At 37.4% G+C, this 1,014,876-nt stretch overlaps 3 protein-coding genes and 1 pseudogene across 21 annotated transcripts; 3 read left to right on the plus strand and 1 right to left on the minus strand.

Annotated features, from left to right (window-relative positions):
• Positions 1-358,713: 358,713 nt before the first annotated feature.
• On the plus strand, positions 358,714-359,132 carry LOC109450278 (large ribosomal subunit protein uL24; annotated as a pseudogene).
• A 28,799-nt stretch (positions 359,133-387,931) lies between these two features.
• Positions 387,932-468,573, plus strand: ACVR2A (activin A receptor type 2A). 3 transcript variants are annotated; one of them, XR_002137829.2, is made up of 13 exons: positions 387,932-388,186; positions 433,164-433,371; positions 437,755-437,864; positions 438,051-438,205; positions 449,430-449,453; positions 453,291-453,434; positions 455,306-455,449; positions 456,483-456,628; positions 458,354-458,468; positions 460,821-460,959; positions 463,925-464,055; positions 464,832-465,616; positions 467,666-468,573. XR_002137829.2 is itself a non-coding variant. In XM_074335994.1 (12 exons), exons 1-12 carry the CDS (start codon positions 388,132-388,134, stop codon positions 465,024-465,026), a joined length of 1,566 nt encoding a protein of 521 aa, XP_074192095.1. In that variant the 5' UTR covers positions 387,932-388,131; the 3' UTR covers positions 465,027-468,573. The 3 variants fall into 3 exon arrangements, 2 of the variants coding, with proteins under 2 accessions (XP_074192095.1, XP_019592982.1); XM_074335994.1 differs by having other exon boundaries at positions 464,832-468,573; XM_019737423.2 differs by lacking the exon at positions 449,430-449,453 and having other exon boundaries at positions 388,059-388,186; positions 464,832-468,573.
• A 2,534-nt stretch (positions 468,574-471,107) lies between these two features.
• On the minus strand, positions 471,108-540,729 carry ORC4 (origin recognition complex subunit 4). 3 transcript variants are annotated; one of them, XM_074336008.1, is made up of 14 exons: positions 540,707-540,729; positions 504,468-504,541; positions 502,479-502,555; positions 501,809-501,899; positions 493,430-493,505; positions 492,903-492,988; positions 490,335-490,383; positions 488,365-488,516; positions 485,482-485,655; positions 480,140-480,226; positions 475,971-476,079; positions 475,146-475,241; positions 474,985-475,052; positions 471,108-471,680 (listed from the first exon to the last, which is right to left on the minus strand). In XM_074336008.1, the coding sequence occupies exons 2-14, from the start codon at positions 504,522-504,524 to the stop codon at positions 471,492-471,494; spliced, it is 1,311 nt and encodes a 436-aa protein (XP_074192109.1). In that variant the 5' UTR covers positions 504,525-504,541; positions 540,707-540,729; the 3' UTR covers positions 471,108-471,491. The 3 variants fall into 3 exon arrangements, with proteins under 3 accessions (XP_074192109.1, XP_074192100.1, XP_019592976.2); XM_074335999.1 differs by lacking the exon at positions 540,707-540,729 and adding an exon at positions 540,535-540,664; XM_019737417.2 differs by lacking the exon at positions 540,707-540,729 and adding an exon at positions 539,690-539,851.
• Positions 540,083-912,671, plus strand: MBD5 (methyl-CpG binding domain protein 5). 15 transcript variants are annotated; one of them, XM_074335952.1, is made up of 17 exons: positions 540,083-540,126; positions 589,878-590,001; positions 643,242-643,288; positions 698,858-698,951; positions 729,986-730,131; positions 803,758-803,876; positions 843,263-843,436; positions 853,386-854,059; positions 857,715-857,817; positions 858,926-859,106; positions 863,718-865,853; positions 879,032-880,057; positions 881,630-881,838; positions 884,892-886,100; positions 901,954-902,027; positions 908,904-908,979; positions 912,063-912,671. In XM_074335952.1, the coding sequence occupies exons 8-17, from the start codon at positions 853,947-853,949 to the stop codon at positions 912,132-912,134; spliced, it is 5,199 nt and encodes a 1,732-aa protein (XP_074192053.1). In that variant the 5' UTR covers positions 540,083-540,126; positions 589,878-590,001; positions 643,242-643,288; positions 698,858-698,951; positions 729,986-730,131; positions 803,758-803,876; positions 843,263-843,436; positions 853,386-853,946; the 3' UTR covers positions 912,135-912,671. The 15 variants fall into 15 exon arrangements, with proteins under 15 accessions (XP_074192053.1, XP_074192024.1, XP_074192057.1 ...); XM_074335934.1 differs by lacking the exon at positions 540,083-540,126 and adding an exon at positions 540,632-540,764; XM_074335937.1 differs by lacking the exons at positions 540,083-540,126; positions 643,242-643,288 and adding exons at positions 540,632-540,764; positions 844,167-844,254.
• Positions 912,672-1,014,876: the final 102,205 nt, after the last annotated feature.

Here is a 1,014,876-nt window from a genome sequence, read left to right on the forward strand (position 1 = left end):
TAGAAAATAGTCTTTGTCTATTCACTGGATCATAGTATAATGTAGAGGAAAAAATACAGCAGTGGAGTCAGATCTGGGTTCCAGTCTCAGCTCTACTGAATTCTTTTAATGATTCTATGTTACACCAGTTACCCTTTCTAAGCTTCCATTTATTTTTCTGCAATTAAAGCATTAAACTGCCTGGCTTACAGATTTTAATGATGGATAAATGACATTAATTAAATGTGCTATATAACTGTTTATTGTTGTTAATAATTAAATTTTTCCCAATTATTTTGATTCTAGTTTGGTCTATTATCACTAATACTATTCTCACTAAGACTAACAGATTCCAATGGAAGTTAACATAGCAAAGAGTAAGAACAATTTGCCACCATACATAAGTTGCAAAAAATGTACTTGGTTTTTAATTTTAAATTGACCATTGAACCCTTCTAAATCCTAGACTGTAGGCAGTCAGTTTTTAGAGGTCATTTGTGATATTGCCAGATGAGATTTGTAAAATATGTTCTTAAACCTTAATTCATCTTCAGTGACTTCCATAACAGAGTTAGCTAGCTGGGAAGACCTACTGGAGATCTCTCTCTCTCTCTCTCTCTCTCTCTCTCTCTCTCTCTCTCTCTGTGTGTGTGTGGATCGATGGATAGATTACATATCATGAGTCTTCTCCCTTTTTATTATTAGTTGCTAAAAGTATATTTTGCAAAATTATACATACTCATGGATTGAATAGTTTATGGATTATAGACATCAAAATTTTTAACATGACTTATTTTCCCCTACCATGTAACTTTAAATGATAGGTACTAAAAATAGGTAAATAAAACTTATTACTATAGTGGATAATACATACTCATTATAGAAAATCATAAAATGTGCTCCAAAGGCACTGAATTTTGTATAGAGATTATCCATTTTTAAAAATTTTTCTATCACTCTCTATTAAAGCAATGAGTTAATAGTTCCATTTTCCTCTATCAGGTTTTCATGTTGCCACTTTAAATTAACCATTATTTTTGCAAGATGGCAGCCTCCACTTTGAAGCTAAGAAATGCCATTGAGATGGAGTGAAAAGCTGCTTTAAACTATCATGGGTAGTTTTCATAGTTTGTCGTGAGCAGAGAAGGAGGCAGTTAAGTACCTATAACAATTTCAGCAGAGATATTACTGAGAGGAATCTATTTTGACCTTTGTTCACATTCCATCTGCTGTAGTGACTAGCGTGACTTCACAGGTTCACGATGAGTCAGGCTTCATTTACATCCTCAGAAATATTTGCAGTTTGGAATACTTGACAGTAACAAACGCCAATGTAGAAACCCTGAGTGAATGAAGGATTTGCTAAAGATGTTGCCGTGACTTAGGTAATGTGATGGAGGTAATATACTGGAGTTCTTACACCAAAAAGACCTGTGTCCTGAGTTCACCCCAGAACCAACTATGTCATCATAGAATTGACCCCTGGCCAAATCATGACAGGTTCCCAATAAAGGTGAAATCAATACAATAAATATCAAGAGCAAACTTGTAAATGAGATAAGCCATACAACAGTCCTCTCTAAATAGATGTATATTCAAAGGGAAAAGAGGATTACTCTCTTGCCTTAAGGATGAAGTAGGAATCCAAGGTCAGCATGTCTGCAAGGACAGAACCTCTTTTCCAGGGATAAGAGCCATCTGAAGCGGGATGAGAGGAATTGCCCTTCCACTAGAAATAACCAATCAAGCATGGAGTCCTTACCAAGCAACTACCCCTCACTAAGTGCTCTGTCTCAGTCTCCTTAGTGGGTTCCCCTAATCTTGTTGATCTCTATGCAGTGGAGGACTCAGTCCCTTTAAAATCTCTTCACAATCTATACTTAGCTCAATTAGATGCTTTATCCAGTCTCAGAGTTCTAAATATTATCTATTCACATAAAAAATATCCTAAAATTTTAACTCTAACCCTGAGCTCTTGACTCAACTATACAATCCTACCTAGCTGACAACTCTACTTAGATATCCAATATGCATCTCAACTTTATCACAACCAAAACCTATTGTTTGATTTTCCCTTCCCAATCTACCTGTCTTGCAGTCTTTGTTATTTCAGTAATTGACCTCTCTATCTTACCACTCACTCAGACCAAAATCCTTTCAGTAATCTTTGATTCCCCTCTTTTTATCAATAAATCCTTCAGCAAAAGTGTTAGCACTTTTTTTGCATGATGTCCAAAATCCAATTTCTTCTCAGTGCTTCCACTGCCACCATCTTGATCCAAGCCACTGACATCTCTTGCTTGAACAGGTAACTAGCCTCCTAAGCAATCTTACTAACTCTCCAATTGCCTCCCTACAGACACAGCAACCAGGGTGACACCTGTAAAACATAAGTCTGACCATGTCACTCATCTAGAGACAACCCATCAAAGGCTCCCTATGTCATTTGGAGCAAAATACCAAGTATGTGCCAGGGCATACAGGGTCTTGATTAATCTGAACTCCTGCTAGGGCACTGCCTTCTACTTCTGCTTTCTACCAGCTCTCTCTACCGGAGTCATGCTGGCCTATTTCTTCTTCCTCAAACACTGCAAGCATACTCCCACTTTCAGGCCCTTGGTTATGCTAGTCCCTATGCATAGAATGCTCTGTCACTAAGATACCCCTCACTTCCTTCAGATCTCCACCCAAATGTCACCTTTTCCGACAGACGTTTTGTGATCAATACGTGTCCCTCTTCTTTTGCTTTTTTCTTATTAGAGTACTTACATGTTGCACTATTTATTGTGTTACTTGTTTATATTTGTATTGTCTTTCTCACCTGACTAGAATGTGAGCTCTTTGGGGACAGGAATTTTATTCAGTATAATCACCACATTGTGCCCGGAACATAACGCAATGCCTGTATCACAGAAAATACCCTATATGTATCTTAAATGAATGATCATATCAATGCAGTTCTCGCCTTCAAGGAACTCATCAGCCAGTAGGAGAAATCATGATATGCATAGCTAGCTATAGTGCAAGCCAACTGTGGTTAAACAAATTACAGAACAGCACATGGGAGACAAAATTAATTCTAAGTGGTGTGAGGGAAAGGTCAGCATTTTCTCACACATATCGACATTTGGACTAAAACAGGAAAATAAGACTCCAACAAGAAGTAATACAGAGACCAGCATGGCACAGGGCAAAAACTTAAATGCTTAGAAGTGCTCAGCATATTCAAAAACAGCAAATGATCCTGGGTGGCTGCCATCTCGGAGCTTAGGGGAGTACAAGGGGAAGGAGATGGAGCTGGAAAAATAGAGCAAGCCGGATTTGGAGGGGTCTTGAATGTATGGATTTTGAGCAGACTTGAATGCAGCGAAAGTGATGTTGTTTTATGCACTTAAGAAATATTTGTTAAGAACCTATTCTAGACCAGACTCTGTGCTAAATGCTGGAGATATTGAAATGGCATCCCTAGTCCCTATTTCAGGAAATGTACAGTGGAGCCTAGGATATACAAATGTGCAGACAAATGAGTGTCACAAAGTGTTACGAGTGTCACAGCAGCCATCTGAGGGGCAATATGATGAAGGGGTGAAAATTCTATAGTTCAGAGGAATTTTCCAGAAAGATTTTATGGAGGAGGCTATGAGTCAAGGACTCTTGAGTTGGAGAGTAAAATGGCAGCATCTAAGTTTTAGAAAGATTATGCAAGTTAGGGTAGACAAATGACTGGAAGGAAGAGAGCCTAGAAAAAGAGGTAATTCTCTTTTGGGTAAAGACTAAGAAAGGCTACTCAAATCACTTTTGACTTGGAAAGACATCTCAGTCCTATCCTGTGTCCTGATGGGTACTTACTTCCTCAGAGATTTCCTAACATTAAACCAGTTACATGTGGGTAAAAGAAAAGGTGACCAGATTCTTCTTACCTGATATTTTACAACATTTCTCTTTAACTTAAAACATCTAGAAAAAGCCATGCAAAAATTCTCAAGATGAGTGTGGAGGAAGAACAAGTGAACTAGGCAGAGTGCGGTATTACGTAGAATGCTCTTTTGTGTGGATGTAATTAGTTACATCACAGCACTGACTTTTATCATTGACATTATTTCTATATTCTCAATAGTTTAATAATAACCAAATAAAAAAGAACTTATAATATACTCTACTCCCATCTTTCTACAAACCCTCTTCATGATTTCAAGATGTTAGTTCTGACAAGTTCAAATCATAATCATGATAATTATACTTGACACTTACAGCCTCTTCACCAACAGTACATGTTGTTCATTTGTCAACATATAGTTGCAGTATAGAAAATATTTATCATATATAAGAAGCACATTTTGAGTCATTTAGGAACATTTTGATAAGCTAAATATACTGAAGGGTGCTTCCACCACTGATTATTTTTCCCTCTGAGCTATTTTTATTTTGTTAAGATGTAATTTTATAAGCCAAATTAATTTTCAAATTCCTGCATTTGTTGGGTTGAGTCCCTCAGAATTATTCTCTGACTCACAGAAATTGGAATCATAAAATTGACTCACTGAGTTTAAAAAATTCTAAATGAATTAATGTAATTCTCGCATGTATGACTATATGAACATACTATGTGTTATTTTCTGGTCACTACAAATGCATGGAAAGCATATATCATTTTTTTCCATGTAATATTCAATATATTTATTTTTTTCTATAAAAACTAAGTAAGAGCCAATGATAGTTTTATTCAAATGCATATTTTCTTGTGGAAATTCAAAACCTGTGCATTTCTCTGCTTTCTTACAGTAATTATTGGGACTTGAGATTGCTTAATGTGATTTCTTCTCTGGATCAGCATGAATATTTCCTTAGATGGTTGAGGAAAGGTTCAAATGTGGATGGCATCTGCATTCATTATCTGATTGAGAAGAAATACAGGTGTGAAATACAGTAACAAGAACAGCCATACTTGTAAGTTAAAAAAGAGTTGTTTGTCATCATGAATTCATTTTAGAATACTTAAAATCTGTCCTCTTTTAACCTGAATCTATGGCTACAACCACTTTCATGCCTATTTAGTAGAAACTATGAATCTCACTCAGTGTACCTATCAAAGTCACCATGTCTAAAAATCTGCCAGGAGTCACCACCGCCCCTTCTGGGTAGGCAGACAAACTCCTAGGCTTTAGTGGCTCCTGGGTAAGCTTTTCTGACCCCATCTGGCCAGGCAATCTCACGAAGGAGCCTGCAAACACCTGCTCATGGCTACTTGGCGGCTTCCTCACAAATATCAACTGGAGACAATGTGGTGTGTACAGAAACAGTCCTAGAGTTCTTTGATTTTACAAGGCAATATGATAGAGTACCAGTCAAAATTAACCGTGAAAGTAAATAAACACTAAGTTAAATGCACTTGGAGAAATGGCATTAGAGCATATTCATGGAAAACAATTCTCCTTGAAGCATATTCCTGGGGCTTTTTTGCCCCAGAATTATCTAATACATTATTACTGTCTGTAGGGATGTGTGTACAAAGTATTATGGTGAAAATTTAGTGAAAACAGTAGAAGCCTGTGAGAAGCTTCAACTGAATTGAAATACACAGAGGGATTAGGTCAGAGGAAGATAAATGTATCTTTAAGCAGTTTGTGCCTGAGAAATTATGCATGATCAAAAGCCTTCCCACGGCCCCACTTATGATTAAACATCCTTAGTATGAAGAAGAAAATTAAAAAAAAAAAGTACACTTCTGTATTGGAAATAAAATTGAATAGCCCTCTTTGTTTATTTACCTTCTTACACTTATATAGTCCTTTATAACTTAAAAAAGAACTTCACAAGCATTATTTCCCTTCATCCTTATAACAATCTAGTGTGGTAGGTAGATTTAAAAAAAAAGAAAAAAGACTTCGGTAAGGCAAGTTGTAGATTTGCTTGAAAAACAGTATCCTTGACTCCACTCACCAGCTGAGTCCTAGGCTATCAGCAAAGGGACAGAGCTGGGCAAGGACTAATTGTCAAACAGAAGGCGTAAGATGTATGTACGTGTGTCTGTGTTTGATGGCAATTTTTTTTGCCTTCCGAACAAACTCAAGAAATTTCTGAATTTATTTCAAAAGATCTGTATCTATTTCTTCTCCCTTTAATTAATAAGAACAAAAATATAAGCATCCAAAGAGCATATTACTGCAATTTAGCCCGATGTGAAAGCTTAGACAGGAAAATACAAGGAAAGAGGATAGAGCCAATGTGACATGTATCAAAAACATTTATGCAGTATTGTGTTGCTAGAAGGCATCCATAGGTACCTGTAAAACCATATGAAGAAACATCTGAAGAAGTCCTCCATATGTGGCCTGTTTTTATTGAACAACTCTTTTGCAAGGTCAATCTCCTCTTTAGGAATATTCCAGTAGTAAAACCTGGATTTCTCTATTATTTATAGTAGTCATCGCCATTGAGTGTGGAAGCAACATTCCATGGCAGAGAGCCATCTATTGCAAACTTTAAATGTACCTGTATTTTCCACGAGACAGCTCTGCCTCGGTGTTCCTATGGTTATCTAGAATCCAATCTTCAAAAACTAATCTCACTATCTTACTCCTCAAACTGAATTCTGCTATATCCCCTCTCTCAATAAATGGCTAAACCATTATGCAATCTCCCAAGCTATCAACCTTGTTCCCTGGACAGTCTCCCCTCTCTCTCATCCATCTATCACTTAGTCCTGTTGATTTTACTTCCATGATATGCCACAAATAAATACCCTTTGCTCTAGCTGCACTGCTGTTATTTCAGTCCATGTGAAAGGTAACAAGGGCCTGGAATTCTTGCAGGAGCTGTCTTACTAGCCCGCAGGATAAAGTCCCCAGCTCCTCAGCATGGTGTGACACGCAAGGCTCTTGCTTTGTAATCCAGTCCCTGCATAGTTTTCCAAACAAGGCTAACTTAATTGCAGCCACAATAAACTCCTTGCAGCCCCTCCCCCCAAATGCTATGCAGTCTTATTTCTCCACATCTTTTCTTTTTTTATTCATCCCCAACTCTGTCCATTTCCCTCTAAGTATGTTTCAAAATTCAGCTTAAACACCGCCTCCTCTATAAAACCTCCTCCATTCATTCTCACAGTTCCGTACCCTTCGTCAATGCCTCAGTTACTCTCTCCTGAATTGTTGTTGTTGTTGTTGCGGTTGTTGTTATTGACACATTTTGTTGTTGTTGTTTAAATGTCTTTTCTATAGTTTTTGTCTTCACTAGTTTAAAAATCATGCATTCTATACCTATCATTCACCTTTATTCACTTCTAGCCCAAGCACCTGGCATGTATAGCAAACAATAAGTATTTGTTCAGTGGATGGTAAATTAATTTTAAAATCTCCAGGAAATTTTTAAAAAATTATTTACGACAGCCTAATGCCAACTTGAATATGTCATTGCCAAAAATCTCTAATCTAAATCTTTGTTTTTTAAAATGTCAGATAAAAAAAATAGCTAATCCCTATCCTACTAACAACAATTATTATATTAAACTGCATCCCATAAAACTTTGGGAGGAAACAGATTGAGCCAGATCCTAAATTAATAGCCCACATACACAAGAAATAATCAGAAAAAAAAGACTTATTATCAATGATAATAAAAGTTTTCAATCCATCCCATTCATCTTCTAATTTACCTTATCACTAATTGGATGAAGGGACACATGTTTTAAAGACTATACAAAAATAATGGTTATCACTGCCTCAATAGCAGTCTGGAGTGGTGCCTCAATAGCAGTCTGAACCAAGGAGCCAATCCACAAAATGTGATACTGTGATGGGGGGAATAACATTCAAAATTACCTTTACTGGATAAAAAATATTTCTACAAAAACAAAAAAAAAATGTACAAATAATAGTCTCTGAAGGAGTAAAAATACTACCTGTAAATAAAGGAACAGTTAGAAACAACTTTTTAAAGGAAAAACAGAGAGAAAAATAAAGCTGGCTGTGAGGGGATTTGTTTGTTTTAGCAGGTCAGAAGTCTTCAGATTATGATGTCCAGTTTAAGTCACCAGGCTTACTCTCAAACACTGTGGCTATCAGAGAGAAGGTTCAGAGAAGAATTACAAAGAATACTTAACAGAAGGGAAAATTGAAGAATTTTAGGCTAGGGCAAAGATGCCAAAATCATAAGAGGATAACAAAGGATTTCAGATATATTAAAAAGTTAACATAAAAGGCACTCGAATCATCCATATCAGTGATGGAACAAAACTAGAGAATACGAGTATTGTCAGAATCAAAGAAGAAGATGTTAGGCTTAGGAAAAAGAATTGCTTGATTTTGTGAATGAGAAAACTTTACACGACTACTAAGTGAGGTCATAAAATCTTCCAGGAAGGACTGAAAACTGTCAATTTTGGAAGGTCCAGGAATTCAGCTTCCTGCAGGAATGAAGATGTACCATATCCTTTCTCATGAATATTTCCAGCACTTTGAGTTAATGACATTATCTTATATTCATCATATCCTTATATAATATCCTGAAAAACACAATACACTTTATGTTTATTTAATACTCTCAAATTCCTCCTCTGGAGTAAAATATCACAACAGGCTCAAACTTTCTTCATGGAAGGAACATTTGATGCCTTTGGCCATTTTTGTGTCTACCAGCCAGATCCTCCTCAATTGCTCTGCAATTTCTAATAAATATGGAACATCGAAAAATACACAACTCTTCAATAAGAGCCCAGGAAATACCAAGTAAAATAAGCAGATTACTCCATGGCTTCTGCATGTAATATATCTATTAATACATCCTAGGATCATGTTAACACTTTTAATAACAGCACCAGGCTGCTGACTCACATTCGGGCATGTTTCCACTTCCTTCTTACCTACATAATTATTCCCTTTCTTGTGTCAACCTGGATTGTTGTTTTTTCCTAATCTCATCCTGTTTAGCTTGGCCACTTTTCTCAATTCTCAAGGGTCTGTTGAGTTGTTGTCCTGGCTTTCATGTATCAGTAATACTACCAAGATGAGGACTTTCTTTTCTAACTTTCAAATAATCAAAGGATAAAGAAAGTCAGGGGATAGCTCAACAATTCATTTCACTTGTGTGCAAGGCTCTCTACTAGATGTTGGGGGGTAAGACAAACATGGCTCCTGCTTCCTGATAGATTACAGCCTATCAGAAATAGAGATAAGTAAATAGAAAACTATAGCCCTCTATGATAAGTGCTGTGATAGGAAGGGCAGATGGCAATAGGACAAAGTGAGACTTTGAGCAGAGAGGATAATGGGTCTGGATGCTGTGGCTGCATGTTGCAGTACCGCCTGAACTCCAAAGAGAAGGATGCAGAAGAGGGCGAGGCTAAAAGGCTCAGGATTTGCACAAATAAATAATTAGCTCCTTTAATCCTCACAACAACCCTGGAGGGCAAGTACTGTTATCCCAACTTTACATATGAAGAAAGAGTATTTAATAGGGTAGGTAACTTATCTGGCTAGGTCACACACCTCTAGCTAATAAGTAACAGAACTGGATTGTCAATCCAGGTCTATATGAGTCCAAAGTTCATGTATGAGAAACCATGCTGCTTTTCAAACATTCTGTATGCTTCTGGTTTATTAACAGAAATGACATGTGGGAATAAATCTGAAATTTCAGAAGTCCAGATAATGTCTACTGCTTCCTTTCTATGTGGCATTCAGTCAAAACATGACCACAAGCTAAGGTGACATAAGCTCATCTCAAACTATTCTGATAACTTTCTGAGACCATGAATTCAGGAAACCAACCACCTGATGACTTGCTGGTTATGTTACCAAGGCCTGAAAATAGAATAATGCATCCATAATTTCAAGAGCCAATATTTCTTCCAGTTTCATAAAAAGGTAGCATATTTTTCCACCGTTGGGTATTCTTGTCTTCTGCAAAAAGTATTCTAATAACAGTGGAAAGCACTCAGCAATTTCAGAAGTAGCTTGAGTATCTATTTAGATGGTTCAGTGATAGTAGTTTCCTGTCATAAGCAGGTAGCTAATATTTAATATGTATTCAAATAGGAAAAGGAAACAATCCAGGAAATCAACCTAGCATGTAGAATTGTTTAACAGATAATACCTGAAATTTTATGTTCAATTCCTATTACTGTCATTCATCTAATAAGTATAATGTTTAAGCTAATCTCCAATAGGTCACTCTGAAAAGGGCCTAAGTGACAGTGCAATAGCTTGTCCCAATTCTGTATCTGACAGGGAATCTGTACTCTTTCTGCCCATTTCTCTAATTTCCCTTGACTCAGGGGATGATCCAGTTATGACTAACACAACCATATCCAGCCCTGAGGATTTCCTTGATATATCCCTAAAAACATTTACTCCCTTTCTTCAAAAACCCACCAATATGAAATTTAAATTGTCACCACCACATTAGAAAAATCAATATTTACTGAAGCATAACTTATAAGTACCCTATGACCCAGCAACAGAAATGCCTACATATGTTCACACAAAGACAGGCACCAGAATGATGACAGTACTGCGCTTTGAGATTTCCAAAAGAGGAAACTATAGCAGAATGAGTAAATTTGGCTGTATTCACAAAATAGAATACATAACAGCAATGGGAATGAATAACAACAACTACATGCAACCATAGGAATGGATCCCACAAACGTAGTGATGAGTGAAAGAAGCCAGACACACATGCAAAAAACACATATTATATGATTCTATATGTGTGAAGAACAAAGAGGCAAAATTAAATTGTTCTGTTGGTAGTTTAGATAATTGTCACCCCTACGGAGGGGCAGTAACAGGAATGTAGGATGAGGACAGCTTCTAAATGTTGGTAATATTCTCTTTCCAATCAGGTGTTGGTTCATTGAATGTGTGCAGTTTTGTGAAAATTAATTGACTTACTTTTCTATGTATGTATTATACTTCAATAGAAAGTTTTTAAGGTCCCCAAAGGCTTGAAATGTTAAATAGCTACTTTTTGGAGAGATTAAAGTAGACTGCATAAAATGTTACCTGTGGGATAGAAAAAGTTTTGAGTAAAGATCTACATTTTGAGTAATACAGGCTTAAATGTCTATTCCAAGATAAACCTGGATCTCTTGCTCTTCTAGAATTCATGAGATTCTCATGCTTTCCTACACATTGCCCATAGTCTTTATTCTAGTTATAGCTCCCTACTCCACTCCCTCTGGTTATAAATAATGTTCCAGTTCTGCTAAAAGACTGCCCCTCACTCTTAAAGGACATGTCCTGGAGTGTGGAACAGGGTACTTTCCTACTAGCCTCAGATACTCTCCTCTTGGACTTTAAACCTTCTGCACTAACCATGCAGTCACCTTCTTCTCCCTCCAGGGCACTCTGGGAAATCATCCTCACAATGGCCGCTCTCTGTTTGATGTCTTATGTTGGCTTCCTGTGGCAATGAAGAGTAGGGAAGCTGAGCTGTTTCACATATTGTTTTGAATTCACTCAAATGCCCACTTGACCTTGATGGCAAATAATGCTTTGCTTTTGTTTTCACTGCTTCCTAGGAGGGCCACCTCCCACTCACAGCTCATTTACAGAGTTGAGTCAACTAACACACCTGAGCCCCCAAAATGGCCAAACTACAACTGTTTCAGGTCTCCAGCCCTTTCCACATATTCTGGTTCTCTTTGGTAAATCATCACTCCGAAGCCCCTCAGCAAGATGCTTATCTAGAGTGACATGGTGACAATTTTATAATATTAAAAGTAGCTTGAATACATTTTAAGACAAGCCAACACAACTCTCCCAAGGGAAAGGGATCAGACACATAGGGAGCACCTACTATGTGCAGAATGTTATGCTTGGTGCTTTCCTGTATGCTATAGTTTTTCATCCTTACACAACCTTGTAACATGCATATTATAATCTCCCTTTTGCAGATGGGAAAATAGAAACTCTGGGTTTAAATATATTGCCCCAAATCACACAACATGTAAGATGCAGAGCAAGACGTTAAACAAGGCATAGGATTTGTAAAGATTTTATAAAGATACATCAAATATTTCAGGCTTTGCAATGCACATGAGGCCTCTGTCGCCTATTTTTATTTGTTTCTTTGTTGTTTGGTTTGGTTTTACAGCCCTTTAAAAACAGAAAACTATTTTTAACTCCTTGGGTAGATTTGGTCCAAAAACGGTAGTTTGCAGATGCCTGTTTTAAGAAGTTGGGGGTAAGTATGTGACAAAGCCTGTGCTCTGTCTGAACTTTGGTCTAAGTTTAAATCCTAATTCCATCACTTTCAGCTAATATTTATGAAGGGCTTATAAAATACTGTGAATGAAAAGGGGGCAATGCAATAAACCTGACAAGCTCAGGGGGACCACAAGGCAGGCCTCACAAGCTCAGTAACCAAAAGTAACCACACAGATGGTCTCATCACAAGTTCCTATCTGGGCAGGTCATAGAGGCTAGTCACATCCTAGGCCTATGGCTTCCTTAACAAAGGTCAAACTTTACCTTAAGTGAGAACTGTCCATTGTTCTTATGCATCTAGGATAACATACCTCTGAAACGTCAGAGTAATTTTGTTTTCTACCCCTCTAAGGCACAACCACAAACATGAGAAAACAGGACCTCCAGAGCATGAGACCCCAGAATCCCTCATGGTTCTCCCATTCCACATACCATCGCTACTGTATATGTTAATTGTTAACTATCCTGTACCCACCAAGGTAAAAGAAACATGTTTCTCCATTTTGCCTTTTACCCAGTCCTAGAGGTTTCCCCACTTTGCTTTCTCCCGCCTCCTTCATCTACCACCAGTGGATTTCATGTACCTTCCTTACATCTTCTCCTTGGATTCTAAATACATAAAACAAACTACAAAACTGCCATTCTCCCAAGCATTTTCTCAATCCATTTTAATTTTGCTTTCCAGCATATGTTTTCAGTTTGACTCAAATAAACTCAAAATTCTCTACAGGTCTGGATGTTTCTTACATTGACAGCACCAGGCAACACTCTAGGTACTTTACATGTATTTACTTATTTATGCCTCACGACAACTCTGTGAGGTAGGTAGGTTCTATTATTTCTCAAATTATACAGATCTGGAAACAGCCCCCAGAGTGGTTAAGTAACTTGCCAAATTACACACAGCAAGTAAATAGTATAGCTACAAAGCCCACGTTTTTCACCACTGTGTTAATATTATTGAAGTCAATAATAAACCAGTTGATCAAGATAAGTAATGGGATTGCATTTGTACATAAAAGGAAACTTTTTAGTTCAACAATCCTCTTAGCCTTGCAAGAAAAGGACTCAGTAACTAAAGCTCTTGTACCTGGGACTGAAACATCCAGATTCTAGAAGATGACATTATATAAGGGTCTATAGGTTCACCGTTGTGCAAAGCAGTGCTTAGACAGGACGATCGTTCTGATGCTAAAGGACAGAGATTTGAGTTCAATTAATCAAGGTCAAAGGAGCTCAAGGTGCAAGTTGGGACTCAAGATATGAACAGGGGAAGAAGTAAGTAAGGGACAACTGATGAGCATCCAAATGGGAAGGCAATGGGTATCAGGACCCTGATTCAGGGTGCCTCGTTCAGGGGCTAAGCCCTGGGAATTTTGAGGTCCCCTATGTCCATCCTGAGTGGATAGTGAGATGGACTCAGTGCTGAGCTGCAGAATCACTGCATGAGTGTAGGTAGCTCTTTGCCCTAGTCTGCGTTGTGCTCAGGGGAAAATGGTTCATTCTAGAAGGCAAGATCAGTTACGTCCACCTACTAGAGTTAAAGATCTATAGTGATATGGACACAGGAAGGTCCTTCAAATACACAATTCTTAAATAAATTACTTTAAAAATCAAGATAACAAATATTGCTGTTTATTATTATTGCAGTTAACCTGTTATCGGCCACAGATAAGTAACACAAAGGTTAAAAGAGGGAAAGAAACGAAAAACAGACAACTATGGTCTTGTGTGGTGCTAAGTTGCAACGGCTTACAAGGGCCTGCATTGTGTGATCTGGCTCCTAACGTTCCTTCAATCTGAGACTTTCTGCAGGCTGTCCCCTTTCCCTGAAATGTTTGCCACCAACCCCTTTTTTTGCAGCCTTTGTGACCGAGCTACATTTTTCTCTTATTTTTTTACTTCGTCACACATATCACACTTTTTAATTATACATATTTTTAGAGAGCTGTGTATTGCCTGTTTCTCTCTGTAAACTGTAAGCTCCATGAAAGCAGGGACTAAATCTGTTTAATTCATCATGGTATCTCTACCCACTGCTTAGCACAGTTCCATGAATTTGCCCTTGATAATTATCCGTTATGAATAAATTTCTATTTATGCAGGGCACTGAAATGCCTCAATATTATTTCTCCTCCCAAGACTGAACAAAAACTTACTGAAGTCAAGAAATATGTACTAGAAATACAAATTATCTGTCAGTAGTCTTATGTAACGATACCAGGAAAATCATAAGACATGGGATAAATAGAGTATCATAACGTTATTTATACCAAAATGTGTCCACAAGTTCCCTGGGACAGAGAAGAGACTATATATATAACAAAAAAATCTTGCTGGTAAACAAATAGCAAGAATATTTCTGCCTTCCACACAGTAAACATTATGCTTCTTTCTTTTGCTTGCTGGTGAAAATAATTACCAAAGCAATCAGTCCTGTTTTTCCCCTTCTATTTTTTGACTTGAGAGGACTATAATTTACAAGGCAAACTACCTGGCATCCTTGGAGTACTCAAAGTCCACATTGTCTATCGCCACTCAAATAGCAAGGGCATCTTTGGCATTCCAAATGCATATAAAGTAATCAATGTAGAAAAAAAACAAATTAATCGAAAGTTATGTAATCTTATACCCTGAAAAGAACCTGATTAAATCTCCATCCTTTGTAGCTATTTCTAATCTAGGATAGTACAGGTGTTTACAATCTTTTGTGAGTTGACCTCAGGTGACCCAAGGATAGTTTTAATTGCTTATCAAATGTAATTTTATGAACGAGATAAAGATATTGTGAATGTATATAAAACACCTTTGAAATACAGAGAGCTTTTCAAGATGGGATTTTTAGTTAGCTTGCTACTCTTTCTTTAGAGTCTAATTGATTTTCTTGACATCTCTTTAGCCTGGCAAACTGCCTGCCTAAGTACTTTATCTGACCTTCAGGCTGTTTGCCAGGTATTGATCCAATACCTACAATGGCTGTGTTGTACCAGCTCTTCCAACTTTGATAAGGGCTAATGTACTAGCGCCAGGCAGACAGGAAGTCAATGGTCTCAAAATTTCTCTCATCTTCTTCTTCTATCTGCATCTCCGTTTCTTCTTATGCAAGAATTTCAGGTTCTATCAAAATCAAATCTCAAGCAGATCAGATGGACATGTGGGCCTAATTATCTTCTAGGGACTTTTTTAAAAACACATCTTAGAAGAGCTCTCTAGGAAGCAATAAATAAAAATGTTTAGAAATATTAGATTTCTTGCTGAAGTTAAAATATATTATTAGTTGATGGGTTTCCTTTTTAAAGAAAAGTAAAACTAAATATGAGTTATGGTGATGCTTAGGGAGGATTTAGACAAACTGCATTGCATGTAGTGAAAAAAACTAGTTAGTAAGTGGTCTTGAAATCATGCCATAAATGAAACAACAAAAGATTTTTAGTTAACCTGAAGAATAGCATACTTGGGGAGAGCAATGTGATAGCCCTATGAGATTAATATCTGTAAGTTAATATGACTATAAGTATTAATTTGTAGATAGATCTAATGTTTTTCATGCTTTGCTTTGACAATAAACTTTAGGAAAGCATTTTCATTGAACAAATGGCCCTGTGGAGGCTGGGAAAATCCTATTCAATAAAACACTCTAATTACTAGCCCAGGATGGAGTCCTTGGCGATGGAGAAAACAAAGGACTGAAAGGAGATCACTGAAATAAGTCCCTTGGGAAACAGAGAACCTTATTGAGAATATACATATTTTGTGTTTTGAAGATAATTTGAGATAGATAAAATTGACTGATTCCCTGGTATAGAGCTGCTACTGATTTGCTTTGCCCTTTGTCATCCAACTTCAACAAAACAGTTGGAAGAATTTAAAGACTTCATAATGCCTTTGCATGGAGCAAAATGGTGTTGACTGGTGCCTAGTTTATCTGATGTAGGTGTTTTTGTTGCTCAGAAAGAAAACGCCATGTGAATTTTACTTCTAAGCTATCAACTGGAAGGAAACAATTCATACTTAGAATAAACAAACAAACCAAAAAAATCACATGCATCATCCTCAGAATGCGACGGTCAGGCAATCCACATTCCATAGTCATTCCAAACAGCTGGATGGATCATGAATTAATGATTGGCCAGGGTGGGTAAGAGGCAGAGTTCCACAGAACTGACATAGGTGGAAAAATCCAGAGGATTCTGCAGGAGTGGCTGTGAGGGGGAAAGGTACAGAAGGTCCCATAGCGCTGGCATGGGTGGGAGAGATGCACAGGACCCCACCGGGCTGGTTATGAGTGGAAGTGGTGCGAGTGCAGAGGATTTCACAGGACTCTACTTTGCATAAACCCAAGGAAGCTGTGTGGAGCTGCCTAGATCACTTTTATCTCCACCCATACTAACCAAGAGCCACAAAAACTATACTGAAACTATACTCCTTTCATCCATTAGGTTCACTGGCCCAGATGGTATTGCAGATAGGCCTGAAGAATAGACTCTACAGCTGCTTCCCAAACCATGGAGCTTTTTGAATCTGAAATAGCGAAGAGCTAGGACACACATCATCAATCCATTATGAGAGGCAAGTGGTACGTCTAAGGAGAGAGGCAATATGTACGTAAAAGCAGAAGGAGTAAGCAATGTGAAACCCCAGAAATGCCGTTAGATCCTCGCACACTCTATGCTGGCATAAGACCCAGTTATTGACAGACATTTGGACAGAAAACTTTGCCAAATCCATGGCTGTTGGGGAGGAAATGTTGAATAGAAAAGTAATGAATGAGACGTGATGATGACTCCATGTTGTTCTGTCAACTATCAGTTAAATCAGTCCTGCTATTGTGATTACAATGGTGTTTGTCTCCTGGACAACTGGAGGCAAAAAGACCTTGAAAACAAGGAGAGGAAATCAACTGAAATTTGGCATGCAAAAAAATAGTTCAGACAAATATACCTAGGGGAATAAATATTACAAAGTGGTAGAAGGTCTGAAAACACACAATTGCCAGGAGGCCAGGAAGGGTGGCCAATGGGACAGGAATGTGTGCATGGCAGAGCAACAAAATGTTGTTGCTGCAAGCCACATGGATCACGTGGATGAGGCAAAGACTTTATTTACCTTCTCCAGGGAGAGTCTGTGGGATCAAATCTAAGGCGCTATTTGTAGGTTTGCATTTACAAAGCAATAGGACAGAAAAAAAGCAAGAGAGGCAAAAGAAATTCAGTAAATGACAAAAATCAAAACTGATGGGATCCCCCTCAAAAAAAAAAAAAAAAAAAAATGGCAAGTCACAGTCAAAAAAGGGGAAGGGAAACTGACAGTGGGGTCCAAAAGCTGAATAATAAAAATGGGGAAAGAAGTCAAAATCTTGTATTTATAAAGCTAACTTCTTAGGGAAGTGCAAAAAATCACTTCATCTCTTTGGGCCTCAGTTTCCTCAGTTGTAAAGGGATGGTGATGGATGATATGATTGTTAAGGTCTCTCATAGTGCCAGATATCTATGCCCTGAAGTAGGTTTTAAAATTCATCTTCTTCTAAATTGCGCTTCAACCTCACTTTCGGGAATTCTTCTCTGAGATATATCGTGTTCCATTCAGCTGGCCCCTTTCCTCACATCCCCAAAAGGCCATCTGCTTATATTACATGCTTATGAACAGATTTGCCTTCTTTTTTAAATGAGGGTTTGAAGATGGTGGAAAGAGGGAGAACTGGAAGTTGTAAGCCCTGGTCTCTGGTTCTGGCTCCTGCACGGATGCAGGATATATTCCTCATCTGCAAAGAGATGGGCCAATTTGATTATCACTTAAGTTTATGCCAGTTCTACTTACTGGTCTCTCTCTACTTCTCAGGACTTCAAATGAGTTCTCATCAATTAGATGTTTCTTAGCAAGGAGAGGTCAACCACGGAGTGAAAAAATGACCAGGTCTCCTGTGTTCCAATTCTAATCTGTTCATATAAACTACACCTAAGCTGTCACAGCTAGAGGTCAGAAAGTGTGTGACGTAAAAGAAAATAGTAGTAAAATACCAAAAGATGAAGAACTTCCCTGATAGGTGACTCACTCAATTACAGACCAGTCTCCAGAGAAAGGAAGAGTCACTCCTCTGGTAGACACTTGAAATGAGATTTGAAAGAAGGCAGACAGAACAGTCAACAAGTGACCTACTCCTCCAGTGCTCAGAGAAGCTGGCCCACATGTTTCCACATGTCTGATGTCCATAGCAGTCATCTCCAGCTAGTGCTGACTTGGAGACCACTAGAGACATTCTTTGCATCTCCACCCAGCAATTCTCCAGCTCTGCATTTCCTCCATGTCATCCTGTAGCCTGCGGGCCACTCCGCACCCTTCATTCCTGTCAGGTGTTCTGTCAGGCAAAGCTGGTTTATTCGAGGTCGTGCTGGCAGCTGAGCCCAAGAGCCTGCTGCCTGTGCTGTTAACCTTGCCAAGTTGAGCTGCATCTATTTTTTTTTCAATCATTCCTAGAAATATCAATTCTGGAAAACTCTGTTTTCCCGCATAAGGTTTTAGCAGCCAATCCTCAGCAGTTACCTCATTCTTTGCTCTGCTGCCATCTGGGTTAACATACCAGGAAAAACTGTGCACCTGTAGGGAGAATGAATGCACAGAGACTGAAGAATTGGATCACTTCTCCCTCCTGACAGGGTTATGTAGGAAAGGTCTTCATGGAGTTAAAGAACATTAGTGCTGTCAGAGACCTGAAACTCTACCTAGCCCAAATCCATCATTTCACATGCAAGGAAACTGGGGCTGAGCAGACGGAAGTCCTTTCCAAAGGTTATATGTAAAAATATTTGCAAATATATGAATGAATAGATAAATGAATGAGAGAGATCGAGAAATTCAGGAATGAAATTAGGAAGACAAAAATGTACACTTGTGGAGCACAAAGCAAGATCTCTGTCACTCTTAGTCCATATAAGCTGCTATAACAGAATATGATAGACTGGGTCACTTATAAACAACATAAATTTATTTCACACAGTTCTGAAAGCTGAAAAGCCAAGATCAAGGTGCTGGTAGATTCAGTGTCTGGTAAGAACCCACTCCTAGTTCATAGATGGTGTCATAGATGGTATCTTCTGACTGTGTTCTCACATGGCAGAAGTGAGCTCTCTGAGGTCTCTTGAATAAGGGCACTAATCATGTTCATGAGGGCTTCATCCTAATGACCCAATCATCTCTCAAAGTCCCCACTTCCTAATATCATCACATTGCGGTTAGGATTTCAACATATGAATGTTGGGGGAACACAAACATTCAGTCCATAACACTAAGTAAACATCCACTTCTGCTCCTCTCAGGTCAAAATGTACCCACTGGTCATCACCCCTTATTTTTGGTCCAGACATTACTGTCAGAAAACAAGTTGTTCATGACCTTTATATTATTAACAATTAATTATAAAGTGAGCACTCAAGAGAAACTTAGGAAGCATATGGTCACATCCTCATGTTTTAAAGATAAGAGACTAAGACCTGAAAAAAGGAAAATGGCTTTCCCCAAATATCCAATGGCCATGGGATGGTCACAAAAAGAAAAAACAATAAAGACAGACCTTGATTTACTTGTCCCTGAATGTGTGTGTGTGTGTGTGTGTGTGTGTGTGTGTGTGCATGTGTGTGTGTGTGTGTTTCTTTTCCTATTGAAATAAGTCCAAAACATGTGCGCGCGCACATGCCTACTAGAGCATCCATACCTACTGGAGGTATGAACAGTTACTAAATATACCACCTCAACAGCTGGGATTTTAAAAGTTGACTTTTCACAAGGTGTTTGTATTATAGTTTCTTAAAATGTGTTAGGCTGTCTTCTTTCTTCTTTTCCTGAGATTTATTTAGTTTAACATAAAATTCAAACACAAAAAGGTTGAATTGGTCAAGACAGTTCTTGCAGGGTTACTGTCCACTGTCACAACCAACTCATGGACAGTGAAGTCAAGCTTGGCTTTATGTGATGTCAGATCACCTCCCTTTGGCCAATAGTGTTCGAATAAAGAGATCAGAAGCCAAGTGGTTAGTTACCCTGAGGCCCTGATGAACTTGCACCGTGGGTGTGTATCTCCGGGAATTCATACTGATGTCAGTGGGAACTGAGAATTAGATCCTACTAGGGGATCTTGTAGGTGGTAAAGCAGCACCACTCTTGTTGTTATTCACCGGGCCTTGACCTGCAATGAGTTACTAAACCGGTAACTTAGCTCGGAGAATCCATAATACACACCCCCACTCCATGTAGAGAATGAGATCTTCCAGGAAACCGACACCCACTGAGAAAACTAAGTGGCCCTGGAGGAGTTCCTTGGGCCTCACACAGGGGTTCCATTTCCTCCAAAGCCTCATTCATCTTCTTCCTCTGGTATCCCTTCAACTCATCATCAGCACCAACATTCACTGCATAGGAATGTGCTAGGAGCTTAGTTGGGCACGATGCTGGAGCCCTCCCTCAAGGGACTGACAATCTGATGATAGCCAAAATATGTACACAAAAGGTGAAATTATTATACATCTAGAATAACCAAAGCACCAAATAAGTTAGTGAAGCAGTAATAATTATGGACTTCAGAGAAGGCCACTGTGGTAAATTACAATAAATTATGAGGACCTTCCTTCACAGGAATTTAAATCCTTTTCCACACTTGATTCTTCTGCTTTATTGTTTAGGGCAGGTTTATGGTTTGCCCCCATTACAATAGAAAAGGAGAAAGAAAGCAGAAGAATCCAGCACAAAGAGTTGGAATATGAATTCTAAAACATTGTTTGAGCACCTACTATGAGGCAGGCCCATAAAAAGAAAATGAAACATACTATATGGTGGGGTAACTGACCCCCACCTTAAGAGTTAAATCCCAGTTGAAAGGCAAGCAGGTATGGTTAGGATGGGATCCTTGGATGGATCCCAAGGATGCCCTAGGCAAACCTGAGCAGAGTCACGTTCAGGCCACTGATAAGAACAGTGCGGAAGAACATGGTTACCCCCAAAGAAGTAGAACAGGGCCTGTGAAAATATATTATAGATTGTAGGGGCTAGAGATGTAGGCAGCTCAGAGTAAACAACTAAGAAAAGAAGACTAAGAGGGGCATAAGTGACGGCGGGAATGAGATGTTACCTAAGGAATTCAGAGGGTTAGGCAGGATGAGAAGAATGTGAACCAAATGGGACCAGGAAAGAACAGAAAAGGAGATATGCTCTTTCCCTGCCCAGATACCACAGAGTCAGATGAAGGCTCCATCAAAGCTTCCCTTTATCTGCATTTGCTCCCTATCTGGTAGGGACATCCATTCCTTCCCAAAGGGGAAAAAATGGGTGCAGGAATCTGACACCAAAGCACAAATGAGACTTGGGAGTAAATTGACTAAAACCTTGTGCCCCCAGCATTCCCTTCTGTGACCTGGAGATACACAAGATAAACAAAGTCAACTCAGAGATTCTGCTCATGAAACCCAAGAATAGAAATATATATAAGTGTGCATAACTCCAATAATGTTTCTCAAGAAGAAATGTTCAAAATGGAATAAAAAATACTCAAATCCTATAATAAAATAATACTGGTTTACAAAAAAGAGAAATGTCTACTTCCATAATCAGATCTTAAAGAAAGATCTAGTAGTAACAGGACAATGAACTGTAGAGCTAACATATTCACACCCGGGAATTGTGATTGCTCCGTTCCCATGATCATCAGTGAGCTAAAAGATTAGCCCTTGCTCAGCATGCATAGATGATTAATTTTTATTTAATCGATAACTAACTGAATCTGTGGGGTATGCAATTTATCAAAATGACTATATTCTAAGCAGAAGAATAAAAAGAAAACAAAAAAGGGAATAGCTGGGTGTGGCATGTTTCCTCTTGCCCTTAAGCTAGAATGTGTTTCTTGGAAACGTGTGTTTTCCAGTTGTTCAATGACACAAAACTTCACAAGGCCACTTGGCCCATTGTTTACATTCCTAGGCCCGGAGGCAGCACTGAAAAAGGGAAAGGAAGCAGCCCTGCAGTCAAATCCTGGCTCTGTCACTCAGTTGTAAGCAGTAATTGTTAACAATTATTCAGTTCCTAAAAACTCCTAGTTCTGGGTAAATTGCTTTACCTGTATTATGTCATAATAACTCTATGAAGTAAGTACTATTCTTGTCCCCATTTTACAGATGAGAAAATTGTGACATAGAAAGTTTAGTAACTTGGCCAAGATCACAGAAAAAGATGGAGCCAGAATTTGGTCCTGTATCTATGCATGTCTCTTAACCTTTATGTCATATTACCTCATCTCTCTTGAATTTAGACTCTGAGCAACTTAGCTACCCTCAGCCTCAGTTTCTTCATCAATAATTTGGATAATATCCTATTTATCTTGCAGAATTGATGAGGAAATTAAATGAGATAACACAGGTAAAATGTTTAGTGTTGTTCCTGGCCCATAATAGCTAATCATTCAATAGTAGCTATTATTGTATTTGATAGATGATTATTTTATAATCTCTAAAACTTCCCTGATAAAATGGTTACTTCTTAAGTTATACTTTCCTCAATAAGAACAAAGTTATTAGTAGTAGCTTTTCATTATTAGGAGAATGAAAATTACCATTTAATTTTTTTTTACCTATGTATTTTGAGAACAAAGTCAAATGCTTAAGAGACACCATGTTTCCCTGAAAATAAGACCTAGCTGGATCATCAGCTCTAATGCATCTTTTGGAGCAAAAATTAATACGAGATCGGGTCTTATATTATATTGTATGAGACCTGGTATTATATATTATATTATATCATATCATATATCATATCATATCATATCATATCATATCATATCATATCATATCATATTATAAAGACCCGGTCTTATGTTAAAATAAGGCCAGGTCTTATGTTAATTTTTGCTCCAAAAGACGCATTAAAGCTGATAGTCCAGCTAGGTCATATTTTCAGGGAAACACAGTAATAATCAGGGCTGTGCTTTAGTCTGAGGCTGTGTTTTTTAAAAAGCCAAATGGATGCTAAATGAACCTTGATCTCAAACTTATAATTTAAATAACCAAAAATAGTGGCTTACGTTGACCCCCAAATACCCTATCACTCACCAGAAATATGAGCTCACTTGTATATGTGCATTGGCTGGGTATTGAACCAAATTTCCTGTTCAAAGCCACTACACACTGCCCCTCTTCCTTTCCTTCTTCCTTGCTAACAGAGCCCAGATTTTATTAAGGGGATACATGGCTATAGGCTCCAAAGAGGTGACAGCTTCCCATACCCAGGTAGTGAATCATCATTGACCTAAGCTAATGGTGGTAGTCCCACCCCCTTGCTAGTTATTGATTTAACAATGGACTTATGATAGGAAACTGGATAGGAAATCTAATGGGGATTTGGGGGAAAGGATTTTCACTTTCGAAAGTAAATATTCAAGGAGAAATTTCCCTTTTTGCATTTGCATGTGATACTTGGAACAATAGTGGTCAGCAGGAGATCGATCATAAGGGGAACCAATGTAAGAAGATAAAATCAATATGCAGAGGATGTCAGAGCAGAGGACGGAGAAAACCTAAGTCGTTGATGAGACACTAAAAATATTAATTAACCCTGAATGTGCCCTAACAAGAAGCCCTCCACGCTTCTTATCTATAAACTACTTAATGTAGCCATTGTGTAAACCATTTTGAGTAGGATCTTCTGTTATCTGAAGCTGAATGCATCTTAACTGAGAGCCAATCCAGAAAACTAGGTTTTGGTTAAACCTAGGGTGTTCAAGATAGCAGATTTTTCAACAGTCTTGATTTTATGATTCCTACCAAAGGCATATGACTAAAGGAGGAAGGAGAAACAGAAAAGTAGCATAAAAAGGGGGGAGGAACTGGAGAACTGGGAGAAATCCTCAGATCCTGACCATCTTCCAGATTCTGACTGTTCCTTCCCACATTCATTCCACTTCTCTAGACTAGCTCTTAGTTACTAGCTACTAGCTCCCATCAATTTGCTTGTTATAAATCTGCTTATTAAAAATCCCAGGATGTTGTAAAAGGACCTGATTCAGTTGTAAAATATTGCTCCATAACTGACACATCTCCTGAAATGTATGTCCTTGCTTAAATGTGCTTTCTCTTACCTTGGACACAAACATAAAATGTCACCCCAACTGGCTTTCATTGGGCTTCCACGGGATTTCAGATATCTGGAAAGCAGCTGGGTCACATTAGAGTAGCGATGCATGAGCTACCCATGAACTACTAAGGGTGTCTCTTTGACCATGTTGAACAATCAGCAAGAGAGACTGTTGCGTGAGTGGGTCCAGTCATGGAGAGAGAAGTACAGGAGCTTCTTAGAGCAGCTAAATAAAAAGCAAGGAAAAGCGGAGACTGACAGTAACAGTCTCCACTTATCAGGGGCAACCCCATGGTTGTCGTGAGCAGCTGTTCTCTTCCACTCCTGACAGGCAGCAGGATTACATCTGGGAACAAAATTCCCCACAGTACAGTCTGTGAGAATAAAAACATGCTATGGAAGAACATTACAAAAATCTTCCCTGGGGACTTTTGTATTGTTTTCTCATCAAACTGTACACACACACACACACACACACACACACACACACACACACATATGTATATACATACATATCTCTGAGGTGTGATCACAAAATATAGTGTGTGTTTAAGTAAAAACAATGTATTATAGTAAAAGACACACATTGCCATTCATCCTCCTCAAAATACTCCCCCTCGCTTTGAACACACTTATCCCATCATTCTTGCCACTTCCTTAAACAGTTCTGGAGTCCTCTTTTGTGTCTTTACTTCGTCCTCCATATGACAACGCTCCATGTCACACATCACTTCTGGTATGGCAATTTCTGTCAAATAAAAACATTATGGTCTGTCCTTATTTCATTCACCTTATTCACCAGATCTGGCACCATGTGACTTCTGGCTCTTCCCCAAAGTCAAAATGACCATGAAAGGTAAATGTTTTATCAATTCAGGACATCGAGGTAGTCACGGTATACAGCTAAAGATACTCATGAAACAGGACTTCCAGAACTCCTTCAGAAAGTGGCAAGAATGATAAGTGTGTTCAAAGCGAGGGGGAGTATTTTGAGGGGGATTAATGGCAATGTGTCTTTCACTGTAATAATTTTTTTTTAAATTTAGTCACCATACTTTTTGATCACACCTCATACATGTTCAGGAGGTGCCCAAAAAATGCATACACATTTTAAGAAAGAAAAACTGTATTAAAATTGTAATACTCAATATATACTGATAATAAAAGATGAATACAAGTCACGTTTGACTTCTGCAATTACAAGAGGTGCTCAAAGTGGTTACCATCAGCGTCCAGACAATCTGATTATGGTGAACTACTGCTACATAGATAACATCTCTTAAAATGTGTATACATTTTTTTAGCATCTTCTGTACATGTATGTGTGTGTGTATATATATATATGTATGTGCATAAATATATAAAGAGAGATCAATAGATGGTGATGATGATGATGATGATGATGATGATGATAAAAGAAATTCTACGTACATGTAAAATGGAAGGGGCAATACTTACATATAGTCCTGCAGTAGAAATACACGTGCTATTCTTCAGTCCTATTAATCTGTGATATGCTATAGCCTAAGGACATATTCCACCCCCACCTCACCAATGATTATTGTCATCATGAATTATTCTTGCACTGCTTAGTCTATTCCTTTCTCACAGGCTTAACTAAAGAACTCTCCCTGCAATTTCAGCTGCACTTCTTCCTTACCACCCTTCTCATATCCTCTTTGTTTCCCTGGTTCTCCGATTTCATCCTTTCCCCTCTCTTCTTAATCCATCATTCTTTGTGAGACACTGTTGGCTGAGCACTGCACAATAGGCCTTGTCTCACCCTATTTACAATGCCCATTAAATCTATTAGTCTCAGTACACCATCAGCTTTTAAAAGTGCCCCTTTCACAGGCCCCCTTCTTACCTGTTCTAATGACATTGTTCCCTCTCCCACTGCCCTTTGAACACTCATGTCATTAAGCTCCAATTTCACTTTGCTTTTGATAATGACAAGATGGCTGCCCTCTATAATCTTACTCTGGAGCCTAACAGAGAGTACGTTTACAGCAGCAGCCACAAGAGATACCTATTGATTGCTCCCTTTGCCTCTGCTTCCCTTAAGGTCCCAGGGAAGCTGCTAGAATTTGTACAGTCTAAGCTAGCTCACATAGATGTTTTAATTGGTCATTCCCATGGACACTGGCAGGTGGATATTCTGAATGACTTTCCTCCCTGAATGCCCTTTCCCTCTTTCCTTTCTCCCTAAGCATTCTGCTCAGATGTTCAGATCCCATTCACGCCCTCAACTATGTACTTACTAAGGGTATCTGCCAGGCTCAGAGCTGGGTGTTAGGAAGACAAGAAAAATGAGATCCAGTCCCTTCCACAAGAAGATTCCCATCTGGGTAGAGGAGAGGGGAAAGGTGGACCCGCCAACCAACAATCCAAGCCAGAGGGACTGCAGTCACCCCGGTGTCTGCTTTGTTGCTGTACTACAAATAAGGGGAGTCTACACAGAGCAGTGCCAAAGTGGACTGCACTAAAATAAGGATGGTCCTTGGTTCAAAACCTAGGTCAGTTACAAATTTGAATAACCTCAGGCAAATCACTTGAGGCTTCAACAGAGGCTCAGTGTCCTCAGCTCTGATCTCCCAGGGGCTATTGTGAGGATGAAATGGAACAACACCTGGAGAAGTTGCTAACCTAGCCAGCACCTGACACTCCATAAATGTTAACTGGGGGTGCATGTACTTTTCATATTTCCCAGAAACCCTCGGATTTCTGAGGCCCCTCCACTAAAACTGTTTCTCCTAGTAACCTATGTCTGGTGATTTTTCTAGGTGATGGGTTTGTTTGAATAAATGTGTGAGCCAACTCCATATGGGTTGAGGCAGCTCAGTTAATTCACCACCAGCACCTTACCTCCAGAGTACGTGTAACCTATGAGATTTCAGACACAGGGAAATTAGTTCAGAGTCTATTATGGGAATTTATTCATGTCATAAAATGGAGCTAGATTTATTACCATTGACAGTCTCTACTGAAGGGGAGTCCAAGACCTGAGCAGCAAAGGGGGGCGGAGGGTTTCCGGTCAGGAGAAAGCCATATTAACAGACTTTCTATGGAGGCCTCATGTCAACTGCCTGAGCAGTAAAAGCCTTGAACTATCTCCTGTCACATTCCATGTGACAGAAGACCCCCACCTTCACCCCAAGGGAAGGGGATTTCACAAAAATCCTCCCACTTATGACCATCCTAATGACTGCACAGTAGCAACTGAAAAGCAGTGAAAAAAAAATGATTACCGAGCCATATAGAGACCACCCCAGCATTTTTAATTACAGATGATAGAAGAAAAATATAACTTCTTTTCTTTTGCCTATATTCAAGATAATCTTTTCAGGATTGTCAAGAAAGAATAATACTGCAGTCAAAAGAATATTCAATGCCCCTTCAGGCACTTTTCAGAATTCAGAGTGTTGGCATATATTTAAAAACCAAACACAGAAGAAATGCATAACTTAGAGAGTTCAGGTGCTAAATTAGCAGAAGCTGAAGAAAAGAATGAGTCAGGAAAATGCTTCCCCACAATGCAACCTAGCCTTTAGCCCCAACTTTTTCAACTCTTGTCAATGCGCTGAAGTCTGGTGTTGATGTTGAAATCATCTGACAACTTGTAACTCAACTATAAGCAGTTAGACATAAGCTACAAGTGTCTATTTTTACACACCAGCAGCAATTCCCCCAGGAACTCCATCTTTCCTTTCATCCTGCCCTTCTGACATCCCTGAGAACCATTCCCTCCTATGGATATTCCATTCTTGTGTTGGATGCCTTTAGAAAGCTGCCTTCCAGTTCCTAATTACCTCAAGCAGCTGCCTAATGCAGCTTCCAGGTTCAAACCACTGTGGAGTATCCATTTTAACACTCAGCACTATCACTGACTGGTGTCGAAAGAGAGGGATAGCTTCTGTGCCTGTCAGAAAAACAACAGTTATTGTATTCATTGGCCTCCCAGGAAACTAGGATGTCTTACCATTGTGTGTGAGATTTTCCCTGGGGACTCTGGTTGATGAGCCATCAGGCACCAAAGAGAAGTAGCTTTATTCTGCCCTCTGTTCTCCTTGGCAGGGGTTACATCATTTGCTCAACTACCATCATCATCAAGTTTATATATACACTGCCTACAGAAAACATTTTATAAGCCCAAAGTAGTTGTGACAAACTACCATTAAGACCGTATTCTCTAGGTAACACAACAGAGTGCCCAGCTCCCAGGCCACAACTTACTTATTTCAGGAACAATTCCAATTACAAAAAGCACTCAATAAAGACTTGTGGACTAACTGATTTCTTGAATGGTCTGGAATCCATCTATTGAATACTCTGAAATCTGCATTTTGATATGAGGGTGGGGTTTTCACAGCAATGGCATTTGCTGCCAAGACATTTTGTTGGCCCACATTTTACAGAAAGGAAGGTACTATCACTGAGGTTCCTTTGTTTCCTCACAAAGAGTAGAAAAGCTATCCCACACACACACGAAAATAAATTATTAAAAAAGGAAAGATTCTTGTGGGATTTGGCTTTCATTAAATAAAAATCAACATTTTACCTGTATTGTTGGTGGCAGTTTATACCTAGGTGCGATTTAATTTGAGACTTATTTTCAAAGAGTGGCCAATAGTTAATTGCTGGTGTTTCAAACTGATTATTCAACCATCTCTTCCTTTCTTTTCACTAATGGTTTCAGAAAACGACCCAATACGAGGACTAAGTGTTGAAAGAGCAAGTCTCTTTAATGAGAATAAACATGCAAAGTGGGTTCTCAATTTGAAAAAATGAGTAGGTGGGATGCTACCATTTCTCCCTTAAGGCACCTATGAGGACCAACCTTCCAACAATGAGCTTTCCCAACATTGAGTGCACTATGCTTGGTAATTTAAGGGTAAATACAACTTTGCGGATTTTTCCAGGAAATGAAAAGACCCAAAATGGCCTGCCCTTCCTGGGAAACAGCCACAGAGGCCTAGCCTCATTGAACAGGTTGATTTGCTTTGGGAAGTGTGTCCAGCACTTGATTTCCCTGACACTCATCTTCTGCATGAATTCCTTAGGATAACCTGAACACCAAGGTCCCTAGGAGTCTGTTATATCAGTGAGGTGAAAAGAACATTGAACATGTTGTAAAATCTGAGTTCCAAGCCCCGGGTGCCTCTATTAAAGAAACTTAATCTCCCTGAGATTCAATGTCCTCGTGTATAAAATTAAGGAGCAGAACTAACACCTCTCACTTCCCCTTCAGCCCTTCTCTTAGTGAGTGATTCCTCACTAAGGCACCACAGATGGTATAACTAGGGAGAGAAGAGGAAACAGAAAGAAGGCAGGTGGGAGTCATGAGGGTGCCACAACTACTGGGCACCTTCCAGGATGTCATTTTTTTCTTTCATTAATCTCTTATCTGATTTTCACCAAGGAGGTGGAATGACTCACAGGGAAATAGGATTCTATACACTTTAATATGTAGTAGGAGTTTAGTTACTTGAACTGAGAAGACCAATTGTGTTTTCAAGAGGCCCTCAGTTATAATAGAACTGGCTCTCCTTTCTGTGGATGGATGGAATTACTTGCAAATGCACACTTTGGGTGTTCTTTCTGGAGTGCTGATGGATTTGTGATATAGTTTTCTCCTCCCATGACCAATGAGGTCTGTGTGAGAAATACCTGTCCAGGACAAGGGCCGACGACCACAGCCTGGACAAGACGAAGCGCCTGAAGCTGCGACAGCTTCAGCTATAGCCCTAGTAGCACTGAACACTCCCCAAGGCAGAGGACCCTGCAGACTCCTAAGACAAAGAGGGGGGCAGGAAGGGAGGAGGGAGAGAGAGACACAAGAGACAGAAAGAGGGAGAGAGAGGAGAAAGAAATAGGAGAGAGAGATACAGAGAAGAGAGACAGAGAAGGGAGCAGGTCATTTTGATGCTAAAGAAGAAAAATTAAGGAAGTTTTTCCTTTTATGTTTACTCATTCCATTTTACTCTTATACTTTTTCAAATTTTTCTATCCACATAAAATCCTCTGCTCTGTATATTATCTCATCCCCCCAATTAGGCAATAGTAAACAGCGTCTTGGCTTTTTCATGGTTGTTTATGATAAATACGAAGGCCGTTGACAAATATGCTCCAGATTTTCTATCGGGTTCAGGGTAAGATTGCATGTACCTGCCCCCCTGAAATTGGGCAGAGACATGTGATTTGTTTTGTCAATAGAATGAGAACAAAAATAATGTGTATTACTTTAGAGCAAAAACCATTAAGAGACAGGCATTTTTTGTAGGCTTCCTTCCCCCCCGCCAATGTGACCAGCAAATCTCCAGACATTGGAGGCTCTATCAACCTGGCTCCAGATTGAAAAGAGCTGGAGCAGAGCTCCCAACTGCCCAGTGGTCATGTATTGTGAGCAAGAAACAAGACTTTGTTGTTTTGAGCCTAAGACTTGGGGGTTCTTCTTATTGCAACATAAGCTACACGAAGCTGACTGACATATTGTTACTGGGTATGATTAGTTTAAGGCTGCCAAATACTGTTGTTTACAATGCAGTTTTGCAAAACATAAATTCTCTAATGTATCAATAAATAAATGGTTTTTGTAAAAAGAGGGTTCTGTTTACAAAGACATTTTATGATTTTCTGCTGAATGTAGAGTTCACCACTTGCAGTTTCATCTAAACAAAACTTTCAGTATATTTATAGCACATTGGGGCTGAGAGGAAGCGTTGATTTGGAAAAAAAATAGAGAAATACTTTTTCTTTCATTATAGACATTTTTCAAGGATTACAATTAGTGAATAATTTTTATGAGTATATAAAAGCTATAAACTTCTCAGAAATAGACACTAGAAAAATAAAATGATCGTTGTCATGATTATTTTGTCATCTCTAATACCCAGCAGCTAAGCTCTCAATGATTTTTAACACCAAATAAAATGCAGCCAGTTCAAAGCAGGTTTATAAACCTAATAATCCTGTGATGTTTAATCTGTAGAAATAACTAAATTGATCTGCAAGTATTTCTTAGATGAGAATTTTTAGCTAAAGGAATGAAATATTGGCAAATGCAGACATAAACAAACGCTACCTAACCTTTCCTGAACAAAGCCTCATCCAGCTGCCAGCATCTTTAATGCGAAAACGTAATCTATAAAGTCACTAATTTATGGCAGTGGCTTGCCTAGTCTGGAAACCATAGCCGTTCTCTACATTTTTAGCCAATAACAATTCAATACAAAGGACGTATTTTCTTAAAGTGGAGAACAATTAGCCACTTCAACCTCCATTCCATCCCCCATGTTCTGGAAACATCCTGGCAAAGTTGTAATAATTATAGTTCCTACATCTGGCAAAAATATTCCCCTAAACTTAAAGTTCTGCTGAATAAAAGAAAACTCAAGAACAGAAATGGTGTAATTCTTCAGTGCAAATAGTTGGACAACAGAAACTTAGGCTAGAAATAGCCCGCTAGGTTATTTCCCAAACCCTATGTGAAAAGCAAAGGAACTTGACAAGGTTAGATCTGAGCAGAGAAGGGAGCATTGTGTTCATTTCTTCATTGTTTTTCCATGTCCATAAGGATTGGTGGTGATAAACTGAATTAGGAACCCATTTTTATAGACCTTTCCCAGACCTACATCAAACCATATCAGTAAGCACATTCCACTTTGAACGAGCTTGGAAGACAGCCTGATGACACATCAATTCCAGTATAAGATGAAATTCATATACATTATTTCTTAACATATAATTTTTCCTTTATTTACAATAAAAAATCAAACAATTCCTTTTTTCATCATTTCTTTTTCTATTTTTTTTTAAATGTCTGTGCATGGCTTGTCATAAAAAGCAGTTGTCCCCAGAAAATTATTCTCCACTCCATCATAATCACAACTTTACAACTCAAAATATCTTTGGTAAACAGGCATATTTAGTAAGTTATAAGGAATAAATATAAAATGAACATATAATGATGTCATTTAGTTTCAATAATCAAAAATAGGCATAGGCCCATAAACGAGAGAAAACAAATAGCTCAGCCTTCAACTATGTCAAACATTGTCTACTATTTTTGAGTCTTCTCCTGTAGAGCTATTTCTAAATATTTTCTAAATATTTCTGATTCTGATTTTCTGTATTAGATTTTTTTTTAATTGTCACAATGTACATTGCAAAATTCTAATACAAATGCATTGAACATGCATGCTCATGAGTGAATAAGATAATTGGAAGGTGGCATATTTGTGCTTCTTTTAAATACCAAATAATAAACCCTCAATACATCAGAAGACCAAAATGTATTCTTATTTAAAGCTAATTAATTCACTTCTCTGCTCCATTTAAATACAATTAAATATGCCTTATTGATGGAAACCTTATGAAACAATTCCCCCAATTTTTTAAAAAACTTTTATAATGCTGTGTTATAAGGTAATTAATATTTTCCTTTTGTAGTAAATACACATTATTAAAATAATTCATCCTTCCTTTAAAATAACAGATTCAGAGAAACAGAGATCAAACTGGTTGTCAGGGGAGGGAATGGGGGGAAGAATGAAAAAGGTGAAGGGAAATATAGTCAATAACATTGTGATGAGTTTGCAAGGTGACAGATGATTACTAGAATTAGTGTGGTGATCACATAGTAAGGAGTATAAATGTCAAATCACTATATTGTACACCTGAAACTAATATAATATTGTATACGAACTATAAATAAATAAATAAATAAATAAATAAATAAAATAAGTAAAATGCAATTTCTTTTAGGGTTTCAAGACAGAACATTCCACATCAATATAGGTGGTAATGATATAGCAAGGATTTAGTGTAGCTCTTCTCAACAGGATTAGGGATAAGTGTATAAAAATCACAACAAAGTTGTTTTGTTTTGTTTTTTCAAAGTACATATGTCCATCCTTCACTTGAGATTCTGGAATCTGTGTGGTCTGGAAAAAATTCCTCTTGTGATCCTGAAGTTCACTGCTTTAGCAGACTGGGTAACTCTTTGAATATAACATAGAAGTATTTGTTTTTAGTAACATTTATACATTAACATATATTCTTTTTTCTTTTAAAAATTATGTGCAGGGGGAAAACTCAAATTAATTTAGAGAATTGATGCAATGAGGTTTTTTTTAGTTCAAGTTTTAACTGCATGGCTAGCTCTGCTTTTCTATCTCTAGAGGCAAGTAGGCTGCCTTTGTCTTTCACCAAATTGGAAACATTTGCTTAGAGAAACATTTGCTGGAGAGTTGACTATTGCCACCAAACACCTCTATCTTGCAGTTAACTGGCTTTGCTGTAGCCTGCCAGGATAAAACAGCAGCCAATGGGCCAAGTTTAAAACACAGAAAGTGAAATGGCTTTATTCAAGAAAGAGATGAAAGCATCCAGCTTTGCAAACTAGGCTAAAGCCCCAAACCACAAAATTATCTTGATGCATGTGATTGGGAAGGACTAATTAGAAAAGAGGATGTCATCTTATTTTCTAACCAGCCCTCTCTGATCTGAAGCCTTGACACCCCCTCACTCGTTACCTAGCAACCCTTCTTTGTATGTGTAAGGTTACTCTATTCCTGCAATGTTATTCAATTTATTTGCCGTTTTAAGTGTCCTTATCCTTTTTAGAACTGGTGTGATTGGCCTTAGGCTCTAAAACACAGAGGGCAGTCAATTAAGTGGATCCACATGTCATTGTACTGCCCACTGTACAATGGTGCTAAACAAATGCTATAGATTTCACCTTGGACTTTGGGATTTTACCACAGCCCTCCCCTTCTGAAGCCTCAGCCAACCGCCCTCTGCTAACCCAGAAATTGCTGTCATTGCTTTTATCTTGATTGAAAGAATATATGCAGGACTGGTTCCTTTTAACTCAGTGGGAAAATGACTATCAATTTAAACATTAACTGGTGTCCAATCTAATCACGAAGCTAAAAACAGAATTTGCTTCTGCACATTGCACAGCTCAGAAAAATCACCACCCAACTAAACTTCACAATTTCACCTAAACCCTAGCAATATGTAAATAGGTAATCAGCCACATTTGGAAATGTATTTTTTAATCAGGTAGTTTAGATGCATAATCACCTCCAAATCAAACCGCCATTAGAGGCCATTAACTCTTAAAGGAAGGAAACTCAGGTGGCAGTCAGAATTCTCTCAGAGAGGGAGAGACCCTGACTCCACCTGTAATTCTTGTAGAACTCTGGGTTTAGCATGCACTTATCTTCCAGTTTCTTCCTTTTTTCCTCCTTAAAAAGCTAGTGCTGGATAAGAATTAAGAGGCTTAACAAAACAGTGAACATACAGTACTTGAGTTCTTGGAAAAGGGCTATTGCCTCTTTGTTGTTTCTATTTTCCCTTTATTCAGTCACTTGAGAATTGCTTCTAACTCCAAAAGTCTAAATACTGAGAGGACACCAAACTCCAGGACATTCTCGTATACACTATGGAATATACAATCTAATATACATTCTAGTAATAACATTTGTTCAAAGCAGTAGCACAATATTGCTCACTCTAAAATAACCCCTGCTGCAAGAACCCGAATCCCCGTTCATTACACCACCCAAATAATTCCAAAACCTTCACTGCAAGTCTTTTGGGGTCTTATACAGAAAAGGAATTTGGAAGCATTTGTTGTCTATCTCCTGCTATGCTGGTTGGGGGATAACAGGCAACAGGTGGACCAAAGTCCTGGGATATGAAAGAGTGGGGTGTATGGTCTGCCAAATTTAGACAACTCAATTAAAACAGCCCCATTCACCCATATCAAAAAAAAAAAAAAAAAAACCTGGGAGCTGGGGGCAGGGGAGAGGGCAAGCCTGGGGGACAACTGCAGATTTTTTTCTCTGGGGTCATTCACTATGTTTATATTTCTATAGCATAACTGTATTACAAGCTAGCATGGTTATTTTTGCCTTTGCCTCATCACTCAGGGCAAAAGAGCAGAGGTGAGTCCTATAAATTCACACAGCTGCTGGCTGGGAGAAGGCATTTGGACAATAATTCAGTAACATGGGCCTTTATTTCACGAAAATGATTGTTCCTTGAGGAACATTCTCCTCCCCTCCCCAAAACCAAGAGAGCACCCAGGCTTCTCCTACAAAACCTTCCCAGGTTAAAGCAAAGCACAATTTCTGGTTTTTGTGCCAGCCGGAGGTATGCAAAGATTCTCTCAGCAGGAAGTCACTCATAGACATCACATGAATATTTAAACAATGGGAAGCCAGCAAAAAGATTCTTTCACGCTGCAGGATGAGAGTGACTTCTGAAATTATCACAATTATCATTCCATTATTGCAAAACAAATGACCTGATTTATTATGCTCTGCCTCTGTTCATCTCTGGATCTCTTCCTGATATATTACACAACCGGTTACTTAGGCATTCTACACAAACAGCATTTGTATCGACTACTTCATTAATATTTTGATTATTATAAATCTCAGGAACTCAATACACATCCTAGGCAGGAGTCAGCTCTCCCCCATCCTCTCTTCCTGAAGCAGATGATCAGAGAATTTTAGAGTGGGATATGATGGTGTAGTCCATGAAATTCTGGAAAATAAGGTAGCTCATCACATAACTCCCATCAGTGCAGAAACACTCCTCATGGCAAAAAAAGGCCAACAGTTCTTGAATCAGCACGAAAGAAATTACACTGAAAAAAATCTAGGCAGAAATTCTATTCACTAGCATGATTCCAGTGCCATGTATGACATCTTTAAAATTAAAAAAGAAAGAAAGAAAAAGTTTCCTCGTTCCCTGGTTGTTTTCCATTTAAGAAGTAAAGATGAGAAGAAAAACAAACCATAGAGGAACAGAACAGTTAAGTCATCAGTCATGTAGCAGAGACAATGCTAAAAGTCAGGTCTTCCAATCCTGTCCTCTTTTAAATACCTCAGTTACGTTAGGCAGCTTTATGAGCCGTATTTACTGACCCATCTGTAAGGTAGAGCCAGTTTGTTTACCCTCTTAGCAAACCTCAGCAAAAAGTCGTTAAATCCCACCAGTGACACAACAGGGCAAGAGGAATTCAGGGACAAAAATCAAACAACACACTTGGCAAAAAGCAGATCATGGCAACATGTGTGCTATAATGAAACAACTGATGAGCCGTGTGTCAAATTCCCACTTCTTCCACTGGAACATTACCACAATTTAAAGTGCTTGAAAAAGAGCACGTCTGCTGTACACTAATGACTTTAAATGGGCTTGTGTATCAGGCTGCAGGTTGAAAACTGAAAGCATTTTCCATGTGCTGTGAAATGACCTTGCACTTGATTTTAAGCTTTACCTGCCTAGCAACAACTTTAGTCAGCCCTTTCCCTCATCTGGGTCTAATATTTGCTCAGGTGGCACAGGATTGCCATCTGCCCTCAAGGTGAATCTAAAATTGGTGGTTCCAGGTAAAATGCCAATGAAACCTTTGGATGAATTCTCCTGGTTACTTCCCCTCCCCAATTTCTTTCATTTTACACTCCCACTTCCCACCACTCTATCCTCCCTTAAAAAAAAAAAAAAATCAAGAAGCAAGTGTAGAATTATAGGACTCCAAAAGCAACTGACCTTGTGAGACTTTGTGAAGTTTCCATTACAATAAGTATTTCTCGAACATTATACAAATATGATCAAGGCACAGACCCGACCCTCAAAGAAATGAGACTATTGAAGAAATACAGAAATCAAGAAGAATGAAAGTAATTCGTGTGAAGGACGTCACTATATCTAGTTCATTTAACACAAATCTGTTGATAGTTTATTGGAGAACGTCATTAGATCTTTATGCAGCAGGCAAGAAGGAAGGAATTAAGAGGTAATCTCATTTTGTGGTTTGGGGCGAAAGTCAGACAACCACTCAAGAGCCATTTAAATAAAGATTAGAAAGATAATAATAACTCCTAGCCTTCTCCCAGCTTCAAACCAAGAAATGTATACAGAAGAAGAAAAAGTAGCCCGAGAATGGGAGATATTTGACAACTCGGTGTGTTCTCATCTCAGTAGACTATAGGGGTTAGAATAGGATGCTATGGAAAGAGTTGTTTCCAGACAGAGAGTAAAGGAAGACCCCGTCATGGATACAGCAAATTCTGCTGGGAACCAAGAGCTTGGTTGGCCTAATCTGGAGGAAAAAAACTGCTGCTCCTGTTTTTTCCATCATCTACATTGGAGACATTGTCCTCATCTCACACAAATGATGCTGTGAAATAACATAAATGAGCCACTATCCTCTTCTTGAATCAAACAGACATACACTCACTGAAAGGAGTAATACTTAAGAGAAGTGTGTTTATTTCCCTTTGCACTGGAAAGGGAGCTACAAGTATAAGCAGACAAAAGACAAAACTTAATCTTTCGTGATACAGCAATATTATTTGGTAAAATATCTACTCTGGGATCATTTTTCTAACCAGAATTTTAAAAAAAATTGTATGTTCTATTTCCCTATCAGTCATCAATGATAAGCCTAGATATTTTAAAGGCATTTAACAGCCAAACAAGGAAACAAAAGAGAGAGAGCCAGAGAGAGCTTGAGCGAGAAACAGGGAGAGAGAGAGGGAGAGGGAGAGGGGGAGGCGGAGGGGGAGGGGGAGGGGAGGGGGAGAGGGGGAGGGGGGAGAGGGGGAGGGGGGGAGAGGGGGAGACAGAGAGAGAGACAATGACAGCACTGTATAAGTACACAGGTTTAAACCTTTGGAGGAAAGCATTCTGTTGCATTACAAATACCTTGAAAGATTGGTCTAACTTTTTTTTAATGTGAAAATTTTCAGTATTCTACTATAATCTTCTATTGTCTAAATCAGACACATCTCTTACCACAAAACAAGTTGCAATAGGCCTTTGGCACTACAACTGGAATAACTCAAGGAGTGATTTTGGCAGATATCATTTAACATTCTCCCATTATACTTTTCAGGATGTTAGTTTTATTTTCTTATTTCCTTGGATCCAAAAGGATTTCTTTCTAACTAAGGGATAAAGATGTTTTCCTATGCATCTTGAACTTCTTTGGTCCACTTACAAGTCATAATGATGCTAAAGAAGTATTTCTACCATTTTGAATCTAAGTCATAACTTAGAGACAAAAGAGTTGACCCTCTATTGCTGTAAACCAAGGTCTCCAGATGCATAAACTCCCGTCTGAAAAATGGCAATAAATTAAATTAATAGACATGCTTTCAACAAGCTTGCAAAATCTAAAGTATGACACTTATGTAATCAGATATATGAGAAATGCCAGTATTTGTATTGATGTGGTATTATTAAGGTGATATCATATGGATTAATTGCTTTTTGCCTTATGTGTCCGCTCCATTGATTTTGAACATCCAGAGGGGTATTTTAAATAGAAAAGAAAAAGGAAAAAGAGCCCTGACCCACTCTAGATCTAATGAATCAGATTTTCAGGGACTTGTGAGTACTTGGGAAATTTTTTAAAGCCCCACAAGTAATTCTGATGCCCAAACAAGGCTAAGAACCACAGGTCTATTCTGGCCTTTCAGGAAGTAGGTCTTCTACAGTATGAGAAGCAAATGGATTTTCCATCTTTCCAAGGCTCTGAGAAGACAGATGGGGACAGGTTTACGTCCTCATAGAAAAAATATTATCTACACTTCCAAGAGAAGGCACAACACAAGTAATCTAAACCATTTTGAGGTATCTCCACAAAGGATATCACCCAAATATTTTTCCCAGTTTGCTCTATTTAATTATCCTTTTAAATAGAAGCTCCCAACGTCCTCTCCAACCTTGACCATTCATATGACTCAACAGAGTACATCCACTCCAGGCACATCATCTATTTTACGGAGCTGTGCTTTGGGTAGACAATTTGTTCAAGAATTTCACCTTGCAGATAGGTTAACTGACAGAGAATAGAAGAACAGAAGAATATAAAACTGTCAAATGAAATCACATTAAATTGATGAGTTCCCAGAACAGAAAGTCTATTGCACCCCTCACAATTTCTCAGTTATATTAAAGAAAGTTTGAAGAAGAAAAATCTAGAAATAAAGGAATCAAATCCTCTGACTATATGACTATAGGATGGTAAAGAGTTATACTGAGTTATGTTGTAAATAGACAACAGAAGGGAAGGCATTCAATAATAACAGTAACAATAATAATAATAATAACTATAACAATACAACACTCTCTGACATCACCAATGTGAAAATATGTTAATTCTCTAGTTAATATGACAACAGAGTAGAAAATACCTAAGACAAAATAATCTTCTTGCTTATTTAACAATCAAAGAAGAATGTCTTCTATATGCTCGGCATAAGGCTAAGCATTTGCTTAGTATTAGTTCATTTAACTAATGCTCACAGGAACTTTGTGACATATTTACTGTTAGTATTCCTACTTTACAAATGATAAAAATGAGGCATTAAGAGGTTAAGTAACTTACCAAAGACTGTATACCTAGTAAGCGGCAGACCAGGGATCAAAACAAGGCAGTCTGGCCCCAGAGTCCATGAAGGTAACCCCATGATCGACAGCCTGTCATCTGTTACCAAAAAAACTGTATGGCAGAAAAAGTTTATGGCCTCTCCCAACAGTTTATTTCATTCCGTCCTAAATGTCCAAATTAGGACATTTTCTTACCTCCCCTTTCTCCTACCGAAGCTTATGCATCTGATATTTAATTTCTTCAGTCTTGATGTCTACTGGTTCATAGAATCTCCACCAAGGGTCAACAAGTAAAAATAGCTTAACATGTTACCTCTTAAAGATAATGGGTTTCGACTTAATCACGGGCTGTTAATGCTTAACTCAAAGCAGTCATTACTGTGGGATTCTGGACAGTGATGCCTATGGTATGCACCTTTGGGGAAGAATTCCTATCTCATTCATATCTGTATACTCAACACGCAGCACAATGAGTAGGACAGAACTCATTCTTAAGATAAATTTATTAGATTATAAAAGCAGGCCAGGATGTCCTACAACCATCCCACGTAGGCCAACTTCATCTACAGAAGGCTAGCTGGCTGTCATGCGGTGCGACCTGCGGGGTCTCAGCTCCCGCTCCCCACATAAGAACGTAGGATGTGGCTAGGCCAAAAAGGAACACCCACGGAGCCGTAGGTAGGGGAGTCATACCACTATAGTCTCACTGGAGGCTGGATTCACATGACGTGCGACCTGCTGTCTGCTTTTCTGCCAACCGAGCAACTCTCCTTGACTCCCCTCGACTCCACTCCCCAACGTAGCTATGGCAGTTATATTACTGGCCAATGGCTCAATGGTTACAGTTGATGACCAACTAGCCACAGCTGACAGCCATCTACTACCCGAGCCAGCACCTTTCCATGTGAGGCCAAGAGCCTGGAAACTGCTCTCTGGGGCTCTGTCCCCACACTGACCCACCTATTATGAGCTCTCATGGCTCCTTTGGACTCAAACTATGAAAATACCTCTAAAATGGGACATGTTGGTTAAGAATCTCCTTTTTCTTCTCATAAAAGTAGGCCACACATGTTATATAGGGGGATTGTTATAAGCAGCCACATTCCATCCAGTCACAGTGAATGGACCATGAACACTGAGTGCCAAGAAAAGGCAAGTTTGGGTGAGGAGATACCTACCTAGAAGAAAGGTCTCAATCATGGGTCATTGCTTAGGTATATCAAGTTGTAGGCTAAGGCAACATGGGATCCTAGCTCCACAGGGAAGCCTACAAGTTAAGAAATGGTTGCTGAAAGCAAAGCGATCGAAATTGGAAAATGACTGTAGAGCGTCTCAGGTTTGCCTGGGGATATGTCTATAGAAAAGTCATCAGTGAGGCAGATTATATTTCCCAAGATGCATAATCTCTCATTCCACATGTTCTTCTTACAGAGTGGCATTGACACTTCTCCCATCAAAAGGTGAGCCTATGTTCCCCACCCTTAAATCTGGGTAGGTCTCAGACTGCAGTGGAAATGATACTACGTGATTTCCAAGGCTAGGTCATAAAGGGTGATACAACTTCTGCCTGGTCTTCCTGGGACCCTCACACTTGGTACTAGGCTGTTAGGAAGCCAAGGAGACACATGGAGATGCCACACAGAGGTGTTCCAGCCAACAGTCCAGCTGAGGTCCCAGCTGACAGCCAGCATCAACCACCAGACATGTGGATGAAGAAGCCTTCAAGATGGATCCAGTCCCAGTCACCACCTGTCTCCAATCACATGAGAAACCCCAGAGAGAATCATATAAACGAGTCCAATCAAATCTCAGAAACATGAGAGATAATAGTAAAATGATTGCTATCCGTAGGTCATTAAGTTTTGGGGTGATTTGTTATGCAGGATGAGTAACTAAAACACCCAGCCTGGAAACAGGCTCAGGAGCCACTTTCTGCAAACATGAGGATTAAAATCCAAAGAGTTGTTTTTTCCAAATAAGAGAAAGAGCTAAAGCAGAAACTCCGTGGGACTGGTTAAGTCACAGCAACCAGAACCACTCTTTTTTTCCCTTTCTATAAGTTCAGAAGCTATAAATCTTCCCCTGAGAGCATGCTGAGCTTGCCCAGAGAGAAGCCACCTCACAGATGATTAGAATGTAAGTGGATAACGAGCCATTTGAATTATCTGCTCTAGTTCAAACACATGCTGTTGCCAATATGCTGTGGCAGCCAGCTAACATCTGAGCATCTTTAATTTAAATTGCATATACTTAACTTGAAATGGCAACTATACTCTGAAACTAAGAATTTACTGTACCATCATCAGATCATAGGAGAAATCATCTTTTCAGGAATTTCCTAAATTTGCCTTTTTACTGCACTCTAATGTGATAACAGCTTAATGCCTGATGGCTCCCAAGTCAAATGTTTCAGAGTATGAGCTATAACTTCTATTCTGATCAGTTTGTTAATACCATACACATTCTGTTTCCTGTCTACATCTGTGAATGGAATGACTCTCAGCAGCTTTAGGTCTCATTCCCTGATAAACAGCAAAATCTGTAACCTTAAACAATAGACACATTCATAAAGCCAACATTTAACTTATCAAGACTTATCAGAAATGAAACTTGCAAGGCAAAAACTCCAAAGGAAGCTGGGGGAAAAAAAAAAGGCTTCAGATAGACATGTGAGACTGTACTCAAAATAAAAATAATAAAATTTTAATACAGCACCTGTGGAGTTCAAATTCTAGGCTCAGGATAAAAACAAACAAAAAGCATCTAAAAATGTGTTAGACCTACTCATATTGCATTAACTATTTAAAAACAGACTGGGGGATTATCTATCATATTAAAATGACTTCTTTTGAGCCATTATCCTGCCTTACCTCTGCTGTATTTAACACTGCTGACCATCTGACATCTCCCTCCCCCTGTCCTAAAGTTTCCTTTTCTTGGATGTTTACAACATTCCATTGCACCATCTTTTCTTGCCTCCTGGCAGGCAGTTTCTAGAATCTAGATCAAGTTGATTCACATTCTTGGTCAGCTCCTCACTAGCTGTGTGACTTTTCACAAGCTATCTATGCTTCAGTGTCTGCTTCTGTAGAGATAATAATGACATATTTCCCACAAAGATATAGTGGTGGTTTGATGAAATAGCATATAGAAATGACTGGATAGATACATAATAAGTACTTAGTAAATGCGAATTATTTTTTTAATGTATCTTAGTGATTCTTAGTGTCTTTCGTTGTCTTCTTTCCCCTCTACTGGCCCCTGAAAAGTTGGATTTCACAAAGGTCTGTTCTCAGCTCCTATTTAGTCCCTCTGAACTGCCTCATCCCCTTCATAGCATTGATCATCTCTAATATGATAGTGATTCCCCAATCCCTATCTTTCTACAGATCTTTATTTCTATCTGGTTATTGCCCTGTTCTTCTATTGGAACTAAGCCATGGTTACTTTGTGTGTCTAGATCTTGAGCGCAGTTCATATAGATCAGAGGTCCTAGAAACTGTCCATAAATAACTCCCTCTATGGGCTATCAGTCCAAAGATTCTGAATCAGAAGGCCCTTATGGCCATCTGTTTTAGGAGAATGAGGTTAAGATCTGAGCTTTGAGGCCAACTCTGTGACAAGCTAGCAGGCTAAGCAAGCCCTCCTCCTGTGTGTCCTGCTCTGCTGGGTTTACCTGCCCTAATACAGTCTCCGCCTGTCTCCACCCAGCTCTCTGGCCTGGGAGACCTTCATGGAGTACACCAAGGGGCTCCCATGCCCCCCTGGCTTCTCTCTGAGCTTGGCTAACGGGGAACCCTGACAGGATATTAGAGAGAGGGAAGAAAGAAAGGCTGGCATATTTATCCCCTTGGCTCCTCCCTGTGATGTCACCTCTTTATGCTGATTTCATCCCTCAAATAAATATCACAACTTCTCTCATGGCAACATTCACCAGAAGACTGCCCTGTGAAGTTCCAGGACTCCAAGTTACTAGCCCCAGGGCACATCACTAACTTGCCTACACCTTTGAACACAGTGTCTTCATTAAACTCTCCTGAAATGATCCCAATCTCAGTACACCATCTGTCTTCTGCTAGAACCCTGACTGAAACACCTGCCTACTTAATAGCATTGCCTGTTCTTAAAAATAAATAAATAAATAAATAAATAAATAAATAAATAAATAAATAAAATTGACTGGAGCAAATTATGATAAATACAATAAAACTATGCAACAAAAAAGAAAAGAAAAAATTACCTATAATCCCATCACACTATTAGAATGTTGACATACTGCTTTGCAGTATTTCTGAGACATATTTAACATAGTTGTAATTAAGATATTTATAAAATGTCATGTCCTACTTTTTTCATTTAATATTATAAAGTTAGAAATTTCCATTTCGCTAAATAATCTTTACAAACATCATCTTTAAAAGCTGCATAATATTCTGCTAAGAAGATGTGCTCCAATTTGCCTGATTTTTCTTGTATTATTGAACATTTGGCATGCCCTTTCAAATGACCTTTCCAATGCATACATTCACACATAGCATCACACATATGGTGATTTTCTTTCTATACAGTAGTACCTTGGTTTTCGAATGTCTCCGTTAATGAACATTTCAGTTTACGAATGCCGTAAACCCAGAATTAAATGCTTCGGTTCGAACCCACCTCTGAAGTCGAACATTTCACGTGGCTTCAGCTGAGTGCAAGATCCTGAGGCCTAGCTGTCAGCTGTTTTCGAACATTTAAGAACTCAAACTGTCTTCCGGAACGGATTATGTTCGGAAACCAGGTACCACTGTATTTCTGTACTAGCTTTGCTAGGGGCGATTTAAAATTTTTACATATGCTCTATTAAACAAAAGCCTTCATGTTCCCTGAGATCTCTTCTTCAGAAAAGTTTCCTTAGTCTTCTGCAATGGAAAGCACATAGATTTAAAGTCAAAAGTCCTTGGTTCAAAGCCCAGACTTTTTGTAGCAGTCACTATGACCATGAGTGCTTCTTTGAAGAAGTTAAACAGTTGATCTCGAAGGCCCTCCCTGGTACAGGTCCACAAATATTCACTCTAGGGTCCCAACTGTAGAGATAAGGACAGTGAGGAGATCAAGAGCTCTTGTCTTTATTCTGGCTGAGGTCTTAGAGATCATCTGGGTGATAATGCGTCTCTCCTCGTTTTTAATCAGCACTCTGGGAATTCCCCATCTTGCATATAAGGAAGCTGAGGCTCAGAATCCCTGTGACTTGCTAAATCACAAACAGAGCGTCGTTAGTTTGGAGCCAGCACTCTGCCCACGCCTGGTAACTCCCACTCCAGTGATGGGTTCAGTGTTCCCAGTAAACCTCCTGAGGAGAGCATTTAAATATCTGCTGACCGGCCTCACTCATTATTAGGATATAACTCCTTCACCTACAAAATCATGTTTTGTTTTGTTTTTCCATCTTGCAGTCACTTAACCTTCCTCCTCGAGCTTTCTCCTCAGATAGTCACTGATTCTCTCCTATGACTGTATGCAAAATTGCTAATAGAAACAGATAAAAAGTCGTTATGAAAAATCAGACATGAATGAAGATTGTCCACATAGTTTTTGCCAATGCCCCCAAAAAACCTGGCGGAGGAAGGAAGGAAGGAAGGAAGGAAGGAAGGAAGGAAGGAAGGAAGGAAGGAAGGAAGGAAGGGAAAGAAAGGGAAGGAAAGATAGAGAGGGAGGAAAGAAGGAGGGAGGAAGGAATAGGGAGGGAGGGAGGGAGGGGGGAAGGAGGGAGGGAGGGAGGGAGAGAGAGAGAGAGCAAGCAAGCTAAGAGCAAACAAAATAGAGTTAAACATTGAAAATACACTAATAAGCAGTGTTACCTCAAACCCATCACTGTCCAGTTCTACAGACACTCTGAATCATCAGCAGCAATCTGATAATTATGCATCCATACACCTTTTCAAAGCAACTGTCTCGCACAATGTCTCATTTTCTTCTCACAACAACCCCTTGAAGTAATTACAGCAAGATTTCCCACTGAACAGATAAAGACACAAACAGACTGAGAAGTAAAATGACCTTCCCTTGACACACATTTCTTTGCATGAGACTTGGCTGCCCTAAACAGAAATTGGACAAAGTGGATGAGCACCCTAAATTCAGACCATCTATCTACCTATCTCAAGTGAGGGTGTTCAGAGCAGCTGGAACCTGGAATCCCTGAACAAATGAAAACTTGAAGTACCACATGTTTAATTATGTATCCTGCAACTACACTTTCTAGTTTTCTTGGCTGACAAGATATCAATATAATACAAAGAATATATTCTTGTAAGAATATTCCCTCATAGCTCCTGGAGACAGGGTCCCAAAATGAGCTGTGAAGCAAGCCCCTCTACCAATGACTCCTAAATAACAAGACAGTTCACAAATTCAGTGTCTACAACAGGGCACTAACAAAATAAGAAAGTAAAAAAAGAATACTTGGTCCCTCCCCACTTTGTTGAATCACAGTGTTAGAACCAGGAGGGACCCAGAAAACTTTTAGTTTTGGTTTCCACATTCTCTGTTTTTCCTGTTCATATGTTCCCTCATTCCCATGTATTGATGTTCATGGTCCCTGAGAGACATTGACAGCATCTCATCATTCTCACCTACCTTGTGTTCATTTCCTAAGACTAATGTCATAAAAAAAAAAAAAAAAGAACCCTGCCAATGAATAAAGGAAGATAGCACATCGTTCGGTTAGAGATTCATGGATTAGCCATTCTCCCTTCTTCCTGATAACAGCACCCCAATTTGTTGGATGAATCATGATTGTACTGGATTATTTTCTTCTTTCCTATCCTCAGCTTTCCAGACTCCCTTGTATGTGATTTACTCCTACCCCCATGAGAGGTAGGGGGCCTTCTCTTAAGAAGAAATCCCTTTGGGTCTCTCTCACTGCTTGGTTCCCTGGCTTTGACGTGGTATGAGAACTTAACGCTCAAATCCATGGACACTGTTTTCTAACCATGAGATGGCTGTTACAAAGACAAAAAGCCAATTTCATGAGGATAATAATCCAGAAAGACAGGAAATGCCTTTAGAGTATCTCTGAGCAGGTCAACCAAGCTTCAGGTGACCTAAATTCCGAACCCTTTTGTACAATAAATGTTCTTTGGTTGAAACCATGGTTAGCTGGCTTTTTTAGTCTTACAGTTGAATGCATTCTGATATATCCTTTCAGGGAACACATGAAATCTGGCATGGGTTTCAATGCCTCGACCCAAAAGATTAACTAAGGCAATCATTACCGGTCCCTGAAGACCTGTGGCAGAGGAAGTAGTTTTTGAGTAATGACATCACCTAAGTGGCCACCCCAAGTGACCCTATACGCCTTTCTCTCAGCACTGCCAAGAGATTTTTTTAAAAGGCAGAGAAGGAGACACACCCCCATTAGAGAAAGTTGTCATTGCAATAATTAACAGCAAAAGAGCCCAGTCCTCCCCTTTATTTTAAATTTCAAAGGACATATATGTAACCTATAGGTTAATGTCACCAAAATAAAGATCTGCCTATTCCCCAAACAGGGCTTATGTAAAAGCTGAATGGCACACACCCCACTGCCAAGGCCAACACCACCACCACTACCCTCAAAAGGCAAGTGCCTTATTCACCAATAGCCAACAGCTCCAGAGAGGCCAAAGTGTCTCATTATTTTTTATGAATTTACCCCAGTATTTTCAGTATGTAGGCTGTTCACTCCTTGTTGAGTTTTTAAGTGGCCCAAGATGAAAATCTCCCTTTCATGAACAAATACTTCCATGAGAGTATGCTCATGCAAAAACCATGTTCCTACCAAAGGGTAAGCCTAGTGAGAGTAGAAAGTTTCAGAATATTGGGAAGCACCCATTCAAAACAGTAATTTGTAGCTATCCAAGACAGGGTTTGAACCCTGGTTTTACAACCACATTTCATGTTCATTTTCTTAAATGCATTTTTCCTTCTTCAGGGTTTCCTTAATACCTTTCATGGAATATGGATCACTTCCCACCTCTTACTATAGTGTTAGGTTGGTGCAAAAGTTAACTGCGGTTTTTTAAAAAAAAAATGCAATTACTTTTGTACCAACCTAATAATGTATGTGCATTTTTCACATCGCCCTGTAGAGGACAAGATTTCTGAGGGTAAAGACTTTGTCTTTTTAATCTCTTTGACCCATCAATACTCAGAAAAAAGGCTTTTACTTTTTATTTAAATTAACTAGGCATCATTTCCTCTTCTAGAATACACATTTACATCTACCATAGAGGAGAGCACGACAAAATAGCTGAGTACAGTCTGCCCAGCAGCAAATGGAGAGATAGTTTTCTAAATAAATATTCACCATCCCTAAGTCTGATATTGAGGTCAAGTTTCTCTCTTATTTAACTTTTAAAACATAGATACAATTATTCAAGGGCTCAAGTTTTACAATCCCATTCAAAAAAAAAATTTTTTTAAGTAGTCACAAATTGGTTTCAGATTCAGATTCCTTTGTTAATCTGCAATTCTGGAGTTATGATGGAGCCACATGAACTTTGCACATTAAACCAGCTGTTTCTTTGCCCTGTTTCCCCATTGAATTCATCTCCTGACTCCATCACTTTCATCTTTGTTATTTTCTACTCCTGCAGACTCAAACTTTTTATCCTTCACCTTATATCCTCCACAACATCTCGATAAATTTATCACATGCCTTTTCTCCAACCTTGGACTACTGTGACGTCAAGTCCTCACCTCTTGGCGGAGAGACTGAGCACATTCTCCATCCACTCCAGGCCTCAGTCCCCTCTGGTGTACTCACTCATTTTGAACCCCTGGTTTGAGCTCTTATTCCCCAGTTCCTCAGGACATATAGTTACTTTCCTCAGTTGCTCAAGGAAAAACTGCATGTGCCTCTTTTTGTACAATAGCTGTATATCTCACATGTAGAGCTATTTGTTGTGTTTTCCTTCATAAAAGGTGATGTCCCTATTTTCTGATAACTTTGTCGCTTAGCAAGTACCAATTGTTTAATCTATATGTAAAGAAGAAATAGTTAAACGAGGGCTGTGGGCTATTTTTCCATTTGTGGGCTACATTTGCTGTAATCTAGTCATACTCCCGCTTTGACATTCACGTAATGAAATGATTGCTTAGGCTGTTAGTGTATGGCCATGGAAAAGATAGGTAGAGAGAAGACTAGAAATGTCTGGGCCCCATTGTGTGCTAATCGACGGAACAAATCTCTAGAAGTACCCAATAAATAACTTCTTCCAGACATTCCACAATTAAATTAAGGATTTTAATTGCCACTTTTAAAAAACAGATCTAGCTAATACGAATAGAGAATTTATTATACATCCAGCCAATCCTACAAAGGATAAAGAAAAACATGAGAAGGCCTTTGACCTTAAGTAATTACAAATTATTTGAAGAGATGATGAGTGCGTAAGGAGAATTCAAATGAGGACAAACATATTCTCCTTCAATAGTTTGTACCTTCCACCTTTGGTACCAACCCGAAGCCAGTCTGAAAAAAAATTCCAGACTGAAGGGAACTAAAGAGACACAACTAAATGCAGTATGTGATTCTGAACTGGATCCTTTGGTTACAAGAACATATTGTTGTATCAATTGGTGAAATGAATGTAGTCTGTGGACTAAAGAGCAGTGTATCAAAGTTTATTTGTGCCAGCCAGTCCCATTCTCTTAGGCATTCTCCCATCTTCCTTAAATATTAGGGAAGAACCCAACAGTACCCAACTTGCTCTGTAAGCAGACAATTTGAAGTTTAATCAGAAGGTCAGTTCAAACATGACAATGGGCAGCCCTAGTCTCTCACTTAATGGATTTAGTGTTGGACCAGAAATTTTTTTACCTACATGATTTTCAGATTTCCAAGTCCCCACAGTGTATCTCATACAACAGGCCTACGTCTCTCATCAGAGGGAGAAAAATAACTCCTAGACGAGCTCCATGAAAAACCAAAGACAGACAGACTGCACCTTAGAATCTCAGTGACAACTTGAGACTTGTGCTTCATGCTCTTGCTCTTTGGGGCTTCCTTATTTTGTGCTTTCTCCAGGGCAAGTGGACAGCACTTGACTTTCATGTAGAAAACTGCTAACTCCAGTTATCTGCTAGTTGAAAAATCCTTTGCTTATCTGCCCTAATCCTTCTTTCATTTTGAATACTGTCAACAAAATTAAATAAAGTTACATAAACAACAAAAAAAAAAAACTCTCCAGCTATAACAGATGGACTCAATCCATCTCAGTAGTAGATAATATCTCATAAATGATTCATTGCCATTGCTTTAACCCAGAGCCTTTTGTATTTTGCACATCTAAGTGAATAACCATTAGTAAGCTTTATGCATTCCACTGTGTAAATTAGCTTCCTTCTGTCATAATCTAGGGAGTAGCACTGATATTTTTTTGGGGGAAGGGTTTTGTTCTAATTATTTCTATGCTGAATCTCATATCCCAACAAGAGCTACAGGTTATCAAACAGAACCAGATTCAATTGCAAAGCTGATCTGGGCTTTTCCTTTAATATTTACAATGAAGCATATGTCTCATTTAACACCTTAACAAATAGAAAGAATTTTTATTCCATAGGCCTTATAAATATTTTATGTTTGACAGTAGAATTAATTGTAATAAATGCTTAAAATACAGCCCTAAGGAGAGATACCTGAGTTTTCAAACACAGCCCTCCGTTACCTTAGAAATATACCTCACGCTAACAAGCCTATTTACGTGGTACATGTACAAAACAACAAGATTTCTGAGGCAGGCTTGCCTTGACTCAGCTGCTGAATAAGGAAGCAGTTGGCTCCCAATAATTCTAGGCCTTAATTCAGCTATCCAAGGCAGTGGCTAAGCCATTGTTAAGGCAGCTTTTTTTCACCCCCACAGCTGCATTGTGAAGCAGGGTGTCAAATTCCAAGGATACTATAGTAATGGAGTCACATAGGATAAAGGAAACAAGAAAGGAGGTGGCAGAGAAGTACATGTTGGGACTTTATGGGCTAGCATACACTCCTGACAAAATGGAGAGGTCAGGTGGGAGGTCTCGGGCTCCCAGTCTGTTTCCCAAATTCCTCCCAACATGTGTCCATTTTCAAGCTTTCCCAAACACTGCTGACAACGCTGCCCATGCCCCAGGCCTTGCCACTCCCATCAAAACATACCTCTCCCCTGATCCATTTCCTCCAACAGGTGCTAGCTATTCATTAACCAGTTCATACTGCAGTTAGTGGCTGCTGATTCTTCAGTGTTAGACTTCAGAGGTATTCCTTTTGCTTCTTTTGTTTCCTTTGTACCCTAGGAAATGAGGAAAGCAGGAAAGACATCATCAAGACCTCTCCAAAGGTTCTGTGTAGAGGGTTGCTAACGGCAGTCATCCCAGACTGCGTATTCTGAAATCGCACTATTTGGGTTTTATATTCAGGCTATGTTGGACATGGATTGTGGAACAGAATGCAACTTGGTAATTATGGTTTCTTCTTAACTCATGAGGATAAAATATGCAGAAATGGTATATATAAAATGTACATAAATATGACCAACCTAAATGACAAGAAATTATCAAAAAAAAGATAAAAATTATCAAGACAATAAAGGAAGGGAAGTGAGAGTCTGTGAATTACCCCAGAGCAAATGAATAAAGATTTGAAAATGCAAATGCCACAAGGAAAACACAAACATTTTAAAGTGAATTGACTTTTGCCTCAGTTTTGAACTATGTTGATAAATAAAATAAAAGTGGCTAATTAGCATGAGTGATCTTTAACAGCACACTACCTATGAGTCATTTTATGGTGTTTTTAACAAGCAAGGTCATTAATACAAGACAACACAAACCAAATAAATAATTTAGACATGAGCCTACTGCACATGGTTTGGGTTCCTTCTCATGACTTTTGAAAGAAACAGCCTGTTGGCATAACTGATTACCAAAGACAGTGAAGTCAGGTGGAAACTCTCTTATTCTGAAAAGGGAAGTAGCACTGTGGGTCAGAATAGAGCCCCAGGTGAAGAGAGGAAGGGGTTCTGCTAGAATTATATACATTCATCTCTTCCCCATTTTTTTGTTTCCTCAATCCCAGGATTAACTGCAGAGCCCAAAGCCCTGATCAGAAGAAGGGGGCTTTTCTCTGTTTCCCACTTGGGGCATTGTCAGAGAAGAAGTATCACTGTGCCTGTACAATCACAATGCAAAATTTTGCCTGTAATGGGCAGAACTTAATGGGATGTCTCAGGCTCAGTTTGAAAACTTAATTAAAGACAATTGTAAATGAGTTAACTTTTTACTCACTGGTACTGTGGCATGGTAGTTAAGTCATACTCTGGAGTCAGATATATCTATGTTCAAATCCAAATTATAGCCAGCCATTCACTGGAAACCTTAGGCCTCCGTTTTTACATCTGTAAAAGGGGTGTAATTATAGTATCTACCTCACAGGATTGTGAATTAAATAAGATAATGCTTTTCAAGCACTTAGCCTGAGGCTGGCCTGACATATACTAAGTGTTCAATAAGTCCTGGTTATTACCATTAATATTATCCTTATTTTATTATTGCAAAAGCAACAGACCATGATTAAGACTGCATAACTTGGCTGCCAGGCACATTTTTCTAGAAAGTGGTTAAAAAAGTGACTAACGTCTCCATTCCTACAGTCACCTTGATCAAAGCAAAGTTAAATAAGACAAAGGCCAATGAATGAAATGGTCAATAAAGCAAAGAAAGAAATGGTCAATAAACCAAGGATTTTATCGTAGAGATGATCAGAGGCCAGATTTCAATATGGTATTTAATCTAGGTAGGTAAACAGAATGGCCTGTGAAAAACATCTTCAACATTTCATTCCAATAAGATCAGCTTGTATTAAAAACTGCACAATTACTATAGCTTTGAAAGATGCTATCATTTAGGGAAACTGGTTAAACGGTTCCCAGGATTCCTCTGTAGTATTTCTTATAACTGCATATGAATATATAATTATTTCACAATAAACTTCATAATTTCAAAATGCTTGACCCAGAACGTGACATCACAGAATATTTGATTCAAAGGGATCTGGGAGACAAACAACATGCCCTAACTCTTTTTTGGCAGATTAGAAAGCTGAGCACTAGAGAGACTCAGCTTTTTAGATGGTTAGTAGCTTCTAAACAGAGCTTGTTTCACAACTCAATGTTGCCTCTACATCAGTGTGTATTGTGTGGCCTCCTATTTGCTCAGCCCTTTGATGAAACCAAGAAGTGTGTGTCATCACCTATAATTCACATATAAGAGAAGGAAGGTACAAAAGTACATTGCTATTTTAAAAGTTTATGATTTTATATTTCTACCTGGTTCTAACATATGGCTTGTAATAGTTTCCTAGGGCTACCATAACAATGTATCACAAACTGGGTGGCTTAAAATAATAGAAATGTATTGTCTCACAGTTTTGCAGGCTAGAAGTCTGAAATTAAGGTGTCAACAGGACCATGCTGGCTCTGAATCTTATAGGGGAGAAGCCTTCCTTGCCTCTTACTAGTTCTGCTAGTCCCAGATAATTTTTGGCTTATATAGATGCATCACTCTGATTCTTCATCTTCATACAACATTCTTTCTGTAAGTCTTCACATCATCTTCCTCTGTGTGTGTCTATGTACAAATCTCCCCTTTTTAGAAAGATACCAGTCATATTGGATTAGGCCCATCCTAAAGACTTTATTTTAAGTTCAGTAACTCTGTAAAGACCCTATTTCCAAATGAGGTCACATTCTAGAACATCAACATATTTTCTGGAAGGACACAATTCATCTCATAACGTCGTACATAGTAGGTGTATAATATAATAGATATCTGATCACTAATGAACAAAGGAAGAAAAGTCATTGACATTACAAACCAAGAAAATCGCAGGTACCAAGTCATGAAGACAGGGAACAGATTAGTGTATCCATTGGATATAACAGAGCAGTCTGGAGGGAGCTTACCATACAGAAGAGAGGCAACATGGCTGATGGATAGGCAGGGACCCGTTCATGAAGAGCTGGGTTCAAGCTTCGAAATTACCCTGTAGGCAACTCACAGTGATGGCAAGAGGTCTTATTGAACTAAAGTTGTTTATTGAACTAAAGATGAAAGCCAAAGAAGACGTAGTGTCTGCCCTCAAGGACCTCGTTGTCATGCAGAGCACATCATGTTGTGAGCAAATCATTACTGTTCAGTGCGTGTTCTTGAGAGCAGAAGGAATGCTATATCCTCAATATCTTGGGGACATAGCCTGCAGCAGATACTGAACAATTGTTTACTGGCTGATTTCAATGTGCCTATGGGTTATTTTTTCATTATGGCGATATAATAATAACAGTAATAAAGGGAGTGGTAACTAGATTATATGGCAAGCACTGTGATAAGCACTTTGATGTATTATCTCATTTAACCCTCAGCAGAATGTTCTGAGTTGTATACTTTTGTTATCTCATTCTACAGATGAGGAAAGTGAGGCATACAGAGTCCAAAGATACAGATTTAGGAAACGGTAGAACTGGGATTTGAACCCAGATCCGCATGACTTCTAAGCCCTGGATCTTACCTATTAAACTGTGATGTTAGTTGGTGAGCTTTCCAATTATCTTTGTGCTCTACTTCTAGAGGTTAGTGTTTTGGGTGTGGGTGTGTGTGTGTGTGTGTGTGTGTGTGTGTGTGTGTAAGTAAATCATTAATCTTTCATCACAGGGGTAAAGCTTATAAAAATTCTGATTGAGTGAATTCAAGAGCAGTATATTTGTCAATGGCCATTAATCAGTCTATAATCAATGTGTAAACTCTTTGCTAAACAATTTGTTGGAAAATGTGTAAACGAGACAATTCCAGTTTTGGCAGACATTGGCCGACAGTTAGGTGTGGAGATATTATTATACAGCATTAGGCACCAGCACACCACCCTCTATTTAATTATATTTGCAGCACACTTAATGTATATGTAATGAACTTCCCTAGAAATCAGCCCCCTGGAACCTTTAGGTAATTGGAAATTGTTTCTTTCTGCCTGGTTCACGAAAAAAATCAGTCTCATTAACAATAAACGGAAAATCGAGTTGGAAGTGCAATTGGAAGACAGAAGGTTACCAATAAACAATTAATAAAATTGTTTCTGGTTCAAATATGTGACTTGTATTTGATGCCATGGTAGTTTTGGAAGGGAACAGAATGATCCAGTCCAGTGGATCTTAACTTCGAGTCCTATTTAGGGACCCGTGGACCACACCAAACCTGTTTGCATATGTGATGTTCACACATACACACACACACACACACACACACACACACACACACACACACACGGGAGAGAAAGTCACAGCTTTATCAATTTTTTTTAGGGCCCATTTTGCAAGAAAGGTTGAAAACAAAACCCGCTTCACAGAAATGAGTAAATCAAGGCTCAGCGATGCTAAGACACCAACACAGTACCACGTAGTCATTAGTAGACAGTCTAGGACAAGAGCTCTGCTTCCCAGTCTGGAGTTCCACCTCCTACCCCAAAAGTTTAACAGAGTGTGGACCTGACAGCATGAATGTGGGCTATAAACTACTGCAGACAAAGATTAATGTCTAGAGAAAGCAAACATTGCCCTCCTACCACTTCACACTACAGCCTGATACTTCCAATACTTCACAAGATGTAAAAGTGCCACTTTAGACCATATATTTTAAGGTAAATATTTACAGTCTAACAAGCACTTATTTGTTTATACTTTAAAAGAAATTAATCCTTCAAGTTCTCTGGTGGTTTTATATTTAAATGGAATGGAAAAGCAACCCCTCCTTTCCCCCTCCCCCTACCCTCACAGCCCCCCACCCCCACCCCACCCTACTGCTGCGTGATTGGCCACATCCGCCAGCAGCAAAAATACAATCCCTAAGAACCGGAGGCTGCTGGTTGGAGTGTAATTGCCCAGCATCCCACAGAGAATGCATTCTTTAAAGCACCAGCAGAGTTTTTCCATTGAGACCAGAGTACTCTGAAGGCTAATCTGGTGGATGCTAAAACAATGAACTTTAATTTTTTGAGTGAAGCTAGAAACCCCCCACATTGAGGACTAGACTCTCAGCTCCACTGTTATATTAGCCCTGGACTAGATATACATGTTTCAGACTGGTTTATACAGCTGTGGGATTCTGAGCAGGACCCAAGCATGCAATTTTTCTGACTCATTGAGAATCTTATTGACACATGACTAGGGTTTCTAATTCCCATGGAACCCTAGACATGTAACTCTTCCGTGCAGTCTACACCTCTACTTTCAGTTTTCCTAAAGCCAGTCTAGTAGCCTCAAGATAGAGAAGGAAACAGGGAAGCCATGTCTCCCCTTCCTGGTTCCACCACCTTCACCATTACTATTTAATCCCCAGGGATTAAAACAACAGGGGATCAGTCAATAGCACAGGCCTGAGACTGACAATTTCCTTCACCCTGAGGGGCTGTGCTCCAACTTGTCCTTTCCACTAAACCCAACTTCATGGGTTTACATAGCTACAGGGTGGCTTTCTCTTGATTAGGTTGGACTAGGACAGAGTGTGATCTATGCTTGTTTCCAGGATTGCCAAATCCTATGCTGGTGGCTTAGATGCTGCAAATTGACAAGAGGATGTTCTGTGTGTTTGCATTTTAAGTGATAAGGAAATATATGTGCTGTTTGCTGCTGTGACAGTGAGGGCGCTTTGATGACATAAATGTCTCCAGAAAGATGAGTGAATTGGCCCTTTCAGAGAGCAGGGCTGCCAAGAAACCGAGGGAGTGGGGGTGGTGTCAGCTTCAGGCAAACACAGTCTGGCCTATAAATTAGGCAAATCACTTTCCCTTATAACTGTATTTTAGAAATTGATTTTTATATTAAAATGGACAGATAGACAGGACATCCAATTAACATGCCTCAACTTCATCTCCTTTGGTTCAAATTAACCCCGTTTGAAAGCTCTGGGCACCACTGAAAATGAATTTAACAAATTATTTGAAAGTTCATAATTTCTGATTAGAATCAGATTATTGTGCTCTTTCTACTGCAAGCATCAAAATGAGCTTTTTTTTGCGGGGGTGGGGTAGAGGGTGGGCGGGGTGGGTTAGGGAGAAGAGTTAATTTGTTGGAGAAGAAAGTATGTCATTTTCAAATTAACAGAAAAATCTTTATACTGCTGGGCACCAAAATCTCATTTCACACTCACAAGTCCAAAACCAAACTCGGGGTCATCTGTCCTCAGATCAATTTTCTTATCTTGAACAACTTAATTGGTACTCAACAGTTAAGAAATCAGTCATTCATTTACAAATATTTATTGAACACATACAAAATGTCATACAGTAGTAAAAAATAAGCAGACTAAGTCTTCCACATTGGGCACATTGACACAAGAAATAGACAAATGAATATGGACTATATTGTCATATGCATCGTATAAAGATATACACGAAGACTGACAATTAAATTTGCAAACTTGTTGCAACGATGTTGCCAACCATTTTTGATATCAGAAGGATTATTCATTATGAATTTGCACCAACTGGACAAACAGTTAACCAAGTTTACTATTTGGAAGTACTGAAAAGGCTGCATGAAACAGTTAGACAACCTGAACTTTTTGCCAACAATTCATGGCTCTTGCATCACGACAATGCACCAGCTCACACGGCACTGTCGGTGAGGGAGTTTTTAGCCAATAAACAAATAACTGTATTGGAACACCTTGCCTACTCACCTGCTCTGGCCCCCAGTGACTTCTTTCTTTACCCAAATATAAAGGAAATATTGAAAGGAAGACATTTTGATGACATTCAGGACAACCGACAACCAGGGTAATAAGATGACAGCTCTGATGGCCATTCCAGAAAAAGAGTTCCAAAATTGCTTTGAAGGGTGGACTAGGCACTGGCATCAGTGCATAGCTTCCCAAGGGGAGTACTTCGAAGGTGACCATAGTGATATTCAGCAACAAGGTATGTAGCACTTTTTCTAGGATGAGTTCGTGAACTTAATTGTCTGACCTTCGCAAAGCAGGGTAATGGGATAGATAGAGAAACAAATGGATAAGGCCTATATTGTCATATGCATTGCTATAAAGATATATAAAGCAGGATAATGGGATAGACAGCAATAGATGCTGTCAGCTAACAAGGATGATGGAGGAAATCCTCTCTGAAGAAGTAGTTTTGAGTAGAGACCAGTACTGCTGAAATAGCAATACCATGCAAACGTCCAGGGCATAGCATTCCAGGCAAAGGGAATATACAGCAAAGAAAAGTCCCATGGATAAGAAGGTTACTTGCAAGGGGACCAATATGGCTGAGTCACAGGGAGCTTGAACGTTAGGAAGTGGGTCAGAGAGGCAGCCCAGGTATGTACATTTTGCAGGCCACGTTAAAGATGAATTTAATTCTAAGTATTGTTAGAGTGTTTTGAGCAAAGGAGTAACATGAGGTGCTTCATATTTTAAAAGAATTCCAACCAACAGGAATTTAAATCCCTTTTAATTGTCTCTATATCTTTCATCTTTGGTTCACAAATTCAATTGATTTGTCTTTATGTATCCATTCTCTTGTTTCCAACTCCATCCTAAATCTTACCTGCATTTCCTTATACGTGGACCATCACAACTGACTTCTAGCTGGTATTCCTGCCCCCAGTTTCTCCAAGATCCAATCCACTAGAAGAGCCAAATTAATCTTCCAAAACTACCAAACTGTTCATGCTATTTTTCTGCTTTAGAAGAGGAAGCAATTTACTTCCTATTGGCCATTGGATTAAGTTCAAATTTATCATTCTGTAGTCAAGAACTTTACAATATGGCCCCAATATTATCAACCACTAAAGCCCCCATGCCAAAAAAAAAAAAAAAAAAAAGTCAGCTGATCTCCATATCTGCCCCCACACATACATGCCTAACTCATTCTTGATCCTCAGTCACACCCTTTCTCAAATGGGATTTGTTCTCCCTTTATATCAGCCATATATAGATATGGCCAAAAAAAACTATACACATTTTAAGAAAGGAAAAAACTGCATTAAAATTGTAATAATATATACCTATAACAAAAGATGGATGCAAGTCACGTGTGACCTCCACAATTACAAGAGGTGCTGAAAATGGTTACCATCAGCATCCAGACAGTTCTGATTACAGCAAACTACTGCTTGAGCAAGGTGTCCACTTATAAACATTTTTTTGGCACTGCAGGTATGTATATGATTTGTCTTTTGGGACTTAAGTCAAAAAGCACCCTCTTCCCTGAGGTTCTTCAATTCAGAATGTTTGCAGTGCACACATCCAGCATAACCCATTGTGGTATAAATTTTCACATTCTACCTTGAAATACTATGCACTTGCTTCATATGATTATATACAGTCTTCACAAGAAAACTGTGAACTCCCAGGGCCTTACTACTTCCATAGCCAACTCAATGGCTTGCACACAACAGAATCTAACTTCAAGCAATGCTTAGAATCATAGACCTTTTAAATAAAACAAAAGTTAGAGCTTTCTATTTCTGGTCCTTCATTTTATGGGTAAGAAATTCAAGACCCAGGGATGTGAAGGGCTGTGCCCAGAGTCACACAGCTACTTACTGGCAGAAAAAGAACTCAAGCACAGGCCCCCTGACTCTTTCCAAGACATCATGCTGACTAGATCAAAGAATCAATTTCAATAACTTATCATCCTATTACCACATTCTAACGTTCTAACTATTATGGCTACAAATATTCATTCTTTTAAAACACTCTTGTTTTTTTTTTTTTGTTTTTTTTTTTAACTATAACACTGCTGTGGAATGATTAGATAACCTCCACCAATTATGAAAAACATAATTATGATTCTCAGTGACAATCAGGAGAAACCAGCTCTGGATGGCTCTAGCAAAAGGGAACTTATCAGAAAAATATCAGAAGGCGTGCAGAATTGATGGGAGCCTTGAGAATGCATGGAAAACACAAGCATTGAGAAGGCCGGACAGCAGGATGCACGGCTGATACCAGCAAGGGGTGCGTCTGAGCAACACGGCACCACCATGATGAACGGCCAGCCCCACGGCTTCTTCTACCCAGCGCTACATAGTCAGGACTCAAAGACCCCCACCCACCCACAGAGTGGCAGATTGGTCAAGAGCAGGTACCAGGAAACGGGGAGAAGAAACGTCTGGATCTTTCAATCTGCATAGTAGAAATCAGGAACCAGAAACAATACTTCCACCAAGACCACTCATGAAGGGCCTTAATAAGCCAAAAGGATATTGCGTACTGTCATGAAGGGGGAGTGACAGGAATTCAAGCAAATCTCAAATGTTCAGTACATCAACCATCTCTACAGGGATCAGGGAAATTGTTAGCTCTTCAAGTCCATTTCTGCTTGGAATGATAGAATAGAGTAGGGACTAGGTAGAGGATGAGGGGATGAGACAACCATGGATGTTTGGCTGCTTTGTCAGGGGATTCACCAGTTGTATGAAATGGGTCGGAATCATTTCATCTTTGATGAAATGCCAAAACATAGGTATAATTATACCCAGCTACTCCTGATTTTTCACACAGGGAAACTGACTCAAAGTGCTGCTATAAACAAAGGGAGGTGAAAATCAGAATCCTCCCAAGAGGTATATTTTAATGTAAATACTCATAGTTCCATGTAGATTTCTTAGCCCCTGAATGTTATCAGTTCAATTATTATTAATATGATAAAAAAAGATTATTTTGCCTTCATTTTACCAGAGACTTTACATACATACATTATTTCTTTTATTTCTTAGGGGGAGAAAACATAAATGTAGTATTATTTTTTTACTTTTTAGGCCGAATAACTGAGGCTCAGAGTCCAAGCTAGAATTTGAACCTCAATCTCTTTGACTCCAAAGTTTCTGTACTTGCGATCATGTTATTGAAAAACAGGGGATACATGTAAAGAGTATTTGGATGTGAGTTCTGGCTGGAGTAGTTACAGATATGTAGCTTTGGGCAAAGCATTTTAACTTCCCTGTGCTCTAGTAATTTAATCTAGAAAATGGGGATAACTAATAATCACTACTCATTTTCCCTCATAAGACTGTTAGGAGGAACACATGTGAAAGAGCCCTGAAAACTGTAACTGGAAACCTATAAAATGTTATTTCAATAATTCTTAGCAATTACCATTATTACAATGTGTAAAACAACTGGAGACAAGTAGCATACAGGCTCAGACACAGAAAACAATCAGGCGGTAAGTGGAGTGATGGTGAGGCAGGGAAAGTTGTCCCAGAATATAACCTTGCTCTGACCACATCTACCTGTGTACGAGAAGCAGGAGCCAGAAGTATCTTGAAAGACTGTGCCCAATAAAATCTGAAATTAGGATATCATTTTTGCATCTGTCTCGCTGTTCCAGGAATGAATGAAAGAAAATCATTGACTTTAAAGACAATCTTGTTACTCTTGATAGATTGGTTGCCTGACAACATTTTGGAACTGCCAGAGGAAGCAAGGTTACTTTTATGTAACTTTAAAACTGTCAGAAGAGTGGAGAGTGAAATTAAGTTTTCTTCCTTTTTACATCTACAGGTAGAGGTAAACTGCACTGCTAGATGAAGGAGAAGGCATGTGACAGTTCTCATATTACAAATGAATATCTTTATGAGCACTGAAAGATTGTGTGTGGAGAACGATTTTTCCCGTTTGGTAGGATTATAGAAAACTAATGTATTGCAGATCAAAGCCAAAAGAGAAAAGTGGAACCAACTACAATATAATAACCACTCAACAGAAGTGCAGATGCAAGAAAAAATCCATTTGTTTTAATTTAAAGACATTTCTGTTTGAAGAAGATGTGAAAATAGGAGCATCCAAACTAATGTTTACATAGAATTACTTGCAATTTACACTTCGCCAGTCTTCCTCCTTTTTATTGGACTTTATAAATCATAACCGTAACTTTAATATTTATTTATAAATATTATGTGGTGTGCATTTTAAAACACCTAGCACTGTAAGCTACACCTGCAACCATTTGCCCTTCTCTTCAATTACAATGAGGAAATGTTCCTCCTCCTTTCAAAAGCCAAGACTTACACATGGGCTATGGATACCAAGCCCCTCAATCTTCCAGACACCTTATCAACAAGCCCCTCTTTCTGCAATACCTTCAACCTTTAAGCTCCTGTCCATCACCACTCAAATATGATCTAGCATCTCTCACCTGGGAAAACCTGGACCCCTGGCATCTTTTATCTTTGGTCCTCTCCCTCTAGAATCCTGGATGGCCAAGAATCTCAAAGTTAGACATTTGGCCTCAGCTTCTTTATTCTCATGGACTCTGAATGTCATTCCAATCAGGTATCTGCCCACAATAAAACCATCTTCTTGATAAAAATTATTCACACTGCATTCTCAACTTCTCAGCAGCATATAAGACAAGTGACCAGTTGTTCCTTTCTCCTTTCTCTTAGCTTTCTTAACAGTGCACCCTGCCCTCCAAGTTTGATATCATTTCTCTCTGGTTATTCCTTAACCTCTTTGGCTGGTTCTTCCTCTTCCAACTAATATTAAGTGTCTGGACACTCTTTTTTTTTGTTTGTTTTGTTTTGTTTTGTTTTCATATTATATTCTCTCCCTAGGCAATCTCAATCTTATTAGCTTTAAATTCCAAATATATAAAATGGCTTCCAAATTTATATTTCCAGTCCAGCCTCTTCTTTAAGCCTTTAGAATTGTATATCCAACTGACTACTTGGAGTTTCCCCTTGGTTGCCTCACAGATGCTTCAATAGTCCAAAGTCAACTTTTGATACCTCTTCGCACTTTTTATTGGTGACTCTTTCAAAGTACTCCCCCTCGGCCTGTGACTTCATTATATACACTCATTGTCCATGCCACTAACCTCAGAGGTAGGCTTGACTTGAGAGGCCCCACATCTAGTCTGTGGACTCTATCTCCAAAACATACCTCATTCCTCTCAACAACTGCCAACAATCAAGTTCAAATTATTAGCATCCTTCACTGGCGCAGCTACAATGACCTCCTAATTGATCTCCCACTTTCAGCTCCAATCCTTTCTACATATGGGGGGGTGCATGCTTTTAAATGCAGCTCTAAATATGCTACTACCCTACTTACACACTTTCTGTGGGGTATTAAATTGCACTTATGATAAAATCTTCATATACCTGAGAGGTTATATGTATGGCAGCTCTGCCCTGGTCTTTGGCTATCCCTGTAAGGATCATGCCAAGAGGTTACAACTTACAAACCCATTGGAGAACCACCTTGGGGCAGCCCTGCCTTCAGTATGCTCAGAAGAACAAATGGCATGGGAATAAGATCATAAGGGTCTGATAGACTTAGAAATAATATTTTAATCATATTTTTAAAAGAATATCATTCATAAAATGATTTTGTTAATATATTGTTTTACCAGCTATAATTCTACCCTTCCATGAGATGATCCAAAATTATACTAAATTATTAAAGCAACCATTTTCAGAATTTTTAAAAGATTTTAAAAAATTAAAAATGGAGTTATTCTCCCATTCAATAACAACAAATATTTTTGCTACCTTGGAGTATACTGTGTATAAAGAAGGAAAAAAAAATTCAAATCTTATGTTCACTTGACAAAAACCTTCCATAAACCTTCGAAAATTTCTGTCATTTCAAAATATGCATTTTCCTTTTTTTTAATTTTTATCACATTTATTGGGGTGACATTGGTTAGTAAAATTATATATGTTTCGAGTATACATATCTATATACATCATCGATATATTGTATGTTTTCAATGTAATGGAAGCTTTGGTTTTCTTATCTTCAAAATTATTTATATAGGAAAATAACATACCTACATATTTATAATTTGCATTATTTTCTGAAGGCCTAAAAAGAGATGGCAACAAATGTTAATTCTTTAAAAATCAAACCCATCTATAATCTCTGTCTATAATAATTAAATAGGCACAATGCGTGGGTAGTTTGGATGATATCATTTTCTGAGCTGCAGAATAACTTTTTAAAGATTACTTTTGTAGGTGTTAATAACCTTGTAAACATGTGAGATAGTTCATGATTTATTTACTGCCATCATTATCCTTCATTCAATTATTTTACTGCCCCCACAGAGTTATATAAAATTGCTCTGGTGCCCACAAGTACTACCTACCACTATGTGGCATTGCATTGGTCAGCTAACCAGGCAAAAATGCACAGTTTCTCTGTTTTCCCACCAGAATGTCACTTTTGCTACCTGCTTCCAGTTTATGGACTACTCGTTAGTCATCATCCCAAAAAACCTGCACTCCCAGTTCTTATTTGAAATCTACACTTAGTTGACCTGTGTTCAGGGCATGAAAAACCAACTAATGTTCCAGTAGAAGAACATATTACCTACGCATTCTCTAGGTTCTCTGATCTCTACTCCCACGACAAGTTAGGACATCAACAACCAATGTCCCTGGACTATACTAATCTACTTCCTTAATTATAATTTAATGTAATGAGAATTGTCTATTTCAATATATTGGCTAGATCATTTGCATACCTATAGTGAAATGAATTGTTTCATACATCTTTCAGAAACAAATCAACACATTCCTTCTTGATTTTAGCATTGAGAAGTTTGTCCTTTTTAGCAAATGGATACACTTCCGTATGTTAGCCAAGGAGAACTATCTATCTTGTCCTGTTCACTTTTTGCTTTGGCAGCTAGGAATCAAAGAACTAAATTTACTATTCACTAGCTCACTGAGAGCTCCGGACATAATAATCCCCCCTCCCCCGCCCTACACAATCAAATTCTCTTTCCATTTTCTTCCTACCTAACACACTAACAAGATACAACACAGCCTCATCAGTAACACTGATTTACTAAAACAGTAGGGCACTGACCCAGAGGTGACTAAAAAGTCCCCAAAAAGGACTTTGTCTTGAGCAAGAATGTCACCTTGGAAGAAGATTAGAGTCTCATCAGTAACTAGTTTGCTACAAAAGTGAGCATTCTCATTTGGGTTCTTAGGTAATCCTAAATCCACACATTCCCCTCCATTCTTTTGTTCCCTCTCTCACCTCACTTCAATTAAGAATCATTGACCTACATCATCCCTGAAGTGATCTAGATGCCTGATCACTGCACTGTACACCTGAAGCTGAAGCTGAACAATAATGAAGGTCAACTACAATTTTATACATATATATATATATATATATATATATATATTTTTTTTTTTTTTTTTTTTTTTTTTTTACAAGAAGTGGAGTACAGCATTAGGAATAGAGACAGAGGAAATGTAATGGCTGTGTGCGACGTCAGAGGGGTAGTAGATAGGGGAGGGGGTTATCACTGTGTGAGGAATATAAATGATAAATGTCTAACTATTACATTGTTTTGTACACCTAAAACTAATTAAAAAAAAAAAAGAAAAAGAATAATTGATCTAAATCAGGGGTTGGCAAACATTCTGTAAAGGGCCAGCGAGCAAATATTTGAAGCTTTGCAGGTCATAGGATCTTTGTCACAGCTACTCCACTCTGTCACTGTAGCATGGAAGCAGCTGTCCACAAGATGTAAACAAATGAAGGTGGTTATACTCCAATAAAACTTTATTTACAAAAAATGTGTTGTGGGCTGAATTGAGCCATGGGCTGTGTAGTTTGCTGCCCCATATTTAAATGGTTTTTAATATTGGTTTTTATTTTTTATGTTAATATTCCAAGTTGTTTATGTTGAATATGGTAAGCCACTTTGAAATATTTTATTGGAGTAGAAGAGGAGTAAATTATAAATAAAGAATGAAACAAATTCAGGAACTCCATGTTATAGACAGCCAAAGCCAAGATACAATTCATTAAAGTCCTGGGTACTGAAAATTGGGAATGGAATCTCTGCTCTCCAGAAATTTATGCTCCTCTAGAGGAGAAAAGATGCCTCTACACATAAGCAAAACATAACCACTGAAGGAGAGCTGCAAACAATGTCTGTGGAAGATCAAAGTGACCCCATCTGTTCCCTCAAACCTGAGGAGTGGGAAGACATCCTAGTAGAATAAGTGATATTGGATCCAGAGCGGGGTAAAGGGAATGGGCATTCCATACAGAAGGGTGGTGTGGTACAACCAGAGGTGAAACAGCCTGGGGCTATTCATAGAAATTCCTCAGTTTGAATGTCATATAGGATCAGTATAGAAGGGAATGAAAAAGTCATAATGGTAAGGTTTGTTGACGCTGCAAGGTTAAGAAGTTGGGAATTTTTAGTAGACAACAGAGAACAATTGAAAGATTTGAGCAGGGAAAGAATCATATCTTAATCTTGATTGAGTATCAAAAGAATTAATCTGTTAGCAGCATATAAAAATGAACATAATACCTTTAGAAGAATGATATTTAACATCTAGGGCTTTTTCAATTTGCAAACCCTGATCCCAAAGATTTTGATATGACTCATTGGAACATATCCCACACACTGCATTAACTGCTAGTAACTGAGAACCATTGCTTTGCAAGCCAACGTTACAGCGTGCTATGTGTATCAGGTGTGTTGGGCTAGGGAATAAAAGTTGAAATAGCCTGGCAAGAAATCTGTTGCGAAAACCCAGACAAGAAGTAAAAAGGAGTGACATATGTTAATAAAAATGAGGGTTTAAAAGACTTTGTCCAAACAGGGCTTGCCTCCCACATAGCAAGTCCATTCTGAAGTATAGGGAGCTGGAGAATCCACAGAAATGGGGATACCAGAAACAGCACAGTCAGGGGAAAAGGTGAGTGACAGGCATGTGAAGTTTGAAGTGTTAAGCAGATTGTGCAGGTGAAGAACAAGCAAAAATTTGAGTACATGAGTCTAAAGCTTGAGGGATTTGGTGTTAGAAGCAGAGATGTGGGCATCATCCAAAGGGAGGTGATAGTCATAGCCACTGTTCTGCTTCAGGTCACTGAGAGAACATGTTTAGAGAGAAGTAAGTGCTTGAGGATCAGTCATATTTTGATGCCACAAGAAGAAAGAAAACCAAGAAGCAGTTAGAGAAAGGAGAGAAAATGGGTGGGCCCAGAAGTCAAGAGTCAGGGTAAAGGAGACCAGCAGGGAAAAATTGGTCACAAAGTCAAGGACTGAGGAACAGGCCTTTGGACTGAACAAAGATCACCATCAGCCTATGGGAGGATAGGTTGGGAGCAGCAAAACACAGGCTTCAATGGATGGAGGCGTGAACTGGGTGAGGAATTAAAAGTAGCAACTGTAAATCCTCTTGAGAAATTTGGGAGTGGTTTGTTCCTGGGATACTATAAATAACAGGAATGCAGGAAGCAGGAAGTCGGGAGATGAAAGGGACATCTTAGTAACAGGAGAGGAGTTTGCAATGGACAGTGTTTGTAATCAACTAGAGCCAAGGTTACAATCGGTCGGTGGTGTGATGTATAGGCCTTGAAATGTTTGCCACCTGGAATATGGTGGATTGTGGCTTTCAGTCACGGGGCAGCTGGCCAGCAGACACCCTGATCACCATGGAAAGTAGTTAGAGAGCCCCTGAGTGTAAGTCCCATGTACTTTGCTTAAGATACTTTGTGTCTTAAGCAAATGAGCTTTCTATTGTGGAGAAGCTAAGAATCTCAGAGAGAAAACACCAACCTGGACATGCATATAAAAAAAAAAAAAAAAGAGGCAGTTGAGAAAACACTGAGTTAATTGAAATAATAACTACATATTACGGGCAAATGATGAAGACCATTCATTTTATGAGGCAGAATGTGAAGACAAAGTTATAATTTGTACATGATTAAGCAGTGTTGTGTGTGTGTGTGTGTGGGGGGGTGGGGTGGCTCCAATCCCTTCAGGGAGCCCAGAGAGTGGCATAACCACCAGCCACCCACCAATTAACCACAAGGATTTACAGGCCAGCTCATCTAAGTAGCTGGGTCTGTTTCTGGGTGTCCTGGCCACCACTACTGAATTCACTCCAGCCAATTCAGCTTCCTCTTCTACAAGTTTAACTTTTCAACCAAAATATATACATATCACATCATTATAGGCAGGATGTAGAAAGAAAGATGTCATCAATCATCACTCATACATTTCTTCCAACTTTCTCTTTGCATGAGGCCTCTGTGCTTTTGTGACGTTCCATGGTCAAAGCCCTGCCCAGCAGCGCAATCAGAGTGAAGGCAGGTAACACGGACACAGAGAGGAGCACATTCCTAAAATGCATTTCTACTTAATTGCCATTTATTCTAATGCCTCTGGTCCTTGAAGCACCTGAGAAAAAGAGTGTTTGGCATGCTGGGAATTCTGTTTGGCCTCAGATCGTAGAGCAGTCCTCACTCTTTCAGAGAGAGAGAAAGAAACTTGTGCCTTTTCCCACTAGTCAGGAAAAGTATCTTGTGTTGTGATGAGGCTGCAGGCCAAAAGCACTTTTTCAGTTTGCCAGTGTCTATAAAGCTGGGCTGAACAGAATTTAACAGCCCAGGCGATGTTGGCTATAGGCCTGATGTTACAGAGCTCACTTTTCCCCTGCTGAACAGGCTTCTCCTAATTGTTTTCTGGAGTGAGCCTCCTAAACAGGAGGAAGGCTGCTGGATCGTCCCATGCCACTAGGCCAAGGCCTGGGGAATGACGTCATGCCCCTGATGGCTGGGTGGGAGTCAGTTACCTGATGAGGTAGACCGGAATAAGCGATAGGTTGGGATATTCCAAATGCCCATGTAACATATAGCCCCTTCTGCCTTAGAAGGAGACCGTTACAATTCCTTCATTCCAAAACACCTCCTCTAGCACTGCTGTCCCCTCCCCCCAAATCCAAACCATCCATGTCAAGGTCAGGCCATTGAAAACCTTCCAAATGATGCTCCTTACAACATAGCTGCAATGTCTGAGCATCTCCACCCATTTCAGTGAGCTTTTGTCCTTCTTCTGAAGAAAAATAATACTAAACTCAACAGCGAATGACCTCATTGGTATTGGATACCTGCCACAATCTGTGTTGGTCCTACTCGGAGGGCCAACAGTCTTATATGTGGCCTGTCATGGGGCTTTTTAGAGTCTTTGGCAGAAGTGAGGAAGGCAATAATATGGTGACTACACAGCAACCACTAGGAGACCACCCAGCAAGTGGTTAAGGAGCACAGCTTGTCCACAGATGGCCTCTAACAGGCTCCCAGGCCACTCTCCCATCCCATGGGAAACCAAGGGAGAGGCTGGGAGACACTTTCCATTACAGAATTATTAGCAAATGATCCACATACAATTCTGTCTCTTGGCTGCTTTTAATCTTCACTGAACTGATACTGATACCAAAATAAAAAAGAAACTGAGGTCCAATCTATAACCCTCGTATCTTTCCAATCCATCACTTCACAGAAAAATTTTAATCTTCTGCAGAACAAAAATAGCATAATTTCAGAAAAAAGAAAACAACAGATTGTTATCCATATTTGCTGAAAATATTTTCCCCAAAGAGTTAATATTTATATTATGTAAAAACTCATATAAGATGATAAGAAAAAACATCTAACAACCGCCATTTATCAGCAATTCAATTTTAGGCGTAAAATTTAATTTCTTCAAGACTCACTCTTACCATCTATAAAACGCAGGTATAAATGCCAACCTAGCTGAGATAATGCATGTTAAGTGCCAAGAACAAAGTCTGAGCATAGTAGGTCTTTGCCCCTCAGATGCTCCAACACCACAGTGGGGGAAAGCCAGAACAAACAATTTCATATTCATATCGAAAGGAATACAGTTAGGAAATAAACATGAGAAAATATTCAACCATACTAGCTACCCAAGAAATGCAGATTAGAAGATACCTTGCATCTGTTACAGAGGAAACATTTTAAATGATGATACTGCCTTAACATCGTCAGGGAGGTTGTCAGGAGGACTGTGCATTCATCCATTCTCTACTAGTGACAGTACAAACTGGGAAACCCTTTTGGAAAGTCATTTGGCAATAATACTCTTAAATACCTATAATGCTTATATCCTTTGACCCCCATATTCCTATCCTAAAAATTTCTTCTAAGGAAACAACATCCCAAAAGACAAAGAACTATAAGCACCAAGATTTTCATTGCCACAAGGCTCATTATAATGAAAAGATCTAGAACAACTTAGTTTATAATAGCAGATAAATGAGTCATTTAATTACACAAGGGAAAAAGCAGAGAATGCAAAACCATATCTGTACTATGGTTATGTTTTTATGTGTGCATGTAGACAAGGATTGGGTAACACGAACAGATTTTAAAGGACTGTTAGAATCTGAGGCAACAATTGGATTGGGGTAATTTTGCTTTGCTTTGATTTCTTGTATTATCATTATAATATTCTTTACACACTAAGTAGTTCTTTCTTTAATAAACAACATCACTCCCATTTCCACAGCCTTCACCTTAACTAGGTCCGCTTCACCCCGAGGCTAGATCCGGTGCTCACTTCCTCATGTTTTCTTCTCTTTTGTGTTTCTCCTCCATCATATGTTGGGCGCTTCCTCATTTGTCCCAGGCACTATTATACAAAACCCTTTCAATACACTTTGTCTTACATAAAATCCTCACAACCATCACATGAGGAAGGTATAACAAGAATCCTCATCGTTCAGATAAGAAACATGAGGTTTAACTCCCCTGCCTAAAGTTTGGGAGTCCCTTTTGCTCTAGGATCTGTAGTAGAACCTATGTACTACAGATATATAGTTCTACTGTAGTAGAACTATATATTTATTCAACCTCAGTTTAAATATAGACTTTTAGCTTATAAAATTATTAGTTTTAACTAGAAGTGAGTACAAAGGGTTTATCTTCTTATTTATATAGAGACAAGATAGAAGTCTACTGACATAAGACCCACTGCAGGGAACTAAAGGCAGAAGGGGTTTCCATAGATTATTCTTATCTGTTGAATCCACAATCTTACTTATGCAACAATCTGTACAGTCCAACCGAAGGGAAAATGGCAGATGATATTGAACACATTACTGAATATCCAATAGGTATTTAATAAACATTCACTGGTAGAATTAATGACTCCAAAGACCTGCTCAAAGCCCAGGCAGGATCACAAAGGCAGTTTTCAAAGCCCCCATCTTCCACTCTCCTCCTTTCTCTGCTCATCACTTTCCACCAATTCTATTCCACCACCTCAACCCTTGCTAATAGTGCCCATTGTCAACATGTGCTGTCCTCAATCCATAAGACTATCCTTTCATAAGAATAGGATATGTTAAACTTATAGGTGTTTGTGTGTGACTTTATTTGAGATTGTTATCTCTTGAGCTGGAAAGTACAAGTCAAAGAAACAAATTTCTAAATATGAAGCGTTAGATTCCTAGGTCTCAGCCACTGGAGAAAGAAACAGCTAGAGAGTCAGTTAATAAATCCTTTAATTGATAGTTGCAAGAAGTGTCCTACTTTGTTAACAAAAGGCTCAACAGGCCTACTTATCATCACATGTATGCATTAAATCACTTTCCTCAAACCATAAATATAGTGCCCAACTCTACTTAAGTATCACACATATAAATTGCTGTTTTTCACCCTTGTGTGCACATTCATTCTTAAATTTTCAAAATATTTAATGCACTGGGAAGATTTTCTATTACAAGGTACAGATAAATAAAACAAATAGATAAATAAAAACATCCCTGATGATTTAATATATCTGAAGGATAATTATATTTATGCAGAGTATTGCAACAAATGAAATAAGATACAGAAAAAAAAAAAGAAAAAGGACGTTTGCCAAGGTCTCCAGATTGATTAAACTTGACATCTGTCTAACTTAATAGGACTGATCTTAAGGAATTCAGCTCTTCTTTCCTTATCCATTGTTGTTCCAGTTGGACCTTGTTAACAGCTTTATTAGTGTCAGACTAGATAAGAGGGATTGGCCTATCCACCTTCATCCACAGCATTTCCTGGTGTGTAGATTCAGGTGATTGAAAAACAAACAAATGAAAAAACAAGCACTTTTAAAATTTGCTCTCTCTGAAGAAAAGTTTTCTTGAAACCATTTTGGATCTTAATTGGAAATACCGATTTTATTTGACCAGGAGTGTAACCAACTCCATGAAGTGAAAATATATTGTCTGACTAAAGAAGTTCACCCGGCCAGGATGGCATTCACATTTCTGGCAGAGGATGGACTAGTCAGACTCCAGACATATTTCAGTTATCTTGAAACAACAGTCTGCTTAACAGGATGAGCAGTAATTGACCATCATGTTACACAAGCAGAACAATCCATAGCAATGGATTGAGGCAGCTCTCCTCCCTGGGGGTCAGTGCGCGAAGCAGACATCCTAATTATCCACAGTCAGCGGAAACCATACATACTGGGGCTTGCTGGCTGTGAGAGATACTGAGAAGCACACATGTTAGATCTATAATTTCAATGCCCAAAGAACATGCAGCCGCATTAATCAGGGTGTTGTTCTGGTCGCTTTAGAGTCCATACAGGGCCCCCCTTCCTCAGCCTCCTCAAAACCTTGAGTTTTGGGAGTAAATTCTGGAATAACTATCAGGGTCAACTTAAATACTGAAAATATAAAAAGTGCTAGAAATTCTCTCCATATCCAACTTACTAGCAAATGCTATCAGTATCTTCCCACCATTCCCCCTTCTGTCTCTCCCAGACAGAAACTTTGAAATATGATAGATGTAAATTATTTGAAAGTCAGATTAATAGACTATCACATATTGATCTTGAAAGATAGAATGAGAACCCTAGTTTCTCCCATAAAATCCTAATTATCTTTGGGCACTTACATCCAGTAACTCTACAGAAAGCTAAATGTCACAACATACAATGGCTTTCATATCCTCATCACCAGGAAAACTTAACATGTAAATAATCTCTATATCTTTACCTGCAAAGGCATATTGTGAGCCTGTTCTCACAGCTGCATGGGGATCTGGTCCCTGTTTTCTTCTCCAGCCTCACCTCTCCTCTCACCTTGCCTACCCTAGATTCCAGGCTCTCATAGGCATGGTGAATGCCCCAAATCAGTTAGCTTAGAGAAAAGCACACAGCTGTGAGGACATAAGCACTCACACTCTAGCACTATCGCTCTTCTTGCCCGTCTCTGTGTACCCATCCTTGAAAATGCCCTTCCTCCAGGAAGCCCCCTGATCTATTTGTCTTAGGTTTCTCCTATATGGTCCCATTATGTCCTCTGGGTACCCCTATGATAGTACCTCTCAAGTTCATGTGGTACTAAGGCTAAAATGTTTGCCCACCCACCAGAGTATGCCTGAAAAATCTTTCTATTATAAGTATTCACTCCCATATCTTGCTCATATTAAGGACACAGTAACTGTTAAATTAATAGATGGATGAATGAATAAACTAAATGAATTCTAACCCTTTTGCCTATAACATCATTTCCCCTCTTCCTTTATCCAGTTATCAAAACCCTTCTTATTTCACATGCAGCAGGTAATAAACATACTTAAAAAACAGAAATGTTAAAGCAATATAAACATGAATAGAGTTCTAAAATTGGATTGTGGTGATGGTTGCACAACTTTCTAAATTTATTTAAAATTATTGAATTGTATGGGTAAATTTTATAGTATGCAAATTATACCCCATTATAGTTGTTTAAAAAAAATAAATGGAAAATAAAATGTTTACATTATAGAGTGGTCCAAAGTGAGAATAACTCAGAAGTGGAAAATGGTTTAAAAAGTGACGTGATAAGTGAGAGAAGTTACCATGGAAATTTCTCATTGAGTTTTTTCATTGTTGATGTTAGGGAAATTGTTTTTTAACTGGACAAGACATTGCTAGGAACTTTGCATTAAACATACTTAATGAGAGTTTACATGCTGAAATTGGACTATTTCCAAATTGGCAGAAAGGACCACCCAATTTCAGAGTTTAATTCATGGTTTGAAAAACAACAAATTTATTTTATTAATCCCACTTTTATTAAATTAATGAATAGAGTTCAAATTAAGTAATTTAACTCTAAAAAAATGTGTTGACAGTAAATTAAAATCAATAAATTTTTGCAATGAAACTTTATTGACCTTATTTTTGTAGTTTGCTATTTCTGAGCAAATAAAGTGTTATCTGTTTTTAATCAGCTTTACTACCTCTTAATTTCTACTAAAATTTCCTTTGGGGTGTGCCAGGCCTTGTCTGCTGGGTTGCAAATGAAGGAATTTCTTCATATAGTCTCTAACATCTAAATTACATAAAAATGGCCCTGTTTTCCTTTTAAGTTCTTAACTACCTTACATTGAGAATGGGGTTCATTTTAAATGGATCTTCTTTTATAAATAATAGTAAACGCTTTCATCTGTCCATCAAAACTATGTTGAAAATTCCTTTGTAACCTCCTTTTTATGACATCTTTACCTTTTTTGATGGAATTTATTATTAAGAAGGAAAATCACACCACAATAATAACTTCAGACCTCTTTCCTTTGTAGAGATAGCCTGAGGTATAAATTCAACATGCAAATAATTCTTTTCATTATCTGCCTGTTAAAACATAAAATAAAAGTTAAAGACAATGAATTCCTGTTGGAAACATCAAAGTTAAATATACTCCTTGACAGACATTTAATAAAATCAGATATGAAGAACAGGAAGGCTAAGTTGTTATAAACATCAGTTGGCATGTCTTGCAATTCTTGGTGGTCTAAGATCATCGCTTTCAATTTCAAAGGATTTGAATAAAGACAGCTTCACAGCTGCTCTGGAGTCTTCATATCTGAAAGAATCCTTTCATAGATCTAAAATGGACTGATTCGATATTTATTACAGAGCCGTCATGGTCTTGCAAGAAATCAGTGATTTACATTTGTAACCATATTTCCAATGAGACTATCTTTCTTACTGAGGGGAGTAGGGTGTGAGGGGCACACAGATCATCCGTAGTGGTCCTCATCAAGTAGTTGCTTTTTGTTTGTGACCATTGTTGGATTCAACACTATCTCCACATTGCCATACTTGTCATTAGTAGGGTTTGTTGTTGTCGTCGTTCTGATTAAAAGCATGCATTGCATTCTTTCTAAATTATGTGTCACTTTGTTGTAATTGTTATTACTGGCAATTTAATAGTCTGTGAACAGGAAAGCTTTGAAATGACTGTCCTCTGTCCTTGGCATAAACCAATTACCAGGATTTAAACTTATCTGACAAGAACTGTAGTGACAGATTCAAGAACAAAGTGGTTTTAAATTGCTATTTTTGAATATTTAACCTTTCTGGTTTTCTATAACAAGTGCAGTATGTGATCATGAAACCAGCATCAGCTTTTCTTCTTTCCTCAAGAAAAAACCATGTCTTCGAGACTTTCCTATGCCTTTCAATGATAGGCAATAGCTTAAATTCATTTCGATTAACTACCTCCAATTGTTACAACAGAGACGTATACAAAAACTTCAGATCCAGGATTGCTTTCTAAAAGCAGAATTTAATTGTTAAAGAAACACATGTAATTATTATTCAAGTTTATTTTTTTAAGGGAAAAGAATTAAAAGCAGAAATATTTTTTCTCAACAGAAAACCATACCTGAGAGGTATCCAAACCAGGTTTAGAGTGTGATACTACCAGCTTTCCCTGAAGAAAGTTAGAGTGTTTTGTTAACTGTGGACAATTATTATTATTCATCATGCAGAGGAACTGCAGAAGAACTCTTAGGGCTCTACTCGATGCCAGCAGAATATAGAGAAAATATAGGATGTGCTTATGGCATGCTGTCAGGTAAAGCAGCTCCTGGGCAATTTGACACAGTAACAAAAGTAGCCAAATTCCTTCCCAACTACATATTGCACAAAAGTTGATTTTTGTGCATCACTTTCCAAGTCATGTAAGAGTTGAAACACTAAAAGATACGTCTGGCTAATAGGATATGAAGTGAAATAATGAAAAGCACTTTTCTTTGGTTATTCTCAAACAGACCATAAATATTTACATCCCATTATAAAACACCTTAACAGCTTGGTGAGATTGAAAGCAATAGCACTTAATGCAATATAACTCCAAACGCTTTACAACTCCAATGGACTTTATAACTGTACCTTATAGAGTTTATCATGCAGGAAAATCTGTGAGTTGACTGGTTAATGTTCTTTGTTTAAAAAACATGCGAAAGAAACACTATATGCACTATATGAACAGTATTTTAAAATAACTTCTATATTTTATATGCTGTTTCATCCAAAAGGCCGTGTGAGCCCTCAAGGAATTGGACAAAGGCACTAGGTTTATAAGTGGTTATTGTAACACTTACCCATACATTTTATAAAAAAGGAAAAATATGTGTGTTTAAAGCAAAGCACCTTATGTTTAAATAGTGCTTTATAGTTTACCAAGCATTTTCTTGTTATTTTTTTACTTGATCATCAAAACAATCCTTTGAAATAAGTAAAAGGAAATGGAAAGAAAGGAGTGCAGGAGCGAGGGAATGGATATTTACTGAGCACCTACTATGCAATGCAGACCACAGGAATGTGAATCTATTGGCTGCATTCTGAAAACTATGTGGGGTACATGTTTCCATTTACATTTCATAGATGAGGCTCAGAAAGATTAATTATATTGGCCAATGTCACATTGGTAATAATCGGCAGAGCTGGGACTGAATCCCAAGTCTTACTCCCAACGCAAAAGTGTTTTTCCCTTTTTTCAAATAATTATCAATATTGACTTCTGAACAATTCTGAGGTTATGGTCATTTTAATGTGTTGTTGTTAATAAAATGTCCTACCTTTTACAAAGTGGCAAAGCTTTTTGAAATATCCTTTAGTGGCTGTTCTTTGAAGTATTCTTTTTTGGCAAAGTAAAACACTGGGAAGCCCAATTTCTTAATTCCACAAGTCCTTGAAATATAGAATGAGTGCATTCTAAGTTTCTCCATACAATGGTCTACTGCCGGCTTGTCAAGTATGATCACAAACTAGAATCCTCTACATCTATAGACAAATGAGATAGGGAAGAAGGAGTCAAAATCTGTGCTGAGTAACTTGCGAATGACTCACGAATGGATAAGCAAAGGGAAACTCTATCTTTTGACCCACTTCCTTCTGGCCCAGTTACCTACTATCTACACAGGACAGGAGGACTGAGAATATTGTTTCAAAGGAACTGTCACAAAGCCCTTCTTCACCTTTTACCTCCTAGCCCAGTGGATCTCAAACTCTGTTCCTTAGACCCAAGAGTTTTCTTGAAGCACCTTAGAAGCCATTAAATGGCAAAGGGAGAGTTCTCTGCAACCATACCAGCAATATCTTTAGCTACTTTACATATGGAGGTTTCATTTTATGAGTTCTTTTAAGAAAGAAATTTGTACTCTACCAGAACATACATATGTGAATATATATTATATATATATACATATATATACACATATATGGATAAATATATATATATATATGGATAAATATATAGAGATATTAAAAATTACCAACCTTAGCCCAATGCTTATCAGTTGGTCAGAAGGTCTCACATACTGAAAAATCTGCAAACCTAGTAATAAAGTTTGGGAAACTATTTTTCATATTTTGAATATTACAAAAGCAAAGCATTAACAGTTAATTTTAGCAAAATAAATTAACTTTTTTTAAAAAGATACTTGTGGTTGAATGTTTTGTTAACTATTCTGCTTTAGAGAAAGTAAATATGTAATTTATATCTCAGGGTGCTCGGAACATCAATTACATAGTTCTTTGATGATCCAAAAGAATAAAGAAATCAATTAACACTTTAAATAAAGAAGTAAGTTTGAAAGACAAGAATGATTCAAAACATGGAACCTATAATGAAAGAAAGACAATTTAAAAAGTTGACAGATTTTCTCCATCAAGCTATTTTTCTTCTCCATCAGGCTTAATTCTACCTTCCCTCTTGATCTTCACTACACTCCAAGTTACCTAAAGCTTGTAGTACTATTGGCTACAAAAACTGGCATCCAGAGAGTCTTCTGACTAGGTCCTAGAGACAATATCTAGCAGAGCTAAGAATCCTGGACCAGTGTTCTGTCTACTTACATCCACTTGTCTAAGGGCTGGTAGAAATCCTCCATTTTAGAGAAGAATTCAAGTATCTAACAGTACTATTTAGCTGTAAAATGAAATTAAAGCTTAATATTAATGAATTCATATTAATATTGCCAACAGTAACTATACTGTTAGACAGAAATTTAATATGAGTATCACAAACCATCTATGAAGAATACTGTTAAAATAGTTACATTAGAATTTCACAGCATCCCCTTCAGGTTTTCTCCTCCTCTGACCACAAAAGAAAAAACCATTTCCACCAGGAGCCAGGTAAATGCCATTGAAGGGCTTGTTCTCTGAACTTGACTTCTACATACGCCAGCCATGATCTGAGGGGCTGAAAAGTATTTTTGGAGAGTTTCTCTTTAAGAGAAGGAGAAAGAAACTCACAGTTTTGAACTTCCTAATATGTGTCTACCTGATTTAATCTTCATGAAGTCCAATAGGCAGAGGAGATTATGGAATTTTTAACTTAAGGTTATTTTTCTGTTGCTGTTGTTGTGGTGGTGGTTGTTTTAGCACAGTTGACCAGTTGTGCTGTTCTGAAGTAGCCATTGATGGAGGAGGCCTTTTGATTGCTGAAAGAGTAACACTCCCTGTACTGCCATTTTGTCTGTGAGGACCCTCACCCATTCACTGGAATGGGACTTCTTCATGTACCATCTCATGAATTCATTCAACCAGCTGATGACATAGATAGTGTCCAAATCCCTCCTTCCTGAGAGGCAGGCCAAGGGCAATCATTGAGGATTACATGGAGCTAGAACAGGGACTCAGTGAAATTAAGAACACACCGTGAACCGAGAGTTGAGCAGATCAGAAAGCTAGAAAAGGAAATACAAATGAGTCACCCAACCAAGTGGTGCCTCCCAACAGAAATCAGAAACAAGGATGGGGACAGGATGATGGCAACAGTGAAGCTGGCCCTTATGACTTCAGGGCATGGGAGACACACAGAGGAAAAGGAAGATAATTAAAACTTAAATAGACCCTCCACCCCATCCCAGTGCTCACTTCCCTACCTTGTGCCCCATGACATCCTTTACTCTTTTCCTTTTGATGTTACGATGTTGAAAACTACAATTGGGTCGTCTGGATATACCTCTGGGTCAGAAGCAGAAGATGCCAAACTATTCACTTTGCAGAATATGTTTGTAAAATTCAGTGCTTTTATGTAGGACAGTTCAGCAGAGTAGAGAGAATAGAAGCCACAAAGTAAATTTTTGGGAGATATTTAAGCCCTTCCAAAGACCAGATGTCTCTGCTTCATCCTCTCCAATAGTATAACATGATCCTATAAATTCTCTTTGAGAAATCAAAGAATCTTCTGCCTGCTATTTAGCAAGTGGGGATCACACTGGGCCTGGAACCACTGGGCCCTCTCTTCAGCCTCAGGGTCAGAAAATCAGCTTAAGCCCAACACTAGTTCTTGGCGCAAAGTTTCACAATGCTACCTTTCAGTCTAAAGGTGTTTCTCTCAACCTAAGATCTGAGAAAAAAGCATTTCTCCTAGTGTAAGTAACTTAGAATAGTCCCCCTTCTATCCCAGAGGGACTAAGACGATGGAAACCTACAACCTAGAATAAGCACCTGGTTTTCCTGGCCCTATGCATGGATTAAAACTTTATAGGTCACTAGTATCAGGATGGTAACTATAAATGTCTAACCTTGACCTATAGGAACATGAAGCTTTTGACATATAAGTCACTTCATTATTCTCCTTGGAATGATAAGCTAACTTTCACTTAGCTAGGAGGAATTTTTTAATTTTCCAGGAAATGCAGGCAACCCATGATCAATATCATAAGAACAGGAGCCATTGAGAAACAATAATTAACAAAGGAAGAATAAAGGTTTTGGTATAGCACCAAAAATTCAACAACAAAAAAAGCCAAGAAAGTTTTACTTATCCCAAAAAAAGTAGATAATTCTCAGGGTTTTATATACTGCTTAGCTACTTCCTCTTTCCTGATAGCTCCTCTTTATCAGTGTGATATTCCTGCAAAAATCATTACATCGCAGCTATGACTAATTCCACAACTATTTTCAAAAAACGCCAATTGACTATTAAACCATGACTGTGGCCTAATTCTTAACTGACTGACAACCAAAGAAAGGTCATTGGTCACAAAAACACATGCTGAAAGTCTGGAAAAATCACTTGACACGCAATACATCTTTTGGCGGCTTAGATTTACAGTTTCTTTCTTTTCTTTTTCTTTTTTCTTTCTTTCTTTTTTTATATTCAAAGGCCATGAATGCAGATAGCTTTCAGTTGTCCTTGTGTTTCTTGCCTGAAAGAACCTTTTAAGAGCTCTTGAAATGGTTAGATGAGTAGCAGAAACAATTGCATCATTTCAACTCGGATCACAACCATTCTAAGATTTTGATGAGTAAAAAGCATTTGGGCAGATTTTAAGTCAATAGTGCCCCTCCAGTTTCCAAAGTTCTTTCAGATCGCAAACTATGCTGCTTGTACTCTTCTGGCATGGTTTTGCTCATTTGCAGGAAAACCATATTTTGCACCACATCCTCACATATTGATATGTTGAGGAAATAAACAGCAAACATCACTTCCCATCCATCTGCTAAGCTTGTTAGAAAGATGAACACCCCGTGTTCAGATGTTTTTTGCACTCAGGTTTGAAACTTCATGCTCAGTATAATTTGCTTTTACTTTTCAAGACAACATGTTAATCCAATAAGAGGAGATTCTGCTTCTTTGTTGAAAACAAATGATACCAATAAAGTAGGAATGGCAGCCATGTTGGATATGTCAAGATAATCTACAATTGGGTTTCTGTTGAGACTCTAGAAACATAAGCAACAATTTTGACAAAAGACAGTTTTTCAGTTTTAAGCAAGTCCAGAGTCATTGTTCATATAGTAATGATATAAATAAAAGTACCAGATGAAATACTAAAATAAAGGTAAGGCACTTAATCTATCATTTTGAAGAAACTGTTTTCTAAAGATCTTGACACTCATGCATTAGTACCCAGAATTACACACGCTCTTCTTGGGTGGCAAATATTTTTAAAATGTGAAGCAAAGCAATAAAAGTCAATTAAACAAGCAAAAACCTGGCAGTCATAGTGCCCACTTTAAATTGAGTCAAATGCTCTTGTGTAAAAAGCAGTAAGAAGGAAAGGTGTATGCATCCCTAGATTTGTCCCTTTCAATATTTTTGCTTCCTCTTCTATTTGGAATTCCAAGTCTTCAGGGGAAGTTTGCTCTTCTCTCCTGCTTTTGATTTACTCTTCACATCATAAAGGGTGGAATGGGTGATTTTGTAAATTATATGTCAGTGAGAGAGAAAACAGCAATGAAGCAGATGCAAGACAAAGAATTTCTAAGTTATACCTAACCCAAACCCTTGGGGTCCTATGCAACATAATATTTGTATAATCCCAGTGTTTGTTTTCTTTATGTGACTGTGAAATGAATACATTATAGACCTTTTAACTTTTCATATTGTCATGAAGAACCTCAGTTGAATAAGGACAGCCTCACCTGCTATTTCACAAAATTCAAGATATCAGACTTCATCAAGGGACAACAGTTCCTGGAAATATCAAACGACCCCGCAGGAGCCACAGTGAGGTTCCAGTGAAGAAGCAAAGAATAAGAGAATACAGAGTTCTAAACAGGAAAGGATCTCAAAAGCTATCTGTAGTCCGGGTCTTCTCGAACTGTGCAGTGCACTCTGACCATTTGGGAACCTTGTTGCAAAGGAATTCTGACTCAGTAGGCCTGGGGTGTCAACACAGTTTTGCATCTCTAACCACCTCCTATATGAGGCTGATGCTGCCATTCTATTGACTACATTTTGAGTAGCCAGTAACCCATCCCTCTGGAACCAAGAAATTCAAAATGGGAAACTATTTAATAAAATTATTTATGAAATAATTGCTATGAATTAAGCCTAGTAAGCATTGGCAGTGAGAAAACTGATGACATGTAAGAAAATTAAACAGGTGAATTTTATGCAAATAAACTGTGATAAATCATGAGATATTCATTATAGACTTATATGTAAGACAACGTCATATGAGCAATAAAGGATAAAATATTTAAAAAAGAAATAGTCCCTACTCTCAAGCTGCTTAAGTCGAGTACTCTAGTTCATCAATTCTCATCTTTCCTCAAATATGGAATACCTATTTAAAGAGAATCCTTTTAATCTAGTTACTGAATTCAATAACCTCCTGCCTATTCTGAGCTTCTTGTTCTACCAATTATCTCTCACTTTCCTGTATCATTCATCTGTCCTCAGTATCTTTCCTTTCTGGCTATTTACTCTCTCTAAAATAATCTTGTCTATCCTGTACTGCTATGACTTCAAGACCAGTGATTCCCAGTTCTCCATCCAAGGCAGAGACTGCTCTCCTAAAATAAAGTCTTTATGTCTATATGCCTACTGGACATCTTCTGGCATGTACAATTTAGCTGAACTTGTATCTACAGAAGGTTCTTTTCCTCTTCTTTCTCTATTTTCCAGAATCCAGCCTTTCCTCTGTACCTCACAGTTACAGTTCAGTCTCATAACTAACCACTCTGTCATAATCCATATCTGTACCATAATTCTCTTCCTATTAAATAAATCTGAATGTCAGTGTTTTACTTATAAATACCAGCACCCTGAAAGCTAAATGTACAAACTTCTTGGCTCCACATAGCAGATATAATCTCAACAAGCTAGCCCCATGCTATCACCTTCATCTTCTTTCCAAAGCACATGCACACAAAATATGCCTACGCTCCACCTCTCAATTCCCTAGTCACCAATGACATCATGTCGTCCTCCTATACGTCTGCCTCTGCACATCTTGCTCCCTCTGCCTGGAATATGTTTCCTCCTTTTCTGACTAGAAAATTTCAATCCATTTTTTAACATTCAGCCCAGTCTCCATGAAGCCTTGTTTGGTGGAGTTTGGCATTCCTTCCTCTAAGATGTCTACAGCACTTACTTCATACTTCTCTTAAGGTACGTACCACATTGAAGAGTGCTGTTAGCATCTGTTTTGTCTACTAACACAAGCACTCGTGGAGTTCAGACACAATCGTACTCTTCTTCCTGTTACCAGTGCCGGAACCAAAGCAAATATTCAGTAAATGTTTACTAAATGATTGGATGGATAATAAAACAGACACTACTAATATTAAAAAATGCACACGATAAATGACTTATACACATTAAAAAGGTGATAGGCACAAAAAGAAAGGAGTGCTTACTGTGTATAATTAAGTGCTAAAATGCATGCAGAGTAGACATGCAGCTGTCTGCAGAGTAGACATCCAAGGACTATCGCTCTTACACAGATGTAGGAAGTGACATTACCAGTAAAGAAGCCATAGGGGTAGAGCAGGTAGGTAATTATATGCTGTATGTAATAGGGTTATCATCTTGAGTAGGGTGGACAGTATTTTTTAGAGAGAATTAAGAGATAAAGTTGATTAAGGGGCACAAGAGAGTGGTGATAGGTATCAAAGTTCAGAGGAAATTGCCTTGGCTGTGGTAGGTACAGAACTGTAGGTAGCACACCACACCCTCCCATGGTACCAAATCATATTTATTATCAGGACTTGTTGCTAGTTTCTTAATGTCATTCTTGGGATAGTACAGGTTCATTCTTTGTGGTTCTGCCTCTACATACCCACAATCACAAACTCCCTTTGTGATCAACTTCATAATAGTTGAGACTCATACAAAGTTACTCTCGGTTTTCCTGTCTCAAAACGAATGTATGGGTGAAGTGTTTTGAGAAAGGAAAGCTGAAAATAATTTCAAATCTCTTCATTGGGACTTTTCTTCTTTGATCTTCCACCAACTTCTCATTCCTGCTCCTAGAACATGGAAGCCCTATGGAGATCTGAGCAGATGCTGCATTTCCAGTATTTCCACTTGGTTACCTGGACTGGTAGCAAAGACTAATAATGAGAATGGAGGCCCTGGCCTTGCCCCACCTCCACTTCAATGCCTGAAAGGACATCCTCATCCTAGGAATCTCCACACCAGTCAGGTGGCTGGATTAAAGCACGGATAGCAGCTTCCAAATTGCTAACGATACCGAAGAAGAAAACAAAGAGCAGGCCATTATCAATGATTGTTGCATTCCTCATCATTCATTTCTTGGGTTTGTCACAGCACAAAGTAAGGCTTGTAGAAACACAGCACATGAAAAGTCAACTTTGATGCATAAATAATTGTAGCACTTGGTGTAAAAGGGTATCCAGATGAAATTAAAAAGTCTACCCTCAGATTTTTATATTCCTCTCTTAAAAAAAAAAAATCTTCGTTTCATAGAGGCTGGAAAACTGTTATGTCAAAACTGAGGTAATTTCCTCTCAAGTAAGAGGACTGAATTCACCTTTGGGGTGGACTATTCCTTTGATTTGGCATAATTGCTTCAAATAGACCCCTTAAGTGACAGGAATGTAAAGGAAGTCCCCACCCATTATTGTTCTTGGGGAAAATAACACGAAGTAAACTAAATGCAGGTGTTTTCAACTGAGAAAATAAGTGTTCAGTTTGGTAATATAAATTGCGGAGTACAGGCTTACAGCCAAATTCTTCACACTTGTTTTTTTCAGAGAAATGTTTTTGTTACTGTACTTTTTGATAGGGACAACCTGCCTGTTGTTCTTGTGGAGATGTATGCTCGTGTGTGTGTGTGTGTGTGTGTGTGTGTGTGTGTGTGTGTGTGTTTGCATCTTCCTGAATGTTCAAAGGAGACAAGATGGACACCATGAGAAAAAGGCCACTCTAGCCTGATCTTCACCTCAGGATGAACGAGAGATGATAGTGAAAAGACCTGGATAGGGAAATCTCAGAAAAACTTGGACTGGATTATTGAGGTCCTATTATGTAGAATTATCTAAAACTGAAACCTCCAAAAAGAACTAATACGACACAGATTAGATTTTCTGTTGGAATTAGAGAACCTGGCCACACTCCCTTGAGGGTAGAGACTTGACTTTCTTCCCAAGAGTACAGATATTCTCCTTGTCAATCATCCTGGGAATAAGACTGGAAATGAGGTCTGAGGAGGTGAAGCTTAGTCTGGAAGGTAGGAGAAGCACTTTGGTCTCTTTGGAATGCCTATCGATGTGAACCCCAAGGCCTAAACAGCTCTGAGAACTCTAGGAGGTACGAATAGGGAGAGGCTGGGTGGGAAGACAGTAAGGCAGTGGAAGGTAGCCCTGGTCTGTGGGCTTTCAGGGCAATCCCAGGTAGTCACAGCTATGTGCTAACATCTGGAATGTATTCCCTGTCCATTGCTCCTTGGCTTTGGCAAGTCTTGTGAAAATTTCCAGCTTATTCTCAGCTATGCTTCTGGAGAATGTGAAGATGATCCTAAAACATGCTGAGCAAACGGGGTAAAGGAAGGAATAGCACTCTTCTTCCCTGGCGAGGACCATCGTGCAGGTCAGCAGTGGCACCCAGGAAAGCCCAGTTCCCCTGCACTGTACAAGTATGTGCCTGTATACTACGATTTGACAAGGAAGTCAGAGTGGAAGAAAGTGGTGCACAGAAAGAAAATACCAGAAGACTCTTATAAATACCCAGACAACAACTGACGGGGCCTAAGTTCCTTCATGGGCAGGTGAGGGCAAAGTCATTATGATTTCTATATTAATGAAAATGTGACCTAGTTTTAGACACACAGGCCAATAAGGACTAGGGGCAAGGCATAAAAGAAATTTAGAGGGTTTAGTTGTTTTGTTTTCTTTTTTCTGATTATAAAATTGATGTATACTCACTGCTGAGAAATTAGAAAATAAAGTTATGAAAAAAGAAAATTAAAATAACCCACAACTCTACCAAGTGATAACCATTGCTACTGTGAGGCAGTCTTATAATCTGCTTCCTTGATCAGTCATTTACTTCTGGTTAAAAGAAATGCAAAATTATTTTCTAAAGAAATACTTTACCCCACCCAAAAATACTCCTTTGATTCACCTCTAAGCAAAGGTGAGAGGATCATTTATTTAATCATGCATCCTTGTAAGGTTTCTCAATTTTCAAATGAATATGTCAACCCGTCCCACCTCTGCTCTATCTTAACTAACCAGCAACATAGAAAGACTGAATTCCTGGTGTTTATGAAAGAGAGCGTGAGCTTCAAGTCACTACCCCACAATATTTTTCAACAACTCCTCTTAGAGAAAAAGTATTGACCAAGGAGGTTCTGAGGCAAGTGCAATCCAATAATTACTCTTCTTAGTCCAAAGTCCACCAACATGCCCACAGAACCACACTCCTAAACTACATCCCATTTTCTCATTTGACTTGGTGACATTAACATTCCCTTGGTTATTAAATAATTTTTTAAAAACACCATCGATGATAGCTGCATGATAGCTCTTTTGGAAATATCTGAAAATTTATTTGGATATTTAATTCCAGTTTTTCATTATTGTATCTAAAACAGCAAAGAGTATCTTTGTGCACAAATCTTTCATCAAGATAATTATAGAGAGTGGAACAGAGAAAAACACAAGAGATGAGTTGCCATAGTGAAGGGCCCTTGTCACCCAAGGGCCATATGAGAAGTGAAACCCTCACCAAGGGGCAGAGAGCTGCAAGAGAAAGAAGGATGAATAAGAGAAACAAACTTTGTCCCTTCTCATTTTGTCTAAGGGTAATGTTGCCTTCAACTTATGAGGTATTGAGATACCTACCAACAGTGCCACCTAATTCTATAAATTCTCTACTGTTCCGTATGGTCAGAAAATTGTATATTTATTTTGATTAATTATGCATTCTGGTTAATAAAGAATTGCCACTTATGCTATACACCAATGACTAATATTAAAAGGATTAGAATATAATAAAGTTTACTAACACTAAAGCTAACATGAATAAAATTTACATTTTTGTCAGTAATTCTAAGGATTGGTAACAATCTGCCCATTCATTCATTCATTCATTCATTCCCTAAATATTTGTTGAAGATCTAAACTATATAATTGTTAGGTATTATTACATCAGTGATCCATTGTCTATTTATTCTTATCAGTACATATTTTAATATGTCTGACTTTGCATAAGATTTGAGGTGGCCATAATACGTCAAACGGTAAAAGACATAATTTCTAGAGAATCGGGCTCTTCAAAATTGTTTTAAAAAATCAAAGAGACTACTTTGTAAAGCTGCCAAATTTGTTATTTAAGTGGACAATGTTATATTATTTTAAAAATTCATCCTCCCTCAAACTTTTAAATATTGTGAAATGGAGTCAACATCTAAGTGAAATTCTGTGGCAGGCTTAATATTTTAATGGTATATACAGTAAGATACAAGAAATACCACATGTCTTCATTTTCTAGAAACCAACTTAATTTCCCTCCTCTTGGGTGGAGGGAAATGCAACTTCAGTCATTCTCAGGGTCTTCAAAGTTGGATCGAGGTTTGGGGTCTTTCAGAGCTCAAGGCATTATAAAGTCCCTTGGGGTCACTGGCCATTTGTGCAGAGTCGGTGCCGAGCCCTGCTCTGTCTTAGCTTGCAGAATCTCTCTGGATGCACCAGTACATGCTTCTGAGGTGCACTTGGGACCTGGAAATATGAGCAAGGCCAGCACTCCATGCTTTCAACTAGTCGTCTCGTAGCAGGATTCGACCAGGGGGCAAGATATGAGGCCCTCAGTCCCAGTACCCAAAGATCTGCTGTCCCCTCTGAAACCCCAGAGGGAATTCCTTTGGAGTCTCAGATCTCTACTTGTTTCCTCAAAAGCAAGTCAATGCTCCTCGGTTGAGTTTATTGGACACTTGGCTAAATACAAGCAGAATTCTAAAAACTGTGCATGTATCATCTCGTTGACTATCATTCAGTCTTCATTACAACCCTGTAAATTAGACCTTATCCATAACTGAAGCTCAGAGAGTTCAGATAACACAGCTAAGGTCACACAGCCAGTGAGCCTGCACTGCAGGACCCATTCCCTATTACTCTCCATCTCACTACCATACGTACCTCATAATAATTACTCTCATCCTATCAAAAAGACAGAAAAATTGAGATGCTAAGAGTTTAAGTGATTTATTCCAGGGCACAAAATCCAATATTCCTCTGGTTGAACGTCAAAAAAGAAGTCATAGGATTTAGACTCATGAGCACATGAAGTTTAAGTGAGATATCATCATACTAGTGGCAAGAGTATAAATGTAGCCATACTTATCAAGAGAATAGGAACTTACCAAAAGGACCAAAATGCACTACTTTTTAAAATTATTGTTTGGCCAATATCTAGCTAATGGTTTCCAGGCAAAATTCTATGTTCAGTGCTCTGAGAGTTTAAAAAGAAGACAACACCCTTGTCTTATCAGTCAGTGTATACATATCACACATAGGTATACAAATAGATCAAGGAAGCGAATAAAAACTGGGGCGGAGGATTGCTGAGAGTGCAGAGTGTAGGCTGAGCATTAACACAGCCAGCCTCAAGTTTCCAAACTGGAGTACAGGAGCGTGGGTATCAAGGCAAACAGTGTGGGTGACCCCGCCTTTCTCCTCCTCCCATGGGATGAGAATGCTGGAAGCTCAGCTGTTGCAGAATGTAAACCATACGGATTGCCCAGAGTTACTGACTTGCCTAAAGCCATAAAAAAAAAAAAATTTTATGAGTTATTTTTCACTTCTTTTTCTGCCAGGATCAAGTATCAGCATTGTTATATTCAGAAACACGCCACTTTTAACACACTAAAGAAGAGCTGGCCCAACCCGGGTAGGCAAAAAACAGTTGTCAGAGGCAGGAAATCTCCCAGACTCCAGCCCCAAGCTACAGCAGAATAAATTTGAGACATCCAACAGATTTCTAATGCGCTGAGATGCCTGAACTAGCCTTTATATTTACTAGTAAAGAGACAAAGAATGTTGTTTTGACAGAGCCAAAAAGAGATTTCAAGCAGATTTGGAACACTCAGATGGGTTTTTCTGAACTGATCTAGAAATCTAAAAAATAATAATAATAACTTAAGTCACTACCCAGAACCTTGAAATTACTGCAAAGATTTCTTCTCCTTTGCTGGCTTTCTTGAGCTCCCTTAGGGTATACCCAACAGTACCAGCGGCTTTCATTACCACCACAAATCATTATATTGCATCTGTCCCCCCACCATTTGTTGAATTCTTTACCAAAGAGACTCCAGTTGCTTGGGTTTTAGGTTTTGACTGACTTCTACCCTATTCAGAGCCAGGATCACCATTTTCTTTGTCTTTGACTTTTCAGGAGACCCAGAGAATGAAATCCAATACTTTTGTCTGCATCTGCTGCTAAAAGCCTTTTTTCCCTGACCATGCCACAGCTCCCTGGAGGCTCATTAAGCACATTTACATTTGGCTCTTAAAATCCTAAATAGACCATTTCACGCCTAGCCATGGTGTATTGATGAAAGAAGCACTCAGTGATGGCCTGTAGGATGAGAGTGAGGACTGTTTTGACTCTAGGTATCTCCCACAAAGGATTTGTACATGCTCTCAAGGACTTAAACAGAATCATGCGAGCAATAGACTATTGTTAGAAAGACACATGCACACAAATGCCTTTGTTATGTACTGTCAAATGTACCCGTTCATGTGCAGAAAAAATGGCAAGGGTCTAAAATGTAGTGGAAATGCACAGATAGGAGAGGGAGAAGAAAAGGGAGAGAAAGAGGCAGGAGAGAGAACAAGGTGCGAGAAAAGAAAGTAGAACAGAAAGGAATATGAATAGAGAGGAGACTTCTGCATTGGATTTTAGTGTAAATCTTTTTTGCCTTCGCATTGTAAGGATAAAAATGAGGAAATAGGGAACATGGACTAATAAAAGCACACGAATTGTGCTTAGGCTGGATGTCAACCATGTGCTATGCTTGGATCATGGCAGGCTAATGAGGGTTCACATCACCTTAAGATTCAGGTTGAGACACTTGGGAAAGAAACAGGAGACCCGATGTTTCAGATTTTTCTTTGACAATCTTCCTTTCTGCCTACACCCACACTCAATGTCTAGAAGAGAGTAATATTTACTTCTGTGACTTCATACTCTCTGGGACGGGGGTGCTAGCCCACAATAGAAAGTGTCTTTTCACTCCTTCTAATGCCCTCAAGTTCAATACCTATTCAAGCTCCACACTGGTTTCCTCAAATAGCAAGAAACAACTCCCGACAATTAGGGGCTTAAGAAAGAAAAAGAACTTTTATTTCCCATTTCATACCTTTCTGTATTTTTTAAAAAAATAAAAGTAATAGATGTATATGATGAAAGTTCAAAGAGAAGGGTTATCTGTGCAGTGGAAAAATTTACATTTTGGTTTTCTTCATTATATTTGTCTATATTAAAAAACTGTCCATAAGAATGTTTTCATCAGTAAAGGGTTGCCCACTGTACCACCTCTACGACCCTCTGATATATATATATATATATATATATATATATATATATATATATATATATATATATATATATCCAAAAACAATGTATACACATTTTAAGAAAGGAAACCTGCATTAAAATTATAATACCCAATATATACCGATAACAAAAGATGAATACAAGTCACGTTTGACTTCTGCAATTACAAGAGGTGCTCAAAGTGTTTACAATCAGCATCCAGACACTTCTGATGACAGCGAACTACTGCTTGAGCAATGTTGACCAAAGTGTCCACTAGTATACATTTTTTTGGCATCCCTGGTATATAATCTGATCAAAATTTTATATACAGGTGAACTTCCCATTACAGAATAAATATGCTCCTGAAGAAAAATACGTAAGTCAAACTTTTGTCAAATAACCCTTAGTTTGACTATGCCAAGAGCATTTGCTATTTACAGAAACATTTCATGAAATCCTCCTATAAAAGTGAATAATCTAGCTTTATGTATATAAAGCTGCTGTTGGTGACACTGTTTAAAATGGAGTTCATGTGTGCAGCATAGAAAGTTGATTATGAAGGCAGGTTCTGGAACCAGACCACCTGGGTTGGAATCACAGTGCTACTGCTTCCTACTTATATGTGCTCAGGCAAGTTATTTAACTTCTGTGGTTTCTCATCTGTAAAATGGATATATTAGCAACTCTTTCATCAGGTTCATGTGAATACTAAATACATAATCTATTTAAATCACTTATAAGCTGGCACAAAATAAACAATATTAGCTATTTTCCTTATTATTATTATGATTATTACTTTTACTGTCCCAGTTGTACTATTACTATTAAAATACTTTGGAAGGCTGCAAGTCAGTCCTTTATCTTCCTCCAACCTGATGGCAAGCCCTCAGGGACAAGACTGGTCTGTCTTGGCTCTATGTCAGCTCCAGTGCTAGAACAGAGACACTGGGGACTGAGTGAGACACGATGATATTAAAAATTATTAATGGGATTAATTTCCAAAATATGAAAAAAACAAACTCATACAACTCAATAGCAAAAAAAAAAAAAAAAAAAACCTGACAAAAAAAATTGGGCAGAAGATATGAACAGACATTTTTCCAATGTAAATATACAGGTGGCCAACAGGTACATGAAAAGGTGATCAACACCACTAATCATGAGGAAAATGGAAATCAAAACCACGAGATACCACCTTATACCTGTGAGAACAGCTGTGATTAAAAAGACAAGAAATAACAAGTGTTGACAAGGATATAGAGAAAAGGAAATCCCTGTGCCCTGTTTGTGGGATTGTAAATTGGTATAGTCATCATGGAAAACAGTACAGAGGTGACTCAAAAAATTAAAAATAGAGCTTCCATATGACCCACTAATTCTACTGTTGGGTATTTATCCAAAGAAAATGAGAACACTAACTCGAAAAGATAATATGCACCCCCATGTTTGTTGCAGCATTATTTACAATAGCCAAGATACGAAAACAGCCTAAGTGTTCATTGATAGATGAATGGATAAAAAAGATGTGTGTGTGTGTGTGTGTGTGTGTGTGTGTGTGTGTGTGTGTCCCCACACAATGGAATATTATTCAGCCACAAAAAAAGAAGGAAATCTTGCCATTCAGCCACAAAAAAGAAGGAAATCTTGCCACATGGCTGGACCTTGAAGGCATTATGCTAAGTAAAATAAGTCAGACAAAGAAAGACAAATACCACATGATAACACTTATATGTAAAATCTAAAATAAATAAACACAACAAACAAATAAAAAAGCTCATAAATGGGTGCAGATGGTGGATGAAATGGATGAAGGGGGTCAAAAAGTACAAACTTCCAGTTATAAAATAAATAAGCCATGGAAACGTAATGTACAGTATGGTCACTATAGTTAATACTGTATTTCGTATCTGAAAGTTGCTAAAAGTAGGTCTTAAAAGTTCTCATCACAAGAAAAAAATTTTGTAACTATGTATAGTGGCAGATGTTAACTAGATTTATTATAGTGATCATGTGGCAATATATAGAAATATCAAATCATTATGTTGTACACCTGAAACCAATATAATGTTATATGTCAATTACATCTCAATAAATTCTAAAAAAATTTTTTAAAGAGACTGCTGAAATTTTTAATTAGTTGCAGCTGTCATGTAACTTATAACTCTGTACCTAGCAGTGTGCCTGGGACAGAGTAAGGGCCCAATAGAAGTGGTTGAATGAATGAATGAATGAATGAATGAATGAATGAATGAACATAAATGCAGGACACTTCCTAGAGAGCCTAAAAATAATATATATGTATATTTATATAATTAAACCCTAGTTTTACTTTTCTTAACAAGGCCTTTAGGAAATTTAGGGCCATCAAAGCTTCAGCTAAGCAAGGAAAGGGAAAAGCATAATTAGCAAGCCAAAAACAGGTGATGTTTTTAGTGAGGTTTATGTCTTCTTAAAAGGAAACAATTTGTACAATCCTCACTAAACACACCTCATCTATCACTCTCACAAGTCCTGCCCTCTCCAGGGTTCTCCCCACAGTTCACCCATCATGTTGAGCTAAGAGACTTTAAATGTTTGCCAATTGAGAGTGATACCTGGCTTTTGAAACTTCCCTCCCCCGAGACATGTGCTACCAAGGAGTCTCTTCAGCCAAAGCATGTGCTTTATAAGATGTGCCCCCAAAATTAGAAATTCCCACATCAGTGAAGTCTTGGACTGCCAAGGCTACAATTTCCACATTAGTTGAAATGACCAAAGTGAAGCCAGGCTCTTGATGTTGCTTTTATTGAGGCTGATTGTCTTATGCACATGCTGGGTGTGTGTGTGTGTGTGTGTGTGTGTGTGTGTGTGTGTGTGTGTGTGTGTAAGATAGCTAGTTACAGGTCTTCTTAAGGTGTATTCTACATGCAGCTAGTCTTTGAAAATAATGTGGCTACTTAGAGCATGTATGGGGTATGAGAGCGTGGGGAGTAACACTTGAGTCTGAAGAGCCAGGCTCAGCCAGTCCCCTCCACTTAGGTAGAGACTGTAGAAGGAAAACAGCAGCTCTCAGTTTACCAACCTCTCTCCATCCCCATCTCCATTTTACAGAGGGAAAACTGAAGCTCTGAAGTGTGGCATAACTTCTCCCAGGACATACAACCAGTAAGTGGCCACCAGGATTTGACCCCAACCTATGTTCTCTTACTTTCTCACCATGATGTCCAAGTCAGAAAGGACAGCCAGAGAGGAAAGCATAAGAGGAGAATGTGTCCAGCTTTGTTCATACTCAATTGGGCTTTAACAAAATTAAAGTAACTTTGTATTATGTTACTAGAGGTAGCAAATAGTTACTGAGCAGCTGCCACTTGGAAAACTCAGTGCTAGTTGAGATGGTATAAATATGGACCCTACCTTCAAAGGTTCTAGGAGACAGTCTCCAGGTTCAGAGGCAAAATCAGGGAGAGGATCACAGCTCATCAGTTTATCACAACCTACTGCTAGCCTCTTTTCAAGGATTACCTCACTTAATCTTCACAACAGTACTATCAGGGGTCTATAATTACACCCCCATTTTACAGAGAAGGAAACTGAGTCTCAGAGAGGTGAAGTAACTTATCCCCACACAACTACTAAGCCAAAAGACAGGTTTTTAACTCAAGATGTCTGACTTGGGAGCCAGTACTCCTAACCTGGACTAGTTTTCTAGAGCTGTCATAAGTAAGTACCACCAACTAGGTGGCTTAAAACAACAGAAATTTATTGTCTCAAGTTCTGAAGGCTAGAAGTTCAAAGTCAAGGTGTCAGCCCTCCCAAGGACTCAGAGGAATAAAGTGTTCCATGCCTCTCTTTTAGCTTCTGATGACAGCTGCCAACATTTGGTATTTCTTAGCTGGTAGATACATCGTTTTGATCTCTGCTTCTGACTTACATGGCATTCTCTCTGTGTGTCTGTTTCCAAATATCCCTTTTTGTAAGGACACTAGTCATATTGGATTAAGGCCCACCCTAATCTGCAAAGACATATTTCCAAATAAGGTCACACTCACAGGTACTGGGAGTTAGAACTTCAACATACCCTTTTCAGGGGGACACAGTTCAACCCATAACATAACTATGACACCATGCTGCCTCCCATAATCCCAATTTTGGAAAATATTGCCCACCAAACCCTCTCAAAGAGACATGTTGTATTGTTTGCATAGTCTTTTTTGTTTAATAAACATGAGACCACATCCCACCATCTAAACTGGCAACAGAACAATTTGAAAAACAAAAACAATGAATCTCTCTGACTCAGGATGCTAGGATCCAAACCCCGATTCTGGGAGTGATTATTTGGAAATTATTATCTATAGAGTCCTGAACTTCATTTTACACCAAGTCAACTTTCTGAAGTAGATTTAGCCCAAAGCTACTATAAGATATCTGGAAGCAAAGTCATACATAGAATTCTAGAATATCCCAGCAAAAAGGGTCTTGATGGGTCGATCCACCACATTTTATAGGTGATTAATCTATGAGACTGAGTAAATGACCTGAAGTCACATGGCTAATCATGGCTGCCGCTGCAGGGAAAGAACGCAGGTTTCTTAGCCTGTAGCCAAACCTCTTTTCAAGACCCATAAGGTTACTGGTCTTCTTTCTGTTCCAGATCTGCCCAGAGGAGCGTCTGCTACTTTGCACTAGTATTTGGGAGCCCCAACAAGGTCAGTCTGTCCATCCATGGGCACACACATGTTTGAAGAGAAGTGGGCTCCCACCCCACGTGCTTTCTGAAATATCTCATTTGACTGGCGAAGCGGAGCAACATCAATCTGTGTGGCACAAACATTCCAAGTGCCAGTATTCTGCTCTCAGTCCCAGGAGCCTACTTTCACTCTTCAATCCTTGGCTGTAAATGGCACCTTAATAGCACTTCCTTTCTTCACTCCTTTCAGTTTGACAATTCAGATATGAAAACATTTGCCAAAGATAAGTGTAAAGTAAAAGACTCCAAAGAGAAAAATTACATAGGTTCACCTCAGAGAATATTATTCTCTTCAATTAGGCCCAGCTGGCAGCGTCTAATTGGGAGGCTGAGCAGAGAATCACACTAAGAATCGCTAAGAATCACACTCCTAGATCGCCCAGGCCAGGGCAGCGGGAAGGAGAAGCTTGCTCTCTCCAAGACTATCCATACAAAGCAGGGTATAGCAATTTTGGCGTCCAGCTTTACAAATAATTCTCTTACCCAAGTGGCCTTTCCACCAAGAGTTTGTTTAATTAAATCAATAATGTGCATCTAATGTGCACCACAATGGAACTCTAGTTAATGGTCACTCAATGGATTACTTTAGACAAAAATGTCTCTCTCTGTGGTTCCCTTCCGAGAAACAAAATCGCAGTCCCAACTCACTTCATTTTCTGAATTCTGTCCTGTTGAAGCGAGGATGGCAGGTATATTTATGCCCCGATAGTAAACCAGGGTCTGAGATATGTAGAGGCAACAAGGACGCATCACCAGTTTTGATTTCTGACACCCAGCTTAGTAATGCTCTTCCACTTCTCCACCTGAAGAGTGAGCAATTTATTTCTGGGTAGATAGGATGCATTAGAGCCCTCTGAGTTGCTGTCCAGCCTGAAATTCCCTCCCAGCCCTTCTTCCACTGAAGGACTCCTGTTCAATTCTAGTGCTTCACCTCCCTTGGCAGCCTGGAGGACACCCCAGTGCTCATATTATCCTGTGAGTACTTACGGGCCATCCCTCCCCAGTGGAATGATGATGAGGAGTGGGCCTTCAGGGAAGCCGGGGTGGTGGGAGGCTGATTGGGTACGAGCAGTTATAGGAACTAGGAGTAAAAAAAGAAGGATGCATGTGTCCAGAGGTATGGCCTAGAGTAAAAAACCAAAGCTGCCTTTGTCCAAGGGGCTGGCACAGGATGAAGAACAGAATTGCAACAGAGATCAAGGGCCAGGGCAATAGAGTTGGGTTGGACAAGAGATCATCTTAAGTTAAAAGCACAGCACATGCGAGAACATTTTCCCCATTTCTTTGTGTTCTCCCCTGCCACTTGACATGAGGGGGTGCTCAGTATCACCTCTAAACTCCTGGCACCTAAACAAGCAATGCCAACCACAGATTAGGGACTCAAAAAGTGAGTATTACTGTAGTTTTTCCAACTTCCCAAATGCAGGGACTCCCATCTGACGAGATACACCTGAAAGGTGCTCACTGGCCTCCACCTGACACTTGCATGAATTCAAGGAAAGCAGATCTGTTCTCTCAGACAGGTCTTTCCATCCTGCATAGCTCTAGAGCTCTAGTACTAGAAGGACCTGTCAATACACCGCGTATCTTTGTAACATGTATACTTGAGTCTTAGCTCTGCCCTTTGGAGCCACTCAGAATAATTATTATTTTTTTAAATTGAAGTTTATTAGAGTGACAATTGTTAGTAAAGTTACATAGATTTCAGGTGTACAATTCTGTATTACATCATCTATATTTCGCATTGTGTGTTCACCACCCAGAGTCAGTTCTCCTTCCATCACCAAATATTTGATCCCCTTTACCCTCATCTACCACCCCTCTCCCGCCTTACCCTCTGGTAACCACTAAACTATTGTCTGTCTATGAGTTTTTGTTTCTTCATTTGTTTGTTTGTCAGTCAGAATAATTCTTGCCCTATCCCATTTCCACAAAAAAAGAGGTCTGTGGAATGCCCCCAGAGACAGCTTCTATAGTTGACATGACCTTGTAACTTCATTCCTTTAAAGAGATTAATCTGGAATAATGTACGCTCGGAAACCCATGATGGAGCCTCGTCTCCCACACTCTCCTCCTCCATCCTCACCCTTCATGCAGACCCAACCTCCTTTCTGTGTCCCATCTCAGCACTTTCTTGCTGAGTAAATTCTTCCAGTAGCAGCATAAATGTTATTTCCCCTAGGAAGTCTTTCATAAAGCATCCTTCCCCCACCCCCAACTACAGTGGGTCACCCTATTTTGTCTAACCTCACCTTTTTCTTCTCTTTTGTAATGTATCTAACAATTACAATTTAAATAAGGAATCATGCAATCAGTTATTTAACATCTGTATCTTCCACTAGAAAGCAAGCTTAATGTCGGTCTTACTCATCTGTGTATACTCCTCAAATGCCTGGCTCATTTTTCAGGCACTTAATTTTTTTTATTTTTATTTTTATTTTTATTTTTTTTATTGTATTGAAGTTTCTCAGATTTTTCCAAGGGATCAGCAGCTGGTTCATAGTTCTGTAGTTTATGACTTCCAATAAATGATACTGTCCCTGAGGCGATATATCAAATTCTCAGCTTTTAGCAGAAGGAAAGGTCAACAGGCTTCTGGATGGTGGAACTTGACCCTGATACGATCACATTTGGACTTTGTTTCAGTTATCACATCAGCATTTGCATTTTTCTCCTGGGCAGGTAACTTACAGTATGCCCTCACCCCCAAATCATTTGTGTTATCTCTCCTTTTATGTTCAGTAATGGTCTCTACTGCATTTACACTTCAATTTTGTGGATGTCCATAAATAGCTAAGGCTTTGGGGCATGCCCATCATTTTTATTTCATCAGTTTTCTTTGAACAAGGCAAACCTTTGCATGCTGTTCTAAATTCTAGCCCATAAAGTCTCAGTGTTTTCTATGTGATTGGATCTGCTTCCTAGTGCTAAAATTCCAGGTTGACTTTATTTATTACTTATAATCTGTATACAATCTGAGATCATAAATATAGTTCTCAAACATCTCCCCTGTTATTTTCTTCGGTAAATTACTGGGCACCTCCCTCGTCACTGTTCTTTCTGTGCCACGCTGGCTGTCTTCCTAATATCTAGTTTATAAGGCTTTTTTTCTCCTCCCCCTCAAATTTCAGTTTAAGCTTCTTTAATTAGATTGGTGAGTCTCCTTGCTCATTTACTTTACCCTTTACTCTTCCTAGTGTTTTTGGTGTGTATTCTGCCTCTTGTTCTTTTGCTTTCTTGAGCCATATTTGAGAAAACTCAGTCTTTGGCAGTATCTCTGGAGCTACCATGTTTCCCCAAAAATAAGACCTAGCTGGACAATCAGCTCTAATGAGTCTTTTGGAGCAAAAATTAATATAAGACCTGGTATTATATTATATTATATTATATTATATTATATTATATTATATTATATTATATTATATTATATTAATCATATTACATTATACCGGGTCTTATATTACAGTATACAGTATACATTAATTTTTGCTCCAAAAGACACATTAGAGCTGATTGTCAGGCTAGGTCTTATTTTCAGGGAAACACGGTAGATGATACCTTTTCTGATTTTCTTTCCTCATTCAAAATTATGATTATTACCTTAGAAGGAGAACTGAAAATGAATCCAGGAATACAGGAATTCTTAAAATTCATGACCCTGATTTGTATAGATAATGGAGAAAGTTTGGGATGGAAAAGTGCAAGAGAGGGTTGCTAGTGGAGCCCACATGCTTCAAAATTTTTTTCTTTCTAGGGTTCTCCTTAGATTAAACTTTTTGCCTGTCCAGAAAAGTTTCTTCAGCCTTTCCAAGAAACCAGGTTTCAGAGTAGCTTTCTTCATGGCCTCTGATCTCACCTTCAAGCAGAAGACAGACCTACATTGATAGCACAAGAATGTGCCTCCACTAAATCCACAGAAATGCAAATAGTTTACATAACTCCCCAAACCCAAGGATGAGGATATCATGTGTTCAGTTTATCCTCTGGGATAAACTATATAAACATTAAGACACAGCTAGGAGAAAGGAAGGAAAGAAAAAAAAGGAAGGAAACACTCAAGATTAAAAATCACATTTCTTCTATTTCTATAAGAGAAATGTCCTAGCTTAGATCTCTATTCAACAAAGTCAATTCTCTGGATACATGTATATTTCATTGCCACTTTCCCAGACCACTCCTCAGTTATTACTTAATTGTTAATGATTACCTCCCTTAAGGTTTACTATAATTAGACACACCTATAGTCCACGGTGCCTGGAGGCCCTGTTGATTTCCTCCTGCCATTCCCTCTCTCTAGGGTTAGTAGAGGGAGGGAGGAAGAGGCCACTGTGCGCTTCTGAGAGAAGAAATGATAAAGGTAGTATGGGGCTCTCTGCTTCTCTTCTCCCTCGGTCATTCTCCTTTGGCTTTCCCATTGCAGAGCAGGGTTCTGTTTAATACCCAATTCATTCAGCTAACATTTGTTACAAGCCTACTCCATGCCAGACTACCTAGGTGCTGGATGCAAGAATGAATATAGCAGGCAAATGAAAGAATCTGCAAATGGGCCTTGAGTTTAAAGAATTTAGCTAAAGAAAAACACTATAAATATGCAACAGTTTTAACAAAATACTTTGAAGAATGTATTATACAGTCTAAAATACTGCGGCTCTTTAAATGAGTATTTTATGAATGAATGAAGGAGTGAATGAGTGAATAAATGAATGCTATTGTAAATATTGAGGAATGGCTGTCTTCAGCCTCCTGGCAAATACTGCCCTCTTCGTGAGAATGGTGGTGCCGTTACTCTAGGAGGGCTAAAATGACTCTCACATTGATGTGCTTCTAGACGTATACTGTGTTTGCAGGTCTTTATCTCTGTCAGGGGAACATCTTTTCAAAGCCTAATAACAGTTTTCCCATTTCAACCTGTACCACCACTGTCATAGTTCAGACCCTCATCTGTGCAACTACACATACTTTGATTATGTCATTTCCTGTTCAACATCCTCATTAATCTGCCCTGCATTGCACCATCACCATCACACATCAACCCCATATTATTCAGAGTAGAGTCTAAAGCTGAACAAGACTCCTAGGGCCTATTGCAGGGAGCTGCTGAATACCCCTCAAGCCTCCCTGTCATCATCCTACACTTCTTATCAATGAATAGTTCTTGGAGGCAAAAAAAACAAAACAAAATTGTTCTCACTTCTTCTCTGTGTCTTTGCACAGGCTGTTTCCTTTTTTTCCTAGGCAACGCACATTGGTCCTTAAGGATTCTACTCCAGCATCCTCCCATTCAGGTAGCTCTTCTAGAAAAAAACAGAGTGACTTGCATACCTCTTCACAGACTCCCAAAGCATCCTGCACACACAATGTCCTAAAATTGTTAGCATTTTTAAAATATATCTCACCAATAACACTAGCTGCTCGAGGACAGGAATTGTCTTTTTCTTTATTGTCTTTTCCTCTAATGTCCATCCCAGTGACTGGAACCAGTAGGGTGTGTGTGTGTGTGTGTGTGTGTGTGTGTGTGTGTGTGTCCACACAAACATATATTAAAGAGAAAGATAATGGAAAAGAAACATAAAAGAAAACAAAAAGCACCTGGCTTTCGAATCTTTGCCTCCCAGAGGTAGCTGGCAGGCAGGCAGGAAATTGCCAATGTTGACTGAGTTCTCTCTCTATAGACTGGAGAGAAGCCAAAGGAATAGCATATTACATCACTTAGAGTTTTTGCAGCCTAAGAAGGGGAAAAAGCAGGCATTTTAAAAAGGACGTAAGCCTTTGGAGAATCACAGGGGTAGAGAAGTATAAATTAACATTGTGCAAATTGCATTACTATTTCCTTAATAGATTTTTAGAAGATATTTGATGATACAACTTCTGGCATTATTTCCATGTTTTGGGAATGATGAGCTATAAGAAATATAGGCCATCACCAGAGTCTACCTGAGGCATCATTAAGAGATAAGTAAGCGAAGTCTGTTTACACGGCTACCAGTACTTCTCTGGCTGCAGCCTTTTCCTTAACCCAGGGAGTTGGTTTGCAGGGATGGATCATATGTAACCAGAGCTTCTGTCCTGGTTATCCCATGGTCAGGTCTGCCCCAAGTGAAGTTCCACTGATAGAGAAAGGCTTCTTTGTGCCACCGTCTTCCTGATCCCCTGACCTCTTTGTTCATAAAACAACTTGCTGATTTGGGCTCATTCCACATGAGTTCTGCTCTCTGAAGGGAAAGGGAACACTTGCTAAGTACTTTCTATGTGCTGTATACACCTGACTTATGAGGTGTGATCAAAAAATGTGGTGAATGTTTAAATTTTTTAAAAAATGTATTACAGTAAAAGACATATTGCCATTAATCCCCCTCAAATACTCCCCCTTGATTGAAACACAATTATCCTATGGTTCTTGCCACTTTCTGAAGCAGTTCTGGAAGTCTTCTTTCGTGAGTGTCTTTAGTTGCCCTGTCGTGGCTGTCTTGATGTCCTGAATTGATTCAAAACATTTACCTTTCACGGTCGTTTTGACTTTGGGGAAGAGTCAGAAGTCGCATGGTGCCAGATCTGGTGAATAAGGTGGATGAGGACACACCATAATGTTTTTATTTGACAGAAATTACCTTACCAGAAGTGATGTATGACACGGAGACTTTCCAGTTGTGATGACAAAATATGGTGAATGCTGCTGCCAAGTGCCATCCAACGGAAAGGCAGGATCTTCAATATGGGAAGCAGCCCTGCAAAACTTTGTAACAGTGTGTGACAAGTTTCAAGTTGTTTGGTACAGTCAGTCAGGTGTGAGCTACGGTTGAGAGAAGGTGTGTTTTAAAGTGTGCCACAAATCATCCTCCATCATGAAAATGTTCTGTGTCACACATCGCTTCTGGTATAGCAATTTCAAATAAAAACATTTTGGTGTGTCCTCATCTACCTTATTCACCAGATCTGGAACCATACAACTTCTGGCTCTTCCCCAAAGTCAAAATGAATCAGGACATCAAGGCAGCCATGACAGCACAACTAAAGACACTCACAAAAGAGGACTTCCAGAACTGCTTCAGAAAGTGGCAAGAACAATGAGATAAGTGTGTTTGAAGTGAGAGGAGTATTTTGAAGGAGATTAATGGCAATATGTCTTTTATTGTAATACATTTTTCAAAATTTAAACAGTCACCATATTGTTTGATCACATACCGTAATCTCTAAATGCCTACAGATATGGGAGAACATGGCCATCTTATGATGATGAACCTTAGACTATAAAGATGCATAATATGTCCACGATTACTTGGTTAGTAAGCAGTAGAACCAGGATTCAAACCCCATTGCTTGATTCTAAGCTCAGAGCTCCTTACATTACAATGAGCTATCTGTGCTATGGTTGCCTTAACCTGTCTCTCCCCTGTTAAAATTCACACTGGTACATTTTGTTCTTTACCCCAAAAATAAGTACCCACCAAGGCCATGCTTCTCACCATAGCAAGGTTGGCAGATGGAAGAATTTTGGCTATAAGTGTCTTGCAGGCCCCGCCGCCCTCCAATTACATTAGGTGTGCACCATGGACTTCTCCTAAACCGCCCTAATGATGACTGTACCGATTTTCTTAAAATTGCTCAGCATGTGAATCAAAAGCAAAATTATATGGAAGTTCATAGTGAAGTAAAATAGAACACCTCATATATCCACAAAACTGCCTTTGTATTTATAATTTCATTAGGAAGGGCAAACTTATAGAAAGATAATGGCACCATTTATTCTCAAAAGCAGGTTTATACCTGTGAATACATATGAGTTAAGGTTAGTTTAAACACAGTAATCTCTTTTCATGCATTTTTAAAATTTTAATTTGTGTTTAAAATATTTAGATGGCTTCTTTGTACCCATGAATAAATAATCCTATATACGCTTTTTTGACCCACTTAGCAGAAAATGACTGATCTGTATTTTAATCCTTTCTTCTAATATCAATGAAATCACAGCTTTCTTAGGAACTTGGGAGAAGAAATGTGGGCTCTGCTCTTTGCCTTCTGTTTCTCCCGTGTCCCTACTCCCCATGACAACTCCAGACCTGGGAAGAACAAAGCACACTCCTTTTGGAAGGGGAGTGGAGCTCAGTGTTCTGGGAGCCTCTGAAAGGATGACATGTAAGGCAATGCTGCTTGGAGGTCTCCTGGCCACGGTAGTCAGTTGCCATGCAGGAATTATCATGGGGCATCCAAAGAAACCTTACATCACCTCCTTCCTCTAGCACAAGGGTATAAACTGCTGTAAAATTTCCTCCAAGTCATGTTTGTTGAAATTGGGCTGTGGGCCAAGGTGGTTCATTATGGCTGAAAGCTCAGAATGAACACGAAAGAAGAATGAAATATGGAGAGAGGTGTCAATTTGAGGCCTGGTGCTGGCATAAAATTATGTAGAAAAGCAATCAGAGTTCAGTGAGCAAGCCAGACTTATTTTTGCAAATGATAAGCTTAATTAACCAACATCAGATGCCCTGAAGACAGTGCTCCCCACCCCCACTGCTCAAGCTAAAACTCAGTTTCATGAATTAATATCAATTAAAAAATTAACTCATGAACACGTTCAAGGAATTTTCCTTTTCTTCTAAGGTTCTGTAAACACTGCAGCAAAATAAATCTACGTGGCAGTTTGTGTAATCTAAGCGGGACAGTCAGGGAACCTGTCTATAGAAAAGTGTTCATAATCATAGGTCCTATGATGCTCACAGCTTTCACTTTATAGATTAAGATTCTTGAGTCTGGTGCTCAAGAAGTTATTTGTAGGGGTCATATTGCCAGCACTAGTGGAACGCCCCCAATGAGAGGTGGTACCTTTGTAAAAGGCGGTTTGACAGCAAAACCTAAGATTCAGATGATCAATTCTCCAATCAATAATTTGTTAAAATAAAACTTTTTGTTAAAGCACTTAGGTCTAATGACATTACAGAGCACTTTAAGAAAATGACACATAGAGTAAGATATAAAGAAATATTTTTTGAACTGCAGAACAGATGATTACTTTTCTCACTAATATTTCATTTAAAACAAAAATTTATATAGAAATATAAAGTGGTTTCAGTAAGAGCTTGTGACAAAAACAAAAACGACAATGACAACAGCAAAGTTGCACAAGGTCCTGAGGGAACATAACCCACATAAACAGAAATTATAATAATTAAGTTATTATAATTGAAATCGACAGTATGCTTGCCCACATAACAACATTGGTCTCAGCTAATAGTAGCTGGTATTTAAACAAAATAAATGGAATAGAAACATACTGGCTTTGATAAAAAATATATCTCATCTGTTATGTCTTTATATTTTCATAAAATTTTCATGTTATATACTAGGCAAATAGTATCTTTTTCAATTTTATAAATAGAAGTTATATGAAACTGGAAGAAAATTTTGAAATGTTAATACTGTTAAAATGAAAATGCCTGCACAATATTGCACAGTTATTACAAGAGCTGGAACAAGATTCCAGCTCTCCTAATTTTCATTCACTGATCCTTCCACCAGCCCAGCCCACCTGCTTGTAATTCTAATGCTCACCACCATTGCAGGGCCTTGTGGACATATTTTTAAGAGGAGACTGAATAGTGATAGTGTGGTATTTGTGTATACAGATACTTGCACACTAAAATTGCATTTGGAATGGGGTGGGGAGAGGATAATTGAAAAATGGATGCTAGAATTACGATCCAAAAAAAAAATGACAGGCTATTACATGGACCATGTTGAAAACACACTCTCCTGAAGAGTTGGATAGCTCTTTTCAGTAAGTGATCCATAGTTATTCTTTCATGTATGCCTTTACTCAAAAATATATGTATTAACAGCTTACATCGTGGCAGCTAGGCATTTGTGTTAGATCATAGAATTAGTAGTATATTTGTTAACTATTAGTCTGTAACAAACAACCCCAAAAATCAGTGGCTTAAAAAAACAATAAGCAATTATTATTGATTGGAAGTCCACAGGTCTGCTGGGTGGGCCTACTGATCTGAGACAGCCTCACTCCTGTGTCTGGACAGCTGATGGGTTGGTTGGTTAAACAAGTCTAAGGTGGCCTAATTCACATGTCTGGCAATCGACTGACCATTGGCTAGGACAACAGAGTGACTGGACCACGTACCCTTCATCCTCCAGCAGATACTTACAGGGGATCGAGGGAAAAAGAGAAAGCATGTAATGCTTCATCGGGTCTAGTCCCAGAAGTTGCACACTGTCACTTCCACTGCTTTCTATTAGTCAAAGCCAGAACAAGTCCAGCTCAGGAAAAAAAGAGATGAGATAATAGAATCCACATCTTGATGGGAGGGTCGGAAAAGTCACATGGCAAAGGGTGTAAAAGCAGGAAGCCATGAAGACCTGGGATCATTTTTGCAATTGATCTACTAATGGGGAGTCAAACAAGCGTTAACTCTATCAGAACTCAAGAACTTTGGTGCTATCATTTCTACCCATGAATTAAGGTTTATAAAACAAATCTAATCACTTTCCATATGACCAGCTCTTCAAATACTTAAATTCATCTTCATTTCTCATGTGAGTTTTCGTTTAAGGCTAATTATGGCAAGTTCTTTCCATCATGATGCAGTATATAACATGGGACTCTCTGCAGTACTGAGAATGTTTATTTCATAATGCTTCTGAAAGTAAAGAAGGAAGAATTATGTCAAGGATGTGCTGCAATTTCTTTTAGTTTAGAGATGCACTCTCAAAGTAACACATAGCTGCCTGGCAAAATTGTTGTGGTACATATACTTGCATATTTGGATTTTTAAATGAAAGATATCAATGTCAACTATGGGATGAAATTAAGTAAATCTTAAAGTGAATCAGTACAACTTGTCAAAAAAATGTCATGGGGGTGAAATAATATCAAAATAAAGAGATTTTTACAGGGAAGATGTAATGATATTGATCTAACTTATCTGTCCATAGGACTTCTGAAAAATGGTTAAAAGGTAAAATTTGGGCTTACTCAAATACAGGCTGAACATGAGAATTTGGGCTGAATAGGTGAAAGTAAATAAAGAAATAGGTACAGTGGGGGGTGGGGGGGAAATGAGTTAATTTTTTGTGAAGATTGTACCACCTATTAGTGGGACTAGTCAGAGATGACAGCATCTTTTCATCAATCAGGGAAAATGAATAACATCACCTTGTCCTTAAGGACAGTAAGAGATAATCATGAAACATTGAGTTTCCAGCATAACCAGAAAATAAATCACAAAAATCTCCAGTAGGAAAACCTAAGAGCCCTTCAAAAACAAAACAAAACAAAACAAATGCCCCAATAGCAAATACAGATGATGTTGAATTTGTGTCACTGATATCAGTGGCATTATTTGAAGGGAAATTCATCCCTAAAGCCAGATTGACTTTCAGATTTCACATGAAACTATTTGAAGGATATGACAGTGTCTGCCCCATCGAAGGGAGGGAACAGTAGCCTATTATGGGCTCTCCTTTACAATGAGTTTTCTCCAAAAATGTTTCTGACCAAAAAAACGCCTTCACCTAATTTGATCACCCGTCTTATTCATCAACTCTGGCTCTGAATGACTAGTACAGGTTTTCCCCCAAATTCAAATTCAATTTCAAAGGCGCAGGCATGCTACTGCTGCTGCCTCATCTCTGAAGGCATGTCCCAAAGATAAAATTTTCAAAGCATTTTGAAAGATAAAGTATCATTAGAATACGTGGGCGGCCCCTTCTAGTAACTTGCTTGAAGGAAGTTTTAGGTATAGTCTAGGCTGATTGTCATCTAATAGAACTGAGAAGACATGCCAGACAGTATTTTGATTGAAAATTTGAAATTAGGGGTCATGAAACTAGCACCCTTAGGCCAACTCCAGTCCTCAGACTGGTTTTGTAAATTAAGTTTTATTGGAACATAGCCCTGCCCATTTGTTTATATGTTGTCTAAGGCTGCTTTTACATACAATGGCAGAGTTGAATAGTTAAAACAGAGACCTCATGGCCCACGAGGCCGAAAGTAAATTTTCTCCAGGCCTAGCAGAAATGTGCCCACTCCTGATTTAGACTATCATCTGTGTAGATACTTACTGATATTTGTGAGTTTTCAACCATCTCTTTTATTTTATATTTACAGCTCTATATATTTATATTTATTCAATGGTTGGATTATTTGTTTGTATTGTTTTAGTTTATTTTTAAATCATTTTATTGAAAAATAGAGCAGAGATGCAGAAAATTCCACAGACAAATGTATAGTATAATGAATTATTATAAGACAAAAACTCTTGTACCACCACTCAGGTCAAAAGAAATAGAATATTGCCAACCACCCAGATGTCCTTTCATGTATTCTCTCCCCAAATGCATAACCACTATCCTAAATTTTATGGTAATCTTCTTGTATTCGGATAGGTTTGCATCCCTGGATGCTAATTTTATATGGCTCAGGTTTTTAAAACTTGGTACATGTTTTAAGACACTTTAATCTACAGTTACTACCACTACCATCACCACCTCTTTCTTTTCCTCACAATTCACCTGTTGAAGGCGCCAGGTCATTTGAGCCAGAGAATTTCCCACAGTCTGGATCTTTCTTGCTGTATACTCATGATGAAGTTCAACAGGTTCCTCTGTTCCAGGTATTTCCTATAAATTAGAAGTTGGATCAGAAGCTTGATCAGACTGCCTTGATGAGATTTATTTTCCTTATGCAACTTTCATATGAACAGGCTTCGGAAAGCAAATGGAATCAAATACGGCAGTAGGACAGAGTGGCCTCATGAGTCCTCTCCTCCCTTTTCATTTGGTCCTCATAACACCGTTTAGGGTGGATGCATAGCTGTTTGGGATCCTAGTTTACAAATGAGGAAAGGGAGGCAAGCAGGGTAAGGCACTTGTCCAATGCTGCTCAGCCAGTCAGGAAGGAAGGAAGGACCCGCAGCCAGGCCTCTGCCTTCCGGGCATCTCTGTTCATCCCAGAGCCTCCCTGCTTCTCCATCTCAGGCTGATGGCCTCTTTAACTCCTTCAATGGAGTATACATGAATTGGAGCCTACAACAGGTTAGGTACTGGGCCAGGTGCCGAGGACACAGACACACATGGTCCCTACCTTCAAATTACATGATGAGCTAGTGGAAATAAAACATATCTTCACTGTTCAAATCATTATTTTTTTTAAATTTATTGGGGTGACAATAGTTAGTAAAATTACATAGATTTCAGGTGTACAATTCTGTATTACATCATCTATAAATCCCATTGTGTGTTCACCACCCAGAGTCAGTTCTCCTTTCATCACCATATATTTGATCCCCCTTACCCTCTTCTCCCACCCCCCACCCCCCTTACCCTCTGGTAACCACTAAACTATTGTCTGTGTCTATGAGTTTCTGTTTCTCATCAAATCATTATTTAATCACCAATGTGTTTCATGCCGTAAGAGAAAAACACAGGATACTCTTGGAGTGAGTAATATGGTCTGAAACTCAGGTTGGGGGTAACGGTTAAGGAAAACTGCTATTTAAACCGAGAACTAAAGGAGTGATGCAAGAGGTAGGCAGAAGAGGAGCAGAAAGGAGTGGTGATGGAGGCAGCGCATTTAATTGCAAGCAGAAGGAACTTATTTGTGAAGTCCCTGAGGTGAGTAAGGGGATGTCAGCGCCCTGACAGAATCAGTGCAGAGCAGTGGCTGAGAGAGCAGGCTTGACCCAGGCTGCTTGTGTCATGCTACAAAGCCCATGTGGTTCTGCCCACTACTTGCTACCTGGCCGTAAGCAAGTTATTTGTACTATACTTCCCCCATCTGGAAAGTGGAATGAGGAACATAATAACACCCCACAGGATCGTTATGGAGCTTAAAGGAGTTAACTGATAGAAAACATTTAGAACAGTGCCTGGCACTTAGTCAGCAGTCTATTTGTAGTATTTAATACGAAAGAGTATTTGATACATGAAAGAAGGTGAGTATGCCAAGCAAACAGAGAAGTTGGTGGTGATTACATTGGCATTTTTGGACTTTATCCTAAGAACAGTGGCAGACCTTGAAGGTGTTAAACAGGACAGTGACAGGATCAAACGGGCTGGAAAAACAAATGCCTGTAATAGCAACAACAGCAAAGTGAAGGCAAGATAGTTGATCATCTGACAACACTAATATTTTGATCTGCTACAAACTTCTGAGGAAAAGAGCCACCATCAATTAAATAAACAAATGATTGGATTAAAAGGAAAGTATCCACATAAGCACCATCTCTTTCTCCACAGCTAATGAATCACCAGCTATGAATTCAACATTCAAGAGGGATGATTTAGATGCTAGACAAGCCTGATCATTAAATTGCGATGTTTCTTTCCTTGCAAGTGTTATTTATATATGTGTCTCAAACCCAGGCTAGATCATAACCCCCTTCCAAGTCTTGTCTTTGCAATCCCTGTCTTGCATCTCTGCTCGGAGTAGGCACTCAGGAAATTCTTATTGCAGTGGGTTGAACAATTGTGTGACATTTGATCTCAGAACTGTCTCCATTCATGCTGCTCCAAGCCAGGAGAATAGCCTACACAATGCCCAGCTGGGAAATTCAGCCACATTTCAGGGATGTGATCAGGCTGCAGGATTTGGTTATTAACTCATGAATGATTGCACTGAATGATGTACTTTTCCAACAGGAGCTGCTGTTTGAGGAAGTTCTAAGCTTGGAATATACTGTCAGTCGGCCTCATTGACACATTGTAATCTACCCAGAAGTCTTTAGAGAATCAGCCTTCCATTTGGTCGTGCCCTTGTGTTTAGCATAACTGCAAAACAATGAACACTTTCTTGATGAGTCCAATGCTTTCCATTCCTTCCAAAAATATTGTTGCAGTAACTGCGCTTGCTCCCAGCAGGCCTAATGATATTAGGAAAAAAGAACTTCCAGTGATAGCATATTATCTGACCTCCCAAAAAGCCTCTGTAAGAGACCATGAAATGACCTCTTTTATGGGCCTCACACACAACAAGAGCTTCATCTCTCTGCCTGAAGTAGGACTGGATTCATTCTTCTCTAAGTCAGATTTACCCTCTACCACAACTACCTTCTGGGTGACCTTGGCAATTGACCTCACCTCTATCTGCCTCAAGTTTATCTTAGGGTTGTAGAGTATATAAGGATGTAAATAGCTTTTTCCAGTGTAGGCACACAGGTAAGAACGCAATCAACGTAAGGGGCTATGATTCCCAGAACCTTTAGAACAATAAATTCCAGCCCCAGTTTTACAATGTCCCAAATTCTGAAAACAACAGTGTTAATTCACTTTAATTTTAAAAGTGCCACACAGCACTTTTAAGAGGAGTGGGTGGGTGCTGTGAAGTCAAAAGACCTGGTGTTTGCAATTTCAAAAAAGGTAAAAAATCATACACCTAGGAGTTGACTATTTTGGTCTGGCCCTGCTGCCCCAACCAGGCACTGAAGAAGTTGTCATTTTGGGTTATAGTAAACTTGAAGAGACCCACAGAGAAAGGGACCTGTTGCAATATACACAGCAAGGACATTATAGAAGATGGAATTCCAGCAAAGGGAAATGAAAGCTCTGGGTCAATCTTTGACCAACAAAACCCCAAACTGAATTCTTCTATAGCCCATTTTCCAATATAAACTTAAGTCAGCTCACAAAGTAAGATGAACATAACGAGCACTTATACTAGTGGTTTAGTTTCTCTCTCTCTCTTCATCTCTCTCTCTTCCTCTCTTCTTCTCTCTCTCAGTTTAGGTTAAAAAATATAAGACCAATTCTTACTATCTCCTGCAAATAAATAGCAATGCATTCAGCTTCCAGAACCATGGGCAGCCAAGCCCTGTAAAAGCTATCATGCAAGAATATTTACTTGCATTTAGCCTTTAATAAATTAAATCTCTCTGTTCCTTATTCATAAAGGCATAAATGTGTCTATTGACTCATGGAACAATTATTGCCTTTTGATTACAGATAGATTGTCACTTCTTAGCAGACTAAGATCTTTCAAGCCTATAAACCCAAGTTGTTTTATTTTTAATACTTTCCAGAAGAGAAAAGTCTATATTTCATAAACTTTAAGGCCTGCACAGATTCATCCTTAATGATAAAACAGCCTAATCTGCTGTCAACCAACAGTGATTATTAACATGGTGATACTGTTTTTAATCTAAACACACAAAGTCACCAGCCATCCTTGATGTTATTACTTGGAAATCAAATGAGAAAAGAGCTAAGTATAGAGGAGAAATTTGGACACAAAAGCCTCTTCTTTGCCCCACCTGTTTTCAAATTTCCTGGAAATGCAAATATTGGCCTTGAGAATTTCAAAGGTCCATCACAATTTTATACCATTTTACATCAACAAGTCAGTATAAGCAAGCCCATAAAAGTCTTGCCAATATTTATTCAAAAGAGTTAAACATAAACAAGTGTAGTTGCAGACTGAAACAAGATTAGTAAAGGGGAAGGGCTGAATGCTCTTATAATCAGGTAGTCCTAAGGACAAATTAATCCACTTTCTTTGTGGATGGATGGATGGATGGATGGATGGATGGATGGATGGATGGACGGATGGATGGATGACAGAATCATTACTATTACCTGGCCAAAGTGAGACATTGAGTTTGAAGATTCCTTTCTTGTTTTAGAACTAGGTTGTCATAGCCAGGTTCTTCAGGAGGTAAAGCATATCTGTTCATCACCACGGAGCCCAGAACAACCCTAAATCTATAAGAATTGGGGGATTGATAAATGTGTTGGGTAGAAGGGCAGCCTGAAGCAGTGAGATCTAAGATGGATAATGTGTTCCCAAAACACCCAGCCACTGCCCTTTCTTGGCAGCTCGCTGTCAGAATGTGAGGAGTCAGCTACGGGGCCAGTGCCACCATTTAGCACAACTCCAGCGGCACCACACACATCAACATCTACGTGCACAGTGTACAAACTATACAGCCAGATATGACAGCCCTAAGCAACAGTCCGACCTCTTTCTAGGTAACACGATGACCAGAATGAAGATCTACAAGGGAAAAGACATGTCAGAGAAACACAGCCTCTTTTGCAAGAAAAGGGATGAGTCCAATAAATGTTTACCATGTTACTTCTTCAAGGACAATATTACACTAGCTTGAGTCAGAGCTGATACAAGAAATTGACACACAGGACTCTGACAACTTAAGTGGCTAGTCTTCAGACTTCCCAAATAAGGTAAAAACAGAAGAACAATTCCCTGAAATAATCACCAGACCCCCAGGGCTCTGGCAAATCACCCAGCTTCTCCTTATGGCATTCATTGAGGAAGTAAACATGAAAAGTTTTGAATGTTAAAAGTGCTAGATAGATATATTAACTATTATTTTTATTTTGAAATTATTGTAATGGTGCAGTATTAGAGAGAACATGGGATTCAGATTTGCTTCAGTTCAAATATTCCCACTCAGTTCCTGGACAATTTACTTTCACCATTCTTTGGCTCAATGTCTTCATTCTGTAAAACAGGAATAAAAAACTACTCTATATACTATCTCATTCAATCATCTGTATACTAAATTCATGATACATTGTAGGTTCTCAACATAGGTGAGGTTGCTTCTCTTCCTGTGTCAATAGTGTCCCCAAAGGACTTCTATTTAATAAGGGTGATCGTTCACTCCCCAGCAATTTTGTTCTAGGTTGCCCAGAGAAATCCCTCACAAAGGCTTAAGTCCAGCTGCATAGAAAGAAATTTCCCAGAACTTGGCTCTTCCTCCACAGACTCTTTTCTTAGTTGTGTTTTCTATCCCAGACATATTTAACACACGAAGCTCAAGGGAATTGACTGATATCTCTGGTCTTGTTTGAGACACGAAGCCATCTGGAGAACATAACTTCCAACACTTATTCCTGGTTGCATCACACCTAACCACAAAACCCCATCCAAGTTTCTCCACCACTTTCCTCTCTCCACGGACTTAAATTCATAGGCCTGCTAAGACCTTTTAAAATTTACGAAAAGCAACCCATTCTACCTTTAGTCTCCTCTGGGCTGTTTCCCTAATTAGGGAACAGAAATATGGAGAAGGCAATTTAGGAATAAAGCCAAACCATCCAAAGTCAGTCATTTCTGCTTTGTTCTGAAATGTATGGCACATGTTTTCCTGGGAGCAAATTTATCTTCTTAATTGGGTTTTATTTAGTCAACTATTGAAATTAATTTCCATTCCCTGAGCATATTCCATTTGACAGCAATGGCAGGCAGCCTGAGATTAAATTTTCACTATGAATAAGCTACAGAAGAAAGAGCTTGTGTGGCTAATCAAGAACAAGACAACTCTGAGATAGACCTAAAGATTTCAAAGCTCTAGCTCGGAAACAGCACTCAGCATCCTGCTGAACAACCAATAAACTATTAAAGTCTGCCTCCCTGCCTGCACATTTGGTCTTAATTCTTATCCTGGTACCATTCCCAAACTTTCCATCCCCATTGGGCTAAAGTTACTCCAGAAATCCTTCCACATGAGATGCAATCAGCCTACTGCTCTCTGCCACCGTGGCCCAAGCCAGGAAGAGTTGGCTGCTTCAAATGCCTTGAGGAGGCTCATTGTTACTCAGACACTCCAGCTTAGAGAAAAGGCTGAGTCTCCTGCAGTTCTGAGGTTTGGCTCTATTTGGTGGATTGACTCTGCCTGTGACCAACAAAACAGCTGAGTGGCAGAGTGGCGAGTGTTCTGAATCAACATAAGGCAACCAGACGCTTCGAAAAAGGCGGTTATGAAATATATTCGATAAATATCCACATCCAATGTGGTCTCTTTAAGTGTGACAGAGGGAATACAAACAAATCAGCAGTACACAATCAGCTCTCCATCCATGGAATGGGATTTCTCAAAATGTCCACTTGCAGCTCCCCTGAGACTGTCCCGTAAGAAACTGCCTGAGATGTGAACAAGGTGCTCCTTTGGTTGTTTTGTCCATTGTCCCAATCGGATCCTCATGCTCTCAATTTGATAAGCCTGATGGTTGACAAAGGGCCAGATCTGCAGTTGGTCAGTTGTTGAACATAATTGATCAGAACATAGGCTGTTTTCCTAGAGCAGGAGGAAAGAAGCAGCCCTACCTAGATCGGCATCTATCAAGAGTTTTCTACAAACAAGAACACAAATAAGTAGACATGGAACCAACATGTTAATAAATTCCACAGTCTAATTATCACCAGGTCATTGGACCCAATGCAACCCAAGTGATTTTATTTGGGGGTTGAAAGTTGAGAACAGAAATATTAGGAAGGCAGCACAAACAGTGGATAAGTCATGGGTTGAGGGGTCAGACCTGGTTCAAGTTGCAGCTCTAATATGTATCGACTGTGTGGTCCTGAGCAAGTAGCTTAACCTCTAAGCCTCAGTGTCCCTTTATTATGTGCATACTGGATTGTAACACATAGTAAGAACCCAATAAAAGTGAGCAGTGATAAGCTCCAAATACCAGAATGTTATGGAACTGTTTTTGTCTCAGTTGGAACCGAGCCCACTAGAGTGGTGCCGATTCCCCCCCAAATTTCAAAGTGAGAAACCAAATAACCTGAGCAGGATTTACAAAAGAGGTGTCCTCAAACCCCTCACCCGCTCATGGACATATAAAGAAATCATTTGATAAGGCTGGGAGAACTGACGATTGGAGCGAGGAACTTTTTTTTTGGGGGGAGGGGAATTTCATTCTCACTTCAGTACTAATGACAGTGACTTAGAGGAGACCGCTTTGTGAGCTTGTTGGAGGTCTCCTGGATGTTGGATGACATAGTAAATGGAAACTGGGCCATACCTGAGAAATGTAAAAGGCTAGAACTGGCTAAAGTGGATTGTGGAAGAAGAGTGGAGAACAAGCTGGAAAGTAATTGCATGCCCACAGGAAGAGAACCTCAGACATGGACCACATGAGAGAAAGGTGAGGAGTATGGGGAGCCATTGCATACCCTTCCTAAGACAGATATGGTAGGCAGGATTCTAAGATAGCCCTCGAGTTTCCTGCCCCATTGCCTCTATTCCTGTGCAATCCCTTTCCCTTGTATAATCACCTCCACAGGGTGAGACCTGTGAATGTGACAATAGTATATGGCCCTCATGGTTAGGCTCCTAATCCTTTGAGTTGATCAAAGGAAATATTTCCTGAGTGGGTCTGACCTAATTAGATAACCTTTTGAAAGAAAGCAAAGTTGTCACAGAAATGCTCTCCTGCTGGCCTGGAAGATGAAAAAATAATTTTGCCAACAACAATGTGAGATCAGAAAAGAATACTTAGCCTCGTTTGAGATCATTTTTCTGGCCACCACCTTGATTTCAGCCTAGTGAGAACCTGAGCACAGGACCCACTTATACTATGCCTGGATTTCTGACCTACGAAAACTAAGATAATAAATTTACATGGTTTTAAACCACTAAGTTTGTAGTCATTTGTTTCACAGCAATAGAAAACTAATATGAGGACCCTCTGGAGGAGCAAGGAAACCTCAGCAGAAATGTGCTGGAGATAAATCACCAGATGCTCAGAGCCGAGGAATGTAGCACAGAGAGCCAGTCAGAGTGTACCTCACTTGTGACAGAACACAGCAGGCAAAAGATCTTCAGTGATGAGGGGTTGAGGGAGGGGTGCCTCAAAAACCCTGAAGCACTCTATAGGAGAATCAGCTTCAATCTTCCACCTAACCCACAGTGCTCCAGTGCCAGCTCACAATAGTTTGGGTCATGCAAGACATCTCCTGTCCCCTTGCCTTTCCTCTCACACCCATCCCCCAACTTGAAACTGCCGACATAGGAATGAAACCAGGGTTAGTAAACTGGGGGAGAAAGGATAGAAATATAACACTGAGAAATGTAGAAGAAGCCATTCATTTACCACCCTCCCCTTCCCCTTTCCCACTTCCAGTCCCCTACCTGCAAAGGCCTAAAGTCTTACCTTTGAGTGAGGTTCCTACTTTGGATCACTGAAAGGACCTAATGAAAGGAATTGAGTCTAGCTTTCTTCTTTCCAGCTAAAGTGACTAGAGAACATTTCATTATCTGAACATAAAAAACATAAATTCCAAGCTTAGCCAAGATTTTTTCCAAGGGTAGAGGAAGAATCAAGCATTATTAAGAAAAAAAGAGTTGCTTTACAGTGGTACCACACTAGTCTGTTTTTTTAACATAAGAGTTACTGGGATTTTAATGATGATTCAACACACCAAGAAAAAATTATCTGCCCTGTTTCTAGATAGAAACCGTCAGGTTGGGAGAAATATGTGAGAAAATTATGTCCATTTTAGCTGAAGAGAACTTGAAATTGTCCTAATATACTGAGCAATAATACTTATCAGGCCACGATCAAAAATTCTGTCATCAGGTTGTGCTGAATTCTGCCCCAATGGAAATCTCAGACTCTTGGTTCCCTCTTAATGGGGAAAAAGAAGGCTGGGGTACTCCATACAGTGCTCAGATTCAAGTCTAACATGGTAGCGATAGTTCTCCTAGGAACTCTGACATCCCACTGAAGTGGAAAAGATTTCTTGCACACTAAGATCTAAAACTTCTTCCATAGCAACTCACTATTTGTTCAGTGTACACAGACTTGAGAACTGCCTTACACAAGATCCATAACTTACCTCAAAGTCATGGTTCTCACTCCTGATAAGACTGCCTTCTAATACAGTGTTTTTAATATAAATTTCTCTCCTGAATAAAGAGATGAGCATAAATGGTAAGTAAATACAAACACACACTCAGACACTCGCCCTTTTAAAAAGGTGCTCCTGTTTCATAAAAGTGTGAGAAAGTGCCAGAATTACTTTTCTGTTTCTACTCCTACAGAGGAAATAGTAGGAGGGGTGTATTTTGGATCATAGAGAGATGGGAAAGTCTCAAACAGTAAGCAAAAAGAATGAAGATGAGGAGGCAAGTGAGGTAGGAAGAAGGCCTGAGGTTTAGACCAGAGAAGGGAGCAGAGAGATGCAGGCACAAAGAATGCACCAAGGCAGGAGCAAGGGGACAGTATGAGGAGCCAGCATCCCTCCAATTTCAGTGGCTTATGCCTGGTGAGGACTAGGTCTGAAGGGCGGGGCCCTGGTGGGGACGTCATATCACCATTTTTCAGTTCTCAGCATAAAATAAAGGAGGTGGCTATTTAGGAAGTCTCCTCCTTCTGGGCTGTTTTATCTCCCATCTGAAGGAGTTGGGGCTGACCACTGCATATTTCTAACAGTGAGTCATGTGAAGACTTACTCTAAGTCTCTGGCCATAACCATACTTACTCCCACCTACATTCTCTGCTTGGAATGTCTTTCTGTGACACCCTTTCATCTCCCTACTGAAATATTGTCCTATCTCTAAGACCTAACTTAAAACCTACCACTCCAAAAATTTCACAGGGCTATCCCTCTTCTCTAACTTCCTATTAAATTTAGAAGGAAAGGAAAAGGGAACTGACATGCTGAGATCAGCTTCTTTACCAAAAGGATATGTTGGATGGCTTCCATTCTGTTCTACTTATCTTTCACAGTGTAACAAACCATCCTCAAAACATAGTGACTTGAAACAACAGCCATTTAATCATGCTCATGAATTCTGTGGGTCAGGGATTTGGAAAAGGCAGAGCGGGGATAATTCTTCTGTGTTCCGCTTGTTTGGGTCCTTGGCTGAGGTGAATTTCAGGGTTGAGTGTGACTCGATAACTGAGAACTGGAATAGCTACAGGAGCTATATCCAAGATGGCTTCTTCACTCACATATCTGTTGCCTGAGCTGGGATAGGACTCAACCAGAAGGTCTACATGTGGCCACCCCAGCACAGTGGCCTCAGGGCAGTCAGACTTCTTACATGGTGGTTCACAATTCCAAAAAGGGGAACTCTGTCTGATCATGTATGACCTAGCCTTGGAGGTCACATCGTATCACTTATGCTGTACTCTTTTGACCCAAGTAAAAAGAATACAAGTTCAGACAATTTCACAAACTTGTTGCAACAATGTTGTTAAACATTTTTTATATTAAAGGGATTATTCATTATGAATTTGTACCAACTGAACAGTTAACCAAGTTTACTATTTGGAAGTGCTGAAAAGGCTGCATAAAAAAGTTAGATGACCTGAACTTTTCGCCAACAATTCATGGCTCTTACATCATGACAATGCACCAGTTCACACGACATTCTCCATGAGGGAATTTTTAGACAGTAAACAAATAACTGTATTGGAATACCCTCCCTACTCACCTGATCTGGCCCCCAATGACTTCTTTCTTTACCCAAAGATAAAGGAAATATTGAAAGGAAGAAATTTTGATGACATTCAGGACATCAAGCGTAATACAATGACAGCTCTGATGGCCATACCAGAAAGAGTTCCAAAATTGCTTTGAAAGGTGGACTAGGTGCTGGCGTGGGTGCATAGCTTCCCAAGGGGAGTATTTCAAAAGTGACCACAGTGATATTTACCAATTATGTATGTACCACTTTTTCTAGAATGAATTTGCTAACTTAATTGTCTGACTTCGTATGTCCAAATTAAAGGGGAGGGTACATAGACCCCCACCAATCAATGGAAGGAGTCACAAAGAATTTGCAGTCGTGTTTTAAACCCACCATATATACAATGACATGTGGTTCGATGTCTAGAGAAAGGAGTCCAAGTTTATCTGATTTCAATGCCACCAATCGTTTCATTTAGACTTTCTGCCACCCCTGAGTCATCGTCTCATTGACATTTCTCTAATTCTAAACTCTTTGAGAGTACAGATTATATTATTTGTTTCTTCTTACATACACATGACCTAAATATCTAAGTTAATAGTGAGACTTCTCATTAATGTTAGCCAACTGATTTCCACCCCTTTTTTGTGCCAAAAGCATTATATCTTTCATCTTGCTTTCCCTCATTATACTACATAGGTAAATAAACTTGATTGATATGCATGCCACTCCCTCTTGAGAAAAAGAGAGACAGTATGGCAAAAAATCAAGCACACAAAAATAGAAGCTATTTTTCTGGCAGAGAAAAAATGCAAAACATACCATTCATTAATTCAACAAATATTTACAGGGCATCAACTATGTGATAGTCACTGTTCTAGGTAATGGAAATAAGGGGTTGACTAAAATTCCATTCCTCCTGGACTCACACTCTAGGAGCCAAGGTAGACAAATTAATAGATAAGAATATAATGTATCAGGTAATGATAAGCACATGAAAAAAAAAAACACAACACAGGGTAAGGGTGTAGAAAGTTTATCAGGGTGCTACTTTAAATAGGGTATAAGAGAATACAATTTGAAAAGGTGACAGGGGAAATGAATTTAGAGAGTCAACAAAGGGTCTGATGTGCAGGATCTCTTAGGCCATAGTAGAGTTTGATTGCATCCTAAGATTGATGGATAAACAAAGAAGAGTTTTAATGATCTGATTTACATTTTTTTTAAGTCACTTATGATACCCTGAAAATAATCAATAGAAGGATGTCAAATATTAAAGAAAGTCACAATTTTTTTTAACACTTCTCTTATTGAAGGGTGGGTTCTATTTTTCTTCCCTTGAATCTGAGCTGGCTCTGTGATTGTTTTGACCAATAGAATATAGTAAAAAGTGATGCTTTGTCAGTTTTCCAGGCTGGGGTGTCAGAAACTGTCAGTTTCCACTTCCAATGTCTTAGAACATTCATTCGTGTAACCCAGCCACCACGCTGTGAAAAAGCCCAGGTAGCCTCAAGGAAAGGCCGTATGGAGAGGTACTGAGGCCCTCACACGACAGTCCTTGCTAAGCTCATACGTAAGCTCAGAGCCAACACCAACCAGCCAGCCATGTGAGTGGGTCATCTTAGAAGTGGACCCTCCAGCCTCAGCGAAGCTGCCCCAGGTGACAATGCAAGGAGTAGAGACAAGCCATCCTCCTAAACAATTCTGAATTCCTGAGCCACAAAATTGTGAGCAAACATTTAGGTGTAGTTTGCTGCAGCAATCAATAACTATAACAAAGGATGAAAGAGGAAGCAGGAGGCCAATCACAGAGGCTCCTGCAGCAATCTAGGTGATTGATAATGGGGCTTAGATTAGGTTGTTGTCAGTGGAAGAGCTAAAAGTTAAGATTCAGAATGTGTTTTTACATAGAAGGAATTGGTGACTATCTCTGGTTGCTTAAAATCTTGTGCCCAGAGTAAAAGAACTATGATCTAAAATTAATGGTAATAGGTTATATTATTAAGTGTTTTACTAAATGTCAGGCATTTTTCTAAAAATTATTTACGTGTTTTACTCAATTTAAACCTCACAACAACCTGTGAGATAGGCACCATTATTGCTCATGGTTACATATGAGGAAACAGGCACAAAGGAGTTAATTAACTTTCCTAAATTTCTTATATGGGAAAGAATTGTTACTGGTAACTTGAATAAAGTTTGGCTGGCCCCAGAAACTATGCTCTTAACGAATCTTAACCCCTGTGTTATACCACATACACTATCATCTGAGTTATTCCAGTAACTAGCTCTATAATGTTTGACAAGTTACTTGACCTTCCTAGGGCTCAGTTTTGTAATCCGTGAACTGAGGAGGCTGGAGAAGATAATCTTTAAGGTCTCTGCAAATTCTAACATCCTGTGATTCTAAATGCCAGAATTCCTAAAATTGGGCCTGTTTGTTTCTGGAATTCAGAATGGATAACCCCAAGAGTAGTCACAAGAAATGAGAGACGGAAAGTTTATTACAGATCCCAGAGACACTCCAGGCCTATGCACTAGATGGAAGATTAAGAAACAGAAACAGCCCCCTCAAGACAAGACTCTGCACCCAGAGCCAGCTGCAGCTGGTCTTCCTCCCTTTCCTCCTTCGGGCTCTGCAGCCCAGTGTGACCAATGGGACCATCCAGAAGCTCAGCCCCAAGGTCCACATAAGGCTGACTACAGAACTGCAAATTCGCTCTGGGACCCAAAGACGGAACACGCCCATCGTGGATGGTACAGGGGAAGATTGACAGTCCTCTGGGTGCTAATCACGAGGCCACTGCTCACATCACCTCAAGCATGTGATCAAAAATCAAAGTGTTTTTGTCTTGAGAAGACATACTGAGCTTAGTTCTGAGTTCCAAGTATATCCATTTTTCCCAAATGATTTCAAATTGCCAAGATAAGGACACCTATGATTACAAAAAGGAAAGCATTTTGATCTCCTTAGAGGATGGGACTTGAAGAACCTAGAGGATCAGTTTTTACCAATATAATATGATTATTTTCCCCTGAATAGCAAAGCCAAACAACCAACTTTTTGACTGTTTGTCATGCATGAGGCTGGTGCTTTGTGTGCTCTCGCCTCTTTGACGTTTATAGTAATATCATCATCCCCTTGTATAGATGAGGAAACTGATATTTAGAAGCAGGAAGGGGCGGCACTGAGATTTGAGTTCAGTCAAACTCTGGAGCACAGGCTCTTAACCCTAAACCTTTAACACTGCTCCTCTTCTGTTTCTTATAATACGAACCTCGGTTGAGCTCTCCTCTAGATGTTATATGGTCATATAACACAGGAAGAAAGCTGTCAAGACCGAATATCACAGGCCCCCAGCAGCCTGAAAATCAGCTTTCCTGCATCTTTAACGTACAAGGAATTCTTTTAGAATTTACCCCATTCCAGGTAGCATGAGCATTTTAGAGGAGAATAGAAAGATCCTGAGCCCTCCAAGCCCCCCCCCATCACCACTTACATATCAAGAGAAAGCATTGCTAATATTATTAGGGAGATTTCGGGTTGCTGACAGAAACACACTTGGTAAGGCCATTGCGCGTTAAAAGATCTCACCAGGAGAGCTCAGTTTTTTTCTATGTCCAGCGTCCATGCCTTCAGTTGGTTAAGACCTGAGCTAACTTGGCCACCTTGCTTTGACCTCTACCATTCCCATGTTATATGGTCAGCCTGGTGAGCTGGGCCAGATCTCTCTAAGAACCTGGTCATCTTGCTATTTTCCTGTTTCCATGTGACTAAATGGCCAGGTAAGCAGCCAGGGCCTACCTCAGACCTACCCATTTTACTCTTTTCTACTCTCCCCATGCAGTGGGTTTTACTGGATGAGCCAAGATCTACATGGGAACAGGTTGTCTTGGTGCTTTTTCTCCTCTTCTGTTCACTGAGCTATAATATTCTTATTTCTCTAGACAAAGTCCCAGCTGGCAGTGGTGGAGCCATGTTTCAGTGGGTAGAATCACTGTACATGTAAAGGTCACCCAGTTATACATGGCTTTCTTTCATTAATCCCAGCTTCTGGCCTCCTGGGTGAGTCATAGACCCTCACCTGAACACACCAGTCATCTTGCTTTCCTTTGTGGCACTTGTTTCTCTTCCCCAAGAGTCATAGGGTAAGTGACGGCAGGATATCCTGAGGCCCAGGTTCTTCCCTCTTCTCAAATACGATCATAAACGCATGTGATGGTGCATGTGTCTCTGTATCTACTGGTTTGTCCAAAGAGGTTAAGATTCAGAGACTTGGGGCTATGGAAGAATAGTGCTTGTGGGCCTTTGTCTGGGCCATCTATGCCAATCCAGCTTTCAATAGAGAGTCCTACATTAGTGAAAGAAATACTCTTCCACATACTAACAAAGTAAAACTTGGCTTCATATTTGCTTGTGGGTGGATCTTCCTGGGAAACTTCCTACAGTATAGAGGACTGAGGCAAAATTCATGCATTCTTAGGTCCCCTGATTATACCACACCTTAATACCATCAAAACTATATTATTAGCTCAGCTTTTACCAGAGAGCTTTGTGTTAATTTTACCAGCTTATTTAAAAAGTGGTACTTGATTTCCTATCTACTATTGTTCCTCGAGTGTATATCTGCCTCAGTAATTTTATAGAAGATGAATGCTTAGACCAACGCAGGATCTAGGAGTTATTCTTTCTCTACCAATAATACCATCAAAACTTTACCCAAATTATTTCCTCCTTCTTAAAGATGGAAACCAGGAAGAATATTCTCTCTCTACTACTGGGGAGAAGCAGAGAAGTGGGGATAACATTGCCCAGTTACATTCAAGGGCCACCATCAAATCCAGATGGGGGAGGATAAGGCCATAAGAAAGCCACTCTTGTTATAAGTTTGCCTTCACCAGCAGCGTGTATATCAAGTTTTTCTAACACTGCTTCCATAGACTAGATGAAAACACAGAAGACTATGAGTACAAAATCACTTGACACGTTTTCAACAGCGTCAGCAGGAACGGAAGTGCCATAGTGCATCCTATTAAGTCACCCAGCCCTCAGCCCAACAACAGAATCTTAACGTGAGGTATGGGAGCTTAAAGGTCATACAATTTAACTACCTCCTGATGGAGAAATACTGCTCACAACCACCTCTAGTCTGGTTACCAGCCTCTACTCATCCCACAGTTGGACATTTCTGAGCATGGAAATATCTTTCACCCTGATCTGTCTCCTGCCAATGTACATTCTGTTCTCCAAAACACCAAATAGTAAGTCTAGATTTTCTTCCAGTTTATGTTTCCTTGAGTATTTTAAATTAATCAGCATGCCCTCCTTGGCCCATTACTCTAAACTACCACCCTGTCTTCTTTTCAGAAAAATTAAACTTGACTGAATGTTTTCTCATTAGACATCATTTCCAGACCTCGTGCCATTTTGTTCACTTGCCTCTGGATGTGCTCCAGATTGTCAAAGCTTTTGTTCAGGGGGAGAGTGTGTTTCCACAAGGGAGGACAATTCCTGATATGCTGTGCCTACCACAGAGTACAGCAAGCTCTTTCCCTTTGCTGATATCAATTCTAACATCTCTCATGCAATCCACGATTTTATTGAATTTTTAGCGGCTACATCACACCAGTTGCTTCCTATCTGCAGGTAGCTAAAGACTCTTGACTTTGGAAAATTTAAGAAACTGACCATGTCCCGATTCCCTCCTTTGCTGAGCCTGCTTAAACTCTTCCCTGGTTCTAAAAGCCATTTATTTTAGTTTTCATATGTGACAGGATCACCCTTTCTTGAGACATGTACTATAGCTGCACTGGTGGAGTAAGACAGTTGAAGGGGCAGGGAGGGCCCTTTAGAAGCAAAGCAAGCAGAGCATTAACAGGAGCTTCTAATAACATTTCATTGGTCCCCAACCAGCCACACGCAGAGTTTAAGAAACTTGCTCCAAATTGCAGAGCTACTCAGTCATAGAACTGAATAAATGTGTCTGAGCATTGTTTTTGTCCACTGCTTTCCACTCTCTATCCTGATAGTTTAGTAGTTCTCAAATCATAATCCATGGACCATTCCATCAGAACCACAAAAAAATACATTCTTGGATACCACACCAGTCTTCCTGAATCAGATTTTCTGATGGTGCCAGAAATCATCTTTTCACAAACTTCCCAAGTAATTTTAAGTACATCAATGTTTGGGAACCAATATCTTAGGGCAACTCCAGTGAAACCATTCTCCACCAAGAAGAATAAGAGAATGAAATCCAAAGAGCCCTGTAGGAATGGAACAAATTCTCCCAGGTATATAACTGAAAATTCTCTCTCTCCTAGTCTTTAAAATTTGCTGAGATGAAAAAAATAAAATCACTTATCTAACACTTATCCCACAGAACATCAAACAGTAGTTAAGCAATAGTGCTCACAATACTCTGTCTTTTTTGTTTGGTGGGAAAAATGTTGATAAAAGCTAGTTGGTCTCATGGGACCAAAGATAAGCAGATCAAAAGATTTGAATAATTGCTAGTCACTGTTCTACTGGCAAACAATATTATTACATGAACTATCAACACCTCAGGATCTCCATGATTTAGTAACCTGAAATGGAATAGAGTTCCAGAAGCAAGATGAGGCTCTAGAGATAAACAGGAATACACCCTGTAAGACCACGTACTCCTGGTTAAGGAGTTGAGACTTCATCTCATTTGAGATAAAGAGTTGTGACAGAAATTGGGTAATTGTTCCCCAACTCTCTTTCCTTTCCTTTTAGGTAAGAGACTGCAGCTGGACTACATTTCCCAGCCTCCCATTGGTTAGGTGTCATCAGGCAAGTAATGTCTGGCCAATGAGATATGGGTGGAAGTTTTGTACTCCACTATCAGGTTTGGGCCATGAACACCTCCCGTTCTATCCTCCAGGTTCTCTTTCTCCCCATCCACCAGCTAGAAGTTAAAGACCACAGAGATTTTAAAGTTAGTAGAGTCAAAAGAAGAAAGGTGCTTGAGTCCCTGGCTCACCATATTGAAAGCCACCCATTTGAACACACATATTACACTACTGCATGAGCAAGAAATAAAGTTTTATTTTACTAAGACATTGAAATTTGGGGATTTTTTCATTATTCTAGCTAGCATTATATTAACTAATATAGGAATTATTACCAGACTTAAGTTCCATGAGTTCTTTGTATATAGAAGTCACCCTGATGTCACACCACTTGACAAAAATTAGATACAAAAGGTGAAAAAGAACATGCGTTGCTTATAGGGAATCTTCTCTGTTTAAAATAATAAATAAATAAATAAATAAATAAATAAATAAATAAATAAATAAAGATCAAGGATGCTAATGATCATTTAATCAAAATGATTTCTATGGGTCATTTAATTCAATTAACCTGCTTGTGGGCAGATGAATATTCACCAATCCTTCTAATCAAAGGGTTGTTTCCATATTTGCAAAGAGCTCTAACAAGTATTCTACCTCTGGTAGTAATCCAGAAATGTCCTTTAGCTAAAAGATATTCTTCTTAATGTTTAAATATAGTTTTGTTGCACTTAAAAAATGATCTCTGAACAACTGGTATGGCAGTCTGCTAGTTTCCCCGAAAATCCACTCTTTCTTTCTCCCAAACTATCCTAGTTCTTTAAGGGCACAGGGCGAACCAGCTAGAAACTGTGTTTTCCAGGCTTTTCTGCAGCTAGGTATGACTAGTTGACTAAGTTCTCTCTGATGGAACGTGAGTGGAAGTGTTGAATGTAACCAACTGCAGCCAGAAAGGACATTTGTTAATGTCATTGACAACGCAGTGCCCTTTCAGAGTTCCTGGCAACCGGATGCATGAATAAATGTTAAATTACTTTCCACTTCGTGTTACCTCTGTCATGAACTTAAAACAATGTTTAATGTGAGACTATTTTCTGAGTGGGAGAAAATGAAAGTAGAGGACAAGGCATTGATCTTTCTAGCTCATATTACAGTATTTTAAGGTTCCCGTTTGGTGCTCACAAGGCCTCCAGTGTCTCTTTAAGACAAAGAGAAACATTTTAAAGTATGTCTGAAGCAGCCGTCATTGATCCCTCTCTTTCTTAAATTTAAAAATAACATTCATCTTCAAAGTTGTGTGAAAACTTAACCAGCATAAATTTTGTAATTAGAAAAAAATACAGATAAGCACAAAGGATTGGAAAACGCAAAATTCTCATAATACCACTCATAGTGGTAACTGTTTCTTTCTAGTCTTTTTTTATTAATAGATACTTATACATCTATTTAGTTGTGTTTATACAAAAACAAGATCATAAATACACGGAGTTAGGTAACTTGCTATTTTTTCAGTCCCTTTAGTCTTTTTTTTAATAACAGCTTTATTGAGATACAATTCACATAATATGATATTCAACCTTAAAAAAGTGCTTTTTGGTATATTAAGAGTTTGCAACCATCTAATTGCAGAAATTTTTTACAATCCAAAGAGAAACTCAATATCCATTAGCAGTCACTCCCCATTCCTTCCTCTGTCCGACCCAGTTCCTAGCAACCACTAATCTACTTTCTGTCTCTGTATTTTCCTATTCTGGACATTTCATATAAATGAAATAATACAGTATATGGCCCTTTGTGTCTGTCTTCTTTTACTTAATGTAATGTTTTCAAAGTTCATCCACATTGTATCAGTCCTTTATTCCTTTTTAGGACTAAATAATATTCCATTGTGTGGGTATACCACATTTTATTTATCCATTCATTAGTTGATGGACATTTTGGCTGGTAATTTGTTTTTTGTTCTTTTGTTTTTTTGCTTATCAAATTTTTATCAACATGGAATTAAAAATCAAGTTTAATGTCTGCAGAGTATTCTATTAAAAATGGTTCTCCAATAAGAAGAATCATTCCATCGAATGAGATACACCATATTACTTAATTCAACTCCCTATTTACAAACTATCTTGTAGTAAACATAGACAAATCTTAGCAATTCTGTCTCACCTTTAGATTTCGGCAACTAGGATGGGATTGACTTTTTCCTAAATGTCATTGCCTTCTGGTGTGGGAGGAGGTCAATGCAAATATAGGGTGGAATGGGGCTGTAGGGGAAGGAGGGAGGCCACTTTATTATGCTATTTACCATCAAGGAAAGCAGATCCAGGACTATGCCAGTGAAAATGTCTAGAGTCCTACAAATAAAACAATATGCCTGACCAAGGGCAGATGTAGGTCACGGACTGCCAAGGTGTGGTACTAGCGTCTTTCAGACCTGAAGCAGCCTGCGGCAGTACACTTCCAGCCATAGAAGGCTGAATGTAAATTGTGCTTTTGGGCAATTTCTGCTGACGTGCTGCCTGACACATGGCTAAAAGCCTTTCTCAGAGCTGAGAATGAATTTCAAGACAGCAATGACAGCTATAACAATGATGCCACATGTTAAAGTGTTTAAAAGCCCTCATCAGGAGTAGTTATCCAACACAACATCCTTTAGTTAGATAGAGCCTGCATACTGGAAGACAATGGGGTGGGGGGATGTGCTCTGCTAAAGAAGAAAGGGAGAAGAAAGATTGTTCTGCAAAAGACTACAGAAGTGAGGTTTATATACAATATTTAGATGAAATAGCCCCTGTTCCACCCTCACCTCCCCAAACCCAAAGGGATCAAGTTCTTCTAAGGCATTTCAGTCGTGAACAGATGTCTACTATGCAACAAGAAAATGAGACAAAGGGGGATACAGCATCACTTGAAAGAGCATAATAAACACAAATTATGCTGCCTCCAATAGACTGTATGGCTTTCATTTGCAATCTGGCTTATTCCACTTGATTTGTTTCAAAAGAACTCAGGTTTGTTCTGGGATGGGGTAGGGGGAGGTGGTTAGGCCAACACTGTGTCCTGGGGATCAGCTTCTGTGGGCTGTCCACGCAGGAATGTGTACTCCAAGTCCATTTCTAGGGGTCAAAGGACTTGTTTGAAAAATAAAGTCACAAAAAGGGGAAGGTTTGACAGCCTTTCTGAAGAGAAAAAATTATCCTTTTTTTAGCAGTGTGCCTTTGTAAGAATTTGTTACAGACTAATGTTTTAACCACTGAAACTATATGTGTATCCATGTGAATGTGTGTGTTTTCAGAGAGTTGTTTTGCAAAAGGAACATGCCTTGAGATTTGCAAGAAGAACTGGCAACATGAAGGAAATGAGGGACCTTCTTGTGTCAAAAGAAAAAAAATTCCTGATGGTTTCTGGCTCATAGATACTCTGCAAAATGTCCTGGGATGGGGACCATCTGGACAAAGATATTCCCACCCCACCAAACAAAATGCAAGTTAGAAAACAGGAAAAACACACCCCCACACACAAAGCAAAGCCAAGAACCCAAATGATTGAAGGACGGCCACTTTGCACAATGCAGGAGGAAGTAGAGTTCCACAGGCACTTCGGAATCTAGGAGCACTCTGAGTGCTGGGGTAATGCCCCCCAGAAGGTCCCAGGAGAGGGAAAGACCCTAAGTCCCGCTGAATATGGGGCTATAGAAGACTGCCTGGCTAAAAAGAACAGGGAAGGCAGGAAATGGAGACATTTCCATTTTCTGTGCTTTCTCCAAGCACTCAAAAACTGTTCAAAATAAAGAATACTTCCTGTGTGGTTTTTGAATGATAGAATGGCCATTTCTTAGGATTCCTTAGTATATTTAAACTCTTATGAGGACTAAAAGGGTGCAAGATTTCATCTGCTAAATCAAATGGACAGTCTGCTTATCACACATACACATAAATCACTGCAAGATAGTCACAAACAGACAAGGAAATTTCATTGACATGAAACACTACCTGCAAACTTAACCAAACTTTTTTTAGTTTATTATTGGTTTACTATGACACTTTTTAAGTTATTTTACTGGAGTAGGTTCTCTAAATTTATCGGTTAGTTTGAAAAAAAAAAAAAAACTTTCGTCATAGTCATTAGTGGCCCACAGAAGTAACACAAATATGTGTGTTGTGCTATCAGTGTTGCTTTCACGGTGTTGGTTTTCCAAGCACAGAAAGATGTCAGGCTGTCCATTCTTTACATAAAAAAATCACCAATGATTTTATTTGGAATGAAGCCTAAACATGTAAAACATTGGTAAGGCCATGACTTCTTTTTCCTCTCATAACTGAACACCACACACTTCCCCATTTCCCATAAATTGCGTCAACATCTATGACTTTTCACTATATCTTTGAACTCGTATGTAGTCAGAGTCTTTTCTGTCAATCAACAGTCCATACTTCTGCATTTAAGAAGCCTGTTAGTTATGGACTTCTGCTTTCTAGAACAGCTGTCCTCAACTTGTGGTCCAGTTGTGTGCTGGTCAAAGTGTCCTCCCTAGATAGCGGTGGTCTAAAAGGAGTGTTGACTACTGCCTGTCAAACCAAATAACCTCACAAAGACACACAGGGAATCATTAATCCAGACCACAGGATAGTCTCCAGCTATTATCAGAGCTTTAAAAATAAAATCAATCCATGAGGCCAGGCCAGAAACATTGTGGTCCCAGTTGCTAAGCACTCACTTTCTAGTCAGGAATTTTGCTTCACCGTCCAGCTCCCATTGCTTTGCAATTTTTTTTTTTCTAAAATGTGTGTGTGTGTGTGTGTGTGTGTGTGTGAGAGAGAGAGAGAGAGAGAGAGAGAGAGAGAGAGAGAATCTTCACTTCTGATATAGGACACAAAAAGATATCTGCACTTTAAGTTTAGACTACTTTAAAAAAAAGAAAATAGAGTGAAGATAGTTCTGTGGTAACCAGCCTTCCTCCCTTCCTTCTTTCCTCCCTTCCTCCCTTCTTTCCTTCCTTCCTTCCATCCACCCTTTATCTTTCTTTTTTTTTTTTTTTTTTTGGCAATGGAAAGCTTTTTCCTAAAAGAATATTAAAATTAATCCCATTATCTAAAAATATAAAAATGGAGCTGCTCTAGTCAAAGATGGGATAAAGAACCTTGACTCTCACTCCATCTTACCCTTCAAGTACTGCTTTCCTCTATCAGCCACAGACACTGCTCCCACTGTGTCCTGGAGACCCACAAAAGGTCTGAAAACCATTGGTTTAGTAGGAAGCTCATTAGCTGGGTGTCAGGAGATCCAGATTCCCATTTAGAAACACAGCTCAGGCCATGTTGTGCCATGTCAGGAACCAGAGGACCAGCATGATCTAGAAACTCAGAGACAGTATCAACAAGAGTAAGTCAAGCAGGAGATGGAGGGGGTGGCATAGCTCCCATGCTTCAACAAGAGCAGCTTCTCTTACAACTGGTTCCTATGATGGGCCTTCAATCGGGGTTCTAGATTTTGTAAAATTACTTAAACAGGTGATGTCTAAAGTTGTCTTCAATTACTAAGTTCTATACTAAGATTCTAACTGAGTTGCAGTCCATCTCATTTTTTTTTGGTTTGAAGAAAATCCTTTCTGAAAGATCATAGAATACAACCAGTTTATTCATTTGCCAGCTGTTGAGTGAATGTTATGAGTATTTTCCAGTACTTCCTCCCTTGTTATGTTTAAAATCTCATAGTAAAAACACCTGCCTATTCTTTTTTCAGAAAAGAAAGATCATCATGGAGTTCAGGAAGCAAGGTATTAATTCATTCAGTTCTGTTCTTTAAAAATGGTTTACTACAGCCATGTTACATAAGATGCCATCACTTTAATCAAGTTAACTTTATGACTTTGGACCAACGCAAGTCATTTACCCTCAATGCTATTCCTAAGCATACATTTTAGAAACTCATTTGCTTCATAGTTCCTCAAATTGTACCAAGCATTAGTGGGTTGTTTGCATACAAATTACATATCGAACAAATGATGGAACTGCAGTAAATAATTCTTTGCAAAAAAAGAAAAAAATTTCCAAATAAACCAACTTTACTCTCAATTTTGCCTATTACCTTACAATTCCAACATGTACTTTACATAGCTATTACCATGGTATCCATATCAATTTGCAGTATAATTTACAATTACTTTTCAAACAGTTTATAAGTTTCTACATTTTCTTCCTAGTTATAATTGGTGAAGGCTACATAATATTTCATTGCATTGATGCTTTATAGACTATGAACCATTCCCTGACTCTTTGCACTTCAGTCACAGATCAAGCAGCAATAAAAGCTCAGAATCAATGCCGGAGATTATAGCTCTGCTTTGTGAAGGCCTGTCTCTGAACCTCCAAAATACTCTGCTGGTCTCACATTACCAAGTCAAAAGTTAAGGGTCAGCAGATTACAGGGCTTCACTTGATAGTTTCAAGGTTAGAAAATATATATGGCAAGTGGGGTGCAAAATACATACAATACAAGAAAATTTCAGCCTACCTTGGTCTCCAAATACAAAGACAATTGGAAATGTTAACCTACACAGTCCCACGAGGTTCTCGGGTCATACACATTTACATACCCAAGTCATTCTCAGTTATCGCCAGTCCTGCTTTACACAAAAATCTAAGTCAGAAATTTCTATAGAAGTCACTCAGTTGGGAAGTAATTTTGTCTTTTAAAAAGTATTGAAATTGAAAATAATCTCACAAGTAATTTTTAAGGATAGACCCATGGCGGGGTGGGAGGGAAGAATATGTGAGGAAATAAGTCTTCATTAATATAACATACTTTTGCTTGGGATTCTGTGAGCATGTGGATATTTTGAACAAAGCTTTTGTTATCTCCCAATATACCAGGCAAATCTGGGCCTTGAGTTGTGCATTTCAGAGTGGACAGGCCTCAACTTTTTGTTCAACAAGAATTTGGTTTTCAGATGCAGTAGGTGGTGATTTTGATTGTGTTCCACATATGTTCAGAGGGTTTTGTCAAGGGGAGCCTAAAAATGTCACTTCTTAGAAACATTCCTTTTTGTTCCCCTCTTATTGTTAGTACTTGTCATTCTTGCTCTAAAACATGCTAAATAATTCCAACTTTCCAACGCTGTTTGCACCTTTCCAATGCTCATAACGGGTACATGGGGCTGTCTAAATACTAACGAGGAAATCAAACTCTGAAAAGTGCTAAATAATCACATTGTTGGAGCTATAACAGCAATACAAAGCACTTTCATTTTCACAAGTACATTTTGAATGTAATAAAATAAAGAGTGTTAGTTAAACAGAGACATTTGCACCATGGGAGGTTGTAGAACACTTCAAAGGTAACATTGATAGAAGTTAATACATGAAAGGGGCTATTGGGAACAGATTATTATTATTATTATTACTTTAAGTGGAAATATACTTATAGCACTCAGAAGGAATAGGGTTGAAATCTTATTATGATAGGTCCTCAAATTCTTGATATTTTAAAAAAATACAAATTTGCATGTGACTCATGTGTATCATTCAATGAAAGCTGAAATGCTCCCAGCATTTTCTCACCTTCTTCCTTTTTTTCTAAAACATTCCAAATTCAGTATGCCAAGTTGGTAAAGTCCAACTGGGATAAACAGCCAGCTTGAAATGAACGTTGATTCTCAGCAATCACAATCATGCAAAAAATAATGACCACTTTCCTCCACTGTCACCAGAGCTCATGTGTCATTAAGAGAATGGAATCCTAGCCTTTGTCTCCACCTAAGAAACCTACTATTGGGACTTTGAAGATAGCAACTCCATTGTAATCATCAACACCAACACCTGGAAGCATATTGTGCCAAAAATAAGTACACTTTATGCCTTTTTCTACACCCCTTCCGAAAAACACTTCCCAAACTATACTTTGACAATCACTAATCTTTTTGAGAGTTTTATTTACTAGTGTTGTCACAGCAAAAGAGATACATGTGATCAAAGCAGTATTTAACTTTCCAGAATTATCCTAAACGCATTTGAAAATTCTCTTTTTACTTTCCCTTGTCTCTCAACCACATGTTTTATACAAAGAAAATTTAAAGACACAGTAGATCCTTTTGGTATCTTGGACCCCCATGATTGGGCCTCAATGAACAGTATTCCATCAAACATGTTTCTAAAATATTCTACTTGCCAAAATCATTGTACAATAGAAAGGCACAAAAAACGTTTTTATCGTTGCCTCTACTCTTCCTTTGCAACACTCTCAGCTCCTTAGTCTGTCAGTGACATTGCTGTCTAAGTGCCCTAATCTCCACCTGCAATACTGAAAAAAGCACTCCCTCAAAAAATGGCCATAGTTCTGTACCCCATGGCACTTACAAACATGCCTATTACTCTAATTCATAGGGTACACATTGATTGACAGGAGTCCCTAACTTTCCTTCATTTTGTTTGTAGCTCCCCCACCCCAATTGTAGAAATGATAAGTTTTGCTAAGTAGACATCTCACCAGACCCTAGGAAAACGGATGAGCATATTGACCTAAAACAGACATCAAATCAAATTGCACCTCAGCCACTCCTCAGTTGTCTTTTTATGTGATAATTACTTAACTTCTCTAAGCCTCAGTGTCCTCATCTGTAAAATAGGATAATTGTGCTTATGGGATTATTGTAAGGATTTAATAAAATGCTTGTAAAGTAGCTACCTCAGAACTTAATACAAAATAAAATGAAAAATAAGCTTAGTTGTTTCTTCATTAGCTATGTTTTTATTTCATCCATCTCATTTTGTTCGGTGATGGCCACTTAACCCAGGACTAAATGAACATACACTCTACTTAAGGCACAATATAGTCGAATCCATCTGTACTGTATTTTCTTCCTTCTGATTGTACAATGCCATATAATATATTCTTAAATTACTTCTTATTTGAACTTTTCGCCTGGATCATAAATGTTTGTTAGGGAAAAGATTGTATCCTATTTTTTTATTTCTGTTAGATAGAATTATTTGGAGGTAAAAAAATCACTTATGGAACACCTATTAGGTGAAAAGCACTCTGCATCCTGTCACTCAATCAGCAAGCTTTATTGAGTGGTTGCTGTCTATATATACAAATATTATCCAAATATTTTATAGGCCTCCAAGGTTTACGTTTGGTAGAATTATCTTTTCACAGTTTGATCCTTATTATGTAGAAGGCTCATGTTTAAAATAATGGAACCACTCCCCTTGGTATAGATTTATACTGCTAGCAAATCCTCCTATTTGAGTAAGTGCAAACATCTTCTCAATGTGAGAAGGAAGTTCGAGGTCTATTAGAAAGCGCTTATGTACAATAAACACAAAGTAATAAAGATATCACAATTTCAGCGCAATTCTTCTGGGAGCCTAAGAATCCCACAATCATATAATGTTATAATTTCAAAATACTTTTAATGAGCATCTGTAAGAATTGAGTTATAATGCATTTTTTTCTCAAAAGATTTGCAACATGACAGGAATTTCCCATCAAAGTGAACCTCACATTAGCATCCAATTTAAAATGTTACAAAAATGACATTATTGCCCAACATCTGTTTTATTATCTGATGATTCCATTGTAAGATTATGATGGTGAAGTTATTTCAGTAGAAGTCAAGAAAGACCCTTATGTTGCCATTATTCTTAGATTATTTTCCTATTATTCCCACATCAGGCTCCTGGCTAGAATGGTAGAGTCATCTAGTCAGAGGAAATCATGGGATGTAACCTCAGCCCATTCTCAGATTCTATGCAGGGTCCCACCTTATCTGCTCTAAAAAAATGATTATCTATTTGTCAAGCAATACAGTTGTTGCTATGGTCTGAATGTTTATATCCCCCCCCCCCAAATTTATATGTTGAAATCCTAAAGCCCAGTGCAATGATATTGGAAAGTGGGGCTTTGACAGGTGTTTTGGTCATGAGGGTAGGGCCTTCACAAGTGGGACTTCACAGAAATCTCTTGCCCCTCTCACCACATGAGGACACAGAGAGAAGGTGCCAGCTATGAACCAGAAGAGTGCCCTCAACCAAAGGCAACCATGCTAGTGCCTTGACCTTGGACGTCTCAACCTCCAGAACTACGAGAAATAAATGTTCGTTGTTTATAAGCCACCCAGTCTGTGATATTTTGTTACAGCAGCTCAAATGGACTAAGATAATTGTCAAATACCAAACACAATTTCTAGAAATTCATAAAAGAAACATGTTCTAATTTCAGTTCTAGTTTAATAAATTATTTTTTTTGTTGTTTTTTTTTGTCCTCCAGGTGTCTTAAGTTGGCACATCTGCAACAAATATGATGATCTAGCTACTGGTAAGATATGTAGATATCATGTATAGAGACTATTAATAAAAGCCATCATATTGCTCTTTGCAAAAGTAACTACTGTATATATAAGTACAAAATTATTTTTGCACATTTAAACTCTTTGAAATAATCCAGTCAGACTAAATTCATTATCAAAAGTCTCCAGTCCCATACGCACACACATAATAGGCTTTCAATTACACGCTGAATAATTATGTGCTTTTATAATAGCTTTGAACTTTACGTCCTGGACATTAACAAACCAAACTTCACTAACGTTGATAGTGACACTAAATATTACACACACATTTGCTCGTACATATTTTTGGAAGAAACGTTGTATGGGCAAGAGAATAGATTCCATGAATTTCTCGGAAGACGCAAGGCTGAAGTATAAGCTTCGTTTTTCCAGAAGGAACAAAAAGACAGGAGAAACTATTCAGGTAACATGAGTACAGTACAATGACTACTCCTAGAGAGGGTAGAGTCCCTCAAAAAAAGGAACTGATTTTTCACATCAGTGATCATTTTTAAGTTGAATCTATTAAGTTATATATAGGAAAAGCCTCTAGCGCTGTGTCAGAGACACAACAGAGATATGCAATACATGGTAACTAAAGCACACCACAAAATTAAAATAAGAAAAGGGGCAGCAAAATTTTCACACTACTGAGCTCCCACATCTTTCCCCCACTTTTCTTAGTTAGGAAAAGCAGAAGTCAGCTTCTGGAGGGCAGATTGCCTCTTTTATTCACTGCTGTATCTCCAGGATCTAGAAGAGTGTCTGGCACATAACAGGCACTCAATAAATAATTGTTGGACAATTAGCTGGCTCTTCCATTTCCTCCCCCAATGACCCTTATCCCTGCTTCTCCCCCTCCAGTATCACTGGATCCTAAAAGCACGATCCAGTGACAGAGGAGAAAGCTGTACAAGGAACAGAAAGGAAGAAGGGTAGGGGCTGGGTACCTGGATGAAGAAGGCTTCAAGGCTTGAGACCACATACTCTGGCTTGGATTGTATGGTCTTTTTTTAGCTCTGACTAAGTCGCCTGTAAAAGCATTAAAGATTAATGCACTAATGCACTATTAGGACTTGACTGTTCATTATGGTAAATAATGCTTGTTTGAAATTTGTAAATAAAAAATAATTCAAACTTCACAGAGGTTTCCATCTAAATCAATAAGACCCTTGGAATCATTCAGAATGGCAGGAGATTCAGATGGGAAAAACATTTTAAAATGCAAATCGATATAGGAATCCCATAAAAAGATTGAAAAGTAGTATCAGTAAAAAAGAACAACTAGGTTCTTATTTTATTTTCTGAAACAAAAACTGAACTAGGCATGGTATACTGAATCACTTTAAAGGGTCATCAATCTCCAGATTAGAAAAACATCACATTCTGGGATGCCATGATATTGGCATGTTTATAAATCAGCCTTGTTTTGCTCCATCATTTCAGAAAATATAAAATTTAAGGCTCTGGTCTTTACAAAAGTAAGCTGCTCCAGAATGCAAAATATTACATACAACATTGTTATTTACACATGCTTAAATAGAGACATATACATACATATACCAGACAAAAGTATGCATACATTTGATCCATATTCTTTTTAAAAAGCCAGAAAACATTCAGAAAGATCAAAGTTGAATTCTAGACTCATTACTATGGGGTTACTTCCTATTACACCCCATTTCAATGCACTGGATAAAGTACTTTTGTTTCTACAAATAATGTAGCACAACTATTCCACTGACAATGTGGGAATAATGCTAAATACAATGGCAGAATGGTGTTAGAAGTCTATTAAAACACACACACACACACACACACACACACTTAAGTTAAGCAACATATAGGCCAGAGATTATTTTCCTCATTGCTTGAAGCAAGAAGAATTTAACTTATTTTTCAATGTTATAGGAGTCATATAAAATATTTAGCCAAAAGAAAGTTTATATTCTAACAGTTATAGGTTGATTTTTTTAAGAGTCAGTTTAACAATAAAGTACATCTCTGGAAACGTTTAGGTCCTTAACAGCCTGATATTGAGAGGAGAGACTAGCATGTTAGACTGTTCTAATGAATTGTAGATATTATTCATTAGATTGAAACTTCTCTGCTATTTGTAAAATAGGATATAATTCCAAAAGAATGTTGGAGTACTCTTGAACATATGAGGCAAATTATAAGTAAGATAGAATAAGTAAAAAGGAAGATGTATCATCACTATATACAAGAATTTGCTGACTTCAAGAGGTGTAATTCTCTAAGTCAAAGGCCAAAGGTCACTTTCCCACCTTATGCACTTAGTAAATGTTGGTTTAAATAATGAACCTGCACTTTAAAGACTAACACATTCTGACTCAGAAAATGAATTATCTTGGCCAAAGCACACCTTTAGAAGATGTGGCTTGAACCCCAGATCTCTGAGTCCCCATCATAACAACTACAGCTCCATAAAATGCAGACAGCTCAGATCCACACACAGCCTTGCAATGGGAAAAGGGGAAAGGAATGACGAGAAGGAAAGGGGGATGGAGAGAGAAAATGTGATGGGATCTTGTAGTGGGGGAGAAAAGCAGTCAGATTCCAAAATCATAAGTCCAAAGGACAGGAACCAAACTCAAGGCCATCTCAAATAGAGATGGATCCCATGGAAGAACTGGGCAGGAGAAAGGGTACTTCCAGACTTCTGCAAGGTGGTGGTTCTTGTCAGAGAGCAGGCTTATCAACTAGGAAGTAGACAGGTAGAAGCTAAGTAAAGGAGAGGCCCCTGGCCTACTGACAGGGTGTCCAGAGTAAACCACAGAACACTGGTGTGCACTCACTTTCCAAATAGAGAGGATACAGCAGAGAGAACAGAGGCTAGGTCTCTGGCTAGAAGATCTGTTGGGATTGCCTGGCCACACATGGATGGGACAGCCTCAGTATGAGCCTATCACTGGGCCAAGACCACAATAACCTCCAGACACTTGAACAGCCAAGTCTTATTTCCAAACCTTACCTCTAACAGGGATATGGCTACAGATGCTGTATCCACTTCGTGCCCTCTGCTTCTATGGCTAGGAGCACTGAAACTGCAGGGGCAGCTAGGTAGGGCCAGGACCGGCAAAGACCTATGCAACTCATCCAGAGCTGTTCCCATAAACCGCATGGAGTCCAATGTCCCCATGTCACAAAAGCATAAATGCAGCCTTGGTGATTTCAAGCCCACATAATGGGCCAAAAGGTAGAGATACTAAGAATGCAGTAAATATTTAGTCACATTATAGAAGCCAACTAAAAGGGTCAAAATGATGGGCATGGTGTCATGGAAGATAGCATGATGTTAAAAACAGAAAATAGTTTAGGGGCGGCCGGATGTCTCAGTTGATTAGAGTGCAAGCTCTGAATGACAGGGTTGCTGGTTCGATTCCCACATAGGCCAGTGAGCTGTGCCCTCCACAACTAGATTGAAGACAACAAGCTGCTGCTAAGCTTCCGGAGGGGTGGATGGATGGCTCAGTTGATTAGAGCACGAGCTCTCAACAACAAGTTGCCGGTTTGATTCCCACCATGGGATGGTGGGTTGTGCCCCCTGCAAACTAAAGATCGAAAACGGCGACTGGACTTGGAGCTTGTCCTCCACAACTAGATTGAAGGACAACTACTTGCAGCTGATGGACCCTGGAGAAACACATTGTTCCCCAATATTCCCCAATAAATTTTTTAAAAAAAACAGTTTAAATTCACTATTAATGATGTGATATGTCAATCAATATTTCATTTTAATCAGAAGGTGGCAAAGGATTTTTTTTCTTCTTTTTTTTTTTAGGATTTTTAATAATAATATTACATGCAGTACATGGTACTGGCACTCCCCTATGTTGAAAATAAGTGTATGAATTGGGGAATGCAACTTGGCTATGAATATATAGTCTTAAAAATTGTGCTTATACTCAGTAATGCTACTTTTAAGTATCCCTCATGAGAAAATAATCTCAGACTCAGATACTTTTAAACCACAATATTAAGTGCACTATTATTTATTATACAAAAAAAAGATAGAACTACCTAAATATCCAAAAATAGGTAAATTACAGTACATCTATTCCATGGAACATTAGGTAATCATTAAGCATGATGATTTTGAAGAATTTTTAATACCATATTGTTTGTTGAAGTGGACCATAAAATCATTATATGCCATATGAGTCCAATATATGTGTGTGTGTGTGTGTGTGTGTGTGTATATATATATATATATATATATATATATATATGAAATACATGTCTCCATATATTTATTTAGATGTATGTTCACATATGTATCTACATAGATATAGACATAAATACAAGTATAGGTGAGAAATATATTGATATAAGATGCAAATAGAAACAGACTAACAGGAAATTGAAAAGAACTGTATCAAAACATAGTACTGTGAATGATTTTAGTTTTGTCATTTATTTGAACTTTCTAAGTTTCCTACAATGAACCCATATTGCTTTTATAATCAGAAAATAATATAATAAGTTGCTGCTTTGTATTGGTCTGTTTTTTATTGTAGATAGAAAGCCATCGGTTGGATTTGGAGCCACGTAGCTTTGCACTAGAATCTTATTTTGTCCCTTATACTCTCTGTGATCTTAGGCAGATTATTTATCTTATCTGAGATGAATTTTTCTCCTATGTAAAACAGAGATAATACCACCTCAAAGGGTTGTGAAAATTAAATAAGAACATGAAAATAAAAGATTTATCATGAAACCTGAATATGGTTTAGAGATTCAATACATGGCAGCAGTTATAATATTGTTCCCAGTAACCTTGCACCCAACGCTACCACCCTACCACGTAGCTCCAGTCTTCAAAGAACAATTTTATAAAGACATTGATTAGCACCCTATACCTGGCAGTAGACTGCCTTCATATGAGGGACTAAACCCTAGAATTAGAGAAGAAAACTATTTAGAACCACATGGTTCACACAGTTAAGTCCCAGCAGCTTCCCTAGCAATTCATTCCAGCCCCACGATTACTTCCTTCCATATCTAAAGTGCTTTAAAGTCATTGATGTAATGCTTCTGTTGAATTGCACAATGTCCTATACACCCATACTCTATAAGATTAATTTTATATGCCCTAACTTGACCTCCATGCTAAAAATGTAGTCTCTTTCATGTTTAATTATTTTTTGGACATTTATTTGCTCCTCACATAATTCTGGACACATGTTGGGTTAAACAACTTGCTGAACACATAGAGTCACAAATAATATATGCAAACTCTCCCTAAAATAATACGTGCAAACAGTAATTCACAGAAAAATAAAAGTGTGTATATAAAGACCAAAGACAATTCGATAGTTTCTCCTGGGAAAGTGAAGACTACAGCCTGTTAAGTCTAAGAGATTTTATGTATAGAGTTATTGTTTACACTGGTACTATATGAAAGAGAAAAAGGAAGGAAAGAAGGGAGGAAGGGAAAGAGGGAGGGAGGGAAGGAGAGAGGGAGGGAGGGAGGGAGGGAGGGAGGGAGGGAGGGAGGGAGGGAGGGAGGGAGGGAAGGAGAGAGGGAGGGAGGGAGGGAGGAAGTAAAGGGAGAGAGGAAGACAGGAAAAGGGACAGAGAGACAGAGAGGAAAAACTTAACATATAGTAAGATAAGACGATCCCATCAAAAAAAGAAAAAGAATGAGATTTTTCAGGTGATAGGGCTTTTTAAATATTGACAGATATATTTGAAAAAGTCGTGGGTTTTTCTTAATTTGGGGTAGAAATAGGCGATGAGGAGAAAATTTTGAGATGGATTTTCATCTGCCTAAGTTGATGGCTAAGGTAGGGTCCACTGATTTCATAGATCCTAATTATTTATTCTATTTAAATCTTCTTCTTTGAAGATTGAGTGAAATAAATAACCTATGTGATAGAGAGATTTTCAGATGTCTGACATGTTTCTACTTGAGATCAAAGTGAGAGAAAGGAAAGCATACTGTTCTACCCAACAAGAACCATTTGCAAATCATTCATTGACTCACTCAATAAATATTTATTGAGAATCTGCTCTGTGCCATGCCTGTTCTAGAGCTAGGAATATAGTAGTGAATAAGACCTGAAAGTCCTTGATCTCAGGACAGCATATTTTAAATAGTTTTAAAACTAGGATAACATATGTCACATTTGCAATATAGATTATCCCAAACAAAGTTCCAAAAGATGCATTAGAGCTGATGGTCCAGCTAGGTCTTATTTTTGGGGAAACATGGCATACACACACACACATCAGAAATTCTCAGTATGCTTCATGTCTGAAAAATAAATTATTAGATGGATGGATGGATAGATAGAAAGATAGATAGAGATGTTAGATAGATAGATAGATGATAGATAGGTAGGTAGATAGATAGATAGATAGATAGATAGATAGATAGAGGCAGAAAGATAGTTAGATATAATAAATCCTCATTATTCGCAGATTCTGTATTTCCAAATTTGCCTGCTCACTAAAATTTCTTTGTTACCCCAAGTCAATTTGAGGTTCTTTCATGTTTATTCCTGGATGTGCAGTGAGTAGTGGAAAATTTGAATCACCTGACAGGCATGTTCCCAGCTGAGGTCAAACCAGTGTTCTTTTTGTGTTCTATTTGGTGGCACATTTTTGTGCCTTTTGTTGGTGATTTCACTGCTTAAAATGACCCCCAAGCATAGTACTTAAATACTGTATGTGATTCCTTAGAGAAAGAAGGCTGTGGTATCGCCATGATAGAACAGGGAATATAGTTAATAATATTGCAATGACTATGTACGGTGTCAGAAGGGTACTAGAGTTATCAGGGAGATCACTTTGTAAGCTATATAAATGTCTAACCACTATGTTGTACACCTGAAACTAATACAACATTGCATGTCAACTGTAATTGAAAATTCAATTTTTAAAAATTTAAAAATAAATAAATAAAAAGGCTATGATATGACTTATGGAGAAAACACATGTGTTAGACAAGCTTACTTCAGCCATGAGTTATAGTGCTGCTCGCTGTGAATTCAATGTCAATGAATCAAGTACATATATATATATGCCATGTTTCCCCGAAAATAAGACCTAGCCAGATCATCAGCTCTAATGTTCTTTTGGAGCAAAAATTAATATAAGACCCGGTATTACATCATATTGTATGATATTACATTATATTACATGATATTATATTATACCCAGTCTTATAGTAAAATATGACCAGGTCTTATATTAACTTTTGTTCCAAAAGATGCATTAGAGCTGATGGTCCAGCTAGGTCTTATTTTCAGGGACACATGGCATACACACACACACACACACACACACACACACATATAATAAGCTGACTTTAAACAAAAACACACATGAAACAAGGTATATATTAATGAGTTGGTAAAAATATTGTGGTCAGAGGCTCACAGCAACCTAACCCTGTATTTGCCCTAGGAGCAATGGTTCAGTATTCACTAATTCATTGTTCATGGTGACTTTATATGACATAACTATCATGGATGATGAGGATTGATAGATAGAGAGATACATAGATAGATACATAGATAGATACATAGAAAACAGATGATAAGTAAATGGCTTTTAGAGGCATGGAAGAATCATATATGATGGAGTAAAGATACACAGTTTTTGTTTTGTGGTGAAATGTCTTGCTTCTGAAATAGACAGAAGTTTGCCTCGAATTCTTCTGGAGTAATCAGCCCTAGTTAGGAGGCTGAGCATCCTGCAGGAACATTATGGAAAAAAAGGCTAACCCTTAAAGACCTTCACGTGTGCCAGTTGTTGGTCTTTCCTACCCGCTCCGTCACAAAGGAATATTTCCCCAGGCATGTGTTTGATTTCAACACTCAATTATTTTCTTCAGCCTCACCCACATGCTAGTACATGTCCAATAAAGTGTTGAATTTTTTTTTTCTCTTTAGCTGTAAACACAGTACAGATCCAACTCCCACATAAACAGTATCTGCTACAAAATCATACAGCACCCACATATTTGTGTAATGAAACAAGGCCCAAATGGAAAAGTTACAATCTCACTTAAAGTTTAGATGCCTGGGGACAATTCTGATAATCTTTAGAGGTGGATAATTGTGGGAAACAGAAGAAATGAAAGCTAAATATTGGCAGTGGCTGAAAGAAAAGGAAAAGACTGCATTCAGATCCATGAGCAACACTAATAAAAGGCCCAATGTAAATGACCAAGGAATTCATGAGCATTTGATGTCGAGGTATGTATTTTTCTCAAGTGCCTGGAGCCTCCTGATTGCGACAAGGACAATTGCTTATAAAAAGAAAAAGAAGTATTTATTATTGCAGAGAATTCAGCAAAGGCATTGTATTTACAAAATTTAACTAGAAGTCCTACTGTTTTCAGAGATAAAGGACTTCTAGGTAGACAGAAAACACTCTAAGAAATTTCAATATTGGGAGTTGTATAATGCCATGAGGTAAAAACCAAGGAAGAAAGATACTTTGGAAGCCCTCCTTCATTCCCGGAGGGTACCACATTCCACAAACATTAAAGAGCATCGCTGAGAAGCCAACACTTGGTAAATAAATGAAGCACAGGGACTAATCACAATTAGAAAGGATCTCCTTTCTACTATGCTTTGTTTTTCAAGATAAAAACATTAGAAATTACATAATTGGGCCTCCATGTTTATATAGCTTAGAAGATGACTTATTGCAACGCTTGACTGTTGTTTGCAAGAACCTTTTCAATTTACTTTTCATTGAAGGATCCAAAACATTCGAAGTTTACTTGAAAGGGAAATCGTTTCTTAGAAGCATCTGATGACCACATTTGGCTTTAGCTAAAATTGCACACTTTCATTATTCTTGTTTTTGCATTTGATGTGTAAATATGTGACTGACATTGATGTTTTTCTCACAGAAAAAGCCCTCTAAATATGCTTTCAGGCTCTATTTCTCAGTGACCAGGAAGAACATCACAGAAAAGCCATTCACAGGGGGGTTGGGGGATTAGAGGCTAGGAGTGAGGCTGACTGGGCAAAGATCTAGGGGGAATAGATAAACAGAGACCACAGGCACAGTCTCAGGGACATTGGCCATGGTGCTGTTTAAGTTAGCCAAATTAGATGCTCTGAACTAAGCAAGCATTTCCCTTGTTTTATTCCTGACTGTGGCTACACTCTGGGCCCCCCAGGTATGCCATGAATACTAATAATACCAAAAAGCCCAACTCCGGTATAGGCCCATTGCTTTCACTTTGTTTCACAGCCAAATGCATCTTTACTCTCTCCAATACATCACTATCACCCATGTGAACATTTTATCAAAGTCTTTGTCACCCAACAGTTTAATTATAGGATGTAGTGGCTCAGAGTATGAGTTCTGGAATCAGATTTACTAGATTCAGGTCCTGCCTCACTACTTTACACCACTGTGGCCTTGGACAAGTTACTTTCCTTATTCATAAAAGATGGTCTAGTGAACTTTGTCTTTGTTTTTCTTTTTTAGCTGAACATTATCTGTAGGTCTACTTATGTTCAAAGAGTCTGTCCCTTTGGAATCTTGGCGGAACGCAGAAACAGTCTCCCAGGCTCTCTTGCAGCTAGGGGGCAGTCACATGGTCAAACCTAGCCAATCAGACTCTCCCACTTGGGACTTTTACTCAAAGAAGCAGGGATGGTGGAGAATCATTCTGGGGCTAGGTGTTCCAGTTCTGACAAGAAGGTTCACTTTCTCAGGAAGAGTAGCAGAAGGGCTAGTGGGCACATCAGAGCTGGCAGCAAATTGAGGCATCTGGAGTTTAGTGGTATCAGTTCTGAAGCATAATTTTGGCTGCAGTGAAAAATAATTCTTAATAGAAATATATTAATGCTTGAAAGAAAACAGAAACACAGCACAAAAAACAGAACTGATCAAATCTGTCCTCTATTTTCAAACTTTTAATGGCTGTTAGCTTAACCTATAAATCTTTTCTGAATTTGGTGAAGTCTAACTTCCCAAGCTGAAACCCTACTGCTAGACCCACACAAGTTAGTCTCAAATCACAACAAACTCTTCCCCTGTTGCAAACGTTCTTATTCACATTCATGCCTTTACTGACTACTCCTACTCATCCTTAAAGACCCTTCTCAAAAAATCTCTTCCTTTATGCAGCCTTTTCTAACTCCTCTACAAAGGTAGAATCAATTACTCCCTTCCTCTGTGTTCCCCTGGTCTTTGATAAGAAATACTTACTGAGAGCATTCACCAGAAGGAATTATAATTTACATGCTTGCCCCAAAGCAGATTATTTTTTTTTTTTTTTTTAATTTCCTGATTCCTAGCATCTAGTACATTGCCAGTCAGTTGTGGGCATTCGACAAATAATTAAATATAAGCATGAAGGTCAAGAACCTAGTTTGGGGAGAAACCAATATTTAAAAACATAATAATTAAGGTACAGTTTGGTCCCAGCCAGGAAATACCTTTGGATCTAGAGGGTCTATATAGTAAAAGCATAAAAATGTGATTTTTACACAATGCTTGTGGGGGAACTACATAAATTCAGGTACATAACTGGAGCAGAATTAAGTGAAAAATCATGGCACTCCAGTAAACCTTTTTCTCCAACAAACACATATAAATGATCAATGCTCTTCAAACCAAAAAGAAGTTTGTTAAGACAGGAAGCAAGGCTAAGTGAAATCTAAGATAAGTTGACTTGTTTCACTCTTCTACTTTAGTTTGCAAACATGAGAATTTTTGTAGAAGAATTCTAAAGATATTTTGCAATACATAATCCAAAATGGAGGTAGGGCAATTGGGGCGGGGGGTGGGGGGAGAAAGAAACTAGAAACAAGACATGCATGAGAGAAGCCAATGTCCAATGTAAGGACTCTTGTCCAGCGTACTCACTATAGTAGTTAATTGTCTATATCAAGTCTTCAAATCCATTGACTTCTCAACTTCTTTCTAGTCACTAATCCTTTCATGTCCTTCCTTCTTTCTTATCTATATAAAAGTCTCTGATCTCTCATTAAAATTACTCCTTGACAAACACCTGCATATCTCCCTCCCCTCTGTGCTTCTATAACCCATGCACAGCAAAATCCCAACCCTGTTCACTGGCATTTTGGCATGATTCACCCTTGATCTACCACCCTCTCCCCGCTTTTCATGGAAGCTGCTCCATCAATAACCCCTCTCTCCTATATCCATCCTCAAACACTTCCTCTCGTCTACTAATTTATGTAAGTACTCAAACATACTCCAGCATCTCCCATATTTTAAAAGTCCACCCTTGACCCCACCCCCCATCAGAGACCACACCTCTCTGCTTCCCTTTGTAGTCAATCTTTCCCTAAAAGGTTTTCCACATATTCTATATTCACTTCCTCACTGCCTATTTACTATTCAGCCTATTGTAATCTAAGTCCTGCCTCTACTTCCAAAATTATTCTTATTAAAATCACCAATGACCTCTAGGTTATTAAGATCTCATCTTACTAAATGATCAACCACATTCAACTAAGCTGACCTCTCTCTTCTTGTTGAAAGGCTCTCTCTGGTCCCTTCTAGGAAACTGTATTCTCCTGCATGTCTTCTTATTTCTCTTACTTGTACCTATAGGCTTATTAACAGAACCTCGTCTACATGACCTTTAAATTTCAGTTCCTGGGACTTTCTTACTACATACTATTTACCAGTAAAAGATTATACACTCCCATGGCTTTAAGTGGCATCTATGTACTGATGATTTTTCAACTTGTATCTCCAAATAAAGACCCTTTTGTCAAACTAATTCTTTAACAGCACCACCCTAATGTCTCAAATACAGTACAACAATAATGTATTAAAATTAAATTTTGATTTCCCCTTCTAATTTGCTCCAACTCCTTCCCTACTTCTGTAAATGACACCTTTTCCACCCACCTAATCATACTAGCCAAAAATAGGGAAGGCACACTCATCACTTCCTGTTTCTTTATCCCCTCATTCAAACCATTTCCAAGTCCTATCTATTTTACTGAGAAAATATGTTTGAATCTAGTAACTCCTGCCATCTTCATGCTATCCCTGGAGTCCAAGCTGCCATGACTTTGTCTTGGGCTAAAGCACTAATACTTCATTTTCCATTCTTGCCTTCTCCTCTAGTCATTTTCCAAACAGTAGCCAGAGTGATCTTTGCCTATTTAAATCCAGTTGAGTAATTCCCTTGCTTAAAAGCTTGCAATGGCTTGTCATTCATTCTTACGTGATCCAGCCCCTGTCCATAGCTCTAGACTTATCCCATAACACACACACTCACACGCACACACGCGCGCACACACACACACACACACACACACACACACACACACACCATGCTTCAGCCACACTGACTGCCTTTCTGCTCCTCGAATGTTCCCAGTTCTCTCCCTCCCCACAGCCTTCAGACTTCTGCTTCTATCTGCCAGGAACAATCTTCTCTCCAACTCACTCCTTGGCTAATTCTTACTCATCCTTCAACTCATCTTCCTGTCATTCTCAAAAAAGGTCTTTCCTGCTTTCTCAAAATAGCATTGATTATAATCTTCAAAGACGGTATCTTACCTTTCCAAACGTAGTTCTTACAACAATTTGAAGTTATACAATTTTTCATTTAATTAGTGTCTGTTTCCCAAGTAAATCATAACTTCTATGAGGACAGGAATTGTGTCCATTTTGCTCACGGCGGCATTCTCAGCATGTATTTCAGTATATGGCCCATTGATAAACGTTTGTTGAATGGATGGATAATTAACATTTTTAATAAAGCTGCTTTTGGCTGTCCTCACCTGATTTCAGGAGAGTTGGAAACTGCTGATTTCCAAAGTCGGTAAAAAGAACTATACACCTTCAAGACACAGAAGGACAACACACAGAGCAAGGGACATGGCCAAGATACTGTGGCATAAAACCCCAGCTCAGTTCTCTGGATGATTGGCATAGAAATATGAGATTCAAAACATGAGATTAGAATTGATTAGAGTTATACACTCTGTTAGGGAGACTTATAACTATTCTTTTTAATTTCTGTATCTCATTTCTCTCTGCATATTGTTCATGAACTTAAAGACTCTACTAAACCACCAGACTTAGTGTTTTAAGTGCATTTACTAAAGTATGTACTTTTGTACATTTTAAACAAAAGTATAAGGCTACTGCCTTATGTCACTGAGCTGTACATCAGTTCCTCTGTCTGAGGGTGCAAACAAGAACATTTTGCATTTGATTTTATGACTCATCTTGTTACAGACAGAAAATAATGAGGCTGAAAGAGATGTTACATGGATGGAAAAAGAAAGTCCAGAGCTGCGAAGAATATTCCTGCACATTATCAAGTAAAATGAAATAATAAACATGTCTCATACCACTCCTGGTCGAGTCCAGATCTTGTGATTAAAGTGTTATATTCCAGAAACCCTATCAATGCTCATGCGAATAATATGTACCAATAATCAGAAGAGCTCTCAGCCCACCATTGCTGCTCCAAAAGAATAAAATTCAGACACTTAAAATCATAAAAAGTTTGCTTCACTTTCTTGTTTCCATTCCAGAAAACTCTTCATCCTGAAGCTTAAAAACTATGGTGAAGTTTCTTCCTTTAGCTAGTTGGATATTTCCTAAATGTAATTTTCTTCTATTCTACTGAACACTCAAACCAAGTAAATTGAGAATAAAGTGGATATTAATTCCTTTGCTACATTGGTGGCTAAATCTGAATTTATATTACAGCCTGCAAAATATATTCAAAACTTAAATTAAACTGTCTTTCCTGCTAAATGGGAGGTCAGCTCTCATTCCATTCAAGCACCTTGCTTAGCAAGACTTGACTCTTTCTGTCAAATAAGTAGTAAAACTTAAGTCAATCATAATATCCACGAGATCTGATAATGAGTGTTGTTAAGCAAGAAAAAAACTGAGTTTCAAACTTTGTTGTTCTTAAATCTTTCTGGATGTCTAATGATTTGAGATTTTGTTGTACTTTCAGTCCTTTCTGCGTGCTATTCATAATCATAAAGCATGGATATAGATAGCAGTACAGGAGATTTAACAGATTGTTCACTAATAACATTAAAGGTGGTTTCTTGAACAAAGCAAGTGACACTTCACTGGCATTTACCTTTTTCTCCTAAAGGTAGATCATACAAAAATTGCAACCAACTGAAGATTCTGCTAAATTAAGGCCTTTGTTCTTTAAGAACAAACAAAATGTTCCTGGGTGAAATCCTGAAGAACTAGGGAACTTCTGATAGAGCAACATTTTGGCTGTGTTAAAACCAGCCCAAGAGTTCACAAGCAGTTTCCTCTCTTGGAATTCAAAAGCAGAGATGTAGTTGTTAGAAAGAGGGGTGGGCTTCAGGTGCAGAAAGGAACTGAAGTCATTTGCTCAGACACTGCCATCTACACCGACTGAGTCAAGGTGTCTCTGTGAAGCATTTTATTATAAGTATTTTAATACTGAAATAAATTGGTATGCAGCTTGAGAAACCACAGATTCTCACAATTATACCCAATAAACAAGGAGCTTATACTCCAAATACCGTACATTTTTCCTTTTTACCCTACTTCCCCAGTTAAGGCCACAGAAACCTTATCTGGAAGGCTTATTTTCTTCCTCAGAGCTGAGTGCGTGAGAACAAGCAACTTTTCAAATCAGCAGAAGTCATGCAAAAAATAAAAATAAATTAAAAAGGAGATGGGCTCTGGGAAGTAAAGTAAGCAGTAGGAAAATGATGACCACTGAACCAGGCTTACTCTTGGGCCCAAATCCCCTACTCCTACACTCTGACAGATACAGACCAGCCAGCCAAGAGCAGGACCGGCAAGAAGCCTGCTTTCCAAAGGTCTTTGTGAAATGGACTCTGCACTGCCTCACTGGGGACATCGTCCAACTTTTCGTCTTTGACGACCCGAGCAAGTTAATGCCAAAAAGGTCTCCCTGTGCTCCTTTCTCACATAGCAGACCCTGCAGCATTCTAGGTTGGCTTCCAAGAGGCTCCTGGAGACTCCCAGTTCCCGTTATTCTCTCCATTCCTCTTATCACATCTGTGGGCTGTCAGAGTGTCAGAGCCACAGAAGCAAAATCTCGAGCCCTGAAGAACTGCTCCATCTTCATCAGCCTTCAGGACACCCTTAGAATCAGAACCGGCCTCTAATTTTTCATCTGAGGAAACCACCATCTAGAGATGATGTGTTACTTACCCAGGTTCACACCACCAATGAGGCCTCACGTTGGGAGATGAAATGACTATTTGGCCCCAACTACCATGTTTCCCCGAAAATAAGACCGGGTCTTATATTAATTTTTGCTCCAACAGATACATTAGAACTTATGTTCAGGGGATGTTATCCTTAAAAATCATGCTAGGACTTCTTTTCCAGTTAGATCTTATTTTTCAGGGAAACACGGTATCTGTTTTTCCTTTTCCACCAAGAATAAGCCTTATTCTACCACCATCCCTCAACTGAACAAGATTGCTGGAAGAAAGGCTGTTGCATGCATCCCTGTGTTTTGCTAGTTTGTTTAAAATTTTTGTTAATATGATGGGAGTCCAGAAGCAAAATAACCAAGGAGAAAAGGCAGCAGTCTGCAACATGATACAATTTTACTGAAGTCACTTCTCCTAGTAAGATGGTCCAGCCACTAGCTCTCTGTTTCTCCATGTTTCCAACCATTTTGGCAGAGTGTCATCTCTCCAGCCTCTAGAGTTACATATGGTGTAAGATCTCACTGTGTAAACTGACAGCAGAACCACTCCAAGTTCTCCCCCATGAAAAGGGACTGGTGGGATCCCCTGTGTCAGAAAAACAGAATTTGTATTGCAAATAGCAAAGTTTCCACGGGGTGGGGGTGGGGGGAGGGCCGAATGCTGCAAAGTCCTTATATTAAGTAAGAGTCTCTAATCTTTTTGTGTGTGAACCCCTTTGCAGTCAGATAAAGTTTACGATACCTTCTCACAATAATGTTTTTAAAAGCGTAAAACACATAGGAATACAAAGGAAACCAAATATATTTAAACAGTAATATCAAAATGTCCAAAAAACAAATTAGTGACATAATAATGTACTCTTTATTAATGTATGAAATAACAAGATCTATTTGCAGGTCTAATTATCTTTTCCTTTGTTGTTTTTGCAGTGGTATGGAATATAAACAATCTCTTACGATTCAGGAAAACAACTATAATGTGATACAAAACTATCCAGGGTTTCTATTAATAACTTAGTCACAGGAACCTTGAATACTACTGCAATTCGCTGTCTGTATTCATAATGAAAACACATGCTAAATTTCATTAGAAATTAGGGAAAATCCAGGTGTACTCTCCTTTCCATCCAAGTCGACAAAATTCCTGAATTCTATCCATAGACCTCAGGTGAAGAACCTCTGCCCTAAAGCACCATTATGCCTTTCTGGTAGCCATTTGCGCTGCCTAATGAGTACATAACGTGTAAGCTTGAGGATACTCAGTTTAACGTTTTTAATGTCATTACCTTTCAATTGAAGTTTATCCAGGAGCCAGTAGGAATTAGATTACTCTGCCGTCACTTTCACTAAACCAATAGCTAATATATTCTCATTAGCTCAATTATCTCATAAGCATTATTTCCCAGAGTGAGATCATCACACCAGTAAATATTGATTATTCACATGGATTATAGCAGGTCTTAGGAGCAGATCTGTCTGTTCCTGGGCTGCATGTGCAGGCCAGCATCTCAGCTGTGAATGTGTTAAATGAACATATTTGAATGTGTTTCGGGGTCTCCACTTATCACAGGGAAGTAAAGAAAGAACCGCTACCCAGCAAGTGGGGAACAGCTGTTGCCTGCCTCCATTTTATAGAATTAGATAAAATCACAACACTGACAGAAATTCAATTTAGCTCATCAAATTCTCATTGACTTCTATTGTGTCTACTAATATTCCTATGCTATTCTCTTATTCTTGTCTCTAAGCTTCAGTAGGTAGTAAATGCATTTGTGGCTAAACACTATCTCTAATCATGCTCTCTTTTTACCCCTGTGTGTTAGTTTTTGCTACACAACTAAATTATAAGTCATGTGTAAGGCAGAATACACACTTTACTTGACAAAGTGCTGGGCACATTACAGGAATTTTTATAAATATTTGCCCATTGACCAGAAGTAAACAGAAATATTGAAAAAGAGAGAAGCAAATATATTAATGTCTTTACCGACTACTCTGTTTTCACGGTGTGGTTTCTGAGGAAAAAAAGAAACTAATAAACACGTCAGACGTATCAGAGGGATTTGGTACATTGGGTTTGGATAATAGTTACCAAGGATGGATAACATTTGCTTTGGGGAAACCACATGAGTGAAAATGTTACTTAGAATGGATGTACGTCATGGTTCTTGGCCATCACCAAGCCTAGCGTTCATTTGCTCATTCATTCACTCATTAAACAAACATGTAATATGGGCTCAGTAGGTGTGAAAAATGAAGAAAACCTAGTGTAGGCTTTAAGGAAATCAAAGCTTGGAAGGTAACAATAATCCATGTGACGTCCTCCATCCCTTCCCTTTGCAGCTCCCCAGTTAAGGCCTGGAATCATTGAAACTTCTTCCTGTCATTGGCTCCCATTTCCAAGTAAGTGTTATTTGTGTAGCATAACCTTTTTCTCCAAATCATATTGTGCCAAATGAACCTTGATAAAATATAACACTATGTAATAATAAATGGATAACCCAAATAAAAGTCCAACAATAAGGAAATGGTTGAGGAAATAATAGTATTTCTACAAAATATTGTACAACCAAGAAGAACTATATTCATGAAGAGTTCATAATATGGGGCATTAATGTTGGTGTATTAAGAACAAAAACTGAAAATAATTTGTATATACAGTGCGATCTCAAGTATATAAACACACATGCAAAAAGAAATTTATAAAGAAAAATGATAACGAAAATGCATAACTTTTATAGATCTTTAAGTCCTCAATATCTCCTTTTATTAACTAAAAAGTATTCCAAAACTACAAATCTGATTATGCAAATCATAATTCTGGCTCATAATCCTTCAGTGCCTTACTGTGATTTAGCAAACAGAGGCCAATTCTCTGAAACTAGATTAGTCTGCAAAGGCCTCTCTCTATAAACTGATGTCCCTTTCTTTGCAGCAGTTTCTCCCACTTCTATTCTACAGATGCTATCTCACATTCTAGTACGTCACCCCCAAGCTCTCCAGCCCCTGAACCTTTGCTCAGGCTGTTGCTTCTTCCCAGAGCTAGATTAGGGAGAGGGCCAGATGGCAACTACTCCAGCAGTGCTCAAGAATGCAGTGAAATGGATCAAACTGTGTTTACTGGGACTCCATTCAGAAACAGCACTGTAGGTGTTAGGAAGGAATAATTTAATAAAGCCGCTTGGGGGTGGGGAGGATTGGCAGGGGGAAGCGTGAATAACCACAGATGGCAGGTGGCTAGACTGCCTTTCAGGGAAGTGGGTCCAGGTAACTGCAGGGTTTTTACCCTGCTAAATAAAGTATACAAGCTTGGGCCTAGAGCTGAATGACTCGGGAGTTATCTGGCTCTTATTCTCTCCATTAAACAAATGTTGAGCAAGTATTTTAAAACCATCAGTTTGAAGGACTACCAATTCATAAATCTGGTCAGAGGGATCAGACCTTTGCCCTGCTTCTACTGTAAGGCTTTCCAATATCTCCTCCTCCAAGATCTCCTTACCTCTCCCACCCACGCCCGTGTGAACAGCTCCCTTCTCTGAATTCCTCTTGCGCTTGGTTGATAAGGCACTTCTCATTCCATTTTGTTTTAAGATTATTTGAGGATGTCCCTTATCTTCTTCGTTAGATGAAAAACTTCTAATTTATTTTTAACTGCACCTAGCATGCTACTCAACATATATTAAATAAATGAATGACTGCATTATTTAGAGACCAACTATGCTATCTGGATGCTAAACCAAGAAGACAGAGATTCACTAAGAATAAGAAGAGGCCTTACAGATACATTACAAAAAAAGGATTCATTTGGGCCAATTTGACATAGAGTAGAGTGAGAAAAGAGCACAGACTTGCCAAAGATTCTAATTTGGTGTGTCCACAACCTAGGGAAATAAAACCCCGAAGTAGCCAGGGGCCTCCTCAGAGCACATTTCAGTGTCACCATCTTTCTGACAGCTGGCGATAAGTAGTCCTATAACTTACATGAGAAAATATCATTGAAATGTGAATAATTTGAAGCCCCATTGGAATCCCCTAAGTAATTTTACCTAGATGAGCGATGTCACATTGAGTTCTTCGGGTGGAGGTGGGAGCTGAACAAACGCTCAGAACAGCACATTATAAATAGAAGACTGCCTCACACATTCTAATAACAATAACCATCCCTGAACTGTGTAGCCATCACCTGCTATATTTCACACTCCTCATATTTCCCGGCTCATTTACAAGAGTCAGGCCTCTGCCATGAATCACTTTGTGTTGCTAGCTCAATCCATTCTTTCAGAATTAACCTCCAGATTCAGCAGAAAATCACAAGTCCCAAAGTAAGTCGTCCCTCACACAGGTAAATTGGACCATCTCCCTTTTCAAATCTCTGCAGGGTGTATCTCCCCTGGGAAGCTGTTCTTAAACAAGCACCTCAATAGCTCCTTTCACAATCTTTCTACAATGACTTTACTACTTTCTCTAGCCATGGCTGCCAACACTCAATTCTTTACTTCCTGTGGCTGTTCAGCAGGAATTTCATTTATAGGGGTGCTGGCTATACTGTTAGACTGGGATTTTCTTAAGGTCCTGTTCAGATCTTCCATTCCCCTCTCCACCCAGAGCTCTGCAAGTAATACCTGCTTAAAAGACTTAAATACTTATTTATTGCATCATTTGTTTTCAATACGGTGAGACTCACATTAAAAATTCTACTTTGAAAGCAATTCAAAAAATGAAAAAAGTAAGAATGCAACTCAGAAGACATGCTTGTTATATACATGAGGTTACATGTTGCCTATTAGCTACAATATACAGATTTTAACTCCATTTTTTCCATGTTTAATTGACCATTCTAACTTTCACAGTCCTGGTGAAAAAATATCTAAATGGACCCTCTTAGAATGCCTGGATGGAAGTCAATATTTTCTGCTCTGCTGAAGTGAAGATTCTACTAGACAAAAATCCTCCTTCACTCAGCACCAGAAGTCAGTGAACTTAATTAGGTACTAGGATTTATAGGGGTTCTGAAAAGAAAAAAAATCTGTAGTCCACAAGTCTCTTCCCCACCACAACAGGCTCCCAAAGGACCTGCAGCTGCTCTAAGCACATTTATTCCTGGGAATAAAGGCAGTGGGTTCCCCTGAAGCCCCTATATGATGCGTGAATGTCCCCTACAGTAACCTGGACACTCTACGTACAGGGAAGCAGGCTGTCTCTTTCCCCATTTAATCTTCTTTTGGACAATTCTAGTTTAAAAAAATAGCTGGTAAAGCTAAAATATTAAAATAGACACCCAAGAACCAACCACTTAGAGTTTACAATTTTAACATTTTGTCTTTATTTTTCATTTTTATGAAATCAAATATTACAGATAAAGTTAAAGTCCCTTCTCATTGGACAGCCTATCTCCCCTCCCAGAGGATACTAGTGTGATCAACTTGAGGCTATTTCTTAAATATTTATACAAGTATATTTAGTTTGAGTAATATAAATTTGCTGATCTTCAACTGGTTTTTTGACCTAAATAATTCAATTTCATGTGGTTCAACCTAACACATAAATGTTTTGTGGATGTGGCTTTTAAAATGTATATAAATGATATTGTACAATATATGTCACTCTGTAATTTGTTGTTTTCACTCAGTATAATATATTGAAGGTCTACATGTACATTTAGAGAGCTAGTGCATTCACTTTAACAGCTACATGGGATCCTATTAGGTGATGGTGGTGCTTTGTATTTGTTTGTTTGCAATTTCAAAGAAAGCTCACCATGGGCATCTTTGCCCGTTCCATATTTGAGCACAAGAATGGGTCTCAAGAATATATAAAACAAAGTAGACTTGCTGAGTTATAGAATGCATTTTCAATTAAACAAGATTGCCAATTTGCCATCACCAGTGATTACACCACTCAAATTTCCACCAACAATAAATGAGAGTTCTTACTTTAACACTTTCTTACCGAACTTCACACTCTCAGATTTTCTTAATTTTTGCCAATGTGAGGGGTAAGAAATCCCCTCACATTTTTAACTTTCATTTTTCTGATTACTAGTGGGGTTGTGACAGCTCTAATTTTCAGATTATACTTCCTTATCTTAAGCCAAAATCCTCAGCTTCTACCCATTTATTTCCTATGTCAGTAGTTCTCAACTTTTTGTCCTCATGACCACTTTAAAATCTTTAAAAACTATTGGGTACACGACAGAGGTTTTATGTGACTTCTATCTATTACTAGTTACTGTATTAAAATTTTTAATTGAGAATTATGTAAATGTCTAGTGATTAATGTAAAAATGATAAATCTATTAATTCTAACATAAATAAAATACTTTTATTAAAAATAACCATATTTTTCAAAACAGAAAAAGTTAATGAGAAGGGTGGCATTATATTGCATTTTTGCAAAACACTTTAATGTCCCTGACTTAATAGAAGATAGCTGGATTCTTATACTTGCTTCTGCACTCAGCCTGTTTAATATGTTACTTGAAGTATGTGAAGAAAATCCAGCCTCACACAGTAGGTGGAAAAGGGAAGAGAATTCTATTAGCTTTTTCTGATAACTGTGGAAATTTTTTTGATACTATCCAAAACTCAACATGTGATAGAGTCTTAAAGCTTAGCTGTGATAAGGAATCTGAAACCATTATCAATGACCATTTTGTCTTCTGTTGCATTAAAATCCACTGATCTATCTTACATTTTAAATGGATCTTTGACCCATGAATGATTTTGTGACAGCATGCATTGGTCATTTAGAAAATATAAATTCACTGGATTACCAGATCTTCAAAATGTTGGCACATTTAATTATACAATAATATTTAAAAAGTCATTATTAGTGTTATTGTTACCAATTTCATCAGAAAAGTCTTTAAGGATTGGGAAGCTGTCAAGTTCATGGTGGAAGATACAAGTTTTCCAAAATTCTAATTTCCACTTGAAAGCTTGAATTTTATCGATAGCAATATGCTCAGTTTTTCTGTGGACTGAGAGGCTCCCTTTGTTTATTTTTAAGAAAATGTGTACCAAATACATAAGTTTTCATAAAAATAGTTTGTCAGTCATTGGTTCTATTTAAAATGTCATCCCATGAAAAAAGAGTTAGTTCAGCTGGTGACTCAAACAACCACAAATTTGCTTTCCTCAAAGAAATCATCATATTTGGATACACAACAGAGTTACTTTATGCATTCTTCCCCTTTCATCACACAGAGCATTAAAAAGATGTGAATTTAAGGTTTGAAATACGTAAAATTTATAATTTCTACTGCTTTATCAAGGGGATTCTTAAAAGAAATTGTTTACCACATGTGTAGTGGTGAAGAATACAATAACTATTAGAACAGTTTGGTGCCACTGCTTTATTTTCTGCTAAGATGCCAGTAGTTTAACTAGCATTACTTCTGTACCATGAGTGTCAACACAGTATTAGTCAAACAATATTTTAATATTATGATAAAAATAATTTTGACTGCACAGGTTCCCTGGAACAATCTCAGGAAACCTAGGAATACACAATTGCACTTTAAGAACCACTGTCCTATGTTAAACGAGGTTTGACAATTAACTTCAAGAACTTGTTGCAATGATGTTGCTAACCTTTTTTGATATCAGAAGAATTATTCATTATGAATTTGTACCAACTGGACAAACAGTTAACCAAGTTTACTATTTGGAAGTCCTAAAAAGGCTGTGTGAAAAAGTTAAGACAACATGAACTTTTAGCCAACAATTCACGGCTCTTGAATCCCAACAATTCACCAGCTTACATGGCACTGTTTGTGAGGGAGTTTTTAGCCAGTAAACAAATAACTGTATTGGAACACCCTACCTACTCACTTGATCTGGCCCCCAATGACTTCTTTCTTTACTTGCAAGATAAAGGAAATACTGAAAAGAAGACATTTTGATGACATTCAGGACATCAAGGGAATACAACAACAGCTCTAATGGCCATTCCAGAAAAAGAGTTCCAAAATTGCTTTGAAGGGTGGACTAGGCGCTGGTATCAGTGCATAGCTTCTCAAGGGGAGTACATCGAAGGTGACCATAGTGATATTCAGCAACGTGGTGTATAGCACTTTTTCTAGGATGAGTTCAAGAACCTAACAGTCAGACCTTGTACACCCTTTGGGACTATTTCCCAGTTATCAATTTATTCCCTATCAGCTCCACATTTAACTTTCATTGCCTGCTCTGTGAATGGATATGAACCCTATAATTATTTTTCCCCTGTCAGTGATGTAAAGTTTTGTTAGTAAAGGGCACTGGAGAGACACTGCAGGAGGAAGGGGCCATCCTCCCTGGTTCCAGATCCAGTGCTCTTGGCTTCTTCAGCACCCAGTTTGCAGCACATGTGGCTTCTCCAGCCATCTGGCTCCTGTGTGCACAGAGGCCAGCAGCAATTGCTGTCCAGCACTTCCCCCAGAACCCCCCTCAGGTGGTTTCACAGCAGAAATCCTCCACCAAGACACCTTCTTGTGAAGGGCTTTCCCTGACATCTTAGAGGGTGGGCTTCTGATAAGTTCTGGGGCACAGATTTTCAACAAGTTCCACTAGGAAGGCACCACAACGAATTCACTACCACCCAGTGAGACAGGGCCATGATCTCCAGAAAGGTCTAGATCTCTGCCCTGGGGGGGCTCTTCCTCTGCTGGTGTTCTATTTAAACCCTGGGGTAGTTGATGCTCCTACATGTTCTTGCTATATCCTTTAGGGTTCTCTTTAGGTATTACTTCCAATTCCTCAAAACTCCAATCCCATTGCCACAGTTAATAATTCTTTGCATGGCATTTCCTTTGTTCAAATAACTATGTGGCTTATATCTCCTGACTGGATCCTCACTGATACAGACCATATAGAATAAAACTTAATTTTCCCATATCAAAAAAAGAATCTTTGAGAGTTATTCTCAGAGATGGTCTCATCTGTAGAGAAATGCCCTAAACAATGAGAAACAGAAGGTAACTTTTAGGGAAGTCAATAGAAGATATGGAGACATGAAAAAAATCCATGGCATAGAGCTAAAATGGATATGATTAAGAGCTAAAACTAGAAACAATCTCAGGAAATTCAGGCATTTTGAGGGATCTAATCAGCTGAGTAATCTCTTAGGGTGACCTCTTTTGTATTCATCTTATGTTTCAGTTTTCTATTGCTATGAGGTATTGCCACAAACATAGTGGCTAAAAACAACACAAATATATGATCCTACAGTTCTGGAAGTTAGAAGTCCAAAGTAGATCTCACTGGGCTAAAATCAAGGTATTGGCAAGGCTACATTCCTTTCTGGAGGCCATTTCATTGTCTTTTCTAGCTTCTGGAGGCTACCCATATTCCTTGGTTTGTGACTTCTTTCTCCAACTTCAAAGTCAGGGTTATGCCCTCATGTCACATTTGTCTGACCTCTTCTTCTTTTGCTCTTAAGGATTCTATGATTACATTGGACCCACCCAGACAAAACAGCATAATCTCCTTATTATAGTAAGCAATCTTAATTCCATTTACAAACTTAATTCCCCTTTGTCATGTAAGGTAACACATTAATATTTAAAGGTTCCAGGAATTAGAATGTGGACATCTTCGAGGTACCATTATATTGCCTGTCACACCTTGGTATAGGTTGCCTTCTGGAGCTCACTGAACAATGTTTAAAGGTAGAAATAGTGATGGGAGAAAATTAACAATAACAAAGGAAGTCAACATTTTTGAAGACTTAGCGTTTTACAAGATTATGTTGTGTTTTGTCTTTGTTAAGTCCATGTGTGCACTTAATGACAGTTTTTACTCTCAAGAAGTTAAAATCTAACATAGTAAAATCAAATAAACAAAGTGTTTCTCCAAAAGGAGAGAACCTTGCTAGTAAGGACAGAGAGTATTTTATTCTTTGTTTTCCTGAGCCCAAAGCATAGTGCCTTGCAGATAGGAGCAAATGTTTGCTCAATGGAGAGGAGACCAAGGGAGGGTTATATAAAGAATAATATAGGACGTCATAGGAATGGCGGCAGCAGGGCACACTTCTTGAGTTCTCCTCCGGATCTTATCACAAATAGGACATCTATAACCCATCAAAGGACTCTCTGTTCATCACGCAAAACAGCTAAGAGACTCGTGCAAGGATTACTTGAAGGTGGGCAAATTGGGCAAGCAGGGGAAGAGAGAAGGGAGCAGAGTGCAGACGCGGCCCGCATCTGCAGCTGTGGAAATGCAGCCTGCATCTGCGGCAGTGGAAACGCCGACGGCATCCACAGCTGCAGAGATGCAGGGGATCCCAGGATGGGACAGAGAACACAAAAGCCAGGAGGTTGGCTCTTTCCCTGTGTCCCACAGCTGATCTCTCCTGCCGAGGGGGCAGCCAGTTAGGCCCTAGGTCAGACAAAGGACACAAACTCCATACCTGGACCCCTCCCCCCCTTCCAATCCTACCCCCGCCCATCCAGAGATTTAATCTGGCCCCTGAACTGAGGAGTAGTGTCAGATTACAGAGGAGCCTTAGTGCTCAGGCTCTGGGAAGACCCTTGTGCAGCTCTGTCCCAGGGAAGAGGCTGTGAAGAGTGTGATTTTTGCTGGGCTAGGAGACAAGAGACTCCTCTACCCCCAGCCACCACTTTTTCTGGCCTGCGGGAGGAGTGTGACATGACTGGGCTGGGAGAGAGAGAAGACCCCTTCCATCCCCAGTGCCCACACTTTCTGGCCTGCCTAGGGCGGGGCAATTACAACTGCGGAGGCACTCCCAGGGATCAGCAGTAGGCAGCAGATGCAGCTCTGGGCTTTCAGCAGCTCAGAAATCTCCCGCCCGCCACACACACACACACGGAAGAAGTGCCCTAAGACTCAGGAGAACTGGACACAGGGCTGGTGGTGCTACTCTCAGTGCGCATAGGTGCAGGCAAGGGCAGAAACTGCACTGGCTTTGTAGAAACTATCACCCAGACCCCTCAGCCCCATGCATCTAAATCTGCAGTCCCAACGTCACTCTGGGCACCAGATGACTGGCTCTGCCTGCACAATACGCAGAGGACTCTGGTACAGCAGAGGACAACCTGGAGATTACTTGGTGGGCTTAAGCCAAGACTGGTGCTGCTTTTGGTTTTTGTTTTGCGTTTTTTGTTTTTTGTTTTTTGTCTTTATATCTTTGATGTCTTTGCCTGTGTTGAGTGTGGGTGTCGGTTGTTTTTACATGTGAATGTATTTGATCTTTTCTTTGTTGTTGTTGTTGTTTTTGTTGTTGTGCTTGGTGATTTGCTTTGTTCTGCAATTGCCCTACCAGGGCCCAGCTTAAGAAGCACAAGATTCAACACATCCAGAGGCCAACTCCAGACCAAACCAGAGTACCGGGTTTGACCTACAAGTGACATACCCAGAGGGAATTCTCTACAGGCACAAGAGCCCATAGAGGCCAAACCACATTTAAGTGGTCAACCCTCACGCAACAGAACACCCTGCGGTGGGCAGAGCTAAGTCTCACAACTAGTCAGCCTAGGAGTTAACCCCACCTACTCACAAGCGAAAAGCAATTAAAGATCTTCTTTAACAGGACAGTATACACAACACAAGAGTCACCTTTGGAGCACACGCAGAGGAGAAGAACGAAGTAGTTCAAGTCAAATATAAAGGACACATACTACATACGATAACCCAGAAAGAACTAAGAACTCTAGGGGATATACCTAATACATCAAAGCAAACACAGAGAGTCAGCCAGAATGGGGAAACAAAGAAACATGTCCCAAATGAAAGAACAGAAAAAATCTCCAGAAATGGAACCAAATGAAACAGAGGTAACTAACCTATCAGAAACAGAGTTCAGAACACTGATGATAAGAATGTTTAAGGAGCTTAGAGGCGACATAAAGAAGGATAGAGAAATCATAATGAACAACCAGTTAGAAATAAAGAACACAATTACTGAAATAAAGAACTCACTTGAAGAAATTAAGAGCAGGTTAGATGAAGCAGAGGATCAAATCAGCAACTTAGAAGACAAGTTAGCAGAGATCACCCAAACAGAACAACAGAAAGAAAAAAGAATAAAAAACAATGAAGATGGTTTAAGAGACCTCTGGGATAACATCAAGCGCAACAACATGCGCATCACAGGAATATCAGAAGATGAAGAGAGGAAGCAAGGGATTGAGAACATAGATGCAAAAATCCTCAACAAAATATTGGCAGACAGAATTCAGCAATACATGAAAAAGATCATACACCACAATCAAGTGGGATTCATCTCTGGTATGCAAGGGTGGTTCAACATCCACAAATCAATTAATGTGATACCACATTAACAAAATGAAAAATAAAAATCTCATGATCATATCGATAGATGCAGAAAAAGCATTTGATAAAATCCAGTAGCAATTTATGATAAAAACCCTTAATAAAGTGGGAATAGAGGGATCATATCTCAACATAATAAATGCCATATATGATAAACCCACAGCTAACATCATACTCAATGGGGCAAAGCTAAAACCATTCCCCCTAAGATCAGGAACAAGGCAAGGTTGCCCACTATCTGCACTTCTATTCAACATAGTGCTGGAAGTTCTAGCCACAGCAATCGGACAAGAAAAAGAAATAAAAGGCATCCAAATTGGTAAGGAGGAAGTAAAATTGTCATTATATGCAGATGACATGATACTATGTATAGAGAACCCTAAAGACTCCACCAAGAAACTATTAGAGCTGATAGATGAATTTAGTAAAATAGCAGGATACAAAATTTATATTCAGAAATCAGTTACATTTGTATATACCAATAATAAAACATCAGAAGGAGAAATTAAAAAAAAATCCCATTTACAATTGCTTCAAAGACTATAAAATACCTGGGAATAAATTTAACCAAAGAAGTAAAAGATCTGTACTCAGAAAATTATAAGACACTGAAGAAAGAAATGAATGAAGATACAAATAGATGGAAACACATACCATGTTCATGGATAAGAAGAATTAATATAGTTAAAATGTCCATACTGCCTAAGGCAATATACATATTCAACGCAATTCCTATCAAACTACCAACAACATTTTTCACAGAAATAGAACATATCATCCTAAAATTTATATGGGACCATAAAAGACCCCAGATAGCTTCAGCAATCCTGAAAAATAAGAACAAAGTGGGAGGTATAACAATACCTGACATCAAATTATACTACAAGGCTACAGTAATCAAAACAGCATGGCACTGGCATAAAAACAGACACATAGATCAATGGAACAGAATAGAGAGTCCAGAAATAAATCCATGCCTATATGGCCATTTAATCTACGACAATGGAAACAAGAATGTACGGTGGGGTAAAGACAGTCTATTCAATAAATGGTGCTGGGAGACCTGGACAAACACATGCAAAAAAATGAAGCTGGACCACCTCCTTACACTATATACAAAAATAAATTCAAAATGGCTTAAAGACTTAAATGTAAGATCTGAAACCATAAAATTCCTAGAAGAAAATATAGCAAGAAACTTCACAGACATTACCCGGAGTAAGATTTTTACTGATATATTTCCTCACACAAGGGAAGTAAGAGAAAAAATAAACATGTGGGATTACATCAAACTAGAAAGTTTTTTCATAGCAAAGGAAACCATCAATAAAACAAAAAGGGACCCTACTGAATGGGAAAAGATATTTGCCAGTGATATATCTGATAAGGGGTTAATATCACAAATTTATTAAAAACTCACTCAACTCAACTCCAAAAAAACAAACAACCCAATTAAAAAAATGGGCAGAGGACATGAAGAGACATTTTTCTAAAAAGGACATACAGATGGCAAACAGACATATGAAAAAATGCTCAAAAATGCAAATAAAAACCACAATGAGATACCACCTCACCCCAGTCAAAATGGCTATCATCAATAAATCAACAAAAAAACAAGTGTTGGCGCGGATGTGGAGAAAAGGGAACCCTTGTGCACTGTTGGTGGGATTGCAGATTGATGCAGCCAGTATGGAAAGCAGTGTGGAGGTATCTCAAAAATCTGAAAATGGAACTACCTTATGATCCAGCAATTCCACTCCTAGGTATCTATCTGGAGAAATCCAAAACTCTAATTCAAAAAACTTTATGCACTCCTATGTTTATTGCAGCACTATACACAATAGCCAAGACATGGAAACAACCGAAATGCCCATCAGTAGATGACTGGATTAAGAAAGTGTGGTACATTTATACAATGGAGTATTACGCAGCCATAAAGAAGAAAGAAATCTTACCATTTGCAACAACATGGATGGACCTAGAGAACATTATGTTAAGTGAAATAAGTCAGACAGAGAAAGACAAATACCATATGATCTCACTTATATGTGGAATCTAAAGAAAAGAATAAGTGAATGAACTAATCAGAAACTGTTTGGAATCACAGAGGAAAAACTGAGGGTTGCTAGATCGGAGTGGGGTGGGGACACGGGGGAAGGTGAGGGGATTAGAAGACACTAACCACAAGATGGCCACGGGGTTCTGAAAATTAACTTGGGGAACGTAATCAATAATGTTTTAAAGATTTTGTAGGGTATCTGATGGGCACTTGTCTCATTAGGGAGATCACCTCAGAGATGATGTAGATGCCTGATCACTGCATTGTACACTGAAGCTGAAGCTGAACAATAATGAATGTCAACTACAAGTTTGTATGTATATGTATATGTATATGTATATGTATATGTATATGTATATGTATATGTATATATGTGTATATGTATGTACTTACAAGAAGCGGAGTACAGCATTAGGAATAGAGACAGTGGAAATGCAATGGCTCTGTGCGATGTCAGAGGGATAGTGGATGGGGGAGGGGGTTCACACAGTGTGAGGGATATAAAAGATAAACATCTAAGTATTACTTTGTCTTGTGCACCTGAAACTAATAAAAAAAAGAATAATATATTTTATACACAACACACACACACACATTCTGAAAGGCAAAGAAGAGACTGTAAGTTAAGACAATATTTTAAAATAAAAGGAAGTTGTAGAAGTAGAAAAAGTTTTCATTCCAAGCCCACATTATATTATCTTATTTCAGAGATCTCTCAAAAAGTAGCCAAATGAAATAGGCTTTGTATGTCTCCCTTCAAATTTTAACATGGGAGAAAGGGAGGTGTATTCTTCTTCCTCTTGAAAAAATGCAAAATATCAGCAAAATAAGTTTTGCTGATATTTTCAGCAAATATGAAGGTGATGACTTTCAATTCTGAGGGTAAATTTTTATAGTGCCCTGAAGTTTCAGTAATAGAAATGTTGACAGACCCTGAATATAGCAGCAGTGTGCAGAGACTCCTACCCTTTGTCTGTCTGTCTCTCTCTCTCTCTCTTTCTCTTTCTCTCTCTCTTTGTCTGTCTGTCTGTCTCTCTCTTTCTCTCTTACCCACCTTTTCCATACTCCTCCCATTTCCACTACCCAAAAGGAATTGAGCTACTTTTTTTTTTACCAATTTTTGATTTCTGAATTCGAAAAATATCCTACTTTCTATCATAAAGGCTGATAAAAATATTATTTATTTGCCAAAAGTCATGATATCATTAATTGACATGTCTGTCCTGGAACATGTTGTCTAATAACATCTACTTTGTGTGACCCTGGACACTCCTCTTTCTGAAGGGCAAAAACAGAAGCAATTACTGCCAACCCTTTCTATCTGAGTCCCTTGAGAACTGTGTCAAGGGCTCTGAAAAAAATAGCAAGGGAGAAGTAGCGGAAGGGGGGGCTGTGGGGGACGTAGTAGGGAGGTGTCTTGGGACACACTGCCTCTGACTGTTGCCAAAGCTTCCTTCCTCTTTGGAAAGCTCTAGGCTTGTTATGGTCCCCCAGGATCAGCCTCTGCGTTTACATCCTGCTGAAGTCTTCTGGGGGAATTGAAAGGAAGTGAACGCTTTTTGGCAATTCCTCCTATGTACAGAATCACCTCTGGCTAACCTAGGAGAGGAAGAATGTCCTCACAGGTTACAGCTCACCTGGCATGACTATAGCTATCTCCAGTTCTACTGAGAGCGGTCACTGGAGCAGCACACAGAAGTTATTGAGCCCTCAGGGGTCTGTGCTGTGTGTTGGCACTTCTACATGTAGGCTTCGGATTGCAAAACCTAACAGGCAAGGTTTTCTAGTTGCCCAGTGTTTTCAAAATCTCCATTATCTCATGCTGGGAACTTCAGGAAAGATGCAAAATATACCCCTTTTTGATATTATCTTACTACTTCTCAGTAGCCTCTTCCCCCAGGTGCTCTCTGCCTAGAACTGTCCATGCCAGCAGCATCCCAACTTCACATCCTTCCCAACAGACTGCCCCATTCAAAATGCTCCTACCTGTGTCCCACTCCCTCAAGGCTCCATTCCCAGGTAAAACTTTTATCAGATGCTTTCCTAAAAAATAAACAAATATATATATATATACACACATATATACGTTATATATATATATATATATACACATATATATACATATATATGTATATATATTTATATATGTGTGTGTGTATATATATATATATATATATATATATATACACACATATATATGTAGGCACACACGGTGGAAAGCTCGTGAACTTAATTGTCTGACATTTGTGTGTGTGTTGTGTGTGCGTGTGTATCCTAAAACAGTAAAAATGAAATAAAGAAATTTCAAATCTTAGAAAATATATTTGAAGATCGTGGGCCTTAGTATTGGTCATATAAAACCATACAGGTTATTAGTAGGGCAGGCCTACATGATTTTTCCCTTCTAGCTCTATCTTTCATTCATTAAAGAAAGATTTATTATCCAATTGCCAATAGAAAGGCACAGCTGAAGAAGTTGAAAAGGACAGAGAGCTGTTGCCTTTAAGAGTTTACAATATGGTAGGTAAGAAACGACGTCAATAAACACAATCATAGGCAGAAACATGTCAACCAATTATTACAAGACTTCTAAGATGTAAGCATTATTTCCTCCTGAGAAACAGAGTATCTGCGTATATCAAGGTTCAATTTCAGAGACAATATCCATATAGCCACGATTATACTTTTTCAATGATACATACTAGTCTTACTGGAACCTTAGCTAGGCTTAACCCCTTGTCTCTGTTCATGCTATTATGTCTCTTTTTATGTCTATTATTTAATAGCAATAATAGCAAATGAAAGAAAAAAGTGATCTGATGAGGGAAGAAAAAATATGTACAGCTTATAAAAATACCCAGGATGATTTTTTTTCCTTCCTACCTATCACTGATTTCAAAAACAAAATCTGTAACCTGTGAAAGAAAGCAGATGATTGGACAATGATTTGATTTTGTAGGAGATTAAGAACATTTTTAAATGCATTGCTGTCCTTCACACTTATACTTCGGGCAGCATGAACAATGACGGGCGTTGAAAATTGTTTTCCCTACTTCTGCTTGTCCATATGTTGCTAGGATAAAATTTAAAATATTCATCAAAAGTCCATTTGGAAATATTTACTGATAGAGGACTAGCATTCTCGGTTCTCAGATATTTTATTGTTATCATTTCAGAAATCTCACCTGCCTAGCAGATTGCTTTGCCTAAAGTGAGAAGAAAAAAAATACAGTCGTATCTATTTTAAGCACCATGATCCTTAATTTCTTAATCTTCTGTTCTTGAATTCTATAATAAATCCATTCAAAGCTCCACATATGCATTAAGAAGCACACAAAGTCACCTTTTCTTTTCTCTCCAAAACATTAAAGCCTTTTTATTCTGTTTTAAAAGAAGACTTTTTTAAAGCAAATGCTCCAAGCCAGCTTTCTAACCCACACAGTCACAGAACACTAGGACCCAGTTTTTCTGCATGCGGTAACTAGTATCATATTTGGCAGAGTTAGTTCACCCATGAGCATCTCAAGCTTGAACAGAGCCAGGGCCAGCTCTAGGAAAAATAGAAAAAGAGGCGGGAGTATTGTGTTCAGTCTCTCTCTCTCTCTCTCTCTCTCACACACACACACACACACACACACACACACACTTAAACACAGCTCAATTTTCACCAAATCCCCAAAATATTAGCAAACTATGGAACTGTAGCTACTAAAGATTCATTAGAAATGCCTTAAGATTGATAAAGATTTCAAGATATATTCCAGGAAGACATCTCCTTCACATGCCTCAAACCCAAAACATGCCAGCCGTGTTCCCCAGTAGGTTCTGAGATGGAGGTGTTGGAAGTTATTGATCAGGGAAGGAAAGGTAATTTCTGGATCACTAAATTTCAAAAAACCATCTCCCTCTCTCCGTCTCCCCCTCCCCCTTTCTCTCTTCTGCTTTCCAGAAAAAAAATAATGAATAATGAACATCTTAGCAGTAGGATACAGAAAGATACAAGGATCTGTAAACACCTCCCTATTTCCACATCTTAATACATTTGCCTGTCTCAGAAATTCACAAGTAAGTTTTCCCCAAAACACTGGCCTCTTTTGAACCACAGTGTTTGTGCTGCCATAACACATTGTCCCTTCAAGGGTTTTTGAGGTCACAAGGCTACATACCATTAAAGCAAGCGCCTTAATGCAAGTTATATTAATAATACACACACTTGCACAACTGATAATTACAAAGTGCAATACTTAAATAGTGAAATAAGTTCTAAACAACCGTCTGTGGCCTGTCTCATGCCTTGCTTCTTCCATGCTTCTGCTCCTGTCACTCACATCCCTCCTTTTTGGCCAATCCATCAAGAGTATCTCCTTTCAGGCTCAGGTAAAGCATCACCTCTTCTATAAATCCTTCCTAAACGACAGTCTCTCTTAGTCTTTCTACCGTCATCACTGTCCATTGATCACTGCTTGCTTTCTGACAGTTCAGTTGTAGTTTAGAATATCTCAGATCACATTGCCTTCCACCCATTCAAGGCCGCTGCCAAGAGGTCTCTACCCCAGGCTCCTCTACCTCCGAGACATACTTGATGACTTCAATATTCATATAGTGAGTCCTTCAACACCTTCATCGCTCAGTCCCTCAGTTCCAATGATCACTCGGGCCACTTTCAGTCACCCACAGCCCTAGGCTGCCAGCATGTCCCAGCTTCCAAACTCACCATCCTGATGCCTTTTGTCCTCCATCTTGACACCAACCCTGCAAGTCTCCCAACCTCCTAGTCTCTCAGCTTCACTTTTCTCCACATGCAATCTCAAGGTCAGGCATTGCAACTACATTTGACCCTTTAAAAATGCAGGGTTTAGGGCACTGACCCCAGCGCAGTTGAACAGCTCATCAAAAACAGCATTTTCGATCCATGGTTGGGAATCTGCGGTTGGGAATGTGAAAATACTGTTTTCGGAGGTAGAGGAGGGTAGATGGGGTCAACTATATGGTGATGGAAGGAGAACTGATTCTGGGTAATAAGCACACAATGCAATATACAAATGATGTATTATAGAATTGTACATTTGAAACATATAATCTTCTTAACCAATGTCATCCCAATAAATTTAATAAAATTTAAAAAAAAATAAAGAAAATATTGTTTCGATCTGTGGTTGGTTAAATCCGCTGATGAGAACCCCACAGATACAAGGGCAAAAGCCTGACCATATTTATTGAAAAAAAAATCCACGTTTAAGTGGACCCACACAGTTCAAACCCATGTTGTCCAAGAGTCAACTGATATTCTTGCCAGCACTCTGGGATTCCTTGATTTTTTTACCTTTTTCAGCTATACAAGCCATGTTGCGAATCCTTGATCCTGGATAAAGTGGACCATGCCTCTCTGTTCCTGCCGTGAGCTGCTGACACTGGCCAGCAAAGCTAGCAGCCAAACTAGAGCTAACTGGCACGTATACAAATGCACACCTGAGTCTGCTGAGAAAGGTCATAGGTTGCCTTCCTACTCCGGACAGAGAACAAATGTCCTGAAATACCATGCTGCCTTTGTTGGCTCAGGGAAAGCCTCAATATATTGCAGTTCCCTTAGCTGATCCTCTCCTTCATATGGACATAGGGTTACAGTCTCTGCCCTTTCCTGGGTACCAGCATGATCTTTTCTGCAGGAGCCTGGAGGAAAGAAACAGCGAAGCATTGTGGGCAGCAAACCATCCTCCAGTAGGCTCCCTGGGCTGAGGGACAGAACTACATACTGCCAAAGCCCCAGAGACAGACTGTTGAGCTGCATGTCCTGGGTCTACTGTTTACTTGGGTAATTGACTTAACTTTCTTGTCCCTCAATTTTCTCATCTGGAAAATGGGTAGAGTAATAATAACTAAGTCATCGTGTTGCCGGGAAGATGAAAGGAGGTTAGCACTTGTAAGCTGTTAGAAGAGTGTCCATGAAAAGTGCTCAATATGCGTTATTTTTAACTAGTGGGAAGGAACACCCATGTTATTGCTTGGACTTTCAAACCACATGGTGTCCCCAACAGTGAGTATCCTTGTCCACGCCAGCTCACCTTCCCCTCTCCCTCAAGATTCTCCAACAGAGTGCTAGAATCTCCCCCTCCAGAAGGCCAGACGTCTACAAAGGCTCTCTTATCCATAAGTGTCTGCTCAAGTTGCCACTCTCCAGGTTTCCCCAACTTCAGCCAGGAGGGTTTGAGGCATGTTTTGCTGTTTCCTACTGGCTCTAAGTCTGCCTACCGGATGCACAGGTGGGCAAGACTCCTGCCCAGTCCCTTGGTGTGTGGTACGGGATCCCACAACTCCCACAGAGGCACTTTTATTCATGGGTGGATGCCTAATTAGTTGTTAAAAAGGGGGACAAAAGGGGGGAATGTCTTACATCACCATGATGCTGACGTCACCCATCCAGAATCTCAGCTGCACATTTAAATGTCCCCCATACAAGATGAGGTTCCCCATACTCCCTACTACCCACGGGCAGACACTCTAAGGTTTTTCTTATTTTTTAACCTTTGGGTTATGTCGGTAAGTCTTATATCCACTGCTAAATGAAAGGCAAGAACTTGTCTTAGAAGCCTCCTTCATTCCCCAGAGTGCCATGACCATAATAGGTATCAGGAAATAGTTCTTGATCTGAGTTTGACTTACTTTGGATACTCAAAGTCATAAAAATTCCCTCAGTGGTTTCAGACATTCTTCCCTCACACCTACAGAAGTCTAGCCAATCACCCACCAGCCCCATCAGCTCCAAAGTCAAAGATCAGGTATCAGGATCCCAGCGGGTTTGTCCTCAGCTAGGGTCCCTCCACTTCTAATTGAGGGCCATCCAAAATTTTCTCTCACTAGCCTTCCCTCAGACTTTAGGGAGATTAACCTGGGAGGCTTGCTTCAATAGCAGATCCTTGGGTCCAATCCCCCGGAGAGTCTAACTCAGCAGGTTTGTAGTGGAGTTCGGGTGTCTGAATTTTTATTGTCTCCTGGTGATGCTGATAAAGGTGATGACCTCATTGGAGGCCAGGGGAACAGGTCTTATCCTTGACTATATTTTCCAGGATCCTACTCAATGTCTGAAACGTATTTATTGACCTGACGCCAGTCCTACCTAGGGGCCAACCAATATGGCATTGAATTAAAGGAAGGGTGTTTAAGATGAGGTGGGAGATTTCATCTGATCCTGTGCTTTCCCTGTACCTTTCTGTTTCTCCGGGAGCCACTCTCAGCCTCACTTTGCACCGTGTTTACCACCATCTGTCTGGTTCTGGGCGCATCCAGCTATCTTACATCACCGTCTTGGCCCTGCAGGTACATGTGAGCACACGGTTCTGTGTTCTACCATCCGTACCAGCCTTGAAAATAAGCTCAGGTGACTAGAAAGACTACAAGCAATCTGGAAGAAAGAGGGGGGGAAAAATGGGCAAAATTCCAAGAAGGAACTGAGCTGAGAGTGCTCAGCCCTCCTCTCTGTTTCCCTTTGGCTTCACAGGAACTGGTTGAGGCTGTGGCTGCCGGCATTTGCGTGTGTTGTCTGATGGGGAATACGATGACGATTGGGTGGGCAGGGACTGAAGCCAATGCAAATGTTGTGGGCTGAAAAAACGCTTATGGAATTTTGAAATCTTTTCCCAGACTGACTCCTGTTGCGTCCTGACTTCTACGTACCCACCATCCCTTACATAACCCAGGTCCATCCAGAGGGCAAAGCAGAGGGTGGAGAACAGCTTCCCTGGTAATGTAGTGCTTATGGTGGTTCAGTGTGAGGCAAACAGGGGTGAACAAAACTGAGCTTCAAGAAACAGAGGATCAGGGTCCTCATCACAGCTCCTTTACCCACCAGTTTTTTCATTTAAGCTTCAGTTGTCTCCTTTGAAAAAAGAGGGGGTCAGAGGCAATGGACTGGGGGCTTCTGTGTGTGTGACACCAAAACAAACCTAAATTCAGGTCCTTTCAGCCACCCTTTCTTCAGAGCATTGCATTATAGGAAACTCACCTCTGTGCACTGCAGAATTCCTGAATCCATTAAATAAGATGGTTTGATAGCCTCCGTTTTGTCGATATTGATGCACAGAAAACTAATAAACGAAAGTAAGCACCTAGAAATGATAAATTATTATGAATTTGTACAATCATCTCAAAAATGACAGTGTTCTGCTGCCTTCTTCATTATTAATGAACGAGAACTTTTTTTTAAACAGACAATGGTGAATAGCAAGAAGATAAATATTTTACATTTTGCATTCAGGACCTTCTCTCCACGAAGAGAAATTTCATCTTATAAATATCTCATGTTATTTATTCAATTACTTCATTGTATACTGCTCTTTCCCACCTGAATTTGTATGGGGAGAAGAGCCCGAATTATGTTTTTCTTTTGTACTTGAAACTCAGGGTCATTCCTGCCTTTTGCACTAAATTATCATCTTAACTCATTTTCCTTTGCCTGTTTTGGATTTTAATATTTGAAAATGGGTGACTATTTTTCTTCTACAAAAGTAGATGGGATTTACTACTCATATAGCTCAACTCCAAAAGTGTGAGAGTGCATAGAACTCATGCAAATAATGACACCTTTCTGCTGGGCCCATTTCAGCCAGCGCTAATACTCTCCAATCCACAAGAAATAGCATACGGCACTAAGGTGGAAATCCCATCATCACCTCAACTCTGCAAACATTCAGTCTTAACAGAATGCACTGGGCACAACCAGAACCCAATACACGTTCATTAGCTAACCTGACCACTCTTGAAGCAGGTTCAAAATGAAGTGAGAGCATAATGCCTTATATTTAAATTGCCCTTTCCAGCTTAATAAATGTTCTAACCTATCTCCTTTGATCCCCACATTCATCCTGCCATTAGCCCATTTTACAGATTAAGACTCTTAGAAAAGGCAAGAGGTCATTTCACTGCTTTCCAGAAAAGCCTAAAACCATTACACATGGGAAGTGGGAGGCTTTTGTAACCTTCCCACTTCAAGAAATGTTTATAAATATAAGGAGAAGTAGAGCATACAGAGCACTGGAAGCCAACAGATTTGAATTTAACTTCTGGTTTGGCTACTTCCTAGCTGCGTGATCTTGGGAAGGTTACCGAACTCACCTGAAACTCACATTTTTCACGTATGGAAAACAAAGCGGATAATAAGCTACCTCTCTGGGTTGATATAATGGTTAAATAAAATAATGCAAGTAACAGGCCTTGCTTTGATGCCTGGCACTCAGTAATCACTCAGAAAAGGATGCTTATAACAAAACTACACAGTGCCACCTGCTCTTTCCTAATTGACATTCCTCATAAACACACCAAATGAAACAAACCAAGTAAAATTCCATCTATATCTCTGGGAAGACAAAAACATGCCACTTTATCATCAGCAACACTGTTCCTATATCTTTTAAAATAAGGAGGTCTTCATTCCAAGGGGCTTACAAAAGCAGGTCTTCCTTACACAAGACACAGAGAGGAGCGCTTGGGACATAAGCCTCCCTTTTAGGGGCAGTGTCCTTTGCCATTTCCTTTGCACATTTGAACTATACAGAGAAGCTTTCTTATTCCTCTGGACCATTTGATTAATAGTGCGTTTTGCAGGTGATTTACAAGCCTTTAACTTGTGATGTCCTGAATGAAGCGTGACAAAGCCATAATCTTTGGTTTATCCACCCGTCTCATTTCACTAACCTAACCTGGAAAACAGATATCATTCTTCGTGAAAAGGAATTGCTTCTTGCACTTGGGCAGTCCACACCTCGTTCCAGGCTTCCTTCCTCCCTTCCAGTCCCTTCTCAGACAGCAGGCAAATGGAATTCCTTCAGGGAGGGCTTGGATGGAATCCAATTCAAAGACATATAATTGGCAGTTTTTCATCTTTCAAAGGCCTTTTCAATACTCGTGCTGCTACAGTCAGACTTGCTTTGATTCTCACAAAGCATTGCCTCACCTCCAAGACTGTTGCTAGGATATAGGGGATATCACAACTCCTGAATACATAGGCGGAAGGAAAAGATTTCCTCCTCCTTACAAATGTCATTCTAATTCTTGCTCTGCTTTTCTTCAAGGCCAAACTCAGGACAAAGAATAGGATTACCAGGATGAAATATTCAACATAAAAGTCAGAAACCAGAGAGACCAGAGCTGGCCTGGGAATGGGGGTGGGGAAGGCCCTGTGGGAGAGAAAGTTTTGCTTGCAACAGTGGTCAGATATCTTACCAGATATGGAACAGATCCAGAACTAGAAAGGGTGAGTGCATATGTATGCGTGTGTGTGCGTGTGTGTGTGTGTGTATGTGTGTGTGTACATGCCTGTGTGTGCATCACAGACAGGAGAGGGTATTAAAAATCAACCAGAAGCTGAAATGTGCCTGTTACTCCTCTCTAAAGTCAATAGGTCAGAGAAGGGAACTCTAGAATGTATTAAGCATCGAACAGCTTGAGGCCTTATTAGTAAATATACAAATGCTGTACCTGGCAGGGTCAGCATATTAAAGGGCTATGCTCTGTGGTAGTTTTAAAATATATCCATAAGTTCTTGGATGTTCCTCCTTTCAAAAGGTGAAGCCCAGCTCCCCGTCCCTTAAGAGTGGACTGTATTTAGTGGCTCACTTCTAGCTGACAAAATGTGGTAGAAGTGACAATGAGACTGTGTGGCTTCTGAAATTAGGACATAAGAGGTGGTGTGGCTTTGTCCTTACATTCACTTTTATCACGCACCCTGAGGGAAGTCAACTGCCGTGCCGTGAGGGCACTCAAAGAGCCCTGTGAGGAAGCTTACAAGCAAGGGAGCTGAGGCCTGCAGCCAACAGTCATGGGAGTGAGCCGTCTTGGAGGCTGATCTTCCTGAGATGTCATCCTACGATGACTGACGACCCAGCCAATATCTTGACTACAAGTTCATGAAAAAACTCGGGACAGAGCCATCCAACTAAACTCCTCCCAAATTCCTGACCCAAAGAAACTATGAGATCACAAATGTTTGTTGTTTTAAGCCTCTCAGTATTGGGTTAGTTTGCTGTGCAGCAATAAATATATAATACATCCACTTTTCCTTTTCCTCCATGAACATATTAGTTCAAATTAACTAACCACCCAGCTGCTGAGAAAATCAGGCCCAGGACTAAAATATGTTAAAGAAAGGGGAAAGTCAGATATTTTATATCCTTTTATCATTTAGAAACCAATTCATGCTAACAGAGATGACAAGTGAGGGTAGAGCACAGTGGGAAATCTTATGACACCAGAGATGGTTGGGCCCAAAGGGAGATGGGAAGGATCCAGAGAGGAGCTTTGACCTTTTTCTGATGTTGCCCAGAACTTGCCTCTTGGTTATTACAGGTATGGGCCCACCTTCTGGTTCCAAAAGATGAGACTCACCTACACCCAATGAGACAAGGCAACCAGCACAGAAAACCATCTATACAGAAAACCAGAAATAGGAAGAAAATCAATCCTAGTCAAAAAAGGCCAGAATATCCCCCAATTTAGCCAACCTGAGACTGAAGAACCAATTTCAAAGAACACAAAAATTTCATAAAGAGCAGCACATGACATCCTCCACATGGGTTTAAACAATTAGACTAGTCAGTGTGAACATAACAAGGTTCCTACTACAATTCCCAAGCCTGGTGACACGTCAACACCTGATGAGCTTTTGGAAAACGCAGATTACTTGACCCCACCCCAGAACCTATGGAATCACAGTCTCCAGGAGTAGGGCACAGAGCCACAATGGAAAAATCATAAACTTCTCAGAGTCAGAAAGCATCAGAAGATATTGGATCAGTGACTTTGGCCACACGGTTAGATCATGGGCTCCAGATTCTCCATCTACAAAAAAGGAACGAAAATAACTTCCCCTCTTCCTCACAGAGATGAAGAAACAATGGGTTTGATAATGCCAGAACATCCTGAGTTCCTCAGAAGAAAGGCGCCACATAAATACAGGGTTTGCTATTGCTAGTATTCTCCTCAAGGAATAACTCCTAGAGTTGCTGCAGAGGTCCATTTCCCTATGGAAAGAAACCTTTGAAGCTGATCCGTATCCATCTGCAGTGCACAATATGTACAGTGGGATTTTTTCCAAGGACATTTCTCCTGGAGGTGGCCTTTAGGGCAACTGAGTTTGGGAGTGAGTGTGTGTGTGTGTGTGTGTGTGTGTGTGTGTGTGTGTGTGTGTGCAGAGACTCAGAGGGCCATATACATAGCTTGCTGTATCTTGGTATTTACGCCCATCACCCTGGGAACTGGACTGATATTTTGATAGCACAAGCTTTTATCACAGAAGCTCATCCACAAATTATAGCCCTGAGAAGCCACTAACAGCATCTAGTAGATGTTTCCAAAAGCATTTCTAGTTTACAAGTATTCATAGCAGAAAAACACAGGAAGGAAATATACTATTACATAGCTTATGGTTATTGCTGGATAGTGGGATTTCAAGTAACTCAACATTTTTCTTTTTCTTTATTTTATTTGTTTTTTGTTTGTTTGTTGTGTGTTTTTTACAGTAGTCATGTAGATGTATAATCAGAAAACAATGGTTTTTTGTTTTTGTTTTTGTTCTACTACAAATAAAGGGAGAGGGACAGGAAGTGGTAGTATCAGGTCCCAGAGGCTGGGGGCATCACAGAGACAGCTGGATCCAAGCAAACCTGCCTGGGGGAAGCTGGGACCCCAAAAGGAGAGGCTGTTGAGGAACTGGAAACACTGATGTCTCAGGTAGCAACTCCCTGAGAACCAAAGAGGACTCAGTACCCAGATCTCTCTCCTCCTTCCACCCTCCAATTTCCTGCCCCTTCCTTTTATCGGTTGATCTTGACTATGCAGAGCAGAGCTTGAGAAGGGCAAGAAAGCAGTCTGAGAGCAAACAGGGAAATCACCAGCACCATCACTTTTCATAATTATATTCCATTTTATCTTTCGATGTTTAGGGGCAGAGGGAGGGAGAAGCCCACACAGTGCTGCAGTACTCCTGGCACCACCACACCAAAATGAGAACGCACTTTTAAAGCACTGTGAAAACCACCTAGCTGGACTGCAGAAGTTCATTTTTTATGGAAAGGCCCTCAGGCATCAAAACCAGAGGTGGGAGGAAGGAGTACGGTTCACAAAATGAGCTGTACTGCTCATTGCAAATGTTTTGTACATAGATTCAGATATTTAAGCCTACTCATAAATTTATAAACAGAGAGCTCTGGTGGATAAGATTTTATCACTTGTTTGTAAGAAGAAGAAGATAGTCACACAAGGCTAGGTTTTCTAGGGAAGTCATCCCTTTCTTCGTCATCTTTGTCCTTTGTGGAATCAGGCTGTGCTCTGAAACATAGGGACTCCATGACAACAACAATAATAATCCATTTGAAAGAAGGAGAACGATCAAATACACACCAAACCAACTAAGAATCTGTAGACTTTTTATGATTGTGATAGTTCTGAAAGAGAGGTAAAATCTGTTTCTCCAGTACCTACCCAGTCAAGCACTTCACCTTTGAAACAATATCGGCTTCTATTGTTTCCTGAAATACTCTGTGAGTTAACTCTGTTTTAGTTTTAGTTCTCTTTATACATGTCTCCCATTCATTTCTTAGAATTTTCGAAACTGCAGTCTTTGCTAAAAGCCAGTCCACAAACACAATAAAAATTTTCATTAAAATATTTAAAACCCAGAACAGCAGCAATAACATCAAAACGAAAGGCTAGCAGCCCGCAACAGCAAACCTCAAGAGGCCCTTCCACCAGGCAGCACTGCTGAAAGAGGCAGCGTTTCACACTTTGTACTAAAAGTTATTAAACTCAGCCTCCTGAAGGGGCAACGTAAGAAGACCTATCGAAAATCGTGACCTGTCCAAAGAAAATGTCTGAAAGCCTTCCACCGCCTCCTCTCTATTTTCTTTATAATAGATAGTTGGATGGATGGATAGATAGATAGATAGATAGATAGATAGATAGATAGATAGATAGATAGATAGATAATAGATAGATGATAGACAAAATTACTGCATGGAGTTGAACCTGCTGTGAATATGCTTAGCAAGCTACAATACCCTAACCACGGAGGCCTAAACAGGATTAGGAACTGTACCTACCTCAGGAAGGGTAGCGGGTCAACATAGTACCAATAGATAGAGGTACTTGTGTATGTTGCCTGTACACATTGCCATCTAACTAACTCATTGAAATAAGAACAAATTGCCTACTGTGCACCAGACAAAATGCTGTTTCCCAAACCAAACCCAGCAAACCATGAAACTGTTTTAATATACAGAATAGTATAACTGAAATGAGGACTGACAGAGAAACACAGGCCTTGAGCACGGTGAGGACCAGCCCAGAGAGCCAGCCTGTGAAGCCCGAGGGACATGGCTCTCTTCCAGGATTCTGCCTATAAGACCCTGTCCCTGTGGGCCCTTTTCCAGAAATTTCTGGAATTGTGTGTAATCCCTTTAACAGGGGCAGAGTTCCACCGCTTGCAATAAAAACCTCAAATTGCAAACACACCTGGGAAAGGTAATACCATTAACTTGATTTCACACCAAGTCTAAATAGTGGCTTTCTTAAGTGAGGGGTTTGATATGATGGTAAAGGTTGAGGAGATGTAAGACAAGGACCCTACGTACCTGAAAGAGAGATGTCCTGAGGCAGAAGAAATTAAGGCCAAAAGGATATCAGAAATAAATTTCTTTTGTGCCACAATTTAGCCGGGAAAGAACTCACTCCTCTTGCTCCCTTTTATGTTCACAAACACATGATATACACATCATGGTGACTGTCTCAATGACCCCACTCCAACGTGGGGTAAGCCCGAAGTCAATCCCTGCATGGTGGCCAGAGCAGATTCCAGAGCCTGGTGTCATGAGCACACAGGGGTGGCAACAGGCTGCCTAGTCTAAAAGCGGAGACAGAGAGCATCATAAACATGAAATACAGGAGGCTGCTGAGGAAAAGAGCAGAGAAACTCATGTTCCTTCAGACTATTCGTTGGCTTTTCAGAGTTTTTTTCTCTTGTTTAGTTTTTGGGTTTAGTGATCCCAGCTCTACCATGTACCTGTTAGTTGTGTTGTCACAGAGTTCCCATTTTCCCATAAAAACCAACTGTCATTTGATCCTCCCAGCAATCCTGTAAGGCAGATACAATAATTGCATTTCAGAGGAAAACTTCCATGAGTTGCCTAAGGTCACAAAGCTAATTGCAGGTACCAGAATTTGAGCCCCAATCTGCCTCCCCTTCCGAAATCACTGAGTGTCCAAGAGCTACATTATCAGGATATAAATTATCTGTATTTCAACATACTTAAAAAGAGTTTTGTAAACACCAAGTAGTCCATAAGCAAACACATTAATTTACAATCTGTTCTTACTTTGTTCTTTATTTCCCTCCTCTAATCTTCTTGGACTCCTTTTTCACTTTTTTCACCTCCCTGCCATTTCTGTACATATATCCCTTCTCTCCCGCATTTGCCCTGTCTTTTTTCCTCTCCTGATGTTTCTGCCCTTTCTTTACATGACTGAATTATCGCAAAGCGGAGATAATTAAGCTAATAAGTTTTACTTGACGAAAAAGAAAAACCTTTCTCAACCAGGATTCCTCATTTGAATCACAGGACCCAGAACGACTCTTTTCCCAATTCTTCCAAGAATGGTACTGAGGGAGTATTATTCTAAATGAATGAAAAGCTTTTATCACCAATTGTGGTAACGTACACACACAACTTGTGCTGTTATTTATTCAATATTTTTCTTTGGATATCTTCATTTTCTTCCTACCTAAATTTATAGGCAGACCTCAGAGATATTTCACGTTGGATTCCAGGCCACCACATTAAAGTGAATATCACAATAAAGAGAGGCATAAATATTTTGGTTTCCCAGTACATATAAAAGTTGTTATACTGCACTGTAGTTTATTAAGTGTGCAATAGCATTGTGTCTTAAAGAAACAATGTACTTCATTAAAAAATACTTGATTGTTAAAAAATGCTAACCATCATCTGAGTCTGTTGGGAAAATGGCAGCGATAGACTTGCTTGAAGCAGGGTTGTCACAAACCTTCAATTTGTAAAATCTGCAATATTTGGGAAGTGTAATAAAGCAAAGTACACTAAAAGGAGGGATGAGTGTATTTAAAAGATACTTCATATCATTACTAGAAATGGACAACCAGTATCATTTACACCAAAATCTAAACAATGTTACATGAAACACTGTTACTTTAAAGTCTCTTTAATGCTATTTCCAGCCAAAGGCCAAGGTTTACTCTTCTTGTTTAAAAGGCAGTTGTGTTAAAGACATCCCAGGACCCAGTTAAGCCTGTCTCCTTTATATAATCAGAAAAACGAAAGGAGAATTGGAAAAAGAATAACTTTCTATGTGGATCCTTAGGGTCCCAGCCCCACCTAAAATCATGCTGACCATCACAATGCTACTCATCTCACTTGGGGAACCCTATTTTTTTTTTTAATCAATCAATAAATGCTTACCAAGCTCAGTAATTTTCACTGCATTGTACTTGGAATTACAAAGTCTCTTTGAATGAAGAGCTTATATTCTAATTTTGGAAGGCCCACTTCACTACAATATGGCAGATGCTCAAAGTCAACTCCATCTGCCTCTTTAGAAGATACACAAAACCTTGCTACATGTAACACATTTCAAGTTCCCAGGACCCCAAAAAAAGAAAGTGGTTGCCTAGACAAAATCCAGCTCCACAATAAACAAGCAAGTCTTGCAAGTTCAAGTGCTAAGAAAGGAGTTACAATAGCCCACAGATCACAGATTTCAAGATGAAGTTTACGTAACGGTCTTTGATGACATGGATCGTCTGGAAGATTCTTATTATGAACCAAAATTCTAAAATTCCATCATAGGCTGCATTTCTTGTTTCTATTTGAAAGCTCTTATTGTAACGGCTCCTTCCAATTGCTATGAAAATAATCAAGGTACCATTTGACACTTTTGTCACAAGATATTTATTCATAGCCTTTTATCCTTAACTATGCTGTGGAAATCTCTACTGCCCCAGTCCTTTGGATTGCTCAGAGATTATACATATTAAAAAGAAACAAAAAAAATTTCAATAAACAAAAGTTAAAGTGAAATGGACTCTCCCTCCTCACAATGATTCCTATAATAACTAGAAACACAAACACAGGGATCATTATATTTCAGCAATTGTCATGGTGACAAAGTACGGCCAGACAGCTGCATGTGATTTTTTAAATGTTTTCATTTGTTAAAATATTTTAAACATTGTTAGGATCCTTACACCAGCTGGCCAGAAATTCACTTCATGTTACAAAGTCTCTAAAGCCAAAGTGCCTCAGACTTTTTGAAGTCCCCACACTAACAGGGTCCACATGTGTAAATAAGGAAAGCAAGCGTTACAGCTTGGGGGTTTGTAGCCCTGGATCTCACTCCCACAATGATTGAAAAATTCCCAACTTGATTAACTTTCAGAGCCCATAAAGTGCTTTGAGCTCCTCCAAGAAAGACGCTATATAAATACAAAGTATTATTATTAGGTGGCACTGGATTTTATTAACAGTTGAGTTACTCCATCAGTTTCTTGGCATGTAGTTTTTGTTCTGGCTTGCACAAATCCACCTGTGGGGCTAAAACAAAATTCAGCCCGATGATTCAAAAAGCCACCCTCTCTCAGATAATGAATAAAGCAAAGATAGTCTCATTAGCCAGAAATAACTAACCTTGCATGGCGCTGTGTCCTCATGTCCCAACCACCCATAAGTACAGTCATGTTAAGCCATTCCCAGAGTCAGCCAAACTCAGTTATTCTGTGTCTTTTAAGTGGTACTACTGGTGAACCTTCCATGACATCTACTGCAAAAATAAATCCATCTAAAATACTCTTATATTTCCTTAACTTGTTTTCTCATACAATCATTTAGCTAAACTTTCATGGTCCACCCTTTTTTTTAACATACATTTCTGGATATAATGATCTTCATAAGTTTAGGATCAACTACCAAAATTCATATTTTATTTGCCAATTAAGTGAGAAATACTTATTGATTTTCTATAATAACTAAAAGAAAAATTCCCATATACACAGTTTTGTGTCTAAAGCATTGTACTGTGTTTGGGAAAGGAAGGAATATGGCATATAAAGCACATCCAAGGGATTTAGGATTCAGCTAAAGAAATGAGATGCATGCACTCTGAAAGGTGATTGACACTATAAAGCAGGTAGTTTTTCCTTGTTGAATAAATTAAATCCAATATTATATTAATTACCAATGAGTGCCCCACCAGGAGGTCAGAAGAACAAGTGAAATCAAGTAATGCATCACCAACATCGAGCTGGGAATAAACTGGCAGTTCTTAATGCCAGGTTTCTATTAAAATCACCTGAAAAGCTCTAAAAGAATACTGATGCCTGGGCCCAACCCCAAACCCATTAAATTAGAAGCTCTGGCAGTGGAACCCCAGGCATAGTACTTTTCAAAGCCCTCTAGGTAATTCCAATATGCCGCCAAGGTTGAGAATATCTGGACAAGAGTTGTAAGGATTCAACTGAACAGAAAAGCAGTAGGGACAGCGTAAAGGTGAGAAGAGGTGCTCCAGGTGACCAAGATGGTGCCCTGAGGGAACAGTGAGGCAACCCAGTGTGAATGGCCAAAGGATTCTGATATGGGAGCCGTGAAGAACAAGGTCTGGGTCAATATATGGAGGCCTTTGGAGACCAGAATCATTACTTGAATGATCTTTTTTATTTTCCTTGACCATAGTTATCTCAGGCCTAATCTCTCCTCCAGTTGTTAGGTTTTTTAATATGTATTTATTTATTTATTTACTTATTTATTTATTTATTTAAAAATAGCATCCTGTCTCTAGAACATTTACTTTTCTGGGCTAGATCCCTCCTAGTTCAACCATTCCTCATTCTACACTCAAGTATTTTCAAAATTCGAAGTCCAGGAAAAGTCAGTCCTTGGAATGTGGTCTCGCCTGGCCAGAGCAGCCCCCTTCAGCCTCGGTGCTGGACACCGGCCCCAGGAAGCTGAGACCTTAGCCCTCTCGAAGGCAGGCCCCCTTGCGGCACGCCTATGGTGCTTTTAGTCAGCTAAAGCCTGTCAAGTCTGGTGGATGCTGTTTTGTCTTGTTTTGTTTTAATAAACCACATACTTAGTCTATGTGTGTGCAAGTTGAATTTTTTTTTTTTTTTTTTAACGGCAAGACTTTGTATTCACCTCTGTTCTATTTCAGCATATTTGTTTTGGCCCACTCTTCCAGCCTCCTTCCTTGAAAGTTAATTATATTTGATTAACATGATCTGAATGTGTCTGTTTCCAAGTGCCAAAGTGAAGTGTTCATTAGCCCTTAGGTGAGAGGCACAAATTACTCCACCAAACAGTAAGAAGCCAATTTGGACTTTTGGGCGCAATCTAACTCATTTCCAAGACACTTCCATGCCATTTCACTGGTATTACTCCCACCTAAACAATTTATGCAAAGGAAAGGGAGCAAGGAATTCATGGGCTAAACAAAGTGAAGAATCATGAGGCTACAGTTTCCAAAGTAACATTCTGTAAACCTGGGTCACTCAAACATCATCTCCGTCTCTTTTGTAGCAGTCATGGCGAGATGGCAATGTAGGCTCTGAACCCTCTTTCTGCCCCTTAATCTCTCTACCACTGTATACTGATTTCTTTCATTCCACGACCTGTTGTTCATAATAAGCCTCTTCAAAATTAAATCTAAGAGGAATGTAATTTCTGTTTGGAGGATAGTTTGGACTTAGCTCTGGCCAGCACCAGCTTTCTTCCTCTATCCATCACAAATTATATTGACTTACTTTCCTCCGTATAGTTAATAAAAAGTTGTGTGAAGCCTCGTCCAGATATAACACGACCTATAAATGCTTTCTGTTCTGCAAGCAGCACAGGACATATCTAAAGCTTAGAAGCCATGTGCCTCTGAAGTTTGCATCTTAGGGACAACAAAGAGAATTCCCCACATTGGCAAGTAAGAGATTCTACTTTTTACTTGGCAGGTTCATTTTCTTAAATTCAATAATCCAGAGAACAGTGGTTCTTTGTGTTCTTGTTTATTTTCGATCGTTTTCTTCTGAAACATGGAACAAGAAAGATTAAAACAAATATAAAGAGTGGGAACCTATGGAACATCTCTGAGTTCAGAAATAAACCTGAGCAGGGGCTCACCTTGACGGCGGAGCTCTGTGTGTGTGAACATACATGTGTATCAGTGTATGTTCTCGAGTATATATATATTTGGGCAAGTGTTTAGCCTGAGACTGACTTGCTCACCTCTTTAAGCCGTGACAGCATAAGACAGGGAAGAAGGGAGGGAGCTCTGGACACCCAAACAATGAAGACAAAAGGCTGCTTCACATTCCACCAGGAAGAGAGGAGATGGTGGAACGGGAGAGTGACATGACATCAAGCACCTCACATTCAAATTCTTCAATTTCTAAAACTGTTCGTCACACTTAATTTTTATCCTTTGCTGATATTAATAATGATAGCACTTAGCATTTCTAAAACACTTTTCATCTTCAAAGCACTATATGAACATTACCTCATTAACTAACATTAACTAATTATAATTAAACTTGCCCTGGGCTCACAGATCAGAACTTTAAGAAGGGAGGGGGAAAGGAGGAGAAAAGAAGAAAAACTTTGTAGCCAGACAGGTTTCCCAAGTTTTCTCAGATTAAATTTTGATTCACATTATCACAGATATTTAAACAATCCTTGAGATAACTTAATAGGCCTCCCTTGCTTCCCAATGGTGAAATATTGATGAGAATGATAGTAAATGGTCTCCAGAAAAGAAAATTGTCATTCTTACACCAACTTGTATTAATAGAAAAGTTTAAATGCCAATTAAAAGGTGTTTCTCTGAAGCAACATGCTCTAAAATATTGAGCCAAAGAAATTTCTTTCCCTAGAGCAACCTCTCACTTCACACACACACACACACACACACACACACTCACACACACACTCATATGCAGAGACACATGCACAGACACACACGTTCACACACACACACACACACACACACACACACACACAGACTCACAGCTGAGTGGCGTCAGAATTCTGACTTCCAAGCTTTAAGTGCAATGAGCTCAGTGTTCTAACTCATGAGCCTGTTTCAGACATTTTAATGTATCTATTGAATTTCCTTTTTATTAACCTTAGCAAAAACTTTCAGTAATATTATATCCCAAGATCAAATAAAGCATCCTGTTTCCATAATTTCTAGACAGAAAAGCCATATAATCAAATGAGTCTATTTGAATGCTTATTTTCTGTACATTGCACTTATCTAAATTTATACTTGAAGGAATGGGTGGGGAGATAGGGTTTAAGGCCTCTTAAAAGTTCCCTCTCGTGTTCATTCGAGAAATGTCTAAATGAAATATGTAGCTATGCTTGACTGGAAGCCGTCACTAAGACTTTGTTCTAGTCAGAACATGCTCAGACTGTTCTAAAGTATTCGCTTTAGTAACCTGCAAGTTCAGTATTGTATGAAAAATAATGTTCCTCTTTATATAAATTCCTCTTAAAATGTCAGTGTTTAGTAGTAGGGTGGCTGTGAAAAATGTGGCAATAATGGCATAATTTATCTTGTTGTTTTTTTTTGTTTTGTTTTTTTAATTCATGCTCTTGCATTGGTGAGATTATTCTATTTCCATCAATAAAGCAGACCTTCCAAATGTTATAGAGAAAACATTGCAACATGCCTGTATCTCTGTAGGCTTGCTTACTTTAAAGACCTCCAAGCTCAAAAAGGATGTGATTCTTCACTCCTCGGTGAGTTTCCAGGAGAGATTGCTACAGCTCAGCTGACAGTGGTTACTCTCAGAAGCTAGTTATCGATCAGCAAAGATGATGCGTGCCGTTTATCTCTGCTGAATTTGATCTTTTTATTGTGCTCCTCCAACCTCTGTGTAATGAGAGCCTGCGGGCCAGTGCTTAGTGGATCTTTATCCACTGAAGTCACTTCCACCTTCTTGTTACCCCTGTGCCTCCCTATGAAGCTACACTTCATCTTTGTCCTCTGATGACTGAATATCAGAGATAATAAGAGGGTATGGGCATGAACAAAAGCTGGAAGCACCATCAAAGCCTCATCCACGAAGAAGCCAGAGCATCTCATCTGGTGCTAAATATTCGTTTTTCAAATATGATCTGTAGGCTTCTACTTTGCAAAGATACACAGCCATATTTAATAGTTTTGCTCTCTGAAGATGACTTTTTTGTTTTGTTTTGTTTTAAAACAGCAGAATTAATTCAATGCTTGGAAAGTGTCCAATATCAAAGAAAAAAATGTGTGGATTATACAGAATTCAACATGTCAGGCTAAAAGTGGGATGATCCCTTGGGCATCTCCGTCACAGGCCTTTTTCAGAAATATGAGACAAATAAAAGGGACTACAAAATAAATCAAAAGAGGACATAATTTTGAAGAAAGATATTTAAAACCCTTTCTCCATAAGGCTAATGACATGTGCCATTTTTATTTGGTAGCCTGAAGCAAAGTCACCTAACAACCTATAACACTCATAGAATCCTGTCTTTGTTTTTTACCTTCTGCTGGAGAAGTTCTGCAGCTCCTTATGGCATCTTATGAAAGCTCAGTACACAGTGCATACAAATATGCAAAAGCTTGCTCAGCTACCTTAATTGTTTATAGAGATTTATGCACTACTGATGAAAAATTAATTTCTGAGCCACACCTATTTGCTGAATCCAAAATCTCTTGATAATTGCTCTACATAATTCCAGTTTCAAATGGCTTTTAAGCTGCCCAGGCAAAAAACAGCTATATACAGTGAGACCTTCCTTACACATTCTTCTAAGTACAGAAAAAAGGAAATATTTTGTATACCATGTGTACTGAACTTGACAATACATAATAAGCCACAAAGATTTGGTGTGCAAAGGTAACACAAACCCAATATCAATATTTGGAGGCCAAAACTTGCTGGGCATAGGTTCAATGCAGAGCCTATCATACAATGTTCTCACATTATTTAAATGCATGTGATCAATACTGCATAATTCCTGCTGAAAACTCTTGGAGCTGTGACGTGTTGAATCTCCACCTCAGTTTGTTTGATCTGTTCTGTTTGAGAGAGAATGAGGACTCTAACTGGAAGTTAAGTGTTAAATAACTTTTTCTGAATAAAGCTAAAATAACTTCAAAACATGAGACTAACCTTCCAAAGAGGAAAGCTCTCAAGATCTAGGTTGTTTGGGGGTTTTGAGGTAAAGAAAATTTCCACATATAAAGGGGCTAGAAGTGGAGGAAGGATTAATTTGGAAATGTGATTTTTCAGAAGGAATTATCTAAAATATACAAAATGTCTTAATAATACACACATGCCATTTGCCAGGATTTTCCCCTAAAAGGGATCTTATGCTGGGAGCCTCCTTCAACCTGCAATTTGCATCAAAGCAGAGAGCAGAAGCCCATCCAAAAGTCATGCACAGAATAATGGAAATGGAGGACATGGATTCATGTTTAGTAAATGAACTAAGACAATCTCTGTAATGACTGTTACATTTCATTTGTGTACTCCAAGCAAAATCTGTTAAAAATAAATTATATATGTTTAAACTGGAAGTGTTCCTAGCATAATGGTATAAGGTACCGAGGGCTAAATTGAAACGATCATTCTAAAACTACAAAAATCTCAGGAACATGAATTATAATTTCACGGTATGCCTGGAAATGGTAGTTTTGCAATAAAATTAAAATATATATTCTCACTGTTTGTCTGACAAATGCAAATACGTGAAACAAACATGGTTAGTAAATGAACCAACAATTTGCTAAATTTGGAGAAATCTGTTTTTACACTGAATACTTCAATTGGCAAAAACCTAAATAATTTGTCTTTCTAAAGGAATTACCATTGGTATAATTCACATGATGGTTCCAAAATGATCGGTGATTGTAACAATAGAGATTTTCTGTTCTAAAAAAAGAAGAACCCTAAGCAATATGAAATACTTTTGCTATGTTAGTTTTCTTTCATAGACTTCAAACAAGGAGAAATGCAAACCAATTCAAGTGCCCTTGCTAAAGGATCAAATAGAGGTAAAACTAGAGGTTAGAACTACAAAAAAAAAAAAAAATTAGGACAACATATTGCCTGGATGGTTTTTGCTTGCCTCTTTCCTATCTTGTTTGCATGTATAAGTAGACAGACCAACGAAGGGCTAATAAACTAGAATGGGGTTGCCAGTGTTTTAGCAACTCACTCGTTCAACAAACCCACCACCAAAAGAGCTTATTGAACACTAATATCATCAATTATACTTTTTAATGTAGACAAATATTCTTGGCTTACTAATCTTAAGAGTAATGACACAAATTTAGCATTCTCCTTGCAATGGCAAATGTGTTTGGAAGTTACTTCACTCTTTTCCTCTTTTTCAAAAGTGCATCTTTAGCACCAGCTGTTTTCTCTGAAGAAACACTTATTTTTTTGATGGGACATACTGGTCATACTGCATCATCATCAATTCTATTTTTTTTTTTTTTTCAAATACAGATTAGTTCACATGAAAGATGCTGGTTTATTGTGCTTGTTGATAATCCTGAATCCTGCCCCAACTATGTACAGATGCGATGACACATACCTGACACAGACATGCTAGGAATCACACTATTTGATCACATAGCTCTGTATATTCATGGAGAGAAAAAGGAGGCCTGAATTAGCATACTTGTTTGACCTTCTCCCTGAAACGTCTTAAGAACATTGTGTTTAAAACTCCACTCAATCTATCTCTTGAAGCATTCTTTGCCAGAGCCAACAGAGTGAAGAGACCCGGAAGCTGCTAATTTAGAGACCAACATTCAACGCTTCTACTGACAACCAGTGGAGCTTTGGCCATTAAGCTTCAACTTTTTTACCTCAGGATTCTCATCTATAAAATGAGGAGGTTTGGATTTTTATGATATTGAAGGCAATATCAGAGAATCATACAGTGAAGTGAGGAAAGTGACTAAATAAGTTTTTTTAAGACTATTTTTTAGAGCAGTTTTAGGTTCACAGCAAAATTGAGAAGAAGGTACAGAGATTTCCCATATACTCCTTGCTTTCATATTTGTATAACCCCCACCGTTATCAACATCTCCCATTAGGGTGGAGATGTCACAATTTAGAAAACTACACTGACACATCATCATCACCCAAAGTCCATAGTTTACATTATGGTTCACTCTTGGTGGTGTACATTCTGTGGGTTTGGACAAATGTACAACAACATGTATCTACCATTATAGTATCATGCATAGTATTGTCACTACCCTAAAAATCCTCCGCGGTCCACCTATTCATTCCTCTCTCCCCATCCACATCCTCGGCAACCACTGATCCTTTACTGACTCCATAGTTTTGCCTGTTCCAGAATGTCACATAGTTGGAATCATATAGTGTGTAGCCTTTTCATATTGGCTTCTTTCACTTAGTGATATACACTTAAGATTCCTCCATGTCATTTCATAGCTTGATCATTTCTTTTTCCGCACAGTCTGGGTGGACCACAGCTTATTTATCCATTCATCTACTGAAGGACATCTTGGTTCTTCCAGCTTTGGGAAATTAGGAATAAAGCTGCTATAAACATGCATGGGTTTTTGTGTGGACATGTATTTAACTCCTTTGGGTAAATACCAAGGAACATGATTGCTCAATTATATGGTAAGAGTATGTTTAGTTTTGTAAGAAACCACTAAACTGTCTTCCAAAGTAGCTGTACCATTTCGTATTCCCACCAACAAAGAATGAGAGTTCCTTTTGTTCTATATCCTCAGCAGCTTTTGGTGTTGTCAGTGTTCTGGATTTTGGCCATTCTAACAATTACATAGTGGTATGTTGTTGTTTTAGTTTGCATTTCCCTGATGACGTATGATGTAAAGCATCTTTTCATATACTAATTTACCATCTATATATCTTCTTTGTTGAGGTGTCTGTTAAAGTCTTTGATTTTTCCATCAGGTTGTTTGCTTTCTTATTGTTGAGTTTTAAGAGTTCTTTGTATATTTTAGATGGTAATCTTTTATCAGATGTGTCTTTTACAATATTTTCTCCAAGTCTGTGGATTGCCTTCTCGTTCTGTTGACATTGTCTTTTGTAGAGCATATGTTTTTCACTTTAATGAAGTCTAGTTTATCAATTATTTATTTCATGGATCATGCATTTGGTATTATATCTAAAAAGTCATCACCGTACCCAGGGTCATCTAGATTTTTTCCTATCGTGTCTCCCCAAAAATAAGACCTAACCGGAAAATAAGCCCCAGCATGATTTTTCAGGATGACATCCCCTGAACATCCCCTAAGCCCTAATGCAACCGTCTTTTGGAGCAAAAATTAATATAAGACCTAGTCTTATTTCCGGGGAAACACGGTATGTCATCTTCTCAGAGTTTTATAGTTTTACATTTTACATTTGGATCTATGATCCATTTTGAGTTAATTTTGTGAAGGGTATAAGGTCTGTGTCTAGATTTATTTCTTCACATGTGGATGTTCAGTTGTTTCAGTACCATTTATTGAAAAAATTATCTTTGTTCCATTGTGTTGCCATTGCTTCTTTATCAAAAAAAGTTCATTATATTCATATGATTCTATTCTAAACAGGTTCTGAATATTGTTAAGTCTTTTTTTAAAGGTTCATTGATTTTTTTTTTTTCAGATGTGTGGGTAATTTAAGTGGTACCCTAATAGACTGGAATAGTTTGTACATGGCTTGTCATGAGTTGTTTACTCCTAGGGAGAACCATATAATTCAATGTACATTACATTTGCAAACTCAACTTCTGTGCAATTGAGAAAATACAACTGTTTTCATTCAGTAAATCTTTCTTTGGGTTTCTAACATTTGAGTTAAGTGCTTATTTAAGTAGATTATTTAATTATTAACTTGCTAATTTAAACTTTGTTGTGGTTTAAAGAGGAGGGGAGAGCTATCATTCAGGTATATATCAGCCCTACTATACACCTACATCTCCGCCACCCTTATTCCATCACTCTGTCTCCTCAACCTACCTTATTTTTCTATATAGCACATATCTCCCTCTGGCATGATTTTGCATATTTATTTATTATTGGTAATTGTTTGCTTCTCCCAATAGAATGAAAGCTCCGTGAGAGTAAGATTTTTGTCTTGTTCACCCCTACGTGCCCACTATGTAGAAAAATACCTTCTACATGGTGGGTGCTTAATAAATATTTTCTGAATGAATGATGCCATTTGATTATTTGAAAGGGGTTAACATACAGAATGTCATAATTACTAGTAACAATAACATTAAATATATACCTATATAAACTTCACCTCAGGAAAAAGAGAAGAAAATTGAAAAGACAGGAAGAAGATTTATAAGAGTAGAACCCTCCAGACCCTTGCTACCCAAATGGTGTGTTCTGTGGACCAACCACATTAACATCAGATGGAATGAGTCTAGAAATATAGAATCTCAGATCCCACCCAAAATCTCCTGAATCAGAATCGATATTGTAACACAATGCCAGGTGATTCACATGTATATTAAAGTTGGAGAAGCACCACCCTCAGAACCTATATTTAGTAAAAGACATAAAACACGGGATTCCTCACTGGTATAGGCAGCCAGCAACCACAGCTGAGTGTAAGGTGTTGCTGATGATTCTCTTCTAGATCCCTCCAGTGTGATTAAATCAGATTTACCTCCAGTGCCTGTCTTACAAGAAGATCTAGAACGGTATCAGACTGTCTTACCCAGATCCAGAAAGATTCCTTTGCTGCTTAATAATGCTTGAAATTCCTTTAACAGAGAAGAACTTTTCATTTCCCAACTAGAAAAAAAAGTCTAAAATGCAAATACCCAGAAAAGGTAAAAATATAGACAGAAACTTAAATATACTAAGGTGAATTCCAAAAGCAAGAATAAAAGACTGAGACCAAGTTTCTACAAGGTTTGCTAGGGAAGGAGGGTTGAGAGAGGAGGAGGATATTCACTGCTTGTAGGTTGTTCGCTAGCGAGTTAACATGACAGAAAGGGGGGAATACAGGAAAGAGAAACACAGTTTAAGGCATGACATTTTTGTAGGGCAAATACTATTTTGAGTTGGAAAAAAAAATTGTTCACATATATTTATGAAGACTTAAAATATTCTAACTTTATTATTACTTTATTGCCACAGTGAAACTACAGTCTTAGCACTGGCAATCTTGTCTGTGGGCAGCATATCCAACAAAAGGAAGAGCTTCCTTTCCCAGGAAGCCATGTTGAAGAGAAGTACTTTAGTGGGTTTGCTATTTGGAGACATCAGGACAATGACAGCACACTCTTTCTGGGAACTCAACCTGCTACCAACTGATAGTCATCTTAAGAGGCACTTTTCTATAAATCACTATAATTTAAAAAACAAATGCTTTGAACCTCCTTTTGCCAGATCAAATCAAACGGACTCTCAGTTGGTAGAAGGCCCAGATGTGAGTTTCATAACACATATCAATTACTATCTAATCCATCATCTGCCATGGCTGAATGTGCTCCGCACCATTCCCAGAACTAGTGTCATGGAAACAAATAACAGCATCAAGGTAGGAGTGGAATTAAAAAATGCGCTAGTCACTGTCTGCAAAGCATGAACAGATCATATGTAAGCACATGCTCAGTGTGGCCTTTTAATCTCAATCTATATCATCTCTTGAGCTATTTAGAGCCCAGTTGTAAATAGTGATGTTGTTATATAAATAAAATGTCAATTTCTCTAACAGCAAGCTTATATTAGCTCCTTGAACACTTTCAATAGTAATAGCCAAAATTTTCCAGACCACGGTATGGTCACTAACATGATCAGTGATAGACACACGGGTCCCCTTCCAAGTGAAAAGTGTTGATTTATCTGTATCTTCCACATTGCCATAGGGTGCTTTCAACAGAAAATAACATTGCCGGTTAACAATGTGGATAAGCTGGCATAAACATGAAAGAGGAAACAGGCCATTTGAACAACCAAACCACCCTCACAGCTGAATTTCCCATCCCACACAACCTAGTGGGTTGTGTCGGCTATAACTTCATTTTCTCTTTGAATTGGCTAATTTAACCAAAGTCAATTATTTTAATGGGAGATCATCATTGCTGTCACTAAAATTTATTTAGTGCTTAGTGCATGCCAGGCACTGCTCTATATTTTTTAACATGTATTAATTCATTTCTTCCTCATAAAAATCATATGAGGTAAGTATTGTTGTTATCCTCATTTTACAAATGAGGAAACCGAGGCCAGTGTGGTTAGGGAACTTGTGCAAGGTCGTACAACTAATTGTGTTGGATGCTTAACAAAGTACAGGCCCTCGCTTTCCTTGGTGCATTTCCTAGAGCTCCGTAGTTTGACTAACTCTCCCCAGTCTCCCTGACCAGCTGGAATGTTAACAAGACAGCCAGACAAAAATTCATAGAGACAGAAAGTAGAATGGCAGTTGCCAGGGGCTGGAGGGAGGGAGGAAGGGGGAGTTATTGTTTAATGGGTATGGAGTTTCAGTTTTACAAGATGAAAAGAGCTGTGGAGATAAACAGTGGTGAAGGTTGCATAACATTATAAATGTATTTAATACCACTGAATTGCACACTGCAAAATGGTTAAGATGGTAACTTTTATGTTCTGTGTATTTTACCACAATAAAAACAATTTGAAGAAAAAAAAATAAAGAAGAGAGGCAGTTGAACAGAGGATATACAGAGACAGATACCACTTGGGAGACCTCCTAGCATCAATCAGGTTAGCTATTTACAAAGAGCATCCAACGGGTCAGCATTGTATATGCCGAGGTCTGTGGCCTTGGAGATACAATGCATAGACTGCAGCCTGGGACCTTCTTGAATACACTGCTTGGATAGCTGGCCCAAGCAGCACAAACACATGGAAATCACCCCAACAAAAGCGTCTTTCCACCAAGGTGCATTCCTCTTTTCCACCTACACTGGGTATCAGGATCTTAACTGTGTCACTTAGGAGAGGTGCACCAGGTGAAAGATGTCATGGAAACTACAAATGATTAACTACAATGATTGATTCCTTTCTATGGAATAAGAATGATAAGCAGTGTTCTATACATTTAACGTAAGCAAAAATCATACAAAAGAAAATATAAAATTTATCTGACCTTGGACTACATGACATAATATATGGCCAATAGTACACACTCTACAAATGGTTTTCCTTCACATCAACTTCTTTCATTAAAGAATTGGTGAAACTCAGCCAGGAGGGCTAAGGGAAATGTCTCTGCACTAAAGTTTCTGTCTAGATCTCTCCTTACCCCGTCCACTCTATTCTGTGTTTTCCGTACTATCCCTGTCCTATGCTTTAGAGTATCATTTCCTCCTGTAAGTTCCCTTATTACTAATTCCAGCCCATTTTTTAGCCTTTACTTTTGCCTCACATAGGACATGGGTCAAGTATAGAGTTTATAACAATGGTATTTCTAAGAATGTTTGCTTTCTCCAGTACGTCGCACAATGTTTCAGCACAGGAAAGACAGCTCTTTCCATGTGCGTGGTCCTACAGAACTGTTCTTATCCATATGTCCCTGTTTTACAGGATTCCCAGGCTTTCCCCCACGTTTGGCCACCCTGAGATTATTGGAGAAATAAATGTTTGTTTTGTGGCTCCTTTTGTTGAGAAAAGTATTTTTCAGACTGGGGTGGAAACAGAGTATGACTTGCCCTCCCCTAGCTCTGTTTGAAGGAAAATATGCTGTCTTCCCCACCCATCCTTGCACTTTATTTCTAAAACAATTAAATATTCTTATTGATTTTTGTAAGACAGTTAACGTATGATCTATCTCAGCTCAGAGGAAAGAGTATTTCCAGTCTGCTTTAGGTGCCTGGAACAAGACACGATAAAGGGCAAGCTAAGAAATCATCTGTGATTCACAAGAATTGTTTCCCAAAGAGGAACCTGGCTCCAGCTTTTGCTGTATTTTTAGCCCCCAGGGCAATATTTAATGTGTTCAGGTAATAAGCTTCTGTATGCTATCATCTGAAGAACTAAAAACATTTTTTAAAATCCCCTAAAGTTGTTAACTTCAACCAACGCGAAAGGAAACACGGATGTCAACATTTGACCTAAAAACATACTAAACAAACTCACTAGAAAAAAACAAGTCTAACTTTTATATTTGTGCTGCCAAAGAGAAGCTTATCTCTCAGCTCCTCATTCTTTTTTAATTTAATTAATACTTTGCATTAGAAATAGCTTTAAAATACCTTTGGTTATTCAGTGAAACAGTGAAGCCATTGAACAGATCATAACCGTAATGCAGTAGAAAAAAATAAAAACATTTTAAAAACCTAAATCAGTTATGATTCTTTCGGATGCAAGTAAAAGAAGTTGTTCAACTCTGAATTGGTCAAGATAAAAAATAAGGAAGGGAGGGAAATTGTTGGCTCATGAAACACAGTAAAATAATAATCCATGGAAAGCTGAACCAGGGACTCAAATGGTATCATCAGGACTCAGTTTCTCTCCTCTCTTTGTTCTGCAAACCTCTGGGTTGGCTTTCTTCTCAGGTAGACCCTGCCCTCATGGGGACTTTGTAGCTCAGGCTTACCTCAGCCTAGAGCTAGCAAGCACTGCAGAGAGGGAGTATCTCTTCCCCATTCTAACAAATGTCCCAGAGAAGACTCTCATTTTCCTGGACCAGGTTACATGTCCATCCCTGAACCAACCATATGCCAAGAGAACATAATACACTAGATCTGGGGTGGAAGGAGGGGATGCCTGCAAGCCCCACCCTCATGGAATGGAGGAACTGGGGAGAGAGGTTCCCCAGAGTAAAGTCAAGGGGGTAAAAATGCGAAATGCATGCCAGAGAAGCTCAAGGCTGCCCAATTCAGCACTCAAACTAATTAACTCCCCAACTTTTAAAAAGGGAAATTAAGTCTATCTCTTGACTAATCAGCAAATACAGCCACATGAATAAACACTCTAGGATGGTAGTAGCCCTTCAGGTTTAACAGCAAGAAAATATGTGTGTCAGTCAGAAGGAATTAAAATCAGAATCTGTTCAGAAATAAATGTTAACTTAGTTCCAAAGCCACCAGCGTCCAAGTGCATGATACTACACTCTCATGTCAAAGAGGTCCCACTCATCTCCACTTTGGTTTGCATCCTGTTCTGACACTATACCCTATGAGTGGGCCAAGTGTTCTTGTATGCAAAATGAGTTCAGAGTAAATAAGCTAAAAGTGTTTTACATACATAATGGCTCTTGTTTCAACTTGGCTGTAGTTACTAGATTGCTGCAAACACTAGAGTCATGGTGCTGCTAATGAGGATATTTGTTCATAACTTACTACATTGTCAACTCTAATGTTCAACCATAATGGTTATTATTTATTGATATGTTGTGTGTATACAAAGCAGTGGCTGAGGCCAAAATCAGCCTCTTATCAGAATCCGTGCTTCTTAGATTGTGAATAATCTCCTAAAGATAAATATTTGTTTCAAAAAATCTGCCCAAAGCCTCTGTTGTATGAGACATCTTAATTGAAAAGTCAGAGACATATATTTAAAGTCAGGACACCAGGTTCCTCCTATAAGAGGCTGATGTGACAATCCCAGTGCTGGTGAAGGTGCAGACAAGCAGACACTCTGCGATAAATCAGTGGGAAAGAGTTTGACCCAGCCTTTTGGAGAGGAATCTGACACAATGTAGTAAAATTTTAAAGGCACATATCCTTTGACTCAGCAATTTTACTTCTGGGAATCAACCCTGCAAAAATTAAAGTACTGGTATATAAAGACATACATACGAGGATGTTTACTGCAGTTGTGTTTGTGACAGCCCAAATTTGAAACAACCTATATGTCCACAGACTAGGATGGTTGAGTACACTGAGATGTATAGATATGGTGCAGGTTATCATGTGACTGTTAAAAGAACAAATCAGATTTATATCTTAGCTTGGAGAGATGTATATGATATAGCATTAAGTGAGAAAAGCAAGTTGCAGGGAAATACTCATAAGAATGATAGATGATGATGAGAGAGAGAGAGAGAGAGAGAGAGAGAGATACCGTGTTTCCTCGAAAATAAGACCTAGCCGGACCATCAGCTCTAATGCATCTTTTGGAGCAAAAATTAATATAAGACTCAGTCTTATTTTACTATAATATAAGACTGGGTCTAATATAATATAATATTATAATATAATATAATATAATATAATATAATATAATATAATATAATATAATATAATATACCAGGTTTTATATTAATTTTTGCTCCAAAAGACGTATTAGAGCTGATGGTCCGGCTAGGTCTTATTTTCAGGGAAACACGGTACATACATACATACATACATACACACATATTTATAAATAAATAAATATACATATATACATATATACAATGTATGAATACATCTTTGTATAAAAGGATAGAATAGTAGGGCAACTTGGATTTAGGCTTTGCAATTTTAGTGATCTTTGAGCCTCACTTTCTTCATTTGCAGAATAAAGGTAATCTTTTTGTGAAGATCAAATAAGATGATGAAAATGATTTATAAACTCTAGATAGCAATCAAATGTCATATAATAATATTATTATAAGATAGTCTCATATGAGTCTGAAGTTTGGGCTCCACAAAGTTCTCCAAAAGTAGTACCAGCTTGTGGAGTTCTATTTGGCTCTATCCACACAAATACCAGCCACCTCTTCGGGTCTCCAGTGGTGTATAACCAGATTCACAAGAGAGAAAAAAAATGGTAAACTATAGTTAATACCACCACAGATCACCCATGCACTGTCAGAAAAACAACTGCATGTGTTCCCAAAAGGAGCCACACAAATCTTTCAGTATTTTCAGCACTAACAAGATCAGGGTTATGAGGTGGCTACTTAAATAGAGAAAATAATAACCTTGCAGAAATCTGTTTATATATAAGAAGTATTTTCGCTTTTTAAAATCAACATATTCTCTCCTCATATAGGCTTTAGAAATAGTGTTCATCACATAATAGACACAATTTTTAGCCAGTCTCTAGGGCCAGATGGCTTTACTTCTTTCCAGCTGTGTAACGCTGGAAAAGCATTTAACCTCTTTATGTCTCAGTTTCTTCGTTTGCAAAATGGGGGTGATAATAATACCTACCACTTAAGATTGTTGTGATAATTAAATGAGGGGAAAAAATATTTAAAGGATTTAAAAGAGAGATAGTACTTAATGGGTACTATATAAATGTTAGTTGTTATTATCCTAATCTTTCCATTTAACAACTTATGTATCTTTTCCATATTCATTATATAGTCTTTATAATCATCATTTTATTATGTTTAATAGTGCATGAATAGCAAGCTCTGTCAAACGGGTATGTTGTAAATTATTTGGACCTATGTTTACTCCTTATTTTGCAATTTTTTTTCTATCTCAGAATTGTAAATAATACCTTAATCACTATCTTTGTACACTGACTTTTCCCATACTCTGGATTATTCCCATAAAATAGATCCTCAGGAAGAGTTTAGAGGAAGAAGGAGCATAGCAATCTTCAAGTATTTTGATGAAAGCAGGACTTTAGTATGAATATATTTTTACTTATTCCTTTCTGAACCCCCTTCAGAACTTGACATGACGTTCTTCATCCAGCATTCAACACCAGCTGATGCTTTTATCAAGGTTCATTTAAGAAAGGTCATTATGAGAAATTACCATATTAAAATTCATCTACAAAATTATTTGAGTTTCAGATCTTTAAAACATAGTTTCTTAAGCATAACCATGTCATATTAGAGCTCTGCTGTTAATAAGTCAAATTTGAACTCAAAAAAAAAAAAAAACCCCACAGGAAAGCCCACTTACTCAGTGACATTTTTAGCACATAAAATTTCCCCTATGAATCATACACCCCAAAATCATGCACCCCTAAACATTTAGCTCCTTCTGACTCATTCTGAAACACTGACAACTTCTTCATCGAAATTCAAAATGTTCCAGTACCATAGGATCTTCTTTTCTTCTCATTAATTAGTTCCGTTTCCCACTGGCAAAATGCAGGAGTGATAATCTCTATCTTTACAGACTGTAGAATGAAGCACACAGCTGGAATCCTCCACTGCCAACCAGTCTGTGTTCCCATCTTCCAGACATGCCTCTCTCTAACCTAACACTGAACTTTCACTACCCTCCTTTGTGCCACCCCACCACCACTTTCCACAGGAGACATCACATCTTTCAAAGTCCTGGATGTTTCCTAAACCCTATTTCTATATGCAGACCCTAAGGTTTCTGTGCCCTCTCTGTGCAGTTTGCTTAAGGATACACACTGTCCTCACTAATTTATGTGGATTGATCCAAGCTCCCAAAGCACAATCAGCTTTCCCATAACAATCTCTTTCTTCGTCTACCAACACACCCTGAGTGTTCCATCTTGTATAGAGATCACACCACACAAGAAGCTCCTATCATGCAAGAGAAAACTTGAATCCCTAATGTTTGCTCTCATTGGCCCCTTTCCCTTATTGCCAATGATTACAGTACCCAAAAAATAAACATGCAACTCATTCCTCAGGTATTTTTCTATTTTTTATTTCTTTTTTTCCCCACTCCAGTTCAAGTCGTTGTTTCTCAGTCTAGTTGTGTAGGACACAGCTCCCTGGCCCATGCTGGTATTATGAGCCTTGCATTTCCCCCGCGGTGGTCGATATGCCGCTTACAGCACCTTACGGCAGCTCTCGCCGGCTGCCAGCCTCTGTCGCCGGCCGCCAGCCACTCACACTGGCCACCAACCACTCATGGCAGCACACGGTAGCCCATGGCAGCACACAGCAGCCCAAGGCAGCTCCCACCTGAGCCACCGAGCCGGCCCCAGATGTTTTTCTGTTCTGTTGCTACAAATCACACCAGGCTGCTGGTCTGGCAACATTTCATGTTCCTTTGCCACCAATTATTGAATTAATTAATTTTCCAGCAGGCTTGCTTTTTGTTCTGTATAGTACATAAGTGGCACTCAGGGCTGGCAAGTTTACACTAAGAAAGCAAGACAAGTGCTAATTTAAGTCACCAGGAGAAGCATTTAAAAACACCCACACGTTGCAAGTAGACCCTCGCTGACCATTATCTACCTCAGAGGTAGGACCAAGTGAGTGACTTCAGAGACCTGGAAATTTCACCTAAGTGGCCTTGCATGAACCCATGTTAAATTGTAAATTAAAGTCATCCTTTGAAATCCCACTGGAAATTCTAGCAATATGGCTGGGGGGATGCTCCTGGTTGGCAAAATGGCAAGTCATTTATCCTCTCTGCCCTTGTTTCCTCACACGTGAAATGAGAAACACTGATTCACTTCACAGGAAGGCTGTATGCATTTAATTAATTAACAACACACATCAAAAATACAAACTGCGGAACACCTTTGCTCAGCCCCTAAGCTCAGTAAATCTGCCAAAAAGCATTTGTGGTTTAGTTGATCTAACCTAGATCTTCCCTTAAGCTGTGCCTCTGGTCTGGCCCATAAACACATTTTTGTCTAAATACATCGATACTTAAATACACATGTGTGATTTTAGTTTCCTAATTTAATGTTTTCTTTTTATTGCTGCAATTGTTGAGGTATTATATTTTCTTCATCAAATGTTCACTGAGATCTCCATTTACTACAGAAAACACTCGACACCCATGCCAAAAAATTGCATGTCTGAGTAGCATATATCTAGCCAAATGAGCCCACATCAAACTCAGTTTTACTTTTCTTATTCCAAAGTACCTTCTGTGACTAGACAAAAGATGATGGAAACTTCATCCTAGAACATCAAACCCTGCCAGGCACATTTCCATCTGTCCTACTGAAGATTGCCAAAAGCATTTTTTTTTGAGGGTTTTTTTTTTTTTTTTTTTTTTCATAATCAGTCAATCAAAAATTCTCTCAGGCAGAAGTTATTTGAGGACTAAGAACTGTGGTGGTTCCTACCCTGACTGACCTCTTGGACTATGGAAGACATACCTGACCAAAATAGAAGGAGGAAAAACAACTGATGCACAGAAGTGATACCTTCAGAATCTGTTTACTTCCTTCCTTTAGCCACACAAAACACCCACAGACATTCAGCCTAAGTGATGCAGAATCATGTCCGTTAGAAGAGAGAAGAAATCAAATGTTTGAGACCTTAAAGACATACTAGGACACTTCATAGCTAGAACATGAAGTCAAGAAGATTAGAACTCAAATTGATGCCAAGGAGGAAAGATCAAGGTCAAGGACTTGGGGTTGAAAGGATCAACGTCTAGTCATCCAAGCCAAAAAGTAGACTGCCTATTTTGACATTGGGGAAGGGAAAGTCTTACTGATAAACAATGGCAGAGAGGGAAAGCGTTCATCTAAACATGTTCATTTTCTTCTGTACAGAAGACCAAGAAGTCAAAGAGGAAAGCTTTCTTACTTAATTCCTGTCCCTGAACTAGGTTAGTGAATTAACACTGTGTTAATTCACTAACCTATGCCAAATTACCTGTCATATCTTATTACTCAACTCTTGTCAGTCCTACTTGTCAACTTTCCCCAAAGACTCTTAGGATCACCAAATATTGCCAAGGCCAGTTGCCACCCTTGTTTAGGCTCTTATTGCTTCAGGCTCTTCTGTCTGTCTTCTTTTCATGTTTCTCTTCAATCGCCATGGCAGGATTATGCCTGAACATTGTAGTTTCTAGGTGCACAAATATGTTAATGAGTCTTTATTCAGAAACCATAGGGTGTAGATCACCAGGTTAGGCACTATGAAAATGTTTTTTGTTTTTTTTTTAAATGAAGTGCTTTTTTCCACTGATAAAATTTTCTTTCTAATTAAAGAGTCCAAACTTCCACAAATATAATAACACTGAACCAATGCATTAACAAAGCAATGTATGACCAAGTGGACGTCAAGATAGTTCTGAAAAAGTAGAATCCAGAAGTCCTGAATTAGCACCCTCCAACCACAGCCTCAGGAAATGAGGTCAGACCTAACTGGGGAAAGTGACCACTCCAGCTGCCTCCTTTTCTTACTTCCCATTCCTTCCTTAACCCTCTGGTATCCGTCTTCCTTCTGCCACATGCTTGCTATATAAAAGCTGGTGGTTCCCAAATTTCGTACATCAGAATTACCTGGAAAGCTTGTTAGGACACAGATAGCTGGGCTGCACTCCCAGCCTGTCTGATTCAGTAGGTCTGGGACGCAGCCCAAGAACCTGTATCTCCAACAAGTTCTCAGCTGCTGCTGCTGCTCTGGGAACCTCACTTTGAGAACCACTGCTCTATGGAAACTGCAGTATCACTGTGAGCAAGTCTATTTTCTGAAAGTGAGAATATCTACCCTCTCACTACCTCAGAGAATTACTAAAAGGACCTAAAATTTGTATAGGAAATGAAACACTGTGAAAGCACTTTGTAAACGAAGTGGACCTGGCATTAGTGATCTTCAATATGGGCCAAATAACCTTTTTTTTGCTGCATTTGACCCCAAGAGACACATTGCTCTTGGAACTCTGCTCCCTGTTCCACTGCTCTTCTCTGTCTCCTTCACTTGTCTTCTTTGTCTTTTATGCTCCACTCTTCTTTCTCCATACTTTCTCTCTACAAATTCATCTAGTCTCACTGGCTCAGAAATCACTTATAAAACAATCGCCCTTGAAGATCAAGTTCTGTATCTCTCACTTAGCCTGCTCTGTTCATAATTTCTCCAGGCTTAAAAATATATAATCACATTTTATCTTCTCCCCTGGCTAACTCTTCTTCTCAGAGAGCAACTGTCTCAAATGCTTCCTCTTACGGCCTTTAATGCTTTCTGCCATGTTGCCTCTCTTCCTCCACAATCCCAGTGCTGCCATCTTTTGTTGGCCTCTGTCCCACCATCCCCCCACCTGACCTCTAGACTTTTACAGTCTCCCTGTTCCCTCCTTGTGGAACTGCTTAAAATACGTCTTTCATCAATCATCCCCTCGACTCCACACTCAAAAATCCACCCTGACCTCTCATGGCGTACATAATGAATTCCCAAAGCTGAGATAGAAGGCTCTTTGCAATCTGCCCTCATCTTTGAGCAGAGGCCAGATGGATGCCTGTCAGGGCAATAGTAGGACAGATTCCGGTACTGAGCAAATTTCCCTTCCAACTCTCCAATGGTATTAGGTATTTCCAATCTTTAGTTCTACTACTATTTCCCTAATAAAGCCATGGCTTCAATCAATCCATCCTATTAAATTTTTGTCCCAAACTATCATCTTAGCTACAACGAATTCACCCTTGCTAATGGGTGCACTCTCTCTCTCTCTCTCTCTCTCTCTCTCACCCTGTCTCTCTGCCCCTCTCTCCCTCCCTTTCTCTCTTTTCCCTGATTGTCCCCGTCACCACACAACATGCTTTAGAACCTTTTATCCTCATCTACTCTCATGGCTTTAAATATCATCTTTTTGATGGTGACTCCTTATTTAACCTCCCAGCTTAACATCTACTTTGAGCCCCAAACTCTGTCTTGATATCTTACCTTTGATGTCTAAGACGCACATTAAACTTATCTAAACAGAATTCTTACTTCACCTCTCTAATCTCCTTACTGTTTCTACTAAAATCCTCCCTCTCTCAATAAATGACACTATTCATTTAACTCAAACCAAAATTTACACATCATCCTTAATATCTACCCACATTTATTCTATCAGCAAATTCTCTGTGTTATACCAGCAAAATCTAACTCAAATATGCCCGGTACTCTCCATCTCCACTGCTACCACACTAGACCAAGTCACCAAAATCTCTTTCCTGGAATGGTGCAATAGTCCCCTAAGTGTCCCCTTCCTGCATTAATGTTTGGCCTCCTCCCGTAGCAAACAGAGTGATTCTTAAAAATGCTTAAGTGTTTTTAATTTTTTAAATTACAGTTGACATCCAATATTTTATTAGTCTCAAGTATATTGCATAGTGGTTAGACATTTATATAACTTAGAAAGTGATTCCCACATAAGTCTAGTGACTAGTTGGTACCTTAGGTAGTTATTACAATATTATTGACTATCTGCTCTATGCTGTACTTCACATTCCCACAACTATTCTGTAACTGCCAATGTGTACTTCTTAATCCCTTCACCTTTTCATCCAGTCCCTCAAGCCCCCTCCCATCTAGCAACCATCAGTTTGTTCAGAGTGATCTTTTTAAAACATAAATAACATCACACTCAGTGCTTAAAATACTGCACTGACCTCTTATTTTACCTAAAATAAAATTCAAACTTTTTACTGCAGCCTACAACATTGGGGTCTTGCCTCTCTGAACTCAATCACCTCCCTGCAAGCACCTTATTCAAACCACACTGGTCTTCTTTTGTTCTCCACATAAGCCAAGCTATTTCCTGACCTCAGTGTTTGCTGTTTCCTCTTTCAGGAATACGCTGCTGGGTTTTCACATGGTCGATTCTTCCTCATCCTTCAAATTTTAGCTACTAATATCACCTTCACAGAGAGATCTTTTTTGGCTACCCTGTCTAAATATTTCTTATGAAAAGGTATTCTTCATCTCACCAAGAGTAAGATTATCAGAATCTGAAATCTTACTAATTATGTTTTTATTCATTTACTTGTTTATCTGTCTCCAACTTCATCTCCTAATCTCCTACAACTGGAATATAAACTCTAAAAGAAGAATCGTACCTGTATTTTTCTAAAATGTATTCCTAGAACCTAAGAATAGTCCTTAAGATTCCTCAATAAATAGTCATCAAAAAATGAAAATGGACGGAAGGCCCACTCATGAGTCAGAATTGGCTATAGAAACATGCAATTCCAAAATCTCAATGGGCTAAAAACCACAAAAATGCATACCTTGTAAAAGCTAGAGCGTTCTGTTCATCATGGTTCTTTGGAGACCATGATTGACGGAGGCTTCCTCTCAGCACATGTGTCCATGAGAATCAGCACACAAGTGAAACGAGATGTGGTTAACTGCATGTGACTCTTAAAACCCAGCAAGAAGTCACACATATCGATTTTGCTTGCTTTTGCCAAAATTAGTTATATAGCTAGGCCTCACTTCAAAGAGGGCGGGAAAGTATAATGCTCCATGAGCCTAGATAAAAGGAAAGATGAAAATATTTGGTCAGCGGCACTTATGAGTTCACACCCACCTGCTACTAGAAGATTCTTCCACCCAGAAGTAAGACAATAAAATATTTGGTCATGTGCACTTTTGACTTTTCATATGCACCCTCTACTTAAAGCTTTCTTCCACCAACCCAGGTTACCATAACCTCTCTGAATACCTCTAGTAGTTATTTCTGTAATTCTTACTTGGTGTAACTGTTCAATTGTGTATCTACCCATCTACACTGTATATAAGGAGGACAGGGACTCATATCTCTTTTCTTCTGAACCTTGTATTCTGAGAACTTGTCTCAGTACCTTTCACATAGTAGACTCTGAACAAATATTTGTTGAAGGAATGCCTTGTAGCTTTTCACGTGTACGTGTTTTTATCTGCACAATTAGATTCAATATGCCACTGCATACAGTACATAAAGACAAGAATTTATATTTCAAGTATCCTCCAGCTCACTCATCATGGAGATATTCTTCTTTTGGCAGGAATACCATAAATAATTATTGAGCTGAGCTAATTAATATTATTGAGTCCAGTCATCCAGGTACAATGCCTAAAATACTCCCTACTAAAAGGTACTCTCCAAATCATGCACCACCATCTTTTGAACACATACAGAACGTACACACTGCCATCCCTGGCGTCCTACAAAAGTTCCATGGCCAGTTTTCTTTGGTAGGGAAAAATCAACAGATGATTGCATGGGTTTTCTTGGTTCTATGGGTGGTCAATTTGTGTCTGGAAGTGAAACTCCCTTTTTCACAGGATTTCATCATAGCAGTAACCACAGGACTCAATTTTTGGTCATTGATAGTGTCTCAGCTCAGCTGTGAATCCGAATGTGAAAATGAAACTTGTGTTCCACTCCCTTATGTTCCCTTTCCTTAAATTGCCAATTCCTAAAATGATGCTGAGATTAAAATCTGTTCTTTCTTGAGCAGGGTCATCAAGTGTGATGACAGATCTGTCTCCAAAACTCTCACAATATGAGAGAGAACAGCGATATTGTTGAGATTTTTACATCAGAAAATATCCTTTGATTACCAGGTGATTTCTATGTCTGCTGACAAGTTCAAAGTACATATATTTGGACAACTTCCCTGCTACAATACCATTGGACTCATAACCTTTTTCCTTAGAAAAATATCTTTTCAATTGACTGAATTTTCTTACTCTTTCAAATCATACAAGCCAGTGTAGCATAGTAGAAAGAGTTAGAGAGGGCCTTTTTTAGTTCCATAGCATATCTTGGGCAAATTACTTAACCTGAATTTCAGTTTCCTCATCAAGACAATGAGGATAATAATACCTCATAGGATTAAATAATATAACACTGGAAGTACTTAATCTCTGTTCCTGGCACATAAGAGATAGTCAATAATTGTCTATTATTTTCTAATAGCTACTTTAACTGGTAAGCAAGGTCCCTTCAAATAAAATCACCAAACAATCACAGAGCTAATGAATCTAACAGCCCACAACAGAGCCTGGTACATAGTAAGCTCTACATATGAACGTTAGCCATCAGTGTCTACATGCTCCACTACAATCTGATTTTTGTGCCTTCCCCACATTTTCATCCCTTGCGTACAGCTTTGCTAAAATGTATTATGCTGTCTTTCATTGTGGTTGGGAGTGTCTATTAGTACAACTTTTTTCTAGGGGGAGCAATTTAGCAATATTTATTGAAATTTTAAGTGCATAAATTCTTTGAACCAGCAATTCCACTTCTAGGAATTTATCTTTTAAATACGCTAACACATATGTAATATGATAGATGTAGGAAAACATTCATGGTAACATTGTTTATAATATCAAAAAACATGACTCTGGGTGGTGAACACACAATGTAATAGATGATGTATTACAGAATTGTACACTTGAAACCTATGTGACTTTACTAACCATTATCACCCCAATAAACTTTAATTAAAAATAACAATAATATCAAAAATGGAAAATAACCTAATGTTCATTAGTAGGAGAGTAATTAAACAACCAATGGTATGTCCCTGTAAAGAAGTACTATGAATGGAGCAACTATAAATACTGACATGAAACAATCTCCCAGATATGTCACTAAGCAAAAAGAGCAAGTTGCAGCGCAATATCTATGATAAGTTACATTTGGTTAAAAAATTATATGTGGGGCGACCGGATGGCTCAGTTGGTTAGAGCACGAGCTCTGAACAACAGAGTTGTTGGTTCGATTCCCACCTAGGCCAGTGGGCTGTGCCCTCCACAACTAGACTGAAGACAACGAGCTGCCACTAAGCTGCTGAAGGGGCAGCTGGATGGCTCAGTTGGTTAGAGCGTGAGCTCTTAACAACAAGGTTGCTGGTTCAATTCCCGCATGGGATGGTGGGCTGCACCTCCAGCAACTAAACATTGAAAATGGTGACTGGACTTGGAGCTGAGCTGCACCCTCCACAACTAAACTGAAGGACGACTTGGAGCTGATGGGCCCTGGAGAAACACACTGTTCCCCAATATTCCCCAATAAAATTTATTTTAAAAAAATTATATGCATATACATGCTTGTATAAGCATAGACCATGCGTAGAAGGTCACAAGAGGCTGGTAACGGCAATTGCCTCTGGGAAGAAGAACAAGGCAGCCCAGGGAAAGAGTAGAGGGATAGTTACTTTTCACAGAATATCCTCTTATAACACCTTTTGAAATTTGTACTAATCACACATTATTTCTTTTCCAAAAACATACTACTAAATATCACTAATAGAAGAATGGTGATAGACAAAGGAAGCTTCTAAAATGCTTCCATTTTTTTTATTTTATTGTTTACAAAAGTAAGGTTTTCTTCTTACTTGTAATTATTTGAAAATTAGTGTGTAAAAGAAAAACGACTGGATATGGGGAATTGTTGCTGGTTAAATCACTGTCATTTCTCATAGTCATTTTCAATGACTATCCATGAATCAACAAGCCTTTATTGAATACTTAAGTCCCTGATATTCTGTCGGACGCAGTGAGACGGAGAGATGCAAACGAGCTAGAGGGCCCAGCCTGTCCCCTCCAGGAGCTCACAGTCTGGTTGGATGGATGAGACTAACAGCTGCAATGGTGAATGGCATCCAGCAGTAAAAACATATCTTGAAGCAGTGAGGCTGGCCTGTGTGAGGTGACTGTCTACAGGAGGGATTTGCAGGGCCTCTGCACCAGGAGAATGATGACATTGGGGACAAGTTACGTCTCCTCCTTTCTCCATTTACTTCTCTTTGAAAGGGAATAATCTGCCTTTGCTCTGCTCTCACAGGAATGCTGGTAGGATTAATGAGGTAAAGTTTGTGCTTACATAGCGTCTTTCTTCTGAGAACTCAGAGTGCTTTGCAAAGTATTCTTATTAATATTCATAGGACGGTTTATATATTTTTCCATCTTTCACTTTGGAAGTTGCACATCTATACCTAAAGACTCCAATTCTCTCATTCTTCTTCAACATCGCTTTCTCTTTTGTACCGAAATAGTGCAGGTTGGAGCTTTAAAGTCTTAGTGATTTTATATAGCTCAAGGCTAATAACAACACACAGCTTGCCCACAGGAGAACCCACCTGTACATTCTAAAATTTCTACAATTTCCATTGTATACATATGCATGATAAACCTGAGCTCATGGGAAGATATCAAGTAAATATATAACACAGAGGAAAAAACTACCTGTAACCAAGACTGCTCCCTGGGAGGGTGAATCTCAATAGCAGTAAGTCATTTGAGGTTGTGTTGCAAGTTTAGGGATCAAGACTGAAACCCACCTCCCTCCACTGTCCCCAGGGACCAAACTACTCTGTATAACAGGAGTGATTTGGGTTTGAGAGTGGAAGACAAGAGAGTATAGAAAGAGACAGGAGGTAGGAGATGAAATGGGAGGAAGGAAAATGGAGCCTGGGAGGTAACAGGAGGCCATGTAGAGTAGGAAGTAATTCTGCTCCATATTCCCCCACCCCAGCTATGAATAAATTCTACTAAAGCTTACACAATGCTAGGAGAGTGTGGATTTCTTATGTAAACTGGGCTTGTGTAAACCCCAGAGAGATAGGGTAAGGAAACAAAGATGAGGTGTTAAGCCTGGGAAATGACAGAAATCATGGGAGAACCCTGAACTTTCCATGTTTTAGAACTGAGTAGGGTCCAGGTTAATTAGCCTAAATCTCTGAGGGGAAAGAGGGGCTCAGCTGACATGAGCGTATAGATACAGGACGTCTAGTGGTGCTTGTTACATACCAATATTAAAATAAAGTTTTTAAGAAGTAAAATTTTAGATTTAGGAAAGATGGCCCAGTCCAGCTCTTCCCTTAGACCAAGTGGAGAATGGGAGGAAGAGGAGTGAATGTATATCCTTCTGGTGCCACAGCCAAACCTGTATCCCAGGCCTCTACCTTCTGGTCAGGTGTTAGCTAACTGTGACCAAACCATGCCATCTCCCAACTCATCTTTCCTCAGATTTGTTTTCTCCCTGTTTGGATGTTTAAGAACGGCACTGGCTGAAGCCTTCCACTTGACAGGTAGTAGGAGAGCTGCCTACTCAGATCACGCTACCTGTTTGGCCCTAGGCCAATATCACAAAACAAAACTTCTTGCAGCAACTGAGAAGAAACCATTTGTATCACTGAAAGCTATGTTAGAGTATTGTGCTTCATGCCTGAGCAGCATAAGTCTTGAGCTTTAAATAGCCCAACCCTAACATATATTTAAGAGCAATGTTCTAAAGGCTGTTACATAAAGTAGAACACTCAGTGACACCACAGCAAAGTGCCAGGTACCCTTTCTTGCAAATTGGTAGAAGCCAGCCTCAGTAGGCAGCAGGGAGGAGCTCTCCTGTGCACACATGAAAGCCGAAAAAGCTCAGCCCTGTTTATAATTTGGAAAGCCAACAGTATTCCCCCAACCCCAAAGATCTCCTCCTCTGGTCTTCCATGACCTAGAAAATCCTCTGACAGAGCCACTATAAAGTCACGTCTCTGAATTAGACAATAAAAGCAGAATCATAATTCCTGGAAGGACACTTAGGAACGCCTGTGAACTTAGTGGGTAAACAGAAGTTGTAGACCATCCCTTTCTCCCACTAACAGAAGTTGTAGACCACAGTCTTCTCCCACTAACATAGACCCAAATGAGTTTTCATTGCTCTCTTTGATTTTCTAGTTGTCACTTCAACATTTGGAAAGCATGAAAGACCAAGGTGTACACCAGAATCATCTATGAAATTTTTATAGAAAATATAAATGCCTAGGGTCCACGAACTCACCAAGTCAGAATCTGAAAAGTGATAGAGGTTTGAACAACTTTTTAAAATGCTCCCACAGGCATTCTGATGCAAGCTCTTGTCTAACAACCACTGGAGAGAGGACGGGATGTAGGTCAATGTCAGGGTTGGGCAGAAGTTATCCTGAAGACCTGGAGACTAGAGCAATATGGCAGCTGGGATGGACGGGTCCCAAAGACTGTACCCCAGGACACGAATGTGAAGGGAGCACAATCACTGAAATGTAATCACTCTGGGAGGAGGCTGAGAATTTCAGGCCACATTGAGGCACCCCCATAATGGACTGTCTGAAACAAATAAGAACCTTACTCAGTGAATATTGCCATATGTATTGATATTTTTTGAATACCAGGCACAAAGGTAGGTGCTGGGGATAGAATCTGGGGCAATACCAGATACAATTCCTTACCCCATAGAGCTTACATTCTACCGGGGAAAGCAAAAGATTAAAGAAGTAATTACAATTAAATGTAATGAGTGGGAAGATATGGGAAATAAAGGATGCTATAGGAATGCACAATGAGGAAAATAACCTAGTCTAAGGGTAATTAAGGAAAGTTTCTGGAGCAAGTGTTTATTAAATGGAGATTAGAAGAATAAGTGAATATTAGCCTGATTAACAGAATAAGGGACGAGAGTCCAGAATCATGTGTAAAGCCTCAGTGGTTCTCAGCCTAAGTTGGACATTAGAATCACCTGGGAAGATTTTTAAATTCCCTGGTGCCCCCTTCTTCCACATAAAAGTTGAATAATAATCTCAAGGGGTGGAACCCAGACATTAATAATTTTTAAAGCTCCCCAGGTTATTTTAATATGCAGCCAAGGAGGAGAACTACTGATATAGAGACAAGACTTTCCATTCAGAGTACTGAAAGACATTCAGAGCACTTAATGCAGTTGAGAGAATGTCACAAGATGAGGCTGGAGTGACTAGATCACGTAAGCAATGCATCTTAGAATTCTCCAGACAATCAGAACCAATAGGAAATTATAGATGATAGGTAGATAGGTAGATAGATAGATAGATACGTATGATAAGAAATTGGCTTACGTGACTATGGAAGCTGAGAAGTCCCACAATCTGCAAGCTGGAGACCCCGGAGAGCAAATAGTATAGCTCCAGTACAAGGGCAGGAGAAGACTGATGTCTCAGCTCAAAAATGGGCAAAGAGAAAGCAAATTCTCCCTCATCCTACCTTTTATTCTACTCAGGCCTCCCACTGACTGGATGAGGCCACCCACACTAGGAAGAGAAATCTGCCTTACTCAGTCTACCTTTTCAACAGTTAAACTCATGCAGAAACACCCTCACAGACACACGCAGAATGTTGACACACGCAGAGGGTAAGGGGGGTGGGGGGTGGGAGATGAGGGTAAGGGGGATCAAATATATGGTGATGGAAGGAGAACTGACTCTGGGTGGTGAACACACAATGGGATTTATAGATGATGGAATACAAAAGTATACACTTGAAATCTATGTAACTTTACTAACAATGGTCACCCCAATAAATTTAAAAAAAAAAAAAAGAGTTCACACTTTATCTTAAAGTCCTAGGAATCTTTTAAGCAAGGGAATGTGATCTGATTCACAATTAGTATGGTCACTCTGGCTGTGGTTGCAAGAAAAGAATAAAGGGGGAGAAACTGAAGATGGTGAGGTCATTAAGAGGTTGTTACAATGATCTGGGCAAAAGTGATGGCAGCTTGGACTGGGGGCTGACAGAAGGGCTGGAGAGAGATAAAGAGATGTAGATTCATCGAAGACTCAGTAGGACATGGTGATGGATTGGATATGAGGGATGATGGAGCTCAAAGAGTCAAGAGTGACTTCCAGGTTTTAACTTGAACAGCTGGGTGGATTGGAATTCTATTTACCACAATTGGGAACATCGGAAGATGCTCTTAATCCTTCCAGAGAGTTGCAGATATCAATATATGAGAACTCCATTAGCTTTCAAAGACCACTCTCCCCCAAAAGAGACTTCACCTCAACTAATCCAAGAAGATGAGGATTCCAACTGCATTTCTCCAGACCCAAAGGAAGATCTCTCTCCACCTACTTCCAAGGCAGTCATCAATTGAAAATCTGAAGACAAAGAGATCATGAAAAATGACTGGGAAGACAGATAAATAGAGGATACATATATTTGCACTGAAGGGAAAATGTTCCTAAAATCTTGTCTTTGAAAACATGAAATCCACCCATTTGTTTCTGATTATAAAGCTGTGGTTCTATTTAGACACAAACTAAAGGAGACTTGGACCAAAAGCAGGCATTCTTGGCAATAGGATGCTTTCAGCTGGAAGTGATCTTCTGGGAGATGCAGGCATATAGTTTACCCACACATCATGTCTTCTTACCCAGAGGCCTAGGCAGATGACTATGAAGGTCTCTATCTCTAGAATAACCATCTACTTAGATTCTCTATATCCCCTACAAGGAGCATGGGTCCTCCAAGTATGGAGAGCAAGACCACACCTACTGGTTCCATCATTCTTCTGCACTGGGGATGGTGTACGAATTGGTGGTAAGGGGCACTGCACATTTGGGGAGCACTGTCGGTCCCTGTGCCATGACCTTGCCACAGAAAAATTAGGATGACTGAGCTACTCTTTGCAACACTCCTTTCTAGGTGGTTCTCATAAATCCTGTTTCAACAGTGACTTGAAAGATTAAGCTCAGCAAAATAATTGTGTTTGGTTTGGTAAAGCACCTAAAGCTATGATTGTTAACTATCAGAATAAAATTGTTGAGCAACTATATTAGTTTCCTAGGGCTGCCATAACAAAGCATTGCGAAGTTGGTAGCTTAAAACAACAGAAGTTTATTTCCTCACAGTTCTAGAGGCCAAAAGTCCAAAATCAAGGTACCCGGAGGGAGCTCTAAGGGAGAATGTAGAGGCTCTGAGGGAGAATCTGATCCATGCCTCTCTCCTAGTTTCTGGGGTTGCCAGAAATCCTCGGCATTCCTTGGCTTGTAAACAGCTGACTCCAATCTCTGCTTCTGACCACATTGCGTTCTTCTCTGTTCCTCTCTGTCCTCTCCTCTTCTTATAAGGACCCCAATCATTAGATTTAGGGTCCATCCTAATCTAGTATGATCTCATCCATATCCTTAACTAATTACATCCCCAAACCCTCAATATCCAAATAAGGTTCCAGGTGGACATGAATTTTGGAGGGACGCTATTCAACCTATTGCAGCAAAATATCAAAGTTTGGTGTTACCAAATGATGGTTACAAGCAATTACACATGCAAGCACTGAAGTTTTTCTAAAAACATGTCAATCCTACTCATAGTAGGTATCAAATAGGGAATTTCAAGGAGCCTACCGTGGCTTTTTTTCTAACTGGGATAAAATCAACAGCTCCCTTTCCTTGCAAGCCACAATCTTGGCTGCCTCCCCACATTTTCCCAATCAGTCTTTCTTATGAGTTAGAAACTTACTTGTTCTGCTCCCCCCATTTATCATCACCTTTCTTCCCCCGCCCTAAATCTCAACCTCAAAGAAACAAAGTATAGCTGAGGTCGGGGTCTGATCATTTTTGAACTAATCAGATGGAATAGGTTGCCAGAGCTTTTTATTTCTCGGATTATTGAAAGTATCTTAATATGTTACTCATTTTTAGAGTGAGGAGGTTTGAAGACATGTAGGGGTCGCAGGACCTCCTGAGTAAGAAGGGTATTCAAGATTTTAAAAAGTGTAACAATCTGTTTTAGAAAATTATGACCCTCCTGTGGTAGTCGCTTCAGATACAAAGAGCAATGTTATCTGAAGCTATTCTGATTTAAGATGTTTAAATAATGTAATGCATCACAGCCTGCTTTAAAGGTAATACATTAAAACACACCTCAACACAAGCCCATAAATGAAACAAAGATGTCTTGGAGGAATAGTTAGCTGTGCTTCTTCGCAGCCTAAATATAAACTCTCCTTTAGTCTAAAATCATAATAATGCAATTTTGCCATTAAGAGCCAGAAAGCACTTTTCTCTTTAAAAAAGACAGATACATTAACATTTACTTTTGTCTCCCTGTCTGACTATCAGACATGAATAAAGCACATTGGGGGGGGGGGCGGGTAACTACACATATGTTCACCTGGCACAGGAATGTTTTTAAAGACTCTTCAAGGAATTGTTCCCCAATACCCACCCCGAGTTGAACCACCCACCCTAATTAGATATACAGAGGGTGCCAAAAAAATGTATACACATTTTAAGAAAGGAAAAAACTGTATTAAAATTGTAATAATACATACCAATAACAAAAGACAAATATAAGTCATGTGTATACATTTTTTTTGGCACCCCCCCGGTAAATGTGTTGAAACAAAGAAGCCAACGTACCAACTGTATAAGCAAACAGAAACAAATCAGGTGCTTAGGAAATGATTCTGGTCTCCTAATTGCGTGCATCTCCTCACAGTCTCTACAGAGTATGTGTGCATTTGACTTGGTGTGGTGTCCCATCAGACGGTTCCTTGATCCACATTTTCTTCTTCTTCAGGATAGGTAAGAAAGATTCTCTGGTGGAGTGTGAAAGCTTGCAGCAGCAGGAACACAGCATATCTCATCTCTAATTTATGACTGACTAACTGCAACTCCTCACTGTCAGCAAACTCTGCCGTGTTTACTGGTTTGACAGCATACACACATATGGCAGAAGCCAGATGGACCTTCTCCCCCAGCTTCAAGCTAAGGGTGCTTCATTAGGAAAGAGAGGCAGCCAGTCTTTGAGATCTTTGAACAAGGCTTCCCAGCACTACAGGAAAAAAAGTCAGTCAGCAATCTGGAAAGAAAATAACCCTCCCCTAGGTGAGGGATTAGGTCAGAAGAGGATTTATAGTTGCCCTATTAAAGCCTGTCAGGTTTGAAAGAACAAACGGCCTGTCCTCAGCCACAGAAATTAGGAAGCTGCTTCCAAAAATTCAGTTGAAATGCAGTTTGCATTTCATCGACCCAGATAAACATGGGTAAACAACAGGACAATAAATCCACTCCCAAAAATTCATAGTTAAGAGTTAACAGTGTCAGAAAGTTCTGGTAAGCTCCAAGGGAACAGCAGGTCTGTTGTAACTACAAAGATCGCAGTGAAGAAGTTGCCTGCTACAATCAAATATTGCTGATAAGTTATAAAATAAAATGGAAATCTCTGAACCCAAGCCTTTCCTTCTAAAATTTCAAGAAAAACAATGTTTTCCTCGGCTTATCCAACATTGCCTGGTTTTGCTGTTGTTTTCTTTTCTTCTGGTATGTGATAGTCTCTATACTTTTTCTGACCTCTTAGCCTAAGTTCTTTCTCTCTTTATTCTCTGGTCTCCAAGTTTTGGGGGTGTATCTCAAGAGCAATGGGTTTAGATTCTCATCAGAGTCCATATTATCCACGCTTGAACTATCCAGAGCAGAGATTTCTACAAAGTAGTCTGAGACCTTCTGTCTTCCTAGAAACAAGGGTTCTTGGAGGGGTAAAGGGTGACAGTGAGAACTGAGAAAGAACGGAGGGTTAGCCAGGGAATAAACTGCCTCACTGTCTAAATTACCAAACTGACCCTCCGATTCAGATAAATCCTTTAACAACATAGCTCTCAGGGCCTAGCTCCAAACAGAGAAAGGTCTAATCCCCACATTGGAGATGGTGCTGGGGCGAGGGGTGGGTCACAGTTTAAGGGGATGGCCCCTTCTCAGGGACCTGGTAGATTTTATAGGAAATCTGCACACTGCCTCCAAAGCCTTCTGGTGGTTAAGCTCTGACGAAGGGAAGCAGTGAGAAAGGATCACTGGACTTTGTTGAAAACCACCTCTATATACCCTACAATTAGTTCACACTGACTTGAAATTCTCCTCCCTCTCAGAGAGGCAAAAAATTACATATTGCTACAGAATAGGCTATAGAAGCAACTAACAATTTTCTCAACATTCTACAAAGCAGTAAAAAAAAATCTATTTCTCAAGAACAGCCTTCTAACTGAATGTTGGGATATGTAGAACCACTTCTAGTTTCCGACTTCCTACAAAGAGTAATTAGAATTAATGCTTTTTGTAGGCACATAAGAACTAATGCTTTTTGTAGGCATATCAGCACTCCCGGTTTAGTGTAAAGCATTAACCTTCTGTTTAAACGTTGTTTCACAGCACTAAAGAGAAGCCCCTCAGATAGGCTGTGGGTGGATTTTAACCTGGTCTTTTTCCCCTAGATAACGGAAAAATTTGGTATGCTTTGGAATATAGTGGTCATTGTTGGTAAAACTCTGTGGAACCGAAGCTCCATAAAACCCAAAAGGACTGAATTCAGAGAGCTTCCAAATAGAAATTGAACAGAGTGCTTGAAGGCTGGAGGGTTCCACACCCATCCCACCATTTGCTCCTCAGGACTCTGTGAAATAGCTAGAAACATTGTTATTAGTCCCTTTTACAGACAAAGAAACCGAGGAGCAAAAAAAGCGACACAATATACACCCAACTGGTTAGAAGTAGAGGCAGAATTAAGTCCTAAGCATTCTATACTCAACAACCTAATAATATCCTCTTACATAGCTTTTCCCCTCCTGGTTAGTGAGTACAACTACTGTCTAAATGTCTAATATTCAGTTAATGGGATTAAATAACTGATGGAGTGGAAAACATAGGCTATGTTTGATCACGGTTTACAGCATCTAAATATAATAAGACACCTCAGAGAAGGGGAGGAGGGAAGAAGAAGAAACCATTAGAGCCGAGTTTACAGCTCAACAATCATGCTCCTGAATCTCTCCACGGTTTACACCTCAGACAGCCCCAGTCCATGAGAATGGAAGTGAAAAGAAAATGCAAATTCAGCTGCATGTTACATCCACAGTAAATGCAAAGACAAATTAAGAATTAAAGACAAATGCAAATTACTCTGCTCATAAAAGAAACCTATACAAAAGACAGGGATTGAAAAGGCTCTGACAGTTATGGATGAATCTCTGAAGAGGTGCACAGAGACCGTATTTCCAAATTCAAGCCTTTTTAAAAACTGGTTAGAAGAATGAGAACAGCTGCTGCAAAGAAGGGGGGAAGCTGCGGTTAACAGTAAACCACGCTACAGAGTAAAACTGAGAATCTCATTCCCATTGTCAAGGTGAGGATGAAAAGCAACAAAAGGACGAAACCAAAAGAATTCTCTCTCTCCACGAACTCTATGGCAGACTTTAAAAGCTAAGCCCCTGGTAAGCTTTAGGCTGCAAGAGACAGGAAGAGAACAAAAACAAAAGAGTCAAAGTAAAAGGTAAAAGAAGAGGAGAGTGTTGGATGAGAGGAAAACCACAGGATATTCTAGCAGGAAAGGGGCCTAGAGATCAGGGGTCATTGGTTAACCAGGCAGGTAATGGAGTGCCTGCTTGGCTAGGAGCGGCGGGGACTGTGAGAAACTGTCCAGAGACATTCAAATTAACCCTTTCTAAATTTTTATTAAATATGCTGGGGTGACATTGGTTAGTAAAATTATATAGGTTTCAAGTGCACATTTCTATAATACATCATCTACATATTGCATTGTGTGTTCACCTCCCAGAGTCAGTTCTCCTTCCATCACCATATATTTGACCCCATTTACCCTCATCTACTTACTATTCCCCTCCCCCATCACCCTCTGGTAACCACTAAACTGTTGTCTGAGATTTTATTTGTTTGTCTTGTTCGTTTGTTGCTTTCAGTTTTATATCCCAAATTCACCTTTAGAAAAAAAAAAAAGATGTTAGGCATCGACAGAGTATGTCTGTACAGCATCAGTTTGTGTCCTTTTATAACTGAGACCTTTGGCACATCTTCAAATCTGTGAAAAAGGACAGGTGTGTCTTAAATGTTAGGTGAATGAATGAATGGACCCCCTCATTTTACAGATGAAGAAACTGAGACTCTCGAAGATTAACTGGCTTTCCTGAATTCACTCAATCAGATAAAAGAAATTATCACCATAGCCAAGTCCCCACCCAATCCAGGGCTCCTTCATCTATGCTATAATGTCTTCACAAGAAAAAGAAAACAAATGTCTTCAACAAATGTCTTTTCCACTTCAGGAAGTGGAAAACAAAGAAAGACTCCCAATTGTTCCAGGCAGCTCCTTTGGTCTTTCCTGCCATACACTGTCACCTTTATGCTCGAGTGAAGCATTCAGGCTTTGGTTTTTTATCAAAAACCAAAGGCCTGAAGGGGTCGAGGAAATATATCAAACAAAGTGTGCTTCAGACAACCTGCACCAAGCTGGAAAGTATGTGCCCTAAAGAAGGGGTGACCTCTACCCCGTTCCAGCCAGTCAACCAAAGTGGATAACCCTTTTGGAATCTACCATTTTTCAAGGGAGCCCAGAAATCGGCATTTTTATGTCAAACCCCCTCATTTTAAGATGTTAGACTAATTCATTTCTAAACACAGTAAGAGCCCCACAAATACAACTTTCAGGTCAGCGGTAGCTGCAGCACAACCAGTTGACAACCTCTGACTTCAGTCATGGCAGTCATTGTAAGACAAGGTACAGTGTGCTAGTGCTAAAACACTGACACTTCAGCTACTTAGAAGCCCTCGGTCTAAGACTGACTGCTTTTATTAAAGGATCAAAATATATGAAAACTGCATTTTAGTTGAAACAAGTGCCTTCCATGAGGTCTCAGCATTTATATGCTTGTCTATCACATTTCCTGGAGGTTCATGTTCTCTTTATCCCTGGGTGGCATTAACTTGTGTTTGCTTTTCTTATCTACCTACAGCTAGTCAGGCTGTCAAAAATGACTGTGGCTTCCTCTTTTCTAGAATTTATAAAACACTTACTGGCCTTCACATAGCAACTCCTTCAGTCAAGTTCAGGCCTCTAGTGGTTTGCACAAGCAAGACAATAGAAATTTAATTTGAGTCCAGTTTTTGTAAAATGGCAGTTTTTATCTAATAAGATTGGATTAAAAATGAAAACTCATTGCATTGATTATGATCCAGGCTGAAAGAATTCCCAAACTTTCATCCAACAGATAGCAACTTGTCTTTTAGGGTTGGTTATCTATTTAATTTAGGGGGAAATGTATTTACTCTCTCTTGAAGCTATTAGAAAGCCAGTTGGAATTATCCAAGAAATAGAATTCAAGTTGTTTGTGAAGCAATCCAGCCCTGAATAATGATGGCCATACAATAATAAGCTTAGCCCTCAGAGAGGAGAGGCTGCAATTTAAATCCTGTAGGAATGCATTTCAGCTTCAGGTGCCTATTCCTTGCTCACAAAATCCTAGGCTGTGGAAAATAAAAGTGGTAAATGTTATATAAATAGTGTGTGACATTTGCAAAGGTTATGAAGAGTCTCTTTACTCCTTTTTTTCATTTCCCAATTATTATATTTGAGCAGTGAACCCAAGGTTTCAGCATTCAGGTACAAGCCTACGGTTCAGATTACTGGCGATACCAAGGTAGACGAGGAATTTCCACCCTGCTTGTTCCTTGGAAGAAAGCAAGGCCTCACCCAGTGAGATTCTGCACAAACATCACCCAAGAAGGGCTGACATGGCATCCTGCCAAGGGGTCCTAGGGTTGCTGAACTTGCACAAAGTAAACTTGGCTTTCTCTTTAGTTTCCATAAGGAATACGAGCACAGCGTAGAGACACCGCTTTATAAAACAAGCTCCATTCTATCTATTCGTGGCAAGTCTCTGATTTTTTTTTTCCCTTTAATCCTCCTTTTCAAGTTGCTAAACAAAGACATAGGGTGTTCCTGCTACCAAATCTGTGAAAAACATTCAGTGTCTTGGGTATCTGAGCAGTTAAGGTGTTGGGTTTTCCAAGCCCTAAACACAGAACTACACAGGGAGCTGGAAAGCCACCCTGAGAGGTCTTCTGAGTTCCACCCTTCCTGCAGGCCAAGCAGAACTTAAAGATGAAGGAAAACTGAAATTTGCACAGTATAAGGCTTTACAGTTCCTTCCACAATGACCCGTCAGTGGCACGTCAAACTTCAGGGGAGACAATTCTCCCTAATGTCCTGTACTTGCTTTCTGCCTTTTCCCTCTGAAGGGACAATCTCCCTGTCATTGGTAATATGAACACCAAATATCTGGACCATTATCCATATTCATGCAGGAATGTGTATATGGAGTTTCAGGAGATTGCTTGACCGAATGTAATGATTGTCAATAAGAAATCGCTCATGGATCTTCACTATGACGTGGTTTTTGTGGACTGACAGGGAACCCTGGCTCTCTAATAGAAGCAAGGTATGTGCAAGCCAGGTTTCTTCCCTGACTCAAACATTTACACAACTCATTTATTGAACACATACCCTTCCACATGACACACATCCGGTTCAGAGTTGGTAGGTAGTAGAGAGTGGATAGCTTAATACTGAATCATTAATGATTGTTGACAACTTGGCCTCATGGGAAGTTGTCTTGGTTCTTTTCTTTCTAAGCCCTTGGCTAGACTTTAACAGTTCCCTCATCCCTTGCCCTCACCCTTCAACACACCCATCACTACACTGGCTTCTAGACCTCAACTAGCCAGGCTCTTCGGCACTGCACAAAATCCAGCCTTGCCACACCTTCCACTGCGTCCACTTTGGTTTCTTTGGTTTTTGCATTGGTACTATCTGCTGCCCTCACTGCCAGCCCAAGGTCTCGTTTCAACTGTGCCCCAACCTAGATCTTCTCCTACCTTGCTTCCCTATAAACCTATGGAGAGATAAACCAGAGCCAATTGCCATACTTGGCAGTAAAGATGATGGTGGTCAGGGCCACTCAGGGTCAAAGACTGTAGGTCCATAGAAGTTGAATTGAGTGGACAGGAAGTTGTATTTATTCTGTGTAGAGGAGGTGATACCAGTAGCAGCAAGTATCTTTATTTGGGTAATTTAGATTTGGTCATTTAGGGTGCAGTCTCCCGAACCTAAGTCTTGCTACTAGACGCGAAGTCAGTCTGAAAACCAGCAGCATCAGTCACACCTGAAAGCTTATTAGAAAAGCAGAATCTAGAACTCCACCTCAAACGTACTGAATCAGAATCTTCACTTAACAAGCGCTCCAGATGAGTTACATGCATTTTGAAGTCTGAGATGTATGGAGCTAGAACAATGCTTCTTAATTATAGCTGCACATTAGAATCACCCGGGGAGCTTTGGCAAAATACTGATTTGCAGGCACCACCCCGCACTAATATCAGAATCTCTGGGTGTGGGAACTACACAGTACAGGGTTTTGCAGGTGATTCTAACGTGCAGCCAGGGTTTGAGAACTCCTTCCTTAGAGTTTAGTTTGCTTTACAGATATGAAAATCTAAACATAATGGACATTAAATGAACTGCTTTGGGTCCCATAGCTCATTAGTAGCAGATGAATGTTTAGATTCCCAACGATTCTGTAGTTAAAAGAGCACAGGCTTTAGAGCAAGGTCCAAATCCTGGTTCTGCCACTTTCTAGAAGCATAACATTGGGGCAAGTTTTTATAACCTCTCTGAACTACAGTTTCCTGATCTGTAAAATGGGATGGATAATAAAAATCTCAGGGGGCTCTTGGGATTAAAGGAGATAATGTCTGAGGCCTCTATTATTTTCTGTGCTCTCCTTTTCACTTGCATCCACTGTACCTGCCAATACACAACATTTGCAGGAGTCCCAAGATGGAATTATGTATTTATTCATTTAAGAAACATGGATTGAGCACCTATTAGGTAACAAGAACTGAGGATTTGGAAACAAACAAACAATAAAAACCAGTTCTTGCCTTTAAGGAGAGAGTTTTGCCTTCTAGAGGAGAGGCAAGCCCACAAACAAGCAAATTACTATGTGGCTTTGTAGAAGCAATGCTAGGAGTACTTAAAGGTACACAGAGAAGTAAATTTGTCTTTGAGATTTCAAGGAAATCTACCCCAAAGATACGACATCTGAGCAGAAAAAAGGAAGAGAATGTTTCCAAGCAGACAGGGGAGGAAAGGGGCATTCCAGAAGGAAGGAACAGTATGTACAAACGCAAGGAAGTGTGAAATGCTATGGTGTGTGAGGAGAGCTGCAAGTAATTCAGTCTTGCTGTAGGTGATGTGAAAGGGGGGAATAACGGGGGACAAGATGGCAAGTAGGGGATAGCCAGAGCACTAAGGGCTTGCTCTGCCATGCTAAGCTGCTTGGGTGTAGTCCTGAGGGTGAGGAGAACTAGAGAAACTCTCTAAGAACCTTCTCGTTCAGGTGGTGTCGTGTAGAGGAAGAAGTATTGTCATGCGGGAGACCCTGCTCGCTGCGCCATTTGTCGTGGGGGGGACCCTGTTCTCTGCGCCATTTGTCATGCGGGAGACCCTGCTCGCTGCGCCATTTGTCGTGCAGGGAGGCCTGCGGGGTCTCTGGTCCCGCTCCCCACACAAGAACGCAGGACATGGTGAGGCCAAAAAGGAACACCCACGGAGCCATAGGTAGGGGAGTCATACCACTATATTCTCTCTGGCGGCACTCTACTCTCACTGGAGGCTGGATCCACACTGTCCGCAAACCGCCGTCCATACTTGCCAGCCCAGCCACCATCTTCTTGGTAGCCCCCATTCTTTTCCTCTTCTCTTCTAGCGTAGCCACAGCAGTTATATTAGTGACCAATGGCTCACTGGTTACAGCTGACGGCCAACTAGCCACAGCTGATGGCCATGCAATCACAGTTGATGGCCATTTACTACCTGAGCCAGCACCTGTCTATGTGAGGCTGAGAGCCTGGAAACTACTTTCTGGGGCTCTGCCCCCACAAATATCTACAAGGTTCACTCTAATGTTTTCCAAGAAAGGAATGTCTTCTAAGTCAGGGGATAGATGGAACTCAGGATCTCAACTTTATCACCTCGATGTCACTGAGCTGTCAGTCTGACAACATGGGGTGCTGTAGAATGGACTGACTCTTAGACAACACGAAGCTGCTCAAGAAAAGCAAGAAGAAAAAAGAGAAAACCCAGCGATCCAAGGAGCATGTCATCATCCTTTACAAATTCTGTTCCCATGATGGTACTGACAATTATCAAGTATGTTTTCTTGAAAACAATTTTTAAAATGTAGAAACACCTCCCTCTGTCTGGGGGAATTCTTTCCTGCTACCTTCCCCAGTACAACTGGCCAGCACCTTCCTTAAAACCTACCTTCCTGCACTTTAGATCTGACACTTGCCAGCTCAGTTGCTGGGTTTAGTCCTAGCAACATGTTGGAGTCCCTACATGTATCCTTTTTTTCCCAATTACAAAAATACTATATGGTAATGATGGAAAAGTACAAACATACTCAAAGAAAAAAATTAAAATCACCCATAAGCCTATCACTTAGAGATAACCATTAAAAACACTTCAGTGCATTTTTTCCTGTTTGTTTTCTAAGCATACATGCATGTACTAAAACTGTTTATAGAATAGGATTATACTATGTACATTTATTTATAACTTGCTTTTTACACATATTTATTCATTGGGTGGGTCTAGTTCTACTGAGTCTCTTTTTAAGAATGAGAAATGAAGTAACAGAAAGACAGAAGCTAGAACAGCCATGTGCTCAGAGAAACCTAGAAAGCCACTCTTAGAGAGAGAACAGAAATGAAGCAGGTGTGCAGGGTAAGACAAAGATAAGAGACCATGAGATTCCAGAGAGCTGGAGAAAGTAACCACCATTCTTCATGAGTTTCTAGTTGGGATTCCAGTATCTCGGAACCCCTGACTTCTTCCATTTGAGCTGCATTGTATTGCCTTGTATCTTCCTAATAAATTTCTCCAGTTTTTCTTAAGATTGTTTGAGTGAGTTCTGTTTCTTTCAGACAACTAACTCCCAACCAGGACAAAAACATGAAATATACTAGAGAAGATTTGAGCCTAAGAAGGCAGATGGATAATGGCTTGCTAAGTGAACAAGTGATTTTTATCTTGAAGGTAACACTTCCCCCAAATAGCCGATTCTATTCTTGCTGCAGCTTCTATGCCATGTTACTTCTCAGCCTCAGATGTGCAGATGAGAAGTTTTATTTAATACACCATGACAACCTGTCAAAAAGAATGACTGCAATGCATTGTGTGGTCCAAGCATCTTGGTTTGTTTTTCCCTGGAGTTGGATAATTGCCTTTCTTGTTCCTGTCATCATTGGAGACCAGGTGCAAGGATAAATTAAATCAGTGTCCAAATGGGGGGTTGTTCCATGGCCCTGACCATCACAGATTCAGATTATTAGCAAAGCTATAGAACTCTGCAGAGTTGCAAGGCCAGGGTTTGTAGCTTTCCAGCAATGAGACCCTCTTAAAGTTCAAGAGTCTTTTCTAAATACCCATTTAACAGTGCAGTCAAAGACATGTTGGAGTTCAAATGAAATTCTAGTGATGTCTCTCTTAGCTGTCCTGTGACTTACGTTCACAAGTACACTGTACTTATGTTTTACTCCATTGCATTTGGGTACAGACCAGTCCTTTATTCAAATGGCGCTACCTCAGAGAGTCCTTCCCTAACACTCTGTATAAAAAAGCACTTCTTCATGGAAATCTCTCTCTCTCTCTCTCTCTCTCTCTCTCTCTCAACATTTAGCACCAGCTGACATAATACATTATTTATTTATTGGTTGTCAGTCTATCCCACCAGAATGTCAGTTTCTTGAGGACAAGAACTCTGCTTGATTCACCACTGAATGCCCACCACATACCACAGAGCCTGGCATATTGTAGGCCCTTAATAAACATTTGTTGAATGAATGAACTTCTATGCATAACATGCTAAGACTTGGAAAGGGATTAAATTCCTGACAGAATGGGATATCATCGTCTTTTCCTTTCTTGTGATTATAATGCTAATTCCTACTTAGAGTTGGGCAAGGACCTCAAAGATCACCAGTCTTCCCACCCCTCTTGTCAGACCAGCTCTTTAGATCACTGAGTTTCCTTTCTCTTTAGCCTCAGCTCTTAAATGCTATGTCCAGCTGTTCCTTCTAAATTAAAAATGGAAGGAGGTAGCAGTGGGTTTCATTTCCATGATGCCAAAATTCCCAGCCCTGGGACACCTCCCACTACAAAGTGCCTCTAATTATCTCAAGGGAACATCATTAAAACTTCAGAGAAAGAATCATTTTAATTCGTTTGAAGTTTTAAATAAACAGACCACATATGACAAAATCAAGGAAACAACAATGCGAGTATTAAAATTGTAAAAATGCTAGGAAGCCCTGCTCTAAAAATGGATTTCAGGGGTGAGATCCACAATTCTGAGCGGCAGTTAGTGTGATATACGCTTACTATACATTTCCAAAATGACTCACCTTTGAATTTTTTCGAATTTACACACTTCTCCTACTCTCCTTCCAAATTACAAGGTTAAGAAATGCCTCTCGGTTTCCTCCGTTAATACGCAGCTTCGCCCATTAAGCTTCACATATTAAGTTTTAACTTATTGGCTTCAGCAACACTCAATGATCCCAAGAGGGAGTGGGATGGGATAAAATATGTGTTTTTCCAAGGTGCCTTCAATCCTGGATTGCAATTTCTAATCTCTGAACTATTGCTTGGACTCTATCTATGTCTTGTGGAAGAGCTATTGATCTGTAATCTCACTGGTGTGTTTTCCCCTCCTCATAAAATCCCAGGGACATTCTAATTAAGAACAGACTCTGGCTACGAATCACAGAAAAGCAGGCACCCAGGCATCCCAATAGAATTCAGATCTTTAGCCGTTCACACCCTGGGCAATTGGGAAGTAGGTCTGTGCTTACACTCTCCTTAATCAGTCCGCCAGATTCTACTGTCCGAAAGGCAATAAGTGTAAATAAATAAATAATAAATAAATAAATAAATAAATACAAATTAGACTCTTGTGTTACTGCAGACAACGCTATTGATCCCATGGCATACCATCTGTGAATTATGAAGGGCAGCATGAAGTTGCAGGAAAACACAGGCTCTGGGTATCACTGAGTCCAGACTCCTCCTCTACCAGCTATATGTTAATTTTCTCAGTGAGCCTCAGTTTCTTTATCTGTAACATAAAAATAGTATTGCTTAGCTGACAGACCTGTGGAGAAAACCAATTACATTGTATTTGAATAAGTACCAGCAATGCGGGCTCAATAAATGATAGGTGTCACCTTTACTTCCAATTCTCATATTCTAGACTACGTGTCAGAGACTGTAGAAGAACATATGTTCTTATCACTCAACCCAATAAGGAAAAACTATCAAAACAGTGGAGATGCCTGATATTGGCCATAGGAATGTGCTACTAAGGAGATGCTGAGGAAAGCTGAGGGGCGGGGGGGGGGACTTGGCCCCAGAAAGAGTAGGTTACCTGAGGCCATGCTTGATGAAAGGTGGGAGTCTCCTCCTCTAGGCTAAGATTATCTGGCGGGAGAAAAGCATTTCAATAAATGAATAACCACATCTCTTTAACAGCCATGAGGACTGAAGAGAGTACACGGGATGTGGCCACCCCAGGTCATTGGTGACCTTGACCAAGGTGGGCATTGGGAGTCAAGCTACAGGGGCCTGAAGAGTAGGAGAAGAGTCAACAGCCAACAAGTTGTGAAGGGAAAGTAATTCTCACCTTTCCTCATCTTGAGATTAAAAATTTTATTGCCAGAAATAGTGCAAATGGGAATGCTGAGCCATATAGAAGTTCTCAATTATTAAGACAATTTTTCTCTCTCTGTCCCTGCCCTCAGCAGTTCCTCAGCTATGGTTCTTTGGGTACTGGCATGTGGTCTGTTTGAATCATCCCCACCTCTCTGGAAACTTCTAAACCTCACTGGCTTGACATTGTCCCCCACCTGGGTCTTCCCACAGTATGGTTAGGGTGCTAGGAGCTTAGAGTCAGGAGTGAGACAGACCTGGCTGGTATCCTGACTCACCACTCAGGTTTGTGTGGTCTTGGGCAACATGCTAAAAGGCTCTTTATACCTCAATTTCCCCAAGTACAAAATGGGGTAACAAAAACAGCTAGGTAGGGGTGTTATGAGTATTAAATGAATTGATACTTGTAAAGCACTTAGAATAGTGTTTAGCACATTCTAAGTACTCAAAAAATTGTGAACAATTATCATTGTTGGTAGAAGACCAGCACTCATCTGCTTGCCTATAACTATAATGAGTCCCTAGTCTGTCTGACCCTGAATTCTGTCTTGCCCTAGCCCACTACATAATCCTGTGATAGCTCTGTCTTCTCTCTGTCAGCCTGAGCCAACCTCTCTCTTGCCCAACCCTCCATCGCCAATCATGGTAAATACTGTCTCCAACCCAGGCCCTTTGCCAAAGCAGTAGCCTATAATAACAACTGTAACTGGTGCCTTTTATTATTGCTTAAACACATGCCAGGAACCATGCTAAGAATTTTACATATATATAATCCTTACAAACCCATGCGAGAGTCATTATAAATAAGGAACACAACAAATCAAGAACACGGGCAGGATTTGAATCCAGTTCTGTCTAACTGCATAACCACACTCCTAACCCCTGAGTTATGTTTCCTACAGAAAGAGGTTTTTCAATCCTCTTACTCCTGGTACAGCCTGGATTCCCTCATCATTTCACCTTTACCTTCGACCCTTAGTTGTCTATGTGGTAGATTGTGAAAACAGGTACCAATTTCCCCACATCAAAAAATAAAGTTTTTTTTACCCCTTAAATCTAGGCTGGCTTTGTGATTTGTTTTGACCAGTGGATGAGTGCAGACACAGTTCCACACCTAAGCCTCAAGAAGCCTTACACACTTTCATTCACTCATTTGGGACCTCTACCACCATCATCACGTGAACAAGTCCTGGAGAATAAGAGGCTGCCCAGAGGAAAAACAAAGCACCCCAGCCAAAAGTCAGTCAGCCCCAGTAGACCTGGCACCCAGTTAGAGATTCCTGGAAGAGCTCCACCCAAGAGCAGCCAAGCTGAGCCCAGCCCAATTACCAATCTTCAAAAGCATAAACTAAATAAGAGGCTATTGTTTGAAGGTACCATGTTTGGAAGTGGTTTGTTATGCAGCAAAAGCTCACTAACACAATCTGCAAGTATTTCTTAAAAATCACTAATTCATTTGCTTGTCTTCTGTTGGAGTTCCTGTTCGCCATTCAAGCTCAGTTGCTGATCTTTCGGTCCTTGCCTTTTTATTGTCCCGATCAAGTCTTGGGCAAGAGATAAACAGTATTAAAACAAGATTCCACTAGCTCTCCAGGTGCAAATGTTGGGTGACATACAAACCTGTTCTCTTTTCTTCAAATTTCATGCTATGATATATTGCAATTTTCTAGGATATCAGGTAATTGCCAAATATGGAGTAAAACAATTGAATTCAACTGTTAATAACAGGGAACCAACTACAGTGTAAATATATATAGATTTCCACCCCTTTTTTAGGTAAAAGAAGACATACTTTAGTCAACCAAAGGTTAATATAGGGGTTCCACAAAGTCATCAAGGACCCAGGCTCCGTCTGTCTTTCTGTTCTGTCACATATGACTTTTATAACCCAAAATGGCAGCTAGTTTCCAGCCATTACATGTAGATTCCAAGCAGCAGGCAGGAGAACATGAGCTTCTCCCCTTTCAAGTCTCCCACTTATTACGGTTTCTGCCCACACAGTACTAATCTTCACATCTCACTGGCAAGCAATTTAGGGCCACGTATTACTCCAAGGAGGCTAGGAAATGTAGCCCAGGTTCTGTTACTAAGGAGGCAGGTGGATGGACATTGCAATATTGTAACTGGCAATATCTGCAACAGACACATCGTATTATCATAACTAGATATCTGGCTGTTGGCATTGCAGATCAACGTGTCATCCTACATCTAAAAGTCTAAAGTTTAATACAGAAGCATTGCAAGTCTCATAATATGTCAAGAGGCATTTAAGATAATGTTCATTGAAATACCCATTTCATGGAAACGGTTGATAGAATGCTTTTGTCATCAGTCAAAATCTGAAGTATTGGTTCCAATATCTGTTGTGTTTACCCAACAATGATTGAGGTAGTTATCAGCAGCATTTTGCAACCCAAACTTTATTTCTGATCTCTAGATCAGTATATCCCGCTACCTACCCAACATCTCCTTCAGGATATTTTAAAGGCAGCACAAATCCAACATGTTCAAAACTATAGTCAGTTTGTTCCCAAAATGCAGTTCTCCTACAGTGTTTCTCTTCTCAGTGAATAACACCACCATTCACCCAGCGGCTCAAGCCAGAATCTTGGGTGTCAATCTTGAACTTCCCCTTTCCTTAGTGCCAATATCCACTCAGTCACCATGTGCTTCCAATTTTAACTCCTTAATACCTGTTAAAGCCATTCATTTTTCCATTTCTGAGGCTACCACCCTAATCCAAGCTAACTTCATCTCTTGTCTGTACAGCTGTAATAGTTTCCTATTGGTCTGTACACATCCATTCTTGCCATACCTCCAACACATTGTCTACTTTGCAGCCAAAATGTTTACTTGAAATAAACATAGGTGACATCATACCACACCCCAGCATAAAACTCTTCAATAGTTGTCCATTATTATTAGCATAAACACGCAAATCCGTTACATAGCCTACAAGACTGTATACATCCCCAGTTCATCCTGTCCCAATTCCACTCACTCTCCATGATCCAGTGATACCAACCTTTTCTAGTTCCTCAAATACGCGAAGTTCTTTCCTGCCTAAGAGCCTTTACACATGTGCTCTTCTGCATAGACTGTTCTTACCACACCACTCACCGCTCACCTACTAATACTCCCCTGCCCCCAATTATCCAGAATTCAGTTCAGTTTGCTTCCTCAAAGAAGCAAATTAATCAGGCTAGTCTAAGTGCCCTGATTAGTGACTCTACCAGTATGGCACACTTTTCCTCTGCAGTCGTCTTCAAATTAGAATTGAGTAGTTGATTGTGTCCACGGGCTCCCCTGCTAGAAAGGATGCTCTGTGAAGACAGGATCATTCTCTTTCTTGTTCATAGCTGTATCCTAGCCTAGTGACTAACATAATGTTGTCAATATTATTAAAAGGATGAAGGAACGAATGAATGAGTGAAGGAATGCCATGCAAGCAGAACATCTCCTCATCCCAGGAGGCCTGCAGCAGATTTGACATAGTCATGAGAGAAGACTCCATCATTGGGAAAGTTAGCATGAAGAGGTTACCCAGAAAGGGGGCAAGTATGACATATTTTTACATACTGTAAGATCACAGCTGGACAAACAGCAAATATAACTAGCAAGCAACTGAAACAGGGATCTTCATACTCATCCTACCTAGAATCAGGAAGGTCTTTAAGCAGAGCTTACGGATATTTGACAGATATAAATGTAACCAAAATAGTCTTGCTACATCAACTGGGCCTTCCTAAAATTTAAACTCTGTGACAACAGGAGCTCTGGATCTGCCATGTTTCCCCAAAAATAAGACCTAGCTGGACCATCAGCTCTAATGCGTCTTTTGGAACAAAAAATAATATAAGACCGAGCATTATATTATATTATATTATATTATATTATATTATATTATATTATACCTGGTCTTATGTTAAAATAAGACCCGGTCTTATATTATATTATACAAGACTGGGTCTTATAGTAAAATAAGACTGTGTCTTATATTAATTTTTGCTCCAAAAGACACGTTAGAGCTGATGATCTGACTAGGTCTTACTTTCGGGGAAACACAGTGTGCTGTTCACTGAGTATCCCAAGCACCTAGAATGGTATGTGATATAGAGTCAGTGCTCAGTAAATATTTGTTGAATGAATCTCACCTTGAATGACCACAAGTAAAAAGAAGTAAGTATTAGTAGCCACAAATTCAAAACAGATTCAAGTGGCAGGTAGGTGGTTGAAAGATATACAGGCTAGCATTCAAAAAAAATCCCACAAGTATTTACAAGGGGATACTCTGCCGTCTTTAGTCCTTTTTGACCCAAGCACCGAAGCTGCAGAGCATATCACTTTAATCACACTTTTGACACTTTTCACTTTCTACCCACAGTTTTTCCACTTTACATTGTTTTAAGTGTACTTTTTCAACACTAGTTAGTTCCTTTTACTTTGTAGAGAACATTCTTATATCATCTGAACCACCCCCATGATCCAATGATGAAGGAGTTTTTGGTGTCACTTGGCACATGAAATAACTAAGTGTCAGAAACTTCAGGGCACTGGCCCAAGAGAGCACTGCTCCCAGAATGAATGGCACAGGTGGTCTTCGCTTCCAAATCGTATCCTTCCACTCTTCTCACTTCTGGGGAATGGCCACAGTGAAGAGCACAGCACATCCAAACTCAATGAATAAATAGGTCTCTGGAGTGGGTCGGGGTGGGGGGAACTATTTAAAAATTAAAGACAGTATTGTTAAAAAACCTTCCTATAACATTTACACAATTTCTGTCTCTCTGACAGCCTTTTTCACTGTGGCAAGAAGAACAATGCGTGTGAGTCTCACCTGAAGTTTACTGGTATGGGAAGGTTGCAGTGATCAAATATCCTGCATCGGCTGATACAAGATATGGTTTTTTTGGCTCTTCTACCTGAATTGTGCCAATCTCCACCCTCTTTCCTGCATTGGCTGGCAGTGTTTGCTCAGATAGGTTTAAGAAGTAGGCATTGCAATGTTTCCTCATTTGAATGGAGCTGAGATTCACAGCCACCACTTTTTCTGTACAAGAATAGTAAACTAAAGCTGGGAGAACTGAAAGTAGATGCTATCATTGGATCACTCCTCTGATCCAGGAAGCTTGTTAATATGCAGATTCTGAACCAGTTGTAACTAAGGTAGGATCTGAGAGTCTTCATTTCCAACAAGCCCCCAGGGGATGACAATGTTGCAGGTGGGTGTACCGAACCTGGAGTGGCAGGATCTTGAAGTAAATCAACACAGCTCCCCACCCAGTCATATGCCCTAATTGTACCTGTTCTTCACAGCATATGACAGAATGTCATTATATAGGAGGTTGGACAATTAAGTTTGCAAACTCATCCTAGAAAAAGTGCTACATACCTCATTGCTGAATATCACTATGGTCACCTTCAAAGTACTCCCCTTGGGAATTTATGCACCCACACCAGCACCTCGTCCACCCTTCAAAGCAATTTTGGAACTCTTTTTCTGGAATGGCCATCAGAGCTGTCCTCATATTCCCCTTGATGTCCTGAATGTCATCAAAATGTCTTCCTTTCAATATTTCTTTTATCTTTGGGTAAAGAAACAAGTCATTGGGGCCAGATCAGGTGAGTAGGCAAGGTGTTCCAATTATTTGTTTACTGGCTAAAAACTGCCTCACAGACAGTGTCATGTGAGCTGGTGCATTGTCGTGATGCAAGAGCCATGAATTGTTAGCAAAAAGTTCAGGTTGTCTAACTTTTTCACACAGCCTTTCAGCACTTCCAAATAGTAAACTTGGTTCACTGTTTGTCCAGTTGATACAAATTCATAATGAATGATCCCTCTGATATCAAAGAAGTTTAGCAACATCATTGCAACAAGTTCGTGAACTTAATTGTCAGACCTGGTGTTTGTAGGACTTTTGGATATCTGTCTCCCCCCCAAATGTAAAGTATTGAAATCATATCACTCAAAGTCTAATCAAGAAAACACTGAGTATATCAGATAGTTTAACAGGAGAAATTTAATTTGGGAAACTAGTTAAAAAGGTATTGAAGACATTGAGAGTGAAACAACCTAGAGTTAATCAAGAGCAAGGAGCGGCTACCATCCTTGGGGCTGGAACGACAAAGAAGGGAGGGACTGTTAGATGAGCCCAAGACGTGGGCTGCCTGGTAGGCGTCAGGCTCATGACAGAAGCGGTCTGGCAGGAGGTGGGACACACAGAGGAGATGTACCACTTCCCAAAGCAGGAGATGGGGACACAGAGAGAAATACCATTGCTTCTCCTCTTCTTCCTGCTCTACTACCTCCTTCTAGATTCTTGCTGAATCTAGCAAGAAGCCACTTGGCATGGAAACCTGGAAAATACAGGTTACAGTGGAAGCTCAGAAATGAATCTGCTTGCATGTAACTCAGCATATCTACTTTACTAATTCTTACAGCTTAGTGCCTAGCATACGTTAGACATTTAGTAAATATTTGTTGAAGGACTGAATGACTAAAGGAGATGCAAAAGCCAGATGCCCTTCTTACACACACATACACACCACGTAGATACATTTCTTGTACTTATTAAAGCTATAATAGTCATGTTGGCCACTGGGCCGTGCCTAGACTCTACATCATCCAAAGTTACTATCAGACCAGACTCCAGCCAACGGAAGTAAACAATTATCCCTGAGCAGTGACTGTGGTAATCAGCTTCCACAGATGAGCAAATTCCTTTTCTATTAATATTAGAGTGTGATCCAGCCTGGAGAGAGGAGGGGTAGGGGAGCCTAAAACACTCTCAGAACAATTTGGTCACCACCCACATTAGGGATAATAGCAATAATGGTGGCACAAAGCATGATCTACACCAGACAAGGCTCATAATGGAACAAGCCATTCACTATGGATTCCCCTAAAGATTCATCTCTCGTCGAACAGCATTCTGGCAGTCATTTCCTAGCAGGACGAGCTGGTCTAGTATTGCTTACTACTACACTACCTGGCTCTCACCGTCAGCAGAGGCTGCAGCAATCGCTAATAATAACAGCCACCAGTTACTGAGAACTCATTACACGCCAGGTGCTGTGTCAAGAATTTTTCATGTTTTAACCCATGTAGTCCTCACTACAATTCACTGAGTTTGGTACTATTCTCATTTCCATCCTACAAGAGAGAAAACTGAGCTCAAAGACTGTTTTCCTGCTCGAGATCATGCAACAGATAAGTAACAAGCTGGATTCAAACCCAGGAAATATAACTCCAAACCTACTTTGTATCTCTGATTCACCAAGAAAGCCTGTCATCATAAGGACAGAGATACCCTCATGTAGGTTGGGAACATGATTTCATCCTACAGACGATAGCAATGTGCAGACTCTACAAAGTAAACCAATATTTCTCACATCTGCGTGTGCATTCCTTTCTCAGCATGTCTATATCACCCTGGCTTATTGACCTAAGAAAAGTCTTTAGATGTTAAGCAACTCTTGATGATATAGGAAAGTTTTCCAGGAGATCTGAAGCAGAGACTAACATCGGTTCTTAAATTTCTACTGGCATTCTGAAGTATACCTGCACAAAATAGAGTGAAGCTCGATCTTTTGAGTAGCCTTCCTCACACATTTGGTAATGAAAAATGCTTGTGACACAGTACCATCGACTCTGACCACCTGACCACAGTCCATGAAGCTCAGTAATTTTCTCTGGCAGTGCACTTAGCATCTGTCAGAGCCAAGCATTACTGGGAAGGACAAGCATTCTAGAAAAACTGTCAAATGAGATTTAGATTCCAGAAGTTGTACTAGGCATCTCTCTCATGTCAGCTGCTCTTTCAAGATTATGTGTGCCATCCTGTAAGGTATTCTAAATACCACCAGAGCCCAGGGGGGTTTCTCTTTGGTACAGAAAACCCACTGAGCAATCACACAGCCTCCTCACCTTACCTCTTTGAGGAGCTTCTGATGGGGGTGGAACAGGTGCTCTCTTTCTCCTTACTGGAAAGTTTTAGAAAGGTCATCAACATTGGCTTGAGAAAGCTCCCATTTTTCATGACTACAACTGTGCTATTAAAATCTTCAACAATCAAGAGAAGTCTAAATTTATTAATTACTAGTTGTTTATTGAGCACCGGGGAAAAGGCAGAAGAGACAAGGTCCTGCCTTCAAGGAGCAGACAACCTAGTGTATCAGTTATACATTCCCACAATAATGTTGAGTAACAAATAACTGCATGCAAAACAAGCATTTAGTGCTCATATATCTGGGGTTCCTAGGTGGATTTCATCTTAGCTGGGTTTTCTCTCACGTCTTTTCTAAACTCTTAAACCTGAGTTAGGGGCCCATCTGTGTTCATTCCAGCACTCTGGCATTTGTAATTCATATTGCTGCTTACTATTTACTTGTCTCTTCTACTAGAGTGTATGTTCCAAGAGGGGAGGCACTGTAGCCCCATAGCCCAGCAGTAAAATCAGTAAATGTGAGATGAATGAAACTACTCAGAGCCTTGGCACAAATGGGCCATGGGAGCAAAAGGACAGGGAAAAGGCCAGCAGACCAGGCATTCAATGACGGAATGTTTCCTCCTTAAAACAGTTAAATAGGAACAGTGCAGGTTAGTGGTGGCTTTGAAAGCTATAAAGAACATGTAGGTTATGTGGATGAGATTAAAGTATCACTGAAAGTATTTGAGGAAGAGGGTGTGGGAAAGATTAATTTTCAGCTGATACCCAAGAGCTGCACTGTCCAACAGAAACAAAACGTGAGCCACAAATAGAGGCTCACTTAGGTAATTCTACATTTTCTGAAAGCCACATTTTAAAAAGCAAAAACAAACACGTGAAATTCATTTCACTAACATAATTTATTTTTCCCAGTTTATCCAATATACTATCGTTTCAACATGTAATCAATATTCAAAATTAGTAATGAGATAATGTTACATTCTTGTTTCATATTACATCTTTGAAATCCACTATGGATTCTAAATGTAAAGCACATCTTCATTTGAACTACCCACATTTCAAGGGCTCCATAACCACAGAGGTTAGTGACAACTACATTGAACAGTTCAGCTCTGGGGGCAAAGAAGTAATCAAGGAGTAACCAGGATGATGGTGGTTATGAGAATGATAACAGTATTGAGAACGGAGAGAAAGGCAAGTGCGTGACATTCCAATGGCAGGATGAGCATGTCAGGTTATCTGGGAGAGAGTCTTTGCTACACATCTGGGCTTCCGCTGCCTTGGAAAGGAGAATCAGTTCACATGCGAGCTGTGATTTTGTTTATAGTTCTGTTCTCAAAAATAACTATTTGTTAGTGAAATCTACCACCTTTATCCAAGCCATGAAAATAGTGAAATACTTTCTGAGGCTGATTTCCATAATATGGAATGCGAGATTTGTGAAACTCAAGCATACTTGGTAGAATTCAAACTCCCTTTTTTGTAGCCTGGGTCACAATCAATTCAATTCAGCAATCATTGAATGAGTCCCTACTAATTGAGCTACTGAGCAATTATCCTTTGAAGAAGAGTAAAGAAAAGCACTAATTTATTAATTTTCTCTTTATTCTGCCAGTTATATAATTAACTAACTGTTGCAGACTTGCATGGTGTTGTGTCTATATGACACAAAAATGTGTAGACATATTTTTTCAGACTTGATATTAAGCCATACTTGTTGCCTATGCTGTGTCCTTCCAACTCTCAGTTCTTCACTTTACAAATAAAAAAACTGGAAAAGAATAAAGAACTTGCCTAAATGCAGTCAATGGAAGCTTTAATGAGAGAATCCTGGTTTCTTCTTCTCTCAAGCAAATGTTTCTTCTGGGGCTCACTGGAATTTTTACATAATGCACTGAGTTCGATAGGCTTTGCTCAACTACACGTGAAAAAAAATTAAACAAACATTCACACACATTAGGTTATTTTTAAAAATATGTCTGTGGCTCTGTATGTGTATGTGTAATAAATGAATAAAACGTTAATTTAAATAATTCCCTATCTTTGGGAATATTTTAAGTGTATATATTACTACTAAAATGGATTTCGAGCAAAGACCACAAGGCTCTTACACAATACTAAATTTGACTTATCGCAAAACTGTATCTTCATATTAGCAGATAATTCTCTGACTCTTATGAGCATTTTTAACATATCGTCTTAAATGATCTGGATTGACTGTCTAGACTGTTTCAAGTTCCCTGGATAATTTCACAACTCCCTATTTACTCTGACAGTGGGCATATGACCTTCAGTTCAATTAGAGAGCTTTCTTTTCTTCTAAATTCTTCGTATGCTCTACATACATCACTTAATCGGAGATTTTGGCTTTAAAAGTATAAGGGGACAAGTTCCTGGTGAGCAATATTAAATACCACTTATCTGAGATTATCAGGTTACGTGACTGCACTTTCCCCAGCCCTTTCTTTCTGAAAATGAATCCACTGTTATTGAAATTTAAAGAAATGAATGCATTTTTAATCAAATCAATATACATTTGCTATAACAAGCACACAATCCATTTTGAATTGAGCGCTATGTTTTTTGAAACCAATAAAATCACTGTGGGTCCAAAAACAGATAGTACATTGAAACAACTAAATATGTATATCTTTGTTACTAATAATAATGTGATTTCATCAGGAGCATCCAACAAATCTCAATGATTTCAACATTCTCTTGTTCTGCTTTTTCACACGACAATGTGAGCAATTAAGAATTCATAAATTAGTGTAAGAATTCATAAATTACTTTCCTCCAGAATAAATTCATCACATGAGAAGTGAGGACCTACAAAGTTGAGACCCTTTGGCTCCAATAGGGAGCATTCAATTTTGACACTGAGAAACGTGTATTCTTACAGCATGTCAGCCTCTCAAAGTTAAGGAAGTATCAAGAAGCCCCCCATAACTTTCACTAATGCTATACAAAGCCACAGAAGGTCAGAAACTCTTGGAAGTAGTATTCTAACCCAAGTCTTTCAATTGCAGCTTTCATGTGGAACATAAACAAATCTAAACTCTTCCGGAATTCATTCACAGGTCCAGTTAGCACCTTTTGAGGTTAACTCCCATGAATGTGCTAATCCAATCAGCCTTTCACAATCCTACCTTATTTCCTTTACATCACTAAAGGAATGTTTGTTAAGTTACAGTTAAGTGCAATGTGTTGGCCCGTTAAGCTTTGAGGTATTGCCCTTGGCTTTAGCTTTCAGAGATATGGTAAGCAAGTCTGTATTCACCCTGCTCAGACCATTTGCGTGACTTTGTAACTTCAATCACATCCCCGCCAACCTTCATCTTTCATATTATTCCATCCAAACTAAAGACATCTGAGGATTTGAAACATTTGGAAGCATTTCTTTTTATTTCCAGCCAAGCCAAAACTAGAGGGTTCCATTGTACTCTCAAGGAAAAAAAGTTTGTTTTTGGTACTTGAGGCTGTCTCACAAAAATACAAGAGCTCATAGAGTATATATCTATAGAATACTGGAATGGGAGACACATGCCTACAAAAGACCCAAATCCAAATACCTACATCCAACTCTCACTTTAAAAAGACTTCTTGTGCTAGCAGCAACATTTCCGAAACTGGAATTCTAACCATTTCTTTCTTTTGTATGTTTTGAGGGAAACCATTGCCAGAGGAGGAAAGTATACTATCCCAAAATATTCCTTCCACAAAATATTTCTTCTTTACCTTCCACATAGATGCTGCTCATTTCTTTGATTTAACAAATTCTACGGACTTTTCTTTTTCATGCAACTATATTTTTCCTAGCATGAGTTGTAAAATGCAAATGTCTGTGAGTTAATTTATCAGTTATCTAGATCTCATTGTGAATTGCTTTAATTGCATGACTTTCCTTAGGGATACTCAGATAATTTGGAACACTGAAAAAAACTCTTGAGCTTTTGGCTGGAAGAACAACACTAGAAGCACTGAGCATTAACAAAAGGGTCATGTTTGAGCTGGCGCATCAGTAAAAGTATTGGACCACCAGTGGTCCTTGGATGGGGGAGAGAAGAAAGAGAGAACGCAGGCAGAAGAGACAAAGGAATGTAGGAAAGAAGCCAATGTACCCACACAACTGTAGGTATTTTCAAAAGAATAATTAATGAAATTTTACATTCATTATCTCATTTAATTCTCACAACTGTCTTGCAAATTACAGATTATTACGCCAATTTACAGATATGAAAACTGAGGCTCAGAGAGTCTAATGAAGTTTCAATCTACCAGTTATTGAATATTGTATACTAAATATATAAATTTTCTCATTGAATCCTCACAATACTTCTACAAAACAGATATTACTATCTGCATTTTAAAGTTGAAGAAACAGAGGCTTAAAGAACTAAAGGTGTTTTCCAGGAATCCAGTGCTAGTAAATGACAAAGCTGGGATTAGAACCCAGGTGTATTCTGACTCCACAGCCAATGCTCAAAACCACTCTCTATCTCTCTACCTCAAAGTCAAAGCTTTTCTGCTATCCCAGAGCAACCCAGTACCTTGATGGTGACAACCCTAGTTTGCTGGTTGGATCCTTGAGTCAGTGATTTTTCTTGGAGGCTTTTTTTGTAATTCCATCTCTTTTGTTTTTGCCAGTTAAGATTACCCAGTAAATTCTCACGCTATCCTCAGTTGTGCATGTTTGCTCACAAAAGTTTTTCCCAGGAAATCAGGTGTCTGAGTATAGGTTCCAGGCCTTCTAGCGACTAATTGTATGTCTTTGCATCAATCTCAGAACCACCAGGGACAAAGTCACATCAATGAAACAAGAGGATTTGAGACCCCTGGTACCAAATTCATTATCTTTTTGTGGTTTACAGTCAACTTGAAGCATTTCAAATCTTTTTGTAAGTATTAAAACTCAGTGTATATTTAGCAGGTACTCGGGGAAGTGGAGAATAGGAGTAGAGTAGAGGATTTGTTGTTAAATCTCCATCGTTTCCCCTGCACAACGTAATGTTGGAGATAACGTAACTGTTGTTTCTTAGTGTACATACTCCACAATATTAGCTTTGAGCCTTGGTTTCTGTGTTTAATTCTTTTTGCAAATGGAATTCCACACTGTCACCAAGAGTAAAGCATTTTTTCATTCACCGTCTATTGAGTACAGAATATGTGCCAGAAACTCGAGGAATAAACATGAATGCTAACATATTAATTATGCCCTATGGGAATTTGGAGTGTAGAGGAGGGACCAGACAATTAATTATCATAGCTAGCTAACTTGTAATGCACCTCCAATATATGCCAAGCAGTGTTCCAAGCACTTTACATGGATTATCTCATTTAATCCTCATGTCAGCTCCCTGAGGTAGGTACTAGTGATAGCCTCCTGGATAGATGAAGAAACTGAGTCTGAGGGAGTTAATTAACCTGTCTAAAATCACACAGATGCCAATCAAATGCTGGCTTTGGGATTGGACTTCAGCCTTTTGGTTTTAGCTTACTTGCCCTCGAAAAGAACTCCTGTTGTGTTATTTTCTTGTAATACTTGTAAGTCAAGGTGAGATAAAGGTCTCAGTGGGAAGTTGTGGGAGCTGAGATAAGGAACACATGGCCTACCTAGAGCTTCAGAAATTTCTGGAAAAATATTTCTTGGGTTTGATGTCATTGATTTTTTTCGTGGGTGAGGCTCTTTGCCTCAGTATTGATTATCAAATACTTTTGAATTAAATACCTTTTTTTTCTTAATATTAATATTAGGATTGAGAAATTTTTCATTTCACTCAAGGAAAAAGGATTTGGGGAAACTCATCCACAATGTAAATTATTTATTCAGTGTGTGTTTTAACTCAACACAAATTGTGAAACTATCAGGACAAGTTATCACAAGGATAAATTCTGAATAAGTGCAGAGCTACGCAGCAAAGAATAAACGTACTGTCCTCACATGTCTTGTTTCTTTTTTGAGTTAAATTAAGCTTAAATTAAGCTTAACTTCAATTTAAAAAAAGATTTAAAGAATTTTCAAGAATTGCTTTATTTAAAGAAAAGAAACAAGGGAGGTGATAAGCGTTTCCTGAAAACACCAACCTGAGACTGTCAACATGGAAGTTTCCTTTTGACATCCTGGGCCGGCCTTATCTGACCAACAAATTTCTCTTATTTTCCTGAAGCACAGCTCTCAATTTCGACTCCATCTTCTTCCATTGTGATGTTATATGGTGTTCAATTCAAAATCAAAGCTAAAGTTCAGAGTGGAGAATAAAACTGGAAATGTTCATGGGATACATTCGTGGGGGTCAGAAGAGCCACGAGTGAAAACCAGAACTTCATTGCCTGTTATTATCCCCCTGTGATACTACCAAGAATAGCCAGTCGTGTAACACCTGGGAGATGGTGAAATTCTGGAGAGAGCATTCTCACCAGAAGAAAGTTGGCAAGGGAGCCAAAATAAACAACACAACTTTTAAGCATATGCTTATGCATGCTTATGACAAAGGGTATTGACAAACTCATCTTTCTCTACCATTACCTCCCACCCCCTACCGCACCCCTAAGGTAGACTTGTGAGCCATGCCTGACCTTGAAAACAATTCTAAGGTCATTAAGCACCATCTATAGATTGAAGCCTAGACACTGGCTAGCTGGGAATTTCATGGTACCAAGCACCAGAGGGCAAGAGCTTTCAGACCTACTCTTACTCTCTTTTCTCCCACTGAAACCATGGCCCATCTATACATCCACAAATCCCAAAGGGCAGAGTTTACTTACCTACCTTTTACCTATGTACCTCCCAGACAACTGTTTATTTTCAAAGATGACTTCCTCAGGATAGCTAACTAGGAATATTCTGTGCCTTGAAATGTCACTGAGGGCTTCTTTATTTTTATCTCGTGTTTTAAATGCTCCAAAGTACCTTTGAGGTATTTGACCAAACAAATCTTTTTATATTATCCTTCTAATCACTTCGCTGTTTTTTAAGATTTATTTCATTCTAGTCCAGCCAAAAAGAAGAGGACTGAATAAAACTATCCCTTGATGTTTCTTTCAATACCCAGATTTCACAAATTCTTATCCCATAAGAATTTTTATCACAAGTATGGGGGCCAACAAAGAAAAACAACTATAAAAGTGAAACAGTATTGGCTCAGGTTTAACACAAAGAATAAATGCCCAAAGATCTAAATAAATTAAAACTAGAACTTTATGTAATCCCTTTCGATGATAGACTTTGAGAATAAACTCCTTCCGCCTTTGAACATAGAAGACTGAACTTGATTATTTCTTGAGCTCCTTCCAACACAAAGACAATTTTATCTATAACTCAAATCAGTGTTTTTCAAAATGAGCTCAGGGACCATCACTTCAGAATTACTGAACTGATAGGTATTCACAAATATTAAGATTCCTAGGCCTTACCCCAGAATGTACCATATTTTGCCCTGTATAATGTGCTTTCATGTATAATGGGCACCCACGTTTTTGGCCCAAACTTTCAGGGAAAACAATCTTTTGTTTTAATTTTTTTAATTCAGATTTTTATTTGTTTATATTTAGGTACTTGGTTTTCGTATTATAAAGGAATTTTAGCATTTATTTTTTAAAGTATTGTGGTACAAGAAATTTTATGGAACAAGTAATTACAAAACACAAGAACAGATACAAGGTACAAGAAATTTTATGTACTGGTAGCAAATTTACGATATTTACTGATCATAGAAGGTCAAGAATTCTTCGTCGTTGCAAGTTTGTCATAAGTTCAACAAAACCAGTTATCGTATTCCAGGGTATTATTCTGCATACAGATATCGTTCTTGATTTCTAGAGTTACACTTTTAACTCATAAGCACAAATAAAAGAACTAAAACCATTTATATAGCTATGGAATTAGTACTACCCATGTATAAGGCACATCCTATTTTTCCCTCACAAATTTGGGCAAATAAGTGTGCATTAAACATGGCAAAATACAGTATATTTTAAATAAACCCCTAGTTGGTATTTATTCATCCTAAAATTTAAGAACAAACACTGAATTAAGAGACTTCAGAGGAGTATTGCTGATTGTTTCTATATAGATGCAAATTAGGTATGTACTAGGTGGAGATCTTAGCTCCCCAAAATTGTCCCCTTCTGTCAATACCAAATCACAACGCTAAAGATCTTTGAAAAAGGAAAGAGATCTAATAAAAGTCCTTTAATCTTTCCACCTGCTGAAGCACTAAATTGGTTCTTAAAAACTTACCATAGAATGTTTAAATGCAAGAGCCTCATTTGGTTCTGATCCAACCCTCTTACTTTACAGAAGCGGAAACTGAGAGTAGGTTACAGCTCACCCAACATCAGTCAGCTAGGAGTGTCAATGGAAGGCTTAAAAGGAACCTCTTGGCTCCTGTTCTACTTCACAAGGTGAATTTCTATCTGTGTGGACTATTTCCACAATGTGTGCTTTTAACAACTGTTCTTTGATTTATTCATTTCAATGACTGAAATTTATTTTTAAACTCAAAGATGAGCAACTCACAAAATGTACCACTCAGTACTACAACTCAGATTTTATTAAAATTTTACCTTTAGCACCCAGTGTGGGTGGTAGCTACAATAATATTTTAGATAGAATTATCAATCAGTCGATCAATGGATATAGAGATGAATCACGTACACATATGGTGGCTAAAAATTCTTAGAGATATTTCTAGCAGAGCTATGGAATATTCTAGAAACAGGGTCCTCTGTCACTCTGCTCATATATTGTATCTAATGTTCACATATTCATTCATTTCACCAATATTTGTTGAATGCTAACTGTGTGCCAGGTATTATGCCATTGCAATGGAGTTGTATCTTTTGTGGAAATTGGGTTCTAGGGTCAGCACTCGAGGCAAAAATCATACAGAATCAAAACTGCCCTTGGAAAAGAAATCCATTAGAAAGGTTTATAATCTGATTTCCCCCCAGCTCTTTCTCTGATTGAGCACTAGATGAAGTTGTTAGCTTGTTGTATGACAATTAAGTCTCATTAAACATTTGAATCACCCTTTGTGCAGAGAAATACTCAGTGTTAGAAGCACAAAAGAATTGAGATCAACCCAGTGAACAACTTGGGTTCACATCCCCCATCTCTTGCTCATTTAGTAAGTGGATTATTTTTCTTTCTTTTTTCCCCAAGTAAACAGAGTTGAATTCAAGTAATTTAAATCCAAATGTTAGGACTCTGCTATTTGTCATTATCTGTCCTCATTTTGCATTACCCTGCTTAATTTACATGCTAGTTTCTTAAATGGACTCATCGGCACCCACTGCAGGAAAAAAAAAGTAAGAGACATTTTGTTGAGAAGGGAAGCCTTAGTTTCAAACCCTCTAATACCAGTATTTTCAGTCTGCTATTGAATTACATGCCCAGTGTTTTACTCTCTTCCTGACCTTGACCCCCAGGCCTCACCCTGGCAACTCAAACAGCTGCTGACCTCTAGAATAAGTTCTCTGGTTTTAAGACTGCTGCCCCCTTTCTGTAGTGTTCTCTAAGCTGTCTGGCCAACAGTGGATCCCAACTTCTTTTCATAGTGTTTGCTTTTTGCCATGGCCTATTCTTCACATGAGCCCCAAATCCTGGAGCCACTCCAAATAACATATTTGGATCAGTAATAAAGTTTGGTTACACTTCTATAGTTTATCCTATCAAACTGCCTAAGCTCTGAGCAGAGAGGGAAAAATTGTTTCCAGAAACCGTTCAATTCACAGCCCATTTATCAACCCTATGGAACAAAGGATACCATGTGGCACTGAATTATGGGGATTCTTGTCCATTAAAAACAGGATTGACAGCAACAGCTTATTTCACAGGCTCTTCTAACTGGAGGCCATTAAATCCAATGACTTCTTAATTGGCTCTGAATTAGGAACCAAAAGATGAAAGACTCCACATTTCCCATCTCTAATCTTATGAGCCACTCAACCTAAATCCTGGGCTTTATTGTCAAGCAGCATACTACAGCTACATGGAGCAGCAGGACAAAGCCCTAACCAGATCAAGCTCATACCATCTATAGTATAACAGCATCAGGCGAGTGACTTCCAGGCTAGTGACCACAAGCCACGAAAAGCTACCATTTCTCTGGCTTTGGAAGATCTGAAACATCATGCTACCAAAAGAAATAGTAATTGGACAACTGGCAAGCACTGAAACTTGAGACTTAGTCATACTTCATTTTGCTTTCATTCCCCAGTTCTCACTGTGTTTCCTGCCCCCATCCTTTTCAATAAACATATATTAATGAAATATTTTAAGAAAAAATAGTTACTAAAAACATGTAAAGAAATATTCTTTAATACATAAGTGGTAATTAAAATGTGAGCATGCCCTAGGGGCAGAAAGTGGATACCTCTATTAGGAATTTCAAAGCTAATAAATGCAGCAATATAAATCTGCCATTAAATTGCACTGTAATCACCAAACAGACATATGAATTATTAAGCCATACATAAACTTTAGGATCTGAGTGTAGAAAAGGCCAAAAGCAAACAAAAAAAAGAGGTCCAAATTAGTTGAGCAAGTAATAGGATCCTGGAGGGTAAAAGATTCAAAAGTGAAACAGCTGAGGCACTGAAGCATAGATTCTCAAAAGAAGCATCCATGTGGAGAAAGGGAGCAGAAGAGAAGAGACATGGAAAAGTGCAGAGGTTATTTTAATAAATGCATACCTTGTGTTTGAGATCTCAGCACCAATGCCAACTTGATTCTGAAGATACAATATGTTTCTAGAAGCACGGCTGTAGAAACAAAATGGGATTCTCTTTTAAATATAATATATGGCATTGTCTATGTACCTTTCTTAAAAGTCTACTATGGGCTTCCACTCCTGGCCACAATGAAGTATCAGGGATAAGACTTACCCTCCTACCTTAAATAACTTAACAAACTAAACACACAAAACAACAGTTTTCAGACATTGGACAATAGGAAGCATAGGACAATGATCCCTGGGTGAAGGGAAACAAATGAGATAAGTTCTACCTCGATTGTCCTCTTTTACTGCCTAGAGAGAGTTTCTAGACTAACAAAGAGAGGAAACCCAAATGGAGACTGTCTTTCTCCCTGAGTTGAGGAGATAGAGTTTATTATTTAAGAAGGGAGGCCAACGTGGCTAGAATTCGTAACACACAGCACCAAAGAGGGAAGAGCTGCACAGAGACAGAAGATTTTTCTGTGTCTTCAGCTGAGAGTTAGCTTGCACATGGATGTGAGGGAACTGCTAAGGTCAGGTACAAACCACTGAAAAGAAACAATCCATGGTGCTCACACATATCTGGAAACAGTTCATTTCCTCCCTGCCCCTACCAGAGTGGAAAACTTTGTAAAGCACCAGGCATCAGATAGAGTACTCAAAGGCTATTGAGTCAGTAGTGAGGAAAAATTATCCCTAAATGTTTCTCTGGTCTCACCTAACGAAGTTTAAAAACAAGCTTATAGAATCAATCTGTTTCCAAGTAACTTAAATCTGTCCAGAACAAAGTTCAAGAATATTTAAAAGAATACAAAAAATATGCAACAAGATAAAATTCACAGTAACAGGCATTCAGTAAAAAAATCACCAAGTATGCAAAGAAGCATAATGAGGGGAAACATAATTAACAGACACAGATTCAGAAATGAGACAAATGATAGGACAAATGGACAAAGACATTAAAATATGCTATAATTACATTCCATATGTTCAAGAAGGTAGAGCAGGGTTTCTCAACCTTGGTACGACTGACATTTGGGGCCAGGTAATTCTGCATTGTGGGAGATATCCTGTGCATTATAGAATGTTTAGCAGCAACCCTGCCCTCTACCCACTAAATTCCAGTAGCATTCCTCTACCCTCCCTTGTAACAACTGAAAATATCTTCAGATATTGTCATGTTTCCTGGAGGGCAAAATCACCACTGGTTGAGAACCATTAAAGAAAAGCATGAGCAAGTTAAAGAGAGACATGGGTAGTACCAAAAGACCCAATTAAAATTTCTGTAGGTGAAAAATATAATGTCTGAGATTAAAGATACGCTGAATAAAATAAATAGCAGATTAGACACTGCAGAAGAAAAAATTAGTGAACTTGAATATGAAGCAATGGAAACTCTCCCAAATGAAACGGAGAGTCTACCATGTAGTATAGTTATTTATTGCAGTAGCTATTCCATGAATGGAGTAGGGAATATCAGCTACAGGACTATTGTAGCAAATCAGTCTAATGGAAGAGAATAGTAGGGTGAAAATAACAGTAGTGATGGTAGGAAAGTAATACAAGTACTACTACTAATAGTAATATAGCAGTAAAAGGACTAGCTAACATTGAGTCTTTTGTACCAGACACTTACTTAGCTAAGCACTTTTTATGCATTTTTTCTTTTATAGTCACCAAAAAAAATCCTAAGAGGTAGGTATTACCATTCCCTTTTACAGATAAGGAAGTTGAATCTCAGACAGTTTAAATAAATCCTAAAGATTACAAGATCATAAGATCACACAGCTACTAACGACAAATGAAGAATTTGAACCCAAGTCTACTATTCTAGTACAAAGCTTTACAGATACAAAAATGATTGGTTGAAAGGAAGACATTTGAGAGATACTATATAGAAGAATCAAAGAGAAATGTGATGACCAACTTGGATAGGGAAGAAAGAAAATACAACAAATGGAAAGGATATTATCCAAGAAATAGCAGAAGGGTCAAATATATAAATAAATCTGTATACATGTACAGCCCACAGATCTTTAGAGCTGGAGGTAATATGAAAAATAATCACTTCCATACACTGGTGCTCACGCGCACACACAGACATACACACTTCTAAACAGTAAAATAAATACACATCTAGAGACTATTTTCCTTCCTTATATTTTTTGAGTGTTTTAAATGACTTGCTTAGTTTCCCCAGCCAGTTAGAGGCTATGCCAAGAATGAAATTCTAATTGTCATGCTCTTTCTACTCCAACACCCTGCTTCTGCTGAATAAATATGTAAACATGCCTATCCCACGCCTAGCACATGGCAGATTCTTAATAAATATTAGATGTTTCTATTGACAACCAATTAAGCCATTCAAAACGACTTATGCATATAGACACAGCATGACTGCATGGGGGCAGATCCACTCTGAGACTGTCTCAGCCTTTTCTTCACAGAATAATCTTATTTACTATCACATGATGTAGCCAAGTCACAGTGACAGGAGAAAGAACAGATGTTTTCAGGATTATTTCCTTTTATACAGTGTGTTCTCGAGAACCTCTCATGTTGAAGTGCCTAACACCGAGCAGAATGGGAATAAAATAACCATCTTCATATAAACAGCATTCCCTCTGTTTACAATACTTTCCATGGGAGGGAACAGCTGATGAAGGCAGCCAGTCCTAATGTATAATTCTAGGAGCACCCCAGAAACCAGGTGAGCCATTCTCCACAGGACTCTGTATTATTCTGATCCCATATCGACTCCAAACCAAAAGGCTGGCCTTAATTGCTTTATCCCCACATTCTGCTCACACAATTGGTAAACCCAGTTAGAGATGGCTTTCTCTGCATGAGACGGCTGTCCTGAGCAACATGTGAAATGGTTTGCCTTTAAAGAGCCTCTCTATCACCCTTGGCACCAACATTTCCTAATGTTTATGTTTTGAGAAGAGAGCGTTGGTGATAAAGCTCTCGGTCACACGGAGGTGCCTTCTTGCTCTGGCAGTTCACAAGATCTTCAGTTTTATTTAATGGCTTAACTGCCTCATAATTGCTCATATTCAGCTGCTCCTAAGCCCGAATGATCTCAGCTTTTAATATGCCTTGTCTAATTTTTAGCCACATCAATCTATACAAATAGCTCATCACTACTCTGAAATGCTAATGCTTGTCACATATTTCAATTGCTTCTATAAGACCTTGTTCCTGTGTTCATAAATCTTGTTAACATTTCGGGACCTTTATTTTCTTGTCCGGTGATTCAAAGATATGTATACATACATATAAAAGGCTTAATCTTCTCCACAGATGGAATTCTTTTAAAATGTGAAATAAAAAAGGTAAGTGACCTCTTTCTTCACTAACTCCACAGAACACTATTTGTAATTATTTGCAGCCTTTTATACCTTCTGCCTTCTTTTCATGGTTATTCATATAGTTTTTTTACCTCCTCTTCTTGTTTGTAAACACCTTGGAATAAACCAAGGCGATAAAGAACAACTGGGGAGGGAGGTGGGGGGCAACTAGACATTGGGCGAGACGGTGTCTGAGCCGAGAGCTGAGGAATGGGAATTGTTAGTTGATGCTCCCACTTTCTGTAGAACAGCAAGCTAGTCATCAGTTACTGTGTGATGGCAGAATATTAATTTCTTCAGTAAGGTAGATGATGATGTCATAAAAAAGGGGTTGGGCAATAACAAGAAAAAGTTTCCAGTGACACATGAGTCACCTTGAAGTAAGGACTTCATTGTGAAATGCCCCAAATCGGGGCAAACTGGATTTCAAGGGGAGAGCCACGAAGGTCCTCCAAATGGCTGGTATTATACTTCTACATGTGTCAATAAGTACATGCTGATACAGTAGTCTCTCCAACTGCATTGTGAGTTCCTCCAAGGTAGCAACTTTCTCAAGTGTTACCTCTGTGTTTTTGTTATTTACCATTGACTATGTGTCACACACTGAAACATAAGCTCTGAGATTCCAGAGACCCTGTTTTTGTTCACAACAGCTACCCAGCCCTGCAAGAAGGTGTACAGGGGGCACTCAAGGTGTTAAAGAAATGGATGGTACCAAACTGGTATCAATGTAAACTTAAATTGATTGCCAAGATTGTATGGCCCTTGGGTCTCAAGGCGAGCCTTTATAGCTAACTTAAATAATGTCTGTATTTAAGACCAATAAAATGCCCCCCACAATAAAAGACTATTCAATGGTCCTATATTCTTTAGGCTACAAGTGCTGGACGTGGTGCACCTGACCGGCTCATCATACCTCTTCCTTTTCCAACACCATGCACACCAGAAACTTGGCTCCAGGGAGAAAGCAAAAAATAGTGGCCACAGTAACCCTCTTTCAGGAGCTGGTGCCCTTACAGGCACTTTCAGAGCACCATTGATGGTTGTAGGAAGGACCACCATCTGCTCACATCTCCCAGCCCTCTTCCTCCTTACACCCGATTCCAAGATGAGAATATACAGGGTTTCTCTCTCTCTTCAGAAAGCAGATAGTAGATACCACCATTGAGTGAACACTTAGTGTTTGCATCGTCACCTCTAAGGGCATAATCATACACAGGACTAACTGTTGCAGTTGCATCTACCAGAATTCATTATTACCCCAGTGCTATAAATCATGTACAGATCGTGGTCTTCCCTGAGAGCTGAAAAATAAGGTACTTGACATAATTCGTAACTGCATTGACTGGACCTTCTACGAATGTTCCAATAAAAGAATCGTTCTTTCTTCCTGCTCAAGTACTTATTACCCTTAATAACACCTGTTATGACAGAGGCCTTTAGCAAAAAGAATGTTAGCTTAAATTGTATGTTGTTAGTTATAATTTGCCTGCTGGGGAAAATGTTGCCTAAGTAATAAATACATTTTATTAAGAGAAAACTAGGGCAGAATGTTTTAAAAAGCCCACTCTCCAACTACTTTTCTCCTCTTTCCCTAATGTGTGCTACTTTCCAAAAACTGCAGGTGTTCCCAGGAATACTGAAGCAGCTGGGTGGGTTCTTCTTACAAGATCAACCCTAGGAAAAATACTTGGATATTGGTCTCTTGTGGTCTGGCCTCCCTTTCGGCAACAATTGACCTCCATTTAGCCTCTCTCCCTTTTCATGAATATCACATGGCATCATGATCTGATCAATTTACACTAAAACATCAAGACTATTAGAGTTAGGGTATCACCTCTTTCAGGACTATTTGTGTTTCAGCAGAAGGTGTGGAAAAGCAAAGAGCAATGTTTAAAACAAAGAAATAAATCCCTAATGGTAGAATTTCAAGTTTTTTTCATCTACATATAAGACCCAACTATGTGCAGATCTGAGGCAATCATTTTTGTCATTCATTTATTCAATCAGTCACCCAATATGTATTGAGGGCTTACCATGTACCAGTCACTGAGCGAGGGGCTAAAGATATTATAAGATGACAGACCTAGTTCTGATCTCACAGAGCTTATAGTACACAATTTGTTTGATTTTGGTTCACGTAAGTACACTTAACTCTGATTCAACATTTTGGCCAATACCCTTCAAATACCCTTCACTTCTTCTGAGGCCCCCAAACTCCCAGAAGTTTCCATACTAATTTCAGCTTAAAAGCTTTACCTAGTTCTGATTTCTGTCAAGTCTTTCATTTCTTTTCAGCCTCTGCAGAAAAAAGATGATATGCCAAAAGCTTTCCAAAACTTTATTTTTTTTTTTTCTGAAAGCCTTTAAGGTTGGTTTCAAACTTACAATCTGGGGACACCCCTTGAATAGCTTCTGTGTAAAATGATCCTCAAGGTAGAAGTAGCAGCTTTCTTCAAAGAGGAAAGATGCTTTGCACTTTAGGAAGTGAGATCCCTCCCTTTCCAGCAGCTCCTCCCAGAAATGAGTAACAGAGCAACTGACCCAGAGCCTGAGACAACTCAGGCAACACAGTCTAGAAAACGCAATTAGTATCAGTAAGCACTCAGATAATTGCACCAGACATTTAGACCCAATCTCCATTCCATTGTCGGTGTCTGTGCCTTACCTCTGGATACACGGCTTTTAATCATTTATCTTTAACTGTTATATAGATTCTTTCTGTTTTCACTCAAATCTCTAACTATTTTTCTAGTTTCTCAGCCCTATCAATTTAAACATGGATAGTGCGTCTTTATCCCATCCTGCAGAAGATAGGGAAACAAAAGATAATTTTTCCACTGAAACCCAATGTTTGCCATGAAACTATGATGAAATTTATTAAAGGAGGCCGGGATAGCCAGGAGACACATTTCCATATGATCTGAAGATTCCAGGTAAAACTCCAGTATCTACACAGGAGCGCCGTGGATGTTACAGAGATCAGAAGTGCATTGAACTCAACGTGTGGTTGTAGTGTAGGAAAAGGATGTCATTTTGAAGCAAACACCATTTGTAAATTTGGGGATGGCTGATTTAAATTAGTAGGCTGCACAGAAACTTATTTCTGGAGACAATTTTCAGGGCTATTCTAGCAGACTTTGAAGACCAGACCAGGAATTAGAGACACTTTTAAAAACTGTTTGATCTATATATAGGGAAAAGAAGCTATATAAAGGAGAAGGAAGTAAAATCCTCAGCTAGTTCTATATGAAGCAGCAGAGTCTTCTCTAGTAATTTTTTGCATGTGGAGCCATGATATAGTTATTTTAAAATGACTAAGGCTAATAGTTGGAGCATCTAAACAATATTACAAGTCCTTAGAAGGCTATAAATCAAGTTATTAGGATATTTGGAGAATAAATTTAGACAGATATACAAATCTTAATGTAGACTAAAAAAGCTGGTTAAAAAAACACTGTAGACAATAATGATTAATACTTTAAGTTTTACTCTGGATTTAAGCCAAAAAAAAAAAAATTTCCACATCTAAATCTGACCCACAACTTTGGTCTCCACATATCTATTTCAAGTGGGCATCATCTATCTTTGGCCTAGGCTTTCATGATTACTAAAAGTGTATAATCCTTTCTTGCTCCTTTCTTGCAAGGAGACAGACAGGCCATATTCATTGCATAAAGGAAATTCCTCAGTGTCCCACCCTCCACATATATACACATCCTCTTTCTACACAACTACCCTTCCCAGCCGTGCCAACGAGATTGACCTTTGAGAATGGTGCCTTGACCACATATGTCCTCAGGAATCATAGTCCGAATGAGTAAGGGGTCAAGTAATTCATTTTTTCAAAAAAGAGCTATTGGTTAATAGGCCTTGATCATGATTTTTCTCATCTCCTCGATCCAAAACATTCCACTCTGCCTTCCTCCATCAGGCTAAATTCCACCCATATTTCAAGGTTTCTTTCAAGTTCTACCTCATCCACATATTTTCCCTGATCCATCCAAACAACTTAAATACTTTCTCCTCTCTAAGCCACAGTGCCCCCACAGTAAGGACAACACTGTCAATAAAGAGTGTGACTTTATTTGGAAACAGGGTTTTCCAGATATAATTAGTTAAGATGAGATCATACTGGATTAAGGTGGGCCCTAGTCCAGTGACTCATGTCCTCATAAGGAGAGAGACACAGAGATACAAATACACAGAGGGAAGACAGCCATGAGAAGACAGAGGCAGAGTTATGCTGCCACAAGCCAAAGAATGCCAAGGATTGCCAGCACCCATCAGAAACGAAGACAGGCAAAAAAAGGAAGAATCCCTAGAGCCTTCAGAGGGACGATGGCTCTGTGGACACCTTGATATAAGACTTCTAACCTCCAGAACTGTGAGAGAATAAACTTCTGCTGTTTTAAGCTACCTAGTTTGTGGAAATTTGTTATAGCAACTCTAGGAAACTCATACATGGACCGTGTCTTATACTTGTATTTCTCCAGATTTCACAGTTTCAGGTTCATGGCTGGTGATTTATAATCAATGCTTGTTGATTGACAGGAAGGCACTTTACGATAATTGTGAAAGTCAAGGCAGCTGACCTATGCAGCCATAACTGAGAGCTTGTCTTTAAGGAGACAATGGACCTCTCTCAAGACACTTGGAAAGCACAAGAGCCCTGGCTAGTGATTTCTCAGTGCCAAGGATAGATTCAAGTCCAAGAGATGGACAAGTCCAGAGGTGTTTATAGATTTGTTATCGGGAAAGTGGGTTACTACATCAAACATATTTTCTAATCAAAAGCACTTTCTCTCGCCTACATGCTATTTGCTTACTTTTCTCTTATATGGGTGCTGTAGTATTCTAAATAGAGGCAAAGATTCTCTTTAAGAATCATTTTGGTCCAAGCCTTTGATATAATAAATATTCATTAAGTTTCAAAACCACATATAGTTTTCAAATATCCCATGTTTATTTGATAATGGATTATTTTAGGTTGGGGAGCATATCTAGGGAATAATATTTTGAGTTATACATTGTGGGAAGCTGACCTAATTAGTTACCCTTGCCTCTTGTCTTGAGAGTCTTTGGACTGAAAGTAACAGAAAAACAAAAATAAATTCAGAATGGGTTAAACAGTAATAATTATTATCTCATATAACAAGAAGTTCTTCATTATGGGTCTCCAAGGATGGATAATTCAGCTGATCAGTGATGTCATCAGGCCCCATGAACTTTGGTCTCTCCTCTTTGTCTTTCTCAGTGTTTAGTGGGTCCCCCATGATTGTAGCAGCACCAGCCATCAAAACCGTATATATCAATGTCTACCAAGAAAATAAAGTATTCTTTTCCCCCATGTTTCACTTTTAGTCAAAGAGACAACTCTTTCCCAGAAGCCACCTGTCCAAGTCCCTTTATATCTCATTGGCCAAAATTATACCATACTTCCATGCTTAACTGTACCATTGGCATGGGCAATTGGGCCACCATGATTGGCTTCAATCATTCATGATCATGATTCATTCTCTAGGACTGGGTAGGTAGCCCTGCAGCGTGAATGAGTCACTCTCCCATGACACTGTGGAGGAGAAAGTTCAACAAACTGTGATTCTGTTAGTGTGGCTGGTCCGAGATACCGTTGGCTGGTCCCTCCATAGCCACCCACCCCTCTTCCATACCAACATAACCACCATTTCGTGCAGAACTGTGATGTCTTCAGCCCCCATGTGTTTGAATCATGATTCGCGAAGCCATTCCTAGCAATCCCATTCATTTTTGCCAGATAGTAGCTTCCCCAGACTCTTGTACTTTGGGTGACAGAATACATTTCAGGTCAATGAGCTATGAGTGAAAAGTCTTCTGGGTCCTTCTAATTATCCATATATCTATATCTATCTGTATATCTGTCTGTCTGTCTGTCTGTCTGTCGATCTAAAGAGAGAGAGAGAGAGAGAGAGAGATAGCTTAAGCCAATTCTTCCCCCACCTACCCCACCCCCCTCCTTCTTTCTGCCTCGGAATATGGCCATGTTGCCAGAAGTCATGGCAGCCACTCTGTGGTCTTGAGATAAGCAGCATAAGAACCAAATACCAACACACTGGAAATTATTGGACAGAAGTTGGAAAGGGCCTGGCTTGCTGATGTCATCCCTGGGCCACAGAATCCACCCTGGATCCTGGATATCCATCCTCTGAACACTCTTTACGTAACACCTATTCACATCAGGCTGAACATTCACAGAATGCCGAAAGCAAGACTCCAGGACACCCCAATCCTCAAGTGAATACACTGTTGCAGCTGAATCCCCGAACCCCCACCCCATCAAGAAAAAGAAAGAAAAGAAATATATTTTAGGGAAGCAACAGTATGTCAAAGACACCCAGAAAAATCCCACACAAAGTCAGGTGCATCCTGCACAGTTTGGAGCTTCATCAGGGAAGCACTCAGAGGTCCCCTGTACTCCCTGTGTTCTGGGGAGGGGGCAGCAAAGTGTTGGGAAAGCTTTTCTCTGCTGCGAACAGGAAGTTGGAGCTCCAGGGAGAGCGTGGATGCGTGGATGGGGAGAAGAGGTGTTTCTCCTCAGTAATTCCCATGACAGTAATTTGAACCAGATTTTATCTGCACTAATCTGGGAGGTGGGAAGAAATGGCCCACCTAGGATCACTGGCACTGCTTCTGTATCACCCATCTACCCTGACCCTCAGGATGGTCCTGGTGGCAAATCACTTTCTGGGGTAACTCCCATCATCCCCCCCACCCAAACTCCCTTCAAATCTTCTGCTCATTTGTGACCACAGTTTTGCAATGTACAGGCATAGGACTGTACTTTGAAAGTATGCTTGGAAAAGGGGAACTGAAAATGTCAGCAATGAAATGAGATGAGCTAGCAAAACAAGCACATGCTTGGTACTATCCCAGTAGCAAAGAGGAACTTAGCAAGCACCCCAAATCAGCCTGCTTACCTTCCTCAAATTATGACCATACCTTCATTCTAACCAATTGTACAAAAACAATATGTTATGCCTTTATCATGCACCTTTATCATGTGTCATGCAAGGTTAAAGCACTTACATTTATTTGTGTATTATATTATTCCAGGATGGATAGATAGATAGATAGATAGATAGATAGATAGATAGATAGATAGATAGATAGATAGATAGATAGATAGATAGATAGATATATGACTCATGGCTTTTGAAATTTTAAAATCTGAGTTCAAGTCAAATGAAGGGGGAAGAAAAGGAGTAATCAGAAATGGAGGATAAGAAAAAAAAATAATAAATGAATTTTCTAACTACAGGTCTCCCTACAGAATTCTTCATTTCACTCTCGTCTCTATTCAGGCAAGGAATACAGAAATTAGTTTTGTGCTGGCATGAAAGTTTGTATTTCTAGCATTCTTTTCCAGTGCTTTTCTCAAGAGACTCATCATTTTAATTTGAACACCAATTTGTCAGACTGAAGGATAACATTATTTATTTGCATGGAAGCACATCGAAACTTGCCACCAAAATATACCTTCTTTGAAATACATGCAAGTATTGCTTTGCAGACCTTCTAGCTCATAGATGGTATAAGTGATATCAGTCTCATAATACATCCATGGATGTAAGAGGGCTCCTCAAGCATGACCATGCCTTCTCTCACTGGGCTTTCCAACCAGGGGAAAAACAAGACTGACAAATATTCAGCCAAAAATACCATCCGGCATCACAGTTGTCTTGATAAAGATTTGTTTTATTTAATCACTGAAGATCCTATGTGTCCAGATGAGTCCCCCCACATCCTCAAGGAGGGGTAGAAGGAGGTCAGAGGGCAGGAGGAAAGTCGCGATGATACTCTAAGCCTTGGGCTCAGCACCTCCTTTGGCTCAGCCTTCCAGAACTTCCTCCCCAAGTTCTTACTGGTTTCCATCCTGCACCTCATGGCCATGTTACTGATTTTCATATTCCACTCAGTTCCTACAGATGGAAATTTCAGTTTGAACTGAACATCAGATTCTCATCTGGACAGGCTTTCAGAGCTCCCGTTAGCTCTGCTCTGTTTTTGGCAGTCAGGGAGCCAATCCCACCTACTCAATGCCCCCTGACTCCCTAGGGCCTGCTAGCCCAGGTCAAGACCTTTCAACCTAGAGGGGAATCAAACATTAGCAAAAATGAGTTTTGTCAGCTCTGCCTTGAAAGGCAAGGAAAAAGAAACAGATGAAGAATGAACATAGAATTGGTTTTGATATGTGGTCAACAGACCTAATTTGGGGGGGTTGGGAAATCCCATGTCTTACCTGGAAATAGCACTATGCTAGGAGTTAGAAGACCTCTGAATACCTGGATGACCCTGATCAAAATAGCTCAATTTTCTAAAGTCTATGACCAAAAGATTTGGACCACTCAATTCCTGAAGTCCTTTCCAGATCTAAAACTCCATGATTGGATGAAATGAGTGAATCAGAAAGTGCAGGTGTATAAACTTCTTAGCAATAAAGATGTCTTAACCAACATAGGAAGCTGAGAGAATCCAGAAGGAGGCACCAACCAAGCAAAAATCAGGTAGCTAAGTTCAGTTCTGTCCTCTCATCCCTCTCCAAGACAAATCAACCAAGATTTGGTTTAGGCAGGCAGATTAGCAACCCAGGAGAAAATCAAAGGTACTTATATACAAGATTCCTAACTCCAGGCATTTCCCCAATATGTTAAATCATGATGAGAAAGGCAGATATGCAGCATTGTAATTTGATTCTTTTAAAGTTCCAGAGGCCTTGTTCAAAAAGTATATATTACCAATTTACATCTTACTTGGAATATCTCAATATTAAGTAGTAAAAAGCCCAAACTTAAAGTATGTACAATAAAATAAATAACCCTCCACTAGGCTATACGCAAGTATAGCACAGAATACAGAATATATATATATATATATATATATATATATATATATATATATATATATATGCTTATATGCTTAATTTAATCACATTCTCAATAGGAAAAGTACAACAAACATACAAATGTCCAGATATATCCTGCTAAAGAGAACATTAGAAAGCAAGACTTGTCCTTGACAAATTTAGTCTTCCATCTCCCTGACTTACACATCACATTTCTGCAGCTCTCCAGCCACTTTTCATTTCCCAGAAATCTTATTCTTAGCTGTCAACTAGTCTCTGTACAGATGATGGCTTTTAGCTGATATTGGTGTAAGGTGTTGCTTTTCCCAGGTGTATTTGAATATATAAGTGAAAGCTTCAAATCATCAGTCTTAGGTTTAAGGGACAAATTATGATACTGAGGTAGGTGGTATAAGGTGGAAAATAGAAAGTGTTTTGGTGGAAAGTTCTCAGTTGACCAGCTCCCCTTGTGAAAGCCCAAGGGACAGAGAATAGCAAACAGATATCAAGGTACTTAAACCAGAAACTGTCACCTGATGGATTTTTCTATATCTTTAGTTGCAAATGACAACTCAAATCAGCTTGAGCAAATATAGGACTTTGCTGGCTCATGATATTCAAAACAGAAAAGAACAATAAGACATGGAAAAAGCAGGGATGCAATTGAACCTCTAAATACTGGAGTCAGGGACTTCTATGCACACGGTGTGTTTACTCTGTTCCTCAAGTCTGCCTCTCTGCCTTTCCACTTCATCCTCTCCCTTTGCAGAATGGTTTCTTTCAAATGAGAAGATGCATGACTTTTGACAGTTGCTAAGATTTACATCTTATAGACTTAATCCCTAGGAAGTTAGGCCTTGTCAGGCAGGGCGGCCTGCAGGGTCTCTGCTCCCGCTCCCCACATAAGAACTTAGGATATGGTGAGGCCAAAAAGGAGGCACAGTCATAGCAGGCATCTGCTATCTCCTGCCATTTCAAAGGAAGACCCCAGTGGCTGCTCACCTGCCACATGGTTCAGCTTCCAGCGTGCTGCAATTTTCTATGCAGCCAATGGGCCACATCAGTGGCAGGAGCCCGTTCTAACAATCGGACCCATGCTAGGGCATCTGCTTCATCATGACCTGGGGACACTAAGGGGGAGTGACCTGTGACATGCATTAGGGTCACCTCCTTTCTCTGCCCTAGGTCCCAGATGTCCTGCCACATGGCTTGACCCCACAGTGGACGGTGTCCTACCAACCAGTTTTGGTGTTTCCATGTAGGGAGCCACAACGTTAGGCCCCGGAACACCGCCCAGCTGTCAGTGCAAATAACTAGGGGCCCAGGCTCGTGGCTGATTACCATCCACACAGCCCGTAATTCAGCCCACTGGCTACTCTGGCCCGTCCCAGTATCAAACCAAATGGTGTCTGTTTTGGGCTGTACACCAATAGCCGTCCAAACAGCTGCAGCCCCTCGGCTAGAACCATCGGTAAACCAGGCATCCTCAGGTACTGGGGGCTGTCCTTCTCTGTAGGGTGAGGGCTCCAAGTCCTCCCCTCTAGGCAGAGCACTTGGCTCAGCCTGAGCTACAAGCTCCACAGGCCCCAGGACCTGTTGTAGCTCTGTGCTCAAAGGGCTTGAACTAAGGGTGCTACCTTGCTCCAAGTAGGCACCCCACTTGGTGAGGGTGGTGGTCTGTGCCACCCCCATTTTGGGTCCCTGCGTCCACATATGAACTCACCCCTGGACGGGATAGGTTGTTCAAACCAACACCTGTGCCGTTCCTGTGATGGCTTCTGTGGCCACTAGGGCTGCATACACAGCAGCCAGCTGTTTCTCTATTAGAGAGTAGCGCACCTCCACTCCTTTCCATAATTGGGACCAAAATCCCACTGGCAACCGGTGATGCTCCTGCCATTGCCAGAGACCCCATCCATACCCCTCTTGGGTTACGTGAACATCAAGTTCAAATGGGCGGCCGGGGTCCATTATACTTGCAGAGCCTGTGCCTGCTGCACTGCCCATTTTGTGGCAACGAAGACTTGCTCTATAGTCTCTGTCCAATCCCATGAGGCCCCCTTTTTTTTATCATATTGTACAAGGGCCTTGCCATTTGTGCTAAATGGGGTACAAACGCCCACCAATATCCTAGCAGACCCAAATACATCTGCAGTTGGGAGACCTTGGTCGGCCGGGGAAAGGCTTGTATCTTGTCAATGATTGCCTCAGGTATAACCTTTGTCTTACCCGACCACATAATACCCAAAAACTTGACAGATAAGCCAGGGGCTTGGACTTTTTCCTCATTCACCGCCCAGCTGCGTGACTTCAGGTGGCGGAGAAGAGAGGGAGCTGCTTGCTCTAAATTAGAAAGAGAATCTGAGGTTAACAGAATGTCATCAACATAATGAAACAAGGCCACAGAGGATGGGCGATCCCACTGTGCCAAATCCTGGGCCACGAGCCGGTGGCAGATAGTGGGGCTGTGCAAGTATCCTTGCGGAAGGACTTGAAAAGTCCACTGCCGCCCATCCCAGGTAAAAGCAAACTGCTCTTGACACTCGGGTGCAATGTCAATGGAGAAAAAAGCATTGGCCAAGTCCACTACATAGTGATTCGTCCCCAGGTGGACAGTCAGATGATTCATCAAATCGTGAATTGAAGGCACTGCAACGTGCAAGGGTGGCATCACCTTATTTAACTCCCTATAGTCCACAGTCATTCGCCAGGTCCCATCTGGATTCTTGACAGGCCATACTGGGGAGTTAAAGGGACTGTGCATTGGCCTCACAATATGTGCCTTCTCCAATTCCAATATTGTACGACCAATCTCCTCCTGTCCTCCTGGCAGGCGGTACTATCGCACTGTAACCACGCACCAGGGCTGTGGCAACACTTGAGGAGGGTGGTGAGCATGCCCGCATGTCACCACTTTCACCACACGGATCCAGAGACGGAACTCTCCTACCGACGTCTATAAGCTGAGGCCATGCAGCACGTCCACCCCTAGAATATACTCCGGAATGAGGGAGACATAAACATTGTAGGTACGAGGAGGAAGCCTTCCTATACCTCGTGGTAAGGAAACAGCTTTCACAGTCACAGTCTTTCCCCCGTAGCCATCAATGCAGATTGCTTGTTCAGGGAACAGTTCTGGGTTCCCATAAATAAGACTGCAGTCTGCGCCAGTGTCAACTAGGGCCAAAACCCTCTGCACATTAGAAGGGGACCAATGTATGGACAGTTCCACTTGGAGCCTCCGGTCCATGCTTGTCCTCTCTGACTGGGTACCTTGGCCCCACCCCTAATCGAGCTGAAAGGAGTCAGCCTCAAATGGCTGCTTGAAGTCCTGGAGGGACACGGGTCGCGCTTTGCCAGACTCCTCCTTTAGGCTTCTCCGGAATTGCTGTTCCGGACGCAACTGTTTCCAAAGTTCCAGCGGGAGTGCATTGGGTTGTCGGTCTATTTTCTTCCTATCGACCCCTGCTGCCACGAGGTCACGCCACATCTGTGTGTGTTACTCTCTGAGGCCCGCGACCTCGCCCATTTACCTTTGGTGTGGGCTTCCAGGTCTCAACTGTGCGGACCTCCTGTCTTAAATTCCTTCGCCTCCGGCTTTCAACATCCCCTAGGGTGGCCATGGCACTTGTAACTTCATGGATCCATCACCCCACATAGGGCGTAAGAATAGCAACCAAGGATCCCAAAGCACTCGCAGGTGCAGTATCCAAAACCAGATCTCTCATGCTGGCTGTAAAAATCTCATCATCCAGCCCCTGCATGGTAAGGTTAAAAATAGCATGTTTCATACCCATTTCACGGGTGATTTGCGTAAGTTCCGTATGACTGCCATTGACTCACAGTGTCTGGCAGCTCGCCAGCCTGTCCCCATACTTTGCGTACCGCAGCAGTGAGCCACTCCATTAGAGAATGGTTGCCCTGGTCGTGGGCCAACCTATGGCAGTTCTGTAACCTTTCTCGTAGGGAAGGATGCACTGTCATGAAGGCTAGCTTTTCCATCTCGCCTGGGGAGCAGAGAATGTTGTCTGATCCCTCATCCCATAAACGTAGCAGCCAAGCCGAGACTGGCTCTCCAGGGCGCTGTCTGTTCCACCTCCCCAGCTCCTGCAGCTCAGTGGGAGTGTAAGGGGTGTAGGTCGTGAACTCAGTCACAGCTGGTTTGTCGGCAGCAATGCCCCCGGGGCCCAAAGGTTGTTCACGTTTTACCCTTTGCTTCAAGATTGGCCGGGCTTGGGGGTTGGGAGCTACATTGTCTCCACTCGCTTCCTCTGCCTCTGCCTCAGAGTCTCCACTGTGGGGCCCCTCTTCTAACAGGGAGATCCGAGCTTCCAGCGCCTCCAACCGGGACACCTGTCCGGCACCTGGGCCATTTCATTGAGCGCATTTTCTGTGTTAAGACTCAAGGCCGTGAGGAACATCCAGCCCACATGGCCGTCTGTAGCCTTCTCCTCCTCTAGGAACTGCTCAGCCAGAGCCTACAAGGCCCTCTCCACACTGGCCAGAGAGCCATCCATGTGCTCCCACCCCTCCTTGGGGATCCAACTCCTGAGAACAGTGGTCACTGGGCACCACACACTGTGTGGGGGCCACACGTCCTCCTGCCCCGAGTTAGACTCCATTCCTACCTGGTCGGAATCTTGCTCGCCACGCCAGGTGTCTGAGTGGGTGGATTCCTCCGCGGAAGATGTCCACAACCCTTGGAGCCTAAGGCCGCAGCAGATCACCAAAATGAAGGCAACGCCGTCCTTGGCCAAGAGGGTGATGTATCAGCTTGAGGCTTGAGTCTCCCAGGCAGACCGCGCCTCTCGTTCCTGGTGTCGCTCCTCATAGGCCTCCCGAAGCTGGGCTCTCACACGCACAAACCGCTCCACCATGCTTCGGTAGGTTTTGGCCGGCACTACACCCTATTTACGAAACTGAGGTTTTATACATATAAACTGCTCCAGTACATTCTGGAGAGTTTCGGCCGACACCACACCCTGCTCGCTTAGCCATTTGTCATGCAGGGCGGTCTGCGGGGTCTCAGCTCCCGCTCCCCACATAAGAACACAGGATATGGTGAGGCCAAAAAGGAACACGCACGGAGCCGTAGGTAGGGGTGTCATACCACTATAGTCTCACTGGAGCCTGGATTCACACAACGTGCCACCTTCTGTCCGCTTTTCTGCCAACCGACCGACTCTCCTCGACTCAGCTCTCAAGCTCTCTCTGGCCCCCTGTCCACCCAAGGAATATACTCATTAGCCCAACTTGAATCAGTGCTTGTATCAATCAACTAGGGGCAGAGTGAGGGCTGCTGGGATTGGCTTAGTTTCCAGTGTGGACCCATAAGGTAGGGCCTGGGAATGGAGACATGAAAGGACACTCAGGTGTTTGTCCCTGCATTAACTATGAGGATGAGGGGAAGGAGGGGGGCAGTTTTTAGCAAAGTGACCCTAGCAGACAATCCCACGCACCAGATGTCCTCTGCAGCTGGGCATAGCACATTGCTGCTTAAAGCCCCAACGTCTCATGTCAGCAGAAAATGATCACGTCTTTAATGTGTAATATCACGTGGGTTCAGCTCATTGGAGACTACAGAGGACATAGCCTTCTTGGGTTAAACTGTTGTAATATGGAGGCAACACTAAGACAATATCCAAGTAACATCCAAACAGGAGAAAAGGATTTGGTAGGTACTACATATTATACCAATATCTACTGATCCACACCTACCAGACAGTCTCTGGGAATTTCCAGAAATAGTTGAGAGTGGGGCAGAGGAAAATTTCCTGGAGACTGGAGTTTCTGCATTACCAGGTGTTAGAGGTAGCAAAATAAGAATTAATGCTGTCTGGATAGGATACAAGGCCTGGGACTAAGAGCTGGGGCTCCAGCGCTAGACTACCTGGGTTAAATTCTTGCTCAACCACTTCCTCGCTGTGGGATTGTGGGCACGTGGCTAGTGTTTCTGTGCCTCAGGCTTCTCATCTGTAAAATGGGGAAAGTAATAGCACTTACTTCACTAGGGTGTTTTGAGGATTAACTTAATATATGCGAAAGCACTTTTTAAATTTTATTTCCCAGACAGATGTAGACAGAGACCTTCTGGAAATGAAAACATCCCAGATGCAAAGGAATTAACCTCTAGGGGTAAAATTGCAAATACTAATAGGATATTTCATGGCAGAGAGTTATACCTAATGCATCCGTCTATCCACCATATACACATCTACTCACCCTGATTTGGGGTTCACTCCACCAGGGAGGAAAGGGTTATTTCTAATTCTTATTCTCCTACTGTAGTTCCCTGAAAATAAGACCTACCCAGAAAATAAGCCCTAGCATGATGTTTCAGGATAACATCCCCTGAACATAAGCCCTAATGCGTCTTTTTGAGCAAAAATTAATATAAGACCCAGTCTTATTTTCAGGGAAACATGGTAGTACTACCATATCTCTAAGGGTCTGGTCTCAAGCAGCTTTTGGATTCTTAGGAATTCTTAGACCCAGGCCTTGAAGAAACCGCCCCCATTTGTGCCCCACCCCCATTAATTCTAGTAGTGTCTAAAACCTGGAACTTCAGAGTCTCTAAGAATTACTGGGTAGGGGTGGGGGAGAAAGGAAGATAAGTCCCGAGAGGACTGAGGAATACCTCACAATGGCCCACTGAAGGAGATAGGAAATAAAAGAGCAGAGTGTGCATCTGTGCAGCCTGGGGCAATGGCCCAGGCTGCCTTGGAGACTGATGATAACACCCAGCTGCCCTCCAGGACAAGGTCGCAGCAAACAATTGTATTCTTGGCTGTGTACCATGACTGACATAACAGGGAGGTGGTAGACAATCGGGTTACTCCAGGGCACCTCAAGACCAAAGAACGGCAACATCCAGGTCACCTGCACTACGTCTTCCTGATGTCAGGGAAATGTCAGCTCAGACACAGAATGGGAACGTGGACTCCTGTGCACTGTTGCTTGAGAAGAACCATTGGTTGTGAGTGCAGTGAATGTTTTTCTTTCTCCCTCTCTTAAAAGGAAGTTGCTAAACCTGTTACTGGAAAGAGTCAGATTCCTTAGATTGTTCCATATGCCCAAATCTGACAGTTACACTGGCACACTTTGAGTCCCCATTTCAAAAATGTGTGTGGAGACGCAACGGAGCGACTTTCATGTCACATCCTGTTCTCTCAATCCAGCTTTTGACATTTGCAGAGGACTCTTCCAAGGGAATAAACTAAGCGCAGATAGAGCTCAGTCTTTTCCCTTTAAGCCATCACTTCCTTTAACATATTCTTCACCAAAGAAAACACTGTCTAGTACGTAGAGAAGGTGTAATTTTTCAGTTTCTCACTGAGACGCAGGTTGGCAAATAGGTTAATTTTAACTTCACAGATTGTAAGGTGTGTGAATAGAACAGCTATATCAAGAACAAAATAGAGCTGAGAAGACAGAGTTGCTCTGAACTACCAAACTGTGTCATCCCTAAGGTCAGAGAGGGCAATGGGGACTATTGCATTAACTACTGAAACAGCACTGGGTTAAGGAACTTTAGCATATGCCCCTTTGGTTCTTATTAGAAATAGAGAAAGGTGTGGAACAGGAAAGGAAGAAAAGGGACATCCAAATTTTCCATAGATAGTAATTATAGCTGTCGTGCGGGAGACCCTGCTCGCTGCGCCATTTGTCGTGCAGAGCGGCCTGCGGGGTCTCTGCTCCCGCTCCCCATACAAGAACACAGGATATGGTGAGGCCAAAAAGGAACACCCACGGAGCCATAGGTAGGGGAGTCATACCACTATATTCTCTCTGGCGGCACTATACTCTCACTGGAGGCTGGATCCACACTGTCCACAAACCGCCATCCGCGCTTGCCAGCCCAGCCACCATCTTCTTGCTAGCCCCCATTTTTCTCTTTCTTCCCTCCTCTTCTCTGTCTCTCCTCCATAGCCGCAGCAGTTATATTGGCGGCTAATTAGCTAACTGGCTACAGCTGACGGCCAATCAGCCACAGCTGACGGCCATCTACTACCCGAGCCAGCACCTTTCCACGTGAGGCCGAGAGCCTGGAAACTACTTTCTGGGGCTCTGCCCCCACAATAGCTCACACTGATTAAATGCTTACTGAAGGCTAGGCACCAGAGCAGGAATATAATACATATGATCTCATTTAATCCTTACCATAATGCTATGAGAAAAGGACAATTTCAGTCTCCTTTTGTAGCTGGGGAAGTGAGGGCACAGAGAAGTTAAATAATGGTTTGAAATCACACAACTTGTAGGTGGTAGCGGTGAGATTTGCACCCCCGTGTTTCTGGCTTCAGAGCCCATACCTCATTTCTCTATCCTGGCTTGTGCTATAAACCCAGTAATAAGGAAAGATCATTTGATGTCGGTGCACAGTTGCCAGGGGCCTCTTACACAGTTTATGGATTACCTAGCTTCTCACCACTTTCTTCCAGTGCTAACAATTTGTTAGATTTTAATCTAGATTAATCACATTTCTTAGATCCTCCTTGAGAAGAGCCAGTGTACTGGGGCCAAAGGCAGGGGAAAGAAGAAAAACAAAGTGATTGATTTGAAACACCTGGTGCCAAACCCATGGAGGAAGTAATTAAAATCAATGGGCAGAGTGAGATTTAGGGATTATTTGCATGTTTCAGTTATCGAAAGTATTCACTGTTCTTTATAAACCTACATAATCAAGTTGGCTCCAAAGCAGTTTTGTTTGCTTTGCCCTTTTACCCACCTAATTAGCCCAGACAATAGACTTCACCTCTGATATTAGATGAACAAAGTCATTCAGTGTGAAACACAACTGGTTCTGCAAGTCATAAGGCAGCAAGGGCCCACCCTTAGATTAAATACAATTTAAGACCAGTAATGAACAAGGCCATTAAGTCATTTTAAGTCGTCTTACTCCTACTGCCTACCCAACTAGGGTGTGTTTATTCCTTGTCAAATGCCAGAAAAGTCTGAAGAAGGATATCATGCTCCTCTCAATAATGAGGGACTCTTAAAGGGTGTAGCTTCAATACAGGTGACTTAGATCCATAGTTATGTCATTCCCTAAGTATAGACCAGACCTCAGTGATAGAAACACACACACACACACACACACACACACACACACACACACACACACACACACACACTGGCATGTGGGCCCTCTGCTCCCGCTCCCCTCATGAGAATGCAGGATATGGCGAGGCCAAATAGGAACACCCATGGAGCCATGGATGGGGGGTTCATACCACTACAGTCTCACTGGTGGCTGAGTTCGAGACACAGGAAGCAGGCTCCACATGATGAGCAATCTGCCCACCGCTCCTCTGTCAACCAATCAACCCCTAGCGTAGCCACGGCAGCTATATTAGTGGCTAATGGCTAACTGGTTACAGCTGATGGCCACCCAGCCACAGCTACTACCCGAGCTGTGGATGGCCATCCAGTACTACCAGAGCCAGCACCTTTCCACGTGACACCGAGAGCCTGGAAACTGCTCTCTGGGACTCTGTCCCCCCTCTCTCCACACACACACACTCAAACAAATGGTTTCAATGATGACATATTGAATTCAGTAAAGCTTTATTAAACACTTTGTAAAACACTGACTTTAGCCTTCAGATAGTAAATGACTGCCTTGCGGGGATGAAGGCAGAATGCTGTTTATGTTTGATTTGGTGGGCAAAGCAGACAGAGTTGGGAAGCATGAAGTGGGAAATTTTTGTAACCTTGTCTAGTAAAATGAACGTTTCTTGGATGAAGTCACAGTTATCTGAATGCTTTAGGAAATAGAGCTCCCTTTTCAATCTTTTTGGCAAAATTCATCCCTTGAATAAAATACGTCTATTTCTGCAGGTCACAACAGCCATTGATTAATAAACAGATCCCGGGGCAGAAACTGCTGGCTGCTCACTAAAACCCATGTTCTTCACTTCTTCCTGGGAGCACAGGCTGACGATATGTCCCGCCATCCTCTGCAGTTAGATATAGCCAGTGGAATGTGGGCAGAAGGGATGCATGCCATTTCTAGGCCTGGCCCATAGCAGCCTCCATGCATGCTCCCCTGGACCCTTTTCCCCTACCAGCTGTGCACTTAGAAGTGTTAAAGATGGCACCCCCTCCATCGGCCTGGGTCCCTAAGTGACTTTGTGAAAGAGAGTCACCCTTCTGGCCAGTTCACTCACCCGGTAGCATTATGCGAGCAAGGAATAAACTGTTATTAGGTTTTAGCCATAATATAGTTTGGGGTCTAGTCTTATGACAGTTAGCCTACCCTAACTAATACAGACACATTTTTCAGGCAAAAATCAGTTCCAAATTTGTTAAAATCATTTCAGCTTTCACTGATCTCCTGAGCGTTACTCAGTAAAAGTACTCATCACCTACAGGTGAATTGTTGGTATTCACCTAGAAACACAGCTTCGTAGAGTAACCTCACTGCAAACCAACATCTGTAAATCAGAACATCTGCCCTTGAGAGTTTTCACGTAAAACTCATTTTGAAACAACCGTTGGTTTTCAAAACCCAAAGGGAGCCTAGACACATACAAAGTTCCTTTCCTAATTCACAGGCTGAGTTTCTAATGATGCCTCCATCTCAGCCCGTCTAAGAATGAGTACATAGGTCTTTGAAGTGGTCCCCAAGACACTCACAAGTGAATTTCTGGTGTGTCTTATAGTAATCATTTGAATAAGATTATTTACTTTCATTGACACACATTACACATCAGTTTCCATCTCAACTGAAAGCATAAAAAGAATTTCCAGTGTTTTGAACAATGTGAGGACCAACCAGAAAACAATGTACAAACAGTGTAAGGTAAATGGTATTTTCTTCGATAGTCCATGTAATTACTGTGAAACAGATCTTTCAAAAATGGTTTCAAAAAACATTTTTAAATGATTTGTTAAATCTACATAAATAGCATGTATACATTATCTGTTGTAGTAGGCAAATTATTTTTTTCACCTGTACGAACACCGACCCCTCTCTTCCTCATCCTTTCTTCCCCATTACTGAAGAACAAGTATTTTTTAAGAAGTTATTTGATTCCTCAGTTTCTGACTTCCGAGACTGCTGGAAAAAGGAAATCAGAAAAGGGACCACAGCAGAAGCCAGTCCAAGACATTGGGGAGGGAGATTAGGAAGAAGATAGAAGAGAAGATGTGAGGGGAAAGAGAAAACCTCAGCTGAAAACAGGGGCAGGAAATTGCCCTGCTCAGATAACTAGGGAACATGGGGTTGGAGCAGGTGGCTGAGAGTGGCAAGCAGTTAGTTATGCAGTTACTGAACGGAGAATGATTCAGTGGACAATCCACTCCTAGGCTACTTTGCAGTAGCTCAGTGATGTGACCAGTATATTAAGGTGTCTTTGACCTGTGAATGGTAAGTGCAAAGTACCTTTATTTTTAATGCTCAAATCACAATAGTATTCCCTACAAATGAAATTCACAGCCTTCTTGAACAACACCTCCAAGGTGCTTCCCCACCCCTTACTTGTGACGCCTCCAAAGGAGGGAGTCCTATGTGCTTAAAAACAACTGTCTGCGAATCACCGTTTGGTGGCTTCCATAGCTGGTGTCCACTACCCTATCTGCAAAAGCCTCTTGGTTGCCACAGATCTCATCCCTTAGGAGAGCACCAACCAGCTCACAGGTACAAAGCTGGGGGCGCAGGTGGCTGAGGTAAAAGGAAAAAGCGAGATGAATGACCCGAAGCTGGACATCCTCCTGCCTTCTCATCCAGCTCACATTAATCACTGGCCAAACGAAGTAAGTCTTTGGTGATATGTTCTCTCCGCACTTCAGTTCTTCCTCTGTTTCCTCTAATTTTGCTTTCTTTGTAAACATGTCTTGAAGGCAAAGGAATCTGATCTCAAAATGGATTCCTGTGTTGGTTTTTGAGGTCTGCCAGTAATTTGTACCATCTAAGGACATCAGAAGCAGCTATTTTGACCATAACCAGATGGCTGCAGCTTCCCAAATTATCTGTATCTTCAGTGTAACATTTTTTCCTATTTGTTTTAAGGAACTTTTTGTGGGTCTGTTGGTATCTTTTACTTCAGCACTGAAAATTTCCCCAAGGAACATCTTTTCAGCCTCTCAGTTTTTTTCCTAATAGTTGCAAATTGTGAGGTTAAAATATGAATTGAATAATCTGTTCAACTTTGTAATGCTGCAGAAAAATATAAGTAACTTCCCCATAGGCCATGTTAATATATACAGAAAAATTAGTCTGGGTCTGAGTCCCAATGTCTTAATACCACCTCCCCCATCCCATCTCCCCAAAAATCCAGCTTCAATTTAAGGCAGGCAGGGAGGCAGGCAGGCAGGCAGGCAGGCAGGAAGGAAGGAAGGAAGGAAGGCAGGAAGGAAGGAAGGAAGGAAGGAAGAAGGAAGAAAGGAAAGAAAAAAGGAAAGAAAGAAAGATTTTTAAAATAATATATACTGTGTGTGTATAAGGTTTTATATAATATGTAAGAGGTGTGTGTGTATGTGTGTGTGTGTGTGTGAGTGTGTGTGTGTGGGTGTGTAAACTTTAGAGAAATAAGGTATACAAAACTCTAAATTTCAATCAAAATTGGGAAGAAGATGAAAAGACCCTAAACTCTGGTAACTGGGCTTTATTTGGAGTAATTAGTAAGAATTGATTTGATTAGGAAAGGATTCAAATGGAAGCAATTACAAAGCTATAACTACCATCACTGAACTGAAACTCACTATGAAATTATACAGTCTCTCTCTCTCTCTCGCTCTCTCGCTCTCTCGCTCTCTCTCTCTCAGAGACATTCTCCTTTTTAGAAAGATAGCAAGCTTGAGCCCCATCTCCTCTTCACACAGGGCAAGGATAGTAGATAATGACTCAGAAATCTACACAAGACCCGCAAAACTATCTTTTGAACCTATTCCAGTCCTTCAGCAGGATCTTTGTGCAGGCTGGTGTTATTCTGGCAGCACAGTGATAAATAATGCTTCCTTCAATGTAGCCTGCCCTGGTAAAGGCTTCCACTGGCAGTTAAGGAGAAAACCACATGGAAAAGGTCAAATGGCTTTGAGGTGGGGTGGAAGGCTAAGCTGGAAGATGTTACTGCAGAAGCAGGGAGGGTCGGAGTATTAGTCTGCATTTTTCTGCCCCTGATTTACATTTCTTATACTAGTCCTTAAGTATGTGGGAGAAGATCACCAACTTGCATTAAGAAACTAATTTGGGGAGCTGCTCAAGGTCATTCTTTAAACCGCTATGGGCCCTCATTTGTTCCAATCATAAATTAAGAAGAACAATTTCTAATTACTTTTTCCAGGGCAACTCTGAGAATTTCAGATGCTAATAGGCTGACCATTAAATATTGCCGTTTTGCATTGTCAAGATAGGTTAGATTATGCTGAGGTTAAAAAAAAAAACCCAAAAAAAACTAACTAAATGTGCTGGCCTGAACTTGTCATATGACCTCTTCCAAGTGGGAGGGGGAAGCAAAGAAGATACAGTTTTCCCGTGTACCTGGGAGAATTAAGTGAGAACTAAAAATCTCTTCTCTTTTACGGAGTTATATGAAGAAGTACATGTAATATACATGAAATGATAGAAAATAAGAAACTGTAGATAATAGAACAGGGAATTATCAACATGCTCACAGGTACCTAAGGAACAGAATCTTTGTGCCCAAAACTCAGCTACCTGCCAGGGGAGATGAAGACAATTCTAATACTTCCTTTCCTCAAAGAGGTTTACACTTGTTGGGGAGACAAAATGTGCTTCAAAGAAATGAGGGAGCTAGAAATAGTGGGAAGAGCTCTGTGTTAGGACTCAGAATGTTCTGTCATTTACTGACTGTGTCATCTTGGACAAGAACTGTCATTCTGGGGATTCTCATCTGAAAACTGCATAGAAGAGTGTCTCCTTTATCTAGATGACCTACGTGCCTGAGTGATGTGAGAGACAGTGTCCTCCATGTGTGACCTATAACTGAGGAACAATACAAAATGTAACAGCAATAGTATTTGAACCATTTATTGAGGACCTACTCTTTCATAAACTAGACATATGATTTCTCTTGGAGATTAGCTGTGGATTTGAGAAGGAAGAGACTCAATTCCATGTGGTGAGTGGCTTAAAATAGACGGCAGAACTAGATTTGTAAGAGTAAGGTCTAGTATTACAGACAAAAGGAGATGAAAATTTTCTGGAGATTTGTGGTTGCGTGACAATGTGAATATATTTAACACTACTGAGTAGTATACTTAAAAATGCTTAAGGTGATACATTTTGTTATGTGTATTTTACCACAATTAAAAATTAAAAAACAAAACAAAACAGACAAAAATAAGGTGGATCTGAATAGCACAAATGGCTTCTGAGAAACCCCAGTAGTTGTAGGGAGAGGTCCATTGATGGAGAAATTTTAAACGTAGGCTGAAAAGAGTGGCCTAGATCAGGTGTTAATAGGAAGCCATAATAAGTTCTTGACTAGGAAAGTGACAGTGACAAAAATACTGTTTAACAAGATTCATTGGGCACAAATATTCAGGATGAATAGTTATATCTAGAGAGAGGCAAGGAGCATGGACCACATACAATTATTTCTTGAATCTAGAAGAACATGACTAGGGCCTAAACTAGGAAATAAAGAGGAAGAAAATTTGGTTGTGAAGATAAAAACCAACATATTGTAGCATTGACTGGATAAGCAGGATAATGGAAAGAGGAAACTCTAGGATGCCCCCAAGTTTGAATCTGGAAGGTGGCAAAAATGGCTGTGCACCTTTATGTGCTATCCTATAAAGAAAGCCATCTTTAATACTTCGACGCAATGAAAAATTATGTGATTACTTAATAATAAAATGAGAGCTGAAAGCAGATTGTTCATTTTAATGTATTTGAAGGCCACACAAGCTCTTCATTAGAAAAGTGGCTTTTCTAATGAAACTGAGATTTGAGACGTATACATCATACCTCTGCTCCATCCTCCTTAATGGCTACATCCCTATTACGTCTGAACAAAGCCACAGTCCTGGGCATAGAACACACGGCCTGTGTAGCCTGGCCTGGCCACATTTTTTGAGCCTTTCACTCATTACATCTTCTCATACACCCCCATGCTTCCCACACCAGACTATTTAAAGTGTCCACAGGCTGGCCATGCAGTTTCTCATCTCCAAGACTTTGCCTGCATGGAATGCTCTTTCCTTCTGTGAGAAGGAACTTGCCGTGCCTTGCCCTGGGCCTCAATATAACTTTGTTTGTCTAGCATGCAATTTGACTCATTCTGTTTGGGACTATGACTAACTGAAAACATGTTCTTCTATCTCTAGGGACGAACACATCTGGATTGGTCCAGCACCAACCCCACTTGAAAATGGAAAGAACAAACTTCCAGGTTCCATTAGTCTCAGGCACACTGATGGCTGGTCACCCTACAATTCCTTTGTTATATCACAAGCCAAAGGATAGATAGAGTATCCAAGGTGCACGTTAATTGAATTGTCTCAGTGATCACAACCACCAACGAGAAAGGTGTTCTTGTTCTATTCTACAGATGAGGAGAATGAGACTCAGAGAAGGTAAGTAACCTGTTTGGGAAATGGCAGAGCTGGGATGGAACCCAAGATGTCTGATTTTTGAGCCCATTCAATGGAGAGCCAGACAGCAAAGAAGTTGGAGCAGAAGACTGACAAATGTTTCCCCATGTCATCCCTTAGCCAAACCTTGCTTTTCTTAATAAAGATCTATTTATTCTTTATTCCAGTTTTGAAAAGACTAGTTAATAAGCTCTCAATAAATGTGCATTGAATTGAAATTAACTGATTGCTAGGTACCTAATGGGAAGAATAAGAGAAATTGATAAAAAAAAAAAAAATCGGGGAGTCATGAAAGAGAAATATTAACTAATTTTCAACAATACAAAGGAGAAAGCAGGATACCAATGTTATTTCCAGTTAGAGCTTAAGCTAAAATTATTTCTAGTCTGACTGCTCTCCCAAGTCTCACCTCTCTTCAGTCAGATGGAAACCAGGCCCCTTTTTTAACATTTTCTCAGAACATTTTCAAATATTACTTCTCATTATTCTTATATTATTCCATTTGCATTTTCAGCATACAGTGTAAAGGCTGGAAAACAATGAAACATGCAAATAAGGAAGCTGAAAATGTTCTTTGAAAAGTTAAGTGATGAAAAGTAATGGCATTCAAGTTCTTTAAATGCAATACATTATCTCTTAAATCGACGATTCTGTTCCTTTTCTACCTTCCCCCTGCTTTTGTTACTCACTGCAGTGGGGGAAAAAAAAATACAATTCCATAATGGTATTTTTTTGTAGGGAAAGTAACTTTTAGAGTTTGAATTATTTATTTTTAATCTTATAAACATAATGCCTTTTTTGAAAAAAAGAAAAAGTTTAACCTGGGTGGAAAATTCTGTGACAATTCTCCGTCATTGCTATTTGAGATAAATTATCAAATTAATCTAGATGCATTTAATACTGAATGTTCTTAAAATTTTGGCTATCGTGTGGGTCAAGGCCAAAGTTAGTGACCTGAACTCAATTCTAGGATGTTTTTAAACAATTGGATGGCCATCAGGGCTTCATTGTGAGGAGCTACACTTTATAATTTCCGTTTAAGTAAAGTAAGCTTTTAAATTGTTCTCTCTCATAATCAGCAAGCTCTTAGAAGAAAAGAAGCCATTTGTGCTTTATTAACCTGCTTTTTAAAGTGCTCAAAATAACCCTACACATGGATCAATTGAAATAAATGTATCTTCATGATGACAAAGGGTCAACAGCTACAGAAACATTCTTCGAGGATGCTGGAACCTTCAGTAAAGCATTGTGTATCTGTTTGTAAATAAATTCAGAAGAGCTCTGCAGAATGTCTTAGGTGAGCCATGCCCCAATCACTGTCCTATAACCCCAGGGCTCCTTCCCTTCTCTCACAGTTGAACCCTTTAGCCAGGCTCTTTCCAGATTGTGCTTCTGTCTCTCCTTCCCCTTAGTAAGTAGATAATCTTGTATGGCACCAATCCTCAGGCAACATGTCCTCAGTGTGAGAAAATTACTTATCTCAGTTAGGAAATTCGTAAAGACAGGTCTTGGGTGAACTATGAGGTAAAAGAAAGTTATCTTTAGATTGACCTTTAGGATTTGACAACCTTCTCATTCTGCAGCTGCTCCTGCCCCAGGCCTTCTTTCTCAGGACCCTCGCTTGAGGGCTTCCTCCCACTCCTCCTACCTGCACAAGCCACTCTCCCCAGGTTGGCACTATCTTCTCCTCCCCAGAGTATTTGCATTTTAAATAAGACAGGTTCTCCCCCATCCCCACCCCCAACTGGAAACAGCTTTATTATTTTTAATTATAAATTTAATATACGCTTATTTCATAAAAAAAAATAGAAAATTAAAGAAGAAAATAAAAATCACCCATCATGCCACCATCCATAGATGGGATATCTGTCTGGATTACTTTCTAAGCTTACATGCATATATACAAATGATTGAGACCATGCATATGATATATTGTAACATGCTTTTTCACTGTCCTATAAAGTTAATAAGGGCACTCGAAGCTACTGTTTTAAGTGTCTTAATAAACGTTAGCAGAATCTGAATCTAACATTTTTGTCTTTTCCTGGTAGAAAAAGACCTGCTGCATTCTCTCTCTGCAGCCCCCACCAACACAACCTTTGGTCAGAAAGATATTTGTGTAGAGAAAACTCTTGATTCATGAAATAAATCACAACTTACTATACAAATAGATCTCAGTACAATTCACCAAATGTGTCAGGTCTAACTCCCCCACACACACACATTGGCTTTCCAAAGACAGACCAAAACCTTACACCCTTCCTCTTTCTGCTCCTCAGCACTCAGAACTTAACTTTTCTCAGTCACTGCGTGGGAACTTTCAGTTGAATATTCACAAATTTCAACTCTGGGAAATTGTTTTCTCGTACTGCTTTGATTAGTTCCCCTTCTTTGTTTTCTCTGTATTTTTTTGTTTTTCAGATGTTGGATCTCCTGGTTTGTGGTTTGGTCTCTTATCTTGTGCATTTTCATATATTTCTATTTGTTCTTATTATTGCTTTACATTCCAAGAGATTTCCTCTACTTCATTTTCCATCTCTTGTACTAAATTATTTTTCTATAGATATTTTTATTCTTTAAGAGTTCTTATTGTTCTGATTGCTCTTATCTTTTGTAATATTTTCTTGACTCTCTCTGAGTATTTTTCTGTTTCCTAAATGATCTTAGTTTCCTTCAGGTTTAGTTTTTCTAGTTTGTTTGTTTATTTGTCTTGGTCTTTCTCTTTCATGGTGTTAAATTTTTTTTTGTGTTCCTTGGCTGTCCTACCACACAAGAAAAAGGATTTAAGAGGTTGCTCAGGGTTCCTCCGCTGCTGCATAAACCAACCTATTTCTTGGAAGAGCTCTCCCCTGAGTAGGAAACCTAATAGAGAACTATGTGTATTGCATAAGATATAAACTAACTGGCTTTATTTAAGGAGTAAGTCTCAGGGCCAACTCTGAGACTGCAGAACCTACCCCTATCCACCCCCCAAACAAACACTAAGAAGGGTATTCACACCAAAGCCTTAATTTTCCTCCAAGGGTTAGTTCAATTGTTTAAGGGATGAGATCTGAGGACATTTTCCTGGGAATAAATGACTCTCTCGGTTTCTAATAATACAAGGCTACATCATTAGTACAGGTGCACAATCTCCTACCCACAGTTCTGAAATCCAAAGATCTCTAAAAACCAAGTGTTTTTGCCAAAATTTGGAGCTGACTCATTAGGTAGCTAACTTGAACTGACAACAACTATATACAGTCTTTATTTATCTATTTCATGTAAATAACCATAGGCTTCACTGTAGAAATATTAAAGAGTGTGGTATTGTGGTAATGCCCTTGACCTTTTAAGGGTGTTATGTAATACTGGGAGTGCCAAAAAATGTATACAAGGGGACACTTTGGTCAACGTTGCTCAAGCAGTAGTTCACCATGATCAGAAGTGTCTGGATGCTGATGGTAACCACTTTGAGTACCTCTTGTAATTGCAGAAGTCAAATGTGACTTACATTCATCTTTTGTTATTGGTATATATCGAGTATTATAATTTTAATACAGTTTTCGTTCTTAAAATGTGTGTACTTTTTTTGGAACCCTCTGTATATGAAATATATATTTCTCTAACACCACATTATTTCAAAGGTTTTTCTCAAAAGATTGGTTGCTCACTAGTAAACTGAAGAAAACCCTGATTTACACTTTTAAATAGTCTTATTTTACTAGTAGTTTTGTTGGTGAAGGTTTTTATTGGTTAATTTTGGGTTTTATCATTTATACCTATGAAATTAAAAAAAAAAAACTACATCTCAGGACTCAGTTTTAGCCAAGGTTCTGTACTTACACACAAAATGGGAAAATTATCAGTGATCCATTAATCTATTTGTTTTATCATTTGAAGTTGATTCCACATTGAGTTTTCTTGTCTTCTTCCTAGTTTTTTTTTGTGCCTTGACTAGTTTTCAAAGACTTGGGTCTTTTCTTCCTGACACATGTGTAATGGTGAGACAAATTAACTTAAAATCTATAGTGAAATACCACGGTGAAAAAAAAAATATGACTTTGTGAGGTATACAAATGTCTAATAACTGTGTTATTTTGTATACCTGAAACTAATAAAAAAGAACATAAACAATTTTTTTTTTAATGTAAAAATGAAATTTTCAATTAGCAATTCTTCCTCACCCAGAGCCATTCATACTGGCCACACATAATTCACCGTTTATCTTATTTGGGCAGAATCATTTTTCCAGTTGCATGTGTTGTTAAGTCATAAGGTGGAAATCAGATTGGCCTCCCTCTTAATAGGGCCTAAAGCTGTTAATAATAAATCCAAGAGACATAGTTTAATTTTAAAAAAAAACACAAAAAACTAGAAGCTATTGTCAGACAGAAATCACCTAATAAAAAAGTAATTTATAATGCATACTCTAATTAATAATTTACCTCCTAGGGTAAAAAAAAAATTATCAAAAGTAATTACAATTAAAACACACTATTTCTTTTTTAAATATAATAGGGTAACACCAAGAAGCTAGGGTAATCTCAAGCAACAAATTCAACTGCTGCTATCACCACTTTCTGTCAAAAATTATAATTAAATTTTAATGCTATTTTTTTTAATACAGAGGTTCCTTTCCATTAGCTCACATTCTATTAAATTGGTAATTATAACTTTACAAATGGTAAAAACTTCTAAACATAGTCCAGTACAATTCTATCTAAGAAAGATATCCACTAATTTAAAAGAATTTTGGAAACAACAATCAAGCACTTAAGGATTGGATGAGAGATTGAAATTGGCTTAAATTAAGACACATTGAGTTACTGATGTAAAACCAATTTCTGATTAAACAAGAGATTCAAGAAAGGTGATTAAATACCAGTAGTCTCCCCCAGGCTATAAACATTATAAGAACAGGAATTTGGTACATATTTTTCATTGTCATATCCCTAGTCTCTAACCCCAGTGCATGGTAAAAAAAATTCACACTTAGAAACTATACATTGCTTTAATAAATGAAAGAAAAAGCATTATAATATATACATATACCAAATCATCATGGTATACATCTAAAACTAATATAGTGTTATATGTCAATTACATCTCAATTTAAAAAAATACTTTCAATGAACAATTTTGCCAAATTTAAAAAAAGAATTACAGGGAAAAAAAAGAATTACAGAAAAAACGAATGCATGAACATAAACAGTTGTGCTAGGTACTCCAATAAATTGTCCAGATCCCCCTTAAGGAATGACTTTATTTCCCCAGCTGGGGGTGGGTGCTACCAGCTGATAGCTCTCAGTGGTCATCTCCCTTCATAATCTAAAGAGAGCCACCTCACCCAAAGTCACACTCCTTTCCTCAGGATGGCCCATATCCAATGATAGATCTTTGTGGATATAAAACGCCCAGCCTCCACCCCCACTCTGGAAGGGTTAGCCTAGCTTCAGAAGTTCATATATGGCTGCCTGAGGACTCTCCTGAAATTGCAGCATAGCCCACTTTCTTTTCTTTGCCTTATTCTAACTCCTTCCATTCCCTTCAGAGGTGTTGATCCCAAGAGCATTCTCTAACAAACCTCTTGTATGGTAATCTCCATTTTAGATTCTGCTTCTCAGGAGACCCAACCTGTGACAACATTTATCCTTCAGTTGAGAAAATTAAGGATTTAGAACAATAAAATATTTTAAAGCATTATTCCCTGAATACCCTCTTCCATTACCCAACTTAGAACTAAATTTAGTGGGCCGGTAGAGAAAGGCTGGAGAAGGAAGACTTTGGTTGCGACACAAAGAATCACCCTGGCAGAATTGACAATGCCATCTTATTTGAAGCCAGTCTCTCAAAACAATTGTGGACCTAGTTTGCCTGCTTAATGTCTGGGAGTAAGGGGACCCCAGAGAAGTATAGGATGGTCATTAACAACATGAAATTAGGTATCCAACTGACTTGGATTTGAGTCATTTCTCCACAACTTAAAGATTGAGTGATTTGGGGCAAGTTACTTATCTTTTCCAAACCTCATAATGGAGATAAAAATGCATAAAGTTGTGAAATGCTTAACAAAGTACCTGGCGCACTCACTAGATGGTAGACATTCTTACTGCTTTTTAAATATTTATTACTAAGAAGGCAGAAAGATAATGCCCTTCCCTTGTCAATCTTCCAACCTGAAAACTCAATGACTGCTATTGTTGCCAAGAGGAAAAATAATTTTCTGCACCTTCGTTATCAGCACTCAGAAAAGAGAACACTGAAAGTTCGTTCACAAGGAAACAGAGGAAGAGGTATTGGTAGAGCCTCAAATCTGTTTGCTTCTTGAAGGATGGGTAATGGAAGGACTATTTCCCATTGTTGGACATACCATCAAATACCTTTGCATGACCTTTGGAATATGTGCTGAACGCTTATATCCACATGCAGGAGATAGCTCACCTTCCATGAAGATCTTGTCATGAAAACTAAGTATAGAAGACTTCCCACTTCCACCATGATGGAAAAAAAGCTCAAAAAAAAAAAAAAGAAAAATCCTCATTCCCAAAAGCAACTGTAAAGCTGGACAAAACAGTCAAAAATAATCATCTCAACACTCTGGAATTTGACCAAAGACATAAAATAAACTGAGACGCATTTATTCAGGAAAACAACTCAACTTTGGGTAAGAACAGCACAAGTCTATGGCATTTTGCCCAGGGATGCAAGCATTCTTCCTTCACTCCTGGCCCAGTAATTCAACTAGAGTGGTGCAGGCTGTGAAAATAAAAGCTTTTCTGCTGCTGCTGCTACTGGAAGGTACTCACTTGATTTGGAGCATTGTCAGTTAAAGAGGAGATCTGGTGGCAAGGTATGGCCAAGGCTCTGTTAGGCTGAGGATGCTCGCCTGTTTGGGGCAAGCAATGGATTGGTGACCTAGCCAGAGCTTTAACAGAAAGTTGTGGGAAATGAAACATTCAGAGGGGATGTGATAAACTCTTCAAATATCCCGGGTTAACCACATGCACAGCCATCCACACATTGCTGGTTGACAGAGTTGAGTCTGTGTATATGAAAAGGAGATGCAACAAAACCCAGCATAAAGTAAAAGCTGATGCAGGCTTGAAAATGACCTGGAGTTTGAATATACTCCTTGACCTACACACAGATCCATAAGCAGAGAATGAAATTGTATTGACTCATGGTTTTTAAACACAGCCTCTGACCAATCATGGCCTATACATTAAGCTACCGTGTTGCCCTGAAAATAAGACCTAGCCAGACAATCAGTTCTGATGCATCTTTTGGAGCAAACATTAATATAAAACCTGGTGTTATTTTACTATTATATAAGACCAGGTCCTAATATAATATAATATATAATATATAATATAATATAATATAATATAATATAATATAATATAATACTGGGTCTAATGTTAATTTTTGCTCCAAAAGATGCATTAGAGCTGATTGTCTGGCTAGGTCTTATTTTCAAGGAAACAGGGTATGTAGGCATAGAGATAATCCTTAGGAAACCAAGCTTAAAAATACCAAGCAAGAAAAACAAAGTAGAGGCATCAGGAGCCACACATTGCAGGGCAGACAGACTTCACAGATTTAATCCAGGCAAGTTATTAAACAAACAAACAAAAAAAACCTTCAGGTAGAAAAACGTCAGAATCCCAAGGGATTCATCTAAAATGTCCATTATTCAACAACAAAATTTATGAGACTTGTAAAGAAACAAGAAATTATCATCCAGACTCAAGGTGAAAAGCAGTTAATAGAAACTGTCTATGAGAGAATTCAGATGTAGGATTTAGCAGACAAAAATTTGAAAACAGTTATAAATAATGTTCAAAGAACTAAAGGAAACTAAAATGTTAAAGAAAAATGTGATGACAATGATAAAGAATAGAGCAAACAGACGGGAAATAGAGACACTCAATAAAAAAATATAAATTATAAAAAGAACTAAATGGAAATTCTGGAGTTGAAAAACACAATCACTGAAATGAAAACTTCACTACAGGGTTTTAACAGAAAATGGGATATGATAGAAAATAAATATGAGAACTTGAAGATAGAGCCATAGAAATTATCCAATCTGAAGAACAGAGAGAAAAAGAATAATAATGTAATTAACGACTAACTTCTCATCAGAAACAATGAAGGCCAAATGACAATGGAATGACAAACTCAAAGTACATAAAATTATTGAATTGTATACTTCCAATAGGTGAATTTTTAGGGAGGTAAATCATAACTCAATACAGCTATTAAAAAACAAACAAACAAACAAACAAACAAAAAACCTTAAGTGTAAGAGACCATAGCACAGATATACTTGAAACCATTTCTGGAATTACCCTGCCAGTCCATTCTCTTTTAATTCTCCCTTTCCTTTTTTTTTCAACTCTCCCTATTTCTTTATCCTCCATCACCATACTTTCCTTCTCCCAGGCCATGGCTTTTGGGGCACCTATAACCCATAGAGATTACTCAAGCCCAGAAATAACACTCAAAGATCATCTTTGAGTCACAGATATTCTGAGATGTTTCTTCTCCATATTCAGGTTTTTCCCTTTTCTTTCTTAAGGAAAAACTTTATTCTCATTGAGCAGTCTGACTTGATTAATCTTTAGGAGAGAAAGAGAGAGACAGAGACAGAGACAGAGACAAAGAGATTGGATACCCAAAATGACAATTTCAGAATGCTTAGCATTCAAAGACAGACCACTCAAGAAACCCAAAGAACAGGGCTCATATACTTGGCTTTGGCTCCATGACTGAGCACAATAACAACTTTTTATGTAAACTTAAATGTCTCAACATGACAGTCAGCTTATTTGTTACTTATGTCCCTGTTATTTCTGCTGATACTTTCTATGGGGAAAAAATTTACTCCATTTATTTCAGTGCATTCATTTGAAGCAGGTTTTAGGGGGAGGATTCCTTGAAAATCACCACACACGAAGAGCAGCAGCATTCTGTAAGATTAGTCAGATACAGGAGAAATTGGGCAGCCTTTCAATATTAAAACTGAACATGACAGATAGGGGCTAGCATCAGGTGGGAAAAGTTACACAGTGTTCTTGGAGCCTGTTGATAATGCTGTACTGGCTAAGCTGGTACACTTAGCTGGTGCAGTATGCTACAAGGACATTCAAATTAAGCTCCCTTTTACAGTGCTGAAAGGACATAATGTGATGCAGGCTTCACAAAACAAACTTTTATCAAAAAATGAAATATCAATTATTAGAATTCTACCCAAGCCAGCAGCTTGATCTGGTGGGGAAATCTAAGGCAGCAGGCCCTAGTGACAAAGCCTTGGGCTGGGAACCAAGAATTCATTCTGGTTCTATGGCTAAGAAGTTATGTAACGTAAATTATAGCATTTACATTCTTTGGTCCTCAGTTTTCTCATCTGTAAAATGAAGGTGTTTGCCTATCTGACCCCAAGTCTCCTTTCAAGCTTAAAGATAAATGAAGCTTAGAAAATAGTCTCCAGCCCCACCTCAATTTTGTTCATTGCTAATTCATAAAGCTTTTTTTTTTTTTTTTTTAATGTTGCCCAGCACTGATTGTTTCCGTCCCTGAAAAATTTGGCAGCTGAATTGCCTACAGCAGATCATGAGGGCTCCAAAGACACCAGAGAACAACGTGCTGTAAAAATGCACCGTTATTCTTTATATTATTAAGGAACTTCCAGAGCCCTATCATGACTGGATATGAAAGAGTTTGACATTAACATCCACAAAAATGCCTTCTTCCAGATATCTTTGTCTTTTGTGGAATTGTGTCTGGGTTTTCATAACAAGATATTCAAAATATTCCACCCACTTTCCATGAAATTGTTAAAAGGTTTAGTCAGATATGAAGCCGTCTTTCCTACCCAAGTTATTCACCGCCTGTGTGTCTCACAAAATATACCCCCTTATGCCTTCAAAATTCTTTTGGAATGATTTCCCAATGAGGGTCCTAGAGAAATGCATACTGCAAAAGCACAGAAGTAGTGGGTCTACCCTAAGGTGCTATCTTTCACTTTCAGCAGATAGTCAATTTTGAGCAAAGAGAAACCAGACAGGAGATGAGGAGGAAAAGAGGGAGAATAAACTCACAAATTGAGACTCTGGTCAATCTGCTCCCCAACTTGAGTAATAATTCTATGAAGAGGAATCCTGGTGCCCCTTATATTCCTTAACTGAATCAAAGCTCCTATTTTCTGTAGGACCTCACTGCTGAGAGGTGGATGCTTCAAGCTAGCTATTTCCCTAAATCAACTAGTGGAAGTTCTCTAATTTGCATTAACTCCAGTCTAGTCCTGGGATCCTGTCCAGTAAAACTGTCCAGAAACAGGCAAATTTACATTTGGGGTCACAGATTGTTCACAATTTAATCAGCAGGTGAAAGAAAAGCATCTTGCAAAATACGCATCATCTTTACATGGTTCTTAGCTGTCAGTAACCAAGCTCTTCAATGATCACCTTTGACAATAAGCAACATTTGCTTTACTCTACAGCTTTTGAAGAGTAGTCATGTAACAACCTAAAAAGAAACCAATGCTTTATTTTAGCAAATAGGTATTGTCTTCCTCTAAACCATCTCTCTAATGTTACTACTAATATATTTTTCTACACATTCAATTCTTAATAAATCAATAAGATATAAATTTGTGGGACCGGCCCGGTGGCTCAGGTGGTTAGAGCTCCACGCTCCTAACTCCGAAGGCTGCTGGTTCAATTCCCACATGGGCCAGTGGGCTCTCATCCACAAGGCTGCCAGTTCAACTCCTCGAGTCCCACAAGGGATGGTGGGCAGCGCTGCCTGCAACTAAGATTGAACACGGAACCTTGAGCTGAGCTGCTTCTGAGCTCCCAGATGGCTCAGTTGGTTGGGGCACTGGCCTCTCAACCACAAAGTTGCTGGTTCGACTCCCACAAGGGTTGGTGGGCTGTGCCCCCTGCAACTAGCAACCGCAACTGGACCTGGAGCTGAGCTGCGCCCTCCACAACTAAGATTGAAAGGACAACAACTTGACTTGGAAAAAAGTCCTGGAAGTGCACACTGTTCTCCTTCCCCAATAAAATCTTAAAAAAAAAAAAAAAAAAGGAAAAAAAAATAAACTCCTTTCATTGATCATTCCTTCTCATAGATTCAAGGTTATTTTACTACCCTGGATTTTTATTGACTACTATATTGATTCTAAGCATCAAGGCTCGGGGTTCAACTGAAGATACATGTCAATTGGACGTGATTTACAGATGTTATGCTTGAAGAAGCTCTTCATGGCCATACATTCTTCCTTTGCCTGACCAAAGCTCACATCAGCTTCTGTGGTGAGAAGGATATACTACCATCTGTGGTGTTTAATGAAAGATGATCCCAAGCCTTGAGAAGCAGCTAATCCTCATCACAGCAGCTGGATTCCATCTCCAAAGAGAGTTATGGGAGAATCATTGCACACAAAGCATTGCTTTGCAAGAATCTGATTAGACACAGTGTGATAATCAAAAATATGAACAAGTACAGCTTCAGAAAGTGAGATTTACTATTCTATTCTCATTTCCCTATAATATCTGGATTTCGTGAGTAGAAAGTCAGTTTCTCTAATTTCCCCAGAAGTAAACAGAGGTATGAAAATGAAAGCCACAGTTATTCCCCACCCTTGTCCATAAAGAGGGTGCAGACTAGGACAGGCCATGCACAAGTGGAGCGTTACATCCCTTGTAAGAGTGTGAGGTCAGAAAGGAACCAGAGGAAAACTAAGACCTTGTAAGGCAGAAAAAAACACACATGTCTAATGAATTTTAAGAGGAACTAAACTTTTCCCACAATATTCTTAGAAACAGAGCCCAAAGAGTCATGCCATTTGAGATCAAGGGAACAAAAGCCGGTCAAGTGCAAGGGTGGCAAACCAAGGCACAAACGTACGAGGGCCAGGAAATTGTTGCTGTTTGGGAATGCAGGCCCCATGTTGTCATTTGTTAAGAGATACTAGAAATCTTCTGCAAAAATTTCTGACTTTTAAAACAATATGTGGCTCAACCAAAATGTCTGTGCACATTAGATTTCAGCCCTGAGCCACCAGTTCGCAAACTTCTCATGTTGCAAAATGAGGACACTGAGTCTCAAGAAGTTTACAATCAAAGTCTGAGAGCGGCTTGTGGGCAAATCCAAGCCTGGAATCCAGGTTTCTGTGTTCGGTCCATACCCTTCAGTATAACTGGCTTACCCTAAATATGTCAACAATACAAAGTCTATGAAGGGAAAAAGAAAAAAAACAAACAAAAAGGCCAGGGGATAAAGACCCGTCTCTTCTATATCAGCTATCCAATTTGCAATTGCCCTGCTGAAGAAAAGAATCCAAGCTTTCCCCACATTTATGTGCTCTTCTATGAGAAGCAAGATGCTTACAGATGTGCAGCCACAGATCCTCTAAGACATATGCAGGGAAACACAGAACACGTCTCAGATTAGAATCTGATTTAAAGCTTGCAAACCATCTTCTTCTAGGATTATGACACTTTCTCAAAATGACAAGTGTGTTGACATAAGGCAATAAACACAACTGACCAGAATTTTCTAAGAAGTTTTACTTGTTAATGCCTTGAAATAACAAACACTAATTTAAAACCTTCAAAAATAACACATACTGCAGTATTTACTTGTTCCTGTTGAGAACTGAGAATAAAAATAGCCACTCCTGGAAACTTGCATAAGGATAATGTGCTACATTTTTCAATAAACTCACCACCAATGCTCAAGATCAGAGGCGAAATCCTCAAAACTTATACAAAATGAGATAATACAAACTAAGGAGGATATTTCATTCCTGCAAAGAAAATAACTGTAATATTCTATGTAAAAATGTTATTGGAGATTAGTGACTTGCGTCTTGCAAGAGAATGGAATGCATTATGTATGCATAATAGATTTGCAGCAAAGTTGGGGACTGGTATTTAACAAGTTTGCCTTAAATGAACCTTCTTCAGTCATGGGTTCTAAGATGAGAATTTTAGTAACGAATACTACAAGCACAAATCAAAATTTTTATTTTTGAATGCATATATTCTTATGCAAATAAGATGTGATCTATGGAATGCATAAACATTTAATATATTTTTATAATAAAGTTGACAATCAAAGCATGGCTTGGCACATTCACTGCCTGAATTTTTTAAAATCTATTTTGTATTGAACTAAATAACCAACAAGGGAAGATACCTGGAAGAAAATCCTTAACAGAAAGGTTGACTTAATTTCTTCTAGAATGCTGGTATTTAGTTGCTCTGCTTTTTGACACTGCATGGTCTCAGAAGACTCTGAGAGCATAAAATAAATTATACTTACCACAGACCATACAACAAAATGTTATCTTATGTTATCAAAAGGAATCAAATTAGAACAGCAGCACTTTGTAAATAGCAGATCACGTGATCAGACATTAAGCTAGGAGGTCATTCTGTGTAAGGACATAGGAGCTTTAAAAAGATCTAGGAAGACAGGAAACTGAACCAATAGCTAAATACTACCATGATCTCATGCTTCATTTTGGGAAACAGTGTAGTGGCAATAAAGAGAATTTTAGAACTATTTTAGATACAAGTATGCAAGGATGGTGAGCTTGCTGTCTGCAAAGGAGCTAAATGCTCCATTATGAATGTCAGAACCAACTTCAGAAGGATCTGGGCCAATATAACATCATCTCAAAAAATAACAGGTATTATTATAGATTATGCTGTAAATGATATTTTGAATCATGCCATCCATACCAAATTAAGTTTCCAAAAGGTAAATCATGTAATTTCATAATTTCAGTGGCATATCTCAAACCAGTTTCTTACAACCCAACATTCTCATAGGCGACAAACATTTGCTCACTATTTTTTTATTATATTTCCCACCATTAGAAATAACTTCGCTTCTCAAACACATTATATTCCATTAATGAGCATCCTTGCGTTATAACATTTGTCATCTCTCAAGGATTAAGATTTATTTATCTCTATATTTTTTTTACTATCTAATGGTACTTTGCACATAGTAGATGCTTAATACATGTCTGTGATTGATTGCTATGCATCAATTCCCCTTTCATTTATCTATTCAATTAATCTAATACCCATTCAGATCATTAGAATTTTTAAAACTTAAAATACGAAATTTGTGCTACTTGCTTCATATGCTTTCTATGATACATTTCTATTAATTAAGGTTGGGTTTTTTTTAACCAAGTTTTCTGTATTCCATGAAGCACATTCTCTCACTTGACATTTCTAGATTTAGTGTTACTATCAAGGGGAAATAAAATACTGATTTCTAATACTGTTTATAAAGAAATATGGTCCTTAAATCTCTTGCCTACGTGTCATAACATATAAGAGTTCTATCTTCTCATGGAGAACGTACAAGGATTGTAATACCAACCCCTTGTGTCACAAAACTTAATCCCCCAATGTCTGGCCAAGTTTAAATTGGAGCACATCCACTATGCTTTCATAATCCAGCAAGATGCAAGCAGGAGTTCTGGGACCATTTATCTCATCCTTCTCAGTTAATGGGGGTCCCTACCCCCCTTTACCCTGAGAGAAACTATTTGGCATGATCCTTAAGCCACTGCTGCTTTTGGATTTTCCATTAACAGTGTGAGCTGACAGTGTCGAATTCCAGCTACATTAGGGCAAAGACTGCAGCCATTCTCTGAGAAGCACACCTCTACTGACTACCTACCTCATCCATATTCACACCAATTTTCTAAGCAGTATATAGCAACAAGGAGAGACCAGACTTAGAAGGCAGAAGATCTGGCTTTGGATCCTAACTGTCACTATTCTCAATCAAAAAGTGTAAGTCTTCATGAATAAAATAGTTTGAAAAAAAGTGTTGTCCAAGGTATCATCCAGAGTTGAAAATCTATACTCTCAATGTCTTAGAATCATAGTTTTCCCATATATTATATGAAATGAGGATCTTGTAAAGATTAAACTAGATAATAGACATTTTTGATGAGATACTTCGTCTCTTTAGTCACTGCTCTCGCCCAAGGGACCAGTACAGTGCCTTCCACTTTGTAGGCACCCAATAAATATTTGTTGAGTGAATCAGTGGATGCTTTGAACAAGAGCAGCATGAATGGGATTCCTTCATAAGAGGTTGGCTACACAGGTGCTAACAAAGGAGATGGTCCAATCGCCCTGCCTGTCTCCAGGGCAGCACCAGCCAAACAGCTGTCTCACACTTCACATCTTGCCTACTTATTTATCTCTGGTGCAATTTAGCATCATGTCTGTTGGGGAAAGCTCCCATGGTTTTTTCTCCAAATCTCTCAATTCCCTAGGCAGCAGTATTAGGATTGTAAGATTGGTCTGAATCACCCCATTTCCATACTGTGCACTCCTTTCTCAGTGATGCTGCCAACTGCTAACAACAACTTTGGCAACTGAAGATCAAAGCCTTGTTTTCAAAGTTTACCAGGGCTGTGCCATCTCCTATCACCCTTTTGGCATGATGTACACACTGATCAAAAGTTCTGGATTGAGGCAGATACAATGTCAAATTGTCCTGTTGTCAGAGAACATATCAGATCACGTGTACCAACATTTGTTTCAAGACCCCTTCAAGATATGTATCTTCTCTTTTCTACAATTCTTGTTTTAGAAATGTAGGACACCGTTTCCCAAAGCTTTTCTTCTGAAACCTAGTTTTCAGAGATGTGCTAAGGGGAAAAAAGAGTTTTATGGGAAAATAATTGGAGAAAAATTGCATACAATATTAAAATTACCATGTTAAATGCTCTGATCAGTCCTGCAGAGAAGAAAACAACTTGTTTTGTTAGCATTTCCCCCATCTTTTTCTCCAGGAAATGTTTCCCTTTTGTTGTAAAACTTATAAATCCCATGGAATGAAGAAACACATTTTGAAAAATGCTCACAAACTTATTTTAATTTGGGTCAAAGAAAGAAATGCAACAAAATTTATGGAAAAAATGACAACCTTCAAATTAGTACTGATAACATTTTAACCTAAAAATTTACCTGTGAATAAACTTCATAGTGAGGAGACAGCGCTAGTTTTGATAGATGTTGGCACTAAACTGTTAAAAGGCAGAGTCCCAGTGAAGCATGCTTTCCTCACAAGGGAACAATCTGTAACCTCAGCTATTATAGCCAAGTTTGAGGGTGAGGGAGGGGGAGGCACTTGATAGCCTGAAACAGTAAACTTCCACAGAAAATAAAGGGCTTCTGACCAATAAGGAGAAATATTCCAAGAGATACACTGACAGACAGAGATCAACTTCTTCCTGCCCAGGTATCTCCTCACAGATTGATTTCATATATGGAAGAAAGTTTTGCTGTAAGGCTGTTTTAAAGAGCGTATTTACATTGAAGAGAATACACATATCCTACATTTCTCCTATTTAATACATTTATACAAGAGCAACTGGAAAAGTTTCAGTCAAAGACAAATGCAATTGACAGAAGTCATGAGTGAGGTCAGAAAGCACCTGTAATTCCACAGAGAATGATGTCCAAATCAGACTGATTCCTTTACAGGCACACAGGCCCTAAGACGCACACATAGGGCCACATAACTACCTGTGTTCACAGGTCTCTTGATTGCTTAATACAAGTGTGGATGGTCCTTGGCTTCTTCTGATTTGACAAGAGCACCGTAGTGTGCCCTGTGGAGACCTAAGTAAGCTGCCCTCTCTGGGTTCTGCATCAGGCACCTGAGCATTCTATTAACAGCTCTACATCTGATGGTGGTGTGCCCAGAACTGAGGACCACTGCTCTATTCTCTTCCAGAAGATGCGTAATCTCCCTAGCAGTGCAGCTTAAGAAACAAGGTAAAGAGAGAAGCTAGAGCTAGACAAAACCAGAATCAGGACTCTAGCTTCTGGGGCAGACCCTTCACATGTCATATAGAAACCCCCTGTGTAAGTTGTTAATTGGTAGCAGGTGAAGAGTGATCAGAGATAGAGATTGAAACTGACTGTAAGTGACAGCAGTTTAGAAAATACTGTTCCTCCTGGTTATAGTGAGCAGAGGAAAACAAGACTTTTACAAAACCCAAGAATGCTTTTACAGAATTATTCCTTGTAGCACGTTCGTCGTAACCAAATCCCTAAAGACCAATTTCTTAATACCATGACATGAAAACATCTGTATTTTACAGAGCCCTTCATTGCAATTCTCTAGTTCCAACTGTATCCTCCCATCAGATAGTCACTAATAATACCAGCTATCATTTATTGAGCCCTCATTACCTGCCAGGCAGCCTGCTAAGCACAGTAGTCGTTCAGTTACTCTTCATTGCAACCCAGTGCAGTGAGTAATGTTATTCTCCTTACACAGAGAGAAAAATGAGGCTTGGAGAGGTCGTGTAACTTGCTCAAAGTCACACTGCTGGGAAGCAGCGAGGGAGGCAGGGCCAAGCTGGCCCCTGTCTGCCAGAGTCCCGGCTCTTAGTCACAGCGGCAGGCAGCCTGGCTGAACATAGCCCACCTCCCACACTACCTGGGGGTATGTGTCATGTCCTGGGTGAGGACCAGGCAGGGCCTGCGTCTTTCCTACTGAGAGAGGATATTGGAGCTGGCAGACTCTCCTTAGCCCTCTGCTTTCCCAAGCAGGAACAGTCACCATGTGGATCAGATAGTTTCAAAACTTATACATTGAGGTAATCCAACTTTCATTTCTCTTGGATTTGTAAGCAAGACCCCTACACAGTATCATAAAAAGGGTGTGTCTGAAAACACTACTTCTTCGGCAGTAGATCCAGGTGTCATCAGCGGGACCTGTGCCCTGGTGGTGTCCTTAAGTTACGTGAATGGTCAGCTTTGGTGCTGCCTTTTACAGGGTTGCCTCTGTTCTGAAAGGGTCCCTTCCAAAATTCACAGTCTGCATTAATCCTATGGAGGAGGGAGCTCATTGTCTATACAGACACATCATGAATCTCAGCCCCAGAATAGAAGGAATAGTATGTGCCTCTCTTCAATTACCTTTGGCCAATTTATAAAAACAGTTTTCAAGAACAGATTGTGAGTTTTATTCGAAACAGGTAAAATACCATTTAATCAGTTCTGCTTAGCACAGCGATTTCCAGGTCTCAGAGGATTGGCCATGGTAACAGTACTTTGCTGATCTGGTACACACACACACACACACACACACACACACACACACACCTACTAAAAGAAAATCCTTTAGAACAGATGTGTTGACAAATCCCTGTTCACAAAGCAGTCAAGCTATTTAACAAAAGCACTGGTTCCGTATTTGTTCTGTTCTAAGTGTGTGTGTTTGCTGATTCTCAGTGGGGGTGGGCTGGGGAGAACTGGGAAAGAAGCATTAGCAGAGCCAGGTGAGGTTGAAAGAAAACAGCAGTGGGGTAGAATGAGAAGCAGTAAGGGAAAGAAAGAAAAGACCTGGCAGGATAATCGCTACCAACGTTTCTGAAAACAGAAACCAGGAAACCATGATGCTTACCCAAGCAATGCTAATTTCAATAGTTCCTCCCCCATGCGGACATCTGAAGGTGTCTCCCACCTCACACTCTCTCCTTCCCCCTGTGAACCCTTTCTTAGTCAAAGAAACCGCTGGATTCTCATGCCTAAAATCTGTGAGTCAGATTTTAGGAAGTGAAGACTGACTCCTCTTTCTCACTCACCAGTGTTGAGTCAATTACCAAGTTCCAACAATGCTTCCATTCTATTTTTCCTCAAATCTGTCTCCTCTCCATTACGTAGCCTCTCATGCAGACTCCTCTAGTCACACTATTGCCCCATCACACCTTCCTCCAACCCACTCCTCACCCAGGAGCCCAGAGGGCTTTATCTAAAATGCAAAACTTATCACCTATGCCGACAGGATGCTTAAATGGCTCCCCAACAGCATTCCAAATAAACGTCAAACTTTTAGAATGACAGACAAGACCATTTAAGATTAGACTCTGTCTACTACCCCAGTTTTGTCATTTCTCCTGTCTCTCTTTCCAATCCCCATCTATACTCCAGCGATATCCTCAACTGCTGAATATTCTCTACAGCTTTGCACATGCACAGCTCTCTATATAGAATGGCTCGTCACCCTCACCAGTTCTTACTACCAGATACAGAGCTGGAGCATAGAACAAGCTAATTCTTCCCACTGCCCTCCCGAGTTTCCACAGTCCTTTGAACTTGTCTCCCTAGGAGCCCTTGTCATTGTCACCCTGTCTTTTAATCTCCTCAGGAACAACAACTCTTCTCAACAGAAGCCTAATGCTCACCACACAATAGCTGTTTAATAATTGCTTCTTGAATGAAAGAATCTATGCCCCCACCAAAACTTTCAATGTTGAGAAGCTATTATTTGCAAAAAGAGCACACCAAAACAAGAGGGGGAAAAAGTAAACTTTCCATACCCTGCAGCACTAGGTGTTTTTCTTTAACAATAATTTGGATTTAACAAAACCATCTGAATAAACCCATCTGGTTGATTAAAATGGAATTTTTACCTGCAAAATGAATAGGGGTTTAAAATAACTTTGTATGCTATTTGAATTGTGCTCTCTGGTGGAATCCTATCTGCAGTTTAATCACAGTGTTTATTGATGTTTCCATAAATGTATCTGTACTGAAGCACAGTTTATTTTCCGGACCACAGAGTTCTAATTTCAAACACCCCAGAGAACACCCATCATTTTCCTCCAATCCTTTGACTTCATAGGAGGTCTTCCTTTCTCCTCAATGGGACAAATGAAGCATTTCCCATCATTTAAGCTCACAGTTGCTGCTGGAGTGGAAGTCCTTTGCACAAGAGAGAACAATTCATTAGGCACTCAACAATACCACACTAAGTACCATGAGGAGAAGTTAGGGACCTAGCTAGAGACCCTGACATTGCAGTCCCTCCATTTTTAGACATGAATAGTCAGCAACTTGGGAGAAACTGCTGTGAGCACTCCGTTCTTCCTTGTCTATCCACCGTTTTTCCAGGTTTGCTTTTCCTTTCCCTGTTCTGTTTTCCTGGACTCTCTGTCCACTCTCCTTCTCTCCCTTTTCAGGGTTCCTTCACCCCTGCCCTTGGCCCTAAGCCTGACACGGAGGATCCCAGTAACTCAAAACTCCCCTGGCCAATACCTAACTTGTCTCTCGCTCCCCTCAACAGCTCCTGCTGTTCTGGGCTCCATGGGGAGTCCCAGCATCCCCTCCCCACTAATGGAGAATCCGTCTGCAAATGATTTAACTTCTCTGCATAACAATTTCTACGGATGGAAGTCACATCAGCTCAATATTTTATGGAGTGTTGCTATATCAGATGAGAAAATGAATATAAAAAATATGCTAACACCATGAAGTGCTACACAAATCTCATCATCACAATGATGTATCTGATCATTTTTAAGTAAAAAGATGAGAAATAAGCATACGACAATCACATAAAACAGAAATAGCTCTTTTGATCTTGATTTATAACTCAGCCTAAATTTAAGTCCCAAAGCCAACCTTAATTTTTAAGAATGTGGAATAGTGGGTGGGTAAGAGTGGTGTAGGGAGAGCAAAAGGTGAGGGAAGGGGTACCTTCAGTGTTGACAAGCCAGGATTTCCACATAATTCATTTGGAAACCATTCCTTACATTAACTGTACGGACTCTAGTAATACTGACATTACTAGTAGGGAATCTTTGTTAAGTTATTTACTATGCAGGAGGCACTCATCTACGTGCTTCATATGGATTAACTCTCTATCCTCCCAACAACCCTATGAGATAGGAACTGTTATTACCCTCACGTTACAGAAAGGGAAACTGAGGCCCAGAATGTTACATAACTCAGCAATCTCAGTCTGGAGCCCACACGCCTGACCAGTGTGCTTCCTTGTCTTAAAGCAGAACTCTGCTTAAGTGTGTGGGTTATGGAGCCAAACTGCCAAGGTTCAAAGCTACTGCTCCACTTCCAATAATGCTTAGATTAAGGAGACAATAAACCGCCAGCACCCAGTAGACACACAGTAGATTTTAGATAGCAACACACTGCCTCCATTTGCCTTCCTTGCTTCCCAAACAATGAACTCCCTCTGTGGATTGTCCCAAATCAAAACTGTTTTTGAAGGCAAAATATTTACAATAAGATTCTCGGTGGAAACCCACACAACGCATAGTGAACCGACGGAACTGGGATCATTCAGCATGTTCATCTCAGTCCCTCCCAGGCTTGACAGTGGAACAGGGCAGCAAGAAACCAGAAGCCTTCATTTTGCCATTATCTCGGGGTCATGATGGCCCTATGTGAATAGAATCAATTGAATTGTTTGGCCCTAAATCAATTCACACAGGGTAAAGCAGACACAATCTAAGGTCTGTCTCTCTAAACAGATAAGGTAAGATAGAGAATAAGGCAATTTTAGATCATTTTCATGTTGTTAGTCCAGTCCAATAATTTAAGCCAAAACTATCCTTGTTTGGCTTTAGTGAAGGATTTTTAAAATGAAATAATTTAGCTAATTGTCCCAGATTTTCATTTTGCTTTGCTAATATCCACAAAAGTTAAATTTGCAATTGAGAAACTAGTTTTTCTTTCTCTCTCTCTCTCTCTCTCTCTTTCAAAGACTAGGAACTCAGCTATCTGTGCAGATGAAAGGGAAAACCTTCTGCAGCCCGCACTGTGTCAGACGGAGCCTTAGCTAGTTGTCTTTCATGGGTCCTATGTCAGTACTTCCCCTCTAGTACCTCCTATCACAGAAAAGATATGCTTAATTACTTCGTAATAAGGTATGAATAACTCAGCCTGTTACTCTTTTCTGGAGTATTTGCAACTGAGAAAAGAGTGACTCTATGAAGGAAAAGCATAACATAAAGCAAGGCATCATTATTGGTGGCATTTCACGTATACACAGTACGCTTATATCTTTGAGCAGGAAAACTCCCCAGCTTCCTGTCAAATCCACAGGCATCTGTTTCCACTGTAAAAATCGAAACACCTCAAACTCTTTGGCATTTTAAGAATCAGAAATAATACATCATGATACTATAAAAAAACAAAATAATATGAATTTTCATTAATAGAAAATAACACAGGCTGGGATTACCTATCAAATACACCAAAAAGTTATGAAATAAGGAGCATTTTTCTCACTGAAAATGTAGGGTTGTTGTTGTTTTTCTCCTGTCGTGTTATATAAGCTAGAAAAGATATTCTTTTCTAATGTAGTGAAATACATGCCTCAAAAAAAGCATTGCAGGTAAGTCTGACCATGATATTTGGCATCAGACATGACATGTTTTTAGATATAAGCAAGGAAAATGTAAACAAGCACATTTGTCACAGAGGGAAGGTACTGGCTCATTTAATAATACACATTTTCAGAGTAAGTTAAAGGGTCATAATATGATGTCTGACAATTAGGTTCACGAACTCATCCTAGAAAAAGTGCTTCTTACCTCATTGCTGAATATCACTATGGTCACCTTCAAAGTATTCTCCTTGAGAAGCTATGCACCAGCGCCTAGTCAACCCTTCAAAGCAATTTTGGAACTCTTTTTCTGGAATGGCAATCAGAGCTGTCCTCATATTATTACCCTTGATGTCCTGAATGTCATCAAAATGTTTTCCTTTCAATATTTCCTTGATCTTTGGGTAAAGAAAGAAGTCATTGGGGGCCAGATCAGGTAGGGAGGGTGTTCCAATACAGTTATTTGTTTACTGGCTAAAAACTCCCTCACACACAGTGCCCTGTGAGCTGGTGCATTGTCGTGATGCAAGAGCCATGAATTGTTGGCGAAAAGTTCAGGTCATCTAATTTTTTCACGCAGCCTTTTCAGCACTTCCAAATAGTAAACTTGGTTAACTGTTTTTGCAGTTGGTACAAATTCATAATGAATAATCTCTCTGATATCAAAAAAAGGTTAGCAATATCGTTGAAACAAGTTCACGATCTTAATTGTCAGACCTCTGTATGCCTAGAATATCTCCGAAAAGATACACAAATAATTTGGTTACAAGGTTGACTCAGGGCAAGAGAACTGTGTGGGGTGGAAGAAAGACTTATTCTCAGTTTACACGCTTTTGTACCTTTTAAAATGTATGGCATGTATTTTAAATTTTTTGAGGAAAGAGTGTTGTCAAGAGGTCAAGTAAATTAAGAACTGAAAAACTGACCACAGATAAGGCAAGATGGAGTTCCTTGGTGACCTTTACAAAGGCAAGTCCACTGGAATGGTAGGGATGAAAAACCTGGTGAGACAGTCAAGTGAGAGCAGGAAGTAAGTGGTGGTAGTGAATATAGAATTCTATACACACAGAATGTTGGGTCTCATTTCTACTTCTGCTTCAGTCCCTTCTTATCCTTTCACCCTGGACAAGTCACTTACTTTCTGTGAGCCCCAGTTACGTCATGAGTAAGTTGAAGAAAGCCATATTTGCCTTGCCTACTTTAGAAAGTATTCTTTTTGGGGTCAAATGAGAGAATGTCCTTTAATTGATAAGCTATTAAACCCTGTTAGATAAGACATATCATTATTGTTATTAGCATAACCACCCTTGCAAAAGAAGAAATCCTAAAAGAAGTATTTTAGAAAGTTTGAGATTTATTGTTTGCTGTACTGGTCCATTTTTATAATGTAACCTATAGTATATTCTAGGTATGTCTGTATTACTGCTTTCTTCAGTGCCTCTTTTTTTCCAAGTGAAAATATATTTTATTTCTGATTTAAAACTTATTGACTTTAAAGCTATAGCTTTAACAAAAAGCTTTTTAAAATCTTATTGGTTATCTTTGCTTTAACATTATTTTGATAGTATAGAAATACATAAATTATAAAAAATAAGGTATCACAATAGTCTCATTTCCCAGAGAGAACCACTATGAACTAGTATGTTTTTTTTAAATATTTTCAGCTATTTTTCTATGGTAATCAACAATGCCATCAATATCCTTATACACATTTACTTTGGATTCAAACAAAAACAACTTGACCACTTCTGAAACTTCTTAATCCAAAACTGAAACATTAGTCACAGTGTCCCCCCAAAAGACATTACCCATCTAGATTTGACTTACAATAGGAAAATCAAAAGCTTTTGCTCTGATATGAAAAAAGCCCATAGAAAAAGTGGAAAAGAAACCATTTTGATTTCAGTTCCTTCCTAAATGTTTGGGTTTCTGGGTTGAGTAGAAGTTGTAGAGTTAATTTTACCCTCCTAGATAATTCTGATTTCACTGGAAGCTGGGGTCATAGTGTGCATGGTGTCCTGCAGAATAAAAAATGCAAAGTTCCCTCTGCTACTAACCCTTTGGACCAAGATAATTAGAGATTACCCAATTTAAACCTGAACACTCAGTAGTGAAGAACATATTCCCACTTGAAAGAGAAATTTTAAGACATAATAAATTTCCCTTTTAATCAAATTAATCATTGTTTGCATAAGCAGATTCAGCTCCAGGGCAGGTACAAGAATAGAATTTGTACATAAATCATGCAATACACTTCTTTCTACACATGTGACTTTGTGAGTTGCAGAAGCTTAGCATGTACTGCAGGAAAGACAATACTTCTGTTTTCCTTCTCACCTTGCAATGATGTTCATCGAGACAACACCAATACTTGCAATACCAAATCCACGGGAAAATAGGCAAATCTGGCCATCTTCTTTTTTTTTTTTTTTAAGTATTTTTCTTTTACTGGTCGTAACAGTCTCCTTGGGCGCCATAACAGAATACCATAGACTGGGTGCCTTAAATAGCACAACTTTGCTTTTTCACAGTTCTGGAGGCTGAGAGTCAAAGATGAGCATGATTGCTTTTTAATGATGACTCTCTCCCTGGCTTGCAGACAGTCATATTCTCACTGTGTCCTCACATGATGGAGAGAGAGCCAGCAAACTTTCTAGTGTCTCTTCTTATAAGCGCACATAAGGCCCACCCTTGTGATCTCATGTAACCCTAATTACTTCCAAAGAGGGCCCATCTCCAAATACAGTCACACTGGGGGTAACGGTTTCAACATGTGAATTTTGGGGAGACACAAACATGTAGTATATAACACTGTTCCTTCTGAGGTAATTTACAATTAAAAGAATTATAGAACAAATGAAAAGTAGTGAAAGTGCCCTAGGTTACAAGGCAAGAGACTTGAGTTGTGTTACAATTCCTTGTGTGTCTTGGAATATCTCTCAGTCTCTTCCACTTGTTAAAATGAGACAGGGGGACTAGAGACTCATCATCAGAGCTAATATTCCATTTATTCGAAGTGAAAGGACTGTTGTAGCACTTAATCTTTGTAACACCAGCTAAAATTAATTTCTATCCAGCTGTGAGAAGATGATTGAATTATAACTTTCCTTTCCCTTTTAAAAATTATCTCTTTCCAAACAAAAATCCAGTTTTGTTGCTAGAAATAAATCCTAGTATTTATAGGAGAGATAGTTTTAATGTTGCAAAACCATGTATAGTGTATATCACATGACTGAAGAAGAATTAACAAAGACATTGGGGAACAATCCACTGGAGAAAAAGTTTAAATGATTGCAAATGTCTTATTAATTTCCTTTCATCTCACTTTCATCTCTGAATTTACTCCTTCATACTATGATAATGTTATTACGACCAGACTTAACACAATTAGTTAATAATCTTTCCACTCTCATAATGATACATAATTGCCTCTGCCTCATTTGTGAGGGTAACATATAGGTTACATGACTGTCACAAGACATTTTTCAGATACTGTGAAATTTAGATAGTAACTATTTAAGAAGTTTGATATTCTTAGGATCCAGACAGCTTACAAACTATAAGAATAATAACATAAACTCCCAAGTTACTCAATAAGTGTTGAGAGTTCAGTAGTTCTGCCTAATCAAGCAATGCTTAATTTTTTTAGAATTAGGGGTAGGCAGAGAAGATGTTTAACTATGACACCCAAGAGGCTGTAGAAATGATTCCTACACAACAAAGGATTATTTTTTCAGATTGAATCCAACCAGTAGCTGTTCCATTATGTCAAAACGCCATGGAGATAGATCTAGATTAATTATTTCCAGATCCTCAATATAGGGCAAGGTAAAAAACTCTGAGATAAACCAAGTTGCAGCAATGCTTGCAAACAACAATCCCACTCCAGGGACCACATGGAGGGAGGGGGATTTTGTAGAATATAAGCAGATACAGGAATCCCCTTTATAGTCAATACAACAATGGATTTAATGCAAATTACATTTGATTCAATTACCTAAAGAAATGGTTTATGCAAACCTTACTTAAAGGCCGTGCTATGTAACTGTAAATGTAACTATCAAATATCCTCTTCCAATAATAATCCTGAGTCGGAGGCAATGTATGTCCATTCTGAAGCCGGCAGGTATAGGACGTGAAGTGTGTAGGACACAGGAAAGCAGCCAGGCAAAGGAACCAACACTAGGTCAGAGGTAGCTCTCTGAGCCACACTTACCTATGATTTTCCCAGTTCCCTCTTACGTTACGGAAAGACGAACATGGCTATCAGAACAACACTCAATATGCACTGTAGTTTGATGGGTAGATATTCAAGGGCAACTTGATTTTAAGTATAATAATACTAATTTCATATTCTGGGTTCAGTTATTTCAATTGTACACCGTTCTTTCCAAGCTTATTAAGCAATGTTGTCTGGACTAGGTGATCCCCTACACTCCAACTAACAACTGCAGTCAAGATTCAGTTACCCAAAGTAACTGGGGTAGGTAAGCATGATTCCCAGCAGACAGGGCCTGAAGAAGTCTTGTTCCTACCTTGGTACACACACCTTACACCAGCCCCTGGGCACTTCATGCCTATACTGTAGCACACATGGTTATTGTCCCTGGTTTCTAGAAACATAACATAGTTGGATAGACAAAACTGATACGCATGCACTCACAAGTTTAGCAAATGAGGGCCTATGCACAAGACACTGGGCTAAGCAGAATATAAAGAGGAAAGAGACTGCACAGTCTTGACTTCAACATGACTACAATCTTTAAGTAGGGAAGGACATAATAACAGAAATAAAAGGACGACTTCAGACACATATTGGGTCACGTGATTGCCTGGGACTGCACCAAGAGCTTTATAGCATTATATATGATCTCCTTTAATCCTCATATGAACCCTATGGGATAGTTATTATTATTCTTATATTACTGATGAGGAAAATAAGCTCACAGAGTTTAATTAAGTAAGTGCTTCAAGGTTATACAACTAGTAAGCGGGGCTTGTCTGATTCTAAGGAGCCTTAGTTCCTTTCTGTGATACCACACTACATCTCCCACATGTAGACAAATTACAGTGATATGGAAAATATCATAGAAGCAGACCCATGAACTGCAGGTTTTTATAGCCGTCAATTCCAGCCAGAAGGAACTGGAAATGTTTGCTGGAGGAGATGGCATTTGAGTTGACCCTTGAGCCATGGTGAGGATTCTAATCAGAGATGAGTAACAATAGAAAGTTGGATCATTCCAGGAGGTAGGAGGCAACCGCATAGAGGTAGGAGAGCATAGGTTTTGTAAAGGAGAAACGATTAATAATCTATATTGGCAGTAGCCTGAAGTAACATGGTGGCGATGGGACAAGAAAGTTGGGATCAGGTTGGCGTCACGTGGTAACAAGCAGCCATGAATGCTACTTTCAGGTGTTTGAGGGTGAAGGCCATAACCAAACAGCGCTTCAGGAGACGACAATTAGGTGACGATATGTGACAATCATTAGCAAATACCTCAGTGAGGAAATATTTTTGTTGTAATACAAGAAGAGAACTAGCAGACTGGTTCAGGAGTAGCTAGTTAAACAACTGATCACATCTTGACAACAATCGTTACAATCTGGACTGGGCCAAAAAAGGTTTACAAACTCCGTTTCATCCCTTTCACCCCCAACAGTTTGATCACACTGGGGGGAGTGATAACATAGCAAGGAAAGTAAAATAATAATAATAATAATAGCTACTCTATGTAGTGCTCATATTATGTGTCAGGCACTGCCACCCAACCCCAGCCCAAGCTCTTTAAAATAACAATCTGGCATCTGCTGCACCCAGATTTACTGTAAAGGAGTCTGGATAGTCCTATGAACTATTTATTATAAATCAAGCTGTCTGAGAGATCAGAGAATTCATCACTTTTCAAGTGGTCAGATTCCGAGTGACATCAAATACAGTCTCTTCTTCCTGTTGAGCAGTGATGGATAAACACTGAAAATTACTCACCAACTTTCCCTTTCCTAAACTTCACAAGGACCGTTTGTCACTAACATGCTTCTATTTCCAAGATTACAGTTTCTTTTACATTGGTTACATTTTATGGTACTTGTTTCTCAGCACTTCTGTCTCTTCAGCAAACTCTCTCTTCTTCAAGTCGGAGTGTAGGATGCGTTATTTCTAGGAAAAACTCCTCCAAGTAAACTGATTTCACTCACTGTGTATTCCTTCTGGTGTCTTATACCTGCATTTTGAAGCACTTCTGGAAACTTCAGCTCACTATCTATGCTTGCCTAAACTTTCTCAATGTAAAAGGGCAGAAAAGTGGTGAAACAGAAAGGAAGAGAAAGATTTTGCAATAATTATCAATCTTAACTAGCAAAGGAGACTTAGTTATCTATGTTCTCACAAAACACCTACTGTAAGTAAGCTACATGCTCAATAAGCCACATTAGGACACAATGTGTGTATGTGGGGTGGGGGGGGATGATGACACTGGTTTTAACCAAATTATTATATGTAGGTTCTTTAATGATAGAAATTATTTCTTAATCTTTGTATCTCTGAATTGCCAAGCACAGGGAACTGCACACTCTGAAAACTAAATAAATATCTGTTGAATAAATGAATGCTTTTTAAACAAACCATAGATTGGAGGAAGGGAGGGAGGAAATAAAATTCAAATGTGAACAATTCACTTAATTTAACAGTTTGAGTTAAAATATCTCATAAAGAATGAGGATAATGGCTAAACCTGAGTAGAGTGTTGAATTTTTGTAGAGATTTAATAATCCATTCTTTTACATAACTCATATAATGAATATCTTTAATAATAACACCCAATTATTTAATTTAACAACTCAGGCTGTTATTAGGTGACCTCTCAGCTGAAAGAAAAATTGTATGCATTTTTCCCTCTCATCCCACCTGCTTTGCCCACAATCTCCATCATTTCAATGAATGGTATAGTGGATTGAATGATGCCTCTCCTCCCCCACTGTCTACCAAAATATATACATATATATATCTCCAAGTTCAAATCCCTGGAACATGTGGATATTATCTTATTTGGGAAAGGGGACTTTGCAGGTATAATTATATTAAGGATCTTGTGATGAGATCATCCTGGATTACCTCATGTGAGGCCTAAGACAAGTGCCCTAAGAGACACAAGAGTAGGAGGCAATATGATCAAAGAGGCAGAGACTGGAGGGATACAGCCAAGAATGCCAATAAAAGTCAACAGCAACCAAAACTGGAAGACAACGAATGGATGTTCCCCTAAAGCCTTCAGGGGGAATGCATGCTTGCCAACACCTTGAATGTGGACTTACGGTCTCCAGAACTGTGAGAAATTATATGCCTGGTATTTTAAGTCACCTAGTGTATGGTCATTTTTTTACAGCACCGCTAAAAATCTAATACAAATAACAACTCTTTCCTTCTAGTTGCCAGCCCAAACTCCTAGAATCGTCCTTGAATCACACCTTTCTCTCACACTGCCAATCCATCCAACAGCTCTACTTTTCAAATATATCCAGAATCTGACCACTTCTCACCACTTCCACTGCATCCACTAGTTGAAGCCACCATCCTGGATTAGACCCTTAAAGAGTCTCCTTGATTCCACCCATACCCTCTACAATCTACTCTCAACACACCAGGCAGACTGAACCTTTTAAAACTTAAGTCATATCATGTCAAAACACTGCAATGCCTCCCTCTTTCACCCAGAATAAAAGCCAAACTGCCTATACTAGCTGTGGACCCCAGTCATCTCCTGATTGCATCTCCCACATGCAGTGCTGTGCTACAGCCCACGGCCTCTGCATTCCTCCTTCTCCTCCCACACTCCAGGCAGGGGCCCACTCACATTCTTTGCACTGGCAGTTCCCTCTGTTTTGAAAGTTGTTTCCTTAGGCATCTGCAAGGTTCCCTCCATCGTCTCCTTTAAGTCTTGCTCAAAAGTCACTTCTCAGAGGTGACTGAGTACAACTTATTGAATAAATAAGTGAATGGGCTTGATAACTATCTTTTATACATATCAGGCACATTTACTTCATAATTATTTTATTTTCCCTATTCTTGTTCTTTCCTTTATACATATGACCTGTTCTTAGTGTCCCACGCATATTTTCTCAACCTATACAGGATTATATTCCTTTATAATGTTTCATACATTAAATCCATGATGACTTAATTACCTTGGGTGTTTGGGAAACATACAATAATGTTCAATATTTTCTGAAGTAGTATGTCATACCTGGCCCAAGTAATTAATTCATTTTAATTTGTGACATAAGTGAAGCCATCTTTTCCTTATAACCAAGGAGACAACTGTATATTCCCTCCTTTTTTCCAAAGTTACAAACTTTGGAGAGTCAGAAGCATGAATGGTGACTCTTTAATGAATCATGCAAGAGAGTTGTTAGAATAATGCAGAAAGCTAGCTTCAAAATGAACAAACCTATCAAAGAAAAAGCTATTTCTCCAACATGGTCAGGATAGTAGCAGGTATATTATCACTACAGGAAGCAAATTTGACTGTCAAGTTGGTGAAGAATAATTACAATTGTCAGGCAGAGGAATGATGAGATTGTGGGAAATTGAGCATTCCAAAATTCTCACAAAAGTGTTGACTTCATGCTATAGTCCCAAAACTAATTATAATGCTATAAGATCCAACTCACTTTTCCAGAAGTCATTGTTGCCAGTTTTTATCTTGCCAATTGTGTAATGTTCCAATATGATTTTTGTGTTTGTTTGTTTTGTTTTAAAATTCATTATCGCATTGTCAGATTTCTAGGTCATTGCTTGGAGAGACAATTTTAGTAGCTCTAAATCAGCCATGTGATAAACCTTTTCTTTGGAAAGACCTCTATCTCAATCATCCAAAATAATTTCATAATCTCTCTTGGATTGAAAGTTTATAGATTTGAGGCCACATAATTCTTTCTTTGGCTAAGATAATAACTTCTTCCAAGCTAACAAGAACTTTCCCAAACCACATTGAAAACGAAATTGTGACACTCAACAAAGTGTCAATTTCAACAGCTCAAAGACATTTTCAAAAATTTCAAGGAGATCAAATACTCCTACAAGTGAGGCACTGTGATTTCCCCTTTTTGTTTTGCTGGGTACATGGTTTGTGATATTCATAATAGCACAGTACTTCCTTTGAAGTCAGTAGTCTTGAAATTTCTGGAGGCGCTGGGCTAGGATCAGTTCCTCAGAGACAAAGCTGGTATAATTTGTATAACAGCCCTCGGCATTACCAGTTCACACTGTAATTTGGCCAGATCTTATAAACTAATCAGACTTGGTCCTAGTCATTAGAGAGATGGGCAGCCTCCAGGGTAAACCCAATTGCCGTAGAAACTATCATTAAACTATTATTGAACTTCTAGCTGGTGCCAAAAATACATCCAACTCATTGTAGTCATTTGGATCCACAGCGAAACAATGCTCCCGTGCCTCGCAAGGGACACATGAACGCCTTGGCAATCTCAGCTCAGGGCAATATTGAAATGGAAAAGCACTGGTCCCAGAAGGGACTCAGGCAACATCATTGGGCTCCCTCAGATGCTGGACCACTTCCAATTGCAGCATCCTTTATCATCCTCTTATGTAGCCAAGAGTCTGAAGGGAGGCCCACATGTAATTTGATCATGTTTGGCCAATTTTCTCTCCAAAACACTTCTCAAATCTATCTCCTCTTTCTACACACCAAATTCCACTGCCTTAGTTCAGTCCTTTACACCATTGTCTGGACTAACACAAGACCTTCTAAGCTGGTCTAACTCCTGTCTACCCATCTCCTCCACCCTGAATCTACCCTTAAATACATTCCCACATTGCAGCCAGAGTGACCAGCCTAAAACACAACCCTGACTTTATTCATTTCCAAATTCTGAGTGGTTCTGAATTCACTCATTGATTCATTCATTTCATTCATTCAACAAATCCCCAATGTTCCACTGGGAAGACAACAGTAAATAAAAACAGATCTATCTTTGCCGAAGCTTACATTCCTGTGGGTAAGATAGGCAATGAGCAGACAAGTCTGTAATGAAATACATATATATAGCAGAAAAAAAAGAGACTGAGAGTGATGGACTTGGGGTGGGGGGTAAGCTGTAGAAGGATACTCAGGAGAGACCTTTCTCAGCAGAGGGGAAATGAGAAGAGAGAGTCAGTCATGAGAGAGATGGGCAGGAAGGAAGAGCGTTCCAGAGAGATTAGTGAGTGCAAAGCCCTGAGCCAGAGAAATGCCAGCATGTCTCAGGCGCACCAAGGAGGTCTGTGTGATTGGAATGCAGTTTGTAAGAGGGCTGAAGGTGAAGTGGGGAGCAGGGCAAAGACCCATTCAAGTAAGGCTTTATTTTCAGGCCTTGGTAAAAGAGTGGATTTTATTCTAACTGTGAAGAAGCTATTGGAGGTTTCAGAACTCGCTGGGGAAAGTCGCTGTCTGATTTATGCCTTAGAAGGACCACTCTCCCTGCTGTGAAGAGGGTAAACATTAGTGGGGTAGAAATGGAAAGAGGCTGAATCTCACTCTGATTGCGAAACTCTTGCTGCGATTCGTGGTTGCATGGTTGGTGATGGTGGTCAGATTTGGAAAATCTAATCAAGAGGGTTTGCTAAAGGATTGAATGTGGTTATGAGAGAAAGCAAGGAATGAAGGACTTGGCATTACCCATAGAATAAGGGCCATGGTGATAACATGGCATCCAACTCCTTCTCGATCTGACACACTGTTTTTCCCTTAAGCCTCAGCTCGCACAATTCCACGCCTGAAACATTTCCCTCCAGTAATTCTGAATCCCAGGAATTTCCCTGCCAATGTCTCCACGCCATTTCATATCTCTGTGACATTTTTCAGGCTGTATTTTTGGGTGGACCTCTCCTCCCACCCATACAATTCTTTCTCAATCTTTAAGACTCAAATCAGGCATCATCTCCCCAGGAAACCTTTCCTAGACCCCAGGTTAGACTAAGTACCCTTCCTGTACTCAGCATCCAGGAGTCTTATCTTAGCGTTAATCAGATTACACTGAAACTCTGGGTTTTGTCTGTCTTCCTTCTAGGGTGTCACCTCTGCAAAAGTAGGGATTATATGTCTTGGTATTCCCAGGGCCTCACTTGGTGCTTACACACAGCAGAGGCTCAATAAATACGTGTTGATCTGAACTGACTCTCCCAGAAACTCTTCATGCCATGAGATCAGCCTGATGACGGACCAGCGGGAATTATATCGTCAAAGACAAATGGAGACTGACGCTTTCCTGGATAAATCACACTGCATTGAAGGGTGTGCTGACCACGTGAATCACATGCTGTTTGTATGGAGTGCTCAGGTCCTGGGGTCAAAGTAACCAAGCCCCAAAATATCTCTGGATGTGATAAAACAGAGATCAAGGAGTGAATGCTTAGGGAGAAAGGGAGAAAGAACACAATTCTCTGTTCTCTTTAACACATGGTGTACCGGGCTCCTAGAAAAATGCAACAACAAGCACCAGCCACCTGTTATCTCTACCTGTGTCCTCCACACCAGCTTTTGCTGTCTTTCATGGTCATCATGTCTGATAGAGCACATCAGGATAATCAGCCTGCAAGCTGCAGGTTCAGAACAGTGTTCAGGGGCTCTAGAATCATATTACATAAAGTGGGGTTTATATAAAGTTGACAGAATGTGCTGATGTGAGCCATTTACAGTTCAATTGTAACAGAGCAGTCTGGCAAGCTGCTAGCTTTATCTGGGAGATGATGTACTTTGGATTCTGCCATCAAGTCAGATTTAGAATAACAATCTGAAGGGAACACAATCCCCCTTTTAAAAACCCTGCCTTGTCTTCCTTGGATCCAGGGAAGCAAAAGGAGCTAGAAGAGTCTGCATAATCCCAGAAGACTTTTTATTACTTCTTACAGAAATGCAACTCATCTAAAATTTTTTTGTCAAGGGAAACATAGTCAATATACAAAACTTGATTTAATGCAGTAAACAACAAACTCTTTTTTGAAGAACTATGTTCCTTAAACTTAAAAAAAAAATTGTCAGATGAATTAACCAAATCTTTTTAAATTATTCAGCATAGCTTTACTAGGTACGAAAAAACACACAGCCAATGACAAGTCTATTCAGGGACTAAATTATGGAAGAGACAGAGACTATCAGTCCACACACGTTACGTGTGTGTGAAAAGATTGAGAACTGTTCTCCTTAAACACAGAACGATATTGCCACCTGATTTTATTTTTCCGATTCAGTCTCAAACATGTTTCCAATGTTTTCCCCAATTTGTTCTGTGTTCTTTCTGTTTTTCATGGTTTCTCTTGCTGTAGATTTTTTTTCTATACTTAAATATTTCAAAAATTTTCTTTAGGCTATATGAGGGAGTATGTGTGTGTGTGTGTAAGGGTAAAAGTCTTTCCCCACCATAAGAGTACAATACTAGGTGCCCTTGGTTTTGTTTTGTTTTGTTTTCCTTGTAATTCTGTGGTTTGGTATTTTACACAAAATCTTTCATCCTTTTGGATTTTACGTAATATAGCGAATGAAGTCAATATTGAGCTCTCCTTTTCCTGAATGACTAACCAGTTTTCCTAATATTACTCATTAAATAATCCATCTTTTTGACACTGCCACCTTCCTCATGCACTAACTTGAGTCTCCTAGATGCCCCATTTTATGTTCTCCTTCTGTCTGTTCCTGTGCTAGCAGAACCACACTGTTTTCCTCACTAATGCCTTAGTGGTAGGGAAACGTACACTTCATCACTTTCCTCTTTCAGAATTTTTTTGCTGCTGCATTCATTGACTAATATATTTTTCAGAATTGTGTGGGCTATATTTATGATCCAATATTATTTTTAGAATCATTTTGCCAAATTCCCTCCAAAAAGACCATTTGGAGTTTTGATTAGGATTATCATTCACACGTTGACTGACTGTGAGATCACTGACGTGTTCACATAGTGAGTCTAGCCAAGAAAAGGGGTCTTTCCATTTCTTGTCTTCTTTTAGGACCCTCCGCAGATTTTATCACTTTCTTCATAGGTCATGCTTATTTCATGTTAATTTTATCCCTAGGTATTTTAGATGTTTGCAACTTAGAAATTGTAATTTGTCCAAATCCTATACAACATTCAAAAAAAAAAAAACACCTTGGCCTCCAACTTGTAGTCAGTACACCCTGTTAATGTGGCACCTAATTTTAATTTCTAGCTCATCCTGAAATGAATGTGTCCTCACTGAGTTTCTTTAGTCATAGCCTTTGGAACTTTATCATTTGTAGCTGCCTGGTATCTTTTAAACATGCTCAATATTTTGATAGATTCCCATATCATGAATCCAGCCTTGCCAAAGTAGAATTTAAAAAAAAAAGAAAAAACAACTCCTTGCAATCTCACTTGCAGCTACAGTGCAGGCATCAGATGTAGGTTGTGTCAAGCAAATATGCTCATATAAGACTCCAGAAGTAAAATGTGGAAGGTAGCAGCATGAACCAGTGGCCACGGATGGTGAAAATCAACCTTCTGGCCAAGGACGCATCTGATTCTTCAGGAAGTGTCTGGCATGTGGCATCAAGCACAATCAGTGGAGGGTGGCAGCAGTGGTCAGTGGTAGTAACAGTCCTGCAGCTGGTGAAGCAGAGCTTTAAGATGTATTGTTTGAGAATGTGTTACATTCACACCTGGTCCAAAGGCCCTTAAAGAAATTCTGTGACCTACCTGAGGTACCTTAATAAAGCTCCTTCTCTTTAAACTAGCCAGAGTAGATTCTGTGGCTTGCAACTAAAAACTCTGACCAATTTATAAATGCAAGACGAAAACTTATGTAATAAGCATTTAAAAAAACACAAACAAAACTATAAGCAAATGGATTGGGCCTATGCTTATCTTCCTATTCCCTAGGCATTTATCTAATTATAGCCTTTACCATGCTGTCGGCTAGTAAACACAGTTTCTGTTTGAATTCCTCAAGTGCTGCTAAAGTTGGCTCCCTGGTGTGAAAAGAAAACATACTTTCATAGCACAGGACTCTGATCCTTCAATTGTGTAATTAACCATGTGTTATAGAGAAAATGCATGAATTTGCTAATTTGTGTTTTTTTTAATCCTTGTTAATATTGGTCATCAGTATATCTAGAGGAAATTCAAACATAGGTATGCTTGAACACAAAATTAAGTATTCATACCCAACTATTAATATACAATAAAACAATTAATCTATTTGTTGCTAAACCACATACTGGTCTCAGCTATACCATTCACTACCAATAACTCTATATATTTTACTGGGTTCCCAAGGCCACATTATTAACCTAAAAGAGACCAAGACTTCAGAATCAAACAGGACAGGAATTATCACTTTCGTTATTGACATCTCATACTAGAATACCAACTGAAGGTAAAAAAGCTCTCTTCAGGATTGCTAGGTATAAAGTATGGACACTGAATATGTATTCCTCTCTCTTGTTTTTCCAATTCCATTTTCTTCTCCCCACCTCATACACATGGATGTCTCTTTTCAGATCTCCTTTCCACTTCCTCAGCTAGACAGTGAAATATCTGTTCTGTTCTTTCTTAGTCAATTTCAGATACCTAAGCCTGCTTCTCTAAGGTGCCTTCACCAAGACTAAGATAACCCCTCGCCATTCCCAGAAGTACCCCTCGTACCTGTTCAAGGCATCTGTTAGACATTAGAATAACTGTTAGCAGAGGATTAATTCCCAGAATGTTCACATACAACTCAGGTGCTATTTCATTTCTCTAGTTTCAGAACATCTAGCCAATAATTTCCATCAGGAAAGAACACAAAGTTTAGCAGTCCCTGGTACATAAAGGGTGCACAGCAATATTTATTAAATTGTTTTGATGTTGGATTATCACTAATCAATTTCTTGTATGTATGTGAAAATGCATTAAAGCTAAATTCCAAAATATTTGAGGTGGTCTGTGGTTCAAATTGCCAAATGTTCTGAATAAGTACATATTTTTTCCTTTTAAAGTTCCTTCTATTTATTCTTATAATTTACTTTAGAACAAAGAAGATAGAAAAGAAATTCGTATTCATTCCACAATTGCCAGATTTGAATACTTTTTTGAAAACTTCATGGCTCTGCTTATATACACAACTCTACGCACTAGAAGTAGCTTATTCAAGTGAAGTAATCAATAGGGACCATCTAACAAAGAGTTGAACTGAAACATTTAGCCAGTGAGAGTCAGTGGGATTATCTTAACCATTTTATGTATTGTAATCAGTATTTCTAGACTTTACATTACAATATAATTATATGGGAAAATCTCTATCAAATTGAAGAGTCTGACTTTTTTTGTGACCTGACTAATAGGCCATGCTGTCTAGACATAGTCTTTTCCTGTGAGGACATGGCTAAAATGGGTTTCTAAATATTAGTGGCTCTAGATTTATCCAATTGCCCTTCTGAAAGAAAAACCCTAGCTCAGGTAGCTGCTACCAGTTTTCTCTTTTGTGCAGTGATTCATTTTTCTCCTACTGACCTTCCTTTTTCAGTAATAATTGCAATAAAAATGAATAGCAAGTGGGAAATCAAGAAGGATTTTACCCAAGAAACTTGAGAATGTGAGAAAAACTTGAAGGGTAGTGTCCTTTAGAAGTACTTTCTTGAAGTCAGTTATTTATTGCCTTAGATTAATCATGTTGCTTGGAATTATTGGCTTGCATATAAATTCAACTAAGAAACATTTTCTGTTCATATGAAAAACAGATGGGTACTTGTTTTCTAATAAAGCAAAAATGATGACAGAATGAAAAAGGAAAAGAAGGGAAGCTCTCCAAAATGTACAAAATTGTAATTGCTTCTTCCTCTTCAAGAATACTAAGGGTCCTTTTTTGCCCCTTCAACCACTTGGAATTTATCTCCTCATCTTCAACCACATTTAATAGGAATCTTATGGTTTAATGCTTATATATCACTTTGAAAAGAGAGGGCAAGACTGTAAATAAGCATTTTACAATGATGAGTTTGCTCTTAGAGTTCTTCTGAAGCCACTCTGAAGAAAATCAAGTCCATGATAGACACAGAAAATAAGTGACAGTCACTAACAGTAAGTGGCCACTTACAAAGCAGAGGTTTCTTTTATGCATCAAGTCTCCGCATTGTTTACTTCAGTTTGGATGACCCATTTCTTTGCTATTTCAAATTCATGTCGACTCTAGTGATCTCTTATTTTTTCATGTACCATACTGCAGATTAAAGTCACTGATTTTGCATAGAGCAAAATGAAGAAAAAAGAAGAAGAAACCAGTTTCAATCAGTTACTGGGAGGGAAAATAATCAGTTTGATAACAATTATCTGTTAAACAGCTACTATTTGTGCAGTACTGGAATAGATTCTGTATGGGGCACAGGAAGCAGAATAGTAACCATACCTCTTAAAGAACTCAAAATCTAACAGAGACAGAATGAATAAAAAAATAGTGACATGAAAAAAATGTACAGAAAATATGCATGACCAGCCTGAGTATTCATGAAAGACCATAACCAAAGATGAGTGTGGTTTACCATCTTAACTTTTTGTTGTACAGTTCACCTCACTCCTCCCTTGGGTCTCCACTGCTTGGCTGTACTTATGAGATAGACCATACGACACGAAAGCAGGGTCAAACAGATGTAACCCACATGTATAAATCTCTCATTACACACTTGTCTGAACTATTCAAATATCACTCCAGATGTGTGAATTCAAAGAGTTTAAAGAAACTATTTAATCCCACAATTATATTCTAGAAAACCATTCACTTAAATCTTCATTGGAAAGTGAATGCCCCCTCACTGGCTTAATAAAAACAATAAATTGGTTAATATTTTCCATTGGATTCCTTAAGAAAATAGAATTCAAAAAAGAAACAATTCTCCATTTGTGAATCTGGGCCAAGTGAGCAGAAGACGATGTGAAAAATGAAAGATGGCTCTAGCTACCCCATGCAGCACTGGAGAGAGCATGGTGTTACTTCTCCTGTTTTTCCTCACAGGGGGCTGTCCAAACAGAGGGCAATTTTTGAAAAACAGTAGATGAACACAGAACAGCAACCAAGCATGCCAAACAACTAGGGCTTTTAGCTTTTCCTTCCTTCTTTTCCTACATTTGTTGGCAAAGAGAGTCACCAAAACACAAAATCACATGCATTAAACTTTTTCAAGATAAAGTTTTTATCTCAAAAATAGTAAATTCTTAGTGGGAGCTGAATAAGAGGTATGTTGATTTTTTTTGCAGATAGATGATACTGCCGTGTATGCCAGTGTTTTTGTTGATCTTGTTGGGTTTTTTTTCCTTTGTTTTTTTTTTTTTTTTTTTTTAAATGCTCACAAAAGAAAAAAATGCCATCCATCTGTCCTTAATCTGGAAATGACTCGGTGGTTTAGAAGCTTTTGTTTAAAACTCATAGGACTGCAATACATTGATTTGACTGCCTAATGTGAAATTCAGGCCTTCAATTAGATACTCAAGTTAAAAAATTATGAGAATAACAGAATTATGTTTTTAATAACCATTTATTGCCATCCAGTGTATTTAACTTAATATCTTATGTCTTCCTTGACATCTAGTTAAAATGTTAGTCTCATCTAACTGAAATTGATGAAATCTAAAATGTATAATTAATGACCTCCTTTGCAGAAGAGTAGAAAATTAACTTTATTTCTTTTAGAAAAGGTGTTATTCTCATGAATAACCAAATTTTTCTAAGTTGTTGAAAGTAGTTTAGCTTAATAGTCTTATAAAAAAAGATCACGGAATTTTTATTCTTCCTTTTGCAAAAGAAATAAAAGCCACATGCACAATAATACTAACACACAAAATTAGAAATTGTTGTTGGCTACTTCCATTCTCAGCCCCCACACTTATCACTTGCTATGCCCCTTTTTTACCCTTTTGTATTATTTCTGTGTTTTTCTGTTTCTAACACAAGATAGCAATGTCTTTGGAAAGCAGGAAATAGGTCTCGTTCTTTACAAATTTTAGCACTCCCATCTCCCAGACTAATAATGTGTACGTAGTAGGTGCTCAGTAAATCTTTGCCCACATGTATTTTAAAACTTAGAGTTCTAGTCAAGGTAGCAGAGTAGGTAAATTCTGTACTTACCTTCTCTTATGACCACATCAAAATTACAACTAAATTACAAAACAACCATGATTGAGAATTGCCTCAAGTCTTGCTGAACTGAAGCCCTAAAACTAAGGACATGCAGAAGATGCCACCTCAAGACTGGTAGGAGGGGCAGAAAGGTGGAACGGGCTGGACCCACACTTGTGTGTGACCATTAAAACTTGGGAGGGATATCTCAGCTGTGGAGGTTCCCCCTGGGAGAGCAAGGAGCCCCAGCCCCACACCAGACTCCCCAGTCCAGGCTTCCAGTGTCAGGGAGAAAAGTCCCCATAATATCTGGTTGTGAAAAACAGCAGAGATTGTGCTGAGTGAGACAGAGGGAATCTGCACTCTCAGGTACTCCTCTTAGAGGACCAGCTCACAGATTACTTGCTAATGGAATCACTCACTCTGAGCTCCAGTGCTGGGGCAGAAACTCCAAGGGCAAAAGGGACATACAGGGAGGAACTGAGTTATATGGCTTTGGGGTAAGGGCTGGAGAGGCAGCTTTCTCCTAGATGGAGGACCTGGCAGAAGCCATTGTTTCTTTGTTGAGCCCTCCCTTTCCCTGTGTGGCCACCATATATGAGTTTCCACTAAGCTGGCTGACACTATTTGCTCATCCCACCCTGGTGATTCTGAGACCCTGCCTCACATGATTTTCAGGCACACCCAGGCCACTTTCAGTGACTTTTTTGTACAAACTACCTGCTTTGGTTCATGCTGCAGACTTTCCTAAAGTCTCTCAAAGGTTAACAAAAACCAAACAAGCAGCATCTGGCTTCAGTGTGTCCCGTGCCTCCTCCTGAGCAGGCCTAAGTCCGGCACTAGCAGCACCCGGCCTTTGTTTATGGGTTGGCTTCTCAAGGCACCTCCAGGCATAGTGTGGGTGGTGGCCATCTGCAGATTTCTTTGTGGCTCATGCCAGATGGCACTGGGCAGGACACAGACTGCAGCTGACCTTGGCCTGCAGCGGGTCTCCTCCCAGGTGGCCCTGGGGCTGGCATCCTCAGTGGTCAACTGTGAAGTGAGCTGGAGCCCCATCTAGCCACCTCCAAAAACGCCACACCCAAAGGGCACACACGCAGGCACCAGAGCCCTACTAAAGCAAATCCTGCTCCATAGGGTCAGCCCCTGCGCCCCTACAACAGGTCCTTCACTGCAGTAAAAGCCAATCCTCACAACCAATGAGGCCAGGGTCAATCCTTCCCACTGATGTGCAAACAACCGAGGTTCAACTACAAGAGGAGGGCACACACAACCCACACAAGGAACACACCTGGAGTATGTGGCTCAGGTGATCAGGAAGACTGTGCCACTGAACCACACAGCTCACCTACAACATAAGACCACTCTTCTAAGATCAGGAGACATAGCAGCCCTAGCTAATATATAGAAATAAACACATGGAGGCAGCCAAAATGGGAGACAAAGAAACATGTCCCAAGTAAAAGAACAGAACAAAGCTCCAGAGAAAGAATTAAACAAAATGGAGACAAGCAACCTGTAAGATGCAGAGTTCTTATAACACGGGTTATAAGGATACTCACTGATCTCAGGTACTAGATCTTCAACAAAGACATAGGAAATATAAAAATGAAAATGGAAAACATAAAAAAGAACCAGTCAGAAATAAAAAATACAATAACTGAAATGAAGAATACATTACAGGGAATCAACAGTAGATTAGATGAAGCAGAGGACTGAATCAGTGATTTAGAAGATAAGGTAGAAGAAAATACCCAAACAAAACAGCAAAAAGAAAAAAGAATCCAAAAAAATTAGGACAGTTTAAGAGGCCTCTGGGAAAATATCAAGCATACCAACATTCACATCTTAGGGGTACCAGAAGGAGAAGGGAGAGAGCAAGAGACTGAGAATCTATTTGAAGAAATAATGACAGAAAACTTTCCTAACCTGGCAATGAAAATGGATATTCAAGCCCAGGAAGCACCAAGAATCCCAAACAGAACCCAAACAGGCCCACGCCAAGGCCCATCATAATTAAAATGCTAAAGGTTAAATAAAAACAAAAAGAGACTCTTAAAAGCAGCAAGAGAAGAGCAGTTAGTTACCCACAAGGGAGCCCCCATAAGACTGTTAGCTGATTTCTCAACAGAAACTTTTCAGGCCAGAAGGGATTGGCAGGAAATATTCTGAGTGATGAAAAGCAAGAACGTACAACCAAGATTACTCAACACAGCAAAGCTATCATTTATAATCAAAGGACAGATAAAGAGCTTGCCAGACAAGAAAAAGCTAAAGGAATTTATCACCACCAAACCAGTATTACAAAGAATCTTAAAGGGACTTTTTTAAGACAGAAAAAAACAAACCAAAAAAAAAAAAAAAGATAGAAAATAGGAATAAAAAAATAGCAATAACTACATATTTAGCAACAATTACTTTAAATGTAAATGGATTAAATGCTCCAATCAAAAAACACAAGGTGGTTAAACGAATAAGAAAACGAGACCCTTATATGTGCTGGCTACAAGAGACTCAGTTCAAATCAAAAGACACACACAGACTGAAAGTAAAGGATGGAAAAAGTTATTTCATGAAAATTGAAACAAACAAACAAAAGCTGGGGTAGAAATACTTATACCAGGCAAAATAGACATTAAAACAAAGGTTATAACAAGAGACAAAGAAGCACCTAGTAATCCCACTCTGAGTATTTATCTGAAGAAACCCACAACACTGCTTTGAGGGGACATGTGTTTCCATATGATCACTGCAGCATTGTTTACAATGGCCAAGGTATGGAGGAAGCCTGGGTGTCCCTGAATGGATGAATGGATAAAGAAGAGGTGGTACATATATATAATGGAATATTAATCAGCCATTATAAAGAATGAAATCTTGCCATCTGCAACAACATGAATGGAACTAGAGAGTATTGTGCTGAGTGTAGAAAGACAAATGTCAGATGATTTCACTTATAAGTAGAATCTAAAGAACAAAATAAACAAATAAAAAAAACAGAAACAAATTCATAGATACAGAGAACATTTTGATGGTTACCAGATGGGAGGGGGGTTGGGCATGGGTGAAAAAGAGGAAAGGAATAAGTACAAATCGGTTGTTACACAGTAGTCATGCGGATGTAGAGTATAGTATAAGGAATATAGTCAATAATATTGTAATAACTATATATGGTGCCAGATGGGTACTAGATCTATCAGGGTCATAAATGGGAGGGAGGTTGGGACAGGGTGAAAAAGGTGAAGGTATTAAGAAATACAAATTGGAAGTTACAAAATAGTCAATGGGATATAAAATAAAACATAGGGAATATAATCAATAATATGGTAGTAAATATGTATAGTGCCAGGTGGGAACTAGACTTGTTAGGGGGATCACTTCTTAAATTATATAAATGTCTAACCACTGTGCTGTACACCTAAAATTAATACAATATTGAATGTTAAAAAATAAACAAATTAATAAATGTGCAAGAGACTGCATTTGTTTCTAGTATATATAGAAAGATAGGGAATTGTTGACGTCATGGCCCTGATGAAATCAAAACTTCCAAGTAGCGTGTGATATGTAAGCAATCGCTTGCCTACCTCCAACTTCCTCCAACCTGACCTGGAGCGGCTGTTTGATCGAATGATGTAACATTCCTCCTTACCCCTAAGTTTGCTCCTGATAGCAAACATGTGCCATGTGCTCCAAGGTTGAGAACACCTGTGGGGAGAGCTTAGCTGTGAGCAGTGCCTTACTCCAAGGACATATAGAATCTCAAAGAAACCACCTGGACTTTTTCAGCCCATTAATCTCTGGGGGAGTCTAATGCTGCTCTGGACAGGAAAAGGCAGAATTCCTTAGACAATGTGCACAGGCTTTAGGAAGATGGTCCCATAGCCTAGGTTTACCTGGAGAAGGAAAGATTTCCCAACTGCTAAAAGTTGGTTTGGGGCAATGGTCGTGGTGAGTGCCATGGGTCTGTACAGTGTTTCTCTAAATCTCCTTGGGGTTGGTCAACTGTGTTTCTGCCATCAGCAGATCCAGTCCTCCGATACACGTAGGTTAGGATTGTTTGGCTTCTCATTGCCCATTCCACATCTGCCCTGGTTGAAACCACACATTTTCAATAGGGAATAAAAAGGCTGGAAAAAAAAACCTTTGGGTTCACCCTCCTCAGCTCCAAGAGTAGCAGCATCTAGGAGAAGAATGAGCAGGGCGAGCATGAGTCTGTGGCCAAAGGGAGCACAAAACCCTAGTACTGGACCAAACAGCCCAAAGCATCAAGCCCAAGGATGAAGCCCCAAACTAGGAATAGTTACAAGATTTGCAATAGAAAGCAAAGGGCCAGAGAGGTGAGAGAGAGCAAGAGAGAGAGAGAGAGAGAGAGAGAGAGAGAGAGAGAGAGCTGAGTGACATGCCAAGGAAGGAAGCCTGTGATACTCTTCCATACTCAAATCCACCAGCAGGCAAGGAACTGTTAACAGACCTCAGTTCCCAAGGATATCAGAACAAGAGTGGGAACTTAAAGAATCCAGGCTTATGCCCTTCTAGGGACAGTTTTCAGTTTGTTTGTTTGTTTGTTTCCCAAAATCAAAATCAGAGAGGCATCTGTTGGCTCTGGGAAGAAGTATGAGCATTGATAAGGAAGCTGGCAAAGATGATGACGAAGGCAATATTAGTGAAGGCAGCTGTCTGCCCCACGGGGGTCAGTAAATAAATAAATAAATAAATAAATAAATAAATAAATAAATAAGACTTATCTACAGGTCCAGCACTGGCATCTCTGACTGAAACCAATGAAGGGAAGCCAGAATAATGGTTTTACTCAAACATTACCTTCAGCAAAAGCAAATATTTGAGTAACTGAGAGGATGTGAGAGACCAACAGAGACAGGGAAACACATGAAGCAGTGTTTGCTAATGGAAACTATTGGGGATGTGGTACCCTCCTTGGGGTGTGCAAAGACTGTGCTTGTGAAAAACATGACTGTCACAATTGGACTGGATGGTTTAGACTAGCTTTCAAGAAGGAGATACCCATGTGACACTGACTCACCCAGAGGTTTTGTGCATAGGGGGAAGGGAGGAGGGGCGCTTTCATTTGCCATCGGCATCAACATTCCTCAAATATTCACTGAATGACCACTAGACACAAACATTGTTCTAGGCACTCAGGATATACAGTAGTGAGCAAAAAAGGATAAAAATCCCTGTCCCCATGGAGCTTTCTCTCTATTTCAGAAAATAGATCAATAAGTAAAATATATGAGAATAGTAATAAGCATAATGGAATGTTGTTTAGGGGAGAGGTTATTATAGATAAGGTGTCCATGGAAGGTCTCACTGAGAAGGTGACGTCTGACAAATGACCTCTTCAAATAACTTTTTTTACCATGAAAATGTGTTATCTTTAAATGAATGTTGAGGATAATCTAGAAGGATAAAAGAAGAGGAGATGTCACACAGGTATAAGGTATTTCCTGAGAAGCGTATGTAGAAAACAGGGGAAGAGATGTCTTGCCCAGCAACCAGCAGCAGGTCCAGTTTGGAAGCATTTGTAATGATCCCAGTTCTCTGGAGTTGTTACCTCCTTCTTCCAGAAAATGGTGGTCTCTGTCCTCTGAGGGCAATCAGAGCCTGTTCTTACTGCCCTGTCCTCTTCAGGAGCTGCTCCCTCCCAGACAGCTTCTCTGTGGAATGTCCTTCAGTACCAGATCTCCACATGGAACTCAGAGCATTACTGGAGTCTGGGACAGCACGGGAAGGAAGGTGCCTCCTTTCCTTTTGCCACACTAGACTTTTAGTTTCCACAAGAATAACTCCCTAGACTTCATATATTTCAGCAAATTTCTTTCCTAAAGGATTAGTGCAATTTCAGAGGAGAATAAAAACAGAGGCAGAAGAAATATTAAAAATCCAGCAACTTGAACTTTCTCCTTGAGTGTCAAAAGCACCTGATAAACACATCTCAAGAATTCAACCTTCACAAAGGAAGGTTCCTGTGGAACACTTTCCCAGCTCCTACCTTGGTTCTTTTACACACGCATATGCGCGTGCATGCAGACCCACTCTCACACACTCATACAACCTTCCTTCTACCACCACCTCCGAAGAGATGCCGGTTGATTCTAGAGAAAAAGGCAAACAATATAAACCGACCACCTCTAGTTCTTATTGACTCCTAAATGTTACCTGGCTGGGGAGCGGAGTTAATTCATGGGTCTTCTGAATTATTTTTTAAGTTTTTAGTATTTATTAGGGTTAGCAGATGGAGTCACCTTCACATTTATACTGTCTCCAAACTACAATAGCCATTTAGTTTTCAAAAGTCTGGGGGTTCATCTTTCTTCAAATTGACTATTTATATCTGAGAATCAGCTCCAAGCACAGAATGAGCATAGAAATCCAGACACGAAAAATGAAGAAAATGATTTGAAATAAGAAAATTAACCCAAATTCAAATACAGTTGGAAAATATAGTTTGAAATTTATCTTTGAAATTTCTTCTTCAATTGGACACCAATGAATAAAGAAATTAAAGTTAAAAAAAAAGAAATTAAAGTTAACCAGTATATCAGAAGTTGAATAGCTATTGAATATTTAGAAGAGTGACGGCTGAATAATTTGGTATTTTTGATCCAGTAAGGTGTTATAGAGAAAAAAGACAAGTTTACACAGAACCCTAACTGGACCATGCTTCAGTACAGGGAAACTGATCAGTGTGGCCACTCAGATTTGTCAAGGATCATTTTAATGTTTAGTAGAAGAAAATCTGAATATTATTCTAATATTTAGTTAGAGAAATAGCACATTTGAGAGCTCAGGGCACTCATATTTTCAGCTCAATCTGATTTGATGAGCACTGTCCCTTTTTATTTCTACAGATTCTCTTCCTGTAAGTTTTTCTTAATAAGATTGCATTTTAATCTAACTAATATTCTCCTTATGCAAATTAATGTTATTTACATACATAAAACCAGTTAAGAATTCAAAATGACATCCAATTTATATTTACAAGCAATTTCATCTGCTTATTTTTCGGTTTCACAGAATTTAAATTTAGCATTTTCTAACTTGGATTGCATTAGATTGGTACACTTAAGAGTTAAGCTGATTTTCTTTCATTAAAGTTTAGTTTCTGCAGTTTAATCAGTGAGCATATAATTGCTTTAAGTATTCATTTTATAAGATTTTTCAATAAATTATCAAGGATGTTAAAGTCTACAAACTGGTTCTATTTTTGTACTAGTGGTCAGAGATACACAACACAATTTTTGCAACTAGTCAGCTTGCTCTACTTTAATCTAATAAACCAGCTGGAAAAAATGGTTCAGTTTTGTCTTTGCTGGATTTCTTTCACTTTCATTTCTATATGAATATGGCCCTTTCATAACTTATTATTCTGTCTCAGAGGCCACAATCTTTTATTTTGAAACACTTCTTGATTCATCGGGTAATAGTTAACACTGAAAACTTAGTATGTGCTAGGCACACAGTAATGGATTAATTCACTTAATCTTCATAACCCTCAGAGACACTTACTATCTTTATAAAGATAAGGAAAGTAGTGCACAAAGAGGTCAACCTTGGGAAATAATACCCACCATCCATGTCCACCATATTCTCATTAAATGCAAGAGTATACATGTAAAACGTGGAGCTACCCAAGGTCTGCCATGTTCTGATTAAATGCAATGAGATATGTGAAGAATGTGGCATAATGCGTAGCACAGTCTTTGCACTATAAGCATTCAACTAGAGTTCATTCCCACTGTTCTTTCTGTGTAAGTTTCCCTACTATAGCAAGTGGCTCACTGTGTTCCAATTATTTATTTAGCTAATGACCTTGAGCAAAATGATTAACAGCTAATAAGTTGTGTGGTAGGATTCTTAGGAACCCTAGCTCTTACTCTTAATCAATATAATACACTGTTAGATGAACAATATAGCATCAATAATTCCATAAAATCATCACGTATTCCACTGTATTACACTATTTTGGTACAAAAGGGATAACTCTGTTACCACATTGATTTGAGAATATCATCCATAGTCAAATCTAGACGACAATGTCAAGGTGTAAATATAGAAGGAAAATATAAAATGGAATAGGTGCACACAGTAAAGGGTGTAGGTTTGTAGTGGGCACTGTCATGAAAACTGGGAACATGGATTCAAGACTGAATAGGACAAGAGCATGAGTTATCTAATTCTGAAGGAAAGGAAAGTACGGAAGCTAAGGCCCAAAATGTGAGAGGACTGATAAGGCATCTTGTTCATGACCTGCATCTTGATGATGCTTTTAAGCCAATAAAGAATGTTGTATAGTCATTGTGATTTACAAAGCTGTTTAAGATATAATCATTCTTCTTAACTGCTACCAAATTGCTCTTTCTGAAAAACAAATCTGATATTTTGCTCTGCCAATACGTTTTGATGGCTGCTCACCACCCACAAAGTTCACCATGATCTCTCTTTTTCTCTTGAAGTTCTCTCTCCTTCTGCCACCTTGCACAGACCACTTGATGTGGTGGACAGAAATTGAGTTTTGAAGCCAGAAAGATGCATATTTAAATGCCTTACTCTACTACTACGAACTGAGTGATCTAGGGGAATTTACTTAACCTCTCTGACCCTTATATTTCTCCTCTGTGATAATAAGACATACCTTTGGGGTAATATTATTTGAATTAAATGCAATATTTATATATAAAAAATCATATAGCATAATGCCCAACATGCCATAGACATTGTAGGCATTTCATTAGCTTTAGTCATATTATATTTCATTTATATATTTTTCTACAGTGTTACCTGTAAGTACTTCCAAGTTCCTTAATTTCTTTAGTCCCCATTTTCCTCATCTTCAAAATGAGCATAATAACAAGTACCTAGTAGACTTTTTATGAGGAATAAAGAAAATAATGAAAGCAAGGCATATAGTGGTCACTCAAAAAAGAAATGTAAGTTGCATTTTTGTCACTGCTGCCTGTTAGTTGATGAACTCCTTGGGGACAGCCACTCTGTCTTATTCTTTTTGATTCTCAGTGTCTTACATAATGACTGCTTATGCAATAGGTGCTCAACAAAATTTCAAAATGTGAACAAAGGAGTTTCATGTGCTGTTCTCTTGAGGCAGGATTTCTTGGCACCCACCAACAACACTGGATTTAACAGCAGTCCTGAATCTCATATTCTTATTCCTACTACAGATTGCAGAACCCAACTTTGTTAGTCAATGTAAGTAACTACAGACGCTATAGAAGAAAACACTGAAATCTCAATAGTTTAACACAGAGTTTATTTCTTACTCATGGTACAGTCTAAAGCATGTTGGAGTCTCATTGGTTTGTAATAGAGATAAAATTATTAAAAATGAATAAATTCCTGCAGAGTAGAATCAGTGTGGCTTATTTATGCATGTGACTTCCTTAACTATCACTACCCCTCTGCTCATAGTTATTACCATGGTGCATTGTATTCCATAAGAATTCAGAAAATATTTATTATTTACTAATTGAACTACACAATAAAGTTAGCTGTTCTCCAAATATTTCAGGGAAACAAAACTCTTATTAAAGAAAGTTGGACATAAAAGACTGCATTTGCTAGTATTATCTAAGTTACTTTGCAAGAAAATTGCTTAAATCATATCCACATTGAAAAATCTTTTTGTACTAATTTCTAGCCCTTTACATTAAAAAAAAAAAAAAAAAAAAAAAACCTCAACTAGTTTTGTGTGTGTATAACCAGGAGTGAGGAGTGATAAGTATTCTTTTATACACAGGAGTCTACATCTTCCTGAATTCAATGTAGAGAATGTTTTAGTGTATACTAAATATCAAATGATTTCTATTTGTATGCTAAGTGCTTTGCATGAACTGACTCATTTAATCCTCTCAACAAACCTCATGAGAGAAGTCCTATTATTATTCCCTTTTACAGATGAAAGAACTGAGACACAGAGAAGTTTTAACTTTCGTAAGGACTCACAGCTGAGGCTTGCTGAAGATAGAATGTAACTTCAGGCATCTAACACATAGCCTATGCTCTTAACCACCTCCTCCTCTACTGTCTCTGTAGTAGAGCATAGATTAAGAAAAATAACATATTTTTGGTTTCCAACTGATGTCTTTGTGTTTACAAAGTGGAAGGGGCTATGTAGACTATCACTTGGGCAAATTGTCATTATAAGCAATATAGGCACAATTTTCTTTTCTTAACTTCAAAAAAGCTAAAGCTTTAGTATAACCTAAATTGACAGCCCTTTAGTTATGAATTAGCTTAGGAGCTGCTTTCTTTGATGCCAAAAAGGCATTTGATTTGATGTGGCAAAATAATACAATCCAGTTTTTAAAGTAACATTTGAGCTGAACTCAAGATTTGCTTTTTAAAAAGCAATCTGTAATCTTCAGCTACCAATGGCTGATTTCCAGTTTCTATTTTCAAAGTGATAATTAGGCCTGGAAATTTTTTACTAACTTTGTTATGTAAATCACACCTTTGGGGAGGAATTGGACAAAATAACACAATAGCAATAGAAAATCATTTTACCCTGAATGATTTATTTCATCTATTCAATCAGATGAGATATGTGGCAGGCATTCTGCCATACTCAATGATTCTTAGAGCACTTAAAAATTCAGTCCCCAATTTAAAAAAAGAATGGTCCTTGTTTTTTTTATTCCAACCTCAGATATTATCTTGAGTTCCTCAGATCTTGGGTCCCCACCCCTTGACTATTTGGAGGCTCATTATAGCATCTTGAACCACCAGAATCTTAAACACTTTTCTCGTTTTCATCACATTTTCTTCCTCGTTTTCAACAACTCTTCTCAGGAAAGAATATAAATTAATCTTTTGTTCATGTTTTTTAAATCCTTATTTCTACACTTTTTCAAAAACCTTGGGACTGACACAATTACATAACTCCTGAAGACTTTTCTTAGTGAAGGCAAACCCCAGACAAAACCCTATAACCTGTATTGCACAACCAATTTGAGATAGCTTCTCCAGGCCAAACAAAAAGAGAACTGTACCAGCTCTTTTGTTGCCATGTAGCTTCCCAGTGAAAGGAAACAGGAAAATGGTCCCACCAAGTAGTACTGACCATCCTACTCTGGCTTCTTGAGCTTGAGAAGCAGTGTCTGGTTTTGATGGGAAAGTCCAATTCCAATGATAGATTCAAGACATCTGCAGAACTAAATATATCGCTAAATACAGCACAGCTTGAAAAACAGATCAGATCTGGTTTCAAAACACTATGTCGTTAACCCTTTTCATGATGTGGATTCCTTTAAATGATTATCCTCAAAGTTATAGAGAAAAAACATGTCACAGAAAATCATTTTGTATCCAAATATTTGCTTGTATCTTAAAATACGACATTCCCACAGTGGCCGTGTTCTACCTTAAATTACTTATGGTATGGCGTCCAATGGCTTCACTGATTGCTGAAGTCAAGAACAAAAGCAAAATGGATATAATTCTCCTATTCATATGTCAGGTCAAAATAGAGAGGCTGACTCATCATAGAGTCATTAGCAAGTCATAGCCCTTTCTACCATTAGTTTGTTCATTTATTATTAGGAGCTATTCAATTGCTATTTTTCTTTCTTCATTCAGGGCATAAACATAAGGTCTAGGCCAGAGAGAGTAGAGTCCTTAATGGCTCTTTTCTCTTACTTTCTTTCTTGAAAGGATAGCCAGTTGGCTTAGGTAGCCAGTTGGACACAAATGCCTTTGTCATCTCCCCTCCACATGCATTCCCACTGTAAACATTTGTCAGTGTGCTTTTGTCTCTTATCTGTTGAAAGGATAGGTTTTCTGAGCACATATGTTCTCCTTGTTGCTAGATATGACATTTACCATCGCGCAGTTTAAGTTTAATGTATATTTTAACAACTTATCTACTTTAAGTCACTTTCCCTTTATTCATATTCTTTCCAATGATGAAGACCCTACATGATTCAGGGGACTTTTGTTTTTCTAACTCCAGATCCTAGTATAGCTAGTATTTTATAAACATGCTGACTCAAAGAAATCTTCCCTGATTTCATAATAATATTTCCCTTTTCTGTCCCTTGGCAGTATTATTTGTAGTACATATTTAATGCCTTATTTTATTCTTTCTTATTCTCCGTGGTTCCCAAACTTGTTGCATACCAGAAATGCTTGAGGGAACCCTGCCCCTGTATATTCTGACTTAGTAGTCTCTGAAACACTCAAGATACTATATTGTTTTTAAAGCCCTTACATCTTTTTCTTATCTTTATCCCCCTCCCCAAAAGGGGTTTTTTCATTGCACAGTCAATGTGAAACAGATTAAGAGAGCCACAATATCTATAAGGATGTGGCCTAGGAATATAACGTTTTAAGTTCTCTAGTGATTCTCAGGTAGACAGTCATTGACAGTAATTAAGAACCTTTATTAGTAACCTGTATCAGAAATGGGGATGTTAAAGTAGAGTCAGTAACACAAAGAAGATTGATGTAGCGAGAGCGTAGAGGTAGGGACTAAATGTTCGGTTGGGATACATGGATAAGGACTCAAATGCTATGTTAAAGGATGTGGATTTGTTTTATAAATAATGAAACACTCCCAGCACTTCTTAGAAAAGGAGTGTCGCTATACAGCTGCAATTTTTTAAATATAATTCTGAAAGTATTAGAAGTATGGGATTAAGGGTGAGAGACTAGAGTCAGGTAAAACCATTAATGGACCAGAGATACGATGAGAAGGTCCTGTTTAATGAAGGAGGGGAGAGAAGGAATAGATGTATAAGACAGGAAAAAAAAAAAAAACCTGTCAGGTGTTGGAGTGGAGATGAAAAGTCGGATGGAGGGATGGGCTGAAAAATGACTTTCGAGCCTTAAACTGGATTACAGGAAGACTTGTGATCCCTTTAACCTTAAAAGAAGACCCAGATTTTGTGGTAAACATAATGACTATAGTAATGTAGTTCTTGCTTGAAAATCAGACTCAACATGATTTTGGAAAGATGCTTAGTAGCCAGTAGGAAGTTTCAGTCTGGAATTCAGGAGAGAAGTCAAGCTAAAGAGATAGGTGTAGAGTCATCTACATAGTGATACTACTTAAAATAGCACTGGACTACTTTTCAGACAATTTGCATATAGAGAGAGTGAGGGGGTTGGGATCTGTTGTGGCCTTAATTTTGAGAGTAGGCCGGCTGAAACTTCAGTCACTGCATTGAATGTATGAGCTCAGGGAAAAGGTCATTGTGGGAAATATGAAAAGGAATACACTGGGAAGGAGTAAAAGGACCGTCTAGCAACAGCAATGTCTGTATCAGTCAGACTATGCCAACTGCTGTAACAAACAGCCTCCAAATCTGTGACTTAACATAATAACAGTGTACTTCTCACCTACATCACAGTTCAGTGAAGGTTGGAGGGGTTTGGATAGAGCAAAGGGTTAGGGTAGGTGAGCTTGACTCCACTACATGTACCTGTTCAGGTACCCCAGTAGTTTCTTCATTCTTTAACTGTGATGTCAAGGCCACCCTGGCATCATCCTACAGGAGGATAAGGAAAGAAGAATCGCAGAGAATTTATAGACATTTTAGAGGTCAGACCCAGAAGTATATATCGCTTCTATGCACTTTCCACTGGTCAGAATTCAGTTTATAGCTTCTCCTAACTGCAGGAGATGCTGGGAAAATAACTTTGCTACATGCCAGTTGCCCAAGAAAACAGATTTGGTGAGCACATGAAAATGTCTCTGCCATAGTCTGCCTTCCTGGTCACTACATGTCTATTTCACCCCCTCCTCCCATATACTGAACAAAATCACTCCCCATGAGAGGCAGCTCCAGTTCCCATTCTGTCACAGCCCTCAACCCAGAGACCAGGATCTCTGAATACTGAGCCCACTCTCTATCAAGTCCAGATAGAATTTCCCAAGTTCTCGTAAACTACGGATTAAAAAAGGTACAAGTTACCAGCCTCTCGACACACATACTCCCAAAATTCAGCAGTGGAATGGGTACGGGATTACAACTAAAAACACTTCTATTTGGGACAAGGAAGTAGACATGAGTTAAAGCAACTCTAAAATCCTTCTGGATGTACACTCCTAAGGCCTCCTCCCCTGGAATGGAGGGTTCGGGAAGATGTTCTTGTACAGGCCATGCTCCCACTCTTTGGGAGAACTCCTTTGACCATGTATCCGTGGCCACTGTCTCTACCATCTGGTAACTTCTTACTTATCCCACATCTTCTTTGGTTATGTCTGAAATGGGTACTTAGGAGAATTCCCTTCTTGCAGACTGTACAGTTTTTATAAGCCACTTTCGATCACAGAAACTTGAAAAGTCCAACAGTTGTCTCATTGCTTGAACAGTCAAGCATTTTCATTTTTAATCCACGCTTGCAGTTTGCATTTTCTTTACTAATACAGGTCCCTCAACAGCATAGACTATTTTTGATCTACTTTATTCATGTTCATCCCATTAGCTAAGTAACCATCTCCAAATTCGTTTTAGACATAATTCTCAAATGTGCTTTATTTCTTTGTTTCCTCACTCTGTGTCTTCCTGTTTCAATTTAATGGCAGTTACTTCAATGCCATCAAACTGGGTTGGAAAGACAAATCCTTAATCTGAGCTTTGCTAAATGCATGGATAAGAATGGGTTTCATTTTTTTTCCCCCCAATCTTATTATCTACTGTTTGGGACTTAGAAATGGTCACCTTTGCCAACCTTTGCCTGAGACTCTATTCATTTATGCTTGCTTAGTGGCTAATTCTTTCCAGACTTTATCTATGTTTTCAAAATATTTTTCAAAATTTAGCCAAAATAGTGAATGCGTATTGACAGCGTGATTCTTTCCAACTATTTCCTCTAGAGCTATTTGTTCAATAGAGATGTCATCTGCCTCCTAAATATAAGAGGTGACAGTCTTACCAAACCATTTGCCACTATATAACATGGATTGCCTTTTTTGCAGCCTTTAAAATTAGTTTCTTTGCTGTCTGCTTCCCTCTACCACAGCTAAGCCAATGTCATATATTTCAGGTTTTTATTATGTAGCACCCCAATCTTGGTGCCAATTTCTGTATTAGTAGAAATATCCCAGCTGCTATAATAACATCATAGTCTCAGTGAGTTAAATAATGAAGGTTTCTAGTTTATGTTACAGTCAATGTATGTTAAGAAGGGCTATAGAGACTCCCTCTAACTGTAACACATGGCTTCTGTTATAGGCTTAATTGCATCCCCCCTAAAATTCCTATGTTTTAATATTAACTCTCAGTAATCTCAGAATGTGACCGTATTTAGAGACAGGGTCTTTACAGAGGTAATTAAGTTAAACTGAGGTCCTTACAGTGGGTCTTAATCCACAATAACTGGTATCTCTATAAGAGGAGAACATTTGGACACAGACATGCACAGAGGGAAGACAAAGGGAATACACAGGAAGGACACAGCCATCTACAAGCCAAGGAGAGAAGCCTGGAACAGAGTCTTCCCTTACGGCCCTCAGAAGGAACCAACCTTGTGACATCTTGATCTCGGACTTTTAGCCTCCAGAAGTGTGAAAAAATAAAGTCTGCTGTTTATATCAGCCAGTCTTCATTATGGACATCCTAGCAAATTAATATAGTGTCCTAGTCACCAGGTATCATCCAGCCAATAAAAAAAGAAAGAAACAATGTGGAGCATATTGCAGGCGATTTCAGAGTCAATTCCTAGAGATTTTAGGGGTGATGCCTGTATACCACATCCATCCCCATGACATTAACTAAAACTCAGTCCCATGGCGTCACCTTACTAGGAGAGGTAAGGAAATGTCACATAGCTGTTTGGCAGAGATAAAAATGGGTTTGGTGAGCCCATGAAAATGTCTCTGTTACAAGTTGGGTAGTCTGAATTTGAGGTGGGAATGACTCTCTACTCAGTTCAGGAATTAGTATATAGTTGTCACCCCTTATCTACAGGGAGTACATTTCAAAACCCCCAGTAGATGCCTGAAAACTCAGATAGTACAAACCCTATCATGCTTCGCTTAATGACTGGGATACATTCTGAGTTATGCATTGTTAAGCAATTGCACCATTGTGTGAACATCATAGAGTGTGCTTTATACAAACCTGAATGATACAGTCAACTACACACCTAGGCTATGCAGTTAAAGCCCACTGCTCCCAGGCTGCAAGCCTGTACAGGATGTTACTGCACTGAATACTGTAGGCAATTGTAACACAATGGTATTTGTGTATCTAAACATATTTGAACATAAAAGGTACAGTAAAATTATGGTATAAAAGATAAAGTGTGTGTGTGTGTGTGTGTGTGTGTGTGTGCACTCACACAGGGAGGGTTATAAAGAAAGGTGCCCTTGGAGGGAGAGTAAGCATCAGGAGGAGGGAGGGAAGAAGGGAGAGAGGAAAGGAAGAGAAGGGGAGAGAAAAAGAAAACAGAGATCAAAAAAGACCCAGAGAGATAAAGCTGGAGGAGAGAAATAATAAAAGGAAGAGAGAGAGAGATGGAAGGAGCAACAGGACTGGGAGGAAAGAGAGATAAAGACAGAGGAAAGATAAGTGAGTTGTGCTCACAAATGTATGTGGGCACATGTGCAGGGTGAATGTGTGGACAGGTGAAGGGACAGGTTCCCGAGTTCCCTTCATCCCCAGCCCTCTCCACTGGCTTTCTCACCAACTCCCGTCCCAAGTCAGAGCCAGCGCAAGGCAGGTGGACATATGCTGAACCTACCAAGAGCTGGCAGTAAATTCAACATCTTCCTCAGGTCCAGTCTTTTCTTTCAACATTGATAACAAACTTTTTGCTTCATAATTCCTTATAATCTTATGGGACTTTCCATCGTTTAAGTCGTCTGTCATTGACCAAAACGTCACGATGCTTCATATGACAGTATATACTATGCTTTTTCCTATACATACATACCTATGACAAAGCCTAATTTATAAACTAGGTATGATAAGAGAGTAACAAGAATAACTAACAGGAAAATAGAACAAGTAGGACAATACATTGTAATAAAAGTTATGTGAATGTGGTGTCTCTCTCAAACTATCTTACCATATTGTACTCACATTTTCACTTAAAGGACGCACGTTATGGCTTCTCTTTGGCATATCTGAATTGCTAGCATCACCACTCTTGCTCTTTGGGGCCATTATTAAGTAAAATAAGGGTTACTTGTACACAAGCACTGAGATAGGCTTACAGTTGATCTGATAACTGAGAGGCTGCTGGGTGACTATTGGGTGGGGATCGTATATAGCGTGGAGATGCTGAATGTAGGGGTGAGTCACGTCCCCGGCTGGACAGAGCTGTACTCATGAGATTTCATCATGAGTACAAAGACTGCTCAGAACAATGTGCAATTTAAAACATGAGTTGTTTATTTTTGGAATTTCCATTTAATATTTTCGGACCTCAGTTGACCGTGGTTAACTAAAACTTCAGAAAGCAAAACTGCAGATAAGGACTATTGTAATTTCAGCAAAGAATTGGGAAGGAAGCAGAGAAAAGCAGAGGAAAGATATTCTTTCCTCATTTATACATTACTCTGCTGTTTATAAAATATGTCAGTTATTACTCAACTTATTTGGTCCTCAGAACAGCCCATTCAAATATCCACTGAACAAATATTTATTCAGTTCATTATACATGCTAAGCCCAAAGGAGAATCTCCCTTAAGAATTTCCCAGTCCATTAGACATATGGGTGGCTAGGTAGTACATAGTTGTAGGGATATTATTATCCTTGTTTTTATGTATAAGTACATTCACAGAGAGATTGACTTACATAAGTCATAAAGTTAGTAACTAATTCAGTACCTTAAAAAATTTGTAAATATACAGTGTCTGGCAGGCATATAATAAACACTAGTCATCTCACTCCAGCCTTTGCTTTTACATCCAGTATAGTTTTCACAGATTACAGAAAATAATCAAGTATATCAAAATGGTAAGTTGTGCTTGCCTAGGCAGCACACATACTAAAATGGCAAGTGAAAGGTGCATTATGAGAAGCATGGTTATTTTAAATGCTTCTAACTACATATATATCACTTGTTCTGTGGCACTACTATAGTGTGAAAATTCATCAACCACAGTTTCACACACAACTGCCATACGTGGCCCTTCCCACCTGAGCCACCCAACTGAAAAGACTCTGTTGTGCTCACATTTCATTCCACAGAACATGCTATAGAAAACCCCATTCTCTTTTATTTGCTCATACTTTTCTTGCCTTCTAGAATATCAGCTTCTTTCCTCTTTGCTTTTCTATCTAAATCCTACCACTTCCTCAGGTCTCTTATGTGACCCCCTCATAACTTTCCCTGCATATATCTGCCTACCTCAAGCCTCCACTATCTGAACTCGCTATTTATAATATTATTTTGGTATATCACCCTTAGACTTACCTTATATATGTTTTTTTAATGCTCAGTAGACTTAGATTAAACATAGTTTTTATATTTCTAAACTTCTGGGGCATTCAAAATTCATTTTGTGGTTGGAATAAATTTGCATGAATTTTCTGCTCATTTACTTCTTACAAAGTCATAAGTTGGCAAATCTTTTTTCAGAGTGGTGTCTAGATATGGTCTCCTCTGGTCAAAAACGTGAAAGCTTTTCTGCACTTTCTGCCTTCTTATTTTAATGACCCTGATAGCGTTTTCCTCCCGCTAGCCGGTTAGAGGGCTTCCTTGCCTCATAGGTCTGCCTAGGAGAACTCTTGTGGCTACAGACATTCTCAGTTTTCCTCATCAATTTCCCAACAAAACATGCCTGTCCTCTTTCCCACTCCAGGTATCCACACATAATCAGACAAATTTACATAAGATACCGATGCTAAACATGGCAGCAGTTTTATGGTTGCAATTTTATGAAATCCAGGATTGGTCAGTGAGGTAACACTGGAAGTAGGAAGGCAGGATTTGAAGAACTTCGATGTCCTTCAAATGATAAAACCAAATGCACAGGAACAAAACTCTGATCCAGTAAAATATCATCAATGTAAGGGGAAAAAAATGCTCCTTAAAATTGACTTGAGTAGCAAAACATCATAAAGCATGGAATCTATAGAAATAATTGTTTTGCAGTTGACATACAATATTATATTAGTTTCAGGTGCACAACATACTAGTTAGACATTTATACAACTTACAAAGTGATCACCCCAATCAATACCCATCTGACACCCTACATAGTTACTATAACATTATGGACTATATTCCCTATGCTGTACTTTACATCCCTGTGACTATTTTTATAACTGGAAATTTGTACTTTTCAATCCCTTCACCTTTTTCACTCATCCTCCCAATATCCCTTCCATCTATCAACCATCAATTTGTTGTCTTTATCTGTTTTGTTTGTTCATTTATTTTGTTTTTTAGAGCCCACATATAGTGAAATCATATGGAGAGTTTCTTCATAGAAACAATTTTAGTGTTGAGGTCCTGTATAGTTATTGAAGCTTTCTACACTATTAGTTTATGATCATAAAGCATAATTATAAAGCTGGCCAGCTACTTGATATCAAAAGTTCATTCTTGCAACAATAACAACAAAATAACTGTTTTCGTACTTAACACTTAACAAGAGAGACAATAACAAGCCATTCTTTATAGGACAATTTTCTGTTTAACAGTAAATCAGCCTATTAGAAAAATAATGAATAGATTTAACCATGAAAAGCATCTACCTTCTCTGCAAGTCTGCTGGCTGGCAGGGCCTCAAACATAGTGGTCCAAGCTCTAGAAGTACTTTAGGCAGGTTCTGACCACTTCTGAGAGTGAGCTAGGAATGGGCAGGCTGTATTTTTAGATCATGAGCCTCATGTACCTGGAGACCATAACTTACTGATTCTCTTGGCACACTCTTGCACAGGGCCACATGCATTTTTGATGTTCAAATGTCATTCAGTAGTGATATCAGAAATCCATCTATCTTTGCTCATTAACCTCGAGAACAGAAGAACCTTCACCTATGCTCAAATGTTCCTATACCACTTAAAGTCCAAAAGCTGAGAAGTCTTTCCCTACTCCATCATAAAACATTTTATTATGCCAATTATGGGAAAACCAATCATTGAAATAACTCATAGTGAGATGGAACAAAGTACCTGTAAAATCATAGGGAATAATAATAAAACTGGTTGTGGATGTGAGCACAATAACAATAACACATGTCTTTCTAATATCAATAATTCTTTATTCCTGAAAACAAAGGGAATTAATCATTCACTCATCCCTTTTAACTGCAAAAATAGATATAAATGCATTTGAATAGAGGAGTTAGGTCGAACATCATAATCATCAATTTCCATTATGAATTAGGTCAGTTCAAAGAAAGAAGAAAAACAACAAAAACTAGCAGCATTCTCTCTCTATCTTTCTCCCATAATACTATATTTTACTATAAATACGTAGTATATCAACCTTTGCAAATTTTTATTTAATTTTTAAATAATAGTAATTTAAGGTCTTAATTATAAAACATTAAGATAAAAACAGTAGAGTTAGTTTATTTATTTATTTATCTATTTATTTATCTATTTATCTATCTATCTATTTATTTATTTATTTATTTATGGAACATGCCTCCCCATTTATAGGTATTTAAAAGCATATCAAAGGGAGATCCAAGAAGGCGGAGTAAATAAACACTGAGCCTGCTTTCTTCCGTGAAAACATTAAAATTACAACAAAATTATAGAACAATCTGAAGAACCATCTGAAGTCTGGCTGAACAGAAGTTTTATCACTAAGAATATAAAGAAGAAGACATGTTGAGGCTGGTAAGAGGGGTTGGAGATGTGGAATGGCCTGTCCCCAAACCTCCATGTGGTGGTTGAGAATCAGGAGGGATATATGGCCATGGAGGTTCGCTGTGGAGCCCCACACTGGCCTCCCCAGTCTGGAGAACTGGTACCAGGAAGAGGAGCCCCCACAATATCTGACTATAAAAAACAGTGGGGATTCCAGGTAGGACAGAAGGATGCGGGAAAGATAGATATCCTCTTAAACGGCCTGTGCACAGACTCTCTCAGTCTCAGGTACACTCCCTGGGCTCCAGCGTTGGGACAGTGACTCGGGAAGGTGGGGTGTAGGAGACATGTGGGGGTGCAGACTGAGGTGTGTGGCTCATGGCGAGGGCTGGAGGTCATCATTTTCCCTCTGTGGGGTCCTATCATGCAACTGGCAGGTGACACCATCTTTCCTGTGTTGGGCCCTCCCCTACCATGACCGAATCAAATCTGATTGATCTAGTGAGCTCTGCTGGGACTCTGACCCACCCAACTCCCCCAATGAAGGAGGTACTTCCAAGTAAACAGTCAGCCCTGCCCACCTTGCACTCTTTCTTGGAAAATTCAGAGTCTGCAGGCCCCAGACAGTGAAAACTGGCCTCAGTGTGCTCTGGGACTTTTGCTGAAAAGCTCCAGGCTCAGCATTGGCACCAAACCAGAATCTACATTAACCTGGTAACCACAACTCTCCCCACTCTAGTGATTCCCTGAGACTGCCTCACCCAACTCGAATACCTCATGTGGCTTTATAAGGGACTGAACCTTAAGGGAGCCAGCAGTTAGCAGCAGGCCTCAGGGTGTCTTGGCTTTTTTATGGAGCTATCCCAGGCCTGGTGGCAAAGAATTGGGAAGGAAGCAGAGGAAAGATATTCTTTCCTCATTTATATGTGACAGTCAGTCCTGGTTCTCAGCGTGGCCTCTTCCATGTGCCTCCAAACTTTAGCACAGGTAGCGAATAATCATGGATCACTTTGTAGCTCCTACCAGCTAGTCCTTGGCTGGTCACAGACAGTGGGTGACCTGGGCCCCCTCCTAAGAAGCCCCAGAACCAATGTACTTGGAGTTTGGCTTCAGACCACACCAGAGCACCACCCAATTTGCCCTACAAGTGGCACACACAAAGGGCCATCTCAACAGGCACTAGAGCCTACTGGGATAAATCCCACACAGGGGGGTAAGGCCCCTGCACAGCAGCCCATAAGCTACAAATATGGCCAAACCATGCAGCCCATTAGCCTGAAGTCCAATCCCACCCACTGACATGCCAAAAGCAGTCAAGACTCAACTATAACAGGAGGGCATACACAGAACCCACACAAGGGACACTCCTGGAGCACAGGAGCAGGTGACCAGGGAGACTACACCAGGGCCCCACAAGGCATCTACTACATGAGGCCACATGGCCAGGACTGGGAGATGTAACAGCTCTACCTAATACATAGAAACAGAGAGGCAGCCAAAATGAGGAAACAAAGAAATAAGTCCCAAAGGAAAGAACAGGAGAAAACTCCAGAAAAAGAACTAAACAAAATGGAGGTAAGAAACCTACCAGAGACAGAGTTTTAAACAATGACTAAGGATTCTCAACAAACTTAGTGAGAATTTCAACAGAGACATAGCAAGCATAAAAAGGACATAGAAATCATAAATAACAACCTGTCAGAAGTGAAGAATATGATAACTGAAATGAAGAATGCATTAGAAGGATGCAGACTAGATGCACCAGCAGACTAGATGAAGCAGAGGATCAAATCAGCAATTTGGAAGACAAGGTAGCAGAAAATACCCAATCAGAACAGCAAAAAGAAAAAAGAATCAAAAAAAAAAAAATGAAGAGAGTTTAAGAGATCTCTGGGACACCATCAAGTGTGACAACATTCGCATCATAGGGGTATGAGAAGGAGAAGAGAGAAAGCAAGGGATTGAGAACATATTTGAAGAAACAATGACTGAAACTTTCCTAACCTGGTGAAGGAAATAGACATACAAGTCCAGGAAGCCAGAGAATTCCAAACAAAATGAATCCAAAACAGGCCCATGACAAAACACATTAAAATGGCAAAGGTTAAAGGCAAAGAAAGAATCCTAAAAGCAGCAAGGGAAAGACAACTTGTAACTTATATAGGAGCCCCATAAAACTGTCAGCTGATTTCTCAATAGAAACATTGCTGGCCAGAAGTGTTTGGCATGAAATATTCAATGTTTTGAAAAGTAAGGACCTACAATCAAGGGAACTCTACCCAGCAAGGCTATCATTTAGAATCAAAGGACAGATAAAGAGTTTTCCAGACAAGAAAAAGCTAAAGGAGTTCATTACCACCAAACCAGTATTAGAAGGAATCTTAGAGGGACTTCTCTAAGATTAAAAAATACATATATATCAAAATGATCAAAATTATAAATAATGAAATGGCAATAGCTACATATCTATCAATAATCACTTTCAATGTAAATGGATTAAATGCTCCAATCAAAAGACACAGGAGGGCTGAATGGATAAGAAAACAAAACCTTTACCTATGCTGCCTACAAGAGACTCAATTCAGATTGAAAGACACACACAGGCGGAAAGTAAAAGGATGGAAAAAGATACTTCATGAAAATAGAAATGAAAACAAACAAACAAAAAAGGTAGAATAGCAATACTTGTACCAAACAAAATAGACTTTAAAACAAAGGCTATAACAAGAGATTAGGGAGGACCCAGTAATCCTACTTCAGGGTATTTATCCAAAGAAACCCAAAACACTACTTTGATGGGATATGTGCATCCATATGTTCGTTGCAGCATTGTTTACAATGGCCAAGGAGTGGAGGGAGCCTGGGTGCCCATCAACAGAATCGTGGATAAAGAGTAGGTGGTACATACATACAATGGAATATTGCTTGGCCATGGAAAGGAATGGGTTCTTGCCATCTGCGGCAGCACGGATGGACATGGAGGGCATTGTACTGAGTGGAGTATCAGACAGAGAAAGAAAGATGCAATGTTATTTCACTTATATGTGCAATCTAAAGAACAAAACAAACAAACAAAAACACAGACACAAATCCATAAATACAGAAACATTTTTATGGTTGCCAGATGGGAGGGGATTTGGGGTATGCGTGAAAAAAGGGGAAGAAATTAAGGACAAATTGGTTGTTAAAAATTAGTTATGAGGAAGTAGGTTATAGCATAAGGAATATATTCAATAATATTGTAATAACTATGTATGGTATCAGATGGCTACTATATTTGTTGGGGTGATAGATTTGAAGGGGTGGGGGGCATGGTGAAAAAAGTGAAGGGATTGTGGGGACAGAGCCAGGAGTGCAGTTTCCAGGCTCTCAGCCTCACATGGAAATGTGCTCACTCAGGTAGTAAATGGCCATCAACTGTGATTGGATGGCCATCAGCTGTGGCTAGTTGGCCATCAGCTGTAACCAGTGAGCCACTGGCCACTAATATAACTGCTGTGGCTATGCTAGCAGGAAATGGGGGCTAGCAAGAAGATGGTGACTGAGCTAGAAAGCAGTGGAGTGTGGATTGCGGATTGCAGAGAGGCAGATTGCAGTCAGCAAGTGAGGTTGGTTGGCAGAGAAGCAGATTGCGGATCATGTGGCTCCTGCTTCCTGTGTCTCCAACCCAGCTGCCAGTGAGACTATAGTGGTTTGACTCCCCTATCTATGGCTCCGTGGGTGTTCCTTTTTGGTCTCACCATGTTCTGCGTTCTTATGTGGGGAGCAGGACCAGAGACCCCGCATGACACCTGCATGACAGGATTAAGAAGTACAATTGGTAGTTACAAAACAGTCATGGAGATGAGAAGTAAAGCCTGGGGAATATAGTCAATAATATGGTAATAGCTAGTGCCAGGTGGGGACTAGACTAGTCATGGGGATCACTTCTTGAATTATATAAATGTCTAACCACCATGCTGTACACCTGAAATTAATATAAAATAATATTGAATTTCAACTATAATTGAAAATTTTTTTAATGGGTAGAAAGGTGAAGGGGAATAAGAGGTCTAAATTTTGAGATATAAAACAAGTAAGCCATGGGGATGTAATCTACAGCATGGGGAATACCCTCAATATTGCTATAGTGTGGTACGGTGTCAGATGGTTGCTGAACTTATCATGGTGATTACTTATTTAGATATAAAAATGTTGAATGATTATTATGTACCCCTGAAACTAAAATAATATTGTATGTTAGCTATATTTTTTAAGTAAAAAATCTTTAAAAAAATAAAGTTTTTTTAAAAGCACATCAAAGGGTAAATTGTTAATTCCATAGCTAAAGTGGCATACTGATTACCTGCAAAGGTTCTCAGCTCTATTTTCCTCTATCACACAAAAATGGAGACAACTATTCTTTTGCTTTTATTATTCTTTTTGTTTTCCATTTTAACAACTTTACCACCAACTGAATTAATATTAACATGTTTGTGAATCTTACAAACAAAACTCTTTAGTATTTTTTTAAGTCCGCTTAATAGCCTTCTTGTTGTTCAAAATTCTTTTCATCATCGTTGCTGTGTGCAATCTCAAATCTTATTAATGACAAAAAAATATTTTTAAAAGAAAAAGCTAGTTTCAATTATCCTTTTCCAATTCATTGCAATAGAACATCTCTTATACAGCAATGAATATGCTTCTGCACAATTTGTCATCAGCGCTTTCATCTGTCCCGTATCTGACCTCTCAAGCTTCAAATATGCTAAAGAAAGGCAAAATCACAAAGAAGCATACCTTTATGCCTTTCCGAGAAGAAGAATGAAGTTCTGCGGCTATAGCTCTGAATGGGTGACTAGTCAGGTTTGCCTCCTTTGTATTTCTCTCACCCTGCCCTACAAATGTGTACCTACCATTTGTGTACCTACAAATGGAAGTGGTGAAAACAGGTAGGGGCTATCACAGGTGTACCCACGCCTACTCATGGCTGAGTCAACAGGATCTGTTTGTGGCCTCACATGTGTGTGTGAGCCCAGGTGAAAGGGGGAAGTCCAAAGAAGGGACCTTTCCAACCCTGGCTATTTGAACACTTAAAGTTACCATGTACCCACCTTCAAGAACTCTGACTGCAGATCTCTGCACAGATGAAAACATGAAGCCCAAAAGAATGGCTTTTCTAATGCATCAAATAGGCAACCACATCCTCACATGGAAAATAAATTCTTGTTTATTAAAAAAAATGTTTTATGTGCTTGGAACCAAAATACTCCTCTAAACAATATCATGTGGTGGAAACAAAAGGAACCAAGGATGATTTTGTAACTGGGTGTTGTTGTGTTAAATAAATGCAACATGAATTTTACATATTTACGTGGGTGTAATGATGTAATCCAATCTCAGAAAACTCATCTATTTACAAAATGATGTTGGCATATAAGCATTCCTGAGCACTGAGATTAACAACACATTTACATAAAACTATACACATTGATAAAGAAACAATGTTGCCACCTTTGTGAAAAAAATAATAAAGACCAGCCATTCATATAAAGTATTGTATTCAATTCTCTGTTAGCTTAAAATTGAATTATTGTTTGCTCCTTCCCGTTTAAGATAGTTCAACAAATTCTCTCCAAGCACTGCTAATCCTGGCTGAATCTTGTTTTCTTATTCTTATTTCTTTTATTTTACCCTAAAACGTTATTTTGTCCTGTTGTATTCTATATAAGACACTGCAAATTTTTTTTGAACACTGGGGAAAGTATGCCCAATCACATCTATTTCCCTAGTCTCAAAAAGCAAGGAGATTTGACTCTCCCTTGTTCAGAGGGTCTGTGTCCAAATCTTTCCTCCCAGCTGCCTTGGGAAAATTCCTCAGCCCACACAGCAACTGCACTCTTAGCTTCACATTAACTGGGGAGAGTTTTGGGGGATATATATGTATGTAAGCATTAAACATCACCAGGTAGAAAGCCTGGCTTGAGGTACACACAACAAGGTACAGCATGTTAGAGTGGCTACATTTAGACTTATCTCAGTTCTTCCCCTTCTTCCAGATAACTTGAACAAACTGAATTCCTATCCCTTTCCTAATAAAATTAAACCCCTAAGTGGCAGAATTATGGTCCTAACGTTCTTTGCATACTTCTTTGCATTCACAATGGTCTGAGCCAATGGTGTATGCATAATATTTACTGAGCACCTACTATATTCTGTTCTATGCACTTAACATATATCATTGTATTTAATAATTTCAGCAGCACTGTGAAGTAGTGTTAGTTTTATCCCCATTTTACAGATGACAGAACTAAGGCACAGAGATGTTCAATAACTTGCCAAAGTACAAATTCACATTTGTAAGTAATAGCAACGCCAGAACTCAAAGCCAGAGTACGCACTCCTGACCACAAAGCAACATTTCCTCCCACTAACAACACCACAGATGCTTAATCAAATTTTGATATGAGAATAGATGATTTCAGCAAGCAGGGTCATGAAAATGTGGGAAAGCAGTTGAAAGGCCAATTGTTCAAATAAAAAGGGGAGCATCCTTGATAACTCAGGTCTGCCTTATATCATACATTCAGACACTGAGCAGTGGTATCTTTTGAGCCAGAATGTGGTATGGAAACTGCCCTCACCTAAATGATAGCAGTAACTTTCTACATGATTTCTCTGTCTCCAGTCTCTCCCCCTCCCATGTTCTATGCTTTCCGAATCATGTTCTATGCTTTTCAAACTGATTCTATTACTGGCTCTTATAGAGACCAAATCAAAATAATTTAGTAAAATCATTTGTCTCCTTTATTTGCCTCAAAATTCAAGCTCACTGAGGTACTGCATCTTTTTCATTCTTATTTCTGCTATAGTATTGCCTTTCAAGTAATAGTCTCAATAAATGTTGCAATTAGGTAAACAAAGGCCTTGTCAGGCTTGGTTACTCTTTGGGGCACAGAGTAGGGTGATCCTGAATGACAGAATGTTCTTGGAAGAGGCGGGGGGTAGACATACATAACGTATGCATACTAGGCAGTTTTCCTTTGGTTTTATATTGTTAGTTATGTGTTGAGCTACAGGTAATAGAAAACCTAACTAACTGGCTCAAATCAATAAAGAGTTTATTTGTCCCATATAACAAGATCAAGGGTAGCAGTTGCCAGCATCAGTTTGGCTGCTCAAGTATGTACTGAGGGCCAAGCTCTTTCAGTTCTTCGCCTTCACACCATACTCAATGCACTGTGTTTTTCGTGGTGTGATTTTCATCTTATGTTGAAGGATGGCTCTGGACATCACATACATACTAAGTACAGGAAAAGGGGAAGTGACAACTCCAGCCATCCCTTTTATCAGGAAAACAATAAATACTTTACCAGCAGCCCCTACTCCCACCCTAAACAAGCTTTTACTTACTTTTCATTGGTTAGCATGTTGTCACATGGTCACTCACTTATAAGGAATGTTGGGGAAGTAAATAAGTTTTCCCAGCCTCTTCAGTGAAAGAAGACAAGAGGGATGGGGGTTAGAAAAAAATTGTTGTGGGTCAGCCAACCAACAGCACCTGCCACAGACTCCTCATCTTTACCCCCAAGAAAGCATTATTTCCAGGAAATTCATAGACTGGGGCTCTTTCCACCATCTCTTACCAGACTATACACCAAAACTCCTTCCAAGGAAAGAATATGGAACTTATGGTAAGTTCTAGGTGTCAATGACGATTTCAGTATGTTTATGTTAAAAGGAACCAAAGTATTAAGCTAGATTCTCCCAGTATCTCTCACCACATGCACTACTAGCATTTGGGATAGGATGATTCTTTGTTTCACATGCCTGACTACTCATGCCTGTCCCTGCTCCAACTGATTATAGTAATACAAAATGTCTCCATTTATTTTCCAAATGCCACATAAAGAACTGCCAGTTGAGAACTACTGAGCTAAAGAAATGGAGCCCCTCGGTGAAATGTCAGCAACCAACAGCTAGGAACTGAGTAAGAAATTGAGCTGGGAAAGAGTGGAAAGGAAAGTTCGTTGAGTCCATAAGACCTTCTCAGAGCCCCTGAGAAGTTAATGTCATACGAAAAAGAGAAAGTCTAAACAACTTTTCTTCACTGTTTACCATTAGCTCTTAAGAAAGAAGAAAGCATCTGGGGTTCTTCTCTGACTAACGTCATTGCATTCACAATCCATCAAAGACCACAAATGGAATGAGAGCAGGGTCAGTGAAGCAGGTTTGCCATTCAGTTTAGAGAAGGGCCAAAGAAGCAGACCATTTACACACACAACACAGACACACAAACACATTTGCTCATGCGATCTTTTTTAAAAAGCATTTTCTTGCTGTGTTATCCATATACCATACAGTCCACCCACTTAAAGTGTACAATTCCAGTTTTGTTTCAGAGTGAATTTTACTTGTATCTGGAGAACAAACGTGTTGGACTAGTTGGTGGTCTCCCAGGGCATTTGCACCTCAGGGATTCTCCAGCTTCCTGGGCTCTCCCACTTGCTCTCTTTCATGAGGGGATGAAGGGTGAGGGAAAGAAGATAGCTGGGCTCTGCAATCAGTGCCGTGGACAAAGACTCTTTACCTGATTCAACACCTTTGCACCAAATACATGGGGAATGTGGTGCCACTGAGCAATCAACTACAGCAGTTACAAGTTACACCGTCCTGTAAAGCGCTCAAAGCTAATGTTACCTTATGGGAGTATATATTTTCATGTCTGCATTAAACAGGTACGGGTTAAGTATGATAGTCTTCACTTCAGTAATAACAAAAGTGAAAGGCATCGGTTTTGGGTGGCCTAGTCAAAGTCCCACTATTTATCACTGGGTAAACTGAGCTGAGATTTCTAGTGAGAGTACCTTGCTTTTATCTCTGAGGAGAATAAACATTAATGGCAGTTTTCTACAAAGTTGAAAAGCAAAAATTACAATAAAGTACAATTCCTTTGTAAAATATCCTTGATGTGTTCTTTTCAAACTTGATCATTTGTTACTAACAATGAAGATTTAGCACTTATGTAGCACTTTTATCCACAAAGCACTTTTGAAATGTTAACTAATTAAATATCACAAGTACCCTGGGAATGAGAAAGTTATATTAGACTTATATGCTGCCTGTAACATGTATATTAAATACTTTGAGTTCATTAGAATATTAGTGACACAGATGAAGAAAATCTCATTTTAATTACTGAATTATCTTCTTTACATAATACCATAGAAAGTGTTATTGAAAGTATTGATTAATCTGAAATTTTCATTGAAATAGAATAATATTGGTCTTGAGGCTCTTAATGTATATTTGGTGTGACATATTGTGATTTGAAAGCACAATAAAATAAATACTAATTGGATAATTTTAAATCATCCCTTGAGGGAGGGTGAAAAAAGTCATCAAAATTGTTAACATTTATCAGGCCTCCTCTAAGCCAAGCACAGTTCTAAATGGTTTACATTTATCAGCTCCTAGCAACAGCTATATAATGAAGTATATACAATAATCCCCATTTTACAGATGAGGAAACTAATTGAAGAGACATTATATAAGTGTAAAAAGGTTAAGTAGCTAAGCAGGGAGTTTAACCAGGCAGCCTGGTTCCAGAATTCAGGCTCCTAAACTCTGTAATATATTATTAAATTCACAACTGAGAGTAAAATTTTAAAAAGAGGATTGTAAATTATAGGTCCATGGACAGTTATTAAGATACAATCTGTCCAGGCCCCTTAGAAGTCTTAAATATACTTAATTGTGAATACAGAAAATGAGCTTAAATTCTGGGTCCATTATAGATTTGGAAAAAATAATGATAGATTTCATGTTTTCAAGATGGATTTTAATACTTGATAATTATTTTAAATGCACATATATTAAAAATATTCTCTGACACTAACCACAGTTAAATTTTTGAATTTTTAATTTGTCAATTTGCCTGTTAATAACTTCTAAAACAACCGCTAAACTTAACACTGAGTGGGAAAAAATGCCATATGTAAAATTTCTTCTTTAGATATGTAAAGTACCTAAGGATGTGTGTGTGTGTGTGTGTGTGTGTGTGTGTATGAAAGAGAAAGAGAGAGTAAGCTAAGAACAAGTGAAATAAAACCCTTATATTAGGAAGGAACCAAAAATCTAAATAACTGTAGTCCACATATATTGTTTTAAATTCAGTGGCTATTCCACAAGCATTTTCCATGCATACAGTATCTATTGAGCTGCTGCTATGAATCTTTGGTGAGAAAAAAAAAATAAAAAATTTAAATTTGTCTAGTATCTATCTTATCTATAATTGAGTGTATTAGTACAAATATGTTGACAGAAAAGGAAATGTTCATTTGCTATGATTTAATGTACCAAGATACATGACTTAACACCTAGATTGAATCAAAGGATAGAATCATCCTGCAATAATTTGTTTCATTTCATAGTGAATTAGATTTCTACTTTAGTTCAAATAATGACCTTGAATATCTCTCTCATGAAAATGTAGATAAAACCTAAATAATGAATGTAAATTTTATCTCTGTCACCAATACAATATAACAGTGGCTCCATTGTATCACCAGGGTTTTAAAGTCAACTTTGAAAACGCTACAGAATTCTCACCTCCTTGTTGTACCAACACAGAGTAAATCCCCAAGGCTGTTTTCCACTTCTCTCGTCTTTCTTCTCTCACCACAATACCCCCTCCCCCGTCCTCTCAAAGGATGAGAGGCACAGCCCTAAGATATGTATGGTCAAAGACATTAGAAAATAACTCAGGTTTTTAAAAACACCCTAGCTAGTATATTGCACACTAGGAAGATATATGCATTACGCCTTTTTACTTTTTCCCTCCAGTTAACAATTCTGTCACTTCATCTGTATTCCTGGAAGTGTAAACATACTCTCATGAGAGTTAAAAACAACAAAATTAGGCCTGCAGCTTACACATCAATCATGTCAATGATATTTCAAAATCCTTATTAAATTAATGTCAGCTTTATTAACCCTCCACTTTAAAGAACTCATTTCCTTTGCTTTGTCAGAAAGACAACTATTTTAAAGGTACTGTATATACCATGATAGAAAAATAAAATTTAGTAATAATTGGAGAGTGCATAGAAAATCATTAAGACACTTTTTACACTTACCTTCAAGAGTGGAAAGTTTTTCTTTCACTTTTGTCTTTGTTTCTGAACTACAACTTCAGGAATGAGAAACCTTGTACCTGATGTATGTGTTATATAAGGCCAGTGGAGATAATGGCAATCGCAAACTCTTATAAATCTCAAACAAAATTCTAACTCAAGATATGGAGCCTAACCATCAGACAATCTTCCAATTTAGGAGTCAATCATTTTGATAAAAGCACCAGATTTGGTGAAGTTAAAAGAAAGTTACAATAGAAAAAGGAAAATGTGACAAAACAGCAGGGCACACTATATTCTAACTTGTCTCTCTAGGGAATTAAGGTGCTATAATGTTTGATCACAATCTAGTTGTTAAGCGAAATGATTGTGTGATAAATGAAGTAACATAAGTGTCACAAGGACCATATTGAAAGGAAGGGGGTGTTTCATGCCTAAAAAGGATGACATCCTATATTAATAATGCCATGGTAGGGAGAAGTATTTTTAACGTTTATTATTTATTATTGTGAAAGTAATATTTTCTTATGTGTGTCTACAGAGTTAAGTACTATATATAGAAAGTACCATATAATGCATATATATGTATATATACACATATATATAGATAGATATATGTGTATATATCTATACACATATATATATGTGTATATATGTGTATATATACATATATACACATATATACACATACATCTATATAGTATAGAAGTTTTTGTCCTGTTTTTTTTTCATCTAGCATTACAGCTTATATTATATTTTCTTCAGAAACCTATTTTGAAACAGCAGTTAAGAAATCCCAATTATGCTACACACACCCAGTCGAAAGGAAGGAAAAGGAATAGTGAAAAATGGGCAACTAGCTGAGTGTGCCACAGTGTTAAGGCAGGACTTTCATTTATAAAAAATTTAAAGAAAAAAACCTTATCATCATTATTGATCACCCAAGCTTTCACAGTATGTAGGTATCTTTATGTTGCATATAACAGAAAACCCAACTCATACTGCCTCAAACAGTACTTAAGGTGCTGAAATCCAGAAGCAGTTTTGACTTCAAGTAAGGCTGAATTTAGCAGCTTTGTTGATTTTACCAGTGAGCCAGCTTCTACCTGCCTCCCACACTTTACCTTCCTCACTGTTGATTTTATCCTCCAGCTCTATGTATTTGCCCTTAGTGTCCCAATCCACAACAGCTACAAGTCTGACATCCTCGTGTCACACCAGCCAAGAATGAAAAGACCTCAAGAGTCAAATACAATGTTTTGGTTTAGGATCTCCCATGTACAAATTGGATCACATGCCTAACTCTAAACCAATCAGAGAGACCACAGGGATAAGATGCTGATAAGCTAAGCAAGGTCATGTCCAGGAATGAGAATAGGGTCAATCTCACCTATCAAACAATTGGCTCAGAAGAGAGAAAGATAGGCTTGAAAATGAATATCACAAGACAAATAAAACAAAATAGTAAAACATGTACTCCACGCCAGCCTATTATTGCTCCGCTGTGGGTGGCTCAGATCAGACCTCCCTTGGTCTTCACAAAATAAAATCAGAAATGTAAAAATGTAGTAGATGGTTTACAAGTGAACAACAAAGATAACTAAAAGTATTTGGGTTCCTTAGCCTAAGGAAGAGCAATCTGAAGTCTGATGCAATGGACTCTATAGGAATAGTTGTAAAAAAAAAAAAAAAATTATGATCTACATTATTTTTGCTTTCATAAGGATTAGGGTTCTGGTCTCCTAGATTTTCTCCTTAATGAATCCTTCTTGCTCTGAGACTCCCGGTCCTATTACAGAGCCAAGCTGGAATGCTCGATCACTTCACCACAGCTTCGAGTGGCAAAATTAGCCTGGCCTTGTGCCTAGGCATACTATCACTCACAAGATAACAACCATAACAAAGGCTAACGTCTATTGACTGCTTATTATGTGCCAGACAGAGTGCTAAGAGCTTCATATACATGCTTTCATCTGAGTTTCACAACTCCATTGGTGGTAACTATTATTATCCTCATTTTAAAGATGAAGAAATGAAGTTGAGTTTCTTCTTCTCCAAGGTCGTAAGTAATACGGCAGACTTTCTACATATTCAAATCAGAAACAATGCAATGGCCCTATACTGAGCCAGTTGCAGAGCTTGGAGATGAGGTATTTTTTTTAAAAAATTCTCCCTTTTTTTTAGGACATATTTATGTGCTTTTTGAGGATAGCTACAATGGTGTATGCTCTTTGAATACTCATTACAGCCATCCCAGAACGGTAACCAGAATTGTTACTCATGAATTATGCTAGTGGACGGGATAATCTGGCCAAGAGCATCTTAAATCTATCTAATTTGTAATAGGTACATAGACCCAATTGAATTAAAGTTTCTTTTGTATGCTAAATCTATAAATATAGATTCTACCTTTCAGCTAAGTCCCTCTGTATCAGTCAACAATTGTTCCATAACAAACCACCTCAATACTCAAGTCATTGAAAGATAAGCATTGATTCTTAGTCACATGTCTATGAGCCAGCTGGAGTGCCTGCTTTAGACTGGACCAGAACTGCTCTGCTTCACTGGTCTCATTCAGAGGCCTAGGCTGAAGGAGCAGTTGCTACTGGAAGTATATTCTTACCTTCATAGAGGCAGAGAGCAAGAGGGCAAATCCCAGTATGGAAGTATGTGTCAAACCTTTGCTCACATTTTTAACATCCCATTGGCCAAGGCAAGTCACATGGCCCAGATCAACATCCGTGGGATAGGGAAATACACTGCTCCCTTGGAGGTGTTTTGGGGAGAAGAGACTAAGTATGCTCTGAGCAATAATTGACTCTACTACAACTCCTCAGATAAAGAATGAGAAGAAAATATGAACACATATTAGGCACATACCCATTTATCCATCAATTTAGAAAATGTTATGTAGTAGGTACAATGTAGTAATTTTTGAGCTGGGACTGCGATAATGAACAATAGTCTAGTGACAAAACAAATGTTATTTCCTTGTGAATTCTAATAGCAATCCCATTGGTAGATATTCTCTTCCCCATCTGACAGCTGAAGAGACTGTCAAGAGATCGAAGGCATCAAGAGACCGAATCACTTGGTCAAAGTCATACAGATAACAAGGAGCAAAGATAGAATGTAATGACTGAATATAAAGCCTAAATTCTTTCAACCTCATCATTATTTCCCAATAGTAGATAAACTCTCACATGGCTTCAGAAATGAATAATGAAAAACGGACTACCCATCAGTTAGAGTTAGGGTTCGATCAGGCAAAAAGAACCAATACGAGTGACAGAGAACAAGGAATTCCCACTAGCCCTTATACAATCCTGGATGTCTAGCGCCGAGCCTCAGCATCAGCAGTCAGGAAAACGAGATGGACGTGAAGTCATGGCAATCAAGGGCAAATTGGAACCTGCAAGGAAAAACTGAAAAGTCACCTCATCATTCACAGCCTCCAGACCCAATGACTTGAGCCACTTGTGAGATAAGTCAACACTGTTGACCACAAAGCTGTCTCTAGCCCTGGCTCAGGATTCTCAGAAGTTGCAGGGGTTTGATGGGAGGTGGCGGTGCTGGGGGCCTAGCCGCTGCTCCTTGCCAGCAGCAGCTCAGTGACAATGTCCACAAATTCCAGCAGTGCCTGCCTTGCAACACTTCTCAGAGCCTAGAAATGGGTGCCAAATCCCAAAACTTTCTGACCTGGAACCACATTAGCAGAGAATTTGGAGAAATCGACATGGTGCAAAGCCATCACACCAGTTTAGGAGTTTTACTGTGAATTAACTAAATGTTATATCTAAAATAAGGAAAAAAGAAATAAAATGATATGCTAAAAGTTTCAAGTGCTCTAGAGTGGAAAACACTGAGAGATGTCAGAGGACTGATGTTCAGAAGTTACTTCCCAGGCTACTTTTCATTGTCACATTTTGTAGTTATCCTTTTAGGGGGCAGTGATAGGTCATGATTACTTTTCATGTACTTAACCCTGGTATTTCATACTTAAAGAGCCAAACAGTTAATTTTTCTTAGCATAATGTCACTCTGATATATACTATTTTGGCTGCAAAAATTCAAAGAAAGAGGGAATGTATTGGCTCCTATACCTACCAATTCAAGGATGGCTCTCATTTCAGGCATGGCTAGATTCCAGGGTACCTACAGTATCATTCAGGTTTACTCAACATCTCTCAACTCTGCTTGTCTGCTTGTCCCTTTGTGTGTAAGGTTCACATTTTCCTTCTCCAAACAAACTCTCTCCACATGTCAGAAAATATAAGTGCCAGTATTTTCAAGTGTGCATCTTTACATCTTAAGATGCAAAAAATAAATAAGTCTTCCTCTCCCAACACACACACACACACACACGCATGCACACACTCATTGAAAGCTTCTAACTTGCCCTGTCTGAGTCATATGCCCACGACTTGCATCAAACATTATCAACAGGATGATGGGACACCATGATTGGACTGGTCTGGGTACTCTGCCCATCCTATAGCAGAAGCTGACAAGACACTGGGCCTGTCATTTCCACCAAAACCCCTAGGAAAAGGGAGGAGTCACTCCTCAAATAACACAGGGGCTCTGGCCAGATTAAAATGACTGGTGCTTAATGGAAATGTACTTAACATCAAAGAATTGCAAGGTCTCTGTTAGTTGAGAGAGAGAGAGATGTTGAAAATTAGGCTATTATTCTTTCCCTCTTCTGGAAAGCACGACAGTAGCATAAAGAAGCACCTGTATTAGTTCTTTGATAACAGAGTGTAGAAATTAAAAAAAAAAAAAAAAAAAAAGGCACATATTGGCACTAGAACCAAATGCAGTTTTCTATAGATAGCACTGGCCTGCTGCTGTTTCAGTGTAAAATATATTCCAAAAATTGCCACCAAATCTGAAAAACAAAACAAAACAAAATCATAGAAAAAGAGATCAGACTTGTGGTTACCAGGGGTAGGGAAGGGGAGGAGGAGTTGGAGAAAGGTGGTCAAAAAGTACAAACTGAAGTTATAAGATAAGTACTAGGGATGTCATGTACAGCATAATGACGATCGCTAACACTGCTGTGTGATATGCACGAAAGTTATTAAGAGAGTAAATCCTAAGAGTTCTCATCACAAGGGGGAATTTTCTTTCTTTTTTTCTTTTCTTTTCTTTCCTTTTTTTTTTTTTTTTTTTGTATCTCTATGAAAGGTGGATGGTAACTGAACCAGTTATTTATTTAACCCTGGTAATCATTGCAAAATACCAACGATTGTAATCAAACCATCACTCAGTACTCTTTAAACTTTTGCAGTGATATATATCAATTATTTCTCAAAAAAACTGGGAAAACATAAGGAAAACAAATTGCCACCAGATGAACTTTATGACCAGCTTCAGTTTTGAGGGAAATAGAAGAAATCTAACATCCAACAAGTATCTTGTAATGGTTTGTCTTTGCCTGGGATTTTTTAAATTAACAAATAATCATGCATGCAGTTGTTACCATTGATCATTCACAACTTATATTTTTTAATACCTCCCTCAGACCCTGAAAAAAAGAATCCTTAAGAATGGAGAGGCATCCTAATAGTGAATAATGACATATAATTGAAATGGATTTTACTTTCAGGTAAATTGGTAAAAGAGACTTTTTATAGCATGACGAAATTATTATTTTTCTTAATGCCTTTGTTTCCAGACGGAATGTGAATCCATAAGTGATAATGCTCAAGTTAGTTCACACCTAAAAGTACTGAAGGATTTATTCACTTCCTCATTCCCTCGCTCTGTCTTGAGAGCCTACTGTATTATCATGCACTGAGCTAAGCACTAAGGATACTAAAAAGAATAAGACATGTCCTTGATCTACAGAAGCTCACAGATTAGAGGAGGAAAGCTCAAAAAGCATAGACAGTGCTACAAGCCACTTATGTCCAGACAGCTATGACAACACAAAGCAGCAAACACTTAGTTTTGCTTGGGGGAGTGTCAGAAAAGGCCTTTTAAATGAAGGTCTTGAGGAAGAAATAGTAATTTTCTAATGAGAGGCCTAGAAGGGTATGCCAGGAAGAAAAGGCAGCCCCCACTGCTACAGGACTTTGTGAATTAACTAAGTAATTAGCAGGACAGGGGACAGTAGAAAGGAATTCTCAGAGAGCCAACTGGGGGTGAGACCAAAGAAAATGGGATGGGAGTAGTATGTCATGCCAAGGAGTTTGGGAAGATAACTCTGGAAGCAGGGAAAAGGATGGGTTACAGAGAAGAGACTGATTTCCCTGAGACTTTATAGAGATTCTAGAAAAGGCTGGCATGAGGCCTACCCTAAGACTGAAAGGCTACAGAGACTTTGCAGGGTTCAAACGGAAATTATTAGTAATGGATTGAGTGAAGGAGCTAAATAGGAAGTAATCAACATACCTGTCATGTACCCAGTTTAGACTAGTTGGCTGGAGACACCATTAAAGATATTAGGGGAAATGGAAGAAACAAGCATTGGGACAGAGGGCAAGGTAGAGCTGTATTAGGAGAGAGAACAGAGCTGTGATAGCTAATAGACATTAATTTTCTGTTTAGTACAATAGCTACATATAATAATTTATTTTACCTGCATCATATTATTCTTTGATGTATTTTGATTAATGTCCCACTTAAATGTATGCACCATGTCAAAACACATGTTATGTAACCCAGTCACCTGTTTCTATATTCCCAATAATACATGAGGAGCATAATATTTTGAGTAGCAATAATCTCATGTTATGTTTAGTGTTCTACCTTCCTGAGTGTATTACAGTTGCTTTTGGGAAGAAAACACCATCTCCACAATATTTTGAGACAAAAACAATTTTCTGACCTCAACTAGTGATCTCTATTAAAGCCAAGAACTGATACAGTTCATTTTTCTTAACCTCTACTTTTCATGTGGAGATATTTTCATCTGTAGGAGTATCACAATGTTAAACCTTTTCAAGTGATGTCTTTTGGTTCAATTCGCAAAATTCAAGGACTAAAGATTCTGATGGATTAGGAGTGAACTATTCAACAGAAACAATGATAGCTACTAGTTGTTGAATATACACAGCATTTTCAATGATGTTCTAGAAACTTGCTTACTACTATATTATAAAATTTTCACAGTTGTCTTGAAAAAATGCATTAAAACATATTACAAGCACATGTTGGGGGGTATTCATTGTCTAATCTTATTTCACATTGAGTCTTTCATTTACTTTTTTTAAATGCATGCAAAAATTGTTAAAGTTTCTTATATGAAAATATGATTGATTGTTACAGTGACAGTAATTGCATTTTAGCAAAAGTAACCATTATAGTAATTTTCTTCAAGGAAGAGAAATCTAACTAAAGTAGCTAGTTACTTCCTCACATTAACTTTGAATTTTTTTAACATAAGAAACTTGATAAGGGAAGTACAGACTGAAGAGCATAAAATGGCATACAGTATTTATAAAACTACTTCCATTAGGTGGTTCACAATTTTATGTAGCTGTTAATTACAAATTAAGTGAAACAAATATAGGAAAAAAAACTAAAATTTCTACACTAGTGGGCCAACTAAACTAAGTCCTCCATTGAAACCTTTCAAAAATGACTCAGATGTTTCTTATTTTCATTTCTAAACTACAGAAGATAATGATTTTTTGAAACCAAGATTTATTCATATCATGCCCTTAAAAGACTGAATCAAATGAATACACAAAGCTATTAGGACTACAAAGAAAAAAGAAAAAGCAACAATTATACATGAACTTAGACAGGGGAATGTTGCATAAAGTAACAACTTGTACATGTTACATCACAAATGACACAGCATTAGCATTTCATTTCATGTATTCTGCTGCTCACCTGAATACAAATTAGCAACTAAAATAGGGAATGTGTGGTACTGCATGTATTGATAAAAATCTAAGTTCCATATTCTTCAGACACCAGCAATTTAATATGAATTGCATACTGAAAAAAGCTACTTTATCATTTTTATAGTTTTCTTTCTAAAATTCTTTTTCCTTGTTATTAAAAGCTATATGCTAATTTCAAAATCAATCAAAGGTAACTTAAATGTTGGCTTTATTTATTGTTGAGGATGTATACTCCATAAGGAGTATAAGCAGAAGCCTCAAATTCAGTTTGCAAATAGATGAACAGTATTCAAGGTAGCCTAAATCAACTGAGTCAATTCAAATTTTTCATTCTGGGGGCCCACTGAGAACACTGGTACTTTGTTCCTGCCCCTCCTTAGCCCTGTTTTTAAAATTGCCCCCAGAACTACAAAAGAAAAGTTTATTTTGAAGAGGCTGAGATAGTGGAAAAGTAGTTCAAACTTCATGATTTTTCCCTGGTTGCCTCTATTCATCGCTCTCCATCTCCATTCCTTTTCTAGCTTCTGTATTTAAATTGGCCCTTGCACTACCATTTGATTCATTTTAGAGTTATTCTTACAGATGAGAGTTTTATTCACAAAGCGTATTTCTTTGAGTTAATATTTTATTTTTCCACTATCCCCATAGATTATAGATCCTCTCCCATTTGTTTGTACCATTTTGTCCATCAATTGAATTTATAATACAAGTTAGTTCTTATTATGTATTGCAAGGAATGAATTGGGGGAAATTGTAGGTGTGTGTGTGTGTGTGTGTGTGTGTGTGTGTACGCACGCTTATGTCTGTTTGCTATTGAGTTGTATTCCAAAATAAGAATTCAGTATAAAATTGATGATAATAGTCTTTCAGCAAAGTCCTATTTCCTTGAAGCATGGCTGGTAACTCATTTATTAATAGAACCCAAAGGTAAACGTAATTACAAAATAATTACACGAGTAGACATCAAAACAAAATGTTTCAAAGAGAAGGACCTAATAAATATCCGCTAAGAAAGTCACAGGGATTGTATCAGTTAGGATGCTTCTAATTACAAGAAACAGAAAAACCAACATAAACATGCATAAACAATCAAAAGAATTTATTGGCTCATGTAACTAACAGTCCAGAGGATGGGAAAGACTCAGGTACAAGTCACCAGGGTTGAAGATGAATTGGCTGCAGTTGTCTCAGTCCTTCCCTTCTTGATTGTTGGCTCTACCCTTAGGCTAGCTTCTTTCCCTGTTGCAAAATTTCAGCTAGAAGCAACCAGAGTCACGTTCTTTCTCATTCTCATCTCCCAGGAGAGCGCATGTTCTTCCCCAGCAAAGAATAAAAGTCCTGAACTTCATTCTAATTGGCCCAATTTGAGCCCCTCTTGAATCAGCTATTGTGGCAAGAAGGCAAGATGTACTGTAGTCCCCCCACTTATCTACAGGGACTATAATCTCGAACCCTACGTATACTGTTTTTTCCTATACACACATACATACGATACAATTTGAACAACTCTTGCATTTTGGGACCATTGTGAATTAAAATAAGGGTGACTTGAACACAAACACTGTGATACCATGACAGTCACTCTGACAACCAAGATGGCTACTAAGTGGCTCATGGGCAGGGACCATATACAAAAGTGGATATGCTGGGCTAACGGGAGATTCACGTCCCCGGTTGGACAGAGCAGGATGGCGCAAGATTTTATCACACTACTCAGAGCAGCATGCAATTTAAAACATATGAATTGTTTATTTCTGGAATTTTCTATTTAATATTTTCAGACCATGGTTGACCCTAGTTAACTGAAACTGGGGAAAGCAAAACCATGAATGGTGGAGGAGGGCTATTGCATGGGTTTAGACCAACCCAAGAACGTGCCTGGCACACACTGAAACAAATCCATAGGGTTTTGTTTTTTGTTTTTGTTTTTTTTTACATATTGAGATGTTTCTAAACCACATGATAAGTAGCCAACGCTCTGAGTCTCCCCAAGTGTTCCTCACTGTATCAGCAACCCAGCCTGAAATCTGCAACCACTCCATTCTCCAGCAACTGAAAAATTAACATCTGCAAAGGAAGAATCCATTTGGACCCTGCTCCGCAATGCAGGCATGTCTTCTGTTTGGATGGATTGTGTCCTGGTTAAACATTTTGATATCATGTAACCGGCCACTGAGGGCAGCATCAGTCCCACTGGACTGGTTTCCTAGGGCTGCCGTAACAAAGGACCACAAACTGGGTGGCTTAAAACAACAGAAATACATTCTCTCATCGTTAAGGAGGCCAGAAGTCCAAAATCGGGGTATTGGCTACGCAGTACTTCCTCCAAGACCTCAGGGAAGAATTCCCCTGGCCTCTTCTAGCTTCTGGTGGTTGCCAGCCGTCCTTCATGTTCCTTAGTTTGTGGCAGCAGAACTCCAAATTCTGCATCTGTCTTCACATCTTCTATGGGTCAGTGTCTAAATTTCTCTCTTCTTATAAGGACACCAGTCACTGGATTAGGGTCCTCCCCGTAACCCAGCATGATCTCACTTTAACTTTATGATATCTGCAAAGACCCTGTTTTCAAATAAGATCACATTCACAGGTTCTGGGTAGACATGAATTTGGGAGAGGGGGAACATTATCCAACCCAGTATACCCCTCTCAAGTAGGACAGCTAATATGCAATGGGAAAGTGGCAAAGTGATACTAGGGGCTTCCCACAATGTCCATTATAGATGCTGAACCCTCTGTGCCTTTGCTCTCTTCATTTACCTGGTTATAGTCAACAGCTATAGTTGAACCAGCATTTCAGATTTATTTGCATCTTCTGAGCTAGATCTCACATTGCCTAGTCTCATTTCTAACTCTAAGGCCTTAAGTCCATGGACTTCAAAGTAGTTTGGGGAAGGGGTCTGGCAAATAATCCTTAAGTCCACATGCCAGGCCAAGCATTGTCAATAGAGTGAATAAGCAATATATCTCAGCTAGGTTAAGTACTATTGTTTTTCAAATGTATGTAGCTGTGATTTATTAAATAAAAGTTCATTTAAAATCTTCCTGCATTGACAATACCTCTTTGTCATTATGTATGTTCTCTATCAACAGATAGTAAAGTAGAACTACTATCAGCACACTGGTCTCTGTTAAAAGGACCATGAGCAAATTGGGATACAACTCTATCTGCTGTCACGAAGGCCAAAAAAACAATAGCTCAAACAAATAGACATGGATTTTTCCTCATGTAAGAACACAAGCTGTCCAAAGGTCATATGGCAGCTACACTGTCTTGGGAATCTAGGCACTTTCTATTTTTTTGGCTCTATCATCCTCAAGATAGGACTTTCATACCCTGGTCTAAGATGGCTTTTGCAGCTCTCACAAGTGTGGCTGCATGTGGCTCACATACGATTGGCCAGATCCTAAAATATATGGCCAAACATAACAGCAAGAGTAGCTGGAAAATGTAGTCTTTATCTGGGCAGACATGTGCTCAGCTAACTGTTGAGAGTTTTATTACTGAAGAAAAAAAAAACCAATAATATTAGGGAAGAGTTAGCATCCTTGACAAAAGTTGCATGCACTTGGGAGAAAGTAATGCATATTTACAAATGATTTGCATATTCTTAATAGATTACAAAGTTTTTTCTAAGCTAATGTTCAAGGTAACTACACATCCTTAATATTTTAATTTCGTGGTTTGTTTTCTTTAAATTCTATCTCATCTTACTAACTCTACTTATATAGTTGGCCTAAAAATGCTCACTTAGATGTCTATAGTGAAGTTTGAGAGACAGAAAGAGAATGGTTGAAAAACACTATTGAGGTTAACAGGAAATAGTGTGTGGAAGGGGAAAAATTACAATTTGGAGAGTGACTCTTGATAGGATGAGGTTTTTAACTCCCTATCTCTGGTGACATGTTATCCAGTTACAACTAACAGGAAGAAAATTTAAATGAGGGTATCAGTATCAAAGACTTTACAAACTATATGCACAGTGCCACAGCCAAGTAAGACTTTCTATAGCTTATACTTGGTACTCTGCTTAAAAGCAGATTCTTCTCAAATGGGAAGGAGCATGTGAAGGTCTTTATAAATGTTGAACAACAAAGTTGGGCAGAACTTTGCCAAAACAAAATAATAATGACAAATTAAAAAAAAAAAAGAAGAAGAAGAAGAAGAGGGAGGAAAAAGTAAACTTAAAAAAAAACAATAAACATTGGAAGATTGGGAGTATATTATTCAATTTACGATTGTTCAAAGTTCTTACTAATGCTAAAATTTTCAGAATTCTGACTTTTCACAGAACCTTATCATAAACTTTTTTATGGAGACAAGTGTGCTGGATGGTCTCGGTGTGTCCATCGGATCTACCCTCCATCCTTCCACAGCTGATCTGTGCCCCAGGAGGCTGACTTTTATGGACCGCATCACTAGGCTTGCATGCCCTCTGGTTTCTTGCTGGATGCCACCAATGAGAGGCTCCAGCAAGATACTGGACACTGGAATGATGCTGAGGTTGGATATTTTTTCCCCTGCTTCCCTCCATGCCACGCGGCAGGTTGCCAGTACCTGTGTTCCTCCACTGACGGCCACAGCTACTATCATCTGGTCCTCTCCTACAGTTACAGCCACAGCTGCCTTTCCTGCTCCCTAGGACCTAGCCAAGCCCCTCTGATTGGTTTAACCCTTTGTAGCTTCTGACCACAGCAAGAACTATAAAAGGCGCTTTAATTCACCTTTCCGCATTTACAGGAAAATTATGTCTTTCCCTCTTTCCAAAGAGCTGAGACAAAAATACAGTGTTTGACCCAGGTCTATCTGAAAGGATGATATTCAGGTTATGTGAGGAAACTAAAAAGGTCAGCAAATTGGCAAAGTATTTCAAGTTTAGAGGACAAAATGTGTCATCTACATTGAACATGTGCAGAAGGAGAAGCCAATGACACAACTATCCATGTAGGCATTCAGCCCAGCAAGGTGGTTGTCACTAGGCTAAAACTGGACAAAAATGGCAAAATGATGGTTGGATATAAAGCCAAATCTTGACGAGAGGGAAAGGAAAAGGACAAATATAAGGAAGAAACATTTTAGAAGATGAGGAAATAAAATAATCTTATATACAAACTTCATGAACAACTGCTTAAATGAAAATCTTACCTATCTCTGTGGTTTACCAGCTGTCACATACGCCCACTGTACAAACAGGTGGGAAATTCTTTTAAGTTCTCGCTTATTGATTTTGTATCAATTTGCACCAGAAGATTGAGATAAGGAAAGGCTTCCAAGAATAAAATTAGGGTCTACTTTATTCAAGAGTTCTCCTGCCTTGGTTAATTACACAATAGGAGAAAGGACTTTCCTTTGCCCTTCTGCTGGCCATGTCAAGAAACCTGAACTTGGTTTTGCCTCTGTTCTTCTTCACATCTTCTTTCTTGGAAATATGCACTATGTTTGTAAATCACTGTGTTTTTAAAATAATCCAAAATATGAAGAAAAAAAAGGTAAAAGTCACAGTACATTCTAGACAAAAGGAAATGTTCTTGGGAAGCATGTGCAAGCAGGTACCTGAAAGTTTTCAAAACCACATCAATAAAAGAAGAGGTTACATAAACGGCTTTTGAATATTGAAATTTCCATTATGTTAGCAAATCAGAAGGCATATGAAACACGACAACACCCTTTCTAAGATCTCCTAAGATCTGTATCACATAAACAGAGATTCTAGAGGGACATTTATATAAAGTAATTCATATTTGGAGCGAACAGAAGCCTCGTATTGGTGAGAGAATTCCAACTGCCAGCATCACAGAGTAAGTGCCTTATGATTTCAATTCTTTGTTATTTGATCTGAGGTTTCACTGGTTTTATTTCAGAAGTTATGTCTCAGAGAAAACTAAAATTTATGTGAAAGTTCTTTAGGATCTGAAAAGCATTTTATATCTTGGTTTTCTTTAGAGAATTTTGTAGGAGAGAGGTAAAGTATTGAGATTTAACCAGACCAGAAACAAGGTAATAAAGTTGACTTTACTACACCAAATCAGGATTTTGGCATTAATAGGTACAAATTTACATACTCACAATCTCTGGTTTCTCTACTCTACATCTTCTGTATTCATTGATATACTGCCCAATATGTATATTTATGTATTTTTTCTAACAGTTAGAAACATGGCACAACTTGGGATGTACCTCAATGAGAATATTCTTCAATACACCAAATTTCATGTTATAATGGCTAGGTCAGTACAAAGTGACACCTGCAGTTCTCCAGAAACTAGTATCAAGTGGTGCTAATATCCTCACAAGTACTTAAAGATTTAAAGTTGTCTCTATCTAATCTATGTTTGAGCACTGCGTAGAGAAAAAAAGATAGCAAGATATACTTAAAAGTCAAACATTTGCTTCTCCATTTGCTAGGAAAAAGTATATTCTCTCATCAAATCCAATATGTGTTATTGTTAAAAAATTACATGCCCACCACTAAATAGCTGAGTTCACCTGCATATTTGAACTTATCAAACAAAGAAAACAGGCTTGGCTGCAAAGTTAATGAAAGTCAAATAAAAGGCCAAACTAAACAGATGAGACACCATGCCCTGAAGATCAACAAAGGAGATCATTGTTAGGTGAGGAGGGTTTAGTAACTTCAGCAAGGAGGATTTGCTGTGCTCATCACAAACACAAAGCAACTCATTTAAGCAACTTAAACACAAAAACACATATCCCGCTGCAACACTGATGGGTAGTTTGTTGCATACAACTGGATTGTTTCTTTACCACACTACATTAGGGGTAAACTCCAATCAGCCTTACATGGATATCCCAGAGATATTTTTGAAATTTTTGGTAATAATCATGGTGATAACAAATAGATAGTATTTTTTTTGTATCAGTTTTTTGTATCAGTTTTGTATCAGTTTTTTGTATCAGTTTTTTGTATCAGTTTTTTGTATCAGTTTTTTGTATCAGTTTTTTGTATCAGTTTTGTATCAGTTTTTGTATTTGGTTTAAATAAGGAATGTTATATAAATGCAAGATGTGATGGCCATTATGATGTCTGAGATTAAGATAATAATGAACTATTTATTTGTTTTAAAACAACACCCATTCCAGTATGTCCTTCCTAAAATGATTTTACAGCTTTTGAACACTGGACATTCCCTGGTCTGGTCTAGAGTGCCAGAGAGTACATAATACACCCATATTTGTCCTTCCTGAGATTTGTCAGAAAAACCTTCAATTCACTAAACTGAAGCACACACAATTTCTTCTCAACAGCATCCATTAGGAAACCTCCTGCCAGGTATTATAATTACATATCTGGAAAACTCAAGAGACTCAACTTAAAAGCTATTTAGCAAAGTAGTGGGGCACAAAATTAATATACAAAAGACAAACAACAAATGGTATAAATGTATAATAGAAGAAAGTACTCATTTAAATAGGAAAAAGAGATTCAAGGCACAGGAATAAACTTAATAAGAAATGTTAAAACACTACTGGAGGACACACAAGAAATTTTGTACAAAGGGTTGGTAGAGTTAACATCAAAAAGATGTCAGTTCTTTCTGAGTTAATTTATAATTTCAACATGAGCTCAATAGGAAAAATATTGAGAGTGGGTTTTTGAATCTAAGCAAAGTGGTCATAAAGTTTATATAGAAAAATAATTAACCCAAAATAGGGAAAACAAACAAACAAAACAAAACTGGGGGGAAACGGGCAATGAGGGGGAATTTGCACTATCAGATATTAAAACAAAAAAGCCTGAACACTTAAACAGTGTGGTATTGGCTCATCATTAGACAAACTGACCAAAGAATGTTATAGAAAGTCCATAAATAATTCTAAATGCATACTGCAATTCAATATATGAAAAAGATAGCGTTTCAAATCAGTGGGGAAAAGATAAACACATCAATAAATGGTAATAGCATAGTTAAGGGAAAAGATGTCAGATTTGTACTCCACATCATACTCTGGTAAAACCAGGATAAATTTCAAATTAATCAAAGATGTATATATAAATTAATGAGAGCATGTAAGTATTAGAAGAAAGCACAGGAAGTTCCTTTCTAACATTGCAGTGGAGAAGGTCTTTATGACTCAAAACCTAGAATCCATAAATAAAAGGAAATAAATTTAACACATAAAACCACAAACAAAGTCAAAAGATAAATGACAAACTGAGAAACTTCTATCATAGACAAATGCTGATCTCTCTAACATATGAAGAGCTACTACAAACCAATAGAAGACTAACCACATAATAGAAAAAGAGGCAGAAATATAGACACTCAAGTCACAGAAAGAAAATCCAAATGGCTTGTAAACATCGCTTGTAATAAGAGAAACATGTATTAAAACTACACTGATATATCATTTTTCAGATTGGAAATGGCCTAAGAGATTAGCGACACATTTTGTTGTTTGTGGGAAAACAGGCCGTCACACACTGGGTAGAGTTGAAATTGGTACAACTCTAAAGGAACACTGGACATTCCCTGGTCTGGTCTAGAGCGCCAGAGTTTATCAAAACTAGATATACCATTGACTCACAATTGATCTTATAGGAATTTATTCTACAGATATATTTACCAACATGTGAAATGCCGTTATGATAACATTATCCATGCCAATTTTACTGGAAATAAAAAATTGGAAACAACTCACATGCCCATCAATAGGACACTGGTTAAAAAGCCATTGGACATTTACAGAGTGAAGTTCTACACAGCGCTTAGAAAAAAAAGGGAAGAAACTCTCTAGTACTGATCATCAAGATGTATTATTAAATGTAAAGTAAAAGGCAATGTATAATACAGTGTATATTATGTGCTACTTTTTGTAAAAAGAGAAGGAGTAAAACTATCTATTCATAATTTCTGTTAGATAAAGAAACTGCAAGAACATATAAGAAAATAATAACAAAGTATGCTCTCTGAGAGAGAGAGAGAGAGAGAGAGAGAGAAATGGGGTACAGGGTGAGAGCAACACTTTTCACTGTATGCCTTTTTGCTTTTTCTAAAATTTTGAACTGTATGAATATATGACATTTAAGGGATGTGCAAAGCCTGTGCTGCCAGGAGGAGCTGGTGCTTCACAGCCCTGGTCACAAGCCAACTATTTACTATTGGGGACAGTGGGAAGTCAATTAAAATTGTCTTCTTCATTGCCAGAGGACTGTTTCTACTGAAAAGTACACCACTAAAGCCACATTTTGGAAAGAGAACTACCATGAGTAAAATAAATTTTTTATTGATTTGTGTTGTTTTATCTAAGAGAAAGGGAATTATGCCCCAATAGAAGGTATCCTCTTTTAAGTGTTTCTCTTCTTTTTACTCTTCTGTGAACCTCAAAAAACCATTCAGTATTTTCCGTGTCTTACTCCTGTCAGGCTGCTCTAACAACAGAAACTGACTTCTCCCAATTCTGGAGCCTGGAAGTCAGAGGTCAGGGTGCCAGCATGGTCCATCAGGGCATCTTATGGGTCACAGGCTTCTCATTGTGTCCTCACATGATTGGAGGCACATTTCTGGAACCTCTTTTATAAGGGCACTAATCCCATTCATGAAGGCTCCACCCGCATGATTTAAGCACCTCCCAAAGGCCCCACCCCCTAACACCATCATCCTTAGGGGTTAGGATTTCAACATATGAATTTGGGGGGTGGAGTTCACATACATTCAGACCATAGCATTCCTCATAACATACTTCATAGCTTTTAAATCTGATTTTCTAAGCTGAAGTTTTCTTTCCTTTTGTTGATTTTTCCATTAATGTTGGAAACTCCTCTATTTTGTCCACAGAATTTAAAGTTTTCTGATCTAGATGGACATATTAGTTTAGGACAAGTCTGTCAAATGAAAAGCACAGTGGAAGGATCCTTTCAAACAAAATTTATGGGAGTCCCTTTTCTACTTAAATCTCCCCTTTTATTGAGAGCGAGTACAAATCAGTATGTTACCTGTGATTTTACGCTCTGTTTTCAGACTTATATTTTACCAGCTTGCAAGGACATTTCTCTCTCTTTGCTCTAGGATATTAGCAAACCACCTAACTCAGCTGCCTATGAGTCTAACAATATACCCTGAAACCTTTTATCCAGATCATCAATAAAGATAGGAAGAAAGCTATCCTTATAGCAAGTTTCCACTAATTATCATTTGATTCGCCTCATCTAGAAACACATCGATCGCTAACTACTCTTTGTAGCTTTGTCGAATTGTTGAATTACCTAAAAGTGGTAAAAACCAGACTGTACTACTTTAGTTCTTTGATAGCTTCTTCCCTCTTCTTGCAGGTACTGCAGCTGTTAATACTTCCTCATAAATGGATAACTATCCCCACATCCTAACCTGCTTAGATTGAAACTGATTCAATCTTCTGTCCGGAGCTTGCACTGAAGAATACATTGTAGGGTAACTATGACAACACTCGTAGGATTAAAGAAAAGCTACCTCCAATAATCTAGAATTCCCTTCACCCATTGTTGCAAAAGACAATTTATAAGACACTTTGCGTTGCAACTTGCCTTACGTGGTAAAGATAACATGAAACACGTACTCTTGGAATTAAAAGGCTGTGTTCAGTTTGTTCATTTTCTTTCCCTCCCTCCTCCCCCACTCTTTTCCCCTCTGTGTTGCAGTTTGGTTTCTGGGCTGGATTTAGAAAAAGAGCAGATGGGTCAAGGGGGCCGATAATTCTTAAGAAAGTAATGTTAATACAATATAGTGACTAAACATATTTTTTTAAAAAATAACATAAGTAGATGATAACTGTAGAATCTGAGAGTTCAATATAATATTCCTCTACTTGGTATATTTTGAATATTTTTCATAACAAAAAATTAAAGTAAGTAAACATTAACGTACATTCTCAATCTCTTTCGCTGGGGTGCATCTTATCAGATATTCCATAAATTAGCCTTGGCCTCATCCCCCAAATTGGATCTATGTTTACAGACAGAGATTTGAGTATAATTGAGGTAAAATGTGCAATTTATTTTCCTGTATTTAATAATATGATGAGAAAAGTAGAGGGAGGTAGCAACATGGTGGTCACCCCTGAACGCTGGGCATTAGGAACCACTTAAATAGGTCGTTGGTGCTGTTTGAATATGGTTAGAGGAGGGCAGAAGGGAAATGTGTGTTGAGTTACACAAGGGTGCTATGAGAAAACAAGGTTTTAAAGAAACTCTGGGTCCAGATGGTAAAGAACATGAGAAAAGAAGGAAAAGAACAAATCCAGAAATGGCTGATAATGAAAGGCTGAACTCAGACAATCTCTGCATATTATCACATATCTGGAATAAAAGAAAAAAGACTGATCGCGGCGTTTCTGTGGATTCAATCCCAATGACCGTGCACAAGCTAAACACTCAAATGCCTACAAGGATTGCAGTTTTATCACAAAACTCATCCAGGCAGAAAAGGACCCTGCACCTTCAGGGATATGGTTTTCTAAAAAAGATTTATCTGCCCTCAGCTTGAGAATGGAAGTAGACTGAACTAGAAAGGGCCAGGATTTCAAGGATTTGGACTCAAGGAGAGAGCGGCACACAAAAGAAGTGAGATAGCTTAGGAAAAATGGTTTGCTGTTTTCCAGCTTTGCTGAGCTAATGAAGCAGTATACACCAGTAACTCACCTCATCTATCTATATAGCTTGTTCCTGAAATTGCCCAAGAAGATAGTAATATTAGTTGTGAGAATGAACAGATTATGTATACTGTATCTTGGTGGATATAACAGGAAATGTGTGCTCCAGAGAGGGAAAAGGGTGTCAGACTATAGAGAAATATTTGGGGGAGAAATCCACACCCTACCTGTGGGGACAGAGCCCCAGAAAGTAGTTTACAGGCTCTCGGCCTCACGTGGAAGGGTGCTGGCTCGGGTGGTGAATGGCCGTCGGCTGTGGCTGATTGGCCGTCGGCTGTGGCCGGTTAGCCGATTGGCTGCTGGTATAACCGCTGTGGTTACGAAGGATTGCCGAGGAGCCGAGCAGAGCCAAGCAGAGCCAAAGAGAGCGGAAGAGGAGGGCCAAGAGAGAGGAACAGAGTCGAGAGAGTGGAGGAGAGGTCGGTCTCCGGTGGGCCCAGCCTCCAGTGAGACCGTGGTGGTATGGCTCCCCTACCTATGGCTCCGTGGGTGTTCCTTTTCAGCCTCACCATATCCTGCGTTCTTGTGTGGGGAGCGGGAGCAGAGACCCCGCAGGCCGCCCCGCCTGAAAGATGGCAAGAACGCCTCTGCGCATGACAAATGGCACAGCGAGCAGGGTCTCCCGCACGACACTACCCCTCCCAAATCTTTAAGTGGTTGAGAAGGTAAGTTTTTTGCTTAAAATGAGGAGCAGAGAAAATCTGGCTCAAGTTGCTTTCTGTTTGGGATCTGAGAGTGGTGTTTCATCAGCCATTTAGAACTTAATTGCAAAAGCATAAATTTCCCAAGCCCCTTATTCTCTTTATAAATAGCACTTTTCTCACTTGTGTGCTATTCTTCATTTGCCTGAAAAGCAAATTAAGGCTTTCTAGTAGCTATCCTCAAATACATAGGAGCTCTGTGGGTCCTACTTTATTTATTATCTCATTTGAGATTTCAGAATTTATATTGAGAATAAAATCATTAAACTAGGTAAAGAGGCAAAGTTAGCTGGCATGCCTATTACTTAAGAAAACATGATTGAACTCAAAGTCATCTTCACAAATCTAATGACCTTTAATAGGGACAAATGAAGATGAAATCACCCAAATAAAAGAAATAGATGTTAGAACTTTACATAAACATGACAGAATATTATCTAGTAATCACGATATATCACAAACAACAACAAAACAACAAAACCTTTCCAGTGATCACTGACTGGGTCTTAATCAGAGTAATGTTTTCTGGGTGAAAACACAGGTGAAATGACAAAATAAAGCTCTTTTCTGATAGGGAGTTCAACCAATACAAGAATGCTTAGTAAATGACAGAAGGAAAGCCTAAATAAAATAGGGAAAGGATCACTCATGTGAGGGTTAGGTTTTAATTCTCCTCAAATATTTAGAAAGGAATCATTGATTGTGATCAATCATTCTACATTTGAGGAGCAGGCAGGGAAAGAGCAAGCTGTGGAAATAGAGACTTAGAGTATAATCGTGAGAAGACTTCCTTATCATAAAAAGTATGACATTGAAATGAGTGAGCATTGTGAAATCTCATCAAAAGATGTTTAAGTTGGATGACAAATAGTCTTGTATCTCACAGAAAAACTTAAAAGAGGAAGTTCAAAATTCTGTCTATCCTAGACTCCTCTGATTACCTATAGAATCAAGGATTAATATCATCATTTAAGAATGATTTAAGAGAATTCTAAACCCTCGGGCACCCATCTGATTTTGATAAGTTGGTGACTAGCAATATTCTCCAGAAACTGTTGAGTGTGGAAAAATGCATAATAATCTAAGAGTAAGACACATAAAGTATCAATCCTGACTCTACTATTCACAAATGCTGACTCTTCATCTGAGTGTCCTCATTTGGAAAATATAACATTTGACCTCACCTTCAAGAGTTGTACAGATGATAAGATAATAAATGTGAAAGCAGTTTAAGACCTTTAGAGCATTGCAGGCTTATGTGTATATGCCTGTTTGCCACAGTAACAAAAATATTAAAAAACAAACCATTCCTATGTCTCAGTGGCACATGTATGAAGCTCTTAACTGTGAATATGAAAGCTTTCACTCCTGGCATAAAACTGTAAGGGACTCTATATCCAAGAATTAAAGAAGGGCCTTGAGGTTAATCATTTACTTTTGTTTGTCAAGTTTTTTATAAGAGTATACACATTCATACAATAATGTTCACAAAGTTTATTGCTCAAAGAATTTTAGTAAATGAATACATCTGTGTAACCATCATCCAGGTCAAGATATAGAATGTTACCAACACCCTAGAATATTCCTTTATGTCCATCCCAGTTAACCATCCCAAAGATAACTGCTGTCCCAGCTTTCATCACTATGGATTCGTTTTAACTATTTTGGAAGTTCACATAAATGAAATCATACAGTATATACCCTGTGTCTGGCTACTTTGGCAAAAATTATTTCTGTGAGATTCATCAATGTGGTTGCCTGAAGCAGTTGTTCATTATTTTATTGCTGTATATTACCACTTTTTTTTTATCAGAGCAGTGTTTATTATATATATTATTTCCTTAATAAGTGTTAGATATTTATTATGAATGCTACTTTTTTAAATATAATTTTATTAGTTTCAGGTGCACAAGACAAAGCAATACTTAGACGTTTATCATTTATATCCCTCACACTGTGTGAACCCCCCACCCCCATCCACTATCCTTCTGACATCGCACAGAGCCATTACATGTCCACTGTCTCTATTCCTAATGCTGTACTCTGCTTCCTGTAACCATATACATACAAATATATACATATACATACATACACACACACACACACACACACACACATATATATATATATATATATATATGATTATAGTTGGCATTCATTATTGTTCAGCTTCAGGTGTAGCATGCAGAGATCAGGCATCTACATCATCCCTGAGGTGGTCTCCCAAATGGGACACATGTCCATTGGATACCCTACAAAATCTTTACATTATTGATTACATTCCCCAAATTAATTTTCAAAACCCCGTGGCCATCTTGTGGTTACCGACTATTTTCTAAACCTCTCACCTTCCCCCTTATCCCCACCCCCCCACCCCTCTAGCAACCCTCAGTTTTTCCTCTATGTCTCCAAAACTGTTTCTGATTAGTTCATTCACTTATTCTTTTCTTTAGATTCCGCATATAAGTGAGATCATATAGTGTTTGTCTTTCTCTGTCTGACTTATTTCACTTAACATAATGTTCTCTAGGTCCACCCATGTTGTTGCAAATGGTAAGATTTCTTTCTTCTTTATGGCTGCGTAATACTCCGTTGTATAAATGTACCACAGTTTCTTAATCCAGTCATCTACCGATGGGCATTTCAGTTGTTTCCATGTCTTGGCTACTATGTATAGTGCTGCAATAAACATAGAAGTGCATAAAGATTTTTGAATTGGAGTTTTGGATTTCTCCGGATAGATACCTAGGAGTGGGATTATACCAAAACAGAAGCACTTCTGGAACAGTGGCGTAAGGACTTCTGAAAATCTCCTCTTCTATAAAAGAAATGAGATCACTAGTAAAAATTGTTCAAATCAACTTTTCAGACCTCTGGAAATTAACCAAAGACTTGCAGTAATCTGATGGTCACTTATTAAAAACAAAACAAAACAAAAAAAACCCAGTGAGCTTTGTAACATTTTAACTTTCCTTATTCTGATTTCTCTCTTCCCAGACCCATAGTAGCCTTGCAAATCTGCAGCCTCACACCATAGCAGCTATGAAAACCACCCTAGTAGACACTGAAGGGAACAGAATGGGCTGGAGCTTCCAGAAAATGCTCAGTCGATTGCCTTTGTTTGATCTACCTGGCAATTCCCTAGAAAAGCCCCATTCACAAGACTTGTCTGTTTCACCTGATCCAGAGTTTACTCAGTGAGGAGAACTCTATTCCAAAAGCATTGTTAAAAATATTCAGTGGCAATTGTTTAACATTACAGCTATCTCAGGTAGAGATCCCATTTGAAACATGTAAGAGGCTTGCTGAAAAACTTAGGAAAATCTAGAAAATGGGACATCCACAGTGGGGCTTTGAAAAGCTCCAATATATTCCTGGGGATTTTGAAGGCCACATGCATGTACAGGGCTGTGTGCATGCCCCCAGAAAGACCATGAAAGACCCTATTCTCTTCGTTCTAGCACAACCTGAGGCTCTGTGCAAAAAGGAAGTGAAGGCTAAGGCAGACCTATAAAATGCCAGAGCACTTAAGGCATGCCCCAACACAAACACACACAGAGCCTCTTAGCAAAATCTTGAACATTTTTTGTTTCAAAGCATTTAAGGAAATCTTCCTGCAATTGTTAGCTGACCACTTAGCTAACCAAGAAGAGGCTTCAGTGGCACATATTACAAAAAATACAAATTTTACAGAATCAGTTAACAAAAGTCATTAAACAAAAAAATAACAACAAACAGTAACAACAAAAAACGCTGGAGATAGGATTCTGATTTCTGAAGTCAGCACATTATATCACATAAAAATTTCAGTTTTCAACCAAAACAAATAATTACAAGGCTTGCTAAGACATAGGAAAGCATGGCCCGTACACAGGGAAAAGAGCAGTTAATAGAAACTTCCCCTGAAGAATGTCAAATGTGGAGCTTACTAGGCAAAGTATTTAAATCAGCTACTATCAGCATATTTAAAGAACTATAGAAAATCATGGCTAAGGAATTAAAGAAAAGTATGAGAAAGATGACTTATTAAATAGAAAACATATATATATATTTAATCATATATCAAATATATATGTGTGTGTGCATACACACACACACACACACACACTTGAATGAGATAGAAAATTTGGGATTAGAAAATACAATAACTGAAATAAAAAATTCATGAGAGGGGATCAAGACCAGATTTGAGATAAAAATTGGCAAACTTGAAGATAGATCAGTAGAGAGTGTCTAGTCTGAGAAACAAAAACTTTTTTTAAGTGAAGAAAAGTGACCAGAGCCTCAGAGATCTGTGGAATACCATTAAAAATACCAACATGTGCATAATGGGAGTCTCAGAAGGAGAGAAAGAAAGAGAGAGAGAAAAGAACTTGAAGAAACAATGGCCAAACATTTCCCAAATTTGTTGAAAAACATTAATCTATAGATGCAGAAAACTCAACCAACCCAAAATATGATGAACATATAGAAATTCACCTTTAAACAAACTATAGTCAAACTGTCAAAAGACAAAGAGCAAAAATGTATTTTTGTCTATAACAATCTTCTTCTGTATGAATTAAAAAGACATATGCATAAATTACAAAACTGTGTTGATAGGCCTTCTTCATATGTAAAAATATAATTTGTATGATAATAATAGCACAAAGATGTAAAGGGAAAAGGAGCTAATGTGGAGCAAAGTTTTTGTACATTATTGAAAATAAGATGGTATTAATTTGAAGTGGATTGTTTTCAGTTAGCATGTTAATTGTAATACCCATGGCAACCACTAAGAAAATAACTCAAAATAATATAACAGAAGAAACAAGAAGGGAATTATAATAGTACACTACAAAATACCTAACATGAAAGAAGACAATGATAGAGGAAGAAAAAGACATAAGACATAGAACACAAATAGCAAAATGGTAGCTGTGTACACCCTAACTTATCAGTAGTTACATTAAATGTGACTGGATTAAGCACTTGAATCAAAAGACAGAGATTAGCAAAATGGATTTTTTTTAAATGATCCAACTATATGGTGTCTATAAAAGACACTTTACCTTCTTTAATTTATTTTTTATTTAAGTATAATTGGTATGCAACCTTATATTGGTTTTATTAATTTCTGGTGTACGATATACTGATTTGACATTTTGATACCTTACAATGTGATCACCTCCCACCTCTCTTCTGGTAACCATCTCTTTGGTCTCTGTTTCTGAGTCTGTTTTGTTTGTTTGTTTTGGTATGTTTATAGATTCCACATATAAGTGACATTATGTATAAAAGACCCTTTAGATTCAAAGAACAAAAAGGCTAAAAGTAAAAGCATAGGGAAAAATCTCTTCAGTTATTATAACCAAAAATACTTAGTAACTAAAGAAACCTACATTAGCTATACTAATAGCACACAAAATAGTCTTTAAGACAAAAATGGTTATAGAAACAAAGGGTAATTTATAATAAACAGTTAATTCATCAAGATGACATAAGTGTATATGCACCTAGCAGCAGAGCTCCAAAATACATGAAGTAAAAGCTTATAGAATTGAAGAACTAGGCAATTCAAAATTAGAAACTTTAGACATTAATACCCTACTTTGAATAATGGAGAACAAAAGGAGAGAGGACCAATAAAAAAATTAAAAACTGGAACAACAGTATGAGCCAACAAGATCTAACAGACATCTATAGAACACTCCACCTAACATCAGCAGAATTCACATTCTTCTCAGGTGCATATACTATAACAATTCCCTAGGACAGACCATATATTAGGCCATGAAACAAACTGCAATAAATTGAAAAGTATTAAAATTTTACATGTGTTCTCCAGCCACAATGGAATGAAATTAAAAATCAGAAAAGAAAGAAATTTGAGAAATTTACAAATATGTGGAAATTAAACAACACACTCCTGAATAACAAATGGATAAAAACACATACACACACACACACACACACACACACACACACACCAAAAAAAACAAGGAAAATTAGAATATATTTTGAGGTGAATGAAAAGCAAAATACAACATACCAAAACTTATGGCGCGTGTAAAAGCGCCAGTAAAAGCAGTGCTCAGAGAAAATTTTATAGTTAATAAATGCCTGTATTAAAAAAGAAGAAGGATCTCAAATGAATAACCTAAGCTTCCACCTTAAGAAATAGAAAAAGAGCAAACTAAAGTCAAATCAAGCAGGAAGGAAATAAAAAAGATTAGAAAGGAAATAAATAAAACAGAACACAGGAAAACAGAGAAAAATAACCAAACCAAAGTTTGGTTCTTTAAAAATATCAAAAAAATAGGCAATCATTTAACCACTGATTAAAAAGAAAAGGAAAGAACTAAGAAGTCTTAAATTACTAAAATCAGAAATGGGAGGAGAACCAAGATGGCAGAGTAGATAAATGCTGTGCTTGCCTCATCCTGTGAACACATCAAAATTACAATGAAATTATAGGACAGTCAACATGGAGAACCATCTGAAGTTTAGCTGAACAGAAGTTTTATAACTAAGGATATAAAGAAGCCACATCGAGACTAGTAGGAGGGGTGGAGACGCAAAAGGGCTGGCCCCACAACCACTTGTGGTGGCTGAAAATCGGGAACGATATCTCAGCCACCAGGGTTCCCCACAAAGGAGCGAAAAACCCCAGTCCCCCACACCAGGCTTCCCAGCCCGACTACTGGTGCTGGGAAGAGAAGCTCCCACATCATCTGGCTGTGAAAAACGGTGGGGATTCTGACCATCCAGGTGGGACAGAAGGCTGCAGGAAAGCAAAACATCCTCTTAAAGGGCCCATGCAGGCACTCACCCTCGGCTCCAGTGGAGGGATGGTGACTCTGGGGGCATCAGAGACTGAGTTGTGTAACTTCGGGACAAGGACTGGAGGAACAGTCTCCATATTCCCTGTGTAGGGCCTTTCTCCAGTGCAGCCAGCAGGTGGGCGCCATCTTTCCTTTGTTGAGCCCGCCCCCAGAGGCCAAATCTGAATCTGATTGGCCTTATAAGCTCTACTGCTGATTCATGAGACCCTGCCTCACCCAACTTGTGAACCGCAGAAGGTTTTATTAACAGTTGAACCTTATGGAAGCTGGCAGGTGGTAGCAGGCCTCAGAGTGTCCCGGCTTTTTTCGCAGCTACTTCAGACCTCGTACTTGTGGCAGCCATCCTCGGTTCACAGCATGCCCTCTCCCATGTGCTTCCAGGTACAGCACAGACAGCGAACAACCATGGATCCCTTTGTAGCTTCTACCAGGTAGTCCCCAGCCAGTCATAGATCGTAGCTGACCTGGGCATGCACTGAGCCCTTCCCAAGAGGCACTAGAACCAACATACTTGGAGGTTTCTTCAGACCACCACAGCAAAGCACCGCCCAATTAGCCCCACAAGTGACATACACAAAGGGAGGTCTCAACAGGCACCAGAGTCCACTGGGCTGAATCCCACTCAGTGGGTAAGCCCCCTGCACAGCAACCCATAAGCTGTGGATATGGCCAAACCCCACAGTCAGTTAGCCTGAGGGTCAATACAACCCACTGACATGCCAACAGCAATCAAGGCTCAACTACAACAGGAGGGCACACACAAGCCACACAAGGGACACTCTGGGAGCAGTCAGCTCAGGTGATCAGGAAGACTGTGCCACTGGGCCCCACAGGACACCTGCTATTTAAGACCACCTGACAAGACTAGCAGCCTTACCTATATATATTTTGTTCCAATATTGATACATCATTTGGTCTTAAATGAAAGAACAGGACAAACTCCAGAAAAAGAACTCAACATAACAGAGGCAAGCAACCTACCGAAGTTCAAAACAATGGTTATAAGGATGCTCAAGGAACTTTTATCTCTGTAATGTCTTTCTTTATGTATTTTATAGTTATATTATTAAGCACATTTAAATTTAAGGTTATAATGCTATCGATCCCTTTATCATTGGGGACAGACCCCCAAAGAGCAGTTTCCAGACTCTCGGCCTCACATAGAAAGGTGCTGGCTCAGGTAGTAAATGGCCATCAACTGTGATTGGATGGCCATCAGCTGTGGCTAGTTGGCCGTCAGCTGTAACCAGTGAGACATTGGCCACTAATATAACTGCTGTGGCTACGCTAGCAGAAAATGGGGGCTAGTAAGAAGATGGTGGCTGAGCTAGCAAGAGCGGATTGCTGAGAGGCGGATGCCACCAGCGAGAATATAATGATATGATTCCCCTACTTATGGCTCCGTGGATGTTCCTTTTTGGCCTCATGTCCTGCGTTCTTATGTGGGGAGCGGGAGCTGAGACCCCACATGCCACCCTGCATGACACATGGCGTAGCAAGCAGGGTGTCCCGCATGACTCCCCACACGACAATTATAAAACACTGTGTTTTTCTCCAATAATACTTTTTGCCCTAGAATTTGGTTTGTCTGATATGTGTATAGCTACACCATTTTCTTTTGGTTATCGTTTCACGTTAAATCTTTCATACTATCACTTTCAACCTTCGAGTCCATATATTTGAGGTGTATCTATTACAAGCAACATGTGATTGTTTCTGGCAATTTTAACCATCTTTGTCATTTAATTGGAGTATTAATCCAACTAATTAAATGTAATTATTGATGTATTTGTATTTAAATCTACCTTCTTACTGTACAGCACCTTCTGTTTTTTGTTTCTTTTGTTCCTTTTTTGGGGGTTATCAAGTGTTTATTATTCCTTTTGTCGTATCTATTAAACTGTTAGTGAGACATTTACTTTTAGTCTATTGGTTACCCTAAAATAAGAGATTCCAATAGTCATCTTTTGGTTATTATAGTCTGTCTACCTTATTTTAGTATAGTTTTGGGTAACACTTTTAATCCTACTTCTATTTTAAACCCCCAAATGATTATTTTTACTGTGTGTATTTAGATTTACTCATTTAACCTTACCTGTGTTTGTAATTTGTTCTTGCAGTTCCATGTTTAAACCTGAAAAAAAAAAAATCCCTTTGACTTTCTTTTAGTGTAGGTCTGCTGGAAACACACTCTCTCTGTATTTTTGTCTTAAAATGTATTTCACATTCCTTTCTGGTGTATATTTTTTGTGACTATAGGATTCTTCGTTGGCAGTTATGTTTTTTTAGAACTTTAAAGATGTCATTCCATTGTCTTCTAGACTCCATAGTTTCTATTGAAAAGTCAGCCTTAAATCTTATTTTTGCTTCTTTGAAAGTAATGTATTTTTTTCCTCTGACCACTTTCAATATTTTCTTTTTATCATTGTTTTCCAGTTGTTTGAATATGGTGCTCTGGGTATAGTTTTCCTTGCATTTTCATGTGGTTTGTGAAGCTTCTTGAATTCATGAGGTGTTGTCTTTCATCAGCTTTGTAAAATTAGTTGCCAACAGTATTTGAAATGTTGCTTTTTCTCAATTCATGCTTTCCTATCCTCTGAAACTCCAGTTACAGATATATCAGACTTTTAATTCTGTTCCTCATAGTTCTTACTTCCTATTCTGTATTTTCCATCCTTTTTACTCTCTATACTTAAATTTGAATATTTTCTATAGCCTTCTCCTGCAGTTCACTATTCTTCTCTCTCATGTGTCTATTGTAGCCCTATCTGTTAGTTTGTCTTAGTTCTTGAAACTTTTAGTTCTAGCATATCCATTTGGTTCTGTTTTTTACATACTTGGTAATTTTTTAATTGAATGCTGAACTTCCTTTGTGAAAAATTGCAGACTCTACATGAAGTTATTCTTTTTCCAGAAAGGATTTAATATGCTCCAGTCGTATGAAGTATGGAACAATCACATTACTCCAGTCAATGCTGGATTTCAGACTTTGTTAGCCTTGTCAAATTCCAGGTTGTTCTGTTAAAACATAGCCTTGAATTTTTAAGGAGTAGCCTTTCTGGGTTCTCCTCTGAAATCCTGAGGTATTTATTTGGGCTGTTGCACCTTGAGGATCTCTAAATTGTCATCTATCTCTCACGGTCTCTAAGACTGCCAAAATGTCTGCTTAGATCTTTAACCTCCAAGCTGTTCCTTTACACTTAATTTCTATGCATTTTACCCTGCAGTTTAGGAGTCAGCACGTGCTTTGAGGGGAAATTGCACAGAAGTTTGAGCACATTCCTCTGTGGTTTTCTCAATTCCTGGATCTTAGTATCTCAAGTCCTAACCACTTTGGTAGCCCCAAATTCCAACACTTGTCTCTTTAACCCAGTGAGACTACTGTAAGTCCAGGCTGATTAGCCTCTATTATCCATATCATGAATCTGCAAAGACACATGGGAAAAGCTGAGGTGAATATGGGGTTCAGTTCATTACAGTTTTGTTCTCTCAGAGATCATGGTCCCTGCGTACTGGCTTTCTTAGTTCCCCTCTAGTAACTTCAAATGGTTTTATTTTAAAATAGCTGTTCTCAATGGGAGAGTTAATGTAACACGTTATTTTATCATAGCCAGAAGTGGAAGTTGAATCAGTTACTTTTAATTTGCAATTTTCCAAATTTCTACTTTCAATATAGTCTTATCATTTGTGCTTCTAAAACTGCAGAGTTAAATTGAATTAAAAAAAATTATGTACCTGGTGGACTTAAAAAAAGAAAAATGAGCCAGGAAAGCATTTATTCAAATACTAAATAAAATTTGTACAACTGCTATTTTTCTATGATTGTCGTAAATAACGAAGGGAAATGAATTCCTGAGTTACATGTTTGTCTAACACTGCAGATTTACCATTCTTTTATGTCCGGTCTAATGCCACTATTGAAAAACAAAATCACAGGGATAACCAAGATGGTACAGTAGGTAAACGCTGTGTTTACCTTCTCTCACAACCGCATCAACATTACAACTAATCTACGAAGCAACCATTATTGAGAATCGCCTAAAATCAAGCTGAACTGAAGACTTTCAACAAAGGATGTGCAGAAGAAGCCACCTCCAGACTGGTAGGAAGGTCAGAGACGCAGAATGGGCTGGTCCCAAGCCCATTTGTGACCACTCAAGATCGGGAGGGCTATTTCAGCTGTGGGGATCCCCACACCCCCTAAGTAGCGAGAGACACCAGCCCTACTCTGCCCAGAGTTCCAGTGCTGGGGAGAGAAGTCCCCATAATTTCTGGTTGTGAAAAACAGCAGAGATTGTGACTGAGTGAGACAGTGCGGCTGCACTTACAGGCGCTCCTCTTAAAGGGACTGAGCATGGACTTACCCATCAACGGAATCACTCGCTCTGAGTTCCAGCACTGGGGCAGCAGCTGGAAAGGCAGCAGGGACAAATGGTGGGGAATTGAGTTGTCTGCTTGGGACGCGGGCTGGAGAGGTGTCTTTCTCCTGGACGGAGTGACTGGCAGAGGCCATTGTTTCTTTGTTGAGCCCTTCCTCTTCCCGGCATGGGAACACAGGCAGCTGCCATTTCTGAGTCTCATTTGCCCCACTGTTCGTTTGCCCCACCCTGGCGAGTTGAGACCTGGCCCCGCCCAACTTTCAGGCACACCCAAACTGCTTTCAGTGTCTTTCTCATGCAGACCAGACCACCTGCCTTGACTCAAGCTGCACTTTCCTAGGGTCTCTCAAAGGTTCGCAGAACCCAGACCAGTAGCATATGGCTGGAGCATGTCCTGCACGTCTGGCTGAGCAGCCCTAAGTCAGCACTAGTGGCAGCCAGCCTTGGTTCATGGCTCAGCCTCTCAAAGGTGCTTCCAAGCACAGCACTGGTGGCAGACATCTGCGGATTTCTTTCTGGCTCCCACTAGGTGGCCCTAGGTGGGGCATGGACTATGGCTGAAGTAGACCTTCAGTGGATCTTCTCCAAGGTGGTCCTGCAGCTGGTGCCCCCAGTGGCCAGCTTCAAAATGAGCTGGAGCATCACTTAGCCATCTCTAAATACAACACACCCAAGGGGAGGATTGGGCAGGCACCAGAGTCCTGCTGAGGTAGATCCTGCTCTGTAGGGTCAGCCCCTGCACAACAGCCTTTCCATATAGTCAAGGCCAATCTTCACAACCAGTGAGCCCAGGGTCAGTCCCTCACACTGATGTGCAATTATCAACCAAGGCTCAACTACAAGAGGAGGGCACACACCACCCACACAAATGCATGATTCAGGTGACCAGAAAGACTGCGCCACTGAACCCCACAGCACACCGACTATATAAGGCCACTCTACTAAGACTGGAAGAGATAGCAGCCCTACCTAATACGTAGAAACAAACACAGGGAGGCAGCCAAAATGGGGAGACAAAGAAACATGTCCCAAATGAAAGAACAGAACAAAGCTCCAAAAAAAGAACTAAGTGAAACAAAGATAAGCAATCTATCAGACACAGAGTTCCAAACACTGGTTATAAGAATGCTCAGCGATCTCATAAAAATGGAGATGGAACCCATGAAAAAGAACCAGTCAGAAATAAAGGATACAATAATAAAAACGAAGAATATATTACAGGGAATCAACAGATTAGATGAAGCAGAGGATGCAACCAGTGATGTAGAAGATAAGGTAGAAGAAAACACCCAACCAGAACAGCAAAAAGAAAAAAAGAATCCAAAAAATTGAGGAGAGTTTAAGGGGCCTCCAGGACAATATCAAGCATACCAATATTCACATTATAGGGATACCAGAAGGAGAAGAAAGAGCAAAGAATTGAAAACCTACTTGAAGAAATAATGATAGAAAACTTCCTAAAACTGGTGAAGGAAATAGACATACAAGCCCAGAAAGCACAGGGAGTCCCAACCAGATGGACCCAAAGAGGCCCATGCCAAGACACATCATAATTAAAATGCCAAAGGTTAAATGTTAAAGACAAAGAGAATCTTAAAAGTAACAAGAGAAAAGAAGTTAGTTACCTACAAGAGATTCCCCATAAGACTGTCAGCTAATTTCTCAACAGAAACTTTGCAGGCAAGAAGGAGTGGCAATATTTGTAGAAACTTTGCAGGCAATATTCCAAGTGATGAAAAGCAACAACATACAACCAAGATTGCTCTACCCAGCAAGGCTGCCATTTAGAATTGAAGGACAGAAAAGGAGCTTCCCAGACAAGAAAAAGCTGAAGAAGGGGAATTCTTTAAGATGGGAGGGGGGTTAAGGACGGGTGAAAGGGGAAGGGATTAAGAAGAATAAATTGGGTGTTGTACGGTAGTCATGGGGATATAGGTTATAGCATAAGGAATATAGTCAAGAATATTGTAATAACTAGGTATGGTGCCAGACAGGTACTAGATCTATCAGGGTGATAGATGGGAATTGAGTTGGGGTCAGGGTGAAAAGGTGAAGGCATTAAGAAATACAAATTGATAGTTAATACAGAATGGGGAATATAATCAACAATGTTGTAAAGATCATGTAAGGTGCCCGATGGGTATTGGATTTATCAGGGTCATCACTTCATAGACTGTAGGTGCCTGACCAATGTGCTATACACCTGAAAAACTGAAGTAGAATAATATTGAATGTCAACTATAACTAAATATATAGGTATATATAGTCACGGGATGTGGAGTACAACACAGGGAAGACAAGTGATGGTATTGTAACAGCTACATAAGATGTCAGAGGGGTAGTAGCTTGGGGGGTGGGTATCTTTATGAGGGGTTTAAATGTCTATTACGTTGTGTTGTACACCTGAAACTAATAAAAAAGAAAAAAAAAAAAACCAAAACATCCTTTGTTTTTATGAGTATAAAAGTTACTGTCTTTTTATAACATATATTCTGTATTACATTTTAAATTTGTAACATACCATATTTCCTCCTTATAAAAAGGGGAGTTTATCAGGTTGGTGTGTACTTTTTTTTATTAGGTGAAAGAAATGGGTCTTTTTGCTAGGTTTCGTAAGTCTTCTGGATGGGACATGCTCCATTTAGAGCTCTGTTTCCTGCTTGGAGGGACAATTAATATGCTTACTACTTGAGAAACAGCATGGCTCATTGGACTAAGCTTTGAGTCAGTAGTTTGGAGTTATAATCCTACTTCTGCTACTGCTTCAATTTGTGCCCCTGGGCCAACCATTTAACCTTTGTATTTGTTCACCTGAAAAATGGGATAAAATTATCCCTTATTTGCAAGAGTAGCTAGTAATAACTGATTTTGACTATAAAGAAATTCATATGATATGTTTTGACCAGTTAAAATTGCTACAAACCTTTCTACAAAATTGCTACAAATTCAGTTTCCTCTAAAGCCTTAGTACTACTTTGATTGCGATTCTTCTGATCTAAGTAAAAATGAAGCACAATAAAGTGCAGTTAAGTGTTTTGTTTAATTTGCATGCTTAAACAGGTGGGAAAATCCAGGGTAGTTAAGTCTGAGTAACAATTTAAAAAAAAAAAAAAAGATAAATAATCTTTGTTTCCTCCATAGTTTCTTTTAAATTGTAAAAAGTATTATATATTATACATATGCATTATTATCTATTGCCAAAGTGCAAAAATTCACATTTACACACTATTATGTCAAATTAACACCTATTATTTTCCTTTTCCTATTTATAGTTTTTTAGAAACGGAGTTTAAAGAATAATTATTCGTAAATTTTATAATAATTTTATATCAGTACGTTTAAAAAACATTGTCTCACCATATTATAAAAGGGAGCAAATAGATCATTCCTTTGCCTGGTACTAAATCTTCTGCACAATAAATGCAGAATCTTCTGCTAAATCTTCTGCTCTGAAAAAATATGAAAATTATTTTGAATACAGAGAAATTTAAGATATAGTACTTGGACTTAGGAAAGGTGCCATTAAAAAGAAGCCTTAAAAATATGCTTTTAAATATTTAATAAACCATCCTCAATTTATTTCATAAATTTGAGTTTAATTTAAAATAGAGGATACTAAATTGACTCTCTTTACCATGTATCTCCTTATAACTGCTTCTAGTACATTTATAATTTCTCTATTTGAGACTCAGTGATTTTTCTTGTCTATGAAATGGTAATAATATTATCAAGGCTACCTACCAAAGGTGTAATGAAAATCAAGTAAGAATGTGTATGAAAACACTTTGAAAACCATTTATCTTGCTAGAGATAACACTGAGGAATGCTGTCATGTAACAGGCTCCAAGTAACATCTCTGTGTTACTGAAGCCTTAATATTTTTATTCACCAGCCTAATCTTTGTCACCATTCTAGGTGGTTTCAACATCCTTGTAAAAGACTCATCCAAATTCCTGGATGCTTTGTCATCCAGTATTTGGATCTCCTCATTGTTAGTGACCATTTTTTTTCTGTCATTCCACTGGTAACTCTCTGTCCACTGTCATCACCAGACACAACTCGGCTCCAAAGCCTTGAATTCTTATTCATAGATCGTAGTTTCTATCCTTCTAGGTCATTCGTGTAAATATCTTGCAGGAAGCAAGAGACCTTCTAATGGTGTCTACTTTCTAATCCATTGCTCCTATCACTTCTTTCTGTCCAGAAGAGCCTCTTCCAGACTATACTTTCTTCTTATCCAACTGAAATTCTATTATTCATTGTCCCAATGACTCCCACACAATTCCCATAACTTCCTTGTCCCTCTCTTTCTCAAAATCTCTTAGTATAACACATCCAACCATGGAAGAACTCAATCATCTGCCTTCTCTGTGCCTGTCAACCCCTATGTGTTACAAGAAATAACCACACACATAGCTGGGCAGACTGATAAACATGATCTTCAACCTCAAGTGGGCCCTCATCCCTGACAATTCTACTATAATGCTTTTCTCTCTAATCTCAATTAGGACTATTTTCTACCTTTTCATCATGCCCCTTTCACTTCATGCTAAAGCCTTTCTTTACGTTACAGGGAAATTAGAGCTCTCAGCTGGGAATACCATCACCCTCCAGTGTGCAGTTCTACAAACTCATCGGCTTCTGCTTGCCCTTTCTTATCCTTGCCTGTCTCAAGAAATGAATGAATGAATGAATGAAAGAAACGATAACAATAGAGTTAGATAGATAGATGATGGATGGATGGATGGATGGATGGATGGATGGATGGATAGATAGATAGAGAAGGGTGAAACGGAGGGAAGGGGCGGAGAGAAAAGGGGAAGGGAGGGGAGAATGTAAGGAAACAATAAAACAAAAAAAGAATAAAAAAAGGACAGGTGACTCTTCTCTTGAAGGATAGCTCATCTATCTCATGCTCTGAAGCTCCTGCCTTCTCACTCTGACAAGCATTTTGTTCATTCAGTTTTCCTCACTTTCTTCTGCATTTTCAATCGTCCCTCCTTATTGCATCATACATCTCAGTTTACAAATATAATTTATGATCTCTTATCTGAAAGTAGAAACAAAATCAAATCCTCTTTTGACTCTGAATTTGCCTCTAGCCATTGCCCCATTTGATTTTTTTATAGCCAGATGTCTTTAAAGCGTTATTTCTGCTGCCTCTAAATTCTTATTTACCACTGACCTTTCAAACATTTCAGTTTGGCTTCTGCTGTAACTACTGTCAAGGACATTTAATTCTCTCCATGATGCCGTATCGAGGGGGTATTTATTTATTTATTTATTTATTTATTTATTTATTTATTTATTTATTGTCCCTCAATTTACTCATGTATCTACAGGAGTCAGTACCACTTCTATCACCCTTGGTAAAACACTCTCATGGATGACATATCTTTCTCTTGGTTTTTCATCTCGTCTCTCTCAGTGCTACTGTTTCATCCCCGTTCCTCACTGTTAATCCTCTGCTTGCTAAATTTCTTCTGTTTACTCTCCATTTACAGGCTCTCATTCATTTCCATGAACTTTAATACCATTTATTTGTGTGCTGACAATTCCCAAATTTCTATGTGTAGCGTTGCATATTCCTCTACACTTCAGTCACCTATATCCAACTAATTACTTTATATCTCCATTTGGATGTCTCATCGGCAACTCAAATTTAACATTTTCAAAATTGAAAAATTCCACTGTTCGTGTCTCCATTCCCTTCCCTATAATGTCTCTCTCCCCTCAATCTACCCCATCTCAACAAATGACACCATGTCCACTCATTTGCTCAGGAAAAAAAAGTAGAAGTCATCCAATTCATCAGTAAGTCCTGTTGATTCTACTTACAAAATAGATCTTGAATCTGTCCACTTCTTTCCACACTAGTTCACAGTACCAATAATCTCTTGCCTGACTTATTGCAACACCCTAACTAGTCTCTCTAATTTCTTTGGTAATTTCTTGCAACCTGTTCTCCAGATAAGAGCAAGCGTAATCTTTTAAAGCATAAATGAGAGCACATAACTCTTTTACTTAATATTCTCCAATGGCTTAATGCTTTACTTTGAATAAAATCTAAGGACCTTACAAGATCTTGCATAGTGTTTGCCTATACTGCTCTCTTTCTTTCTTTCTATCACTCACCTCATTGCCATGAGAGCCTCCTTTCAATTTCTTGAACATATCATAGGCTTTGTACATACTATTCCTTCTTAACTAGCTCCTTTCACGGCTATCTCATTTTGTAGGTTTTGGTTTAAGTGCCACTTCCTTTGTAAGTTCTTCCTGAATCATTGTCTCTAAATAGGTCCCCTCTTTCTATCTAACCCATCATTCTTATTCTGTATCTCAGCATCCTGTCTGCTTTTATAAATAATCCTTCCCACTTGACAATTACTTTTTACTTGCTGTTTTTGTCTTCCTCATGATACTGTAAGCTCAATGAGGGCAGAGACTATATCCATTGCACTTATCACTATACAGTCAATTGCTAGCAAAAATCCTATAGCTAATAGTTACTTGTCGAATAAGTGGATACCACAGGTAAAGATGGACAATGTAGTAGAAATGACTAATTCTTATGCAGTCTTGCATTGTAGAATTTTAGAACTATAGCATCAAAGCTTTACTCAAGATTTTAATCATTTGTTAAAATGGATGGACGGCACTATTTTTGAGAGTCCTGCATATATTGCCTGTTCTCTGCTCCAGTGCCTCTCAAATTATCTGTGAATTTCCAATCTATGAGACTTTTGTAAAATACAATGAAATTGAATTACTAAAAAATAAAATAAAAACAAAAATATCAGCCCAATTTTTCTTATTACTAGCTTCAGCAGACACAAAATTATTCTGTCGTTTCTACAAAAACTTTTAAAGCATTTGTCAACGTCTGCACTAATGTCATTGAAGATTATATTACTAGCTGGGTTAGTGTAGCCTTTTTATCAGTGTTAGATACCTTATTTCCACTTTAACTAGTTTCTCTTTAACTATTCTAACTCACTTTTCTGTCCTAGACTATTCTGTCTTAATGTTTTGTCCCTCATTTATTCTCACATCCATAGTCTCAGTATTTCTTTTTTACCCCATTGGCACAGCACAATCCTATGGATAGACCTAAGTAGAAAGAGAGGTATAACAGGAGCAAAAGCTAGGATATAGATGAAGATTCAGCTTGTGTTGCTTATATGTAGCTGTTGTTACGTCTGAAAGCAGGTGAATACCTTAAGATGAATTTCCTTACACTATATGCCATACTACCCAATCTCAAAAGCAAGTTCAATTCCAGCTTCTCTTTAAAGTTCAAGGTTTAAGCTTAGTCCATACTTTTTTGAGCCTGATATATCAGTTTCTAGGGTAAAAAGAAACCTTCATTGTGGAAGCAGTCTGTGACCCTAATTTACCTGTCCCCTCATCCAGCCATCACACACTTGAATCTGTAGGTTGAACAGGCTTCTCAAGGTTCTTCCAGCTGGGAATAATTTGAAGTTCAATTGAACTTCTTTTGGGGACTTCGGACTTGAAATTCTACCATTGGACTGGCTACAAAGCCAGGTCTCAGGTTTGGGGATTGAGTTGTTAGCTAAAGTTAACACGTAATGTCTAATGCTATGGCAGACCAGAATTCCTTTCGTGTTTTCTTTTCCTCACCTTTCTTCCTAAATCCAGTTTGTACAGCTTGCACTGTGTTAGGGAGGTATTGGATTTGTAGGATAAAAAACAGTGATTCTAGAAAATAGGAAGGAAAGGGGGCAATAGGGTCAGCTGCAGTTTACCTCTGTCTCCTTAAGCTTTGGAATTCCAGTGGGAATTAGTCACGTACTCTTATGTCTTAATAGGTTAAATTATTTTAAAAATGCAGAAGGTGGGGTAAACACAGATTTAGGAACAAAGTAGGTAACTACTGGTAATGGAATCTAACTTTTCCCATGGGGCTATATTAACTGTTTATTAGAGAAGAATATTCTAGTGAAGACTTTGACTTACTGCTCCTCTTTCATACTACAGAAAAATAATTTTCATCTTTTCTTACATTCTTATAATGGGGAATTTGGGTGGTAAGATAAAGGATGTATTTTCAAGTTTTAGTTCTATTACTGGTTATTCCAGTTATTCCACTTGCTCTGGTTTCACAATTCAAAAAATATTGAAGTGATGCAGAGATAAGACAACAGTGGGGCCTGATCCAGGGTATAACCGACATCAAATTCCTGAACTGAAGGTGGTTCTAAATGAAACACACTCTCCATTCCAGAAACGTTAGCAGCAAGTCTTAATTCAACAAGCTAATGGAAGGTTTATATTTATTCCTCTGAACAGCTCATAAAGTCCAGAGAACTACATAATATGAGATCATTTAGATACCTTGAAGATCAACTTGGGACTTTTCTTAACTGTTGCACAACATGAATCAAAATCTGAGCACCATGACTTGAAAACTGGAACTCTTGGACACTTTAAATGCCACAATGATTGCTGATAACCCTGACAAGTTGTAGAAATGGGCAGACAATTACAGGATGAACTTAACAGAAATACAGTAATCCAGAAGAGAAAAATAAAACACTGTAAGTACAAGGGAAAAGGCTTGGCTTAGTGGGGAAAATGTGGGCATTCATAAGCTACAAGCAAAGATGAATTAGCCATACAGTACAGTTGCTTTATTTTTATTAATAAAACATTTGGAGAGTACATGTGAGAATATTGGATTAAGAAAACGGCAGTTACCCTCCAGTCATTTATGCAATTATTTATTAAGCACCCATCGTAGGCTAGACACTCTGAGTGTTGAGATAAAATGAGGAAGAAGACAGATAAGATCCCTCCCTACCTTCACCCAGCTCGCTAACGTGTGGTCAACGACAAAGCTAGTATCTTTAATACTGACTTTAGTTTGTATTCGGTAGACACTTCGCGCACAGCAAATACTGTGAGCTTCTTCAGGTTAGGGATCCTATTTTTACATTTCGGATCCAACTCCATGCCTAGCACAGCACCTTGTAAGCAATCAACTTCGATTAAGTGTGAAAATAGGCCCTTAAAACCTAAAATTTGAAAAAGTAAACACTTGTCTGACCATCAAACACGTCGATCAAAATCTGCAGGTTTCCTCTTCAGCGAGTAATAGGTATTTGCGAACCTATTACGTGCAGAACAGCTCTCAACACAATGCTTTGTGTATTAAAAGTGATGGTGGGAATGGATTCAAATTGCACATCGTGATAATTGCCGTGGATATCCCGACCGGGTGGACAGCCCATCCTCCGCGAGATTTTTTTTTTTTTAGCCGAGAGACAAAACGCTTAAGCCTCCGGGGTGGGATGCATCGCTAAGACTGGGCGGCACAGACAGCCGTTCGCGCGCACCGAGCTCGCTCCAGCAGCTCGGCAGGCACGGCGGACCGGCTCCCACCCGCGGCTTCCCGGCGCCCGGAGTCTCGGAGCGGACGAGGCGTCCCCCCAGAGGAAAGACAGGGCGCCGCAGACGCCCCCCTGGAGGAGTCACCACCACCCGCCCCGCCTCGAGGTCCTTTTCTTCTTGGGCTCCCTCGGACCATTCGGGCGTGCGCCCCCGACGCCGGTGGGGCGCGATTACGCTACTAGGCGCTCCGGAACCCCACCGTAGCCACTCGTCCACCCACGGGAAACGCACAGCCCAGCAGGCCGAGCAGGCCGGACGCCGAGGCCTCGCGGTATCGAGCCTCCGTCCGCCCCGCCTCCTCGCCCTCCAGCCGGCCCCGCCCTCGCTCTCACCCCTCCCCCGCTCCCGCCTCACTTCCCCGACAATCTCCTCGCGCTCCCGGCCCGGCACGCGCGCCGCGCCTCGCAGCCGCTACCGCCGCCGCCGCCGCGGAGCGTTCCTTCACGGTGCCTGCCTTCCAGCTTCGGGCCGGAACCGGAAGTTTAGGGGGCGGGGCCGGCGGAGGCCAGGGGACCGAAAACGCGGCCGAGCCCGGAGCCCGGAGCCGGAGCCAGAGCCTGGACCAGAACTTGGCCGCCGCCTGCACCGCCGTCGCTGCCGCCGCCCGCCGCTCCTTCCCCGCTCCGCTGCCGCCGCGGCCGCCACCGCCGCGAGCTCAGCCGCCAGTGGTCCGCGGACTTTGGGTGTCCGGGTTGAAGGTCGGTCCGGACGTCGGACCCAGCTCGGTTCCCGGACTGTCCGGGCGGCAGCGGACGCCGCCGCCGCCGCCGCCTCGTCGCCTAAGCCTGGCGTTTTGTTCCGAGAGACCGAGAGGCGAGCCGAGCTGACAGTGATTTTGACAGTGATTTAAACCCGCTTTTGTTGTTGTTGGCTTTTCGTTGTTTGGTTTTGTGTGTTGTGCGTGTGTGTGGCGGTTTTTTCCCCCGTGGTGCATTTTTTTTTTTTTTATTGTTGTGCTTTTTCTTTTTTCTTTTTTAACCCCGTGAACGTTTTTGTTTTTTTTTGGTCGGGGCTTCCGAATATGTTTTATGACGGTTGATTTTACACCAGGAGGTTTGTCTCCGAGGAAGACCTAGAGAACTGGATATCTAGCGAGAACTTCCTACGGCTTCCCCGGCGCCTCGGGAAAATGGGAGCTGCTGCAAAGTTGGCGTTTGCCGTCTTTCTTATCTCTTGTTCTTCAGGTAGGTGCATGGAGCGTGTCGCGGCGGGGCTGCAGCCGCTGCTGCCGCTGCTGGCGGCCGCGGTTGTTGTTGGGTCGGCGAGCTCCAGTGCAGCCTGGGGAGTTTTCCCCCCCACCCCGAGCCCCTCGGCCGCCACCCCCAAGGTCTGATTGCGATCTGGAAACCTTCATGAATTTTCCTCGGTTTGCGTTAGGTTAGTAACTGATAAGAGTGACTGTTGTTGTGGAAGTGAGAAAGTCATGGTTTTGTGGCCATAACACTGGATGACAGCACTGGTTGGGTTGCAATTCAGCCGCAAATACCACAAGTGACAATTTATGCAAAGGTTCGAGACCCGAAAGGTGTATTCCAACATGTCATTTAGTGTGGCATCCTCCAAAATAAGGGTTTCTTAAATCGTCATTTAATTAGTGCTTCACCAGTGACTATCAGGGCAGAGATCAAGTCAGTTGTTACTTAATTTTAACCGTGAGAAACAATGCATCATATCGGCGGTTTCATCTGGGTCTCCCCTCAGGTTTTCTTCAACTTCAGTGTCCAGCAGTGTTAAAAATAGTTGTAGTTGTTGTTGAAATATTAACTATAACCCAGTGCAGAAGAGGTATGCCGCTGTGTGTTGGTAATAAGCTGGCTTCCAACCACCATTTATATGCTCTTTTCTGGCAGAGATTTTGCTTACCTACGGAATACTTATTTTAAACGCGTTGTATTGAAGCATTGTTTTCGGTTTGGAACAGCCCATTTGAAATTGTTCATACTGTCAGATGCACTGTAGTCATAAAATAGGTTTTGCCCCAAGGTTGGAAGAATAATCTGGCCTTTTGGTATTTGAAATTTTGATTTTGTGAGAACGTTCAATGGTTGCAACCAGTGGTTGGAAAACTATCGAGTCTTTTGTATCTGAAATTCTACAAATGAATACAGCATGTAGCTGAAAGGTGTGCACAATGTACAGAACAGAAGAGTTAGGTTGGTAGATGAAATAATGCTGAAGTCGCAATGGATCTATTTAACATAAAATTCAATATTCAGTAACTAGGTTGTGAGATAGAATTATGGGGGGTGGGAGGAGGAATTGACAGGTTTCATGGCCATATCTTTATCTCATTTGCCACAGGGAAATTAGAGGGTGGTAGTCTTTTCTTTGTGTACCTCTGTGGGGTGTGTGTGTGTGTGTCCGTATTGGTCTGTCCTCCCCACCCCCCTTTTTAATAGAATCTTTTGTAATGTATAGAATTTTGCTGATTGGTACATTTCCTTGTGGTTAATAAATGGATAAAGTCTAGTCTCATGTCTGTAGTGGTATTGATCAGTTCCGGGTGGGCTGAATGTGTTGTGAAATGGCGATCATTGCCAGAGATTAACCAAAAGAATCATGTCTGTTTAAATGGCAGAAGGAACATGCTTAAGGCAGGCTGACAGTTCTTTTTGTGCTCGGTTAGGGGAGGAAGATAAACAGTGGTGTCTCTGAAATGAATGAATACCTTGATAATATTAAATCTCTTGCTTTTGAAGCATGGTTTAACCATGAGGTTTGTATTTTTCCTGTAGTACTCTTTCTCCTCTGCCCCTATATGTTCTGGTTGGTGAACTTCTCTTGTTCAAATGCCTGTTTCTGATCTCCTGCCCTTGAGTAGGAGGGGCATCATGGCCACTGACCAAGGAGTTGTGGACATTATTCCCTCTCAGGCTCACCTGAGTAACACTAATTGGTGAAGGAGGTTATTCTTGAGCAGTCTCGAGGTATTCTGGAAAAGCAGGCTGTCGCTACAGACCTTACAGCTCCCTTTGCTCGGTTTGGGAGTAAAAATAATTGAGCATTATTTTTTTATAGGATTATTTTTACTGAACCAGGAGGTTAATTTTGAAATAATTTGTTTATATAGAACATATACATGCTCTCCATACATTAGACTGATATTAAATATTGTTACATAGTTTTTTAAGTAAACATTCCTAGTTGAACTAAAATATAATTCTATTGAAGATAATTGAAATAATCTTAAAGACTTTAATCCATATTTATACACGAAGATTTTTAGTACTTAAAATGTCTGATTTTTTTTAAAGGTCTTTTGTTATAAACCAAATTCTGTCTAAAAAAGGATTATTATGTTTCTTTCCTAATTGATTTTTCTATGTAATTTGTAACCTGGCATGTTTAGGAGCATGAGAATGGCTATTTTTATGAGAATTGAAAAAATTCAAGTTTTCAGTTTTTTGTTTCTGATATTTTATTTTTTTATCAAATGGAGAATAGTAGTAAAGAGCTATTTTATTTCAGGTATAGGATGGATGTTTACTGTTTTCTTTAGTACTTGTGGACTTTGATTTTTCACTTTCTGAGGACTGATTATGCAGACTATTCCTGTAGGGTATGGCCAAATGTATAATTTCCTACTCTTGTTCTAGGGGAAATATTTTTGAGTTTTGCACTTATCCTGAAATGCCTTCAGATTCCATTTGATGTTGATTTTTTTCATTCCTCTTATTCTTCCTCATTTTCTGTTTCAAAACAGAAATCTACTTAGTTTTTTTGTTTTGTTTTTAAAGCATTGTGGTTAATTTGTATCTTTTCCCACAATCTGTTAAAATGTGAGGATGAGTTTAATACTTGCTTTAGTTCTTAGGTTTATCCTACCTAAAGTGATGCAGCTATTGTGATACTATTTGAGTTGCAATGAATAAGTTGAGAATTGCTTTGGATTCTGTAGGAACTGGATCAGTCTGTTCCATATATTTGATGAAATACGAAATGGAAGTAATTATGTGCATTTCCTTCAGTTCGGCCAGGCAGTGTGCATGTTTCTGTAAATGTATGTGTGGTTGGAGGGGGAATCGGCAGTACAGTGACTCTTCTGGGACATTTCTGAACTTTGGCTAACAAGTGATAGATATTAAATGCTTCATTTTTCTGAGAGGCAGAACCTCTTAAATGTAGTCTGTGATCAAATCAAATATAATGTATTGGCAAATGAAGACCAGAAGTAAAACAAAGTATCTTCCCCCATTCATTATTAATTTTTTTTTTTTTTTTTAATTTATGAGAAGCCAGTAGTTCTCAAGCTTGGTAACTTTTGCTCCCTGCCCCTGCCCCTCTTACCCCAGGGGACATTTGGAGACATTTTTGGTTGTCACAACTGTAAGGGAGGAGGGGAGGGTGTGCTACTGGCATCTAGTGGGTAGAGGGCAGGGATGCTGCTGATCGTCCTGTAATGCACAGCACAGCACAGCACAGCCTTCCACAGCCAAGAGTTATCTGGCTTAAAATGTCAGTAGTGTGCAGGGTGAGAAGCCCTATTGTAAACTCTTAATTTTTAAAAGGATTAATATGTTAGTAAAGGGCACTGCTGTCCCTCCCACAGTCATCTCAATTTTATAAATACATGGCATCGATGATCTCCACGTGACCTTGTATTGAGAGTTTTCATCTTTTCATTATCTTTTAAAATTAGAATGATTAAATTTGAGAAACAGACGATAGGTATATACATTATTTCATCCTGTATGCTTTACTAAAAACATTTTGTTAACTGTTTAAACTCTCTCCAGTCCTTTGTTATGATGGAATGCTCATGATTCCATATTCATGGATATGATGAATGATTGGTCAAGGTATCAAGTTTAATTATATTTGCTTTTGATCCAGCCATCTCTGCCATAATAATCATCTTTAAGGATATTCCCTTTTATCCTTATTGAAGTCACTGTCTGGAATGATGTGATGGCTGCAGGTGTGTGTGTGTGTGTGTGTGTGTGTGTGTGTGTAACATGGTGCCCGAAAAGTTTTGTAAGTTTCATATGGAAGCAATATGTTCACTATTACGTGTTCCCTGAATGGTTCAAGGTGTAAATTCATTTTTTTAAAAGGATATTTTGTCTAGCTAACTTTAATTTCAAGAAACTTTTAAAGTGATTTCTTAATTACATAATTTTCCTGCGACTCATTAGCTAGGTTTTGGTTACCATTAGGCTCATTTATTCTATACTAAATTCTACAATCTATCATAGACCCTTGTCCTTTTTATGGGTTAAATTTGACCATAATTAATAAGTGCTTACCTTGTTTTGAACTCCGGTTTTAAGGAAGTTAGTCAGCCAGGATAAGAATTACAGTCAAACTCTTAAAATAAAGGTAGCATTACACCATTGAGAGGAAAAATTCTGAAGTCACTCCCACAAAAAGTATGCAAATAATTTATTTATTTATTTATTTATTTATTTATTTATTTACCTCCTGTTGTCTTTGTAACACACCTCCCATACATATCTCTGGTAATACTGACATTTCACCTTTTGGGTCAACCAGAATCACTGTTTGATGAGAAGTAAGGCATAACTAAACCAAATGAGATTTTAATAATTTCTAAATTATCTCTTTAGATTCTAAAACTGTTTTGTTGCTGTTTTACTTTTGTAAGTACTCTTGTTTCTCATCTTTGGTGTCTCATAAATCTGTGATTTAAAATTTTCTTTCCATGTTGCTGTTTGTCGTGGTGTCTCTTATGTTGCCATTTGTCATGAAGTCCCTCAGATGGTAAGTTAGGTAAGGTTGTCAACGTTTGATACTGGGATCACTAGTACTCCTTCACTTTTTATTCCATATTCTCTAACTCATCGTTTCTTCCGTTCCCTTTCATTATAGTTTCCTTTCTACTTCCCTCCCTCTGTTTGCTGTCCCCACCCCCATCCCTTCTGTATTTTGCTTACTGTAGTCTGCTTGCGTGTGGAACCCATTGGTTGCTGACCATCAAGGCTGGTTCAAGAGGTCTCACCCATGGTGTAAATGAAAACAGATTAAATTTAGAATGCTTGAGAATTGACCAGATAATCTTTTCCACTGTTCTTTCATTTGTTACTTTCTGGAATACCACACATACACTTGGGAGTAGTGTTACTCTCTTGGAATCAAATGGCTTTATCAAACTTTAGATTGCTTTTATTCCCTCTTTAATATTCCGGTTTTTCTTTAACTCTTTGCTGCTTTCAAAAAGTCTACCTCTTGTTATTTATCCATCATCTCTGTTTAAGTAAAAATGTGACCAGACTAGAGAGTATATTTATTGCCACAACTGGGACCACATTAGACTTCCTCTGTGGTAGATTTAATTCTGTTAGGTTATAATAGTCATGTCTAGACAGAACATTGATTTTAAATTGACTATTGAACATGAAAGTTCCAGGAATAGTATATAGAGGAAGGAGAAGAAGTCAAGAAGGTAAGAAAACTGCTATAGAGAGCAATTGTCTTTCATTCTCCAACTAGATTTCTGTTAGTCACTTTCCTATACCCAGCACATCTGGTGGTCAGGTTTTGTTTAGTAAAGGGATGGAAAGGGAATGTGGTGTTGTCTCCGAAGTTGGATTTCTTACACTGTTAGAGTGGTGGGCTTAAGGGGAAAAAGTGAGGGGTCCTATGGATACTGGGCAAGGATGTAACTGTGGTCAGTAGGTGTGGCGTCTGGTGCCAGCACCGTCTCTGTTGAGCTCATCTGTCATGTTTCTTACCTGAGTTATTGTACCTTTCTTTCTAGCGAAGACTAGCTAGTTCCCTGTCACTGCTTCCTCTTCCAGTCCATACACATAGCTGCCAGGTTGACCTCATTGGAAAGTAAATCTGAATATGTCACTCCTGCTTAAAATCTTTCTCTGACTGTGAGTCATCTTTAACGTAATACGTAATTATCTTAGAATGGTATGCGAAGTCCCGTATCATTTGGTTCCTGCCTGTTTTCTCTAACCTCTTCTTATAAATGGTTAAGACTATAGGCTCTGGAGTTATTAGACTTCCTCCGTTTACTTCCTGGCTTTTCACCTCACCCTTGAGCAGCTCACTTCACCTTTTGTGCTTCAATTTTGTCATCTACAAAATGGGAATATTAATAGTGCCTACCCCAGATAGTGGTTGAAGATTAAATGTCACATAAATGCTAGGTATTCTGCTGTGGCGCCTCGTCAACGTGAGGTATACAAACTTGCGGTTTCCTGAATGTGTCGTCCTTTATTTTATATCAGCATGGTATTTTCGTTCATGCTATCCCTTCCTCCTTTACCTGGCTAACTCCTTGTTTTTAAGACTGAGAAGTGTCATCTCTTTAGAAACATTTTCTCTGCCACCCAACCCATATTGAGTTAGTTGCTTTCTGTTGTTACATTTTGTAAAGTACCCTGATTCCAGTAATTATTGCAAATGTTTACTTGCCTATGAATGAATGAAGTGAAATCTTTTCATTTCTGGGCCTGAGTTGTTGTTTTTTTAATGTAGTAAAGCGATAATTAGATGATCTCTGAACTTTTTTCCTACTCTAAAAGCTTTTTTATTCTAATTTTAAGGTAGAGTTTAATAGTGACATTAAGAAAAAATTATTTTGGTGGGGTTTTTTGGGTATTCTTAAATTCTGTTCATTTTTTAAAAATGCTGTCTCTGATCTTAGACTAAATCTTTCAATATAATTTGAATCATATAGATTTAGAAGACATCTTAGAGACCTTCAACTTTAGTAGCTTTCAACGTTTTTGACCATAACCCATAATAAGAAATACGCATTGCATCATTACTTAGTTCCCATGTACATAAATATGTATATGTATTAGAAATAGAAGTTTCATGAACTCTTACTGTGTGGAGGACACTTTTATTTATTTTTATATTGTATTTCATTAGAAAGTGTTGATTTTTGACCCAATAATTAATTCAGTGACCAATGGGTTCTAAACTCCTAAAAACTGACCTAGTTTAACAGTCTCTACTCTGTCCACCCAAACAGTTGAGTAGAGAAGGAAGCTGCATAAGTAAATATTTGCAATGGAAAATAAGTGCACTGAAAAATATGCTCATTATTTAATCTATAATAGAAAACGTGCTTAGGTACAAAACTGATGGGAAAAAAATGGTCCCAAGGGAGAACATGGACCAGCCCTGACTGAGGTCTCTTCTGGACGAGCTGGATGAATTTATGCACTCACAAAATGCTAAAACAAAATTATTAATAAATTGTAATTGTAAAGAGTTCAGGTTTTTTCACTTAGGAAAGGCTTGCTGGGAGATATAGATCCTAATAATAAGGAAAAAATGTCTTGGCAGGAGGTCGAGGAGGATATTCATCTTAATATGAAAGAAAAGGTACAAAATAGGCTCAGGAACACAGGGGGCATTTGTGAGTAAACTTGACCATGGATGAAAGGCAAATTTAGAATGAAGGAATTTTGACAAAATCTAAAGAAGAGATTTGTGTGATGAAAAGATGTTTATAATTGCTTGAAGAAGCAGAACAATCTCTGAGGGGGTTTAGTCCAAATGAAATGTAATGAGAACCTAGAGAAGATAGGAGTGGATGACACCATCCTGATGGATGTCCCAAATACACACAGGTGGAATAAAGGACAGACGAGCCTGAAGATTAAGGTTGGATGGTATTAGTACTAAATACAATTGGTAAAGAAATAACAAGCCAAAAGAAAATAGGAATCACTTTCATAATAAAAGAAATTCTACGGAGATAGGGATTTAGATTGTAAGCATGAATGAAAATACATAGATTTGGAAAAATAAGAGTACATAAAAAACGAGAGCATGTAATGTTCTTTTACAGGGGCAGAGACACTGTATGATGGATATGTAGCCATTGTGATGTCGAGTTAAAGAAAGAATTGTAAGTGCTGGTAGCTCAATATGTTGTTTGTGTTTAAATAATGGTCATATTGCAATAATTGCATGAATTACTCATACTGGTCTTCCAGATTATACTCTTTGAAATTTACATGAGGCATTTTCCTCACAGTAAATTATACTGTTCTATAGAAGTAGATTTAGAAACTTTTCTTACTTGGTGTATGCTATTCATGCATGAATTCTAAACCTTTTTAATACCATTCTATTGGACTATATAAAAGCTCTTTTTTCTTTGGTTGGCTGTTTTTTGAGTAGTATAGTCACATTGGGAATCATTTTATTCTCTAATGTTGCTGAAGAAAATATAAAGCAATAGGATAATTATTAGAAAGGCCCATGTAGGGAGGGATTGCCTTTTAAAGATTTTAAAAATGAATCGTTCTTACAAATTGCAGTAGAAATAAGCTTATCTATACATAAAGCTTTGAGGGAGGATTTTTTCTGGTTATGATTACTGACTTTACAATTTATGTTTTATAGAAATGAAGCCTTAATTATTAAGAAAAATCTCTTGGTCTTCACATCTTTATAACTTTACATGATAAACCAAGCTTGTTCCAAGGCATTATTTCAAGAGGAAGGGGCATGGGCAAGTTGAGATGTTGGCAGATTTCTAAAACTCTGAGAATTTTTTAAAATTTGTAAACCAAGATACATTAAATGAAATAATATGCCACATAATACAGTAGCTGGTTCATAGTAGATCTTATATGTGTTTGTTAGTTTTTAACCTGTCTTTAAGTCTTGTTTTCAGAAATGTGTAAAATTTTTAAAAATACAGATTCAGTTCTTAGGGGATGTTTTTAAATTTGCTGGTAAATTATCATTTAATATGAGATAACATTCTGCCTAATGATTTAGCCAAAAAAATATCAATAAGAGTGCCAAATAGGTGCCAGGAAATATCTAGAACATTTAGATATCATGGTTCTTTTACAGAGTTCTTTGAGGTCTTGTTGTTCTAGCATGCATTAAAAGGAAACATTGGAGTAAATCTTGATCTCTTTATTTGTTGGAATGTAAAATGTTTTTCTTAGACAGTTTCACTTAAGCCTTAAGTATTTTTACATTTTTCATGTAAAGATTAAGTCTTGAAAGATTCTCAAGTCTGTTTTGGGGTAACAGTTACAAACTTTGAAAACATGATCCTTCAGTTTGAGATCAATATTTTGAATGTAGTATATAATATTTTGGACTAAAACTTTAGAGTTTCTCATTTGAATTTCTACTTTCCTACTGACTTTTCTTTGACCGTGGCAACCACTGAGACCCCACTTTACTCATCTCTAAATTAAATAGGATGAAATAAGCATTCATTCATTTAACTACCGTGTTTTCCCGAAAATAAGACGTAGCCACACCATCAGCGCTAATGCATCTTTTGGAGCAAAAAATTAATAAAAGACCCGGTCTTATTTTAATATAATGTAAGACCCAGTCTTATTTTATATAATACAATATAAGACTGGGTCTTATGTTAATTTTTGCTCCAAAAGATGCATTAGAACTGGTCATCCGGCTAGGTCTTATTTTCAGGGAAATACCATAGTAAATATCGAACTACATGCTAGGCACTGTCCTTTGTGCTTGGGATGCAGCAGGGACATGATTATGTGACAAAACAGACATGATTATGTCCTTATGGCGCTTACAGTCATAAAATAAGTAATCAAATGAATAAAATGATTACAAATTGTCTTATGTGCTCTGACAGAAACAAACAGGGTCCTGAAAGGGTGACTTTTTATTGGCCTCATACCACGTCACAATCTCTAATTACTTAGTTTTTTTATCGAACTATGTATTATCTGCTCCTTCCACTAGTGAAGTAAGTGTAAGCTCTGAGACAGGGTGAGCCACCACTTGCCTTCATCACAATGCCAAGGGATAGCTCAGTTTCTGGCCCAGTAAATATTTGACTGGCCGCCTGAAGTAATGAACGCAGGCTGGGACTGGAGAGAGAGTCAGGGACAAGATCTTGTTTAGATCTGATGTGGCAAGGAGTTAGAATGAAATCCAAAGGGCAGTGGGAAGCAAAGAGTTTTAAACAGGAGCTAGATCTGGGTTATGTGTTAAGATCACTTAGGCAGCTATCTGGAAAATATGGTGGAGGTGTGTAGGAGTGAAGAGGTGAGACCAGTTAGGAGACTATTACATCACCCTAAGCTAGAGAGACTCTTAAGATCCCTTCTAGCTCTGAACCTTCTCTGTATTCTGAAGCTTGCCTACACTTACCAGTGTTCCTCTTATATTTTCTTAGTCTCCCCAATTTTTTTCTTATTATTAGTTAAAAAGAAATGGATGGGTTTATTGTGCACATGAGAACTTTGAATACGATGTCTTAAAAAAAAAACAAAACCCAAAGCAAATCTCAAAAAGAAGATACTAAAACTCAGACCAGAGGCTATTGAATTTTTGTGGTAAATTTCTAACTTTAGATTTTGGGCATCTGCTAATTTATAGTCTTATTTACTAAGCATTCCTGTTTCTCTTGAAACTTTCGTTTTACTCATTTTCACATGCCGATGTTTTCATAACATTGCCTCTATTGTTTCAAAGATGTAGGATATTGTATTGTTGAAGATTTTAAGGTAGAAACTCAGCATATTTTCTATCTTAATTCTTAGGAATTTGATACCTTTATCAAGGTCTTACAATAAATGCTGAAAGGATAAATAGTTAACATTATAAGCTATTGTTTTTACTTAGGGCTATGACCTCTAAGTAGTCAGCTTGAAAATTTTTATCTGTGACTGATTTCAAGCCTCTACTGTTGGTGGGAGATGCAGGAAAATCAACTCTATATTGGCAGAAGTTCAGCAGCATCATCTTTGACTAGGAAAACCTGCATTTTTACAGAGATAAAACCAGAAGAGACATGAAACTTTACAGAATTTAAAAATATTGTGGTGGCTGCCTCTTTTCATTTGGTTTCTTTCATTTTGGAAGCAGGTAAAACTAACTGTCCTTGGTAAGCTACCTTTATGAAGAAGTGTAATTTCACCCTATAAATAGTATAGGCCATTTTATTTATTACCTTAAATAAAGTAGTTGTAGAAATATAACGGTTTGCTAGGCTTTGTGTTACCTGGTAGTGAAGTTTCATACTGCAGGATTAGTGAATAGAATTTCCTAATTATTTTTATTTAAGCTAAAACTTGAAATTACTTGCATAAGTATACTTTAAAATGATATGGGGAGAAATGAAAAGTCCTTTGACTTTTCAAAGATAAAAGACAATGATAAATTATGAGTAAGGGCAGTTGTGAGATATCTTATACAAGATGGGCAAGGTAATAGCAAAGCAATTTGGTTAGTAGCCATTCAGAAGTACAATAAAACACCTTTCTAAATGACCAGGAAAAATGATTAAATAGTTACTGACCATCCTTTTATTCTATATAAATATTATTTAACAAATATTACTGGATAATCTTTTCTTAAATTCTCTTCCTTAGGTCTTTAGAGATACATAAACCTGTTTTGGGTGTTGAATTGGGAAATTAATTGCTAATTATATTGTTTGTTAAAATGTAAATAGAGATTGCCTGTTTGGTGAGAGGGCTAGAAATAATAGAAGCAATTAAATCAGGAGGCTTTACCTTGGTGAGAGGGCCTAACAAACTGTCAGGTACTATTTTCTCCAGTAACTACCTTCATCAGAATGATTTTTATGAAGAATAAACTACTCAAGCTGATCCTCACTTCTGAAGGACCCAGGAAAGTTAAAAGATTAGGGTCATAGAAGAAGTGTCTTATTTATATTTTTTCCTTTTGAATTAGTGAAGGGTAGTTGTGATGTTATCTTTCCCTACTGGAGCCTGAGAGTAGCCCCTACTAAGAATTATAGTTCTTATTAGTCTAGCAGCATACAGTTAGCAGCCTCGATTAAGCAGTATTTTTATAGTTAATAACTAGTCTTGTTTCCATGATATGGAAAGAAATCAGCAGAAGTGTGGATGAGCCTAGTCTGTTACAGATTATAGAATCTTCTACCATGTGGTTGGCCAAATAAGGGCTAGTTAATAGAAATAAAAGCTAATCTTGTTGGTACACATTTAACAGTGGTTAGAAAGAATGGTTTTCTAAAAAACAAGCAAACCAAATCAAACAAACAAACAGCAGTAAGAATGTGCTTCATTTAAATTCAGTGAAAGCAATTAATTATGCAAGTCTTGGGCTAGTATAGTAGAAAGAGCAAACATTCTGTAGGGGGAAAACTTGAGTGTTGGGCATTTCTTTACTATGGTGTGATGAAATACCGCGTGAACTTGGGGAAATTCTCTACCCTTAGTTTTTTAATATGGAATTTAATAATGGAATTTAATAATACCTACCCCACAAGATTACAGAGAGGGTCAAAGGCTACGTACACACACACACACACACACACACACACTCCATCATATATACTGTGTGTGTGTGTATGTGATGTATTATGCTATATATTATACTATATATGATATGAAATTTTTAAACTTTCAAATATTATTGGAAATATTTGTAATCAATGATTTATTCAGGGAGTAGATAGCAATTTATTCTGTAAACAACTGAATATAAAATATTAGAGAAGATCTGTTCCTTACAATGATCTTAAAGGTACTACTTGATATGGCCCTTCTCCAGCCTCATCTTTCATCATACTGGCCCTCTGGTGGTCTCTACAACAAACCAAGTGCTTTTATTTCTTTGAGCTTTTCTTTCACTTGCCTTCCATGAATACTTACGAAGGCTACCATATCTGACTTATTCACTGTAGTTTCCGCAGTGTCTGGGAGATACAAAATAGGTGCTTAACAAATATTTGTCAGAGACAATAGGTAAATGAATCATTTTGACCGCACTCCAATAAAACTTTATTTATAGATACTGGAATTGATTTCATATAATTTTCATGTGTTTTCATATACTTTCATAATTTTCATATAATTTCATGCAAAATATTATTCTTTCGATTTTTTTTTCAACTATTCAAAGGTAAAAGCCATTGTTCAGGGGCTGTACAAACACAGGCTGCAGATTGGATTTGACCTACGGGAGGTAGTTTACCAACCCCTGACATAGGACATTGTATAAGGAGCAATTTAGAAATATATTATGTTCCAAAAACTTTGTTTGGAGCCTGGGAAGCATTTTCTTATAAAGCTCATTGTCATACGTGTTGGTTAAGCTCCCTGCCGATCTATAAGCCTGTTGTATCCCTGGTGTTCTGTATTACGGCAGTACAACCAGCTTTACCCGCAGAAATCATAGTGTCTGAGGGAAAAGGGATTTTAGTATTCCTTCTTGGACCAGCACTGTGAGAATTTCCTTCTTGCCTGCTCTCTCTTCTACCCGCTGCACTTTGCATCCTGAAGTACCTGCTCCCTGGGCCTCCAGGAGGGTAGTATGATGACAAGACTAAAAAGAGCTTCATGTGTGTGATTTAGGGAGAAGGGCGTGGGGCGAGAGGAGAAAGCAAGAAAGAAAATACAAAATATCAGAATGAATTACACATAGTAAAGGTTAGTATTGTTTTGTGAAATCTCAGGTATGTGTGTGATTGTATCTACATATGTGCTGAGTCACAATGAAAAATGCACTTCTTACAATGGTTTGTAGTCAAAGAATTTGAAAGCCTGTGTTTTAAGGGTTCAAGATACTGATCCTGAGATCCTTTTCCCCCTCTTACTGTATATTAGAGTGAAATGAAAAACATAAAAGAAGCCTCTTGACTGCTTGCTACAGTGTGTTTCTGGTACTGAGCTACCTTATGAGGTAGTTAACTGTTTTACAGACGAGAAAACAGGGTCATATAGCCAATAAACTTCACAACTGAGATCCAGACAGGCACCTTATTTTAGAATATATGCTTTGTCCGGTATATGATGTTTTCCCTGTAGGGAAAGAAGCCATGTATGACTTCCATTGTGTTTCAGAGGACAAAAAACATCCCAATTGATGGCAACAAACCAGATTGCTTGAGACAAGGCATTAGCTTAGGTATTAGGACAGGGCCACTGGAAGAAAATGGTTAGGAACTCCATGTGGAGAACGACATATTATGTGTAGGAAAGGAGGGGGCTCTGTCATTCTGCCTTTATTTTTCCTTCTTCCGCCTCTGTACTACTGTCCCTACCTATTCATACCTCACCACCAGTAGGGCTTTTAACTCACTAAAAACAGGAAGGGCTTGAGGATGAGGCTTAGTGAGGAAGAGTAATCTAATCTTGTCCTCAACTGAAGGGAGAATGAGGAGGGAAACTCAAGTAGCAGGGCCACCTGGCCACCCAGATGGGTTAACTGTTCCCAGGTGGCAATTTATAAGTGGGTGTAGGTGAAACAGGGCCTGCTATTTATTGTGTTACAAGCAAATTCTTGGCTTTGGAGACTCCTAGCTTTGATAACGCTAATTAAAATAGTTCTTTTTTAGTTATTCAGGGAATGTCTCTCTTAAGCAACACTTGGTTAGTCCAGATTCAGTTACCCTTTTAAAGTACTTAAAAATTGTAATACTTGTCTGAGACATCTCTGTTTCTTCTATGTATTGAGTTAACAAGTATGGTGAAAACTAATTTATGTTGATTCTGATCTCTAACTTGATTTGGAATTGTCTTGGGAAGAAAAAGATTGATAGGAAAGTTATTGTTCTTAGGTAGAAAAATAACAATACCACAGCAGACAGATACCTGGTTAATTGAATGGAAAGATGACAGACCCTTCTAAGATGTATTCATCTTTCCCAGGCTGAGTTGGGATTTTTTATTTTGCTATGGGAATTACTAATTCAAATAGAATTAGTTTCAACTAGTGTATCTGAAGACTTGGACATTATATCCCTTATCCCTATGGTACTGCTTACCATATTCAGTAATATAATTACTTGTTAATGTGTCCATCTAGTTACTGGCTGACCCTGAGTTCTTTCAGACTCATTCAGTGTAGTGCTAAGTTAGTGTGATGTAGGTTAAGAGCCAGAATGCCTGGTCTTGTATCTTGGCTCCATTATTTTCTGCCTCTGTGTCCTAGGGCAAGTTATTTAACCTCTCTGTGCCACAGTTTTATCATCTAGAAAATGGAGATGATAGTGGTACTTACTCTATACAGTTGTTATAAAGTATAGGTGAGTTAATATATGTAAAATGCTTTGAATGATGTCTGGCATGTAGTAAGCATTCTAAATAATTATTAAAATATTAATTGAAAGATAAGCCACACACTGGAAGAAAATATTTGCAGTATTTGGTAATATCTGATAAAGGATTGTTATCTAAAATAAATAAAGAAATCTTAAAACTCAATACAAAGAAAACAAACAACTCAATTAAAAAAAAATGGGTCAAAGACTTTAACAGATACCTCATCAAAGAAGACATACAGGTGGCATATAAGCATATGAAAACATGCTCCATATAGTACATCATCAGGGAGAAGGAAATTAAAACTACTATACACGTATTAGAATGGCCACAATTTGGAACACTGACACCACCAGTTGCTGACAAAAGGAGGTAGAATAACAGGAACTGTCATCCGTTGGTGGTGGAAATGCAAAATGGTACAGCTCCTTTGGAAGACAGTTTGGTGGTTTCTTACAAAACTAAATATCCTCTTACATATGATACAGCAGTCATGCTCCATGGCATTTACCTTAAGGAATTGAAAAGTTAGGTCCACACAGAAACCTATTATACATGGATGTTTGTAACCGCTTTATTCATAGTTGCCAAAACTTGGAAGAACCAAGATGTCCTTCAGTAGGTGAATGGATTAACTGTGGTACATCCAAACGATGGGATATTATTCAGCGCTGGAAAGAAATGAGCTATCAAATCATTAAAAGACATGGATGAACCTTAAATGCATAGTACTAAGTGAAAGAAGCCAATATCCCGGATGATTCCAACTATGTGACATCTGGAAGACGTAAAATGATGGAGACAGTAAAAAGATCCATGGTTGCCAGGGGTGGAGTCGGGGAGAGATGAATAGGCCGAGCCCAAAAGGATTTTTAGGACAGTGAAACTGCTCTGTGAGATACAATGATGGCTATGTGCCATCCTACATTTGTCCAAACCTATAGAATGTACAGCAGCAAGAGTGAGCCCTAAGGTACACTGTGGATTTTGGGTGATTATGACGTGTCCCTGTAGGTCATCCTTGGAAACAACCATGCTGCTCTGGTGGGTGACAGTGGTCACGTGGGAGCGTGTGCACGTGTGCCATCGGGGGTCGTGGGAAATCTCTACTTTCCTCTCAATTTCATTGTAAACCTAAAACTGCTCTAAAATGATAGTCTTTTTAAGAAGTTGCCAATGCTGCTTGTTGTTTTAGCCCAGCACAGAGTCTAGCTTTGAGCTGTTTATTGAATAGGAATGAGAACAATGAAGTGAATCTGAAACTGAGGGCATTCCAGTATATTTAGTGAAAAGCTGCTTTTGCAGATGGCTCTGCTGTTTCATTCAGGATACAGTAGTGTTTGTGTTTTTTATAATATTTATGTTTATGTATTTATTGGATTCTGGTTTAATTCTAGAACATCAGTTGGTTTTCAGGGAAGAATACTAACATTTTCAGTTATGTAATTTGGTCATATTTTATATAGAAATTTTGGGGGGAATCTTTTCTGAAAACTATAACATAGAATGGAGTAGTGCATTATTCAGAAGTATATTCCCAAATGAGAACAACTCAAAACCTTCTTTCCAAAATAAAAGGGAGTTGGTCTGTTAGCAGAATAACTGAAATTTCCAAAAGTATCTTGTTTTATTTTCTCAGTATTTTAATATCAACATATTTGGGAAGATGGCTTCCATTTATTAATGCTTTGTAGTTTTCTTAGTAATTTCATGTATGTTCATTTTATCTTACTTGAAATAGGTTTTGTGATTTTTTTTTTTTAACCCATACTGAGATAACAGAATTTGCTTGAAGTCGCTAATCAGTGGAGGTAGAACTTAAAACCCTAATTTTTAAGCTCAGTGTTCTTTTGGAAAAGTAAAGAATGCTTACCAACTATTTCTCATCCTCTGCCATCTCCTTACCTCGGTGGGGGAATGTTTGCAGTCAGTTACAGAGATAATCCTTGTACCACACTCTTAGAAATCAATGCTCGGTGGGAGAAGAGGGGATCCAGAAGTAGCAGTACAGCTGTAGGAAGCACCAAAGTGAGCTCTAATTCCAGGGCAGAAGTGGTTGTGCTCTTGCTTGGGTAGCTTGATGGCAGCCATAAATCCACGTGTGTTAATTGCTGCTGAAGGAAATTGGTAGGTAAATCCTGCCTTTCATTGCTGCACAAGTGCTTTTCTCAATCACTTTTGCTTTAAAAATATTTAAAAAAAGTTTTCAATTGCAATTTACATGCAATATTATATGAGTTTCAGGTGTACAGCATAGTGATTAGACATTTCTATAACTTACAAAGTGATCACCTCAATAAGTCTAGTACCCATCTGACACCCTACACAGTGATTATAATATTATTGACTGTATTCCCTATGCTGTACTTCACATCCCTAAATCACGTTTGCTTTTGATGAAGAATAGTTAAAATTGTTTTCCTGATGGGCAATTATTGAGTCCCATTACAAGTGTGGCAAATTTTACATTATGACATCCTTTTGATCAAAATTGGAAGTGGCAAGTCATGTCATAGCCCAATCATTATGTAAAACAATAATGTTTTTAATGATTATTATTTGTTTCAATTGACATTATTAATAGCCATCACTTATTGCATGCTCTGGACTAAGTGCTTTTAAGTTTTAGTGATAATGTGTATGACTCACCCTACAAGATAAATATTGTCCCTATTTTATATGTGAGGAAACTGAGACTCAGTGACTTGCCTACAGGCTACATAACTAAATAAGTAGCAGAACCAGGGTATATAACCTAGGTCTTCAGGGATTACATTTATTCTTTCTATTGAATCAAATATTCTAACATATATATTAAAATGGGAGTTACCAATTCCAGGGTAGTGTGACTTTCTTTGAACCTGTTCTGCCAACGAACCCATCCCCTCCTCCCACCCTGACAGCAGTTGCTGGTACCCCTTAAAACCTGTGATGTAGTAAAAAATGCTGAGTTACCAAATTGAGTTGTTGATGGTCTACTGTGGTTCCTGTTGCTGATATAAGAGACATTCCCCCCTCTTATGAAAGTAATTGTCCACAACAGAAGTTGTTCCTTTTGATTATACAATGAGCCCAAATCAGAACCAGGTCAAAATTCATTTGCCCTAATCACCACTTGAGTAATTAGTGAATCGAATGATCAAAGTAAATGCATCTTTTAAAAGTGATTATAGCTTGATTCAGAGAGGTTGAATTGATGGAAATTTGCTCATGTAGAAGAAAACAAATCCAGGTCCTTTTTGACTCATATATGGAAAATAATTTAATGATAGTGGTCATAATTGCTCACTTCTTGCCCATTTCCTATGCTGGGTGGGTGAGAAAGATCATGCTGATAAGTATGAATGGTTCTGGCATTTGGGTTTATGGTTCCCATAAACATATATACATAGTTTGTTTTTCCAAATCCAAGTACTTCAGTTTTCTGTAACTATAACTTTTAAATTATAGATTAGCTTGCAGAAATCTGAAAGATACTGAAGAGAATAGAAAGAAAAGGAAAGCCCTTATTTCTATGTTTCTTAGACTAGGAAGAGTGAACATAATAAAAGGTGACAAATGAGTACTAGAAAGTAATACATCCTTAGGGATTTGGTTTGAATTTAAGTGACTAAATTTATAGAAAGCTAATATTGTCATATCCTTAGTCCATTTAGTTATAATTGAAATCAGTCGGCATTGAAGGGCTACCTACCATGGGCTTTGCAGTAGGTACCCCTTATGCAGTAGGTATGCCCACAGCCACGGAGGTTGCAAAAGGAATATGAAGTCTGTGATTGTCCAAGATACTAGTCACTTTGGAAGGATAAACCTTACACTCTAAACATAATACACATTCTGAAACTGAAAATGTAATACAAAAACATTGGACACAGTAATTACTAAAATGAATGGTGTCTGGTACTAAGGGACTTTTTCTTTTGGAGGCTTTGGTTATTATTATCTTTCAGAACTTTGCACTAGGTGAGGGATGCTTTTTAGATTTCCCTTGATCTAGTCTTTTTGAATCCTTGTTGGCGTTGTTTCCTCCTGAATTTATTGCTGCTAAAATAAAAGCACCATGATTTTAGGTGCTTTTATGGCCCTCGTGTTTATCACTGCATTCTTAGTGTCCAGTGCTCAATACATATTTTTTTGAATAAATTAATGTGAAAGTGTCTCCATTTTTCCTCTCACTCCATTTTCTTGAAAGCTTTCTATCCTACACTGGTTTCACATCTGTACCTTTTGTTTACTCTTCAACCGATTGTTATCCCAAAGTAAATAAAAAATAATTCCCTCAAAGATTAATGATTTTCTAATTGCCTAATCTAAAGGATTCTTATCTATATTCGGTTACTACTTGACTTTCCTGTAACTTTGATGCTATTGTCTCTGTTTCTTCTTGAAATTCTACTGTTCCTTTACTCTTAGTTTTTCTGACTACAGCCCCTCACCATCTTAAATATTCGATCTGCCCGTCCTTTTAGTTTTGTATTTCTCAGTTCAATCCTTATGGAATTCTTAGTCTACATGCCCTTCCCTGCTGAAGTAATCCTATCTCTCATCTTTAGTTTTTAACTAAATGTAGATGTCCATAGCTATATATCTCTGACTTTGATCTCCCTCTTCAGCTCCAAACTTATTTATTAGTCATCCAGTAAACATGAAGTGTATGTCAGAACTGGGAATATGGAGATAAATAAGACGCAGTCTTTCCCCTGGAGGACTCACAGCTTATTGGAGGAGAATGTTTAGTAAATTGGCAGTTATGCAGCCCATCATATCTATATGAGAGGACCTTGGCACTACAGGAAAAAGGTGTCCTAATTCACTTTGGAGGGAGTCACGTAATGTTGTCCCACTGTGATGCGAGAGGTGATTTTGAAGGATGATTAGGAGTTCACCAGGTGAATAAAGTAGGAGGAATATTTCCTGTCGTCTCTGTCCAGCCTGGGAGGTGTGCGCCTCCTGCGGAAGCCTGATATGGAAGCGTCCAAGGACATAGTGCCACAGAGCAGAGAGTGAGAGTCTTCCAGGGCAGCCAGCCTCGTGGCCAGCAAAATGGTATCGAGCGTTAAATCCAGAGGGGCACAGGTGACTATAAGAAAAGGAGAGTTAGTATTAAAATCCATTATTGCTCTGTCAAAAGCAGTGAGTGTAAGGAAATGATTTAGACTAAGGCTCTGGAAGTGCTGTATTTGCCCTTTTCTGCGATACCTGTTGTATGTTGCTGTGGTCACGATAAATTAAAGCAGCGATTCTCAGGCTTTAATATGTATATGAATCACTTGGAGATAATGTTAAAATGTAGCTTTTGATTCCGTGGGTCTGGAGTGGGGCGTGAGGATCTGTATGTCTTACACGCCCTCAGTGATGCCAAGCTGTCAGTGCCTGTACTTTGAGTGGAAAGGGATTAGAGGAGCCAAGAATGGCCAGACGTGCAGAGGAAACAACTGATGTGGGCACATGAATAATTACTACATGTTTGAGGAACTGGAATTGGTTCATGAGCCCTAGATCACAAGGCACATTATGGGGGCGAGGAGCAGTGATGGGGTGAGCCTACAGAAGGGGCAGGGGTCAGATCACGAAGAGCTTGATTTGCTCAGGTGTTAACTTCATGCTAGAGGCTGTGGAGGGGCCGTTTTGTGCTGAGTGTGCTCCAGCAAATTAGAGCTTTAGCATAGAAAGATGCCTGTGCCTTAAGTTTTCAGTAAGTTGAAAGGTCAGCATGTTGTGGCTCATCCTGGTAGGGATAGCAAGTAAGTAGTTGGTGATATAGATCTGAGCTGGAGAGGGATTTGAATCTTTAGCCAATTGACATACAGGCATGCAATCTGCCAGGCAGAAAGAATAAAAAGAAGACCAAAGGTCAAACTGTGGGGAACAGTAACATTTTTAGGGTAGGGAGCGAGAGGATGAGGAAGAGCTGGTAGAGGAGACCAAGGTGCTGCCAGAAAGTTAGAAGGAAGCGGATAGAGTGTCATTGTATTAAATCTAGATAGAGGGGCTGCTCAGCAGAGCCAGAGAGGGCGATTAAAACAGCCCGACAAGTTACAACCAGATTTGTCAACGTGGAGATTATTTGCAACTTTAGTGAGAGACATTCAGTGGAATGGTGGAGACAAACCCTGTTGTCGAAGATGAGGAGTGAAATGTAGAGGAGGAAGGTGGTTCAGATTTGGTCAGTTATTTTTCAAGAAACGTTGGCTGAGAAGGATGTGGCGAGATGGGAAGAAAGCTGCAGTGGAGATGCTCATGTGCTGAGGAGTTGGTTCAGGAGAGAGCTCACAGAAAGGGAATGGTGACAGTTTAAACCTTTTGGAGGCAGAAACTTGGATTCCATCTTAATGATTACTTTTTAAGTGTTCTGCCAAGTCCAAGAAATTACTAAATCCTGTGAATTTTACCTTCTGAATATTTCTTGAGTCTACTCTTGCTTGCCTATTCCCATCACCAGTGTGTTGGTTTTATTTACCCTTACCATCCCTCACCCGGACTCTTGGATGGACCTTCCCTCTCCCATTGCCAAATAAAACAAAGCAAACGAAAAAGCACCAGGGAAAAAGAAAACCTGTCTTCCACACTCTTTGCTAGAAACCATGGAGATTATAGAAACTAAGAGATCTGTCATGAATGCACAGATCTGACCCTGACACTCAGCAGCTTAAAACCCCCGCACGACTTCTCTCATCACCTACACAGGATGAGGGTCAAGCTTTTTAACATGACATCCAGTGCCCTCTGGGACTGTTCCTTTCCAGCTTCATTTCCTGCCACCCACTGCCTCCCACTTTGATCCTATAACACTGAAAATCTTCTCATCTCTCCCCTCCCTCACATACTTGTATTTTGCCTCCCAATTCCACTCGTTTTGTACTTGCAATTCTTGTGGGACCCATCTTCCCTCGCAAGTTGTTAGATGCTCATTTCTGTGTTCTCTTGGTTCCTTACTTATCCACTTCTAAAAAGCATTATATGTGGAGGTGGTGGCATTTGACTAGACCTGGGAAGAATAGTAGGATTTCACCAGGTGGCCTTTGATGGGGAGGAAGAGTCTATGCAGAGTGGCCAGCATGTACAAGAGCACTAGGCAGTAAATGCAACGTCATAGACGTGGTGACCACTTCTTTAGACAGGAGACACAGTAGGAAATGTAATGGGATATAGGGTTAGAAAAATAAGTTGGGTACAGATGAAATGGAGCCTTGGATGCTATGCTTTTCAGATTTTATTCACCCCGCCCTGCCCCCAAGCAACCCTTGTAGGATGTTAGTTAAACTGAGAAGTAACAGCAACTCTTGAATTTGAGGAAAGGCTCTATACCTTCTTGAAGTATCAGATGTGGATAACCTATCTATTTTGTGCATGGTTTTAGTAATTTATGTTTTTGTTTTTTAGCTCTTTTCCTAAAGATTATAAAACGTTGCCCTTTGTGTCTATATCAGTACTTTTTGTCATTGTCTTTTAATATCTTTGATTACTTCTAGATATTTTTTATTCAGAAATAATCATTTAATAAAGGTAGGTTTCAATATTTTTTCTTTAATATTAGAAAATGTTCTAGTATTACACTTTTATACCCATAAGAGAACTTTTTAAAACTTTTCCTCCCCTTTAGCTTGGTAACTTGCCTCCTAGAATTGCTTTTCGAAATCTGTAAGTTTTGCTGTATACATGCTTTTCCAGGTCATTTTTTAAAATATTAAAATTGATCTTGCATCATTCATATGGGAGAATGATTCTCATTCTTGCCTTTTGCATATTCTCTTAAGGCAGTTTACAATTTATGACTGCAAGACCCTCTCAGTTATGTATTTAAATGTGATATTGTGACATTGTGGAAGGCAATCCAGGGTCTGAATGTGATTGGGGAGCTATTAGACAAGTTCAGGTCAGAGAGGGGGATGGTGTGTAGGGTAACAGCCATTCACACGGGGTGTGCCCCTTACTGTGTTCCTGCAGAGAAAACACAGCTGTGGCCCCTGCTCATGCTCTGAGAGTGAAGAATGAATTCTAGATGTCAACAGTCAATGTTACAAAATAGTTTATATTTGAATGCTAAGTGGATGAGAAACCAGCGCAACACCAGTTGAGTAAGAAATCCAGGACCAAGAAAAATCATCAAGAGGCATAGAAGTCTGGAAAGCTTCATAAAGGAAATGGACTTCAGTGAACCTTGAAAGATGAATTAAAATTTAGATAGATGGGAAAGTGGTTGTGTGTGGTGGGTTGAGAGGTGGGGGAGGAAAGGTGAGGGCAGGGACATGAACTGAGTAACTAGGCAGAAGCAAGGAAATGGCATAATCGCGGTGCATGGGGTCTGAATGTGCTCGGGGCCGTAGGACTGGGTGGGTGTGAGGCTGAGACTTGTGTGGGGTATGAAGGTTGTGGGCATGTGTGAGAAGAGAGGGTGCGAGGGTGTGTGGATGCTGTGCAGGTGTGTAAGAGCAAGGTGTGTGTCGGGGTGTGAGGTATTGTGGGATGTGTGAGGAGGTGTGTGGGTTTTCCTTCCTTTTGGTCAGTGTTGAATAGATGCCAGTGAGTTAATACATTATTACTAACAAATTATTAAATAAGCTTTCTCCCACACTTATTTTCTGCTAACCACTTTCTTTGAATTTTGATACCTAAATTCTAAGGACATGATGGGACATCAAGAAATAATTTAATTTGGTCTGCTTTTTAAATCAGGGTTTTATCTAAATAAAATATTTTGTATCTTATCCCTCATAGGAACATTTGCATAATATCTAGCTTAAGTGCCTGTGCATTTATATATATATGATGTATTTAATTATAACAAAATTTTTATGGCTGGTATATCATATTTTGTGAAGGAAAAAAAAAAAGTAAAAAACCGTGCTGTCTGCTGCAGGTAAGTCCGAGCAAACAGCTTCCCTTAAGCCTTGTACTGTCTGTTTAGTGTCAGTAGAATTGAGCAGATATATATTGAAAATCTCATTTTACAAATATTCTGAGGACTAAGTCCCCTACTTAACCATCTGTTAACATTTCACTTTAGAGACAAACTTGCCTCGTGCTTTTTGGGATCATCTTAAATTGCTGCTTACATTGCCATCCTCTTGTTCTTCTTCAAGTTGACATCTTTTAATTTTTCCACTAACTCTCTACTCTTGTTACTTCCTGTATTTACATTCCTTGTGACTTGATTTTGTTTGTTGGTCTTTGGCATAAGTAGGAAAAAAACCAATTTGTTGAGTGCCTACTGTGTTAGGGACGCTTACTGGTGAAGATGGCTTGCTCTCTGATGCAAGTGTTTTTTACCCCACATGATGACAAACCCGATCACATACTTTCCATTTCCTTCTCTGAATTAGCATTGCAAACGTGGAGCCCAGGTTTGGTATGTACCGTGTTTCCCCGAAAATAAAACCTAGCCAAACCATCAGCTCTAATGTGTCTTTGGAGCAAAATTAATATAAGACCTGGAATTGTATTATATTATATTATATTATATTATATTATATTATATTATATTATATTATATTATATATTTATATTATACCCGATCTTATATTAATATTTGCTCCCGAAGACGCATTAGGGCTGATAGTCCGCTAGGTCTTATTTTCGGGGAAACATGGTATGTATTCTACCACAGTAAAATTTTAAGGTTAGATAGCTAACTTCTTAATTGTGTCCCACTTACCAGTTTTGCATCCATCAAAAAGGAGTCATATGTTATTTTTTTCACGTTGAATGTATTATGTAAAGCCTAATTAAAAGTAAAATATACTTTGATGTAAAAAGCTTCTTATTATGTCTTAATGGATAGTTGGATTCCATGAATAATCAACATAATTAGTAGTTGACCTAAAACATTGACGACTTATATTTTGTTGTACTTTGTATCTTCTGAGTATTTCTCAACAGGAACCTCTCTCTTGCTCCTTTTCCAGTCTGACACCAACAAACCGCCATGGTTTTTCTTCTGATGTTTGGTTATCACTGCCACTTCTGCACATTCAGGAAAGTTGGCATTGGTGCATCTTTTGGCTCAGATAATGAAAGAAATATTGATGTGACTCTTTTATATGACAGAAATGCTGCTATTAGGTTGGTGCAAAAATAATTGAGGTTTAAAAGGTTAAAAATAATTGCAAAAAACTGCAATTACTTATGCACTGACCTGGACAACCACGGTAGGGGTGTGAGTTGACTTCCGCTGTCTCCAGGGCACCTGCTTGGGCAGGATTGTGGCAGGTGCTGTTAAATGCATCCTTTCCGAAAGTTATAATGATTTTCTTTCTTCATAATGTATCTTCTAACTCCCAGAATTTTATATACATTTGGTTTTACATAGAGATATTTTAGCAATGGAAGTTATACTTGTGTTTTTATGGTTTCTCAGATTTCCCGTTTCCTTTGTTAAAGGTAGCCATTGCCTTACCTTATTGAGGGCACCTTTTAAGTGCACAAGAGAGAGTAATATGAACAATTCCAGAGAATAATTTCCAAGTATAGGAGAGGATTATTTTTAGAATAGGCAGGGTAGGTAGTTATGTGCCTTTGAATAGCTCATCTACTTGACTCTTCACTTGTAGTTCTCACTTTGTAGATGTTCATGGTAGCTTGATTTCCAGATGGTGTTCCTTGAAATGCACACATATATTATTTGTGATGAAACATTGTTTTAGATTTTTTTTTTTTATGGGATGATATAATTTGAAGAGATGGTTGCAAGATGGAATGGGTATGTTTTAAGAAAGTCTCACATGACATGTGTTATAAAAAGGACAGTGGGCCAGTTAAGCTCAGGATGGTTGAGTGCCTAAAGCAGCATTGCAGAAGAAATACCATTCAGGCCACAAATGTGAGCCACAAAATGTAATTTTAGATTTTCTAGTAGCCACATTTAAAAAATAAAGAGGTGAGCTTAATGTTAATAATATATTTTATTTAACTCAGTATATTAAAAATATTATTTCAACATGTAATCGATATGAAAATTACTAATGAGTTTTATTTGTACTAAGTCTTTGAAATCTGGTGTGCATGTTACACGTATGGCATATCTCAATTTAGATTAGCCACGTTTCTAGTGCTCAGTAACCACACATGGCTATAGTGGCAGTTGTATTGGACAGCTTAGGTCTAGAGTGGTGAAATTATGTTGACGCCAGGGGGAAGGTGTAAGAGGAGCCTGTCCTCTAAGATAGGCCTAGCACAGGGAATTCTTGAAGAAATAGTGTGCAATTTCAGAAGAGAGTCAGATTGAGAAACTGGTGTGAAATAGAGCTTTGGTAGATGGTGGGGAAACCATCTGGAAGATGAGAGCAGCAGAGATTCAAAAGACGATGAAAATAGGACATGGCAGTACTTGACAATGGCCGGTATTCTATAAGAAGAACAAAGTAATTGATTATCATTTTAAGGAAAACATCTTTCCCAATCAAGGGGTTTTTAGCCTGGGCTATGTCATTATAGTTTCGAGGAGAGTAGTAGTTACTCATAATGACACCCAAGAGAAACCATTGAGATCAGCAGATAAAATTGATTGCAGAGAAATAATGTGGGTTGCAGGGAGGCAGTGGAGGATAATTTACACTAAGATAGTAGAGAGGAAGGGTCTGAGGTAAATGATTGATTTTTATGAAATAAGAACCGGACAGAGTTCTTAGTGATGTAAGAGCAAGTGAAAGATGATGCAGAATATCAAAATGTATTGCTTAGGCCGTGGCTAAGACCTAGTGACAGGGACATTGGCTGTGGTATATAAAGGAAGTTAAGAGTCATGCTTTTAACCTTGGTCCAGTCCTGGTCTCATCACTTAACTTTATATTCCTTGGCAAATGACAACAATACAAGCTTCAGTTTCTTCCATAAAACAGGCAGAAATAATATCTACTTCATAAAATTACATGGATTAAGTGAGATTATATAGTAACTTTGACTAGTAGGACACGTCTTCCTGTTATTTCTTAGTCTGGAGTATCCAGAGGGAGGAAAACGTTACAGTAGTGTTTTTGTTTTTTTTTAAATACATGCTCACACTACATCTTTTAAGCTCTTACTCCTAAACACAGTTTTCAGAGTTCAGCTTGGTGAAACCTCTTGATAACTGATGAAAATTTCTTTACACCAAATTCCTATTAAGTGAAGGAAGATTTTCTAAATCTTGTTTTGTGAATGGTGTGGGTAGTGAAAATGAAAATAGAAGTCTAGGATAGTGTCCCAGGTCCGCCATAGAGTGACCTAATCACTTCACCTCTCTGGGACTCAGTTGGGATTGAATTGATTAGTGATTCTCAAACGGTGGTTTGAGAACCTCCCAGCATTAGACTCACCTTGAATACCAGATAAAAATGAGTGAGCCCCACCTTGGACCCACTGAATCTATCGCTGAGGGCAGAGACAAAGAAGCTCTATTTAGTGCCCCAGTGTAGCTAATCCACACCGCATCCAACCACCAGAAAGGATGATTCTGAGATCAGTTTAGGTTAAAGTATGAATCTATTCATTGTATTATACGTCTAGAGTAGCAGTTGAGTAGGAATAATGATATCTATTCCTGTTTACCCTAGGATTGTTGTGAGGATCAAGTAAGATATCTTTAAGTTTGTAAAAAATAAGTTTAAATGAAAAATTAATTGAATTTTAGAGTCCTATAGATTGTAAAATATATAATACATAATATCTATACATACGTTGTAATCTGTAATACATATGTATATAGGTAGTGACTCAGCTATAAAGGTATAATGATTTCTGTATTAAGTGAGTCTTGGTGGATCACAGGTTTTACTAAGAATTTGATACCAGATTTCCTATGCACAGAATAATGAGTTTATTTTTATCTGCCCTATCCTTTTAATTTTTTGCTTTTTAATTGCATATAGGCTAAGAATTGTAGATATTGAAACCATATGAATATATAATTTGAAAGAAAGACTTCTAATTTTTAAGTTTAGAGGTCTAAAGTTTAATATTAGGAACATTAATATTCAGAATAATCCTAATATTAATGTTAAGAATTTCTTTTTCATGATTTTGGTAACTCTTAATTGTTCAAAGTATAAATCATGTTTAGGGATTATCTGTAGTCTACTTTTAATGTTCTTTTTCCATCAATTAACCCCTCTGCTGTCAAACAACAAAAAACCAACCCAGAACAAAAAGCCATCTCCGCTGCTAGAATGCTTTCTCTGGGGATAAAATATAATCCTCCGTTTTCTCCATTTCCAGAGAGGGCAGACTATTATTGAATATCTACTTTGTGTGAATTATAGTGTTTCATACTTAAATGCATCTTATTTTCATATCTAACCCCTACGTATAATTTAGTATATAGAAATGCTTATTAAAAATGCAGCATCCTAGACAAACAACACACTTTTGGAGAGTTTGATTTAGTAGATCTGGATTGGGCCCAGAAATCTGCTTTTTTGTGATTTTTGATGAAGGTTGTACAGGGTCCACACTTTGAGAAACATTGCTGTGAGTTTCTTGTTGCCTTTAGAGGCACACATTGTAGGCACTGGCTGCATCACTTACATTTGAAATCGTATTCTTCCAACTTGAGAATGATCATAAAAATGTTGCCTATCAGGACTTCACGTGTGTTTGTGTGTGTATTTTCTATAGGAACTCAACAGGATATTACCGTGTTTCCCCGAAAATCAGACGTAGTCAGACCATCAGCTCTCATGCATCTTTTGGAGCAAAAATTAATATAAGACCCAGTCTTACTTTAATATTATATAAGACTGGGTCTTTAATTATAATATCATATAATATATAATATCGGGTCTTATTTAATATAAGACCAGGTATAATATATAATATAATTTAATATAATGTAATATATAATATAATAATAATATATAATACTGGGTCTTATATAATATAATATAACCTGGGTCTTATATTAATTTTTGCTCCAAAAGACGCATTAGAGCTGTTGTTCCGACTACATCTTATTTTCAGGAAAACACAGTAACAAAGGTGTGTAATGAAGGGACAAGCCTATCACCTGCAGGGTAAAGCTGTGTAGTATCACAGAAAACAAAAGAAAATCATAGGACATGGCTGGCTCTTGATATACCTCCTCAGCCTTTCTTTTTAGTTTCAGGGATCCAAAAACATTACCATCCATGAGTGAAAAGTTAACATTTGGTGCCAAAATAAACAGGGAAGCAGAATCTAAGATAGGCAGTATGTGGTACTTCTGTTAGGAACGAAAGACGGCGGCGCTTGTTTGCCTAGTACTGTGCTCCTGCCGGCAGTGTCTACTTAGCACTCACCTCCTGACAGGGTTAAATGCCTTCTCTCCCTTGAATAGTCCGTAGGTTTTGGTCCTTCTTTCTGTTTCTCACTTAAATAGTCTGCTCACTCACTGTTCTTCCTATTTTTCTTTTAATATATCTCACTTTTTGTCTCTCTCCCTAATCTTGGGTTCCCGTTTTACTGTATGGTATAATTATAAAATGAATAAAATAGCTAATAAAAAACTAAAAACTCCTATGTGTCAAATTAAGCAAAAAATTAAAATTTGGTTTGATAAAAGCCATTTACTTACACCAGTGCTTTTTTCTTAGGCATTTGCTCCTAAACCTCTCCTCAAGTGTTAGAGGTATATGACGTAAGTGCTTATTTATATTTGAAAATGCTAATATTAAAGATGGATCTTGGATTGTGTGGCACCAAACGTAATTCTCATCAGCCTATCACTGTCATTCTCTTCATCAGCTTTATGATGCTTTTCATATCTATGATATGTAAGTTCCTGTTGGACTCAAACTTTTGTTGCAGTTGTTCCCTCTTCTTAATTTGTTTTTAAAAAGCAAAATTGTTCTTCACTGAAAATTGGGTCAGGAGGGTGTGTGTGTAAGTGCTAAACGGGAAGAGGGTATGTGAATTCCACCAGGAACTGGTCTTCAGACTTAGTGGAAGGCCGGGGATTAGAATTGTTGACCCCTCAGTCACCAGCCAGCCAGCTGCTTCACTGAGAACAACTCTGATGGATGCAGTTGTTCCTCGTGTTCTTTCAACTGCTTTTTGACTCCCTCCATCCTTTTCTTCTATCCCATTGCTGCTGTCCCTTCTCTGTCACCTTAGTGTTCAAATATATCACTGAGTATGACAAGGGCTAACAGAAGTAGCATTACTGCTGAAGTCTCGGTGTGTCTGAATTCCTTTGCTTTTTGTTTCCAGATGTATCTGATCCCAGACTTCCATTCCCAGTTAGACCTGAACCTAAACATTGGCCAGCTGTGGCCTTAGTTTCTGGCACTGGGAAAGTAGCTTTTAACTTGTAGGAAAGTGCCTTATATTTGAACTTCTTTAAATCTTATTTTGCTGTCTTTTAATAGCTCACTAGCAAGGATTTTTTTGGTCTCATGTTTAAATGTTTCACACATAAACATTGTTAGGGTTCTGTGGATCTTTGTTCTTGAAGAGAATGATGGATGTAAACATTTCTGAGTGGGAGGATGTAAGAAATGGTGGAATGGCATTCAAGGTGGGCTAACAGAATTCTCTTCAAAATATTTAACTTATTAGAACATAAGCAAGGATGTATCAATGTGTTAACTTTCTTCCACTATTAGATTTAAAAGTAAATAGTTTAATTTTATTTACTATTCTTCAGTTCTACTTTCCCAGGGTTGTCTGTCATATGGCTGAACACAAAAATTTCCTTTTACAATTAGCTTAAGTAAACAGGAGTTTTTCTGATTGTATTAATGAGATGTAGGTGATGGCATATTAGAAAATAGTTTAATCATTCACATAGTAAAACTTATCAGTTATTGATTATTGCTGAAGTAAAACCTGGCATGTTTTCAGTGTAAACATGATATTTCAGTTGAGTTTTATTAGTGTAGATGATAAAATTTGTGGACTAAGTGTAATATGCTTTACAGGTGTTTGTATGAAAGCTTTCTGAAGGAGGCTAGTCTAGACTGTGTGTGTGCTGCTGTAACTTTGATCCTTGATTAAAACGGTTAGTGTTACATTTATCATGCTACCTTTTTTACTCTTTGAAAACTATATTCCTGGTTATATAGAGAAATAGCTACAGTAAAAATTATTGCCTATAATATTATATATATATATATAGTTGTGGAAGGAAAAAATCTATTGAGATATTATTAAAATAATTCTTTTGTGGTAATTAACATAAAATTATTAGGTTTTGGGCAGTTTAATATAGTAAGACCATATGAATGTATAATTTGGAAGAAAGTGTTGAAGGAAAACTTTTCTTTCAGTTTAGAAGTTAAAGATTAAAGCTAGATTTGGAGGAAATATTTTAAAATTGTAAATATGAAAGATTTAGATTAAACATGCTTTATAATACTAAGTAAAAATAGGTGTTAATCTGATTTTATTATTCCTGCTACTCCTTTTTTATAGGATCCAGACAAGTGAATATCTAAAACAACTTTGGTAACTGTTGAAAGGTGTTAGATGGATGTATTTATCTTTAAAGTGGGCAAACATGACTTTTACCAATGTTAACTTTTATATTTTTACTAATAAGCAGTATTAATTTTTACTAAGTCCAGTAACTGTAAACTAGATTCAGATTTTCATTTGTTTTAGAATGTTTATCTGGAATTTTTGGTTAGCTTTCTTTGGGTTTTAGAGAAAGGGTACATATTTTGTATTATTGTGACTTAGGTATTTTTAGAGAATGGTTATTATTAGACTTAAGGGCTTTCCCTTTGTCTCTTATGAATTAAATAGCAAATGAGGCTTTTTTTTTTTTTTTTTTTTTTTTTTGAGGGAGGGGTAATGGTTATTTATAGATTATTTTAGTTTTTTAAAAGTTTAGAGATAAGTAGTTTCTTGGGAGTGAAGAAGATGGTAAATACATATATTTTAAAAACCTGACTAAATGTGTTCACCCATACATTAAAAGGGGTTAGAGATAGGGAGGGTGGTGGTAGAAAGAATTTATCAGGGACTGAAAGAGCTTGATGTTCACATAAGGAAGTTCACTTGTCTGGTGTGTATTGAGGCTGAATAGGAGCCAGAGTGGAAGGCCTTACAAGATTTGTTCAAGTTTTATTTTAAGGCCCAGGATCGTGGGGAGCTTTTGAATGGCTTTAAATTGGGGGAGTGATTGATTGTGTTTGCTTTAATAAAGGATCTGACTTCTGGATGAAGAACTGATTGGCTGGGATAAAAGTGGAAGCTGGGAAATCAGTTAGGGAGACTCTTGCTCTTGTCCAGGGGGAGACATTGGTGATATGCAGTAATAACTTTATTACTCCATTGACACTCACTTCCTTCAAATACTAGTTTAGATTTTCTCTAATTCTGTTACTTATGACTTAAATTTCTGACTTGATCTTGCTTTTTCTTTTGTTTTAGTCATCTGTAAATTTTCATTTGACAAGATAGGTAACATTATTTTATTGTTTTATTAATTAAGGATACTAGTATGCATTTCTTTATAGTTAGTCCGCATGCCTTGATGGGGGATTTATTTCCTTTCTGCAATGTATTCAGTCTGTGAATAAGGAGTCGGTGTGTTGTGGCTGCTCTTAACATCCCACATTGATGGCTGCTGAGCGCTTTTGTATGCTAAGTCAGTATACTCGCTCCATTTTTATATTTATTCACCTTTTTATCTTCTAAATTCAGTTTCTAGACAAAAGTCTACCTTTTTAGAGGCGTTAACATCGTGTTTTTCCTTTAACTAAAGTACACTGATGAAGATTGAAATCCCCTAGTCTCTGTGATCTTCTGGTTGTGGTTCCTGTTTTCCCACTTACCTTCCAGGAGAAATGAGAATAAGCCTTCATTGAAGTTCAGCAGTATCTAACATTTGTGAATTTCTCTCTTACTTTCTGCTTTTAGTGTTTTGTTTTGAAAATTAAGCCTCTTGTTTTCCTCTTCTTTTCCAGGTGGAGGTTAAAGTTTTCTCAAGTTTTGAAAATACTTTCATTTTCACTATTTTCCGTAGTACCTAAATGTCAAAAGGCCTAAGCACATAGTGTGACAACACTATGCACGTGTATTTGTTGAATGTAGAAGATGATTGACCTGTGAGAAGGAAATAGTGTCCTCTAAGATTTCATGTAGCATGTCACCAAGATAGACATTAAAGTGCCCTGCCAGGGGTAGAATGGGGGGTAGATGAGTGGAATTTTCTCTTTGGGAAGGGAAAGCATTGGGCTCCTATTTTTCCCACCTTTTTTTTAATTGTAAGTCTCTCCCCCTTAATATAAGAAGCCTACTTATATTGATTAAAATTAGAAGAAAGCAGGTCTTTTCTTACAATCATTACCTCTTTCCCCTTGTAAATAATTTAAAAAGCACGGGGAGGTTGAGGTCTGGAAATTTGCCAGGCTTTTCTAGAAAACTAATCTTAAATGTGGTCCCAGGTGCTAGTCATGTGAATCAGAAATTTGGAGTTTTGTGATTTGCTCTTTTGCTGGCTCTTGCCTATTATTCTATATATTCTTACTTTAAATATTCAGGAAAGTGAAGTTCTTTGGTAGTTGATGATAAAATCAATGCTTTGTTCTGGGCTACTAATCAAATATACCAACTTGAAGTGTATTTCTGCCCCAACAGATGTCAAGTCTTTCCTTAGGAGTATGAGACAGCTCTCTGATTCTGACGCCTTCATACTGTATTTTCTCTGCCTGGATGTCAGTGTGTCTATGTCGGTGACTTTTAAAGAATATTTTTTTGAAGAAAACAATATAATGCATATCTTTTGTCATTTAGTAGTTTAGTAATTGAGTTGGAGGTTACTCAGCATTATTAAACAAGTCCTGTGTAGAGTACCTTTTGTATTTAGGGAAGAGTTTAAGAAATAAGGTACTTTAAAAGTTTTGCTAATACAGAAATGGGCCTTTTTTGTATTAAACTGGATCTACAATTAAGTGAATTAAGAAATAGGCAAATTGTAAGGGATTTATTTAAAGGGGCTGCTTGCCTCTTTTATAAAAGGAAATTCTACCATTACAAATCTGGTGCTCTTTTTGGCACTAAAACTTTATGTTGAGGCTTTTTACTAAGAAAGAAGTTTGAGAAATGGAGAAATTTATGTTTGCAAATCTTTGTGTAAAAGTGGTACATACTTATTTTGGAACTATATGGGGGAAATTAGTCATCTATGAGTTAAAAATGTTGAAATACATTTTAGGTGGTTACCTTAGCAATTTGTCAGGAATTAACATTAGGAGTCCTTAAATAACCAGTGGCTAAATGTTGACTTTTAAGTACTTTTACTTACTTTCCTTATTACACACACGCGTGCACATACTGTGTCTAGTGTCACAACATAATGTTTATCTTTTTTATTCCGTATTTGTGTTTTTACTTTATATTACTTAAACTAGATGGACGGAATATTGCAATATTTTGTCACACTGATAATAAGTACTAAGTACAGAGTGTAACAGGCAAGACAAAAAATATTCCTGGGAAGAATGCCAGAAAGTGTGTTTTTCTTTAGAAGTGATTGTTTGGTGGTAGGAAGGTGCTTAGTTTAAAAAAAAAAAAAATTTAACAAGGCCTAAAATGTCGCATTGTCACGCAAAAAATTTATTTGAAAATTTATTTATATTTCTAAGTTGTTTATCAGAAGTCTTTTGGGACATTGTGGACTTTAATTTTCTTGCTAATGCTTAAAAACAGCCCAGGACAGCCAAATAGGGAAGGTGAATTGTCTTCTGTGATGTGTATTACTACAGAAAAGAAAGGATACCAGGAGACCTATGATGGGGTTATAGTTGCATAGAAACAAATTATTAAAATGAGTTTTTTAGTGGGAAAGAAATTAGGTAACACATAAAAGTAATAAACAAGAATTTTAGATTTTTCTTTTCTAATACTAGGAATCTTAGTTATAAATATGAAAAAAGCTAATTTTAAAATTAAAGCTAGTTAAGTGATTCTGTGTAAGTTATTTAATATCATAGTGAGTTTTCAGTTTGCATTCTTTTCCTTTAATAGAAATGTATTGCTGTTTAAAGCTACTCTAATAAATAATTGCTAATTTTCTTCAATTGCTGGTTTTAAATTGTCAGATATTGCTTTGATGAAAACTTTTGTGATGAGTTATTTTAAGTTTCTCACTCTTGATACTACTGGTTCCTCACTACTGTGGTAATATTTCACATTTTCAAAGCAGCTGAAGTGATCCATTTTTATTCTTTTTGCATCAGAGTTTGAAGTTTTAATAAAAAGAAGGCCTGCATCTTCCCAAGTAAATAAAGCACTAAAACACCTCAGTATCTTCTCAGTGTAATTGAGACTTGTAGGTTGTTTTTAGTAAAAACTAGTGTGTGTGTGTGTCCTTAATATATTTTAGGAGGTCTCTTCTGATTTTGAGAATTTACCTTTCATCTCTTACCCTTCTAAATTTTTGCCTAATTTTGGCTTTGTACAATTTTAAAAATAGCCCATTAATTCTGATAGGGGTATTGGCCTTTAGCTGTAGTTACCATGATTTTCCCTCCTCCCAAAAGGTGAAAATCTAATATCAGAAATCTGTTTCATACAGTGTAGGTAATACTTATATGTATTTTCACCTGTTTTGATGTAATTTGTAGTTTGAATGAGTCCCCGAGAACTGCACAGAACTGTTTTAATCTTGAGACCTGGGCATTTATAGATATCCCACACATTTTGTTGTTATAGGCAAACACTTTTCTGTTGTGCCTTATCTTTGAAGATATTTATCCCCAGCAATACATATCTTTCATGACAGCAAGACTAAAATATCAGGAAGAGAGTTAGCAACAAAGAAACGTGGTAAATACTAATGGAAGCAAGCTTTGTTTTACAGCTGATATATGATAAACATCCTACCACCTAACCCAAATCACTTTTATAAATCAAATCACTTTTATCTTTTACTTTCTTATACCCACAGAGACCAAATGAAGGTCTGATCTCTGTATTCTAACTTGCCACTCCTCTTGATAACCTGTGGCCATCTGGTCAGCATGGATATTATAGACATTTGGTTTTTATTGGGTGGTTAATATGGCTTACTGAGGTTTTTCACATTCCAACACAGTTTACTTATGTTTTCAAATTAATGTTAAAGAAATACCACTTCTGTTTTTTCTTTTAATTTTTCATGTCTTGCAAACCTGCCATGATTATATCCAATACTAAAGAATATGGAAAGTTTATGTCTAGTGAGAGCAGTCTCATCAAACGCTGATTATTCACAGCCCTGTTTATTTGGTCATGATCTTCCTGCCCGTGTTTGCCTTTGTTCTCTCTCCTTAGTAGCCCTGCCTTAGTCCCATTTCCTGCATAAAGCTGTCTTCTCCTTCTCCTTCTCCTCCTCTTCCTCCTCCCCCTCCTCTCCCTCCTCCCCCTCCTCTCCCTCCTCCCCCTCCTCTCCCCAGGCTCCCTCTCCGGTCCCTCCCCTTATTCCCCCTCTCCTTCCTCCTGATTTAGGGGACATTTGTTGAGTTCCTGTACTGTTCCAGGCACAGATGATAACAGCTTGTTCTAGAAGCTCAGAGTCCAAGGGAGGTTCTAGGTTTCCTCCAGATTCCTAAAGCGTTTATCTATAGCCCTTATCTTGGCATTTTAATTTACATTACAAGCATATAATCATTTTTTTCATATGTATATGTTTATTATGAAGCAGTTTTCTTTAAAAGATTATTCCTCAAAAAGAATCATTTTATATTTGAATTCTTACAAAGTTTTTCATATTTTGAGGCTCTGTCTCAATAATTTATTTTGAATAGTTTGGAGAATACTGGCAAACTTGAAATGATGCCAGTAAGTGCTACTTTTGAATATTTATGGAGGTTTCCTGGGGGAATAGGTAGAAGGGGATAAAGAGTTTAAACAAATAAGAAATTATTCTTGGGGGTGGTGGTGGTTTACTATCATAATTTGTTGTAAACTATTTATAAAGGTTGTAAAAAAAAAAACCTTTAAAAGCTCACTTTTAAAATCAGTACTGTAAGTAGCTTTTATATACCTATACAACACTGAAAAAAATCACTGTCTTAGTATTATGTGAATGGATGTTTGTGGCTTTGAAAGACATTTCTAGTGACAATATTCTATATGACTTCAAAAATAATGCTTTTCAGACAACTTAAATGGAAGTGAAGATTATTTACATTTTGATACTTTTAGATGACTCAAAAAGAAGGTAACGAGATGATATTTGTTGAAAGATACATGTGAAGTTTGAACAAAGTTGTTTTGGAAAATATTTGTGCTTTATGATTTTGAAATATTTGTAAAACTAAATTAATGAGTTAAAACAAGTATACACTGGTCTGTTTCATACACACACACACACACACACACACACACAGATTTGTATGTTTCAAGTTGGTAAAAAAAAATTTAAATCTCATTGGGGAAAAATTGGGGAATCCTTCATATTGAGGGTTGTATAATAGTCATTCATTTATGCTTGCTTATAAGTTTCAGGATAATTGACTATCTAGCATAGTGAGGGACTTAAATAATATCTGTTGAGCTGATAAAATGCTGTATATATTTACTTATTTTAGGGTTTCTTGGTGCCATGAAGGACTGTATTATACCAGAATTTCCCAATTACTTAATTTACCTACAATCATTCTTTTGTATAATGTTCTTGATCCTGTTGTATTTTTTATTTGTACTATGAACGTTTTGGATTAAAACTATGACTCAGTTTGATCTGCCTTCCATAGCTGATTCTCTTTGGACATGTGTTCTTACCCCTAGAGGGGCAGGAAGCAATGACGCGAAAGGGAAACTAGAATTCCTTTTCAAGTTGGATTTATTATTTTTGAGACTTCATTAATCCTTCCCAGAGGACGTAAGTTGCCCCTGGGACGTAAGTTTAGGGAAGGCATTCAGTTGCATGCCTGTTTATACTATATTCTCAATGACTTCTTCATAGTTTCAGAAGGCATTAGGAAACTTATTCAGAAGTGAGGCTCAGATTTGTAAGTTGTCAAAAACAATTCTTTCTGTTTAATGTTGGCTGCACACAGAGGAAAATAATGGTAGGGTAAGGCTGGTCACAGGGCTGTGAAAAACATTGTGGTATTACTTAGAAAAGAAATTAATACAAGTCATAATTGTGGAAGATAGTTTAATTCCATCTACCTGTTTCAGAGGAGTTGGGTGGGGGAGTGGTGGCAGTAGAGGTAAGTTTTTAATTCAGTTGTTACATTGCATTTTTACATTTTTTTCATTGAGTACTATTTGTGTTTGAAAGGCAAGTAAATGGATAGCCTTAGACTCAGTGGCATTCTGATATGTAAAGACGTGTACACAACTGATATTAAAAACAATGAATAAATATAAAATAAAACATTTTAAGTTTGCAATGCAAGTAGTGTCCATTTTGGGGAAATAAGTCATGATTAAAGGACATCTGGAATTTTGTTACGTCTACCTTGAGAAAACTTGAAATTTGTCACATATGTGAGATTTAACCTGGGAGGATTTTTACAAGAGCTGGGTTTTCAGGAACTACTAGATGATAGACAGCAAAGGGGAGGGTGTTCACAAAATATTTCTTGAACCATGTCCCATTGCTCCAGCACTATTTATTGAAAAGGCGATCTTTCCTCCATTGAGTAGCTTTTGCTCACTTGTCAAAAATGAATTGGGCATATTTTGGCTCTGTTTCTGGGTTCTCTGTTTGTTCCGTTGATCTTGTGTCTGTCTGTCCCTCTGCCAGTATCACATGTCGTGCTCAGTACAGCTACATGGTAAGCCTTAACATCAGGAAGAGTGGTTTCTCTCACTTTATTCTTTTTCAAAAAATTTTAGAATAAGCTCATTTCTGTCTACAAAGAAATTGCTGTAAACCTACAATATGCATCAATTTAGAGAGAATTGACATCTTTATTATGTTGAATCTTCCGATCTATGAACACAATGTCTCTCAAAGTATTTAGGTCTTCTTTGATTTCTTTCATCAATATTTTATAATCTTCATCATACAGATCCTATACATGTTTTGTTAGATTACATCTAAGTATTTTATTTTTTTAGGAGCAGTTTTAACTAGTATTGCATTTTAATTTCAGTTCCACTTGTGTTCATTGTCAGTATATAGAAATATATTTGATTTTTGTTTGTTGATCTTTTGTTCTATTACCTTAACTGAGCTCACTTACTAGTTCTAGCATTTTTTGTTTGAAGATTCCTTGGCATTTTCTAGATAGACAGTCGTGCCATCTGCAAATAGAAACAGTTTTATATCTTCTTTTCCAATTGGTATGCCCTGAATTTATTTTTCTTGCCTCACTGCAATAGCAAGAACTTTCAGTACTCTGTTATGTAAGAGTGGTGGGAGTAGATGTCGTTGCCTTATTTCTGATCTTAGCGAGAAAGCATTCAGTCTTTCACCATTTAAGTATATGTTAGCTGTAGGTTTTTTTGTAGGTACTCTTTGTGAGTTTGAAGAAGTTCCCCTCTATTCTGGGTGTACAGATGGGCCATAATGATTTTTTTTTTTTTAATTTAGCCTGTTGATTTAGCAGATTGCATTTATTGATTTTTGAATGTTGTACCAACCTTGCATACCTGGTATACCACTTGGTTGTAGTATATTACTTTTAAAAAATATGTTGTTGGATTCTGTTTGCTAAAATTTTGTTGAAGATTTTTACATCTAAGTTAAGGAGAGGTATTAATCTCTATTACTGTTTTTGTGGGTACTATCTTTGTTTTTGGTATCAAGGTAATACTGGCCTCATAAAATTAGTTGTGAAGTACTCTCTTCTGTTTCTGGAAGAGGTTATGTAAAATTAGTGTTGGTGTGTTATTTTAAAACTTCATGCTTTTAAAAAATAAAACCCTCAGATGCGCTTATGTTAGGTGGTATTTACTTTTTCCTCATGGGAGGTGTATTTTAAATTTCAGTATGATTTTTGCAGGTCTTTTTTGTGGCCAAATGGTTTATCAAATTTCAGGTCCTTTATATTGCTTTTTTTTTGCTTTTCTGTCTTTTTCAAAGAAAAAATGGTCAGTACTAGTCATTAAGTACTGTGGAAGTAGAACAATTATCTAAATTAAGTCTGGCACTGAATTCTGTGACTGGACTTTTTGATTTATTATAACTAATCTGAATGTGGATTATGAAACTGTGGGATTATCCCTAATATTAATTGTGGATTTATTATGGAAATTGAATCAGATGTAGAAACAAGGTAGTTAAAGGTTTGGTAACTTGTTCAGGGTCACAATTTGTATGCTAAATTCCAAGTTCAGGTTACAGTCTACTAAGCCAGTGTTACTTTAACTAAGGAGCATAACAATACCAGTCAGTCTTTGCCAAAAAGATGGACACACACACACACACACACACACACACACACACACACACTGGGGGTACCAAAAAAATGTATACATGTGACTTGTATTTGTCTTTTGTTGTTGGTATGTATTGAGTATTACAATTTTAATACAGTTTTTGCCTTTCGGCACGCTCTATATATCCCTCCCCCCCCTTTGTACTTTTCAGCTATTTGGTTTCAGGGCCTCCAAGATGGCATTCAAACATCTAGGGGATTGTGACGCACATCACTGGTTAACAACCATTGTATGAAACTCTGCACACAAGCCTTTTATGCCTATTTGTTTCCTCTGAAAATAGTATTAACTATTTGGAATTACTCGATAGAATGAACCTATAGGTAGGAATTTAAAGTTTCATAAAATTTTAAATTGGGAAATGCTATTAAAAATCAGTAGATAAATAGGTAATTTCTGCCATCCTTTTTAGAATTATACCTTTAAAATCAGAATGTGAGCTTAAGAACATACAAATACGTATAATTTGATTTATTCTCATAATTATCATGTTATTGTATTTTGTATTCAGTTAGCGATATGTGATAGAGACTGATTTACAGAATCAACTTGAGGAGAGGGGGTGGTGAGACTGTCACAATTTTCTCTGTAAGCAGTCTTTTTTTTGTCTATGGAAAATATCAATCAAATGATAATCTAAATTTACAAAAATCATCCTGAAATCTTACTGACCCTTTAAAAATTAAAAAGTGTTATTTTTAAGTAAGGAAAATGGTCATTTGTTTGTCTTTTCTCTAGACTAGAGGTGGCAAATAGAGCACTGATGTTGGTTCCCCACTTCCATACTAATTTCATGACCCTTGACCTCAAAATCTTTCTCAATACTCTGCTCCCGGAAGCCATGATTAACTGATTGGCATTGACACCAAAGCTGAAACTTACTTGGAATTTCTGTCCTGGGCAACAGTTTTTTTGATCATTATTCTGTAGTTTAAGTGGTATTCCTATGCCTTGATGGAGTCTTCTTTTGGAAAGTAAAAGTAACTAATAGTGTTTTTTGTTGTTTTTTTTTTAATATATATATATATATGGTGTGTTTTTTTCCCAAGTCAAGTTGTTGTTCTTTCAGTCTTAGTTGTGGAGGGCGCAGCTCAGCTCCAGGTCCAGTTGCCGTTGCTAGTTGCAGGGGGCACAGCCCACCATCTCTTGTGGGATCGAACCAGCAACCTTGTGGTTGAGAGGACGCGCTCCAACCAACAACTGAACCATCTGGGAGGCAGCTCAGCTCAAGGTGCCGTGTTCAATCTTAGTTGCAGGGGGCAGAGCCCACCATCCCTTGCGGGACTCAAGGAATTGAACTGGCAACCTTGTGGTTGAGAGCCCACTGGCCCATGTGGGAATCAAACCGGCAGCCTTCGGAGTTAGGAGCACGGAGCTCTAACTGCCTGAGCCACCGGGCCGGCCCCTAATAGTGGTTTTTAACATGAATTACACAATTGATAATTCACAGAGGGACCCCCCCCACTCCCCCCCACCTCTAGTTAGCAAAAGGTAGGTTAACTAGACTGCTGGAATTAGGACATTGTTTTTAGAGGTAGCTGACCACACAGCCTCTGGGCCATATCCAGCCTGTGAACTGAGAATGATTTTTACACCTTTAAATGGTTAAAAACAATTGAGAAAAGAATAATACTTTGTGACTTGTAAAAATTACATGAAATTTAGTTTTCAGTGTCCATAAATAAAATGTTATTGTAACATAACCATGCTCATTCATTTACTATTTTATGGATGCTTTTGTGCTGCAGTGGCAGAATTGTGTAGTTGTCACAGAGACCATATGGCCTGCAAAGCCTAAAATATTTACTGTCTAGCCCTTTACAGAAAAAGTTTGTCCATCCCATTTTAAGACAATGTGGGCAGTGAATGATGGCTTTTGGGTTATTTTGTAAAGGAGGAAACTTATTTTGCTAATATCTTAACAAGCTTTTGAAAAGAAATGTTTTAGAAAATAGCTTCTGTTTGTATACAGATGAATAGTAGTAGCATTTCTTCTTGTATAGAACACAGTGAGCTGTAGTTTACAACCTGCCAGCTCAGGTATTGTTTCTAACACTTGGGAGGAAGTCACAGCACTATTTACTGCCGCAGATTCTAGCAGCCTATAGTTACACCTCTGCTAGTACTGCTCCGGCAGCAGTTCTCAAGCTTGTTGGTCTTAGAACTACAGACTTGAAAAAATTTAGAACTCCAAAGAGCTTCTTTAATGTAGTTTCTGTCTGTGAATATTATATTAGAAATTAAGACAGATAATTTTAAAATAATTATTTAAAAATGGCAATAATAAATCTATTATATATTAACAAAACAGATTTTTATGACAAATATTTTCCAAAACAAAACAAAAAACATAGTGAAATTTTTGTAAATCTCTTTAATGATTGTTTTAGTAGAAGACAGCTGAATTCTTATATCTGTTTCTCCATTCAGTTTGTTATGAAATGTTGTTTTGATATGAAGGAAATTTGCCATACATAGATACATAGTTAGAAAAACGAGGAGTATTTTAATATCTTTTATAGATAATTGTTGATTTTTTTTTCTTTGATACTATGCCAAAACCTAACCTGTGGTGGTATCTTTGCTTTTTTTTTTTTTTTTTTAAAGTCAGGTTTATTGAAATACAGTTTACATAGAATGAAATGTACTTTTCTAGATATACAATTCTGTAAGTTTTGATTAACCCGTATCGTCATAATCACCACCACAACCAAAGTGTAGAATATTGCCATCACCCCCAAAAGTTTCCTCATGCCCTTTTATAATAATCAGCCCTCTCCCTTTACTTCCAGCTTTTGGCAACATTTGATCTGATTTTTGTCCCCATAGTGTTTTGCCTTTTTCAAAGTGTCATGTAAATGGAATTATATGATATGTAACCTTTCAGTCTGTCTTTTTCATTTAACATAATGCGTTTTCGGTTCATCCATGTTGTTGCAGCTATTACTAGTTCATTTCTTTTTATTGTATGGATATGTATCCATTTACCAGAGCTGGATATTGGGTTGTTTCTAGTTTTTGGTGATTTACTGAATAAATCCACTGTAAACATTCACATGCAGGTTTTTGCATGGACATAATATTTTTATTTCTTAGGTAAATACTTAGGCGTGTGATTGTTAGGTAGTATATAGTAGGTGTATGTTTAACTGTAAGAAGCTGTCAAACTGTTTTCCAGTGTCTGGACCATTTCACATTTCCACCACTGATGTATGAAAGACCCAGTTGCTCTACAACTTTACTAACTCTTGAGATTGTTCATTTTCGTTTTAGTTATTCTAATCATACTTGATTTAGTTTTAGTTTGCATTTCCCTAATGACGAATGATATGGAGTATCTTTTCATGTAGTATTTTCCATTTAGATCTTTGGCAAAGCGTCTGTTTGAATCTTTTACCCATTTTTTAAAAAAATTAGGAAGTGTGTTTTCTTATTACTGAGTTGTGAGAGGCCTTTCCATATTCTGTATATCAGTTCTTTTTTAGTAAATAATTTGCAAGTATTTTCTCCTAGTCTGTTACTTTTTTCCTTAACTTTCAAAGAGAAGTTTTTATTTGAATGGAGTTCAACTTATCAATTCTTTCTTTTATGCTCATATGTTTTATGTTCTAAGAAATCTTTCATAACTTATTGTCATAAATATTTTCCTTTTTTTTTGTAGAAGTTTTATAGTTTTAGGTTTTATTTAGGTTTATGGTATGTTTAGAGTTAATTTTTGTATTTGATAGCAGATGTGAGTTGAAGTTTTGTTGTTTTTTTCCATGTAGCTATCTAATTGTTCCAGCATCAGTTGTTGAAAAGACTGTTTTCTCTGTTGAAATGCATTGGCAACTTTGCTGGGTATCAATTGACCATATATATGTGTGTGTCTATTTCTGGATTCTCTGTTTAGTTTCATTGGTGCATCTGTCTGTCTTCTGACTAAGACCACAAGCTTTTTATAATAAGTCTTAAAAACAATGAGTGGGAATTCTCTTTTGTACATATTTTTCAGAATTATTTTAGGTATTTCCATTCCCCTGCTTTTCCATATAAGACAAGAGATAGTTTCTTAAAGGTTATTTATAGTGCGGAATCTGAAACTATTAATGAACTTTATGTCCCCTGTAAAATTAAAATATATTGGGCTATCTTGAACATTGAATGGATTTTTTTATCCATGAATGCTTTTGTAACATCACACATAATTCATTTGAAAAATTCTGTTTTACTGAATTATACAGACCTTCCAAATATTGGCACATTTCATAATTCAGTATTTAAAAGTAACATTTGTCAGTATTATCACTAATCTCAGGAAATTCTTTAAGTGTTGGGAAGGTGTCAGGCTAATGGCAATAGATACAAATTTTCCAAAATTCTTAATTTTGCTCAAAAACTCAAATTTTACCATTGGCGATGCATGCTATCAGTTGTTTTTCTTGAAGTAACAGGTTTACTTGGTTCATTTTTGAGAATGTGTCTGCCAGATACCCAAGACTAAAGAACCGTGCTTGATTTCTGTCAACTCAATCATGCAAGGGCTTTTTCTTGAGGCAACCATTGTATTTCAGTATAAAGAAGTGCTTTTGATTCGTTTCTATTTTGCCACACAGAATATTGACATCTACCCAAGGGTTAAGATTTAATAAAATTAACGATTTTTCTGCTTTTCATCAAGGACATTTTTAAGTAAAGTGAAACTGGCCTTTTCCAGAGAAATGTTGTGATATATGTAGTCTCTTTGTATTAGCATGCTTATTATACTTAAAGGACAGCAATTCATCTGGAAACCTGAGCCTGTTATAACAATAAGAAGACAGTAAATTATTGACATTTTAGGAAGATCTAAAGTTGGTATACTGGGAGACAATCTCTTATTTTAAGAGCTAATACAGTTATATTAAGTTGTTGTTTTATTATCTTATAGGTGCTATACTTGGTAGATCAGAAACTCAGGAGTGTATTTTCTATAATGCTAATTGGGAAAGAGATAAAACCAACCGAACTGGTGTTGAACCCTGTTATGGTGACAAAGATAAACGGCGACATTGTTTTGCTACCTGGAAGAATATTTCTGGTTCCATTGAAATAGTGAAGCAAGGTTGTTGGCTGGATGATATCAACTGCTATGACAGGTAAGGAAACCTTTCTTTTTTTATGATGATGTTGAATAATTTTCACTCCCTCCCCCTCTTTTAAGTCGCTAAGAGAGTAGATCTTACAAGTTCTTATCACAAGGGGGAAAAATGTAACTGTGTGATAATGGATGTTAGTTAAACTTATTGCGATGATCATTTCACAATATATACAAATATCAAATCATTATTTTGTATATCTGAAAAATAATGCTATGTGGGTTTTCACTTAAGTCTTTATTTTAAGATAAAATTATGAAGCCCATTATAATGACAAGATATATATTTTAAAATAATAACATAAATATGGCGTGTTTGTTTTATCTTTGATGTACTTTGAATAACTGACCAAGTATATAAGAAACATTTCTTTCCCTATATTGTTAGGATTATAAACGTGTTTTTTTAAAGCCAATTTAAAGGAAAAAGGATTTTTAAAATTGCTTTAAAAAAGAGTATATCTGTTGAAAATCTATCCTCAAGGAGAATAAACCTTAATCATAGTATTTAATTTCCTTTTAGTTTTCTGTTTTATGTATCTGGAAGAAATTGATCTTACTACATTTTTTTCTTGCAAAATAGGCCTTTGTTCTTTACCCCAGGAGACATTTTAACTTGACGTTCAAAATTACATCACAACTAGCACAGTCTTCATAGAAAGCTACATTTTATTTAAAAGATCTTGCTTAAATTGTTTTATTCTGTGCTGGAAATAAAACACAGTGGGCATGTTACTGACTGTTTGTAATCTTTCTGTAAGGAGTCCCGTAGATACTAGGCTGACCACTTAAACTTCCTGGGCCACAGAATTTTCACTGTGGTGGGTGCTGATGGCTGGCAGAGGCTGCCAAGTCCTAGATAACCAGACCTCTAGGAGCCAAAGAACTGATACACTCATGGAACACTAGATATTCCTGATTCTCTTTTAGGAGGTTCAGTTGATTACCATGAATTTGTGGTTGATTGGTCACTTGTGATAAATAATAAAATGTATTGAATTAGACCATAAAAATGGAATTAGCTCCATTTTTTCATGAGAAACTAAAAGTCATTTAGGTATATATTTAATATTTAGGGTATCCTTCTAAATCTGAAATTCTCAGGGATTATTTCTCTATAATTATACATTTCAACTGCATATTGATTATTAGCCTCTCTATTAACAGAGGTGATCATCAAGTGATATTTGCTCTTATGAAAGGCAAGTAGGACCACTAGGAAAACAACATGGAGGTCCCTCAAAATATTAAAAAGAACTACCACATGATCCAGCTATTCCACTTCTGGGTGTATATCCGAAGAAAATGAAAATACCAATTCAAAAAGATACCTGCACCCCCATGTTCATTGCAGCATTATGTACAAAAGCCAAGATGTAGAAGCAACCTGAGAGTCCGATGATGGATGAATGGATAAAGAATATATGTGTGTGTGTGTGTGTGTGTGTACACAGTGTACACACATACACTGTGTACACACACACACACACACACACAAACACGAATGTTATTCAGCCATAAAAAAGGAAACCTTGCCATTTGTGACCACATGGATGGACCTTGATGGCATTATGCTAAGTAAAGTAAGTCAGACAAAACCCTATGATCTCACTTGTATGCGGAATCTTTAAAAAAACAATAACAACAAAAAACAGAACCCAACAACAACAAAAAACCTCATAGATGCAGAGATCCAATCATTAGTGGTTGCCAAGGGCAGGGGGTAAAGGGTGGGTGAAATGGGTGTAGGGATTCAAAAGGTGCAAACTTCCAGTTATAAAACGAGTAAGTCCTGGGGACATAATGTACAACATGGTTACTGTAGTTAATAAAATTGTATTGTGTATTTGAAAGTTGCTAAGAGGAGGAGTAGATCTTAAAAGTTCTCATCACGAGGAAAAAAGATTTGTAACTAGTGTATGGTGATGGATATTGACTTGTTTTCATTCACAACATACACAAATATCAAATCATTATGTTGTATATCTGAAAATATAATGTTATGTGTCAATGTTATATGTATATAAAGTTATATATATGTGTGTGTGTGTATATATATATATGTATATATACAAATATATAATGTTATATCTCAAGTTTAAAAAAAAGCTAAATGAGGTTTGGGTATCATCTTTATCCCCAACTATCTTTCCCTAATTAGTTGAAATCAGGGATCCCTGTTCCTTGTGTAGTAAAAAGCTACTATGCTTCTGACAAAACCAGTATTGCTGGAGGTTAAACTTTGCTAGATAATGGAAAGAGGGTTATTCAGTGCCAGTGCTTGCTCTTACAGTGATACTTACTACACCAGCTTTGTTTCTAGAGATTACCGTGTTTCCTTGAAAATGAGCCCCAATTAAGATCGTCAGCCAGACGGACGCATTTAGTATGTTATGACGATGTTCCAGAAGAAGATGACATGACTGACTATATTTGAATAAATGTAGATTATTGTACATGAAAAAATAAGACATCCCCCAAAAATATGCCCCAATGTGTCTTTTGGAGCAAAAATTAATATAAGACCTGTCTTATTTTCGGGGAAATATGGTAAATGCTAATTTAAAAGCATATGATACTTTATTTTTATGCTGTGAATTTGATTAAGAAAACAAATAATAAGAGTAGTAAGAGAAGTAGGCGAGAGGAAAAGATCCAAGATATGTTAAAGTATGGGGAAAGCGTAATAAGAATGAAATGGCGAAAAGTAATTTTCTAATTAGGATAGGTATTTAATCATGTTAATTTGAGGCATGATTCTAAAGATTAAATTTTAAGTTTACATATACATTTGTCTTTATAAATTGTTAAAAATTTAGCTTTCACTTATCTTTTACTTTCTACTACATACATAATTGTATAGATTTCATTTTAAGGTTTGGATTTTGTTAAAACTACATTCTCTCTGAAATATTTTGAGCTTTTCATTTTAAAGTTAAATTCAACCTTATGACTCTAATAACCATCACAAAAGTTCACAGGTTATTTTTAAGCTTTGTTTTTAAACCTACCTGTTGTTTATCAGCAATATTTAAATGTTTGATTAAAAAAAAAATAGGTACAGTAGTCCTCCCTTCTCCGCAGTTTTGCTGTCCGTGGCTTTAGTTACCCGTAGGAATTAAGAGTGTCATTTTTCGGTCCAGAAATATTGACTAGGAAATTCCAGAAATAAACAATTCGTAAGTTTTAAATTGTGTGCTCTTCTGAGTGTCGTGAGGAAATCTCGTGCCACCTGCTCCACCCTGTCCCACCCGGCCTGGGATGTGACTCATCCCTTTGTCCAGCGTGTGCACAATGTATGCGCTACGTTAGTCACTTCGGAGCTGTCTGGGTTATCAGATCAGTTATGAGAGAGGGAGACCATATTCACATAACTTGCATTACAATATATTGTTATAATTGTTCTATTGTATTATTAGTTATTGTTGTTAATCTCTTACTCTGCCTAATTTATAAATTTAAACTTCATCATAGGTGTGTATAGTTTAAATACATAGACTGTAAAGGGTTCGGTATTATCCTCAGTTTTAGGCATCTACTGGGGGTCTTGGAGTATATCCCCTGCAGATGAGGGGGCTGTGTATCTGGTTCTTAGTGGCTGATTTTAGGAATTGTTCTAGGAGGTAAATCTCTATCTTTACAGCAACTTTGCTTCTACATAGAGGGCTGCGTCTCCGCCCTCATCCCTCCCCAGTCAACCTAACTGGAATCAGTTTTTGAGTTACTAGGTTCTGTATGTCTGCTCTTACATATTGTTCTTTACTTGTTGCTTATCTTAACCCTGTTCATTGTGTTCAGGGAATTTAAATCTGCCACAAAAAAATGACACTTAATTCCCAAGCCTAGTTTGGGTCTCTGATAGAGATATGTTCTGCTATGAGATATGCACTTGCATCATTTTGTGTTTGTGTACTTATGTATGTATTTGTATATATGTATTTATATGTACACACGTACAGCTTTATATGTAGTGTTCAGTTTCTGCATTCCTGAAAAGGGAAAGCTATATTTCCTGTGAGAAAAAGCACTCCTAGACGAAATTTCTTCACTGGCTTGTGTTCCCCTTCAAGCTTTCTAATAATTAAAAAAAGAAAAAAAAGATAGTTGTCTTAGCTTGATCATTAAAAATCAAATTAAAGCAACAGTCTCAAGTAGCCAATGTGATTGTTATAAAATCAGCTGTTGATTTTCTTCTGATGAGATTTAGTAACAGAATTCCAGGAACAGTTTTGGATTTTAAGAATTGATCATTGAATATTGATCAAAATCTTGAAGTTGACTATAAATGACACATTTTATCTCTGAGAAGAACTTCAGAAAACACCTATTGTAGATTCAGTATAATAATATTGATTTTAATTATTCCTCCTTTGTTTGTTTATAGGACTGATTGTATAGAAAAAAAAGACAGCCCTGAAGTATATTTTTGTTGCTGTGAGGGCAATATGTGTAACGAAAGGTTTTCTTATTTTCCGGAGATGGAAGTCACACAGCGTAAGTTTACATGGAAAATATGGATGTCTCCTTAGTAGATTGAAAGCAAAGCATATTTGTGTTGATGGAATAATTTATTCCTACTTCTATTTTTCCTTTTCTCCTAAAATTTGACCCTATAATAAATATTTATTGTAGAATTTTGTAGACTAAATCTGAATTGTTTTTTTTCTCCCCTTTCCACAGCTACTTCGAATCCAGTTACACCTAAGCCACCCTATTACAACATTTTGCTCTATTCCTTGGTACCACTTATGTTAATTGCCGGGATTGTCATTTGTGCATTTTGGGTATATAGGCATCATAAAATGGCCTACCCTCCTGTACTTGTTCCAACTCAAGTAAGTTATTGTTCTGTACTTTGTGCTGTTTCAAATTGTATATTTTGAAGGCATATTACTTTGGTGAAACCCACTAGGTTGTTACAAATAATTTTCCTCTGGAGTTAATTTTTTAACGTTTATTGTCATGGGAACTATATCTAATTTTGTAAACTTGTTCATTTGTTATGTCTTAAACTTTTACCACATAAGGGTAGAAGTAGAGTAAATTGAAGGATGTCCTCCTTCCTGTTCTTCTTGGGAGAGTTTACTATAGTTGTAGGTACTTTACAGTGTGGGATCCACCCTGCTTTGTTTCCTGAGAACTAATTGATGATGGAGAAGTGATATAACCCTTCCTTCCCTTTCCCTTCTTTCCTCCATTCCTAAAATTTTGTGTCTTTTTCAAGACTACTTACCAAACTATCCTTTTAACCAGGGGAAGGGAGCCAGAAAGGTAACCAAGGAAGTGTGGAAAAGAGAGGTTTCATAGGGAGATTGTCGTGTGGGGCGGCCTGCGGGGTCTCTGCTCCCGCTCCCCACATAAGAACGCAGGATATGGTGAGGCCAAAAAGGAACACCCACGGAGCCATAGGTAGGGGAGTCATACCACTATATTCTCTCTGGCGGCACTATACTCTCACTGGAGGCTGGATCCACACTGTCCACAAATCGCCATCCACACTTGCCAGCCCAGCCACCATCTTCTTGCTAGCCCCCATTCTCCTCTCCTCTCTTTCTGCTAGCGTAGCCACAGCAGTTATATTAGTGGCCAATGGCTCACTGGTTACAGCTGACGGCCAACTAGCCACAGCTGATGGCCATGCAATCACAGTTGATGGCCATTTACTACCTGAGCCAGCATCTGTCTATGTGAGGCCGGGAGCCTGGAAACTACTTTCTGAGGCTCTGCCCCCACAGAGATATATCCATAAAAATGCTGTTTTGGGGGAAAGGAGCAGAAGCATGATGTTTCTCATCATGTGTTGTTGGTAGTTTTTGTTTGCAGCTTCTCAGTTGTGTACTGAAGACTAACAACTTTTTTAATGACCTTGATTCTCACTCCCCTGACCCCGAATATTTCTGAAAATATAGGTGTCGTGAGTAGTCAGATTAAATTTATGAAATTTTCCTCATTCTCTATCATGTAGACAGTTGGCCCTGGTCAGTGCTTTACAAGACTTTTAATATAAGTAGTTGCTCTTCTGCAGGCTGAGGAAAGGTGGTAACTTTTGGTTATACTTGCTTGAGACATCTTTAAACTCTAGTTTTTACTGTTTCTTTTAACTCTTAAAATCTGATTACTTTACCTTGGCCTTCTGGATCTCTTGGTTTAACTTTGTTTCTCTAATACCAGTAAGAATGGTTAAAACTTGAGAGAAGAAAATGGTAAAGTCCTATAATGTAATGACTAGAAAACTTCTTCCCTTTAAGCTTTATTTACATAACATATTTCTTCCTCAGTACTTGCAGCAGTCTGTTGCCATTAGGTCATTGCGCCTCATAATCTTTGTAAGATGAGTATATGTAGAAATAAACCCAAAGGTGAAAATACTTAATTAGTTAAGCGCACTGTTTGTACAGCTGAAATATTTTAACTTTTAAACATTTGTAACTAAGTTGTAGGTGTATTTAAAATCATCTCTAAAAGGTATCTTAAAACAAGAAATTTTAGTTCCCAACAAATATGTGTAGTTTATTCCAAATGGCCATAGGATGCAATTTACCTTCTCTGGGTGGTAACTATTTTTGTTTATTATCTACATGTAGAAGACAGAGTATTGATTTCTATAGTGGTATCAGAATGTACCCTATATTTGTGGTATGATAGAAACAAACTGGAAACTATGTTTAAAAACAAATTTATTTCTTAATAGAAGTCTAAGAATAATAATGTAATCTTACAGATAACATTGATTTGTACATAATATTGATACAAAAGTATGGTTGGACTTTTTTTTTTAAAGGGCTAGTTTTCTTGTGTATGAGTCTACTTTACTTAGAGATGCTAATTAATTCAAAGGTTTAGACTTTTAAAAAGGAAAGATGCAATTATTATTCATAAGTAACTTAATAACCAAGGGTCTTTCATAGTACCCATCTCTGTGGGTTTTAAATATTTGTTGCCATGGTTAATGTTATTGTGCACATTTCTTTTCTGCTTGCTTTCTTCTGTGGTGAATTGAGATGAACTGTATTAGTTACTGAGAAATAAGGAATGAACTTAAAGCTTTTTGATGGAATGACCTGGAATAGTCAAGCTTTGTTATTAGACATACAAGACCTGCCTGACCTTTATGGTTTCCTTCTGTCGTAAATGTGTTGTGGGAGAGGAGCACTGCCATCAGTGTTTCCACATTCTCCATTTCTGTCGTCTCTCTCTGTAGCTCAGAAAGTCTAGTGCCGTGCTCTCAGTCTCATTTTTGGTGAGTGGTTATGCAGACTAGTCCTGCAAGGCTACTTATGGGCCGTCTAGTTACAAAATACTCAGTTTCATCTATTTCAAAATAATTGTTGGTAATCATATCAAGCATTTATTGAACACTTGTAGTGTGCAGAGTGCTTGTAAGTTATATATATATGTGTGTATATATATATATATATATATGTATAATAGAAGTATATAAATTAGATAAGAATATTCAAAATATATACAATAATCATTTTTCCCCATGATTTCCAAATCGTGGTGACTGGTATATGGGTCTCATCTTTAGAATTAGTTAAAAAATACAAATTCCTGCACCGCACCACCCCCCTGAAAGTATGGAATGGGGCCTGAGATACTAGATTTCTCATCAGTTTCCCAGGTGATTCTGTGACCAGCCAAGTGTGGAAAGTACTGATTTGATTTTTACCTCACAGGTTGTTTATGTAGTGCCATCTCCATTTTATCGATAAAGAAACCAAGACAGCAGATCTCACAAGTATCAGAACTGGAATCTGAGCCAAGGGCTCTGACAACTAAAGCTTTGCTCTTGTTGCTTATGCTGTTCTGCCTCTGTCCAGAAAGGAAATGCGTCGGGTGTTTCAGATAATTCAGTAAAATCCCTGCTAGCTCCAAATCATCCTATAGACTAATTTCTTTTCCTACTTTTGGATGTTGAATTGTTTGACTATTAAAGTGAGTAATAATGTGATTACATTGACTCTGGTAAGACAAAAAGGAAAATAAGTCATAGATAAATAGAAGGTCATATTCATGTGTCTTCCATTAAAAAATGTTTAGCACATTTTAGAATAGGGTTTATGAACATCGATTGGGTCGTAGGTACAGATTCTTGTGCGTCTGAGTTGATAGCGCCAATGCTTAGTAGATATTCCAGGCTTTTTTGAGGGATGGGAAAAGTAGGTAGCAGACACATAATACACATTTGAAATCTTAAGGTGACTTCTGTATTTCGTCTCATATTCATGTCCCCATTTTCAGTTTGATTCCATGTCCAGTTAAGAAAAGATCTTATATTTTTGTTGCGGGTTTCTGGAACATTCTTTCTCTAAATTCTTTGAACACTTTCAGCCAATGACATAAAATTTGTCATTCCTTTTCTTATGGAAACTTTTCCTTAGATCTTTGGCTAAAGGCTGGTTTGTGGATTAAGTGGTCTGATGTAAGACGTTAGTCTTATCACGGTGAGTCCTTGTTGATGAGTCATTACTACAATAAGAACTGTACTTGAAAAGAATTTACAGTGATTCTCAGCAGAGGAAGCTACAATTACATATACTGGACTCATTCCTTGGTCTGATCTGAGTCTTCTTCTCTTTGGGAAACAGATCAGTGCTTTGGGGCATCGGGAGGACTGAGAGATACTCAGGTGTGGCTTCTTAATAAGCTGGTCTGTCAGTTAAATGCTGGGATTCTTTGTTTGTAAGACATAAAATCGTTTAGAATTTCTTCTGGTTTTCTTAGTATTTTCTTCTGAAGAAGTGATGTAGGGATATGCATGGTTTTAAAAAACTGTCTTTAATTATGGTTCTTAATAACCAATAAAAATATCTGTTCTAAAATATATCTAGCATAGTGAAGGGCATAGAAAAAAGTAGTTTTACTGTTTTTTAAATTTTATTTAATTGAAGCCCTTCTTCTTTCTTTACAACCTGTGTGCTTCTGTGCCTCTAACATTGTTGCACCGTGTCCCTGTCTTCCGGTCGTCCTGTGTGAAAGCTCAGACAGCCCCTCCTCTGGCCCCGTCCTTTCCCAAAGTCGCATCATTCGCCTGTTTATCCCTTCTGATCCTGTTGTATGTAGCTCAGCACATTCTTACACCCAAGACTGAGACGATTTCTGTAATCTTGTAGCTGGTCTTCTTGCTTCCAGGTCTCTCTCTTCATCTTGTATTGTTGCTGTAGAAGAGCATTTTATGTGTCTGATTATGTTCCTTCTGTGCTTAGTTGGAGGGCTCTCCATGATCCACAGCAAAGAACACAAAGTTTGGAGCATAATATGTGACTTCCATACTTCGCCTGCCTTTTGATTCTTTTCTCCCGTTACATCCTAAGGTGTCTGCCATATGCATCTAGATTGCTATTAGTTATGCATCATCCCTGAAAGAATTGAGAAAGTAATGCTCAAGTCTGTTTCAGTTTTCTGTGATTCAGGTGAATGACCTCAGCTAAGAAAGGTTCTAGTCATTTGTGTACATGTTTCATTCTCCTTCTTGCTTGTGAGCTCCTTGAAGACAAGGTGTGTATGGTAATCACTACTGTATTTCGTGGTATTTGTATGTAGTGCCATTCTGTAAGTGATGAATTGCTGAATTGACTTTGTTGCATTTAGAGTTATACTAAGATGATAATGCAGTATGCCCAGGGATTCCTTTAATAAACATTCAGGTGTGTTTTAAGGCTTTGCTTTAAGATAAATCTGGAGGCTGTTTTTCTTGAGAGTAAAATGAGTTGAAGTATTCCAGGCTTTCATATAGAATGCCATTATTCATTTCTTTCTGTAATCACAGTCTTGAAGCATCTTTTTAATTTGTATCACCTGGGTCACTTTTCTTTTTGCCTGTGTTGAAACTATAGTAGTGAGTAAACTGAACACAGACTGGTTTTTCTAGTGCCAGTGAGTCATGAATATGAGGGAATTGATGCATTGACTCTATTATTAAGAAGTCTGATTGTGGTTAGAGTTAGTGTGGTTTCAATAAAACTATTTGAATCGCTTTCATAACCGTAGGTGAGCTTAAGCTTCCTGCTTATAGATCTGTATTTGTGCTGATAAAAAATACCACTTGATAAGAAAATGCATTTTAGGGGCTAGAAATTACCTGTCTTTAAGAAAGTATGAAGTTAGCTTCTTGTTAAAATTTTATAGGTTATATAAATAGTCCTATAGTATTGCAACATTAATACTTTTTAAATGGCATTGGTCTCTTCAGTCATCTCATCGTGACATTTTGGTCAAGGTTTTGGTTTGAGAAAGACTAAAGTCTTTCAGATGTTTGAGATACTGAGTTGGGCATACAGAATAATTGCGTGACCTTAATATTAAAATAATAATAGGTTGTTGTTTCATCCTGTCAAATTACTATCCACGAGAAACTAAGCCATCTGTGAAATGCTTTGTAGGATTTTCCTGTTGAACATGAATCTATATACAGAGGTGCCAAAAAAAAAAAATGTATACACCTTTAAAGAAAGGAAAACTATTAAAATGGTAATACTCAATATATACCAATAACAAAAGATGAATACAAGTCACGATTGACTTCTGCAATTACAAGAGGGGCTCTAAGTGGTTACCATCAGCATCCAGACATTTCTGATCACGGTGAACTACTGCTTGAGCAACGTTGACCAAAGTGTCCACTGGTATACATTTTTTTTTGGCATACCCAGTATGTACCTTAAAATTAATAAGATACTGAAAGGGTAGCATAACCTCATCATTCAGCCAAGTCAATTTAGGGAAGTATGCCCATTTTTTATTTGGGGAGGATGCAGGGGAAATTTACTAGATTTTGTTAAGTATTTAATATGCTAATATTAAGTTATACTTGCAAAATAAACATTACCTCTATAAAAGCACATCTTAAAATAGTTCGGTTGCTAAATGGTTGGAGTTTATGAACACATCTCTATATCTTTCACTTTTTAAAAATCTATTTAAAAATTATAAGTTCTTGCTTGTTGTAACAAGACACATTATGCAGAACGAAGTGTGTTCCCCAAAAAAGAGAGAGAATCTTTTGTTCTTTCTCTTTTTCCTGTATCACTTTTTTGAAATAACCAGTTTTAACAGGTTGGTGTGTATCCTTTGATACCTTTCTCTGATCTCATTTGTTTGAGTGTATGCTTTTTTCTCTTTTATAAACTATAAAATGTTATTCCATAGTGTATACTTTCCAGCTGAATACTTCTAATCAATCTCATTCTGATTAAATTATGGTTTTTTATTAATTAAAAGTATTGGGGTAACATTAGTTAGTAAAAATTATATAGGTTTCAAGTGTCCATTTGTATAAAACATCATCTACGTATTGCACTGTGTGTTTACCACCTAGAGTCAATTCTCCTTCCATCAACATTTATTTGATCCCCATGGTAGAAGAGGTAAATGATGTGTTTTTAAGTGAAATTTGGTGGAACTTAATGTATGCTGATGAAATACCAAACTTTGTTGTTTTATTAGCTTAGAGTTTGTGTTAGGTTTCCAGCTCTGCTAAGAACTGGAACCTACATTTCACAAATATTTTTAACTGTATTTTTTAGCATGCTTAAAATATGGTGATGTAATGCTACTGTCTTATGCTTGAGCATTTTTTTTTTTTAGTAGATGCCTAAGAAATAGTACTACTACAGGGCTACTACAAATGTCACTTTCTTCTATGTTCCACCTTCACGTGTGATTGCTTTTGTATTGGTAACCTAAATTACAACTTACTTTTATATATATACTTCTCAACTGATTGTTGGAGAAGTGCCATAAATTATCCATAGGCATGCCATTTGACAAATTACTTTTACGGGATTTTATATACATATATATGTGTGTGTGTGTGTATATATACATATATATATACTTCACTTATAAATGCACAGACAGGCCCACTTGGAAATTAGCTGAAATTCTGTGTCCAAAAGCAAAAAGGAAGGGAAGGGAGAAGGAAAAAATCAGTTTTATCAAAAAGCTTAAAATAAGTTAACGCTGCACATTAATCGAAGCACCTTATTCCTAAAACTGACTTATATTTGTTTAAAATGTTTAAGTTCAGTTTTCCTTTGGCCTGTGGAGATTGCAGGGTGCCAAGTTACAAATGGGACTGGTGTGAATAGGCCAAAGTACACAGTTTCTCCTTTTTCTTGTCTGGCGAGGAAATGGTAGATAGGAAGAAGTGGGTTTGCTTTTCTCTCTATTCTTTATTTCCTGGATCTCGTCCTAGGTCTTTTCCTTCATTCCTAGCTACTTCATTGCTGTCAAATCTTTTTCTATTAATTTGAGATGATAAAACTGAAAAAGTCCATTTGTTAGTGAAAACTACTTATATCAGATAGGCTGGGAGCTACTCAAGTGTGTTCGTTTGTTTTGGTCTTGCTTAAGCACTCACCTAAGGCTCGTCCTGTTGTGTGCCAAGCACTTGCAGGACGGACAGTGGTAAGTGGCGTCGGGACAGTCCTGCTGGCCCTGGGAGCCCTCAGTCAGTATGTAGGTGAACTAAAGGTTGGTTGGTTGGTTGGTTGACTTTGCAGCTTGGACGTGAAGGGTAAAAAGAGTAGCAAGGGGGGTTGCCTCAATAATTTTGGGCATAGATGGAGGAAAGGAGGAGAAATACCTGATTCCCGTTCTGTAGTGATTTGGAGAAGAGCCACCTGGGGTGCTTAGCTAATGTTAAGTTGTCAATAAGTGCTAGCTGTTACTACTAACAGAGCAACAGTCTCAAAACTATATTCAAAAGGAATCATTTTTTATTGAAACCGTTGTAGATATATGTCAATACTTTGAAATTAGTGTGATAAAAGATTTCATTTTGAGTACTCTGTCAAGCGCTATACAGAACACTTTACACATATTATTAGCTCATTTAATCCTTCAACACCCCATGATACAGGTTGTGTTTTATGAATTCCATTTTACAGCATAAGAAAATCGAGGCACAGAGAGGTGAAGTGACTTGGCCTGGAGTCAGTCTGCTGACTGGCATTGCCTGGTCGTTTATATCCAAGGATTATTATCCACTAAAGTAATTTTAATGGAATGGCTTATTTTGGTAAATAATTAGGTGGAAGTCCATAAAAAACTAAAATAGGATAAGGGGAGGGACCAGAGTTCATAAATCACATTTAAAATAGTTTTTATAGTGAGTGTATATAGACAGATAAACATAACCACCCTACCGTATCACAATTTATTAATACATAGCACGGTCCTTTTCCTTTCTTTCAGACTTACTTGCAGAATACAAATGCTAAAATAAAAATTAAATTTCTTCTATACTAGTAATAAACCTGATGCTTCTGAGCAGCTACTAAAAGGAGAATGGGCGTGCTTGTATCTCTCAGACTTTTAATCCCAGTGCTGGTACCCTGAGGAGCCTACCACTTCTTAGGGAGTGTGTTCAGAATCCTAATTTCACCCACCTTGGTCTGTCTTTGCTTTGCTTCCAGGAGGTGTCAGATGAAAGAAACTGTAGGAAGTGGCAGTTGATACATCACAAAGGAATTTTGAAGATACAATTGGATAGAATCATGGCTGTGCATTTGACAGTATCAATATTACTGAATCTGTTAATGTATAATGTCTTGCTTTCCCTACCCCAGAAACATTTGTCCTGATAACACACACTGTGTTATATCTTTATAGATTCTATTTCTGTCTGCTTGGCAATAGTGTTTTTATATTTAGTGATTGTAAAACTTTTTAGAATGTAAGATAATTAGATGACTAAGAGGAAATAAATTTAGAATTTGTCAGTTTACAAATACTTTGGGTAGGGGATCTTTAATTCTCCTTGAGAGTTCCAAGAAGTTGTTGAGTGAGTTATCCCCTCTCACCTCAAAAAATATATAAAAATTTTGGAGTGGTTTAAATAGCACATAGGAGAAATATCTATATTTATTTTTAGTATATGAATTTAAAAAATCCATATTTCTAGAAAGATTTCTTTGTGTTCCAGCTTTGTATATCTAAATATCTACTAAATATCTCCACTGTGATGTCTCCAAGCACTTAACATTTAAGTGGAATGCTCTTCTCTCTGAAACCTGGTTCTCAGAAAATGGAACCAGTTACCATTTGGTTGCACAAGTCAGAAATCTAGGATGTGTCCCAATACTGTTTTTTGTATCTTACCTTCCTCCCTCTAATACTTACTCCATTTCTCAAGGGTCCTCTCCTCAGGAAAACCTCTTAACTTGCCGGTCGGTGTAAGTCAGGTTTCCTGTTACAGGTGCTCAAAGTACTGAATTCCTTTAGATTTTATAATTATGCATTTATTAGTGTAGTCTTTGGTTAGTCTTTCTTCCCCACACTGTAGGAAGCACCAGGAGAGCCTGGGTAATCAGTGGCTGGCACAAACCAGGCGCTCAAAGATTTAAAGATTTGTTGAATGGAGAAGGACTGTTCATTTCTTTTCCCCTTAAGGAATACGGAGCAAGTCTCTTCCTCATTCAGCAACCTAATTACTTGACATTTATGTGCTGATTTCGTTTTCACTGTCATCTCCAGTTATAGTCCATGCCATTCAAATTATATTTTCCATGCTGTGACTCCAAACTGTTTTGTTTAGTTACTTTATGTGTTTTGATGAATTCATTTTTTTGGATTCTGTCTTGACCTTTTTATTTTGTAACATACTTAATACACTGAGGCCTGTTTTTGGTGTCTCTTGTTTAGTTTGGATCATTCTATAGTTTATCCTAACATCCACTTATTGAGCAGTATGTTGAACAAAGGTAGACTTTTTGGTAAGATGCACGGATAGCACTTACGTGCAGTGTTGTTACAGTCGCATCTGTATCTCTGAGAGCACCTGTGTGCAAACAAACCTGAGAGATGCCTAAGCCTTGGGAAGCTGTAGTCTAGTTAGTTATTCACGTGGCACGTATTTCTTTTAAGGGATGAATTTTACTGTGGAGTACTGATCAGATGTTTTGATAGTAGGATTAGCTAAGCCTTTTAGATGAATTATAAATAATCCTGAATCATTTTCATTGGGGAAAAAAATAAAGAAGGAAGAAAAACTAGTTAAGCAACTGGTACAGATAAATGGGTTGTCAAATCTTTTTTGTCAGTGCTATTGTTCTCGGTAGAAATATCGGAAACGGGGGAATATAATCAATGATTGGAAGGATCAGAGCCTTCTTTTACACTGGTGACAGTATTTCTCTTCATTTTAAATTTGGCCCTTACTTATTTTAGGATGACTGGGGAAAATGAAAATCTTGTTCTTTATGAACGTCTGTCCTCAGGCTGAAAAGATGTATGGATACGTGTTCCCCGGGCCAGCACTGTTTCACTTCTTCACTCTTGATGTGTCTAGGGAAGATTAGCAATAGGCCTGGTCTATTACTTTTCTACTTTGAATTCTGATTTTCTCATTCTTGTCTTTTTTTTTTTAAACCCTAATTGTGTCATTGCCCTAGTGTATGGGCATAATGTGTACTGTCGCCCACACTCACACAGGCACCAGAAACATGTTTTCTGTCTCACTATTATGAGTCTGCTGTATTCCATGAAAGGGGAAGGAAGCCGTTCAGGAAGTGTAGGCGATTGTAGGGAGTCTGGAGACAGCTGTCAGAGATGTGGTCTCACTCGAGCCACACATATAATAAATTTCATTACTGCTCCTACAGTTTTTGTTAAGGGCAATACTGCCCTCTGGTGTCCAGAAGCCAAGTCCAATGCATAGCTTCTCCAATTACTTGTTTTACTCTTATAGTTTAGAACTTCTTAGAAAACTAAGTAACAGTTATTTAAGACTTGTTTAGTTTATTTGCTAGCTTGAAGTCCATTGGACCAGGTAACTCGGGGTCATGCTAGAGTCATCTTTATAATACCCCTTATCTGATAAGTAATGTCCAAGTTTTCTTTCATATGTATACATACATATTTATTACTTTCCTTCATTTATAAGGAAAGTGTTCCCAATCCTCATTTTAGAAATATGATACATTGGATCATTGCCAACCTTTAAAAAGCTGAATCATTATTCTCCTTCCTTCACTTTTGTAACTGATGTGTCATTTTTCATTTCATTCTGGATATAAATCGTAATTTCTTTTGCCTGTGTTTTTTCTTCACAAGCACGCCTTTCATATAATGATAGAGGTAAGATGCATTGATGTTTGTTTTATGGTTGTGGAACTTTCTGTGGATGCATACTAAACATTTTGTTCTTAGATTTTTTTGTTGTTGTTGCTTTATTGTGCATCCTTTATAGTTTATACATTTGTTATGAAGTTTTCTTTTTCTACTTTTAGTATTGAAAACATGATTTATTTGCCATAGTAATAGTTTTTGGTTTTAAAGGATTGTTAACAGTATTTATACTTTTCTGCGATGGAATGTAGAAACAACTGTTTTAGTTGATTAGACATTAACACCTAATGGCTAGATTTTTAGCCTTAAAAACCTTGTATTGTTTAATATTTACATTATATCATTAGCTTAAAAGTCAGCATGTTCTCATTTTTGACAGGGGCTGACTTTCTGGTTGAACCCATTATCTTTTAATGTGAAATCTGTATTTTCGGATAGTTTCTTTCATCTTTGACATCTTTAAGAAATGGACAACCTAGAGAAGTCTAACCTGATCTTTTGCTGTGTGGAGGCGTAAGGCTTTCTTTAGGTTAGAGTTCTCCCTTCACATGGGAAATGCAATAAGTAAGATGATCACCGACTGCTTCACAGCTCTTCACATCTAATAATTTATTCCAGTATTGGTTATAGTAATGATATTGGGTATTGGTATGGGAGCGGGGGGCACTCTTTCCAGCTGTTGTCATTTGTTCTTTCACAATATGATGTCTTTTGATGCCATAATTTTCACACACAAATGGGTAAAGAAGCGGTGTAATCAGAACCATGCTGTAATGCATATCTTTTTAACTGTGCAAAAAATAGCATGGATGCTGCAAGAGAACTGGAGACTTAGGGACCATTTTAAGGAACTCTGCAGTCTTTATCGTTGCCCCCCCCCCCCCCCCCCCCCGCCCAAAGAGGATTTTCTGTGTAGCACAGCAAAGCCATGTTTTATGGATAACATCAGACTGGTGCTGTCATTATGAAGTGTAAGTCTGAAATTGTCTTCCCAGGTGTTCATATATTTTAAAGGTATAAATACTTATTTTCAGAATCAAGTATTGAGTTTTTGTGGGTAAATTAGTATAACAATGTTAATAAATGGAAAATAATTTCTAATCTTAAATTACAGAATAAGTAAAAGATATCAGAGATGCAGTTCAAGATTGCTATAAATTTAATGAAGAGCCAAAAAGTATGAAATAAAAGAATATTCTAGTAATTTTTTTCATTGAAATGCCAAAAATGTTTGTTGATTGGTGTTATAGATTTTATTTAGTTATAATCTGTTGCAGTCACTCATTTTTGAACACAGCTTTTTAAGTATTATAGAATATTATTTAAAAACACACATACAATTTCTAATAGTTTTGACATTCCATAGGGATATGGCTTTGTAGACCTTTTTCTCACCCTTTGAAAATTGGCCAGTGTCCACCTTCATTTAAGCTCTTTATGTATAAGCGATTTTGACAACAGTGTGTTTTCAGGCTGTTAGGATACAATTGTAATAGCACTGGAGAGCAATCTAAGATTTCTCATTGAAGTCATGGCAGCTTAGAGACTTGGTGAACAAAGCTTGGAAACGGGAACTTTGAAGTTTATCTCCACATTGGGAAAACATTCAATGATTTTTTTTTTTCTAAGCACGGACACTGAAAGTTATTGTATGTTTCCTAAAATTAAGGCTAATATCGTATTAAATCATATTTTGAACTACTGACATTCTTAATTTGGCATGTACATTAAGTGTACATTCAGAATTCTGTTTTATAGACTGAATCAGATCCAGGTGGTTGGCACTCTTTAGAACACAGAATGGGCAGTGTGTATGTTATCTAGAGAGACATTATCAGTCAATTCATATCAAAGTTATTAAAACTCTTAGTGTTGAAATTTAGAGCCGTATTACCCTTTACCTGGTTATTTTTCCTCTTCAGCTGTCAGCCCTTATCTGTATATTTTTTGGCATCCCTGCTTTGAAAAATTGATTTTTTTTTAACTTATCTCTAAAGGAGTGGAATGATTGACTTTAACTTTATAGTTTCAAATTGAACTTTTTCAGTTAGCATAATTATTCTTTTATGCAGTTATCCAATAATTCTTGGACTTTGAACCCTCAGTGGTTTCCTTTGCCTCTAGAAATGTAGTTTTCAACCTTTTGTCCTCCTGTCTCCACATTCACATGAGTATAATCTCCTATTACACGTGTAATGACCAGTCAAGGACTGAGGTAGGGAGGATTTAGTTTTCATAAAACCTTTTCCATGTTTCTTGGGTCTCCTCCCACTCAGGATCATTACTTAGGATCCGTACTTCTATACGATTTATGTCTGACTTCCTTGACTCGTCACTCTGTTAAACGAAAACACTCTTTCGCCCTACTAACCTTTCATGTTTGGATGTGTGAAGGAGAAGACAACTTTTGTAGACATTTTAAAAGTAAATATCTGAGATTGAAGTGAGTCACAGGAAGTGCTGTAGTTTAGTTTATCTTAACTTTTTTAAAATAGGAATTCTGAAACCATTTTATAAAGATTGTCTACTGTAGTTCAGAAGAAGAAATGCCATGTTTTTCTTCCTTAATATCTTGCAGTCTTTCTGTTGTTGAGAGTGCTTCTAATGTAGAGGTCAACTTTATAAAACCTTGAGTGGCACCAGTGGGCTGAGCAATGCCTAACGGGAGCAGCAACAGTCTTGAAGCTTAGAAGAGTTTGTTTGTTTTTGTTTTTAAAGGGAGGAGAGGAAAGGCAGAGAGATGCATTGATATGGGGGTGACGTACTATTTCCAAGTGTCTTAGGTGCCACCCAGAATCATAATATCTGTTGCTGTAGCCACAGAAATTTTAGTAGCTCCCTACAATATTCATTATGCAGCCCTTCAAACATTTTTATTTTCTCCAAAGCTTTCCAAAAGGCTTTCTGCATCTTTTTTCTTGCAGATATTGAACTGGTAACAATACTTTCAGTGAAGGGTTGCCACGCTATGGTATAGGGGGATTCCCTTGCCTTTATAAATGCTGTACTCCTGTTTATATGCTATTAGTGCTCCATTTAAACAAAATTAACTATTGCAGTATGCTTCTGTTTCATGTACCAGACCCTATCATCTGCTATGATGACTGCTCTCTTTCTGAATGTTACCTGTATTTTCTTTGCCAGTCAGACCCAGAACACTAGTTATTGTTATCTCGGGTCAATTTTGGGAAATGATTATAAGCAAAGGGATGAATTGTTAATAGGTTGAAAAATTAGAATGAACGGAATAGTTTGGCTATAGCAGTGTTAACCTACATTATTTCTTTTATGTACTTTGTATTGAATATAACTATCTGCATTGTGTTTGAGACTGTGGGTATTTCTGAGATTAATGAAGAAAGGATTTAAAATTAAACAGTCATTGGGGAAACTTGTGGATTTGGAGGAGAGGTTTTCTTTGAGACACAGCCATAGTTTGCTCTTTCTGGCACTTTTCGAATCCTCATCCTGTAAGGAAGTATCAATTGGAGGAAACCATTGAAGTGTACTGTTAGTAGTATCCTAGCAGTCACAGAAAATCTTAGTGGGGAAAACTAGTGAGACTAGATCAACAGGATTTTAGGTCTTTTCTCCTGCTCTGCATATATAGCAGTAGCGCTGAATGTTACTAAGAAAACTCTTCATTCGAGTTGCTTGCCTTGTGATCACTACAGATAATTAGTAATGCTTGAGAACACATTTTTGGGAAGATTGAAGTTATTGTCATTTGTATGTGTTTACTGTTTCTGTCAGTTGATTCCTCAGTATACTCACTTTTCTCCTCATATTTAGAATGACATGTATCAAGTGCTGCTTTTTAATAATATTATTATTGTTTATCTGTAGGATCCAGGACCACCCCCACCTTCTCCATTACTAGGTTTGAAGCCACTGCAGTTATTAGAAGTGAAAGCAAGGGGAAGATTTGGTTGTGTCTGGAAAGCCCAGTTGCTCAATGAATATGTGGCTGTGAAAATATTTCCAATACAGGTATTTTGTTACAGTTTTCTTATCTGCATATATGTTTTAAAAGATGCAACTGGCTAGGTTGTAACTCAGTCTGGAAACATACGCCACGTGTTTCAAGGTGATTCTTGTAATACTAGGGAAAGTGGTCAGCCCTGTTATGTGTGCCTTTGCATCTGAGAGATGGAATTAATAGTACAAGTCATATTTGCTTGGAGTGGTGGAATTACAAAAAATGAACATACAGGAGATCTTATGCCAGTAAAAATTCTAAAGAAATGCAAAGTGAAGGTGAGGATTCTAATAAAAAATATGGTCCATTGTCTGAGTGGTTAACTTTTAATATCTCATTGACATTATCAGAAAAAGCAAACAAAAGAGTGAAAGAGTAGTGTGCTTTGTTTTAGAATTGCCGTTTGGAGGTACATTATCAAACGGATTCATTTTTGCTCTACTTTTGAGAGTTTATGTAATCATTTCAGTTTTTGTTTGGTGAATTTTCAGAGGTAGTGAATCAAGACTAAATAATTGGTTTACTATTGAATAATTTATTTTATCTTTAAAATTTTATTTATTTATTTATTTTATTTTTTTTTTTAAAGGGGCTGACCTCATAAAACTCTGGTCTAATACACCTCTGAGCTGACTTATGTTCTGTTTTGTCCTGTTGGTAGTATAGACCTGTGGTGATTCCTCCCCCGTCTCTTGCTCACACACAGCCCTGCGGCGAAAGCCACGCATGGCGTTGTGGTCCTGGCACCCACACAGTGGGTCTTCCTTATTCCAAACTTATTATATAATCAAACTACTTTGTCTTACTATACCTAGATTTTAGCTTTCTTGCCTTTTTCTTAGAGTCTGTGAGGAAGTTTATTCCTTTTTTTTTTTTTTTTTTTGGTGGAAGTATAGAAACTGCATAGTTTAGTTCTCAGAGGAAGAGTCTATTCTTTTGTGGCAAGATTCACAAATATTTGGATGATATTAACACAAGAGGAATAACAATAACAGTAGCTAACATTTTATTGAGTGCTTCTATTGTGTCAGGTAGAGGTGCTTTCCGTATATGGGTGCTCACTAATATGTCCATATATTACCCATGTACATAATACAACACACCATATACATGTAATACAGCGACCCCATGAGGCGGACGTTACAGTCCCGTTTTGCTAATAAGGGAACTGAATGATTATGGAACTTGCCAACGGTTCTTAGATATTTTGGATCCGGAGGGTTACTAACCATTATTCAATCATGCCTTCAACTTTCATTATCCTTTCACTGTGAAAAGAAATTAAATCCTTTATAAATCGATATGTAGTAGGCATGGATCAGTTAGAGGCACAAACGCATCTGTGGTATTTTAAATTACTGTATTGCGTATTTATACTCCATTGTTCTCTGTTGACTTTGCAGGGTATTGTTAACATTTTGTTAAGAATGTGTGGTACAATGTTAATCTGAACAGAAATTTCTAATTAGATGAAGTCATTCTACCTGAATTTCCTCTCTCAGGGAGATTATTGTGAATAGTAACACAAGTAACTTCAGACCACGATGAAATTTCACTGGAGTGCTGATTTGTAAGCAGAATGTGCTACCATTGTTAGCTACAGATGTGCAGCATTTCTGATCAACTCCTGTGTTTATAAACTAGAAACACAGAAGAGTATGTTTTGAGGGAATGGGGCAGAGCAGACATTTGGTATAGAATTGTTACCTATCGTTAAGAGTTTTCTTTTATTAAAAGACAAAACTAAAGAATCTTTTAATACTTAGCTTGATTTTTTTTTTTTTTTTTTTTGCCTTAGAACTTATTTGAGTTATTGCTTAGACAGGGTTTATTTATGGCCTGTATTCTTTGCTTTCTTAGTATTCTTTCTTTTTGACTTTAGGACAAACAGTCGTGGCAAAATGAATATGAAGTCTACAGTTTGCCTGGAATGAAGCATGAGAACATACTACAGTTCATTGGTGCTGAAAAACGAGGCACCAGCGTCGATGTGGACCTTTGGCTAATCACAGCCTTTCATGAAAAGGTGAAATGACTTTCCATTTTAACTCAATAAAGTTGGGGTTGGTTTGCTTACCTAATGTTGGTTACAAATCCTTTAGACTTACTCTTTCTGGGAATAGTAATAGTATGTTATTCTAGTTGGTTAACATTTATAAATAAAAATCTATTTAAAAGAATAGTTTATTTTGATAAAAGAGCAAAGATGGCAACTTTTTCACCTAACCCTCTACATATGTAATACCAGTCTTTTATCCCTGATTTCTTGTGCTGCATTTACCTCTCTTACAAATAATTATTTTAGTATAACCAATGCTTAGTAATTTTCATTTACCATTTACCATCCATTTTGATTACATGAACTCCTGTTTCAGCTTGAATTTTGTTTCTTAAAACTCTGTAATCAAGGTAGCTTAGTGACAAAACTAGAGTCAGGAAATTTATCTGATCTTTGATCTGTCACTCATTTGTAGAGTAATCATTACCAAAACACAGTTACGATTTTTCCTCAATTTTTCTCCTTTCAAAGTTCGTATGAAAGTACACATTAATGAAGTAGGAAATCGTGTTCTTCTTGGCAGTCAGGTTCATCATTGTCAGATATAAGTGGCTCTTTTACTTCTTTTAATTCTCTAGAGGAAGATTCTTTATGTTAGTTATAGTTCACATGTCTTAATTTTGTGCTTTCCTAGTCCTACGCTGTAACATCTCTATATCAGTATATTTTAACTTTTTAAATATTTTCTGAAAGTTTAGATTTTCAACTAGTCTTTTTTTTTTCTTTTTCTCTTTTTTAACTTGCCTTCTAAATTAGGGGAAATTGACTGACGTGCTTGTAGCAAACCTTTAAATATTAGTGGTATTTCTTTCTGGTCAAATGTTTAATACGAAACTTGCATCATTCCAGAAAGATTGCTTTTCAGATATTATTATTATTCACCAAAAGAAAAGATATGTTGCCTTCCATAACCTCTTAAAAGTAAAAAGGAAAGTCTCCATATATACATATGGCTTTTGTCAAGAGCATAAGTTGTTTTTTCTTTCCCCCCTTTCTTTAGGGTTCACTGTCAGACTTTCTTAAGGCTAATGTGGTCTCTTGGAATGAATTGTGTCATATTGCAGAAACCATGGCTAGAGGACTGGCATATTTACATGAGGATATACCTGGCCTAAAAGATGGCCACAAACCCGCCATATCTCACAGGTAGAGCTAAATTTATATTATTTTCCCATGTAATTCAACATTTGTTTACTATTTAAACTTTTAATCCCTTGAACAAAATTTATTTCCCCCCTAATTATCTAATCATGCTGTAGGAGGCAGAATGATTTTCATTTGTTTTTCAAGTTAGTTTTGAGATTGGCCAGGAAGTGTTTTGGATAATGTATACATTAACATCATTAGCTTAATTGTTAGTCAGCATTAGTTTAATTATCGACTTATGTTTTAATTAGTCTCATTTCTGAAAGTATGGTTAAGAATGAAAGTATTTTCTCTAAATCAAAAGAGAAAGAAATTTGTTTTACCTCAAAACATGATTTACTTCAAAGATGATTATAAGTGGGCATAAGGGGATATAATTAAGGAGACTTAGAATATCTTTTTCGCTTGTGTTTTGAATGACCACATGATCATTACCTGAGCTAAGGGGGAAGGAGGCATCATTTGAATAGTTTGCTTTTTTTCTGTGAAGAAATAGCACTTGGACTTAACAGCTGCCATATACTCAAGAGAGTATGTTCCCTTAAATGAGATTCAGTTTGCTGTTGTGTATTTAATTTCTTGAACATGGGACCAGTTTGTCATCCTGTAGTATTCAATTTAAAGATGGGTGCTTTAAAAGTAGGTATAAACTGATTGATTTAACAGGTATTTAGTTGAGTGCCACCAGGTGGTGTTTTAGTTGCTGGGAGGCATTACTTTTAATCCAACTCTAATATAGATTATGGTTTTGCAAAATGTAAATGACCTCTACCTCAGAAATAGCTCCTCTTTCTTCTCACTTTCCTATATACAATCTAACTGCCTCTTCCTGGATTTTTACTCACCTCCCCCAGTCCTATAGGGAAATAATCCTTTGGAACCCCCCAAAGGGTATTAGGAGTAGGGTCCCTAAAAATCTTTTGAGTCTAAACCTGATCAGTTTTGCAGCATTTATGGGTGTCCCCCTGTGCCGCCTGTACCCCTTGGTCTCTGTTTGTGTGTACGTCAATGTAACCCCTGCTCATGGTGCAGATGCATTTAGCTTGGGATGGTCATCTCTAGGGTGAACCAGTTGAGGCTAGTGTGTAGAAGAGGATATCTGATTGCCTTAAAACGATTACTCTTTTCAGAACACCAGATCTAACTGGAGCGGTATATTCCTGGTGAAAATTTCTATCTGTTATACGTTCGTACAGATGCTTTTCTCTAACCAGGTTGATGACTATAGGAACCACTAAAATAAGGGACCCTTCTAAAATGTCGGCCTGTACCAACAGGCAGAAGGTCCCGATTCAGTAATTATTTGAAAATTCTGAAATTTTGTTTTTTTAAATGGGATTTTCTAACTATAAACTCTGATATATCCTTATTTCTTAGAAAACAGAAATTATGTGGTTGGTAGGTAGGAATAATGTAGACAACATTATTGGACAGTGTTTTTGGAATGGCGCCTCTTTACAAAATAATGTTATGGAAAGAATCCCTTCTTCTTGTCCATGTTATGAATAGGAGTTTGTTGTTGTACTCTTGTGCTTCAAGCCATATGGAGACTTTGCTTAAGCTTTTTTTTTCTCCCTTTCCCTTTTTCTGTGCTTCATACTGTCTAGTGACTGTTCTTTTATAGCATACATAGCATCCCTTTTCCCTACGTTCAGTGAAAAATTTTAAAAGATGTAACTTGTTTAAACTTAAGTTGAATACATTGTCTGTCTTTCTTTCTGCAAGGGACATCAAAAGTAAAAATGTGCTGTTGAAAAACAATCTGACAGCTTGCATTGCTGACTTTGGGTTGGCGCTGAAGTTTGAGGCTGGCAAGTCTGCCGGTGATACCCACGGACAGGTGAGGATGGTGACTAAACTGGAAGGAAAAAGAATCTTGTCCTGTATTTTCTAAGCATGGCATACCTGGATTGCTCTAAAATTACTGTGGTGGTGATTAAGTCGGCATCTACTATAAAAAACTCTCTTGAGAGTATTATGTTAAATTGGTTGAGGAAGACATTTTCATATGCTGGTCGAAGGACTGTGAGGACCTCAAGTGGTTTCGATCAAGCAGTTCATAAAACAACCTAGACAGATGTCATGGGATTCTGTTTTTAAAACGAATCAAAGAAGAATCCAACACAACTTAATAGACCTCATTCTTAGGGAGTTCTTACTATTAATTCTTTTCAACTTGTTAATTCTTTCACTATCTTAAGAGGAATGGAAAAATAATCCGTCACTATTTATGCTACGGTGTATTAAGAACTGCCCATTTTTCCGGACAACAGTTACAGCTTCCTGCTTCTTGGTCTTTATTGCTTCAGTAACTCTTCAGTTAACTTTATAGCTTTTCTCTGAATTCCCTCCAGCGTTCAGAGGCTTGCAAAGCCCTGAGTGAGGAGCCTAAGTCTAGTCAGGGTCTGCACGGAGATCTCAGTAACAGCGACCTTTAATAAGGCCCAAGACAGCAAGAACATTATCCATACATACATTTTATTTTCAGCATCTGGGAGGCTAGGAAAGGTGTTTTCACCCCTGCAGATCACCTTTTAATCAGGAAAACCACCTTGACCTGCCCGGTACCATTTTGTTACAAAGCCACATGACTTAGGCTATGGTGTGATCATTTCTTTATCTTTCAAATCATGGAAATTATTCGGTCATCTGATTTTCAGCTTCTTTTTTCCCAGTATATCCTGTTGACTTCCAAGAATGGTTTTCAAAGAATCATAGCACAATAAATTTTTGCAATATTGACTCATGATTTAAGAATTTAGTTTGGAACAATGGTGAGCTGTCATAGTTCTGGAAAAGTTGACACTAAATGTATTTGGGAACAAAGGCAGTTTTGTGGAGAATATTACTGAGAGGGAGATTGTGCAGGAAGCTTAGGGACAAACTCCTGAGCTCATTGTATGATTAATTATCGTAAGACTGAAATTTGGGAGCCGGTCAATCCTTTGGTACCTCAGAGCCCTCCCCCTGGTTTTCTTAAGAAGAAATTTTGGGACTCATTCCTCTTTTAACACCCTCACAATTGGGTTACATGATGGGGTGAAAATGACAACTTACATCAGTGGTCCTTGACTTTAGACTTCATGGACCAGAAAATATAAAAATGCATGTTATTACACATTTTATATATTACACAATTGTACAATTAAAATAATTATTTAAAGTAGCAAAAAAGTAGAGCTACTTTCCTTTTCTTTCTTTAAAGTGTTCTCCTTACTAAATGAATTAAGAACTAGAACTTTAGGGTCTTAGTAACCTATCCTGATTTTTTTTTAAATGTTTCTGTAATATGTATATTTGCAGATAATTACCCAACTTCTAGGCTAGAAATCAGAGTCACCTAGGGATGGAGCTTTGGGAAATACCAGTACCCGGGCCACTGCCTAAACCTATGAATACTCAAGTAATTGTGACCTGCCCAGCTATCTCGCAAAGTTTTTAATGTTGTTAGGTACCAACCAAAGCTGGCTGTACTAGCTGAGTAACCTGTGACACTACTGAGAAATACCAGTCTGTTAGGGACAGATACAAAGAAAGAACTCTAAGACAAAATTCATGAAGAAATAAACACAGACTTTGAACAAATAGAACTTTAAAAAGTTTATCCATCCCTTTTTGGCTAATTCTTTTTACATTTTGTATTGTTTATTAGTTTTTTTTAATACAGAGAAAGAGAAAAAAGATACATTTCAAACAGTATGCAGAAGTAGTACAACTGAAAAGTATATACCTTTTTCTCTATTCCGTACTTCTCCCCACAGCTATTGTCCCTTCCAGAAGGGGGAAAATTCTAAGCCTCTGCCAGCATAATGTTTGTTGATATATTTAAGTGAACCCAGAAAGATCTTAGTGTATATACTGCTTTGTTTCTTGCTGTTTCATCCTACACAATTTTTGGAAATCTTTCTCTGTCAGTCTTTAAAGACTTACCTCGTGTGTTTTAGGAGCTGCATAGTAAGTACTCTGTGTAATCGGGGCCCAGTGACTATGCTTCCTCTCTTTCCTGTGTCATGGCTGCTGTATTACTTGAAATGGAATAAGATTCTGCTTGACCCTGTAACCTAGTGGTCATGATTTAGTTACCTTATCTGATTTTAGACCATATTTGCTTTTGATTCTTTTTACAAAATCATGAAATGTTAGTTTGTAAAGTTAATGAATGAGTGCTGTTTGCTTTCAACATCTTTTTCAGGTTGGTACCCGGAGGTATATGGCTCCAGAGGTATTAGAGGGTGCCATAAACTTCCAAAGGGATGCATTTTTGAGGATAGATATGTACGCCATGGGACTAGTCCTGTGGGAACTGGCTTCTCGCTGTACTGCTGCAGATGGTAAGGGAAAAATATTTTTAAAAAAGATATATATGCCTACTACACATGTATGAAAAGGGATGGTTACACTCAGAAGTAATATTTTACAGTACAAGTCTTTTTAAAAAAGTAGACTCCAAGAGGGGGTAGCTTGAAGAGAATGGGCCAGAGGGTGGGCCACAGAGGGAAGTTACGGATGATGTATTGATCCTTCACCGTTGCAAGATGTTTTGCTGGGCATGTCACATACCTTTAGCTTATTTCCCAAAACAACTTTGGAGGTAGCAATTATCTCAGTTTTACAGATGAGGAGTTTGAGGCTCAAATTTTAAGTAGAAATTAAGTAGCTTCTTTAGCTTCAGGGTGGGAAGTGGTGAAACCGAGATTTGAAACTGATCCATATATAGGGAGGCGGCTGCTACTTTTGGGCGGTAGGGTTGTGTGGGTCCCACACAACAGGTTCTAAAGTCAACCCTTGTGGTGAGAGGGGATGCATGTGGATTTGGGGGCTTTGCCTCCCAGGACACTCGTGATGCCAGCAGGCACCTAACCAGCCAGACTGAGTGGCACAGGCTATCCTCCGTGACACGGAACCGAGCACCCAGTCGGAGGGACCACAGGTTACATTCTGACTCTTAAAGCTTGGAAAGTCTCTGATCCGAGGTAACAGACCAAGCACAGCGCCTTGGTCTGAGGGTGTCCTGCGTGTTCTTGTCACGGAAATACTTGGCCAAGGCCTGTGAATGTCGGCCCTGATGGGTAGGCTGATCCTGAGCCTGCCGCTGCATTCCAGGGCCGGAAGCAGTGCGCGGGGCTTTGCCCTAAGGTTCTGGGAGACTGCGAGGCAAGCTCCCCGTGGAACTCCCAAACATTACATTAGCTTGACCTGTTTCTTTACATTGTAATTTATAATTGCCTGAAAACTTCCAGTGGATTGTGCAACACCATAGAAAAAATTGTGTTGAATATCTAAAAAGCTATAACCAGCTTAACCTAGGTTTGTAAGAATACTTTATTTCCCGAGTGCTCTCACAGCCACTCAGGATAGGACAGACGACCCCTGGTGTGAAATCTGATTTGGGGTTCTTAGTAGAGTGAGCTCAGCAGTGAACAGCCGTTCATTCTTCCGAGATTGGGGGTTTGGCGTGGGAGGCATCCAGGACCTAAGGAAAAACCGAAGCAACTTGGATATAATTTAAGCTTAGAAGTCTATCGGAAGAAGAGTAAGCTGTTCAGTTATTTTGGCTCAAAGTGGAAGAGGAAGTACATTTATTATGTGCATTTATAGAAGCAGAAGTAGGTCCGATAACAGATGTCATAGGAAAATATATTTCATAAGAACTTGATTACTAAGAACTCTCTTAACGCAAATCATTAGCGATGGTGTTAGGAGACACACAGAACCCTGCCCTTAAGTACAGTTTCTTTAAAGTGATAAATGTTTTCCTGGACTTAGCTCTAGAGTAAGGTGAGTGTGAGTTGTCTAGCCCAGTGTTTGGTACACAGGTGTTCAGTGAATGATTTTGGATGAATGTAATACTGAGAAATGTAAGGGGGTGCGATGGGAGTTTAGCATGAGAAGTTGCTTTGTTAGCAGGGAGGGATCACCAGGGAAGTTTCTGTGCAAAAGGATGGGTGTTGGCATTTCTTAAATGCCTGGTACGTGCTGTGAAACAATTGCGAAGTCAGGTATTTCTGACTCAAGTTAGAAATTAGGGCAGAGGACAGTGTGAACGTTGCTAGAGTGAGTGCTTTCAAATTTGTTGCTGGCTAGTTATTGATGGTGTAGTTCAGTGATAATCCAGCTTTAATATGCACACTAAAGACTGGGAACCTTGTTATAATTCAGGTTCTGACTCAGTAGGTCTGGGTTGGGGCCTGATACTTACATTCCTTACAAGCCGCTGCCCTGTGGACCACACTGAGCAGCAAGGGTTGGATAGCTGCCTGGGACTGTCAGTCCTGTCACTGGAAGCGGCTACGCAGACTGGCTACCCAGGCACCATGCATGCTCACGCTGGGGAGGGTGGTTAGATGGCCCCCTTCATGACTCATTGTTTACGAGTATAACTTATGTTCTATCCAGGAGTGCTTGGTGCATCTCAAGAGCTTGTACAAGGTTTGTGTCTATACACAGACACTTCCGGTCCCCGAAATTGCTGATCAGTGACAGGTTTCTGTCAAGGGGAGACAGGACAGTGATTGATAGCACAGACTTCAGAGTCATTCAGAGATGGATTCCAATTCCAGCTCTACCACAACAGCCAAATTACAGAACTTTTCTGAGCTTCTTATATGTAAGATAGAGGTAATGCTGCCTTCAATCTGCGAAGATGAAATGGAATAATACACAAAGTTCCTGGTCAGGAGAAATGCTCATCAAATATGTTATTAACGGCTAATTGCGTTTTCCTGTTAGAGTAGGCCTAAGAAAAGAGGAATCATTTATATTGTTGAATAAATCTTGCTTGTCTGTGAAGGCACATTCTGACTTCTTGGGAACCTTGTATGGAGAGTGCGTTCATGATTTAAAAAAAAACTAAATGTGTTTTTGTCAGCTCTTGTGAGGGCAGACGTGTGACTGAGGTATATAATTCCTCATGTGGAGAGCATTTCATAGATTCAAGATGGTTGTAACAGACTGAACCCAGAGTCTTCAGAGATGGAAGCAGCACTGATTATAGTCTGATCAGAATTGCAAGAGTGGGTACCTTAGAGGGACACTGTGGTCCCCTACGTCCTACAGAGGCGATAGCCGTTCCTTACAGCAGATAAGCCAGCTCCTTACCCAGCCCTTAGGCAGGTTTACATGCCACATCACAGACATTTAGATTTCCCCTAATTTAGAGTTTGGGTCACACTGTGGTTTAAGTCCATCATTATAGTAAGTAACAATTGGGAAAAGGTGATAGAGCATTTTAGAAAGTTTGTTCCAGTTTGGAAGTCATGCAGATCTGAATTAAAATGATTTTTTTAAATATTTCAGGACCTGTAGATGAGTACATGCTGCCATTTGAGGAGGAAATTGGCCAGCATCCATCTCTTGAAGACATGCAGGAAGTTGTTGTACATAAAAAAAAGAGGCCTGTTCTAAGAGATTACTGGCAGAAACATGCTGTAAGTTACACAGTTAGCTTTTCACTTGAAATTCCAATAAAATGCTTTTCAGGGAATGATTTATATCTCTGCACATTTCTCTTCTGGGAGCATTTTCTGGGGAGGCGATCTGTACTAGTTGTAGAAACAACAGAATTAGGGCTGTTCGTATATTCATGAGGGAGACAGTGAAATCACGGCCGCCCTGCGCTCATCTCTGGTCCCGGGCACAGGAGTCTGTCTCCTGTTTGGAAAGCTTCCCAGGGAAGGGAGTGCGTGGATGAGCCTGTGGGTAGTTGTGTAACCTTGCTGATCACCACCTTCCCAAATGATGCCCTTTTCAAAAGCAAAACGCCCAGTGTTTTCCTCTCTGTGGGAGTTTATTTCAACCTTTTGATTTGGGGTTGGAAGATTTTCAAGTTCGTTAGGAGGCTCTAAAACTAGAGACTGGGTAGGTGAAAAATGGAACAGTATTGCCCCGAAGATTTTGGTCTAGATAGAACTAGAAACTTGGATAAAACCAGGTAGAGAATCCTCAAGGATAGCTTTCTAACCATTCAATGCAAGGTAGAAATGCTGATTTAACTAAATAACAAAACTTGGTAGACCTCCTTTAGCCTTGGTTTTGAATCCATTTCAAGAGTTAGTACTGAAATGTTTTATGAGCCATGGGTAGGGATTTGGGGAATTAAAAAGATGAATCCCCGTCATGTGTCTCCAGTGCCCCACATACCTTGCTTTCTCGCTAATAGAAAACATAAAGAAGCTGTAGTGTTTGAATATGTTTTCTTTTCTAGGGAATGGCAATGCTGTGTGAGACGATAGAGGAGTGCTGGGACCACGACGCAGAAGCCAGGCTATCAGCGGGGTGTGTAGGGGAAAGGATTACGCAGATGCAGAGACTAACAAATATCATTACCACAGAGGACATTGTCACAGTGGTCACAATGGTGACAAATGTGGACTTTCCTCCCAAAGAATCCAGTCTATGATGGTTGCACCATGTGTACACACTGAGAAACAGGACTCTGGACTGGAGCTGCTGAGCTACCGGAACTGCTTACAGTTTATTTTCTGTGCGAGATGAGCAGGACGTCTCCTGGACGTGTCGGAAAGAAGGCCCTCGTTTAAAACTGTGGCTCGGGGACTGACTCCCGGCATGGCCTGAGCAGAGACGTGAAGGACACGAGACTCAGAGAAACGCTGCAAACTCAGTCAAGAAACTTTTGAAGACATGTACATGAAGAATGTGGCCCTCTCCAAATCAAGCATCTTTGGACCTGGCTAATCAAGTGTTTGAAAACTGACTTCAGATTTCTTAATGTCTGTCAGAAGACACTAATTCCTTAAATGAACTACTGCTATTTTTTTTTAAATCAAAAACTTTTCATTTCAGATTTTAAAAAGGGTAACTTGTTTTTATTGCATTTGCTGTTGTGTTTCTATAAATGACTATTGTAATGCCAATATGACACAGCTTGTGAATGTTTAGTGTGCTGCTGTTCTGTGTACAGAAACAAAGTCATCAAAGTGGGGTACAGTGAAGAGGCTTCCAAGCATTACTTTAACCTCCCTCAACAAGGTATACCTCAGTTCCACGGTTGCTAAATTATATAATTGAAAACACTAACGAAATTTGAATAAAAATCGATCCATGTTTTGTAACAAGGTATTACAAATTCACTGTGTTGTTTAAGAAAAAAAGGTAAGCTATGCTTAGTGCCAACAGTAAATGGCCATTCGTAAAGCAGTGTTTTCGCTTTTCTTGTGCTAGCTTGTAATTTAAGGGGGAAAAAAAGTGCTGTTCCTTTGAAATGAAAAAATGGTGTCATTTTTCCCTTCTTCCCATGTTTTAAAGCTTCATCTTATATCCAGTTCCCAAAATATTGCATACTTACCTAAGTATTTTTTTTTAAGGTGTGCTGTGTTTGGGGAATATTTGAAAATTTAAAGCATGATTTAAAATTTTTTAAGTGAGCTGTGACACTGGAAAGCTCTTCATTTTTATTTTAAAATAGATTTTTTTATTTATATATGTAAAATTGTAGTGTATTTCTTTTCACCAAACAGTGTGTGGGACATTCTTTATCACTGTTTTAGAATCACCTCAGGAAGTGTCATTACCCAGAATTCCTCACTCTCTGCTTCGAGACTTGTAACTTTATCACCATATTTCTGCTTGGTGCCATCTTGTCAGAGTAATATTTGATGTCTGTGATATGTAAAGAATTATCCTAGGATAGAGACTATAAATTTTAAGCACAGATTTCAGATGTTACTGCTTTAAAACAAATCAGGGATAACAAATGAAACTGGTAACTTAAAATATGCAATGACATTTAGAGGTAACCAATGTTGATGTAAGTAACATAGCCTAGCCTCCTCCTGCAAATTGCTTTACCAACTAACTCTGATGTTAATTTAGGATAGTTCATGCCTTATCCTTGATAAGAAAATGGAACTGATGTAGGTAGGCGCCAAAGTGCTTTTCAAAACATTAGAATATAATTGGATTCTTCCTCAAATTTATACAGGCCAAAGTAAGACATTAATTTCCTGAATTTCTAGATTACTGACCAACAAATAGCCAGTATTATGCTATGGACTTTTGTCAGGTCATTTTAAAATCCACACATTAATTTTATAAAAGACTTTTTTACACGTCACTATCAGGAGCTCACTGTGAATGTGTTCTCTTCAAATCGCTATTCAATCACATCGTACACTACATTTTACTTATAATATGCACTTAATCTCTGGGAATATTAAGTTATATTATTTATAAAGAATACATAGGTCAACAGACTCTAAGCAGGGAGGGAAAGAAGAGTAATAGCATTCTTATCTGTGTGCCACACACCATCCAGAATGTGCTCTTGGTCACGGTATGTGCCCAAGTTGTCACTAGTCCTAAGAATTCCCATTTCAATGTTGAATTCACCTCTTTATTTCAAAGTACTCGGCCTCTCAATTTCTTGATTTGGTTTTACTTCCACTTTGAAACTAACCAAGAAGGGAAAATAATGAGACTGTTCATACATAAAAATGGTTAATCTCCTGAAACTAATTTCTACCTGTTCTAAACATTTAATCCTGTTTTTGAAAGTTGAAAAGAAACAAAACAAATACAAGGAATATTATGATGAATATTTGGCTTATGTGAGCACTAGAGATAAATTTTCTAAGACCAGTTACTCACAAGATAAAATTCTTCTCCATGTTAGAAAACATTTTTAGAAATCTGGGTATTGTACTTAACTCTAGCTAACCGATTTTAAAACTTGTATCCTTTTGAGAACTATATTAATGGACAGTTTTTATAAGCAGTTAAATAAGAATGTTCCAGTGACTACCTGTCCTGATACCTAGTCTTGTTAAAACTTTCTTTTGCAGGGCATTTCATGTTTGGTTTACAGTCAGAACAGAGTGGGCAAGTTAACAAAAAGTTTGAGCTAGGGATACTGAAAAAAAGAAAGATCAAAGAATGAGAAAAATGACTTCATTCTGGGGTAAACTGAGACCCCAATAATTTTTTTTCCTCATGTGTATGGTGCTCCTCATGATTCGTCTTGTATTTTGCCTGATACCCATCAGAACTGCTGCTCTAACTTACACTCTTTACCTTGCCCAGGTCTCCGTCTAAGGAATGAATGCTTTCTGATCAACTGCCATAGGACTGATGGATTAACCAGTGTTTGGCTTTATTCGAAATCTATGCCCTGCACAGCTCTTGTATGTATTTTAGATGCTAGGAAGTTTTTAGCATGTGATGTGTGATTCTTGTTTGAATGTTTATTACAGGTACCTTGTGAATTCTAGAACAGAGACTGTGCCTCACAATTGTTGGTCCCATGAATTATCTTTCATGGTGATGTTGTGAAAATACAATCAGGAAAAAAATCCCACCAATTTTGGAATTTAAAATAGAATCATATATCATGAAATTAAAAAATAATCTCTTCTCCCTTTCCTCACCCCTACAATAACAAACAGCTACATTTAAGTAAAACACAGGGGGTAGGGGGAAGAAAACCCTGGCCACATGATACTTTGGTGGAATAAACTGATTACTGTTACAAAAAAATGCTTCACCACAGATATTTTCCAGTTTCTCTTTTTTACCTTTCTAAAAAATTACTTTTTAGGAACATTTGGTATAATGTGCATAAAATTATTTACCGATTTATGGGCAAAATGATACAAGTAGCATCTTGATTGAACATCATTTACCTCAGATATTCAACCAGCAGTACATTTTTTATGCAGTCTCAACCCATATCCTATTTGTTACCTCTCAAAATATTGGAAAGCAATTATTTTAGCTTTACTCTGTATTTCTTGTCAGTGTTTTGGGCACAGGTTGTTGTACTACTGTCAAATTGTACTTGCTCTTTTTTTCCGCAAGTATTTAACAAAAAGCTAAAAAAAAAAAAAGACCCCATAAAACCCCACCTTGGATAAGTGATTGTTAAATATTGTACAAATAAAATGTATGCTATCCCCATTCCATCCCCAAGTTAAATAAAAAAATGAACATGGTATGATTTGCATATGCAGTTTTTCTTTAGCTGTGTGAGTTCTCGAGGGGAATAGTAGTAGCTTTGAAATCTATAGTGAGGCTTTCACGTTGAGATTTGCAAAAATGGGGATGTGGTGAAAGAAGGGAGTTTGTCAGTTCCCTTCTTTGTTGTCTAAGCAGATTGTCGTCCCACTAAAGTAGGTATGTTGGTCCTGCCAACATGGGAAGCCAGCGTCTGGCTGGCATCAGCTACCTTGTCTTTTCATACGGAACTAGAAAACTGTGGCTTAGGGAATAGTCATCAAAAATATAAACTATATTTCCAGTTTTGTAACTCGTTTACCAATTGGATGAAGAATTGTGATATTTTCACTTAGGCTAATCAACTGATCCTCAAGGAAACTAGCTTCCATTTACACGTTTAATGTTGTGAGAGTTTTGTATAACCCATGCCTTTCAAAGAAAACAGGTGGAAAAGCCCTACATTGTCACATGGAATGTCACAGTTCACACCAATGGATTCTCAATTTTTTTAGGGTAAAGGTGAAGGAAGGGGCAACACTTACGTTATGATAGTTTGGAAGAACCTGCATTGCCTTCTAAACCAAATGAAAATGCAAACCATGGTGGAATCTGCATGGAATGTACAGGAATGGCTTTCCACAGGGTGCTCTGCAAAACACGGATTCTTCAGGAAGCTAACAGATAGCACATTCTCAGTATGTATAGCATTATGATATAGTACATCTGGACCAACAGGTTTTAATTCCTCAGAGCTATTCACATGCATGTGAATTGGAAAGGTGGTTTGTTTTTAAAAAAATAAATAAGATACTGTTTTTAGTGGGGCGGAGGGAGGGATCGCATGAGTGAACACTGCACTGATGCCTCTAACACTCTTCCTCATTTCCAGCCTGAGGATCCCAGGAGGCCTACAGTCCTCCTCTAGTAAATGAAAAAGATACCTTTATGCCATGTTCGTTTACATTATTCTCCAATGCTTTCTACTAGGGCTTTTCAGATTTGATTCTTTTGTTGATGATGGTTTAAGAATTTAAGAAATGAAGTTAGTTTAAAAATTTTGTAAATAAATTTAGCTTCTTTGTATTAGCATGGAAAGGGGAAGAGCCACATCCCTCCCCCCCCTCAAAAAGTGCCACTGGGATGTAGACTTGCATGCCTTTTGCTAACCTTTTTTTTTTTTTTTCTAATTTGCTTTCTGTTTCACTGGAAATGAAAACCCATCTTACGACTTAGTTTTTTAATCTGTAACCTGGATGTTGATGGATCTTCTGAAGCTCAGATGTAGCCGGGGAGGCAGATAAGGACCCTCAGCCTTTAGGGCATCTTAACTTAATGACAATTTGTAATCCTCAAGTCAGCTCCTCAGGTGCTTTTACGGTCAGTACCTTAAAATAGTTTAGAAAAAATTTTTAAAGGGACAATTTTAGCTCAATTTTAGCCTGAAAGATGAAAGAAAGCGTTTAGGTTCAATATGGGAAGTAAAGTAACAACATTAACCCTTGCTTCTAGTAACAGTGATGCTACCATGCTAAGTATTTCAGTAAAATATCCCCTAAAAATCTGTAGAGTGTTGCATAACACCAGTATGAAGCCTGAGGTTTTATGAGATTGCTGAAAAGTAAATGACAGTGATCTGAAGACTTAAAGGTCAGGGAAGGGAGGCTGCATATGCAAATGAATACGTCTTAACCACTGAAGACCTACTTTTATGTACATATATTCTACATCCGATACTTCTGAAAACCACATAAATCACTTCTTAGCTCATACTTTAAAAAACACACGGTAAGGAACCCATTACTGAATCAGGTATTAATAACGGGCTTTGGTGTCAATCTAACCTGAGTTGAACCAGGGTCTGTCAATCATTCTTTACCTATGTGATTCTGGACAATGCCACTGTTAGTTTTCTCATCTGTAAAGAACAGTAAATAAATATAGCCTTTGACAGTTACAAGAATTATAAACTGCACAAGGATAGGGACTGTCTTTTATAAACCTTCTTCCGTGAAAAAGGCAATCAAATAATCTTGAATGAAGTCACTAACATGTAATAAATGCTTATTAAATTTCACTTTAAGCATGTACCTGTATCAGTTTATGGACTCTTGAATTTATAATGTGATACTTAAGCTGAAATTTCTACATTCCTCTTAGGGATTTACTTTTTGATACAAATAATAGATTTGGTTAACACTGAAAACATTTCCTATTTTATTTGTGGGAGTGGTTTTCAGGAATTTCTTAAAAGTTCTTGAAGACAAATTCTGATGCTTTTGGCCTAAAATAAAGCCCAAGAATCTGCGTTTAAAAAAACCCTTCAAGGGATTCTTCTGTAGATGGAGTAAGTACCATATTTTTAGAAGCTGGAAGAAAAAATGTCCAAACTTTTGGCCATCTTCTGGCCAAACTGGTCTCTTAAACTAGAAGACTTGGGTCTGGAATAGAATCCAGAATTTCCATGGGTGCAGAGAAAAAAAAAAAAGCAGCACGTTCCACTGGACCAAAAGATTACTCATTACACCTCAACTCTTACCTCTGTTTCTTTACTGTTTTGTTTAGGGTCTGTAAAAACATCTGGCTGCTGGGTTGAAATGAACTTTTCAAATGTAACACATAAATCCTTTACAACTGTTAAATAGGCATATGGTTCAATCCCTATAAAACTGTCACATTTTATTTTTTTGAACTTCTACAACATAGTCTAAATTACTGGAATTATAAATCATGTAACCGCTTATGATTTAAAGGCATGACACAGCCAAGAATACTACATGTGTAACAGTCCCCCATAAATACAAAAATACATGTTTATAAACGTAAGAAAATGCAGTAACATATCTTGTTCAAGGACAATAGCTTTTAGGTCAGAGAAGTTTGCCTGACACTCCGTAACTGAAGCCAGTGGTTACACTCATAACCAGCTCAGGGAGGACGTTGCCCACTGCCTCACATCCGTAGGACAGTTGGGGTACTTCTGCAGGGCATTCATAATCTGAGTGTTATCCAAAAGTAGTTTCATCAGCTGGTACTCTCTCTGTGCGTTTGCTGAAGTTCTTTCCACGGGCCTTATTAATTCTAACTGTTGTAAATGTTCAAAAGCCTGAAAGATGAAAGAAATTGTTTAGGTTCAATATGGGAAGTAAAGTAACAACATTAACCCAGGGAACAGTTAAGGGTTTTGGTCAGTTGTGGGATAGAATCCCAGGAAACAAACTTAATAGAAATCAATAGGCTTCAAAAACAATTCTCATCAACCTTATAAAACTTCACATACCAGGTAGAGTTGTGTCAATATACAATTATCTGTCGCCACACGGCTGAATGTGAACAGCAAGTCTGATCCAGTCTGCACAACACAATTTGGTTCCTATCTCATTCTGTATCATAACTCCTCCTAGTGCTTCAGTTAACGAAGGGTTTCCAGTTCGCTGTAAAAACCTAAGATCTATAAGACCAGTACTTTTTGACTCATTACCTAGGTTACTCAAATTTGCATTTACGTTTTGTTTCTACCTTTGCAAAGGCTTTACTGTGTAAACATTTAATAGAGCTGCAAATAAGGAGGCAGGAAAGACCTGGGAGTGCACCATGGGCAGCTGATCCTATAAATAACTGACAGCAGAATGGTGGCAGGAGGGGAGAAGACAGTCTCCTGTTTCCCTAAAAAGTCTGACGGAAGCAGCCACAACCTGTCCAAGTCTCTTCCACCTTCCCCACCTTAACAGGGCTCTTGACTGGCCTCTTCCTTTTACCTCTATTACATTATTAGGTCTTTTCTAACCTTGAGTATTGATTTAGGTGTTTTATTAGCGTATGAAAAAAATCATTAAATTCTATACTAACCATTAAATATCGACACACTGAAATAGATTTCTGAGCTTTCTAATCTTACAGCCTCATTGTGAAAAAATATCATTGTGATATATTCTTTACGTATCATAAAAATTCTGATGAAAAGAGAAATAAATAGCTCAGACACCATTCATTTCTGAAAACGAGAAATACCAGAGGCTGCAGGCTGAATAAAATTGAAGAGATTTAAAATATTTCTAGACAGCAAAAATTCTCTTATATAAAATGTAGAAACTTGTAAGAATGTAAGTGTTCAGGTAACCCTTTCCACTCACACAACTCCCACAAAGTATGACTGTCAGACAGACAGGCACGTTAAGGGGGAGGGGAACCATTAAGCATGTTAAATACTCTCCATCCGGTAATGCCTCTGTGAGGACAGAGCCCCAGAGAGCAGTTTCCCGGGCTCTCGGCCTCATGTGGACTGGTGCTGGCTCGGGTGGTGAACGGCCATCAGCTGTGGCTAGTTGGCTGTCAGCTGTAACCGGTTAGCCATTAGCCACTGATATAACTGCTGTGGCCGAGCTAGCAAGCGCGGAGTGTGGATTACGGATTGCGGGGAGGCAGAGTGCAGTTAGCAAGTGAGGTTGGTTGGCAGAGAAGTGGACGGCGGATTCTGCATCGTGTGTGGCTCCTGCTTCCTGTGTCTCCAACGCCGCCAGCGAGAATATAATGGTATGACTCCCCTATCTATGGCTCCGTGGGTGTTCCTTTTTGGCCTCATCATGTCCTGCGTTCTTATGTGGGGAGCGGGACCAGAGACCCCGCATACCACCCTGCATGGCAGTCTCGTACTCTCATTTTTTGGTTGCTACAAGAAATAAAATTCTGACTACTAGGGTCTATAACGAATGCTAATAGGCATATGGGTCCAGTGCTTTAACAAAAAACGAAAGATGTTTCTTCTCATAAAGTCCTCTAGAGCCATGCTGGCCAATGGTAACCACTAGCCACACAGGGAGACTGAGCATTTCAAATGTGGGACTCAATTTTTAATTTAATTTTTATTACGTTTAATTTAAAAACTGATACTTGAGTCAATTAGAAAATTTTAAGTATGTTTGGAACAATTTCAAAATCTACTTCAGCTAAAAAATGTATCGCATCTAAAGAACAAGTATTTCCAATGAATATTTAGTGAATTAAGATATGCTTTGGTTATAGACATACACTGAATTTCAAAAACTAAACACAAATGAAAATAAAGGAAAACACTTCATTAATAATTTTCTATACTGATTATAGATTAAAATGTTTTTGGTATATTAGATTAAATAGCATTTATTATTAAAGATGTCACCTTTTTTTTGGTTATATGTGCCTCACATATTTCTAGTGGACAATGGTACACTAGCATGAAGTTCCTCAAGTTTTAAAACTCATGCCTCATCCAACCCTGTGGGGACAGAGTTCCCGAGAGCAGTTTCCAGGCTCTCGGCCTCATGTGGAAAGTGCTGGCTCGGGTAGTAGATGGCCATCAGCTGTGGCTAATTAGCCATCAGCTGTAACCAGTTAGCCACTAATATAACTGCCGTGGCTGCGTTGGTTGGTTGGCAGAGAAGCGGACGGCGGATTGTGGATCGTGTGGCTCCTGCTTCGTGTGTCCCACGAAGAGACTGGGGTACAGGAAGACCCCTTGTTGGGGTACTGGCGGATGTTTGCTCCCTGTGTCTCCAACCCAGCCACAAAGGAGAATATAGTGGTATGACTCCCCTATCTATGGCTTCGTGGGTGTTTCTTTTTGGCCTCACCATGTCCTGAGTTCTTATGTGGGGAGCGGGAGCTGAGACCCCGCAGGCCACCCTGCATGACAATCAGCATTTCTGTCTCTTATTACTGCTGAGATTATAAAGGCAAACCTTGGTTGTAAAGGGATAGGATTATATCAACGTATTTCATAAGACTGTAATTCCTTTTCCGATGCAAGTGCCAGGAATACACAGTAGAGGGCAGTATACCTCCACTAACTAAAACACTGGCTGTTTCAACATATTCAACATTTTGTTAGATAATTTGCCTGTTTTGAAAAAAATATCCTGTATCTAATGTTTAAAAATTAATAAAGGTGAAACTCTGATATATACAGTTGACCCAGGAACAACGCGAGGGTTAGTGGTGCCAACAACTCCCTACCCCCAGTCAGAAATCCCTATACATGTAACGACTCCCCCAAAACTATTACGTTGGTGCAAAAGTAATTGCAGTTTAAAAGGTTAAAAATAACTGCAAAAAACGCAATTACTTTTGCACCAACCTAATACTAATAGCCTGCTGTGGATTGGAAGCCTCACCAATAACAGTTGATTGACACATATTTTGTACGTTATATGTATTATATACTGCATTCTGTCTTACAATAAAGTAAGCCATAGAAAAGAAAACGTTATTAAGAAAATCTTAAGGTAGAGAAAACACATTTACAGTATTTATTGAAAGAAATGTGCATATAAGTGGACTCGTGCAGTTCAAACCTATGTTGTTCAAGGCTCAACTGGACAATCAAGTTGGATATAAAAGTTACCTGTCTGCAGAAAAATAACAGTGAATCTTACCTTCATAACAACAGGTTTCTCAAAATTATAAACAGAATGGGCCTTCCTTTGAACAAACTTCTGAAACTCTGGACAGAAAAAGCAACGACAAAGTTAGTACCTTTAAATAGCGTGGGGAAGAGTCAGAAAGAAACTACCAAAATACCAAAGTCTCGTCTCACCATTGTAGACCATTTGAAAATTAAAGGGCTCCTCTTCATAGATGTCATTTAAATGTTTCATTGCTATTATAAGACAGATTTCCAAGACTGACAGACCTATAGTAAAAGGGAAATAAACTATGAATTGTAGTTTACTTACTGATACATAGACTGAAGTAACTGTCCACCAAGTAGAATGATCAAGTGGAAAATCATGGATTTGAGAGGTGGGAGGAGGTCAAGACCATCCCAGGTTCAAATGTATTTTATTTACTATTATTTATATAATCGTAAGCAAGTTACTCAACCTCTCTGAGCTTAGTTTTCATATCAGCAAAATAAGGATCTTTCTTAACTCAAGAGATGTTATAAAGATGAGAGATAATATCAAGCACTTAACCATATGGCCTACAGTAAACATACACTGAAGCTGCTGTAATTATTATGTAATTTTAAATCACATAGGGACCTTGATTATTCAGAGAATCCCTAAATCCCTGGAAATTATATCTAAATTTTTTTTCCTGGAGATAAGTTTCCTTAGATTCGCAAAGGGGATAGTGAACCCAAATGGCTGGAAGCCATTACTTTTCAGTAGCACCTGGTGCAACAAGAGCACTTGCAATATACAGTCTTAGCTGAATTTCCAACGTAGCAAGGGAGGCCATCTATCTTCTGTCACTTTAAATGGAAGCGACAGTACCTTTCAAAGGGCTAGGTTAAAGGCTGAATAGATATAAAAGTAGTCTGCATATAAAGCACTATACACAACATTAACTGTAATTGTGAAAAGCATTCCATTATTTAAATTTAAACCTATACAAAACTATTAACTAAGTTTCTTACCATGTAGAATATTTGCTTTAGAATCCATGCTACAAAGCTGGTTTGCCTCCATCAGATCTGGCGCAGTAATAAACGGGTGTGATGTTGTTACACGATTTAAAGCAAGCATCTAGGGAAATGAGGATCAGAAAAGCAATTACATATTTACTTAGGCAATTTGGAGATATTACTGAATAAAACTTCTTATTTGGAGAGTCTATTCTTATTAGAGAGTAAATATTAATGCTTGGGAAAATATTCTCTCATATTCGGCTCTATTAAAATTTAGTATTTCAATTCATATACCATAAAACTCTATAAATGTAAAGCATAAAAAAAAGTTTTGCTGTTCTCCCTACTGCTTCTCACTTGTGTCTTTTTTATTTATAACTCCTTGAAAGAAAAACATTTAAAAAGGAGTAGGGCAAGGAAAAGACACCAAAAATAAGTAAGAATATTATTTAAAGCCCCAGACCAAACCAAACCAAAAAGGCATTTCTGTGACTAGCATAAATTTTCCTTCTACCCAATCAACAAGTCCAGGTTAGTGGTAAGTGACAGACAGAAAAACTAGCCACTTTCATTTCAATTGTATAAAAAGGAAAAAGATAAAAACCAAAATTACACCCAGAAACAATTCTCCCTAAAAACAGAGTCCACATTTCATGTAGCTCGATGTCTTGCCAACAACTAACACAAAGCCTGGACTTAAAGATTATTTACATTTAAATAGAGTTAGCAGATTTAGTCAATAAAAATGAACAACATCCAGGTGAACAATAAATGATTTTCTTTATGTAAGTATATACTAAGTCATATTTGGGACATATTTAGACTAGAAAGTCTCTCCTCCATTTTAACCAGGGTTCAGGGTCCTCAGTTGAGCAGAAGAGTTTGGCGATCCTTGTACTTCATTCCCCTACTGGCAGGGAACTGAGTACCCAGTAGCTTCTTCCCTTTCTCTTTTCTTTTCTAATAAAATATTTTTGACATACAAAAAGGCAAGAGAATAATATAATGAATATCCATGACCACTTCCTCAGTATTAAAAAATGTAATTTTATATAGTTGAAGCCCGTCTCTTCCACGGTTGGACTCTACTTTTACACACACACACACACACACACACACACACACACACACAAAAATCATGTCTTTCTTCTATATGTGTCTGTATTCCTAGACAATACAGAGCAATTTTGAAGTTTTATGTAAGTACGGTATTGTACTGTTGCAACTCTCTTCACTGAACATTATGAGAATGTATACATGTCAAGGTGTCACATCTAGTTTATTCATTTTTTTCCTGTTGTATTCCTTTGCATATACTCAAATTTAATTATTCTTTCCCTTATTGATGGACATCTATTTCCTTTTTTTTACAATTATAAATAAGGCTGCGATAAACAATGCTGTACAGGCTCTCCTGTAGCATCTGAGTTTCTCTAGATGCCTAAGTTGCCAAATTCTTCTCCAAAATACCCCTGCATATTTGCTTACACTATTAGCAGCAATAAATTTTATAGTCGCAGACACCATACTATCAGACATAAACTTTGACACTCACTAGACTGGCAGAAAAAAAAAAAAGGTTTAATTGTAGTGTTTAATTATGTAAAGTTTAAATTGTACCATTTTCCTGTTAGTGGAGAGGTTAAACATGTTGGGATTCCACATTGGTGGATTGCTTGCTCACATTCTTAGTTCATTCCTTTATGGATTATTAGAAGCTCTTTATATATTATGGATAGTGTATGCATTGCATATATGCTCTCCCTGTCTTCAGTTTTCTATGGTATCTTTTGCCCAGACATTTAAAAATTCACTGTAATTAACTTTATCTATTTTTTTCTTTACTTTCATAGCTTGTGATGTGTGTATCTTCTCTAAAATCTTTCCCTACCGTGAGATTACAAATATATTCTCTTTATTTTTTTCTAAATTTCTGAAAGTTTTATTTTTGTACATATGGTTAGGTTTATCGACCTGGAATTTACTTTTGGATATGTTAATGAGGGTGTTTTTTCCTATGTGTGTAAGTCCTAATTTTTTGTTGAAAATTATCCAAACTATATTTAATCTTAATTAAGTCTTTCCCTCTTCTTTATAATTTCCACCAATTCCAAAACTTTTCTTAAGACAAACAAAAAACAACAACAACAACAACAACAAAAAATCAAGCCATTATCTTGAATTAAAAATATAAAAATATAGGATACGGGGGTGGGGAGGGCTGGCCCAGTGGCTCAGGTGATTGGAGCACCGCACTCTTAACGCCGAAGGCCACCAGTTCGATTCCCACATGGGCCAGTGAGCTGCACCCTCTACAGCAAAGGCTGTGAACAACGGCTCTCCCTGGAGCTCGGCTGCTGTGGGCTGCTGTGTGCTGATGTGCTACCAGCCTCGCTGGCCGGCAGCCGTTAAGTGCCCAGCAGCCGAGAAGAGCTGCTGTGAGCGGCCGACCAATGACCGGCGACTGACTGCCTCAGCCGTGGGGTGGGGAGGGGGGAGTGCAAGGCTCATAATACCAGCATGGGCCAGGGAGCTGCGCCCTACACAACTAGACTGAGAAACAATGAACAATGGCTTAAAAACTGGGGTGGGCATGGGGCAAAGAAAAAGTATAGGATACTGGAAAAACAGTGGTTGTTCATGTTAACAATTGTGAGACAGATTGTCACAGAATAATGAGAAAAGTGTGTGTGTGTGTGTATCCTCTATATACCGTAAGTTAGTAAATAACGTCTATTTTGATATATAAATAACTAAAAACCCTACTTTAAAAATTCTTAATCCCCAAAATTATTTTATAATAAAGACAGCTGTTGGTGAAAGTGGCAGTGATTTTGATGGATAGGAGGGAGATTGCTAAGAAGTTATAGGGAGAAAAAAACACTCCTATTTCCTCAGCAAAAACAGAAATGGGGAAGGAGAATCTATAAACAAACAGCAGAACCATATAGCAAAGTAGGACACAAGATTGAAGCCAGAGAGCCTTGGATTTGAGTCGGGTTAGCAGTCTGCTAGCTGTGTGACCTGGGGCAAGTTATTTAATGAGGAGCCTCAGTTTCTTCAAAAATAAGGGTAAAAACACCAAAGGATATGGTAAAGGTTAGATATAATGTTGGTAAAAGAACTATATTACCTGGCTCATGTGCTATTCAGTAAATGATACCTATTATTATGAATGAAAGTGACCAAGGAGAAATTCATGAAACAAGTATTTTTTTTCCTTGAAAGGTATTTACCATAGATAATTTCCTGGAAATACTAAGCTAATATCAAATACTCTTAGTGAAAGAAGAGCTTTAATTTTCACAACAATAAAATGCCCCTTTGATACTGTTTAAGATTAAGATGTAATTACTGTGTGAAAGACCATAACCAGGTGGGATTTATTCCAGGTATGCAAAGCTGGTTCAACATTCAAAAATCAAGCAACATATCAACAAGCTAACGAATAAAATCACAGATCATATCCATTGATACAGAGTAAGCATTTGACAAAATACAATACCCATTTGTAAAAAACTCTAAGCAAGTTAGGAACAGATGAGAATTACCCTAACTTGATAACATGTATACAAAACCTACAGCTTACATCATACTTAATGGTAAAAGAGTAAATGCTTTCCCCCTAAGATAGAAAAATGGGCAATGATGTGCGTCCTCACCACTTATGTTCAACATGGTAGGTGAAGTTCTAGTCATGGCAGTAAAACAAGGAAGAGAAATAAAATATATCAGATTGTAAAGGAAAAAGAAAACTATTTGCAGATGATATGACTATTTCAAGGGATTCCTAATAAACTCCTAGATGAGGTCAGCAAGCTTGCAGAGCACATCAACATACAAAAATCAATTGTGTTTCAATACACCAACAATAAGCATGCTGAAATCAAAATTAAAAACAAAATACCATTTACAGCTACTCCAAAAAAGTTAGATACTTAGATATACACTTTAAACATATAAAAACAGAATCTGTGTCATAAAAATTATAAAATGATGATGAAAGAAATCAAAGAAGAACTAAAGAAAAGGAGAGATGTACCCTATTCAGAGATTGGAAGACTCAATGTAGTAAACATGTTAATTCTCCCCAAATTTACCAACAGGGTTAAACAATTCCCATCAAAACAATTATCTGGTGAAATAAAATGAATGATAAAAATAAAGCTAATACAAACCAATAGCATGTGTAATGACCGCAGATTTTTGCTGACATTGAAATGTTTCTGTAGTACTTCTCGCACATTTCTATCTTCTGAGAGGCACTAGAGGAAAAAAAATAAAACAGAAATAAGGAATAATGCAGTTTAGAACTTAAACATAGTCTTGTGCCTCAATAGTTGGTATACCTCATTAATGCTATTTATTATTAAATAGGTGCCAGTGTTTTTTGTAGAACACAAAAATCAAAATCAAGTTGCCAGTCTATTGATTTTCTTCTTATCCCTCTACATTAATTCAATAGACACAAAGATAAAACATAATTCTTGCTACCCCAAAATTTCTAGTCTAAAAACGGAATCTGTACAGTGATACTAGTGGGATGATCAAAATGCAGCGCAAAACACAACAGAGCATACGAGTTACTATTGTTGGGAAAACAAGTTGAAGTATTACAAAGAATGCTTAACCTGCATGAGTCAATAGGTTAAAAAGGAGAAGATTCCGGTTATAGGGAATAGCATGAGTAATGTGGGAAGACTGTGGCATACTGAGGAGATGAGTAGTCACGTTATCCTGAGTTTCAGTTACTGGCAAAGTGATTACATGGAAAGACAGGAAGGAAAACCTGCTTGGAATCAATTACTATTGTCTCTACAGACACAAAGAGGGTCTGAATTAATACAGTGGTGTGAAAACGAGAGAATTAAGACATTTATGAAAGATATGTCTGATGGAGAATCAACTGCTAAGAAGTGGAGGAGAAAGGGTTTGAGAGGGGAAAGAAAAGAAATCCGAGGTGATATTATGGGATATAGAATGTCCCAGGAGGAGTGGAGACAGAGAGGTGGTCAGAAAGTGGCACTTGGATTATCAATATTGAAGAAGTAGATGGAAAAGTGGAGCAAAGTAAGAGACTGAGGAAGATGCAGAAGGCTGGAAGAGAACACAAGAGAGAGCAAGGAAACCGAGGGAAGAAAACTTCAAGAGGGAAGTGGTGATCAAAAATGTAAAGTACTTTGTATAAAGAAATTAAGATATATTTTGAGAAGAAGTTAACGGCTTTGGAAATTCGGAGATCAATAGGGCCCCTTGAAACAGCAGCATCTGAAAGAACTCAGGATTAATGAGAGGTACGCTTGGCAATGAAGAAAAGATTAGATGAAAGGAGAGTAAATTCAAAGTTGGCAGAGCCACGAATGGCTTGGGGAAGACTGACATCATTTTTTAAAAAATCATCTGCAAGGAATAAGGATTATTCCTTAAAAAAAAAAAAAAAAAGTTCCAAAGCTCAGGAAACTAAGTACTAATTATTTCTATATTTTCTGGAGCTAAAACTGCATGTCTCTACTTCTTCCACTGTAAGAAGACTCAGATTCAGAAATACGTTCTAGTCTAATGAAATGCAGTTTTATGCTCTCGGTAAATATACTATCATCCTTATTTCCTTGCTATTGTTCTTAGTCTTCTCTTTCTATTTTAAAGGGCTTGCTGTTACTATACATATCTTTTTATTATAAATGGTCAAAGACGCTTTCTGAGTACACAAAATGAACATAAAATAGTAAAGCCAAGTAATTCAAATAAAAAACCTTTTGGAAATTAGTTGTAGTCCTGGCTTCTGCAATTGTTGACTCTTAGCAAGTTACTTATAAAATTGATGTATTTATATCAGAGCACTTAGGAAAAACAAAGAAAATTACCTGGGACAAAAATATTGATGAAATAAATTTTCTCTGCAAGAATTCAATTCTTTTTTAAACAAGTATTTTTTTAAAAATAAGATGTGTTAAAGGGTTAGTCTCCTTTACACTGCCTTTCTGTTTATCTCCACTTCTAGATGTCTGAATCCAACTCCCCTTCTTTCTAAAAGCTATCACCTTCTTGCTCCCATAATTATTCAATCGGCTTTAAAATAAAGTCAACAAGATATGTATGGGAGCCATTAAAAAATAAAAACTCATTACATTTTTAATTTCACCTTGATTCAAACACTATAAATTACTTGAGGATAAGGCTATTATCAATAACCACTTATTGGATGTCTATTATATTTAACTAATTATGATAGTAATTGAAGATATTACATCTTAGGTTTTGAAACATGACTGAACTTCTGATGTTTCTGGATTAAAAGCTCCCTTATGGTTGGCTCAGGAAATGATGGAAGGGAAATAAGACAGAGACTGACTGACGTCACATACAGGAACAAGGGGGAAATTCCCAGAAATAAGGCAGATTCCCCCCCCCGCCCCCCCACCCCAGTTGCTCAGAGAAGCAGGTTACATTTCCTTTTCACTGATAAGCACAGGGGCAGCAGTCGCAGAAGCAAGTTCTTACTATGCTGAGTGCACAGCGTTTGGCTGATGCCTCCTTCACAGGCAAATTCTAAGCAGTGTTACAGGATTACACTTGCACTTCAGGCCTCATGCTGCTCCAGGAATACCTTCCCGGCAGCAGTGTATGTACTAAATCTCCTAGTCAGTTGCTGCTAAACTTTCTCACCTTCTGTTAGCTAAGCAGGGGAGGTTTAAGACAGTAGGTAAATCTTCCTTAAACTTTAGCTATAGTACTTTGGGGGATTTCCTTTGAGGAGAATTAGCTATGGTTCTTTTTTTGCAGAGATTTCCCTCATACTGCCACGCTGAGATGGTGTTTCCTCTGCTTGCATATTTGACTCATTTGGGGTAGGGCTAAAACATTCAAGTTCGGCAGGAGGTCCAGGCTCAACACTATCCTCAAGATATTTCTTGGATGAGATTTCATAGGTGACCTGTTATCTGTACCATAGCTTTTGGGTTAACCTTGGAATCAGAAAAACTTCTTGGATAGTCAGCATTGAGGGAAAGGATAGCTCCCTCAGTGCAATCCCCACCCCGCCCCCACCCACGGGGCAGGGGCTCTGGCCATGGTGCTGACATACTGTGCAAGTGGAGTTTATTTATTAGCATAACAAAGGGAGGTGTCAAATGATGACTAGGATGGGGAAGAAAATATTAAAACTAAGAGATATACACTCCAGTGGTACGAGTTTTACCTTATAAAAGAACTGCGAGATGTCAAAAAGATGACAGAATGGTGCCCACAGGCATTCTTACCATCTGGCCCTAAGCTCCGTGCTACAGGATCAGCAAACAAGGACCAAAACCTAAGGGTGAGCCACTCCACTATGACACGGTTACCCTTTTCTCAGTCATCCAGTTATGCTTCCCCATCTACTTCTCTAATACATCCACCCAACTCTGGGAAGGACAGAAAGATGGATGACAGCACAGTAAAACCTGAGTCACCTTAGGAAAGAAAGTGAGCAAGGATATAAATAAAAGATCTGGGACAGTACAGCAGATATTTAAATACTAGGAAAGAATACACTTGAATCTCCAAGACAGAAAAGCACACTGTGGTAACAAGAACAGTAAGTTCAAGAGCTGTAGAAGGTGAAAATATGAGGCACTGAAATGTGGATTCAGAAGCCAAAGATCCAGAGTTCTGACCTCCTCTAGTCCCAGGTACGGGAAGGGGCAAAGTGGGAGCACCAACTATAAAGTGTTCCTAAAAATGGAATCTTGTAATTAGATACAGTATCAGAGAAAACTTGCCCTAGCTAACAAATATCTGAGTCCCAGGCAAGATTAATTTGGGGAAGGGGGTGGAAGTAAGGACCCACACCTAATTATATCATGGCATTTTAAGGATAATTATATCATGAATTTTAAGGATAAAGTCAGCAGATTTAACATACAATTCCGTATAGTGATATTAAGAAAAATAATATGAAATTATCAATCAGAACAAAGTAAAAAAGGTAAAACAACTAATAATATATAAAATTTGAACCCTTTATGTAAAAACTAATATGTCTATAAGGTCTGAAATCCTATAAACCAAATTAAATACTCTGAAGTAAAACAAGGAAAGATGAGTTTGTATATAAGGAACACTTCTACTTTTACCATGTATTCTTATGCACTGATTACGTTTTGTTCAATGAACTTTTAATTAAAACAAGGAATGTGTCAGAATTAATAATGGTTACATAAGCAGAGTGTATTTTATTATCAAAACAAGACTAAAGTTTCAATTCTGCAAGATGAGTAGGTTCCGGAGCTGCCAGGTACAGCACTGTGACTATGGGTAATAACATTGTATTGTACACTTGAAACTTGTTTGGTCGACAGATCTTAACCGTTCTCACCACGTTAAAAAAAAAGACATGATCCCTATGTGAGGTGATATATTAAATAGCTTGATTGTGGTATTTCACAATGTATATGTACACCAAAACATCAAGACGACACCATAAATACATACAAGTTTTAATCTGTCAATTATACCTCAACAAAGATGGGGAAAAACAAGAATCATTTAAAAGTAAGATACTTTAATGCAAAATTCTTACTTTTAATTTGGCATTGACATGTAAGAATAAAATCAGTATTGCTTTAACGTGAGCCAGTAAATACAGGCTGTGTCACTCTATCCATACATCTAATCATTCTTACTCATTATTATTTATTTAATATTAGAGACCAGTTTTTCCCATCTTTCAAAACCAAGGACTTAATATTATTTTCCATTTTCACAGGATCCATCTTTTTGTAAGATTCTATTTATGGGGACTTATTTTGCAACATTGTTTTTCAGTTAGGTTTTCTCTCTCCCTCTATCTCTCTCTCGTTCCCTCCCTTTTTCTTCTCCCTCCCAACTGAAACTTGTTAGCATAAGATAAATTGCCGCTAGTATGTTGAGTTGATATAACAATGGCCCATACAAGTTAGGCTGTTCAACTTAAGTGTAGGTAAATGTATAGAGTCCACAAGGTTTAGTAAATCTTTAAAACAACATATGAAGGTGACTGTAGATTCCGACATGGGGTTTGCTAATGTAGTTAATATAACCAGAAGCGCCACAGCCTGGACTGCCTCTGAATAGACCAAATGAGATAAAGCTAAAGTTGTATGAGCACTAGAGGAAAAAAAAAAAAAATCACATTGGATAGGTAGGTATGAATCACTAAAAGTAATATATTTTAAACTTGTAAAATAAAGAAAATACTTTTTTTATGATTGAAATACATTAACAAAATAACCTAAAACATAAACCAGACATAAATACAACAAAAATCTTGTAAAGATCTTTTGAGAGAAAAAAATTTATGAGCTACAACATTTCAACTGTCTTTTAAAAGACAATACACACACACAAAAGTGCATAATTTGTATTAATGCAGTTTTCATGCCAGAGTAACATTAGAAGCTTTGTGCTAATTTATAAATTTTAAAAATTTGTAAGCTTTAATTACTTTCAAATAGTATAGCAAGGCACAAAAATTAACATTATTGCTTTTGTTCAAAGTTACCTGAACATTCTCATTCCACTTCTCAGCGAAAAGCTTGTCTGGAAATTCTGCAGGTAGAGATAATTGTTCTTTAAATATTTTAAGATACTGTGGAAAACCAAATGAATTCATTAAGTGTATCTGCCGGTGAGAAAATCGTGACTTCACTCTTTTTTCTAAGAGTTCCAAAATATCCTTAAAAACAAACAGAAATTCCTGTAAGGTACGTGTTAAAAAAAAACAACAATCTTAGAGGTTTAAGTATTTGAACTATCACCTATAATCAACAATGCTTATCCTGTAATACACAATAAAGCATTACAAAGAATTTATGCAAATCTTTAAAAACTCAAATTATTTCCTTGATCTTCCTCATGGTTACATGGCAGTAGAAGAGAGCATGGCTTGGAAATAAACTAAGCCTCTAAAAAATTTTGTTATACATGCTACTTTAAATAATCCCCTTTAAGCATTTGTAGGCCTCGTGATATCATACTTTTTGCCTACTATGATATTCTCAGCTCATCTTTAACATTCAAACATTTACAATGATTGCTAAAAAAACTGTAACTATCATGGAATAGTTTTATGCTGTAGTAACATTAAGAGTTTTAATAAGGAATTTTGTACATTCTATAAAGAATTCAGATGAAAAATTAAGATAATAAAATGTATTAAGACTTATATTCATGAAAATTTAAACATCTTCTTCATTGTCTTATGTAACAGACTCAAGAAGTGGCATGTGTAATTGAGAAAAGTTCAGTTCACTAACCTACCTACAAATTTAAGCTGAAGCCATGCTAGACTGAAGAAGAGGAAACTGGCAGAAACACAGCATGACAATGGTAAGTTATTCTATTTTTTGGCTTTTGGATGGTAATATTTTAGAAACTACATGTATTTGTGCTATTTTCCCTTAAGAAGTTAGAAATCAAGTTTAATGTCAATTTTCTATAATAAAACAGTGAAAAGAAAAAAAGGCTGTGGTGAGGCCCAGAAATGTGGATTTTTAAATCTACCCAGATATTTTCATATAATAGTTAGGTTAAGAAACCAATTAGATAGAAGAAAGAATTCAAGTGATCAAAATGGGGTTATTGGTTAGTTTGGGAAGGAAGATAGGAAAGATTAATAGCTTAGGGCTAGAGGGGAGGAAGTTGAATGAAAAATGGGAAATGTTTTTATAGCTTAAAGAAAAATATAGTGCCAGTATAAGAGAATTGAGAGAGGAAGTTATGTTCAGAGACAGGAAAGTTATTCATTTATTTTCTATTAAGGAGCAATTCTAGATCACTCATATAGGTAAGTGGCTGAAAGGGAGTACACTCTATGCAAGCAATAATTAGGACCCTAAACTTGGAAATGGAAAGAAAGAGGTGAAAGTATATGATATTTAGTGGTGTAAGTAATGACAAAAGTTGGCAATGTGGGGATAAAGAGAATAGTAAAAACGGGAATTCTACAGGGAAGAGGCTGTTTGCTGGCAAAGCCACTACTCCATCTGTCCTTTTGCTTTTTCCCTATAAACACGGACACATCTAGGCTTGAAGAACTGCGTAGTTGGAGAATGATACGTAACAGGCTAAAAAAGAGCCACTGATAACACTGCTAAGGAGCTCCTGACCCTTTATTTGGTCTTTCACTGGGTCAGTAACATTTGCCACTGTGACTTCTACCCGAAGGAAGATTTTTTTTTTCTGGAAAGAAGAAAGGTAGCTACTCAAGGAGGAATAGACATGTGAAAAACCAGCCAGATGTTCTATGAGGGAGGCTTATTCTGAAGGCACACATCATAGCTGTGGAGCACTGGGGAAGGAGGAGAGAGCAACACTCTCCATAGAAAAACAGTAGTAATAGAACTACTAAAAAATGACTTTGTAAAGAGTTTCAATTTTCTGAAAAAAGAGAAAGGTGTAGGAAAGAAGAATAAGTAAATGGGCCTTATTTCCAGAGATAAGTACATATGTAGTTGAAATAGTATCATTTTGAGTTGATTCCAAGCATTTTCAAAATACGGACTCTTAAATGTAAAGTAGAAACTATGAATATTAGTGATTTTTATAAAATGGTGGTAACATTATTTACTGTATTTTGCCATGTATAATGCGCACCCACATTTTCGGCACAAACTTTCAGGGAAAAAAGTCTTTTGTTTTAATTTTTTAAATCAAATTTTTAATTTGTTTACATTTAGATACTTTTTTGTATTATAATTTTAGTATTTATTTTTTAATATACTATGGTACAAGCAAGTTTATTAACAAATAATTACAAAATACAAGAACAGATACGAGGTACAAGAAATTTTATGTACCGGTAACAAATGTACAATATTTACACATCACAGAAGGCCAAGAACTCTTCATCATTGCAAGTTTGTTGTAAGTGCAACAAAACTGATTATCGTATTCCAGGGTATTACTCTGCATATTGATATTGTTCTTTATTTCTAGAGTTACACTGTTAACTCATAAACATAAATAAAAGAATTAAAAACATTTATATAGATACAGAATTAGTATCACCCATATATAATGCGCATCCTTAGTTTTCCCTCACAAATTTAGGCAAAAAAGTGCGCACTACACACAGTAAAATATGGTAACTTTCTCTTTACTTGCTAATGAAGAAATTATCGATTAGCATAATCTGACTTCATTTTTTATTCAGTGATTGCACTGGAGGGACGGAGGTATTAGTTTATAAGCCTTTGTAATAACTGTTTTCTTATTTTCTTCAACCTGAGTTGAAAAGTGGGATAAATGCACCAGGCATTGGCGAAACACATTTGAAAAAATGCCTAATACAGTGACCTCCCCGTTAGTGACTATGTCAGTAATTAAGCTTATTTTCTAAATAATTACACATATAATTAATTTTTTAATAGAAAGAAAGACTTACCAATCTACATGTAAGACCAATAACAGCTATTGGAGTCTGTGCAGACTGAGAAATGTCAAAAAGATTATAGAGGAGTGTTTGGTTTTTATGATGAGCAAAAAGATCAAATTCATCTAATATGAAGATCACTGGGCAACTACTAGTCCTGTCACCTAAGATAAAATAAGAATTTTATATTAACAATTAATTATATCAACCTTTCTTAAATTTCCAAACCATTTATTACATTTCAGTTTTTAAAACTTAATACAACAAACATGTATTGATAACCTTACTTTGGGTAGGGCATTTACCAATGCATGTAAATTGATTCAACAACAAAATTATTCACTGGACAAGATAACTTCAAGTATTTCAGTCTAATTACAAGACTCTAGTAGTTTACTAAGGAAAAATTAAGAGACTATTATTTTTTAAATTATGTAAACATAGTTCTTTTATTATCAGAAAATTGATATGGATCTTTTAACACCTACGCAGAGCAAAACACGTTGGGATTGAATATAAAGAGTCACTAATTTATGCTCAAAACTTTTGCTTCAGAAGAGTCTTGTTTAGTTAGTAGAAATACGAAGTATATCTTTCCATAGAAATAATTATAAACAATGGTTAACTATGAAGTTCAACCAAAACCACTTTAACTTCTTCTAATCTCAAATTTAGTATTTCAAAAATCGGGAAAAGTTCAACATGACTCTGTGGATTCATTTTTCTTAGCAAAAAAATCACTATTACTTTAGCAAAAAAAAAAAAAATCACTATTACCTAAAGGCTTAAGATTTTATATTTGCATAAACAAGTGAAAAGAAAATCTGACAAAGGTACACTTACTACAACAGTATTTAATAAAACATATACACCAACCTAAATGGCAGAAAAACTATAGGGACTACCCAAAAGTCTAGAAATAGATTTACATATTTAGATATTTAGTATTGGTAAAATGTAACATTACATATCAATGAGGAAAAGTGGTTTATTCAAGGTTAGAGTTCCACTTTATACCTTAGTAAAATAAATTCCAGACAAATTAAAAATTAGAAGTATATGTATTAGAGGAAAACATAAGTGAATATCTTCAAAATCTGGAGAGAAAAAATTTTGACTATGTAAAAAATTTAAAACTTCTGTTCAGCATAAAATCCAAAGCAAATTTAAGAGAAAAGAAGGATAAGTGCAAGAATTCCCATAAAAGAATACAAGATAAACATCAATAAAAGGCAAAAGAAAAAAAAAAGGAAATACATAAGCCAGAAAATATCAATGGCCAATAAAAATAGGAAACGATGAGCATCATTACCAAAATTATGCAAATCAAACTAAGAGATGCAATTTTTTCTATTATAAAAATAAATGTTTTGAAATTGTGAAGAAAAAGACATTCTTAAACATGTTTAGAAAATGGACCCTCTAGGGTCATTCGGTAATATTTATTCTTTTAAATGTGGTACCTTTTAATCCAGAACTCTACTCATTGAAATTTACCCGAGGAAATATCTGGATGATTATCTAAGCATTTCCTCCTAATCATACAAAATCAGAAATAAAAGCCTGTGACTGGTGATTAATAAAACATATTTTAAACTATTACAAATTTGTATTTATAAAACAAAATATATGAGAACCATAAAAATGATAATGCAACTCTATTTACTGACAGAAATATGTTCACAACATACTGTTCAGAAGTGAAAAGATGTAGATTATACAATATGGAAAATGATTTTATTATAAAAATTTATTTATAGCATTGATATACTGCAGGTGAATAGAGATATGAAACCAAAGTTAGTTGTGATAATCACTATTACAGTGGTGGGATTAGTGATCATGATTTTATTCTTTTTTATATTTCTTTATTAGTTTTTTTTTTTTTGTAACAGCATGTATTTATTACTTTAATAATTAGGGGAAAAATAAAGCTAAACAAATATCTTTGATACTGTTAAATATTTACCATTACTATTTACCATTTTTTAAAGCTTCCAGAATAAATGAAAGGTTTTCAGCAAAGCTTCCCTGTATAACAAAAAAAGATACCACGATTAGAAGTGAAATAAAGAATAAAAGGGCTGGCTGACTCTTAGACATTATATAGACACACTGTATCTATTTTTTTCTAGTAAATTAATTACTGGTCAGATTCTCACCTGAGTATCTCTATGCTTACAATCTAAAATTTAAATATAAAAGCATAGCACTAAAAATGACATTATTATGTCACGTTCAAAATTTTGTATTTTCTGGATAAAAATATATCAAAATATTAACTTTATATGTAGCTCTTAAGAGCTGCTGTATTATTGTCAGAGAACTAGAAATCCATTGCACTTCGTATCTTCAAACACATCAGGCTCTTGCAAGTCTCAGATTAATTTATACCACTGAAAAAATGACCACGAATTTAAATGAAATGCAAAAGTAAAAGGGAGAATATGCCTCAAATATTAGATACTATAATAATGTGTCTCTATTCAAGAGCATGTTAGGGGTTTTGTATCTATCATATCAAATTTGGCTATGTTTATTTGGAACACAGCCAAACATTTTTGGACACAACTTAAATATTCTAGATGGAAATTAACAGAGTAGCATAGCAGATGCATTATCCAGATGTTCCAGCTTGTGGATAAAGGCCCCATTAAAATATTTTTTCATTAGTCATTCATTTTTACTTCAGATTTTTTTTTTATTTAAAGAAATAGCTAACTTTAAATTTGAGGAGATGAAAAGAAGAAAAGAAACCTATTTGTTTGTTTCCCAGTAGAGAGAACTGATAGAAGATAGCATAAACTTTTAAGAGATTCCACATATTTTGTGATGATTGCATGTTGGCAAGTCAATACTATTTCCAAGGTAGGTAGGGCTAGAGATATTTACCATACCATTAACAAAGGCTCAGGAACAATCTACTGGGAATTCACAGGTCAAAGTTATTCAAAGGCAGCTTATCTTTTGGGTGTTTTTTTAAAAGACTGTTGTACCTGACATTAAATATATACTTATATAAATAGTTATGCACATATTCTAAGTATGTACTTATACAATATGCTGTAAAACAGAAAGGCTCTGTGTTAAGTGACTTAGGTTCTTAATGTCCAGCCTTTGTCATTTTGTGACTTCAGATAAGCTGTTTATGCTCTGAGAGCCTCAGATGCCTAATCTATATAATGTAGAAGTTAAACTATATGGTGATGGAAGGAGAACTGACTCTGGGTGGTGAACACACAATGGGATTTATAGATGATGTAATACAGAATTGTACACCTGAAATCTATGTAATTTTACTAACAATTGTCACCCCAGTAAATTAAAAAAAATTAAAAAAGAAGTTAAACTAATAATCTCTATATCTGACGATTATGGTAACAATAATGATGATAGATTACACTAATCTACATCAATTGGAAACCAAAAGCCAAACTAAGCCTATATAATACCATGTAGGCAACTACAACATTAAATTCTAACAGAAGTTAGAACACTAGATTTACAGAAGGGGCATTTTTAACGTGTACTCCAAAGACCTGCAGACAGTGAAATAACTCATGGCTGGCTCAACTTTTTAGAGATAATTATTGAAAAATAAAATTCCTAAATGCTAGGAGGATTACACAACTATAGCGGTGTCACTGCAGTAGAGAGCACACAGTTTACAGATCACAGTGACAGCAGTGACCAGAAAATGAACTTGGAAGGTATATAACCCACTTCACTGCACAAGCAGTATGAGGGTGAGTCACTTCTTCATGAAAATTAAGGCAGCTGAAAATTAAGCTAATCATTCTTCCCTTGAGGCTTAAAAATCAAGTGACAGGTAAAAAGTTTCTAAAAGTTTCAAAACATTTCTAATGAGTTTCTTTCAAGTTACAATACTGAGGTATGGGTAAGTTTCTGAAAACATTTTAATAGTAAGAGATAACTGACATCTATATTGTATATTACCAGTGAGTATTTTTTTCTCAGAACATAAATGTTTGATGCTTCCTTTTGTCTAGAGCATAAATCTATGAAGTAAGTATAATAAGATTATGCCCACTTAACAGATGAGGAATCTGAGGTATTCATCCATCATGGTCACCAGGTAATCAGTGGTGCAGGTCAAGACGAAAACCCACCCTTTGTAGCTGCAAACTCTGCACACCTTCCACTACTCTCACGCTACCCAAGTCTCAGGGGACTAGAAACAGACCCCTAGAGCACAGTATTTTAAAAAACATATTAACCTATCTCCAGGGATAGAGAATCAGAATATTTACCCTACAAATAAAAAAGTAAGCTCAGACAATTATCTACATAAACCTGGACTTTTAAAGTTATTTTATACCTAGTATAATCTGCTTCAAAAAAAATCTAAACCAAAGATTTGATGAATAAATGCATCCTAGCACATTATATATTTTTATGACAAGAACCTTGCATATTTCAGTTTAGAATCTCTGAACCCTCCCTAGTTTTCCAAAAATATAAAGTTATGCTATACAGACTTTACTTTGAATAGCCTATTTAATAAAAGAAAGAAAGAAAATGATACTTGCAAAAACTTTATCTCCAACTACATTTTCCAGATTTAACTGCCTTGTGATTTCCTTTAGGGCAATTTTATCATTGATCTGCAGCAGTCCTGAAATAAAGTCCATTTAAAAGTATTAAAATGAAATACGTATTTGACACAGTACAGATTATTTTCCAGTCAAGAAAATTTTCTAATGTTTTTTAAATTTAACTTGAGAGGAAAAAAGTCAAAGCCTGTTAATTTATATTATTTCCTTTTTAAAACTCAGCAATGAAGACTGGTAGATTCAAAGAACAATCTCCTTTGGGGTTAGTGTCATTTTAAAAAAAAGAATAGACAAAAACCAAAAGTTCTTAAGTGCCTCCTTTATTTATTTTTTTATTTTCTAAAAATATTGTGTATGATGTGCTAAAGTAAAAGCTGTTACACATGGATCTAGTTTTTAAAATAGTAATCCAGACTTAAAATACACAAGTGAACTTAGTTTCATAATATAAAAAGCTCAAATGTTTTGTATCATTTCCAATGGCAAAATGATGGTAGACTTACCATTTAGGTGCACTTGTAATACATTTTCACTCACTTCTTGTACTTCCATTAGTTCTTTCAAAGCATGGTTTACTATCTAAATAATATTAAAAGATGTATAAAATATTTAATAATAGGTAAAGGATGATAAGCCCATATTTTTAAAACTATGAATAATAGGAAAACAATATAAACAGGTTGCCATTTTAAATTAAAAAATAAAATTGCAGACGCTCTACAAAGAAAAGGTTAAACTAGAACATCTAGTGTCTCACTCTTAAGATGCCACAGCCAGGATTGATGCCACTCTCTCTCAATCATCTACCTAAACTTCTAATGAATGTTTAGAAACAACCTGCAAGTTTTCAAATTTCTCTGAAAACTATGGACACTTAGAAACTTCATGTCTCTGTCAGTTCATAATAAGTCTCTAACATTCACTCTACTAAGTATCATTGAACTCTGTTAAAAGCTATTGAAAATATGTATCAGAAAAATGCTAATGATTGCAAAACATCTATCCCCAATATATCAATTTCTATGAAATACATGAAATGAAAATCAAAAAAGTAAGAAATTCCATTAGATTAACTTGAAAAAGAGATGTTCCCTCTGTTAGTTTTTAGGTATAAAGAGAAAATCCTTATTACAGAAACTTAAGAGCTTGCAATGAAAAAATTATTACTACTAATAATATACTTAAAATAATCATTACTATTAAAAATATTCTTAGAAAGTATTGTACCACCTTAAAGTGTTCAATTATAAAGGTTCACATTTTTATAATTTTTAAAATAATTTTTATATAACAGGTTTCTATACTTACATTCTTTATATTTTTTGATTTGTGACATCTCATCACTCATTGCAGTATCATATATATCTCTTCATAGTAATATTACATACATTTTAAATGTGTAAATGAATAGAATTAAGAAAAGAAAAAAAGCTTTTTAAAAGACAGAATAATGACGAAGCTCTATTCCTTCTAATATTAAAATACAAGGGGACTATTACAAAATAAATGGTCCAGGAAAACAGGATGTATATATTAAAAAAAAGAAGAAAAAGTTAGTAAAGATGACATCAAAATTAAGTGAGAATAAAAGAATTATTCAACAAAGGCATTGGGAAAACTGGTAACATATTTTGAAAACCAAAATACTATTTGTATTTGCAGTACTCTACCTATGTCATTGTAACATCTTTGTGCAATAGGAAGCAAATATCCTCATTTTAAACTATTAGTTTTCACAACAGGATATCCAACATACTGGCTATTCCTGGTTTATTTGTACAGTTTTGATAGCATACAAATTGTACCTCAGAACCCAGGTAGTCTAGGACCTCTTTAAAGGAGGCAGTCTCAAAATATCAACTGTCATACCATGCATAAAATGCCCAGCTGAAAAGTGACATTCTTTATAGAGAACTGTCAAACGAGGTGGTACTTCTCTGCCTTTGGATCAAGTCGAACCCTAATACAAGAGTTCATCCCTGGAAGATAAAACTCGGGCTCTCAAAATACGGCCTTTGCCACATTTTCTTAGTAATCTGCTATGTTCTTGCCCCCACCTCTTGATATTTGACTTACATAATAATTACATATCCCTGACTCTGATTTCATGTTTTAAATCATTTTATGTTTGATGAATTGTTAAAATCCATTTCAAATTCTTTGCAGAATGAAATGAGGTTAATAATAGTACCTTCATTTTACATATACATAAGAGAGTTATAACAGGTTTACAGCACTCTTTCCAATGAATTTATTTGAGCACCAAGTTATTACGATTTGCCTGGATTAACTCACAGCTTTTTTATGGTGTGCGTGTGTATGGTCTGAAATGATCATTTAACTGTATTTTAGCAAGTATGTCTTCAAATAATTTTAGTTCCAATCTGAATATTGCTAAAATTTACTGTGTAATTATCTAGGTAACCAATCATATAATTTGTCAGTATTTTTCATGGATACAATGTCATCTTTTCAAATATTTTAAACTATGTCACATAACAAAAAACAAACAAAAAAATTAGTTGATTAGTAATGTTACAGCAGCCAGCATAATGAATTTGGCTACTTCATTTCCACATTCTCTGTAGTTGAAAATTAATTTTACAAACATACTAGCACAGTTTACTGAGACCTGCCAGCATCCAGGGATTTTTACGCTTACCAACTATTACTATTCTCGTGTACTTTAATAAACACAAGATTTAGCAATATGCAAGTAGAAGAAACATCAATTACAAGAAACATTCTTTAATCATCAAGCAAGTTTCTTTGTCTACAGTAATTTCTATATAGAAGAGTATTTTCCAGGATTCAATCTGTCATTTGGAACCATATTTATTTTTTCAAAATAAAATGTTTTAAAGACAACAAACCACACTATTATCTTTATCAATTAACTGCAGATTTTGAATTTTATATTTCAGATAGTTGGGCCAAGGACAGCATCTTAAATATACTGTAATCTTATTTTTAAATTAGAATTGACATAATTATATTAATGAGAGTTCTGATCTAAGAATCACCTATTTTATATCTTAGGATATTCCACACAAAACAATTACAAAAGTAGCACAGTTAAACAATGCTCCTCAGCTTTTTGACTTCTCAATATTGGAATGCAGCTGGAATAAATTAAACTGTATCGAAATGGAATACCAAGTAGGGAAGTAGATAAATGACTTCAAAGCACCCGACCAAGGCTCTGGTTTAAGAAGTAACAACAACTGGATAAACTGTTGGTATGCCAAGAATAACCTCCCCATTTTATTAACTGATAAATACTATACTGTAAAGGCTGTCTTGTTCTTTAAACCTAACAGAAAAAGTTGACATAGCAATTCATAAAAAAGATGATGTTCCATGAGAGAAGGGGAACAGTAATGATGAAAACATTACTACTGAAATGTATTATTTTAGAAAATAAATGATTTCAGCTATTTAAGCCAGACTTAGACAAACACAAAACAACAGGCTAAGAAGGTTCATGACAAGAAGCTAGACAAGAAGGAAGGATTGTTAGAAAACTAAAATGCGACATTAGAAGCAGCAAACAAAAGAACTGACAGTGAAGAAAAGCACACTGGTGATATGGCAAAATGCTGAGGGAGAGGAAGAAAAAGATGAAAATGGAGAAAGACAGAGAAATGGCACGAAGAAATGAGAACAAAAGCTTCATAATTGGATACTTTAATCCTAAGTAAGAAAGGACAAGAAGAAATGAAAGAGAAGAAGTACTCCAAGATAAGAGAAAGTGATTCTTTAGTGAAGACCTAAATTCATATTAAGATGTTTGTATAATATCAGTTAATTTTATGATAAATGCTTAGACATGACCTGTGAATAACTAATCCAATGAGACAAGAAAAGGAAATAAAAGCTATAGATACAGATAGGAAAGGAAGACATAAAACTGTTAGTAGATGACATGATTGCCTATGTAGAAAATCCCAAAGATCCAACAAATTCCTAGAACGGATAATCAATTATAGCAAGGTTGCTGGATACAAGGTAATACACAAAAGTCATCTTGCTTCCCTATATATCAGCAACAAACACTTGGAATGTGAAATTGAAAACATAATACTATTCAAATTAGCACCAAAAAATTTAAGTACTTAGATATAAATCTCACAAAATAGAAGATCTATATGAGGAAAACTGTAAAACTCTGATGAAAAACCTAAATAAATGGAGAAATAAATGGAGAGATATTCCATGTTCGTGAATGTGAAGATTCAATATAGTTAGGAAACCAATTCATCGCAAGGTGATCTATAGATGCAACACAAAATCCCACAACTAAACACAAAAATTCCCAGTATTTTGTGGATATTGTTAAACTGATTTTAAACTTAATATGGAAAGGGAAAGTATCCAGAATAGCCAAAACAGTATTGAAGAAGCAAAAATTTGGAATACTGACAGTACTGAACTTCAAGACTTACTATAAAGCTACAGTAATCAAGATAGCGTGATGCTGGAGAAGGAACAAACAGATCAAGAGAACAGAATAGACAGCCCCGAAATAGCCACATACAAATACAGTCAACTGATGTTTGATAAAGAAACCAAGGTAATTCAATGAAGAAAACAGTCTTTTCAATAAATGGTGTTGAAATTGGATATTCACATGCAAATATAACAAATCTAGACACAGAGACCTTACACCTTTCACAAAAATTAATTTAAAATGAATGAATCATAGACATAAATGTAAAACATAAACTATTGTAAAATTTCTAGAAAATAACATAGGAGAAAACATAGAGGACCTGGGTTTTGGTGATGAAGTTTTAGATGCAACACTGAAATCACGATGAATGAAAGGAATAGCTGGTAAGTTGAACTTTTTTAAATTAAAAACTTCTGCTGTTCTGCTGTGCCAAGGACTTTGTTAATAGAATTAAAAGACAAATACAGACTGGGAGAATATATTTGCAAAACACATATCTGATATATACAAACTATACAAAGAATTCTTAAAACATCAATAAGAAACCGTTCAATTTAATAACAGTCATAAAGTACCTCACCATAGGCATAAAGATGAAAAATAAGCATACATGAAATGCTCAATATCTTATACAATTAAAGAATTGCAAATAAAAATAGCAATGAGATACCACTACATATCTACTAGAAAGATTAAAGTAAAATAAAAAATTAAAAAAAAAAACTGACGATACCAAATACTGGTAAAGATACATAGCAATAGAAACTCAGACACTGCTGGTAAGAAAGCAAAATGGTATAACCACTTTGGAAGACAGCTTCTTACAGCGCTAAATGTAGTCTTACCATGATATAGCAACTGGTGCTCCTACGTATTTACCCAATTAAGTTGAAGACATATGTCCACATAAAATCCTGCACACAAGTGTTTATAGTAGCTTCATTCATAATTGCAAAAAATTAGAACCAACCAACGTGTCCTTCACTAGACGAATGGATAAACAGTAGTACATTCATACAATGGACTATTATTCAGCAATTAGAAGAAATGACCTGTCAAGCCATGAAATGACATGGAAGAACCTTAAATGCATATTGCAAGTGAAAGAAGCCAATGTGAAAAAGTTATATAGTGTATGATTCCAACTTTTTGACACTCTGGAAAAGGCAACTATGGAGATAGTAAAAGAAAAATCAATGGTTGCTGTGGGTGGGAGGATGAATAGGTAAAGCACGGGATTTTTAGAATGGTGAAACTATTTTGCATGACACTCTAATGGTGGATTCATGACATTATTATGTATTCATTAAAACTGACAGAATTATACAACACAAAGAGTGAACCTTAATGTAAACTTTGGACTTTAGTTAATAGTAACGTATCAATGTTGGTTCATTAATTGTAACAAATGTACCAGACTAAGGTGTTAATAGATGCTAATAATAGAGGAACCTCTGTGTGTGGGTGGGGAAGAGGGTAGTCTGTGAACTCTGTACTATCTGCTTAATTTTTCTGGTAAAAAAAATATATCTCTATTTTAGCCAATTTACTAATGAAATGGAGTATATTTTTAATTTCTATTTACACAAACATTTTTATAAGAGTTTACTATCTCTATTTCTTTTTTTCTGACCTTTCTCCATGCCTTTAGGGACATACTTCCAAGATGAAGTTCAGAATAAATAAATTTAGTTAGCTATTCAAGTTGTACTTTTAGGCTTGACACTTTGATGTACAAATCACTGAGATTCAACTTCCCTTATGTAATGCCATTTTGTTTCAAGATGCACAGTTTACAATGGAATAATAGCTCTAACGCACTGATTTCCTAGATGTTACTTTCTTTTGTACTGATATGAGAGTATTGCTATGAAGCTTCTTGAAGAATTAAAATATTATCTAGAAATGTTCTTCAAACATTCATATGGTGATGTGTTTTTCAGAGATAATAAAATAATGAAAATGGGAGTGGGGGGAAGGAAGAAAATTTTCCTTACTGAAGATCTAAAAATTAACCTAAGAAGATTTGCAGAGTATCAGTTTTTATGACCAACACGTAGATATAGTCTGAAATTTTTACATTGCTATAATAAATTTAGCATGCCTCCTGAAGGCACTAAGACAGTGCCTCCCTGCTGATCCACACCGGGCACATAGCAAAAGAAACAATCAAAGTCTGTAGTGTCAAGACACTGAGATTTGAAGTTGTTATGACTCCATAATTTAGACTATCCAATTCAGATTGGTATGTACAGCAGTTGATAAAGGCAAAAAATAAGTCTGCCCTGGGAGTTTGCCCACAAAACACAAACTAACTAAATCTATATAATTCCAAATGGAAAAAAAACTATGACCCAAGAGTTCAATCCCAGCCATTTTTTAAGTTATGTGCCAAATAATTTTTAATGTATTTAAAATATTCTTTATTTTAAAAAACTTACTAATGTTACTAAACTTTCTTTCTCTTTTATATTTCTGTGATCTGGATGGCTTTAGTGATATGTTCTGTTAACCAAATTGTTGGGTTCTTTCCCTCTTGCCTTCAACCAACTTTTCTTTAGTTTTTAAAATAGATTGTAGGGTCATATAGTTCATGCATCAAAAAGTATAAAAAGATACATAGTGAAAAGATTACCACCCGTTTCCATTTGCCTAGATCCTACCCTCCTCAACAAATAACTCATTATATTATTGTTTAATATTTCAGGGAATTTTTGGTCCATATACAAACCAATAGAAATATGAAATTTTTTCTCTTCCTTTTTTTATGGACTATATACAAATACATTTCCTTATTCTTTTTTACTGCTGCATAATATATGGATGGCTGTGTACCATGATTTATTAACCAGTACCCTATTGGTGGGCATTTATGTTGTTTCTGATCTTTGACTATTAACAAACAGTGCTGCAAAGAGTAATTTCTATGTATATCATTTCAAAAGTGTAAATTCCTAGAAATGCTGTTGCTGAGTCAAAAGGTATATGCATCTTTTTATGTGGTTAGATTTTTGTCTAATTCTGGTTGTGTCAATTACACTACCAGCAGAAACATCCATGTCTGCTTTCCCATAGGTTCATAAATCTTATGGAATTTTTCTCGACTTAATAGAGAAAATTGCTATAGTTCTTATTTAATTTACTTAATTATGAGTAAAATTTATAAGCTTAAGGGCTTGCTTCGGCAGCACATACACTAAAATATAAGTTTAAGACCGATTCACATTTAATTTTCTGTGACCTTACTGTGCAGTTCTTTGTTCAGTTTCTATCATTAATAGAATTATTGCTAATAATTTAAAATATTCTAATAGGTCAAAAGCATGTTAGTCACACAGTTCTCTTGTAAAAAAATAGCAGTGAAGTTAAACAAAGGGAAATCTTAATAAAGAACTAAATAAAGAAACAGTAGTTGTATGGAAGGATTAAGCATAAGGACAGAACCAAATTAAAGAGTCAAAACTAAAAAAAATTACTGTAAATATGATTGTAATATGAAAAGTTCTTAAAATTAAAAAAGAAATTATGTAGATCTATATTCCCAATTCATATATTTCAAACAATACTGGAAATGGGTAATAACACTAAAATCCTAAAGTTCTAATTTCCTCATCTTATATAATGTAGAATCAACACACATTGTTTAAAAAATAAAAGCAATTTTGTTTTATATAATTTTACTTAATGCATAATTATAATACATAATTTTATTTCTACACAATAAAAATGTATGTTAGTGAGAAATCTAAATTTATTATATGGAATATAACAGAAAACAGGGTTTTACACTGCCCAACTATTTAAAATTAAACAATACTTTCAATGTAACTAACAGACATAATCTGTCTCATATACTGAATAAAGAATGTGAAAAAAGAAAACAGCAAGAGTATCTTTTTGAGGTAACTAAGCAAATATGATGAGAGAAAGTAGAAGAGAATTCTAGAAGATGTGAGCATACATATGAAAACATTGCTTGAGTTAGGCTTAAACAATAAATACTAAAATAATAAAAAAAAGAATGTATGATGGGATAGTTACTTAATCTATAAACACAGATAATACCTACCTTCCTGGGTTAGTATGAAGAATAAATCATAGAACATAGATAAAAGATACAAGGTACATGCTCAATAAATGCTAGTTTGCTTTTCCCACTGACAATCACTAATTAATAATTCAAGGACAAAAGACAATGATGGAACAAACATCAATTAAAAATTTGTTACTATGAGGGAAAATAAGGTAAAAAAGATATGCTCAACTCAAATACACCACTCTAACTTTACAAGGCTTTGCATGTCTTCTATGATTTAAAGAAAAAGAGTAAAATATTAGTAACAAAATAATTAAAAACATTTCACTGTTGTCTTTAAGAATCATCACATGCCTATCAAAGCAAAGAAAAACAAGCAATCAACAACTTTACCATGCTCTTTCCTGACCCTCGGGGTCCAATAATGAGAACAGAGTTACTTTCTCCATAGACAGTAGTTCTTTTTAGCAGCTCAGTTAAGTTTCTGAAATGACATAAATAGGCCAAAATTTTAAAAGCTGGCATAATTTGCTAGGTATTCCTTTTTAAAAGCTAAATTTGAATATGCACAGAAAACACACATTCCTTTTTACTTTCTCTTTGGGCACCTAACTTAGTGCTCTAAATAGTCCCACACAGAACAAAGAGATGGTTGGCCAATACTGACTCTCTGGAAACCTAAGAGGAAACCAAGTAAGTCTGAACATCTTGGTCTTTATGATAGTATGGGATAGGAAACAACAATGACAGACAGCTCTTAGGACCTTTCACTCCACAGCTAGCTGCCAAGTATTAGGTGCAAGAAGCTCAGACATTATCTCCATAATACCAGGTAACAGAAACAACACAAGATTAAAAGTTTAAGGCTTTCTCATTATGGAAATATTTATATCTCTCTTGCTTCATGATATTCAGTGTTTCTATATACAACGCAAAATTTTTTACCTCTATAAACATGTTCATTAGCCGTATTTAAGATAAAATTTGTGTATGATAATTTCTCTAAAACCTAAAGTGCATCTGTAAGTAGGTTTATAACAGACAAGGGAACAGCTAAACTTACTTATATTGTACTTGTACGCCAAAGAGGTTACTATGTGGACTCTGATGACAAAATCTTTCACGTAAAATTCTCTGTACCTGATAAAAATAAAGTGAATCAATATAAATGAAAATGTTATACATGCAATTAAAAAAACGAATGAGAATATATACATTTAGAGCAGTAAAAATTAGGTATTGTTGAATTAATTCAACCATCCCTAAATAATGTGTCTTCAAGGGCTCTGGCACCATTTTAATGAGTTGTAAAATTAACAGTTCTTTTTACCTATCTCAAGTCCCAGAGAAAGGATGGGAATTTAGTTGTGAAGGTTTCAACCAGAGACAGAATTACTTACTTCAGCTACATCAGCAATTTGGGGGCTGTTTTAATGCATGTGAATGAGTGAATACCTCCCTTTGTATAACATGTCAACCATGGAACAAAGACAGGAGAGAATCTAATAATGTAATCTAATCTAATAATGCTCATGTACCACATCTCAGTCTCTAGAGACCAACACACATCTAAACTGACTTAGCTCAAGCCCTACCGATCTGCACCTGCAGGATTCTGACGGAATAAAAAAGTTTAAAAGTCCATATAGGTATTGAGGACCCATTAGATGCAGAGCACAGTACTACTTACTAAAAGAGCATGATCCATGCCTAAAAAAAAATTGCAACTATATTGCAAAGAAATGACACATTCAAGAAACAATCTGCAAAAAAGTAGTAACAGCATATAAGGAAATGCTCAATTATATGGAAATCACATTCATCTAGGCTATAAAATAATCATTCAAATAGATTAAGAAAAAAAGTCTTGTAAAGAGCTAAATTTTGAGTTCACCTTAAAATGAAGGGCTGAGACTTAGTTGTAAAAAATTATGTCAGACAATCTAGCATATTCTTTAAAATGATGGACCATTAAAGTCGGGTTTTTTTCTGTATCTGCTGCTAATACAGAGGTCCTCCAGGGACACAAACCATGGGAGGTTGGTTCAGATTTGACCCCATCAGCAGAAACAAGGAACCTCCAAGAGTATTTACTTCTCGCAGACTGAGGGTATGGAACTGATCTTTCAGGTACCAAAGAGATAAACATGAGTTCTCTTTACATGCACCAGGGGCTAAGCAAAGCACACTATTCACTGAGGATAAAATAATCCATACTTATACCATTACAGAGGAAGTAGGAAGAATAAGAAGATTGGTGCCAGAAGAGCATTTTAAAGTTAGCCTTTTCTAAATCTTAATTTTCTTTAATCCATAAAATGGAGACAATAACATTTTTCTGGCAGGCTTTTCAGATTAAATAAGGCAGCTATCTCTAACATAATATAAGTTTAGTAATAGGTAATAGCTGATACCTGTAAGACACTTAAATGAACATATATGGAGACTCAACTAATTAGAATGTGTATTCCTCTACCTAGGTAAGATCACTAGAACTCAAAAGACGAACCTCAGTCCTTTTTTAAAAAAACTTCATTAAAGTTTATTAAAGAGGGAACAACTATGTATAAAATGTAAGGATAAAGTGAAGTGAAGCTGTAGTGAACAGTCAGAGATTCAAAAATTCCAAAGTGATCTGAGATAGAGGTTACAGAGGTGTAACATATACAGAAATTAATTAAGCTGTACATGGAAGTTACACATTACAAAAATATGTAAATTACACTTCATTAAAAAATTTTGAAACAGAGGTAAACATTTTCCTTCAAAAAGAAAAAAAGTCTTATAAAGGGATGCCAATAACATTTAGTTTTAATTTTTAAAAAACATAGTTCTAGTCAAGCCAGATAAATTGAAATGCCAGGGAAGAAATCTACTAGATTCCTTAAGAAAGAGATATATAAAATTAAGAAGTAGCATAAGACATTCTCTCCTTGAGATTGGAAAGAGTGATTCTTCGTAAGTGTTAAGGGGAGAATTCAAGTTAAGGAGATGACTATTTCTTTGACGACCTTTGTAACAGACTTTGAGATTAATGAAAATATATACTAACCTGTGAGAGGTACTCTGAATGTATTAAATTGTTACTCTTTGATTTACGACTGCTCATCTCAACAAATTGGAATCCTTAAAAAAACAAAAAATTAGCATGAATATAATAGACCATTGGCTTAAATAAATTATTTAAGAATTTACCATTATAGAATCAAAATACACACAAGTTTTGAAACATGAAAAATGTTCAAATTCTCGAACATTAAATTCTTAGCTGAATCTATTGTGGTAATCATTTCACAATATATGTAAATCAAACCATCATGCTATATGCCTTAAACTTATACAGTGATGTATGTCAATTTCCTCAATAAAACTGGGGAAAAGCAAACCTCAAAGGCTTCTCTTAGTCTAAGAACGGGTTTATCTGACACTCCCATACCGCACTTTATATGCTCCTTACAGAAAACTACTCCTACCTTTCTTTCAATCTACTATTCACCCTCCCTTCTTACCTTAAAAAAAAAGAAAAAGAAAAAAGAAAAACACAAGAACAACAAACCATGTACTTCTTTAATGTAGAACGTTTCTCCCCATATCCATCCCCCAGAAACATCCCTTCCCAAAAGCCTTCACTTTCTTGATCTACTCATCAATCATACAGTCATAATAGACGAGGTAAATAAAATGCCACTTCTGTGAACATCCGTACTACCTATATTTCTCTTTATCCATAATCAAATTATATTAAACAAAATTGCCTATTTAATTGCCAGTGTCCCCAAATTCAAGGTATTTTAAAAGTCCCAGTATTTTAGCATAATGTCCAAAATAAAGTTGGCAATGGTAACTGGAATGAAAAAACACCTATAAAAATATTAATAAAAACTAACTTTAATAAAATTCTCCTTGAGGGCGACATATTCATAGATAAACACCTTTGGCTAACAGATCTAATTTTCTTAGCCCTGATTTCCTAAAGGAGTACTTTACTGGTCAGGTAATAAATAATAGCTTGAGCAGTGTTTATTTATGTACCAGGAATTGGTACAAGTGGTTTGCATTTACTAATTCATTTAATCCTCAAAATAACCCTATGGAATTAGTATCATTACAATACCCTTATGAGATTAAAAGACATAAAAAGGTTAATTAAGTAACTTGACCAAATTCAAATAGCATTTAAGTTGTAGAACCAATAAAGTTATACTTGGTTATATGTAACATAATTATTATATACATATATAGTTATAAGTGTATACACTTGGTTATATTTAACTATTATTTCGCTGTTTTAAATGGTACAAATTTCAATAGCTTAAAGATCAGCCATTGTGACAGGATTACATTTTATATCCACATTTATTAATTTTGCATACTGACAACTAGATGGCAACCCTTGGAATGTTGTTTTCTTCTCTGGAAATGCTAACAGGGCAGCATCTGAGCAAGGCCTTGACAGACAAATAGCAAGCAAATTTGTCTCCCCTTACTTTATAAGCCAGGTAGCCAAGGCCTAAACTCCAAAAGGGTTTCTGGCTCCAGGCTCCCAAATTGGAAACTCAAGAACAGAGTACTGAACATACATCTTGCCCCTAAGAGTCTTCTTTCTTAGGAGAAAAGAAGTCGTCTCAGCTGCCCCTGGATACCTTCTAGGAGCCCTGTCTGTCTACACAAGGCACCTTGCTTGACAACCTTTACATTAATTTTTATTTTATTCTACTTATTTTAATTTTTTTTTCCTTAAATGAGAGTTGCGTGTGGGGGGAGAAAAACGAGTTTAGCAACATGAACTGATATCCTCACTCTTGTTTAAAATACTCTTGACTGTGAAAAAGGTCTACAAGTTGACATCTGAAATCACAAGTGACCATGAAACAACTGTACCCTAAACAAGGAGGACTAAATATTTAAAAAGTGGAGGAAAACTTTTGCAATATGCCTTATTTTTATAGCTTTATTAGCTATTTCACAGTATTCGGGAATTAAAAAATTTTCCTCTATCTCATGGATTAAGAAAACAGTACTCAAAAAAGCTAAGTAAAATGACTGAGATTGCAGGGTATGTGTCTAATCTACTTCCTTGCATCCAATGTAATTCAGGTAAGCTATTAAAAGCATGCATTTGTCATTATTTGGGGATTTTTCATGAAAGAAACACACATGCTACTTTAGTGCCTAACCTACATAAATTTTGATTGTAAATTAAGTCTTAGTAAAGGATTAATTTTGCGTCTCCGAGTAACAGTCAAATCTCCACTTTATAACAGAATAATTTAAAGGACTATTTTAATTTTAGAGATGTAAAGAAACTTCAGACTGAGAGAAAATTTTGGCAAACTACTTATCTGACAAAGGACTGATAGATTAAAAAAAAAAAAATCTTCAAAATTCAACAACAAAAAAAAATAGAAAAATGGACAAAAGACATAAATAGATATTTCACCAAAGAGGATGGATGGATAATAAACACACCAAAAACGTTTATAATCATTAGCCATTAGCAAAATTAAAACCCCAAGATATCAATACACACATATTAAAACAGCTAAAATAAAAAAAGATAACACCAAATGCTGGTGAGGATAAAGAGAAACTGGATTTCTCATACAACTACTGGTAAGAATGTGAAATGATAACAACTACCCTGCAAAGTTTCTTTCTGGCAGTTTCTTAAAAACAAACAAACAAACAAACAAAAAACTACACATACACTTACCAAGCAACATAGCAATTATACTCTTGGGTATTTATCCCAGAGAAATGAAAATTTATGTTCAAACAAAAGCCTGTAATACAAATGTTCATAACAACTTATCCTGTACTAGCCAAAAACCTGGAAACAATACAGATGTTCTTCAACAAGCCAGTGGGGTTAAAGAAACTCGGAAACATACATGTGAAACATAAATGAGTAAAAAAAGCAGTAACTACTGATACATGCAACAACTTGGATGGATCTCAAGGGCATTATGCTAAATAAATTAAATAAATAAATAAATAAATAAATAAATAAATAAATAAATAAAGGCTGGCCAACCTCAAAAAGTTACACTTAAATCACATTCTTGAAATGACAAAACTTTTAGAAATGAAGAACAGAACTGTGGTAGCCAGGGGACAGTGTCGGTGGAGGGGTGGGTATGACTGCAAAGGGTTTACATGAGGGATTTTCTTTGTAATAACGGAATAATCTTGTAACTTTATTGTGGTAGTCACACAAATCTATGGATACATGGGATGAAATCACAGAGAATTACACACACACAAATGAACGTAAAAAAAAAAACCTGCTGAAATTTGAACACAGACTGTAGTCTCCCTAACTGTTATACCAATGCCAATTTCCTGGTTTTGCTATTGCACTACACTTACATGAGATGTCACACTTAAAGAGAAGCCAGGTGAAAGGCTTACAGGACTCTATGTATTATTTTTGTAACTTCTGTGTATCTATAATAATTTCAAAATAAAAAGTTTAAGAAAAAGACAATCCTAGTTTTATAGTTTTTTAAACTGCTTAATGATCAAAAAGTTATTAGTTGTACAACTAAATATTATCTGCAATAGATTACTGCAGTAAGTTTGGTTGAATTTCTCTTCAAATAATACCAGTGGATCCTGGCACTCCTTCCACTTCCTACTGTACTTTCTATACCACGCTTTTACTTACAATTCAAAATAGTAGGACTAGACATAAAGTGTAAGAGGAGCTCAATGTCTATGCATAACTAAGTGATTACTTAGGTTGGTATCAAATGTAAATCTAACTGACAACAATTATTTAGTTGTAGAAATTTTGGCAGAACCTACTATTACCTAGTCATACTATTACAAAGAGCAGTGAAATAGGTAATCCCAAGGAAAGACTTACCCTGATATTACTTCTTTAGCTTCTACACTTGCTATATTATAGGTTTCCAGTAGATCGTTCTCTCAAATTATGTTTTGCTAAGAGTGAAGAAACCTAATATTCCCTCTCCGCTTTTCAAGTGACAATCGCTCTATTTTACTGCCTCAAAAATTTCACCAAATACACTTCTGTTATTAGGTGCCTCTACTCCACTTTTGATCAGCATTATTTCTTGACCGGAAAAATCTATGACAGCTTCTTTATTGGTCTCCAAGTCTTACCCCCATTTGTGATACCATTTTCATGTTAAAACCCCTCAATTTCAACCCAACCCTCAAAATTCAAAATTCCCTAATATCATTTAAAAGGAAGGCTCTGAATGACTAGTTTCCCAGTTTAATTTAGTAGCTCCTCCTCTTAATATTCTGCCTGGAACAATCAACCATTTTCTTTGTACCCTGCCTCACTCCAACCTCAGGTCTTAGTTGAGACATTATTTCCTCTGGAATACTTTCTGTGACACCCCTATTTACTCCTACTCTGGGAAAAGTCTGATAATTATGTGTCCCTCAAGTGCTTTCAGGATATATATACCATCTTCCTCCTTCTTTCATAGAACTTAATTAGCACAGAGCAATGTAACTAAGTCTGTGTTTACTTATCTGTTTGCTCCAGTGGACCACAGCCTCCTTGAAAAAAGGACTCAGAAATTAAGCTATCCTTGTATCCAAATCAACTAGTGCAATATTGGCATACAGTTGGTTTTCAAACATATATTTGCTAAATGAATAAATGCTAAGCAGTAGAGGATGTCCATAGGTAAACTAGTGTCAAAAAAGAGCCAAGGTTAGGTTAAATCAAGTGCTTAGCTAAATTTTAAATTTTCGAATAATTACATTTCATGACCCTCAAAAAAATGCCAATATAAAATAAAAAGTTGGAAAAATATGTAATTTATTTTATAATTCAAGTAAAATGTATGCAATATATCATGGTAATGTCACAGCAACAGAAACTCAAAATGATTTAAATATAATTAATTTAAGAAATTTATTTTTATTAAGTCACAAGATTAAGAAAATATAAAGTACACAAAAATTTTTTTAACAAATAATTTTAAAATAAAATTGCAAATCTTATAAAGCTACAAGTCTGGTGATTTAAGATAAGGTTAAAGTCAGTTATATTTAGAAAAAGGATATCAACTGTTTCTATCTTTTTATAATCCTAGATTGACAGCTCACTAGCAACATTAAAAAAGATTAATAGATTCTCCTTTATGGAATTAAGGTAGCATATTTCATGTATTACTTATACTACCTTCAATTAAGCCTTGTAGAATTAAGAGGAATATTTCAAATTAAAATTAAAATTACTGGTCAAAAACTATACTTTCACTTATTTTATGGATATATACAAGTACTCCAATAATCCTCCATTTCTTGGCCAATAATTTTGCAGTGATTTGGAATACTCTCCTTGCTCATTTCAAACTTGCAGTTACTCAATGCCAGTTTTAGCATGTCTGAAAAATTTGGCAATACAGATTTTAAATCTATTTCTGAATATAGGAAAATATAGGGTTCAAAGTTTTACATTTCTGAAATTAAATCAGAAAAAGCAAAGGCAAAGGGAGGGAAGACACCAGAATTTTTCTAGAAATTTTAAATTTTTCTTAGAAAGTAAACACAAGTGACGAAAAAAAGCAGTATTTGAGAACACTATTCAAATCAGACTGTAAGCAAACAGAAGTCCAGAAAAAGACCACTTGTTATCAAATTTAAGACAAATATGAATTCAGACAAACTCATGGAGAAGCAGAATTGGAAAAGTGACATTGACAGCAACAGCAAGTGTCCTTAAGAGTTTTGTCATCAGCTGAGCCTGGATTTGAGTGCTTGGTTCTATGGCGTGCCCTTTGAAAATTAATGTTCCTGAACCTGTTTTCTCCTGTGTAAAACTTGAGATGAAAGTATCATCTAATTCATAGGGTTATTCTTGGGATTAAATTAATGGTTTACCTGGTATGCATGCAGTCAAATGCGAAGCACAGTGATGCAGTGTACCCTTTATAAATTATCACATTACACTGGAGAGAAGAACCAAGATGAGGAACAATTAGAGATGGGGGAGGGGACCGAAGCACAGAATCAGACTCCTGTTCCAAACAATTTGTTTGACGGTACTTCTGTGACAGTGCTGCAACATAACAAGTGCAACTTCAACCAAAGTACCCCAAAGCAGACTTCAATGGTATACGCGTACATTCACCGAGTTTTCCTCAATACAAAATAATAGCTTTAAATACTGGTAATAAAAATAAATTATGGGTAGATCAATCGATACAGAGTTACATGGAGCCCCAAAGACCCCAAATCACTAATGCCAGGAAGCCATTCAACACCTGGAAGTGATTATAATTGCTGGGCTCCATCCTAAGTTTCTGATTTAACAGGTCTGGGGTAGAGCTTAAGAAGTTGCATTTTTGTTCAGTTCCCAGGTGATGCTCCTGCTGCCACTCCCAGAACCAAACTTTGTGAGCTACTGAGAAAAGTGACGTGATTACTGTGCATTCCACACCAGAGCTGATAAAACTGGTAAGAGACCACAGATGACAAAGAAATCCATGGATATGGACAGCATCTCCCAACCAAGCTAAGCTTTGCTCAGGTGAAAAGTGTCATGAGGGGAAAACAGGAGAATTTGGGATAGAAAAAAACATCAGGAGGCAAGGGACTTTCACCCGGGTAAATAAACAAATAAGCTCTGAAGCCCTAGAAGGCTTCCTATTAAATAGAAAAAAGAGATCACAGGTCACAATGACGTAGGAATATGTCTCTATATTCCTACACAATGATGTAGAAATGATGCAGGGGAGTTCTGAGTGAGTGAGTGCTGGGATCCTGTCTCGTGAGACCGAAGAATGGAAGCAAGGACCCAGGAGGGGCAATGAGTTTTAAAAAGAGGATAGTTTATTGAAAGCAAAGGGTCAGAGCTCCCAAGTGAGAGGGGGTCCCGAATGGGGGTGCCCAGTGACTGAGGTAAAAGCTCTTACTTTTATACTTTCCCTTGCCTGCTTGGGGAAGGGGGCTGGCAGGTTTGTCCTGCTTCCCCATCCTGAAGGGATTAACGAAATAACCCATTCCTATCTATCAGATCTGCCCCTTTGTCCCACCAAAAGGGATTTGAGATAATTTAGTAACCTTAAGGCGTATTCTCATATCTCTGTCCTGGAGTGAAGGAGACATTCCAGAACCTGGAGTTTCAGGATATGGCTGCCTTTTGCTTATTTCACCAGGGATCTTTCCTGAAGCCTAACAACATACTAACTAACCTGTCTCAATAAGCCACAAGGGGAAACAAACAGAAGAGCTTCTCTTCCCCCCCTTACTGAAAAGTAACAAAAAGTTTTTGTCCTATCATCTGATAAATCAGAGAGCCTTCTGAGGATATTCCAGAAATGTATATAGTTCTGTGATCTACTTGGGAGATTCTTTTGTTTGCCTGGATATTCATAAAAATTATTTAAATCAAGAGTGAAAATACAGAAACAAACACTGGCCTAGATGTTTTATGTTAATATGTCATCCCCCAATTAAAAAAACAACTTTCTTTCCTGTGATGAATTTTTAAATTGCTTTGACAGCATACAAGATAATGGTTTTAGAATAGTTTTTGATGTATCAATATTTCGTGGGACAAACTAAAATGCTTAGACTAAAAAAAACCAAAAATTAAAAATTAGTACCTGAAAAAAGAAAATACTTCAAAGTTACCAATCTATTACAAGGCTAAGACTGGTATCAACAACATGAAAACGCTACTAATATAAAAGGCCCAAAGAGATGATCTTGATTCAGGAGGTGAGGACAGACATTTGCTCTGATGAAGCCAGCTAATTAACAGAGCTAACCGAAGATTACAGGCTCACAGTCTCAATTACAAGATGAATGAAGAACTGGTTAAGTATTAATGCTATGGGCCTGCTGGTCAGACTGTGTCAGTTACTGTGATGCCATGTAAGTGGGCAGTGGCAAAGGACAAGTAGTACTCAGAAGACATGAGCAAAAGGGATGAATTAAAAAAAACAACAACAACACAGGGCAACACACCTGAATCATTAAGGATAGAAACCCTCCCCCCCTTTTTTTAAGCACTGCAAATTATTATTCTGATACACAGTCAGAGTTGGAAGCAGACTGGATTAATACCACAGAGCATGCCTGTACAGTACTTGGTGAATCCCATGGAATCCTTTAAAAAAACCTGAGGTTGGCCTTAGTTTGTCCTCTGGACAGTGATATCTTCGGCAGTGTCACACGAGACCCTTAGCGCTACAGTGAAAACAGAATGGAGAAAATTACTGCTAAAACCCGCAGAAGGAAGATACTCTTCTTTGCCAAAGGCTAGGTGCTTCAAACACTGCCCAGAATGAGACGACTACACTGAAAATCCAGGTAAACCAACATGCATACTCTGTTAAGAGCAGTAAAGAAGGAAAAAATAAATAAAACAAGAAAACATACCTTTTCATCCCTTGGTTAATACATATTTAATCCACTAAATTACCTGCCTTTATTTATTTTATGTGTTTATGTTCACTCTGAATTACATGACCTTTTCTCCATATATTACCACCAGATCACAGAATTCAAACAAATATGGCAGTGACTGTTTATTTTTTTAAGAAACTTTATTTTTGAAGATATTAACAACTCGTAACCAGATACCTAAAAATAAACAATGGCAATTGTGAACAGAAAAGGGGCCACTGGTTAAACCCAAAAAGCTAAGGGGACTGAAAATAACCACATAGGATGGGGTGAACATAAAAATTCCTAACTAAGGAGGGCCATGGCGGGAAGTCACATCTAGCCTGTGGCTTCTTTCACAAAGGTCTATCATTACCTTTATGTGAGCCTGTCTATTGTCTTTTTCATCTAGGATAACATGACCTTGGAATGTCACGTAACCCTCCTCCTTTGATTCTATGTATAAAATAAGCTGCAAAAGCCAGTTTGCGGAATATTTTCTCAATCCATTGAGATTTTGCTTCCAGGCAATTGCTGTCAGCTTGGCTCAAATAAACTCTTACAAGTTTCTCTTAGGCTGTTTTTTGTCGACACATTTTACCCATGTATAAACATGCACACGTGATACTATCAAAGCCAGTATATTCATTCATACAACAGCCAAGAAAAGCACACCATTCACTGAATATTCCCACACACATATACAAACAATAGATATAATTTGTTTTTCATTCGTGGTTTTTCTCCTTGATGTTCTTTCTCCCAAATATTCTTAAATGTCCAGATCTAAAGCACTAAACTGAAAGACTTCCTGGCTATGCTACCCAAATATTTTATTTTCATTTGGAAGCTGTCAACAGAGAAAAAGCCAAAGCTACAGGGAAAACAGGTAACTTTAAAATGTCTGAATTCTAATAATTCTTCTCACCTCGCTAATTACACTGTAACGTTCTTAGGGACCATGTAGCGTAGTAGAGTCAAACTGTAGGGCAGTTAGGCTATACTTGCAGGTAACGCATCTACGATGAGATTCCACCACTCATAATTCCTTATATCCCAGTACACCTAGCAAAGTACCTTTAATGTCATACCCAATGAAAGCATTCTTCTTCATTACAGCACCAACTCACAAATTATTACACTTTTTATTTTTAGAAGGCACAGGAGAAATCTGCTGGCATTCATGAAACTTTGGACACAAGAATAACATTAAAGTATAATTAGAAACATACACAAAGAATCAGTTAAGTATTTGCTTTATTCTATTAACAGTTTCCCAAATATCATCATAATCACCTGGGAAAACTTTTTGAATACGATTTCTGAGTCTCAGTCATAAATCCGGGAATCTACAGAACGTTCCTCTATTGCCTCTGCTGTCCCACCAAGTCCTACGCTATTGGCACAAGGGAGTGCGTGACAGTGGAGGCTGCCTTTTCTGCCGTGGCTCATCCTCCTCAGTTCTGACACACACGTAAAGAATACATACATAAGGCAGAGAAGAATCTAAGTCCACCAATTCCAGAGCACTCCTACATTATAACTTAGAAAGGTACTGACTGTTTAAAATTTAACCTGCATCACCAGCAAAGGACAAATATGACAGGAATTATAAATGTCACCTGAAGCCACCTGCTCTGAATAGCCTGTCTACATTTCCCGTGACACTAAGGTCCCTACAATTTACACTTTTATAATGGAAAGGATGTTAAAAAGTGAAATACTGAAATATAATCACTGACCACTACAAAACATAACTATATTTGAAATTTTAGACTTTTAAAAACATGTCAACCAAAACAGGATGACTAAACAAGTAAGCTCAAGACTCAATCATGTGTATATTTGCATTTTCCAATTATCAACTGAGGTGGCTTATTTACCAGGATAATTATCCATTCCTATGGTTTCCAAGAACTACATGTTGATAAATTCCTGAGAATTATGAGATTTCATAAGCACTTACACCTTTTTCATGGTGCCTTCCTCAGCTCCAAACACTCCCTGAAAGCCTCTATCTCTACTTCATTGTCTCTGCATAGCACCTTTTAGATTAACTGCTTGGCCAACAATTTTATTGTTGATTATTTACACTATATGATTAGAGAAACCGCTTAACTTCAAAAGACTTATCTAGAAAAGAAGTGATACTAATAACCTCTTCCCACGTATAGCTCAATATTCAGCCAAACGCCCCGTGTTTTCCCACTCTAAGGGTGATAAACAAAAATCTCAGTGTGCATAGCCAACTCAATGTCTTCCTTTAGGCTGATTCTTACACTGTCTCTCAGACTAACAGAATACTAAACCAGGGAGGGAAAAACCAATGTGGACAGCCTCCTGGGAGTGTTCCTCAAGTCAGATTTTTTTTTTTAATGTCTTGTCTGTTGACCAAATACCTGTCAGCTTACTGACTAGCAACAGCATACAACATCTGTATTATGATAAGAATGAACCTAATTTTGAATAGTACTGTCTTAAAAATAGGATTATCAAATCTTAACAAGGGAACAGATCATAAGATCTGCTTTGGAATACCATCAGCTATATCTGAGAGTAAGCTGCTCAATAAATTATTTAACTGAGTTAATACAATATGTGTTTCAAAGTAAAAAACAGATTATTCACAAAAACAATATTGTTGTCTTAGGTCACTTATAAGTCCTTTCATGCCACAGATTTCAGGCACTCAACTTGTCGTTAGCTATGTGAACTTACATACAAATTCTTTGTTAATATCATTAAGTTATGTAGTGATAACATTTCATGATTAAATTCCTTTGGTAAAAGAATAAGTTATCACACAACATATATTCGGCTTACTTTTCAATATCCATGTGTGTGTGCGTATGTGTGTGTTTCTGTATGTATATGTATATGGGTGATATACATATGTATGAGTTTATGGCTTCAGTTTCAGACACTACTTTAAGAAACATTTTCACTATACTGAATGACATTTCAAATGATAGAAAATAAATGTATTTTGAAAACGATAAAATAAATATTTAGTCTGTATAAATGCCTCCCTGTATTACAGCTAATGAGAAAACCAAGTAGCTCCAACTTAATGTCAAAGATTCTCAAACAACTCAATCTAAAAGTATTTAGTGTTTCCTTATTACAAGGCTCTGTGACAAGCACTATGGGGAAGATGAAATATAAAAGTTGGTTTCTATCCTCAATACGCTTAAAATCTGATTGGAACAAGACAGAAATATAAAAGTAGCAAAGGCAATAAAAGTATAGAACAAGGATTCAGTAAAGAAAGGGACCTTAAAGGACACGCTTTCTTTTTTTTCATAATAGTGGAAACTAGGCAGGGAGATTCTAAATGACTTAAGATCACACAACTTACTCACAAGCAGCAGCTATTAGATCTACTAACACTCATGCAGCGTTCAGTTATTAATAGTTGCAAATGGCATGGCAAAACACCTGTAACATCACAAAAGCCACCAAAATGATCACTGGGCTTTTGTTTAGGGGAATAAAAACAAAAGATGGATGCATTCTCAAAGAAAATTGTAAGAATCCCAGATGTTCAAGGCTCACAACCCACTTCTTTTTCAAATCTGAACTTATGCTTCTTATACACATCTATATTTTTAAGACCATAAACTTATTTCTCATTAGAAAGTAATATATGTTTCTCATAGAAACTTTGGAAAGCAGTAAGAAGTCATGTGGATAAGGATGGTGGAGCAAAATTAAATTAGAGAATCTCTGTCCTTGCTATATCTGATAAAACAAACAGACAAAAATAGTTAAAAAGAAATGCCCTGGGTAGATATGGGAAGATGAAGTAGAAGCACCAGGAAATCTGTCTCCACACCTAGAAAGCAACTTCACGGGCAACACCTGTCTGATTTAACTATTTTGGAATTCTAGAGTGTATTAGAAGTCTGCAATTTCCAGAGGAAGATTTAGAAAGCAAATTGCCATTAGTTTTGGTCAAAATTCAGTTCTTAGCACACTAGCAGCTACCCATCCCCAAATAATCACACCAATGGGAGGCAGCTGTGCACCATTACTGGAGCAGCTGTCCAGCTTGTGGTGACAAGGTGGGTACAAAGGACACAGTCATCCGAATGTCAGGGATCTGTGCTCCAATCACGTATTCTTATCTCAGAGAACAGAGACAGAGAGCCATTGTTCCATCTCCCTTCATTGTTTTAAGTCCCTCTCCCTTCTGCTAAAGTAACTTCCAGGAGACTTAAAAGACCTGAGCCCCTTTGCCCTCCCGTCATTTAATTTTTTTTCTCTTTTTGGGAGAAAATTAGAAAGTGCTGAGCATGCCCAGGAAAGGGTGCAGGCTCAAAAGGACCTGAGAAGACTAAGTTTATACATTAGGCTGATCTTCAGCACAGAGACAGACTGCAGCAATCAAAAAAATAAAACAATAAACAAAAACAGCAGCAAAGAGCAAACCCTGTAGAATGGGGAAATCTGCTTTCTAGTTACGAACTCATTGGATTCAAATGTCCAGTTTTCAAATCAAAAATATAAACACATATAAAGAAATAAGAAAGAATGGCCCATTCAAAGGAAAAGTATACATGAATAGAAGCTGCCCTTTAAAAAAAAGACCTGATAGTAGATCTACTAGACAGACTTCAAAACAACTGCCTTAAAGATGCTCAAGGAACTAAAGGAAAATGTGCAGAAAGTCAAGAAAATTATATATTAACAAAATGGAAGTATCATTAAAGAAACAGAAAACCTAAAAGACACAAAAAAGTAATTCTGAAGCTGAAAAGTACAACTGAAGTGAAAAATTTACTAGAGGAATTAGAAGGCAGATTTTAGCAGGCAGAAGAAAGAATAAGCAAACATGAAGATAAGACAATGGAAATTATCAAGTCTGAGGAACAGAAAGAAAAAATATTGAAGAAAAGTGTACAGAGCCTAAGGGACCTGTAGGACACTATTAAATGGATCAACATATGCACTGTGGGAGTCCCAGAAGGAGAGGAGAAATGGGCAGAGAAAATATTTGAAGAAGTAACAGCTGAAAATTTCCCAAATTTGATGAAAAGCATGAATATAAACACCCAAGAAGCTCAATGACCTCAAAGATTCTTACACAGAGACACATTATAATCAAACTTTTGAAAGACAAGGAGACTCTCCAAAGATGCAGGAGAGAAGCAACTCTTGATATAGAAGGCATCCTCAATATTATCATCAGAATCCTCATCAAAAACTTTAGAGACAAGAAACAAGTGGGTAAATATTTTCAAAGTGCTAAAAGAAAAAAACCTATCAACAAAGGATTGTATATCCAGCAAAACTGTCCTTCAGGAGCAAGGGGGATATTAAGACATTCCCAGATAAACAAATGCTGAAGTGGTTTGTTAACACTAGACCTGCCCTGTAAGAAATACTTAAAGGAGTCCTGCAAGGTGAAATAAAAAGACACTAGACAGTAACTGAAAGCTATATGAAGAAATAAAGATTTCAATGAAAATAAATACATGAAAAATTTCAAAAGCTAGTAGTATTATAACTTTGGTTTTCAATTCCACATTTTGTTTTCTACATAATTTAAGAGACCAATAAATTTCAAAAAAAATTGGTTTGCTTTGGGGCACACAATTAAAGTGTAATTTTGTGACGTTAACAGGAGTGGGGAAGGAGTAGCAAAGGAGCAGAGACTTTTTTTTTAATGTTATTGAAGTGACATGAGCAGGTAAAAATTCAAACTACAGTGTTATAACTTTAGGCTGTTCAATGTAAACCCTATGGTAACTGCAAAGAAAATACCTATAAATATACACAAAAGCAAATGAGAAATAATCTAAATGTTTCCCTAGAAAAATAATCAACTAAGCACAAAAGTAGACAGTAATGTAGAAAACAAGGGACAAAAAGGCTATATACGACATGGAAAACAAACAGTAAAATGACAAGAGTAATTAGTTTAAATGTAAAGAGATTAAACTCTACAATTAAAAGAGAAATTGGCAGAATGGATAGAAAACATGAGGAAACTACATGCTGTCTATAAGAGACCCACTTGACATCCAAATACACAATTTAATAGTAAAAGGATGGGAAAAAAATATTCCATGGAACTAATAAACAAAAGAGTGCACAGGTAGCTACAGTAATAGCAAACAAAATAGACTTCAACTCAAAAAAAGATACAAGAGACAAGAAGTACATTATATTTTAATAAAAGGTTCAATACAACAAGAAGATATAAGTTGTAAATCTACATGTCTAAATAACAGACCATCCAAGTATATGAAGAAAAAATTGGCAGAACTGATGGGAGAAATAGCCAGTTTTACAGTAATAGTTGGAGACCTGACTGGTCCACTCTTTATAAGATATAGAACAGTTACAAAGAAGGTAAGTAAGGAAACAGGTCTTGAAGAACTAACTAATGGTAAACTAACTAGATTTAACAGACATATTCAAAAAACTCTACCTAACAATAGAATTCACATTCTTCTCAAGTGCACATAGGTCATTTTCCAGCTATACCTGTGAACAGAATCATCTGAAAATGGGATCAACATTTAACTCCTTAAATTGGAGTCAGCAGGCTATTAGGAACGTCAGGCTTACACACATCCAAACCGGGATTGGGTTTGAATTTTTAGACTTTTGTGCTTGCCACAGAAGCCCATACTGGAACTTGCTTCACTGTTTCCATGCCAGTGCTTACTTCAGTCTCCTAACTCTGGACTGACCAACAGTTTTTGAATTACTCATCACGTCAGGTTAGACAGCCAATAGGAAAAGCTTTTTGTTAGAACTTGTGGTTTCTGCCTTTTTAAAAAGCTCTGGCTTTTTTTTTGTTTTTGTTTTGTCTTACCTAGAGCACATTTTAGACTGCTATCTTAATCTGTATCTCCCAGATTACAATCCTCTTTTCAAATAAATGTTTCTTATTCTATATTATAGCTTAAACCTTTCTTCTTCATTTTTTTTGGTTGACATACCATACATCAGAACACAAATTAAGTCTCAATAGATTTTTAAAAGATAGACATCATAAAAAGTATCTTTTCCAACTACAATGGGATGAAGTTAGAAATAATAGAAGGAAAATTAGACAATTCATAAATTTGTGGAAATTAAACAACACTCTTAAATAATCAATGCACCAAAGAAGAAAGCACATGAGAAATTAGAAAATACTTTAGAGATGAATGAAAACAAAAACACAATACATTAAAACTTACAGCACACCACAGCTAAAGCAGTGGTAAGGGAGAAAACCAGACTTATCAACTCTTAAGAAAACAAAGAGCGCAAATCAACAACTTAATTTTACAACTTAATGAACAAACTAAAGCCAAAGCTAGCAGTGTAAAGGAAATAATAAAAATTAAAGCAGAGGTGAATAAATAGAGAAAACAAAACAACAGAGAGAATCAATAAACCAAAAGCTGGATTATTGAAAAGATAAACAAAATTGACAAATCTTTAACTGAATGGACCAAGAAAAAAATTGGGAAATTCAAATAAATAAAATCAGAACTAAAAGTGGAAACATTACTAGCAGTTCTACAGAAAAAAAAAAAAAAAAAGGCCAACAAATTAGATAACCTAGATTTAAAAAAAAAATTCATAGAAACAAAAATGTACCAGGACAAAATCACAAGGAAATATAAAATCTGAATAGACCAATAACTAGTATGGAGATTAAATCAAAAAATAAAAACATTTCCTGACAAAGAAAAGCCATGGACCTGATGGCTTCACTGGTAAATTCTACTAAACGTTTAAGGAGGAAATAATATCAGTTCTTTCCAGAGTCTCTAAAAATTGAAGAAAGCACTACCTAATTCATTCTTTGAGGCCACCATTACCCTGATACCAAAGCCAAAGAGATGACGAGCGCAGACTGATATTCCTTATGAACACTGATATAAAAATCCTTGACAAAATACTAGCAAACTGAACTCAGCAGCATATTAAAAAATTATGCACCACAACTAAGGGATTCACTTCTGGAATGCAAGGGTGGTTGAATATATAAAAATTGATCAATGTAATTCACCACATTAATGGAGTGAAGGGACAAGAACCATAAAATTATCTCAATTGATACATTAAAAGTATTAAAAAATTCAACACTTTCATGACAAAAAATAAAATAAAATAAACCCACTAAACAAACCATGAACAGAAGGAAATTATTTCAACATAGTAAGAGCTATATACGAAAAAACCACAGTGAATATCATGGTAAAAGACTAAAAGCTTTTTCCTCCACAATCAGGAACATGGCAAGGATGCTCTCTTTCATCACTTCTATTCAACATAGTACTGGAAATTCTAGTCTGAGCAATTAGGCAAGAAAAAAAAAGGTATCCAAAACTGGAAAAGAAAAATCGAAACTGTCTCTATTCACAGAGAATATAATCTTACATGAAAATCCTAAAAATTCCACCAAAAAAAAAAAAAAAAGTTAGAACCAAGAAACAAATTCAGCAAAGTAGTAGGACACAAAGTCAACACACAAAATTCAGTTGCATTTCTAAAACAACCTGAAAAAGAAATCAAGAAAACAATTCCATTTACAATAGCATCAAACAGAATAAAATACTTACAATTAACTTAGCCAAGGAGATGAAAGACTTGTACAATAGAAAATACAAAGCACCTCTAAAAGAAACTAAAGAAAACATAAGTGGAAATACTCCCATTTTTACAGATTGGAAGACTTAAAATATTGTTAAAAGTCAGTATTACCCAGCATGATCTATACATTCCCATGTAATCTCTACCAAATCCCTCTGATGTTTTTGCAGAAAGAGAAAAAAATCATTCTAAAAGTCATATGGAATCTCAAGGGACCCTGAGCTGCCAAAAACACCTGAAAAAACAAACAAACTCACATCCACGAAGCTGGGGTATTAACACTCTCCGGTTTCAAAACTTACTATAAAGCTACAATAATCAAAACAATTTGGTACTGGCATAAAGACAGACATATAAACCAATAGAAGAGAGAACCCAGAAATACACATACATGCACACACACCTACATATATGGTCAAATGATTTTTGACAAGGGTGTCAAGAGCATTCAATGGGACAAGGACAGTCTTCTCAACAAATGTTGCTGTGTAAACTGGATATTCACATGCAAAGGGATGAGGTTGGACTCTTATCTGACACCATACACAAAAAAATCAACTCAAAATGCATCAAAGACCTAAATAAATGATCTGAAAGTATCAATCTCTTAAAAGAAAGCATTGGGCAAAAAGCTTTACAACATTTGGTTATGCAATAATTTCCTGGATATGACACTAAAGGTATAGGCAAGAGAAAAAAAGTAAATTGCACTTCATAAAAATTTTTAAATTTGTGCATTAAAAGACAGTATTAATAAAGTAAAAAGGCAATCCACAGGATGGGAGAAATTAATTACAAATCACTTATAGATAAAGGATTAAAATCTATAATATACACAGAATTTGTAAAACTGTACAACACAAAACAACCCAATTAAAAAATGGACAAAGGATTTCAGGACATTTCTCCAAAGAAGACATACAAATAAGCATGTGAAAAGATGCTCACTATCACTAATTAGTCATTAGAAAATTCAAATCGAGACTATAATGAGATACCACATCACACCCATTAGGATGGCTACTATAAAAAACACACAGAAAATAAGAGTTTGGGACAATACTGGAGATCATGGAACCCTTGTACACTGATGGTGGGAAGGTAACATGGCTGTGGAAAACAGTATGGCAGATATTCAAATAATGAAAAATAGAATTACAATATGATCCAGTCATTGTACTTCTGGGCATGTACTGAAAAAGAAATGAAATCAGGATCTCAAAGAGTTATTTGTACACTCATGTTCACAGCAGCAATTTTCACAAATAAAACATGGAAGCATCCCAACTATCCATTGACAGATGAATGGATAATCAAAATATGGTTATGTACATGCAATGGAATATTCAAACTTAAAAAGGAAGTTCTTACATTTGCCACAACACAGTTGAATCTTAAGGACATCATGCTAAAGGAATTAAGCCAGTCACTAAAACACAAATACTGGATGATTCCACTTGTATGAAGTACTCAGAATAGTCAAAAATCACAAACAAAAAGTAGAATGGTGGTAGCCAGAAGAGAACAAGGAGTTATTTTTTAATATGTATAGACTCTCAGTTTTACAAGATAAAATGTGTTCTGGAGATGGATGATGATGGCGTAGTACAAATAGTATGAATGTATTTAATTCCACTGAACTGTACATTCAAAAATGGTTAAGATGGTAAATATGTGCATTTTGCCACAATAAAAAAAAAAATCTTTGGAAAATAATGTCCTAGCAATAACTAAAGAAACGCAATAGTTAATACTACAAAGAAATAAAAGGCTAGACAATTCTAGAGCAGTTCTGCACAGTTCAACTTTAATCCAACTCAAAAACCCAGAAATTCTCACAAGTGCACCAAATGAGAGAAGGACACTGTAAAAATCTTAATTCAGTTGTTAAATTTTAAAACTAATGGAAGAATTCATCAGGCCTCCAGGTAGAAAAATACCTAAAAGGTGAAAAAATAAATGCTGAAAGACAATGGGATGATATTTGCAACGTTCTCAGAGAAAGTTTAAATACTCATACTTAGTAGAGACTTCATTCACATATGGAGGTAACAGCCTTATCAAACTAGAACAGACTCAGTAAATAGAGCAAAAAAAAGCTTTGGTGGGGGTTAAGGGGAGTGAGGAACTCAACCATGAAATTCAGCCAATTAAACAGTGACAATTTTTTCCTGAAATGGATCCTCTATAAACTGCTTCATAGTACTTGTCACTAGAAGAGCATGGACAACTTGACATATTTATATATACCTATACATATATTAGTACACACAGATACCCACACACAGTATATTTACAAATGTATCTTATTAGTTTTTCTATTACTACCTTAAAGCAAAAAATCAAAAATCGAATTAGTGTATTGAATTGTTTGAGAAAAAGAACCAAGTACTTCAACTAAATAAAAAACTCTTTCGATTAGGTAGAATAAAAAAATCTTTCAACTTTTATTAAAGTCTCTTGAAGTACCAAGAAATAATCTGACTTTTGAATAAAGTTTTGCAGAAAAGAGGGGCAAGTCTAATTTGTTTCTTTGTTTTGGGTTAATGCAAACTAGGTTCAGTGAACCACCTCAGGAAAGTCCTAAGGAGTATAATTCTATTTCAAGTGAATGGAATCAGTGAAGGACAATGTAAGGAGAATGGAAAATCAGATAAAGCCTCAGTAATAAGGTGAGTAGGAGTAATAAGGTGAGTAGGAGCTGTAAAATTATATACCAAACAAAGTGTTTACAAGAGAAAATAGGGACTATGTCCTATTTACTTAGTTTCAAAGTTGTTAAAATATGTCAAATTTTTTCACGCCTTGCAGATCAACAGGCTCCAAGATAGTTGGTGCAAAATAACCCTCTCAGGTAAAGAAAGTATTTAAAATGTTTACTTATAAATCCAGTTGATTTGCCAAACTTAGGTATTGTTATAATGTTTTAAATGAAAGCAAAATAATTCAGGTGTTCCAATAAATTGCACATCTTTTCTAGAATGAAAAGTGGTTGCCTGTCAAAGTATACTGATTAACAAATAAAAAGAAAAAACCCAAAAATACTTTATGTAGAACTTTAAATGATGCATCACCTATAAAAATTCTCATACATATACACTTAAAAACACTTTATACAGAGGCCTTTCTAATCTATTAACAGACATTCCTATAAAAAGTATGAGTTTTATAGCCATTTGTTAAAAATATAAAAACATACTACTTTCCAATCAGTTTGCAAAAACAGTTTACATGAGAAAAGATGAAATTTAGTAACAGATTGTAAAATCGGTCCCTGGGTCTGAAATAAAAAAAAAAAAAAAAACCATACAAATGAACATTATTTTCTTCAATAGCTTTTTTGGGGGCAAAAACCTAAAGCTCCAGAAGAGATTATTACTTTGTGACAAGAACTCTTGGTAAATTAAACAAAAAAAGATGTAATACTACTCTGATGATGATGGAAGACATATTGAAAATAATACCATCATAAGCCTCTATTTAATTTAGGTACAAGTTGAAATATTGCAAATTCTTCTGTTTACCTAGTATCTAACTCTGCATGTTTGAAATTTTTTGAAGAAAAGGCAGAATGAACAAAAGGTGATTACTTTCCCTCTCTTCAGTTAGAAAATATTTTTGATGTGGTAAACAAATAGTATAAAACAAAAGGTATTTTAGGAGAAATCTGTAGGTGGTTTCCAGGTTTTGTCATTGTTTTCTGAGATAAAACTGAAGTAAGAATATATTTGTTTTTCAGCCAGCTAGAATTAAGGAGAGTTTGTAGCAAGGTAAAGATTAAAGTAGCATTGAAAGAAAGGTTGAAGGTAGGTGAAATAATGGGTAAAGTAAGTATAAATTCCAAGTTAACAGACAATCAAACATATTATTAATACTTCCTAAGTAGATCAGGTTGAAAATGCTGTCTATGAATTTATGCAGATTTAGCAAATAGAGTTGGGAAATAGTCTCTGGTGAGATATTTCCTTGAGCTCTCCAGAGCTGAAGAGCAATTTCAAATTAAATTACTGCTTTTTGTGATTTCTAGATAAACCTGTCCACAGTGGAATAACCACGGTAACTGCTAACAATTTTATAGAAACTTATTTTCCCCTCCTCATTTGCTCTAAGTGAATATAGAGGGTGACAATTTAGTTGGGACCTCCCTCATATCTAATGATTCCAAGTTGTGGGGACAGAGGCCCAGAGAGCAGTTTCCAGGCTCTCAGCCTCGCCTGGGGAGGTGCTGGCTCAGTAGTGAATGACCATCAACTGTGACTGGTTGGCCATCAGCTGTAACTGGTTAGCCAATTGGCTACTGATGTAACTGCCGGGACTGCGCTGATTGGTTGGTTGGTTGGGAGGCAAAAGAAGTGAATGGCTGACTGCGGATCATGTGGATCCTACTGCGTATGTCTCCTCCAGCTGCCAGTGAGAATATAGTGGTATGACTCCCCTATCTATCGCTTGGTTGGTATTCCTTTTTGGCCTCACCATGTCCTGCATTCTTACGTGGGGAGTGGGACCAGAGACTCTGCATGACACAAGATTTTATAACCTTTAGATGACATGCTATTTCTTCATTGATACTATTAATAAAATGAAGAAAACTATTTTATGCATAATACTCAAAATTGACCAAGTAATTCATACTGAAAGGTTTGCAATTCTTCAGAAAAGCCATGCTCTCTCTCACCAGAGTTGTCACCAACTGCACAGCAGTGTGCCTGGAGCCATACATGCACATATACATACATAACTTTTAGAAAATGTATATACAGCAATGCATCACTTAACAGCAGGGATACGTTCTGAGAAATGCGTTAGGCAGTTAGGTAATTCGGTCATCGTATGAACATGGTAAGAGTGCACTTACACAAACCTAGGTGGTAGAGCGCACTACATACCTAGGCTGTGTGATATAGCCTATCGCTCCGAGGCTGCACACCTGTAGAGCATGTGACTGTACTGCATACTGTAGGCAGTTGTAATACAATGGTTAAGTATTTGTGCATCTAAACACAGAGAAATACGGTATGAAAGATAAAAAGTGGCACACTTACATTGGCACTTACCATGAATGGAGCCTGCAGGACTGGAAGTTCCCCTGGATGAGTGAGTGGGGAGTGAATGTGAAGGCCTAGGATGTTACTGTACACGGCTGTAGACTTTATAAACACTATACACTTAAGCTACACTAAGTTTATAAAAAATGTATTTTCCTTTGTTCAATAAATTAACCTTGGCTTACTGTAACTTTTTAAAGTTTCTCTATGTCAGATATAGGCCCGTATTGAATTTTGGTAGTCTTATTACTACCTTCAATGAAGCAGATATTTGAACAACTTCCATCACTTTGTTCTTGTTCTTTAAAATTGTAGTTTTGGTAGAATGAGACATGCGTAACTGGTGAGCAATACCCATCACTGATTTTCCATCTTCATAGTTCTTCATCACTTTCAATTTCATTTCCAGGTCAATCACTCAATGTGCCCTCTTACTAGCAACATTAGCAATGGATTTTATACACTTAAAGGCCACGATGAACAAAACAACACAAATGAAATCAAGAACAAGAGAAAATGATGCCATCTAGAGACAGAGTAAACACAAGATATATGAGGCTGTTGCTGGAGTAACCTGATATACTGTTTTATGACAAACATTTTTGTTTTTTATAAGTAGAAAGAGTACACTCAAATAATAAAAAGTACAGTATAGTAAATACATAAACCAATCACATCGTCGTTTATTATCAAGATTATGTACTGCACATAATTGTATTGCTATACATTTAATCAAGTGGCAGAGTAGGTTTGTTTACATAAGCAGCACCACAAACACCTGAGTAATATGTTACGCTATGATGTTATGATGGCTAGGATATCACTAGGTGACACGAACTTTTCAGCTCCATTATAATCTTATGTGACCACCATCGTATATGAAGCCCATTGTTGACTGAAACATTGCCATGCAATGCATGACTGTACTTTGTAAAGTACCTATTAGAATCTTGACATTAATAAATATACCAATGGAGTAGTGTGGGGACAGAGTCCCAGGGAGCAGTTTCCAGGCTCTTGGCCTCACGTGGAAAGTGCTGGCTCAAGTAGTAGGTGGCCATCAGGTGTGACTGGTTGGCCATCAGCTGTAACCAGTTAGCCAATTAGCCACTGATATAACTGCCGTGGCTGCGTTGGTTGGTTGGTTGGTTGGTTGGCAGGCAGAGAAGTGGACGGCGATTGCAGATAATGTAGATCCTGCTTCATGTGTCTCGCCCGGCCACCAGCGAGACGGGGGCAGGAAGACCCCTTGTTGGGATACTGGCAGATGTTTGCTCCCTGTGTCTCCAACCCAGCCACCAGCAAGAATATAGTGGTATGACTCCCCTATCTATGGCTCAGTGGGTGTTCCTTTTTGGCCTCACCATGTCCTGTGTTCTTATGAGAGGAGCGGGACCAGAGACCCCACGTGACATCCCGCATGACACATGGCGCAGCGAGCAGGGTATGCTGCTGGCCAAAACTCTCTGAAGGATGGTGGAGCAGTTTGTGCGTATGAAAACTCAGCTTCAGGAGGACCGTGAGGCGCAGTGCCAGGAACAGGAGGCGCGGGGCGCGGTCTGCCTGGGAGACTCGAGCCTCCAGATGGTACACCACCCTCTTTGCTGTGTCAGGCATCGCCTGCTTTTTGGTAATGTGCTGCTGCTGTAGGCTCCGAGGGTTGCGGACATCCTGCACTGAGGCCTCCACCCAATCAGACGCCTTGCATGGCAAGCATTTTCGGCCGGGTAGGAATGGCATCTGACTCTGCGCAGGAGGACGTGTGACCCCGACACAGTGTGTGGTACCCGGTAGCCACTGTTCTCAGGAGCTGGACCCCCGAGGAGGGGAGGAAGGACATGGATAGCTCTCTGGCCAGCGTGGACAGGGGCCTGCAGGTTCTGGCTGAGCGGTTGCCAGAGGAGGCGAAGGGTACAGCCAGCCATGTGGGCTGGATATTCCTCACCGCCTTGCGTCGTAACATGGAGGATGCACTTAAATGAAATAGCTCAGGTGCTGGACGAGCAGCCCCGGCGGAAGGTGCTAGAAGCTCAGGACCACCGGTTGGAGGAAGTTCTCACCGTGGTGCATCACAACTCAGGGGAAGTGCTTGCTGGAACAGCCCAGGTGTGACACCAGGTGTCCCGGTGGGAGGCGTTGGAAGCTCGGGTCCGCCTGTTAGAAGAGGGGCCCCACAGTGGAGACTCTGAGGCAGAGGCAAACGATGCAAGTGGAGACAATGTAGCTCCCAACCCCAATGCCCAGCCCATTATGAAGCAAAAGGTAAAACGTGAGCAACCTTTGGGCCCCGGGGGCGTTGCTGCCGGCAACCCAGCTGTGACTGAGTTCACAACCTACACCACATACACTCCCACTGAGCTGCAGGAGCTGGGGAGGCGGTGCCGACAGCGCCCTGGAGAGCCAGTCTCGGCTTGGCTGCTACATTTATGGGATGAGGGAGCAGACAACATTCTTTGCTGCCCAGGTGAGATGGAAAAGCTAGCCTTCGTGACAGTGCATCCATCCCTGTGACAAAGGTTACAGAACTGCCATAGGTTGGTCCAAGACCAGGGCAACCACACTCGCATGGAGTGGCTCACTGCTGCGGTACGCACAGTATGGGGACAGGCTGGCGAGCTGCCAGATTCTGTGAGTAAATGGCAGTCATATACAGAACTTACTCAAATCATCCGTGAAATGAGTCTGAGACATGCTCTGTTCAACCCTAATGTGTGGGGGCCGGATGACGAGCGTTTTACAACCAGCATGAGAGATATGGTTTTGGATACTGCACCTGCGAGTGCTTTTGGATCCTTGGTTGCTATTCTTACGCCCTATGTGGGGCGGCGGATCCATGAAGTTACCACTGCCATGGCCACCCTGGGGGATGTTGAAAGCCGGCGGTGAGAGAAGACCTGAGGTCTGAGAAGTCGAGACCTGTAAGCCCAAATCAAAAGTAAGGGGCCGAGGTTGCGGGCCTCAGAGAGTAACACGTGCACAGATGTGGCATGATCTCCTGGCAGCAGGAGTCAATCGGGGAAAAAATAGACCGGCAACCCACTTCACTCTTGTTGGAACTCTGGAAACAGTTGCGTCCGGAACAGCAATTCCGGCAAAGCCTAAAGAAGTCCAGGAAAGCGCAACCCGTGTTCCTCCAGGACTTCATGCAGCCCTTTGAGGCTGACTCCTTTCAGCTTGATTAGGGGTAGGGCCAAGGTACCCAGTCAGAGGGGACCAGCAGGGACCGGAGGCCCCACATGGAACTGTCCATACATTGGTCCCCTTCTAATGTGCAGAGGGTTTTTTGGCCCTAGTTGACACTGGTGCAGACTGCAGTCTTATTTATAAGAAACACTGGCTGTGGCTAGGAAGTCTGGCTGTGCCCAGAAAGACTGGTGGTACCCTGAGAACCCTGGTGGTACCCTGGGAGCTCTGGCTGTGCCCAGAAAGTAGGTGAACATTGAGGGACACCCCCTGGGACATTACTTGAACTGGACTGAAACCTTTTCTCATGAGCTGGGCTCCTGACGCAGGGCCCCTCGCAGAAGACACTTGTCGCGTAGATTGTGAGGCGAGACCCTGGAGGGGTGGAGTGTGGGGACAGAGTCCCAGAGAGCAGTTTTCAGGCTCTTGGCCTCACATGGAAAGGTGCTGGCTCAGGTAGTAGATGGCCATCAGCTGTAAGCAGTTAGCCAATTAGCCACTGATATAACTGCTATGGCTACACTGGGGGGTTGGTTGTTTGGTAGAGCAGCGGACACTGGGGGGCTGCCAGCAACACTGTGGGGCAGGAAGACCTCTTGGGGTACTGGCGGATGTTTGCTCCCTGTGTCTCCAACCCAGCCACCAGCAAGAATATAGTGGTATGACTCCCCTTGCCATGGCTCCGTGGGTGTTCCTTTTTGGCCTCACCATGTCCTGCGTTCTTTTATGGGGAGTGGGACCAGAGACCCCGCGTGACACCCCGCCTGACCAGTTGTTTTCAATAACATGGTGGATAAAAGTTACAAAATAAGTAAATACCCTAAGTGAGAAAATTATAAATTTAATCACAAGAAATCTTTAGGGAAAAAGGCATTTATAAGTTACTACACTATTTTATGATTATTAACCATGAAATATATATAGCTTGCAAATGATGAGAAGTATCAATTTTGTATTGGTGGAAAACAATGGACAAAAATAAATACTATTGGGTGGGCTTCTTTAAAATACATGTCACAACTTTGCAAATAATCTAGAAATCCTTTCAGCTTTTGAAATGTATCATATCATTTTAATGGCACGGATTCATTTTGTAACTACATCTTAAATATTATACTAACAGTAGTCTACATTCTCTGGGCACATGGAATCTGATTAGAAACATGCAGAATACGAGGAGATACTAAATTTGTGAATTAAAGCTAATGTGTTCACTTGTATGGATAAACAGTATAAAGGCAACAAAGACTCGAATCAAGGAAAACTTTTATTTGTTTTTGGAAGGAGGAGGGTATCATGCATAGGACCCAAGATTTAAGACCTGGACACTAAAGTCAGTGAGTAAGAGAGCACATGTAGGCAAATTTTCCTGGAAAAGCCTATTGTACTTTCTTGCAAGAGCAATTACTCCAGGGCATATATTCATTCGAGAAGAATAATGAATAGAATCATCACCACTATTTAAATAATTTTGTCTTTGACATGCTCACGAAGTTGGATTTATGTAAATGTAAATATGATATGCTACAACCCCAGTGAATTAATTCGCAAATGTTAATTCAACTATTTTTGGAAGGGAAAAACTGAAAATAGTATTGCCTTAGAAACTATTTGAGAATTTCTAGAAATTATCCACGTGAACATAAAATCTTAGAATTTTCCCTAAAAACTTTTAAGAATAGTATGTTGTTTTCAAAGAGACTCTTCAGCATGTGCAGGAAACATAAGTTCAAATTCCTACAATTTCAATACGAGGGCTAAAGAATTTATATTCTCCAATGTGTTTACTAATGAATGTACACCCTTACCACCCCACCCCTGCCATCAGCACGCAGAGGTAACTTTGCCACAACAGATGAAATTTGAGTTTAAACATTTATACTGTAATAAGATCTTAAAATAGTTGGATATATTTTAGGGGAGGGAGTGCTAAAAAAATTTTTTTCTGCTTTAAAAAGACAGCTTAGAGTTTTTTCTTATATAACATTACACAATAGAGGAAAACTTTAATCTTTTCAGACTCCAAGCCAGGGGAATGCTTAAAAATCTTGAGTTATTCCTTGTATTGCAAAGTAACTCTTGATTATGATGATTTTAAGGCAATAAAATATCCAAAGTGTCTTCATATAAAAGTTATATAGACTCACTCATTTTTAGCAAGATTACCAAACATAACTCCTTCATTTCACATATGAAAAAAATTGAGATAACAAATTTACTCACAGATCTAATTGCAAGCAGATCCAGGTTACGAACTCAAATGCAATATATCCATCTTTTTCTGCCAATCTTTCCTCCCACCCCGCCCCCAAGGTTAAAGGGCTGTAATGAGACAACTAACTGATTAATTATGAACAGATAGGTTCAAATACAGTTTTCTATACTGATGTCATTCTTTATACAACTTTATTCATGTAAACACCATTCTCTGTTCTGAGAAAATGCTATTCCTTAACCATTGAGGTAAGGAAAACAACAATAAAATCCATTCGCATCAAAATGGAAACACCCCAACAACAAACAAAAGCACCAGTATAATTAACAGACGACAGAAAGAACTTAGTCCTCTAGGTGAAAAGAAAATTCATATACATCTGACCAATCAATTTTCTAATTCTTAAATGAAAGAGTTAGCTCACGATATCCAGATTAGTCCCTTGAAGAGGCAGCAGGTTAACAAACATGGGATCTCCAACAATGGATCTGTAGTGCAATCTACTTGTTAACAAAATATGGTCTTTTCTAAGTAAACACACAAGAAAGCACATGGGGGATAGTCTTTTCTCCCTCTGGAGGCAGACCAGACTGCATACTAGTGAGTCAAACTTCACAGAGGGTCGGCTCAGAAGCAGAGAGGCTTACTGTGGAAGGCGGCTGGGCACACAGGTTTATCCTGATCGCCTTCAGAAATATCACTGATGTTACAGAAGAAACAATAAAAAGAATAAATCTATACCATCTGGAAAGCTGAAAAGCTGAGATGACCAGAATGCTGAAGAATTTCTGGAAGATATAAAGCACAGGAGCTAAAAATCAACTAGAAGAGGGAGTTACAACCCAATATTTGTAAAAGACTTGTGTAAAAAATAAGTGTTCTCAGAACTGCAGAATAAACCATAAGATCTAAAGTAGCAGGAAGGTCATAAAGGAAATGAGGGAAATGAATGGTAAAGTTTACCTATCGCTAATTTTGAATACACAGCAGCTCCATTTATCCCAACTGCAGGGATATTGTAGGGAACTATATTGTGAAGGCCACAAATATAGTTCTCTACATAAAGTGAGAGGTGTTTCAGGAGAGAACTGGAGTAGGCACTGAGGCCTGAGAAGGGGAGGTGATACCCCAGATAACTTTCTGGCTGTCATAAGAGTGAGGTCTCATATTCAAAATGCAAAGTTTTCCTAATATCCTAAAAGAAGCCCTGGATGGTAATCTAGTATTCATGTCTTTTGAGTAATCCCCTATCACACTACAGAGCTGGCCAGTGTAACCTACAGGATATTGTGGAAGGGAGTATAATTCAGAGGATAGGCCTTGACTTCTCTTGGACCGTCTGTTCTCAAAGAAGCTACGTGCCATGTAGCAAGGATAGTGAGGAAACCCTATGAGGTTCACATAGTATGGAAATGAAGCCTCTTGCCAATAGTAACTTGCCAACCACATGAGTGACCCAGTTTAAATGCAGATTCTCCAGCTCCTGTCAAGTCTTCAGATGACTGCAATCCCAGTTAACATCTTGACTACAACCTCATGCGAGACCAAGAGCCATAACCATCCATCTAAGTTGCTCCTGAATTCCAGACCCAGAGAAACTGAGAAAATAAATGTTTGTTGTTTAGGTCACTACCGGTTGCAACTGTTTTGGAGTAGTTTCCTATGTAGTAAAGTGTTAAGTAATACATCCTTCTTTAGAACTTATTAAAAAAAACACTGAAAGTATCAATAATCCAATTATTGATAGAATCAATCAATTCTAATCACTAAGGACTCTAAAAAAAAAACACAAAAATACACAATCTATAATTACGGATGGGCAATGTAAGCGGAGATGGAAACTCTAAGAATTAATCAAAAGGAAATACCACAAATTGAAAACAATAAAACAGAAATAAAGAATGCCTTTTATACGTTTAACAATGTAGAAATGATCAAAGAAAGGCTGTTTTAAGGGATAGGAGCAAGGAATTGGGAATATTCTGTTATGCGATATTTGTACTACCTATTAAATGTTATTTGAAAGTAGACTTGGATTGCTTATATACGTACACTGTAAACTCTACAGCAACCACTAAAGTTTTTTTTGTTTTTTTCAAAGTATAATTATAGCCGGGGAGAGGAAAAACTAAATTGATTAAAACCAGAGAAGGCAGAAAAAGAGTGGAGGACAAAAACAAAACCAAACAAAAAAACCAAGGGCAATAAACAAAAAATAATAAATGTGGTAGCTATTAATCCAACTATGGCAGTAATGACTTTAAGTGTCAATGGTCTAAATAACTATACCAATTGAAAACCAGAGACTATCAGAGTGGGTAAAAAAACAAGACCCACCTACATGTTACCTATAAGATACCCATTTTAAATATAATAACACAAATTAAAGTACAGAGATGGAGGGTGTTATACACTAATCACAAGAAAGCTGAGGTAACGATATATAATTTTAGATAAATTTCAGAGCTAGAAATATGAAATAAAGAGGGCATTATACAACAATAAAGGACTTAATTTACCAATAAGACATAACAATCCTTAATGTGTGAGCACCTAACAACAGGTCAAAATACATGAGGCAAAAACTGATAGAACTGCAAGAAGAAATTGATGAATCCACTTTACACTTGGAGATATCAACATTTCTCTATCAGTAATTGACAGAAAATCAGTAAGGACCTACCTGAATTGGACAGAACCATCAGTCAGATGAATCTAATCGATAGTTATAGAATGCTGCATCCAACAAGAGTAGTATAAACATTCTCCTCAAGCTCACATGGCACATTCACCAAGTTAGGCCACATTACGGGCCAAAAAACACACTTTATATTTAAATGAATAGAAATCATACAAAGTATGCTCTAATACCATGATGGAATTAAACTAGAAATGACTAACAGAAAGATAGCTAGAAAATCCCATAATACAGAGATTAAAAAACATACTTCTAAATAACACATAGATCAATGAAGAAAAATCAATAATTTTGAATAAAATAAAAATGAACATAGAACTTGCCAAATGTATGCGATGCAGCAAAAGAAGTTCTTAGAGGAAAATTTATAGCACTGAATGCATATATTAGAACAGAAAAAGACCTAAAATCACTAATCTAAGTTTCCACCTTAGGTAACCAGAAAAAGAAAGGCAAATTAAACCCAAAATAAGAAGAAAGAACAAAAATTGAGCAGAGAATAATGAAACTGAAAACAAATCAATCATGAAAACCTGGTTCAGCCTAAATTTAAAACTGATAAACCTCTAGTCAGGCTAATTAAGAACAAAAGATTAAAAAAGAGAAGACGCAAATGACTAATACCAAAAATGACTACTATCCGAAATGAAAGCAAGAGAATCACTACTGATCTTATGGACATTATAATAAAGTAAAATTATAAACTCTATTCTGACAAATTTGATACCTAGATGAAATGGACCAATTCTCTGAAAGACCAAGCTAACAAAACTTATTCAAAAAGCAATAATCTAAATAGGTTTATCTCTATTAAATAAATTAAATCAATAATTAATAAGCTTCCAAAATAGAAAACATGAAGCCTAAATGTTTTTGCTGGTGAACTCTACCAAACATTTAAGGAAGGAAAACTTCAACTCTGTAATTGTTTCCAGAAAATATTATGAAAACTGAAGGAATACTTTCTAAGTCATTTTACGCAGCAAGTATTACCAGACCAAATGTTACAAGAAAACTACAGACCAATCTCTCACATGAATACAGATGCAAAAATTCTCAACAAAATATTAGCAAAGTGAATTGCATAATATATAAAAATAATTTATACAAAGAATAAGTGGGATTTATTCCAGGTATGCAAGGCTTGTTCAACATTCCTAAAGCAATGGATGTGATCTGTAACATCAAAAGAATAAAGAAGAAAAATCATGATTTTATCAATAGACGCAGAAAAAGCATTTGACAAAATCCAACACCCATTTGTGATGAAAATAAAAAGAAATTCAGCAAACTAGGAATAAAAAGGAAGTTGCAAAACAATGGATGGTAATTCAAGAAAAATGTTCCTTACTTTAAAACTAATTCATCGGTTGTTTTTAAAGAATTTCTGATGCTTCAAAAACATTTACATATGGAAGTAAAAAGTTTTTATATTTTATTTTCTTTTGTCAACACTGATCATGGCAATATTCAGAAATCCAACTCTAAGAGGTTGCAGAAAATTTTGGTAATATATAACAAATAAACATAGTATTATTTTAGAAGAGTATTTAATATAATAAAAAGATGTTGGCTATACATTATTTCTTTTAAAAGTACTCGACAAAATTCTATGATACAGCTCTAACACGTTGCATATGGCAGGGTTTAAATCCCTCATAAAAATCCGCTCAGAAAAAACGAAGATTCTCGTGATCCGTACGCAATGTGTTAATAAATGTATAGAAATATAAGTAAACATGACTAAAATTACATATATCAACATCTTAACAAAATTATTTCCAGGGGCAAGGATTACAGATGATTTTCATTTTTCTTATCACTTTTACAGTGAATATATATTGCCTTATTTTGTAACTTTAAAAAATAATCATCTTGCACGAAAATAATCATCTTGCACACTTAAATAAAATAATGTATAATTTGAATATATAAAGTTATCAGTACTGTGGCACTAAAATTTTTAACTTTTAAACATGTCACAGATATAAAATTTGTTTCAACATGAATTTTTTAGATACATGATGCCCACCAGACATGCATCACAGTGGTACTATAAGACTGGACATGATACTAACAACCGAAGTCTAATCAATGGTTACTAGCTGCAACTCAGCTTTTAGAGGAAGTATTTTTGGTATTTTACTCATTATAATTATAAGTTGACATATACAAGCGACATATACACCTAGAAGTGATTATTTAAGAAAGCAACATCAGTTGACATTTCTGGGTCATCTATGTTAAAAAAATGTTTATTTTCATAGATAGTGAAAAGATAAAAGCACATGGGAGAAAGTAAAAATGTACATATATGTGCCACAAGAAAAGCTAATACACTTAAGAACTTCAATCTTGCCAAGTGTGACCTCTACTCTTTGGAAAAATCTCGTACTAATCTTAATTCCTATATTGATCAAGGAAGCAGTAAAAGACTAACATTTTGTTGTGTTTTTATTAGAGGTGAGGAGGGAGATTGGTGGAAGAATGTGAGATTACAGGGAAAAAGAAATTAGGAAAAACTAGCAATCCCAACACAGGCTTGTTTGAACATAAGCACTTAGAGCAGGATTTGGAGTGAAAAGGGGAGGATGAAACTAAAATAAAAGGATGGGAAGCAGCAGTCAATTTCAGATTTCATCTACCTTCTAGTTTACAATCTTTACTCATTATTTTCCCATTTAAGCATTTAGTAAAATGTACAAAGTTATTCAGTCTCCTCAGCTAGTCCTGTCCAAATAGGATAAACATAAAACATCATGGTCACTTAATAACCAGTATTGTAATTTGGGCTAGAACTCATTGACAAACCCATCTCCATAAGACCTGCAGCATTAAAATAGTTAAAATTAAATGGAAGCCTCTATCCCACCCCATCAAAAGATAAGAAGTTCTATAGAGGGTAATATAGGACTCTACACCGGGGGATACCAGGCACAGTAGAAGGTGAGGGTATTATAGATGAAAAAAACTGAATATTGAGATTCCTGAGCTCTTTCTTCACTTGGTTCTCGGAGACTAGCAATCAGGCTTATTGTACGCTGGAGCAGAGTTTCTTATAATAGGCACTACTGATATTTTGAACTGGGCAATTCTTTGTTGTGGGTGGCTGCCTTGAGCATTGAGGAATGTTCAACAGCACCTAGAGCTTCTAGTCATCAGTTTTTAGTTAACAACCCCACTCTGGATAATCAAATGTCTAGACATAGCCAAATATCCCCCGGGGGCTGGGGGGTGGGGTGGGGTGGGGGATCATATTGTCACAGCCAAGACCCAGTGACTTAGAGGAAGACCAGAAAATCTTTCTCATTGGACTCTTACCTGCCCAATAGATAAGGCTTCTAAATACCTAAAATAATGCACATCAGGGCTCCCCACCCCCCAAACTATGCCCCAGCCAGATCTTCCCTCAGTGAGAACCATCAGTAATGACCAAGCCCCAGCCAAGTTCACAGAGACCTGAAATAGCTATCTAATGACCCTTACATAATAAATTTGAACACACAATTAAGGATCACAACAGGGTTAAATATTAGCAACATGAGAGAAAATAACATATAACATAATTCATTTACATACAGTAGGTAAAATACAGGCAAAACTGATCTATATTGTTTAGGAATGCTGACATAAGTGGTTAAAAAAATAGTTGAAATAAAAGTAGAAGGTAATTACCATAAAAATTCAAATTGTGTTAATCTCTGGGAGTGGTGAGGAGGGAGGAAATGGTCAGGAATGGATGGAGGAAGGAGTATGTTTCCAGCACCCGCAATGTTCTAATTCTTGACTTTGGTAGTGATTATAGAGTGTCCACTGTGTATATTCATTATACTGCATATCTATTATTTGTGCAGTTTTTTGCATATTTAGTATTTTACCATGGAAAAAGATTTTTACATTGTTATCTAAGGCATTTTAATTGCTATAATTATTTTTTGTTATAAGGTGGTAAAGACCTGGTTTCAATATAAACAAAATTTTAAGGTACAGGAATCTAGTTTTTATTTCATTTGACAAGATTACTGCACACAGAGAAAGTAGTAAGCACTTGATGCATATAAATAGGGTAAACTGCCAAAACATAAGTAAAACGTGGAAAAGTAGTACCTTTCTTTAGTTGACAGTGTACCCTAAAGGACCCACTACAAAATTAAATAGCAGCAACACAATAAACATGAGGAATTTTAGATTACTGGTCTTAATAAAAACCATACATGAGTGATAACCTTTCAAAGTACCTTTACAAAAGATGGTAACTGAAAGATTGGGATGATTTTAATTAAGACTGTATAAACAGAATGTGAAAAAGAAACAGTGCCATTTTACTAAAATGTTTTACTAATATAAATTCATGAATCTTTTCTTTAATATTTTGAATTAGCTCTGATTTATGAGGGAAACATTACTTCCAGCAAAAACAGGTAGCACTGAGAAACCAAAGGCTCTAAATCCGAGGCTAGCGACCAAGGACACCTAAAACAAAACGCCCATTTAAAAATCTCTCGTTTACACTGTAGAACGTGAAAGCTTTGAAGATGTCCCTTCTCTATCAACTGCAACACTCAATATCAAGGACTACACAAGCCTATATTCCTTTCTGAGAACAGGCATAGACGTTTTTGCAGCAACAACGCAAGAAGACATGGAGGGAAATTCACTCAACACTTCCCAGCTTGCTCCCTCCCTAAAGCCACTCCAGAGATCCCGGGAGGGCAGCGAAGGAAGTAACGGCTGATGGGCTTAATACTCAATATAAGCAACGTGTCTCATCCTATAAGTTGAGAAAATTCACACATAGATTTTGTCTGTCTCTCTCCCTGGACAAGTCCCCTGCTCTTAGCTGAAGAAGCAGTCACCCGAGTCATCTGCAGAGGCTCCAGAGATCCCGTTGCTCTCTTACACCTGGACCTCACTACGACCGAGTGTAGTCGCCACCCAGCCCCAGATCTAGTATCATCAGGACTCCCTGCGCTTGTTGGGGATTCATCCACGAGACAGAAGGAATCCGCCTGGTTTCTGGCCTGCCTGGCCTAGACAAGCCTGCCCCCCTTCTCGCTTCCCAGTCTCCAAAGCCTTCCTTTCCCCCCTTTCGATTCGCCTTTCGCCACTGGCTCCCCTGGTCTTCGTCCTGAGGCCAGCCTACCCCATGTTACCTCTCACAGAAAAGCTTGTCCTTCCCAAGGCAGAGCAGGGATCTAGCCACTGCGGGAATCGCTTCGCAGGATCCCTCCGTCTCGTAGTCCGTTGAGCTTCACCTGCTGCTGCCAACGAAACACCACTACTCCCGGCATGCCTCGCGCACTTACGACTTCTCCCACCCCGCCCACCTCCCGCCCCGACACGTGACCTTATTTCCCTCCGTCCACGCCCACTTCCGTTCCTCCACTTTCTCTTATGAGGGAGGAGGGGGCTGAGAGTGTTGAAGAGTAGCGACTTCCTCCTACTCCCCGCCCCCGCCCCTCTACCCCCTGCTACAATGTCTTCCGGGTCGCGAGCGCCTCGGAGCCTTCTGGGAAACCATCTCATTTCCTCCCCTCCCCCTCCTCTTGCCTTCAACCAACCAGCCTCCCGTCAGAGAGGGACATGCGCAGTAAGTGCCTCCCGTCTCTTCTACCCGAACCCCCCCTCCCCCCCAAGCAGAGAGACCCCAGCAGCAGCAGCAGCTGATGATGAAGAGAGAGGCAGTGGCAGAGGGGGGGCACCTTTTATTTCTATTTTTAAAGGGACAGGACACTAATTTTACCCCACTTCAACCTTGAATTGAGGGGGGTGGGGGGAAGGCGGCTGAGTTCCTTCCCCCACCCTCCAGCCCTGAGACCTGAGAGGGGGATTGAGCCTAAGAGAGAAGGAGAAGGAGTTTCTTCTTCGAAAACCCCCATCCACGACTCCTACCCCCTTATCCCTCCAGTAGCCTCCCTCCCGAGCCCACTCCACCCTCCTCCTCTTTGGCCGTGAGAGGAGGAGAGAAAGAGACCAAAAGCCTCTTAGCAACACAGACCCTTCTCTGCTGCTGTTGCTGCTGCTGCTGCTGCTGCTGTTGCTGCTGCTGCTGCTGCTACTGCTGCTGCTTGGCCCTGGCTGGAGACATCTCACTACACCCAGGAGCAGCCACTTCCCCAGCTCTCCTCCTCCTTCGCCGCCTCCTCCTCCACTCCCCCCCCCTTTATTACCCTTTGTGTCATCCTCCACAGCTCCAGGGAAGGCACTCAAAAGTGGGGGGCAGGAAAGGTAAGTGTGTCTGTGGGGGCTTCATTGCCTTCCTCTGGCTCTGACTTTAACTCCGGGGCAACAGTAGCACCAAACCACATACGCAGTGGAGCTCCGGGGTGAGGAGGGGGTGGTGCTGGGGGGGGCGAGTGAAGGAGGGGTTGGAGTGGGGAGGGGTGTGTGAGGTGGGTGCCCATCCTGTCAGAGGAGGAAGGGCACTTTTATTTTTATTTGCTGTTGTCAAAAGTGGTTTCTCTCCTCCAGCTAACATCTGATTGTGTCTTGCTCCAGTGGGGGAGAATACAAAAACAACCCCCTCCTTCCTCCAATGAGGCGCCAGGGAAAGAGACAGAAAGAGACACACTTTCTAGATGTCACTTAAAAAAAATTTATTTGGAGAGCTTTTTTCCTATTTCTCCAGGAAAAGCTCCACTCCATTTGTTTCTGAGTGGGAAAATGTCGGGATCTGGATTGTATTGGAACTGCTTATCCATTTGTAGACCTGAGTGTTTTTCCCTTTTTGGTTCTGTATGTGATTTGGATATTGACTTCAGTGTTGGAACAGACTTGATTAGTTTTTGCTTTCTGGGTTTAATTTTCCTTTTTCGTTTTGTCTGACTTGCATAGAAAATTTCAAATTTTTAGTTGATAGAGGCCTTTGGTTAGGTTTTGACTTGTATTATTGCCTTATTTTGTTAAATGTTTCATATATCAGCATATAAAGTTCAAAGCTTAAAATGCTTAAAGTTTAAATGCTGCTGGTATTTGTCTCTCTCTACATACGTTCATAATGTTTTCCATAAGATGAGAATATTAGCTATTTCATAATTAATCTGGGTATTTTTCTAATCTTTGTAACTTGTCTGAACAAGTAATCCCCATTGAAAACTTTATGTTGTTCTGGCTTCATGGAAGGCCAAACCTCTCCATCAATAGTTTGCTGGGTTGGTACCACTTTCAGTTTTAACTGAATTATTTATTTACTGTTGTAAATTGAGATGAGTTTTTCATCTCTTGGGGTACTGAACCAAATTGCTCACTATATATGAAAGGAGACAAATTTCTAAAATACGTTTTCATGACTCAAAGAAATCATGAAGTTATAGTTATTATATTCACTGTAGTTAGATATAAATTGAAAGATAAATCCAGCTTTAGGTTTATACAATAACAATTTTGACAGAAATCACTATTCTCCATTTTCACATGGTATATTCTTAGTGAATGGCTTTCAAATTCAGTGCTGCATTTTATTTCTCAAATGGTATAAAGTATGTTTCTTAAATAGGCCTTTTATTAGGGCTTACATTGGAGAGTGGTATTTTGTTTCATACATACATTTCTTTATCTTTTCCTCAAAGATGGATGCACACATTCATACACACACACACACACACACACACACACACCTCTCTCTCTCTCTCTCTCTCTCTCTCTCTCTCTTTCTCTCTTTCTGTGTGTGTGTGTCTCTCTCTCACACCCTTTTTTGTTACTGCATTGGAATCTCTGATCCCATAATTTATGTCAGCAAAAAATATTCTTCTGTAAAGCAGCAATTTTGTGATCAGACTGGTAATATGAAAACAGCAATTTGATCAACTAGAAAGGATTGAAGAAAAATCTAGAAGGATATATGACATAAATATTATAAAGACATGAAAATACTTTTATTTATTTTTTATTTTCTTGATGTTAAAGCCAAAACATAGTGTGCTTATATTTTAGTGGCAAAAAAACATTGCATATGTAGAAACTTGTTCTGTAAAATTGTAATTATCAACTGTGTGCAAAAGTGGGGATTTACACACAGGAAAAAAAAACGCTGTGTAGCAGTAAACAATATGGTCTTATTTCTCTCCTCTCTGTTATAAATTTGAACAGTTTCTTACCTTTCTCTGAGGTGTAAATGGTGCTTTTAAGCAGAAGTCTGTGCCAAGTTCAAGTTTTTCTCTCAACATCAGTACTACAATTGCAGGTCTACCTAGGATTTCTTGCCCTCCCCTTAATACATCTGCAACCTTAACACAGAGATAGAAAGTGGAACTTAGTGAAGAAATCAATTTTTAGTAAAGGTAGTTGTGTAGATAATTGGGGTGGTAGTTGCCCAGCTGAGTGAAGATTTAGTCTTGAGCATAATACCTTTACTTACTTGGTTTTCCTTTGAAAACATTCCAGTATCCTACCACCCCCAGGGTTACCGTAAATGGTTTGAAGTTCCAGACTTCCTCTACGTTGGATAATGATTTACAATTAGAAAACCTTTTATTTTTATTATGACTTATTTTTTTAAGTATTAAAATATATTTTATGACTAATTTTCAGCTAGGTGATATCTTGGAGTCACTTAATCCAACTTTTCATTTTCCATATTGCTGAAGTGCCAAGAGTTTGAGGAACTTGCACAAGGTTCCAAGGCCTATAAATGGGCAGAACATGGACCAGAGAACTCAGGTCTCTTGTCATTCACTCTGCTACACTACCTCATTTTCTTTTGTCAGAAATAAAACTATCACTTACAGTCCTTTCTGTGTATAGCACTTAAAGGTCTTATATGGAGGCATATGCTTCTAAGACTGTTAAGGTAAATAGCTTTAAATCCATAATTTTGTCTATTTATAACTCAATAATTTGTTGTTGATTTTTTTTTAAAGAGGTGGATTATTACTATTTTAGTAATTATTTTAGCAGCCTCTAATGCTTATTTTTTTCCCTACACTTCCAATTAATCAGTAAATATACTTCTAATTCTTGTATTAAGGACCATATATATAAGAAGAATGCATATTGTATTATAAATGTTTATTGTGAGTCTTGCTCTATGAATTACTTAAGGGTAAAGATTTTTGTCTTGTTAGCATTTTTATGCCTCACAGAACAATGTCTGGTGCACAGAGTAGGTCCTACTGATTGTTTGTCATAACTGATACTTGAGTTAGGTTTATGTGAATTTCTTTATTCCCATATTTTAGATTCTTTTCCTTTACTCCTTTCTTCTTTCCTCCCTGCTACAATTTTTGTTGTTGTTTTTACTGTGGCTCTCACTTTTTCTAATCGCCAAATTAAATCCTGTTAACAGTATAGTACTCATAATAAATAAAAACATATTCCCCTCTAATTCTTGTACAGGAGGCAATTTGACATAAGTGATATATTTTAAATAAGGGGTGATCAAAAAATTCCAATTAAAAATGTACTAGCAAATGTTCAGGGTACACTTAACTTTCATTTTACTGAGTGGTGCAGTAGGTTGTTGGAATGATTAGGCTTTTACCAGCTCTATAAAGCAACTGTTACTTAGGTGACATGTTTCCCTGACTTTGTTTTTTTGGTCCTTACCCAGACAATTACCAACTTTCCAGTTTTCTATGGATATGAAGATTTACTCCTAGTCATCAGTGGGACCCCATGAAGTCAGCCAGAAAGCCTATGTCCAACTTATGTATCTTTGCAAACTTGTCTGGATTTTGAATGTATGTGCAAAATAGATTGTACTTAGCTATTCATTAAACATCTATTGAGTATCTACTGTCTGTCAGGCACTGTGCTAGGCATCTGAGAAAGAAGGATGGTCCCTACAATTAATGTGAAGAGATATCTTAATTGTATTCCAGAAGCATATTGGTCATATCTTTATTTTGATGTTTCTACCTAAATAAATTTTATATTAACTAAATGGATACTGTTAGGTGGAAAAAAATGTATGTTTAAGAATGATATTGCTGTATTTTATTAAAATAGAAAAATATAAAGAAAAATTTTCCACTTAATACTGTATTCTGGAGATTTCTATTCTGTATATAATTCACTAATTTTAAACCATGAAAATAGTCTATGTGACTATCCTTGCTAGTATTTTATTGGTATATACTTTTATTTGAAGATGACCAACACTGTTCATTAAAGTATCTCTTATTAAATTATTGCAAAAAAAAAAAAAAAAAACCTTTCCCAACTTAAACTGTTTTCCTCAAATGTAACGTTTTTTTCTTTTTATATCTCATACAACAGTTTATCTTTCGTGGTTCATTGGAAGACATTATACTTTATCATTCTCAGATTTTAGTTAGCGTGTTTCTCCCGAAAATAAGACCTAACCGGAAAATAAGCCCTAGCATAATTTTTAAGGATGACATCCCCTGAACATAAGCCCTAATGCATATTTTGGAACAAAAATTAATATAAGACCCGGTCTTATTTTTGGGGAAACACGGTATTTTCTACCATAGTTTAAGCTGACAGTATGATTTAATTATCATTGAATAATTATAGTATATACTATATAGGAGTTTTGGAATTTTTAATGTGTACTCAATATATTCTTCCAAGATCCTCATAAGAAACTTCCCAGTTCTAGTATAAATTAGTTGCAATGTTTAGTCCCTATAATGTGATATTGTTTATATAACTTTAGTATAATGAGTTGCAAGTTTCTTAGTAGGTAGTTTCAGAAACAAAGACTACTGTCTTGTTCCTCTCATGGCTTTCATATGTAATTTAAAAGTACATTAGAGAGAAAGAGATTCCCTAAATTTCCTGTGCCCTTTTAAAATATACCTTTTAGAATAATACTGATTTATTATTTAAAAGGAAGGGATCCCTTGCTTGTACCGTATCTTATGAAGACATATAGACTTCTCATGTTCAATTCTGATCTCTTTCACATTCATTCTTAATTTTCTATTTTAGTAATAGTCACAGTTACTATTTATTATTATACGTGCCTAGCACTGTGATAAATATATCAATCACAGTTAGTCCTTGCAGTTGCCTGGTGAACTTTGTAACATTGACCCCATGTTACAAATGAGGAAACCAGTTACTGACAAAACAGCATTTTATTATATAGCAGCAGAATATCACTGTAAATTCATGACACTTTCTGATTCAAAACATAGTCACAATAAAAAATTTTATCAGTAAGTACTCTGATAAACATTAGTAAAATCATGGCCCCAGTAGTTTATTGATAGAGTGAAGGAAGATTTCTAAAAGTTTTCAAGGACAGAAAAACAACCCAATCCTTTATAAGAAACATAGATGCAGACCAGTATACAACTTGAAATAAAATATACATAATCAATCTTCTCTTTTGCATGGCAAAAATGACACTTAGGCCTTCTACATATTAAACTTCTTATATTTTTCATGGAGTTACATTAGCATTTTTCTACATGATGTTTGGAGGTTCCAACAGTTTGTGACCCAATGAACATTTACTATTTAAATTTTTATATAACTCTACGGATAGTGGAAACCTCTAAACAAAGGGGAGTTTATATTGCCTAGTGCTTCAGTGTGTATACACATACCTTGTGGACCCTCTACGTATCTTGCAATATTTTCATAATTAATTAATAAACTTAATAGAATTAAGTTTAATGTACTCTTTTTTTTAGTACTCCTTAAAGTCAGGAATATTTTTAGTATAAGAATGGACTTGTTGGATTCTCTAGATGCCTGAATTATTATACAGTTGTTCTTTAAAGCAGCTACTGAATTACAATACTTTTTGACTCATATAACCAGAGTTGATTTTTGCATCCTCTGCTTTTAGGAGGAAAGAATAATTTTTAAAAATTCTATCTTATTAATCAAGTAACTTTATATCCTTCCTAAGTAAATGCACATTCATCCTATATACTTACACTGACTCTGTCACCCTATAAGTATTATGCCAGTGCATTAAGACCCAAGGAGTTTGGAAATATTTTTAAATGCTAAAGAACTATTCTATGTCATCTATTATACTTCAGAAAGGAAAGTTTAGAACAAATGTGGTTTTTTGCTTTTAAGAACAATCTGAATAATTGATGGGGGAGAATAAGTTTATGGTCCCAAATAATTTCCTTAGATGATCTAAAGGTAATTCAGTTAAAAGTAAAGAGTCTAACTTTAGCATTTTTGTTTGAGGTATGTCTGTATCATGTAAGATTTCAGAAGTTCGAATGACTCAGTATAACTCTTCAGAGAGACCACGTTGAGAACCAGGCCTAACCTTTATTAAGGTGTATCTTTTATGTAGCTGGAAATAATGGAAAAGAAAATCGCTAATGATATCATACCTGGTGAGAAGCATATAGTTCATTCAGTTGGATGTGACTAATTCTGATTTAAGTCCTTATTTCAGTTGACATATATAACTTTTTTTCTAGAGAACTTGTAATTAAATTCTATCATTAATTTATTAGAATGTATTGGGGTTTTTTTTCCCCCCTAATTCCACCTCCGCCCCTCACCCCCCAACTCCAGTTCAAGCCGTTGTTTCTCAGTCTAGTTGTGTAGGACACAGCTCCCTGGCCCATGCTGGTATTAGGAACCCTGACCCCCTGCCACCCGCCAGGCCGTGATCCGTCGGCTGCTCACAGCAGCTCACGGCCGCTCTCGCCAGCTGCTGGCCACTCACACTGGCCACCGGCCGCTCCTGGCAGCACACAGCAGCCCTAGAATGTATTGTTTTAAAGGACTAAAATGAATTATATAAATCAATTTACCAACCTTGCAATGACAAAAAATTTTTGCACATCGATGTTTCACTGAGTTCTTTGCCAACCAACCAAGATTCCATCAATGAGAGGAAAAATTTCTGTATGGTGCTAGTGTTACAACTGACATTTCTTGTGCCGCCATTTTTTTAGGGGAAAAAAAAATTAACCTCTAGATCTCAGAAGTTAGAAGTAAAACTAAATTGTTTCTTATGGTTGACCAAGTACTAACTTATATTTAGATTCATCCTTGTATTCAAAACTATTGTTTTTTACACACCTTGAGTCCAGAAGTGTCTGCTAACCTGTTGACCATTAATTAACTTAATCCATGCATTCTTAATGTTGCTAGTACCTAAAAATAATAATCTAGGCTATATACATATATCACTGAAGTTGGGGGTAGGGAAGTATTCTGTATTCAACAAAACAAAGTATTGATTTTTAAATAGCTTCCTTACTTGGGATATACTGATCTAAAAAGCAGCAGCTATGTGAGACAAAAAGGAATTTTATTTATTGGAAAAGTTAAATGTAAAGTTTATCACTAATGAATATTAAGCAATATCAAAGTATTTAGAAAGTCAAATACATGTTCCAGTAATGACAGAAATTTAGAGCCTATTTTTTTACCATTATTCCAAAATGATTTTCCTTCTTCCACATTTGTCATACAGGAGTTTATGCTGAAGGATTTCTTGGCCATTTTAGAGACTGTAATCTAGTTAAAAGGTTTGTTTATGCTTCCCATCTCTGTTCTGCTGATGGTATTAGAATGCAGGCCAGAGCCAGATATCTAACTGTTTATAACATTCAAACTTCAATTAAAGCTACAGTGTTCAGTTCTCTCTATATCAGAAAGCTCATACCAGCTACAAATATCACCTTTAACGATGACAATGATTTTGTGTAGCCATAGGCTTTCCATATCATGCCACTCTTTATGAATACCTTTTATTTTCATTTAGGAGGTATTGACAGTTAATTTTCATAGAAGTCTAAAAATGTAGCATATTTCTATTATAAATAGTATAGTATTTCCTTTAACGATGTCTTTTGATAGTAAAACCTGACAGTTTATATTATTGTATATCTCATTTAAGTAGTCCCAGTTTAGTTTTTTCTTTTTAGATTAGTAAATTCTGTAGTGGACGTTAGTTTGCTATCCAATTGTTATGAGTCCTTCCTATTTTTAGTTTGAAGAATGTAGCAATATGTTGTCTATTAAAAAACAAAAGTAGTAGTCATATTACTCCAGTGTTCTTAGGTGTATAAGAGGAGACTAGACCCACGTACTGCAGATTTTAATTTAATCTTATGTTGTTTTTCTGGTCAGCTGCTCCATTATTTGTGGTTTCTATGTTCTAAATATGTTGGTAAACTGTTTTAAAAATCTTTTTTTCTTCTTAAAGCTGTTAAGACTTCTTAAAAAAAACATTTCTTCAGCAGCTTCTCTGTTTTTGCACAGTTTACCTCAGTGAGTCAGAAAATGAATTCTGTGTGTATTTGTTTAAATTTTCTAAATAGTAGGTAGATTTGCTATATTATATTTCTTTTTCTTTTTATAAAAATAAATTTAGTTTTTTTAAATTTTAGACCTTAATTTACTAAATGTATACATTCTTTATATATACATGTATATTTTTATTAAAATATAAATTTATAGGAGGGTTGAAAAGATGAAAGGATTAGGATGAAAAATATTAAATTGAATGATTGCTTGCTAAAACGCTTTTAATTTTAATTAAGAAATATTACAATGGAAAAATTATATTACTCATTTTCTTGGGCACTGAAAGAAATCCGTTTATTTTGGACTGTTATAAGGCAGAATGTTAGGAAGTATTACCCATGGTGTCTGAAAAAAAAGACTACCAACAACCATGCAAAATTTGGATTTGCAGGCTAAAAACGTGGAAAGATCTCTAAGACAAGCTAAGTTGAAAATAAGTCACCAAATAGTATGCACAGTATGATCACCTTTATGTAAAAAAAAAAATACACATACAGAATAATATGCATGTAATATATTCAAGTATATATTTGCATATATAATATATATGTTATGCTCTATGCACATATAATTATAAAATAAAAAATTGTGTAAAACATATGCCTTATATTTATGTAAATGTGTTAAGAACGGGTCTGGAAAACATTACCAAATTATATCCTTGGTTTATAGAAAGCACATATGTGGGATGCTGGAAGGTTGCAGAACTCTTATTGTTTTGTATACTTTAGCATTACTTGGATTTATTTTTAATAGTAAGCTTGTATTCGTGTCGTAATTTTATCATGGAAGAATAGTAAATGTATGAAAGGAATGAGAAATAGAATGATCCAGGAGAATTGCAGTTCTAGCCCCTAACGGTCACATGAATATACGTATCTTGAATACCTTGAAGAGCATTGAGTATTGGCTAACAGTCATCATAGCTGGATACAGAATAAAGTCTGTTAGATTGATCTTATCTAACAGGATGAAAAGCCTAGTTAATTGCGAGAGGAACAATGGATATAATCTGTCTTGATTTTTAAATATTTTGCTTTTCATTGCAAAATACATTTCTCACTATCCTGGGAAAATGTAGACTGGAGAACCGATAGTGTAGAATGTCAGTCAAATTGTTAGTAAGTCAGTTTCGGTCTGATTTAAGATGTAATATATGGGCCTAATATGGACTTTCATTATTTTAATCAGTGATCCAAATAATTGTATGTTCATTCAAAATACAGATGGCATAGTCGCTTAACATTTTCATGTTTTCTATATTCAGGTACTGGTTTGAGTAGAAGACAAAAATAAAACGGAAGGTTTTAAGATTAAGTCCCTGTTTTTTTTTTTAAGTGACTGAAACATGTACTTGAAAAACACTCCAAGAGGCTTTGTAAAATAACATCAAACTGAGTGTGTAAGTATGCAGACTAAAGAAGCAATTAGAATTCTGTGGAATTTATCACAGTGAGCTTCCTGGGAAGACATGAGTTCATCAGAGTTTAGGTAGAGGAGAGACCCTAGGTTGGCACAGAAGAGAGTAATTCAAGTAAAGCCAAAACTTCCAATGGAATGAGGGGATGAGGAAGCCTATTTTTACTCGCTTGAAAGCTAGGATTAAAATTCAGCATAACCTGGTAAATTAGGAAAGTGGTTGGAAATAATATACCTAGCATTTATGTTTTTAAAACTTTATTTTCCAGAATGCAGGTCAGAAAAGAAATGGGAGGTAGGTGGAGGGGGGAAGAACACTGGCATAAAAAAATAGGAAAGTAAATAAATAGCACTTTGCAATTATGACTGGAAAATCTGTTATAGTCTGAAGCAGCTATTTTCTGAATATGAGTTGGAAATGAAACACTATAGTTAAAACAGGAAAATTTTATCCAGGGGTACTGAGGATTTTTTTACCTTTCATAATTAAATTCATACCCAGGTTGGTCCCTAGAATCAGTAGTAAATAGTGCATAATTAAAACTATAAATATTATATATAAATTAATTCTTAAAATAACAAAAAAGATATAGCTTATGCTGTCTCCATTTAATTTATAAGTTTTATTTGCATCTAATTTCCAACTGGCCCCATCATGTAAATTACCATCCCGCCTACTCCTACTACCAGGAATTTGAACTTTTTCCTAAAAAATAACGAGTTTAAAGCGTTCTAGCAAATGGCTCTGTATTTTGTTTCTGCCCGAAAAGTCACTGATTTGGGGGGGGGTATAAGGGGGGGTCATTGACTCAGTGTTCGTTATCTCTATTTTTTTTGTTTTTCACCAGTGATTTGCCAGTGTCTTTCTTGCACAAATACATGTTGATGCCTATTGTATGTTCACTGCAATAGTGAGCAAAAATAGACATGGGTCTTGATCTTCTGAACTTACATCCTAGAGCGAGAGAAGGGTATTAATCAAATAATGATATAAAGAAATGCAAAGTTGAAACTGTTCCAATTGCTGTAGAGAGGTACATGGTATTTAATATGTGGGCGTTTGGAAGGATAATTTAACCAATCACTGGGATCAGGGGAACCTTTTTGTTTTGTTGTTTTTTTTGTTTTGTTTTGTTTTAAGGAAATGTTTCGTTAGCTGAAATCTTGATGAATTAGAGTTAACTTCATCCAGAGGGAGACAAAAGTATATGGAAGGAAGGAACAGTATGTACAAAGGTCCTGAGGGAGGAGAGAGCATAGCACCTCACATTAAATTAAGGTCAAAGTGACAAGTTAAGAACTAGAGAGACATGGTAAAAGGTGATTCTAGGGAATTATGTACTGTGTTTCCCCCAAAATAAGACCTAACCGGAAAATAAGCCCTAGCATGATTTTTCAGGAGGACATTCCCCTGAACATAAGCCCTAATGTATCTTTTGGAGCAAAAATTAATATAAGACCCGGTCTTATTTTCGGGGAAACACGGTAGGAGCCAAACTGCAAGATGTTGTAGGCCAAGGTTGTCTTTATCCTTAGGATTAATATTTAAGATTAGACTAATATTCTTTATGCTCAGTGCAAAAAACTTACTACTTATAAAAGGGTTGTGTTACAAAAGTTTATTTTTATTTCAGTTTAAAATTCATAAAGCTTTTGCCCATAGAATCATTGTTGTAGTGGTGAAGTCTCATGAAACCCCTTAAACACAGACAACAATGGAAACTTGTAAATATAACATTGTGCCCTAAACATAACCAGGTAGAGATTAGAAAAGAAAAACAAGAAAAGGGATTAAAATTGATGTCTGTCTGTATTCAGGAGAATGTCCTTGGTGTTATTGACTACTAAGTTGTGAATAATGAAGAGGAAAAAGCCTGCAAGTGTATTAGGCTGGTGTAAGAGATCACAGCAAAGGTCGTAGGGGACACATCACATTGGACAACTTGAGAAGACCCTCAGCTGCCACCTGGATATGAAACAGTGTGATATCTGGAGCAGATCAAGACAAGGAAGGCAGAAAACATCACATTCACAAATTGAATGTTTGGAATGTAGTGCCCTACATTTGTGTCAATGTTATTAGAATGCAAAAAATTTTTAAATTCTTTTAAGAAAAGCAGAATTGCAAAATGATAGCAATATAGTGCCAACTGTATTTTGGCTATTTTTAGAGGAATTCATACAGTTAGAAAGAATTATAAATTGCTGTTGCATCAGCTATTTCAGACCTTGAAAATACGATGGACCTTACTTGGAGTAGTACTTTTAAAGACGAAGTTGGAGAATATTTATTTTTAATTCTTATTTTCCATCTAATTTATAACATTGTCAATAAAATTTCTTTATTTCATGTTGATTATCAAGTTTTAAACCCCTTTCAATGCCAGTTTATGTTTGTATTAAGTAATAAATAATCTAATAACTGAAGATCAAGAAATGCCCCAAATATTAAGAACATTATTTAAAAAATGGACTAAGTCACAAGAACTTTATTAAAATCAAAATATCACAAAGATTTGTTAAATTGTAAGGAAGAGGTAAAATATGTGCAAGCCTTCTTTGAATAGATACTGAGGATCACATTACTATTGGTTGATGAATTCTGCCAATGCACTGAAATCACCTGATCTTAAACTTAACTTTCTAGCCTTCTCAGCTGTGGCACACCATGCTCTTAAAGCAGATTAATGTCTAAAATTCAGAACTACAGAACTGAGTTTAGTGATTATTCATTCACTTATTTGATTTTTTACTTATTTATGAAACATTTTAAATGAGACAGTATCACTAGCATTGATTTATTTTTCAGGCAGCATCTAACAGACCATTGATGATACTCATAGACCGTAAGTGTTTAAAAAGACAGTTTACTAAATTTATCCAATAACTCTTAAGGGGTCAGTGTATTTTCTAAATAGAAATGAAGGATCACTTGGTAATTATTCAGGGACTTATGTGTTTCCTCTGTTTTACCGCTTCCTTCATGTCTTTCTATCAAAGTGTATTGTAGAGATCCGAAGTTCTGTGTCAATAGGTATGACACTTCCCTCCCACACCCAAGGTTGCTTTATCAGATAAAGTTTAGAAAACATAATTGCAATTAAAGAATACTCAACAAGATGTTTTGCTGCAATAGTAATCACTAACACTTACTGAGTGTTTACTCTGTGCCACTCACTGTGCTAAGCATTTTTAATCCTCTTAACCAGAAAACAGATTCTGAGGGACACACTTCAAGAAGTTTTTCTTCATATTATTTCACTGCTTATAAGCATGTATCCAAACATTTCTGTGAAAAATGTAAAAGTGAGACAAATATCATTTTCTGTTTTAACAACCCTACAGCTTTGGGAAAGAAAGGTTATGAAATTTATCCTTAAAATTAAATATTGAACTTCTTAGTAATATGCTTCCATACTCTTCTATATCCACAGTACTTACAGATGATCAGTGATAACCATTAGACTCTGTTAACAGGGAGCAATCTTTAGAGCTTCCAAGACATTCCTGGGTTTGAAAACTGGCTCCATATACCGAATACTACGCATAGTACTCATATACGTACAACTTTCAGTGAGTTGTTAAGGTTCTGAGCTTTAGTTTATTTGTAAAATTAGAATAGTGATGCATTTCTCAGAGAGTTGTGACTAAAGGATAGAGTGCATATGAAGTCCTAGCATGTTGTGGACATTCGCTAAAACTTCCTTTCCTTTTCTTTCTATGCTCTATTATTAGTAATAACCCTCAGAATGTTTGTAAAATTATATATGCATTACATTTTTAATTTTTTTCTATCCTAAAAATAACTTTACCTATTACTTTTAAAACTGTTTTAAAGCTTTCCTGAAATTCTGCAAATGAGGACCTGATTTACTTCATCTTTTTGCTTTGCTGCATTTTGCTAATAAAATGGGCAACTATAAATGCTGTGGAACTCAGATATTAGAGAAATTTAAATAAATGGTCACACTTATTTGTTAAAGTAAATATTCTACTTATAGCTTACACCAGTGCTTTTGATAATTTTTTTTAAAAAGATTTTATTGGGGAAGGGGAACAGCACTTTATTGGGGAACAGTGTGTACTTCCAGGCCTTTTTTTTTTTTTTTTTCCAAGTCAAGTTGTTGCCCTTTCAATCTTAGTTGTGGAGGGCGCAGCTCAGCTCCAGGTCCAATTGCCAGTTGCAGGGGGCACAGCCCACCATCCCTTGCGGGAGTCGAACCGGCAACCTTGTGGTTGAGAGGACATACTCCAACAAACTGAGCCATCTGGGAGCTCAGCTGCAGCTCAGCTCAAGGTGCCATGTTCAATCTTAGTTGCAGGGGGCGCTGCCCACCATCCCTTGCAGGACTCGAGGAGTTGAACCGGCAACCTTGTGGTTGAGAGCCCACTGGCCCATGTGGGAATCGAACCAGCAGCCTTCAGAGTTAGGAGCATGGAACTCTAAATGCCTGAGCCACCAGGCCGGCCACTGATAATTTTTTTTAGTGAAATAATATGTAAATAGGTTTTCTTTCTTTGTCTTATTTTTCCTACATTAAATAGGCAATATTTCAAAAGTTAAAAGCCTAGACTCTAGAGCCAGACTGTCTGGATTTAAATCCCTGCCTTCTTACTAGCTGTGTGACATTCTGTGCTGCCATTTTCTTATGAGTAAAATGGGTGTAATAATTGTACTCACCTCAGGGTTATTTAAATATATATACATATATCTCACCTTTAAAAATGCCAGGCACATACTAAATATGTCAGATTTTTAGGTGGTATTTTATATTTGTCAAAATTTTTGTATTATTTTTTACTTCTTAATCTTATTGCTGAGAGATAGTGGGAAAAACTATCCCTACTGTTTCCCTTCTAAAAACTGAGACACAGAAAATTCAGAACGTTTTAAAGCATGACAGTAGAAACATCAGTAGAAAAACTAAAATTAGAATTTGAAATACTTCATGTGCCAGTATGCTGAGCCAAGGTATCTTTACTCCTTATTAAGTATTCAAACAGCAAACCTATTAGTTGACAAAATAAATGTGAGAAGTATGTTGTTCTGTCCTTCAGAAATTTCATTGGCTCCTATCTCCTTTGGATGTGTCCCCTTAATTAAGATTGATTCACTGAAAGATTATTTTTTTAAAAATTGTTTTTAATAGGATTAGACTAATAAAAGTTAAGCGTTGGCCTCGCTATCCCTTAGGACATTTGAGGGTTGAATATCTTTTTTAAATTATCAACTGGCTCCCCTCCACCCCAACCTTTGATGAACTAAATCAAAACCTTTTTTCTCATGTTATCAGTATTCTAGTACTATATAATATGGGTTCAGTGTGCCTTCCCGAGTCACCCTAGAAACTTGACCATCATTCTTAATATTTAGTTTCTGTGGAAAATGATTCCAAGTTTGAAAGAAGAAATTGTTGTACAGTGAACTTTTGAAAAGTATTAGGATTATAAGAACAGTATTTATATTTTTATGCACATATTAGAGAAAGATTTTAAATAGATGTTTATCTTTTTCTTGTTTCAAATATTGCATAGTGTCTATAATTCATCAATTTAAGAATGTGATGAACAATTTGGTTGGGATCCAGTAAGTAGATGATGACTAAAAGACTCAGCGAGAACCATCTCATTAACAAAGGACTATAAATGGCTTCTTACACAAATAAGTAATAGGAGAGTAGCTAATTCCAAATTTGTAATTATTGTTCATAGTTGCTTAGGAGGTAGGGATTATTATGTGAAATAATTTTCATGAATTTTTCTTTTAAAAATAACAATACTTAAAATTTAGTATTCCAGTCAATTAACAAACATTTAGAGGGATTTTCACATAAATCCCACTTTTATTATAGAAAACTAAACAAAGATAATTCTGTATGTGTTTAAAATAGCAAGGTATTCAAAGACACAATGTCCTTGCTATTTTCCACATGTAGTAATGTTTAAATTTTGTAAACAAATTCTACAAAATGTTTTCTCTCTTTTTGTTGTTGTTGTTATTTTCATATATTCATTCTGCTGATTAGGGCCATAGATTCAGGGAACCTAGTCATCTAATAACCCAGTTTGAAACTCAAATTTTGTAAATCCTGATATGATCATGCCACTTTAAATTTTTGCTAAAAAAATTGTTATGTTTGAATAATCTTTTTTAAAGTTATGGCTTGTGGAAAGGATTATTCTCTTTAAATAAGATGGTTGTGGACATTTTAGACTATTATTAAGGCCAATGTCAGCTGCTAAGGGAAATCAAATCCTGACTCAAGGAAATGCTAATCTTTTTATAAGCAGGAATTTTTTTCAAAGAGGAAAAAACATACACTGTGTTCATGTTACATAGGCAGTTAGATAAGAAGAGTCCTAGGATTGAGAAGCTATCTCAGGTTTTTCATAGTGGTATAGAGAGTCATAAATATTTATTCATGTAGTTACTTGTTCTACAAATGTTAACTATTTTCCATGAGCCCAATATTCAGGAATAAAGATAGGCAGGGACCATAGAGCTTAAAGAGTTATCGACTTTACAAAGAACAAACAGTTCTTTCAGGTACTTAGAGAATGGGGATATAAGTTGAGTTGTAAGACAGATATTTCTAGGTGATAATAATAAAGGCATGTCATTTTCAACGTCTTGATTTTATTGATGAGGAAATAGAGACCAGAGAAAAGGCTAATGGATTATCCAAGATAATACAGCAAACGGTATATCTAGGACCTAGGTCCCCTGCCTCCATCTCTGCTTATTTTTGCCACTTGATTAAAACAGGAAACTGAAAGAGAAGAAGGCAAGGTGCCTAGAAAGTTGGACCAGGCACTTTGGACTTGAACATAGTTAATATAATATAAGGAATTAGACTTTGGAAACTTATTTCTTCATGTTTGTTTTTTATGTTATTTGAATTTCTTTAATTTTTTTTTTGGTTCTCCTTTAACATTCACCACGTAGTCCTTCAGGATCTTGCTAAATCCATATTTGTACAAAAATTGTTAAAGGTAGCTCTGTGCCACTGGAAGCCACATATGTTGGTGTCATGGTTTCTGAAGCTCTTGTCTACGATAACTTTTCAGTGGTGTGCTTTTTTTTCTTAGTAAAGAAAGTTGTTTCCTTTAATTATCTTAAATTTACTTAGCTACTGTGTACTTGTTGCTGGGGAAAAAAAATAGGATTGTGGAGGATTAAAGACAATTTTTCATGGGAACATTTTGATCTAACACTGGTTTGAAATCCTGCTACTACAAACTAATCCTGGGTATGTCTGGTAAGAAAAGACTTCATAACGAATTACAAAGGGTATTCCAATCACATAAGGTTTTGATTAAATTAATAGATATAAGAATATGTAAATAAGTTATATGATTTCATGATTGTTTTCATTATAATTTTTGTATTTGATATTTGGTGTTACTATTTAAATTCCTTTAGGGTAACAAACAGTTTAAATTTTTTTTAAAGAGATTAAATAGAAACACTAGGTACACATCCTAGTAACTTAGTTTGACTTGGGGACAGCATAGCACAATTATAGGATCACACTTTGAGAAGTAAATAAACTGTTTGAAAGTTGAAGCTGCAAAGCTAGACATAGTAACAACAGGAAACATCCCACCTACAATGCATATGGCACTGGAGAAAGATGGTACAACAAAATACAGACAAAAATAATGACTGGGAGTAAAAATGCTTATTCTGCTTTACAACCTTAGATCTGCCATCTCAGAAATAATGATACTGTATCTTTCTTCCAGATATAATATGATATGAACATAATTTATAAGAAAACTTGTTTTCTTTAAGTATCCCACTTCATATTTATATATTATTTATAGTTAGAATATAATGTCTCCTGCATGTTTTAAACTATTATTTTTCTGGTATATATTTGTGGTTTTATCTTTTAGGAACACATACTATTTTCACTTTATCTTTGTGCCAAATTTTAAGAAATTTGTTACATGAAAAATTGAACATACAAAGCCTGTAAAGTAAATCGTGAAAAGGTTTTACTGAAGAATTCCTTTAAATAGAAAGCTCTTCTGTTGTATTTAAGTGGTTTTAAAATCACTTCCTACCCTGGGCTAAAAGAGACACAAGAAAACTTGGTGTTGGAATGTCAGAAGCCACTGCTGCTTGAATAGGAACCAGCGATTAGGGTAAAACATTTCTGAAATTTAATCATCAGCTAATTGTTTCACACGTAGAAACTCCCTTTGCATCTCGCTTCTGAATGTATTCATTTTGTTGAGTTACATAATATTCTTTAATTTTATTATCTTTGAAATTAATTTATAGAGTCTATATGAAAATAATATATGGAGTAAGGAGTTTTATACATAAAATGATATTATTTTGTGAGTATCAATTAAGCACAAGTGTACTGGCTTGTCAGTTAATGTTTTGAAATATTCGCTAGTAGTTTGGGTATAGGCTATTGCTCCTCATTTACTGAAAGGGAATCCAGTGGGTCTGTAATACTGGACTATTGTCCAGTTTGATATTTATTCTGAGCACCTTACTGCTAGGTAATATATTCTTTATTTTTTAAAATTACAAATAAATTCATGTCCATTAAATCTGAGCATATACTATATATACAGTTGAGTATCCAGCCCTATAAGCCTTTATTTCTATGTTTCTGTCATCTAATTAAGTAAAACTAGCAGTTAATTTGATGTATTTTTACTGGTATTCATAATCATTGTTGAAATTCATGATAATTAGGCAAATATGATAATTGCTGTAAATGACAATGATAGTGTTTCTATTTTATTTGTCCAAACTCCAGCATTAGTTTTGATAACATACAATTTAATCTTTATCCATTAACTTATTAATCGCTTACCTCATCCTGAACAATTCTACATGTTAAAGCAATACTTTTTGCAAACACATCTTTTTCCTAGTTCTGACGTAGTAGTTCTGGTAGATGCGTTTGTAAATGAGATTCTCTGAGGGTGGGGGCCCTTGTGTTGATAATTTTGAAAGCTCCTTAGATGATGCTGAAGTGCATGCAGCCAGTATTGAGAAGTATTATTCCAGGGCTTAAGATGTACTGTCCACCTTATCTCGGCCCGCACATGCACGGCTCATGCGTGTTATAAGCATTGTCACCCTGTTATTCTAAAGCCAGTATCTACACATGTTTTGATGCAGAATTTTATTACTGGGGCAAATAAGATTCTGCTTTGTTGTCTCCACTGCCGTTCTTCTTTTATTATACCTTTTCTCTCTCCAAACGCATAAACTAAAAAGCTTTTAATACCTATTGGCTTGTATGTGAAATTCCATATGGGGATATGACTTTCTCCTTAAATATGTAGTTGGAGTTGAAGAACTTATATGAAACATAAACATTGAAATCTTATCACAGCATAGTGTAGTCTTTTAACAAGTTAAATATGTTTTTTTCCTTTCCCATATTTTACTGTGAGAGAGTGACAAAGGTAGAAAAGCTCTGTCCACCTAAGAGGGCTGGCTCACTTCCTGGTTTGCTGCTTACCTTTTATTGTGAACACATACATAAAAGATACATACAGTGTGATAGCATGATCCGGTGTCAGATGGTTGCTGGACTTATCGTTGTGATCACTTCTTTAGGTGTATGAATGTTGAGTAACTATGGTGTACGCCTGAAACTAATATGGTATTGTAGGTTAGCCAAATTCTAAGAAAAATCTTTAAGAAGAAGACACGTAAAAAAGCACTGTTGGCCTATTAAACCTCGGGTGAGAAGTTTAGTTGCAGATAAGTGATTAGCATTTAGTATTCTTGCTTTAAAAAAAGATGTAGAATTTTATAAGAATTTGTGTGGATAGAAATAGTAAATTATTATAATAAAAGCTATTAGGTATTACAGTGGTTCAGAAAAAAATGATGCTTTTTCTTCCTTTTCTGCATAATAGTGACTAGAATAACTAAACACACGTGTGAACAGGGCTCTGCTATGCTGAAAATCCAGTGATTATACATCGCTACCCTTTTGGGGCAATTTTTTCTATCAGTTATGTTCGGTGCCTGTATAACATTTTAAAGTTGTATCTTTCTTTATATGACTGATGAGAAACATATGCTTCTATGAGGAAGAAAAAGGGTTTATGACATGTATGTAGATAAAACATTTCTCATAACTATGAGTAAGCTATAGGGAACTTCAAATAAAAGTCCAAAGAGCCCCCCACCCTTTTTTCTTTTTTAAATAATGCCGTTGGATACCTAAAGATATTTAGACCAGCCTTTCAAAAACAAGCGCAAGTTTAAAATTTTAAATTATCAAGGCCCATTACATTATTTATTTTAAAAAAACACCTATATAGTTCCCTTAACATCTACATTAAATAAAGAGAAAAGCAAAATTTATTTCAGCAAATTTGGGAAGATGAAGGAGCAAAAAAAAAAAAAGAAAAAAAAGAAAGCCTACATAGAGCAAGTGAGAAAATTTGCAGATCTCAAAATCTCTTGGAAAGAAAACAGTGATGTTGATTAAGTTTCCAAACTAATTTGGTAATTTTATAAGTGTTACAAGGTGACCGCCTCTAAAGCTAAAAAAGGAAAAGGAGACTGGATTTATAATACTGAAAGAACTTACAAGTCGGGAATACCGTTGCTGGTCAGAAATTTTTTTAAAGGGGTTTCAGGATTTCCAAAAGCAATGTGACATTTACCCTCTTGGGTCTTGGCTCCCTTTTAAGAACCTGATAAAAATCATTGGACTCTTGCAGGTGGATGTCTGTGAAAAATTCTGTATGATCTTGTTTATGTATCGGGGGCTCATGAATCTTCCGAAGGCTAATAATTAACCCCCTGGACCATTGTATCAGAATCACCTGAGTTGTCTGATGAAAATGCAGACTGCTGGGCTGGACCTCACACCTACTGTGTTAGAATTTCCAGTGTCCTGAGTTCTGGCATTTGCATTTTAACAAGCATTCCCATACGATTCTTCTACTCACTACTGAATTTGAGAATCACTGCTCTAGAGCATTATACATTGTACCAGTTTTGCTCTTGGCCTGGGAACAAGGTTTTGAATGATACTTGACTTACCGTGTGTTACTACCTACCTACCAAATATCAACTCGATGCCATTCTTGTTAATAAGCACCAGGATCATAAAGAAATGGGTTTATTTTGGCTGTGTTGATCATTTTACTTAAAATAAATAAGTTAGGAGAAGTAAACAATTTAGATCCTGGGTCTCCAGGTACATGATATTCCAATTAAGATAAATTGAACATATTTCTAGTTTTAGTAAAATATACTTATGTGCTCTAAAAATGCATCACAGTTACTCAAGTGTTTACTAGACATCAGACTGGGATTTCCAGTGATAGCACTGCTGACTCAGGGTAATGGAGGTTGGATTCAGTGTGAATTTTGGAAAAGCATGTCTTATGGAATTGTTTTAAATGATATGCAGCTTTACTTCAACTGTATAATACAAAGTGATGTGATCTATCTCCAGGAAGAGTCATCTCTATATCTGAGTGAATCAGCCTTGTTTATAATATACATGTTAAGTGGTGGTACGTAAATTAATGCTGCTAAAACAATTTAAAGACTGCTTGAAAATATGTAGTATGTAGAGTTTAACTAAACATTTCCTTCCAAATCTTATTATGGCCTTAATTTATTTTTGCTGGTTTCCTTCATAGATAAATTCAGAGTTGAACTTCATAGACTAAGAGGGACATGTCATTATCTCATTTCAAATTACTGAATCAGGATTAATAGCTAGTATGCCCATGTAGCTGAACTATTTAGTATTAGTACATAAATATTTTTACAGCATGGCACTGAGAGACAGAATATGAGTCCAGTACTCTTAGGACTTCTTGTTTAAACACAGAAGAAAAGAGTCCCTAGGCAAGTACAATACCATATATTTTACTCAACTTTCTCATCAAACATGTTGTTGGGAGTTAAGGGAGACTAGGTAAAATGGTATAAATTGCTCAGTGAAGAATCTTTATTACTAAGAGAAAAAAAATAACTGCAAGGTGGTCAGTGGGTAAGTCATAAATGTCATTTCTGTGTGGGGAAAAATAATTGTGCTCTTGTTATATTATTCCTTGGCAAAATAAAAAGACCTATTAATATTCATCTGTGTATTTCTTAAAAGCTGATTAAAATTCAGTAAATGTTATCACATAAACTCTGTTATTCCTAAGATCCTTATTTCTGGAAAATACCATATAAAGTTTTTTTTGTGTCTCCTGCGATCATCCACATTTACATAAAAATAACAATTTAGTTATTCTACAAAGATTAAAAGTTAGCTGGTGATTTTCCTACTGCATCTTATTTCTGACTAAAAAGTCATTTATGTTTTCCTGTAAGAATATACTCCTTTTTATGGTACGCTTTTCAGTGTATTGAATTTAATTTTTGATTCCCTTTGACTTGCTCTTCATGTGTCCGTCAAGGGCATGTACATGTACATGTACACACACACACACACACGCACTATTTTATCTCTGCAATAAGAGTAACATTATGTTTTTATATTTGACAAAATGAATTATAGTGGTTATAATAGCAGCTAACTTGATTATCATACTAACTGGTACATAAGAAATACATACTTACTTTATGTGTATTGTGTCATTTAATCCACACAGTCACCTTCAAAGTAAGTACAATTTTTATTCTGATTTTATGGATGGGGAAACATATTTAGGTGAAGTAGCTAAACAAAAGTAACATAACTAGTAAATTTTAAGCTAGGTTTAACATCAGTACTTGAATTCTTAACCACTGTGCTTTGAAGGTGACTTTAAAATATGATATCCAAAAATCTTTATGTTGAAAACATTATTTAAAAAAAAACGTAGATTCTTCTTCCTGCTCATGAAGAACACATGGAGGGATATTAACTTGCCTGCTTATTATATGCCAGGCATGATTATAGACACTTGTAGCATTTAATTTTTATTTGTAAAATAGGTCTTGTTTTCCTTTTTTGTGGATTTAAACTAAGGGTCTACTTTTGTAACTTGCTCCAGGTCATGCGTACATGATGTGGCAGAGTCAATATATGCCACCATGGTGCCCGTGACTGGTGAATAAAAAACTGAACTTGGGTTAGGTCGCTTTCTCAAGTAGCCTGGAGACTGCGTAATTATTGCAGGATAAAAAGCAGATAGGCTAAGCAAGGGGAAAATATCCTCTAGCTACTAGTCAATGTAAAGAAATGTCATTTCTTTCTTTGTTGCCTTCATGCCATTAACTATATTAGGATTCTTTATACATAACAATCTAGGAATTTTGAAGACTTATGTTCTAAATTCTAGAATAGATAATAAAATTGTCTTAATTTATGTACACAAAGTCCATACAAATCAAATCAGTTTACCAAACGTTTATTGTTATTGTTGTTTTAATGAAGGCTTTCTATATGCTAGTGATGTGAAGGAAATACAGTACAAGATCTTCAAAAATTTTATCATTGGCTGAGAAGTCTACATAAACATATTAAACTAATTCAACAACATATGATTTGGTCCTAGACTGAGTGGTTAACAGTACATCCAAGAAGTCCTTCATAATCAGCATTTGTGTACTTAAACTCATAACATGTCCCATGAACCTTCTGCTTATATTTACTCTTGGATAGTATCATCTCTGTTCACCCAGTTCCCCAAGTTAGACATATCACAGCCTCTGCCACACCTCCGCTTACCACCAGAATCAGCAATCACCAAATCCTATAGAATTTGTCTCCTTCCTAACGCCTAAGTCACTTCAGTTCTGTCTTCATCTTCTGCCTATTTCTGCTTCCTTAGCTCATTCTTGGTATATGATAGTAAGTAGTCTCCTTAAGCTAATTAATCTGCTGGCTTTCTCTGCTCTAGTGTATATTCTATCTTTTGCTGAAGTTAGTTGTCCCAAACGTAAATCTAGTTGTGTAACTACCCTGATTAAAAACATTCAGGGCTGCCCTTGCATCTCAGCTTATATAAAATCCTCTTTTCAAGTCTGGCACATATGCCCTTTATCTTTACTATTTTATTTCAATTTAGACCTCCAAATCATCTTCCATTTCTTTTCCCCTTTATCTTCTGCTCACCACACTGCTTCCTCTTCAAGATTATGTTGTGCATCCTCAGGTCTCCTTGCCTTTACACATGTGCCGTCTTGTGCACAATGCCTCTTGCTTTACCCACTCCCCTTCCTTGACCCACCAGACCCATCATAGTTTTACTACAAGTCCCAACTCAGATGTCACTTCCTATCAAATTATCCTAACCTATTCAAACAGTTAATTTGCATCTTCTTAGGTAATGGCACATGCATTTATCTTTTATCATCACATAAGGTAGTTATCTCTTTACCTTTAGAGTCTTACCTACCACCAAGATAATGAACTGCTTGCTTAGTTTTTGTTTGTCCTTTCAAATCTAACCTAAACCATAATAGATGCATGTCCTAGGTATGTTGTAGTCCATAAGACCATGAGCTTTGCAAAAGTCAAGACAGACATGGATTGAAGTAAAGGCTCTGCAACCATAAAGAATGGAATACATTTTGTGTGGAGAAAGGGGCAGTTTTAAAAACAAAGGAACATGGGCAATGGCAAGTCTGGATGTTTTTCACTTCCTGCTTGGCCAGGGTTAGGGGCAGGTAATACTTCAAACCTACCAAAAGACCAAACTGGAAGACACAGAAATTCAGTTAGCCAGTACTTTTACTAAACACCTTGATATATGAGGTCTGACAATTAAGTTCACAAGCTTGTTGCAACGATGTTGCTAACCTTTTTTGATATCAGAGGGATTATTCATTATGAATTTGTACCAGCTGGACAAACAGTTAACCAAGTTTACTATTTGGAAGTGCTGAAAATGCTGTGTGAAAAAGTTAGACGACCTGAACTTCTCGCCTACAGTTTATGGCTCTTGCATCCCAGCAATGCACCAGCTCACAGAGCACTGTCTGTGAGGGAGTTTTTAGCCAGTGAACAAATAACTGTATTGGAACACGCTCCCTGCTCACCTGATCTGGTCCCCAATGACTTCTTTCTTTACCCAAAGATAAAGGAAATATTGAAAGGAAGACATTTTGATGACATTCAGGACATCAAAGGTAATACGACGACAGCTCTGATGGCCATTCCAGAAAAAGAGTTCCAAAATTGCTTTGAAGGGTGGACTAGGCACTGGCGTCAGTATGTAGCTTCTCAAGGGGAGTGCTTGGAAGGTGACCGTAGTGATATTCAGCAATGAGGTGTGTAGCACTTTTTCTAGGATGAGTTCGCGCACTTGTCAGACCGCATATGTGTGGCTATGTGCTATATAAGTATTAGGGGTACAAAGATGAGTAAGAAAAGGACTATGCCTTTGAAAAAATTCAAAGTGAATAGGGAAGATAGACATATAAATAAATATAATATTGTCTAGAGATTTATTTTAATAAAGTAATTGTAAGAAATAGAAACCCCTTGTAATGAGAATATCTCCTTTGGCAAAAAAAACCTCAAGTCCAGAGTGATGCCCTAGCAATGTTTTAAAGTATGAATTGGAATTCTATGGATGGATAGGCTTAGTAGGCTAAGAGAACAAACAGCATGTACGAAGGCCTGAGGTACAAAAGCAGCAAGACTAGAGAAAGCATTGTTTGCAAGAGCTCATACATGTAGTTCCTTTTAGAAAGCCTTACAAAGCAGCCTCTACTAAGATACTATAGATAACTACCAACAAATGTTTAAATATGCTCTCTTGAAACAATCCTCATACCAATTTTTTTTTCCTTTTTCCTGTGAAGTATAAAGTGAGTGAGAGCATGAGTTTTGAAGATCGGAATTTGAGTTCAAATCCTGAAATATTGAGTTTCTCTACACATCATTTTACCCACTCAAAGAAAAAGGGGGATATTACTCTACCTACCTCTCAGGGTTTTTAGAAAGATTCAGAGAGAATGTATTCAAAGCTGTTGGCACAGTGCCTGGTCCACAAGAAGGTCTCAGGAGGACTCAATAAATATTAACTGTGTTGGGGCTCTTGACAGGCCTTCTTTTCTTCCTTAATTCATCTATTTAAGAAGTGATTTATTGAGTGCTTACTGTTTATTAGGTTCCTAAACTACAAAGATAAGTAAGGCATAACCTCTGTCCTTGAAGACGTTATAATTTAGGATATGCACTATATCCAACTATAGATTTAGAAGCAACAATTATAACCTGGCAGATTCTTTGGTGGTGGTGGGCGGGGACGTTGCAAGAAAGTAAGGACGGAGAAAAGGACACCCAACTCTACCTTGGGGCATTGTAGGAAAGCCTTCCTTAAGGAAGACTGTGACTTAACCAAGAACTGCAAGATGGAGAGGAATGAGGTTTTCCAGGGAAAAAGAAGAATTTAGATAGTACTAGAAATTCTTGGAAAGTTTTGGGTATGTGCTAGCTGTAGACTCATCGTTGTGCTATGGTTTTACGCTCCAACTGTATTTCCAAGTTCATGAGGCCTGTAGCCATATCTTTTGAACAAGGAAACAAAGAGGAAAAGCTTTTTGTTGCTCCTTCACCTTGCATTGGTTGGTTGGTTTTTTGTGGGGTGGAGGACTTATTTTTATTTTTTTGTTGAGATACAGTTCGCATCACATGAACTTCATCATTGTAGCCATTTTAAAGTGTACACTATTAAGTGGTTTGGGGTATATAAACAGTGTTGTGGAACAGTACCACTAATTCCAGAATGTTTCCATCACTCTAAAAAGAAACTGGTTAGCAGTCATTTACAATTCCTCCTTCCCCATCCCTTGGCAACCTCTAATCTGCTTCCTATCTCTATAGATATGCTGAGTCTGGGCAGTTCATATAAAGGAATCACACGATATGTGGCCTTCTGTGTCTGGCTTCTTTCACTTGGCATAATGTTTCATCCATGTGGTACTGTGTATTAATACTTCAGTCCTTTTCATGGTTGAATAATTTTTCATCTATGGATATGCCATAGTTTGTTTATCCATTTGTGACTGGAGGCTCACAGGGGTGTCCAAAAGAGAACTCAATGCAGAGCAGCGGTGCCTTTGCACAAGAAACAATTCAACAGTGAGACAGATGCAGGAAAGTGAATGTGATTTATTGAAAATGATAGTACACACTTGAGAGGAAACTGAGGGTGAACACAGGGAAGAGTTCCCCTGGTCAGGATCAGGGATATTCATCCCTCCCTTGACAGGAATTGGTGACGTCCCATTGATGTGTTCGTTCATCTTTTCCCCCTGGGCAGGACCGTCTGTTTCCTGCGCTTTCTACCTTATTTGGTTTCTCCAGAATGCCCTGCGTCAGATGCATGATGAGAATCCTAGTAACCGCGATGCAAATGAGATGATAATAACATTACAGTTAGCTAAAGGTGAGGTCTTAGGAATAGGGATCAGCCTAGCCGGAAGAAACGGCTTCTTGTTTTTCGCTAGCTGCCAGTACTGGATCACAGGCACTTTGTGAAACACCTCACGGATGTAACCTGGAGGGGTTGTCAATTTCCTAGGGTAAACTTCCTGCCTCACATTCATCAGTTGATAAGACATTTGGGTTATTTCCACTTGATAATTATGGATAATCCTGTTGGAAACATTTGTAAGACTTTGTGTAAACATGTTTACAGCTCTTAGGTATGTACCTAGAAGTGGAATTGCTGGGTCATATGGTAATTCTATGTTTAACATTTGCGGAACTGCCAGACTGCTTTTCAAAGTGTTTGCGTCATTTTATATACCACCAGTAGTATATGGGGGTCCCAGTTTCTACATATCCTTGCCAACATTTATTGTGTGTCTTTTTTATTATAGCCATCCTAGTTGTTGTGGTGTCTCATTTGGTTTTTTGTTTTTTTTTGCTTTTGTTAATTTTTTTTTAAATTTAATTTTATTAAATTTATTGGGGTGACAATTGTTAGTAAAATTACATAGATTTCAGGTGTACAATTCTGTATTACATCATCTATAAATCCCATTGTGTGTTCATCACCCAGAGTCAGTTCTCCTTCCATCACCATATATTCGATCCCGCTTACCCTCATCTCCCACCCCCCACCCCCACCCCCTTACCCTCTGGCAACCACTAAACTATTGTCTGTGTCTATGAGTTTCTGTTTCTCATTTGTTTGTCTTGTTCTTTTGTTGTTTTGGTTTATATACCACATATCAGTGAAATCACATGGTTCTCTGCTTTTTCTGTCTGACTTATTTCGCTCAGCATTACACTCTCAAGATCCATCCATGTTGTCACAAATGTTCCTATATCATCTTTTCTTACTGCCGAATAGTATTCCATTGTGTATATATACCACAACTTCTTTATCCATTCATCTATCGAAGGACATTTTGGTTGTTTCCATGTCTTGGCCACCGTAAACAAAGCTGCAATGAACATTGGAGCACACGTGTCTTTATCTCTAAATGTTTTCAGATTTTTGGGTAGATACCCAGGAGAGGGATTGCTGGGTCATATGGCAATTCTATTCGTAAGTTTTTGAGGAACCTCCACACTGCCTTCCATAACGGCTGCACCAGTCTGCATTCCCACCAACAGTGTATGAGGGTTCCTTTTTCTCCACAGCCTCTCCAACATTTGTTACTATTTGTCTTGTTGATGATAGCCATTCTGACTGGGGTGAGGTGATATCTCATTGTGGTTTTGATTTGCATTTCTCTGATGATTAGTGATGTTGAGCATTTTTCATATGTCTATTTGCCATTTGTATGTCCTCTTTGGAGAAATGTCTCTTCAAGTCCTCTGCCCATTTTTCAATTGGGTTGTTTGTTTTTTTGTTGTTGAGTTGCATGAGTTCCTTGTATATTCTGGATACTAGCCCCTTATCGGAGGCACTGTTTGCAAAAATCTTCTCCCATTCAGTTGGTGGCCTCTTTATTTTGTCAATGGTTTCTTTTGCTGTGCAGAAGCTTTTAAGTTTCATATAGTCCCATTCGTTTATTTTAGCTTTTACTTCCATTGCCTTTGGAGTCAAGTTCATAAAATGCTCTTTGAACCCAAGGTCCATAAGTTTAGTACCTATGTTTTCTTCTATGCAGTTTATTGTGTCAGGTCTTATGCTTAAGTCTTTGATCCATTTTGAATTAACTTTGGTACATGGTGACAAATAGCAGTCCAGTTTCATTCTTTTGCACGTGGCTATCCAATTCTCCCAGCACCATTTATTGAAGAGGCTGTCTTTGCTCCATTGTATTTTTTAGCTTCTTTGTCAAAAATTATCTGTCCATATTTATGTGGTTTTATTTCTGGGTTCTCAATTCTATTCCATTGGTCTATGTGTCTGTTTTTCTGCCAATACCATGCTGTTTTGATTATTGTAGCCCTGTAGTACAAGCCAAAGTCAGGAAGTGTGATACCTCCATTATTGTTCTTTTCTCTTAAGATTGCTTTGGCTATTCGGGGTCTTTTGTGGTTCCAAACAAATCTGATGATTTTTTGTTCTATTTCTTTAAAATATGCCATTGGGATTTTGATGGGGATTGCATTGAATCTGTATATTGCTTTGGGTAATATGGCCATTTTAACTATGTTGATTCTTCCAATCCATGAGCACGGAATGTCTTTCCATTTCTTTGTGTCTTCTTCTTTTCAGCATATAGGTCTTTCACATCCTTGGTTAAGTTTATTCCTAGGTATTTTATTATTTTTGCTGCAATTGCAAAAGGAATTGTTTTTTGTATTTCTTTTTCTGAGATTTCATTGTTAGTATATAGGAAGGCAACGGACTTTTGTGCGTTGATTTTGTAGCCAGCAACTTTACTGTATTCGTTGATTGTTTCTAATAGCTTTTTGGTGGAGTCTTTAGGGTTTTCTATATATAGCATCATGTCATCTGCAAAGAGTGATAATTTAACTTCTTCATTCCCAATTTGGATGCCTTTTATTTCTTTCTCTTGCCTGATTGCTCTGGCAAGGACTTCCAACATGATGTTGAAAAGCAGAGGTGATAAGGGACATCCCTGTCGTGTTCCTGAACGTAGAGCAAAGGGCTTCAGTTTTTCTCATTAATTATGAGATTAGCAGAGGGCTTGTCATATATGGCCTTTATTATGTTAAGGTATTTTCCTTCTATACCTATTTTATTAAGTGTTTTAATCATAAATAGATGTTGTATCTTGTCAAATGCTTTTTCTGCATCAATTGATATAATCATATGATTTTTGTCCTTTATTTTGTTTATATGATGTATCACATTGATGAATTTGCGTATGTTGAACCATCCTTGTGCCCCGGGGATGAACCCCATTGGTCGTGATGAATAATCTTTTTAATGCATTGTTGTATACGATTTGCTAGAATTTTATTTAGGATTTTTGCATCAGTATTCATCAGAGATATTGGTCTGTAGTTTTCTTTTTTTGTGCTATCCTTACCAGGTTTTGGTATCAGGGTAATGTTAGCCTCATAAAATGAGTTAGGGAGTAACTGTCTCTTCAATTTTTGGAAGAGTTTGAGCAGGATTGGTATTAGATCCTCTTTGAAGGTTTGGTAGAATTCACTAGTGAAGCCATCTGGTCCCGGACTTTTGCTTTTGGGAAGGTTTAGGATGACTGATTCAATTTCGTTACTGGTGATCGGTCTGTTTAGATTTTCCAGTTCTTCATGGTTCAGCCTTGAAAGGCTATATGTTTCTAAGAACTTATCCATTTCTTCTAGGTTGTTGAATTTGGTGGCATATAGTCCTTCATAGTATTCTTGGATGATCCTTTGTATTTCTGTGGTGTCTGTGATAACTTCCCTTTTACGTTTCTGATTTTGTTAATCAGTGTCTTCTCTTTTATCTTAGTAAGTCTAGCCAAGGGTTTGTCAATTTTGTTAATCTTTTCAAAGAACCAGCTCTTTGTCACATTAATTTTTTCTATTGTCTCTTTGTTCTCTATTTCATTTAGTTCTGCTCTAATTTTTGTTATTTCCTTTCTTCTGCTGACCTTGGGTTTTACTTGTTCTTCTTTTTCTAGTTCTTTAAGGTGTAACATGAGGTTATTTATTTGGGAGTTTTCTTGTTTCTTGAGATAGGCCTGTAATGAGATAAATTTCCTCTTAAAACTGCTTTTGCTGCATCCCAAAAATTTTGGTAGGATGTATTTTCATTGTCATTTGTTTCTATGTATCTTTTGATCTCTCCTCTAATTTCTTCTTTGACCCAGTCCTTCTTTAAAAGTATGTTGTTTAATCTCCATGTATTTGTGTTTTTCCTGCTTTCTTTTTACAGTTGATATCCAATTTCAAAGCCTTGTGATCAGAGAATATGCATGGTATGATTTCAATCTTCTTAAATTTGTTGAGACTGATTTTATGTCCCAATATATGGTCTATCCTTGAGAATGTTCCATGTACACTAGAAAAGAATGTATAGTCTGATGTTTTAGGATGAAGTGCTCTATAAATGTCAATTATGTCCATTTCATCTAATGTGTCATTTAGGGCTACTATTTCGTTATTTATTTTCTGTTTGGATGATCTATCCATAGCTGTCAATGATGTATTTAAGTCCCCTAGTATAATTGTGTTTTGGTCAATTTCTCCCTTTAGTTCTGTTAGTAGTTGCTTGGTATATTTCGGTGCTCCCTGATTGGGGGCATAAATATTGATGACTGTTATGTCTTCTTGTTGTACAGTCCCCTTCACCATTATGAAATGTCCATCTTTGTCTCTTGTTATCTTTTTCACCTTGAAGTCTGTTTCATCTGATATCATTATGGCTACACCTGATTTTCTCTGGGTACCATTTGCTTGGAGTGTCAATTTCCACCCTTTCACTTTGAGTCTATGCTTGTCCTTGTAGCTGAGATGTGTCTCTTGGAGACAGCATATGGTTGGGTTTAGTTTTTTGATCCAATCTGGTACTCTGTGCCTTTTTATTGGTGAGTTCAGTCCACTTACATTTAGGGTGATTATTCATATGTGACGATTTCCTGTCATTTTATCTTTAGTTTTCTGGTAAGGCTGTGTCTCCATTGTTTCTTTGCCTTTTTGTTGTTGGCTGTTATTTCAGTGTGGTGGTATTCTATGATGTTTCCCTCTGTTTCTTATTTTATTACAGTATATATTTCAGTTCTGGATTTTTTTTTGAGTGGTTACCCTTAAGTTTATGTAAAAGAAAGTTTGATATTTAGGGTATTCCATTTTCTTCAGCATGCTTACTTTCTCCATTCCCATATTCCGGTTCAGGCCTTTACTCTCCCCTTTTTGAGTTTTGGTTGCCACAAATTGTCCCTGTTGATGGTGGTCGAATAGCCTCCTTTAGTATTTCTTGTAGTGCAGGTCGTGTATTAGAAAATTCCCTCAGCTTCTGTATGTCTGGAAAGGTCTTTATTCCTCCTTCATATCTAAAGGATATCTTTGCTGGATATATTATTCTTGGCTCATGATTTCTCTCTTTCAATAGTTTGAATATTTGGTTCCACTCCCTCCTGGCTTGTAGAATTTCTGCTGAAAAATCTGATGATAATCTAATGGGCTTTCCTTTGTAAGTTACCGTCTTCTTTTCCCTGGCTGCCTTGAGGATTCTTTCTTTGTCGTTGATTTTAGACAGCTTCAATACAATGTGCCTTGGAGAAGGCCTGTTGGGATTGAGGTAACTAGGTGTTCTATTTGCTTCTTGGATTCGAGGGTCCAGTTCTGTCCACAAATTTGGGAAGTTCTCATCGACAATTTGTTTGAATATATTGTCTGTTCCCTTCTCTCTTTCTTCTCCTTCTGGTATGCCCATTATTCTTATATTGCTCTTTCTGATGGAGTCAGAAAATTCTTGTAGTGTTCTTTCATTTCTTTTAAGTCTCAAGTCTCTTTCTTCTTCTATCTGTGTCACTTCCAGGTTTGTATCTTCGATGTCACTTATTCTTTCCTCCATGTGGTCAACTCTACCTAAGATGGTTGTTTCATTCTTAATTTCTTCTATTGAGTTCTTAATCTCCAGAAATTCTATTTGGTTCTTTTTTAAAATTTCAACCTCTTTCGTAAAATGCTCATGCTGTTCTTTAATTGAGTTTCTGAGTTCATTTAACTGCCTATCTGTGTTTTCTTGTATCTCGTTGAGTTTTTTCAGAACTGCAATCTTGAATTCTCTGTCATTTAAGTCACATATTTCGGTATCTTTAAGTGCCTTTTCTGGAGATTTTTCACTTTCTTTCTGAGCTATCTTGTTGCCTTAGTTATTCATGGCGATTACTGGTTTACTATTTCTCTTCCTAGACATCTACAGGAGTGACTTCTGCAATAAGTTGATAGGATGAGGTCTTTCTTTTGTTTTCCAGTACTTGTTGGTAGAATGTTTTACTTTTTCTCCGACTGCAGCCTTTTTTTTTCCTCTCTCACAAGGTAGTGCTATGTTTTCTCTGCACTACTCTAGCTTCTCTCACAATGGGGGGATTTCTGGGAGACGGGCTTCTCCTCTGTTAATAGTTCGTCTAGGTCACAGGGCGCAGTGTCCCAGTGGGTATGCGGAGAGCTTCTGAGGTTCCAAAGCTCTTCCAGCTCCTGATTCAGAGCCCATATGTTTCAGCAGTTCTGTTTACTCCTGCAGGGATCCGCCCAGATAGGTGGGGCCAGGGGCGGGGTGAGCTGTGAGAGGTGGCCCAGAGCAATGGCGGCGACCACCACCACAGCCGGTCCTGCTTCCACAGTTCTCTCCCCTTTGCCGGAAATAGTTGAGCTGTGAATTTGTGTCTGTGGCCTACAGTTCTCAAATATAGCAAATTTTCTGTTGTTTTGATCTGACACTGCTAGTGTTTCACTTGTAGCACCAGGCAGGTGGGGGCGGGGCGAGCTCTGGGAGGGATGGGAGGGGGCGGCTAGTCTCAGTGCCTAAGGCTCCGTTCTCTGCTCGGCAGTGCGGGCTTAAACCACCGTTTTCAGCCTTTTTCCCTCAGTCTTTTCTCCGAGGTCTCTGCCGTGAGAGTTGGGTTCAGCCGTGTTATATGCTGCCCCCTCAGCTCTGTGGAGCCCTGGCGGAGCACTAGCGATCCGAGTTCTTCCCTCTCCCGCAGCTGCGGCAGTTTCGGGAAGCAGCGAGCTCGGCGCACTCAGCTAGGTCTGCGTCCTGCGCCCTCACGGCTCCGTCTCCGCACTTCTCTGTTTCCTCCTCCCCCCACTCCCGCGACTCTCCCACCTGTAGGTGATTTCAGTTGGTAGTGGGCCTCTTTGTCTTGCCTGTCTGCTGTGCAGGGAGTCCTTTGTGGAGTTTTTGTTGTTCGATTCTTTGTAAATTCCAGGGGAGCTTTACAGAGGCTCACCTCATGCCGCCATTTTTCCGGAACTCTCATTTGTTTTTGATTTGATTTCCCTTATGGTGGATGAGGTTCAACATTTTTTCATGTGCTAATGGCCATGTACATAACTTCTTTGGAGAAATGTGTATTTAAGTCTTTTGCCCATTTTTAAAATGAATCATTTGTCTTTTTATTTTTTTATTATTGAGTTATAAGAGTTTTTAAATATATTTTGGACACTAGACCCTTATTAAATACATATATTTGCAAATATTTTCTCCTTTTCTGTGTATTCTCTACTTTCTTGATAATATCTTTTGATGCACAAAAGTTTTTAATTGTACAATTTATCTGTTTTTTGGTTTTTTTTGTTACTTGAGATTTTAGTGTCTTATTTAAGAAACTAGTACCTAATCCAAGGTCACAAAGATTTATACTTCTGTTTCCTTTTAGGGGTTATATATTTTAAACTCTTGCATCTATTTTGAGTTAACTTCTGTGTATGGTGCAAGGAAAGGGCCCACATTCATTCTTTTATGTATCCAGTTTTTTCAATACCATTTGTTGGAGACTGTTCTTTTTCCCATTGAATGGTCTTGATATCTTTGTCAAAAATCAATTTGACCATAATTGTGTGGGTGTATTTCAGACTCTCAGTTCTAGTCCATTGATGTATATGTCTCTCCTTGTGTCAGTACTACATTGTTTTGAGTACTGTAGTTTTATAGTAAGTTTTGAAATCAGAAAGTGTGAGTCCTCCAACTTTTTAAAAGTTCTCATCCTCCCACCCCCTTGCCTTTGGCAAGCATCAATGTGTTCCCTTTATATATGGGTCTGTTTCTGTTTTATTTCTTTTGTTTTTTTATTCCACATGTAAGTGAAAGCATATGGTATTTGTCTTTCTCTGTCTGACTTCTTTTCACCTAGCATAATACTCTAGGTCTATCCATGTTGTCTCAAGTGGCAAGATTTCATTTTTTTAATTGCTAAATAATATTCCATTGTGTATATATACCACATCCTCTTTATCTATTTATCTATTGATGGATGCCTAATTGTGCTTCCATATCTTGGCTATTACTAGTAATACTGCAATGAACATGGGGGTTTATATGTCTTTTCAAATTAGTTTTTTTTTTTTTTCTTTACATAAATACTCAGAAGTGGAATTACTGGATTGTATGGTAGTTCTAGTTTTAATTTTTTGAGGAATCTCCATACTGTTTTCCATAGTGACTACACTAATTAATTTACAATCCCACCAACAGTGCATGAGGGTTCCCTTTTCTCCACATTCTCACCAGCATTTGTTATTTGTTGATTTATTGTTGATAGCCATTCTGACAGGTGTGAGGTGTTTTCTCATTGTGAATCTTTCATCTTTGTTTTTTATTTCTAAGATTATTTTGGCTATTCAGGATCCTTTACATTTCCATATGATTTTTGGAATCAGTTTCTCCATTTCCGCAAAAAAATAAAAACAGCTGTTGGAATTTTCATAGAGATTGCATTAAATCTGTAGATCAATTTGAGGATTATTGCTGTCTTAATATTTATTTTCCAATCCATGAACATGGGATGTCTTTCCATTTAAATACTTCTTTAATTATTTTAAACAATGCTTTGTAGTTTTTAGTGTGTAAGTCCTGGTGAACTTCTTAGTTAAATTTATTCCTAAGTATTTAATTTCTTTTGAAGCTATTGTAAATGAAAATATTTTCTTAATTTCCTGTTTGGTTTGTTTATTGCTAGTTTTTAGAAATACAACTGTTTTTGTATATTGGTCTTGCTAAACTAATTAGCTCTGATAATTTTATCTGAATTCTTCAAGGTTTTATATAGATAAGATCATGCCATCTGCTAATAGAGTTGTACTTCTCCCTTTCTAGTGTGGATACCTTTTGTTTCTTTTTCTTACCTAATTGCCCTAAGCTAGAACTTCTGGTATCATGTTGAATGGAAGAGGCATGAGCAGAGAATCTTTTCTTGTTCCTGATCTTAGGAGGAAAGCTTTCACTGTCTCACCATTAAATATCATCTTAATCTGTGGGTTTTTCTTAGATGCTTCTTCAGACTGAGAAAATTTTTCATTTATTCCTTGTTTGTTGAGTGTGTTTTGTTTTTCTCATGGGCGTTGGATTTTCTCATATGCTTTTTTGCATCTATTGAGATGATTGTATGGTTTTTCTTTTGTTCTATTAATATAGTACATTACATTGATTAATTTTCATTTGTTGAACCAACTATGCATTCCTAGGATAAATCCCACTGGCTATCATGTATAATCCATTTAAGTGTATTTGATTTTCTAGTGTTTTGTTGATGGTTGTTACATTTATATTCATAAGAGATACTGTTCTGTAGTTTTCTTATGACTTCTTTATTTTTCTTTGGTATCAGGGTATAATGGTCTCACAGAAATGAATTAGAGAGTGTTCTTTCCTCTTCTAATTTTTGGAAGAGCTTGAGAAGGATTGATGTTAATTGTTCTTTAAACATTTGGTACAATTTGCTAGTAAAGCCATCTGGTCTTGGACTTTCATATTAGACATTTTTAAATTATTGATTTAATCATTTTACTTCTTATAGATATGTTCAGATTTTCTATTCTTCGATCAGTTTTGGTAATTTGTGTGTTTCTAAGAATTTATTCATTTCATCTAGGTTATCTAATATGTTAGCATATAATTACTCATAAAATTGTTTTATCATTATTTTTATTTGTATAAAGTCAGTAGTAATGCTCCTGCTTTCCTGATTTTAGTAATTTTACTTTCTCCCTTTTTACTTGGTCAGTCTAGCTAAAGGTTTGTCAATTTTGTTGATTTTTTTTCAGGGAACCAACTTTTGGTTTGGTTGATTTTTTTTCTTTTGTTTATTTATTCTTTGTTTCTTTATCTCTGCTCGAATCTTTATTATTTTCTTCTTCTTGCGTTGGGTGTATTTTGCTTTTTTTATGGTTTCTTAAGGTGGATGATTATGTTATTGATTTGAGATACTTCCCTCCTAGCACTGATTTCAGTGCATACAATAAGTTTTCATATGTTGTGTTTTAATATTCATTCCTCTTAATGTATTTTCTAATTTTTCTTGTGATTTTGTTTTTGACCTATTAGTTATTTAGAAGTGTGTTGTTTAATTTCCACATATTTGTTAATTTTCCAAATTTCCTTCCATTGGTTTCTAATTTCATTCCATTGTGGTCAGAAAGCATACTTTGATTTCAATCTTTTAAGCTCTGATATACAACATTTCTATTATCACAGAAAATTCTCTTAGATAGGATTGCTCTCACACAGTGCTATTTAAAATGTGGCCATAGAATCAGCACCGTAAAATGTACTGATCCACAAACTAACTGTTCTGTTACAAAATAAAAGTACAAAAGTTGAGAACGTTTAGAAACTTTCATGGCTGTGACATCCAAGCACATGACCGGTTACCTAGTAATTTATTTTTATTGTGTCTTATATACTAATTATTGATCAGTGACAAATTATAAATTAAAAAAATACAATTGATTTTGTTCAAAATGAACAATAAGAGAAGCACTACTCTAAGGTACGTTTATAAACAATTTCAGGACCACAGTCTATGCATATGTTCATCTTAACAAGATAAATTCAATCTGTTTTCCAAAATTATTGTATCAGTTTATACTCTCACTATCAGGGTATGAGAGTTTCCATTGCTTTCCTGTTTCTCTGTCCCTTGGTATCCTCCTGCTCCCTGCCAGCACCCCTTTTTCCCAAACTTTGCCATCTGTTAGGTGTGAAATGGCATCTTATAATTTTAATTTGCGTTTCTCAAATTACTAATGAGGTTAAATATATTGTCATGTGTATATTCGTATGGTACATTTGGGATTCCATTTTGACATCTTAAGAATTATCTGTATGTCTGGATACTGTTCCTTTGTTTGTTACGTGTGTTGCAAATATCTTTTCCCAGTTTGTGATTTCTTTTTATGGTGCTTGGATAAACAGAAGTGCTTATTTCTTCTTTTATGTCATGTTTAATAAATTCTGTAACTTCTTTATAACTTTTTAAAATATTGTCTTTCACATTTAGGTCTTTATGCCAAATTACACCTGAATTTGATTTATGTGAAGAATTTGAGAAAAGGATCTAATTTTACTTTCTCCTTGTGTGGTTAAGGGTCCCAGCATTGTTTATTAATTGGGGTCACCTTTACTACTGATTTTCAATGCCCAATCCGTCTTAAATTGTGTTTTAATATGTGTATAGGTCAGCTTCTGGACAACACTATTCTGTTCCATTGGTCAATTTGTCTAACCTTTGCCTTAATTGCTACACCTTTAAAATAAGTTTTGATAGTAATCAGTTTGTCATGGTCTGTAAGAACCCTCATGGGGATTTTGGTTAGAATTGACTTCATTATTATAATGAATCTATCTCTAAGACCATGGGATACTTCTCATATTTTACTCTTCTTTAATTTCTCAAAATTTTGTAATTTTCTCTTTCTATTTTTTTCTATATAGTTTTGGTACTTTAAAATATATTGTCCGTATTTTATTTTTGAACAGTAATGCAGTTGTTTTTTGCGTATTTGTTATTTATCCAGAAAGCTTACTAAAAAGTCTTTTTCATTCTAATAACTTGTTTGTACGTGCTCAGAGTATCGTTTAAATAGATAATCATTCTCAACGAAAACCAGAACTTTTGTTTCTTCCTTTCCAAACCTTATATCTATTATTTCTTCTCTTTGCCTTTGTGTGGGAGCTAGAATCTCCAGTGCTGATGATAATGGACATCCTTGTAATGTTGCTGATCTTAAAAAGAATACTTTCTGCATGTCACCATTAAGGGTGAATTTTTCCCTTGTGGATGCCTTTTGCCATATTTTTAACGTCCTCTTCTCTTCCTAGTATTGAAAGTTATCATCATACACAAATACTGAGTTATACTAAATGCCTTTATTGAGATGATTATATGATTTTTCTCCTTTAATCTGTTAATGCAAATGTTAAATTACATTTAGGCAATTTTCTAAATTAAACCAACTTGGCATTCCTGTTACAAAACCAACTAAGTCATGTTGTAATATCTATGTCACTGGATTAGATTTTAAAATGTTTGATTTGGGCATTTTGCATCTCTGTTCATGAAGTGAGCCTATTCTGTTATTGGCCTTTTTGGTAAAATTAGTTGATGAGTTTACCTTTTTTTTTTTCTCCTATTCTCTTGAAGTGTTTTTGTAAGATTAGAATTTTGTTTCTTTAATGTATAGTGAAATTCATCTGTAATCCATCAGAGCTGTTTTATTGTGTGTGTGTGCGCAAAGGTTTTTAACTTTTGATATAATTACTTTAGTGGTTAAAGAATATTTAAAGTCTTATTTATTTTTTATATAATACCTTAGATTTTTCTAGGAATTCCACATCATCTACATCATCTGTGTTTTCACATTTATTTACATAAAGTTGTTTCCTAGTATTACCTGTTTAATAGATCTATTATTTTTTATATTCCCTTTTTCATGTCTAACATTTTTTATTTATGCTTTACTTGTTGTTTGTGATTAACTATAATGGCATTAATCAATTTTTTTTCATTTTTTTGAAGTACTACCTTTTGGTACTACTGGTATTTAATATTGTATGCTTATTTTCTATTTAATTTATATCTATTACTATCTTTATTATTTCTTCGTTTTTTATTTTGCTTCATTTATTATATACTCTGCTGACTTTAAATTTTATTTTAGATGCTTTCTCATTAATTTTAAGCATTTTTTAATGTAAGTATTTCAGGCCTTTAAATATCCACTGAGCATTGTTTTAGCTGTATCCTACAAGTTTGATATGTAGAGTTTTTGTTATTGTTTTCTTATAAAAATTTTCTGATTCCTATCATGATTTCTTCAGTGACTTTGAAGTTCTTTAAAAGTGTTTTTTGTTTGTTTGTGTTTTGTTTTACTGCCTGTAAGAATACCTTTTTTGTTGTTGTTACTGATTTTTACATTTAAAAGCACTGTAGTCATGGGGTGAGAACCATATGAAGACCTTGTTCCTTATTTAGTAGAAGGATTACATTAATAATTCTTAGAATCCCATACTGTACAACTGGGATCTATTTTTCCAATTTTAAATTCAGTATACTAAAAAAAAAATATGTCCCATGTTGTTTAGGGTTTATAATTTAGTCACATGAATTTGCAATATAATCATTACTTAGGTTTCTCCCCTTGAATGTAAGATTCCAGATATTAATAGCACCATAAAGAGAACATCCACACAATTATTCCCGTAATTTAAAAAAAAAAAAAGATTTTAAAAACTCTTACTGAGTGATTTGTTATTGTTGCTTTATTTGCATTGTTTTATTGTTTTACTTTATTTGTTTTGTTTTCTGGGACCTGAAATAAACACTAGTGTAAATCTGGTGCAGATTTATTGATCATAAAGAATAGACATTAAAATCTTCTATGTGATTCAATAGTTTATTATCGATGATGTTGTATCAGTGGTGATGTTCTTCACCCTGTACTTCGAATACTTATATGTAGTCCATAATGCATATTGTTCTTAGAATGCTCTTTTAAGATGGGAAGGAGTTAACGCTCACTTCCCTACCCATTACCTCAGAGTTTGGGTCAACATTTTTCCCTTTGGTTTTTTTCCACTACTTCTGTCTACAATATGTATTGTTACATTTATGTAGCATTGAACTCTTTTATGTGTCACTTATCAGTATCATGACCTGTTTTCCTTGACTCTATTTCCTGTGTACTCACAGATGTCCTACAAATTAAGTACTGTCTATATTTTCCAGATAATGACACCAAGACTGAAATGCTAAATTTAATTGTTCAGTGTCCCATAACTAGTAAGTGGAAGAGTCAGAGTTCAAATCCATCTCATTTCAGTATTGCCAACTTTTACCTTTTTATGAGTTTTGTTCTGTAGATCTTTTGTAGTATGTGTGAGTTCATTAAGATGGGATTTTTACCCATGGATGGCTTAACTCGTTCCAATATATGAATATTTATTTTGATTTTCCATATTGCTTTTACTTTATTTGCATTGCAAATTCTTAATAAAAGGTTTTCAGATGTTCTTACTTGTTTACTGCTAAATATTCCCCACTGTCATTTATCTTTAGTTTTATCACTTCATTAAAAAAAAATGAGCTATGTGTAATCATAAAGTTTGGTTGGGTCTGTGGCTCTGTCTCCTCACATACTTTTCCATTTATCTCTAACTTCCATATAGGATGGACACAGTGCTTGACATTTTCCTAAAGTAGATTTTATTATTTCTGTCTGACTTTAAAAGATTTGCTAAAAGAATGTCTGTTAGGCAAAACATATACTTGATTTATTAGTTTAAAAACTTTCTTCCAGAATGCATTTTTTTGTGTGTGTCGAAGCATGGAATTCCAAAAGAACATAGTGGCCTTATATGAATGTGGTTGGAGCTTCAGGCTATTTCAATCTGTAAATTTAGTCACTGAGAAACAAAGAAAGTGCTTCATGAAGAATATTGGGTGGATAGAAAGAGAGAAGGAGGGAGGGAGGGAGGGAGGGAGGGAGGGAGGGAGGGAGGGAGGGAGGGAGGGAAGAAGGGAAGAAAGGAAGGGTAAATAAATAGAAACTTTGTATATACGTTTTTAGAGTACGTAGTCTCCTGTATATACTGGTATACCTTTTTGGTGTTGCTAACGTTGTAGCCACAACAACAGAAGGAAGACTTGTGGATGAAGAACCCAGGCAAGAACTTCTTATAAATCCTTCATTGGTATTATTTGCTTGTATAAAAAGTTATGTATCTATTTCTGTAGTTTGCATATATTCATATTAGTGTCATTTATAAATACATATTAACTGAAGAGTAGTCAGTGGCATTTCTAATATGAAAATATTTGCAAATGCATGAAAACTGGTTCTGACAATTGAAGAAAAGTGTAGTTTCCTATATGTTTTCCACATATACAGTTAAGCTGCAGCATTTAGACCTTTAGTAATGGAGTTCCCAAAAGTAACTTTCCTGCCCTATTATCATCACTGTACATTTTTTTCCGCTTTATTGAGGTATGATTGACAAATAAAATTGTAAGATATTTAAGGTGTACAAGGTGATGATTCAATATACATACATGAAAGGGTTCCCCTCCATTGAGTTAATTAACACATCGATCTTAGCACATATGTACCTTTTCTTTCTTTTCTGGTTTTTTTGGTGAGAACATTTAATTTCCACTCTCTTAGCAAATGTCAATTATACAATAAAATGTTATCATCTGTAATCATCATGTTATACATTAAATCTGTCACTGTGCTTTTAAGTTTGGATGCCGTAAAGCAGTTTCACCTTAATGCATAGGCTAGTAGAAAGTTAATCTTTGGAGAGTTATGCAAATATAATAGTATAATTAAAATGTTCATAGTTGTCTGAATTTAAAATACATTTAAAATTACTTTTCAGTTAAGAAATAACCAGAGGAAATTCTTCCAATTCTTTAAAGTATTTTTCTAGCACAGGGTTAGGAGGAATCTTGGTGACTGGTGAGAGATGCTTTTAGGTGTTTGGAAGCTTCAAATGCATGGAGCTATGCCTTCAAAATGTCCCGCTGGAAAGTCACACTTTATAAATCTTTTATTATATGGTTTGTACAAAACCAATTTTTGTCGTTCATGGTTGTACTATGTTTACTTGTTAATTTTCACCTTACATTTTCTTTCCACCATAGTAAGGATTAATTGTACTAATCTGCTTTTATGTTGCATACACTTGTAAACTGATTATTTTAGGGCCTGACAGATACGGACTGCTTTCAAGTTTTCCAAAACTTACTGAAATTTTTAAGGTAAAATATATTATTTTATTGTTAGTAGCCTTCTCATTAATGCCCAGAATTTTGTTAGAGTGTTAAACAGAAGACTTCACAGAGGAAATTGAAAAAATAATTACTTCCAAGTTTCTTTTTCTGAATGTGCATTATTATTTGTCCTATAAGTATATTTTTGTTACTTCTCCCTAGATGATTTTTATCTTAGTCAAGTCAGTTGTACCATTTTTTGACTACCCTTCATACACTTATAACATGGTTCTGCTGTTTATCCTTTCACTTTGCCATTTCACTGTCTGTTCATCAGCTAACCAAAGAGGCTTTATACCATGTTTCCCCGAAAATAAGACCTAGCCGGACAATCAGATTTAATGTGTCTTTTGGAGCAAAAATTAATATAAGACTTGGTATTATATTACATTATATTATATTACATTATATTATATTATAATTATATAAGACCCAGCCTTATATTATAGTAAAATAAGACTGGGTCTTATATTAATTTTTGCTCCAAAAGACGCATTAGAGCTGATTGTCCAGCTAGGTCTCATTTTCGGGGAAACACGGTACATGTTTCCACCAAGATTACAAACAGGTTAGATAGGACTAATTTCTGATGCTAATACTCCTTATTCCCTCTTTCTAATCCCCCCTTTTTATTCTTTGTGTTTTATACATTTTCTCACCACTTAAAAAAAGTTTCCCAATCTCTGGGTGACTCAATTTTTGGACTAGTTTTTGAAGTTTAATTTTGTCAAGGTGTTTAAAGTCAAATATAAATAATTTCTACTAATTTTCCATTTTGAACATACTTACAATCCCATTGAATTTCTATTTAGAATGTTACTCCTTTACAAAATCCCCTTCCCTTTATCATAAAGAGCACTTCTTGTCTACTAGATATGCCATCTGACTGATCTGTAACTGTACGATAATTGTAATTATAAGTAGCTGATAATAGTGTTTAAATGATCAATGGCACAGTGGCAATTTTTTTCTCTTTATGTTTCTTTTTTCTGTTTTTAAGTCTATTTTATGCTTACACTTGTAAATCTAGGAAGTATAAAAAGTTAGAAAGAACTGTTAAAACTTGGGCGTGTTTCTTTGTCTTATCTCTATCCTCTCCCCCTTCATAATTGAGATCATATTATACAACTGGTATTTCTTACTCAAAGAAAAGGGGAAATACTCTACTACTATAAAAATGTTTCCATGGTATTCAAAACCTTTAAATGATATATTTCTTTAGGTATATACCATAATTTACTTAGCCATTTCCTTAATGTAGGACCTTAGATTGTTGCTAATATTTCATTATTATTCCACAGCAGTGATTTTTTTTTTGCATGAGACTTTGTGAGCATCTCAGTTTCCAAAGACTATAATTCTTGAAAATAAAATTCTTGAATCGAAGTCTATGAAGATTTTTAGAGCTATTAATGCATATTGTCAATTTTCTTAAGAAAGATGAAACTGATTTACATATCCCATCTGGCAGTATATCAGAATGTCTTACTGTACCATTGAAAGCTTTGAATTTTCTTCTCTTTAAAAATTTTAATTTTTATTTCTTTGTGTCCTTGGGATGTTAAACATTTCTCATGTATTTATTACCATTGATTTTTCCTTTTGTTTTAATATCGATTCATGGTATTCACTTTGTTTTTTCATCTATTGATGGATTATTTTTTTATTTATGAATATGTAATACCGTTATATAGCGTAGATGTTAACATTTTATCTGAAAATATTTTTCTAGTTTGTATATTAGATTGAAATCAGAATTACCATAAAATTGTTCTATAAATTCTTTTTCTGTTGGCAGTCTTAACCTTTAGATGAATAGATATAATAAATAATATGTATATGAGACATATATAATATTTTCGCTTTTTTTTTTGGTGAGAGGAAAGAGGCAAGATGCTAAAATTTGACATTTCCTAGAATCTTAACTTGTAAAAAGTAAAACACTACATGGTTCCTGCTCTTAAAGCAATCTTTATTCAAAATTTGCATACTTTTTCAAAACTAGACTCTTTAGAGCTTCAGTTGATCATAGAAAGTGTGAGTCTCTTAACATGCTTTCAAAATGTGTATATTTGTATAGATTTAGTAATTTACATTTAACACTTAACTGTATATTCTATAAGATCAGAGTAATAGATGAACTTTTGCTCAAGTTTTTTGTTTTAACTTCATGTAAACAATGTTTTGATTTGCAGATGTGTGATTACTGTTATAGTTTGAACTTTGGCTTAGGGTTTTTTTTTAATAATTAATGGTATTTGAATCATAAAGTCACTCCTGAGTTTTAATTATGTTGTTATGCTGTTTTGTATGTTATTTTTCCTTCCTCCGCTGACATACTCTGATAAGGATTTCTCAAATTTTAGTATAATATATACAACTCTAAAAAGAAAAAAATATTGCAGACTGTTTTCTAGAAAATTTCTTAAATATATATGTAAATATAAACCAGGTATGAATTCAGTTTCTTATGTCTATTAAATACCTATAACTACTACCCCCCATTAACAAAATAAAGTACAAGCAAAAAAAATTTATAAATTGTCTTGGAGAACAGAAGAATTTCTGAGAACATTCACAGATTTGGTATCTGGGACCCAGTTTAAGAAGCAATTCACTTAGCCTCTCTCTGTTTCAGTATACTATGAGGTTGTTCAGTATACTACTAAAAGGTTAAAAATAATTGCAAAAACCGCAGTTACTTTTGCACCAACCTAATAATAAAAATTTTGAGACTAATTACCTTGATCACTAATGGGGAGAAAAATAACGTATCTTTTTAAAGCTATTTGAGGTGCATATTACTTTTAGACTTTTTTAGAGATTGTGGATGCATTGAGTACCAGTTTTGCTTTGATGGCTTCAGAATTTAAATTATTCTACAAATGGTTTGAATTTGTGTTATTCCTAAAGTTTTAGGCCCTTTATACATTTGACTCTGTTTTAGTATAAATCTTACCTTTGAAAAACCTCCAGATTTCAGTTAACCTGAGAAATGGAAATAAAGTACTAAATGGCAAGGATGGAAGTTGGAGATCCTTAGGGTTCTGTGTAGATTGCATTTCCCCAATGCAGGGGTCAACACACTTTTTCTGTAAGGGGTCAGATTGTAAAGCCCTGTATGCATTGCAAGCCAGACCCGGCTTTGCTTTTATAGCATGACACCAGCCATTGACAATACACAAATGAATGGGCGTACCTGTGTTCCAGTACACCTATTTTTACAAAAACAGACGACAGGCTTTGTTTGCTGACTCCTGTGCTGGTACATATTTTAGGTGACACTACCTGTGTGTGAACAAGGGCTCACTTATTTAAAGAAAAAAAAAAACAGCTTGGTAATCCTGATAGTGGTCTCTCTAATAGCAGCTTTTGGCACCACGTGCAAAAATACACATCCTGAAAAACTTATGAATATACCAATTAAATTAATTAAAATATTTCTACTTTCTTATTGACCAATCTAAGACCTTTGACATAAAGACCCTACCCATCCCAATTCCCTAGCCAGGGTATTAATGATCTCATTCTTTAATGGGGATTAATCTTTCTGGTTTTAGTCCAGTATGCAGGTGACTAGGATGAGTCCCTAAGTGCTCTAATGCCTACAAGGTATAGCCTTCTCCCACCATCACTACCCTGTTTGCTCAGACTGAAGACTTGATAACTTGTGTGTTACTCGCAAACTTCCTTTTTCTGGGATCTGATGGAACTGCAGTCCCTTCTGCTCAGGCAAAGAATTCTTATGCATCTGGCTCTGTCTTAGGATAGGATAGATCTCGAGTAAACTTACTGTCTCTAACCCTTGTCTTCAAGTATCACCACTACAGAAAGATTCCTCCCATATCACTTCTTCTATCAGATAAGATTGTTTAGAAGTTGTTGCTACCCTGGATCAAATCTAGACTCTTCATAACCCCTTGGACACTCTTATTTGGCTACTATTCATCTTTCTCTGACATCAGCTAATGCCCCCGGCCCCAACCCTGACCATTCCCGGCCGTTTTGCACAGGGCCCATCAAGCCGCATCGCTGAGCTCACCCTTCTTCTCTTACCTAGTGACAATCACATCTAAGGAGCGGTAACTTTGAGATAAATATCTGACAAATAATGCAGGCTTTATATTTGCCAATTTTCCCTCCCTTCCTTGCTTTCTTTCTTTCTTCTCCCCTTCCTTTATTCCTTTAGTAATTGATGTATGAAAAACAGAATACTTAACAGTATTTGGCAGCAGTGCGTTCTTATACATAGCCCACTGCTTTTATATTAATGTATTTCTGATAGCATACTTGAGAGCTGAAATTATACATAATGGCCACTTCCTGATACCTAAAATTATGGTTCCTGCTTGTCGTATCTCCTTCAGGTCCCACAATCCAGTAGGCAGGTAATTCTTCAGTGCTTTGGACTCATAGAGATGGATTCATACAGCCAGCATCAGAGAAAATAAATTTAGGCATCACCACTTTGCAGAAGTAAGATTTGGGGTTAGATAGCTCCCAGTTTCATCCCCAGAGTTTACAGATATAAGCCCCACTTGTTCGGAGCAGGAGTAGGGGAAGGGTAAAACAACTTTGCTTTTTTCTGGAGCGTGCACCAAGAAGGGCGTCTTTGCAGCCCCTGTGATGAGGCTTTCGTATCTTCAGGTAGCCTGGTATTTCCCAGCATTGTTTAGGCAGGAGCGGGGAGGACAGAAGAGACAATAGCTTCAAGATTGGAGAGAGCTGGACCAGTAGGCTGTGTGAACCAGAGGCTCTGCAGCTATCAGTCGAGAGAGCGAACCTATGAGTCTGTGAGGGGCTTCTGTTTCCTAGCTTGTGTGAGCATTCTCTGTCCCCGGGTTGAAACCAGACTGTTTTCTTTAACAGTAACAACTCAGAAGCAGTGTCATGAGCATTTGAAATCATCATTCAACAAAAGATGTAGGAAAAGGCAGTCTCAGGAAAGGAAATTAATAATAGGGATATCACTGTGTAACATAATAAAATATGATTTTTTTCAGAGTTGACTGTGTTCAAGTTAATGACTATTAGATAAACCAGAGATGACGTGGGAAGAGGGGAATAGGAATGTCACAAAACAAAATACTAAATTTGAATCTTCTGTGGATTATAGACTCCAATATAAAACACTGTAAACTCTGTGCTTTGTGTGAGTTTTCTTAAAAGTAGGAAGATTGTCTATTTATGCTCATTGCCTGGAATATATAGCATTTAATTGATGCATGTAATAAAACATATCTGTTATGCATATGTAGATGCTACTGTTAAAGCTTTGGGGGTGGGAGGGGCCAAAAGGCATTTGCAGCATTATTTCCACCGGGTAGAGTTATAGACATTTATTAATTTTAAATGCCCTATGTTAATAGGTAAAAGCGTTATATTCATGTCATGATGAAGCCTTCATCTCTCACTACTTCCTCACTTTAGTATTTAATATTTCTCTTAGCAATGCTAAACTGTTTTTAGGTCTATCACATATAGTGTGTTTTTCCCTCACCTCCAGGATATTGCTCAAGCTCTGCCTTCAGTGCAGAATGCATTTCACTTATCTGTGCCTGTTTCATCTTATTTATCATTTAAGATTTGGGTTAAACATCCTGTCAGACTTCTTTTGTCCTTCTTCAGTGCGTTTACGGCACCATCCAGTTTTGTACTCTGTCTCATTATTAGAATTTTCTGGAAACATCTAGAGAGCAAAGATGGTGTTCCCAGCACCGTGTCACATGTCGGTGCTTGATGAACCGAATGTAGATTTAAGAATAGCTGTACCTATTCTGGTTAATGCTAAGAAACAGTAGTTAGTGGTGATAGAAGTTTTGACACTGTGCACAATAACTGTGCAAAATAGAATGTAAAAGGTACACTCTCTGAACATTCATTGATTCAGTACATTTATTGTGCACTCCCTCTGAACCAGACGCTAAGCTAGACATTGGAATGTCTATGAGCTATAAATGTATCTACATCAAAGAAGTATTTTGGACTTCAATTAAGAGCCACTCGGTGATTGTTTGGTATTTTTGTTGATTTTTATTTTCTTTACCCATTATTATTAGACATAGAGAAAATAAGATCTTCAAGAATTCAGTGAACATCTTATTTCATTTTCCAAGACATAAATAAATATGTCTTAAGTCCTGATACCTCCCAAGACTCAAGAGATGAATCTGTATTCTATAGATTCATTTCAGATGACTTGTTACTTAAGTAAATACAGTTAAAAATTTCACTCTGTACTTGCCTACAAAAATAAAAAACATTGAATTTAGATTCTATTTTTATTCATCTGTTAACTGGGATTAAATAGAAATAGGTTGCTGCTCAGGTTACAGAATAATTTCATTCAGTTCCTGTCTCTATTTTACCCGACCTCCCACTTCCATCTCCCCCATCCTCCAAAACTGGCTTTTAAAATCTCATGGTAACTAAATGGTCATCCTTACTCTCATCCCTCACCAGTGCTATAAGAAAGCATCTTCCCCTGTATGAGCAAAGGTTTAACAAAACCTTTTCTCCTTCTACATGAGAGTTTGACCTATTAACTGTCTAGCCTGGTTCCTTGGGAACTTGATAAGGGTAGTATATCAGCTGTGTCCCTAGGAAACATTGCTTGTGATAAAAATGACCCCTAGTTGATAAACTCCATCCATACTGATAGCCCTCTCCATACCTTGCAGGAAGCCTTGGGTTTCCCTGAATGTGGTAACTAATGAGTGGCTGTGTCCCCTGAAGGGATCCTGGAAGCTATGTATAGAGTTGTTACAAGAGATGCTGAGTCCAGGTGGGACATGAAGCCTCTAGGTGAGTACAGCTCCTCATCTGCTTGATGTGGGTCTCATCTTGTACTGAAGCTATGATCTAGGAGGCCAGAAAAGAGAGCTCCCCGGTGGCTGTATGAACCACTCCGTGAGCTGCTGCAAGGACTCCCGCTGAAGAGAAACAGCTGACCCTGCCCTGTTGGCAGGCGTTGGTACTTGTCCTGTAACAGTCTGAGTAGACTGCTGCCCAGCAGAGCCTAGGGGTGTCCTGTGAATCCGCATGTTCAGTTGAACCTTAGAATATTCCTTAATGGTAACTGAGGATCTGGCTACACTTTGTTTCCGGCATCATACTAAGGAGACAATGTATTGAAAGAATAGATGCAAAGATCTTGGATGAGTTATTTCACAGTAATGCTCTCTTTGTGATCGTAGTACCCATATCTTCTTTCCACACAAGGTTGTGTTAAAATACTTACAAGTAACTTCTGTTGGAAAAAGTCTGATTCAGTGGTTATATATTGCAGTAGTTGTTCATTTGTCAAATATTCTCACTGGTAGTGAATTGATAGGTTCCTTTTTTGTTGTTTTTATGCTTTAGGGCCATCTTAAGTGAGGAGATGATGGGTGATAATTAAAAGTAATTACCACTTTGTGGGTACCTTATTTCACTTTTCACTATATTGCTGTCTGCACTATGTTGATAGATTCTTCATCTAATTTTACTAATAGAGTTATTCAATTCTTTTATTTAAAATTTGACCTTTGATGTCATTTATAAGGAAGGTTTTCAGTCCTTGGATATAATTTTCAGTGATGTGTTGTTGCCAGTAGGTAAAGGAAAATATCACAGAGATTTTTAAGAATTGAAAAACACTTTAGACTAAAACCCAGGCTTTCAACTAATAAAGTATTTACTCATTTAATTTTTTTAATGTTACAGAAATAATGTATATTCTCTTTTGAAAAATTGTAATGGATGGATAAATGAGAGAAAAGTTTCAAAAAGTGTAATTCTAGTGTTCAGGTATGCCCATTGTTAGCGTACATGTTTTTTATTCAACACCTTTGTTTATGCTGTGTGTATAGACATAGAGAAGGTGGAGAGAGGGAAGAAGTGAGAGAGAGCGATGTATCTATTTCTATTTTAATTTTTTTAATGGAAACAAACTGTGCATACTGTTATAAAACCTTTTTTCATTTGCTACATCATGAATATATTTCTGTGTCAATACATAATCATCAACATAATTTTAAAATACAGAATAGAGTTCTAAATTGAAGAACCATAATTTATTTGATCTAGCCGTTATTTTTGGCATTTGTGTTTTTTTGTTAGTGACAGGAGTCTGTCTCTCTCTTAATAGCTCACAGTAAATGATCAGCCAGCCAGTGCTTTTTTCTGGATTTAACATTTATTTAAATGTCACCTTATAGTATGTTACTGTGTTTAGCAGTTTGTCACAATGCTGGATCATAAGGAGCTTTTGCGGCAACTACAGCAGGCAGTTCCTATTTATATAAAGTATTGCTAAATCTTTTTCTCCTTATCTTTTCAGTGTCTCCATTAATTAAGTTGTAAAAATGCTGAATAATATCAAAGGACAAAAGCATGTGACACTTCCCTAAAAACCTCTGTCTACATTAATATAGCACTCTACTTTAGGGGGAAGATTTTTAAGCCAGTGGTGATTTTTAAGCTTCTATGTGATGATACATGTAATACCATTTCAGTAAGTTGATATTGGTAGTATGTTTGCTAGTAGAACAGAGAAGTAATCCCAACTGCTTCACCCAAAAATATCACCACAATTGTTAAAACTGAAATCATTAAGAGAGCCCTGGAAAAAGAAACCGACAAAAAATCCTTGGTCAAAATGAACATTCTGTTTTTATCATGGTGGGACCAAAGTTCTTTGATGGAGAAATTAGTAGGACGCAAGGTATGAAAGTTTGAGGGCCATATCGCCAGTTCATATTTCACCTCATGTCCATAAAAATATTTTGGAAATTTTTTGTTTATTGGGCTGTGAAAGTTCATGGCATTCCTCTGATACTAACTAGCATGTTCTAGATTGTTAGAATTATAGAAAAGTCTGGCAACTTCACTAGTGTGAAAATTGGAAATACAGAAATAACATTAAGCAAGATCTTACTACTATTTTGTTTTAAAATGTTGCTTTTAAAATGTGAATGTAAAACTTAACTCTGATGTCACCATAAATTGATACTTATTCCAAATAAAGTTATAATTTAACAAAACAATAGACATGTTAACATATTGAGGACCCTTTTCGTTTAAAGTTAAAATCACTAATATTATTAGCCTCGTAGATTATATTCTTTCCACCTTTCTGACAAGCTTCAACTGTTTTACACATGCAAATATACATAGATATTTATATACAATGTATTTTTTTCTCTCTGTCTCTCTCTCTCTTTCTCTCTCTCTCTCTCTCTCTCTCTCTCTCTCTCTCTCTCTATATATATATATATATATATATATATATATATATGAGTTTATGTATATGGGCATGTAAATGTGTGAATAGTTAGCAGGGAGCCACAATTATTGAGGCAGACATGGTGCTAAGTCACATTATGTTCTCATTTAATCCTCTAAATAATCCAGTGAAATAGATACTGTTCTTATCCTCCCCCCCTTTTTTTTGAGATGATGAAACTGACGTGTAGAGAGGACAAGTAACTTATCCAAGGTTACACAGTTATTAAATAATAGACTTGGGACTCAAACTGAGGTCTCGGAGTGTTTTATGGTATTGCAGCTATTATATACAAGTATGCCCAGTATGATTCTGTCTGATGGAGATTGATCTATTATCAAAGGTGATCTGAGAAATTTTCTCTCTGATAATTAAGCATTACCAATTTCTGTTCTTGAGTCCTCTCTGGCTGCCCTTTGCCTTTAAAATAAATTGTTTTATTTTAAAGACCAAAGCCCATTGTTTTCTCTTCTACAGATTTTTCATAGATGTTATATTGGATAACTCACTTTTTAGTTGAAAATGGAATAAAAATTTAACATTCTGTGAATTTTGTAATCTTTAAGTTTTGTTTTTAAGTAGTGTTCATATTAGTTCTAATACTAAATTTGAAAGATTATATGAAGAAAATTTTGCAAGTTTATTGGATAGTACATTTTTATAAAATATCCTGCATGAGCAGATGTTCTCATCTTCTGGAGGATATTCTAGCTAAATGTACGTATTTATACTCCTTGTTTTAATCATTATGTACCAGTGTTCATGCACCTAGAGACTTTAGTATGCTAATTAAAAAGTCTAATTAAACAGATAGGTCCTACCCTGCTCATACTATCCAATATGATAACATTTATTGTAATAGATACAATGTCTTGAGACCTGCTGAAATTCAAGGAACAAACTGCTTTAGGTGATGGGACTACATAAATATATATAGTTACCTGAAATCTGCATGGAGAAGATGAGTCATCCTTTATTTAAAAATAAGTTTACTAAATTATACTGTCTCATATAATGTCATCCCTCAGGATAATCTAGTTTTAAATACAAAACAAGCATGTTTTACCAGGAATCAAATATTTTTAAAATGGATTGGCCAAAATTCTGACTTTAGTCTCTATAAGTAAAACATCTTATTTAGGAATTATCAACATGGTTTGCTCTGTATCTAAAAAATATTTCTCAAAGTCTGGATATTATACAACATAAAGAAATATACTACCTCATTTTATTGTGATTTATTTAGGTTTGGCATTATGTATTTTTTTTTTCTGGGAACATAACCTATATACCAACCAAAGGTCTGATTGAGTGGTAAGTTGAATGCTTTTAGATTTAGCATGTCACATAACATATCACTTTAATTGTTTAGGGGGCACATGAATTACTTGTATGAAATTGAATAAATGGGATTTCAGTTGCCCCTGACAATAGATCATTACTTTCCATGATAGGCTCTTATATTATGAATGTATAAGAGTTATTTATTAACTCAAAAGTTTTATCATTCCAGATTTTCATATCCCATGAAAGCTAGATTACTTGGATCTAACTGGATGTATAATATTTCCTTTCACTAGTGGTAAATATTTACATATGTTTTCTGTAAGCTTTCTAAACCTGAATGATTTGATTGGGAAATATAAATTTCTGTTTTATTTTGTTAATGTTCTGGAGTACATATATGCATCTCTCAAGTTAAGCCTTTTAACAAAAAATGGCATAAGAGATGAAATGAAGTGATAGACAGATGGAGTAAATACTCCATCTAGGTTTCTTTGCAAACCCGAGACATTAGGCTGACCACAAATCCTCAAAAAGAAATATTTTAGTCATTTAGTACCTGATTTAATCTCAACTACCTTCACTCCTTAGAAATGTGCAATTCTCACTGTGATGACTTTTTTATTACTATCTTACAAGAAGATCAATCAAGTCAAGACAAGTAGGTGGTGATGAAGTCACTTTAGAAGAGAAAAAGGTCACTGTTGTCTTAATTTTGGATTTACAGGGTTGTTGTTTTGTTGTGGGGGGAGGGTATAGGTAAGTTAGATGGCCCATTAAGTCTCTTCTCCTGGTGTACAAATAAAACTCTTAAAGGGAGGGCACATTGCTAAAATTGGTAGTTTGAAGTTAATGTTACAATTCAGTGACGTAATTGTTTTTCATGAATCAAAATAAAACTATATAAATGATTTTCTTATCCTTCTTCCTTCCTTACTCTACATTTAAAAATATTTCCTCAGTTGAAACAATTTACATGTCCATTAATACAAGATAATTTAAATATATACGGTAAATTCTTATAATGGCATATTGTATAGTCATTTAAAATGACAGATTTAGACAGTATTGCAATAGCCAAGATGTGGAAACACCCTAAATGTCTACTGATGGATCAATAGATGAAGTGTACTTTTTCTTCTAATAAACTGCTCTTTCACCACTTCAAAAAAGAGAAAGAAAGAAAAAAGTCACACACACGCACAGAGAAATATTATTCAGTCATTAAAAAGGAAATCCTGTCATTTGCAACAACTTGAGGACATTATACTAAATGAAAAAAGTCAGACAGTGAAATATAAATACTGTATGTTCTCGCTTATACGTGGACTATAAAAAAAAAACAACAACTCACAAACTCATAGATACTGAGAACAACGGACTGTTGGTTGCCAGATGCAGGGAAAGCAGCAGTAAAATGGGTGAAGGTGGTCAAAAGGTACAAACTTAGTTGTAAGTCAAATAAGTTCTAGGGATGTAATGTACAGTTTAGGGACTATAGTTAATATTACTGTATTGTATATTTAAATGTTTCTAGGAGAGTAGATCTTAAAAGTTCTCATAAGAAAAAAATTATAACTGTGAAGTGATGCATGTTAACTAAACTTATTGTGGTAATCATTTTGTAACATACATCAAGTCATAATATTTCTAAAAATGACAACTGAATATGTGTATATTATTAATAGTTATTGAGCACCTGTACTTAAGTACTCTTTTAAGCAATTAGTATGGAATATATCTTATTGTATCCTCATAACAACCCCATAAGATAGGTACTATTTTTATCACTGTCTTAAGGATGATTTACCTTAAACAAAGAAAAATAATTTGCATATAGTCACACAGCTATTAAGAAGAACACCTAGGTTATGGATTCAGGAAGTGATTCCAAAGCCAGTGCTACTAACCACTATGTTATAAGGATCTGTGTTGCTGATATGAAAATGTGCAATATTTATACAACAACAGGTAAAATAGCATACAATATATAGTATAATTCTATTTGCATAAATTTGTTGACCCTAGTTATTTTGAGCTTACAAGATATCAGATATTTTTTTTCCTCCCATGAATTTTTCACAGGGAGTATATATGATATTGCTAATCAGAAAAACTGAATAAAGCTTTTGTATTTTGGAGACAATAAATAAACCACTGCCCAAAGTGTTCTCTCCTCCACTTCTCTCAGTTTGTGTTTCTTCCCTTTCCCATCAATCTTGGAACTTTAACATCTACAAAGCAGCAGTCACACTGCTTAGTCTGCTTACCTTCATCGAGTCTCTCAGTGTTAGAAGGACTTTTGAACTTGTAATTTGTGTGTATTTTTTCCCGCTTTGGATGTGGTTTCTTTTCATTGTAAACCTCTATAGTATTTAGCTTGGTGTTTGTTGGACTTCCAGTACATACTGATGAGGAGGAAAAAAACAAAACTTGAATGTGAGCTTTCTGGTTAAACAAGTCTGTAGGTATATACTATTTGCTTTTAAAAAGAGTAGTGAGTATAACTAGAAAATAATAAAGCTCAATCGAATAGAAGTTTTTACATGAGGATATGGCAGTAATAATTTGGGGATGATCGTGGATGATTAGAGGAATGGTGACCTGCTTCCCCCAGACTGGTTATAGTGTTTAGGGTGTTGGGAGAATAAAGTCTCCCTTCTCTAGAGAGGGCCGTCCGTGAATGGTGTCCTCTGGGTTTCTCTTAAGGTAAACAGGTCTCTAGAGGGGACATTTTGTGAAGACAATGTGTCATAGGGCATTGTTAATTATTAATTAGTAATTATAGTAGCAGTAATGGGGTGCAGTAGAAAAGCATTGTGGCAAAGGAGTATTGGAAAGATGACTCAGGAAGAGAAGAAGCCCAGAGTAGAGCGTGGCCATGGAGGAAAGCTATAGAAGACTCTAGCAGAGGTGTTCACATGTCAAGGAGTGGCCAGAGGTGACAGAACTGTAGCACATACTGGATTTAGTCAGATTTGTTTCTTTGTTTTTTCACTGGCAAAGGTGAACACTGGTTTACTCTGTTTGAAATCAGAATAGGAGTCTGTATCTGCCCACTGTAACTCTTTCCTTGCCTGACCTCTGTCTCATTGTCCTTCTTTCCTAAAGTACTAGGCTAGGCTAAAAGAAATGGAAATGATTGTTCTGGAATAATTGTAAAATCAGCAGTTAGAACTTATTTTCATCTATAAATATTTCTGTATGTACATCTAAAAGATAAGAACTCAATTTTAAAATAGCCACAATACCATTATCATACTTTAAAATGTTAGAAATAGACCTTAATTATCATCTTACATCAGTCAGTGTTCAGATTTTTTCAATTGTATTATAAATTTAGCTTTTTTTGTTTTGTTTATTTTACAGCTGTTTGATTGAATCAGGATCTAAATAAAATCCATACATTGCAATTGGTTGATGTATCATAAGTATTTCTGAATCTATAGGTTTTTACTTTCAGGATAATTGATTAGACTTACTTTTATATGTATAAAGCCTTTATAGAGATTTTAGAAAATAGCAATCTATATTGGAAGAATTAAATATATGAGAAAGTACTCACCTATTTTTTTTATTATTCAGTCCCCACATGAATTAGTAAATATCAAAATAACTAGTTCTCAAGAAATGAGGAGCCACTAGTAATTAGCCAACTTATTCAATTGCAAATAACATCTATATTGTTATTTTCTTAATTTTCTCTGTAATTGTGGTCTTAGAAAGTAAATATTATCCTGATTATCCTATCCTGGTTAGCAAAACAGGTCACAAAAACTGAAATAATTCGTGATTTACCCTAAATCACCTTTAGGAACCAGTCTGAAAACTCAGAGCGCTTAATGTTTTAGCAGAGTGGTAAAGATGTGTTTGTCTTTCTGCTTTGTGCTCCAGCCAGGTGTGAGTTTTAAAATAGGTTGCAAGTAGCCTGAAGATAAGCATGTGATTGGTAGTGTATCAGTCAGGATGGGCTATATCATAAGTCAGTGAGAAACCACCACAAAACGTCAGTGGTTTAAAGCAACAAAGGTTTCTTTCCTGCTCTCCTTGCATGTCCATCATGCTCAAAGGTATCTCTGCTCATAATAGTCACTTAGGGACCTAATGGAGCAGCCATTTCAGTCATTGCTGAGCATCACGCTGGAAACAAAGGAAGAAGAAGAAAGAGCCCTGGAGGGTCTTACAACTGCGATTAAATGTTCCAGCCCAGAAGTCGCACATCCAATCACAAGGAGGCTGGGAAGTTGGTCTTCTTTGTGCCTCAGAGAAGAACCATCTATGGTGAGCGGATATAAACACCTCGAACTGCACATAATACTTCTGTTACTGGACTGCTAACAGATCTATTTATTTATTTATCAATCTAACATTTGTTGAATGGCTGCTATGTACAAGTTGTTTTACTAGACAGTGGAACTATATTGAAGTGCATACAACATGTTCCATCCCTCCTCTCTAGGTTCTCAGAGTCTAGTAGAGGCAAGAGGCAAGTTATTCTCTATTAGGGCTCAGTAAAGTATCTCCCACAGGCCAAATCTGGCCTGTTTCCTGGTTTTATATGGACCTTAAACTAAGTGTCTTAAATTTTTAAAGAGTTGAAAAGGCCAAAGAACAAAAAAGAATATGTAACAGACTGTAAGTGGCCCACCCATAAAGCCTAAGATATTTACAATCTAACCTTTTGTAGGAAAAAAGTTTGCTGACCTCTGATTCATGACATCTCTCCTTAAATCTGAAGCTCCTCAAGTGAATTGCTATCTAACCCATTGTCAGATAAAAGACACACAATTATCTTTTAAGCTCTCGATATTTCTTAATAATGTGCCTTTTGTTTTATTTGATGCTACATTTCTATAGAAATATGTATCTTTTCCTGTGTTGTTGGAATAGTGATTTTATTGGCATCTTAAATGGTCTTGTTACTGGGCATTGGGGACATGGGGTCCCTGTACGATTTGATGCATATTTAGGTAGCCATGAGATGGTCAGACCCCTAAAATGTGTACATGCAGATATAAAGTAACGATTTACTTGGGAACAGGAAATAAAGTAACCTGCTTCCTTGGAGAAAAAAGACCTAAACTTTACAGACTTTAGAAACCAACGTCAGTGAATAAAAATATACATGAAAGTAGATTTTTTTTTTTCTGTACTATGGACTGGGCTACTCTATATTAAAAATTATAATTTTAGATACTTCTTAAACTGAGTAACAGGCTGTGGTTCAAAGTATATGGGGTTCAAAGACAATAAATATGTCGAATCCCTGCTATGAATGAGGCACTTGAGATACAAGGACAAGTGCGAACCTCTCCTGGTACTCAAGTTCAAAATAAAGGAAGAGGATATTCTCTTTCAGGTTGAGAGGAACAGGATTGTGTAAAACAAATCTGATTTATTCTAATGCAATTTTGGAGGAAAAGCCTCCAAAATATGTAACTTTTGTAGCATCAGAAGATAAAAAAATGCCTTGAGCTTATACTTAATACAGTTTTGTATTGACCATCAGAGCTCAATTCAGTTAGATCGCCACTTTTATTTGCATGTTAGATTATATTAATAGACCCCTGCCAGATTCCACACCAGATTTAGGATCTACTTAAGGTATTCTGATAATGTGGAATGTAGATTGTCAGTGCCAAAAACACCTGTTTAAAAACTGTGTGGAATTCTAGTTTTGGTCAGATCGACTTCTATCCTGTTGAGTTGTTTATAGGAACCAAATTTTTATAGATTTGGGGAAAATCCTTTCAGCTGTGGTGCTTTGGAGCTTGAACCCTTAAACGTTACTCTCAACTATCTTCTAAGCACTAGAGTTTGTTTTCTTAATAGTGAGCAAGCACATTTTTTCAAGTGATTCCCAAGTTTCTTTCTAGTTTTATGACTGATTTTTACTGGATGACACACCCATGACTGAAGTCTGTCATTCCAGTAACTTGACTGAGATCCTGAGCTTGTATATGGAATGGTCTATGTATCCGGTCAGTGCTGATGTGTGTGGATGTCCGGTTGGCATATAGTATTTCACCAGCCTTTTAATTGTTTGAGGATTAGGAGGTTGCTCCGAATGTGCCATTGTTTCCTGTGGATTATGTGTGATCCATTCTCATAGTTATTGACTGCTCCTGTATGGACTTTTGAGATTATCATTTAAAATTGTGTTTTTCTTTGTATTCATTTTATTAATTTCCATAAAGTTAAACTGCCCTACAGCTTAGCCACTGCATATGTACCGTCATGTAATAAGGTCATATGACTGACTGCCATTTTCTACCAGACCACGCTCTAACCAACTGAGCTAACAGTACCTAAAATAGCCCAGTGTAAGTATCTATTACCCATTGATACCTCTTTTAACACATTTGTTGATCCTTTCAGATTGCTAATTTCTACATTACAAATTTAGCCTTTTTGTTGGTTATCGTGAACTCTTTTGGTTAATGCTAATTGCAAATTAATTTCATATAGCTGGGTATCATAACTATAATTTAGAATTATCCAGTAATCCTGTTGTTTTGTTGGAAAATTTAATATCATAAAAGAATGAGTGTGTTAATTGTTTTAATATCAATGTATTCATACAGATGAATGATACGTAGACTGGAACAAATGATCCCATATCTAACCTTCTAAGACATGTTTATAGAAAAATATTTAATATTGTTGACTCATCTCTCTCATCTATTCTTGACATATAGCTTTTCTGTCCTGATTTTTTGTCATCCACTGCAATATATTTCCAGATCAACATCATTAAAGTTTTTAAAACAATATGGAATGATCAAGTATTGAAGTTATTCATTGCCACTTAGGCCAGTTCTAATTCATAAAATACTGGCCTGGTATCTCAGGAGAATTATGACTTGTTTGACTCTGTCTTCTAGTGTCAAAAACCACTGGGTTTGGCCTAGCCTCATTCAGCCTTTCTTATGTCAGTGATTTTCAAATGTTTTAGAGAGTAATAGTGGAGTTGGCAGCAATTTACAGCCACTGAGGATATTGTCGTTGGAGACGCATGGTCAGTTTTGATAATAATACCAACTAGACAAAGTGAAGCTTCAAAGCATCTTCTTGGTTAGTGGGTGAATACAGAAAATACACCATTTTCTATGCTCCTAAAAGTCTCATGTCAGAGAGGCGTCCCTGCCCATCCACTGTATCCCATCTCAATTGTACTTGTGACTCTCCTCCCTATTAAAACTTGCCTTTGCCCATTTTCATTATCGTCCAGATTCCTGGAGCTAGTTACTTTAATAAACCATGTTGTCATGTTAATAAATACTACTTTATCTCTAGTGAATATTTTGGAATTATTGAAACAAAATCAAACCAAAAAGCTTAATCTTATTGTGTATAGGAAGTTTAACATAAAGGAGAAGGTCGAGTCTGGAGGCATGGAATTAGAGGTAGGTGATTAATCTTTCCATTAATAATAGCAGACAGGTATCCATATACTCAATTTATGAGTAAATTGTGGTTAAACCGAGGTGTGTGTGTCTTGTAATGCAAGAGATATATTAAAATTATAATCCTTCATTAAAATCACTGTATTTGGAAATTCAGTGTATTCTGTATTTAATTTTAGACGTCTTCTACAGACAGCAAGTTTCAAACAACTTCAAAAAATGATCTAGGAATGTTAGGTCATGAGAGAAGCAGAAATTTTAAATTGGATAAATATTATTTTCTTTAAAAGTGTGATTCTTTACTTTTCTGAATTTTTTTTTTTAGGAATGTTCTTAGCAGTTCTTTTATCTTTGTGAAAACTTTTTTTGAAAACTGAAAACTATATTATTCTAAAATATCAAACCTATCAAAGTAGTTACATTTTATTTTTATGTATGTATTTATTTATTTATTTTTTAAGAAGGGCGCAGCTCAGTGACCCATGCGGGGATCAAACCGGCAACCTTGGTGCTACCAGCACCACGCTCTAACCAACTGAGCTAACCAACCACCCCTAGTTTTCTGAACTTTTAAGTTATGTGTTTGGAACCTAATATTTTACTAGTTGCTTAATAAATGTTTATTATTGAAAAAATGAGCTCATTAATTTTATTCAACAAATCCAAAGTAGAAATCTGTGGCACTGTAGATACAAGAATTTGCTAGATATAATAATGCTTTTAAAAAAAATGTCTGACATCAGATTCTGAACCTATCATTGTTTAGGCTTAAAACTTTTAGTATTGGGCCTTAATTTAAAGACAGTTACAGTTAGGCTTAAAACAGACTTTTTACTCCCATTCTTAAAGTTTTTAGATGTTTTGTCAGAAAGATAAATACGTATGTGGCTCCTTTGCTAATTTGTGGATCTGCTAAGTTGAAAAGTAAACAAAATTATGAAATCATGAAATATGATAAAATAAAAAATATTCAAATTTATTATACATTATAATTACAGCTATGAAAATATACAAATATTTAAACATTAAAGATATTAGAAAGAAATGTATCAAAATGCTGAATGGTTGTATTAAGGTGCTAAGATTAGGGCCTTGTTTTAATCTGGATTACAGTTTCTCTCTGCAATGGTTGTTACTTTTTATAATGAGAAGAATAAAATAAATAGGTTTTTACAGAACATAATAAAGCTAAGATTATATATAGAAAAGCATTTGTTGCTTCTAATTATGGCAAATTCAAAGTCAGTTATATTAAATATAAGGATAATTCATGTACCGAAAAGACTACCTTTTTTTTTAAGACTGTACTTTCTTTAGAGTATATTTCAGTATAACAAGCAGCTCACAGCTCACAGTATCAGAGTACTAGGAAACTTTCAAAATTAATATCAAATAAATTGTAATGTTAAGGGGTTAACTGTTAAACTTGTTTATTGCCTCTTCCAAACCTTCTCATTCCCCCAAACACCTTGAATAAAAACTCTTTAAAAGTGGGGTTCTTGTCTATCGTTTTAAATTGTTTTGTCCCCAGCATTTAGAATAGTTCTGGGACATAGTAGGAGCATAATAAACATAGGTTGAATGAGCAAATAAATAACACATGAGATACAATTAACTAACTCCTAATGAATCATGTGCAGATAGTTCCAAGTGTGAATTACGTATGTTCCCTATTCCCTCACCATCTCACCTGGTATAAGCGGTAATGCCAGAGGAATATGAAACTTGTCACAGGATTAAAGTTGCCTTGAACTATAGAGAATATACTAACTTGGAGCCAAGGAAGATCAGCATTAAGAAGGAGTTATATCCCCATTTCTCAGAAGAACACCTGGCTCTAAGGAGGAGTGTGAGTAGGGCCGAGAGGTGATAGACACATCCCATAAGTGCTCATCTGCTTTACCATAAATGGACGCTGTGTTGCTGCACAACCCACTCAAAAGGCTTCCCCGGGTGTTTTGTGCATGCTTTGATGACCTGATGCATGGTACTCTGGGTGTACCCCAGACTCATAACTAATCCTTGTGTTTCTTCCACATAATATAGTGCCCACTGCACTGTAACTCATGCTTTTGTGGGGGATTCCAGGTAGCTTAGAACACAAACCAAACAATACATCAGTACTTGCTCATTTTGATAGTGATTGCATCAATTTAGTAAGGAAATCATTTAATCTTGCTCATGGCCAATATACTCATAACTTCCCTTTTTTTTCAATCTTTCTGCTTTCATTTGTTTGGTGGCCTCATTCTTTTTGGTTGTGGTGTCCTTCCGTTTGTCTTTCCTTTTTGGGGAAATATTTCACACTTCATATGCAGAACCAGAAGCATTTCTCACAGATCCTTTGAACTCTGAGAAAGCATAATTTCCTTTCTCTAGCTCTACACATCTATAGTTTCAGGCTGAAACTGCTCTCTCCAGAACTTGAATGTTTATATAATAGGCTCTTTCTCTCTGAGCCCTGAGTTTTCCAATTCTTGTCATTTATTCAGTGTCTTCTGTGCTATCTTCCCTTCTCTAGAACATGTATCCATCTTCCTGTCAGGCTTACTTCAAGTTTATTTCTTTTGGTTTTGACAGGTTCTCTAAACTCAGGTCTTGGCCGTTTCTGCAGGACCACCAGCATTTTCTTCATGTCGGATGGTTATATTTCCCATTATTCATTTTTTGCCCTTCTATTTCTTCTCTGATTGACATTAGCTCATTCACTCACTTATTCATTCAGCCATTCCAGAGATATTTATTGAGTCATTGCCATGTACCTGAGCTGTGCTAGGTGTTAGGATAAATGGTTAAAGAAGCAAACGTAGTCCAAACCCTTAGGGAGTTTTTTGTCCAATTGAAGCATAAAACTCTAACCGCAGACACCTATAACTGTTACACTTCCATGACTTAATTTCATGTAATTTTAAGGGAAGGAGGTCTTTATTACAATACTTTCTTATGCATTTGAAACCCAAAAAGGAATAAAACAGTCTCACCTGTTTGCTGGTAGCTTTGGCACAATATCAAGACCATGTGATGTGTTTCCAACAAAATGAGTAGGTTATCCTCTATAAAACTCTTGTTCATAAATATAGCCAATATTTATTAGGCATTATGCTTCTTGCCCATTTATAGGCATGATTTTCTATGATCTTCCCAACAAACTTATGAGGAAATGGGCACAAAGAAGTTACTTGCTCCAGCTCATTCAGATACTAAGTGAGAGTGTGGGGATTCAAATCCAACTGTTCAGTCCCAGAATCAGCATGCTGGTGTCTCTCATGTTTGCTGGTTTCCATCACTGGTGAAATTAATCAAAAGTTAAAGTTGTGTTCTCCTTTTGGTTTTATTAACCATCCAATATTTCTGCTCTATAAAATGTCAGGGCATCTTATTTTCAAAAATCAAGATACAACCATATTCACAAAGCTACTTTTTGATTGGTTGGTTTTGATTATGAAAGAGATTAAGATTTTTGAAGCACTGGGAAAGATTTACTATCAAGTGGAAAATATTTTTGTGAAAGGATTGATTGCATGTTAGTATTATTTATGATTTTAAATCATAACCTCCGCTTGATTGGGAGTCAGCAAACATTCTTTGTTAAAAATGAATTTTTTAAAAATGAGATGAAAAGATACTATACATGGTTCCCCTTATGTATATTATATATTTTCTTCACTTTATAATATTCACTTAACATATTTCATACAAAAATAAAAAATAGAGCATCTCAATCAAGACCTTACGCTCCATCCTGCCCTTATTGAAATAGTTTCCCTTTTTTCTGTTGTTTATATTGTTTATAAAAACTATTTTTGTATCCCTCCCAAATTTTCTCTACCAAGATTCTTTTTTCCCCTAGATAAAGATTTCACACGCAAAAAATTTAAAAACCTTGCATAGAAATACTACATAAAGTCTTTTGTCTGTTTGCAGTTTAATAGTTTCATGGGGTATAACACAGATTTATGTAGTACTTAAAAGCATCTGTACTTTGCTTCAGTGCTAATATTGGGCAAATCACTTAACTTTTTCCATACTTCTATTCTCATATAGGATGCCACCAACTCCCTGTGACATACCTTACTAGAAGCTTCTTCTTTACATTGGGATTACAAAATTCTACCCAACTAGAATTTAAAATATTCCAAAAACAAGGATATATAAAACAAAAGGTATTATGTTAATATTGTAATAGCCACTGAAGAAATAAAACAGTTTTATCGGATCTAATGTAATATCTACCCTAATTTTCTGCCTCAATATATAGCTTTTAAAATGTTTAAATATTTCAGTACAATGTTGACTTTCAAGTCATTTCAGTATAAATGTTTCATCATTGTTACATTGATCTTTCAATGGAAATTTGTGCTTATTAAGACTTTTGTCTCGGATAAAAACTAGTATCTTGAAAACATTCTCTCTCTCTCTCTCTCTCTCTCTCTCTCTCTCTCTCTCTCCTTCTCTCTCCTTCCCTCCCTCTCGTTCTTTTTCAGGACCACCAAGTAATTAATCTTCAACGAGAATGTCTTTTAAGAGTGATTCAAGCTCATCCTATATTGGTTCATCTTCTTTATAAAAAAAAAAAAAAATCATTGTCTTTACTTTAAAAAAATAGATCACCGTGAATTTCTTGGAAGAAAGCCATTATGTAAACACAGGGTATCTTGTTACTATTTATGGAATATTTTTGCGTTTCTTTTAATGGTGGCTATTTTTTTTTTCCTGAGGCGTTTTTCACCCATTCTTAAGCAATCCACTCCCCTAACCCTCCACCCCCAACTAAAAATATTTCCTCATTGCCATGCTTGAAAATTGCCATGGTTTATGACACCAGGTTTTTAAAGAGTTGTATTAAATATTTTGTATTATCTTTAAATTTGTCCTTTTTTTTCTACTAGAACATTTTTGTCTTTTTATAAAATATTTAGCCAATGGCCTCTGTTTTTTATTTAAGTAAGGGTAGATGGGGGCATCTATGAAGAAGAAAAAATATAGAAGGAAAACATAGTTTACAACTGTAAACCAATGCTTTCAGAAAAGTAACAGTACTTCTCTCTCTACCAGTGGCAGAGAATGAGGCAAGTCAAGAGAACCCAGGGACCAAAGTTGATTGAGGCTGGTAAGAGGTGACAGATGATAAGCATCTCAGCAAACACAGAACTTTAGGCAGAAAATTAGCTACTCTAGGAAGGAGAATATAAATCCTTAAACAATAGAAGGTAGAGTCTAATCTGAAGTCAGAGAAGCCCATGCAAGTCGACCTGCGTAGATTCCATCTACGGAGATGGAAGCTGGCATAAAAGGGGTCAGTCAGTAGGAAGGAGGGAGAAGGATTCATTGGGCAGACTGACCTAGGGATAGCATCCTTTGTGCCACATAAATGCATTTGGTCTGTGTACGCAACACAGCAAGTCATGACCACGGAAACAATGGCAAGGTTGAGCAGCCCAGGTTTAGGGAATCCCGCTGCAGTGGGAGGAAACAAGGAATGGCAGGTTTTGTTTGCAGCTCCTGTAAAGCAAGGTCTCCCACATCACTATTATTATGGTAATTATTGTTGTTTGCGGCAAGAGAGGCCAATTTAAGTCTCATATTTGGAATGGTGACATTTTCTAACATCCAGTCCAAGAGAAACCTCAAGCCTTTTGAAACCTTTGCAGGAATCCTTAAGCATTAGAGCAATGACTAATATCCACAGCTTTTAAAAGCTTTGGGGCTATTGTCACTTGTTTTATAGCTAGTTAGGAAGCCCCCCCAATTTTTTTTTTTTTTTTTACATGTGAGTTTGGATCATCCATGCAAGGGTGTTGAGAAAATAACATTTACAAATACTGATACAAGAGCCAATAGTCTCTTTTCTATATTTCTGAACTCCAAAAACTTCTGGGAGAAAATCGCACGCTTTTTTTAATAAGAAAAAAATTAAGTAAAAGTATATTTAGTTCAGTCAGCAAAATCTGACTTATTTGGTGGCAGATCCAGAGCTGAATTTATGTGAGGCTATTTATAGGCTTGATGTTTCCCATATGTGACTATTTCTATGTTTCACTACTGAAACATCACTGTATTTGATTCTCAGGTACTGCCCGACTCACCTCTGGGGATGTTACATGATATACATAGTATATAATATGTTTCCTTTCTAAAATTAAAAATATACATATGCATCAATTCTGAAATGCTACTGAGTAAAAGATATTGTGGCCATTCATAGTTTTAGTCATGTGACTTTGAAGTCACCTATTTATAACTGTTAACTAGGATAGGCCTCATTACCCTGATGAGACTAATATAGGCAATCTCTAATTTGAATATCAGTTTTGTCATTCAGAATCTGTTTATCATAGAAACACCCTTTTACATGTTGTTATGCTTGGTGGAATTATGTCTCTTTAATCAATTCATTATGTATGTAAGGCATAACATAACAATTCCATGGATTTTTAAAAAATTATAGTTGACATACAATATTAGTTTCAGGCATACAACATAGTGCTTCAAGGTTTATATACCTCCTTAAATGATCACACTAAGTCTAGTAACCATCTGTCACCACACATAGTTATTATGATATTATTGACTATATTCCCTACGCTATACATGACATTTCCGTGACTTATTTTGTAAGTGGGAGTTTGTACTTCTTAACCCCCTTCCCCTTTTCCTCCTATCCCCTCTTGCAACTATCAGTTTGTTCTCTGTACGTATCCATGAGCTTGTTTTTATTTTGTTTGTTCGTTTTGTTTTTTATATTCCACATATATAAGTGAAACCATACGGTATTTGACTTTCCCTGTCTTATTTCACTTAACATAATACTCTCTAGGTCCATCCATGTTGTCACAAATGGCAAGATTCCTTTTTTTTTTTTAATTTATTGGGGTGACAATTGTTAGTAAAATTACATAGATTTCAGGTGTACAATTCTGTATTACATGATCTATAAATCCCATTGTGTGTTCACCACCCAGAGTCAGTTCTCCTTCCATCACCATATATTTGATCCCCCTTACCCTCATCTCCCACCCCCCATCCCCCTTACCCTCTGGTAACCACTAAACTATTGTCTGTGTCTATCAGTTTCTGTTTCTCATTTGTTTGTCTTGTTCTTTTGTTGTTTTTGTTTTATATACCACATATCAGTGAAATTATATGGTTCTCTGCTTTTTCTGTCTGACTTATTTCGCTTAGCATTATAATCTCAAGATCCATCCATATTGTCACAAATGTTCCTATATCATCTTTTCTTCCCACCGAATAGTATTCCATTGTGTATATATACCACAACTTCTTTATCGATTCATCTATCGAAGGACATTTTGGTTGTTTCCATGTCTTGGCCACGGTAAATAAAGCTGCAGTGAACATTGGAGCACATGAGTCTTTATGGATAAATGTTTTCAGATTTTTTGGGGTAGATACCCAGGAGAGGGATTGCTGGGTCATATGGTAATTCTATTTGTAATTTTTGAGGAACCTCCACACTGCCTTCCATAACGGCTGCACCAGTCTGCATTCCCACCAACAGTGTATGAGGGTTCCTTTTTCTCCACAGCCTCTCCAACACTTGTTACTATTTGTCTTGTTGATGATAGCCATTCTGACTGGGGTGAGGTGATATCTCATTGTGGTTTTGATTTGCATTTCTCTGATGATTAGTGATGTTGAGCATTTTTTCATATGTCTATTTGCCATTTGTATGTCCTCTTTGGAGAAATGTCTCTTCAGGTCCTCTGCCCATTTTTCAATTGGGTTGTTTGTTTTTTGTTGTTGAGTTGCATGAGTTCCTTGTATATTTTGGATATTAGCCCCTTATCGGAGGCACTGTTTGCAAAAATCTTCTCCCATTCAGTTGGTTGCCTCTTTATTTTGTCGATGGTTTCTTTTGCTGTGCAGAAGCTTTTAAGTTTCATATAGTCCCATTCGTTTATTTTAGCTTTTACTTCCATTGCCTTTGGAGTCAAATTCATAAAATGCTCTTTGAACCCAAGGTCCATAAGTTTAGTACCTATGTTTTCTTCTATGCAGTTTATTGTGTCAGGTCTTATGCTTAAGTCTTTGATCCATTTTGAATTAATTTTGGTACATGGTGACAAATAGCAGTCCAGTTTCATTCTTTTGCACGTGGCTATCCAATTCTCCCAGCACCATTTATTGAAGAGGCTGTCTTTCCTCCATTGTATGTTTTCAGCTTCTTTGTCAAAAATTATCTGTCCATATTTATGTGGTTTTATTTCTGGGTTCTCAATTCTATTCCATTGGTCTATGTGTCTGTTTTTCTGCCAATACCATGCTGTTTTGATTATTGTAGCCCTGTAGTACAAGCCAAAGTCAGGAAGTGTGATACCTCCATTATTGTTCTTTTTTCTTAAGATTGCTTTGGCTATTCGGGGTCTTTTGTGGTTCCAAACAAATCTGATGATTTTTTGTTGTATTTCTTTAAAAAATGCCATTGGGATTTTGATGGGGATTGCATTAAATCTGTATATTGCTTTGGGTAATATAGCCATGTTAACTATGTTGATTCTTTCAATCCATGATCACGGAATATCTTTCTATTTCTTTGTGTCTTCTTCAATTTCTTTCAAAAATGTCTTATAGTTTTCTGCATATATGTCCTACACATCCTTGGCTAAGTTTATTCCTAGGTATTTTATTTTTTTGCTGCAATTGCAAAGGGAATTGTTTTATGTATTTCTTTTTCTGAGATTTCATTGGTAGCATATAGGAATGCAATGGACTTTTGTACATTGATTTTGTAGGCAGCAACTTGACTGTATTCGGTGGTTGTTTCTAATAGGTTTTTGGTGGAGTCTTTAGGGTTTTCTACATATAGTATCATGTCATCTGCAAAGAGTGATAATTTAACTTCTTCATTTCCAATTTGGATGCCTTTTATTTCTTTATCTTGCCTGATTTCTCTGGCAAGGACTTCCAACACTATGTTGAAAAGCAGAGGTGATAGGGGACAGCCCTGTCGTGTTCCTGAACGTAGAGCAAAGGGCTTCAGTTTTTCACCATTAATTATGAGATTAGCAGAGGGCTTGTCATATATGGCCTTTATTATGTTAAGGTATTTTCCTTCTATACCTATTTTATTAAGTGTTTTAATCATAAATGGATGTTGTATCTTGTCAAATGCTTTTTCTGCATCAATTGATATAATCATATGATTTTTGTCCTTTATTTTGTTTATGTGATGTATCACATTGATGGATTTGTGGATGTTGAACCATCCTTGTGCCCTGGGGATGAACCCCACTTGGTCGTGATGAATAATCTTTTTAATGCATTGTTGTATTCGATTTGCTAGAATTTTGTTTAGGATTTTTGCATCTGTATTCATCAGAGATATTGGTCTGTAGTTTTCTTTTTTTGTGTTGTCCTTACCAGGTTTTGGTATCAGGGTAATGTTAGCCTCATAAAATGAGTTAGGGAGTACTGTCTCTTCAATTTTTGGAAGAGTTTGAGCAGTATTGGTATTAGATCCTCTTTGAAGGTTTGGTAGAATTCACTAGCGAAGCCATCTGGTCCCGGACTTTTGCTTTTGAGAAGGTTTTGGATGGCTGATTCAATTTCGTTACTGGTGATCGGTCTGTTTAGATTTTCCAGTTCTTTATGGTTCAGCCTTGGAAGGCTATATGTTTCTAAGAACTTGTCCATTTCTTCTAGGTTATTGAATTTGGTGGCATATAGTCCTTCATAGTATTCTTGGATGATCCTTTGTATTTCTGTGGTGTCCGTGATAACTTCCCCTTTTTCGTTTCTGATTTTGTTAATAAGTGTCTTCTCTCTTTTTATCTTAGTGAGTCTAGCCAAGGGTTTGTCAATTTTGTTAATCTTTGAAATGAAGCAGCTCTTGTCACATTAATTTTTTCTATTGTCTTTTTCTTCTCTATTTCATTTAGTTCTGCTCTGATTTTTGCTATTTCCTTTCTTCTGCTGACCTTGGGTTTCACTTGTTCTTCTTTTTCTAGTTCTTTAAGGTGTAACGTGAGGTTATTTATTTGAGTATTTTCTTGTTTCTTAAGATAGACCTGTAATGATATTAATCTCCCTCTTAAAACTGCTTTCGCTGCATCCCAAAAATTTTGGTAGGATATATTTTCATTGTCATTTGTTTCTATGTATCTTTTGATCTCTCCTCTAATTTCTTCTTTGACCCAGTCCTTCTTTAAAAGTATGTTGTTTAATCTCCATGTATTTGGGTTTTTTTCCTGCTTTCTTTTTGCAGTTGATATCCAATTTCAAAGCCTTGTGATCAGAGAATATGCTTGGTATGATTTCAATCTTCTTAAATTTGCTGAGGCTGATTTTATGTCCCAATATATTGTCTATCCTTGAGAATGTTCCATGTACACTAGAAAAGAATGTATAGTCTGATGTTTTAGGATGAAGTGCTCTATAAATGTGAATTATGTCCATTTCATCTAATGTATCATTTAGGGCTGCTATTTCGGTATTTATTTTCTGTTTGGATGATCTATCCATAGCTGTCAATGATGTATTTAAGTCCCCTAGTATAATTGTGTTTTGGTCAATTTCTCCCTTTAGTTCTGTTAGTAGTTGCTTGATATATTTCAGTGCTCTCTGATTGGGGGCATAAATATTGATGACTGTTATGTCTTCTTGTTGTATAGTCCCCTTCACCACTATGAAATGTCCATCTTTGTCTCTTGTTATCTTTTTCACCTTGAAGTCTGTTTCATCTGATATCATTATGGCTACACCTGATTTTCTCTGGGTACCATTTGCTTGGAGTGTCAATTTCCACCCTTTCACTTTGAGTCTATGCTTGTCCTTGTAGCTGAGATGTGTCTCTTGGAGACAGCATATGGTTGGGTTTAGTTTTTTGATCCAATCTGCTACTCTGTGCCTTTTTATTGGTGAGTTCAGTCCATTTACATTTAGGGTGATTATTGATATGTGAGGATTTCCTGTCATTCTATCTTTAGTTTTCTGGTAAGGCTGTGTCTCCATTGTTTTTTTGCCTTTTTGTTGTTGTCTATTATTTCTGTGTGGTGGTATTCTATGATGTTTCCCTCTGTTTCTTCTTTTATTACAGTATATATTTCAGTTCTGGATTTTTTTTGAGTGGTTACCCTTAAATTTATGTAAAAGAAAGTGATATTTAGAGTATTCCATTTTCTCCATTCCCATATTCCGATTCAGGCCTTTACTGTCCCTCTTTTTATGTTTTGGTTGCCACAAATTGTCCCAGTTGATGGTGGTCGAATAGCCTCCTTTAGTATTTCTTCTAGTACAGGTCGTGTATTAGCAAATTCCCTCAACTTCTGTATGACTGGGAAGGTCTGTATTCCTCTTTCATATCTAAAGGATATCTTTGCTGGATATATCATTCTTGGCTCATGATTTCTCTCTTTCAATAGTTTGAATATTTGGTTCCACTCCCTCCTGGCTTGTAGAGTTTCTGCTGAAAACTCTGATGATAATCTAATGGGCTTTCCTTTGTAAGTTACCGTCTTCTTTTCTCTGGCTGCCTTGAGGATTCTTTCTTTGTTGTTGATTTTAGACAGCTTCAATACAATGTGCCTTGGAGAGGTAATTAGGTGTTCTATTTGCTTCTTGGATTCGAGGGTCCAGTTCTGTCCACAAGTTTGGGAAGTTCTCATCGACAATTTGTTTGAATATATTCTCTGTTCCCTTCTCTCTTTCTTCTCCTTCTGGTATGCCCATTATTCTTATATTGCTCTTTCTGATGGAGTCAGAAAGTTCTTGTAGAGTTCTTTCATTTCTTTTAAGTCTCAAGTCTCTTTCTTCTTCCATCTGTGTAATTTCCAGGTTTCTATCTTCGATGTCACTGATTCTTTCCTCCATCTGGTCAACTCTACTACCTAAGCTGGTTATTTCATTCTTAATTTCTTCTATTGAGTTCTTAATCTCCAGAATTTCTGTTTGGTTCTTTTTTAAAATTTCAATCTCTTTCGTAAAATACTCATGCTGTTCTTTGATTGAATCTCTGAGTTCATTTAACTGCCTATCTGTGTTTTCTTGCATCTCGTTGAGTTTTTTCAGAACTGCAATCTTGAATTCTCTGTCATTTAAGTCACATATTTCTGTATCTTTAAGTGCCTTTTCTGGAGACTTTTCACTTTCTTTCTGAGCTATCTTGTTGCCTTGGTTATTCATGGCAATTACTGATTTACTGTTTCTCTTTCTAGACATCTACAGGAGTGGCTTCTGCAACAAGTTGATAGGAAGAGGTCTTTCTTTTGTTTTCCAGTACTTGTTGGTAGAATGTTTTATTTTTTCTCCGACTGCTGCCTATTTTTCTTCTACCACACGGTAGCGCTATGCACTATTCCAGCTTCTCACACCATGGGGGGATTCCCTGGGACACGGGCTTCTTCTCTGTTAATAGTTTGTCTAGGTCACAGGGCGCAGTGTCCCGGTGGATATGCGGAGAGCTTTTGATGTTCCAAAGCTCTTCCACCTCCTGATTCAGAGCCCTTATGTTTCAGCAGTTCTGTTTACTCCTGCAGGGATCCGCTCAGATAGGTGGGGCCAGGGGTGGGGTGAGTTGTGAGAGGTGGCCCAGAGCAATGGCAGCGACATCTACCACAGCCGGTCCTGCTTCCACAACTCCCTCCCCTTTGCTGGAACTAGTTGGGCTGTGAATTTGTGTCTGCGGTCCACAGTTCTCAGAACAGCAAATATTCTGTTCTTTTTATCTGACACTGCTACTATTCTGCTTCTATCACTGGGCAGTTGCAGGCGGGGCAAGCTCTGGGAGGGTAGGGAGGGGGCGGCTATTCTCAGTGCCTAAGGCTTCCGTTCTCTGCAGCAATGAGGGCTTAAACCACGGTTTTCAGCCTTCTTCCCTCAGTCTTTTCTCCGAGGTCTCTGCTGTGAGCGTTGTGTTCAGCCGTGTTATATGCTGTCCCCTCAGTCCTGTGGGCCACAAGCGGAGCCCTAGCAGTCCGAGTTCTTCCCTCTCCCGCAGCTGTGGTAGTTCCGGGAAGCGGGGAGCTCGGAGCACTGAGCTAGGTCTGCGTCCTGCGCCCACGCGGCTCCATCTCCGCACTTCTCCCTTCCCTCCTCCCCCGCTCGCGCGATTTGCCCACCTTTAGGTGAATTCTGTAGTGGGCTTCTTCGTGTTGTCTGTCTGCTGTGCAGGGAGTCCTTTGTGGAGTTATTGTTGTTCGATTAGTTGTAAATTCCAGGGGAACTTTACAGAGGCTCACCTCACGCCACCATTTTGATCTCCATTTTTTTTTTAATTGCTGAGTAATATTTCATTGTGTATATATACCACATCTTCTTTATCCATCCATCAATAGCCACCTAGGTTGCTTCCTTAACTTGGCTGCAATCAACATGTGGGTGCATACATCTTTTCAAATTATTGTTTTGAATTTCTTCAGATAAATTCCCAGACGTAGAATTGCTGGGCTGTATGGTAATTCTTTTTTATTTTTGGAGTTATCTCCATTGTTTTCTGTAAAGCGTACACTAATTTACAATCTCACAAACAGTGCAAGATGGTTCCCTTTTCTTCACATCCTTATCAACACTTGTTATTCCTTGTTTTTTTGATACTAGCCATTCTGATAGGTGTGGGGTGATATCTTCTTGTGGTTTTATTTGCATTTCCCTGATGGTTAGTGATGTTGAGCATCTTTTCATCTGTCTGTTGGCCATCAGTGTGTCCGCTTTGGAGAAATGTCTATTCAGTTCCTCTACCCATTTTTTTAATTGAATTGTTTGGATTTTTGATGTTTCTATGGATCTTTTGATACTATTTATATGGAAAATATTTTTAGAGTATATCTATCTTCTTTACTCCCCCCTGGCCCCTCCTCAAATGTAAACACATCCTTACTCCATCCTTTACATGACTTCTGAGGCTCACTTATCCCATCATGCAATGAGAGTGGGAATTCCAACAGGCCCAGACCATTGCTAAGAGTTCCTTTAACCACCAGAATACAGGGTTGAGATGGGGTTCTTTTTGCTTCTCCTAGCTTCACTATTATTTTCATTCTTTTCTTTTTTAGACTCTAGGAGCTGCCCTGCCTAAGTCCTTTTCCATTTATATCGTCTGTAGTTCTATTTATTTGGAAATAATGGGACTAGGTTCCTTGCTTTCTTATCTACTACTTGACTTTTACCTTTAATTTTAAATTATCCACTTAACTCTTCTCTCTTTGTCAATTTTCCTTCCATAAGGAAGGCCAATAGTTTTTACTCAAAAATACGTGATAGGTGATTAGAACTATTAAATAACTGAAACTGGGAAGAAAAACTATTGGTGTACTACTATCAAAAAGTTAGAAAAGCTAGAAGCATAACTTCTTATCTATCATGATCTTTTATTTTCTTGCAGATTATTAGGTGATATGACAGTCAGTTTCCTAAAGAATACTCCCATTGAGAAGTGATCTCTCAATTTCATGCTGTCCTATACATAATGCGCACAGGGATAGACTGCTTTTGCATAAATACCCTAGAACCTATCCGTGCAAACCCGTATTTTTTTCTTAGAAAGTATTCACAGGGGAGGCTATGCACTCATTTTAGTGCCGCTGCTTTGCGTAAGTACTTTAGGAACTCCTTAGGTTGAGTTCAAAGTCTGTGCCATTATTAGGAATTTTACCTGTATTAGCAGTCATTTTTTGAGGGTTATGTTTGAATTTGCCGACAAGTAATGTCTAAGGTGCCAGGTTTTTGTTTTTGTATTTTTGTTTCTTGGTCAAAAATAAATAAAAGTTAAAGAGCAGTAGTAGATTTTGGGGAGCTTTTCAATTGATTCTTATAGTAGTAGTTCTAGAAGAGGAGGTTCAAAGCTATTTGGAACAATGGTAGCCCTGTAATCCTATGCTTTTAATGGAGCAACATTTATTTGGTATATAATTTGTTGTGTGTTGATTTAAGATACTTGCTCATTATTCTTAGATTTATTATTATAAAGACATATTTAAATATTCAGGTATAGACAGACACATGTATGATATGGAATCATTGGATGTTGAAGCTATGAAAATTCACACCCAAAAGAAAGAGTTTTATTGAAAACCTAGCATCTTTCAGTCCTTTCATTGTTTTGAGCAGATGAATCTATCTGGAAGAGCAGAAGAGACAGATCTGGAATAACATTTTTATAAGTACTATTAAACTACCCACAAAAAACAGGTGATTATTAGGTACGGTATATTCATCATCTCATTTCATCTTCATAAGAATTATTGGAGGTACTGATTTTGTTCCCTTTTATAGATGAGGAAACTGAGTTCCCGAGAAGGAAGACTTGACCATGCCCCTGAACATGGTTAATAAGTAGCAGAGCCTTCTGAGCCTCTGATTTTTTTTAGCCCCTAAATTTCTTATACCATGCCTCCCGCTAATGGCACCATCCGCTGACCAATTAGAAATGTATTCTATGATTTATATGGTAAGACCTCACCTTACAGATACCATGCCAACAGATTAATTGAAGCATTTATTATTTGTACTCCAATGGCAGAATTTTTCAGTGTGGTCTATTGGAGCTCTTCCCTTGCATAAAACTTCAAACTATTTACTCTGGCCCCTATGACCCTACATGATGGATTTGGCCCTGGACTCTCTCTCCACCCTTATTTGTAATCCAAATTAAGTGTCTCTTTCTTGATACATCAAGCTCATTCCTTCTTTCCGATGTTTACACGAGTTTTTCCCTGTATCTAGAATGTTTCTCTTTTCATTCTTTCCAAGGCTGGCTCTTGTTAGTCAGCTCTCAGCTTAAATGGTAACTCCTCAGAGAAGTCTTCTCCAACCATCATCAATCTGAAGAAATCACCTTGTTTTAATTCTGTTTATGGCACCTACTGCCATTGGGTATTTTCCTGCTGATTTACGTGTTTATTTACATTTATTGTCTCTCTGACCAGTGGAATGTAAGCAGTCTCCATGAGAACAGGCACCTCGTCTATGGTGTTCACCAATTTTATCACCAGAACCTTTTTTCAACAGCCTGGCCAAGAAATAGCTATAGAAATAAGCAGATGAGTTGGATCTAGAAAAATGTAATGGATTACTCAAGTGAAAAAAGACTAGTAATAATAAGGGTTTAGGATACATTTGGACCAGTGGTTCTCATAGCATGCTCAACTAACCTGGCTAGCAGCTGCATTAGCATCTCCTGGGAATTTGCTAGAAATACCAATTCCAAGGAGCTATTGAATCTGACACTCTGGGGATAGGGCCCTGCAATCTGTTTTAATAAGCCCTCCAGGTGGTGATTCCGATGCAGACCACTGATTTCGACATTCCTTTGTACCAGTCAATTGTCAGAATTACAGGTTTTGTTCCTGTTTGTTTGTTTGTTTTTAAGCCAAATTACCACACTTAAAATATTTTTTCTGTGCATGATTTTGTTGGCAATATATTCTTTAAATTTTCACATATCAGAATTTCAAAAATTTACAACTCTCATGAGAGTCAATGTAGCTAAATGAGTAAATTGAGGACATAATTTTGTCTTCTTCAGCATCTTACGACTCAGTTTCCAAAACTATTTTTAAAATTGAAATTTCTTACTTCCTAAAGTGATTTCTTTGTTTGGAAATTCCTTGAATTTGTTTTGAGACCACCTGCTCCAAAAAGTAACTAAAGTTTTAATAATTTGTAGACAAAACTTGATCAAAGTGTATGCACATTCTAGAATTAATATAGCCTAGTATCTCTTACAGATCCTTAGAAGGAAAATAGAATACACAGCACTATATTTGAAGCCGACTGCTCTGAACTGACGGTTTACTCGGGGACTTGAACTTTTTTCAAAACCCACTTATATTTCGTTTGCCTTGAAATATTAATTTCCACTGTCATGAGTATAAAATAGTTCAAGAAAAGAGTGAGTCGAGAATGGCATTTGCATTGATATTTTGAGATATTCATGATTTTCCTATCAGGCACAGTACCAAAACTTTTTTTTATTTAGAACAGAATATTGTGAAAAGTAGCATGTTTAATTTTCTAAAAGTACAAACATTTTTTAATAGGAAGAAATATAATGTATCTAATGCCTGCCGCAAGCCAGGTGCATGCAGGTATTAGAGCTACTAGGTATAGAATCGGTTATTCAGGGAGTAAAATAAGTGACCTGACCCAAGTTCCATCGCTGTTATGCCACAGAGACAGGATTCAACCCTGTGTCTGATTGCAAATCCCATACTTTTCAACCACTCAATACTGCCTCGTAACTCCAATGTATAAAAGACCAGGTAAATCGTCTTAAATCATTAGTGGAAGCTACCAGGGTATAAATAATAAATGAATAAATAAAATTAGGGAAAGTTGTTGTTCTTGACTCACTAAATATAGTTTAAAGGTTGACATTACTCCCGGCATATGTCTAGTCACTTGAAAATACTGGATCACAATTAAGAAATCCATATTCAGCAACTCTTTTTAACAGGTGGGGGAATGTTGTTTGTCATAGAAATGTTCATTTTCAAATTCCTAAAAGAACATAGTGAATATTAAGATTTTGAAGAAGTGTTTGAAAGTGAACAAATTTTGCCTTGTTCTGTTGCTTTTGAAATTAAAACTACTTATGTTATTTCTACATTAGATCAGAAAGAGAATGCAAAATTAAATTTAATTGCTGGGAAACCATTTATAGTTGACTGCCTGTCATAGTTTACATTATTGTATGTATTATTTAATCCTTTTAACACATATACAGTCTGTATTTAAATAAAAAGTGCTCTTGATTTACTGTTAAAGTGCTATAGTAATATAGGGTGTATTTTAAGGAGACATTTTTATTTGAAGACTTCATTTTCGGATGCCTAATTTCTCTTGTAAAAGGTAGGAACATTTAACTATTAAATTTAACATTTATAAAATGTTTTGAGAGTATGTGATATAATATAAATACAAATTACTTATTGTGAGCAATACATGTTGTCATACAGAATATTCATTTTTAAAATAATTTCATTACTATGTGTTAGATTCTTTTTGGAATCTTCTTGAAACATTCAACATACTTAAAAAAATATTCTGAGTTTCAGATGTTCTTTAGTGTTTGCAATGTTAAATGTTAAAATGGTCTTATGTGTGGGAGAAGGGAAATTGAGGTACCATTTTCTTCTTAAAAGAGAATATAGAAAAAGTAATTGAAGTACTGTTGAAAAATAAAAGAGCAATATTATCAATTTTTATTTCCCCGTGGCAAGTCCTATACTCAGTTTAACATTTACACTTTTCCATTTTCTTTCTTTCTTTGATACACATTTGACTATTTAAAAGCCAATTACGCTAGTCCCCCCTTATCGGTGAGGGATATATTCCAAGACTCCACAGTGGATAGTACCAAATGCTATATATACTGTTTTTTTTCTGTACATAAGTTTAATTTATAAATCAGGTAATTTAACACAAAAGATTTGTTCTCACTGTAGATCTTAATCACTGTCAGCATACAATTGTTTTTTGCTTTTTGCCTTATTAAGGCACGAATTTTCACCTTTTTTCATAAAGGAAGCACTTTATGGCTTCTTTGGCTTATCCGAATTCTCAGAATCACTAGTCTTGTGCCTTGGGGTCACTATTAAGTAAAATAAGGGTTACTTGAACACAAGCATTGTGCTCCCACAACAGTGGATCTGATAACCAAGATGGCTGCTAAGTGACTAATGGATGGATGGCATATGCAGTCTGGATATGCTGGACAAAGGATGGTTCGTGTCCTAGGCAGGACAGAGCAGGATAACATGGGATTTTATCACACTACTTAGATTGGCGCACAGTTTAAAACTTATGAATTGTTTATTTCTGGAATTTTCCATTTAATTGTTTTGGACTGTGGCTGACTATGGGTAATTGAAACCTTGGAGAATAAAGTCACAGATCGGGGGCACAATAGTGCAAGACAGCAGAGAAGGAAAAGGACATTACAGAGAAGGAAAAGGAAATGCTGCAGATAGACTATAAACCTCTAGACTCATAATTTGTTAGGAGCTCTGGAAAAATTGGGGATAAGTTGCTGAAGTGACAAAGCTATAAAGTATTATGCTTCCTTATCATAGAGCAGTGGTTCTCAGCTGTGGGTGATTGTGCCCCTCAGGGCATGTGTGGCAATGTTTGGAGATATTTTTTATTGTCCTCACGTGAGGGGATTGGGATGTTGCCACTGGCATCTTGTGTGCAGAGACGAGGGATGCAGCTGAGCATCCTCCAGTACATAGCACAGCCCCAAATAAGGGATTGTCCAGTCCAAGATGTCAGCAGTGTTAAACTGAGTCGCCCTACTCGAAAAGAGACACAGCTCTCTCATTTAAAAATGATAGAAATACAGAGAGAGAAATGCTTAAGGCCATACAACTACTAAATGAATGTAGATCTTCTGACCCTTCCTTGGTTCTCATTGTTCTTAGAATCAAAACTTCAGTTATCTTTGGGGCATTGGGGGTGGGAGAAGGGAGGAAGAGAATTATCAAAGCCAATGCTATGTCTTTATTTTTTATGTTCCTCTCAATTGGGTTCATATGTTGTTTATTCAGATGTCTTATTTATATAATATCTAGAAGTATTGTTTGTGTTGGAATTGACAGCTTCAACTTTTTTTTCTCCACTAAAAACTTAGTACATATAATCAATGTTTACTAAGTTCAAGACGTCTTGCATCTTATACCATAGGGTATAAGAATTGTAAGATAAAATTCTAGCTTTGGTGAAAACCATAGTAGAAAAGAAAATGAAACCTTTAAAATGTGGGAGAAATTATTCAAACTGTAAGTTGAACAAGGATAGAAACAGCCTTGTGTCTGAAATTGCTTTCAGGGAAACACTTAAATACCCAAGAATAGGAAATGTTTGTGTACATGACAGTATTAATATACAGGGGGAGCGAAAAAACTACACATTTTAAGAGATGTTATCTATGTATTACTTTTCGAAGTTGAATTACGGTAGGAATGTATAGTATGACGTTCGCTCAAAAGATGGCTTTAATCAAATGAATGCTAGCGTCATTCATGGTATTACAATTTTAACAGTTTTTCCCTTTCTTAAAATGTGTATACATTTTTTTGGCACCCTCTGTATAAAGGAATATTATGTACTCATTATAAATGATGTTTATGATGAATTTGTAATAACAAAGGTACATCCTATGTTAAGTGAAAAAAATAAAACAGGGTACAAAATTTAAACTGGTTTTAACTAAAAATAAAAGACATAAATATTGGCAGCTAAAGTAGCTGGTGTATAGTATTACAGTGTTTATAAATTCAGAGTGGTGGTACTAACAGTATTCTACTAAACAAAGTAGATTATATTGATTCATTCATTCATGTAGCACTGATTTTCTCAATGCCTTCTATGTTTTAAGCACTATGCTGGATTCTAGGGACAAGTCAGTGAGCAAGAGAAACACAAAACTTTCTTTAAATGCTAATAGTCTTATCAGGGAAGACAGACAGATAAGCAATAAAAAGTTGTGTTAAGTAGTAAAGGAATCCTGTGGGAGTGAATAGCTGTTACTAATAGTTATTAGTAAGGGTAGACTAGACTAAGCTTGATAACAAATTAACCCAGAAATCTTAATACTTTATCACACAAGGACTTTGTTTTTCACTCAAGTAATGTTCAATTTGTATCAGGCAGCCCTCCGCCATTTTGCAGAACCATGTGGCTTCCTCCATTGCCATGACCGGGGAAGGAAGAGCTGATGAATCCCATTTGACATTCCTAAGGACCAGTCCTATAGTGGTTTACATCTTTTTCTTTCACATCTTACTTGCTAGAAATCAGCCTCCTTCCCCAACCTAACTGGAAGGCCTGCTAGGAAAGGCAGAGGAGCTACATTTCACTATTTTTTTGAGCACCAACTAACTTCTACCACAGGTCTTTTACCACAGATTGCACAATTCAGAAAAGGCTTCTCCAGAAGTTGTGGCATTTGAATGGAGACCTAAAAATAAGTAGGAGTTAGCTAGACCAATAAAAAGATGGAAAAATGATTTCAGGGAGAAATAATCTTGTACCAATGACTAGAGAAGAGAGGAGGATGACCTTCTAAGAAATGGAAGTTGAGTACTTGAACAGTAAATGCGGGGGAGGCAGATAGGGGCACAGTTTGAAGGACTTACTAAGCTGTGTTAAGGTGATTAGAAATTATTCTGAAGGCAGTGAGAAGTCACTAGAAGGTTTAAAGCATGATAAAGTTTAAGTAATATGAGTAGAGAAATATAATAAAGTTTGCATTTTAGAAACATCATCCTGGTTGCAGTGAAGAGTGTGGATTGGAGGAGAGCATGATTGCAGGTGGGAGGCCAGTTAGGAACCTCTAGCATCAGTCCAGCTAAGCAATGATGGGGACCTGTAGGAAGGGGAAAAGAAAAAAATATAGAAGTGGGTTATGTGGAGGGTGTTACTGGTTCATTTTGGGGCATATCAAAGTGTTCATATCTAAACCAGAGTTGAATGCTAGGTCTGGAGATCAGAAGAGAGATCTGAGCTGAAGATATTTATTTGTCGGGATTTGTCAGCATATAAACATAACTGAAGCCATGAGAGTAGGGGAAATGCACACTATGAGAAGGAGAAATGTAGACTGTACAGGGGAAATGCACACTGTACGTACAGGGGAAATGCATACAGTACATACAGGGAAAATGAACATTGTACATACAGGGGAAATGCACATTGTACATACATGGGAAATGCACACTGTATGTACATGGAAAATGCACACAGTACATACAGGGAAAATAAACATTGTACATACAGGGAAAATGCACACTGTACAGGGGATGTGCACACTGTGAGAAGGGAAGAAGACCTGTGGCAGAACCCTGCAGACTATTTAAGGGAGAGGTTCTTAGCTTTCACAGTACATCTGAATCACCTGATGAGTTTTTTAAAAATATAGTACTTGGCCCCCACACTTCAGAGATTGTGATTCAGTTGGTCTCAGTGTGTCCTAAAATATCCTATGTTTCAGAAGCTCCCCTGAATTCTAATGTATAGCCAAGGTTGAGAACCATTGAGGTAGGGTTAGCCAGAGAACACAAAGGAAGCTAATCAGTGAGATAGGAGGGAAACTATCTGGTGTCTCCAGGCCAAAGAAAGAAAAATTTCAAGGAACAGGCTGAGTCAAAAGTTGCTGAGAAGTATGATTATCAAAAAATGTCACTGGATTTGCCAATATGAAAATGAATTGATGGCCTGAACGAATGGTCATGAAAGGTTAGTTGCTATAATTTGAGTAGTTAAGTGAGAGGTAAGGAAAGGGATACAGTTTCCACTCTTTCATGGAGCTTGATTGTGAAAGCAGGAGTAAAAAAGGGTAGTGGATGGAAAGAACTTGAAATTGAAGGCAGTCTCTTTTTATACTTAGGAGAAACTTGAGTATGTTTAACCACTAAGGGTAGTAGAAAGACTGAACAAATTAGCAACAGAAAGGATAAACAGGAAGAGGAGTGAGACTAGGAAACCAGAGCCCAGGAAGAGAAACACCTTTCCATTTTAAGAGTGAAGAAGGAAATGTTGGAAATCTGTGAGTGTCAGTTTGTAGCATTGGTGTAGAAAATTGAGGGAGTTGAGTTCTTGTCTCATCTAAGGGCTTTTATCTTTTCTATTAACCAGCCTTTGAAATCATCTGCTGGGAGTGAGGGAAGAGATGGTAAGGACAGAGATTTTAGAGAAGTGATGAATGGTTGAAACAATCACTGTGGAGGATAAGAGAGCTAACGAAGAAAAGCTAATTGACTACTAGGCATCATCGAGGCCCAAGTTGAGGATGCTGACCAAGGATGTATGGTGGCTACTATCTGTAGTTTTGTACTTGGTTATTTTTTCCTTGAAGCTCTCAGGAGCCCAGGTACAATGGAAGGGCAATGGTTCAGGGGAATCAAAAATATTGACAGGTGAGTGGTTGAAGTGATGTATAATGTGATAAATGCAGAGTAGGGAAGGCAGTGAAGGCTAAGGACAAAAAATCAGAAAATAGCCTATGAGTGGTCTCCAGTTTGTTTTTTTAGTACATACCACCAATGTATGTATGTATTTATAAGTTATATGTATTTACCTCTATGCTAATATAGTTTATATAAAGCTTACATATAGTATATTAAATAAAAGATATTGATATACTTTAATAAAATCTACTGTATATAACCTGCAACCTACCTTATATATCCCGCAAAAACAGAAATTATAAAAAATAGAAAATATTAAAGATAAAAAAATTCTAAGATTTTTGTCCTGTACTTTCCTGGATTGTCTTGCACGTCTCACTGTGGGATGACTTGCCTCAAGAATCTATATATTAGAGTGTAATTCGAAGAGAATGCTGCGAAGTTGGGAAGTCATGGTCGGAGAGTAGAATGTCTAAGTTTATTATTTTGAGACTACAGCAGTAATGGCATGTGGGGCCTGTCTATGGAAATGGTTGATTGAATCACCAAGAAAAATCAAGAAATTGAAGAGAAGTATGGTGTTATTCCTGTAGAGTGTTGAAGTTACTTTGGTTGGTTGCCATATTTGGGTAAGAAGGACAGCCTGGTGAGCCAGGTGCCAGAGGATAAAAAATGAAAGGGGTATTTGGAGAGGAAGTTACCTGACCGGTTACAGCAAGGAAGAGGGGCAAAAAGCTCGGGCTTGTACCCCCTGAGAGACTTTTTGTCGAGAGTACCTGCAGTAGACAATGAATACTGAAAGACCTTCCTAGCTCAAAAGTAATTCTTCACATTCCATTGTAGGTGATTCATTTAAGTAAATGAGTCCCTCATCTTCTGTTGGTAACAATGGGCAGGGATAAAGTGATATACACTCTAGAGTTAACTGATTTAATGAAATCAGTAATTAGTTTAAATCAGTATTAAGTAATGAAAATAAAAACTTGCAAGAATTGGACAATTTTCGAATCTTTAGTCAAGATGTCCTTATTTTCTCTCCAAAAAAAATGGGATCCATCTTATCCATCTTACAGTTTTGTTGATTCATTAGTGTGTTTCTCTGATAATTTTCATAGTGATATTACTTAATGTGGGTTAAAGTTTAAACTAACGAAAAGAAAAATAGTATGAAATCAGTGCTGTCTTGAAACCTACAAGGTGTATATGATCCTAAGTATGGGGCACTTGTAATGGCAAATCTGAATACTTAGGAGATTTGGGATTACTGGAGGTTATCATGAGGGTCTCCAGATTAGGGTAACATAAGGAAGTAACAGAGAGTAGTAGGGGAGAAAGGTAAAACAAACTGAGGGGGAAATGTTTCTGATTCGTGCAATTTTCTGAAACCAGAATGGACGCTGTTTACCTCTGAAATTCATCAGACCTGATTGATGCCTTTGGTATATTTGGGGAGCTCTGCTTTAGGAACACTCACTTGGGAAGCTGCTAACCTCAGTGAACCTTTGGTCATTCCTATCCAACCTACCACAGTTTCTGAATAGCCACTTCCTCCAATTTTCCAAGGTCTTCTCTTTCAACCTATGTGCTTTACAGCAGGTAGAGGTACAGAAGAGCATTCATTAACTGATACACTCATTCATCAAACTGCTGTCTATTGATTGTCTAGCACTATTTGATGCTGGGTACGCATTTGTAAATAAGAAAGGTCATGTCCTCAAGGAGCTTACAGATAAGTAGGGTGGACAGATAATTAAACAACTGGACTATAGTGTGATAAATTCACTCTAATCTGATAGAGAGGGCACCCAAACCCATTTAGATGAGTCTTCTGGTAAAAGGTGACATTTTGTGTGAGGCCTAAGACCTTTGGGGGTGGGGGGGAGGAATTTGCCACATGAAGATCAGAGGGCATATTGAGTCACTGGGAGGATGAATGTTCAGGCTGAGGAAATAGAGTATAATGTTCTTAAGGCAAGAGAAAACAGAACCGTATACTGATGGGTAAAATTAGATTAGATGTTAACCTCCCATTGTCTTCTCCATCTCCATCATCAGAGCTATGCTGAGATTTTCCCACAAGTACAAACCTCCACATATAGCCCTCAAATGCCAGGGTCTCAAACTTGTATGCATAGAAGCATCTTGTTACAGTTCTCGAATGCTACATAACAAATGACCCAAAGTGAATAGAATAGAACCACCATGTATTTTACTCACAGATTCTGGGTCAGCATTTCACACAGGTCACAGCACAGATAGTTTGTCTCAGTTCCACGAAGCTTGGGATCCCAACGTGAGGACTGGAAGGCTGTGAAGGTTAAAGTCACCTGCAGCATTGTTCATTCACCTGTGGAGCCTTATTGTCTCAGGGCTGAATTCTCCAATAGGGCCTCTCCATGTGGTCTCTCTTCATGGGCTAGTTTGAGCTTCCTCAGACTGAGGTGAACAGAACCCAAGAGTAAGTGTCTCAAAAAGAAAACTAGGTGTAAGCCTTATCTTTTCTGTGACCTAGACTCAGAAAGCACATCACATCATCTTTACCATACTTTTTGGTAGAAGTTTGTTGGAGCAGCATAAGCTCTTGCCCCTGTTCAAGGGCAGGGAACAGAACCTACCTCTCAGTGGAAGGAGTGTCAGTCACATTGTAACAGGAAAATATGGGAAGAGATTGATTGATTGATTGATTGATTGATTGATTGGCATCTTTGGCAAGTACAATCTTGCACACTCCTCATTTAATAATGTTCACAAATAAGAATACATCTATGGTCCACTGCACCACTAATTGTAGCAATCACTGGTTGTCCTGTATAGCTAACCTGTTAGTTATTCATCCACGGTGTCATAGACATTACTTTTGAGGTATTTTATGTTAATTGTCCCATCCTGTCCAATAGGTGCATAAGCAAAAAAAGTGGCACTGAGAAAAATCATATGATTCCATTGGATATCAACAAAGATTTTTAATTAAAACAGTGATAAACCTGTAACTACTTGTATGTTGGCACTTTAGACATATAAATAAGTGGAATTAAATTAACATCCTTTCCGAACTTAGTATGATTTAAGTAAAGGAACTTCAGTACTACTTTGTCATCTTTACAAGCCTGCTAGCGAGGTAGGACAGTTCGGTATTGTTTTTTTTAACCTTATTTTATTGCACTCTACTGCCTACTAGCCTCAGCTATAATATCAACAGAATATTAAACTTTAAAAACATTCTGTTCTTTCAGTAAAAATAGATGTTAAAGTTAAAATTACAACTCATTACATTTCTGTTTGTTTTTCTTTGGTTGGCCCCGATTTTCTCATGCATAGAATTTGTTTTACATTTGTATTTGTGCAAAATGTATGTGTGTGCGTGCACATGCGTGTACATACATACACAAATATGTTGAACAGTCACAATACACATACATAATATATAGCCATAAATCCAGAATTAAGCCCTTTCCTGTTTCACTTGCACGTCTTAACCACCCACTGAGTCCTCTGATTTAAAATGACCCAGGAAGGCCTGAATTAAATGGAAGGAAAAACTTTTAAAGTCATGTATATATTCTAGATGTGGTTTGCTATTCTAATCTGTCCCACCCTCCCTTATTCTGCCTCAAAAATATTATAGGAACAGGTTGAATTGGGCACAAACTTAAACAGGATATTGCTTTTACCTGTTTCAGCCAAAGCTCAGAGAGTCACTGTCCTATAAAAAGACTTCCCTGTCTTACTGTGATTAAAAGTAGAGTTGAAAATGGTAGTGTCAACTATTTTTTGCCAAGTGCTGTACATTTGTTACCTCATTTAATCCCCATCACAACTTAGAAGAGTATTTGTTATTCTCTACTTCATAGAGAAGACACCAAAGCCTGGAAGAAATGAAGTCGCTTGTCTATTATACAGCTGTGACATAGTGGCGACAAGAAATAAGATTCTAGGCCAGAGCTGTTGAACTCCAAATACTGTGTGTTCTGTCAGCTTAGTATCTGTAATTGCTCCGCAGTATTTCAGAGTTGAATATTATTTTGATTTAACATGTATGTGAGTGATAGGAATGAAATTGCTTGTTTTATTCTGGTTGTTTGTACAGGGCATTTGCAGGAGCAGTGGAAGACTCATGAGAGCAGAACGTTGGCTCTACTAGGAGCTCAGTCTGTTCGTTGGCAAATCAAAAATTTTAAGGTCTTTGTTACGACCAAAAAAGTATACAAAAGAAACTGTGAAAAGGATCATTTATTATTTTGTACAAAACCAGAACATTCCAACTCACCAAGAAAACATAAATGGAAGAATTTAATCAGAATATAAGTTGCCTGTAAGAAAATATAACATTCTGTGAGAAATCAAACTGTTGCCTAAGAATAAATTCACCCGTATTCATGTAAGCACCGTGAAGAAAATGAAATATACATTATCAACTTGTATTATGTTTTACTTCGTTGTTCCAAAGCCAAACACAACCCCAGCTGTGTTGCTGCTTATTGCTTGATCTTTCTATTATTTTGCTTTCCATCAGTGACTTTTTTTTTTCCTTTTTAGAGTAACATGTTTCCTTGATGGTGGGGTTGCCTTTCTTGCAGAGATCCAAATCAATGTAATTGAAAACATTGTAGGCTTAAAAATATTTTAATATTTAATATGGCTCATGGGTGAATATTACTGGAGTCATAGAAAAGTTAAGATAGGAGTAGTGGCATCGAAACACTCCCAAAAGCCAATCACAGCTGCAGGACAATGGCCTTCATTCAGGGGACCTTTTCAGCCACACAGCCTGTTGCTGTTCTGAGGCATGCTACCTGCGAAAGTGGCAAATTAGTGTTAGGTTGGTGCAAAAGTAATCGCAGTTTTTGCAATTTTTTTTAACCTTTTAAACTGCAGTTACTTTTGCACCAACCTAATGCATGGAATAGTTTGGAAAGTTGGCCTCAGAATTCAGTGGCGTGCCCTTTCTTTGCTCTGGACCCGAGATATGCCCAACTGTGCCATCCATCCCCTAGCTTCTTTCTTGTAATTTCTAGCCATGTCAGTGGCATGGAAAACTGAAACAAGACAGGCATGATTTTTTAAATGTTACTGTATTTTAGATAAACATAGATCTTTGAAGTTTGATTTGAAAATACATCTTGCCCGAGTTAGGAGAATAATTTCAGTATGTTAACTCATACCATCAAAACTCATTTTTAGCATTATTCAGTAGTCCACTTAAAATCCTGCTCCTTACGAAATAATGTTTATGGCAGCCACCAGGCATGTCCTGTGTCACCCAGTGCGAAAGTTCTGTATAGGTTATTTTCCTTGCATTCCCTCTGGGGAAAATGGGCAGGGATGGGATGGCATAGTGTTTACGAGCATAGTCTCTAGACCCGGACTGTTTTAATTTGCATTTTGGCTCCACTGCTGACCTTGAACAAATTACGTCACCTTTCCATGCATCACTGTTTTGATTTCTAGGATAAGGATTATAATGTCGCCTTTTTTTTTTTTTTTTTTTATCATTTTGTGAAGATTAGGTGAGTTAGCATCTTTGAGATTTTGGATGATTTTAACATACTTTCTTTTTCTTATTTGTATTTTCTACAATGATCTGAACATTATTAAAATTCTTAAATAAGAATCATAAGTCACAATACCAATACTCCAATAGAACTATCACATTTTTGCATGTGGACTTTTCAATTCTAATGATTAAGCGCATGCATTTTTATGTAGTTAAAATTATTCTGTACATATATTTTGTAATCTGCCTTTTTCTTTGGCATTAAAATCTAATTATTTTTTCATGTTCCTCCATGGCTTTGCAATTAATTATCAATTTGATGACTACATTGTGTTCTATTTGTCTAATTACTAAAATTTAATATATTTTCTCCAGTTGTTTAAATATTTACTTTTTCAGCGTTTATCTGTTATGGTTAGCATATCAATTAAATAATAAAATGAAAATTCTGAACATAATGTAAACAGCTATAATTTGTTGTTTCTTGAAAGTTATATTTAATTCTTAGAGCAGCTCTACAAGTTAGGCATTATTATCTTCTTATTAAAGATGAAAGAGGTTTAAAGAAGTTAAGTAACTCACTGATTATAAAGCCAGTGCGAGGTCGAGCTAGACTTCAAGTTTGTCTGATTGTTTTTCTGATTTGTATGATCTTTTTTCTGTTATCATTTGTAAAACTGTGTTCCCTAATTGTTGACAGGAATGAAAATTAGTTTGCATCACTTTTGTGTCCTGAATCCCATGTCTATTTCAGAACTTTTAAGACCATTATCTCTTAATTTACAGTATTGTTAAAAAGACCAGTAACTTTCAGATTCCCATGTTGTGAATAGGAGTTCTCCCTGCCCAACTTCTGGAAGGTTTTAGGTTTTTCTCTTTTTACACTTTTCTTAATGATTCACTTTGTCGTTTGTTCTGATTTCATCCTTTGACCTGTGCATTCCACTTGGGAATTTTTTATGTTTCGTTTCTTTGATAATTTCATGTATTCTAATTTTGCTGTTGTTGATGCTATTGTTATTGCTGTTGTTGCATTCTTCTGGGTACTGGACCTCGTATACTCTTAATTGTTTTTATCTTTTGTTTCCTACTGTTCATTTTTCTATCATTTTGTTCCACCTTGTAGAAGAGTTCTTCAGCTTTATCTCTGAACCCTCTTTTTTTTAATAAATTTATGCTTTTTTTTTTTCCATTTCTGATCTTTCTTGTTCTCTGAGAGTTTCTTTTCTATAGTTTATGATTCTTGTTTCCTGGATACAATATAGTTTTTTTTATGTCTGTGAAGTTTTAAAATATATTTTTGAAGTTTCTTCTGTTCCCTAAATTGTATGTTTCTCCAAATTCTCTATTTTTCTTTTTATATGGTTTGAATCCTGTTTCTGTGCTATGAACACAGCTTGTTGACTGCAGAGCTTCGCTCAAAGTTGAATGAGCAATGAACTGATCTCTTCTGGGAGAACACCAAATGTCATTATCTCAAGATGCATTTACTCTTGGGCAGTTCAGATTACATGGAGAGGAATTTTTCAGTCTCTTGCCTCTGGAGTAAGAACCCTGATGCTAGCAAACTGGAAGGCAGTCATTGGAATAGGGGTGGTGGTATAATAAACCTTTATTTAATCCCTCTTGTTAATAAGCAAGGCACCTTATTCCACTCTCAGCTCTACTTGGTGTCTCATAATCTAAGATCTCTTTGGTTCAACTTTTTAGAAACTAAAATTCCAGTTATCTGCTTGAGTAGTCACCTGGCTTCAGAGTACGTAAGGAGATCAGTTCATTTGGCATCTTCTTTAAAAGATTGTCAACAAATCCTTTCACTTAAAGCCCTACCCTATTATACCCTAGTATCCAGAATTACAATTCCTAAGCTTTTCTGAGGTTCTGCAATAGAATTACTTTCTCTTCCCCTTTCCTTGCTCCCTCTCTTCTTCCTTCCTTTCTTCCCTCACATTTCTCATCCCTTAGGTTATCTTTAGTCGATCCAATTTCCAGTTTTAAAATTTGTATTTACATTTTTTACCTGTTTTTCTCTCTTTGTTTTTTTTTTGTAGTGTTATAATTTTAAAATATATATATTTACTATCATTTAAATGATATTTCAGGAAAGCATGTAGATGAACCCATGTTTTATCTACTGTGCTTAACTAAATAACTCATGTTATAATATTTTGGTCAACCATTCAAGAATGTGACATTTTCTTCCTTTATTTAAGTCAGATTAAATTTTCTAATTAAGCTTAATGGTTTTCTTCATAAAGATTAAATGCACCTCTCATTAAATTACATTCCAAAAATATGCAGTTTTTCCTTGTTATTTGGAATGAAACCTCTTCTTTCTTTGTATTTTCTAGCTAGTTGTTACTTGGTGATACTACTTTAGTATATTTGACTTATATCTAGAAAATTTATCAAGCTCATTCGTTTTATAATTTCTGCATTGATTCTTTTAGATTTCATAGCATGCAATCTTTTTATCAAAATTGTATTTTGCCTTTTCCTATTATATATTAAATCATTGTTGTTTTCTACATTTGTAAAAAATATTCAAAACCATTTAAAATAATATTGGTGATAATTAATATCCTTATTTTATTCCTGAGTTTGGAGGGAATACTTCTTGTCGGGTTCTACTACACGACACAATATTGACTTCTGTTTTGAAATAGGTTATTATTTTTTAAATGTATTTTAGGAAAGGCTCTAAAACTAAGGAGACATGTCCAAAGGACACTGAAGCCAGCTTTAAAGGGGCTCCCTCTGGACAAATTTTGAACAGTTGAGCTATCAAAATAAATAATGTTAGAAATGGATTACACCACAATGAATTAAAAACAGTAACCCGTGAGTCCACACTGATAATGAAACAAAATTAGAAAGAAGGGGTGAAGGGCCAGTGCTGCTTTATAGAAGAATTAGATGGCAAGCTAATAAATGTAGAAAGAATAGAAATAGGAAATCACCTTTATTTCCACAGTTGTAATAACTGATTCAGGCAATAGTTACCAATTGATGCTAAAATTCAGGCAATTGATGCTAAAATTATTTAGAAAGACTGTTTGGAAACAGGGTATTCACATGGTCTCAAAGTATCACCTCACAGATTGTTTATTAATTAGAAAGGAAAAGGTACCTTTAAAATGGAGAAATCTGGCAGATACCATTTTAACTCAATGATTGAACTTCACAACACCAACAAAAGACAGTCTGGCATATGTTCCTCCTAATACAGTGCACTTCAGAAGGAAAATGTACTACTTTTTCTATATTCCTGTCAGTAGTGTTTAACCTAAATCAGATGATGAAGAAGTAACCAGACACACTCAAATTGAGGAACAGTCTGAAAAACAACTGACCTAGACTTTTCCAAAATGTCAGTGACGTGAAAAACTAAACAAGACTGGAGAATTGTTCTAGATGAAAGGAGAATGAAGTTTGACTGGATCTTAGTTTGAGGAAAAAACAAAACGGCAAAAAGGTTAAGGATGTTTTGGGGACAAATGGCAAAATGCCAGTATGTATTGTAAGTTATATCATATTAAATATCAATGTTAAATGTCCTGAATGTGATATTTATATTATCACAATTATGTAGAGAATATCATTGTTCTTAGGAAAAACATGCTGAAGTACACATCGGTCAAGTGCCACAATGTGTGAAACGCTCAAATGGTTCAGCAAAAAGTATATATGTGTGTGTGTGTGTGTGTGTGTGTACACACACACATACACACACACACACACACAGGGTGCCAAAAAAAGGTATACACATTTTAAGAAAGGAAAAAAAACGTATTAAAATTATAATAATGTATACTGATAACAAAAGATGACTACAAGTCACATTTAACTTCTGCAATTACAAGAGGTGCTCAAAGTGGTTACCATCAGCATAATTTTAATACAGTTTTTTCCTATCTTAAAATGTGTATACATTTTTTTGGCACTCTCTGTATATTTATATAAACAGGCACACACACAAGCACATGCCCATGAAGGGGGGAGGGCTAATGTGCTTGTGTGTGTGCCCATGAAGGGGGGAGGATAGAAGTTTGTTAAACTAGCTGAAAGGTAATTGTGTTTTATGGGGAAACTATTATTGGAACTTTCTTTCATTAAAAATTTTTCAAAGTTGGAAAAGTGAAATATGTTATTGTAACTTTGATCTGTAACATCATAATATTTAAATTTATCCTATAACCACAACTATATCTCCTTAGGAGTAATTCTCTAATGGTTTCTTTTAGTTCATGGTTTTTTCAGCTGTTATAAGAAATTGTGTGTGCGTATGTGTGTGTACATACGAATTTGTGAGAAGCTTTAGTGTCTCTACTCAAATCCTGTTCCCCAAGGAATCTCCTCAGCATGTGTACTTTTTATTGGAGTTTCTGCTCTGTCATGAATATCCTAAACTAAAATATTCTTTCCTTCTTTTAAAAGCTATTAACATTTATTAGGTATTTTTGAAATATTTTCCCAAATTGGCTTAACTAACCTTTGTAACAAATACTTTCTACTTGGAGCAAAATGAATGTCCTTATGAATTTTTCATACATTGCAAAATAAAATAAGCATGATGAATTATCTCACGAGCCCCTATGCAGTTCATGGTTTTCAATACTTGTTAAAAATGGAGTGTATTTCTTCTCTTAACAAATTTATAATTATAAATGCTTATCATTCAGTTATTATCTGCTTTCCCTTTATCTATTTTGCCACCCAATTATACTAATTTTTATTTAAATTTAATTCCCTTCATATTCTATTTATGGTTTGTCAGTTTCTTTTGGTCTATTATTATAGTGTTGAACTTGGGGGAAAAAATCTTTCCATCGGATTCAGAAATCCTAGCAGGCCCAGTTCTACCACTGACTAGCTCTAAAACTCAGGCATCTATTTAGTTATCTAAGTGTCTGGGTCTGTTTGGTAATATAAAATTTTCATTAGCCACGACACGTAGGTAACAATCACCAATATTACTTCTCTTCTAGTATACCATGAGTTTGTTATGCCCCCTTTATGGTTGGCATCTGCAGCTGTTCACTCTCAAACTGTAGCTATAAACCTGGCTCATTGTATCACACAAATTACTCTCGAACTCTACCACTTGAGGTGAGGTTGGGGTTAAGAAATTGGTGGTATGACTTGCAACTTCTTACAATAATTCCTTTAGTGATCTCATGATTGGTGCTTCCCTTTTGCAGGCAAGTACATTCTATTTCATCTGCTGGGAATATTACCTGTGGAAAACTTTATATATAGGACCTACTCTCAAACTTGCACTATTGATATTTTCAGCATTTACTGTTAACAGCCTCCAATCTCTAGTTAAAATGTGAACACCCCCAGTTTTGTTAGGGGAGAGAGGAGCTTAAAATGACGTAATAGAGAAACCATTGCATTAAGTCTCCTGTTGCAGGGGAATGTGGGTAGCCTCAATACATTTTATTCTCTTGTGAACAGCCAATTTTCAGCATGGAACGGGCTGTAGGAAGAGTAGGACAGAATGGTGGAGCTGGATTCATAAATGAATCCACCACTTTGCCTGTGTACCCACTTTTTCTCTCTCTATGAATAATCTGCAGATGACTATATACCATTTGGTAAACATAACACAATGCACAATTTTGATTCTTTTCTATTTTTTAAACTAATTTTGTTATTGCAAAGTAATATTTTTTTCTCTTAGAAAATATAGAAGAGGCAAATAAAAGTCACATGTAATTATACTACCCAGAGATAATCACTTGGGTGCTTATCCTCTTGGATCTTTCTTTTTAGGGATTTTTCATTTTTTTTTAAATGAGGTCATATTGTATATTCCATTTCGTTTCTTGAATTTTTTCCATTAACAATATATTGTGGACCTCTTTCCACGTTATTCAGTTTTCTTCAGTACTATTATTTTATATGGCTGTGTAATATGATATAGTTGTTGCATAACTTATTTAAACAGCTTCCTCTTCTTGACTTAAATGTTTTATTAGGCCACTGCTCTGATGACATTGACGAAATAAATATTTGGGTACAATTTCTTTTGAATAAAAAATATAATACCTAGATCAAAGAGGATTGAACTTTCAAATTGTTGATACATATTGCTCAACTACTTTTATAAAGTACTGTATCCTGAAATAGCTTAATATAATTTTTAGAGAAAACCAATAAGAAAGACTACTGGTTTAAATACTGTGTGAGGACTGTAGATAACCTCTTAGCAAGCTGTGAAACTGTTGGTTAATGGTCTAGAGGTGAGAAAAAGGTAGTTACTACCAGCTATCATTAGGAATAACATATTAGAAATTTCCAAAATAAATTTAAAAACCTATGTAACAGCATAGGACATTTTACCAATGTATAAAAGTTATGAGCTTCTATAGGAAATAATTTGGTTAATATAGTTTTATCTTTTTCTCCCAAAAGGAGGATATTTTTATTGCCTATTCTAAAACATAAAAATAATGTGTATATTATTTTTTTTAAATCTAACTGTACACAAATATAAAAAACTATGAAGTAAAAAATTCCTGTCTATAATCATATTCCTTAGAGACATCTCTGTTAAGTATATATATAATACAAACACACATGCATAAATACATAGAATTAGATATATTTAATTTCCAAAATTTATACAAGTGAGATCATACTAATTCTGTCGTGCAAGTTGCTTTTTTAAAAAAGCTACCAAAATAATGCTAACATCTTCCCAAATTATTATACATAGATTTACCTTACTCTTTTTAATTCCTGCATGATATTACATGGAATGGACGTACTATATTTTAGTAAATAAATTCCCTATTGATAATTGTTTGGATTATTTTTTCTTCTCAATTACAAACAGTGCATTTATTATCTTGTACAGACATCTAAGTGCTTTATTATTATTTCCAAAATAATAGCAGTGGAATTGTTTGTTATTGGTAGAGTAATGAAAAGACCTGAGCTCTGGTATTAGAGCTTCAATCCCAACCTTCGCTACTGACATAGTATGTACCTTTGGCAAGCTAACTGACCTGACTCTAAAATTGATGTAAATCTAGAATCCACTTTATAGAATTGTTGAGAATTCTATAACCTTTCTTAATGAGGAAATTCATGTGAGTTATATTATGTACCTTTTGTACCTGGCATATAGTAAGTACTAAAATTTCTCTATTATATGTTTTCTTCCTGTTTATTTCTTTTGTTCATTTTTTCTCTTGGATAGTTTAGTTTTTATTGGTTTATAGGAGAATTTTTCCTATTAATAATATTTAATTGTCTCTTTTGTAAGTTACAACTTTTTTTCCTTAGTATATCTTTTGCTTTGTTTTATATCTTTTCCTGCATTCGAGTGTTCAGTCTTTTATGATTCCTGGTCTTGGTGTCATGCTAAGAAAGGAAAGATCATAAGATTATCTTCCTGTATTCTGTTTTAGAGATTTAATCATTTTTATTTTCTATATTTAAATATTTACCTGTATTTTTCTAAAATGCAGCTAGTAGCCTCCTCTTCTACACCCCCAAGGGACAAATTGGAAATTCTAAGGTCTTTTTTAGGTTTTCACCATGGCTGAGAAAGCACCACTGGAACTCAGTGGTCAGCAGCCAGGGTTGTCTGCCAGAGACTCCTTCAACACAGAACTTCCTCCACAAAGAATTCCTGAGTCCTTCTTGACTTGGAAATTCCTTACCAGAATTCTAACCCATTGCTTTCTGCCAACAACAATCTGAAACTAACAATGGATTTAATCCATAAAAATAACAATGGATTTAATCCATTGCTTCTCAGATTAACTGAGTTTAAAAATAATAGCACTTGATTATGTGGAGAAATTCTAAATTTCATGTACCAGGGAATGTGTAGATTAGTATAGCATTTTGTTGTTGTTGTTTTATTATCAATTGCTCCTTTTCCATGGTAGTATATTATTGTTTTATTGGAACAATATCTCTCAAATATAATTGAAAACGTTAGAAATTTTCACTCACTTCTTCTGTGTCTTGCATTATTTCTCTTCTTTGGATGCCATTTGCACAGAGAAGTCACCAAGGTCTTCCTTTGAGCTGCTGATTCTCCTTTTATATCCAGTAATTGTCACTTGTGTAGGTCTCCATTAATACCGTGTTTCCCCGAAAATAAGACCTAGCCGGACCATCAGCTCTAATGCATCATTTGGAGCAAAAATTAATATAAGACCTGGTATTATATTATATTATATTATACCCGGTCTTATAGAAAAATAAGACCTGGCATTATATTATATTATGTATATTATATTATATTATATTATATTATATTATATTATATTATATTATATTATCAGGTCTTATAGTAAAATCTTATATTAATTTTTGCTCCAAAAGACACATTGGAGCTGATGGTCCGGTTAGGTCTTATTTTCAGGGAAACAACGTTAGTATTGTTACTACTCTTGAGGAACTTCAGCACAAAGCTAGGTCTGGCTGCAGGGGTTCTCTGGCAGGAGCAGGCTGGGAAACAGTGAATTTTTATTACTGAATATGATAAACTTGTAGAACAAAAGTTCAGTATTTTTTCATACATACAATGGTCAGATAAGTCATTCCTTGCTATTTGATACCTTTTTATATAATATAGGTAAGATAATGTAGTTTGAGTTTATAAATATCTTGTGGTGAAGGTTTATTTAAGAATAGTACCTAAAAGAGTTGAAAAAGACATAGCTTAAAAATAATTTTTCATAAATGTAATTTCTCGGTGTTTTTTAGAGTAATTTTCTACAAGAGAAGCTGGGGGGAGGAAGGCATTTTGAGAAAGCATTTTTAGAGATTATGGTGAAACAGTACATAAATATAGAGTCATGTGCCTCTTAAAGGTGGTGATACTTCTGAGGAATGCGTTGTTAGCCAACTTCATCATTGTGCAAACATTCTAGAATGCACTTACACAAAAGGCTACAAGCCTGTACACCTTGCTACAATACAAAACACCACAAGATTAATCAAGCACAAGAGAAAATGATACAGTCAAGAGCGCAGTAAACATGATGTATATGAGGGTGTTTCCAGTGTAACAGCACACTGTTGTACAGCAAACTTTGTTTTTAAGTATAAAGAATACACTCTAAAATAACGATAAAAGGTATAGAAGAGTAAATGCATAAACCAGTACAATATGTAGTTATTTATTATCATCAAATATTATGCACTGTACATAATTATAAGTGCTGTCCTTTTTATATATATATAACATTTTTTAATTAGTTTCAGGTGCACAAAACAATGTAATAGACGTTTATCATTTATACCCCTCACACTGTGACAGCCGCCCTCCCCCAATCCACTACCCCTCTGACATCGCACACAGCCATTACATTTCCACTGTCTCTATTCCTAATGCTGTACTCCGCTTCTTGTAACTATGTATGTATATATATATATATATATATATATATATAATTGTAGTTGATGTTCATTATTGTTCAAGTGCTACACTTTTATGTGACTGGCGGCACAGTAGGCTTGCTGACACCAGCATGACCACAAACACAGGAATAATATTGTGCTACAGTGTTACGATGGCTAGGACTTCACTGGATGAATTTTTCAGCTCCAGTATCTTCCAGTATCTTATAGGACCATTGTTGTATATGCAGCCCGTTATTGACCAAAATGTCGTTGTGCCGTGCAGGACTGTCGCTTCCACAAGAAGTTCATTAACAAGTGCATAGATATATTTCTTATGGCTGATTATTCTTTACTTTTTCAATTAAAAAAATGGAGTTTCTGCAAATGGCTAAGGGATATATAGTCCAGGTTTGTAGCCTTTTGGGAATTATATTTTATCTAACCATAGAACTTAATACTTAGAAGAATGGACAAATTGCATCACCTTCAAGTAATTCCTACATATTATTTCTTGCAGCTAGACCTTACAAGGGAGCCGGGTAGAACCACTTGTACATAGTTGACAGCTCAGGATATATGTCCACATATGTTTGAAAGCCAGATGACCAAAGAGTAGAATAATGTGCTTTTATAAATAGCCTAACCAACACACAGTCCTGGATGGAAAAAGAAGTCACCTCTGTACATAAAAGAACACCTCCATGTGAACGACACCACTGCCACCACCATCGTCATCATGTTTGTTTAGTCTTTACTCAAGCTCATAGGCAATTAGTCTATGCACTTAAATTAATTATCACATTTAATTCTCAGAAGAACCCAATAAGATAGATAACCATTATCCCCATTTTGTGGATGTGGAAATTAAGGCACAGAGAATCTAATTTGCTTAAGATCTAGCAAGAAAAAAAAGCCATACTGACTGAATTCCAAATCTTGCTTATACCATGCTGCATCTGCAGTAAAGAAAAGTTTTGGATCTACTCCAGTATAGGAAAAAGTGTTGACTGAGTCCTGGAAAATCTTTACCGTGAAGCATAAAACACTGAAAATACTCTTGTCCTGCTTATCAGTAGAGTAGGCATTAACACTGTTTCAGTGTAGCCCTTGAAGAATTGTCACCAGTGAATACACAGCACGTATCACAGCACCAAGCTCATAACTAGCACTCAGTAAGGAGTCACAGAGTGAACCTCTGTAAGAACATTCCCATGGACTGGCTGAAAACATAGGTGCTACAGCCTAAGCCTACAAAATAAATTAAAATATGATGACAAATTATAAAAAGGAATTAATTTGGCATATTAAATTATTGCTATAAATCAATTGTATTTTCAAGAAAAATCATTAAAAGTTAATTATTTCAGCTTTACAGTGATATTTTAAATATTTTTTCTTTTTCAATTACAGTTGACATACAATATCATTTGTTTCAGGTGTACAACGTAGTGATTAGATGTTTATATAACTTACGAAGTGATCACCCCAACAAATCTACGCCATACATAGCTATTAGAATATTATTGACTATATTCCTTATGCTATAGTTTGCATCCCCATGACCATTTTGTAACTATCAATTTGTACTTCTTAATGCCGTCCCCTTTTTCACCCACCCCACCAAACTTCTTCCCAGCTGGTAACCATCAAAACGTTCTCTGTGTCTATGAGTTTGTTTCTGTTTTGCTTGTTTGTTTATTTTGTTCTTTAGATTCCATATATAAGTAAAATCATATGGCATTTATCTTTCTGTGTCTAACTTACTCCACTCAGCACAATACCCTCCAGGTCCATCCATCTAATTGCAGATGGCAAGATATCATTCCTTTTTATGGCTGAGTAATATTCCATTATATGTATGTAATGGAATGTAACCACCTCTTCTGTATTCATTGATCCATTGATGGACACCCAAGCTGCCTCCAAATCTTAGCTATTGTAAATTATGCTGTAATGAACATATGGATGCACATATCCCTTCAAAGTAGTGCTTTGGGTTTCTTCGGATAAATACCCAGAAGTAGGATTACTGGGTCCTTCTTTGTCTCTTGTTAAAGCCTTTGTTTTAAAGTATGTTTTGTCTGTTATAAGTATTGCTACAACAGCTTTTTTTTTTCCATTTGCATTTTCATGACATATCTTTTTCCAAGCCTTTACTTTCAGTCTGTGTGTCTTTCACTCTGAAGTGAGTCTCTTATAGGCAGCACATGTAAGGGTCTTATTGAGATATAACTTATACCATGGAATGCACCCATTTAAAGTGTACAATGCAATGATGTATTCAGAGAGTTGTGTAACAGTAAGCAATCAATTTTAGATTGTCTCAATTACCCTTTCCCCAAAACAACATGCACCTATTACTGGTCACTCCCTATTCTCTCCCACCCCTTTGACCCTTTCCCCCAGCTTAGAAATCACTACTATCTTTCTAGATATTCCTGGACATTTCATACAAATGGAATCATACAATATGTGGTCTTTTGTGACTGGTTTCTTTCATTAGCTTGTTTTCAACGTTCACCCATGTTATACTGTGTATCCTAACTTCATTCCTTTTTATTGAAAAATAATATTTCGGTATATAAATATACTACATTTTGTCTATCCATGCATCAGTTGATAGACATTGGGGTTGTCCCATATCAGATACATGATTTAGGAATATTTTTTCTAAAATTATGTGAGTTGTCTTTTCACTTTTTTGATGATGTTCTTTACAACAAAACTTTCTAATTTTGGAGCGGTCCAATTTATTTACTTGTTTTTATTGCTTTTGCTTTGGTGTCATATCTAAAGAAGGCTTTGACAAACCAAAGGTCACAAAGATTTATTGCTATGTTTTCTCTTAAGAATTTTACAGTTTTAACTGTTACATTAAAATCTATGCTTCATTTTGAGTTAAAGTTTGTGTGTGGCATAAGGAAGGGATCCACTTTCCTTTTTCATCTGAATATCGAGTTGAACACTGTAACATTTGTTGAAAAGACTTCTTTCCCTGTTGAATGGAATTAGTATCCTTGTTAAAAACCAATTGACCGTGTATGTGTTTAATTCTTGATGCTTAGTTCTGTTCCATTAATACACGTGTCTGTCCTTATGCCAGTACTACATTGTTTTGATTTCTTGAAGTGTTGGTTCTCTCATTTTTCAAGTTTGTTTTGGTTATTCCACATTTCCATACGAAATCCTAATCAGCTTGTCAATTCTACAAAATTGCTGCCTGGAATTTTGATAGGAATTGCATTGAATCTGTAGCTCAATAATTTCAGGAATATTACTGTCGTAACAATATGAAGTCTTATGATTCAGAAATGTGGTATGGTATAATTTATTTAAGTTATCTTTAATATCTTAAACAATATTTTATTGTTTTCAAAGTTTGAGTCTTACACTTTTTAAGAAGTTTATTCCTAATTATTTTCTTTTCATGCTATTGTAAATGGAATTGTTTCTTAATTTCACTTTCAGATTGTTCATTGCTAGTGTATTGACATACAAGTGAATTTGTATATTGGTCTTTTATCCTGCTATCTTACTGAACTTGCTTATTAGTTCTAGTAGTTTTTTTAGTGGATTCCTTAGGATTTTCTATACATAAGATAATGTCCTCTGTAAATAAAGATAAATTCACCTTTTCCTTTCAAATCTGGTGTCTATTCTTTCTTTTTCTTGCCTAATTGCCCTGGCTAAGAACTCCAGTACAATATTGAATGCAAGTGACAAAAGTCTTGTTCCTGATTTTAGGGGGAATGCATGTCGTTTCTCACCAGTAAGCTTGATAATAGCTGTGGGTTATCAGATGCCCTTTATCAAGTTGAGGAAATTCCCTTCTAATTCTAGTTTGTTTAGTGGGATGTTTGAATTATTGAATTAAAAATAGTGATTACTGCATTTTTATACTGCATTTTAACATTTAGTATTTTAGAATCCACATCATATAGAGACTGTAGTAAATAAAATTTTCTTCTGTTGTATTAACAGCTCTTCTACTTTTATTAAACAGTGCTTCTGCTTTATGGTTATGTCAACTTTGGCAACTTTAACTTCTGTGCCCCTGAGTTTCCCCATCTGCAAAACTGGTTTTGACTGATTCTAGTACCTACCTTACAGCCCTATTAAATACTGAACTATTTACAAGTAAAGCATTTAGAATAGCAGTTGGCCTCATTGTAAGTTGGCCTAACAGCTAATATATCTTAGTTATTATTGAGAATATGCATAATTTATGCATTAATTAATCAATACTTTGTTTCATGTGTACAGCTTATTTAGAAGGTATTTCTTTAAGAAAAGAACATTTTTTCAAAGCTTTGTTTCAATTTCTTGGATTTTTAAAATTAAATAATACATATTTCTCTTAGAAGAATATTCAAGCAAACTTCTCTAAGGCTGGTACCTGCAAAATAAGGTAATAAAATTTTCAGAAACCCTTGTTCGTTTTTTAGAAAGTTTTTAAGTTAGTTTGATATAGTTTGGTTTATATCAGTGCCTTGCCTGTTTCTACAGATGACTTCAGTTCTTCAGATCATGTTTTTTTGTTTGTTTTTAAGAAGCCACGTCTGTAAAAATGCTTAGGAGACATCTTGCTGGTTTTGATATTTAGTTAGCTAAACTACTTCCTTAGAGAATATGAAAGACTAGCTATGAAAAGCAACATGTCTTGTCATGAAGGACGAGATTCATTAAGGACATCCTAAAATTTAAAGAACTAAGTTTCTAGGCTTGTCCTTTCAGAGTGAAAAACTGATTTTGTATTCTGAGAATTCCTTTGGACATAAATTGAAAGACAAATACAGTGTTTTCTTACTGCTTGTAATGAGCAAGATGAGACATTTTTTCAAAATGAAATTCTTTGGATTTCTTTAGAGTCGACTGTGAGAGTATCAGCTTCAGAATGTTAATTTCCTTACCTTATGGACAACTATTGCATATGATTTACTCTCATATTATAAAATTTGAATACCAGTTTGAAATCATTCTTTAGCTACCTAGAAAAACTGTAGAATTAACTGATCTCCCCACTTTTAATAGGAAATAATTTTTAGCACATACAGCCATTTGAGTACAGCTCCTAATAGAGAGGTACAATAATGTAAATACCCAGAGTACTGAAAATAGTTATCGCAAAGCTCTTGTATTAAAGCAATTTCCTTTCTCGATAGACCCTCATTAACTTTACTGATTCTTAACATAGTTTTCTAGTTGTCCAGTACAAGATGCTTCGAAGCAATACCTGAATATAGAGATTCATCCATATAGATATGGATGGAAAAGAGACAACCTCCATTTCAACAGAGAACTTAAAAAAATGAGAGATACAAAATGATATTATGACTATGTGTCATAACATATGGACTGGAATTATCAAATAAAGTTAAAATTATTTTTTCCCTTTCTACTGAGGTAGGCAGGAATGTGTATGGTATATTTTAGAATACTTTTGTTCAAAAGGCTTAAATTTTTTTAAAGTTTAACATTTGAAGAGGTAAATGTCAGTTACTTAGAAAATTAGTTACGTCAAACACTTTGTTTCCTAAAAACTGCTTAAATGAGGCATTTTATTTTCTTAACTTTTCTTGAGGATGGTTTGCTAACATTTATCCTTACCTATTGATTAGGTTGACAGTCTTTTACCTGTATTCAGTAAACTCTGCTATGTTAGACTCAAAAGACTCAAAATGGTCAATAATTATGCAAAATACAGTGGATTGAAAGTAACCTTTATACACTGTAGTTTATATAGAGTTCATTCTTGGCCATTTTCATCCCCTTGAAGACGATGTTTTACTATTCCGTGTTCCTTAAAGAAGGGTAGGTGGATGTGAGAGGCCACCTATGAGCCAGATGACCTGGCTCAAGGCAGTGAAGACTGAGGGTCGACAGGTGGAGGTGGTCACTGGGCAGCTGTGTAGGAGGTAGCAATACCTCAGAACATAAAACTTTGTGGTCTCATCACGTGCTCGTCCCCTCCATGTCCTTCACCTCCAATTCTAATGGGTTTTTGAAGTCTTTTTCCTGTGTGTCACATATAAGCACTTATTAAATATTAAAAATGTAAAGAGTTTGAGCTTTATAGTGTGGGAAGATTTTCAAAGTTTTAAGTTACGAGTATCAACCACATAGAGTTACTATGTTTAAGAAAATGACTTGAATATGAATTGACATGGGAGGTTAGAAACAGAAAATGCAGAAAACTATTAAAATCCAAATTAGAGATACATGCAAGTTATGGGACTTTGAAACAGGGAGAATATTAGAAACGATGTAGGTATATATTCAACATTGTTTGGTGATTGGCAACTGCCTAGGCTGTGGATCTTGTAAAATGGATAGGAGGTGATTCTGAGGTTTTCCTACATGAAAATTTATGATTTATTAACCAAGATGTAGAACAACTGTCAAAGTAGGATTGAGAATGAATAAGATGGGTTGTTTTGATTGTGTTCATTGTGCGTTGACTATGTGATACTACTTAGAAGTGTCCACCAGACAACTGGTAATAGACGATTTCCAATTGTATTGATCTACTGTTCAGATGTGAGAGGTGTGGCCTCAGAAACTTATGAGCTGACTGCATCAAAGAGGTGAAGTCTCCAAGGGAGGTAGCTGTGCAGGAGTGCTGAGAACTGAAACATGGGGGAACATACATAAAATTGTTAGTAGAAGGGGATCCAGAGAAGGAGATTGGATAGAACATTTGAGAAAGTAGGAACTCAAGGGTAAAGCCAGCAAGACAAAGGACAGATCACTTCAGTAATGTAGTTAACACAAATGTCCATAGTAATCTTTTTTAAAGAAACTTTAATTTCAAGAGTAATGTATTATGTTGTTTAAAAAATTATTGAAAGTTTTAAAAGGTAGAAAGTGAAAAACAGGAGCCTCTTTCCCCTCTGCATTCCTTCCTGCAGTGTTAAATTTCTTCTGCATCTTTCGAACAATTTTTCTTGCATGTACAAACATTACTGTATTCCTGCTATTTCAAATGCAAAATTTTTCACATTTTAACATTTCTGAAATTAGGATGTGACTTACAATTGATGTTTATGTTAAATTTAATGGATTTTTCCCAGAATGACTGGTATTAAGTGAACACCATCTGAAAATCAAAGAATACAAAATAATCTATAAAAGAATAAAAAATATAAGTACATACATATTTATAATATATCAAATCAAGAAAATTTAGATATCTAGTTATAGATATACATATAGTATATATGTAAATGAAATACATACAAACACATATTATCCCTCTTTTATATATAACTGGGATTAGGAACACACACACACACACACACACACACACACAGTTAACATGCTTTTTAAATTGAAGATGTTTTGAAATGCAGAAATTTATATGTATAAAATTACCATATTTCATCAATTCTAAGAAGTAGGTTTTCTTATTTTAACATCTCTGAATCCTGGTTATATGTTAGCATTTCTAGCATATACACTCAACGCAAATATAGTAATTAATTTTTTCTCTTGGCTGCATATTACTCCATGGTATGAGTCTTTCATAATCTTTTAACCCTTACCTTGTTTGTACATTAGGGCTTTTTGTTGTTGTTCAGTATGGTTTTTGGTTTTTGTTGTCTTTTTAGCTTTTTACTATTACCAAAAATGGCTTAATTAAAATTCTTTTTCTACTTCAAATGTGTTTATTTCATGTTCTATAAGTGCTTATAAGCTATATTGCTAATTTGCAACATTATGAAAATAGCATAGTAGTTAACATCTTGTTTTTGCCTTTTAATTATGGTCATCTTTCTAAAAGGTAAATGTGATCATGACAAACAGGTAATATAGTATATAAATTCTTGTGATACTCTCCTCTGCTTGAAATACCCTTCCCAAATTTTCGCTTTCCCACTCAGACTTCTGGAATTCGCTTTGGTGTCATTATGGAAGACTATCTTCAGCGTCAGAGGTGTCTCTAGCATAGCCCCCTATGCTTAACTTCTTTCAACATTTATCATATTGTACTGCAAATGCCTTATTTATTTTTCTGTCTTTTGCATTAGTCTTCCTTAAGGCCTGGGACTTTGTAGCTAGCATAATAAGTAGCTGTCACCGAATAGGTCCGTAAATATTGAAAGAATGAATAGTTCTGTGAAGTGTTTTAAAAATGTTTTCAAATATCTTTTCAAGATCGGCTATGCAAAGTTTTTTGCTATGCCGAAAAGGAAAGTAAAAGGAAAAACTTACGGAGTTATTAGACTAGCTCTATAAATATAGAAGGAAATGAAAAATATGTTGGTATTACAAGTACATGCTTTCTTCTGTGTTTAGCCATCTTAAGAGGAAGCAGCAACTAACATAAAAATGTGTTCAAGAGATCTGTTATCTACCCAGGCAGGGCACTGAGAATTCTGGGTCAAGAAGTAGGTACCTTTAGAAGGAAAAATTACTAAAGGGTTTCGATGAAGACATGTAATTGTAGTTATTAGATGGCTAAATATAACCTTCCACATGTGATAACCAGAGTGTTCATGCCATCTCTCACTCTATATAATGAGTGCTTTCTCCCAGGTGCTTCCTTCCCACACTCCACGCATTCCAAAAGGAAAAAACAAAGCCACCCTTTGTACTTGCATTTCTCAGAATGAGGTATTACATGAATTCCAGCATTAAGAGGAGGCCTCAAACCTGGGCTATTTTAATAATAGGAACAATGAAAATACCATCTTTCCCCCCGAGTTGTTTACACTTAAATAGGGCTGACAATCTCTTTTCTCCTGTGACTACATGATGGATAGTAGTCACATGTACGATACATTCCTTACTCAAAATAGCATGTCAGAATGTACTTCACTGAAAGAGAGAGAAAATAATTTGCAGTATAAGGGTAATATTGAATACTCTTATTGAAATTAAAAATAAATAGAAATATTTTTGCAAACTTTGGTACTTAATAATACATTACTATGATGCCTTAGTTGAGAAACTGTACTTTAAAAAACAATTGTACATATTATTTTACATACATATAATACATATATTTATAGTAGCCCTGTATGTTTCATAGAAAAGGTCTTGAGGCCAATGACAAACAGTTATCAAAGGTCACACATTAATTAGGGCAGGAGCAAAAACAGTACCAAGTTTCTTGTGTCAAGGGCCTGCCCTTTTCCTTTCATACCACATTGCTATCTAATGTAGTGAAAATGACAATCATCACAAAAAAGTAATGCATAAATTTTCATATATACACACACATGCATATATATGCAATATGTGTGTGTGTGTGTGTATATATATATATATATATATATATATATATATATATGCATGTATTTCCAATGAGTCACTTTAAATAACTGAAAGTTCTTCTACCAGCAGCAAATACCTAAAGTTTCACTTCCACCTCTGTCTTAGAAAAACATTAATTAAAATTAATGGATTTCATGTGTGTAATGTTTCCACTTATCCTTATTCAGTATACCAGCACAATTCCTGTTTCTTTAAGGGAAAAATCTGGCATCTCTGATTGAATGTTCCTATCAGCACAAGTAAGATTTAGTACAAAGTTTTGACCTCATAAGAGTTAAAACACTAGCTCTATTTATTTTAGGCTAGCAATTTCCGATTGCTTTTTGTCATTTTTATAATGATCTCCACAATGCTATTATCATCCCACCCCAATGTAAAGATCTCACACTCCAGGAGAATTAAAAGCAGCAAAGAACTGTTAGCGGTCCTGAACAAGAAAATGGAACCCAAGCTATGGCTGAAGGAACTTCTTAACCAAAACAGTGACTCACATCATAGTCTTCTATCTAAAAAGATGGGCTCAGTGGAAATACTACTGTTACATGTACAAAGAAGGTTGTCAGTGTATTGAAAAATATCACTTAAGAAACTATCCATTAAAAAAATGGAATATTTTGTTGGTAATAAGTTTTAAAAGTTTGGGAATTGATGAAAATGTTGAAATTTGGGAAAATAATTCTTTAGTTCCTCATCTCCTTAGCTTTTCTGTGGTTGTGTACTACAAAAGTTGATAATTCAGACATAACTATGTTTTACTGAATAATTGAATAGGCAAATGCGGAATTCGGTATTCATTTTTAATTTATTGTTAAATGATATGGGACTTTAAATTAGTTTTACTTTCTGTACTAACTTCCATTTATAGAATACTTAAACCTAATTTAATAGCATTCTGAAATTTGGACTATCTCCCTCATTGACATTTCAAAAAATTTTAAATTAGTATAATTTTTCCATTGTTGAAATGTTTGTAATTCAAATACAGTATTCAAATCTAAGTAATTTTGTGACATTGCAGACATTTTGGTGGCTTCTGTAGGCTTTGAAATAATTCCATTATAGAACCATGGATCTAGATACAAAGTCTGAATATTTAGGAAAATAACCATTATTACTGTTTTGAAAACAAATGGTTAAAAAAAAAAAGTTAATACGCTATTTTGAGAAAATGTAGTATAAGTTTTAGTTAAACTGATTAAATAAATTTTTTCTTACGGTTTCTCCTGCCACCTCTCAATTCTTCCTACATAGTACATGAGGAACACTGTACTTTTAGAAGCTAACACAGTATAGCAATGACTCTGTACACTTCAAATGCCTCTGAAGTTTCATTCTTGTGTGGAAGTGATGAAGTAGGTCAATGAAACCATACAAAATTCTTTTCAATATGTTGCTTACTATGACAGGAATAGTTCTGTTTGTTACCATACAAACATCTGGAAACAAGCATGTAGAAAATTTTCTACAAATTTAAGCATTTGTTTGAGAATGTTTTACTCAAAATATAAGCTATGTACAAATATATAAACAAAATTCACTCTGGGAACTTGTAGGACCTATTTCACAAACCAGTTAAATTACCATACAAAGAGGGGCTTCTGACTCCTGATCAGGAGACAGGGATGTATATTAAGACACCTAAAAAAAACAAAACAGTAGTGTTATGTATGACTCTCCAATCAGAAGTCCTAAGGATAGACCTGCCAAATTGCAGGCCTTGATTTGCCATCCAGCTATTTCCCCTGTAGCATGTTCCAGGGGGAGTAGCAGCAGGATTTACTCACTTAATGGTGGTTAATGATTCTCTTGGGCAAGGTTGGGGAGACCAGCTAATATGTAATATATTTTAGAAAGCTCACCAAAGGTAATTAGAGTCAAAATAGTTTGGACACTTAATAAGTGAAGCTTCACTTACCTGAAACCTGCATTCATCCATAACGTCTCATTTCCTCATAATAAGAGCTGAATGAGAAGTTCTTTGTCATAAAATGCGCTATAGAGGTCATGCAAAAGGGCTTACTTTCATGCTGGTTTTTAAAGAGGATTTATGGGTCAAGTTAATTGCAATGATCACTTGCCCATGTTCTAAAATATAAATTAATTGGAACTTATTAAGTGAAAGGACTGTTGATTTTACTGTCTTTACAAACACTAGAATCAGCCTTTTAGGTTCAGGGACTATCTCTTAGTCATCTTTATACAACCAACATCTAGATACACTGTGTGACATATAATGAGTGTTCCATAAGTTCTTAATAATGAATGAAAGAATGGCCTTTGTATGAAGGTAAAGTAAAAAATCTATTTTAACTTTATTGTAAGGGTGTTTTATTTTTAATAAAGCTTCCAATTATAGCTGTTTATTATAAAGGACTACTTACAGATTTTCAGGAGTGAGTTTCTTACAAATAGAAATTCTTTGGTTTAGGCCCTAGATTTGCTAATTCAGTAGATCTGTCTGGAATAAGGTTGAGGAATCCACATTTTACTAGGAAGCTCTGAGGGTGATTATTTTACAGATACTAAATGAACCAGAGAGGGAAACACTGCACCCAAAGCAATACCTAAGTCATACCTGAACTGCCACAATCATTCTCTTTTCTTTTTCCAATTTGTATAAAACCTGACATTTCTTTTTCAAGTGTAATATTAATATTATTTTACCTCAGTCTCCTACAACATTGTACGGTAGCCTCCCCTTATCAGCAGGAGATACCCCCAGTAGATGCATGAAACCACAGATAGTACCAAATCCTATATATACTATGTTTTATTCCTATGCTTACATAGGTATGGTGAAGTTTAATTTATAAATTAGGCACAGTAAGAGATTAACAATAACTAATAATAAAATGGAACGATTATAACAATATACTCTAATAAGAGCTATGTAAATGTGGTCTCTCTCTCACAGTGTCTTACTGTACTGTACACACTCTTCATTTGATGATGTGACGTGATGCAGTTCCTATCTGATGAGATGAAGTGAGGTGGATGCTGTGTTCAAAGGGATGGATGATTAACGTCCCAGGCGAGAATTTATCATGCTATTAATACTTAGAACAGCACACAATTTAAAACTTATGAATTGTTTGTTTCTGGGATTTTCTATTTGATATTTTTGGACCATGGTTGATCGCAGGTAACTGAAACCCCAGAAAGCAAAACCACAGCTAAAGAGGGACTACTGTATTTAACAACATGTGGATCCTAGACCACCAGCACCAGCTGGGTGACTTAATAAAGCACTCCCAGGCAGAACCTAAGACCTAAAGAAAGCTGTGAGGATGGGGCTCAGTAGCCCAGTGTTATGATGGGCCAATGTAAGTGGCTTCATACTTACCTCTAGGTTATATTAGGATTAGGTGACTATGCTAGGATATAATCATAATCATGGTTTTCAAGGGATTCTGATTTTGCTCTCTTTGCTTTTTTTAATATAGATGCCTTCATCTGTATTCCTACTCTATTTGGGACTCCTCTGCTTGTAAGCTTCCACGTGCACTTTTTTACATGATCACAATGTCATTCTTTCTACTTGGAAGGAGATACCATCTTCTTTACACTCAAGAAGTATAAGGTCTAAGTGGAGAGTTTGTCAGCTCATCTACATAGTAGCTGCTCTCTTGCAGTGCGCTGTATCACTGAACTATGTATCCCAATGACATAAGAGTTAATATTTTAGAGAAATTGTTTATCAGTCGTTTTCACAGTTGTTGTAATATAAAATCTAACTAGAATTTGGTACAATGCCTGGCACCTAAAGCAGCCACACGGTACTTGTTGAATGAATAGACACAAAAGAGGTAGGAAGTTAGGAGGTTTGAAAGATCCACTGGTTTTTCCATGTCCCAACCTGCAATTGTTTAGGGATTTTTTTTTTTTAATGGAGTGAGGGGCATACCAGGAAGAGGTAGTAGGCATGCTAAGAGTAACCATCTAATAAGAGGAAATAGAAAAGATTTAAGAAATCAAAAAGCATGGTCATCCAGGTCCTATTATAATTAAGGGCAAATAACTCTACACTCATTGACAGCTAAGGTCACCACTATAGTTACAGCATATTCACTGAATTTGTTAACCAGAAAAGATCCCAATTTTCTTAAGAATAAACTTGCATTATCAAGAAAATTTTTATTATTCTTAAATGTTCATTTTGATAGGAAAATGTGTTATGTGTACAGTCAGTGCTCTAATAACTTCATTCAACGTGGTTTTGTTATAATATTGATGAGATGCAATTGGGAACTTAACTCTTATTTATATCAATTAGCCTATTGTAAAATTGGTTTTGTTATAGGTTGTTTTGCTGCAGTTCCAAGAACCTATCAACATATTAAATGAGGAATTAACTGTATTTAGATAAATTCCCTTAAATATTTTAAATGGTGAATAGAGTGCTATATGTTTTAATTATCTGGAAAAATCTCCTTTACTTAAATTTTCTAATTCCTTGATGGTACCAGATGAGTGAGATGTTTCTGTATCTTTTCAACATGATGACGTCTTCACCTAAGGGGTGTGTGTGTGTGTGTGTGTGTGTGTGTGTGTGTGTGAGTGTGTGTGTGTGTATCCTTTTTGGATACTGTTCACTAATATGTACTTTGTACATCATCATCTTAGTGTTAAATGTTTTTGAAAAATAACCTTCATGTCATTTTAGAGGAAAGACCTTTGATGTCAGACTTGAGCTAAGATGCTCCCTATGTCACCACTCCAACTTTGTTTCCACAGTAGTAAAGTGGGAATCATTGTGCTTGCTGTATAGATCTATTATGGAGATTAAATAAAACAGTCCGCTGAGCACCATGCCTGGCACATTGAAAGTACTCACTAAGTAGTCGTTAAAACTATTATTAGAGTATTACAAGAAGAATTTTATGTCCATTGTGGTAGTTTTTTAAGATCTGCTCCTTCGTGTTTTTATTTATTTATTTGTTTGTTTTAGAGACTAAGGCTACTTAGTCAACTATTAAAGTCTACTGTTCAAAAATAGGAATGAAAATAAAATATACACAGGCAATGCATAAGTTATCCTCTGTTGGTTTTACCTCTTATTGTAAGCAAAAGTTCTCGAGGCTTTCAGTAGGAATGGATCTTGAGTGAAGAACATCCATATGACAGTTCTGAAATTTAAAAATGAACTGTTTATTTGATTTTGAACAAGAATAAAAATCAAATTATGTTGCTTAAAAAGGAATACTCATACATCTTTCCCCATCTTGCATGATACAAAAATAGCTAACTGCTTTTGCTCATAAAATCATATTTGGAGGGTGACTAAGCATGAGACAGTTCCCAAACAATCTTTGAGAAAGTTATACAGGAATGAAATTGCAGTTTTAGCTGTAATTAGTCTCTTCATCTAGGTTAGTTCGGTGAGAGTAGACTGGTAAATTTCTTAAATCATCAGTCAAACATCATTTTTCAAGATATTTTGAGTTTCACTGGAATATTTCTTTTTAACCAGAACCAGGTTTTGTAGGCTACAGCTACTATGTACTTCTGTCTTTTATAGGCATATCACATATTTACATAAGAACATTCATTTACATAAAATGCATGAAGCAGTGAAGCCTTATCTGAAGGATGACTTAGTAATGTAACTTATATCTATGTATTCATAGACTATTTTTGCTACTTAAAAAAAAAATGGATAGGTGATGATTAACAACAGACTTTTTGTTGGAAAGTGGAGTTATTGATAGAAGTTATACCAGCATGTTACTTTAAAAAAAAAAAAATCAGTTAGTGTCTCGGAATATGTAATTTGGAGGGATTATGCAATCATTTATAAAGGAAACCAAAAAGTTTACCTCTGCTACTCCTGAGGTTCAATAGTTTAATTTCTATTTCTTCATCTCTTAAAGGAGCATCCAAATTATTTTTTAAAACAGTCTTTGTATAAGTTTTTCTTGGGGTAATGAAATGTCATTTAGGGTAGAGGATATTTTCTTTTTTATATTTTAACAGATTTGGTTTTGCAGTTTACCTTATAAACCTTAGATTTACAAATCTAACATGTCAAGTAAGTTATTCTCAGTAGAATGTAGAGCTATGAATTTGCCCTTGTTTATCTCTAAATTGTTATTTCCATTTGGATAAGCTTTGCTAGTTTGACATTTCTGCCTTCACTTTGTTTTCTTCTTTGTTTTTCTTGTCATTTTGGTTGTCAAATATAGAAAATAGTATGTTTAAATAAAACCATATTATTTTCAGGGGGAAAAATGCAAGTTAAACATAATATTTTTAACTTACTTTGAAAAGAAAAATAATTGTTCCAAAGTTCATATTACATTAGGAAAATTTATTTTCGGAGTAAGAGTAGTGAGGGTTGGTATCTAAATTACCATGAATACCATACAGCAAATATTCCTCTAGAGTATTCTGGAATATGAAAAAAATACATATTTTTGTGCTAAATGGCCATATGCCATCCAATCTTTGTAACTAAATTTGATTTTACTTTCTATTTATCATGCACAGCTCTTATTTTATCTTATTTTTAGATGGATAGATATATAGACAGACATATGTATATATTTATATTTTGAAATTCTTAGAACTAAAACAAGAAAGATATTTAATAATTTATTTTAAGTGTATTTTTGTAAAATATCATGTAGCTGGGTTTGCTTTTTAACCACCTCTGATACTCCCTCTGAGAGAAATCCTCTTATCATTATATAGGGTGATAACTGATATACGTCATTATATTTCTTCCCTATTACTGTATGTTCATTATTTCATTTTGTTGTTTGCCCTTTTCCCTTTTTATTTTTCCTGATTTGTTCAAGTTACTATTAATTTCATTTTCAATGCTTTTATTATTTCCCTTTGTGCCTTGTTAATCTGAAAATAATGTGCTTTTAAAATTCTGATACTCATTGCGTAAGATACATTTCTCCATAATTGTATGAAAACCAGAAACCAAATAAACTGTGCACCAATCCACTCCCTTCCCTTCTCCTAGATGAAAGCTTTAGAATGCTTTAATTCCCAATCCATTCCCCTTCCCAAATGAGGCCTTCAGGGTGCTTTTACTTCCTTTGCACACTTCCAACTCCTTGATTTTGCTGACATAGTTCAATTACTTTGGATTCCAGATTTATTAGATTTTTCCCCTTGTGATATGTCTTTTCTATTTTACAAATTCCTACTTCACAATTATAAATTCCCAGACAATCATTATTTATTTAGTTTTTACATGTTTTTTGCAAGGCTTATAGCACTGTTTTCTATTCATCATCTTCTATGTTGAGGTTTCCATTTTGATTCTTATGTTTTTTGGTTCAGGTACTTTCTTGAATATTTTCATCAGATGGAGTAGAGAAGTGATATTACCTCTCATCTTTGAATAGGCAGAACTTTTCTTCTAACAGCAAGATGAGTGGTAATTGAATTGGGCAAAGAATTGTTTGTTGGCAATCCTTCTCTCTCAGTCCTTTGTTTTCCAGTATCTTTCAGCTTCAGGTATGGTGATAGGAGATGAGATGGCAATCTGATTCTTTTCTTTGCTAAGTAGTTTGTACTTTCCTTCTGGAAATCATAATATTTTCTCTTAATTATTATAATATGGGACTATTACTAAACTATATCTAGTTCTTTGCCTTACTTTGATTAATATACCTAGAATTTAGTGAGCCCTTTCATTCACAAATTCAATTCTTCTTCGAATCAGGAAACTTTACATGTGTTATTTCTTTATTCCTAACCTCCATCCATTTTTCTCCTTGTGATTGGTATCGCCCTTACCTGAAATTTCTCTTGGAGTTGTTTTCCAAGTCTGTTTTCCTAGAAGATTTCACTCTCTTTGTGTATCTACTCAATATTTTGAGGTATTTCTTCCATTTGGCTTTAAAAACCAGTAATTTGGGGCTCAACAGGGACATACTTAATTTCACTTCTTCTATTTTTAAATTTAAAAATCAAATTTCTAAATTCCAGACTACCTTTTAAAACTGATCATTCTTCTGTTTTACTGTTGTTAATGTTCTCTCTCTCTCCCCCAGCAGTATCATTCCACTAGGTACTTCCCAGGTTTTAGGGTGTTGTTTTTATTCTTTCTCTGATTATTGGGGCCCCTTCGGTGCATTATTATTTCCATTTGCCTAATAATGGTTCTGTACAGCTTTTGAGTGGTGAGAGGCCCAGCATTCTCTGCTCTGTAAGCTTTAAATATACCAACTGGCAAGTTTATTCACCATTTCTTAAGACAACAGGATAATTTGGGTCAAGTTCTCCTTAGGAATAGAGAGCAACTCTGACATCTTTATGGCTGCTTGGAAGGTCTTCCACAAAACCAGCCAGAAGTCCTAAGGCTACACACATGGGCATGTACTTAAATTCAACAAAAGCCAAGTTCCCTCAGGACCCTGGAAGTTTTGGTGATACCCTTTGGCCTGTCACCCACAATTCCTCCAACCTCTGTCAACCCAAGAAGGGAATAAAGTTAGGTACTTGATCCTTCCTTCGAGAATCTCAGCCATCCCAGGGCTTTGCACGTTTTCTGAAAAGTCTGATCACCAAGCTGGTGCTCATTTCAGGGAGGGGTAGTACAATTGAAACACGAAGGTATCAGCGACACACTCTCAGGTGGCTTTTTCTCAGCAAGTTCAATGGAAATAATTTATTTGAAGTTAATTTAAAATTTATTTAATTTTAAACTTTTTCAGAGAACTGTCGAATCATAGTCTTAGATGTACTCTAGTTGTGATCTTTTGCAAATAAAGAACCTGAAGCAAGAAACTATATTCTGTGTTTCAGTAAATTCAGATCTAATTTATAACTTGTAGGTAGAGATGAGGAATGGTCCTAGATGAGTTATAAACAGGAAAAGGAATAGAAATTTTGGCTAAAATAAAGAAATTTCAGGAAATTCGATACTAGCAAAGTTTGCAAATGTACAAATTAGGCAAAGCGATGAGACAGTGGTCTCTCTCTGAGTACATTTATTTTGACCATTTGAAGACCAAGCATTTGGGGTCTCCTTTCAGAAAATCTTCAGTCATGTAGGTCTTTCTTTCAATTCCTCCCTGTAAGAAGACGGTAAAGCAGTCCATGGGTCAATAAAGTTACGTGACTAAAATGTGAGATATTATCCAGTTGCTGGTCAAAACAATAACTAAATCAGGCAGTAAAGAATTTAAGAAAAAGTCGTAATTAGAAAATCCTTAATACAAGAATCCTCTATCCATTTCATTGACTCTAACCTCTTCTTAGTTGAGTCTGTTTATACATAATTACCAGAGACTTGCTTTTCTTCTTAATTTTCTTTGAATCATTTGCCCAAGGTCCCTAAGTCCTGTGTGTGGCTAAAAGGTCTGTTCCTCCTGATTTTCTCGCTTAACATAGAACACTGGCATCACACTTCGTATGCATATATGTAATACATACTCGGTCCAGTTTTCCTGAAACTTTTTCCATGTTATTCACTAGTAACTTTTCTGATTGCTAAACCCATTCTTCAATTAATTTTGAACCTATCCATATCGACCAATATTTTTCCATTTTATCCTGGGCCATTCTACTGCTCTCAGCATACTCCCTGCATTGCCCCTCCCATGTTTTTTTGTTTTGTTTTTCTGTTGTTGTTTTTCTAGTTATCTTCTCCTTGGGCATCCTCCTTTTCTATTTTTGCTTGTTAAAATATTATCTGTTCTTCAAGGTCCATTCCTCCTCATACATTGTGATAGATGAAACTATATATTTTAGATTGTGAATTGTAAATTATCAGAAACTAATTCAAAAAGAAATTTAAATTTCAGGTAACAACGAGGATAAAAATAATGATAATAAAATGTAGTACTAATTGCAGTACTAATATTTACTGATTTCTTACTGTGTGAGAGGTCCTGTATTAAAGCCTCATACACAGTGTCATATAAATTCTAAGACTTATGCGTGTCTTTACACATTTTATCATTAAGACAATCTTGTGAGGCATTTCCACTATTATCCTAACTTTACACATATAAAAAATAAAACACTTAAAAGGTAAAGACACTTGTCTAGAGTCACATTTAAATACAGCAGCCTCGCCAGAGAGTTCAAGCTTAAATTTCAATCCTAATATAGAAAAAATGATACTTATCGGGTAATTTTATTTCATTCATTAGGTATAAAACTTCATCTTAAAATGACATGTCCATGCTCAATCTCACTAACCATCCGAGAAATGCAAATAAAAACAATGAGATACCACCTCACCCCAGTCAAAATGGCTATCATCAATAAATCAACAAACAACAAGTGCTGGCGAGGATGTGGAGAAAAGGGAACCCTTGTGCACTGTTGGTAGGATTGCAGATTGGTGCAGCCACTGTGGAAAACAGTATGGAGGTATCTCAAAAATCTGAAAAGTGGAACTACCTTATGGTTCAGCAATTCCACTCCTAGGTATCTATCCGGAGAAATCCAAAACTCTAATTAAAATGACATGTCCACATAACATTTTAGAATATAGCATGTTAAGGACATGACACAACTTATATGGAAGAATGTTGCCTAAGGAAACATAATGGAGAAGTTCATGTTTAAAGAGATCATTGCAGAGCACAGTATGAAGTGGGAGGTTAGAAAACTGTTACACTAACCTAATTTAAATATAGACTTTATGAGGCAATAGCAATGCAAAGGAGAATTTGAATGCTTGAGATACAGAAGTTCAACATATATGACTTACCATTTGAATGCATATGGAGGGCAAAAGAGAGTAAGTACTTGATTCAAATTCCCAAATTTTCTGTTTGCTTAACTCCACAAGATAAACCATTTTAGAAAGAACTGCCAAAACATCAGATTTTGAAATTTCAAAAAATATTTACCTTGGAAGAATTATTAAACAATTGATTTGGGTTTCAGGTTGAGGCCAGAGTTCAGATACATCCCTTGCTTCTCTTGGGATGTAAATCTCGAAGAATGCAGTTTCCAGTGTTATGTTTGATTTCTTTTTAAAAGCTAAATTCATACTTTGTAAATTCATTATCATATTATTCAAAAAAAATGCTTTCATGTGCTCTTGTGTAAGAATTTTTGCATTTTTGGATTGTGATTTTTAGCAAATTTTGAAACTAGCTTTACTCTCTATTATAGATTATAACTTTACAAAATAAGAAACAGACCTTGGGGGAACGTGTTGGTGCAGGGGAAATAGCTGATTTCCTGAGCATAAAGTCTCAAAATGTTTTCTATATCCTTTTTTTGTAGGATGATGATTTGAGAGAGGGTTTATGTAGTTTACTTTTTTAATCATTTTATTTTTGAATTACAGTTGGCATACAATATTATGTTAGTTTTAAGGGTATGATACAGTGATTAGACATATATAACTTACAAAGTTATATATCATCCCAATAAATCTAGTACTCATCTGACACCATATATAATTATTACAATATGATTGACTATATTCCATATGCTATACTTTACATTCCCATGACTATTTTGTAACTACCAATTTGTACTTCTTAATCCCTTCACCTTTTCACCCTGCTCCCCAAAATCCCTCCCATCTATCACCCTGATCAATCTAATACCAATAAGACATCATACATAGTTATTACAATATATTGACTATATTCTTTATACTATACCCCACATCCCCATGACTACTTTATAACTACCAATTTGTGCTTTTTAATCCCTTCTCTTGTTTCACCTGCCTCCTCAACCCCCCTCCCATCTGGCAAACATCAAAATGTTCTCTATGAGTTTGTTTCTGTTTTGTTTGTTTATTTATTTTATGTTTTAGATTGCACATATAAGCGAAATCACATTGCGTCTGTCTTTCTCTGTCTGACATGCTCCACTCAGCACAATACTTTCAAGTCCATCCATGTCACCGCAGATGGCAGAACCCATTTCTTTCAATGGCCGACCAATATTCCATTGTATATATGTACCACCTCCTCTTTATCCATTCATCCATTAACAGACACGCAGGCTGCCGTCACATCTTAGCCATTGTAAAAAATGCTGCAGTGAACATATGGATGCACATGTGCCCTTGAAGTAGCTTTTTTGGGTTTCTTTGGATAAATAGGCAGAAATGGGATTACTGGGTCCTTCTTTGTCTCTGTTACAGCCTTTGATTTAAAGTGTATTTTTTCTGGTATACATATTGCTACCCCAGCTTTTTTTTCTTCATTTCAGTTTTCATGAAATACCTTCTTCCATCCCTTTACTTTCAGCCTTCTGTGTCCTTCAATCTCAAGTGAGTCTCTTACAGGCAGCATATGTAAGGGTCTTGTTTTCTTATCCATTCAACCACCCTATCTTTTCATTAGAACATTCAGTCCATTTACATTTAAGTAATTGTTGATAGATATGTAGTTGCCATTTTATTATTCATATTTTTATCTTTTTTATTATTATTATTGAAGAAGTCCCTCTAAGATTCTTTGTAATACTGGTTTTCTGGTGATGAACTCCTTTAGCTTTTTCTTGTCTGGGAAGTGCTTTATCTGTCCTTTGATTGTAAATGATAGATTTGTTGGGTAGAGTTATCATGGTTGTAGGTCCTTATTTTTCATCACTTTGACTATTTCCTGCCAATGCTTTCTGGCCTGCAAAGTTTCTGTTGAGCAATAAGCTGATAGTGTCTTATGGGAGCTTCCTTGTAAGTGACTAACTGCTTTTCTCTTTCTCCTTTAATTATGATGTGTCTTGGTGTGGGCCTCTTTGGGTTCATCTTGTTTTGGACTCTCTGCGCTTCCTGGGCTTGTGTGTTTATTTCCTTCACCAGGTTAGGGATGTTTTCTGTCATTATTTTTTCGAGTAAGTTTTCAATTCCTTGCTCTCTGTCTTCTCCTTCTGGTACCCCTATTATGCAAATGTTGTTATTATGCATGATGTTGTCCCAGAGGCCCCTTAAACTGTCCTCATTTTGTATCTTTTTTTTTTCTTTTTGCTGTTCTGATTGGGTGTTTTCTGCTACCTTAACTTCTAAATTGCTAATTTGAGCTTCTGCTTCATCTAATCTCTTGATTCCCTCTAAGGTAGTCTTTATTTCAGTTATTGTATTCTTTATTTCTGACTGTTTCTTTTTTACGTTTTCTATCTTCATTTTTATGTTTCCTATCTCTTTGTTGAAGTTCTCCCTAGATCATTGAGCATCCTTATAACCAGTGTTTTGAATTCTGTGTCTGGTAGATTGCTTGTCTCCATTTTGTTTAGTTTTTCTCTGGAGCTTTTTTCTGTTCTTTCATTTGGGACATATTTCTTTGTCTCCCCATTTTTGCTTCCTCCCCATGTTTGTTTCTATGTATTGGGGGTGGGGGAGCTGCTATTTCTCCCAGTCTTAGTAGACTGGTCTTATGTAATAGGTGTCCCATGGGGCCTAGTGACACAGTTTTCCTTGTCACCTGAGCCAGATGCTGCATGTGTGTCCCTTCTGTGGGTTGTGTGTGCCTTCCTGTTGTACTTGAGACTTGATTGTTCTTTGCACGTCAGTGGGAGAGATTGACTCTCAGGCTCATTGATTGTGAAGACAGGCTGTGACTACAGCCAGTGGAGTGGTTGAGCAGAGGCTGACCCTATGGAGCAGGATTTGCTTTGTCTGCCCAGTCTGCTCTTTGGATGTGTCACCACAGAGGCATCTGGCTGGTGTGCTGGCTCAATCTGAACCTGGGATCTTCAGGAAGGTGCCCCACCACAGGCCATGTTCAGCTGCATTCTTTGCCCTGCCTGGGCCACCTGGCCTGAGCCACAAAAGTATCCACAGATGGCAGGCACCCATGCTGGACATTGAGGCTGACTGCCACTAGTGCCAGGCTTGGGCCTGCTCAGCATGAGGTACAGGGCACACCAAGGCCAGATGTTACCTGTTTGGGTTCTGTGAACCATTGAGAGATTTTAGGAAATTGTACAGCATGAGGCAAGATAGGCCATTTGTATGGAAAAGCCCGTGGAAGCGGCTTGGGTGGCCCCACACGTTGGGTGGGGTGGGGCCCGGGCGAAGAGTATCAACCAGGTTGATGGGGACTCAGATATGGGGCCCACCTGTGTCTGCATGCCAGGAGGCGGGGAGGGCTCAACAAAGAAGCAATGAATTCTGCCAACACTTTTGTTTGGGAGAAAGGTGCCCTTCCAGCCCTTGCCCTGAAGCCAGACAATTCATTTCTTTCCTCTATGTCCCTGGGTGGGCCTGGGAGCCCTCACTCCTCCAGGGGTCCCCCACAGCCAAGATATCTCTCCAGATTTTTAAATACCACGTGGAGATCTGGCATCAGCCCATCCCACATCTCTGCCCCTCCTACCAGTCTTTATGTAGCTTCTTCTGCATGTCCTTAGTTGTAGAACTTCTGTTCAACTAGACTTCAGGAGATTCTCAGTGATGGTTGTTCTGTAGTTTAGTTGTAATTTTGATGTCGTTTTGAGAGGAGGCAAGCAAAGTGTTTACCTACTCTGCCCTCCTGACCAAAAAATCTGCTTAATTCTTTTTTAAGGCAATCTATAGATGTGGTAGTTTTTAAGTCTCTGATGCATGAAAATTAGAAAAAAGCAGTGTGAAAGCAGGACTTGGTATATGCAGAGAAAATAATCATAGATTCTGTCTTTTTTATTTCTACTTTCCCCATAACAACCTAAAGTGCAGGCTCAGTCATTTTTGTGTCCTTCCTTTCTGAATGGCTTTTTCAATATTAGACTCTCACAACCCCTGTACTCCCATTGTCTCTCAATATGTTCACTGGATCTGTGTGGTCCTATTAACCTCTGAACTTTGGTTTCTTCTTTTCCCTGGCTTGGTTGTCCCCAACATACCCTGTTTTCTTCCCAGCCCATAAGGTCAAGCTGCTGCTCCATGATAATGGCAGAATGAATATTTGTGATAGAACCTAAGCATCCGATTTGTAAAGCTAAGTCCATCACTGAAAGTTTCAATTTGTAAATAATATTGTTGCTGTGAAAATAATTAGAGAGGCCCTCAGAAATGATTTAGTCTAACACTTTTATTTTAGAGAGGAGAGCACTGAGGCCCAGGGAGGTTAAATGATTTGCCCAGTTTTGAATTATTGGTAACAAACTAATAATCGGATTAATTTTTCCCATTTCAGTACTCTCTTACCATCCTACTGGACTTGGGATTTAAATATCATTCCAAGGCATTTCATTTATTGATGTATAATAGAATGTATTTTTGCTTTGAATTTTAGAAAAAGAATGTATGTCTTACATAACTAAATCAAAAGCATCAAACACCATTAATAATTTTAGTATTGATCAAATGCTGTAAGTTGTTAGGTTGTTTTAAACAAAAGCAGGTTTTAAAAAATGTTGTATTGTGCATAGCTTTAAATATTTGGCCACTTTTTAAGTTTATTACATTTTGGCAACCCGTATACTTAACAAGTTACAATTCTCTAATTTAGTCTCCTGAAGGAATGATTCAAATGCTGTTTCCTATTCTACAAAATAAGATAGTTGATTTGGAATGATAGCTCAAAATCCTTTCTATTCTATATTTATCTGATTCAAAGTTATCTAAAACTTGATTTTAAAATGCTGTGTTGCCCAAAGTATTTTTTCCCTAATGCATTTAGGGGTAAGAAGGATGTATAAAACATGTCTAACATATTGTGAAAATTAGTGGAAATGTCTTAAATAGTTTGAACTTTAATTTGGCTGAAGCATTTGAAATTGATAAATCATTCAAAAGTATAATCAGAATTAATTATAAATTTTTATAATGTTAGGTTAGGTGAACTTATTTATGAAATATCCTTGAGATTGCTGTACATTTTGGAAAGGCTGCTCAAAAGTAGGGTTTCAACTCATATAGTAAAACAGAGTAAGGAAATAGCACTTTGCTCTTGAGGCTCTTGTATATCCCCCAAAGCAAGAGATCTTCAGATCCTGACATTTTGGAGATCCTCCTACAAATAGGACATTGTATCTGATTAACCTGATTAACTGTCACTGAAGCCCACAAGTTGGTAAGTCCTACCCACAGACTTCCTTTTGGTGCTTCCTTCTTGTGAGTGAGTGTCCAACAATTCACTCCAACAGTTGTCAAATAATTTAAAGGAAAGCTTCCAACATGAAAAATATGATAAAACCTAAACAAACAGTACAATGGGATCCAAAGGAATCTGACAATGAAATTAGCCAGAAGTTTAAAATCAAAAAGCTATAAAAGAAAAGGAAAAGAAATACATACAAGTTAGAGAAAAACATACTATAAAATAAACTATATCCTCAAAGAGTTAGGGAGTACTGAATGCATTAAACAAGAGTAAGGTGCTATTTAAATTTTAGAAATTAGAAAAGGAAGACCTTTGAAATTAACAATATGATAACATATATACAATTTAACTATAAACTTACATTGGCTGGAAGGGAATGTTATGAAGAGCTCCTAGAAAATAGAACAAAGCAACAAGAAAAGAAGCCAAAAGGCAGAAAAAACATGAGATTCAAGGCTTACTGCAGGAGGACCATCATATTGCAAATAGGACTCACATAAAGGAAGAACAGAAAAATAGTGAGTGGACAAGAAAGTATCAAAGAAATAACATAGTTCAATTTTATCTGAACTGAAGGATATGAATCTCCACATTGGAAAAGCCCACTGACTATCCAGCACAATAAATGAAAAATGACAACACTACAGAAAATCATCACAAAATTTCAGCATACCAGGGGTAAGAAAAGATCATAAGAGCTTCCAAAGGGCAAGGAATGGGAATAATTTACATTCCAGGGAGCAGAATGGAATTGGACTTCTCCATAACTACACAGTGGAACAATTTCTTCAAAATTGTAAGGGAAACAATTTCATTACTTAGAATTTTATACCAAATCAAATCAAATGTTAGAATTGAAAGAGTACTCCTCTGCCCCCCAAAATATACTTTCCATGAACTGATTACTAGGAAATTACTCGAGAATGTGATTTATGTAGATGATTAAATCAGTTGAAAGAGAAAGACAGACAAGTAAAAACAGGGTTCAGTATATCAGCATGGCTTCTACTGAGCAAACCAAGAGGGGCAGCAAGTTCTAGATTTTGCTCTTAAAGGGGAAGGCTTTAGGGAAAAGCTCTCCAGGAAACAAAGGATATTAATATGTTTGAGCCTATAGAAAAAATATTGATAAACATGTAGCAGCGATATTGGAAGAGTACATAGTAATTGTATTGAATACAGATAAAACTAGGTGAGTGAAAAATGAGGCAGTTATTAACTCCAGGAGAAATAATAGACACAGTTATAGTTCACTCTTTTGCCTACAGTATTTACAAGTCATGATAATGTAGACATTGGCTCTTTAACCCAAAACTATAACATTATTTTAGCATCAGAGATGCGTACATCTGTGAGATAGAGTACAGAAGAGTTAAGGCTTCTCATAGGATTGGGAGTCAACCAATAATGTTTAAATGGATAAATGAAGAAATAGAAGACTATATGTGTGTGTGTGTGTGTGTATATATATATATATATATACACACACATATATATATGTGTGTGTGTGTGTGTGTGTGTATATATATATATATATATATATATATATATATATATTTCCCCATGGGATGTAAAGTACAGCATAGGGAATATAGTCAATGGTATTGTAACAACTTTATACAATGTCTGAGGGGTAGTAGATTGCAGGGGGACGATTATCACTTTGTGAGGGATATCAATATCTAACTATCATGTTGCTTTGTACACCTGAAACTAATAAAAAGAAAGCAAGAGGAAGGGAGGGAGGGAGGGAGGGAGGGAGGGAGGGAGGGAGGGAGGGAGGAAGGAAGGAAGGAAGGAAGGAAGGAAGGAAGGAAGGAAGGATGGAAGGAAGGAAGGAAGGAAGGAAGGATGATATAGGTTAATCCCAGAGAAGGAAAAATAGAAAAGTTGAGGATGATTGCCTATGGGGACATAGAATAGAGAGGGATGCAGCAGAAGAATGTTGTTTTTCCACTATAAGCCTTTAATATTATTTTACTTCATAAACTATATTCATGTATTACCTTGTTAAAAATAAAATCAGTTAAAAATACAATCTTACCTGTTGGGAACCGAGTTAATTGTGTATTGATTTGACATTTTGCAGAACTTATAATACACAAACATTTAAAAACAACAAATGTCCTTTTATGAATGCCCATTTTATTTAGGTTATCTAATTCCTTTATGTACAATTGTTTATAGTATTCCTTTATAGTCTTTTTGGATGTACATATGGTTCATATAATCTTTTTGGATGTACATACGGTTCATTTTTGCAACAAGTGACCTTTTATGAATGCCCATTTTATTTAGGTTATCTAATTCCTTTACATACAATTGTTTATAGTATTCCTTTATAATCTTTTTATGTACATACGGTTCATAGTGGTATCCCTCTTTTATTCCTGATTTGACTTGAGATCTTCTTTTTTTAATATAGGCATTTACAGTTATAAATTTTCCTTTAAGCACTACTTTAGTTGAATACGATCAATTTTAGTGTATTCTGTTTACATTTTTATTCGTTTTAAATATTTTCTAATTTCTATTCTGATATCTTGTTGGCATCATTGATTATTAAGAATGTGTCATTTAATTTCCACATATTTTTGAATTTCCGTGTGTACTTGAGAAGAATGATAGTCTACTGTTGTTGGGTGGCGTGGAGTGTTCTATAGATCTCTTTTAAGTTTAGTTGATTTTTAATATTATTTAAGTATTTCTCTGTTGATCTTCTGACTAGTTATTCTTTCTAGGAATAAAAATGGAATAGTGACATCTCCGATTATTATTGTTCAATTGTTTCTTTTTTCCCTTGAAGTCTGTGAGTTTTTTGCTTTACATATTTTTGGGTTATTGTGTTAGGTGAGTATTTGTTTACAAAATTATGTCTTTCTTATGGACCGATTCTTATTATAAATTGTTCTCTTTATCTCTAGTAAAAAATATTGCTTAAAGTCTCTTTTTTTGATATTGGTGCACACACTCCAGCTGTCTTTTGGTTACTGTTTGTATAGCATATTTTTAATCCTTTTATTTTTTTACCTATTTTTGTCTTTGACTCTAAAGTGTATCTGTTATACACAGCATATAGTTGCATCAGGTTTTTCTATCCATTTTTCCAAACTCTGACTTTTGATCAGTGTTTATTCGCTTTACATATAATGTTATTTCTGATAAGGTAAGAATTATACCTGCCGTTTTGGTGTATGTTGTCTGTGCTTCTTACATCTTCACACACACACACACACACACACACACACACACACACTTCATTATTGTCTTCTTCTGTGTATAATAGGTTGTTTTGTGGGTTTTTTGTAAACTATTTAAATTTCTTGTTTCTTTCACCCTGTGTCTTAGAGTTATTTTCTTAATGGTTGCCCTGGTGATTATAATTACCATCCTAACCTAAAACAGTCTAGTTTAGATTAATACCAAGTTAATTTCATTGCAAAAATTTTGATCCAATATAGTTCCCTTCTTTCTTCTTCACTTTGTACTATTATTGCATTATAGTTACATTTCTATACAATATAAACTCCTCAACACAGTTTTTAAACTATACAGCTCATTCAAAATCATGTAGGAAAAGAAAAGAGTTACTGTGAAAAGCATATGGGTATTTATACTGTATTTATTATTTACCTATATAGCTATTTACTTTTACTGGTGCTCTTTGTTTCTTTATGTAGATTACAGTTATTACCTAGGGTTAGCCTGAAGGAGTCTCCTCTTTATTTCTTGGGCAGAAGTGCTAACAACATATCAGTTTTTGTTTTTCTGGAAATATCTCCATTTTATTTTTAAATAATAGGTTTGCTGAATGTACTATTCTTTTTGACTGTCTTTTTCTTTCAGAACTTTTGATATATCATCCCAATGCAATTTGGCCTCTATAGTTTCTGAAGTCAGCCTTTAATCTTATTGAGGATTCTTTGTACATCATGGGTCTATTATTTATTGCTATTTTCAAGATTATCTCTTGTCTTTGTCTTTTGACATTTTGACTGTCATGTGTTTGAGTGTGGATCTCTTTGAATTCATTATACTTGAGTTGGTTGAGCTCTTGAATTTTAAGATTAATGTGGATTTTTATTTTTTTGTCATTTATATTTGGAAAGTTTTCAGTCATTATTTCTTCAGATATTCTTTCTGCTCCTTTCTGTCTTTGATTCCCATTATGCGTGTATTGGGATGCTGGGTAGTGTCCCACAGGTGTTGGAGGCTGTGCTACTTTTTATTTATTTTTTTTCCTTCTTACATTGTATAATCTCAGTTGACCTATCTTCATTTCATTGTCTTCAAGTTAACTGATTCTTTCTTCTGCCAGCTCAAATATACTGTTCAGACTAGTGAAGTTTTTCATTTCAGTTTTTATACTTTTAAATGCCAGAATTTCTACTTTATTCTTTTTAAGAAAATAATGTGTTTCTTTATTTTTTTTGTATTTAATGAGACATTGTTTGCATACTTTTCTTTAATTCTTTGACATGGTTTCTATTAGTTCCTTGTTCTTATTTATTATAGGTGATTTTAAGATCTTTGTCTAATAAGTTCAACTTTTGGCCTTGAGAAAGGGACAGTTTCTGTTGACTGCTATTTTTCCTGTTTATGAGCCATAGTTTTTCTTTCTTTTCTCTCCTGTTTTTGCATATCTTGTGCTTTTTTGTTGAAACTGGAAATTTTGAATCATTTGTTAAGTTAAAATAGGATGCCTTTCTCCCCAGGGTATGTTATTGTTGCTGTTTGATTTTGTTGTTGTTATTTGTTTTTTTAAGTGATTTTTCTATAAAGTCTGTATTTTTTATTGTGTTTGGCCCCTTTCGTCTCTGCTTTGTTACCTTAGTAGTCAGCTAATGATTGATGGAAGATTGAATTAGTCTCTCAGCTTTTGCCAAGGGGCTCTGTGTTTGTGTTGAGACATGACCTAATTACTCCACCAGTCCTTTAAAAACTCTACCTTACCTTTAACCTTTACTTTCTGCTTGCTTAGAGCTTCAAAGTTGGCCAGAGGTGAGAGCTTAGAGCCTTCTCAATACTTCCATGCTCATACACAAAGCCCTGTCAATGTGCATGACCTTCTAGAGTCCCAAGAATATGTTGGAGCTTTTCATAGCTTCATGGGGACATTTCATCCTCCATTTTTCCCTTTATTTATTTACTTACTTTTTGATCAGCCTCTTGTTAGCCCCTACTGTTAAAGCCACCTTCTGCCACTACAGTGTTTAACAATTGCCACTGATTGTTTTCAACAAATGCCCTGGGACTAGGACTGTTTGCACAGAGGCCACTCTGAGTCAGATGAAATAAAGTGCCCTGCAAATGGAACTATTTAGTGAGCTACCAGATAAGTCAATAGTGACACTTCTCTGGAGATGGACATTTTGGGGAACTCAAATCTGCCCTAATCTCTTAAGTGACTGATAGCCTGCAAGTTTTTACAGCTACCAGAGTTGTAACGCTTTTAGTTTTCAATGCTGCTCCAGAACCTGAGAGGGGAATGGGATTAGGTCAAATTGAAATGCCACAAGATTTACTCTTCTTACCAAGCTGCAGCCATTTTTCTTGAATAAACAGTCTTTGGGTTGTTGTATGCCTTTAGTTAATTTTCAGGGTTTTGAAAAGGGTGATTTTTGACAGTCTTTTCCCGTGTTATTATTGCTTTTATGCAGAAGGTATTTTTGGAGGTCTTTACTTCACCATTCTGAATATTGAGCTATGTTTTTAAAAATAATTCAAACAGTACAAATAAAACAAAAGATTACTGTAAATAAGCTTTCCTCCCTAAACACCTAGTCCCCAATCTGAATCAGTATATTAACTAGTGATAACAAAGTATTCTTCATAAATATATGCCTAGAGAAGCATGTATGTGTATAGACATATAAGATCTATATTTCCTCTTATACATACAGAAATAGACTGTATACTCTATTATGCATCATTTATTTCCACTTGGTAATTTACCTGAGATACTGGCCCATATTGATACATGGAGCTATCTCAGTTTGTCATCATTATTGTGGTTGTTGTTCTTTGATATTCCGTGGATGGATAGTACATAATTCACACATTTTTCTAGTAACAAATACTTGATTTGGTCTACCAGTTTGATATTTCAAACAATGATGGAGTGAACATTATTGCATTTACATCTTTTTGACCATGTGTGCTGCTATTACTGTCAGATAAATTTCTACCTATGAAATGTGAGATGTATTTATTTTAAATTTTGATAAATATTGCTAAATTGCCTCTCCAGTGATGCTTCATCAATTTGTACTTCTGTCTGTGGTGAAAGAGAATGCCGTTTCTCCTCAGCCATGCCACACTGTATTATCAAATATATTGCGCCAGTTTCAAAGATGAAAAATGTCTTTATTGTTTTAATTTTTTTCCCTTAAAATACGTTTTCATGTATTTGTAAATCTTCTACCCACTATACACACCACTGCTAAGAGTGCCTCTTTTCATATCCTTCACTCATTTTTTAATGGAGTTTTTGATTTGTTATAGCTCTTTGTAAGTAACAGTAATTAGACTGTTGGTCTGTTTTATATATTATAAATATTTCTTTCTGTAGTTTATTATTTGGCATAGTTTACAATATTTTTTCTTTGTTACTTTTTTTTTAAACAGTCAAATTTTCCAGTCCTCTTCCTGTGGTTTTATGACTTGCTTAGAAAGGCCGTAATTTCTTTCAGAAACTTACTGTCCCATTTATGTATTTTTTGGCTGGTTTGTTGTTTGTTTCTGAGTGCTAACCAGTTGTCTCTGCACCATTGCCCTGTGATTTAAAATGCCACTTTTGCTAGGTACTAAATTCCTTTATGTATACAGAAAATTTTTGGACTATTCATTCTTTTCCATTGATGTCTTTGCCAATTTGTCCCTTCTCTAGTGCCAAAATTTTAATGTTTATTTTTCCACATGACCTTTAGAATCAGCTTGTCTAGTTCTGTTTCCCTCTTGAGGAAAATATCCTGTTGTTACTTTGCTGAGATTACATTAAAACAGTGATCTCAGATTTTTTGCATGTATCAATTAGAATCATGTGGAAAGCTTGTTAATACACAGTTTGCTGGGCCTCACCATCAGTTTCTGGTTCACTAAGTCTGGGTTGCAATCTAGGAATTTGCATTTCCAGTAAACTCCAAGAGTGACATTGATGGTTCTGGTCTAAGACACCATACTTTGAGAACCACTGTAGTACATATATTTATGTATTAATTGTGAGATAATTGTGACCTTTCCAGGATTAACATTATTCTAACAACAAGGTATGTTACTTAATTTGTATCTTATTTTCTCAGTAGAACTTCAAACTTTTATCTATATTGAGCCTACTTGTGTTTTCAGTTTATTCCTATCCAGTTTATCTTTTTGTGGCTATTATAATAAATGTTAGTTATAATTATTGCTTAATATCAGAGACCCCCCCGCCCCCTTAATATGCTCATTTGTGAATTACTATTTTAAATATTTATGGTTAGTGATTCCTCCTTGGTAAACTTCATACAATGGAAGTGGGGATAGTATAGTATTGTTACCCTCTGGGAAATTGGCGGAAACACTAGGGGAAAGAGAGGATGGTGAGTTGTGATGAGCAGATGATACTAAAGCTTTCATCACTCATGGCGAGAAAATGTTTCCCTCGTGCATTTCTACTGCTGGAAAAATTGGTAGGGGTAATTAGTTCCTTTAAAATACAGTAAAAGTTTTGAAAAGTGCAGGCCTCATTCAACACAGGATGAATCACTAATATTTTTATGCTTTTCATTCAAATAGCTTGAGTTTTTATTGTATATGTAAATTTAGAGACCAAAGGAAACTTGGTGAAAGTCTTTGTAAATTGCAAGGGCAAAGGATGAAGGAATGAGTTAAGATTAACAAAAAAAATACTCTTTTACAGAAAGCAAGTGCCTTTCAGGACCATAACAGTACACTGCTAAATATTATTACCTAGACTGAGGGTGTCTGAAGATTATTTTTAAGATCTACAAGATTAATTTTATAAATTTAGTCTAAATTTTCTTGCAAGACAGTGTAACCCAATTTAGTATTTCCAAATCTACCTAGTATCTCTTTTCTGCTTATATCAGTAAAAGAAATAAAGAAAAGGAATTGAAAACACATGCTTCCATCCCCATTCTTCAATGTTCGATCATAATGCTATAGTTGAGAATTTTCTTGATTACTATGGTAAGCAGAATAATAGCTCTCCAAAGAAATTGAAGTTCTAATCTCCAGAACCTGTGAATATGTTAACCTTACACAGTAAAGGGGGATTAAGGTTGCAGGTGGAGTTGAAGTTGGTAACCAGCTAACCTGAAAATAGATTCTCCTGGATTATCCAGGTGGGTCCTGTGTCATCACAAGGGCCCTTAAAAGTTGGAAGAGGAAGGCAGAACGAGCTGGGAGCAATTTCATGGGACAAGGACTCCACCTGCGCCTATGGGGATTAAAAATGTAGGAGGAGACCACAAGCCAAGGAATGCGGCAGCCTCTAGAAGCTGGTAAAGGCAGGGAGACTGATTCTTCCTCAGAACCTCCAGAAAGGAATACAGCTCTGCCAACACCTTCATTTTAGCCAGTGAGACCCATGCAAGATTACTAACCTACAAAGCAACAAGGTAATAACTTGTGTTGTTTTAAGCCGTAAGTTTGTAGTAATTTGTTTTGGCAGCAAATAGGAAATTATTGCAGTTATTAAACTATTAGGACAGAGCACTCACAAATAGTGACAGTTTGCTGTTTTAGTAAACATTTAACAATAGGCATGTAAAGTTAAGCTTAATATGCTACATGCTTGCATTTTTTTTCTAAAACTGTTGAAAGTTCTCCAAAATTCCAAAAGGCTTTTTTTTTTTTTTTTTTTTTTTTAACTAAATTTTCTGGAAGTTTAACGTCTCCAAGTTCATTTAGGGCAATACCTTTTCCATCTGCAGTTACTTACCTGGAAATCTGGTCTTTCTGCAAAGTGACCAAGGACTCCATTGGAAAATCAGTTTGGAAAACAGCTGAGTCAGAAATAAGACTAGGCCTCAGAGACCTAGAACCACGGCTAGGACTGGCTGTGTGACACTGGATAAGTTATTTAACCTCTCTATGCCTCTCTTTTTTAAATAATAGAACTTAAATCATAAGTTTGCGCTGAGGAGAACCTGAAATAAGGTATATAGCACTTTCTGGCCCATAGGCAGAAAAATTATGAAATGAAAACAGATACCAAAAAAAAAAGAATCATTGTAGTGCCTTTCATCATAAACTCAAAAGCTCTAGACAACTCAGAAATTTTCAAAGGTATATAATACAGCAGTTGATATCCATGATGGCATTGTGGAGTTATCAAGTATAAGATTTTTTAAAAATTTCTTTAAAGATCTTTGAAGTATGTGAGTATTGGTGCTTAAAGTGGCAAGCTTTTTGTACCTGGAAAACTAATTAGTCTGGAAATTATAACAAGAGTGTCAAATGAACAAAATCTTGTAAATATATTTCTATGACTGAAACCTTAGCTTCTTCACTTGTTATTCACCTGTATAGCCAAGAGCCACTCAACCTCTCTGAGCTGAGCAGCTGCTAGGTAATACAATAGGTAGTTGGCAGTGTGGTTGAGAGGATTAGAAACAGCATATTTTAATCACCAAGTTCCTTGCATTGCAACTAAGTAGGTGCTCAGTAAGTAGTACTTATTTCTTTTTTATTATTAAATTTATTGGGGTGACATTGGTAAGTAAAATTATATAGGTTTAAAGTATACATTTATATAAAACATCATCTATATATTGCATTATGTGTTCACCACCCACAGTCAGATCTCCTTCCATCACCATATATTTGATCCCCTTTTCCCTCTTCTGCCACCTCCCTCCCTCTTACCCTCTGGTAATCACTAAACTGTTCTCTTGTGTCTAGGAGTTTTTGTTTCTTTGTTTGTCTTGTTTCTTTGTTGCTTTCAGTTTTATATCCCACATATGAGTGAAGTCTCTTTCTGTCTGACATATTTCACTTAGCATAATCATCTCAAGATCCATCCATGTTGTCCAGTTTTCCGTGTATAAGTCCTTCACATCCTTAAGTTTGTTCCTACGTATTTTATTTGTTTTGTTGCAATTGCAAAAGGAATTGTGGTTTGTTTTGGTTTTTTTCACTTTCTGAAATTCTATTGTTAATATATAGGAATGTAATGGATTTTTGTACATTTATTTTGTATCCTGAAATTTTACTGTATTTGTTTATTGTTTCTAACAGTTTTTTGGTGGAGTCTTTAGGGTTTTCTGTATAAAGAATCATGTCATCTGCAAATAGTGACAGTTTAACTGGTTCATTCCCAATTTAGATGCCTAGTATTTCTTTCTCTTGCCTGATTGCTCTGGTTGGCACTTCCAATACGATGAGCAGTGGAGATAGGAGGCATCCCTTTCTTGTTCCTGATTTTAGAGGAAAAGTTTTCAGTTTTTCACCATTAAGTATGATATTAGCTGAGAGTTTGTCATATATGGCCTTTATTATATTGAGGTTCTTTCCTTCCATACCCATTTTATTAGTTGTTTTAATGATAGATGGATGTTGTGTCTTGTCAAATGCTTTTTCTGCATCTATTGATACGATCAAGTGATTTTTATCTTTTATTTTGTTTATGTGGTGTATAACATTGATTGATTTGCATATGTTGAACCATCCTTGTGCCACTGAAATAAACCCCATTTGATTGTGATGTATAATCTTTTTGTTGTTGTAGTTGATTTGCTAGTATTTTGTTTAGGATTTTTGCATTTGTATTCATCAGAGATATCGGTCTGTAGTTTTCTTTTGTTGTGTTATCCTTACCAGGTTTTGGTCAGGGTAATGTTGGCCTCATAAAATGAGAAAATATTGCCTTTTCTTCAATTTTTTTTGGAAGAGTTTGAGGAGGACTGGTATTAAATCATCTTTGAATGTTGGGTAGAATTCACTAGTGAAGCTGTCTGGTCCTGGACTCTGGCTTTTGGGGAGGTTTTGGATGATTATTTCAATTTCCTTACTGTTGATTGGTCTATTTACATTTTCCAGTTCTTCGTGATTCAGCCTAGGAAGGCTATATGTTTCTAAGAACTTGTCTATTTCTTCTTGGTTATTGTTTTTGGTGGCATATAGTGCTACATAGTATTCTCGGATGATCTTTTGTATTTCTGTGGTGTCCGTAGTAACTTTTTCTTTTCTGTGCCTCAGCAGCCCTGTGTGCCCCCACTGGAACCAACCGGGAAAGGTGGGGGTGGGTGGGCTGGGAGAGGTGGCTGGCATGTTTGTGGTTTTGTGGCAACTGCCAGACCACGGCTACCTCACCTGTATAGTAGTTCCTCCCTTGTCATTGGAATTAGTTGATTGTGCGTCTGCAGCCCTGGAACTGTCTCTCCAGTCCTCGGGGCTGTAGCATTCTGCTCTTTAATCCAACATTGCTACCATTTTTTTCTGGGCCTGCTTCCTATACTGGGAGGTTGTGGGGAGGCAGCTGAGCCCCGTGGCTTTGTTTTTTGCCTGGTAGTGAGGGCTGTTAGACTGCAGTTGTCCCACTTGTATATTTGGCCTTTGCCCCAAGGTCCCTGCCCCATCCTGGGTTCTGCCACATTGTATGCTGACCCCTCAGGCAGTAATGCTCAGGGCCACAGAGAGTGCACCTGTGGTTGCACTTCTCCCCTCTCCCGGGACTGCAGTGAACTACGGGATGCGTCCTGCATTGCCCATCTCTGTGCTTCTCTCTTCCCTCCTCCCTTGCGTAGGGAATCTCTTGTTGAATTATAGCTGTTCCATTTGTTGTAACTTCAAGGGGAGATCTCAGGGAGCCCCCCATCATGACTCTGTGTTTCTGACGTCATTCCTAAATGGTAGTTATTATTTTGTGCTCCTCGAAAACTACTTTGCCTAAAGTTAGCAGTGACCTAATTATGAAATCCTGTAGGTTCTCTTCTTCCTCTAGTTTAGTTTCTATTACATTTGATACTGTTGAACATCTTGAAATTGTCTCTTTTCTCCTTTTCTAGCCTCCTTCCTACTCCGTTGGTTAGTCCTTTTCAAACTTCTTTGCTTGCTCTTCTTCCTTTGCCCACTCCATAAATATTGGTGTTTCCCAATTTCTATAGGTTTTTAAATTTTTTCTTTTTTTCTACACATTGTCCCTCGGTATGATATGCTTCATGGCACCCACTGAAACCTTTTTTTTATCCCCAATTAGATGTCCCAGAAGCATCTCCTAATTGAACGTATATAAAAATGAACTTGTAATTGTCTTCCACATACATTTTTCTTCCCTCTCTATGTCCAGATGGACAACACTGTTTATTCATTCAGTCAGTCACTAGTGAATTAATTAAACACTTACTGAGTGCCTACTACCCTGAGGATATAGTAGTGAAGTAAACAAATTAACAAATCTTTGCCTCCTCCCTCTTAGGGACATACTTCTAGGGGAAGAGACAAAGCAAATAAATATGTGTGTCTGATGTTGATAAATTCTGTTGAGAAAAGCAAAGCAGAGAAGAAAACTAAGGAGAGCCAGGATGAAGATAAAGGTTGCAGTACTAAGTAGGATGTTTGGGGAAGTCATCACTGAAAAGGTGCTATTTGAGTGAGCAAAGGCCTGAGGTAAGGGAGCGAGCCACGTGGCTACATGGAGGAAGATTGTTCCCGGATGAGGAAACAGGATGAGGAAACAGAACTTGCGCACTGTGAGGCAGAAGTATGCCTGGCATTTGGGAGAAACATGAGGTGGTCATCACGCCTGGTTTGTGTGAAGGGGAGAGCAGTAAGAGAGACATCAGAGAGTTATAGGGAACATGGTTATGTTGGTCACGGCTACCGATTTTCTTGAAAATTGGAAACTATGCCTTACTACTTAATCTGTCATTCCCATTACCTTCCCTCTTCTTCCATCTAGTAAATCACCAAGTTTTATTGATTCCAGCTCCTGTGTTACTCTTCTGTCTACCCTCTTCATTCCCACTGCGTTTGCCTTAATTCAGGCCTTTATCATTAGTCATTCAACTCATTTGCTGCTAACGTCACACCCCATAGTCAGCCCTCATTCAAGAGATATGTTTTTGAACAACCTCTGTGTTCCAGGCCCCGCCCTGGGTATTATGGATTTCGTGGTCATCAAGCTACACATGATCGTTGCCCATACAAAATTCACAGTAACTGGAGAGGAAATCGTACAGGCAGTTCGCAACATGGCAGCACAATAAGTGCTTCGAGAAGGGAAGTCCAAGCCGTCTTAGTAGCACATGGCTGATGGGTAGCTCCAATTTATGAGGGTGAATGCAAGCTTTCTAGGAGAAATTATCTCCCTGTTCAGATCCAAAAGATAAGTAGGAGTTAGATCTTCTAAGAGAAAAGAGTTTCCAAATAAAGGGACTACTTGTGCAAGCACCCAGATAAACAGAACCTGACACAGGATAGAGGACAAAGGAGAGGGCTCCATATCAAGCTGGAGACGCACAGAGGAGCCAGATCATGCGGGACATCTTCAGGCCCCATTAAAGTGGCAGTTAATCCGTCTGCCGCCAAAATGATCATTTTAAAACTTCACTGTAATAATTTATCTCCCAGAATTAAAACCCACCAATGATTCCCTGCTGGCTTTAGGTTAAATTCCAGTTCTGTAATATTGCACACGACGTTCTTTCATTTGACTGCCACTAGCCCCACTCTTCCTTTATACACCAGCAGTGCGGAACTGCTTGTACTTAGCCCTCAGAAGAAAGAAATTTCAGGTCTCCAGGCCTGAGCTAATACCTGGCAGGCTCTTTGGCCCTTGCCAACCTCATGAACTCATTTTGCCCTTCAAAATTAATCTCAGATACCATCTTCTATAGGAATCCTTCCCTGAAAATGCAAACATAGCTCATCTTTTTCTCTTCTGTGCTACACTCACTTCTGTGTGATCTTTTCATTGCAGCTGTCTCAAGCTAGGACAGTTTGTTTCTGTGTTAAACTTCTCCACCGATGTCAGCTCTTTGAGCATCTATGGGTTTTTTTGTTTTTTGTTTTTGTCTATGTATCCTTAGCCCCTAGCATAGTGCCTGGCCCTTAGCTGTACTTAATAAATGTTTAGTGAATTTAATTTATAGAAAGGAAGGCTCAGTTAATTTGACCAAAAATATGAGATTTATAGGAAACAATTAGCATTAATTTATAACTCATTTAAATCACAAGATTGTTGACAGCACTCAGCACATCTTGGCAAAGGAATCACAGGCATTTCTAAGACGATCCCACCCAAGTCGATGTGCTGTATGACTCTGAGCTGCATCTCTTTAACTGCATTTGTAATTTAGCAGTATCTTTAGTTACGACTTTCAAAATTTTCTAGGAACCTCCCTATCATACTCTGTGCATTATTATTATTTTCATGGTATTTAGAATTCCTTTACTTTCAGTCACATAGAATGATATGATCACCATTAAATATTTCAATCCTTTCTTAACTTAATATTATTTAAATCAAAATATTTGTTCATTTTTGTTTTCTTATAAATAATGCTGTGAATTTTCCATTTCTGGTTACTATTTTGAAAAAGCCTAGTGTTTTATCATGGGCAATAGAATGACTACCAATATGGGAATTTAAGTGCCCCAAAAGCACGAAATTAGCCTTCCAGGCACTTCCAGAGACCTTAAATAGTCCCAAGCTCATCCTCATCCAGGCCAAGCCCACATGTCCCTTAAGGGTGTAAAGCCTTTAAAGCATCCACCATAAAAACTACTGCAGATGCCTCTTAAAAAAGCATCTTAGAATTATCGTACCACTGTGGACAGTTCTGAAAAGACGAAACATAGATAGCAAGTAAATACTTTAAAAATTTAAGAGCTTACTACCAATCACTGGAAATGAAGAAAGATATATTTTTAAACATTTATCACTATCAAGTTTTTTTTAATATTAATAACACACTTGGAAATAAGTGTGCTATGAAATGTGTTATCTCAGATACTACTGATGAAAGTGTGAATTGTTCTAACTTACACTACTGACACACAGTGTGTATTGAAAACCTTAAATTAGTCATACTCGTTGATACCTCAAAATATTCATCCTGATGGAAGTAGAAGGGGTGGTTGCACAACATTGTGAATGCCACTGAATTGTTTACTTTAAAATGATTAATTTATGTTCTGTGAATTTCATCACAAATTATTTTAAAATATGCATCCTAAGGAAATAGTATACAAATGTTAATGAATAGAGATGTTCAGTTCAGTGTTATTTATAATAGCAAAATTATATACGACATCAATGTTTAATAGATAGGGAGCAGTTATATTGATGTATCTCTATGCTAGACTACTATGCAGCCATTGCAATAATAGTTATAAAGGAATTTTAATGAAATGGGCAAATGCTCATGAGAATGTGTCACATGAAGAACATCGAAAACAAAATTACACAATTGGACAGCTTTATAAAACAAGCATACATAGAAAAAGACTGGAAGAAGATTGTAAGTGTTCCTTGAGCTGCTTTAAGCACATGAAGCCTTTGTCCCAAGTGTTTATTTTTATTTTATTGTTTTTTTAATTTTATAAAATCTCTTTTATTTTTTAATTATTTCATTTTTGCTTTAAGTATCGTGTGTGCATGCGTGCATGCGCACGTGTGGCCTCTTGATTTTTAGGTTTTATTGTTATTAGTTTCAGGTGTACAAAACAACTTAATGATTACACATTTATACCCCTCACAAAATGGTAACCCCCGTCCCAGCCTGCTACCCCTCTGACATCATCATATGTAGCTGTTACTGTACCATTGACTATATTCCCTGTACTATACTTTACATCCCATAACTGTGTATGTGTGTGTGTGTGTTTAATTATGGTTGATATTCAGTATTATTCTACATCAGTACATCAGCTTCAGGTGTACAGTGCAGTGGTCAGACATCTACACAGTCTATGCAGTGACCCCCCCCGATAAGTCCAGTGCCCATTGGTGCAGCCACTATGGAAAACAGTATGGAGATTCCTCAAAAAATTAAAAATAGAACTACTTATGACCCAGCAATTCCACTCCTGGGTATTTTTCCAAAGAAATCCAAAACACAAATTCGAAAAAATATGTACACCCCTATGTTTATTGCAGCACTATTCACAATAGCCAAGATAGGGAAACAACTGAAATGCCCATCAATAGACAATTGGATAAAGAAATTGTGGTACATTTCTACAACAGAGTACTACTCTGCTGTACAAAAGAATGAAATCTTACCATTTGAAACTACACAGATGGACTAGAGAATATGCTAAGTGAAATAAGTCAGACTGAGACAGACAAATACCATATGATCTCACTTATATGTGGAATCTAAGAACAGAATAAATGAGCAAACAAAACAGAAAGAGACTCAGAGATAGAGAAAAAAAACTGATGGGAGGGGGGTTAGGGGGTAGGGAGAAGGGGAAGGAATTAGAAACTACAAATTGGTCGTCAAGGGTTTAAATGGCAGGTTTTTCCACTGGAGTCTTACAATTGTCTCTATGTTAAGACCTGCAGCCATGGCTACTCTGATTTTGTCAATGGTCTGTTTATTATACTCCAAGCCTTAACCATCATGGTACCAGGAGACAGGAGAGGAGAAAATGTTAACATACTGAATTTGGAGGTTCTGTTTGGCAGATTATACTGTCTTTTAGCTGTAAATAGGTAAAATGGGATTTGGGGAGCCAGCTTGGAACATTACATTTATTGAAAATGTACCGTGTGTCAAATAGCATACTAGATATATTCATGTCCTATATCTCATGTAATGTTCACAAAAACATTGCAAAATAAAAAATGTTTATATACCCACTTTACAGATGGGAAAACAGAAAGTCCTGTGATTGCTCTGGTAGTAAGTTGAGACTTAAACACGTACGCTGCTTCCAAATCCAAATCCATGATTTGTCTACTGCACAGCACAGCTTTAATTTTTGTGTGCCATGCTGGACATCACCCTCACAAAGCCTCAAATATGAACAGTCCGCAGTTTTCAAATAAATTGTGTTCTACATGTGTTTATAAATTAGACATGTACATATGTAATGACTTTTCTCACAGATACAGCATTAAACTCATTACGATTCAACCCTCAAGAGTGTTCCCAGGTCTGAATTGGCAAACACTCAGTACTTATAGCGCCACTCCCATGCTAATGTTTACTGAAATTTTCCATGTGCCGGGCACCATACTAAAGTCTTTATATAGTAACTCTTTTAATCGTCTCAACAACCCTAATAAATACCAGTAGTATTATACGTGTCTTCATATAAGGAAGCTGAAGCACAAGGTCACACAGGTAATGAGTACCAAAGCCAAGGTTTGAATCCAGGCTGTCTGAGCTTGCACTGGCTTTAGTATCCTTTGTAACATGGTGTTCCAGGCAGCCACTGTGTAATTCAAATTGGTGTTCAAGAAGAAATATGTTTGCTGTTTAAAATGTGTCTCTGTTCTAAGAGTATGTAATGCACAATAGCTCTCAACCCCAGCTGCACATCAGAAACACCTGTAGGGTTTTCTGTGCAGACAGAGGCCCAATCCAACTGTGGACACAGTGAATCCACAGTTGGATTCACTGTCTTCTGGGGTAGATTATGGGTGTCTGTGTTAAGATGTTCCACATTGATTTTGGTGTCCGTTTGTCCCATGTGCACATGAAGCAAATGGAATTGTCACGGTATCACAGGCTCATGTATCCAAAAGTTTACTATATAACATTTGTGAAAGTATTAAGCAAGGTAGTATTGCTTATTGATTGTTAGTGTGGGCTCTGGAGCTAGATTTCCTGACTACGGTTTAATTTTGTTCCTTTGAGCATGTGACTTAATTTGTCTAAACCTTAGTTTCTTCATGAATGAAATAGGGTAAGTTTTGTTAAGTAACATATAGAGTTGTGAGGATGGAGAGAATAGATACAATGAAAGCATTTCAGCACGGTGCCTGACACAGAGTAACTCCCCAAAGTTTAAGGTAGTTACATCAATATACACTGACATTACAGTAAATAATGTGAACAGTGTAGTCATTACATGCCATGCAGAACAACCACCACTCTTGGGATCAGGTGAGAAGGCTTCCTAAAGGTAGTGGTATTTTCAGAGGTGATGTGAAATCTGACAGGCAGCTGTTGGGTGTTGAGTGGGGTCATTCCAAGACGTAGGATGTTTTGTAGGAGATATCTTTGAGAAGGATAAGCAGAAGGAGTTTGAGTTTTTTGTTCAAAGTTATAATTAGGGATAGACTTGCATCTAAGCTGCTTAGTATTATGTGTTGAATCTCAGTCCACCATTATTTAATTTGCTTTATATCAGTTCTTTAAGAATTACAGAGATGTTGTTACTCTCCTTCCTCTGTTAGTGACTAAAAACATTGTGTAAATGTTCTTGGTCATTGAACTAGCTGTCCCATAGACTCTCTGTGTTACTCCTTTAATAGCAAATAACTGAAACCCACAAAACCCAAGTTTCAATTTGATTACTTTTTTTTTTTTTTTGTAATTTGTTGTTTTGGAATTGGGAATACATTTCTACCTTCAAAAACCATACAGTAAATGGAACTAACTAGATTCCTAGGGCATTGCTCCCACAGATCACACCATCCTAGTCATCTGTGAAAAGGGAGGCCTTGTTTGATTTTGGATCGTCGCTGATAACTACATCACTGGAAAGGAGAGGAGATTTCTAGAGGGAATGTACATTTTACCACATTGTTGAGCCTTTCATGCCGTTTCTTTTCTGTAATGATATTTTGGAAAAATGTGCTATGTTACTAAAGCAGCTATTATATATCAGTATGTCACAATGATATGTAAAAACATTCATTTCCTACAACTCTTAATCTTAAACTTTTCCCACTCATAATTTTCCTTTGTCCCAGTTTTCTAACTTTTTTGTATTTTAATATATGATGCTGATATTTAATAAGCTACCTCAATCTCAATAATAAAACAGAGATGCATAAATCTAAAATGTGATAAATCTTAATTTTGACACAACTGTTAGCCATTATCAGGGGTATCACAAGAGAATGTGAAAAGATGGAATAAAACACTAGAGTTGGGTTCATAGTTTAACTCTGCAATTTTCCAATCCAGGGCCAGAGCTTTGGCTTCTCTTAGTCTCTGTTTTCTCATCTGCGAAAAGAGGTTGATAGCACGGATACCGTACAATTTAATGGTGATTAAATCACATTATATTTGGGACTGTGTATGTCGTAAACTGGAAACTTAGTTAAATATTAGTTGAATATAGATAGGATTTTCACAGGCTAGAAAACACATTTTTAGTTTTGTCCCTTTAAAACCGGTAATTCCTGTGACTAAAATGTTACAGATTGTCCCGTTGACTAGGTATATGAGTCTACACATTCTAGATTCTGAGCACCTGGTTTGGGCCGCCCTAAGAAATACTGTGTTTGTCCTGTGCCCATGGGGCTGCCTCTGGAGCGGGAGGCGTATTCCCTGAGCCTCCATGGTCCTCGATGCCAGTGGACAGTATCCATGGCAGGAGGAAGTCATCCTCCCAGCCTCCAAAGCAGGAGCCTAAAACATATTTTCTTATGTAAGCTCTGCTATAAATAGGGTTAATTTGTCGTGGTTTCCCCCAAAAATTATTTGACTCTTAACATAATTAAACACTGTACATTTGTGAGAGTATAACTATACTCTCCATATTTCTTATTGCAAATGGGCCTTTCCCTCAGGTGAATCTAGACTGAGTTTAGGGAGACCTGTCATCTCCATGTTAGCCTTCGTTCTGAGCCAGTTTTTTGAAGACTGGAACTTCCTTCCACCTGTTCCATGTCCAAGCCAAAAAACTCTGTACCCAGAGGTCTTGTAATAAAGTAGTATTATATTGTTGCTTAAAAACCTTTTATGTATTGATGAACAGCCATAGAAGCGTTTTTCTCATGTTGTTTATATGTAGTTTTGGAGAGGAGTTCAAAAGAGTAAAGACAGTAGAGGAAAAAAAGAAGAAAAACTTTGGGTTAGTGTGCTGGGCTTATATTTTAAAAGGTATGTCATGTCACTTCTCCCCTTTACCACAATTGGCTGAATTGTAGAAGGTATGGCTCAGAAAATGTCTCTGTCTTTGAGACTGTGACTTATAAATATAAAAAGAATTATGGTAATTAAGTCCATAAGAACTATATCCAAGACACAGTTCTTAATACATAGCCATATACAGACACCTTTTCTCAACTAGTGAGAAAATGAGTTAAAAGTAGAGATACAGATTTGAAATATGTTCATGTTGGGAGGTGGTACAGTGCTGATAATACTTGCTACAAGTATTATTTATGTGGCGGAATTATGTTGTGGAATTCAAATGAAAAGCTCTGCAAATTATAAAAAGCCTATGTTAATAGTTTGAAATTATTTGTGAGAAGGATGTCTGAGAGGAAATAAGATCTGGATCCTAGCCCTTTTATCACTGATGCTAACCTTTGACAAGTCAACTTTTTAGCTCTATTTTCTCAAAAATTAAGGCAAAGTCAAAGGGATTGCTGATCCTTCCAGCTGTACATTTCTATTATTCTTTGTTATTAAAATTTGAGATGAAAAGAAATTAGTTATACTGTACATAAAATTAATATTTTACTGAGACTTATTAATAGTGTAATTTTATATTGCAAACTGGTCTTTTAAAAATATAAAAATAATTTTATTCTTTTTTTCCTAAGTGTTGACTGCTTTATGTGCTATATTTACCAGTCTTTTTCATTTTAAGAAGGAAAATATTTTTCTTAAGTGAATATCTTAACCCTTCTCACTTCCTGCTACCTACCCCAACTCCCCAACCCCAAAGTACCCTTCCCATACACACACACTTTAAGAGTAAGTGTGACAACCACAGAATCCACAGAGTAGGTTCAGTGGGACCCTGACAAATTCTGGGGCACTACTTTCTACAGTAGAAATAGACCAACGCTTGGCAACTATGTTAAGAAAATATAATTCAGAAGAAGTAAATATATCCATAATTGCCTCCAAATAGTATGATTTATAGCATAACACAGTGTAAGGGGAAATGTCGTTTCTTCACTTTCACACACCCTTGCTTTCCACCTTTTTTTCCTCTGTTCTCTGCAAAAAGTAATCACAACTGCAAATCAGCTACAAATATTGGTCTTGGTTCAGATACATAGTTTACAAACACTTAGCTTTTTAACTGATATGTTTAGCTTTCGGAAGATCGTGACTCTCTAATAAACCCACATGGGGGGCAGTATGTGACAGAGATGCCCCTGGCTGGCCCACAGAGCTCAGTCTGTTTCAGCTGCCCAGCTGGCTGTAAACTCTAATCCAGAGTGAGGCATTAAGCAGAGTGAAGGTCCAGAAAGAATTCATCAGAGTTGGCATCTCATTGACCAAAGCAACTTTGGCATTATGGTGAGGCCAGCATCTGGACTTGAGCTCTCCTGGTTGCACCTGTCACCTAACCCCAGGAAGCAGAAGTGCTGTGGAACACTCCAAAAGAAGGAGGCCCTAAGATTCAAGTCAAACGAACCTGAGAGAAACCAGGAAGTACTTTAAAGCTGAGGAAGAATTCAGACTGGAATAAGAGAAATTTTACTTAGGTCGCTGAAGTATGGGCTTCTTGGAGAAAGTATTTGTGGATCCCCCAAATGACTTTAATCCATAGTAGTTGTGGGTTGTTGTTTTGCGGGGGAGGGTTGTTTGTTTGTTTTTATAGCATGTGCCTTCCAGTTACAGTAGGAATGTAGCCATTTGCTAGGGCAACAGGCCAGGCTGATTATTGGGGATGGTGTTTCATATCCATTCTTCTGGTGGGTGTTTGTCCTTGCAATACTCGTAGTTGAGGACATTATTGGAATCTGTAAGGATTATTTATTGAAAGAGTTAAATCATGGGCTGATATTATTCCTTGAGCTTATGTATATTACCTAGTATCGTAGTTCCAGGCTCCTATTTGTTTTCGAATTGAGAAGTTAGAAACTACCTTATTACTAGTAATACCTAGACAGTGTCAGCATACTTTGCGCTTCCAAGTAAAACTGGATCACCAAAATTTCACCGACATTCAGGGCTAAGTTTACTTCCTCAGAACAATGGCTGTGGTGATTGGGAATGGGGTGCCTAAAGGTTTTGCTGATGTGATAGATAATGTGGTACTCTGTCTCCATGCTTTTGTAGCCCCTTCGCATTTTGTGCACATCCACCTTCCAAAGGCCGGCATCTGCACCTATGCCAGAGGGACTCCTTTGAGCTGCCGGATGCACTGAGGGAAGACCTATAGCAATAACTGACAAGTTTCGGCTTCCTTGGCCCTGGTTTAGACAATTCAGAGACATGTATCTTGCACCATTTGCCAGTGTCCTCCATGGGATTAAGTTTCAGGTGGCTTCTGTGATAGCTAGCTTAATCATGTACCCTGTATTACCTGCCTGTCCCTGCCTCTCTTAACCACCTTTCCCACTGCCCTGCCGGTTACTCTGAACCTCCCGAATAAATCATGTACACCTCAGTAATGGTCTCAGCTCTGGTTCCTTGGAAACCCTACTAAGAGCTACCTATCAAACCCAAAGATGAGAATCCTTCCCGTTGTATGCTGTTATGATAAATTGTTTGAGAAAATGGACAGTTATAAAGGTGATCTATTTAAATTTGTTTAGGACTGAAAATACTTAGTATTATAGATCCCTCGCCCTTTTTTTGTGCCCCCAAACTTAAAATTGCTAGCCAACAAATCTAGTAAAAATTAAGAAAAGTATTAAGTAAAAGGACCTTATATGGTTATCACTTTTTATTAAAATTCTAGTAATAATTTTAAAATACTTAAATCAATATAAATAGTAAATTCCTAACACTAGAACTAAGGAAAAAAATATATTTTAACCAAACAGTTGAATATAATTATAATGAAAAAATGCACTGAGACCTACAGTCTAAACTAAAACAAACCTTATAGTAGCCTTAAAATGTTCAGATATAAGTATTTAGGTGTACATAAATATGCTAAAGAATTGAAAACAAAATAGTAATGTAATATGACCCTAAGACACTAGAAAATAGTATTCAGAGTACTCAATATACTAAATAAATGAATAAAATACTTAACAGCCACCTTAAAACCAAAAATAAAATGTAATGAAATGCTCAAATGAAAATATTAAGAGCAATCTAAAAATTCTATGAGTGTTAGATGGAAACCATTTTAGCACACCAAAATCTGAATTTCAAAAGCAATCTTTCAAAGCCAGAAATGGTCACAGAGCATTCAGAGGAGTCCAAAGGGTAAAAAGAAGACCTGGTGTAGTCTGAAGAAGATGGGAGTCAGGCGATGGTGGCTGAGTTTAACCCCCTTGGAACATTCCCTTGATCTATGGGAAAGGTGGCAGGCAAGAGCCTGGTCACTGTTGAGAATCCAGTTTTGAGAGCTCAGGCCAATACGAGTGGCCTAAGGCCTGTTTGCAAACTGTCTTTAAAAAGACACTGAAAACTTCCTGTGTTTTCTTCTAGGAATTTTATGGTTTCAGATCTTACATTTAAGTCTTTAATCCATTTTGAATTTATTCTTGTATATGGTATAAGGAGGTATATCGGCTTCATTTTTTTTTTGCATGTGTCTATCCCAGTTTCCCAGCACCATTTATTGAATAGATTGTCTTTACCCCACCATAAATTCTTGCTTCCATTGTCATAGATAGATTAAATCACCATATAGGCATGGATTTATTTCTGGGCTCTCTATTCTGTTCCATTGATCTATGTATCTGTTTTTATGCCAGTACCAATGCTGTTTTGATTACTGTAGCCTTGTAATATAATTTGATGTTACAAGAAGCAGAATACAGCATTAAGAATAGAGACAGTGGAAATGTAATGACTGTATGCGATGTTAGAGGGGTAGTAGATGGGGGCGGGGGGGTTATCACTGTGTGAGGGATATAAATGATAAATGTCTAACTATTACATTGTTTTGTACACCTGAAACTAATAGAAAATAGTGATGATTTTTAAAAAGACTGAAACAAGAGGGAAAAGTCAAGCCCATGTCTCGGACCCTAGACTTCCTGTTATATTTCCCATCCTTTTAGTAATACTTTGTAAAAGCTTGTGATAGGTATGTAAATAAGAACAGCAAAGGTAACTGAGGAACTTTAGTTGTTAATAAGAATCGATGATAGCAGGATTTAAAAGCCTTTGACATTGGACAGCCCGCTTTCTATCTCCATAAGTCTCATCTGCCTCAGCCTGCTTTTCCTCGAGCCACCTGCATGCAAGATAAATTCAGTACGTTTCTTTCTCCTTTTGCTGTGTTTGACCAGTTTTGTTTATGTCACAGGTTGAGAAACTAGCATGTATTTCTCTCAGTGTTTTGATTTTTATAAGCCTTATATGTGTTATGATTCACTTAACTCCAAAGACAACATTGTTTAATGAGTGGGACCATAGGCCCTTGAGCCTGATTGCGGGTCTACTGCTGCCAGTGCCACTTACTAATGCGACCAAGACCATGATAAGAGCATACTATTCCATGAGGCTGTTTGAGCATTAAATAACTTAAATGTAAAATTCCTAGAGTAATACCTAACATGTATGAATGCTCAATAATTTTTTTTCATGTATGAGAACAGTACATTATGGATAAAATTGGAATTTATAAAATGGTTCCCATGCATAACCATTTTTGTATAATGATTATTATGGGGAAAATGCATTCCAATCACCAGTTTACCAACTTCAAAAATGAATGTTTGGGCATAACCCATTTGTGAGTAAAGGATAACAGTTTTTGCTTATTTTTCCATGGAGTATTTACTGTTTCCATGTGCTGATAAATACTTTATGTCATTTCATGCAATCCACAATGAGCCCTACTAGGTAGCTAGCAATAACTCCCTTTTAAAAAAGGAAGTTGAAACTTCAGCAAGGCCCAGGGATGTATGCAGGTAGTAGAGCTCCTGTAATGTACTCTGACATAAAGCTTCCACTACTTTCCCTGCCTTACTAAGAGGAGAGGTTCTAAATGTTCAACAATTGGTACGGCACAGGCACCAACCAATCAGAGCAGATGCCAAGGTCTTGGAAGCCTCCTGCTCTGCCAGATATTATCTCATTAGTGGTTAGAACTTGGAGAAGTCTTGGAGGGGGAGATGGCCCTAGAGAAGGGGACATGCGGAGAGGTTGGAGCAGTCAGTGGCCATTTTGCACCTAGTATGGAAGTCTTATACTCTTCAGTATTTTAATAACTAGTATAGCCACACTGTTCATTCTGACCAAACAGTAGCTATATCAAAATAGTAATTATGATGTACCTAATGTTTTATATAATTAGGTATATAAAATTTTAAATATTGTATTAATTTTTGTTTTTATATTGCTTATTTTAAAGACACATTTTAGGATCAGGTATAATTGAGAATCTCTTCCTTGAGATTTCTGCTAAACTATTATTACATAAATATCTGCTTTTTCAATTACGTTGATTGGTTGATCAATTGATAAATTGCCAGTTAACATAGATTGTCTTTATTTTCAGGTGAGCCATCTTTTAAAAATTACGAACTTGCAATAATTTGGTGGCGAAAAATGATTAAGCTATTGTAAATAACATAAAGGACTTTGTTGGTTTGCTTTTTTCTACATGTGAATTTGCTGTCATTTATAATCTTCTTGTTATATCTTCTTTGTGCACATCCAAGAAGAATAAAACAATGATGATTTTTACCTAATATTCCACATAGTGTATGTTCAAATTTGCTAAAAACCTAATCTCTTAATTTCATAAGCTGGGAGAGACAGTAATTACTGATAGCATTTATTTCACTTGCACCTTCTTTTGTACGGTAGAACTATTATTTGAAATACAGATTTTAGGCAATGAATAAATTGTTTCTTGGTTTGTATTGCAGTATTTCATGGAATTAAATCTGTTAGGTCTAATGCTTTTAATTTGAACTGTATATAATTTCAATATTCAGCCTTTTTTGAACAATGAAAAGAACAATTTCACCTAGTTCAATCCAATAGAGAGGTATCTATTGCCAACATATGGCCTGCTTTGAGATAATTTATTTTTATTATTTTCTATATGAATGAACTGAAAATTTCATTTTCTTTTTTGCTTCAATTGCTCTCTGTTTCCACTATCCAATCAATAGGTATTTTAAAGTACTTTATATTTAATTTTTACTGTACATGAACCCAACATACTAAGTTTTACTTGTACATATTGATCTGCAGCTTACTGTGCCAAGTTAAAATTCTTATATGTATATTTATATAGGGTGCATTTTATTATATCTGTGTCTGCAGTGTTATCTATAGCTATATTCTCGGTGCTAAGTAACCATCAGAAAATCACAGCATTATAAATGCCAGCAATATAGGGAACATTTAATATTTGATTAATTTTAAATAGCAGCTGAATCTATATGTGAGATGGGGTATTAAGACTTAAATCACTCAGAGCAAAATATCCTGGTTTAAACATTTATATAGTTATTTTTCTACACAGTCATTTCAATTCATTTTAAACACAGAAATGATGTAGCAAATTTCTGAAAATCACTTCACATTTCATCTGTATAGTTTTGGTTTTGCCACCTTTTGAAAAATCTAAAATGATATTCCATTTTCTTTTGTACACCTCCAGAAAGAAACTTAACAGGGTGGTCCTCTAAACCTGGAAAATCTCTAATAAACAAGAGTTACTCAGAAGCTCTTTCTGGTTGCACTGCTCACGCTCGGATTTCATGTTTTCATCTCTGAATTATCTTTCACCGAGTCAATAATGACCCCATCTTTGTTTACTCCTGGAAGTAATTTGTGTAATACAGACATCTTTTTCTGTTTATGAGGATTTTAGTCTTGTGTCAGTGTGTTATTTTCTCTAACAAAACTACATTATTTGTCAGGTCGGCATAAAATTGAGCCGTTCTTTGTAGGATTTGAAATATTTTTCTCTTTCGATAAAAGATAGCTATTTCCAGGGATCATAAAATCAGGCTTTACTGCTGACTCACAGAATTCTTCGCGTGATAAGGTTTCTTTTGCTGTTAGGAGGGCCTGCACCAAAAATCTGCAGAAAGCCTGAGCCTTGTGTTTCCTCCAAGCATGGGCAGCTTTGATACTCTATAGTCACAATAACCTCCTCTGCAGACATCACTAAGGATCATTCTTGTACATATTCTTCTCTGCATTTATTTGCATTTTTCTCCTTGTCATTTTATTCTTTCATTATGATGTCATGTGGGGACTTCTCCACCTTCTTACACAGAGTTCTAACACTTGCTCTCTTTTTGTTTCTGTTGGAAATTATGGTAGAATTTGATTTGGTTATGTAGGGTATTTTCATTTTCTTTTTTCCTCCCTTTATTTCCTTTATAACTTTGATATTTTCCCAAGATGCAGCTACTTGTTGCTTTTTTGTCAGTTATGTCTCTTCCCTTAGCTTAGGATAATACTTTGAGGATTTATTTTCATTAAGAATGGCTCTACATTTTGGAGGGTTTGTTTTGTTTTGTTGTTTTTTGTTTGATAATTTGAAATGTCACTTTGGCTGAAGTATGTATTGTATAAAAAGATTATGCTTTACATTATTAATGCCATAAACATTGGAAGGAGGATGTTTACGTATTACAGAACATTTTCAAAGTTTTATAGCATAAATTTGATGTTTGCTTATGAGCAGTTTATATCCTGATTTTAATAATCTGTAGCTGCATTTTGAAGCTGCTTATTTAAAAAATATCTACAAGAGATCAGTTTTTACTCTGTATGCACATACTTTAATTTTATATTTATTTAAATATTTTCTATATGTTAATTTAAATATACCTTCTCTCTAATATAGATTTCTCTAAAATTAGTCTTAATTAGCAAGTACTAATTAATGATTCTACCATATCTTATTACTTTTTTACCTTACATGATTTTCTTTTGTATTTATATAGAGAACATCTTTTAAAAAGACTTTTTTCTGAATTCTGATTCAGTGTTTTCTGCTTAAGCTACTAGAACACCTAGTAGTTTCTTCAGTTCAATACAATAGAATTGCTTTTAGACTTATTATCATTGTTACTACCATGTAAATAAAGCATTATGGCTCATTCTGGATCTGGATTTCTTTTTAAGCATTGAAGTAGATTTATGTAGCTTCATGAAATCTATCTTTGTAATAATGTTTTCCTTTGGGATCATAGTGTCTTTTGTGTCAAATGCCCAAAAATGTTATCATAGCACCATTAAAATACTGCAAAATATGTGAAACTTCTTTAAGGTCTCCTAATTTTTGTGCACAAAATCAATAGTCTCTCTCTCTCTCTCTCTCTCTCTCTCTCTCTCTCTCTGTCTCTCTCTCTCTCTCTCTCTCTCTCTCTCACACACACACACACAGGGTCATGGACCCATATTCTATTTCATTAACCATTAACAGCAGAAACATCATTTTTTGTAGGGCTAACTTCCAGTTCTTTTGCATTTTTTTTATTTTGTGGCATGAATCATCATCACTTCCAAGGCCTTTGTTTTGTTCTTTATGTTGGCCCACCATCAGTTTATAGTGTTGTGCTTATTTTAACCTTGGGGTTATTTAATGTGTTAGGTAATAAATTACTGACTCAACTAATGCCTATATTTTGCAATATTGCTTTAGAATTTTAAAAAATAATACCCTTTTAAGTGTTTGAATATCTGTTGTCTGCCTCCAAAGGGGGCAGTACAACTTTGGTGTTGACTTGTGAATGCTTTTTTTTCAAAGCATTCTTCACTTGTTTGCTCCTAAAATTACTTGGGATTCCTAATCATGGATTCATAGCATCATGGAGTTGGAAGGGACCTTCAAGATTACCATGTTTCAAGGGGATTTAAAGCATACCCTCAGATGTTGAAATTCCTTCTTTTAAATGCCTGTCTTTTGTCCAATAATTCCATCTACACTTTTAGCATAATCCTGAACATTAAAATCAGGAAGCGTCATCCCCGTTGCTTCCCTTCCCTCCTTTCTTCTCCTCAGTAGAACTTTCTAGCTTTGGAAAATAGTTCATTTATAGCATTCTGAAAATGGAGGCAACTCCTGTTGGTGATGATAATGAGACAAAGAGGAGTATGATGTTTTACAAAAGAAAATGGAGGCCATGTCAATGGTAGTGATATGTTTAAGGAAACCATGAAAAAAGATAAAGGAGGCATATAGAGCTAGAAATGTGTAAGAGGGACTGCTGCCTCAGGACTCAATAAAGGCAAGAGACAGGACCTGAGAAGAAACGAGGAAGATCCCATTTACAGCACCCTAGACATAAACTGCTAACAGTCCCAGCGTGTGGAGGGAGGCAGAGAGCAACGTCACTAGTATATTTATTATTTTCAAAAGTACAATGGCTTTATAAAATATGATAAAGCTTTAAAATAGTTTTATAGTGCATTTCTGTATACTGCCACAGAGGAAGTCCTTGAAAAGTTCTAGCACATGGAAGGATAAATGGAAATGATTGCTTTCATTTTTTTTTCTTTCCATTCAGTGTAAACCTAGTCACATAAACCTTCATATTCACATGACTTCAGTCCCCCAGTCCTGTTTTTTCTCTACAAAATACTCATTTTCTCCAACTTAAATTCTCGACCCATAATGGTTTTCAAGAACCTTCTTTTTGAGGTTGGGAGAGACTATATAGAATTAGAATAATAAATGAACTGCCAGCCCATTTACTGGGTTCCAATCCTATTTATTTAGTTCATTAATTGTCTAACAAGCCCAACAGGAAAAGAAGACAAGGTCAAAGTTATTATTGCCACAATGTGAATATGCATGTTCTGGTACTATATTTGGCAAAATATTACACCCAATTCTTTGTCTCCAACAAAGTCGGCTTGTAAGGTGTCTGTATATTAGTGTACCCAAAAATCACTCACTGGTAGTCCCCAAATAACAAATGTAATTAAGGTGGCCTAGCAGAACCAAATTGATTATTTTTTCCAGCTGAAGAGATACCCTGTCCAGATCAGATGGACATTTTTAGAGAATGCTGGTGGGTGGGGTATGAGGAAAAAGTATTGCTTCTTTTTCTTTCTCTAATGAAAATATGTCATTTACTATTAATACCTTTAAGAGCCTGGTTATTAGCAGCTTTCATAGAGAGAACTCCAGTTGCTTTGGACTTTAAAATAGTTCTTTACTGAAGCCAGATCATCCGGACAAATTGCAAGAGGGCTAAAACCAAGGCTTAATTTGGTGGATATGATCTAGAATTACCTGTGGTTCTTTGTTTTTTCTAACTTACTTGGGAATACCCAGTAAGGGACTGTTAACGCTGTTTACCACAAATATAGAATAATTACATTAAAGCCATAAATAGAAGTTATGCAAGGCCCACTAAAAGAGTAAATTGTAATAGTCCTAACTGGTACTAAGCAATAGTTTGAATATGTTCAGACTAAGATTATCCTCTGTGACAAAAGCAGTTGAGAAAACAAATCTTCCATGGATTCATGATTAGAGCTCTTGTTAGACTGAAAACATTTGGAGTCTTTAAAACAGCAAACATAGGCTACAAATATTTTTAATTCTTTCAGTACTTGTTTTCTGGTGAAATAAAATATTTATACTTTGTGGGGTTTTATTTTATTCTATAATTTCTAACTATGATCTGTTTCCAATCAGCCATATATGAAATTTGTGAATTAGAATTATTTTTTTAAAGTCACCTATCAGATCAGAATGAAGGGGATCTTGAGGGCTATGAAACTGCATCTTGCTAATGGTATGGAAGCAATCACCTCTAAAAGTTTAGGTTTGGATATAGTCCCCAGGGCACAGGGAAGTAGAAAGCATGTTTTCATCCCATATAAACTACTATACTTGAAAATTAGGAGTGCAGTAATATTTTAAGAAGGCATAATTTTTCATTAAAAAAAAATAGAAAAATGTGAGTTAAATCCATACACTTTATATCCCAATATTGAATCATACTTAATAGATCTTAGTCAGAATTGGCTCTAGAACATTATATTCAGAAACAAGGCAGGTCTTTTAAGATAAACCCTTAGTCTCACAGAGGCCTTATCATGGAAATTGTGCAGAAATATTAATAGGAAGTATGTAGAGCTAAATGAGGACTTAGAAAGCATCTTTTTTTGAGGAAGAAGAATTGGAAATGGGACACCCTGGCATTTTCCTTTCAATGGGAAACCTGGTAAACCTTGCAAAAGATTGGAGGGTGTGAGGCAGAAATGTATATGAAGATATATTAGTATTAGATAAGGCTTCCAGAACTACTGGAAATTTTAGTTTAATGGATGGTGCCTTCAAGAAATGCTATAGTTAATTGTAGACTGCGTGAGTTTGGAACCCAGCTCTGCCAGTTATTAGCAAGTTAATCTCTCTGTACCTCAGTTTCCTTATCTGTAAAATGTAGATAATAATAGCATTTTTTAGGATTGTTGTGAGGATTAATTAATGCTACTTAAAATTTAGCAAGCAATAATGTTACTTTGTATTAGTGTATTTGAAAGCAAGCAGGAAGTTTTAGCAACTTAATGACAACTGAGATACTTAACAATGTCTATTATGTAGAAGTTTGTATTTTTAATCATTAAAGGTTATATATATATATATATATCTATATATATATATATAGATATATATAGATATATATATATATATAGATTGAATTCTTTTGTGATGGAGAGTATTATGTGATTTACAGAGTTATTGGTTCTTACAAAAATATGTAGTTTTCCTAAGGAAATACTAAACTATGTTCCCTGTGACTTCTGTGTTAAGTATATTTAAATAAAGCCCAATTTATTGAAAACAAATGTTAATTCTTATTAAGTCAGTTATTATTAATAATGGTAATTATTACACCATTACTCTCAGTTAACCAAAATTATCTGGATTATGGGACATTAAGGGAGTTATCTGTGGTAGTCCTCAGAACAGATGGGAAAGTTCATGCAGCATATGGAAATTGCAATTTTAAAATCGTTCATAGTAATAAAGTATATTAAAGAGAAAAGCTGGATGCCTTGCCCAATCATTTTAAAATACTAAACTTCAATCACTAGAAAAACCAACAAATAAAATCATCACATATTTATTAAATGCTTTCAGGCTAGGACTTCCTGGGAAATTACAATCTAGTTGAGAGAACAAGACAAACACGCCAAATCTTAAATAATAACAAAAGATAGATATAAGAGACCATCAGTGAGTACCTGATTAATTAGCTAAGTAATTTGTACTAAATAGTGTAGGAAATCAGAAGAGAAAGAGATTTTAGTGTCAGATTGACGGAAATTTCCTTCAAGGAGGAAGCAGTATTTGAGCCAAGTTTTGGTTAACCAAGAGATGAGAGATAAACAGCAGATGGTGGCTGGGGTCAGATAGCAGAAGATCAAGTCTTGCCAAAAGACACCGGGACTTCGTTTCATGGCCGCAAACCACAGAGGCAGATGTGCATCCCGTCCTGTAGATTTGAGAAGTGGAATAGCTAGCTCCTTATCTGTGAAGATACTTGGGAAGCCCATGACTGTTTACCAGCTATTAAGCAGCCCTAGGCCTGGGGCAAACATCAACTATAGTCGTTAGCTGAAGATTGATGTTCACTTAATAGGAAAACCTGAAATCTTTAGTGGCACATGCATGTAGAAAGAATACTTCATTAGGAGCACTTCCAAACTAGGTAGGTAAGAGAAAATAAGTACAGTTGCTTTCAACGTTTAGCAGTTATTGAGGGCACCATCCTTATGTACAGCAGACTCTGATATTTACCTCTGTTTATTAGACTTCTCTTTTTTAGAAATAATCTAAATAATATGTGTGTATGAATATATTTATTGCAAAGTATTTCTGGACCTGTTATAAGAATTTTCAAAACTAAAATGTTAACAACTGATTTCATGTTCTTTTTAGTAAGTTATATTTGTGTGTGTTTTTGAGGGAACTAATTCGAGAATTTTTCTTTAAAAAAAAATTGACTATATTTAAACAAAGCAAATGATGCTAGAAGAACTTTTCCCCCCTACTAAATTAGAGACAAAAACTTTTAATTCTGAGACACTGAGGGTGTGTTTCTAGTTATTTATGAGGTTCTAGGTTAAATTTTCCTTGTAGAATATAACCTAAATTTGTCTTTTTGCCACAAGTATTTTATTGATTACCTGCACTGTTTACTTAGGAGGAGAGCAAAGCTTACAAAACATATAATCCATAAACATCATTTTAGTTTATCTACATTGATTTATTGCTAAAGTCCTATTTCTTACCCGGTGGGTCTTTAGATTATCTGTTAATATGAGAAACACAATCTTAGAATATAACTCAAGAAATATTTTTATAAATGGTAGCAATGAAGGTCGATGAGTAGTCAGTGTTCATAAATTCTCAAAGCACTGTTTTACAGAAACTGTAGACTTTTGCATTATAATTACCAGAGATGTCTTTAAAAATAGAGAATCCGTGGCCTTAGACTAGTTCTTCTGAATCAGAGTCTCTGGGCATCCTTACTTCGGAATCTACATTTTTAAAGTAGCATTTTTGGTCCTTAAGTTCATTATAGGTTGAGGTTCACTGCAACCACCATTTATGTCATGCTTAGATCCATATAATCTAAGATATCACATAGTTGTTGAGGTACATTTGTGTGTTAATGTGTGTCTTGGAAGCTTTGAAGTCATTTTATTAGTAGGTAGATTAGCAAGTATCTGAGTAGTTCTCAAGAACTTTGCAGATAGTATTTTTTTTTAAGTTGTGTCTTATTAGTTAATCTGTAGAAACTAGGTCAAAACTTGCAGAAGATTGTTTCTTACCTGAAAAACAGATATCCTTCCTTAATGCTTTTTAAAAATACCTAGACCCTGGCCCCACATCATACCAATTAAATCAAAATATGTACGGAATAGACTGAGTCTCGGTACATTTAAGAGTTCCAGGTGTTTTTAATGTGCAGCTGCAACTGAGAAGCAGGGATCTACACAGGTGACCGAAAGTAAAACGATGTTGTTAATCCAAAATTTTTGATATTTGGCTTGGGAATCCATAGTACTCAAAACCATATACTAAAGGTATAACACTGTAGCATCCAAATCCTGTTTCCAAAATGGCTTTTCTCTGGCTGATTTTTAAAAACCAAAGGAAATCAGAATCAAATTCTTTCAGCAAAGAACATTTTCTCTGGATGATCCCAATTCTCTAATAGAGGCAATTTCTCTTTCAAAACCTCTGCTGAGCTTCACTAGGTTGGTGTAAAGTACTGACTGGATAGTTTAAATGATAAGGGGATACAATTTTGACTGTTACATGAAGAGAGAATATTTAACTAGTTGAGCTCTATGATTTGGGCCTTTATAGGCAACTCAAATGTAATCAAGAATATTTTTTAATTATCTGTTTTGAACAAGGAAATTGTCCTCTGGAGTGGGGATATGTGCATGTAGGACATCAGAATCAATGTGTTTAAAATTTTATTTCTTAAAAATGTTCATAGAAAGTAGGTAGTCAGATAAAATTATTACTATATGACATGCTAAACTTTATGACATGGCTCAAAATACATGTTCCACAGAACTTTCTGATTCTTCTGAAGTGAAAATCTCATTATTGTTACATTTATTTACATAAAACGTGTCCTATAATATACACCTCCCTTTGCCCAAACTTACTAAAGAAGGTCTTAAAGAATAATTTCAGGATCTGCTTTTGTATTTAAAATAAAGGAAACAATATTTATAACCTCAAATTTCTAATACTTTCTTATGTTTCTCTTTTAGATGCTCATTAAGGATATCAGTTTTTGCATGTGGGAAGTAGATGTTGAAGGTTATATGGTTTACAGACAAGATCTTTAAAAGATAGACACTCAAGGTAAGTAATAACTATAGCCTCATAAATAATCTCATTTAAATGGTTAGGATTGCCATATTGTAATTGGACTTATTACTAAACTTGCTACTTTTTATCACTGGCTCTGTCTAAGTGATCATATCACATCATTCATTCATATGCAGACACAAATTTTTATGCTTTAATGCCATCTTGATAGGGAGTATCAGATTTCATTTATAACAGGCAGTTGATAAAATTGATATATTGTTACGAAAGAGTGCAAACCAATTAACAATGGCTTCCGTCAAAACTGTGAGCATAACTCAGTCATTTTAGAGTTTAACTTGAAAAAATGAACAAAACTACTGTCCACTGCCCCTTCTTTTTAATGAATTCATGAATCAGTTCCTCCATTCCAAAAAACCCATCATAGTTTCAAATATTCATAGCATTACCTCTGACTACCAAACCTCTTATCGCTATTTCTTGAGTCTCCAAAGATTTGTCTTGACCTATCATATCCTTTCACTTAGCATGTTCTATTCATGCCTTTGATGACGGATTACATGTTTACATTACTAAATAAATTTTGGAATACATTTTGGGAAAATTATGAGTGAGATACGAGGGGTACAAGGTGTAAAAATAAATAGTGTTGCCTGTCAGGTGTGCACAATGGAAACTTGGAGAGTATGTGACCGGTATATGGGGCATTTTGTTCAGCTCTAGAATCCTTTCTAGATGGGATTTACTGGGATTAAAAGACCAGTAAAATCGTATCTTGTTTTTTTCTGAAGAAACCAGAAATACTGATTTTGAAAAGTTCTAATTTTTCAATATCAGCATAAAGTTTTGCCTGTGAAAAAATATCTACTTTTGCCACTGAACAGAAAAAGAAAGTCTATAGCCTCTGGTAGGGGAATTTTTTCCCTTTGTTCTATTTTTCTTTATTCTTTCAGAATGCAAGTACTTAAAATCTATTTTTTCGCCTTAATTTGTGGTTAGCAGCTTCGTGATTTTGCCAGTTTTCTTTGATGAATATTATTGTCAGAAATGACTTCTCTCGAAAATATAAATGACATTATTTTAAAATAATTTCTATAGTTATATATGGTGAGTTGGTTACTTGGAACAGCTATTCAATTGTTTTTTTAATTATAATAATTAGACAATTATTTTTGTAGTTCCTTCATCTCCACAGTCTAAAACAGATCCTTCTAATTAAAGAAAAACAAAGGAATTTTTTTTTTAATGGCTCTTTTGCGTAGAGAATAGAGTAAATTACACTCCTCAGTTCATGGTACACTGTCATCACTGATCCATGTAAAGCATTTATTTTTTTTGTTTATATACCTTTTTTTAATTCTCATTTCCACTTCCATGCCCCTGACCTCGACCAATAGGAAAACATTGTAATATGATAGTGTAAAATAATATCTACTGCACTGTTCTCTTTTGTTTGTCTTTTGGTGATATGACTATTATTTTACATATATCTATTTTTTTTAAATATTTTAAATGGAAATTTTCAAATAAGTAAAAAAGAAAAAGGAGAATAATATTTTGAACCTCCATGCGCCCATCTCTCAATTTTAGCAGTTATCTCATGGTTGAGCTTGTCTTAACTATTTCTACCCTGCCCCTCTCTCATTTATGTACATGAAATTTTAATGTGCATAAACGGTATGTGCTATGTCTCTCAATCTGTTTCTTACTATTTTATTTTAATTAACCCTATGTTTTTATTATTTATGTTGTCGTCGTGTTTCTATTCCTCGTAACTGCTACATTGTACTCCATTGTTTATAGCTGCCATGTTTTAAGTAGCGAGATTTCCCGGTGATTGCCATCCACATTGCTTCCAATTTCCTGTCATAACAAACAATGCCATGATGAACATCCTCCTACTTGTCCTTTTATGGAAGGAACTTCGTGTGGATTTCTTTGCGATGTATACCCAGGATCAGAATTGCTGGCTAATAGGACATACCTTTTTATTTTATTTGACCAAGTCCTGCCAGGTGCTCTACCAGATAAATACTTTGGTCCACATTTTCACCACCAGCAGTAACCCCCTGGTCTCTGCCAGCCCTCAGCATAATCCAGCTTTCTATTTTTAGTCTGCTGTGTGTAATTTGTAGCTCAGTGTTTTAATTTAAATTCCTCTTATCACCAGTGAATTTGAGTATCTATATTCGTGTTGTCTCTCTGACTTCCTACTTCTGAAATTGCTTGTTCATACTATTTTTCATATTAGTCTCTGTCTCTTAATTAATGTATTCTAAGAGTTTGTTGTATGGTTTAGAAATTCAGTGTTACATGTTAAAAAAATATCTACTTCCATTCTTTCAAGTTTTTAATTTTGCACATGATGTCCTTTAAATCGATATTAACATTTTAAATATTCAATCTCTTCACCTTCTCCCCTAGCTCCCAACCCCCCTCCCATCTAGCAACCATCAGTTTGTTCTCTGTATATATCAGTCTATACATTTCTGTTTTGTTTGTTCATTTATTTTGTTCTTTATATTTCACATATAAGAGAGATCATATGGTGTTTGTCTTTCTCAGTCTGACTTAATTTCACTTAGCATAATATCCTCTACGTCCATCCATGTTGTTGCAAATGGTAAGATTTCATTCTTTTTTATGACAGAGTAATATTCCATTGTATACATGTGCCACAATTTTTTTATCCAGTCGTCTATTGATAGGCATTTTGGTTGTTTCCGTATCTTGGCTATTATGAATAGCACTGCAGTAAACATAGGGTGAATATATATTTTTGAATTAGTATTTTGGGTTTCTTTGGATAAATACCCAGGAGTGGAATTGCTGGGTCATAAGGTAGCTCTATTTTTAATTTTTTGAGGAACCTCCATAATGTTTTCCATGGTGGCTGCACCAATTTGCAATCCCACCAACAGTGTACCACGGTTCCCTTTTCTCCACAACCTCGCCAGCACTTGTTGTTTGTTGACTTATTGATGATAGCCATTCTGAAAGGAATGAGGTGCTGCTATCTCATTATGGTTTTTATTTGCATTTCTCTGATGATTAGTGACCTTGAACATCTTGTCATATGCCTGTTGGCCATCTGTATGTCCTCTTTGGAGAAATGTCTCTTCATGTCCTCTGCTCATTTTTTAATTGGATTGTTTGTTCTTCGGTGTTGAGTTATATGAGTTTTTCTTAAATTTTGGATATCAACCCCTTATTGGATGTATCATTGGCAAATAACTTCTTCCATTCAGTAGGGTGTATTTTTGTTTTGTTGATGGTTTCCTTGGCTATGCAAAAATTCTTTACTTTGATGTAGTTCCATTTGTTTATTTTTTCTTCTGTTTCCCTTGCCTGAGGAGATATATCAGTAAAAATCTTACTGAAGGTAATGTCTGAGAGTTTACTTCCTATGTTTTCTTCTAGGAGTTTAATGATTTTGGTTCTTACATTTAAGTCTTTAATCCATTTGAGTTTGTTCTTGTATATGCATAAGAAGGTGGTCCATTTAAATTTTTTGCATGTATGTATCTGTCTAGTTTTCCCAGGACCGTATATTAAATAGACTGTCTTTACCCCAATGTAAATCCTTGCTTTCTTTGTTGTAGATTAAATGACCATGTGGGCATGGATTTATTTCTGGGTTCTCTATTCTGTTCCATTGATCTATGTGTTTGTTTTTATGCCAGTACCATGCTATTTTGATTACTGTAGCCTTGTAGTATAATTTAATGTCAGGTAGCTTGATACCTCCAGCTTTGTTCTTCTTTCTTGGGATTATCATGGCTAATTGGGGTCTTTTATGGTTCCATATAAATTTTAGAATTATTTGTTCTAATTCTGTGAAAAAATGCCATTGGTATTTTGATAGGGATGGCATTGAATCTATATAGTCCTTTGAGTAGTATGGACATTTTAACTATATTAATTCTTCTTATCCATGAGCCTGGTATATGTTTCCATTTATTTGTATCTTCTTTAATTACTCTCTCAGTGTCTTATAATTTCTCTCTCAGGTCTTCTATTTACTTAGATAAATTTTCCTTATTTACTTACTTAGATAAAAATGATAAAAATTTTATTATTTTTGCTGCAATTGCAAATAGATTTAGATTTTTCTCATACAGAGAAGCTATAATAATAATTTCATGTTTTTGTAATTTCTTCATATATATTAGATTTAAGAACTTTGTTATATTTATTTCATGGTCACTTTGCTTTTTATCTTTTGATTTTTGTTGTATAAAACTTATCAATGTTTATATGATAATTTTTTCTACTGTTTAATAATAAAATTATCTTCCAACTACATATGGAATTAAAATGCTCTTCTGTAATTTTGTCTTTTTCTTTCAAGAAAGCATCATGTTGTGAGCTATATTAGATGCAGGAATCACAATAAGACATGGTGCCTTTCCTCAAGTAGCTTCTAATTTAGTCAGAGGACTGTGTCAGTTACAATTCTCCAATGAAACAGAACCAGTAAAGATACATGTGTATAAATATGTGTGTGTGTAAATACGTGTGTGTATGTGTGTATGTGCACACGCACACATATGTATAAAGAGATTAATTTCAAGGAATTGGCTTACACAATTACAGACTAGCAGGTATGAAATTTGCAGGGCAGGTCAGCAGATGCAAAATTTTCAGGCAGGAACTGATGCTTCTGTCTTGAGGCAGAATTTTTTCTTCAGGGAAATCTCAACTTTGCTCTTCAGGCCTCTCAACCGATTGAATGAGGCTCACCCAAATTATGAGGTAATCTCCTTTAGTTAAAGTCACCAGATTGTAGATGTTAACATCTGTTTCAAATATCTATAAAATGCCTTCACAGCAACACCTAAATTAGTGTTTAACTGAATAACTGTAATATAGTCTATCCAAGTTGACACAGAAAACTAACCATTACAAAGGCAAGTAATATGGCAGGCTTTTGATGGCAGATTTAAACTTAATACATTTCACTATTAATTTATACCTTTATTTGTGACATTTAAAAGAAAAGCAACAAATAGTAAAATAAATGAACTAATCTGTTAAAAGGTAAAGATTTGTTATTAGTATAGATTCTACGGATTTCTTTATTGACATGTTTTTCTATAAACTATTTACTGTGAGTGTCTACGATATCACATACAGTACACAGCGCATGACAAAGTAAAGAGAGTTGACTATTAACCAAATATATCATGCCATCCAAATGAATTTTAAATCCTCCAACATAATCTTGGGAGATTATATATTTATCTTATGATACTAACATTACTTAATATTTTGAACATCCTTTTGTAGAATTACCTTCTGAGCCTAGAATGCATTCTTTTGACTACTTTGATAGTTTCCTCACCTTCTTCAAACATTTGCTTAAGTGTCACCTCCTCAGGAAGGCCTAGATGACCATTCTGTTTTAAATTGTCACTCTCTCCCACCTTACCTTGCTTTCTTTTCCCATAACACTTATATTTTCCAATGCATGATGTAAAGTACATGTTTATTGTGTGCCTGCCCTGGAAACTGAACAACGCTAAGGCAAGGATTTTACTTCCTCAAAGAACTTGTAGACATAAAATCTCAGTTTGTATAAAAATGTATCATGTAAGGCAAGTGTAAATCGAGCGTAAATTGTTTTCCAGCAGAAATATGATCTGCTTTCAGCACAGAAGAAATGACATGTTATACATATACTGATGAGCTCTGAAAATACTTAGCACATCATAAAGGAAATCTTTAAAAGCCTGAACTTCTAAAGAAGGCTTTTGAACTAAATAGCTTGCCTTCTTCTGCTTTCTTTTTACTAATAGAGGCAAATTTTTAAGCTGCTTTAAAACATGTTTTAAATTAAGCATTGGAAAACATTATTTATTCATTCGTCCCTTCATTCTTAAAAATGCATTTTTGCAACATCTCTGCTGGAGATTATTCTAGGAGCTGTCATACTCGTAAACAGTGGAGGAGACAAACTCCCTACCCTCATGGAGCTTACTACCTATTGTGAGAGACAAACAATAATCGAACAAATAAATAATATGATTTCAAAAAGTGATATGTTCTTAAAGGAAAAATAAAATATGCTCAGTAAGTAAAGGATAACGCAGAGTTTGAAGTGGTATTTTTGATAAGGTGGTTAAAGGAAGACTTCTCTGAGAAAATGATATTTAAGCAGAAACCTCCCGAATATGGAAGTGGGAGCTGTGGCTGGAGGAATACAGGCTGAGGCAGCAAAATGGAACAACAGATGAAAAAGCTGTTGATTTCTGTTTTGTGTGTTCATTTATTTTGTTTTTAGATTCCACAAGTAAGTGAAATCATATGGTATTTCTCTGTCTCTGTCTGCCTATTTCACTTAGCAAAATACCCTCTAGATAGATGCCCAGACCATTTTGATGGTTGTCAGATGGGAGGTAGGTTGAGGGGATTGGTGAATAAAGGGAAGGGATTAAGAAGTACAAATTGCCGGTTATAAAAACAGTCATGGGGGTATGAAGTACAGCATAGGGAATATAGTGAATAATGTTGTAAAAACTATGTATGGTGTCAGGTGGGAACTAGACCTATCAAGGTGATCACTTCTTCAGTTATATAAAAGTCTATATAAATGTCTGATCACTATGTGGTACACTTGAAACTAATATAATATTGTATATCAACTGTAATTGGAATTTTTTTTTTTAAGGAAGGAAAATAAGACCTACCCAGACAATCAGCTCTAATGTGTCTTTTGGAGCAAAAATTGATGTAATGTTTTGAGGGAGATTAATATTGGCAGTGTGTCTTTTACTGTAGTAAATTTTTTTTTATTTAAACATTCACCATATTTTTTGATGACACCCTGTATTCTATTGACCACTAATTGGAGCCAACTCAAAATTGTTCAGGTGACCAAAGTAAGATAAGCCTGTGTAATCTAGGCATGCTAATTTATATTCTTTGTTTTCTTTAATGAAATGCCTTTTCATCAACTTTATAAATTCAATCCTGTGCGTACCTAAGTATTAGCCATTTGGTGCCACGTAGATGGGTTGTATTGTGTATTTTGTAACCCAGGTTGAGTTTCATGGAATAAGAGATAAAGGGGAAGGAGCTCTTATCTTAAATCATTAGGAATTGAAGTGTGATCTGGGCTGACAATTGGTAATCTGGGTGTGTGAGCATCAGTTTTGTCATTTTATTTCTCAAAGTGTATTCTGCCCAAATGCAAGTTAGTATGAGAGATTCATGGCTGGGATCTAAGATAGTACTGGCAATTGGTTTTCAAATCATCCTTGAACAAAATGATCCAGCTGAGATTTTGCTTCTGGTTAAGTGGTAAAACCAGGACTGGAATTGGCTCTCTGAAAATTGTTCTGAATTCAATTTGTGTGTAAACAGATACTATGGACTTTTAGTCCATTTATGTTTACTAGCTGTGCTTTAAGTTGGAAAATATTTTTTTACTTTGTCTTCTTAGATTATATCTGTAGTTTATACTTTGAAATGATTACCCAGTCTTATCTTTCAGATCGTAACTGAGTATATATATATTGTTCAATGCAGTTACTTCTGGTGCTAATACCTAACTAACTCTGAGGGCCATCTGGTGATTTGGGAAAGTAGTTTTGCACGAGCTTCTAATACATGTGCCATTCAGATATTTCAGAAGCAAGTGTAAACTAATAGATACATATATCAATCCTTTGGCCACATTTGTTAACACAGGTTGTGTGTTGGCTGACCACTGGCCTGTTCTATTGTCAGTTTTCTTCATTTATTGTGTAAATGGTCCATTTAAAAACTGTAATATGCGACCCATTTCTATCTTGTTAGTTATTGTTAACAGAAGTTAATCCTGATTCTGTGGTCCTTCCACTTGTACAACAAACATGAATAAAAACTTTGCCTTGTGCTATTCAGGTACAGGTGGAGGTTGGAGGTGGAAAAAAAAAATTAATATAAGACCCAGTCTTATTTTACTGTATATAAGACAGGGTATAATATAATATAATGTAATGTAATATAATAATAAATACTGGGGTCTTACAGAAATTTTTGCTCCAAAAGACGCATTAGAGCTGATAGTCTGGCTAAGACTTATTTTCAGGGAAACACGGTATATGTTTGAGGTATAGCAAGAAACCATATGTGCTTGTATGGAGAAAGTGAGGGAAAGAAGAGTGGTTTGAAATAAGGCTGAAGAGCTAGCAGGGGACTGATATATAGGGCCTCAGAGGTCATATTAAGGAATGTAAAATTTAGGTTTTGTTTTAACCGGGACAAGAAACCATTGCTGGTTTGAGCGTAGGATTGATGTGAATTGTGAAATTTAAAAGACCTTCAGAAAACATACTGAATGGTAACTTTAGTGTTTTATTTAAAAAGCAACTCTTTCAAAGCTATAAAATAATAGATTTATAATTTTTTACCCTAAATTTTTTTAATAATTAGAAAAAACACACAAATTAAATTAAAAGGCACTTGAAAACCTAATAATTAATATTTGGTAGCTACAATAAAGAAGATGCTGATTTTCTTAATAGGCAAAGAGTACTAACAATTCAATATGGAAAAGACATCTCATTTGTATAAAAGAAACAAGCATGCATTTTATCAAAGAATAAATGCTAATGGCTAACAAAGATGAAAGCATTCCATTTTCCAACCTCTTCTTTGTACTTTGGTATTATTATTTTTCTAGTGATCAATTGCTGCCTGTTTCGCGGTTATTTTCACCCCCTTTTCGTAGAGTACCTTTTTTCATCAGTGCTGTGCTAATTCCTCTTATTACTTTTTAATGACTGAATATAATACTAGTTTTACCCGGCTAGCTATTCTTAAGAGGGCTGTATGTGTGTTGGTCGGGAGAGTGAAGGTAAGGGAGGGAAGGTCTAGAGTATTGTTCCAGGTTTGCCAGTCTTCACAAGATTTGTTTCTCGGCTGCCTCAAACATGAAGTACTTCCTGTAGGAGTGGCTTGTCTGTGTATTCTCTGTATAGCCCCCACCTTCTCTACTCTAAAACTAATTGAGTCTTGTGGATTCTGCTGACAACTCATCTCACCTCTATTCCCATACCTGTGATTACAGAAAAGGCCTGTAACAACTTAGGGTGCGCTATGTATCTTCAGGGCATATTTTTTTTGCCATCATTTTCCAGGATTCACAGTGTGGGGTCTATTACCACTACATGTGTCCAACCAAGACTGCTTCTCTTCATTCACTGTCTATGGCTCCTGCCAGGTCTCAGCTGCTTTTGCCTGTTTTAGAGTTTGGGGATTATATCTGAATCCTGATATTACTGAAAATATATGGGTTTCTTCCCTCCGAGGGAAGGACGGATGGACAGATGGAAAGATGCAGAGGCAGAAAGAAAACAGAGAAAATGAATAAAGCATTCAACTCTAGCAGCAAAATTCTGATCCAGAATTTAAGAACTCTGGGAAAGACATAAAACAGAGAGAAAGACACTAAAGAAAAAAAACTCAAAAAATAGAAAATAATAAATAAAGATAAAATTTAATAACTTTTATAAAATAAGAGACAGTTTGAATCCACATATTAAAAGGATACACCATGGGCCAGAGAAAATTAACTTAGAACTGTCAGTACTGAGACATATCCTCATGAAGTTACTGGACTTGAAATGTGAATAAGAATGATAAATCATTAATAAGAGGGAAGAATATTTGGGCTTGTCTCGGATTTATCCACATCAACATTTAGAGCCAGTTGACAGTATCACCCACAGGATTTTGTTTAAGAAAAAAAAGTGTTTTGTTTTTTAAAATCATCAAACAGTCTGTGGGTATAAGGACTACAGACAGTTTTGAACTCAGAGAATATTGTTTCAAATGTGCCCATCTAGAAAAAATTTCTAGTACATTAACTACAGCCATTCAGATAAAAATAACTAGAAAAATCACAAAAGGACAACCAGTGAGCATTGAAAGGATTTAACTGTAAAATAAAGACTAAAACAAAAGTGACAATTAGAGTTAAAGAACAAAATATAAATACTATATTCCCTAAAAATAGAAATGACACAGTTCCTTGACCTATTTTCTCCCCTTTCTCCTAGGTTCTCATAGTTGTAAGTTTGTGGATTTCCTCCTCTTTAATACTTGCAAGTCAAAGAACGTCAATTAAACCTGCAAATAGTAAGAGTAATAGAACTTAATAGTACATAGAAAAACACTGAAAAATATCAACTGAAATATGAAAGGGTAGGACACAATAATAGAAAATATGCTAATATAATTGCTTATAGAAGTGAACTAATAGATCTTGAATACAGAAATAGACAAAATTGTATAAATTACATTAAATTGATTTGTGAATACAAAGTTACCTGAGTTATAATTAAACAAACTACTGTAACAAAGAGACATACAGAAATACTACATATACAGAAATGTGAGTTACCAACTAATGATAAAATATTTTCTTTTTTAAAAATCCAGAAGACCAGTTAAAATAATAGAACAAAGAACAATTCTATTTATCAGATGCCCACAGTCACAATTATCACTTAACATTGTACCAAAGGGAATCAGCCAACAGAAAAGTCAATGTAAAGAGGCATAACTCATGTGTTGATTTTTTTAAAAATTGGATTTTCAACTAAATCACAGAGCAAAATTCTGTTATCTGATATATGCAAAAAACACAACTAAAGCTTTAGAAATTTTGGAAAGTAAAGAAGGGTAGGGGCAGCCGATGGCTCAGGTGGTTAGAGCGCAAGCTCTCAACAGCAGGGTTGCCGGTTCAATTCCCGCATGGGATGGTGGGCTGCACCCCCTGCAACTGAGATTGAAAACGGTGACTGGACTTGGAGCTGAGCTGCACCCTCCACAACTGAATTGAAGGACAAAGACTTGGAGCTGATGGGCCCTGGAGAAACACACTGTTCCCCAATAAAATTTAAAAAAAAAAAAAAGTAAAGGGTGAAAATTAAGCCAGATAAAGGCAAGCAAAATACTTATGTCAGACCAGAGGAATGAGTCCAGATAAACATCAAAAGGGATGAACAAAGTGTTTTTTTTTTAATACAAAGTGTAATTCACAATGAAGATATGGTAATTTTTAATATCTACAAACGAAATGAAATGGCACCAACACTTACAAAGCAAAAACAGTGCAAGTACAAGGGAAAATAAAAACACACTAGACTTGAAAAGTTCATTCATTCTCCTCTCAGTTTGAAGCAGAACTAATTGGGATGGGAGTGAAAGAATGAGGAAACACTGAAAACATTTGCACAAAAGTCAGGAATACTGTAAAGATGCCCACTGTCATGACTGTCATGTAACATTATGGTGAAGGGAACCAGACAAGAGAAAAACACTGGAAGTTAAAAAAAAAAAAGTAAAAAAGGTGAAGTTAAAACCCCTGCATGTACATCACATGATTATATACCTGGAATTGCCACCCAATAAAATCAACTGAGTAACTACTAAAAATCACTTCAAGAGACTTCACTAAGATATTGTGGCACAAGATTAATGTATCCACCTAAGTAACATTCATGCCTACCAAAATAACTTTGAAATATGCCCTAGTGCCATATTGTATGTGGGCATATTGTTTGGGTATGTGCCGTAAGCCGAGTCATATTTTTTGTATATTAATTTCCTATGACTGTTGTGTCAAATTAACACAAACCTGGTGACTTAATGCCGCAGACATTTATTCTCTCACAGTTCCATATGCCAGAAGTCTGAAACCAGTGTCACTGGGCCAAAATCAAGGTGTTGGCAGAGCCATTCTCCCTCTAAATGCTCTGAAGAGGTGGCGGGGGTGGAGGGTATGGCCTCTTCCAGCTTCTACTGGCTGCCAGCATTCCTTGGCTTATGTCCACATCACTTCAATCTTGGGCTCTAAGCAATATTGCCTCCTCCCCTTCTGCATTTTTCTTATAAGGACCCTTGTGATTGCATTTAGGGTTCACTTGGATAATACAGGATAATCTCCCCATTTTGAAATCATTAACTGAATCACAGCTGGGAAATGTTACCTTAGTAACACTTACAAGTTCCAGGGATTAGGGCATAATATCTTTGGGTGGGTATTATTCAACCTATATATGTAATGAATGAACTTTCTGTGCATCTAGAATGGTACTAGCTATATACTATCTTCGGGAGAATCAGAAAAGTACCACCCTTGAGAAAATTAAGAAAAAAGTCACATATCATTTTTGTAGAGTTTAATTTTCTTACGGAACCCTCGCTGAAAAAGACTATATTGTGTATGAAATGACAAAATGAACAGAATAGTAAACTCTAGCAATAGACTTGTAAGTGCATGAATATTAGAAATGATAAGGATGGCGTCTCATATCAGTGGGAAAAGAATTAATACATGTTGCTGGGACAACTGGTTAGCCATCTGGAGAGGAAAGTTGTATCCATACCTCATATCATACACCAAGATATATTATAAATGGACCAAATATTTAAATGTAAAATATGAAGCCATAGAGGTAATTCAAAAACATGAAATTCTTTTTCTTATGACTTTAGAATAGGAAAAAACCTTCAAAATGCAATCTAGAAGCCATAAAAGAAAATGATTAATAATTTTAACCACATTTTTAAAACACACACAAACAAAATCAAAAGATAAACTACAAACATTGGGGGGAAAATATTTGCAATTCTTATAAAGAGAAATGGCTAAATTTCCTAAAGTGTAACTAAAAAACATAAAATGGTAAGTTAAAACACTAACAGTACTGTCGAAAAATGACAAAGGAGATGAACAGATTATTTACAGAAAAAGAAATACAAATGGCTCTTAAGATTATGAACATTCCAGCCTCCTTCTTAATAAAAGAAAAGCAGATTGAAGTCACAATGAAATACTATCTGTCACCTATCAGAATTTCCAAATATCTCAAAATTAGATGTAATAGTCTTGGTGAGAATAAAGGCATTCTTGTATGTTCCTAGTGGAATATAAATTGGCACAAACCCTATGGAGGTAATTGGCAATATCTGTCAAAGTTAGAAAAACACCTTTCCATCGACTGAGTTCATTACTACTTAGAATTTATTCACTGGTTTATTCATTTATGAAATGAGATAGGTACAGAGTTATTCTTTGTGATGTTTAATAGTAAACGGAAAAACCTAAATTTTCATCTATATGGGACAAATTTAACTATGGGATATCCAGAATGAAATACTATGCAGCTGTTAAAAACAAAAAAGGAGCCTTGTTATTTATAATAAAGAAAAATCTTCAAGCTCAATTAGTTTTTTAAAAGTTACATATGAACTACAATTAAAATTACAATATTACAAATGCAGAACTGTATATATAGAACGTTACCTTTGTGGTCAAAGAGAGTTGGGGAAAGAATGTTTATATATTCTTATGAAAAAAAAAAATCACTGCAAGTATACACAAATAATAATGATGTCATCTCATGGGAAGGAATAGGAATTAGATAGATGGAGAACAGGAGTGGGAGAGAAATTTTACTATAAAATATTCTAAACTTAAATATTATTAATATATGTATATTAACTTTTTTAATTAAATGAAGAAATTTTTGTTCATTTATTTCTCAAATATTTATTGAGGGCCTACTTTGTATGAGGCACTGTTATAGGTGCTTGGGATCAGTGACAGAGATCCCAGCCCTTTTGGAGCTTACATTTTAGTGGTGGGACACAGACAAAAACTAATCATAATACATAATGTAGTATGTCAGAAGATAAGTTCTATAAAGAAAAACACATAAAGCAGGATACGTTGCATTGGCAGTGTCATTGGGATTAGGAGGAGGTGCTGCAATATTAAATAGGATTAGCACGGTAGGTCTCATCGAGAAAGAGAAAGAGCAGATTTAAGCAAAGACTTCAATGAATCAAGGGATTTAGTCATGTGGATATCTGAGGAAAGGGTGTTCCCTAAGTAGAGAGAACAAGTGTAGATGCATTGAGAGAGGAACATGTAAGACGTTTCAAGACAAAAGGCTTAGGTCTTATGCTTATGTCTTTGATCCATTTTGAATTAAGTCTGGTACATGGTGACAGCAATCCAGTTTCATTTTTATGCACGTGGCTTTCCAGTTCTCCCAGCGCCATTTATTGAAGAGGCTGTCTTGTCTCCATTGTGTGTTTTTTGCTTCTTTGTCAAAAATTATCTGTCCATATTTATGTGGGTTTATTTCTGGGTCTATTCCATTGGTCTGTGTGTCTGTTTTTCTGCCAATACCATGCTGTTTTGATTATTGTAGCCCTGTAGTACAAGCTAAAGTCAGGGAGTGTGATACCTCCAGTATTGTTCTTTTCTCTTAGGATTGCTTTGGCTATTCGGGGTCTTTTGTGGTTCCATACAAATCAGACAATGTATTACAGAATTGAACACCTGAAATCTATGTAACTTTACTAACAATTGTCACCCCAATAGACTTTAATTTAAAAAAAAGAAAAAAGAAAAAAAAACACCTTCAACTAAAAAAAACAAACAAACACAAAGGGTTAGAAGCCACTGTGGCTTGAGCAGAGCAGGAGGGATAGTGGTAGGAGATGAGGTCAGAAAGATAATGATGTTCATTGGAGTTTGTCTGTCTTAACAGAGGAGTGACAGTGTCTGACAATTTTTTAAAAGCTTACTCTGATTGGTTTATTACAAAAGGCTGATAGGGAGCAAAAGCTGGGAGATAATTCGGAAATAATGGTGCCTCAGACCAGAATAGCAGTGGAAGTGGTAAGAAGGAGTACGAGCTTGGATGTAATTTGAAATTAAGTCAACTGGATCCTTGAGAGAACTCAAGGAAGAGGAAGTGTGAAAACATTATCTAGGAAATGGGAGAATAAATGGACGAGGGAAATATACTGTGATTTCCTGGGAGCATGAAGAGCCCACCTGAGTTCTTCATGAATTTAACAGTGAGACCAATCAGTATGGTTATGGGTTTTTCTCCAGCTACATTCAGCTGTGTGATGGAGACCTCATTTGTCTAAAGAAATAGATCTCTCTGGTATTATAAAAAGATGCACTTGTAAAATAAAAAGTGAGGAACAGGACATTATACACAAAGAAAATGTTCTCATTTGAATGATTTTTTTAAAAAGGAGATACATGTATGCTTATTACTATTTATATTTATAGAAACTTAGATCTGTTTCCCCAAGTTTTAGCTGAGAATGGTTTTCACATGATCATTCTAGACAATAAATATGCATCAAATCATCCTGAGTAAACAATGCCTGTTATTTCTACTACTGTGTTTCCCCAAAAATAAGACCTAGCCGGACCATCAGCTTTAATGCATCTTTTGGAGCAAAAATTAATATAAGATATAATATAATATAATGTAATATACTACCAGGTCTTATATTAATTTTTGCTCCAAAACACGCATTAGAGCTGATGGTCCAGCTAGGTCTCACTTTCGGGAAAACACGGTATGTAGCAGGTGGCAAATATAAGATAGGTTTCGATTATAAATTTGAGGTAACAGGCAGGTAGTGACCATTTTAAAGGGAGGAATGCATTTCAGAGTGCTTATTTAATCTTTTTAAAATTTAGTTTAGATTATGTGGTTTTAAAAAAAAAACATGGAACTTATTTTGAACTTAATAGAGTATATATAAAGCTTTATATGAATTGTATGTATTTCTGAGCATTTGTTTACGTAAAATGCTTAAAAGTTTTAGTGTATAAGAGCTTTATGAAACCGTGAAACAAATGCTTATGAAATATCAGAAGTTAAATGGATTATCAGCCAGATTGAACATCTAGAGAACACAGCGGATAAGAGAACATTAAAAAAAAAATTGCAAATAAAAAGAGGGAAATATCAAAGGATGAATCAAACATATATAAAAGACATGTATAATTAATAACGGATAATCAATAGCCAAGGGGGAATGTGGGATATATCTGCAAGCAATGCAAGGTGTGATGTTGGAGACAATAGTTAAAGACATTGAGGGAATACACTACATGCCATCTGATAGAGCATCTTCACTTGACCCACTACCTGAATTCTCTGTAATTCTGCTTCTAGGAAATGTACACAAATCCAGAAACAAATCAATACCAAGACTTTTTATTTATGGGTACTAATTTGCTACCTGTCTTTAGTAAGTGTAAATCTGTATAAAGTTCAGTCATTCAAAACTGGCTGAGAACGTGATTATGTTTCATTCATAATGAGGCATATGAATGAATAAATGAATACAATTTATCATTATAAATATATGGTAATATATTGTGTTTGCATGGGTAGAGTTAGTACAGGTCTGTAATTGAAGTTCTGAAAGGCAAAAGGCTATGATAAAAGATACCACATTATTTTACGCAGACTATTCATGAGATAGCAGGCTTTATAAAATGATTGGAAAGCTCACAATTGGCCAAATACCTAGATCAAATTATATTTCATGCTTTATATTAAACTTTTCAATAATATTGAATGTATATTATAATCTTAAAAGGCCAAAACAACCAAAAAAATTTTTTGATATTGTTGTTGTGACTTACCACATATTAAAGTAAATATTGGGAGCTTCTTAAATTTAGTTCATGGTCATATACTCGAATCTAATAATCATATTATTATGTTATACTTATAAATCAAAGTTTATTTATTTGACTTACATTGTTCAATGTGAATGAAACACAAATTACTGAAAAATAATTTAGATGACTAAGTAAATGTTGGTAAGAATTTTATCTTGTTATAATTTATTTTCCATGAATAATAAAGAAAATATTGGTTTCTTGCTACATATATATACTTTTTTTGATTCTTGTAAATTTTCAGTTGTATATGTATGTAAAACATAAAATCTATGTTTTATTATTTATGCTGCAAAAATTCTGTTTCTAGATAGTTTAAACATATATTTATATGTCTATAGATGCATAGATATAGATATAAAGATATAGAGACAGACAGGGATAGATATAGATTATGCAGTTTTAAATGCAGTGTAGACTTTCCCAATCTTCTGAAGTAAATTTCTCTCTTTACCTCCTAGCTATCTACCAATGGAAGGGGTCATTCAGTAAATCTTAATACCTGAATCATCAAGCCAATTTATGTATTTTAGTGATTAGTACCTTCAGCTCAAGTCTGCTGGAACATCAGCTGGGACCTAAATGAATGAACATAGATTTTGATGGACTTTTTTTGTCTCTTGTTTCTTTTTTTCTCTATAATTCATCTATTACATGTTAAAACTTAAAGTTGTTCAAATTCAGACACATCCTTGTTTCTTCCTCCTTTCATTCTTCTATTTGAATCTTCAATTTGAAATTTTCTCTAGTTTCCAAAAGCTATTGTTTCCTGTGATCCTCTTATAGTGGTTTTCATTGGCTTATAAACATCCCCTAACTTAATCTGGAATGAACAGAATTCAGAATTTTGATTCAGAGAGAAAATTGCCAGATTCACTCTTTATGACTATTTTCAGCATTTGATTGAAATTTTTATATTTGTTATAACTTTGAAATAAGGACATACAACAGTCGAATACAGGCTTATTCTATTATTTGATGCTCTTTCTGTTTCTTTACTTATCTGTACAAATTATATGTGCTCCATGTTTAGATTTTTTTGGGTGTGCAGAATTTTAAATTTCAAAACATATGAAGAATTCTATCATGATTTAGGTAGATCTCATAAATCAATGTGGTTATTCATAGTCACAAACAGCAATGTTTTCATGGTATCATTCATCTAATAGCAGTTTATTTTAAATACTTTAGAAATTTGAAGATTCTCTGATAAAATGAGTCCATTCTTTTTTATAGAAAACAATTTAATAACATCTTTATTGAGATATAATTCATATGCTATAAAGTTCACAATTTTAAATTTTACCGTTTAGTGCTTTTTAGTATATTCACAATGTTGTACATCAATCACCACTTATTCTAAACATTTTCATCACCCCAAAAGGAAATCCTATACTCTTTATCAGTCATTCTGCATTTCCCTCTACTCTGAGCCCCTGACAACCACTAATCTTCTTTCTGTATCCATGGATTTGCTTACTCTGGACATTTCATATACATACAATCATACAATATGTAGCTTTTTGTGTCTGGCTGCTTTCACTTAGCATAATGTTTTCAAGGTTCATCCATGTTGTAGCATGTGTCAGAATTTCATTCATTTAATGGTCAAATAATATTCCCTTGTATGGCTATCCTACATTTTGTGTATCTATTCATCAATTCATGAGAGTCCATTCTTTTAGAATCAGTTATCAATCTTCAGCGACAAAAAGCCTCAAATTATCATTTGGTACATAGTCTTTGATTTATGTTTTAGACATTAAAAACTTGTATTTCAAAATTTTTTTTGTATTTGTATAATAGTTAATAAGGATTTAAACGTACTTTTAACAATTTTAAAAAGCTCATATATCCAAAACACATCTGGTTCCCAAAAGTTTTCGATGAGGGATTGTGTATAATAATCCGCAAATTAAGAGGAAGGAGAATTCGGTCATCTGTAGAGGAGAATATTCAATTTATCCTTTTTTCTGGGTAAATATTCACTAGGCCCTGCCTACCTACTCCTTATATTTCTAAACACAGGGCATCCTTATTAAAAGTAATATTAAATATTTGTCTTACTTCTCTCATCAAATTGGTCAGTATGCCCAGTGGGTTCTACGTTATTAATATCTCTCATTTATTCTCTCTTTTCAGTTCTTACTACCAGGAACTGAGTTCATTTTTGTTCTAGATTATAAAGTGGCAGCTTCTTTACAGCTATGAACAGTTTACTTTACATCTATTAAGGAAGTTAGCAAACTGTATTTTAACAATCTGTATATTTGTCTCTTTTCCACCCACTGGCCTGTAAGCACCTTGAAAGCAAGAACTGTCATTTATGTCTTGGCTTTTGTCCTACAGTGGCTGGCAAAGAATGTGTATTCATGTGTTTGCTGAAGGAAGAATGAATGAATGAATGAATAGAATGAATAAATACTATCACTTATTTTTTTCTATCCTTTGGAATAGTTTCTCAAAAAAATTTTAATAGGTAAACCTTAAAATTTTCAAAAAGGATTTCATTGTTTTAGAGTTACAAAAATGTTGGGAAACTATTGTTAAAAATTGGATCACCAAGATGTTAGGAGAGACATCATCAAAATGGTGGCATAAGGTGAGCCTCTGGAAATCTCCCCTGGAATTTACAACAAATTGAAAAACTATAACTCCACAAAGGACTCCCTGCACAGCAGACAGGCAAGACAAAGAGTCTCACTACTGAATTCATGTAAAGGTGGGCAAATTGCGCGAGCAGGGGAAGAAGGAAGGGAGAAGTGCGGAGAAGGAGCCATGCAGGCGCAGGACGCAGACCTAGCTCCGTGCTCTGAGCTCGCTGCTTCCCGGAATTACCGCAGCTGCGGGAGAGGGAAGAACTCGGACTGCTAGGGCTCTGCTTATGGCCCACAGGGCTGAGGGGACAGCATATAACATGGCTGAACCCAACGCTCACGGCAGACCTTGGAGCAAAGACTGAGGAAGGAAGGCTGAAAACAGTGGTTTAAGCCCTCACTGCTGAGCAGAGAACGGAATCCTTAGGCACTGAGACTAGCCGCCCCCTCCCTACCCTCCCAGAGCTCACCCCGCCCCCACCTGCCCAGTGCTAGAAGCAGAACAGTAGCAGAGTCAGATCAAAAGAACCGAATATTTGCAATTCTGAGAACTGTGGTCCGCAGACACAGATTCGCAGCCCAACTAGTTACGGCAAAGGGGAGGGAGCTGTGGAAGCAGGACTGGCTGTGGTGGTTGCCACCATTGCTCTGGGCCACCTCTCACAACTCACCCAGCCCCTGTCCCCACCTATCTGGGCAGATCCGTGCAGGAGTAAACAGAACTGCTGAAACACACGGGCTCTGAATCCGGTTCAGGAAGAGCTTTGGAACTTCAAAAGCTCTCCGCATGCCTAAAAGAACGCGGCACCTTATGACCCAGGTGAACTGTTAACAGAGGAGAAGCCCACCTTCCAAGGAATCCCCCATTGTGTGAGAAGCTGGAATAGTGCAGAGAAAATATAACACTACAGTTTGAGAGAGGAAAAAAAGGCTGCAGTCAGAGAGAACTTAAAACATTCTACCAACACATACTGGAAAACAAAAGAAAGACCCCTTCTTATCAACTTGTTGCAGAACCCACTCCTGTAGATGTCTAGGAAGATAAATAATAAATCACTAATTACCATGAATAACCAAGGCAATAAGACAGCTCAGAGAAAAGGGAAAAGTCTCCAGAAAATTAAAGATATGGAAATATGTGACTTAAATGACAGAGAATTCAAGATTGCAGTTCAGAAATCTTTCAACGAGATGCAAGAAAACAGAGAGGCAGTTTAATGAACTCAGAAACACAATCAAAGAACAACATGAACATTTTACCAAAGAGATTGAAATTTTAAAAAAGAACCAAATGGAATTTCTGGAGATTAAGAACTCAATAGAGGAAATTAAGAATGAAATACCAGCTTAGGTAGTAGAGTTGACCAGATGGAGAAAAGAATCAATGACGTCGAATATAGAAACCTGGACATCACACGGATGGAAAAAGAAAGAGACTTGAGACTTAAAAGAAATGAAAGAACTCTACAAGAACTTTCTGACTCCACCAGAAAGAGCCATATAAGAATAATGAGCATACCAGAAAGAGAAGAAAGAGAGAAGGCAACAGAGAGTACATTCAAAGAAATAGTCAATGAGAACTTCCCAAACTTATGGGAAGAACTAGACCCACAAATCCAAGAAGCAAATAGAACACCTAATTACCTCAACCCCAACAGGCCTTTTCCAAGGCACATTGTATTGAAGCTGCCAAAAATCAACGACAAAGAAAGAATCCTCAAGGCAGCCAGGGAAAAGAAGACGGTAACCTACAAAAGGAAAGCCCATTAGATTATCATCAGATTTCTCAGCAGAAACTCTATAAGCCAGGAGGGAGTGGAACCAAATATTCAAACTATTGAAAGAGAGAAATTATGAGCCAAGAATAATATACCCAGCAAAGATACTCTTTAGATATGAAGGAGGAATATAGGCATGCTGAAGAAAACGGAATACTCTAAATATCAAACTTTCTTTTACATAAACTTAAGGGTACCCACTCAAAAAAAATCCAGAACTGAAATATATACTGTAATAAAAGAAGAAACAAAGGGAAATGTCATAGAATACCACCACACAAATATAATAGACAACAACAAAAAGGCAAAGAAACAATGGAGACATAGTCTTACCAGAAAACTAAAGATAGAATGATGGGAAATCCTCACACATCAATAATCACCCTAAATGTAAATGGACTGAACTCATCAATAAAAAGGCACAGAGTAGCAGATTGGATCAAAAAATCTAAACCCAACCATATGCTGTCTCCAAGATACACATCTCAGCTACAAAGACAAGCATAGACTCAAAGTGAAAGGGTAGAAGTTAACACTCCAAGCAAATGGTGTCCAAAGAAAATCAGGTGTAGCTATACTGATATCAGACGAAAGAGACTTCAGGGTGAAAAAGGTAACAAGAGACAAAGATGGACATTTCATAATGTTAAAGGGAACTATACAACAAGAAGACATAACAGTCATCAATATTTATGCCCCAATCAGGGAGCACCGAAATATACCAAGCAACTACTAACAGAACTAAAGGGAGAAATTGACCAAAACACAGTTATACTAGGGGACTTAAATACATCATTGACAGCTATGGATAGATCATCCAAACAGAAAATAAAGAATGAAATAGCATCCCTAAATGACACATTAGCTGAAATGGACATAATTGACATTTATAGAGCACTTTATCCTAAAACATCAGACTATACATTTTTTTCTAGTGTACATGGAACATTCTCAAGGTTAGACCATATATTGGGACATAAAATTAACCTCAGCAAATTTAAGAAGATTGAAATCATACCAAGCATATTCTCTGATCACAAGGCTTTGAAATTGGATATCAACTGCAAAAAGAAAGCAGGAAAAAACACAAATACATGGAGATTAAACAGCATACTTTTAAAGAATGACTGGGTCAAAGAAGAAATTAGAGGAGAGATCAAAAGACATATAGAAACAAATGAGAATGAAAATACATCCTACCAAAATTTTGGGGATGTAGCGAAAGCAGTTTTAAGAGGGAAATTTATGTCATTACAGGCCTATCTCAAGAAACAAGAAAAATCCCAAATAAATAACCTCACATTACACCTTAAAGAACTAGAAAAAGAAGAACAAATGAAACCCTAGGTCAGCAGAAGAAAGGAAATAATAAAAATCACAGCAGAACTAAATGAAATGGAGAACAAAAAGACAGTAGAAAAAAATTAATGTGACAAACACCTGGTTCTTTGAAAAGATTAACAAGATTGACAAACCCTTAGCTGGGCTCTCTCAGATAAAAAGAGAGAAGACACTAATTAACAAAATCAGAAATGAAAAAGGGGAAGTTATAACAGATGCCACAGAAATACAAAGGATCATCCAAGAATACTATGAAGGACTATATGCCACCAAATTCAATAACCTAGAAGAAATGGACAAGTTCTTAGAAACATATAGCCTTCCAAGGCTGAACCGTAAAGAACTGGAAAATCTAAACAGACTGATCACCAGTAACAAAATTGAATCAGTCATCCAAAACCTTCCCAAAAGCAAAAGTCTGGGACCAGATGGCTTCACTAGTGAATTCTACCAAACCTTCAAAGAGGATCTAATACCAATCCTGCTCAAACTCTTCCAAAAAATCGAAGAAGAGACAGTACTCCCTAACTCATTTTATGAGGCCAACATTACCCTGATACCAAAACCTGGTAAGGATAACACAAAGAAAGAGAACTACAGACCAATATCTCTGATGAATACAGATGCAAAAATCCTAAACAAAATTCTAGCAAATCAAATGCAACAATGCATTAAAAAGATTATTCATCACGACCAAGTGGGGTTCATCTCAGGGCCACAAGGATGGTTCAATATACCAAATCCATCAATGTGATACATCATGTAAACAAAATAAAGGACAAAAATCATATGATTATATCAATTGATGCAGAAAAAGCATTTCACAAGATACAACATCCATTTATGATTAAAATACTTAATAAAATAGGTATAGAAGGAAAATGCCTTAACATAATAAAGGCCATATATGACAAACCCTCAGCTAATCTCATAATTAATGGTGAAAAACTGAAGCCCTTTGCTCTGCATTCATGAACACGACAGGGCTGTCTCCTATCACCTCTGCTTTTTAACAGTGTTGGAAGTCCTTACCAGAACAGTCAGTCAAGAGAAAGAAATAAAAGGCATCCAAATTGGGAATGAAGAAGTTAAATTTGTCACTCTTTGCAGATGACATGATGCTATGTATAGAAAACCTTAAAGAGTCCACCAAAAAGCTATTAGAAACAATCAACGAATACAGCAAAGTTGCCGGCTACAAAATCAACGTACAAAAGTCCATTGCATTCCTATATACTAACAATGAAATCTCAGAAAAAGAAATGAAAAACCAAATCCTTTTGCAATTGCAGCAAAAAGAATAAAATACCTAGGAATAAACTTAACCAAGGATATGAAGGACCTATATGCTGAAAACTATAAGACATTTTTAAAAGAAATTGAAGAAGACACAAAGAAATGGAAAGACATTCTGTGCTCATGGATTGGAAGAATCAACATTGTTAAAATGGCCATATTACACAAAGCAATATACAGATTTAATGCAATCCCCATCAAAATCCCAAAGGCATTTTTTTAAAGAAATAGAACAAAAAAATCATCAGATTTGTTTGGAACCACAAAAGTCCCCAAATAGCCAAAGCAATCTTAAGAAAAAAGAACAATGCTGGAGGTATCACACTCCCTGACTTTAGCTTGTACTACAGGGCAACAATAATCAAAACAGCATGATATTGTCAGAAAAACAGACACGTAGACCAATGGAATAGAATTGAGAACTCAGAAATAAAACCACATAAATATGGACAGATAATTTTTGACAAAGAAGCTAAAAGCATACAATGGAGAAAAGACAGCCTCTTCTATAAATGGTGCTGGGAGAATTGGATAGCCACGTGCAAAAGAATGAAACTGGACTGCTATCGGTCACCATCTACCAAAATTAATTCAAAATGCATCAAAGACTTAAGCAAAAGACCTGAAACAATAAACTGCATAGAAGAAAACATAGGTAATAAACTTATGGACCTTGGGTTCAAAGAGCGTTTTATGAAGTTGACTCAAAGGCAAGGGAAGTAAAGCTAAAATAAATGAATGGGACTATATCAAACTTAAAAGCTTCTGCACAGCAAAAGAAACCATTGACAAAATAAAGAGGCAACCAACTGAATGGGAGAAGATTTTTAAGAGGACATACAAATGGCAAATAGACATATGAAAAAATGCTCAACATCACTAATCATCAGAGAAATGAAAATGAAAACCACAATGAGATATCACCTCACACCAGTCAGAATGGCTATCATCAGTAAGACAAATAGTAACAAGTGTTGGAGAGGCTGTGGAGAAAAAAGAACCCTCATACACTGTTGGTGGGAATGCAGACTGCTGCAGCCACTATGGAAGGCTGTGTGGAGGTTCCTCAAAAAATTACGAATAGAAAGACCATATGACCCAGCAATCCCTCCTGGGTATCTACCCAAAAAATCTGAAAACATTTATCCATAAAGACATGTGTGCTCCAATGTTCATTGCAGCTTTTTTACGGTGGCCAAGACATGGAAACAACCAAAATGTCCTTCGATAGATGAATGGATAAAGAAGTTGTGGTATATATACACAATGGAATACTATTCAGCGGTAAGAAAAGATGAAATAGAACCATTTGTGACAACATGGATGGATTTTGAGATTATAATGCTAAGCGAAATAAGTCAGAGAAAAAGCAGAGAGCCATATGATTTCACTGATATGTAGTATATAAACCAAAAATAACAAAAGAACAAGACAAACAAATGAGAAACAAAAACTCATAGACACAGACAATAGTTTAGTGGTTACCAGAGGGTAAGGGGGGTGGGGGTGGGAGATGAGGGTAAGGGGATCAAATATATGGTGATGGAAGGAGAACTGACTCTGGGTGGTGAACACACAATGGGATTTATAGATGATGTAATACAGAATTGTACACCTGAAACCTATGTAATTTTACTAACAATTGTCACCGCAATAAACTTTAATTAAAAAAAAAAAGTTGGATCACCACACAAAGTTTATGAAATGAGATTTTAAATTAAGGATAATTGGACTTCTATAGTGAACATTCAGAGAAATGACTTTTCTCTAAATACCGATTTCAGAGACATAAATATTTAGAAAACTGTGATCGCAAGACTTGACAAGAAGACATGGCTATTTGAAACAAAAACAGACATCCATAAGGGAGAAAAGGTAGAATAAAAAAACACCCAGATAAATATAAAGACAATGAGGTGAATAAGGTTAAAAATGACTAAAGAAAATTAAAATTATAAAAATAAATTAACATTCTCAACTCTTGTCAGTAAAAACAGAATTGGCCCCCAGGAAATCAGCTTAGTGAAGTAGAGAAAAAAAATTAGAAATTCTCTCAGAATTCAGAGAAAAAGTGAAAAAAAATTAAAATGATGCAAGTAATGATGAAAGATATGGGAATAAACAACAGTCCAATATAAGGTTTAGACCTATTTCTAAGGAATGAATGAAAAAATGTCAAAATAGAAACACTAGTAAGAGACAATATTAAAAGTTTTTTGCTTACTAAAGGTACACTTTGGCTTCAAAAAGTCAGATTAGCTTGTTTTAGAGTAACCATATCACAGAGAAAAACTAGAACAATATATATGTTATATTTTTTAACTACCTTGAAAGAACAAGTAAGTTACAAAGGAGGAAAAAATTGGATCATAAAGTTTTTTTTTAATATAAGCTAATATTCTGTGTAATAAAGACATTTAAGGTTTTTTCACTTTTAGTAAATAACCTGCTGTTTACTTTAAATTAGGGTATGGGGAGTAGTGATTTGACAACAGTAAACATAAAATTTTAACAATATTTTAAATAATATTTGACTTGATGCCAATTAAGTATTTAAATATATTGAAAAATAAGTTACAACATCAAGTGTATGTTCAAAACTGCTTTTATGGTCTTATCTTTTGGAATTCTTTGTATTTTATGCTGTCAAAATCAGCTGGTTTTAATTTCTAAATAAGAGATCATTTTGCTTAAGAAAATTTTGGGTTATGATCATATGCTTTCTAATACTGACTTTTAGGGATTCATGTTGATTAGATAAATGAGACAGATTTGATGATGATTTTGTTAAGGCAAATTTACAGTCTTCATCGTGTTTTTATGCTTCTCATTAACTATATGTCACCAAAAGTTTCTTCGTGTTTGCTGTCTTTAAACAGCAAGCTATGTGACAGTAAATCTCAAAATGTAGGACTGATAGTGAAGAAGTTTAAACCTCTGTGATGATCACAAATACCATGGTGCCAAGAGGTAATTTAAGTCATCAGCTGAGTGGCGGAGATAAAGCGTGCGTCTCAGGCCCCTGAGATAGTCATTCATATGCATTGGGTGCTCTCAGATCATTCCATTTTAAGGGGAAAAAATATTTAAATAACAACGCAATTATGAAATGTTTTAATTAAATGTTTAAACCAATGTCATTGTTGCCTTTAACATTATGAACTCCTTGAAAGACTCTTGACTTCTAGATCAAGGATCAACAATCATTTTCTGTAGAAACCCAGATAGATATTTTAGGCTTCTCTGGCCAGCGTGTCTCTGTGGAACTACTCAGCTCTTCTGTTGAGGTGCGAAAGCAGTCATAGTACATGAACATATGAGCATGGCTGTGTTCCAGCTTTATTTATGGACACTGAAATTTGAATTTCCTATCATTTTCAGTGGCCATAATTTTTTAATGCTTTTTGAACCATTTGAAAATGTAAATACCATTCTTAACTGGGATGGCATAGAAAAACAGGGCAGACTGGATTTGTTCTGCTGGCTGAGGTTTGCCAACCCCAGCTAAAGATGGTTAAATCCATTGGTTGGAGAAATCCGCTTTAATAATACATTCCTAAGCTCCACTCCCAATTCTTTCACACCATCCCAAAATTCTTACTGATTTGCGCTTATGCCTGCTGACAAAAGATGTTCGATTTGGTACCAGCAGCTTCTTTGTGACCCCGATAATGTTGCTGCTTTGTCCCACTTCGCAAGTAACTCACAGAAGTAAGTAAAAAGAAATTTTAGCTGTGCCTGCTGTGAAATTCATTGTCTTTTGTTAGATGATGTAGTGTGATAGTGTGGAAATAAAACTGGGAAAAGGAACCAGACTGTACCTGGTTCTACCACTACTCAAAATAGCCAAGTTTCTCAAACCTCTGAATCTCCATTTTCTCTCCTGCTCATCTGGAAGAAGTATTAAGAAGTTATATTGTTATAATAGATATGAAATCACTGGTAAAGTAAAAAGTATAGCATAAACATTGCCATCGTGGTGATGGTTGCACTTTATTATTTACTCCTGCATATGACTTCTGGCAGGGCTCCCTATGTATGCTCCCCAGTATGGATTAGGTATGGATTAAAGACCCCACATAAACTTTCTCCAGGCATTTTGTCTCCATACTCCCATACTTTTAAACTACACTTATTTCCTCACTGTATAGATGTACCAAGTTCATTATTAATAGTAGTATGAAATTTTCAAATTCTAGTCCATGTATTTTTTATCACTATTCTATGAAGGTAGTGACTTTGTTTTGTCCCTGCTCTATTCCCAGTACCCAAAACAACGTCTGGAATGTATTTGGGTTTCATAAATAGTTATGAGTGAATCGGTGACACAAATAATCCCATGTGTTCACTTGCCTTTCATTATCAAAAGAATATAGAAAGCTCATTATAAATAATATTGTTTTAAATACGTAAAATACGTTAAGATTACAAAGGAAATGTACTTTATGCTGCTGTACTAAAATACAGTGCTATGCACAGATCCTTTAGGGTCCATGGACCCTGGTTTATAAAAAATGGAAGAATTTTTAATCAGTATCAGAGAACACAGAATCCATAATTATAAATTGTAAAACCACTTTAATAGGATAAAAAACAAATGCAAGCTTTATTTGGTGTTTTTTAAGAAATCCTTCCGTTGGACTTTGAAATTATATCATAAAAAACAGTGGATTTTTAAAAAGCCTATTTGGTTAAATTTCTTTTACTTGAGACAAGAAAAAACAGATTTGGGCAAGTTATTCAAAAAATGCGTTCGTCTGGGAATATACTGGAGTATTTCATGGAATTGACAGGTGGGAAGGAAAGGAACAAGACTAGCTCTGGGGATTTCAGCTTTCTCCAGAGTAGAGCCACTGATGCGGTTTCCCAGGCATGTGTCCAAATTTCAAAATACTGAAAAAGAAACCTGGTTGATCCAGCTTCGGCCACAGATGCATGCTGGGATTGGTCTGCCAAAGTCAGAGGGAGAATCACGTAGTAGAACTATCGGCCCTGTGGGCCACTGTTTGGTATCAGGGTGAGCTGGAAAGCCACTTCAAGAGAGTTGTTGTCTTAATAATCTGACTCCAGAAAACAGTACATTTATTTTATACTATTCGTTAATGTCTCAAGATGAAACATTTCACTCGAAGCTGTAAGACATCTTTGTCCATTGACACTTAGATAGACTACCTTTACAATTAACGAATTTTGATATGTGCCAGATCACCCACTGCCATATTAATAAATGGTTTAACAGCAAATTATCCAGCCAGTATAACACAGTGGCAACATAGCATAGGGTTTGAGTGTAGACCCTTGAGCCCGTCTTGCATGGCTTCAGATACCTGCCCTGCAAACTATTCCTTTGATTGAGAAAAATTATATTATAATAGCATAGAATTTACATATAATGTTAACAAAAAAGAAAACAAAAACAATTAATGTTTACAGAAGCCTTCACTTATCCATCTGACTATTTATCTGTTAGGCACTGAGCATACAGCAACAAAACAAAACCAAAAAAAATCTCTGGTCTTATGATCATGCATTATATAGGGGAGACAGGCAATAAAGAAATGAATTAATACGTAGTATATTCCACAGTCCCTTATCTGCAATTCCAAAATCAAATGCTCTGAAACTGAAAGTTTTTGCCACTCATAGAGTGGTAAAACCTGACCTAATCTTAACTCTTTTAGTAGTAAAACTGTGAGGCTGTGTATTCTTCTTAAATACCACTTAGAATGCAAATATGTTCTGGTTTTTTTTTAAGATTTTATTGGGGAAGGGGAACAGGACTTTATTGGGGAACAGTGTATACTTCCAGGACTTTTTTTTTTTCCAAGTCAAGTTGTTGTCCTGTCAATCTTAGTTGTGGAGGGCGCAGCCCAGCTCCAGGTCCAGTTGCCTGTTGCTAGTTGCAAGGAGCACAGCCCACCATCCCTTGCGGGAGTTGAACAGGCAACCTTGTGGTTGAGAGGACACGCTCCAACCAACTGAGCCACCCTGGAGCTCAGCGGCAGCTCAGCACAAGGTGCCATGTTCAATCTTAGTTGCAGGGGGCGCTGCCCACCATCCCTTACGGGATTTGAGGAATTGAACTGGCAACCTTGTGGTTGAGAGCCCACTGGCCCATGTGGGAATCGAACTGGCAGCCTTCGGAGTTAGGAGCATGGAGCTCTAACCACCTGAGCCACCGAGCTGGCCCGGAATGCAAATATGTTTTGCTGTAGAGGTATTAACATATTTTATTGCAGAGTGCTGTCCCAGGTATCTCATATTGGGGATGAGGGTGGATGCATGTTATATAATTACAGTATAGTTACCATATTATCTTTAAAAACTCAAATAATACTTAATTCCATAATAGATCTGGCTCTCACTGGGATTGTGTTGAGCTGTATAATGTCTAGAAATGATAAATACTGTGAATGGAATGAAGCAGATACGGGTACGAGGACCAGTAGGTAGAAGGGTGAGTGTTGTTGGGGAGTGGGGAAGTTGTTTAGCTGGAATAGTGAGAGAAGACCTCTCTGGGAGGTGACATTTCAGCAGATTCTGAAACACGCAATGGAGCTCTCAAGGGAAAAGAAAGCACTGCAGTTGGTGGGAACAGACACATGGCTATCTAGGGAAAAGTGTCCCAGGGTGACAGAAGACAAAGGTAGGAACCTAAACCAAAAGTGTGCTAAGCATAGCTGAGGAAGAAAAAGAAGGCTGCAGGGCTATAGAATACCGGTCAAGGGAAGAGTGATCGGATAGGCTGTCATAGGTAACCAGGGGCCCAGTCATCTAAGGCAACAGAAGATCATTGGCTATTACCTAAATGTTATGGGTGTCTTTGAAGGGTTTTAACCAAGGGTGTGTCTAAAATCCAATTTTCTTTTTTAAAAATATCACTCTTTTGCTCTGTGGATAATAGATTTTTGCAGTAGAAGGAATTGGGAAAAATAATGATCATGACTGGATGAAATTCCAAAACTTAATGATGACTGGTCATTTTTAATAAATACTATGACATATCTTAATCATACTTTAATAAAATAATCTCTCTTAGATATCCATTGAGCAAGTCTATGCTTTGAATTAGGAATCTGAATAATAAGCTATCATGTTTCTTGTTCTAGATTTTTCTCTAAGCATTATTGCTGAGAAATGAGCTTGGGCATGATAATGCTCTTCTCAATCCCCCTCCCTCTTCCAAAGATTCTTCTCTTCTACCTGCTAGGAGACAACTGGAGGAAAGAGCCCTGAACTTGCAGTGGTAAGAGCTGGTTTCTTGTGCTGGCTCTGCCACTAATTGGTTGTAACATCGGTTGAGCTCACTTCTCTGGATTTCAGCTTCCTATAGTGTAAAATAATGGGGATTGAGTTAGCTGGTTGATACAGCTCTGTCTTACCTGTAGTCATAAGTTTAGCAAGTACTGTGCATGAGACTAAAATTCTGTGATTCTTAATGAGATATAAAAATCTTAGAATGTCCTTAAATATGAGTCTAAAGAAAATATAGACTAACTGGCTATCTGTTCAAAATTGGTAAATTTGCCCTTATTTCCTTTTTAACAGGACCAAGGAAATAAATACCACAGCCAAGAGCACAGAATATTTCCTTCATCAATCCGCAGAATCCTGATACTTCTCTAATTCCATCAACTACAAAGGAATGACCACCTTGGCAGATGGCCACAGAGGATGTCAACACTTTTTTGGAGGCAAGCAATGAAATATTTGGGCCATGAGATTTCTGTTTCTAAGTATGTAGAAAGAAGTAGAATTATATTTTAATGAAAACGTAAAAAGTGTTCTTTAATATAGCAATTTATATAAGCATAGCTAAACTATTTCTCCCTTGCTTTTTTTATTTTTCCCCTGAGTATTGTTGCAAGTCAAAAATTACATTAAGCTAAACTGCTTTTGCCTTTACCTGGAGTATTACATGGTATAGAGACACATTATGTCCCTAAGTACAAAACAAAATTTTAAATAACAGAAATTAAGTACCGTGTTTGAAAACAGGGTTCTTTGTATCTATCTTGTACACACGTATTGTCTAGCTACAAATACTAAATAGGTTGGAAAGTTAGAATGATTTTCTATTTATTTTTAAATTGTCCACACCATTTATGATTTTTTTTTTCATTTTAATTCCTGCGTTTTTTTTGTCTTATTTTTAATAACTATCCTAAAGTGTTCCAAAATCTTGAGAAGTCATCCCTTTACATGCCTCACAGCTTTATATTTTGTGAGAATTCTACATCAAAAAATTGCATTGAATTTTTAGTAACTTCCACAGCTGCTCTTTGCCTGGAAAAAGTCAGTCAAGGATTATGGACCATAGTGCCATCTTCTAAATTGGAAATAATTACTTTACCCTTTAAAGGGAAAATTTGCCTGGAAAGAAATTCACTATATTTTAAAGAAAAAAATTTTAAATATAAGGAACCTGCCTTCTCTACCGTCATGCAAAATAAAGACATAAGTAGATGAATACAAAATGAAATAAAGTAAACTCATAAAAATTTAAGTTGAATTCACTAAAATTGAATCTCGCAAAGCACTTTATATAAACAAAGAAATTACAGATTTGCTCAGAATTTTTTATTTAATGTTAATCCAACTCATAGGCCTAAGGTTATCCAGCAAACAAGTCTGCTTTTTAAGTTGTACATAGCGGAACACTTTCGAAATAAAGGAGACCGTAAATGTTTTATAAAACCAGTGTAGAACTTCTGAGTTTTCTTTCAGTAACTAAAGTCAAAAGTAATTCTTGCTTTGCTTTTGGGGAAAATTTTATCTAATTACATTCAAATTATTCTGCAACACGTTGGACAGCAAATCCTGATCACGAAAGAAAAGAAAGAGCAGCTGTGTTGCCTTTGCCTCATAGTTACAAGAATGTTATTATTATGCAGTTACTGGGCTTTAAAGAACCCTAAGTGGTTATCCAATGGCTGCCTTCTGGTAGAGAGACACACCTAACCTTCCTAGACTGCTGAAAATGTATGCCTTCTGTTTGTAAGGAGCTTCATAAAAACAGATTCCCCTGCTTCCTGCAGCAAACCAATGTAGTATAACACATCTCAGGACTAGGAAGTTCTTTCTTACAACCCTCTGCACACATTTATTAAGTGACTGTTTCTAAAACTTTTTTTCTTAGCATTATACTTTAATCATGATTTAAATCTTAGTTTAATACAATTCACTGAAGTATTTTTTAAAAATAATTAAAACTGACCATTGATAAATTAGTGGAAATAGTTCCCATGAATAATGCTTCTCCATAAGCAACATATTGTCAAATTTTTTCTCTAATATTAACTTTTTTAACTCATTCATATATCATCTTATTTTGATCTTAAGTTAATCTTTAACCACAGCAACATATCTCATGTCAAATAGCTTTAATTTATATTTATTTCACATTAAGAACCAGCCCTTTGTTCTCTTTAAATTTCATTCTATTTATGATTGTGCCATTAAGAAGCCACAGATATTTATAATTCTAATCAAAAGCACTGACTATTTTTATTTCCCATATTTTAAGGTATGTTTTCAAATTACCATTGTAAAAACTTTGAGTAGTTAGAAAGGCAGTTAGAACATAGCATATGTGACTTATGGGTATGATATGCACAGAACAGATTAAGACTGATTAACCACAATTGTGCCAACCCACCACCTGTGTGACCTTGGGAAAATTTCTAATTCTCTTTGACCCCCAATTTTCATATCATCTTTAAAATTTGGATGCCAACAGTAATATAAGATGGGATAGATAATATAAGTAAAAAGCTTAGATATTTATGACTATCACATAACTCAATAAATAGGTGATGCAGTTATTCTACTTTTTGCAAAATGATTGAAAGCAGGTTTCTCCATAGTTAGCTCAACTCTTGCAGAATAAATAATGGATTTATCCATTATACTCATGCCAAATTTCTTTTATATTATTACATCTGTACGGGTATTAAATTTTGTTCTCATTCAAGTTTCTCAACAAGCAGTTTAAAGTTTATGCTTAATCATCTGAAAAGGCAATTTCTCCAGAAATCATTGTTAAAAAACATAGTTGTTAAAAAAAAAAAAAAGAAAGAAAGAAAGAAATGGTTGTTAACCTTTGAATTTCACGAAAACTATGTAAATTCCAAATTTTGCAAGTAATTTTACTTGGGTGTTCACGGACTCATTGCCTGTTGTAAAATTTTAATTTTATAACAACCGCTATTATTTGGAGAAATATTCCATGAGTAAAGCAGAAAGAGTTGAAGAATTTTCTTCTTGGGATTAAATATCTTATGTATACATTGATCAGATGTTTATTCAGTGTGAGAAACTGATTTGATATTTCCACTAGAAAAAAAAAAGGAAACAGGCAATTTGGTTCTTTGTATTAGTTTCGTAGGTGTGCTGTAACACATTATCACAAACTGGGTGATTTAAATTAATTAAATTGTATTCTCCCACATTTCTTGAAGCTAGAAGTCTGAAATTAAGTTGTCCTCATGTCTGTACTGTTTTGAAGCCTCTAGGGGAGAATCTGCTCCATACCTTTCTCTTAGCTGTGGTGCCGGCAAACCTACACATTCTGTGGTTTATGGACTCATCATTCAATCTCTGCCTCCCTCATCACGTGGTTTTCTCCCTGTGTGTCTGTGTTTCTTCTCTTCCTGTCAGACCCACCCTAATTCAGCATGACCTCATCTTCACTTGATTACGTCTGCAAAGACTCTATTTCCAAGTAAGGTCATATTCATAGGTGTCAAGGGTTAGGGATTTGAACATATATTTTGGGGGGTGAGGGGACACAATTCAACTGATAACACTGTCTATATCTATATAGATACTGATTTTAAAACCAATTATCTTCTCCTATAAAAGTGGTTGTTTCACTTGTGATAAGACATGATCTATGAGTAGATGTACAAGTTTTGCTTCTAATGATTGGGCAGTACTGTTTCTTGAACATAGTTTCTTGATAATACTTTTTCCCATCGACTCAATAGCTCTATTTTTTTTTAATTATAGAACAATAGCTATCATGTTGTTTGTTTACTTGAGATTAGAGTTCAACTATTAGGGTTACAGCTTTATGATTAAAAGCTTGTATCCATATTACATGTATCAACAAATGAGATGCCCTAAAGATAGTCGAGATGGTATAGCATTTGCATTTATAATTGTACTGAGAGTTATACTCTATAAATGAACTGAGACAGTTTTTCCTTTACAATGCTTGATTCAGAACAGGGCTACGTTTTTATTTTCCTGAGTAAGAAATTCACTTTAAATTAAAATTAAGAAAAATTGTTGACCTTTCAAAATAAACATAGCCACTATATATTTTTGACATTAATTCTACCACTTATTCTAGTAAAGCTTATTCCAGGGAAGTCATTCTAATATATAACTTGGTATGTGGTATATAGATCATCAGTACATTTTTATAATATCTTTTTTATGGTCGTCTCCCATATATTTGGACAATTGTCACAGGTTTTTCATGTAATAAAACTTACACAGTGTGTATGCTCTTATTTCAGCACTTCAATGAAAGTATTTTTCATGTATTTTCTTCTCTTTGAGCTTCTGAAAGGGAAGGAAGATCAAGTATTATAAAATACGATTGTGGGGTCCTTATGTTTTTCTCCATTCTTACATGAAACACATAAAATTTCCAAAACAGGATTTTCATGCAGGTAAAACCTGCTTCAAAATATTCCTTGCATATAATAGCCAGTCAATAAATGTTTCCATTCATTAATGAAGGAAATTGTAATTAGCCCCTCAGCTTGAAGACAGCATCCAGAAAGAGTGCTGTTAGAAGATAAGGTGATTCTGAAGCTAATTTATTTGTATACCTTTATGTTCAATATTTTCCTTAAATTTAGTATAAAACATAATCAGAAGTAGGAACTAGAGAGTTTGCAATACTGGAAAGTGGAGATATATTATTTATTTTCCAGAACTTTTCAGTAAACTGAAAGATTTAAGGCTTTGGTTTATATTTTTACCTCATTTTCCAAGTGAAGGTTGAAACTTTGGGGAAAAAACATAAAGTACATTGTTAAGTGAACAGCTGACTATGTATTTAGAGATTAAGTTTTCTAAACCATGGATCAAATGACTAGAGTAGTGAAGAGTGATTGCTCAACCTGACTATGCTCCCTGGGGAGATTTTTAAAATGCTTGATGTTTTGGCCCTCTTTCTGCTGGTTAATCTCAACTCTTCCAATTACTAGCTATGTAACTGAGCATTATTTAGTCCACAGAATTAGATTCTTTAGAAGTGGAGATGATCCCAGAGTAGTGGACTTTTGGATAAAAATCTGTCTCACAGAAATTGGAAATAAATATTTACTTAGAGACATGCTGATCTAATTAGGAAAACTGAATTGAAAAATAAGGGATTTGAGGAGGTAAAGATGCAAATTGAACAATGAATACTTTATGGTATCTCGTATGAAGAGCTTCAGTAACCATGAATTAAATACTCTATTACTGGTAAAAAATACCTGGGGAAAATGTTAAGAAATCGTACTTTTGCCTCAAACATCTATATTCCAAGGCCCAGGGTATGTCTGAAACTGGAATGGACTGATTTCTTGCGTGGTGAATTTAACATCAATAGAGTGTTCCCAGTGAGATTGAATAACCATTTCGTAGGAGCGTGACCGTGGTAGTTGTGGTGGTGATCAGGGGTAAGTGGGGAGGGCTTATGGAACTTTTATAGATTGGAAAACCTCTAAGGCCCTTTGCAATTCTAATATACTATGTTTGTAAATAATTGACAGTCCTTTCTTTGCATTTAGTTATTCATCTGTATATTTTGAAAACTTTTATGTACCAGACACCGTACTGGAAGATAAATGTATGGATATGCAGAAAAAATATATATACTAGGTTTGGCAATTGCTGCAATATAGTATCATGGAGGCAATTAAATGACATAGTTGTATTTCATTTATGCATGTATTGCTTGTTTCTCTTACCATATAGGAGCTAATATAAATGTATAAAATACGAATTCCAATATACCTTAAACGTTCAGAAGGAAATGGCATTAGAAAAGATGTCATCTTGATCCAGAATCTTTGAGGAGAAATTTCTTGAAAACACTGCATAATATTTAATATACTGTATCTCAAATTACCCTACTAAAGGGTAAAACTCAGATCTTGACATTAATTACGGTCATTGTTCCTTGCCTGCATGCTCTTTTATTGAGTACGTAACTGATGAAGTTGCTTTTGAGACTGCTACTGCTTATTAATAACCAGAATCTTGGAGAGAGAGGCCACTTTCCTGGAAGAAAAACTGCTGAGGATAGAGAAGCAGCATCCCTAAGAGAAAGACTGAGTGTAATGGGTCTTAGAGAATAGGACTCGATTGATTCCAGAGTCCCAGAGGGAGTGAGGGAAAGGAATTCCTACAGAAATCTCTCTAGTTCTGACTTTAAAGAAGCAAAATAAAAACAGCAATAATTATTTTTTTTCTGCTATATATTTCTAAAGCAATTTAAAGATAAGAAAAAAAGTTTACAAGTAATATAGAGCTACCTTTTTTTTTCTTAATTTCCCTTACTCTAGAGTTTTACTGCTTTTTGTTTTACTGGGTTTTAGTGAGTCACTCCCTTTTTTGAAATATTTTTCGCCTTAATAGAATTCAACATGTACTACTTACTGTCAGTGAGTGAGGGACCACAGAAATAAATATACAAAGGGTGCCAAAAAAATGTATACACATTTTAAGAAAGGAAAAACCAATTAAAATTGTAATACTTAATATATATCAATAACAAAAGATGAATACAAGTCATGTGTACACATTTTTTTTGTCGCCCCCGGTATATTGTGTTAAAACATCAGCATTTACTAGTGGGGTTCTTAGAAGTGTTTGTGTTAGATTTTGCTTTGGAAATAAAAAGCAATACATACTCATGGTTTTGAAAATAAGAAACATAATATAGAAAAGTATAAAATAAAAGTAGAATTTGAAACCATCCTGTTTCTACTTCCCACAGGTAACTAACTCTGTTAACTGTTTTTATGTGTCATTTCAGAAATCTTCTGTTCATATACGAGGGCATGTGCACACAAATATATGACACACACATACACACTTACACTTGAATATGGTTTTTTTTTTACATAAATGCAAGCAGATCCATTGTTCTTTGCTGGTGACCTTGCCACTGTTTGTCTCTTTATTATTGATTTCTAAGAGCTCTTCATATGCTAATAAAATGTGCCTTTTTTCATATGTTTCAAATGTTTTTCTGTAGTTTAATTTTCCCTTCAACATGATTTATGGTAGTTTCTTTTTCCTATACTGAAATGTTTTATTTTGATTTAGTCAAATTATCAGTCTTTTCTATTAATGGCTTCTGGAGTTTATGTCCAAAATGATAAAATATATAACACCGTTTTTTGCCCACCATTATGGCTTAATTTTTATTAAGGAACTTTATTTTATGATAGTAGTTTTAGGTTCACAGCAAAATTAAGAGGAAGGTACAGAGATTTCCCATAGTGCCCTGGCCTGAAACATCGATAGCCTCCCCCATTACCAATATCCCCACCACAGTGGTGCATTTGTTATGATTTATGAACCTACATTGACACATCGTCACCTGGAGTCTACAGTTTACATGGGGGTTCACTGTTGATATTTTACATTTTATGTGTTTGAAATGTATAATGACATGTATCCACTATCATAGTGTCATACATAGTAGTTTCACAGCCTTAAAAATTCTCTATATTCTGCCTATTCATCCTCCCCCTAAAATTTTTATAAAATATTTTTATGCTTAAAATTTAAACCACCTGGAATTTTGTTAGTGTCTTAGCAGCTTTTATTGAATAATCTTTTCTTAAAATGTCACCTTTATCATATATTAAAATCTTACGTATATTGAAATGTATTTCAGGACTCTCCATTATTCACATTTCTATTTGTCTATTCCTTCTGTAGAACTAACCTCTTTAATTACTGTATCTTTACAATGTTTTTAATATCTGGATGGACTGGTTCCCTCTTGCTCCTCTTTTTTCAAAACATTCCTAGTCAATGACATGCTTTTTACCTGATGAACTTTGGTATTATCTTTAAAGCTCTCAAAATAAAAAGTCTTATTGGTGTTTTAATTTGAATGTTATTAAAATAATAGGTTAATCCAAGCAGAGTAACAAGTCTTAGACTATTGATGATCTCTGTCCTGAAAGCAAATTACACATCTTGCAGAAATCAGGATTTGTTTATTCTGAGTTATTTATTTTTGTTGTGTTTTTAGTATTAAATGTGTTTGCTTCTAGTTTCTATTTTCTATGGTTTATATATAGGCGAATATTTGTTTTCTGTATACTAATTGTATAACTACATTTTTTTTCTTTTTTCACTTTTTCCATTAATTTTTTTGGGGTTTCTCAACTATACATGCATGTCATCATGGAAGTAAGGAGATAATTGCCCCTTCCTTTTCCCCCCAGGTTTATTGAGATATAACATTGTGTAAGTTTAAGGCATACAATGTGATGATTTAATATATGTATGTATTGCTAATGATTGCCACAATAACATTAATTAACACATTATCACCTCATATATTTACTGTGTGTGTGTGTGTGTTGAGAGCTTTTAAGATCTGCTTTCTAAGCAACTTCCAGGTATACAATACAATATTGTTAATTATAGTCACCATACTACACATTAGATTGTCCAAATCGTACTCATCTTAGCTTATAACTGGAAGTTTGTACCCTTTTATCGCCTTCACCCATTTTCCCCACCTCACCACCCCCATCTGCAGCAACCACCAATCTACTCTCTGTTTCTGTGAGTTCAGGATTTTTTTTTTTTAAGATTCCACTTATAAGTGAGTTTATACAGTGTTTGTATTTCTTTGTCTGACTTATTTCACTTAGCATAAAGCCCACAGTTTAATCCATGACTATGCTCCCTGGCAAGATTTCCTTCCTTCTTATGGCTGAATAATATTTATATAGGTAAAACATTTTCTTTATCCAAACATCCATTGATGGACATTTAGCCTGTTTTCATGTCTTGTCAATTATAAATAATGCTGCAATGAACATGGGAGTGCAGATGTCTCTTCGTGACTTTTTTCTTCACATATATGCCTGGAAGCAGAGTTGCTAGATTATATGGTAGTTCTATATTTAATATTTCGAAGAACCTCCATATTGTTTTACATAATGACTCTATCTATGAACTTTCCCACTGACAGTACAGAAGGGTTCTCTTTTCTCTACATCCTCTTGTTATCTCTTGTCTTTTTGGTAATAGTCATTCTAAGAGATGTGATGTGATAATCTCATTTTGATTTTGATGTGCACTTCCCTGATGAAGAGCGATGTTGAGCACCTTTTCATGTACCTGTTCACTATTTGTGTATCTTCTTTGGAAAAATGTCTATTCAATTCCTTTGCCCATTTTTAAAATCAGATTATTTGTTTGTTTGCTATTGAGTTTTATGAGTTCCTTATATGTTTTAGATATTAACCCCTTATCCGATATATGATTTGCATATATTTTCTCCCATTCCACAGGTCGCCTTTTCATTTTACTGATTTTTTTTTTTTTTGCAAAATAGAGGTTTGTTTAATATAGTCTTCTATTTTCCCTTTTGTTGACTTGTGCTTTTGATGTCCTATCCAAAAATATAATTGCCAAGACCAATATGAAGGAGCTTTGCCTATGTTTTATGGTTTTAGGTCCTACCGTTAATATTCAATCCAATTCAAGCTAATTTTTGTGAGTGGTATAAGATAAGGAACCAGTTTTGTTCTTAGTCGTTATTGGTCTGTTCATATTTTCTGTTTCTTCATGATTCAGTCTTGGTAGGTTGGATAGTTCTAGGAATGTATCCATTTGTCTAGGTTGTCCAATTTATTGGTTTATTATTGGTCGTAGTAGTCTCTTAGTATCCTTAATATTTCTGTGGTTTCTGTTGTAATGTCTCCATCTTTCGTTTGTAGTTTTTTTGAGTTTTCTCTCTTTTGCTTAGTCTAGCTAAAGGTTTATCCATTTTGTTTATCTTTTCAAAGTAGTAACTCTTAGTTTTGTTAATCTTTTCTATTGTTTTCCTATTGTCTATTTCATTCATTTCTGCTCTAATCTTTATTATTTCTAACTTTGGGCTTAATGAGTTCTTTTTCTAGTTGTTTCAGGTGTAATATTAGGTTATTTGAGATCATTCTATTTTCTTTATAAATATTTACAGCTATGAACCTTCCTATTATAACTGCATTTACTATATCCTGTAAGTTTTGGTATGTTGTTTTTCCTTTTTTTGTTTCAAGCTTTTTTTTAAATTTCTTCTTTGATGCATTGGTTGTTCAGGAGCACACACTTTAATTTTCATGTATTTGTATATTTTCCAGCTTTCCTCCTGTTATGATTTCTAATTTAATACCATTGTAGTCAGAAAACATACTGCGTATAATTTGTATCTTCTTGAATTTGTTGAGACTGGTTTTGTGGTCTAATATATGATCTGTCATAGAAAATATTCCATATGTTTTTGAGAAGAGTGTACACTCTGCTGCTATCAGTTGGAAAGTTCTGTATATGTCTCTAACCGTGTTTCCCCTAAAATAAGACCTACCTGGACAATTAGCTCTAATGCGTCTTTTGGAGCAAAAATTAATATAAGACCCAGTCTTATTTTACTATAATATAAGACTGGGTCTTATATAATATAGTATAATATAATATAACATAATATAATAATACCAGGTCTTATATTAATTTTTGCTCCAAAAGACGCATTAGAGCTGATTGTCTGGCTAGGTCTTATTTTCGGGGAAACACGGTAGGTCCATTTGCTCTATAGTTGTTGTTCAAATCCACTATTTCCTTATTGGGTCTCTGTCTGGGTTTGTCTATCCATCATTGGGAGTGGCGCCTGTTCCTTTCTAATATGTGTACTTCTGTTTCTTTCTCCTATCTAATTAGTATCCAGAACAATGTAATTGTTTTTAACCTTGTTTTTTTTGGCCCACAAATATTTTTACTACCATAGATATCACACATAACATTACAGCTCTCATAGCTCTGAATAAAGGAAAAATATGTATTTGGAAATGAAAAAATTATTTTAAAAGTGAAACAAAACTGAATGAGTAGTGAATTCCTAAAGTTATGTGAGTTATATGAACCCGTTCTCTGATGACAGAATTAAACTGTCTCTTTTTTTCCTGTGATTACTTTATGATTTACTCTTTATCCTTGGTTTTCAGCAATTGAACATGATGTGCCTAGATTATGTTTCTTAGTATATTTCCTTCTAGAGTTTTGCTGAGCTTGGGTCTATAGGCTGATGTTTTTCACCAAACATGTGGAATTTCTCCCATTTCTTTTTCAATTATTTTTTCCTGCTCCATTTGCTCTCTCTTCTCCTTCTGATACTTCAAATACATGTGCAGTAGATTACTACATACTATTCCATGGGAATGTGAGTCACTGAGACTGAATTTTTTTCTAATATTTTCTAATCTGTTCTTGAGAAATTAATATACACCTATCTTCAAGTTGTTTGGTTGGTTTCCCATTATCTCCAATATGCTATTAAGCCCATCCAGTGAATTTTTCATTTTGATATTGTACTTTTCAGTTCTATGATTTCAGTTCAATTCTTTTTAAAAGGTTTTTTTTACTATGCTAAGATTGCATAACAAAATTTATCATTTTAAGTGTACAAATCAAATTCTTTTTTATTGTTTCCATTTTTCTGCTAAGAGGCTCTATTTGTGCATTCATTAGGATGATACTTTACTTTATGTCCTTTATAACTTTATAATATTTATAATAGCCTTAAAGTACTTGTCTGAGTCATGTCAAGGTCTATTCTATTAGCTGCTTTTTCTATGGACTTTGTGTCACATTTTCCTGTTTGCTCACATCTTGAAATGTTTTTTATTGTATACTGAATAGATGATACACTTTAGAGATTCTGGATTCTGTTATTGTCCTCTGAAGAGTAGTGACTTTATTTTTTGTAATAGTTAAATCACTGTCAGCTTGTCTTTATCTAGCAGAGGCTTGCTTTTATGTTTTGTAAGAGTAGGTCTCTTTTGGTTTTGCCCTTAATCCTGAGGTGACTCTTAGCACAGGGATATAATCTTTGCTCCTAAAATGTGGCCCTGCAGGGATTTCTATGGAAAGCCTGAGTTGTTCTGTGCTTTAATTTGGTGATATTCAAATGCCAACCCTTTGTCTCATTCAATGGGCAGCAGCAGAAATCCCTGTTTCAGCATTCTATTACTTTCCACTGGTTTCTTTGGAGTCCTTCCCACAGGTACACAGTTCAGGACTCCGCCTCAGTGGGAGTATATATGCAATTTTTAAACTCCTCCTCTGTTTCCCTACTTTCCAACATCCACTTGCCCCAACCCTCAATGATCAGCCATCCTCCTAACCCTAAACACTGGCCTGATACCTCAAGCCAATACGAGTGTGGCTTTCTACTTTAGTTCTAGCTGTTCTCACTTTTTACTTCAGGAGAAAAACCATATAAATGGAGATTTTGCCCAGCTATATTCTCTTCACTGAATGGTTAAATCCTCTCTCTTTCTATTTCTGCCTACTTTCTGTCACTCTCCATTATGTCTTCAAATATTTGTTTTTTATTTGTTTTAATATTTTCATACAGTTTATAGTTGCTATCTATCAGTGGGATGACAAGTCTGATTCAAGTTACTCCACCATTTCCAGAAGTAATTCTTGGTTTTTTTTACTTTCACATTTACCTATTCACTTCATGATTTCATATTCATGTATATTATTTCATTTTCTGATTAGTTTAGTCATTTAGACCTAGGTTTGATTCCTGGCTCTGCCATTTATTATGATGTTATTTTAAATTTCTGATCTTTAGTGTCCTTATATGTAAAAATGGAATTGATGACATGTACCTTAAAAGGTTGGTTGCTTTTGGATATTAAATGTGAAAATATATGTAAAACATATAGCACAGGGCTTAAAACTGTGTTACCATTCATAATTGCTTCTACCCTTATTTACCATAATTATTCTATAAGTTGAAAGGTCAAATATTACTATCTAGATGATTTACCCAAGATCTTATGGCTGGGTTAACAGGAGTACCAATTAATTAAATCAGTTCTGCAAGATAAGTTTATATTTGCCAGAGGTTCTAGTTTTAGTATCATCCCAAACGAGGAGAAACTATCTGACAGTGATTCAGAGGAAGAACAGCAAAACAAGAATTACTAATAGTGAGGCTGCATGGTCAGAGTTCTGGGAATGTCTTTTTCTCTTCTCCAAGCACTTAAGAGCCAGACAACTGCCTAGTGACAGCATTTTTTTCCTATCAGAGAAAAATGAGTCTAAGTAAGTTTCCAATTTTAGAGACAGACAGAATATTCAGTGAGAGTACTCAGGCCCGGTGAAATAACTAGTATTTGTATATATGGTCAGTAAAGAGCATAATAGAAAATATCGCACTATATAATGACCTAGTCTCTCCTCCAATTTTACTTGAGACTCGGAAATGAATGATTTTTACCCTGAACAAACATGTAATTTCAGAAATTGGTTATTGAATGAGCTTTTCTTTGAATAGTTAACATCAGTGCTCATTCTGTCTACTGGAATCATGTGTATATGTTGTTTTGTGTTACACTTAAGCAATGAATAAGATTTTATGTGTGGTTTTCAAAAACATTTTGCTATAGTGGAAACAGTTGAATGCTGAAGATAAATGGGAAAACTGTTTGAGGTTGCATCAACTCTCTGGTAAGCATTATTGCAGTTTGTCACGCGGGGCGGCCTGCGGGGTCTCTGCTCCCGTTCCCCACAAGAGAACGCAGGACATGGTGAGGCCAAAAAGGAACACCCACGGAGCAATGAATAGGGGAGTCACACCACTATAGTCTTGCTGGCGGCTGGGTTGGAGACACAGGAAGCAGGAGCCACACGATCTGCAACCTGCCGTCAGTTTTTCTACCAGCCAACCAACCCCACTTGCTAGCTGCACTCCACGCTTGCCAGCTCAGCCACCATCTTCTTACTAGCCCCATTTACTGCTAGTGTAGCCACGGCAGTTATATTAGTGGCCAATGGCTCACTGGTTACAGCTGACGGCCAACTAGCCACAGCTGATGGCCATGCAATCACAGTTGTTGGCCATTTACTACCTGAGCAAGCACCTTTCTATGTGAGACTGAGAGCCTGGAAACTGCTCTCTGGGGCTCTGTCCCCACACAGTTACTATTCACATTTATGCCTGTTTAAATAAAAACCCATCAATCATGTAAATTTAGGGCCAGATTCTGATCTCTAATGCATAGCATGAATTGCCACATATCTTTATTCCACCCAAGAAAAAAACAAAACAAAAGACCTCAGTAACAGTTCTAAGATTAAAATGTCCTTTCAATCCGATTTTATTTTTATCCAGACTAAAAAGCAAAATGCAGTGTCAGAAGAAGAAACAAAATAATTCCTGTTGGAATGTGGTTTCTTTTTTCATATATAATTCTTGCAGAATCAAGTGTTTATATATATTTCTGTAATCATAATAATGGCTCTGAGAGAAAATAGGAAACTTATTATTTTTTCTTTTTAGAATGGAAACTTTATATCGTTGTGCAATCTTACGCACTAACTTGGATTATAGGGAAAGGCATTATTACAATATGTGAAAAGCCATCAAAACCATTTGATAGCACATAAGATTTATCAGAATAGATTTTATATTTATTTTCGTGAAAATTTAAAAATTTTATTGAAACTTACCAATAAAATATTTAAAATAGGAAAACTCGTTTTGCTATTTATGTTTTTTTAAGTATAAGATAATTATACAGATTTGAAGATAAAAATCTTTATTTACATTTTAAACAGAGCCAAGAAAATTTCGTTTAATTTACACATAGTATTTTTTAATAGTGTGTATTCAGAACTTCTTATGAGCAAAGCACTGTCCTAGGCATTTTTTGGAGATACAAAAAAAAAAAAAAATGAATCTGGTAACACCCTGCCTCAAAGATGCATGTAGCTCAGTAGGACAAACAAAAGCATGCACGTCACACATGGATATGAACAGAATGGGGGAACTTTCAGAATCTAGTGCTGAAGAGTTAGGTCCCAGAGAATAGTGTCGGTCCGTGCCATTTTTAATTGTGTTTCAGAATTACAAGTGATCTTTAAGAACCTAGAATTGTGCCTGGAGCATAATAGGCATTGAAAAAATAGATGCAGATTCTCTCATGCTTGAAGTGGATAGCAGGCCAGGAGTGGTTTGAGTCTGTGTGTGTGCTTTAACTGTCTCTGTGGTTCACCCAGTTATTTTAGAATTAGACTGATATTATCTGGATTTTACCATCTTTGTGACCTTTAAACCCTATTTTCTTCCACTATCAAAAGTGGTGATATCTGTGTCAAAGGTTTGTTGTAAAGAGTGAATGAGATAATGTATGTCAGTCCTATATTATAGTTGCTATAATAATTTAGGTTAGAAAAAATTAGTTATAATTCTCACTGTCATTATCATTACTAATAAGGGATGGGTGAAAGTACTTTGTTAGAAAAAAGAAGTAGTTAAACTATGACTTTGCATGTATATAAGGAGCAGAATTTTTACTCCAAATGAGTAGCACTTCATTTAATCTATATTATTTGATTTTTTTAAATTAAGGAAAAATGGCATGAGTTATAAATAAAACAAATTTATTATTTAACTTTTACCTAGTTATTTTGTCTTTGCAGACTGAAAACTCAAATAATCAACCAAGAATTATTATTTACTCTTTCATTCATTTATCTTTTCTACAAATGTTGACTGAGCATAACTGTTTGCCCAGCATTGTGGTAGCAACTAGTGAGCAAGGCGGACCAATGCCCTGCCTCCGAGAAGTTTACATTTAATTGGAATCCTAGTTCATTGTTCAGACCTGGATTTGTAAGTCCAGCCCTTCAGAGATGGTTCACAGGTGGTTCACAGTGTCCTAGATACTGTGCTTGATTTTAAGATGTCACATGAATGAGGGTTTCTTTTTTTGACTCTATGAATCATTATGAAAGAGACTGAGCAAACTAACCATTTGCAGACTGGAAAAGTTACATTATAGCCCACATTACTGAAAGTTATATGTAATTGTTCTCTGTCATTTTAAAGGAAAGATATTTGTTTTTTTACCATGCTTTACAAAATTATGAGGGCTTAGATACAAATTAATAACAAAGTTAGGTCAGGAAGTACATCACAGTTGAATCTAACTCAACTATTAGAGAGTTCTATTAGTTGTATTATATAGGCTTCTTTATTTAAAAACAATTGCATTCTCTCTATCTTTTGAGTATTAGAAAACCTTGGACCTTGGACTGGTACCTAGGTTCTCAGCTAAATGTTTGGAACTTTTCTTCTATTTTACCCACCGTTAATCTCCATATTGCTAACTAACTGTAGTGAAAAAACTTTGCTGATGAAAACATTCTATGAAACCTCAGAAAAGGCTATATAGGTCCTTCCTTCCTCTGCTTTTCTGTTTATTGTTTGAATGAGACAACTGTTTTTTGAAAGAGACTGAGCAAACTAACCATTTGCAGTTCTGTTTCAAGTTTTAAGTTCTTACCAATAGGAGGATTTGGGCAAGTATGCTTGTCCTTTTTGCTCAGCTGTAATGTGCAGATGATAAAACTCACCTGGTTGATATGTGATTCAGATTTCAAAATAAGAATGCAGCTTTAGAAAACATGAACTTTAGTTAGCTGCTGTTTTTATTGGCAAGAGATAATGATTAATTATAGCAACTACTATTAATTAAGCTTTTTCTAAGTACCATATGCTTCCCATAGATTATTGGTAGTCCTCACAGTAACTCGTTATTGCCTAATTATATATAAAGGAAGATGGTCTCAAAAACATTAACTGACTTACCCAGGACATTTGAATAGTCAGTCATGGAGCCAGAATTCAAATCCATGTGGATCTGAATCTAACACTCGTTGTACCTGCTTGCCTCGCCACTGGATTCTAAAACATGGACATGGAGTGAGAGTGCATATGCAGTCTTGGGTTCCCTGCTATGGCTTTACTCTCCTTTTTTTTTTTTAAATTCATGTATTATATGCACATGTTAAATCGTATTGAGTGTCCCTTTCTAGGAATCCACCTGAAGATATCAGATTTTACTTTGTAATTGCTTTTAATTATTCCAAGTATTTAGCCACCTATTTGTAAATAACATGCCTTTTTACTGCTATATCTAGGTTTACCAATATTAGACATTATTCGCAGATAGAAATTACAGGTAATTAATGTATTATACATGATGACTTAACTCACTTGGACCACCTAGTAGCTCTCTGTCCCCCCATCCTGTCAGTATAGTTTAAAAAAATAAATTTTTACCTTACTGATGTTATGTAAATATTGTTCACATAAAACCAAGTAGTATAATTACATTTCCTATAATTACATTTCCTTTCTTGTACAGCACTTTTTATTAACTAGAGTTTTTCTCTCACTCTCTGTTATAAGCTTTTTATAATCAGAAAGAAATTTGCTTTCCACCTATTCCTTTTTCTGTCTCTGTCACTATTATTTAAAACCATGGTTGGTAAAAATGTTAATAAAGTTAGTTTCTTTATTTAACTTTGCAGCAGGTTTTGTTGCAGACTTTTCAACCCATCCCTGCCAGAAAATTGTTTTAATTCTTAAAGAGCCTATGCCCTTGTTTCTAAAAGTTTTCCAAAGCCACATTTGAAACATCTTTTGATAAAATAAACAAAATTTAAAATAAAGATCTTTAATCTTTTTCGAACAAATGACTTCTAATGGTAGGAGTATTTTATTTTAATTAGTAAGAACTTTAAATAAATTAGCAAGGGTTATCCACATGTCTTAAAAGCATGTGTAACTACTACTCTGGGTTAGTGGACATCCAAAATATTGAAGATGGCAGATGTCATTAAATTGTTCATTTGATCCCTCAAAAGAGCTATGTTTTCTCAGTATATGAGAACAGCCAGAAAACATGGTAGCTCAAAGCCAGTTAAAATACTGAGTTGTTTTAAGCAGTATAACAACTACTTTAAATCTACTTAGTGTCATTTCAAATAAAATTTGTATAGCATACCGAAAATATTTTGTAAGCCTACTATACCTAATGACATAAAATTTTAAATCCATTAATAATTTCTGATTCTGGAATTTTAAAAAGAGAAATGAGAGTGTCAAACCTTGAAAATATGTCATGTTGAATCTATTTGTTTATTCATAAATGACTTAATTATAAGTGAAGTGGTACATGTGGGTCTGCAATCAAACATTGCATATTTAATAATGCAAGTTAAGATATACTTCCTGAATGTCTTTCAGAAGGTAGGATTTTAAAATGAAAAACGAAATTCATGATTTGCAAGTCCGTTTTTTTCTTTTGAAAATATTCATGAATAAGTTCTATAGTTAATGACATGTTAAATTCTCCCTGATACATTGTTTATTTATTTTTTAAAACCATGTTAAAGAACAATAGGGGAATATAAGTAGGTATAATACTATTTTTGTAAAAATGAAAATATATATTATATGAGAGCCAACTATTGACAGTATCTTTTCCTTAGGGTTATGTAGAGGTAGGGTAGAGAGCTGTGACTTTTTACTTGTATATTTCCATCTCATTTGAATTTTTTAAATGAGTATTTGGGTTTTTTGGAACCAAAAAAAAAAAAAAATAGAGATGTTTTAGAAGATTTAAGGTAGAGGATAAAATGGAGGGGAAAAAATCAAATTTAACCTTGCTATTATAATGAAATGGATACCCTAACATCTCATGGTAACCAACAAAAAATAATGGGATAGCTATTAAAAAAAAAAAAAAGTGTTTTCATGCAACTATGATCTGGAAAGATGGTGTGAAAAATAGTGATGGTTTATTTAGCCTAAGAGGTTCAAACAAACAAACAAACAACAAAAAAACCTTGGGTAAAACTGCAATCTAGAGAAGTAAGCCTTTGTTGAAACTGGTGAACCCTGCGCTAGGGTTTTCACAGACTCATTCCTCATTAAGAGGAGCAGGAGACTGTTCAAGTTGAGAGTTTGTCCTAGGTGGAGAGTCTAAACATAAGGTCCCCTTGGCATAGACTTCCAAATCTCTGCACCTTCATTGTAAGAGTGCGTTATAAAATCAGCTATCACCTCCTACAGCACTACAAGAAAAACTGATTAGTTCAACCCTTGGCACTGAGTATAGTAAGAGAATATCTCCCTGACTATTTGTAATCACAAGCTGCTCTTGTGGATTTGCTACTGAAATTCACACTACATAGGTGATATACAAGAGAAAATTAAAGTCAATAACATAAGGTGGTCCTAGGTTTAAATTCCCCCAAGTAGCTTGCAGTAGCAAACATAAATCCTATCTAAAGGAATATATTTCAACACAGGACTCAAATTCTCACAGGTAAAATTCAAATGAGAATATGAGTTCAGTCAAACATTATAAAACAAGGTATCGTGAACGAGTATCAGAAACAAAATTCAGAATAAGATTCACCAACATGTCAGGTATTAAAATTATCAAACAGAATATAAAACAAATCTGTATAACAAAGAAATAAAAGAAGATATTATACTCTTGAAGAAGAAGAATGTGGGGAGACTTGATCCACCAGATATGAAGATTTGATATAAAACTTTAGTAATTAATACAGCATTATACCGATGCAAAGACAGATGGATTGAGCAATGGAACAAAACAGATAGCTAGAAACATTTATGTGAGTGGAAACTTTATAACACAGCTAGCATTGTGATAAGTGTTGACTTTTCTATTTTCTTTTTCTTTTTTAATAAAGTTTATTGGGGTGACCATTATTAGTAGTTACATAGGTTTCAAGTGTACAATTCTGTAATACATCATCTGTATCATGTTGTGTGTTCACTATTCAGAGTCAGTTCTCCTTCCAATACCATGTATTTGATCCCTTTTACCATCACCTACCACCCTCCATTTCCCCTTACCCCCTAGTAACTACTAAACTATTGACTGTGTCTATGAGTTTTGTTTCTTCATTTGTTTCTCTTTCTCCTTTGTTGTTTTCAGTTTTATATCCCATATATCAGTGAAATCATATGGTTCTCGACCTTTTCTGTCTGACTTATTTCGCTTAGTATAATAATCTCAAGATCCATCCATGTTGTCACAAATAGCAGAACAGTATTCCATTGTGTATATACACCACATCTTCGTTATCCAATCATCTATTGATGGGCAGTGGACCTGAATAAACATTTATCCAAAAAGGACATACAGATAGCCAAGTAAAAAAATGTTCAACATCACTAATCATCTGAGAAATGCAAACAAAAACCACAATGAGATATCACCTCACCCCAGTCAGAATGGCTATCATCAACAAGACAAATAATAACAAGTGTTGGAGAGGCTGTGGAGAAAAAGGCACACTCATACACTGTTGGTGGGAATGCAGATTGATGCAGCCGCTATGGAAGGCAGTATGGAAATTCCTCAAAAAATTAAGAATAGAATTACCATATGACCCAACAGTCATTCTCCTAGGTATCTACCCAAAAAATCTGAAAACATTTATCCTTAAAGATATATGTGCTCCGATGTTCATGGCAGCTTTATTTACAGTGGCTAAGACATGGAAAGAAGTGTTGACTTTTCAATAAATGGTATTGGGATCATTGATTATTCATTAGTGGAAAAATGAAATTTGACCCTTAGTTTATACCATATGTAAAGATCAGCTCTAGGAGAAGTAAAAACTTAAATGTGAAAGGTAAAACTATAAAATTTTAAAGGTGTATCTTCAGAGTAGGGAAGCATTTAATATACAAAATGTTAAATTTTATTGCATTACAATTGTGATCTTCTTTCTCTCACAAGTCAGCTTAAAAGAATGAAAAGACAAGTTACAAATTAGGGAAGACGTTTTAACGTATGTAATTGAAAAATAATTATTACAAATCAATACAAAAAATAGAAACATGGGCCAAAGGCTTCTTATATTTTAACCTGATTTTGCTTTCAAATGACCCTTTATTTCTGATTCTGATATCTGTCTATCCACCTGTGCACTTATCTAAAGGGGCAAAATCCACTACTGTGTGTTTCTTAGTTGCAGTTTTGGAAAAAAATTAAGAAGAAAATTAAAATTGGCACACTGAAAAAGTTTCCCTTGAGCTGGCTCCCTCCCATATCTGTATCAACCCACACCCAATTCATCATTTACTTCTCTCAGCTCCTGACCTTTGACAGTCATTACATTACATTTATTTTTCTTCTACAGTATCAAGATATTATATTGTCTAATTGAGAATTCCTGCTGATAGTTTTCCCCAAACATGCTCATTTAATATATATCGTTTTTGTGTTGATAATCTTTTTATTTATTTTTTTTCAGTTAAGCTGACACTCAATATTATTTTAGCTTAGTTTCTAGAGAACAGCATAGTGGTTAGACTTTTATATCATTTATGAAGTACTCCTCCCAATTAGTCTAGTACCCGCCTGGCTCTATACATAGTTGTTGCAACATTGTTGACTATATTCTCTATGCTGTTCTTTACATCCCCATGACTATTTTCTAACTACCAATTTGTATTCTTAATCCTTTCACTTTTTTCACCCAATTCCCCAGCCCCCTATTTTCTCTGTCTACCATCATTTTGTTCTCTGTATCGATTAGTCTGTTTCTGTTTTGTTCATTTACTCTGTTCTTTAAATTCACATATAAGTAAAATCATATGATATTTGTCTTTCTCAGTCTGACTTATTTCACTTAGCATAATACTCTCTAGGTTCATCCATGTTGTTGCAAATGTTAAGAGTTCATTCTTTTTAATGTCTGAATAATATTCATTGTATATATGTACCGCATTTTCTTTATCCAATCGTTTATTAACAGGCACATGGGTAACTTCCATAGCTTGGCTATTGTAAATAGTGCTGCAGTGAACATAAGGGTGCATATATCTTTCTGAATTAGTGCTTTGGATTTATTTGGATAAATACCCAGAAGTGGAATTGCTGGGTCATAAGGTAGTTCTATTTTTAATTTTTTGAGGAACCTCCAAACCATTTTCCATACTGACCGCACCACGTTGCAATCCCACCAACAGTGTACCAGGGTACCCTTTGTCTTCATGTCCTCACCAATAGTTGTTGGTTGTTGATTTATTGATGGTAGTCATTCTGACAGGTGTGAGGTGATATCTCATTGTGGTTTTTACTTGCATTCCTCTAAAGATTAGTAATGCCGTGCATCTTTTCATATGTCTATTGAGATTGAGCATCTTTTCATATGTGTGAATGTCCTCTTTGGAGAAACATCTATTCATGTTCTCTGCCCATTTTTTAATTGGATTGTTTGGGGGCTTTTTTGTGTGTTGAATGGTATGAGTTCTTAATAAATTTTGGATATTAACCCCTTATCAGATGTACCATTGGCAAATATCGTCTCACATTTAATATGATGTCTTTTTATTTTGTTGGGGGTTTCCTTTGCTGTGCAAAAACTTTTGGTTTGATGTAGTCCCATTTGTTTATTTTTTCTTTTGTTTCCCTTGCCCAATGAGATAGACCAGAAAAAGTATTACTAAGAGAAATGTCAGAGCGTTTACTGCATGTTTTCTTCTAGGAGTTTTATGGTTTCAGTTCTTGCATTTAAATCTTTAATCCATTTTGAGTTTATTCTTGTATATGGTATAAGAAGATGGTCCAGTTTCATTATTTTGCATGTATCTGTCCTGTTCTTCCAATAACATTTATTGAATAGACTGTCTTTACCCCACTGTATGTTCTTGATTCCTTTGTCAAAAATTAAATGACCATAAGGTGTGGGTTTATTTCTGGGTTCTCTATTTTGTTCCATTGATATACTGTATATCTGTTTTTATGCCAGTCCCATACTGTTTTCATTACCATACCCTTGTAGTATAGTTTGATAACAGGAAGCATGTACCTCCAATTTTGTTCCTTTTTCTCAAAATTGCTGTTCTGTGGTTCTGGAATCTGTTGTGTGGTTCCATACAAATTTTAAGATTTTTTTGTTGTTGTTCTAGTTCTGTGAAAACTGCCACTGATATTTTCATAGAGATTGCAATGAATTTATTGATTTTTTTGGGTCATATGAACGTTTTAACAATGTTAATTCTTCCTATCCATGAACATGGTATATGCTTGCATTTATTTGGGTCTTCTTCAACTTCTTTCTTCAGTGTCTTATAGTTTTCCAAATATAGGTATTTTACCTCCTTGGTTAAATTTATTCCTAGGTATGTTAATTTTTTTATGCAGTTGTAAATGAGTTTGTTATTCTTAATTTCTCTTTCTGACACTTCATTATTGGTGTATAAAAATGAAACTAATTTCTGAATATTAATTTTGTGCCCTGCTACATTACTAAATTTATTTATCAGTTCTAATAGTTTTTTTGTTGGAATCTTTTAAGTTCTCCCTATATAGTATCATGTCATCTACAAATAAGGATAACATAGTTATTCCAGTTTGGATACCTTTTATTTATTTCATGTCAGCTACAAATAATGATAACATAGTTATTCCAGTTTGGATACCTTTTATTTATTTCATGTCAGCTACAAATAATGATAACATAGTTATTCCAGTTTGGATACCTTTTATTTATTTTGCTTGTCTCATTGTTGTGGGTAGGACTTCCAATACTATGTTGAATAAAACTGATGAAAGTGGGCATTCTTGTCTTGTTTCCTGAACTTAAGGAGAACACTTTTAGCTTTTGCCCATTGAGTACAATGTTAGCTGTGGGTTTGTTATATATGGACTTTATTATGTTGAGGAATGTTCCCTCTGTTCCCACTTTGCTGAGAGTTTTTATCATAGATGGATGCTGGATTTTGTCAAATGCTTTTTCTGCATCTGTTAATATGATCCTATGGTTTTTATCTTTCATTTTGTGTATGTGGTGTATCATGTTGACTGTTTGCGGATATTGAACCAACCTTGCATTCCAGGAATAAATCCCACTTGATCATGGTATATGATCTTTTTAATGTATTGCTGAATTTGATTTGCTGATATTTTGTTGAGGATTTTTGCATCTATGTTCATCAATGATATCAGCCTATAATTTTCTTTTTTTGTGTAATTTTTTGTTTGTTTGTTTGTTTGTTTTTTCTGGTTTTGGAATCAGGGTAATGATGGCAACACCGAAGAAGTTTGGGAGATTTCCCTCCTCTGTAATTTTTTGGAATAGTTTGAGAAGTATAAGTATTAGTTCTTCTTTGATTGTTTGGTAAAATTCACCTGTGTAGCCAACCAGTCCAGGATTTTTTATTTTTTTTTGGGGGGGGTCAGGGGTTGGATAACTGATTCCATTTTGTTAGTAGTAATCAGTTGGTTCAGCTTTTCTGTTTCTTCTTGTTTCAGTTTTGGGAGATAGTGTGTTTCTTGGAATTTATCTATTTCTTCCAGATTGTCCAATTTGTTGGCATATAATTGTTCATAATATTTTCTTATAATCCTTTGTATTTCTGTGGTGTCACTTCTCTTTCATTTCTCATTTTATTTATTTATTTGGGTCCTCTCTCTTTTTTTTCTTGATGAGTCTGGTTAGAAATTTATTAATTTTGATTATCTTCAAAAAAACAGCTCTTGGTTTCATTGACCTTTTATATTGTCTTTTTTTTTTTTTTTAGATACTCTATTTCATTTATTTCTGCTCTAATTTTTATTATTTCCTTCCTTCTACTCACTTTGGTCTTTGTTTGCTGTTCTTTTACTAATTCTTTAAAGTGTAAGTTTTGATTATTTATTTGAGTATTTTTTTGTTTCTTGAGGTTGGCCTGCATTGCAATTAATTTTCCTCTTAGGCCTGCCATTGTTGTGTCCCACAGATTTTGGGTCACGGTGTTTTCGTTTTCATTTCTCTCAAGGTATCTTTTGATTTCTTCCTAGATCTTGTTGACCCATTCAATATTTAGTAGTATATTATTTAGCTTCCATGTGTTTGTGTGTTTTTCAGTTTTTTTCCCGTAATTGATTTCTAGCTTTATATCATTGTGGTCAAAGAAGACACTTGTTATTATTTCAGTGTTCTTAAATTTATTGAGACTTGTCTTGTGGTCTAATCTGTAGTCAGTCTTGGAAAATGTTTCCTGTGCACTTGAAAAGAATGTATATTCTTCTGCTCTGGAGTGAAATGCTCTAAAAAGATCAATTAAATCCATCTGGTCTAGTGTGACATTTAAGGCCACTGTTTCCTTGTTGATATTTTTTCTGAAAGATCTGCCATTGGTGTCAATGGGATGTTAAAGTCTCTTACTGTGATTCTGTTATTATTGATCCCTACCTTTACGTCAGTCAATATTGGCTTTATATATATAGATGCTCCTGTGTTGGGTGCATAAATGTTTATAAGGGTTATGTCTTCTTATTGGATTGATCTCTTTATCATTATGTAATGTCCCTCTTTGTCTCTTATTATAGCCTTTGTTTTGAAGTCTGTTTTGTCTGATAGAAGTATTGCTACCTTAGCTTTTTGTTTGTTTCCATTCACATGAAATATCTTTTTCCATCCTTTCAGTCTGTGTGTGTCTTTCAATCTGAAGTGGATCTCTGTAGATAGCATATGTATGGGTCTTGTTTTCTTACCCGTTCAGCTACCCTATGTCTTTTGATTGGAGCATTTAATGATTTACATTTGAAATGATTACTGATAGATACATAGTTATTGCCATTTTATTATTCATTTATTAAAAATGAGACAGCTGGGAAGGTGCCCCTCCAGCCCTCGCCCTGAAGCCAGACAATTCAGTTTCTCCCTGTGTATCCCTGGTGCCTTTCCAGCTGATTCCCCAGTGCTGAAACTCAGAATGACTGAGTTCATCAGTGAATAAGTTCATGTGCTGGCCCTTTAAGAGGAGTGCCTTGGACTCCAACTGCCCTCCGTCTCACTCAGCAACAATCTTTGCTAGTTTTCACAGCCAAAAGTTATGCAGATTTCTCTCCCCAGCACTGGAACACTTGGCTAGGGAGCCTGGTGTGGGCCTGGGAACCCTCGCTCCAAGGAAAGGGGGACCTCCACAGCCGAGATATCCCTCCCGATTTTTAGTGGTCACATGCATGTGCGGTAGCAGCCCATTCCACATCTCCACCCCTTCTACCAGTTTTGAGGTGGTGTCTTCTGTATTTCCTTAGTTTGGTTCAGCTAGACTTTAGGCGATTCTCAGTGATGGTTGTTCTGTAGCTTAGTTGTTTACCTACTCAGTTATCTTGACCGGATATCTCTCCAAGGCAAAACTTTTAAACTGAACAAACCACCAGTTCATGGAGATGTTTACTGGAAAAATCAAGTTTACCCATGTCACACAGCATTGTGATGTTTAAAGAATGTATCCTGAACTGTTGTAGAGACTTCTTCTCCAGTGTTGGCCCTTCAGGAAAAGGCCCATAAATGGAAATGAGACTTAATCTCTTACTATAAGGAGAGTATTGAGGCTGGGATACTGGAACTCGGCAGTGACAATTGCCTTAGATACAGGTAAAAGGACCACCAAATGGCCTGGTACCTTGACTGGTAAAGGTCAATATTAAAAGCATAATTGACCACGTACTATTTGCTGGACATTCAAAAGGTACTCTACGTACATTCACTCATTCATCCATTTGTACAATAAAATTTTGCTATAATGTACAATAGAAAAACCACTGGGGCATAAGTAGCTCCTGCATCCTAAGAACATCCAGTGTGGTCAGGGAGATACAGAATCAGTCAGTTGTAACTATACATGACAAAGGCAGTGATATGTAGTACATAGTGGTGCAGTGGGTGCGTGTACATTTATTCCTGCCTTGGGGAATTGAAAGGTCTGGGAATGCTTTAATAGAATATCACACCTAACATGAGTCTCCTTATTTACTATCAAAAAACTTATGTTGTACATATTATTCCTATTTGTAGATGAGGAAACTGAAGTACAAAAATGCTATATAATATATATAAGGCCATATAATAATAATATCAAACATTTGTATGGCTTTTAATCTACAAGAACTATATTAATTAGTTAATATGATCCTCACAACTGCTCTATAACATAGATGCTTTTGTTGTTTCAGTTTTATAATTAAGAAAATTAAGCCCTACGGGTTAAGTAATTGTTACAAGGTCATATGTTAACAAAGACAACGTTGGGATTTGAACCAAGGCAGACAAACTGTAGTGTCTGTGTTCTTGATCAGTATAGCATACACTCTCTCTCCTTCTTTGTTGATTATTAAACCTGGGTTCAAAACTCAGCAGACTCCAACATTCATGTTTATAAGTGACAGAATGAGATTCGCGTTTTAGAAAGATTGTTCTGATTATGTATGATAAAATCATTGACCTGAAATGAGACAGACCAGGAGACAGAAAGACCAATAAGAGGAAAGCATGGATGCTAGTGTGGTCTCGGGTAGTGGAAGGTAATGTGTACAGTAGTGTGCAAATTCAAGATATTTTAGCATTTAGAAAGATCACAACGTGGTGATTAACATGGGGTATGAAGGAAAAGGTAAAGTCAGGGATCACTCTAGGCTAAGGGTGAAACTGATAGTTGGGATGGAGAATCAAAGAGGGAGAGGAATATTTAGAGAGAAAGTTATTGAGTTTTTTATTCTCTTTAAATTTTGTTTGAAATGACTGTAAGGCACCAAAATGCAGGTGTCCAGAAGGCAGAGGCATTTGGGAATCTGGAGCTCAGGATGAAAATCTGGGCTGCAAAATAGAGAAGGGAACCAAGCAGGGAAATGTAGGACTGCTGAGCATTTCTAAGGGCACGTTGAGGTTTTAGATCAAAATATATCGTGGTGTACTACTGTGGTGTGTGTATCTATACATGTGTAAGAGAGGGAGAGGGGAGGATATGGGGGAAGAGGGAGGGAGAGAAGAGAGAAAGGAGGAATCTTCTTGGAAGACCGGGGGGAAAATAAAAGATTATGAATAGTTAAAAGCCGATAAATGTTTCCCTGTTTGCTCAGTTTCAGAGGCAATTTTTGTGTGCTGTTTTTTATATTGGGAAGGGAGGATAATGGAAAGAAGCTGAGAAATCTTGATTGGTTTACATTAGGAGGTTAGAGGGAGAAAATAATCAATCCAGAAAGACTGGAGGATGGGCTGTGTTGAAGGGAAGTGTCATAGTGGGTGAAGCTTGGAGAGGAGTTTGAGGAAGATTTGGGAATATGAGATCAGATTCTGGGGCAGCCACCCTGCTCTGTGATTTAAAGACAGGACAAAAGAGAATTTTAAGGTCATTTACTATGCATTAGAAATGAAATCCTATGTTAGTGTTTCTTCATGAGTCAGTAAAGATTTAAAATCTCTTTTCACTTTTCAGTGCTGTTTGGATATAGGCTACTATTATGTTTGTTTCTTTTTATCTAAACATAGCTTTATGAGTCTAGCCAAAAGGCAGCTTGTCTTTTTATGGATTACTTCTAATTTCTCTACCAGAACTCCAACAACCTATAGTACCGAAGAAAGCGGACGTTTAGATTTAGCACAGAAGTTTCATAGCCTAATGAGTAACATAAACAGTTAATCACATTGGTAAGTGGTGTTCAGAGTAATGGAAGTATGCATGAGTTGAAAGCGTAAATATTATGTAAGCCATTGAATAAGGAAACAGAGTTAGGGATTTGAAATAAATACGGAATATGTGAAATTTTACCATGATCTTGGTCAATCTTCAAGATAATTTACAAATGAAGAGATTAAGGCTGAGAGAAATTACAATAGGTCTATTGCCCAAGGTCACACAACTAGTGAATATCATTTCTGGTATTCAAATCTGACCTGTCTGGCTGCAAAACCCACGCACTTCCTAGTAAGCTTCTGAACTACCTAGAAAACTAGTAGCACTTTCTGAAATGCAGGAGCATTCATGATAATTGCTAAGCAGTTCTACCAAATGATGACTCTACCAATCAAGATTCTTGGTTTTAAACAATGGAAACCAAGTATCTGAAGCAGAAAATGACTTTTTTGGAAATATGTCAGAGAGCTCACAAAATCTATGGGGACACTGGAGTACCAGGCTTAAGAAAGTGGTAGAACCCGAAAAAAGGCAAAGCCTAGTCAATACCTTACCATAAGAAAGTTCTGCTTTGAAAGCTGTTGCTGATGTAGTTTCCACTGGACATTCTTTACCAAGCTTTGGGGATCTGCTGCCCTTGGACTCTCACTGGAATTTGGTGTCTCAGTTTGGCCACAGATTTGATGAGTACTCTCTAATGGTTTTCTGTGTCTCTGCATCATTCTCATAGAATTCAAAGTGCTGGATGGGAGCATTAGTTTGCCCGAACCAGGAAGCTAGGAAAGGGACTTTTCCAGACACCAATTTGTTTTCAAATTCCTCAGAATAAGAAGTGTGTTCAGATATTGGTCAGCCATCAACAGATGTCTTTTACACACGCGCACACACACACGCACACACACTCCCACACGCTCACTCGAATATTTGATATTACTTCCCAATGCCAAAGATTGTCCATTAAATTGGTAACAGTGTGATTTTAGGATTCTTTTCTTTTTAAATTTATGTTTTACTACTCAAAACATAATGTTCATGGTAGAAGGTAGAAAAATACAGGTAAAGGAAAAGAAAAAAACACTGTTTTATCCTAGTACCTGATGGTAGAAAACAGCAATATTTCTGTGCACGTTCTTCCATAGAGCTCTTCAATACATAGAAGTAAACTTTTAAACCAAAATATGATGGTAGCAGACATTATGTTACCATCTTTTTAAATATCTTCCTACGACAGTTTTAAAAGTACATGCTGTTCCACTATATGGATATATCATAATTTATTCAAAAATCACATATCACTGAATAGTTCACTTGTTTACAGTTTTTTATCATAACCAATAGTTTGATTAAAAATGTAATTTTTATGTTATTAGATTACTTCAGAAAAATAAATTACTAGAAACACACTTGCCTGGTCAAAAGGTGTCATAGTTTAAAGACTTTAGTTGTTATCTTCAAATTACTCTTTAGAACAATTGTATTAATATAATGCTATAAATGTGTGTTCCTTTTACTCCAAAGTGCCAATATGGGCATTTCAAGCTTTTTGTCTTTCTAATATGATAGGATTTTATATCATTTATTTATTCAACAGATATTTTGAAGCCCCTGCTATAGGCCCGACATAGGCCTAATTTGTGGGGAGAGGCATGCTCCTCGCTCTTGTGGAGCTTACATTCTACAGCATGTGTGAGGTGGTAGGATGAGGGGAGAAAAAAAATGGCATATAAATTTGAACAAAAAGGAGGCTTAGAGGGTAACACAGATGGTAGGTTGGAATAGGGTAGAGATGGAAAAAAATGTTTCAGGAAAAATGGGAAAGCTTTTCTCTTCATTTTAGTATCAAAATCAGGCAAAGATAATACAAGAATAAAAAATTATAGGCCAGTCTCATATGGAAATTTTGATGGGATGGAAAAATCCTAAATAATATATTGGCAAATTGAAGTGAGTAATGTTCGTGTACATGAGTGTTAGTATCTCTTAACCACATAGGTTTCATTTGAAAACTTCAAGAATGGTTCAATATTTGTTTTTAAATCTATCAATGTAATCTACTACATTGAATAAATTAAAGGAGAAGAACCATGTGATCATCTCAACAGATGAGTAAAAAGAATTCAATACAATTCAACAATTATAAGGAAAACTTAACAAGTTAAGAATAGAAGGAAAATTCCTTAATCTGAGACAAAAATTTAAAAATGAATCAAATTAGAAAAACAGGAATTGGAAAGTCTGAGAAAAAGAAGAGGTTGCCTATTGTCACTCCAACTTCAACATATTACAAGTTCTACCTAATGCAGTAAGAAAAGGAAAAGGAAGAGAAATATACAGATCGACTAGCAAGACACAGAATATCATTATTTGCAGATATTACTATATTATCTATAAAGAATTAAAAATGGATATCAGCAAGTTTGCTAGATAAATAAACTTACAAAATTGCTAACTCCCCTATTTACCAATAGTCAATTTAAGAAAAGGAACAAGGATATCAATAATAAAAATTATACCAAAGATAAACATAAAAGAAATTTCATGTACAATTTGAAGAAAATTATAAAACTTTGCTGAGACTTTTAAAAACACATTAACAAATAGATATATGTTGCTTCGACTAAATGCAATAAAGATGCAAATTCTCTTCCAAATTAGTTTATAAATATAATGTAATCCTAGCTTTTCAGGGGTTTTTGTTTAGGGATTTTTTTGTTAGTTTAGGGTTATATTTGTAAAATAAATGACTTTACTGAACAGATACTTATTCAGGGACTACTGTATATTAAACTCCAGAAGCTGTTGGGATACAACAAAGAACAAAACATGGAAATTTCTGTCTTCATGGAGCTGACATAAAACGATTCCAAACTTCATCAGGAATCATTCCAGGTCTTCTAACATTTACTTTCATATCTATTCGTTTTTAAATTTATTATGAAGGTTTTAAGAACCAAAACACAGACCAGAATAGACAAAAAAAGAACGGGACAAAAAAGACAGAAATAGGCCTAAGTATAGAAAAATTTACAATATTGTACAGATGTCATTTCAATTTAAAATGGGGAAAGGAGAGGTTTTTCACTAGTGTTGTAACAACTGGAATAAAATTAGTCCACTAATCTCACAATTTACGCCGAAAGAAAAGTTCAAACTAATTAAAGATGTAATTTTTCTATATTTCATTTGAAATATTTCTAATATATTGGAAAGTACAGAAAGCATTTAACTTTTAATCAAATCAAATTATGTTTCTGATTTCTCCCCCACTTTTTTTAAAAAAGAAATATGATTTGGGATCTAATTTTATTTTTTCCAAAAAAATTGTGTAGAAGAGCCCATCCTATTTTAATTGATTTTAAAACATATTAGTAACAAAGCTAAAGCCCACTTCTGTCCTTTCTGCCCTTCCTTTCCAGAGATAACTACTATTCTGAAATGAATGTGTTTATATGCATGGATATTTTTATATTTTTACTAAATATATGTATTATTGTGAAACAGTATGTGATGTTCTTTAATTTTGTTAAACCTTATATTTAAGTCAGCTGTTCATGTGTAGGTCTTTATTCCATGTGGAATTTGCCTTACATATGATTTGGGATCTAATTTTATCTTTTCCAAAGAAATAAATTGTGTAGAAGAGCCTGTCCTATTTTAACTGATTTTAATAATACGGATTCTGTGAGATTTATTATCAGTACCAAGTGTGTATGCTTTTAGTTGATATTGTAAACTATCTTTTTTTATCATATTTTCTATTATGCTTATATTTACATGAAGCTCTTCTTGTTCTTATTTTTGTTGTACATTTATTTTTTAACAAGCCACCATCATGAACTTACTAGTTGAGTTGGTACACTTGGGTTTTTTATATAGATAATTTTATCATTAGCATTAATGAGCATTCTAAATCCTTTCCAATATTTGTGTCTCATTTAATTTTCTTATCTGGTTTCATTGGCTAATTCTTACAGAATAATGTTAAAAAGTGTACCCCGTACAGTTTCTCATTTCTTTAGTTTAAATAGAAGTAGTTATTGAACTTTATCAAATAACTTTAATAATTTATGGTATAATTGTATGGTTTTTCTTTATGACCTATTAAAATAATAATGTTTTACTAAATTTCTCAGCATAGATATCTCATGTTTCCCATGTAAACTCTACTTAGTCATTTATTTGGTTTACATATTTTTTAAATCTCATCTCCATGGAGGAGGGTAAGAATTTGTGTTTTGATTTACTGCTTTATCCTTAGTGTCTGGTATAGTTCCTGGCATAGAGTAGATGGTCAGTAAGTATTTACCTAATGAAAGAATAAGTGAGATTAGTTTTCAGCTTTTATTTTTGCCTCGTCATTGTCATGTTTTATAGCAAAGTACACTAGTTTCATAAATTGAATTCAAAGGCTTTTCTTCTTTCTCTAAAAGCATTACAAATATTGAAATAGCACCAGAACTGTCTGTTTGACTGATCTTTAAAAGAGCCAGCTTTTGTTGTGTTTGTCCAAGTCCATCTTTTTGGTTTTTGTTTCATTTATTTCTATTTTTTCTCTATTCACCTCTTTTGTTCAGTCTTCTTTAGGTTTATATTATTATTCTTATCTGGCTCCTTGAATTAAATGCTTGGTTCACATATTTAAAACTTTATTAATTTTATTTTACATAGTTTACTTTTTTAGTAAATGGGGTTTTCTTCTGAGGTCAATATTTCTGAATAATCTAATTTATTTTTTATTTCTTGTTTAATACAGGCATTATTAATACAAGCATTATATAAGAAAATGCTTTTTTTTAATTCTAAGATGGGTTTAGCTATTGTTTTGTTGTGGATTTATAGTTTTATTTCTTAGTTCAGATAATGTGGTCTGCATAATTGCTACTCTGGGGAATTTATTGATTTTTTTATGGTCTAATATATAATCACTTCCTATGGGCATCTAAAAATAATATGTGTTTTCTCTTAATGAAGCTTGGTATTTGTATTGTGTGTTTTTGACTACTTGATTGTTGATTTATGAGAACACTTTATTTCCCATTATTGTTGTAGATATGACTATTTCTCCATATATAAACGATATTTGTGTGTGTGTGTATTTATATAACCATATATATAATACATAGAATACATAGAACATATTTTTCTAAATATGACTAACAGGTCAAGATTATTATATATTTTTATTATTGGAATTTGACTTTTATCAATTTAAATATCCTTCTTGTCCCAATTAATTTTGTCTTCAGTAAGAAAAAATTTTTCTGATACCTACTTTCTTTTGCTAGGATTTTCCTAGTTTTTTTTTTTTTCAACCCTTTGATTTTTAGTGTTTTTCTGTCATATCGATTTAAATGTGCCTTTTTTAACTAGTCTGTCACTAGATTTTTTTTTTTTTTTTTGCCAGGGTCTTTGTTCTTTAATGGAGGAATAAAATTCATTAGTATGTATTATGATTATTGATATATTTGCAATATTTCCTGCCCCATAAGTGTTTAGTTTTCTACTTATTACTTTCATGCATATTTGTTCATCTTTCTTTTTCTGCTTTCTGTTGAAATGATCTAATTGTCTTCTTTGTCTTGGTTTTTCTTTTGGTGGTTTGGAAATTTTGTATCCTGTTTCTGTATATATTAACCTTTATTTTTTAATAAAATATAAAGATGATCAGTAGATCCTAACAGAACAATACCCTTAAGGTGCTTGAATTTTCACTCACTCTTCTCTACACCCACATCCACTATGGATTGTTATTAAATTTCGTTTTGCCAACGTACATCCACAATTAGACTTAACTATATGTTTGCATGTGGTTTTGCTCAATATTCTTTCTTGAATTACTCGTCTTTTCTTCAATCACTTCATTTTCCCCCATTTGCTAGACTGTATTTTAGTCTGATAGTTAGACATGTAAGTGTCTGATCAAGTCTTCTGAGAGCTTTTTCTTAGATCATCTCATCTTCGTCTTGATTTCCTCTCTTCTATTGCTAGAGTATACACTCAAGCTCAAGTAGTCATCCAAGAAAGGATATATAGATGTTTTTAACTTTTTGTATGTCTTAAAAAGTATTCTACTTTAATATTTGAAAACTGCTTTAGCTAGATATCTGAGTTCAAAACATTTTCCTCAAAACTTTTAAGACATTGCTCCATTTCTTCCAGTATTGCTGATCAGATGATCGATAGGTCATTTTTTTCTTCTTCCTGGAAGCCTTTAAGATCTACTTATCTAGTAGTCCAAAATTAAGATATGTATTGTTGTGGATATCTTTTTTTTTTTTTTTTTTTTTTTATCTATTGCACTTTGCATACAGGGTTCCTTTAACCTGTTCCTTTACGTGCCATTTTTTTCAATTCTGAGACTTCTGTTAGTTGAACATCAACCCTATAGATTCAATCCTCTGTAGCTCAACTTCTTTCTCATATCCTATCTTGTGCTTTTTATTTTACTGTTTGAAGATTTTTGTCAACTTTATTTTCCAAACTTCCTATTGAATTTGACAATTATATATTTAATTTCCAAGAACTCATTCTTATTTTATGCTTGCTCCTCTTTAAAGATATCCTGTTCTTGTTTTATGGATGCAACATATTGGAAGTTTTTCAAATTTACTTTTATATCCTGTTAAATAGTCTCCATTTTTTCCAAAGTCAATTTTTCCCCATTTGTTGTTTTTCTTTTTCTCTTCATTATGGTAGATACACTGCAAGTATCTGGTGATCTTTGGCTCCTGTTTACTTTTTAAATAGAATAATAAAATGTTCTGATTTTGTGTACATGAACAAACTAGTGAGTTGGCTATTTTCCTTTTATAGTAGGTATGCATGAAAATAGTCATTGTGTTTTGCAGCCCCTAAATGTAAATTGCTGATGTCTCTGATGGAGAGTATGGCCTCTCATTCTAACCACTTTGGAGAAGAAACCTCAATTTTTTTTTGCTTGGGGTAGGGGTGGCGGTTGACTATCTGCTTAGCGTTCTGGGGTGACAGGCCATGGGGAAATCCACAACTTTGTCTTCTGACTTTCAATTATTTCCTGTTTTCAGCCCTACATCTTTCTAGTAAAGTCTGTTATATGTTGTGCTTCCTGCCTTTCCAGGCTTCCTACAGCAAGTTGGCCGCCTCCTATTCTGCTTTGTTATCACTTAGCACTCCTTCTACTTTCCTTCTTTCTGAACTTGGTGAACTGTCTTTTCCAGTTGTTGCATGACCCTGCATCCCTTTTCCTTATTGCATGTTTTTCCATTTAAAAAAAGTATTTCTTTATTAGTATTTTAATGAGATCTCGAGAGACGAGATAGGATTATGAGTTCAACCAATCATCCCATAACAGAAAACCATCTTAGAGCTTTTGACTGCTTTTATTGTTATTTTTAAAATACGGAATCTGTAATTCATGTTTTTATTACCTCTTTGGAGAATGATTTTTATTCTTTATATTTATTCCCTTTTGCTGTAGTCAGTAGTTTCTAGTTTTATTGCTCTATGATTAGTGGCTGGCCTATACATTTTTTAATTTTTGGAGTCAATGAAGTTTTCTTTGTAGTATGGATTATAATCAATTTTGATAAACATTACATGGACATTTGAAGAAAATTATGTTCTCTAATATATGCAATATTATGAACATTCATTATATTGGTTAATTCTTTAATTTACTTACAGATGCTTGATTTATAAATGACTGTGAGAAGTTCTTTTCCCCCAAACAATTATTTCTATCTTTTCATGTTCTTCTTGAATTTCAAATAGCTTGTTTCATATTCCAATGCTATTTGTAGTATCAAAGTTCATAAAATATATATTCTTATTGTAGATCTATACTTTTTAGTCAGTTTAAAATAATTCACTTTGCCTGTATAAGTATAATACATTTTGCTTTGATTTCTACAAGTATGCTATTAATGTTGCCACTTTTGCTTTTTTTTTGTATTTGTATTTGCTTGATATATTTTTAGCTTGATATAGTCTTTTAATTTTAACTTTCTCTTAGAAATATTAAAGGTGAGAGTCTTATAGCATATAATTGCATATATAGATAGAATTGCTTTCTTATAGCATAGAGAGCAACAAAGAATTGGATTTTGTTTTTTGGACGCGCCTAAGGGTCTCTTTTTCTAGACAAAGACTTGAATGATCTCACTGTTATTATGAGATACATCTATTTGTTCTTACTTTATGCTCTCTATATTTTACACTTCTTTTTAGAAAACATTTCTCTTTTTGTTTATCTCATTCTTTACATGCTCTGGAAAGTGAGAATGCTTGAATTTAATGGATATGAGAAGTTCACTTTTATCAGGTGTGTTTATCAGTGCTGAACTGTTTTTTTTAATACTTTCTGTGTTGTTTCCTTTTCTTTTATTCTTCCTATATTTTGCTATACCTGCCGAGTTTTTCTTGATCTTTCTTTCTTTTAGTTCCCATTTATAAGTTTTACCTTGTATTTTCACTTTACAAGTCTTCATTCTTCTTTCATTGTTATGATTAAATTATGTAATAGTCCCCACTGTATACAAGGAGAGATTTAAACATTATTTTCCTGTCTCCCATTCTTGCCCTTGCCACACACACACACACACACACACACACACACACACACACACTGCTTTTTTGTTAAAATAATCTTGACTTTCAGCTTTAATTTCTTTACATTACTTAAATTTTGTTAAATGATTATTTTAACATACGCATTGCCTTAGAATCATGTTAAATTTAGGCATATAACCCGAAGTTTTAGTGGTTTTATTGTTGATGCTTCCTCATAGTTAAAATGTTTTTCATTTCTCAAAGTCATTTTTTTCACAGTACATGATAAAGTTTCTGGGTCCTTGCATGACTATCAAATACTTTCGTGTCTTTGGAAATGAATTTTAGAGCTAGGCTAGTTTTAGAATTCTTGGTAGAAACCTTTTATGTTTAAAAATTGAGTATGTTCCATTGTCTTATGTCACATATGTTTGTGTGAGAGAAGTCAGATGTCAACCTGATTATTTTCGTTTTAGATAACATGTTTTGTTTTTTCTGCTTAGACCCCTATAGAGTTTTATTTCTCTTTAATTTTTTAACCTCTTTAAATTTTTAAGTGTCATCAGGATATTCTAAGTGTCTTTTTTGCCTAAGTTTGAGTAAACCTTTCAGTCTGAAAATTCATATATTCTTTTATCTCAGGAAAATTCCTACTATTATTTCTTTGATTGTTGTTTCCCTTCCATTTACTATCTTCTCACCTACTGAAATTCTTATTATTTTAGACCTCCTGGATTTGTCCTCTGTATTAACATTCTCCAAAGAGCCAGTGGGATGCATGTATGTGTATTTGGATATGTATGTATAAAGAGATTTATATATCTGGCCTCCTGGGTGTGTGTGTGTGTGTGTGTGTGTGTGTGATTTATTTTAAGGACGTAGCATATGCGATTGTAGCAGCTGGCAAGTCTGAAATCTGTAAGGCAAGCCAGCAGGCTGGAAATTCCAGCAGGAACTGATAGTGCAGTCTTGCTTCCCAAGGCAGTCTGGAGGTAGAATTTCTTCCTCCTTGGGGAACCTGAGTCTTTCCTCTAAAGGCCTTCAAGTGATTGGATGAGGCCTATCCACATTACCAGAGATATCCACATTACCAGAGATAACCGCATTACGGCAAGTCTATTGATTTAAGTGTTAATCACATCTAAAAATTACCTTCACAGGAATATCTAGACTTGTGTATGAATAAACAACTGTACACCATATCCTAGCCAAATTGACAATAAAAATAGCCATCATATCCCCTAAACCACTTTCTCTTTGCCCTTTATTACTTCTTCCATTTAGTTCGAATTCTAGGATAATTTCTCAAAATAACTCTCAAAAAAAATTTTAAAAAACATACCTGTTTGCTGATTGCAGCATGTTTGCTTTTTATAAATTTGGTAATTATGTTTTTCATTCAAAAACCATATCTTCTGATTTCATATTTTTCAGAGTTGCAAAATTTTCTCATATTTTTATTGAAAATATGTTTTAATTTGAAATATTTCTTAGGCATTTATATTTTTATTTGTTTAGACTACTTTAAAAAACTTCATTGTGAAAAATTACAATACAACAGAAAATTAGCAAGAATAGTTTAATTAATGCCATTATACTTTTCACCTAGATTGATCGGTTTTTAACCTTTGCCATATTTAGTTTATCTCTCACCATATGCATTTATCACTTGTCAGTATTTGGCTAAGCCATTTGAGAGTAAGCTGCAGACCTTATAATTTTTACCTAAATACTTCAGCAGGTATGTCCTAAGAACTTAAAACAGGTATTAAATTCAGAAAATATAACATTGATACAATAGTATCATCTAATGTAGAACCTATATTCCAATTTTGCCAATTATTTTAATACTGTCCTTTTATAGCAATATTTTTCTCCAGCCTAGGTTCCAGTCAAAAATTATACACTGCCTTTAGTTACCATCTAAGAGGTTTTTTGAAGTGAGATGCTCTTTTTTGACATAATCTACTTTATAAGAACTATTTGATACGACTCCTTGGAATGAACCCCTCCTTTCCACATATATGATGATTTTTCTTTGTTTCTTCTTCATAAAGAGCACTTCTATACATCTATCCAGTATCAGGAGTTCAGAACTTTTGACAAAGATTGTATTGATCCCTTCAAAAAATTTAAACCCAGGGAAAAAGAAAGGGAAAGTTTGTCTTTTCTCTTGTAATGTATTCCATTGAGGTACTCTTGGCTCTCTAACTTCAGAAAACAATTGTGTCTACCTTTCTTCAACATCACCCTTAAGGAACAATTTTCAGTTGTCATTCCCAGTATTTACAGAGCATTATTTTAAGCCTAATTGAGAATAAAAGGTAAATGTAAGATCTGGTTGAATGAATAATAATCATATAGGGAAGGCAATTAGCAGTTGTGAGAAATGGTAAGAACTTATGGAAAGTTCAAAGCCTTGGGACTGAAAAGATGGATAAATTTAAATAATGGGAAAAATATTCCTAGAATAGAGTGCAGAACGAATACAGATCATTAAAATTTTATTGTAGTATTGACACTATGAAGCACTTTGTAACACCCATCCCTTTGCTTGAAGTCTACCAGGGAAAACCCAGGGAAATACATATATTTATATATTTTATTCACACACACACACACACGGTGCCAAAAAATATATATACACGTTTTAAGAAAGGAAAAAACTATATTAAAATTGTAATACGTACTCAGTATATACCAATAACAAAAGATGAATACAAGTCATATTTGACTTCTGCAGTTACAAGAGGTGCTCAAGGTGGTTACCATCAGTGTAATTTTAATACAGGTTTCTCCTTTCTTAAAATGTGTATACATTCTTTTGGTACCCTGTGTGAGTGTGTGTGTGTGTGTGTGTGTGTGTGTGTGTGTGCGTGCGTGTGCATGTGTGTGTGTGTGTGTGTAATACATATTTCAGTTCATCCAAGGTATCATATATGTTTTCTAAAGTTTTTTATATTCTGCTATTTTTTATATCTACTGTATCGGTAATTAAGTCCCCTTTTTATTCATAATGCTTTTGTTTGTTTTTTTATCAGTTTTGCTAAAAAATGTTTTACATTATTTATCATTTCCTTCCTGTTTTCTTATAGTTACTGTTTTCTTTTCCCTCATTTCTTTGATTGATTTTTATTCTCTTTTATAATTTAATAAAGGTATTTGAGGCAATGGCTTTATTACTGTTTAACTAATCGAACAGGGTTTTTGAAATCAGGTTAACTAAGGTATAATTTGCTTTTTTTTTTTTAAATCACCTTTTTTTGGAGTACAGTAATGAGTTTTGGCAAATGTGCACATTCATTTAATCACTACCATTGTCAAAATGTAGAGCCTCCATCACCCACAAAAAATTCCTTGCACCTTTTTATAGTCAACCCTTCTGCTCAACTCCAGTCCCTGGCAACTAGTGGTTTGTTTTCTGTCCTTTTCCAGAATGTCATACAAATATAATACCATGTGTAGCTTTTTGAGTTAGTCTTGTTTCATTTAACGTAATGCATTTGGGATTCATCTGTATTGTTACGTGAATCAACAGTGCATCATGATTAGAGAGGTCTGGTCTATATGACTCTGAATCCTTGACACTTTTTGAAATTTAGTATGTCATCAGCTTTCATGATGGTCTCATGAGTGCTTGAAAGGAATTCTCTATTTTTTGGTACAGTTCTATATATAGCTGTTATAAAAGTTTACTAATTGTGTTGTTCAAATCATCTATATTCTTCCTTTCTTTTAGCTAGTTCTTGCCTGGAGTATGTTTTCCAGTTAATATATTTAACTTAAATATCTTTCCATTTTTCTTTTTCAATGAGTTTATTTTCATTTCCAAGAATTTTTGTTATATTTTTCATATACATCTGTTCTTGTCGTTTGATTTTTGTTTCATAGTTCCTTGTTCTTTTTCATAGATGTTATTTATTCCTTTATTTATTGTGTGTGTGTGAATCATAAACTCTTATTTTTAAGATATGTTCTGACTGCTCTGTATTTTTTCTTGCATATTTTTTTCTATTTTTAACTTGACATACCCTTCTCATTGCTGAGTTTGTTGATCCCCTTTCTTGGCTTCAATTTTCCTAATGTATTTTGGAAATTGGTTTGCAGGCTCATCTTGAAGGGAAACATTTTCTCTATCACTATCTATTTCTCCTTATCCTCATCACTGAGTCAGTGGGTGGCTTGGCCTACGTCTTAGGAGGTAGACTCCGTCTGCATCCTCTGCCCTCCTGGGTTTATGTAATCTTTAGCTTAAGAGCTTTTTCAGCCTCTTTTCACAGTTTGGGGAATCACTCCCCAGTACAAGTTTCATGCACTCAGATCTTTTTTCAGGTGGTTCTTATTAACATTAAGCATTAACCCCCACTACCGTGCAATACCTACCCAGGTGCGTCTGACTGCCGCCACACCTGGCACCTAACTAGCCTGCACTGTCATCCTTGCTCACTACTTCGTGTTCTGTTTCATGGGGCTTTTTGTTTTTAGTACAGTTATATCGTCTAATTTTTTCTCTATATACTGTATTTATAATTACTAAGTATTTGAAAAAGAGAAGTCTCTAAAATGTATATTCCCAGTGCTATCTTGACCTAGAAGTCCTAGCAATGTAGTTTTCACATAAAAATTTGGAAATTAGGCTGTGAATCTTTGTTAAAGCCATCATCTCTGATAGATGGATAGATAGGTTGCACAGATCTGGTATCAAAACAAGAATATGAGCACTAACTCATATTCCACGGGTGTGACTTCTAGACTGAAAATGAATGAAAGTTCAACTTGTGGCATTGGTATTTACTTCCCATGTGACTCCACCTTTTGTAGCCTTTTGTTTTCTCATTTGTATTTATGAGTTTGTATCGACCTCATAGACATCTGGAAAGGATTAAATATGGTAATATATAAAACATTAATATAATATGTGTCTTGTAGTAAGCCCTCAATGAATGTTAGCTATTATTTGTACAGTGGAGTTGCATGATATACACATTTAATTGTATGAATTCACCTGTAATCGTTTTCTTTTGTGAAATACATGTAGCATAGAATTATATTTTAGGTATATACCTGGTATATGTGATACATTATTTTGTATTATGAAGTTAAATATCACCAGTGTTTTTAAACCCCCCATATTGTATTTTACATATGATGGACAATTTAAATTACTTTCAAAGGTAATTTTGACCACTGGATATGTTTTATTCTTACATACTGACTTTAAGACTTCACCCTCTCATCAGATGTAACTGTCATTAGTTATCTCTACACTAGTCATGTGTGTATATATGACAGGCATTGATAATTATAAATAACATTACACTAATAGAAAATCATTTGGTCTCAGAATCACAAGGTCTGGATTCAAGTATGACCTCTGCCAATTTCTGGGTGTAGGATTTTATCCAATCACCTCAACTCTGAACCTCAGTTTCTTAATTTATGAAACAGAGGTAATAGTACACACATACCAGAGAGTCTGTAAAGATAAAATGAAATAACCTATGAGAATGTACCCTATAAACTGTAAATAATTCTACAAATACAAGCTGTGATTGCTTGTCTTCATTACAGCAGCTTTACAGAGCTAATATGGAAAACAGGTAACCCTGAGCCTTGAAAGTTTGTTTCACTTACAAATCATGCTGCACATTTCGTAATAAGGAAAAACTCTCAGTGAGGATTCCATGAAGAATGATTCTTAGGGGATGGCAGTGAAGTAGACATACATTATCTAGTATGTGTATTGACAGCTTAACTGCTGAGACCAAAGCGTTGAGACCCGTTTGCTCTTTCAAACACAGCATACAATATTTAGTTCTTAGCAATTTGAAGCAGAAATAAGAAATCCTAATTTTAGTTCTGAAGTCAGTTGAGCTGGCATTTCCTTTCCTCTTCAGATAAAATTATTACAGACCTTTAGTCAATTGTGCTGAACAAATCTAAGAACTAAGCTGTTTATCCTTAGTGGATGCCTCTATTTTGAGTCACAAGACACGTGTTCTTTGCCTAAGTCTCCAATACTGTTTTGCCCATCCTTCTACAGACTCAAAGGCAGCAGAAACTACTGTCAGTGGAACAAAGTTCTGTTTTGTTCCTGCTAGAGCTGAACAAAAATTAAAGTAAAATTGCTGCTTCTGGAAACCAAGTGAACGGTTGGGACATAAGCTTAGAGTTTCACTCTGCTGCCTTTTAGCCCCTTTCTTTCTTAACTACCTTCTTAATTTTCCACATATGGTTCAAAAATCAAAACAGCATTTTAAAATAAAAAGCATCTTGTTTCCAGCAATGTCCCAGTCTGCTCCACCCCCCCCCCCTTTCTGGTCAAAACTATTAATAGTTTCTTACGTGTCCTTCTGATGTTTGTTTATACACACACAGAACAACCTAGACAGATGTAGATACAGAGATATTCTCACCTCTCCAACACAAATGGTAGCATGCTATATATATTGTTTTATACTTTGCTTTTGTTACTGAATAGTTTATCTTGGAGTTTTGTTTTGGTTTTGTTTTCACATCAGTGCATACAGAGAGTTTTCATTTCTATTTAGGGCCCTACGGTATTCCATTGAAAGTTGTGTGCCATGGTTTATTTAATTAGCCCCTCGTGGAGGAACACTTGTGTTGCGTTCAGTCTTTTCCTGATATAAACACTGCTACAGTGAAAAACTTGGACTATTGTCATTTTATCCATGTGAAGATATCTATGGGATACATTTTTAACATAGGATTAGTGGGTCAAAGAGAAAATGCATTTTGAAAACATGTCTTTGATGTTTAACTACCTCAAAACAACAGAAAGTGGGGACATTGAGGATGGATGGAATTGTGCAGACAGGCCTGGATTTGCCCCGAGTTTCATCATTCCCTTGGCATGTGGCTTTGGGCAAGTCATTTGGCCTCTCAGGGAGCCTCAGTTACTTCTCTGCAAAAACTGGAGATTGGGCTCTCTCTCAATTGGGTGATAATAAACTCAGATGAGATAATGGATGGGAATTTTCAGCACTCCCCACCTCTGAGCTACTGTGATTGTTAAGCCGAAAGTGGCCGCAACCCTGATGGCAACAGGCTAGGCTCATTTGCTTTTATTTATTTTAATTATCATTCACTGAAACTGACTTTTTCTTTCTTTTCACATACTAATCTATAAATGTTAACGCCTACACAAATTTGTGTAACCCTCACCATAATCTGGATACAAACTAGTAAATGCATTTTTAATTTTTAATAAATATGGATTAGTTGCTCTCCATAAAGGTTGTAGACCCTCCCTAGACTCCCCCCACCAATCTGTGAGTGACTTTTTCTCACAGCCTTGGCAATAGATAGAGTTGGTTGTTTGTTTGCTATGATTGCTTCCTGTTATATCAGTCCCCATGCAGAGGCATAAGCAGGGGACGAGGGTGGCCACCACTGTCTGCTCCTTCTTCCCTTGATTAAAGTTGCTTAAGCCTAAAATCTGAAGCTCAAAAAGAAAAATAAATACAAAACAGAGCCTCATATTTTAATCACATTTTAAAGCCGCTACTTTTCCCATCTGCTCCTGAAACAAATAGACAGCTCAGTTTACAGCACTCTGTCATGCTGAATAACTAAGGGATAGCTGAAGGAAAGCAGAAAAACTAGTCTAGATTGCAGTTGAAAAACTTTGAGATGGTAACTGTTCTTCACTAAATGTTTACAAGTTCAGATGCACATATAACTTCTCTTTTCTTTCTCCTACGCATGTCAAAGTGTTTGGAAATGAAAGCATGATTGACAAGATCTTACAATTTTGTATTTCCATTTGTAAACTTACTATAAGAATGAATGATGTTAATAGCATTGACATAAGAAAATTAGACTAAAGTGTTTGAAACATTTTCTTTCTTTACTGTAAATGTAAATCAGCCATACATAACCAAAATAGCATTGCTTTATCCTAGGTTTGCCAACCACTGGCCTACAGGCCAGATTTAGTCAGCAAGTTTGTATCATTTGTGTCACATAATCTTTCAAAATTGGGAAATTTTACATTAAAATCCAAATCTCTGGCTTCACTTGAATAATCAGAATATCTAGCCACAATTGCCCATATGATCACATACCGGTAGCAACTGTTGATTGGGGCACACCCTCTAATATACCACGTCCTTATACCTGGCCTCTTTGCTCATCTTTTTCTACACAGTAATTTTCTTCAGAATAATATGTAATACAAAGTTTTAATAAGTTTTAATATCAACAAACACTTATTTTTATTCCCAGCATTTTCAAGTTTTCAAATAATATTTAGCAATGATGTTCCAGTAAAAAATGTACAGTTATTATGATTAAAGTATATGTTCTTACAAATGTGGAATCTGACATTTGATTTAATGGTTGAACTACTTAAAATAGAGATTTTTTTTTCCTCCTTTTAATCAAATGGACATATTTTCTTACCATCTTAGAAAACTACCATTGATTTTTATCACTTTCCAAATGATTCTTGTTTTTTTCGCGTTAGATTGATTACTCCATGTCCATGTCATCTTACTTTAACATATATCTTTTAAAAACTTCAGTTGCTGAGAAATGTTATAGCAAAATCAATCAGTTATGATCATGATCATGTTTCTTCTGCATTTCAATCCCTGAGCTGACAAGCTCCCTTACCAGATAACTTTTCATACAACTTCTTAATCGTCCAGGCTTTGCAGACCTCTGTTTATTTAGATGAGCTTTAATCACTTCTTCACCCAACACCCTAACTCTCTGCATTGAAATCTCGTGGTATAAACAAAGATTTAAGATGATGGACTTGCTTTCTTTGCTAGCACTTTACCAGAACTCTGGAATGCTTTGTTTGTGAGCACATTTAATTAAGGTTTACATCTGTGTTGAAAAAGAATTCACTGAATCTGGTTGTACTCATTTTTACAATCAAAATTCTTTTTACCACTTGTCCTTTATTGTGATTGTTGTTATCTAACAATAATTGGCACCAGCACAAGGAATCGAAATGAAATAGGAACTAAAGATTTATGGTAAATCGTGGGGGCATGGGAGTGGACAAAAAGTTTTAGTAGGAGTTTAGTATGAAAAGTAGTAAACCAGAGGACACTTACATGCAGGTTATAATTTTGACTATGGGAATAATGAAAATCAACAAAGAATGAATATCAGTTTTGTTTTCTTTTTTGTAATTTTTAACACAGTTGACAACATAATATGATAACCTGCCCTTAGTATTTAACTTTCTAGCATGCTTTTAAAGAAAGCACATTCAAAGGATTTTTTTGTGTGTGTTTTTGTTTTGTTTTGTTTTGCAGTTTTTCCAGTGGTCTCTCCAAATGTCTGATATTCAAATTATTCTCCTTTGGTGCACCCATTGAATCATAATCCTTGCAGATTTACTCTCACTTTTTAATTGGTCTAAGTGGCTTTCTGTGGGATTTGAGTAGTATTCAAATACCACTTTCACTAATCTCATGAAATTCTGCATTTTTCCAATACTAACTTTGAGTCAATTTGCATTATATTATTGATAGCCATAAATACCATCCCAAAAGAACAGAAACATTTACAACACCCAATGATTAAGGACAGAGTGGCCAACAAAACTTTTCTCATAATGGGTAAGGACAGGTTCATTAGTGTAGAGCGGGAAGAATATTGAGTAGTGAGTGATACATGCATTAGTCAGTAATTATACTGTGAGAGTTTTTGTTTGGGTGAGGAATATTTAGATAATTGGAACTCGCTGTTTTTCATCTTCAGTCTTCTGATATGGAACTGTAGCTTTCTGGGTGACAGATTCTGAAGCTCTTCGAGTTTAACTTGATAGCCTCACAATCTCACATAAACTCATCAACTATGGTTTTTTTTTAAGTGTCATAAATAGTGTGTGTGTGTAAACTTCAGAACTTGAAAAAAAAGTGAATTGATTTATTTAAAGTAATAAGATGGAAATTGATTCATAGCATTGACTAAACTGGGCTGCCAGTGTTGATAATAATATTTATTTAGCATGTATAGTATTCTATTAACCAAAAAAGATATTTTTCTATGTAATAGATATTAGACAAAGGAACATAGTATCAGCTGACTCCCTGTTACATTACAATAGATGCCCCAATCACAAATCCTCACCTAGGAAAAGAAAGCCCTACTGACAGGAGTAGATGAACCATTGGTAGAATTAACCTCTCACTGTAGGGATGGATTTAGTATAGTCTATTACAGCTACTTTTTTAGAAGTGAGTCTTGAAGTGGAAATAGAAATAATAAAAAGAAAAACCAGTTTATCGACCCTATTAACAGTCAAATGTTATAAGCACTAGGTAAACATTAAAATTTTTTAAGTTAATACATTTATTGTTCAAAGACTTGTGAATAATGTTAAGACAGAAACTCTTATAGGATTCTTATATATGTAATAAGTTATTTAATTAGGAAATAAATCTCATCCTAACCTGAAGTCATTTCTCCTCTGAGCTTCTAGAAGCTTCATTTTCCATATTGCATCCTTGACAAATAATTTTGTACCAACCTTAAAAAACTCTTCAGCTATTTTCAGAAACTAATTTAAATCTCATATTGTTGAACTACTACAATTTGTGCTTATACTTTTCCAACCAAACCCTCAGCCTCTTATAATCCACCATACTCTGCAATTTCTACTATGTGCCTTGTTAGTAGTAGACCTGACCAAAAATTTATTTGGTTTGATTGATAAACCCATTCTTTCCTCCAGAATAAGAATAATTCACTTGACTCCTATTTAATGTATAATACATTGCTCTCACATAATTATGCAAAGCCTTTATCACAAGTATTAATCATTACTCTTATTAAACTTACAATGGGTTCTCCCAGTGTAGGTTGTGAGTGGAATTTGAGATTTATGCTTTTCAGACTTTCTAAGATGATAATGCTCATGAGGGTCAGATGACATATTCACGAAGTATGCAGAAACAGGTATTTCCTTACACTGCTAGTGGATATAAATTGGTACGATTCTTGGAAAGCACTTAAGACATATATGTATACCAGAGGCCTAAAGATAGTTATTATCCTTCAACCCAATTCCTAAAAATCTATTCTAAAGAGGTATGAAAAAAGTATTATCTCAATGAAACTTGGCAACATTATAATAATTAAATTTGGAAAAAACCTAAATGATAAATAATAAGCAAATTACAGTGTAATAATATAATATTACATATAATGTTTATAAAGAACGTGTTGAAACATGGATTTTTCCTTAAAAATTTATAATTTTAGGTACAGTATTATCACTGCTTTACAAAAAAGCATAGGGGGAAAAGTCTGAAAGAAGATACGCAAAAACTCAACAGTTTTAACAGTGATTGGTTTTTGAATGGTGGAACTGTTTTCTTTCCTTTTTGTATTCTCCAATACGCCTATAAAAATCATGTATTATATTTAGAATGGGAAAAAGATGTTTTTACAAAAAAATATCTAAGAAACAATACTTCACTCATATCTCTCTTGGGAAAGACGCTTTTGAAAATGAGAGCTCTGCCTTTTAGTCATTTTTAGGAACTTCAAAATAAAAAAGGAGAGCTAGAGGAGCTGATCATATTCACAGCCGCACCACCATGACTCTCTCCTTCCAGATGAAAGAGGCCTCAGTACAAATCATCACTCTCCTTTTCACAACTTAACAGGCCTCTGTCGACTCATCAGAGACTCAGGGATGGCTGTCCATTTCAGTGTGGTGACACCAGGCTCTCGCCCTTACTACCCATGCCCATTGTTTGCTTCATTTCCTTCTTATGAGACCAGACAGATTCGCCCCTCATAGCTTTGACCTAATTACGTTTTGAGTCCTACCTCATGTTTTAAGGAACAGACTAGTGAACCACCAAAGTATGTAAAGCTTTACTTCAATTTGAGATGGACTACCCCTTGATCTCTCTCATGTATTATTTAATGTCACTGACATGGGTTGTTCATTTCTCTCTGATACAAAACTTCATTTTCTAACCCTACTCATGTCAGAGTTCTAGCTCAGGCATTGTTGCACATGCTAGTATAGTTGGGCCATTAGCTTTTTAAAATATATGCTAGTTTTATCGACATACAATCCAATCATTTAAAGTGTATAATTCACGCTTTTTAGTATATTCACACAGTTGGGCATCGTTCACCACAATCAATTTTAGAACATTTTCCTCGCCCTTAAAAGAAACCTGTACCCATTAGCAATAACTCTTCATTTCCCCCCAGGTTATGTCCCCGCCTTGCCACACCTGAAGCAACCACTACTCTACTTTTTCTCTCTATAGATTTTCCTATTCTGGATATTTCTTAAAATGGAATCATACAATATGTGGTCTTTGCGACTGATTTCTTTCACTTTTACACCTATCCCACCACTCCCATCCCTTCTGGCAACCATCAGTTAATATTTTTAATGTTCATCCATTTTTGTCACATATATCAATACGTCATTTCCTTTCATTACTAAATCGTATTCCATTCACGGATATACCAATTTTATTTATCCATTCATCAGTTGATGAACACTGAGATTGTTTCTGTTTTTCAGCTATTATGAATAATGCTGCTATGAATATTTGTGTACAAGTTTTGTGTAAACATGTTTTCATTGCTCTTTGGTATAAACTAGGTGTGGGGTTACTGTGTCATATGGTTTCTCTATATTTTTAACATTTGAGGAACTGTCAGACTGGTTTCCCAAGTGGCTACACCATTTTACAATCTACCAGAAGTGTATGAGGGTTTCAGTTTCTTCACATCGTTGTCAATACGTGCTATTATCTGTTTCATTTTATTATAACTGTCCTAATGGATGTGAAGTGGTATCTGATTGCGGTATTGATGTGTTTTTCTCTAATGTAAGATAATGGTGAAAATCTTTTCATATGTTTATTTACCATTTGTGTAACTTCTTGAGGAAATGTCTTTTCAGATCCTATTGCCTTTTTAAAACAAAGTTTTTAATTTTTCTTGAGAAAATATTAGTTTCAGGTGTAAAGCTTAGTGATTCAACATGTAGATGCCTGACGAAGTGATCACCACAATAAGCCTGGTGACCAGTGTGTCACCGCGCATAGTTATTACAGTCATGTGACGCACAATGACGTTTTGGTCAGCAGTAGACGGCGTATACCAGGTGGTCCCAGAAAATTATAATGGAGCTGAGAAATTGCTCTTACCTGGTGACATCATAGGTGTCATAAGGTTGTAGCACAAAACATTACTCCCGTGTTTGTGGTGATGCTGGTATAAACCTACGGTGTCCCCAGCTGTGAAAAAGTGTATCACATACAATTACATGCAGTGCATGATACTCCATAATGATCATAAGTGACTGTGTTATTGGTTTGTGTACTTGTAGTTGTGTACTTTTTATATTATTTTAGAGTGTACTCTTCCTACTTACAAACGTGTTTGCTGTAAAACATTATGCCATGTTGCATTACGCCTCATACATCTGATGTTTACTGTGTCGCTTGATTGCATCATTTTCTCTTGTGCTTGACTTTGCCACATATTGTTTTGTACCTTAACTTGCCCTACAGGTTTGTAACCTAAGAGCAATAGGCTATACCATACAGCCTAGGTGTGTAGCAGGCTATGCCATCTGGGTTTGTATAAGTGTACTCGATGTTTGCATAGCAATGAGATCACCTAATGACACATTTTTCAGAACATATACCCATCGTTAAGGGGCTCAGGACGGTACAGAATTATTGACCATATTCCCTATGCTGTACATTACATCCTCATGACCAATTTTATAACTGGAAGTTTGTACTTCTGAATCGCCTCCCCCCTCTTACACGTATCCCACCACTCCCATCTCCTCTGGCAACCATCAGTTCTCTGTATCTATGAGTTTGTTTCTGTTTCATTTTATTTGTTCATTTGTTTGTTCTTTAGATTCTACACATAAGTGAAATTTACCACGTTTATCTTTCTCTGTCCCACTTACTTCACTTAGCATAGTACATTCTAGGCCCATCGTGTTGTCACAAATAGCAAGATTTGGGTTTGTGTTTTTTTTGTCTAAATAGTATTCCAATATATATCTGTACCACATCTTCTTTACCCAGTCGTATATTCATGGGCACCTAGGTTACTTCCATATCTTGACTATTGTAAACAATGCTGCAATGAACATAGAGGTGCATCTATCTTTTCAAATTAGTGTTTTTGTTCTCTTGAGATAAATAACCAGAAGTGGAATTGCTGGTCTATATGGTAGTTCTAGTTTTAATTTCTTGAGGAATCTTCGTACGGTTTTCCATGGTGGCTGCACTACTTTATGGTCCCACCAAGACAGCATGAGGATTCCCTTTTCTCCACATCCTCGCCAACACTTGTTATTCCTTGTCTTTTTGATATTAGCTAGTCTGACAGGTGTGAGGTAATGTCTCATTTGTGGTTTTGATTTGCATTTCCCTGATGATTATTGATGTTGAACATCTTTTCATGTGTCTGTTGGCCATCTATCTGTATGTCTTCTTTGGAGAAATGTCAATTCAGGTCTTCTGCCCATTTTTTTAATTGGATTGTTTGCTTTATTGATGTTGAATAGTATGCGTTCTTTTTATATTTTGGATATTAACCCCCTATTGAATATATCATTTGTAAATATCTTCTCCCATTCAATAGGTTGCCCTTTTATTTTGTTGATGGCTTTTTTCACTGTGCAAAAGATTTTTAGTTTGATGTAGTTCCATTTTTTTTTGTTTTTGCTTTTGTTACCTTTGCCCAAGGAGACATGTCCAAAAAAATACTGCGCTAAGGCTGATATCAAAGAGTTTGCTGCCTATGTTTTCTTCAACGAATCTTATGGTTTCAGGACTTACATTTAAGTCTTGAATCCATTTTGAGTTTATTTTTGCATATAATATAAGAAAGCAGTCTGGTTTTTTTTTTTTTTTTTTTTTTTTTTGCATGTTATCTGTCCAGTTTTCTCATCACCCTTTATTGAAGAGACGGCCTTTACTCCATTGTATGTTCTTGCCACCTTTGTGATAAATTAATTGACCATATAAGTGTGGATTTATTTCTGGGCTCTCTCTTCTGTTCTATTGAGCTGTGTGTCTGTTTTTGTGCTAGCAACACAGTTTTGATTACTATAACTTTGTAGTACAGTTTGAAATCAGGGAGCGTGATATCTCCAACTTTGTTCTTTCACAAGATTGCTGTTGCTATTCAGGGTCTTCCTGGTTCCATATAAATTTTAGGATTACTTGTTCTACTTCAGTGAAGAATTCCATTAGTAGTTTTATGGGATTGTATTGGATCTGTAGATTGCTTTGGGTATTGTGGACTTTTTAACAATGTTAATTCTTTCTATCCATGAGCACAGTGTATCCTTCCATTTATTTGTGTCTACTTCAATTTCTTTCATCAGTATCATAGTTTTCTGAGTGCAGGTCTTTTACCTCCTTGGTTAAATTTATTCTTAGGTATTTTATCCTTTTAGATGCAATTGTAAGTGGAATTGTTTTCTTAATTTCTCTTTCTGATAGTTTGTTATTAGTGTATAAAAATGTAACATGTTTTTGAATATTAATTTTATATACTGGCACTTTACTAAATTCATTTATTATTTCTAATATTTTTTTTTGGTGGAATATTTATAGTTTTCTATATGTAGTATCATGTCATCTGCAAATAGTGACAGTTTTACTTCTTCCTTTCCGTTTTAGATGTCTTTTATTTCTGTTTCTTGTCTAATTGCTGTGGCTGACTTTCAATACTATGTTGAATAAGAGTGGCGAGAGTAGACATCTGTCTTGTTCCTGATCTTTTAGAAAAAGACTAAAGCTTTTCTCCATTTAATATGATGTGAGCTGTGGATTTGTTATATATGGCATTTATTATATGGAAGTATGGTCCCTCTATACCGACTTTGTTGACAGTTTTTATCATAAATGGATGTGCTTTGCCTATTTTTAATATGGGTGTCTTTTTATTATTGTTTTTAGACTTTTTTATATATTCTAATTAGAAGTCCGTTTATTTGAACCACAAACTTTTAATTTTGAAGATGTACAATTTATCTTTTTTTTCCTTTGGTTACTTGTGATTTTAGTGTCATATCTAAGAAGACTTTGCCTAACCCAAGATCACAAAGATTTATTCCTGTATTTTCTTTTTTATACTTTTAATTTGTACATTTAGGTCTAATGTATTTTGAATTAATTTTTCAGTGTGATATGAGGAACAGGCCCAGCCTCTTTTTAATGTGTGTATCCATTTGTCATACCACCATTAGTTTAAAAGAGTATTCTTTCCCCCACTGAATTGTCTTAGTACCCTTGTTGAAAATCAATTGATCGTAAATGTGAGGGTTTGTTTTGGGTTTTCAGTTCTATTCCACTTATCTACATGTCTATCTTTATGCCAGTACCATACTGTCTTAATTACTGTAACTTTGTAATATTTGAAATAAGGAAGTATGAGTCCTCCAACTTTGTTTTTGTTTTTTGAAGATTGTTTATGCTGGCTATTCTGAGTAAAATTCATATGGAAATTATTTCCATATAAATGTTAAGTTCAGCTTGTCAGTTCTGCAAAGAAGTCAGCTGTGATTTTGATAAGGATTGCATTTAATGTGAACCTCAATTTGGGGAATATTGCCATCTAGCAATATTAAGACTCGTGTTCAAGCATGAATATAAAATCTCTTTCCATTTATTTACTTTTTCTCAATAATGCTTTGTAATTTTTAAAGTATGTTAAGACTTCTTTTGATAAATTTATTGCTATATACTTTATTCTTTTGATGCAATTTGAAATAGAATTGTTTCCTAATTTCATTTGAGATTATTCATTACAAGTATTAAGAAATATAACTAATTTTTGTATATTGTTCATGTATCCTGTAACTTTGCTGAGCTTGTGTATTAATTTTTATAGTTTCTTAGAGAATTCCTTTGGATATACAAAGTCATATTATCTGAAATAGAGATAGTTTTACTTTTTTCCAATGTTGAAAGTCTTTTATTTCTTTTTCATGCCAGGTTTCCCTGGTCACAACCTCTAGTCCAGTGTTGGATAGAAATGGCAAGAGTAGACATCCTTTGTCATGTTCCTAATCTAAGGGAAAGCAGTCATTCTTATACAATTAAGTATAGTGTGAGCTGGGTATTTTTCATAGATGCCTTTTATTGGTTGAGGAAGTTCCTTTCTAATTCTAATTTGTGGACTATTTTTATCATGAAGAATTGTTGAACTTTGTCAAATGCTTCTTCTGCATCTGTTGAGATGATGGCATAGTTTTTGTCTTTATTCTATTGATATGGTGTATTATATTAATTAATTTTTGGATGTTAAACCAACCCTGCATTCCTGGAATAAATTTCACGTAGTCACGGTGTATGATCCTTTTCATATGTTGCTGGATTTGGTTTGCTACCAATTATTTGAGGATATTTGCATCTATAATCATAAGAGATATTGATCTATGGTTTCCTTGTCTTGTGATGTTCCTGTCTAATTTTTGTATCAGAGTAATAATGCATTCAGAATGAGTTAATTAGTGTTTTCTCCTTTATTTTTTGGAAGAGCTTATGAAAAATTGGCATTAGTTGTTCTTTAAATGTTTGACAGAATTCACCAGTGAAGCAATCTAGACCTAGGCTTTTATTTCAAGGAAGTGTTTGTTTGTTTTTAAGCAGGTTTAGGTTCACAACAAAATTTAGGGGATGATACAGACAGTTCCCATATACTTCTGGCCCCTATAGAGGCATAGCCTCCCCTATTATCAACAACTCACACCAGACTGGTACATTTGTTACAATTAATGAACCTACATTAATTCATTGTGGGAAGTTTTAAAATTACTAATTCAGTCTCTTTAGTGGTGGTAGGTCTATTCAGACTTTACATTGTTTCTTGAGACAGTTTTTGTAGTAGTTTATGTCTTTTAGGAATTTGTCTATTTCATGTAAGTTACCTAAGTTTTTGACTTTGTAATTCTTATACTCTTTTTTTTTTCCCTGCAGGTCAGTAATAATATCCTCTCTCTCATTTCTAATATTGGTGATTTGATTCTTTTCTCTTTTTTCTTTGTTATTCTTGCTAATGGTTTGTCAATTTTATTGATCTTTTCAAAGAACCAAATTTTAGTTTTGCTGACTTTCTTACCTCCATTTCATTTATTTCCACTGTAATTTTTACTGTTTCCTTCTACTTTTATTAAGTTTAGTTTCTCATATTGTTTTAATATCTTAAGGTGGAAGAATAGGTTATTAATTTGAGTTCTTTTTCCTTTTTTTAAGTATTGGTACTGACAGGTATAATTTCCATCTAAGCACTGCTTTAGCTTAATTCTATATGTTCTGTCATTTTGTGTCTTATTTTCATTCATCCTAAAATATTTTTTAATTTCTTCTTTGACCCATTTGTTATTGAAGAATGTGTTATTTAATATCTAGACATTTTTTAATTTCCCAAATTCCTTTCTATTATTGATTTCTAATTTCCTTCCATTCATACTGGACAACATAGTTTATATGATTTCAATTCTTTTAAATTTATTGAGGCTTTTTTATTTCCTAGGTATAGTCTATCTTGGAGAATGTTCTATGTACACTTCAGAAGAATGTGTATTCTGATATTGTTGGGTAGAGTGCTTTATGGATGTCTGTTAAGTACAATTAATTACTTATAGTGTTATTCAAGTTTTTTCCTTGCTGATCTTCTTCCCAGTTGTTCTGTTCAATAATTAAAGTGGAATATTAAAGACTGCAACTATTATTATTGAACTATGTATTTCTCTCTTCAATGCTGTCAATTTTCCCTTGTGTATTTTGAGACTCGGTTATTAGGTACGTGTACATTTATAATTATTGTATCTTCCCAATTGATAGACTTTTTAATCATTATAAAATGTCCTTCTTTTCCCTTCTAACAATTTTTATTTTAAAATCTATTTTATACGGCTTTCTTATGGTTGCTGTTTGCATGATCCGTGAATTTCCATTTTTTAAGTTTCTTTTAGAAAATTTGCTTTCAGCTTGAAGAATTTTCTTTTATACTTCTTATAATGTAGATGTGCTACCAGTGAATTCTCTCAGCATTTATTTATTTATTTGTTTGTTTATTTTTCATTTATTTCACCTTCATTTTTGAAAAATAGTTTTTCTAGGTATAAGTTTTTGATTGGCAGGTGTTTAGCGTTTTTTTTTCCTGTTGATACTTTGATTATGTGATCCCACTGCATTCTGGCCTTCATTGTTTGTTGATAGTCAGCTTCTGATATTATTGGGTTTTCCTTAGAGATGATGAGTCCTTCTTCTTTTACTGCTTTTAAAATTTGTCTTTGTCTCTGTCCTAAACATTTTTACTTTGATGTGTCTCAGTATGGATTTTTTTGTATCCTGTTTGGAATTCCTTGAGCTTTTGGGATGTGTCAATTAATGCTTTTCAACAAATTTAAAATGTTTCCAGCCGTTATTTTTTTGAATGTTATTTCTCCCAGTTGGTGAGTTTAGTGGTGTCCCACATTTCTCTGAGGCGCTATTCATTTTTGTTTATTCTTTATCTCTGGTCTTCAGATTGCATAATCTCTGTTGATCTGTCTTTCGGTTCTTTGATTCTTCTGCCAGTTCAAACCTACTATTCAGTACTTGTAGTGAATTTTTCCTTTAAATCATTATACATTTGAACTCCAGAATTTCCAGTTGGTTCTTTTTTTATGTATATAATTTCTATCTCTTTAGTAATATTCTGTATCTGTTAAAACATTGTCACCATGCTTTGCTTTAGTTCTTTGAACATGTTTATAATGGCTTTTTTGAAGTCTTTGTTTTCAAATATCTGAGCTGTATCACAGGCAGTTTCTGTTCACTTTTCATTCCTGTGTTTGGGTCATTCTTGTTTTTTGTATGTCTCACAATATTTCTGTGAAACATGGACATTTTATATAGCATGTTTTATCAACTATAGCTACTGATACTCTCTCACAGGATGTTTTGTTGTTGTTGTTTTAACTGTCTAATGACTTAGCTAGAATGTTTTAGTGTAGTCTGTTTCCCCCACTGTGTCAAGTTTCTGATAATATTCCTCAGAGTGTTCAGACTTGCTTATGTGCTTGGTCATCCTGGAATAACAGCTCTTTTTCACTCTCTCTTTCCCTGGGCTCTGATATGCTATCTGCTTCTCTTCGTATCCCACGCGTCTGTTAAGCTCCACTGATTTCCAGTAGAATTCTCGAATTTTTTTTAATAAAGCTCAAGAACATAAATTACTCCACAGCAACGATCAAATTAAATTATGGCCCTTTTACTAGAACATTTTTTAAGGCCACTCTTTGAAGTTTGTTCTGATTCCAGAAGGACTCTTCGCTATATCTTTCCTTGTTTCTCTCTGGTAAATACCCCCGTTTCCTTGGGTATTTTTCTGTTTTGAACTGATAAATCTAGTAACTTCCTAGTGTTCACTGATGTGGCCTACCATTTTTCTTGTTTGTCTCATGGACTTACTAGCTTCCTCTTCCTTGCTTAGCAGAATAATCTCCATTGTTTGAAGGGCTCCCTTAAGCTTGAACTTTCACTCTGTTCTACATACAGTTAGTTTTTTGGGGAAAACCTTGGGAACACTATCTTTATGGCCTCCCTCTACCCCTAGGTAGAATCTCTCAGCTATCGTTCTGAAGATAAGGGCATAGACAGTGGCCCACTTTTCTTGGAGTGACAACCTTGTTTTATGAGCAGGACGGTTGCAGGGCAGTAGCCTCCAATCTTCTTGGCTTGCCCTCCTGGTGTGGAATTTCTGCTCTACAATTAAGCAGGGCAAGGAAGATTGGGGCCCCGGTGTTCTCAGCTTGAGTAAAACTTATAGTGAGAGCTGGGTACTGGGAGGGAGCCTCTGACCTCTCAGCTGTACATGCTGGAATTTGGTTTCTGAAACACATCGCTGGAGTCCTGAGAAATGCTGATGGCTTGCCCCTCTCTAGGAGATACCGTTGTCCTTAACGGGGAGTTGGGAGCCCTTGTCCACCTCTACCCAGAGTGGAACCTCTCTCTTACTGAGCTGGTGGTTACTGGTGAGAGAGGGAGTGGGTCATGCCTCAAGTGCCACTGACCACCACTGTTCTTACTAAGATTTAGTAAATTGTCTTGCATAAAGATATCTTCATTTGCTTTGTGCCCTTAGGACAATTTCCAGAAATTGTAAATGGTTGTGTTTTTATAAGTTTTGTCAGTTATAGTTGTTTCACTGGTGACCTCCTCGCTCCTCATCCATTCCAGAAGTGCATCTGGGCCCTTAACTATTGGATAATATCCCATCAACCTCTCTGTTCTTCTCAGAAGGATCTTTTTTACTATGTGATTTATAATTTATCAGTATGTTGCTTATAGCTCTAGCAATCAGCATCATCATGCCACAGACCACTTTGTACACTATACATCAATGAAGCATAGCATCCCAAATATCACTAATACATGTGTAGACTTAGAGCCCACATGTATGAATAGGTGCAACCTAACTTAAGATCACCTGTTTATATAGATGATACTTTGTAGGTCATATGCAAGAAAAGGAAGTAAACAATTCTGGGTCACAACCAATCTAATTTTTTGTCATATTATTGCCTCTCTTCATACTTAATGTAACAAAGCAGAGACGGGGAACTTCCCCCTTTTTCTGAGCGAAAATAACCCCTCAGGTAACCTAGGCTACTTCAGGCCACGCCAGGCCTTCCTTCCTTCTCCAGCAGCCATTCTCTTCCTAGAGCTTCCCTGGCTACAGGTGAGCTTCGCTCCGTCCTTTGGTTTAAAGAATTTTGTGTAAAGTTCTTTCGAATTTTAAAAGTTCTAAAGTTGAATTTTAAGAGTTTAACTCTGAAGAGTTAAGAATTTTAAATGTTCTCATTTCTTCCCACCCATCTCCATTGTCACTCATTCTCCACTCTAATTTGCCCAAGAAAACTGGAGGCAAAGATCTTCTGGTCTATTGCTTGATAAAGCCTCAGGCACCTGCATACAAGATGAGAAAAGGCTCCATTCTTGGGGATTTTTTTGTTGTTTTATTTAATAATTGATATCCAGTCCTTCCTGTGGCTCACTGAAGTGTCATATAATACTTCACTCACATGCAGGGTTATTAAGTTTCTATGTGGTATCATTCCCATCTTCAAAAATGCTTGGTACCCTGTAGAATGAACTTCAAACAGTTCATGCAGCCATTCATAACCTTTTCTGTTTGTCCAGTTTACCTGTCTCACCTCTTCTCTGGTCTTCTCCCTGTGCTCCACTTATAGTGGGCTAACAACTTGCTACGTTCTTCAAGCACATCATTTACTTCACATGCCCATGCTTTTCTGATCATAGATGCTTAAGCAAGTGATGGCCGCAATATCCGGATAATAACATGAGATGCCAGGGCCCAGTCCATTCCTCTTGAACTAGAATCCTCCTGTGTGATGATTTTAAAAGCTCCTCAGTTGGTTCTAAAGCTGCTTGATAACCATTGCTATTCTCTTTTCTCTCCCTGCAGCATCGTCCCTATCTTATGCTTTTACTTTGCCTTAAAAATCTTGCTCAACAAAAGCCAAAAGAGAATGAGAGACAGAGAGAGAGAGAGAGACCCCTAAAATATTACCATCTCTCAAAGTTTTCTTCAATTCTGTCTCCATTCTTAATCTAGTGGCTATTAAGAGTTGTTCTTGTCTGATGAGCATGGCTGGTGTGCTTAGGGGGAGTCCTCTATCCACTGAATTAGAGATAGTTCCTAACGGAGAGGCTCAAAATGCCAACTACTTACTTCCCCAGCCTCCCTCACACATTGAACATGAGTCCATAAACAAGACTGCTAATCAGGCATACACATCACAGTCTTTGAAGTAAAAAGTAGATGTGAAAAAGGAGATCCACAGATTCCATTTCTGGAAAAGGTAGTGGTAGCAGCAACAGCTACTTCCAATTTCCAAATATAACAGAAAAGTTATTCTAGGGGCAGTTGCCAACTTGCAGCTTCCAAGGAGGAGCCTTGCACACTGGGTAGCCTCCAATGCTGATTCTATAGTTTCCTGTCTTTTAATAAATTTATTTTCTGCTGAAATAACACTGAGTTGGCTTGTAAGATTCAGGGACACCTAATAGAATAATCACCTCCCGGTACCCCTCATAGCATTCCATTCACAGGCCAATATAGCAATAAATCATCCTGTCTTATAGTTAAATGGCCAGTAGAATATGGGTTAATTCCATCAAGAGGGAAGGAAAGAACTTTCTAGTCAGTAAGCCATGTGGCTTGAAGGAACGCGGAGAATACCAGGGACTGGGGGGATAGTGTGTCCAGAGATAAACTGAACTAATTGGTCAATGGTGTCAATGGATAGAAAGTTGTTAGAGCAATTAAGTGACTGGATCGTGACCATCCTAGCTCTACAAGAACATATGAACACATTTTTAGTTTTATCTGAAGTTTAAGAACAATGTGAAGCTCTTGAGGGTTTTTCACTGGCAGATGTTATGATCAGATTTGTATTTGGAAAAAAAATTACTCTTACTGTGTCATGAAAAATAAATTGGAGGTGAGGAAACACTGGTAATTTTTAGTAGGATTTGAGAGCTTTGCTCATAGAATTAAGAGGTTCTGTACTCTCCCAAGCTGATCACTGCTCCTGAAAAGGTCCTCCTACTAACCCTGAATTTTCCTGTTGGAGCAGAACAGTCCAGAGTGAAGAAATCCTTTCCCCCACCGGACAAGCCCTTTAACCATTAAAACTAACTGCGGTGCAGAACAGGCCAGGGCAATATTTTCTCCCTGTTTTTAATAGTTATTACGGATAAAAGACTTAAATTTTTATCAAGTTCATTTAATTTTATATAGGTGTATAACTTAGATTGGATTCTTTTGATATCCAGGTATTAAAGCAGTTCTGGTTTTGTTTTGGTGTTTTTTTTTGAAGAGTTGGGGTAGCTTTTATCTTATTCTTTTAAAAATGAAAATGAGAACTAAAAAAGGATACACCACATTAAAACATATGCTAATAATGTGCCTATATTATATTATTTTTACATGACATATACTATATGTGTGTGTGTGTGTGTCTTTATTTCAAGAGCTATTCAAAACCAAAATTAAGTTTGAATCTACTGTTTGTGTTTTCAGTTGGTCTCAGAGAGTGAACTAATGATTCCAGATTGCCAGATTGCAGATGGCCAGCCAAATAATTAGAGCTGCTCCTGATTTTAATACATACGACCTTCTGAATTTTAGCTAATCCCCCAAATCATTACAAAAGGCGTTCAGTAGTAAATCACACAGTTTGGTTTTTCATTCGTTTAGTCAAAGGCCTTTACTTTGGGAAGAATAAGTTTACTCTTCCAGCAATTGTTTCCAAGGATACTTTAAAAAGCAATATCCCAAACAAAGGCAAGGCATTTGGGGGCTAATCTATGCAGAGTTGGGGGGAGCAGTCTGTTAAGGCCAGGCAAAGCAGCCTGCTCACCAGCACAGCACAGCACCGCCAAGGAGAGAATCAGAGGTTGACAGCGCAGACAAAGGCTTTCCCAAGTTCCAGACTCTTACTTTATATGAGTGATTTTGTTTGCTGTTGCTGACCTTATTTGTTCACATCATTTCTTGCTTATTTTAACTAGCAAAGAGAAGTATAGGATTTTATTAAGAAAAATTAAAATATCCTGAATAAAATATTCAATTAAAATATGAAAATTAACTTAAAATTGTAAATATTAAATAAAAATAAAATATGAAATTAAAATATTCTTTGTCCAAAGTACATTTAAGGAACTATTATTAGGTTGGTGCAAAAGTAATTGCAGTTTTTGCAATTATTTTTAACCTTTTAAACTTCAGTTACTTTTGCACCAACTGAATAGATTGAACATAGGAAATTATCATTTTTGTAAGTCAAAATGATTGAATATGGGCAATTTCATGTGATTCAACCTAATAAAACGTATTAGGGCACTGTAACATACCATACTGTGTAGCATATCGAGTTTGCTCTTCCTAAGTAGATTTGGATATGTTTTTCTACATTTTTGTTACCATCAATTAATTATAACAAAATATTTACTTTTACCAAATAAATATAATTTTATTAGGTGCCAGAAACACTTGCTGTGGACATTTTAAAACGAGATTATTGAACTCCAAAGAGACTTTCTAATAGTAAGGAAGGGGTAACAGGGTACAAATGTGCTGATGAACTGACCCGGACTGTAATGTGTTCAATGCCGTCATCAAGCTCTAGGATTTCGGCATTTTCTAGAGCCATCCCTCAGTCAGAGAATATACAATACCCTGTAGATCTCACTAATTCTCTGACAATCTCAGGAAAGATGAGTGTCGATATAAATAATAAAAAATAACAGTGGTAGTAATTATAGCAGGTGACACTTAAATAGTAGGTACTATGTAAGTGCTTTACGTATATTTACTAATTTAATCCTCACAGCAATCCATTGACGTAGCTAGCATTGTCATTATCCCCATTATACAGGTGAGGAAACAGAGGTACAGAACAGTTAGGTACTTTTTACAAAGTCACACAACAAGTAAATGAGCCAAAATTTAAACCCAAGCATTCTGGCACCAGAGTTGATATTTAACCAACAGTAAACTGCCTCTCGATACAAAGATGATTTAGCATCTCTGAATCAATGCTAATACACTGCATGGGTTGCAGTATTAGTTGAAATACCAAGTTCCTTGAAGGTGCTTGTCAAGCTTCTTTCCATTCTAATAGCTACCATTCTGGACTATTGGAATAGTTCTCTAGTTATAGTACAGATTTCTGATCTTCTCATTCTAGGCCAGCCAACATACTGCTGCTAGATTAATATAAGTAAATCATCACTAATCCTGTTACTACCTTGCTCAAATCCCTGTCATGACTCTGCATTTCCATTCCCAGAAAAGAATATAAACTAGCACCCGCTAGGATCCCGTAGCATAGCTGAAAGCATCTCCTCACAAGCTCAACATGTCTTTGATGTGTCTTGTTTTTATCTTAAAAACTCACACAAATTTTACCTCACTCTGTAATGTATCTGTTTTAATATGAAAATAATGTATAAAAATAGATATCACTTAAATTATTTAATTCTTTAAGTTTTCAAATAAAATTATGTCAGGAACATGCTTCATGTTTATCCTGAGCTTTCTAGTGTCTCATGAGGTATATATACTCCTGTTTGAAGAACACAGGTGTACAGAATAGATTTTAGGTGCCTTTGCTACATATTTAAGACTCTGAATTATCTGGCCCCATTCCAGCCTTTCTATATTATAATTTGCTGTTTTCCTGCCTCAATCCTCTAATACATCCATCCATCTACCCATCCACAATTAAACGTACCCACCATGTAGTAGGCATTGCCTCCTAAAGATGTCTTGAGCTGTATATACCACCTATATATCTTGGCTTTTGTCCTTGCTCCCTGCTTGGAATACCTTCCCTCCTCACCTCCATTAAAGTGCTAATCCTTCAAGAACTCATTCAAACACTAGCTTTTCCTGACTACCCCTAGTCAGGACTCTGAATTCCTATAACACATACTTGATGCTTATTATGTATTTTGATATTTGTATGACTAAGTCTTACACATAAATTTTTTAAGAGTTCAACACGCACAGAAGCAAAACAAGGACATTTCAAACCTTGGACACGGTGTGTACAAAGGCCCAGGAATATGAAATGGCAGGGCTTTCCAGAAAATGCTGGGTTGTTTAGAATGGCTGGAATGTAGAATATATACTGGGAATGTGAGAAAGGTAGAAACCAGACCACGAAGGAATGTATAACTCATGCTAACAAATGTATATTTTACCCACCCAAGTGCCCACTGTAATTAATGGGAAATCATTCAAGAATTCAAACAGGGGATAATTTATTATATTAGATAAAGTCAACTTTGATGTAAATTCTGTAGTTTTTCATATTTTCTGTTTCCTGAGGTCTTATTTTTATTTTACGTACCTGTGAAATTGTCGTTTTTGTGCAGTCTTTTTTTTAACCTAGTGACTGTCCTTCCTCTACTCAGTGTGTATACACACATGTATACAAAGAGAAATTATGTTCATTGCTTTAAAAAATGGGAACACATACACACACCTGCCCCTTGCATTTCTCACTCTACAATACATTGTACAGATAGCTCTGATTTATTCTTTTTAATGACTGTAATATATGGACGTACCAAAATTTATTTAGCTATTCCCCTATTTATGGATGTCACCTTGTTTCCAGGTTCTTGATATTTTTAAGGTATTATATCTAAGTCAAACTTTATGTTTATTTCACTAAATTCCACCTGTAGTCTAGCTCAATCCACCATGAAAATGAAATACTTATGTAACTTTGGGTATATAAAAAGAAGTAAACTTATGGTGGTAATTTCTTATTCATTATGATTTTACTCATATTCTCTGTTTGCTACCAAATTAGTGGATATTTAGGAGTTGTTCTATTATATTGTTCTATAATATATTATTATAATGCTTGAAATAGACCCATTCGATGACAGAGATTTTAAGTTAGAGTATAGTGATACCTTAAATGTTAAACATAGAGAAATTACAATAAAATTTTCAAACTGAGATGTCAGTAAGAATTTCATGACTAAAAGGTTCCATGGTCAAATTATTTGGGAAAATATGCTGGATTGAACTGGATTCTACAAGCATCTATGAGGTTTCTCTAAGAGTATATTATTCATGAAACACCATTTGGTGAATGGTGCTCTACATTTTTCCTCAACAGTATAGACATTTGAATTGTGTTCAGTCATGTAGATGGATTCCCAGGGGGTCATTCTCCTGGCACTTGTATTGGTCCCCCAGTTGTACAGGTCTGGGAAAGCAGATGCACTCAGATCACGGCTCACCTATGCAGGTGTTTCGTCCACTGCTTCTCCCCATACCTCTAATGCATCTATCCATCACTCACAAAAGCTTGCAATTTTAGTGATACTGGATTATGAATATTTTTCAAATACCCTGTACTTTTTTATCTTTGTATTTATAAATCTTCTCTGTTCTATCTACCTATAATCCTTTCTTCTAATGTCTATATATTCGCATCTTAATTTTCTTTAAATGCTATTTTCTGTTTGAAGCACTGCCCAAGCTCTCCAGTGGGAAGTAAACTATTCCTTGTTTGATTTTCTCATATCACTTTGTGTTTCTTTCAATGATAGTACAGTTAACTTTCTGCTTTATGATTCATACAGTTGTTGTACATGTACACGGCAGTAGACATTGTGTTATGACCTCTAGTTCTTGCTGTGGAGGAGTTCATAAGCCAGCTGAGGAGGCAGATATATAAACAAATTTGTACAATTGAATATGATATGTGTTTAAAGGTACACTGTGCGAGTGGTAATAGGATAGACAGGAGGAAATATGGACTAAAGTGTTTGATTGTAAATTATACAACTAAGATTTTAGCTTCATTTAGAGCATTCAAGTCTAGAATTGAAGTCAAATGTTGTAGTGGTTATTATACGTAACTTCCTCTTCTACTAGCTTTTAAGTGCCTCGAGGACCTGGCCTGTGGAGTTTTTTTTCCCTAATACTTCCTATTGCACCTAGCACTACTGTAGATACATAGAATGTACTCTATAAATGTTAGTTAAATTAATTTCTAGGAGCTGCTTATTTAAAAACATATTTAATCTCACAGACTGCAATTTAATATACCTGCATATTCAAACTACTATTTTATTCCTAATTTAAGATGTGATTGTAGGAAAGGTGACAAACCCACAAAACTTTAAAATCTGGATTATTTGACTCTTTCTCAGTAGCACTTTGTAATCTGTAGGTTTATTCTATGGGTTCTGCCTTTGCACAAAATATTCTTCAATATACTATTTTGAATATGCACACTAGTTTCATCTGAATTCTAAAACCAACTAAATGTGATATCAAACTAAGTTTAGTGGGTCAAAAGTTTTGTAGGCCTTTTCGGGTCAAAAGCAACAAGGGATATTGTGAGGTACAAAAGCTAATTATAAAGGCAATTACAAAAGAGAAACTCCAAACATATGTTGAACAATTTCAGCATTTCTGGGCCTGGTTTATGGCCTTCCAGGATAACCATTTTGAAGGACAAAACTTATTTAAAATACGTTTATTAACATACCAGATCTTCATAGTTGTAGTTTGTAACTCCGCTTTATTAAAATGAGTTGGTTTTCTTGGACTGTAACAAAAATCATCCTTGTTATCTGATTATTGGATCTCTTACCTAAAGGAGCCTAATTTGGAGATAAGACCAAGGACATATCAGATGGAGCAAACACTGTACAGCAGCATTTATTTCAACTGCACTTACTCAGTTTCTGAGAAGTGAAACAAGAGTCGAGCTAAATTTTACTTTTGCTCTAGCCAGAAAAAAAAAAAAAATCACCAGTCAAATTATTTTGAACTTTCTTTAATTAGTGTTTTATTTATAAATAATAAAACAATTGTACTACTCCAGAGTTTACCAATTAAGTCTGATAAAATTCGCTCGTAAGGAATTAGTACAGAATACATATTTTCCAATAATGTAAAGATGTTGTAGGGTATCCGATGGGCATGTGTCCCATTTGGGAGACCACCTCAGGGATGATGTAGATGCCTGATCTCTGCACAGTACACCTGAAGCTGAATAATACTGAATGACAACTATAATTTTATATATATATATATATATATATATATATATATATGTATGTATATTTATATATTTGTATGTATATTGTTACAGGAAGTGGAGTACAGCATTAGGAATAGAGACAGTGAAAATGTAATGGCTCTGTGCGAGGTCAGAGGGATAGTGGATGGGGGGAGGGGGGTTTACACAGTGTGAGGGATATAAATGATAAACGTCTAAGTTTTGCTTTGTCTTGTGCACCTGAAACTAATAAAATTAAAAAAAAAAAAAAGAATATGTATTTTCAAACAGTTCAAACATGTTTATGGAGCACACAACCATGAATTTCAAAGTGTGAAATAGAGATTCGGCAGGCGGCGTACTAGCCTAACCTTAGGACTCTAGCTGAGCTGCTGTCACATGCATGACCTGGAATGACTTGAACAACAATTGTACATTTTTATATTTTTTTACAAAATAAATATTCACAAATAATATCCAACATTTCCAGACTTTTAATAGGCTACTTTGATTTTTGTGAAAATAAATTGTAACTGTTTCAAGGCATAGTTTGCTTTGTGAAGAAGTTGTGCTGATGTTATTAAAAATTATGATAATAACAATTAACATTTGCATACTGCTTCCTGTTTACCAAATATATTGATTATCTCAGTTGATCCTAGAAACAATGAAGGTAATACTTGTAAGGTAGGTAGGAGTTAAGACTCATTTGGGTGCAGTGAAGAACTGTCCCCTCCTCCCCTCCCCTCTACACACATACACTCAGCCTCGGACCAGAAAGGGATATTTTGGTTCATAGGATGGTATGGTCTTTAAATATGCTAATTTGCATCTCCCAACTCTTTCCCTCTGGATTGGCTCCATTTTCAGCCTCACACTTGGTGACCCTGACAGTTCTGAGTGTCGCTCTCCTGATTTGATTAAATACACTATCGTTAGACATATCACTGTGGACAGAGGGATAGGGGGACATACAGAGGGAGCCAAAAAAAAATGTATACACATTTCAAGAATGGAAAAAACTGTGTTAAAATTGTAATACAATAAATGACTCTAGCATTCATTTGATTAACTCCAGCTTTTGAGCGAACATCATACTACACATCGCTACCGTAATTCAATTCAACTTCGAAAAGTAATACAGAGATAACATCTCTTAAAATGTGTACATTTTTTTGGCACCCCAGGTATTTACTGTCTTTGGCTGTTAGGCCCACCTCTAAAGCTGGGGAACGGGGTGAGTTGTCCAAAGGGAAGTCAGTATACAGTTACCAGAAGTAGCAGGAAAGCATGGTGGGAGGCACACTTCATTATCATCTCCACCTTACAGTGAGAAAATGGATATTCAGAGAGACTACATGACCTACCCAAAGGTAGGTTTTCTAGTTAGAAATCCTGGCCCAGGCTGCCTGAAAGGAAAAGGGAAACAACAATGGATAAGGAAAGAGAGGTGGTTCCAGCTGTGACATTTATTTCTAGTCTATGTTTTGTGAACCAGACATGATTGATTTTAGGGTGATAATTGAGTCTGTGGGGTGGTTGAACAAGACATTTGTGGGAAATAAAATGTCCCAAAGTCTGCGCAAGAGGGGAGGCGGGGGGGCGGGGTACAATGGACATGATCCTTATAATCCAGAGTTAGGAATTGGGATTATAATTAAAATAGCTAACATTTATCAACCAGTTATTACGTCTCAGGCACTGTGCTAAGCACTGTTCCTGTAATGTATCAATTAACACTTAACATCCCTATGAAATAAGGATTTTTACAGATGAGGAAGCTTAATCAAAAAGAGGTTTAGTGTCTTATCCAAGATTATATAACTAGAAAGAGGTAGAGCTGAGATTTAAACCCAGGAATCCCAGAACCCACTGCAGTGCCTGTTTTCTGTTCCATTGTTACAGTCGTTGGCTGCCATTGCAGATGTTTGGTGCAACCACTGTTTTCTAGAAACGTACCTTAAAAGGTTATATGATACAGTTCATATGCAACCACATTTAAGCATTTATAAACTATTTTCATTTTGTTTTATATTTATCAAAGTTACACATGCACATAGTATAAAAACTCGAGTAGTCCTACAAGACTTATTTAAAAAGAAAAAGAAAAACAGCAGTTCCCTGCTCTGTACCTCCTTTCAGCATTTTTCCAATTCCCAGAAGCATTACTTTTTTTTTTTTTTTTTTTTTTTTTTGCTGATTCCTTTGGTATTTATGAAAAAGAATATCTCTAAATAACATGATTTTACTTCTACTTCTTGATTTTTTTTCAGCTTCACATATAATCTATGAATTTGACACTATGGAAGCTGTAGACTTCGATTCATTTTATATCTCTTACACCATCATTGCAAATACACCATCTTGTCAATATAGTTATATCATGATTTTGATATTTAATATTCAATTTCATACATTTTATAACTACATAAACTCTTTGTGGTAGAACCATATCATGTATCTAATTCTCTGCTTTCCCTAAAACTAACAATTGTCTTATTTTTCATTTGCTTGGTTTCCAATGTTCTTGTTTCTGATTCAGCTGTCACCTCTGTCCCTCATAGTACAGATCCCCTTTTACTGTCACCATGAGGCTTCTTTTTGTCCCTGTTTTGAATTGGATCTCCTGTTTTTAATGTCTTTTCCTTCTTCATTTACTTGCTCATTTTGACGGGGTACTTCTACCAGAAGCTTTGATCTTGCCTGTCTGAAAATGTCTTTATGCTTTACTGACATTTGATGGATATTGTGGCTGAGTACAGACTTTCTGGTTTGGAATTCATTTTCTCTCAGAATTTTTATATTCTCTCTCCATTGTCTTTTAGTGTCCATCCAATGCTGAAAAGTTGAAAGACAATCTAATTTCTGTTCTGTGTATTTTTTTTTTCTTCCTGGAACCTTTTACTATTTTTTATTTGTCCCAGAGCTTTGAAATTTTATTTTGATGTGCCTTGTTGGGGATCTATTTTCATTCATTTTACCAGACACTCAGTGAGCCCTTTTAATCTAGAAATTCATGTTCTTTAATTCAGGAAAATTTTCATGAATTATTTCTTTGATGATTTCTTTCTCCGTTTTCCCTTTTCTTTCTGTTATTTGGATGTTGAAGCTCATAGACTGGTCTGCTAAATTTCTTATCCTTTCTCTCCTGTGTCCTTTCTCTTAGTCTCTTTATTTGCTGGGATATCTTCCAACCTTTCTATTGAAGTTTCCATTTCTATCATAATTTTAGTTTTTGGCAGCACTTTCTTTGTTCCTTTTTTAAAAAGAAATCAATTTGTTCTGTTTCGTGGATGCAGTTCTTCTCTTATCTCTTTGAAGATAATTTTTTTGAAATTTCATTTCCCTGAATAGTTATGTTTCCTTCCTGTTTGTTTGCTTGTTTGTTTCTTTTAAGGCTTCATCTTTCGTGTTAGAAGCTTTCCTCAGACATCTAGTGGTCATTGGCTGTCACCTCACATTTAAGGTAGTAAGAAAGGGGGGTGCCTAGATAACACATAACTGGGGCTTAATTAAAACTGTGAATTCCCTAGATCTGACTATGCTGTTTATTCAGGAACCCCCAATGTCATTTTATTACCTTTCCTAGTCCAGTTAGATTCATCAAAGAAGAATCTTTCACTCTCCTGTTGAGAGGTTGTAAGATGCAAATCAAGCAGAGGAGGACTTGGAAGTCTCAATATTCATCATATAAAATGTCATTCAATTCTGTTTTCAGTAGAGTACTCTGCCCTCCAGAATTCTCCAAAGAATAAACATTTAGTCTTCTGCTGGGATGAGAGAGGGAGGGGTACTTGTCCAGTTGTGAATGGTAGAAAGGGAATGCAAGGGACTGATTCTTAAATAGACTTCCAAGCAGGCTTGCTCTGATTTCCACCTTTAACCCACTTTCATGAGTCTGGGTACCACCAATTCCTAAGTTTTTTGGAAACTGTATTGCAAATAAATTGTATCCTGGCTTTACCTACTGCTAATTTATGATTCAACTAGCTTGGGTCTGCTGGGTCAGTTAACTATAGTTCTTTTGCCTTCTAGCTTCCAAATTTTAGTTACTATCATTGATCTCTATGCTGCTTTTTTCCTTGGCTCCTGCTTTTTAATAAAATATTTAATATTATATTGCATTTTAGTGGGTTTTGAAAGGGGATGAAGTTAAATGTGTATATTCTATCTACCATCATTAACCAGAAGACAATATTGTTGATTTTATCTACTCAATAGTTTATTCTTTTTAGTATTTGTTAGATTTGAGAAATACCTTCTGTGAAAAGACAATTTCTATTTGGAGAAAGTAGAAAATCAAAATATTCAGTTCCAATACCCAGTCTCAGAGTAAGATTTGAGGAGATTGCTGTTTATATATCATATATTTTATATTTAAATGATTTTATTATGATACAGACCTGCTTCCTTCACAGCATGTGGGAATGTATGTTGCTCCACTGGCCTGGGAACAATAACTAGGAGCCATATATTATAGACTCAATCTCCTACAGTCAGGACATAGGACAAGATGATCAAATTGTCCAAAGCAAAAACTGAACAGCATAGTGTAAGCTTAGAGAAAGTAGGTATGTCCACCAACCGTGGGCTAATGTGCTATAACATTTCATAATCTTAATATATGTATGAAATAATTTTTTATTATCACACTATGTTTTTTTAATAAATAGCCAGAGACTCAGAGAAGTTAAGTTACTTCTACAAACTCATACAGGTAGAGGGTGACAAAGGTAGAAATTGATCCAGGATTCGCTTACTTCAAGGTAGTACTCTTTGGAAGGAAATGTGCCTCATAAAATCTGGAATTATGTCACGCTGGTTAAAGGTCTCAAGAACCTGGTAAGAAGTCAAAGAAAGGTTACTATCAGTAATTATAACAAGAAAATCACACCATTTATTACTTGCACATTTTCACCCAACCATTTCATTGAATCCTTGTAACAGCCCTGTGAGCTGACTATGTAGATTTAAATTTAAAGTTATTTATCTTGAGTGTATAAAACATCATTTGCCTATATCTAAAATTGAGTTATCTCACAAACCCCTTTTCCTGGTATTCCCCTACCACCACTGTTTCCACTCATAAAAGGAAACATACTCTTACCAATGGGTAGTTGTTTGATCACTTCTGAATTAAAATTAAGTCAACTTAGGCTTTAAACTAAGATTCTTCCCCTACCCCTTATTCTCTCCTTCCCTTCTACGCTTCCCCAAATTCCTGAGGAGACTCATCATCCTGCCATCAGTGGCTGAGTACGGGATTCCACATGCTTCTCTCTGCTGAGTCGCTGCTTGACCCTTGGCATTTTGGCACCATGTGTCCACCGAGTTACAGTTCCTGTTACTTGGCCTCTGGACTTCATCCACTGGGTCGACTGCTACGGTCCTTGCCATCGTCTCCAGTTGGAAGGACCATGCACTCTTTGCCCCATTTCTTCAAACCTCAGTCTCTTTTATGTCTGCCAGATCAGTCTTGGACACCTTTGCCTCCACTGTCATGGCAAAGGCTTCAGTAACTTTTCAGATGTTCCGCCACAATACACTGGCATGCTTAAAGCACAAAGATTTCTTCAGACAAATCCTCCCAGGTGCCTTCCTCAGTCATCGTCTTCAGTACTCTGCGCTCAGAAAGTTTGGTGCTCTTTCCTGCTTGGTGGCCAGTATCTTATTTCCCCTGCATGGGAAAAGATGTGTTATATATCCTCTCATATTCTTGTCTACTCTACAGTTTTTACGCTATAAGCTTTATAATGAGAATGTGTAATAAGTCTGCTTTGAATGTACTGAACGATCAATTGGCAGAACAAATTATGTGAAGAAAGCAAGGTAGAGAGCAGTGTGTATAACCTGTTCCATTTCTGTAAATACATGTGTAGATATGGCAGTGCTTTAAACATTTCTGGAGAAATACATGGATCTGGTATCAGAGGGTTGCCTCTGGGGAGGGAAAACAGATGTTTAGGGGACAAGACAGGAAGAGAAATTTTTCACTGCCTTTTTATATCTTTCAAATTCTGTATTACGCAAATAATTTATTCAAAAAAATAAAAGATCATTATAAAACATTTATAATTGGCTTCTTCATTCCTGCCAGGCTCCAGATCATCTGATTCTCAGCCACAGACAGAAAGTAGCTCTTTTGGCAAAGCTCTTTTTATCCCTTCTTTGCTTCCTGATGTGTCACTCTTTCTTGTAGAATTTACTGAAGGCTGCGTGAAGTAGCAACCTGTTCCAACACTCTGAATTTTTTCCTTCCATTTAAAGGGAAAATAATTCAGTAGGAACATGGCCTGAGTCCCAAATGTAACAGATGTTAGTTTAGCTATTTTGCTAACTTGCCAAACCGAGATAAAGGGGTCCTCACAACCCTTCACCTGACCCCTTTGGCCAAGCCAAGTCTATATTTTAGGGTCTGTTACTTGCAAGAATTTTTGTTATGTGCACGATTATTATACTGAATAAGTATTTAATAAATTATGATGAATATAAATGCATAAATGAATAATTTTATCTCTAAGAATAAATCATCTAATTTTAAATGTATTAACCAATAGAGATTTTTTTTTAAGTCTGTGGTTTAAATTTTCCATTTTCCATTAATTATAGCTGTCTTTTTATTTTTTTTTGCCTCACTTCAAGATCCAACTAAGGATCATATATTGTATTCAGTTGTCATATCCATTTAATCTCCTTTAATCTGAAAAAAAAAATTCCCAGCCTTTTTGTGTCATGACATTGATGTTTTTTAAACATCTGGGCCAATTGTTTGTAAGATGTCCCTTAATTTACATTTTTCTGTAATATTTTTTATTAGATTCAGATTAAACATTCTTGGCAAGAATACTCCACTGATGATGATGTGCCATCTCAAAATATCATAAAGAGTAAGAGTAAATTTTTAACACAGTGGACAAACACACTACTATTGCTTGATGGAAGGTGCAATTTGAGTTTTCAATTATTTTTGCTTTAATTTTATACTGATGGGTTATTTCAAATTGGGTTGGTACTTGAATAGCCCAGGTATCAGTAAATAGTATTTTATCCAATCCATTGGATATCATTTTGGAAGACAAAAAAGTTCCCCTTTTAAATTTATGAGTTTATTGTGAGTTTGTTTATAACAGTTTGGGAGCTGATATGACCATGTTTCTGACATGCAAGGCTGAGAGCCAGGTGGTAATAATATCTACCTCACATCATTAAGGTAGGAATTGGTTGAGATGTGAACAGAAGTAAAATGTCACTAACAATAATGTGCTCTGTGAAGGGTCTTTAGTAATATAACCAACACCATCCAGGTATTTTTTTTAACCACATGTATAGCATATGTTATTGTGTCTGACACTGTTGTAGTAATTTTATGAACATTAATCTTTATAACAACCCTCCTAGTTGGATACTATTATCCCCATTTACAGATGAGGAGACTGAGGCACAGAGAAGATAAATAATTTTTCCAAGGTCCTACAGCGAGTCAGTGGTACCATTTCAAACGGTTTATATATGAGTCCCCCTTGAAAACAGACAGCCCGTATATCTCCAGTCTGCACTTAAAGGTAGTTTCCATTCAGCTCTCTTTTAAATAAACATGTATTGTCTATGTTATTTCTGTTACAGAGAGAAGAGGTATTCCCTTATAGGGACTCATAAAGGCATAAAGCATCTAGAGATTTACTGCCTCCATTACGCTGCTGGGTCGCACAGCACTTATGTTTTTATCAGTTTCTCTCCAGAAGGTAGGAATTATGCTTTCTCTCCATGAATTTTTTATATAGTTATAGTTTTCTTGTCTGTGAACTTAATTTTTATTAAATATGAAAAGCATCTGACATCTATAGATTAAAATGCCAAACAGTTAAGACACATAATCATGGTGCTCTGAAAGATATTTCTATTATGTAATAAAATAAATACATGTTGATTGTAGAAAGAAAAAAGATAAGACAATACAGAAAAATGCAGTAATTCTACCACCTTGAGACAACTATTCTTTATATTTTGTTGTATGTCTTTCTGAATTTATTGATATATAGATATGTATATATGCCTAACATATGTATCTATGTAATTATTATGATTATGACTAGAAACAATAGGATATAAAAGCTCTTTGGCTAGACTGCTTCTTTTACTTAGCAAGTTATTGCAGCATTTTTCATGTCAGTAATATCATCCGCATTACCATTATTGATAGTTGTATAATATTCCAGTTAAAGGATATAACATAAATTTGTAACCACTTTCCAATTCTTGAGTATTTGGAATGTTTCCAACTTTCCCCCCATGGTTAACATGACTTCAGTGAACATCCTTGTACATAAATCTTTCAATGATTTTTTAGGACAATTTCCAAATTATACTATATCTTCTAACCTCAGTTCTTAAGCATACTTTTTGATGAAAGGGTCCCATGGCCTATAATACAAGGAAACCCTGTCTATTATCCACCATCACAGAGAATACCAATGTAGAGTAGTATACTAAGTTTTAGAAATCAAACATATTTGATTATAGAATCCATTCTTAAAATAACATCTGTCTGTGGGATGTTGATAGTTGGAGAAGTGCATGTGTGGGGGAAGGGAGCATATGGGAAATCTCTGTACTTTCTACTCAGTTTTCCAGGCTGTGAGCCTGAAACTTCTCTAAAAACGAAAGTCTATTTTTTAAAAAGCAAACGAAAATTTTAAAAAAGGAAAAACATTTTAAATGCCATTATATAAATTTACTTTTAAAACTAAATTTAGACTTCCATGTGCATGCATGCACGTACACACACACACACACACACACACACACACACACACAAACATCTGACAACATCCCACTTAAGACTTTGGAAAATAGTAGCTTATGTTATATTCTAAAAAATGGAATAGGTGGAGCAAAGGGTAAACATGTTGAAAGCCTCTACCAGTTTGCATTTGCACCAACTTTGTATGAGAGTGCCACTTACTTTCTCTTTAGTATTGTTGTTTGATATTAACTGTTTTTGTTTTTAAGTAAATTTGAAATGACAAAAGTATATGACATTTTAATTTTCACTTATTTGATTACTAGTGAGATAAATATCTTTTTATATTGTAATTTGTCCTTTATACCGGGGGTGCCAAAAAAATGTGTACACGTAACTTGTATTCATCTTTTGTTATTGTTATATATTGAATACTACAATTTTAATACAGTTTTTTCTTTTCTTAAAATGTATATACATTTTTTGGCACCTTCTGTATTTCTTTTATGGTCATCTCATTTATGCCCCATTTGAAATTTTACTTGGGTTCTTTGATGTTTTTTCTTGACTGATAAAAATAAAAAATAATATTAAGAATATTAACACTAAATCACATGTGTTACAATTATGGTTTTTCACTTTTTTATGTATTTATATTTTGTTTTTATTTTATGTGTTTTTTGTTTGTTTGTTTTGGGGATTTTGGGGGGGTTGTTTTTTTTGTTGGTTTTTTTGCCATGTCAGGTTATTGTTGTGATGTTATTTTTTTATTTCTGTGTTATTTTGTTTTTTGTTTTTTTATTTCTGTGCTATCATTTTGGTAAGTCTTAAAAGAAGTGAAAACATGGATGGTCTACCTACCATTTTAAACTTGAAGTCATTGGAAATTGTAAGCACAAAAATGACCTGATCAAATGGGATTTAACAAAGATCACTCTAGCTAGAGTTTGAAGTATAACTGACAGACTGCGTTCTTTTGGATGTAATTACATGATGTTTATAACACCTAATACAAGATATAGGTAATAAAACAACTTATTAAAATAATGACATAAATTGTATATTATAGATATAAATGGATCTGTATCTAGAAACTAGTTTCTCCTACTAAAGCAAAATATATTTATTATATAAATATATGAGGTCAGACAGTTAAGTTCACAAACTCATCCTAGAAAAAGTGCTACATACCTCATTGCTGAATATCACTACGATCACCTTCGAAGTACTCCCCTTGGGAAGCTATGCACTGACACCAGTGCCTAGTCCATCCTTCAAAGCAATTTTGGAACTCTTTTTCTGGAATGGTCATCAGGGCTGTCGTCGTATTACCCTTGATGTCCTGAATGTCATCAAAATGTCTTCCTTTCAATATTTCCTTTATTTCAGGTAAAGTAAGACATCATTGGGGGCCAGATCAGGTGAGTAGGGAGGGTGTTTCAATACAGTCATTTATTTACTGGCTAAAAACTCCCTCACAGACTGTGCTGTGTAAGCTGGTGAATTTTTGGGATGTAAGAGCCATGAATTGTTGGTGAAAAGTTCAGGTCATCTAACTTTTACACACAGTCTTTTCAGCACTTCCAAATAGTAAACTTGGTTTGTCCAGTTGGTACAGATTCATAATGAATAATCCCTCTGATATTAAAAAAAGGGTTAGCAACATCATTGCAACAAGTTCACAAACATAATTGTCATAACTTTTTAAATAAATTATATTGTATTTATGTAATATGTTACCCCACCACCACCAAAACAGAAGTGACTTTCTTCATAATTAACTTACCTCTGCCTACTCTACCAGTGCTTTCCATTTATCACTTGATACCAACTCATCTTTTATCATTGAATAGAAATGTTATTTTGCATAACACTAAATTAACATTAAACCAGACTTTGACTTCTAGAAGCTTATGATCTTTTAAGTGCAGTTAGTTGACAGCAATGAGTATAAAAATACTTTCTCATAGGGTGTCAATGATGACAAAAATGAGACAAAGTATATAATGTTAACTTTTCCCTTTTCTTCATATTATAGACCCATTTTTAAACCACCCCTAGAATATCTCCATAACTATAGTAATTCTGTAATCCAAATCCCCTGGCCTGTATCAATATGAAAATTTTGGGGCTTTAAAAAGGACTGCTGCCAACTAATGGAGTGTCACATGTAAAAAGTATTTACTCTGTTTTCTCGAAGTCTTAAGCAGATCCTTTGTGTACTTGATTAAAAGGTACTTGTAAGCTGTATTGCTCTTAAAGAAATACACATTTATAAGAGCCATGGCTTTGTAATATGAATAATCTATCAAAGTTCTATCTTTATAAATCCTAGTCATTTAAATGTTTTTCAGTGTTTTCCCATCTTAACTGTTAAGCTGACGTATGTGTGGTTTCCCTTTAGTGTTATTGAATAGATTAACAAAAATGCACTTAGACAAGTTGCTTTCATTTCTCTCTCCCTTAAAAAAAACTATACATAAAAATTATAAGCTGTAGCAGAGTTTTATTATAGACTATTACGGTCTTTCTTTTTTGCTAAGGAAGATATTTCCTTCCTGTCCCTCATATAACAGCTTGAGAAAGGTACAAGGAGAAATTTTTAAATCCATAACATAATAAATTCAGTAGATTTCAAAGAAAATAATAAAAAATTACAGTAAAGATGATTCTAGACTCCAAATATCTGCACTGTATGATTATGGCTGCAAGACATTGTAAAACCACTGTGCATTCTTCGTAATTAAAATACATTATCAACCCTCTGTGTTTCTTTTATATAAATAAAAATATTGTAATTTCAGACATCATTATTATCATACCTATTTAGCTTTATTGTAAGTGGAAGCTATAGTTTCTGATTACTGCTAACTATAGAAGGATTTTTTTCCTAATTGCGTATGATTTTTGATTAAGAATACATTTATTTTCAGTAAGTTCTTATCTATTCCTCACTGTTCAGTGTGCACACACACACACACACACACACGTCTGAGAGAGTAGTAAAAACAAAAGACATTTTATTAAGTAAATAATACTCCTCAAAGGTTTTATTCAGTTTACATAATAGATGAGAAGTTTATTGGGGTGACAACTGTTAGTAAAGTTACAATTCTGTAATACATCATCTATATATCACAATGTGCGTTCACCACCCAGAGTCAGTTCTCCTTCCATTACCATATATTTAATCCCTTTTACCCTCATCTAACACCCCCAACCCCTCCACCTTCTGGTAACCGCTAAACTATTGCCTGTGTCTGTGAGTTTTTGTTTCTTCATTTGTTTGTCTTGTTCCTTTGTTGTTTTCAGTTTTATATACCACATATCAGTGAAATCATATGGTTCTCAACTTTTTCTGTCTAACTTATTTCACTTGGCATAATAATGTCAAGATCCATCCATGTTGTCACACATGGCAGTATTTCATCTTTTCTTAATGGCAGAATAGTATTCCATTGTGTGTATATACCACACCTTCTTTATCCAATCATCTATCAAAGGACACTTTGGTTGTTTCCATATCTTGACCACCATAAATAAAGCTGCAGTGAACATTGGAGCACATATATCTTTACAGATAAATGTTTTCAGATTTTTTGGGTAGATACCCAGGAGAGGAATTGCTGGATCATATGGTCATACTACTTATTTTTAAAGGCCATATAGTGTGTTAAATTATAGAAGCTAAACTCAACAGAACCAGTGATCCTATGGTTTGGACCACAATCACTAGACATGAATTAGAGCATCATAGCATGTTTCACAATAACTATAGTCTACTCTTACCATTCTTGGTAAAGAGGACTCGAGCTCAAAAGGTCCTGAGATGTCTTGTGTTCTTACAGGAAGCAGTGCATTGCGACAAGACACGTGCAACTACCAGTAGCCAGGAGGTTTGCATTTTCTGTCCTGGGCCTGCCATCAACTAACTATCTGTGAGATATTACAGAAGACACTTCTCTTCTGAAAAATGAGATTGCCATTTCCCAGCTAGATATTAAGAATGACCTTCTTAAAAAAAAAAAAAAAAGTCAGGTCCTGTGCTTAAATTTAGGGAATTCTGGATTAAACAAAGTTAAGCAAGTTTCTCTACCCAATATTAATAGGCATTTTGAATTTCCAAACAATGGGTATAGTATTAAAGGTGTCTATGTTACCCTATATCTAAACTACATATATTAAGTGATCCTCAGAACATAGTTTGGGAAATACAGGACTGAATATATTCCAAACTTCCTTGTAATTCTGAAATGTCATATTCAATGATTTTAAATTATCTATTTACATTTTTCTTCTTAAAGGAAGAGGACTGTACATTTATGAGCAAAGAATTCCAGTTGTGTGCTTGTCAGGGACCAATGTTATTTGAAAAAATGTCTTAGATTGCAGCATCCTAACAATTCCACATTTAATTAGATCTTTCTAATTAATTAAAAATAACATTTGTTTTTAATTAAATAATAATGATTTTAGAGTATGTAGAGTGCAATGTTAATAATTTTTAAAGTTGTTATATAGTGTTACTCTGGTTTTTAAGTAGAATACTATAAAATTATACACATATTTTTTACTTCAAAAATTACATATCCTACAACTCAAAGGAAATAATAGTTAAAAAAGAAATGATTTTTCTGAAATGAGATCAGTGTTGTTTTTAATCACTTAATTTAGTAATCATCAGTGTCATATACCATAGAATATTATTCTAGAAAAACTTTAATTTGATATTACAGTAACTTTCTGCTATAAAAGTAAAAATAATAAAATATTTTATTTCTTTGGAGTGAAATGTAGAATAATTGGGCTTTTTTTTAAGGAAAAATTATTTGCAAAAAAGTATTTGGAGTAGGAGTCAGCTTAAAAAGACTCTCGCTGGCCCGATCTGAGACAGTTTGAGCATCAAAATGAATAATGATAATAATGAATTATAACACACTGAATAAAATGAGAATCCATCAGTCTATATCAATATAAAGGAGTAGATAAATAAATGAGATAGAAGAGAAACCTCTTCCTCAAATTATAATGCCAACTAACACAAGGGATAATAGAGTTGGAAAATCATCAAAGGATGCTAAAATTATTGAGTAAAAATTCATATAAAAGTTTCAAAATATTTCCCAACAAATTACTTATTATAAAGGAAACATAGTAATTTGACAGTGGAGAAACTGATGCGTATCACATTAACAAACTGATCAAAGATAACACCACCGATATTGGATTAAACTCACATTTCATGTGCGTCCTCATAGATGCATTTGAAAAGGACACAGTATTCTCGCCAAAATACAGCCTTTTAAAGGTAATCATGAGGAGACATCAAACTCAAAATGAGGGACATTTAACAAAGTAACTGACCTGCATTCTTCAGAAATGTCAAGATCAAGGAAGAGAAGGAGAGTTAAAGGTTCCATTTTAAAGGAAACTAAAGAGACTTAACAACCAAATGTAAGCAGTGATAATGGATTGGATCCTGGCCCAGGGTTTGGTTTGGTTTGGTTTTGTTTTTAGTGTAAAATTCTACAGAGGGAATTTTCGGACAATAATTTTTTTTTAAATTAAACATGGACTGTGGATTAAATATATTAAATTTCTTGATTTTAAAAATTGTATTGTGGTTATGGAAGAGAATGTCCATGTTCTAGGGAAATGCTTACTGAAGTTTTTAGAGATAAATTGACATATTGCTCCAATTTTCTCTCAAAAGAACAAATTAATACTTAGATGACAAAGTAAATGGGGCAAAATGTAAACAATTGAGGAATCTGGATGAAGTTTCTGGAGAGTTCCTCATCCTATTCTTGCAACATTTCTCTAAGTTTCAATGTATACTGAAATTAAAAAATTGTAATACTTTCTTGAAGTTGACTAAGACCATTAAGAGTTAAAGCCTATTTTGCTATAATGGGTCAAATTTCCCAGGTACATAAGAAAAAAGGCCAAACCTTAGAAATCTGTCTCTTGCTCTTTGTCCAAATTGATAAAATTATGAAGCAAATTTAATATGTTGATTAATAATCACCCTCCCTCAAGAAAAGGTAAATTGTTTTTGAGCCATATTAAGTTCTTTATGTAAATATACTATACATATTCAGCATATTAATATTTTAAGTGAATGCCCTTAGAGGATGTACAATAGATAGCTATTTCAAGAGACATAAAACTACTGCATTCATTCTCTCCGCAATCTCTGCCCCACCTGCCACACATATGTGTTCTTCATCCCCCACCCCTTTACCTGGCTAGTTTAAGTATAACAAAAGTTTTGCCCAGGAAACTTTTTTGCCCTATATATTTTATAGTATATCATTGTTACCACTTGATAAACGTGGTAGATTATATAGTAAATTGGGAAAAATGTTTGTTTGTTTTTTAAAAAGGTTTTGTACTAAGAAATTGCCTCGTTTTTGACACTTGCTTTCTATCATAAATTACTATAGTATGTTTTATTTTTTAAATGGGATGATTATTAAAATATTCTCAATTTTAAATATCTTGAGTATACCACAATTTCTAAAAATGGCAAGATGTGTATATTTACATTATGTATATTATTTGCATATATTATGTCTATTTACCTACAGGAAGTAACGTTATGTTTTGCTTCCTTTACCTTTCTCAAAGTATAAATTCTACATTTTTGTATTCATAAGTTATATTGTATTTATAAGCAAATTAATATTTGTTCTCTGTTCAGAAGTCAAATATTACTTTTTGGTTGTTTGACATTGAGAGTTGGTAAGTCAAAGTAAACTCCAGAGGACTAAGCAGTACCATAGTTTAATTTTTTAAAGATATTTACCATTTAATAGATAATGGGAAGATAAAGATTGTCATAGATTTAGATATCACCTGGTATAATTTTTGAATTCAAGAGTCTAAACCAAAATCAAAAGCATAAGTAGGAGGGGTAAACTAAGAGGGACCAAGTATGTGTGAATATATGAGTAATGTTTGAAGCAGGATTTTAAAATTGTTTTGATGCTTCTATATAAGAAAGAATGTTATCATTAACATTATAAATGGTAAGAGAGATGAAGAATTGTTTCCTCATGGAAAACTTAATAACTTTCTAAGGAAAGATAAATGTATAAGCATTTCAGCAAATAATTTTTTTGATTCTTGGTTTTTATTTTTATTCTCACCAAGAATTTATACTGTACTTTTGAAACATATTGAATAAAACATGTCAATAATATTTTTGCGCATTGAATGACCATATACTTTCTCTGACAAAATAGTCACGTGTCATGTAAAATTATTTTATAGAATTAAATATTGAAGCTCTTATTTATATAGAAAGGATTCAGCACCAATATTGACGTACTTTTTTTTCATTCATACTTTTTAGTGAGAGAATAACTGTCTCACACCAAGATTTGAAGTTAAATTTTTATTGTAACATATTTAAAAAGTAACTCATTCTTGCTGTGTTTTTGTAATCTGAATATAAGGTTGCAGCATATCAACAGCCAGCAGATGGAGGGAAAAAAAATACTCTAAGAAGCTAGGCTATAAAAAATACTAGGTTAATTCTAGAACTTTGAGATTTTCAAAATTTTGCTGAAGCTTCTCTAAACTTTCTTCTCTTTTAGTAAGAAATTCATAATTTAAAGTGGGAACAAAAGCCACAGAATCTCAAGTTGAGGTCTGTATTACTTCAGATGGTTCTTATATTTCTTATGCAAGCCATTTTAGGTTCTCTAATCTCCTAACTGTTATAACTCAATCAGGAATAGGAAAGTGATTTTTTTTTCCAGTAAATTTTCCCCCATAATACCAATATTATGACTCTTAAATATCTAGTGACCTTCCTATTTTAAAAAATCAATATATTAAATTCACCATTAGTATTAATGATTGAAAGCTCTGTTGAAAAAGCTTCTTTCACTTGTATTCATTCATTCATTCAGCATGAATCATGTACATATGTACAGGTACTATGGTTGGCTTAAAGTTGCAGGCAGAGAAGATATCGTCCCCATTGTCAAGTTGCTTCAGACAAGCAAATTGAATCATGACAATGCAATGTAATAAATGTGATAAAAGTCAGCACAATGCTCTGTGGAGGTATGAAGTAAAAACTCCTAACCCATACTGGGGGGTAATTATGGAAGTCAGTGATTTTGATTACCAAAGATGGGACTAGAAAAATAGGAAGTATGGGGCAGGCCCGGTGGCTCAGGTGGTTGGAGCTTCGCGCTCCTAACTCCGAAGGCTGCTGGTTCGATTCCCACATGGGCCAGTGGGCTCTCAACCACAAGGATGCCTGTTCAACTCCTCGAGTCCCGCAAGGGATGGTAGGCAGCGCCCCCAGCAACTAAGATTGAACACGGAATCTTGAGCTGAGCTGCCACTGAACTCCTGGATGGCTCAGTTGGTTGGAGTGCGGGCTCTCAACCACAAGGTTGCCAGTTTGATTCCTTGACTCCCGCAAGGGATGATGGGCTGCACCCCCTGCAACTAGCAACGGCAACTGGACCTGGAGCTGAGCTGCGCCCTCTACAACTAAGATTGAAAGGACAACAACTTGATTTGGAAAAAAAAGTCCTGGAAGTACACACGATTCCCCAATAAAGTCCTGTTCCCCTTCCCCAATAAAATCTAAAAAAAAAAAAAAGGAAGTATTTTGTGATCCAAATCAGTTTATTTGAAGATAAACATTAGTCTTATTAACATTACCTATTTATTGAATGTCTATGGTGTGCTAAATGTTACAGCAAATACACTCTAGACATCTGTATTAGGTAGCTAACATAATAATAATGAGGATATTTTTCTAAGAAAATATTTGTCTTGTTTTTTCTGATTGTTGGGTTCTTTATGGTTAACTGATAAACACCAATTCAGGCCATACAACTCCTACCATTGACTTTCAGAGGTACACAGCGAAAACAATATGGGTTCATTAATAAAAATCCATCCTTTACTACTAGAAACCCTACACAAACTAATGGCCTTATAATAGTTTTTGGATCATTATCATCATTCTTGAGTGTAAAGGACTGTAATTCATGATTACGCTGTGAGCTCTCACTGGTAGGAAAACGTTATAATGCAATATTTCTGAAAAGTAGTAGTGATAAATTTGGAGAAACAACCTTGAATAGAGAGGGTTTCCTCCTTTCCAAAGTACAGTACATGTTATTAATAAAAATACTGTAAGACTTCTAAACACAATAAAAAGTGGAAATACAGAAATTAAAACAAAAAGTAAGGTGGGAAAAGTTAGCAAAGAGAGCATGAGTTTAAGTGAAGTGAAATAAGTGGAAGAAAATATAGTGGGCCCAAGTTTTACGAGTTTAATAGTTAAATATACAAAAATATTTAATGGAAAGTCACTTGTACTTGAAGTTAGGGCGTTGGGCAGTCAGTGTTATTTTCTACAATTCTGGCAATGAGTTTTACCAACTCCACTAGCAGGTTAGCTGTGGAAATGTAATTTAGCCTTTGATTAGTCATTCTCATTAGCTCTCTATAATGTAATGTAGACCCACATCTTAATTTTTAGTTGCATACTGGAATAAACACATAGTTTAGCTGTATCTAATTTTGTATTGTTTGTATCTAATTGTATTGGTTTTGTTTGTATCTAATTTTTAAAAGAATTATGTATTGATATAGCTACAAAATTAAATTTTAACTTTGATAAGAACAAACGTTAGTGAAAATGGAAAAATTAGTTCTATAACACCACAGAAAAGCAAGCAGGCCTAATTTTTCAGTAGGCTTAACTATTCAAAGTTTTCAAGGAGGAGAGGGAGAGAATATCTTTGATTTTATTTTTACACTTATTTTTTATTTCCATTCATGATTTTGGTAGACGTCAGTCAATTCAGTGTATAGCTCTTGTTCAGTAAAAGCATTTCATTACAGTGAGAAGTACATACTGAATAACCAGATAATGATCCTTATTGATTTGTGTCTACTATGGGTGAAAATACAAACGTGTGCTTCTGTATTTATTACTGAAATGAGAGGTTTTACAAATACCATCTTTGCTTTCATGTATCGTACATTACATCTATTATCTTTCTAATAGTTGATAAACCATAAGACTTTCTGGACCAGAGTATAATAGAACACTTAAGATATTGCAAATTTCAAACTAATGATATTGATACGATATAAATATGGATGATGGCTTAAATTTTTAAATGGATAGCTTCTATCTACATATAAGTCATCTTTTTTTGGAGACTGAAACCTGTTACCTTTATTGGAATATCCTCAATGAAACTACAAGACAAATAAAATATTTTCAATAGTTATCAGGTGACTACAATCCATTTTTTGGTATTTACTAATTAGAATTATTTATAATAATATAATTGACTTTGTGGCTTTCCTCCATACTCTCCTTTTTCCAGTGCTCTCCTTTTAAGTGTTGAATCTAGGTTTACCTGATTACATGACTGATTTAAGAGTAACTGGATGTCAATTTGCCACACCAAGAATTGTTGCAAAGCTTCGTAAATACATTGCATACAGGCCTATGTACTTGGTCCAGACTAAATAAATATCATCATGTGTGTATACACACAGGTGAATATGCCCAAGTATGTTTTAATTACAAAGTCTGATAGAAGGTGGAACAATTCTGAGTGTGTATGTAGGTGTTTAACAATCCTCAATTGTCATATTATCTGTTACAATGTAAAAGGCCCTGGAGTAATACGTACTATGCAGTATGAGACCAGGTTCTGTATTTCCTCTTCTGAGTCTTATTAAGGTGTCCTGTTCTCTCATATTTTTTTGATCCCCATAAATTATATTTAATTAACAAGTGCTTATTGCTTATTGAACACTTTCTAAGTATAACCTAAAATTTAAAGTAATAGTAAAGAGATGAAAATGAAAGCCTAGCTGCTGCTGGCCTTCCATTTAAGTGTTTTCCAGTAGTAGGCGAGGCTGGAGGTGACCAGTCTAGTCTCTCGCCTTGGGGTTGAGATATGAGGACAGAACACATCCTCTCAGGACTCTGGGATACTGAGGAAGATGAGCTCTTAGGCAGATGTGCAGACTGGTACAGCAGATGCAAAATAATAATACAGATCATGCTGTCCTCTTGAATTGTCACGTCTAGCTTTCTTTTTGCCGTACATACATATGACATACATATATTTTAGAGCATGATCTACTCCTGTGTGTGCTTTTTCTACTTAACATTAGAAAGCAATACTATTTTAAATACTTGATCACTATTACAATGTAGTGATTTTGTTTTGAATTCAAGTTAACATTAGCTAACATTATTCAATGCCTGCTGTGTACAAATGTTATGTTAAATAGTGATCCTGAATGCCACAGCCTTGAACTTTTCTCTTATTTTACCATCCTTTCCAAAGTACAGTACATGTTGTTAATGAAAATACTATAAGCACCAGATCCAAAACACCATGGTTTAGTAGCGTGTCTTAAGCCTACAGCTGAATCTCTGGTAACTTTATTAGTTAACAAAAGAGTTTAGGGAAGAAGTATTTTTAAATCATACATCTGTGTGAGTCACGAGTCTTTATTACAAATCACATAATTCTCTCTAGCCAGTTTAGCAATAAAAGAGACATATAAAAGGTAGCAGTTAGGTAGCTAACAGATTCCAGCAGGGCCAGAGAGCCAGCTCTGAAGTTACCCAGTCAATCACACTGTATAAGCATATTCCGGGAAATCCTCTAGCAAAAACACTACTTTTTACCAGCGCTTTTGTTCCATCAGTCTGAACACCACTATCATCCCCAAAGAACCTAATGACTCAACCAACAAATCAAGTTCTCTAAGAAGAGGTGCATCCATAGGTTGCTTACGTCCAATTTCAAATCACACTCTTTGAATTTGATTCTTGGGACCTAAAGTACTTTCCTTACTGTAAGACAGTCTGAGAAGGCTAGTTTTCTGATTTCTGCCAAAGAAGATTGGGATCATATGGTAGAAAATTAACAAGCTATAAGGAAAGTCTTCAAAACTTTGTGGCAACCATAGGTGACTGATGTCCACAGATAATGTGGAACTAGATTAACTTTCATCTTAAAACTTCATTGTATCATTTAAAATTTCTAGGTGTCAGGTACAGGTCATTGTCTTTCTCTCGGAAATTTATCCCAATTTTTGCTTTCAGTAAGCATCCAAATTATTTTCATAGTGAATCACTTCCCCCAAATGTTAGCTCTTTTAACCATGATTCAAGCTTGAACTGAAAGAGGGGAGCACATCTACCTCTGTAAGTCAGGGTTTCTCACCTTCAGTCCTACTGACATTTTGGAATGGACAATTCTTTATTGGGGGAGCTATTCTGTGCATTGCAGGAAGTTTAGCAGCATCGCTGTCCTCTACCCACTAGATGCCAGTAACACACACACATACACACACACACACACCCATAATGATTATCAAAACTATCTTCAGACATTGACAAATGTTCCCTGGAGTCCAAAATCATTGCCTAGTGAAAGCTGCTAAGATGCAGCTATGTCTTTGCTCAGTGGACAACTTATGCAAATAAATAGATGCCACTTTTGACTACTTTCTCTGTGTTTCTTACAATCTGACCATTGATGTTGTAATTATGTGTCTCTCACTGCTTCCCCTAAGTTCTTTTCATCAAAATGTAAGAAATTATATAAATCTGAAAAGGAGGTTGAAAACTTATCTCTTCTGTGTAGGACTCCAGAAATTCACTCCAATACTTCCCTTTTGCTTTCTCCTGCCCTTTCTGTACTGTATTAATATTCTACATCTTCTCCCTTCTTCAACGATAGGCTTGCCCGTGGGAACCTATAGGGAAAAGCGGAGGAAAGGGAAAGTTGTTTCACACTTTGAAATTAAACTTTATGTTTCAAAAATTGGTGAGCTGATTGAGTACATATTTCTTAAAGTTATGGGAACAAATGAAATTAAAGTCTCCATGTTGTCATTACGTTAAATTTACTTGAAAAAATGTTCCCACAATGCAGAAATTAGCTATTATGTTACAGTCAAGATTTGGGATTGACCTGGAAACCCTCTTTAAAAAAGTTTCCTGTATTTCCTATTGTAATTCAGAGCATATGCAAGGAATTATAGATAAGCCATATAAATTACCTTTTTCTTTTAATGCATTCTGCAGTATATATATATATATATATATATATATATATATATATATATATATATAAATTTCACTCCTTAAATGATAGTTTATTGAGTAAAGTGGTTTTATGTATTAATCTTTAACTATTCTAAGCAAAGATAAAATAATAAAAAGTCAGTTTAATGACATTTGGTTTCCTGATAAATTTCAAAGTTGACCTAAATCATATTGCTATGTTTTTAAATTAACCTCCAAAATTGCTAACCTGTTTTAAGAGTTTAGGAGCATGCCTTTCCAACATTGAAGAGTAACATCTAATTTCCCTAGTTTAAGCATTTCTTTTACTGCTTAATAAGTTATAACTTTGCAAGTATGAGGGCATGATTAAATTTCTTTTCATATAGCTTTTACATAGAATAAATAATTAAGCTTTTTATCAGGGTAGTTTCAGTTTTTATACTGTGTCATAAATAGCTCATCAGCTGTGTTAGGAAGAACTTTTGTCCTTACCAGAAATACTTAAGGTTTTTTTCTTTTATTGAAAAAAAAGAGAAAGAGAAATATTTATCTTATTTTGTCTTGAAATAACTCATTAATTCTAATAAATGCATTTTTTTATTTATTAATTTTGTCTAGCTTTATCTTAATGTATCTCCGTAGCATCTTATTCTATTAAAACTCACTTAGAATTTGGTATAGCTTATGTTTACTTTATTAATATATGTAGGAAAAGTACTTATTTACAAATGTGTGATTAGATAATTACAAGCATATAGTTATTACCTATCCATTGATCTATATACAAAGTAACAAATTTTTTTGTGGCTTCCATCTTTCTACTTTCATATTAATGAGATTTAAATTGTATCTATTGTTGTGCCAAATAAAAAGAATTTGGAGAGAGTGAGGTGTAACATATAAAAATAATATAATTAAACATTAGAATTTGACATTCATACTTTATTATCTATTATTAAAATTAAAGGAAATATTTAATTGGAAAGAAAAATGATGGAATACATTTTTGCTAAAGTCTGCATCACTATATTAATTTTTTAGAAACTAGAGTTTTCTTATGAAAATTATACTATTTTTAAAATATTCAAGTAGCACAGAAGTGGAACAAGTAGAAAATCAGTATGAAGACATCTATTTCTGGCAATATAACAGATTACTCTGAAGAGCTATCTTAATACAAAACAACCAAGTCCTACATAAAACTTAATTTTTTTTTCACTTTTTTTATTGCTAGTTTCCACAGGTAGAAGTAAAATCTCAACAAACAGGGAACGAGCAGAAAAAAAAAAGTCTGGACAAAATTAAAGCGTGAGCAGTAAACATGCAAGACAGGTGGAGTTGTCTTAATGGCAAATGAAGATAACAGTACTTAATCTAAAAAGAAAGCTATAGGCCGACAGCTAGAAAAAGTGGAATAAGTTTTATACAAATGAAAACTATACCAGTCCATTTTTTAAAGCAAGAAGAAAGAAGATTTTTTTAAGCATAGAAAAAAATGGGACAAAGAGAAAGCAGAAGGTAAGATACTTGAAACAAGTCTAAATACATTGGCAATTACAATCAGTGACACTCTGAATACATAAAGACATGAAAAGATTGAAAAAGAAAAGGATAGTAAAAAGCTATGCTTTGCAAACACTAAACAAACAAAAGCTGGAGCATCAATTTTAAGGTAAGAAACATGACTAGAGATAAGAGTCACTTCATAGTAAAGAAAGGTTCAATTCACTACAAAGATATAGCAATATTAAGCCTCCATACCCATAATAACATAGCCTTAAAATATACTAAAATGTTAAAATTTAATAAAATAAAGGAAGAAATTGATCAATTCAATATCATAATAAATTTTAACATACATTTGTCTGTATAGACCTGTACATTCAACAATTAGAGAATATGTATTCTTCTCAAGTGGTTAACCATAATTTACCACAAATTGTCAATAAATTTCAAAGAATTGTCTTACTATGGACTGTCTCCTCTGACATATAAGTAAAAGTCAACAGCAAAAATATAAATTTTTAAATGTTATATATTGGGAACTTTTTTCAAAAGACCATCGAATAAGTCATGAACCAAAAAAAGAAAACGAAATACAGGTTTCCCTCACTATCGGAAAGTAGAATTCCTCTGCAACCTTTCCTATGCTGAAAATAAAGTGAAAAGTATCCCCTGCTTTCCGAAAGCTTGCTTTACACCACTTTGCTTTTACAGAAGACCTACATTTGTACAATAATGGATTCTTTCATAAAAATGAAAATCCTCTTCAGCTTTTTTTCGGTTAGTGAATATATATATGTACTAATAGGTCTTTCATAAAAGCGAAGTGGCATAATGTGAACTTTTGGAAAGCAAAGGATACCTGTACTTTTAACTGGACAAAAACTGCATCAGATTTATAGGATACATGACCTTATATGCTTACATTAGAAAAGGAGGGAGGATGAAAATTATAATGACCTAAACTTCCAATTTAACGACTTAGTTAGAAAATGATCAACAGCCTTTAAAAAAAAAAAAGTAATCAGATAACAAGGGGCAGAAATTAATGAAATGGGAAAACGTACATTTAGCAGGTGGGATCAACAGAGCCTGGAATTGGTGCTTCTAAAAGACCTAAAAAATAGATAAACCTCTGAAAGTTTAATCAGTTAAAAATTAAACAAAAAAGACAGAAATAAATTGTATTATGATTAAAGGGGAGGGTACGTACATACAAATCAAGTAGAGGTTTAAAAGATAAGAAGATATGAGCAACTTTATACCAATGAATTGAAAACTTAGGTAAAATGTCAGGACTCCTAAGAATTATACTTTACCAGAAGTGACTCAAGAAAAAATTGAAAGCCAAGATAATCTGTGACCATTAAAGAATTAAATATTTAGTTAAACCTAATAAATAAATAAATAAATAAATAAATAAATAAATAAATAAATAACTAGTCCTGCATGGCTAAAACTGACCACTGACCTTTTGAATAAAGATTGTTTCAAAATTATACACTCCTCTAGAGAACAGTAAAAGAAGAAATATCCCCTCACTCAACAATACTCATCTATATCTATATCAAAACCTTAATATCCAAAACAGACAAAGAAGCAAGAGAAAGTAAAAGTACAATTCATTTTCACTCATGAATGTTAATATCAAATCCTAAACAAAACATTAGCAAACTAAATACAGCAATGTATTTTTAAAAAGAAAAATACATCACGTGTAAGAAGGGCATCAGAGGGGCAGCTGGATGGCTCAGTTGGTTGGAGCACAAGCTCTTAACAAGGTTGCTGGTTTAATTCCCCCATGGGATGGTTGGCACTCTGCAACTAAGACTGAGGACAACAACTTAACTTGGAGCTGATGGGCCCTGGAAAAACACACTGTTGCCCAATATTCTCCAATAAAAATTTGTTTAAAAAAGAACAGGAAAGAGAACAGCTAAATTAAAAGGGGGGGTATCAGAAGAATGCAAGTATAATTTAACATTGGGGTGGGGCAATCTGTACATGTCATTTAGCATATTAACAGTCATTGGAAAAATGTCATTGGTATTTTAATAGGGATTACATTGAATCTGTAGATTGCTTTGGGTAATATGGACAGTTTAATGATGTTAATTCTTCCTATCCATGAGCATGGTATATCTTTCCATTTATTTGTATCTTCTTCAATTTCCTTCTCAATGTCTTATAGTTTTCTGAGTGAGTACAGGTCTTTTACCTCCTTGGTTAAATTTATTTCTAGATATTTTTTTGATGCAGTTGTAAATGGGATTGTTTTCTTAATTTCTCTTTCTGATAGGTCATTATTAGTGTCTAAAAATACAACCAATTTCTGAATATTAATTTCATATCCTGCTACTTTTCTGAATTCACTTATCAGTTCTAATAGTTTTATGATGGAGTCGTTAGAGTTCATATATAGTTAGTATCATGTCATCTGCAAATAATGATAGTTTTATTTCTTCCTTTCCAATTTGTATGCCTTTTGCTTCTTTTTATTATCTGATTTCTGTGGGTAGGACTTCCTAAAGCCATTTTCTTTAAAATCAGAACAGGACAATTTAATATTGTAGTGGAGGTCTGAGTCCCCACAGCAAGAACAGAAAAGAAATATCAAGTTCAGTTAGTCCTCCACATCTATGTGGTCTACATTCACAGATTCCAACAACCATGAATTTAAAATATTTGGAAAAAAATGTTATGTTATTGCTGATGTGTACAGGCAGACCTCAAAGATATGGCGAGTTCCATTCTAGACCAGACTGCAATAAAGCAAGTATCACAATAAAGCAAGTGATAATCTTTTTGCTGGTGGATGGTCTTCCCTTCAATGTGCAAAAGCACAACATCCGTGACACAAAATAAAGCAAAGCTCAGTGAAACAATGCATGTCTCTACCATCTAGTGAGACCTATGATGGTTGTGTCTATACTTAATATTGTACAGACTTTTTTTGTCCTTATTCCTTAAACAACATAGGTTTACAACTATTTACGTTGTATTAAGTATTACAAGTAATCTAGAGATAATTTAACATATGCAGGAGGATGTACGCAGATGATATGCAAATACTTGGCTATTTTAGACAAGGGACTTGAGCAACCTCAGATTTTAGTAGCCACAGGGCACCCTGGAACCTCCCTGTCCCCACCCCCCATACCGGCAGGTGACTATATAAGCATTTGAAAGGAAGAAATAAAACTTTCTTCATTTGTAGATGACATGGAAAACTCAAAATAATGTATAGCTAAACTATTAGAAACAATATGAGAGTTTAGCAAGGTGACTGACTATAAAATCAAAATACAAAAATAAGTTGCATTTCTAATATAAACAAATGTTAGAAAAGATACAATTTACGACAGCCACAAAGACATGAAGTACATAAAAAATAAAAAGAACAAAAGCATACAAGATCTCTATGGGAAAACTATAAACTTTCTTGAGCAATATTAAAGATCTAAATGGAGAGTTGCTAGATGATAGATTCAGTATAGCCAAGATGTCAGTTTTTTCCAAATTGACTCATAAAGCAATGTGATTCCAATGAAAAACCCCAACAGGGTTTTTGACGAATTCTGCCTGGGTCTAAATTTTGCATGGAAAAGAAAGGAGCCTAGAATAGCCAACAGACTCCTAAAGAAGAATAAGGGTAAAAATGAATTTGCTCTGTCAGATAAGATTTGTTATAAAGCTGTAGAATTTAAGAATGTGTAGTATGCTTAAAAGTGTTTGTGTATGTATGTAAAAAGAAAAATATTTTGAGAATTAATAAAGTGAGAGGCATGACTCTGTTAAAGAAAACAAAGAAAGAAAGTGTGGTATTGGCAGAGGGATAGACAACTTGTCCAATTAAATAAAATATATTTTAAGATACTACCTAAGTATGTGATAAAACTTTTTTTTCCAAAGCAAAGGAATGATGAATACAAAATTTAGGATAATGATCGCCTCTGGGGCAGTGACTTTGAGATTAGAGGATTAGTATGTGTTCATAGTATTTACTTTATTATGCTTTATCATTTTATATATTATACACATATTGTTTACATATTATATTAGTGTTCTAGGGTTGCCGTAACAAATTACCATGGTCTGTATGGCTTAAACAATAGATATTTATGTTCTCACAGTTTTGGAGGCTAAAGGTTCAAGGACAAGGTGTTGTCAGGATTGGTTTATCCTGAAGCTTCTCTCCTTGCCTTGCAGGTGGCTGCCTTCTTGCTGTGTCTTCACCTGGCCTTGTCTGTGACCTCTTACCCCTATTGCTTCTTCCTCTTCTTATAAAGACACCAATGTTTGGGATATACCCCACCCTTATGAGCTTATTTAACCTTCATTTCCTCCTTAAAGGCCCTGTCTCCAAATACAGTCATATTGGGGAAGTTAGGGCTTCAACAAATGAATTTTAAGGGAACTCCATTCAGTCCAGAGCAACAATTTTTAATTTAAAATTTTAAATAGAATATGCACCTTACACTCGTCCTTTTTCATGTTCAGAATTCCTTGATATTAACCTCTTTTGGAATGTTTTCATATTTTTCTAGAAAAGCAATGTAAAGGGCCTGCATAGGATAGGAGTGGTTCCACCCTCTAACAGGCATCTCCACGAATCACTCTGCATAAGTCTATAAAGACTACATTTCAAGCCAGTAAATTGAAACTCCCAGTGCTCTGCAATAAACCTAATTGTGGAGAGACCAGAAAAGAAAATGTTCTGAGGTTTCTGAATATTTTATTTAATCTTAGATAGTCTCAAGTTATATTTCACAGTATTTTTTATCTTCCATAAAGGGCTTAGAGAAATGTTGATTATTTTTTGGATGTTTCAGAATGTTAAATGTTAAAGAACAGTACTTACTAGGGAAAAAAAAAAATCCATATCTGAAAATAGTTTTATCACATGAGTTTATATTTTAGCATGCAAACAAAAAAAAATTTACAGGTTTAATTTGCAGCCCAGCTATATTTTTTACATATTCTTGCTTTGCTCAGACTAAATGACTCAGTGACTTAATATTTCTCTGCATTGAATATGAGAAAACTCCTAGCAAATACCCAGATGATTTAATGTAATTTATACTATTTAAATCTCTTTTTCCTGCCTGAAAGTAATTTTTGACTCTAGAATGCTTTTCTTTTGACATAATAAATTTTATAAGTAATGTACTTTGAGGGGATCACCTAAAACAAGGAACAGGTTTCTTATCAGCAGACCGCATTTCCGCCTAATATGTTCATCTGCCTGATTTTAGAAAGCATGTAAGAACTAATGGAAGCTTCCAGATATTTTTACAACAGGCATATTTCTTCAATTATTCTGTATCTTGTCAAAGCTTAATAGCCTGAAAGCTAATGGTTGTATTGGTAAATTTGTCAGACAAAAACAAATACATATTTACAAATCATTGTTCTGAAAATAGGTAAGTAAATATTCATATGTCTTCAATTTTGCATTTGTCTCTCAAGGGATATGGATATGCAACATGTATTCTATAAAATAATATTTCTGTTGACCTTTATATGTATCCACTTTTTTTCAGTTCTGTCTGACTTGTGTTGAATTATTGAAAAACAAATGGAACATTTAATAGTTTTTTGCTGTAGCTTCCCTCAGTCTGGTATACTACGTTATGTAAATTTCTATTTTACTTTTTTCTCACAAAGTAGAAATTACTTCATTGGTTTTTTGTTTTTTTTTTGTTTCTGTTTATAACAGTGGTTCTACTTTCTGCAAATGTCTGTTTTTCTACTAATATAGACAAAGTTCATATTGGAATGGGTTTTCTGGAAGACGTGATATCACATTTCATTATTGGCATGGCTGTTTCTGTAATAAGAGCAGTGTAGACAGTGCACAGTAACATAACATGAATTCAAATTCCAAATTTTGTTGTAGGGATTTGATTTGTTTTCATTAATGAAACCAACTGGGGAACAGGCCAAATATTCTATTTCTTTCTTATATTAGAGACCAGTGTTTTTCAATAGGTTCTTTCTAGACTTCCACTTCTATCAAAACTACCTGACAGTGCTTGTTAAATATGCAAATGCCTAAATGCTACCCTATAGCTTCTCAGTCAGAATCCTGTCAGTCTGGCCTGGACATCTGCATTTTAACAAGCGACACTGGTGATTAGTAGGCACCCTACAGTTCTGAACCCTGTTGTACACCATAGACTGAGTACGGAAAGAGCTCTGTTCCCTGCCTTTTTAGGTGTGTTTCATCCTCCAAATTACTGCTTAATATAATAAGGTTATATATTATAATGTATATATTACATTTTACTCCAGTTCTTTGTATCTTGGTTTAAATCAAACGGCAACTTTAAGCCAAGCAGAGCCAGCCTTAGCTTTGGCTCTGTGCTAAATGGTCTTACCTACATTAGTTTACTTGAAGAGCTTCTCTTAATCCTTTACAGCCTATGGCTGCCCTCTGTTTGTCAGGCCTGAAATATACATAGCATTTGTAAAATCTGACCCATTCTTTCTTGTTGCAATGAGTTGAGGAATTATTATCTCTTGATTTATTTAAAGAAACATTTTAGTCCAATATTTACTTAGGGGATAATGGTTACAATGAAAGATTCCCTTTCATTCTTTCCTTCAATGTCATTACAAATTTGAACAGTTTAAAACTAAGTTTAAAAAAATTCACTGCCTGTCGTCCTCTTCACATAACCTGTAATTCTCTACTCGGAGTTACGCTATATTTCTTTTAGCTCGACATTACTGAGATTTAGAAACATAGGCCACAAGCCTTTTGATATTTTGTTGTTGTTGTTGTTGTTGTTGTTGTTGTTATAGAGAGAGAGACCAAGGGAGCTAAACATAAAGGTCTTCTAACAAAATATTCAGCGTTGTTCCTGTGAGAGTAACTGGATCAAGGAAAACGAAAGTACCAGCATGTTTTAGAGAATTGAGAAGTAGGGTAGTCCTTTGAGAAATTCTTCTTATCTAATCTTTTAAATTTATGTCTACTTAATCTGTTTTCTGTAGGTTTTAGAATCTCCTCTTCAACCCCTATGATACTAATATAAAGAAAGAAATAAATCACTTTCAGAGTCAAAAGTCTGACGTTAAGGAAAGTAAACAATACATCACCCAGACGTTTCTCTTCCCTTAACAGGTTAAAACAGAAAAGCCACACGGTCTGTGATTGACATCTCCCTTTTATAAAGACATCTCTAACCTTTTGTCATCTTCACAGATTAGGCAGGGAGCAGATCTCGAAGCTGTGTGAGAAACAGATTGTGCACCGCAGAAATCAAAACAATAAGCTGCCAATTTCATTGGTTCCTTTGCATTATAAACCAGTGCTTCTAGGCAGTTTCTCTTGTCTTTTTTCAGTCTTGTCAGAAGTCTGCTTATCTTATTAATCTTTTCAAATAATAAGCCTTTAGTTTGCTCTTCTTCTTGTTTGTTGTTATTGTAGCTGTTTATATATCTACATATCATCTGCCCTGCTATTTATTATTTTCTTCCCTCTTGTTTCTTTGGGCTTGCTCTGTGGCACCTTTCTAACTTCCTTAGTTGGGTACTTAATTCATTTGATTTTAACCTTTTCTGTTTCTTTATAAATAGTATATGTGAGCTATGAACTTCCTTCCAACTCCTGCATCAACACCCATCTTACTTTCTTTCCTAAGATCCCTGAGGATTGGGTTTTCCTTCCTGTTCAAGGCCAACCCTTTCCAATTTGACTTTTCCGTTTCTATCTCCTCCTTGGCTTTGATTTTAGTCCTTGTTTTAGTGTTGGAGTCTGAGATTCAAGGAACAGAAACCCATTCATGTTAAGAGAAAATGCGAGTTAGTATAAGGATACCAGTGGACTAGAAATCTATCACATAGCAAAGCAGCACGTTCTCTCTCCTCTCTTTCCCTCTCCCCCTCTCCCTCTCTCCCTCTGCCTCTCACTTTTTCTCCTCTCCCTCTCTTTCTCCCTCTCTCTGTCTCCCTCTCCCTCTCTCCCTCTCCCTCTTCTTCTGCCTCTCCCTCTTTCCCCACCCCCAACCTCCTTTAGAGGGCCGTGGTCTTTTTTAGAGCCTCTGCCTCTCTCCACACATCTCGGTTCTCCTCTTCTGTTTCTCTAAAAACTAGCCTCCCCGTGCTCTACCTTGTAGATGCTTTCTTTAGCCACTCATAGTTTTTATTTTTTCTGACTTCAACTTTAATATGACTCATTACGGTTGCAATATTTTTTCTTTTTATATTACTACCCTTTCATCTGAGTTTTCACTGCTAGCCTGCCAATTATTTCCATATTTCTTCATTTATACTCCTAACAAAGAGAATCCAATTGGCTCAACTCATCTTCTCATGATAGGTAACATTAGTTCCTTCTCCTCATACTTTAATTTTATTTGTTTTGTCACTATAGACAAAAAAAAATCCCCTTTGATCCTATTTTCATCTAGCTAGCATCAAGTCAGTCAGTCTCCTTTTCACCTCATCCATTGTGCTCGAAAGAGCAGTGTTTGCTATGTTCACATCCTTATCTCTCATTAATTTCTCATCCCATTGAAATCAGGCTTCCTCTTTTATTGGATTCCTGGAACTGCTGGCACTTGGGCAACAGTAGTCTTCTAATCGTTATATCCAGTCGAAATTTTTCAGTTCTTGTTTCACTGCCCTTTCTTCCACATTTGACATTCATGCCAACTTTCTTCTACAAATATACTCCTCCCTTGGGTTCTGTGAAGCTACACTTATGTGGTGCTGCTTATAACCTTCTATTGTTCTTTTTCTTTTTGTGGGTTTTTTATATGCCCCCCACCCCACTTAAAATGTTGATATTCCCCAGATTTCATATTTACCCACTACTCTTTCTACTCTGTATCCTCTCCAATTTTATGGTTTCAACTATCGCATATAAACTATTGATTCCAAAACTCCCCATTTTCACTCTAGACTTCCCCACAGAACTTCAGATTCATATATCTATGGATGATCTTTGGGCATCTCGAAGTCAGCATATCCTAAACGGAATTTATCATCCCTGCTTCCACATTTGTTCCTCTTGTATTTTTGTTTCATTTGTTGGAATAGCCATGTACCATTCAGGAGTATGAAAGCAGAAGTATGAAAGTCTTCAGAGTCCACAGTGGGAAAACATATGGCACACGTGCCGCCATCCCTCCATCTGATGCTCATCACAGACGTAGGACTCACAAGCACACGTGCTGACAGTGCCTCATCCCATTCTCATATTAGGCGCGCGCCTCTCATAGTTATCTGTCCTAATGAGGTTGAATGACGTCACAGAAGCTTGTTCTACCTGGTTTCAGGCAACCACTCTTGATCAGGTAGGATTGGCACCCTGTTTATTCTCCACCCTGTTCTTTGTGCAATCACCCACCCTTGGCACTACATCAAGAGCTTTCTTGCCCTGTGTCTTCTGGTTAGGTTTGCTGGGAGGCATTCACAGAAGATCAGAAAGTTGGAGGAGAGTGATATTAGGATATTTATTCTTAGCAGGGGTTGCCACAGGTTAGCTGCATCCCTTTACTGAAAGACATGATTCCTGTCAACACCCTTTTCAATTCCAGAAATGATTCTCTCTTGATATAGGGGTGGTAATGGGTCTCCAATATTGCCAGCCCTGAAGTCGTATACTATCCCTTTTCAGTTCCCCTAAATCTTGCCCACATCTTTGTAGGTAAAGTTTTCCACAAATTGCCCAATCTGAGTATATAGTGTCTTGTTTTCTGCCAGGACCATGACTGATACAGCATATGAATTACAATTTATTTGCCATCCCTTTCCTAAACTGCTTACCTCATCCTCAAGTCCCACATATCCATCTAATTATAAAGATTTGCTTATTTCAGATCCTAAATGTTTCTTGGTTGTATCTCTTCTCTCCACTCTCAATCTCAAAATCCTAGTTCAGGCCCTCAGTATCTGTTTAGGAAATAAAAATGTGTGAAATGAAAAAACATTGGTATTGATGCAAACTGTTTAACAAAGGTTGCCAATCCCTAGCAAACTAATTACATGGCCTACTTGATCATATAATTGGCTTTATTATTATCTGGTTAATTCATGAGTGTGTTTCCTAGGGTCCCTATACTTCTGTCTTCTAATCTTTACATTTTAAAAAAGCAGTCTTTTTCATTTTTGTTTTATTTCTAAATATAGGAAGGTTTTATGTAAGGCAATCTTAGATGTAATCCTAATGTATAAAATAAAAGTGGAACTGGTTCAAAAGTAAGGTTAGCACCAAGTCACAGTAGGAAAATAACTGCTCAGCATCTATTACTCGTGCTTACTAAGTATTTGTCATCTCCTGTTTCTTTTCTCTGGCTCTACCTCTACTGCCATACTGATCCTGTGCCAATTAGCATGTGTACTAATTAATAGCCATGACACACTAATAAGTAGGCTGCTCCATGTACTAACAGAGTCGTTTCTACCCATATTCACCAATATAATCAGAAAGTGGTTATGATGAGAACCTGGTCCTCACTCTATCTGGGCAGGATGGTTTTTCAAAAAAGATTCTTTTTTCAAAGGCATTTGGAAATTCCATCTATCATGAAGATTTGTTTATTCTCATTTTGTTCTATGAATTACAGAAGTTTGATGAGTGAAATATGGAGAAGTTTGTCAAAAGCATTCCTCATTCTAAAATAGGCTGAATATCACTCTCTGATAAGTATGAACCTATTAGATCTTCTATCAACTATGTTGTACACAAGACTTACTGAACTTATAGTTAGTCCAAAAATGTATTTTGTGTATCATATACTATAAACTATACCTCTTCCATTTTCCATTTCACCATGTTTTTTAAAGGTGTTGTTTAAAAATCCCTTTAAGGATATTTTGATCCTAATTCTGTTCTGTAATCATCAACCATTCTTCCAATTTATTGTATCTTCATCCTAGTTAATGGAAAATGATAGTACTGCAGAAAAAGGGGCTTTTTGATCTGCCACTAGGGACTCTAATAGGAGATTGACCTTGGACATTGAATCGTAAATCTGTAAATAGCCAGTCCATCAGTAATGAATATGTACAAGTTTTGAAATATCATCTAGCTCTTACCATCTGGTCCACAAGACTTCTAATGACTTTGCCAAATATCTTCTTGAAATCAAGTTTACTAAGTCAAGAAAATTTTTCAGATCTGCCAAGCAAGCATTACTTTCAGAAAATGATTGAGGTTAGTCTGACATGACTTGTTCTTGGTGAAGCCAACCTAGCTCATAATTATCACTGGCTTCCTTTCAAAACACGTGTAAGGCTATCTGTTCATTAATTCCTTCCTTCTAGAGAGCTTGCAAGGCTTAAAAGCATGCTTTAAAGCCTCACTGGGTTATAATTTGAGATCTCTACATTCTTTTCCGTTTTCAAAAACTTAGAAACAGTCTTCCAGTCATCTCTTCTAGTCTCTGTAGTTCTTCAAAGATTGCCATCATCAATCCAGTCGTTTCATCTCCAAGTTCTGGCATGTGTTTCTTTCAGGCAATCATGTAGGTAAATATACAGGTGGGAGATCTGTTAATGCAGGTAAGAGATCTGTCACTATTTCTTCACTTCTCTGAGCTTGTGATGTATATTTTTATTTTTTTTATTTTGAAATAATTTTTGATGTACAGAAGAGTTGAAAAAATAATGTAGAACATTTCCCTATAGGCTTTACATACCCTCTCCTAATGTTAACATCTTGCATAGCCATAATCCAATTATTAAAACTGAGAAATTAATATTGATACAGTATTAACTAAACTATAGACTTTATTATGATTTCACCAGTTTTTTCATTAGTGTACTTTTTCTTCTTAAGATGCAGCCCCACATCATATTTAGTTTTTGTGTTTCCACCAATCTATTAGAGTTCCTTAGTCTTTCCTTATCTTTCACGACCTTGCCACTTGGAGTACTAATCAGGCATTTTGTGGAATGTCTCTCAGTGTGGGTTTATCTGATGTTTTGTCCTGATTAGATTGAAATTATGCATTTGGGGAACAAATGTTTCTAAGTGATGTACCCTTCTCAGTGCATTAGAGCACGTCTTATCACTAGTGATGTTAACCTTGATCACTTGGTTTTGGGGGTGTCCATCAGATTTCTCCTCTGTAAAGTTGTTTTCCTCTTTTGTAATTAGTAAATATTTGGAAGGAGATACTTTGATACTATGCGTATATCCTCTTTTTTCCTAAACCTTCATCTACTATTTTTAGCATTCATTGATGGATCATGCCTGCCACAGTTATTACAGTGTGTTCTAATAGTGATTTTTTATTTCCCTCATTCCTTCTGCAGTTATTGATTAGAATTCTTTGATGAGGAAGAATTGTTCTTTCTTTCATGTATTTCTTTTTAATGGTTTTATTGAGATAGAGTTGACATACAGTAAATAACACATTTAAGGAGTAAAATTTGATGTTTTAACATACGAGTATGTGAAACCATCATCACAATCAAGATAATGGATATATCCATAACCACCAAAAGTTTCCTCGTATTCCTTTCTAAGGCCTGTCTCCCCTTTCCCCATCCCCCTTGATGTTCCTCAAGGAACCACTGATCTGATTTCTGTCACTATAAATGAGTTTGTATTTTCTAGAATTTTATATAAAAAATACAGTTTATACTGTTTTTTATTTGGCTTCTTGCACTCAGGATAATTATTTTGAGATTTATTCTTGTTATATGAGTCAATAGTTCTTTTTTTTTTTTTTCCTGAGTCATGTTGCACTCTATGGATATACCAAAATGAATTTATCTGTTCACCTGTGATTGCTATTTCATTTGTTTTCAGTTTGGGCTTTCATATATGCCCCTTCTAGCTTTCTTTTGATTAGTGTTAAGAGGATATATCTTTCTCCTTAATTTTGTTTTCGACTTATTGTATCATATTTAAACTGTAATTTTTGTAGCAGAATAATAAAGTTAGGCTTTACTTTTTTTATACACAATCTGACAATGTTAGCCTTTTAATTGGGTTGTTTAGACTATGTTTAATATGGTTATTGATATGGGTAGGTTTAATTCCATCATTTTGCTATTTGTAACATGTCCCTCATTTTATATTTGTCCCATCTGCATTTTGTTCTTTTTCCCTTCTCTATCTTCTTTTGGTTTGAGTACTTATAATTTCATTTTTATCTCCTTTAATGACTCTTTAGCTATAACTCTTTGTTTTATTATTAATGTTATTATTTTAATGGTTGTTTTAGGGTTTATAGTGTACATCTTTAACTCTCACCACTTAACCTTCAAGTGATATTATGTCACCTCACTTGTAGTATTGGAACCTTACAATTATTGTACTTCTATTTCTCCCCTTTGGCTTTTGTGGTATAGTTGTTGTATATTTTACTTTTTTATGTGTTATGAAGCTTGTACTGCATTTAAAATTTTTTTTCATTGTCAACTAGCTTTAAAGAAATTTAAATGTAAGAAAAAGATTTTATATGTTTAGCCATATAATTACTATGTCTGGTGCTCTTCATTCCATTCTTAGACCCAGAATTCAATCTAGTATTAATTTTGCTTCTTCCTGAAGGACATTCTTTACTATTATTTGTACTGCAGATCTGCTACTAATGAATTCTTTCAGCATTTGTATATTGAAAAAATTTTTGTTTCATCTTCTTTTTTAGGCATATAGAATTCCAGGTTGACAGGTTTTAGGGGATTTTTTAGTACTTTAAAAATAAGGGCCCGGAGTCTTCTCACATGAATAGTTTTCATTGAGAAGCCTCATAATCATCCTTAACTTTGTTCTTCTGTATGTAAAATGTTTTTTCTCTAGCTGCTTTTAAGGATTTTTTTAAGTCTCTGGTTTTGAGTAATTTGATTATTCTGTGCCTTAGCATAATTTTCTTCATGCTATTTGTGCTTGGGAGCTATTTTGCTTCTTGGATCTTTAGGTTTATAGTTTTCATCAAATCTGGGAAAATTTCAGCCATTATTTCTTCAAAAAGTTTTTTGTCCGCCTCTCTCTTCTTTCCTTCAGAGATTCAAATTACGCATATAGTAGGCCACTTGAGTTGTCCCACAGATCACTGATACTCTGTTCTTTTTTTTTTTTTTTTAGTCTCTTTTCTTTCTCTGTTTAATTTTGGAGAGTTTATATTGCTGTGTCTTCAGGTTCATCTAATCTTTTCTTGTGCAATGTCTTATCTGCTGTTAACCTCATCCACTATATTTTTCATCTCACAAATTATAGTTTTTACTCTAGAAGTTCCATTTGGGACGCTTTTCCTATCTTGTACATCATTTTATATTTTTGAACGTATGGAATATAGTTATAATTACTGTGCTAATCTTCTTACCTATTAATTCTAAAATCTACCCATCTGGATCAGTTTTAATTAATTAATTTTTAATTGAATTTTTTATTGATTTAATTGTAGATTCACATGCAATTATAAGAAATAATACAGAGAAATATCATGTACCCTTTACCCAGTTTCCCCCAAAATTAACATCTTATAAAACTAGTAAAATACCATAACCAAAATATATTCATACAAAGCCCTGCTCTTGTTCAGATTTCTCCAATTTTACTTGTACTCATTTGTGTGCCTGTATGTGTTTAGTTCTGTACAATCCTATCCCATGTGTAAGTTTATGTATCCGCCACCACAGTCAAGGTCCATTTCTATCACCACAAGAATTTCTCATGTTTCCCTTTTATAATCATATTCACTTCTATCTTGATTCCACACCACCCCCATCCCTAACCCCTGTGATAACTCATCTGGTCTCCGTTTTCAAAAATTGTTAATTTCAAAAATGTTAAATAAATGGAATCATATAGTATGTAACCTTTTGGAATTGGTTCTTTTCAGTTAGCATAATTTCCGGAGGTTCATTCAAGATTGATTTTTCTCCTCACTGTGTTTTATTTCCCTGTCTCTTCCCATGTCTGACAATTTTTATTTGAGGCTAGATATTGTGAATTTTTCCTTGTTGGGTTCTGGTTATTTTTGTATGCCGTTATATATTTTCAGCTTTACTCTGGAATACAGTTAAGTAACTTGGAAATAACAATCTGATCCTTTTAGGTCTTGCTTTTAAAAATCATTAGTCAGTACCAGAACAGTGTTTAGTCTAGGTCTACGCATTCCCCACTGCTGAGCAAGATACTTCTGAGTATTCTACCCGGTATCTCATGAGTTATAAAATGTTCTTGCCCCCAGCCCAGTGTGAGTGCCAAATGCCATTCACTCTCTACTTTCAGGGAAATCTTTCCTCAATCTTGGATAGTTTCCTCCCATGCATACACGGATCAGTGCTCTGCTGGATACTCAAAGTGAACTCCCTGTATGTAGATCTGTGCATTTTTTTCTTTGCAGTTCTCTCTCCAGCACACCGTCCTGCAACTCACACTGCCTTTTTCTCCCCCAGCTCTTCAACTGTGTCTCCTCAACTTAGTCTGTTGAGCTCCAGCTGGGTTCACATTCTGCACACAGACTGGAAGAAACTCATGCAAGGCAATAAGCTAGAGCAGTTTTAGGGCTCATCTCCTTTGTTTCTTGTCTCTGAAGGATCACTGTCATATTGCCTGGTGTTTCGTATCTTCAAAACCATTGTTTCATATGTCTTGCCTGGTTCGGTTTCTTTCTTTCTTGCAAGAGATAAAGTCTGATCCCTGTTATGCCATCTTCATTGGAAGCCGAAGTCCTCTGATTTATTCTTAATCACATTTATGTTTTAATTTTGACATAAGGTTTATTCTCTCTGATTAAGAAAATAAAAACAAAATTAATGTTTAATTTTCTTTTAATTTCATTTTATTATTGCAGTGTTTATCCAAGTAAAAATCTTTCCCTTAGTCTTCTTGTTCCAGTTATAACTTTAAAAGTTTTTTTTTATGTCTTTAGAGTTTTTCTGAAGCCCAGTTCATTCTGGACCTGATAAGCTTTTTGACATTTTTTGCACATGCCTTTTCATTTCTCCCTCGCTTTCTCTCTTTCTAGTTTTCTTCATTCTTTCTACTTAAATATTTATTGAAGGCCTATAATGTGCCAGATGCTATGCTAGGCACTGAGGATAATGCCGTGAAAATGATATACAAAGTCCCTGCTCTGTTGCTTAAATTCTAGTGATGGGAGAAAGGCAGTAAACACATATATATGTTATTTTAGTTAGAAATATGTGCTTCGAAGAAAATAAACAAGATGGCATTTTGAGGTGATATTTAAATATTTAAAACATTTTAGAAGAGGGAATAGCAATGGCAAAAGCCCATCATCCAGAATCAGTTTTACATGTTCAGGAGCAGAGAAAAGGATGTGACAAGGGAGTTATTTACCAAGAAGAGAGTGGTACAAAAATGTGGTCAGGGAAGTATTCATAGGTCGAATCTCATAAGGTCTTGAAGGCTGAATCGTAAGTCTATGTGACTTTCCTTTTACTTTTTATACCTAAGCCACATAGAAACGTCCCTCTGCAACCCCTTGAGCTTCTACGGACATCTCTCATTTCTCCATTTCTCAGGCTTAGGCTGGTTGTGTGGTCATGATAAAAGTGTCCTTTTTTTTTTTTTTTTTAATATCTTCAAAACCTTTCTTTCTCCTTTATTTATTTGAGCATTTAATCACTTCTGCCTTGTAATGTTCGTGGTTCTATGTTTTGTCTCCCAACAGTTTAACTCCTTCAGATCAGACTAGACCTCCTGCCTCTTATATACCCACGGTTCCTATCCTCCTCCCCTCATAACTGTACTGCATATTCTTCAACTTCAGATAGACCTTTATTCCAGGTTAGATTCTATTTTCCATATCTTCAATAACATCATAGCCATTTCTCAGACTTCATCGCCCTTCTGACTTTTGCCCACCTATCTCCAAAATTCTGGTCCTGTTTTAATTTTGTTTGTGTTTTTATTACATTATTTTAAGCTTTTTATTTTGAAATAAATTCAAACTTACAGAGAAGTCGTGATAATACAAAGAGCTCTCTTCATACACATTCAGCAGTTGTTAACATTTTGTCGTATTTGCTTTATCATTCTCTCTCTGCCCCTCTGTGTATTTGTGTATATTTTTTAGAACACTTTGATAGTCATTTGCAAATATCATGTGATCTATTTTGGTTTTGCTTTTTCCATACCTATACTCAATAAGCCAGAGATCCATCTCCATCTATTCATATACTGCTCTCTTGTCTGATAAGTCATGTTGTGGTAAATAAAGTCACTTTTTAGATTCCACCGTAAATTCATGGCCACTGACCTCAAATTGGCTTTCAACACTGCCTATATATGAGTAACTGTTTTTTAAATTTGCAAACACAGGGGTGTTTGCGGATATCATTTCTTATGACATTCTATATTTATGGGAATTTTCATCAGATAATGCGTTCTCTGTGATTTCAGTTGTTTGGAACCATTGAGATTTCCTTTATGGCCAGTTATTATTTACCAAATATTTATATAGTCCTTATCATGGACCAGGCACTAAGTACTTTACCAATCTTTATTCAATTTTTTCAACTCTGTGTGGTAGATACCATTGTTATCTTCATTTTGCAAATGAGAAAATGAGGGACAGAGACATAACTTGCCCTCAGTCACACAGCAGATAGTAGAGCTGAGATTTTAATCCAAGAGTCTGGATCCGGAATTCATGCTCTTAACCCTGATGCTATGCTAATTTTCCCAATCTGCTGTGTGCTTTTAAAAAATGTGTATATATAATTTGTATAATGTATGTGGTTCTCTGTGTATTTCCATTACATTGAGCATGTTAATTCTGTAGTTCTGATCTTGTATCTCTTTATTAATTTCTTGCCTGTTTATCAGTTTCTGAGAAATGTATGTTGACTGTAGATCGGTCAATTTCTCATTGTAATTCTGTCATTTTTGTGTGTCAATTATTTCTAGGATATTGTTAGGTATATCTATTTTCAGAGTTTTATTTCTCACTAAAGATTTTTCATTCAATAATTATATAATAACTTCTTTCTCAATGTTTTTTAAAATAATAAGAAAATCAAATGAAAATAGACCTAAGATCCGAAATGACTTCATCATTTCAATGTGAAATTCAGACTCTCAGTCACAAACAAATAGTTATTAATTTTGTAACAGCAATAAAGAAGCCTTCTTATCCAATACAATTTGGACCTGTAGTTGGTTCATTAATTGAAAAGATTTACTAAAGCAGAGAATCATAAAAAATACTTATAATTAATATTTAATTGTAACTTAAAATATATAAATGTATATTCAGTCAACAATCTTTTTGATCAAAGTCTTTCTCTAATTAGAACATTATCTTTACACGATAATGTAACATTAAATATTTCTTTTTTTTTTAACTTTGGAGAGGAACAAGAACTCAAAGACACTTTCAAGATGGTCTGAATGCAGAATTATCCGCGATTTTAAGGTTTTTTCCCCAAGATTCTTCTCTTTCCCTTCTTATTTGACCTCAGTTTTTAAGAAGCTGGTGTTAAAAACTATACTTTCACCTTAATTTTCATGAAAAGAGTCATTCTCTTTTTGTACTTATATTTTACTAATTTACAAAATATTTCATTAAATTACTAAATGATACCAGCAACTATTATTGGGCCAGACAGTTTTGGAAAAAACACCTGATATTGGAAAGCATACGACTCAGGTGATAGAAGCAGAGGTAAACGTTTGTCTGTTTTCAAATGGAAATGCTGTTTTGATTAATTCAGTGATTTGTTTAAGTGGAGGTCAGTTAGTTCTCTGTAGTTCAAATCAGAATATGTTCTTCAAGTAAATACAGGCAAAATCACTGAAAGGTTACTCAATGTCTGACAGATACCATTTTCGGAAACTAATTACATAGGAGTAGAATGGCATTTTTGAGGTACGATACCTGTAGCCTGGCAATGCTTGCGTTAAAACTGCCATGGATGTACGATACCAAAGCTGTTTTTCACTTATGTGCATAGTGATTCACCCTATACCGGGAAGACTGACATGTTTCTCTATTCACGATACTCCCTAATACAAGCTCTCCACTTCAATCTGATCAGGCTCTTCTCTGTCCCCCGGTGTCTTACGTCAGCAAACGTACGAGTATATAAGATTGAGTTGAACAAAATTGAAGTCATCTTTAGAAAGCCTTTCTTGCTTTTCTAGCTTATGCAGAAATGACAGAATCAAAAGGAGCAGAAGAATATCAAAATCAGAGGAGGTTCTTCAGAGTTTTCCAAATGTTAGACACAAATTTAAATTTTAAAAATATATTAAGTTTTTTAACATTGTAATGAAAATAAACATGTACATTCAAGTCTGTTATACCAATTGTAACACATGAACATACCATGAGACAAAAATAAACTGTGCTGCTAGGTTATATTTTTATGGACTGCTGACTAAAGATTTGCTACCAATTTTTATGTAGATATTTGAACTTTTTATGAGTACGCATTTTTATTTTTAAGTTCTTTGCTGGGCTTTTTAAAAACTTGAGTCCATTATTATATATCCAAGTCAAATTATTTGAGCAAGAACACTGCTGCAGCATATATATGAATATGCTCTATTGAACAAATACAAATAAAGCACAGGAACATCTTCCTGCATGTATCCTTATCACTCCTTAGTAGTTTTGCAATGACAAATTAATGTGATAAAGTGATAGTAAGGAAAGTTTTCTTGCTTAATTTAAGTTTTGGGTAGTTCTTGCCCATATTTTGTATTCATGACTAGACACATGAGTAATGATTAGATATAATCATTCAATTTTGGAAGCAATATTTTTCTTTATTCCTCCTTCAAGCTTCTAGACTATTTTAATTGCAAAGATCTTAATATTGCCAAAGCCAAATTAGCTATTAAAAAAATGTTTCCATTTGCAATAGCTTTTCTAATACAGAGAATTGTCTTGATATTATAAAGCCAAAACAAAGTACAGAAATGAATTTCTTGATGGAGATTTAAAATTGCAACTGTCACTTATGTCCCTAGATTTTATACTTTTTATTAATCAGTGTAGTCCATTATTCTTATTGATGGATTTTGATAAGTAGTACTTTAATTTGGTCTTATAAAATGAATTATTACTGACAAATGTCTTTTTCTGTTTTATATAATGGAGGTTCCATTTAGAGTTTATTAGACAAAAGAGATCTACAACTAAAATAATTTGAAAACGACTGGTCTAGTCCAATCCATTAATTTTACAAGCTGAAAAATTAAACTCAGGTTAAGTGTCTTGCTCAAAGTTGTACAGCTAGAAAATTGCAGATACCAAACTTCCTAACCCATAGTTCATTGTTCTATTATTTGTTACCTCATCTCTGAGTTCCTATAGTACATTTAGTTTATGTGATGCAATGTAGCATTTAGTGACATGGTTTGTATATAAGCACTTATTTATTTATTCAACAAGTAATTTTCTGTCTGACAGGCACTATTCTATGCAATGGAGACATTCCCTGAATCTAGAAATTGTACTAAAAATAAAATCAGAAAGTGATTCTATTCAGTCTCCATCTAATTTTAGTTGAATACACACCTGCAATTAACCTTATATATCACTGGGTGGTTTTAACATATTATTAACAAGAACTTTTCTATTTATAGTTATATTTTAGGGGGATTAAAAAAGTTATGTAGTATTGAAAGGTAAAAAAAAACAAATAAGTCAACTCAAAGCACTCTGTTCCAATACCATGAACCTAGTAATGTGTTTGACAACCACAAACCCAAAGATACAGGAAACAATGATGTGTGTAGATAAAACAAAGTGTGGTGAGTGCTGTTACATAGTATATGTAAACAGCACTGTAGACTGAGAGGAGTGAACAAGTAACTCTTAAGCAGAAGGCTGGAGGGGGCTTCATGGAAAAGTTGACCCTGGAGATGGGTTAAAGAAGAGAAGATTGCTTTAAGAAAGTGGGAGGAAATCTTTCTAAGTCCAGGGAACAACAGTGCATAGGCATAGAGTTGTGAATTGTCCCGGCATTTCCAAGAAAGTTTAATGCAGCAAAATACTATGGTGTCTTAGAGGGAGTAGTGAGTAAGCATTTTACCCAGCATTAGATGATGGAAGAATGGAAGTAATGAAATGTAAGAACTTCTTATTTTGTACCCTAGGTATTCCAGATGCTTCCACCTATTTCCGTTCCTAAATGTTAAGAACACTGATGGTGTTTTGTACTTCCCTATCTTATGGTAATGAGTGCAGTGCTGAGCTTGCAAGGGCTCAGTATATGCTTACTGACTAATTGTGCTCATTGTTCACTCAACATGTATTTTTGTCCAGCATGTGTAAGGTTCTGTACTTTGTATTATGAGAAATAAAAAAGGTGTTATACAAAGCCAGTCTTCAAGGAGCTATTGAACCCAAAGCAAAAAATAGTAGATTTTTATCTGTTATGATGCACTGATATTTTCGTATACTCACGGAGCTTACATTCTTCTCAGAAGAGACAGACAAATAGGGTAAATAGTAAAATATGTAATATATTAGATAGTGATAAATACTATGGAGAAACAAAATAAAGTAGGAAAGGGGGATATAAATTAGCAGAGAGGAAAAGAGAGGGTAAAGCTATTTAATTTCCCTTGCCTCAGTTTCCTCAACTCTGAAAAAGAAAAAATAATACCACTTTTACAATTGTGACAAGGATTAAATGACTACATAATACCGTGTTTCCCCGAAAATAAGACCTAGCCGGACAAACAGCTCTAATGTGTCTTTTGGAGCAAAAATTAATATAAGATCTGGTATTATTTTACTATAATTTATATTAAGTTTTGCTCCTAAGGATGCATTACAACTGATTGTCCGGCTAGGTCTTATTTTCGGGGAAACACGGTATGTACAAAGTGCTCAGTGCAGATTCCAGAAGATGGTAAGATAAATGGTAGCAAATAGTATTTATATATTTGGCTAAAATAACTTGAGCACAATAGTCATTTTATTTTTATCATTTGTGGACTTTTTTTCATTAAAAAATATATTTCCAAATATTTTTGAAGTCCTCTATCTATACACTATGACTCCCTCATCCGTGTCCTGCCCCTTTTAGCTTCTGCTCCCAATGGACTCACATCTAATATTACTTTCTTATTGAAGTGAATCATCATTCTTTGATATTATTTCTTCTAGAAAACAATATTTGTTTATCTAGATGTCAGGTCATCATTTTCTATTTCAGGCATCAGATCTTTCTGTGGAAAATATTCATTAATGCTTCATGACTTATCATATCTCAAGGTTAAAAGGTCTGACAAAATGAAACCTTTATGCTTGCTTACCAGCTAAAAATGAGTGCAATATTGGAATTGTTATTACCAGACAGAAGTGGAAAATCTTCAATGTTAATCTTTTGGAACTAAGATCATTTGCGTGGATTATGTGAGGTTTCTGCTCTCCTGCTCACCTTTCTTTGACTATCTAATTTCTATGCATCATTAGATGTATTGTGACCACCCCTTTTCTCTAATCCTTGAAAACTAGACTAGCTCTTTCTTTGTGCTCGTTTAGCACTCCACACTTAGCCCTATCATGGCTGATATCCTTCAGTGTTGTAATTACCTACTTACCTGACTGCTCAACTCCCCACCCTCCACCTCCCAGACAGCAAGCTCCTGGAGATGGGGACTGTATTTTTTATTTTGGGGTTTCTACTGTCCATGCAGTGCCTCACATGTAGTTGCCCAATAAATCCTTAAAATATTAAATGTAAAGCCTGGAGTGCCTGGAGTATACAGGATTCTAGAAACAGAGTTATTTCACCTTGGTCCCACATCCCTTAGCTGCTCCTGGTCTCTCCTGGCTGCTTTCAGAGGAACAGCAGCGCTCCAGCACGCTGCTACACCCTCACGTACACATTTCTCCTACACATCTCTCTGCTTTGCCCCAAAATCAAAAAAGAAAAGAAAAAGTAGGCTGGCTATCAGGAAAGACCTCAAAGGTGGAGAAGCACCCTGTGGAGTAACTATGGTCCAGGATGTGGTCCTTGCTCTTCTAATTTAAAAAGTTATTTTGCCACTGCTCTCAAGGGTCATCACCTTGAGGGTCTGACACAGACTGTCTGCCTTTACAGGAAATTAATTTATAAGCTAGATGACCTATTTGTTTGTTTGTTTGTTTGTTTTCATTGACCGAAATATATGTACCTGGTATCCAAGTTACTAACGTAGTGATATCAAAGCACCTATGAAATCCACCAAGTAATCAGAAGGTTGTTAAGAGACCCTGGAAAGACAACAAAATGAGTTAGACTGTCACAAGGATTTGTTTTCCAGGCTGAGGCAGAGCCTTGTCAGTGTCTCCCTGATGGCCAGGAGGAAATAGAGGATGGGGTAATAAGGAACGTCTCAAGTGCACTTTTGAAAGCCCTTATCTTTTTTTTTTCCTTATTTGCCAAAAGAAAACTATTTTAAATGTGAGAAACTAAAGCAATGGCATTTTATGATTCTTAATAATGTCATGTACAATTTGGTCGCATCATTGTTTGATCCTGACACGCGTTCCTGAGATAATAATAATGTGGCATTGCTGATGATGTTACTAAGGAAAAAAGCAAGATAGAGGATTGAAGATGGGTGAGAATTTTCTGTACCCTCTACCTCCTCTAATTCAAGAATCGCCACAGTCTGTGTCAACTCCGTTTCCTTAAGGAAGTTAGCTGCATGCGTGTGGTTTTAGCGGGCGTACCAGTGCCCTGTACATACTACTGATGCATGAGGAGCCACTAAGAGTTCATCCTCCACTCTTGTGAAGAAACTGTGAAGTGCAAATGAAGTGGTCATTAGAAAAAATAATAATAAGTTGTACCTCTTGTCAAGGGCTAAAGTGAATCCTTCAAGCCTTACCTCAAGGTCCTTTCTGTTCCAGAGGTTGGAAACCCAAGTGCCTACAGAGGCCAGGCTGGTGGGAATGAAGCAGGAAGCCACTTCATTGACCTGGAGAGCCGAGTCCTTTCTGAAGGAGCAGCCACTGCTCTGCTCCAGATAATTGTTACAAGGCAGGAATGTTGACCTAGTGTTACCACATTGTCCAGTTTCTCAGGTAAAGCAGGAAATGAACGTTTTCATGTGAAATATTTTGGTTTAAATATTGTCAACTAATTCACTTTTGTTATTATTCTCAAACTGCATACAAGCCAAACACTTCTCCAGGTGGGATTTGGCCCCATGTCCTGTCCTGTTTGTAACTTGGTCCTATAGTTTGCTTACCTATTGGTTAAACTGAAGAATTTATTTTCTACCAGTTTTGCTTTTCCTCAGTATGTTCTCTAAAATACTCTGCACCTGGTTTGCTGATATTGAAACTCCTTTCCTCTCCAACCTGAGTACTTTTGCCTAAGATTTCTCTGGCTGCTGCTGCATTTTCTCTGCCTCCCTCTGCGGTCCAGTGAGCGATTAAATGCTAAATGTCTCACTGAGACATTTGATAGGACACAAGGAAACAATACAAGGTATTACTACTTAACTCAGTTTGTGACTGATGAGTGAGCTATATAGACCCAGTAAATGATCATTTATTTCGCACAGCTTAGCGATTGTACGCTTTGGGCTCACCTTTCTAGAATCCACACAGAGATGATCGTCCTCGTGTTGCATCTTGGGAGACCTTATCAGACAATTTATTAGACTTTAGTTATCGTTTACATTTAATTACGTTTTCTGGAGACGTTGATCAGACTTAAGTGTTCCTAGATATTGATACAGATTTAGAGACAATGTCTGTGGGTGGGTTTTTTTCACCGGCTAAGGAATCGTCCTATTTTCACTTGCAGAGTAACCTGATTTTCAAGGTTACTGGGGGTACCATTACCTCTCTACAGAACTGATTACTCCAAGTAGAAACTTGACATCCACTGCCAGGTAAATTGAAGAATGCTAAACATTTTTATAGTAAGAGTGTATGAATATTAGTTGTTTCATTATATTGCACAACTGCAAATGGGCATAATTCACAATTGTTTCATTCTTAGTACAGTTTTGGGAAAAAACAATATTGATGTACGTCGTTTTTCAACAATGATTTAACCTATATACAAATACATTGAACACACTTTGAGTAGCCAAAATACCAGCAATGCACAGATAAGATGTGAAAATTATCCCTTAAGCTTGCTTACTGTACTCTTAAATAGATTAATGCAGGCAAGTAATTTTTCTAAATATTCCCTATGAGAAAAAATTACTGTAATATAGAAAAGCAAAAATAGCAAACTATCCTGGTGCCTAATATATAGAAATAAATTATAAACTGTTTTTTCCCTCAGAATTACAGTGAATTTATCATTTAGTTCATAGATGTTCTGTTGTATTACTATACTTTGAAACAGTTCTCTAAATGTTCTATTAAGGATGTGTTTGAGAGCTGGTGATTATTCACTTTTTAGCTGTTAAGAAGGTAAAATGAATACTAATCATTTTCTACATATGCATACAGACCCTCACTTTTCGCTTTCTTGTATTTTTAAAGGCACAGAGGGAAACTTTAACTTGAAGTTAACTGTCTCCGTAGGTTTTGCTTTGCAGTCATGTAGAATAGCAAGGACAGAGAGAAAGCTCAATGATGTGTAGTCATGTATGTGAAGTACTGGATATTGTACGGGGAGATTCCAGGGGGAGCCCCATTTAGACTTGGAAAGCCATATGGTGATTAGGGAAACCAGGAAGGCCTCTCTTAGGAAGTGACATTTAAACTGAGATAAATAGGTGTTGGTTTAGTGAACACAAGAGGGTCGGGATGGGAGGTGGTCATCTAAGAGTGACACCCTGAGGCATTTTAAACCAGTCAAAAGATAGCCTTAATTTTTCTCTCTAGTTTTTAGATCATCAAGGTTAATGCAGTATTCTTTCTGACTCTCCACATATTTTTCTGTACTTAGCTAAAACAAAGAGAAATAATAGCATACTACTAGGCACATAGCTTATAACTGTTTCTAATAAAAAGCTTCCCTGATGCTTTTGAGGATCAGGAAGATAATTAGCTATTCTATAAATGTAACATTTAAATTTTGGGAAATAATATTTTTTTTCTGATTATAGAGCCAATACATTATTATAGAAAATTTTGAGACTACAGAAAAGCAACGAAAAAAATAAAAATCACTCATGTTCTTAATACCCAGATATCCAATCACTGAGAGGATAGTGTTATTCTAGTCTTATATTTACATATATAGTAGCATTTTTGTAAATGAAGATTTATAATTATACATGCAACTCTGGGGTTTTTTTCAGCTGACAGTATCATGGACCTTTCCCAGTGCTATTACATGTTCTATAACATGATTTTAATAGCTACGTCTAAATAATAACAATTTGGATATTTATGATGTTCTAGATACTGATTTAAGACTTTTAACATATTATGTCCCCAGAACAATTCTATAAGACTATAATCTCCATTTTACGAGGAAACGAAGTTTAAAATTTGCCCAAGGTCAAGAGCTATTAAAGAGTAGAGCTACATAGCTTCTCAGTATGGTCTTAAATCAGACCGTATTTTAGACTTTCAGTTCATTTCCAGAATAGTTTTTCGCTATTTGAAATAATACCCATGATTGTATGGGTTGGCAGGGTTGGCTGGGCTGACTTACATGTCTGGGGCCTCAGCAGGACCTGCTAGACCAGCTCCACGTCTCTCTCTTTACCTGGTCTGTCATCCTCACGGTGGCTCGCTCAGCAGCCCATGGGATGATGGCATTACAAAAACCAGGAGTAAAAGATGGAAGCCCTTCGAGCAGTGTCACATCTATCATATTCCATTGGCAAAGCAAATCACAAGGCCAGCCCCAATGCAAGGTGTAGAGTTATAAATTCTACTTCCTGATGGCAGGAGCTACAAAATATGTGTGGCCATTGCAGTTCTGCTATACTCAGCGTTTGGTTATTGGAAGGCTTCTATGTGACGAGAATGTGTGAGTGGCTGAACTTTGGTAGCAAGAAATGGCCTGGTATAAATAATCCTCCAGACCATAGATGCACGTCGACCGGGATGCTTGTTACCTTGACCCTGAGGACTAGCCTGAGTCTCAGGAGCCTGTCCCCATGCCTTCAGAGTTTGTGAAAAAAAATGTAGGCTTTTTACCTGAATGTGATCCCCCTTGTATAGGTTGTAAACTTTTACACTCTTGTGCAATGAAAGGAGAATGTCTGGAACTAGAGAGCGTCAGTGATCAGGGCAGGAAAGTTGTGTGTAAGGTATCCTGATACAACTGTATAAAACAAACATAAATGTGCTGGGGGGAGTTTGGAGTGAGTAAGGAGGGCCTGGCCGAGATTAGGTCTCTTACAAAGACCATATGTGAGAGGTATGTTTTGAAAGAGGTGGCTGCACAGTGAAGATAAGAACCAAATGAAAATAATAACCAGACTGAAAATGGGGCTGATCTATTGGAAGGATTTTTTGTTTGTTTGTTTTTAATGGAAGAAGATATAACTGCAAGATACGTATGCCATAAGTAAAAGTGCATAGCTTGCATAAATAGGTGAAAGGTGAAACATATGGGAAGTTAGATGGAGGGGACTGGCCAAATGCTATGAAGGAACTGTCTGAATAAGTGATATATGGGTGAAAGGTAATTGAAAAGGGAAAATGTCATTTAGGACTACTCTAACAAGCATAATTTAATAATGATAGAAAGATTATGAGTATACCCATTTATTACCCAATCAAATGATAATTATGTTGTAGCCACTCAACATTACTCTCTAAAATGCTAATGCTGATGTTGTTTTTTTAATCCAGTAGTATCTGTTATGTGTACGTATTGTTTTGGAATTTAAGTATAGAGGTAGGTTTTATGTGAAACTTGTTCTCAATTGCAGAACATGAGGTGTTCACTCTTGCAAATGTAGGAATGGAGTGGACTTCTTATTTAACTTTAAATATTTCATGAGCTAAGTTTATAATGGTAGTATTAAAACGTATAAATGATGATTTAGATTTATATAACGTATTAAATATTGGTGTTTTGCCTAATTTGCATAGTCTCACCTTGATAAATCAATAATTCATTGGGTATTCATTCTCTGCTACAGTGTATTTAAATAACCCCACTGAGCACAAGATCAATCTGTGATGCCATTATAAACATTTTCATAGAATTTACTCAGATCACATGATTCCAAAGTCGATTCATTATTTTTACCATTAATTAAGTTTGTGCAACGTTATTCAGATAATTTATTATGTTTGATGTTATTCAGGAAGATTTATGAAGAATATCTGCTTACCTATTTTCATGATGTCATATTCTCTGATATTTAGTCTTCATGGTATTTTGTAATGTAACTTTTAAAATCTACATTAATACTGCATGGAGAGTTTATTCTTATGTTGACAACATTGTCAGTAAAGCAGATTGAGAAAAAAGGTCTATTGCGTTAATTTTAATTTTTATACTGTTCCATTTATTTTACTGCTTCCTTTAGTAATTCAATTAAAATGTCTATGTATACCACTTAAATAAAACTCTGATGCACTTTACAAATAAAATATAAAGTTAACATTATTAATTTTCTTAGAAACTCTATTATACTTTTGTACACAAAAATTATCACTCAAAGATTATGAGATCATTCAGGATAAATCTAGAGCAAAAAATCCATTGTATATTTTGTCAAAACACATACTCATTGGCTTCTATTGGCTTCTTTTAAAAACCTTCATTTTAGACATGTGTTGCTAAAACTTTATAAGCCTACATGGTAAAAATCAGAATATAAAGTTATGTTGACTAAAATATGCATAGTATTCAAGAAATATTTAATTATCTACTATAGGCCAGGTGTACTATATCAGAAACTGAGAATATAGGAAGGTCCTAGAGAGACAAGATTCCTACCCTAAGGGAGTTTAAATTCTTGTGAGGAGACATAGTCAATAAACAAATAAATGATAAAAAAAAAATTAGATACTAGAGAGACCAGTGAATTAACAAAGTGAGAGCGAGTACCTGGGGTTTGCAATATAGTCTCTTTGAAGAGGTGACATTTAATTAGAATTCTTTATGGTCAGAAAAAGCCAATGAAAAGAAATAAATCAAGTTACTAAAATTCAATTTACCAAAATCCAGTTCTCATTGACTAATTTGCATATTGTAAGGAAGCAGGAAAATGAAAATATTGGTAGAATTGTGACATATATTGTCCTTAGAACACAAACACACACACACACACACACACACACACACACACCACTTTTTTGAATTTCATTATTATTACCAAAACTGTTTGTAAAATAAATTTAAATTATGTCCTAAGTGTAAGGTTTATTCTTGATCCAGAATATTAGTGAAATGGAGGTATCTTTCATATGACAATATCATTTTTGTTTTAACCAGTGTCTATTGGGTTTAAACCAAACCAAACCTTTATAACCAAGTTTGGTCATAATGGAACCTATAGAAGAGGTGACTGGAAAATATTATAGATATGTAGCTTTTTATGTTAAATTTATAAAAATTGGAAAAGGGGAGAAGCTTGTTTTTATAATACACAGTATAAAAATAAAGCTTAACTAAATCTTGAATGATTGGTCTATATAGAAGATAAAGTTATCAGAATCTTGGAGGCATGAAGAATAGATTTTAATATTTAGCAAAAGAGGGCGTTCATGGGTTTCAAACGTTGAGAAATATGGCATGAAATGCTTTCCTAAAACCACCCTTCTGGCACTGTAAGAAAATTATGAAGGGCCATAAAATTATGCAATTCTATTTTAACAAATAATTCTAAGTGAATTATCAAAATGGCCACAGTTTATGTACAGGAATATTTATCTCAGATTTATTTGTAATGGTGAGAATTTAGGAGAAAATCTATGTAATTAAATAAATTATATACACCTGTCCAAGAAAATTCTAACCAGCAAGTAAAAGCCATATTTTGGAAAAACATAATGCCATAATAAAATGCTCATGACAAAAATAAAGTACCAAGTGGTAATGACTCAATATTTAAAGGAGAAAGACACATTTATACATAGAAAAAAACTGGAATTAGTACAACTACTTTAAAGAGTAATTTGGCAATGCCTGTGAAGTTGAAAATGTGCAGACCCTACAACCAAACATTAATATGATTGATATACCAACAGATGAATATTTAGTTGTATAATCATATGATAAAATGCTGTTCAGATATTAAATATTAATGAATTGGATCAACATATCTGCAGCAGAGATAGATCGATATATCTCAACAGAGAGTTTTCAAAACAATGTTGACTTTTAAAAAGCAAGTTGCAGAATGATACATATGTATAATAGTATTTATGTAAAATTTTAAAACACATATAACAATACCAAATATTATTTACATATATGTATGCATATGAGGAATAAACATGAAAACGTAGCCTGGAAGGATACAGACAAAAATCATGATACTGGTTGCCTTTAGGGTGGAAGGGAGTGGATTAGAACTGAAAAGGGAAATGGGGTGGGAGAAGGGGATAGTATTTAATTTCATCTGTAATGTTTTCTAAGTCTTTAATTTAAAAAATAAGCATAACTGACAAAATGTTTACACTGTCAATTGGATCCATAGTTCATTATTTATTATATGAAACTCTCTTTTTTTAATCTGTTCTTTTAAGATTTTCTAAAAACAATGATTAAACGAAGGTGCATCCATGTTTGCAGTGGTTATCAATCAACAGTAAGATTGCAGTTCAATTTTTATTTTCATCTTCAAACTACTCTGTATTTTCCAAACTCACAAAATGAACGTTGAGAAAATCAGTGCCACTTGTAAATAAACGATAACTGTATGGGTACTGGACCTCTGCTATGTGAGAGAGTCCTGTGGCCCTTAAAATTGAGCTGCCTCTAGAACGCTGTAGTATCAGCAAAAAAAGGATGATCCTCCCACAGACAAAAGGAAGGAAAGGCCGGCTGCCTGCAAGGTATAGAGATGTGAAACTGGCCATGTCCTGGGAAGGGAATCAGGCTAAGCCGGTGGGTCTTAAATTTGAGCGTGCATCAGAATCCCCCAGAGCACTTGTTAAAAAATAGATTGCCCTCCAGGGTTTCTAATTCGGTAAATCTGGGGTCAGGCCTGTGAATGTGCATTTCTCACAAGTTGCCAGATGTTATTGATGATAACGATGCTTGTCCCAGAAACATGCTCTGAGAACTTCTGGTCTAAGTAAAACCCAGCCATCAGATATTTGTGATTTTCGATAGCTGAAATATGAGGGAGATATTTGACAGGAATCACTCCACTGTTACTATCTGGCAGATCCACAAATTACTTACTGGAGCAAGCCAGCAAGTCTCGGGGAAGTAGGAGTCAATGTAAGAGCAGGCTGACAAAAAAAAAAAGAAAGAAAGAAAGAAAATAAAAGACATCAAATGGTCCAGAAAACTCAAAAGTAGAGAAAACGAGAAATGGTCCAATCTAATGATCAGAGACCACTGAATAGATTTCTTTAGGAAAAGTGAGGTAATAAAATGATTATGAAAAGGGACTATTAATAAAAATTTAAAAACAGGTTCAGTTGTCAGAGTCTGTTGCTACTTGACAAAACCAGAAGTCGATGGCAGAATATTCGTGTATCTTTCACTAGGACTGGGTACTCCACTTGGCTGGGAACTCCTTGAGAAAGAGGAATTTACCCTTCCTTGCTAATTCTCTGTCCCTCCCTCTTTCCTTTCTGTTCTTCTACACTGAGCAGCTCTTTAGTGCCAAACATTACACTGGGCTTTTGATAAAGTGGTGTCTTACCATCATTATAATACAGCACATGGCATACATAGTACCTAGTACATAGTAGCTGCTCAGTAACTGTTGAGTGAAATACGAATAAACACATACATGATCAGCCGCGGTCAAGGTTAAAGTGCAGTGAATGGGAGGCAGAAATGGGACTTTATGCCTGCAAATGGGTCATTGCTGTGAGAAGCATAGACACAGTGCAGTGGGGCCAGTAATGCAAATTACCAGCTTGAGACACCGTTGTGAGTATTAGTACTTGGCACTCTTCTTTATACCCCATATTTTTCCCAGTAAATTGTTGCTGCTTTTCCCATTGCCTGGCAATGTTTCCCACACCCATACCCACGGTTCCCCGACTTTCAGCTAAATGAGTATAAGAGGTCAGACAATTAAGTTCGCGAACTCATCCTACAAAAAGTACTACACACCTCATTGCTGAATATCACTATGGTCACCTTCGAAGGGAAGCTATGCACTGACGCCAGCACCTAGTCCACCCTTCAAAGCAATTTTGGAACTCTTTTTCTGGAATGGCGATCAGAGCTGTTGTCATATTACCCTTGATGTCCTGAATGTCATCAAAATGTCTTCCTTTCAATATTTCCTTTATCTTAGGGTAAAGAAATAAGTCATTGGGGGCCAGATCAGGTGAGTAGAGAGGGTGTTCCCATACAGTTAGTTGTTTACTGGCTAAAACTTCCCCCACAGACAGTGCTCTGTGAGCTGGTGCATTGTCGTGATGCAGGAGCCATAAATAGTTGGCAAAAAGTTCAGGTCCTCTAACTGTTTCACGCAGCTTTTCAGCACTTCCAAATAGTAAACTTGGTTAACTCTTTGTCCAGTTGGTACAAATTCATAATGAATAATCCCTCTGATACCAAAAAACGGTTAGCAACATCGTTGCAACAAGTTCACAAACTCAATTGTCAGACCTGGTAGGCTTCATTCCAACACCTTTAATCTGTGTCAGAGCCAAGCGCACAAATAAGATGTGTGCCTGAGTACATGACGCCCTTTACTAGAAGGCATTCGCCTGCTTTCCCAATGAAGAGATCCAAAAAGGGCTTGGAGTTAATTTAAGTATGTAGAGGTTTAGGAATGTAGATTAAGTAGTTATATATCTATTTACACCGTTTAATTTGTTGATTGTTATATATGCATATTTAAACATTATTTAAAATATTAACTTTTTATTTGAATTTTTTGAAACAGTTTTAGTACTTCCATACGAATCTTAAGTCATTTAACAGTTTTCGAGAGCATATGACCTTCACTTGATTAAGTTATTTGAGATGTAAATTATTATGATTCTGTGGATGATGCTGTTACTGGAAATTTTTTCACAAACTATAAGTCCCACTCGTATAACATTAGAACAATTTTTTATTCATCTTCATGAGTAATTACCCAGAAGGTAATCACACACTGTATATTAAATTGATTATAAAAAGGCTTGTTTACCACAATAAATAACGCCAGCAACTGTGACATAACATTTTCTGCAAGGATTACATACTAAATCTTTTTTTAAATGTATGTGCCATCTTTTTTTATTTAACAGTTCCATTAAGATGACCTCTTATAAGCATTCCACACTAGCATTGACTGCTGCTGTTTCAAGCCAATATGTCCTCCCCGAACAGTACTTTGTGACCCAATAAAGGAATGAAGGGCGTACCCCGTAATAGAAGAGAGCTTGTAAATCTTAATTATAAAGTAATTCCCACCATATTCAAGAACAGTGGGGGCAAATCGTCGCTGTATTTGGAAATGAACTATAAGTTATTTTCGTTTTAATTTTTTCTTTAAAAAAACAACAAACTTTTTCTTCTTTAGACCAATATGGTAATTAGAAAAGTAAATCATAGGGGTATGTAGAATTAAGAAGTAACTAAATGTGATTGGGTTAACACATAACTTTCCAACTGTCAGGTCATAAGAGGTTTTGATAGATACATTTTTATTGTGAGTCAGAAGGAAGGTGTGTGTGTGTGTGTGTGTGTGTGTGTGTGTGTGTGTGTGTGTGTGTGATGCTATAGTTATGGGTCTATCTCTAATAATTAGAAAGTTGCATGTGGTGAAGAGCAAGCTAATTGATTTAACTGGAGTAAGTGGGTCAAGTTAGAAGGAAACAAGTTGAATTTGTCACATGATTTTGATGGCAGAAGACATCAAAATGGTTTGGTACACTTAGCAGTTTATTCAGTTTTTAAAAGTGTGCAGGTTCCCAGTTTTTCAACATAAATATGCAGTTTACATATTTACATATGTTTCAGGATACATTATTGGAATTTTGAAGACATGAAAACATCAGATGAACCAACCTGCAACATCTTGGATTCTGATTGGAAGATGAAGAGAAAGTTTAAAGAATGTGGCCTATAAAGGCGGGTAGTACCTGGAAATATTAACCGACTCACACTGTAAAAATGAGACCGGTTTCTAAACAATAGAGATTATTTTAGTCCAACATCAAGGTTCAAGACAAAATGTTGAACTAAAAACTTTACTCTCCTCCCCTACCCTACTTCAGACAGGTACCAGCATTGGTGAATATGATTTTCCTTAGTCATAAGCACTCCTTTTTACCTATGTAGACCATCCTTAAGAATTAAATATTCATTATTTAATGTAGATTATAATGGGAAACTGATTTTTTCCACAATGGCAGATTTCAAGGACTTGGTTCCCAACTGAGCTGAAGCTTCCCAATGCATTTTGTACAGTCTGGGAACCACTGCGCTGCACTGGCCATTTTTGAAGGCCATCATGCCCTGTAATATAAGGATATCATCTTATTGCTGATATCTTTGGAGAGTCCCAAGCAGACACAGAAAATGAATGGAGGCAAGGAGTGTGACGGAGGGAACAAGGATGGAGGCCTTCCAGCGATACAGGTTCCTGTGGGTTGGCAGCGCCGCGTGGATCACAATGGAGTACTATATGTCAGGTGAGCCCTGATTATTACCTGTGCTACCTCCAAGTTCGCAGTCCCAAAATTAACGAGGTCGAGTCTGTTCCTCTGAGGGAGCAAAATATGACTGACACCACCTCACATAAATTTGAATAAATGATCTTTGTGCTAGAAATATTCAAGTGTTTTTTATTCTGTACTATTTTGCAATGTAAATTGCCTTAGGTTATAAGAGAATTTTTATGCATTACTTGTGTTTAGATAAGGTGTCATTCTGCTATCTCTGTAACAAGGATAAAGAAAAATATGAAGATTTGTAAAAGAAACACATAGGCATCATTACCACATTCACAGGAAAATGTAAAATCCTGGAAATAGACCCAGTGTCTCCTCACACTGCTATTCTCTCCTTCATAGTGCTTCACTTGGCTTTTCTGATGTAAGGTTGAGTGTTTTTATCACTACGCAGTTTTAATTATTAGACTGCTTAATGCCTAATATTAAGTAAAAATAATTTACCTCCTTTTTTCTTTGCAGTTTTTAATCTTTTCCCTGAATGTAATAGTAAAAGAGAAAGTCATGGTGGAGATGGCGCTTCATCTCACACATAAAAAACATACAAATAAAATGGAAATACCTGCTCTTTTAAATTTGTATGGCATGTATTCCTTGTAGAACAAGCTGAGGGGAATAACAACTGTTGGCAAGAAGTTTCAGTCTTATTACTAAGTAATTGACATCTAAGTTCCTCAGTTTGTGGTTTATCAGTAAGTATATAAAAAATTAGGATGCCATAAATCTTTCTTTGTGATGTAATAAACTATTATAAATAGGCTTAGAACTTTTTTAAAAGATACCACATTGCATCATTACATTAGTGCTATTACTTTCAGTGTGGTTTCTTCATATCTCTGCTCAATGGAATTCTCCATTTGTGCAAAGATGTACTTGTATGAATGAAGTATTTTCCATTATATGAACACAAATGATTTCATGCCATAACAACTCAAGAGTCAGTTCAGATTCTATCCTGGGTTTGTTTCATGTAAGGTGTTTCTTGAGGTAAACTTAATTACCAGTTGAAACTCTTTTGCACATTCGTTTTTGTTTCTGTAATATTAAAGATGTGCTCTATATTAATGGGAGTGAAGGGATAAGAAAGCAGGGAATGTGGAGTTATCCCCCGGTAGATAAGATGTGCACGTGGGGTACCTTTTTCAAAGTATTCCTACCCTGTTTCCCTGAAAATAAGACCTAGCTGGACAATCAACTCTAACGGTCTTTTGGAACAAAAAATAATATAAGACCTGGTATTATATTATATTATATCATATCATATCATATTATATTGTAATGCTATATTATACTATACCCGGTCTTATATAAGACCAGGTCTTATATTAATTTTTGCTCCAAAAGAAGTATGAGAGCCAATTGTCCAGCTAGGTCTTATTTTCAGGGAAACACGGTATTGCCAATGCTGTTAAATGCCAGAATTACTTTGTCATTAACATAATATACCAAGATATCAGTGTTATTGTCCGTATTTATGATTGCTCTAGTCTGTAAGGAGCAAATGTACATTCAGCTTAGAGCAAATGACTCTAAAATCTTGGTCATTTATTTTTTTTTTTACTTCGTCTTTCTCTCTGTGAAAGATAAATCAGGTTTTCAGACTGCTGAAAATTAAGTTAAACCAAGTCAAGTCTGGGCATCTGTCAGTTATCTTGTTCATGATTTTCCAAGTCTAGGTAGACTTGACTCCCTATGAGTGTGAGTTCTCCAAATCCGAGTCCATACACTACGAATTATTTTGGAAACTAACTTTGCCAGATAAGAAAAAAAACCGTCAAATAAATTAAGCCTGCATGGGTTTGATTGGTTTGTACATAACTAGTTAAATCACTACTTGAACATATATAGGAGGCGAGCCCTCCTTGCACAGCTCTCTTCTCAGTGTGCAGTTTGCCGGTAATTTAAGGGTAGTCTCCAGGTGCCTCCTGCCTCGGGGAGGCCTTGAGGCTGCACATTAAATTTCCCACCTGCTTCCAATCTTCTTAGCTTTGTGCCATAAGACTTGTAACTATCTTTTACATTAATTATTACTCCCAAAAGTTAATTAAGAGGTACAACTAAAGGAATGAACCCGACTGACTGACTGAGAAGAACTACTTTTAAAGTGTCTAGAGTAGAGTACTAATAGAATTCAGAAATTTTTGTCTTCGGGTTTAATTTTACAATTAAACTCCTCTAGGACTCAGTCTGTATACTTTCTTTAACTGTAAAATGTTAGACAGTTTTTCACAGTGAATTCTTCACATGATAACTATTTGGTAATTTTGTTTCATTTAAATTAGCAGACCCGAAAAACATCTGGCTCCTGCCACTAGGGTGGAACTGAAGTCTATATAATATGGAAATTATTAGTCTTTACTTATCGTCTGAAAAAATTTGTTAGCATAAATAAATGAGTGAGTGTGTTGACAAAGTTGAAGATTTTAATTGAGATTTTCTACAAGCATAAATCACTGATATGGTCATCCATAAATAAAATATGAACTGCCAATTCATAGAACCATTTTAAAGCTGGTTTGTTTATAGATGCAAAACTACCTGTGTTTTTATAGGAGCAGAATAGTCTACCCCTATTGTAATGCTTTGTATATGAAATAGAGAGTATTATATCTGGTCAAATCCAATTTGATCAGAAGGCTTAAGTGAAGGTTTTGGTAAATAGTTATAAATAAAAGATATTCTTGAATGAGAACTACATGATAATTTTCAAGATTGTAAAACTCAATATTTTAATAATAAAAGTCCTAAAATACAAATTGCCCATTTTAAACTAACCCTCGTTATAAATAAAAATAAAAGACTTGTCCTGTCATCTGAATTAGTGCCTAATCTGTAGACTTGAATTTGCTCAGTATTCGCATACTGTTGTGACCCAGAGCATAACCACATTGAGAGCACTGTCTATTTACCAGCCAGAAGACTTGCGAAGTACCTTTCCTCCACTTAAAACACCTTTTCCACGAGAGTTCCCCGTCCTTTGTCATCTCTGCTTGTCTCCTCTCTTTTTGTCAGTAAGGTTTGGCTCTTCAGTGTAACCTGAGTTGGGCCACACTGATCTATCTTCAAAGGAACACCCTGATGAGGGAGAAAAAAGAGAAATCTATTTTTACATAGGGATAATTTGGTTCTAGACTTCAAGATTAAAGGAAAGAACTTGCTAGCTCCACCTGTTGTACACTTACCAACTTTCTGGTTTGAACTCCAATGTGTTCCTAAGTTTCAGTTTTTCCTCAAACAATTTTAAGAATAGATTTTCTGGTTTAAAATGGTAACGATTTACTTTCAGGTAGATTTCTTATTCCTTTTTGGCCTGCTTCTGTCCTTTCTTAAGAATAGCATTTTCCCCATCCTAGTCTACCCTCGGTTTTCAAAATACTTTTATTTAGTTTTCTATGAAGATCTGTATTTTTCTGAGAAATATTTTGGTTCAAAAGAAAGAGCAATAATGCTAAAGGCTATAATTTAGTAGCTAACATAATATTGACAAAGAAAATGCTTTTCCTTAGTAGGAAAATATTATCCTGTGAAAGACAGTAAGACTATAAATTATGCCTTTTTTTATATACTATATACAGTCAGAATTATTTCCTGATGTTTTGTTAAACTATTTTTACAGTCCCAGTGGGTCTTTGTTATCTTGCTTGGAGCAGGTTAAAACATACCTGCTTACTGACGGAACATGCAAGTGTGGCTTGGAATGTCCTCTTATTCTTCCCAAGGTAACCATTTCACAACAGATCTACCAGTAGTTTTTTCTGTGTTTTTTTTTTTTAGGTGTTTCATATATTTGCTTTTCTCATTTGGCATTTCATTTTTATGTTACTTCTTCAATCACATATGCATTTTAAAGTCTTTATCTCATTAGATATCTTTTTGCATGCATTTTGAAATGCTTAATAATTATGGAAAATAGTTCAAATCCCAGTCATTTTCAAAGGTGACAAACCTATATTCATATTAAATGTTTCATTATAACCTCTTTTGCACCTTTATATTACAGCTATACCTATGCTCACCATTTAATATTGCATTTGATAGTGCAATATTTTTTCCGTACTTTAACTGCTCAATCTGCAATGTTATTTTTAGCATTGGTGTAATAAATCTGCCACAAATGTTTCTAAAATCACAAAGCTGAACCCTCCTAGCCAAAACATGAAACTGTTTTGCTCCTTTGCAATATAGAAGGTAAAATCGTTTTAAATGATAAAATATTACTTGCTATATAGAAACAGGTCATTGTTCTCTGAATATCTATTATAGTGCTAATTTTAGAACTAGGATTAATAAACATCTTTTTCCTTTTTATTTGTGTGTCACCTCATCCCACAAAAAAAGGGGGGAGGCATTTGAAACAGCTCACATATATATATACAATAAATAAGACTTTTTTTAAATTAGAGAAATAGATTATTTTCAGTAGATGAAAAGGTAATATAGAAGTAAAATAAAGCCAAAGAAAAACTTGGAATGTAGAAATGTCAGCTTTTAGCATTTTGAAACTATATTTCATCTATTTTTATATTGTTAAAACATCAGGAAGCATCTAGAATTGGGAACATTATCAGATAATATACCTTTCCATAGATTTATCTTGGCTATTTTAGGGTTAGGATAATTTTCATTATTTGCTTTGCCACTAAAAACGATGGGTTCAGCAGATTTATTAAGTTTAATATAAAGTCGCTTTTCTTAAATTTAAAAACGTGAGAAAGTTTTATTTCAATTTATGGCTTAATCTATGCACAAAATGTTTTTTTTAACAAAGCATCTTTTAATTTAGTGCTTTCACAGACATATTCTAAACAAAGGGTGTCGTTTTTCCAGGTGTTTAATTTTGATCCGGGAGCTGCTGTGAAACAGAGGACTGCAGAAGATGTGAAAGCAGATGAAGATGTCACAAAGCTATGCATACACAAAAGAAAAATCATTGCGGTGGCCACACTTCATAAAAGCATGGAAGCCCCACATCCTTCTCTGGTGCTCACCAGTCCCGGAGGAGGAACAAGTATGTAATATGGGGAAGGGTTTAGGAATTCTCCTCCCTCAATCCTCTCCTAGGGAAGGAGTCATGAGAAATCACTTTGCCAAGCATTTTCCAAGTTCACTCTTCAAACATGCACAAGCCTTTTAACGTTGTGAATGTTTTATCATTTTATCACAAATAGCAAATTTGTTCTGAAAAATTTCTAGGAAGTTGTGTCCCATAATTTCCTATCCAAATCATCTAGTTAAACAATTAGAGTAAACACCGATTAGCACATACAAGTGCTATGCAAGTATGTAGAGCTGAGCTAACAAGAGAGAAAGTGACACAGATCTTTAGGAAACAAATGTAGCCTTTTTCCTGGGGCTGTATTGGAATGTGTGGTTATCAAGTCCTTAAATGCAACTAGCAGTGTTGCTCTTTCCATCATTTAATAGCTATTTATTGAGCACCTACTAACATATTACCTTGCCAGGGACTTTTTATTGCCTTCCTCATGCATGCTTTCATTTTTTAAAAATTTTAAAAATTTCAAAGCTGCAGAAAAAGTGTATGAACAGCTCATTGGGAACCCCTGTACCCCGTCACCTGGATTCACCAATGAAGATTTTGTTGCAGAAGTTGCCGATATTATGACAATTGACCCCTAAATAGTTCGACACACAAGGACACTCTCCTGACAAACCAAAATAGAATTCTCACATTCAGGAAATTTAACATTTATATAATATTATTTAATATGCAGTCTACATTCAAATTTTTCCAGTTGTCCTAATAATTTCTTATAGTTTTTCTTTTTAATCCAGGATGCAATTAAAGATTGTGCACTATAATTAGTTGTTACGTTTTTTTAATCTACATCAATTTCCTAGACTTTTTAATTCTTTCATGGCATTGACATTTTTGAAGAATCTAGGTCAGTTTTATAGGATGTTCTTCAATTTGGATTTGCCTGATTGTTTCCTCATATTTATACTCAGGTTAAACACATTTTCCTAGGAATACTACATGGGTGATGTTATGTCCTCATTAAAAGGCACATACTGTCCATTTATCCCATATTGATGACATTTAGTTTGATTGCTTGGTTATAGTTATGTCCATCTGATTTCTCCATTGTTAAGGTACTCCTTCCCTTTACGATTAATATGTAATCTGTGGAATTATACTTTGAGAAAGAGCTTCTTTTTCTAAGGGCAAGAATGTTAACTCCCTCCAAAATATTACAATCAACTTAACACTTGAATAGTAAATTCAGGATAAAATATGTCCAAGTGCCAAAGCATTTGTTTATGAAGGGTAAGTGATACTATTCTGCAGATTTCTGAAAAACAGGGTTGATGAGTGTAACCTGTAGTCATCAGAGAAGGTTTTATTGCAGAACTCAGATTTGGACCAACCCTAGAAAATGGTAGGATTTAGACATATGAGGAAAATAAGACAATTTTTGTCCAGAATGAGTAGAAGTGATGATGTGGAAACTAGTCTGACTTGAGAAGAGTAAGCCAAATCATCGGCAGCTTCAGATGCAAAGAGGAGTGATTGTGATATTATACAGGTAAAGATTTACATTTAGAACTCCTGTGACGAGGGTGGGAGAGAAATATGGCAGCTGCTGGCAGCTTCCCAATAACCTTTCCAATAACCCTCTAACCTTTAAACTGGAACAGGATTAATCAGGAAAACAATTGCTCCACTAAGGTATGTAAGAAAAAAGATCTTTTAAGGGATTTTTCTTTTTCTTTTAATGAGCTACATTTTTTAATTAAAACATATTGCAACAATCTAAAGAGATTTAATAGTAATAAATTATTTAAAATTTACCATTACCCTGCCCCCTTGATGTAACTGTTTTCATTTTTGCTTATTACCTTGCACATGCGTTTGCACACACTCATGTCTGCTGCTCTTCTCATGTGCCATTATATCACAGGTTTACCTCTTTCTACAGAGTCTGCCCTGTTGCCTTTTTCATGACCTTAACAGAATCTTGATCTAGGTCCTTTGTCATACCCTATACGTACAAATTTCAGTATTGAAAATAAAGGTGAATATTTAATTAGTACAGGTATAAGAGGTCTATCTCTACCCCCTTTTAAAGTGGTATACTTTCTTGGATTAAATGCTCCTCGTTTACTAGCTTCAGACATACCGTGTTTCCCCGAAAATAAGACCCAACTAAGATCGTCAGCCAGACGGACACATTTAATACGTTATGACGATGTTCCAGAAGATGACATGACTGTATTTGAATAAATGTAGATTGTTATACATGAAAAAATAAGACATCCCCTGAACATATGCCCTAATGCATCTTTTGGAGCAAAAATTAATATAAGACCCGGTCTTATTTTCGGGGAAACATGGCAGCATGTATTTCAATTTCCTAATTTTAAACTATGTTATATATAAGGTTGAGCTTTAAACAATTAAAAGTTCAGACTCACATGGTTTTCACCTCTATTTTACATACAGAAACATATATATTTACTTTCTGCTTATTCTTTTGAAATGTCTCCTTGAGTATACATTGAAAGCCCTTGGTAGGTGCCTAGCATTTACATTTGCCAACTCCTGTAATATTTTCGTTCCTCACTGTAACATAACAGCAACGTGACTTTTATTTGTTTAGTGCTCCTGTTATTTTAAATGTGGTGACTATTATTCCTCAGGTATGTAAGAAATCCTTTCTAAGCCACAGCCATTTTCTAAATTCTGTGGAATATAAAAAATGCAAATGTCTATGTTTTTAACCACTGAACTGTAGATAATTATATAAATACCCAAGAAAAGACACACATCCGTAGTTTTGTTTTTGAAGAGGACACTGTCAATCTTGTAATAATACTAATACAAAGAACTGTGTTCTCACTATATGTCAAGGCACAGTACCCAACTGTTTTCATATATTCTTTTATTACAAACTTTAAAAATCTTTTTTTAACAAGAAAATAAGTTCACTTGCATTTATATGCTGCAAGTCTCTGATATCACTGGTTCTCAATGTTTCATACATTATATCCAGAAATCACTCTATCAAGCATCTCCACCATGCCAGAGACCAAAAACCCACATTTCCCAAGAAAAATATATGTTCTCTTACTTCTTGAACGCACCCTACCTAGACTTCTGTGTATCCAAGGTGGCGAACCACTGTGTTAGAAATTATTATGATGTGATTTGACCTTGGTATACTATTGGTAGGAGAAGTGTATTTATCTTAAATGTGCAATTATATAGATAGATAGATAGATAGATAGATAGATAGATAGATAGATAGATAGATAACACACACACACACACATATACATATATATACATATATATATACACATACATACATATACACACATATACCTCTGATTGCAAATGAATCTGAGCACACTTGCCAATATGTTGTAATAGGATAGGGGTGGCCATTATATAGTATGAATGGTACCACTCTCATCTCTTTTCCTATAATAGACTCATGGAGCCCAGCTAAAGCTCAGTCTCCTTTTCAACATAGCTCTCTCAGCAGCCACCACCCAGTTGATAGCAATTGGCCTATGAAATGAATTTTATGTGCTATCCCTGTTTTAAAAGGTACAACTTTATAAAATAGTTAAACATCCTTAGGGGCTAAAAAACTTCAACCTAAAATTCTGACAAGTTAGAGTGAAAATTCTGTCTAACGAGCCAGCTTGCTTTTGTTGCCTGTATTCTGTCTGATCTCCAGAGGAACTAAAAGGATTCTAAACAGCCAGTGAGGGAGCAGTGCACTCTGAAAGGAGAACACTCGGTTGGAACCCAGCACTAAAGATTTAGCAATCGGACTAAATTTTGCATTGGAATTCTATCCTAATAAAAGAAGTGCAGTCTTTTACCTAAGTTGGCTGACTAAAACTGTTTTTACAGCAATGACTGGTTAACGGCAAAGAAACTACAGTGATACAGGCTTGATACTGGTAAAAACTAGGCATGACTGCAGTATTACTGCATTTACTGTTATTACCACTCCCATTATAAAAGGTTCCAAATCCCATTCACTTAATTCACAAAAAGTAAGACTCTTTTACTCTCACTTTGAAAATGTTGGGATAAGGAAGGGTTTCTGTAGGTGTCCTGAGGAGGTTTCAGTAGGTAACAGAAACATTTATAGGATAACAGATTTCCTGGTGAAAATGGCAATTCATTTAAAACACCCAAGAAAATCGTATGCCGCACAGATGCTAATTTTCTCTTGTACCGTGTTCCTAAAAACTTCAAATCCAACAAGAGAGTAATATCGCCGTTTCCATCTGGGCTGTCAATCTTGATTTTGCATATTCTAAGTGTGATTAGAATGGCTAATGTCAGTGTGGACGGCTTCAGCTCGTCATCCTTTCTCCACAGATAAGAGGCCAACAAGCATGATGAGCAGTTATTGAGAACCTTAGTGAAGGGAGAATAAGGTGCCTTATTTAAATCAAAGTTTAATGTAGAGTGCAGAACTCCTAGTTGCAGAGAGGTACAGCTTCTGTTTGCAAATTTCTATTTCCAGATGCCCTCTCTTTCTCCACCCCTCCTTCCCTCCCCGACCCCTGCCCTCACCCACCCCAGTGACAAAAGAACTGAGAGTACTAACAGAACTTCTTTCCTCTTTCCCCTCAGATGCAACTCCAGTAGTACCTTCACGGGCACCAACTCCAAGATCTATAAGAAATAAGTCTCATGAAGGAATTACAAATTCTGTAATGCCTGAATGTAAGAATCCCTTCAAGTTAATGATCGGATCATCCAATGCCATGGGCAGGCTGTATGTACAAGAACTGCCTGGAAACCAGCAACAAGAACTCCACCCTGTGTATCCCCGGCAGAGACTGGGCAGCAGTGAACACGGACAGAAATCTCCATTCCGTGGCAGCCATGGAGGCCTGCCCAGCCCGGCGTCGTCAGGTTCCCAGATCTATGGAGATGGTTCAATCTCTCCGAGGACTGACCCACTTGGAAGCCCTGATGTTTTCCCAAGAAATAATCCTGGTTTTCATGGAGCTCCCAATTCTAGTCCCATTCACCTGAATAGGACTCCTCTTTCTCCATCTTCAGTAATGCTACATGGTTCTCCTGTACAGTCATCCTGTGCAATGGCTGGAAGGACTAATATACCTCTTTCCCCAACCTTGACTACAAAGAGTCCAGTAATGAAAAAACCCATGTGTAATTTTTCAACTACTATGGAAATACCACGAGCAATGTTCCACCACAAACCGCCCCAGGGCCCACCTCCCCCTCCTCCACCTTCTTGTGCTCTTCAGAAAAAGCCATTAACATCTGAGAAAGATCCACTTGGCATTCTTGACCCTATTCCTAGTAAACCGGTGAATCAGAACCCCGTTATCATTAATCCAACCAGTTTCCATTCAAATGTCCACTCTCAGGTACCTGTGATGAATGTAAGCATGCCTCCTGCTGTCGTTCCTTTGCCAAGTAATCTCCCTTTGCCAACTGTAAAACCTGGTCACATGAATCATGGGAGTCATGTACAAAGAGTTCAGCATTCAGCTTCAACCTCCCTGTCCCCTTCTCCAGTGACATCCCCAGTGCACATGATGGGGGCTGGAATTGGAAGGATTGAGGCATCGCCCCAAAGATCACGCTCATCTTCCACATCATCAGATCACGGAAATTTCATGATGCCACCTCTAGGACCTCAGGCCACTTGTAGTGGTATTAAGGTTCCACCCAGGTCACCAAGGTCAACAATAGGGTCCCCGAGGCCATCAATGCCATCAAGCCCTTCTACCAAGTCCGATGGACATCATCAGTACAAGGATATCCCTAACCCATTAATTGCTGGAATGAGTAATGTACTAAATACCCCAAGCAGTGCAGCCTTTCCTGCTGCATCTGCCGGAAGTGGTTCTGTAAAGAGTCAGCCTGGTTTGCTGGGAATGCCTTTAAATCAGATCTTGAACCAGCACAATGCTGCCTCCTTTCCAGCAAGTAGTTTACTCTCAGCAGCAGCCAAAGCACAGCTAGCAAATCAAAACAAACTTGCTAGTCACAACAGTAGCAGCAGTAGCAGTTCTGGAGCTGTTGCTGGCAGTGGCAATACTGAAGGACATAGCACTTTAAATACCATGTTCCCTCCGACTGCCAACATGCTTCTCCCCACAGGTGAAGGGCAAAGTGGCCGAGCAGCACTAAGAGACAAGCTGATGTCTCAGCAAAAAGACTCGTTGCGGAAAAGAAAACAGCCACCTACCACAGTGTTGAGTTTGCTCAGACAGTCTCAAATGGATAGTTCTGCAGTTCCTAAACCTGGACCCGACTTGCTACGGAAGCAAGGTCAGGGTTCGTTTCCCATCAGTTCCATGTCTCAGTTACTACAGTCTATGAGTTGTCAAAGCTCTCACTTGAGTAGCAATAGTACCCCGGGTTGTGGGGGCTCAAATACTGCTTTGCCTTGCTCTGCTAACCAGCTGCATTTTACAGATCCCAGTATGAACTCCAGTGTTCTTCAGAATTCACTGACACAGAACATACCTTTACGAGGGGAAGCCGTGCATTGCCACAATGCAAACACTAACTTTGTCCACAGTCACAGCCCAGTCCCAAACCACCACCTTGCAGGTTTAATAAATCAGATTCAGGCTAGCGGGAACTGTGGGATGCTCAGTCAGTCGGGCATGGCTTTAGGAAATTCATTACATCCCAATCCACCTCAGTCAAGAATTTCAACGTCCTCCACTCCAGTGATACCAAACAGCATTGTTAGCAGCTATAATCAAACAAGTTCTGAAGCAGGTATGGTTTTATTAGAAAAAAGTACCCAAAGGTACTAAACTTTTCTACGTTTTTTAAACATTTGTACCAAAATATTTATTATGATAAGAAATGATCCTTTCCCCATTGTGAAATTCTCATCATTTCTTTAGTATTTATAATTTTATTTACAGAATGCTAGGGATTTGTCTATTAGGGGAAAAAATAGCGGAGGGGATTCCATGTGTTTCCGTTACTTGTCAATCTGTGTCATTTTGAATAATGCTTCACTTTCAGCTGGTCGTATAACCATTGGACTGTAAACTACAAAAGAAGCCGTAGCAGGCCAGGTGTTCTGGTTCGTGAGGCGTGTACTGGTCTATGCCAGTAAAAGGCCGTTCCCCCCTAGCTTTTGTTTGTATTCAGGTAAATGAAGCTCATTGAAAAACCCAAAACGGCAAAAATAAATGGATTTTCTGTTCTTGCTGCTGACCAGAAATTAGGTAAATGAATAGGAAAAGGTAACTAGAAGGTGTATGAAATAGAAAGCTGTCTTCTAATGTGTTTTCTTATCCTAGTTTGCTATCCTTTATTATAATTAATTATTATTAATTTGTTTGAGAAAATTCAAAAATGGACATTGGCTACTACCTTTTTTTAAAGGGTAATAATTTAAGTTTTCTAATAAAAAAAAAGGCTTGAAAACCTGATTTCCAGAATTTTTGATCTTGACATTGTTTTACAATTTTCTCGTAGAACTAAACCATTATTTTTAGCATGGACATTAAGGTTTTGAACCCAAATTTATTGTATCTCTTCATCCACTATTAATGAAAGAGATGATTTTATTTTAAAGTAGACACATTAGAAACTGTATTTTGTGCAATAGAGAGTCCTCAGAAATTGTTATTAAAAAAAACTGTAAAGAAGCACTAAAGAGGTAAATTCAGTGAGACATCAGAAAATTTGACCATGAAAACATTAAAAAGAATACTCAAACCCCAACAGTAATGATTTGGGAGATTAGTGGGAAATGACAGGGAGGAAATAATGGATGAGTGTAGAGACAGTGTTATTTAAATATGAAAACCGTGGGCGTTAAAATCCAGATTGCTGCTGGAAATGAGAAAACTGCTGAGGCTTTCAGTAAGAAGCTATTGTGTGGCTATGTATAGACTGTATGTATTCTATACCACCACGCTGGAACAGCATTATATACATGTTTTTGTTGCTGATAGTAAAGTCAAGTGTCTTCCTGGTGTCACTGCTTACATCCTCCACAACTTGTGTTGTGTGTCATGTTTTGATGTTAGTATTTAATGAAGAACTATTCATTGACCTCTTGTGTTAAAAAGAATATAAGGTGGAGAAGATAATTGAAATCATTAGTGCCTTCTTGATATTTTTAGTCTAAGGAATCTCACGAAAATATTTTCTGTGTCTAACAGGATACTTATTCCAAACAGGCTTCCAGCTTTTCAATGACTCCTACTCCTTTTTAGAGAATACCCCACCAATGAAAATTTAATCTTATGCATTGAGCAGATTAAAGTTACATAAAATTAGTTATTATTTAAAAATTCACCATATTTATTAAGTATACCTTTAACCATTTACATGAGACATTGTTAGTCTCATTGTGTTATATCTTTAAATTTTGATACCCTTTACCTCAACTTACTTTGTTTCAGGTCTCAGTTCATATTGCAAAGTGTATATATTTTATTAACAATGTATTTAAATTTATCTATAATGGAAAACACCAACATTTATTTATATTCTTGTTTATTGTCAAGTTTAGACTTACTTTATATAATCTTGAACATGTATTTTCTTGTTCCATGCATCTCTGTAAAACATTGGATCCGGATTGCCAGTGCTGGGAGTGTCAAAACGCGCAGGGTGAAAATGTATTAACGCAAGAATAGTGTTAGCATATAAATAGCTAAAAAGGACAAGAATAAATGTCTAGTAATGATATGGATGTGACCAATCACATGTAAGCTAGCAGAAAGCATATGCTTGATAAAAACCGAGGTCAGTAAGAATTTTTAAAATACTAAACTTAATAAAAGTAAATGCTAATTCATGTACATAGATGTGCTGCTGGTTATGAAAATGGGTAGATTTACTAATTAATATCACTCTTTTGATGACCTGAATCTTGAAGAGGTCTCTAATGCCATTTTTCTTTTTAATATGTAGTGAACTGTGTCACTGAATCTTCTGTCATTGTAATTGCTAAGCCTAAATATTTATTTACACTGCCATTTATTCCTCCATCAAATAAGCACCAAAGCTAGGCGTTCAGAGTCAGATAGCAGATGATGGTCACAGCTATCTCTGTAAGTTTTGCTAGGTATTCCTAGTGTACCAGTAACAAATTAGAAGAAAAACACATTTTATTCCTCAAATGTTACTTATAGCTCTTATTGAGTACCTATTATGTACCTATATTATTTCTAATTTATGCAGTTTTCCAAAGTCTAAGTTATTATTGTCCCCATTTTCAGGATGAGTAAACTGAGCCTCAGAGAAGTAAAATAACTGTCCAAGATCATACATAACTGAATCAGGATTTGAACTCACGTTCATCTGATTCTAAAATCCATTTTCTTCCCAGCTGCATGAGTTCTTCCTCTGAAGCATTTAATGGTCAAAAATACTCTTTTCTCTTTCAGCATCTTTAAAAATATCCAACAGATAATGAATGGAAGCACATGAATGCTGTTAGAAGCCACGTCTGTAAACTTTTGATGCACTTTTAGACAAAAGTCAGTTATATTTGCTGTCTCTTTGGATTCTGATACCGTAGTGTACAATTATTAGAATGTTTGTGTCAATGCAGATGAATTGTCGAGAGAACAGCCCCTCATTTGTGAATCACATTTGGTGACCTGTATGTTAATGAATTGGTATCACCTCCCTCAGATGAGAATGGGTTTCCCAGTGGGTGGCATGTCAGTAGACTTGTTTTTATTATTATTCGTTTCAGGTGTACCAAACGATGTAATAGTTAGACATTTATACCCCTCACAAAGTGTTAAACCCCCTCCCCCAATCTACTACCCCTCTGACATCGTTATATAGCTGTTACAATTCCACTGACTGTTCCTTATGCTGCACTCCATGTCCTGTGAATGTATATGTATATTAAATTGTAGTTGACCATTATTATTCAGCTTCAGCTTCAGGTGTACACCGCAGTGGTCAGGCATCTCACCGTCCATAAAGTGGTCTCCCTAAGAAGACAAGTGCCCATCGGATACCCTACAAAATATTTATAACATTATTGATTATGTTCGCCAAACTATCTTTCATATCCCCGTGGCAATCTTGTGGTTACCAATTTGTGCTTTCTAATCCCCAAATAAGTCAGATGGAGAAAGACAAATACCATATGATCTCACTTACATGTGGAATCTAAAGAATAGAATAAATGAACAAACTAATCAGTAGACGTTTGAGGGCGACTGGCAGGCAGAAGCTAGCCTTGGTTCTCTGAGCATGATAGCACAGTGAAGGTGAGAGAGACTCTCAGTAAACACAGGCCAACTCTGCTCTGTGGTAACGAAGCCTAGGCAGAACTCAAGTGACCTCCCGCTCAGCCCAGTGCCTTTTTTCCACTCTCTGAAGCAGCAGCTCAAAATGTTATATTAAGACATCAGTTAAGACGAGAAATCACTTGCTCTGAAAACTCTTCATTCGATTGGTAATTTTTTTTTCAAAAACTTTTTAAGCCTATAAATGAATTTTGTGGGACAAACTCAAGTATGGGTATTGGAGGCAAAGATAGTATAACAAAATCAGGTAAAAGATATGAAATGCATAGGAAACATTTCTAACACTTAAGACTATTGAGGCTTTATTAATTCTATGTGGAGTATTGAAACTGCCTTTCCACTAAAGCTCTCTAAACACTTTAATTGTAAAGTTTACAGGTTTCTATTAGCTTATTGGATATCAAATTACAAGTAAGGTTTAATATTTCTATATAACTCGTTTAGAAACTAACCAGTAGGACACTTGGTGACATTCCTCCAGTTGTAAAACATAGCTCTGGTAGAACTGGTATCCAACCCCGCAGTTCCTGATCTCAGTGCAAACACTCAAACTGCTGAGTACAGGTACGTTCTGAAATCCATAGGTAGTGCACTGTGAAACCAACTTTCAGTTTATGATGAGAGACAAGTTTCAGCATTGCAGTAATTTCAGCACGTGTCCTGTGGTGTTTTGGTTTAGAGAGGAATCCAAAATCAAGTGCCATTGACTGGCACATGCCTCCTCAGGCCTCTGACTGCTACCCACCTGCTGACCATAGAACAAAAAACACACATGCCAGTAACCTGGTCCTCTGCACAGGACTTAGCTGTGTCAGTGTCCAGTACCCTGGGCCTCTGCACAAGACCTAGCTCTGTCAGTGTCCAGTCCCCTTGGGCTCTGCACAGGACCTAGCTCTGTCAGTGTCCAGTACCCTGGTCCTCTGCACAGGAACTAGCTCTGTCAGTGTCCAGTCCCCTTGGGCTCTGCACAGGACCTAGCTCTGTCAGTGTCCAGTACCCTGGTCCTCTGCACAGGACCTAGCTCTGTCAGTGTCCAGTACCCTGGGCCTCTGCAAAATACCTAGCACTGTGAGTATCCACATGACAACCCATCCTTTCCATGGCCTTATGGTTTTTTACAGTTTTCAAATAAATAAAAAGATTTAGACTACTCTGCTAACTAACTTTAACTGAACCTTACCTTCCTCCAGTATGATAAAATCATTAAATATAACTTTTTCACTTTAAAATGCTTTTTATAGTCTCTTATTTTTTCTAATAAAAATGTTTAATCAACTCTTCTAAACACCTGAAAATATAATCCTCTGAAGGACCAGAGTAGGAGTTTGTACCAGAAAAGAAAATAATTCAAATAATTATTTGCCTTAACTCAAAGATATACATTGACTAGCAAGAATATAAATAAACCTGCAAATAAATATATGTTCATGAATTTACATATATATATATGTATGTGTGTGTGTGTGTATATATATATATATATATATATATATATATATATATATATATATATATATTTTAACTCTGGAAAAGAAAGTTTTATTTCAGCACAAAATACTTTTGATTGAAACTCTGTACAACCATTGATATGGTAGGTATAAGAAAATGAAATAGAGACCACAAAAGAACACTTTGGGTAAAAGATACAAAGTAATGAGGTTGGTTTTTTGTTGTATGTATTTTTTTATTCTCAGAACATGCCAGAAAGAAAATAAAGGGAAATTATCTTCCCTACTTTTGAGGTTAGAGGTGCAAAAAGATTATGGGATAAAAATGCTCCAGGCTGTATTGTACTATATAAGTTAGCCCTCTCAGGATATGGGAAGTTTGTGTAGAAATAATCTAGTCTTCTGTAGACTAATGTAGATTGAAGCAAAGCACAGGGTTTTTTAAGGTCATGTCTGAATTAATAACAGTGGCTATTAAAAGTGTTTCCACCCAAATTTTTAAATGCCCAGATTTTATCCCTCATCTGATGCACAAGGCTTCTAGGTTAAAAGTTGCCCTTTGCTCTTGTTTTTTAACCAAATACTAAAACTATATTAAATTCTTGATTTGTGATAAAAATCTATGTCTTCTTTTGGTTAAATTTTTGCAAAATGAGCCATTTCTTCTTTGCTGTAAGATATTTTTACAACAGACAATGTCTTGCTGTGTAAGAAGGTTTTCTAATATCAGGGTTACACCACTTGTTTTGTTTACATATTCCAGGTTTAATGTTTCCTTGTGTACAAAAGAAGGAGTTAAAATGTGTTTGACTTTAGACATTGAGTCTGTGTAATCAAAGATGATAACAGAACTCAGAGTGGTGTGATATGTTTGCTGATTCAATGATCTATTTTGTACCTTTCAAGAAATAAATTGTCCCAGTGTGTAAATTGGGAGAATTTTATTCCATTGCAATACACTAAGCTCACTTAGAAAGCCACTAGAAATCCTTCAGTTCTCTAGGAGGTGCCTAAGCTATTATTTACTAAAATCAAGTGGCCTGAAAACAGTGAAGCAGCTTCTAAAAGTACCCAAATTCTAGGCAGTACTGTTAAATCTACAAAAATTTGACTCATTAAAAATAACACTTAAAAATATTCCTATGATGTTGTCAAAATAGATTTCCACAAAATAGATTTCCACATGCATGTAGTACTAAATAAATCAAATCATAAAGTTCTCACCATCTAGGAACTTATATCAAACAATATGAACACCAACCAAGCAAAGAGTAGAATAAAAATTATTTTCGAATAATTACACTTCTTGTAAATTCCACGTAAATCTCACCTTTTTACAGATGACAAATGGAACGAGACAACAGAATTCCGAAGGAGTTGCTGAGGTACTTCCGGGGTAGGAGCTAGTCCAAAAAGTTCGGAATATCTGTCCAAGACCCATGGGTACCGGTCTAGGAGAGAGTACTTATCCCAGATACCCTAGAGTAGCTTCCTGTGTTACACTGCTCCACAGGGACGCCCATCACTTTAGAGTCTGAGAAACATGCCTCCTGGAACACAGGTCCACAGGCTTCCCCCCACAGATCTGAGCAACTCAGGCCTGATCCTAACACAGTTGTTTCTCAAACTAATTTTCACTTTACCCCATAGTAAAAAATTAACTTGCATTACAATCCACTGGAGATATATTTTTAATGGATAACTAAAAGTTTCCTGAAAAAACACTACATGTGATGCACTCTGATATTTCCCATCCTATGCTGTCTTATCCTATCTTATTGTATTTCTTTTCTTTTATGACAGTCATGACTCACTGAAACGATTTTATTACCCACTAATAGAACATCACCCAGCACTCATCTAGATAAGTTAACAGAAGCAGGTTCCACAAAATAATACCCTCACTATGCAATGTACTCCTTTTTTCTTTTCTATTTCATTTATCAAAATATACTGGTTAGGGGGGCACGCTAAATTGATTTTGCAGCCCCAAATAGGTCTAAACACTGTCTTAGAATATTCATGGGGCAGTTAGCTCAGCAAATATTTATTGAGCACCTACTATATGCTAAGCACTGTTTTAGCACTGCAGATGAAATAGTACACAATGGAAAGATACAAAGTATGTGTAATAATCTAGAAACTCAGCTTGCTCTGCTCATTAAACAAAATAAGGAGATAAAAGTTCTAATTGAAATATTGATGAAGCATTTTAACTGTCGACTTGAGCATATTCAGACAACAGAATCCCGCCAACCTATAGATGCTACTGATTCCTTCCCCCATTTCTTCTAAGTGCTTTGGTTTTGGGTCTCTCCCTCCCTCCCTTGTGGAGAACAAAAAACCACTACAACGGTCCTACCCTACGATGGTTCAACCTATGATTTTGTTCAACTTTACAATGGTGCAAAAGCGACATACATTAAGTAGAAACTGTACTGCGAATTTTGAATTGTGATCTTTTCCGGGGTTAGCAGTATGCCCTATGGTACTCCCTCGCGGGGCTGGGCAGCACACAGCAGCTCCCACTCAGCCACGCAATCACAAGGCTAAACAACCGATAGTCTGCAGTGTACTATGTGGCCAGAGTGACTGGATACTGTATGCAATAAATTACCTGAGCTAGTCAACACTTAATTATAAAATGGGCTTTGTGTTTGATGATTTCGCCGAACTGTAGGCTAATGTAAATGTTCTGAGCAGGTTTAAGGTAGGCCAGACTAAGCTATGAGGTTCAGTAGGTTCGGTGTAGTAACTGTAATTTTGGTTTACAATGTTCTCAACTTAATGGGCTTATTGGGCTGTAACCCCATTGTAAGCTGAGGAGCATCTGTAGTCCTCAGGGCTTCCGGCTTACTTCTGGTGAAGGAGATCTAGGAATTTCCATGAGGATCTAAAAGCACAAGGATAGAGATTGATATGTTTTTGTAAATATGTATTACCATGCCATCATTACTGAGGCTTACGAAAATAATGTCTTGTTGGAAGATCTAGGCTTCTCATAAAAATTAGTTTTCAATTTATTTTTTAATCAATTTCTTAAGTGTAGAGGAAAAAATTTTACTATTTCCATTGGATTGAAAAGTGAATAGTATTGATTACACTCACGAGGGTATGGTATTTTCTCTTTTCTCTAGAAGCATTTTTATTAAGGATTGCCGTTGACTCCGTTTGCAATCAAGTACACTTGCCAGAGCGAATGGTAAAGGTCAAGTGGCAAAGGAATTCTTTCTATGACTCATGTTCTTGATTTTTGCAGATAAACATCAGTATTTGGGCATATCAATTTAGAAAATATTTTCTAGCATAAAGCAGTGTTCATTCAAAATTGGAACTATAGATGAAAGTGATATAATGACATTTAAAAACACCTTGTTGGTCCATTTGGTGTGAGCTTGATGCCCTCTCATACACATATGAAGACATGTACAGTACCATTAATACTTAAGATCCAGCCATAGAAGAGTTTAACATAATATGAACAATGACTTTTCTCAGAGAACATTGGTGATGAAGAAGAGAAATCTAAAGTAGACATTACCTTTGTTTTGAAAAGCAATTTTTTTAATGAGACAGATAAAACCTCAAGAATGAGAATTAGTAATAGTAGGAAAAAAGTCTTTCAAAAAATTACTGATGGTATTTCTGTGTACACACACACACACACACACATCATAAATTATATGTGTGTGCAAAGAGTATTGTTTATATCTGGGAATCGACCCCACTGGGTAAGCAACCATTGTCGTTTTCTCATTATACTGGACTCAGTCTCTGATTGGGTGTCTAGGCACGTAATCTTGCACCAGGAAGGTTTATTTGGGTGGCTTTTCAGTCTTCTCCCCTACCTCTTTAAAAGCAATAGAGACAATGAGAAAAAGAAATCATGGCAGTTCATGATGCTGCTGGCTGGTATGAAATAATCACTTTTTCCAGTTAAAGGACTTCTCCAACTTACAGTTTCCAGGCTCCCAGCTGCCTCTTGGTTGTTTAACTGCTAAATGGTTAGTGAATAGTTTGCTTTTGCAAAAACGCTAACTGTCCCTTTCATTAGATTAAGCACTACACATCTTGGCTGCCAAAAAAAGGAAAAAAAAGGAAAGGAAGAAAGAAAACATTTTCCCCACATTCTTCAACAAACCAGAAGGTTTTTATGCAGAACTATGCAGTAGGTTCACCAGAGAGTTTCTATTCAAGATTAAGTGGTTCAGAAATACGCAATCTCCAGTTTTTCTCCAGCTATAAAAATTCAGGGTCCTTTGTTATGACGCCCAGCATTAGTGAGTGACTTTAAGAACTTAGAGGACTTTGTGATGGTGTACGGTGATTTTAACTCCCTGGAACACCTGGGAGCCTTCTAAAGTAACTTGTCATCTTCCAGCCATCGCCTTTCCAACATCCCTTGTGCTGGCATTGGATCAGTACACTGGAGAGTCCATTTTTACTTTGCCCACAGATGAATAGTATTCCCTCCCTTTCTCCACATACACACATGTCAAACACTCAGCATCAAATGCAAATGCTCTGATTTCTAGAAATTGAGTGTAATTTTCCATCTTAGTAGATTCATTCAACCAAGAAACATTTTTTCAATGCCAACCACGTGTTAGAGACTGTGTTAGGTCTTGGAAATAAGAAGTGGTCTTTGCCTTTAATGGATTAGAAAGATAATTTCAAATTTCTTCACTGCTGGTCTAAGGCAGCACGTTTAACCATGGCAGGGAAGGCCAGGGTGTATGGCAAAGCAGCATACAATACTTTCAGTCCTATTTATTTGTTTTGAGGATACATAGGACTCTACTATCCTCCATGTACTTTATTACCTTGTCTTTTATAAAATAATAAAAAATTTACTTTGCTTTTACGTAGGAGCCCTTTCTACATCTCCTTTTCCACTCTCAAATCTCAGATCACATGTTAACCATTTGCTTAGTTTTCCCTGACATCTTGTTTACAACTGTCCCCCGTTATATACCTATTATAGCTCTTACCATATCACATTATAGTTACACTAGTTATATGAAAAGAGCTTTAAAAGTTCCTGGTTCATAATAAGTACTCAATAAATGTATATTTGAAAGAAGAAAAAGAGAGACAAGGAAATTCATGGGTGTTCATCACTTTACCTAAACTCTGAGTGCCTGCAGGAAAGGGCTGGATATTATGTGGCTATTTTGTTTTTGGTGAGTTTTTCTTTTTTTTTTTTTTTTTTTTTTTTTCATTTATATTTTTGTTTTGGTATAACCATTTCTATCCTTTTGTTCAGCAGAATATACCTGTTTGTTGTGCGGATTTGTTGAAAATTAGGGAAAATAAAAAATAGACTTTGATCCATATATTACCTTTAAGAAGTTTGTGGTATTCACCACCTTCTTGTTTGTAATGCAAAAATACACCCAGAGTGGCTGTATTTTCCTAATTATTCTTCAGAATATTTAGATGGAAAACATTTAGAATAATATCCCCAAATGGCTACTTTCTTTAATCCTAAGTATGGATGCTTCTCTTATAAAACAAAGATTAAAAACTAATAATAATAACCTCTAAGGAAATCCTACAAAGCCTTGCAAAATACACATTAGAGTATTTTGAAAATGTGCTCTGACTGTTGCGAGAGGAAGGGTAATCAGTACATTTAAATATGTCATTATTATTTAGCAGCTAGGGAAAAGGCCACACATAGTGATTACTAGTAAATAAGAGTTTCTGTTATCTTATATAAAAAGATGGTTTCCAAATGCAAATAAAGCACAGTACCTATTTACAGAAATAGTAGTAAGATTTAAGAGGCAATGAAATGTTTAAGGTGTCGATTGTTTTATTACAGATCTGAATTAATATTTAAAGAATTGTATATCATATGCCTACTTCAGCATTTGGTACGTTCTTACCCCACTCTTTGTGAACATAGTCATTATTTCCTCATAATATTTTATAAATATTTATACATTTTCAAACCAAGGGTGTTTTTAATCTCGTTCTCTAAATGAAATACTGAGAGCTTTGGAAAAAAAAAAAAAAAAGACTTGAAAGCTGGGAAAAATGGCGAAGTCGTGCTATAGAGATGATATGCTGATTTATACTTACTCCTACTGTCACATCACCACTACTAACTACAACTACTGATGTCAGTAATAATGATGACAATGACAACTTTTATTTGCATAGACTCTTACACATTACAAGCCTTTCACTTACCTATTTTTGATTCTCATAAAAGTCATGCCAGTGATGGAATTTTTCCTTAGGAGAAATTCAAAGGTAAGAAAATATATACAGGAAGATGTTCATCCCTGTGTTATATATAATAATGAAAAATCAATATATAAATGCCAAACTTTATCAGAATGGTTCAAAAATATGGTCTATCCATGTGCTACGTGGTTAAATATATTAATACAAAGTCTATATATCAAAAGAAAAAGTCTTGTGTTATTCTGTTAAGAATAAACAAAAAGAATATAAATTTATATTTGTACTACAGTTACAACTGTGGAAACTTCTGTGTAGTTCAAGGCCTCAATGGTAACATGGTCTAATATAAAATGTTTTGTGATGACGTAGCATAGCTGTAAAGATTTTGAATTATTTCAGATTTTTAGTTACACGTATTGTTCATTGTACCATACACATGTTTAATATTTTAATACAAAATTAAATGCATATGCTTGTAAAAATAAATATTTGCCAAATGCATGTATTACATAAAACAATACATCTCTTTAGGTGGAAACCTTTTATGAAAAAATGATTGCAGGATCCGTTTCAACAGAATGTGATTCTTACCCTCCCCACCCCACTCTTTCTGCATCTGGATCAACAGGATGATTTCAAAGGACACCACTGCCCACACTGTCCGCACGATGAGTTTTCAACTGGTCTGGGATACGGCCCAGGCATTGTTTTGTGCTTTTCTGTTCTATTCCTTCCTTCCTTCCTTCCTTCCTTCCTTCCTTCCTTCCTTCCTTCCTTCCTTCCTTCCTTCCTTCCTTTCTTTCTTTCTTTCTTTCTTTCTTTCTTTCTTTCTTTTAAATTCTCCAGGTAATTCCATTGTGCAGCTTGGATTGAGAACAACCAAACCAATTATAATGAACAACTGAAATGTTGTATTTTTAAATATTAAATTCCCTGAATTTTCATCTCTTGACTAAGAGTTTCAAGATTACGAATGCTATTTGGGTGAATGCTGGTCTGATTTAAGGAATCATGCATACAAAGTACCTTTATGCTATCGGAGTGGTCAAGACTAAAAAATAATGATAAAGTGTTGGTGAGAATGAGCACCACCATACACTGTATATAGATGTGTGACTTGAATGTATATGATCAGCTTTGCTGGAGGGCAGTTTGACAACATGTATACACAGTGTTCAAAATATGGAAACCATTTTGTCCCTGGAATTCACTTTTAACAATTTATCCTTAGAAAGTAATTGAGCATATTGACAAAGATGGGTTAATGTTTTCATAATGTTGCTTACAATATAAAAGATTGTAAATAATCAAATTATCAACAACTGTGGATTGATTAAATTATGGTATATCCATACATGATACTAGTAAAATGATTCTGTAGTTAACATAAGTTAACATGGAAAGATACTCACAATATATTGATAAATGAAAAAAGTTATAAAATATCATGATTCCATTTTGTTAAAATATGTAATGTGTATATATGTCTGCATTTGTATATATGTACAGATGGGGAAAATCCAGACAACTATATTAAAATATTAATAATTATAAGTACTTTTTATTTTCTGTATTATACTCATGCATATTATACTTGTTTCCTTTTCTCAGTGAAAGCAAGTACTAGTATTGCAAATAAAGACCAAAAACTTATTTAAAAGGAAAAAAACATAGTTTGAAAAATGAAGCCTTGTTACTGTTATCTAAAATGAATTACAGCACAGGTTCCCCCATCTTCACTTTGTCCAGCTGTGAAAAACAAGCTATTTGATAATTAGAATCAGCTATTTCTTAACTTCTCCAACATATTTATTTTCAAAGTAGGTGATGAAGTATTAAGTTAAACTTGTTTAATTAACAGATGTCCTGTCAATTCTAATTATAATTAATCTGATTCTAATCAGCCAAGGTGACATGTAATTGTCAAATTAATTGACATGTATCAATGTATTTTTATGGGGTTATCTTTCTTACCATCCATAATTAATAAGTGGTGTTTTTCTTTTCATTTCAGGCAGTTCAGGACCATCATCCTCCATTGCCATAGCTGGCACCAACCACCCTGCCATCACAAAGACAACATCTGTTCTTCAAGATGGCGTCATAGTCACCACCGCAGCTGGAAACCCACTGCAGAGTCAGCTGCCCATTGGGAGTGATTTTCCTTTTGTTGGCCAGGAGCACCCACTTCATTTTCCATCCAACAGCACTTCAAACAACCATCTTCCACACCCCTTGAACCCCAGCCTCCTCAGTTCTCTACCTATCTCTTTGCCAGTGAATCAACAGCATCTCCTAAACCAGAATCTATTAAATATCCTCCAGCCTTCAGCAGGAGAAGGCAAGTCTGAGATCAACCTCCACCCTTTAGGTTTTCTCAACCCGAATGTAAACGCTGCTTTAGCTTTTCTCTCCGGTGACGTGGATGGGCAGGTATTGCAGCCTGTTCACTTTCAGCTCTTAGCAGCCCTGCTTCAGAACCAAACCCAAGCAGCTGCCATGCTTCCCCTGCCATCTTTCAATCTGACCATCTCAGATCTTTTGCAACAGCAAAATACCCCTTTACCCTCATTAACACAGATGACAGCCCCACCAGACCATTTGCCAAGCAATCAGTCAGAGAACAGCCGAGCTGAGACCCTTTTAACCAGCCCCCTGGGGAACCCTTTACCAAGCTTTGCAGGCAGTGACACTACTTTTAACCCCCTGTTCCTCCCAGCTGTCACTGGGGCCTCAGGATTAATGGCCTTGAATCCCCAGCTGTTGGGAGGTGTCCTGAACTCGGCATCGGCCAACACCGCTAATCATCCAGAGGTTTCCATAGCAACTTCCTCCCAGGCAACCACTACCACAACCACTACATCATCAGCAGTGGCAGCACTGACTGTCTCAACACTTGGTGGGACAGCAGTGGTGTCAATGGCAGAAACATTGCTGAATATATCTAATAATGCTGGGAATACACCTGGTCCAGCTAAACTCAACAGTAACTCTGTGGTGCCACAGCTACTTAACCCTCTACTGGGGACAGGTCTGCTTGGTAAGTTAAATTTTTTCACAAATTTTTACAAAAGAAACGTTTTTCTAATTCTATTTTCTCCTTTTTAAAAACTCCATTTTGTCACACTATTTTTAAAAATGTTTTTGTTATGTCACAGCTTGCTTAAGGAACTAAATATAATTAACACCCACACACAACCATAGTTATACAAACATGAAAATGACTTTTTTCTTTTCCCCTATTCTAGCAATACTAAATATAATTTTAATCTGCTTTCTCTTCTAATTCTGATGCCACCTAACCCTAACCTACCCATCATTCTCTTAAGCCAAGTAGAGTCTTATTTTTCAAATAATAAAGCACAGGTACATCTTAAAAATAACTTTTATTTGAATTTTAGTTGGTGTGGCATCACAGGGTTAGTATGAGCAGCTGCACTGTGGATGGAAATAGTGTGAGGAAGTGTTTTTCCAGGTGATCCCTAAATAAACAGAACTAATCGCTTATCCAGCAAAATAAAAAACAAGGCATAAAAACAATCAAAGTTAAAGTTTACCCAAGTTCAGGAAAACAGACAGCCCCAATAGTTGCTGCTAGATTTCCTCAGACAGTATTATTCTTTAAAACTTTGTGGCCTAAACACAAAATCCATCATGTAGATTATCCTCTCACAAAAAAAGTTAGAAAATAATGTCAACTATATGCAATTGATTGATGGAGGTAACTGTCATACAGAATACAGAGACGGTGTCCGTAAAGTTTGGACACATTGGCAAATAGACATGATATTGTCAAGGGCATGTTCAATGTATATAAAAAATGTATATATGTTTCCAGATTTTATGAACACCTGTATAATAGCTTAATAATTAGTTCTATTAGACATTGAAATCAGTGTAGTTAAATAATCTAAAAAAGCGTCATAGATTTACATATTCCAAGTTACAGGACAACTTATACGACATCATCCTCAAAATAACTTTAATGCAATTTCAAAACAAGTTTACTTTGAATTTTGAATATAAATTGAGTTATTAACTAATCCTGTCTGATTATGTAATATTTATTTTAAATGATTCTGACCATGATTTCTTTTGTATTCTAATTTTAGGTTACCAACCTTTTACTTAAAAACAAAAACCTATTTCCCAACCAAACCCAGTTTTATTTGGTCGTAATTATTGATGATTGTGGCTTAAAAACTAAGTTTTGTAAACAGGACCTGATCATTTGAATCATCTGGTCAAATACTTATGACTGCTAAAACATTTCAGGACTAATTTCTAACTTTAATTGTAGGTACTCTAATAAAAATAGTTTCAAGGAATTTCTTTTAACACTAAAGCTCCATGTATAAGGACTGGCTAATGGATAGAGCAAAGATTAGTCTCTCCATGATATAAAGGCAAAAAACTAATTATGAAAGATAAAATTAAATAATAAAACTACTCTCTCATTACCACTTACTAAGAATTTGAGGAGAAAAAGAGAAAAGAATTACCACGTAAGTGTAGTTTTTAGTTTTTGTTTCAGGAATCCTCAGGTAGAAAGATAGGCATAGGCTCTCCAAAGAATCACACTAACTCACATTTTATGTTTTCCAAACTATAGGTGACATGTCCTCAATAAACAATACTTTGAATAACCACCAACTGACTCATCTACAGTCGCTGTTAAACAACAATCAGATGTTTCCTCCAAATCAGCAGCAGCCGCAGCTTCTTCAAGGGTTCCAGAATCTCCAGGCCTTTCAAGGACAGCCCACAATTCCTTGCCCAGCTAACAATAACCCCATGGCTTGTCTGTTTCAGAACTTTCAGGTACTCTCCGTCCTTGGGTTACTTTAGTAGAAAACAGTATCTAGGTTTGTTTAAACACTTAATTTTGGGGGTAGAAACAAAGGAGGGAAGTTAGGTGTCCTTCCACTTCTACTTACTGTTAGTTCTCAATACTGAATATTGCTAAACAGTCCAGTCTTTTGCGTGAAGTTTATTTTGTTTTGCCTGAAGCATCTCAGTGGTCCTTTTGGAGCTATAAGTAAAAACTGATCATGGTACCCTCTTAAACCCTTTTGTGGGTTTAGTCCATTGCTATCATGATTAAAATCCACATGCTAACATGCTTACCCTGCCTGCCTCACTCTCCGGCCGCGCTCTCACTACTGTCTCCCTGGCTTCAGCCACATGGTCTTCCTTTAGTTCTACAAACTGAATAAATTCCCGATATACGAGCATTAGGGAGCTAGGTGGAAAGAGTAACACTAAATAAACATAAGAAAATGAATACAGAAGTTTTTTATAGTCTTGGGGTAGAGAAGGCTCTTTCAGAAAGACACAAAACCAAGAAGTCAAAAAAAAAAAGTTGAATACATAAACTTTAACATCTGTATGATTGAGGATATTCTAAACAAAGTTAAAGACAAATGACCAACTGGCAGAATATACTTGCATGATAATAGCAAATAATTGATATCCATAATATAAAAACAGCTCCTACAAATCAGAAAGAAAAGAGAATTGATTTGAGAAATTAGCAATAGATGTGAACAGTCAATTCACAGAAAATGAAAGATAAATGATTAATAAACATATGAAAGAATAATCAGTTATATAAATTACAACACTAATACATCCATCAGATTAATGATACTTTGCTGACAGTGGTGTGGGGAAATGGATTGTTTCAGATATATTATTGGTCTGATTGTATGCTGCTGTAGTCCTGTTGGAGGGTAATTTGATAGTTTATCTGGATTCTTTGACCGAGAAATTTAACTTCTATATATCAATTTTAGAGAAAGCAAATATGAACAGAAGGATACGATTCAGAATGTTCATTACAACATGATTTGTGGTGTCAAAAATTAGAAACCACTTAAGCATCCATCAGCAGGGAAATAGTTAAATATGTTATGGTATAGCCATCTATCTAGTAGTTTAAAAGATTAGCTAGACTTACGTAATCTGATATGGAAAGATCCACAAGATTGCAAGACTACTATAGTGTTGCAGAACAAAACTAAAATATAATACCATTTAAGTGAAAGATAGAAAGAAAGGAGAAAGAAAGGAATGAAGGAAAGAAGGGCAACTAGATATACACCTACACACTTTAATGTATTAAAAATAAGTGTCTGCAAGGATACACTCCAGGACTGATTACTTCTGAGAAAGGAAATGGGATTGGAATGTGATGGGAAAGTACAGGGTTAGGTGGGGAGTAATGATGAAGAAGGTTTTTATCTTTTTTGACAATGAGAAAATATTCGTATACACCTTACGTAATAAAATAGTTTGGAAGGGAAGAGGAAGTGCTCCACCACGTCACTGAGAAAACAAGTAGATAAAGCCTGCAGATAAGCCATTAGATTTGGCAATGACAGCGTCACCAGCCACTTGGTGGGATACAGCTTTGGTGAAGTCGTAGGAGCATGAGCCAGACTGCAATGGATGGAAGGATGAAAAAGGTTAGGAATTAAGGCGTATGGATTAGACTTCCAAAAACTTAACTATGAAGAGCATAAGAAAACTAAGGTAGTGCCTCGAAGTAGGTGTAGGTTAAATGCAAACCTTTAAAATAGGGAAGCCATGCACCTAATTGTATGCTACAGGAAAGAGACCAAAAAAGTGGAAGAGATTGAATGTAAAGAAGAGAAGGGATACAGATGAGGCAAAATCCCAGAGGAGGGGCTTGGGATCTAAAGCATAAATGCAGGACGTACTCTCAGAAAGCCGAGGGGTCCCTCTTACAATGGGAAGCAGGACACAATTTGGGACCGTTACAGAGAAGTGTGTGCTGTCAGGAGACAGGGAGTAACAGAGTATAAGAATTATGAGCATTCTTAACCTATGAACTCCATTTTCTGTACTAAGGTCATCTACTAAGAATAGTGCGGGAGATGGGATAGCAGCCGGCTTGAGGAAGTGGATAAAGACATAGACAAGAGGAGAATGGCAAGAGAGTGGTTGATGTGTGATGGATCCCAGGTTCAGGTTTAGTCCGGGAGGGTATGAAGACAGGATGGGAGTGATGGATCACTGGGGAGAAATCCGAAGTACCAAGCGCTGGAGCAGCAGTACTTAGATGGGGTTGGTGAAATTAGAGCATCCGCAGGGATTTTTTCAAACTACACTCATCCTTCCTGCCCTGAGCATTGATATGCTTCCCTGGTGGGCATTCCCTCCCTTCACCTTTTCCCAACTGAGAATCACTTCTCTAGAGTGCCGTTGTCACTATTGACAGCATGGGAGTGTCCCCCAGCCTGTGACCTGGGAAGGTTGAAGAGTAGGTTGTTAGGACCCTATCTGAAGACTTTAAAAATGTAGTGATATATCAGAAATAGCTTTATTGTTTAAAAAAAAAAAAAGAAAGAATATGTGTTTGTTTTGTTTTATCTTATATTTCACTTAATTCAGTAGAAGTATAAATAAATTAGAAATCAGTTTTAAAATCCGGATCACTTTGTAATTTGAGCAATGCTGGTGATTGACTTTTTCTCCTTTTAAATCTCAAGTTACAAAATCTGGAATGCCACTACATATGTGGAGTCATCACCAGAAAACATTTTGTGTCCAACTACTTCACCTTTCATTTTTCTAAAGAATGTTTAGTAATGATGATTTTTAAAGAAAAAAAATTTGTTGAATGATTTCAGCCAAAGAAACAGTACCCAAATATAATCAAGACATAAGCTTTTCTATACCGAATGACTTTTTATTTCGTGTTTGAGTCTTGTTCTTTCTTCACAGTTCCTTCCTGGTTATAGTTGTTTGTCTTTTGGTACATCTTAAAATTATGGTCTTTCTCTTTGAGGTCTTTAAACATGTTGTTTTTCTTTCCCTCTCTCCCACTGCTTCCTGTCTATTTCTTTAAGGTGAGAATGCAGGAAGATGCCGCTCTCCTAAACAAAAGAATAAGCACTCAGCCAGGGCTCACAGCACTTCCTGAGAATCCGAACAATGCACTTCCACCTTTCCAAGATCCGCCTTGTGAGTTGCAAGCAAGGATTGACCCATCTCTTGGTCAGCAGGTGAAGGATGGCCTCGTTGTGGGTGCCCAAGGCGATGCTTCCGTAGATGCCATTTACAAAGCAGTTGTGGATGCAGCCAGCAAAGGAATGCAGGTTGTCATCACCACTGCCGTCAACAGTACGACTCAGATCAGCCCCATTCCAGCTCTGAGTGCCATGAGTGCCTTCACTGCTTCAATTGGTGACCCATTAAGTCTCCCCAGTGCTGTCAGTGCAGTCATTCATGGACGAAACATGGGCAACGTCGATCATGACGGCAGGCTGAGGAACGCAAGAGGGGCTCGGCTGCCCCGGAATCTGGACCACGGGAAAAACTCAAGTGAAGGAGATGGGTTTGAATATTTCAAGTCGGCAAGTTGCCACACATCTAAAAAACAGTGGGATGGGGAGCAGAGCCCTGGAGGGGAGCGAAACAGGTGGAAGTGTGAGGAATTTTTAGATCATCCAGGCCACCTCCACAGTAGCCCTTGTCACGAAAGGCCCAACAATGTCTCCACACTGCCATTTCTGCCTGCGGAGCAGCACCCAATACTGTTACCACCAAGAAACTGTCAAGGAGATAAAATTCTGGAGGAAAATTTCAGGTATAATAACTACAAAAGAACTATGATGAGTTTTAAGGAGAGACTAGAGAACACTGTGGAAAGATGTGCACACATTAATGGGAACAGACCTCGACAGAGTCGCGGCTTTGGAGAGCTGCTAAGCACCACAAAGCAAGACCTGGTCCTGGAGGAGCAGTCTCCAAGCTCCTCAAATAGTTTTGAAAGTTCTCTGGTCAAAGACTACATCCATTACAATGGAGACTTTAATGCCAAAAGCATTAATGGGTGTGTGCCTAGCCCTTCAGACGCTAAAAGCATTAGTAGTGAAGATGACCTAAGGAATCCAGACTCCCCCTCCTCAAATGAGTTGATACATTATAGGCCAAGGACGTTCAACGTTGGCGACTTGGTCTGGGGCCAAATCAAAGGACTGACTTCCTGGCCTGGAAAATTAGTAAGAGATGACGACGTTCACAATTCATGTCAACAAAGCCCAGAGGAAGGGAAGGTATACCAATCTTTATCCATTGTCAAATACTAACCTTTGTTCAGATAGCAATTATCATTTTTTGTTATTGTTACTTTGGATTTGAAATTAGGATTCTTCATGACTCATTGAGGTCTCATAAAATTCTGGGGCATAAAATGAAGAGGGAACGGTTATAGTCACCAAAATGTCCTATCGTCAAGGGGTGAGTTGTGAAACATTTGTAGAATCCACTAGGGCTCAGGGTGGCTCTAACCCAGGAACCAGATTTCCAGAATGTTGTTAACTCTGCCTTCTTTTCCCGAATTTACTGAATCTTTCATGCCATACATGGAGGATGAAGGCAAGCGGCAGTGGCTGGGGGGGAAAATCTGGTGGCCATTGGAGTTGAGGAGAATAGCAGAGGTGGGGTCCTTCCAGGTGACAGGAAGTGCCAGGGGACAGACTCGCCTCCATATGCTTACATGTGACCCTTAGAGCTGGGGAGAGGGTAAAATCGGGGTGGAGTTGCAGCCGTTTCTGGAAGCAGCAGGTAAAGTCTGAAATCAGAATGGTGCCTCCTTTCAGGAACAGTTCTGGGCCTTTATAACATATGGAAATGTTTAACCCCATAGTCTGGTTCTACTTAACACAATCTGATCATATAAATTAAATAAAAACTTCACCATGAAACTACTATTCAATTTGGAAGAAATTAGTAGAGGTCTTCTGGGCTTTCCCCCGCCTCACAATTGATAGAATTGATTCACTAGGCAAGAAATATGCAGAAGGTTTAAAGTAGATCAAAATATATATATCTGACCAGAAAGAGATAATAATGCATATTCCCCACATATAGTGAAGAAACATATAATTTTTCATCTCCTTAGGAAATAAAACTTACTCTTACAAGTACATATGTTATTCTCTTAAAGAGTATATTGTGTAAAGCTATTTCAGCTCTGCTCAGACCTCCACTGGCACTTAGTTTTAATGGCAGGAAACCAAAAGCATTTTTGCCAGCACAATAAAAGGATTGTCTTTCTCCAAATGACCAGGAGGTCCTTAAACCCGTTGCTTATAATGCCTAATATATACTTGTCAGGATACACTCTGGGCATAATGTTTCTATGTTTGATAAGAAAATGAATTCCATACTCCTATTCACAAAACATTTTATTCTCTAATCTCTCTGAGACCAGACAAACATTCTTTAGGTTGATAAACCTAAATATTTTTGACAGCTTATTCAAAAAATAATTAGAAACAGCAAAATTGGGCTTTTATGATATAAATGGAACTGCTACAAATACAAGATGTAGACACTGAACTGTTTTACAATCTCTGTACAAATGAAACCAAGTCTTTTTTATGTGCCATTTTAAAAAAGCATACCTAAAAAAAAAAAAAAAAAAAAAAAAAAGACTATGGTCTCCCTTTCCTGGAAACCTTCTTCCAGTCCCAAATGCTTTGTCTAAATATCTTTTTGTATCTTCAGGAGAATAAAGGCATATACTTTTTAACACATTTCACATTGAACAATGGTGCTGATCTTCTGTTTCATTTGTGTTAGCGAACTCCTGAGATTGAGTTCCTCACTGATGTTTGGGGAGATGCACATTACAAAAACAAAAGTCATTATCTAGGAGTCCAAGAAACATTTATTTTGCTTCATTTCATTCACTATAAGATGATGTTTCAAAAATCCAGATTTTTTCTTCCTTCTTTTAAGCAATAGATGAATTCCTAGTAGGGAGCATAAAATTATTTCTGTAAATTCAAACATCCCCCCTCCTATTGGCTGACATTGTAATTTTGCATTCTCAAAACCTTGATATCAAATCCTCGATCTCAAGATACACTACAAATATTTTTAATAATCCAGAAAAAAATAATTTAAAGCACGCATTTAGAGGTGAAAAACTGAAGACATGTAATAAAATATTAATAAGACATGAATTATTTATCTATCATTAAAAAGAAAGGTATAACAACAGCCTTAAAAGCTGTAGGGCACTTAAAATTTTTAAAAACCTCTGGTCTTTTCAGTACCTACCTCACTTTTGCACATAAAAACAACAAAGCACTACTTCACAAAGGCTCTTTCGGCTCCTATAGTTCACAAAACAAAAGAAGGGCTTCCTCAGACCTTGTTTGATGGTGCCCAGCTAGGCAAACAGTGTGCCCAATTTATAACACCAGAAAAGGCAACATTTCAAATACAGGTCTGTCTGACGTCAAGCCAGATGACCTTTGCCTGATGTCTTGGTGATCGTGGTTCACCAAGAAAAGATTAAACTATGTTTAATATCTGTGTAATATGGGGATAAGACAAAACATGATCTATTTGAAAAGATTTCCAGTAAAACCATTCTGAAATTTGTACTCTTCAAGTGAACCAATTATGATGTGACTTTTATTTACATAGAATCCCTTAGTCCTCAGCAGCGGTGGTGGACAGTCTTGTACATTAGTAACCAGACTGCTTTTCAAGAGGTAAGCAGTGCATTAGGTTTGCTTTTATATACGGTGGCAACAATGCCAACGTGTTCATAAAGTTGAGAGAAAGACAGAGGCTGACTCCATAAACAATTTATTTGCTACAGTGAGATCTTTCTAATTCCACCTTGCAAATGGCCAGTGTGGGACCATTTTCCCTAGTGTTTATCTTTGTAGTATCTCAGAGGAAAAGGTTTGCTAAACAATTTTCTTACACATTATCTTTTAAAACATTCTTAGCCTCTCAGGTTTTCATACTATTTCTGTCTACCGAAGTAAATGAATCCAAGATCCTGTCAGGTCCCACCAGATAAAAATCTAGGTTAACTCAAGTTTTAGAATAGATTTATTGTCTTATCTCCCCTCACCCTCCACGTCCCACAAACCTATCGTTTGTTTTCTGTTACAGTCTTTGTTCTCAGCAGCCACTTCAAATTCTTTTTGGAAGCAGGCAAAATAGAAAAACTAAATAATTTCATTGACTGGATCACAGGTTAGTACTTCAGAGCAAAGCAGGCACCCACCGCTCGTGTTTTCTGGTCGTCTGAGTAGTCTCTGGACTGAGATGTCAATGGTATGATTGGAGCGCCAGTATCTGCCAGGGGCTGAGATCTTCATGTTGTCCATACAGTGATACTTTAGCCAACTGTTTGTCATGATAGTAAATGCCTGGGCCAATTTATGAGTTTAGAAAGGCACTTTGAGTCTTTGGTGGGGTATTAAATGTAGAAGAATTGCAAATAACACATTATAAATGTTATATAGTTTCTGAGATTACTTTCTAAGAGATCTGATTTCTAAACATCAGATACTATAGGAACACAGTCTACGGAGAACCAGAGAAAGCAGGGTGTGTGGCAGAAAGAGGCAAGGGCTTTGGGCATTCTGACGAGCTCTTAATCCCAGCTCTGCCAGTTACCAAAATGGCCCTCGGTAGGTATATTCATCTCCCACAGCTGTAATCTCCTCACCTCTCAAGTGGGAATATTAATTCGTACTCAAAATAATGTTTTAAGAATTAAATGGCCTGCCATAAATAGATTATCCAGCACACAAAAGAGGCTCAGTAAAAATTAGCGTCCTCATCCCTGTTTCCAACGGTAGACAACCTGATTAAATTGGATTCCACCATTATGGAATTGTGGTCATTTGACCTTAGTTATTATTTACCTATGCATTATCTATGAATGCTTTATCCAGGTTGAAGATGAAAGGTTTATAAGGAATATATTTAATGAATGAAGTAGTTTATAACTATTTTTTATAAACCTCAGCACATCATACAAATTGGCATATCTGATTATAAATTAATAGTACCGTGTTTCCCCGAAAATAAGACCTATCCGGACCATCAGCTCTAATGCGTCTTTTAGAGCAAAAATTAATATAAGACCCAGTCTTATTTTAATAATATAAGACTGGGTATAATATAATATAATGTAATACCAGGTATAATATAATATAATATAATATAATATAATATAATATAATATAATATAATATAAGAAAAATTATATTAATTGTTGCTCCGAAAGACGCATTAGAGCTGATTGTCCGGCTGGGTCTTATTTTCGGGGAAACACAGCAGCTGTTCATTTCAAGCAGGAGTTCTACTTGGAAGCGTTTCTAAACACTTAGTTTGTTGAGTGAATTTGAAAGTCCTCCTCTCCCCAGTGTTTCTAAAAAGTATAAACTCAGACTTTCTACCTTCATACCCTCTCCCCACTCAACAATATTAATTAGTAGAGATTTTGTAAAGTCTGAAAAGTTGGGCTGAATCACCCCTATATAATACTGTCCCAATGTTGAAGCTACATGACAGCCCTGAAGGATATTATGTGCCTTGTATATACCGTTCAGGAAGTGGTATATTGTACTAATACATTTTTCACTTTGGCTATCAGTTTGTAATGAAGTACATTCTGGAAGGTGTTTATACTTTTTCCAAATAAATGGTGCAAGTTTCTCTCTCAACCCTGAACTCTTTGTAGTTGGAGGTTCGGTGGCCAAGAATAAAATCTCAGGGCTGTGTTCCAGTACCCAGTCATGGCCGAAGAGATGCACTGCTGAATCTTGGCACAGTATTAGGGAGCTCTTAGAAAGAAAAATGGTTTTCACTGGCACTACACCTATATGCTATGATGTGCAGACATGTTAAGCCCATACAGCTGTGGGAAGAAACAGTTATCTTTGTGTACTTATTTCAATAATTATTTAAAAATAGAAAAAATGTTCTTGTTTTCTAAAATATATTTTGTCATTATCATTTGCCATCTTTGATCTTACATAAACTAGCCTAAGAGGGTTGACTCTCAAGTAATAGCCAAAAAATAAATTTGTTATTTTTTTTCTGAGTAGAGCATTTTTACTCTCTTTGAACCTCCTTCCGTTGGTCTTCACATTTCGTTACTCTTACATTCGATGTATAGTCTGACTCCAGCCAAATTTAGGAAAGGATTTATTTCTAGATTGGCACCAAAACGTTTCTTTTCAATGAAACGTTTGTTGTTGTTTTACAGATAGAGACATCTCCTGATTACCCAGAAAAGTTCTACATTTCGGTGTAACACTACCTGATTAAATGAAGATGTGTTTTTAAAAGCAGTGGGTAGGGTGCTCCTTTTCTAGACTCACAATTTGACTTTTTTTCATACAGTTATATTGGGCAGGTAGAGATCAAAGCAGCTCTCCAGATAGTCATTCAAAACAGACAGAGCTCATCATTATTAAAACTCATAACCAAATTGATTTGGGACAACACACTTTCTGTACGTCAGTCAGCATCGCATGCACACACATTTTGACAATGTGGAGGAAAACCAGAGACAGCTTACCATCATATTCATGAAATGTATAACTTAAATTGAGCCTGGGGACTGAATTTGGGAGCTATGCCTTCCTGTGATGTTTAAACATTTTATTTTCAAGAATATTCTTTCCGTGCTTATCAGTGTTAGCCGTTTGTATTGTTTGGTGCTGTAATTCTCTGTTGAAAGTGTTCTTTGTATATTCCCTTTGCCTCATATGTTTTCTTAACCTCTGTTGGAAATGAATCCTTTTCTCTCTACCCAATCAATATCCACAATATTTGGGCTGCATTTTGCCTGGTGGGGCGGCAAGGGCAATCAATGCTCTCTAGCAACAGAATCTTCTTGAAAAGGGAGCAAACTAGTTTCTGAAAAGTAATAAGCAAGATAAGATCCAGGCTAACAAAGTTGGTGCCTGATCAAAATTTGAGAAAGAATAAAAATGAAGAACTAGTTAAGACCAAAAATGTGAATATGAGGAAAAAAGACTAACCTGAGTAAAAAGCTTAGGTAAGACTTAGCTTTACTCTACTGAATTGTGGGATATTGTGGACATTTTTTTTTCATTCACAGATAACTGAGTCAAGGCAGGTTTCATATAGGTATTAGCAAATGCAGTCTCAGGTTGGCGGCAAATACATGATTCTGTTACACGGGATTTTAAACAGTGTTTCTTTAGAAATACGAGTTTATCCAAAACATGTAATTCTGTTTAAGTATTGTGGATCAATATGAAATTTGTTGTCACATTTAGAATAGATTTACTCTAGTCCTGTAATACAGTTTTCTAGTACTTAAAGGCACTGCTATCCAAAGTGAAGAGGAAAGGAAGCACACACACACAAAAATACCTCAGACAGTGTCACTGACTAAAACTGTAATAATGTGGATTTGGTTGTTAGTTCATTGGAAAAAATTGAGATTCATTTTAGTGATGTTTCCATGAGCACTATTATTGGAAAATTAGGTTCATTCTTTCTGTCACAGGTGAGTCAACATTGTACCCCAAATTATTTATTTATCGTTCATTCCCATTCTTTCAAATTTTGACATATTGCACTTAAGTTAGCAAGACTTTTTCAGCTTGAAGATTTTTAAAAAATATTTACTATATAATAAATGTTTGATAATATGTACCTAATAAATCCCTCACATTTGCTTAATTCCTCAGAGCTGTATTTCAGCCAAAATTGCATGTTTCCTGTACTATTATTTAGTAAATTTTTTCTTTAAGTTCATTTACTGTTATTTATTCATTCAACAAATATTTTCTTGAACACATATTATGTACTAGGCACTATTCAAGACACTTTTTAAATAGCTTTTTCAGTCTTACTCTAAGATGTAATACCGTGTTTCCCCAACAAAAAGACCTAGCCAGACAATCAGCTCTAATGCATATTTTGGAGCAAAAATTAATACACGACCTGGTCTTATTTTACTATAAAACCTGGTATAATATAATGCAATACAACATAATATAATATAATATAATATAATATAATATAATATAATATAATATAATATAATATAATATAGTAAAGTACAATACAATACAATACAATATAATGTAATATAATATAATACCAGGTCGTATATTAATTTTTGTTCCAAAAGATGCATTAGAGCTGATGGTTCGGCTAGATCTTATTTTCAGGGAAACAGGGTATATGTGAAATCATAGGTAAATGCTTTTGTATTTTTCTCATGTAAATTTATATGAATACATAACTGTTAAAAATGTGTAAAGATCTGTCCATGCTCCACCTAAAATAATGTCACATGCCACCAGTGGCACTTTGGGAAAGACTGCTTTGGTGTTTATAAAGCACCTTCATGTTCATTGTCTTTTTAGATTCTCTCAATGATGCATAAAGATGTACACAATTATCCCCATTTTACAGATAAGAGAACTGAAGCTCAGAGAAGTGGCATTCCTAAGGACACAGATCACAGACATTTAAGCCAAAGCCCAGCCCTGGTCTCCTAACTCTAAGCGTTAGCACTCTTTGCATGATATCAGTCTGCCAACAACAGGAGCTGATGACATTGTAGAGATGGGATGGGGAAGTCAAAAATTGAAAGGGGAGCTTGAGATCAGCTGCCTAGTCTCTGTTATGAAACCTGTAATGTACGTGGTGCTCTATCCTTTGACCTTTGTGTGACAGCTTTGCTCACCAATAAATAGCAGCAAAATAACCACCAAGAGATTTAATCCTGTTCTCAGGATGAAAGCCTGCAGGGAATTTTAACATCATCTCTAGTTAACTGGCTCTATTCAAAAGTGATCTGGGATCTTTCATTCGGGTTCTTTTTTTTTTTAAAGATTTTTATTAAAATAGAGCTAACATACAATATTATATTAATTCAAGTGTACACAATAGTTATTCAATATTTATATATCTAAAGAAGTGATCACCATGGTAAGTCCAGTAACCATCTGACACTGTACCACATTATCACAATATTATTGACTATATTCCTTATGCTGTACATTACATCCCATGACTCTTTTGTAACTACCAGTTTGTACTTCTTAGTCCCTTCACCTTTTTTCACCTTGTGCCCCAAGCCAGCTCCTGTCTATCACCCTGATAAATCTAGTACCCATCTGACACCATACATAGTTATTACAATATAATTGACTATATTTCTTATGCTATACCCTACATCCCCATGACTACTTTGTAACAACCAATTTATACTTCTTAATCCTTTCCCCTTTTACACCCACCCCCCAAACCCCCTCCCATCTGGAAACCATCAAAATGTTCTCTGTATCTATGAGTTTGTTTCTCTCTTTTTTGTTAATTTTGATCTTAAATTCCACATATAAGTAAAATCACATTGTATTTGTCTTTCTCTGTCTGACATTCTTCACTCAGCACAACACCCTCCAGGTCCATCCGAGCTGCTGCAGATGGCTAGAACCCATTCCCTTCCATAGCCGAGCAATATTCCACCATATACATGTACCACCTACTCTTTATCCATTCTTCCATCGATGGACACCCAGGTTGTCTCCACATCTTGGTCATTGTAAAAAATGTTGCAATGGACATATGGAAGCACACGTCCCCTTGAAGTAGCATATTCGGTTTCCTCAGATAAATACTCTGAAGTGGGATTACTAGGTCCTTCTTTACCTCTTGTTATAGTCTTGTTTTGAAGTCTGTTTTGTCTGGTATAAGTATTGCTACTCATTTTTTTGTTTGTTTATTTGTTTTCATTTTCATGAAATATCTTTTTCCCATCCCTTTACTTTCAGTTTGTGTGTATATTTCAATCTAAAGTAAGTCTCTTATAGGCAGCATACATAAGGTCTTGTTTGCTTATCTATTCAAACACCCTATCTTTTTATTGGAGCATTTAATCCATTTACATTGAAAGTAATTGTTGATAGATACGTTGTTGTTGCCATGTATATATATATATTCATCTTAATGAAGTCCCTCTAAGAGTCCTTGTAATTCTGGTTTGGTGTTGGTGAACTCCTTTAGCTTTTTCTTGTCTGGGAAGCTCTTTATTACCCTTCAATTCTAAATGATAGTTTTGCTGGGTAGAGTAATCTTAGTTGTAGGTCCTTGCTTTTCATCACTTTCAATATGTCTCACCACTCCCTTCTGGCCTGCAAAGTTTCTATTGAGAAATCAGCTGACGGTCGTATGGGAGCTCCCTTGTAGGTAACTAAATGCTTTTCTCTTGCTGCTTTTAAGATTCTCTCTTTGTCGTTAACATTTGGCATTTTAATTATGATGTACCTTGGTGTGGGCCTCTTAGGGTTCATCTTGTTTAGGACTTTCTGTGTTTCCTGGTCTGGTATGTCTGTTTCCTTAGTCAGGTTACCGAAGTTTTCTGTCACTATTTCTTCAAATAGGTTTTCAATACTCTGCTTTCTCTCTTCTTCTGGTACCCTTATGATGTGAATGTTGATATGCTTGATGTTGTCCCAGAGGCGCCTTAAACTCTCCTCACTTTTTGAATTTTTCTCTTTTTGCTGTTTTGATTGGGTGCTTTCTGCTACCTTATCTGCCAAATCGCTAACTCAGTCCTCTGCTTCATCTAATCTGCTGTTGATTCCCTCTAATGTGTTCTTCATTTCAGGTATTGTATTCTTCATTTCTCACTCGTTCTTTTTTTATGTTTCCTATCTCCATATTTATGTTTCCTGTCTCTTTTTGAAATTCCCCTGAGATCATTGAGCATCCTTATAACCAATGTTTTGAACTCTGCTTCTCATAGATTGCTTGTCTGCTTTTTGTTTAGTTCTTTTTCTGGAGCTTTGTTCTGTTCTTTCATTTAGGACATGTTTCTTTTGTCTCCCCATTTTGGCTGCCTCTCAGTGTTTGTTTCTGTGTAGTTGATAGAGCTGCTATGTCTCCCTGTCTTAGTAGAGTGGCCTTATGTAGTAGATGTCCTGTGAGGTCCAGTAGTGCAGTCTCTGGTCACCTGAGCCAGGTGCTCCAAGTGTGTCCCTTGTGTGGGTTATGTGTGCCCTCCTGTTGTTGTTGAGCCTTGGTTACTGTTTGCACTTCAATGAGGGGGATTGACCCTCGGGCTGATTGGTTGTGAGGACTGGCCATGACTACAATGGAGGAGCTGTGGTGTGGGAGCTGACCCAATAGAATAGGGTTCACTTTAGTGGGGCCTGCTTAGTCTGACCTTTGGGTGTGTCATCCTCAGAGGGCACTGGATAGTGCTTCAGCTGAGTCTGAAGCCAGCCACCATGTGTATGGCCCCAGGGGCCTTCTGATAGGGGCCCTGCTGTGGGCCAAGTTCAGCTGCATCCAGTGCCCTGCCTAGAGCCATCTGCCATGAGCCACAGAGCAATCTGCTGATGGCCACCACCTGCACTGGGCTGGGAGGTACCTTAAGATGTCTAGCTGAGAACCGAGGCCAGCTGCTGCTAGTGCTGGACATAGAGATGCTCAGTCAGATATGGGACACACCAAAGCCAGATGCTGCTTGTTTGGGCTTTGTGAACCTTTGAGAGATTTTAGGAATGTCTGTAACATGAGCCAAGACAGGTCATTTGTACATGGAAGCCACTGGAAGCAGCTTGGGTGGGCCCGAATGTTGGGTGGGGTGGGGATCTCAGGGAATCAAGATGAATGAACAGTGTTAGCCAGGTTGATGGAGACTCAGATGTGGTGGCCACCTGTGTCTGCCCACCGGGAGTGGGAGGACGCAACAAAGAAACAATAGCTTCCACCAACTCCTCTGTACAGGAGAAAGCTGCCCCTCCAGCCCTCACTCTGAAGTCAGATAATTCAGTTCATCCCTGTATGTCCCTGTTTGGAAGCTACTGTCCCAGTACTGGAGCTCAGAGCAAGTGAGTCCATCAGTGAATAAGTCTATGCTCCTTTTAAGAGGAGCAACTAGGAGTGCAGCCACCCTCCATCTCACTCTGCCACAATCTCCACTGGTTCTCACAGCCAGAAGTTATGGGGACTTCTCTCCCTTGCACTGAAATCCTGGGCTGGGAAGCCTGATATAAGGTTGGGACGTCTCGGTTCTTGTGGGGGGTTACCTCCCCAGCTGAGATATCCCTCCCAATTTTTAATGGTCACACACAGGTGTGAGACCAGCCCATTCTCTGTCTCTGCCCCTCCTACTAGTCTCCAGTTGGCTTCTTCGATACGTCCTTAGAGGTAGGACTTCAGTTCAGCTAGATTTCAGGTGATTCTCAGTGATGGTTATTCTGTAGTTTTAGTTGTAATTTTGATGTGGTTGTGACAGGAGATGAGCACAGTGTTTACCTACTTCGCCATCTTGACAGGATCCCTGAGGTTCTTCTAATATGTACTACACCTTATGTTCAGAGGGTCAGTTTGGCTCTCTGAAAGGTTTTGTCTCCTTTTTCAACAGACTTTAAGTTATTCCTGAGATACACTACATGCTACTGTGCTGATGCCAAGTCAAACTTAATTAAATTACCAAATGTTTAATATGTGTCTTGTGAACAAAAGAAACAAGCAGAAATTCAAACTTGTTCAGAAAACTGTTAAACCTCCACTATATAATGTCTGACCTTATGGGTATGTTTCTAACCTGACTGAACAGGTTATAGGACTATTTATGTCTAAGAATTGTTATATCTGCATAATTGAATGAGTGAAAGAAGGGATTTAGGAGTAAAAAAGTATTCAACATAGGTGTATATTTATACCTGAGATAATATGTGAGTTATAAATACATATGAGTTCTGAGTATCTTTTTCTAATTCTTAAATGACATGTGTACAAATGTCATGATGGCCATTACTATAACATCATCATTACTAGAATGAGAATATGAAAGCCAATGATGAGTAATGAGTAAAAATACAATATAAAGTCCTCCCCCAATTTCTCACCTAGATTCCTATCTAGGAATTAATTTATTGAAATCCTGACTTGTGAATATACAAAAATATAAGATTATAGTTACAGATTAAAGTATTCTGTCTCAAATTTCTAGCTCCTTCAGTGTAAATTTTATTAAAAATATGTGTTTAACCTTTGTTACTGTTTATATATATATATATATATATATATATATATATATATATTATTTTTTCCCCAGTACTTCCCTCATTTAAAAGTTAACCAAGTAATTTATAAGGGAGTGTTTATTAAGTCATTAAATATTATTTCTATTTCACTAGAAATTGAATTTATTTTGTTCTTTTCTGATACCATTGGGTGGTATCTTTAAAGATCTTCTTGAATATTGTGTACGTGTATGAATATTTCCCCAGAAACAAAACATACCCTTCATGTGTTATATTTCACAATACTGTAGAGGACTGAAATTCTGAAACAAAATAAACATTTACCTCTGGATATGTATGATCCTGTTATATCAGAAATGCACAAACGTGCTGTGTATCTTATTTATATTTAGTTTCAGAAAGCACCATCATTGCTTTCTCTGTCAAGTTCATTGAATCCTTTATAAAAAATATAGTTCATTGTGAGAGTAACTTAGAGCCTTATAGGCAAAATTTTATATATATATATATATATTTTTTTTTTGGGGGGGGAAAGGGGAACAGGACTTTATTGGGGAACAGTGTGTACTTCCAGGACTTTTTTCCAAGTCAAGTTGTTGTCCTTTCAATCTTAGTTGTGGAGGGTGCCGTTCAGCTTCAAGTTGTTGTTCTTTCAGTCTTAGTTGTAGAGGGCGCAGCTCAGCTCCAGGTCCAGTTGCCGTTGCTAGTTGCAGGGGACGCAGCCCACCATCCCTTGCGGGAGTCAAACCGGCAACCTTGTGGTAGAGAGGACACACTCCCAACCAACTGAGCCATCCGAGAGCTCAGCGGCAGCTCAGCTCAAGGTGCCGTGTTCAATTTTAGTTGCAGGAGGCGCTGCCCACCATCCCTTGCGGGACTCGAGGAATTGAACTGGCAACCTTGAGGTTGAGAGCCCACTGGCCCATGTGGGAATAGAACCAGCAGCCTTCAGAGTTAGGAGCATGGAGCTCTAACTGCCTGAGCCACTGGGCCGGCCCCTAGGCAAAATTAAATGAAGAAATCATGGTAGAGAATTAATTCAGAAAAATCATCAGGAAATTATCCAAGCATAAAAAAATTTGAAGACAAATTTAGGCAAATATTATCTTAATTTCTGTAAAAATGTAATTCGATTTAAAATAATTTGACTTATTTTTTGAGTGTGTGTGTATACTTACATACATATGTGTGTATATATACATATATGTGTGTATAACATATATAAAATGACTGTATATTTCAATGTATATTGGAGTTGGTATGGTAAAGAGAGGTTGAGTGCTTTGTCGTCAGGCATGAGTTTCAGTGCTGTCTATGTTACTTAAACTCACTGAGTCCCATCTGTAAAATAACAAATGGAATACTAGTTTGCAGTATTACCACATTAAATATAAAACAGTGCCTTTTACATAAAAATTCACAAGAAATGCTTTTACTGCCCCTTATTCCTTATTTAATTAAAATTAAAGATTTTGGGGCCGGCCCGGTGGCTCAGGCGGTTAGAGCTCCGTGCTCCTAACTCCGAAGGCTGCCGGTTCGATTCCCACATGGGCCAGTGGGCTCCCAACCATAAGGTTGCCAGTTCAATTCCTCGAGTCCCGCAAGGGATGGTGGGCTCTGCCCCCTGCAACTAAGGTTGAACACGGCACCTTGAGCTGAGCTGTCTCCCAATGGCTCAGTTGTTGGTTGGAGCGCGGGCTCTCAACCACAAGGTTGCCAGTTCAATTCCTCGAGTCCCGCAAGGGATGGTGGGCAGCGCCCCCTGCAACTAAAATTGAACCCGGCACCTTGAGCTGAGCTGCCGCTGAGCTCCCAGATGGCTCAGTTGGTTGGAGCGCATCCTCTCAACCACAATGTTGCCGGTTCGACTCCCGCAAGGGATGGTGGGCTGTGCCCCCTGCAACTAGCAACGGCAACTGGACCTGAAGCTGAGCTGCACCCTCCACAACTAAGATTGAAAGGACAACTTGAAGCTGAACAGAACCCTCCACAACTAAGATTGAAAGGACAACAACTTGACTTGGAGAAAAAGTCCTGAAAGTGCACACTGTTCCCCAATAAAGTCCTGTTAAAAAATAAAAAATAAAAAAAATTAAAGATTTTAAAAAATAGTTTGACTTAACTTAGGCTTTTGGGGTTTTTTTGTTTTTGTTTTTGTTTTGTTTTGTTTTGTTTTTAGTTAAGACCAATGGGGAAAGTTTTCATTGTGATGTCTTGATTTGTTTTACCATGAATCTGCTTTCTGTTTTCTCCATCCATCCCTTCTGACACCAGTTTCCGTCTAATTGAAGTTTATGTTACTGGAGAGCTTCTCCTGCTGTCATGAAGGTCATTTAAATACAAGTGGAATTAGCTATAAATTATGTAAATGTAATGTATGAAATATCTCTCATATTTTTTGTGTGTGAGTGAATACAAAATGGAACCTCATTTCTAAAATGAAATGTGAAAATGTATCCAGACACCTGTTTTTTATTTAAACACATATATAGATAGATACCTATCTATCTATATCTCTATATCTATTATAGACAGACAGACAGACAGACAGACAGACAGACAGACAGACAGATAGATAGATAGATAGATAGATAGATAGATAGATAGATATTCATCTTACTTAAGCTTTTCCAGTCATCCTAATAAGACATTTTCTTCATGGCTCCTGTCTAAGCGTTGTTGGAAGAAAAAGTTGTCTCTTGTCCTGGCACATGATAGATTGGTTATCCTCAATGAACTTGTGTGCATAAGATATTTGGATCCCTTAGGACAAAATACAAAAATCACAGAAAGGAAAGTGTTTTCATTATTTGACTGGTTTTCCTCATTAAATAATTAGAAATGCTTGTTTTCAGACTTGACAATGGAAACCCTTTGTTAATCACCACCGTGTACTAGATTTGAAGGGAGTGTCAAAGGAAAATCATTTATAAATGGTATTCATGAGTCAGGAAGATTTAAAGAAAAAGTTAATAATAATTTCCTTGTTTATTAGTGTTTATTTTCTTACCCGTGAGGCATTTTGGCAACCTCTGAATTTTTATATAAAAGTAGCATAGGGGTGGGGGAAAAACTGGGTTAAGGGGTGGCCTGGGGATTTGCCTTGAAGTTGTGTTTATACAATAAGTAACACTGTCTTTACTTAGATTGCCTTTTTTTTTTTTTAAGATCAATAAAAATAGCGATTGTTTTTCTAAAGGTGTTTTTATTCACAAGTTACACACAAGTTTTCCTTCCTATTTATTAATTGTTGTTCTTAGGAGAGGTGACTTCAAGAACCATGACAGAGATCACTGGGGGTGAGTGGCAAAGGCTGTACCTCCCCACCCCCACAGAACGCCCAGCTACCATTTGGTGGCCACACTGTGAAAAGATACCAGGCTTCACACAGGCTGGTGGTGATAGAGCAGGACAGGGAGAGGACCCGCCCATAAGGTGTAGCCACACCCTCTTCCCAATCAGTAAGGACTGTGCGTGGCCTCCCTAATGCATAGTAGGTAATGATAACTGCTCTGTGCTTGGCCAAATGGTCAACTGGACTTGTCGCATTTTAATTCTCACAGCAGTTCTAGCAGGAAGATAGGTATTATCGCCCTCATTTTAAAGAGGAGGAAACTGAGGCTCAGAAAATTTAAATGGTTTGTTCATGCTAGGACTTGAGATCAGATTGATTCAAACTTCAATCTCTTGGCTCCAAAGCCCACCCCCTTCACTAACCACTGCTTTTGTCCTGATGGAATACGGATTTGCAGTTTCTGAACAGCAGGCAGTGGAGAAAGCAAACCAGGATCTCTGATTTAAATGACTCTGTGAATCGAAAGTTGGGGTTATCTAAATTCCAAGCTCTGTTCTTAAAATACTGTTTTCAAAATGTTGACAATTTGAAAGCCAAACAGTCTTTCATTTCCATTGATGTTTGCAGCCTGGAGCCGTGGCACCAACCTCTGCTTGAGAGGACAAGACATTTGACAGGGCAGTGAAAGTTGTAAGCCTCCCCTCCCCCAGGGCAGCGCCTGCTTGTACAGCAGGAAAGTAAAAACAGTGTTAACAATTGCAGGTCTGGGTAACGTGGTTTGGTCTTCATACCTTCACTTAGGTGGAGCCCGAGAAGTTGAAGACACTAACAGAAGGTTTAGAAGCCTACAGCCGAGCCCGGAAAAGAAACAGAAAGTAAGCACTATTTTTCCCCCCATTTTTGTTTTTCAAGGATATAATTTACTGGTTTTCCTTCAAAGGGACAATGAAATCTCACTGCTTTCGACCATCTTGTAGCCTGCCTGAGAACAGTTTAATAGTGATCGCCAAATAGGACCATTTATAGACAAGCTGGATTAGCAATTACAGAAAATATTTTCTTAACAATTTATACTGTGTGCAGGATTTCCCTCTTCATCAGCTCATGCCTCACTCCCTCCATCTCTATCCCTCTGATTTAGTGGACAAGAAAATATGCTAATATTCTTAACATGTAGCAATTAAATTATCTCTGAAGGTATAGCAAAAGTCTCTCCATTTGCAATTCAAATACTTGGGGGGAAATATTCCAGTTGTACACATGTAAATAATTTTGGCAAATTAACTGTTATTAGTCAAAGTGATGGTAAATACTTATGCTTTTCTTGGCGCAGGGGCAATAGGTTTTCTTCAGAATTATAACAAGAAGTTGAACTCCGGGATATTATTATTCAAGTTTTTCTACATCTTTATATTCTGAGTAAACGTAGTGTGGACAAATAGATAATGTTTGAAACACAATTTCCACTGTGATATAATGTAGTTTTTATGTGTCATAATTTATTTCATTTTAAGGTTGAGAAAGGCAAATGTTTTTCTGTATATGTGTATGGAAAATTATTTTTAAAAATGTATAATCAATATATCTGTTCAGTTACTATACTTTTCATATTATCAAATTTCTACGAATTACAAGATCAGAATGATTAATAGTGTATCTTGGATAAAAGGATTATATAATGATACCAGTATCTATTAAAGGGCACTCTCTTCCTCTTAGTGGTATCTTCTTGCCAGAGGTAAAATTTTAGAATTCAACAAATCTTAGGGAAACTCTTCACCTCACTGGAATGTCATAAAAAGATGCCAACTGCAAGGGGCAAACTCCTGGGTCTCTGGATTTTCCCCATAAATTTGCCATTAAGCAATTTCTGAAAGGTAATGAGTAACAGACAGTGATTTAAATTTTTTTGCTTCAAAGCCAGTTTACTGTTTGTGGTGAATTTATGTGGATCCCAAGTGGCATTATCTAAAGGATCTCTCCTGAAACCATAACTTTAGAGTACAGATTGGAGAGGGAAAAGAAGAAAAGATGCAGCACGCATTAGGAAAAACAGCTTTATTTATCATACTGTTGCCTAAGTGGACTGATTTGCCTTGTAAATACCCAGAAGAATACTTTACATTTTGCATATGTGATTTATGCAATCACACGATGGGCCAGAATTACTGAGCCCGTTTATAGATGAGGACACTCAAACCCAAATAGCTTAGTTAGTTGAAGGTCCCATGAGTGATAAATGATGTGTTAAACCCAATCATTTATTTATTCCCCAATTTAAGGAGACTAATTTAGCAAAAAAAAAAAAAAAAAAAAATCTGTGCAACTCACTGTGCTACAGTCCCTGGACCTCACTGTTTAGTGAAGGAGACAAATCCAGAAATGAATAATTTAAATGTTAAAATTGCAGTGACCGCTATGTGTGTAGTCTATTTGGGGTTCATAGAGAAGTGGCATTAAACTCAGGTAAAGGAAGGCTTCCTAGAGGAGATGATATCTGGATCTAGCGTTACACAATACGTAGGTGTTAGCCAGACAAAAGAAACAAGGACCAAGATGGGGGGGTGGGGGATAAAGGGGAGGATTAGTGTTTAGATTAGAGCAGCCGTTGGATTTGGGGACGATAAGAGATGTTGCCCAAGGTGTAAGCAGGAACCAGATTATAAGGGCCTAGTGAGAACCCAGAGGATCCCTTATCTTACTGGAAGTGCCTGAAGGAGACAGGGGGTTGGATTTTCCCTTTAGATATGGCTGGGTGGAGGATCAATTTTAGGGGAACAATACTGGGGACAGGGAGAGCGTTTAGGAGGCCATGGCAGGAGACGAGGGAGGATGAGAACTCAAACCAGGAAAGGAACAATGAGGACGGAGGCGAAGGAACGTGGTATAGACATTTTTAGAAGGTACAACTGACAGACCATGATGGTGATTGATTGGAATGTGAAGGAGAGGAAACAAGGACAGCTGTCAGGATTTTAGTTTGGGTGACGTGGTAAATGGTGAACCCCCTGACTGAGATGGAGAATACAGGGGAGAACTGCTGAGTGCACTGGGGGGAGTTTGTGGGACAGGTTGGACACACAGGTCTGAAACTGCGCGGAAGTGGAATTTGACAATGTGAAAATGGCTGCAATCACACACAGAGATACGTTGACCAATTTGAACAGTGGGCTAAGGATTGAACGCTGGGGCATTGGAACATTTACTAGAGATCATGAGGAAGATGTGAAGAACGGTGAGAAAGGAGGAGGAGGATCAGGGGTAAGAGAGCAGGGTGTGAGAAGCCAAAGACTGAAAATTTCCAGGATTATAGAATGCTCAACAGAGGTCCAGTAAGACAAGAACTGAAAAATCTCCATTGAACAGGGCCATTTGAAGGTGACCTTAGTGAGAACAGTTTCCACTGGAGTAGTGAGTATAAAAACAAAGTGGTCGTGGGTTGAAGCGTGAATAAGAATAAAGAAGAAGCGAGAGCTGGTGTAGATTATTTACTCTTCTTTCTACCGTTAATGTGAAAAGTTCCTGAAAAATAACAATAGGAGAATTTTTAAGATGACAAACAGTTGACTGCTTTTGTACACTGGGGGGAAAAGGAGCGAGGAAGAGACTGAAAAGGGAAGATGGCATTTGGAACAAGATGGTTAAGAGGTTGGTTTTTGACCTGAGTTGAAATCTTGTTTCTTTCACTTCATAGTCGTGTGCCTTTGGGTATGTTGCTTAATTTCTCTGAACCCAAATTCTTCATTTCTAAAATAGGCATATTAATACCTACTTCTTAGGAATTTTATAACATATGTAACACAATTGGAGCCTTAACACACTACTTGGCCCAAGATAAATATTTAGTAAATAGTTATTTTTATTATAGAGATATAGGTGAAAGAAACAAAGTTATCTGATATTTTTGCCAGTTGAAACATTCTACGACTGTATTAAATGTTTAGAACTTTACGTAGTCATTTTAATCCTTAATATCCTACAATTAAATTGTACCATAAATAAATATCTTTAAACTAATGTGCTTATTACAGCCTAATCACAACAGAAATATTAACATATTTATTGAAGACACTACTCAGGGTCATTTTGTTCTTAAAAGAGGAAATAAATACCATAGCTGTTAGAAGTGTTATGATTTTCATTTAAGTGAGGATCAAACCTTCTGTCGATAGGTACACATAAACTATTTGGTAACCTGATTTTTATGAATCTGGAAAATGAAAGCAATGAAATAAATCACACTTTCACTTTAAAACCAAGAAATGATACTTAGTGTGTAAAATGTTCTTAAATCTGCATATTTACTCTATGGATTAGTTTCAGAGTCTTAAGATGCTTAATGTTTAAGTCTTAACCCAATGTGTTCTGTTCTACATGAAGGGAGTTTCTTAAATTCTAAACTGCAACATGCAATTTCTCATTTCCCTCTTATTTCTTGTGCCATTCACAGATGTGTACCTGGCTTTTATTTATTAATTAGTGAAGATAAGGATAATGTGTGACAATATAGGCAATGAAGATGAGAAGTGGCAATTATCTCCATTAATAACTCGAAATGTGATTATATGAACATCTATGGCTTAATCAAGTAGGTTTTAGAGTGTCCATTAGTAAAAATGTTTATTATTAAATGTCAGCGGGGTATAGAAAATAGTAGAAGAGACACCACAGGGAGGCCCTCTGAACTGGAAGACTGAATTTTTACTAATGGCTTATTTCATGAACTCATGGAGCTTTTTCTTCCTCTTTTAAGTTTATTCTTACCCGACTTGACAAGTGAGTGTAAAAATTGGTCTGCAGATTTGACCTGTGGGAAAGCCTCTCTCTACCTTTTGATTCTCATGATGTATTCAACTAATTTCATGCCCCATATCTCTGTATCTATTCTCTCTTCCAAAAGTAATCATTTCCTCCTCTATTACCTACTTCAGTTTGTTAGAGAGAAAAAATATTACTGATTTAGCTTAAATTAATACAAGGTATTTACAAACATTTTAAATATCTTGTTGAGAATTAGGTCACAAGCTCCTAAAATACTGTTTTCATTCAATAAGTAATGTTGAATTATTTTTGTATTTTAATGGTGATGATATTTTAATTTTTTATATTTAGGTAAAAATTTTCCATGACTCTTTTTATTTACTACTTTTGAAAACTATTTGTATTTAAATATTTTCCTCGTTATGAAATTAGAATTGGTTCACCAGTTCTCCATAAAAAGTCATAAAATAGTGCATACAAACAGCTGTCATAATACTGACTTCTTTGGATTGTTGTAAGGATTAAATGAAATAATGTATATACAGATTTATTATAATTCTTGGCACATAGGAAATGTTCAATAAGTAGTAGTTAGTTTTGTTATTAAGATAAAGGTGAGAGAAACAAGATTCTCTGATGGTTTTTCAAGGAAACAATTTACCTTCTTTGAGACATTTAGACCTTTAGTCAATTTTAAACACATAAGATCTTACTATCAGAATGTATAACAAATAAATATCTTTTAAAACTTATGTTCATACTTTTCAATACAAAAGAAATATTAAGAAGAAATCTACCAGGGTGCCAAAAAAATGCATACACATGTATTCATCTTTTGTTATCGGTATATATTCTTACAATTTTAATACAGTTTTTTCCTTTCTTAAAATGTGTATACATTTTTTGGCATCCTCTCCATTTAATACATTACACAAGATGTAATATTCTCGGGCAGCGTGTGATACCGTCAGGACCTTCACCAAACAGCCCACACAAACCTCAGCCAAGCGTAGATGGCCCTGCAGACTCCTGGGACTGGATTCCTGCCCAGTCACTGAGAATTATGCTTAACATAATTGGGAAAACAAGTCAGACTAACTCCCCAAGATACCCAGGGCCTCTTAAATCCAGAATGGGTAGGGAAATAAAAGGGAATATATAAATAGGTTATATCAACTTGGACAGTGCTCAGAAACAGTGATAAAGAGGAAAAAAGACAAGTTGCAGAATGGTGTGACTATCAGTACCTTTTGAGTGTATATATGGAAAAAAACCACCAATAAAACAATGCTAGGTACTGTTCATGCATGTATCGTCTAAAATATGAAAACATACTAGAGGGATAAACAACACAGTTGCCTTTGGGGAGAGAATAGGACCGAAAATTGATGACAAATGGGAACTTCAGCTTACTTTTTTAAATTTAAAAAAAAATTAAAGGAAATATCTAATTTATTAACAGTTTATTCTTGGAAATGAGTTTGTAAGGAGTTGTTAATTTATTCTATGCACTTATCTGCATTGTTTACATTTCAAAAAATATATGGGAAAAACATAAAAGCTCAAGGCTAGCTTCTAGGTCAGCAGCAGGTGGGGGAAAGGGTGCTACATTATCCTTATAATTTAGTTAAAAGCAATACATTAATCTTTCCTTTCAGTTAAACTGACTTAAGTGCATATGTGTTTTCCAAAATGTAGGCCCATCATGGTAGCTGTGAACAAACATTTTTATTTAGTAAATATAGGGAGCATCCATGATGTGCCTGGCCATATAATATTCAGGGGTGGAAAACTCCAAAGTTCTCCCGGGTGTACACATTAAAATGCAAATTAAATGTATGAAGTGTCCAGTTTGGGGATGTGAGGATAGAACCTGGTACAGGCTGTGGTCAACTGAAAGGCCTCATCTACAGGCAATCCACTAAAGTTCAAGTATATTTTTAAACACATTGTGAGCCAAACTAAATGGGACTGTGAGCCAAATTCTTCCACAGCTGTAAATTTCCAATCTCCATGTAGATGCTGAGATTCAACTTTCGTAGAGCCATGCTAAAAGCCTGCTATGAAAAGCTTTACCTCCGCAGCTTTTCTAGTAGTTTTTGTGACAAGAGAAATGAAATGAATCACCTTACTCAGATTAATTGGGTAATTAGTTATATGCATGAAGGAGGCAAAGTAAGTTAACAGAATGGAAAAGAATACAACACTACAGAAGTGGATAGTATGGATTTGCCCGATTTTAGTAATTAGTTCAACAGCTTTCTAGATGTAAGTTTCAATACAGGCAGGTGTACTGTGTGTTTCAGGCCAAACGTGTAACGAATGCTGAGTGGAGAGAAAAGGTCACACTAGTGATAGACACTCTGAGACTGTAATTCTTTATCTGTTGAAATAGTTATGTCATTTTGGTCTGGGGGAAAATGTGGTGGGCCCAGGCATGGAGGAAGCCGCAGGTGTGGCAATTTAAGCTGTTTTCCATCTGGAAGGAACACACACCAGGATTTCAGCCTTCACTTGCTTGACTCCAGAAGCCGGGAGCTCCAGAGAGGGCAGAGGGAGCTCCCTAGTGGCCAGAGCCTGCATTTCAGTCCCTACACCCTTCCTCTTGGCCACACAGCCTGGCTGCCAGCCTGAGAAAGAAACAAGCCAGAACAAGAGACAACTCAGGAAAGGCTGGAAGCTGAGAGGGCGAGCAGCATCTGTGGGAAAAGAGCTTCGTGGCCCAGCTTTCTTGCAGAACTATCAGACTGTGGAAGAAGCATGTGGAAGGAGAAAGAATCAATTTTCCCAATTTTTTTCATAGTTCTGTGACTATCATTAGTATTCAGTGGTGAGAATCCCAGGGTGTTCTGTCATCTGAATTTTCCAAATGCAAATATAAGTTGCCTTTCTCTGGTGAAACTGGTACTTCTGTTTTATGATTAGGGAGTTAAATTGCAATTTTGTTTCCTTAATTTATTAATCTGGTGTGTTATTTTCATTAATTCCAGAAGTGGAAAGCTAAATAACCATTTAGAAGCTGCTATTCATGAGGCCATGAGTGAACTGGACAAAATGTCTGGGACTGTAAGTTATTTTTCCACTATACTGTGTTTCTTTGAAAATAAATTGTATTGCACTTTTTTTTTTTTTTTTTTGGTAAAACCTCTGAAATATTGTCAAGCAACTCACATAGCAATACTAAACTACTAGGCTCAAAAAAAGAAAAAGAAAAACCATTGATATCAGAAAAGATCCAAAGTAAGAAAAAAATAACCTAGTAGTATTAACTGTGCCTTTTCAGAGATAAGTAACTTCTGTTGTTTTTCCACATAACATTCTTTTAAAATGTGAATAGTAAAATGTTGAAGTTCAAACCACAGCTTTCTGCATTGGACTCTGAAGAGCAGTGACCATTAGTGTTGTCTAAATATTCACTAATGCAAATTTCACTCTGTCCACAGAATAAAAAAGTGAAATTGAACAAAAAGGTCAAGTCAGGAATATATAGACCTCTCATTTTTCTCTCTACTGTTACCTAAAAAATAAAATATTTCGCACAAAATTCTGTTGTTAAATTAACACTATGACTTCTGGTTTTAGAGAGTAATGTCTACTTTTTCTTGACTGACTATAATAGTGTTGAATGTGAGCAGTTTAATCATTATCCTCTAATTCACATATTGGCTAAACACTCAATATATAATTTTGGTAATCTCTAAAAAATGTGAATTATTTAAAGCTATTCAGCAATGAAATGAAATTTACTTTTACTTGAAACTTTGTGTTAACAAGGCTATCTGAAACCCAGCTAGTGGCTATTGCATGACAGATAGAAGTCATGGAACCACAGCTTGTTGGGATTGGTATGGGCTTTAGAGATTCTGTGATCCAACCCATCATGTCACAAAATGGGTGAACTGAGGCCCTACGATGTTAAATTTCCTGATAGAATTATAGGAAAAGTCTGGAGCAGGGATTATATATGCAAATTCTTTCTAGGGCCAGACAGATAATATCAATAAGTACTGTGGGTCAAATACGAGAAAAACAGCCATTTGAGTGGATTGAGAAATGCCAACCAAGATGGATAGGCTACCTACCAACTCTCAGTCTCAGAGGCTCCACACAGTAAAGACTCACTCGGGTCTGGTTCTGTTTAGAGAAGGGCTTGCTCGACACAGTCATTCAGGGGCTCAGGTTCTTTCTCTATCTAGTGTCCACCATTCCTTAGGGCCTCAGGGGGCTCCATTATATCCAGTAAGTGAGAGAAGAGAGTGTACACAGAAGCCTATCAGGACAGGTTTTAGGGGCCATTCCTGGAAGCTCATCACTTCTACTGACTTTCCACTGCCCTCACCCAGTCATATGGCCTTCTTAACTCAAATGGACTAGGAAATGCATTATGCCATGTACCTGCCCAGGGAAAGGAGAAAATGGGTTTGGCGAGCATCTTGCTAGTCTCTGCCTCAGGACATTTGGCCTTTGTGGCCAGCAGGCAGTTGGGAGTGATGGGGACTGTGGCAACCTGGGGGGCAGGGGGAGGGGGTGCTCTCCCCAGAAGGAGCTCAACCTTCCGTGCTCCAGCAGATCTGAACCGGATGGGAAATTGTGCCAGTGTTGCAAAGTCTTCCTATTTTTCGTAGACACTAGAAGTCTGGAAATAAAATTTCTCACTTTTTAGTGTTGATGACTGTTTTAAAAATATTAAAATATCAGGGGCAGCCAGTTAGCTCAGTTGGTTAGAGCGCAGTGCTCTTAAAAACACGGTTGCAGGTTCGATCCCCACATGGGCCACTGTAAGCTACACCCTCCACAACTAGATTGAAACAACTACTTGACTTGGAGCGGATGGGTCCTGGAAAAACACACTTAAAATAAAAAAATAAATTAAAATATCGTATGGCTAAACAAAATACCTTTTCAGGCCACATTTGATCCACAGGTTCCTAGTTTACATTTTGAGTAAAGGCTTTTTTCCTCAATTATAAAAAGGTTTCAGTTATGGTTCTTTATCAGAGACTAGAAATTTTTTGTAAAAATGTGTATAAAGGGGTTAAGAGGAAGAGGCAGTTTGAGAAACTCATAAATGTTATTTTATAAATGTAAAACATTAGTTTTAACAAAGCTTTCTGCATTTGACCCTGAATAGCATTGGCCTTTGCTATTATCTAAATGTTATCTTTAAAACATGCAATTGTAGTACATCTCAAGAACTGATTGGGCATATCTCTTCCTAACTGAGTTCTGTGACATCACGTTGGTAGCTTGAAATTGACAGTGGTGGAAGTGTTTACACCATGGAAATGGGCACGTACAGTGTGCTTGTGTTCATTCACAGGGAGCTGGTCATTGAGCATTTGCTACACCACTGCCTTGGGCCCATCCTGCCTTTCCTGGGTCTTGACCTTGCATTTTCCTATTGGTAATCATGGTACAATGTGGGACAACATGGTACAATGTGTAGCATCTGCTCTCTGCCCCTCAAAGTCATACCTGCTGTCTGATTCCTGGCAATCGTGCTCTGCTACTGTTCCACCCCTGCTCAGTCTGATACACAGCCCTAAATGCTGCTAGTTTCTGCCTTAGTATATAGAGTTGTATTAATTGCTCTTGCCAGACTACAGAAGCTTAGATCTGCCAACAGATGGTAGTGGTATTCTATTTTACATCCTGGCTCTTCTCATAAATAAACTTCCTTGTACTAAGGTTCTTACGATCATTGACCCTTCTTAATAGTTGTAAAATAAGTAGGGTGATGGAGTGAAGAGGAAAACATGATTGGTGTGTATTTATCCACTTTCCATACTCTAGTGAAATTGGGGGTCTAGGGCTCTCAGATGGAAAAGGCCTTATTTTCATCTTAAAGGTACAGCAGCAATAGCAATTACACGTCTCATTTCCCACTCTTGATGTTTTTCCTCCTTTGTATTCCGCTGTTTGGGGGTCCACAAAGTGTCGCTCTGCTTATCAGTTTCCAGGAGTCTGCATGTTCTGTAAACTGTGGCCACACTAAGATCTGGGGTCTTCATAAAAATTGTAAATGCCCTGTGATAGGAATGACTGAAAATGAAAGCCAGAGTCTGTTCCCTACACTGTTCCTTTGTCAAAAATCGTATGGTAGTTATGATGTCAACCTCTGTTGTTTTTTCCTACCTCTTTATTTCTAGGTTCACCAAATCCCACAGGGAGACAGACAAATGAGACCCCCCAAACCCAAGAGGAGGAAGATATCCAGATAACAGGGACTACTCCACCATGCGCAGTGTTTATTAAAGGAACGTGCACAGATCTATCTGTATATAGGTATTGATATAGCCACTGTTATATCAATATTTATACTATGGCAGATAGCTACCACCGCCACAGGGTGCTAAAAGAAACAGTGATACAATATTTTTTTTTGATCAGGAAGGATAATGAATGCTGGAAAAACCAATCAAAATCCCTGAGTGATGAGAGTGATAAGTGGTCAAGAGATTATGGAGAAACTCTTTTTTCTATAATACTAAAATTGTGATTATAAAACATAGTCCAAATGTTTCTGAAGAATTTTCAATGTTGTATATAGAAAATACAGAATTTCATGGTGATATCAGCAATGTAAATATTGTACAATATTGTCATGTACAAGCGTACCTAATGCACACTTTATCTTTTATTGTACAAAGAAATAGTGTACAAAATTCTTTGGTTTCTATGGAGTACACCTACCAGAGACTACCAGTGTAAAGTGATAAATAAAAATACAACCTAAAGGCTTTTCTATGATAATGTAACAGATGCTGTTTTTGTATTTAACAGCAGAGAAAAGGCATGATGTATTACCTGAATTATGACATACACTGCACACCACTGAGTGTCCATTTATATTGTCTGTTTGGAATGAACCTGGCCTGGATGCACTGGATTTGACTTCGGATGTCTAGGAAATTGAAACCTTGCAGATTTCTAAAGGGATGAGGGCTCACAGGTCTAAATTAAGAATTCAGAAACTGCAACCATTTGTTGCATATTTTTTTTACCTAAGTTTTAAAGTAGAATAGGTTTTATAAAAAAAAAAAAAATCTTAGATGGAATATTTTACTCAGTCATTTCTGTAGGTAACGTTTGATAGCCACCTGTTGAACTAGGTAGTTTATGCTGCACCACCGTTGATGCTCGGAGTTAAGTTTTTTTGCAAACAATACCTGACAAGATAAAACTTCCTGCTCCCATACATGGAGGCTAAAGCACCACTTTGAAACCATTATCAGAGGTAAGGTTGATTATAATTCAGTATTTTTTTCTTAAGCGACAAAAATAAATATAAATCATCAAAAGCCAGTTTTATATACCCATTCATCAGTATTACTTAAACCAGACATTAAGGTGGCTTACAAAATTATTAGCAATGGTAATTTTTTATCAGTATTATGTAACATATCAGATTTATTTTATTTAAAGAATTATTTATACCATTAACAGATTCTTATATATATATTAATGTGGCTGAAATGTTCAGGTTAAATCTATTAACCAAATTATTTATATTATATTAAGAAAAAAATGTGAAACAAATGTAGAGAGAAAATACTACATTACAAGTATACAAACCTAAAACTGTGAGCCATTGTAAAGTACAAGGTTATTAATAAGAAATGTAGCACAACATAACTTTCTGTCTTTTTTTTCACAATTTTGGTGGTGGTGGTATAACCCTATCTCCCAGGCAACTGAGCGATTTGTTCAGGCCTCCAGCCTGACTTCAGTTGCTAGGTTGTCAAAAGAAGAAGTCCATATTCCCTTTATTCTTAGAACTACCAGCCCCCAGTCCCAAACCCTGAAACCTCTAGGGGGCGCTGCCTTGTCCCCTAGCCTGGGGCTCACTCAACAGCTTAATGTTTGGGCTGCTGGAAGGCACTCAAGCAGCTGGCTCTGGACCCCCAAATGCCCACAATCTCCCTTAATCCTCCTCTCCAATCCCCCTCCAATCTCCTCAGTCCCATGATGTAGCAGAGTTCCAGTAACTCAGGAAAAAGGGGACCCAGGTCATTCCTCCAATTGGTTTCTTGGGGCCACAGCACAGAACACTCCACCTGGGCTCACTTTTGAGAGCAACAGCTCTTAATTCTTCCCCCAGGTCTCCTGTGTCTCTGTGTCCTTTCCACTCTCACCCCCTCACCCCTACCCCCAAGCCCGATGGAATGCAACTGGGCTGGAGGCAGGAACCCTTCCTCCTGAGGGTACATTCATTTTGTCTTCAGTATAATGGGATTGCCTGCCCAGTCCTTGCACGTAGGCACCTGAAGGAATCTTTTGTGTAGTTTAGTTGACACATTTTTATTATAAGTTGATGTGTTTGGTATGTTTAAACCATTAATGTTGTCCATTTTTTTCTGCACCAACCTGCTTTCTACTGTGTTGTCTCCACGGTAGTTTTTATTCCCAGGTAGGTGCATAAGTCTGTTTGTGCACTGGGTGTGTCTGTGGGTGTGTGTGGGTGTTGATATGTAGATGTTTACTTAGCGTTTGCATATTTGTCTTCAGACTGAATTTGTGTCAACCAAGCCTTCTTTTTGATATTTTAAACTAATTAGGTTTGTGCTTCCCCCACCTGTGTATGCTTTACATCGGTGGGCCATGTAGAACATGTTTGCACCCATGATATCACTGGTTGCTCACGGCTTTGATGTGGGTACTAGGTGTCTTTGTTGCAGTCCACACGGGGTTTTTTCCCCCTCCCTCTTTTACAGTTATATGGTTTCATGTAAGCAGTTAATGTAAATATTGTTAGCATTACAGGCCATGCAGTGCTGTAACATTTTTTTCAAATGTTGCACCTACTTTACAATTAAAAAAATTGGTCACTCATACTTGAATTTTGCCCATAGAGCCATTTGTTTCTCTTTGTATTGAAGCCAATTCATTTTTTTAAAATGAAGGTTAGGCCTTCTACATTAGTACATTTTTTATTCCCTAAAATAAACTTTTTTCTTTTTCAACAAATCTGAGAATGGAAACAGAATGAAAAATTTTGCACCTTTAAAGAACGCCATAGCCCCTCTTGGAAAAGAAAATCTAATTTTATTCTGTGTCCCTTAACAGTTTTAGGAAGCACAAGGAGAATAAACTACACCTCTAAGTATATAGTTTTTAAAGATTATTTCAAATGAGTGAAAATTAGCAGAGCAGCTCTTGTTTGATTTGTCTTGTTTGTAGCATTAAAAGCAATCAGGTTTTTTATTTACTTAAAGGAACACTTTTTGTTTGTACTTTTCAGTTCCACTGTGAATGTAAATGCTTTAAGAAGAATATTCATCCCTTGTCATACATTGGCCACTTTTAGTCCTTTATTTAGACCCTGATTTTGAGTTATTTGCTATGTCTGCTTTTTACGTAAACACAACCTTTCTTTTTTAACACCACATTGCAGAATTGAGGGAGAGGCAGAGGGGGGTTATTTTGCTTTCGCAAGTTTTATGAAGATTCTCAACTGACTTATCCCAGGAGGAGACTCCTTTTTCATTTCGGACCATGATAACACCTTGTAGTTAGCTTTGATAATCTTCCATGCAGTTTGCAATGTTTCCTTGTAAGTCACAGTGGTTTTGCACTGGAATTTTAAAATCTAAGATGCTGATGATGCTGGTGACATCGCTGTTTCTGAAAAGAAAGCTAAGATTCTAGACCTTACCGAAAATTCGATATCTTGTTTACTTTGCCCATTTATGCACAAATGGTGTAATGAAAGACTCAAGACTTGTCCCTGTAGTGTATAAAATGAGTCACGCATTACTTGATTCATGTGGGAGCTATGAACAAATAATATCAACCAGCCAGAACTGTAATATTGAATTAGTTTATCTTTTTCTTTGATCCACTCTATCACATTTGCATTAGCCAAAGAGATAAGAACATTAGTAATTCATATGTGTAAAAAACCCTGAAGTGATTATTAAATCAGTGAGCCAAAAAGCAATAAACAACTCAAGCATGGGATAGCCTGCTAACAGTGGGGGATCTGATATAGAAAAAATATATATAAAAAGCATTTTCTTCAAATATGAAAGATTAATTTGTATCTCTTGTTAATGTGTATTATCAGCCTTATCTGCTTTTATACACACTGTGTGTGTACCTCAGTGACCTTTTATAAATCGGGAAAATGATTGATTTAATAATTTGTTATGTAAATACAAAGTTGTCTATAAGTTGGAAAATTTGATGCCAGATGGCTTCACAATATACAAATGTGTTTTGTAACATCATGCCTTTATGGATTAAGTATAAATACACTGGATTGTCTGTGTAGAAGAGTAGCAATTTACATTTCACCTGCATTTCAAATGAATATCTTTGTCCAAATGGTTATGCTCTTAGGAAAAGAAAATGACATGAACATTTTCAATGTGAAAAACACATACGGTTTTGAATTCACCAAAACTCCTTCGCACACTCAAGAGTCTTTTCATTTCCATGCTAAATGCCTTGTATTACGAGATTTCCATAGGAGAGTCATTGACCCGGGACTGGGATCTACCTAGGAAACCTCCCCAAACCGAATTATTCTACTTCAGGGACAGGCTGTGCATCTTAATTTCTAAATCATAGGCAAGGAAAGATCCACAGCCACCCTATTGCTTTTAACTTACTCCTGTCTGTTTTATTTCCATATATCTTGGAAAGTACCACACAGATAAACAGGGCCTAGTTCTCATGTGCCAAGAGTGTCATCTCAACTCAGGGCTTCTCAACCTTGGCACTGTTGACATTTTGGATGAGCTCAATTCTTTGTTGTGGGAGCTGTCCTGTGCATTGTAGGATGTTGGCAGGCTCCCTGCCTCTACCCACCAGATGCCAGGAGCATCCCTTCCAAATTGTGACAATCAAATATGACTCCGGACATTGCCAAATGTCTCCTGGGGTGGGAGTGGGGAGTGGGGGAGTAGCGGTGAGAGACAAAGTGATCCTTGAAAACCACTGCCTTAACAGAATCAGCTAGGGAAAATATGTCAGTGTAAAATATGGGCATGTTTTGCATGCTGTAATCAACAGGAAACTGATTCCTAGATCAAAATCCAAAACAGGACTGTTTCTTAATCTGTGGTTAAGAAAGTGAATATATTAGTTTTGATTTCATTTTGAACTCATTTGACACTGGTCGTGAGACCCAGGACAGTCATGTTCCGAGAACTCCCAGGAAGGGCTCACGACTGAGTTACCTAAATACAGTGGTTCAGAGTTTGCAAGAAGACTGATGACCTACTTTGGGTAACACAAGGAGCTTCCAGTAGTGGAAAGCTTCCTGATGGTAGTGTAGCTGCCTCCCTTAGGTCAAGATGAGGACGTTGGATGAGGGGACCATGTTGTATAGCTATTTTCACAGCTCTCCACAGCAGCATGGTGCAGGAGTCAGTAGTTTTTGTGTGACCCTCTTCTAAGTTCTGACAGAAGCAGTTTAGTAGATCTTGGAGGTATCATGGACAATTGTATTCATTCAATAAATATTCATGGAGTCCTGCTCTACGCCACACCCTGTGCACAGCAATGGGGATACAAGAGTGAACAAGACTCATTCTCTGTCCTCACAGAGCTGCCCAAGGAGATGGCTAATTAAACAAGTAAGTACAATAAAGGGTGATACGAGCTGGGATAGGGAAGCACATCACTTCCCTGGTTTCATGGGAATGGGGTGTGAGTGAAGTTCAAGGAAAGATAAATAGGAATTAATGAGGCCAAGGAGAAGTACATGGCCTGGAGGAGGGTAAAAGAGCCCACAGAATGGCATGTGTAAGGTTTGGAAGTTAGAGGAAGCATGAAGATCAGAGTGCAAGAGGGAGTTACGAAGAGAAATGGGGTGAAGGGCAAAGCAGGGGTCCTGGCAAGTCTTGTGAAGACTTTGCCCTTTAGCATTGTGGTAATGGGGAACTACTGCAGGGTTTCCAGGAGGGCGGTGCATGATTAGGTTTGTGTTTTAGGAACATTATTCTGGCTGGTGTGAAGAAGGGTCATTTAAAGGGGGACAACACAGGAGAGCACATGCCTCATTTCAAGTGCAGCATTTTTGAAAAAGCACATACTTCCTCAAAAATTAAAATATATGTATATCTGGGACCACTGTATTTCTTCGTATTACATTTGTGAAGCAAGTTTCATCCCAGTCCTGAGGTATGTATAGAAATATATATATATATATATAGATTCACTTTAATTGTCATGAAGAAATGCTAATCAGTGTACTTACAGTTTTGTCAGCAATATTAATTCCCTCTTTCACGCAAATTACTGCTGTGCTGGTAGAGCAATAATGTTTCCACTTTGATAATCAAAGGTTGGGAATGTTTAAAATCCCAAAGCCTTTTGTCAGTATTAGAAAGCAAGGCCTGCTTAGCAGAATGCACAGGTAAGTGTGGGTCAGGCACAGACCTTTGGCGGGGTCACTTCATCCTGCACACCTCCACCGGGAAACAGGAGGCTGCAGAGGAGCACACAAGATGCCAGAGGCCACAGGTGAGCACCAAGGATTATGAAGCACAGGAAATGGGGATGACAGGGAGTCAGGGCCCAGGACAGGGCCGCCTGGTTCCTCAGACCTCCGCCCCACAGCAGGGGAGACCCCGCTGGCCTTTCATCACCCATTCCAGCCCCTGATTAGCCCTTCAGTAGCCCCACCCACAACATCATCTCCTATACTCCATGAAAATTGAACTTGAGGGCTTTTGAAAGCTACTTATCAGTTAAATATTTAGAAAAGCAGAAACAATGCAAAAACAGGCATCCAAGTCTGTGATCTGGAGACCAGCCAATAGCCGTTCCCTCCAACTCAGGGGACCAGCTACATTCACATCTAGGCTGGGCCACAAACTAGTTGACTTTGGGCGAGTTACTTATCTACGCTTAACTTCATCTACAAACGGATATTAATAGCACTTCCCTTGTAGGGCTGATTAAGGATTGAAGGAGATAATGCAGATAAAGCTCTTGGTGGCTGGCACAGAGCAGGCACTCGAGGAATGTTTGTTAAGCTGCAGTATGAAAGATTTAGACTAGAAAAGGGAATTTTCTGGTGGTGAAAGGTGTCACACATAAGGAGGAGTGTGTCTAGAGTTGCTCTGTCTCCCCAGGAAGCCTTTAAAGGTAAGAGAATGGTTTACCTATCCAGGGCAGCTCTGGCAAAGCAGACTGGACCATGGAAGCCTTTTCCGGTTCTCCCCTCGGGCCCAGAGTTTCTGGAACGACTACCCAGGATGTGTCTTAGAGGAACGCTACTCTCCATGATGCCACATGCAGAAATGGACCAGTAAAATGATTTCCCAGTAAACTAGTCTGGGAAATAATTTCTCCAAGAAGTTAAGTGCGTGGCTGTGGTAACCAGAGCAGAAACAGAATTTCTTTGGCCACAGAGTTAAGTTGGAACCAGCTCTTTGACTGAGCAGCTCATGACATGAAAATTTTTAAATCAGTCAAATCAGGGACTGCAGAGTTTAGCACAGGGAAAAGCATCTTGAACTTCAGAAACTGAAACGTGGGGTGCTATTCTTGACACCGACTGGCTGCAGGATCACTAAAAAGATCCTGGGACCAGCCTCCAAGTATGAATCCAGCCTTTCAGTAGCTGTGAGACAGCAGGCAAATTACCCCCTCCAAGCCTTTGTTTCATCATCTAAAAAATGGGGATAATAGATAGAACCTACCTCAGAAAATTGCCTGGGGATTAAGTAGACTGTGTGAAACACTTAGAAGATTGTCAGGCCTAGAGTAAGTGTTCTGCAAGTCGAGGTATTGTGATGATTTTACTGCTCATGGTAGAGGCTGAGCCACACACAGTTCCCTTCGTCCCAGGATGGGAATGACATAGCGGTCACCTATTTTAAAGAAAGAACTACTAGTCTTCTGTGGGTGATCACTTAAGAGGGTCCTGCTGCTCACATGTAACCATTTATTGCTCTTTCCTGATTTAAATGCAGGTGCTCTTGAGAACAGCAGGATTTTAAACTAAGTTAAGCGTCAGGAAGTTCCCCAAACGTTTGAGAATACCGAGGGTGGGAAGAGGGTGTTCTTAACTATCGTAGGATTAGCTATACTCGGAAGACAAGCCAGAAAATGAAAAGAGATAACACACTGAGGCGTGGTTTCAAAAGGGGAGAAGAAAGAACTAATAGTCTAAAGTGCTATGAAAGATTATGATTTATTGCTTAATGGGAAGTTTATGACTAAATCCTCTAGACTTTTCAGACTGGGAAGCATGAGGCATAGCTTGCTAAAAGGGGGCAGAATTTGTCAAACATTGATGGAGGGAGTGGGTTTAGCTAAGCACTTAGCTCCCAGGGGCACGGCCCCCTCGGTTTTCTGTCAGCTCAGCCAGCCAGGCTACTGAGAAACACTGTGTGTGACGCATGTGGCCAGGAGGGCTGGTCGCCCGAGGCTTCTGTCCCAGGACTGGGACTCTGTCCCCTAGAACATAGATTTCCCTGCCAAGTTCATCTTAAATAGCTATCATGGTCAGGGACGATATCCTTAGGAAATCTTCTGTGACCTTTTAAGGCTCTGTCCTCCTTTTCCCATCAAATAGAATTATCTCGAAGGGGTAATTACCTTCAAATTTCAAAACAAGCACAGAGGTTCAGGAGCCTATGATTTCAGGCTGCTTCTGACTGATCTAGTGTATTTGGCAAAGAATAGAAGCAAAAATTCACAGGAGCTGGAAAAGAAAGCATGCAAGAATCGGAATGGAGAAATGCACCCGTTCTCTCCACATAAGCCATCTGCCTGAGACAGAGTCATCGGCGAAGGTGAGGAGAGACTGTTTCCTCCCTTTTCTCTTGGCTTTCTGGCTCTTCGCATATGTCCCAGGCATTCCTGAAGCAGGTGAGGCATCCTGGAAGGAGGGGAAAGTGTGTGCATTGTGCCTCATAAGGCAACTGGGTCAGCCAACAGAGATCAGGCCACAGCGATTGTCATCATGAGCGGCCCATTGCTTTCTGAGCAGAGAACAAAATAAAAAACTGGTTCCTGCCTCAAGGAATAATTTTCCTTGTCCTCAAGCAATGGTTTCCAAATTCACTAACAGAAATTCCTATCAATAAAATAAAAACATAATTGCGGACATACTACATGCAGATATATGCATGTGTATGTGTGTAGTAGTAAATCTACTGAATTAACATATAGTGTGTTTATAAAACACACAAAATATAAATTAGGAAAGACTGAGATGAACAGAACAGAAATGGAAGCTTTTGTATTTCCCTATCTCACCCCAGTGGACTATCTTGTATTGTGTCTGCGGTGTGTGCATTCAACTTTAGAAATTACGCTAAGTGATGAAATCCTGGGAGATCATACGTTTTGCCAGTAAGACAAGGTAATGATGGAACCAAACCATCAAAGGGAACTCCTTGAGGAGGGACCCAGTTTTTCTTATTCAACTTTCTATGCTCAGCTATAATTAAATTGTAAAGAAAAGAAGAAAGGGAGGAAAGCATTCCTGAAAATCTAGTAACTAACATGGAATGTATGTTTTGTATTAGGTTATGTGAATAACCTTGGTCTTTCTGTAAGCTCAAATTGTCTACCGAATATATTCCTGGATATGAGACAGAGTCATTTTCAGGTTCTGTCATCCGTTCAGGACGGTTGCCAACCATAGATAGGCCCACCGTCGCCCATGCCACACTTAGTTGGGCTCGCCAACACCAAGGTAGGCCTGCCAGCTCATAAACCTGGGTCACGCAGCCTAATTGTGTACATGTACTCCATGCACTCCCAACCTCAGGAGAGTTCTGGAACTTTCTTGACAGGTACCCAAGGTGTATGATTCTAGGCAGTTCATTCATAAAATCATGGTATTGTGGAAAAGGAGATGAACTGGATTCTAATCCCAGCTCTACCGTTGCTACTGTGTGACCTTGGACAAGTTCCCTAACCTCTCTGAACCTTGAGTTTTCTCATCTGTCTCTAGTTGCAATGATATTATCCTACCTGTCCGACTGTGGGTTATCATGCAGTTCACATGAATGTATATATAAAGGTGCTTTGCAAAAAATGCAAAACATCACACAAATGCAGTCAAGATATTCAGACTCCTGTCTGAAAGACCTCACCTGGCCCTGTTGACCACAGCTCTTACATGTGGCTTCTCCATGTGCTCTCGGCTTCCTCACAACATTGTGTCTGGGTTCCAGGAGCAATTGTCCCAAGACACGAGAAAGACCCAGGTGGAAGCTGTATTGCCTTTTCCAATCTAGCCTCTGAAGTCACATGTCACTGTTTTTGCTCAGTTCCATTAATTAGGAGCAAGGCCCTAAAGCCAGCCCAGATTTTAGAAAAGAGGAATTTGACAGTCTCTCTTGATGGAGTGACATTTAAAACTGCTACACAAGTTTTTAACAAAATATTAGACTGGAACATATTTTCTTTGCTGGTATAAGTATTGCTAAGATAAACATAATTGCTAATATTTTTGAGCATTTACCATGTGCCAGGAGCAATGCTAAGTACTCTACGTATTGTAAGAATTAAATGACACATCACTCCCCATTCTATGGGACAGGTACTATTATTTCCCCATTTTATAGATCTGCAATCTGAAACTTAGAGACTTTAGGTGATTTGTCCATTTTTCCCATGTAGAAGTAACAGCCCCAGGAGAGGATGCCAGGTCGGCTCAGGGTCCAGGCATTAATTTACAAAGCCAAACTGTCATGTCTCCTCAGGCTCTGATTTACATATGTAAGATGAGTTTCGGGTACATGAAATAAATTTCTCAAAGTTAGTAAGTGGATGTACAACTGTATACAACCTCACACAAAAGAACATATTTGTACAGTTCATAACGATATGGAGAAAATATCGTTTCTGGAGAAAGAAGGCTATATTTGAGGGAAAGATGCTGTGATAACCCCTTTGTGGGGTAAAAGGGCGCCTCCCGAGCCAGGCTGCGGGACAGGAGGGCGTTTCTTCGGAGGGAGAAGGAGGTACTGAGTGTCGTGGGGAGAAGGATGAAGAAAGACGCAGTGTCTCACTCTCCAATCCACCCCATTTCCCACAGAGGACAAGGAGAAGATTTTAGGAGAAGAGACGGATCTAAAAAAGATAACTTTCTTGCAAAGAGATTTACGAGAAAGACACTATATGCTGTGCAATGTGAACTCCTCCTGTGGCTCGGAAAATTCTTCAGTGAGATTGCAAAACATCAGATCAGTTTGGTGTAATTGGATTGATTTCTAGTTATAGCTAGTTCAGAGGCTAAATTTTGTATTAAGTGTGGCTCAGAATCAGGCAGCTAAAGGGAGGCACTCACCATTGTGTTCTTAAATTATTCCCTCTAACAAGTAGTTAATGTCCCTGACAGCGTGATTGAATTTATTAATTAGTTTCAGTCCTACTAGGGGCCCCTTCATCCTTCCCAGGAATCAGACCCAACCTGTTCCAGGAAGAATGAATCTCCTCCATTGAGCATATGCTCGTGGTGCCTACGACACTTATCACACCCAGATACAAACAAACCTCAGGAAGACTGAATTTTGTATTAAGAGGCTATTCACCTTGTTTTGCCCACTCTGGAGATCAGGATTCTACTGGGAAGGTAGGTCCCACTCAGTCCAGATACATAATGATTCCTCAATGAGTCTATGAAACCAACTCCAAGTGTTCATTGAAACTAACCCAACACTGGTTAAAACCAGATAAATTTAATACCTTGTGCTTAACAAGAAAGGATCAAGGATTGTCTCTGGTTCCCTTTCATTAGGGAAGTGGCAATGACTCTTAACCTGTCTAGTTGAAGCATAGCTCTGGTCTGATCCAGGTCAACTTTAGGTTTCCTATGTAGCTCTTGTCCAGTGTAATCTGCTGCCTCTTGCCCCAGATTCTTGGTAATAAGTCTCAGCCCTTGCATTTGCCCTTACACAAAACATAAGCATTAAACACTATCATGTTTCCCCAAAAATAAGACCTAGCCAGACCATCAGCTCCAATGCGTCTTTTGGAGCAAAAATTAATATAAGACCCGGTCTTATTTTACTATAATATAAGGCTTGGTCTTAAATAATATAAGACAGGGTCTTATATTAATTTCTGCTCCAAAAGACACATTAGAACTGATGGTATGGCTAGGTCTTATTTTCGGGGAAACACGGTAAGTGTTGATTATTCCCTACAAAATGCTTTGATTTCCTCCATCAAGCTCCAAAAACTCTGGCCCCAGTATTGGGAGGTTTGTAGCTTCCTGACTCTACTATCTGCTTATTCTGGTGGCTATTGTGCTTTCCCTGTGGGGATGGATAAATATTCACAGCATCAAATATTCACAGCTTTATGCCCCATTTCATGAGGAGAGTTATATTCTGGTTGGAATCATAACTTAAAATGGAACCCTCACTGTGTAGAAATACAAATGCCAACATGCTTTCTACACAATACCTTTAAGCCTGTGCCTGTCAGTGGTCCCTAAACAGTAGCATTTAATCACTTGGTGGAATACTGTATTATTTTTCCCAACTGTTGACAACCTACTTCCTACAACAGGATCTCATTGTCATGTGACCTGTGGTGTCTTCTAGTTCCCACCTCAAGGATATCAGGCTTGGCCATCAATCTGTTTTGGCCAATGGATTGTGAGTAAAAGTGACAGAGCCTGTTCTAAGGAGTTTTCAGAGCAATTGTGCCTTTTTGTCAGATCTCTTGCTGTTTTCTTTATCCACAAGTTTTTATTTTAGATGAGAGTTATTCCTTCGGTCTGAATCCCATAATGAAAGAGACATGTAGACCAGAGTTAGATGGAGTTCAGCAGGGCTATACCTGACGTGCAGGAGTCACGGAACATGAGCAAGAAAAAAAAAATCTTTGTTGTTCTAAGCCAGTAAGATTTTGAGGTTGTTGCTACAACACAACCAGCAAAAGCTGACTAAAACACTCGTAATGTAAATGACAAAAACACCTATTGTGTGGAAGCCTGTGTGGAATATGGAGTTGTACAAGACACAGTTTCTGACTTGTAGAAGCTTACAATCTAAGACGATTAGACATCCAAGTAGCTACTAAAGTAGAAGTGGCTGAGCTGCCGAGCGAGGCAGGAGGACCATAAGGGAGGTCAGCAGCATGGAAAACAAGAAGGGACATTTCGTAGAGGAAGGATGATCGGGAGGCTCAATGATGCAGAGAGTTCAGGCGGAAACGGACCGAGCAGATGTCTGTGGATTTTGTTTCCAGGAGACAAATAGGTCCTTTAAGGAAATGCTTCCACATGAGTGGGGAGAGGGGGCAATCAGATGCAAGGGGTTAAGGATGTAGAGGGGAAGCAAAGCCATCAAAAAAATACTCTTTGAACAAGCTGGGAAGTGAAATAAATCATAGTGATGGGGAAATAAAAAGATTGCAGCTGTTTCACAGAATGATGCAGCAAGTATATTTGGGGGCTTCTGCACTCCCTTCTCAGAGTCTACCCCACCCACTGTGCCTGCTGAGTGGAGAGGGAATCAGTTATCTCCATGCTCCCAGCCTCAGATGATTGGACCTATTTGAGGCGGGCCAACCCAAGTTGCCCATTCATTGCTTGAATGACCAGGCTCAAAACGATGACTGGGGACAATCATACTCCTTCTCATGTGAGCTCCAAACCAAGAGGCACAGATGAAAGATGCCTTTTGGGAACAGGTCCTTGAGCTGAAAATCAAGTAGAGGAGAGTAAACTGGCTGTTACCCGGTCATGCACATACTTAAGTCATGGTGACCCACAGGAAGTGGCTGGGAAAGACAGAAAAACAGATACATGGGGAAAGTGGGAGATGCCACAAATAAGAGAGAATAACCAACCTACAGTGCTTCACATATGCCAAGTGCTGTACTAAGTCCTTTACATTAATTTACCCCATTTATTTCCCATAACAATCCTATGATTATCCTTGTACAGATGAGGAAACCAAGACACAAAGAAGTTGTTCCCAAGCTCACAGTGAAGCTATGATATAAACACAATAGGCTGGCTCCTAAGCCCCCACTTTTTGCCGCCATGCACTACTGCCTCTCAAGAGGGGGTGTTCCCTGAAGGCGCCTATTTTCCTAAGCTCAGGCACTCCCACTTTATTGGATTTCCTGAGATCATTGAGCTTATCTGAGCCATCCATAATAGGTTTAAGTTCCAGCAACTGAAAGAACCTGAACCAAATCAGATGGGGAGATCTAAGCTTTCTGAGTGGGAGAGAGTAGAGATGTTAGAGAGAAGAATGGATGGTCGTTGGAGCAGACCTGCAGGGAAGCATGAGGGGATGGTATTAAAGGTGAGGGAGAGATTTTTCTTCTCCCATCTCAGGACCATCTGGTTTAATTTAAGCACCAGGCACCCACAGTGCCACATGGTAAGTCAGCTAACTAACCAGACTAACAGGAGTTACACATAATCCAGTGACTGTGCCTTTCCAGCTGGTTCAGAAACTAATGGAGTGGGTGAGGTGGGGCCAGTATGCCTCCTCCTTTCTGAGCCTTAGTTTCTCTGTCAGTAAAATGGGGGTGACAGTAAAAAATGGAGAGACTTTGACTTGCCAGGACTCTGGGAAGACTGGGGAAGTGCGGAACACCATGGTGAAGCTGCCCGCTGTGCCAGCCAGACCTGGGGACGTGGGTCAGTTTTTCCAGAGCCAGTCCCTGAGATGGAAGTTGGAGGGCAAGAAGTTTATCAGGGAATGCTCTCAGGATCATCCACACCTGCGAGGAATGAAGGCCGCCAGAATGAGCAGAGGGAGAAGTTGTAGCAAAGGCAGCAGCCAATTGCAAAGGGAACTTGAACTGAGATGACATCTCCGAGCTGTCCCAAGGTGAGGCCTGGGGTTATGCGTTTGTACCCCACCCAGCCCATTGAGAAGTTATTGGGCCTAAGATACCCTGTTAGGTGAGGCAGCTCCTTTGAGTCAAGGGCAATTACCTGCTGGGCAGAGACTCAGTTGTGCGAGTTCCTAGGGCAGATGGGGAATGAGTGGGGCCCTGAAAAGGGGGATCTGGGGGGAATCTCTGTGTAGTTTCTGCTACACATCACAACTGAACCCCACTTCTCAGGGGCCAAATAAGGCAGAGGAGCCTGAGCTTTGGGAAAGATGGGGGCTGAGAGGGGCCGGGAGGAGATTGCAGAAGGTCGTTCCACACTGCTATGCTCTCACTCTCTCCCTACCTGAAACAGTCAGGGAAGTAAGTGACCTGTGAAAATGCTATATGCGTCTGGATATGTGTGTATGGAAACTGTAAGGGAATGGGCTCCTGTATCTAGTCTGAGGCCAAGAAGCCCAAGGAATTTATCAAGGAGCTGGAGAGAAGCTGGAGATAATGAGGAAGGGAAACTGTAGGAAGGCCGTAGAATTAGAGTTTGGACTAAGTTTAACCTAAATCTTCAAAGGACAGGGAAGTTCCATGTGGGTCGTATTAGACAAAGGCACTTTTCCCAGCGTTTGGCTGGGTTTTGAGAGTTTCAGATTTTCAAGAACAAAATAGAAGGAAACTGCTTTCTGAAGTATGTGTGTTCACAGCCCACGGCTGGGCTGTTGAAAACATTACTGAGAATTGTACCAGGACTGACCCAGGTGACACAGGGTGAGATGGGTGAGACGATAAGCTTCTACCGAAAGCATCCTTATTTCAGGGGTTAAGGGATTGTTGTCCACTGAATCGTGTCCCCCAAAATTCCCATGTTGAAACCCTAACCCCCATGTGACTGTCCAGATAGGACCTTTAATGAGGTCATAAGGGTGGGGCGCTAATCCAGTAGTACAGGTGTCCATATAGGAAGAGGAATACACCAGGAGTCCAGACACAGACAAAAGGCCATATGAGGACACAGTGAGAAGGCCGACAACTACAAGCCAAGGAGAGAGTCCTCAGGAGAAGCCAAACCTGCCGGCACCTTGACCATGGACTTCCAGCCTCCAGTACTGTGAGGTACAGGTTTCTGTTGTTTGAGCCACCCAGCTTATGGTGTTTGTTGTGGCATCCTGAGTAGACAGCCAGGGATACAGGCAGCCAGGTAAGCAACAGGCTGAGAAGGTTGGCGCCGGAAATAAAACCCGTCTGTGTGACCTCCTGTTCCTCTCACTTCTCTTTCCTGATTCACAAGCTCTGACTCTGGAGGGCTGGTCAGTAGCCAAGGAACACCTGGCAGAGAAGTGTTTCCAAGGCAACCTGTGAACTCTGGGCACAAAAATGTATGACGCCTGAAGTCAGGGCCTCCTGGGTTGCTTTGCAGATTGGCTTCCAGTGCAGTGTTCGCAGGCTGCATGCACTTGAGGTCGTGGAGGAAAGAGAGGCAGCTTCCCACACGTGCCTCTTTGTTTTTGGCGCTTGCTTGCTTGTTGGCCATTGCCTGTGTCACTGACTTGAATTCAGCTTTCAAAGGAAATTTGTTTCATTTTAATTCTTTTGGTTCCAGTTTGGAACTTGGCTAGAAAGTACGATCCAATTTAAGAAAATGTCCAACACCCAAATCAAAACTGAAAACTAGGAAGGTGAGAGTGTTTACTCTTCTTATCTGAAAAATGAGGCAGTCGCACTAGATTTGTGGCTTAAAAAAAAAAAAAAAACCACAAGCCGCCTTTCTTCAGAAGAAGTCTTAGGGGGAAGCAAAAACAAAGGAGGTAATATGAGCGGAGATGCTCAGATCAAAAGGGTAGGAGTGAGTTCAAGAATCCTGCCCACTGAGGTGGGGTCTGTCAAGTGAGGTCTGAAACCAGTTTACCCTCAACTCCTAAATCCTCCTCCAGCCTCCAGCCCACAGGTCTACCTACGAGGAGTTAGTGTTCTCACACCCCCAAAGGTCCCAGCCAGTTCCCTCCTCCTGACTGGCAGGGAGCAGGCAAATGGAACTGGAGGGAGGAGAGACCTAGGGCCCAAGGGAGCATGCTCAGCTCCTTCTCCTAAAGGCATCATCCATCCGAACATCCCACAGCAGGAGGGAGGGCCACGTGGGGGGACAGGCCAAAGGAGGCAGGTCAGCTGAGATTCCTCCGCGGCAAAATAGGAGGAATGAGTCCAAAATGACACATCCTGTGACAGAGCAGGTAGAAGACACAGATGAGAACTCCACTCACCATCCCAGATAAAACTGCTCTGGGCTGTACCAGCAGTGCCAAAAAATGTGTACAAGTGGACACTTTGGTTAACATTGCTCAAGCAGTAGCTCACCGTAAGCAGAAGTGTCTGGATGCTGATGGTAACCACTTTGAGCAACTCTTGTAGTTGCAGAAGTCAAACGTGACTTGTATCTTTTTTTTGTTGGCATATATTGAGTATTGCAATTTTAATACTTTTTTCCTTTCTTAAAAATATGTATACATTTTTTTGGCACCCTCTGTATATGTTGCTATCCTTCCTCCTGACTCTTCTTGAAGCAGAAAAACATTTGCTCCCTTTGTCTAAGACCAATCCACCATCTGTCCAGTCTGCCATCTGTGCCCTGGGCCCCTGCGGCCCCCTCAGGGACTCCCTTGCTTGCCTCTCTAGCACCTTCAGCCTCTCCTCTCCCCACCTCTCCAGTCAGCAGGCAAATGTGCAGAGGTCGTCCTCCTCACCAAAGGTTGAAACAAAACACTGAGCAAAAAGGCCTTCTACCCCTGTTCTCATTCACAACAGTTTAAAAGAGTGCCTACAACTGTCATCTCTGTTCCTTACCTTGTATTCATTTTTTAAATATTCTTTTCTGTGTTTCCATTTTCTTACTCCTTGCTCTTTGTTTTGTTTTGCTTTTCGGTTTGTAGGGCCAGTTCTCTTGTATCACTTATCGAGTGGGCGAGGTGTTGGAGTTGCCCACGCTCTGTTGAAGGAAGAGGTTGAGGAGTGCGTGACAGAGCAGCTTTGGTTTGTCCTGCTTTGAGTCTTGCATGGAGCCCTCCCCTGAAACCCAGTGCACCAAGCTCACCACTAGCCTCCTTGCTGATGGATCCTTAGGGCTTATCTCGCTCGCCCCCTGTCCCACCAGCACCTCAGCCCTGAGCGCTCACCAGCCTCCCCTTAACCCGCTCAGGATGCCTTTGTCTTCTCAATGAAGAGCAACTCACAGATCACCCGATCAGCACCACCTTAGGACCTCACATAAAATGCAAATTCCCTGGAACCACCCCAGAGCTACAGGTCACAATCCCTGGGATGGCCTTCAAAAACCCCTGTCGGTAACAAGCTGCCCAGCCTGGGTTCTTCTGACTCACACTGAGGTCTGAGGGCTGCAGGAGACACCTGGACTCCCTGATTTTGCTGCGTACGTGTGTGTGTGTGTGTGTGTGTGAATCTGTGTGTATGTCTCTTTGCCATTCTCTCTGTGCGTGTATCTTTGCCATTCTGTATCAGATCTGCTTCCTGTCATGCCCTCTCTCCAGCAGCTCGAGCTGGATTTGCCTGCACTCTGGAAATGCACCCACGGGGTATGTTGTGGCTCCAGGCTCTTGTTGATATTGAGCTAAAAATGTAACTGTAGATGCACCCAATTTGAGATTAAACTATTTCCACCCCCATGCGTACCCTTGCCAATCAGCTGCCTCCTTCTGTGACCTCTGGATGTCGCAAACAATTCAGGTTTCTGTAGTTGCTGGTTCTCTCATTGCAGGAGTGATAGCAGGCACTGCTCTGAGGGTCTTGGAGTACCAGGCAACCAGCCTGGCTTTCCCCCAGTCCCCAGAGCCCAGTAGCATTTGTGTCCCCTGGCTCTGCCCACCAGGACTGGGAGCTGGCACAGGGTGGGCACTCGGGTCCTGATGCAAGCCAGGATTAAGGTAGGGCATTGCCACCCTTGAAAAATCCCATAGGGAGTCCCTAAGTCAACAACACAGCAGGCGAGGCAAGAATGGAAAAGACTCTCTGCCTTTTTTTTTTTTTATGAGATCAAAGACCCTCATTTCCCCGTGCCCAGCTCAGACCCTAAAGGGAGTGGAAGATGTGCATGAATTATAGACTTTACAGCCTGGCTCTCTGTCCCTCTTCTTGCTAAGTGGAAGGGTAATGAGGGATGTACATACAAGTAGGATTTCTAATATTTTCTATGCACCCTGGCCTAGGCCTTTGCTAACCACTTGGGGTACATAGACCCCTGCACATACACAGAGCTGTGCCAGAGGCATTAGAAGCCACAATAGGCGACACATCTTTATAGAGCATTTCACTCAGCTATGAGTAATTAAAAATATAGACATGAACACAACTGTGTGATAGAGGAGAATGTACAATTCACATGAATTTTTTTTTTTTTTAATTCTAACAGACAGACAGGAATGCGAGCAGTCTTTTTTATTATTATTATTGGGGAAGGGGAACAGGACTTTATTGGGAAACAGTGTATACTTCCAGGACTTTTTTTTTTTTGTCCTTTCAGTCTTAGTTGTGGAGGGTGCAGCTCAGCTCCAGGTGCAATTGCCGTTGCTAGTTGCAGGGGGCGCAGCCCACCATCCCTTGTGGGAGTCAAACCAGCAACCTTGTGGTTGAGAGGGCACACTCCAACCAACTGAGCCATCCAGAAGCTCAGCGGCAGCTCAGCTCAAGGTGCCGTGTTCAATCTTAGTTGCAGGGGGCGCTGCCCACCATCCCTTGCGGGACTTGAGGAGTTGAACCGGCAAACTTGTGTTTGAGAGCCCGCTGGCCCATGTGGGAATCGAACTGGCAACCTTGTGGTTGAGAGCCCACGCTCCAACCAACTGAGCCATCTGGGAGGCAGCTCAGTTCAAGCTGCCATGTTCAATCTTAGTTGCAGGGGGCGGAGCCTACCATCCCTTGCGAACTCGAGGAGTTGAACTGGCAACCTTGTGTTTGAAAGCCCACTGGCCCATGTGGGAATCGAACCGGCAGCCTTCGGAGTTAGGAGCATGGAGCTCTAACCGCCTGAACCACCGGGTCAACCCTCCACATGAATTTTTGAGGCAAAACAGGAGGCTTCGGAGCAAGTTGTGTTACTGTGGGATGCTCTGGATCCGGGCCAGGTCACCAAGGTTGTGTCTTCTTCTAAGGTTGGGGGCACCTGGTAAAAACATTTCTAAAGCAATGTTCTAAGTGAAGTGATGTATTGGTTGGCTGAATGTTCGATAAGAACATTTGTGCTTAGCTCTGGGGTTTGTTCAGTCATATATTCATTCATTCATTCATTCATTCATTCATTCATCCAAATATCATTCAGCAGATATTTAATGAATGCTTACTTCAGTCCAGGCATCATAGAACATGCTGTGCTAATTTTTTTGGAAGAGACTCATCTTAAGAGTAGAAGACCCTGAGAAAGTGAAGGGACAATTATGCTTGGAAAACCAGAATAGAGGTTCCTCTAAATTCCCTCTACTGTCATGTGTCTTTTTCCTTAACTGTAATGATGGTTACAGTGAGGATGAAAAAGCAGAAATACTTTGAAATTAAAATTGCTAATAAGTGCAAATCAATCTAAATTATGGCATAATTTATTCCTTCAAGAAATACCAATTGAGCCCCTTTGCATGCCAGGACTTGTGCTGGGTTCAGTGGGGAGAAAATAGGTGGTCCCAGCAAGGGCCTATCCAGAAAGTCAAAATTGATAAAAAGACAGGAGACACATAAATATGATTGCCTTGGGGTGCAAATGGAAAGATTGGATGGCTTAAAATACTAGTGCTATGAGACTTCCAAAGGGGAGGCAATCTGCCCTGTACAACAATTAGTGAGGTGATTAATCTTTATTCTTCTAAGACTTCACAGTGTTTATTTAAAATACTACAGCAAGAACCCAAGCTATGCCACGAGGGCTGAGAGCAATATGGTGCGTCAACTGCCATCATTGATAATGTCTCATCAGCTTAGATATGTGACTCAGCATGATGAGCCGGTCGTGTCCACGTGAGACAAGGCACTGACCCTGTCTAGGAAGCATAAGCCAATCCAGACATTACGTGTGTCTGTGTGTTATGTCAATATAGTTGGAAATAAACTTGGAAAGGCAAGACCTACTGGATTAAACCTCCAATGCTGAGAAGAAATGGAGGTGTAAATATTTGGGGAGCCAGTTGATTAGAATGGTAAAGGTGGAGATCAAGGAGGTGTCATCATACGAGTTCTGACAATTAAGTTGGTGAACTTGCCACCGTGTGCTTGCATTGGCAGCACTGTACAAACTACTCAGTAAGGTTTCATAACCTTGTTATATCAGTGTCTCACAGCTGTGTTCATGTCGACATGTGACGGTGTCTTGCTGAGTGGCCTTCATTATTATTTTTTTTTTTTGGTCTGATAAAGATTATCTGTATTAAAATCTACAGCCAACCTCACATTTAATGATCCCGCTGAGATTAAGAATGAGACAATACTTGCTATTACAAATTCTATTTGGCTTTGTACTGGAGGTTCTAGCTAGGGCAATGACACAAGAAAAGGAAATGAAAAGCATAAAGATTGAAAACGAAGAAAGAAAACTTTCAAATTATTCACACAACAGGATTGTCCACGTACACAATCTGAAAAAATCTACAGATAAACTCTTAGAAATAGTAAGTGAATTTAGATACAAGATCAAGTTACAAAAATCAACTGTGTTTCTGTATACCTGTAACAAACAATTAGGAAATTAAAAGTTAATTGCCATTTATAACAATGCCATTTATAATAACATAACATATCAAAAGCCTAGGAATAAATCATGTGAAAGATTTTGAAGGACTTGATATAAAACTGTAGAAAACTATAAAATATTGAGAGAAATAAAACCTACATAAATGAGATACAGTATAATGTTCATGGATTGGGTGACTCAACCTTACACAGATGTAAATTCTCCCCAAATTGACATAGATTCCATGAAATATCAATCAAACTTTTGAGACTTTGGGGGGGACAGAGACTGAAGTGGTTTCTGAAATGGGTATGAAAATACAAAGAGTCAGGAATAGTAAATTGTCTTGAAGAATAAAGTTGGAGCAAACTGCTTGAACAGGTACTTCATGAGGCCAATAAGTATATAAAAGGTGCTCAATCTTACTAGTCACCAGGAAAATGGAAAATAAAATGAGAAGATACAGCAGACCCATCAGAATGGCTAATGTTAAAAACACTGACAAAAGCCAAGTGTTGGTGGGAATGTGGAATGACTGAAACTCATACATTGCAGATGGGAATGTAAACTGCTATAGCCATTTAGGGAAATGTATTTGGCGCCCCTAAAAGTGTTTGGCAGTATCTACTAAAATTGAACCTATGCATGGCCAGCAACTCCTCGGTACATAGCCAACAGAAACATGTACTTATGTGCACCAAAAAACATATACAACAATGAGAGAACATTTCATCATAGCCGTAAGTGGAAATAACCCCAATGTCCATAGAAAATATATATGTCGGTGTTGATAGGCCAATGTAAGTGAACAGACGACGCTACATACAATATGGAGGTAACTTACAAACAATATTCAATGAAGGAAGCTGGACCTAATAGAATATACCGTATTGTGGATGATTCCATTTACATAGGTTCAAAACCAGACAAAACTAAGTTTGTGATATTAACTGTCAGGATACTATTTACTTATAGGAAGCAGGAAGTAGATAGTACTCCTGGGGAAGGGTACAAAGAACTAATTTTCAGTCTGGGTGTGTTCACTTTCATCAAGCTTATTATTTGTGCACTTTTCTGTATAATGCTGTTTTTAAAGACTTAATTTAACAAGTGAATAACGTCTTTCTCTTAGAATGTGAGGATTACATCAAATAATGTATCTAAAGCACCTGGTTCTTAGTATATGACTAGCCAATATTAATTAGCTCCCTTCCTTTAATGTTTGATATTCCCTGTTCCTTAGGTTGCATGCAATATCATAGCAGGATGAGCTCCCCTTATTCCTGGATCTGTACTTCAACAGGTCACTTGGGAGTTGGGGGGACTGGCAAGAAAGTAGTTTACATTTGCAAATTCATCCAAGGAATGGTGGCCACCTGGCCTCAGTGTGTTTAGGAAACTAAAGGGTTCTGGGCAGGAGAGCTGGTAGTGGTGAAATGAACCATCTGGTCACCGGAGGTTCCAAGGTCAGAGTAGCCGGAGGGCACCCCATCAGAGCGGCAGTTGGAGTCAGATTGGATTCTACATGATCCCCCACAGTGCTACGTACTATCCACAGGACTCACGGGTGTCTACAGGAGAGCGTAAGAGCCGGAGGTGGGAGGGCACGGGGATGGAGGAAGCCTGCGGGTCCACCTGCGATAGTCACAGCTGTCGTCTTTCCAGGCCTGCATCACTGCGTGGAATAGGTGCTCTTGTTGCTTGGAGCCGCACCTCGGTGGTCCCTTGGGCGGGTGGCCTCCTGCAGCTGGATACAAGGAGCGGACGCAGCGGGAGTATGCAGGAGACGCCGGATTGGTGGTTATTCCAGCTCCTTGGTGCAGGTCCTCGAAACCTCACATCTCCCCCCCTCCTAGGGGTCTAGTCCGCTCCGGATACCCCACTCAGGATCACTGTTAGGAGGACCAGAGCTGTCCCGTGAGCTCCTCCCACAGGGCGTGTGGCCTTCATTATTATTGCGTGTTTTTGTTTGCCATGGCGAGAATGTCTGAGCTTGAATTAGAGCAATGAACAAACATTAAATTTCTTGTTAAACTTGGCAAGAATGAAAGTGAAATCTGAGACATGTTAGTCCAAGTTTATGGGGATAATGCCATGAAGAAAACGGCAGTGTACAAATGGATTAAACATTTTTTTGAGGGGAGAGAATGCGTCACTGATGAAGAGAGGTCAGGTTGGCCAGTAAAGAGCAGACTGACGAAAACATTGCAAAAATTCATTGAACTGTACGTCAAAATTGTTGACTGACTGTGAGAAGCATAGCAGACCAAGTAAACATTGATAGAGAAACAGTTAGGAAAATCTTAACTGAAAATCTTGGCAGGAGAAAGGTGTGTGCAAAATGGTCCCAAAGAAGCTCGCCAATGAAAGCAAAAGAGAGTCAAAGTTTGCCAATACCTTTTGGAGAGGCAAGACGATGTTTTGGGTTGTGTTATCCCTGGTGGTGAAACATGGGTGCACCAATACAACCCTGAAACAAAGCATCAAGGTGCACAATGGAAGGCAGCCAATTCTCCATGACCAAAAAATTTCCATCAGTCCAAATTAAGAGTCAAAATGATGTTGCTAACCTTTTTGATATTAGAAGGATTATTCATTATGAATTTGTGCCAACTGGACAAACAGTTAACCAGGTTTACTATTTGGAAGTGCTGAAAAGGCTGTGTGAAAAAGTTAGATGACCTGAACTTTTCTCCAACAAATCATGGCTCTTGCCTCACAACAATGCACCAGCTCTCATGGCTCTGTCTGTGAGGGAATTTTGAGCCAGTAAACAAATAACTGTATGGGAACATCCTCCCAACTCACCTTATCTGGACCCCAATGACTTCTTTCTTTACCCGAAGATAAAGGAAATATTGAAAGGAAGACATTTTGATGACATTCAGGACATCAAGGGTAATATGATGACAGCTCTGATGGCCATTTCAGAAAGAGTTCCAAAACTGCTTTGAAGGGTGGACTAGGTGCTGGCATCGGTGCATAGCTTCCCAAGGGAAGTACTTTGAAGGTGACCATAGTGATATTCAGCAATGAGGTGTGTAGCACTTTTTCTAGGATGAGTTCGCGAACTTAATTGTCAGACCTCGTATACACGTAGATCTGCTCTTCTTTTCAGTTCCCCCCCAAGATGTTTTCTCCAGCCAGAAGCTCCTGGTAAGCTTTTGCTTTTCCTTGTCCCTTTAGGGAGCCCAGAGAAAGAGAGTGTGTGTGGATAAATTCATGGTCATATTTGGAAGAGGATTCCAAGCACATACCTACTGCTAATGTCCTCATGCCATCTCTGAATCCAGAGGACAAATTACCAGCAGTGCTGTTAAGAAAAAGGGCTAGAGAACAGAGGCAGGAAATTATATTACCAGTTGGTCTAAATGGTATTAGTCAACTAGGACTGCTCTAACAAAGTACCATAGATTGGAAGGCTTAAACAACAGAAGTATATTGTCTCACGGTTCTGGAGGCCAGAAATCCAAGATCAAGATGTCAGCAGGGTGGCTTTCTTCTGAGGCCTCTCTCCTTGGCTTGTAGATGGGCATCTTCTCCTTGAGTCCTCGCATGGTTTTCCCTTTTACGTGTCTAACCTCTTCTTCTTAGACAGACATTTGTTGTATTGGAGTAGGCCTACCCTAATGACTTTATTTTAACTTAATTACCTCTTTAAAGACCCTAGATCCAAACACAGTTACATTCAATAGTACGGGGGATTAGGATGTCAACATATGCGTTTTGGGAGAGGGCACAATTCAGCCCATAAAAACGCATTTTCTTCACTTTTTAAAAATGAAGCGATGGGAGAAAAGAGAATCATCCAGCTCACTGTGTGGCATCACCAGAGCCTGGGGTGCAGGACAGGAAGATTGGCTCTAGGAGTGACTGGCTCTCACCAAAGGCCTTCTCTACAGCACGATGGTTTATGGACTGAACGTTTGCAGTCCCCCGCATGTATGGTGTTAGGGGGTGGAGCCTCTGGGAAGTAATTAGGTCATGAGGGTGGAGCCTCCATGATGGAATTAGTGTCCTTATAAAAAAAGAGTTTGCTCTATCTCTGCTTTCCAGCATGTGGGGACCCCAGAAGAAGGTCATCTACAAACCAGCAAGAGAGCTCTCACCAGGACAGAAACTGAAAGCACATTGATCTTGGACCTCCCAGACTCCAGAACTGTAAGAAATAAATATTTGTTCTTTAAACCACCCAGTCAATGGTAATTTGTTCTAGCAGCCTGAGCCAACTAAGACAAATGGTGAGGATTCTAGGAGTGTGATGACCCAACCACACACTCGAAAAGGAAGAACCTCCTTGGTTGCAAACTTGACCTTTGGCCCCATTACACAGTGGGGTGGAGCCGTCTGCACACAGCAGCTGTGTGCAGCCCTGCAGGTCTGACCTGCAGGCAGACCTTCCAAAGGGCAGATCGTAATGCTTCCTCTTCCTCCCCAAGAACAAGATCTTCTTGCCCCACTGGCCCTGGAGCAAGTCCCCCTCTTTAAGACGTGATACGGCTGGTTTACTGTGCAGTCCAGATCTCTGTCATCATGGTGGCCCAAATCTCTGAGAGTTGCTGGAAAGGAAGCTGTTACTGATGTGGCAGTGGCGGTTTTCCTGCGTGCTGGCACCAGGAGGCATTTGTAATGCTGGTATCTGCTCTACGATGCGGTTCTAATCTGGTTTGTGCAAACCCAGTCGTTTGGCAGCCCACACGGAAGGCTGGGAGGAGGTATCTGCTTTGATCTATTATCAAAGAAGATTTTGCATTTACATGGGAATGGCTAATGCTAAAAATAGTGCTGTTTGGGAGAAACAAGAGCCAATCTATGCCCTAAATTCAGATATTTAAAATGATACTGTGGCATCTTAGAAGACTCAGCATTAAAATAAACCAACATGAAACTCCCTGTTTCATTCTTGAAATAAAAACCAAATAAAGGACGTGCAACGCATTCAAGTGCTTGTGCAAGTTTCCCACCTCTCATACCGGAGTCCTCCATGACCCCATGTTCCAATCTGGCCATAGCTGCCCGAAAGTTGGAAAATGCCTTCTGGCTCAAGGCACACAATGGCTGGGCCCTGGAAGGGGTGTTTCAGAAAGAAGTTTCTTCCACATTCTGCTTCAGCCCAAGGAAATAGGATTCGAGTCAGGAGACGGGGTCTGAAGTGAAGTGCTACCCCTCACCAGCTACAAGGGTTAGCTAAGAGCACTGTTAACCTCTGCGTCTGGACTTCCTCATCTGTAAAATGGGAATGATAGTATTTGATCTCCCTGCCCCCACTAGCATTGGCTCTTTCGTGAGAATCAAATAGAGTAGCCTAGGTGAAGGTACTTATAAACAATAAAGCATCATATCTTGCAAAAGACATTTTTTGGTTTTGGCACCTAGCATTTTTTCCCTCTCCTTCTAGTAACAGTATAATGGTTATACTATACCCTAGTTTCCTCTGGACAACCAACCTCATCCCACTAATAGTCCCTGGGCTACAGGTGAACTTGACCCTTCTCCCAATCCCAGAAGCTGGGGGTGTGGCTCAAGACCTAGCCAAGGAAAGCCTTGCACGCTCCCAGCCTCTTCCCATGATGGATTGGCCCTCAGAATCCTTTCCAGTCACCCTCTAGTGTGCTGTCCTGTATTGCTGGGGCTGTACAGCTAAAAACTATCTTTTCCAGACTCTTCTACAGGCAATGACCTGAATGCAAATTATTATACAAAATTTGCCATTCAAATTGGATTTGGAAGGCAGAAGTGAGGAAGAGACGGTTTCCCCGTAACTTGCACATATTCTGTAGGCACACATGTTCATGGAGACACTTTCTCCTGCAGCAGTGGTCCACCATCTGGTCAATCATGTCTTGGGTTTGAGAAGCAGTTTGGTGGCAATGGCAGTGGTGCTTCCTGGCCTCCACAATCACAAATATGACATGTGGTCTTGAACTCAACTGCTCTCAGCATGGCCTACTGATTGTCCTGCCTTCCTGAGTGTTTCAGTAGTCATATTTCTCCCCAGCAGGTCAGTTCTGCTGTAGTCTGGGAGTCATTTCTGCAGATTCAACCTAGAACTCATTCCTTTAAACCAGGGGTGTCCAAACTGCGGCCAGTGGGCCAACTGAGGCCCACAATCCATTTCTCCATTTCTAATTGGCCTGCAGCAAATTCCAAATATATATTTAGTTTACTTAAATAAACCAGGTGAGACAATACGTACTTCACCTCGAGTGAGTGGCCCGGCTGTTTGTGTATTTTACCGCATATGGCCCTTGGTGTAAAACATTGAAAAAAGTTTGGACACCCCTGCTTTAGACCATCCAACAATTTTGCAAGCACCTAATACTAGAGTTAAATCTGTCTCTGCTTCAAGTATCTAGAATGGCTTCTGTATGCTACCAATGAACTCTGCCTGGTACAGATGAGATGGGTACTTGGGATCCCATTTGGATGAAGGAGAGAGTCAGATCACAGAATTTTATTCAAGCAGTTGAGAAATAGAGACTAACTTTCCGATGGACTTTGAGGTTACAAGCAACTGGCAGCCCCCTTGCCATCACAATACAGCTCATCAGAGAAAAACACCAACATGAGGGGGCCACACCAAGAGATGAGAGAAGCCTGATCTTGACACTATTTGAGTAGCTGAATCAAGCAATGTCTTGCGCCAAACCTATCCCTGGACTTTCCAGTTAGTTACATGAGCCAACAAATTTCTCCTAAAACAAATGGAGTTGGGCTTGTCCATCATTTGACCAAAACATAATTGATCAGGTATAATGATGATCACAAGAGAGAAACCACAGGGCAGCAGTGGTCAGATAACTACAGGTCCCATATTCTCAACCAGAGATCCACCTCACAATCACCTTGGAGCATTTTATAAGATACAAGCAAACAGGTCTGGGCCTAGGCCTTCAAGGTGACGTGGGGGACACCTGAGAGCAATTGGAAAATTCTGTCAGGTGAGGTGGTTCTCTCATGCAGAGGGTGGCTGCTATGGATCAACCCACAGGGAAGAGGAAGCAAAGAGGCGGATATTTCTTGAAAACACTTGAATGTGTGAATCCCAATTTCAGTTCCTAACTTTATTTTTTACTTAATTTTGATTTTCTTCTTTTAGGGTTAAAAATCCCTTTGCATTAAATCACTCAGTATTGTAACTACCAGATGAGAATACTATCGAGTGAAATATTTCAACCCAGCTTGCATAAGCTGAAGCAGCTGGGCCATTTTTGTAAAATTGTAATAAATAAGTGAATATATAATCAATCCCTCGAGTGCCAGCTCTCAGTTCCATGAGCTCCCAGAGCTGTGCTTTTTCATCTCTATTCTTTGCCCCCAAAAGAAAAGCAACGTAGGGAAAAGTATTGACACACTGTTCTCTGTGACGTCAACAAACAGAAAAAGCTGAACGGCTGATGCTCCTTCCAGAAGGCATTTCGACTGTGGGTTTTGAGGGATGCAAATTTAGAATAACCTTCCTATTTTGGAACAAATATTAACTATTTAATACCAAAAGGCCTCCTGAGAAGAGAAGGCAAACATTTTGATGTCTGCAATATGTATAAGACACAACAGTGATGGAAACAGTTTCACAGAGTGAAGGGGACAACCACAGAACTAAAATGTTGCTTAAGCCTTTCTGAAGGGCTTGACCAGGGCTTGGGTGGTCAAAGATGAACCAGCCGTGCTCCACACTGGTTCAAGAAACTTAGAGAAAGAGGCTTGGTGAAACAGCATAACCATTTGATGGAGGATTTTATCTTCGGAATCTAACAAAAATTGTTTAAATGCAAATATGAAGAACAAAATGGGTAAGCAAACCAGCTGACTCTGAAGTATGAAGTCAGCGCCCAAAGATGATTTCTGCTAATATCGTGAGCATCTTGGAATGCATGCATAACCTCCTGACGTACTACTTTGAAGGGACAATCTATTCCATGTGTAAATTCTAGTTTGTCTGTTTTTTGCTTTTGATTTTAGGAACTTATATAGGCAAAAAAAAAAAAAAATCACATGATTCCTTGCTTGGTTGATAGAATTTGTCTCTAAGCTGAATTTCCCTAAGCCTTCCTTGGGTGTGAATATTTATTAGGCCACGTAAGCATTGGCATTAAATTATACTGGCCACTTGCCTCGGCCCTGGAAAGTCTCCCCCTGGTATTGCTGGAGTCTTCTCTGTGTGAATCTCTTTGCCAGTCTCCTCTCTCAGGACCTTCTGCCTGGCCCCCTCTCTGCTGACTGCTGCCCGTGAAGCTGCTCATGACCATTTTGGCCAGTATCTCTGGGAGGACTGCCTTCCCTCTTGAGCTTCTATCTGCCTTCCAGACATGGGGGGTTGGGCCTTCTTCCCAACCCTGTGTTGTAGTTCATTCTCTAGACCTGGGTCTCCAAAGTCACCATTGAAAACAGCTCTTTGGCCTGCCTGCAGGTTCCTTCTAATCATACCCCCTCATCCACAGATCAGGAGGCACAGACGACCACGGTGTCCAGCTCCATCCCTCCTCCCCACCAGGCTCTGAATTGAAGGGAGCATCACCTCCTCTCTTCTTGCAAACAGATCCCTGAGTAGCTGGCTGCCAGCTCATGGCTCCACTGGACAGTGGCTCCCCATTGGGTTCAGCTTCTTCTAAAATAAGGATCCGGCAGGGCCTTAAAAAGTACCAGTCCTATCACTTCTCTTGGTTATGACAGAGCTAACTGCAGGCCACAGCTTATATTTAATTAGCAGAATGGGATAGGGACAGGAGGCCACTGCTCTCCATTGAGAAGGGAACAATAGTATCTGCAAGTGACTGTACAATTGAGACACACCTCACCGACCCAGGGGTCAGGGAAGTTCCACAAGTCGGCATGGCCGGTGGAAATCCAGGGACCACAGATACTGTCTACGAGGAATTCTTTTAGGGAGTTACAATGCTCAGATACTGTTTTATAAAGGCTATAATGTTTTCATTCTTTTACAAAAAGAAAAGTCTCTAACTCGTAGGGTTATGGGGAGAATTAAACAGTTTCAGATGTGAGGGCCAGGCCCTCCCTCCCCTTTCTCACCAGCCAGCCCCCTTCTCCCAGCAACTTCTCAGAACTGTACATTTAATTTGAATAGTTGGAGAAAATAATCTATTTATATTAAAATAAGCATGAATATATTATGGAGTAAGATACAAAAATTCACATGAATTTTTAAGCTATGACAAGGGACTTGAAAGAAATTTCATCTCTGCTGCTCTGGGGCATGCACTCACTCTCGTTAGGGATACTTCAGCAGATAAGTTTGAGAAGCTCTGATGTGGTCCCCGGGGAGGTCCGGAAAGTTTCCTTGCCGAGGACCGACGATGTGTGTGTTAGAGAAACAAGTCAGAAGGCAGCGTGGTGAGGTGGGAGGAACGGAGGTTAGGTCCCTGAGCTCAGTCCTTGTGTAATAATTATAAAAGTTGCCTCTGGAATCCAAAGCCTGCTGTGTGCCAGGGAATCCACCTGCATTTATCTTCAGGTCCACCAGAGCCCTCTTACTGCAGGACAGCGAGCGTCAGAGAGGTAAGGAGGTCTCAGTCACACGGCATGAATTCAAGCCTAGGCGTGCTGAATCTCACCACCCCCTGCACCTTTTGACAAACTGTCCCCGTGCTTGCCATCCTCTCACCTTCCCCATCTCCGATGTGGTAGGCTTCCAGAGTCCCTGTGGCCAGGCCCACCTGTTGGAGGCCATGATACCTTAGCCAACCAGCTGGGTTACGGAGCTGCCACTGGCCTCTCTTGGCCCTTGGCTGGCTGCCCTCACCACAACCCTCACTCTAATTCCACTCTGTCAGTGACCCGTTCCCTGACAGAACAGTCTCAATCATTCCATGTCTAGAGAATTCCACTCCAGGAGAAAGTGACTCCATGATTTTTCCAGAGGGACACATGGCAAAGAATTTCTAGGAGTTGTGGCTGACTCTGAAAAAAGTAGGCGTTCTCATGCCCAGAGTGGAGATGAGGCTTACATAAGTCGGAGGGCCTGTGTGGAGGGGGAAGTATGTACACACGCCCGCTCCCTCCCAGGATCACATCTCCTCTCGTGAAGTCAGAAGTTGAGCTACTCCAGATGCCCTTGTCTCGGGGAGAGGAAGCAGCAGTTCCCACCCATGGCAGTTCAAGTGGTCCCTACTCCCTGGGCCTCCTAACTATGGCTTTTCCCATCAGACCTCTCCCTGCAGCCCAGGAGAGAACACTGACTTGGGGACTTTGAACGCTTCTACTTATTGCAGAGGAAGCGAGAGGAAGACGAGGACACTCTCCCCTCTGGTGTGTACTGTGGGTGAACAAACAGGAAATGGCTCTGGCCTTTCTTCCTCTCAGCCTTTGCTTTCTGTTTCAAGTCTGTAGTCGGTGTCTTTGAGTCATACAAAACACTGTAGAACAAACAGTAAGAAACAAGTCTGTTTGTAAGGGGAATGTCTTGAAAACTAATAAGCCACTTCTCTCTGTAAGGCAACAACGTTACTTCCAGGTTCCCAATTGGACTCTGATTTGTCCACACCTGTTTCTTTCCATGCTCTGTCCTCTTCAATGGGAATGTAGTAGGGGTGAAGTTCCATGGATGCCTAAGAGGCCAAATAGAGTCTTGAGGGGGAATTGGGGCCACACTCTTGGGAGACCTGAGCAGTGGCTATACCAGACATGCAGCCAACCCATATTTATTTACTAATCGTCAATTATGTGCCATTTGCAGTGACAGGTACTTGGGATGGAGCAATGTGGACAAAATTTCTACCATATTTAAGCTTAAAATCTAATGGGGAAGAAAGACATTAAACAAAAGTTTCCAATTATATGGAATATTATGAAGAAGAAGGTCAAGATACTGTGGGCACACGTAAACTTGACTAAGGGTAAGAGGTATAGTAAGAAACATTCTCTCCCAGGAAGTGACATCTGAGACAAGGCCTAAAGGAGTTGGCTATGTGAAAATGAGAGGGAGGAATGGAGAATAGACAGCTCTATATCAAGTGTTCGGCTTATGTGGAAAACCCTGGGGTGCGAGAATGGGGTGTGCTTTCAGAACTCAAGACGTCCAGGATTCTGGAATGAACAGACCAAAGGAGAGAGTGTGTGTGGACGGGGTGGGTAGGCACAGTGGGAGAACATGGTTGGCAGCAGGCAGCAATTGATAGGTTTTAGGAAAGGAAGAGACACCATCAGCTTGGCAGTTTTAAGGGATCACTGGCTGTTGTGGGGAGAACGCAGTTGGAAAGAGGGGGGAATCGATTCAGGAAGACCACTGGGCTGTTGCAATCATCAGGGTGAACGATGGTGATGATTTGCACTGGGGCTTGCCAGTGCAAAGAAGGTGGCTGAGAAGGTGGAAAGGGGAGGATGATTCAACAAGAGACTGGGAAATAATAGGGTGAAAAGTTGGGGCTTGACTGCATGCGGTGGGTGTGAGAGGAGAATCCAGGATGACCCCTACTTGGAGGCTTCCTGCAGTTAGATATTAATTGTTTCCTGAAATGTTCAACATTAACTTCCACTGAAATTTTAAGGAAATGTTCTCTGCTTTATGGATGATCCCAGGCTCAGTTCAAGGGTATCATCCACTGGATTTCAAGTCTACTTAAGAAGGATGAGGGAAGTGGGACACTTGGGTGAGGGAGAAGACCAGCAATTCCATCTGCTGCCTGCTCCTGCTACAGCCTTTCTTAGCACCCCTTCATAATAAAAATGGATCTGCAGAATTTCTGTGGTAAATGTTCTGCTAAGGAAGGGGTGCCTTCGTATTCTAAAGGTAATCCACAGCAGCAAGGGCTGGGCACAACTTTCCTATTCGTAACCCTTGATGTGTAGCTGCAGGTTAGTGTCATTCAAAGCAGGATGGTCTGACATGAGGAAGAATTGTCCATCTGGGCTGAAAATGGTGCCAGGGTATGTCAGTGTCTTCACCTTCTCATAGACCCCTCCTGCCACTGCCCTTTTATTTTTTTCTCTCATGCTGTCACTTCCTGTATCCCAAACAGTGGTGGTACCTGTGGGACAGGGGGGTCCCTCCCTTTTGCTTAGTCCTCATCCCACCATAGTCAGGACGAGTGTTCACTGAGCACTATATCTGTTTAGGATAGTCTTGGTTATAGTCTTGTTTAGGATACTCTTGGTTGTAAATATCAAATTGGCTCAAACAATCAGAATGTTTATTATATCATTGAATGGGACGTCCAGAGAGAGGGTGGATTTCAGGATTGTTTGCTCCAGCAGCTCAGCACTCATATCAAGGACTCAGGTTTTGTTCTTTCTCTCTGCTCCGCTATTCAGCATGTTGGCTTCATCCTGAGGCGGGTTTTCCTCTGGGACGCAGCACAGCTGCTGGCAGCATTTTGAGGCCACCTCCTTCCAACAGGAGAGAGGTACTGCTTCCAGAGACCCTCCAGGAGAGTAGGGAGCAATCTTTTCAGAAGCCCTAGTACACCCCTCCTTGCGTCCCATGTCCTTCCAGAACCAATCATTGGTGAGAAGGTTGGGCCTGCTCTGATCAGCTGAGACTAATCAGAGGATGAGGTCACTTTGAGTTGAGTCACAGGGGCTGTGTGTGGAAGAGTGGGCACCTGGATGGAAATGGGGGTTCTTTTAGGAAAAAGCCAGGGAGCAAGAGATGTCAGGTAAGCAACCAGCAGAGTCCTCCACAAGCTCTGAGAGGGGGACTCCAGAGGCTGCAGGAAAAGAGCTGTGAGTTTTTAAAAACATTTTATTATGGAAATTTTCAAACATATAAAAAGTAGACAAAGCGTGTAACAAACCCCCATATACACATAGTCAAGCCTTAACAATGATCAGCTCAGGGCCTTTTTCATCTATTTCTCTACCTGCTTTCCTGCTCTAATTCATTATGAAGCAAATCCCAGACATTGTGTCACTTTATCCAAAATTATTTCAGCATGGATCTTTAAAAAACAAGGATACTTTAATAAAAAGCCAAATCATATCATCATCTCACCTTAAAAAATAATTAACAGTAATTCCTTAACATCATCAAATTATCTAGTCAGCATTCAAATTTCCAATTATATGCGACCAAAATTCTTTTTGCAGTTTGTTCAAAGGTAAGTTCTTAGAGATCAACCAACCATCTTATTTTACAAGGTAATGAGACTGAGATCTAGAGAGATTAAATAACTTTCCCCAGGACCCTCCGATTTGATTTTATTTATTGATAATTCTATCCTGCCACTTTTCTTTTCTTTTTTTAATTAAAGTTTATTGGGGTGACGATTGTTAGTAAAGTTACATAGGTGATGTCCTGCCCCTTTTCATGATGTATTTGAGGCAAGTGATTACGAAGTGGAAGACCCAACAATTCACTCATTCATTCGGTAAATATAGGTTGAACATCAGCCATGTGCAAGGCATTTAATGAAGCCAGTGCGGTCAACAGCACTTGGCTCTATAATCAGAGGAACTGAGCTTTGACTCCTAGGACTATCGCCTCCTCGTATGACATTAGGCAAGTCTCCCTACCCATCCATCATGGTGCCTGAAATCCCCAGGAGAGGCAGTCTTGGATTAGGGTGCTGTCTTGGGAGGTTCCTATGAATATTCACACATATCACTCTAGTGCACAGCTATTCTTTCTTTTGGGCTGCCCACATTGAACACTCTTCCTACTTTGGAGGAATTCTAAGGTAGGAGGAATCCTAAAATAGAAAAAAGAGGTACACTTTCCACTATACAAATGAAATGTATGTATGGTCTTTTCCTCACCTCCAGAAAGCTGACAAGCGACACTGGAACTGGTGCTCCAACCAAATGTTTTAGTCCAGAACTTTCAGTCTTGAAGAAGTGGCACAGAGGCCCAGGCCAGTTGGAGATGACCCACAGGGGCTGCAGCCAACTTGAGTTCAAGGGAGCAGTGTCAAGCATCCAGAGTCACCAGAAGCGGCCTCAGAGGAGAGATTCCCAGGAGTCACCTCACTGTGAGCGATTGCCTATCCTATCGGTAAGTGACTTTTCTGCTTAACTGCCTAGGGTCACTTCCTGCTCTGGGCAACCAAAATCTCCGACTAAGAGAGTCAATTGAGAATCAGAATCTATTAACGCATTTGGTCTTTTCCAACATTTTTTCTGATTGACTTATCGAATTAAATCTTTGCCATCTATTAGGAGCACAGGATGGGGCTGTCTTGATGGACATTGCCAGGGAACATGAGAGGTTCAGAACCCACTGTAAGGATCTGAAGTCCATATGTTGGCCCAGGATGCTGAGTGACTAGACGTTGTGGGGAACCGCCACCTCCTTTCCAAGTCTGCTAAGGGGTGACCCTGAAGAATAGGTCAGTGTTTCACAAAGATCTGTGCTCGTGTATGGAAGGAGGTGATACATGCTTCCTTAGAGCCCCAGATAGAGAAGTCTGCTGCTCCCACACCAACACATTATATCTCAGCTGGAACTATGGGCAGGATGGTACTGTGGATGCTAGCTTGCTGCTAGAAATGATGTTCCTTTCCGTGTCTGAGAGAGCTGGGAGGACGTGCACGGGCCCGCTCCCTGGTGTGTGGTACGGGTGGGCGGTGTCTAGCCAGGCCCTGGGCTTAGCTCCCACAGGAAGCTGCTCTGCTCCTCCAGGTATTCTGTCCACCCTCTGGCTGGGGTGTCTGTCAGCCTGGTCTTGGGTCCATAGCTCAAAATGCCACAACCCCGGGCTCCGCCCATGTGCTCTTCCACCACTTAAACCAGATGAAACAAGATCAGCTTACTGGACAGAACACCCAGTGCCCTTCTAGTATCATACAGGAAGTTGCTTAATGAACTCCAAAATAAGTACTTGCAAAAATGAGATTTCCTACATTGAGTCCATGGGTTCCTGTCCTTCAGAACGTGCTTCCTGCCCTCTCTTTCCATGCCTCTCACCGCCCTGTGTTCCTGGGCTCAGGGCCACCCTCATTCTCTCAACCTCCTCTCTCCTTATTCTTGCCCTACTTTCTCTTCCCTTCACTCTGCTCTGTAAGACTGACTTCCTTCCTATCACATGCCTTTGTGTTCATGACTGTTTTCTTTCTGAAAATATTTCCACTTTCAAGGGAGCTTCACAGCCATCCCTGGCTCTTTCTCTTGCTGGATTACCAGCTCTGAAGGCACATCTATCTTTGGCCCTCACCCCATTTCTCCCCAATCCAATGGCATTATGGTTGAATTGTGTCCCCGTAAAGAAGTTATGTTGAAGTCCTAATCCCCAGTACCTCAAAATATGATGCTATTTGGGAACAGAGTCATTGCTGATATAATTAGTTAAGATGCATTACACTGAAGTAGGATGGGCCCCTACTTATAAGGACCCAATCCAAAATGACCAGTGTCCTTATAAGATGATGAGCATGTGAAGACATAGAGACTCAGGGAGAATTCCATGTGATGACAAAGGCAGAGACTGGAGTAAGGCAGCTGCAAGTCAAGTCACACCAGAGATTGTCAGCGACTATCAGAAGCAAGGAAGAGGCGAAGAAAGATTCTGCTACAGGTTTCCAAGGGAACATGGCACTACTGATATCTTGATTTTGGACTTCTAGTCTCCAGAACTGTGAGACAATCAAATCTGTTATTTAAAGCCATCGGTTTGCGGCACTTTGTTATAGTAAACTTGGAAATCTAATACAAATGCCATCAAGCAGACCCCAAGGAGGGCTGGAGAAAGGGCTTGAAGTTCAGAGAAAGACATCAGCATTGGTGATGGGAGAGAATGGTTGGTGGGTGTCAAGGGACCGGGAACTAGGCCTTGAGGGAAGAGGAGGAGAGGAAGGGCATCTGACAGGGGTGCGGTGTGAGCAGAATTGTGAGCTTAGGCACGGGGACATATTTAAAAGACAGTCAGCCTCTGACTATGCACGAGCAGAGAATGCACGAGGGCAGACAGTGCCACAGTGGATAGGAACAAAGGTGTCCTAACGCCGAGAGAGCTGCAGAAGGGCTGGGTTCTGAGTTAAAGAGGGAAACACCAGCCTTTTTCTACTTGGATAAAGAATATCCTGATAGTTTGGTAATGGGTACTTCCCATGAAATAAGGTGGCAGAGGTAATATAGCAGCTGACAAGTTGTCATTAAAAATACCACACGGCTGTCATTGGCAGTGTTGGACCAGAAATACAATTCCCTTGAGGAGCTGACGTCACCCACTGCTGGCAGAGTGGCCACTTACTTTCTGGCTGGTTTATCCTTGTTTCTTCTCTGCCATCTGCAGGGTAAGATTTAACTAGTTGATCGAGGGGGACCCCACTGAGAGCTTGCCTCAGTACGCCTTCACACGTGGACTTTCGGGAAAAGAATGCTGTGAGTTTAATGAAGGAGGTGTGATGGGGGAAGGAAATCAGCAGTGTGTGAATTATCTTCTCACAGTGTTAATATGGAATCAATTTCCAAGCAGAGATGAGCAACCACCAAGGTTAACATGATGGAAGAAGTGGAGACAAATCTCAGAAGCTATTAAACCAACCATGTTCATAGTAGGTGATTGCTTTTCCTTCTAATGACAATTATAGGCAAATGGATAACATGCTGTCGAAGTTATTAATTGATGTTTTAGATGTCACCCCAAGGCAGAATATTAGAATAACAGCTTCTTCACTGAAGATTATCAAGATGGCATTCTTTTGGGCAAATGAAGTACCTTTATTTTCCCAGACTTAACTCATCTGTTTCCATTTTCAGTTCAACTTGTTCAGCTGCTGTGTATCTCTGGGTCCCTTTTGCCTTCCCCTAGTACAGGCTTCACTTAGACACTCATTTGATCATTAGGTGTTTAATTGCCACCACTTTTGCCACTTCCTAGCAGTCCGGGGCCCTCCTGTATGAGGAAGTGGGCCAAATGTGTCTATCTTCCTCGTCATCCATGTCTTTTATGACTCTGCAAGTAGACAGAGGTGGAGTTTTTAAATGGAGAGTGGGGTGAGGTTGAGGAGCCTATGGGCTAACCCCCCTCTGAAGATGTGTATAGACTGCTCAGTGCAGTGCCTGGCATGAAGCATCAATCCATAAACACCTGCTACCTTCCTGAGATGACCAACAAGGGTGAAGGAGTGAGGGAATATAGTAGAGACACATCATACACAGACGCAGACTTACAAAAGTCAACTACAAATTGCTGGGCCAAGAGAGAGGGGCAGGGGAAGATTTTTCAGTGGCCATTTACATGCTGTCTGCGCTTCTGTCCATGAGTCCATTAGTGAACATTTGCCCCACTGAGAGGAGACATGAGAGGTAGCCCTCATCTCTGCTCTGCTCTTGGGGTCTCAGCTCCCTCCCGCCTCTCACAGTATGGGACCCCACATGATTCCTTGGTTTAAAGAAATATGCTATAGTTCCCAGACACAAGCCAACTACATGTCTAGTACTTGACCAAAGCAACACTGATTTATCCTGACTCAGCCGGAAGAAAAAGAGGATTCCGTATTGGGCGCTTTGAGAGATGGTGTTTTGGTCTTCAATGTGGAACTTGAACACCACCCTGCGAGCTGTCATCAGAGGCCAGTTTCAGAGACAATGGAGAACACTTGAGACTACATGCAACTGCCATCTCACGAGCAACCCGCACGTCAGACATAACAGCACCATGTAGAGTAGGACGCTCTCATCAGCCCTTAGTAACTTAGACAACTGTCCACGCAGAAGCACTGAGGCAGCCCCTCTCAGCCACTCTCCCCCTATTCTATTAAACTGTGATTCTCCAAATCCATCTCTATTTTATATTCCATCTGAAGTAATTAGATACAGGGAGAGCAGCGGGCGATGGAGAGGAAGGAAGTATTGGAGCAGAATCAACAGGGGAAAAAAGAACTAGATCTTGTCTTGTCAATTCTTCCCAAGTCCTGGAAGAAAGCAGCCCTGTGTTTGGACCTTTCTACTTGGAACAGGCTTTAAAATTCCAGACAAGAGAATTGAACTTCTGTGGAAGAAACCCAGACAATAGTTCCACCCTAGTGACAAATAAGCCTGGAGAGCAAGCCAGAGGCCTGTGGTAGTAATGCTGACAGGGCCACCCTGCCTCAGCTCCAGGGACAGCAGGACACTGCCTTCATGTTTACTCTTTGGCAGGTTTCACTGGAAACTTCCGCGGCAGCAGCAACAGGCAACTAACTAGGGGCAAGCCCGGTTTTCATCTTCCTATAATGGCTGTCTTCAAACTGGAGTTCAAGTATATCTGAGGGTTTACCGACTTTTCAAGGGGGTAAATGTCCATGAATGATCTAAAGAGAATCCACTTCCAGAGTCTTAACTTCCAAGTGTAGATTTCTAAAATCATCTAATGAAAGTTTCCATGTCTCCCTTACCCATTGTAATCTCACCATGGAGCTTTGCTCTGGGGAGTAAAAACCTCCTTGAGCGGGGCCGGCCAGGTGGCTCAGGCGGTTAGAGCTCCATGCTCCTAACTCCGAAGGCTGCCGGTTCAATTCCCACATGGGCCAGTGGGCTCTCAACCACAAGGTTGCCAGTTCAACTCCTCGAGTCCACTGAGGGCTCTCAACCACAAGGTTGCCAGTTCAACTCCTCGACTCCCGCAAGGGATGGTGGGCTGTGCCCCCTGCAACTAGCAACGGCAACTGGACCTGGAGCTGAGCTGCACCCTCCACAACTAAGACTGAAAGGACAACAACTTGAAGCTGAACGGCACCCTCCACAACTAAGATTGAAAGGACAACAACTTGACTTGGAAAAAAAGGCCTGGAAGTACACAGTGTTCCCCAATAAAGTCCTGTTCCCCTCCCCAATAAAATCTTAAAAAAAAAAAAAAAAAAAAAAAAAACCTCCTTGAACAAAGAAAAAAAAAGGGGGGGTAGGGATTGGTATATTGGTTTGTGGGGAGCGTCTTTAATGATTCATCAAGGCATCTTCGTCCCTTAGGGTTTCCTGTTTTTCCTTCTTAAACGTATTTCCACTAAGGTTGAAGGCGACCCACATGGAGACGCTCTAAATTTAGAACAACTAAAGCGGGATAGGTTAGTGGTGCTGAATTTTTTTTTTAACAGGATTTCTTTCAGACTCAATCTGCATTATTCAGTAATTAAACCTCTTATCAAACCATCTCATGAAATATTTATTCTAATTATAGTTCTCATCTTATGAAATGTTTAATGTTTTTTAATTCCTAACAAAAATAAATTTTCATACTAAGGATGAAGCATTGAGATGCCAACTTTAATTTTTACATGGGGGTATGTATTTCTTTAAAGTTGTTTTAGGACGTACGTGTGTAAAAATGTTTGGAGACTATTGACTCAAGGAATCGCATGTCCCCCACCTTCATCCCATTTGTGCAAGCTCCTCACATGTTCTAGAGCTGTGTTGTCCAATATGGAGCCACTAGCCACAGGTGGTTTATTTAGGACTTGAAATGCAGCTAGTATAATTAAGGAATTAAATTTTAATTTAGTTAATTTTACTTTTAAGAGCCACATGTGGCTAGTGGCTACTATATCGGACAGTGCGGATATAGAATATTTCTATCATCACAGAAAGTTCTATTCAACAGCAGTGGTCTAGAGTATCCTGGGAACTGGCATGGCCTCTAGGGGCTGGTGTAGCTCTGGGCAAAGCTGTGACATGGTAAAAAAATATTTAATTTTTTGAAAAGGTAGTTTAAGCAAATGCTGCAGAATTCAAAAGTCAAAAAAAAAAAATGGTTTATAGGGCAAAGGTAGTCTCTTTCCTACTCCTGTCCCCAGTCACCCAGTTCCTCCCCTTACCAGTTTCTCATGATTCCCTCTAAAGACACTCTACTCAGACGCAAGTAGAAGTATGTGTCTCTCTATAACAATTTTAAAACATAGCCACAATTATTCTTTGAAATTCCTTCGATTGAGAGGTGAGGTTCATGACCCCTCTCCTTGAGTCTGGGTGAGCCTTTGACTATTTCAACCATCACAATATGGCAGCACCATGTGACTTCCTGACCAAGGCCCTAAAAGGCCATATAGCTTCCACCTTGTTTGCTGGAACCCTCACTCTTGGAATCCTGAGCTGTGGTGTGAGAAGTTCAGCTATTCTATGACCACGATGTTAGAGAGACCACATGCAAACACATGGATCAACGCTTCCAACCAAGCCATACTGTAGCCACAAAAGCCAAGGCCTCAGACTTAAGAGTGAAGATGCCATCTTGATTGTTTACCTGTAACTCATGGAGGGGCTTTAATGGTGATACATACATTGGGAGATGACTACCTTTGGAGAATGAAAGGAGAGGACATGTGCATGAGGAGGGTGCAGGAAAGCAATTGAAAGTAAAATTGAAGCTAAAAACAGCTGTATTATTTAGAAGTACAGATATCAGTTACAGAAGAAACAGATGGAAGACACTGAAGCATGTGTGTATGCCAGTAGGAATGATCCAATAGAGAGGGAGACGCTGATGGGGAAGGACTGAATGAATGTGGGGAGTCCACTCAGAGCACCAGTAGACTGAGGTCCTTTGATAGGGGACAGACATCTCAGACTGGAGGGAAGAAGAGGCCAACGCGTGTAGATGTGTAGGTTTAAGGTAGGAAAGTGAGGGAGTTCACATCTGATAGCTTCTCTTTTCTCAAGGAAATATGAGGAGAGTTCATCAGCTGAGAATAAGAAGCAGGAAGGGTTGTGGGATTTTTAAAGATTTAAAAACTATGACAAGTCACCTCAAGTATACAAATGTTGGTTTACAAAAAAAGCACAGTAATATTGCTTAGCGGGTTTGAGAACCCGTTTGAGTTCTGCGGTCATGAACTTAAAGTGAAAACAGTTGGCTTCCATGGCTCTTCCATCGTACCATTAAATTACTTGAGTGCAGGTATGGAGAACTGGGTGGTTGAATCCATTTAGTGTTTTGTAGATTCTATACTAGAAGATGAGGGGATTCTGAAGATGAGAATTTTTGAAGGGAGTGTTTACGGTGACTGACCATAAACCTTAAGCTGGGCCGGAAGAATGAACACTGGAGGTAGTGATGGATAATAAAAAGTTGTGAAGCCAGTGGAAAGGAGATCTTTACAGAATTGAAGAATTGTTGCAGTGGACGCTTGAGCAAGTGCATTAAAGGAGAGGAAGCTTTGGAAGACTGTGGGCGTTTGGGCCTGCAGAGGCCTGACAATTTCTGGTGGTGACAAGGTTCAAACTATGACTCTCTGATGGAATGGAGGAAGAAAATGTCATTAGCGATGAAAAGGGCAAGGAAACTAAGAAGCCAGGATGCTGGATGGGACATCAGTGTGGTTAAATTCACTGCTATTGACAGAAGAGGTTATGCAGATAGGAAGACGGAGATCAGGGTTCCAGCCCTCAGTGAATGAGGACATATGATGTAGGGGGAGAGGGCAGGGTCATTGTAAGAGGGAATAGGAGTTATGGTCCGGGACATAGTGGAGAACAAGCTGTCACCTGCATCACCTCCTGGACTTGAAGTTCATGGAGCCTAAGAGACCAAACAGGCAGTGCCAGAAAGAGCTGCAGGAATACAGTGTTCTTGGGACCAGCCAGACTCTAACAAAGGCTGCAAGGAGCAGGGAAGGTGGCTATAGGCTGAGGATCTGTAGGAATTTTAGATCAGAGAAGGGGGGGATTCCAGAAGATACAATGGAAATGTTTGGGAGGAAATGAAGGTCAAGTGGAAATTGGGCCAAATTAGGTGATGCACAAAGCAGGAAAGGGGTGCAAGTCCAGGAGATAATGGAAGACGGAAAGGTTGCTTTTCTGGTGATGACAGAAGAAAATGAAAATCAGACCGTGTCACTCCCCTGCGTAAAACCCTCCCATGTCATTCCATCACCCTTAGCATATAACTGAACTCCTCACAAGGCCCCACAAGGCTCTACATCAGTGGTCCCCAAAGTGGGGTCCCTAGACCAACAGCATGAGCATCACCTGGAACTTGTCAGAAATGCAAATTTTTGGGCCCCACCCCAGAGCTACGGAATCAGAACGCTTGGGGTGGGACCAACCACTCTGAGTTTGACAAGCCCTCCTCCAGCTGATTTGGATGCACCCTGGGTTTGAGAACCATGGGTAGTCTGGCCCTTCCCTACAGCTCTGACCTCTGAATTTCTTAATTTAGTAAGCGTTAGCCACACTGATCTTCTTTCTTTCTGTTCCCAAGCTCATACCCTCCTTGGGGCCTTTGATCCAGCTGTGTCATCTGCCTGGAATATTCCTGCCCCAGAACATCTTGTGCCCTCACCTGTCCCACCGTGCAGGTCTCTATTCAAGCAGACCTTCCCTTGTATCTCACCACCAACTCCCAGTCATTTTCTAATCCATGACAGTCGTATTTCTTCAGGCATTTACCACTTCCTGTAATCATCTGTTTTAAACTTGCTTGTGTCTGTCTCCTCAGCTAGAATATAAAACTGCATGAGAACAGGGAACTTCTCTGCTGTTTTGCCACTATGTCCTCAGTACCTAGAACTGAGCCTGTTGTGTGGTGAGGTACTCAACAATTACTTGTTAAACAAATGAGAAATGATGGGATGAATCCTGATGTTTCTTAGGCTTTGAGGTACAAGTGACACAAATCACTTAGTATCTGTTCTAACGCAGATTTTGTTTGGTAAGCCTGGTATGGGACTCCAGATTCTGCATTTCTAACAAGTTCTCAGCAGCTGTTTCAGAGAGCTCCCTTTGAGGTCAAAGCTTTAGTGTGAGCCCTGGGGTTTGTCTCTTGTGGTCTCAGTACTTGGTAGGTTGGTGGCTTCCAGGCAACATCCAGTGATATCTGTGATGATTCTATTTGAAATATTTCTGGCCAGGAATAATAGTAGTTTTCCTGAACCAGTTCTCCTTGGGGAGGAGAGAAGTGTGAGCTCTCTCAAAGATTACAGAGTAATGAAAAGAAGCTTTCTAAGGAGGCTACTGCTTTTTAAAGGAGCCACATTTTGCTGAGAACAACACAGTAAAAGCCCACTTCCAATTTTTCTAGACTAATAAAAGATAAGAGTATAGATCATTGCACTCTGTGGCAAATCTGCTAATTATAAAGTAAGGAATTGTTTAAATCTGTTCCCAACCAAATTTTTGCTAGGAAAGCTGACAAGGAACAGCGGAGGATCCAGTGTGCCAACTCTCTTCCCTGCTCACATGCTGTGGGGCAGTGATTAGCTGGGGAAATGGCAGAAGGAAGTGAAGTGTAAGACCATATTATCTGAAAACTCAGATAACAAACACTGCAATTAAAAACCATGAGCATCAGATAAGCATTTCTCAGAATGTGTTGCTAAGGCATGATAATTCATATACGAGAAAGAGTCCTTTGATCAAAGAAGTTTAAAAAACGCTGGATTATGTAAACACAAATTAGGATTCTTTACTGCAGGACTTCTGAGAGGCATCAATGTGCTAACCTACTTGTGACTTTTCTTAGACTACCTTGTAGATATCCAGGGTTCCATGGAGTGAACTTCGGGAAAGTTCATTGGATGAGGCTGGCTTCTATTTAAGCATTTCTCTAAAAAGGAAGGCTATGTAAGCAGAGATGAAAAATAGGAGCAAGGAGAGAGGCAAAAGTAGGTGGGTTGTCTCCAGGCTCCTCACTCAATCTTTTGCCTGCGAAATGTTTGAATGTCCCACTTGTACCAGCCTTCCCTTAGTCCCTCTTTTCTCCATCCCCTGTGTCCCATCTCTCAGAGCTCTGTTGAAATACTACAAGAACCACCCATTATTGTGAATTAATTTGATGTCACTCCCAAAGGTCCTAGTATGTTAAAGAGGATTGATGGAGTGGTCCCACTTGACCCAAAGGAATGGATCTCTACTGAACTATCAATCTGGTGGAAGTGGTTTTTGACTGAAGAACCCATCTACCCTTATTGAGGGATGTCTACTTCTTGGTCTTGGAATTAAGGGGCAGGTGAAGAAATGGCTCTGTCTCCGTCTGGTTTATTTTGTGAAGTTTGGTGGGTGGTCTGACACCCCATCATTGCTCCCCCAAGCCTTCAACCAGTTCTCTTCAAACTGGGAATCTGGGAAATACCTGCAATAGTTCCAAGTAATATTTTACAAGCAGAACATAATTTTCAGCGTTTTGGGGTAAAGATCAATTTTGTTCCCACACTTTATATGATCTTTCTGAAACAAATTCCTTTCTATTTTTTTGTTTCTCAATTACACTCATTTAACCTTAACAGGACATTTCTCACCAAATATATTGTCAATAGCAATACAGAAAGTGAACAGTACACTACCATGTTTCCCCCAAAATAAGACCTAGCCGGATAATCCCCTCTAATGTGTCTTTTGGAGCAAAAATTAATATAATATAACATAATATAATATAATATAATATAATATAATATAATATATAATACTGGGTATAATACAATACCAGGTCTTATATAAATTTTTGCTCCAAAAGACGCATTAGAGCTGATGGTCCAGCTAGGTCTTATTTTTGGGGAAACACGGTATTGCTGGAGGAACAGTTTTACATTTATTATTTTTTATTAGTTTGAGGTAGCTTTGCATTTATTTCATCATGGTTTGGATAAAATATAACCTGGAGAAAAAAAGATTGTTTTTCAAAATGAACTATGAGCCCCTCAAGGAAATTAACCATTCTCATTTGATGCCCCAATGCTGAGTGTCTAGCATATAGCAGGTTTAATAGTTTGCTGAATTGAATATCCAGTTGTTTTTGTTTTGCCTATTGCTATGATTTCAGACCCTCTCCCATTTAACATAAATGGTTGATTTTAAATCTCTACACATTTTGCTTTTCTATTCTTTGCCAATCAGATATGAGTGCATATATATCATGAACTTTTTTATCAAGAATGTTCAAGTTTTGAAAGTTGTTTTTAAAGGCGCTGGGATATTTAAAACTGCTTGATCATCTTGCCTTAAGGCAACACATAACCAGCCTAATTCGCCATCATTTAGTAGGTGTCCAGCCGCTAGTAACATAACCCTGACTCAAATTGAAATAAGCTATAGAGAAATGTATCATTTCACGTGACAGGAGGACCAGAGCAAGACCACCTTCAGGGCTGGTAGATTCACTGGCCCACCAGTTGCCTCAAGTTGGTGGCAAGACGTCTGTAGGCGTTGCAGGCATCGCACCCAGACATGCTGCAGTCCAGAGGAAGGAGAGGGATAGAAGAATCATTATTTTCCTGTGGCTCTCACAAGAGCAAGGACCTGTCCCAGAGCCCCCCCAGGTTTCCCTCCGATTTGGCCAAAGTTAGGACATGTCCATTCTTAGACCAATCACTTGCAAGGGCAATAGGATTTCCACAACAGCTTGAATGAATCAAGACCCACCCCAAGCCGTGGGGGTGGGACACATGCTAGCGTGGGTGAGTCGGGCACCCACATCAGACAGGCTCCCAGCAGGAAACAGTGGCTCATGAAAAGTGGCTAACATGAGGAGAGTTTAATTGTGGGACTATTTACAAAAGTGTGAGACGGGCATAAGGAAACCACAAAAAATACCACTGGCACCCCGTCCCCACCAGGGCTAGTAGCAGTGGGGATACCATCACCACCTGTATTCGTTTCCTGTGGTTACCATTACAAATTGCTTCAAAGGGTGTGGCTTGAAACAACAGAAATTTCTTCTCCCAGGGTTCTGGAGGCCAAAAGTCAGGCACTCCCTCTGGAGACTCTAGGGGAGAATCTGTCCTTTGCCTCTGCTGGCTGTTGGTATTCCTACACGTGTCGCTGTATCACTCCAATTCTGCCCCCGTGGTTGCATTGCCTTCCTCTCTTCTGTCTGTCAAATGTCCCTCTACTGCTCTCACTGGATCTAGGGCCCAACTGGATAATCCAGAATTATGTCCTCATCTCAAAATCCTAACTTTAATTATACCTGCAGAGACCGTTCTCCAAACAAGGTCACATTTATATATCCAGGGATCAGGATGTGAACATGTCTTTGGCGGGCCACCTTTTGCCACTATACCACCCCAAGGCCTGCATGGGTCAGCTGGGGCGAACCCAGAGACAGAGCTGTGTGGAGAGGGCCTTTAGATGGAGCCACAACCTTCAAATGAGAGACACAGCTAGCCCACTGGGAGGAAGCCGGTGGAATCAATACCAGGCCTTACAGTCCTATATCCTTTTGATCTGCTGGTGTCCTCTGTTAGCCAAACCCAACCAGAGATTTCGATGTCATCCATAAAGTCAGTATCCTGGGGCCCAAAGTAAGGAAGAGAGAAGTGGAGAGTGGGTCTGGAGGGGCACGCGGAAGATGGAGAGTACGGCATGGACAAAACTGAGGCTCTTGTAGGAAGAAAGAAAAGGGATTGGGTGGTCGTAGGGAGCTAACAGTGTTCACCAAACCTCTGACTCACTTGGCTACAGCTCCCTGACTCTGACACTTAACACCAATTTAAACAACCTGGGCTTCCTTGTAAGTAAACAGTTACTGTCCTCTCTATTGACAAAAGCAAGACATATTGATTATAGACAATTTGGAAAGTATAGGAAAACGAAAAGAAAATAAATGTCACCTACAATACTACTACACAGAGATAACCAGTACTGACGTGTTGGCATATACTTCCAGTATACCACACTTCCAGTGTGTGTGTGTGTGTGTGTGTGTGATCAACAAAATCAGTGGAATCTGTAGGTACTGTTGGTACTACCAGCTTCTTTTCACTTACAAATGTATCACAAGAATTTCCCCATATACTTAAATATTCTTAAAGAATAGCATGGCTTTTCATGGCTATGTGGTGCATATATTATGCAGTACACATAATATGTACTACATACGATACGATACCATGTTTCCTTGAAAATAAGACCTAGTTGGACCATCAATCAGCTTTAATGTATCTTTTGGAGCAAAAATTAATATAAAACCTGGTCTTATATAAGACCCAGTCTTATATTGTAGTAAAATAAGACTGGATCTTATGTTAATTTCTGCTCCAGAAGACACATTAGAGCTGATGATCTAGCTAGGTCTTATTTTTGGGGAAACACAGTATATATCTTGTATTTGTCTAGGTCTTCAGGTTTTGAAATCATCTGGGTCCTGCCCCTGCCCTGGCCCCTGCAGAGGTCCAGCTGTCAGCAATGACAGTGTCTTGTCTTCCCATCAGCCTCTCGGAATGCATGGCTCAGCTGCTCAGAGCCAGTCCAGCCCACCTGGATTGTTTTCCTCTCCCCGGCACCATGCACGCACAAGTACACGGGCTGGGGCTGGCTGACTGCTCAGCTTTGAGCTTCATTGTGTTGCTTTCTCTCTTCTGACCCCGCCTTCCTCTGAAATGTTCCCCAGGAGATTCTCATGCGCCCACACAACCCCCTGATTGAGGAGCAAGCCCACCTGTAGCACTCCTTAACTGTGTGTGTAACAGTAAACTTGGGGCCTCCCAGTTTATCTTCATACCTCTCTCCATCCTTGCCAACTTCTGTGAGTTGTACCTTGCAGAAGGGTCCCTATAGTAAGATGTTCTCAGCTTAATATTACCCTCTCCCTGGTTTTTTACAGCTGTCAGGAATAGTATCTTAATCTCAGGAAGGTCAGTTTCAGGAATTGTGGAGCGAGGCAAGAAACCCATGTCCCTCTGATGTGGTGAAGTCTTAGGCTCTTGAAGCTGAGACCTGTCTCAAAGATCACTGCTTGAATGTAAGGACAGACCTCATACCTGGAGGCCTCAGAGGTGGGGATCACTTCTCTGCTCTCCCCGAAGCCGTAATGCAGCCTTGGGTTGGGGTCCTGCAGCACTTGCTCTTTCCCCAGAGGTGTCCACAGCCACCCAGCAAAGAGCTCAGGTTTCAGAGCCCTTTCTTCCCAGAAAGTCTGAACAAACTCAGGACCTGCACAGCTGGGAGTCATTAACCCAGAATCAAAGGGCAGCATCAGGCGGAGGCAGGCCTAAACACACTCAGCCCCAAGGTGGAGCTAAGGGGGCCCAGCTGGATGTCACCACATGCCCTGAGTAGTGTGGGGCACGGCTGAGGGGTGTCCCAGCCTCTCCATCTTCAGTGTGGCTGAGAGGACCCTGACGGGATAGAGTAGCTTGCCCTGACACTTCCTTATCCCTTGGGCACATGTCCTTCTACTAACGTGGAGTCCATTGTCTTCCTGGGCTTAGAAAACTCTCTGGGTCTCACAAAAAGTCAAGAGAAAGCTGACCCTGTGACAGACTTATAGCAAAATCAGGGCTAGCCAGAAGGTCCAGGTCAGAATCAACACTTCAGGCCACCAGCCAAACTGCACATTCTGTTTCCCAGGGTTTATATGTGAGCTTGTGAAGAATTCAGCTGACACTTAAGACTTCAGTTAGGCCTATTTGTATTCTTAAGAAAACTAGGTGATTCTTGACTCAATTGAAGTTTCCTCACTGCTCAACTGGAGGGCTCTTACAGTTCCAGCTCGTCTCAGGAACAACCGCCAGAGGCCTGCCCTCCATAGCTGCCTCCTCTTCCACCCTCCCCAGCACCTCCCCCTCCCCCCAAGGCTGCCTTGTCCCAGGGTCTTGCCAGCAAACCCCCTCAGCAGCCTGCCCCTTCCCAACATGAGCTTAGAGTCTTGTTCTTTCCACAGAGCTCGGCCTGAGTAGAGCCACAAACGGGCGCTTTTCTCCTTGCCAGGGCTCCCTGAAGCCCCTTAAGCTCTGAAAGGGCTCCAGGCAGCAACCAACAAGTCCTCCTCTGTGCTCAAGTGAGGGAGAACCTGGGAGGGTCAAGAATGTGTTGTTACAGACCAGACTTCCTGCCTCGGGTGCCCTCTGACCTTCAGTAATTACAGCTTCGGAAGTGGTTGGCTCCCCATCTAGAAAATGGAGATAATGAGCCCCAACTTCTTGGGGCTATTGAAGGTTTAATTGATTCATGGTGGCAAAGTGGTTGGTAATCCTGGCCAGGAATTCCGTGGAGGCTGCTCTGTCAACAAGGAAAGGGAGCCTGAAGGAGCAGGGGAGTGGGGGAGCAGGCTGGCTACTGGCCTCTCTCAGCCCCTCTGCCCCCCAAATTCTTCAAAACCGTTCCTAAGTGTTCTGCTACCAGAAACGTCTGTCTGGCCAGGGTGGTCTATTGCTGGCCACCGCATCTTGCCCCTTCCCCCACCTGGAATGCCCTCTCCACATTCCTTACGGTTAAGTCGAATCACACCCTGCTGGAATCCCACCTTGCCTGCAGTCCTTATTCCATCTCGAGCTGTATTTGATTCCTTTTCTGTGAAGCTCTGCAGACAAGCACATCTTAAACTCTCACAGACATCGGGCTCTTGTGGAAATGCAGATCCTGACTCAGAAGGTCTAGGGTAAGGCCTGAGATTCTGCATTTGTACCAAGCTCTCTGATGCTGCTGCAGCTGCTGGTCTGAAGAACACATTCTGAGGGCCAGGTCATGGACCTTACGCCCTGTTCCAGTGGTTGCCAAACTTCTTTTCAGTAGCACAGGCCTTTTTTTTCCCTCCCCAAATAAGATCAGTATTTCATAAATCCAAATGTACAAGTTCAAACTTAACATTTATTGTTAAATCAGTCTGTTAGGTTGTTTGATAAGTACAAAAATATGAAATTGAGTGTTATGCGTGACAGTTTGTAGTCTTGTGCCAGCCTCTGCTTCTAAATTTATTTCTGTATTTTACTGAGAAAACCCTGATACATACAGACAAAAAATTAGAAATGGTTAATTTTATTAAAAATAATGACTCATCTGGAAATATTTGGATATTCTTGATAGTGGGTAATCTTGTTAAGATTGTTCTCCTGTACCATCACTATGCCAGGAAGATTTAGTTCGAGTTCCACACAAAAGCAGCCCAAGTTAATCCTTTGGTGAGGACAATGTGTTAAAATTTAGTATGTAATAATTTCCAGCATATCTGTGGTTTTATTACTGTTTTAAAATAAAGTGTAATTTAATAAATTAAATTTAAATCAAGTAATTGCATTACCCTGAAGCAGCTTTCCAAACCTCAGCACTATTGCTGCTCTGATCTGGCTGATTCTTTGTCCTGGCCTTGTAAGATGTTTACCAGCATCTCTGCCCTCTACCCACTAGATGTCAGCAGCACAACCCCGCACCCCACCCCCCTCCCCACAAGGTGTGAGAATCAAATAAGTCTCCAGACATTGCCAAATGTGCCCCAGGGGTCAAAATCGGTCTACCCTTTGAGAACCATTACCCTAGAGGCACTAGGATCTGGGAAATATAGTTTGAAAACTAATGATTTCTAGCCTCCATCCAGCACTTGGCGTGCATGCCTTATGTCACACAGCTCCTGTGACAACTCTTTACTACGGTAGACTGTAAACCCCTTGTGAGCAGCACCATGAATGAAACCTCAGCAAACACTCTGTGAAGAGTGACTTGCTCAGTGGCGATGCCCAGAAAATATTGATTGACAGAAATACTAGCATCTGCCCTGGCTGCCTCATATAGAGATTTTGAGAGAAATGTGAGATAAGAAATGTGAACATGTTTTGAAAATGTTGAAACATATAAATGTAAGGTTAATAAAACTGCCAACGTGCATTTGTTTACCCCAAACTTCTTATCAGCCTACTTTCCCCTTCCCAGGAATGTGAACAATGAAAAATTGTCACTTCTTTCCTGAAATTTTCTTTATTCTCATAGAGGGGTATTACGTCTACCATTTGCTAACTACAAGGCTTTTAGCACGTTGCTTAATCCCTTTGACTCTCAATTTATTCATCTGCAAAGAAGAAATGACAATATTCGTTTCATAAGACTGTTTGGAGGATCAAATGAGGTAATTTGGTAAAGTACTTAACCATCCAAATAAGTCACAAAGGAAGCACTTAATAAATGTTAGTTGTTTGTTCTGCCTTTGGAATGTCTTTGAATATTCCCTCTCTAAAGAAGAAAGGTGGCAAAGATAATATAAAACAGCAGAGAAGCTACGTGTCTTTTCAATTTAGCTTTGGAAAGTGTCTTTCACTAACTGCACTCCTTCCTTGCATATATACAACATGCCCCTGTCTACTCAGCGTCTCCTCTCCATGTTGTGTCCCAAAAGGAAGTCGTTTTTCCCACTTGTACGTAGTATCTCCTGAATCACCATTATCCCCTCAGTCGCCCAAACCAGCCGACCAGAGAGCCACCCCTTTTCTTACTGATGAGCTATCCAAGCTCTACTGACTTCCAGGTGACTTGCCCCAACCCCTGGATTAGCTCAGTCCTACTTGAACTATTGCAGGACGTCTCTAACCTTTTCCCCACTTTCCAATCACCCCCCTTCAAAGCCATTCTCCATTCTGTTTCTAAGCTAACATTCCCCAGCTCAACACCCTTCAGGAATTTCTCACAGCTTAGAAAGATCAAGTGCAAGTGGCTAGGCAAGACATACAATGTGCTGGCTTTGCCCAGCCCTCAGCCTCATCTCCCCCTCCTTGCACTTTAGGCTCAGTGAAAATATACCTTTTCACTGGTATATGCCACACAAACCATGCTTTCCTCACATTTAAGCTTTTAACACATTCTTCCCCCTACTTGGTATGTCCATTCCCTCCCTGTTTGTCTACCTAGAAACTCCTCTTTATCCCTCGGTCGTACCCACATCAAGACATTTTTTTTTAACATACACTTGCCAGGTAATCAGTCAATGGCATAGCATGAAGTCAAATGACTTAGCGCTCCCTACCCTTTCCCCCGATATTCCTGAATGAAGTCCTAGATAAATACTCTTACTTCATATGTACATCAAGGCATTAAATCAATGGGAAGATTCTGTGTGTCACGTAACAGCACATATCACAACAAATGTGAAGTGTGTGGACTAACTTCCGTGGGTGCCGAATCACCTCTCCCCTACTGTGGACATCGCATTGTTTCCTGGACTGGCATGTGAAACTGTGGAGTGTGTATCCTTCACAGTTGTGGCTTTGCAGCTTCTCAGTGTTCTCAGAAATCCTGTCAATGTTCTCATTTGGGTTCCCACGAGACCCTAGCAACTGTTCTTTGGAATCTGTAACTCCCTCCTTCTCCAGGGAGAAGCCCCTCACTTGGCCCATGGAGGCACGTTGGAGATGGCGGCATCTATCCTAGGGGTACGCCTCCTGCTTATCCCATTCCCTTCTCTCTTCCAGCCTCATCTTTTTTCTTCTCCTCTCCCTTCCCTCTCTCTTGGGTTTTGTTTTTCCTCTACTTTTATATTTGCCTGGCAAGATGACAAGATTTCCTGTCACAGCAAGGATAAAAGCAGATGTTCTAAAACATCTACCATACTAGCTAACGTTTATTGAGCATTTAATATATGCCAGGTGCTAAGAGCTTCACATGTGTTCACTCACCCAATCTTCACAACAAGCCTGTGAGGCAGGAACTTTGTTTCCCCCGCTTTTATGGATAACAAAACCCTGACACAGAGAGGTTAAGTCATTTACCCAAGGCTCCACAGCTAGGAAGGAACAGGCAGCATTTGACCTAAATGTCTGATTCCAGAGCCCATATTGCTGTATTCCTCCCAGTGAATACCACAATGGTTTTGTGGGCTGTATTTCACTATCTCACTCAGCTGTTTACTCTGCAGAGTTTTCTGACCACCACTCTTTCAAAGGAACTTACTTTTATCACTCATATACCATACCTTAATGGCAGGACTTTAGAACTGTGCCTTCTCAGCCATCTTTTTGTCCTAAGAGCCTAGCACACGGAAGTTTGTCAAAGTGGAGAGATTTTTCTAGAAACAGCCTAATCATTACCAGTGCATTCCACCATAGCAGTAATCTTGTTTCAATCACTTCCATGAACCTGCTGACCAAAACCACAGGACTGAAAGAGATTGCTGGACCTGCAGTTGGTTGGAAAGCTTCTGATGGAAGGGCAAGGCCGACAAGGTAAAGGTACTAAAAAAAAAAAAAAAAAAGGTCAAGAAAAATATGTGTGCCCATGATGGACCACAGTCCTGTTTGTCCTTCTGTTGAACCAGAAAGCTTCCTGAGCCTGACGGTGGACATGGTGCCAGACTGAAGCCATACTATGGATGAAAATAGTTTTTAAATGAAAACAAAATAAGAACTTTGTGGACTGCACTAGAAAATGTTCCCTGTAGGGCTGACGTTGCCCAGACCTGGGAGTGAACTGAGGAAAGCAAGTGTGGGTGGGGGTGAACCCGTCACCTTGGCTCCGCCACCCAGCACATCCCGAGCGTGTGTGGTGAGGTTTCTCGGCATCACCACATCCTGGCTCTTTTAGTGCTAATAGCTACAAAATGGGGCCACACTAATAAAAGAAGGCTCCTGGGCCTTCTAAAAACATCTCAACCCCAACTCTCAGAAAAGGAGTCAGAGAACCATGCCAGGGAGAAAAGAAAAGAGGGTCAGGTCTGGGAACCCCACAGAGAAAGAGAGCAGGAGGGATAGGGGGAGGGCAGGGCACTGCTCAGCTTGTTCCTATAACTGTGTATTCCAGCCTTGAGATGTAAAGACATCTGCTGGAGGAAAAGTACACTTGATAGTTCAGCCTTTGTAAGAGAGAGAGTCAATTTATCAGGAAATTGACTAGAAGGCCAATTGGGACGCCACATTGATGTTGTTGTGGTAAACGGGCCCTTTAGTGACCTGAAGATTCTCAGGTGACACTGACATCGTACAAATCAGTCCTTCCCTGTGTGGCAGGCAGCCAGTGCCAGGCTGAAGTCAATACCCACGGTCATCTCCTTCCACGCACCAGTAAGTGCTCACAGCACCTACACTCTGCCTGAGAGGAGAGAATTATAGCACAAACCAAGGGCCTCTCCTGTCATTGTTTCCTCAGCCTGGAGAGTGAGCATCAGAGAAGCCACTGAAGGGGGCAGGGGGTGGAGTGTGCTGGCAGCCCCCACATCTTTGATCCTCCCTGTGAAGTGGGCCCATTCTCTCCAGTTCCCTTTGTATGACTGACTGTCTGGTAGCAGGGAGGAAGCAGCACCCACTCTTCATTTACCATTTTCATTCTTCTACTTGTCATTTGTCCCTACTCCAATGTTGACCTTAAAACATGGAGACTTCTACATTTGCGACTGTGGAAAATCTGGCTAAAATGTACACAGCCAAATTCTCACTTTGTGCTTGGTCCCCAAACCACAAGGGGTTATCTTCTGATTCATTCATTGTCTCTCTAACTGGGTTTCTGGTCGGCTCTAAATGTCCTTTTGATGACTAATAGGCCATAGGAACACATTTAAAAAGTTGAAGAGAATTGAAATGTGAAGAAATGGTTTTGAGGTAGATAAAGCTTCCTTTTGGATGAAGCTACCTTGAACTGTGGACTGCTAAAACTATATTTTAAAAGAAAGATGTTAAACCACGTCCTGCTTAGGAAATATCGCTTCGTTTCTCTTTGAGGAGACATTTAAGAGCAAAATGGAAGGAGCACTTTTATTTTCCTTCCTGATAACAGTTAGCTCTTTTGCTGATTGCTTAATAGAAAGCCTCTCAAAGATGCCATGAAATGCAGAATCAAAACCTGCTCAAAAGAGCAAGGAGAAGGGTCCTCTTGCTCCAGGCTTTGAGAACCCTTGAGAGGAAAGGAAAATGTCTGAGCCCGTACAACTCCCGGCTTCACTTCTGCTGCCGCTGCCCTAACGAACCAACCATTAGCCAAGGATGCAAGGGGGTATTTCTGAGATCTCTCTGCCACCTTTCTGCACTCCCCATACTCAGCTCCCCTTTTTCCTTTCAAGGATGCAATGGTATCCACACAAAAAAGCAGGTGGAGTCAGCTTCTATAAGGCCCAATCACCAGTACTGTAAGTTAGGTTTCTTAGGAAACTGACTATGAGATGGAGATTTGTGTGCAGGTGAATTATTGGGGTGTACTCTCAGGAACAACACTAAGTGAGTGAAGGAAACAGGATACACAGAGGGAGAAGTTGAACTGCAATGCAGTCCCTACAGAGGCCTCAGCTCTGAAGCTGGGATGGCCCTCCCTAGATGTCTCACGTTGAGACAAGGAGGCCAGCCAGGCCTTTGGACCCTCGTGTCAACTAGATCCTAGCCGACCAGCAAGAGGCATAACCTTGAATGAGACAGCTCCCTTCAGCCGAGGGCAATTCTTGAGTAAAGAGACTCAACTAGAGCCAAGCCACCAGCAAACAACACTCTTCCAGCAGCCGAGAAAATGAATGCCTCAGTCCTGCAGACGGGCTCTAGGCAGTACACCGCAGTATCTGCTACAGTCCACGTCTTGTGCACGGAGGTTTCCATTTCACTATAATGAATTTATCTCATCGGAAGCACCTCCTTCAGGATGCCTCAGGACCCTGGGGAAACCTAAGATTAGTGATACAAACTACAGCCCCCACGGCTACAGCTGATCTTAAAACAACGGATGCTCATTGTCTACCATCCATTCTCAATTTTCTTCACCCTCAGCTAGAACCTCTGCTGATCTAGGTGTCTGTCCTCTTGCGGGGGAATCAGGATCTTCATCCCCGAGATTTCTGAGTCCCTGGTTGCCATGCCCTCATCAGGCTAGAGTTGCTGCACTTGTTAATTTATTATCACAATTGGTCAGGGTAGTATCAGGAGATATCCAGTGGATCACCTGGGTGTCAAACATAATCTACCAGTCCCATTGCGTAAAAGCAGTCTACTGTTCCTGCCCATCAGCGCCGGTTACCCCTGCCAAGACAATAACATCTCTGCTTGCCTGCTGGTCTCTTTACTCAAGGAGCCCAAAGTGAACAGGCATCAGTCATAGCTTAAAGTTCACTGGGACTTTTTCTGTGACTCCTGCTGTAAGGGATTCTCTTGCTGGGACCCAGGACCTCTGAACCTGCAGACAGAGATTTTTCAGGAGTTCTAATCATACATTTCCCAAGTGGATCACTGCGGGGGGGAGGGGGGGGAGGGTGATGAGCACAGCCCTCCTCTCCCACCCCTTCCCCTGCACCTGGACTCTTGGTCCCATGAATTTTACCTACTAGGGACACAGCCCTTAATAGTGGACATTATTTTAGTGCATATACTGCATCCTAGAAGATAGTACCCTTTCTAAGATGGCACCTTGGCATTGAGTCATTCCATTATTTATTCAGGCTGTCAACTTTCGGGTGGAATGGTGTGTAAGAAGATCAGTGAATCCCATGGGCATGTGCCCACAGCATGCCTCCCTGGCAATAAAGTGAGTCCCTTGGTCCTTTGTGATATTATGTAGGATTCTATGTTAGTGGATGAAACATTCCGGAAGCCCTTGGGTAGTGATGCTGGAAAGGCAAATCAAAACCTGTAATATGTGTTGCTTCCAGTCAAGAGGCATCACTGGCCTTTGAGAGGTGGGAGGAGTCTAATGTAACGATCTTACCACCAATGAGTTGGCTGGTCTCCATGAGGGGTGGAGCTTTATCAGGAACTCACTCTTCCTGTTGCTGGTAGGTTGGGTCATCAATGCAGTAGCTAGACCAACCCTCGTGAGTACGAGTATAGATTACCTATTATATTTTTAAATTATTGTTAACTAATCAGCTTTTGGGTTTATTTATATTAGTTTCACTGTTTTGGGTTCGTTGATTTCACCTTATATTATTATTAATTCCTTCTTCTTACTTTACTTTAGTTTTTTTTGTTATTCTGATGTGGTTGTTGTTTTTTCTGACTTCCCCTGCCCACCCTTCTGTTTTAATCAGCATATCTCTTTTTTTTTTTAATTGGGGAAAATTGGAGAACAGTGTGTTTTTCCAGAGCCCATCAGCTCCAAGTCAAGTCATTGTCCTTCAATATAGTTGTGGAGGGTACAGCTCAGCTCCAGTCACCATTTTCAATCTTTAGTTGCAGGGGGCACAGCCCACCATCCCATGCGGGAATTGAACCGGCAACTTTGTTGTTAAGAGCTCCCACTCCAACCAGCTGAGCCATCCGGCTGCCCCTTTGGCAGCTCAGCGGCAGCTCATTGTTTTCAATCTAGTTGTGGAGGATGCAGCCCACTGGCCCATGTGGGAATCGAACTGGCAACCCTGTTGTTAAGAGCTCGTGCTCTAACCAACTGAGCCATCTGGCCGCCTCTTAGCATATCTCTTTTAAATTTTTTTCGGGGGCAGCTGGATGGCTCAGTTGGTTAGAGCAGGAATTCTTAACAACAAGCTTGCTGGTTCAATTCCCACCTGGGCCAGTAAACTGCACCCTCCACAACTAGATTGAAAACAATGGCTTGCACTTGGAGCTGAGCCAAGGGTGGGCGACCAGTTGGTTCAGTGGTTAGAGTGCAGTGCTCATAACACCAAGGTCACCTGTTTGGTTCCTACATGAACCAGTGAGAAGCAACAGCTTGAGCTTGGAGTTAGGCTGCTGGTGGGTGGCCAGTTTGTTCAGTGGTTAGAGCAAGGTGCCGGCTGAAATCCCACATGGGCCAGTAAGCTGCGCCCTTCACAACTAGATTGAAAACAATGACTCGACTTGGAGCTGAGCTGTGCCCTCCACAACTAGATTGAAAAACAATGACTTGACATCTTGGAAAAACACACTGTTCCCCCAATATCCCCCAATTAAAAAAAAATTCAATTACAGTTGACATTCAATATTATATTAGTTTCAGGTATACATCACAGTGGTTAGACATTTACATAACTTACAAGGTGACCCCCCTAATAAATCTAGTACCCATTTGACACCATACGTAGTTATTAGGATATTATTGACTATATTCTCTGTGCTGTACTTTATATTCCAATGACTATTTTGTAACTGCCAATTTGTATTCTTAATCTCTTCACATTTTTCACCCAGCCCTTCAACCCTTCTCCCATCTGGCAACCATCAGTTTTATCTCTGTATGTGTGAGTTTCTGTTTTGTTTGTTCATTTATTTTGTTTTTTCAATTCTACATATAAGTGAAATTATATGGTATTTGTCATTCTCTGATGTATTTCACTTAGAACACCATCTAGGTCTATCTATGTTGTCACAGATGGTAAGATTTCATTCTTTTTTATGGCTGAGTAATATTTTATTGCATGTACGTACATCTTTATCCATTCGTCTGTTGATGGAGTCTTAGGTTGCTTCCATATCTTGGCTGTTGTAAATAATGCTACAGTGAATATAGGGATGCACATATTGTTTCAAATTAGTGTTTTTGATTTTTTCAGATAAATATCCAGAAGTAGGATTCCTGGGTCATATGGTAGTTCTATTTTTAATTTTTTGAGGAACATCCATACTGTTTTCCATAGTAGCTGCACCAATTTGCCATCCCACCAACAGTGCACAAGGGTTCCCTTTTCTCCACATTCTTGCCAACCCATGTTGATTTGTTGATGATGGCCATTCTGATAGGTATGAGGTGATACCTCATTGTGGTTTTAATTTTCATTTCTCTGATGATTAGTGACATTGAGCATCTTTTCATATGTCTATTGCCCATGTTTATGTCCTCTTTGGAGAAATGCCTATTCAGGTCCTCTGACCATTTTTTAATAAGATTGTTTGGTGTGGTTTTTTTTTGAGTTATGTTGTGTGAGTTCTTTATATTAATATATTTTGGATATCAACCCCTTATTGAATATATCATTGGCGAATATCTTCTCCCATTCAGTAGGTTGTCTTTTCATTTTGTTGATAGTTTCCTTTGCTATGTCAAAGCTTTTTAATTTGATGTAGTCCCATTTATTCTTGTTTTTTGTTTGTTTGTTTGTTTTTTGTTTGTTTCCTTTTTTGTTTGTTTTGCCCAAGGAGACATATCCAAAAAAATATTACTAAGAGCAATGTCAAAGAGTTTACTGCCTATGTTTTCTTCTAGTTTTGGTCTTACATTTAATCCATTTTGAATTTATTCTCATATATTGGTGTAAGAAAGTAGTCTAGTTTCATTTTTCTGCATGTATCTGTCCAGTTTCCCCAACACCATTTATTGAAGAGACTGTTTTTACCCCATTGTATATTCTTGCCGTCTTTGTCATAGATTAATTGACCATATAAGCGTGGGTTTATTTCTAATCAGCATATGTATTGAATGGCTTATCACAGAAAGCTCATGGTCAGGTATCAGTCCAAAACTGCAGAGTCTGCTGTCCCAAAGGCTCTGAATGACTTCCCTCCTTCCCTTCCTCTTCTAAGATGGGTAGTTATTCCTGGATGGATATCTTCATCTTGCTCTGATTCAGGGAGACCAAACAGTTTGTCGGCAAGGCATTGAGGTTTCTTGCTAGACAAGAGGCCTGTTATACTTTTTTTGTGCATGTAGAATGCAAGGAGGAGTTTTTCTTATACATCTTTGATCTTGCCCTTGGCTTAGAAGGAAAGTAATAGAGAACATAATCTGGGACCTAATTGTACAAGGAGTAGCTTCCTATGGACATGGACAGATGGGCAGGGGCACGTCCAGGTTGTCCTAAATGCACTTCACATTGCTGCAGGGCAGCCAGGGGAGGCTTTTCTTTAATCCATCTAAGCCTCAGTTCCCTGTTCTGTAAAATGTCCTTGCTGAGTCAGTGTGTGGATTAAATGAAATACCTAGCACAACACTTGCCACTTGGTACTTGCTCAATAACTGTTTGCTGTTATGGCCATTACAGTAGCAATGGGCTCTCTACACTGCTCCCAAGCCTTCCTGGGGGCAGCTAGTCCTCTGAGCTACCTCAGCATCCATCTGAACATGGGGTGTCTTCCTTCCCTGGGCTGTGAGTATATATGACTCTGTATGTGTTTATATGTCCAGTGTTGGGTGTCCTCTGTCAGCTAACCCTGTAACCCTAGGGCAGGAATCCCTCCCTCATCAATGGGGTGAATAAGAGGCGGTTAACACACGTGCCAGCACAGCTAGGGTGAGGCGCAGTCTAGTTCCACACATGGTGACAAAGAATTTCAAAGCTGGAAAAACCTATAAATAAGGAAATAGATCTAGAGGCCAGAGTTGCTGACTCTTGGGGCCTTTTCCACATCTCACCAGGAGGATCTGAAAACTAAGCGTAGGGGAGATCTGTAAAGGTAAATATCATTGAATAATTATATGGAAAATTATAAAAGTTCTGGCTGATGTTGTCTTCCTCCAGAGTAGACTTACTCTTGCGTCTGGAAGGCAGTTAGAACGGGCCGTCCGTCTTAATCCAGATTTGGATGGAGCTGATCTGAATTTGCATTTCAGTTGTACTGTTTCTGGTTCTTCCTTACTCCTAGGTACCACCTTTCAGGTAGTATCACAACCAGGAGCCTTAGGTATTTACCCAGGGCCTTTCTCCTTGGTGAGCCCATAGCTCCAATTTTTATTTCTTCAACCCTGTGAGAGAGACTGCTCAGCTTCTCTTAGCCATCACTTTTTTCTCTTAGAGTTCTAGGAGCATTTGTGGTTTACTGTGGGGTTTTCTTTTCTCCCCAGCTTCATTGATATAATTGATTAGCTATCACTTTCTGATTATATCTTCTGCCTTTCTCCCCGTCCCTCCAATGAATCAGCAAACGCCTGGAGGGGAGACATTGCCCCAACCTTGGTCTCCCCTCAATATACTTCCTTTCTCTCCAGGACCCTGTCCCTAATTTCTGCCTGCCTTGGTAACTCTCTGATGACTTCAAGCAGATGGATCTTTTTAAAACTCCAGCTATTCTAGTGGTGTTCAGTGGAGAATTGGTCTAACACAAGTTTACTATTTTAGCCAGAGCGGAAATGCAGTTAATAAAACAATTACTGAGCATCTACTATCTGCTCAGCATTGTGGAGTTTCAGCGCATAAAAGAGAAATAAAAGACTGTCCCTGCCCTTCATTCATGTGCAGAGACCACAGTACATGGACTAGTTACAACATATTACAAAAACAGTACATAGTTAGAAGAGCGGGGAGACACTACAGTGAACTGTAGTAATCAAAGCAAGTCTCCTTTGCCCCTCAACTTCTATGCCAGAACAAAAATAAAGTCTCCTTGTCAATCCATGAACGTGTGTACAGGCGATGTGTTTCTGTGCACAGAAACATGCTTTTAGAAAGCGAGACAGAGTCTGGACGGGGGAGCATCAGGTCAGAACAGCCTCCAGTGGAGAACATGCATGTTATCTGGAACCGGCTTTGGTCAATCCAGTGCATCAGAATCAGAGGTGCTCCGCAGGGCAGATAGGTACTGTAGCATTAAGCAGCTACTTTCCTTGTCTCGCTTTGGTTATTTCCCATTTTCCTGTCCATTCCTTTCCCACCTTTCAATCAAAACTATACTGAGATTCTTCTATTGAAATGAGCAGGAGAATTTGTCTCCAAAATCATCACCTCACTTAATAGTCACCCTTTAGGCAGGAATTCTTTTCCTTATTTGGCAAGTTTAGAAAGCAAACATTGAGGTTCAGAGATGCGCAGTCACGAAGTTGCTAAGAGGCATTTTTACTCCAAAATGGTTGCCCTTTCTACCACACCCAGGTTATGCTGTTTGTCAAAATCTTATCAGACAAAATGTGCTTTCTCTCTTTCATCTCTTCTCAGTCTCTCTGATTCCCCTAGTGATCTGGAAGGTCTAATACCCAGGTGTATTGGAGATGATTTTCCAATAAGCTTTCCCAGTCTCTGTATTAAGTCAACCAGCTTACAAATTTCCCTGGGGCAAAAGTACCTTTTATTTTGGTTGATGTCAGAGCATCAGGAGAACACAAAGGTTGTAAAAGGCTTAGTTGTGAACAAAATGCTGGCCTTTCCATTAAGAAAACAAAAACAGAATCACCTAAACGACCACTCCACTTTGCAGCATCATTCTCCTAGGTCTGAGAGATGGTTAAGGTGTGTGCTTTCTCCCTAATGAGGAGGCTGACTAGAAACATCAAGGGCAGGTTAGGAAAATGAACCAAAACTTCACGCAGAATATTCTGGATGGCTACATGGACTCTGCCATTTATTTTCCGTCTCATTTAAACACATTTTCCCTCCAGGTGTAGCATTTTCAACTCATCCCACTGACGTCTTTACTCACAGAGAAACCTTTTGCTGATCTCTGGGTCAGTGATTGTCTTTGGGGTGATGGCTGACGGGGACAAAGGGTTCACAGCAGGAAGCCTCAGCATTTCTGCCATTTGAGACAGAGGCCAAGATAAGCAGCTTCTCTGGCTTTCTGCAAAGCAGCAGGTAGTGACTTAAACCAGAATGACTTCTGAGGAGGGTCAGGAGAAAATGTCAGATGGGGTTACAGCTTGGGAGGAGGAGTAGGGAGTGGCGAGGGTTGAGGAGGAACAGGAACAGGACATGCAGCTGACGAGCAAGCTTTTGTTCTCCCTCATGGATACTGGGCAGGTTCTTTGAAACCAAGTCACTGTTCTCACTCTCTGAAGTAATGACTACTTCCTTTGAATGATGATACCGAGTGAGACCAATGTCATGTGGCCAAAAGGCAGAATGGAACTGGGAACTGCCCACCGGTCTTGTCTACTATTGAAGAAGCAAGACATAGCGCAGTCCAGCCATACACAGCACAGAAAAAGGAATCCTCTATTAAGGGTTGAATTGTGTCCCTCAAAACTTGAAATCCTACTCCCCAGTATCTGGAATGTAACCTTATTTGGTGATGAGGTATTTACAGAGATAATCAAGCTAAAATGAGGTCATTAAAGTGGGTTCTAATCTAATATGACTGGGGTCCTTATAAAAAGGGAAATTTGGAGACAGACACACATACAGAGAGAAGGCCACGTGAGGATGAAGCAGAGATTGGAGTAATGCTTCTACAAGCCCAGGAGCACCAAAGATTGCCAGCAAAGCACCAAAAGTAGGAGAGGGGCATGAAACGGTCTTCCTCGTAGCTCTTAGAGAGAACCAGTCCTACCAATATCTTGATCTTGGACCTATAATCTCCAGGACTGTAAGACAATATCTGTTGTTTCAGCTACCTAGTTTGTTATGCTTCATTACAGCAGCTCGAGCAAACTATTATATCCTCTCTGGTGTCCAACTCTAATTCTCATATATTTCCCTAGGCGATTGTGATCATTTCCTTTCAGTAAAGAAACAGAAATGGAAGGAATGTGAAAGGGAATGAAAGATCCAACTATAGGCAATGTAGACAATCTTTTATAAACAATATCTCAGGAAAGCTTTGAGTTGAGAAAATGAAGACAGTATGGGGGTCACCTTGTCTAATTTTCATCGTAACTATTCCCTGGCAGTTAAATATCCATTTGGGTTTGTGGAAATTGATTTGAAAAATGGGTGGTTGAAAGTTTTGGAGCTCCTGGAATAGTAAGAGAAAGGCTGTTGCAAAATTATAAGAGGAAGAAGTAAAGAAATACAGAAGATAAGTTGATAAAGAGGCAATTTGAAGGTGAAATGAGATGAACTATAACAACAAGAAGTAACCTTCAAAGAAAGAATGAGATGTTTGGATCTATGTATTTTTATATGTTGTATAATATAGATCTGTGTTTATATCCTCCCTCCTCATTGTAGAAGTCAGGCGCATTTTTAAATGGAATTAAAAACACAAAGTGAAGGTTTGGGTAAGAGCATTAGTGAGACATGGACCAAGCTGGAAGAGAGGTTATTTAATTTATTCACAGAATCCTTCCCCTACAATTATACAATCATACAGAAGTGAACCACCCTCTTCCTGCCAATGTCCTCATTTCCAGATGGTATCATGGAACAGATCTGTGTACAGTCAGGGCTTCCAGAATTCTGAGGTACTTCCTGCTGTTCTTGTGTGTGTCGCCAGTCGTTGCCCTTTGTGTGTTTAACAGGCAGTGGATGCTTGCATTTGAGCAAGTATCTTCCCAGGTGAGACACTTGGGAACCACATTTGCAGCGGCTGATGCTGCAGCATGTGACTTCCTCCTAGAATGTCCTACGTAGAGCCTCACACACCATATAAATAGATTGATGTCAAATAGTGGCGAGTTCTTTATCATACTGGTATTCGGGGAGGAGACTAACATCCACCAAAGAGGCTGACAATGTCAGAACATGTCTTTTATCATATTATAGGCTTCATGAAATAATTTGATTTCCAATATATCCAAATCTCTGTAATAAAATGTTATAAGGAGGTGGGATGCTCCTATGGTAAGAAGACAATGTGACACACATCTTGTGTAGGATGTACCAATATAGCAAGATACGCTACATAGATTCTGGCATCACAAATTATTCAAAGGAACTCTTTCATAGAAGGTGACTATAGACACATGTACATGTGCATAATGTTCCTTGAGCTTATGACTCTTATTCAATGCCTGAGAGCTCACTCCTACCATAATTAGTCATATCAAAGAGGGAAGCATTTGTAAAAGGGCAAATGTTTGACTCCAAGTCAGAAAATAAGAAGATACTCTCACAGCAGAATTCAGCCACTAGCTACCGAAGTCCATGGAACTCTTTTCTTCTACCATGTTGCTAATGTCATGTCTGATCTCCCTACCTTATTTCCTGCCTGATCATTACATGATCCTGGTAGTGAGGACCCTCAGATGAAGAAAAGGAGGGTCCAAGGACCTCCACAGCTGCCCCAGAGATGGACTCAGGGCTCTCCATCTGTGGCAAAGAACTCACGCTAGTCATATGCTACTGAGGAGATGAGTAGCAAAGTTCCATAGAGCCAGGAACAGTGGGGAGTCATATAGTACCATGTCACCTCATCTTCATTCCGTCATTAATTGAAGCCTTTTTTTCATTTAATAAAAATGTATTAAGCACTGGAGATGGACCAGAGAGTATGACTTCAAAAAGCTTCCCAGTCATCATCATTAAGATCTTCAGTATATACCAGGGGTGTCAAAAAAATGTATACGCAGTTTAAGAGATGTTATCTAGGTCTTACTTTTCAAAGTTGAATTGAATAATGGTAGCACTGTGTAGTACGACGTTCGCTCAAAACATAGCATTAATCAACAGGCAGGACAGTCAAAGAAAATGGCGGGAGCACGGTTGTTGTTCAAGGAGCACAAGACCATTTTGAAGTGGTATTCGAAATTTAAGAACATTGTGGAAGTACAATGACAATAGAGGCGTGAGGATGCAACAGAACCTCTAACACGCCTAACAATTGCATGCATTCGTGATAAGTTTGAGATACACGGTACTGTGTGAAGAAATTGAAACAGCATGTGCAGCAATACAAGTGGACATTTTGGTCAACGTTGCTCAAACAGTAGTTCGCCGTAATCAGAAGGGTCTGGACGCTGATGGTAACCACTTCTAGCACCTCTTGTAATTGCAGAAGTCAAACGTGACTTGTATTCACCTTTGTTATCGGTATATATTGAGTATTACAGTTTTAATAAGTGTTTACGTTTCTTAAAATGTGTATACATTTTTTTGGCACCCTCTGTATTTATTGATTGTACATTGTGATAGGTAGTGAAAAGAAAAAACCTGGCCATGTTCTCAGGAATCAGAAAGAAAGATGTTTTATCTATTTTTCATACTGAAATCTCAATAAATTTACCATTCTGACTTACATATGAATGATATTAATATAATACTACAATACATAAGTTTCAAAGCAGTGTTTCTCCACCTTGGCCCAGAGGCAGATCACCTAGGGAGCTTAAAAAAAACTCTGATGTCCCCAGCCCCACTTCAACCAACTGAATCAGAATTTCTGGAAATGGAGTCCAGGCATTAAGACATAATTTAAAAGGTGATTCCACTGTACAGCCAGGATCAAGAGCCATTATGTTAGAATGTCTGCATTAGACACTTAGAGTGTGAAACCATATCTGGCATACAGTAGGTCACCTATATCTCTTATTCTAATATGTTGTCCACCTTAATTTCTTACCAAGCTCCCAGAATAGTGCCTGGCACAGAATTGGGGCACAGTAATTAGCCACTCCTTTCCACTCTTCTTCCTTGCTAGAAAGTACCTGAAGAAAACTAAAATAAAGCACGTTAATATTTAGGGTTTGAAATGTGTTTGTCAACAAGTCCATATTGAGGGACGTTTAAACTCAGATAAATGACTTAACACTTATTTATGTGGATATATCAAAGTCTGTTGTTATATGTAATTGCATGGGACAATATCTTAACAATAACATTTCATCACTGCCAATAGCAAATGTGGAAAGGCTGGTTGGGAAATTTTTGAATATGCTAATGAAATATGACAGAGAAATAAAATAGTGGCAATATTGGAGCCTGGTATATTTTGAGTTAATAATGGAAACCTAGAAATAAAGAATTTGAATATGCTAACAATAAAACAATTTTCTTTTATATTTAGATATTGGAGTGCGGCTCCCTTAAAAAGTCAGACATTTCCATGGTTATATGTAGCCACTGACCGTTTTCTGATGGGCTCATTTCATTTGGCCTTCTTAATAACCAATTTCTGCTTAGTCACTGGGAGTTTTAAAAATGCTTTTGATTTTATTCTCTTGATAGGATGGCAGAAAGCATGCTTAGCGAACAGTTTTTGTCAAGGATCCAGAGTTTCCAGAGGGGCTAAGAGGGGAAGGAGGCTTTCTAGGCTATTGCCCATGAAGGGAAATGATTTCATTCATTCAGTCAATAAATACTTGTTGAATATTGACTAAATGAATGAAGGAAGGAAGAAACAGCGGTCCTGAAATCAATAGCGGAGTCCTCTGGGCTAATGCTTTCCAGGGCAAATGTTTTCTCATAAAAATGCTTGTGTCTTCTCTGTGTAAAAAAATGACATTTTCTCTTTCATGTGAATAAATTCACTCATTAAATATTTTCCTTTATGTGGATCTTTATCACTTTACGTGTTCACATGAGACTTGCAATTTCACCATGGAGGATAGATATGCTTCTGGGCTAGCAAGTGCAGGGGAGTGAGATGGTAGCGGTGGTCAGAAGAAGGAAGAAAATTAGTGCTATTTTAATCTTGTTCTTAACCTCAGTGAGCAGAATGACCACAAGTTATGGTTTGGGGTTTTGAGTTTAGTTTAAACTGATGTTTATTTTTTCTCCTAAATCAAGTAAATGTGCCCCTCCTACCTAAGTCTTCTGTGTGAGGTGATATCCCTCAAAGATGGTGGAGGAGAAACACATGAATCTAATGTATTTAATCCATCAGGGACCGCTGGTCTCCTTGCTACCCGGCCTGGGATGTGCCCTGGCAGGACCATTTTTAGCTAAGCAGTGGCTGAAGCAGGCTTGAGTGGCTTAAAGCTGTGCTTCTCAAACTTAATATGCATACAAATCACCTGGGATTAAGAAAAATGCAGATTCCAATTCAGCCTGGCTGCAGTTAGGACCTGAAAACCTGCATTTCTAACAAGGTCCCTGGCCAAGTGATGTCCACCAAACATACTTTGAGGAGCAAGGACTTAGAGGACCTCTGGCTGGTGGTAATAAAGGGAAGAGTTGTGTAATTTCTAAAATCTTTTCTCCTCTATCAGGCTTTCTCAGACTACTTAAATCTGTTTCCCTTATTTCCCAAACAACCCCCCCACCCAAATATTTGAAACAAAGATCGTATCTGAAATCCCTCACATGTGTTTCCAAGTATCAAGAGATTTGATGCTTTTTGCCAAAACAGATAATTAATCTTCAAGCTCCAGTGACTCCAACACAATTATCCTTACTTAAAAGCCATCTAAATAGCTAATGGGATCTCTTTTGGTGTTTTAAAATACGTATGATTGTATGTTTTTCTGCTATGTGTTCATGTCAGTCTTGAACCTTAGATTGTAAACTTTCTGAGACAGACTATGCCCCTTTTAGAACCATAGCAACACCTAACACAGGAGCCAGGAAGGCACCTAGGGGTCAGCTAGTTGAGCGTTACCCAAGCATGACATAGCTACCCCTGGGGGTAAGTGAGATGAATTAGGTGGCACACAAACAACCATTTTACAATCTTTTTATAGTTGTGTATATTTTAATATATTTTAGGGAAAACTATAATGGGTGTATCTTGACCAGGGTTTCATGGATATTATTATGAGAAAACTACATTTACTTATATTTTTAAAGTGAGTTGCTGTCAAGACAAACATGATATGAACATCATTACTATAACACCTGTGTATAACAAGAATTGTCAGAGTTGAATGCAAATAACTTAGGTTTGTGAAATTGGATTTACCGACCACTAGGACTCACACTTGAGGCAACTGAAGTTCAGGAGTGTCACCATGTTTCAAAGATTTAACATGCCATGGATCAGTGGATGTGTCCGAATTTCAAAGGGCTGGAATGTAAGGCAATGTGTAGAATAAATGAAATATGAAAGTGGGTTGCTCAAAGTCAAACATCTATGATTGAGAGTGCTTTGAAGGCCCTTCTCTTCTCTAAGAGCATTAAAGTGTTTACCCAAAGGAATAATATTCTCATGCAAGAATTTCAGGAACGACCTGTGGCAAGTAGGTAAAATAGTTTCAGGCAGGAGTCCTTGTATGATGCCTTGAAATCACCCTTGTAGGAGATGACCCATTCTCTCTGTCAATGTCCTTCACCCAAGGACCAACAGAAATACATCTGTAGATGAACAAGTTGGATGTGTGACTTCATTCAGTGAGGGAGAACTGTGGGGCATCTCAGCAAGAGGTGTTAGAAACTTGTGATAGGACTTGGGCATGTGTTACATGATTTTTGAGGAGGTTTAAGGAAGTGGAGCCTTGCTCTGGACTGGATGCTATCAGAAAACAAAGGTAATTCTATGCTTTGACACGGTCAGTCTTACCTAGAGGGTGAGAGAAATGAAGGTAAGGAAGCAGCACCCACTCCTGTGAGCCGAGACAGGAAGATGTTTGGTCATTTTTGTGTTTTGGGCAACTTTTGTGCTTAGTCCATGTTCAGACACAGTAACAGAGTGGTCTGGTCTTTGTCTTAATCCTTCGTGGTCGTAGAATGGCCTTGTCTGACGTTAGTGTTCTGTGAAATTATGCTCTATAGGACAACAAGACCTAGCAGTGAGTGCCAGATCAACTCCTGGATGTTGGGGCTGCTTATCTTTTTCACACCTTCCTGTGTAGCTCTTTCCTGAACCACATTGCTCCGTTTCCAGACAAAATGGCAGACACACGTTGTCAGCAAGTTATGAGTTTTGTATTATATTAATGAATTTAAAACCCAGTCTTGGACTCGGAGATGGCAAATGCCTTTGTTTAACTCTAAAGAAATTGCTCTACTATTTTTATCTCTTTGGGAGAATGTGATCTTCAGCCATCCATGACAATCAGTACTCCAGTTCAGCAAAGGCAATAATCCATGTGCTCGTCAGTTACTCCTTCCCCAGGCACCACACACACACATACACACACACACACACACACACACACACACACACACTTCTTTTATATGACTCAGAGTAATTGCCCTACAGAGAAGTCCCTGGGATTTCTGTGCTTGGTCAATAGCATTTACTAATGGTGGCAAGAAAGAGAAAAGCATCTTGGGAAACAGAACTTTCTCAAGTCCTATGATGCTAATGGTCACTGCTTCCAAGGCTAGAGGCACTATTAACTTGAAGAAAGTAAAAGGAAATGAAGGTAGAGTAGTGGTTGCCAGGGGCTGGCAGTAGGGGATTTCTTTGGGGAGTGATGAAATATTCTGGAATTAGATGGTGGTGATGGGTGAATATACTAAAAACTACTGAATTGTACAATTGAAGGGTGAATTTTATGGTATGTTAATTATATCTCAATTTTTAAAAAATTTTAAAGGAAATAAAAAGCAAGAGAGGTCAGATAATAATTCAGAGAGACTTCTCTTATTGTTGGATACGCTTTTTATTCTTGTCCCCTAAATTGTGGAGTTTTCAAGATGGTCAGAAATGTGGTGTCTGATATGAGCAATTCACTTAGTAACAGAGTTGCTATTAGTAATCAAAGCTTTCTTCTCTGGATGAAGGTAACTAGGAGAATTGGTAACTGTGGTTAGCCTGTCTCCACAACACTAACAGAGGTGTTAAATTTCTCTTCAGAATTGTGTCAACTGAACCAGGGTAAGAGGTTATATTCTGCCCTTGCAATAAGAAGCTTCACTTTTAAGAAGTCAGACAGTTGTGTTTTCAGAGAGAATTTGTACTCGTCTTTTTAAAATATTTTATCACCAGTTCCAGCAAAAGTCTAAATCAAAAGCACCCATACCAGTAATTTCTAAAAGGACTTCTCTGAAGGCTAAAACCCAATTAAGAGTGAGAATGAGCAAGGTATTAGAAAGCATGTCACCTTGCACAGGTTGACAAAGTGTACATGTATGCTCATGATAACACTCATTCATTCATTTGCATGCCAGGCATTCTGCCAGGCTCTGGGGGATGCACGGATGGAGAGGGCACATAGCCTGCCACCAAAGGACTTCAAGTGCAGTGGCACAAACTGAGCATGCCTTTTATGTCATCTGGATACATAGGCTGGGGTTTTTTTGGGTTTTTTTTTTCTCTCTCTCTCTCTTTTTAAAGATATTGTCTACTTATGCTGATTCCACAATAGTGGATATTAAGACTCTGGAACCTGGAAACAAAAACAACAAAGGATACCTTCATTCCTATTTAAGAAAAAAACTCCTCTCAGAGAAGAACCTCATCTTTCTTTGGGCCATCCTTGAATCCAGGGGTAACTGGAGAGGTATTTATGTCAGTATAAAGTGAGAGGGCAACTGCCAGGGCTGCCCCATTCCAGGCCCTGCTCTACCATTTTCTCTGCGTTAGTTTGGGTAGTATTCTCATGCCTACAGGAACCCCAAATAATTGCAGGCTTCCCAACATATTTTACTATAAGCACCCTTTCTTGAAACTATCATAAACTTTTGCATAATAGTGATGTAAGCAGCTGTTGATTGAGAAATGCATAACAATAGAGAAATTAATGCAGTGACACTGTGAAATGATTTTGTATTTCAACAATCACAGCAGCATCTATATACATTTAAAATGTATAATACTGAGAAAAGGGAGACTGTATACCAAGATGGCACAGTAGGTAAACGCTGTGCTTACCTTCTCTCACAACCACATTAAAATTACAACTAATCTACAAAACAACCATTATTGAGAATCACCTAAAATCTTGCTGAAGTGAAGCAAGGACATGCAGAAGCCACCTCCAGACTGGTAGGAGGGGCAGAGATGCGGAATGGGCTGGTCCCACACCCGTGTGTGACCATTAAAGATTGCGAGGGATATTTCGACTGTGGAGGTTCCCACACCCCCAGAGGAGCAAGAGGTCCCAGACCCATCCCAGCCCAGGGTTCCACAGCCAGAGAGGGGGGGAAGTTCCCATAATTTCTGGTTGTGAAAACCACTGAAGACTGTGACTGAGTGAGACTGAGTGCGGATACACTCCCAGGTGCTCATCTTAAAGGGACCGCACACAGACTTACCCACCAACAGAATCACTTGCTCTGAGCTACAACACTGGGGCAGTGTCTAGAAAGGTGGCAGGGACATATGGTGGGGAATAGAGTTGTCTGGCTTGAGATGGTGGCTGGAGAGGCAGATTTCTCCTGGATGGGGGAGCTAGCAGAGTCCATTGTTTCTTTGTTGAGCCCTCCCCCTTCCCTGTGTGTGGACACAGGCGGCTGCCATATCTGAGTCTCCACAGTTCGTTGGCCATGCCCTGGCAATTCAAGACCCCACCCCACCCAACTTTTGGGCACACCCAAGTCCCTCCCAGTGTCTTTTTCTTACTAACTGCCTGCCTTAGCTCAAGCTGCAGACTTTTCTAGGGTCTCTCATAGGTTAACAAAATCCAAACAAGCAGCATTTGGCTTCAGCATGTCCTGTACCTCTTGCTGAGCAGCCCTAAGCATGGCACTACCGCGTTTCCCTGAAAATAAGACCTAGCCATACAATCAGCTCTAATGCATCTTTTGAAGCAAAAATTAATATAAGACCCAGTCTTATTTTACTATAATATAAGACCAGGTCTTTAATATAATATAATATAATATAATATAATATAATATAATATAATATAATATAATATAATATAATATAATATAATATAATGTATAAGACCCGGTCTTATATTAATTTTTGCTCCAAAAGGTGCATTATAGCTGACTGTCTGGCTAGGTCTTATTTTTGGGGAAACACGGCAGTGGCAGTCAGCCTCTGTTTGCAACTTGGCCTCTCAAGGGGCTTCCAAGAACAACACAGGTAACAGCCATCTGCGGATTTCTTTGAGGCTCCTGCGTTTGGGTCAAGGACTGTGGCTAAACTTGACCTACAGGGGATTCCCCTCCAAGGTGCTACTGGGTTTAGTACCCCCAATGGCCAGCTTCAAAACAAGCTGGAGCATCACCCAGTCACCTCCAAGTACAACGCACCCAAGGGGTGGGTTGGGCAGCTGACAGAGTCCTGCCAGGGCAGATCCTGCTCTGTAGGATCAGCCCCTGCACAACAACTCTTCCACTGTAGTAAAGGCCAGTCCTGACAACCAGTGACCCCAAGGGTCAGTCCCTCCCCATTGATGGGTAATTATCAACCAAGGCTCAACTACAAGAGTAGGGCACACACAGCCCACACAAGAGATACACCTGGAGTACATGACTCAGGTGACCAGAAAGACTGCGCCACTGAACCCCACAGCACACTTACTACATAAGACCACTCAACCAAGATCCTAGCAACCCTACCTAATATGTAGAAACAAACAGGGAGGCAGCCAAAATGGGCAGACAAAGAAACATGTCCCAAATAAAAGAACAGAACAAAGCTCCGGAAAAAGAACTAAGTGAAATGGTGACAAGCAATCTATCAAGCACAGAGTTCCAAACACTGGTTATAAGGATGCTCAATGATCTCAGGGAGAACTTCAACAGAGAGATAGGAAGCATAAAAATGGAGATGAAAACCATGAAAAAGGACCAGTCAGAAATAAAGGTTATAATAACAGAAATGAAGAATATATTACAGGAAATCAATAGTAGATTAGATGAAGCAGAGGATCCAACCAGCGAATCAGAAGATAACGTAGCAGAAAACACCCAACCAGACAGCAAAAAGAATCCAAAAAATTGAGGAGAGTTTAAGGGGCCTCCAGGACAATATCAAGCGTACCAACATACGCATCATAGGGGTACCAGAAGGAGAAGAAAGAGAGCAAGGAATTGAAAACCTATTTGAAGAAATAATGACAGAAAACTTCCCGAACTGATGAAGGAAATAGACATACAAGCCCAGAAAGCAGAGAGTCCCAAACAAGATGAACACAAAGAGGCCAACACCAAGACACGTCATAATTAAAATGCAAAAGTTAAATACAAAGAGAGAATCTTAAACACAGCAAGAGAAAAGCAGTTAGTTATGTACAAGGGAGGCCCCATAAGACTGGCAGCTGATTTCTCAACAGAAACTTTGCAGGCAAGAAGGGAGTGGCAGGAAATATTCCAAATGATGAAAAGCAATGACATACACCCAAGATTGTTCTACCCAGCAAAGCTATCATTTAAAATTGAAGGACAGATAAGGAGCGTCCCAGACAAGAAAAAGCTGAAGGAGTTCATCACCACCAAACCAGTGTTATATAGAATCTTAAAGGGACTTCTTTAAGATGGGAGGGCGGTTAAGGATGGGTGAAAGGGGAAGGGGTTAAGAAGTATAAATTGGTTGTTACACAGCAGTCATGGGGATGTAGGGTATAGCCTAAGGAATATACTCAATAATATTGTAATAACTAGGTATGGTGCCAGACAGGTACTAGATCTATCAGTGTGATAGATGGGAATGGGGTTGAGGACAGGGTGAAAAAGGTGAAGGCGTTAAGAAATACAAATTGGTAGTTAATGCAGAATGGGGCATATAATCAACAATGTTGTAAAGATCATGTAAGGTGCCAGATGGGCACTGGACTTATCAGGGGGATCACTACGTAGACTGTGTAGATGCCTGACCAATACATTATACACTGAAGCTGAAGCAGAATAATATGGAATGTCAATCGTAACTAAATATATAGGTATATATAGTCACGGAATGTGGAGTACAGCATAGGGAAGATAGTCAATGGTATTGTAACAGCTATAGAAGATGTCAGAGAGATAGTAGCTTGGGGGGTGGGTTATCATTTTATGAGGGGTTTAAATGTCTAACTATTGAGTTGCTTTGTACACCTGAAACTAATAATTAAAATCTTTAAAAAACGAAAGAAAAGGGATAACAATTTTTTTAAAAAACGTAGAATAACATCAACCCAGTTTACACATAATCCTTACATTTCAACCATTACATTTCCAAACATTTACAAACTCTATGATACTCTATGTTGGTGAGACTGTAGCAAAACTTCTACACCTTCTAAATGAGATAGAAAATTGATATAGCCTTTTAGGACAGCAGTTGAGAAATATCTATCAAACATTTTAAACTGCATTCTGCTTGACTCAGCAATTCTACTTTTATGAAATTATCCTACACAAGTTTACAAAAGGAACAATGATGTCCATCTCAATGTTCCTTATGCGAAATCTGGAAACAAAAAATATCCTAAGGAGAGATGGAATACTTTCTAGCCATTAAAAAGAACGAGGCCTGTAACATATTATTAAGTCAAAATTCAATTTATAGACAACATGTATGGGATGGTGCCACTGATATAACAAGAATATATATATATATATTCTTTTTATATATATATATATTCTTTTGTTGCTGCAACAGGAACGAAAAATATTTTTTAGACGTACACCAGAATTTCTCATATTCAAGTGATATATGGATCCCTTGAAGAAAAATAGTTCTTTGGATATTCACCATTGGCTTAAAAATTTTAATACTAAATTTTACTTAAACAGGTACAAGTATTAGAAATCATTGTACTCTTTGTGCTTTTAGCATTGATTAGGGTATCCTTGAAAGTTAGAGGATTCATAGGAATAAAAATCCAAAGGCAATTTATAAATTAAATGCCAAAAATAATCTATGTAATAAAAACTCAAATTGAAAGATGATGCTATTGTCTTAAAGTAATATGTCTGTTGAAGTTATAATCATAGAAAAATGTAATCTCAGGTGTAAGTCTATATTAAATCTTCCTGTATTTAACTTTTGACAATACTGTATATTGCTTTATGCTATAAAAATAGAAACAACCTCAAGTCTATGTTTGATATCCAGATAATCAGACCACATTTAACAAAAACTATGGACCAATTTTAATGATATGACACTTGATAACTCTCAATTGGTTTTATTCACTTAAAAATAATGCTACTGTTGTAACTTTTAAGTGTTAAATTTTGGGGGAACGGGAAAATACTATATGAATCTGCTCTATTTTTTTTTTGCCCATGTTGAATAAACGCAGTTTTAACACAAAGTTCATAATCAAAGTTTGGTAAGAAAGTAGTAAAACTGGGAAATGAGTCATTCATGTCATTTAGAAAATAACCAAAGTTCAAGTTTTCTTTTCATTGTTTCTATTTTGTCGGCAATTGAAATGTTCAAACTACTACCAGCACAATGCCCTGTGGCTTTCAGATGACCCAAATGTACCATCTTCATTTTAAGTCTGCTTCTGGTCTTTTCTCATTACTTCTCATTAATTAAAGTAGTACATTACTCATTTTAATTATGTTAATTTTCAGGATGTCAACTTGAATTCGCAATTTATTGAATAATTGTAAAAGCTTAAGCCTTAGTACAGTTAAATGCCACTCAAGTGCAAATTATCACAGCTAAAGGGAAGTTTTGTCTTGATAACTAGAAAAGAATTCAGCATAGGGGTGAGAGCTATCATTTTGGAACTGCCAACCTTATGGCAGTTAAACCTGCTTTCCAGTTCATAAACGGTTAAAATCCAGAAAAGGATGGATACAATTTTTATGTCAAGATTGGTAGGATTTTGAGTGATTTTCACTTTTTCCTTGCCCTTTCATGTGTTATTGGAATGTTTTTAAATGATCATGATTGTTTACATAAACTAAATGTAAACAATAAAGCTGATTTTATTTTGAAAAAAATGAAAAGATAAATATGCTGTCACTTTATTATTTGACTTACAAAGATTATGAAAACAAAGGTCATAAAACTGAGGTCTACCGTTAAGTTGAATGCATTCATCTTCTAGGATCTGGATGATGGAGTTTTTCACATTTAATTGTTGAGGTGGCTCTCCAAATGAATAGATACAATTACAAATAATTTTGTGGAAAGAACTCACAGGCCTTGGATAATATGTCCAGGATCCCTAGGGGTCCTCAGGACTGCTTAAAGAAATACTTTATATCCTTCTGTGTTCAAGTTTTTATAATAAGGAAGATAAAAATAAAATGGTGCCACCTTATAGCCACTTGCTTCTCACAACTCCACCCTATGCTCCCCATTTCCTTTTTAGGATTTTTCCTCTTCCTGTGTGTCTACTAGAGATACACCTGTGTCACAGGAGCTTTGATACAGTGAAAGGACTGGTGCAAAGGGGACCAGCTATGGAGCATGAGCGCAGCACAAAAGAGTAGCAGACCAAAGATTTGGTGGCAAGTAGGAAGCCCAGTACAACAGAGTCCAGGCTGGGAATGGGGTGGGGGAGAGTTCATAGTTATAAACCCTAAAACTACACATAGAGGTTCCATATGAGGGAAGCAACGTCTGTTAGTGTTGCTGACTGGCTGCCACTTTCTGGGTTTGCAGTAGGGGGAGCATTGGACCCTGGAGGGGCTCTGCTGCACTGTGGGTGCCCACCTGGGGAAGGCAGGTCTAGCACCTCTGTTGCGTGGGTAGGGTGCTCGAGTCCGGATCTTGGAGCCCAGCCAAGTTTGTGGGCTAGATAGCCCTATCAGGATTAGTCAGCATATAGAAGTTGGTTTTAACCACCCACTTCACAAGGAGACTCAGCAAGTTGGAGAAACCCTTAGAAATTGGCTCTCAAGTGTGGAGAAATGAGCCTCATAGAGATTACCACTTGTCCACTGGATCAGTTAGAATTAGAATCCAATTCTCTTGACTCATCCCAGAGCTCTTTAAAATTATAGTAAAACACACTGCAAATTCACCTTCAATGAGAAAAGCACCTTTCCCCTTTCTGAAAAACACCAACGGCATGCAAAGGATCTACTTTCGATAAAACAGGTTGGTGGCACCTATTAAGCCAGAGTTTTGTCAAAAAGAGTTGCTTTTTATGAACTTTACCCCCTGCGCCTTCTCTTTGACGCTGGGTTCCCCAGAAGGCAACTCTGAGACTAAGATTCGTGTGTCCCCAAGTGTTAAGAAAGTGCCTCAGGAAACCTGAAAAGGCCAGCAGGACAGAGGAAGGAGAGAAACTAAGCAAGAGTGTGACTTGGGCAAAATCCAGAGGAACAGAACTTCTGCCTGATCCCGCAGGACACCTCTGGAATGGAGGTTACCCTTCAGAGTTTTGTCCTCATGGCTTGAGGCAAGACAATTAGGATTTCATACCCCTGCATGTTGGCTAAGGGCCTGCCTGCAGTAGCTGAAACCCGTGGGCACTTCTAGTTTGTGCACAGATGCGCAAAGCCACTCCAGAAGGCCAAGGGCAGGCCTCTGCAGAATGCTGCAGGTGAAGGCCATCAAAAGGCACAAATGCCAAAAGAGTGTCCCATGAAACACGATGGGGGATCCCAGGGGATGTGGAGAGCAGCAGCAGAGTCCACGACGTTCCCCAAACATCATACTCCAATCCTGTCAGATGGTTTCCCTGTTTCTTCTACAAACCAAATTAAACAGATACACAGACTTGAAAAAAGGCATTATAAAAATGAGTCTTCTAGATCAGGATCTGGTAATCTTTTTCCATAAAGATAGTGAATATTTTAGGTTTTATGGGCCATAAAGTGTCTGCTGCAACTACTCAACTCTTTCAACAGCAGCCATAGACAATACATGACAAAGGGTGTGGCTGCATTCCTGTCATACTTGAATTTCACATGATTTTCACATGTCATGAAATATTCTTCTTTTGATTTTTCTCCAAATATTTAAAAATGTAGGGTGGCCAGATGGCTCAGTTGGTTAGCATGCGAGCTCTTAACAATAAGGTTTGCTGGTTCACTTCCTACATAGGATGGTGGGCTGCGTCCCCCGTAACTACCATGTTTCCCTGAAAATAAGATGTAACCGGACCATCAGCTCTAATGTGTCTTTTGGAGCAAACATTAATATAACACCCGGTCTTATTTTAATATAAGACTGGGTTGTATACTATAATACAATACAATACAATACAATACAATACAATACAATACAATACAATACAATACAATACAATACAATACAATACAATACAATACAATACATCTACCAGGTCTTATGTTAATGTTTGCTCCAAAAGACGCATGAGAGCTGATGGTCCGGCTAGGTCTTATTTTTGGGAAAACACGGTAAGATTGAAAACAGCAACTGGATTTGGAACTGAGCTGTACCCTCTACAACTAGATTGAAGGACAATGACTTGGAGCTGATGGGCCCTGGAAAAACACACTGTTCCCCAATATTCCCCAATTTAAAAAAAAAGTTAATAGAAATGTAAAAGCCATTCTTAGCTTGTGGTCCGTGGAGACAACGGGCAGCAAGTTGGATTTGGCTCACCTCTGCTCTAGACCAATAGCTTCAATGTGTTTTGACCATCACTGTAAACAAGGCATTTCATATTATGTAATAACCTACAACATACATAAACACACATACACATATGTAATTCAAGCTAAAGTTTCATAAAACAGTTCTTATATTTTCTATGAAGCATAAACTGATAATTTTTCATGCTTGGTTTTATTTTCAAATGCTGTCATGATCCACTGAATTGTTTTTTCGACCCATCAATGGGTCACCCCACCTCCAGTTTAAAAACCTCTGCTCTAGGTCAACGGAACTCAGTGTTCTGAGCAGTGGCGACAGTGCGGTCACAGTGGCTGTTTTGCATTCATCAGCACCAGTGTTACTTGGAATTTGTCAGTAAATAACATAAAGACCAAAAAAAGATGCTATCACAAGCCTGTCAACAGCAGCATGACAGAACCGCCTGCCTCGACCTGCCTTGCACAAGGTGTTCCAGGAAATTTCAGATGGCTCCCTGTCTTTCTTGATGTGGGAAGCATGAATTTCACTTGAACTGAGAAGAATTCAAAGCAAAGAGAGAATTTAAAGCAACTGCAAGCCACGGCCTGAAACCTTGAGTTAGGCAGTTTGGAAAGAGACTTTGGACCATTTGCATTACAGCTATGCTTGTCAACAACTGAGGGATTTGAAAAGTGTGACCATTTCAAATAGCAACCTCCTGGTATAACTCAGCTAAATACTGAAGATAGACCAGACCATGGTTAGCTTAAAAAAACAAAAGCAAAAGTTCGTTGTGATCGGAGGACAAACGATTGAATGCCCGGTACTTTTATCTAATCAAGGTTAGCTTTGTACTCTTTACCTTGCAGTTCAGGGGTCGTGACTGGCTTCTGGAAAACAGGGACTAGTTGAAACTTTGTCACTTGCCATTTCCCTCTCGTCACTCTCCTCTGACCTTCCTGTCTTGCCTTCCTATCTGGATTTTAAAGGTGGGATGAGATAGGTGGGAGAGAGAAATTTTAAATCCTATTAAACAGCTTCGGGGTTATTCCTATTTTCAACATTCTCCTCTTCACCCACTATTTCCCCCTCATGTATGAGATGATTGGGATCCTTCTGTCTCTTTCTCTCCCCCAATTTCAGTTCAGTTCAGTTTGGAAAACAGTGCGCATTGCCCGAGCTAGATCCTGGAGACCCAGTGGTTGATGAAATAGGAGCCTGCCCTTAAGGAACAGAGACTAACTAGCACTTGGCTCCTCCATTCAACGAGGTGAGATGGGCAGCTCTTTGTTAGCTGTGAAGTTATTGATAAGCATAGTGATGTGGTTATCACTATGAACAATTAATGATAGCAATGAATCATTCCTCACAGGCACAGTCATCCTCCATGTAGCAGGTTTATGGTCCACCAGCAGAAGCCTTGTACTTTAACTGATGATAAACACATAAAATGAAATACTACTCTTGGGCAGTTGGATGGTGCAGTTGGTTAGAGCCAACCCGGCTGCTGGTTCAATTCCAGCATGGGATGGTGGGCTGTGCCCTTGCAACTAAGATTGAAAATGGCGACTGGACTTGGAGCTGAGCTGCACCCTCCACAGTTAGATTGAAGGGCAATGACTTGGAGCTGATGGGCCCTGGAGATACACACTGTTCCCCAATATTCCCCAATAAAAAAATTAATTAAAAAAAAGAAATACTACTCTAAACAAACAAATAAGAATTCCATGATATCCTAGATGGTGGATTTTTTTAAAAAATTATTTTCCTCTCTAGAGTGATTTCTTTAAAATATTTTATTTTAAAATATGCCATAATGGATGCATATTATTATGTTTTGAGATTTCAGGATATTCACTAATTTTTATAAATAGTGATTTTTTTTTCTGTAAATAGAAGATTGATACATGTTCATTATTAAAACTTTAAGTAATAATGATAGACAAAAAGTAAAATTTCCCCCAAATCACATCTCCCCCATCCCCAAAATGATTAATATTTCAGTGTATTTTCTCTAGCCTTTATTTTTCAAATTGACATGCATGCATATATACATTTTGAATGAAAATGGGATGTATTTTATATATAATGTATGTATACTTATATACAAGTTATAAAACTGTATGTAATGTAATATTTTAAAAGATTGTAGCTACTTTATATAAATATTTGTGATAAACTGTTTTGACATTACAATACATTATGGACATTTTTCTCTGTAAATCTTCCTTACTGTTTTAGCAGTAGCTTAACATTTCATTGTATGGCTATACAATTAAGTGGTTTCCACAGTTTTACTTTTTTTTTTTTTTTTTAAGGAGGGCGCAGCTCACAGTGGCCCATGGGAGATCGAACCAACAACTTTGGTCTTATTAGCACCATGCTCTAACCAACTGAGCTAACTGGCCATCCCCCCGTGTTTTACTCTTAATAACAATGCTACAGCTAACAGCTGTAAACATTTGTTCTTACACATATGTGCAAATATAAGCATAGGATAAATTCTTGAAAGTAAGGTTATTTATTCAAAGAGTACAAACACAATATGCCAGGTTATTTTCCCCCCAACAGGATAAAAGTTTCTCTACAACCATGAAACCAAAAGATTTAAATATTTTTGCCAATCTAATTATGGGATAATGAGTCCTTATTGTTGTTCTAATTTCAATATTCAAGATTGCTAATGCATTTGATCATCTACTCCCATGTTTATTACCCACTTGTTTTTCTTTATTTGTTAAAGTGAGATATAATTCACATACATAAAATTCACCATTTTAAAGTATACAATTCAGTGGTTTTTAGTATATTCACAAGATGGTACAACCACCACCTTTATCTGGTTCCAAAACATGTCATCACCCCAAAAGGAAACCCCATACCTATTAGCAATTACTCTCTTCCTCCCTTCCTCCTCCACCCTTCACACCCATCATCCCACCCCCCACCTCCACAATTCCTGGCAACCACTAATCTACTTTCTGTCTCTATGGCTTTGCCTTTTCAGAACATTTCCTATAAATGGGATCAAATAATATATGGCCTTCTGTGACTGGCTTCTTTCACTTAGCATAATAATTCCAAGGTTCTTCTATATTGTAGCATGTATTAATACTTCATTTCCTTTTCTTTTTTTAAGGTTTTTTTTTTTATTATTATTATTGGGGAATATTGGGGAACAGTGTATTTCTCCAGGGCCCATCAGCTCCAAGTCGTTGTCCTTCAATCTAGTTGTGGAGGACACAGCTCAGCTCCAAGTCCAGTCGCCATTTTCAATCTTAGTTGCAGGGGGCGCAGCCCACCATTCCATGTGGGAATTGAACCGGCAACCTGTTGTTGAGAGCTCGCACTCTAACCAGCTGAGCCATCAGGCTGCCCCCCCAGCAGCTCAGCAGCAGCTCGTTGTCTTCAATCTAGTTGTGGAGGGCGCAGCCCACTGGCGCATGCGGGAATCGAACTGGCAACCCTGCTTGTCAGAGCTTGTGCTCTAATCAACTGAGCCATCCAGCCGCCCCATTATGGATGAATAATATTCCATTACATGAATATACCACATTTTGTTTATCCATTCATCCAGTGAAGGTCATTTGTGTTGCTTTCACTTTTTGCCTATTATGAATAATGTTGCTATAAACATTTGTGTACAAGATTTGTATGAACATGTTTTCAATTCTCTTGAATGTGTACCTAGGAATAGAATTGCTGTGTCATGTGGTAACTCTATGTTTAACTTTTTGAGGAACTGCCAAACTGTTTTCCACTGTGGCTGTACCATTTTCATTCCCATCAGAATGTATGAGGGTTCCAGTTCTACACATCTTTACCAGTACTTGTTTTTTCTTTTGGAAAAAAAAAATGATAACCATCCCAGTACATGTGAAAGTGATATCTCATCATGACTTTGACTTGAATTTCCGATGAGACAGGGGGATTGTCATGGTGGCACTGAATTTTCTATGTTGAGGTTTGGATCTCTGGTATAACTCCAATTACTAAGTGTAATTTAGATTGGGACTTTTTGAAAGCTTTCTTTTCTTTCTTTTCTTTGCCTCCTTTCTGCCAGGTCTTAATGACTCTGCTTCCTATACATTTACTATGCAGACCAGTTTCGATGTTTCTATTTACTTCAGCTCAGTGCTGGCCCGGTGACTTGGGAGAGGTTTTGCATCTGTATGGGATCCACTCCTGGCTCCTACTTAAATCTACATGACTTATGCAAAGGTTATGATAACCAGTTTAATCACACCTAACCCCACCACAAGGACAAAGCTGAACTCAGTAGAAAATTCCACTACTAGCCAAAGCAATTTATATCCTGGTTAGAAAATATAAAAGTTGAGCTGAAACAAAGACTGTCAGTAGTCTCCAGCAGACTCTGGCCAGCTGACCTTCCTTTTACTTTAATAAATCTTCCTTCTGTATGTCTACCTGCCTTGTAAATTCTTTCACAACCCATAAGCGAGCAGCCACATTTCGCTAATAACTAGCTTTTCATGTGCTTATTGATTATTTGTGTATCTTCTTTGAAGAAATATATATTCAAATGGTTTGCCCATTTAAAAATTATTTAACTTTTAATTGTTGAGTTGTGTTCTTTCTATATTCTGAATAATAGTTCCTTATCAAATACATGACTTATAAACATTTTCTCCTATTCTGGGACTTGTCTCTTCCCTTTCTTGATAGTGTCCTTTGAACAAAAGTTTTTAATTTGAAAAAGTCCTATTTATTTTTTCTTTGTTTGCTGTGCTTTGGACGTCATATCTAAGAAACCTTTGCCTAATCCAAGGTCACAAAGATTTATACTTAACGATTTCTTCTAAGAGCTTTATAGTTTAGATCCTACTCTGAGAACTTTGATGTATTTTGAGTTAACATTTGTATATATTGTGAGGTAGGGGTCCAAATCCATTCTTTTGTATGTCAATATTCAGTTGTCCTAACAGCTACTTGCTTTTTTTTAACCCTACACATTTTATGTTTCTATCTTTTCCCCATTTTTTCCTATTGGGTTGTTTCTATGGATTTGTAAGGGTCATCTGTCCAGTAAGAAAATTAGTCCTTTGACATATGAATTATAAATACTCTTTCTTGATTATGATTAATCTGTTCACTTTGCTTCTGGTAGGCTGGTTTGTTGGTTGTTTTTACATTTATTTGTTTGATTTTTAGCCATGCAAGTGCTTTAACTTTTTCACCATCAATTTTACCAGTGTCTACTTTTATGGCTTCTGGTTTCCATGTCAAGCTTTCTTCTATGGCATCTCTTCTGAAGTGGTAACAAAGCAGTGGGATGACAGAGATCAACATCATGTGATATCTGCAAGTGATAACGGAAGCCATGAGAACAAACAAGTTCTTTAGAAGAAAGTGTGCAGAGATAGCAGGGAGGAGGGCCAAGTACTGTGCCTTTGGGAATTTCTAGACCAGAGAGATCCAGGGAGAAGATGAGAAAGCAAAGAAGACAATCCGGAAGAAATAGATGAGTGAGGAGGAAGGGAAAGGAGATAAGGGTGCCAGCTACCACAGGACTTCTAGGAGAGCAGTTTCCTGGACTGCGGGGAGTCAGAACGCCAGGTACAGGGCATGGGTGTGTTGGGAGAGAAAGGAGACTGCTCGTTTAGGAAGTGTCCCTGTGACAAGACAGAGAAAATTAGAGGGGGCAAAAGGGTCTGACAACAGGAAGAGAAAAATGGGGAAATTCTGCCATGGTTTAAGTTTAAGAACCAGGAGAGTTTTGCTGATAAGAGTAAGGATTTAGGAAGCTGCGTTAATTCCCATGCTGCTGGGATTTTAGCCTCTAGGAAATTCTGAAAGCTCCATGAGTAGAAGCCAGAAGGGCAAAAGTCAAACATTTCAATGAGTTAACATAGGTAAAGTGCTTTTTAACAGTGCTTGTGTTAGTTTTGGTCTCTCAGAAGACATTGAGATGGAATTAGGAATGCAAAAGATTATTTGGTGTAATGGTCCTAAAAGCTAAAAGGAAAAGGATGCAAGATTGGGGAGGGAAAGCCCTCAGAGCATGATGCAGACCTGACAGTGTCTCTGCCAACCCACTGGGGAACTCTAGGATGAGACTGCCCATCAGAGGAGCTTTGGGCTAGGCAGAAATGGCCTGGCCCTAAACAATATGTCAGATGGTGATAAGTGCTAAGCATTTGGGGAGGGGTGTGGAGGGCAGAGGAGGCTGTAAATTTAAATAGAGACAATGAGGTGTGAGTGGTGTGGAGTGTTGGGGGCGGGGTGTAAGGATAGGGGTAGGTGTAGAATACTAGTTGATGACACCCTAAAGGATGGGGGTGGAGGAAGGAACATGTAGAGTCACTGTAAGAATTTAGCTTTTATATGAGTGAAAGGAGAATAAAATTTCAGGGTATTAATCAGGGGCGTAATATGATCTCATCAATGTCTTGCAAGGATCATGGCTCCTCCTTTAAGAATAGATTGACTGCAGATGTGGAAGCAGAGAGATGATGGGCTGGGTAGTGGCAGTGGAGATGGGAGAGATGGTCAGATTCTGAATATATTATAAATACATAGATACGATAAGATTTTCTGATGGATTAGATGCAGAATGTGAGAAAAAAAGAGGCATTGAGGATAAAGCTATGTGTATTAGTTCTCTATTGCTTTATAACAAATTACCCCAAACTTACAGAACTGTGAGGTAATAAATGGATGTTGTTTTAAGCTGCTAAATTTGCAGTGATTTCTTATGGCAGCCATGGAGAACGAATAAACCTTCCCAAGGAAATTATTCTATCTTTGATTAGCACTCATTGTAAGGAAATGTCACCTTATTTATTATACTAAGATCTGTCACTCTGTTCCTTCCACCATTAAATCTAATTTTATTTCTTTAAGCCACACAGACAGCCCAGCCCATCTCCCCTTCTTTGGACCAAAGAATCCCTGTGCATTCTCCATCCTGGTTATTTTTCTCTAAGTGTATTGTTTTCTTTAAGTCCCTGGGCTCACATCCTAGATAAATGGGAATTTACTGTAACAACGTGTATGAAAAGCCTTTGCTGATTGGCAGTAGCTTACTCTTCTGTTACAAAGGAGACATTTTCCATCTTTATCACCAAAGATAAACATTATTTTCTGGACCATCAACCACGCTGTTGTCCATAATAAAAAAGCATCACTTAGAATGGAAAATGAAGTAGAAAATGGTTGGGAAATTTTCAAAAATATGAATGTACGTGAACATTATAGATTGTGATACTTAATTAGGATTAAAATTCGATGCATAGGTAGTTAACAGAAATGTCCCCAAGTGAAGAAAGCTCAATTAAAAAGCAGCAGTATCATGGAATTAAGATGTTGTATTTCATCTGTCCAGCTGGGCATTGGATTGGAATAAAATTCCTTCCTTGGTTCTTGGAACATGGGGCAGTACCAAGAGTTTTGCCAAAACATGGGAGAGGGCAAGTGGGTTGGTTATTGCCATGATCCTCAACTGAGAATTCCTGAAAACCCCCAGCAGCATGGTTCATAGCCAACTAGGACAGAAATGGATAAAATGAGAGGGCGGAAAAGCAAAGATAAAATTGGAAAAATAGAGGAAACCTAGCAGGGGGAACAACAGCTGAATTGTCATTAAAATGATTAACTAGTCCGTTAAAAGGTAACTTGAAAGATACACTGACATGAGGGAAACAGGGCTATTAGGAATACTTTGGAAAGTGACCAAGAAAAACTGGATTTGATAACTGAAAAGAGTGGGTGCTTATCCTGTTTGCTTTGTATTGCAATTAAACAGTTTCTAGTTTCATTCATAGATGAGCATTTTTCTTCAACTAAATTTTTAGCCCTTTTGGAAGAATGGCTACCTCTTATGATTTCTTTGAATAAGATAAATAGCCAAGTACTTGGAAAATACTCAGTTAATAGAACTGAGTGAAATTGCCTGTTGACTGGCTGAATAATGAATGAAGACATTGTAGTTCTAATTAGAATACAGTTCCCTTGGGAGAAAACTAGATTAAGTCAGAAGAAACCACATGTTCCTGACTCCTCCATCCTTCCTCCTTAAATGACCCACTGCTCTGGGGTGTTTTCCCAAGTGTGGTCCAAGGACTTCTGCATTAGAATTGTCTGGAGATGCTTGTTAAAAATGAGGAATCCTATACCCTACTGCCCTAGACCCTGAATCAGAATCTGAGAGGTAGACATGCATATATTTTTTGTATATGCATATATTTAAATATACCATTCAGTGGAATTTGACAAATGCATACACCCCCTGTAACCACAACGCCAACCAAGACTTCTATCACTCCAGAAAATTTCCTTAGCCCCCATTTCAGTCAATCACCCAACCCCCACCCTCCTAGAGCAATCTCTGTTCTCATTTCTGTCACACCAGGTATACTCTTTCAAGTGAGGTTTCTTTCTCTCAGAATGTTTTTGAGAGTTATCCATGTTGTTACATATATCAACAGTTAATATATGTAACAACATGGATAAATTTTAATGCTAAGTAATATCCCAATTGTGGAATGTGCTACAATTTGTTTATAAATATAGACTAGGAATTAGGAGAAACCAACCTTGGCTGCTAGCTAATGTCTTAGGGATTCACATACCTCTGCTTCTTCCGCAGGAAAAAACAAAATAAAACGATGTCTTAACAACCTGTATAGAGAGAGTGTATGAAAAGTCTGGGAATGTAGGATAAACCTTTTTTTTTTTTTTTTATTGGGGAACGGGAACAGGATTTTTTTATTGGGGAACAGTGTGTACTTCCAGGACTTTTTTCCAAGTCAAGTTGTTGTCCTTTCAATCTTAGTTGTGGAGGGTGCAGCTCAGCTCCAGGTACAGTTGCTGTTGCTAGTTGCAGGGGCCGCTGCCCACCATTCCTTGCGCGAGTCCAACTGGCAACCTTGTGGTTGAGAGGACGCGCTCCAACCAACTGAGCCATTGGGAGACAGCTCAGCTCAAGGTGCCGTGTTCAATCTTAGTTGCAGGGAGCACTGCCCACCATCCCTTGTGGGACTCAAGGAGTTGAATTGGCAACCTTGTGGTTGAGAGCCCACTAGTCCATGTGGGAATTGAACCGGCAGCCTTCGGAGTTAGGAGCATGGAGCTCTAACCGCCTGAGCCACCTGGCTGCCCGGATAAACCTATTTTTAAACAGTGTGCTATGGCATTTTCAAATAATATGCTCGATATTATTTTTTTTCAACCTCCAGATACCTTTTCAGGTAAAATTCTTCTAAATTTCATTGCACTGCAGAACATTCAAAAAAGTCTGAAAGCACAGAGAAAATAAGCACGTACTGTACTTTTTAAAATGAACAATTGGACTCATTGTTTCACATTTAGAAGTTCTTCATCTGAAAAGGTATCTGGAGATTGATTTAACAATTTATTGAGCACAGTATTGGGAAATATAACTGCCATGCTGTTTAAAAATAAGTTTGTGCTATGTTGCCCAACTTTTCAAACACCCTACACATTGTCCCATTTAACTCTCGCAGCAAGTGAGGGCCTGAGGTCTGATAGGTTAGACAACTTGCCCAAGGTCTTCCAGCGGCTCAGTGCCACAGCCAGGATTTAAAGCTCACCTGTCCAAGGCCCAGGCCCACCTGCTTTCTCCTTCCGAGCATCACCTCCAAGAGCCCCACGCAGGGCTGTTGAGAGACCACAGCACTTTCCTGACACTTGATTTTATTAAACTATGGGCCTATCTCGTAACATTGCAGGCTTCTAGAACTTTTTTGTGCAAGAGCCCTGAAGACCATCCCTGGGCTCTCTTGAAAATCATAGACCCACTTTTGTCTGTAAAGTTCTTAAAGATAAAGGACAGGGCCTCCATTTTCCTACCTCCATCTAACTGCAGGGCTGGGACACGTGGTGCTCCGGAAATGTTTGCTCTTATGTGAAAGTGCTTTTGGAACTGTTGGATGACAGTGAAGCAGAGGAGAAGGAGGGAAAAACCCTTCCAAAAACAATGATGTTATGGATATAATAACACTCAAGAAATACTAATTCCTTTCCCTTTCAGCAGAGTCCACATAATTATAAGGGCACACTCACCAGGCAGTAGCTCTGGGTCATCCACTTCCTGTTTGCATTGTTTTGCCCATGAGTGTGTGCCCACGCATACACCCCAACCCTGTCCCGCAGGGTGGAGGCATAAGGAGGGCAGGGACATGGGCATCCCTGGTCTCTTCCCTGGTGAGATACCCAGGAGGCTTAAAAGCTCTATTTCCTTCCTCCTCTATGAGTAGCCACCAACCCTTCCTTGAGATGCTGGTCTATTTTTATTACTGAGAGTCAGAAGGATCTGTTTTCTCTAATTTCCCAGAAAAGGGTACAACAGTAAAGCAACCTTCAAAGCTCTTTGAATAGAAAATGTTTACTCCCTCCAAGCTCAGAAAATCTGTTGAGAATGAATCAGGATCCCTCCAATTTTCCTCCTGAGCCCTCCTTGTCCCCATCTCCCTCCAAGCATCGCCCCAGCATTCCCTGCCATGCCACACACACCCCGTCCTGGTGGCTTTATTGTCCCTCTGGTGAGTTTTCCTCACAAACAAAAAACACTAGCTATGTACTCAGTTTGCACAGACATCTTCCATCCTTGTGTGAGGTGCTCATTCACTAATGAATGTCTCACTTGGGTTTCATGAACAATAAGGCAAATACAAGAGTGAGGACCAAGACGTGAATTGCTGATCCCTTCGGCATAAGCATCTTAATGAAGTGAGAATGAGCAGGCGACTAGCCCAACGTCTGGAAAGTCATTTCCAAGATGCATTGTTTACATCTTTATTAAATATGTTCTGCCTCACCATGTACCAGGGCAAGTTGACAGGTGCCCCCAAGAAGAGATTTCATGAAACACAAGGAGTGCATTCATTCATGCATGCAATAATATTATACAGCACTTGCTGTAGGCTGGGTGTCGTGCAATGTGTGCTGGATGGCACGAACTTGTGATCTAACAGAGACGCATGGTCATCTTTGCTAGAAGGAAATATAGGGGCTTGCAAGCAGGTAGAGGAGCACTGAGCCCAGGCAAGGTGGCTATGGCTGGGTCACCGGTTGAAGCTCCATAGGAATTGGTGTGGAGGTGTGTGGAGAGATGTGGAAGAACTTGGGGGAAGGTGGTTCTAGGCAGAAAGAACAGAATGTGTGAAGACCCAGAAGAAGTGGTGCGCTGACGCCTGTTAGTACCTATTGGAAGAACTGATTGTGCGCCTCTCCTCCCAACCCCACATTCAGTAATGTCACCCTGATAACCTGAGATCAGCCACGGTTGGAGTATTTATACCACAGAAATTGGCAAACACTACGTATCAGGGCTTTTTGTCCCTAAAGAGCCAGTCGATAAACATTGACCAACACCCCACTGCCCAAGGTGATAAACAGCGTGGTAGTCTCAGGGAAACTGCCAGAAGGTCAGCATGTCTGCTGTTACTGATGAGATTGGTTAGTTGTGACAGGTGTGGCTGGGTGGGTCATCACGAATCAGGCCGTGAACTGCATCAATGCTTTGCAAAGGAGTTTGGGAGTGATGCTGTCTTGCCAAGATATTTGCAGTAGACATCCATCCGTTGTTTATGCTTCCCCAGCATCCATTTCTCTTTCTTCTGGTAAAAGTCCACGATCTGATTGGGGACAACAGACTAGTTGATGGGACATAGGTCATGACCACCCTTGATGACAAAGGGAGCAAGATGCGGTCTTTGAGTACTGTCCCCCTGTAACCTCACATTTGTTCTTGTATTGACTGGATGGGAAATTCAAACCGAAGGTCTTACAGGCTCAACTACAGCAGTGTTTATCAAAATGTGGTCCTTGCACCACTCACATCAGAATCACTTAGAGCAATTGTTTACAAAGATGACTCCTGGGTTCGACCCTGGAAATGCTGAATCAGGTTACCTGCAAAGAGTCTGCATCTTAAAGAAGGATGAGGTGATTCACATGTACACTAAAGCTGGAGCTCTAAAGAGTATGTAGTATTTTTTCTATTATGCATTCATCATTGACTCTGTTTGTTAATTCATTTATTTAACAAATATTTATTGCCAGTCACTGTCTCAGATGCTGGCAAACAAAGTAATAAACCAGATCAGCCAAGTCCTTGACCTCAGGGGCTTATAGTCTGGGTGGGAGGTGGAGAGGGAAGAGAGGCAATAAATTCTTATTTTTTTTAAGTGTAATTTCGGATAGTAAGAACTATGGAGGAAATAAAGAAAGTGACGGGGAATAGAGGAGGAAGTGGCTCAATGGTTCCTTTAGATTGGATGGTCAAGAAAGGCTCCATGAGAAGGCAACATTTAATTGAGATGCATGCTCTGTGGTATTTTTCTCTCTCAGAATTCTTATTCAGGATAAAGCACACACATATGAACTTTAGTCCTGTTAGCCAAATCAAATTTTAAAACTCTTCAATTTTAGTTTAAATTAAGAGGATATATTAACTGCATACTCACATATAACATATATTATACATATTAAATAGACATGTCAATCATGGTACCCGCCGTTGTTAATAGGAACCGCCCATCCACTGCTCCTAAGCAAGAAACTGCCAAGATTGCCATGTTTGAACCACATGATCCTGTTCCAAGGGCAATCAATCCTCAGGATAGCCAGAAATATTAGAAAAGATGAACTGTACCATCAAATTCTCTCCCAGAACCTGGAATGAGGAAACACGTGGTGAATGAGGAAGGGAAAAGCAAGTCTGGGGGCTGAAAAGGTGCACTGAGAAACATTGGGAGGTACAATTGGATCTACACCAGGCCAGAGAAGTTAAGGGGAAACAGAAACTATGAGTAAAATGAGGAAGCAAGAAGTCTAAGAAAGCGGAAATAATGAGACGGAGACAACAGACCATCAGATGAGCTGAATAGGCACGAACGGCACTTCCAGGAAGTGGAGCAAGTTCCTCCTCTCCCTTTCACCTAACTCTACTCCAATTCCTGATCTCCCTATGGCAGGGAATTTGGATTTCCTGGGTTTCCAATTTTTTAAAATTACCAGCAGCAGCACTGCTTCCAACACACATTTTTGGAGGTAACTGAGTGTGTCTCTGTCAATGAAATTATGTATAGTCCTATTTTGAATTATGTAATTGTAGCATGATTGTAGCTTACAGAGAGAGAGAGAGAGAGAGAGAGAGAGAGAGAGCTTTTTATGAATGCTCTGGACGTGAGGGAAGTCAGTGGCCATATACTTACTCATTTAGACATCACTTCACACCTCCCAAATAAAGGCCATGATTCCAGAGTGCTTCTGGCACCTTCTTGCTTACTTTTCTACTGGAGGACAGGCTGTGACAGCTTTAAGAGATTTAGAGTTCATTGATCCCAGATAAGAACAACACTTTTCAGTAACTCTCCCACTTTCTGAAGTTGATTTTATTCTGATGAACCCCTACCAGTGAGCAGTTGTTCCCTAAAAACAGTTTCCTAAAAGGCTTAAGCATTGGCTATCTCCCTAAATAGAGAGGAACAGACTGTATAAATGGAAAATGCCTCTGAAGTCAGACCCCATCACCAGTCTCTTTGACTAATATGAAAAAGGAATGTTTGAGAGCAGCAGAGATATTTAGCTCTGAAAATTATCCAGGAAGGAACTGCTTGGATAATGCTGAATATTTTTTTCTACAAACCCCCCTTTGAAATAAACTACACAGAGGTTCCTTTCACTTCCACGGCAGTTTTCAGCAAAAGGAAAAAGGAGGACTTTATACGCTCTACCCAGCCTTGGAGGCCATTCACAGACATCCTAGCATCCTCTGCCATTTCCCAGTGCTGAAGGCCCTGAATGTGGCTCCTCACTATCGTCATTGTCCCTCTTGGGCACTAGCCTGGCAGCTGAGCCTTCTGAAGTTTATAGGCTTTGGGGTATGGGAAGAAATTGCCATCAGACAGGATCACAGACTGTGCAGGGAAAGAGATGAGCCAGAGCTGTGGCACTGGGGAGATGGAGTACGTAGGGTCATTTTCATTCCATCCTGAAATCAAGGAATCTAGTTCTGTGATGAAGGAAGCGAGGCAAGAGCAAGAGAATGGTTATTGGGGAGGCAGCCAGCTGTGTCTGCCACAACCACCAAGCTTGGTGATGCCTAGACTCCCACAATTATTTCATCAGTGCTTTAACCCAACAGAGGTCCTGCCCCAGTGAAAGAAAATTCATTACATTTGCAAGACATTTACACCCAACAAATATTTAGTATATTCTATTTTTTAGAACAATATCAAATAAGAAATTGAAAATCAAGAGAAAGGTGTATTCATTCAGAGCAGTAGTGGTATGCTTGTAAATCTTTAGCCACTGGCTGAGGAGGAACATTGATTTATAGTTTGCTGATTTCCATGGTGTGAATACTCTTACCGTGGTTGATTTCAAGCTACTAATGGTTTTAGCAACTGGTTAGAGAAGTTCCTGAAAATATCGAATCAGCTCTTGTGAGCTCATACAAATCAACTCCAGCGCACTACTGAGTAAGTTTATACTCATGTGCCATGCAGGTGTGCTGTAGACATTTATGTGTGTGATAGCTCCTTCAATCTAGGCCTTACGACACCTTGTGAAGTGCATATTAGCATCACCACTTCACAGATGGGACGCCTGGACTCAAAGAAGCTGAGTCTTTTCCCAATTCTTCTGACAAGGTACTTGCAGGAGGCCCATGATAGCATAAGACTGAGAAAAGTCTGGATCCTGGCAGTTATGCCTGGGTATCCACAGATCCTTATTTCTGGAATTGTGTGCACTGTCAGTTCTTATTGCCCTTGGAGTAATAAAGACTAGGGCAAACTGAAAGTCACTGAATACCTTTATACTTATTTTGAAGAGAAGAAAAAAAAGAAAAGAAAAATATAACGACTTCATCAGAAACATCCCAAACAGAATACCTTCTGTTCTCATTGAGAACATTCAATGTCTGAACGCAAGGTCAGGTCCTTCTTGTTTTTTGTGACATCAAAAGAAATTTTTCTAAAAGCGCTCATATCAGCATGCCTTTCTACCTTTAGCTTTACACCGAGAAACAGCCTTGTGGCTCAAATGTAGTGGCAGCTTTTAGAACTTGTATATTTCCTTATTATAGAACTATTCCCAAGCATTTCTATGAACTGCGATGCTCACTTATCCTTTCGCCTACCTCCTTTGTTTGTAGTGAGGTGCAGCTGTGGTAATGGGAAATGGGGAAATGCTTCATCACGGGAAAGTGCTTTGGAAAATGTAAGGCACCATTGTTTTTGTTACCATGAGTAACCTTGGCCCTGTTTGAGTTCTCTCCAGTCCATGAGCCTTTCCTCATGAGAAGAAAAACTTTCTGGCTCCCTTTCCCCTTCTCCTAGATGGTTCATGCTTTATGATCTTTTCCCTCCTGCCTATTGACAAAGCAGGTTGGGACAATTCTCGATTGCAATTCATCAATTGAGGTCTCCTGCAAGGTCCTCACCCATGCTAGAGCAGGGACATGAAGCAGCTGCTGACCCATTTCTGGGAACTCATCGTCGTGTGCACCCCAGTACTCTACCTTCACAGTCTCAAGGTTAGGCTGGTCATCAAGCCCTGTTGGTGTTTCTGGTTCACTGACCTGGTGCTAGTGTGAGGTTTTGGTGCAAGCCTAATCCCCAGGGGTGGAATAGATTCTGCCCAGTAGAACTCTGTCTATACCTCTCCAAGCCAGGAAAGATGCCAAAAGGATAGAAAGTTTTCTTTTTCCTGACAACAGTCAAACTGCATTGATGTGAAAAATATGGCCTATTACCCTCCTCTCTTCCACTTCATCCAGATTCTACCCGGATCGCCCCTACCCCTAGGGCCAGCCATGCAAACACAGCATTCCAGGTTGTTCGACATTACACAAAGGGCCTAAGGAGATGGGCTCCTCTACGTATGGCTGCTTGACTGTGAACACAGCCCATTTGCTCAACTCAGAGAACAGCATAATGACTGCAATATTCTCTAATGAACAGTTATGATCTTCATTTTAAAAAGAAAGTCTGTGCCCCCAAATAAATAAATGCCGTGCTCACAAAGTTGTCCTCTCCCAGATGTCATAGCATTTATTAATTAGCCTCTAAACACAACCATAAGCACCCTGGGTAGAGATAAGAGATGCAATGAAATTGACTAAAAGTGAGAATTCAAATCAGACTAGTAGGAAGCAACCAAATTTGGGCTAAAAGGCAAATTCTGGTTATGAAGTAAGACATTGCCACCCTGAATTCCTGTTGCCTTTCCCCTCAAAAGCACACTCATAATTCTCTGTACTCGGAGAAGTAGCATTAGAAGACGCCAGCACGACGCAGTGACTATTGAGACTGTTCTTGACACATTGTAGGCAAACAAAAGTAGATTTCAGAATCAGTGTCACTAGAATGTGTTTGTATCTAAACACACTCTAACAAAAAAATGTTTTCCTTGTCTATAATCGGCTCTCTTCTCTCCCACATTCTTTTTCCTCTCATGGTTCTAGAGCCATTTTTCCAGTTTGGGGCTTGCAATGTTCCTTATAGTGGAAGATAATGCCACAATTTTGCAGAAGGCTCTTGGAAAGTTTTATAGCAGACAGACTGACACAGCATTTCTCAAAGAGTGGTCTGCAGACTCCTGGGAGTCTGCGAGACCCTTTGGTGGGATTAAAAGGTCGGCACGGTTTTTATTACAATACCATGATGTGATTTGCTTTTGTGACTGTGCTGACATTTGCACTGATACTGTGAAAGCAGTGGTGGTCACACCTGCCGATGCTTTTGCACAAAGCAAGACAGCAGCACCAGGCATGGTCACTGTATTTTTTATTGCCACCTAAAAGAAAAAAAAAGAAAGAAAAAGTAAGGGAGGAAGGAAGAAAGGAAAGAAGGAAGGGGTGGGGTAAGAAAACCCTATTTCAGTTAGGAATTTCCTTGGTGGCGGTAAAAGTTATTGGTTTCATTTCATCTTGACCCTTAAGTACATGTCTTTTTAATATTCTCTCCGACACAGAGGAAGCACGCATAGAGCACTTCTGTATGCCAAAATACAGTGCAGCCCAAAGAAAAGCACTTGCGGAGTTGTTTGAATTGTGAGCTAAAGTGCCACTTTTCTCATTGTTATTTTGTGGAATTTCGCTTGTAGATGAACAAAGTGGGCCTGTCACTATCAAGGAAAATCACTGACAATATTGTTGCCAATGTTAAAATCGAGGTTTCAAACAAAAATTACTAAAATTACTAATTTTGGAAAACTTGTATCTGCCACCATGAACTTGACAGCTTCCCAATACTTAAAGACTTTTCTGACAATATCGTTAGTGATATTAATGAATGTTTATTTTTTATATCATATAATAAAATGCATGCACAGTTGGAAGATGTCCATAATTCACTGAACCACTAATTTCAAATTGATCAAATAATATCATATTACAAAATCATGCTTGGGTCCATTCAAAATGCAAGACAGAGGAATGGATTTTAATGTAACAAAGTACACAATTTTCACTGATATGGTTTCATATTTCACATTGAAATAATCTTTAAGAAACTACCAATTGTTGGATTTTGGTACAGTATCCAAGAGTAGCCACACTTTTCACTTAAAAGTGAAAAGGCTTTTAAAATTGTTTCTTTGTCCAACCACATATTGGGTGATACTGGATTTTTTTCCATATACTTCAACCAAACAACATATCAAAAGAAATGTTATGTTTAAGTGATTCAATATATAAATGTTTTTTTAAATTTCTCAGTTTTAATTTCAGTATGTAAATATTGATTGATATAATCCTATTACAAAAGCTCTTTGGGGATCCTCACTATTTAAAAAATATAAAAGAGTCCTAAGTCTGAAAAGTTTGAGGATGCTAGACTACACTGGGCACATTGAAAATCTAATTAGAAAGCAATAAAGCTATTCTTGAAAAGATGTGCTTGAATGTATGCAATCAATTGAGTTGTTCCCTGTAGACTCTACACTGGTTAGGACCACTGCCATCGGGCAACCATTAGAACCCCTCTTCTGTAGCATCTATAGGACACACACACAAACACATATGTCGCGTCCAGTGCAACACGGGCAGTGAGGGTGTGAGAAGGGGCGGTTCGGGTTAAGTATTTTAGAAAGAAACAAACAGAGACTTAATGCAGTTAAATCTCTCCGAAGGCCAGGGGTCTCTCAGTCTCAGAGGACTGGAGCCCAGAATATGGCCGACTGGGGGTTTTTATTGAATAGGTATGCAAAAACAAGAGAAAGCAACATTATTTCATACATGGTCTCTGAAACTCACACATCATAACAGAAAAATATTTATCTCAATCACCCTTTGTCAGTCAACAGCTGAAGCACAAGGTCCCACAATGTCCTAATTAAGGTATGTACCTTCTCAGGGTGAGAGGGGTCAAGTCTCTTATTTTGTAAGTTCCGTTGAGCTAAGTGGAGAGAACTGATCTTTATTGTTTTTGTAACTTCTCTCACAAACAAGTGCCAGGGAAAAGGCAGAGCCAGCAACAGCTTTTCCCAGGCAGGGGGAAGGGGAGGCAAGGCCCCTTCCCATATTTTTCTAAGGCAGCTCATTGGGGGTCCCCACTCAGTTCCGCCTGGCTTAGGTGGTATCTCCGTGAGATATCTTACCCGTCTTTGGCTGCAAACCATCTTTTGGGGACTAGACAGAGAGACATAAGGATGGAACAAAGACCCAGAAAGGCACAGTCTCACAGACTCTTCTTTCCTTAAGGAAAGACATGGGGGGACAGTTGGCTAGGCTGTTGTGTGACTACACACACACACACACACACACACACACACACACACACACACACACAATTTTACTGTTTTATAAGCACAAGGCATTTTTGAACCAAAGTCAGGTTACCTAGTTGTGACAAACTTACGCATTGGAAATTTGACCTCAAAATACTTTTATCTATCTCTGAAAATAAAATCTACCTTCAAAGGACAGATGTTTGCTTTCTCATTAGTAAGCAAACTGCAAAAAGCATTTGTCACAAACTCAGCAATTTAGGTAATGGATGGCATTTAGAAGGTTCTAGAGTGAGAAGAATGCCAGAAGGAAATCTATTTATTGACTCCTCTATTCGAAAAATATTGATTACTATGGGCCAGTTGCTGAACTGAGTGTTGGGGATATGGTCCTAAGTAAAACAGACCCAGTTCCAGCCCTTACAGAGCAATATAACACACTGGACAAGTAAGCATTCAAAGGAATGTTTATTGGGATGAATGCAACAAAGGAGATGGATAGGATGCATGAGGGAACATAAGCAAGGGAGACCGCCTGTAGACTGGTGAGCAGGGAGGCCTCTATTAGGAGGAAATACGTAAATTGAGACTTGAAGAGTGAGAAGGAGATCACCATGTACAGAATGGGGGAAGTGTTCCAGAGTAGATCACAGAGCTCTGGGTAGGTCTTGGATCATCCCGTTTCTGGAGGGTTAGAAACATCGTGGACACATGTAGCACAGCAGTTGAAAGCGTAGGCTCAGAAGTCTGACTTCCTGGGTTCTAATCCCAGCCATACTACCAGCTACCTGCCTGACCTTAGAGGAGTTACTCAACCTTTCTACAGTTTGGTATTTTCATCTATAAAATAGAAAAGGTAGTATTCTTTTACATACAAGTATTTCCTGTGGATTACATGAGATAATTCATGGAAAATGCCAGGCTTTTAGAAAAAAAAAAAAAAAAAGATATTAGCAATATAATATTGGTAGTTGGTCTGGGCCAGTCTGGAGTATCCTGAGGACAGAGTCATGAACTCGGTTTAGTATCAGGCCCCAGCTGGTCCTGGTTATGACATAGGAATTGTATATATCTCAAGCCAAGACACTGTTAAGAATCCCAAACAGAGGAGACAACCAAGATGGCGCAATAGGCAAATGCTGTGCTTACTTTCTCTCACAACCACATTAAAATTACAACTAATCTACAAAACAACCATTATTGAGAATCACCTAATATCAAGCTGAACTGAAGCCCCTCAAATAAGGACGCACAGAAGAAGCCATCACCAGACTGGTAGGAGGGGCAGAGACTTGGAAAGGGCTGGTCCCACACCCATGTGTGACCATTAAAAATCGGGAAGGTTATTTCAGCTGTGAGGGTCTCCCTATCCCCCAAAGGAGTGAGAGGTCCCAGCCCCACCTCAGCCCAGGGTTCCAGTGCCGGGAAGAGAAGTCCCCATAATTTCTGGTTGTGAAAACCAGCCAAGCTTGTGACTGAGAGACTGAGGGCGGCTGCACTCCCAAGCACTCCCTTTAAAGGGACTGCACAAAGATTTACCCACCAACAGAATCACTCACTCTGAGCTCTAGTAGCTGGGACAGCGGCTGGAGAGGTGGCAGGGACATTTGGTGGGGAACTGAGTTGTCTGGCTTAGGACTGGGGTGGGAGAGGTGGCTTTCTCCTGGACAGGGGAGCTGGTGAAGGCCATTGTTTCTTTGCTGAGCCCTCCCCTTTCTCCATGTGCTGACACCGGTGGCCACCATATCTGAGTCTCCACGGTTCGCTGATTGTTTGCCATACCCTGGTGATTCGAGACCCGGCCCTGCCCAACTTTCAGGCACACCCTGGCCACTTCCAGTGGCTTTTTTGTGCAGTCCACCTGCATTGTCTCAAGCTGCAGACTTTCCTAGGGTCTCTCAAAGGTCGAGGAACACAGACAAGCAGCATCTGGCTTAAGTATGTCCTGTACCTCTGCCTGAGCAGCCCTAAGCCCGGCACTAGCATCATCCGGCCTTGATTCACAGCTTAGTCTCTAAAGGTGCTTCCAAGAACAGCAGAAGTGGCAGCCATCTGCGGATTTCTTTATGGCTCCTGCCAGGTGGCCCCAAGTGGGGCCAGGGCTGCGACTGAACTTGACCAACAGAGGATCTCCTCCAAGGTGGTCCTGGGGCTGGAGCCCCCAGTGGCCAGCTTCAAAACAAGCTGGAGCCTCACCCAGCCACCTCCTAGAATGACACACCCAGACGACCATGGGCAGATAACAGAGTACTGCTGAGGCAGATCCTGCTCAGTAGGATCAGCCCCTGCACAACAACTTTTCCACTGTAGTAAAGGCCAGTCCTCACAACCAGTGAACCCAAGGGTCAGTTCCTCCCATTGATGTGCAATTAACACACATCATAATTAAAATACCAAAGGTTAAAGACAAAGAGAGAATCTTAAAAGCAGTTAGTTTTTTAAAAACAAGCAGTTAGTTACCCCATAAGACTGACAGCTGATTTCTCAACAGAAATTGGCAGGCAGGAATGGAGTGGCAGGAGACATTCCAAGTGATGAAAAGAAATGACATACAACCAAGACTACCCAGCAAAGCTATCATTTAGAATTGAAGGACAGATAAGGAGCTTCCCAGACAAGCAAAAACTGAGGGAGTTCATCACCACCAAACCAGTATTACAAGGAATCTTAAAGGGACTTTCTTAAGATGGGAGAGGGGTTAAGGATGGGTGAAAGGGAAAGGGTTTAAGAAGTACAAATTGTTACACAGCAGTCATGGGGATGTAGAGTATAGCATAAGGAATATAGGCAATAATACTGTTAACTAGGTATGGTTACAGACAGGTACTAGATCTATCAGGGTGATAGATGGGAATGGGGTTGGGGGCAGGGTGAAAAGGTACAGGTATTACCGCATTTCCCCGAAAATAAGACTGGGTCTTATATTAATTTTTGCTCCAAAAGACACATTAGGGCTTATGTTCAGGGGATGTCACCCTGAAAAATCATGCTAGGGCTTATTTTCCAGTTAGGTCCTATTTTCAGGGAAACATGGTAAGAAATACAAATTAGGTGATAATACAGTATGGGGAATATAATCAACAATGTTGTAAAGGTCATGTAAGGTGCCAGATGGACACTGGACTTACCAGGGGGATCACTACATAGACTGTGTAGATGCCTGACCAATGCTCTATACACCTGAAGCTGAAGCAAAATAATATTGAATGTCAACTGTAACTAAATATATAGGTATCTATAGTCACAGGATGTGGAGTACAGCATAGGGAAGACAGTTAATGGTATTGTAACAGCTATAGATGTCAGAGGGGTAGTAGCTTGGGGGGTGGGTTATCACTTTATGAGGAGTTTAAATGTCTTAACTATTATGTTGCTTTGTACACCTGAAACTTTAAAAAAAAAATAAAAAAAATCCCAAGCCAGATTGGGACAAATATATTGTTGAGAAAAGCAACTACCGAAACTTGTAATTCACATGCTTGCTAGGGCTAGAGTTTGCAGAAGGGGCTCATCGGAGGCACAGACAGGTGGAGGCTGAGGTTATCAACAGGAAGGAGTGCCAAGCAGTGAGTAGGACAGATGGGAGCATGGGCGACAAGCCCAGATCAGGACTCAAGAGATGGGACAGGCAGAAGCCAAGCCTTGGTCTCAGACAGCAGCTACAATCATTCCTAGGAGGCTTCATTATCCCGAAAGGAGTCTGTCTAGTAAGTGTGGCTGCCAACCTATGTCTTATATCTTTGCACCTATTAGTATGTTCAGGGAGGCCGTACTTCCTTCACCCATGAGCCCTCCATACTGCCCCTGATGGACATGCTCTCCCTGGAAAATATAGGGCAGAGTTCACTGAGGCGTCATGTTGAGGCTGGCGTCTCTGAGTTTCCATGCTCTTCACATTTTCCCTTCTGGCTCTAGGGCCCTTGTCCAGATGGCCATCTGTTCTTTGCTTCTGTAGCCTACAGACAGCTGGGACGACTTGGGGTCTCTATCTGAACAGTTTCATACGCAAATAAAAAAAAATATTGGGAAGCAATTTAAATCTTTACTTAGATCTCTCAGAAAATTCCAAGGGGAGAGATGTAATATCACATGACACACAGGCAAATATCCTAACATTCCTTTTTAGCCACCTATTGCCAAGGTCCCTCTCATCCCAACAGCTGCCTCCCTCCCCAACTCCCTCCTCCCCTCCCTCCCTCCCTCTCTCTAAACTTCCTCAAAGGGCTATGATGGCTCTTCTCATTTCTGTGGCTTCTACTTCATTGTAGGGAAAGAAGGCTCTATTGTGTGCTCCTATCAAACCCCGGAAGGACAGAGGCAGAGGTAGGTAAGTTTTATTCAGTCTCTTCAATGAAGCCACGCTCAAGAGTGTAACATGGGGCTTGGAAGCTGGTGCGAGCCTAGTTTTCAGTCTGAGCCACTACAGTGACTATGAAAATTATCAAGTCTCTGAGACACTCATGCAGGATTTCTCTATGTTGTCCACTTTCAAAGTAATACACACTTGAATGTATACTCCGTCTGCCAGACACAAAATCAATGCTACTTTACAAATCATTGATGTTAAGTCT

The sequence above is a fragment of the Rhinolophus sinicus genome, linkage group LG01 (assembly GCF_036562045.2).
Source record: "Rhinolophus sinicus isolate RSC01 linkage group LG01, ASM3656204v1, whole genome shotgun sequence".
Classification (NCBI taxonomy): Eukaryota; Metazoa; Chordata; class Mammalia; order Chiroptera; family Rhinolophidae; genus Rhinolophus; species Rhinolophus sinicus.

Excerpts from the sequence above, each read along its gene's own strand:
- MBD5 (XM_074335952.1), top strand. The coding sequence starts at position 853,947 with ATGAATGGAGGCAAGGAGTGTGACGGAGGGAACAAGGATGGAGGCCTT. Across the intron at positions 854,060-857,714 it reads AATGGAGTACTATATGTCAG|TCCCAGTGGGTCTTTGTTAT; the intron begins GTGAGCCCTGAT and ends CTATTTTTACAG. Across the intron at positions 880,058-881,629 it reads ACTGGGGACAGGTCTGCTTG|GTGACATGTCCTCAATAAAC; the intron begins GTAAGTTAAATT and ends TCCAAACTATAG.
- ORC4 (XM_074336008.1), bottom strand. The coding sequence starts at position 504,524 with ATGAGCAGTCGTAAATCAAAGAGTAACAATTTAATACATTCAGAGTAC. Across the intron at positions 493,506-501,808 it reads GAGGGTCAGGAAAGAGCATG|ATAGTAAACCATGCTTTGAA; the intron begins GTAAAGTTGTTG and ends AATATTATTTAG. Across the intron at positions 471,681-474,984 it reads AGAAACCTGTTGTTATGAAG|GCTTTTGAACATTTACAACA; the intron begins GTAAGATTCACT and ends TTCATCTTTCAG.
- ACVR2A (XM_074335994.1), top strand. The coding sequence starts at position 388,132 with ATGGGAGCTGCTGCAAAGTTGGCGTTTGCCGTCTTTCTTATCTCTTGT. Across the intron at positions 460,960-463,924 it reads TCGCTGTACTGCTGCAGATG|GACCTGTAGATGAGTACATG; the intron begins GTAAGGGAAAAA and ends TAAATATTTCAG. Across the intron at positions 464,056-464,831 it reads ATTACTGGCAGAAACATGCT|GGAATGGCAATGCTGTGTGA; the intron begins GTAAGTTACACA and ends TTTCTTTTCTAG.